Source organism: Knufia obscura (genome assembly GCF_036327395.1).
Source record: "Knufia obscura strain CCFEE 5817 isolate CBS 148926 chromosome Unknown scaffold_1, whole genome shotgun sequence".
NCBI lineage: Eukaryota > Fungi > Ascomycota > Eurotiomycetes > Chaetothyriales > Trichomeriaceae > Knufia > Knufia obscura.
The window spans coordinates 3,783,330-4,858,279 of record NW_027042687.1 but is presented as its reverse complement, the minus strand read 5'-3'; the positions used below and the strand labels follow the sequence as shown (position 1 = coordinate 4,858,279).

General features: G+C 50.6%; 384 protein-coding genes and 4 non-coding genes across 388 annotated transcripts; 211 read left to right on the top strand and 177 right to left on the bottom strand.

The window, feature by feature from the left end:
- Positions 1 to 430: 430 nt before the first annotated feature.
- On the top strand, positions 431 to 1,852 carry ERG8 (phosphomevalonate kinase; the record flags this gene model as incomplete). The annotated part of the gene is made up of 2 exons (XM_064870270.1): positions 431 to 702; positions 724 to 1,852. 2 exons carry the CDS (start codon positions 431 to 433, stop codon positions 1,850 to 1,852), a joined length of 1,401 nt encoding a protein of 466 aa, XP_064735767.1.
- An 842-nt stretch (positions 1,853 to 2,694) lies between these two features.
- Positions 2,695 to 3,520, top strand: PMZ80_001830 (uncharacterized protein; the record flags this gene model as incomplete). Its single annotated transcript, XM_064870269.1, has 2 exons — positions 2,695 to 3,307; positions 3,360 to 3,520. 2 exons carry the CDS (start codon positions 2,695 to 2,697, stop codon positions 3,518 to 3,520), a joined length of 774 nt encoding a protein of 257 aa, XP_064735766.1.
- Positions 3,521 to 4,267: 747 nt separating this feature from the next.
- Positions 4,268 to 4,858, bottom strand: PMZ80_001829 (uncharacterized protein; the record flags this gene model as incomplete). Its single annotated transcript, XM_064870268.1, has 2 exons — positions 4,268 to 4,792; positions 4,856 to 4,858. The coding sequence occupies 2 exons, from the start codon at positions 4,856 to 4,858 to the stop codon at positions 4,268 to 4,270; spliced, it is 528 nt and encodes a 175-aa protein (XP_064735765.1).
- Positions 4,859 to 5,307: 449 nt separating this feature from the next.
- Positions 5,308 to 5,883, bottom strand: PMZ80_001828 (uncharacterized protein; the record flags this gene model as incomplete). Its single annotated transcript, XM_064870267.1, has 1 exon — positions 5,308 to 5,883. One exon carries the CDS (start codon positions 5,881 to 5,883, stop codon positions 5,308 to 5,310), a length of 576 nt encoding a protein of 191 aa, XP_064735764.1.
- A 1,581-nt stretch (positions 5,884 to 7,464) lies between these two features.
- On the top strand, positions 7,465 to 9,344 carry PMZ80_001827 (uncharacterized protein; the record flags this gene model as incomplete). Its single annotated transcript, XM_064870266.1, has 5 exons — positions 7,465 to 7,932; positions 7,985 to 8,635; positions 8,691 to 8,990; positions 9,050 to 9,170; positions 9,223 to 9,344. The coding sequence occupies 5 exons, from the start codon at positions 7,465 to 7,467 to the stop codon at positions 9,342 to 9,344; spliced, it is 1,662 nt and encodes a 553-aa protein (XP_064735763.1).
- A 1,201-nt stretch (positions 9,345 to 10,545) lies between these two features.
- Positions 10,546 to 11,390, top strand: PMZ80_001826 (uncharacterized protein; the record flags this gene model as incomplete). Its single annotated transcript, XM_064870265.1, has 2 exons — positions 10,546 to 11,055; positions 11,103 to 11,390. The coding sequence occupies 2 exons, from the start codon at positions 10,546 to 10,548 to the stop codon at positions 11,388 to 11,390; spliced, it is 798 nt and encodes a 265-aa protein (XP_064735762.1).
- A 100-nt stretch (positions 11,391 to 11,490) lies between these two features.
- PMZ80_001825 (uncharacterized protein) lies at positions 11,491 to 12,048 on the bottom strand (the record flags this gene model as incomplete). The annotated part of the gene is made up of 1 exon (XM_064870264.1): positions 11,491 to 12,048. The coding sequence occupies one exon, from the start codon at positions 12,046 to 12,048 to the stop codon at positions 11,491 to 11,493; it is 558 nt and encodes a 185-aa protein (XP_064735761.1).
- Positions 12,049 to 12,534: 486 nt separating this feature from the next.
- Positions 12,535 to 13,557, top strand: PMZ80_001824 (uncharacterized protein; the record flags this gene model as incomplete). The annotated part of the gene is made up of 2 exons (XM_064870263.1): positions 12,535 to 12,581; positions 12,633 to 13,557. The coding sequence occupies 2 exons, from the start codon at positions 12,535 to 12,537 to the stop codon at positions 13,555 to 13,557; spliced, it is 972 nt and encodes a 323-aa protein (XP_064735760.1).
- A 42-nt stretch (positions 13,558 to 13,599) lies between these two features.
- RPB8 (DNA-directed RNA polymerases I, II, and III subunit RPABC3) lies at positions 13,600 to 14,079 on the bottom strand (the record flags this gene model as incomplete). Its single annotated transcript, XM_064870262.1, has 2 exons — positions 13,600 to 13,705; positions 13,754 to 14,079. 2 exons carry the CDS (start codon positions 14,077 to 14,079, stop codon positions 13,600 to 13,602), a joined length of 432 nt encoding a protein of 143 aa, XP_064735759.1.
- A 210-nt stretch (positions 14,080 to 14,289) lies between these two features.
- On the top strand, positions 14,290 to 15,517 carry ELP4 (Elongator subunit elp4; the record flags this gene model as incomplete). The annotated part of the gene is made up of 2 exons (XM_064870261.1): positions 14,290 to 14,734; positions 14,802 to 15,517. The coding sequence occupies 2 exons, from the start codon at positions 14,290 to 14,292 to the stop codon at positions 15,515 to 15,517; spliced, it is 1,161 nt and encodes a 386-aa protein (XP_064735758.1).
- Positions 15,518 to 16,381: 864 nt separating this feature from the next.
- SEN34 (tRNA-splicing endonuclease subunit) lies at positions 16,382 to 17,344 on the top strand (the record flags this gene model as incomplete). The annotated part of the gene is made up of 1 exon (XM_064870260.1): positions 16,382 to 17,344. One exon carries the CDS (start codon positions 16,382 to 16,384, stop codon positions 17,342 to 17,344), a length of 963 nt encoding a protein of 320 aa, XP_064735757.1.
- Positions 17,345 to 17,863: 519 nt separating this feature from the next.
- Positions 17,864 to 19,288, bottom strand: PMZ80_001820 (uncharacterized protein; the record flags this gene model as incomplete). Its single annotated transcript, XM_064870259.1, has 1 exon — positions 17,864 to 19,288. One exon carries the CDS (start codon positions 19,286 to 19,288, stop codon positions 17,864 to 17,866), a length of 1,425 nt encoding a protein of 474 aa, XP_064735756.1.
- A 909-nt stretch (positions 19,289 to 20,197) lies between these two features.
- On the top strand, positions 20,198 to 21,813 carry PUB1 (E3 ubiquitin-protein ligase pub1; the record flags this gene model as incomplete). The annotated part of the gene is made up of 4 exons (XM_064870258.1): positions 20,198 to 20,539; positions 20,588 to 21,337; positions 21,386 to 21,527; positions 21,575 to 21,813. 4 exons carry the CDS (start codon positions 20,198 to 20,200, stop codon positions 21,811 to 21,813), a joined length of 1,473 nt encoding a protein of 490 aa, XP_064735755.1.
- A 656-nt stretch (positions 21,814 to 22,469) lies between these two features.
- On the top strand, positions 22,470 to 23,984 carry PMZ80_001818 (uncharacterized protein; the record flags this gene model as incomplete). Its single annotated transcript, XM_064870257.1, has 1 exon — positions 22,470 to 23,984. The coding sequence occupies one exon, from the start codon at positions 22,470 to 22,472 to the stop codon at positions 23,982 to 23,984; it is 1,515 nt and encodes a 504-aa protein (XP_064735754.1).
- Positions 23,985 to 24,969: 985 nt separating this feature from the next.
- On the top strand, positions 24,970 to 25,378 carry PMZ80_001817 (uncharacterized protein; the record flags this gene model as incomplete). Its single annotated transcript, XM_064870256.1, has 2 exons — positions 24,970 to 25,231; positions 25,284 to 25,378. 2 exons carry the CDS (start codon positions 24,970 to 24,972, stop codon positions 25,376 to 25,378), a joined length of 357 nt encoding a protein of 118 aa, XP_064735753.1.
- A 198-nt stretch (positions 25,379 to 25,576) lies between these two features.
- Positions 25,577 to 27,373, bottom strand: PMZ80_001816 (uncharacterized protein; the record flags this gene model as incomplete). The annotated part of the gene is made up of 1 exon (XM_064870255.1): positions 25,577 to 27,373. One exon carries the CDS (start codon positions 27,371 to 27,373, stop codon positions 25,577 to 25,579), a length of 1,797 nt encoding a protein of 598 aa, XP_064735752.1.
- A 483-nt stretch (positions 27,374 to 27,856) lies between these two features.
- LDB19_1 (Endocytosis regulator) lies at positions 27,857 to 29,470 on the bottom strand (the record flags this gene model as incomplete). Its single annotated transcript, XM_064870254.1, has 1 exon — positions 27,857 to 29,470. One exon carries the CDS (start codon positions 29,468 to 29,470, stop codon positions 27,857 to 27,859), a length of 1,614 nt encoding a protein of 537 aa, XP_064735751.1.
- Positions 29,471 to 31,606: 2,136 nt separating this feature from the next.
- Positions 31,607 to 32,332, bottom strand: PMZ80_001814 (uncharacterized protein; the record flags this gene model as incomplete). The annotated part of the gene is made up of 1 exon (XM_064870253.1): positions 31,607 to 32,332. One exon carries the CDS (start codon positions 32,330 to 32,332, stop codon positions 31,607 to 31,609), a length of 726 nt encoding a protein of 241 aa, XP_064735750.1.
- Positions 32,333 to 33,289: 957 nt separating this feature from the next.
- On the bottom strand, positions 33,290 to 35,050 carry PMZ80_001813 (uncharacterized protein; the record flags this gene model as incomplete). The annotated part of the gene is made up of 2 exons (XM_064870252.1): positions 33,290 to 34,991; positions 35,043 to 35,050. The coding sequence occupies 2 exons, from the start codon at positions 35,048 to 35,050 to the stop codon at positions 33,290 to 33,292; spliced, it is 1,710 nt and encodes a 569-aa protein (XP_064735749.1).
- Positions 35,051 to 35,978: 928 nt separating this feature from the next.
- Positions 35,979 to 37,526, bottom strand: PMZ80_001812 (uncharacterized protein; the record flags this gene model as incomplete). The annotated part of the gene is made up of 1 exon (XM_064870251.1): positions 35,979 to 37,526. The coding sequence occupies one exon, from the start codon at positions 37,524 to 37,526 to the stop codon at positions 35,979 to 35,981; it is 1,548 nt and encodes a 515-aa protein (XP_064735748.1).
- Positions 37,527 to 42,081: 4,555 nt separating this feature from the next.
- Positions 42,082 to 43,447, bottom strand: PMZ80_001811 (uncharacterized protein; the record flags this gene model as incomplete). The annotated part of the gene is made up of 3 exons (XM_064870250.1): positions 42,082 to 43,330; positions 43,377 to 43,384; positions 43,442 to 43,447. 3 exons carry the CDS (start codon positions 43,445 to 43,447, stop codon positions 42,082 to 42,084), a joined length of 1,263 nt encoding a protein of 420 aa, XP_064735747.1.
- Positions 43,448 to 43,887: 440 nt separating this feature from the next.
- On the bottom strand, positions 43,888 to 44,628 carry PDX3 (pyridoxamine-phosphate oxidase; the record flags this gene model as incomplete). The annotated part of the gene is made up of 1 exon (XM_064870249.1): positions 43,888 to 44,628. One exon carries the CDS (start codon positions 44,626 to 44,628, stop codon positions 43,888 to 43,890), a length of 741 nt encoding a protein of 246 aa, XP_064735746.1.
- A 564-nt stretch (positions 44,629 to 45,192) lies between these two features.
- On the top strand, positions 45,193 to 46,096 carry PMZ80_001809 (uncharacterized protein; the record flags this gene model as incomplete). Its single annotated transcript, XM_064870248.1, has 4 exons — positions 45,193 to 45,195; positions 45,474 to 45,726; positions 45,789 to 46,001; positions 46,074 to 46,096. 4 exons carry the CDS (start codon positions 45,193 to 45,195, stop codon positions 46,094 to 46,096), a joined length of 492 nt encoding a protein of 163 aa, XP_064735745.1.
- A 271-nt stretch (positions 46,097 to 46,367) lies between these two features.
- Positions 46,368 to 46,780, bottom strand: PMZ80_001808 (uncharacterized protein; the record flags this gene model as incomplete). The annotated part of the gene is made up of 2 exons (XM_064870247.1): positions 46,368 to 46,739; positions 46,775 to 46,780. The coding sequence occupies 2 exons, from the start codon at positions 46,778 to 46,780 to the stop codon at positions 46,368 to 46,370; spliced, it is 378 nt and encodes a 125-aa protein (XP_064735744.1).
- Positions 46,781 to 47,958: 1,178 nt separating this feature from the next.
- PMZ80_001807 (uncharacterized protein) lies at positions 47,959 to 51,847 on the bottom strand (the record flags this gene model as incomplete). Its single annotated transcript, XM_064870246.1, has 2 exons — positions 47,959 to 51,422; positions 51,478 to 51,847. The coding sequence occupies 2 exons, from the start codon at positions 51,845 to 51,847 to the stop codon at positions 47,959 to 47,961; spliced, it is 3,834 nt and encodes a 1,277-aa protein (XP_064735743.1).
- A 1,240-nt stretch (positions 51,848 to 53,087) lies between these two features.
- Positions 53,088 to 53,648, bottom strand: ATP17 (ATP synthase f chain, mitochondrial precursor; the record flags this gene model as incomplete). Its single annotated transcript, XM_064870245.1, has 3 exons — positions 53,088 to 53,285; positions 53,535 to 53,549; positions 53,601 to 53,648. 3 exons carry the CDS (start codon positions 53,646 to 53,648, stop codon positions 53,088 to 53,090), a joined length of 261 nt encoding a protein of 86 aa, XP_064735742.1.
- A 206-nt stretch (positions 53,649 to 53,854) lies between these two features.
- NdufS4 (ndufs4 NADH dehydrogenase Fe-S protein subunit) lies at positions 53,855 to 54,576 on the top strand (the record flags this gene model as incomplete). The annotated part of the gene is made up of 2 exons (XM_064870244.1): positions 53,855 to 54,219; positions 54,267 to 54,576. The coding sequence occupies 2 exons, from the start codon at positions 53,855 to 53,857 to the stop codon at positions 54,574 to 54,576; spliced, it is 675 nt and encodes a 224-aa protein (XP_064735741.1).
- A 2,475-nt stretch (positions 54,577 to 57,051) lies between these two features.
- PMZ80_001804 (uncharacterized protein) lies at positions 57,052 to 58,013 on the top strand (the record flags this gene model as incomplete). Its single annotated transcript, XM_064870243.1, has 2 exons — positions 57,052 to 57,192; positions 57,240 to 58,013. 2 exons carry the CDS (start codon positions 57,052 to 57,054, stop codon positions 58,011 to 58,013), a joined length of 915 nt encoding a protein of 304 aa, XP_064735740.1.
- A 1,683-nt stretch (positions 58,014 to 59,696) lies between these two features.
- NAG1_1 (Glucosamine-6-phosphate isomerase (Glucosamine-6-phosphate deaminase) (GNPDA) (GlcN6P deaminase)) lies at positions 59,697 to 60,657 on the top strand (the record flags this gene model as incomplete). The annotated part of the gene is made up of 2 exons (XM_064870242.1): positions 59,697 to 59,702; positions 59,902 to 60,657. 2 exons carry the CDS (start codon positions 59,697 to 59,699, stop codon positions 60,655 to 60,657), a joined length of 762 nt encoding a protein of 253 aa, XP_064735739.1.
- A 1,610-nt stretch (positions 60,658 to 62,267) lies between these two features.
- On the top strand, positions 62,268 to 63,727 carry URK1 (Uridine kinase; the record flags this gene model as incomplete). Its single annotated transcript, XM_064870241.1, has 3 exons — positions 62,268 to 62,276; positions 62,329 to 62,456; positions 62,668 to 63,727. 3 exons carry the CDS (start codon positions 62,268 to 62,270, stop codon positions 63,725 to 63,727), a joined length of 1,197 nt encoding a protein of 398 aa, XP_064735738.1.
- Positions 63,728 to 64,535: 808 nt separating this feature from the next.
- PMZ80_001801 (uncharacterized protein) lies at positions 64,536 to 65,758 on the top strand (the record flags this gene model as incomplete). Its single annotated transcript, XM_064870240.1, has 3 exons — positions 64,536 to 64,797; positions 64,847 to 65,386; positions 65,442 to 65,758. 3 exons carry the CDS (start codon positions 64,536 to 64,538, stop codon positions 65,756 to 65,758), a joined length of 1,119 nt encoding a protein of 372 aa, XP_064735737.1.
- A 499-nt stretch (positions 65,759 to 66,257) lies between these two features.
- PMZ80_001800 (uncharacterized protein) lies at positions 66,258 to 67,463 on the top strand (the record flags this gene model as incomplete). The annotated part of the gene is made up of 3 exons (XM_064870239.1): positions 66,258 to 66,328; positions 66,508 to 66,703; positions 66,888 to 67,463. 3 exons carry the CDS (start codon positions 66,258 to 66,260, stop codon positions 67,461 to 67,463), a joined length of 843 nt encoding a protein of 280 aa, XP_064735736.1.
- A 938-nt stretch (positions 67,464 to 68,401) lies between these two features.
- Positions 68,402 to 69,355, top strand: GPI12 (N-acetylglucosaminyl-phosphatidylinositol de-N-acetylase; the record flags this gene model as incomplete). The annotated part of the gene is made up of 1 exon (XM_064870238.1): positions 68,402 to 69,355. One exon carries the CDS (start codon positions 68,402 to 68,404, stop codon positions 69,353 to 69,355), a length of 954 nt encoding a protein of 317 aa, XP_064735735.1.
- A 616-nt stretch (positions 69,356 to 69,971) lies between these two features.
- PMZ80_001798 (uncharacterized protein) lies at positions 69,972 to 71,959 on the top strand (the record flags this gene model as incomplete). The annotated part of the gene is made up of 2 exons (XM_064870237.1): positions 69,972 to 70,405; positions 70,453 to 71,959. 2 exons carry the CDS (start codon positions 69,972 to 69,974, stop codon positions 71,957 to 71,959), a joined length of 1,941 nt encoding a protein of 646 aa, XP_064735734.1.
- Positions 71,960 to 72,107: 148 nt separating this feature from the next.
- On the bottom strand, positions 72,108 to 73,088 carry PMZ80_001797 (uncharacterized protein; the record flags this gene model as incomplete). The annotated part of the gene is made up of 1 exon (XM_064870236.1): positions 72,108 to 73,088. The coding sequence occupies one exon, from the start codon at positions 73,086 to 73,088 to the stop codon at positions 72,108 to 72,110; it is 981 nt and encodes a 326-aa protein (XP_064735733.1).
- A 795-nt stretch (positions 73,089 to 73,883) lies between these two features.
- PMZ80_001796 (uncharacterized protein) lies at positions 73,884 to 75,430 on the top strand (the record flags this gene model as incomplete). The annotated part of the gene is made up of 3 exons (XM_064870235.1): positions 73,884 to 74,805; positions 74,853 to 74,881; positions 74,930 to 75,430. The coding sequence occupies 3 exons, from the start codon at positions 73,884 to 73,886 to the stop codon at positions 75,428 to 75,430; spliced, it is 1,452 nt and encodes a 483-aa protein (XP_064735732.1).
- Positions 75,431 to 75,649: 219 nt separating this feature from the next.
- PMZ80_001795 lies at positions 75,650 to 75,759 on the top strand. The gene has a single exon. It is a non-coding gene; the product is annotated as a tRNA-His (tRNA).
- A 1,050-nt stretch (positions 75,760 to 76,809) lies between these two features.
- PMZ80_001794 (uncharacterized protein) lies at positions 76,810 to 77,584 on the bottom strand (the record flags this gene model as incomplete). The annotated part of the gene is made up of 3 exons (XM_064870234.1): positions 76,810 to 77,307; positions 77,388 to 77,473; positions 77,521 to 77,584. The coding sequence occupies 3 exons, from the start codon at positions 77,582 to 77,584 to the stop codon at positions 76,810 to 76,812; spliced, it is 648 nt and encodes a 215-aa protein (XP_064735731.1).
- A 282-nt stretch (positions 77,585 to 77,866) lies between these two features.
- On the top strand, positions 77,867 to 80,449 carry GEF1 (glycerol ethanol, ferric requiring protein; the record flags this gene model as incomplete). The annotated part of the gene is made up of 1 exon (XM_064870233.1): positions 77,867 to 80,449. One exon carries the CDS (start codon positions 77,867 to 77,869, stop codon positions 80,447 to 80,449), a length of 2,583 nt encoding a protein of 860 aa, XP_064735730.1.
- A 417-nt stretch (positions 80,450 to 80,866) lies between these two features.
- On the top strand, positions 80,867 to 82,651 carry ALO1 (D-arabinono-1,4-lactone oxidase; the record flags this gene model as incomplete). Its single annotated transcript, XM_064870232.1, has 1 exon — positions 80,867 to 82,651. The coding sequence occupies one exon, from the start codon at positions 80,867 to 80,869 to the stop codon at positions 82,649 to 82,651; it is 1,785 nt and encodes a 594-aa protein (XP_064735729.1).
- A 223-nt stretch (positions 82,652 to 82,874) lies between these two features.
- PMZ80_001791 (uncharacterized protein) lies at positions 82,875 to 84,731 on the bottom strand (the record flags this gene model as incomplete). Its single annotated transcript, XM_064870231.1, has 1 exon — positions 82,875 to 84,731. The coding sequence occupies one exon, from the start codon at positions 84,729 to 84,731 to the stop codon at positions 82,875 to 82,877; it is 1,857 nt and encodes a 618-aa protein (XP_064735728.1).
- Positions 84,732 to 85,324: 593 nt separating this feature from the next.
- Positions 85,325 to 85,819, top strand: PMZ80_001790 (uncharacterized protein; the record flags this gene model as incomplete). Its single annotated transcript, XM_064870230.1, has 1 exon — positions 85,325 to 85,819. One exon carries the CDS (start codon positions 85,325 to 85,327, stop codon positions 85,817 to 85,819), a length of 495 nt encoding a protein of 164 aa, XP_064735727.1.
- A 2,598-nt stretch (positions 85,820 to 88,417) lies between these two features.
- PMZ80_001789 (uncharacterized protein) lies at positions 88,418 to 89,821 on the bottom strand (the record flags this gene model as incomplete). Its single annotated transcript, XM_064870229.1, has 3 exons — positions 88,418 to 89,429; positions 89,477 to 89,581; positions 89,631 to 89,821. 3 exons carry the CDS (start codon positions 89,819 to 89,821, stop codon positions 88,418 to 88,420), a joined length of 1,308 nt encoding a protein of 435 aa, XP_064735726.1.
- Positions 89,822 to 92,448: 2,627 nt separating this feature from the next.
- Positions 92,449 to 94,740, bottom strand: PMZ80_001788 (uncharacterized protein; the record flags this gene model as incomplete). Its single annotated transcript, XM_064870228.1, has 2 exons — positions 92,449 to 94,571; positions 94,665 to 94,740. The coding sequence occupies 2 exons, from the start codon at positions 94,738 to 94,740 to the stop codon at positions 92,449 to 92,451; spliced, it is 2,199 nt and encodes a 732-aa protein (XP_064735725.1).
- A 916-nt stretch (positions 94,741 to 95,656) lies between these two features.
- Positions 95,657 to 96,142, top strand: PMZ80_001787 (uncharacterized protein; the record flags this gene model as incomplete). Its single annotated transcript, XM_064870227.1, has 3 exons — positions 95,657 to 95,661; positions 95,709 to 95,819; positions 95,866 to 96,142. 3 exons carry the CDS (start codon positions 95,657 to 95,659, stop codon positions 96,140 to 96,142), a joined length of 393 nt encoding a protein of 130 aa, XP_064735724.1.
- A 712-nt stretch (positions 96,143 to 96,854) lies between these two features.
- Positions 96,855 to 101,806, top strand: PMZ80_001786 (uncharacterized protein; the record flags this gene model as incomplete). The annotated part of the gene is made up of 2 exons (XM_064870226.1): positions 96,855 to 96,999; positions 97,053 to 101,806. The coding sequence occupies 2 exons, from the start codon at positions 96,855 to 96,857 to the stop codon at positions 101,804 to 101,806; spliced, it is 4,899 nt and encodes a 1,632-aa protein (XP_064735723.1).
- A 1,395-nt stretch (positions 101,807 to 103,201) lies between these two features.
- Positions 103,202 to 105,957, top strand: PMZ80_001785 (uncharacterized protein; the record flags this gene model as incomplete). Its single annotated transcript, XM_064870225.1, has 2 exons — positions 103,202 to 105,795; positions 105,852 to 105,957. The coding sequence occupies 2 exons, from the start codon at positions 103,202 to 103,204 to the stop codon at positions 105,955 to 105,957; spliced, it is 2,700 nt and encodes an 899-aa protein (XP_064735722.1).
- Positions 105,958 to 107,354: 1,397 nt separating this feature from the next.
- Positions 107,355 to 108,223, bottom strand: PMZ80_001784 (uncharacterized protein; the record flags this gene model as incomplete). Its single annotated transcript, XM_064870224.1, has 2 exons — positions 107,355 to 108,000; positions 108,063 to 108,223. 2 exons carry the CDS (start codon positions 108,221 to 108,223, stop codon positions 107,355 to 107,357), a joined length of 807 nt encoding a protein of 268 aa, XP_064735721.1.
- An 873-nt stretch (positions 108,224 to 109,096) lies between these two features.
- On the top strand, positions 109,097 to 111,601 carry PMZ80_001783 (uncharacterized protein; the record flags this gene model as incomplete). Its single annotated transcript, XM_064870223.1, has 1 exon — positions 109,097 to 111,601. One exon carries the CDS (start codon positions 109,097 to 109,099, stop codon positions 111,599 to 111,601), a length of 2,505 nt encoding a protein of 834 aa, XP_064735720.1.
- A 7,564-nt stretch (positions 111,602 to 119,165) lies between these two features.
- Positions 119,166 to 120,215, bottom strand: PMZ80_001782 (uncharacterized protein; the record flags this gene model as incomplete). Its single annotated transcript, XM_064870222.1, has 1 exon — positions 119,166 to 120,215. One exon carries the CDS (start codon positions 120,213 to 120,215, stop codon positions 119,166 to 119,168), a length of 1,050 nt encoding a protein of 349 aa, XP_064735719.1.
- Positions 120,216 to 122,752: 2,537 nt separating this feature from the next.
- PMZ80_001781 (uncharacterized protein) lies at positions 122,753 to 124,024 on the top strand (the record flags this gene model as incomplete). Its single annotated transcript, XM_064870221.1, has 1 exon — positions 122,753 to 124,024. The coding sequence occupies one exon, from the start codon at positions 122,753 to 122,755 to the stop codon at positions 124,022 to 124,024; it is 1,272 nt and encodes a 423-aa protein (XP_064735718.1).
- A 1,132-nt stretch (positions 124,025 to 125,156) lies between these two features.
- EXO84 (exocyst complex component exo84) lies at positions 125,157 to 127,151 on the bottom strand (the record flags this gene model as incomplete). Its single annotated transcript, XM_064870220.1, has 1 exon — positions 125,157 to 127,151. The coding sequence occupies one exon, from the start codon at positions 127,149 to 127,151 to the stop codon at positions 125,157 to 125,159; it is 1,995 nt and encodes a 664-aa protein (XP_064735717.1).
- A 364-nt stretch (positions 127,152 to 127,515) lies between these two features.
- TOM20 (mitochondrial import receptor subunit tom20) lies at positions 127,516 to 128,128 on the top strand (the record flags this gene model as incomplete). The annotated part of the gene is made up of 3 exons (XM_064870219.1): positions 127,516 to 127,573; positions 127,622 to 127,867; positions 127,917 to 128,128. The coding sequence occupies 3 exons, from the start codon at positions 127,516 to 127,518 to the stop codon at positions 128,126 to 128,128; spliced, it is 516 nt and encodes a 171-aa protein (XP_064735716.1).
- A 1,789-nt stretch (positions 128,129 to 129,917) lies between these two features.
- PMZ80_001778 (uncharacterized protein) lies at positions 129,918 to 131,492 on the bottom strand (the record flags this gene model as incomplete). The annotated part of the gene is made up of 1 exon (XM_064870218.1): positions 129,918 to 131,492. One exon carries the CDS (start codon positions 131,490 to 131,492, stop codon positions 129,918 to 129,920), a length of 1,575 nt encoding a protein of 524 aa, XP_064735715.1.
- A 1,231-nt stretch (positions 131,493 to 132,723) lies between these two features.
- On the bottom strand, positions 132,724 to 134,250 carry PMZ80_001777 (uncharacterized protein; the record flags this gene model as incomplete). The annotated part of the gene is made up of 1 exon (XM_064870217.1): positions 132,724 to 134,250. One exon carries the CDS (start codon positions 134,248 to 134,250, stop codon positions 132,724 to 132,726), a length of 1,527 nt encoding a protein of 508 aa, XP_064735714.1.
- A 679-nt stretch (positions 134,251 to 134,929) lies between these two features.
- Positions 134,930 to 136,732, bottom strand: PMZ80_001776 (uncharacterized protein; the record flags this gene model as incomplete). The annotated part of the gene is made up of 1 exon (XM_064870216.1): positions 134,930 to 136,732. One exon carries the CDS (start codon positions 136,730 to 136,732, stop codon positions 134,930 to 134,932), a length of 1,803 nt encoding a protein of 600 aa, XP_064735713.1.
- Positions 136,733 to 137,127: 395 nt separating this feature from the next.
- Positions 137,128 to 137,468, top strand: PMZ80_001775 (uncharacterized protein; the record flags this gene model as incomplete). The annotated part of the gene is made up of 2 exons (XM_064870215.1): positions 137,128 to 137,161; positions 137,209 to 137,468. 2 exons carry the CDS (start codon positions 137,128 to 137,130, stop codon positions 137,466 to 137,468), a joined length of 294 nt encoding a protein of 97 aa, XP_064735712.1.
- A 375-nt stretch (positions 137,469 to 137,843) lies between these two features.
- TUF1 (translation elongation factor Tu) lies at positions 137,844 to 139,263 on the bottom strand (the record flags this gene model as incomplete). The annotated part of the gene is made up of 3 exons (XM_064870214.1): positions 137,844 to 138,974; positions 139,023 to 139,051; positions 139,101 to 139,263. The coding sequence occupies 3 exons, from the start codon at positions 139,261 to 139,263 to the stop codon at positions 137,844 to 137,846; spliced, it is 1,323 nt and encodes a 440-aa protein (XP_064735711.1).
- Positions 139,264 to 139,521: 258 nt separating this feature from the next.
- On the top strand, positions 139,522 to 141,287 carry cyp8 (cyclophilin peptidyl-prolyl cis-trans isomerase Cyp8; the record flags this gene model as incomplete). Its single annotated transcript, XM_064870213.1, has 3 exons — positions 139,522 to 139,531; positions 139,581 to 139,597; positions 139,644 to 141,287. The coding sequence occupies 3 exons, from the start codon at positions 139,522 to 139,524 to the stop codon at positions 141,285 to 141,287; spliced, it is 1,671 nt and encodes a 556-aa protein (XP_064735710.1).
- An 846-nt stretch (positions 141,288 to 142,133) lies between these two features.
- On the top strand, positions 142,134 to 142,961 carry PMZ80_001772 (uncharacterized protein; the record flags this gene model as incomplete). Its single annotated transcript, XM_064870212.1, has 1 exon — positions 142,134 to 142,961. One exon carries the CDS (start codon positions 142,134 to 142,136, stop codon positions 142,959 to 142,961), a length of 828 nt encoding a protein of 275 aa, XP_064735709.1.
- A 368-nt stretch (positions 142,962 to 143,329) lies between these two features.
- On the bottom strand, positions 143,330 to 143,569 carry PMZ80_001771 (uncharacterized protein; the record flags this gene model as incomplete). Its single annotated transcript, XM_064870211.1, has 1 exon — positions 143,330 to 143,569. The coding sequence occupies one exon, from the start codon at positions 143,567 to 143,569 to the stop codon at positions 143,330 to 143,332; it is 240 nt and encodes a 79-aa protein (XP_064735708.1).
- Positions 143,570 to 144,743: 1,174 nt separating this feature from the next.
- Positions 144,744 to 146,279, top strand: PMZ80_001770 (uncharacterized protein; the record flags this gene model as incomplete). Its single annotated transcript, XM_064870210.1, has 1 exon — positions 144,744 to 146,279. One exon carries the CDS (start codon positions 144,744 to 144,746, stop codon positions 146,277 to 146,279), a length of 1,536 nt encoding a protein of 511 aa, XP_064735707.1.
- A 6,220-nt stretch (positions 146,280 to 152,499) lies between these two features.
- PMZ80_001769 (uncharacterized protein) lies at positions 152,500 to 154,832 on the top strand (the record flags this gene model as incomplete). Its single annotated transcript, XM_064870209.1, has 3 exons — positions 152,500 to 153,341; positions 153,384 to 154,464; positions 154,515 to 154,832. 3 exons carry the CDS (start codon positions 152,500 to 152,502, stop codon positions 154,830 to 154,832), a joined length of 2,241 nt encoding a protein of 746 aa, XP_064735706.1.
- A 669-nt stretch (positions 154,833 to 155,501) lies between these two features.
- On the bottom strand, positions 155,502 to 156,821 carry PMZ80_001768 (uncharacterized protein; the record flags this gene model as incomplete). Its single annotated transcript, XM_064870208.1, has 1 exon — positions 155,502 to 156,821. One exon carries the CDS (start codon positions 156,819 to 156,821, stop codon positions 155,502 to 155,504), a length of 1,320 nt encoding a protein of 439 aa, XP_064735705.1.
- Positions 156,822 to 158,462: 1,641 nt separating this feature from the next.
- PMZ80_001767 (uncharacterized protein) lies at positions 158,463 to 159,434 on the top strand (the record flags this gene model as incomplete). Its single annotated transcript, XM_064870207.1, has 1 exon — positions 158,463 to 159,434. One exon carries the CDS (start codon positions 158,463 to 158,465, stop codon positions 159,432 to 159,434), a length of 972 nt encoding a protein of 323 aa, XP_064735704.1.
- An 862-nt stretch (positions 159,435 to 160,296) lies between these two features.
- GLR1_1 (Glutathione reductase) lies at positions 160,297 to 161,742 on the top strand (the record flags this gene model as incomplete). The annotated part of the gene is made up of 2 exons (XM_064870206.1): positions 160,297 to 160,445; positions 160,497 to 161,742. The coding sequence occupies 2 exons, from the start codon at positions 160,297 to 160,299 to the stop codon at positions 161,740 to 161,742; spliced, it is 1,395 nt and encodes a 464-aa protein (XP_064735703.1).
- Positions 161,743 to 162,669: 927 nt separating this feature from the next.
- Positions 162,670 to 164,805, top strand: PMZ80_001765 (uncharacterized protein; the record flags this gene model as incomplete). Its single annotated transcript, XM_064870205.1, has 2 exons — positions 162,670 to 162,678; positions 162,775 to 164,805. 2 exons carry the CDS (start codon positions 162,670 to 162,672, stop codon positions 164,803 to 164,805), a joined length of 2,040 nt encoding a protein of 679 aa, XP_064735702.1.
- A 1,667-nt stretch (positions 164,806 to 166,472) lies between these two features.
- PMZ80_001764 (uncharacterized protein) lies at positions 166,473 to 167,428 on the top strand (the record flags this gene model as incomplete). The annotated part of the gene is made up of 2 exons (XM_064870204.1): positions 166,473 to 166,476; positions 166,578 to 167,428. 2 exons carry the CDS (start codon positions 166,473 to 166,475, stop codon positions 167,426 to 167,428), a joined length of 855 nt encoding a protein of 284 aa, XP_064735701.1.
- Positions 167,429 to 169,034: 1,606 nt separating this feature from the next.
- On the bottom strand, positions 169,035 to 169,582 carry CUP5_1 (vacuolar ATPase V0 domain subunit c; the record flags this gene model as incomplete). The annotated part of the gene is made up of 3 exons (XM_064870203.1): positions 169,035 to 169,144; positions 169,193 to 169,411; positions 169,468 to 169,582. 3 exons carry the CDS (start codon positions 169,580 to 169,582, stop codon positions 169,035 to 169,037), a joined length of 444 nt encoding a protein of 147 aa, XP_064735700.1.
- Positions 169,583 to 170,311: 729 nt separating this feature from the next.
- On the top strand, positions 170,312 to 170,748 carry SNU13 (RNA binding protein snu13; the record flags this gene model as incomplete). The annotated part of the gene is made up of 2 exons (XM_064870202.1): positions 170,312 to 170,416; positions 170,473 to 170,748. 2 exons carry the CDS (start codon positions 170,312 to 170,314, stop codon positions 170,746 to 170,748), a joined length of 381 nt encoding a protein of 126 aa, XP_064735699.1.
- A 1,129-nt stretch (positions 170,749 to 171,877) lies between these two features.
- Positions 171,878 to 174,823, top strand: PMZ80_001761 (uncharacterized protein; the record flags this gene model as incomplete). The annotated part of the gene is made up of 1 exon (XM_064870201.1): positions 171,878 to 174,823. The coding sequence occupies one exon, from the start codon at positions 171,878 to 171,880 to the stop codon at positions 174,821 to 174,823; it is 2,946 nt and encodes a 981-aa protein (XP_064735698.1).
- Positions 174,824 to 175,951: 1,128 nt separating this feature from the next.
- Positions 175,952 to 176,536, bottom strand: PMZ80_001760 (uncharacterized protein; the record flags this gene model as incomplete). The annotated part of the gene is made up of 1 exon (XM_064870200.1): positions 175,952 to 176,536. The coding sequence occupies one exon, from the start codon at positions 176,534 to 176,536 to the stop codon at positions 175,952 to 175,954; it is 585 nt and encodes a 194-aa protein (XP_064735697.1).
- A 1,501-nt stretch (positions 176,537 to 178,037) lies between these two features.
- On the top strand, positions 178,038 to 181,574 carry PKC1_2 (Serine/threonine kinase; the record flags this gene model as incomplete). Its single annotated transcript, XM_064870199.1, has 2 exons — positions 178,038 to 178,497; positions 178,549 to 181,574. The coding sequence occupies 2 exons, from the start codon at positions 178,038 to 178,040 to the stop codon at positions 181,572 to 181,574; spliced, it is 3,486 nt and encodes a 1,161-aa protein (XP_064735696.1).
- A 991-nt stretch (positions 181,575 to 182,565) lies between these two features.
- On the top strand, positions 182,566 to 185,169 carry PMZ80_001758 (uncharacterized protein; the record flags this gene model as incomplete). The annotated part of the gene is made up of 1 exon (XM_064870198.1): positions 182,566 to 185,169. The coding sequence occupies one exon, from the start codon at positions 182,566 to 182,568 to the stop codon at positions 185,167 to 185,169; it is 2,604 nt and encodes an 867-aa protein (XP_064735695.1).
- Positions 185,170 to 186,796: 1,627 nt separating this feature from the next.
- Positions 186,797 to 187,625, top strand: PMZ80_001757 (uncharacterized protein; the record flags this gene model as incomplete). The annotated part of the gene is made up of 2 exons (XM_064870197.1): positions 186,797 to 186,847; positions 186,894 to 187,625. The coding sequence occupies 2 exons, from the start codon at positions 186,797 to 186,799 to the stop codon at positions 187,623 to 187,625; spliced, it is 783 nt and encodes a 260-aa protein (XP_064735694.1).
- Positions 187,626 to 188,108: 483 nt separating this feature from the next.
- MET5 (Sulfite reductase [NADPH] subunit beta) lies at positions 188,109 to 192,809 on the top strand (the record flags this gene model as incomplete). The annotated part of the gene is made up of 2 exons (XM_064870196.1): positions 188,109 to 188,139; positions 188,191 to 192,809. 2 exons carry the CDS (start codon positions 188,109 to 188,111, stop codon positions 192,807 to 192,809), a joined length of 4,650 nt encoding a protein of 1,549 aa, XP_064735693.1.
- Positions 192,810 to 193,174: 365 nt separating this feature from the next.
- On the top strand, positions 193,175 to 194,778 carry CLP1 (Cleavage polyadenylation factor subunit clp1; the record flags this gene model as incomplete). Its single annotated transcript, XM_064870195.1, has 2 exons — positions 193,175 to 193,324; positions 193,396 to 194,778. 2 exons carry the CDS (start codon positions 193,175 to 193,177, stop codon positions 194,776 to 194,778), a joined length of 1,533 nt encoding a protein of 510 aa, XP_064735692.1.
- Positions 194,779 to 195,192: 414 nt separating this feature from the next.
- On the top strand, positions 195,193 to 196,283 carry MIR1 (mitochondrial phosphate carrier protein; the record flags this gene model as incomplete). The annotated part of the gene is made up of 3 exons (XM_064870194.1): positions 195,193 to 195,315; positions 195,364 to 196,195; positions 196,246 to 196,283. The coding sequence occupies 3 exons, from the start codon at positions 195,193 to 195,195 to the stop codon at positions 196,281 to 196,283; spliced, it is 993 nt and encodes a 330-aa protein (XP_064735691.1).
- Positions 196,284 to 197,207: 924 nt separating this feature from the next.
- PMZ80_001753 (uncharacterized protein) lies at positions 197,208 to 197,951 on the top strand (the record flags this gene model as incomplete). The annotated part of the gene is made up of 1 exon (XM_064870193.1): positions 197,208 to 197,951. The coding sequence occupies one exon, from the start codon at positions 197,208 to 197,210 to the stop codon at positions 197,949 to 197,951; it is 744 nt and encodes a 247-aa protein (XP_064735690.1).
- A 548-nt stretch (positions 197,952 to 198,499) lies between these two features.
- Positions 198,500 to 201,283, top strand: PMZ80_001752 (uncharacterized protein; the record flags this gene model as incomplete). Its single annotated transcript, XM_064870192.1, has 2 exons — positions 198,500 to 198,505; positions 198,548 to 201,283. 2 exons carry the CDS (start codon positions 198,500 to 198,502, stop codon positions 201,281 to 201,283), a joined length of 2,742 nt encoding a protein of 913 aa, XP_064735689.1.
- A 1,083-nt stretch (positions 201,284 to 202,366) lies between these two features.
- On the top strand, positions 202,367 to 203,549 carry PMZ80_001751 (uncharacterized protein; the record flags this gene model as incomplete). The annotated part of the gene is made up of 4 exons (XM_064870191.1): positions 202,367 to 202,675; positions 202,744 to 203,118; positions 203,169 to 203,351; positions 203,418 to 203,549. The coding sequence occupies 4 exons, from the start codon at positions 202,367 to 202,369 to the stop codon at positions 203,547 to 203,549; spliced, it is 999 nt and encodes a 332-aa protein (XP_064735688.1).
- Positions 203,550 to 203,731: 182 nt separating this feature from the next.
- Positions 203,732 to 205,878, bottom strand: PMZ80_001750 (uncharacterized protein; the record flags this gene model as incomplete). The annotated part of the gene is made up of 8 exons (XM_064870190.1): positions 203,732 to 204,900; positions 204,947 to 205,027; positions 205,075 to 205,140; positions 205,186 to 205,275; positions 205,323 to 205,501; positions 205,548 to 205,583; positions 205,635 to 205,658; positions 205,703 to 205,878. The coding sequence occupies 8 exons, from the start codon at positions 205,876 to 205,878 to the stop codon at positions 203,732 to 203,734; spliced, it is 1,821 nt and encodes a 606-aa protein (XP_064735687.1).
- An 824-nt stretch (positions 205,879 to 206,702) lies between these two features.
- Positions 206,703 to 207,749, bottom strand: PMZ80_001749 (uncharacterized protein; the record flags this gene model as incomplete). The annotated part of the gene is made up of 4 exons (XM_064870189.1): positions 206,703 to 206,769; positions 206,820 to 207,494; positions 207,552 to 207,630; positions 207,704 to 207,749. 4 exons carry the CDS (start codon positions 207,747 to 207,749, stop codon positions 206,703 to 206,705), a joined length of 867 nt encoding a protein of 288 aa, XP_064735686.1.
- Positions 207,750 to 208,032: 283 nt separating this feature from the next.
- On the bottom strand, positions 208,033 to 209,106 carry PMZ80_001748 (uncharacterized protein; the record flags this gene model as incomplete). The annotated part of the gene is made up of 1 exon (XM_064870188.1): positions 208,033 to 209,106. One exon carries the CDS (start codon positions 209,104 to 209,106, stop codon positions 208,033 to 208,035), a length of 1,074 nt encoding a protein of 357 aa, XP_064735685.1.
- Positions 209,107 to 210,587: 1,481 nt separating this feature from the next.
- PMZ80_001747 (uncharacterized protein) lies at positions 210,588 to 215,773 on the top strand (the record flags this gene model as incomplete). Its single annotated transcript, XM_064870187.1, has 2 exons — positions 210,588 to 214,651; positions 214,702 to 215,773. The coding sequence occupies 2 exons, from the start codon at positions 210,588 to 210,590 to the stop codon at positions 215,771 to 215,773; spliced, it is 5,136 nt and encodes a 1,711-aa protein (XP_064735684.1).
- A 1,515-nt stretch (positions 215,774 to 217,288) lies between these two features.
- Positions 217,289 to 219,030, top strand: PMZ80_001746 (uncharacterized protein; the record flags this gene model as incomplete). The annotated part of the gene is made up of 2 exons (XM_064870186.1): positions 217,289 to 217,357; positions 217,699 to 219,030. 2 exons carry the CDS (start codon positions 217,289 to 217,291, stop codon positions 219,028 to 219,030), a joined length of 1,401 nt encoding a protein of 466 aa, XP_064735683.1.
- A 2,300-nt stretch (positions 219,031 to 221,330) lies between these two features.
- Positions 221,331 to 222,033, top strand: PMZ80_001745 (uncharacterized protein; the record flags this gene model as incomplete). Its single annotated transcript, XM_064870185.1, is given in 2 exon segments — positions 221,331 to 221,336; positions 221,356 to 222,033. 2 exon segments carry the CDS (start codon positions 221,331 to 221,333, stop codon positions 222,031 to 222,033), a joined length of 684 nt encoding a protein of 227 aa, XP_064735682.1.
- Positions 222,034 to 223,996: 1,963 nt separating this feature from the next.
- Positions 223,997 to 224,788, top strand: PMZ80_001744 (uncharacterized protein; the record flags this gene model as incomplete). Its single annotated transcript, XM_064870184.1, has 1 exon — positions 223,997 to 224,788. One exon carries the CDS (start codon positions 223,997 to 223,999, stop codon positions 224,786 to 224,788), a length of 792 nt encoding a protein of 263 aa, XP_064735681.1.
- Positions 224,789 to 225,439: 651 nt separating this feature from the next.
- Positions 225,440 to 227,209, top strand: PMZ80_001743 (uncharacterized protein; the record flags this gene model as incomplete). Its single annotated transcript, XM_064870183.1, has 1 exon — positions 225,440 to 227,209. One exon carries the CDS (start codon positions 225,440 to 225,442, stop codon positions 227,207 to 227,209), a length of 1,770 nt encoding a protein of 589 aa, XP_064735680.1.
- A 131-nt stretch (positions 227,210 to 227,340) lies between these two features.
- VPS15 (Serine/threonine-protein kinase) lies at positions 227,341 to 232,293 on the bottom strand (the record flags this gene model as incomplete). The annotated part of the gene is made up of 1 exon (XM_064870182.1): positions 227,341 to 232,293. The coding sequence occupies one exon, from the start codon at positions 232,291 to 232,293 to the stop codon at positions 227,341 to 227,343; it is 4,953 nt and encodes a 1,650-aa protein (XP_064735679.1).
- A 590-nt stretch (positions 232,294 to 232,883) lies between these two features.
- PMZ80_001741 (uncharacterized protein) lies at positions 232,884 to 236,000 on the top strand (the record flags this gene model as incomplete). Its single annotated transcript, XM_064870181.1, has 1 exon — positions 232,884 to 236,000. The coding sequence occupies one exon, from the start codon at positions 232,884 to 232,886 to the stop codon at positions 235,998 to 236,000; it is 3,117 nt and encodes a 1,038-aa protein (XP_064735678.1).
- Positions 236,001 to 238,171: 2,171 nt separating this feature from the next.
- Positions 238,172 to 240,806, top strand: PMZ80_001740 (uncharacterized protein; the record flags this gene model as incomplete). Its single annotated transcript, XM_064870180.1, has 2 exons — positions 238,172 to 238,399; positions 238,446 to 240,806. The coding sequence occupies 2 exons, from the start codon at positions 238,172 to 238,174 to the stop codon at positions 240,804 to 240,806; spliced, it is 2,589 nt and encodes an 862-aa protein (XP_064735677.1).
- A 650-nt stretch (positions 240,807 to 241,456) lies between these two features.
- NUD1 lies at positions 241,457 to 246,580 on the top strand (the record flags this gene model as incomplete). Its single annotated transcript, XM_064870179.1, has 1 exon — positions 241,457 to 246,580. The coding sequence occupies one exon, from the start codon at positions 241,457 to 241,459 to the stop codon at positions 246,578 to 246,580; it is 5,124 nt and encodes a 1,707-aa protein (XP_064735676.1).
- A 1,334-nt stretch (positions 246,581 to 247,914) lies between these two features.
- Positions 247,915 to 250,532, top strand: PMZ80_001738 (uncharacterized protein; the record flags this gene model as incomplete). Its single annotated transcript, XM_064870178.1, has 2 exons — positions 247,915 to 249,770; positions 249,794 to 250,532. 2 exons carry the CDS (start codon positions 247,915 to 247,917, stop codon positions 250,530 to 250,532), a joined length of 2,595 nt encoding a protein of 864 aa, XP_064735675.1.
- A 1,417-nt stretch (positions 250,533 to 251,949) lies between these two features.
- On the bottom strand, positions 251,950 to 255,023 carry VPS11 (Vacuolar protein sorting-associated protein 11; the record flags this gene model as incomplete). The annotated part of the gene is made up of 4 exons (XM_064870177.1): positions 251,950 to 253,854; positions 253,899 to 254,534; positions 254,587 to 254,889; positions 254,934 to 255,023. 4 exons carry the CDS (start codon positions 255,021 to 255,023, stop codon positions 251,950 to 251,952), a joined length of 2,934 nt encoding a protein of 977 aa, XP_064735674.1.
- Positions 255,024 to 255,659: 636 nt separating this feature from the next.
- Positions 255,660 to 256,238, bottom strand: PMZ80_001736 (uncharacterized protein; the record flags this gene model as incomplete). The annotated part of the gene is made up of 1 exon (XM_064870176.1): positions 255,660 to 256,238. One exon carries the CDS (start codon positions 256,236 to 256,238, stop codon positions 255,660 to 255,662), a length of 579 nt encoding a protein of 192 aa, XP_064735673.1.
- Positions 256,239 to 256,580: 342 nt separating this feature from the next.
- Positions 256,581 to 257,726, bottom strand: PMZ80_001735 (uncharacterized protein; the record flags this gene model as incomplete). The annotated part of the gene is made up of 2 exons (XM_064870175.1): positions 256,581 to 257,165; positions 257,220 to 257,726. 2 exons carry the CDS (start codon positions 257,724 to 257,726, stop codon positions 256,581 to 256,583), a joined length of 1,092 nt encoding a protein of 363 aa, XP_064735672.1.
- A 420-nt stretch (positions 257,727 to 258,146) lies between these two features.
- On the top strand, positions 258,147 to 259,232 carry PMZ80_001734 (uncharacterized protein; the record flags this gene model as incomplete). The annotated part of the gene is made up of 1 exon (XM_064870174.1): positions 258,147 to 259,232. The coding sequence occupies one exon, from the start codon at positions 258,147 to 258,149 to the stop codon at positions 259,230 to 259,232; it is 1,086 nt and encodes a 361-aa protein (XP_064735671.1).
- A 347-nt stretch (positions 259,233 to 259,579) lies between these two features.
- Positions 259,580 to 261,778, bottom strand: PMZ80_001733 (uncharacterized protein; the record flags this gene model as incomplete). Its single annotated transcript, XM_064870173.1, has 1 exon — positions 259,580 to 261,778. One exon carries the CDS (start codon positions 261,776 to 261,778, stop codon positions 259,580 to 259,582), a length of 2,199 nt encoding a protein of 732 aa, XP_064735670.1.
- Positions 261,779 to 263,864: 2,086 nt separating this feature from the next.
- On the top strand, positions 263,865 to 266,120 carry PMZ80_001732 (uncharacterized protein; the record flags this gene model as incomplete). Its single annotated transcript, XM_064870172.1, has 1 exon — positions 263,865 to 266,120. The coding sequence occupies one exon, from the start codon at positions 263,865 to 263,867 to the stop codon at positions 266,118 to 266,120; it is 2,256 nt and encodes a 751-aa protein (XP_064735669.1).
- Positions 266,121 to 266,914: 794 nt separating this feature from the next.
- Positions 266,915 to 267,481, top strand: PMZ80_001731 (uncharacterized protein; the record flags this gene model as incomplete). Its single annotated transcript, XM_064870171.1, has 2 exons — positions 266,915 to 267,152; positions 267,198 to 267,481. The coding sequence occupies 2 exons, from the start codon at positions 266,915 to 266,917 to the stop codon at positions 267,479 to 267,481; spliced, it is 522 nt and encodes a 173-aa protein (XP_064735668.1).
- A 782-nt stretch (positions 267,482 to 268,263) lies between these two features.
- Positions 268,264 to 269,187, bottom strand: PMZ80_001730 (uncharacterized protein; the record flags this gene model as incomplete). The annotated part of the gene is made up of 1 exon (XM_064870170.1): positions 268,264 to 269,187. The coding sequence occupies one exon, from the start codon at positions 269,185 to 269,187 to the stop codon at positions 268,264 to 268,266; it is 924 nt and encodes a 307-aa protein (XP_064735667.1).
- Positions 269,188 to 270,317: 1,130 nt separating this feature from the next.
- Positions 270,318 to 274,751, top strand: PMZ80_001729 (uncharacterized protein; the record flags this gene model as incomplete). The annotated part of the gene is made up of 1 exon (XM_064870169.1): positions 270,318 to 274,751. The coding sequence occupies one exon, from the start codon at positions 270,318 to 270,320 to the stop codon at positions 274,749 to 274,751; it is 4,434 nt and encodes a 1,477-aa protein (XP_064735666.1).
- A 2,453-nt stretch (positions 274,752 to 277,204) lies between these two features.
- PMZ80_001728 (uncharacterized protein) lies at positions 277,205 to 277,843 on the top strand (the record flags this gene model as incomplete). The annotated part of the gene is made up of 1 exon (XM_064870168.1): positions 277,205 to 277,843. One exon carries the CDS (start codon positions 277,205 to 277,207, stop codon positions 277,841 to 277,843), a length of 639 nt encoding a protein of 212 aa, XP_064735665.1.
- A 954-nt stretch (positions 277,844 to 278,797) lies between these two features.
- PMZ80_001727 (uncharacterized protein) lies at positions 278,798 to 281,713 on the bottom strand (the record flags this gene model as incomplete). The annotated part of the gene is made up of 1 exon (XM_064870167.1): positions 278,798 to 281,713. The coding sequence occupies one exon, from the start codon at positions 281,711 to 281,713 to the stop codon at positions 278,798 to 278,800; it is 2,916 nt and encodes a 971-aa protein (XP_064735664.1).
- A 999-nt stretch (positions 281,714 to 282,712) lies between these two features.
- Positions 282,713 to 283,464, bottom strand: vma16 (V-type proton ATPase subunit c''; the record flags this gene model as incomplete). The annotated part of the gene is made up of 4 exons (XM_064870166.1): positions 282,713 to 283,124; positions 283,181 to 283,272; positions 283,324 to 283,358; positions 283,407 to 283,464. The coding sequence occupies 4 exons, from the start codon at positions 283,462 to 283,464 to the stop codon at positions 282,713 to 282,715; spliced, it is 597 nt and encodes a 198-aa protein (XP_064735663.1).
- Positions 283,465 to 284,011: 547 nt separating this feature from the next.
- Positions 284,012 to 284,980, top strand: PMZ80_001725 (uncharacterized protein; the record flags this gene model as incomplete). Its single annotated transcript, XM_064870165.1, has 1 exon — positions 284,012 to 284,980. The coding sequence occupies one exon, from the start codon at positions 284,012 to 284,014 to the stop codon at positions 284,978 to 284,980; it is 969 nt and encodes a 322-aa protein (XP_064735662.1).
- A 1,366-nt stretch (positions 284,981 to 286,346) lies between these two features.
- Positions 286,347 to 287,648, top strand: PRP46 (pre-mRNA-splicing factor prp46; the record flags this gene model as incomplete). Its single annotated transcript, XM_064870164.1, has 1 exon — positions 286,347 to 287,648. The coding sequence occupies one exon, from the start codon at positions 286,347 to 286,349 to the stop codon at positions 287,646 to 287,648; it is 1,302 nt and encodes a 433-aa protein (XP_064735661.1).
- Positions 287,649 to 290,441: 2,793 nt separating this feature from the next.
- Positions 290,442 to 291,713, top strand: PMZ80_001723 (uncharacterized protein; the record flags this gene model as incomplete). The annotated part of the gene is made up of 3 exons (XM_064870163.1): positions 290,442 to 290,476; positions 290,527 to 290,865; positions 290,915 to 291,713. 3 exons carry the CDS (start codon positions 290,442 to 290,444, stop codon positions 291,711 to 291,713), a joined length of 1,173 nt encoding a protein of 390 aa, XP_064735660.1.
- Positions 291,714 to 292,108: 395 nt separating this feature from the next.
- On the top strand, positions 292,109 to 292,720 carry PMZ80_001722 (uncharacterized protein; the record flags this gene model as incomplete). Its single annotated transcript, XM_064870162.1, has 2 exons — positions 292,109 to 292,112; positions 292,269 to 292,720. The coding sequence occupies 2 exons, from the start codon at positions 292,109 to 292,111 to the stop codon at positions 292,718 to 292,720; spliced, it is 456 nt and encodes a 151-aa protein (XP_064735659.1).
- Positions 292,721 to 293,714: 994 nt separating this feature from the next.
- PMZ80_001721 (uncharacterized protein) lies at positions 293,715 to 294,542 on the top strand (the record flags this gene model as incomplete). Its single annotated transcript, XM_064870161.1, has 1 exon — positions 293,715 to 294,542. The coding sequence occupies one exon, from the start codon at positions 293,715 to 293,717 to the stop codon at positions 294,540 to 294,542; it is 828 nt and encodes a 275-aa protein (XP_064735658.1).
- Positions 294,543 to 294,838: 296 nt separating this feature from the next.
- RRN3 (DNA independent RNA polymerase I transcription factor) lies at positions 294,839 to 296,902 on the bottom strand (the record flags this gene model as incomplete). The annotated part of the gene is made up of 1 exon (XM_064870160.1): positions 294,839 to 296,902. The coding sequence occupies one exon, from the start codon at positions 296,900 to 296,902 to the stop codon at positions 294,839 to 294,841; it is 2,064 nt and encodes a 687-aa protein (XP_064735657.1).
- Positions 296,903 to 297,314: 412 nt separating this feature from the next.
- On the bottom strand, positions 297,315 to 299,176 carry PMZ80_001719 (uncharacterized protein; the record flags this gene model as incomplete). Its single annotated transcript, XM_064870159.1, has 4 exons — positions 297,315 to 298,192; positions 298,246 to 298,571; positions 298,622 to 298,742; positions 298,792 to 299,176. 4 exons carry the CDS (start codon positions 299,174 to 299,176, stop codon positions 297,315 to 297,317), a joined length of 1,710 nt encoding a protein of 569 aa, XP_064735656.1.
- Positions 299,177 to 300,645: 1,469 nt separating this feature from the next.
- Positions 300,646 to 303,344, bottom strand: PMZ80_001718 (uncharacterized protein; the record flags this gene model as incomplete). The annotated part of the gene is made up of 4 exons (XM_064870158.1): positions 300,646 to 301,363; positions 301,461 to 302,049; positions 302,411 to 302,528; positions 302,580 to 303,344. 4 exons carry the CDS (start codon positions 303,342 to 303,344, stop codon positions 300,646 to 300,648), a joined length of 2,190 nt encoding a protein of 729 aa, XP_064735655.1.
- A 1,317-nt stretch (positions 303,345 to 304,661) lies between these two features.
- PMZ80_001717 (uncharacterized protein) lies at positions 304,662 to 305,772 on the bottom strand (the record flags this gene model as incomplete). Its single annotated transcript, XM_064870157.1, has 2 exons — positions 304,662 to 305,445; positions 305,507 to 305,772. The coding sequence occupies 2 exons, from the start codon at positions 305,770 to 305,772 to the stop codon at positions 304,662 to 304,664; spliced, it is 1,050 nt and encodes a 349-aa protein (XP_064735654.1).
- Positions 305,773 to 306,339: 567 nt separating this feature from the next.
- PMZ80_001716 (uncharacterized protein) lies at positions 306,340 to 308,004 on the top strand (the record flags this gene model as incomplete). Its single annotated transcript, XM_064870156.1, has 1 exon — positions 306,340 to 308,004. One exon carries the CDS (start codon positions 306,340 to 306,342, stop codon positions 308,002 to 308,004), a length of 1,665 nt encoding a protein of 554 aa, XP_064735653.1.
- Positions 308,005 to 308,746: 742 nt separating this feature from the next.
- On the top strand, positions 308,747 to 309,367 carry PMZ80_001715 (uncharacterized protein; the record flags this gene model as incomplete). The annotated part of the gene is made up of 1 exon (XM_064870155.1): positions 308,747 to 309,367. One exon carries the CDS (start codon positions 308,747 to 308,749, stop codon positions 309,365 to 309,367), a length of 621 nt encoding a protein of 206 aa, XP_064735652.1.
- Positions 309,368 to 309,596: 229 nt separating this feature from the next.
- PMZ80_001714 (uncharacterized protein) lies at positions 309,597 to 310,496 on the bottom strand (the record flags this gene model as incomplete). Its single annotated transcript, XM_064870154.1, has 1 exon — positions 309,597 to 310,496. The coding sequence occupies one exon, from the start codon at positions 310,494 to 310,496 to the stop codon at positions 309,597 to 309,599; it is 900 nt and encodes a 299-aa protein (XP_064735651.1).
- Positions 310,497 to 311,169: 673 nt separating this feature from the next.
- SAM2 (methionine adenosyltransferase sam2) lies at positions 311,170 to 312,456 on the top strand (the record flags this gene model as incomplete). The annotated part of the gene is made up of 3 exons (XM_064870153.1): positions 311,170 to 311,270; positions 311,322 to 311,379; positions 311,428 to 312,456. 3 exons carry the CDS (start codon positions 311,170 to 311,172, stop codon positions 312,454 to 312,456), a joined length of 1,188 nt encoding a protein of 395 aa, XP_064735650.1.
- A 640-nt stretch (positions 312,457 to 313,096) lies between these two features.
- On the top strand, positions 313,097 to 318,600 carry PMZ80_001712 (uncharacterized protein; the record flags this gene model as incomplete). Its single annotated transcript, XM_064870152.1, has 4 exons — positions 313,097 to 313,780; positions 313,835 to 314,026; positions 314,386 to 317,316; positions 318,544 to 318,600. The coding sequence occupies 4 exons, from the start codon at positions 313,097 to 313,099 to the stop codon at positions 318,598 to 318,600; spliced, it is 3,864 nt and encodes a 1,287-aa protein (XP_064735649.1).
- Positions 318,601 to 320,636: 2,036 nt separating this feature from the next.
- On the bottom strand, positions 320,637 to 321,842 carry PMZ80_001711 (uncharacterized protein; the record flags this gene model as incomplete). The annotated part of the gene is made up of 1 exon (XM_064870151.1): positions 320,637 to 321,842. The coding sequence occupies one exon, from the start codon at positions 321,840 to 321,842 to the stop codon at positions 320,637 to 320,639; it is 1,206 nt and encodes a 401-aa protein (XP_064735648.1).
- Positions 321,843 to 322,223: 381 nt separating this feature from the next.
- Positions 322,224 to 323,322, top strand: PMZ80_001710 (uncharacterized protein; the record flags this gene model as incomplete). The annotated part of the gene is made up of 2 exons (XM_064870150.1): positions 322,224 to 322,280; positions 322,327 to 323,322. The coding sequence occupies 2 exons, from the start codon at positions 322,224 to 322,226 to the stop codon at positions 323,320 to 323,322; spliced, it is 1,053 nt and encodes a 350-aa protein (XP_064735647.1).
- Positions 323,323 to 323,366: 44 nt separating this feature from the next.
- On the bottom strand, positions 323,367 to 324,710 carry PMZ80_001709 (uncharacterized protein; the record flags this gene model as incomplete). The annotated part of the gene is made up of 2 exons (XM_064870149.1): positions 323,367 to 324,445; positions 324,494 to 324,710. 2 exons carry the CDS (start codon positions 324,708 to 324,710, stop codon positions 323,367 to 323,369), a joined length of 1,296 nt encoding a protein of 431 aa, XP_064735646.1.
- A 712-nt stretch (positions 324,711 to 325,422) lies between these two features.
- PTM1 (Membrane protein ptm1) lies at positions 325,423 to 329,400 on the top strand (the record flags this gene model as incomplete). Its single annotated transcript, XM_064870148.1, has 3 exons — positions 325,423 to 326,289; positions 327,764 to 329,020; positions 329,074 to 329,400. The coding sequence occupies 3 exons, from the start codon at positions 325,423 to 325,425 to the stop codon at positions 329,398 to 329,400; spliced, it is 2,451 nt and encodes an 816-aa protein (XP_064735645.1).
- A 1,508-nt stretch (positions 329,401 to 330,908) lies between these two features.
- PMZ80_001707 (uncharacterized protein) lies at positions 330,909 to 332,566 on the top strand (the record flags this gene model as incomplete). The annotated part of the gene is made up of 2 exons (XM_064870147.1): positions 330,909 to 331,054; positions 331,102 to 332,566. 2 exons carry the CDS (start codon positions 330,909 to 330,911, stop codon positions 332,564 to 332,566), a joined length of 1,611 nt encoding a protein of 536 aa, XP_064735644.1.
- A 1,101-nt stretch (positions 332,567 to 333,667) lies between these two features.
- On the bottom strand, positions 333,668 to 334,852 carry PMZ80_001706 (uncharacterized protein; the record flags this gene model as incomplete). Its single annotated transcript, XM_064870146.1, has 1 exon — positions 333,668 to 334,852. One exon carries the CDS (start codon positions 334,850 to 334,852, stop codon positions 333,668 to 333,670), a length of 1,185 nt encoding a protein of 394 aa, XP_064735643.1.
- Positions 334,853 to 339,518: 4,666 nt separating this feature from the next.
- On the bottom strand, positions 339,519 to 340,400 carry PMZ80_001705 (uncharacterized protein; the record flags this gene model as incomplete). Its single annotated transcript, XM_064870145.1, has 1 exon — positions 339,519 to 340,400. The coding sequence occupies one exon, from the start codon at positions 340,398 to 340,400 to the stop codon at positions 339,519 to 339,521; it is 882 nt and encodes a 293-aa protein (XP_064735642.1).
- Positions 340,401 to 341,484: 1,084 nt separating this feature from the next.
- PMZ80_001704 (uncharacterized protein) lies at positions 341,485 to 342,572 on the top strand (the record flags this gene model as incomplete). Its single annotated transcript, XM_064870144.1, has 2 exons — positions 341,485 to 341,525; positions 341,573 to 342,572. 2 exons carry the CDS (start codon positions 341,485 to 341,487, stop codon positions 342,570 to 342,572), a joined length of 1,041 nt encoding a protein of 346 aa, XP_064735641.1.
- Positions 342,573 to 342,594: 22 nt separating this feature from the next.
- PMZ80_001703 (uncharacterized protein) lies at positions 342,595 to 343,539 on the bottom strand (the record flags this gene model as incomplete). The annotated part of the gene is made up of 1 exon (XM_064870143.1): positions 342,595 to 343,539. One exon carries the CDS (start codon positions 343,537 to 343,539, stop codon positions 342,595 to 342,597), a length of 945 nt encoding a protein of 314 aa, XP_064735640.1.
- Positions 343,540 to 345,126: 1,587 nt separating this feature from the next.
- Positions 345,127 to 346,605, bottom strand: PMZ80_001702 (uncharacterized protein; the record flags this gene model as incomplete). Its single annotated transcript, XM_064870142.1, has 1 exon — positions 345,127 to 346,605. The coding sequence occupies one exon, from the start codon at positions 346,603 to 346,605 to the stop codon at positions 345,127 to 345,129; it is 1,479 nt and encodes a 492-aa protein (XP_064735639.1).
- A 1,340-nt stretch (positions 346,606 to 347,945) lies between these two features.
- PMZ80_001701 (uncharacterized protein) lies at positions 347,946 to 350,938 on the bottom strand (the record flags this gene model as incomplete). The annotated part of the gene is made up of 3 exons (XM_064870141.1): positions 347,946 to 349,882; positions 349,933 to 350,811; positions 350,866 to 350,938. 3 exons carry the CDS (start codon positions 350,936 to 350,938, stop codon positions 347,946 to 347,948), a joined length of 2,889 nt encoding a protein of 962 aa, XP_064735638.1.
- A 1,521-nt stretch (positions 350,939 to 352,459) lies between these two features.
- PMZ80_001700 (uncharacterized protein) lies at positions 352,460 to 354,481 on the top strand (the record flags this gene model as incomplete). The annotated part of the gene is made up of 1 exon (XM_064870140.1): positions 352,460 to 354,481. The coding sequence occupies one exon, from the start codon at positions 352,460 to 352,462 to the stop codon at positions 354,479 to 354,481; it is 2,022 nt and encodes a 673-aa protein (XP_064735637.1).
- Positions 354,482 to 355,480: 999 nt separating this feature from the next.
- On the top strand, positions 355,481 to 356,155 carry PMZ80_001699 (uncharacterized protein; the record flags this gene model as incomplete). The annotated part of the gene is made up of 1 exon (XM_064870139.1): positions 355,481 to 356,155. One exon carries the CDS (start codon positions 355,481 to 355,483, stop codon positions 356,153 to 356,155), a length of 675 nt encoding a protein of 224 aa, XP_064735636.1.
- Positions 356,156 to 356,592: 437 nt separating this feature from the next.
- Positions 356,593 to 358,305, bottom strand: MDR1_1 (GTPase-activating protein; the record flags this gene model as incomplete). Its single annotated transcript, XM_064870138.1, has 1 exon — positions 356,593 to 358,305. One exon carries the CDS (start codon positions 358,303 to 358,305, stop codon positions 356,593 to 356,595), a length of 1,713 nt encoding a protein of 570 aa, XP_064735635.1.
- Positions 358,306 to 359,777: 1,472 nt separating this feature from the next.
- PMZ80_001697 (uncharacterized protein) lies at positions 359,778 to 361,545 on the bottom strand (the record flags this gene model as incomplete). Its single annotated transcript, XM_064870137.1, has 2 exons — positions 359,778 to 360,079; positions 360,726 to 361,545. 2 exons carry the CDS (start codon positions 361,543 to 361,545, stop codon positions 359,778 to 359,780), a joined length of 1,122 nt encoding a protein of 373 aa, XP_064735634.1.
- Positions 361,546 to 364,496: 2,951 nt separating this feature from the next.
- Positions 364,497 to 365,080, bottom strand: cyn1 (Cyanate hydratase; the record flags this gene model as incomplete). The annotated part of the gene is made up of 3 exons (XM_064870136.1): positions 364,497 to 364,544; positions 364,597 to 365,010; positions 365,060 to 365,080. The coding sequence occupies 3 exons, from the start codon at positions 365,078 to 365,080 to the stop codon at positions 364,497 to 364,499; spliced, it is 483 nt and encodes a 160-aa protein (XP_064735633.1).
- Positions 365,081 to 366,108: 1,028 nt separating this feature from the next.
- Positions 366,109 to 370,207, top strand: PMZ80_001695 (uncharacterized protein; the record flags this gene model as incomplete). The annotated part of the gene is made up of 2 exons (XM_064870135.1): positions 366,109 to 370,096; positions 370,146 to 370,207. 2 exons carry the CDS (start codon positions 366,109 to 366,111, stop codon positions 370,205 to 370,207), a joined length of 4,050 nt encoding a protein of 1,349 aa, XP_064735632.1.
- A 502-nt stretch (positions 370,208 to 370,709) lies between these two features.
- On the top strand, positions 370,710 to 372,250 carry PMZ80_001694 (uncharacterized protein; the record flags this gene model as incomplete). The annotated part of the gene is made up of 3 exons (XM_064870134.1): positions 370,710 to 370,862; positions 370,946 to 371,005; positions 371,069 to 372,250. The coding sequence occupies 3 exons, from the start codon at positions 370,710 to 370,712 to the stop codon at positions 372,248 to 372,250; spliced, it is 1,395 nt and encodes a 464-aa protein (XP_064735631.1).
- A 2,030-nt stretch (positions 372,251 to 374,280) lies between these two features.
- PMZ80_001693 (uncharacterized protein) lies at positions 374,281 to 374,526 on the top strand (the record flags this gene model as incomplete). Its single annotated transcript, XM_064870133.1, has 1 exon — positions 374,281 to 374,526. One exon carries the CDS (start codon positions 374,281 to 374,283, stop codon positions 374,524 to 374,526), a length of 246 nt encoding a protein of 81 aa, XP_064735630.1.
- Positions 374,527 to 374,996: 470 nt separating this feature from the next.
- On the bottom strand, positions 374,997 to 375,650 carry PMZ80_001692 (uncharacterized protein; the record flags this gene model as incomplete). The annotated part of the gene is made up of 1 exon (XM_064870132.1): positions 374,997 to 375,650. One exon carries the CDS (start codon positions 375,648 to 375,650, stop codon positions 374,997 to 374,999), a length of 654 nt encoding a protein of 217 aa, XP_064735629.1.
- A 334-nt stretch (positions 375,651 to 375,984) lies between these two features.
- Positions 375,985 to 376,546, bottom strand: PMZ80_001691 (uncharacterized protein; the record flags this gene model as incomplete). Its single annotated transcript, XM_064870131.1, has 2 exons — positions 375,985 to 376,402; positions 376,458 to 376,546. The coding sequence occupies 2 exons, from the start codon at positions 376,544 to 376,546 to the stop codon at positions 375,985 to 375,987; spliced, it is 507 nt and encodes a 168-aa protein (XP_064735628.1).
- Positions 376,547 to 376,891: 345 nt separating this feature from the next.
- On the bottom strand, positions 376,892 to 377,001 carry PMZ80_001690. The gene has a single exon. It is a non-coding gene; the product is annotated as a tRNA-Ser (tRNA).
- A 518-nt stretch (positions 377,002 to 377,519) lies between these two features.
- On the top strand, positions 377,520 to 378,104 carry PMZ80_001689 (uncharacterized protein; the record flags this gene model as incomplete). The annotated part of the gene is made up of 1 exon (XM_064870130.1): positions 377,520 to 378,104. The coding sequence occupies one exon, from the start codon at positions 377,520 to 377,522 to the stop codon at positions 378,102 to 378,104; it is 585 nt and encodes a 194-aa protein (XP_064735627.1).
- An 876-nt stretch (positions 378,105 to 378,980) lies between these two features.
- On the bottom strand, positions 378,981 to 379,826 carry PMZ80_001688 (uncharacterized protein; the record flags this gene model as incomplete). The annotated part of the gene is made up of 1 exon (XM_064870129.1): positions 378,981 to 379,826. One exon carries the CDS (start codon positions 379,824 to 379,826, stop codon positions 378,981 to 378,983), a length of 846 nt encoding a protein of 281 aa, XP_064735626.1.
- Positions 379,827 to 380,766: 940 nt separating this feature from the next.
- On the bottom strand, positions 380,767 to 382,879 carry PMZ80_001687 (uncharacterized protein; the record flags this gene model as incomplete). Its single annotated transcript, XM_064870128.1, has 2 exons — positions 380,767 to 380,783; positions 380,836 to 382,879. 2 exons carry the CDS (start codon positions 382,877 to 382,879, stop codon positions 380,767 to 380,769), a joined length of 2,061 nt encoding a protein of 686 aa, XP_064735625.1.
- Positions 382,880 to 384,058: 1,179 nt separating this feature from the next.
- On the top strand, positions 384,059 to 384,727 carry PMZ80_001686 (uncharacterized protein; the record flags this gene model as incomplete). The annotated part of the gene is made up of 2 exons (XM_064870127.1): positions 384,059 to 384,063; positions 384,112 to 384,727. 2 exons carry the CDS (start codon positions 384,059 to 384,061, stop codon positions 384,725 to 384,727), a joined length of 621 nt encoding a protein of 206 aa, XP_064735624.1.
- A 1,685-nt stretch (positions 384,728 to 386,412) lies between these two features.
- On the top strand, positions 386,413 to 386,826 carry PMZ80_001685 (uncharacterized protein; the record flags this gene model as incomplete). The annotated part of the gene is made up of 1 exon (XM_064870126.1): positions 386,413 to 386,826. The coding sequence occupies one exon, from the start codon at positions 386,413 to 386,415 to the stop codon at positions 386,824 to 386,826; it is 414 nt and encodes a 137-aa protein (XP_064735623.1).
- Positions 386,827 to 398,779: 11,953 nt separating this feature from the next.
- spf31 (DnaJ subfamily C member 8) lies at positions 398,780 to 399,512 on the top strand (the record flags this gene model as incomplete). The annotated part of the gene is made up of 3 exons (XM_064870125.1): positions 398,780 to 398,842; positions 398,890 to 398,933; positions 398,981 to 399,512. The coding sequence occupies 3 exons, from the start codon at positions 398,780 to 398,782 to the stop codon at positions 399,510 to 399,512; spliced, it is 639 nt and encodes a 212-aa protein (XP_064735622.1).
- Positions 399,513 to 400,045: 533 nt separating this feature from the next.
- FAD1 (3'-phosphoadenosine 5'-phosphosulfate sulfotransferase) lies at positions 400,046 to 401,259 on the top strand (the record flags this gene model as incomplete). Its single annotated transcript, XM_064870124.1, has 2 exons — positions 400,046 to 400,320; positions 400,419 to 401,259. The coding sequence occupies 2 exons, from the start codon at positions 400,046 to 400,048 to the stop codon at positions 401,257 to 401,259; spliced, it is 1,116 nt and encodes a 371-aa protein (XP_064735621.1).
- Positions 401,260 to 402,198: 939 nt separating this feature from the next.
- Positions 402,199 to 404,278, bottom strand: PMZ80_001682 (uncharacterized protein; the record flags this gene model as incomplete). The annotated part of the gene is made up of 6 exons (XM_064870123.1): positions 402,199 to 402,478; positions 402,539 to 402,838; positions 402,888 to 402,982; positions 403,032 to 403,212; positions 403,263 to 403,992; positions 404,041 to 404,278. The coding sequence occupies 6 exons, from the start codon at positions 404,276 to 404,278 to the stop codon at positions 402,199 to 402,201; spliced, it is 1,824 nt and encodes a 607-aa protein (XP_064735620.1).
- A 1,372-nt stretch (positions 404,279 to 405,650) lies between these two features.
- PMZ80_001681 (uncharacterized protein) lies at positions 405,651 to 406,739 on the top strand (the record flags this gene model as incomplete). Its single annotated transcript, XM_064870122.1, has 1 exon — positions 405,651 to 406,739. One exon carries the CDS (start codon positions 405,651 to 405,653, stop codon positions 406,737 to 406,739), a length of 1,089 nt encoding a protein of 362 aa, XP_064735619.1.
- Positions 406,740 to 407,068: 329 nt separating this feature from the next.
- On the bottom strand, positions 407,069 to 408,352 carry PMZ80_001680 (uncharacterized protein; the record flags this gene model as incomplete). Its single annotated transcript, XM_064870121.1, has 1 exon — positions 407,069 to 408,352. One exon carries the CDS (start codon positions 408,350 to 408,352, stop codon positions 407,069 to 407,071), a length of 1,284 nt encoding a protein of 427 aa, XP_064735618.1.
- A 776-nt stretch (positions 408,353 to 409,128) lies between these two features.
- ALG3 (dolichyl-P-Man:Man(5)GlcNAc(2)-PP-dolichol alpha-1,3-mannosyltransferase) lies at positions 409,129 to 410,253 on the top strand (the record flags this gene model as incomplete). The annotated part of the gene is made up of 1 exon (XM_064870120.1): positions 409,129 to 410,253. The coding sequence occupies one exon, from the start codon at positions 409,129 to 409,131 to the stop codon at positions 410,251 to 410,253; it is 1,125 nt and encodes a 374-aa protein (XP_064735617.1).
- A 19-nt stretch (positions 410,254 to 410,272) lies between these two features.
- On the bottom strand, positions 410,273 to 410,686 carry PMZ80_001678 (uncharacterized protein; the record flags this gene model as incomplete). Its single annotated transcript, XM_064870119.1, has 1 exon — positions 410,273 to 410,686. One exon carries the CDS (start codon positions 410,684 to 410,686, stop codon positions 410,273 to 410,275), a length of 414 nt encoding a protein of 137 aa, XP_064735616.1.
- Positions 410,687 to 412,482: 1,796 nt separating this feature from the next.
- On the top strand, positions 412,483 to 415,779 carry ENA2_1 (P-type ATPase; the record flags this gene model as incomplete). Its single annotated transcript, XM_064870118.1, has 1 exon — positions 412,483 to 415,779. The coding sequence occupies one exon, from the start codon at positions 412,483 to 412,485 to the stop codon at positions 415,777 to 415,779; it is 3,297 nt and encodes a 1,098-aa protein (XP_064735615.1).
- A 940-nt stretch (positions 415,780 to 416,719) lies between these two features.
- PMZ80_001676 lies at positions 416,720 to 416,860 on the top strand. Its single transcript has one exon. It is a non-coding gene; the product is annotated as a tRNA-Gln (tRNA).
- A 1,322-nt stretch (positions 416,861 to 418,182) lies between these two features.
- PMZ80_001675 (uncharacterized protein) lies at positions 418,183 to 420,074 on the bottom strand (the record flags this gene model as incomplete). The annotated part of the gene is made up of 3 exons (XM_064870117.1): positions 418,183 to 418,581; positions 418,629 to 419,968; positions 420,014 to 420,074. 3 exons carry the CDS (start codon positions 420,072 to 420,074, stop codon positions 418,183 to 418,185), a joined length of 1,800 nt encoding a protein of 599 aa, XP_064735614.1.
- Positions 420,075 to 420,829: 755 nt separating this feature from the next.
- Positions 420,830 to 422,226, top strand: PMZ80_001674 (uncharacterized protein; the record flags this gene model as incomplete). Its single annotated transcript, XM_064870116.1, has 2 exons — positions 420,830 to 421,763; positions 421,814 to 422,226. The coding sequence occupies 2 exons, from the start codon at positions 420,830 to 420,832 to the stop codon at positions 422,224 to 422,226; spliced, it is 1,347 nt and encodes a 448-aa protein (XP_064735613.1).
- Positions 422,227 to 423,213: 987 nt separating this feature from the next.
- Positions 423,214 to 426,690, top strand: PMZ80_001673 (uncharacterized protein; the record flags this gene model as incomplete). The annotated part of the gene is made up of 1 exon (XM_064870115.1): positions 423,214 to 426,690. One exon carries the CDS (start codon positions 423,214 to 423,216, stop codon positions 426,688 to 426,690), a length of 3,477 nt encoding a protein of 1,158 aa, XP_064735612.1.
- Positions 426,691 to 427,891: 1,201 nt separating this feature from the next.
- On the bottom strand, positions 427,892 to 429,568 carry PMZ80_001672 (uncharacterized protein; the record flags this gene model as incomplete). Its single annotated transcript, XM_064870114.1, has 1 exon — positions 427,892 to 429,568. One exon carries the CDS (start codon positions 429,566 to 429,568, stop codon positions 427,892 to 427,894), a length of 1,677 nt encoding a protein of 558 aa, XP_064735611.1.
- A 513-nt stretch (positions 429,569 to 430,081) lies between these two features.
- On the top strand, positions 430,082 to 431,645 carry rrb1 (Ribosome assembly protein rrb1; the record flags this gene model as incomplete). Its single annotated transcript, XM_064870113.1, has 2 exons — positions 430,082 to 430,280; positions 430,327 to 431,645. 2 exons carry the CDS (start codon positions 430,082 to 430,084, stop codon positions 431,643 to 431,645), a joined length of 1,518 nt encoding a protein of 505 aa, XP_064735610.1.
- Positions 431,646 to 431,715: 70 nt separating this feature from the next.
- On the bottom strand, positions 431,716 to 432,681 carry HNT3_1 (aprataxin-like protein; the record flags this gene model as incomplete). The annotated part of the gene is made up of 1 exon (XM_064870112.1): positions 431,716 to 432,681. The coding sequence occupies one exon, from the start codon at positions 432,679 to 432,681 to the stop codon at positions 431,716 to 431,718; it is 966 nt and encodes a 321-aa protein (XP_064735609.1).
- Positions 432,682 to 433,573: 892 nt separating this feature from the next.
- Positions 433,574 to 435,133, top strand: PMZ80_001669 (uncharacterized protein; the record flags this gene model as incomplete). The annotated part of the gene is made up of 2 exons (XM_064870111.1): positions 433,574 to 433,666; positions 433,712 to 435,133. The coding sequence occupies 2 exons, from the start codon at positions 433,574 to 433,576 to the stop codon at positions 435,131 to 435,133; spliced, it is 1,515 nt and encodes a 504-aa protein (XP_064735608.1).
- Positions 435,134 to 435,262: 129 nt separating this feature from the next.
- Positions 435,263 to 436,141, bottom strand: PMZ80_001668 (uncharacterized protein; the record flags this gene model as incomplete). The annotated part of the gene is made up of 1 exon (XM_064870110.1): positions 435,263 to 436,141. The coding sequence occupies one exon, from the start codon at positions 436,139 to 436,141 to the stop codon at positions 435,263 to 435,265; it is 879 nt and encodes a 292-aa protein (XP_064735607.1).
- Positions 436,142 to 436,632: 491 nt separating this feature from the next.
- On the top strand, positions 436,633 to 438,423 carry SHE9 (sensitivity to high expression protein she9; the record flags this gene model as incomplete). The annotated part of the gene is made up of 1 exon (XM_064870109.1): positions 436,633 to 438,423. The coding sequence occupies one exon, from the start codon at positions 436,633 to 436,635 to the stop codon at positions 438,421 to 438,423; it is 1,791 nt and encodes a 596-aa protein (XP_064735606.1).
- A 1,953-nt stretch (positions 438,424 to 440,376) lies between these two features.
- Positions 440,377 to 442,896, bottom strand: PMZ80_001666 (uncharacterized protein; the record flags this gene model as incomplete). The annotated part of the gene is made up of 2 exons (XM_064870108.1): positions 440,377 to 442,833; positions 442,891 to 442,896. The coding sequence occupies 2 exons, from the start codon at positions 442,894 to 442,896 to the stop codon at positions 440,377 to 440,379; spliced, it is 2,463 nt and encodes an 820-aa protein (XP_064735605.1).
- An 887-nt stretch (positions 442,897 to 443,783) lies between these two features.
- On the bottom strand, positions 443,784 to 446,542 carry PMZ80_001665 (uncharacterized protein; the record flags this gene model as incomplete). The annotated part of the gene is made up of 3 exons (XM_064870107.1): positions 443,784 to 444,461; positions 444,510 to 446,104; positions 446,533 to 446,542. 3 exons carry the CDS (start codon positions 446,540 to 446,542, stop codon positions 443,784 to 443,786), a joined length of 2,283 nt encoding a protein of 760 aa, XP_064735604.1.
- Positions 446,543 to 448,837: 2,295 nt separating this feature from the next.
- Positions 448,838 to 451,729, top strand: DPB11 (protein kinase activating protein dpb11; the record flags this gene model as incomplete). The annotated part of the gene is made up of 1 exon (XM_064870106.1): positions 448,838 to 451,729. The coding sequence occupies one exon, from the start codon at positions 448,838 to 448,840 to the stop codon at positions 451,727 to 451,729; it is 2,892 nt and encodes a 963-aa protein (XP_064735603.1).
- A 993-nt stretch (positions 451,730 to 452,722) lies between these two features.
- Positions 452,723 to 453,915, bottom strand: PMZ80_001663 (uncharacterized protein; the record flags this gene model as incomplete). The annotated part of the gene is made up of 4 exons (XM_064870105.1): positions 452,723 to 453,222; positions 453,277 to 453,513; positions 453,572 to 453,761; positions 453,811 to 453,915. The coding sequence occupies 4 exons, from the start codon at positions 453,913 to 453,915 to the stop codon at positions 452,723 to 452,725; spliced, it is 1,032 nt and encodes a 343-aa protein (XP_064735602.1).
- A 2,367-nt stretch (positions 453,916 to 456,282) lies between these two features.
- On the top strand, positions 456,283 to 458,454 carry PMZ80_001662 (uncharacterized protein; the record flags this gene model as incomplete). Its single annotated transcript, XM_064870104.1, has 2 exons — positions 456,283 to 457,002; positions 457,045 to 458,454. The coding sequence occupies 2 exons, from the start codon at positions 456,283 to 456,285 to the stop codon at positions 458,452 to 458,454; spliced, it is 2,130 nt and encodes a 709-aa protein (XP_064735601.1).
- Positions 458,455 to 462,006: 3,552 nt separating this feature from the next.
- On the bottom strand, positions 462,007 to 464,727 carry PMZ80_001661 (uncharacterized protein; the record flags this gene model as incomplete). The annotated part of the gene is made up of 1 exon (XM_064870103.1): positions 462,007 to 464,727. One exon carries the CDS (start codon positions 464,725 to 464,727, stop codon positions 462,007 to 462,009), a length of 2,721 nt encoding a protein of 906 aa, XP_064735600.1.
- A 168-nt stretch (positions 464,728 to 464,895) lies between these two features.
- PMZ80_001660 (uncharacterized protein) lies at positions 464,896 to 465,207 on the bottom strand (the record flags this gene model as incomplete). Its single annotated transcript, XM_064870102.1, has 1 exon — positions 464,896 to 465,207. One exon carries the CDS (start codon positions 465,205 to 465,207, stop codon positions 464,896 to 464,898), a length of 312 nt encoding a protein of 103 aa, XP_064735599.1.
- Positions 465,208 to 466,517: 1,310 nt separating this feature from the next.
- Positions 466,518 to 471,896, bottom strand: SCC2 (Sister chromatid cohesion protein 2; the record flags this gene model as incomplete). Its single annotated transcript, XM_064870101.1, has 2 exons — positions 466,518 to 471,537; positions 471,592 to 471,896. The coding sequence occupies 2 exons, from the start codon at positions 471,894 to 471,896 to the stop codon at positions 466,518 to 466,520; spliced, it is 5,325 nt and encodes a 1,774-aa protein (XP_064735598.1).
- Positions 471,897 to 472,650: 754 nt separating this feature from the next.
- On the bottom strand, positions 472,651 to 473,655 carry LIA1 (deoxyhypusine hydroxylase; the record flags this gene model as incomplete). Its single annotated transcript, XM_064870100.1, has 1 exon — positions 472,651 to 473,655. One exon carries the CDS (start codon positions 473,653 to 473,655, stop codon positions 472,651 to 472,653), a length of 1,005 nt encoding a protein of 334 aa, XP_064735597.1.
- Positions 473,656 to 474,067: 412 nt separating this feature from the next.
- Positions 474,068 to 474,586, top strand: TXNL4A (Thioredoxin-like 4A; the record flags this gene model as incomplete). Its single annotated transcript, XM_064870099.1, has 2 exons — positions 474,068 to 474,489; positions 474,541 to 474,586. The coding sequence occupies 2 exons, from the start codon at positions 474,068 to 474,070 to the stop codon at positions 474,584 to 474,586; spliced, it is 468 nt and encodes a 155-aa protein (XP_064735596.1).
- Positions 474,587 to 475,737: 1,151 nt separating this feature from the next.
- Positions 475,738 to 476,186, top strand: PMZ80_001656 (uncharacterized protein; the record flags this gene model as incomplete). Its single annotated transcript, XM_064870098.1, has 2 exons — positions 475,738 to 475,902; positions 475,989 to 476,186. 2 exons carry the CDS (start codon positions 475,738 to 475,740, stop codon positions 476,184 to 476,186), a joined length of 363 nt encoding a protein of 120 aa, XP_064735595.1.
- A 702-nt stretch (positions 476,187 to 476,888) lies between these two features.
- MRPS5 (28S ribosomal protein S5, mitochondrial) lies at positions 476,889 to 478,175 on the bottom strand (the record flags this gene model as incomplete). Its single annotated transcript, XM_064870097.1, has 2 exons — positions 476,889 to 477,106; positions 477,155 to 478,175. The coding sequence occupies 2 exons, from the start codon at positions 478,173 to 478,175 to the stop codon at positions 476,889 to 476,891; spliced, it is 1,239 nt and encodes a 412-aa protein (XP_064735594.1).
- A 376-nt stretch (positions 478,176 to 478,551) lies between these two features.
- PMZ80_001654 (uncharacterized protein) lies at positions 478,552 to 481,076 on the top strand (the record flags this gene model as incomplete). Its single annotated transcript, XM_064870096.1, has 3 exons — positions 478,552 to 478,647; positions 478,699 to 479,296; positions 479,344 to 481,076. 3 exons carry the CDS (start codon positions 478,552 to 478,554, stop codon positions 481,074 to 481,076), a joined length of 2,427 nt encoding a protein of 808 aa, XP_064735593.1.
- Positions 481,077 to 481,084: 8 nt separating this feature from the next.
- On the bottom strand, positions 481,085 to 481,815 carry PMZ80_001653 (uncharacterized protein; the record flags this gene model as incomplete). Its single annotated transcript, XM_064870095.1, has 2 exons — positions 481,085 to 481,640; positions 481,739 to 481,815. The coding sequence occupies 2 exons, from the start codon at positions 481,813 to 481,815 to the stop codon at positions 481,085 to 481,087; spliced, it is 633 nt and encodes a 210-aa protein (XP_064735592.1).
- Positions 481,816 to 483,452: 1,637 nt separating this feature from the next.
- PMZ80_001652 (uncharacterized protein) lies at positions 483,453 to 484,200 on the top strand (the record flags this gene model as incomplete). Its single annotated transcript, XM_064870094.1, has 2 exons — positions 483,453 to 483,728; positions 484,132 to 484,200. 2 exons carry the CDS (start codon positions 483,453 to 483,455, stop codon positions 484,198 to 484,200), a joined length of 345 nt encoding a protein of 114 aa, XP_064735591.1.
- Positions 484,201 to 484,449: 249 nt separating this feature from the next.
- PMZ80_001651 (uncharacterized protein) lies at positions 484,450 to 487,707 on the bottom strand (the record flags this gene model as incomplete). Its single annotated transcript, XM_064870093.1, has 4 exons — positions 484,450 to 487,168; positions 487,213 to 487,389; positions 487,436 to 487,565; positions 487,620 to 487,707. 4 exons carry the CDS (start codon positions 487,705 to 487,707, stop codon positions 484,450 to 484,452), a joined length of 3,114 nt encoding a protein of 1,037 aa, XP_064735590.1.
- Positions 487,708 to 488,888: 1,181 nt separating this feature from the next.
- PMZ80_001650 (uncharacterized protein) lies at positions 488,889 to 489,551 on the bottom strand (the record flags this gene model as incomplete). The annotated part of the gene is made up of 2 exons (XM_064870092.1): positions 488,889 to 489,203; positions 489,258 to 489,551. The coding sequence occupies 2 exons, from the start codon at positions 489,549 to 489,551 to the stop codon at positions 488,889 to 488,891; spliced, it is 609 nt and encodes a 202-aa protein (XP_064735589.1).
- Positions 489,552 to 492,447: 2,896 nt separating this feature from the next.
- PMZ80_001649 (uncharacterized protein) lies at positions 492,448 to 496,488 on the top strand (the record flags this gene model as incomplete). Its single annotated transcript, XM_064870091.1, has 1 exon — positions 492,448 to 496,488. The coding sequence occupies one exon, from the start codon at positions 492,448 to 492,450 to the stop codon at positions 496,486 to 496,488; it is 4,041 nt and encodes a 1,346-aa protein (XP_064735588.1).
- A 769-nt stretch (positions 496,489 to 497,257) lies between these two features.
- On the top strand, positions 497,258 to 498,905 carry PMZ80_001648 (uncharacterized protein; the record flags this gene model as incomplete). Its single annotated transcript, XM_064870090.1, has 2 exons — positions 497,258 to 497,629; positions 497,679 to 498,905. 2 exons carry the CDS (start codon positions 497,258 to 497,260, stop codon positions 498,903 to 498,905), a joined length of 1,599 nt encoding a protein of 532 aa, XP_064735587.1.
- A 759-nt stretch (positions 498,906 to 499,664) lies between these two features.
- On the bottom strand, positions 499,665 to 502,055 carry PMZ80_001647 (uncharacterized protein; the record flags this gene model as incomplete). The annotated part of the gene is made up of 5 exons (XM_064870089.1): positions 499,665 to 500,193; positions 500,250 to 501,044; positions 501,288 to 501,407; positions 501,451 to 501,932; positions 501,978 to 502,055. 5 exons carry the CDS (start codon positions 502,053 to 502,055, stop codon positions 499,665 to 499,667), a joined length of 2,004 nt encoding a protein of 667 aa, XP_064735586.1.
- Positions 502,056 to 502,776: 721 nt separating this feature from the next.
- POL3 (DNA-directed DNA polymerase delta) lies at positions 502,777 to 506,149 on the top strand (the record flags this gene model as incomplete). Its single annotated transcript, XM_064870088.1, has 2 exons — positions 502,777 to 503,175; positions 503,228 to 506,149. The coding sequence occupies 2 exons, from the start codon at positions 502,777 to 502,779 to the stop codon at positions 506,147 to 506,149; spliced, it is 3,321 nt and encodes a 1,106-aa protein (XP_064735585.1).
- A 707-nt stretch (positions 506,150 to 506,856) lies between these two features.
- PMZ80_001645 lies at positions 506,857 to 507,004 on the top strand. The gene has a single exon. It is a non-coding gene; the product is annotated as a tRNA-Ile (tRNA).
- A 1,511-nt stretch (positions 507,005 to 508,515) lies between these two features.
- PMZ80_001644 (uncharacterized protein) lies at positions 508,516 to 510,236 on the bottom strand (the record flags this gene model as incomplete). Its single annotated transcript, XM_064870087.1, has 3 exons — positions 508,516 to 509,159; positions 509,210 to 509,724; positions 509,773 to 510,236. The coding sequence occupies 3 exons, from the start codon at positions 510,234 to 510,236 to the stop codon at positions 508,516 to 508,518; spliced, it is 1,623 nt and encodes a 540-aa protein (XP_064735584.1).
- An 886-nt stretch (positions 510,237 to 511,122) lies between these two features.
- PMZ80_001643 (uncharacterized protein) lies at positions 511,123 to 513,045 on the bottom strand (the record flags this gene model as incomplete). Its single annotated transcript, XM_064870086.1, has 1 exon — positions 511,123 to 513,045. One exon carries the CDS (start codon positions 513,043 to 513,045, stop codon positions 511,123 to 511,125), a length of 1,923 nt encoding a protein of 640 aa, XP_064735583.1.
- Positions 513,046 to 513,754: 709 nt separating this feature from the next.
- Positions 513,755 to 514,541, top strand: PMZ80_001642 (uncharacterized protein; the record flags this gene model as incomplete). Its single annotated transcript, XM_064870085.1, has 2 exons — positions 513,755 to 513,852; positions 513,935 to 514,541. The coding sequence occupies 2 exons, from the start codon at positions 513,755 to 513,757 to the stop codon at positions 514,539 to 514,541; spliced, it is 705 nt and encodes a 234-aa protein (XP_064735582.1).
- A 319-nt stretch (positions 514,542 to 514,860) lies between these two features.
- On the top strand, positions 514,861 to 515,724 carry IDI1 (isopentenyl-diphosphate delta-isomerase idi1; the record flags this gene model as incomplete). The annotated part of the gene is made up of 1 exon (XM_064870084.1): positions 514,861 to 515,724. The coding sequence occupies one exon, from the start codon at positions 514,861 to 514,863 to the stop codon at positions 515,722 to 515,724; it is 864 nt and encodes a 287-aa protein (XP_064735581.1).
- A 1,201-nt stretch (positions 515,725 to 516,925) lies between these two features.
- Positions 516,926 to 521,991, bottom strand: KCS1 (inositol polyphosphate kinase kcs1; the record flags this gene model as incomplete). Its single annotated transcript, XM_064870083.1, has 2 exons — positions 516,926 to 520,918; positions 521,917 to 521,991. 2 exons carry the CDS (start codon positions 521,989 to 521,991, stop codon positions 516,926 to 516,928), a joined length of 4,068 nt encoding a protein of 1,355 aa, XP_064735580.1.
- A 790-nt stretch (positions 521,992 to 522,781) lies between these two features.
- PMZ80_001639 (uncharacterized protein) lies at positions 522,782 to 524,500 on the bottom strand (the record flags this gene model as incomplete). The annotated part of the gene is made up of 1 exon (XM_064870082.1): positions 522,782 to 524,500. One exon carries the CDS (start codon positions 524,498 to 524,500, stop codon positions 522,782 to 522,784), a length of 1,719 nt encoding a protein of 572 aa, XP_064735579.1.
- A 1,297-nt stretch (positions 524,501 to 525,797) lies between these two features.
- PMZ80_001638 (uncharacterized protein) lies at positions 525,798 to 528,618 on the bottom strand (the record flags this gene model as incomplete). The annotated part of the gene is made up of 4 exons (XM_064870081.1): positions 525,798 to 526,511; positions 526,564 to 527,982; positions 528,034 to 528,216; positions 528,265 to 528,618. 4 exons carry the CDS (start codon positions 528,616 to 528,618, stop codon positions 525,798 to 525,800), a joined length of 2,670 nt encoding a protein of 889 aa, XP_064735578.1.
- Positions 528,619 to 531,537: 2,919 nt separating this feature from the next.
- PMZ80_001637 (uncharacterized protein) lies at positions 531,538 to 532,971 on the top strand (the record flags this gene model as incomplete). The annotated part of the gene is made up of 1 exon (XM_064870080.1): positions 531,538 to 532,971. The coding sequence occupies one exon, from the start codon at positions 531,538 to 531,540 to the stop codon at positions 532,969 to 532,971; it is 1,434 nt and encodes a 477-aa protein (XP_064735577.1).
- A 626-nt stretch (positions 532,972 to 533,597) lies between these two features.
- Positions 533,598 to 534,191, bottom strand: PMZ80_001636 (uncharacterized protein; the record flags this gene model as incomplete). The annotated part of the gene is made up of 2 exons (XM_064870079.1): positions 533,598 to 533,900; positions 534,039 to 534,191. 2 exons carry the CDS (start codon positions 534,189 to 534,191, stop codon positions 533,598 to 533,600), a joined length of 456 nt encoding a protein of 151 aa, XP_064735576.1.
- An 821-nt stretch (positions 534,192 to 535,012) lies between these two features.
- On the bottom strand, positions 535,013 to 535,899 carry LEA1 (U2 snRNP complex subunit; the record flags this gene model as incomplete). Its single annotated transcript, XM_064870078.1, has 3 exons — positions 535,013 to 535,381; positions 535,443 to 535,744; positions 535,821 to 535,899. 3 exons carry the CDS (start codon positions 535,897 to 535,899, stop codon positions 535,013 to 535,015), a joined length of 750 nt encoding a protein of 249 aa, XP_064735575.1.
- An 854-nt stretch (positions 535,900 to 536,753) lies between these two features.
- On the bottom strand, positions 536,754 to 538,609 carry PMZ80_001634 (uncharacterized protein; the record flags this gene model as incomplete). Its single annotated transcript, XM_064870077.1, has 4 exons — positions 536,754 to 537,285; positions 537,333 to 537,642; positions 537,689 to 538,069; positions 538,126 to 538,609. 4 exons carry the CDS (start codon positions 538,607 to 538,609, stop codon positions 536,754 to 536,756), a joined length of 1,707 nt encoding a protein of 568 aa, XP_064735574.1.
- A 1,148-nt stretch (positions 538,610 to 539,757) lies between these two features.
- On the bottom strand, positions 539,758 to 541,642 carry PMZ80_001633 (uncharacterized protein; the record flags this gene model as incomplete). Its single annotated transcript, XM_064870076.1, has 2 exons — positions 539,758 to 541,589; positions 541,639 to 541,642. The coding sequence occupies 2 exons, from the start codon at positions 541,640 to 541,642 to the stop codon at positions 539,758 to 539,760; spliced, it is 1,836 nt and encodes a 611-aa protein (XP_064735573.1).
- A 2,414-nt stretch (positions 541,643 to 544,056) lies between these two features.
- On the bottom strand, positions 544,057 to 545,022 carry PMZ80_001632 (uncharacterized protein; the record flags this gene model as incomplete). Its single annotated transcript, XM_064870075.1, has 1 exon — positions 544,057 to 545,022. The coding sequence occupies one exon, from the start codon at positions 545,020 to 545,022 to the stop codon at positions 544,057 to 544,059; it is 966 nt and encodes a 321-aa protein (XP_064735572.1).
- A 4,758-nt stretch (positions 545,023 to 549,780) lies between these two features.
- On the bottom strand, positions 549,781 to 550,902 carry PMZ80_001631 (uncharacterized protein; the record flags this gene model as incomplete). Its single annotated transcript, XM_064870074.1, has 1 exon — positions 549,781 to 550,902. One exon carries the CDS (start codon positions 550,900 to 550,902, stop codon positions 549,781 to 549,783), a length of 1,122 nt encoding a protein of 373 aa, XP_064735571.1.
- Positions 550,903 to 551,300: 398 nt separating this feature from the next.
- Positions 551,301 to 552,192, top strand: PMZ80_001630 (uncharacterized protein; the record flags this gene model as incomplete). Its single annotated transcript, XM_064870073.1, has 3 exons — positions 551,301 to 551,435; positions 551,487 to 552,059; positions 552,109 to 552,192. The coding sequence occupies 3 exons, from the start codon at positions 551,301 to 551,303 to the stop codon at positions 552,190 to 552,192; spliced, it is 792 nt and encodes a 263-aa protein (XP_064735570.1).
- A 28-nt stretch (positions 552,193 to 552,220) lies between these two features.
- Positions 552,221 to 554,254, bottom strand: PMZ80_001629 (uncharacterized protein; the record flags this gene model as incomplete). Its single annotated transcript, XM_064870072.1, has 1 exon — positions 552,221 to 554,254. One exon carries the CDS (start codon positions 554,252 to 554,254, stop codon positions 552,221 to 552,223), a length of 2,034 nt encoding a protein of 677 aa, XP_064735569.1.
- A 1,075-nt stretch (positions 554,255 to 555,329) lies between these two features.
- PMZ80_001628 (uncharacterized protein) lies at positions 555,330 to 557,099 on the top strand (the record flags this gene model as incomplete). Its single annotated transcript, XM_064870071.1, has 5 exons — positions 555,330 to 555,477; positions 555,524 to 555,798; positions 555,859 to 555,953; positions 556,004 to 556,705; positions 556,754 to 557,099. 5 exons carry the CDS (start codon positions 555,330 to 555,332, stop codon positions 557,097 to 557,099), a joined length of 1,566 nt encoding a protein of 521 aa, XP_064735568.1.
- A 34-nt stretch (positions 557,100 to 557,133) lies between these two features.
- On the bottom strand, positions 557,134 to 558,033 carry PMZ80_001627 (uncharacterized protein; the record flags this gene model as incomplete). Its single annotated transcript, XM_064870070.1, has 1 exon — positions 557,134 to 558,033. The coding sequence occupies one exon, from the start codon at positions 558,031 to 558,033 to the stop codon at positions 557,134 to 557,136; it is 900 nt and encodes a 299-aa protein (XP_064735567.1).
- A 438-nt stretch (positions 558,034 to 558,471) lies between these two features.
- PMZ80_001626 (uncharacterized protein) lies at positions 558,472 to 559,443 on the top strand (the record flags this gene model as incomplete). Its single annotated transcript, XM_064870069.1, has 1 exon — positions 558,472 to 559,443. One exon carries the CDS (start codon positions 558,472 to 558,474, stop codon positions 559,441 to 559,443), a length of 972 nt encoding a protein of 323 aa, XP_064735566.1.
- Positions 559,444 to 562,503: 3,060 nt separating this feature from the next.
- PMZ80_001625 (uncharacterized protein) lies at positions 562,504 to 567,463 on the top strand (the record flags this gene model as incomplete). Its single annotated transcript, XM_064870068.1, has 2 exons — positions 562,504 to 562,852; positions 562,899 to 567,463. 2 exons carry the CDS (start codon positions 562,504 to 562,506, stop codon positions 567,461 to 567,463), a joined length of 4,914 nt encoding a protein of 1,637 aa, XP_064735565.1.
- A 1,235-nt stretch (positions 567,464 to 568,698) lies between these two features.
- PMZ80_001624 (uncharacterized protein) lies at positions 568,699 to 568,941 on the bottom strand (the record flags this gene model as incomplete). The annotated part of the gene is made up of 1 exon (XM_064870067.1): positions 568,699 to 568,941. The coding sequence occupies one exon, from the start codon at positions 568,939 to 568,941 to the stop codon at positions 568,699 to 568,701; it is 243 nt and encodes an 80-aa protein (XP_064735564.1).
- A 3,057-nt stretch (positions 568,942 to 571,998) lies between these two features.
- On the bottom strand, positions 571,999 to 572,520 carry PMZ80_001623 (uncharacterized protein; the record flags this gene model as incomplete). The annotated part of the gene is made up of 1 exon (XM_064870066.1): positions 571,999 to 572,520. One exon carries the CDS (start codon positions 572,518 to 572,520, stop codon positions 571,999 to 572,001), a length of 522 nt encoding a protein of 173 aa, XP_064735563.1.
- Positions 572,521 to 578,469: 5,949 nt separating this feature from the next.
- Positions 578,470 to 581,358, top strand: PMZ80_001622 (uncharacterized protein; the record flags this gene model as incomplete). Its single annotated transcript, XM_064870065.1, has 1 exon — positions 578,470 to 581,358. One exon carries the CDS (start codon positions 578,470 to 578,472, stop codon positions 581,356 to 581,358), a length of 2,889 nt encoding a protein of 962 aa, XP_064735562.1.
- Positions 581,359 to 581,911: 553 nt separating this feature from the next.
- Positions 581,912 to 584,134, top strand: PMZ80_001621 (uncharacterized protein; the record flags this gene model as incomplete). The annotated part of the gene is made up of 1 exon (XM_064870064.1): positions 581,912 to 584,134. The coding sequence occupies one exon, from the start codon at positions 581,912 to 581,914 to the stop codon at positions 584,132 to 584,134; it is 2,223 nt and encodes a 740-aa protein (XP_064735561.1).
- A 420-nt stretch (positions 584,135 to 584,554) lies between these two features.
- MTR3 (3'-5'-exoribonuclease) lies at positions 584,555 to 588,034 on the bottom strand (the record flags this gene model as incomplete). Its single annotated transcript, XM_064870063.1, has 3 exons — positions 584,555 to 586,333; positions 587,100 to 587,860; positions 587,911 to 588,034. The coding sequence occupies 3 exons, from the start codon at positions 588,032 to 588,034 to the stop codon at positions 584,555 to 584,557; spliced, it is 2,664 nt and encodes an 887-aa protein (XP_064735560.1).
- Positions 588,035 to 590,243: 2,209 nt separating this feature from the next.
- Positions 590,244 to 591,106, top strand: PMZ80_001619 (uncharacterized protein; the record flags this gene model as incomplete). Its single annotated transcript, XM_064870062.1, has 2 exons — positions 590,244 to 590,502; positions 590,550 to 591,106. The coding sequence occupies 2 exons, from the start codon at positions 590,244 to 590,246 to the stop codon at positions 591,104 to 591,106; spliced, it is 816 nt and encodes a 271-aa protein (XP_064735559.1).
- A 1,905-nt stretch (positions 591,107 to 593,011) lies between these two features.
- Positions 593,012 to 594,320, top strand: PMZ80_001618 (uncharacterized protein; the record flags this gene model as incomplete). The annotated part of the gene is made up of 2 exons (XM_064870061.1): positions 593,012 to 593,233; positions 593,295 to 594,320. The coding sequence occupies 2 exons, from the start codon at positions 593,012 to 593,014 to the stop codon at positions 594,318 to 594,320; spliced, it is 1,248 nt and encodes a 415-aa protein (XP_064735558.1).
- Positions 594,321 to 595,034: 714 nt separating this feature from the next.
- On the bottom strand, positions 595,035 to 597,317 carry PMZ80_001617 (uncharacterized protein; the record flags this gene model as incomplete). Its single annotated transcript, XM_064870060.1, has 1 exon — positions 595,035 to 597,317. One exon carries the CDS (start codon positions 597,315 to 597,317, stop codon positions 595,035 to 595,037), a length of 2,283 nt encoding a protein of 760 aa, XP_064735557.1.
- A 369-nt stretch (positions 597,318 to 597,686) lies between these two features.
- Positions 597,687 to 601,286, top strand: UBA1 (E1 ubiquitin-activating protein; the record flags this gene model as incomplete). Its single annotated transcript, XM_064870059.1, has 2 exons — positions 597,687 to 597,715; positions 597,968 to 601,286. 2 exons carry the CDS (start codon positions 597,687 to 597,689, stop codon positions 601,284 to 601,286), a joined length of 3,348 nt encoding a protein of 1,115 aa, XP_064735556.1.
- Positions 601,287 to 602,054: 768 nt separating this feature from the next.
- Positions 602,055 to 603,253, top strand: ECM4 (S-glutathionyl-(chloro)hydroquinone reductase; the record flags this gene model as incomplete). The annotated part of the gene is made up of 3 exons (XM_064870058.1): positions 602,055 to 602,292; positions 602,344 to 602,430; positions 602,484 to 603,253. The coding sequence occupies 3 exons, from the start codon at positions 602,055 to 602,057 to the stop codon at positions 603,251 to 603,253; spliced, it is 1,095 nt and encodes a 364-aa protein (XP_064735555.1).
- Positions 603,254 to 603,642: 389 nt separating this feature from the next.
- On the top strand, positions 603,643 to 604,023 carry PMZ80_001614 (uncharacterized protein; the record flags this gene model as incomplete). The annotated part of the gene is made up of 1 exon (XM_064870057.1): positions 603,643 to 604,023. One exon carries the CDS (start codon positions 603,643 to 603,645, stop codon positions 604,021 to 604,023), a length of 381 nt encoding a protein of 126 aa, XP_064735554.1.
- A 797-nt stretch (positions 604,024 to 604,820) lies between these two features.
- PMZ80_001613 (uncharacterized protein) lies at positions 604,821 to 607,733 on the bottom strand (the record flags this gene model as incomplete). The annotated part of the gene is made up of 1 exon (XM_064870056.1): positions 604,821 to 607,733. The coding sequence occupies one exon, from the start codon at positions 607,731 to 607,733 to the stop codon at positions 604,821 to 604,823; it is 2,913 nt and encodes a 970-aa protein (XP_064735553.1).
- Positions 607,734 to 609,549: 1,816 nt separating this feature from the next.
- On the top strand, positions 609,550 to 610,077 carry GPX2 (Glutathione peroxidase 2; the record flags this gene model as incomplete). Its single annotated transcript, XM_064870055.1, has 1 exon — positions 609,550 to 610,077. One exon carries the CDS (start codon positions 609,550 to 609,552, stop codon positions 610,075 to 610,077), a length of 528 nt encoding a protein of 175 aa, XP_064735552.1.
- A 313-nt stretch (positions 610,078 to 610,390) lies between these two features.
- Positions 610,391 to 610,825, bottom strand: PMZ80_001611 (uncharacterized protein; the record flags this gene model as incomplete). Its single annotated transcript, XM_064870054.1, has 1 exon — positions 610,391 to 610,825. One exon carries the CDS (start codon positions 610,823 to 610,825, stop codon positions 610,391 to 610,393), a length of 435 nt encoding a protein of 144 aa, XP_064735551.1.
- A 1,156-nt stretch (positions 610,826 to 611,981) lies between these two features.
- On the bottom strand, positions 611,982 to 613,111 carry PMZ80_001610 (uncharacterized protein; the record flags this gene model as incomplete). The annotated part of the gene is made up of 2 exons (XM_064870053.1): positions 611,982 to 612,931; positions 612,985 to 613,111. 2 exons carry the CDS (start codon positions 613,109 to 613,111, stop codon positions 611,982 to 611,984), a joined length of 1,077 nt encoding a protein of 358 aa, XP_064735550.1.
- A 3,996-nt stretch (positions 613,112 to 617,107) lies between these two features.
- On the top strand, positions 617,108 to 617,896 carry PMZ80_001609 (uncharacterized protein; the record flags this gene model as incomplete). The annotated part of the gene is made up of 3 exons (XM_064870052.1): positions 617,108 to 617,218; positions 617,265 to 617,474; positions 617,525 to 617,896. The coding sequence occupies 3 exons, from the start codon at positions 617,108 to 617,110 to the stop codon at positions 617,894 to 617,896; spliced, it is 693 nt and encodes a 230-aa protein (XP_064735549.1).
- A 2,539-nt stretch (positions 617,897 to 620,435) lies between these two features.
- PMZ80_001608 (uncharacterized protein) lies at positions 620,436 to 623,870 on the top strand (the record flags this gene model as incomplete). Its single annotated transcript, XM_064870051.1, has 1 exon — positions 620,436 to 623,870. The coding sequence occupies one exon, from the start codon at positions 620,436 to 620,438 to the stop codon at positions 623,868 to 623,870; it is 3,435 nt and encodes a 1,144-aa protein (XP_064735548.1).
- A 1,139-nt stretch (positions 623,871 to 625,009) lies between these two features.
- On the bottom strand, positions 625,010 to 625,660 carry PMZ80_001607 (uncharacterized protein; the record flags this gene model as incomplete). The annotated part of the gene is made up of 2 exons (XM_064870050.1): positions 625,010 to 625,543; positions 625,598 to 625,660. 2 exons carry the CDS (start codon positions 625,658 to 625,660, stop codon positions 625,010 to 625,012), a joined length of 597 nt encoding a protein of 198 aa, XP_064735547.1.
- A 533-nt stretch (positions 625,661 to 626,193) lies between these two features.
- PMZ80_001606 (uncharacterized protein) lies at positions 626,194 to 627,064 on the top strand (the record flags this gene model as incomplete). Its single annotated transcript, XM_064870049.1, has 2 exons — positions 626,194 to 626,600; positions 626,707 to 627,064. The coding sequence occupies 2 exons, from the start codon at positions 626,194 to 626,196 to the stop codon at positions 627,062 to 627,064; spliced, it is 765 nt and encodes a 254-aa protein (XP_064735546.1).
- An 812-nt stretch (positions 627,065 to 627,876) lies between these two features.
- PMZ80_001605 (uncharacterized protein) lies at positions 627,877 to 629,772 on the bottom strand (the record flags this gene model as incomplete). Its single annotated transcript, XM_064870048.1, has 1 exon — positions 627,877 to 629,772. The coding sequence occupies one exon, from the start codon at positions 629,770 to 629,772 to the stop codon at positions 627,877 to 627,879; it is 1,896 nt and encodes a 631-aa protein (XP_064735545.1).
- Positions 629,773 to 632,026: 2,254 nt separating this feature from the next.
- On the bottom strand, positions 632,027 to 633,607 carry PMZ80_001604 (uncharacterized protein; the record flags this gene model as incomplete). Its single annotated transcript, XM_064870047.1, has 1 exon — positions 632,027 to 633,607. One exon carries the CDS (start codon positions 633,605 to 633,607, stop codon positions 632,027 to 632,029), a length of 1,581 nt encoding a protein of 526 aa, XP_064735544.1.
- Positions 633,608 to 634,959: 1,352 nt separating this feature from the next.
- Positions 634,960 to 637,119, bottom strand: PMZ80_001603 (uncharacterized protein; the record flags this gene model as incomplete). Its single annotated transcript, XM_064870046.1, has 3 exons — positions 634,960 to 635,717; positions 635,945 to 636,073; positions 636,123 to 637,119. The coding sequence occupies 3 exons, from the start codon at positions 637,117 to 637,119 to the stop codon at positions 634,960 to 634,962; spliced, it is 1,884 nt and encodes a 627-aa protein (XP_064735543.1).
- A 1,213-nt stretch (positions 637,120 to 638,332) lies between these two features.
- Positions 638,333 to 640,256, top strand: PMZ80_001602 (uncharacterized protein; the record flags this gene model as incomplete). The annotated part of the gene is made up of 2 exons (XM_064870045.1): positions 638,333 to 638,578; positions 638,628 to 640,256. The coding sequence occupies 2 exons, from the start codon at positions 638,333 to 638,335 to the stop codon at positions 640,254 to 640,256; spliced, it is 1,875 nt and encodes a 624-aa protein (XP_064735542.1).
- A 1,112-nt stretch (positions 640,257 to 641,368) lies between these two features.
- On the top strand, positions 641,369 to 642,618 carry PMZ80_001601 (uncharacterized protein; the record flags this gene model as incomplete). Its single annotated transcript, XM_064870044.1, has 2 exons — positions 641,369 to 641,372; positions 641,435 to 642,618. 2 exons carry the CDS (start codon positions 641,369 to 641,371, stop codon positions 642,616 to 642,618), a joined length of 1,188 nt encoding a protein of 395 aa, XP_064735541.1.
- Positions 642,619 to 642,717: 99 nt separating this feature from the next.
- PMZ80_001600 (uncharacterized protein) lies at positions 642,718 to 643,461 on the bottom strand (the record flags this gene model as incomplete). The annotated part of the gene is made up of 1 exon (XM_064870043.1): positions 642,718 to 643,461. The coding sequence occupies one exon, from the start codon at positions 643,459 to 643,461 to the stop codon at positions 642,718 to 642,720; it is 744 nt and encodes a 247-aa protein (XP_064735540.1).
- Positions 643,462 to 643,967: 506 nt separating this feature from the next.
- Positions 643,968 to 644,906, bottom strand: PMZ80_001599 (uncharacterized protein; the record flags this gene model as incomplete). The annotated part of the gene is made up of 1 exon (XM_064870042.1): positions 643,968 to 644,906. The coding sequence occupies one exon, from the start codon at positions 644,904 to 644,906 to the stop codon at positions 643,968 to 643,970; it is 939 nt and encodes a 312-aa protein (XP_064735539.1).
- An 894-nt stretch (positions 644,907 to 645,800) lies between these two features.
- Positions 645,801 to 648,761, bottom strand: PMZ80_001598 (uncharacterized protein; the record flags this gene model as incomplete). The annotated part of the gene is made up of 2 exons (XM_064870041.1): positions 645,801 to 647,793; positions 647,890 to 648,761. The coding sequence occupies 2 exons, from the start codon at positions 648,759 to 648,761 to the stop codon at positions 645,801 to 645,803; spliced, it is 2,865 nt and encodes a 954-aa protein (XP_064735538.1).
- Positions 648,762 to 649,048: 287 nt separating this feature from the next.
- SYF1 (pre-mRNA-splicing factor syf1) lies at positions 649,049 to 651,565 on the bottom strand (the record flags this gene model as incomplete). Its single annotated transcript, XM_064870040.1, has 1 exon — positions 649,049 to 651,565. One exon carries the CDS (start codon positions 651,563 to 651,565, stop codon positions 649,049 to 649,051), a length of 2,517 nt encoding a protein of 838 aa, XP_064735537.1.
- Positions 651,566 to 652,008: 443 nt separating this feature from the next.
- PMZ80_001596 (uncharacterized protein) lies at positions 652,009 to 652,764 on the top strand (the record flags this gene model as incomplete). The annotated part of the gene is made up of 1 exon (XM_064870039.1): positions 652,009 to 652,764. One exon carries the CDS (start codon positions 652,009 to 652,011, stop codon positions 652,762 to 652,764), a length of 756 nt encoding a protein of 251 aa, XP_064735536.1.
- A 245-nt stretch (positions 652,765 to 653,009) lies between these two features.
- On the bottom strand, positions 653,010 to 653,990 carry VMA8 (H(+)-transporting V1 sector ATPase subunit D; the record flags this gene model as incomplete). The annotated part of the gene is made up of 5 exons (XM_064870038.1): positions 653,010 to 653,227; positions 653,282 to 653,707; positions 653,759 to 653,769; positions 653,817 to 653,926; positions 653,973 to 653,990. 5 exons carry the CDS (start codon positions 653,988 to 653,990, stop codon positions 653,010 to 653,012), a joined length of 783 nt encoding a protein of 260 aa, XP_064735535.1.
- A 1,701-nt stretch (positions 653,991 to 655,691) lies between these two features.
- On the bottom strand, positions 655,692 to 656,861 carry PMZ80_001594 (uncharacterized protein; the record flags this gene model as incomplete). Its single annotated transcript, XM_064870037.1, has 2 exons — positions 655,692 to 656,389; positions 656,447 to 656,861. The coding sequence occupies 2 exons, from the start codon at positions 656,859 to 656,861 to the stop codon at positions 655,692 to 655,694; spliced, it is 1,113 nt and encodes a 370-aa protein (XP_064735534.1).
- A 498-nt stretch (positions 656,862 to 657,359) lies between these two features.
- UBA2 (E1 ubiquitin-activating protein uba2) lies at positions 657,360 to 659,298 on the top strand (the record flags this gene model as incomplete). The annotated part of the gene is made up of 2 exons (XM_064870036.1): positions 657,360 to 657,419; positions 657,469 to 659,298. The coding sequence occupies 2 exons, from the start codon at positions 657,360 to 657,362 to the stop codon at positions 659,296 to 659,298; spliced, it is 1,890 nt and encodes a 629-aa protein (XP_064735533.1).
- Positions 659,299 to 660,791: 1,493 nt separating this feature from the next.
- On the top strand, positions 660,792 to 662,679 carry PMZ80_001592 (uncharacterized protein; the record flags this gene model as incomplete). Its single annotated transcript, XM_064870035.1, has 4 exons — positions 660,792 to 661,068; positions 661,113 to 661,176; positions 661,227 to 662,492; positions 662,544 to 662,679. 4 exons carry the CDS (start codon positions 660,792 to 660,794, stop codon positions 662,677 to 662,679), a joined length of 1,743 nt encoding a protein of 580 aa, XP_064735532.1.
- Positions 662,680 to 663,466: 787 nt separating this feature from the next.
- On the top strand, positions 663,467 to 665,235 carry PMZ80_001591 (uncharacterized protein; the record flags this gene model as incomplete). The annotated part of the gene is made up of 4 exons (XM_064870034.1): positions 663,467 to 663,736; positions 663,790 to 664,173; positions 664,217 to 664,786; positions 664,837 to 665,235. The coding sequence occupies 4 exons, from the start codon at positions 663,467 to 663,469 to the stop codon at positions 665,233 to 665,235; spliced, it is 1,623 nt and encodes a 540-aa protein (XP_064735531.1).
- A 1,057-nt stretch (positions 665,236 to 666,292) lies between these two features.
- PMZ80_001590 (uncharacterized protein) lies at positions 666,293 to 666,850 on the top strand (the record flags this gene model as incomplete). Its single annotated transcript, XM_064870033.1, has 1 exon — positions 666,293 to 666,850. One exon carries the CDS (start codon positions 666,293 to 666,295, stop codon positions 666,848 to 666,850), a length of 558 nt encoding a protein of 185 aa, XP_064735530.1.
- Positions 666,851 to 667,290: 440 nt separating this feature from the next.
- On the top strand, positions 667,291 to 668,478 carry PMZ80_001589 (uncharacterized protein; the record flags this gene model as incomplete). The annotated part of the gene is made up of 2 exons (XM_064870032.1): positions 667,291 to 667,807; positions 667,853 to 668,478. The coding sequence occupies 2 exons, from the start codon at positions 667,291 to 667,293 to the stop codon at positions 668,476 to 668,478; spliced, it is 1,143 nt and encodes a 380-aa protein (XP_064735529.1).
- Positions 668,479 to 668,874: 396 nt separating this feature from the next.
- Positions 668,875 to 670,286, top strand: PMZ80_001588 (uncharacterized protein; the record flags this gene model as incomplete). The annotated part of the gene is made up of 2 exons (XM_064870031.1): positions 668,875 to 669,670; positions 669,730 to 670,286. 2 exons carry the CDS (start codon positions 668,875 to 668,877, stop codon positions 670,284 to 670,286), a joined length of 1,353 nt encoding a protein of 450 aa, XP_064735528.1.
- Positions 670,287 to 670,795: 509 nt separating this feature from the next.
- Positions 670,796 to 674,170, bottom strand: PMZ80_001587 (uncharacterized protein; the record flags this gene model as incomplete). The annotated part of the gene is made up of 2 exons (XM_064870030.1): positions 670,796 to 673,749; positions 673,795 to 674,170. The coding sequence occupies 2 exons, from the start codon at positions 674,168 to 674,170 to the stop codon at positions 670,796 to 670,798; spliced, it is 3,330 nt and encodes a 1,109-aa protein (XP_064735527.1).
- Positions 674,171 to 674,711: 541 nt separating this feature from the next.
- On the bottom strand, positions 674,712 to 675,938 carry SIT4_1 (sporulation-induced protein; the record flags this gene model as incomplete). The annotated part of the gene is made up of 1 exon (XM_064870029.1): positions 674,712 to 675,938. The coding sequence occupies one exon, from the start codon at positions 675,936 to 675,938 to the stop codon at positions 674,712 to 674,714; it is 1,227 nt and encodes a 408-aa protein (XP_064735526.1).
- Positions 675,939 to 676,686: 748 nt separating this feature from the next.
- Positions 676,687 to 678,635, top strand: PMZ80_001585 (uncharacterized protein; the record flags this gene model as incomplete). Its single annotated transcript, XM_064870028.1, has 2 exons — positions 676,687 to 676,916; positions 676,961 to 678,635. 2 exons carry the CDS (start codon positions 676,687 to 676,689, stop codon positions 678,633 to 678,635), a joined length of 1,905 nt encoding a protein of 634 aa, XP_064735525.1.
- Positions 678,636 to 679,243: 608 nt separating this feature from the next.
- Positions 679,244 to 681,338, bottom strand: PMZ80_001584 (uncharacterized protein; the record flags this gene model as incomplete). The annotated part of the gene is made up of 2 exons (XM_064870027.1): positions 679,244 to 680,891; positions 680,938 to 681,338. The coding sequence occupies 2 exons, from the start codon at positions 681,336 to 681,338 to the stop codon at positions 679,244 to 679,246; spliced, it is 2,049 nt and encodes a 682-aa protein (XP_064735524.1).
- A 1,898-nt stretch (positions 681,339 to 683,236) lies between these two features.
- PMZ80_001583 (uncharacterized protein) lies at positions 683,237 to 683,713 on the top strand (the record flags this gene model as incomplete). Its single annotated transcript, XM_064870026.1, has 1 exon — positions 683,237 to 683,713. The coding sequence occupies one exon, from the start codon at positions 683,237 to 683,239 to the stop codon at positions 683,711 to 683,713; it is 477 nt and encodes a 158-aa protein (XP_064735523.1).
- Positions 683,714 to 684,622: 909 nt separating this feature from the next.
- PMZ80_001582 (uncharacterized protein) lies at positions 684,623 to 689,463 on the bottom strand (the record flags this gene model as incomplete). The annotated part of the gene is made up of 4 exons (XM_064870025.1): positions 684,623 to 684,628; positions 684,702 to 686,119; positions 687,665 to 689,004; positions 689,051 to 689,463. The coding sequence occupies 4 exons, from the start codon at positions 689,461 to 689,463 to the stop codon at positions 684,623 to 684,625; spliced, it is 3,177 nt and encodes a 1,058-aa protein (XP_064735522.1).
- Positions 689,464 to 690,965: 1,502 nt separating this feature from the next.
- On the bottom strand, positions 690,966 to 692,150 carry PMZ80_001581 (uncharacterized protein; the record flags this gene model as incomplete). The annotated part of the gene is made up of 1 exon (XM_064870024.1): positions 690,966 to 692,150. One exon carries the CDS (start codon positions 692,148 to 692,150, stop codon positions 690,966 to 690,968), a length of 1,185 nt encoding a protein of 394 aa, XP_064735521.1.
- Positions 692,151 to 692,689: 539 nt separating this feature from the next.
- PMZ80_001580 (uncharacterized protein) lies at positions 692,690 to 694,006 on the bottom strand (the record flags this gene model as incomplete). Its single annotated transcript, XM_064870023.1, has 1 exon — positions 692,690 to 694,006. One exon carries the CDS (start codon positions 694,004 to 694,006, stop codon positions 692,690 to 692,692), a length of 1,317 nt encoding a protein of 438 aa, XP_064735520.1.
- A 2,083-nt stretch (positions 694,007 to 696,089) lies between these two features.
- PMZ80_001579 (uncharacterized protein) lies at positions 696,090 to 697,249 on the top strand (the record flags this gene model as incomplete). The annotated part of the gene is made up of 2 exons (XM_064870022.1): positions 696,090 to 696,235; positions 696,298 to 697,249. The coding sequence occupies 2 exons, from the start codon at positions 696,090 to 696,092 to the stop codon at positions 697,247 to 697,249; spliced, it is 1,098 nt and encodes a 365-aa protein (XP_064735519.1).
- A 110-nt stretch (positions 697,250 to 697,359) lies between these two features.
- Positions 697,360 to 698,217, bottom strand: THG1 (tRNA-His guanylyltransferase; the record flags this gene model as incomplete). Its single annotated transcript, XM_064870021.1, has 1 exon — positions 697,360 to 698,217. The coding sequence occupies one exon, from the start codon at positions 698,215 to 698,217 to the stop codon at positions 697,360 to 697,362; it is 858 nt and encodes a 285-aa protein (XP_064735518.1).
- A 2,410-nt stretch (positions 698,218 to 700,627) lies between these two features.
- On the top strand, positions 700,628 to 703,138 carry PMZ80_001577 (uncharacterized protein; the record flags this gene model as incomplete). The annotated part of the gene is made up of 1 exon (XM_064870020.1): positions 700,628 to 703,138. One exon carries the CDS (start codon positions 700,628 to 700,630, stop codon positions 703,136 to 703,138), a length of 2,511 nt encoding a protein of 836 aa, XP_064735517.1.
- A 652-nt stretch (positions 703,139 to 703,790) lies between these two features.
- On the bottom strand, positions 703,791 to 707,294 carry MIP1 (DNA-directed DNA polymerase gamma mip1; the record flags this gene model as incomplete). The annotated part of the gene is made up of 1 exon (XM_064870019.1): positions 703,791 to 707,294. The coding sequence occupies one exon, from the start codon at positions 707,292 to 707,294 to the stop codon at positions 703,791 to 703,793; it is 3,504 nt and encodes a 1,167-aa protein (XP_064735516.1).
- Positions 707,295 to 707,570: 276 nt separating this feature from the next.
- On the top strand, positions 707,571 to 709,133 carry PMZ80_001575 (uncharacterized protein; the record flags this gene model as incomplete). Its single annotated transcript, XM_064870018.1, has 1 exon — positions 707,571 to 709,133. One exon carries the CDS (start codon positions 707,571 to 707,573, stop codon positions 709,131 to 709,133), a length of 1,563 nt encoding a protein of 520 aa, XP_064735515.1.
- A 1,041-nt stretch (positions 709,134 to 710,174) lies between these two features.
- On the bottom strand, positions 710,175 to 711,701 carry PMZ80_001574 (uncharacterized protein; the record flags this gene model as incomplete). Its single annotated transcript, XM_064870017.1, has 1 exon — positions 710,175 to 711,701. The coding sequence occupies one exon, from the start codon at positions 711,699 to 711,701 to the stop codon at positions 710,175 to 710,177; it is 1,527 nt and encodes a 508-aa protein (XP_064735514.1).
- An 871-nt stretch (positions 711,702 to 712,572) lies between these two features.
- Positions 712,573 to 713,535, top strand: PMZ80_001573 (uncharacterized protein; the record flags this gene model as incomplete). Its single annotated transcript, XM_064870016.1, has 2 exons — positions 712,573 to 713,199; positions 713,245 to 713,535. The coding sequence occupies 2 exons, from the start codon at positions 712,573 to 712,575 to the stop codon at positions 713,533 to 713,535; spliced, it is 918 nt and encodes a 305-aa protein (XP_064735513.1).
- A 247-nt stretch (positions 713,536 to 713,782) lies between these two features.
- RAD5 (DNA helicase rad5) lies at positions 713,783 to 717,232 on the bottom strand (the record flags this gene model as incomplete). Its single annotated transcript, XM_064870015.1, has 1 exon — positions 713,783 to 717,232. One exon carries the CDS (start codon positions 717,230 to 717,232, stop codon positions 713,783 to 713,785), a length of 3,450 nt encoding a protein of 1,149 aa, XP_064735512.1.
- Positions 717,233 to 717,485: 253 nt separating this feature from the next.
- Positions 717,486 to 718,664, top strand: PMZ80_001571 (uncharacterized protein; the record flags this gene model as incomplete). The annotated part of the gene is made up of 1 exon (XM_064870014.1): positions 717,486 to 718,664. One exon carries the CDS (start codon positions 717,486 to 717,488, stop codon positions 718,662 to 718,664), a length of 1,179 nt encoding a protein of 392 aa, XP_064735511.1.
- A 348-nt stretch (positions 718,665 to 719,012) lies between these two features.
- On the top strand, positions 719,013 to 721,820 carry PMZ80_001570 (uncharacterized protein; the record flags this gene model as incomplete). Its single annotated transcript, XM_064870013.1, has 1 exon — positions 719,013 to 721,820. One exon carries the CDS (start codon positions 719,013 to 719,015, stop codon positions 721,818 to 721,820), a length of 2,808 nt encoding a protein of 935 aa, XP_064735510.1.
- A 994-nt stretch (positions 721,821 to 722,814) lies between these two features.
- PMZ80_001569 (uncharacterized protein) lies at positions 722,815 to 724,014 on the top strand (the record flags this gene model as incomplete). Its single annotated transcript, XM_064870012.1, has 1 exon — positions 722,815 to 724,014. One exon carries the CDS (start codon positions 722,815 to 722,817, stop codon positions 724,012 to 724,014), a length of 1,200 nt encoding a protein of 399 aa, XP_064735509.1.
- A 1,550-nt stretch (positions 724,015 to 725,564) lies between these two features.
- PMZ80_001568 (uncharacterized protein) lies at positions 725,565 to 726,557 on the top strand (the record flags this gene model as incomplete). Its single annotated transcript, XM_064870011.1, has 1 exon — positions 725,565 to 726,557. The coding sequence occupies one exon, from the start codon at positions 725,565 to 725,567 to the stop codon at positions 726,555 to 726,557; it is 993 nt and encodes a 330-aa protein (XP_064735508.1).
- Positions 726,558 to 727,692: 1,135 nt separating this feature from the next.
- On the bottom strand, positions 727,693 to 728,637 carry PMZ80_001567 (uncharacterized protein; the record flags this gene model as incomplete). The annotated part of the gene is made up of 2 exons (XM_064870010.1): positions 727,693 to 728,384; positions 728,448 to 728,637. The coding sequence occupies 2 exons, from the start codon at positions 728,635 to 728,637 to the stop codon at positions 727,693 to 727,695; spliced, it is 882 nt and encodes a 293-aa protein (XP_064735507.1).
- A 1,265-nt stretch (positions 728,638 to 729,902) lies between these two features.
- PMZ80_001566 (uncharacterized protein) lies at positions 729,903 to 730,865 on the top strand (the record flags this gene model as incomplete). Its single annotated transcript, XM_064870009.1, has 1 exon — positions 729,903 to 730,865. The coding sequence occupies one exon, from the start codon at positions 729,903 to 729,905 to the stop codon at positions 730,863 to 730,865; it is 963 nt and encodes a 320-aa protein (XP_064735506.1).
- A 188-nt stretch (positions 730,866 to 731,053) lies between these two features.
- On the bottom strand, positions 731,054 to 731,471 carry PMZ80_001565 (uncharacterized protein; the record flags this gene model as incomplete). Its single annotated transcript, XM_064870008.1, has 3 exons — positions 731,054 to 731,248; positions 731,301 to 731,417; positions 731,469 to 731,471. The coding sequence occupies 3 exons, from the start codon at positions 731,469 to 731,471 to the stop codon at positions 731,054 to 731,056; spliced, it is 315 nt and encodes a 104-aa protein (XP_064735505.1).
- A 767-nt stretch (positions 731,472 to 732,238) lies between these two features.
- Positions 732,239 to 732,649, top strand: PMZ80_001564 (uncharacterized protein; the record flags this gene model as incomplete). The annotated part of the gene is made up of 1 exon (XM_064870007.1): positions 732,239 to 732,649. The coding sequence occupies one exon, from the start codon at positions 732,239 to 732,241 to the stop codon at positions 732,647 to 732,649; it is 411 nt and encodes a 136-aa protein (XP_064735504.1).
- A 645-nt stretch (positions 732,650 to 733,294) lies between these two features.
- Positions 733,295 to 733,967, top strand: PMZ80_001563 (uncharacterized protein; the record flags this gene model as incomplete). Its single annotated transcript, XM_064870006.1, has 2 exons — positions 733,295 to 733,426; positions 733,473 to 733,967. The coding sequence occupies 2 exons, from the start codon at positions 733,295 to 733,297 to the stop codon at positions 733,965 to 733,967; spliced, it is 627 nt and encodes a 208-aa protein (XP_064735503.1).
- Positions 733,968 to 738,387: 4,420 nt separating this feature from the next.
- On the top strand, positions 738,388 to 739,206 carry PMZ80_001562 (uncharacterized protein; the record flags this gene model as incomplete). The annotated part of the gene is made up of 1 exon (XM_064870005.1): positions 738,388 to 739,206. The coding sequence occupies one exon, from the start codon at positions 738,388 to 738,390 to the stop codon at positions 739,204 to 739,206; it is 819 nt and encodes a 272-aa protein (XP_064735502.1).
- Positions 739,207 to 739,367: 161 nt separating this feature from the next.
- Positions 739,368 to 740,390, bottom strand: PMZ80_001561 (uncharacterized protein; the record flags this gene model as incomplete). Its single annotated transcript, XM_064870004.1, has 2 exons — positions 739,368 to 739,869; positions 739,918 to 740,390. The coding sequence occupies 2 exons, from the start codon at positions 740,388 to 740,390 to the stop codon at positions 739,368 to 739,370; spliced, it is 975 nt and encodes a 324-aa protein (XP_064735501.1).
- A 192-nt stretch (positions 740,391 to 740,582) lies between these two features.
- PMZ80_001560 (uncharacterized protein) lies at positions 740,583 to 742,679 on the bottom strand (the record flags this gene model as incomplete). The annotated part of the gene is made up of 1 exon (XM_064870003.1): positions 740,583 to 742,679. One exon carries the CDS (start codon positions 742,677 to 742,679, stop codon positions 740,583 to 740,585), a length of 2,097 nt encoding a protein of 698 aa, XP_064735500.1.
- A 712-nt stretch (positions 742,680 to 743,391) lies between these two features.
- On the top strand, positions 743,392 to 746,433 carry PMZ80_001559 (uncharacterized protein; the record flags this gene model as incomplete). The annotated part of the gene is made up of 1 exon (XM_064870002.1): positions 743,392 to 746,433. The coding sequence occupies one exon, from the start codon at positions 743,392 to 743,394 to the stop codon at positions 746,431 to 746,433; it is 3,042 nt and encodes a 1,013-aa protein (XP_064735499.1).
- Positions 746,434 to 747,817: 1,384 nt separating this feature from the next.
- On the top strand, positions 747,818 to 749,245 carry PMZ80_001558 (uncharacterized protein; the record flags this gene model as incomplete). The annotated part of the gene is made up of 3 exons (XM_064870001.1): positions 747,818 to 748,243; positions 748,297 to 748,844; positions 748,894 to 749,245. The coding sequence occupies 3 exons, from the start codon at positions 747,818 to 747,820 to the stop codon at positions 749,243 to 749,245; spliced, it is 1,326 nt and encodes a 441-aa protein (XP_064735498.1).
- Positions 749,246 to 749,700: 455 nt separating this feature from the next.
- PPH3 (phosphoprotein phosphatase PP4 catalytic subunit) lies at positions 749,701 to 751,119 on the bottom strand (the record flags this gene model as incomplete). The annotated part of the gene is made up of 1 exon (XM_064870000.1): positions 749,701 to 751,119. The coding sequence occupies one exon, from the start codon at positions 751,117 to 751,119 to the stop codon at positions 749,701 to 749,703; it is 1,419 nt and encodes a 472-aa protein (XP_064735497.1).
- Positions 751,120 to 751,733: 614 nt separating this feature from the next.
- On the top strand, positions 751,734 to 752,189 carry PMZ80_001556 (uncharacterized protein; the record flags this gene model as incomplete). Its single annotated transcript, XM_064869999.1, has 1 exon — positions 751,734 to 752,189. The coding sequence occupies one exon, from the start codon at positions 751,734 to 751,736 to the stop codon at positions 752,187 to 752,189; it is 456 nt and encodes a 151-aa protein (XP_064735496.1).
- A 1,209-nt stretch (positions 752,190 to 753,398) lies between these two features.
- PMZ80_001555 (uncharacterized protein) lies at positions 753,399 to 757,160 on the bottom strand (the record flags this gene model as incomplete). The annotated part of the gene is made up of 1 exon (XM_064869998.1): positions 753,399 to 757,160. One exon carries the CDS (start codon positions 757,158 to 757,160, stop codon positions 753,399 to 753,401), a length of 3,762 nt encoding a protein of 1,253 aa, XP_064735495.1.
- A 608-nt stretch (positions 757,161 to 757,768) lies between these two features.
- On the top strand, positions 757,769 to 758,925 carry SMD2 (mRNA splicing protein; the record flags this gene model as incomplete). Its single annotated transcript, XM_064869997.1, has 2 exons — positions 757,769 to 757,791; positions 758,631 to 758,925. 2 exons carry the CDS (start codon positions 757,769 to 757,771, stop codon positions 758,923 to 758,925), a joined length of 318 nt encoding a protein of 105 aa, XP_064735494.1.
- A 714-nt stretch (positions 758,926 to 759,639) lies between these two features.
- dak1 (dihydroxyacetone kinase Dak1) lies at positions 759,640 to 761,421 on the bottom strand (the record flags this gene model as incomplete). The annotated part of the gene is made up of 1 exon (XM_064869996.1): positions 759,640 to 761,421. The coding sequence occupies one exon, from the start codon at positions 761,419 to 761,421 to the stop codon at positions 759,640 to 759,642; it is 1,782 nt and encodes a 593-aa protein (XP_064735493.1).
- An 877-nt stretch (positions 761,422 to 762,298) lies between these two features.
- On the top strand, positions 762,299 to 763,546 carry PMZ80_001552 (uncharacterized protein; the record flags this gene model as incomplete). Its single annotated transcript, XM_064869995.1, has 1 exon — positions 762,299 to 763,546. One exon carries the CDS (start codon positions 762,299 to 762,301, stop codon positions 763,544 to 763,546), a length of 1,248 nt encoding a protein of 415 aa, XP_064735492.1.
- A 227-nt stretch (positions 763,547 to 763,773) lies between these two features.
- On the top strand, positions 763,774 to 764,852 carry PMZ80_001551 (uncharacterized protein; the record flags this gene model as incomplete). Its single annotated transcript, XM_064869994.1, has 2 exons — positions 763,774 to 764,186; positions 764,231 to 764,852. The coding sequence occupies 2 exons, from the start codon at positions 763,774 to 763,776 to the stop codon at positions 764,850 to 764,852; spliced, it is 1,035 nt and encodes a 344-aa protein (XP_064735491.1).
- Positions 764,853 to 765,826: 974 nt separating this feature from the next.
- On the top strand, positions 765,827 to 766,300 carry PMZ80_001550 (uncharacterized protein; the record flags this gene model as incomplete). The annotated part of the gene is made up of 1 exon (XM_064869993.1): positions 765,827 to 766,300. The coding sequence occupies one exon, from the start codon at positions 765,827 to 765,829 to the stop codon at positions 766,298 to 766,300; it is 474 nt and encodes a 157-aa protein (XP_064735490.1).
- A 596-nt stretch (positions 766,301 to 766,896) lies between these two features.
- On the top strand, positions 766,897 to 768,475 carry ALG2 (Alpha-1,3-mannosyltransferase-like protein; the record flags this gene model as incomplete). The annotated part of the gene is made up of 2 exons (XM_064869992.1): positions 766,897 to 767,098; positions 767,163 to 768,475. 2 exons carry the CDS (start codon positions 766,897 to 766,899, stop codon positions 768,473 to 768,475), a joined length of 1,515 nt encoding a protein of 504 aa, XP_064735489.1.
- A 269-nt stretch (positions 768,476 to 768,744) lies between these two features.
- On the top strand, positions 768,745 to 770,991 carry PMZ80_001548 (uncharacterized protein; the record flags this gene model as incomplete). Its single annotated transcript, XM_064869991.1, has 1 exon — positions 768,745 to 770,991. One exon carries the CDS (start codon positions 768,745 to 768,747, stop codon positions 770,989 to 770,991), a length of 2,247 nt encoding a protein of 748 aa, XP_064735488.1.
- A 329-nt stretch (positions 770,992 to 771,320) lies between these two features.
- Positions 771,321 to 773,587, top strand: PMZ80_001547 (uncharacterized protein; the record flags this gene model as incomplete). The annotated part of the gene is made up of 2 exons (XM_064869990.1): positions 771,321 to 772,291; positions 772,351 to 773,587. 2 exons carry the CDS (start codon positions 771,321 to 771,323, stop codon positions 773,585 to 773,587), a joined length of 2,208 nt encoding a protein of 735 aa, XP_064735487.1.
- Positions 773,588 to 774,152: 565 nt separating this feature from the next.
- MCH1 (putative monocarboxylate transporter mch1) lies at positions 774,153 to 775,985 on the bottom strand (the record flags this gene model as incomplete). Its single annotated transcript, XM_064869989.1, has 1 exon — positions 774,153 to 775,985. The coding sequence occupies one exon, from the start codon at positions 775,983 to 775,985 to the stop codon at positions 774,153 to 774,155; it is 1,833 nt and encodes a 610-aa protein (XP_064735486.1).
- A 721-nt stretch (positions 775,986 to 776,706) lies between these two features.
- On the bottom strand, positions 776,707 to 779,497 carry RPN1 (proteasome regulatory particle base subunit; the record flags this gene model as incomplete). Its single annotated transcript, XM_064869988.1, has 2 exons — positions 776,707 to 776,733; positions 776,786 to 779,497. 2 exons carry the CDS (start codon positions 779,495 to 779,497, stop codon positions 776,707 to 776,709), a joined length of 2,739 nt encoding a protein of 912 aa, XP_064735485.1.
- A 492-nt stretch (positions 779,498 to 779,989) lies between these two features.
- Positions 779,990 to 780,995, top strand: MRP20 (mitochondrial 54S ribosomal protein YmL41; the record flags this gene model as incomplete). The annotated part of the gene is made up of 2 exons (XM_064869987.1): positions 779,990 to 780,645; positions 780,701 to 780,995. The coding sequence occupies 2 exons, from the start codon at positions 779,990 to 779,992 to the stop codon at positions 780,993 to 780,995; spliced, it is 951 nt and encodes a 316-aa protein (XP_064735484.1).
- A 1,653-nt stretch (positions 780,996 to 782,648) lies between these two features.
- On the bottom strand, positions 782,649 to 785,555 carry PMZ80_001543 (uncharacterized protein; the record flags this gene model as incomplete). The annotated part of the gene is made up of 2 exons (XM_064869986.1): positions 782,649 to 785,441; positions 785,508 to 785,555. The coding sequence occupies 2 exons, from the start codon at positions 785,553 to 785,555 to the stop codon at positions 782,649 to 782,651; spliced, it is 2,841 nt and encodes a 946-aa protein (XP_064735483.1).
- A 576-nt stretch (positions 785,556 to 786,131) lies between these two features.
- On the top strand, positions 786,132 to 787,240 carry HEM3 (porphobilinogen deaminase; the record flags this gene model as incomplete). Its single annotated transcript, XM_064869985.1, has 2 exons — positions 786,132 to 786,441; positions 786,495 to 787,240. 2 exons carry the CDS (start codon positions 786,132 to 786,134, stop codon positions 787,238 to 787,240), a joined length of 1,056 nt encoding a protein of 351 aa, XP_064735482.1.
- Positions 787,241 to 788,751: 1,511 nt separating this feature from the next.
- Positions 788,752 to 790,800, bottom strand: PMZ80_001541 (uncharacterized protein; the record flags this gene model as incomplete). The annotated part of the gene is made up of 1 exon (XM_064869984.1): positions 788,752 to 790,800. One exon carries the CDS (start codon positions 790,798 to 790,800, stop codon positions 788,752 to 788,754), a length of 2,049 nt encoding a protein of 682 aa, XP_064735481.1.
- A 1,506-nt stretch (positions 790,801 to 792,306) lies between these two features.
- Positions 792,307 to 794,388, bottom strand: PMZ80_001540 (uncharacterized protein; the record flags this gene model as incomplete). Its single annotated transcript, XM_064869983.1, has 1 exon — positions 792,307 to 794,388. The coding sequence occupies one exon, from the start codon at positions 794,386 to 794,388 to the stop codon at positions 792,307 to 792,309; it is 2,082 nt and encodes a 693-aa protein (XP_064735480.1).
- A 415-nt stretch (positions 794,389 to 794,803) lies between these two features.
- PMZ80_001539 (uncharacterized protein) lies at positions 794,804 to 796,795 on the top strand (the record flags this gene model as incomplete). Its single annotated transcript, XM_064869982.1, has 1 exon — positions 794,804 to 796,795. The coding sequence occupies one exon, from the start codon at positions 794,804 to 794,806 to the stop codon at positions 796,793 to 796,795; it is 1,992 nt and encodes a 663-aa protein (XP_064735479.1).
- A 668-nt stretch (positions 796,796 to 797,463) lies between these two features.
- Positions 797,464 to 799,590, bottom strand: PPS1 (tyrosine/serine/threonine protein phosphatase pps1; the record flags this gene model as incomplete). Its single annotated transcript, XM_064869981.1, has 2 exons — positions 797,464 to 797,768; positions 797,820 to 799,590. The coding sequence occupies 2 exons, from the start codon at positions 799,588 to 799,590 to the stop codon at positions 797,464 to 797,466; spliced, it is 2,076 nt and encodes a 691-aa protein (XP_064735478.1).
- A 1,417-nt stretch (positions 799,591 to 801,007) lies between these two features.
- Positions 801,008 to 804,670, bottom strand: PPM2 (tRNA methyltransferase ppm2; the record flags this gene model as incomplete). The annotated part of the gene is made up of 3 exons (XM_064869980.1): positions 801,008 to 802,366; positions 802,534 to 804,310; positions 804,366 to 804,670. 3 exons carry the CDS (start codon positions 804,668 to 804,670, stop codon positions 801,008 to 801,010), a joined length of 3,441 nt encoding a protein of 1,146 aa, XP_064735477.1.
- Positions 804,671 to 805,435: 765 nt separating this feature from the next.
- Positions 805,436 to 806,539, top strand: TAP42 (Type 2A phosphatase-associated protein 42; the record flags this gene model as incomplete). The annotated part of the gene is made up of 1 exon (XM_064869979.1): positions 805,436 to 806,539. The coding sequence occupies one exon, from the start codon at positions 805,436 to 805,438 to the stop codon at positions 806,537 to 806,539; it is 1,104 nt and encodes a 367-aa protein (XP_064735476.1).
- A 461-nt stretch (positions 806,540 to 807,000) lies between these two features.
- SHE4 (SWI5-dependent HO expression protein 4) lies at positions 807,001 to 809,650 on the bottom strand (the record flags this gene model as incomplete). The annotated part of the gene is made up of 2 exons (XM_064869978.1): positions 807,001 to 809,496; positions 809,552 to 809,650. The coding sequence occupies 2 exons, from the start codon at positions 809,648 to 809,650 to the stop codon at positions 807,001 to 807,003; spliced, it is 2,595 nt and encodes an 864-aa protein (XP_064735475.1).
- A 1,207-nt stretch (positions 809,651 to 810,857) lies between these two features.
- TFB4 (RNA polymerase II transcription factor B subunit 4) lies at positions 810,858 to 812,277 on the top strand (the record flags this gene model as incomplete). Its single annotated transcript, XM_064869977.1, has 2 exons — positions 810,858 to 810,912; positions 810,974 to 812,277. The coding sequence occupies 2 exons, from the start codon at positions 810,858 to 810,860 to the stop codon at positions 812,275 to 812,277; spliced, it is 1,359 nt and encodes a 452-aa protein (XP_064735474.1).
- Positions 812,278 to 812,891: 614 nt separating this feature from the next.
- Positions 812,892 to 814,495, bottom strand: PMZ80_001533 (uncharacterized protein; the record flags this gene model as incomplete). Its single annotated transcript, XM_064869976.1, has 3 exons — positions 812,892 to 812,972; positions 813,019 to 814,133; positions 814,183 to 814,495. 3 exons carry the CDS (start codon positions 814,493 to 814,495, stop codon positions 812,892 to 812,894), a joined length of 1,509 nt encoding a protein of 502 aa, XP_064735473.1.
- Positions 814,496 to 815,325: 830 nt separating this feature from the next.
- Positions 815,326 to 816,794, top strand: ARP3 (Arp2/3 complex subunit, actin nucleation center; the record flags this gene model as incomplete). The annotated part of the gene is made up of 4 exons (XM_064869975.1): positions 815,326 to 815,360; positions 815,410 to 815,432; positions 815,486 to 815,847; positions 815,895 to 816,794. The coding sequence occupies 4 exons, from the start codon at positions 815,326 to 815,328 to the stop codon at positions 816,792 to 816,794; spliced, it is 1,320 nt and encodes a 439-aa protein (XP_064735472.1).
- A 1,116-nt stretch (positions 816,795 to 817,910) lies between these two features.
- On the top strand, positions 817,911 to 819,797 carry PMZ80_001531 (uncharacterized protein; the record flags this gene model as incomplete). The annotated part of the gene is made up of 2 exons (XM_064869974.1): positions 817,911 to 818,314; positions 818,366 to 819,797. 2 exons carry the CDS (start codon positions 817,911 to 817,913, stop codon positions 819,795 to 819,797), a joined length of 1,836 nt encoding a protein of 611 aa, XP_064735471.1.
- Positions 819,798 to 820,110: 313 nt separating this feature from the next.
- On the top strand, positions 820,111 to 820,593 carry PMZ80_001530 (uncharacterized protein; the record flags this gene model as incomplete). The annotated part of the gene is made up of 1 exon (XM_064869973.1): positions 820,111 to 820,593. One exon carries the CDS (start codon positions 820,111 to 820,113, stop codon positions 820,591 to 820,593), a length of 483 nt encoding a protein of 160 aa, XP_064735470.1.
- A 191-nt stretch (positions 820,594 to 820,784) lies between these two features.
- On the top strand, positions 820,785 to 821,333 carry PMZ80_001529 (uncharacterized protein; the record flags this gene model as incomplete). The annotated part of the gene is made up of 1 exon (XM_064869972.1): positions 820,785 to 821,333. The coding sequence occupies one exon, from the start codon at positions 820,785 to 820,787 to the stop codon at positions 821,331 to 821,333; it is 549 nt and encodes a 182-aa protein (XP_064735469.1).
- Positions 821,334 to 821,699: 366 nt separating this feature from the next.
- On the top strand, positions 821,700 to 822,182 carry PMZ80_001528 (uncharacterized protein; the record flags this gene model as incomplete). Its single annotated transcript, XM_064869971.1, has 1 exon — positions 821,700 to 822,182. The coding sequence occupies one exon, from the start codon at positions 821,700 to 821,702 to the stop codon at positions 822,180 to 822,182; it is 483 nt and encodes a 160-aa protein (XP_064735468.1).
- Positions 822,183 to 822,466: 284 nt separating this feature from the next.
- Positions 822,467 to 823,267, top strand: PMZ80_001527 (uncharacterized protein; the record flags this gene model as incomplete). The annotated part of the gene is made up of 1 exon (XM_064869970.1): positions 822,467 to 823,267. The coding sequence occupies one exon, from the start codon at positions 822,467 to 822,469 to the stop codon at positions 823,265 to 823,267; it is 801 nt and encodes a 266-aa protein (XP_064735467.1).
- A 154-nt stretch (positions 823,268 to 823,421) lies between these two features.
- On the bottom strand, positions 823,422 to 825,254 carry TRM2 (tRNA(m5U54)methyltransferase; the record flags this gene model as incomplete). The annotated part of the gene is made up of 1 exon (XM_064869969.1): positions 823,422 to 825,254. One exon carries the CDS (start codon positions 825,252 to 825,254, stop codon positions 823,422 to 823,424), a length of 1,833 nt encoding a protein of 610 aa, XP_064735466.1.
- A 659-nt stretch (positions 825,255 to 825,913) lies between these two features.
- Positions 825,914 to 827,434, bottom strand: PMZ80_001525 (uncharacterized protein; the record flags this gene model as incomplete). The annotated part of the gene is made up of 1 exon (XM_064869968.1): positions 825,914 to 827,434. The coding sequence occupies one exon, from the start codon at positions 827,432 to 827,434 to the stop codon at positions 825,914 to 825,916; it is 1,521 nt and encodes a 506-aa protein (XP_064735465.1).
- A 929-nt stretch (positions 827,435 to 828,363) lies between these two features.
- On the bottom strand, positions 828,364 to 830,216 carry PMZ80_001524 (uncharacterized protein; the record flags this gene model as incomplete). Its single annotated transcript, XM_064869967.1, has 2 exons — positions 828,364 to 829,467; positions 829,518 to 830,216. The coding sequence occupies 2 exons, from the start codon at positions 830,214 to 830,216 to the stop codon at positions 828,364 to 828,366; spliced, it is 1,803 nt and encodes a 600-aa protein (XP_064735464.1).
- A 4,176-nt stretch (positions 830,217 to 834,392) lies between these two features.
- CLB4 (B-type cyclin) lies at positions 834,393 to 836,521 on the top strand (the record flags this gene model as incomplete). Its single annotated transcript, XM_064869966.1, has 2 exons — positions 834,393 to 834,404; positions 834,521 to 836,521. The coding sequence occupies 2 exons, from the start codon at positions 834,393 to 834,395 to the stop codon at positions 836,519 to 836,521; spliced, it is 2,013 nt and encodes a 670-aa protein (XP_064735463.1).
- A 1,207-nt stretch (positions 836,522 to 837,728) lies between these two features.
- On the top strand, positions 837,729 to 844,434 carry ucp12 (putative ATP-dependent RNA helicase ucp12; the record flags this gene model as incomplete). The annotated part of the gene is made up of 8 exons (XM_064869965.1): positions 837,729 to 838,394; positions 838,452 to 839,044; positions 839,099 to 839,326; positions 839,380 to 839,477; positions 839,526 to 839,569; positions 839,644 to 839,785; positions 840,177 to 843,921; positions 843,972 to 844,434. The coding sequence occupies 8 exons, from the start codon at positions 837,729 to 837,731 to the stop codon at positions 844,432 to 844,434; spliced, it is 5,979 nt and encodes a 1,992-aa protein (XP_064735462.1).
- A 1,099-nt stretch (positions 844,435 to 845,533) lies between these two features.
- FMP27 (Protein SABRE) lies at positions 845,534 to 854,582 on the bottom strand (the record flags this gene model as incomplete). Its single annotated transcript, XM_064869964.1, has 2 exons — positions 845,534 to 854,553; positions 854,579 to 854,582. 2 exons carry the CDS (start codon positions 854,580 to 854,582, stop codon positions 845,534 to 845,536), a joined length of 9,024 nt encoding a protein of 3,007 aa, XP_064735461.1.
- Positions 854,583 to 855,828: 1,246 nt separating this feature from the next.
- Positions 855,829 to 856,431, bottom strand: PMZ80_001520 (uncharacterized protein; the record flags this gene model as incomplete). The annotated part of the gene is made up of 1 exon (XM_064869963.1): positions 855,829 to 856,431. One exon carries the CDS (start codon positions 856,429 to 856,431, stop codon positions 855,829 to 855,831), a length of 603 nt encoding a protein of 200 aa, XP_064735460.1.
- Positions 856,432 to 856,956: 525 nt separating this feature from the next.
- TIF3 (Eukaryotic translation initiation factor 4B) lies at positions 856,957 to 858,828 on the top strand (the record flags this gene model as incomplete). Its single annotated transcript, XM_064869962.1, has 5 exons — positions 856,957 to 856,960; positions 857,037 to 857,090; positions 857,151 to 857,195; positions 857,250 to 857,327; positions 857,378 to 858,828. 5 exons carry the CDS (start codon positions 856,957 to 856,959, stop codon positions 858,826 to 858,828), a joined length of 1,632 nt encoding a protein of 543 aa, XP_064735459.1.
- Positions 858,829 to 860,166: 1,338 nt separating this feature from the next.
- PMZ80_001518 (uncharacterized protein) lies at positions 860,167 to 861,066 on the top strand (the record flags this gene model as incomplete). The annotated part of the gene is made up of 1 exon (XM_064869961.1): positions 860,167 to 861,066. The coding sequence occupies one exon, from the start codon at positions 860,167 to 860,169 to the stop codon at positions 861,064 to 861,066; it is 900 nt and encodes a 299-aa protein (XP_064735458.1).
- A 618-nt stretch (positions 861,067 to 861,684) lies between these two features.
- Positions 861,685 to 862,170, top strand: PMZ80_001517 (uncharacterized protein; the record flags this gene model as incomplete). The annotated part of the gene is made up of 1 exon (XM_064869960.1): positions 861,685 to 862,170. The coding sequence occupies one exon, from the start codon at positions 861,685 to 861,687 to the stop codon at positions 862,168 to 862,170; it is 486 nt and encodes a 161-aa protein (XP_064735457.1).
- Positions 862,171 to 863,140: 970 nt separating this feature from the next.
- On the top strand, positions 863,141 to 865,884 carry PMZ80_001516 (uncharacterized protein; the record flags this gene model as incomplete). The annotated part of the gene is made up of 4 exons (XM_064869959.1): positions 863,141 to 863,276; positions 863,326 to 863,470; positions 863,585 to 864,264; positions 864,311 to 865,884. The coding sequence occupies 4 exons, from the start codon at positions 863,141 to 863,143 to the stop codon at positions 865,882 to 865,884; spliced, it is 2,535 nt and encodes an 844-aa protein (XP_064735456.1).
- Positions 865,885 to 866,005: 121 nt separating this feature from the next.
- Positions 866,006 to 867,841, top strand: PMZ80_001515 (uncharacterized protein; the record flags this gene model as incomplete). The annotated part of the gene is made up of 3 exons (XM_064869958.1): positions 866,006 to 866,012; positions 866,418 to 866,449; positions 866,516 to 867,841. The coding sequence occupies 3 exons, from the start codon at positions 866,006 to 866,008 to the stop codon at positions 867,839 to 867,841; spliced, it is 1,365 nt and encodes a 454-aa protein (XP_064735455.1).
- A 1,414-nt stretch (positions 867,842 to 869,255) lies between these two features.
- On the top strand, positions 869,256 to 871,886 carry PMZ80_001514 (uncharacterized protein; the record flags this gene model as incomplete). Its single annotated transcript, XM_064869957.1, has 1 exon — positions 869,256 to 871,886. One exon carries the CDS (start codon positions 869,256 to 869,258, stop codon positions 871,884 to 871,886), a length of 2,631 nt encoding a protein of 876 aa, XP_064735454.1.
- A 977-nt stretch (positions 871,887 to 872,863) lies between these two features.
- On the bottom strand, positions 872,864 to 873,340 carry PMZ80_001513 (uncharacterized protein; the record flags this gene model as incomplete). Its single annotated transcript, XM_064869956.1, has 2 exons — positions 872,864 to 873,129; positions 873,202 to 873,340. The coding sequence occupies 2 exons, from the start codon at positions 873,338 to 873,340 to the stop codon at positions 872,864 to 872,866; spliced, it is 405 nt and encodes a 134-aa protein (XP_064735453.1).
- A 575-nt stretch (positions 873,341 to 873,915) lies between these two features.
- PUT3 (Transcriptional activator) lies at positions 873,916 to 875,932 on the bottom strand (the record flags this gene model as incomplete). The annotated part of the gene is made up of 4 exons (XM_064869955.1): positions 873,916 to 874,388; positions 874,433 to 874,965; positions 875,015 to 875,158; positions 875,205 to 875,932. The coding sequence occupies 4 exons, from the start codon at positions 875,930 to 875,932 to the stop codon at positions 873,916 to 873,918; spliced, it is 1,878 nt and encodes a 625-aa protein (XP_064735452.1).
- Positions 875,933 to 876,617: 685 nt separating this feature from the next.
- PMZ80_001511 (uncharacterized protein) lies at positions 876,618 to 877,714 on the bottom strand (the record flags this gene model as incomplete). The annotated part of the gene is made up of 2 exons (XM_064869954.1): positions 876,618 to 877,545; positions 877,605 to 877,714. The coding sequence occupies 2 exons, from the start codon at positions 877,712 to 877,714 to the stop codon at positions 876,618 to 876,620; spliced, it is 1,038 nt and encodes a 345-aa protein (XP_064735451.1).
- Positions 877,715 to 878,085: 371 nt separating this feature from the next.
- PMZ80_001510 (uncharacterized protein) lies at positions 878,086 to 879,371 on the top strand (the record flags this gene model as incomplete). The annotated part of the gene is made up of 3 exons (XM_064869953.1): positions 878,086 to 878,279; positions 878,331 to 879,190; positions 879,238 to 879,371. The coding sequence occupies 3 exons, from the start codon at positions 878,086 to 878,088 to the stop codon at positions 879,369 to 879,371; spliced, it is 1,188 nt and encodes a 395-aa protein (XP_064735450.1).
- A 319-nt stretch (positions 879,372 to 879,690) lies between these two features.
- Positions 879,691 to 881,280, top strand: PMZ80_001509 (uncharacterized protein; the record flags this gene model as incomplete). The annotated part of the gene is made up of 1 exon (XM_064869952.1): positions 879,691 to 881,280. One exon carries the CDS (start codon positions 879,691 to 879,693, stop codon positions 881,278 to 881,280), a length of 1,590 nt encoding a protein of 529 aa, XP_064735449.1.
- A 224-nt stretch (positions 881,281 to 881,504) lies between these two features.
- PMZ80_001508 (uncharacterized protein) lies at positions 881,505 to 882,293 on the top strand (the record flags this gene model as incomplete). Its single annotated transcript, XM_064869951.1, has 1 exon — positions 881,505 to 882,293. One exon carries the CDS (start codon positions 881,505 to 881,507, stop codon positions 882,291 to 882,293), a length of 789 nt encoding a protein of 262 aa, XP_064735448.1.
- An 856-nt stretch (positions 882,294 to 883,149) lies between these two features.
- On the top strand, positions 883,150 to 884,235 carry PMZ80_001507 (uncharacterized protein; the record flags this gene model as incomplete). Its single annotated transcript, XM_064869950.1, has 1 exon — positions 883,150 to 884,235. The coding sequence occupies one exon, from the start codon at positions 883,150 to 883,152 to the stop codon at positions 884,233 to 884,235; it is 1,086 nt and encodes a 361-aa protein (XP_064735447.1).
- A 1,589-nt stretch (positions 884,236 to 885,824) lies between these two features.
- On the top strand, positions 885,825 to 886,821 carry PMZ80_001506 (uncharacterized protein; the record flags this gene model as incomplete). Its single annotated transcript, XM_064869949.1, has 2 exons — positions 885,825 to 886,093; positions 886,236 to 886,821. 2 exons carry the CDS (start codon positions 885,825 to 885,827, stop codon positions 886,819 to 886,821), a joined length of 855 nt encoding a protein of 284 aa, XP_064735446.1.
- Positions 886,822 to 887,868, bottom strand: PMZ80_001505 (uncharacterized protein; the record flags this gene model as incomplete). The annotated part of the gene is made up of 1 exon (XM_064869948.1): positions 886,822 to 887,868. One exon carries the CDS (start codon positions 887,866 to 887,868, stop codon positions 886,822 to 886,824), a length of 1,047 nt encoding a protein of 348 aa, XP_064735445.1.
- A 452-nt stretch (positions 887,869 to 888,320) lies between these two features.
- PMZ80_001504 (uncharacterized protein) lies at positions 888,321 to 889,424 on the top strand (the record flags this gene model as incomplete). Its single annotated transcript, XM_064869947.1, has 1 exon — positions 888,321 to 889,424. The coding sequence occupies one exon, from the start codon at positions 888,321 to 888,323 to the stop codon at positions 889,422 to 889,424; it is 1,104 nt and encodes a 367-aa protein (XP_064735444.1).
- Positions 889,425 to 891,330: 1,906 nt separating this feature from the next.
- Positions 891,331 to 894,264, bottom strand: PMZ80_001503 (uncharacterized protein; the record flags this gene model as incomplete). The annotated part of the gene is made up of 1 exon (XM_064869946.1): positions 891,331 to 894,264. One exon carries the CDS (start codon positions 894,262 to 894,264, stop codon positions 891,331 to 891,333), a length of 2,934 nt encoding a protein of 977 aa, XP_064735443.1.
- Positions 894,265 to 894,596: 332 nt separating this feature from the next.
- GUA1 (GMP synthase (glutamine-hydrolyzing)) lies at positions 894,597 to 896,243 on the bottom strand (the record flags this gene model as incomplete). The annotated part of the gene is made up of 1 exon (XM_064869945.1): positions 894,597 to 896,243. One exon carries the CDS (start codon positions 896,241 to 896,243, stop codon positions 894,597 to 894,599), a length of 1,647 nt encoding a protein of 548 aa, XP_064735442.1.
- Positions 896,244 to 896,863: 620 nt separating this feature from the next.
- On the bottom strand, positions 896,864 to 898,957 carry PMZ80_001501 (uncharacterized protein; the record flags this gene model as incomplete). The annotated part of the gene is made up of 1 exon (XM_064869944.1): positions 896,864 to 898,957. The coding sequence occupies one exon, from the start codon at positions 898,955 to 898,957 to the stop codon at positions 896,864 to 896,866; it is 2,094 nt and encodes a 697-aa protein (XP_064735441.1).
- Positions 898,958 to 899,284: 327 nt separating this feature from the next.
- Positions 899,285 to 900,295, top strand: PMZ80_001500 (uncharacterized protein; the record flags this gene model as incomplete). The annotated part of the gene is made up of 1 exon (XM_064869943.1): positions 899,285 to 900,295. One exon carries the CDS (start codon positions 899,285 to 899,287, stop codon positions 900,293 to 900,295), a length of 1,011 nt encoding a protein of 336 aa, XP_064735440.1.
- A 524-nt stretch (positions 900,296 to 900,819) lies between these two features.
- Positions 900,820 to 902,716, bottom strand: PMZ80_001499 (uncharacterized protein; the record flags this gene model as incomplete). The annotated part of the gene is made up of 2 exons (XM_064869942.1): positions 900,820 to 901,156; positions 901,791 to 902,716. 2 exons carry the CDS (start codon positions 902,714 to 902,716, stop codon positions 900,820 to 900,822), a joined length of 1,263 nt encoding a protein of 420 aa, XP_064735439.1.
- An 889-nt stretch (positions 902,717 to 903,605) lies between these two features.
- Positions 903,606 to 904,532, bottom strand: PMZ80_001498 (uncharacterized protein; the record flags this gene model as incomplete). The annotated part of the gene is made up of 1 exon (XM_064869941.1): positions 903,606 to 904,532. One exon carries the CDS (start codon positions 904,530 to 904,532, stop codon positions 903,606 to 903,608), a length of 927 nt encoding a protein of 308 aa, XP_064735438.1.
- Positions 904,533 to 906,257: 1,725 nt separating this feature from the next.
- On the top strand, positions 906,258 to 906,697 carry PMZ80_001497 (uncharacterized protein; the record flags this gene model as incomplete). Its single annotated transcript, XM_064869940.1, has 2 exons — positions 906,258 to 906,442; positions 906,490 to 906,697. The coding sequence occupies 2 exons, from the start codon at positions 906,258 to 906,260 to the stop codon at positions 906,695 to 906,697; spliced, it is 393 nt and encodes a 130-aa protein (XP_064735437.1).
- A 620-nt stretch (positions 906,698 to 907,317) lies between these two features.
- PMZ80_001496 (uncharacterized protein) lies at positions 907,318 to 909,099 on the bottom strand (the record flags this gene model as incomplete). Its single annotated transcript, XM_064869939.1, has 1 exon — positions 907,318 to 909,099. The coding sequence occupies one exon, from the start codon at positions 909,097 to 909,099 to the stop codon at positions 907,318 to 907,320; it is 1,782 nt and encodes a 593-aa protein (XP_064735436.1).
- Positions 909,100 to 909,709: 610 nt separating this feature from the next.
- On the bottom strand, positions 909,710 to 914,762 carry IMH1 (Golgin imh1; the record flags this gene model as incomplete). The annotated part of the gene is made up of 2 exons (XM_064869938.1): positions 909,710 to 913,444; positions 914,217 to 914,762. 2 exons carry the CDS (start codon positions 914,760 to 914,762, stop codon positions 909,710 to 909,712), a joined length of 4,281 nt encoding a protein of 1,426 aa, XP_064735435.1.
- A 1,335-nt stretch (positions 914,763 to 916,097) lies between these two features.
- On the top strand, positions 916,098 to 918,448 carry ARP5 (Nuclear actin-protein involved in chromatin remodeling; the record flags this gene model as incomplete). The annotated part of the gene is made up of 2 exons (XM_064869937.1): positions 916,098 to 918,356; positions 918,407 to 918,448. The coding sequence occupies 2 exons, from the start codon at positions 916,098 to 916,100 to the stop codon at positions 918,446 to 918,448; spliced, it is 2,301 nt and encodes a 766-aa protein (XP_064735434.1).
- A 9,669-nt stretch (positions 918,449 to 928,117) lies between these two features.
- Positions 928,118 to 928,978, bottom strand: PMZ80_001493 (uncharacterized protein; the record flags this gene model as incomplete). Its single annotated transcript, XM_064869936.1, has 2 exons — positions 928,118 to 928,618; positions 928,673 to 928,978. 2 exons carry the CDS (start codon positions 928,976 to 928,978, stop codon positions 928,118 to 928,120), a joined length of 807 nt encoding a protein of 268 aa, XP_064735433.1.
- Positions 928,979 to 931,963: 2,985 nt separating this feature from the next.
- KEX1 (Cell death protease) lies at positions 931,964 to 933,877 on the bottom strand (the record flags this gene model as incomplete). The annotated part of the gene is made up of 2 exons (XM_064869935.1): positions 931,964 to 933,653; positions 933,702 to 933,877. 2 exons carry the CDS (start codon positions 933,875 to 933,877, stop codon positions 931,964 to 931,966), a joined length of 1,866 nt encoding a protein of 621 aa, XP_064735432.1.
- Positions 933,878 to 935,351: 1,474 nt separating this feature from the next.
- Positions 935,352 to 937,544, top strand: PMZ80_001491 (uncharacterized protein; the record flags this gene model as incomplete). Its single annotated transcript, XM_064869934.1, has 3 exons — positions 935,352 to 935,508; positions 935,555 to 935,620; positions 935,668 to 937,544. 3 exons carry the CDS (start codon positions 935,352 to 935,354, stop codon positions 937,542 to 937,544), a joined length of 2,100 nt encoding a protein of 699 aa, XP_064735431.1.
- A 1,265-nt stretch (positions 937,545 to 938,809) lies between these two features.
- On the bottom strand, positions 938,810 to 941,698 carry PMZ80_001490 (uncharacterized protein; the record flags this gene model as incomplete). Its single annotated transcript, XM_064869933.1, has 2 exons — positions 938,810 to 940,933; positions 940,982 to 941,698. The coding sequence occupies 2 exons, from the start codon at positions 941,696 to 941,698 to the stop codon at positions 938,810 to 938,812; spliced, it is 2,841 nt and encodes a 946-aa protein (XP_064735430.1).
- A 1,212-nt stretch (positions 941,699 to 942,910) lies between these two features.
- Positions 942,911 to 943,753, bottom strand: PMZ80_001489 (uncharacterized protein; the record flags this gene model as incomplete). Its single annotated transcript, XM_064869932.1, has 1 exon — positions 942,911 to 943,753. One exon carries the CDS (start codon positions 943,751 to 943,753, stop codon positions 942,911 to 942,913), a length of 843 nt encoding a protein of 280 aa, XP_064735429.1.
- Positions 943,754 to 944,532: 779 nt separating this feature from the next.
- Positions 944,533 to 945,573, bottom strand: PMZ80_001488 (uncharacterized protein; the record flags this gene model as incomplete). The annotated part of the gene is made up of 3 exons (XM_064869931.1): positions 944,533 to 945,286; positions 945,339 to 945,394; positions 945,442 to 945,573. The coding sequence occupies 3 exons, from the start codon at positions 945,571 to 945,573 to the stop codon at positions 944,533 to 944,535; spliced, it is 942 nt and encodes a 313-aa protein (XP_064735428.1).
- Positions 945,574 to 946,881: 1,308 nt separating this feature from the next.
- PMZ80_001487 (uncharacterized protein) lies at positions 946,882 to 948,728 on the top strand (the record flags this gene model as incomplete). Its single annotated transcript, XM_064869930.1, has 5 exons — positions 946,882 to 947,177; positions 947,230 to 947,281; positions 947,329 to 947,475; positions 947,535 to 948,203; positions 948,255 to 948,728. The coding sequence occupies 5 exons, from the start codon at positions 946,882 to 946,884 to the stop codon at positions 948,726 to 948,728; spliced, it is 1,638 nt and encodes a 545-aa protein (XP_064735427.1).
- Positions 948,729 to 948,789: 61 nt separating this feature from the next.
- On the bottom strand, positions 948,790 to 949,794 carry PMZ80_001486 (uncharacterized protein; the record flags this gene model as incomplete). Its single annotated transcript, XM_064869929.1, has 1 exon — positions 948,790 to 949,794. The coding sequence occupies one exon, from the start codon at positions 949,792 to 949,794 to the stop codon at positions 948,790 to 948,792; it is 1,005 nt and encodes a 334-aa protein (XP_064735426.1).
- Positions 949,795 to 950,096: 302 nt separating this feature from the next.
- On the top strand, positions 950,097 to 951,974 carry SAS10 (something about silencing protein 10; the record flags this gene model as incomplete). Its single annotated transcript, XM_064869928.1, has 1 exon — positions 950,097 to 951,974. The coding sequence occupies one exon, from the start codon at positions 950,097 to 950,099 to the stop codon at positions 951,972 to 951,974; it is 1,878 nt and encodes a 625-aa protein (XP_064735425.1).
- Positions 951,975 to 953,925: 1,951 nt separating this feature from the next.
- On the top strand, positions 953,926 to 956,929 carry PMZ80_001484 (uncharacterized protein; the record flags this gene model as incomplete). Its single annotated transcript, XM_064869927.1, has 2 exons — positions 953,926 to 954,119; positions 954,166 to 956,929. The coding sequence occupies 2 exons, from the start codon at positions 953,926 to 953,928 to the stop codon at positions 956,927 to 956,929; spliced, it is 2,958 nt and encodes a 985-aa protein (XP_064735424.1).
- A 1,545-nt stretch (positions 956,930 to 958,474) lies between these two features.
- PMZ80_001483 (uncharacterized protein) lies at positions 958,475 to 960,274 on the top strand (the record flags this gene model as incomplete). Its single annotated transcript, XM_064869926.1, has 2 exons — positions 958,475 to 958,879; positions 958,925 to 960,274. The coding sequence occupies 2 exons, from the start codon at positions 958,475 to 958,477 to the stop codon at positions 960,272 to 960,274; spliced, it is 1,755 nt and encodes a 584-aa protein (XP_064735423.1).
- A 1,173-nt stretch (positions 960,275 to 961,447) lies between these two features.
- PMZ80_001482 (uncharacterized protein) lies at positions 961,448 to 963,770 on the top strand (the record flags this gene model as incomplete). Its single annotated transcript, XM_064869925.1, has 10 exons — positions 961,448 to 961,475; positions 961,533 to 961,652; positions 961,712 to 961,771; positions 961,827 to 962,102; positions 962,533 to 962,732; positions 962,953 to 962,958; positions 963,018 to 963,054; positions 963,117 to 963,236; positions 963,292 to 963,354; positions 963,412 to 963,770. The coding sequence occupies 10 exons, from the start codon at positions 961,448 to 961,450 to the stop codon at positions 963,768 to 963,770; spliced, it is 1,269 nt and encodes a 422-aa protein (XP_064735422.1).
- Positions 963,771 to 964,568: 798 nt separating this feature from the next.
- PMZ80_001481 (uncharacterized protein) lies at positions 964,569 to 965,360 on the bottom strand (the record flags this gene model as incomplete). The annotated part of the gene is made up of 1 exon (XM_064869924.1): positions 964,569 to 965,360. One exon carries the CDS (start codon positions 965,358 to 965,360, stop codon positions 964,569 to 964,571), a length of 792 nt encoding a protein of 263 aa, XP_064735421.1.
- A 428-nt stretch (positions 965,361 to 965,788) lies between these two features.
- PMZ80_001480 (uncharacterized protein) lies at positions 965,789 to 966,517 on the bottom strand (the record flags this gene model as incomplete). Its single annotated transcript, XM_064869923.1, has 4 exons — positions 965,789 to 966,138; positions 966,195 to 966,254; positions 966,305 to 966,427; positions 966,481 to 966,517. 4 exons carry the CDS (start codon positions 966,515 to 966,517, stop codon positions 965,789 to 965,791), a joined length of 570 nt encoding a protein of 189 aa, XP_064735420.1.
- A 1,525-nt stretch (positions 966,518 to 968,042) lies between these two features.
- Positions 968,043 to 969,112, top strand: PMZ80_001479 (uncharacterized protein; the record flags this gene model as incomplete). Its single annotated transcript, XM_064869922.1, has 2 exons — positions 968,043 to 968,048; positions 968,240 to 969,112. The coding sequence occupies 2 exons, from the start codon at positions 968,043 to 968,045 to the stop codon at positions 969,110 to 969,112; spliced, it is 879 nt and encodes a 292-aa protein (XP_064735419.1).
- A 596-nt stretch (positions 969,113 to 969,708) lies between these two features.
- On the bottom strand, positions 969,709 to 971,715 carry PMZ80_001478 (uncharacterized protein; the record flags this gene model as incomplete). The annotated part of the gene is made up of 1 exon (XM_064869921.1): positions 969,709 to 971,715. One exon carries the CDS (start codon positions 971,713 to 971,715, stop codon positions 969,709 to 969,711), a length of 2,007 nt encoding a protein of 668 aa, XP_064735418.1.
- A 101-nt stretch (positions 971,716 to 971,816) lies between these two features.
- On the bottom strand, positions 971,817 to 973,472 carry PMZ80_001477 (uncharacterized protein; the record flags this gene model as incomplete). Its single annotated transcript, XM_064869920.1, has 3 exons — positions 971,817 to 971,838; positions 972,747 to 972,826; positions 972,981 to 973,472. The coding sequence occupies 3 exons, from the start codon at positions 973,470 to 973,472 to the stop codon at positions 971,817 to 971,819; spliced, it is 594 nt and encodes a 197-aa protein (XP_064735417.1).
- Positions 973,473 to 974,693: 1,221 nt separating this feature from the next.
- Positions 974,694 to 976,539, bottom strand: PMZ80_001476 (uncharacterized protein; the record flags this gene model as incomplete). The annotated part of the gene is made up of 5 exons (XM_064869919.1): positions 974,694 to 975,339; positions 975,387 to 975,721; positions 975,839 to 976,214; positions 976,271 to 976,370; positions 976,428 to 976,539. 5 exons carry the CDS (start codon positions 976,537 to 976,539, stop codon positions 974,694 to 974,696), a joined length of 1,569 nt encoding a protein of 522 aa, XP_064735416.1.
- A 767-nt stretch (positions 976,540 to 977,306) lies between these two features.
- PMZ80_001475 (uncharacterized protein) lies at positions 977,307 to 978,698 on the top strand (the record flags this gene model as incomplete). Its single annotated transcript, XM_064869918.1, has 1 exon — positions 977,307 to 978,698. The coding sequence occupies one exon, from the start codon at positions 977,307 to 977,309 to the stop codon at positions 978,696 to 978,698; it is 1,392 nt and encodes a 463-aa protein (XP_064735415.1).
- Positions 978,699 to 978,930: 232 nt separating this feature from the next.
- On the bottom strand, positions 978,931 to 980,049 carry PMZ80_001474 (uncharacterized protein; the record flags this gene model as incomplete). The annotated part of the gene is made up of 1 exon (XM_064869917.1): positions 978,931 to 980,049. One exon carries the CDS (start codon positions 980,047 to 980,049, stop codon positions 978,931 to 978,933), a length of 1,119 nt encoding a protein of 372 aa, XP_064735414.1.
- Positions 980,050 to 981,098: 1,049 nt separating this feature from the next.
- Positions 981,099 to 983,798, bottom strand: CDC24 (Guanine nucleotide exchange factor for Cdc42p; the record flags this gene model as incomplete). The annotated part of the gene is made up of 1 exon (XM_064869916.1): positions 981,099 to 983,798. One exon carries the CDS (start codon positions 983,796 to 983,798, stop codon positions 981,099 to 981,101), a length of 2,700 nt encoding a protein of 899 aa, XP_064735413.1.
- A 1,860-nt stretch (positions 983,799 to 985,658) lies between these two features.
- Positions 985,659 to 986,417, top strand: PMZ80_001472 (uncharacterized protein; the record flags this gene model as incomplete). Its single annotated transcript, XM_064869915.1, has 1 exon — positions 985,659 to 986,417. The coding sequence occupies one exon, from the start codon at positions 985,659 to 985,661 to the stop codon at positions 986,415 to 986,417; it is 759 nt and encodes a 252-aa protein (XP_064735412.1).
- Positions 986,418 to 986,655: 238 nt separating this feature from the next.
- On the top strand, positions 986,656 to 987,756 carry PMZ80_001471 (uncharacterized protein; the record flags this gene model as incomplete). The annotated part of the gene is made up of 2 exons (XM_064869914.1): positions 986,656 to 986,804; positions 986,856 to 987,756. 2 exons carry the CDS (start codon positions 986,656 to 986,658, stop codon positions 987,754 to 987,756), a joined length of 1,050 nt encoding a protein of 349 aa, XP_064735411.1.
- Positions 987,757 to 987,930: 174 nt separating this feature from the next.
- Positions 987,931 to 989,183, top strand: PMZ80_001470 (uncharacterized protein; the record flags this gene model as incomplete). The annotated part of the gene is made up of 4 exons (XM_064869913.1): positions 987,931 to 988,016; positions 988,067 to 988,303; positions 988,350 to 988,471; positions 988,519 to 989,183. 4 exons carry the CDS (start codon positions 987,931 to 987,933, stop codon positions 989,181 to 989,183), a joined length of 1,110 nt encoding a protein of 369 aa, XP_064735410.1.
- A 919-nt stretch (positions 989,184 to 990,102) lies between these two features.
- Positions 990,103 to 991,105, top strand: PMZ80_001469 (uncharacterized protein; the record flags this gene model as incomplete). Its single annotated transcript, XM_064869912.1, has 2 exons — positions 990,103 to 990,178; positions 990,231 to 991,105. 2 exons carry the CDS (start codon positions 990,103 to 990,105, stop codon positions 991,103 to 991,105), a joined length of 951 nt encoding a protein of 316 aa, XP_064735409.1.
- A 218-nt stretch (positions 991,106 to 991,323) lies between these two features.
- Positions 991,324 to 993,495, top strand: MSS1 (mitochondrial splicing system protein; the record flags this gene model as incomplete). Its single annotated transcript, XM_064869911.1, has 2 exons — positions 991,324 to 991,330; positions 991,538 to 993,495. 2 exons carry the CDS (start codon positions 991,324 to 991,326, stop codon positions 993,493 to 993,495), a joined length of 1,965 nt encoding a protein of 654 aa, XP_064735408.1.
- A 6,015-nt stretch (positions 993,496 to 999,510) lies between these two features.
- PMZ80_001467 (uncharacterized protein) lies at positions 999,511 to 1,000,194 on the top strand (the record flags this gene model as incomplete). The annotated part of the gene is made up of 1 exon (XM_064869910.1): positions 999,511 to 1,000,194. One exon carries the CDS (start codon positions 999,511 to 999,513, stop codon positions 1,000,192 to 1,000,194), a length of 684 nt encoding a protein of 227 aa, XP_064735407.1.
- A 1,778-nt stretch (positions 1,000,195 to 1,001,972) lies between these two features.
- Positions 1,001,973 to 1,002,614, top strand: PMZ80_001466 (uncharacterized protein; the record flags this gene model as incomplete). The annotated part of the gene is made up of 1 exon (XM_064869909.1): positions 1,001,973 to 1,002,614. The coding sequence occupies one exon, from the start codon at positions 1,001,973 to 1,001,975 to the stop codon at positions 1,002,612 to 1,002,614; it is 642 nt and encodes a 213-aa protein (XP_064735406.1).
- A 192-nt stretch (positions 1,002,615 to 1,002,806) lies between these two features.
- Positions 1,002,807 to 1,004,702, bottom strand: PMZ80_001465 (uncharacterized protein; the record flags this gene model as incomplete). The annotated part of the gene is made up of 1 exon (XM_064869908.1): positions 1,002,807 to 1,004,702. One exon carries the CDS (start codon positions 1,004,700 to 1,004,702, stop codon positions 1,002,807 to 1,002,809), a length of 1,896 nt encoding a protein of 631 aa, XP_064735405.1.
- A 655-nt stretch (positions 1,004,703 to 1,005,357) lies between these two features.
- Positions 1,005,358 to 1,007,022, top strand: PMZ80_001464 (uncharacterized protein; the record flags this gene model as incomplete). Its single annotated transcript, XM_064869907.1, has 1 exon — positions 1,005,358 to 1,007,022. One exon carries the CDS (start codon positions 1,005,358 to 1,005,360, stop codon positions 1,007,020 to 1,007,022), a length of 1,665 nt encoding a protein of 554 aa, XP_064735404.1.
- Positions 1,007,023 to 1,007,265: 243 nt separating this feature from the next.
- On the bottom strand, positions 1,007,266 to 1,007,940 carry PMZ80_001463 (uncharacterized protein; the record flags this gene model as incomplete). The annotated part of the gene is made up of 2 exons (XM_064869906.1): positions 1,007,266 to 1,007,272; positions 1,007,330 to 1,007,940. The coding sequence occupies 2 exons, from the start codon at positions 1,007,938 to 1,007,940 to the stop codon at positions 1,007,266 to 1,007,268; spliced, it is 618 nt and encodes a 205-aa protein (XP_064735403.1).
- Positions 1,007,941 to 1,009,112: 1,172 nt separating this feature from the next.
- PMZ80_001462 (uncharacterized protein) lies at positions 1,009,113 to 1,009,861 on the top strand (the record flags this gene model as incomplete). The annotated part of the gene is made up of 2 exons (XM_064869905.1): positions 1,009,113 to 1,009,804; positions 1,009,855 to 1,009,861. 2 exons carry the CDS (start codon positions 1,009,113 to 1,009,115, stop codon positions 1,009,859 to 1,009,861), a joined length of 699 nt encoding a protein of 232 aa, XP_064735402.1.
- An 824-nt stretch (positions 1,009,862 to 1,010,685) lies between these two features.
- PMZ80_001461 (uncharacterized protein) lies at positions 1,010,686 to 1,015,027 on the bottom strand (the record flags this gene model as incomplete). The annotated part of the gene is made up of 2 exons (XM_064869904.1): positions 1,010,686 to 1,011,068; positions 1,011,169 to 1,015,027. 2 exons carry the CDS (start codon positions 1,015,025 to 1,015,027, stop codon positions 1,010,686 to 1,010,688), a joined length of 4,242 nt encoding a protein of 1,413 aa, XP_064735401.1.
- A 476-nt stretch (positions 1,015,028 to 1,015,503) lies between these two features.
- Positions 1,015,504 to 1,016,020, top strand: RPL26A (60S ribosomal protein L26A; the record flags this gene model as incomplete). Its single annotated transcript, XM_064869903.1, has 3 exons — positions 1,015,504 to 1,015,522; positions 1,015,572 to 1,015,684; positions 1,015,736 to 1,016,020. 3 exons carry the CDS (start codon positions 1,015,504 to 1,015,506, stop codon positions 1,016,018 to 1,016,020), a joined length of 417 nt encoding a protein of 138 aa, XP_064735400.1.
- Positions 1,016,021 to 1,016,539: 519 nt separating this feature from the next.
- PMZ80_001459 (uncharacterized protein) lies at positions 1,016,540 to 1,017,405 on the bottom strand (the record flags this gene model as incomplete). Its single annotated transcript, XM_064869902.1, has 2 exons — positions 1,016,540 to 1,016,933; positions 1,016,981 to 1,017,405. 2 exons carry the CDS (start codon positions 1,017,403 to 1,017,405, stop codon positions 1,016,540 to 1,016,542), a joined length of 819 nt encoding a protein of 272 aa, XP_064735399.1.
- An 833-nt stretch (positions 1,017,406 to 1,018,238) lies between these two features.
- Positions 1,018,239 to 1,019,486, top strand: PMZ80_001458 (uncharacterized protein; the record flags this gene model as incomplete). Its single annotated transcript, XM_064869901.1, has 1 exon — positions 1,018,239 to 1,019,486. One exon carries the CDS (start codon positions 1,018,239 to 1,018,241, stop codon positions 1,019,484 to 1,019,486), a length of 1,248 nt encoding a protein of 415 aa, XP_064735398.1.
- Positions 1,019,487 to 1,020,525: 1,039 nt separating this feature from the next.
- PMZ80_001457 (uncharacterized protein) lies at positions 1,020,526 to 1,020,978 on the top strand (the record flags this gene model as incomplete). The annotated part of the gene is made up of 1 exon (XM_064869900.1): positions 1,020,526 to 1,020,978. One exon carries the CDS (start codon positions 1,020,526 to 1,020,528, stop codon positions 1,020,976 to 1,020,978), a length of 453 nt encoding a protein of 150 aa, XP_064735397.1.
- A 561-nt stretch (positions 1,020,979 to 1,021,539) lies between these two features.
- PMZ80_001456 (uncharacterized protein) lies at positions 1,021,540 to 1,022,091 on the top strand (the record flags this gene model as incomplete). The annotated part of the gene is made up of 1 exon (XM_064869899.1): positions 1,021,540 to 1,022,091. One exon carries the CDS (start codon positions 1,021,540 to 1,021,542, stop codon positions 1,022,089 to 1,022,091), a length of 552 nt encoding a protein of 183 aa, XP_064735396.1.
- Positions 1,022,092 to 1,023,326: 1,235 nt separating this feature from the next.
- Positions 1,023,327 to 1,023,894, top strand: PMZ80_001455 (uncharacterized protein; the record flags this gene model as incomplete). Its single annotated transcript, XM_064869898.1, has 2 exons — positions 1,023,327 to 1,023,471; positions 1,023,527 to 1,023,894. The coding sequence occupies 2 exons, from the start codon at positions 1,023,327 to 1,023,329 to the stop codon at positions 1,023,892 to 1,023,894; spliced, it is 513 nt and encodes a 170-aa protein (XP_064735395.1).
- Positions 1,023,895 to 1,024,663: 769 nt separating this feature from the next.
- On the top strand, positions 1,024,664 to 1,025,017 carry PMZ80_001454 (uncharacterized protein; the record flags this gene model as incomplete). Its single annotated transcript, XM_064869897.1, has 2 exons — positions 1,024,664 to 1,024,717; positions 1,024,772 to 1,025,017. 2 exons carry the CDS (start codon positions 1,024,664 to 1,024,666, stop codon positions 1,025,015 to 1,025,017), a joined length of 300 nt encoding a protein of 99 aa, XP_064735394.1.
- A 2,998-nt stretch (positions 1,025,018 to 1,028,015) lies between these two features.
- Positions 1,028,016 to 1,029,786, top strand: PMZ80_001453 (uncharacterized protein; the record flags this gene model as incomplete). Its single annotated transcript, XM_064869896.1, has 4 exons — positions 1,028,016 to 1,028,471; positions 1,028,516 to 1,028,610; positions 1,028,660 to 1,029,570; positions 1,029,623 to 1,029,786. The coding sequence occupies 4 exons, from the start codon at positions 1,028,016 to 1,028,018 to the stop codon at positions 1,029,784 to 1,029,786; spliced, it is 1,626 nt and encodes a 541-aa protein (XP_064735393.1).
- A 298-nt stretch (positions 1,029,787 to 1,030,084) lies between these two features.
- PMZ80_001452 (uncharacterized protein) lies at positions 1,030,085 to 1,033,245 on the bottom strand (the record flags this gene model as incomplete). The annotated part of the gene is made up of 2 exons (XM_064869895.1): positions 1,030,085 to 1,033,006; positions 1,033,240 to 1,033,245. 2 exons carry the CDS (start codon positions 1,033,243 to 1,033,245, stop codon positions 1,030,085 to 1,030,087), a joined length of 2,928 nt encoding a protein of 975 aa, XP_064735392.1.
- A 551-nt stretch (positions 1,033,246 to 1,033,796) lies between these two features.
- On the bottom strand, positions 1,033,797 to 1,036,721 carry PMZ80_001451 (uncharacterized protein; the record flags this gene model as incomplete). The annotated part of the gene is made up of 2 exons (XM_064869894.1): positions 1,033,797 to 1,035,255; positions 1,035,385 to 1,036,721. 2 exons carry the CDS (start codon positions 1,036,719 to 1,036,721, stop codon positions 1,033,797 to 1,033,799), a joined length of 2,796 nt encoding a protein of 931 aa, XP_064735391.1.
- A 1,629-nt stretch (positions 1,036,722 to 1,038,350) lies between these two features.
- On the bottom strand, positions 1,038,351 to 1,039,325 carry PMZ80_001450 (uncharacterized protein; the record flags this gene model as incomplete). The annotated part of the gene is made up of 1 exon (XM_064869893.1): positions 1,038,351 to 1,039,325. The coding sequence occupies one exon, from the start codon at positions 1,039,323 to 1,039,325 to the stop codon at positions 1,038,351 to 1,038,353; it is 975 nt and encodes a 324-aa protein (XP_064735390.1).
- A 2,677-nt stretch (positions 1,039,326 to 1,042,002) lies between these two features.
- Positions 1,042,003 to 1,043,166, bottom strand: PMZ80_001449 (uncharacterized protein; the record flags this gene model as incomplete). The annotated part of the gene is made up of 1 exon (XM_064869892.1): positions 1,042,003 to 1,043,166. One exon carries the CDS (start codon positions 1,043,164 to 1,043,166, stop codon positions 1,042,003 to 1,042,005), a length of 1,164 nt encoding a protein of 387 aa, XP_064735389.1.
- Positions 1,043,167 to 1,049,118: 5,952 nt separating this feature from the next.
- Positions 1,049,119 to 1,050,005, top strand: PMZ80_001448 (uncharacterized protein; the record flags this gene model as incomplete). Its single annotated transcript, XM_064869891.1, has 3 exons — positions 1,049,119 to 1,049,210; positions 1,049,262 to 1,049,299; positions 1,049,383 to 1,050,005. 3 exons carry the CDS (start codon positions 1,049,119 to 1,049,121, stop codon positions 1,050,003 to 1,050,005), a joined length of 753 nt encoding a protein of 250 aa, XP_064735388.1.
- Positions 1,050,006 to 1,063,020: 13,015 nt separating this feature from the next.
- On the bottom strand, positions 1,063,021 to 1,063,916 carry PMZ80_001447 (uncharacterized protein; the record flags this gene model as incomplete). The annotated part of the gene is made up of 2 exons (XM_064869890.1): positions 1,063,021 to 1,063,824; positions 1,063,881 to 1,063,916. 2 exons carry the CDS (start codon positions 1,063,914 to 1,063,916, stop codon positions 1,063,021 to 1,063,023), a joined length of 840 nt encoding a protein of 279 aa, XP_064735387.1.
- A 468-nt stretch (positions 1,063,917 to 1,064,384) lies between these two features.
- PMZ80_001446 (uncharacterized protein) lies at positions 1,064,385 to 1,065,328 on the bottom strand (the record flags this gene model as incomplete). Its single annotated transcript, XM_064869889.1, has 2 exons — positions 1,064,385 to 1,064,753; positions 1,064,798 to 1,065,328. The coding sequence occupies 2 exons, from the start codon at positions 1,065,326 to 1,065,328 to the stop codon at positions 1,064,385 to 1,064,387; spliced, it is 900 nt and encodes a 299-aa protein (XP_064735386.1).
- Positions 1,065,329 to 1,066,960: 1,632 nt separating this feature from the next.
- On the bottom strand, positions 1,066,961 to 1,067,794 carry PMZ80_001445 (uncharacterized protein; the record flags this gene model as incomplete). The annotated part of the gene is made up of 1 exon (XM_064869888.1): positions 1,066,961 to 1,067,794. One exon carries the CDS (start codon positions 1,067,792 to 1,067,794, stop codon positions 1,066,961 to 1,066,963), a length of 834 nt encoding a protein of 277 aa, XP_064735385.1.
- Positions 1,067,795 to 1,069,634: 1,840 nt separating this feature from the next.
- Positions 1,069,635 to 1,070,858, top strand: PMZ80_001444 (uncharacterized protein; the record flags this gene model as incomplete). Its single annotated transcript, XM_064869887.1, has 1 exon — positions 1,069,635 to 1,070,858. One exon carries the CDS (start codon positions 1,069,635 to 1,069,637, stop codon positions 1,070,856 to 1,070,858), a length of 1,224 nt encoding a protein of 407 aa, XP_064735384.1.
- Positions 1,070,859 to 1,074,950: the final 4,092 nt, after the last annotated feature.

Sequence of the window (1,074,950 nt, the reverse complement as noted above, 5' to 3'; positions counted from 1 at the left end):
GTACTCGCACCACGAAGCCTTACTAGGTATTAAACTAATCTCCTAAATAGAGAATCACATTCTCTATCTCCTCATACTAGATTTACAACAATTAGAGTAGTACATGGTGAATGCAAACGACCATTCGCTGTAGCTGGGTCATAACCCCATTTGAGATGTTATAGTGCCGTTTTGTACCAAACCGCCAACTTCGTGCCCCACTTTCCGAACAAGTTTCTTCCTTAGCACTTCGCGCATCAGCACAACAGAAATGATGCATCGTGATGTATGCTTGTGGCTTGCAAGCAGCAAAGACCAGAACCTATATCGCGTCTAGGCTTGAGAAAGACCAGCATACCATGGCAAATGCGTGGTGATGCTTTGTTCGTGTTTCTAGCTCAGGAAATTTGAAACGCCAATACTTGTCAAGCAGGACGAGAAACCGAGCATCATGAGAAGCCCTTTGGCACTCTCAGCACCTGGAAAGGTTCTCTTCACAGGAGGCTTCCTCGTCCTTGACCGCAAACATACCGGCTTAGTGCTTGGTCTGGATGCACGGATTCATGTCCACATTGAAGAATGGGAGCGGGAAGCGGTCAATGGTGAACAGAGCCATATAACCTCGATTCTCGTACAGTCGCCACAATTCCAAGATGCGAAGTGGCTATATGAGATGCGAGAAGCTGCCATAGAGAAGTCATCCTTTGTGCAGCAGATCAAGGAGTAAGCCTACACAAACTTCAGGAATGTCAGAAGTCTACTGACAGATCTAAGCCAAAAGTCCTTTACAGCCTCTAGCAACAAATTTGTGGAAACAACACTTCGCTATGTTCTCTCGTATCTGAAGGCCCGCGGAGTCAGCTCATTCACCCCCAGCAAGCTGACCATCATGGCAGATGAAAGCTACTACTCACAATCCGAAACGACGCAAGCAGGTCACGATGGCTTTGCAAATTTTGGGTGTAAGCTGAGTGAAGCACACAAGACAGGACTTGGTTCGTCCGCTGCCCTCGTCACTTCACTCACTGCCGCACTGATTGCGTGGTACATGCACGATATCGGGCAACACCTACCGCAGCATCTAATACACAACCTAGCACAAGCAGCGCATTGTGCTGCGCAAGGAAAGGTAGGATCCGGTTTTGACGTTGCAGCAGCAGTATTCGGCGCTTGCCTGTATCGAAGATTTACTCCTGCCATACTAGAAGCGGTCGGCGAGCCAGCTTCAGAGGGATTTGCTGAGAGGTTACATCTTTGTGTGGATGATCTTAATGTGGACCAGAAGTGGGATGTTGAGATCTCAAGCCATGCAGTCCAGATACCACGGCAGCTGCTGCTTTTGATGTGCGACGTGGACTGTGGATCGGAGACACCAGGAATGGTGCGTAACATATTGGCGTGGCGCAAGGAGAATCCTGTGGAAGCCGACTTACTATGGAATGCGATTCAGCAGGGGAGCAACGACTTATGCCAGGGTCTCACACGACTCGCGCAGTTGGACGGTATTGAACAAGACGGCTTCGAAGAGGTAGCAGATACACTATCGACCATACGCAGCTTGGTTCGCGAGATGTCGGCCAAGTCACACGTTCCAGTTGAGCCAGAAGTCATTACAGAGCTGCTTGATTCCTGCACTGCGATCCCTGGAGCCGTCGGAGGTGTTGCGCCAGGTGCAGGTGGCTATGATGCCGTTGCCCTGCTTGTGCAGAACGATGCCAGAGTCGTCAAGGAACTTGAGGCTCGACTTGACACATGGAAAGCTCGAGAGGCAGGAACTGGGGTGAGTATTGGCAAAGTTCGACTGCTTAAAGCACGTCAAGCGTATGAAGGTGTGAGATATGAAGATGCCACGCGATACGCAAACTGGTCGTAACAATAGCGTGCGTACTCCGTAAGCATGAGTTAGGCCGAGATCCACCTCCACGGTCCATCCCGCAGCATGTGCCACGTTGTGCTTGTTGGAGTTGAGCCAAGCTTGATGAGAGCGATCTAGGCAGTGAACCGTTCGAACAGGCTTCAAATGTGGCAATGACAAGACATTGGCATGCTTCGGTCAGGACTGCCATAGCATAGCTAGCTAGAACATGTCTTGTGACGATGTTGGAAGACGTGCGAGGGTATTGTGCTACATGCATGAGACGAGTGACCCTCGAGCTCGAGAGCGAACGAAGTGTATTAAACCACGGCGGAAGGAAGAGATTTAGAATAGAAATTGCTCCGTAGACATACAAAGGGCATCAGCGACACGATAGAAGAACGACACGATAGAAGAATAACCCTCAAAATCTGCTTCGACAAGGGTACAGCTCCGGGGTGCACCTGCTCGCTTCGCCTGGGGTCTGCTGGGTCTCGGGCTGTTTAGGCTTGACCTCGAACGAATCTCCCCAGCCGATCCCGTCACTTCCTCCACGATTTCCATCAATGCTACGTATCTTACTGGACATTGCCACTGCGTCCAGCTAATACAACATTCGCAAGCATCTGTTGCGCTCTATTACACATAGCACAACAGACACCCAGTCACTTTGCCATCGCTTGACACCGGCTAACGTATCCTTGTTTTTCACGTATCTAACTCTATCCGTCTGCTCACCACATCCGCATCCGAGGACGATATAATCGCTTTAAGCTTGCCTACGCTCGGCAATTGTTCACCTTGGACAAGGTCGTCCAGAACATTCATCCCACAAGTCGCTCGTTTCACGCCGATCAAACATGTCCTCGAGCGACAGACCCGTGCAGGGTAACACAGACCCATCCCCAGCGCAGGACATCCCGACCCGCTCGCAAGAAGACGCTCCCTCCTCCACACCCGTCGAGTTGAATAGTCTTCAGACCGATAAGCGAGTCGGCAGCCCCTTAGAACAATCAGACACACATAAAACGCTCAGCAGCTCAGAAATGCCGCATGCCCCGATGAGGACAGACACAACGACTGCGATCCAGAACGCACAGAATCCACCAACCCCTCCGCCGGTACCGAGTGTACCGACCGCACTACGAGATCGCGCGCAGTCAACAGCGATAGGGGAGTCTTCCGACTCTCCGGCTCCTGTGCCGAAGGACACTGAGGATACGGGCCCGACGTTGATGATCACGTTGTTATTGATTACGGGCGCAAGACATCCTTTCAACCTGGATATGAAGTACCTAGCGAAAAGAAACGTCCAGGTGCAGGGCAACGACCCATTCAATTTGAGCGTATATAAAGTAAAAGAACTGATACTGAGAGAATGGAGGGACGACTGGGAGTCGAAGCCTTCTAGTCCAAGTGCTATCAGACTCATCTCCTTTGGAAAAGTGTTGGATGACAAAGCAGCGGTCAAAGGTATGCCCACAGAGATATTATGTTACAGAGCGGCTGCTAACCACATCACTAGATCTCAAGTTTAATCAGAATGCGGCAAACGTGGTTCATATGTCTATCAAGCCACAAGACTTTGTCGAGGAAGAGGACGCGAAAGGCGCAAAAGCTTCACGTACGCATAGCCATGACGGCACTGAGGGCAGAAGTCCTGGGTGCAGGTGTATCATTATGTGAGAGACGATTCTGGGTCACAAATATTGCACAGTCAACGCGGCTTTTTATTCCAGCGGCGCCGGCTGATGATTCAACCACGGAAAGGGGAGTCATGGGCGGCGTTGTGGTTCTGTTTGGGCATGGTTTCCGTCTCGTTTTCGGGGGTGAAGTCTCCGGCATTGCGTGCGCCAAAGTGGCCTTGGGAAGCCACGGCAGGAAGGCTTGCAAGCTCCACTTTGGCTATGATTTGGAGGGTTTCGGTAAGCAGGATTCAGAGGTCTGTTGGTCATTTGCAGCAGGTGATACGAGGATTTATGGGGGTACATATGCAGGTCTTGTCTTGCGGCATCATTCTACAGCATTTCAGCTCAGCCAGCTTCCCATGCACCTTGGCCGAGAGAGTTCACTCTCTCAGTTTGAACAGCGTAGATTCAGTTGCAGTATTCATATCCTTTGTGGGGTCTCGCCACAGTGCATTGACCAGGCGGACTTGATGGCAAGTGAAGAAAGACCATGCAATGCGTATATGCGCCTATGCGAGTAGGACGTACTTTCGTTCGTAACTTCTGCAAGCATGGTATTTGCGCCGTATATCTATGCTCGGTCTCGAACCAGCTATCGCAGATCCAAGGCGTCTCACAACACAACCATTGATTCTCATCCTGCTCGCGTCCTTGTCGCTTGCGCCAGTGCAATGTATTCGTCTCGTTTATCGCATGCTCATCCATCTGAAGACACCTTCGCCATCAGCCTCCACCAGAACAATCTCTACCACCTCCCCATTCCAACCTTCCCCTCCATCTCCTCAACCCAACCCAACCCCTGCCCATCTCCACCCCGATCCACAACCCCCCTCAACCCATCCTGACCAGCGTAGACATCCTCCCACTCAATACTCGTATCCCGATTCCGCAGAATATCCCCATGCACACCGCTCACCGGGCCCAGCACACTCGGTCGGAAGCCATCAGCCTGACTAACCATCTTCTGCTCCATCGACATCCGCAACGGGAGCGCAATGCCGAATGTTCGTCTGAGGAGTGTAGCTTGTAGGGACGATTGTGTCTTTTGCCAGTTCGCGAGGCGGGATTCGAGCGGGTGTGTGGATGATAGTTGGTCTGGTGTGGCGGTTTGAGACTGCTGCGAGAGACGGATGGTGTCTGGCAGACCGGGGGCCGAGGGTGCGCCGCGGGAGGTGGAGGAGGAGGATGAGGATGTGAACTTTGAGGTTTGGGTGTTTGTTGTGCTTGTTGGGTGGGAGGCGGGGGGTGCTATGCGGAGGGATTGGCCTGACTGTGAGATGTGTCAGTTTTGGGATCACTGGACTGTGAGATGCCTGTTGCGTGGTTGACTTACCATCTTGATGGATGATGACCTAGCGAAAGGACCACTTGGTGGTTGTCTGGTCTTTGAGCGTCGGGTATACGGTAGGGAAAGCCTTTGCAGATGAATCCAAACGCGGGCTTGTAAAGGTTGTGACTTGAGTATTAGGTTGTCGTGCAAAAGAGGCACCAGGTTAGATATGTAGGCAGGGCACTGCGGCAGGCGTGCAGGACGCGCAGCCTAGCAGGTCACATGGTCACGTGGCTGTGATCGACTTCCTTCTGGCAGCAAGATTCAGCGATGAAAACCTTTCACGACGACGAGTGCTTGTGAGCTCATATTCCTCCGAAATTGATTGCATTAAAGAACATCCTGCTCTGTTCACGCCCTACGTCCAACATCGCCTTCTCCGACATATCTACTCGAAATTTCAACCATCGAACACCATATACCTGAAGTTCTGCACTCGGCCTCGAGGCTAACAATCAGAAAAGCTCGTCCACCGGAGCTCTTACAGAGCCAAACTTAGCAATTTCGCATGAGTAAGACTTAGGGTGCCATTTGAAGAAGCCGTCCTCGTATGCGTCGAAACTGTACTCCTTGTCCTGATTATTCCATGGCCCTCTAGAATCGCCACCGCAGCCGGGTTTCTCGAAATAGGTGCAAATGGTCTGAATATCGAGGAGGTGCATTACACCCATCGTTTCGGTTGGGAAGAGAGATTCGATACAAACGCCTTTTTGTTGGCCCTTTGGGACGACGACCACTTGCTCGCATCCCGTATAGTATTCTTTGCATTCTTCCATCATGTAGTCGTACTCGGCGGCGCGGGCCTCGATCTCGCGCTGCTGGTGCCCTTGACCGTGTTCGTGATCAGCTTGAGCCCCTGGTGGAGGGCCTTGACCTGCGGGTGGTCCTTGACCGGCGCCCGCTCCTTGGCCGCCGCCCCACTGGCCCATGCCTTCAGGCTTCTCTCCTCCTTGTTCGCCCTGCCCACCAGGCAGAGCGGAGGCGGCGGCGAAGACAGGAAGAGCAGCGGCGAGAATAGTTGTGAACTTCATTTTGTTAGGTAGATCGTTATGATGGAAAGAAAGTCTGGTGTTAGAGGAGACTCGGAACCATATTATTGTCCATTCTCGAGTCCTAAAAGACCCATCCTACACCACTTAGCATAACAAAAGCTGTCCTTGTTCGAGGAGCGCATGTGATCACTGTTCAACGTTCGCATCTTCGTCCATCTGTGCAAGCGTCAACATCGCGGTAAGTGGTGCAAAAGGCAGCAGTCATCGACAAAGCAATTTTCTTGGCAAGCGGAAATGCGAGAAGCGACTTCGTTGTGTCTCCTTAATATTGTTCTGTAGTGTCAGACAATGAAGACCTTGATATTGTCCATTCTACCGTACAGTGGTCGCACAGGTGCGGCACCATCGACGGTGCTGCAAGGTAAGCTCTTCATGTCGGAAGGATTGCAATGGCACGAAGGAGGCAGAGAAGGCAAAGTGCGCCGGTACGGTGCCGTAGACGCTATTGCTTGATGAGGTACAACGGATTATGGCCACCAAATTTTCAAGAGGTGACTCCTTAATTTGTGTCTTAATGTTGTGCTATCGAGGTCTTGATAAGCCATCTCTCTGTACATTTGAGCGACATCAATGCTTCTTCGTACTGTTGCGAATGTGGTCAGTAGTGAGTACTCAGGTGGTGCTTCACCTAGCGGTGCTTGTACTCTGTACCTACTTAGTATCTTGCGAAGCGCGTAATGACACTTGGCGGGTTCCAGCTCGATGCGCAAATTCACGTCATTTTTCCTGAGATGCAGAAGATCTCGGAAATCTGCATCGACTTGATCGTCTGCTTGAGATCACCATGCCGAGAACGTTGCGTTCAAGTTTGCGTCGCCTCTCCTCTTCTTTCTACGAACATGCAGTAGCCACCGATCTGTACTCCACGTTGGTACGATCTGTTGTCATGACGGCGCACGCGACAGCGTGTACGGCAAGAAGTTGCGCTGTGACTCGAACCAGCATTTCGATAATTTCAGCTGACCTCTTGACTCAGGTATGTACTTCTTCTCTCATAGTCTTCCGCTGGTCTTCGGTTCAACATGTTATTGTCGTCCACCCTTGTATGGCGCACCCTGCAAGAAAGCTGATGGGAGTACCCGGTTTCTGGCACATCGTCGCGACCCGAGGTTCTCATTACCAGCCTCAACCAGACCTTGGTCAGAACACCCAGTGATTTTCAGTTGCCCTAGCAAGCTTTGGCACTAAGTTAACTGGTCGGTGCGCTAAAATGAGATTCCTTCGATCTGGATTAGCTAGCTCTGTTCGTCTACCCCGCTGCAGCCCGCTCCAATGAACATGGTCCATTCACCAGCACCTTCCCAAGTCACGCTATGCTATGCCGGTGCTAGCAAATGAATCATGACGGTATCTCACTTCTTGTCACCATGCCACGCTACGCCACGTTACTACCCAGTGGCGACTTAGCTTTCTCATGCAGCTGAGATTCTCAAGAACGAACCAGCAAGAAGAACCCCACAGCTACGAAGTACTTTTCCTCTCACGATCCTCTCGTATGTTAGTCCTTTTCATGTAACACAACAAGGTACAAGCGAGGAACTCCATCACTGCAACACAAACATGGAGAAGTCAACTTATCAGAACGATGGCGAGAAGAAGGTGCTGCCTGAGGGGATTCCCGATAGCAACTTAAATCGGCTCCAGCAAGCTTCTGAAGAAGACATTTCCATAGGGGCCATTATCAAGGGTACTGCGACGAAACCTCTGACTACCTTCGAGAAGAAGGCCGCTCTCATCAATGCCGAGTTGGATAAGTTTGGCCTGGGGAAATACCAGATATGCATCTGGTTCTTGTGCGGCTTTGGATACTTCCTTGACCTGGCCTGGTCGCAAGGTGTTGGCCTAATCGCGACTGCTATCTACCAGGAGATGAATGTCGCCCCTGTCAACTATGGCAACATTTGGGCATGCGCAAACGCAGGTCTTGCCATCGGCGCGCTGACTTTCGGTCTTTTGGTCGATGTCATAGGTCGATATTGGGCGTTCAACCTTACTTGCTTGATCACATCAGTCTTCGGACTTTTATTGGTACGATTCCTACCAACTCTTCTGCCCAAGCACATGCTGACTCTTGCCCTAGGCCGCGCCGAAATTCAACTATGGTGCTATCTGCGGAATCTACTTCCTTGCCTCCCTCGGTCTTGGTGGTAACATCCCGATAGACGCTACGATCGCTCTCGAATTTTTACCGCAGAATCGCAGATTCCTTGTGGCTCTCCTGTCGATGTGGCAGCCCATAGGCGTCGTCGTCGCTTCCGCCGTCGCCTTCGGCACTGCCGCCAAATGGCGATGTGATGTTGAGCTGCCGTCTTGCAAGGCCGTTGCATCAGGAGAACCATGCTGCACAGTCTCGAGCAACATGGGCTGGAGGTATCTGTTGATTGTGCTTGGTCTCATGACTCTTACGGTCTTCTTCCTCCGATTTGTCGTCTTCAAGTTTTACGAATCGCCCAAATTTCTTCTCAGCCGTGGTAGAGAAGCCGAAGCGATCGAGGTCTTGCACAAGATCGCCAAGTACAACAAGGCGCCAGCTCCAACGTTGACCATAGAGCATTTTGCACTCATCGATGAGGCCGCATCGGCGGACGGAGAAATCCTCGAGCAGAGGCACCCTGCTGCTACAGGCAAACACGTGGTCAAGAACTTCTTTGCAAATTTCAAGCACTTGAAGGGACTCTTCACCAACAAATTGCAATTGTTCATCTTCATACTACTGGCAATTGCCTATATGGTAAGTCTTGCCGCTATGATTCTATCGACTCGGTCTCACTAACGACTCCCTACAGGGCGATTACTGGTCTTTTAATCTAGCAGGAGCCTACCTCCCAGTCATCCTGCTGCAGAACAATGTTTCCACCGGCCAAGGCACAGTGACAGAGACCTACAGACAATATGTCTATATCTACCTCCCAGGTATACTCGGCGCGGTCCTCGCTTTAGTCTCAATCCAGCTACCTTTGGTCGGAAGGAAATGGTCACTTGTATTCTCTGCACTCTGTCAAGGAATCGCAATGGCTATGTACACGCAAGTCACCAATACTGTTGGTTACGTCAGCCTGAACGCCCTCGAATACCTCATGCAGACTGTAAGTGCTCCGGCTCTTCCGAGCTCACAGCATGAACATTTGAAAACTGACTTAATTAGTACTTCAACGCGGTTCTGTACGCGTCTGCGCCCGAGCTCTTCGACACGGCTTACCGTGGAAGCGCCAGTGGTATGCTGTCATGCATGGGTCGTCTGGCTGGTATCGTAGCGCCTTTCGCTGGTAAGCTCAAGTCTTCCCCTCCAATTGGACGTACGGCTAACATACTATCCAGGTGCACAATACATCGCCAACGAAAGTTCAGGCATCTTGTGGCTCGGCGCTGGAGGTATCTGGCTTGCCGCATTCATGATGATCTTCCTTCCAGTTGAGATGAGGAACAGGCAGATGTTCTAGGTTGCCACTCTGACTAACAACGGACACCTGTTGGAGTTCGTCAGCGCTCTAGAAACCATGATTGGTCCCGCAATCCTCGTGGTCCCCATGTACAGCAAGCGTGCGGCGAGAGATAAGGCACGAAGACCCATTGCGCTTCGGCCCGTGGTATGTCATTAGCATTGCAAGCATGCATACGCTCGTATATCTCTACAAGCGACTAGCGCAGTCGCAAAGATTTTTTGGAGCAAGCGCGGTACGAACAGAGCGGGCTAGCTATGCTATCGACTCTAGTCTCATGATCTTATTCTAGATTCTAGATCCTGTATAAAATTATAGCGATCTGTGTCGCTAGGCGGCGAAGCGTGTCAACTTTTTTCCCCTCACACTCTTCTTCAACAATACAGGCGCTTCCTTCGTCTCTAACGGTGTGCTGTTCCTATAAGCTTTCCTTATCAGTCAATCAATATTCCGCTTCGGCTCGCGTGCGTGGGTATCTAGCTTCACGGAAGGTTAACGTCCATTCACGGTACTCGTACAGTAGCGGCGGAATTGAAGCATGAGTTTCGGCTGCTACGGAGTCGGGTAGGAGAATTCAGGCTTCAGGGGAAAGAAAACGAGAAGAGGACGTGGAAAGGCAAACAAGACCGCCATGGGACGGTTAAGGAGGTATTCATTATGATAGGAATGCATGAGTAGACCGGGCGTGCTATGCGCTTCGGCTCGGTTCAATCTGGACAGAACTGGTTTCAGAGAGTACAGAGCCTGTCTCATGTCTTTAGGAATGAGCCATAAGACAAGCCTTCAGAGATCCTCCATGCCGTCGGACACTGCAGCTTTCTTCCGCATCATTGTGAATGGTCACGAAGTGTTTCGATGGTGCTGCCCCGTGATGCGATGGGTGCGGGCATACTCTGGAGATACGGGATGAGCGCGTGGAAACAGTTTTGGCTAACACCCTTTGTCAAGTCTAGCGTGACGAGGTGCCCGTGCTCACGTTAAGGTGTCGGAGGCTGGGAGAAAGAAGCCTCAACGAGGTCACCAACCGAGTCTAACGTCATCCGGTGTGAAATGCCAAGAGTCTCGGAAATGTACGCCTCTCGAACTTCAATTGACAAGATATGCTTACAACATTGATAGTGGGTTGGATTGTTGTATGAATAGGAAGTTCAGTAAGAATCATAAGAACCCCTAGACACATTCGTTTCATTATCTTTACAACATGCGGCAAAGGACCAGGCTCGCGATTTTGGAGTGCGATACGCCGTTACCGGAGACGGGTAAGCAGTACGGCGGGTATGGCGGTGTCTTCAAGTCCTTGTTGGATGCTGGTGCGAAGGCAGAGGGTTATGGTGGTGTCGACGAGACCCTTGATATCTCGATGCATCAGATTGAGGCACATCCGGATGATTATCCGGATATAAATGGCGTTGATGCTCTGCTGTTGACTGGGTCGAGTGAGTCAGAGGGCTTATCTGCTGGTTTTGTGGTACTGACTTATTCAGAACACGACTCTTTCGCCGACACGCCATGGATAAACAAGCTTGTTGAATATACCGCTCATGCTCTGGAGTCAAAGAGGGTTCGGATCATCGGTGTATGTTTTGGCCATCAGATTGTGGCCAGAGCATTGGGTGTCAAAGTCGGCAGAAATCCGGACGGTTGGGAGGCGGCTGTGAATGATGTCCAGTTGACGCAGAAGGGCAAGGAGCTCTTCCGTTTGGGCAGATTGGTAGGTGTGGCACGATTTGCTCTTTGTTCTGCGCTGACAATGTCCAGAGGATACACCAGATGCACCGCGATATTGCATTTGCTTATCCCGACGGCTTTGAGTTGCTAGGGTCATCACCGGTGTGCAGTGTTCAGGGGATGTTCTCGCCAGGCCATGTCATTACTGTCCAAGGGCATCCCGAGTTCACCTCGAAGATCATGCATGAGATTGTGGAAACTCGACATGCGACTGGTATCTTCAACGACGAAGCGTACAAGGCGCACGGCAAGAAGATCCAGCTGCCGCATGATGGTGTTGCTGTCTCTGGTGCTTTTGTTCGGTTCTTGTTGGAGTAGTCGCTTTGGTTCCCCAGAACGGGCATGGTTCAGGTTGTGGTATAGATTTAATAGATAGATAAGCAACTTGGAGGGTCATCGTGCATGAAGCATTAATCTATCACGACTGATCTCGCTCAAGGAAGCTTGGATCATTCTTGATGCGCTGCTCGAATTTGGTCCACCAGTCTTGGAAGCTCTTCAGAGGTACAACTTCCTGACCAGCGACGGTCCCGGAGAAACTCGATATGAAGTTGAAAGCGTGACTGATTATCCTTTGAGCTAGGACTTTGGTCGATGGTCCAGTTTTGACTAGTGCCGTTGAATTTGCCTGCTTCTCGCTCTGTAACTGCATCATTTGCTGCTCGATGTTGGCGGTTGGCTCAACGGATATGCCCAGGTTCACAGCGCTGTTCATGGCTACCTCGGGAACGTTGACCTTGAATATGGCTGATTGCTTCTCGTTGGCTAGGCCACCAAGGAACTTGAATTGTTGGTCTCCTGGAAGTTGAAGGTAGACTCCCGCCGCTGTCCCGTCCGGTAGTTGGTTCCCAGGTAGCATGAAGACCACAATGTGCGAGAAATGTGGTGCAGCAGGAAAGCTGAATGCAAACTGGTTTGATGAGACATTCTGCACGTCAGTCATGCAAGGCCTGCCTGGTAAAATAACGGAGAACATATTGTGATCCTCCTTGAAGACCCGCACCCTTACCAAGGACTTTGGGAAGTGCGCAATGCGCGTCGCTTCCTGAGCTAGCTCCGAGGTCTCTCAAGTCGTTCGTCTTGCTGTAGAAGATTGCTTTTCGGTAAAACTTGATATCAAGAAAAATGAGTGAAGACCAAGCTGCCAGACTCGCTGCTGATGCAAGTGAGAACCAGTTTTTCGCGTGTAATCGCAGGACGCGAAGGTCGAGGATAGCAACAACACAATGTACGTTCTTTGCCTGCCTTTGTGTCGTCAATGTGTTGCACGACAGGTAGGTACATATTTGTTGTCCTTTTGCAGTAAGGCAGGAAGCATGAGGACGTTTCACGACAATTCTGGAGGGTGCCAATGACGTAATTGGTCCGCCGAGATCTGACCATTTCGGTGAAGGCAGCAAATATTCCCTTGCATTGGACCATAGCCACGGAGGAACACCAGTTCTTGCACGAGCGTCGAAGTATGGTACAGCTCAAAACAAACCTCGATTTGGTGAACGAATGCGACAAGTATGCGGGAAAAAAGAAAACAGAAGAAGGACGGGACTGACATTTGACAAGCTTTCCATATCCGGATATTCCTTTCGCACAATGCCTGCCATCAGAATCGTACTTCAAATTCAAGCTTGAAGGTTGCATCGCCGCGTTGGGCTATGTCCTTCCAGAAGTTGCCCAAAAGCTTTCATCAAGTCCTGAGTGGGAGAGAAACAACGCCTCGCTAGAGCTCACCTTCAAGCCATCAAACACTCCATCAGACCCAAAGGAAGCTGCAGCGCATCGCACAGCAGTACTTGCGAGACATTTGCAGAATGTTCGAGAAGCGAAGACCTTTCGAATCCTAGACGGCTGGCGGAACGAACTGTATCCCGTGTATGGGCCAGGACGAGAACTGCTTTTTAGCATGGAACGATCGGCAAGCGCTCTGTTTGGCATTGTGACATACGGAGTACATATGACTGCCTACACACGAAATGCTGAAGGTATGAAACTGTGGACGCCACGCCGAGCCCCGACCAAGCAAACGTACCCCAACATGATGGACAATACTGTAGCAGGGGGTTTAAGCACAGGTGAGAGGCCGTTCGAATGTTTGGTCAGAGAATCGATGGAGGAGGCATCACTACCAGAAGACATTGTCAGAACTGCACACGCCTGTGGTACGATGACGTATTTCTATGTTCGCGACGAGCGAGCAGGAGGTGAGGTAGGATTATGCCAGCCGGAGTGCCAATACGTGTATGACCTGGAGCTGCCAGAGAGTGTTGTCCCACAGCCAGGAGATGATGAAGCAGTAGATTTCCAGCTGTTGACTGTGAAAGAGGTGCAATCTGCGATGGCTGCTGGTAGGTTTAAGCCAAATTGTGCTCTGCTTCTGATCGAGTTCTTCGTCCGGCACGGGATCATTACAGCAGAGAACGAGCCGGACTACCTCGAGATCGTGTCCAGACTGCATCGAAGGTTGGAGTTTCCAATGGGGCAGGTTTAGGTGTTGATAACGCATATGTGCATATTCCAGGCTATTGGCCGATCATTTCTTCATGAGTAAGTAGACATAGTCTACTCGTAGAGCGGCGAGGGAGTTGTAAGGACCGTCGAGGTACATGAGAAGGCCGCCGAAGGAGATGTAGACTTTTCTGTTCATTGTTAGCATTGCAACTGCCAATATCCATGCTACAACATACATATTTTGACCTTCGCCTTCTTCGAATCTGTAGATCTTCCCATGCATCACATAGTCGTAATCATCTGCAATGGTTGATTCTCCCCGACCAACGTTGCGCCATCCCTTCGAGTCGTCCTTGCTTCCATCGAGATTTAGGGACAAGGCAAGAGCCAGGCTCAGGCGATCGTCGGCTTCGACAGGGTATAGTTCTGTGTTCACATCGATGAAGCACGTTGTGTCTTGACCTTGCTCGTTGGTGGCTGCAATTCGCGAAACTCGATCGTACTTGGCGGAGTTGACTTCGTCGACCTTGAAGGTTGCTTCGTAGAGTATGTTTTCAGACATCGTTGTACGGATGCGCGCAATTGCAGATGCTCTGCGAGGGTCGAGATACGAGGGAGTAATGTCCCAAAGCGCAAGGGCAGTCGCGTTCAAATTATTTCAAAATTCGAGGCGCGTCACTGGCAGCACGTGCGCTGAAGTGAATAAATATGCTCACCTCGATCATTTATCTCAATCACACTACACTTGCTACGTTAGACACATCTTGGGACAATGTCCTTTCGGAAGCGCAACATCGGCATATCTGACGGTAGCCGTGCACCGCAATTACCCTGTTCCGCTTCCACGCCGCCCGTTCGACTACCAGGAGTGCGACCTTCTGCAGCCGATGGCAGGCCAGTGACTTCGACAGGTAGTGCCAGCCTCGATGGCCTTTTTGCCGGACATGGCGGTCTTCCTCTAGGCACATCTGTCCTGCTCGAGGAAAGCGGTACTACTGATTACGCTGGCGCCCTTCTGCGTTTCTACGCTGCTGAAGGACTAATGCAAGGTCACCATGTTCATGTGGTTGGGTTGCCCGAGCAATGGGGACGTGAGCTGCCAGGTCTGGCCTCTGAATCGTCCAAGAAAGTGGTCGAGGCTCCTCAAGATGACAAAATGAAGATCGCATGGAGATACGAGAGATTGGGCCAGCATGGCGCAGATCTGGCTGCAAGAGGTGGGTTTCGAACACTTTTTAGCACAATCAATCAACTTTCCTTCTCATATACTGATCTTGGTTGCAGACAGAACTTCTGTTGCTGCAAGTGATGCTGCTCCTCGTCAGGGCGAGCCTCAGCAGACACCTTTCTGCCACACATTTGACCTGTCGAAGCGTCTGGTGCATCCTTCCACTGCATGGATCAAGTTCCTTCATCCTGATCCGAATCCTGCCAAGAACTGCTTCGCCAGTGTGATGTCGGAGCTCGCGAGCGTCATGCACGCCACAGCGTCCGATACAATCCATCGCCTCATTGTTCCTTCTCTAATGTCCCCAGCACTCTACCCATTTTATTCGTCTCTACCTGAACAGATTCTTAGCTTCCAACACAGCATACGAAAGTTGCTCGCTACGTACCCGAAGAGGCTGACAGTTGTTCAAACGTTGCCACTATCTCTGTACCCTCGCAGTGCAGGCTTGACGAAATGGATCGAGCTGCTCTCTGATGGTGTCTATGACCTGACTCCGTTTCCTCACTCTGCAGATGCAGAATTCACTACCTCAAGAGATTCGAACACGAAGGAGGAGCCGCCGCAAGGCCTGCTACGCGTCCACAAGCTACCGATCTTTCATGAGCTCGGTAGTGGCATGCCTCTTGCAGATACAGATTGGACTTTCACCCTGAGTAGGCGGAAGTTCACCATTAAGCCGTTCAACTTGCCGCCCATTGAAGGCGACACCGATGCACAACAAGTTGCCTCGAAAGATGAGAAGCCGAAGAAAGCCGATATGGACTTTTGAAGGGAGTCGTTCAGTCCTCTTCGTATTCAGGATAGTCTCGCTCATTGAGCATGGTTTCCATCTCGATGTGCTCTGATGAAGGCGGTCCATGATTAGTCATTGTCCGAAACAAGGCCTGGTCATAAGCGCCTCTTCGAGGGTTAAGAGTCGCGCCAGACATGCTAGCTCGAAAGTTGATCCCTAAGCATGATGAGAGTGCAAGGAACACTGCGGGTTATTAGTGCAAAGCTCGCTATAGGTCACAAGATCTCACCTAGCCAGAAAATTAGCGGAACCACCAGTAAGAAGAACAGCCACCAGAGACCGCTCATCTTCACGTCGGTGATGCGTTCTCCTAGCAACTACAAAGAGAGAAGTAAAGCAGATAGGATCGAAGGGGCCTTCCGGCTGCAGGTACTTCGCCAAGGAATGATGCCTCAGGCGCTCATGATCTCAAAGTAATTTTCACATCGCCCAAGCAGCTCATGACTCTGCTTCATAATCTTCATTCAAAAATGTGAAGCACAATCACCAGGCTCTTCGGAGCATAACGTACCTAAATCGACCTTCAGCACACTGTGCTGAGTCCCCACACAACTGCTGCTACCGTTGCCTTGAATCACAGAAGTCCTTTGCAGTTATCTGTCTCATCGTAAGTTCACTCAATACACACCTTGAAGCCTCTCCTAGCATGATTACACAATTTGAAAATATCTGTCAATCCACTGAGTCCTCAATAGAGGCGACTGATTGAACCAACAAAATCGTTGTTGAAATATGATACCTATCCAAATTACCACTTTGTACACTTGCCAATCTAGTCGTATCACAAACAGCTAACAGCTTTAACAATAGCCTAGAAAGCCGCTCTTGCCGCAAGTGAACATGGCACAAGACGACAGCGAGCCGCAATTGCCTGTGCCAATATCCTTCGTCGATAGCAGATATCTTCTCTTCGACATCAAAGCAATCACATGGCTTCGTAAGCACCACAACATATGCGGTGTTTTCATAGGCACATTACCACAAAACCCATCCCAGAATGTGTTCATGGGCTTGCCAATGGAGATTATGCCTGAAGAGGCACAGCTCTTGATTGAGCTAGGCATCGGCTACATTCTGGATGACGCTCGAGTTCACGATGCAGCAATGGCGAAAGCTAACCGTGCGAGACGGATGAGATACGTCAGCGCACTGGAAGAGCGGGCCATCGAAATCTCTACGGAGAAGGCACGCGACAAGGAAATCGACAAGAAGAGAGCACTGAAGAGAACGAAACCCAGGAAGCCGCGAGAGGACTCAAAAACAGCGACCAGTCCAGAAGGACAAGTTTCTGAAACACCAGCACAGGAAGAGGAAGACCTCGATCCAGCCGGCTCACTCTTCGCACCACCCGAAGATAAAGACCCATCTCCATCGACACCAACACAACCATCCACCAAAACCCAAATCGGTACCCCTCCACCTACCGACATCTCAATAACACCCACAGCCTCGTCCTTCCTCCCTCCTCCTGACCCAAACACCCCCTCTACAACCCCCCAGCCCCTCCTCCCAGGCCTCACACCCTCCTCCTACAACCTCTACCGCCACCTCCACCACAAAACCTACTTCATGACACCCGGCCTGCGCTTCGGCTGCCAGTTCTGTGTGTACCCCGGCGACCCTCTCCGGTTCCACAGCCACTTTCTAGCGCGCGGCGTGGATTGGGATGAGGAGATCGATCTGATGGACGTTGTTGGTGGGGGACGGCTGGGCACGGGGGTGAAGAAGGGGTGGCTGTTCGGGGGCAGGGATGAGGGGAGGGGGCAGATGAGGACGTTTAGTGTTGAGTGGGCTGCTATGTGATCATGTGCTAGACAGAAGATGGGTCATGTTCTGCGTGTTCGACCGTGAATCGGTATATTAGGTAGCAGAGCATGGTTTGTATGTACTGCAGCAGACAAACAAATGCAGCGAAAGAGTTGCTGGTTCGTTCTAGCTTCCCTCCCATACAGGAATGCCGATTTCATCACGCATCGCAGATGTGTTTGTGCTGGAGCAGAGCCTGCCTCCTAGACATGCAGTGGTGCCAGACAATAATGCGAAGGTTGCCCTCTGCTAATTCGCTTCTCAGCCAGACATCTGCCTACCTAACATGCATGGTGCAATACTGACATAGGTCCATATTCGCACCTCGAACACTGTGTTTCCTTATAAGTGAAGTACCAAAAATGTTTGATTCAAATATGGGTATCTTGCGAATAGAGTAAAACCAAACCAAGGCATCACCTGCTCTCTGCTCGCCGCAGCATCAACGTCGAATGAGGCGTAACGCGCTGCTTTCCCCTTGTTCATCATTCGTTCCACGATTTTTTTTTCGTCAACTCAGAAGTAATCATCCCAATTCATCTCCCCATCCCCCGGCTCCCCCACATCCATATCCCCTAGATCCGTATTCGCGTTCCCGTTCGTCTCATCCGCACCCTCGTTCTTCCTCGAGCGATTCCCCATTCCCATATCAGTATCAGTATCCGTATTCACATTCATATTTGTAGTCATATTCGCAGTCGCAATCGCACTCATATTGTTCATCGCAGTACTCATACCTCCGAAATCCGCGCCATCAAAATTCATGTCGCCGCCGTCGAGGAGGTTATCCCAGATATTTGGCTCGTTGGAGGTGAAGGGGTTAGATGTGTTGGAGACGTTGCTGGGTTGGGACTGCATTGGTTGGGATGTGAGGTTTGTGGTTGTTGTTGGGTTCGTGTTTTGGGAGTCGTCGGGTTGATTTGCGAATTGTTCGAGGCCGGCTAGGAGGGAGGTGCGGGAGTCGGGTTGGGGTTGTGGCTGGGAGAGGGTGGATTGTGGTGGGTGTTGTTGCTGCTGTTGAGATTGAGGACGGGATTGAGTCTGGGGCTGGGACTGGGACTGTGGTTGGGTATTTGAGGCAGTGTTACTGACGAGTGTAGAGTCCTGAGTGAAATGGCCGAGGTTGTCGTCCATGTTGTAGTTCACGTTCATGTCGTCGTTGTTTGTGGCGTCGTTGTTGTCTTCTAGTGGGCCTTCGAACATGGATTCGAAGTTGAATTCGTCGTCGTTTGTCGGAGCTGGTGTGGCTTGTGGTGTGGGTTTCATGAAGTCATCGGTGTTGTATTGGTCTTGTTGGGAGTGCAGGTCTGGCTGTTGCGCATCTTCTTGTTTTGGCTTCTCTGGCTCTGCGGGTTGGGGTGGCTCTTTTGGCTGTGATTGTGATTCAGCCATGGCTTGAGCCTGTGGTGGCTGCGAGGTTGGTCCTGGGGGCTCTTGCGTGGTCTCTGCACGCTTCGGTTGGTCCTTCGTTGTCGACAGGTTGGCTACGGCAGCGGTTGTCTTTGGCGATGGCTGTTCGCTTGGCTTCGGGCGCTTGGTAGGAGTACCTTCTGGTTGTTGCTGTGTTGGGACATCTTCTACTTCATCATGTTTTCTCTTCGCTGAAATTGGCGCAGGCGCTGCATTGGCCTCTTTAGCCTTTGACTCTGCCTCCCTTCTTGCCCTGTTCTCTGCCAGCTTCTTCTCCAGATACCACTTCGCGTCAAGTATCTGCATCTCGCAATCGTCCAGCGCATCTTGATATTTTTTCGTACACTCTGCGAGGATGATCTTGGTGCTTTCGCTGTAATTCTTCGGATCCTGCACCACGTATGCAAATCTCATGATAGAACCCGAGTACATTCCTGCAATTACTTGGGCCGGGTCGTATGGCTTCTGTGGTGCGCTCTGCGCAGGCCTGTTGGACGCATGCTGTGCAGCTGCCGCAGTCGCAGTTGCCATGATTCCGTTGAGACAACTCGATGCAATCCAGTCCAAATCTGGTGCGCTGAAGAAACAGGGGCTGGGGTCAAATATCAGGACGCAGGTGCTGGCACAGACCGCTGTGTAGGAGGTAGAGGGCCAGAGTATGCAGTGTTGGTACGGTGGACGTGCGTCACCTGTTGCTGCAGCGTAGTTTCTAATTCTTTGATGCAGACACGGGTGGTCCCGAGCCTAAACAGACCCTTGGAACCCCTCAAGCTTCAGACAACTGTTTTAGGCTGCAGGGTCGGAGGGTTGTTTGTAAGCCAACCCCAAAAGAACCAACTTACTCGGAGTAAGCACAAACAGTCCCAGCTTCCAGACTGGTCGCACCTCGAGCTCTTGCATCTTTGATCTTCGTTTTCCTGGCTCGTCGCACCATGCAAAGAAAGCGGAACTGACTGTTGGCGCTGGGAGTATTCATAAGGCCACGATTTGAGACCATCAATCTCCGTCCATTGATCAATCTATTTGGTATCCGAGTCTCCTATTTCCTGGTCTCCTCACTCACTGCAACCGCAACTGCGACTGCGCCGGTTAGTTGCAGCAAGCAGGTCGCTAAGCAGCTTCGTGTCTGCTGCCTTCTGCCACATCACACATCACATCTGGAAGCAATCAATTGTTACACCCACCTGTTACTTGTCCTCGACTCCTCCCTCCTCTCGAGTCGTTTCTACCTTCGATTCCTGCCATCTCTTCTCATCTACCATATACTGCCACCCCGTCGCCTCTTTGTTCATCTTGGGTTGGATCTTGATTGCTCAGCGGCCTCTTTCTGTTCAGCATATTGCGACGAATTTCCTTAGCCTACGAGTCCCATCTCAACGTTATTTTCTACGAGCGATCTTTGAGCCATTTCTGCCAGAAAAGTACTGTCAATTCCACACTATGGCTGAGAACTTTCCTACTACCACGCTGCCTCCACCTCCGTCCACTGCTGGCGCTCCGGGCGTGAGCAGCCCTCCAGGCACGAATGGTACCAGTCATGTACCATCAATGCCTCCTCCGACGTTACCTCCTGTTGTCATACCTCAAAACAATAAGCATGTCCCACAGCCCATGTCTGCGACCACCCCATCCGGAGGAAAAGTAACACGAGCTGCTCCTGAGCCGAATAAGCGAGCATTGTACGTTGGTGGCTTGGATCCTCGAGTCACTGAAGAAGTACTCCAGCAGATCTTCGAGACAACTGGTCATGTGCAATCTGTGAAGATCATTCCGGACAAAAACGTAAGTCTTCCCCCTATCCGCCCACAGTCAGGACGCTGACGCTAACAGTTCCAGTCCAAAGGTCTCAACTACGGCTTTATCGAGTACGATGACCCAGGTGCTGCCGACCGCGCTATGAACACCTTGAATGGCCGAAGAGTTCACAACTCGGAGATCAAGGTCAATTGGGCATATCAGTCAAACACAAGCAACAAGGAGGATACTTCAGGTCACTTTCACATATTCGTCGGCGACTTGAGCAATGAGGTCAATGATGAGATTCTGCTACAAGCATTCTCTACCTTTGGCACTGTTTCTGAGGCTCGCGTCATGTGGGACATGAAGACTGGTCGCTCCCGTGGCTATGGCTTTGTTGCCTTTAGGGAACGCAGTGACGCCGAGAAGGCCCTGGCGAGCATGGATGGTGAATGGTTAGGGAGTCGAGCCATCCGCTGCAACTGGGCCAATCAAAAAGGTCAGCCTTCCATCTCACAACAGCAAGCCATGGCCGCCATGGGCATTACTCCGACAACTCCATTTGGCCATCATCAGTTTCCGACCCAGGGCACTCAATCCTACGACATGGTCCTTAACCAGACTCCGAGCTGGCAGACTACTTGTTATGTTGGCAACCTTACGCCATACACTACTCAGAACGATCTCGTACCTCTATTCCAGAACTTCGGGGCTGTCGTAGAGACACGATTCCAATCAGATCGGGGCTTTGCATTCATCAAGATGGAGAGTCACGAAGTTGCCGCTATGGCCATATGTCAATTGTCGGGCTACAATGTGAATGGTAGACCATTAAAGTGCAGCGTAAGCGCTCTTTCCACTAATGGCAATGACTAGCTAACAAAGATACAGTGGGGCAAGGACAGACCACCTACAGGTCAATTCGACTACTCGCCACAAACCTCTCTTAACTCCGCCTCAACACCGGGCGGCTTCAACTCTGCATCTCCACATTTCCCTCAGTATGGCGGAGTGGGACCAATGACTCCAGGAGGTAAGCACAGGTTCACCTTCCTACAGCAGGATGCTGACATGTGGCAGGCTATCACAACCCTCGAGCAAGCTGGGCTGGTCCTCCCAATCAACATGGTCTCAACATGCAAAGCCCTTACTCTGCAACACCAGGGTCTCAGCCGTTCAGTCCTATTCCAAATAGTGCTGGCTCTTACCAATTTGGTCATGGTCACGGCCACCATGCTCATTCTCCTAGCACAGCTGGCGGATATCAGCCGCATATGCAACAGAGTTATGGAGGTGGCCATGGTGGTTACCAGTTTTAGGTGAACCCGACCACGACTGATCACCACTTCTACAAAGCTGAGGACGGTACGAGGCTTTGGGACATGCATATCTGTGCCCGTTATTGACTGAGCTCGAAGACATTGACTTTCAGGTGTATTGGCTAAAATTCGGACCATTCTACTCTTCAGGTTACGCTGTGTCAGGAAAAGCATCAGGCTGTTTATTCAACGTTTTGCTGCTAGCGATTTCTTGTCAAAGGATACCCATGTTTCTGCATAGCAAGTTCGCGTTCAACGACATATCAAGGTGGTCACTGAGATTGGATATAACGTTCATCTAGATGGCAATTTTACATATGAGACTCATTCTACAGTGTCCGGTCCATCTTGAACTTTGTGACAAAAAATTGAGGTAGCTGCCTCGATGGTGCGCGTATAGCAGCGGAGATGGACGTTCTCCCTACAACTGACCAATCATAGCAGGCATGACATCGATTGGCATCCTTACGGCCCATGCCCATACGCCGCCGTGCTACCCTTATATCAATACTTGAACACTCTAGTTACGACTTTCGGCATACCTCTACCTTTTACCCTCCATTAACAGAGTGTTAACTAACCACGAACAAGCAATTAATGAACAACAATAAACACCACCACACCACACCACACCACACCATCAACAAACCACCAAAATGCCAACCCAAAACAAACCCGCCTCCCTCCCCTGCCCCAACTCTTCCCCCTCCTTCTGGCACTCCGAACCAAACACCTTCCTCCTCAACCACCGCACCACACCCGACCTCCCCTCAACAGCCGACATAGTCATAGTCGGCAGCGGTATAACCGGCGCGTCTATTGCACGATACCTGGCGTCTGACGCCCGCGCGAAAAACCTCAGTATCCTCATGCTCGAAGCACGAGAAGTTTGCTGGGGCGCTACGGGACGGAACGGCGGACACTGTCAGCCGTTGCTATTTGATCGGGTGCCTGAGGTTGCGGCGTTTGAGGTGGGGAATGTGGATGCTGTGAGGGGGTATATTGAGGAGTATGGTGTTGACTGTGAGTGGCGCTCCGTTACCGGATGTCGGTCTTTTTGGGATGAGAGTGTGTTTGCGGCTGCGAAACGGGATATTGAGGCGTTGAGGGGGGTTAATCCTGAGTTAGCTAAGAAAGTGAGATTGATTGAAGGGGGAGATGTTAAGGCGTTGAGGGAGCATCGGGTTGCGGCTGGTGCGAGCGGCGTTACGCTGACGGAGGGAGCGGGGCAGTTGTGGCCGTATAAGTATGTTTGTGCGATTGTGGAGAGGTTGGTTAGGGAGGGGAGGGTGAATGTGCAGACTAATACTGCTGTTAGCAAGATTGAGGCTGTGGATGGGGAGGGTGCTGGTGGGTATAAGCAGGTTGTTAGGACGGGTAGGGGGGATGTTCAGGCGAGACATGTGATTTTGGCGACGAATGGGTATACGAGTCATTTGTTGAGGGGCTTTACGGACTTGATCGTTCCAGTTCGCTGCGAGATGTCTAGTTTGCACCCACCGGCGGGATCTGAAAGGTTGCCGAACTCATATGGAATGGTTGGTTTCGAAGGATGCAACTCTGAGCACGATGATTATCTGATTCAGCGACCGTTTTATGATTCACCGAATGGGGATGGAAGCAGACGGGGTGGACACCTCATGTTTGGAGGTGGGAGAAGCTCCGCCACCTACAACTGCGTTGCGGAAAGCGAGGACGATATCGTTGACCCTGGTGAGGCGGAGTACCTACGTGGAGCGCTGTTGAGGTCGATGGAACTAGGTGGGGAGACAGAGGGGCTGAAAGAATTGAAGGCGAGTCATCAGTGGACTGGGATTAAGGGGTACTCCCGGGATAACATGCCTTGGGTTGGGAAGGTGCCGAGTCAGAGTGGGAAGGGCGAATTTGAGAATGGACTCTGGCTTTGTGGTGGGTATACAGGACATGGTATGCCAAATGCTACGCTTTGTGGGAAAGCGGTGGTTGAGATGGTGCTTGACGAGGAGAAGGAGAAATTGGGCTATGAGGCGATATGTGAGAAATTGGTGAAGCAGAAGGAGCTGCCTCAGATATATCTTATTACGCCCCCGCGGTTGAAGGCTGCGCATCAGTTGCCGTCCGTCGCGGAGCAGGATGTCGGTGGGATCACTAAGGGAGGTAATGAGCAGCCGTATAAATGTGCTGTTATGTGAGAAGGATGCGGGAAGAAGCACCCAGTCAAGCATTCAATGGTGATGAGGCGTAAGAACGTGCAGTATCGTCGACAACGACATAAAGCAAAGGTGGCTCAGTGGCTGACGGCCGCTCCCGACGGAAGCGAACTGTGGTATGACGGAAGCACGCCTGCATGTCCTAATTGACAGTTGTTATGATTTGAGCAAGAACTAGACATCGACATAGGGCCGATTGTAGGAGCTCTGAGGCTTTTGCAAACGTTTATTCTTGCATCTGAGGAGCACGCCAGAGTCCATATCTGGTGTCATACACGTCCGTGATATGATCAGAGGCTACCTACAAAATACAGTTAGCTACGCATTCATGCTTGCTCTTTTCCAGGCTATGATCTTTGGCAGCCTTTCCCAGCATCCCGGCATAATTTGCTTCACGGACTGTAGCAAGTGTCCAGAACGAGGTGCCCTTTTGGTCCCAAGTTCCGACGACCAACAAGGCTCGATGGGAATGATTGGTCGTCAGACAAGGAAACCGAATGGGACTTGTCATGCTATCGAGCGCCATGGTCACGTGACGCCTTTCTTCTGGTCTTGCGGCTGAGGGCGCAGCACTGGCCTCGCGGAAGGCTCAAGAGACGCAATGCGGACTCCCTAATTGGTTGTCCCTAATGAAAGAGGCAAGGCAGAATTTTTCGTTGGTGGTTCATAGTGATACCTCGAGTGAAGGGCAGGCTACCTTCACTCGCCGACTGCTGCCTGCCCGGTTCTTTTCGGTTCGTGCAAGGCTTGATTGCTTGTGCACGTTGATTTGAATGTATGCCTTTTGACCTTCAGCATTCAACAATCAAAACGCCTCGCGACCGTTTCGAGGCCAGAAAAAGTCCGACAGCATTGCCGCACTGCACTGAATCAAACGGGGACTGAGCCCGAAAGTACAAAAGACCAGAGCGCATAACTGCGTCGAGACTTCCCACGAAACTCCCAGCCAACCTGCTACTAATCAAGCATGAGCGACCAAATCAACTTCCAAGCTCTACAAGGCTGGTATGAGCAAGTGTTGACAGCCGCGAAACCCCACCTGACTCCCGAGAACATCAAATCACTTGCTGCCAAAGCTACAAAAACCGCGCTCGACTTCGCCAAAGAGCATCCATACAGAGCATCTTTCATGGTCGTCAGCGCTGGTCTGACTCCGATCTTGGGCAGTGGCTGGATGGCAGCACCCTTCCTCAAATTGATAGGCTTCACACCGCTTGGACCAGCAGCAGGTAAAGCCTATATCATTCTTTCGAACCGTGCCTTTTGAACTGATCGAAGCAGGTGGCTTGGCGGCGTGGTATCAGTCGACTTTTCTTGGAGGGTACATCCCAGCGGGCAGTCTTTTTGCCGCAGCTCAGAAGGCCGCCATGGGCTGAGAGCTCCAAGAACCAATCAATCGTATGGACGGTGAAGTAGGACGTGGATGGATGATCCAGGGAGTGGAAACCATCAGAAGACCTTTCTCGGGACGCTGCAGCAGGTGCTGAATACGAGATAAGATACCTCACGCGGGAATGAAGAAGCCTCCTTGGAGGAGCTATAACAATCAACCACGGTATAATGAGTGAGCCACGTCATCTCTCAACTGTATTCCTCCTTCCTCTTTCCAGCTGTCTAGGCCTGGGTGCGGTCTCCTTCTCGTCCGCAGACGAGCTAGTCTGACCTCTACCACCCAACACTGCTTCTATGGCGCCTTGCAGAGCTTTGGAGTCATACAACATTCCTGGACCAGTTTCGTTGCGTCTACCGTAGACACGTATGCATTTGATACCATAATGCGCTGACAGCAATTCCTGATCGACGAACGGCGTCCCACCGGAGTTCGGAAGGTGTATTAGATGGGTTACATAGTGTTTGTATATCGGATTTGGTTTACTTGAGGATCTGCTTGATGCTGCTGTCGAACCCATATTCGGTGTGGCTGCTTCAGGTGAGGTCGAGGTCGAGGGTGATGGCGTGCGCGAGGGCGTAGCGGAGGCTAGCATTGGTGGTGGTAACTGCTTGCTGTAGCTGTTCAACCTCAGCGTGTGCCCTTCGGACTGAGCGCGCCGCAGACTTGGTCTCCTCGTGCTCTGGTCTGTTATGTCCGTTTCGTACCTGCCGTCTACTATGCTGTCCTTCGATCTTGCATTTGGTGACCATACAATGCCACGGCTTTGCTCGCCGGCCTTCACGATCGCATCGATGAAACTTGTAGCGGTGAATGCCCTTTCCAATGTCTCGGGTCCGACTTCTCTGTCAAGGCAGCCGTTCAAGATGAGCACTTTTGTCGCAGTATGGTTCTTGTGCATTGTTTCCCCAATGCCTCGAAGTACAAGATTCGGCACGATACTTGTGTAGAGGCTACCAATCGAGTAGATAACACTCGAAGCCTGCTGCAATGACTGGACAGCCCGAGGGTTCGCTGGTGGCAATATCTCTTGCCCGAAGGAATTGACATAGTGAACTCGACTGATTCGCGATGGGAGATCGTCGAGGTCATCGGCAGACTTCGAGAATGCGATGTTGTTAGTCCTCAATGTCGGTAATGTGAATGGTGGGTGAGCGTCTTCCTCTTCTTGCACAAGACTAACATCATCTGTGTCACCATTGCTAATGTTGCTTGAGCTGACTCCATCCATGAGTGCAATGCCCTTATTGCCTGGTAGCACCATATGTGCTTGATCTGTTGCCTTAGTACTTCCATGTCGAGTCTTTCCATCAAGACTGGTCGGATGACTGATGCTGTTTTGTCCAACTATCACCGTTCCGTCTTCGAGCTCGGCAGCAATGTGATGGGAGAAGTTGGAATTAATACTCGGTATGACCTTGATATCTTCATCTGGAATGCCACAAACAGAACTTAACAGGTAAATCGCGCTCTCGAAACTGCCACTAAACAGTCTTGCACCTGTAAGAAAAAGGTTGCCAATGCTCGCTGATCGAAAGTCGAAAGTAGAAGTAGGCGGTCTGGATCGCTTCAGAATTTCGAGGTTAACAAGGTTGAAGAAGGATCGAATAAGCTCTTTCTTCGCTGAAGGAATACTGCACCATAGCTGTGAGGTTCCGTCCACTATCTCAGACCAGTCAATCTTGGCTTCGCGCGAATCTGCACCAGAAAGTCGATAACTAAGCAAGCTTCCGATGGCTTCGCGTTCCTTGCTGTAGGGTTGTTGAGGAATGAGCCTGACGAGTCTTGATCTCACGTCACCAATACCGGGCCCTCCAAAGACGCGTATGAGTTCTGATGAAGAGCCGCCATTGTCGCTGATGGGAATGATGTAGGCCAGAGAGCAGGACCTCGACCTCCTTACAGACTCAAAGACATCCACTAAAGAATTGGCTGCTGAACCACCTGAGAAAACAACGATACCGCCTCTGCTGGGTGCCATTGCCTGTCTGATCCACAGAGTGGGAGCGCCTGGCCTGAGATAGCGCACCGGACCTGTCTTTATGATCCTTTCCTGCCCACACGGCACAGATACTCAAGACAGACAAGGCAGGGGCCAGAGTTGCGATCCGGCCGGGTAGAGATGAAAGGGGTAAAGCGCCACTACCCAAAGAGGATATTGATCCGCTTGTAATCCTGCAGCAGCAGCTTGAAATTCAGGCAGGCGCGCGTTCAACGGGAAGAGGAAGGAGAGGAGGTTTTTGCAAAGTCGAGTGGATTGACTAGCTATATGACTAAAAATGCAATCGCATGCTATGCTAAGGTGAATCATGCCGCTATAGTTTCAAGGCAAACGGCCACTAACACCAAGCGTACGTCTGCTGTACGTACTATTCCAAACCAATGATGAATAACTCAAAGGGTATCATATCGCACGGAAGCCCAAAAATCGTAGGTGTCATGAATGTCGTTGTCTCATCTCTTCTCACCTTGCTCGCCTTGTGTTCTGCTCCGTAGAGGCGGCGCCTGCTGATCCTTCGCCATAGTCAATTACTGCCTCACCACCCTCATCTGATGTTCTTCTGCGAGGGGTGAATTGTGGCTCGGCTTCCAGCTCGTCCAACCTGAAGCCTCCAAGCCGCTGCCTAGGCTGGCTTGGTCCAGCTACTTCAGAGTCGTCTGTGTCAAGTCTGTGCCTCATAGGCAAGCCAGCGTTTACTTCTGGCCACTCTCGTTCTCGATACACAGGAGGCTGGGACGCGTTGGTCGTTGGAAGCCGTTCGAGATCTGTGTAGTCGAAGTCAGGGCCATGGTAGTCTTCCATGATAGCGCCGCCAAAGGCACCATCATTCTTGTCTGCATTGCCATAGCCTGGTGGGGATGCTGGCACGTCTTCGTACATAGGAGGCATTTCGTCCTCCCAGCTGATACCCATACCCGCCCGCTCTGTCACTATGAGTGCAAACTGCATTCTGAGCACTCTAGCTGCACCTGTGGGAGTTATCAGATTTGTGTTTTTGTTCGGTACAAATTCCTCAGCCACTATTAATTCGAGCACCAGGGTGTGCTTGACCTCTAGGCCGGACTGTGAATCGACATCACAACAGACTTTGTGCGAGGGTTTTGTGCACAATTGGGCTTCAAAGTCCAGCACAATTTCACCCCCAGCGGTATCGAAATCTGTTTTCCAACCACTCTTCATCTCTCCACTACCAAGCTGTTTCGACTCGCTATGCTGTACAGCCTTGCCTTCTGATACCTTCCCTTTGTGCTTATCACAAGGTGACGATTTGACTTTTGAGTGCTCTTCAACCCTCCACATCATCTTCTTGAGTCGCCATCTCGTTTGGCTTTGCTCCTTCTTCTCAACCACGCCGCTGAGCGTCATTGAGACAGGAAATTTGCCGATGGGGTAAACGACCGGTGACATGTTTACTCGTCCAGTCAGATTCGTAGGTGGGAAGATTCGAATGCTGGCTTTATCGGGACCAGGAGGCACAGCCCTCTGAACCTGAAGAGGATGTGTAAGGCTGATATCCTCACCGCTTGCAGTGACCGCTTTGATTACGAAGAAGTAAGCGATGTCTCCAAGCTGGCCGTGGGTCGTGGCGGGCAACCGTCCTTCGAGTAAGTACGACCATGGGAACTGATTGTCGCGCATCCTGATGAAAGTCTTAGGTTCGGACAAGAAATTCCATTCTTTGACAGCTTCGCGCTTTGTCGTGCATTCCTTGCACTCCTTCTGGATGGGCTTTTTGGTTGAAGTTCTGACCTCCAACACCATTTCAAACTTGGTCAGCGTGACTTCTCCGGAAGGATCCTCCACGTTGAGCCTCAGTCTGCCAGAAAGCAATGCACCACTCGAGTAATTCACGGAGCCATGCAACATTGCAGGTGGTGACTCCATGATCATCTCGAATTTGCACGGCGCAGGCTTGAGGCCGGGCGAGGATACAGATGGATTCCTGGATGCCGTTGCATCCTTCGATCTCGTGGTAGGACGTATTGATAGAGTGCTTCGCTTCTTTTCTCGCGAATCTCGGTCCTTCGAATCGTCTCGCTTCTTGTCCTTTTTCAGTGGATGTAATATGGACTCCATCCTGCCAGATATATTTCCTGTTATAGAGCCTCTTCGTACCTGAGCAGTCTGTAGGGTACTCTCTTCTAGGTGTTGAGGAGCCAATTTTCTAGATAGTATTCCTAGCACGTCATTCACCGCATTGCCTGAGGTATCCCGATTAATCGAGGGTCTCCTTGGCATGGTCTCGATACCGAAAAGGTGTGGCATGTGCTGGGTACAACGTCCAGATGCCTGTTCTTGCAGGACTAGATGTACGCTTCTGCAAGTCGAATGTTCGCAATGACGCAGCCAACACTCAACAAAATCTGGGGAAACGCGCCAGGAGTAAGCGAGGGGTAAAGCAGTCGACGGGTATGTGCGCTCGTCGCACTTTTTGGGCTTCTGGGGGAATCCGCTGTGCAATGTCTGTCTGATAGTAGAGATCGATGGTCAAGGGCTACCACTATTTGGTGAAGCAATATATGCTGTGAGTGGTGATGCTCGCAACCTCAGCGATGAACAATTGTAATGGTCTCGTCAGTCAACACGCTGATGGCAGGAACGATTGGGGCTGAGCGAAAGGTGAAAGGCAGGACTCATTGTTATTATGATCACATCCTCCCGCGCAGGCGCAGACGCGCCCTTTGTATGTGATATTCAACTTGTAGTCATCGTTCAACAAGGATGCGTAGCCGCATGACGATTGAGTAATAGAAACTCGACTTTGCATACACCTAAACGATTCAGGACAACAAACACGACAGAAAATCAGCAGATGGAGCAGCGGGTAAAGAATCAGGAACCGCATCAGGTCCAGCGTATGAGCTTGTGAGCTTGGTCGACAGTCTTCATCAGCAGATGGCGAAGAAATTTTCCTTGCGGCGGACTCCTGGTTCGATGGAAAAGCTTCACACGCTGGATCCGGAATTAGCTTCACGACGATGACCGGAGAAGCTACCATCAAGAACATGATTCGCATGCCCCAGAGGATGAACTGCGCCAGTATCGATGGATCGGCATGAGATCGCCATGCTGGACATGCACTTTTGATGCGATTGTTGATGGCAATGACGAACATCAGAATCGTGCAATAATTATTGCGTGTCGAATATCGTGACAATCGCCGCATCTACGTTGTTTACATGGAGTCGTGCAAATATGCTTCGTCAAGGTCCTCAACCTCGAGCTAGCGGAATTCAAAACGCGAGCTCCAACAGCGGTACGTAGTCCTTAGATGAGTCAAGGTAACCCTGAGGTTGAGGGCACGCCGAGCAGCTAAAACTCTGTGAGCACTCTTGGTGCTCTTGTCGCTTATACCACCCAAACAAAGCAAAGAAATTGAAGCATTGGTAGGGTCGGCTCATCTACCGATTTTAGCGAGACTTTAGTAGCCTGCACCCCGCAAAGGCCTCAGCTTTGTCCAGACTGCTGGCAGCATATTTGTTGGTTAACCCCAGACATGTGGACTTCTGTGAAACGCTGTCGATCAGCAGCATCTTGTCCTCCGCGGACAACATGGGCAACATGTGAAACTGGGCACAGCAACTCGCCTTGGTAGGAGATCGCAAACGGCTCTACGATATGTCGGCCACCGTATCAACAGTGCTTGTAGCAATATTTAGTCATTGCATCGCTTGTCTCGCCGACGTGTCATGTTGACTCAGAAGTGGCTCATGGTGCGCGCAAATTTTCTGCACGTGGCATATGTTTTGGTCGTCCGCCCTCAGACGGAGACGGATCTGTTACTCGATTAGATCCGTCTTACCTCCACTCTTGTACACCGCAAGCTGCACAGCACCGTCTTGCCGTCATTAAGCTTCTACGCGTCGTTTCCTTTGATTCGCGCGGACTCCGCAGCAGAGTACAATAGCCGCCTGTGGAAATTTGCCTTGTGCTTGGTACCACCTCAAGCGGACGTCTCCGATCACGCCACAGGTGTGCGAAAGTACGACTTCGATACTGTCCTTCGCATGTGCCTGCGCCGTACTGATCGGTCGCGGACAGGCCGCCGCACCTTAACCTTCCCATCAACTTGATGACACCTAATCTGACTCATATCAGCGGAAATCTCCTCCGATCACATCAGATTCTGATCGGATTCCACTCGGAAATGTACCCGTAGCAAATCTGCCAAGACATCTCGATCTCGTCGGGGTTCTCCTTGATAGTTTATTTTCAGAAAACGCCATAACCGTGGTACCACGCGTAAGCACCCGGTCCGGCAACTCCTGCCAGAGCGCCTACCAGCCCAAGCTCAATGACCGACCATACCCAGAGTGTCCCAATGCTTGGAGCGTTTTTCATGACTGCCATGTATCCTTTGTCGTTGGTCAAATATATCAGGTAGCAGCCCGCCACGTTCGCAATTGCCACCAACAGCAACTGTTTCAGGCCGCTGATGGCGTCGGCAACCCGCTTCGATGTACGGATTGAGACCAGATGACCATGCATGAAATGAATCAGCAAAGACAAGATAGGGAATGCTTGCAAGACTGTATGCCAAAATACGTGTTTCCATCGCAACTCCTCAGCATATTGATGTACTGTCAATGCTTCCAAGGTGAAATGTAACGCCGACAGACTGACTGCTAGAAGAAGCGTGTCCAGCCACGGATTGACATCTTCACTAGCTGGTTGTCCTGGGAGAGTATTGCCGTCCAATGGTCGAATTTCGCCATCGGGTCCGATGGCAACTTTGACAACATTGTCTTTCGTCGGTGACTTGTCGAATGATCTCGCACCTGGTGCCAACGCAGCCTGTCTTTCTGCTGCTATCTCGTACAAGGTCTTCGCTCTGGACTTCAAGTTGGACTTTTCCGGCGGCCGCGCAAGAGGCAGATTAGCGTCATCCTCATCCTTCGATTTCTTCGAGTTTCGAGCCCTTCTCTGCTTGCGATTCATATTGTAAAGACTAATGGTATGGACGTCTATGGATATGACAGATGGATGTAAGCTGTGATTTCTGATGGCAATGAGTTGTCAGCCCGGTTTTGAAGGACAAACAAGAGCGGAGCCGATGCTGACACTAGTAGCGCCTCCTGATCTTGGTCGATCCGGGAAGATCTACAACACAACCAGGTAAGTATCAACCTAATGGACGATTTCAGATGTCTTCTAGAGAAGCCGGACTCATTTAGTTGCTTCTACAAATCGAATATCACGTAAATATCCCGCATTTGAAGTATAGAGCTCATCAGTACACGGCCACCTCAATTATTGAGAGAGCAAGCAAACGGGCCAATTCGAGAAAGCTCAAGGAATATGGAGCCTGACGAGTTACCTGACGGACGGCTCGTCTGCGCGGCCCATCAACTCAGCGTTTGTGGTAAATGCTGCGTCGATTACAACTTCATGGACGATGTTCTTGATGAAGATAAATAAGAATCAGATGGCGATGAGTTGTTGACTGAAGAAGAGATGGCGGCCTTCAGAGCTCGCATGGTAGCGAAGAAAGGTAAGGCTTGTCTGTTCAATAGAGTTCCAGGAAATCGTGTCTGAACCTATTAGGTTGCGCATGTATCCTGCCGTTACCAGATTCTGGTTGCTACAATTGTGACTGGAAGCTGAAGGAGAAGCTGAAAGAGCGGGGAGAAATGGAGGGTTGTGCAAACTGTGGGAAGACGCACACTCTGGATGAAAATGGTAAGGGCAAGGCTCTCAATAGGTGTGCGAAGTGTCTGCAGGCCAAGTACTGCTCGCAAGGTTGTCAGAGAGCTGCTTGGAGGGCTGGCCATAAAAACGTTTGCAAGAAGGCAGGTGACACGGACGAGGCAACAGCGTCGAAGGCCTGAAGGACAAGGTGTAGCAGGAAACATCATGATCGGTGAGTTAGACGGATCAATGACTGTGCTTCCGCAGTCATCTCTTCCCTTTCGCCAGTCTTCTCTTTCTTCCTCTCCTTATCAAAGTCTTGTTCGCCCATTTCGTCACCCACCTTACAATCCACTCTCTGAGCAAGATCAAAAGCACCACAGTACATACTGGAATAGCAATAGACCAGAAGAAATTGTCGCTATGCTTTTGTACACCTGGGAAGACCTCGAAGTTCATTCCGAAGTACCCAGTCATGAAGGTCAGCGGCAAAAAGAACGCAGACACGATCGTAAGCTGCTTCATGGCCTCGTTCTGATACGATGATACAATATTGAAAATGAGGTCGACCAGGTTATCAGCATTCCTCCTCATCTGGTCGTAGGCATCTTGTATAATTTGAGCGTGATCTTCGACATCGCCTAGGTACGTCTTTGTAAGCTCAGATATGCTCACGCCTGACGAAATGATCTCTGAGCGCTGTGTCCGTGGGAATTGAGGCATTGTTGGTCGTTCATTCGGTCCAGCTAAGGAGGGCGTCATCGCTCGTGAAGGCACAGTCAGCGCCGTGGCTGTTGTTCTGTGCTCTCTCAACGAACCAATCAATTGGTTCACGGGAGCGATAGCGTTTCGGAGTGTCGCAATCTCACTAGTTAAGATGTATAAAGAAGTGGATTCATGAATATCGGGGTCCGTCAGAACTGCCAACTCCAAATCTCCGATGGCATCCTGATATGCGGTGGTCACTGGTATAGCAAGATCGATGATGGTATCCAGGATGGACTGCATCAACATACTAGCATCGCATGACTGGCGTAAGATCGTGCCCTTAGACTGAAGCCGGCGCATGATAGGTATCTCGACATCCTGCGCCGAATACTCGAAGAAGCTGATGACAGTATTGTCTGCTGTGAGGAAGATCGAGACCTGCTCGATGGAGACCCCCAGACCTCTTCGACCGAGAGTCGAGTGTCTATGCATGAATTCGATACGGTCTTGATTAGGGCCAGCGTGATATTGCTGCAACGTTCTGACCTTCTTTGGTACCCAAGGTGCTGTGACCTTCGAGGTCTGCTTGAAGCTGGTCGATTTGGCAAGATTTTCCGGACGCGATGAAGCCGGCCGCTTTGTCTTCTTAGGACGCATGAAATCTTTGAGCAAGCTCCGGAAGACGCCCTTGCGCCTTTGCTGGTGGTGTTGAGCGTGTTTCCGGCGCTTTCGTTCGTGGTCGAGTCTCGTTTGGCTTTGGATTTTGCCAATATTGTCCTCCTGGGGGATATAGTCGTCATAGTCGTGATTTTGCTCGTCCTCCTCATCGTCACTGCTGCTACTGTCGGACTCATCCTCGACATTGACCAACTTCTGCAAAGGAAGCACGACATAAGTATGATCATGGTACCAGTCAGCCTTCGTTCGATTCTTGGTGTTCATCAAATCCTCAATCGCTAGCCGGTGTAGGCATTTGTATTTTCCGAGCTCTTTAATGACATCCCACGAGAGACCGTTGACATTGATCCATCTGACTTGGCTCCAATCTTCCTGTGGGTCGGCAAGAAAGTCTTTTAGGTTCTCGTTGTCCAGAAACTGCGAGCTCATCTGTTCGGAGCTGTAGTCGACTACCATTATCTCGCACTGCTGGTGCAGCTGCTCCAGGTGTCGGATGTCATGGTTCTCATCGTCGGCTGACGTATATGGTGGAGGATCGCTTGTGTCAATGCCTGGTTCTAACCCTGGCGCCCACCCCGTAGTCCTGTGGTTGTTTAGCTTATGAACCTGTATCGGTGTAATCATATCAAGTCACCGTCCCATTTCTTCCCCATTGTAAGCAATATGTGTTTCTGCCCTTCCTCGTCGCCTCAACGACTTTACGCTCAACCGTGAGGCAGCTGTGTCAACTCGATTAAGGCGTTGTTCTATAGGGGAGTCCGGCTCATCTCGTTGACCGTCATGAGGAGAGATGAGGTGCTTGAGCGATTGTGCTCCCTGTCTCGAAGAAGGATTGGACGGCCTCTGCGCTTCGACATCGGTATCCTGTTGGCCTGCGCTGTTACCATGGTTATAGCGATCGTCGCCAAAGTCTACTACTTTCGCCGTGTTGCGCGCATTTAAATCCTCCATGGTCTCCTCTAGTCATAACCTGCCTGCTCAAGATCGTATCGTAAATATAGGTCGAGAAAGATGCTCATCCGATTTCGTGGGGTTGATCATCTGGCTTGTCCTTGGGATGACGACGCAGCAGGGTGCCAGTATGGTTGATGTCAGTGAAGGGAATACTGTACAAAGACATATCACTGCGTATCAGTACATGGGGAGTTACGAGATTCCGAATTCTGCTTCGAGGATGAAACAACCGCGTGAAAGGGGAGCCAAGCATGGTCCACAAATAAGCTTCAGCTCATCAAGCTTTCGGGTTGCCCCCAAGGCCATGTATGCTTATCGACATGCTTGTTGACACGCACGTGGCGATCAGTCCAAGCACTTTTTCTGAGCTTCGACCAGAGTTCCAAGTTGCTCGAATATCATGATTGGGAGCACCCCGGTACAGTGTGCAGAGCCAGAGCTGAAATTGTACCGAAAGCTCAGTTCTGAACAATGTTTATTCACTAGATTAGCAATATCTCGCGTCTGGCAAGCATCTCGGTGACCGTCTGGCATGAAGGCACTTGAAGACATGCTTTGTACAACGCGATTAATTGTTCATCATCTATATTCGACATTGGCTAAACTAGGCGTTTCATCACAATTCTCCATTGAAGCGACCTAGCAATGCTTCAAGGTTATACACTTGATTTACACGCCCATGCTTCTTTGCTTCATTTCGTATGAGATCCAACATTTCTTGTGTCTCAGGCCCAGGCGGTAGTTCCGGAAGCGCATCTGCATTGAAGTGACCATTCAGCTGCCTACTCGGGCTGTCCATACGGCTTCCACCAGATTCGACACTCGCGCCGCGATGTCCATTCATCAACCCTTGCTTTCGAGCAACAGGCGATGAGATAGGTTGCGGCGCAGTTTGATCTTGCATATCCTCGTCCTCGTCATCTTCAACCTCACCTACAGCCATGGAAGATGTTCTTTTGCTGGCCTTGTGCGCGCCGCTCGGCCGCAGCACGGATTTGAGCCGATGTTTCTTCTTCGACGCTCTAGGTACGGGAGTTTGAACGTCTTCTGCAATTTCGTCCGCTAGAGTTGCCTCTAGCTCGGCATAAATCGCTCGCGTCGACCAATTGAACTTTTTGCGCAGCTTCGCCTCGTTCATCAATCGGAGTAATGACTCTGCTGCCCGTTCAATGGCCGTCATAGCTGCTTTGTGATTGCCAGAAAAGCCGGACATTTTCTCGACTTCTCGAGCTAGATCCTCGATACCTGCAGTCTTCATGTCGAATGTCACCGATTTTCGAAGCACGTTGAGTAAGGACCAGATAGCCCTAGTCCAATCTGTGGTATCCTCTTCGCTGTCTGACGAGGTCTGGGACCCTTGACTGGATTTGGCCGATTTTGCTTGTGCAGTGGTCTGTGATTCTTCACTCTCAGATGACTCGTCTTCAGAAGCCTCGACCTTCTCCTCTTCTTGCTCAGAAGATTCGTCTTCCACCTCCATACCTTCTGCTTCTTGTTGGGCTAGATTTGTTCGAAGCTCTTCTATCACCTCGCTGTATGTTTCAGCTAAGTGATTCCACAGATGAGTCTGGGACCAATCTATGTCTTCTCTCTCTTCTATCATTTGCTTCAACAAAAATTTGTGGTGTTTGTGGAGGATCTCCATGGCCTCGTCATCGTCGTCTACACGGTAATCTGTGTGTTTCTGATACTCTCTGAGGAACGGATCTATCTGGAAGCCAAGCCTCTTTCTTTTCTGAGGTAGCTTCTGGTACTGATCGACCATGAAGTAGAACATATCGATCGCTTCCGCGGTATCATTGTAATGACTTAGGTAGCGGTCGGAAGGACTGACCTCGTACCACCCTGCCTTCCCTGCAGCCCAGATAACGGGCTTTCCATCATCATTCTGGCCGAAACTGTAGTTGGTCACATTTTCAATCTTCATGCGCACGTAAGTCGGATCCTCGAGGAGCGCGAAGTGCTCATGCTCATCTTCGAGCGGCATCAGCTCTCCAAGCACACACAGTGGCACATCTTCGGCAGCCTCAAGAAGATCGGCATATCTTCCTTTGCCTTGATAGAATATCTTCACTTCTCTTAGCGCAAAATCGGGCCAGTCATTCACATCGTCGGGCACGGGGTCGAGTGGTTTTAGAACGCGTTCTTCAGGATAGGTGGTCATTGCAGCAGACCAGAATAGGGCATGCTGTCTTGTCGCAAGAAGTTGAGCTGCGTCAAGCGCGCATACAACGGTAGCTTATTTGACGGTGACGAACAATCGCTTGTGGTAGTCAGAACTTTGCGCCAGCGAACGTCTAGAGTGATTTCTGCGACACGGAGAGTGATAGGTGCACCGAGAAACTTTGGCACACATTATCGTAATGCGAGAACATCATAGGTTTCTTGCGCTGCGTTCGACGATGAACGCCGACTGTTGTTGTTGATACAAGCCAGGCTGCGCAAGTGAAGCGGGCTGACCAATTCCAGTTAGCGCAGACTCTAGCAACCACGTCATACCGCAGCTTCCAATTTTGGATATCTTAACTTTGGGGACTCATGCAGGTCTCGCGCGAGGCAGGCGCTTTTGGAGTAACAGAAACAGTAGAGTACCATCGAGAGAAGGTACGGTCAACCCTTCCACGTCCATCTTCATATGTTCTTTCGAGCCAAAATGGCAGAGGCAGGCAAAGTTCTGGAAGGTGTCTTTGGTGAGGCCGATCCCTCTCCTTAGATATCAATTGCAGTGTTGCTTTAACCAAAGAATTGACCTAATCATCACTGTCATAGCCATTACAAAACCTCCCAGCCTTTCATCTGCTCAAGTTCTTCGAGACCTTCAACATGCCTTCGCGAAGTCCAAAACATTCAGACCTTTGCTCGAGGAGACGACAGCGAAAGAGGACCATAATGGACGACGATCGAAGCGGAGGAGAATAGACAATGATAACGTCTTCAGGATGGGTCATGGTGGAACACTTGATCCCATGGCTACAGGCGTCTTGATTGTTGGCATCGGCCGAGGGACAAAATTCCTTCAGAATTTCTTGTACTGCACAAAGACTTACGAGACTGTGGTCCTGTTTGGCAAGAGCACAGACACTTATGATGTTGCGGGCAAGGTTGTGGCCTCCACAGGCACGAGTCACATCGACCGTAAAATGGTTGAAGAGAAGCTCGGAGCCTTTAGAGGTCATATCAAGCAGGTCCCTCCAATCTACAGCGCGCTCAAAATCGATGGTATGAAAGCATATGACTATGCCCGCAGCGGCAAGCCACTACCGAGAGAGCTTGCTGCACGAGAGATGGATGTTTCCGAATGTGTCTTGACGGACTGGTATGAACCCGGCCAACATGAGTTCCGATGGCCTGCAGCAGAAGCCCCGGAAGAGGAGAAGAATGTGTTCAAGAAGCTCGTTCACCGAGAAGATGGTGGAGATGGGTATGTCGATGCTGGACACAATTCCCCTAAGAGCACGGTGCAGCAAGGCAGTCTTGAGACTGCGCCAGAAGTACAAGAGGCGGCCCAAGTCGGAGAGGTCGTACAAGAAGCACGAAACTCGTTATCGAAGGAAGAGAAAGCCGCTCTGCACACACATACGATGTCCGAACTGGAAAAGGAAGCTGCGCACGCGCCAGCAGCTCGAGTACGACTCACTGTATCAAGTGGGTTTTATGTGCGCTCCTTTGCTCATGACTTGGGTTTGGCCTGTGCGTCGTATGGCACCATGGCCGAGCTTGCCCGTACTCGTCAAGCAGAATTTTCGGCCTCGGATCCAGTGCCTGAGGGCTTGGTACCAGCCGTCGAACATGCAGATATTGCTTTAGGGGAGGAGGTATGGGGACCTAAGATCACGAAAGTCTTAGAGCAGTGGTTGGAGAACAACCCACCCCCAATCAACAGCAATTCGACCACCCGAAGCAGATCTAACTTCGACAGACGGCCGACAGGTCAAGGTCGACGCGATGACAGAGGTGGGAACCGTAAGCGACGAAACAGTTCTTCGCCAGAAGCTTGATAACGGCAATCAGAAATGCAACATGATGCTCCCTCTTCGAATAATGCGAAAAGGCCAAATTTGAGTTCGACGTCATGGAGTCTCCACTAACAAGGGTGAAAGCATTCTACCAGAGACAACCCGGCCGTTACGAACAATCAGCTGTAGCCGGAGCAGGACTTGGGGTCGGACAGTCCAGGCATCGAACATTTCTGACGCAAGTCGTAAGACCACTGTTGTTGCACAGCTTCAGCGAGTTGCACCATTAGGATACGGACAAGCTCCGTATCGCACTTTCGCCGGCGACAGCTTCAGCTGATAAAGAGATTACTGCATTAATCTCTCAGCAAACCATTGTGGAGGGTGACTATGCTCTGCGGCAAGTTCCTTTGGCTTGGAGATGGTGCTTCTAGCACTTTCAAGCATAACTCCCAGCTGCACAAGGTCAAATCTGCGAATTTCGAAAGTTACGTGGCTGATGACCATCAAGCGAGTATGATGTTCGTTGATGCTAAGCCAGGCACTACGTAGATCGTCGCGTGGTTGAATGCTCTCCATATGATCGCCCTTGCAGGGCAGCGAAGCGACTCCACAACAATTTATTTGCCGAACTTCGTGAACAAAAGTTTTGCGTGAGCGCGAACCAGGGCATGTGCAAGGCACGATCCATGCAGGATTCATCATTGGCGAGTATTTATGTACCCTGCCGCGAGCGCAAACCGTTGCAACACGTGTCGAAGCGATGATCGTCTCATATCGGTTCGGCAAATGTGCAGAGGAAACTCGAACCGTCAGGATCGACGTCAGAAAAGTCAGACATTCTCCTCATACCCCTACAGGCGTCCTCGCTTGCGTTGTCAAGCCGCCGAGGCTGTTTGTCTGTCCCAGTGTTCAGGAGATCGCCAGTGATGCTGCCAACGTCCATGATGTTATTTCAGCTGGGTAAGTCGGCACTCGAACCATGAGAATCAACAGCTTAGTCCTGACGAGGCAGCTTCTCCGGGCTCGACAAACATCAACAGGTCTCGCTTGAACAGCATCGTCGACATCGCTTGTTTCTAGTATCTATGTTCCTTGCTCCTACCTAACACCTCGGATCTCATCACCATGGACAGCACTTTCCATTCGTGCATCACCTCAGACATCGAAGAAGTGATCGTCATTGTGGCTTTTCCATGAGCATGTTGGCGATGACGATGCCACGACTACTGACGACCTTACTGCACTACTAATGAGATATAAGAATGCAGGTGCTCTCCCCAACGAGAAGTAGTACCAATCAACAAGCCCGTCTCTCACTTCCACATTGACCATCGTTCTTCAAATACACTACAGAACTTAAGTCCAGATCACTTCGCACATCGCAAAAAACAGACACCAAACTCTGCTCCATCCCTTATATATCCCGTCAAAACAGCTCGACACCATGCTCTTCTCAATCCTCACCTCCCTCACCCTGGCGGCCACCATGGCCTCAGCAATGCCAGCCCTCAACCAACGCCAAACCCTCGTCTGCAGCGGCACCTACAGCAACGCCCAATGCTGCGCTACAGACGTCCTCGGCCTCGCAGACCTCAACTGCTTCAACCGTGAGCTTCATTCTCTTCCTCTCTTTATCTATGCTAATATGGAACAGCACCTGCCACTCCAACCTCAGCAGACGACTTTGAAGCCATTTGTTCGGCTGATGGCCAGCAGGCTAAGTGCTGCTTGTTGCCGGTACTGGGACAGGCTTTGATTTGCCAGGATCCAGTTGGTGGATAGATCCCGCAGGGTATTATGGAAGACAGGACAGGACGGATGTGAAAAGCAATGGCAACGGTTCCTAGCCGTGTAGTCGATAATCAAATGCTTTAATGCGTCTGTTTGCATCTAGTTACTACTTCGTTCTGCTTTCGTGTTCGTGCTCGCTCTTGCGTTCGCGCCCTTAGGCAAGGAGTCTTCACATGTATGCCAGCAATACAGGGAGCGTGACTTCTGTGAATCACAACACCTTTCGTCGTAGTCGCTTTGCAAATTTGGTCGCCAATTTCCTTTGGATGGATCTGGCGCCTTCCACCGGTTGCCTGAAGGAGTAGAACCTCCCTTATATTGTGCTAGCCTGCCCCCGGATATGTCCGCTGTGCCTCCCAATCTTTGTACTGTAGGTGCGTAGCCTGCATCTTGAGCTGACACACGAATGAGAAGGTATGAATGGGCGCTTGTTTCGATCTCTTACCGTGGATCATTCATGTCTCTTGTCCCCGTTTGTCGATTCGTGGGTCCGTTGCATAGCGGGAGGTATCTCACACCAAGAGTGAGTAGGTCTGAAAACGAATAAATTTCCCAGCTGAGAGTACAGCCACTGCAATCGATCATCGGATCTCGACCTAAGCTTTTATAAATTGTGATACCTCGAATAGCTACATGCAAACCAATACCTCGTTCCATTTGCTACTCAACGCCGTCTTCAGCTCCCTAAACAAGAACTTTCCAGGATATCAATCTTCTGAAGCAACACCAACGCTTGCGCCACAGTACTTTTCTGCTCGCAATTAGACCTAATAGCCCTTACACCCGGCATCCACAACCCCGTAAAGAACACCATACCGAAACAGTAGGCAAAAGCGAAAAGGGAGACGTGAAAAAACAGTTGCGCTCAGGCTTCCTCGTCCTTTGACTACTTTCCAGTCCTCCCTCAATAATAGGTGCCGAGGCTTCCTAAGTCCCTGGTGGCCTTGGTGGTCTATCCCTGAACGTCAGTCAGTAGTCGCTCAGGCCATCGTCGATGTACACCGGTACTGGAGGAGGAAAAGCCCAGTCGTCCGTGATGGTTAAAGAAACTGACCTATCCTCAAGCGGTCTCATGGTCCCCGTACTCATACAGCAGAAGCATTGCAAGTCGTCCAGTTGCTTGCTGAGGCAGTCTTTCTCGCATGCATCGCTCCACTTGCCGCAGGAGCAGGCCTGTCGAAGAACTGGCTGGATAGAGAGGCATTTCTGACATTGTCGAGATTCCTGAGGCTTGACGAGCGAGTCGATGCTGAGGAAGAATTCTGGGTATTCGAGCTGGAGGGTACGGTAGGCAGGGTCTGGGATTAGGCAGCTGTTGTGCTTCCGCATTACCAAGTCTAGGGCAAGCATGTCTTTGAGGGCTGTGCCGTACTCTGTTGTCTCGTTGAGGATGTATCGGATTAGATCCTGTTCGTCCTTCTGCATGATTTTGGTTTGCCAGCGGTCAACGCTGGAAAGTAGTGATAGGTTCTTTGCATTTGAGGCTGGTGTCCTTCCGACGATCAGATGTTGATGATCGAAGTCGAAATCTGTGAGAGGAAGCATACTGTCCTGCCAGATGTCATCTCTGTTGCGTCCAGCTCGATATGCCGGTGGAAAGCCGTCCGCACCTCGAATCCGCTTCTGTGAGATTAAGATGTCGCTCCAGCTTGCAAAGTCAGAGAGCAACTCGAAGACTTCGGCGTGTGTGTTTTTCGTGCCCACGATCAGTGTCTGCTCCCCATCTCGCACATATTTGCCCATGTGGTACTTTAGCGTTCTCGTTGGTCCTTTCGGTACGAGGTTGTGTTTGTCAATACCTCGTCGCGGCCGCTTGCTCCAAAAGTTTCGAGCAAACTCCTGCAAACAGAATTTCTCGAGCCTCTCATCACAGCGCCTCTTGGCGAAGCAATACATGCGGGCATGTAACATGCATGACCGGAAGTAATCGTCCTCTGCAGCATAGTCGTCTGTCACCTTGCCGAACTGGGAGCCCGCCTGCAACGCGGAGACGTTCCTTTCAGGATAAGAACTCGAGTACAGGTAGATCAGATACCGCACGAGCAAGGCTGGATCCTCATCTGGTAGTGTCGTTGCTTGGTCGGTGGCCTCCTTGAAGCTGCCGCCGGCTAAAGCTCGAAAGAAAGGGCTTTGACCGCATAGCACGAATCTGTGGACCTTAAAGGTATGATCTCCGCAGCCGACGTCGAAGTCTGCGAATTTCGCGTCGTGCAGTAATCTGTTCCCTTGTCAGTTGAGGCGTGTGAACAACGACTTGAACGTACTTCAACTGCTCTTCGAACTTATAAGTGTCCTTGGGTAGTCGAGGTTCATCAATCATTCTGGTCACATCCATGTCACCAGAGGAGGAAGCCATTTCGAGTCGGTCTGTCTGCTTATATGGTTGTAGGGTATGTCGAACGTTTGACAGCGCTGGTAGGATATGTGGACTCGATTGTGCGACAAACGGGCTTGGATGTGGAAGATGCTTCAACTTACACTTCACAAGTGAGTGCAAAGCCTCTCAATGTCTTCACTCACGTATCACATGGTGTCCGTGTTGACTCAGGCGTTACTCGCTTGACGCTTGATCTGATTGGCCGCAGCTCCGCTAGCCTGCAGGACCAGGCAGCACTGAACCAAAACCCCCAGACACCCCTCCGTAATCATGTCTGCAGCTTGCGTGGCTGTGAGATGGATTTTGAGTGGTAGGAAAGTGGCCGTGTCTTGGTATAGCACACTACTCGTGGCTGCATTGCAAACTGCGAAAGCTTGGTGTATTCGAAAGGCACATATTCACGGATTGAGGCGTTCGATCTTCCACCCATTTGCATCTCGGGTGTATTTGAACCTGTCGTGTAATCTGCTGTCTCTGCCTTGCCAAAACTCAACCATTTCAGGCTTCACTCGCAGTCCACCCCAGAAGTCAGGAACAGGAATGCTGTCGACGCCTTCAAATTTCTTTTCGATGTCGTGAACTTGTTGCTGGAGCTGCTTCCGCCCGTCATCGTTGCTACTTCCATCCGGTTGAAGCACGCTTGACTGCTGACTAGCCCAAGCACCGATTCTGGAACCTCTAGCACGCGTGTCATAGTATACTTGAGATTCTTCAGACGTCAGTCTTTCGCATGGACCTTCAACTCTGACTTGTCGCTCGAGCGGCTTCCACCAGAAGCACAACGATGCATAAGGATTACTTTCGACGTCCTTGGCTTTACGACTAGTGCCCCAGTTACTGTAGACGACCCAACCGCGATCATCGAGCTCTTTGAGATAGACCATACGACTGCTGACTTTGCCAGAAGGAAGCTCTGCTGTACTCAACGTGACTGTTTCGGGAACTGTGCCTTTCAAAGCGGGATCTGAGAACCATTTGTGGAATTGCTTGAACGGATCGGCATCGAGATCAGCACGGGTTAGGGCACCGACACTGAATTGTGCTGCTTGTTGAGGTACTGGCTGTGCTGAGCCTGGAGGAGCTTCACCAGGTGCGAATATGAGCTTGCTCGCTTTCGGTTGTTCTTTGTTCGTTGCCATTTCTCGAACCGATCTCCAAGCAGCCGCTCTATTGAGTTGTCGAAGATTTCCACGAATTATCATCTGATCGTTAGGTGTGACGGCTAGCGAATACAAAAGACGCTACCACCCACTGATGTTCCTGGATGTCACTCGGTTGAGAAAGGACTTTTGATAATGAATGACAAGGATCAATAGGATGATAAGGATGATTCATCCAAAAGTCACCAGCATTGGTGATGGGGCCAGACTTTCTGTCCAATCTAGAATTGGGTGACGTGGAAGGACCGCTCACCTGGCACCAGTGTCCCCCGAAAAGACCCTGACCAAAACTTTAAGCTTTGTATGACCATGTCTGCTTCAATTTAAAATATTTACCTTTAGACGTTGTGAACACATAAGCATAGACATTGTCGCTATATACCTACATACTGTCAAAGGCCTTGCCACACCTAAGGACTGAACTGCGAGCAACGCACAGATAGATCCATTCAGCCAGAAACCCGAGAAGTTTTGGAATCCTCAGCCCTAATCTTGGAACACCCCACTCTCCCTCCGAACCTCTCATACAAGGCTTCTCTAAACATGGTAAGTCAAATGAAGAATTAAGGCGTCTTCGAAGGAACTCTGCTGTCGTCATTGCACTTTTGCATGCTCGAGGGAGCGGTTGACATGAGCACTCACTGCACCTCGACGCTCTGGTGAGGGCATACTATGCTTAGCAGGCCTGGTCTCAGCTGGATGTGACTCGAATCTTCACCATGAAAGTCGAGGCCGATGCACAACATGCCCTTACATAATCTAGAGGACTACACTATAACCGCACCAAACAATACCAATGACAGACGTTAACATGTTTCTTCCAGTCCGCACCAAAAATCAACACAGGCGTCAGCCCCGCCAGAAGCCCCAAGACTCCAGTCGAAGCCCTCTCCGCCGAACAAGTCCAATCCCTCAAAGATGTCTTCAGCCTCTTCGACAAGGATCAATCAGGCAGTATCTCGACCTCCGAGCTCGGTGATGTAATGCGCAGTCTAGGGCAGAACCCGACCGATGCGGAACTCCAAGATATGGTCAACGAGGTTGATACCGATCAGAGCGGGAGTATTGAATTTAATGGTAAGTAGACCTTCACCCTCAGCCAATAACTTCGGCAAGTGTGATGCTAATCTAACGTCCAGAATTCATGGCGATGATGGCAACCACAATCCAACCCAAAGATTTCGCCGAAGAAACCATGGCCGCCTTCCGCGTCTTCGACAAAGACGGCAGCGGGACCATCAGTGCCGCTGAACTTCGCGACGTCATGAAGTCACTTGGGGAGGATCTAACGGACGCCGAGATCGACGAGATGATTCGAGAGGCTGATAAGGATAACAATGGGACGATTGATTGTGAGTTTGGCTCCCTTCGTGTTTGTGCAATGACTTCTGTAGTGGCATGTGGATTGTGTTGAACGTAATGAGTACTGACAAGTGGTTCTTTGTAGATGAGGAGTTTGCGAAGTTGTTGTCGCCATAATAAGTAGGCTGGGAGCTAGGACGAGGCTTCGAAGTAGTGAACAGGAATACCCTGCGATGAAGTGGTGAACAAGTTCAGGTCAATTACGGATATCTATTGATAATCATAGCCGCAGGAAGCTACCTTATAGGTCAACGCCCGGATCTAGCTACCAGTAGCATTCAGTTCTCCTTCGTACATTCTTCACGTTCTACACTCCTCACAAAGACCACACCACCCTCAAACAACCCCAACCCTCCTCAACCCCCAACCCTCGTCCTCCCCACCTGCTCCACCATCCCGCCCAGCCCCTCATCCTCCAATTCCACAAACAGCTCCCTCATCCCACCCACCACAGCACCAAACGTCCCTTCACCCAATTCACCTCTACTCAAAATACTAATAGCACCCTGATCACCCTCACCTCTCGCACCATCACTATCCCCAGTGACATACTCAACCAACCACTCACCCGCCTCATCAAAACCCCAAGCCATGATAGCGTGTAGTGCTTCAAGTCCTTGTGCTTCTCCTATTCCTGCTGCATCACCTCCATCACCGTCACCAACACCGTCACGAACGGCAGGAACAATATACCTCCAGGGCCCCGCATACCTCCGATCTGTGGGCCCCTAAGCCCCGATTGGAATGTCATATCCTTTCATACTCGCATCTTTACATCCCATTTCCATTCCCGTTTCCGTCTCATTCCCCATGCCATTCCCACCACATACACCCCACCTTATCACACTCCACAAACTGCCCCCCGGACACCCCCAACCCCCCGCAACAGCCCTACACCCCTCATCATCCGACTCAAGCGCCACCCTCTCAATCTCTAGGTTCGTATACCCATCTTCCGTCCAGCTCTCCCGCGACGTATATGCGATGTGGTATGTCCCGCTTAGATACGACGGTGGAGGAGGCGTCCAAGAGGCGAAGTTATGGCCGGCGTAGCCGTGGGGTGCTTTTCGGACAGAGGGGGGTGGGTAGCGGATTGCGAGGGGGAGGGCGGTTGCGATTGAGGAGGTTGAGGTAGAGGTATTCGCTTCCCGCTGTGCTTGGACGGCAGCAGTGGTGCTGAGGATGGATGTGAGGAGGGGGAGGAGCTTCATATTGACCTTGTAGCTAAAGACAGCGAGATATTTGGGTTAGTATTGATGTGATGAGTGTTGAAGTTTGAACCTGCAGAAGATGTGAGAGAAGACTCAAGATGCACTTGTCAATATTTCTGTTATTGTTGTTGTTGTTGGGTCTGGTGCGCTCCCGAGTAAGGTTTGGCACTTTGAACACTGGCATGTGATGGTACCTCAAATTGAGCACGTTTTCACATTGGGCGATGGGCTTCTGTTAGTTCAGGTTTTCTGCCCCACGGGGAGCAGAGTGCTCTGGGCTCGACACGAAAAGAACCAGCTGTTTCCATATTCCACCTCGAGGCCGCTCAGGCACTTTCCAACAGGTATTGAGCGGAGATCTAGCAACGCTCCTGCTTCGGCTTGTGCGCAGACTCTCCATCCCGTAGACGTCCTAGAGCAAAATTAGCATTAGCACAGTGTTTTCCGTTATCACAAGCAAAGCTCCTCAGTTGAATGTAAAATGTTGATTCAATTGGGAGAGAACTCATGTAGCTACTGAACCAGCTACCTTAGCCGCTGCGATACAGCATCAACTTCATATTCGGATTTAGCGAACCAAGCCAATTACAATAACGTCTTGTGCTGCTTGATCCTCCATCTTGTATAGGAACACTGAATGATATCTGTAGTTTTTCTTGTTAAAACATGTGCCATAATCCACAGCCAGGTGCACTACCGATGCTGTAAACTATCACACAACAGTATAACGACGTCCTCACTGTGCCTTCACTGGTCCTCCTCGAGGCTTTCCTCCTCGATGACCGCGTCGGTATGATGAACCGCCAGGGTGTCTAGACTGTGGTCGGTGATTGCCATTGGCGGAAGTAGATGGCTTGATAGGAAGATCCTTCTTAATGCTCTTCTCGCTGCCAGGAGCTCTGATGATTGCAAACTGTTGTTTGGGGAATTTCTCTTCTTTCCACGGAGAACCCAGGAAGATGAACGCGCTTTGCGTATCGGGAGGTGTAGGTACGATACGGCTGGGAATTGCTCTTGGCCAAGTGATTGCAGGTGCGTCGCCAGGGAAGTATAGAATTGGCAGCGATCCTGCCTCACGATCTTCGAATAGGTCTTCCTCCTCTTCAACATCTTTCATCGGCAAGGTAACATCGTCGATCGTAGGTGCGGAGAGGCTTCGTGGTAGAGACACGGATGCTGAGCCTGCAGGCATGACATCTAATGGCTCCTTAGTCGCAGAAGTGACTGCCAATGCGGACTGAGACGAAGAAGGTCCTTGCGAAGTCTGGTTGCTGTCAGAAGCTTTTCTGTTGCTGTTGCCGAGCAATCCGTTAAATCGCTCTTGCCAGGAAGGGTTTTGTACAATTGGTTGCTGTACTCCTCTGAGAGGAGCAACAGGCTTTGGTGGCGGCATTGACACTCTCGCAGCCCATGTCATCGGTTGTGGTGGTGGAGTTGGCATTGCTGGTTGCATTGTTGCCTGTACAGGTGCAGGGGAAGGAGCAGGTGCAGTCGGAGTTGGTGGTTTGGCAGGAGGGAGCTTCACAACTGCCCTTTCTGGAGGAAATCGAACGGTTGGTCGAGACGATTCTGCGTCGAAAGCATAAGCAGGATGAGAGCTATCCAATTCCTCTGCAGGTGGAGGTGACGGACTCCTTGGCAATTCAATCGGAACATAAGTGACTGTGCGAGGCTGGGGTGAAGGCAAACCATTCACTTGCTGCGGGAAAAATCGTGACCCACGGCTTGACTGAGGACCAACTGAGGTCGGTGGCATTGACCCAACAGCGCCAAACATATTTGGAGGTGGCATATTGATCTGCGCCACTGAACCAACATGTCGCTGATCTGGCTGCGCTCCCAGATGCACCTGCTTGAATGTCTCGTCGAAGTTGTAATTTGCCTGTGGTCGCGCACCAGTGCGCTTCTCTTCTTCTCGTCTTGTGGCCAGCTCGCGTTGATGCTGCTCAAATTCTGCACGATCTTGTGATCTTGCAACATTATGAAAGTTTTGCCAACCGGAAAGAGCATTGTTGGGATGTGCTGCGCCATACCCATTGACCACAGGTTGTTGGTGTGGTGAAGGCTGATGGTGTGGAACTTGTGGTGGTGGCCCGATAGGAGCGGGCGGTCTAACGGGCTGCATGGAATCAGCCTCACTGTTGATGGCGAGTGGCAGCGGTTCCGGCGAGGTCATGTTCTGAAGCACTTGCGATCGAGTCTCTGGAACGTGTTGATGGATTTGTGCCAGCTGTGGCGACTGACCAACAGTAGGCGTCTTTCCATTCATCCAGGCTTGACCAGTAGAAGATGCTCGAGATGAGAGATCTTGGGGTGCGTAGCCTGCAAGGGTCTGATCGAAGGTGCCATTGCCGAGTGCTTTGTTGTGTGGAGCGCCCCACAGATTGCTCGTCGGCGTAGTCCTATGGTCGTTACGGCCCCAACCCGCTCGAGCCTCTGAAACAGCTGATACAGGACGGTTTGTCCTTGGGATTGGCTCTGGTATTGGACCAGTTTCAGAGGGTTGTCGGTTTGTAGTGGTCTCCTGAATTCCATTCATAGCCGGCGGTTCTGGAGAGATCTCCTCAGCATTTGGCTGTAGGTTGTGCACATTCGACAATGGCCGGGCGGGAGGTTGCTGTGCAGCATGCGACGCGCTTCTCTTAACGCTGTTCAACGGGTGGACTTTCATCATGCCATATTGCTGTGGTTCTCCAGTTGCAGTCGGCTGCGGTGGTTTCGGAGGGGAGGGGAGCGCAACCTCGGGCACGGGCTCTTCTTTCTTTGTCTCTTTAGCAAGTTGTTCTGCTCTTTCTGCCTCAACTCGAGCCTTGGCTTCAGCTTCGGCCTTGGCCTTGGCCTTCGCTTCTTGCTCAGCTTTCAGGACTCTCGGATCAGGACCAAGAGACAACAACTTCTGTCGAATTCGTTCTTGTTTCTCAGCTTCTTGTCGAGCCTCATCTTCCAATCTTCGCTTCCTAGCCAACTCTGCTTGTTCTCTCATCAGTTGTCGTTGTTGGGCACGCTGCGCCTCCAGTTCAGCGTCTGTCTGGCCAGGGCCAGGGCCAGCCATGTAATCTCCTCCTGCTCTTGCTTGATATGCTGGTGTTGCGACTTCTGGAGCCTTCGGAAGAGGTGGTTGATCGTCTCCTTCGACGATTGCCGATCCACCAAGAGATGTTGGGGCTTCCCCAGATCTGATGGACATTTTCCTAATTCCTGCTAGCTGCCCACTTTCTCCAGAAACAGTTGAAGAAGCGCGCCTCCTCGCCACATCAGAGCTCGTCCTATTAGTCTGAAATGCTGCAGATGGTCCAGGAGCGTGTGGATCGCCCTGCTCTGGACGCTGCAGGACTGCTGGAGCGCGAAAACCTTCGTTGCGAGACATGCGCCTTCGATTCTCCGGAACAGATTCATAGCGGCCAGAGTTTGGCATGAAAAGTTGTGGCTGAGCAGAATCCCGCCAGGAGCGATTGAAACTATCAGCCGAAATCTCGGTGGCAGGTGAAGGTCCTGGGAGTTGGCCATTGGCAGGGTGTCGCACAGGAGGGGGCGGCATAGCCATCTGAGGGTTTATCTCTACAGGTGAAACCTTCTCAACCGGAGGCAGTTTAGCCCATGGTGACCTCGCAGGAGCTGGCGCAGGAGCAGTCTGGGAGGAATGGGCCGGCACCTTTTCAGAAGGTCCCTTTGGCAACTGAGCAGTCTTCTGTTGACTTTCGGCTCTTGCACCTAGCTTCAGGACTTTGGCATTGGGTCCGATTGAGGTTGAGAATGAAGTGCTAGGTTTGGGTTCAACGAGGGGTTTCGGTGCTTCGATTGCAGGAGTGCTTGGTTTAGAGGTGGTCGCAGACTTGTCAAGCGGTGTTGCGTCAGCCGGGTTGACAGTTGTTTTGGTTCCATCACCCCATTCAATAGTCTCGGGTGCCCAATCATCCTCGTCATCCTCGTCAATATCAGCCCATTTCGCTTCTTTTCCTTCGCCATTGTCCTGCAGTCTGGATGTCAAATGAATGCCATATTGCAGCTTAAGTTCTTCGTCGGTAAGGTTCTTTGTGCTGGGCTGAGGCACAGCCCTATTCTTGTTCCAGACTTGCATGGGATCTGGTGCAGCAGCCCGAAAAGGCTTGACCTTTTGCGCGAGGGAACTGGTAGTTTTGGCGACGAGACGTGGGCGTCCTATCGATTGTGCTTGGGAGAGTGGCGCATTCGGAGCTAAAGCTACAACAGCCAAAGGTTAGAATATGAAAGCGGTAGCCCAGAAGTTGTAGCCTACCTTTTTCTGCCGTGGGCTTCGCAGCATTTGCGGCGATGACTTTTGGTACAGAGTATTTGGCAAAACTGACTGGTTTGGCGGTAGCAAACTTCTTGACGGGTCTAGCATCTGTAGATTTCGCATCACCAGTACTTCCATCTGCGCGACTCGTGTCGGTATCGGAGCGGGCGGTGCCATCTTCAAGCGCCTGATCATCTTGAGTTGATGAGTGGGTAGTGGCGTGGATTCCATTCTCTTTTGCAACAACAGCTTCTCCTCCGTCCCCTGAATTGGATTGCGATTGAGTCGTGGTCCCAGGGACGCTGGAAGGCGAAATCTCGCCGACCAGCTGTGTTGAGTTCACCACATCTTGACTGCTCAACTCTGCCATAACAAACTTCGTACTGATTGAACTATGTCAGTCTCTTCTCGAACGTGCACTTCAATATAGATTGCGCGACGATGAAGACGTACTGGTTAGGGTAAGATGTCGGCCAGATTGCTGTCGGGTCAGGAAGTGGAGAATGGGTAATGGATGATGGAAGGATGCAGGCACTGGCAATGCAGTTGCGATCTGGCCCGCTCGCTTTGTATAGTGTCAAGGGCGCTGGCACGCTTCAAGGTGCTTCTTCCGTGTTCTGCTACCCTCGACAACCGCCTGATGATGATATTACAACAAGTACGACCGAGATGTCACCTGCCTGCCTGATTAGGAGTCCGCAGTCTACTCGCTAGGTCACGAGTGATCGCCGGCCTTGGCAGAAGAGTCACTCGGGGTTTCGGGCTGGGAACGTCTAACGTCGATCAATGTTTCAACAGACTACAGTAACAGCGTTGGTTGCGCTGTCTGCAAGTAGTTGTTGCTGGACAATTCGTCAAATGATAGTAAGCGGATCTGGCTTGCCTGGGGTTTTCGCGATAAACTCCGCGCATCCCTATTGATGGTTCTACCTGATGTCAGATGATGCACGAGCTGAGCAGACGGTTCGTGAAGAAGCGTGGGCATTTGTGGTGAAAGTGCTATTGCTTATTCAGAACCGCAATTGATATGTGAAAGTCACAGTGTAACACAGAGGATTATCAGCACAAATTCGGCCGATTCAGTAACATGGGGCACTTGTTCAGTCCAGCTTGAGGAGCAACCACACGAAAGCTGAGGTTCTCGATGTACACATGGCTGACATGATGCGTGTAAAGGTTGGGTATTCGTGGTCTTAGAGACATGGCTGTGCAGCCTGTTGAAGAAGGAACGAACATAGAGCCTGCCGTTCACCGAGTCGCCGCTCTTGCGCTCATCAGACTGACTTCCCACCGGAATCATCGCTCCGTATGCATCGTGAATTGGCTAACAGAAGAAAGTATGTTGATTCAGGCTGTCATACTTCTATGGTCATGTATGTACAATGTTGAAAACACGTCTCATGCTCTATTTCCTCTCTAATGAGCATTGTTCTTGTGGTGTCCTACACAGAGTTAGCTTCCTTCGCCTATATCGACAGAGGTATACGTACTCAAGTGGAAGTAGTACTCAAAGCCGTAGCCAATAGCCATCAAACCGAAGATCACATGCCAGATTGCTGCGAGATTGTCAGTATGGTCCTAGAAAGTTCCTCTTTTTTGCCATCTCGTTTTTAGAGCACAACGAAGGAGTCTAGTGAGTGCTCTCGCCGTGACTTACGTGCAGCTGATGGATTCTTGCCCATGTATCTTGCTTGGTATCGGCCGAGGAGTCCACCTGTCGCTCGATCTGGCGCAGCACCTTTTGGCAGTCTCTCGTAGAATTTGGCTATTCTTGCCATGCGGACGGCATCCTTGGCAGCACCCAGGCCCTACTCACAGTCAGATTCGTTCTCTTCCGAATTGCTTGCTGTCCCTGTCTCCATACGAAGACCTAACGTGGCCGCCAAAACAGCTCATGCTTGTGCTTGTGCTTGCGCAGCCCAACTTGAGCAGTCCAGGCTCAGCCACTAAGGGCCCTGGATGGGGAACTTCGTAGAGAGGGTTGGTCTTTATGCTCGTTGGGGGCATGGGGCTTGGAGTTGTCGCGCAAGCTGTGCTTGTGTACGGGGTATTCTTACCGCAGGGTTGGCGACCTGGTTCACAATTAGCATATACAGCAGCTTCAATTTTCAGGGAATATGTACTTTCGGAGGCACGAGGGAAGAAAGACCTCGCTTGATGACGAACGACATTGTGCTAGTAGTTGCGGTGGTGTATCGTGCAAGTCGTGGTGAATCTTTGTACTAGACGTTGACTTGGAGCTGCGGTTCGGAGTTGAAGCTTCTGCGCTAGAAGTCGATCTTGGCATTGTCATTGGCTCTTGCCCCAGCTGTCGCAACCCTCACTTTCAGGACTTAGGACTCCTAGAGTACAGCACACTCTCAACATAACGACAATGATGCGTCCAACGAACTCGATACGGCTGTTTCAAACAGTCAAGTCGGCTAGCCGACCCACACGATGTCTATCAACGACCGCCCCTCGACGACTCGGAGAGCCCGACCCTCGAGATGTCCCAGCTTCACACGACATGCAGACTACCGAGGACCAGGCCACCATGGTCGTATCAGAACGCAAGCCAGAAGGCTCGGTCGAGACCTATCACAAGGACCATCAGCCAGATTACAGAGCACATGTTGACCACGGCACATCACTATATTCCCCCGTTCCGAGAAGAGTACAGGACGGCAGTGAGCCAGGCAACACTCTACCAGCAGCCGTGCTTTCGGGTGCTCCAGTCGACCTACAAGCTCGAACAGTCAGGTAGGTACACAGGGTTCACAGGTAGGGGCAGTTGCTGATTGTTGCAGAATATACAAACAAGCAAAGCCAGCAACACAATCTGGCTCATGGGGCTCGCACGCCTGGCGGCTGGACTGGGATCCTCTACCCAAGGGCCACAGATGGGAAAACCCTCTGATGGGCTGGCAGTCCACGGCTGATCCCATGCATGCAGCTAAAGTACAATTCAAGACAAAGGAAGACGCTGTCATGTTCGCTGAGAAGCAAGGCTACGAATACTACGTGTCAGAGCCGCAAGAGCGAAGATTCGTACCCAAGGCATATGCAAACAATTTCTTGCATGAGCCAGGTCCACTGAAGCATATCAAGACGAAATAAGCAAGAGCGCAAGTCTGCATGCGGCGTTTGGGGCTTTAGTATCAAGAGCAGCACTTCTCTCGAAGAGGTTGCCAGTGGAGGCGATCCTGTACATACCTGCATCAGTTATTAACATGCGAGGGAGCATGTCAAACTACCATCTCACAAAGTCACTGTATAAGCAAAGGCCCAACCGCAGAAGGCTAATCACTGTTCAAGTTTTGACCTTCTGATGATGGACTCCAGAGTCCTCCGGAAATGCAGAGACGAAGAGAGCAGGACAGCGCATGGCATGAGCTGCTCAACAACCTGATAGCCGAGCTAGCAAATGAAGAAGAATTTTAGTCTTTCCACAGAAGACATGAATTGCTTCACATTTGGAGCACTCCCAATCGGGTCTGCATCAGCACGGCTTTCGATCACTCCAGAATTCTGCTATCTCTGTTCCATCACCCCAGCATACTGGCAGGCGTGCCGCGAACTACGATAGAAGGCACTCCCATCGGCATCGATCTCAGCTTCGACAGCTGGAAGCTACTGCAGTAATAGCATATTACTGCTCGGTCCTATATCTACCAAAATAAACAAAGGGGATGCGGAAACACCCTTACAGTCCCTTTCCAGTCACAGGTGCTTCTTATACACATACGGTAGGGATTCAGTACCGTCTGCGCTGGGCATGCTTCGGGCGCCTCAGGAATGGGCCTCTGTAGACGAAATCACGTGATGCTGACGCTAGACTGACATTCTGCTGTCGATGACGTCGATGCTCATGCGTCGCCGATCCTGCCTTCCTGCATCTTCCATCCACCTCAGAAACCAGTTTCAGCATGGTCATCCTTGCTGCTGATACGTTCGCGTCGGCACCAGCCTTGCTCTTGCATTCCATGGATTAATCATGGGGCATATGATCTCACGCGTAGGCTGCTGACAAGGGTGCCTAACTAGAATATAACCATTGCTCACAGCTCGTCCTCTCTGCCTTTGACACACCCTAGAGACACCAACATCCATTCCAACCTCAAAATACAGTATACCAATACAAGACTTATACCATTCACGAGTAGCCATCGGACAATAAAAATGGGTTTCCTCGGATCATCCGGACGCTGGTTCAGCTCCAAGACGAGGGAGCACTCCGCAGGCGTCTCCAAAGAGACAAACAAAGCGTGAGCCAGTCCCCTCCAGCCTGCTTGTTTTGTGGCGGACCAGGCTAATGCACATCACAGTGTTGCAAAAGACCCAAATGTGCCCGCCGATGCACGACTGAGGGCGGGCTTCCGAGGCATGGGCGATAAATGGAAGCAAAGCCGCAACAACAGACAAGCTTCCGCCCACAAGCATGCCGCGAAGCACAACTACTAGAGACCGTTGAAGAGAAGGGCCAGACGATATGGCTTCCATATCTGAATGTTTGATATTGGCGATGAGAGATTGTGATGGATGATACCCCTACGAGTTATGATTTGCGACGATATCCTTGTACTATTAATGTTGTTTGGCTATGTTGGCCGGAACTTGGGAGCATAGAGCTAGAATGAGAGAAGCTATCTTTACAAGATAATTTGTGGTTTTGTTTCTTGCCCCTTGCTCACAACTAATCGTGCTGCTGACCGGCGGATTCACTTCATTTTCTGCGACGCTTCGTCCATAGCCCAGACCGGCCGGTAATGCTCATGCAACCTTCCAAAAAGCACTCAGGTACTGCTCGTCCGGCGTCGCGAGTATTTAGACATATCCAGACCGACGGTACCATTCAGGCATCATGCTGCTTCGCGAGCCTACTCGATCCTCAATCACGGCGTTCTCCCCAGCTCCGCAGCCATATCATGCCGCAAGCCTAATCTCAATCGTGAAGCAGATCGGAACCCAGACAGCTCCGATCAAGCCTTTGCTTAAAGCAACCAGTGTTCGCTTCATGTACATGTGAGCGACAACAAGACCTCGTCAGGTCAGGGTCCCCACTCAGCACGACTATGAGCAGGTCTGCAGCCATGTTGCCGACTCATCCATGATATGGACACGAACACAGCACCTCAGCTCTGTACGGCCTTGACTATGCCCAATCCGGTGCTGACTAATAGGCCGTTGTCGGACGCTTCCGGCAAGATGCCCTTTCGACGGCTACCATCTTTTCTGCATCTCCCCCTAAACCACAACGTCTAACTTTGGATAGTGTTGGGAACGTCATCATGACTCCCTCTGCTCAACACGAACAGCTTGTAGTTGAGCTGCTCCTTGGTACTCTACCGTCTCACAATGGACGCGCGCGAATTTCGCGATAAACTGAAGCTCTACATCCGAGGATCGCTGGAGCCAAAGTTCAAATATATGGTATCCGATCAAGCTCCGAACTCTTGCCTCTGGCTCCATGTCTGCAAACTTCGACTGACTCGATTGATATCGTGTATTTAATGACCCGATCACTTCATCCAGAGACTTGTGCCTATCGTCTATCAGTACGAGATTGACAGGATTTTCAAGGAACAGGCAAGCATGGCAATTGCCCCACTGACAGGCGCAAAGCGTCTACGAGAATTACTAGCACAACCAGACAAGCTTGTTGTCGCCCCCGGCGTCTTCGATGGTTTCACTGCCAGGCTGGCTCTAGCGGCTGGCTTTGATGCGTTGTACATGGTATGGAGGTTATGGTGACCACTTACCCTCGTGCTGACTCTTCTCAGACAGGAGCAGGAACCTCGATATCGAAACTAGGATGGGCTGACCTAGGCATGGCCACCCTGAACGACATGGTTGCAAATGCCAGCATGATAGCATCTCTCAATCCTTCTGTACCAGTCATCGCGGATGCAGACACTGGCTATGGCGGACCAGTCATGGTCTCAAGAACAGTGGCTCAGTATGCTCGAGCGGGCGTTGCTGCTCTGCACATCGAGGATCAGGTGCAGCAAAAGCGATGCGGACACTTGTTGGGGAAGCAGCTAGTGGATCGTGAGACCTATTATGCTCGACTTACAGCCGCAGTAAAAACCCGAAACGAGATCGGATCAGATATGCTCATCATTGCCAGAACAGATGCACGACAATCATATGGTTTCGATGAAGCAGTAGCACGGCTGCAGGGGGCTGTCAAATGTGGCGTGGATGTTGTCTTCTTGGAAGCCATGGAGACGGAGGAAGAAGCTGCGAAGGTCAACGAGATCTTCAAAGGAACCTATACGTTCTTGAACATGGTGCCGGGCGGTACGACTCCGAACATGAGCGTTGAGAAGGCACAAAAGTTGGGTTTCCGAATCATGATACATCCCGTAATTTGTTTCCAGCCTATCATGGAGGCTGTGAGGAAAGAGTTTGAGACGTTGAAGAGTACTGGCCTTTGCAGTAAGGATAATGCAGCTGCTGGCGTCAAGAACGCCTTCAATCTGGCTGGGTTGCAAGAATGTATCGCTCTGGACAAGGAGGCGGGTGGCGAGGCTTATGGTGCTGTCGGAGAGTGATATCAATGTCCTAGTGCGAGAGTTCATGGCTCCCAGGTCGGCGCTTTTGGAGCACGGTAGTACATATCCTACCAGTATTCAGGACCTTCTACGGGCAGTCAACCGTATTTGGCTTTGACCATAACAAGTGATAGCCGGTTCCGGCGGAATGTCAAGGTGCCCAGCCACTGTACCAGTCTTTGCCCGGATTATCAACGTGGCCGGATGTACGCACGAGTAAAGAGGACAGGCGTGTCCCCCAAACACGATTTTAAAGTATGCTAGACTCCTTGCAGGTTTGCGAATTGATCATAGCTGATCTCAAGATATCGATAAATTATTCGAGTAATTGCTCTTTACATGATACTGGCGTGCCCCCCGAGTACTGCAGTAAGCGGCCAGCTTGATATTCCGCGCGGAGCAGTATGTCAGCAGGTATATATTTCCAAGTTTGGCAGTCTAAAGTATATTGGTATACTACTCACGTACTTCACGTTGATGAATAAAGACGCCATCCCAACAGTTACATGTATACCGACTCACGGTTTTTATTATCTTCCCATAGTAGTATTGAGAACGTACGTCTTCATACGTCGCACATCTATATCCTGTTCAGCGGCCGACCAGAGCTAATGCTTAAGAAACATGAGCTGGCGGCGTGCAAATATTGCTATGCTAGATAGGCGTGCTTAGGGACATCTCCGAGCGTGAGCGGTGATGACCGCCTAAGCCCCAGGACGTGTTTGTCTTGGCAGGGCGGGGCTCCGAACTTCAAAGATTGATTGCAACCTCAGATCTGTTACGCATTCTCTACTTCTTCACCTCGGCTTCGACTAGAAGCATGCGTGCGGTAGCTTGACTACTGTTCTGGGAGTGATGTGCACTCGATGCTAGCTTTCATGGCGCTTTGAGCACAGATCATCACGATTCATGCCGTTTGCGGAAGGTAGCAGCACACCGTTAACAGCTAACCAATTACAGATAGTCCTTTATGTACTACTGATTGTGACCATGACCAGGAACCAAAGCTACCGTAGTATTGTTGTTTACAAGTGACTTTTTTGAATTGCAACGATAGTTGTTGGGCGGTGTCACCCCGGACATCTAGAACACGGAGCATATTTAGCTTGCAGATCTTGATATTTACATCTAGCACTTCTGACAGCAACCATGAAACGACCGGTAGTTGTCGCGACTCTCTGCACTGGCCTGGTAACAGCCTTGTGGCCGATACCTTCTTCTTACGAGTCAGGCAATGAAGTCCTTTGGATTGATGGACATGTCCAAGTTGACTACAAACTGAATTCCCAGGTATGCTTTAATAGCAAGAGATAGCGAAGCTTTCAGACTGATGTATACCTAAGGCGGACAATTCGTTCTCAAATAGTGCATCCGAACAGATCATCAACTCAGCCGTGGAGAGAACATTTCTTACGATCTTTGACCAGAACTTCGTGCCATGGAAGTTCAACCCCCGAAATTCGAACTATGAGCCAGATGAATCCAATCGACAATATGTCAAGTCCATAACCCTACAGCAGAACACCCCTGAGCCTACAAATGGAACAAGGCCTGCCTCTACGATTGACGAGAGCTATACGCTGTCTATGCCAGCGTCTGGAGAAGTTGTGATTACAGCCAATAGCTCGATAGGTCTCTCGTATGGTCTTACGACATTCTCGCAACTATTTTTCCAGCACAGCGATGGCGGTGCCTATACCAAGCTTGCTCCTGTCACAATCAAGGATGCACCCAAGTTTACCCATCGAGGCTTGAATATGGACACCTCGCGCAATTTCTTCTCGGTCATGGACATCTTGCGTACGCTTGATGCCATGGCATTTACGAAGATGAATCGTTTCGTAGGTCTTATCTGTCACAAATATCCCCGAATACTAACATCGGGTAGCATTGGCACATTACGGATGCTCAGAGCTGGCCTTTGGAAATTCCAGCTCTCCCAGAGCTATCGACAGCGGGTGCATATGCTCCAGGCTTGACGTACACGCCTGACGAGGTAGCTGCGATAATGCAATACGGTAACAGTCTCGGTATTGAAACGGCGATCGAAATCGATATGCCTGGTCACACCTCGTCGATCTGGTTCTCGCACCCCGAGCTGATCACATCTTTCAACACTCAACCATACGATACAAATTGTGCTGAGCCTCCCTGTGGATCACTGAAACTCAATAGCTCAGCAGTATACTCCTTCCTCGACAAGATGTTCGACGACCTCTTCCCTAGGATCAGCAAGTACTCATCATACTTCCACAGTGGCGGAGATGAGGTAAATGTCAATGCCTACCTGCTTGACGATACGGTGAAATCTAACGACACTGCCATTTTGCAACCTCTGATGCAGACTTTCATCGACCATGTTCACGGCAAGATCCGAAATAATGGCTTGACACCAATTGTGTGGGAGGAGATGTTGCTCGAATGGAACCTGACGATGGGTAATGACGTGCTGGTGAACTGCTGGCTATCCGATGAATCTGTTGCGCAGACAGTCGCGAAGGGCCACCGTGCTATTGTTGGCAACTACAACAACTGGGTAAGCAAGTCTCGCGGGGCACACCAGGCACATCAAGCTAACTCAAGTATAGTATCTCGATTGCGGCCAAGGTCAATGGCTCGATTTCTCCCCGAATGTATCGGCTAGCTTCTACCCTTACGCGGATTATTGTTCGCCACGCAAGAACTGGCGACTGGTGTACGCCCTAGATCCTCTGACAGGCATTCCTGAAAACTCGACCCATCTCGTCGCAGGTGGCGAGGTACATTTGTGGGCTGAACAGATCGATCCCGTCAATTTCGACAAGCAGGCTTGGCCTCGAGCGGCTGCCGCGGCCGAGGTACTCTGGAGTGGTGCGAAAGACGCAAGTGGCCAGAACAGAAGCCAGATTGAAGCGTCGCCAAGGTTGAGTGAGTTCCGAGAGAGGCTTGTTGCTAGGGGTGTGGGAGCGGAACCCATACAGATGCCAGTAAGTGAGATTCACATCGATTGATGGCCCCAAGCTGACTCCTTCGCAGTTCTGCACACAGAACGGCACACAATGCTACGTTTGAGGTCTTCATGGACGATCCTAACGGTTTCAGGGGATCTCCATTAGGCTATTCAGAATCAATGTACATGAATGATGGACGATACATACGGGAGGAATATATGAAGAGCTGATAGTGTGACTTCCCTGGAGATCAGCAATTCCGGTCGCTGCAACACCTGTTCTCACGGCACCCAGACGATTGTTGGATTTTCTAGCGATGGTCGGCCATCAAAGCAGCCAGCCACATCCCAGGAAGTCAACATGATCGGTTCTTCACGTCGAACTTGCCTGAATTTTGTGGACAAGTTCTAGTCTGAATGGACCCCTCGTTTTGACGTTCCGGGGTGCGCCAGCCTGCATCGTTGAGTCGCAGGCTTCGGGACCGTCATGATTTCAGTTGAAGCATACAACTTGTCCAGCCGCTTTTTCACATACCTGTTGCACAGCCTAGAGCATAGCTGTAACGACAGTCGCTACCCTATTTGGCGCGACCGGGTGCCCTGGGGATTATCAGTTTGGTCGCAAGGAGCTTCTCGCCGAAGGAGATGCAACCAGGAGGACGCCCGCAGCAGTCAGGTTCGCCTACGTGGGAATTCTCATCCTTGCTTCATCACCAGGTAGTCCATACGGTCGGCAAGAGACAATGGCATTTCAAACATATAGGATCGATATGCTTTGTTGAATACCAAACTTTGACATGCAGCCCGGGATTAGCAGGCTATTCTCCTGAACCTTGGTAGAGCTCTCTACCGTAAACAGAATAGCGTCTCCAGTCCTCGAGTACTTTCGTAAATCCGCAGCACAGAAGCTTTCCCAGTTACTATACCTTCAACTTTGAATTATACTCGAGTCACATCAGTCTCTACTTCTGAGCGGTCTTTGGATCTCTATCAGATACCGATCTGTATTGTTACAATTATCCTTACTTGACGTCTACACAAAGCCATCGAAAGCTCGGGTTCACGCGCTTCTGGGGTACACCATAATGCCACGGTGACGAGTATATCAACCTCACTTTCAAAAGCAGCCGTGCAGCAACAACATGGCGGAGACAATGCCCGTCAAAGGCCCGAGACGAATGTCCATCAATGGTCTTTCGAAAGCCCACTACAAGCCCCCTTGGGCCGACATGTCAATAATAGCTATTGCCGGTTCGTCGGGCTCAGGTAAGACTTCGCTGGCCATCGAAATCGTGAAAACACTCGATTTACCATGGGTGATCATCATGTCTATAGTACGTACTCTAGCGGGAATGATGGAGGACTGATACTTACGTTAGCCCCCAGGACTCTTTCTACAACTCCCTTACACCTGAGGAGAACCGTCTGGCGCATGCCAACGAATTCGACCTTGACTCTCCTAATTCGATAGACTTTGATAAACTTTACCAATGTCTGAGCGACCTCAAGCAAGGGTGAGTTTCCGCCACAGAGCACGATTTATGGGTGGTCAGACCTTAGCAAAGTTCTGATAGCTTTGGGGTGCATATGCTTCGCGGCATGGCACATCACTGCAAGCACCCTCCAGCCATCAGTGATCGGCGCATATGAAAAGCTGTGACTTATGCTAACAAGGTCTGACCACCGCGAAGATCCGCCAATAAGCCACATACTGACGGCTTTCAGGAAGCGGACAGACATACCTGTCTACTCCTTCGAGAAGCACCAAAGGTTGGACAAGACAGTCTCGTTGTACTCTCCACATGTTGTGGTCCTGGAGGGCATCCTAGCACTCAACGACCCTAGAATTCAGGACATGCTCGACCTGAAAGTCTACATGGAAGCTGATGCAGATGTCTGCCTATCTAGACGAATTGTGCGTGATGTTCGAGAACGCGGTCGCACAATTGAAGGAACCATCAAACAATGGTTCAGCTCTGTCAAGCCGGCTTTCACGAAATACGTCGAACCTCAACGCGAGGTTGCGGACGTCATTGTACCGAGAGGCATGATGAACAAGATGGCTATCACAATGATTGTGGGACAGACGCGACAAATCCTCAAGGACAAATCACTCAAACACAGAGCCGAATTGGAGAGGCTAGGTAAGGAAGTTGAGGACCAACCACTATCCGGCAACGTCATGCTTCTGGAGGAGAAACCTCAAATCAAAGCGATAGTAACGCTGCTGAGGAACCCCGCAACGATACCTAATGAGTTCACGTTCTACACAGACCGTCTGACAGCGCTATTGGTGGAGAAGGCGCTGGACTGCCACAATTTCTTGGCGAACACAGTCACGACACCACAGCAAAAAGAGTACAGCGGTCTGAAGTCAGCAGGCAGGGTATCGGCCGTGGTGGTCCTCCGAGGTGGAGGATGTATGGAGACTGGTCTCAAAAGGTCGATTCCAGACTGTCTGACGGGTCGACTACTCATCCAATCAAATTATCGAACAGGCGAACCAGAGTTGCATTACCTCAAACTCTTCCCGGACATTGAGACTCACGAGACTGTTCTACTATTGGATCCACAAATGTCGAGTGGTGGTGCAGCATTGATGGCGGTGAAAGTCCTGGTTGATCATGGCGTTGCCGAGAAGAGGATCGTGTTTGTCACTTTCATGGCCGGTAAGAGAGGCGTGAACAGACTGACTAGTGTTTTCCCTGGCATCAAGGTCGTTGCTGGTGAAATCGTGGATGATTTTGAGAGACGTTGGGTCGAAGATAGGTACTTTGGATGCTAGCGAGGAGGCAGGGTATCAGGACAACGCCTTTGTTAGGCGCTCAAGATTTTGACATCAGCATACACACCGGCGAGCAGTTCAATGATGACTCGAGACACAACCGGAGCTTATTCAGGAGGACGCTGAATGCCAGATGTTGGAGGCTGTACATTGATTTCTCAGCACTCTGGACAACGATGGTATCATTCGATGGGGACCACATCCGGAAAGTCAGCATGAGCGCTCCTGAACATACTTTGACTCAAGTTCCCGAACAGATATAGCGGAATGAGCTAGCCAGGGTGAGTTTCCGGGGTGTGGGGCGATACCGCATGCTCTTTAGAACATGCTCGCTTCGGCGATGCAGTAGCACGGAAAGTATCCCAGGCCCGCCGGTGCAGCGAATCGGACCACTGCGCGGCATGCACTAGCCAAGAATCGACTTCCAACTGACTTCCTCCGCCCCGATGTCCTTCATCGTTCCTCCTTCATCTTTATTTCGCCCTCCCCATTTATTGCTGCAACTTTTGCGAAAGGCATTGATGCTTTTGAATCTCCCAAGACCCTCCGCTTTGTTCGCTTCTGCTCCAATTATGAGCTCATTTCAGCAAATGAGGACAACCGGAGTATCCTTTAAGCGGGCAACAGCCGATCTTGGCCCGATCTCGCCCGTCAATACAAGATGGGCGAAAGGTATAAGTAAACCACGTCTTCTCGAACTCTTCTCTTTCATTGTCAGACAATATCACAAGTACTGCTGTCAGACAAGAGTCATTACTTCCACGTGCACAATATCGACTTCACAAATCATACGTACCACAGCTCCACCATGTCGCCCATAGCAGTGTCAGACAGGCGCACGCATAGTATCGCATGTATACCAGCTGATGGCATAGGCCCAGAAGTCATCTCCGCAGGTGTGGAAGTGCTGAAGGCTGTAGCCGCTGCGGATGGCACATTCGACATGACTTTCGAGGACTACGATTGGTCTTCGGAAACATACAAGAAGACTGGAAAGTACATACCTGATGGTGGTCTTGACAGCCTGAAGAAGCACGATGCCATCCTCTTTGGAGCAGTCGGTGCACCGGGTATGCTTCTCCCGGCCCGTCTTCCCATCAAGTACTGACAACGTTACAGACGTCCCCGACCACATCTCCCTCTGGGGACTCCGCCTAGCAATCTGCCAACCTTTCCAGCAATATGCGAACGTTCGGCCCACCAAGATCTTCCGTGGCACACAGTCACCGCTACGTAACGCCACCCACGGCGACCTCGATTGGGTGATCATCCGTGAGAACAGCGAGGGGGAGTACGCCGGTCAAGGAGGCCGCTCTCACCGCGGCATGCCATGGGAGGTAGCCACTGAAGTCTCGATCTTCACACGCCATGCCGTAGAGCGCCTAATTAGATTTGCATTCGAGACGGCACAGAGTCGGCCTCGGAAACACATCACCGTCGTCACGAAAAGTAATGCGCAGAGGAACGGCATGGTGATGTGGGATGATGTCGCAGCAGACGTGGCCAAGGACTTCCAGGATGTCACGGTCGAGAAGATGCTGGTCGATGCGATGACTTGTCGCATGGTTTTGCAGCCGAAGAGTCTTGATACTATTGTTGCGACGAATTTGCATGCTGATATTCTGTCTGATCTGGCGGCTGCATTGGCAGGCTCGATTGGTAAGTCTCATGCACTTTGCTGAGTTGAGTTCGTACTTATACTGATGGCGCGCAGGCATTGCTCCTACGAGTAACTTGGATCCCACACGACAAAACCCTTCTATGTTCGAGCCTATTCATGGGAGTGCGTTTGACATTACGGGGAAGGGCGTTGCAAATCCTGTGGGGACTTTCTGGACAGCGGCTGAGATGTTGAAGTGGTTAGGTGAGAAGGAGGCTGCTGAGGTGTTGTTGCAATGCACGGAGCAGGTGTGTGAGAATGGGATTGTGACGAGAGATCTTGGTGGGAGTGCCGGTACGGTAGAGGTTACCAAGGCTGTTTGTGAGCAGATACGGAAGGCTTACGAGACTAAGAGCAAGTCTAAGTCGTGAGAGCGAGCCTTTGAACAAGCGAAATGCGATGGGTCAGGAGTTGCTGAGACGAGGAGGCACCTAATACTTCGGGTCGTGTTTGTGGTCAGACAACGAGTCGCGATGGCTGGCTATGGTCGGCTTGTCGTGTTTCCGACTCCTCTGCCTCCACAACGAATAAAGATTTCTTGCTTGTACTACTATTCGGTTATACCTGTAAAAAAGTGCGTGTGTTTACTGGTACTCGTAGGGAGTACGAGACTTCGTCGTCGGGCCACTTCGAGTCCGGAGTTGGGGCAGGTTTAGCGACGCCGGTGCCAAGAAAAATGTTTGAACGGAAACCAACTCAGCTTCAACCTCTTCTGCCTCCAAACATTTTGGATCTGGTAGCCAACCAATATCAAAGCCATTCAATTCGCGCATTGAAAGTCAAGTATCAGTCCTTCTTGCATATCTCCGGCATCTGCCTGTCATAGCATATGTCCTTTCAATCTTCACATCGCTGCAAATACCTGTCATTATGGCCGCCGTAGCAGCATCGACACCAACAGCTTACTTGAGGACGCTCGAGAGCCTCAACCTTCCCAAACAGTATGTCACCTCTTCTTCATGGCGCATTTTACGACCCTCAAAGGATGCACTTTTTACAAATGGGAATCTCTCCTAGAAAACACCTGCGGAGAACACAATTTTTTGCTTTCTGATCACAATCGCACACCGTCTCGCGCTAGATCCATCTTGATGCGTGACAGTGGCTGACAACCGTACAGTGAACTCAACAAGGTTGTCATGGACTTCCTTGTACAATCAGGCTATCCAGAAGCGGCATCACGATTCGCAGAAGAAGCGAACATGTCCACGAATGCCGAAAACTCTCTGATGGAGGAAAGAGTCAGGATCAAGAATGCCATATACCAAGGAGATCTTCAAACTGCCATCGAAGAGATCAATGAGATCGACGTATCAGTAAGTTCTACACTCTTCACTCCTCTCTTTGATATGATGATATTGGTTACATGCACCACTCATAGCTCTTCGGAGCTTTGATGATAACAACCACCACACTTCAGTCCTCAGTCTGATCAATAACACTTCCTCGATATACTGCAGTACTAGTTTGCGAGACTTCAGACTAACCAATACTCTGCAGATCCTTGATAATGATCCGGCCCTTATATTCTCACTTCTTCGACTGCAATTGATCGAATTGATCAAGAAAATTTCTCCTGCACCGGAGTCTGAGAAACCTACTCTTACTGCCAATGCAATTACCTTTGCTCAGCAGAATCTGTCCCCATACACCCCACGAGATCCCAAATTCAAACACGACTTGGAACGAGCTATGGGGCTGATGATCGTGCCAAAAGAGGTGTGGAGCTCACCCGATTCATTACAAAGCGAGCAATTCAGCATGTTCGGTCACCTGTATGAATTGATCGATCCCAGCCACAAGATGGAGGTCGCGCAGAACGTAAATGCAGCCATTCTCAGATTTCAGGGACGTCAAGGTGGGAGCAAAATACAGACAATTCTGCAAACTCGGGCATGGTCTGAAGAGCTGGCCAGAGAGAAAAGGATCAATCTACCAAGAGACCTTACAGTCAGCCTTCGCGATACCCCACCTGATTCACAAAATGGCAATGGAGATACTCAGATGACGGAAGATGCAGAAGAGAGTGGGGATGCTCTAGAAAGATACACGAATATCCATCAGTCGCCGCGTTAGGAACCCCCGGGTGAGGACATGCATCAGTCGTCGCGTCAACCACCCCCGCCGCGTCAACAACCCCCGGGTGAGGACAACCTGGTGAAAATCAACCCCCATACAGGAAAAATCCAGATCATCGATGGCGATCACCTTCGAGACTCAATCACGTACCAGTTCACGCTTGAGGCACCAGTCTACCCTGCCATATGGGATCGCGAGTGGGGAATGATGTGGTGCTACACTCCCTCTTCAGATACGTGGAGGACATTGTCGCGGGTACCAGGCTGCCCCGTAGTGCATATTGCAGGAACATGGATACCTCAATACTATGACACCGCAGCCTTAGCCATTCCATCAGTCGGAGGATCAGCAGAAGAGCTGGTGTTTCCCTCCGGCACTGCTTCCAGGCCGTGAGCTGAGACTCATGCTGTACAAATAGCAAGGCGTTGGTAGTCTTCGTTTGTTTCAAGTTGGATAATCTGTTGAAAGCAGAGCAGTAGCAGTATCATATTTCGATGACTGCCGTTCCGTATGTTACTTGCCCATGGTTTGGACATGTCCTGTAGCCCTAGCCATGCAAGCAAGCCCTGAAGCTCACGGGCACACGTCTTTGGACCTGCAAGTCGTGCATTGCAGCTGAAGTTGGGGGCCGAAGGCTTGATTCGGAGCATTCTCTGGCATCATTTCTATTTTGTGGGGGCATACCGACTGGCAGCCTGAAGTTCATGGTGACTCGCACGTAGTATCATTGATCATCATCGCTTTCTGCAGCAATACGAGACAGAGCAAATCCTTCCAAACCATGCAATATGTTCGTGTCTCTGACAAGGCCTCCCCAAACTTTCCAGCGGCCTGATATGGGGTGCATGAACGCAGCATAGCATAACCACCAATCTGCCTTGCGCACACTTGGACATATCATAGAGCTGCTTTGCCTGCCATAGCCAGCTTTACAAATGGCCAACGAAAGCTTCACACTCCCGGCATGGGCAGTATATCTCTTCCTCGCACCGATCTTCATCTTTGGAATATGGCATCTCAACAGCGTGTTCCTCCCACCACCTCCACCACCAGCCATGCTCAAGGGCAAACGTGTGGTCCTACTTATTGCACATCCTGATGACGAATCCATGTTCTTCGCTCCTACTCTTCTTCGACTGGCAGATCCCACACTTGGAAACCACGTAAAGGTCATCTGTCTCAGTACCGGAAACGCAGACGGTCTAGGAGATACGCGAAAGAAAGAGCTCGAAGCAGCAGCGGTCAAGCTGGGTATCAGGTCGCGAGAGGATGTACTGATTATGGAAGATGAGCGCTTCATAGATGGCATGAAAGAACACTGGGACGAAAAGGAAATCGCAAAGGTTCTCGCGCAGGCATTCGCGCCTGATGCTGTTGTACCTGATGTGAATGACAAGAAAGCAAAGAAGAAGAAGATGAGCAGCGGTGAGGGACCAAAAGCAACAATCGATGCGCTGATAACCTTCGACGAGCACGGTGTTTCCTCCCATCCCAACCATATCGCTCTTCTCCACGGCGCAAGACAATTCCTCAGCAATCTGATGCGCGATCACAGTGGCTACTCCTGTCCTATCACGCTGTATACACTCTCTAGTATCAACATCTTCCGCAAGTACAGCTTTGTCCTCGATATCCTTCCCACCTACTTCACCGGCATCGTCTCGGATATCTTCGCGGGCGCAAGCGGGAAGAAAAAGGTTGCGAAGAGGGGGATAAGTAAAGGGAGCAAGGGCGATAGAGTGGTGTTCATCAGTGATGTGAGTAGGTACTTCAAGGCGCGAGATGCGATGGTGAATGCACATAAGTCTCAGATGGTTTGGTTCCGCTGGGGCTGGATCGGGATTGGGAGGTATATGGTTGTGAATGATCTGAAGAGGATAGATGTATAGTGTGGTTGTTGCTAAGGTCGAAGACCACTAGCAATATTCGTCGTTGCGGTTATGATTCTGAGCGTTCCTTCAGCACGGAATTGCTAAAATATGCTGCCGAAATCTTCAACTGATACCCTACGTTGATTCCTGACCGATCTTGCCGCCAGCTCACTCCAGTTATCTTGAGTTCTATTAGCAATAAGCGAACCAGGCGAATCTTGTAATGATAGTCAAGACTCCTAGCCTTTCGAGTTGTGGACAGTACTCTATTTGCAATGGGGGCTAGGGGCGTTCAATGCGACACGCCAACAAGTTCAGGCATCATTTACAAGACACCTAAATTCGGTAGCGTGTCGCAGATATTGCCCGGAAAGGTTAAGGCTGCCAGTGTACAGGAGCTGAAACTTCGGCAACAGCTTTCGACTACCCTTGCAGAACACAGCCAGAAGTCCAGACAGTCCAAAATCTCCAGAGCCACACCTTGAGATGCTCTTCCGAGACTCGCAGGACACTAACCTGTTCACATGCGGCTGAAAATAACAACCATAGGCACTCTCCAGTAATCATTCATAATGTCGTCTCTTGCTCGCTTTCGCTGCTCTTCGTGGCTTCATAGCTCAACCCACAGATCGAAATGGACCCCGTCAGTATCTTGGCCATCACGAATGCGTCCTTCGCCATTGCTCGATCACTTGTGCATACCATCAAGGAGCTGTACGAATTAGCTGAAGCATACGAGACAGCAGCTCTTGGTATCCGAACTGTTGCTACACAATGCGACTCTTTCCGAATCGCCATTCAACGCATCAACAAGTGGCTTCAAAAGCAGGATGAAGCCTCCAAGCATGATCTCGACGAGGACTTCTGGCAGGCCCTGCAAGGCAATGTTGAGACAGGCAGGCTTGTGCTTGAGGACCTGGAGAAGAGAATTCAAGGTCTGAAGAAGAATCCGGCCAAGTTCTGGGTCCGAACCAAGTATCTATGGAACGGAGTGGTGATAGCTGAGCTTCAGTCTCAGGTTCAAGGTTTGATGGCAGCCGTGAGCATTCTGCTGCAAGTAATCGATATGTGAGTCCGCCTGAGGCGCTGCAATGTATCGCATGCTGACTTGACAGACCAACGCCTGAAGGCAAGAGATCCCGAAGTGTAGCTCAAAAGCAGAGGCTAAATGGGTTGACTGTCCGGAACCGCAATAGGGCGGTAGAGCAACATCGACGAATGCAGGAATCACAGGAGCAGAATTTGCTAGATGGCACGAACGCGGAGCAACTGACCCAGCAGAGAGATGTCCTAGCCGGCATAGCACTACAGCAGGCACCGTCTGGACTCGATGATCCTTTCTCGGACGAAAAGCTGATCATGAACGTCACTGTGCCCCATCAAACGTTTCCTGATGTTGCCCCTCCGCCTTACGACTACTACGTGAACAGTACTAAATCGCAAACAGCTAAGGATTTAAAGGATGGGAGTTTTTCTGACCAGAAAAGGTCGACATCAGAAATCGATCTCAAGACCTCTTCTCCTGAAGCGCTCGAGAAGACAAACTCTAAAGAAAGTAAAGAGTCCTCTGGCGACAAGAAAGCGAAGCGGCCTATGTGGAAGGCGTTCATGAAGCGATCTAGCAAGCAGGAGCCTACCAGAAGCTTGTCTGATCTGGTCGACCGCACAAAAAGCGACAATACATCACCACCAGCAACGCCACCTGTGATCGTCAGTCAAGTGCAAGAGACGCCAGCTGCAATCGAGACGCCGTCGGAGCAAGAAAATTATTTTCAGCTTCAAGCAGCCATGTCTGGCATGTCGATGACGACCACTACGGCAGAACTAACACGACAAGACTTTAACGACCTGAACGGCAATCACGCCAATCCGGAGAACAGTACTTCAGCGTCCGAACTTGATGCTTCTACGATCACCACACCACCAGACGAGAAGTTCGCCAGCAACAACCCATACAAGCAGATGCGTCTCGAAGCACAGTTGAGATCAGAAAGCAACGTCGCAAGCAAGTCCAGACCAAACTATCATGACCTACGTTCAGATTCAACAGATAATTTTTCCCGCATACGACCATCTCACATTGTCCGAGAAGCTCGCGAGCGATCTCAGAGCCGTGGTACCACATCCCCTCCAGAGCCTCTATCGCGGCAATCAACTGGTGGAGATCGCCTGGGCAGTATCAACTTCGGCTCCGCCTCAGACACCCAACAGACATGGCAGACAACAACCCTCACCAATCGCACCATGAAGTTCAAAATTCAGTTCGAGAAGGAGTCCTTTACCAACAAGATTTCCGCCTCCGCTGCTCGAGCTCTTGGCGTGTATGACACAATCGAAGACTTCGCTGGTATCCCAATCACACATCTGACGCTCCTGTACACGGTCTCGGATGGATTGTCGGCGGAAGCAGATACTGTGCTAGGTGACGAGGCTGAGTTCGTGGTGATGGATGAGCATGAGAGTGGGACGCCGTTGGTGGTCCTTGGTGCGGCGTCTGTGCATCTGGCGAGGATTGCGGAGGAGGGTCAGTATGTTTATTGGAGTCCGGGGGCTGTACCGGAGAATGTAAGGGGGCTGGATAGATTGAGGTTGTTTAGAAGGTTTGAGCTTGTGAGGTGGTGAGTGGTATTGGGATGCGGCGTAGTAGAATCCAAGAGGCGTAAAATTGCTTTAATGTAGCAAATGTCGTATAGCTGCCTCCAATGGCGCTGTCATGTCAATCCGATCCGGGCGAAGATAAAGCCACAAACCTCTTTCCTACTCAACCACTTCACTCCTTCAAAGCTCCTGATTCACCACATACATACTTCTCCCTCTCTAAAGTCCCCTTCACTTTCAACTCCCACCTCGGAGCATTATCATCATCAAGCGCTATCGTATCCCTGAACCCCTTCTCTGCCGTCCACACCACAGTCTCACCAAACGGCGCCTCATGGTTGCCCGACATAATGCTAAACCTGATATCCTGCAGCCGCCCCCGATGCGTAGCGGTAACCCTGATCTTCCAGTCCTCGGCCCTTCCTGCCCCACTGCAGCCTTGGTCATCGGGCCAACTCGAACGCACAGCCGCTGATTCAAAGACATGCATGCGTTTTATGATCTGGACTTCGACCCTGCGAGCGTCGGCTTTATTCCCGCCGGAGTCGCTAGGTCCTGACTTGAGTCCAAGATCAACGCTTTCATTCACCTGGTCAGTCATCGACGGATTCATGGCCACTGCAGCCCGCCACGCGTCCTCCACAAGCGGCCCATCAAATCTCTCTGTATCCCTCGCAAACCCCACAATCAACGGATCAAGGCTTCCACTCCACAGCTCCCTCGCCGTCCCCTGACACCTAAAGTTCGCGCTGCGGTAGCAATAGTCCAGCTCGATCCGCTTCAGACTTGGCAGACTCACCCACGGAATCCGATTCGTGAAGAGCGGCGGAGAACAGAAGACTAGGGTCTCGACGTTGTCGATTACCCATGCTAGACGGGTTGGTGAGATGCTGCGGAGGCGGTTGAGGAGACGCCATTGAATGCTTGAGGTTGTGAAGATTAGGTGGCGGGTGAAGGAGCGGCGTTCGTGGGTTTGGGCGAAGGTGGAGATGTGGCGGGAGACGAGGAGGAGGGAAGGGGACGGGGGCCCGTCGAGGGGAAGGGTGTGGTTGGTGATGCGGTCGTGGATGTAGAGGGCCCAGGGGGCGTAGCAGTGGTGGATTATGGTGTCCAAGATCTCGATGGGAAAGTCTGTGAGGGAGGTGAGGGGCATAGTGAATCTTTGATTCGGAGGCACGGGTTCCGGTGGTTGATCAAGTAGCTCTGGGCTTAAGCTCCGGGCCCTGCTTATCACTGCAGCAGGTGCAGGTATTGCAACCTAGTGTTGCGGAAACTGTGATGTAGATAGGACCAACTATTAATTCTAGTTCTTACAGTCCTAGCCTGGCCAATATATCATACGTTATATCCTGCAGCGGATTCATCGAGGAGGGAGAGTTACGCTTACTGTCATTGTCCGGAGCTAGTTCCGCCCGGCTGATAATGCCTCAGGCATTCACTCGGGGTGGTCATTGCACCTTCGCTTGCTTGCTTTATCTCAGATCCATATTTTTCGGTCGTTCTCTCATGATCACTGGTTCCAAGCAGCATGGAGTGTCAGGCACACCAACCGAGTTTCGTCCAAACTCAGGTTTGGTTATTCCGACGATGAGGTTCGGACGGTTCACCCAGTGCGGAGACACAATGGGGTCGGGTGTGAGGAATTCTGTCACAGAGGGCTTGCTTCTCCGCCCAGTGACGGGATTCCAAAATGCTTAGCTATCGTAGGACGAGCATATAAGAGCCAAGCCTCTGGCGCTTTGCTCTACTCCCGTAATACGTCGAGTTTCAGGACCTTGAACAGGAGAAAGCCTCGGAAATAGAGCTTAGTTTCGCATGTGGTCATCTCCTTCTTCTACAGGATCACTGCACTCTGCATACAGCTGAGAGCAAGCGCTCAAACCCACTTCAAGTCTACTGATTCATGTCTCCTTATATGCCATCCGAAACAGCAACTCACACCAGCAACATGCCCGACAAAAAACCCACCCTCTCAATCGGCATCGTAGGCGCCGGCCTCGGTGGCCTCGCAGCCGGAATATCCCTAGCCCGCGCCGGCGCAGCTGTAATAGTCCTCGAAGCGACCCAAGAACTCGGCGAGATCGGCGCCGGCATTCAAATGTTCGGCAACGTCTCTCGGTTCCTGATCCGGACCGGCGTCGACGCCATAATTGGAGACAACCTTGTTCAATGCGACGAACTTAGAACGTGGGGACAGGGTATGGACTCCGGCAATAATCTGCTCGGTAAGATCGATGTGAGGAAGGTGGTAAGGGACCAGGGGTTTCCCTGGTGGGTTGTGAGAAGGGATCATTTGCATATAGGCTTGGCTGAGGGGGCGAAGCGATATGGGGTTGAGATTGTGACGGGGTTCCGGGTGGGTAAGGTGGAGGAGCATGGGAGGGGAGAGGGCGTGAGTTTGCATAGTGAGAAAGGCGTCCACCGGAAGTTTGATTTGGTGGTTGCAGCGGATGGGATAAAGTCTTCTATGCGGCGCTCGGTATTTCCGGATCTGAAGCCACGGGCGACCTCCAATGTTGCGGCTTATCGTTGTGTGGTTCCGTATGAGGAGGTGTTTGCGAAGATACCTGAAGCAAGAAGTAGGATTGGGAATACGATGGATGTTTGGGTTGGGCCGGGTGGATATATTCTGTTGTATCCGTTGACGGGTGGAAAGGAGTTGAATGTTGTTACTGCTTTTGAGCAGACAAGACCGGTGACGGAGTTGGAGGATGTGGATGTTAGGGAGTTCAGGGATCACTATAAGGGGTGGGACCCGTTCATACTGAAGGTGTTGGATTTGGTCAAGGAGACGAAGAGATGGCCTCTGCTTGTGATGCCGCCGGTTAAGAGCTGGAGTAATGAGGACAAGAATATTGTGTTTATGGGAGGTGAGTTGCCCCTAAAAGGTGAAAGTGGGCTGTGTTAACCAAGCTAGACTCCATCCACGGTATGCAAAATCATATGGTAAGCTTCATTCTCGGCTTGTCTGATTACTCCGACTCACTTTCATAGGCACAAGGCGCAGCAACAGCCATGGAAGACGGCATCTTTCTCGGCCGTGTCATATCTGAAGTCATGCGCGGTACCATAAACCTCGAGACAGCGATCCATCTCTACGAGAAGAAACGCATCCCCCGAGCCTTCCATAAGCAACAATCAGCCTTCGTCAATGGCAAGCTCTATGCCGTCAAGGGCGACGAGAAAATTGCACGGGACAAAGGCATGGACCCAGAGCTGAAGGCTTGGGATCAAAGTGTTATGAAACCAGCAGATTTGCCCCCGACGTACAGGAGCTGGGCTATGTTCGCAAGTCCGGCTATGGTACCTAGTATTCTGTATTATGATGCAGAGGGAGATGCAGATTTTGCGGTTGATGAGTGGCTGATGAGCCAAGGGGACGTTGATGAGGTAACGCTAGTGAGTAAAGGATTGAGAGAGAAGTGGTTCAGTGCGATCTGGGATAATGGTGTTGAGAGGTGGAGAACTGCCAAACAGAGAAAGATAAAGCTGTGACACGTGGGATATGGCAGGGTTGCGTAATCAAGCCAATACTACTCAGCTCACGCCCGTCCCACAATACTTGTGCTATGGCGACTAAGGACATCATATGGAGGAAGTTTGCAACTCCCGTCAAGCGATATAGCGATCTCATTGTCTCGGAGTGGCCACCACAAAGAAAGTGAAGGTACATGTTCCTGATTAGCAAATTTGTGGTCAAGCTCAACAGCAAAAGCTGACATAGCTCAGTGGCAGAGCGTCGACCTGTGGAAGACAAAGAGGAAGTTGGGCTCCTTTGTCCGCAGAATAGTTGAAGGTCGTGTGTTCGATACTCACTGACGGCATTTCTTTTTGGATATTCAAGTATGCATCTCACTCTTGGGCGTTCAGTGTTGATTGATTGACAGCTGACTTGCATGCCATACCGCAAGCGAAGAAAGCATGGAAATACCACCCTGTCATGATTCTTCATAGCTCATAGGTCATGATATGCTAACATTGTCGCTCATCAACCTCGTTGATTGCTAATTGTGGACAGAGAACGCCTCGTCTAACGATCCTGAAGTGCTCCTTGATTTTGCGATCTGTCCCGTCGAAGGCCGCACTTCGTGCCTATCACGAATAATCATTGGATGCGACTGATGGATTCTGTCTCTTGTCCACAACGCTCTTCTTGCGCGTAGACCAAAATATCCGCTGTTGCCTTGCGCGCATTGAAGAATATGCGAGCTCGCGTACAAGCAAGCAACAATCTGCAACCTGTCTTGCTAGAAGTAACCAAGACTTTGCTGACTAGCACCTGCCGTGTTTCATTTCTGGCTGTTCAACGTTTTTCCATTTCGTTTCTGCGTTCAGGCCCATAGCTTCAACGTGCCTACCTGCGTTTTGAACGTCGGGCTTGACGACTCAAGTCACTTCTGTTTCCTTTGCCTTGCTCATCGCCATAGCTTCAAGGCTGGTTTTCGTCGGTCGACACGAAGCAGCATGACGATGCCAGTGCACATCCTGCTCCCCATCCGCGAAACGGAGCTTGCTCCTAGTCCAATCAGTGAAGGGGAATTGACATATGTGCGGTGGTGCATCCATAGTAGTGTGCCACGCGCTTCTTGCGGGTGGGACCGCTATCCGGTAGGATGTTTGAGCTTGGCACGATCGTGCAATGCCGTGTTTCATGCTTCCCATTGTCCCATCATATCCCAGCAAACCGCTGGAACACCGTTGCAAGTCACAGGTCGCCCGCACCATAGCTCCATGTCATGGGCTCATACTGGTCGCTTGACAACAGAGGCATTCGGTCACGCTGTCTCTTCCATGATACAGTTGTGGCTCAAAAGAACGCTGAGTGCTCGGAATACGTCTCTGTACGAGGGCCTTTCGGGCTGGGTCCAGACGTTTTAGTCCTGATCTTCCATTTCGACGTCTTCGTCTCCTGGCGGATGAGTATGTGCATTCTGTACGGTTCGATCCACGATCGGGCTGTTGGCCATCGAAAGGCTGATCCTTTGTCCTGGTGGCGAGGCTGGTGCGCTTCCGACTTGACCATTAGCGGTCCCGTTCGTGCCATTCGTGTGAGCATGGCTGCCAGGTTTCTGCATCATGTGAGCAATCGATCTCTGCTTCGAAGTCGTAGTCTGATCTCCGTTGGCCGTCGTGTCATTCGGGTCATCATTCATGGCGTCGTTGGCGGCATCGGAAGCATCTTTGGCCTTCTTCTCCTTCTCCTTAACCTGTTTGTAAGTGACCGTTCTCGGTACAGTATCCGAGAGGAATTGCAGATTGTCGAGTTTCGAAACCGCTGCTGCTATATCTTTGTACTGGATGTTCTTCCGCGGTTTCGACTCGGACTTGGCGACATTGTAGGCTTGCTCCGTAAGATAACGGAGGAACTCTTCCTGATGACCGGAGAAGAAAACGCGTCAGAAACGCGGTTCCCGCCATGAATCCAGGCTCATGTAGGATGTGGAAGACTTACTGTGGCCACTGAAATAGCGAAAGCGGCACCGTTCGAGCACTGGGCTATGTCTTCGTCTTGTGCTATGATCTTCTTGACTCTAGCAACTGATCTGGTCAGTATGGTGCCCTTGACAATTTCATACGCCGCGTACGAGGCAGAGCAGATGTTCCTGATATTTCCTCTGGTCGAGGTATTGCTGATGTATTGTAAGGCATAGTGTCCCGGTCTGATAGGAAGGCGGGTGATTATGATATAACGCGTCAAAGTGGTAGTTTTGAAAAGGTTAGTCATTATTGGCAAGGAGTCGAAAGGGTGATCGAAGGAAGTGGTCCTCCCGAAATGGAAAGGTCAAATCCGGGGTTGGCTTCCTCCTCAGGGATCAAGGTGATAACATGTGAAGCCTGCGGGATGAATGCACAACCTAGACACTTCTCTGTAGATATTGCTGGTGTCGCGGTGAATCCTTGTCATGATACGAGCATGAAAAGATCAATGTTATGAACCGTCCAGGCTCCTCCTCATCCGCACGACCTCCTGCGCGACCGTCCCTATCTCATCGCCGACTCTCTCGGCGGCTTTCTACCCTCTCTGGGCTCGAGGAAGGCAACAATGCAGTGCCCCAGAACCCAGTCGACAGCGCCATCACAGAAGAGTTAGCACAACTCAAGAAATACGAAGACTTCACAACCATAGACTGGGTGCAAGATGCCGCAAGAGAACAGACCCGCAGAAGGACAAGACGGAAAGACGCTGCTTCATTCTTCCAGCGCGACGGAGTGTGGGGCTGGCGGAGGAAGTTATGGGAGTCCTACGATGCTGCTCAGGCCTGGGTAGTGGTCACGCTTGTCGCGATTGTGATCGGGCTCAATGCGGCTGCCTTGAACATCGTTACTGAGTATCTATCGGACCTAAAGATGGGCTACTGCACGACAGCATGGTATCTGAACGAAGACTTCTGCTGTTACGGCGCCGAGAATGGCTGTAATGAGTGGAAGAGGTGGTCATCCTTCGGCTTTGCGAACTACATCATCTACACCCTCTTCGCGGTCTTGCTGGCGGCCACAGCATCCTACCTGGTCAAGTTCTATGCGCCGTATGCTGCAGGTTCTGGCATATCCGAGATCAAGTGCATCATTGGAGGATTTGTGATGAAGGGTTTTCTCGGCTTCTGGACACTGCTCATCAAGTCCATCTGTCTGCCACTCGCTATTGCATCGGGGTTATCGGTTGGGAAGGAAGGACCGAGTGTGCATTATGCGACATGCGTTGGCAATGTCATCTCACGCTTCTTCGACAAGTACAAGCAAAGTGCCTCAAAGACAAGAGAAATTCTGACAGCAAGTTCTGGGACTGGTGTGGCAGTCGCTTTTGGCAGTCCTATTGGAGGTGTGCTTTTCTCCTTAGAAGAGATGTCGAGCCACTTTCCTCTCAAGACCCTGTGGAGGAGCTACTTCTGTGCACTGGTAGCCACCGCCGTTCTAGCAGCCATGAATCCATTCAGGACAGGACAATTGGTCATGTTTTCAGTCAAGTACGACCGGGACTGGCATTTCTTCGAGATCGTCTTCTACATCATACTTGGTATCTTCGGAGGTGTCTACGGCGCGGTAATGATCAAAGGCCACCTAGCTGTGCAAACTTTCCGCAAGAAATACCTTGCCAAGTACGCGATACCGGAAGCCATTGCTCTGGCTGGTGTCACAGCACTGCTATGCTATCCCAATCTCTTTCTCCGAGTCGACATGGCAGAAATGATGGAGATGCTCTTTCGAGAGTGCGAAGGAGACTATGATTACCATGGTCTGTGCGAAGCCGAGAACCGATGGTCGAACGTGCTTTCCTTGCTGGTAGCCACTGTTCTCCGATCGTGCTTGGTGGCGCTTTCCTATGGAGTGAAGGTACCGGCTGGAATCTTCGTTCCTTCCATGGCTATTGGCGCATCCTTCGGTCGTATGGTTGGCATCCTCGTTGAATGGTTACACTCCTCCTTTCCCGATTCCCAGTTCTTCTCGGCATGCGAACCGGATGTGCCTTGCATCACACCAGGCACATATGCCTTCCTTGGTGCTGGTGCTGCTCTGTCTGGAATCATGCACCTGACGATCTCCGTCACAGTCATCATGTTCGAGCTGACTGGTGCCCTGACCTACATCCTGCCTTCGATGATTGTTATTGGCGTCACGAAGGCTGTTGGTGATAGGCTTAGCAAAGCGGGCATAGCTGATGTGATGATCCAGTTCAACGGCTACCCTTTCCTTGATAACAAAGAAGAGCACAATTTTGGCGTGCCTGCGTCGCAAGTCATGACAAGCACGCTTAGGATGCTGCCTGCGTCAGGCTTAGAGGTTAAAGCGGCGCAGAAACTTCTCGATGACACTTCTTATTCGGGCTTTCCGATCGTCGAGGATAAAACATCAAAAATCCTTATCGGTTTCATCGGGCGGGTCGAATTACAATATGCTCTAGACAAGGCACGCAAAGAAGGCATGCTAGCACCTGACGCCAAATGCTCCTTTGTCCGACTCTCTGTGGACGACACCGAATCTCCTGTCTCAGCTCACGTCGGAACAACTTTCGACAGTATCGCGAGGCAAGTAGTCGATCTAAGTCCTTATATCGATAGCGCACCGATAACAGTTCATCCAAGGCTTCCACTTGAGACGACGTTGGAGTTGTTCAAGAAGATGGGTCCAAGAGTAATACTGGTCGAACATCATGGACGGCTCGAAGGTTTGATAACGGTCAAAGACTGTTTGAAGTACCAGATCAGATTTGAGGCGTTAGAGCATGGCAGTCACGGTAGCCCACCAGCAGGCTCGAGCGAACAGAGGCAGGAATATATCTGGAACATCTTTGCGGGTATAGGAGTGTGGTTTGCCGACAAGTTGAACGGTCTGTCTCGAGGACGTCTGAAGTTGTCACCTCGAGCTGCTAATACAGGTGGACGTGGCTGGTCGAGGTTGCCTGGAGAAGGGGATAGACCTGCGCACGACTACGAGAATGAGAATGAGATCCTGGATGGCACGGAAGAGCTTGTGACGAGGCACGAGAGGGATAGTGTCGAGATGGATGTAAGATAGCCATGGCGCAAGCGCAGCGTGAAATATAAATCTCGCCTTGCAGGTGAATTGCCACCGAAACATGTCTTTCCAACTTCGCAATTCACGATCGTTCTTCGGCGTCACAGATGCTACAAAATTGTACCTGAGCTCGCTGAGTAGGACTCAGGCTAGGCTCTTTCCCCGCATACGGGACACTGCACCGCTCCATAGGAACCATCGGTGACATGCCTCGCGAATCACGACTTCAGAATTCTCTACCCCAGCTTATGTAAGCAGATCTGCATCTTGATGGTGGCGTCATGCAACATGATTTTAAGGTTTCACCGTTACTCCGTCACGACATGCTGATGGTAACTTATCATCTCCTCCACTACGCGGTAGCGGTCTTTGAGGCCTGGCATTGCTGACGAGCAATCATCAGGACCATAAACCACCATGACTGACTGGGCAGCCCCGAATCTGCCTGTCACAAAACCAAACCATCCCGGTGGCAATGAGCGCTTGACTGACCCCAGCCTGTCTCCTCGGCTCAGCCATGAGCTGTCCAGAATAGACGATGACATCCCTTTTCGACCAAAAGCACGGTACCTGCATCACACATGGGCGCAAACATTCTTCTCACGTCCAGAGTACTATTTCCAGCCTGAGAGCATCGCAGAGCTCCAGAAGATTGTGACTGTCGCAAGGAGATGTCATAAGCGGATTTGCGTCACAGGCTTCGGCCACTCTCCTTCAACACTCACACTGACTTCATCATGGCTTGTCAACCTGGACAAGCTTTCGCGAGTACTAGAATGGGATGTCGAAGGCAAAAAGGGCCTAGTTCGATTCGAAGCAGGCATCTCGCTGCATGATTTCAACCAGGCTCTTGCCCGACACGGCTATACTCTTCCAAACATTGGCAGCATCGATGTTCAATCTGTGGCAGGCGCGATCAGCACTGGCACCCACGGTTCATCGCTGGCTCATGGTCTTCTGTCACAGAGCATTACTTCCCTCACAATCCTCCTTTCGAATGCACAACTTGTCACCTGCTCACCAGAAAAGAATACAGACCTGTTTCGAGCTGCTCTGCTCTCGCTCGGCAGTCTTGGTATAATTGTTGAGATCACATACCAGACAGTACCTGACTTCAATATCTCCTGGTCGCAGAGACTAGTCCCTCTCTCTCACATCATAGATAATTGGTCGGAATCGTTTTGGAAGCAGCAAGAATTCACACGTGTCTGGTGGCTACCATACAGCGAACGCGCAGCCATCTGGTCGGCCGACAAAACTGATGAGCCTCTCCGAGCTCCGAACAAGTCCTTCTACGGCGGCATGTTCGGATACTACGTCTACCACAACCTTCTCGCATTATCGAACTACGTGCCACGTATCCTTCCATTCGTCGAGTGGCTCATCTTCGGCATGCAATACGGCTTCAAGCCGGGCTCGTACACAACGACCGCCGTCCAGCCAGCAAGAGAGGGTCTGCTCATGGACTGTCTTTACAGCCAGTGGGTGAATGAGTGGGCCTTGCCACTTCACAAGGGCCCAGAGGCGCTCTCTCGCCTCTCAGCATGGATTACGCGCAAGCCGCAGAAAGAGCACAATATCCCATTCAAGAACGACGGTCTCTACGTTCACTGCCCGATCGAAGTCCGAGCCAGCGACACCACGACTGACCGCCTGCACAGCAAGGTCCATCCGTTCCTTGATCCGACGAACCACGAAGAACCAACGCTATATCTAAATGCCACGCTGTACAGACCATATGGCAAAGATCCTCCCTGCAGAGACCGATACTACGAAGCCTTCGAATGGCTGATGCGTGAGATGGGCGGGCGACCTCATTGGGCGAAGAATTTTCTGTACACCGACAGAAATCAGATCACCGCCATGTACGGCAGTGAGATGGAGAAGTTCATGCAGGTTAGAAACGAGTCAGATCCGGATGGAATGTTCTTGGGCCATTGGCATATGCAGAATTTGCCTGTTGATGCTGTTGCGGAAGACGAAGTCGGCAGGAGAAAGATGGGTCTTGGCTGGGGCGATGCTGTGCTGTGGGAGGGGATGGTGAAGGAATTCCCTGCGTTGAATGATGGCGAGAGTGGCAGTGTAATCGAAATGAATGCTGATGGCGAGAGTACGCCTACAACAATGAGCATGACGAGTCGGACAAGTGAGGAGAGTTTCGATATGATGGCTAAGGGTGAGGCAAGCGTGTATCATGGTTGATCAGCTACGATGTGGGAGCCGGGAGTTTGAGCATTGCGTTGAAATTTTGAGCATTTTGATTTTGGTTTACCACTACTTTCCTCTATCATATCTCAGCAGATGCACCTTCCGTTGATTGTGGCCTTCTTGGCTCATGCCAAGCGTGTTTCAGAACTCCAATCCCTCATGGACATGGCAATCCACGCACTTGCTGACTCTTGCAACCCTGCCACGTTCTTGTTCCTCAAATGCAAGTATTGAGCATAGCCCTATTCGCCTTCCAATAATCGCGACTTTTCTTCAGGCTAGAAGTCGTTCTAGCACCAACGTCTTTTGCGAGTATAACTGCGGCAGCTCGCCTCGTCCTCTTCAACCACAACCCACGGCCAATTGCGACTTTCAACTTCCACGGCTCGAAATCATCCCAACAACAGTCCCACCACAAGCTTCGTTCTTCCAGGGTGGGATTGAAGGCGGCGTTGAAAGCATGATCGACGAGGGCATATGTCATGCTTTCGCGGTAAGGTTTGAGGACGAGCGCGTTGAAAATAGTGGTTACGAGGTGGCTGTTCTCGGTCCATCGCTCGTCGTATTCGAGTCCGGTGTCGACGCAGTCTCGCCAGCAGTCAGCATAATGCTGTCGATACCTCGTGAGGTCCTCTGGCGAGTCTTCAAATTGGTGGCCTGGTTGCCAGGCATAGTTGTTTGGATCGAAGTCCCTCGTCAACCACATGGGATATGCTGCAGCGCCGATGTGGACCGGCCGCACTGCAACACCATCGAAGTCAATGAACCCTGCAACCTCGCCGGTTCTGGGATCCACAAAGACATTCTGAAGATCCAGGTCTGCTAGTGACAATGCTAGCGGGACGTGTCGCATGTGCTTTGGTAGCGACTTCGCAAGCAATTTCAGAGGTGCGTTTGCAGAACAGAATTCCTCATCTGGTGCTTCCTTATCCAGCCTGTTGACAGCACCGTCAAGCCATTCACCGAAATCCTCGTCCTGATGACGTCTAATAACACCAGCCCACAAGCATGACCCATTATCGTAGTAATCCAGTGCCGGACCGACATCGCACAACATCTCGAGATCTTCTTGATCCCATCTCAGCATGCCGGTCTTCTTGAACTGCAGCATATACAGTTTCCGCATTTGCATTGCTACGCTTTCTAAAGCTGCCAAGCGCTTCTCTTCATCGAAGTTCTCATGATCGAACCACATTTCCGACAAGGAAGTTCCTTCAACTAAGGATATCAGTGCAAACGCAGCACCCACTTCGGCCTGGTCTTTCGTCCAATATATCACGTCGGGTACCGGGAAGCTCGTGTACGTCTTGATGTACTTCATCGTGCTGTACTCGATATCCATCTTCTCGCCCAATACCTTGGATGGCTTCTTGCCATACCCGGGGACTCGAGCACACCATTTAACTCCATCGGTGAACTCGATAATGTAGACCAGGTTGTAACTTCCATATTTCGGAATTTTCGAGATACACTTGCAACCGATCAAGCAGTCGCAATCGAGAAGTTGTTGCTGCCGCAAGGCAAGCGCGAACTCCTTCAATTTGTCGAGGTCTAGCGCGTCGATCACTTCCAGAAATGGTGCCAAGTGTGGGTCCAACGGTGGCAGCTCCTTTGTTCCTTCTTTCTCTGTACCTTCTTCATCTTCTCGCTCCTGCTCAACACGCGCACCTTCTTGGTGCTGTCCGCTAGCTGCCAGTTCGGCGATCTCGTCCTCATTGATGTGCTGCTCCTTGCGTTCTCCCGCTTCTCTGTCTCCCGAATAAGCCTTTGCTTCATGCCCAATGTTGTCTTTCGATACGACTTTAGCCTTCGATATGTCGGCATCTTTTTGCTCCGGCGGCGGTCGCTGGCATTTATCGAGACCAACACTTGTTTGCTCTTGTGTCGTCGCCTCGGGCACCGGCTGAGCTGTGGCTGCTGCTGTTTCGCTCGCTTCTGGCAACTGGTCTTGCTTACCACGAAAGACTCTGCGAAGCTTCTGACGAGCCTCACGGCAAAGACGGGGCAGCAGACTTCGAAAGAGGAACTTTCGATCTGATCGCTGCTCGGGACTCAGCTTTCGCAGTTTGGACATTCTGTTATTCACGTGAAACAAGTTGGCTGGATGCTGATCTCAGGAAACCAGATATGCAGAAGACTTGCGGGAAATCCAATGTTCAGGATGCAACAAAGCTCTCGCTGCTTCTCTGCGTTGTTTATACGGGATGTTTGTGCCTGTTACAGCAAACAGAATATGGTAAGTTCGAGACTTCAGTCGTGATATACAAGAAGCTACACTTCTATTCCCTGTTCAACCAGTCTCACCGTTTGCAGTCGGTCTTGATGCGATGTTCTGCAGGCAGTATCGGTCCAGGACCTTCGGAAAGGCATGTTATGGCAAACGCTGGCTATACTGCTGGTGAAATGCCGTTGCTAGGGGAAGTATCATGAAGAAACATCTTACACCGTCGTGATGTTCTTGCCATACTTCCTTGCCTCTCCGTTATCCATATTGTTGTTCCCTCACCATCGTTCGCAACGCGACTCTTACATTAGAACAAAATTGAGATCCAACGATCTTTGAGATCCATATTTTCCAGGACAAGCCATCAAATCAGCGTATGACCTTCGCACAGTGCAGTATGCTGCATGAGCTGACCTCCAATAGCAACTTGCCCACTTGTCAGAATGCCTGCACCGGTGGTGAAGAACCCTTACCGAATTCTGAAAGACCCCATAGTCAACAAGAAGATCGATTGGGGCCGTAGCACACGTTCGAAGGGTCAAGTTCACCACTGTCCTGTCAAGCCACAGCACACGCCAGGTCCGCAGTGTCTCATCGATGGTCACCTGGGCTATTGCGACAATGATGGTCACATTGGCAATCCATTCCATGGCTGCTCGGTTTGTGGTGGACATGTATTCCATCAGCGCCCAGAATCACGAAGATTCACGGGCAGGGCTGGCAGGACGGGAGGCCTGAACGCTATCGCTAGTGACCTCGATGCCATTGTTCAGACAGAAGAGGAAGACAAAGAGTGGACTGTAGCAGATGAGCGAGCCGCAAAGAAGCGTGAAGATCAGGAGAAGGCTCTCAGAGAAGCTACCCAAGGCAATCAACAGGGCGCAAACACAACTCGCAAGACTCGAGGCGGCAGGTCCGGACGCCGAGCACGACGATAGTTTTCGAAAGGAGTACGATGTCAGCCACAATCAAGGCTCATGTAAGATCAATCACAGCGTCAGCGGCATGAACACCGAACTAACCAAGCACAGTTCATTCTCTTCGAGTACAGCTCTCCGCACGAGCTCTCTACGAATGTGCGACCCCATCGATTGACTACACAAAAGGATCCAGAAAACGGAACAAAAAACTGCGACGCGCATATGATGCCACGAATAGTACGAAAGGCACACGGATAGAGAGCGCTCATGCAAGCGGTGGATGGGGGAGGAATTATTGTATACGATACCCTTGTACAACTAGCGAGAAGAAGGCAATACTCATGTGTCCTCAATGAGAAAACATTTGTTGCTAATATCTTACTTTCTTATACACCATGTGGTGTACTCTTGTCCTAGACATGACGTCCGCCAGGTGCCGCCGACAAGAGTGCTGCTGACTGTCTCCGGCTGCGCCTTCCTAGTATCTTGTGGTAAGCGGGCGGAAGTGGTCGGTTCTACCTTCCTTTCCACGCAACTCGTGCCTGCAGCCATCCCAGTCGTGCCTTCCTGGTGCCTGATCGTGCTTTCCTTGAACCTGGTCGTACCTTCCCTGCCACAAGGACAGTCGGGTTGCGCCTTCCGAGTCCTGTCACATTTGATGGTGCCTTCCTCACACCTGGTCGTACTTTCCCTCCATACACCAAAACGGTCAGTCGCACCTTCCCTCTCGAACCCACGATCAAGCCGTACCTTCCTCCTGCCACGGATCAGCCTCCCTGATGCCAATCGCACCGGGATCCGTAGCGGTCGCGCCTGCCGTTCAAGGTAGGTCGCACTCTCCTCAAGTTGCAAGTCACACCATCACCACTTGTCGTTCGTGCCTTCTCTGAACTTGGCCATCGGTAGCACGTTCCTGTTTCGCGGTCGCGCCTTCCGCGTGGCTGGGGTCGTGTTGCACCTTCCTCCTCCCCCTCCATCGCACTTGCCTTCTCCTTGGTAACGGTCGTACCTTCTCTTCACCAGTCGCACCTTCCTCTTCTGGTCCCTCGTGCCTTCCCTAGCAACGATCGCACCTTCCGTGCTCGTGGTCGCGCCTGCCTCTTATGCCGACAGCTAGTTCGCACCTTCCACATCACACCTTCGTGCCTTCCTTCGGTTGCGATCGTGGCTGCCTTATATTTGCACCAGTCGCCCCTTTCTTGTCACACCGATCGCTCGTGCCTTCCTCCGCCAATGTCGACCGTGCCTGCCTTGTGTATTCGTCGCAGTCGCACCTTCCTCACTCCAGTCCGTGCCTTCCCTCTCGAACATCAACCGATCGTGCTTGCCATTGTAGACTGTAGCAGTCGCACCTCCCCTCCCGTACGAGGCGGGTCGCGCTTTCCTTCAATGTGCATAGTCGTGCCTTCCTTACGCCACTGGGTGCCTTTCCTCAATATCGATCGTGCCTTCCTCCTTTCCTAGTGTCCGCCGCACCTTCCGCCTAAACCAAGACAATCGCGCCTTCCTGTCCTCTTCTCTTCTCTCGGTCGTGGCTTCCTCATCGAGGCGGTGCAAGTAGCGCCTGCCTTCCGTAGCATTACCAACGCGGAAGGAGCGACACATGTGCTGTACGAGTGGCAGGTGCCAAGCAGCGTAGGTGAAGAAGGCGGAACTAGGCGTAGCCAGTGATGGCAGGCGTGAACTACCTGAGTCGTCTGATCGCGCTTGCTATTGTTCACTTGGATGTGGCGTGAGGAGGGCTGTCGTGGTTGATGCTCAGAAATGGGAAAATTGTGGTGGGTTGTGGTTGATGGATGCTGATTGTCCTGCTGAGGGTTTTGTCGTGGGAGTCATGTAGTGTATGGTTTTTCTGAAGGTCGGGGAGTCGTCGACGAATCGGCAGAGCATGTTCGAAATTCAAGTTGCTGTTGCGATTGAATGTTCGACATCCGGTCGAATTCCTGAAAACGACCTATGCATAAATTCTCGACCTGCCAGCATCAGCTTCTGGCACACACCCCAAGTCAGAACGCAATGCAAAGCAAAACAAAATTGAAACAAAACATCTGTATTCTGAAATGATAAAAGCATAGCTGCATACCATCAAGGCATGATTATCGTTGTCAGCCGTAACATGATGGTCACTTCGACCTGTTCATGTCCCATGTAAACCAATGCAATCAAGTCCATACAACAGGACATCACACCCAAACTTCAATATTGTGATCGTGCAGAACAGAATGAAGATCACTCTCCAATCAATGCTCCTCAGCTCCTCGCACTGAACATTCAAGCATAGAGTAAGGAAGCATGAGGTCGTTCGTATCATTGCTCGTTGTAGCGTAGCGTAGCGTCAAAAGCATCGTCGTTCAGCCAATGTTGTACAAGACCGTGCACCGTCAATGAGAGGTCCGATATGTTCCTTCAATTCGTTCCAATTTCAATTTCAGTCGATTCGTTGTCGGTCATATCGTCCTTTGGTTCGATGTGGAAAAGGTAGGATAAGCAAATGAAAACTTTTGCATCAACACAATCGCCGCCCAAGACAGACCCTCCAACTATGATCGCTAATTCCGCAAGAAACATTGATGTGTAACGCCATGCTGCTCGACGAATGATATGACAGCAACTAACTTACTGAGGACCGAAATCGCCACCGTGTTGCGGGAAACCTTGTTGTTGATGGTCGCTCATCTGTCTAGGAGGGTAACCAGGGAAGCTGCCATAGCCACCGGTTGGACCTGGCATACCCATTGGATAGACAGGTGGTGGAGGAGCAGGTCGGTAAGGAGTCCCTGCAGGTCCAGAGTTGTTCTGAGATCGACCCCAGCTGAGACGAACTCGAGAGTTTCCGATAGGATAACCCTGCATCTGGTTGATTGCCATCTCGGCAGCGTGTCGCTGGACGAATTGGACGAAGCCACAACCCTTGCCAGGAGGAATCTTGACGTATGTTATCTCGCCAAATCCCTGAAAGAAGGATCGCAACTCATCCTCGGTGACATAGCCAGATAGGCCTCCGACGAACACGGTGGTGTTGTTAGGATCCGTGAATTGGTTCATCGGCTGTTGTTGACCATACTGGCCGCCCATTGGTGGGTAGTTCATAGGACCTGGACCACCGCCGTATCCCATGTTGCCACCCTGAGGGCCACCTTGAGGACCACCATGTGGGCCACCGTGACCGCCGTGACCACCACCTGGCATGCCCATTGCCATGTTTGAAGGACCACCCTTGTTCTTAGGAGTAGCAGTCGAAATTCGCATGGGTCGGTTGCCGCAGTAGACACCCTGCATCTCGCTGAGAGCACGTTGCTGGTCTGATTCGTCGGAGAATCTGACAAAGCCGTAGCCTCGAGACATGCCAGAAAGTGGATCGGTCATGATTTTGGCGGATTTGCAAGACGGGAATCGGCTCTGGAAGAGGGAGACAAGGACATATTCGTTTACTTCTGGACCGAGATCACCAACAAAGATGCTGTATTCGGGTCCACGATCGTCTCTTCGATCTGCAAGACCACCACCGCTGGCCCAATTAAGCTTGAACGGTCGGCTCGAATTTGGCATTTGTTGTCCGTTGAGTCCAAGAGCCTTGCCAGCAGCTTGTGGGGAGGAGAAATCGACGAAGCAGTAGCCGGCGTTGGATCTATTGACAGTCAGCTTGGCTCATATGATGAAGAGGTAACTGCTTACCCAGAGAACTTGTCTCGAATCATCTTGACACTGACTTGCTCGCCCATCTGGAACCAGAGGTTTCTGACAAAGTTCTCGTCAATCCAGGGCTCCAACTCACCCATCCTGAAAATGGTCAGCCTTGCTACTAACAGGTTGTATGGGCATATCTTACCAGAGTGTAGTCTTGCCATCTGAACCAGGTGTTGGCGATGCCATACCTTGACCATCTTGCTGAGGGAAGGCCATGTTAGGAGCTCCAGCCTGATCAGTTGGTTGACCTGGTACACCACCATTCTGTGGCTGTGGCTGTCCTGGTGCACCTTCGGTGGGCGCACCATTTTGGTACTGAGCGTAGTTGTCCATGTCGGAGGTAGAGCGCAGGGAAGAAAGTAAGTTGGCCAAGTAGCTAGTCATCGTAAGTCAGTGGACAGTGTCTAAGAAGATGCAGGAATCGATCTGCGCAGTGACCTCTTGTCGATCGGCCAGCAATAGTCTCTCTAATCGATCGATGTATGATAAATTTGGGTGAAAGAATGTGACGTACCAAAGGCAAGAAGGCTTCCAAAGATTATACTCGTCTGTACTGAGTGGCAAAGAATCGTCAAGGTGAAGATTATGTTTGTTGTTTCAAGTCCAATTCGCTGATAATTCGACACAAGTCGCAACGACGGTCTCCACTGAACGGTTCGGGAAGGATCGGCGGAAGGTATCGATGAGAAGAAACAATGTGACTAGCTCTAGAGAAGATAGGCGTTAGCGACAGTTACATGAACAGAATGATCCTTCGCAAGGAAGTGTTTCGGTATCGTGTGAATGGCGCATCTGTGATATAGCTTGATTCTTCGTCGCAGGAAAGTAGTGTGAATAATAGCGCTCCCATGTGCATAAGGTCGCTGTGGTGGGTGGTGTTGGTGATGGACTCGATTGCGCCGAGCTCGAGTCGCATCCACAGCGCAGGTATCTCTAACTGCGACCAGCCGATGACGCTGACTTTACTCGATCTCTCGACCTCGGATGGAGATGGGAATATGATGAATGCAGCACACTCAAACGTACCAAGATGAGATCACTTTGCGGTAGATAATTGATCGAAGCCGGAAGCTCAGAGACTCAACACCCAAGGAAGCAGACTCTAACTCCGATTGCGCAAGAAATCCAGGCAAGGGATAGATTGATCGCAGAGTGCAGCTGAGCAGAGCAGAGCAGACAAGAAAGCACACCCGAAAGACGAGGAAAGAGCAATCGCGAATGAGTTTGGGAATTGACGTGTAGCAGCGGAGGGGAGGAAGAAAAGAAGAGGGACGGAAATCAAGAGTTGTTGTAAAGTGCCTCTCACACAAAGTGGGATGGCGGCCTTGCTGGCTCAAAGTTTAATTAACAGCGTGCGGAGCAGCCAGGAAATGATATCTTTTGCTACCAAACGTTGCAATGTTTACACACTCGTAGGCTTGGGTAGTAACGTGCTCTCTGTAAAGCATACATTGTGACAGATGCGACTCATGCGAAGTAGTCGCAACTTTGCCTGTTCCATAGGCAAGAAGTCATGCTCCTCGCATAAGCCGGACCGACTCGGTTAGGGTATCTTGCCCGCTGAGCTCGATCGAGTCGCGTATTCTAGAAGCTGAGTCAACCTCAAGAGCGCGCCTTGCCTCAGCTATCATATGCTCTTCTTACTCCTCGCTACCTTCATGCCCAAATCGTGGTTCAAATGACAAGAATTATCCAGAGGCTAGTTATACCCTTGCAACGAACCATCATTGTCTATTCCGCTCTTAAATACAGTCTAGTTTGGGTCTTGTTCCGCCATGAGTTGGAGATATGAATATTTGAACTCGAAAATACGCACGATTATTGCTGTGTGTGCGAAACAAGTGGGAGCCGCACTTTGTCTTCAAGTTCTGGACGATGCTGCACTCGCGATGACGCCGTTCACCTGTGAAGTGTCCTAACCTGAGCGGTCAAGGTTTCAGCGTCAGTCAAGCATGCATGAATCAGGTAGGCCAATGTGTCATTTCCCCAAGAAGCCTGTTGCCTTCTCATGCTTGCTTCTCTTGTGTTACCAGAAGCTGCCGCTGAACACTTTAATTGGTTCATCTGTCCATTACGAGCTGAAGCGGACTGAGATCGTCACGACGTACTGAAGAAACTCGAGATGTGTCCTGTAGCAGTAGTAAAGTATCGCCCTGAATGGGCTATCATCACTCGCATACTTGTCCTCGCCATCGACCGTCCAAACACGTTTCACGCCTCAATGAGGTGCCCCAGGCGGTGCTTGCTTCAGGCGTCTCAAGCAGTGATCGTCCACTAATAATTCTCGCCTATCGTGCCTGCCAATCTGCCTACGCGACAAGCACCTTCCATGATCGCAGGTGTCAGCAAGACGCGGTGCGAAGAGAGTACAGCTTAGAGCATGACACAACATCAGCTACCACCGCAGTTCAAACCCTGGTGTGTACTTCAAGTCTGCATTGGGATGTCAGTTCTGCCTTGACAACTTGGAGTCCCCTCTTCTCGACAGCCTCGTGTTCTCATGCAAGTCATCGAAGCGTGTCGGGTAAGGCTTCCGGGTTTCTTCTTTAGCTCCAAGCTAGCAAAGCTAAAATTGTTGCGTTCTCTGCACGCTTTTCCACTTTCGAGCTCTCTCCATAGCCACTAGCTTTTGTCCTCCAGACCACCAACGATGCTGTCGTAGCATGTGCTATCCTTCAGATCTATCTTGCTCGGTCCACAGCTTTGCACATGTTGAGAGCACCGTTCCTGTCCTCTCTTGTCCTGTGAAAGGCTTCCCCTAGTGATTACTGCTGCTGTAGCACTACCCCAGCATCGTCCTCCTCGTCTTCCTCAGCATCATCGACCTTAACGGAGTGCCTAGGATCCGGATCAGGTACCACTCCTTCTGCAGGCTGCCATGCAGTTTCTCGGCCAAAGTAGATCAAGTCGAGGCTGTGGCACTGTTAGCAACCGGTAGTCTGAGAGGGATCAGAAACTTACTATCTTCCTTGTTTCGCGCCAATCTTTTTCAGGTGTGCTTCGACCTCGAAACCGAGTGATTCTAGCCAGCTCTTGAGCCACTTCTCGTAGTCATCCTCGGTCTTTTTGGCGAACGGAGACTTTCTATATCGCCGCCCCGTCTCAACGCTGACTGCGGCAGGCTTCGGTGAATGCCATTTTCGCAGGAGAAACCACAGCTTGTGAGCCTGTCGGTCACCTCCAGGTCCGTACAAATGTCTGATGTTCTGGTCGCAGTGGAACGCACAGTCTGTGGTCAGTCTGTGACTGCGATCGCATATTTCGAGCATCTTGTCCAATAAGCATTTACCCACTCCCATTTTCTTGTACTGGGGATCGACATAGAGCTCGATCTCCGCAGAGATATGCTCAACAAAGTCCGGAGCTGTGAGATCATTGGCACAGCAAAAGCCTGCCAGCATCTCGATGCGTGTCAGAGTGACGCGCTTCCTGTGAGTTACAGGCAAGTTCTGCCTCCACGAAAGCTCGTCTTCGTCCATTGGTTGAATCTCCCTAGCACCCTTTTGATTTCTTTTAGCTGCCACGACGAACGGAAAATCACTTGTCTGAACTTGTTCCATCCGAATTTGCATAGCTGACTTAGGAACCTGCTCGGTCTCTGACGGGCCCGTACCATTTGAGATATGGCAGTTGTAGATACGAGTCATTTCTTCCAAATCTAACTTTGTCGCTGGTCGAAGATAAATGTTCAGTTTCGGACGATATCGAGCCTTACTGACTGTGTCGATATCCTTCTCTACTACAAGAGTCTTGTGCTCGACTTCTTGCTGTCTCCCAATTTCGATATTCGCATCCCGAGAGTTTGCAAGATGTCGTAGCCAGTTCGACACAAGATCTTCAGTCGTCTCTTTCCTGTATCTTTGGTTGTCCTCGTCCGTTGGGTCCAACTTTCCCCAGTCTTCGTAATCAGACGCCGACGTATGTTGTGCGTACTTGACAGCATCTTCTGGATCATCGCTGTAGCCGTAGTGACCAGCGTTGGTCGCGTTGATGGCCATTCCTCGCCTCACCATGGACAAGCCATCTGGAAGCAGGTTCTCGTTATCTAAGATCTCTTTGCGGATGATGATGTACGGTACACCGTTGCTGAACCTATACTTCTTGTCTCCGGCCACTGACGCATGCCACTCTTTGAAGCGGTGCTTGAATGTAGCGTTATTGTTGCTGTAGCGCGGTCTCTCTTCCCAGTCGGCAGGTGCAGGCATGACGTTTCCATCAAAGTCAGTTGGTAAAAATACGTCGTAATCGCCATCTCTTTTATCGAGCATCTTCCCAAACGATTCGTCAGATAGATTCGTACCTCGAGTGGCGTCACTTGGAGCAGCAGATCCCCATGCATTGCTGTCAACCTCATGCTGGTCATCTTTCAACTCCTCCTTAGTTGCCCACTTGGACCGGCCTAGAAGCGTTGTCTGAGTCGTGGTAGTGCCTACTTGACCACTTCTCTCGGTAGAAGCTTGGGGAATTACAGAATCTTCCCTGCGTGCAGGAGCCGCTGAAGCGTACTTCCCGCCTTCTTGACCATGACTCAGTGATAAGTCTTGAGCCCACACACGTTTCGAGGAAGCGGGTCGCTTTGGATCTACGGGTGCTCTAGCAAGGTCCAGATCTTTGAGGGATGTCGTAGCGTATTTATCTTTGTCTCTTTTCTTAGCTTCGCGTCTTCTCGATATCTGTTGTAAGTGGGTGCTTTGTAACTGCTTTAACAAGTCGCCATTAGCGATCGTACCATTGGCGTTCTGCCGAGTAGTCATCTTGCTCGATGGTGTGGGTAATGGTGCAGGACACCCTGGGTCGGGCGAAGTACGGCTACCGGTTACAGGCCCCTGCGTGCTCTCGCCACTGTGTGTACTGACTGGCCATTTGATCACCGTTGTGCCGTAACCAGAGTCTCGTCGTCCTTGTGACTGCACAGTAGGCGCCGATACCTGGTGCTCTGATGATTGGGACGGTGGCACTTCGTCACAGGCTCGACCAAGTTCGAAGATGATATCGTTCCGGTCAGAAGTATGCGGTACAGAAGTTTGCGTCTGCTCTGACTGACCTGGTGGCGGAGACGAGGTAGTCGTTGGCAGAGGACCTTCTATAATTCTGCTAGGTTGTCCTGCCAGTATGCGGATTGGCGCTTCTGTTATGTCAGCAAACAGCCACCTAAGACCAAACAGTCTGTGCTTACCTTGTGAAACCGTTTCTGGTACACGTCGTGGCTTGGGTGGAGGCCTTCCATATGCGTTAGGATCGAAAGCAGTCATAGTGTTTTGAGTGACCTTGGTCAGTGTTGGGTGGGTCGCAGGAATGGACCAAGCCTGCTGAAATGGAAAGTGACGTGGACTACTAGTACTGTGATAAGGAAGGAAGCTGCCACGTGGGTGGTGCAAAGAATTTTTTCCCGGACTGGGTGAAGATAATACCTGCACCTCCCGAAGTCGCCTCAGATAAAATTGCAGCTCATGTTGGCATGAAGATGCTCATACTTCGAGATCATATGTGACGCTGATGCATTGACTTGAATGCGGCATGCATGTTGGTTGAAGGATGGAACGTGTAACATGTACATGGTCATGTAGACGACTCACCGTGCAGAGCCTCGTGTTCGAGGAAGTGATCACTGTTGATGCGACCTATGTCGATTATACTTCCACCATGGACTTTCAGGATGCTGCTAGTACGAGCTTCAATTGGAGGTCACGAAGCGAGACAGTCGAGACCATTCGGGACCATGTAAAGGATAATACTGTTCCCATATGATTTCTCACCGATGGCTGGGGAGTCCAGATGGCTCAGTGACGAGGCAGTATTAAGCAGTAAGGTGCATATTCAAACCAGACCAAACGTCTGTGACTCGAAGCTGAGGTCAAGCGCGAGATTGACTCTGAATCGAATGCTCCACTTGACAAACGTCTATTGGACAACTTTACGGTGCACCTTGGGTATATGCCCAGTCGAGCGCTTTCTATATCAGTTCATATGGACGGAACTAAGTCAAACAGAGTGAATTCATTGGATTGTGACACAGGAAAAAGCTCTTCGGCGCCTGTGGGGAGCAGTTCGATCACATCTCTTGAAGATCTGCTGGCGACTATTGGGCAGCAGCATTAGCCTGCAACCATCAATATGCTATCAGTTCTTCGCAAGGCGCGTCTCAAAGACAAAGAGATGCGAATACTTATGCTGTTAGCTCGACTGCGATATTTATGCAAGGCTTGAACTGACGAGGTAGAGGACTTGACAATGCTGGCAAAACAACTATTGTGAAACGGATCATGAACGAGGACGTGAACACGGTAAGCCCGACACTGGGGTTTATCATCAAGACCATCGACTTTCAAGGGTGAGCGCGTCTAGGGTCTAGCAACCACAATCGCTGACTAGCACAGGTATAAGCTCAACATATGGGATGTTGGAGGGCAGAAGACCATAAGGTCGTATTGGCGCAACTATTTCGAGAAGACCGATGCGCTGATCTGGGTGGTTGATGCGACGGACCGACTGCGAGTTGGTGAGTGCAAGACAGAACTTAGAGAGCTCCTGCTTGAAGAGGTGAGTCCACTATCCACAAAGGAAGACTGGGCTGAGATGTTGTTCGCAGAGGCTGTCCGGAGCAAGCTTACTGGTATTCCTAAACAAAACAGATGTGCCGGGCTGCATGAGTGATGATGAGGTCCGGCAGAAGCTAGAACTTGACAGCATCTCGACGCACAAATGGATTATAGTGAGGTGTAGCGCCATGACTGGGGAGAATCTCACCAAAGGCCTGGCTTGGGTAGTGCAAGACGCTCGAGATCGACTGTTCCTGTACTGAAGGATGAATTACGAGGATGAATTTCAGGATAGCGAGTTGTAGTATTCCTGTGTCAATGATCATACTGAAACCTCGCGCTTCTTGAAACAGCTAGGTCCTTGACCTATTGGCACGCGGGTGGGAAGGCCGCCAACAAGACCGCGCGCAGGAGATTAGCCGCGAATGCGACCACTCTGCGGCCTCTCAGACCACCATCGAGCTTGTAGAGTAAAGATATTGCGTTAATCTATCAACAATTCCATGTATGCAAAAGAGCTGTGCTTGACGCTGGGAAGCATTTGTTTGCTGGAGCACAATTGAGCAGGAGTTCCAGCGAAGTCCGATTGGAGAATTGCCTCTCCAACTGGATCACAACAACCTTCCGCAAAGATACGTGCCGCAACAACAATACTGCATTGTGCCGAAACCTGATCGCAAGCCTATACATTTTTCTTGTCGATTTTCATTCGGCTGTCCGCTCGCTTTTCACACTCTACAGCAACGATCCCCACTTGAGATGTCCTTGCAAACCAGACGGGGTTCATAACAGAAGATAGCAAAACGACCGCATACACATCTACCACGATGAGTGCCGGCAAAGATGGATCGGAATCGGTCGACCAGTTCCTTGCAAGAATAGCAGGGACGCCGCAAGGGAGAGACGAGGCCACTCGCCGTATGGACGAAGAATTTCTGAAAGGAAGGCAGGAGCGACAGGCAAGAAGACTTGGTGGGTGATCACAAAGAAATCGCAACGGGCCAGGGCTAATTTCTGTTTCTTAGAAAGAGCGCGCTCGATATCTCCCTCGAAGACCGGACCAGCAAAGACATCATCCCTGAGCTTAGACACACCCTCTACTGCTGAACGAGCACTTAACCCTCCAGTCGACTTCAGCCCTCAATCAAAGACCCTTGCACGATCGAATGCAGTCACTGGCAGAATCTCCCCGACGAAAGAGATAGAGGCCCCGTCACCTCGGCCCCTGCCATCTCCAACGCGATCAGATAGCCTTTCGAGTGCCCAGCAGACCGCCTCAGGACTAGCAAGGAGCGGCACATTATCATGGCAACAGAGACCAGCCTCGAGAGACGGCCCTCGTCAAAGACCGCTCTCTGGTTTTGCATCCGTGCGCAGTCTGCCGCGTCAGCCTGTGGAGGATGAGAAGCAGGAAGAGCCGTCCCGCAAGGACATTGCTGCTTCGTTGGCCCAGAAAGATCCTACATGGTTCAGACAAACACAAGACAGAGGTCTAGCCTCGGCGGCCTATCGCAAAAATCAAGTTGAGGATACGCCAGAAGGTTCTACTTCGAGAAGTATGCAGCTGCCGGGCATGTCTCGATCGAGGGAACCGTCGAAGAGTCCTGTGCCGGAGGACCGACCTACACAAAAAGAAAAGCAGTCTGCAATTGATCAGAAAGACCTTGACAGATTTAAGCGAGGCACCACTCCAGATATTGCCGCCTTGAGAAACTCCATGACCGAGAAGCCGCCTCCTCTGAGACCTACCCGTCAGGACTCATCTGCCACTCGGCCCTTGAGCACAGACACCAGCACCACAGAAGACGGAACACCTGATCTGACGAGATCGGCAAGTATGCTTTCACAAAATCGACCTGTATCACCCACGAAGGGCTTGGGAGGCTTTGTGGAAAGTGCCATGATGAGACGATCCGACAGCATGAGCAAAAGGTGGAGTGTTAAATCAAATACTGGCTTGAAAAGAGGAGACTCGGTAGCAGGAGCACGCCCAACATCATTGCACAACAGAGGAATTTCAAGAGACATCCCGCCCACACGTGGCGAAACTCCCTCCTCTCCCCTGGCGTCTTCGAGGCCGGGCTCGAGTCATAACGTTGAGCCAGTCGCATCGCCAGTGCTTGGGAACAGATCCTCACAAGATCCGCAGGACGACCTCTCTCATAGCAGCAAGCGTGAGCCGGTGGTATCTTCCTCGGCAGTGAAAGTGGAATCGGCCACGGACAGGCCGCAGACTCCTACCGATGATGCGCAACTCATTCGAAGCCCCTCCAAGACGATGGATCCGCGTAGATGGAGCCCGACGAAATCGACATGGCTCGAAAGTGCTCTACAGCAAAAAGGGGAGCCGCCCAAGATGCAGCCGATGAAGGAGGAGCAGCCGAAATGGAAGGTAGACCTGCAAAGATCAAAATCACAACGAGCCAGTCGTGACGTCTCACCTGACAAACGCCCTCAGAGTCAAGATTTGCAGAGCCAGGATTCATCCGTCAAGGACACGCCAGCGAAAACATCACCTGCTATCAAATCATCACCGAAATCTACAACTACTACCTCGACCACCGCTTTCCCTGACTGGGGCACGTCTTCGTCGATTGTTGGCAAATCTTCCCCCAAGGAGAGTGCAGACCCCAAACAGGAAACGACGCTCAAGCCAGAGGTGAAATCTGCTGGTGTCAAGACTGATCAGGTGAAGGAACAGCCAATGACCGATCCAGAACGATCTGAAGAGGTCAGCAAGACGTCACCTGTAGAGACTTCTAGGAAGCCACCAGTCTTGAAGCCAAAGCCGCAGACACCGCCGAAGACTGACTTTCGTGCCACGCTCAAAAGTCGCGCTACAGGCTCTGAGCAAAGCACAAAAGCAGAGCCTGAATTCAAAGCTGTATTCGGCAAGCTCAAGCGCGCGACGACCCAGAACTATGTTGCACCAGACGAGTTCAAGACCAACATCTTGTCAGGCAAAGCTGCCTTGAATTTGACTGGAGGACCGGTCAAGACGAAGCGGGTAGACGAATTCAAGGAGAGTATCTTGGCGAAGAAAGAAGAGATGAAAGCTGCACCTCCCAAACCCCAACAACGAGAGGAACCGAAGGAGAAATTAGAGACACCCATTCCGGAGGCGCTAGCACGCCGAAAGACTTTGTCCAAAGCCAGTGCTCCTAATCTTGCGCACCTGAAGTCACAAGCAAACGATGAATCGCCGAAGCCAGTTACGAAGCCGCAGGTTGCTCTGAAATCGCCAGAAATTGCGAAGACTGAGCATGATGCTAAGCTGTCAGGTCAGGTATTGCTAAACAAGCCTCCAGGTGCATCTCTGGCCGCAGCAGAGCCGGCCATATCAAAATCCCTCAGTTCTATAAAGGATGAGAAAGCAGAGAGCACGAAGCTATCAACTCAGCAAGCTAGGCCGCTGCCTGTAATAAGTCCCAAGCCTGCTGAGGCGAACATTCCTAGCCCGAAATCAGATGTGGCCACAAACATTCGCGATCTGTCACCGTCATCAATATCACTAGCCGCTCAGACAGCTGTCAGATCTCCAGAGGTATCCCCTCCTCCAAAGGCTGATTCAACAGCAGCTAGTAAGCTCGCTTCGCGTCTGAATCCGAACCTAGCTGCGATGCTATCTCGGGGACCTAGCCCAAGGCCACAGGGGACCCCTGATGCATCAACGGATGACTTACCTGCTGTGTCTACTGCGCCTTCATCACAGAAAGATGAAGGTTCCAATGCAGCATCGTTGACGCACATGACGAAGGCTAGAACGAAAGGTCCTAAGCGAAGAACGCCAAAAGTAGAGCCAGCATCAACACCAGCATCGGAGGCCGTGAAAGGATCCGGGCCTGTAAAGCTGACTATGTCGACGCCACCTGGAAGCGACGCCGCAGCAATCATGTCTACGCAGACTCACACTGACGAGGATATGCCACCTGTCATATCGCCTGTACCAGACAAAACAGCAGAACTGGTTCCGAAACCACTCCGGCTTTGGGGCGCAAATACGCCGAAACCAGCTAGTCCAGTACCTGCCCCTCTTCGAGAATTGGCACAGCCAAAAAGACAACCTGCCGCGATGAAAAATTTCAACAAGCTGGCAAAAGAGGAGCAAGCTGTTCAATCAAATGATGAAGTCTCGGGCGCAGCAAAGCCGAAGCCCATAGTTGCAAGCAAGTCGCCTGAGCTCAGAAAGGTGTCAAGCCCTTCTAGCATTGATGAGAAGACGAAGTCAGCCCCGAGACCCTTGACGCCTCGCAAACCTAGTTGGTCTCCAGCGCCTAAACCGTCTCCCGCAACGAGTGCTGCCACACCAACGAAGTCCACAACGTTACCAGTTCCCTCAGAAACTGCTACGGATGTGAAGACGCTGACTAGAAGCGTGACAACAGGCACGCAGGTGAAGGAGCAGGGCGCGAAGCTAGTCTCTGCCGCTGCGAGGCCAAGTACTATCCAGGGTCTTGGGCTGAAGATGAGCCCTTCGCCACAGGCGAGCAAGCCTGCACCCCCACCACGAGTCCTAACACCACCGCCAGACATTGAGGTTGCCAAAGACAACTTCCACCAAACACCACGGATCAGAGAGGTACTCGAAGGCTATGTCGGTGTGATTTCCAAGGAGCATGACAAGGCAGATTTCGATGCCCAACAATTTCTTACCCTCGCAAAGCAGGCAGAAGACAAGGTCAAGACGCTACGATATACCATCAACGAGATAACAGGCGATGGCAAGAAGATAGCAATACCACCACAACAGGAGCACATTCTTTACGAAGAGTCAATGTACTTGATCACCCACAAGTTCTCGACAGAAGCTGGCGCGACGACATCAGAAGTATATCTTTGGCGCGGTGATCGGGTCGTTGATGCCTCCGTTGAGGATGCACAAATCTTTTGTAAGAGAGATGCACGTGAGCACAATGCCAAGCTCGAGGTTGTCAAGCAAGGCAAGGAGCCATCAAAGCTGATCCAGGCGCTCGGAGGCATTTTGATTGTCAGGCGAAGCAAGACATCGGCACTTTACATGCTTTGTGGGCGAAGACATCTAGGCCACATCGTCTTCGATGAGGTGGAGATGGATGTCAGCAGTCTGTGCCCTGGTTTTGCGTACCTCATTTCAGCCCCATTCGGGAAATTATACCTCTGGAAAGGCAAAGGTGCTGGAGTAGATGAGGTTAGTAGTGCTAAACTCATTGGTATGGACCTTGGCTTAACAGGAGGAATTGAAGAGGTGGACCAGGGCTCCGAACCATCGTCGTTCTGGGCGGCGCTCGGATCGAAGTCGAAGTCGACTTGGTCAGAGGATTGGCATCGGCGAGCGAACATGAATGGCTACCCGACTGTCATATATCGCATTGAGCACGAAAGACCAGGCATGCTCACAAATTTAGCATCATGGGGTCTCAAGCGAAGTGCTTCACCAGCAAAACAGCAGATCAAAGCGACGTGTGAGCGGCTGCAACCTTTCACGCAGAACGATCTCGATACGCCAGCTGTTCATATAGTGGATGCCTACCGCACGCTCTACGTCTTGCTAACGAGACAGTGTGCTTCAAAGGCATCAGAGTTTATCACAGCACTCTATCTCGCTCAGGACTTCGCCATGCTGTCACCAGCGATACAAGACAGACCGGTGCTACCGACTTGCTATGTCATGGCAGGAGAGATGACGAACGATGTCAAGGCGTGCTTCAGAAAATGGAGTGCGCTGGAAGGAAATTCCCTAGCAGGAAATGAGTCAATATGTGTACGATTAGAGGAAGTTATGGAAGCGCTGGATTTATGACATGATGCCAATGTACAGGATGATGCTTTTACGATGGCGCTACGGCTGGGCAAGACGAGGACGGGATCAAGTCTGAAGCCCAGGCCCGTGTATGGTCGGAGTGTGAGTGCTGGCTGGTTGTCCAGCTTGGGGAGGTACTACTGAGCTTGGCTACTGCGCCAAAAGCTCTTGTTTGAATATAGAGAATTCTTGATTTGTATAGAACCCTCCTTGTGCTTTCTTCGTCGCATGGGACTAGCTACGATGTGCATGTTCAGTCGTCTGTAGAGTCTCACGTACTGTACTCAATCCCAACCTCCATTCGACAGAACTGCAACAGCCGGTGGTATAAAGATTTCTGAACGCGTATAAATTAAAGCACGAATTTCGAAGGCATCTTCTTCTATCACCTGTCACCAGTTAGGCATCCAGGGGTAAGGGAATTTTTCGCCTGATAATCTGTTCAGCTTCTCTCACGCTATCTGCGCATATAATAGTAATTACTATAGACTGCCACCGCGCAGAAGCCGCAAATAAGCTGAAGATGGGCAATTTTGGTGAGGCAAGCGTGCGTTGGGGAAACTTCACGTAGGCGACTGTAAGTCCAGGACGGTTTTCTCCGGGTGCCTGTCGCTGTTCGCCGTGTGGCCTAGAGAGCTCCAGGGCCCGCTGTTTCGGGCTTTCGCCTAGGGGGTCTGACAAAATATGCGATTAAATCAGCGGCGTTGTCCGCTTTGTATCTCGCAAGAGCTCGCTCGGCCTCTTTGTCCCTCTCTTCTTGTCCTGTCTTGCGCTTGTGCTACATTCCATAGAACATGTATCATAACATGTAGCTGCCGACGGTGGCGTGTTCAGATTATGAAGTTGGCTCTGGCGGGCTGCACTCCTCTGCAGAAGACCAGGTTCAGCTGCTCCCTCGTCACCTTTGTTTTCATACCTCGGAGGGCAGCACAACATTCACCGCAACTCTTTGCCGGTCATCCCCATGCCCTCCTCTTCAGCAGAAGCTCGACAACTGTCCTTAGATAACCTAGCACCTTCGTACAACGCCCTGCTCGAGCAATCAGCGACGTGGTTATTATTATTTTCGCTTGAAGATGTCGTTTGAAAGCCCTCCTGATGCTGGACGCAAGGGTGAGTCTGGCTCGTGCTAATGGCTTGTTTCTGTTCTTGGTGATGGTGGACTTGGTGACTCGTAAGTCAATGCCTGTTTGTCTTTCACTTGTTACCTGAGCAATACGGTAGGCGAACAAAGATGAATTCAGGGCTCCTGGTCACCTTGGTTGCAAACCACTGCCTTGCACTTGCGGGAATGCCCATAAGAAGCGCGACTTCGTCCTCGAACGTCGATGTTTTCCTGCATACACAGCTGTTACAGTGTAACAATATCTCGACTTGCTTTCCAACTTAACAAACATGGGCAAAGTCAACGAAGCGTTCAGAAAGAGCGTTAGCTATGGGAAGGAGAAATTTATTGCTGGCAAGGGGCGAATGGCTTGGACTGGCCTGAAGACCCTAAACACAACCACAGGCCGACAGCAGACCTCTAAGACCCAGCAGAATCGTTCCAAGACGACCAACAACGACAAGAAAGTCAAAAAGTTCCTTAGTAAACTCGAATCGTTGCGAAAGAACGAAAAGCAGTGTGGCAACGAGGCACTCGGCGATGTGCCAATCACCGAAGTCCAAGAAGGACCTGCGAAGCCAACGCAGCAAGAGGCTGCATCCATCGCGCAAAAAGCGCTCAACGTGAACCTATTGCCATCATCAACAGCTGTGTCAACACACTTTTACTGCGGCTCGTCGGTTCAGGTTCAAAGCATTACAGTCGGCGTCGCGAACGCTTGCCAATCAATTCAGACTCCCAAAGACTGCGATGAGAACGATGGCAGCTCATCCAAGGGTACGGAACAGGGTGCTGAACAAGATACCACTGCAGCACATTCTGAACCTAGTGAAGCCGAGTCGGCTGATGGGCACTCTGTCGACGCCATGGAGAATGGCACCTCTTACGATAACACCAGCAACACCCAAGATAGCATCCAGCCTAGCCTAGAAAGAGACGAAGGACTGTCGGAACACTGCAAGACCGGATTGGCAGAAGCTGGTTCAGATGCATGCAAGGACCCCGAAATCTATGATGATAGGATCAGAGATGGCAAAGAACACCTCAACGAAAACGCTACGGGCGACGCATTGCTTAGAGACGAGGAGAAGACTACCAGCAATGAGCAAGAGGCACTGCCACCCAACGAAGAGGAGGATATTGCGGACAATGTTGCTGACCAAAAGCGCAGCTTACTCAAGCAAGACGCCATCAAGGATGATTCATCGCTCGACGACGCGGACGACGTGCATGACATATATGCTGAAGACGAAGGTCTGCGCCGTTTCGAGGAAGTTATGGAAAGCCTTGACGTGATTTTTCTACGAGAGCTAGCTCTGAAAATCAGACAGGGCATGCTTCGCGAGAGTGGCAGCAGGACGCGTGTCTCGTCCTGCGAAGCAGATTCGGATCCTCTATACGGGACTTACAACCTTGTGTTGGTGCTTACGTTCGACGATGGCGTGGAATGGATAGCTCGTTTTCCTGGATATGGAGCTTCACCCTCTGCCCTTCAGATTGAGAAGATGGAACTTGAGTACCAGACGATGAGGTATGTTCGTTCAAAGACTGGCTTCAAGATGCCTGATGTCTATTGTTGGAGTACAAATACGGAGGAGGTCGGCACTGCCTTCGGGCTTATCTCCATGATCCCGGGTGAATCGCTTGGAGATTGTTGGCAGGAGGCTGATTTCGACGAGCAGAAGCGGTTGACAGCAATTGCTGGTGTAGCCGCTGAAATGGCCAAACTCTACCCTCTTCAATTCCACCAAACCGGTATGCTGCGTTTCGACGAACAAGGCGAGGTCTCGCACGTCGACTACGAGATCGAACATTGGAGTACATCGAGCAGTCCATGGGGTTCAGACCACAAGCTCGGCCCGTTCAAGAATTATACAGAGTGGATCAGAAATCACGAAGTTGAGATAGATCGATCCAACAGATATCCTAAAGGCGGCAGCATCGAAAACGTCAAGATGGTGTTAAGGTCTACGCCAAAATTCATGCGCAAGGCACCACTGTCAATGTGCCTACGTGATGCGGATCTTCAGAATGTTCTTTGTGATCCAACCACAGGCCAGATTACTGGCTTCATCGACATGGACAATATGCGGGTGGCCCCAGTCATCATTGGTGCTGCTGCGTATCCGCGGTTCTTGATCAAGGACCGCGCTCCTCTCAAACGACAAGAAGAACTGGAAGCAGGGGTGTTATACACCTCAGGCGACTTTCTGCGATACCGTAATCACTATGCAAAGTGCTTCGGTGAGAATATGCCTCCTTCTGTCCACTACGACTCGAGATGGACATGGTTCAGCGACCGCACCATGATCCTCGAGGATACCATTTGGATGGACCCATTTCATCAATTCGACGTTCTGCAGAACCTTGCATGGACTGCATATTTTAGTGCCTACGGGGTCAAGAGCAGATGGCGCAACGACTTCAAAGCGCTAAACCTACGATCGTTTGGTGACTTGGCGACGAAGAAACCTCTCCATAAGCATCGTCTTCGTGCCACCATTAGGGATGGGCTTTGGAAGATAGAGCCAGCCAACATCCCATACCACGAACGAAGCCACACGGCTGAATTGGAGAAAGAGGCTTGGACTAGTGCTCGAGCTGATCTTCTAAAGTCCGAAATGGATGACGAGAACGAAAACAGTTCTGCACAACAGGAAAGCAAGACACGATCTGCGAAGCCGTCTGCAGTAATTTCGGCATCAAGATCAGCAAATAGTCTGCTGGAAGCTGACAAGGTCGCCGCCACCTCGAATGAATGTGAAGTCATGGTCGCTTCGTCTATTGAGGCTCATACGTCCAGACTGCAAGACGCTACAGGCAGTAGCGTTGGTACAGCTGTCGAACCAGCAGACGATCAGCAAAATATGAATCAGCCACCATCGCCGACTCGCACATCTACATCATCATCTCCTACATCATCTCGCTCATCTGACGCAGCTTCAACGGTGGCATCGCAATCGACGGCACCAACTTCAACTTCCACTTCCCCGGCGTCATTGCACAAATTTTCAACGAGGTCTACCATTGGGAAGTCCGGGATTAAGCTGACAAACTTGTTCCGTCGCAAGAGCTTAAGTCCTCTGGGTAAATTTTGCTTGAATACGTGTAGCAGTGTTTGGCATTGGTATAATGATTGAGCCAGGGACTTGGCCTTTGATAGCACCAAAATATTCAGGACGGGACCTGTGACCTTATCACCAAGAGGACAGTGGAAGGCCAGTGGAGCGCACGATGGGGAGCGAAAACAGCAGCAGTGACGGGACTTAGTCCTGACACAGTGATACCGTTGGAGGGCATTGTGTGCATAGCGATCAAGAAGATCGTCAGGGACTGAGGGAAGACTGCAGCTAATATAGTTTGTGCTCTACGACGTTGTGTGGTAGATTTGATTGGATTTAGAAGTTAGAGATTACGTGCATAGTATGAGAAATTCATTTTGAGATATATGTTCTTCTTGCGTACACACTATTTGTTCATAGTGGATTCTAAAACCATACGTAGGCATGCGAGACTTCTCGAAGCACTCAATTCGGCAAGCTGTGCGACTATTATTTGCTCACAATGCTTTCATGGTGCTGCTGATCGTTCGAAGCACGTAGGCAATCACGAACAGCAACTCTGGGCCTGTTTTCGGACAGCATCCTCAGCCAGTCTACGCAGCAGGTCTGCTTACTCCTCAGCGTACTTGCAGGTGGAAGATTCAGCCCTGCTCGCAGTTCACAAGTTGCGTCTTAACATGTTTATCCTGCCTGACCAGGCATAGGCTTGAGACCAAGTAGAGGCAAGACAGCTGTACGTCTTGGATTATGTGCCTGTCAACGCCTCTGCAAAGAAATCCCTGAGTATATTCATAAGTAGCGAGTCCGAGCTCGGCTTGCTCAAGATTCGATTCGTAACCAGTAAGTTGGCTGGCTTGAGCACGAGGGAGGAAGAATGCAACGGCATGACATTCATAATTGACATTCGCTCTGCTTGTTACATACAAAGAGCTAACAGGACGCCATGCATCCACACGCATGACTATACCTTGCCACCTAAGAGAGACCCTTTCAGCTCTGGACAAAGGCTCAGGCAATAAAAACAATGCAATGTAACCAACACGCGGACGTTTCCAACTTTGTACCACACACTCCAATACGCCGTGCTGAACCAGTCCTCCAATCCTCGGATCGCAACACCTGTTCCTGTTCACCAAACTCCTGTGCTTTCCCATTTTGATTTTCGTGCATGTTGCCATTACAGTTCACAGCAATGTGACCGGCGTACGTTCGTAATCTGAACCAGATCAAACAAAAGCATCACCATTGTGGTCGTAGTAGTTGTTCCTGCACCTTATGTTAGTTCATCTAACCATGAGCGAACCTTGAAAGTTTCGTGGCTTACCTTTTGTATCACTAAGACACGCCCATATACGCCCATACGTACACCTTCAGCTCTGCTTTAGCCTCGAGCAGCGACTGCTTGACTCGTTGGTCGGAACTTCTTGCCAAGTTTAGGACCTTTCTTTCGACCTGCGTCACCACGAACTTGGTCGGCATAAGAACGTCCTGTCCCATTTGCAGCACGACGACGACCACCTCCAGCATTTCCTTGAGCTCCACCACCTGCTTCGTTTGCATCCGGTCCAGCAACATCTGCCCTGGCCGCAGCTCGAATCTGGTCAGCCTCCCGCTTCTTCATGTCATCAAGCTCCTTCATGGCTTTGGCAAGCATGGCCGCGTCCCCAGCAACAGACAAGTCCTCAAGGTTTTCTACCAGCTCCTCCATCTGCGATGCTTCCTCGGCACGAATCGCCTCCTGCTCGGCTCTCTGCGCCTCGCGAGCCTTCTCCTCTCGGTCTAGCTCATCTAGGCGTTGATGAACCCAAGGGTTTGGCCCGATGAGTCCGATTGCCTGATTTCTCTCGTACTGCTTCTTCCAGTCGTCAGGCCAGTCAGGCAAAAGCTTGTCGCCGACTGCATGGTGTGCTGTACACCCGCCGACCGCCTTCTTGAAAACGCCAAAACAATCCGGGCAAATGCCGGCGTGGCCTGCAGCGGAACATCGATTTCGATCGAAGGCATGGTCACCATCGGACTTGTCTGGGCTGTATAGCTACTTAGTACGTTCCCCTTCGATGAGGTGAAAGGTTAGCGGTGAGCGACTTACCAGTGATGACCACCACGTCGGATCACGGACTCGACCGCATTGACTTGCAACATCTTCTGGGTGGGATCGTCGTTTAGAGGTTGCTGCTCGAAGCCGCAAGCTGTCGTGATCTTCGGCTTCTTTGTTGCGCCAGTCTTTTTCTGATATTTTTTAGGAGCCATGGTGTAGGTTTGGTTGAAAGGGAGTAAGAAAGAAGTATGATAACAGTTGTTTCAAGGGAAGGCTCTGTGAGCTCAAGAAGCAGGATGTACAAGGTTTGGAATTGGTAGAAGCAACGATGTAGATGTAGAGCAAGGGAACCAGGACGCGACTCGAAGAAATAATCCCTCAGGTAAACAACAAACGCTGGGTGACCTCGCTGCCGAGCAAGAGAGTGCATTTCTGACCTTGTAGCTATCAAACGCAATGATGGACAACTTCAGTCCTGTGAGCAGGGCAACGGGCAAACGAGAAGGGGACGTTAGTGATATACAGCATCGAGCCAAAGCAGCAGCGTCGAGAACAGTTCCAAGAGCACTGTACCAGGAACAGATTGGGAGTCCGGGAAGAACTCGCTATGGATCGCTACCGCTTGTGCAGTCAAAAGCTTTTCAGGGCAGCCAGTACTGCTATATCGCTGATCATGGTGGCATTGAGAAAGACCGAGCCTGTCTGAGTGCTGCAACGACGAGAGAAACTCACTCATCTGCTCAACCAAAGCTGTATAGACCTAGGTCAACCACGAGCAGTAGCAGAGAGGTTTCGAGTCATGGTGGTAACACTTCGATGTATTTGTAGCTTCGCGTCGTGCTGTCAGAGTGAAGTCGTGATATGCAATGGTGTCCATAGTGCCGTTTGTTGGTCGCCAAAGTTGTGACGAGTGAATGAAAGTGCGCCAGTATCACTTTGTGTTAGTGGCTGGCTGCTTCGACCGTGTTAGAATACTTACACCTTGCGACATACCTTTACATTTCTTCAGCACTTGCTTCCCAAACCTGTATCGGCATCTGCATCTTCGAACACACCTTGAATTTGAAGGCATGCCCCAATTCAGTATGTCTGGGACGCGCATATCAACACTCGGCGACCGGTTCGGACTCGGCAAGCTCAAAAAGTTCTCAACACAGCACTTTCCTCTCTTGAAGCTTGGAAAGAAGCGCAGCCACAGCCCTGACGACCTTTCTGCAAGAAAGAAAATCAGGAAGGTACCTCAACAGAAGAAAGAGGACAAAGAAGGTGTGGTTGCCCAAACGCCAAGCCAAACCGCCAAGACTGGCAAGACCAATGACGACACTCCATCCAAAATAGGGGTTCAGGCCAAAGATTCCGACAAAGAGAGCGCATTATCCACAGGGCACCAAGGAGCTGATATCGCCAACCGCTGCTATGGGGCGAGAGAGCCACATGCTGGCGTCGACAATGGCCACGATAAAACACTCCCTGGCAACAGTGAAGCAAGCGGCGGAGACGAGCAGGAAGACGAGCAGAACGAGGCCCAGAACTTTGATAACATAGAGCTATCCTACGACAATGATGTTAACGATGAGACCGAAGTTTACGTCGAGGAAGACGCTTTTGATGAGGATGGAGTGTACGATGACGAGGTGTATGATGAAGACGGCACCTACGGCGAGAATGGAGTCTACCCTGAGGAAGCGGAGCTACGTAGTGCATACGACAACAACGCAGACCTGGATGATGGGTCTAGCCTTGGTCTTGGCGAGACTTTGCAGGGCGTCCACCACGAAGCCGAAGCGGAGAATGACGAGGAGACCTACAGCGAGCATGAGAGCGAAGATGAAGATGGCTCACCGCTCGACCAATTTGAGCCGGTACTCCAGAACCTCCGTCTGACATCGCTCAAGACTGTCGCGCTCAATTTAAGGCAGCGATTGCAGCTGGAAGCCGGTGAAAGCATGAGTACGGCTTGCGAGGTATATGATGAGCCGACATGTGGCAGCTACAACCTCGTCTACTTCATAATTTTCGATGACGGAGTCCACTGGGTTGCAAAAATACCTGGCTACGGTGCAGCTCCTTCACCACTCCAGAAGGAAAAGATGGACTGTGAGTACAGGACTATGAGATTCATGAGGTCCACCACGTTCAAGCTTCCAGATGTATTTTGCTGGGATACCAGCCCAGACACAATTGGTGCTGCGTTTGGACTCATGTCATTCGTCCCTGGTCGATCCTTGTGGGACCGCTGGCAAGACGAAGAGTTCGATCAAGCCAAATGCCTTACCGCAGTGGCAAGCGTGGCCACAGAGATGGCCAAGCTATACTGTGTCCAGTTCTCTAAGACTGGTATGCTACGCTTCGATGGCGATAGGGTCATAGGGGTTGACTACGAAATCGAGTATCAGACCACTTCTGACGCTCCTTGGGGTGACACACGCAAGCTCGGACCCTTTGAGTCAACCAGTGACTGGATCCGCAAAGATATCCGCGACGTATCAAAACGTGTCGGCCTTTTGACCCACTACCTGCGGCGCAGCGAGAATAGCGACATTCAGGTGAAGAAGATGCTCGAGACCATACCACGGTACATGCGCGATGCACCACTGTCCTTGTGCGTGGCAGATCCAGACTTTCAAAACATCTTCGTTGACGAGAATGGGGAGGTTACCGGCTTCATTGACCTTGACAACGTGCGAGTCGCACCTGTTATCGTGGGTAGCGCCGCCTACCCTCCGTTCATCACCAGAGATCGCAACCCTGGGAAGTATATGGATGAAGTCACGGACCTTGGCTTTTACCACCCACATGGAGGAATGGATGCGGATCGCAACTACCGACAACATTATGCTGCGAGCTTCAAGGCTGCTCTTCCTGAAGGCACAATATACGATCCACGATGGACCGAGCTGAGTCACCATGTGTGCATGCTGGAGTGTGCATCTACTGCTTACGCCATCCCCCGTGTGCACATCCTGGACGAGATGGCAAAGGATGCTTACCGCTACGTATACGGGCAGGCCGCGATCGATGGCGGCCACCAGAGCCTCGTTCACCAGGATACATGGTCACCACAGAACATGATCAGAATGTATCGATTCAAACGCACGATCGCCAAAGGTCTATGGATCAGTGAGGCCACTTCAGGTGCAGCTGTTCTGAACGTAGCCACTCAGGGTTTCCAGTCTTCTGGACCACCAGTACCGATCTTCTCCTCCGCACCACAGGTATCTCAAGCCACAGGGCCGCCAGAACCGGTCTTTTCATCATCGCAACAAGAACATGAGCGAGCATCTGTACTAGTACACATATACAGATCCGTTTCAGCTTTGCTGTCTCCGTTCCGCGCCCTGAAATGCAGCCGGCGGACGTGGCATGAGAACGAAACATGTCCAACAACTCCTATGCATGGCGACGAAGCACCGCTAATGGCATCAGAAGCACAGTCAGGTACGACTCTAGCCAATGGCGTGTGCACTGGCCACCCTTCTCAGGAAAGCAAGAAGCAATCACCACTAAAGGTGACGTTCAAGAAATTGCGGACGACGGCTGCCGAAATCCTGGGACGCTGCAGCAGATTTGTCCACCAAATCGATACGTGAAATACGTGCGCAGTGACTTGGCATTAGTAAGACTCAAGGCCCAGACGACCTCAGCAAGGTCCACCGTGACTACTGGAGAAGGGTGGCAGGTTGAGCGCGAGCAGACATCGAGTAAGTTCCAGAGCAAGAACTCAGGTATTGGTAGGTGTTTGGGAGATGGTGTGAAAGTGCCAGGTGCTAGTCAGATTGTCTGGCGACTAGTGGTCTAAAAGCTACTTGCTCAAAGCTTGCGCCGCGGGGACTAGCTAGGACCAGATTTCAAAGGCAGAATAGGAAGTAGTCATGACTGTATGGGTATGAGATGTGCTCATCCGCCTGAGCGGCGTCTAGTAATAAAAACCATAATTCAAATGGACTGCGTACTTCCATATCATCACCATAGCAGCCCTGCGCAAAATCATGCATTCTGGGTTGAGGAATCACGTAAGAATTAGCGGCCACTGTTTCATACTATTGTACTGTAAAACTTCCAGACAACGAACCATTGCAGCTATTTTCAATGTGCCTGCTGGAAGCAGATCGTCCCTTCGACTGTTGCGCACAAGGCGGTGTTCTCCGGGCGTGTCGTTACAGAATCATAAGCAGCATTTGTAGGTAGGCGGTCATGGAAAGTGTCAAGAAGGAAGGTGCATACACTGGCATAATGCGTCAACCGGCTGTTGAGATGAGAATGGACTGAGGCGAAGACTACTCTCAAGTTGTGTCTGCAGGAAGTTTAATATCTAAGGGTGTTATAATAAGTAAATTGAAACGTAGCCAACTAGCCCTTAAAGGGAGGGTAGCTAGCTGCTTTATACCTATAGACTACGGTCGTAAGTACTTGTAAGTAGCGTAGTCTTAGCTACGCTAATTATTATATTCTCCCCTACCTAGAATATTACGTATTATTACGAATACCTACTTATAGCTAAGATATTTTTTAATTCTAGGTATTAACTAAATAATTGTAAATTACGTATCGTTATATACTTTTTTATACTCTAGTTACTAATAATTATAAGATAAGATAACCTATACCTTAATAATTACTATATTAAATTCGTTCGCGATTACTTAAGGCTATTTAGTAACCTTAAAATACCCTTTTTATTAACTCGTTATTAACTTTTTTAACTAGTATAAGCCTAGAATTAAAGTTAACCTTTTTAGGCGTAACTAAAGTTTAGACTTAGTAAAAGTTTATATTTAGCCGTAGCTAATAATAAAGAGTTAGAGTTACATAATCTTAGTTATACTTTATTATAAGCCTTTTCTCTTAGCTTAGTAATAGTATAATACTTATTATTAAGTACTTAATCCTTATTAATAATACTTTATTAATCTTTTAGTTATAATTTATTACTATTCGTTATTAAATAGTCGCTTAGTAACTAAGTTTTAATATTATTTAATTTATAATTTTACTTTAATAATTAACTACTTTCTTTAAGAAGTTTATACTAATAATTACAAATAGTTATATTCTAATTTAGTTAAATCTAGAAAATAGATAAATCTAATTTATATAAGTACTTATAATAAAATATAAGCGTTTATAATTATTTATATATCTTTATAAGTAAGTATAATAGTTTATATACTTGAATATAGATAATTATAAGTAGTTTAAATATTAAAATATAACTACTTATAACTAACTCGTACTAGATTAATATAATTATATTAATTAGGTCGGCCCTAATAAAACCTTTTAAAAGAAAAAGTAAGTTTAAATATAAGTATTCGTAACTTACTTACTAATATTTATAACTAAGCTAAGTACTTAACTACGAGGTAGCTATAAACTACTAACTACTCTAACTAAGTAAGTCATATTTCTTTTTTATTACTTATAAGGATCCGTAAGCTAATTATAATCTTTTATAAAAGAAATTAACGAGGTAGTAGTAGTAATAAGAGTAGTAAGGCTTTTAAGACTCGTATTATCGTATTCTCTTAAGAGTATAAGTTCTAATCTTTATATCTATTTATAACTCGTTCGCTAATGTTTATAAGTTATTAATATCTAAGCTTAGCGATTCTATATGAGTAGTTTTATATAAGTAGTTATTATTAGTAAGCGTTTTAGCTTACTTTATTATAAGTTATTATAGCTTATAAGAGCTTATAACGAGTATTTATAAATACTATTTACTACTTTTATAACTAAATATATATCTCTTTACTCTTCTTAGTTTTCTTTATATCGTATTATATTTATTTATATTTATTTATAATTCTATATTATTCTCTTTATCTTAAATTATAAGATATATCTATTCTCTTTTATTTACTATTACTAATATTAATATCCCTTTACTAGTATAATTATTACTTTATTACCTTTAATATCTTCTATACTTCTTAATTAAGATTAATTAGTACCTTATTAATGATTATAAGCTCTAAATCACCTAAGGTATAATAAAGGTAGCTCTAGAATAGGTAGTATAGTTAGTTACTATAGTAAGTATTATAGAATACGAATATAGAATAGTATAAATAAACTTCTACTAAACTAGGTTAAATTTAGATTTAAGATTAACTATAGAAGTTAGAAGAGTATCTAACTAACTATAAAATAACTTCGTATATATATTCGTAATACGTAATATTAGAATACTAGTAATATCGTAATATTACTATATTCCTAATATCGCTATTTCCTAATTAGGTTTAGCTCCTCTATATAGCCTTCGCGGTATATTGTATCTTACCTACGCTAGAGCGCGTATTCCCGTAGTTATTAGCCTAATAGCCCTAGCCTATATACAGTACATTACATTAATATCTATTAATATAAAATTAAATAATAATAGTTTATATTAGTTTATAACTCTTATATCTATACCTTCTTAATATATTATTATAATATTACTATTTTTATTTAATTCCGGCTCTATAACCTAGTTAATTACCTCTACTTTATAAATATTCGTAATTCCTTTATACTAAAGTATATACTAAAGCGTACGTTAGGGTATATACTAAAAGTAGAATTAGCTAGTAAGCTAAAACTAGAATCGAATAAGAACGAAAATAGTTTAGAATATAAAAGGTTAAGCGAGAAAAGTATATAATATCCTAATAGAGATCTAAGATTACTAAGGTCCTTAAGGTTTAGTCTTAGATAACCTTAGGTATCTTAGATATCCCTAAAGAAGATATAAAATAAAAGTATAATAGCTATAACTCTTTTTTATATAGTTTCTATAGCTTTATAATTAATCTAAGTTATACTAGAACCCTATCTATATATAACTTAACCTTATATTAAATACTTACTAGCCTAATATCCTACTTAGCTTACTTAAGTAGAACTATAGAGGTTCTACTTATACTATTACTAGTTATATAGAGATACCGGCCTTATAATATAATTATAGCTATTCGCTTCTAATAATATATTTATATAATTCTAGCTTTATAGCTTATATAATATATTTTAATAGTTTTATAAATAGTTAGTTATCTTATAATACCCTAAGAATAGCTATAAGATATTACTAATACTTTACTTTTAAATTTAAAAAGATAATAATATCGTTTAAGTATATAATTATAAACTTTATAAAAGGTTATAAAATATAATTTATAAGAATCTAAAAGATTATAAAGGTATTAAAGAGTCTAAAAGGTATTATGATATATTTAAACTTTCTTTATTATATATTAAATATAATTTTTTTATAATCTCTTTTATATACTTAAATCTAATAGTATTCTTATATAAGATTAATCTTAAATAAGACTTTTCTATAGGTAATTAAATTTAGATATTTCTATATTTAAGATAAAGAATATTCGTTTTTCTTTATAACGGTATTTAAAGCTTAAAAGTTAATATATTCTCCCTATTCTCCTTTTAGTTTCTTAATAAATAAAACTAAAAAGCCTTACTTACTATTAAATTCTTGTGTTAACTCTTTTATAAATAGTTACTATATTTATAATCTTAGAAAGATAGTATCTTATTAGATAGCTCTTTGTTAAAAATATATACGTAGGTATTTATAACCTCTTTATATACTTTTATAACGAATAGTAATTCCTTTATATCTTTTTATATCTTTATATATTAATCTAAGAGAAACCTATTACTACTTATAGCCGATTATACTAAGATTAAATAAGCCTTTGCTTCTAAGTAGTTTAGAGTTTTTATAATTTAGGATAAAGTAATTATATTAATCTTATATATAGTATATTTAGTTATAGCTATATAAAAATAGCTTATAATCTCTTTTATATTTAGTTTATATACCTATTTTTTTATATTTTTTTTTAGCTTAAATCATCTTAATCGGCTAATTAATATTAAAGTTAGTCTTTTATAGCTACTTATAGTCTAAAATAACGTTATACTATCCTAATATAAGTACTTACGCGTAGATACGTATTAATAACCCTTAGATATAAAGCGTAAAGTCTATTATTCTTATAGTAGCTATATAACTCTTATTTACTATTTATACCTATTATTAATCGTTCTTATTTTTCTTAATTTCTAATAAATACTTATAAGGGAAATTAACTAAGATATATTAATAGATTATACCTAAATCTAATAGAATTTAAGTTATTACTTTTTATTACTAATAAAGTATTACTTTCTTAAATACTTCGCTTTACGATTTATTTTAGATTATATTAATTATAAAGAGTATATATTATTATAAATCCTTTACTTCTTATAATAAGGTATCTTATAACTATCTAAAAGAGTTTATAATCGTCTTATAAAAATCTTTTCTCTTTTTCTTTAGAACTTCTCTTTCTCTAAGATCTCGGCTTTTATTGTTATAAATCTTTTCTTATAATCCCTTTTAAATAGTTTTATTAGTTTACTTTTTATTATAATTAATTCCTTTATAAGCTATTTATAGGCGTTTGCTTAGTAGCTTTTCTTTTTATATTTAAAGTATATATTATACTTTTAGTATTACTAGTTTTATTTTAATATACCTTTCTTTACTTTCTTTACTTTCTTTATCGATTTCTACTCTCTTTACTAAGAAGCTTCTTAAAGTATAAAGAGTTATATTAGTTTATAGCCCTTTATAAACATAGCTAATCTAGCTTAAGCTAGCTATATTTATTCCTAACGATTCGTAATATCTATAAATTCCTTTATCTTTAATTTATTATTCTCTAAATCTTTTACTAGTTTAATTTAAATTTTCGTATTAAGTTTAACTTAAAAGTATTTCTTAACTTCTATATTAACTTTATCTTTTATATAAGTATATACTACTTATTATAAAATATTATTTACTTATTTTCATCTTAAAATATATTATATAACTAGTTAAAGTATTTTATTCTTATTTCTAGCTATTTACTTTAAGTTATAAAGAGTTAATTAATACGGTTAATTAGCTATATAAATACTATAATAACTTACTCTTCTTTACTTTTTTAGTATTTCTTAGCTTTATAGAAATCTAACTAGTTTTTTATATCTTATATATAATTATTAAGTTCCCTATTAAATCTATTACTATTATAAGTATAAGGTTCTTATACTCTTAATTCTAATATAATAGCGACTAAAGTCGTTTATACTTACTTATTTTACTTTTATAACTAGTATTTTAGCTCTTCTTTTAAAGTTCTAATATTCTAAGTACTAGTTTATAAGATAATTAAAAGAGCTTAGAAGAGTTATATAAAGTTATTAATCTTTATATTTGATAGTAATAATTTAATAAGTAAGTTTAAGTTTATAGCTAAGTATAAAGTATTAAGGTCTTTTACTTTTAAGTAATTATTTATTAACTTATTCTAATCCGCTATAGTATTTAATTATAAAAGAGTATAGCGATTTATAAATAGCTAAAATAAAATATAAGAACTAAAATTCTATTAGTAGTTACTAGTTACTTCTTTTTATAAGTTCTTTTCTTTTTTTATACTTAATTATCTTCTTTATTTATATATTTTCGTACCTATTATATATCTAAAAGTAAGTATTTTATATTAGTTTATAAGTAATAATAAGAGAACTTAGCTTATATTTTTATTAATTCTCTTATACTTACTTATAAGCGAATATATATTTTTATAAACGAGAAAATTTCTACTTATTACTAAGTTTATAGCCTTATTACGTTTATAATTAAAATTATTATCTTATAACTTTTTATAAATGATTATAAGCTTTTATATAATCTCTTTTACTTATTAGTAATTCTATTAATCTTCTTTAGCCTCCTTTCAGCCTTCTTTAATAATCTCTTATAATTATCTATAAGATCTAAGTCTTAGCTATTATATAGAATTTTATAAATATAACTCTAACTTATTATTATAGTTACCGAGGTTATTATTCTTAGCCTTTAATTATATTCGCTTACGATTCTTTACTTATCTCTATTTATCTTATCTTTAAGCTTACTATTATAATCTTAGCTTCGTAATAGGTTATAGCTACTTCTCTTAGCTTTCTTTAAAGAAATCTCTAATCTCTTTAGTTTACGCGTTATAGTATACCGTTTTAATTTAATAGTAATTTCTTATAATACTATCGTAGTCTTTTTACCTAATATAGCCTACTTAAAGGTTAGTTAAAAAGGACTTACTATATATACTAAACTACCCTTATAATTAGTATTTATTCTTCCTAACGAGTTTTAGCTCGTTACTATTATCTATAATAAGTAAATTAAAATATAGTTAGCTAGCCCTTAGAGGAAGAGTAGCTAGCTACTTTATACCTATAAACTACGGTTATAAGTACTCGTAAGTAGCGCAGCCTTAGCTACGCTAATTATCATAGTGTAATAGCTGTATTAAATTAAAGAAGCTAGCCTTAGGCTTAGCGTTAAGATTATTAATCGGTTTTAAGCACCAGAAGCCTAAGCTCTGCTGTTCTATAGCGAATAGCGACTTACCATAAGTACTCACAAATCCCAAAACTATATAACCATAAACTACTAGTACTGAGGAACCTTATGCAACTTTCAGAATTCTTATAGCATGTGTAGAGGATGTTACCTAACTTCACAGAAGTTGCGATCTTTTAGGCCTAGTTCTCGAAACCGATCAACAATCTTAACGCCAAGCCTAAGCCTAAACGAAGTTACGCTGTTCCTTAGACCCACGGGCTACAGCAGCCGGTTAGCGCTATCATCCGCCACTTCATGCATACAAACAACCCCAGATTCATCTCGACCACGCACTCTTTCTGAGTGAGGTCTAGTTAGGAAGTATCATATCTCATGCTGCCTAGGTAGGCTAAAGCTTCAAATAGATCAGAATCACGTAATCAAAGTGGTAGGCCACAGCGAAGAACTGTTCGAAAAAGGGATTGAAACATCCAGTGCCTACTGACGCGTAGAGTCACCGAAACCGCCGTTCCACTGCCTTCCGCCATTAAATTATTTCATCTTCTACCTCAATTCACTGCTTCTGATGACTCTCTATTACTATCGTCCTAGTAGAAAGAGTCCAGTCATCGAATACTGAAGCTACTATCCTCGTCAGCGTGGCATAGCAGAGTAAGGATGATTCGATTACTGGGGTTGTTGGTGTGCACGAAGTGGCGGATGATAGCGCTAACCGGCTGCAGTAACGGGCAAACATTTCAGGAGGCGATAGTATCATGATTCCTAGTACTGTTTACACTGAGTCGCATCAGTTCTTGGACGAGAGCACCACAGCTCATGCCTTCAGATTCCCAAAGTCGCAGAAACATGGATGTCTTTGTAAGGCCTGGCAAGGTATTGATTTCGTTCAGTAGGACCTTCCCACTACTGTAGTCGTAAAGGAAATCAATCCTTGCAAAACCAGCACAGCCATAAATCCGATATGCATCCAGAGCGGTAGACCGACATACCTCAGCGATGTGCGACGGCACATCAGCAGGGACATGCATTATTGGATCACTACCCTCATATTTGGACTTATAGTCCCAAACGCCTGTGTCAGAACCAGTTCTGCCCACAACACTTGCACGTGGCGCATCATTGCCAAGAACCCCGACTTCCAGCTCCCACAGATTCGTAACAGCTTCCTCAACTAAAATCCGTCGATCATGCTTAAATGCCTCAGCAAATGCCATCTCTAGGCGTGATTCCTCCTGCACTTTCACAATACCAATAGACGAGCCTAGGCTGGCGGGTTTGATGATCCATGGGGGTGAGAGCTCTTCCTGGACCTTGTCGAAGAGTTGTTGAGCACCCATCTCGAATTGACCTTTTTCAAAGCATATATACTTTGATTGTGGGAGGCTATGCGTCTTTGCTATGTCCTTGAATAGTGGCTTGTCCATGCACACAGCAGAAGCTAGAACTCCGCAGCCGATGTAAGGGAGACCAAGCATCTGGAGAAAGCCCTGAAGAAGACCGTCCTCACCAGTCGTACCATGCACTAACGGAAAGACAACATCAAACTCGGTACATCGTGAGATGAATGAACTCGCGGAATCTCTCTCACTTGTTTCCACGGGCTCGCCACGGAGGACCTTTAGACTGGACGCAGGGTCAAGCCAGTGACCGTCTTTGCTGATTACTGTCGTTGAGACAGAGATGTCGGAATCCGCAAGACCTTCGATTACACTGTTCGCGGAAGAGAGGGAAACTTGATGTTCTTCAGATTGTCCGCCTGCAATGACAAGTAAGCGTGTTTTTGCCATGTTTCGAATAGCTTTCGTCCGCCTGATGACTCGTAAAGGATAAATTCGTGCGCAGGACAACCTAAGATATCATACCGTTCATAGGCTGCTGGTGGTGAACTTGCACGCACAGCACCCACGGCTAACATGCGTAACCTTTTTTAAAGGTCAAATGGGTCGTGCAGGCCGAATGGGTCAGCTCGGCTGACTTTCATCCAAGGACACGATTCGATCTGCACCTTTACCAGCTTTGACCGCTGATTTTGACCGCTTTTAAAGCATTTTCAAGGCATCTTTCGTGATTTTGTGACCCATTTGGCCTGCGCGATCCATTTTGCCTCATTAATCAGACGGGACCTGCGCTAGTTGCTTAGCGCGAAGCGCTGAAACTCGCAGGTCGTCTGATCTCACAAGTCCCTATACGGCGTTTCGTGTTACAATTTAGCTGTGATTCTGATTCTCTTTTCTGAGGAAAACTTTTCTACTGAAAATCGGCTGAATTATTACTACGCGCCTAGGGCATCAGAATCGCAGCGCGATTCTGATAAGAATAACTATTTTCCGGATTACCAGCGATGACGGGGCCGTTTTAGTAGATTTCTGAATCCTGAAAAACCGGTAGAACCTCTTCTGTACAGACGTGCCGTTTCGCCTTCGCAATATCCTTTGCTTCGCTAGATAGCTACGTCGATTTAGAACTATTAGATTATCCTTAACGATAGAGGATTAACCTATCCTTCCTTTTCCTAGCGAACGGCAGCGACCTTTTGTAGCCCCTGAAAATTTTCGTCCTTTTCGTAGATCACGCCGAAACACCTTCGCTGATTCCTTAGCTTTACCTTTCTTCTTTCGTCGGTTAGTAATTTATTCTGAGAAGCTGTAGTTTAGTTTTAGGGAAAAAAGAGGAAGACTCACCTATTTTTACTTACCGCTAAATACATTCTGTAAGAGGGTTAAAAAGGGAGGTAAAATCGAGAACACAAAATAAGAAAGGGCGATAATTGAACTTAGACTCCCTGACGGAACGACCGAAGGCTCCACATGACGTCAGTATGAGTCTGAGTCCTGAGGCAAGATCCATTTGACGTAAAAAATGGTTACTGGTGAAAGGACCATTGACGTCAAGGACCTGAATCTGGACCTGAAAATGCTCTAGTTTACGGCATCTCCTTTGCCGATCGAGCAAACGGCCGCTACATGATGTGTGGGTAACAACAAGTATGTCAATTGTGGTATGTATTCGTGGCTAACTATGAAAGGACGAGAGAACGCTATATACTAATGCTAAATGGTCGAACGTGTCGAGAAGGTGGTAGATACGCATTTGGGGTGCCTTCCCCGAATCAAAGAACTAACCGAGCTGCCAGTAAGACTGCCAAGGTGCATTAAGGAGATTGCGTCAGTGAAGATGCTAACTAGTTCAAGAAGAGAAGCAGGGTTCTGTACAGATCCCAACGTCTGCCGCCTATCTTTAACGCCCAGTGTTGCAACAATAATCTCTCTACGTTCACATCTCAGAAGGTGAAGCAGGAAGGTCTCGGCCCTGGGAGCCTCAAAGGATCCCCGGACATCACCGCCATGCACACTGCCTGCTTCGGCAGGTTCGCTGAGATTGACTATGGTTCTCTCTCTCTCCTGGTCGCTCTTTCTTACCAATCCTTGTCGCCATGTCGAACGCGCCATGTCGAACGCGCCATGTCTAGCTCCAAGGGCAGTGCATCTTCTGGTTGAGCTATCCGAGATCTCAGGCGCTGGAAAACGGTGCAACCGGCGACCCTATGCTCACACAGCTAGGACGACTTCTTGAAACAACAGCCAATAGCTAGTGCCCTCTGGATGGACGTTTGTTCCAAAAACCAAGTACCATGAAGATGCACAGTAAGGCAGCCCACGAGGCGATCCAGGCTAACAGTGTGTGATTTCAGCTGCATCTGTATGTTTCGGATCATTATGGCTTTGCGCCCTCCACTTTTGCTCGATACTCGGTTCTTTCTGTCACCAATTCAGCTACAAAACAAAATGTAGCTGAAAATCAGGTGCGAACCATTATTTCACTATGCTACGCGCGCGACACGAGCTGCACAATCAACAACCTCAGGCTGAGATATCGGATCGTTTGCAGCCTCCTCTGGCAGGCCCCCTCGGTGTCAACACCCAAGAAGGGGAGCGTTGTCACTTGGGCACTGGAGGACCTCGCACGTTCAAGATATGCATTTATTCATCGTGATGACCCGGCACAGAAAGAGCAGCTTGATCCAGTGATATTGCTTTCGTGTACGGCATTCACTTTTCTCGCGTCACCTACTGGCCTCGAGGATTTCACTGTTGACTCTACATGGAGTGCAGTCCCTGTTTTGTGAAGAAGGTCACCCAGTCGTTATTTATATTGATGTTTCCCTCTCTGACTATCTATTATGCCTCTCAGCTATTCCATTGTCCAATTCCTATACTAACAATCTTGTACAATTTGGTACCTAACATTACTCACACCTTCGCGGCGGCTACCAGAATATCCGCCAATACGACCTCTTAATCCAGCAACACTGCGACCTCACCGAATGGGCCAACCCACGAAAAAGCAGCCCATGACACGTGGCAAGCCTTTCACCACCCCAGGCCCAATCATCCAACAACAGAACTTAACTATCAACCGACAGCCCAAAACCGTGAACAAAGGCAAGCACCATTGTCCATGGAAAGACGGCCGAAAGACTCATGCGTTCGAAGATAAAACCTGCATCGAGAAAGGCCATGCTGCATACTGTCCGTGGTGCTTCGTGCCCTGCTCTACATTCTTCGGCTGCCCCACTCATGGCTTCAAAGAGGATGAATTGCTCAAAGAGAAACCGCAGAACTACATGGAGATATTTCGTTGGTATGCGCAGCAAGGACTCCAAGGCGATCGAAGGAGGGTGCGAGCCAAGATGGCTAGCATGGGGAAGGTCTCTGAGTTTCCTGATCGAGGGACTGAGGAGAGTCCTGTTGAGGATGAAGAGCTCGAGGTGCAGCCTGAGGTTGGTCTGGACGGGGACGTTGAGGATCAGGACACTGATGAAGTGTACTTTGCGGATGATGAAGATCAACCGCAACTTCGACCGACACCTGCCAACGTACTGCCGCCTCGATGGCCTGCGATGCTTCCGACCACAGTCGTGGAGGTCACTCCTGAGGACCGATATATCTTTGCACAAGATCGATACGTCTTTGCGCATTTCGACGATGAAGAAGCCTTTGGAATTCCGCTGCTTGGGGATAACCATGCGCCCACAACAGTTCGTCTTCGTAAAGATGAATTCGATGATGAAGCTGATGTCCTAAGTCACCAAAGAGGGGAATTCGGTGCAGAAGGCGACTCACCTGATCCAACCGATCGACGCGTTAACCAAACACGAGGCGGCCCTGCTCGACGAGGTAGTGGAGGAGGCAGAACACTTCGAAGTGGCATACCACGACCGATCCCTCCGCCGAAAGCCGACAACTCCACTTCGCAAACTGAAGACACAACGAGAAGGGGAGGCCGGTCAGGACGTCGTGGTCGTGGCGACCATTTCCGTCGGCCAAGTACTCCACTCGGAACCACTACTCCACCCGAAGCGACAACGACGTCCACGCCGAGAGTACGAACCTTATACCAGGTCCAAGAGAAAGGCGCTATATCTCTGCACTATGAGCTCCCTAGAGGTGCTGCAGTTATCCCCAACGTTGCGACGCCTGAGCCAATGCTAACGCCAGAGGTGCCCCACCTACACGCTTCTCTGCGAGGCCGAAGAGGCCCACGGGGGCGGGGTGGGATGCGAGGCAGAGGCCGTGGTCGAGGAGGTAGTGAGTGATCATTTGGATAACGTCTTCACCTGCTGCTGATTAGCCTCATTCACAAGACTCGATGTGACCGCTTACTGTACGCTTATCCGGCAATTAGACGGCTACTTTGAATGTTCGAAACGAGATCAACGTGGTCAAGAAAGGGCGGCGTACTGGGCGGCTGTTTCACCGACAGCTCTGTTCATGCCTCCCTTTGACGGGAGTGTGTGTCCATCAGCTCCGTCTGATCTTGGACTCAATTGTTTCTGGCGACAGTCGATAGTCGTCTCGGCCTACCTGATGTAGGTACAGTCACCCACTCGCGGGTGATTGTTCCGCGTTATTTGCCGGTGGTTCTCCACGTGTTCGTCGTTCCTCAACACGACACTGCACTGCGTTTGAACCTTGCGGGTTGTACGGAGATATATGCGCACCATTGGGTACGTTCGGGTGTGCAGGGTGGTCCGACTGTGTTGTGATGTGTCTTCATGCTCTGTGTCTTTCTGAATACTGGCGTGGTAGTATGGAGATACGCAGTGCTGTGGAGCATGATAGCCGCCTGCCTGTTGTTATGTTTGATTTGTGCATAGTCGGAGATAAGTAGGTTTACGGTAGGTTGAAGCAGTAGAGTAACATGGATATAGTACTGTTCTACGAATAGATTATCTGAGAGCGCAATCACTTGTTTCATCATGTCGCGGATGTACTGCCGTAATCAGTCAGTCCATCATACAATACGCTTCAGGTGCATCCATCACCCGCTCCTGGAATATCCATCCTAAGGTCAGAGGAGGTAAGCTGAGCTGAGGTGCAAGATACAGTCACTGCTTCGAGGGTGGCAAGAGCCCCAGACCTGGCTTCTTGCCGCGTCGACGAGAAAAAGCGCCAAGACAGGTCCGGCCGCATGTGGCGAGAGATGCGACGTCAAGAGTGCAGAGACTGACTGATTAGTACTCCGCTCGGATGAACGACGGGAGTCCTGGCACACGGCTTAGACCACGCACACGCTAGAACAAGCAGGAGAAGGAAGCGACTTCGGATCATACCACTACAGCAAAGTACAGTATGCGATGGCGACTACAGCACAGTTCAGGAGTACAGACATATAGAACCTACGAATGAAGCCAAGCTAAGACCTCTAACCCTCCCGCGAAAAACCCCCTACGCGGCTCTCATCCCCTCCCTACTCCTACTCCTCGACCCCACACCCTCTCCGCCCCCATGATTCCACTCCAACCCCCTCCCAATCACCTCCCTAAAATCCAGCCCCACCTCCCCCAACATCTCCCTCTCATGACCCCAAACAACATCCATACAATCCCTCCACACCTTCCCCTCCCTCTCAACAGCACTCAACTGCCTAACAAGCAACGCATTAAAAACCTCCAGATGTCCATACGTCCAACTAATACACGCGCTCATCGTCGACGGCGGAAACGACGCCTGAAAGATCAGAACCGTGTTCTTGATGATGGTGAAGTACACGTAGGATATACTGAAGATGTACTTGTGCAGATCACCGTCGAAGACACATTGGCGTTGGCGCTTGGTTAGGGTGTCGCCCCGGGCAGCCAGGTATACTTCTCTCGCGCGGTCTTCGAAGCCAAGGCGGATGAGGAGGTTAGTGGTGGATTTCGTGGACTCGACGAAGGAGGGTTTATCGGTTAGGTCTCTGCTGAGGACGCTGGCGAGTTTGGCGGCTCGCTCGTCGACTTTGACGGAGATTAGGTCCTGGGCGATGGAGTTGTTTTTCAGGTTCTTGGCGATGGCGCGGAGTTTCTCGACGTTGTCGACGGCGGTTTGGGTGTGTTGGAGGGCGATGTCGATGTCGAGGTCGTCGATTTGGGCTTCGATCCAGCGGAAGTTTTGTTGTTTGCCGTCGACTTCGATTAGGATGTCGGGCTTTTCTTTGGATGAGTTGATGGTGTCCATGATTTCGCCGTTTTTGGCAGAGCTTGGGTCGCGACTGGCGAAGTAGTTCAATTCTGACATTGCGGTTGTTTGATCGGTTTTGGGTAGGTTTGCCTTTCTGAGGTCTTCTTGGGCTTTTCGTATGTTGGTGAGGACGTCGTTCTTAACGCTGTTGTCCCTCTTTTCGTGTCTGTAGGTCCAGGTCTTTCCAGCTGATCTGATGGTGATGGCGCTTGCGACAGCCTTCTCATCCTTCATCTGACCGGCGGCCATGTCAACAACATCGATATCAGTCAAAGGCCAGCATTCTTCAGCCACGAGCTTAGTAGGCGCGGGCCCCTGACTCTGCAGGTTCGGATCGAGCTTCTTACGCTTCTTAGATGCAACGAGCAGATGATCATTCAACAGGACAATATGGACTGGCCTCCTAGGCTTCCAGGTTGCACTGTCAAGTTCGATCCAGTTGGGGTTCTCCATGACAACATGTCGGCCTGGAATGGCTGGTAGAAACTTCTGAGATTTCTCAACATTCTTCCAGAGAGCTTGAAGTTGAGTGTTCCACATTGCCTCGAGGTTGGCAACAGACGATCTGTTGGCATTCCTTCTCTTCAGGCTGCCGTCTGACGTGTTGATGTTGGTACCTGCAGCGGCACTAGATTGCTCGAGAGCAGTGGTGAGCTCGGTCATTAGTGTTCGTAGGTTGCTCATTTCAGACTTGAGGCTCTCTGCTTCTTTACTGATGCGGATGAACTGAGTCCTGTTTTGATAGACACTTTGCTTCAGGTCCATTGAGTTTCTCCTCTTGATCCTGTTTAGGTTGTGCTGGTACTCTTGGATGTCTTCCTCCGAGGCATTGGACAGTAGCTGAGCAACATACCGCTCATGTTGTAGGGCTGGGTCTGATAGGGCGAGTTGGTCTATTCGTAGAGGATGTGAGGAGTGGGAGGACTGTGGCCTGGCAGGTGAGCCATGGGATCTCCTCTTGAAGTTGTTTGCGCCGGCGCCTGGCAGAGAAGGAACATCTGGGATATCGCTCCCAAACTGAGGGAGTTGGTTGTAACGCGTCGAATATCGTCGCTTGACTAGGTCGGAAGTCTCGGACTGTACAGGGCGTTCTTTAGTAGGTCGAAATTGAGCATTGCTGGGCACCTTTGTAGCTTCCGGTCGCTGTTGTTGCGGTGCGCTGATGACTGGTCGCTTTTGTGTTTTCTTCTTGCGCAGCGTCAACCCGCGACCTTCGGACATTGCGATTACCAGCCAATGCTATCAATATATGCGATTCGAACCAAGAGACGGATACACGCGTGGGGTGGGAAGTGTAATATGCTGTTCCATAGGGTGGTGGACGAGGCTCCGCCGGCCAAAGACGCGCCAAGTTGGGTTGGACTCGGAGTTGCGATCCAAAATCTTGCAAGTCAACTCGGAAGCTGCTACTTGCTGGACTCTCCTACTAATTCATCGACATAACACATTTCAAGAGGCAGGCGCTTTCGTTTCCAGATTTGTTGTATAACACCTTCGCACCTTCTGCCGTTGTTTATTTTATTATTGCGCTTTTCCCAATCTTCGCATCCTCCTATTCTCAATCCATCTATCCTTCAACTACAAGATGAAGACCTCAACGATAGTTTCGATAACTGTCGGTACGATGGTGACTGGTGTACTCGGTATGCTATTTGTGCGCAAGATCTGGATGTGGTACTGATGGAACCCAGCATACGCCGTCTATTTCGATTACCAGAGAAGAACCAACCCCGAGTTCAGGAAAGCCCTCAAGCGCGATGCAAAGCGCCAACAACGAAAGGCCAAGGAGGAGAGTGAGATGCAGGGGAAGCAGCAGCGAGAAGAGATAAAGAATGCCGTCCAGGAAGCCCAAGAAGAAGGCTTCCCAACAGACCTTGAAGAGAAGGAGGCTTTCTTCCTGCAGCAGATATCTCAGGGTGAAGCTATGGCTAATGACGGTACGAATGCGACGAGGACCCAGGGCGCATATCGCTAATGTTTCTACAGGTTCCGACCCCATCGGCGCAGCCTTGTGCTTCTACAAGGGTTTGAAGGTCTACCCAGAACCAAGATCACTGATCGGCATCTACGACAACACTGTACCCAAGAACGTCCTCGAGATCCTCGCCCAGATGGTATCCCAAGACAAGAACTTGAACGTTGGCTCATTCGGTGAGAGCAAGGACTCTGGCTCGGAAAGTGGTCACGGTGTAGAATGAAGAGCCAATGCTGGTACCGGATAACGTTGGCTAGTATCGAAAAGTTGGACACGGAAGCATACACGCACGAGCATAAGCACATGCGAGGCAAGAGCAGGTACGAGACGATATCGCGACGCTCCCGCTGGAGAGAAGTGAGCGGCAGATGGCCGGTTCCGCCATTATCAGAGAGACAACAAAGTCAGCCAGCCAGCGAGCCTTTGAGAATCTCTTCTCATGTATGATGTATAGATTTATATGCCTTCGGCACTCTTGGTTCAGAGTCCCGTGGTTACGGACGAAACACATTCAAAAAAAAAAAACTCACAAGCATCGTTACTACTAGTATATAAGCTAATACGGAACTAGAGGCTCACGGAACAGGTGAGAGATACACAAATATTTACTAACCACAAGGTTTCCTACGCAAGACCGATTGCGAACCAGTTTTGACGCCTACGGCCGAAATACCAACCCGACGAAATCTCTCCTTTTGATCCCACTGGGGAGTCGTGCCAGCACCCACTTCCGGAATTCCTCCGGCATCACCGAGTCACAGCATCAGAGATACCTCGCAGTATGCCATTCCGGACCGCTTATTGAATATGCCCTGGTCTGCACATTTAGTACTCTCATCGACCCGTCATCGTGGGACAAGCACCCCCAGAGAAGCACCAGCGACGCAACACGGGTGAAAGCAACATATCTCCTCACTGCCGTAGCATCAGCCATAATGCACGCCGCATGCACCTTCGCCGTTGTACAGGGCCAGCGTGACAGCACAATATCGATCAGAGAATGTCCATGCCTAATGGAACTGTTTTGCACTACAGTAGTGAAGCAAGCGGACGGCGTGGAAGAGCTGTATCATAGAGAAGTTCCCGTACGCTATAGCCAGAGTCTGTGCTCTGCGACAGCGCTGGCCAACTTGAACACTACTAGTCTGACGAGTCTGCGCCAAGGCAATAGTGGTTCGTTCGTTCTTGACGGCTGGTCCTTCCAGGCACTGCAGTTAGATGACGGATGAAGTCTGAGTACTTTGTGCTCCCGTCAGTCTGCCATAGCTTGAGTCATCTGCATTCACTGAAGTGAGCAGAGCTCGATTTAACAGTCGGCTGGCTGGCCTGCACTGCCAGTGTGGACTGCTCTCCTAATGGAGTAGCCCCACCTTCCCCGTACAGTAATTAGGACCAGGTTCGACCACCGACGCTTTCTGAATTCTGCCGCATTAATCACTCGGCCGCCAAGACGTCTCCTTTCATCATCATCATCATCATCCACCCTACCATTGCAAGCCAATCTGTTGATCCACTATCGACCTTGGGATCGCTTGCAATAATGAAGCATATACCGGATATGGTTTGGCTACTCAGTAAGCCACTGCAGTGGTTCCAGGATCCAACGCGTGTACTAATCGGGCTTGTTTTCTGAAGCTATTGAGCGGACATGGTAGGTATCTCAGGCGACCTAAAGGGCGACCTGGACGCCCCCAATTGCAGGTGCGCTTGCGGAGTCATAGAATATGATATATACAAGAAAGCTACCCTAAGTACCCGGGCTTACACGTAAGGTAAAGTACGAACTACACGGTAACTATGCTAGATCACTACAGTACCATCAACGAGATTCCGTGGTGCCGAGCAAAAAGAAAAGGCTCGGAGGCCGGGCGGGCACCGATGACCCGAAGAACCCGCGTCGCGCGAAGCGGGCCATTTCTTGTGATGCTCGTCTAGCCACTGCAGCTCGTGCGTGACTGACACTGCACGCAACACCGGACCTTCCTCAATCACACACCTTCCTCATAGCACCACTAAAACGGCCTCACAAGCCCACTCTCCTCATAAAACGCCCTCAACTCCCACGGCCCAAAATCGGGCTCACATCGTGTGCCTTCCTCAGGCAAAGCCCCCTCCACAAAATATGCCTGAATCTTCTCCGCCACACACCGACTCGGACTGGGGATAATCCCATGGCCATAACCATTGTGAGCAAGCACGACACTCCCCTCAAACCCGGCGCTAGCGTTATACGCGCCCGATATCGGCGTCGCGACATCGAACTCACCGTTCACGAAGAGGATCGGGTGGCGGGTCTTCGCGGTGAAATTGCCGGTGTACTGGAGTTTGTCTGGCATGCGCCAGGATGCGCAGGGCCAGAGGGCGGAGTAGATTGGGCCGAAGCCGGTTGTGGAGTTGAGTTGGGAGGAGAGGGTGGGGAGGTAGGAGGTGGCATCGGGGACTTGGAGGGTTGCGTCGCTGCAGCGGATTCCGTTTAGGGAGTCGGTGCCTAGGTTGTAGGGGGGTGGGGGTGGAGTGGTAGGGGTATCTGGGACTACGCCTAAGAGGGTGTCTGTGAGGGTTTGTGCGAGGGAGGGCCAGTTAGCTGGGTAGTAGAGCTGTTGGTAGGGGACTGCTATGGCGCCGACGTAGGCGTTGAAGGCTTCGGGGCTGGATGTGGCGTTTTCGGCGAGGGGGGAGATGAGGGCGTTGAAGACGGCGAAGAGTTCGGTGGGTGTTGTTGCGTTTGTGGCGGCGACGAGGGGGCAGGCGTCGGCGTTGGCGAGGCATTCAGCGATGAATGCGGCGAAGGCTTTGTCTGTGTCTTCTAGGAATTCGGACCGGTGGCCTTGCTGGTAGGTGTGGGGGTTCACGTTGGCGTCGAGGACCATGCGCTCTACGCGATCGGGGAACATGGCGGCGAAGTAGTCGCCTAGGGCTGTGCCGTAGGACCAGCCGTAGTAGCGGAGGAGGCCGTCTTCGCCGAGCGCGTCGACGATGGAGATCATGTCGTGGGCTGTTGAGCCCGTGCCGATGAATTGGCCGGTCTTGTTGTTTGTGGCGAAGCAGGCGTCGGCGTATGCGACTGCTTGGTCCCAGCCGAAGTTGAGGAAGATTTCCGTTGTGTTGGCGCTGGCTAGGCTTAGGTCTGTGTCACGACGGGCGACATTGCTGCTGCCGGCAGCGTCGGCTACACCGCAGTTGAATGGGAGGGTGTTTCCTGTGCCGCGTGGGTCCCACGAAATCAGGTTGTACTGTCCACCGATATTGAGATGCAAGTCTGGTGCGTTGAGAGGCAGGTTCTCGGCTGCAGTGCCGCCTGGTCCTCCTGGGTTGTATAAGATGCTCCCGAGGACTGGCTCTTTCGTGGCGTTGATTCTGAAGAGATCTAGTTCGAGTAGCTCCGAACTTTTAGGGCAGCTGTAGTCTAACGGGACTTGAAGCTTCGCGCAGTCGAACTTGGTGATTGGAAAGGGATCGCTGAGGTTTGCGATCTGTTCGTTGAGCTCCGGACAAGGCTTCCATTGGAGGGTCTGTTTCTGCTGTTGAGGTAAGGCGGTAGCCGCAGCTGTCAAGCCAAGGACCGCCGCTATTTCAGAGCCTATCATGGTGGATGTGCTGGGTAATCGAAAGGGAGCGAAGATAGGTACTGCTATGGATCGAACGTAGCTTGAAGCAAGCAGAGTGAGTGGTAGGGGAAGCGTTACCTTTGTTTATACTCACGACCATGTGCTTGGAACTTCTGATAGATGACGCATGTTGTTGTGGCACCAGTACCTAAGTATGGAAAGCCCGAGGCATGGGCACACGAGTAGGAGCATGATGGCAGTACTGCCCAGGAATGATAATCTCGGTGAAGCCTTTTTCAGGTAAGTGGGTGGCCGGTGCATGGTCCGAGTAGCAGCAATGCGCTGCATGAATACTAGATGTAGGAAGAGCGTTGTATTAGGAATCACCGATCACAAGCTTAAAGATTGCTTCGTTCTTTGATTGAGAAGTGTCAGCCGATCACCACTGCAGCGTAAGGCGTAGCTTGGCTGACGACAACACACTAGGCCTCTTTAGGTGGCATGTGCCGCTGTGAGACCCACCTCCGCCCGGACGGGCAAAGTGGCAGCGAACTCCCGCCCTGAATTTATGGCCCGTTCAGCCACGCTCGCAGCGCCAAGCAACTTCTTCTGTCCACTACCATCACCTGAATGGTGTACCTGTCGTCGATCCACATTTCTCTGAAAGCCAGTGCCAGCATGAACTGCTGTGCCCACCGTGCATCAAGGGCGCAGGCATTGCAGAGATTCCGTCATAGATTTAGCGGTCACACACGTGTTTATTCTTCCCAGTTGTTCTTGAGCTGAGAATACTAGGAGCAACTTTCGCTACCCAATTTACTTCCAACGTAGCCAAGCACTTATCGTGATTACGGATGTCCTACGTTGCAAGAGGATATTGTTTCACCAAAGGTCCGCTTCGCATCTCACTTGAAAAAAAAGCGTACGTGGTAGGGATGGGTTGGTCGGTTTCGATAATGAAGAGATATCTTTGCTTGAAATAGAGGATGACATGGTCCAGCCTCTGGAGAGAAGAAAGGAGGTCTCGGTAACTCAGCTGTTTCTGCAAGTGATGGCGGTAACAACACTGGCGTGCATAGTCTTCAGCCCAAAGGAGCTTGAGCCTAGGAAGGACGTCGCGGGGGCCTTCGCAGGTCACCAGAGTGTCATGAACCACACTCTTTCAAAAGCCTTGGTTGATGGAATGATCGTTTCCCGCGGACCAGAGCATTGGAGAGACGTCGAAATATTTGAGCAATGGCAAGTGGGACTGATCGGCTTACGTGCTAATTCAAACGTCAACTTCAGCCATCTCGCTCCTATCCTGCCTGTCCTCCTTCACCTTCTTCACCTCCAACATCTCTTCCAATCGCCTCAAATGCTCTTGTGTCTCCACAATCTCATTCTGGATTTCTCTCTGCGACGCAATTTTATACCGCATTCTCAGCACTAAAGCACTAATTAGCACCAGTGCAATCGAGACAACGCTTCCCCACTGTCCGATTTGCTGCGGTGTTTCCTGACTGACGATGTCGCGGTTGATGTACCACTCTATCCAGATGACGAAGACGATGATTGTGGCCGGCGTCAGTATCATTGCGATGAAGAGGGTCAAAAGGGCGACGATGTCGAGGAGGAAACGTAGAAGGTGGCGGGTCTTGCGGGGGAATGTGCTTGTTGGTGTGGTCTGCAGTTTGCGTGCTGTAGGTCGAGGTGACCGGATGGCTGAGAAAACAAGTTGCGTGCCATGCTTGATGTCCATGTATAGCGCGTGCAGTAGCTCCTTCCGAGCTGACCAGAGCAGTTCCTTTGGTTTGTGCACTGGCACTCTGGTCCACTTTTGCATAGGTGTTAGAACGAGGATTAGGAGGAACAACATGATGACCGTAGTGATCATAAGAGACATATACATCAGGTTCCAGAGTGTAGACTCCTTGTAGATATTTGTGCTTGGTTCTAGACCAGCAGCCCACAGTTCTAGACTCGTTCTTGGCGACTTATGCGTGGTCAACGTTGCTATCAGCGAATTCTCTCGACGCAAAATCTGCGAAGTGTTGAAGCAGGGGTAGAAGCAGTTGTTATTCAAGTCTCCTGCGACACTAAAATCCGCGAACATGTCCCAGATCGTATCATTCCAGTTGCCGTGCCAGAAACTGTTGTCGTAACGGCCGTCGGAGGTTACACTGTCCGAATCGAGCATTGTAGGGTAGCAAAAGCGGTACTGAAGCTCTGAGTCGAAAAGACTCGGCCATAGAACGATTGAACAGATCATGCCGGCAAACATGAGGGCGTTCCAGAGAAGTATGAGGAAGTGCCTGGCACGATTTGCACGAACAGCGCTGGACCAGCAGTGCATCGGTAGCATTGCGAGGTATCCCGTTATTGTAATCGCAGTGACTGCGTCGATATCGAAGTCGAGGGCTGCAGACTGGACGTTGATTGTGGTTCGGTTTGTGATCAAGTTCGAAATTGTGCTCAACGTCTCGTTGCCTCGGACGCTTTCAGAGTCGATGAAGGGTATGGAGACCTCCTGTGGCTGAGGCAGGTGCCTCTTGTGTACCATCAAGATGAAGGCCTCAATCGCTGCCGTTCCAGCATATGTAGCGACAGCGCCCAGAAACACATTTGCTAGCCATGAATGCCATTGAGTGAGAAAGACCAAGACAAGCAGTGCGTAGTACAAGTATCGTGGCAGTGGTGCATAGAGATCACTGACTGGGTAGGCGCATGTTATCCATTCCGCGGTAAATAAGGGCGTCTGTGTCGCCGGGTTGATGAAGTTGATGGAGGAATCAGTCATGTTGCCAGGCCTGCTCATGTTTGATTATGTCATGGGCTCCGTCGCCGCATAATGGTCGTCTCATCTCCCATTGGGGAAGAGCAGGAGTCGAAGCTCGAAGTAATGTGACGTGTCAAGGAATCGTGCGCCATTGCCGACATCTGCCAGAACTTGAGTGATATGTACTGTGACTGCATGGTCTTGGCTCCGCCCGGACAACCAAACTGGCCGAATTTGTGCTTTTGCTTCGTTAGGCGCCAGAAGCCTAAAATGCAGGCCCTAAAGAATAAATCAGGTGGATGTTTAGGGCCTGGAGAACCCCCGAAGCTGCGGTGAGACTTCCTGAAGGTGCGGCCACTTTGGACGTCCGGGCGGAGCTTGGTTCAATGATCTGGAGTAGTAAGAGAGTTCGACTTGAGAATTTGGTAACAAATGAGAGGCTCAAGAACGAAAGTTTGGAAAGCACGGCCCCAAACGAAGAGCTTGGCGAGGCAAGTTGAGCAAGTTAGAAGTGGAGGAAGTCGCGTCCTTTTGTCTTTCTGCTTATCTTCAACAGAGCGCTTGATGACTGCCTCGTTTGGCGAGACCTCCATTATCAGTTTCCAAGTGCCTGAATGCCAGGCCTAGAAAGGTGAGTTGCCTCGAACCCAGAGCGTGCTAGGATTGTGCTCTTGCCCGTGGCTTCGAGGACGACCGATACGATCAATCACCTCCGTTCCTACCGGCGATGACGATCCCTGTCTCTGCGATCACTATCCCTCCTATGACTATCTTCATACCGATCCCTATCATCACGATCCCGATGCCGTCTCTCGCGGTCCCTATCATCGTCGTACTTTCTGCTGCTGTAGTCTCGATCACGAGTGCTTTCGCGTCTATCGTCTCTGCGGTCGTCCCTTCGGTCATCTCGTCTGCTGTCTCTATCCCGATCACGGTCTCTCCGGTCATCACGTCTGTCATCCCTGTCGTCGCGCCTCGACTCATGCCTGTCGCGGTCATCGTCTCTTCTTCGCCTTGGACTTCGTGATCGTCTTCGAGTGTCCCGGTCGCGGTCTCTATCACGATCACGTTCCTTCTCTCTATCGTAGTCCCTGTCTCTGTCCTTGCGGGGCTCTCTGTCCCTGTCTTTGCTGTCATAGCTTGTCGAGTTATCGCCCTTCCAGCTTTCGTAGCGTCGAGAAGAAGATCTCTCGTCTGGCTTGGGTGTTCGCTCACTCCCCTTGATACTTTCTCTAAGCTTCTTCCTCTCACGGTCGCGTTCCTTCTCTTCTTCAGTGCGATGATGGCCGCCACCAGGCACGTAGCGATCGATACCCATAGGTGACGCAGAGCGTATCCTTCTGCGTACAGCAACAGGCGATGGGGAACCTTTCTGGCTGCTAGCCTCTCCCTCTTCGATATCTTTGCTTGCTTCACGCTCTCTAGCCGAGTCGTGGGTCCTGCTCTTGCGATCCCGAGACCTGCTCTTCCTTTCCTCCTTCTTATAGCTGTCGACAGAGCGTTCCCGCTTCCATGGCTTCTTGTCGTCTCGATCGTAGTCGTAGTCTCTTCTAGGCTTCTTACTGCTTGCATTCTCTTTGCCTTCGTTGAGCAAAGACTCCAGAGCAGCAGCCTCGAGCTCCTTCTCACTCAAAGGTTCCTTCCGAACATCAACGGACCCCTGTCTGGGCTCGCGTGAAGCCTCTCTGCTATCCTTGCCCTCACGACGCCGTTTAGCACGGCTCAGCCTTTCTCTCTCATACTCCCTCTCACGTTCTTTTTTCTCCTCCTCCCGCTTCCGGGCTCTTTCGTCTCTCGCCCTGATCCTCTCAGCTTCTCTCCGGTCCTCCTCTTCCTGTAACCTCTCCTTCTCAAGCCTCTTCGCCTCCAGCTCGGCCTCTTCTTTCTTCTTTCTCTCTGCAATCAGCCTCTCCCTCTCAGCATTAGCCTTCTTCGCCTCAAACGCCCTAATCTTAGCCATCAAGGCGGCCTTCTCCTTCGAAACCTCCTCAAGCCGTTTCCGGGTCGCATCCCTTTCCGCACCCCGTTTCTCAGTCTCCGCAGCATACTGCTCATCACTTTTACTACCTCGTTGATCCTCCTCAGTTGCCCTGTCAACTCCAATGTCCGACTTCCTTATATCCCTCACTGACTGCAGCACAATATCTAGATGCTTCGCAATCTCCTGATCAATACGAGATTCGACATCTTGGTAGACCCCGCTTCTGTCAACAGCACCCTGTATCAGCGTCGCTGCCTTCCCCCGTTCTCGGCTTAATAAATTCGTGTTCTTGTCGATTTCTGCCGCTGCAACTTGTTCGATGGATTGTGTTAGGCTGTGTTTTGCTTCTGAGGTGTTGTACTCGGCCCATACTTGCTTACGGAGGGTATCGTAGCCGCCTTGTTTCTTGAATTTGAGTAGGAGGGCGTCGATGGTGGATCGTTGTTCTTTGACCAGTGGGAGTTCAGAGACTTTGAATCGTGGTCGCAGGGAAATTGGTGTTGCCGCGGTCTCGCCATTGGTCATTTGCACATCCGTCATGTTGTGAGATGTGATCGCATTGGATGCGGCGATGGGCAGGGAACAACAAGAAGAGTGATCAGGATGTCATGTTATCGTGAACAACCCATGCAAGTGCAGCAACGCGTGATGGTTCGTTCCTTCCGCATCACGCGTAAAAGCAACAAGGCTAGCTCAGTCTTGGCATCTCTCCGCGCCGACTTCATGAAAGGCCGAAGAGCTTGATGTTTGCATGACAGCTCACACCACGACGCAAAACCGCAATACCCGAGTTGTTCAATCTAGCCTAGGAACAGAGACAATACCGGACAGCTCTTAAGAGGTTCGCGCAAACCAAGACTACCAAATTCCATCCGCCTCAGGGCACTATCACCCTCCTGAACCCGACTACAAGCGATAACACAAACACCACCACAATGGTCCACAAGATCCTATTCTGGTCATGCTTCGGTACGGACTCCCTCCGCGACAACCAGGATTCAAGCTAACACCCCCAGGCATCGCGACAAGATTCGCCCAAATGGGCATAGAAATGCGACCATTCTTCCAGAGAGGTTCGCTATGGGTATACCCACTCTTCGCAAGCATAGGAGGATCGTTCGGATACTGGTTGAAGGGCGTGGAAGACAGACAGATGAAGATGTTGCAGCAGAGGAAAGAGCTTGTGATTGAGAAGAGGAGACGAAGGGCAGAACGGGAAGGAACGGCTGGGGATGGTGGTTCGGAGACTGTGGGAACATTGGCTGCTACATCGTGAGAGAGGTGCGCGTTATGATGGTAGTCAATAGCAAGAGAAAGCGGAAGTATTGCTGCTGGCTGACAAGCAATAATCGACATATTCATGTACCAACTTATGACCGGATGAGCAATACTATTAGGGGATGTGCATGTTAGCGGGTTGTCTACAGCGAAACCTCAACCAACATAAGCGTTCCACAAAACATACAACGTGGATTGACACGAACTGCACAACTTTTGTCCATTAAATATCGTAGTGAAGTTGAGAGTCTATACCAGTAAATTCGCTCATGCAAAAACCCCTTCATTGGTATCATTGATCACAAATGTACAGCGGAAATTGCTGGTAATACACGTTGAACATTGTTGTACACTTCGCCGCCCATGATATCGCTTACTTGATGATTCTGGTAATCAGACCAGTGGCAACTGTTCTGCCACCTTCTCTGATGTTGAATCTCTGACCAGCCTCCATAGCAACTGGGTGGTGTGTAGTGACAACCATTTCAACGTTGTCACCTGGCATGACCATCTTGCCAGTATCTTCTGTGCCCTCTGGCCATGAGAGCGAAGCAGCCTCATCGGCCGTTCTCAAGAAAATGACTGGTCGGTAGTTCTGGCCGAAACCTGATTTTCGACCACCTTCCTCCTCGGTCAAGACATACATGGATATCAAGGCCTGCGTGTGTGGCTTGACTGTTCCTGGCACAGCAATGACCATACCACGTCTGATGTCGTCCTTCTTGATACCGCGCAGCAGCAACCCCGAGTTGTCACCAGCTCGAGATTCTTCGCAAGACTTCTTGAAGGTCTCAATATCTGTGACCTTGGTCTTGAGTGGTGTCGAGGTTCGCCCAACGATCTCGACTTCTTGATCTCTCTTTAGAATACCTCGCTCGACACGACCAGAGGCGACTGTGCCACGGCCAGAGATGGAAAAGGTCTCCTCAACAGACATCATAAAAGGCTTATCCAGATCACGCTGAGGTGTCTCAATCCACTCATCTACCTTGTTGAGCAGCTCATCAATTTTTTGTACACCAATCTCAGGCTGCTTGTTCTCCAGAGCCATCAGAGCAGAACCGAAGATGATGGGTGTCTCATCACCGTCAAAGCCATAAGTAGAGAGCAGCTCTCGCATTTCCATCTCGACAAGCTCCAACATTTCCGGGTCTTGTACAGTGTCGACCTTGTTGACGAAAACGACAATCTTCTGGACACCAACTTGTCTGGCAAGCAGCAAGTGTTCTCTTGTCTGAGGCATCTGACCATCTCCTGCGGCAACGACAACGACAGCACCATCCATGTTGGCGGCACCAGTAATCATGTTCTTGATGTAATCGGCGTGACCCGGGCAGTCGACGTGGGAGTAATGTCGGCTATCGGTCTCGTACTCGATATGTGCAGTTGAGATGGTGATACCTCGTTTTCGCTCTTCGGGAGCCTTGTCAATGGCACCATACTCGAGAAATCTGGCGTAACCTTTCTCTGCTTGTCTCTTGGTTATGGCGGCTGTGAGTGTGGTCTAGACAATGTTAGATATAGGACATGTGTAGATGGGAGGCAAATGTACCTTTCCGTGATCAACGTGGCCGATTGTGCCTACCGAATTGTCAGTGCTGTTCCCTATACTAAGTCCTATCATACATACCGACGTTGACGTGAGGTTTCGTTCTCTGGAAAGCAGCAGCATATGTTCGAGCAGTTACTCTGTTGGAGCCAAAGGCAAGGTTCACTGGGTTGACACTCTGCGACGATTGCGCAGCTAATCTCGAGGTGCGCAATAGCGCATTAACTGAGCGAGCGAAAGGCATAATGAACGAAACCCTAGAAAGACACGCTGTGAAGAGAAGAGAGGACCGGGATGGAAAGTGCTGATGGAAGTCGCGATGGAGGATGGGGATGGTGCAGGAGCATGCTCATGCCAAATTTCCTGGGTCGATCCTACGACCTTTTTTCAAATCGGGTTAGTGCCATCCGCTGGCTGCACCTGCCGCAACAGTCTGAAGAATCACGTCCACACCTACACATACTGTTGCAACCTCTAAATTACATCGATACGAGTGGCCAGAATGGGAAAAGGTCAGCGCATTCATGTTGTTGCCTGTTTCAGCACGCTGACAGGTAGTAGGGACGGACAAGCTCTATGTATGCTGCCACAGGACTTTGCGCCGACGCTTGCTAACCATGGCAGATTACTCATTCAGAATGGGCATCGAGTGATCAATTTTCAGCTTCAGCAGGCGCTGGAGTACGAGCTAGCAACAATGCGCATGCCTCTTTCAGAAGATTACCTTACAACTATTGCGCATTGAGCCTGCAACCATTCCAGACTCCAGTATGCACACCTGAAGGACAAATATTCGACCACGAGAACATAATACGGTGGTTGATCAACCATGATACGAATCCCACAAACGGCAAGCCTCTGAAGCAGTCGGACCTGATCAAACTCAACTTTGCGCAGAACGAAGCAGGCGATTATGTTGATCCCGTCACCTACAAAGAGTTCACAGATAACTCCCATCTTGTCGCCATACGCCATGGAGATTCGGCAAATGTATTCCAATATGACACGCTAGAGAGGCTCAACTTCAAGCCGAAGATGTGGAAGGATCTAGTGTCTGACGAGGACTTCACCAGAAAGGATCTGATCGTGCTACAAGATCCTCAGAACCTGGAGTCGCGTGACCTGAATTCTTTCCAGTACCTGAAAGATGGCGAGGACTCTGGCATACCGAAGGAAGAGGCTGGAGTCAACAAGGCTGCCATGGGTAATGCCGCCAAGATTCTCAAGGCCAAAGAAGCTGTAGCCAAAGCAAGAGCGGAGAGGGCTGCTGGTACTGTGACCACTCAGCAGAAAAACGGTGCAGTCTCAAAGTCCATCTCCAAACCTAGCATCTCCAAGCAGCCAACGCCTTACAATGCTACCAAGCACACCACTGGTCTAGCGGCAGCCTCCTTTACGTCCACAGGTGTCACCCCACACACGTCTGGCGCATTAGCACTAATGAGCGATGAAGAGTACTTGCTGAAGCGCGGCCGAGTCAAACAGAAAGGCTATGTGCGTGTCGAGACATCTCTCGGTGAACTCACGCTTGAACTGTATCCGGAACATGCTCCCAAGGCCGTTTGGAACTTCATCAGACTGGCTCAAAAAGGCTACTACGATGGCATAAAGTTTCACCGAAATATTCGAAACTTCATGATCCAGGGTGGCGATCCAACTGGCACAGGTCGCGGAGGATCTTCCATTTGGGGCAAGAACTTTGATGATGAATTTCTGAGCCCTTTGAAACACGAAACTCGTGGCATGTTAAGCATGGCAAACAAGGGCAAGAATACAAACTCGAGTCAATTCTTCATCACATACCGCAAAGTACCTCACCTGGATGGCAAGCATACCATATTCGGGAAGGCTGTCGACAGCGATGCCACGCTCAAGGCATTGGAGGCAGCCGAGGTCGGTGAAGGAGATCAACCAGTAGAGGACATCATGATTGAGAAGGTCGTGGTGTATGTTGACCCGTTTGGGGAATTCCAGAAGGAACGCAAAGCAACGGAAAACACCGAAAGACAAAAAGAGGAAAGAAGGCGAGAGGGTGCAGACGACGACAATCGGACGACTTGGACTGGCAAGCGCATTCGTGCAGATGGTACTGTTGACGGTGGCAGCTCTGGAGTCGGCAAGTATCTGAAAGCGAGATTGGCAGACCCTATCCCATCGGCGACTGACGAAGACGAGATTGTCGGGTTCGTTGACGAAGAGCCAGACCCAGGCCCTGCTCGGAAGAAAGCAAAGGGAGGAGGTGGCTTTGGCAGTTTTGAAGGCTGGTGAGCGTGAACGAGGCCGTCCCTGTACTAGATTGCAGGATTAATGCCTGAGGCATCACTCGTTAGCAAAAACGTAGCCAGCTGGTATGTACAGACTTACATGTGCAGAAAGCTTGCCGACTTCAAACTTGCAGCAACGGAGGGGATACACCATGGTAGTCGCGCCTTCATAGCTAAAGGCACTGGGACGCACTTGCGTGGCCTGACTACAAGCCACGAAACGACCGTGGTGGTCACATTTGATAGCTGATCCGGTGTAGCGAAGCTTTCCCAGAACCTGCAAGAGAAGCTTAGCGTTTGCGGCCCGTAAGACCTAAGGAAATCTCCACCCCCAAGTGCTGGGATACCTTATGCAATCTTACATATCTGGCGTCCACTTCGACCTCGTGTTCACCTAGAAGATTATTCATGAACCTTGATAGGTGATTTTGTTCATTGCGCAGCAACAACATCGTGACCTTGCTTTATGACCTTGCGGAGAGAATCACACAACGTCGCGGACTGGGTCAGCTGACAAAGTCTCACGCGGTAACGTGCGGTAGAGGACAGACCAGCCGCCATAACCACAAGAACCGAGGACTGAGTTGAAGCGTGCTATACAAATCTTGCGGGAAGTGTACTATCACCCCCTCTTCATTCAACATCGACAAGCTCAATCCAGTCAATTCTCAGCAACGCGATCGCGATCAGCAAGTTCGCGGCGCGTCCAACGCTCCATCCGGACATCCCCGAAACCACCCGCTCCGTCAGCACGGTAATACCAGCGGCACACACACCAGACGCGTACTGCTAAAGCAGGCGCGACACACCCTTCACAGAACATCCACTACTCAACCCAACCCAAACCACAATGTCCCTAACCACCTTCTTCCAATTCACCCACACAAGCTACCTCCCCCTCCCCCCAACCAAGCCCCCACCACCATCAACCCAAAACTCTGATCCTCCTGCTCGCTCCGAAACAGCAGACCAAATCCAATCCCGCGGCCTCAAAACCGCCATCTCCATGCTCCACCAACCCCCCCTAATGATCTCCCTAAACCCCCTAGTCCAGCACTACAGCCTCGTCCACCCAGAAAACACCCCCCGCCTCGTAAACCTCACCAAACTCGCACCAGAATTCAATGTCACGCTCGCGCCCACACCCTCAGTCTCAACCTTCGAAGAATCAAAAAACGGCGAGTTCGTCCACTACGAAATCATCGATAAATTCGAATTCCTCGGCGGTCTGACCAGCAAACTTATGACCTACCGCGCGTGTTTCCGGCCGTTGTATGATGCTGAGCACAGCACTATCCCGAAAGGCCACGGGCGCGAAAGTATCGGGCTGGAAACGATATCTGATCCGGGGAGTGGAGTTAGTTTGCTTGGGAAGTGGGTTGTTGATGTTGATGAGACGAGACCGGGGTATTTGGTGTTGAGGGAGAGCGTGCAGGTGCATTGTAATGTGTTTTTGGGGTGGTATGTTAGGGGGCAGCTTGAGGGGGCGCATGAGATGTTGCATAAGGAGTTTGGGAGGAGGTTTTGTGAGAGGATGGTGGAGGAGGATCCGGGGAGGGGAATGGATGGGAAGGGGAGGGCGGGGAAGAGGTGGAGGGAGAGTGTGGAGAGGGAGGGGAGGGTGACTGGGAGTACAGGGGGACGGGTGAGTCGGGTTGGGACGGGTGAGATGAAATGAAGTGGAATGGAATGGAGTAGGGAGATGTTGTGAAGCTTTTCTTATTGGGCGATATATTGGCAACAGAGGCGTTTATGCATTTGCAGCCAGGGGCGGCCGCGGGTTGACTGATGGACTGATATGGCATTGGGTTTTGGCTTTACAAGCTCTCAGCAAGGCGCTTTCAATCATACTCTTGAGTCTCCTTATGATCACTCGAGCGGGCATTTCCGCCCCAGTCACAACGACACAGGAGTGGACAATCTGGACCTTCCGCTTCGGCTCCCGCATGCCGCACCTCCACTGAATTTGTGCGTACCGCAGCGCTCTGCTCGGTACGACTGATAGATGTCTTACCAACGTGCACCAGACATCCAGGTGTGCTGCCATCACTCGCCCAAGACTGCATGGACATCTGCAGCATCAATTTCATCCTGATACGGGTTCATGATTGGAGCGTAGTTCTCCTTCTCATGACCCGGACCCTTTTTCTGGTAGCCCGCGCCACGAGCAAGATGCTCCGTGTTGTCTTGAGGGTCGATGTCCGCTGCGGACCGCTCGCTGAGTTTTGCTGGGATGGCTGCTAGGGTAGTGGCGGCTAGTATTGTGAGGATGAGAAGGTTCTTCATGGTTGTGAAGACTGTGTGGTTGTGAAGGCTGTATGGTTGTGAAGGCCGTGTCGATGTGAGAACTATGTGGATGGAGAGGTTGTAATTGCAGCTGGCTCCGTGTACCTGTGTGTCAAAGAATGTTCAGATGATTCGCCGAGACAGACAATGGGTAACGAGGAGGTATTGGCACAGAGGATGGGCCTAATGATCAGTAGGTACGCCTATGATCTGTGAGTTCTTTCTGAAGGGCGATAAGGACACTTGCAAGCTGGACATAAGGAAGACTGATGTTCACCCTTGGTATCCGAACGTTCTGCCAGTGGATTCTGACCGGGTTGAGTGGTCACTCGACATCAAGTAATGCCAAGCGTGAGGCACAAGGTTCTGGAGGTAGAGGTGGTGTGCTACCCGTCAAGGATATCAGTCACCTTCCCTCATTACGACCAACACCTGTCGATCTTCATCCCCCGCCATAAAAGGGTCAAGTCAGCATACGAGCGCTGGGGAGAAGGAAAATCAGACTTGGCAGCCGCTTCCTTCTTGTCTAGCATGTACTGATCATTGGTCAATAGTATGGGATGTGGTCAGTGGAGCTTCACAGATCTGTGTTCAGATCCAGCCTTGTGCACAAACCCGGGTGCTTCGGTTGCACCCGTGCACGTCTCAAGGCTAGCCACTTTCGTGCGCTGATCTCAGCGGACCCGGCGAGCCGGTTGCTACTGGTTAGTCTCCACCCGGGACAATTTTAGCGTGATATCCACGTATGTTTGTATCCTGTGACTTTGCTTCTTGTATACGTCGATCATCATTGGCAATCATGGACTGCTTGATGTAACGTGGAGCACATGCCGAGATGCGTCCTCTAGTATCATCGTCCCTTCACACATCTTCGCTGTTTAGTTCCTGCAATGTGCTGACACGTACTCCTAGGTAGAGCTATGGGGACACTTGAAGGTAGAGGCAGGACCGAAACGACTTTGCTTCCCTGGAGTAGCGTATTCTATTGACTACCTTGGCAGAACCGCCAGCTAGGGCTTCGCTATCTACTCACATGCCGTGGTTCGATCTACACACAGGCACAGCAGTCATTTCCCCTGACCTAACAGACATCATCTACGTACTGGTAGGCGCTCTTCCAGCAGTACGGCCTAACGCAAGATAACCAGTTTTCTATACCTCAAGGCCAGCGGAGATGCCCGGGTCTCAGCATCATGCTCTCCAAGCAGCAGCCAGCAGCTCAACCATACAATCAAGCGAAGCAAGCTCTGGATTTCTGGAATTTGACCAGGACGAGCGCTTTTCGACAACATCAAGACCCTGGAAATGGCTGCAAGATGCGTCGCGGGTTGCCCAGAAGCTGTCACCTGCCAACCTCCGCGATGTTTCTACCGGGGCTTCAGTTGAGCAAGACACTCTGCCTGTGCACATGGTAGCTTCTAGCTCCATATCAGCGTCCAGAGAGACAACAGCCTTCCTAGATGGGATGCGTGGAATAGCCGCTTTCTGCGTTGTCGTGGAGCATTTTGCCATTCCTTTTCAACCGACCATGTTTCATGGCTTTCAGGGTGTGGAGCACTCTCACTTCCTCCAACTGCCGATCATTCGACTATGTTACAACGGAAGTTCCATGGTCTGCATATTCTTCGTCATATCAGGTTTTGCATTGTCCGTGAAACCTGTCAGAATGATCGGCGAGAAGGATTGGGATTCATTCTACCGCGAGATGGAGTCTGCTATTTTCCGCCGCGGTATACGACTGTTCATCCCCGTCGTGGTAGTCTCTTTTACGATGATGCTGGCAGCACATACTGGTCTAGCCGACGTTCAGTCTGATGTCAAATACGAAGGCTCACCTGCCATACACAGTGCGTTTTGGCTAAGGCAGCCGGTATCAATTCCTGGGTTCTGGCACCAGCTGAAGGATTGGTTGCGTTTCATACTCAGTATGGTTTTGATACCTGGCACTTGGCGCGGTACGGGCAGGGGTTACGAATACGTCGAGCTCAAACAAAGTCAGTATGGGACACAATTCTGGACCATCCCTGTTGAGTACTGGTCGTCGATTCTGTTGTTCGCAGCGCTGATAGGCACTGCTAGAGCTCACACGATCAGCAGATGGGCGACGTTAATTGCGCTGACTTGCCTCAGCATGGCAATAGGGCGATGGGATGTTGGGTTGTTCTTCTACGGATCTTTACTTGCTCAAGTCACACGCCTCGGTAGCGGTATCAGTATGATGGCAAAGCCTGTCAAACTTCTACATGAGACCCTATGGACTCTTCTGTTTTGCGTCGGTCTATTCATGGCATCCTCTCCTGACGAGGGTTTCAGTCATGCACACGGATATGTATGGCTGTCTGCCATAAGCAACGATCCCAGGCTCTGGCAGTCAGTCGGCGCAGCTCAGATCGTTACCGGTGCCAGCAAAGCCACCTATCTCCGGCATGTCTTCTCACACGGGTATTTTCTGTATCTTGGACGAATCTCGTATGCACTGTATATTGTGCATGTTGGCTTGCTATTGACCCTTGGCTGGAGGCTAGTGCCAGTTATATGGGAGGTTACTGGTCGAAATACACAACTACAACATCGTTCTGGCTTTGTTGTCGCATTCCTGCTCTTACTTCCTATGTTGTTTTGGGTAGCAGAAGTCTACTACCGCCTCGTTGACAGACCTTGTACCCTTTATGCACGAAAGCTAGAAAACAGATCCAAGGTCTCAGATTGACCAGCGTGCTGCAATATCTTCTATCGGACGGCGAGTGTAAGATAGTGGTCGTCAGGTGCAATATATGTATTCGAACCATCATAGCAACGCAAATATGGTCTCTTCTTCTCTCCCCACCACGAGCCCTCCATTCGCTATGATTCACTCTGGGCCTTTGCAGGATGAAAGTCATGGGATGGGTTGCTCATTTGGTGTTTCTTAGCCCAAGAATGTAGCTGCTCGAAGTCCCGGCATTTACGATGAGGACTAAAATCCGCCCGGGCACCCTGCGGTGCAGATTCGTCGAGAATAGTAAAGAATGGCGTTGTGTCTCCATGACACATTATGCCGATTCGCAAAGCTTCGATACAGTGGTCCGTATGCATTCGTGCACCAACATCGCTTGCAAGCACGCTGTTGGGTGTTTTGACAGTGTGTGGATGGCGAAAGTACCATTCTCTCCAAGTGTACTGTCGAATCAAATTCTATAGGCCCAAAGCATTAGTACGGCTGCTGCTAGTGGGAATCACGCTGGCAGGGAAGCTGTGAGTTACTGACCAGGCAGTGTAGCTGGTGAAAGACTTCGAACAGGACGCCATAACCTTCTTGGCCATGACCAACAGGTTGTAGTCGTCGTCCGTCTTCAAGCACAGCAGTTCTGTTCACAGCTGCCAGCTTTTCTTCTGGGAATGGTGCGACGTCCACTGCGGTATCTGTCAGCTAAGTTCTCCTCACCAGGTGTAGAAAGAGCGTACAGTGCCACAGTTCGTCCCATGCTTTCTCGAGCTCTGGGGTCGGCGGTCCTCGATATTTGGTCTGATGAGCAAAGGCATTATCGAACGACACCTCTTCATACTCGATAGCATCATTCAACGGTGCTAGTCAATCATGATGATCAGTCACTGGTCTTTACATCTCGCATCTACTTACACCACACAGAAAGCTGTTTGCCGCACAATGCATCGGATTGTCTCTTGTTCACATACGCAGTCAAGAGAACAGAGTAGAGACCGAAGAGAAGCGTCGACACAGCCCACCGCGCCCATGGTCGAGCTGACCCTTGTGTTTGACGGCCAGATCTCGTTTGTTCTTCCTCGAAGTCTTGGTCGACACGATCCTGACCACTTAACAACATTCGATCTTGACTGTCCCCTTCCTTGGACAGTGAATTATACGTGTCCCCGGCTCCAAGAAGCCTACGTATGATATCCATGACACTCTTTGTTGTCAACGTTGTGACTTAGTACCTGCGAAGCTCACGGGTTTCGGACGGAAGCATAGTTGGGATACTACGGAGACTCAGAGTCCTTCTCGTGGTTGACAGCCGCCTTAGACAAGCTTCGGGGCTGCAAAGGGGCTGCCGTCATCAGTCAGAGACTCAGTCACCCAGGCCACTTACAACAATACTTGACGTAGGTTATATGTCAGACCAGCGGAGATACCGCGCAGAGACCGCGTTGGTGACTCTCTGTGGGAGGAGGCTATGCAAACACAAGCATATCGCCGAAAGCCCACATTGTTTCTCTCCAGATGTTACTTTTTGAAACGCTTATCCGCGGGCCATCATGCAAGGATTGAAGATCGGCGTCGACTCCTGCGCCATACCCTAGCCCGCCCTCTTGGCTGTGGAGCCGCCGATCGTCTCCACCTCATTCCGCACCAGGAATACTCAAGTCTTGGTTCTCCTCTTTGTACACTGCTCGAGTGGCTCGTGTCTGCATTTCGACGTGCGTAGTAGAATCGGTACCATCGGTAGCTAAGTGTCCAGGCATTACTTGCAAGCCAACTTGTTCCTCTCGACAGCACGGCGAAAGATCTGATGTGCAAAACCGGGCCGTTTCCACGTATTCATCGCAATCCTCTTCATTGCAGACCCGGGTTGACGTTTGGAAGCTCTTTACGGCGGACAAAGGCCTCAAACGCGGCCCACCATGTATGCTGACGCGAGAATGATGCTTCATGGCACAGGAGTAGCCTGCCAGTGTACGTCCAGGTATCCTACCCACTCGCTTGCTCCATGCTTATTTGTGCATAAATTCACTCGGCATGAAACCAGGCTGAGAAAGATATTGTACACAAGCCCCAAAATAAGATGTACGATCACTGGCGCTTGCCATCTGCCAATGGAGGAAGAGGCTTCCCGCACATTCATATCATACACCTACATCAAAGTTGTGGAGCATTGAGACTCGCTCTCCACACCCCCAAGTCGGCCGAAGCATGCATGAGACCGTCTCAAGCATGTTACAGTACATTACTTGCCAAGTAATGCCCAGCGCGATCACCTCACTGAGCATCGATCATCACTACGCAGAGACTGTCAATTCCCTGTTGGGCATAGTTCTCGACGCATAGTTGCAGAGCGTATAGAATACAACGACAACTCCCATTCGGCTCGCTTACTCACGAGCACGTTGTCGTCGAAGACCACGAGGCCAAGGTTGTGTCCGATCCCTACCACGTCTCAGCTGATCGCTATTGTCCGCTAGACATGATGTACTCCTCCCTGAGGCTCCAGGAAGATAGTGTCTTCCTTCAGGAAGATAGGCTGCCATGAACATGCGAGCGATCTCGATTGGATGTTCCACGGGAGTACAGTGCAGCTGCCCAAGAGCACTCGAGAGATAAATACTGCGAATGTTGTCCCGCAGGATATTATCTCTGCTACTTGACACCACTCTGCAGACCACCATCTCTGTCTAACCTTCCATCATTCAAACCATACCAGCACATCTAGTGACTTTTCAGCATCATCAATCAGCATGAAGGTACTCACCATCGGCATCGCTTTCTTTCTCTCGCTCGCTGCCGCCACTCCAGCCGGACTGAGCGAGCGCGACCCCGCCATCATCTGCATCGGATGTGTCAACGAATCGAACTGCGAAGAGCCTTGCTTCATTACTGGACCAGGTATATGCTCTTGTCCCGGTGTAAGTACCCTTACCATGCTCAAGCATGATGACGATCGCAGCTAACAGTTGAGATAGGACCCATGCGTACCTGTAAGTGACCTTTTGGAAGCGAGCCGAGTAAAGCAAAGGCATGCTAACTATAGAGCAGGAATGCGAGGGTAGCTCCAACTGTAACCCGAATGGAGACTGCAATTGCGTAAGTCATGGCCTTTGGTATCCATCTTGACACCGCAGATAGTGGCTAACAAGATGACAGCCTCCTTGCCTTCCAGTCTGAGGTACCCACCTCGACGGGCCTGCAATAGGAATATCAAGCCTCCCAGGTGGTTTTAGTACCGGAAAGACGGGGTCCTTATGTACCAGTGATGGTGGACAGAGTCGCGATCATTATCTGGATCGCATCAGCGGCTTCAACCTCGGTCGGTGGTCGGCGGCCGTTCATTGCTGCTAGATCAACGAGACACTCTTTTTTGGTAGAATGATAGTTGCATACGAGACCTGCAAGAACAATCCATGTCAGATGGTATACTGCAAGCTACCAGCCACCACGCAATATGACAACAGTAGTCCTTCATAGTACAGAACATGAGACCCATGCGATAGCCCTGGCCGAGAATGCTTGACGAGCTATCTTCTTGCTCTTTTGAGGAACAGGACAAAGCAGCAACTTTGTGATCTGGCCGAGGTGAACTTACCACAAAACTGTTACGCGTGGCCGTGGGAGCGGGTGGCCTGGATTCTGCCTTCATCGATGCCAGGCCGATGCTCGATGCGATGAGACATGACATAGTAAGACGGTACCAAGTCTGGTTCTGGAGTCCAAATATGAGTTTGCACTGGGCCTGTTGGACAAGCGCCGCGGCGTAGTGTGCATGACGCTCGGGCGGCAGGTGCTGATGGGGGCTCTGTCCATGGACAGACCTCAACAAGAGCGGTCGGACAATTCCTTCACGCAAGGGCCGCTGAGGCACACCGAGCGAGATAGATTGAGAAGGAGCAAAGGCGAAGGGCAACTTCACGGTCGTGCCCAGTGTAGCTGAAAAGTCAGTGTGAAAGCAAGCTCAATGTGAGGTATAGACCACCGGTAGCAGTAACCATTCGGCCACGACGCCCGTCGCCCGTCGCCCGTCGCCCGTCGCCCGTCGCCCGTCGCCCGTCGCCCGTCGCCCGTCGCCCGTCGCCCGTCGCCTGTAGCTCTTGCTCGATCGCACAGCTGCAGCCGCAGCGTAGCCGGGTCCTCCCCGATCTCATCCCTGCGAACTCTCCGCTCGTATACAGTCGTATACGCCATCCTGAATAAGCAGTTGGTTCACCAAGCCCAGACACTTCACCGCGGAGACTTCAGATCAAAGACTCATCATAATATCGCTTACGTCATCTCCTAGAGTATTGGCAGGTAGTGAGCGGGAGTATTGTGCTTGCATTTACCAGCATCGGGTGCAATCCACCGTCCAATCTGTACACGCTGAGGGAACCTTGAAGGTGCAACTTCAAACATTGACGCCGTGGCAATATTTCACTATCCACCAGCTTCGTCTTGCAAATTGACGCGTGATCGCGCGCCATAAACCACATCTTCTGCGTGAGAATTTATGCGTAGCTCCTTCTCACTGTTTCACACTGCATCTCGTGCGCGCTTTCTGTGACCGTCATGCTTGTCCCATATACCTTTATCTGCTTCGATCACAGTCCGCTTATCAGGTGTGGCATCATCAAACAAGGAGGGTTTGGTCGGGACAAAGCTGTCTGAGAAGTAACACATGGCGCTTGCGGTTTGTTCCTTGTGAAGAAAAATAATCTGTCCTCCCGGGCGAAGTCTGCTGCGGATTCAATGATATTCGGGATGGGCTCGATGTCGTAGTGGGCGTCTGTATGAAGCGATCGGGACTGTCTGGTAAAGATAGACGAGTCCACGAGAACAAGTTAGCAATATCCTACAGCTAGTCAGTAAGCGCGTGGCCTTCACCATGAATACGATCGAGTTATGTGAGGAAACCCTCCGCAGGAGAACTGATCAACGGTGAGGGGCTGACATGAAGGAAAGCTATGGTCGTGTTTGAGGTACAATCGATATCGAATGTTGTCAATATGAGTCTTGCCTCGGCAGCTATTCATATGACTGCTTTAGTATAGCCATCAGGTTCGTGAAGGAACTCAAGTCTGCAAGACAACGCCGGCGCGACCTTCAGGCTTGTGGGCGCGCGTCATGTGGGTGGAGCTTCGCACCTTCAACTTGAAGTAGGCAGGACCCAGGGGCTCGCGCTTGCCTCATTATCACCATTGCCTTCTAATTTACATCAGCTATAGTACACTTCGCAGCTACACAGGTACACCACCACAATTGTTTTGCTTCAAGCATGCTGGCCATAGAGATGGACTTACTTGCATACCGTTGACACCGATGCTCATGGTAGCATGCTCGCCATGGCCGCCCACACAAGGGCAGTCATGCACCTTTCTTCGATTTCATCAACTACCATTCCCAATTACCGCGTCTAAGCTGTTGCGCAGAGCTTCTTCCCCATTGTCCTGGGTCCGGAACTCCTAAGCTCGACCATAAAACAAGGTGTTCAGTGGCCGGCATTCTCCGGGATGCCCATTACGCGACCAGCGCAATAAGCCATGTGGATGGAGGGACAGCCCCGAACGCACTGTACACACCACAGACTGAAGGTAACAGACAAGATCATGAAGAAGGAAGAGTAGAGCCCGTGCGTGTTACAAGCTAATCATGCGATATAAGCCGCCTTATGCGCGAGATCATGATACCTTCCGACCGAGTGATCAAGTCACTACTGCCCTCTGTCGAACCAGAAGAGCCGTTGATCATAGATTCTTCTCTTGACGCGAAGGCTCACGATTCCTGCCAAGTTCAATACAGTACAATGCCTTGCTCCATCTTTCCTACAAGGTCTAGCTGCCACGTTTTGCGGGGAAGCTTCGAATTGAGGTTGCTCCAAGATCTGGCCATGAAGCGTTGCCCAATTATTGAGTCGCCTTTTGCCCATATCGATCCTCTCCCTAGCAAGTGGAGTAAGCAGATGATGAGCACAGGAGAGTGAGCTTAAGTACAACATCTGAAATTCCTTGAACAGGTCCAACGAGATACATTGCACGCTACTTGTCAGATTTAGATGCAATGTTTCAAAGACTACGAAACCACAGTCGAAACCGTATCTCCTCACCAGTTATGGTACATTGAGGAGGCCTAGCATCAGGTTGAGTAAGCACTCACGAGGCTTGCATGGAAGAGCATTGAGCAATTCTCAGGGACACACCATCCTTACCATTGCGAACACACCACATCATTTCCGAACCAAGCTTTCAACATGGGTTTCGTTCAACGAAACGCAGACTCCCACGTCGATGTCCTCATTGTTGGCGCAGGCCCAGCCGGCCTCATGATGGCCAACTGGATGTCCCGCTGTGGCGTCAAGACACGTATCGTGGACAAACGTGGCACGAAGATCTTCAACGGCCAGGCAGACGGCCTGCAGTGCCGGACACTCGAGATCTTCGACTCATTCTCCTTTGGTCACCGTGCCTGGATAGAGTCAAACCACATGCTCGAGATCTGTTTATGGAACCCAGATCCGAAAACTGGTGTTTTGGCACGGGGTGATCGTATCCCCGACACAATACCGAACATCTCAAGGTTCCAACAAGTAGTGTTACATCAGGGACGAATCGAGCGGTTCTTTCTCGATGCTATCCGTGAGAATTCGATCAAGACTGGGTGCAATGGAGAGCCGGGTACCAAGGAGGCAGAAATCAAGGTTGAGCACGGCGTCCTTCCCACATCATTCCAGTTCGAAGAGTCCGCTGCCGATGACGAGGACGCATATCCGCTCACAGTCCAGCTGAGACACCTTACAGAAGAAGAAGCCACACCTACTCAGAAAGCAACACTTGCCAATGGACAGAGTATCGTGGATGGTCTCTTCCGCTCGAATCTCTCGGCAGATGACACGCAAGATGTCATCAACCTATCTAATAGCATTGCAGATAAAGCAGGACGAACAGAGACAGTCAAAGCCAAATACATGCTCGGTGCTGATGGCGCTCATTCCTGGGTACGCCAGCAGCTAGGCTTCAAGCTCGAAGGCGAAAGCACAGATTACATCTGGGGCGTGCTAGACATAATACCTATTACTGACTTCCCAGACATCAGGTGAGTCGGGACGCTGATGGCTACATACTATGACTGACACAGCCACAGAATGCGATGTGCAATACATTCTGAATCGTCCGGCAGCGTAATGGTCATTCCACGAGAAAACAAGCTAGTCCGACTATATATCCAACTTACAACCACGAACGTGGAAGATGGCTCAGGCGGCAAGAAATTCGATCGAAGCACCATCACACCCGAGACGATCATCGCATCCGCCCAACGAATCATGCAGCCATACAAGATCGAGTATAGATATCTAGACTGGTGGACAGCCTACCAAATTGGCCAAAGAGTCGGCAATTCCTTCTCGCTTCACGAAAGGGTCTTCCTTGCTGGCGACGCAGTGCACACTCATTCTCCCAAAGCTGGCCAGGGCATGAATGTTAGCATGCAGGACGCTTACAACCTGGGCTGGAAGGTCGCTTCGGTGGTCAAAGGTCAGGCCAATTGTTCTATCCTCAAGACGTACCAGAGCGAGCGCCGCCGCATAGCGCAGGATCTAATCGAGTTTGACCATCGTTTCTCGAGGCTGTTCAGTGGCCGGCCAGCTAAGGATGTTATGGATGAGGAAGGTATCTCGATGGATGTCTTCAAGGATGCCTTCGAGAAGGGCAACATGTTCGCGTCCGGCATAGCAGTCGACTATGGCGCAAGCGTCATTGTGGCCAAGAGTGGAAGCGCTAAAGATCAAGGTGACGGCACAGAAGTGCTTGGTGATGAGAAGCTTCGGGTCGTGAGCTCCGATGGCCTAGCGACGGGTCTGGAAGTTGGCAAGCGAATGCCGAGTTTCAAAGTGCTTAACCAAGCAGATGCTAGACCATGGCATTTTCAGGAGTTGCTCAAGTCGAATGGCACGTGGCGCGTTGTTGTCTTTGCGGGTGACATCAGAGATGCGGCTCAGAAAAGGCGGCTTGATAGACTTGGTGAGAAGCTTGGCGGCGAAGACTCATTCTTGAGGTTGTGCACGCCCTCCGGAGCACGGTACGACAGTGTCATTGAGTTGCTCAGCTGCCACTCCGCGCCCAGACAAGAAACCACGATCTTCGATTTTCCCGAGGTGTTCAGACCGTGGGATGAGAACGACGGCTGGGATTACTGGAAGGTACACGTGGATGATCAAGTATGTTGCCCGCCTAGCCTTTATTTCTGAACAAAACTAACACCGCGCAGAGCTACCACGAAGGCCACGGCCAAGCCTACAAAAACTACGGCATAAACCCTACCCGAGGATGCAGCGTGATCCTACGACCAGATCAGTACATCTCCTGGATCGGCGAGATGGACGACTACAAGAGTATGGACTCGTTCTTCAGGGGTTTCATGGTTGACCAGCGCACAAAAGGGGGCGCGAAGACGGCCATCGCTGAAGGGAGCAAGAAAGGCTTGTTTGCTGGGACGACGGCTGGCACGAATGGTCTGAGAGGTGCAGCGAATGGCGTCGAGATGACTGCCGGTGACGGCGCGACGCAAGGTGCAGGGGGCATGTAGCATGCCCACCGGCGGAAACCCCAAGACGCGGCGTTGAACAGAAAGGTGCTCATGTACTCGTACTTTCCTATGCGGTGTCTTGAGCGGGTGTACCCTGACTCAATAAGTTTCAATGCTTGCGGATTTGCCTATGCGACAGCTGGCGCGGATCAGCGGATGTCTTCCTGAGTGCACGCCGCACGGTCCAGTGTCTACTAGTGCTATGGCATGTTTCTGTTGCTTAAAGCTCAACTGGCTTCTTGCTGGATAAATCCACAAGAAAATATGCACCTGATGTTCTTAAAGTGATAAAACAATCGAAGCAGCGAGAGGTATGTTTGATATCTTCATCTTATTACTCTATCTATTACTATATAACTTTGTACATGACTCCTGTCAATGTCACATTCCTATTCTCGTATCTCTGATTGGAATGATATTCCACCCATTGTCCTTCCAGTATTACTAGTAGTATTGTCCCATATGTCCCTGTCCTTTTCACCATCGCTGTCCCAGAGTACTCCTGAATTGATCCCATTTGCCGCCCGTTTCTATCCCGTCCCGTTGATTAAGTAGTTGTCGTAAACATTGTCGTAGTCATAGAAGGTCGGAAAGGTCCTGTGTCTCATGTCATGCATGTATCATGATCGTGTTTTCGTGTTTTGATTCTCGTTAAGCTCATATTCCCACTCATAGAGCGAAGACTGCAGCGCCGATGGCGGCAGCGGCAAGTGCGATCATCTTCTGCTGAGGAGCCTCAATGGAGGAAGCGGCGCCAGCGAATGGAGCGGGGGCGGAGGTGGCGGCTGGTGTTTGGCTGGAGGCGGAGGTGGAGCTTGCCTTGGAAGCAGTTGGCGCGACGGAGCTGGAGGAGGAAGTTGGCGCTACTGAGCTGGAAGATGGCTTAGCGGATGTGCTGGTCGACCAAACTCCCCACGAGCTGCTGCTGCTGGAGACTGGAGCTGGAGCTGGAGCGGTACCGGTTGGGAGGACGACAGTGCTGTTTGAGCTCCAGACGCTCCATACTGGGGCTGCAGAAGTGGTAGTTTTTGTGGTTGGTGCTGGGGTGACGACGGTTGTGGTGTTCCATGCGGCCCAGGTGGTCTGGCTAGTTGTTGGCACGACTGGTACAGCTGTGGTTGTGGTCTTGCTCGTTGGTGCAACGGGAGATGGCGAGGTAGTGCTTGATGAAGACCAAGGTGCCCAAGTGCTGCTGGGAACAACTGGGACAGTTGTTGTAGTGGTCTTGGTTGTGGGGGCGACTGGAGATGGAGAGGTGGTGCTTGATGAAGACCATGGAGCCCAGGAGGAGGCCTTTGTGGTAGAGACAACTGGTACAGTTGTTGTAGTAGTCTTGGTTGTCGGGAGGACTGGAGATGGAGAGGTGGTGCTAGTCCAGACGGCCCACGAAGATGCCGGCGTGGTTGTTGGCTTTACCGATGATGGAGTAGTAGAAGGAGTTTCCCAGACGGACCAGCTAGTTGCCTCGGGAGTCTTCGATGTGGTAGTAGAGCTCGAGCTGACCCATTCAGACCAGGACTTGGTGGTTGGCACAACGGTTGTGGTGGTCTTCGTGGTGACTTCAGGGGTTTTCGATGTTGTCGTGGACGAGCTCGTCCATTCCTCCCATTTAGAGGTGGTTGGGACGACTGGGACGGTTGTTATGGTTGTCTTGGAGGTCGTGCTGGAAGAGCTGTTCGACCAGGCTGACCACTGAGTTGACTGAGTTGTGGGCACAGTGGTAGTTGTGGTCTTCGTGGTGGCTTCTGGTGTTTTTGTGGTTGTCGTCGACGAGCTGCTCTCCCATTGTTCCCAGCCAGATGAGCTGGCTTCTGGAGCTTTGGCGGTAGTGGTAGTAGCAATGGCCGAGCTGGATGACTGTTCACCCCAATTTCCCCACCCAGAGTGTTGAGCACCGGGTTGGCCGTTCCAGTTGTTCCACTGAGGCGCGGCCAAGGTCAAAGGAAGGAAAGCTGCAGCGAGAACAGCGGACTTTGATGGAGAATGCATCTTTGAAGAGAATGTATGATGATACCCTGATAGTAGGTCTTGTGCTGTTGAAAGATTGGAGAAGATGATTGCTCTTGAGTTGTCTGTCCTTGCTGTTGGATGATGGAGAATGAGATGCAGGTTTCGTCGAACAGAAGCACAACTATATACCTTGAGAGAGCATGATAGGATGTTGTGCGAGGCGGGACAATGTGATTGTCCAACCACCCGAGTATGACCTGCATACAGTCTATTGTCCAGGTTAAGCCTGATTCTGGATGGCTAGACAGCGAACTAACGAACCACTAAGGAGAAAAGCCTCCAGAAATGGAGTGGCTAGAATTTTAGCTTCGCCTAAATGCTTAGCAACCATTGATAAAGATGCTAGCGCAGAAGTTAGCGAGTCTGCTGCGTATAGCCATTGGCTAAAGCTATGCCAGCCTCTCAGTTTTCTTGGCGAGGTATATGCAAAGCAAACCGTGGTTCCTCGCTAGTTGGGTGGTATCCCGGTCGGGTTGCCGAGGAACCTATCAGCGGTGCTCGGAAATCTGTTGGAAACCTGAAACAGCCGCGTCCGGCTTGCAATCATCGACTCTGACCTGATTGACACGAGGCAGGTGAGCAGATTTGCCTGTCATGACCATTTCATGCACGACGGACTGCTATCCTGGAGGTCGAACCTGAGTTGGCAGGCGAGAGCTAACTCTCATCATGTACAGACAGTCCGCCCGTCGAGTCTTCCATCTTCAGCATCATACAAGATTTGTGAACTGCCATACAGTACTCTGGGAACCATGTTGCTGAGCATCGTAGCAGAGGCTGGTTCACCTCGCGGCTACGTTGCTAGGCAAAATGCCGTTCAGGCTCGGGTAACTCTGCACAAGCTGCTGGTAAAGAAACGGAGACTGCAAGGTATTGCCTGTTCTGGCATGCGCCCTCAGTCACTGAGGCTGATTGATGAAGTCAAATACGAGCGTAAGCTTGACATGATGGTGGTTGGTTGAAGGTTTCCACAGCAACACGAAGAAAAAAAGCGAGGAACCCCCTCCGCAGTGCCGACTTGGCGATCCTGTAATCTGCTCAGAACTGGACTGAGTGTCCGATGATTGTGAACTGGACCATCATGACAACAATTTGCAGAGCTGCAAAGACGTGTTGCTATCTTTCAGCTTCCGCTTTCTGTCTCTGGGTTTTGGTGCTCCTTTTGTTGTGCTGTTCGAGCCACCTTGAGTGCTTTAGCCATGAAGTGCTGAGTCGCATAAGGACAGTGCTTTCGATATTGCTTCCCTGAAACGAGACTACATGTTCTGTTCGATGCAGCAACAATCGAGCAAGCCATGACAACGATATCGCACAACTTTTGCGACGACATACAAGTTCAGCAAGGGATGAAATGCCTCGGTCATCGTTAGAATGCTTTTGCTGTAAAGGGACCTCCGCAGGACAGACCCTGGACGAAGCACGCTAAGATGCCTAAGGCCAGCAGCTTGGCTCCAGCCGCGGGCCTTGGGCCGGTCTGCTGCCTCGGCTGTTCTGCTACCGCTTTATCTACAAAAGTCCTGGAAGACGTTGACTGCGGATATTTGTGCTTTGTGAAGAGCTAATCTGGTACTCACAGACATCTGAACTTCTAACATAAACTTTGACGGTCCTACTGACAGAATGTATCCTCCGTCTGCCCCAGTCGAGCTTCCTGCCTCGTACGCCAAACTTGATCTGCCTCACATCAAGATCTCGCACGTCCCCGAATCGTCGCCCGAGCCAACGCCTGTACTTGTCCTCACATTGTACAGACCGCAAAACAACAATGCGTTCACGAAGCACATGCAAGAAAGCATTACGACTTTCTATACGCTCGTCAACTCAGACGACCGAGTGAAGGTGGTTGTTATGACCGGTTATGGAAAGATGTTCTGCGCTGGCGCTGATCTGGACATTGGCTTCGGAGGAGGAGCAAGCAGAACCGGAACGTCAGTGGCTGCAAGGCCTGAGAGAGCCATAGATCATCGGGACGGGGGCGGGCGAGCATCGCTTGCCATACACCAGTGCTCCAAACCAACTATTGCAGCAATGCAAGGTTCAGCCGTAGGTGTTGGTATCACGATGTGCTTGCCAGCAACTATCAGAGTCGCCTATGCCAAAGCAAAGATTGGGTTCGTCTTTTCGAGACGTGGTATTATTATGGAGGCCTGCTCGCACTATTTCCTGCCGAAATTGATCGGGTTGTCCCGGGCTCTCCATCTCACTACCACTGGAAGCGTCTATCCAGCCGAACATCCTTTAATGCGTGAGCTGTTCTCCGAAATCCTACCAACACCAGAGGCGACTGTTGCGCGTGCTATGGAGCTAGCAGATGAGATTGCCAAGAACACATCGACAGTGTCGACGAAGCTCATGCGTGATCTGATGTACCGTGGACCGGGAAGTGCTGAAGAGGCGCATCTTTTGGACTCGAAGATCATCCACGGACTCTTCGGTTCAAAGGACAACACGGAAGGCGTGAAGAGCTTCTTCGAGAAACGACCACCAAATTTCACAGGAAACATTGGTGATATGCCAGAGCATTGGCCATGGTGGTCACAAGTAGATGTTGGCGAGGTCGCTAAGGTTGGACCAAAGACAAGCAAGTTGTAGGGTAGATGCTGAATGCGAATTTGCTTGGGCGCTCCTTCCTGATCCGAGTCTTAGACATTGACTTGCCTCGCCTTTCGTCACGTCTTCGACCTAGTCAACGCGTACCCCTAGCGTTCCGTGTACCTTCTTCTTCATTCTTCACTCAAACCAATACCCACTGCTGGTATGGTGTTGCAGCACTGAATTTGAACGTAGTAGTAGCAACGATATGATTGCTGTGAGTATGTGGGAACGTAGCTAGCATTACTGTGCTTTCAAGCAGATCATACCCGCTAAGCCTAATTCCGCTATTGTTAAAGACCAATCATATTCGAGATCCCGGGGTACGCGTTGACCGGGTCAGAGACGTTAAGCTTGCCATTTGCCAACCATCGATGATTACCTAATCTGCATCCCGCCGAGGTCGTCTGCCCGGGACTAGTACGCTGACCTGATCTGCTTACTGAACATTTTTTTGGGCCATTCACCAGAAGCAACAGGTCAGGACTGAACGCGAGTGGAAGAGATGCTTCAGCAAACTGCATCTTAATCGCTTGTATAACGCCACAGAGAGCGTGTTCGGTGGGCTAGAAGGTCGCATTGAGTTGAGAATTGCATCATCACAAGGAGTTGACGTGACTGACAACCTTCATTGATTTTAGAAAGGCAGTTCTCGCCGCTTCCTTTCCTTTTGTGCTTTGCTATGTCGTCTGGCTCTTGTCTTCCTTCTCTACAGCAATCTTTTCGCGCCTTCAGTAGACAGTCCACTCGCCTAGCTACGTCGCAAGCCAGCCTGGCCACTCTGAATTCCTCGCCGCAGTCATCCTCACCAGCTTTGCGCCTCTCGAACGTCTCAAGGCATTTCTCTACGTCTAGAATAGCCATGGCTCCTTCGCCCAAACAGTATGACTATATAGTCATTGGTGGCGGCAGTGGTGGTTCAGGTGCAGCCAGAAGAGCCAGCGGATGGTACGGCGCGAAGACTGCTATGATCGAGGCTGGTGTTTCAGGTGGCACCTGCGTCAATGTTGGGTAAGCTGTCAAGAGATAGCTTTACGCGGTAGAGGTGCTGATTCTGAACAGTTGTGTGCCAAAGAAGATGACGTGGAATTACTCCTCCATCGCCGAAGCAATAAAAGCTGGGAGACATTACGGATATGATTTTGGCGGGAATGTACCAGCCAATTTCACCACTTTCGTTGAGAAGCGTCATGCGCGCATAAAAGTTTTGAATGGGGCGTATGAGAGTAACTGGGCAAAAGATGGCATCGACTTAATACACGGGACTGCTACCTTTGTCAGTCCACATGAGCTGGAGATCAAACCAAATGATGGCGGCGAGTCATACCGGATCGCCGCACCCAAGATCTGCATTGCCACTGGCGGTTACCCAATAAAGCCAGAAGGTATCAAGGGGAGCGAGTATGGCATTACATCCGATGGATACTTCCTCATCAAGCACTTGCCGAAGAAGATGGTCTTCGTGGGTGGAGGTTACATTGCCGTTGAATTGGCTGGTGTCATGAACGCCATTGGCGTCGAGACACACTTGTTCATTCGACACAACACTTTTCTTAGGAAATTTGATCCCATGGTACAGGAAACGTTAACCAACCACTACGAGGAACTTGGCGTTCATGTCCACCGGAATCACCCAGGTATCAAGGAGGTCGTCCAACTGAAAGCAGGAAAGGACGAAACAGATCCTCGAGAAAAGGAGCTGAAACTCATCATGAACGACGGAAGCGAAATGGTCACGAATGAGCTCTTGTGGGCTATCGGTAGAGCTCCAGAAGTTCGAGGACTCGGCATTGAAAACACAGGTATCAAGAGAATGGATTCAGGCCATCTTTTGGTTGACAAATACCAGAACACATCTGTTGAGGGTCTCTACGCTCTGGGTGATGTTACTGGTCAAGCAGAATTGACACCGGTTGCCATTGCTGCAGGTCGTCTATTGGGCAACAGACTGTTTGGCCCGCCGGAGCACAACGACGATCATCTCGACTATGACAGAATCCCCACAGTGGTCTTCTCGCATCCTCCCTATGGTACATCTGGACTCTCGGAACCAGACGCTGAGAAGAAATATGGCAAGGAGAATCTCAAGGTCTACACTACCAAATTCTCTGCGATGTTTTATGATGTCTTCCCTCCAGAGGAGAAAAAGAAGATGCCAACGCAGTTCAAGATGATTTGTCAGGGGCCAAAGGAAGAGATCGTTGGACTGCACATCATTGGTGATGGTTGCGATGAGATGATGCAAGGATTTGGCGTTGCGATTAAGATGGGCGCAACCAAGAAAGATTTTGACAGCACCGTGGCGTAAGTTTGTGCCTTCTATGCGCGAATACTTCTAACATGTCGACAGAATCCACCCGACGTCAGCAGAAGAGTTGGTCACTCTGCGGTAGGTCGAAAGCCACTCTCGACGTAAGGGTCGAGCAGGGAGGGCGGACCGTTTCCCAGAGACTATAGACGAAGACCACGTGTTTGGTTAGCCAAAAACATAGATCTTGCAAACAAGGCCTGAGACACTCTTATGGTTGTCTCGTTTCTGCTGAATCAGTATGCAAATCAATTCAACGTCTCATCCTTGGTAGGTCTTAGAGCTCAAGAGCGGAACGATAGCTCCTGTGCTGCCTGTATGAGGCCGAGCAGACTAACTAAAGATTGACTTGCTGCAGATAGATTAGAATTTGCCAAAAGCTCAACGCATGGAGCTCTCAAAGCACGCCGCTGGATGAGGTGATCCTGATCAAGGATTTACACTCTCCATCGCAGTCGGTCAAGAGCCGCGGTTCATGAGCCCCTTTTTACCGTGGTGCCTAGATTCAGAAATGAAACGCAATTGAACTTCAACGGCGTTCGACATCAGATGAGGATGCCTCACATCCTCTGCCTACCTCACTATCACCTGACGACATGACTCTTGGATTGTCTGAAACTGAGGTTAGTCGCGCCTGCTGACGGAAGTATGAGGTAGCATCGCACTTGCCTCAACGCAAACAAGCTCACCTCACATTATCTCGGTCTCACTTGCTTGTTTCTTCTTCACCTTAGGCAACACAGTGGGGAGTCACCACTCTGCGGCTGGGTATATCAAGGGCCCCTTCCTCCCCTTCATCCTCTTTCCTACTTTGTCATTATTCTCCAAGCAAGCACTACCACGTTCTCAACCATCATCAGCGAGGAGATACCACATTAAGTACTTTACTAGCATATACTTCCCAATCTCATCCAACAAGCAGCCACCATGAGTCGAGTACCATCTGTGGCCTCATCAAGGCATGCATCTCCTACCAGGTCTGACCGAGGTCAATCACCTAATCGTGATCCAAGTGGTCCTACCACACAACAGATGCCCAATATTGCCAGCATGGTCCTGAGCGACCCTGCTTCACAGCTCGCAAAGCGACCTGGTTTCGGAACAATTGGCAAAGAAGTCAAAGCTCGGGTAAACTTCTTCAAGCTCAACATTGCCGGTGCGAAAACCATCATCTCGTATGCAGCAGAGCACAAGGAGACCGCGAACAAGCGTGAGGTTCGAAGAAGAATAACGCAGCGGACAGATTCCCTCCTGTTGAACGACCCAAGATTCAGACATGCAGCCTCCAACTACAGCGATCGTTTCTTGTCTCAAGAAGGTGCTGTGCTTATCAGACCAGGCCAGACTTCTCACGAGCATATAGTCGACTTCTACGATGTCGAGGAGTCCGGACCCAGACAAGGAGACCGTCAGCTCAGAATCTCGGTTGTTGTGAAGCAGGAGGGCATCTATCCCATCGCACCGTTCCAGACATATGTTAACGATCCATCAAACAGCAACTTCCCTCGAATAGACGAATACATTGCGGTTTTCAATACTTTGGTTGATCGAGTCGTGTCCGAGGACCCAGATCTTGCCACTTATGCAAGACGCACGAAGTTCTTCGATACACGTACCAACAATGGCCGGGTCACTCTAGGTGATGGTCTGGAGGCATTCAAAGGTTATTTCAAGAGTGTTCGCGACTGCATTGACGGTCTCTTCCTGAACATCAACACTTCAGCTTGTGCTATGTTCCGGCAAGGACGTCTTGACGTTGTGATGAGGGAGCTTCCTGTACCCGGGCGATTCCTCGGACCAGTCCTCAAGGGTGTTCGTGTCAAGACAACTTATTCTGGTCAACCACGTAACAGAGCAATCTCAGGCATTGCTCCTCCAAACGATAGGTTAAGGCCACCAACTGCAGACAACGTTCTGATTCCCTGCCCTCAGCACGGTAGCGAAACAGTGGATCAACACTTTCGAAGGGCGTGGCCAACCGTCCAGCGACCAAATCCAGCAGCCTTCGTCATTGACTTCGGCAACAAAGTCTATATCCCTTCTGATTTGTGCGAGGTTCTCCCTGGAAATGCTTACAGAGGTGCCCTCACAGGGAACCAGACTACCAACATGATCAACTTCGCCTGCCGCAAGCCGAAGCAGAACAGAGAGTTGATCCTCAGAGAAGGCGTACCATTCCTCAGATTTGGCACCGCAGGTGGTCCCTCCGAACGATTCGGTATAAATCTTGCAAACGCTCAACCTGAGATGCTAGAAGTCATCGCTCGTCTGTTGCCTGCACCCAAGATCAGTTTCGCAGGAGGCAAGGGGGAAACGTTCAGCAACGGTGCCTGGAATCTAAGGGGCAAGAAATTTACAAGGTCAGCAACGGACTCGTGGGTCAAAGTATCCTACCTCGACTTGCGGAGGTCCGGAACTCCGCCTTGTCAAAATATCAATGACCTAATAAACGGCATGAACGGCGGCATCAGACAATACTTGGGCAGTAACAGCAGGATCCAGACGTTCACCGACTTTAATCATGCACGAGAACTGCCACAGGGCATGACGGCAAACGACCTTGCGAAAGCGTTAAGGGGCGCCTTCGGAATTCTGCTCGACAAGGGTATACGTCTGGTACTTGTCGTTCTACCTGACAAAGAAGTCAGTACCTACTACGCCGTAAAGAAGGCAGGTGATCTCCTTGCTGGCATTCACACCATCTGCACGGTTCGAGATGATAAAGCCAATGTGAAATCTGATATTGGTTTCGTCGCCAACCTCATGCTCAAACTCAACCAAAAACTAGGAGGTATCAACTCAACCCTGCAACCCCTACCTGGGTACAATAATTTGCTAGGCGGAAATACGATGATCGTCGGTGCTGATATGGTGAGTGGGGACGACACCCTTCGAATTGGACGATATGCTAACCCGTATAGACTCATCCTGGTCCCAGCGCTATGGTGGGTGCACCATCCATCGCAGCTGTCGTGGCTTCAGTTGATCAGACCTTCTTTCATTATCCAGGCAGTGTCAGACTGCAGGAAACCAAAGACGAGAATAAGAAGGCCATTGAAATGATTCGATATTTCAAGGACATGATGGTCGAGCGCCTGAACTTGTACAAGTTGAGAAACAACAAGCTTCCTGATCGCATCATCTATGTCAGAGACGGCGTCAGTGATGGTCAATTCTACAGTGTAATAAGCGAGGAGCTTCCGCAGCTCAAAGCAGCCTGCAAACAAGTATATGAGGTACGTACAGTTGCATGCGCCCTCATCCTTCTGAGCTGATGGAGAGCAGAGCACACCACTACCCAAACTCTTGGTCATCAACACACAGAAGCGACACCACACCAGATTTTACTTCGAGGACAACGCTCCCGGTGGCGACAGTCGAGGAAATGCACTTCCTGGCGTGACCTTGGACCGTCAGATTACGTCCAAACACCACTTCGACTGGTATAACACCTCGCATGCCTGTATTCAAGGGACTTCGCGACCGTGCAAATATGTCGTGCTATACGACACAATCGGGGTTTCAGCCGACCAAATCCAAATGATGGTAAGAAGCACATCCGTCAGCAGCCGGAGGCTCCATCGCTAACCTGAGAACAGATGTATCACATGTGCTTCACCTTCGGGCGAGCAACGAGGTCAATCGGTATTCACCCAGCGGCTCGATACGCAGATCTACTCTGTGATCGGGCTAGGGTATATTTCAGAGATGTGTACAACCCGCCACCAACACCGCAAGGGCAAGAGAAACCGGTATACAGCATTCATGATGGCCACTGGCCTGGGCGTATCACGTCAAATGTGAAGGACATGATGTTTTATGTCTGATCGGGCAGATGCATGTCTCTGGGGGTGATGTTGACGAGAAAGGGTGCTCGATTTTGGGCTTGGGGAGGACGTCAGGGTTAGGACGCGGTCATCTACAGAGCTGTAAGATCTGGAAACGAGCATGACTTGGTGATGCACTAAATACATTGGTCAATATTGAGAATAGCTACCGCGAGAATATCAAGTATCGGATACATGGCGTCCATCTCAGAAGTCTAAGCGCACATTGAGCACGTCTCTTGCTTCGAATCTATGAGGACCCTTTGCCTGCTCAATCTTCCGTAGTAGTATTCACGTTGCGGTGATACATCATGGTCTGATATGACTTGTAGTTTGTCAAGCGGACAATGATTTGCCACACCGTAAGTCCGAACCGGGATTAGCCTTGGCAGCCTGGGCAGCCTTAGGCTGGTGTCGCCATCCGCCGGCGTCGGTTGCAACTTGAGCCATCAAGTTCAACATCAGCACAATCAACCACCCAGGCTCATCAGCCGTTCAATAGCACAACACGACCTCTTCCTGGCTGCATCTTGACTATCCGCCGAGTCTGCCAGCGAATGTTCAACACCTCCCTGCGCCGAGTGGCGCGAAGCTGCCCTAATGCAACACTCTCACCACTCCGTCCCTCTACACCTACACATGCCACGACGATAGCAGCAAGCTTCACCACTCACTCTCATCAGCGGCGGAACTCGTCCTCGAAACCTCCGATACCACCGAACAATGGGCATCCTCCGATACCTACGACCTCGGTGAAGCAGGTTGGCGCGCCAAGGTCCAACACTGATAAGCGACCTGGCAGTGAGTCGCGGCTAGCAAAGAGGAAATCTGCAAAGGGCGAGAAGAGCGAGAAGGTCGAAGTGAAGGGCAATGCGAAGAAAGAGGATATAGAACTCTACTCGAATGAGTGGACGAGGACTCTGCCCTCGGTGCCCAGTACTCAGCATCTGAATCCTAAGGGTAAGAACCACAACTATTTCAAGCTTGGACAAGTCTAACAAGACCCAGACGTCTACGTCGCATCCTTCTTCAGCACCCACCGACCCATCTCCATCACCGGACCCTTACCCCCGGAAACCTCAACCTCAGACATCGACAAGATCTTCGCCATCAAACCCAAGAGTCAACGGAAAACGCAGGATGTCATCTACACACTCTCCTCCGCTGTCTCAAACCTAGACCAACAAGTCGAGAACCAACAGGCAGCACAACACGAAGAAGCCGTAACTCAACGAGCAGATATCATCAAGGCACTCACACAGCACAACCAGGCAAACGGCGGCACAGCTCAAGGCCAGCAAGACGGAAACGTCCAACATCTAGATGGCCAACCACAGCAGACGCAGATGCGAGTAGGCGGAAACGTCAAGCTCGTAATTCAAGCTCTGGCTCGACAGTTCCGTCCATTCAATCCACCGCCTGCGCCCACTGCTGCGCCAGAAGTCGAGTTCTACCCAGCTGAGAAAGACGCAGCAGCAGCGGGTGAGAACTCCCAAGCCGCAGCACTAGACCAGCAGATCATCCAGCAAGACCCCGAGTCCCTCCTCAACCAGCTCGTTCATCGTCCTGAACCCCAAACATCGCAACATCTCCAAGCAGCACAGTCCGTCCCAACAAAGGAACAACAAAACACGTTCTTCACGCCCTCCTTTAACTACGCGCGACGAACACGCCGGGGTGTCCTGCTAGCGAGCCATATCCTTGAGATTCGAGCGGGGATCAGGACGCCGGGTGTGGAGAGGGTGAAGATGTATTTGATCAGTGTTAAGAGGCAGCGGAGATTAAAGATGAAGAAGCATAAGTATAAGAAGTTGCAGAGGAAGACGCGGAATTTGAGGAGACGGCAGGGGAAGATCTAGACAATTCTCTTCTTTTTTTTTTGAATGGGGTGAAGGGAGAAGGACGTGGATATCCATTCGTGGCTAAGTACTTGCTTTGCGAGAATTCAGCGCATTCCAGAGTTCGGAGTAGCGGGACGTTGTCCCCTGTGCGCAGAGGGTTGTTAGGAGGAAACGTTGCCTACGACTCGTGTCGACCATGGCAGGTTCGAGCCTGTGGGAGAGGCTGAGGCAGCGGTTGCGTTGTTTTGTAAGGATGCACACGCCTCGTCACGAATGGACATCCTACATGATAGACTTGCTTTCAGGCTTGGCTTTGCATTGAATCGCATTGTAGGGCGTCGAGGACCAGCACACTGGCAGTGGGTTCCAAGTCGGGGCTTCATTTAGCTGTTGATATAGCAGAATCATCATCTCGAATCTACAGTACTTGTTGAGTTCTACGTGTTGGTCTTTGACCATCACTGAAGTGCAAGCGTAGCTGGGTAGCTAAGTGACTATGCATTGAAAGAACGAAGTATGCGAGCAGCAAGCGATACCTGACCTGGTCATGGTCAAAACCGTCACAATAACTGTAGCGATCGGGTGAGCGACGCATCTGAGCTCGAGCAGCTGGTTGGGAGATTCAGTACGATTCTCGAGCTCCTGTCAATCAGAGAATAGTTCATAGCTTGCATGGCGATGTCCGCTGTCCATGACCGTGACCATGACCATATTGCGACGTGTGTCTCGCCAGCCAGTCATCAGCTTGGCGGCAGTACAATAAGTTTCGTGGGCTGTAAGACGTTTTCTGAATGCGATCTTTCTGCTGTTTGCTTCGCTATAATAGATCGTGTAATGTTGGAGGGCCACTGCATTGGACTTGCCTCTGATGATGTTGGTTCAGACACGAACAAGAGGGTCCAGGCGATTCGTTCAGATGTCCTTGTTAACGCAGATACATGCGTATCTGGCCGGTTGGCATGGGCTGCCACATCTGCATGCAAGTCCGTGTATACTTTATCCTATTAGGGTCGAAGGAAATGCTTTGCCTGGCTTTATGTGGATGCGCATATTGCTAACTTGTGCTTCGACGGTTTTGCGCCTAATGGTCCGCTAGAGACCTGATGAAATACAAGTGGAAGCAGTAATCGTAATAACCCCTAAGATATACTTGTTGGCTTGTTAGGACTATTGTCAGTCAGTTGCGGTTGATAAATGAATAGCAGGCCTGAGGTATTCTCGAAGATGATTAGATATGCTTTGGTTGTGTAACATAACCCTCCGCGCTGTACATAAATCCACGTTGCATTATCTATCTGGCACGTCCAGACAGACAATGCTATAGCGCTACTGAAACAAGTTGAAGGCACTGCTCCCGCTCAAAGCAGAGCTTCCTTCCAGATACCACGTTCCGGGTTCCCCATCACTGACTAATTGCTGAAGTCTAATATTTTGTCAAAGTCGTACAATGCATTTCTTCGCATGCAGAAGATATTCCATGTCTGCTGCGAACTTCGTTCTTCTTTGCTGCTGGTGGTGCTAGCCGTTATCCTTAAGGTGTTCCTGGTCCGGTTATCGAGGTGCACCTCGGAGTTTTCCATCGTTGCCCGATGGCGAAGTGCCGTGCAAGTTCTTGCCGTGATGTTTATCTACACTTGACATCCGTCTCTGCCTTTGAGTTCATGAGGAGAGCAACAATGAGACCGTAAAGACCCAAGACTTCGGCGAAAATGAGGATAAGGATCATACCGACGACTATCGATGTTAGAATAGTTACGCGCGTTACTCAGAAGGGCAACATACAGAGCCTGGGTTGTTGAGCAGTTCCTCGGACACCAGCATCACCAACAATACCAATGGCAAAGCCGGCGGCAAGACCGGCAAGACCGACTGACAGACCAGCACCGAGCTGGATGAAACCAGTGAATAGAGGCAGCTCCTGCTTCAGACCATCGGAGATCAGGACTGAGACGACGAGACCGTAGATACCAATGATACCAGCCATAATGACTGGGACAATGTCTGTTCCGCGGTGTTAGCCTCGCGCGTTGTATGTGCTTGCTTTCCAGTATACGCACTCTTGACGATCAGATCTGGCCTAAGGACACCCATGGCCGAGATACCAACACCAGACTTTGCGGTTCCATAAGCGGCGCCGAAGCAGGTGAAGACGATGGCGGAGGTGCAGCCCATGGCACCGAAGAAGGGCTGTAGCAGAAACGTTAGTACAATGTTCTCGGAAGGTGTTTGCCGCGTAGAGGCCAGTAAGGTGGCTGGCGTCATCGCTTTCGCGTCGGCAGGCAGGCATCGATAGAAGTAGAACATACCGCATAGACGGGGCTATAGGCACAACATGTCAGCACAATATTCGATAGTCAAAGCATGCCACACCCCAGCTCATATGTGGCAGCAAATGCTTATCGAGACACATGCAGCCACTGTGAACCAGGAATGAGGCGAGGGAAGGAGAGCCATACCAGAGATCTGTTGCCATTTTGTCGGTATTGAGAGAGTTACTTGGTTCGAGAAGGTATTGAGTCAAGTGAGGTGCTCGAGCTGAGGTTACTGAAAGCTAGAATTCGGGTGCGGTGATGGGTTGCGATGGAATGCCTCTCGAACCAGAGTCTGCAGTCGATGATGTTGCCAAAGATGAAGCTGCGAGATCCAGTAGCCAAGCCAATTAGCGCCTACCGCAGCAAGGACGACCACATGACAAACGAAGCAAACACGTGCCTGCCTCCGACAAATAATTCCTTCCCCCAAAAGTTCTGCGACTACTGGTGCCCTCCAGACATAACCACATTTCAATAATATTCTAGCAAAGGGCGAGCCAACGCAAGGAACCCTTTGCAGTCAGGAGTTCCGGTCGCATTTCAGTTTACTGTACAGTCTACACAAGCATAAATCAGTCACCAAACCACAATGGCCGACAATCCATCCGCTGCTTGGCCCGTCGCAGACGAGGCTCTCGCCCAGAAAATCCTCGATACTGTTCAGCAGGCTTCGCACTACCGCCAGCTCAAGAAGGTACGCATTATCTATATGGTTGTACAAGGATTCATCGCTAACAACGTGGTTTATAGGGCGCCAATGAAGCCACCAAGACTCTCAATCGAGGCACATCCGAGCTGATCGTTCTTGCAGCTGATACTTCACCACTTGCGATTCTCCTCCATTTACCGCTCCTTTGCGAAGACAAGAACGTTCCATACGTCTACGTTCCATCTAAGACCGCTCTGGGCCGTGCCTGTGGTGTTTCACGATCTGTTATTGCTGCTTCAGTTACCACAAACGAATCTAGCGACCTGATGCCACAAATCCGAGAGCTGAAGAACCGAGTTGAGAGATTGATGATCTAAGTGCACATTTGGCCAAGAGGAAAGAATGAATTTATTGTGCTGTGGAAAGCACCATGTTCCAGGATGATACCCTATGAGCTTGAAATGGCATGAGATACGGCCTAGGAATGGGATTTATGACAAGCATGTTCTTGGGCACACTAGTGTCCTGTTGAATGGTGCATAAGTGTCCAATCCAATTGACGTGCCTTGTCCATGCCCAGATGCACCACAGGCCCTGAACTGCCTTATTGACTTGTACAGATCTAGGGCATGCTAACTCTGTCAACACGTCAAGTATTAACAACCAGCTTGATCAGACACCGCAATGCATACGGGAGGCACAAGTCAAGCATATATCCATTTCCAACCTTTTAAACTGTCACAACCATCTTTTCGAATACTAGATGGTACATGATCGCGATCCACCTCTGCGAAATGGCGATATACGATATACGATATACACTAACTTGCAGTACTGACGTCTTTCCGGAGGTTCGGGTATCCGTCATGCTTGCCTTCGCGGTATTGCCAGGCGTCCGTGACGGTCGCACTTTCCGACCCTTGTTGTTAGGGCTAAGGCGACTTCCTCCTCGACAGAAGTGAAAGAGTGAAAGAACTTCTTTGTTTGCAGGTGATTCCTCTTTGTCTGTCCAAGACAATCCAATCCAGGAGTATGATCCTACCTGACGAGATGGGCTTCGTGCCATTGCTCCAGGCTATCACCATCTCAAACAGCGATTACGAGTTCGGTCGGCGCGGATATGACTCAAGTGTCGAAGCATCAGGCCATAGTAAAGCTCGCGATGGAGCTTCATTGCATCCTCGTCGTGCTTCCAGGCACTTGGGACGAGCCTGATACTTCACCAGACGCGTATTGACGTTCTCTTGTGTACAGGCTGCAGTGAAATATTACTTCACGGCGACGCGCTGAGTGAACCAGTGCAAGCCTCATGTCACCACCACTGTTTGCCAGAGCCGCATCGGGTTGTTATGCTTTCGAGTTCCATTCTGCATTTCTCCTTCCTTTCTCGCTCATGTGCATCAACTTCTCCTAATACCAATCTTGAGCATTTAAGTCAGTAGTTCCTTAACAACAATCACGGCTCTACAGCTCAACCTTATCAACAATCAACTCTCAAACACCACAATGGGTTTCAAGAAGGATCTCAAGACTGGCCTCAAGAAGCTGGGGGGCTCAATCAAATCAAAATTCACCAAGGAGAAAGCCACAAAGGAAGTCAACCCTCAAATAGTTGCGGAGGAAGACAGAGCTTCGGAAAGCATTCCCGCAAGACTGGTCCAACTCCCGCCATCCTCCTCAACCACCTCATCTCGAACACCGAATAAGCTCAGAAAACGCCAACGACCTACTACCTCACCCCCGACTGTTTCCCCTCTACCTTCTAACTTGACATATGGCGTCAACAACTCAATATCGTTCTCGGCCATCCTTACAACGAACGACATATCCGGCGACTCAGCATCAGACTCACCAAAGTCGAAATCAACACAGTCTTCTGACTCAACAGGAGTACGACCGTCACACCGAGCTCCATCTATGACAGAGGCCATCTCATCGGAAGATGAAAAGAACAACTCTACTTCCCAGGGAACCAATGAGCAGAAGGAGAAGCACCGCACTACCCACCTGCAGTCACAATCCATCATTGCGGTGGAAGGTCTCTCTGAGCAAGCCTTTGAACCCATAGAAGACGACGATGGCTTCTTTACACCAGTCATTCCAGCGAGCCTCCAAGTTTCTCCATCACGACCTTCGGAGTTCAACTTGAGGTTCGGCAATGCAGACTTTGCGAATGGAGTCTTTGACATCGACGGTCTGTCATATTCTCCACGGCCAGCACACATTACGACCTCAGATACCCGCTTCGATGATTCTCAAGAGGACGGAAATCAGCTTGACAATCACCAATCCTCCGAGCAAGCAACAGCATCAGCAAATATTGCTCCAAGTCCTTCCACGTTATTGAGCTCATACTCTTCGAGCCTGCAGTCCTCCTCTACTCTTCTCGATCAGGGCTCATCTAAACAGCAAGAGTCAACAAATCTGAGCCTGTACAAATATCATCATACCAGCCAAGAAAGCTCAAGCCAGTCTGTCGCTACTCCGAAAAAGAGGGTTTCAGCTGCAGCTAATCGAGCAGCCCGACCTCGATCAGTCTTCAAGCAGCTGATTGATAGTCGAGCTGTTGCTCTCCGCGAGAACGAACAGCTGCTCCGGGAGCTTGAGTTCTTCTCTAAACAAATCGACCAAGAACGGGCAGCGGCTGAGCTCTTGGTCGCCTTGTACAATGGCCTTGGTATCCAGGCAGCTGACCAACATGAGTACATTGTTGATCTCGAGCATGAGCTTCAGCACGCTGTGAACCAGCGGGATGGTGCCTATAACATCATCCACCAGCTCCAAAGCGACCTTCGAATGGTACGGGCAAATAACGAAAGCCTAGCGGCACAGACTCAGCAGCTCCAGCAGACGCTTTCGGACGAGCGGTACGAGCTTACCGAAGTCCAGAGAGAGTCGGACAATCTAAGACGATCACGAGACTGGCTGCAGCAGAATGCCAACAATGCATACGGCTTGCATGCTCAGCTTGCTGAGTCAAACCAGTATCTTGGCACTATGCGTCAAGAGAAAGACTTTGCTGAGGAAGACGCTGCACGATGGGAGCGTCATTGCAAGGAGGTGGAAGAGGAGCGTAACGCCCTTGCCAAGGAGAAGAAGGCCCTCGAGAAGAAGAATAAGGTTCTCGAGAAGGGAAACAAACAGGCGGAAGCAGCTGTTGGCGCGTGGAAGCAACACTGCGAGGAGGCGGAAGCGCAGGCTGCGGAGTACCTGGCGAAACTCAACAGCCTCCGCAAGCAGATCCCCAGCACGCCCCAGAGAGCGAAGAAGCCAGGCAATGCTTTCTCGCCAGATAACTTTTCGGACGACGAGGAAGAAGATGACTCGCTGCCCACGCCCGCAGAACTTGCCGAGGAACGTGCCTACAATGAACGGCGCTTCGACGCTTACGAGAATCACATTGGAGACTTGGAGGAGCAGCTGGCCGCGTCCAAGCTGCGCATCCAGGAACTTCTGGCCGACGGTCAGTGTGCTATGCATGAAAGTGAGCTCCCGGAGGAAGAGTACGAGGATGACTTTGCTGGCACAAGCCCTCGGACCATGAAGAATGCCAGACAGTGCATCCAGGTGCTCAGAGAACAGGTCAAAGCTGCCAAGGACAGCTATGCTTCTCTGTCCGGCATGGTCGTCGATATCCAGCACGATCTCGATATATCTGAGACTAAGCGCAAGCTGGGACTTAGTCACCTGCAGATCCTCCAAGAGTGTGAGCCGGTCCCAGTCTCGGCAAACTATGAGACTGAGCCGCGAACTCACCAGCAGCGCGCTAGGACGAGTGTTTGTCAGCACGCTGTGCAAGTGGTCAGACTCACCCACCAGTTGCACGATCTCCGGGCAGAGAAGGACACAGCATACGAGAAGCTCCAAGCCGACTACAAAGATCTCAAGGAACTCGAGAATCGTACTTTGACGGACTATCTCGAATGCGAGATCCAGAAGACAGGCTACAAGGCAGAGAATGAACGCCTGAACAAGGCAAACATCCACCTCGACAACGACAACCGGACCATGCGAGCCCTTCTCCACCACCGTGTTTGGGGACCAACTCATGGAGATTTGGCAGCAGAGCAACTCGGTGCCTTGCATAGCCGGATCAAGGAGCTGGAGGAGAGAGTGGAACGACGCAACAAGGAAATAAAAAACCTGGTCGCTGCACTCAACCTCTACACGTCCCCCGATCCCATCACGGGGAGGCTCGGCATCGTGCAGTCCCTCGAGCAAAACGTGACCACGCTGAGGATCGACCGAGCCAAGTATCAGGCTATGGTCAAGACGCTTGAAGAACGATTCGGCACCCAGTTGACGAGGAACAAGTTGGAACTTGATCTCGAAACGGCTGAGAGCGAATGCAAGGGTGATGAGGGGCTGGTGAAGGAGGTGAGGCGGGTGGACGCGGGGATGTACACGCTCAAGGAGGGCGAGATCACGACGGAGGAGTGCTTCTACTTTTGAGTACTGGGCCTGCATCAAGAAGATGAGGGACTACTTTTGTGAGAGAGGTGAGCGGATGGTTTAAGGAGGAGGATGTGTTTTAGATATCCGTGTCCGAATACTGTACAGCATAACGACAAGGCATGAGCGATGGACTAGAAGCTATGAATCACAAGAGGAGATGAGCAGCTTACTACACAAATTAATGCAATAACATTCGGAATCTATTCCCAACTTTTCTGGTTTTTGTTCACTTATTTCCCCAGAATGGTTTTCCCAACATGCCACACCTAAGCAAAACACCTTCACTTTACTCGACACTGATCGTATCTTGGCGACCGGAGGACAATACTCATCCAGAAAATTAGACTGGATGGATCGGGTCAAGTCCAACATTACGACCTTGAAAAACAAAACTATTTCAGAGAGTAACACCAGATCCAACTTCCCATGAATGACCATGGACAGGCGGACACCATACGATGCCAGATTCTCAGAGCTCCCCAAAGTTCTCATAAACAGAGTCCAAGACCGCCACGTCTTTGATGTGTCCACGTTCACAAGGAAGCATCTTGACTTCGCCAAATGCGGCGTGCTGGGAAAGGCTTGAATCAGATGTGAGTCCAGACATGGGCTAGATACCTAAAAAACTGACCACACGACCAGGCTGTCTTGGGCAAGGGAACAGGATTCGCCATGCATGCAGGTAGAGTGCAACAGGCAACTTCGTGAAGAGGAAAGTACCTCGTACTCTGACGGCGATGGACAGGCGTACAGGTAGACCCTTTAGGGTTTGCCATGTCGATTAGCTGTTTCATGGCGATAAAGCGCTGACTCTCACCTTACGTATGCTTGTGCAATTTGTGCAACGTTCAGCTCCTCGGACGATGCGGAACTGCGGTGGGTTTTGCTGGCTTGTGGTCCAAGTGCTGCGCTTGTATTGAAAACGTCGAAATATAGTTGGTTATGCATGCTCCAACTGATCTGCTCACCTTACCACGACCCCGGCACACATAATGTGTCCAGAACACGCTCCTCGAATGAAATGGCCTGCGAGATGGACGGAACAGCCACAGCGTCCGAAGAAGAGGGCAGGTAGTCGATGCGCCAGTCTTTATAGGTATCGAAGGCCTTGAAGTACGCCCAGTATCATAGAAAGTCTGCTTCTTCATCCAACGTAGAATATAGTGGCGGTTCGTAAGCGGGTGGGGAAAGAACGTCCTTCAGAAGCATGGGTGCTTCGCGGACTGAGTCGGCTGTGAGGCATTGTCCGAGGGCGTTTTGAAAGCGGCCGTGGCCTTGAGAGAAGTAAATTGAGTTGAAGATGTTTGGCGCTGTTTGTGAGTTTGTTGGCTGCTGTATGACGGGTCTTTCCGATCGGGCTTCTTCACGCCATGTGGTACATGTGCAGGAGTTGGGGTCGTGGATTCTGAAGTAGACTCTGTTGAGGTCGCGGTTTAGAGGGTTGTGTGCGAGGTGGGCGAAGGCTTTGCCGGCTTGGAAACTGTACATGGGGTCGCCTGAGCTGCATGGTGTGGCTATGACCCTGTCGTAATCGCTGCAATTTGACGTGTGGCATTTGAGAAGCGTCAGGCTGTGGATGCTGTAGGGTAAGGGTGGTTCAGAGGTGGCTATACTGTCCTCAGCGTCAGACGTATGTTCTGTAGGAGGATCATCATGGTATCTTACCGCGTCAATGCGTGATCTAGCAAGTGGTCTTGCCGTTGTAGCCATTGTAGGTTATGCTTAGTGAGTTCGTGTTAGTGTGACGAGTTGATGTGCGTAAGCTGCTGCTGATCGAGTCAGGGGGTCATTCAATATTCGTTGGATTTTGCAAGAGCAGACTCAAGGTGATCAGATGAAAGCACTTATGTTTCAACGCATGCTTTGATTTCTTGAGACGTGGTAGCGTACTAAGTAGGCAGCAGCTTCAGTACCTTGGTATCGGATAGGATAGGGTACCAGACATATCCGCGATACCGAATTGAAGCTAATCAACGTTCTCGGATCAATCTATAGATCGCTGCTGCGCAAAGTTCTCGAGGTTCTGTGGTTGATCGAGGCTCAATTTCGGGCTTTATCTGTAATATCTGAGGTATCTGCAATTCCATGCTTGATGGTATGAGTCGTTCTTGCTACATAAATGTGTTCTGGCTTTTTCGTGTGATATTGACCGTGAGGTCAAAGCTCCTCAGCGAAGCCTACCTAATACTCAGCAGGAGCACCCGGAAGGTGCCTGAATAAACACTTCGAGCAGGTGAGACTGTACTTGCTTTCATGTTAAGGTATCTACCTTCATCTCATTGAACGCGGAAGATAATGGTCAACACAAGTTATCACTTGACCTTTTAGACATACGAGTAGCAATGTAATAACAAGTCGCCGTTCAGTATATATCCGTCGTACAGCACAAGACTTTACTGGGCTGATGAGAGTGATCCGGTTGGAAGGAAAGTCTTCTCCTTCTTCTGCAAGCGATGTACTCTCAACACCTCGGACAGAAATATCCCGTCATCAATTTTAGCTTTTGGGCTATGACGACGACAGGATTCAATGATAAGGGCTTACAGTAGGAGGCAAGCATCGGTATCCACGTCCATACGGGATCCCGTTCAGCTGGCAAGGGCTCACAGTTTAGAGTACGTTGCGGTGGGCTTAGGAGGCAGGGAAGACCCCGCCTATTTTGTTGTTGTGCCCACTACTCAGTTCAGATCGATATTGTATCACCATCTGACTGCTTGTGCTGGCAAATATTATTTTCATCATTTGGTTTTGTGTTTACTGTTTCGGGAGGGGGTTCTTTCGCAGATATCCTTTAGCCGTCTACCATCGCTCGCATAATTTGTCAGATTCGCCGCACGAGCCTGCCTTTCCACCCACTGCACGTGAAACAGAATCTCAGCGAACTTCGCACGCGGCACATGAGCGTGCTGCTGCCCAAACATCCTGGACTACTCGCCAATACTCACACGACTGTTCCCAACGCGGACTCAGGCCTAGGCGCTCACCGTGGACGTGCAAGGTAGTCTGTCATCTTACCTCGCCTTTACCCGCACCACGGACGTTTATTCTTTGTCCCTCGATTCCGTCATCAGTACTCAGTTAGCCGAAAACACAGATGTTGGATGAGATAGCAGCCACCACCACAGGCAACTGAAGCCTCAGGAACTGCCGCCTTCCTCTACTTGCAGCTCATACTATCTTTCTGTAACCGGCCCTCCTCGTCGCAACCATTATGGCCGACACTGATGTCCAGATCGCCGAGGTGCGGCGCAAGATTGATCGAGAGAAAGCCTTGATCAATGGCGCAACACATATGCGACAATCAACAAACAATTCGGCTGTACAGGCTAGAGCAGACAGTAACATAAAGGACGGTCGGAGGAACATTGCATACTTGGAGGAACAGCTTAACAAACTGCAAATTCGCAAGGTCAACGATGGTGCCCCTCCACCTCCAGCACATGGCTACGGCATGTCGACCCAGAGGAAACCCTTACCGCACGCAGGAGATGGAGGACCGATACCCCCACCAAAGGAGCCAACAGGCTTTTATGAATCTGGGGACTATGGAGACCCTGGCCCAGGTGGTTATAGTCAAGGAGGGACAGGAATGATGCCACCTCGTGCTCCCTATGGCGATCCAAGACCTTATGCTCCCGTGCCAAAAGCAAGACCAAACTTCTCGAAACTTGGTGAGTTGCATTCCTGTCTGCTACACAGGGTGGGTGACTAACAATGTACAGATCTTATCAAATATGACACCCCTTACCTCGGTCCTAAGATTCAACTCATGCTTTCCCAGCTCGAATTCAAACTTAGTGTGGAGAAGCAATACAAGGCAGGAATAGAAAAAATGGTGCGCCTATACCAAGACGAGGGTGACCGAAAGAGCCGTGCGGATGCTGAGGGCCGCCGGATAGAAAGCAACCAAAAGGTGCAGTTGCTGAAACAGGCTTTGAAGAGGTACATGGATCTACATGTCGGCATAGACGACGCTGTGGAAGCAGACGACGACAGCATGAATGCTCCTAATATGAGAAAACCTCTTTCCGGCCATATGGAGATGCGCATCAACGCTATTAGGGACGTCGACCACGCAGCATCTTCTCGGTTCTCCCGTGGGCCTGAAACATTCATCATAATGAAGGTTGAGGATAATGTTCGAGCCAAGACGAGAGCAACGAGGAATGATAGATGGATGGACGAGGTTTTTGGTATCGATATCGACAAGGCCAACGAGATCGAGCTTACTGTATATGATAAGTCGGGCGACAGACCTACTCCAATCGCCTTCTTGTGGATTAGAATATCAGACATTGCCGAGGAAATGAGGAGAAAGAGAATAGAAGCCGAGCTACAGCAGGGAAACTGGGTCACGGCCGACAAGATGGGTCCTGGTGGTGACAGTTTCGCGCCACCCCCGACGCAAGGAACACCATACATGCCTCCTGGCGATGGAGCGGGAGCAGGTCCGGCCGCAGGAATGGCACACCATCCACAACAAGTCATGATCGACTCCTGGTTCTCGTTAGAACCGGCCGGCAGAATCCACCTATCCATGAATTTCCAGAAGCAGACTGGTCAACGACGACCATTCGATCTAGGTCTGAACCGACAAGGTGCCGTCCGTCAAAAGAAAGAAGAGGTACACGAGAAGCAAGGCCACAAGTTCGTCAAGCAACAGTTTTACAACGTCATGCGATGTGCGCTTTGCGGAGATCTACTCAAATACTCTGCTGGTATGCAGTGCGAAGATTGCAAATACACTTGCCACACGAAGTGCTATCCTAAAGTCGTCACGAAATGTATCAGCAAGGCGAACTATGAGACCGACCCTGACGAAGAGAAGATCAACCACCGCATCCCTCATCGCTTCGAGAACTTTTCCAACATCGGAGCCAATTGGTGCTGTCATTGTGGTTATCTACTGCCAATTGGCCGCAAGAATGCTAAGAAATGTAACGAATGTGGTCTGACGTGCCACGCTTCGTGCCAGCATCTTGTTCCTGACTTCTGTGGAATGTCGATGATAGTGGCGAATGAGATTCTCGAGACTATACAGCGAACCAAAAACCACAACAAATCATCTTCGGTGAGCTCGGGAATGTCAGGGAGAACTTTAAGACCAGGTAGGCCACCGGGGCCTCAATCCCCCACGCAGAGCTTCATATCAGATGGCACTACACCCGTCTCTCCTGGTAAGCAGTCTTATGAGGATCAGCAGCCGGCTTCAAAGCCATCAGATCTTGCCGTTACTGCCGCGCAAAACCTGTATCAACAGTCCATACAAGCACCAACTCAACAATCCTTACCGCAGCAACAGCAGCAAAGACCGCCTATGCAAAAGACAGCAACTTCAAATGCAGCTGTGGCGGCAGCAGCAGCTACCATGCGGCCTTCCTCTCAATCATCCCAAAGCTATGCCGGGTATAGTCCGCAACAAGGACAAGATCGATATGCGAATGCCAGACCACCTTTGACAGATGCTCAGCAAGCGCAGCAGGCTCCGCAACATGCAGCATACGACCCAAGTGCCTACGCAAACTACAACCGCGCTCAACAGCAGCAACAACAGCAGGCCATTATGCAACAAGCACGCCCTGCTCAAGTCCCACAAACACCTCAAGTTCAGCAGGCTTATCCTCCGGTCCAAGCACAACAACCTCCTCAAAAGCCAGCTTCACCGCAACAGCAGCAAGTTGCTAAGCAAGAAGCAACACCTGTTTCGAAAGGACCTCGAATTGGGCTTGATCATTTCAACTTCTTGGCAGTGCTCGGAAAGGGTAACTTTGGTAAGGTCATGTTGGCGGAGGCCAAAAGCTCGAAGAAGCTGTACGCTATCAAAGTGCTGAAGAAAGAGTTTATTATTGAGAATGACGAAGTCGAGTCAACCAAGTCAGAGAAGCGAGTCTTCCTCATCGCTAACAAAGAGCGACATCCATTCTTGCTGAGTCTTCATGCTTGCTTCCAGACGGAAACTCGGGTCTATTTCGTTATGGAATACATCTCAGGTGGAGATCTCATGTTGCACATTCAGAGGGGTCAATTCGGTCTCAAGCGCGCACAATTCTATGCTGCTGAAGTCTGTCTCGCGCTGAAGTACTTCCATGAAAACGGTGTCATCTACAGGGATTTGAAGCTCGACAATATCCTCTTGACCCTCGACGGTCACATCAAGATTGCGGATTATGGTCTTTGCAAGGAGAATATGTGGCATGGTAATACCACGTCCACGTTCTGCGGCACGCCAGAATTCATGGCGCCTGAAATCCTGCTGGATAAGAAATATGGTCGTGCTGTTGATTGGTGGGCATTTGGTGTTCTGATCTACCAGATGTTGCTCCAGCAATCGCCATTCCGAGGTGAGGACGAAGACGAAATCTACGATGCCATTCTTGCCGATGAACCCCTTTACCCGATTCACATGCCGCGCGATAGCGTATCAATCCTACAAAAATTGCTCACAAGAGAACCGGACCTTCGGCTGGGTAGCGGTAGGAGAGATGCTGAGGAAATCATGGAGCACCCATTCTTTAAGGGAATCGATTGGGATGACATCTACAATAAACGATTACCGACGCCTTACAAGCCTCAGATCAAGAACGAAAAGGATACCAGTAACTTCGATTCCGAATTTACCAGCGTCACTCCAGTTTTGACGCCTGTCCAGAGTGGTAAGTCCGCATCGCCTCTTTTGCTTGCAATTATGAACATCACCCTCTATTACTGGCGTTCTTCCGGTGCGTCGGGTTTGTGGAATATGTGCTAACTTATACTAGTCCTCTCAGCTGCCCATCAGGAAGAATTCCGAGGCTTTTCGTATTCGGCAGATTTCATCTAGGATAATGGAATCAAGACTCCTACTAAAGAAGCTTTCAGGACCACTAGGGCGGACGCCAGGTTGTCCAAGCGTGACTCATCGTGCTCAAGACAGTCATCTCAAGTCGGGGAATTCTCGAGTTCAAACGAAGAAGAAGAAGACTGTTTTGTGAAGAAGCTGGTTTCAGACAAGGAGATTGCTATTAGCGAAAAGCCTGGACCACGCGCCAGCTCAACAACTCAGCCATGCAACCGGACTGGGATCTCCCTGGTCGACACACCTTCAACAGCACATGAGGAAGATACTGAGCATGAATGTTAGAAGTCCTATGTCAAGTGCTGATATGGCGCCAACATTGACGACTACCTCGACGGCTCCGGAGAAACAAGTATGCGACAACTAAGAAGCACATCTCATGCGCATTTGCAACACAACATCGAACATTTGGCTACATCATCATGCGGTACCCTGGAGGCTAGAGAAAAAAAGCAGTCATTGCGACATGGTAACTGCGTATAGTGGCAGTTGACAGCCTATGAGCATATAAGATGAAACTTCAGTCGGCATAAATGGTTGTCTTGACATATCGATTGTGCTTAGAAGCACGCCCACTTAGCCACGAGGTCAAGGCTGGAAAGACGAGACCCGCTGGACGAGAAGTAATGATTGGATGATAGATTGTATAGATGTCGACGTACGAAAAGCTCATGAGGAAAGAGCGCTGCAAAATTGCAGACTCATCTCCCAGCCGCCTCCATGATCTTTGACCGTGTGATCTTTGATGCCTGGGGCATGAATCGCACCAACGCAACAGCCCCACTGACGCAACGCGTAGAAACGCGTCTCGACTGCGAGCCAATTTGCATCTGATACTTGCGCTCTACCATGGCATTAAAAGCACATCGACCCAAAATAAGCTAGCGATGCTATTACTGCGAACATGCCTCGCGAGATCGCTGACTCGGATGATGAAGTCGAATTTGCTCCGCCACCACCAAGAGGCAGTAAAGACATAGGTCAACAAGAAGCTGCACCACCAAGCACTGCGGAACGAGACGCTCAAGACCCTATGCTCAATCTGGACTTTGATACATTCTTAAGTCCGACACAGCGCATCTCTTCCTTCGATGGCAATCAAGACACCAGCAATGAGGTTGATGCCTCGAACGTCCTCGATTCTAGTACTGATCGATTTCTGAACGAGGTTGCCCCCGCACCTTCCTCTATCGCTCCTGCCGAGTCCCACATCGACGGTGGTAGTGGCGACATGAGCATGGGTGGCAAAATAACTAAGAAAGAGAAGACTAGCAAGAAGAGGTCGAGGACGCAACATGATGATGGAACTTCATCGAGGGACAATGGCAGTGCCAGGAAGCGGACCAAGACTTACACAGGTGCTGCCTCGAGTGGAATGTCCAGCGCTCAGATGGAGTTCCAGGCTCTGATCAACAGCAACGACAACCATAATACACCGCGACAAGATCACAGTGGAGCTAAGGACTATGCTGATACCATTGATCCTGCTGATATGGTCTCTATCGAAGAGCGCACTCAATATACCGAACCACTCGACTTGAGCCTGGGCTTGTCAGCATCCAACGACAACCTTGACAACGCACAAGCTGAGGCTAAGAACCTCAATCCGGTGCAGATGCAGCCATATACTCCTCACCAGCCCTATACTCCTCAAACAAGCTTCTTCGGCGCCAACCTTCAAGGTGGCACGACGAGTCGAAGTTCAATGGGGAACTACCAGTCCTTCACCATTGATCCGAGTGCACTGAATATGGACTACAACAAGATAAATCCTTTTGGCAGTCTCACTCAGGCTTCGTTCGATGGCGATGCTGACACTGAAGAGACCAGAGCTTTGGCTGGCATTTTTAGGCAGAGTGCGTCGGGCAGCAATGGCATGAGCAATGGTTCTGGAGCCGATGCGGAAATGCTTATGAACAATATGCAAGAGATGCAGACAAGTCCTGAAAAGGGTGCAAGTAGCGTCGACGCTCCAGAACAGCTTGTTGCCCAGGAGGAGCCACCGCAAGGATCACCTCCGTTCTCACCGATTACTAACCCCGATGACGAGAATCCCAGCCTGGAAACTGTACCTAGTCACGATTTGGACCAGACCGCAGCACTTGAGTCACAGCATGTTGAGAAAGTGGAAGAGCTTATCAAGCCACCTCCGAAGAAGAGGGGCCGTAAGCCCAAGCAGAAGAAGCAAGACGATAGTGTCGTTAACGAGGAAAACAACGTTGACGAGCTTCAGCTGGAAGAGCCGCATACTGCGCGTGCTACTCGAGCTGGCACCGTCGACTCGGTCTCCAATGTTTCTGAGATTTCACAAGCGACAACAAGCAGCAAGACGGGCAGAAAGCGGAAGGGTAAGAAAGCTGATATGGCGCCACCTGAAGTATTGTCTAAGAAACTACCTTCAAGTGACCTTGGACTTAACAACAAAGAGGTCATTGGTCTTTCCCCTGAACGATACGTGCCTAGGCCAAGCAAGAGGCGAGGTCGAGCCGAGCCAGAACCAACTCCTGAGGCTGCCACGGCGCAGCAGGATGAGGCAAGTCAGCCTACTGCTTCGCAGGAGGTTCCAGACAAAGCTACGCCAGCTAAGGGCAAGAAAGGCAAAAAGGCCAAGGTCAAGCGAGCAAAGACTTCAGCTGCTGCTCTGCTCGGCAAGAGTGCGGACTTCCTGGATGATGATGAGAAAGAGGAAGCTAAGGAGGTCATGTTTGTGGACGAGAGACCAGCGAAGGTCAAATTTCAACCTCTGCCTGAGCTCAGTCCTGATCGCAAGTTGATGAAAGAGCAACTTGCAGAAACGCCTGTCGAGGCAGACGAGGAGGATGAAGAAGTCCTCAAGAGTGGCAAACGGAACGCTAAAATTACCATTGATGTGCCAGTTCTTGCTAAATCTGACGACCACGAGGAGCTGCCACCGCCGGTACCTGAGCCTAAGAAGCGAGGGAGGAAGCGGAAGAAAGTAGTTGAGGAGCCAGCTGAAGAGCCAATCGAAGCGCCTGTCGCAGTGGAGGACGAACAGGACGAGGAGCGGCCAGCTCTTGCTGAGAAGGATGGCAACGCTCCGAACAAGAAGGCAAAAGGCGCTCACTCTTCTCAGAACACCAAAGCTATCGACGATGAGGAGGAAGCTACAGATAAGGAGAACAACACTGGGAAGACTCCTGACGTTGTTCCTGAGGTGTCAACGCCTACTAAGTCTGTCTCCACACCTGTCTCGAAACCAGCACATTCACCACTCAAGCCCCCATCCTCAACAACACCTCTCTTCAATGCCCGGACCCGCATTGGCCTCTCGAAGCGCCACTCTATTCCATCTCTTCTGCGCAAGGTCGATCGAAACAAACAGGCGCCTAAAGCTATTGAGAAGAAGGAGAAGATGAATAAGGCAAGACGGGAGGAAATTGAACAGGAACGGATTGCGAGGGAGGAAGCGGAGGCGGAGGGTAGGGAGTATGTGCCGCCTGATTTGATGAGGGGCAAGGATGGGTTACTTGTGGAGTGGGATTTCTGATACAGCTTTTACGGAAGGCATGGACAAGAGAGTGGTGTATCGGCTATAATGGAATGGCCGATTATGGTAATGAAAGAGCGGTCATGGTTCGTTAGTCCGCGGCGATGGGAGTCACATTTCAATGTCAGAGGTCAATCGAGGTGATCAAGGGCAAAGGGTGTACAAAATAGTCACGGTGGTCTTTTGTTGTGGATATAATACCCAAGTATGATTTATGAATAGTTCAAATGTGTATGAAATCATAACGCCGGCCTTCAGCTTACCACTTCACATTCTCTACTGTAGTCATTGAGCTCATGGTTGTATCTCGGCTACATGATTGCAAACGCTACCAAGATTCCCTCTCTGAACGTCGAACAAGCACCGTGGTATCATAATTGCAAATCACTTTATGACTACTCCTTTGACCAAGCCTAAGGTATTTCCATGCTCGTGCGGAAGCTCGCCTAACCTTTCTTCATGCCAAATGGGTCACCTAGGTCAAATGGGTCGCGAAATCACGAAAAGATATCTTCGAAATCTACGTCGCACGCAATAATTTTGCTTTAGAATTATATTGTCCTCGGTATACTAACGTAGAGAATTACTAGACAAATCGACTCATGTATCCAGTACATAATTAATTATTATTGTCGTGGAGCACGCCCGCCTTTTTAGAAGTGGTCAAAATCAGCGTCTGAAGCTGGTAAAAAGTTCATCTTTTAATGAAAGTTAGCCGAGTGACCCATTTGACCTGCGTGACCCGTTTGCCCTAAAAAAGGTTAAAGCATTTGTCACGTGACTCACCCGTTTACTTCTATTTCGTAGATGTTCTATCACCTACCATTACTTCACAGCTATGCAAAGATAAGGCGTCATGGACATCCACGACCACTAGCATGTTCCCCGCGCTACAAGCCGTGCGCCTACTCGTGCTTGATGCTTCACGATCCGCACATAGACATGCAAGTACGTCGGTATGCTGACATTGTCTGTCTCGTTGAGTTTTGCAGCACTGCCAAGCTGCGATGCCTAGTGGTTCGCGGTGTGATGTGCAGAAACTCTGAGTGACATCGCATTTGTGTAGTCAGATGTGCCAACACAGTCGTCTCAGGATCAATTGATCTTGCCACCGGGAGCACAGTTCTAGGCAGCCAGATGGGTAGCGTGGACTGCTAAGGGTGACAGTGTTGATTCACAAGCTTGATGCCTTACGACAAGAGATGTGTGCCTAGCTGGTTCCCTTCTACCGTTGATAGTCTGCAGAGGAGCCAGTATACCCTCCAAAGCTCGATAGGAAGATCGACCGTACCACGCACCTGATCAACCTGGTGTCGATCTGTATCGTTCTCAAGCACCACTAGCAACTGACTCAGAATCAGACTACGGCCACTATCTAGTCAGCGACCACCAAATTTCCTCTGCAAGATGGGAGATGCTACCGATAGCTCCTGCGAGGTCACTTCACCATATGAAAGGTATTCAAATGTCCCATGATGACAAGAATTGACCTTAATCTTGGCCCGGGAGCAGGTCAGTGTCGTTTTCGCTTACTGACGGTTCCAGCCTTCTCTACGAAGGGCTTTTTACAGACTTCACAATCATAGCTGGGGCAGATAAGGTCGAGTTGCGTGTACACAAAAGCATTATGTTTGGCGAGTCAGGTTACTTCAAGAGGCTTCTCACTGGCGATAACAGAGTAGGCGTGCCACTACGATGAGAAGAACCTGCTGACCGTGCTAAAGGAAATTCGAGAAGCAAAGGTTGACTTTGAGGATATACCGGCATGTTTAATAGGCCGAGCCATCCTCTTCTGCTACACCGACACTTACCCCACGACCGTCGAGTTCTCGAAGCTTGCTACTGGAGTGACTGATGCATTCGGCGAGGCGGCCTCGAATAACTTCATTTCTGCAGAACTCGCCGTGAGGCTATACGAGCTAGGGGATCGGCTCGATATCGAACCCTTGAAGCATGAAGCCAGAGTTGAATTCCTCAAAGCCTGGTGCAACGAGGACATGAATCAGCACAGTGGTCTCACGGCCGAAGAAGCAGATTTGTCCGGTAGCGAATGCAAAGCCTCGACAGTGTTCAAAAATCTGGTGGAGCTGATTCATGCAACAACGCCATCCCACGATCGAGGACTTCGAGACATTGTGCTCAGAACAATGAAATGGCATATTATGCTTGGACGAAATCTAGAAGAACCCGGCATGTTCATTCAACAATTGCTCGAGGAGAACCATGATGTTGCGCTCGACATCGCCAAATACACGATCACAAGAAGTATCTATCAATGTAGCGCCTGCCAGGAAAAGAATAGATATGTCAAGATCGCATGCTCTTGTGCAAAGAGGCAGGTCTGGTGCAAGGAAGCGGCATGCATTGCAGCTCGACAGGCAGCTTCATTCTGTGTCTACTGCTGTCAAACCGGTACCTTCTCTCCATATGGAATAGACAAGGAGGTCCCGTTCTAAGCACGACATGCTCATCGTCTTGGCGTGATGTCTTCATGATACTGGATTCACCATGCGCACCGGTGACCATTGTGAGCAGCGTACTGATGTTGAGGCGAAAGCAATACGGAGCCACTGAAGTGAAGTAATCATCAGATAATTTGCGATGGATGACCACACGCACTTGAGCAACGGGCCAGCCTCCGACTGCCGAATCTGGTGGCGCTAAAAACGATTGCGCGATCAGGGCTGGCCAATCAACGATGAGCCGGAAGGAATGACGAGAAGGACAAAATCTCAAGGACGATTTGAATCGAGTTCCAGCCATGGAGACTGGAGAAAGATTTCGTGATGCGCTAGAAGCAGAGCGGAGGCAGTGTAATCAATATGATATTCGCGACCTCAAGTAACTTCTCTTCGTAGTTGTTCCTCTCGCTTGTACATCTGTGTGAGGCGACTGTTCCTGTGGTCGGCCATTATTTTATTGCCCACCGACCTGACAAGATGGGCTCAATCACCAGCCCTCAAGAAGCTGGTATGTTTGACTAACCGAGCTACGAGGGACAGCTGCTAACGCTGAATGTAGTGGCAAGAGTTGCCTACCTTGCTAGTGATGTCGTCCTCTCTGTACAACAGTCCTTGACCACCGAATCTGAGTTCTCGCATTTCCTTTCCCAGTACTCGAGCAAGCAGATCAAGAACTTGACCTCGAGAACATCACCGGAAATCCTACGGCTGCGACAAAATGCCGACCCTCTTCTCTCAGCGTACAAGCCTCTGCAGGAAGGCAAGCTTGTGTCTGCAACAACCACATCCGCCGTCCTGCTGAACTCGATACCTCATCTGTACAAACTCGCCCAGCAACCAGTCGTCCTCCACGCCGTTCTCGCCACACCCCAAGCAGATTTCTCAGACATTAGCTCGATACGGCAGTGCGGCTTTACATTCTTACAGTCAGAGACACTCCAAGATGCGCAGGACATGGCAATCACTGCCCATGCCCTCGCAGCAAGAAGTGGCAAGGGTGTTATACATTTCTTCGATCCTTCGAACTCGCTGAATGATACCCCGATCGGCACAGAGAACAGAGACCTGCTGCAGACGCTGTTCTCGAAGTTTGTACCAGGGAGAGGACAAGCTGAGGATGATCTACTCTACGTCGATAGCGGAAGAGTTGCCACTACACTTGACCTCCCAGTCTCTGGCGTCAGCCCTACAACATCAAGCACAGCTGCTGTGGCGCAACCACGACCTGTAAGAGATGCATCACCGACTACAGGTACTACAGAGACCACAGCATCTAGTGCTTCTTCGCGCCGAGACAGCAGCACAAGCAGTGGCCTGGTATCTTCAGCAGCTACTAGTGTTGACGCACCAGTCGCTCGCCCTATCAGCTCTTCAGACATCTTCTCCTATACCTCAGAAATTTGGGCAGTCATCAAGCAAACTACTGGTCGAGACTACTCCGCTATTGAGTACTCCGGCCCGCCAGATGCCGAAGCTGCTATTTACATCTTCGGCTCAACTGGCGTATTCGTGGACATCCTTGATAGTGATGACTGCCCAGCCGATCTATCCAACGTTGGCATAATCACCGCACGACTGTATCGTCCATGGCTCGGCAGCTCAGTCTTGCTAGACACGATTCCTAAGAGCATCAAAAAGATTGCTGTCCTAGAGCAGCTGCGGCGCAAGACTACCAAATGGGGTCCAGCTTTCATGGATCTGCTCTCGAGCATCAATGCGGGTGCTAATGGGCGGAACGATATTGCTATCGTCCAATACCGGCTCGGACAGATCGATGCATCGACTGCTGCTCAAGCGCTACGAGGCATCTTCCAGAACCTTACACCTGCCAGCTCTCCTAGGTCACACCAGAAGCGACGTGGCCACCAACGAGCTGCATCCATCCCGATACAGAACCTCAGCATTGGCCATGAGATCGCTCCCAAGGTACTCGACTTTGGTTCCGACCAGCCACAAGCCGAGACTGCTTACTTGAAAATACTCAACCAGGTTTTTGGACAAAGATTGTATGTCGCAAATCAGGCGAAAGCAGCACACGCTGGCATTTCTGCCTCGATTGCAGCCACTCCGGAGTACGGCTTTGGCTCGCTGCTTGCCCGCATTGAGCACCGTGAGCGATTCGTTCATGAAGTCGAGGAAGCGGCTACCAGCAAGGCATTCATCACCGAGTCACCAAAGCAATGGCTTGCGAGATGGGCTATGAGTGCGCAGGACACAGCTAAGTCAACCGAATATGCTACGGAAGTTATCCCGAGATTGTCGAACGATGGCTCCCAGATCGCGAACTCGCTACTTGACAACAAGGCTTTGTTCTTCAAGGAGTCGCAGTGGCTGATTGGCTCTGATGCCTGGGCTTACGATCTAGGCAACTCTGGTGTGCACCATGTACTCGAGTCTGGTGCCAATGTCAACATGCTCATCATCGACTCGCAACCATATTCCGAGCGAGCTGCTGCTGATGCGGCACGACGCAAGAAGGATATTGGTCTCTATGCTATGAACTATGGCAATGCTTACGTCGCATCGACTGCTGTCTACAGCTCATACACACAGGTCTTGCAGGCTATGCTCGAGGCTGACACGTTCAATGGCCCATCGGTCGTTCTTGCTTACCTGCCATACAACAAGGAGAGCGACTCGGCATTGACTGTCCTTCAAGAGACTAAGAAGGCTGTCGATCTTGGATACTGGCCTCTTTACAGATTCGATCCTTCGAACGAGCAGAAGGGCGAGCCAACCTTCAACCTTGACTCTGAACGCATCAAGCAGGAGTTGGAGCAATTCCTGCGAAGAGACAACCAGTTGACACAGGTCATGAACAGACACCCACAGTTTGCTGCCAATCTTTCGGAATCCTATGGCTCTGAAGTAAGAAAGCTACAAAAGAGACGCGCCAAGGACGCCTATGAGCAGATGCTCGAGAGTCTGCAGGGTGCACCACTTACGATTCTGTTTGCGTCTGACAACGGCAACGCTGAAGGTCTGTCGAAGCGTCTCGGTACCCGCGGCAAGGCCAGAGGTCTCAAGCCGATGGTCATGGCTATGGACGAATACCCGGTCGAAGATCTAGCATCGGAGGAGAACGTCGTCCTGATGACCTCTACGGCTGGTCAAGGTGAGTTCCCACAGAATGGTCGTGCTTTCTGGGAGGCTATCAAGGATGCCACGGATATGGATCTCAGCAATGTGCACATTACCACTTTTGCCTTGGGTGACTCGCACTACTGGCCACGAAAGGAGGACAAGATATATTACAACAAGCCTGGTAAAGATCTGGATGCTCGAGTCCAGGCCTTGAATGCTAAGGTCCTCACACCGCTCGGACAGGGTGACGATCAGGACCCTGATGGATTTCAAACCGGTTACCAGGAGTGGGAGCCACGTTTGTGGCAGGCACTTGGTGTTGCGAATGTCGAGGGTCTGCCTGAGGAGCCACCGCCAATTACCAACGAAGACATCAAGATCGAGTCCAACTACCTACGAGGTACGATCGCGGAAGGTCTTCAAGATACATCAACCGGAGCGATCTCTGCAGCTGATCAGCAGCTTACGAAGTTCCACGGCACATACATGCAAGATGACAGAGACCTGAGAGATGAGCGAAAGGCGCAAGGTCTTGAGCCCGCTTACTCTTTCATGATTCGGTGCAGACTGCCTGGTGGTGTTGCAACACCTAAGCAATGGCAGCAGATGGACGCGATCGCAGGTGAATTGGGCAACCAAACCATGAAGCTCACGACACGACAAACTTTCCAATTCCACGGAGTCATCAAGTCGAAGCTGCGACCAGCTATGCAAGCCATCAACAGGTCCCTTATGACCACGATCGCAGCTTGTGGTGATGTCAACCGAAACGTTATGTGCTCCAGCTTGCCCACCATGTCTTCGTACCACCACGATGTTCACGCTGTATCACAGAAAATCTCGGATCACCTCTTACCATCTACGACAGCCTACCACGAGATTTGGCTCAAGGATGACAAGACTGGTGAGAAGACTCAGGTCGGCGGCGACGCAGTCCAGGACTTCGAGCCGCTGTACGGACCTACATATCTGCCACGAAAGTTCAAGATCACAATTGCCATCCCACCGCACAATGACACAGACGTCTACGCTCACGATGTTGGTCTTATTGCCATCAAGTCGAAAGAGACAGGTCGTCTCGTAGGCTTCAATATCCTCGCAGGTGGTGGCATGGGTGTTACACACAACAACAAGAAGACATACCCACGAACAGGCTATATGATGGGCTACGTCCCAGCCGACAAGGCCCACCTCGTCTGCGAGAAGATCATGTTCGTCCAGCGTGACAACGGCGACAGAAAGAACAGAAAGCACGCTAGGCTGAAGTACACCATGGACGACATGGGCAACGAGGTCTTCAAGGCCAAGGTCCAGGCACTCCTCGACCCACTCGACATCAAGTTCGAGGAGCCCAAGCCATTCCACTTCAAGTCAAACATCGACACTTTCGGCTGGCAGAAGGACGAGAATGGACTCAATCACTTCACCTTCTTCATTGAGAACGGTCGTGTCGAGGATACAGCTGAGTTCCCGATGAGAAGTGGACTGAGGGAGATCGCGAAGGAAAATAAGGGCGAATTCAGACTTACTGGGAACCAGCATTTGATTCTGTCGAATGTGGCGGATGAGGATCTGCCCAAGATCAAGGAGTTGATGAAGCAGTATAAGCTGGACAATACTCAGTTCTCGGGAATGAGGTTGAGTTCGAGCGCTTGTGTTGCGTTCCCTACTTGTGGGTTGGCGATGGCTGAGTCGGAGAGGTATCTGCCTGAGCTTATCACTAAGCTTGAGAACTGTCTTGAGGAGAATGGGTTGGCGCAGGATAGTATTGTTATGAGGATGACTGGGTGCCCCAATGGTTGTGCGCGGCCGTGGCTTGCTGAGGTTGCGTTTGTTGGGAAGGCCTATGGTGCGTATAATATGTACCTTGGTGGTGGGTATCATGGACAGAGGCTGAATAAGCTCTACCGTTCGTCGATTATGGAGGAGGAGATCCTTGAGATTATGAAGGATCTGCTGAGCAGGTGGGCAAAGGAGAGGAAGGAGGGCGAGCACTTTGGTGATTGGACTATTAGGTCTGGTCTTATCAATGAGACGACGGAAGGAAAGTACTTCCATGACAATGTGGCTGAGGAGGAGAGTGACGAGGAGTAAGAGTAAGCGATATGTGTACGATGGGCGGACGGGTGCATATGCGAACAGTGCGTTTTAGCGTCATGGGTCGGCGTTGTTTGTTTGCAGTCAGTGTGGAAAAGTGCATTGGGTAGTGGGATACTTCTGACCAGGTTTTGAATACCTTAGGATGTCAATGAATATGTATGCGATCTTACCATCAATCATCCTAATTCTACTGTCCTTTCCCTTTGCCCTACCAATTGTACACGTGACATTCAAGCATGCCCGGCACCCTCTTGAGCCCACCCCGGACAACTCCGCGCGCAGACCATCGCAGTCGGCGCAGTAAATCGCCGAGCGCTATCACGAAAACATTCTCGAAAAACCACCATGTTCCGTCCATGATGTCGATCCCTGGTATACCTGGACTGGGACAAGATGAGCCAGAACTGGACAACGCTCAACCGCAGGTCGGCCAGACGAAGACAGTTGACTTGAGGAAGGAGCAGGAATGGCGCTTCGAAGGGGCGGTTGGGAGGGGGGTGGAGGTTAAGGTGCGCATAAGCAACCACTTCTACTCTGCGTGGATGGTTGATGAATTGGCTGATTGACTAATGGGGTACAGGTCACCACCGGAACGGCAGAGTTATTCGGCACCGAACTCGTCACGAATAAGTCGTATACGTTTATTGGGACTAAAGCCGCGATCTACACGTGGACGGGCTGTACCCTTGAGATCAGCCATGATGCTGGCGCATTGGCGTCTGAGTATGTAGCGGAGGAACACACTATGAACGAGAGCGTGAACGTGCATCTTGCGCTTGAGGGGTGCAGGGATCGCAGTACAACTGCTACTGGGACTGGCGTCGGGCCAAGGGTATTGATACTGGGACCTGACAACGTGGGGAAATCTACGCTCGCGAAGACACTGACGGGGTATGCGGTGAGGGCGGGACGAGCTCCGGTTGTGGTGAATCTTGATCCGGGGGAGGGGGTGCTCAGTTTACCCGGGACGGTGAGCGCGGCTGTGTTCAAGACGATACTTGAGGCGGAACGGGATGAGGGGGGTGGATGGGGTGCTAGTCCTATGAGTGGGCCGAATGGGGAGGTCCCTGTTAAGGTGCCGTTGGTGTACTACTTCGGTGGTACGGATCCTAGCGAAAAGAAGGGGACACTATACAAAGCGCTGGTGGGGAGGTTGGCGTTGAGTGTGCAGGGGCGGATGAAAGGACAAGAAGAGGTTGAGAGGAGTGGTGTTTTGGTTGATACGCCGGGGTCGCTGCTGAGTGCGAAGCAGGCAAGTATGGGGTATGAGCTTGTGGGACATATCGCGAGTGAGTTTGCGATTGATAAGATTGTGTGTCTTGGGAGTGAACGGGTGTATAATGATATGTTGAGGAAGTTTGATAGGCAGCCTGTTAGTGGGGGCGTGGCTGGGGAGACGATCAGTGTGGTTAAGTTGGCGAAGAGTGGTGGTGTGGTGGATCGGGATCAGACGTATATGCGGGCTGTTTGGGAGGCGCAGATTAAGAGTTATTTCTATGGGAATCCGAGGGTGGGTGCGAATATCAGTTTGCAGCCGAGACAGCAGCAGGTTGATTTTGATGCGCTGCCTACGATTTGGAGGAGGATTAGCGCGGGCTCGAATTCTTACAACAGCAGCGGCAATGCGACGGAAGAAGAGGAGTTCATGCCTGGTGATGCAGATTATGAGCCCTCGGCTACGGTGTCGGAGGTGCCATTGCCTGAGAATCAGCTGTTCGAGAAACTCACCAGTCCGACTCCAGCACTACGGAACTGTGTGTTAGCGGTGATGAACTGTGTGCCTGAGCCGGATGAGCCGCAGGAGACATTGAGAGACAGCTCGTGTATGGGGTTCCTGTATGTCACTGAGGTTGATGAGGGGAGAGGGAAGATCAGTTTGTTGAGTCCTGTTGCGGGTAGGGTACCGACTAGGGCGTTGGTTTGGGGAGAGGGGATGGAGGCTGTTCTGAATGTTGTTGGCTAGCGATGCCAAGATAGCATCTGTGGGTGGCATGTCAGGGGCGACGATATCACAGAGCCTTGATTCCATCTGCTTTATGTCTCAGTCTTCCGGTTCTTATACATTTTATGGGATTTTGCCCTTAACGACCGTACCGGGTGGTGCTAGACCAATGAGAGTCAGTCGTGCTCCCCGTGCCATTTCCGATCGGCTATCGCATTTTCTACCATACCTATCTCGTGCTAGCGTTGTTTTCGCCGGTCGGCCTTCCCGAAAACTTCTCGTCGCAGTTCGCGATTTTGAAAAGTTTCCCCTGCCTTCATCTTATATTCACACCTTCGCATCCATTATATTGCCTGCGCATTTGATCGTTATATCGGTCCACTGTCTGCGACTCTCTCCAGCTTGATCTCCACTCCATAGAAACAGACAGACACGATGTCAGGCACAGCGACAGCTCCTCCGACGAGCACCGGCAGCACCAAGCTGGACTCGATGGTGCAGAATGTATCGGCCGCTCAACCACAGAAGCTCTCGGGCGTTGCCCTTTACAGCAGATTCGTGAGTAGAAAATCTCGTCTCTCTGATCACCAATACTAACACTGTCAGGCCTTCGCTGGTGCAGTCTGCTGCTCAGTCACCCACGGTGGTCTTACTCCCGTCGATGTTGTAAAGACTAGAATCCAGCTCGACCCTGTCACATATAACAGAGGTCTCATTGGTGGCTTCCGTCAAGTCATCCAGAATGAGGGTGCAGGAGCTCTCCTCACAGGTGCAGGCCCAACCTTCGCAGGTTACTTCCTGCAAGGTGCCTTCAAGTTCGGAGGTTACGAATTCTTCAAGCAGCAATGCATAAACAACTTCGGCTACGAGACCGCCGCCAACAACAGAACTGCTGTCTACCTCGCTTCCTCCGCCGCTGCCGAGTTCTTCGCCGACATTGCCCTCTGCCCTCTCGAGGCCACCCGTATTCGACTTGTCTCCGAACCAACGTTCGCCAACGGTCTCATTGGTGGTTTCAGCAAGATCTACAAGACCGAGGGTTTCGGTGCTTTCTACTCTGGTTTCGGTCCCATCCTGTTCAAGCAGGTTCCATACACCATGGCCAAGTTCGTCGTCTACGAGAAGGTCTCAGAGGCTATCTACAAGTCCGTTGACAAGAACACTGCCTCTGATGGCCAGAAGACCCTGATCAACTTGGGCTCCGGTCTGATTGCTGGTTTCGCTGCTGCCTTTGTCTCCCAGCCCGCCGATACTATGTTGTCCAAGATCAACAAGACCAAGGGTCTGCCTGGTGAGGGAACTGTCAGCCGACTGATCAAGATTGCTGGTGAGCTTGGTCTGAGAGGTTCATACTCTGGTCTTGGTGCTCGTCTATTCATGGTCGGTACTCTTACTGCTGGTCAATTCGCCATCTACGGTGACATCAAGAGAGTGATCGGTAAGTCTCAGTTCTGGAAACATCCTGCATTTCATAGCTAACATTTTCAGGTGCCGTTGGTGGTGTCGAGATTGCCCCAGTCAAATAAGCGACCAAAACGCAATCCTCCTCCGACTTTGTGACGAACCACTTTTCTCGAGACGCATTTACGGGTTTCTAGCATGGGGTAATATGTTTTCAGGCATTTTTCATTTGAAATAGAGAAGAGGTACAGAACATAGACGCGTGGCTGGCATACTTGGTAGACTGGGAGGCTAGCTATCTGCTGTGTCCTATAGCTTGCGCGTGTCCAGAATTTCTGGGACTTGCTCGATTTGTACCATCAATGAAGAAAAGTTGTCACTCATCTATGGAATGTGTTGTCGAAAAGGCACAGTTGCAAGCTGAAACTTATATGATTGCTCGATACGCCGCAAGTGTCGCCATTCGGTAGAGAACCTGCCGAGCATTAACCTCGCATGTACCTCCGGCTAGGTATCATGCCTTCGTCCGGACGGACGAGCAAAGTGGCCACTTGGTCAGAAGGTCTCACCGTAGACTTAGGGGAGTATCAGGCCTAAATGAAACGCCGAGGACCCCTAAGTTGGGAGTATTGCTCAAGGACTGCACTTTAGGCTCGTTAAGCCCAACGAAGCACGATCACAAACGCGGCCAGTTTGACTATCCGGACGGAGCATGTCTTCCTCCTCTGCTCTAGCTCTTCATCGCACTTTCGGCCGTAATCTTGCGAGGGCCGTAGACATAGATCGCTCGTATGAAAGCTTAAAGAATCTATAAGTCTTCGTAGGTGACACGAGCTGTACGATAGTCCTCAAGAACTTGGCATCACCTCACCTCGTCACATTCGAGGACACTCAAATCAGCATTGCTTCTCCAGGAACTTTGCTATTGCACCCGTCTCAACAGTTGTTCTTGGAGACTTCTAGCGAGATTCTCCAAGTCATACTTGGTCACGCTTTCAGATCTATCACTAACCACTTCTGATCTCCTCCCGCCTTTCACAAAGCCCACCATGGCCACCGAAAAACAAGGCCCGACAACCCTCAACCTCTCCGACCCCAAAACCCAGGCAATGAAAACCCGCGTCCTCAACCACATGACAAACGACCACTCCGACAGTCTCGCCCTCTACCTAAACCACTACTGCAAAATCCCCACCTCCCTCCGCCCCACCCCACCAACCGGTACCCTCAAGCTCGACGATATCACCCTGGACCACATCATCGTCTCCCACCCCTCCGGCCGAAACCTCATCCCAATAACGCCACCCATGACCCACCTCGGCGAGTCCCGCGAACGTCTAGTATCTATGCACAACGACTGTCTCAAAGCCCTCGACATGGCGCCCTTCAAAGTCGAGAAATTCGTCCTACTCAATAAACCCTGGCAATGGGCCCTAACTTTGCTCAGTCTGCTCAACTTCGTCACGTTCAGTCTTTACCCGTCCGCCGCGTTCCTGCCAGAATCAGATACGCTTGCATCTCAGATCTGGAGTATCGGTGGGTTGGTGCCGCAGTTGGCCAAATTGACGTATTACGTTAAGAATACGGTGTTGGTGGGGATGTTGATTATTCATGTTAGTGAGACGGTGTATATGGCGAGGGGAAGGTTGAGGAGATATTGGGTGCCGAGGTTTAGTGGGGTTTGGTGGGCGTGGTGTTCGGTTGTGTTTGCGGGGGGTATTGCAGGGATTACGAGGTTTGATGAGATGGTGGGGGATCTGGAGAGGGAGAGGGAGAGGGGTGGGAAGCATTAGCTGGGGGAGATCGCTCGATTGGGGTGGTCAATGCAGCTTAGCTCCCGAGAAGGAGCTCGGTAAGGCAATGGCAGGGCTTATCTGTGGGTGGCAGTCCTCCCTCGTTTTCGTGCAAGCATAAGGCGTTCTTGCCTGTTCGCTATAGAGGCTTAGACTCCATGGCTCTGCCTTCCGCATCCTTGAAGCCTGCCTGCACCTGCTATTGGTGGACGCTGATGCCAAGCGCCTGCCATAGCACTTGACACATCTGTTCATCTCAGCCTTCCTCAACTTCATCGCCGAAAATCAGTTTTCAACATGCAACAGCGCTCCGCGCCAGTGTTGTCGATAGTATCAAATACCCCATCCGGTGCGTCAATATATACTTCATGCCTAAGCGGAAACGGGCAGACAAGGCGGAAGAGAGCCAGCGTTGCCCCAATGATACCCCCGCGCACTATGCCTCGGATGATTCCTCGCGTGAACAGTGGCAGGAGGCGTCCTCAGATTCGTTGAACGAGGACGACCCGTCTCGACTTGCGCACAATAAACACCTGCCAGAATGGCTCATGGCAGTAGGTAATCACACCTACGGGGATCTGACAGCTACCGACCAGGCCAACGTGCTTGTGGGCAATGCTAATTACACCTCTGGATCCGCAAGCACCATTGTGGGCCCTTCAAACGTTCATGGAGACATGAACATACACGTAAGAAACGCCTTTTATAGCTGGAACGATGACCTGCTTCGAGACAAGACGGCGGAAGGAAAGCTGGCTACCCTCAAGAGGGCCCTGTATTATTCGTCTATGGATGATCGCAAAGCTCAATTGGCCGAAGTTGAGCCAGCGTCCTTCGAATGGTTGTGGACAGAGACTGCATTCCCTCGATGGCTGGGGAATGCTCAGAGCGTCTTCTGGATATCTGGAAAGCCAGGCTCGGGCAAGTCTACCCTCATGCACTATCTCGCCGACAGCCATGCTGGATTGCGTATGGTTCAGAGCCACCTCGGAGTCGATGTCAACCCATGGGTGATACTCCACTTCTACTTTGACTTTCGAGCTGGCGAAAGTATTGCAAACACTATCCTGGGAATGCTGCGGTCGTTGCTACTGCAACTCGTGGACAAGTCGCCGCAGCTCGTAAAAGTAGTATCAGAGCGAACAGCCCATCGGCATGGTGGCAATTGGCCACAGTGGGAGAACGAGTTGTTGGACCTCATGGCTGAGGCACTCATCGTCGTCGAATTGAGCATTTGTACATTTCTTGATGGATTAGACGAGTTCAATGGCCAGCACAGACGACTTACTGGAGTTATAGGCACACTACAGAGGCGCACTGGCATGAAATTGTGCTTAGCTAGTCGGCCGGAGTCTGCACTGGCGTTCGATCTGCGTTGTTATCCTGGTTTGGCCATGCAGAACCACAACCATGGCACTATCAAAGCATATATTGATGATGCTCAAGGAGGTCTACAAGGCTGGATGTTCGGCGAGCGGCTACGAAGTATATTTCAACACATCCAGGACCATGCTAAGGGTGTGCTACTCTGGGCTAGGTTTGCGGTCGATGAGGTTATCAGCGCAGTCACAACAGGCTATCCACTAGCTGATATCCAGGAAAAGCTCCAGGACTTTCCGCCTGAGCTCGAGGGTGTATACGACAGGATCTGGAACCACCTAGGGGGCTTCAAACTGCACGCTGCAGCGGCATTCTACATCGTCGAGAATTGGGACTCCAGCTTTCGAGGCTGCATAGAATCATTTCCCCTCTACACCGAAGAGTTCATGGTCACCTGGTGCACAACGCTGCATAAGCTGCAACCAGCCATCAAGTATGGTGTGGACTACGATGCAACACAGTTCAAGCTTAGGATATACGCTGTGTCGAAAGGCTTGATCGAGTTCGTCCCGTGCCGTACTGAAGATGGTGAAGATGGTGAAGATGGTGAGGTTGCGCGCTTGGTGCACAAGAGCCTCCAAACGTTCCTGGCAACAAATCAAAAGTACACCGATCTTGTGGCACACGTGCGAACAGTGTTCGACCCCGAGTCCTTTGGCCCATGTTTCTATGCTCAAATGATCATAGCTGCCTCTGACGAGCTCGAGCCCGTCATACGTGGTAACCGGGTGAACGTATGCATACCTCTTGAATCTATCATCAAACAATGCAGAGCACATCAGCAGATCAGTCTTCTACGGTACACCCCAGCGTGCCTTACCAGAGCACTGGATATTTTTGGAGATCTCGATGTACTCGATTCGCCGGAGCATGTGTATTTATTGATTGACGCGGCGCGAACACGCCTGGCGCAGCGGTATGCGCTGGACCTTTCCGAAGACGGCTCAAGAGAACAGGACGAATTTCAAAATTCCCTTCCCACATGGTCTCAACAACATCGTGAGGTGCACTGGTTTGCAAGCAGACATCGTCTCAACGCTCTTGATCTAGTCTTACAGCAATATTCAGATGCCATGCCAGCAGGTGATAAGGTCTTCATATACGCTTGCATGCTCCTCTCCAAGGAGCGCCTAGAGCTCCCTCCGAACAGACAGTCTCATCCTGTCTTTCGTCGCCTCGTAGATGTTACACTCCACGCGTTGCCATGTCAGATTCAGTACCTAGCCCTTACGCTCATAAGCTCCAAGGATCCCCTCTTAGAGTACGTGGCGTCGAAATTGCCCAAACCCACCGATCGACTCGGTTTGTCATTGCAGCCAGCGCCGTGGTGGCCTCACGAAACACTTGACGTCCGAGCTTGCTGGGTACTGTCGCCTTACCACCGAAACTGCATGGAAACTCAACGGCGGCGATTGAGAGTCCTCATAGATATGGGACTGTCAATAAGCAGTATGGTACAGGAAGGCCAAACTATGCTTCAAATGCTCTTCGACGAGGTGGACTACCCTTGGGGTTCCTGGGAACATCTGTGGGATCCCTATGGATCATTAGCAGTCGGGGTGTTCGATTACACAGTCCCGCGAGCGCATTCCGTAAATTTCTCCAAGGCTAAGTTTGACGCGCTCATGGAATACGACGTTGACCTCCTAGCCCGAGGCAGACATGGAGACGCTGTGGAATCTGCAAGCTATTTTATCGAGGCGATGAAGGAATATATCTTGCGTGAGTTTGAAGTAGATGCTAACGAATACATCGAGGATGCGCTTCAGATGAATGCTGGCGACTTCGAGGAAAAGGTGGTGGACCAGGCTGAATTTCAGGCTGATGATTCCGTGGGTTTGTCCATATCTGATCAAACAAATTGCTGTTGTGCAGGACTATGCGCTGCCCTTGTTGGTGAGTCGGGTCGCCATGCTCAAGGAAGATTGTGCTGCGGAAGCACGCGCCGATGAAGGGGGCGAACATTCTACAGGCCAAACACAATCGTCTCCGGAAGCAGACAGATTATTTTAAGTGCGGATGAAAGACGGTATCAGGGCCAGACGCCCAAGATTCGGCTCAGGTCGCAGCTTGATTGCATGAAGCCACTAGTTCGAACACGGCTGTCGCATCCAGACGTAGTAGAGCGTCTATGCACCGAGCTTAAGTACTAGGCCCAGCTCACGCATTCGTCAAAGCTGTACCCGGAGCAATGTTCATTACTCACGGCGGTTCGTAGCTAACATGGGATTCGTTAGGTCAATTGTGTTTGCGGCACGTTGGATATATGTCATCAGGAGTGATACGACAGCACAACACACAAATCAGTACGTATCGCACGGAAACAAGGGCCAAAAACTGGCTCATACTTCTTCAATAACAGGCCTCCACCTCCTTGATAGACACAGCGGGCGGCCGTGATGGTATTGACTTCAGGCTGAGCCTTGGCTGGCGAGAGTGCCACACACCAAATATGGGTGTTCAAAATATGGCTTGCCTGACACTCTTGCAACAGTCATTCTCCTCGGTAAGTGCATGCATGCCATGTCGGAACTTGCACTGGCATGCGTTAATACTCTGCTTCCTCTGTCTTCTTCACATGCATGATACGGACTGTATTCCCTGCTGTGATGATAGTCCCGGAATTGTGTTCCGCTACCAGACAGTTGGGTCCCACCAATCACATTCGTTCCTGCTGAACATGTCGGTGGGGTCCACAAAGCGTTTGGCTTTGAATCGTTCCTACCTACTTGATACACTTCAAGGCATGACGTTACGACCACCACTGCCAGCAATGGAAACTCTTGTACTCGAGTATGCAGCAGCTGTCGCACACCTGCCGGCGTCGTAAGCGATAAGGGCCGCCGGAGCTTATTCCCGGTGCACGTAGGTATGATGTTTCTTGGCACTCGTGAATGCTCAGCGATAAGAACGAACAAACAACTTGAAGGTGTCTAGCATACCAAATTTAACCTATCAAATTCCTCCAGAGCCAAAGACAACCTCCTCAAAACACACCAAAAGCAAGTCTCACCCACTACAGAATCACCCCCAAAATGCAATCCATCCTCCACCCCATCATCGGCCCCAAAAAAGAAATCCACGACCTCACCGGCCGAACCGCCCTAATCACAGGCGGCGCCCTAGGAATCGGCTTCGAGATCGCCCGCGCCTTCGTCCAGAATGGCGCCCGTGTAATCATGGTGAACCGCAAGGAAGAACAGGGCTCTGATGCAATCAAGCAGATCAAGGACGAGTGTGGTCAGGACGCGAAGATCGAGTGGTTACCCTGTGATCTTGGTAGTTTGAAGAATGTGAGGGAGGTGTTTAGTGGGATTTGTGAGAGGGAGGAGAGGATGGATTTGGTATGTTGCGCAATTGAACTATGAAAGCTAGGTATGAAGTGGTAGGAGACTGACTGACGGTTATTTAGCTCATCCTCAGCGCCGGCATCAACGCGAATCAGTACGGGGAGGACGCCGACGGAATCGATCGGCACTTCGGCGTGAACTGGTTGGGTCAGATCTATGCTGTGAATCTGCTGTACCCGCTTATCCGGAAGACATCGAAGATGCCCGATACGCCCGCGCCACGGATTGTGTTCGAGGCGTCGGAGCAGCATCGGATGGCGCCGAAGGTCGTGCACTTTGGATCGATGGATGAGATTAATAACCCTGAGATCGGAAGCTTGGAGGTATATGCCAGGACGAAACTGGCTATTATTCTGGGTGTTAAGTATGGGTTGCTTGATCGGGTGATCAAGCCGAACGGGGATAATGTCTATGTTCTTTCAGTGCATCCTGGCGCGGTGAGTGGTATTATCAACTCGTAGAGGAGCTGTGACTGACACACTGACAGGTGAACACGGCCATGCAGCAACAGTGGAAGGATGCGTACCCAGGACTGTTCGGGAAGATGGTCACTGCGGTCATGCTTGCTGGTGGTCGGGATGTTGAGCAGGGGTCGTATAGTGCTTTGTATGCTGCGACTAGTCCTGAGATTGAGGAGAAGGGGTGGAATGGGTATTATTTTAATGATCCGGTATGTTCACTTGGCATGGTTGCGAGTACAACGCATTTTTGAGCATTGACTAACGTGGTGTTTTAGGGACAACCTGGTAAGGAGACGAGTCAGGCCTCTGACCCTACGCTGGGAGCTGCGCTGTGGGATCTGACGCATCGCATTATCAGGGAGAAGGCGGGTGAGGATGCGATTACGCCTTGGGATCAGACGAAGTGAGAGTAGCATGGGCAGTGGGGGGATAGGGTCAAGGTATTCGAGAACTTGTTTCCGACGCCTGTCAGGGTGTTAGCATTGCCATAATAGGCCGAAAGTCATCGCTGTGCAAGGCGCATCCGGCAGCCTGAATCCGACCCTAAGGCACATACTCTGATACAGAAAGCGTGTTGACCATCCACCACCTACTCAACCTCAAAATCACAATCCTCATTCCTCAAATACGGGCACAACTTCTCCAACAACTCCTGCCCCGTCGCATACCCCTCCGTCCCCTTCAAAACCTCCGTCTTAACCCTCCCATTCCCCAAAAAGCTCCACATATTCCTCTCCTTATACTCAATCTCATAATGCTCAAACCTCGGCTCCCCCTTCATCGTCTTCAAAAAATGCAACGCACTCCCCGCCCAGATCCACAACTTCCCACCCACAATATTATTCTTATACCAGCTCTTACACGGCGCGTTCCAGACAGACCCCTCATGCCACGCGTCGATATGCTCATATAGCTGCGTGATCGGCTCCTGCTTCACCTCCAGACTCTTCAAATGGTCACTTTGGATCTTAGCGCAGCAACGCAGTATGTACTCGCAGCAGATCTCGATTGATGGCAGTGCGGTCCCGCTCGCCCAGTTCCCGCGCACGCCGTTGACGACGAAGAAGTTGGGGAAGTGCGGGATTGTGGTGGCGAGGTACATCTGCGGGCCGCCGTAGGGGTGGTTGGTGAAGAAGTCGTGCATTGAGAGGGAGTTGCGGCCGAGAACTTCGAAGGGGGGCGTGAAGGCTAGGTTGAAGCCTGTGGCGCAGATGAGGATGTCGATGTCGTGTTGAACGCCGCTTGCATCGAGGACTCCTGTTTCGTTGATCCGCTCAATCTCTTGGTGGACTGTCGTCACATTTGGTTGGACGAGCGCTTCGAGATAGCCATCGCCTGGGGTGATGCGGCGGCCTGGAGGGTTAAAATTGTTCGTTGTGTTGGAGATTGGGGACTTACATCCTGGCGGCCAACTCGGAATCAGCTTCGCCTTGAGCTCTTCGTGCCCCTCGCCAATTCGCCTGTTCATCTCCTGTCGCATGAGCACTTCAGCATTCTTCGATGTCTCGGAGTCCGCGATGAACATGTCGAAAAGCATGTTTGCGGCGCCTTCGAGCCCTTGTCTGTATTTCAGGTGGTGCTGCGGGTCCTCTCGGAACTTCTTCTTCTCTTCTTCGGTGTAGTAGTATTGCGCTGCGACGCTTTGGGCTTTGCCTTGTGAGTCCTCTGCTTTTTGTTTCTCGACTTGGAGGACTTCGCCTCCTACAGGGGGTGAGATCCAGGTGACTGATCTCATGAATGCTGTGAGATGTTGTGCGGCTGCCTCGGGTTAGTTGTGGCTTCTTTGGTCTCGAGCTATGCTCACCCTTCTGGACTTGCGGGACTGTTTGTATTGCGGATGAGCCTGTGCCGATTACAGCGACTCTCTTGTTCGTATAGTCGACGCCTATAGCTGTTAGTGTTTTCCGCAGAGTATGAGCCTGGGCAACCGACTGGTATCCCAATTTGCAGTATGCATAAGCGTGCCCTTGAAGTCGGCCAGACCTGGAATCTTCGGCCCTGTAACCTAGTCAGCCAGTATGGTGGACATATCTGTCGCCTCACATTTCCAATCATTCAGGAATCCTGTTCCATTGACGAGTACATGGCACCAGTCTTGAATGCGCTGGCCGTCTCGGATGATATCAACTTTGTCTAACGAGGTGTCAACACTGCTCAGACTCTGAAAGGTACCAGCTAACAGATGCCTTGCTGTTCATCCCATACTGCTCTGGTGATTCGCGAGTTAAGCTTGACGTAGGGCAGTAAATCGTGCTTCTTAGCGAAACCCTCGAAATACTGCCTGATCTCTGGACCGTAAGCATAGAATGTGCTCCAGTCGGGATTGGGCTCAAACGAATATGTGTACGCATGAGCAGGGCTTCTTTGTCAGCACAGATGCCTCATTGGTGGACGCCGGCGCTTACATATCACAGGCACAACCCGGGTAACGGTTTTCGAACCTGGAATCATGGTAAGTATCGTCGGCAAAGGCGAAGTTCTTCACGGCTTACCATGTTCCGCCAACGCCAGAATTCCTGTTCGGTCAGTACCTGCATCCATAGTGAGGTTGAACACTTACTTCTCGTAACAAACCAGGTCATAGTTCTCGAACTTGAACTTCTCCTTCATTTTGTAGGCTAGGCAAAGACCAGTTGCGCCGGCACCGGCCGCGATGACACGGAGGTAGGTGGGCTTCGAATGCCATTCTTGCTTGACCTGGTAGCCTTGTAGGTCGGCAGGGTCAATTGAGCCCATACTTGCTATTCTTTGCGCGAATCGAGCACTGTAATCGCAGGCGAGCACGTCGATCGTGATGGTGCCGTCCCGTTGCAAGCACAGATCAAGTCAGTGGGATCCTAGGAACGTAACAACACAGCTTTTCAACGACGATCCGATATCGATCACTTGCGGGCTCGCTAGTCGCTTAGTCAAACCTTGCTCTGGGGAGTTGTCCACCTGAGGTATGTACGATTATGAAGTAGACAGCATGGAGGGAGGTGTCAGCTTATAGCAATGTGCTGAACCCTGGGCTCGATACGCCCCATGGTGAGCTGAGGCTCCCTTGCTGTTCACTGATTCAAGTGCACTGACACTGCCGATACTCGAAGACGATTGGTAGCACAACCAGCTTGGGGAGCTCAAACTCATTAACTCCGAGGTATCGACACTTACACTCTCCCCAGCCCACGAGTCTGTTATGTCCGAATTGGGGTCGATCTTTGTGGGGTTTGCCGAATGTGGAGAGATGCTTTTCCTGAGCCGAGATTCTCGATACTGCAGCGAACCTCTCTTTAAGATAAGCCAGGAAACTGGAGTGCGTCAATAGAATCTGACCCTCTATCGAATGCCTTGCGAAGACGACTGCGTATATCGTTGCATGCTGGAGGTAAGTACAATTGGGGACGAGCTTAGGCGACTGAAATACGCGTCTGCGCGACTGGCTCTACGAATTCCCGTAACACGGTACTGCCATCCAGCCTTCTCTGCTACGCGAACAGGAGCTTTCGAATCCAACGAGACTTTCAACTCATTACACCAGCTGAGCTCGACCAATCTCCGTCAATGCTGACCGACGCTACTTAAGCAGCCCGCAGAACTTTGCCCAAGGTGGCGTCGAAAGGCTTCTCATCGATAACGGCACCGAACCTATGCACTATCAGTTCCTGGTCAGTCTTGGACTACGTGTCAAGACTTACCCATAACAAACCATTTGGAGCACCAATTCACTCTGTAACCGTTGGAATTGCGATTGTAGCATCGGTTTCGCCTCGTGCCGCTCTCGAATCCTATGCCAGCACATGACAGGAGTCATTTCAGCTTTCAAATTCAGCTTCAGAGAAGAATTCAGTAGCCTAGCCAGCTGATCCTCAAGCTGAGCACGAGGGACGTCCCAGGATGAACCCGTCGAGAACTGGTGACCGAGACCTGTCGGAACTGTGGATGGTGCATACTGTAATATCGATGATTGCAGTAGCATGGCATGGCCAACCTCACCATCTTCACCTATATGGTTGTGATGATCAGGCAGGCAAGGCTCTTCCAAAGCTAAGATGAACTCTATAGCCACCTGTGGGTCTGTCAAGTCTGCGGTGACCCCTGGCGCCCGTGGAGCTTTCGATTTGGTGGGCTGCAGCTTCTGGGGAGCTCCGGCAGCACCAAGAACCTCGACTGTGGACACGAATATTGCTGGATCGATGGACTCCAGGTCCGGTGGAATGGCTATGTTATTTGCCTCGAGCAGAGCCCTGAGTCTCTTGTTGATGGTCTTTGTCCGTTTCAATTCCGCTATGTTCTTAGCATCTTTGCTGCGTAATTGGGCCACTTCCGCTTCCAGGCCTTGAAGATACTTTGCTCTTCGCTCTCGATGAGTGCTGGGAGATCGTCAGTACGAGTATGTGCACCTATCAAGCTTCATAGGTATTCCTTACCGTTGCGCACGCCTTACTTGCTCGCGCCGACGGTTGTGGGCATCGCCAGCCTTGTTTGAGGATGATGTTGTGTCATCCTCTGAGCATGATTAGTAATCTAGTGACCAACATGCAGGTGCATCAGCCTTAAGGACCTGACCTGAACCACTCACCAGAGCCACTTATCCGGCTTGAAAGTCTGCTAAGTAAGCCACTCATTTTGGATGCGAAAAGACGCGACTTGTCAAGAGGAAGTGCATTGCGAGCTATATGAGGATATGGAAGACACAAGCCCTTGGCCTAGCAAGCGTCATCTTGGCGTGCAAGGGTGTTCAAGGCCTCCCATCAAGCAAAAGTACTGAAGTGCAATTTCTCTGCATGCCAATGGAACGTCACCTGTCTTCCACGGAGGCAAGGTGATATCGACAGGAATCAGAGAATAGAGTACCAGGCCTGCAGGTTTTCCTCGTTCGGAGAAAGCTGCTACGCTTATACGGTACATTCAGTAGGAGAATTCCTGACCAACGAGCTGCTCGCTCAACTTCCACAACTGCTCTGCTTTTTCTGGATCGGTCGAATATGCTGGGTTCCATTTTGCGACATGGCAATCTTCCCAAAATATATCCTCCGTCGTGTTCTTTGGGTCAAGAGCTGCAGCAAGTGTGGTAGAGCAACCTTGTTCGATGTCTTTCATGAAGAAATTCGGCATGGCCTTCTTGGCCCCTTCAAGAACACTCTCTAGTATCTTCGGATCCATATGACGTGCAAGCTCTGTAGTGACACCTCCGGGGTGCACTGCAAGTGAAAGAACGCCCGTCTTATCGAAAACTTTCTTGTTGAGACTGACTGAGAACAGCACGTTGGCAGTCTTGGACTGACCATAGGCTGCCTGTGGAATGTAGGGTAGGTCCTCATGCACATTCCACATGGCCCGGACACCCTTGCTCATGTGCTCCGACTCCGGCAGGTCCTTCTCCTGTTTGGTGAAGTTGTAGTCGGAAAACCGTACAGGTCCGTATACGACTGCACGTGAAGTGAGATTTATGATGCGGGTGGCCCCTGGTTTGGCTGTCTTCGCAGCGGCAGCGATCTTCGGAAAGATCAGGTTAGTGAACAAGAAGTGGCCAATATGATTGGTAGCAAATTGCATCTCGATGCCTTCCGGGGAAAGGGTTCGCTCCGGTAGGTTCATAACTCCGGCATTGTTGATCAGAATATCAATATGAGGGATGTCGGAAGCTTCCATGACCTCTCTCGCGGCATTACGGCATGATTCTTGCGAGCTTAGATCGAGCATGAGTTGTTTGCATGCGACATTGGGGTTGACTTTCTTGACCTTTTCGGCGGTTTCTGCAAGCCTCGCCTGGCCTCGACCAGCCAAGATAAGCAGTTTTGGGGAGGCAGTTGCAAGTGAAGTGGCCGTAGCCAAACCGATCCCGCCAGGATTTGCTCCTGTGATGAGGATGATTTTGTCCTTGACTTGCTCCGGAAACGCTTCAACAACTGTTTGACCAGGGGTATGGGCATCCCAACCGTTGTTGGTGTTTGCAGCCGCAGTCGATTTTCCTTCCGCCATTATGTCAGAAGCTGACTCCGTTGAGGTCGTGGTTGGGAGGGCGCAAAAGTAGATTGGAGTATGTTGCTTATTTCAACTATTTGCTTGGTTGATGAGTGCTGTCAGTTCAGGTGATACTTCTTCTGTCTTATACTGTACCTGTGGCATGATCGACAAGTCTGGTTCCTGTAAACACCGTCCATGATCGGCGTAACTATTCTCCAGGCTTTTCACGGTTGCCTGCGACAGTACGTGGTTCAACCACGAGTTCTCTTCGAGTGCAATAACTTAGCATTAACACCGACAACTTGAAGCTGAGATACGGAGTAGTACTACGGAGTAGCAGCATGGAGGACGCTAAGTCAACGCTACCTAGCCTTTAGTGCTTGAAGTCCTGCATCTGCACGACAACGGATTTAACGCGCTTCCGCCCGGACATTCAAACTTGCAGTTGTCATGTTTGCGCTTCGTTGAGCGTTAGAACCCTAAAGCGCAGCAGGTCTGTAGTACACAATATCCCTGGCCTATCTCTAGGCCTGCAGCGCCCCGTAATCCTACGGTGAGGCCTTCTGACCTTAAGCATAATATCGGCATCTTTGAATTTCCGGGCAGAGCGCGGGACTCGGTCGGAGCGGCCGCTTGACTTGCCTATTTCGTACACCGTGCTTCCGCGACTGCAATTACTCGAGTAGCGAGTAGATTACACACTTGTGGTCAACCGCCGCGTTTCCCAAGCAGAACGATATCATGTTCAAACAGTAACTCTGCTCAGTGTCTGCTAAAAAGACTTCATTTCCTCACATCGGTGTCAGATTACAACACGAAGACTTGATTATGCCCAATTGATGATGCTCCAAGTACGGCTGTAGGATGGACAGCCGCATCCTTCTGCCTGACAGTGTATACAGCACCATCACAGCAAGCGAGGTTCATCACACCTGGTTTCAACGACCTTACATTCGACGTCAACTAGTACAAGTATCATCTTGATAAGACCAGTTTCGAACGGTCAAGACCGAATAATGTCCAAAGGCCCAAGCTCGCCAAGCAGCAGATCTTACCAAGGTCGTCACGTGGCCTATGACTCAGTCAAACTGCCAAACAGGAAGCTCTGACTCCTTTCGACTTCCTTACCCACCTCCCTAGCATCGCCATTAGTAACGCTGTAACGAGGCAGTCTTCTCGAATGCAGTCTGATGCATGTGCAGAGAGAATGTTTAATAACACCGCCGAGCGCCTCTCTAGATAGAGGTGTTCCGCTTTGGGAAGCTTCCTTTGTCTCATGGTTGGCTAAAACCCGACCGTGAAGACAAAGGATTCATGATGTAGCTGAAATGATGTTTCGCGAACGGTCAAGATGAGCGAAGTTCTCGAAGTGTGTCTCAGGTCTAGGTGAGCGGTAGGTTTTTCCTTCTTCAATCTGCTTGCTCGGTAACCAGAGACTGGATACGATGTCTCTACGTTCTAACCAGACTGACGAAGTCGCTGGGCCATCACACACGATGCCCCTCAATGCGCATGCATTCTCGACTTCACAGGACACACCCACACACTTCCAGTTGCCTTCTCAACGAAAACGCTCTATAACCCGGCTGGACGGGCTACGGAAAATCGCGCAGCAAGCTACGTTAAGGAAGGGCTCATCCAATCGGCAAGAGCAGCCACGACGTGTATCCTCGGTGAGTATACAGAACCTCACGAATCCTCATCGCTGGTCAAGAAAGTTCAGCAACACTCCCTTCCCGCCAGTAGTAGAGAGCGCAGAGATGGAAGATGCGACAGCTCGGTCACCGTTTAGTAATAGGTCCTGGTCACAACGCGCGTCGGGCATCGAAGGTTCCTTCGACACACCTCTTCCAACAGCAAACCTCCTACCTGGAAACAATCGAGGCTCGTCCAATGTGGTTAGCGAGTCTTTCAGGCTGCCATCCATTGCAGAAGATGGTACGAGCAAAGCTACTGCTTTACCACGACCGTCTATTATTAGATTGGAAGGCGAGCGGTACATCAACAAGAGAATACCAGGAGAAATCAATGGACTCGAGACAGAGCTAAGCAAGGCCTTCTTCACTGTGGAAGCGGGTGCAACGATCGGCCACTCGATTCTGCTGTATTACCAAGGCCGCGGCACAGAGATGTTGGAGAATTTGACAAAATTGACCTTACTTGCGCAAGAGAAAGGCAATGGGGCGATTATGTTTAGAGCACAGCTGTGGAAGGCGATCATACTACACGAAGCAGGGGCTGTACAAGATATGCCCAATTTACTTGGTGATATCATTCACCTTGTGTTATGCGAAGGTCGCAGTTATGACGCCGACTTCTATCAACTGAGAAAGCTCTGGTCGCAGTATCGCGAGCAGGTGATTGACTGCCTTGCGAACGAAAACTTGCAGCAGTTAGGTGGCGATAACTCAAAGGTAGACCTGGCTGAGAGCGACCGCAGGTTTCGAGAAAGGTTGGCAGACATTACGAAGATTCTGGACGAAGGCTTTGATCACAGCGAGTGGCCCGATCCAGACGTAGCCATGAACGCTTCTCTCATCAGACGTGGCCATCAATTTATGCGACGTCTCTCAGACCTCTCCATTGAGACACAACGGCTGCAAGAAACCAATGAGAGGTTGAAGAGAGAGAACGAGCTACTCACTATGGACAACATCAGATACAGCGAAGAACGAAAGACAGTACCTCATCTCAGTACAGCTTTGAGTAAGGACGGTTTCTTTCCCCGTATTGGTGCCAACAGGCCTCATACTACCGATATCGAGAGGGATGCTGTAAGTCCCGGGCCAGTTTCGGCTTTGATGAACCATCTTGGACATGAACCCCGCCATCAATTGCCAGGAAGCTACGATACTGCCTCAGCGGGCCCTACCAGACAACGGTTGGCTCAACATCACGCGCAGCGGCCCTCGTCGTCTCCATTCGACCAATCTCCCGGCCGTCAACGATGGGGAAGCTCAGAATCAACTCGCAAAGCATATGGCCGGAAGCACAGCAGTGGTTCGTCCTTTTCTCCAGGTGGTCAGTGGCGTAGTCGTCGCAGCTATAGCCGCACGCCCAGCTGGGGAAGCAGTCATAATTCCTCCCGCTTTCTGCGAGCACGAACTCTCGACCGGGGCCTCTCAACCAGGAGTGCTCTTGGAAGAGATAGCAACGCCCCAAAACAACCTGTAGTCCCGAAAGACCCTAAGCTTCTCGTTCCTGCGTCGAGCTCTGCACCTGCTCTCAAAGAATTTGATCTAGTCATGAGGGCATCGACGCCAGGTCTATCCGAAGTCATGAGCGGTATTGGCACTACCTCAGCAGTCTCCCTTCAACAAAGACGCCAATCAAGCATAAATCTGAGTCCACATACGCGACCGTTACCACTTGCGCAGCTCGAGGGTCGCGACTCATTCTCAGATAGTTTCGATTTTGCAGTCGACTACCCTAGTGCTCGGCCAAAGCCACTGGATACATCCGCTCGTCACAGTCGCAAGCAGTCTCTACCTATGCCAAGCAACGCACTAGATCCGGAGAGCCTCCCATTCACGGATACACCTTCGCCAACAAAACTAGAAGCAAACATGCCTCAACTACATGAGAATCAAGAGCGTAGACGTCGCTCGATGTCTTTTTCGTCAAGGTCACCTACGTCGGCGTCATCGACCAGCTATGAGCATGAACGACGTCGTTCAATGCTGCAACAGACCCAGCTTCGCGGTGGGTTCGAGGGCGGTAGAGAGGGTTCGGAAAAGATGAGCAGTGCTGAGGAAGGTCCCTCAAAATCATCCGTGAACGCTGCACCACCCGCGAGGCAGAAAGACAGTGGTGAAAGTGCCAGAGTATCAACTAGTGCTGTGCGTGAAGGGTCCAGAAATCGGAATAGCGATCGAGACGAGTCAACTGTGCGCGAGACTGCACCGGGTTCAGCTGGCCTTAGCGAAAGTCCGGATGTAACTGCGACCGACAGTGATAGTGCAAGCATGGACACAAGCAGTGGGTCAAGCATTTCTTTACGATCCTTCGATTCGAAGCCACTCGCTACTAGCGACAACGGTCCATCAAAGAGCAAGAGGAAAAGCGTGACTATCGGTACTGGTGCAGCCCCACTTACACCCGGCAAGTCACCGCCATCATCGGCAGTTTCTATGCCGTCCACAAAACGGTCTAACAATAACGGAAACCCGAGCTCGGATTTGCACAACTGGGCTGGGCTCTCGGCTCTGGCTCCGGAGTTCAAGCCACGAAAGCCTACACGGCCGGAGGCTCTTCGTCCTCGTCGTATCAGCGAAGACATTAGTTCTGACCTACATCAGGACTTAGCGGCCACCACTCAAAACCAGTCCCCTTACAGCAATCCTCCAGCTGCTCATGGTGGAAGCACGGCATCCAGCAAGGACGTCAGAATCAGCCTCCTCCTATCTCAGCTCGAAACCGATCAGGCTGCCACACTAGATCGCATCAGACGGTCGTCAAAACCCACGATATCCAGTCCGTTGCGACGTAGCTCACGCGTGAGCGATGACGACGATAATGAAGCACTCATTCACCCAGCAAGGGTTCCCAGTAGTACGGACTGGGTCGCGGCGAGGGACAGTGTTACCCACAATGACCCTGGAAGAGCTCCGAGCAGTCCATCGGACAGGGACCTAACATTAAGCTTGCACGGGGAACATAAACTGGATGGCTCAAGTGGCACGCACGAAGATAAAGATGACGCGGCACAGATTGACCAGGCAGAAGACCAATTTGGAAGGGCCCGCACAGCTCAAGGTCCAACAGATTCGCTGGGCGAGATTCCAAATCTTAAGGATCGACAGCGCTTCTTTGGCAGTGAGGATTGGCGGAATATAAGAGACAAGTTCCCAAGCGAGTCAAGCTCACAAGGCACGAATCCGAATACCGTCTCAAAAGAAAAGCGAAGAACGTCGTCAAACGTGCGTCGCAAACCCGCTAGCAGCATCAGTCGAGCAAAGAGGCGGAACAAGTCAATGGGCCTCGTCGAGAAAAGCGAATTACATCCTTCATCTCAAGCTTCGACACAAAATGACCTAGTTGGCAGGGAACTTCCCAGCGTTTACAGAGAGCGCTGGAAACACTTGTCGGTTGAGCAACGTGAGGAGGCAGCGCGGGGTAGTAAGAGCAGGGAAGAGTCCATACTGAACGAGAGCTCTCAGAAGGAGGGCCACATAGGTGAGAGTCGTACTGAGTACGAGACTCCAGACTTGTACGGTGGCAGCAATGATGGCAAGCAAGATACTGAGGCTTCTGATGCAGCGCGGACAGAAAAAGGCATGCAGTCACAGATATCCGGAGAGGCTCCACGCGTTGAGACCTCCAAAGCAGCACCGCAGCCCCATCATACGAAGCGGCATCATAGCATCTACGATGAGATTGAAAATTCGTATCCCAGTCCGACCTCGCCACAAAGTTTGCATGATCAGGTCTTCAGTCAGGAAGGAGTTCACGGGTCAGCTCAGGTAAAGGACGACCATAGCCTACGAGGTGACGCGAGCATTTCGCAGCAAGAACATAATGATTCTCCCTCCGGAACGTCATCCAGCAATCGCGACAGTGAGTATAGCCGCGGATACTCTTTCAGTGGATTTAGCGATGTGTACTCTCCAGGCATTCGAGATCAACAGAGGTCCTTGGCGCTGCGGCAGCCCGAAATAGACGCACGCGCGACACTTCCAAGCAGGACCGCCCGATCTTCACTTGCGTCAAATCGCACGTCTACAGTGCCTTCTGGTCACAGGGCGGCTCAGAAATCAGGTCAGCAGCTGAAAAGGTTCAGCCAGTAAATCCAAGGCGAGCTCGGAAAGGCGTCATCTCCGATGAAGCAGAACGCCATGAAAACATGCATGTTGGAGAACGACAAAGCGGGCCCAGCAGTCGACAATCGGCGTTGCAGCACTCAGATGCATCAGCACGCCATCTGCCATCTCCACTCCATCTACAGCAATCCGCGAGGAACAACTCCCTCTCTACAGTCCCACAATCCTCAAGCTCAAAGCCAGCTACCTATTCCGCACAGTTCCGGGCCCATGCACGCCTTCACACACCAAAAGATATCATCGATATCACTACGCATGAGCACAAGCAGATCGGGATGGAAGTCGATGCCAATCCGCAGCAGCCAACACTGAGCAATGTCACCCTTCCTCCACGTCCCCGAGCAGTAAATATCCCGGTTAGGTCAATACCAGCTGCCCACGGACTCGACCCCTACCCACCAGCCCGCAACGCATTTGAGGCAAGCGTGGACGAACATTTCGGAATGGAGGAGCAGATCTTACTGCCGAGGACGTATCAACCGGACGCTGAGCCTGTACAGGCGCCATTGGCTCGACCGATGAAGAGGAGACAGGGACAACCACGACAGGAGCAGGAAGAGAATGATGCAGAGCAAAAGGAAGAGGCAAAGGCAGGACCGCGCAAATATGCACCGCCGGAGATGTATCGGAGCAAAGTGCCCAGGGAATCGATCTGGGAGAATGAACGTTGGGCTTTCTTCCAGGACGAAAGTGCGAATCGGAGGAGAAGTGCTGGTGAGGTTGGACGAGGCGTGGACAGTGACAGTGGGTTTGTGGGGTTCGATAGGCGGCAGGAGATGCACATCGTTTCGGACACAGAGGATGAGGACGAGGACGAGAAAGATGTGGATGGTCCGAAGACAAACATCTCGACGAACTTCTGAGTGATGTTGCGATGTGAGAGGGCACTCTATAAGGTGCTGTGGTGAGAGGTGTACAAGATTTACGGTAGATTGGTACTTCTACAAAGTATATAAACGTTCGATGATCCCGATCATGTTACGGTAAATGCATCGTGACATTTTGACAAGCGCACAGGTGCTCCTTACTAACTATTGGATTTGTTCGTCTACTTTTGCCCAGTTATTAGAAAGAAAGTCCACACACAAATTTATTCAGTGCTCTTGTCCGCCATAAGTACTATAAGAGCCACTCCTCGACGACTGACATAGTACTATTGACTATCCATACCATCTACATGGCCGTAGAATCGACAGACTACCACTCCGATCAGTCTATCAAATGCATGAAGCTAGTGTGCAGAAAGCGGCAGCACAGTCGACAGACTCAAGCGTGCTTGAAGCAGCGACGGTATAATCCGCGCACGACCAGTGAAGCGAGAGTTCGTTCGTAGCCAGATGCGGGCTTCTCCGGGACACGGGATGAGGGGCAATAACCGTCGAAGGGGCCTGGAGCCCAGCCGAAGCCGAGAACCTGTGCTCTTTTCTTCCCGCAGCGGATCTTTCATATGGCCACGACGAGACAATACGTGATGGCGTTGCAAGGATCTTACTACCAGGGTTCATGCGTAAACTTCACAATCACCCCGAACGACCTGTATTATCGTATCGAGAGAAAAGCCAGACTCGATGAACGATTCAGCCGAATACGAAACCGACGGGCGCGGGAACACCATGTGGATAGACATCCTGTTCGTGGACATTAGAGGTATCCGGAACGCTAAAAGTGCGAGTCAGCTTTTGCAAAGTCCTGAACGTACCGGGGCAACCAGAAGCCTGAAGAGGAAAGGTGGTTGCTAGGGGCAGAAAGTTTTGCTGACATCATCAGGAAAATCTGTACTGCCATACAGCTGTGAAATTTATTATCCGTCAGACCTGTCATTCACCTAAAAACCTAAATTCAGATCCTGAAGACAGGATCTGATTTTCAGGATTTCCCATCGATCACTTCCTCTTTCAGTAAAAGACAAACAAGTCCCTGGTGCCAAGGAGATTTGCCACTTGCTGTAATTTATTACAGGCCTGAACGCGTCCCTCTGACTCGCGGTCATTTGTCCCCGAATACGTCTATTCGCTCCCAGAGCTCAACGTTACATCCTGGATTTGACATTCGCGATAACCAGTCAACAATTTATGCAGCATTGTGAGGTTTCTGCAACAAGGGCGTGCAGAAACTGACCTTTCAGTCGCACATCTCCAGGCGACAGGTGCCACACCCCAGTACCAAGCATTGATAAGCTATCGTAGCTTTGATAAGCAGCAATGATCGACGAGACATGTGGTACAGCGTGCGCGTCTGCAACTATATGTTCGCTGTTGTCGTGTCGCTTAAGGTGTTCTGTCTCACGTAGCTAGGAGACGACCCAGGTGGTTGATAAGGCTTCCATCAGGTATAGTATGAACTTCTAGTCGCAGAATTCCTTGGTACAGTCAGCAATCATGACAGTCGAACGAGAGTTCGTGCCGGGCACCGTCCACTTGGTGGACCTGGAAGGTGAGGCATTCACAGTGAGTGGTGTGCTCCAGAACTGACGAGGTGTCTAGGGACAATGCACGCAAAGCATTCCGGTGCGCATCGTGATATCGTGCTTGTGCCTGCCCCCAGCAGTGACCCCGATGATCCTCTCAATTGGACACCAAGGCGCAAGCTGCTGTCAACCAGCTGCATGTGCGTTTACACTCTGATGGTGGGCATCGCATCTGCCGCGATTTACTCGGTGCTCATCCCGATTTCGGAAGACACAGGGTTGACTTTGGGTGACTTGAATGCTGGGACAGGATATATGTTCCTTCTCTTTGGCTGGGTAAGCCCAGAAATCAGTAATGTCCTGTCTGCTGACGACCCGTAGGGATGTCTATTTTGGCAGCCTCTTGCTCTACAGTATGGCAAGCGTCCGGTGTATCTCATTTCGATCTTGGCAACGGCCGGTATCATGATGTGGGCAGCTCACACAAATACTAACGGACAGTGGATTGCGAACAAGGTCGTTCAAGGCTTCGTCGGTGCTCCGATTGAGTCGCTCTGTGAAGTGTCAGTGACCGACATCTACTTCACCCACGAAAGAGGTCAATATCTGGCACTGTACGGTCTGTTTCTCGCCGGCTCGAACTTCTTCGCACCGATCATTGCAGGCTTCATCGCTGATGGTCAAGGTTGGAAGTGGGTACTGTACTGGTGTGCTATTTTCTGCGTGATCGGCTTTGTATATCTTTTCTTGTTTATGGAAGAGACGAACTATGCTCGGTCAACAATCACAGGACAAGAATCGAAAACCGCAAGCGGAACGCAGACACCTGTTGAGCCCGTTCTGGACGCCGCCGGATCCGAGGAGAAAAATAATCTGAAGGTAGCACCTTCCCCAGTAAGCACAGAAGAGGAGACCGGGCAGATGGCAAGGCCGACCAAGACGTACCTGCAGAAGATAAGACTGTTCGAGCCAGGTGCTTTCAGCAAACCGAATCGCTTACCTCGCATGGTAGCTCGACCACTGATCTTCCTTACCTTCCCGATCATTGCCTATAGCGGCTTCTGCTACGGTAGCAATCTGGTCTGGTTCAACGTCCTCAACGCTACCGCATCGCTAATCCTGTCGGGCGAGCCTTACAACTTCGCTGCATCAATGGTTGGACTATCCTACCTCAGTCCACTGATCGGCGTGTTCCTCGGAGCTGGATACACGGGGACGTTCGGTGACTGGTTCATGGTCCGCATGGCCAGAGCAAAAGGTGGGGTCATGGAACCAGAACACCGCCTGTGGCTCTTCTGTGCATCGGTGGTCTTGATACCTTTTGGATTGATCTTATGGGGCGTCGGAGCTGCTCAGCATGTCCATTGGTTTGGGCTCATCGTCGCCATGTGTGTGATTGCTATGACGAACACAATTGGGCTACAGATCAGCCTTGCATACTGTATCGATACTTACCGAGACCTAGCAGGTGAGGCAACAATCACGGTGATATTGGTTCGGAACACAATGTCCTTTGCTATTGGATATGGCGTGACACCGTGGGTGACAAATATGGGGTATCAGAATGCGTTCATCACAGCGGCTTTTGCTGGTCTCGCACAGGTGTTGACGTTCTTGGTATTTGTGAAATGGGGCAAACAATGGAGACGTGCTAGTGCAGAGAGGTTCCTGAAGTATGTGAGAGAGATGCAAGATGCTGGACTGGGGCACTGATGGCGAGAGTGCCGATCAGGCTTCGACGAAACCTCGAGAAGCGGTTTCAATTTGCGCTTAACCCATAGCTCAGGGTCGAACAACTGGTGACTTGCTGTAGCACATTGTGAGACCTTCCGCGAAGCACGTGCGATGATTGGTGTTCGCAGCTTCATCCCGATAGCTGCGGTCGACAGCATTAGGTGTTAACTCGAAATGCCTAGTGCATCTCGTTTCGCACGGCATAGAGATAGCCGCACGTGTCTGCGCTCCTTGTCACAGAAAGCTTGTCGTCGATTCGACTTCTGATACGCGAGAACCGGGGGCGGAATGCCTGACCTAGAATCTGGGGAAGGAGCTTTGTTGAGGTCAGGGGAGTGCCGGACCGGAGACCTCCTCCAACGCACTGGTAGATGAGTGGTTACCGAGCTCAAGTTGTGGGGCTTCCATATTGCGGAAGCATGGAAACGCCGAAGCAGAATCCCAAGCTTGCTGCATCTAATTCTCTCCGGAAGCTGACTTTTGATGTGTCGCATTTTTCATGGAGGTGATTATCGATCGTCTATGCACGGAACCAGAACAGAACAGGGGGGTGGAAGATAGCGCTAAGCAGTGAGCAGGCTTTGCCTTTTTGGGCGCGGAGCGTGAGTGGTTGCAGCATGAAGCATGGCGCGACCCGGTCATGGTCTCATGACTAGCTGTTAGCCGAGTGGCCACGACTTGCTATTTCTGACTTAAACAATTGGCATCTTGCACGTGTGATTGGTGCCGTTGTGGCTTGTGGTGAGCTTTGATGCGTTCCGAGAGGGTTCCTCGAGCAGCCAACTTGCTTTGAACCTCTCGTGTTATTGGTATCCAAAGTGGCTTTCGCTTGCGGAGATATGGACATGGTCCGCGAAGCACCCTGGCGGCCTGCCGAGGTCGCGACGTGAGATGGTGCCTCAAGAAGCACTTGAAATTGCGGTGCACAAGCTGACCGATCCAGAAGAGGTTAGAGGACATGTAAGCAACTAAATCTCTCCAATCACGAAGCTGCCTATCCTGGTCACGAATTAGGCCAGGTCGATCTAGTGCTCGCGTGTGGTCTCCATACCCCGATGCTGCACGCGAGACAGTGTGATGCTCCCATGTCAATGGCCGGTTAGGCATGGGGATCGCGGAGTCTCACGTTGCCAGTCGCATTGAAGGCCAAACATATATGATGCCCCAAAGCCTGCCACTGACTGAGGCAGTTCATTCTCTATACCCAGGGAACCTTCAGCCCAAGAAGACATCAGCATACACCAGCAAACATGGCTGAGAAGGTCGCTTATTCGGAGGCCATTGAGGATCGCAAGGAGAGTCTCAAGGTATGTCGTCTTCCAGGAGACAATTGAATACACGTCTGACTGTGCAAAGAATGTCGACGTCGCAGAGGTCAAAGTCGTGAAGGGATCAGAGGCCTTTCACGAAGCCATGATCCAGCAACCACCAGCTCTACTATCTCCACGATCAATTCTCCTGTTTGCATGCATTCTTGTCGGTTTCCTCTGCCAGACGATGAACGGATTCGACGGATCACTGTTCGGAGGTCTCACTGCCAACAGTAAATTCCTGGTGAGTTCATTCTGCGCACCTCGCTTTCCTTTAGAGAACCCGTCACTGTTTGACCAAGCATTGAGCCGCATCCATACCACTGATGGCCGGGACATATTGCACAACGCGTTTAAGCTCGAGCATCTGGGCGCTGAGTAGCTAGCACCCTTTCCTGAAATCGGGTTTGCCGTTACAGGTCTACTAACGCACATTCATAGGATGATTTCAATGGTAAGGACAGTGGGCCTTGGGCGGCTCTAATGTCGGCCATGTACCAGATCGGCAGCGTTTGTGCGCTTCCATTCGTCGGGCCAGCTATCGACACTTGGGGACGTCGACCGGGAATGATCATCGGATCCTTCTTTGTGGTCCTTGGAACACTTGTCAGCGGTCTCACTATGGATAACCACTCTGCTCCTCAGTTCAGGGCAGGACGATTCCTTCTCGGATTCGGTGTCGCAATTGCTTCAGCGGCGGGACCTATCTACGTTGTGGAAGTCGCCCACCCCGCCCATCGTGGTTAGTACATCTTCATGCTCTTTCCGAATTCAATGACTGACCTCGATAGGTATTGCCACCGCTTACGCCAACTGCACCTGGTTCGTCGGCTCTATTCTGGCCGCTGGCGCCGTTCGTGGCGCCTTGGAACTATCCGGAACGTTATCGTGGCAAGTCCCAGTCTGGTTGCAACTAGTCTTTGCAGGCTTTGTCTGCATCTTTGCTTTCCTGATCCCAGAATCGCCAAGATGGCTGTATGTCAACGGAAAGAAGGACAAGTCAATGGAAGTGCTTACAAAGTGGCACGGTGAGGGCAACAGCGAGAACCCGTGGGTGAAGCTGCAACTTGGCGAGTACGAAGACTACCTCAACCTTGAGGGTAGCGATAAGCGGTGGTGGGACTACCGCGCGCTCTTCAACAAACCTTCTTCGCGATACCGACTGGCTTGCAACTGCGTTTTCGCGATCTTTGCTCAATGGGCTGGCAACGGAGTCTTGACCTATTTCCTCCCTGCTGTTCTGGGCACCGCTGGATACACAGAGGACGTCGCCAAAGCCAATATCAACCTCGGATATGCATGCTTCCAATTCGTTTTCGCATTGGTCGGCGCCGCATTCGTCGATAAGATAGGTCGTCGACCTCTTATGTTGGGTTCGATGGGCTCCGTCACAATTATATGGATTGGTATGACCATTTCCAGCGCCATTTTCAACCAGAGTGGTGAAGAGAATGCGAGCGCAGCTCGAGCGACTGTGGCCATGATCTTCTTGTTCGGAGCTTTCTACAGCTTCGGTATTACGCCTCTTCAAGCTCTGTACCCAGTCGAGGTGTTGTCATTCGAGATGAGGGCCAAAGGAATGGCGTTTTCGTCATTGTCGGTCGCTGTCGGTGGATTGCTCAACCAGTTTGCCTGTAAGTCGTTTCTCACCTTCTCTTCACCAGCTTGCTGACAAGTTGTAGGGCCGATCTCACTCGAGGCTATAGGATGGTATGCAAACTCTGGAAAAGACGAAGAGATAGAGTTTTACTAACGTGTTTCCAGGAAAACTTACATCGTATTCGTCGTGTGGGATGCTATCCAGTTCACAGTGTGGTATTTCATGATGCCGGAGACCAAGCAGCGAACATTGGAAGAACTCGACGACATTTTTGCTGCGAAGAGTCCAGTGAAGAAGTCTCTCCAAGTGCACAAGCTTGCCTTGAACTCAGACAGACAAGTGGTTGGCATTGAAGAGACATGACCGGGAGCTTGATGAGGTTGAGACTCGACGTACCTCTCAAAATTACTGTGAAGAAGATATCACTCCCTTGATATCGAGGCACAATGTTACCTTTTTGGAGCATCGTGTCCACTTTCATTGTTGCAAATGCTGTGAATGCAAAGCCCCAACATCCTTATTACACAAATCGGGTCAGCTGTCCTGCCAGACCTGCGCACATGATTGGCAGAGTTCCGGCAGGAACGCCTCGTGTTAAACTCGCGAACTGTTCAAGCCTTGCTTGATAGCTCCTGCTATCTTCAAACTAAACGTCGTGAGCACAACATCGGGCAGGTCTGGTGTGACGAAATGCTAGTTGTGTTACTAAGGTAGATCACGTAAAGGAGGCAAGGGCGTCCGCTACGTAGCACAACTGATCTTGCATCTGGTAACCTAGACTTATAGTATGGTTATTGTAGCTGCTATGTATACTTCCTCAAATCTACCAGTGCCATGCAAGACCCCTTGATAGTGGTACAAACTGGCGTCAATTTCAGAAAGCTGCGGGCCTTCGTCATGCAACGTTCAGCGGAACTGAACACCTCAAGCAAGGCGCGCCCCGAGGTGACATTCAACGATGTGCAGGTCTATTCATGGGATATGCTGTCCAACCTTCGAAACGAAAGTCCTGTAATCTCGCCGTCGACCCGTCAAATACACTGGTCGTCGGGGCCAGACAACAGGCACACAGCCAGAGCCGACACAGTCATGGGGCCAAGCACGAAGAGATAGACTTAGGGGGTGTCTTTCACGTTTCATTTTGCGTTCATCGCCAGAATTGACAGGGGTTTGAGTCTACATGATTGGCTGGCGCTCAATAGCGTGTTTTGTGTGGCAGACCGCATCGAGACCAAGCCCGATCATCCTTAGCTGTCGGCAAGGATAGAGCTAGTCGAAAGCTTGCAAAGAGATGGAGGTGCTTGATAGGCCTAGAAGTGATCAAAGTACACCCTAGGAAGCCGCTTCTGATCGTGTGGATTGCTGCACTGCGGGTGACGAAGCAGGGACGAGTGAGAAATCACTCCGTGTCGCTGCTTCCATTCGAATGGAGACTTTCGGCTCGACCAACACCTTCACTTTGTCGTCCCCACAGACTGCAAGCTGCAGGCCATTTTCTTCTCTTCCCTCCACTTATTCGCCCAACGTTCCCTAGCAACATTTTCACTGGTCCAGACCACATTCATTCAGCGTCCTCCTCGGTCCTCGTACTTACTTTCTGGTCAACTTGACTCCTCGGTTCGCTCTTTTGCACCTCTGTGACTTTCATTCATACCATTCTTTCGGACGCCGACGATTGACTCGTTGCTCACGGAAGCCATTCCTTTACCTTCCGCCTTGAACAACCAGAGAACCCTGCTTCAACCAAACTTTGCACCATCTGCTACATCGGACTGAGTCCCGACACCAGCAGAGCCACACCTTCCTTCGAACAAGCGGGCTGTTCAATTCGTGACCACTCTTCGACAGAACAAACAAACCATACCACAAATTCAGTGTCTTGTGCGACAAATCACTGCTACGCTACACGAAACAAAGGGCGAAACCCACAAGCAAACGGTCACTCGCACCATCGCATTTCTACCTATATCGATATCCATCGACCAGCTTTGCCATTCTACTATCAATACCATCCTGCTATCATCCATTCAGTACCATGTCTCTCGTACGCAACCTTACCAGACGTGCCCGAGCGCACACCAAAGGCGAGGAGAACACCATCCTCCCACGATCTCGCACCGTCAAATACACCCCAGGCACCATCAATAGGGCCAAAATCTCCCTACCTACCGAATTCCTCTCCACCACAAATGTCCACGCCCTCAACGCACCCGACATTCGAAAATCCTCAGGCGGCTCCGACAGCAGCTCGTCCTCCTCTGATTCAATCCACAGCGACAACGACTTCTCCAGCATCGACAGAAGCTTCCTCACCGCGGACAACTCCTCCACATCCGATCTCAGCCCAATCACTCCAAGCACACCCCTCTCCGACCTAGGCCTCAGCCACGAAACAATGGACTTTTTCTCCAGCAAGCCAGCACCCACCACCGCAGACCCCGTCCCCGCAATCCCCCAACGTGCACCCAGCCACAGCAAGAAAGCCCACGTTGAACTCTCGCGCCAGCGTTCGTTCAACCGAAGCATGTCGCCTCCCCCAACAGACATCGCGAAAGAGGCCGTCACAACAAGAGACACAGTTGCTATCTTCTCACACAGTCGACACGACTCATCGGCCAACCACCCCTTCGGCCGCGAACTCGCAAAAGTTGATGAGGTCGCTGAGACGTTCGGTGGGGCTGGTATGAGCATGCTACTCGACGAGGAGGAGCAAGAGATGCAAGCGAAGGGTCTGCGAAAGTTCACGGTGAGCGATTACCTCGCTGAGATTACGGGTCAGACTGGTGGCGTCTACGAGGACTCGATGGGTCTGAATCCGTGGATGTGAGTTTCTGGAAGGTCACATGGTCGAATGATGTTCCTGTTTGGTGTTTATGATGTTACGAGTTTCGTTTTGTTTGGTTGGTCGGACAGTCACTCCTTACTACTGAAGGCTATCGGGGATATGCCTATTCTTGTCTATATCGCTTTGATGATGGATATGTGGGGTGCTAGGATCTTGGGTGAGCTGAAGGGTCACGTTGAGCTACATACGACTATGTTAGGCGGTGCTGTGATGTCCTGAGAGCTTGAAGGGATTTCTAGACAGGTGAATGAATTCAGTGTCGCAGAAACTATCGTGTCGTATAGGTATTCCTTCTACGCTTCGTTCTTGCTACAAATGTGCAAGCCCATGCATTTCAGGCATTATGCCATCGTCCCGCTACCATGTAGCCGTGGGCCGATCGGAATATCGATTCTACGGATTGTCAGGGACTGGCGATGCTGAAGCCAAGACTAAGCGCGATCCGATCAGACAAGCCTTGCAGCAATAATATTTTCTATCATCTCCATCGAGATCTGGTGTTTGTGCTGACTCCTTGCATACCCTCACATGCACAATATGAATTGAACAGCTCCGTGTTAGTACGCCGGCTCGCAAGCCAATCTAGGCTTTGCATATCAGTCAGATCGATGTGTCCGGGCAGATGCACGAATAATGGAAGAGCCAGAGGAGACTACCTTCTCAAAAGTCGACAACAGTGCATTCTATAGCACTTTCGTCTACCCACGACTCAACGTAGAACTACTTGAAATTCGCTTGCTGCGGATCGATGCACACGGCCTAGACAAGCACGAGCTGGTGTCGAATATATCGCTACACAACCCGCCAGCGTTCTCCGCCTTGTCTTACGTCTGTGGTCCTCCTACTCGTACCTCGCAAATCAGTGTCAGTGGCAAACTATTCAATGCATTCGCAAATCTGGCTGCAGCAATTGCTGATGCTCGGACGTGTTGGCATAGAGCTTTTCCGGGGAGTGAACTATTCTTGTGGACGGACCAAGTCTGTATCAACCAGAACGATGATAACGAGCGGTCGCAGCAGGTCAGCAAGATGCGAGATGTGTACAGCAACGCGGAACACACTCTGATATGGCTGCCTGCGTCCATTGATGTTGAATACGAATTTCAACACTGGTCTGATTGCAAGCAATGGCTGCTTCAACAGCGCTCAAAACTGCATGCCACGTCCGCATTTGTACGAAAGACAACTGCGCCAAGTGGTTCAATTCAGCCAGAGAAGCCTTCATCTCAGTCGGTCAAGGATATTGTAATGGCCGTGAATGAGATCTATTCTTTAGGTAGGAGCGAATGGTGGACGAGAGCCTGGGTTTTCCAGGAATTCGTGGTATCCGAGTCAGCCATGTTCATGATGAAGCCCTTCTTGGTTCCGTGGGTAGACGTCTTTGAGCTGCTCGAACTTTATTACAAGTCCTGGGATACGTTCTCCCAATGGCGCTACGATGTTGAAGAGCGTCTCAACGAGGAAGAAACAGGCATCAGAAGTCACATAGTGTCTAAGGGTCTGTACCCATATTGCACGAGCAGTTGTGACTTTTGCTACATACTTTATGACATGTACACAGGTTACCATCGAGGCGTTTGGGACGACACGCTCAATCTACCTGAAACATATAGCGACATCCTGACTGCTTTTGCTGGACACTACCTAGGCTTCATATCCGTTTTTAAAGACAAGAAGACCCTCGGTTCGAGATTGCCACTATCAACAGTCATGAAGCGTTCGCGCAATCGAAAGACTTCGGAGCCTCGGGACAAGGTCTATGCATATCTTGGTCTTCTAGCGGATTCCAACATTATTACACCAAACTACCGACAGCGCCTGAACGTAGTCTATACTGAGGTTGCAAGGAAGATCATCGAGCAGGACCAACGCCTCGATATCCTCTCGCAGACAAGAGAAGCACAACGACGGTCAACGCATGATGATTTCCTGCCCAGCTGGGTTCCAACCTGGGCTGTGCTCGAAGATCATCGTACCACATCGAAGGGTAGGTATTTTAGTATTGCGCGGTTTGATAGACTAGATATCTTTACCGACATCAGAAACGCGCCAGCTCAGTACCAGTTTCTCGATGATGAGAAGACTGGAATGAAAAACGTAATTCTTCAAGCGCGGGGACTCATGATTGACGTTCTGGTAGAGAAGCAGCCTGACCCAGACCAGAACATCTTTTATGGAATGTTGCAGGGTCTAACCATGCGTGTTGGCGCCTCCGCTGTGGCTGGCGATAGTGTTTGGGCTCTGTATGGGGCTCAAGACTTCCTGGTCTTGAGACGGATCGAGGGCAGAAGCAGAGTGATATCCGAAGCAATGTTGGCCGGCGACTTCCTGACGAAGAATAAACAAGTGCTCGAGTCCATAGAGAGAGCCTCGTTTCAGCTTGAGAATATTCGTGTTGAATGACAACGGTGTCGAAAGGCTATCCAACAAGCCACGCCACCTCACCTTTCATCGGTACGCCATGATTCCATGATCCCCATACTCCTATTGATTCACATATACAGATCGCTACAGCCACGGATGGTATTCATTATTCAATGAAACACAAACACAGCCCCACCCCGATCAACACTAACAACACACCCATACGGCCTCCTCAGCAAACACACATCACTAACATCATCCATATGCGTCTTAAGCATCTGCTCCTGCGCCATACTAATAATCGTGTTCCGCGGCGTCTTCACCAGTCCACCTGCATGTCCCTGTGCCTGTTTGTCGCTACTTTTGCCAGCGTCCCGCTTTTTCCGTGGCGCAGCTTTGGATGGGTCGTCTGACGCCGCATCACTAAGTTTCTCCTCGACGAGTTGCACCAGGCCAGAGAGCGACATACTCGTTGGCCAACTCGTTTCGTAGCGTGGTTTTATTCGCGTGTCGCCTTCGCCGACAACGTTGAGCATGGGGCCGGATATGATACTGGACTGCTCGATGTGGGTGAGGTTCCAGTGGCGGAGGGTGCGGTCTGTGCCGGCGCTGAGCATGAGGGTTGTTTTTTGGGGGTTGGTGGGTTGGGAGGGGTTGGAGAGGTAGTCTGTGAAGATGTGGAGGGTTGTTATGGTTGGTGTTTGGGTTGGAGGGGATGCTGAGGCTGGGGTTTTTGACTCGTCAGATTGCGATTGCGGTTGCTCTTGGTTGATTAATGGCTGAGGCTGAAGTAGAGTGTCGTCGACCTCGATTTGCGACGCAAAGCGTTTGAGCATATTTTCGCCACTTTCTTCGTCTGGATGCCATGGCTCGTAGTTCTTGATCTTGCGGCTAGTGTCATACTTGAATGATGAGGGTCGTAGGACTTCTCGGCATGTTAGCTTCTCGATGTCCCAGATGCTGATTTCGCCTCCGCAGCTGGCGACAACCCATTTACCGTGGCCGCGGCTGGGATGCAGGAGTAATTTGTCGACTCGTTGGCCTATGCCTGCTCCACCGATGCCAAAGGAACGCAGTCTAAGTTTGAAGCGGAGATCCCAGAGATCGAGGATGCCGTGACTTGTCCCTAGCATCATCCAGTGGTGTTTCCTATCAACGCAGAAGGTGGTTGGCGTGCCGTGGTGGAGTGGGTTGTGCATGACTCGGATGAGCTCCATGTTCTTCATGTCGACCATCAGAATGCGGCACATATCCGTGGCGACGAGCAGCACGCTTTGAGAACTCTGATCTCTGTAGTGATGCATGCAGACCGCGTGCTCGTGGTTGTCATCGTTGCTGTTGACCACATTAGGTGGCCGGTGTGCTTCGGTCGGCTGCTGCGGTATCTGCCAGTCCCTGACTAGGACTGGTTTGCTAAACCTTGTAGGATCGTTTCCTTCGGCGGCCTTAACGTCTACCCGTACAACATGGATGCTCCCGTCCGTCGCGCCACTTACAAATGCATGCGTGTCCTCGATAAAGCATAAGGATTTGACTCTCGCCCCAGGGCTGTGTCGATGAGTATAGCGTGACCGTGCTGAGACATTCTTCTCCAATCTAGATGTGTCCCAAATTTTGCATGTACCATCATCGGACGCTGTCACGAAAAAGGCATGATCAGGTGCGGCAACTACACGGTTGATTGCCGCAGTGTGCTCCACGAACTGCGCCAGCAACAGGCCAGCTGGCCGCCATGGTTCTTTATTGCCATTCGCAGCATGGGTGATCGCCTGACTAGGCTGCTGATTTGGAGTTGTCGCAGACTTGATCGCTACCTCAATATCCGAGGACTTTTTAGCAGCGCCAAAGTCAAGCAGGTCGATAGGAAAGTTATCAGCAACATGACTGTCAAGTAGTCGGATCACTGCCGGTTCGTTGCCGGTATAAGTGTGATTCGCTTCAAACGGCGCTCGACTTGATCTTTGACTCATTGGAGACTTCGATCTCGACTTTTCTGTCGCGTTCAAGCTTTGTGTCAAAGCGGAATCGTGTCCTCCAAGCTTGTCCGTAGGCGATCTATCAAGTTTTCCAAAAGCATTCTCCTGTGTTGTCGAGATTTCCGCATCAGCTTTGATAGTCTCAGCACGACTGAGTAGGTTGAAGGAACTGTTGCGATGCTTGAGATTCTTGGAGTCCCGCCTCTCGGCAGAGAGTCTGTCAGTATCAAGCAAAGCATGCCTCCCGCTGACAGACGATGCTCGTTTAGCACTTTCTTCCTTAACTCCCTCGATTCGGATGTTCGGTCTGTCAACACTTCCAGCCCGAAAACCCGCGGGTGTCTGCTCCCCAGAAGGCGACCGCGTGTTCTTTCCATCTGATGGTACGGATTGAGGTTGACTTGGTCCCCCTTTTACATTTGATGATGTCGGCTGAGCTTGTGTAGCTGGACCGATACTGACAGAAGCATCCATCAATGCGTCAGCTATGCTGCGAGCATTTCCCGTGCCGACAGGTCGTGGACTTGCAGGCCGTGTTCTAGCTGGGCGATAGGGCTGGACAGTGTCAAAGAAAACATTTTGTGGCGTGACCTCGAGCTGCGCCAATGAGACTATGTTTCCAAGCATCCGCTGAGTGTCGTCAGGAAGAGCTTCGGTTTTGCGCTGAGAATATTTGAGTATATACTCGCGAAGCGCCATGAGTTTTACTTCGTCGTCAGGAACCATGCCAAAGTTTCTCAACGTCTCCAATGATTGCTGGTCGTCTTTGTCCTTCTGGGAAGGCGGAATACGGTTCGGAAAGCGTTTGGTGAAATTCGAAGTGACGAAAGAGGTATCTGACTGGGCGACTGTGAATGCGCCGTCGCGGCCAGCAGCTGTCCAGAACAAGCTCCTTTCCCGCTTGCTTGCCCATAGTACGGCAGCCTCGAAGATTGCTCTGGATATTGGAGACTTCAGCTTGTCGAGGATACTGTCTTCTGAAAAGTCAAGCAAAGGTGCTCGCAGAAAAGGCTGAAGAATTGGCAGCATAATACAATATCGGTCAGCCGCTGAGAGAAACTGGCACGCTTGCTCGATAAATTGAGCAGCCGCTTCCCGAATCCAGCTGCTAGGGTGCACCAGATATCTTGAAACGAGACCCGTCAGATCCCACAACAAGGCTCGTTGGAACAGTCCTAGAGCGGCCATCCTGGCGAAACAACGGATTACCTTTTCTACCACGAAATGCTCCGGATCGACCATAGAACCAATCATGATCGGCACAATAAATTGTTCCAGGCTTGAGGTGCCCACGTACGTAGCAACGCCCACCAGGGCATCATAAAAAGCGCATCTTAGGATCCAGTCTGGCTCGTTTAGGTAGGTATTGAGATGGCTGAGAATGACATCGCTAGATTTGGAACTTCCGAAGAACAAACAGAGCCTGGAGATGGACCCTAATAGTGCTCTTCGCACTGATGTTTCGGTATCCGTGATGAGCATTGTTGTCGACTCTTCGAAATGCGGTATCAGCTCAGCTCTTGCAACATCGTACAATCCGTGAAACGATGATTCCAGACCCAAGATCTCGTTTGACAGCGCTGGAACCCTGCCATCTGCACGGATAGCTTGTACCATATCTAGCATACGTCCAGAAGCCAAGGCCAGTGAGGCAAGACACGATGCGTATGCAGCACGGATCAAAGCGCTTGGTTGAGATTTCTCGACACTGAGAAACTGTCGTAACCTCGGGAAAATATATTCTGGAAAGAGATATGCATTGACGGGTGACACGACTCTGACCGAGTCCAAGATGGAGGTAGTGGCATGAAGAGCAGCAACCCTCACAGCGTCGCTCTTGTCGCTCAGCATACCCACAACGTACGGCAGTATCCGGTCCAGCTTGGCTTCGTCGGGCAAGCGATGCGCGAACGAAGTCAGCATGTCGCATGCCTTGAGACGAGCAGAAGCCTTCGACGTATTTCGAATGGCAGACGATACTAGGGCAAGAAACAACAGTGTCCCATCGTGCAGGGCGTTATCGATGTGGATGTCTGATATGCCTGATGCGGTCTTCTGCAAGCCGGTCGCACCTTCCTTTTCAGCATCAGTGATGTGCTCACTGTAGCCGAGGAAGTAGGCAATCTTGTCAAGATCATGGAAGACTTTCTCAACTTTTCTGTCCGACTCAAATAGAATCTCCGAGTCAAGGACTAATTGAGTCCCAGACGACACCGGCTCTGTCAGATCCTGCATATAGTCGTGCAAAAAGCTGTAAAAGTATTCGGGGAAGATCTTCGTTTTGTAGAAACTCAAATTTTGCTCTGCGCTGTATCTCTTTTCCGGGTCAAGGTCTATCATATTTAGCACCATAGCTCTGACTTCTGGGTCATCGATCTTTTCGATATGAGCATGCTCTGGGCTGTATTCGCCCGATTTGTACTTGAATATCTGACTCAGGCTGAAGATAGGGCCCTCAAGGAACATCTCTGCAATGGCACAACCCACGCTAAACATGTCCATGGCCCAGTTGAGTTCTTGAGGAGCTTCATCTGTGCTACCAGATGTGAACCGTTCTGGTGCAATGTAACAAACCCGTCTGGCAGAGGTATCAAAGTAGAAGGAGAAATCAGCCGGATTATCCTCTGGCAGAGTTGTAGGCTTGAAGGACGAGGAGAAGTCGGACAAGTACAACCAGTTCCAGGAAGTAACAAGAAGATTTTCGGTCTTAATGTCTCCATGGTACAAATTGCGAGCATGGCAGTCTCTAACGGCGCAAAGTAGCTGGTACGACAGCCACCGCTTCTCAATGTCTTCGAGGAACGGTCGCGTGCTGAGTCGGTCGTAGACGGAGCTGTAGATATATTGGCGTACCAGAAAACCAGCGCTTCCTACTTCCACTATGCGCTGATAGCCCAGAGCGTTCGGTATCCCGGCTAAAGTGTTGCGTTCATCTCTGATCTGTCTGACGTAGTCGCGTACATCAAAGGATGAATATGGCTTCATGACAGCTTTGACATACACAAAACCCTGCTGGCTTCGAGCTCGCATACTCTTCATGAATCTGGCAGAAGCAAGGGTTTTGTCCTGTGTCAGATCGGAAAGCTCAGGGACATCAATTGTGGCCGACGCTGCAGAGAGCGTGGTCATTGAATAGCCTTGACCCATGTTGAGAAAAGTGACTTTAGTCCGGCCTTTCGTCGATGGCTTCAACGTCCTCTCTTCTTCAGCTGCTAGCCTGGGTCAAGGGCCATATGAAAACAGAATCGTCGTTTCTTGGCCGAGGACATGAAGCGATCTCGCGGAGCTCCGTTATAGTCAACACATCGGTAGCAACTGGTGCCAACCGCGCGACTGTTTTCAAACCACAGTCTTGTCGTCGTTGCCTGTTGCACGGTACCATCCAGGCAAACGCGCATCAACATCGTGATCGACGGCCAGTGGTGCTGATGCAGGTGCAAACGCAACAAAAAGTCGGCGGCAATGCCCACCGATGTGCCATGACGTGGCATTGTTAGTGATGGCGCGTGCACATCATTCAGTGCCTTGCATGCCATGGAATGAACCGCTAATAAGTAAGGTAGTGAATCAAGAGTGCTTGATCCCTAGACAAGTTTGAGATTGGTAGGGGCCTTCAGTCCCCAGCAGATGTCAAAACATTACAGACTATTAACCTGGAAGACCCCCGCCCTGCTGCAACTTGTTCCTCCGTTACCTCTAGCCCACCTTCAACGTAACGATGTTGGCCATCATTGGCAATGGCAGATAGCACGGAGCCAACTGCGGCAGCGATATCAATACACTCTGATACTGCCAGCACCACCTCCGGCCGTTCTTCATCTCAAGCATCCCGAGCATCGAGCGACAGCAGACGAGTCAAGACATTACGATCACACAAGAAGCGGACTTCAAGGGCTGGAGGCAAACAGGAACCAGGAAAAGATGCTGCCTTGACTTCATTTCCTTCTCTATCTCCAGAGCCCGATGAAAATCTACCTCCGTCTGAGCACAAAACCCAGAAGCAACCTGCCAGAACGACTTCACAAAACCTGAAAGCGAGGAAGGCCACCCTTGCTGGTCTGACCAGCCCGGCCATTATCGACCACTCAAATGCTCTCTTCGATGATTCGCCGAGGTCATCCCTCGATGTCCCCGGGTCCTTACATTTGTCGACCGATGAACACATTGAACGGCTGGTGAAGAGAGTGGGAGCAGTCAAGTTGATCAGACAATATGCGCAGGACCTGGCCCAGAGAGATGCTGAGATCTCGGCATTGCGTTTGCGCGCTGATGAGAGAGAAAGAGAGCTTAAGCGGCTGCTGCGTGAGGCCGATATACCGAGCGCCGACGTTGAGAAGCGTTTGCTCCGCCTGGAGAATCCTACAATCTCTACCTCCGCTGCTCATTCGGTGAGTGGTCCGAAGAGAAAGACATCGGCTTCGATAGACAGTATGATGAACGAGGCAATGGCAGATGTTCGTAGTCTCAGTCCCGTCGAACAGGACGAGCCGCCCACAACAGGAACTGGATTGCCCGCCCGGCCGCCGACGCTCTCTAGACGGTTGAAAAGTTCAGCCTCCATAAGCCAATTGAACAGTGAGCCAGTGCTGAGCCGTCACTCTAGCCGGGCGAGCAGTGTTGTCAGTGGAGACGGCAACGACCTCGAATCCACCATACGTCCGAGGCAGACAAGCTCAACAGTATCTCGCATATCCGGCTTGCAAAGCATATTCCAACCGCCATCGAATACCACAAGCTATTTCATCGGTGGCTCGAAGAAGACACTTCACAAGACAAAGACTGCCGATGAGCTTAGCGTCAACTCGACACAATCAGGAAAATCAACGACATCTTGGACGAGAATTTTCGGCAATCGTAACCAGACTTCGAGGTCGAGAGCATCATCCATCCAGGACAGTAACGCGCCCAAGCAAGACGAGTCTCTGAACGCGGCGAACACGAAACTACGAAACACTGCGAACCGTTCGAGTGCAGCAATTGGAAATGCAAAAACGGGACCGTCAACCCAACGATCAGTCACCAGTAGTCGTGTCAACACAAGCCCAGGTCACGCGCGGAAAGAGTCAAACGCAAGCAGCCTTCCCCCTACCGTTGAGCTTGACTCTATGATTGAAAGCTCGCAGTTACCGCCTACCATGTCCAACTATAGCTCAGAGGGGTTGCTGGTCGATCGCTTTGGCTTCATCTACGACAGGAAGAGGAAAAGACAGCAAGATCGAGCTCATAGGCGTACGCAGTCGAAATCATCCGCTGCCGAAAGTCTCGCTAGTTTCAGATCGGGAGATGCATCTTCGGTTCACGACCAGCCTCACAGGCCAGCAACACCAGCGTCGGTAGACGATGACTCTGCGAAAAAATCATGGCAGGACTACCTGTTGCCAGCAACGATCTCCAACACTAAACGACCACGGGAGCTCTTAGCTCACACGCCTTCGGCAGGCGCAGTTGTGACCGTGAACACGGCAGATGTCGAGGGCACGATAACCCCACCTCGCATTCGGGACACGTCCATGCCTGCATCCTCGCAGAAGCTGCTACCTATGGCGAGTTCTGTCAGCCAAGCTCAGTCGTCAGCAGTGACTGCAATGTCCGATGGAGCTTCTCACGAGCCGGAAGAGGAAGCCACGGAGATCGGTGCATCAAAGGCACTGCTTGATCAGCTGACGGAGCTTCATGACAATCTGCAAGCGGAAAGGACGGTCAAGTGGAACGACTTCCTGCGACGTGTACGAGCAGAGCGGTCTGTCACTTCTGAGCGCTCGAGCAATAATGCTCCTGAGGCAGATCTCGTCAACGGAGAGCTTATCGGAATTGCAACGCTAGGACGCTCGAATAAGACAAAAGCGAAATATGCGCACTTCAAGTCTCTTGTTCTAGCTGGCATACCTGTGTCTCTTCGGCCAAAGATATGGGCCGAGTGCTCAGGTGCAACCTCGTTACGAGTCCCGGGTTACTACGAAGATCTAGTTTCGAGGTCAAAGGACGACGCGGAAATGGAAGCCGACATCGTACAACAGATCAAAGCCGATGTCAAAAGAACGTTACGCGACAATACGTTCTTTCGGGATCCCAATGCCACAGGTGTGCAGCGATTGGAGGAGTTGCTTCGTGCATATTCGTTGCACAACCCCAGAATCGGTTATTGCCAAGGCATGAACTTGATCACGGCATCTCTACTGTTGATTTGCGCAACATCAGAAGACTGCTTCTGGCTCTTGGTCGCTATCATCGACTATATCCTGCCGAGCGGGTACTTCGATCAAAGTCTTCTCGTTGCACGTGCAGATCAGCTTGTCCTCAGAGGGTACGTTGCTGAAGTCCTACCGAAGCTGGACGCAAAACTGTCAGATCTTGGCGTAGAGCTCGAAGCCTGCACGTTTCATTGGTTCTTGAGTCTCTACACCGGCGTTTTGACAGGCGGTGAAGCTCTATACCGCGTATGGGACGTGGTGCTATGTTTGAACAGCTCAGACTCTGCACCTATTGCATTGCAGAACAAATCAGCGGCAGCTACACTCGGAGTTGAAGGGTACTTGAGCGCGGTGCAACCCGCCACTCCTACGACGCCAGCGACGCCAGCTGAAAGCATGAAGGATGGAACGAAAAGCGAAGAGCATGACGGGACATCCTCTCCGTTTTTGTTCCAGCTCAGTCTGGCACTATTGAAATTGAACGAGGAGGCTATTCTTGCGTTTGAATCACCGGCGCAAGTGTACACATATCTGAATCACAACATGACGGCGCACAACATAACGATTGATGCTTTGGTCAATGCTAGTGAGATGCTTAGGAGTCGGATTAAAAGGTCGGATGTTTTGGATCGTAGGAAAAGCGCTATTGAGAGTCTTAGGTAGCTAGGCATCAGCAGCACCATGTAGGGATGGCGTTCTACCTTGTGTTAGCTTTGACAAGCAGATTCCTTCTTGATCTTCCACTCGCAATCAGCTTGCCCACAAACAATAAAATGGTCAAAAGGACGGTGGTTACTTCCTGCATCGTGGACTACAGCGTCATTCCTGCAGGCGTATCCAGATGCTTGCAGAGTCGTGACCGTCACGATATCTGCACGTACAGGGTTTATCCGATGCATTGACAGTGCATGCGCTCAGCAAATCATGATAGACAGTTTCCGGTGCCGTCGGTATTTCGCAGCCGGTCACTCTCGATCCACGTTGAAATGTCAGATAAGCTTTCACGTCAAGATGCACGATTCTCGCGTATCGTCTGCAGTGCTTCTTCACCACAGCTGCCTAGCAGTGATCCTCGTGCTTTGTTGTGAGGTAAGTATCTTCTACGCCTAACGCTGCGCTGTCTGGGTACAAGTTTTTCATGAGCCAGCTGGACCAAGTAGCCAGGAAGCGGTGGTCGAGTGCGTTTGAGATGGCTTTGCTTTCTCTTCCTTCCACCAGATCGACCGAGATGTGACTTCTCGACACAGCCAAGCCAGGGTACGACTCCGCATTTCAGCTCTTCGCAACAGGTCTCCGTCCCAGTACTTGAACTATTCACGACTACAGCTTTAAGACCAATAGTTTGGATTTGATCAGCTTGTGCCAAAGTACGACTTGATAGCAGATACGAGTAGACCTCCGCTAAGAGCAATTCTATGGCTGACTGCCAGCTTTGTTCTTTGAGCAGTGACTTTATTCAGCCGTGCGCACACTGTTCACTGTTTGTAAAAGGACTATCGCTATCATGACAATTATCTCACAACCACATGCTGCGGCGTGTCCGAAGTTTCGGTTTTGTGGTTGATGAGGACGCTCTGGAAGTTTTCGCTAGACAGCGCTACGGTGCTCCGTCTTCTCTTGTCCTCAGAACCACGAATTGCATCGCACCAAGCGCAGGAGGTCTACCACACCACCTCGATATTTGAGCTACCGCACGTGGTACATTGGTTGTCTTGCGTACAAATACTTTCAATCACTGCTCTACATCATATTCCCGATATACCAGAACTAGTGTACCATCACTCGACATGTTCTTCAACGAGCTTGATAGAGAAGAGCCGGACGAATTGACACGATGCGGCCATCGCAATTTCGTCAGGGAGCCTTAGTGCATTGATAGGCGGGAATGGTTGATGATGGTGTCGAATAATCGACGTGCATTAGCTGCATAAAGGGCAGGTTAGTGGCATACTCTCGAGCTAAAGATTTTCGGGAAGAGAAAGAGTGGTGAGAGTCTCCTGGCTAGACTCGATTGCACAAAGTCAATCTGGTCAGTCGAGCCAATGACCATCCACCTTCATCTGTGGAGGACACCAACGAGCAGCTGGCCACGAAATGGCGTCTTTCTTCCCTTGTCGCGTCTTCACAACGCCGCTGCATCTTCAAGGATCTTCTGACGGAGGAACGGTAAACTCCCTATCCATGATCTTTTGACACTCAAGGTGTCAAGGTTCGCAAGTCATGCTAAAATCGGGTCCCCATAGACCCAAACTACTACTGTCACTATACCTCAATTGGGCTTGGTCGTCGTGTCCATCATCAACAAGCTGCATATCCGGTGCTCGATTTCACCGTGCCAGACTTGAAGCGTTGCTTTGAGTTCTGCTGAAACAAGGACAACCCCCGAGCATGAGCAGCAAGCCTTTGCTCGACTTCCCCCTGCTTCGTTTCTTCGTTTGACCTCATCACTTTGTAAATCTGATCTGCGGGTGCAGTTGCTTTGGGTTCAGCCCTGTCCATTCGTTTTACCAGTATTCGACATCAGTGCCTCTTGCATCTGAAGAACAATTCTTACGAGACAGATCCTGAGACATCCATCGAGAACGCGGAGTACCAGGATTCTGCACGAGCGTCGCTCGTGAGCCGCAACGCTGGCAAACACACGGGTTTCGAGTCGGACTTCGAACAATCAGTACACGATGGCTCCTTCCGTCAGGAATTCATCAGCTTCCGTTCGACCTGCCACTCGCGAAACAACAAGACCGGCAACTCGTGACCAAAATGGCGCTGAAGGTGCGGTTCCCAGTAGGACATCGTCGCTTCACTCGAGAATCACGCAGCCGATGCCGAGTACAATGACGGCTGGGAAGAGACCTACACCAAAGACTCTCACATATGCTTATTTGGTTTGTGGTGTTGGCCGTGAACCATCACAATGGGTCAAAGCTGCTTCGCCCGCGCAAGGCAAGATTCAACACATGAGAGGTGCTGTTGGACAATTCTGGCTGCCGGAGATATTGGGTAGTAGCCCGCGTTTAGAGTCGGATAACGAGGTCGCACGATCTCTCCACGGTGCCATGAGAGTAAGCATTATGATTTTCTCAACCTTGACGCGACTAACGTAGACAGGCTTGCTTCCCCCACGATGTCGAAATCTGCACGGGTCGCAGCCAGCCACACTGTGTTCACCACTCTTTCGTCCTTCAGCAGGACTCATCTCATACCCTATACGGTATTGCTCTACGCGTCTGGTCTAGAGCAGATGAGAAGCGCGCAGAGACCATTCGAGATCTGCGAAGAAAGACGGAACCAGACTATAGAGATGTGGCCGACGAGACATATTGGATCCCATACTGTTTGAGTTTCCTCTCAAGATACCCATTGTACAATTTGCTTGGAGATTATCTGAGAGGGATGTGGATTCACTGGAACAAGGCAACGAATCTCTTCCACGCCGAGGAAGTGTCTCGAATTCTCAGCTTTCCAGCACCACGACTGAACGACCTTGTCCGAATCGATATGAAGGACTATGCGCTATGCTATCAATTCCCATCGTCGCCGACTGGTTTCCAGAACTTCGCTATGTGGCCAGTGTTCAACTGCCTAACGATTCCGAACGTGGTCGGCTTGATTGAAGCAGCCGTTTCGCCGACCCGCCGAATCATTCTTATGTCGCATCATCCAGCCATGCTCACAGTTGCTGCAGAGACGATTCGGTTCTCGACTCGAGTGTACGACTGGACTGGATTGTACGTACCTGTGGCGCATGCTCGCAGTGTACACGATCTTGTTCAAGAGCCTGGTCCATACATTCTCGGTGTCACCACTGAGTGCCGATCCCTCTTTACACCACCAAAAGACGCCCTTCTCGTAGATCTCGACCGAAACTTGGTCATCACTGACCACCCGCCGAACGTTCTCACACCAAGCCAGCGAACGAAGATGGTGAATAGATTGACACAGGCACTGAACTCCGATGTCGAAATCACTGGCGTGCCACAACATCTCAAATCTGCCTACGGCGGCGGCAAACTCATTCCAGCTGGCGACATCATTGTCCTTCGAGGCGGAGAGGTGGAAAGAGTGGTAGACCCGATCTGGTGGAACCAAGATGCTGTTATGGCTGTCATGGACCATGTTTGTGAGAAGCTCGGCCGCAACTCCGGTATCAAAGCCATATTCCAGGGAGCGACGAAGAAGCCGCTGATGACCAAGATTTCGATGCGTCACATGAACGAAATGGTTCGCGAACGGAACCAGTATTCTCGGGATGCTCTCGAGGCCTGGCAAGACTTCATCAACCTCAAAGGACGCATGGACACCGAGCTCGCCAAGGTCGCGAAGCGCAACAACATTCTCGAACAAGAAGCAGAGACATGGAAAGCACAATTTCAGAAATTCCAGGCTTTCGTCGAGTCACTCAACAAGGAGCTCGCCGAACTCAGAGTCAAGATCGAAGCTGGCAAGCGGGAACAACGCAGACTCACAGGCATTATCGATGGACAGAAAGACGACCAAGCAAGACTCGCTCTCCGACTCTCTGGCACAGAAAGACAGCGAGACAATGCTCTCGAAGCGCTCGTGCTGCAACAAGGCATCGCAGAAGATCTCGAGAAGGAGCGAGACCGCAACAGGAAGGAGATTGCAGCTCTTCAGCATGCAAATTCCACTCTGGTCCAACAGCGGGACCAGGCACAAAGAGTCGTGCTGCACCTTCGAAGCCTCATCAGTGGCCAAGCACACCATATGGAGCATATTGTTCGATCTATCGGCTCCTCTAACGAGCTTGCTGAGCACGTTAGACAAGGCTTTGAGGATGCCGATGATGAAGACTCTGCCCTATCTGCCAACGAGAATGCTGGCCGAAGAAACGTGTCATCGAAACGTTCTGCTTCAGCTGCCTCCACCACCGATGGCCAGGACGTCCTGGAAAGCCGCATGTCAAGCCGTGCAAGCAAGAGATACTCCACCCAAAGCGTGCACGATGTGGCTGACAGACATCTTCGAGAGAAGACGGATGCGATCGCTGACATCATCCGCAACATCAGCGAGCAGTGCGCTGCCGCCGTCGAAGGTCTGCAGCTTGCCAACGAGGCTGCTGACATTGCGCGCATGAGCGAAGCCGAGACAGAGGATGCCACAAGCAACGCTAACCTGTCGGCCGACGAGCGACCATCGTCGAGCCAGTCTCGAGGTACATCTCGTGACAACGGCCACGTTACGCCAACAAGCGATCGAAGCTCAGTACCGCCAACGCCAGAACTGGTGCATCAACGATCGAGCACGGCTTTGTCGATGGCCAGCACAGCGCCGACCGCCTACACTGCGCGCGACAGTGTAAGAGAGTCATCAGGACGAATGAAAATCGTCACTAATGGCAGCGTTGATGGCCATGACCATGAAGAACAAATCAGTGCTGAGCCACTTGAGAAGAAGCATTTGGCTGAGCAATCGAGTCGGACACCGCTGGGACGCGTCATGGAGGTGTAGGATGCCCCTGCGGCCTGGATTTGATACCACTACGACTATGGAAGAATTGATGCGATGCGATGCGAGGAGTTAAGGCGTATGGGCTTGCGCATTCACGATGAATATTGCTTGCGAGGTATGGATTTCTCATGTCCAACAATAATGGCCAGCACAGAGGTCGCTTTGATATATGTAGATCATTTGCTTGAGATAGTCGGCTTCGGATGTACAAAAGCCTTGACACATTATGTTTATAGCTATGCAATGACTATCGAGTTGATTCAAAAGTTTTACTTATATCTATCAATGACCATCATTGTGGTATCTCAGATAATATCAAATGTCGCAAAGACATTGTGGCTAGGCTCGTAGGCTTGGAAGTAGCGCGCGTTTCAGCATGTTCGGAGGACGCCAAGCCGAGATAGGCTTCTGCACCTTACCACTCTCAGCCAACAACAATAGAGCTAGGCCTAGAAAGCCTCTCAAACACGTTGAACACGAGAAAATGATAACCGTTGCGTTTTCTGCTAGACTGGTCACTCAAGCCACTTATCGTTTCTCAAACACGGTCTTCACAGTATATCGAACTTATGACCATAAGATAACACGAGGAGAGCTCGGCTCTCAAATACACACCGTTTGCTATCCAGCCACGGCAGCTTTCTCCCACCATGGCCGAACCATGGCTAGACGGCCTCTCAGAAGAGTGGGAATCACAACCTCGATCATCACCACCGTCAGCAAGTCAGACGAGCAAAGGAAACACGAGTCGCAGGGTCTCCAGCATCGCGTCACAGAGTCGTATACCTCACCTTGCCCACAACATCCGCAATCCTAGCAACGGCAGCAGTTTCCTCAAACCACGATCAAGTCGCGGCATCGCTCGCCAGCAAGAGAACAATGCTCTCACCGAAAGGTCACCTGCAAGTCTCAATGCTATGGCCTCCTCTCCTCCAAGTGCTTCCAAGCGACGAGTACCATCTACCATACCAAGACGTGCATCAAGCGCATTATCTGATTCCCAAAATTCTGTTCAGCACTACACAATCAACAAGAGCTCAAAGCTGGACGATACGCCCGAATGGAAGAGAAGGTTGATCAAAGAAGGAAACAACATCGATAGTGACGGGCTGGATCTCTTCTCCCCTTCCAAGCTTGAAGGCATGTTCAAGCAGTCTTCTTGCCCTGTGGAGATCGAGACCGATGAGAACGACGAATCTGTAGTGGTGACCGAGAAGAAGCCTTGGAACTCACTCAATAATTCCGCCTTCCCTCCACCTTCCGCAACATACAGTTCTTGCCGTACATCACGAAGTCGGCCGTCTGTGGTGGGCACGTTGCAAAATATCGTTGAAGAGGAGGATAAGAGCTTTGATCTGTCAGCCATATCATCTGATGTTGTGCGGCAAGGTGACATCAACGGCATAGTCAGAAGAAGGGTTAGTAGCCTGGAGCTGGCCGATGCCACGAACAGGAATGGAGGCAGTATTCGAACAGGCAATGACCCGCGCATGAGGACGATCAGTGGCCGTAAGGAGATCAGTGACGAGGTCTTCTCTGAGCTTGAGGATTCTGAGAGAAGCAGCATTCGCAGACAAGCCCTGCAGGACACACTTGATACTGACCCCGTTGAACTGAGGAAGAAACTACGCGAGGCGAGAGGACAAAGCTCACAACGATCGAGGTCAAGATCGAGTGATCATGATGTTTCCTACGATGCGCAAGGTTTGAATGAGGTGGATGATTCCATGATGCCGGAAGACCCAGCTGCTGAGATTACATCTCTGTCACTGCCAGAAGACCTGTCTATGGGCACGCAAAATTACAATCCAAGCAGCAGACATGTCAGCAATAGTCGGCATTCCAGTGCCATGCATCGGAAGCCTCTGTCAGGCAACACATCTCAGCTCGAAGCTCTGAAAGAATTCAGAAGCTCACCTCCTCCCTACAAGCACAATGGAGTCGAGCAAAGCAGGATCAGCATCAGTGAGCCAACGAGTCCTGTTGACACGAGTGTGGTACATCATGCTCCAACTTCTGGTCAGCATAGTACTGCTGGAAGTCCGCTGAAATTGTTTGGCAACCGGGATACTTATACGAACAACAAGCTGATGCGTATACTAAGCCAATTCGAGGAGGAGCCATCAGAGTTGGAGGTACCTGGCGAGGCCGCTGCGTTGAGGATGAGCAATTTCGGCAAGGGCGAGCTTGACGCGTTCGGCTTCGACAAGGAAATTGAGCGTCCTGCTGTAGAGGAGACACAACTTGACGAGGCAGATGAGAAGGTCTTCAAGGATCTCGCATCACTGACGATCAACGGCAGCACGGCCAAGGATGCCACGCAGCAACCTTCACCGACGAAGGAAAGATCACCGAAAAGGCGGCGAACATTGTTGAAGGACGAAATGTTCGTTGATGGCACTGAAGTTGAAATCAAAGTCAGCCGCTTACCGAGCGACAGCTTGGCGGGCAAGAAACGAAGAGATGCACTCCCTGGAAAGGATGCTGAGCAAGCCTCACCAGAGACACTGGCATCGCGTCGCATTGTTCGTCCATCTGGCTCCCGCAAGTCTTCCCGAGACGGTCATAGCCGTGCTGCCTCAGCTTCTGAAGCACTGCAAAATGCTACGGATATGGCACCACAGCTTACCGAGCAGCTAGCCGCTGAGCTTGAATCCTTCGCTCAGAATGCTGCTGAAGTCAAGCAAGATTCGAGGAAAGCATCGCTTGCTACCAAAGACTATATGGAGGAAGCAAACAAGGTTATGGAGTTCATTCGTGCCAAAGGCAAGCCCAAGCCTGCACTGCCGGATATCCAAGAGCCAGAGGATTCGTCTGAGCTCAACCCGGATGCTATTCTTGACCTAGACCTGGAAGACTCGACCAAAGATTCGTTCTCACGGCCACCATCTCGAGAAGGACGAATTGTGCCACGGCCTAATCGGAGACACGCTCAACATGATTCCAAGACAGCTGACCACCTGAAGAAGTTTCATGAGCCAGATGACCTAGATATTCTTACCAGCACTTCTGCTTTTGGTACAGTGCAACTGGCCGACAATAAGGCGTCGGAAGAAGCTGCGCTCGTTCCTGTCCCAGAAGAGGAGTCGGCAGAAGAGCCAGAGAAATCCTACTATGACGAGAGCATGCAAAGCGACCCACCTGGAATGCGTATCCTGAATGATAATGACAAGAAGAGGAAGCACTCTTCGACTGAGACTGATACTCAGAACATCAACAGCGACGGATCAAGACGGACCGTTGCTACCACATCCTCGACTGCTTCCGGCCAGAGAGGTATGATTAGCCAGGGTACGGTTTCCATCCCCGACACTATTGGCGTCATGACTTTTGATCGTGAGAAAAAGATCTGGGTCAAGCAGAACATCAAAGCTCCGAAACTGCCACGGCCGAGTGTGTCACCGGAGAGCAAAGCTGGACGGCAAGAATTCAGCGAGGCGGATCCATTTGATGGCATACCTGATCTCAGTATAGATGAGACCGGCGAGGCGACCTGGAAGAAGAGTCCCATGCACAGAATGCAGGAAAAGCTCAATGCACAAGAGAATGCCTATGGTATACAGGGTGGAGAGCAGAAGGAGCCAGGGTATTCGCAGCCGAAGGAAACGACTCCTGTCAAATCGTCGTTGAAGTCGCCTCGGAGGCAGCGTCCTTCTGAACATAGCGGACACGAAGAGCGTCCGCAATCGAAAGGATCGCAAGCTTCGAGGCACGAAGAGCGTCTACACAATGGCGTCCCTTCCAAGGAAGTCGAGGTTGGTGGTAAACAGCAGCAGCCAAGAGTTGTGACCATCGCGTTCTCATCTCCAATCGCCTCGGAGATACCTTATGTACAGCCACCGAGCTTATCTGGGGCTGATGTTGACGAGGACGATCCAAGCCTGCTCCCACTGGACGACGATGGTTCTGTGCTTGCCAGTAGTCCTGCCAAGCCCCAAGAGGACCTCGAATCGTTAACGGTGGAACAGCCTCCTGCGCCTCTTCGAACAATGATGGGTTCTCTGGATCGCCATGAGCAGTATCGAGCCATGACTCTGAACAGAAGACCAGTATCACGTATCGAAGAATATGATGAGGAACAGGAAGACAACCAGGAATTGTCTTTGATCCACATCAAGCACAACGAGCTTACGCCAGTTCCCGAACGCCAGCTGAGTGTTCAGAAGACATCTGTGACTGACAAGTCCAGTCTTCTCTGCTTGACACCACTGTCTGAGTTCACCCTGCATCAGGTCGACAAGGCCAATCATCCTGAAGAGAGCTTCGTTGCGGAACGAGCTAATCCGAAAGCCCTTCGTCAAGCTCATGGCTCAGCTGCACTTGTTGAAGATGCATTGGTTAAAGCTATCACAGATGCTGAGCCAACAGAGCTTTTTTGGGAACAGCTGAGGCGGTTGTCGCTGCCAAACAATGGTCTAGCCGCGCTTCGTGGGCTAAGTGACTACTGCTCATCACTGGAGTACCTGGACCTGACGGGCAACAAGGTGGTGCAGCTGACTGGCCTGCCTGTTTCAGTGCGAACTTTGAACATCGCGTCGAATCTCGTAAACGATCTCACCTCGTGGAACCATCTGCACAATCTCCAATCAATCAATGTCTCGGGTAATCAGCTTGAGTCACTTGAAGCGTTCAGTGGCCTGGTCCATCTCCGACATCTCAATGCCAGCAACAACAAGATTCGGAACATCGAAGGCATTCTCGACCTGAACGGCCTGATCACCCTGGACCTCTCAGGCAACGATATTCCGGAAGCTGACTTCCGCACCTCGGTTCTGACGTCTCTCGAGGACCTCGATTTGAGCAAGAACAACCTCATGCATGTCAAGAATCTGGACTGTCTGCCTAAGCTGAAAACTGCAGATTTCACAGAAAACCTCCTTGAGGAGCTGATCGTTAGTGGGGAAAAGGTTGCGCCGCGACTCGAGACACTATGCTTGGCTCAGAATGAACTGGCTGGTTTAGACCTAACGGCGTTCCCGAGTCTGCAGCGGTTGAACGTGGATGGAAACAGTATCACTGCGCTTCAGGGTTTGGCAGAAGCAGAGCACCTCACTGTTCTTTCGGCGCGCGATCAGCAGATCACATCAACACTCGTCAACGATATCCTCGCTGGAACGCACGATATCGCAGAACTCTACGTCTCCGCTAATGCACTTCCAGAGGCTGGTCTGGCTCTTCCACAACAGCCAAACTTCACACTTCGCTGTCTCGAGATCGCATCTTGCGGATTGGACTCTCTACCCGTTGGGTTCGGAGATCACTTTCCGAACCTAAGAGTGCTGAATATGAACTTCAATGCGCTCTCCGAATTGGCTCCACTGCAGGGATGTGTGAAGCTGAGGAGCCTATACCTCGCGAAGAACAGAATTCGTAAGATGAGGAGGACATGTCTGACTTTATCTCGCCTCCAGGCTCTGAAGAGAGTTGATGTGAGAGATAACCCGCTTACAGTGGGCTTTTACAAGCCCATGAATGGCGAGCAGGATGTGGACACTGCGTACCGGCTGCCGAGCAGGGATACTGCACAGGACAAGAGGTGGATGAGTCTCATGGATGAAATGACTTGGATGAGGAGAAGGGCTATGGAGCTGTTGCTTGCTGAGTGTTGCCCTGGTGTTGAGGAGGTGGATGGGCTTGCGTTTGATCGGGACGTGCTTGTTAAGGAGCAAGCTATCTTGCAAAGGCTTATGAGGAAGGGTGTGCTCAAGGAACGGGAAGCGACGGTGACGGTTTCTGAGGTTGGGAGGGGGCAGCGGCAGGTGCAAGCTGTGTGATGAGTTACGATCTTGATGTTCAATGGTTATGGGTAATGATGGACGCTGTCATGATTGGTTGGTTTGGGACAGGGCTGTATAACAACACGGATCAGAAAAGTTGGCGTTATAGTTTGGGTTTTGAGTGAAGGCTGGCACTTCAAGATATAGCCTTCCTCGCCTGCATTGTAGCCATATTTTTCAGTGCTCAACCGACGTCTGATTCTGCACGTTCGCTTCGTAGGTTACCCATTGCTCTTCGACACCGCTCGAGGCCGCCAAGATATTCGTCTCGGCAGACCTTCCCGCATCGCACCTTCCTACAACCATATCTCCGGACTATTTCTTTCCTTCCTTTGTTCTCTTCGTGTTTTCCATTGGCCTTGCCTATCTGCCTTTGTTCACTTCTTTGTTCCGTGCATCTCGCTCGCCTACCTTCTCTCTTTGCCTTTGCACGTCCGTACCGATGTGAGTAGCTCCAAGAAATCTTATTATGCATTAGGAGCTTTTCAAGTGCTTGAGTTTTGGCTGCTGCTTTGCAAGTTTATGCTACTAATAGTATGTAACCGAAAGGTTACTTTCAACAAGTACGACGCCTCGTGATGGAACAGCCGATTACACTGATTACCTAGAGCGAATTTTCCCGGAGGATCGAGTTCCCACAATCCTCAAGTTCACAGGCCGCCGATGTCTGGAGAGCGCGTCCTGTCGAAAGGGCAAATTTTTCCCCTAAAGACACCAGGCTTCTAACCCTTTGCCTCCCAGACCCATGATGGCCTCGAAACTCTTCGAACAACATGCTCCATCAGAGATGCTGCTCGCCAATGGTCGAAGAATACTCTTTGAGGGGCAGGTCCCTACGCTGTCATCATGGCTAGGAGCAGGACGCATGTACCGCACGGTGCTGGCTCCAAACCCTGCTTTGACGACAGCGAGCGAACTGCCTCCATGCCGCCAGTAAGTCTTCATGGTACACGTTCCCTACGCCCTTCTCCCGAGTCTTGCGGAGCCTTTGCTTCCTCGTGACTTGAGAGACGTGACACGCCATGGGTGAGTGCAGCCCAGCAAGTGAAGGCCGCCAGAACAGCAATGTCACGGCGCGTCACGGCGTGAAGTACGAATGGGCGTTTCTTTGCTGCGCTTACGGCACTCGAGTGAAGTTTCGCGTTGTCTTTCGAGGCCGCATACAATTTACCTTGAGCTGGATTCTCTTGTTCCTTTCATCTAACCTGACATCGTGCGCGACATCTTCGAAGTTGAACACATCTATCAACATTAACCACATACCCAACCATTGAGCCTCTACCAGTAACCGATCTTCCTCAACAACGAACCAAATACAGCAACCATTCAGCATGGGTTTTGGGAAGGTTCTATTGCCTCTTATCCACCCTACACGGGCATACAAAGAAGCCAAGCAGATCAAGCCTTCTACATACACCGAAACAAAGGAGAAGAAGTCAAGCCAGATCAAGACAAAGCTGGCGAACAAGTTCCAGAAGGAGCGAAATGCCAAGTTTTCTACGACAGACGGGGAGGCTGCTCATGAGCAATCAAGTACCCCAAGTGTGCAAAATCACGCCATTAGCAGCCAAGTGTTCACGGACCCCTATATCATTGATCATCCAAACCTCCCGGAGCTGCCTGCAACACCCGCCACACCAAAATTATCACCAATTATCCTCGCCCTTGAACAAGACGTTGAGGAGATACTCAGCCTCTACTCTGATCGGTCGATAGACGTCAATCCAAATCTACATGCCAGCAAACAAGAAGATGCTGCCGCACAAGCTTTGTCCACAGGGGCAAACAAGCGTGAAGTCAACGATATCTTCTTCAGATCCTCTTCTGCAGACATCATTGCAACACCTGCCTTGAGACCAAGTCGGAACCAGCAGTTCGAGGATGTTCTCAGCTTCTCAGAACAAACAACACCGAGCACACCGCGGACAGAGATCAGCGGCACCGAGAACTGGTACATAAATAATGCACCAAGCCTACCATCTCCTGCACAGACCTATACCCAGCAGCAGGTCCATGCCATCCTTCTACGCACGAAGAAAGAGCTGGAAGGAGCTAGGACTGAAGCCAGCAGACTGGAAGGAGATCTGCTGCGTGCTACCACTGAATGCTCAGAGGCTGTTCGAGAGGCTGAGGGCGCTAAGTCTACAGTCACGACTCTTCGTGAGAAAGTGCAGAAACTAAGAAGACAGGCTGAGTTTGACAGGATAGTTCTTGGCGATTGTCTCTCTGGTGAGCCCCTGCAGCGGCTGCGAAACGAAGTCGCCAGCTTGAAGAGGCAGCACGAATCCGATGCTAACCGTCTCAAGGATGGCCTCTATGGTCAAGAGCTGCGAGATGTGCGAGACAAAATTGCTGAGTTTGCGAAAACCTATAGTGCTCTTCAAGAAGAGAACGAGAAACTCAGTAAGGAGCTCGAGCAGCTGAAAGGCAGTCCTGAGGGATCGAGCGATGATGAGTCCGATTCGTCGAGTGAGGACAGTTCCGAAAGCTCTGGTAGCGGTGAGTCTCAATCTAATCCAGGTGTTGCCAGACTGGTCGAAGAAGCAAACAACGCGCGACAACGAGCACATGAATTGCAGACCGAAAGAGACTCGTTGCGCATACAGTTGTCAGAAGCGCAGAAGAAGCTCGACGCGCCGAATACTTACCTGAGCTGGGAGATTGACCTCAAGAAGAGGGAAGCTCAGGTGGCAGCGGACAAAAAGCACGCTGAGTTCCTGATCGAAGATCATGCTCCCAGATATCTGTCTTCGAATGAGGCCTTGGCAGCACATCAGCAGATGACAATCGCTCCGAACGTGACCAAGAACCAGCAACAGATGATTGAGCACTTGCGAGCCGAGCTTGTCAGTGAAAGCACAACGAGCGATGCGCTCAGAAAGGACATCAAGGACAGAGACTGCACCATCAAGGATCAAGGTCGAGAAGTGGCAAATTTGAGAAGCCGGATTGCAATTCTGGCTGCAGATTATGATGAGGACGATGACAACGCCGTTGGCATGCTGAAAGAAGACCTCATCGATACAAAGCTCGAGAACGAAAAGCACAAACTCCAGATTGAGAAGCAGCGCGAGCATTACGAGCAGATTATTGACACTCAGGCAGAGAAGATGAGGCAGCTGGAAGCGGACGAGCTCACGGCCAGCGTTGAGCTTCAAGCTACGAAGAACAAACTGGAAGGTTGCAGGTCTACCGTCGACGAAACTTCAGACTGCAACAACAGCTCTACCATCGCACTTACGGCAGCGATGAGGCCTTCCTTGATTGGGAGGAGCGCAAGAAAATCGATAAACTAGAGAACATCAAGAAGATGTACATGGGGAAGGTCGATGAATTGCAAGCTGAGATGGTCTCCTTGAGGTTGAACGAGACCTGCAGCGAACTCGAGTTGGATCGGTTGTCGAGCAGGGTCCGTGGTGAGAACAACAAGTACATTCGAGCACTAGTCTGCAAGAATGCACTTGAAGCCCGATTTGCCGACAAGATCAAAGCGAGCGGCAGGAAGGTCTACGTCGACTTCTCAACCTACGAGCAGAGCTCAAGTCAAGGAGAGATTGAGATGCTCAAGGACGTCGACTACGAGCTCTACCAGCCGAATGTCGACGTCGAGAAGCCGAAACCAGTCGAGTATCCCACGATTGAGACCAACTGGGAGAGGCAACGAGAAGAGCAGGAACGAAGAGCTCACAAAGAGCTCTTGAGCACTGTGAACAATGCTGAGGCCATCGCCGCTCATGGGCACAGCGTGTTTGGATCTCCTCGGAAGTGGGAGCAGCTGGCTGATGAAACAACGGAACATCCGCCCCTAGATCCGGCTCTGTTCGGTCCACCACTCGCAGCAGCACCGGTCATCGCACAAGCCACAAACCAACAGGTCCCTCAAGCAGACCCGGCCCATCCAGCAAGAAACCGGAAGATTGCAGCCCTACCAAGAAGGAGGGCGCAATGAGAAAGTGTATGGTGAAGGAGTTCTAGGAACCGAGTTAGCTTGATTAGATTTTAGTGTCCACGACTAACTTCGAATAAATATGTTGAAACGTACAACCACGCCTCTATCCAAATGTAAACTTACTTATGTGTCCTATCTGTCATCCAGCTTCATACCTGCCTTGACATCACACGGTTCGCGGCGCCTTCTCTGACGGCCGTTACCAGCAAGCCGAAGGAAAGCGCCACTCTCGAGGGAGGCACGACCGCCAAGCCACCCATAGGGAAAGTGCTACGATACCAGCCAGCAACGCAGGTGCGACCCAGTCTCCGGGAAGGAGCGATCTAGCACTAGTTGCAGAGAGGAAGGAACGTATGACTAGCAGATCTGATTGAAGCGAAGGCGCGACTAGCAAGCAATCTGTCACGAGGAAGGCGCGGACAAATCCCACGTCAAGAGGAAAGAGCGCTCCCTTTGACGAGGAAGGCATGCCATTGACGTGTTCGATGAGGCAGGAGCACCGAAGTCCAACAGCAGGGAGTCACGACTCAAAAAGCATTCGAAGGGAAAGAGCAACCAGAGAAAGAAAGGAACGACAATGGTACAGGTATGTAGGCAGGAGCGGCCGCTTGGAGAAGGAAGGAAACACCCAGGTATGGAGGCAGGAGCGACCGTCCGACACTGTAAAGGGAAGGTGCCACCCAGCCTAAAGTGGAAGCCGCGACCCTGTCGCCTTCAAGATGGGAAGGCGCGAGGCATCTAGAGTAAGAAGGAAGGCGTGACCCAGATGTGGAGGAAGGAGCGACCGCCAATTATGTCCGGATGGAAGGTGCGACTCTTCCCAAAGGAGAAGCCACGACTCTCGCACGTTCACAGTGGATAGGCGCGATGGTGGTGCGAGGAAGAAGGCAGGAACGATCGAGATGAGGAGGAAGGAGCGATCAAGGTAGAACGGAAAGAGCGACTCAGATTGGATTAGGGAAGGCACGCCCAAACAGCAATCTAGATGGAAGGTGCTACTCAATTTGGGACCAGAGCGGAAAGTACATTACAGAGTGGAAGGAATTTACGACTGGCTGACCACGTAGGCGCGACCGGATCAGGGGGAAGGAGCCATCGACATGAGAGGGAAGGAGCAACCTGGGTTACTTGGCGAGGACGGTGCTACCCATCTGTAATCTGCAAAGGAGGAAAGCACGACTTAGTCGGGCTCACGGTGGACGGTTGGAAGCCGCGAGCTGATTTGCTTGAGAAGGAAGTGGCAACTGACATGCAAGGCAAGTGCGACCTAGCTGGTTAATCCTGCGTAGGGAAGGCGCGACGAAGAAAGAAATGCGACAAGCAGGCGTGACCCGATGCACAGGAGACGTACAGAAGTGATTACCGCTCCACCGCTACCACGATAGAGATAATTGAACCCGATCCGTGTATTTCTGGCTCATTCCTCTCTCACAGCTACACTCATGACACCCCTTCCGAAGAACTCGCTAACGGTCCCAAATCGGTCCGTACTACCCTCCAACTGCCTCTTGAATAAGTCGTGTCCTTCCGTAGCCTGTATCTGCTGTCTCCTTATGCTCTTAATCGTGTCGTTGCCCGCTTGACATATCGGACACTCTGCGTCTTCGACTTTCCCACCAATTCTGGTGTTTAGGCAGCGTTGGTGGAAACTGTGCTTGCACATGAAGTGCACGACTGGGAGGTCAAGACTTCCGCCGCATGATGAGCAACGTCGGGACTGGAAGACGATGGGTTTGGAGCTTAGTTCATCGATTTCGTTTTTCTTGGATGCCGTTTCTGTCCTATATGAATCTGCGAGGCGGCGGTTCGATTGGATTTCTCGTCGTTCGCGGTTGATGTTCGTGGACAAGTAGTCTTTGACCATACCCATTGTTACGCTGCCGCCTTGAGAGAGGATTTTGACGACTTGGAGGGGAGCTAGGAGGCGTTCTTGGTCGATTTTTGTGAGACAGGTGTGGACTTCTTCTTTTACGTGGGGTTCGGATATTATCTGAGGGGATGAGGCGAAGTAGGTGAGGGCTAGCGGGTACAGCGATGGGTCTTCGGGACCGTACTTACGTAGCGCTGAGATTGCGCCTTGAGTATCCTTTGCGGCGGTGTATGAGCGGAAGATGTCGGGGTAGAGGTTTGCGCGTTCTCGGACAAGTGTAGTGCCTGTTGGGAACTTTGATAGGGATGACAGGAGGAGGACATTCGAAGTGTCGATGGTGGGATGTACATCCTGGTTTTTGACGTCGCTTTCGACGATGAGATCCCGAGCTTTGTGTTGCCATTGATCTTTGTCTCTCTCGTCTCCCGATTTGTTCGCACTTTCAAGGTACATCTCAAAAAGAGCGGTGGTCAGATCGATCTTCTCGACTTGTGACAGGTCAGCTTGCTGAAGCAGGGCTTCGAGAAATGTGATGAACTCTGCTGGATGATCAACGAAGGATGAGAACGCGGTCCTCGGCTTCGGTTTTTGGTAAGTGGGAATTGGCTCAGCTACTTCTTCTGTAGCAGGCGTTTCTGTGACTTCGAGAGCGGGTGCTGTAGAGGTAGTTGAGTCCTTCTTCCCACCAACGAAAGGCAGCGTCCATAGCACTGAAAGACTCTGGAAGGCCCCGCCACTGACTTCAGGCTGGATATCAGCGACCGCTGGGACATCTTCACGTGGCTTGTATCGACCAGTATAATAGTCGATAAACAGTTTTGTGGCATCGGTAGGACAATGCTCAATCAGAACACGAGCATATTTCATCAAAACTGGATAGGCTGCATCCGGCTCCAAGCGCCAGATGTATTGCAAGGCTTCGGCGTATTTCTTGAGATCCTCGATCAAGATGTCAATGACCATCTCATTATCGCCATGCTTCGTTGCCAGGTAGGCAGCCTGCTCATAGTAGCCACCTTGCCTGCACATTGGTATGGCTGTGTCGAGTTCAAACTTGATTTCACCTGGCGTCCGGATAAACTTGTCGAGCTTTTCTGTATCTTTAAGCTTCGCGTAGCAGTTGAGTAAAAGCGTTGTGTGGTCAGCAGTAGCTTTGTCATGCTCGTGTAATTCTTCTAGGTAGTCAATAAGATTATGAATCCGCTGTGTGTCAAGAAACTTTCGAATGACCTGTGACGGTTCAGTATTGTCGACAGCACGCAGATATTGCTGCATTGCTGTATCGTAGTCACCTTTCTGATACAGGTGGTCGCCGTATTTCCGGAAGATCATATTCTGTAGCGCAGTGTCGACTCCAGATTTTTGTGCTAGATTGATGGCTAAGATATAAAGGTTGCGCTGGTAAAGGATATCGAGTTTCTGCTGCAAGGTCTTCTCTTGGTACTTGAAGAGCTGCTCAAGGTCAGCACGGAACAATCCTCATACTGGGAACTTACCTTGCCATCTTCCGACAACAGAAAAAGTTCTCCCCAAATGACGAACACGTGCTGTGGTGCAGCAGATAATGATTCTGTATATGCGACGTACCTCAGATCCGTGTCGAGGAGGGTGAAGGAAGAGCTGCTGAAGAAATCGTCGACCTCATCTGCTCCAAGACGCCTGAAGGTCTTGCTCTTCGAGACCTGGGCCACTCTTGGTGGACAAACTAAGCCGACGTACTCCTTGTAGATCTTGACGAGTTTTTTTGGTCCATCAAAGGCATAGCTAGGTCCCCTGCCATTTGAGCCGTAGTAGTATACTGCATCTTTCCTAGCAACAATTACGTCGTTTGTGGCAGGGTCGAAGGTTATGCAGCCAACATCGCACCCGCGATTGTCAACTGTTCGGACAGGTTGTCCTTGTCCTTTTCCTGAAATGACCAGACTCGAAATTTTGGCTGTTGTTGCAATGTATAGCACTTTTGTAGCCCCTTGCCTGACTTCAAGACCGGTGACTGGATCTTCAGATTCGAATACAGTCCTCTGCTTTGTGCCCCGATCGTGAATGAAGTCACCTCGTATGATTGTGACTGAGCCATTCGCAAAGCCGACAGCGACCTGAGTCAAATCGTCTAGGACTGCAAGAGCCGATACCTGCTCTTCTCAGCATATGTCCAGTAGACAAGAAGTTGCTCCTTTAGCATACCGGAAATGGTCGTCTGCCATTCTGGACCTTGATCGTACACAAGCATTTGGGGTCGTTTGATCTCTTCTCTGTCTTATCCAGATCCCAGACCCGTAAGGATGCCTCGCTCGGGAGGTCTTCGCATACGGTAACCAGGAACGGGGTATCAGGTATCTGCTTCAGCAATCGTACTGCGGCATGGGGTGTATCTGCAGCGAGGAAGGTCTTGGTGATCTTGAAACCACGAGATAGCTGGCGTACATGACCATTGTTGTCACCCAGGTAAAGGTACTCTGCAGATGTTGCGACACATGTTAGGTCAGTCTATACACATTAGCTATAGTCTTCGAGCTGAGCGGCTGCCGTACGTCGAAGATGTAGGCGCCATCATCATCGGCTGGAACGGGCACTTGTGCGACCGTGAAGAAGGGGAATTGCTTCCAACTCGTCAGCGCCATCGCGAATCATATCTTGCTGTACATCATTGTAAGTTGACCTAGGCTTCCTAGGCAGTTCGTGGTGGGAGCTTGGAGGCCGCGATTACATTGGAGCAGCGCGAAATCTGACGTATCGAGAGTGCTTCGGGGACTATTTTAGCGTTGAACGCCCCTGCACGGGGAAGGAACCACGCTGAAGTGCCTTGAGATTCAAGCAGCCAGGCACCAACCATTTTCCACCACGGACGTCTCATGCATATCCCACAACGTCCCGGGCATACCATCGCCAGAATTTGTGTCTCGAATGGCGAGAACGCCTTGGACGACTGAATGCCGCCTTGAGCAGGTCTGAAGTATCACTTTGGCCTATGCAGGTAAGCCCTCATAAGGCTGAAACGATGGGGACGCTGCCAAGGTCGTCTTGCGCGTCTACTTTTTCTTTGGACTCTAAAGGTTGAGTATCGCCATCTAATGACGTTCGGGAGGGAAAGCAATCGTCGATAGACATATTTGACAAAGCAGCAGTGGACCGAATCGAAGGTCTCATGCTGTGAAATGATCTGAACTTGGGATGGATGACCAAAGCTGTGGACCTACGAAGTGCTGTTTTGTGATCGATTTCAAGTACCACTAGCTCCGAGTCGTGCCGGACTAGAATCACACCCAAGTGCCCAGCACACTCTCCCACCCCTTAGCAGGCACATAACCCTTCACATCCTCATCCTCCGCCCCCTCAAGGCTCACTTTCTCCAACTCCTCCGCAATCTCCTGATCAAGCGCATCATGATACGCAACCGTAGGCGTAAACGCCGCTGAAACCGGCCATTCAATCTCAAACCCCATTACCTCTGAAGTCGCCGACCAAAGTGCAGAGCTGATCTCCTCCTGCTCCTCCTCGTCCATATCATCAACGGCCACCATCTCTAAATTCAGCTGCGAACGCAGAGTCGCGATATCCTCCTCGCATTTCCTGGTGTGGTACTCCAGCGATTCGACTTGGCGTTTCAATAGCCTGGTTGAGAGAACTTCGGATTCGTCTGATGCGACGACCCTGAGCTGCGTCTGTTTCCGAGTCAGGGCTTGTTGGAAGTGCTTATGCTTTGCATGTTGCAGGCCTAGCTCTCGGAGGAGGTGGGATTGTTGCTGGTATGCCTTTGAATAGGGTGGCCGGGTGCCTTGAGAAGCTTGTGCGGTGATGTTGCTGGTTTGCGAAGGTGTTTTGACGAGTAGTTGCATTGTGACTGGACTGGATGGAATGTCTGGATGCGTAAATACAGTGTCGGAGGAAGACTTGGTAGTAGGCTTTTCGCAGAAGTCTGCACAATCAGCAGAGGACAAAGAGGTGGTCTCTGACTGTTGGCTGGCGTACCAACTCGGTTCTTGTGGCTTCACCCGTTTGCAAACGCAAACAATGGCCACGCACGGATCACATACGTGGCTTCACATCACTTTCAACGGCTGTTTCGGTACATCGAATGTGCCTTGCTTTATCGAGAGCAGCCCATTTGTCGTGGACCAGGGTCTGCGTGGCTGCCCTCGCAACATCGCAGCGTTTTCAGCTTCACTTCAAGCAGCATCTCAGATGTTGAACCCATCGTGCCTAGCGGCCTCCTGGAACCTCCATAACCCCGCTTCCTTTGCAGCCTTGACGACAACACTCATTTCGTCCTCATTGACCGCTCTATTGATATCAGCATACCTCTTTTCCTCACCTGACCCTCTCCTCTTCTTTCCAACATGTGCCCGGGGATGAAACTGCTCCATGATATGCACAAACGTATCCTTACTCACACTCCCAGACAACCACCGTACAATCTCCACGCCCTCTTCCTCCTTTCCTGGCATAACCAGATGCCTTACTAGTACACCCTTCCTCGCAATCCCATCTCCCGTGAAGCACAGATCACCAACTTGCCTATACATCTCCCGTATACTCTCCCGTGCATGCTCCGCATAATTATCCGCCTTCAGTAGCCTCTTCGACGTAGAATCATTCCAAACCTTGAAATCCGGCAAATATATATCCACCAACCCATCCATCAACTCCAGAGAAGCCATACTATCAAACGCACTCGTGTTGTACACAATCGGAACCTTCAACCCCATATCCCTCGCCGCCAATATCGCCAGCGCAACTTGTGGTACAACATGTTCGGGAGTTACCTGTAGTCACCGCGCCGTTAGCCCTGCCTACTGCAATCGTTCTGTTTCCCTCACCATATTGATATTATGCACTCCCCCCACATCCTGCAACTTCACCATCCACTCCGCCAACTCCTCCGGACTCAACTCCATCCCATTCCTCTGATGCGCAATATCATGGTTCTGACAGAACACACATCTCAAGTTACACCCGCTAAAGAACACACTGCCACTCCCATTATGTCCCTGCAGACAGGGTTCCTCGCCGAAGTGAGGCGCGATTGTGTTCACGAGGACATTTGACCCGATGAGGCAATGGCCTGTTGTTTTGAAGCGGTTTACGCTGCAGAGGCGGGGGCAGAGGTTGCAGTTTGAGAGGTGGGAGTAGGCGAGACTGCGTTTGCGGGCGGCGTCGATGGAGGAGAGGAGTTGGTAGCGGGGGGTGTAGGTGTCTAGGAGGAAGGGAGGGGCGAGGTGGAGGTTACGGTGGGTGGGTAGGATGGGGGATCGTGGAAGGGAGAGGGTTGGAAGTCTAGGAGAGTGGAAGGGTGGTACGCCTCGGAGCGACAAGCTGGGACGCATATTGTCTCGAATTGTCACGCCCCATAACTTAGGTAGTGACCATGATTGATACTGCCACAACACTGCTGCTGTTGAATTGGTCTGCGCAAATGATCAGCATCTGCCATGCATCTCCCACGTGGAGGCGGAAGGTGCCGCGACCACCGGCTCGGCTGCGACGTCATCCCCAATCCAGTCAGCATGACTGGACAAAGTCACACAACTTCGGCACGATGCAGGAACATTATTGAGAATAGATTTTGAACGTAGCTACCTGTCAAATCTGTTCGCACCCGTCCTTGTACTTGAACAACATCCCACGCCTACCCGATCAGTCAATACCTCCGACCTCGTACCACCTTCCCAAACCACTACAGAACCCTCAACCCAATGCCCATGCCGATCCAGTAACCCGAATCACCTCCACACCCACCACCCAACATGCGCTACGAAATCGCAACCCCCGTAACCGCCTACCTAATCTACCGCTCCCACACCCACGCCTCCCTAACCCCACCCGGCATCCTCACCGCCGCAACAACAGCAACCGTCCACGCCCTCCACCCCTCCCCCCTCCCCTTCACCCTCCTCGTCCTCTTCTTCCTCCTCGGCACCTCCGCCACAAAAGTAAAGAAGGACGTCAAGGCAACACTCACGCTCTCCTCCACAGGCAGCCACACACGCAATGCGCACAGCAGCACACTCGGCGCAATCTTCAGCGGAGGATGGAATAAGACGAGTGAGGCGCATGAGAGACGAGAACGACAGAAAAAGGGCACGAGTACAAGTACAGCGGGCGGACAGGAGCCTCGAAGCGCTATACAAGTCGCCGCGAATAGCGCGTGTGTGAGTTTGCTGTGTCTGTTGCATATTTACATCTATGGGTTTGACAATAAGGAACGGACTGGTATTCTTGTGAGCAATGGCTGTTTTGGTTCCGTGCCAGCTAGAGACGTGATACTAGCGGGTATAATCGCGAATTATGCAGCCGTCACAGCCGACACATTGAGTTCCGAGCTGGGGATATTGAGTCGGACTAAGCCGAGATTCATTCTTAGTTTGAAGGAGGTTCCGCCGGGGACGAATGGGGGTGTTACGGGCGCGGGACTTGGTACGGGTTTTGCTGGGGCGCTGGTTATTGGAGTCGTAAGTGTGTTGATGTTGCCTGTGCAATGTGGGGGGACGGTTGCGGATAAGGCTGGTTTAGTGTTTGCCGTTGGCATCTGGGGTGCGTTGGGGAGTGTGCTGGATAGTATACTTGGGGCGGCGTTTCAAGCGAGCGTGGTCGATAGGAAGAGTTCCAAGGTTGTGGAGGCGCCGAATGGGGGGAGGGTATTGGTTACGGCGCCGAAGGAGAAGGGTGAGAAGGACGAGGGGAGGCCGAGTCGGTTGATTGGGAGTGGGAGGGATATATTGGATAACAATCAGGTGAATTTTGTGATGGCAGCGAGTATGACGATAGGTGCTATGGTGTTGGTAGGGAGGTCGTGGGATGTACCGATTAGTGCATTGTGGACGAAGGTGTAGATAGTAGTAGTTTGAAGAATAGATGTAGGTCTCCGCAAAGAAGATCTTGCTGAATTCAAATTTGTCCAGTCGTACTTGCACAAGCTGATCTACATTAAAGCTATATCTTTGAACATCAATCCTTGAAATCCCGCATACATCGTCGTAGCAATCCAACCAGTCATTCATGATTTATCCCAAGCTTTTCATCGTAAATAACGTAGTCCAGCGCTCTTTCGCGATATATGTCGTTCCAGCATCCTATGTTATCCGGGTATACCTCATAGCATTTTTTTGGCTGTCCATACATATTCCTTTCTGAAACCAAACGCCGCGCTCAGTAAACTCAAAACACATGCTTGCTCGCCTCACAGAACCAAGCTCAATGGCAACGTCCCTGCCGCCAGCAACATAACAACCACGCAGACAGCATTGCTGACATATGCAGAAGGTATGGATACTCTCGCGCCCGCACCACCACTGCCCGTTGCCTGTGCCTTGTCGTCCACAGCTCCAGCTCCAGTAGCAGTAGCCGCCCTTACGCCCGTGCTCGTCGCTGTATCACCGCTATCCGTGAGCTCGGGCGCCGTAGGGCTCACAGTCGTGCTTGGAAGTTCAATTCCGCTGGGTCCGAATACGACCGTTGTCCCTTCGAATACAGCCGTGGTCTTACTGTTCAGACTTCCCGCGCCAATCCGGTAGGTCGTGCCAGATATGATGGCTTCGGACTGGTCGATGCTAAACGTCAATCGGTCGATCGTGGTCACAACGTAGGCGGCAGCCGTCGTGATTGCCGGTCGGTATGTTGTCGCCGATACAGTTGATACAACGCCATCGCGGTTCGTGGTTGGGACACCCGGAAAAACGATCCCGTTACTGTTGAATGTTATCGTCTGACCTTCCACTATCGTCGTCGTCTCCTTGGCATTCAGTCCAATGGTGAAAGTTCGGCCGCTCACCACTGCCGCCGTGGGTTCAACAGTCACGGTGACGCCATTTCGTGTTACCGTGCTCGCTGCTAGTGTGGCTGCTTGTACGGCGCTGTAGCTGATGCTCTCTGATCGTTGGAGCGTCAGTGTGCTTGTGCCCGCGACAATTAAGCTAGGCCTGACGGTGAATGTTTGGCCTGCGATTGTGACGAGTGCGGTCGAGGTCCCCGTTGGTAATGCGACGTTTGAGCCGCCGATGTAAACGGATGATGAGCCTACTTGAACTGGAACACCGGCGACGAGAGTTACCGTGGCTGAGGCACTGCCAAAGGAGGTTGCGACGCCGACGGCTGTGGAGAAGGGAGAGTTGAACATGGAATTTATGATGCTGCCGAGGCCGTTGCCGGAAGGTGTTGGGTTGGCGTTGTTGTTTGGGGCATTGGAATTATCATTACGGTTTCCGCTTGTCGGGCTGTTGTTGTTCTGCTCGTTGACATCATTATCATTAGAGCTGCCGGTCGGTTGGTTTTGATTGTTGGTGTTTTGGTCGTTGTTATTATTGTTGTTGTCATTGCCGCCAGTCGGTTGATTCTGATTATTGTTGTTGTTACCTCCGTTAGTAGGACGGTTGTTGTTTCCAGGAGTCGGACGGTCGTTGTTGTTGTTGTTCCCTGGTGTAGGGCTATTATTGTTGTTGTTGTTCCCTCCAGTGGGCTGAGCATTGTTGTTATTGCCGTTATTCGGAAAGCTAGGACGGTTGCTGTTGTCGTTGGTGTTCCCTGGGTTCGATGGTTTGGGTTGCAACGTCGGATTTGCTGGAGGCAGTGAGGTAGATCCCGTGTTAGTATTCAGTGTGACAATGTCACTGCCACCACCAGGGAAAGTAGGACCAACACGGGTTGGTTCTTCTTTCAAAGTCGGAGGTACAGGCGTCTTTTTAGTGACTGTGACAGTAATCGCGCGTCCAGGGGAATGTGCCTCAGAGCTGGAGGCCGGAGCGGATGCGGGAGCGGATGCAAAAGAGCTTGCAAAAGGTGCACTCGTGAGTCCAGGGGCATCGTCGGTAAGAGTTCCTGTTCGAACGTCTGGTAGAGGCAAAGTACCATATTTCGAGGAGGATGCAGCGCTGCTCAAAGCAGGACTCAAAGAAAGATACAGCGTTAGCGTTGTACACGAGGTCACAGCGGATTCTGTCGTGTTTGCATATGGTCCTCCGTGGCTTGCGGTCTTGTTAGAACTGTAGTAGCTCGTAGAACAGCTGGTGATTAAGCTAGGCTCAACTGAAGATGTTGTCGTTGTTATTGTTGTTGTGTTGTTGGAAGATGTAGTGGGTGTCCGTTCCTCGCTCGTTGAGGACGTACTAGGTATGATCACCTGCGAGCACGGCGGCGGTGGTGTGTAGTAAATATCTGTTGGTGTGCTGTTCCCGCTATACGTGTATTCTCCATCGACAGTAATAGTTACTGTCTCGAGTGGCGTAAAATCATACGTTGAGACTCCTTCACAGCTCAATGTGCTTGATGGGGCGAAGCCTGTGATCAATGTCCTGGATGGGTTGGAGTCTGTGAAGTTACCAGCCATTTGCGGTATACCCAGGGCGACTGTCGCAAAGGACAGCCACAACAACGGGGCTTCCATAGTGCTTCCAGAAGTCCTGAACGTCCAGAATGTGTGTAATTTGCTCCTTCTCACGAAAGACACGATAACAGCGGAATTTAAGGAATGTCGGTCACGACATGGCCGTTGTAGCAGATGTAGCGAATGTGTATTGCGTCTGTTGATTTGCGAGCGAGCGACGAATGTTGTTGAAGCACAGAATATGAGTAACGAAAGTTGTTGTCAGAGGCTTGATCAAAGCAGAGGAGAACACAAGCAAAGTTGGCGGCGATTATGGGTATCCATCCAGACCCAAGTCGAAGTCTTTCCAGGCTCGAAGCTGCTTGGAAGTTTCATTGGTCGTGTTGTCAATCCTTACCAACCTCAAGACTTGGCCAGAGCCACCACCACCAGGAGATTTGAAGCTACTAGGCGAGCTAAGCATGCACTAATCAATATTCAGGACAACGCACCCGGAAGATTGCGACTCGTGGCACACCATGGTGGCACCTGGCATCCCTGTCAGCAGAAAACTAACCAGACGGCGACCCACCACTCGCTAAATTGGGGCTGAACGTCTCGTCTGTTTCGAAGAAAGAGGGTATCGGACGTGAGAGATCAAGTATATCGACGTGTCGTACAAATACGAATCTCTGCATTGACAAATGCGCCGACAGATTGGATCAGCAGCATAGAGTTCTGCCTGCTTCTTATGGTTCGTGTCAACGGCCACTAAAGGCTTGGCAGGCACCCGAGGCAAGATGAGGCAGCTCGTGAATTGGCTCGGCTAGATAATTGTTCATGTCAGTCACGGATGGGTGTCAGCAAATGTTTGCCGTCCCTGGATGCTCCTGCCAGCATCGCGCTGGAAGCACGTCTGCGTGAGAATAAGCAAATGAGCTCGGCATCGCCAGAATTCAGGTTGTGGAAAGGACCGCCTGCAGTGTGCCGTACGCCTACACGTACACGATCAGTGCATGGCTGTTCGTGTCACAAAGCTCATACTTTAGAGATAAATCATGGCCCGAGCGTGCAGCGAGTCCTGGAGAGCTATACCGTAATGCTCGAACCGGTGTGTTAATGACGAGGATCTTCTTGGTGACACGGTAGGCGTCTCAAGTAGATTGTAAGGTCCACATCTAAACCATATGATCAGTGAACGAGTACTTTTGCGTGATAACATTGAGGTCTTGGCTGTAATGGCAGTCCCGTTTGGTTATGTCAGGCATTGATGTCGCTACTACCTACGATCTCGTTGCAAATCCGCAAAAAAGCACGTTGCACATGGAGGCCCGAAGGGTACAAGGCGTTCTCGGGGAAGGATCAATGATCTACGGATGGTGGTACGGGCATGCTCATTTGTCTGGTTGGATCTAGTATTGACAACGCGTCGACAGGCCTCTACGTAGCATGGAAGTCAGATACCATCGTTTCCGCAAAGACCATATCAGATGAGCTGGGCAAGACGCCTACGCCTCCTCAAAGCCTTGGTCGCATCGAGGCCTGTCGCAGAAGCATGGCACAATATGGTACCATCTCACGTTGTGATAGGTCAGCCCTGGTGATCACTGCCACAAAGGTGAAACCAGGGTGGAAATGGAAGGAAAATCGTCTGCGTGGCATATTTCCTGCCTCCAGGTTCTAGGCTTTTGCTTTGTTGCTGCTGGATCGACGGATGCGATAACTTGCCCAGGACGTGCATCAAGTACAACGTGCTTCGAAAGGCATTGGTACATATGTACAGGTATGCATCTGTAACATGTACGTGCAGAATATATATGAGTTCAGTGATCGAGCGCCGGACTTGACCCATGTCTCTATGGCTGCCCTAATACGGGGGATATCAAGCGAGCTTGCGGGACCTCAGAAGTGGATTAGGCTTTGCTAACGGGCACCCCCGAAGCCAACCCAATATCGAACACTCCATACTTCCTTGCTCCTCTGCGGTCTACGTTTCGGTCCTGTTACTCCGTACACCATTCGTGAAGTCTCACTTGCTTGGTCGCGTCTCGTCACTCGTTCGAATACAACAGCCCTTGACAACGACGTGATCTGGGACCTGTTGGCATCCTGTGATCGAGCGCGGTGTTCCCTTCGAGCTGGAATGGATTGAAGCGCAACCTGCGCCATGCGCTCATCGTCCAGCAACCATTTTTCTTCCCGCTCGCTGTTCATAGCCATTCATGGACTTTTAGCATCAGTCAAAGCGAACGATTCTCAGGCGGTGTCTGTACCCTTCGGCCCGGACTTTGTAGGATACGATGGGGCATGGAGTGCCGCTTCGATAAGAGTTGGATCTCCCGAACAGTACTTGCTGTTATTTCCAAGCACAACCACACAAGAGACTTGGGTGGCCGGTCCGAGTCTGTGTGATGGCACAGCGACTTGTGCCTCTTTGAGGGGGGGCTTGTTCTACGCAGAGAACTCGACGACCTGGCGAGACATAGGCCAGTATGAGCTGGGATACTCCACGCTATCACAGACAGTTGACAATGGAGACTATGGCTTCGATAACATATCTATCTCGGATACGGTTACAGCCTCCGACCAAATCGTTGCGATAGTGGACGACATCCGTCACTGGAATGGTGAGTTCGGCTTAGGTGTTCAGGACACCCGCTTCAACAGCAGCACCGACCATCTCGCATTCATATCCACCCTAGTCCAGAATAATTCTGCTATAGGAAGTCACAGCTACGGCTATACAGCCGGTGCCTCGTATCAAGGCGCAGGTGTATCAGGATCCCTTACTCTGGGAGGGGTTGACACGAGCAGATTTGTCTCTAACAATTTCTGGTTTGACCTGAGCTCAGGCTATATACCGAGCGTGGCCCTCAGATCTCTGGAAGTTACTGCCTTTCATGTCCCAGAACACTGGGCTACAAGCCCTCTGCCGCTTCTTTCCCAGAACGACGCAGCATCTTTCACGATCGATTCAAGTACACCGTATTTGTGGCTACCAGAGTCTGTATGCGATAATATTGCTAGAGCCCTCAATCTGACATGGGATGCGACGATCGAGCTTTACACTTTTGACAATGACACAACCCCCCAAGATCTGGATAGCTGGAGTCTATCGTTCACCTTTAGATTGGCCAACGACTTGACTTCTTCAGAGATGATAGCTCTGGAGATATCTTACGATGCTTTCAATCTGCAACTTTCGTATCCATATCCGGGACTTTTTGAAGACTACAGCGACGCCAAAGTCAACTACTTTCCGCTAAGAAGAGCAAACAGCAGCCAACAATACACGGTCGGACGTGCTTTTTTGCAAGAAACGTACCTGACTGTGGACTATGAGCGTAATCGCTTCTCGCTTGCCCAAGCTCTGTTTCCCACCAGCAACGAGCAGTCATCTCTTTCTGTCATTTCGAGGCCAGACGACAGTACCTGGCCCGGTCCAGGCGGAGTGATGCCCTCGAATGGCCTGTCAACAGGTGCTAAAGTAGGTATCGCAGTGGGAATGGTTGTTATGGCAGCCGCAATTACTGGGCTGGTCTGGGTGTGTTGCCTCAGAAGGAGAAAGAGAAACAAGGATTCACTAGACGAGAAGTTGCAAAAGACAGGCCTACTGTCTATGTTTTCAAAGATATCGACTCGAAAGTCGTCTATCTCTGCATCGGCGTCTGAGCTTCCAGCTGATAAGCGTCATCCTACGGAAATGGTCTCGGATTCGTCCAACTCCAGATTCGAGCTGTCAGCTACTGCACCTGCAGAAATGGCAGCAGCCGAAGTTTCTCCAACCTTCTTTGCAGACCGAAGCAATGCACGTATTGCACAAAGAAATGATCCGCGCTCACCCGTGGAATTGACCCAAACGCATGAAAGTCGAAGGTCAATCAGCAAATATCCTACCCAACACCTTCGTCAAACCAGCTCACCTGTTCCGGCCTACAGCCCCACAGACATCAGTCCCGGACAGAGCAACAGCGTCAGCCCTTACACGCAGAGATACAGTGGCAATTCGTTCCAGCATAGCTCCGACAATGGTATCAGTCCTGTCACGGGCACCAATAGCGATCGCGATAGGTCTAGTCATTTGTGGCATGCGCAGAACGGCAGTGGTTCCGATCAGATGTTGAATCTTATCTCACCTGTACAACCTCGTAACGATGGTGCAAGCTCCTCGCACTCGAGCTCCCAGCCTAGCAGCACGAAGCAGCCAGCGTCGCTCAACGGGCAGATGTCACGAGCCATGCTGTCACCCAATCCTGAGGGACGTGTCCCTCGCCGGTCTCCAAGTCGCGACAGTCGCTTCAAAGAGGAATTGACAGAGGACGACCGGCCAGTATCGGCTGCAAGGCAGCAAGCACAACCAAGCGAGCAGGCTACAGCTCGCCAGGGTGAACCTCAATCCCGATTCAGCTGGGAGGGCAGGTGATAGCAGGAGGACAAGCCGGGCCTTGTCGTGCCTGCACGAAACAATAGGTGGACGTTTTTTGAGTCCTTCATCTCCTATTGTACGACCGTAACGACGAGAAAATCTTGGATAGCTGGTCTGCTCATGATTCGGAAAATTACGATGTATATAGAAAACATATTGAGCTATCTGTGTCCATCGTTGATAGGCTTGCACTTAATATTATTTGTTGTTGCATTCTTCGACATTTTGCAGCATGATAAAACGTATTGCTCCCTGCTGCTGAACAACAGCATGCTTTACTAGTTGGATGCTGGCTCCAGTTTTGAGTAGTTCATACGAATCCGTGGTTGTACCCGCGTGGACTTGCAGCGCACCTGACTCCAATCAGACCTTCTATCTACATGCACGAGGAATGCACCATGATCGAGCCGTCGTTGGTCTTCTCTTGTTCTTTCCCAAACCCATCGCATGGCTTGCCCATTCCCAGATGGCTTTGAGCAACCCTGGCTCATTTCTGAAGCTATCGAAGTAACGCTACCACTCATGTTCCCTCCCCTCCTTCATCTGGTGCCGATGCACCCTTCAATGACGTAGCTCCTACCATGACATTTACCTGAACTGTCCCGCAAGGCACAATCGCGACACGCCTGAACATGATAAGGTAGGAACTTGATCGAGATCTGGACTTTCTTTGTAACTCTGCTCTCCTGATCCGCAAATTCTTCTTGCGATCCTTCATAGTGCTTAAAGGAGACAACCGTACTCAATCGCACCAAGATTCAGAACAGCACCGCGACGCGATATCAACCGCAATGGCAGCCGCAGGCGTGTCAGAGTCAGACATAAAGAAGGCCCAAGAGAAAGTCCTCGGAAGCGAACAGCAATCAGGTGTCGAACCACCCTCCGGCATTCAAGGCAAAGGCACCGCGGACCAGCCATACGACCAGGGCAATCAGCCAGCCCAAGCGACCGGTCCTGGAATAGAACCACCGTCCGGCCAGCAAGGTAAAGGCACAGCCGACGAACCATACGACCAAGGCAACCAGCCAGGTAAGCTTCACGCACCGCAATCTAGCATCTCCTGACAACGAACAGATCAGAACGAGGAGAACTCGGGAATGTCGATCGTCGACCAGCTAAGCAGAACCAAGACGAAGGAAGAGATAGCAAGTAAGAAGCAGCGACGCAAAGACTCGCAAGCAGGTATTGAGCAAGTGAAGACGAACGGAACAACGGCGGCTCCAGCTCCGCCAGCGACAACAATAACACAAGAGCCTCCTAGAGGGCGGGACCAGACGCAGTCAACGACTGCTGCGTCTGCCCCTCAGGAGGTTGATACGACGAAGTTGGCGCCGAAACGTAAGCCCAGACCTGAGTAAGTGAAGGGAGCGTGCTAACGGTGGGTATAGCTGCATCGGCGCGACAGTTCGAACGGAGTATGTCGCCAGGACAACTTGATGATGGCTCACATGTTCGGTGCAGCGGTGAGAAAGGCGAGGCATACTCGCCGCCTACCAAGTTTGATAAGATCAAAGGGAAGTTTCATATAGGCAGTCATTAGTCGTGTTGTCAAGAGATCCCTTCGCAGTTCTAAAACAGCTTGCATGGTTAGCTTTGCGTACTAGAGGCGGGACAGCTCTCGCCAATTGAACATTCTCATCATGAGTCCGTCACTGCCGGGCAACGAGCCAGTCTTCACTCCTAGCGATCCCTATTTTCCAGGAGCCAACGGTATCATTGTGGTAGGTGCGACTGACTACGGTTCTAGTAACATAAATCTTCCATTTACCCTCGTAATCGGCCATAGGTCGCAGAAAAAAGGCGTTCCCGTCTGGTCACGCTTACTCAAGCTGCGAGTCGACTGTGGTAGTACTCGGGTTGGGTGACCACCGGGAAATTCCAGTTGCTGATTGTTTTTGTCCGTTTTTGCTCCGCTAGAACGTCAACCTCGTCACGCGAAAAACGACCCGAACACGCAGAAAAAGGCATCGTGCGGTTTACATGATCATTAAAGAGGCAACATCGTAGGTTAGAAGCATTTGCTAATTAACACTTTCACATCTGTAAAGCTGGAAACGGTAGAGATGCAAATATACCAAAAGTCTTGCTCTGCAATTCAGTAGTCTACAGAGTATATGATGCGACCTTCCGCGCTATCACGTCAATATCCACCCGGCAGAACGCTCATGCGTCCACCATCAGAAAGAACAATAGCCCCGTTCGTATAACCTCCCGCTCTACTACACAGCCAAAGAATGACACCCGCCATGTCCTCCTCATCACCACTCCTCGTAGCCGGGATCTGATCCTTACTCCACGTTCCCTCCACGTTATGCGTGTCCATCTTCCCTTGCGCCTTATACGAATCCTGAGTCATCTCGGATAGATAAAGGCCGGGAGCAATGGTATTAGCTCTAATATCGTACGGCACGAGAAGTGTAGCAAGCTGCTTAGTCATATGGATCGCTGCTGCTTTGCTGGGGCCGTACGAGATATTACCCAGAGGCCGGCGGTTCATACCTCCTATGCTGGACGTTGTTATGATTTGCGGCCTCGGCTTAAATGGCTTATCGGCAGACGGTTCTGGACGCGCTTTATTTGCTGCATCGAGGAGTGGGAGGAATGTGCCGACGGTAAGGTGAATACCTGTCAGGTTCACGTGGTAGGTACCGGTTATGTCTTGCTCTTCCGGTGCAAGCATGTTTTTGCTGAGTTCCTCGACTGAGGAGACGCCAGTGGTGTCCACTTTAGGACCGCTGATGCCGCTGTTGCAGATTAGAACATCGAGTTCGTTGACGCCGTTGGATTTGACGGTGTCGAGAGCCGAGGCCAGCGACGACTTTGACGTTACGTCTGCTATGACTGGGATAACGGCCTTGGAGTATTGTTCTGGGAGGGAGGATTTGGTCCGGTTGAGGGCATCTTCTCGTCGGCCGATGATGAAGACCTTGGAGGCACCGTTGATGGCGAGGGCGCGGGCCATGTAGGCTCCTAGGCCGGAGCCGCCGCCTGTGATGACTATGTTGAGGCCATTGACGGAGAAGAGGTTACCGGCTTGAAGCCGGGAGAGATCCTCGGACGACATGGTTTGTACTGCCCAAGGTTTAGAAGTATTCAGCTTGGCTTTGAGTTAGTGGGGCAGTGAGCTTGGTCCGGTAAGGGCAGATGCTTTGGTGGAACGAGCAAAAAGCTATCTCAGTTCAAAGTGGTAAGTACAATGTTTGAACCTGCAACGTAAGTCAATGGTTGAAGTGATACCCGAGCTCTGAAGCCCGAGAAGCACCACATGTCATTAGTATCATCAAGTACACCGGAGTCGCTGCCCCACGCTGGAGGAGACGCCGAGTCCAGTGTGACGTTTTGCTTGACCACACCTGCCTCATTTGATCGCCTCGCCAAACCTACCCCTTCTAGTTGTCGATTGTTCATGAAGAACTCTGATGCCGAGCTTCAACAGTACGCCGAACGGGCCTGGACATATCAATAATAGAGATGGAAGCGAGCGATCTGACATCGCCAAGCTCGGCTTCTGCTAATACCGTCCATGTTGACGACGCGACGAAACGCCTAAAAGTCGCCAGTGAACCCAATACCTCGTGTTCATGCGCGTCTCCTCATGTGTGTCAGCAGTGTCAGCAGCCCAGGCCTGCCAATTTGCCAAACCGGTCAAGAAGTCGAAGCTATGTTCAAGCCTAAGCTTCAAATGAGCACGAGACGCGCGTGTAAAGATAGTCGGTGCACTGAACAAAGTAACTTCCAAGTGACATGAAAGATGTTTGTTTGTGGCCGACTATGCGAAAGCACTAACCGAACAGGCTAGCTAGGCTTCTCTCGCACTCGTGGCGCGTTTCGATCGACCAGCTTACCAAAATAATATTGGCTTGGGCATAGCCCTGTTTCTTGTTGGGCGAAACATCGATGCCCGGCCGTCTTTTGCTGCAGGGCTGATTAGGGTGATCTTGCTACCAATAGGCATTTGTATCTCGCTAGTCCATTAGCGGGATTGGTCTATACTTGGACGCCTCAAACTCGTGGATTTGGTCTCGTTTGAGGCTGAGGCTGTACAACGACTTCCAGACTTCCTTTCATCTTACTATCACGATCACAACGGCGTCGGTGTAACAAACGTCTTTCTTTCCATCAAGACTAACCGTCACCTTGAAGTATGTCTTGATACGCTAACGAAGATGTATCGATATCCGGTGACCAAACACGATGGAGAGCGAAAACAACTCTCTTCTAAACGTCCCGATTACCGATGAAGAACGAAGACAACGTCAACGAAGTCGATCCGGAAGCGGAAGTTCGCGCACGCTAGTAAACACACCTCAGAGCTCGCAGCACGAACGCGACCGTCAGTTTACGCCTCAAATTGGGCGCTTCAGTTCACTCAGACGCCCAGAAGAACGGTATGACGATCCTGACCAACATGACGACCAAAATGGCGACCATCTATATGCTGCCGGAAATCGTACAAGGTCATCGACTTTGCCCGGCATCGATGAGGAGTCCCATTACTCAGATCACGATGAAGAAGAGCCAATAAACCCACCTGTTCGCTCAACAACATTTCCGAAGACCAATGCTGCTGCCTACCAGCCTGTTCGAAGTGCACCGGATCCTCACGAGCAGCCCCTCGCACCTATAGTCACACCACACTTCTGGCAACCAATATGGCTGGGAAAGCTGTCTTTGACCTTGATGACTGTGCTGCTTCTAGCTTTGATTGCTGGTCTCATTGCGGTGTGCGTAGGAGCGGACAGTCATGGTGGTTATCACATTTCCTCTTCTGTCGAGCATTATGCTTGGACCTACGTTCCTACCATCGTATTTGTCGTCTTGGCGGCATTATGGCGGCAGATTGATTTCCACACGAAGTCCCTGATGCCGTGGAAGGAGCTCTCACTTGGTCCGCTGAGCCCATTCGAGACCGTCCTTGTCGATTACATTTCTGGTTTCCAAATTTTGGCATTCTTTGCTGCGTTCAAGCGACTTCACAGGGCGGTCATGGTTACAATTTTGGCATTTTTCATTGCAAAGGCTCTCACCATTGCGAGCACCGGCATCTTCATTGTTCGATCGGCAACCTTCACTGATGGCTTTCCTACGCTCATAAACTCGGCCTTCGACGCGGCGGCGCTAGACCCATCGATTCTTAATATCGATACGTTTCCGAATTCTTCCGTGTACACCTATTCTCAAAATGTTGTTAACGGGCTTGGACCGCAATTAGGCATTGCGTCAGGCTATGCGTATCTGTTACCGACGCTGGCGTCGAGCTCGAAGGCTGTCACTGCAAATTCTACATTCAATGCAACAGTCGATACCTTTGTACCTCTGATCAACTGCAGAGCCGCCAATGTAACATTGGACGGAGAAGCTACGATCGAGACGACCGACTTCCCTTACAATTCAACCGAAACACCTTATGGAGCACCTTCCAACATCACGCTTAGCATAAACGAGAACGACATCTGTAGTTCCTGGCCTCAACTTAGCTTTGCTGGACTTGATCCTCTCCACTATATTGTTCCTGATAGACAACTCGAAAGCAGGTCCGAGATGGTTATTTGCCAAGATACTTCAGATGCGGATCCTATACTTCTCCTCACCCTTGTCGAAGTGTCATATTCTCAAACGCTCCTGACGAATGTAACGCGACAAGAGGGTGGAGACTTACCTATTGCGCTTGATACACAGAGATCAGTGTCCCGAATGATGAACGTTCTTTGCCAGGCCGACTATACTATCAGTCAGGTTAACATCACAAATAACACAGCCATGAATGGCCTTGGAGCGATCACTACGACACCAGTCGAGAGAGTGAACAACAGGACGCTTGATGGGCTGTCGTCTGCCAACATGACGACCATCTACAGCATAATGCTTGGGGCAAATACTGGTCTGTTTACAGCAGTTCCCGATGCGAACTTCATTCGCTCGCCTGCGTTTGACTTGCTTACGTTTACTGCTGATGGCAGTTACGACGACATGTTCGATGGTGATAGGCTGTCGAATGCGGCTACACAAACGTATCTGGGGACGATACCTGCCTTTGCCCACGAAAATCTTGTCTTAACAAGATCCAATGACGATGCACCAAGCGGTCCTGTCGCCTCCATAACTTGGACCGAAGATCGACTCTACACGAACTGGACACCTGTCATCCTCGTAGTAACAGGGCTCGGTATCATGGCTCTACTCACTGTGGCATTAATATTGTTCATGCCAGAGAATGTGGTTCCTCGAGATCCTAATTCGATCGCTGCTGCTGCTACCACATTGTCTCGAAGCTCCGAGCTCAATAGGCTACTGCGGAAGCTCCAATCAGCACGGAACAAAGGTATTGCAGCGGCTTTGAACGGTTACGAGGTTGGCACAGCTATAGCTGTCGACGAGAGTGACGGCTCAAGAGGCTTCAAGATACACGTCACGGAAGGCAAACCCCAACGAGATGTTCAGGAGATCGCTCCAGACCTACGATTCCGGAACCCCATCTGGGCAAGCATACCTGTCATGGCTGCCTCTTTCTGCATACCCTTGATTTTCATTGCCATTCTACAGGTTTTACAGGACCGTTCAGACAAGAACAACGGGCTCATGGGCGTACCTGACAACAAGGGCACAATAATCGGATCTCATTACGTCCCAGCGTTCGTCACCTTGCTCATCGCGGCCATAATCAGTAACCTCGACTTCTACATCAAACTATTTTCTCCTTGGGCGAAATTGTACAAGACCAGAGCAAGCGCACAGCACAGTATACTGACCAACGTGCTTGGTCATAGTCCGCCAAGTGCGATAATCAACGCAGTTCGCAGTCGCTACTATGGGGCCATCCTGTCCACGGTAGCAGCAATCCTAGCAAGTCTGCTTACTGTCATTATTTCTGGCTTGTACGTGGTCGAGCATTTCGAGACTGACGGACCAGCAAGAGGTCTCTCACCATCAGATTCATTCAATACCAGCTTGGTATCAGCATACTCTGTGGATAACGACAATGGTGCGGGTGCTATGCTCAACTTGATTCAGCATAACTCTAGCTATCCAGCTTTTACATCGGGAGAGTACGCGTTCCAAAAGGCGTCTCTGCTTGAGTTGCAGGAGCCTGTAAAGTATGGGTCGATGCTTGTTGGTGGTATGCGGGGTACACTACAAGCATTGAGAGGCAATCTCTCCTGCGAGGCTCCCACCAGCTACGATGTGTCGACCGTAGACTCAGTCGTCAGAGTGAGCGCGTCTTACGATGTGCCCGAGTCGTGTCGCAATGGCATTGGGTCAGAATTAGACAGTCCTACAATCACCTTTTCGACCGACTTCAGTCCGGCCGAACGCTCTACAGACTTTGGAGGGAAGCAATTCGACCTGCGGTTTGGGACGAATTCAAGCTTATACGGCCACCTTGGCGAAGAGAACTCATCGTTAGTGGCTGATAACCCTCCCGTGGGCTGTCCATCACTAGCTTTCGTATGGGGTAATTTTGAGCTTGAGAACGACAACCAGAGTGCAGTCAACGTTGCTGTGTGCTATCAGAATATACAGACAGTCAACATTAATGTGACATTCCAACAGAACACCACAGAACTCGATCTGCGCTACCATATCCCTCCACCTGAAGAATCTACGATACACTCACAGGACAACCCAAATGGCACTACCAAAGTCTTCGACTTTCGCATTGAAAACAATCTGAAACGACAGCTCGGGACCTATCTGACTCAAGACACACCGAATGTGGATCCATTCTTCCAATCCATGATCAACGGCAGTATCCAGATGGACCTCGAGAAATTCATGCACAACCGCAGCTGGGCCTTGATGGGCATCAGCCACACCTACGGACTCTATATGGCCCAAGTCATAAATGCGATGATGCGCCAACCCCTCGATAGCGCCAGTGACCGTCTGGTTGCACGCCAGCAGTCAGCTGTGACCGACCTTCGCACGACCATCACGACACCAAGACTGGTTCAAGACAGCACAAGCAAGAACATATTACATGCTCTGCTAGCACTTTCTGCCATCTTCATTCTAGCAGGCTACATCCTCACGAAGACGAGGAATGTGCTACCTTGCAACCCAACGTCCATCGCAGGAACTATGTCGCTTTTGGCAGGCAGTGATCTCGTATACTCGCCTGATACAGGTGTCTGCGAGTGCTGTGGGAAGGTGCGGCGGAGCATCCGCAGTGCAGACGGGAGGATGGTGCGAATGGAAACGATCCACGCCGATGACAACGAGCTTGCTGATGAGCGGGTACAATTGATACGGCCCGGCGCAGAGTGGATGGACGATAAAACGTTCGCAAGAGTTTTCGATGGCTACACCTTCAGCCTTGGTTGGTGGGCAGCAAATCCTAAGAAGGGTCAAACACACAAGCGGTATGGTGTGGACTATGGTGATGGGCCAACTGGTAATGAAGAGAGTGATTGGTATCTAGGCAAGCGCAAGAATAGCGAGACGTTCGAGATATTCTCCGAACAGGTCAATGAAGCGGAAGGACGAGGGCGAAGGCGGGCGCTTTCGGATGTCAATGAACGAGGCGCATACCAAAGGGCCGAACCCAGTCCAGGCATCGAGGCCCACGAGATGCGTGATTTGGCGCCTCAGAGGAGTTTAGGAGCGCAAGGCAGGTACGGCGATGGCTGATCGTTGGTGGCCATTTTGGCTACGAATGTTAGACCATTCATGGCGGAATTAGCTCGTGTTGGTGCTCATCGTGCTTACACTCCGGAGGATGGAGAAGCTTCATAGCGAACGACATCATCGTCTATCTGCACCTTCCACGTGGGCAAACAGCATCCGCGGCTGAGATCTTCTGTCGATCAACTTGGTAAGACATCCATATGACTGCCAAACACCACATAGTGCTCGCCTACAGCCTCGGCCTAACTCATGCTGTCGTCACCTCAAGGATGCAAAGACCACTACGCAGAGCTGCCGCCCCCTGACATTCACCTTACGGTAACCATTACGCGGACCATCATGATTATCACCATCGGTCCTCATCGGCAAATGAGCATCGCTTCCCGTATCCCGTTTGATCGACCTGTCACCGTGCCGTCTGCTACCGAAGATAGCTAAATTGAATCGAAAAGCACCTTCAACCTTCTCTCTTGGTTATCTTTCTCGACTTCGAAATCCAACCTTCAAGTTACTGATACCGCACCTTGATCATACATCTCCAATCTACGGTATTCTCTAACCACATCGCCATGGACTCTCTCAGGAGACAATCCCACTCGACCAAAGCCCGTGTGTGCTTGCTGGCTCTAGCTCTACTCACAGCAATCATTCTATTGTCAAGCAGCTACAGCAACGGCCAACACCATGACGTCCAAGCAAGGCTACAGGCACGTGCGCCGAGCAGAACCAGATCTGTAGTCACAGTTACTACAACCACCACTGTTGTCAGCATTTACACACCACCTGCGCCGGATCCGGTCACCGTTACGGAGTATACCAGTAATGCTGGGACGAAAACCACAACTCTTTTCGAAACCTTTACACAGATTGTGAGGTATGGACGAATCCCTGTGTTGACCTATTTCCTCTGCTCAATTGGCTGACCGTACATATAGCATCAGTGTCAGCACACAGGCCACAACTGAGATCGAGACCGAGACCAAAACGCACTCAGAAACAGAATCAAAGACAAAGACAAAGACGGAGACGAAAAGCGAGCCCAAACCCGTAATCGTAACAGAGTTCACCAGTGCAGTGGCCACTGTAATCGCCACGGCAACCACCTATCTGAGCATAAGCACCGTCACGGCGACGAAGTCTGATTAGGTAGTCCTTGGGGGGACACGCAAATTGTCATTCGTGCGGGTGCTTTCTAGATGATACGCCAACAGATGGCAAGGAGAGCGAAGCGTGTTGACATCGATGAGGGGGGGCTAGCTGGCCTGGTTGAGTCAGTCAAGGGTTTGACCTGTCGTTGGTGGATTGGTTTGCGGCAATGGAGAGATCAAGCTCAATTGCGCTTGCTTCATACCTTTTTGTGCTATTTCGCTCCGGTATACAATATATCACTCTTCAAATCACGAGCGCCTGTACGAGTGCCTAATCACCAAGATAAGACTACGCAGATGTCCAGAGCACATGGCGTACGCTTCATGGCTTGCGTAGCCGTCAGATGAAGGTTGCTATTATGCGTCTTCGGCACGCACCCGATCTACTCAGCTCTTGCATACCACTTGCTCGGAACAAGTCGTTTCAGAAAGCATCCTACACCCGCCTAAGATACGAATGTTCCTTCCATTCGCGATGAACGCCAGAACCAGTCCTATGCGTCCCACTCCCGATTCAGACGCCGATCATCCCTCCTCTCCCATCGAGATGAGGGAACACCTCGCCGTGCCGCCGACTCATATTCACACCACGGGACCTTCCCAACAGCATCACAGATTATCAAGATGGCAGTATTGCTCCCTTTTCCTCGGTCTGCTCGCCAGCGTACTACTCATAGTATTGGCTATCAGCATTTTCATACAACGTAAGGAGCTAGAGTACGCAGGAAATGCTGTTAGGAGGCAAATCGGTGTTCCGTCCCTGAGCAGCATTTCAACAGAAATCGTTGTTGTAACAGAGACCCTTGATGTCCTTACAATCACGACCGGATCTATCTCTACTACAGCGACGTCCATAACATCGGTCGCACCTGCCACATCGACAGTGCAAGCCAACCGAGCAGCTCAACCACTCAACCTCTTCCGATCCTTTCATAGATTGCGGTTGTAAGCGCCTGAGCCGGTCAGAAATCTCCTTGATGGTGGTGTCAGCTGTCAGGAATTCCAAGTTGAGAGAGCTGTCGGAAGCGAGGATGCAGATGGCATCTGAGTTAATGTCCTTGGAGATTCGGACAACTTGAATAGAGCAGCGTATGCTGGAGGTGATACATATCACTTCACTGGTCGTCCATCACTGAGAGTCGACGTGGCTATGGTTCGGCACGTACCTGTTCTAGGACATCATGCTTGTCACGGTTCTCGTCAGTATCACAAGTATAGCTCTTTCTAACCATAAATACTCTACCTTTTGGAAACCACCTCTTGCTCTATCTTATCTTACCCGACTACACTCAGGAAAGTCCCGCAACCATGGACCAGCCGCCCAGAATACCCGCCTTGAACTTCCAACGTTCGAACACAGGAAAACAGAGTCACAACCTGAAGTACCATGCTCAACCTCAACCTGTCATCTCACCTCAGGAGACTGGCACGACTCGAAGCAGATCCTCCCATGACAGCAGTGATAGCAGTAGCAGCAGCAGCAGCGATGACAGCACCACGGCCTACCACAACCACAACCGCAGCCACAACTCTATCCATGGACAACCTCAACAGACAGGCACAACCCACGCCAACATGAACACGAACACCGACACCACTACCTCCGCCGCCAGACTCCACGCAGAACTCGGTCTGCCCTACCAACCCCAACCCGAACCTCCACGCTTTGTCCCTTCTCGACCTGCGCCACAACCACCGGTCCCTCCACAGGTCCCATCGTCAACCTATTCACCAACACCAACTCCGACCCCAACAACATTCCACCCACTGCAATCCAGACCCCACCCATCCCTTCGCACCAAAATAACCAACTTCCTAACAACACAACCGCCCTGGTTCTACTGGACGTTATTCATCTTCCTGATTGGATCGACGATTTACTTGACAGTGTGGGTTATTGTGTTTCTGGTGGTTGTTGGGGAGAGGCAGGGTCAGGGACCGGCGTAGAAGGGTAGCAGCGAGATTGGAAAGAAGGTGTAAGGGCGTGGCGGTGGTGGGTGGATGGAGGTCTGCTGCTTCTGCTTCTGTTGCAGACGCTAGAGATGTACGGAGTTATGCGCCTGATGGTTATAGCGTGAGCGTTGTACTCTCCCATGGTGATCGAATACTAGTGGTGCTGAACCCAAATCCACTGATGCTACTATGCTGCTGGGCTGGTCGTGTGGCGTGAGCATATTGCATCCTGTTAATACGCCAGACGTACTGACTTTTGCTGAGGCATCTGCAGTTCTATACTTAAGATCTTACCTACTGTACGGAAGCATTTGGCCACTGGTAGCAGTGTCGCGCTCTTCTCCGGGTACTGGCGGAGACCGCCGGTGTGTAAGTTTGCCGTCTTGGGGGCTTGTTTAGGGCATAGCTCGGGCGCTGCCCTATCACTTTTCCACGCCTTGTGTTATCTGCTATTATTGAATAACAGCCTTGATGTTCGCGACCGCACGTTTGAAGCTATGGCAGAATGAGAATGTAGTAAGTAGAGCTTCTGTGGGGAATGCTTGGCCACTAAACGGCGTAAAAGTAGGGAATTCTGGTGCATGGTAGGTCGAACAGGCTGTAGTACTCATGGGACGTGGTAAATAAATTCTTGCTAGACATTCAACATGGCCACCGCCGTTTGCTCACGGCTTCACAATTAGCGCCCTACGACAAGGCTGCTCGGAAGGTCGGTGAAGCTGATTCGAAAGAACAGTCCGAATCTAGAATTATGTTTCGTTTCGAATTCGAAGAAGATGCTATATATGTAGGCTGATAGAATGCTTTAACGCTCGAGTTCCTTTCATGCATGCCGCGCAAAGGGGTATCAGTAAGTATCAATGCTGCCGTGCTATTCGTCCCTGTATGCTCTCGCCCAAAATGCTAAAGGTTGTGATGTCAAAATACAGCTGCTCTTCTCTCCCTATCTTACAGCCCCTCCCCTCTCTTATAATTCACCTTCTTCACGGCCCTCAGCAAAGGCAACGTATTTTCCCGCCCGGGTTTCCTTCCAATCTCAACGACCAGAAATCGTACAAAGTCCTGTAATATCCAGTAGCTACTGTGCGCACTCAGCATGTTCAGGTACTGGATCTCGAGCGGACCTCCACCAGACTGTAAGAAGTAATCGATCTGTCCGTTATCGTTGAGCAGGAACATGCGCTTTTCTGCGATTTCTTCTCTGGTGAAATTATGCGTTTCGAGCTCGACGGTCGATGGCATCTGCGAGACGCCGGGCCGCGTAGGACGAGTGATGTATCCATAGGCATCTGGCGCCACCGCAGTGCCCGAGAAACGTAGCGACCCACTAAGACGCTGGTAGAGGGATTGGCTGGCGGAAGGTATCGTCGCGGGCTGCAGCATAGATGCGTATTGGCTGTCCACGGCTGCGTTCTGCTGATAGGCGATCGGATCGTTTTTGTGCATAATGTTGTACATGTTGTCAACCGCGAGACAGCCGTAGCGTTCTTCTTCGCAGGCGACGCCAGGCCCGCGGTCCTCGAGTTCCATTCCTGGTTTGTGGCGGCCTTTTCTTGGGATGAGATTAGCACCGTTGAGTAGCAGGAAGAACCCAGAAGGACTGCCGCAGCAGAAGAGGTTGGTGGTGTTGAATTCAAAGATTGTGTCGCTGGGCACGCCTGTCGTCATTTCGATGTCTCGTGGTATAGTTGTAGGTTGTTGGCTCAGGATATCCATCGCCATGGCAGATCCCAGTGAGTGCGCGACAAGGTGAACTCGGCCATACTCTTCGAAGCCAGGATTATTCCTGCACCATAATCGATAGACTCGATTTGCTTCTCGGACGACAGCCGAGATCATTTTCTGTTTGTGATGTGACATGTAGTAAGGTATGTCAAGCATAACGTCCGAAATCATGGATCGGATTGCTGGTAGTGTCTCTGGTGTTATGTCCTTCAGCTCGTACTTGTTCTCTGCTTCGGCTTCTCGCGGCTTGTAGTCCTCGTCAAAGGACACTGTCAACCGCCAATTGACCGGCAAAACCATGATCCCAGCGTCATGCTTCATACTGCCTCGGACATTTTCTTGCGATAGCTGCACGTTGAATTCGCGTCGCAGCCCATTAATGGCATGGGTGAAATGGAAACTATCCACTCTTTCCGACAGTTTCTGGCCAATACCATGTATAACGAGGACAAGATCGGATACTTTTGGGGTCGAAGACTGGTCGTCGCAAACGTGGCAAGACATCCTTCGCGATCGAGTCGTGGCATCTCCTGATTGTGACATTTCTGCACCAGCTTTTGCATGTGCTGCTTTTGCGCCTTTTGCGCGGTCTGGGTGCAGTTTCTGCCATGCTTGCCGGCTGAAGCCTCGTACCACGGCCACACCAAGTTGTCTGCCTTTTCTCAACGCGCTCAGCGGTTTCCTATTCCTGCTCACTGAAGGTAGTGCACTCGGTCGTAATATTTGTGCATTTCTGCTGTCCGTGTAGACGACACTGTGCGACTGGAACAATCTCCTATCCTTATCTCGCTTCCGTGGATCTACTGCGATGTTATCGCCAATACTTGGCAGTTGCTCTTCCTCGATTTCGGTGCTCCCATCCATTTTGTCTGGCAGACCAGTACCAGGGCGACTTGTTGTTTTCTTCTCGTCTGGCCACAACTTATACACAATCTTCAGCTCGGCGGCCGCACCATGCTCGATACAAGCATTGAGCTCATCCTGGTACGTGGCGCTATATGGTTTCATGTCTTCGTAGCCGAGCTCGAGTCTGTTCGCAACATCTGCTGGAACGGGCAGCATACTATCTTTGTAGAACCAAGTAGCTCGGAGGACGTGAGACGTGTCGTTGATAGGACTCCAATAGATTGGTTTCATAGCCAGGTCCGGAAACTCAACGAGGTGTAACCTTGATACGCCTACCGGCACGAATGTCTTCCGCCTCTCCTCGTTCGGTGGAGATGTCGGGCGCTGCGGTGTCATTATCTTAATTTGACTCTTGTCAGCTCTCGGACTTGCCAGTGGACTGCTTGCATTCAACCTTCCCATAAGCTGTCTTGTGCTTGGAGCTCGGGCAAAGGGCCTGCCACTCATAGCAGATTCTTCGCTCACTGCAATGTGAGGAGGAACGGGAGCTCGCTCTGAGGTAGGCATCTCTTCGTGCTCGGGTATAGCCTGTTCTACAGGCGGTGATACGTCATCATCGTTCCTGCGCCGTTGTTCTCTCATGGGTGAGCGGTGCTTCTTCCTCTTCACAGAACCAAAATCTAGCTCTTCGGCGATTTCGTCGACTGTATTACGTCGGGATATGCCATTCTCTTGCGCATCGCTCTGGTCTAGCATAACCTCGGATTCAGACGTGATGCTCAGCTTCGCATTCCTGTCCGACTGTTTTCTAGTCATGATGGGGCTGTGGCTTCTGCTCGAGGCCTTCCTAGAGGACTTCCGCCTTGAGACACTGTTCCGGCTCTGACTTCGAAAATCTGGCACAGTCGGAAATGCAAAGCCGGACGACTCGGCTACTGGCGAGGTGAGCTCGGGAGTGAGCACCTGACCGCTCTGAAACTTTGGAAATGAGAACATTCGGTGCAGCCCTCTTGAGCCTGGCCTAGCCTTGAACTCCTCTTGTCTCCTGTGGTAGCCCTGCCATGCTTCTTCGAGTGCCGCATTGTCGCGTGACGAGAAAGGTTGCGGAGGCTGGTTCCCAACTTGCTCGGCCGTGATTGGAGGCAATGGCGACAGCGGGTCGTCGATAGGTAGAGGAGATGCATAGAAGAATTGTGCTTTGACCTTGGGAGGTGTAAGTCCATCTGCTACCGGGTGGTCGTCATCTGATTCGTAGAGGGCGCAAGTTGGGCCATAACTGTGCCCTTCCTCCATATTCGCGCTGTGGCAGGCATATGGGCAGGAGCGACAGGTGTTGGGCAGGTCGTTGTGAATCCTAGAAGACGAGATGACGAGTAGCAAACTTTACAGTGGTGAATAGGCTGGACTTGCGGTAGGGCTGACCGCCTCGGGGGTCCCGGTTGCGAAGTGTATCGGGAGAGCACGATTCGATCCGGCACGAAACTTGCTGCCCTACGAAAATAAACCTCTACAATCTAGCATGGATTGCATCAGTAATCGAGGAAGAAGCACTGGCATGGATCTTCAACTGGCAGCGACACCTGCCACATACCATAAAGTGTCACATAGCTGGAGCCTGCGGAAAACGAAGGAACAGTTGTTGGTATTTCATCGAAGCTTCCAAACTCTTGCTTCCGACGTGCTGCAGGCACGAGGTGACGTCTGTTGCGACCAAATCTCAGCTAAAAATGACGCCAAGGGCCAGCGATCCCTGTTGAAACGGCGCCTGCTTGATTAGCCAGCTGACACTTCCAAGCCACTTCCGCTGCATGTGAAGATCAGAACACCGAAGAAGGAATTATCAACCCTTCCATGGTCGTCGTACAGCATGGGACATTCCTATTTCTCTGACAGTCGGCATCCGCCGCAACGGCCACTTGGAACGGCCGACGAGCCATTACCACCATAATTAAGCAATTGCAGATCTATACAGCTCTTTTGATACATCATGAATCGCCCTTGAAGTAGCAACCCCGTCCTTTGAGGGCCGTAACCATATCCCAAGCATTTGGGAAGGACTAAAATAACCACGCTTCCTTGTGATACCTCTGCATTCCCGTCCGTGTCCCCCAAAAATCTTTGCTCGAGCGTATCCCAGGAGGCTGAGCCATGGAGGTCGTCCTCTTCTGCTCTATATCTTGATGTCTGACCAATACTGTTGAGCCATCTACTCGTCTCTCTACCCTCGAAGCGGGGTGGTCGGGTATTTGTGTGTTGTAGATTATTGTCTTGTTGAAGTTGTGTCCACAGTGTTCACGCAAACTCGTTTGCCTTTCCTTGGACCAGAAGACCAATGATGAGACCGAATAGACCAAGAACGCTGGAGAAGATCTCAATGACCAGAACCTTGACAAACAAGCTAGCATCGGCAGCATCAGCCAAAGCAGCGCTGCTACCGTTGATGCCGACACTGACGCCGCAGATCAAGTTGCACATGCCGACTGTGAGACCAGCCCAGAACAAAGCGTAGCCAGTGTAGTAGTTCGATCCCGAGTATAGCTGCTCTTCTGGCACCAAGCCCAGTTTCGAGGAGAAGACAATGGCCATGATGACTCCATAGATAGCCACGACTTCGCAAAAGATGATGGAGATGAGGTTCTTCGTCCGTATGCGTGGTGCCTTTACACCTCCTCCTAGTATCGATGTTCCTGTGATGAATATGCCCCTGCGCCACGAAGTCAGTGTTTCGTGTGCCGTTGCCATTGATGCGTGGGATCGTACCATGCTGCTCCGACGACTGAAAGACCTATACATAAGGCAATGCCGAGATCTGCCCAGGCGTATGGCGATACTGTCTCGAGGAACTGTCCGACCTAGAAGATATCAGCACATGCAAAGTTCAGAGTGCGAAACATGAAACGTACATTGAATTGCTCTCCTTCGCCATTGAACAGCATATCTGGCTCATGTTAGCTTGGTAGAAGGGCAGGCGTCAAGATTTCCATACACAGTCCAACTACACTCAGCGCCGCGACCGCGCCGCCCGACGCATATGTGACACTCATGCTGTCGGTTCGCAAGGAGAATTCACCGGCGGAAAGAGAAGCGCAAGGGCGAAATGAATGGTTGATGAATAGTCTGCGCCGCAGTCAACAACGACTGGGAAGCTTCTATGACGGCTATTTGCATGAATGGTTCTTGGCAACTACCGTACAACTACATCGTGACTTCCTCTTCCCAAAATCCTATCCTTTCGAGCTCCGGTTCCTTCAGCACAGGTAACGAGTTCATACAACCCTACCGTGTAGCTTTGAGTATTCTGTCTAACGTCGAATGGTCTTCATGAGCAAGTCATGATAACAGCGGCGCACATCTGCTGAACCGACTGAGGAGAGGAGACCACCGAAACCTCGGCGTTCGTCTCCTCTCGGCGATCAGTATCGTCGCTTGCCAAATCCATCCCAATCATCAACGAGAAGTGTACTTCAGGACGCAAGAGTCCGGAAACTTTCTTCTACGCTCCAACACCTCTTGCTTGACACGCAGCACGCGAGATTGATCTCCTGTAAGTATTGATTGCGCCGCGAGTGCTACGAAAACTTCCAAGAGCCCATGCCTTTCGGAAATACTTCGAAGTTCACCCTCGAGATCTGCTGCAGTGACTTCGAGTCCGCCAAACTTGCCGAGAAACATGGAGCAGACCGTATCGAGCTTTGCCAGAACCTCGAGCAAGGCGGTGTCACGCCTTCATACGGTCTGATCAAGAAATGTGTCGAGAAGCTTAACATTCCAGTACATGTGCTAATTCGCCCTCGGACTGGACACTTCGGATATCTAAGCAGCGAATTTGATGTCATGCGAGAAGACGTCAAAATCTGCAAAGAACTGGGATGTGCTGGTGTAGTTATCGGAGTGGGAGGCCACTCTCACAAGGTTGATGGAGGAAGAAACCCTGCTCTGGTTGAGGACGCAGGCGGCATGGCAGTCACCTTTCATAGAGCCTTTGACGACATGTCAGAGTACAGCGATATGCTCTACGCGCTGGAAGCTGTTATCAAAACTGGTTGTTCGAGACTGCTGACATCGGGACGAGCTGAGACTGCCGAGGAGGGTATTGATCAGGTTGCGGAGCTGGTGCAAGAAGCAGAAGGTAGAATCATCATCATGGCTGGTTCAGGTGTCACGCCGGAGAACGTTAAGCACATCATTGAGCAGACAGGAGTGCGGGAGGTTCATACAAGCGCTAAGCGTGTGAAGAAGCATACCGAGAAGAATCAGAGACGAGGCTTGTTTGAGGCACATCAGCTTGTAGTAGACGGCCAAATTGTTTCGAAGATGGTCGAAGTGCTAGAAAGTATACAGCTTGACAGCTTACCACCGTTAGTGCCAAGAGCTAAGAGGATCAAACTTGGTCAAGCTGAAGAGATCGTTATGCCAATTGGAGATGGTTACGGGTTTACCGTCGACACTCAACCATCAGTGTCCGGCACTCAGGCTCTCCCCAACCGCGCTGGAGACCCTAGTGGTGGAGAAGAATTCGACCCCTTTCTCGTTTATGCCACTCATCCGACAACGAAATGAATCATGTCTCAGAAACCCTCCAGTATCTGTCTATTCTTTCTTCTGGCTCGGCCTTGTCTGCCCTGACAAGATATCTACGGGCCCTGAAGCAGTCCAGCTGGGCATGAAATGAGAAGTTCTTGAAGCTGATGTGAATGTGTCAAGCTGAACAAAGGATGGACAAAATAAGCCGCTGGTTATCTGATGGCTGTTTGAGATACAACAATTGTACCCGGGACTCAAGTGGTCATCAAGTGGTCAAGCTGTCCATCATTGCAATTATAATCTTCGCAGTCGAACCGTTGGAGGTGGTGCCGCCTTCCAGAATCAGAATGTGTGAGCATACTTTGTACCTTCACGAATTGAGTCATTACTTGCAACTACCGGGCACAAGAAGTGGTCGCTTGACCTGCCCGTCTGTGCCTGAAGGCGACTGCTGCCTCGATGATTCGGGAGTTGCACAATGGCAACAAAATAGAAGCAATCACGACACCACTCCCAGATCACGCCTTCCCCAATTAGGTTAGCAGCTGCCTGATCTCAAGACAAGGCTTGGCATTCCTGCAGACTACTTATTTCCATCTTCGACTTCCACAAGACTTGAGAACTTTCTTTCCAGCTCTCGTAAGAATTCCCAAACCAGCCCTACATTCGACATCATGACTGACTGCTTCTCAGTTTGCCTTTTGGCTTAGGTCAGTACCTTCTGCAGTACTACAAAGACAACATACTGACGCATCAACAGATCAAGTGGTCAGTACCTTGGAAGCCTCAAAGGCAACATTGCTAACAACCTCACAGTAGTATCTGTTCTTTCCAGTTTAACCCCTGGAAGCCATCTCTACGGAGTGGCATCTATTGGTTATCCAATTTTTTTCACCTCGACGAAGCTCCCCTGGCTCTTGAGTCATGAGCGAAGTCATTGTTGCGCTGGCCTTACACTACCGCCTTCTGCAGCAAAACCATCTTTTCATCAAACGTCTAGCCTTGCGCAAGAGTCTGGGGAAGAGTATGAATGAAGTCAAAAGCTGGAAATGAAGAACGCATCCTGCGCCATATTAGCACGGGAGTGTGATGAGGGTGGTTGTCACGACACTGGCGGCCACCACGACGATGAAATTCGAGTCTAGCCATCCCCGGATCAGTGAGCGTCGTGACGCAGCCAACATCGACAGTGACAAATGAGCGTTTCCGATAGAAACATTAATCTAGAGCATCTTGGTTTGCAAAACCCGCGTTCGTGGTCGAACTATCGAGTTCCGCTCCCAAGAAATCGTATCTGAACCAATCGTAGCGGAGTAAGGCAGCAAGGCCGAAATACTTGCGTCTCGAAATATTTCGATCATCGACCACTGTACTGTTCGAACATTCAGCCGTGTCGCATATCATGGCCGACGTCGCAAAGGCTCTTTCAGAGCAGACGCGATCGCTGTTCGGCAGTGACTATGGCCAAGCAACAGCAGATCCAGGGCTAATCGCGCTCTCATACAAGCGCAAAGCAGAATATGAAAATGTCAAGGAACTACCACGAGCTCTGGCAGAGAAACAGGCGCAAGCAGCACAACGAGGACCGAAGCGGCCGAAGGTGCAAAATGGAGGCAGTACTGCTTTGGTCAGGGTTAACGGCGAATCAAAATCCTCAGCAGACGGCGCACCTTCAGGCACATCCTCAAGTCTAGTGCGACGACCGAATATGCTACAGTCAAGACCAGAATGGCATGCACCATGGAAGTTGATGAGAGTGATTTCGGGTCATTTGGGCTGGGTACGGACGTTGGCCGTCGACCCAGACAACCAATATTTCGTGTCAGGCGCAGGCGACAGGACGATCAAGATTTGGGATCTCGCGACAGGAAATCTACGACTTACACTGACTGGCCACATCTCGACTGTTCGTGGTCTTGCTGTATCTCCTCGACACCCATACCTCTTCTCTTGCGGCGAAGACAAGAAAGTCAAATGCTGGGATCTGGAAGCAAACAAGGTCATAAGAGATTACCACGGTCATCTATCAGGCGTCTACACTCTCTCCCTCCACCCGACTCTTGATGTACTAGTAACAGGCGGCCGTGACGGCGTAGCAAGAGTGTGGGACATGCGAACAAGAGCCAACATTCACGTTCTATCAGGTCACAAACAGACCGTCACAGATGTGAAATGCCAGGAAGCAGATCCACAAGTCATTACCTCATCCCTCGACAAGACAGTTCGACTCTGGGATCTAGCAGCAGGCAAAACCATGGGCGTCCTCACACACCACAAGAAGGGCGTCAGAGCACTAGCACTCCATCCCAAAGAGTTCACCTTCGCATCAGCATCGACACAAACAATCAAGCAATGGAAATGTCCTGAGGGCGCCCTCATGCAGAACTTCGACGGCCATAACTCCGTCATCAACACACTCGCGGTCAATGAAGAGAACGTGCTCTTCAGTGGTGGAGACGACGGCACAATGTCCTTTTGGGACTGGAAGACTGGCCATCGCTTTCAGGCTAATGACTCGATCGCTCAGCCTGGTTCTCTGGATGCTGAAGCTGGAATCATGAGCTCTACATTTGACCGAACTGGTCTTCGACTGATCACCGGAGAGGCTGATAAGACTATTAAGATCTGGAGGCAGGACCCAAATGCGACGCCTGAGACTCATCCGTTGGAGTGGAAGCCTACGCTGAGCAGAGTCAAATACTGAGCACGTCGAAGGCTTTCTATGACGCTTGGTTACGAGTATACAGCCCACAAAGAGAAATTTTCTGGACAAGCTTCTGCACAGAGAATGTGATCCGTGAGGCAAGCACGTCAAGTTGTTGCATCCGCTTTTTAGCCAAGTCTAACATGTTTCGGTGAGCGGAGTTCATCGAATTGATTGAGACGTTTGTGGAGTCGTGAAGGTCGCGGGGCAGAACCGGTGCGACACTCCAGCATGCATTCCCATTCACGACATGGCAAACGCGGAGCTAGCTGCAGCCCAAATGGTCGAAGCAGTCTCAACCTCACCTGATTCAAGCAATGACAGAAACGCTATTGCCATGCTAACAGAGACTGCCGACATAATTGCCTCACGTCCCACAAAGAGTTTACCTCATCATCATGGGTAGTTCCAAACCGGCAACTACGAAGCCGACATGATCTTTCCAGGTTCTTCGGCGTATCTACCACCTTTATCGCGCAAACTTAGCGCTGCTTCAAACGCGGGGACGCATTCAGGACAGAGGTCGAGCAGTGCTGCAAGTACTATCTAAATATGGCAATTGCAATAACCACTTCCACAGTCTGGTTAAGAGACGATCAAGATGCATAGAGCTGATGGCCCATGAAGCTTACGACAACAAAGGAAGGCTATTCTACCTGTCTTACCAGGGTTGAGGTACTGCCGCTGCTAAGAAAACCGTCGACCTGGAAACGGAGAACATGGAGGCCGCGAGGCAACGCTTCGCTCAGGGACATAGGTGTTTTGCCGTTGTTGCAGGGAATTGAGACGAGGAGGGTGAGAGCAGACTAGGACAAGGAGGCCCATGAACGTGTTGGCGAGCATTCAGGAGGAAGACACCTACTTCGTGAGCAAGCCTCAGAAACCCGGTTCAAAAGCACAGCCAAATTAAGCTGGATTTTGCACCTACTTTCTTCTCAAGCCTTGCGCGAGTACCCTACCAATGCGCCTCTCTGCTTGTCACGGCAGAATGAAACGCTGATCCGTCAGCTCGTTATGAAGAACCCCATATTCGCCAGTCACCAAACCCCCAGCTTCTGTCACCAACCTCATCACGACAGGCTGGCTGTAATACCAATGCAGAATAAAAGCCGTTAAGTCAGCGCTATGTTCGATCTTAGCCTGCCCGATCCCACCTTATTTGCCTTCTCCTGATAGACTAAGTGTACTATTCACAAGCACAAACACCCACCTAGATCATGGATACCACAAGACTTCCCCCATCGCAAGGCACAGACATAACCGATGCGAACCCCTCAACAACGCGGCCAGACGAGCACGACGGACGTCCAATCCCTCTTACACCAATTCCAGAGGTTTCACGACAGCCACCGCTACCGGCGCCCCGACCGCGACCCACGGCCTCTTTCCCGTCGAGATTTCGGTGGTGGCTCCGTGGACAGCCAGCTTGGTTCTACTACACGCTGTTCATCGCGTTAATGCTGGGGCTGCTTTCTTCTATGATTGCTGTGGTTATTGTTATTCAGTGGCGTGGGAGAGATCGGGAACGGTAGATGGAGGACATGATCATCGGACCTGGACGATGGTGGAAAGTCTGTTGGGCAGGTCTCGCATATTCAGTAGCCATTGGATAGTTTGGACCCGAGAACAAGAGAGTTGGCATAGAGACTAGCCCAAACGTGTTCAAGGTGGTGGAGGGACGGATGACACCCACTGGCAAGAGGCGATGCAGTCTTCGAGTGGGTCAAGGACGTCTCAATGAGCTACGAAAGTCCAAGTCAAACAACAATTTTTGTGGGACAGGCAGGTCGAACTAGATGAAAGAAGCACGTCTGTGGAGGCAGGCGAAGCACTCACGTTCTGTAACACAGCGGCTCTACAATATACGGCGGACGACGGAACATGGTCATGCATATGATACTGGGTCCCGTCTGAGAAAAGTTGCGTATGGCAAGGCTCCTGATGGTTCTGTAGACGCAATCGCATCAACTCATAGATTGTACTCCAAATCAGACGCCTCCGCTAATCGCCCCAAGATGCTCTTCCTGATATCGTTCCGAGATGCCATAGTATGTCGTTCTTGTGTAGTCGTCTCACTTGTGCGGCATGGGTCGCAATCGTCTCATGAAAGCGCTAAGGTCATTTCTTCTTCTTTGGTGCATCACCACCACTAGCGGCTTTGGCTTCAGCAGCTGTGCAGACCAGGTCAGCCTCACCGCCTATACACACATAGCATATTCAAAACCATATACTCACCTTTTGCCTGCTTTTCTCGCATGATGGCCGCTTGAGCCTCTTTCGTACGCTGAAATTCTGTGCCGGACATTGTGTTCTTCTTTGCCTGTGATGACCGGACGTATCAGTGCCCGCCTTCTCTTTTCGACTTGCGCATTTCCGACATCTTCTGTCCTGGGTCGCTTCTTTTCAAGCCATCGATCACACTTACCGCTCCAGCCGCTTCTTTCAGGTTCTTCTCACGCGCCTTTTCTCTCTGATTGCCACGAGTCATTTTGAACGGACAGTCGTCGAGGCCGAATTTACAGAATGCTCAGAGTGCGAGGAATGTGAGGTACTGGTATTTAGCGGGATAAAGAATCAAACTGGCGGCCTGTCAGAAAATAAAACGGCGCACCCGTACTCAGCGATTTCACGTGACACGCTCCCATCCCTCGCCATCCCTTGGTTGGCTACTACTAGAAATATCGCAGAACACCTGGTCACTCGGGCTTCGTCTGTACGTGTCAAGGCTTATGGTCTGATCGTAAGCATTGGAATTCTCTGCTGTACCAACTTTCGGGCTACAGAAATGATACAATGACATCCACTGCGATATCGTCGCTCCTGAGCAGGTAAGCCACCAGCACAATGCTCTGCTTTTGTCTCGTCAATAACGAAACAGTGTCAAGCCTTTCTGGCCGCTGCTCTTTACGATAGTGCTTCCACGAGGGTATGGCTATTTCAATGCACTGAAGACCGCATATCGAACCCGGCCGCCGCCCAAACCATTACCGCCAAGAGTCAACAGGAGCCTCAATATCTTGTTCTGCTCCGTACTCTTCTTCCTCGTCCAGTCACTCCGCCCTATACCGAACCAAGATATGCAGAATGTCTTCAGCACTACCGGCACCCGCATTGGTGTGCCTTCTGATGTGCTGTTCACGCGGCTTGCTATGCTCAGACCAAATGGTATTCTGACAGCTGCTGATGAAGCTCTTCAGTCAGCACTCGGCAGCAAGAAGTATGACGGAAACGAGCACCACCTCACGTATATATGCTGACATGAACAGCTCCCGTACAGTCTACCTCGCCTACGGCGCTTCAACACTACTAGACTGCCCGTTCTGTCACTCCGACCAACCACTAACATACACAATCTACTCACTCCCCACAACAGTCTTCCTACCACACCTTCTTCACCTCGTCATAATTGGCCTCGCCACCTCCGCCACCCTCACTTCCCCAATAAGCGCGACATCACGGACAAGCCTACTCATCCCAGCCCTCATGTTCCTCGCCCTTGACGGTTGGTTCAACGTAGCCGCAACATTCATTCCACCCATCACCGTTCCGGGACAAACCTCCCCAAGCTCGCTCTTCGTCTATATGCGTCGCTTCCGGCCAATCAGCATCTCTTGTCTCGACGTCCTCTTCGCGCTCTACCTCTGGACAACAAGCACAGGCCGCTTCGTCTTCTTCCCTTTCCTCAGCGATCCGAATGCAGCGGATAACGCCGGTGTCGAGACTCTGCAAGCCCAGACACAGGAACTCATCCGGAACAGCGGGGTGGCGCTGCAGACTGTTCAGGCTAAGCTGAGGGCGTACACTATAGCGAGGAATACAGTTAACCGCGATCAAAACTTGAAAGCTGCCGAAGATCGATACTGGAGGGAAGTTGTTAGTCGTGAAGCTGAGATGGATAGTGCTGGTGGTGGTATTGCTGGCAACAACGATGAGATCTATCAGGATGAGGAGGTCCAGGCTGCTATTGCGAGGGTGTATGGACAGGGAGGAGTCGATGTTCCGAGAGCAAAGAAGGAGGCTAGTGCGTTCGTTGATGGTGTTACGCAAGGGCTGGAGAATGCTTGAGGAGGTGAAGATGCACTTGGTACTCGAGGATCGATGTCAGACGCTCTAACCTTATGCTAGGAGCACGACTGATAATGACTCAGCTTGAAATCTCAACCCAGGCCCTGACCGGGATGGCCTATGTTGCTTGGATCCACTTCACTGCCTACCATATTTCTCGAATATGCTTCTCGAGGCACCATCATCGACTACGCTTTCTTTGCCTCAGATCCGCTACAAGGATCTCACCGTGTCTGAGACCAACGATTGTCTCCGAGACACTGCTCGAAGATCCGTTTTGCATTCTCAAGGTTTCTTTGTGTCTGCTGGAACCACATCCATAATGAGCATACACCGCAGACTCGGCCTTCGAGTCAAGTCGGTATAAACCCCCAAGCACTCCCTCGTCCCTAATTATGCGTATAGACGATATTCCCAACTTCCACATCTAGGAACAGATAGCAGCCCGCTCTACATTGACACCAGCACAACTCCCACAGCACAACCACCCGCCATGACCCCAACACCACCAAAGAACAAGCTCGCCCACGATCTCGAGATACCTCTCGCACGAAGCCCATTCATCCTCCCCTGGCCCATCACCATCACCACAGCCGAAGACAAAAACAGGCACAAAGATCTGCGGACGCCCAACAGGCCCCGGCGGCACGATCCCAATCCTACAAGCACTGCAAGCTCTCCGTGAGAAGCTCGACGACCAACAACAGGTCAACCCTACGCTGCTCACACTTACGAAGTGTGTTCTGTGCGACAGACACGAAAGTCTTGCCGAGACCATCGCGTTTCATTTTCGGCTGGTGCTGGGGCGGCAGGGCTATGAAGGGTATCTTAAGGGTCTTGGGTCGGATGAAGTTATGGGTGGTATGGAGGAGGACGAGGACGAGGACGACGAGGACGACGACATCGAGAGTGAACCTGGTGAGGCAGTTGTTGTGCCGTCACGCCTTCCAATTCTGCCGTCTCAAGGTTTGACTCTAGTGCCTCCAGCACAACGTCGGTTCAGATGAAAAATCACCCAAGCCAGACGGTTCATGCGCGCGTAGCAGGGCCTCCCAGGAGAAGCCTTACTTCATATTTTGTACCGGAAACAGCAACATCTAGCTCTACATTCAAAATCAAGTACAGCCCTTGTCTCTGCTCCACCTGCACCCGCTTCACCACTTCTGCCAGGCGCGAGTCTAGCCCAGTCTGGACCTGTTGGTCAGAGACGAGATCGGCGTGAGCTACATGCCGTCGATCGTCATTGCAAGAATGAGTCGGAAGCCGGGACACGTGGTGTCAAGTACGTACGAATGACGAGAGTGAAGATGGATGGGACGACGTCGAGTAGAAATGAACTCACTAAGTAGAGGAGGATGAGAGCTACCGCGGGACAGAGCCGAAAGCAGGTTGAGGCTGGAAAGCAGGCCGGCCAGTAATAGGGTGTATGAGGCTACCCCTGGCTGGATGATGGAAGAAGGATCTTGATGGCGGAAGAACAGTGACTCCATCCCAACAAGCCTGCTTTGCTAGATCCTTGAGATTCACCTGTGCACGCTTCATTTCACCGCCCGTTGGTACTTCCCAGACTAATGCTATAGATCTGATGAGCATGCTTAATCGACCACGATCCGGGTATTGCATTCAATGACCTCCCACATGTTCCCGACATAGAGTCCTGGACGTTCATTTCGCACCACGAGTCTAAATGGATCAGCAATGGCTTTCCAGTCTACTATGGATGTTCTTTGTTAGTCCCGGCTCACTCAACACAGGTCTCTCAATGTCTTACTCCCAGCTAGACCATCAAGACAAGCCAAGCGAGACATCTAACAAGAATCACTCACTCACTCATGAAAGGTTCTTTGTTGCAAGGCGGCACCATGATCGGGCAAGGACAGCCTGCCAGCCATATATGCCAGCGCCTTGCTGATCATCACTACCCACCTCAGAAACTGAAGCAACATGAACACGACATACCCAAGAAAGACCACCCCATCAACCAACACCACACACCCCACCATGCCCACAATCCACACCCTCTGCACCCACCTCCTCATCCCAAACCCCTACGCCTTCCTCCACAGTACCCCACCCCACCCCTACCCCTGCCAATGGTCCACCCTCGCAGACTTCAAATGTGAAGCGCAAGTATGTCATGGCCCTCTCGCAATACTGGACGCCCTGGCCTCGCTGCAATCGCGGCTTGCAATGCGTGTCGAAGCCGATTGGGCCCTCCTTACCTTGGCACGATCCCTCCTCTGCTCGAAACACGAGTTCTCCTTCAACCCTGCGGATAAACTAGCTAGTCAATTCCGGATCATGCTGCAGTCATCGACTTTTGGATACTACTTGCGCAGGGTGAACGGGGAGCTGGAAAGCGACATGACGGGTCTGGGGATGACACGGGATCTGGAGGGTCTGCCGCTTGATTATTATTTTGCAAGTGAGACGGTGGACGAGTCGACCGTGCAGGGAATTTTCAGGGTGCCGTCAATAGGTTCGAGCGATTTGCTAGGAAGTGGAATCACGATCAGCTTTGGAGATGATACTGGTGGGCGTCGGTATTTGGGGTCCGGGGATGGTGCGTCGGAGAGGAGTACGCTGCACCCTCGCGACTCGATAACTGAGGGATATCGTCGGTCGCGGTTCGTTGCAGAGTCCGCTCCCTTGCCGGGTAAGGGCGCGTTGCAAGAGATCCGGAGTGCGGTCGGTCATGAGGAGTTTTACACTCCGAAGTGGATTGAGCGGTGGTTGGATGGGGTTACGGAGACCGATAATGATGTTCGACGCTCCGAGTCCTCTGAGGAGGAGTACCTTAGGCAGAACTACTCCTGCGTCGTCCTGTGATGATGGACATCCAGTTGACGTGGTGGCTGCTGCTGGTCAGAGCACCCAAGGAGGAGGGAGGCAAAAAAACGCTATTTTGAGGAAGTACTGCAGTCGCTGGCCGATGCTTTGATACTGTAATCTTGTCGATCATCGTTGATCAGTGGGAATTTAGGTATTCGTGGAGGCTCCTTCCTGGTGCTTCTTATCGCGCAGACACATGCATAGAGCAGGAGCGACACGAAATCATACCAAGCGACATACATCATCATTCATGATCCCGTACATACCTCAACAACAGAAACTTTTCCCTTCCATTACTCCTCCTCGGATCCAATCAATGTACCATCAACATCATTCAGCATATCAAACTCCTCTTCATCGTCTTCGTCTTCGTCTTCGGCCTCACTGTCCTCCAGGATCTCCCCTGGTACACCCTCCCACTCGATATACTCCCCCTCAACCCAATGCTTACTGATAGGTAGGTGGTACGGGTCGTAGGGAAAATGTCCCTCGAGCATACCATTTTCTCCCACCCAGCTCGTGTCCCTCTCCGGACCATTCAGACTTAAATCCGCAACCGAGCGCCACGAAGTAGCAATGCGCACACGCTTGTTCTCCTCCAGCTTCGGCGTAAGATAGAAGATCTCCAGCGCGTGCGTAAGTCGCGCGAACATCTGGACAATATCCAGGTAACACACTCTTAGCGGATTTAGACGTGAATAGATTGCTGCATGAATCGAGTCTTGGATTGGGCGTGGAAGGGAATATGGTTGATCTTCATCTTCGAGATCAGAGTACTCGTCTCCGTCTTCTGCGTCGAGAACTGAGGGGCTGAGATCTTTCCAGCGCATGCAGAAGATGTACATTACTGCTTGGAACATGGCGTAGAAGTCACCGTAGCGCTTGACGTCTGGTTGTAGACACGATGGCTCGTATTTCAGACGGAGTTGGTTGAGTTCGCCGCAGAGGAGGTCGAGGGTGCCATGGACTAGGTCGGGGGAGACATTCTTGCCTCGGCCTACGAAGCCGGAAAGGTAGGCTCCTGCTGCGTGTCGGATAACTGGTGAGTACTTGTGATCGAGGAGAACGGTGAGACAGTGTGTGAGGAAGCGGTCGACTTTTGTCGCGTCTGTTTGAGCGAAGTGAAAGATTAGGAATTGAGGATGTCGTGATCGGTACATGGGTAGTATGAAGCGGTTGAACTGTGCGATTAATTGCTCAATGGCATTATCCCGCAGCTCGAGACTTTTCGTCCTCATCAGTTCGGAGTAGTACTCGAACAGAACCTCCATGATCATATCCACCTGGCGCATGTCCTCTTTCTGCTGCTTCCGCTGCGCTAGGGTCGGATTCGTCTCTTCATCTTCTGATTCAGATTCATCTGTAAGACTTGCTGCCGAGTCTTCGTCGCTTGAGGTCTGTGAAGAGCGGCGCTTTTCGTGATAGGCTATCGTCTGCGAGCTTGTCATGTGCTGCAGGATATCATCCACGGCGTCTTCGTCATCGTCTTCCAGAGCCGCCTGCACCGAGGCATCCAGCTTGATCAGTTGCTGCAGAATGCTATTCAGTATTTCTGATGTGACTTCAGGCGTGTATTGTATGAGCTGCATAAAGTTCTCAACATATGTCATCCTATCTTTTGCCTTGCTGAAATCGAAATCGAGCTTCGAAGAAATGCGCTGCGCAAGTATCGAGCTGGCAATAGGTACCAACTGCGTCATATATCGAATGGTTTCGAGGACTCTTTTGTGTATCTTGGGCTGCCGAACGACCTTACAGCCCGGTATCCTTCTCGTCCTCTGGGGTCCAAGCAGATCCACGAGCATGCTCATTATGCTGCTAACAAAACCGCCCTGCGCCACAGCCAGACTGCCCAGGAATCGTACAACAGCTGCAACATAGCTATCGTCTCGGCCGACCCATTCGCTCCAGATGATCGATTGGACAAGTGTTCCACATTCTTTCCGCAATCTTGTCACGTTCGCCTCCAGCGCTTGTATGTGATATCTAAGAGCCTTAGTCGAGGGAGCCCTTTCCTTCTCGTGGTCCGCAGTGAACAGACCTCGTATCCGCTCATATGCTCCGTGATCGTACGTGAGGTGCCGCTCTATGGCACGTCGTACTTGCTCATTCACCACCAGAGGGTCGAGGTCATCTTCGTCATCGGCAGATACGATGTCGACATCTGCATCGAACTTAACGCGCAGACGCTTAGTCGGACTCGAAGGGGTTGCTAATAGATTGGTATCGTCTATCGACCGTTTAAGAGTCGATCGTTGTGATATGCTGCTTGGCCTTGGAGGTATTTTGGATACGTTCGACGTCGGCTGCGTGGTGGCTGGTGCACGCCGAAGCGGGGGTGGTGCTATAAACGCCATAACGTCTGGTCTTGAGTGAGAGGCACTGACATGGAGGAGTGGTGTGTAGAGTACGCGACGTCTAACGATAGCAACTGATTCGATCAACAAGAAAGTGCCGCTGCACAAACATGGTCAACAGTGAAGTTGGTCGTGTGCCTGATACAATTTTTGCTAAGACAGCCCAGGACTTAAGGCATCAAGTCTTGGCAGATCAGCCGCTGGCACTCTTCCGATCTTCCTTGTCCAGAGCTGACTTGCACTACATTTCATACACATTATTATCTACAATCAAATGTCACGATGAGAGAAGGATCACAGTCATTTACTTGAGATGATCTTCAGATTGTCGGTCAATTAATTGTTATTTCTGCTTTACGAGCATAACTAAACAGGCTCGCTGCGAAAAGACTTTCGCTTTAACCCCTTCTATCTAGATCAACTGCTTGCCCGCCGTCTCGATTGGCAAGCACGCAGTGGCCATAAGGCACACCAAGAACAGAGCGCTCGAAACGTACATAGGCACCTTGGCCGAGGCAGAAGTGTCGCTGACCGAATAGATGGCAACAAGTGGTGCACAGAAACCAGCGAATCTGTTCAACCCGGAGCCAATACCAGTTCCCGTGCTTCGGTTGGGAGATGGAAACGTTTCTGGACTGTATGCGTACAGTGTACCGTATGCCTGATTTTGAAACAACGCAACCATGCACGAGAATCCCAGCTGGAAGGTGGCATCTGTGGAGGTGGTGAAGAGGAAGAGGAAGACTCCTGTCAGCAGTAATGACACCGCCATGGTTCCGCGCCGACCAACACATTTCAGTCGGACAGTATATGCAGCGATGACACTGCCAGGGCATCCGACGATTGATTGAATCGCGTAGTTCCGGTAGAGAACGTTGTCCGGTATCGGTGGTGCATTCGGATCAGCTGCTTGCAGATACTGCACGATGAACGCGTTGAAGAGAGGGTATGCCATACCGATGGCGGCCCATATGATCCATAGGAGCGTCGTATTGATGGCAAGTCGCTTGTACGCAAAGAGGGGCTTGATCCGTTGGGTCGAAAACTTGCCGAGCGAACGCTTGATCGTCTCCATACTGGACTGTGCTTCCTCTTTCGCAAGTACTGAGATGCCACCGATCTCATCAAGAATCTCCTCGGAGATCCAGGTCTTCTTCCCATTGTGATAGGCAATGGCTCGGATGACCATAATGGCCTCTCTCTGTCGTCCTTTCGAGAGGAGAAATTTAGGTGACTCGAACAGGTGAAACAGCATAAAATGACACAAGAACATACTCAACGTGGTCGCACCTGGGAAGGCTGTCAGTTGTCGTTCACTCCATTCTAACAACAGTCTGACTTACCCATGGTATAGTTCAGATAGCGCCAACCGTTATTCCCAGCATAGCTTGTCAGGAAGGCCCAGCCAACCAGGGATGAGTACAGTTGTCCGAAAGGCCAGAAGATAGACAGCAGCGTTAACAGGTTGCTGCTGGTCATAGGAAGCGCCTCACTCAGGATAGTACCATCGACTGGCAAATTGCCGCCAATTCCACAACCCAGCCCAGCATAGAGACCGCAAGCGCTGATCCAGCTAGACGCGGCGCCGACAGCAACACCAAAGATTCCGGTGAGTAGTAGCGTGAGGTTGAACGCTGGTCGGCGTCCAATAACGTCTGCGCTAATGCCCCTATACCTCTATTAGTAGATGCCCTGATATGTTTTTGAAGGAAGACGAACCAGAAGAATGCACCAATGCACAGTCCCAGAAAGAGCGACAGAGTGGTGAATCGAACATTCGTCTCCGAAACACCAAATTCAGCAGACAGAGATGGCAAGGTGAGAGCAACGGTTTGCAGCCCTGTCTTCGTTAGCTGTCAGGACAAAACCATTTGAACTTCATTACTCACATAAGTTGTCAGCAAACCAGCCGAAACCGCAGAGGACGAAGAGCTCCCACTGGTATCTACCCATGCCAATGTCGATCAGAGCCTTGTTCACGACCTTGGACTTGCGATCGTAAGCAGAGTCGTGGCCGGATGCAGAAACGTCAGCGTCGATCTCGGCGCGTAGGGCTTCGATAGTAGCGACGGCATTGTCGCTGTCGGAGTCTTTCCCGTTATCGCTGTCAGAAGCCTTCTCGGCCTCCCGTTCTTCCTCGGCCGGCGTCCGGGCCGCGGTGCGGCGTTGGTTCTCAGCGACAACGCTCGCTGCTCGTTGGGCTTGACCCAGTGGGATGACCACCGAGTCGAAGTCTTCTAGATGATACTCCTTGAAAGGCCAGACGAACCCCATGCTGCTGCTCTAGAGGGGTCCGAGACGAGACGTAAGTGACTGTGCTGCTATATACGATTCGGGTCGAGGGACTGCTTGGGCTGTGCTATCTTCTTCAGATGGTCATTCGATTGCTGCTAATGGAATAGAAGTTGTCGCTAATGGGTATGGCTGCTGAGGGCAAGCGGCTTCGTTTGTGCTCTGGGCTGAATGGTTTCAGTATGCAATACCTGCGAGACTCGAGCGAACGATCCCTGATGCTTTCTTGTCGAAACTGTTTGCAATACTATCAACCTCGTCGAGAAAGACAAAAGCTCGGATTCCTTGAAGACAGCCTTTTGCAACAACAAATGCTCTGAAGAAGTGAAGAATCTTTCAGGGAAAAGTGAGCTTTAAATAAGGAAGAGCAGACTTTTACTTGCTCAATGTGGGCTCTACTTTTGCATCACTTTGGTACACTCTGTGGTAACACATGGTACTGCTGGCGCAGGCTCGAGTCCTACCTGCTCTGCTTGACGGATGTTGCATGACTCTCTGTACAGTGCCGCCACACGATCGCTGCTTCAAAGCAAGTTCCGCTAGAAAAGAAAGCACCGAAAGCATTTTCTTGCGCAAGACCTCTGATTCGCTCCTGCTTTTCAAGAACTCCCTGATCTGTTCTCGACTTGCCAGGCGCATTCCACCTCGCTTTTATCCCGCTTCGTGTCCGTTCTATCTATCGCTACCAAAGAGTGCTCCCCAGCTCAACCAAAAGACGCTTACTCACATATTGGCAAATGCTTGGCATTTCCCGCCCACTATCGGAAATTTAGCATAACTGGCTCATCTGAGCAAGTTCAGCAGATTGACGAAAGAAAATTTTCCAATGGCTTTTCCATCTTGAACGGCCGAAGATACTCAATAACAAGCTAATGTGCGCAAGCGTCAATATGTACCACAAAGGGCAGGAAGCATAACTTATGTCCTCCACATGACTGCATTCGACGGCGTATTGTATCGCATCCAGAGGTCGCAAGGCAGAAGCGAGGCAAACCAATTTTTATCGAGAGCTCAGCACGAGGATGACACGTCCGTCGTGGCATGAAACCCCATCACGAGCATCCAGTTGTGGTTTCCGGACCCGACCTCGAGAGCCCAAGGTGCAAAGACTACCAGCTGTGGTTTGTCCATACCAAGGTAGATACAGTGCCGAGGCAGCTAGTTCACGCAGACATCTCGTTACTCGCATGTGACGAGTTGCAGTCGCACCTCCTATCTCCTTCTGTCTTTTCTCCCGTAGGTTCGCGCCTTCCGAGGCTCTGCATCCCCGGACCTTGCGCGACAAAGCATACCAAAACCATAATGCAGAACGAAATATAACAACGATAACCACAAACTTGACATTTGATAAGATAGATAAATACTTCCACGACGAACACTTCCATCCCCAATCACTTCCATCCCCCAGAACCCAACTAATCCCAACCACCACAACTCACCAAAATCTCACCTCACCTCCCCTCCCGCCGACTCAACCTCTCCGTCCCCTGAAAACTCTCAAAATCCATCGCCGCCTCCTTATTAATCGCATGCCTATGTCCCAACGCCCTCCTAATAATCCAATCCTTAGCCGTCATCGCCATCTCGCCCTCATCCTCCCCATCCAACTCCGGAATCCTATCCGACCCCTCCAACCTCCTCATCAACACCCCATTCTCCGGCCTCGCGAAATAAACAAGACTATACCTCGTCGCATCCGCCTGTTCACCAGGCGGACTAACAACCCGATGAATATTACTCCTCAACAACCCATTCGTGAACTTCGCCATTGCGTCGCCGAGATTAATGATTGCGTGGCCGGGGATGGGTTTGACATAGCACCACGATGCGTCCTTGCCGGGTGGTAAGACTTGGAGGCCGCCTAATCTATTAAACAGCACAGTTACGCTGCCGAAATCGGTGTGTTCGCCTAGCGTAATTTGGCGGTCGGAGACGGGTTGGGGTGGGGCTTTGATGAGGCGGACTTGGTCGCCGCTGTGGGACTGGAGGCGGTGGAGGTTTTGGAGGGTGTGAGGTGGGAGGCCGAGGTGGGTGTTTAGGTGGGTGAGGATCATGGTTATTATGGCGTGGGAGGATTGCATGAAGGAGGCGAAGAGGGGGCGTTGGGTGGAGAGGACGGTGGGGGCGGGGAGGGGGTCGCTGAGGTTGAGGATGTCGTCTTTTGAGATGCTGTGGGATGGTCAGGAGTCTTTCGCTTCATGGTGTCGTCTTTGAAGCGGTGACTGAATGTTCGAGTCCATTCAAAACGCCTAAGATGGTAACTCACTTATAGAACTCATTCCTATCAGTCCGTCCCGTCTTATCCACAACATTCGCTCCAAACCCCTTATACCCAAAATACGAGTTCTTATGCATGAAATCGTACTTCTGCTTTTCCTCCAGCGGAAGATCGTAGAGTTCCTCGCCGACCTTGAAGAGTTTGTCCGCATCATCGAGGATACCATCGCCTGGACCTTGCAGGTCAAGGTAGAAGAAGCCGAGATCTTCGCAAGCGCGGATCAGACGGTTGATCTCTTCGGGATCGTTGTTCTGGAGTTTTGCGAGAGAAAGGGCGAGAAGGGGTGCTGTGGGGACGTCATCTGGGAAGGGTGGGAGGGATGATGTGCCGTTGGCGTTGGCGTGGCCGTTGAGGTGGATGTTGTTGGTCTGGGTGATTGTTTCTGTGGCCATCTTGAGGGCGCTGTGGATGTCGAGATGTCGAGATGTTTGAGTTGCTTCAGATGTGGTGATGTTGCGATATTGATTGGAGTGTGGACTGTTGCCGCTCTTCTCCATATCCGTCGTGGAGTTACGAGTTCTCGGGACGGGGTCAATCATGGGGGTGCGGGGAGATCGACTCAGTGAGACTGGCTCGACTGGAACACGTCAGCAGAATTGGGGTCTCTAGCACGGGTGCAGACGGAATAGCGAGATCTCAGATACATAGAGCGTGCAATGCTTGACATTCGTATGAGTCTCCTACACCCTGAAGGACATTCGGTGTGCTGACAGCCTGCACCGCGAATTTCAACATGGCCGATTTACTCTTCCGTTACTCTGACTGACCCACCCTGTTCTGTAATGTTGCTCTTGCAATACACACGCCGTCGACATCTCGAGCACCCAGCCTTTCTTGTGCCTCCCACTGTAAACCTTCTGTTTTCGTAGATGGCACCATTGTACCCGAACGCTAGAGGTACTTGATGCCCCATGTCTTTCTACCAAAATATGTGCTACCATCAGCGGGTTCGGAGATGTATTTCTTCGTAAGCCCAGCTCGTGCTTGATCCCAGTCGGTGCGTCTGACAAGTTTGGTGTTGACGATTTCCTTGCCAGGCCAAGAAATGGTCGCGGTCTGCAAACGTTAGCACTGACATCTGAATTTATTAAACCCACTAGAGCATACCGTCAAATCAGAACCTTCAGATGGGTCAACTGCGTAGTATACAGTAAGGAAGAGTTTAAAACTCAATGTCGAGGCCTGAGCCTTAGCGATGATGTTCTTGATCCATATTGGAAGGACATTTTCATCCGCCTCCTTCTTGAAGTAGGCAAGCATGGATTCGTGTAGCTTTGGTTGGCTCTCGCTATTTTCCGGATCAATGCGAAGATACTGTCGACCCAAAAGGTCTATCGTGAGGTTTTTGAGCTCGGGTAAAGTCTCGACCAGCAGATTGTCGTCGCTCTGGGTTGTCGTAAAGGTACTCTTCGGCGGTGGCGTCCACACGACGGTAAGATTCGAGATTCTGTTCAGAGTACTCATGGGATTCTCCCGTATGTGCTGATGGTGTAGTTTGAAGTGTGGAATTTCAAACTTGCATTGGCTGAAGAATGCTCGTCCAGCGTCTGCGCGGAGTTTCTTGTTGACCAACATAATCGACTGAGCACCGCGACGACGCTGAGCAGTACCTTTCTTCGTGATGGTAATGTCAGCAATGGTGGTGCCTACGAAGAGATAAGAATAGATCATATCTCGCAGCTCGATTGGTAGTCTGAGTATCAATGGGATGCGCGTCTTCTTCCACTTTCTGCTGTGATGATACCACAATGGTTGTTTGCCATTCTTCTTAGGCTTCTTCTTCTTGGCTGCCGCTTTCTGTCTTGTTGCAGCATTTGGTGGCACATATGGGGTCTGGCGGTTGTTGACCGCTGCCTTCTTCTTCTTTGGCATCCCTGTGATTATGAAGGAGCCCTTGGCCTTGAAATCTGGATTTCACGTCCCACGCCGTCGTGTTGAAGGTTTTGTCGAGTATTGTGTTGTGTGTAAAAGTGGTAGGACGAAAATCAAAGAAAGCCGCAGAAATAAACGGATCTGTAGTTATCATCTGCACAAACATCAACTGAAGAAATGGACAAGCATGACGCAATGAGAGATTGTTAAATTTGTCGAAGTGAAAATCGTGATCGCAGGCACGCTTGGTGATGCCTTCACATTTGAATTACTACTTCCGCGAAGTAGATACGAGGCCCCTGTGACTGCCAAATTCAACCTGCCGTTAATCATATATGGCCGGCTCATATGTCTGACATATTGCTTGGATCGTACTTCGATTCACGCTCGTGTCACTTCCTCCCGAGCTCATCACAACCCCCTCCCGTCCAGGTGGTCAGCTTCGTCGGGTCAGGTTATCAATGAGGCGCCACTGTGTATCTCCTACAACACCAATATCAATCATTTTTGGTCCGTACGGCCTAGAATGAGGCACTCGTCGACCAAAGCCGATGGTACACTGTCTGCCTTGCTCTGGGTTATTCCTGGTACTGTTGTAATTCTTATGGCTCCTGAGCACCTTGGTATGCGCGGACTCATCTTCATCTGTCTCGATCGGAAGCTATAAGCCATTTGTAGAACAAACGAGTTGCACCGGGGACCCGGTGTCATAATGTCCTTGAACCCCAGTAGCTGCTAAGACGATTAGGAGAAACTTCAAGTTGGTGAGGAAACAGCGGGTCTCCCAACTTGTGCTTGAGTTGGCATTGAAGACCTGAAGCGCAAGAAATACTGCGCGCTATAACGCCAAGATATATCCTCGGATTTATCCGAAGTCTGGCCTATTATGGGCTTCAAGGACATCGAGCACGGGCACGGCCATCTCCGCTACTCTCTGTACTACTATTACACTCCTTTCACGTAGCCACTTTTATTTCTTATCATCTGCCAGAAAGGTTTAGAGGAATGCCTATATGTGATACTCCAGGCGGCATCAGCTTCACATCGCTTAACTTCTGATGCATAGCAATTCGCAACGCTCAGGAAAGAACGCGCACTATTCGCCAAGTCACGGCATCGGAGCGGGAGAGCGGACGAGAAATAAATGGCATGCAGCAACAGGTCCCAGGTTGACTGCGAAAGAATGCCTTGACTACCCATAGACAAGACCTGGTAGGTAACATGATTCTAATGATACGGGGAAGTGACTTTCCATCCCTAAGTACTACCTACTGAGCGGTCCTAACCCTGCCCCTTTTATTGGGCCCGGTCGCTCCTCTACAGCTCCACCACGACCTTGGTAGCACTGACACCAGCCTTAGATATCTTCAGCGCCTCATTGATATGCTCCAGGCCCTTTCCCACAACAGTCGGCGGCGGAAGACACAGGAGCTTCCCCTCTTGCAAAGCAGGCGTAACATACTCCTTCCAGACAGGCGTGGCAACGTCGTTAACAGCAAAGATCATACCCGCCTTCACGTTCTCAGGCAGATCACCTGGTGGAGGATGCACACAGGCCAAGTGACCTCCACCTAGCTTCTTAAGGATCTCCACGTCATTAGCGTACGTCTCGGGGGTTCCAATGGCGTCAAAGATACCAACAAACTCACCCCCAGCGTTCTTGACCGCTTCCACAACCTTGTCGACGACGGACGTATCATTGCGCTCGATGACCTGAGATGCGCTGCAGCGCTTGCTCATGTCGAAGTTCTTTGCGCCGGTGACCGTAATGACGTTGATCCCAGCAGCGGTGGCGAGCTGAGTCGTCATAGACCCAGTGGAGGATGAGCCACCGTAGACGACGAGCGTCTTGCCTATGGACTTCGCGCCCTGCAGAGAGGGATATGGCAGGGCGAGAGCCGGCGTTGAGACACCGAGCATGGCCGTGCCAGGCTCCTTCAGGGAGAGCGCACAGACTGCAGCTTCCAATGCGAATGGAACCACGACACCATCGGTGAAGGAGATGGCCTCAGGGAGGATGGCCGCTTTGTCGGCGGGGACGACGCTGTACAGAGCGAATGCGCCGTCTTGTGGTCGGCCGGTGACCAGGTTGATGGTATGTCTGAATGAGGAAGCTCACGTCAGTCGAATGTTCAATGCAAGAGGAAGATGTTACAACTCACCCGATGACGCGATCTCCTTTCTTGAAGCGCTGCACGTCCGATCCAACCTCGTATACCTCGCCGGCCACATCACAGCCGAAGATAGCAGGCCACTGCTGGACAAAGACACCCATGTCCTGCATGTGGCAGTCGAGCGGGTTAATGGCGACGGCGGCGTTCTTCACCACGATCTCGCCAGGACCAGCTGTTGGCAATGGGGCGTCACCGACCTCCAAGGGGGTGTCGGCCTTCTTGAGCCATGCGGCTTGGTTCTTTGGTGCACTCATATTGTTGGGACTGCTACTTTCTTGCTATCTCCGCTGTTGGATGGACAAAGTAGAGACTGACGAATTGATAGATTGCAGATAAACGAATTCGGAGACGAACACCTTGGTTATATACTGATACATGTGCCTGTTCCTTCTGCAGACCAAGTGGAATCCAACAAGCTGGACTCGCAGCACGATTTCAAACCAGCAACATGATGCCAAGGTCATTGCAAAGCCGCAAAGCGGAATACACAAAGGTAGCAGCATGGCGGAACCAGCCCGAGTGGCATTCAGCTCCATGAAGGAATCTATTGACCACATTGAATACTAATGTCCTCCAGCGCAAGTATATACAACCCAGAACCGCATATGCCATTCCGGAATCACACATGCCGTTCCCACCTGAAGCGGTTTAGCGTCAAACATATGTGCTTTGGCTCCGACATCCCGACACCATACCGCCTGTTCGCCTTACCTAAGCATATCTAAATCCAACGTCCCGTTACCTCTTCACTCCATGTACTCTCTCCACCAAGAACCACAGATGACATACCATACCAGATATGCCTACCACCACGAAATACCATGTCACCCACAACCCCAGTCACATCTCCGCACCCCACCTCACATAACCTCCTCACCTACAACCCCCACCACAACGTCCTAATCTGCCTCTCATGCCAATACGCGATCCAAAAGTCCGCAATACAAAGCCACCTCCTCCGCCACAAGATCTACCGCGGCGATAGACAGCGCCTACTTTCTTCTATCGCAACACTTGATCTTCTCGAGCCCGAGGACGTGCCGTTGCCGGAGAAGGGGAGTAAGCCTATTGATGGGTTGCCGGTTATTAAGGGGTATGCGTGTAAGGTTGATGGGTGTGGGAGTTTGTGTGCTAGTGTGAAGAGGATGAGGAGGCATTGGGGTGAGGTTCATGCTGCGGGACCGGGGGAGGGGGTGGATGGAGGGTTTGAAGGGTGTGCGAGGAAGGTGGAGTTGCAGACGTTCTTTCGGGGGACGAAGTTGAGGTATTTTGAGGTGAGGTCTTCGGAGGCGGGTGATAGGGAAGGGGCCGGGGTGTTAGACACGACTCACGATATGGATGGTCATGGAGATGATGACAATGTTGATGATGAGCAGCACCAGGATGCGGATCTCGCGCCGCAACCACCGCCGCCGCCTCTACCGTGCACGAGGAGCCCTCCTAGGTCGTCTCCGGTCGACTTTGACCTAGAAACACTGACCTACTTTCACCATTTCACCACCACAACGAGTCTCATGCTCCCTGGCCCCGAATACCCGCGACCAGCTGCGCACTACTGGCAGATAGACGCTGTTCACCTAGCCCTGCAGCGACGAACGCTGATGTGCGGTCTGTTGGCCATCTCCGCATATCATCTGGCCGTGCTTGCGGAAGAGACGACGACCTCGCAGGTTCACCACGAACGATCGGTGCAATTCTGTTCAGAATTCTTCGCTGGATGGGAAGAGGCAACAGAGCGTAAATCAGCTGTAGGCGTGAGGGTCGCAGGGGTCGAAAAGGAGGCGAACACGGCAGGCAGACAGATCATGTGCATATTGCGTTGTGCGAGCTGGGCATTAGATAACACTGCACTTATTCAGAAGCCGGCGGGAACTTCCCCATTGCAGTCGTTTATGACAATCGTTCGGGGCTTCGTCGACTCAGACTTTGACTTTAACCACAACGGCGTTGGGAGTGACATTAGTGATGGTCGAGCCGGAACATCCGCTCAAGCAGGACGAATTCTGGAGACGAAGGGTTCATCGGATCCCGATGCTCGCAGCTTCGGCCCATGGTCCCCCAGTATCAATAGTGACAACACGCCAACCGCTCTACTCAAGCGTCTCGATGCGCTCCCTTCCCGTATGGCAGAAGCGTTCGGAAAACCAGAGAGTATTCAGGACGTCTTCGCTGCACTGTCGGCTATTGCCGCTTTGGTCGAATGCTGCGAGACCAGCTTCGCATCCGATGAGGCAGGAGTGGCGTTCTGGGCAATGGCGACGTGGTTGAATAGAATATCAGAGCGCTTTAACCAGATGGTTGCGGCTCATTGCCCAGCCGCTCTTGTGGTGGTAGCACATTGGGCGGCATTGTTGGTCATGCGAGCGGAGCATTGCGGCTGCTGGTTTTTGAGGGGCTCGATGAGGAGGGTTCTGCTATTGGTAGCTGAACGGCTTCGTATAGAGGACTGCGCGGTTCAGAGTCTGGTTGGGGGCTTGATGGTGTAAACAGGGAAAATGCAGAGATCGTTATGTCCGCCAGTCAACGTGGTTGTGGGATGCAGACGTTCGGCAAATATGGAGCCTAACAATATGATGAAAGGCCAGATGAAGGTCCTGGATTTGTCTGTGGTTCACGACTCGTATCCAGCTCAGTTGTGTTACCAGAACGCGCAAGAGCGTGAGGTAACCCTTTACTCTTTACTTACGAGGGTCAAGCTCTGGAGGTCTGCCAGAAGCCCGGATCTTGGGGAGACACAAAGCTCCGACCAGAGAACATCTCAATTACGTGTTTGGCAGTGTTGACCTGGGAAAGTGAAGGCAGTGTATTATAATGTGACTATCTTGTATAAAAGCGAAGGGCGTCCCGTGTAAAGAGACGGTTTCAAAAGGAAGGTGGGCCGCAAGTGCCTGCAGAGGACTGTCCATGCCTAAGGCAGCAACATGTGAAACTAGAAGCATCACGCTGCTGTCCATGATGGATGGCTAACAGTGCTGTACAAAGACATCAGAGACAACAGTTCGTTTGCTGTTTGAGGAGTGCTCCCAGTACTGAACATGCCAGCGTGTTCTTAAGTCCTTAGAAATACTAGTAGTCGCTCTGGTACTGGCTACGGACCCCTGCTTTCATTTCCTTATGAGCACACGACCAATACTCTACCCTGCTTCACTAACGATATCCAACAAGCAGCGTCTTGGTTGCGTGCTACAGTCAGCTTCCAGCTAAAAAAAACTCTACATCTCCGCCAGAATGCCCTCACGCTCGTCACCCCGCCAAAACCTCTCCTCCACCTCAGACGACGACCGCATAACCAACACCCTCCTAACCCTAAATACCCTCTACCAAACCCACATCCACCCCCTCCTCCCCGAACCCCTCCGACCAATCTCCAGCAACATCACCTCCCTCATCCTCTCCTCAGCACCCTATCTCTCCCAAATGATCTCCTTCCTCAGATCGGTCCTCTCCTCCGCATGGTCCGCATCCCAAGGACAATCACAAGATGGCTCTGGCTCTGGCTCCGCGCTGCTCAGTCTAGGTGTGCTACTGATAACGCTGTACATGGGCCTGAGAGTCATGAATTATATCCGGAGGACGATTATGGGGTGGGTGTGGTTGGGGGTTAAGATGGTGCTTTTGATGGCTGTGGTGCAGGTGGGATTTTATGTTAATAGTTATGGGTGGGAGAGGGCGATGAATCAGGCGGGGTGGGTTGGTGGGATTGTGTGGGGATTGCTTGAGGATGCGTTGAATAAGGATCACGGTGGACAGCAGAGACAGCCGAGGGGGACGAGGAGGAGGGGGCAGAATGGTTATAACAATAATGACTATGGGTATCCTCAGGCCGGTGGGAGGGGGAGGTATGGTTGAGACCAGATATTAAATGGCATGGAAGACTATTAGAATGTAGAAACACATGAAAAGGCAGGGAAGACCATCAAATTGTGCATGACGAGCATACAAGAGAGACGAATTTACGATCGGAAAAGAAAGAACAAAATCCTCAGCAATTGGGTATCATATAGGAAGTCGTTGTCTTCCAGAAGACCAGCAGCCTACCACCAACGCCTGCGCTAAGACACACGAATATCTTCAGAACTCAATCGTTCTCCCACGTCGGCTCATCATTGTCAAATTCTTTCGGTTCTCTTGGCTCTTGTGCTTCATGATACTGGATGGCATCGTCGATGTAGCTCAGGATGTCTCCCACACTTTCTTCATCGTTCGCATCCAACTTCAGAAACGATACCATGCTGAAGTCGTCGATCAACCTGGCAACGGCACGATTCAACTTCTGGAAAGAACCACCACTCATCACCTGATCGGTCTCCTTGGGATCGTCTGCATCCAGAACATCACCTGCAACCAGTTCACTTCGACCTGTATCCTCCTCGTCCATCAGATTGGCATCTGGATCCACAAACTTCTTCAGTTGCGTATTGTTGACTTGTCCCTTCACCAGATCCATCTTCGACAGGATATTCACATGCGGCAACTCCATCATTATCATGGCGCTCATAGCCGACAGCGTACCAGCAAAGAACTTCGCCTTGTCCACCACGAACGTCGCTTCGAGAAGATACGCGGCGCAGAGACTGATGTTCAACGGACCAGCCCGACTCAGGAACTTGATCAGCTCCGGCAAGAGAGGGATATGCGTGTACAGCTCGATCTGGCCAGGCAGATCAAATATAATCAGGTACTCTTCACTCAGCGGGTCGATCGCAGTCTGGAGGAAATCGAGGTTCTGTAGCAGGAATTCGAAGCAGAATATCAGGCCGCCGTTGGGGCCAAGTGACATCTCTTCCATGACATCGTCGAGGGAGATGAGGTCGCGAATATCGAGGTCGGGTTGGTAGCCAAAGGTCTCTGCTGCGGGATCGAGGTTTACGTAGAAACATGATCGTCGGACTGTTTGGAGGTGTTGTATTAGAGCTGTGCAGAATGTTGTTTTGCCCGCGCCTGCGGGGCCCATTACTAGGAGACCGAACTTCGACATCTTGTGTGGTTGCAGCTGCCGGATCAGTTATATTAATCACCTTGTAAATTGCAATAGTACACAAGTTCGGAAAGAAGAATTCGCAGCTGTTGAAACATTATTGCGGTGCGGGAACTTCTTTACAATACTACTAAAGTAGCCTTGCGTCACTGCATTTCCCGTGATGCTGCACCGCTGCAGTGTTACCATGCAAAAGAAGCGGCCATGATCATTGTTTGTGCACTCATGCGCCCGAATGTTCGATTGAAAACAGAGCAGCCATCTCACCTGTCAGAAAGAAAGCTAATCAGCTCATCACACCAAGTGGTTATCTTGCTCTTGTTGACAGCCGGCCCCTCTTGACCGAGATCAGGTCATAAGTTAATGGTTTCCCCGAGTTTCCGGCATGGCGCAATACGGCGACTATTTTTTTGCTTTCGACTTCGCTCCGGCAGATAGCCAGAGAAGCCAGCTTCAGACACACGTGGGGAAGTTCTGATATCTACTTGCGAATAATGCCAGTGTTTGTACAAAACTGATCGCCCTCTTCACCTCCGATTCTTCTTCTCAATTTTCCCTCACAAACCGCCGTCCAACAAAGAAGTACCTGTTGTGCTAATTCCCCTCCATACCAAAAAAAAGGTTTTGAGACCGACAGAACAACTTCTCCTTCCCATAAACGATCACCACAAAGATGGGTTCAGTCTCGAACGGTGTCTCAAATGCTATCCCTAAGAAGGGTAGCTTCTTGTTCACCTCTGAGTCTGTAGGAGAGGGTCACCCCGACAAGATCTGGTTCGTGCTGTAAAAAGTACTTGTACAACACCGAACACTAACATGCCGAAGCGATCAAGTCTCAGATGCCATTCTCGATGCCTGCCTCAAGGAAGACCCTTTCTCCAAGGTCAGCTACCCAGTAGAATATACCGCGGATGTTCTCTAACATTGATAGGTCGCCTGCGAGACTGCCACCAAGACCGGTATGATCATGGTCTTCGGCGAGATCACCACCAAGACCCGCGTAGACTACCAGAAAACTATCCGAGACGCAATCAAGGACATTGGATATGACGACTCTGCAAAGGGTTTCGATTACAAGACCTGTAATATCCTGGTTGCTATAGAAGAGCAGTCTAAGGATATTGCTCAGGGTCTGCACTACGACCAGGTCCTCGAGCAGCTTGGTGCTGGTGACCAGGGTATCATGTTTGGATATGCCACCGACGAGACCCCCGAATACCTACCCCTCACCGTCCAATTGTCCCACAAGCTAAACAAGGCCATGAAAGATGCTCGCAATGATGGCAGCCTGCCGTGGCTACGACCAGACACAAAGACCCAAGTTACCGTTGAGTACGACCACGACGGTGGTGCCGTTGTGCCAAGAAGAGTACACACCGTGGTTGTTTCCGCACAGCACTCGGAAGCCATCACAACCGAGGAGCTGAGAAAAGAGATCAAGGAGAAGATTGTCAAGAAAGTTATCCCAGCAGAGTTCTTGGACGAGAAGACAGTCTACCACATTCAGCCATCTGGTCTGTTCATCATTGGTGGACCACAAGGAGATGCCGGTTTGACCGGCCGAAAGATCATCGTCGACACATACGGTGGCTGGGGAGCTCACGGTGGTGGTGCCTTCTCCGGCAAAGATTACAGCAAAGTCGATCGATCCGCAGCATACCTGGCTCGATGGATCGCTAAATCCTTGATCAAGGCCAAGCTCGCCCGACGATGCCTTGTCCAGCTTTCCTACGCCATTGGTGTTGCAGAACCACTTTCTCTGTTCGTCGAGACCTACGGCACATCCGACAAGGACTCCGACGAGCTGGTCGAGATCATCAAGGCCAACTTCGATATGCGACCAGGTGTCATTGTGAAAGAACTCAACCTCACAAACCCTATCTACTGCCGGACTGCCAAGAATGGTCACTTCAGCGACCAGAGCTTCCCTTGGGAACAACCCAAGGAGCTCAAGTTCTAAGAATAGAGTCTTTTCTTGGATGCATCTGTTTCAACACCAGAAGCATTGTACAGTTTCGCGTTGAGTGGTAACAGGTTGGTGGCAGGAGCCTGCTCGTCAAGTACAAGCACGAGCAGGCTCAACTAATGATGTTCATGGTACATGATTCTCTCACAATGGTGGCGCAGCAGGGACATATTCAACATGTTTAAGATACCCATTTGCGCAATCAGAGCATTTACTGGAGTTACAAAAGGCCTGGATCAGAGACAAGATACCAGAAAACTAAAAGCAATAGAGAAGCAAAATAGGAGACAAATGACCAATCGGGCGCAGACCTGATCATCTGATCTTTTTCTCCGTCCGTGTTACCGCAGGATCTTGTTTCCGGTGCTACACAGAATACGCCTTCTTAGGTTCAGCATGCTGCTCTGCGGTGCTCTCCTTCCCACGCTCTGTACTCACATGCATGTCACATAACGCTCCTTCCTTGTCAACTTTCTCGGGGCTTCTGCCCGCAGTTGACGTCATTTCACCTTCGTCGTCACTTTTTCCTATCAAAATAATGTAGACCTGCTGCTCATGAGGTTTCTATATCAATTACCCTGCCTGTAGTTCTCTACTGCTTCTGAAAAGTTTCAACCTCACAACCTATATCAAGATGGCCGACACAACCAAATTCCACATCGCAAATTTGTTCTCATTGAAAGACTATGTCTGTCTCGTCACAGGCGGAGGCACAGGCATTGGTTTGATGGCCGCCCAAGCTCTCTCGGCCAACGGGGCGAAAGTCTACATCACTGGTCGACGCGGGGAGGTCCTACAGAAGGCTGCAGATACACATCACCCCGACAAGCACGATGCAGACATCCATGGCGAGATCATACCAATCACAACCACAGATGTACGATCGAAGGACGACCTACAAAAACTCATTAAGGAGATCGAATCCAAGGAGTCCTACCTTTCTCTCGTCGTTGCAGCAGCCGGTGTACCAGGTCCCAAGGAGCCAAGCCCGGACACCAACGACGCCAAGGAGCTCAAGGACAAGCTGTGGGACAGTGAAGGACCAGAAGACTGGAACGAGACATTCAACGTAGATGTCACATCAGTATACTTCACCACACTCGCCACCATGCCACTACTACAAGCAGCACCAAAGGACCATTTCTCTTCGGTCATCGTCATCAGCTCCATGTCTGGTATCATGAAGAATTCCCAGTCACATTTCGCGTACAACAGCGCAAAGGCCGCGACGGTACATCTGTCGAAGATGATGAGCAGTGAATTCTCACGGTTTGGTGTGAGGGTTAACAGTATCGCACCTGGATATTTCCCTTCAGAGGTAAGTTGTGCTTTTCGGCACTCAATGCTCACATTTGGCTAACATCGCTTGCAGATGACCATGAAGCAGAGTGATGATAGGAACAAGGCCGAGATGCCGGATGAGAAGGTGAAGGATAAGGGTCATGAGACGCCTGCTGGTAGAGCTGGGCGAGATGAGGAGATGGGCATGGCGGTGATATTCTTGGCCAAGTGTGCTTATGTCAATGGGCAGATACTTGCTGTGGATGGAGGGGTGCTCAATGAGGTTGCCAGCTGAGAAGTGACATCTGAAGCGCCTGCTGATCAAGATGAGGACGAAGCTGTGACAGCCTGAACCCGAAAAGGAGTAGGACAAGCTAGAACGAATAAGGAAAGTTCCATGCTAGTGGCCCGAGACACCACTGACGCCATCCTTCCTGCTTCGGCTCGGAGTTTGTAAGATGATTCCCAACACTTGTACTTGTTGTAGCAATCCATACTGCCTTGTTAGATGCACAGTGCCTCATTTCCGAGCAAACAAACGTCGCGTTCATTAAAGTCTAGCGAAAGTCCCAGATTCTCTTTCACTCGTGGAGGAGAAAGAGGAATAGCAGCATGATATAAACTCCAAGAGTTGTCCGACAGGGACGCATCTATTCTGGTCAGCCTTCATCCGTGGCCGGTCGAATTATGGCTTCGACTGCTTTCGCAACTGCCGCAGCTGATACTGCGCAGCTCGCTGCTACGAACATAACAGTAGCTGCTTCAAACGCCACAGCCTCTGCCTTCACCGCAACCTCAGTGAAAGACATCGCTCTCTTCCCTCTTCGGCAATTGCTCAAGATCGACCGCTTCCTCTTTACGACTCTACCTCGCACAGTCATACAAGCGACCGGCCTCAACCTTCTAGCGAATCGTGCGATAGAACACTTCCGGACAGGCGACGGCCCAGCGGCAGCAGGGGGTGGAGGCATGGCGCAAGCCGGAGAGGCCGCACACACCTGGGCCGACCTTTTCTTCGGGGCCTTCCAACAAGGAAGTAACAAGAGCTACTGGGGGATGTTACACTACATTACCTCCCGATGGGCTTTCACCTGCGTCCTCGTGGCCTTGATACTCAACAGAGTCAACATCTACGGCTCGTCAAGACAGAGGATCATATTGACCTGGAACAAGAGGTTGGCACTGCGGCTCATACCTATTATGCTATTCATCGGGCAGATGTACCACTTGTTACAGGCCATCCAGTGTCAGACATCACCGGAGTTCTCTCTGTACCGACATGGGGATATCGACAAGTACAGCATCCTGGACTGGTCGACGGAGGGTGGTGCTCTCCATCGAGTCTCTTCCTCCATCCTGTTCTGGTCGAGCGATGAACAGTCGTGCGCCGCAATCGGTATGAGCAGACCTGAACCTGATGTGAGAGCTCCTCGAGGCTCGTTCTCCTTGCTTTGGCCTACCTTTCTCCGATTGAGCTTGTCGCATCTTGTGGAGAATCTATCTTGCTCGCTGCAGCAGATCCCAGTCATGACAGAAGTCGCCCTCTCCATATTCGAGCATAGTCTGGCATTCGCCGAAGCAGAGACCATGATAGCTCATACAATCACCCAAAAGATCACCAAGTCAACTAATGCCACTGCCACCACGACCACAACCACAGCTGCGGCAGCCAGTGTGACTCTGGAAGGTACCATACCCGCCTCTGGCACGATCCTTGCTATCAACGATGCAGCTCATGCTTTTTTTGGATCTCATCCTTTCGACCGCATCAACATACCAGTCGAGGTGCTACTTGTGGCCTTGCTCTCCTGCGGAAACGGCTTAACATCACATATCATTGCCATCATAGGTAAGAAGCAGAAATGGAGGTTGGCCAATACCGCTTTCTGGGGTCTCGGTTACATGGCCGCCTTCACGTGGGGCTTCTTTGCGGAGAGTGAGATGGTTCGTATGGACGGTGATGAGCCAAAGCCTGTCAATGGTCTGCTGCACTTCCCGACTGTGGCTATAGTTGGTTTCTTGCCTCATATGGCTGTTATCCTCGGCATTCTGGTTTGCGGTCTGATCTATCTCGTGGCTTTATTTCTTACAGCAATTTCGCTCGGCACGAATCCAAACATTCGACGGCCCACCAGTCTGAAGGAGCGAGTCAGCATTGCTCACGACAATTTACAGGCAGCTATACAGCTCAAAACTGTCGCTATACGCTACTATGAGGACTTCTATACAGCACTGTTGCGGGTTGGTTTTGCTGCGCTGACGGCCGCCTCGGAGGCGGTGTTTCTGAACGAAGGACGTGCTGTCGAGATGCGGCAGTTCACATGGCTTGAAGAAGAACGACTTGATGAACTAGACGCGACACGATCGGTAAGACCTGCGGACGAAGCTCATTTCCAGATAGTGGAGGAATATGGCCTTCCAACCATGTCTGTTGATGATCGGAGTCAGCGAGCAGGAGAGTGGAAGAGTGGCTACGACAAGGAGAGAAAGCTCGAGAAGAAAGATAAGACGTTGCAGAACAAGGACTCGTTCATTTATCCCAATCCGCGGACTGATGGGGTTGGTGCATTACAGCGGACCACCAGGTTCTACTTGCTATTCATATTCATGCGAGGCATTTTGTTTACCGTTGGAGGCTGGATTGCATTTGGCATTGGCAGATTCTTAGATCGTATCGGCCTTACTGCTCGACCGGCGTGGTTGAGAAAGGCTATTGGCGACTCCCTCAAGCAAATCTCAAATGACCGGGACAGGCTACGAACATTGGAAGAGAATAAGAAGTTCGATGAATGGGCTCAGCAGAGCAGCGTGCAGAACCGTATCAGAGACGCAGACATCGATATTGAACATGACATGAGAAGCAGAATAGCTCTGGAGAACCACGAAAACCCGCAGGAAGTGCTTGATCAGAAGATGTATGATTGGTGGAAGGAGGGCGGATGGTACAGCTCTATCGACGAGAGCGGTGACTATCTCCCTCCAATACCAAGCATCGAACAGGACGACGATGCTACAAGTGTCATCACAACCACAACTGCAGCCAGCACAAACGACGATGAGCAACAGTGGGAATCAGAACCAGAAGGGGCAAGAACACCGACACAGCGCCACCAATCCCCAGGCTGGTCGTTTGCCGGACTACGCCAAAGACGATCAGTGACGCCTTCGCCCGAAGCACCGATTCTCGACAACGCAACACTAGCACGCCTCCTCAACCCCACAGACCAGAAATCCCGCGACGAAGCAAGAATCCTCTCATCGCACCTCTCAAACAATTCAATTATGACCCGCTCCCGCTACCGCCGCCAATTCGAGAACGACCGCGCAAAAGTCCTCCTCGCCGGCCGAACTCCACTCGCACTGGGCATAAACAACAATAACACCACACAACCACAATCCACATCCGGCCCTCGACCCCTAACAGGCGAAGAAGAATTCTCCATTCTAGAGCAACTGCTTATCACGCGTCGCGTCCAGAAACAACGTCGAACCCACAACCTCTCAGCGCAAAACCTCCCCGCATTCTCAGACGTTCAGCCGCACGAGCAGACATCAACCGGTCCACTCTGTGTAGTCTGTCAGGCGGAGCCACGAAGTATCATCGCGTGGCCGTGTCGCTGTTTGACGGTGTGCGAGGATTGTAGGGTGAATTTGGCGATGAATAATTTTGGGAATTGTGTTACGTGTCGGAGGGGGGTTGGGGGGTTTGTGAGGTTGTATGTGCCTTGATGGTTGGGATGAATAGTGTATGTACTTATGGATGAAGAGTGTTGGAGCAAGCATATATTGGTAGTTGAAATCAAATTCTGGGTTTTGTCATGACCCAGAAGGTTAATGTACAGTGTTAGAACTGTGAGCGGCGGCTGACTGAACTGACCTGTCTTCCGTGGGATCATCGTTCTATTCTCCCCAAACCCCACCGGACCGAACCGACTGCCTCGCTGCGTCTACGAAAGCAAGCCCAACCGCGTGCTGATCCACTCACTATCACAGACGCTGCAGCATGGCGCAGCCTTTGCGTTGCCAGATCGCTGAACATCGCCACCTCTGTCTATCTTATCGGAATTATGTATGACCTTCGACTGGAAGAAGACCTATGTGCTGTCTCCATGTCGGTGCGCGGACAGATCCATCTCATCTTCTCGTCATCCTGTCTATCACCTTCAGTCTTGGTTCACTTGCGTACGGGTTTTATTTTTGTCGCGATAGTGGATATCGCATGGCATTGAAAGCTGGATCCGCAGTGGTTCATCCTTTCACAACCAGCAGATCTCCGAGGATTACAGTGATAGTGCCTCATGAAGGACATCCTTCGAAGCGTCGACCTTGTCGAGGTTTACTGGCGGTAGACCAGCAAACACGGGGACTATCTGGAAGCATGGTCGTTCAGATTTCAGAACAAATGGACTGTATAGCTGGAGCTGAAGCTCTAGGCCACGAGCGATCGGTTGAAAGTCTGAAGAGTCCTTTACATGGTATACCCATCGTGCTCAAGGTGCTACGTGTTATGCTCTGAACTTTTACGCGAAGCTGGGTGTGATCAGAACACATTGACACGCACCCACGGCTCGGGTACCAAACAACGGGAAACAGTCTTGCCCTTGCGAATATACGGCCTCGTGAAAGTCTCAAAGTCGTGGATAGGGTGCGCAACGACTACCCGTTGTCGCATGTCGTCGCTGGCGGGTCCAACTAATCGCGGCTGGATTCATCATTGAGTAAGCCAACTTGGGCGAACGTTTTATTTACAAGTCTGCAATTTCTTCAGCTGAACTGGATCCCATACTAATGCTGATCTAGAGGAATCGGCATCGGAGTGGCTGGTCCACACTTGGTGGTCACGTTCAGTCCGCCTAGAGTACGTCGGAGGAGATGTCAACCCAGGAGATGTCAAAGATAGGCACAGCGCGCGTGAGTTTTGACGAGGTGGAACTTTCTAATCTGACTGTTCGGCAGAATGCCTCCGAATCCTCGTCAGGTCCAGCTGAGATGTTGAGGTGTCCGCAGGCTACAGTACAGCCCACAATTCGCACATAGACTGATGGGTCTTCGATCGTGCACGCTGGGAGGGTTTCTCTCTACTTACAGCAATGAATATCAAACCAACCATGGGACTCATGACACAAACTGGCATTTCCCCTGTCTCCCAACATTTTGATTCGGCTAGACCTTTTGCGAAAACGCCTCATGATCTTGCAGCACTGCTTGATGTCATCGGCAATCCAGAAGTGAAGTCAGAGAAAAGCCGTGTTCTCTATCTGACTGGAGTTCGGGGTCAGATCGGTGTTGCAGCCTTGGACCTCTACCACTTGAGAGTCAACCACTGCGCAGATGGCAGGATTGGGCAGGCCACGAACGATTGACCAGTCTTGACAGGGAGGAGCAGGACAAAGAGTACCGCAAGGGCCAAGGGGGCTTCTCAGATATACGCGGCGGATGTGACCCTGGTCGGACTGGATGCATTCGACTTGGATGATGTGAACAGTAAAGCATAAGATGCAGGTACCCGAGCAGACGATGGAAAAACGGATACAACACCGTTAGTGAATAACAGGTTTCGATTTCGTTATCACCATCACCAGTTACCTAGATTTGAAATTTTTGGAGGTTCACAGCTTGAAAGAGGTCATCGACTTCAACAGGAAGCATTCTGAGACAGAGCTCCTTGTTTGTATGTCAGGCTACGCTCTGAACTTTGCGCGAGCTAAGTGATGTTTAGATGCACCAGACCAAGCCAGCTCGAGCGTGCATATGCGCAAAACATTACGAAAGAGGAGTACGATGCACATCTGAAGCATCTCCGCGTCTAAGGCACAGGGTTAGACACCGTCTTGGATCAAGTCATCATTGGGCCATCTGAAAATTTGCTGATCTCATTTGCTACATGTAGCAGTGAAGACAGACAAAACCAACAACAGCACGGCTAAAACATGCCTTTACTAAGCACTAGCATGTCATTCTATCGCACCAATGCCGCTAGATCTGGTTTGTCTCGACTACACTGATAGACCCTTCAGTGTTTTCGCTATTGCAAGTGCTCATCAAGAGCCTCTCCTGACCAAAATCAAAGTGCTGGAGAGAAGGTGTTTGGCTCACAGCGACCACCTTCAAGTAAGATGGAAATGACAATCAGCGAAACTTGAGACAGACAAGTTACTCCCACTTCAGCTCATCGTCATCAGACTAAACATACCCGCCAGCCTGTCTGCATCATCTTCAGATCCCCAACCGATTATCAGCTTTCTTCGTGTCACCGCTCCAATGAACGTGTCAACAGCAAAATTGCATCACAGCGATTGAAAACCGGTTGAGGATGCGAGCACTGTGGTATCGTCCGAGTCTCCCTTATCTCGTTCGTACGATCGTGTGACGAACTCGGCCTGGGAAGCAGATAAACGCGGATCTGCTTGCATGTCAGCATATCCGAGCTGATAATTCGAGATGTCGATAGCCACTCATGCTGCATCCCGAGGTCGACTCTACTCAAGTTGCACGTGAGCGATATTGTGCATAGAAGCCGAGACACAGGTGTCTGTACTGTTAAATTAGATGGCAATTGCAATGGCACGCTGTTCTCCACTAGCGAATATAGGTGGCTGATCATCCCTAGATCAGGTTCGTGAGGATGGATGTATTGTCACATTCGAGGGCACTTGACGGATCTTGGAGTAGAGGCCTACCGAGATGACATGGGGAAGTAGGATCAAGAGTCGTCAGTCGAGCACACCATACACCTTACAGTAATCACAGAACATGAAGTACAACGAATGAGCCTGCGTCGATGATCCTTGACGTTCCAACATGTACTGTACCTGCTACACATGAGCACATCAAGACCCTGGGTAAGTGCAGCCACGCGCATTGACCCGCTCGCTTAGCCATCCACCCCAACATCAAATCTCAATCCCCAACACCTTCGCCGCATTTCCCCCAAATATCCCCCTCACATCCTCCTCACCCACCCCCACCCCCCCAATCGCCTCCAAATTAGACGTAACACTCGGCCACTTCCCCCCATCCTCCTCCCCATCCTTCTCCTTCCCATCCACCCGCGGAAAAAACGGATGATCCGTCCCAAACATCAGCCTCCCCGCCCCCTCTGGCCCCGCCGCCTCAATCGCACTCTTCAAGCCCGCCTTACTATATATAACCGCATCCAACCAAATATTCGTCCTGAGTACATCCCAAATTTCCCGTCTAGGACCCTGTTTATGCCCTCCGTTGGATGTAAAGTCGCGCTCATGTTCCACACAGCTCTGGATCCGGCCCGCGAGGAACGGAAGTGTCCCCCCACTATGCGCGAGGAGCATCCGGAGCCGTGGAAACCGATCGAATACACCGGAGAGATACATCCGTGTGACCGCGATGGTGGTTTCAAGTGGGAATCCCAGCGCAAGTGGCAGTACATGTCCGGAGCGCGCGATTGTCTCTGCCCCGCCGAATGCGGACTCAGGGAGACCGTAGTGCGGATGGAGGAAGATCATGGTTGAGTTCGATTCTAACGCGGCCCAGAGAGGGTCCATGTTTGGATCGTCGAGGCCGGCTCCTAGACCTGTTGTGCCGAGGATGATGCCTTTGATGTTGGGGAGGGATGGGAGGCGGTGGATCTCGGACACGATCTCGTCTGGTGTGGCGGAAAGCGGTAGGGATGCGAAGGCGTAGAGGCGCGCTGAGGGGTCGTTCTTGGCGTTTTGGGTTGCGCAGGAGGCGTTTAGGTCGTTGTTGATGTGTTGGGCGGTGGTGAGGGCCGTGGTGGGGGGTAGGATGTCAAGCCAGGGGTTGGCGAGGGAGACGACGGAGATGGAGACGGAGTGGGTTTTCATGAAGGAGAGCTTTTCGGCCCAGGAGGAGTAGGATTTGTCGATGGGGCGGCCGCGCTGGTGGAGGGGTTTGGAGGGGTCATCGTCGGATGAGAGGATTATGAGGCGGGGATCTGAGCCGTCTGAGGGGCGGTGGATGTATGGGACTGTGGTTCTGGAGGCTAGGAGGTCGATGTAGGAGGGTGGGTAGGTGTGAGTGTGGATGTCGATTATGGTTGTGTTTGTGCTTGGGGGTGTTGATGAGGGTTGGTCGGCGGAGAGGATGTGGTGGTGGCCCATAATTGCTTTAGTGAGAAGGAGGTTGGTGACTGGCTCACCTCGTGTTTGACTGGGAGTGTCTAGATATGCAGTGTACCTGCCTATCACGACTCACGGTCAATTCCGAGGACTGCTTATCTTAACCAACCGATATACTGCCTTGCCCCACATTACTGTATGTTTCACAAACTCTGAAGGTGTACAGCGTTCGTAGATTCCGATAAAAATCGTTGCGAGTTCTTATCACCTTGGGAAGGACCTCACAAGTCGTCAAGAGCTAGAATAGTATCACCGTGGTCGTCCTTTGAGTAAAAACATCTTGCTAGTGGTAGTGCTACCGAAGTGGGGCATAGTCGACATCCTTCCACTACTGAATCATTGGTTCTCCACGAAGTCACTGACATGACTAACACTTCGGCGGAGTCGAAAGGGGTTGAGCAAGATGGGTTAAAGATGCCGGTCACTATGTCTCATCAGATCTCTCGTGCTTTGCTAAATTTCACAGGTCATTGATTTCTCCAAGTTCCGTACCGGAGATCCGGTACAGCGGGAAGAGACTGCTAAAGAAATATCGAATGCCTTCAAACACTCAGGCTTCCTGTACCTGAAGAACCATGGCATACCAAAAGATCAAGTAGAGTCAGTATTCGCCCAGTCCGCAAAGTTCTTCGAGCGGCCACAGGCACAAAAAGACCAACTTCAATGGACGACAGCCAGGTCGAACCGCGGATATGTGGCTTCTGGGCGAGAGAAGGTTACTCAGTCAGATGACCCCGAGGAGATCGCCAAGCTGCGGGCATCGAATCCCGACCTGAAGGAATCGATGGAGATTGGCAAGGAAGGCGTCGAAGGGATGCCAAATCAGTGGCCCGATCGCTTTGGCGATGAAGCAGGCATCTCATTCACCAAGACGATGAAACAGTTCTTCTCGACATGCTCAGATCTCCACAAGAATGTGATGCGAGCCATTGGCATTGGTATGGGACTTGATGAAGGATTCTTCGACGAGTATACTGCTGGCTTCGACAACAACTTGCGGCTTCTGCATTATCCATCAGTCAAGAAGTCCGTCTTCAAGGAGAACCCAACTCAAGTTCGTGCTGGAGAGCACTCGGACTATGGCAGTATCACGCTGCTCTTTCAAGATATGGTAGGCGGGTTAGAGGTCAAGTCACCGAAGGGTACCTGGGTTCGTGCCACACCAATACCTGACACAATTGTCATCAATGCCGGAGATCTGCTAAGCCGCTGGAGCAACGATCTCATTAAGAGCACGAACCACCGTGTCATTCAGCCTCCACCAAAAGAAGGCGAAATGGATGATGCTGATCAACCAGACTCAAAATTTCCTGCTCGGTATTCGGTGGCATTCTTCTGCAACCCCGCCTTCGACAAAACCATCGAAGCTCTTCCTGGGACCTTCGAAAGTGAAGCTGCCAAGAAGTATCCCGCTGTCAATAGTGGTGATTACATAGAGGGGAGGCTTGCGGCAACATATTGAGATGTTCGATAGGGCAGTAGTGGTGAGGTCGGATGCTGTAGCTTTCATGTATCTATATCTACCTCTTCAGCCAGGTTCGAATTATCTTTATCCTGCAGCAAGATGTCCCAACCAAGAAGATCCCAGACTTGACTCAGAAACCAATCCTCATCGTTGGCTTTCACCTCGTCAACTGCTTGTTGTTCTGCTAGGTCGACACTCGGTAGCTGCTCGTCTCTAGCATTATCGTTGGCATAAATCTTGGTTTCGTCGTCGAAGATGCCACGAATGAGCCGACCCTGCAGCCTATGCAGAACAATAGGACTGATCTTGGTGCCCAGCGAATTGCCCGGATTAATATCGTCCATAGCTGTATGGCGGCTCGAGGTACCACTGCTCATCAATCCCTTCAATATGCTGACCAAGTAAGGTGCTTCAAGCTGTGTCGTTAAAAAAGCATCTCCTGTCTCAATATGTGACACATCCTGTATACCACGTGGAGGAGCCAGGCTCTGCCGATCTTTGGGATTGCGAGGATCACCGAACAAATGAAGTGACATTGCGGAACCAAGGTGCTCCAGAAATACCGATGCAATTGCGTCGAATAGTCTCTGATGACTTGCTTGCAAAGATACAGTTGCCGCTAGCATGTAGGCTAGGGTACAAGTGATAATATTACAGTTGTGTTTGAACAGCTCGACCCTTTCGGCGGCGTTTCTCAGCGCAGCCTTTGTGTTTGGTTTTCGTGCTTTTGTGGATTTCCTGGATAATTCTGCTCGTCGATCTGCTTCGTCAAGACAATATTGATGTAGACGACTCAGAAAATATTCAACGATCGAACATATGGCGGCGTCGACTGCGGAAAGATGATCATCAATTGGTCCGGACAACAAGGTGGAATGGGAGCGCAGCTTTGCAAGCAGGGTCGACCATATTTTCCTTGCGGCAACGCAGGCCTCGTTGAAAGTTAGGGACTCGGACTGATTCGCTGTCTTCGAGGTTGTTTCGTCTTGAGCCTTTTGACAAGTCTCGATAATGCTGTCGCAAGCTAGATGGATGATAGAGTCTTTCCTCTCATCGCCGGAAGGCAACTTGTCTTTAGTGCGCGCCAGACCATAGATCACTCTCAGCAGTAACGCGCGGTCTGTACGACATTAGCCTAAAGGCTACTTGAGAACGGTACAATGCTCACCTCGATGTTGTTCTATTGTCGAGATGTGCTCTTCTTCAGCCTCAAAAGCAGCTATATCAGCAGTCTTCCGACGTTTCGTCTGGATTTTGGCACTGTTGGCAGTCGAACCCCCTTGATGCTTCCGCTTTTGAGGACTGGAAAATGCGTTGCTAATCCCGCCGTCTCGGTCGTGCTGTATACTGACCTCGGCTCTTGGATCTAAGTTGTGCCGTTGCATCTGGACGAAAAGCTTGTGCCATAACGCTGCAGTGTCGATGATAGATCCAGCTTTCACGTTTGCTTCGTATTGAGAAAGCAATGAGCTTCGAAGAGACAGGATATATTCTGCTTGTGATCAGCCAAGTATCTCTGCTGTCACCTCACATACCTTCTATCGTAACACCACGTGGCTTAGATTTGAGCAGGACAAGAGCGAAGGCAAAGCGAAAATGCACCTGCTTGTCAGCAGGGGTCATGGTGGTAGCTCTTGACATTGGTTCTGTCCTTCAGATTGGGAGCAATCCTGGTTGGCAGAAGGCGCCAGTACCAGAGGAAGAGCCATGTCTGGCTTTTAGGCAAGGGCGAATTGGACGAGACAGAACCGCTCCTTCCGAATATCAGATCAGAATAGTTTCTGAGGAAAGCGCATGTTAGTTGCTTGATCATTGGGAGCTGATAGCTCCTTCCGTGATGAGACACTGGCACGGCAAGGACGGGAGATTCTTGAAGTCCAGGCACCAAGGCATAAATTCCTGGAAAGAGGTTTGCGATGTGGTTCGGCATTGGTTCAAGGCCTGATACATACCAGGTGTTGTGTTAACATTAGAAAATGAAATTTTGAGATATCCCAATCAGACAGCTTTGCATCCCGAGAGGTGTCTCCCTGGCGTCGCGCCTTTAACACCGAATCGCGTCAGCCTAAAGGCCATTGTGACAGGATATTTAGCACCATGGCGTCCTCCACGAACGGCGACGTCGATATTACCAAAATTGATCTTTACGATTTCTTAGGTCTATCAGCAGGCCCTCAGGCTACTCAAAAAGAGATCAACAAAGCCGGCCGACAGACCTCATTCCGCTATCACCCAGACAAAGTAGCAGCCACGCCAGACAACCTTGAGAAGTTTCACATAGCTCAGATTGCCATTGGCGTACTCTCTGACCCAGCAGAAAAGTCCAAATATGACCAACAACGAGAAGCAAAGCTACGGCGTAAGGCAGAAGTTGATGCGCTCGACTCGAGACGCCGGCAAATGGCAGAAGATCTGGAAAGGCGGGAAAGAGTTGGTGGGGAGGGCGCCAATGTGGTCGCTGGACAGAAAAGGACGTTTTCGGAGCGAGAGATGAAGATACGTCGCGCGCAAGAAGAAAATAGGAGGAAAATTGACGAGAGGAATGCGAAGAATAAGCTGGACGCCGAGCAGAAGGCCGCGCAAGAGCGGGCCTCCGTTGCGAAGGCAGAAACCAACGGCAACAGTGTCACAGAGACAAAATCCGACAATGGGCATGCCCGCAACGGTGCTGAGGACGGCGAAACAAGCATGAACAGATCCATCAAGCTACGTTGGGCCCGTGAAGGAGAAGGTCAGGCATATGAAGAAGGCACCATCAGAGACTACTTAGGCGGACACGTCGAGGACGTCGTCTTACTCAGGGACAAGAAGAGAAAGGTGGAAGGCCGGAAAGTAATGATGGGTGTCGCCGTGGTAATTTTCAGAACAACTACAGCAGCAAAGGAGGCCGAGAAGGCCTTGAAGGGAAGGTTGGCCGACAAGTTTGAAAGCTTCGAGTGGTTGAAGACGGATGGAGAAGATGAAGTATGAACGACGAGGGCGACTTTCCAGCCATGGAATTTAGACCCGGAAGGTCACTCTATCAGACCGAAGCCTCTCGGCCATTTGCTGCATTATCGGACTTGGTGACCGGACAGGAAGTGCAGTGCCGCGTCCACCTGTGTGATGGCAACGAAACCTAGGGTCTCAAACATTGGAGCCACATCGTCGGGAAAGTATTGCACCCGTGTGAGGGCAATCAGCAGATCAAGGGGTGTCAAGCTCGCACAAAGAGTATGATCATATGGCTAAGAGCTAAGACTGACTTCTGGCAGAGTACCCAAGGGACACACCTGGCGCCGTGATTGCATATACTCCCAAGCCTCCGCGCCACAAGCTAGATCCAGGGTCTTGCAAACCACAATTACCCAGTCCGAAGCACAGCGTCATTTCGCTTGCTGTATCCCTAGCGTGATGTCTTCTGTTGCGATGAGCAGCCTCTGAAGCTTGCTCCAAATGTGCCGAGAAGGATTATCGTAACGGTGACACCGTCATGAAATCCTTCGCATGCCCGATACTGTGGGCGTCTCCAAAATTCCGCGAGCTTAATGCGGGTTGTGTAGCGGGTGCAATGGTGCAGCCGCTTTCAGTGTCGGCAGTCCTCTGTCACAAGCCCATGCCTCTCGAGGTCTTACTGGCACACTAGAGGCTCAAATGCAGCCCTACTTATGAGAAGCGCGGCTACAATGAACATGGCAAACAGGCCAGCAGCAAGCGACCATGCCGTAAGCTGCGACAGATGTCGATCAATGGCTGGAACAGGCTCCATGTTATGGGCTTCGAACAGGTTCCTTGAGTACGCTCTACACTCTAGTCTCCAGACGAGTACGGTAGGTCTGTAATGGAGTTGGTCTCCCCCGTATGGGATTGTGCGTAAAACCTATCTTAAGCTCTAGTTGGAAGTTACACCTGATAGAATTTTAATAGCTGAGTTTCTCACAATGTTCTCATACCACATACATAGACCCAATCTAGATCATATCGTAGCATTTGGGTGTTCGACCGTGCGGATCGTAGCGTTGACACATCTCCTTGGTCAGAGCTCATGCATGATCAGAGGGTGAGTGGAAATGAACGTTGATTATGTAAGGCAACAACGTGTCAAGTCTGGCAGACGCGGAAGGCTCAGCCCGCCCCCAGCGGTACTCGCCAATCAAGTGATACAACATCATTCAGGAAACTGCGACCCGAGTCTGCCGTTAACATCATATTTCCCCAACTACGTGGGCCAACACGAATTGAAGGTCATAATCAAGGCCGACAAGCCCCCCCAAAGCAGCGTTCGTCTGCGATACTTCATCGAACGCAGACACCTGGACGAAACGGCGAGACGATGAGAAGATGGGCGCCCTCGCTGGCCTTGCTGGGATACCTAGCATCCTGTGTAGCTGGTAATGAAGTCGCCTTAGTATGTTTCCCAACACATTCCGAAGCCAGGGCATGCTGACACTCGCAACAGAAACAAGACGATGACCACCGACAGAGATGTGCTGGCATGTACAGCAAGAAGTCATGGGGAGGCTCTGTCGACCCGTATATCCTCGTCAAATTCCTGGGCGACCGAAGCGAAGACGACGCAGATCCCCTTGCGAGTTTAGTGATCTTCGAATGGCAAGATGAGGAATTGATTGGGCAGTTCCCGCCAAACAGCGACCAGTTTGCGCAAAAGAACTACATATGCGATGTTCCATCAGTGGACTCGAACCTATGCAAAGAGGAGAACATAGGCTCTTTCATCCTTGTACCGAATGCGACGGATGTGGCCAAAAATCCAATATACAACGAAGCTATACACCTCAAGGACCCGAAGGCTGTCAACTATCCAATTAAGAAGACTGGCTACTACTGTGTAACGACATACCCATACTCAGATCACGAATACAATGCTGTGGTAGAGTTTCGAAATGCTTATGGAGAGCTACCTGCAGCACAGATCGCCAAATTACCATTCTACGGAGGACTCGCAATCACTTATGCAGTGCTAGGCATCTTCTGGGCTTTTCTTTACTTTCAAAATCGACACGACATCCTGGCTGTACAGAATTACATTACAGCGACTGTGATATTCCTCATTATCGAGCAATTGATGACTTGGGGCTACTATGACTATCAGAACACGCATGGAAACAATGGTCTGAACAAGGCGTTTATGGTTCTGGTCTCGATCTTGAATGCTGGTCGAAATTCCCTATCATTCTTCCTGCTACTTATTGTATGCATGGGCTACGGAGTCGTGAAGCCAACGCTCGGCAAAACGATGATATACGTGCGAATTCTGGCCATCACACATTTCGTGTTTGGAGTCATCTACGCAATCGCCTCACTGTCAGTCACACCTGATAGCGCCGGGCGTTTGGTTTTGCTGGTCATTCTTCCTCTAGCAGCTACTTTGACGGCATTCTACGTCTGGACACTATCATCGCTCAACCTTACCATGAAGGACCTGGCGGACCGAAAGCAGAAGACGAAATTCTTGATGTACAAGCGGCTTTGGTGGTGCATTCTGGGCAGCATCATGGTCATTTTTGGTTTCTTCTTTATCAACAGTATTTCGTTTGCCGGTCGCTACGAAGCCGACTTCGTGCCAAGTCACTGGCAGACAAGATGGTTCATTCTTGACGGCTGGCTCAATTTGGTGTATCTCTTCGATATCGCATTCATTGCGTACTTGTGGAGACCAACGGCGAACAACAGGCGGTTCGCCATGTCTGATGAGGTAAGCAATCTGCCCAGTGTATCACTGAGCCATTCTTCGCTAACGGGCTGCAGATCGCCCAAGATGATGATGGCAATTTCGAGATACGCTCTATTGGTGGTCTTTCTGATGATGAGGAGGACGACCTCGAGGCCCGTGCCCAGCGCCAGCTATACGACAAAGCCGTGTCTCCAGGCGGCGAAGCATCGACCTCAATGACAGATCAAGCATACGCGCATATGCCATCGAGACCGAGCGAGCCATCAAGGAATCCGCCACCTGCTAGACCACGCGAGTCGCTGGACGGCGAAACTATCTTTGCAGTAGGAGAAGGCGAAGACTGGTCCGATGCAGATGATTCGGATACTGGAGAGCACGGCAGATTGACGAGGAAGATCTGAGCACGGCTGTATTTGTACAACAATTAGAATAATTTCACGTTTCGATACGATTTATACGACTGGGTCAGGTACTATGCCTAGCTGGCAAGGCTGGCAGTGTGACTATTGCAAAGGATGTTATTTCTTCATTCCTGACATCCGAAGATCTGTCCAATTGGTAGTTGGTCCCAGCCCTCATTTTAGCATCACAGTGCTCGCTGATTTTCATAGTACCTATTGTGAGAGCACAAACTTGGGCGCGTTAAGTCGGTATGTATACGGGTCTGGTGCGCAGAGGCTTTATGACCAAGATTTTGAGCAACCTTTCCACAACTGCTTATTCCATGCATACATGCTTGCAGCCGCGAGCCGCGAACCCTGCGTGTGCATCTTCCGAGTGTCTTGCTCCAGAAGTCACAACCTTAAGCAGAGAAAGAGTTCAATATATGTCGATATTGTTTGCGCCATGAGCACAGTACTAATTTCCCGGCCGACTGTGCCACCCTACAGACCCCACATCCAGGAGAGCTGCTGAGAAGAAGGCGTGATGGAAGATCTTATCTCTACGATGCGGCCGTGCAGTTATTTGAGACATGATTGAGGCGTCATGAATATCGCAACCCAGAAGGATCAACCTGCACCGCTCTTTCCAGCAGAGAAGATGCAATGTCGATGCAGAGCAGGGCAGGCCTAAGCAAGACAATTGTGATGTAGACTTGTTAACACCGAAGAGCCGTCAATCTGTGTAGCTTCTTGGTTATGATTGGACAACGGGCGCCCAGTGGTACAGCGCAATTTAGAAGTTACCGGCTAGACACAAGGATGTTCAAAACATCTCCATCTGGCACTTCTAGGCTTGGGGTCTTGACCAATAAAGATGCGCCTGATGCCACCGAACTTCCTGAAACATATCGGAGATGGGTCATTAGCTTTGCACTTACCAGCAAGGTGTTTGCTGATCACGCCGGCATCAGCCACGTCTGGCACCTCGCTACCACCGCCTCAACCCGTTTTCGAACTGTGTCTCGCTTCCTGATGCAGACGGACTCTTGCTGTTGTTGGGTCGCGCATGTGGATAGTACTTTCCCGTCGCCGCTACCTTCGCCCTGGTCCTTTCCTCCCGTGTCGGCACCAGACTGCTACACTTGTACCTTCCTCGACACCCTGCTGCAGAGGTGCTTTGCGCGCCTAGGTGTCTCGGACTCACAACACCTCAACAACAAACCGACCTCAGTCACTCGTTTTAGGATCAACTCACGCTCGCTACTCACCGCTAACAGAGACGTCCTGTCCTGTACATAGTCGTCTTCCTCCTCACCGATTAATACATACTAATTCCTTCTAATCAATCACCATTCGAGTCAAGTTGGAAACCAAACGAGCGCCGACTTCAGCACGTGTAGAGTGTACAATTCACGCAGAGCATTAATCTGAAGTTTTGGAAAAGGCATGATCGCAGCATGAACATTCTTGCAAGAACAATTCGAGGAACATCGCACGGACCGACACCAAGGACGTGAACCCTTGACATGAGAAGGACCGCTTTGATAGCTGCTGCCGCAGCCTTGATTACTGGAACATATGGACAGAATTGCATCTCTTTAGCAGGATCGACGACATGTCCAGCATTTGACGCTGCATCCATTTCAACAGATTCATATCTAGTGGGCTTATAGTACGTATACCCCCAGAAAGGTCTGATCACAAGCTGACTTTGCTCAGCCCGTTCCTTCAGTACGTCTCGAACCTCCAAGAATTCGATCAACAATTTTCCACGTACGTCTCGCAAGGCTACGTACAATCGAAATATGTCAATATATTCGGCTGCTCCAATATCGACTTGAGCAATACAACCGATTACTACGCGAGATACACTACCAGTTTCCTCTGCAATGGCATCGTTCAAAATTCGCGACAACCCTGCGGCCTTTCCGACGAGGCTGCACGACCGCTGTGCGCAGACTCCTGCGCCGAACTAGCTCGAAGCGAAGAGACCATTATCTCGAGCACGCAACTATGCTCTCCTCGTAATGCCGGCTATGCAGACCAATTGAGGGCGGATTTCACTAACTGTGCACTGCCCGCTGACTCTTTGGGTGGTCAGTGCATTGAAGGCGTTGAAAATGAGTCCGACAATTGTGGATTCAGCAACAACCTGGTCGGGCTCTGTAACTACTGTCGAGCTAGTACCGAGAATGCTACAGACTCGTGTTGCTTCACCTCAAATGCCGAAGGTCGCTGCCAGGATGTGACACTACCGGTCTTCTCCTCGATTGCAGACGTTTTCTCCTCCACAGCCGATCCTACCTCGTCTCCTACTAGCAGTGCAAGCGCAGGTGCATCCAATGGTGGCGGACATGGTCTTAGCGGTGGTGCAATCGCGGGCATTGTCATCGGCTCGATACTGGGATTTCTCCTGCTGCTCGGCCTGATCATTTTCGCTTGCATCTTCATACGCAAGAGAAAACAGCGACGGACTCAGAATAACTTCCTCAACCAGCCATCTCCTCAGCGAAGAGGCATGACAAGCGCCGCCTACCCACCTCCCTCCTCATCACAACAAGGCTATGAAGTCTTGCCTGGTGGTCGTGTCGCACGCATGGCGGCACTGTCAGGTGATGATGGTGGTGATCGAGGAGATTATACTATGACCTCAGACACCTATGGCGATAGTCCCGGATCTGGTGAAAAGGTCGCTGGCGTCATTGGTGGCATCAAGACTGATCGATCACCTGGCAGTGACACCAACAACGATAGCAGCAACGAATACTCTTCACCAGAAGGCGTGGCCAGTGGCCAGTCGGAACAACTACCATTTTTCAAGGACTATTACTCGAACGACGACATCCATCCTGGCGACAAAGTGTCTGTGTTATGGGCGTATCAGCCACGTGCTGGAGATGAATTTGAACTTGAGCGTGGCGACATGCTCAAGGTTGTCGGCATCTGGGATGATGGCTGGGCCACGGGCGTTCGCATCAGCGACAGAGCGGAAGACTACGAGGGCAAGCACAAGCTTCAGAGAGATAGTGGTGTCTCGAATGGTACGCATGCACGCGAGGAGTCACCGCCTCCGCCAGGTGAGATCAAGGCTTTCCCACTTGTCTGTGTGTGTCTACCAGAGGCTTGGAAGAAGACTGTCGAGGGTGATTCGTCAACTGAAGGGTCAGGACCTCCAATTATATGATCGACTCAATCAACGGGACAGATTGGAAACCCAGCAGGCGTTCATGGTTGATGACGGCAACGCAGCAGCATGACAAGCATGCAATATGCTTGAGTATATTTAGCAGGATACCCTACAGCACCATTATCGGATATTTGAAGTCAGAAATTGAGATACCCTTTTATGTATGGAGTATACTTGGGCAATGCAACAATGCTTCATTTTCCTTGCTATGATTGACTGTATACCTCGACATCGCCTTCGACATCATAGCAGGCTTTACCTTGAGGCTATGGGTCCCATGTCTCATGTTATCTGCCTTGACCATGGGACACAATTAATGTGGCCACTGAAGCGATCGTGCATATTTTCACAGTCTGTATCGCACTGACTATGTAGATCTGCCCGTCCGTTCGTCTATCACTAGTGTGACCATTCACTCATTCATCTCTGCGCTCTGATCTCTCATGTGAGGTCTTCGACCGGGTCGGATCATATACGTACATTTTCAATATCCCGAAGAGATCTGGAGAACGTTGGAATTGTGAAAGGCGATAGTCGGTGGTCGAGAGAGCGGGAGTGTGTGTATATATGAATATATGTGTGTGTATGTATGCATGCATACTCGTTAGTACAAGGAAATCGACGCCGGGCGCAGTGAATTGTATGATAAGCGAGCCGGGTCATGCTATGTGAGCATTGATTAGGTGAGACTTCCTTAGGCCACCGTCGCCGTTGCTATCTTGTGGTTAGGTAGGTAGGTAGTCTAGGAGCAATGGTAGTTGTGTTGCTCTTGCTGGCTGGGTATGAGTATGAGGTGGGCGGTTGCCGTGGAGTGTAGGAAGGAGGCAAGGAGCAGGGAGAGCGGGAGCAGGAGCGTCTGCTGTAGTCACTCACATACACAGTAATCGAATGTTGCTCGCACTAGGTAGGTACGACTGGACACGATCGTCTCGGAGTCCTCACGTAGACACCGATCTACTGGTGCGTATTGAAAGACTGACTGGTTTGAGCCTGCAGGCGCTTGGAATTTATACATATGCTATTCTGTTACGGCTTCTTGTGCTGCATGTATTGTGCTGTTGTATGTATGATTGAGCACGTTCAAACCGTCACCTTCCATCAGCTCGCCAAACCCCGGCCTCTCCCCCATGGAGAGGCCCAAAAAGATCTATACTGTTTCGGCCACAAGTGCGCCTTGGACCGATCCTTGTGTAGTTTGTAGAAACTCACGTCTTGTATCTGGTGGGTGTCGAAGTCCACTGCTACCTGGACGGCTTCGAAGACGGTGTGTGTGACTGGAGTGGTGCTGGTGATTGTGTCCCAGAGGGGGAGACGTTGGACGACGTGGATGACTAGGTTTGGAGATTTGGATGAGGAAGTGTGTGCAGACCCGAGGCGTGCTCGGAGGTCCTCGAGCACGGTCTGTATATGCGAGAGACCGTCGTGGGGGGGTGTATGAAAGTATCTGTGCAGCCAGACGGGGTGAAATTGGAGAGCTGGTGCGATTTCGGTGAGACGTTGGGGCCATTGTTTTGTGGTTGCGAGGGATGTTGCCTCGGATGAGGAGAGGGCCCATTCGGGGGTGGCGTATGACATTGTTGCGGGGCCGGCGGTGTAGACTGTTAGCTGGTTGAGACGTGGAAAAAGAATGCCGCTTACTAGCGCATCGGCGAGGGCGGGATCGGGCCGGATGACGGGCTGGTCGAGGATCAGGTGGGTTGTGTAGAGACAGATTGCGTGACATAGTTCGGAGAGGAGCGGGAATTTGCCGGTGTTAATGAGAAATTGGAGGTGGTGGAATGGCGTACCACTTAGTCGGAGGCTGGAGTGTCGTGCTAGGATTGGAAGGGCTTCGTGGTAGATCTGTTTGGAGGTGGAAAGGAATTTGTAGTTGGAAGGGCGACTGTAGTAGAGACCTGGCTTGCGTTTGAGGATCTCGTTGACTGGAGAGCCTTCGTAGACCCATGTTAGGGAGAGCGATATGTCGTGTGTGGTTGTGTGGATGTCTGCGGAGGAGGTCGGCGTGAATATGTACTTGTAGATGTTGTTTCGGACTTCCGGCGGGATTTTGAGGAGGCGTAACGGCGATGTTGCTTCTGTTGATGGCACTGTTGATTGTGGTCGGTGAGCAATCGTTGCTGCGGGTGCGCTCATGCTGATAGAACGGACTGGTCCAACAATGGTAGAGGGCTGAGTCTGAGCAGATTTGATATTCGGCAGAACAGTCGGACTATTAAGGCTTTGGCAAAGCTCTCGCAGTGATGACTGGGGTAAGCCGGTGGTGATGACTGGACGTCTTGCCATATTGCTAATGCTTGACGGATCCTATGTCGGAAGACGCGCTATATGGTATAAATCTGTCGATGGTAGCTGTCAACCGGACAGATTGTTCGGCTTCGTGCCCACTCGTTAGGGAGTTGGCTGTAGTGTGTCAGAGGAGAAGCAGAAATAGCAGGTGAGAAATTGGCGATATTGAGAGGATATGGTCAGGACTTCGGGAATTTGCGCTGCTGAGAACGGCAATGTGGTCAAGCAGGCCCTCGTGGACGCAGATTTTGGTCGTAGGCAGTCTGCGCTATGTTCGTCAACGTTGATAGCGCTGTGGTGAACTAGACCGAGACTTGGTTGTTTGGGGAAGTACTGGTTGACCCCAGTCGTCATATTCTAATGCGTAGTCGACCAATGGCACCAACCGGCAAATGCTGTCACCATCAGATATTTTTGGTCCAGCATACATATCACCAACTACTGGTCGATCCACTGCGTGACTGCTGAAAGAACAATGGCCAGGGTATAAGCGATCTTGATGCGAGACGACTCCCCATAGCAGAGGCTTCATAGCAGCGTCCCTGTCATCCGCTGGTGGGTGGCAGGCCGAGCTGATGGCGATGCTGTTACTGCCGGCAAGCGGCATTCCAGGCTTGAGTTTTAACATAGCGATACATAACAGTGAAGCGAATAAGACTCCTGCCACCACTATAGCGATTATCATAGCCAATGGGCTGTATCCAACAGCCGTAATTGTGCCATTCTCGCTGGCCATGGGAAAATATTCGGTGGGTCCGCTCAACAGCTGATTATTGAGAGCCTGTATCCGCACATTGACAAGGAAGGCCGACTGCGATATCAGCCAGTGCAGAAGTGCTGAAAGACTGATCAGAGGCAGTGAGAACCTCCAAGGAAGCTGCAACCAGTAAGTTGATCTCTGGCGTCCGGAAGGGGTGGTCACACGAAATGCCTTCCGCGTGTGTGCAAAGGCGCTCCATTCATATGCTGAGGCCATTCGAGTGTACATTGAGTTGTACATAAAGTATAGACTGGAGAAGAGCAGCTGCGGCAGGTTGACAATTACGGAGGGAGACAATACCGAAGCGTTGGATCCCCCGGCGTAGGTTGAGATGCTGACCAGTGCGCCAATATTCATGGCACCGAAGCCTGACTGAGTTATACTTTGAGCGCCTGACCTGTTAACACCTTTGCTGATGAAACTCGCGCCCACGATAAGGCATAAAACCCATCTGCCATTGTCAGCCCATCTCTCGGATTCGAAGCGGATACGTACGCGGCACCACAAAGCATGAACTGGGTCCACGACGTGCCCTGGATTCATCTCTCAACACGTGTTAAATCACATTTCCAGATTCGCGGCTTCAATTGACCGGGAGGACCTCTCCAGCGATTGGCGAGTTCATAGAAATCAGACACAGTATTATGGCTAGAGTATAGACAGTCGCCCTTCGTGGTGTCGTCGGGAAATGCTAAAAATGATGAAACAGCATCGCCACAAGTTGCGAAAATGGGTTCCCTAGCGAATACCAGATGTAACAGTATAGCCAAGAATTTGACTGCATTGCAGGCGACAACAGCGTACAAGGCCGACGAGGAATATTCTAGCTGACATTGGAATAGTGCTTCACTGACAAGACAGTGGTCAATTTCATAATGCTCGGGCAATATTGTCCATTTCGTACTATTAGTCAAGGCAGATGAGACTGAGCATCCACTGCTGTAGATGTGGTCGGGGTCACAGGTCCAATCGGATTTGCCTGTAAGGTCGTCTGGTTTCCAAGCTGACCCATTGTTGACGTATTCATAGCAAGCCAGAGACGTGTTCAAGGCATTGGATGCCCAGCTTGGCGAGGCAGTACTATTGCACCATGTCGTGGAATCAGATGAACCGTCTATAAGCCAGTCGTCGCATTGACCCTTGCACCACTTTTCAAGTTGTGACGAGAATGATATGGACTCAAAATAGGCCAGCACAGGCAGAGAGGCGTTGGTTTGAGGGAAGCTCCTAGATGATTTAGCATCACGATTATTCGTGACCGCTATGAGATTGTAACCAGCAGTTTCGAGTCTGAGCGTATACTTGCGGATGCATTCAGACGGTGTGAGTCGTGTAAGCCTGTTCTGCTTTGCTTCTGACAGTAACCAGCACGTCGTATAGTCACGTATCGCCCAGGACTCGTTATCGTTTGTCCTTTGATAATCAAGGAGGGCTGTATCGTTGCAATCCAAGCCGCCAGAAGGGTCGTCCACCGTCAAGAAATCGGACGAAACGACCAATGACGCATACTCATTGATGGTAGTCACAGAGAATATTGCCGAGTTCCATAACAGGTGCAAAGGCAATGTGCTCAACAAAAGGGCGCTCCACAGAAGTAGTTTCCACCTTGGGATGTATGCTAGGTTCCTTAGTGACTGGCCTCCAATTTCGAGGTACCGTCGTCTTCGGTGCGCTTCGGTGATCTCGGTTCTAGTGGGAGCAGTCAGACATTGCATGTTGTAATTGCTGGCTGCAACGAGAATTGTGGACATGGCATTTATCGCAATATGGATCTTGGTCGAGGCCGAGAGGAGTTCGTCGCACTCTCCACTACTGATTTGCCCTATACCATCATGTTGTGGCGGTCTGGTACGAAGGAAATAAATGGTGGAAGCTGTGTTGAAGCATAAAACTGCTCCGACCAGTATACACGACATGAGGCTGCCGAGCTTCCAGCCATATCTGAGACTTGTCGTCCGCCTTGGTTGGTTCAGTGAATCGTACTGTGTGCCTGACAGCAGTACTATACGACGGAACCAGGACCTCAATGCATCAATGCTTTTCCTAGAGCTCTGTCGACTCTGACACGGACTGAAGTCGTCACGGACGATTTCCGGCGACAGCAGCTCGACATCATGGGATGGGTTCGTGTCCTTCATGGTAATATGGGCGCCTGCCGACTGTGGAAGCAGAGATGGTGACCTTAACAGAGCATTCTCCGATCCATTTTTCCGTCAACACAGATCCACGCAGGCATAACGAAATGAGCATCGAGTCGACTATGGTGCCAGCGTGGCGAAAGAAGTGAATGCTACGACACAAAACAAGGCTGAGATTCTAATCTGGCGGAAAATGTGCCCGCGAAAGACCGTGGCGTGCTGCTTGTTCTGTCATGACAAAGAGAAACTAACCATGCAGTCAAAAGCACAATGAGCAAGCCTTCATCTTTTGATCGGCCCCAAAAGCGACAACCTAGGCAGCATATGAAGCTCGTGATCACGAGGATGTCCTTAAAATGGTGCCAAGGCGCGCATCCGGCGCATGTAGCGCCTCACACAAGAAGTTTGCCCAATCATATCTTCGCTGAGTCTTTTGTAAGGTTGACTGTGAGTCTCGGAGCTGTGCATCGGACGCCTGCATGTTGGCTGCAGGTGATTGGTTGATGGACGCTGCATTCACCTTGCCCAATGCAGCGTTGTAGATAGCCTGCAGCCGAAGTTCCCAGAGCGAGACACCGCTGTTTCACTTACACGTGAGAGTGTTTTTGTCTGTACTGCAATGTGCTCGTGTTACGTCGGTTCCATCATGCTGTAATGACACATCAGCCGAAATCTTCATAGCGACTTCGATCTCTCGCTTGGAACATTATGTCATGGCACGGGTACAGACATCAGCTTGCCTTGCATAACGCGCCAGCGACGTTTCGAGTTCTTGAGAGGCAGCAGCGGTATTCTTCGCGATTGACTTTGCGGTGTATTTGCCTTCTCAAGGTCTTGGTTGAGAGAGCCTCCAATGTCTTGTGAGGCTGAGAGCCCAGGGCGGTTGTGCCGATTAAGGAGTCGCCGTACCCAGATTGCTGCTGTTGCGAGAAAGAAGAGGACCACAACGCCGATCAGGAAGCCAACTAGAAAGTTTTGAGTTGGCCAGCGTGTCGGTCTTGAAGATCCAGACATCCAGGCTGGCTTTGTCCAACGTGGCAATCACGACAGACCCAGAGGCGCTGATCGAGGTTTTGTCCGAGTGGATTGTGAGAAGATTTGTACTTGTGCGAGTGGTAAGCGGTAGGGCCAGCCTGCCGCCTGTTGTAGCTGAAATGAATGTGTATGTACGAGATGCCAGCCTACAGACAATGTAAGAAGGAATCAGGTACGTTATGTTAGCTGATGTACCCAGAGTATCTACCTGTGAACCACGTTCCAGCCAACTTCACTCACCTTGAGGTTCATATGCATCGTTGAAGGAGGACTCGCACGTTCCAGAACGATTCGGACGTCATTGTGCCCTTTCAGACAGGCTAACGATTGTTATCATCTCCTGGTTGAGGTCACTGGCTTCAAATCTTTGCTTCGCATCATCGCGGACCGAATCATTTATTGTGAAGCTGAGTGAACAATACGAGATGTCTGGCATGTTTCACGTTAGAGACTTCCTTTCATGGAGTCTAGAGCATACTGTTTCAGATGAGACAATTCTCCTGGTTCAAGTGGTGATGCGAAACGCGTCAAGCCCGACTTTCCCAAAAGAGCTTAGCGTATCACGAGTTGCTCTTCCCCAAACACGCACAGCGTGCTATCCACTAGATCTTTCTTCCTTCCAACAAACACAACTGCTATCATCTCGCAATGTCCCAATCGACCGGTATTCATCGAGAAAGACCGAGGCTCACGTGAAACAGTGATCAATATCACCTGCGTCACGCGTGAATCATCTGCTGCCAGCCAACGCTTTTTCCAGCTCATCCAGCTTCGATGCTTTGGTATACACGCTATCCAAGATACCTGTTGGTAGCAAAGCCACAAGACGAATCAACCAAGCCTTAGTACCCCTCCAAATCTGTATAGGCGGATTGGCGGGCGAAAGGTCGCCAACAACCTGTCTCGCCCACGTCGTGGCATCCATGCTGTCCTTGAAAACGAGAACCTGAGCATCCTGCGACTGCATCATTTTCAGACCACCAGGTACAACACGATAAATCGAGTCATCAGGCAGTGAGCCCCAATGGCCCTGTTGTGCAATGTTTGTGTAGAAGTTGGTCTTCACCGACCCAGTCATAAGACTAACAACCCCGATGCCGAAAGGTTTCAACTCAAGGCGCAAAGTCTCTGTCATCAGATTTGCAGCGGCCTTGGACGCGTTGTATACACCCTGAAGTGGCATTGATGCATATGCCGCGACAGAGACATTATTGGCGATTTTCGCATTTGGCGTCTTCATAAGTAGCGGTAGAAACGCTCGGCTGACAGTGATCAGGGACCACACGTTCACATCGAAAACTCTGCGGCCTTCGTCGAGATTAATGTCCAGAACAGGCATATTGTACCCAGTCCCCGCGTTGTTGATGAGAAGATCGAGGTGCCCACCAGTTAGTGCTTCGAGCTTCTGGGCGCATGCCGATACTGAGTCTTTCGACACTATATCAAGCTCGAGTTCTTCAATACCCGCGGCTCTGGTGTCTCCCAGCTTGGAGAGATCCCTTGCGGTCGCTACAACGCGATATTGACCGGTCTCGTGGAAGGCGAGTGCCAGGGCTGAGCCGAGACCTCCATCAGAGCAGCCGGTGATCAGGACGACTTTCTTTGCCGTCATTATGAATTCGTTTCAGTAGATGTTGCTGTATGTTGCTACACGCATAGCAAGAGGATTGTCTTGTCTGAACCTAAAGGAAGTGTTGTATAAACACTATCAAAGGATCACTATGACCTTTGCTGTTCCTAGATACATCCAGCTGGCGCCAATCTGCCATAGGCATCGAATGCGAGCGTTATAAATAATCACTCAACTGTGCTTCAGGCCCTCCACTTTGCAAGACCATGCGGTTAGTGGCATGTCGCTTGCTGGGAAACAAAGGCCGCGCGTGCCAACTTCTAAGCAGAACCCGGCTTTGTACAGTATCGTGCTTCGTGTGGGTATATAAACTCACGCCATCGCACAAGAACTGGCAATTCTTGGAGCTTGTTACGGAGTACTCTGTACCCGATAAGCTTCTCATACTGGGATTGTGCTAGCCTACTACAAGTAACCAGGTGTAATTCTTACGAACACGGGCATCCCTGCTTGAAAGTAAAATATAGGTATGAAGCGGTATGCTAAAACGACTGAGCTGCTTAGCTTTAGGCGGTCAACCCCTAGCTGATCGCCTGATGCGTGCCTCCATAGCCAGCACTGTTGCTGGACTTCAGGGTCGCTGGAGCTGTAACGGATTGTATCGTCATTACAGACACGGTGGTGATTTTTGTAAGAATTAACCCTGGTAACTTGTACTGATTCGAATGAGCACGAGCTCGGTCTCGCTTGTTCGTGGCCACTTAGTGCTCCATACTGCTATCCCTGATACCTTGTCTAGTGCTATCACAGTAGAATGATGACTCAAATTTGGGCCGGTATGCCATCCGACGGGAAACTTCATCACTGGGCAGATAGAGCTCCTGGTACTGTATGGGTGGAGGTGCAAAGTAGCTCTTTCCGCCCCGAACAAATCAACTGCTTTTGTTCCACGCTTGACTTGCCTGGATATGTGCTTATAGCGGCGGGTGGCTCCGCTGCTAACGCTTCAGGATCTCTTATCGATAAACATATCAACTTTCAAGGTTGACAATCTGATGAACATTCGGCCGGACTTGATCCAGTAAAGAAAGTTCATACTGACTATCATTTCCATGATGTTTGAACTATGTCGCATGAGATACTGCTTACAGACTTATGTGCCATCTGGTAAGCTATCACAATGCGCTATAGGCCGGCCTCCGCTAACGATGTAGTCATGTGAATGCGATCAAATACACCTGCCCTCGATGCGGCATCCACACATGTTCTCTCCCCTGTGTGAAGAAGCACAAGACATGGGCGCAATGCTCAGGTATCCGGAACCCAGCTGAGTACCGCAAACGAGCTGAACTTGCAACACCTTCCTCTATCGACAAGGACTTCAACTTCATCACGAATGTCGAACGAGCTATTACGAAAGCAGATGACGATGTTCTTAGTCGAGACATTGGTCTTGCGCCTGTGCGCCAATTGCGGCGTGTTGATGCGCGGCCGAAGGTAGAAATGGAGATAGAGCAGAGAGGCGTCAAAGTGGTCAAAGCTCCTAAGCGACTTTCGCGGGCAAAGCAGAATAAGACACACTGGGTCGGCCAGCAAAAGAGTGTCATGTGGACTGTGGAATGGATCTGTTCGGATGGGGAAAGAATTACAGGCTCTGCGCTCGAGAGCAGGACCCTGGGAGAGGCATATATCAACATTGTTGGCAAGAAGAAGATAAAGCGGAAGAGAAGGCTTAGTACGCATGATCAAGCAGGGCCACAACCTCAGCCTAAGGTCGCAAAGCAGGAGGCGGATGGTGTGCTGCAGACGAAGCCCACGAAGGAGAACGAAGCGCGGAAGGAGCTCACGACATCCTCTTCCGCCGACGAGCAGCTCCTAAACGGCATGCACTTCTACCTACACAACCCTCAGACCTCATCGAAGTTCAAATGCCTTATCCCACTCCCAACTAGAAACACCATAAGAGCTGCACTCGAGGGACAAACAGTACTCGAATATCCTACCGTCTACGTCAAAAACGAGAGTCCAGAAGAGCTCAAAGATCCCTTCATCAGTCAAGATGAGTATCAGAAACGCCACGGCGACGACATACCCATAAATCTTGCACCGCCACTCGAGGACGGAGAAATCGAAGATCCAACCGAATCAAGTCTACCAGTAGACGTCATCCCCGAGAAAGTCCTCGAAGTCCTAGCACAAGATCTAGCAGCCTAAAACAAATACATTCCCACCATATCTACCCAAGCTTCCCCGGCACAAACGGATGTCCAGCCGAAAGCCCACCACAAACAGCCCAAGCCTGCCCATTAACATAACTCGCCTCATCACTCGCCAAAAACAGCGCAACCCTCGCAACCTCATCCGCAACAGCGCCCCTCCTCAACGGATTCAACTGCCCAATCTTCCCCGTAGTCCCCCTCTCCCGCGCCATATCATACATCACCTTCGTCATCCCCGTCTCAATAACCCCCGGACAAATAGCATTAACCCTCACCCCCGTCCCAGTCAACTGATACGCCATCGTCTGCGCCAAACTCACAACACTAGCCTTACTCGCGCTATAATCCGTCGCACCCGCATTAGACCTCAACCCCGCCACACTCGCCGTCCCAATCACACTCCCACCCGGATACTTCTTCTCGGACCCCGTCTGCTGCATCGCAATAGCACCATACTTCGCACACAGGAAAACCCCAAGCGAATTCACCCGCATCGTCTCCATATACTGCTTACTATCAATCCCCACAAACGTACTCCTCGCACCGCTCACCCCCGCATTCGCAAACATGATATCCAGCCGTCCATACTTCTCAATCGCATCCGCACACACCCCCTTCACACTCTCCTCATCGCCCACATCAAGTTTCACACAGTGGATCTCAACATCGGGATACAATTCCTTCAGTTCTCTCTTATGTGTCTCGAGGTGCTCAGTCGCCCAGTCGCAGATGTAGATCGCTCGCGCGCCATTGCGGGCAAGTTGGTGCACTGTTGCGCGGCCGATGCCGATCTCGCTGTTTGCGCCGGTGACGATGGCGACTTTACCTGGGACGCGGGGGCCGGCGGAGTCGCCGGCGACGGCGCGGATGCGGGAGATGTTTTCGAATTGGCCGGTTGAGGGGACGCCTTCGACGAGTTGTTGGGAGAGGGCGTCGAGGCGGCGTTTGGCGGAGGATGTCATGGTTATGGAGGAGGGTGGGAAAGTGGGAGCTCGAGAGGGGGCTTGGGTTATGGACGTGGATGAAGACAGGTCGGTAGTATGCGTTGGTATATGTCGGTGCTGGAGCTGCTCTGGACTACTACTGCGGTGCTCGAAGCGTCGCAGTTGCAGTCGAGATGCCGAGGTTAGATGGGAAGGTGCAAACGTATCAAACATTTCGGATTCCGTAAGTCATGTGTTCTAGGCTCCCACATACCGGAAAAGGAACGTGAGCGCCTGTAGGGTGAAATTAAGTGCCTAAAGCGCTCACGATGCTTTTCCGGTATGTGGCTCCTCCCGGACATGCAAAGTGGCCGGTTAATGAGTTTGCAGAGTTTGCTTGTCCGGTTAAGCCACCCTAGCTTTTAGGACCTTTAAGCCCCAGAGACATGCCTAATCTATCGTTCTAGGCTGCACTCTAGGCTTCTAACCCCTAACGAAGCACAAGCATAAAACCGGCAAGTTTGCTTGTCCGGGAGGAGCTAGGGTCAAGAATCACTGTTCCTATGGAACTTGGGGCCCCTACACCTCACGGTACGCTCGTACTCTCGAGACACAAACTGACATCTTAGGAGAAATTACCGTAGGACTGGGGTCGTGACTAGAGTGCCTGCTTGCACACTTCACATATTGCAGATCGAAATATCGGGAAACCCTCGCCATCAGTCCTAGGAAGCTGACTGCTGGGGAGCTCCCAGCCGCATCTTGATTTTCCGCCCGGAGTTGGCCGCTTGCGCCTGCCATTATCCTTCCGCCTTCAATTGCTCTGGCCACTGCCGCATCACAACCCGCCCACCCACATCCGCTCATGCACACGCCTCTCGTCATTTCCACACAGGCAGAACATGATACGAGTATACATACAGCAGCTGAATATTGATCCGGCGTTGATCCACCTCGGGAACCGCTGTCCTTATGGTTTAAGCACCGTATCGTTAGATTTTATTGGCAATGGCGCGTGACAATTTCACATTGAAACTTGACTTGACTTAACTTGACTTGAGCTAGGATCAGCCCTCCACCGGTTGTATGCAAGCCGAACTCGACGTTCGTCGATTCGGCATTCATATTGTCTGTTGGCCGGCGTCGGTGGGATCAGCTGCTTGTGTGTGTAGGTAAGTGGTAAAATGAAGCTTTGGTGGTATGGGGACGAAGTGGCATGGCGTAACTTGACCTGAACATAGGATTGGATTGGATCGTGTTGCTAGGCGGATGGCTTGGATGGCTTGTCGTGTAATTTTTCTTTCTTTTGCTTCTCAGCAATGTCTTCGTAGTTGCAGCATCTGAGCGGCATTGTGGGTGATTTTTGATAGACGAAGTTCCGATCCATCCGCTGCTACGAGCGTTCTGTTGGTTACGTAGCACTGGAACGGGCTACCTATACGAGCAAAGTTAAAGTGCTCATGTGAAGCTCGAAGGGTAAGCACCTGAGTGTGAGCTGTGTCATTGGACTGGTGACTGCACATGAGCGCATCTGCAATCGCTGCCGAACGTGGCTCTCGGAATGACTGTTGTTGAGTCAGGCATGTAAACCTGACATAGCGCACGCATCACTCAGCCCTCTTCCACCTAATACAACGGCACAGCCCCCCTCTCCGTTGCAGGCTTCCCACTCTCATCCCTCATATACCCCCTGACAAACGACAATTTCGGCCGCAGCTTCTTCCCACCACCCATCTCATAGACAATCGCAGCATTATCGCATCGCATCTCTTGGCTCGGAAGCGTGCCATCCCAGCTGCCGTTTGCAACCGAATACCTCAACGAATCATGTTCCTCCAGCTCGATCACTTTCTCGATGGCGCGAGCATTCAACTCCGCAGCGAACAGCGCTTCTTGTTTGGGAGCGCGTCTGAGTAATTCGATGGTCTTCCGACGGATGAGCGGGTGGCGGCATTGTGTCCCGGTGAAGAAGAGAGGTGGTATTATGCCCATTTCGAAGGAGAAGGGCGTCGGCGTTGGCGCTGAGGAACGGTTCGCTTTTGCGGCATCCAACAGTGTCTCAGCGCATTGTATTATTCGTTCGAAGCGGTGGAGCAGGCTATCCTGTGCCGTGTGTGTTGCGTCGAATTCGGTTGAGGTCCAGATGTAGGCGACGTTGTAGTACATTATCATTGTGGTGGCGGCGAGTTGCTCCTGCTGGCTGAGACTGGATTTGCCGGTACGATTCTGGTTGAAGAGGAAGAATGCCTTGTCCCATTGAGCTAGCTCGGCCATTACGGCTGCTTGCTGCGATTTCAGGGGGCCCAATGGACTCATATCCGGTGGGGTATCCAGCATGTACGCGGCTCGTGCGATGTGCGCGAATTCCATGGCCTTGAAGAGGCAAGTGTAAAGGCCTGCCCGTGCGTCTGTCAGGGAGGTGATGGTTGAGATGAATGTGGGAGCGGTACTCTGGAACCGGGCAAACCATTTCTTTGGGGGTAAGGTCCCGAATGAGGCCATTAGGACTGTCTGGCGGGCTAAAATCGGGACCAGAATGCCTTTGATGGTTGAAGAGATGTTGTTGCTTGTCGTGCTGACTGGGATGGTACTCGCCATGTCGTAACCGTGCTTCAGCAGTGCGAGAGCATTGTGAACGTTGTTTTGTTGATATTCGATTGTCGTTAGGAGAACGCAGCTTAGGAGTGCGATTTCGGTTTGCGATTTGTCGTGTGGTTGAAATTGGCTCAAGCTGGTATGGAAGCCTTTGATGCTCTGCGACTGCCATTTTAGAGCTTGGGATTGTGTTGTGGTTATAGCGGATGTCGCGCGAAGAACATCTGAGGTCTCAGGTGGGTGCTCGAACATACAGCTTATGGCAAGGACGGCGTTCAGGGCTGCAGTGTCTTGGCGGATGGCGCGTGGGACTAGAGAGGTCCAGAACGAGGCATCCTGGGTAGCTGCTAAACAGGGCGCGGCCCGATGCAGGAAGTAGTCGAGTGTTCGGCTTTCGTTTTGGGTCAGATGCAGTGTGTCAAGCGCGACGGCGGGCGATGAGGCAAGGCTTGGTGGACTTCGAATTCTCCCGCTAGAACTCGGCCTTGAGGAACCGGAGTCAACAAACATAAATTTGTTCGCGGAGGGCCCATCACATTTGCGGCCGGTCGAGGTGCATTTTTGGCAATGTGGCAATGTCTCGTCACATTTGACCCTGCGCTTTCTGCAACTCGATTAGCGATCAACGCCTGGACACGTACCGACGATGACAATGTACTTTACCTGCAGGTCAAGCAGCCGAAGCGGGACTTCTTAGCCATCCCGAGGATGATGTCGCGTCAGTAGCTCTTCGTGCCAAGTGGTCGACGAACACGAAGGGACAATCTTAAGCTGCCCCGAGCCAGAAGTTCGAGTGTCCATGTTGGTGGCTTTAGGATGCACGTATGCCTAGGCTGTTGTTCACACTTTAGCAGACATTAAGACATCAAGTTGCTGAAGGAGGAAGCCGGTGTATCAAAGGCTGCTCCATTTCCTGCGCCATTGGCCAGTTCGCTTTGATCGCCTGATTGAGATTAGCGTGTAAATATCACTGATTATGGTAGACCAGGCATACAGACATTGTCTCAGTAACCAGTATCGCTACCTCCTCAAGCAGATCAACATCGCTCCACAGCTTCTTTCCATCCCCTCCTCATCCACGAATAAATGAACGCATACCATACTCAACAAACCCTACGACGGCACCTTTAGGTACTCACCGAGTCCAACATAAGATGTATTCAATTTAGAACTGCTACCACTCGATCAGCGCTGCGTTCATGGCAACGTAGCTGCTCATACCCCAATCACGTTCATGAACCGGGTCGTGGCCAGCCTCGCTAGAAGTCGCGTTCAGCGTAGATCATATGGTATCAATCGGTGTAGCATAAGCCACGTGTAATGATACAATAGATTACTACCTCATCGAGAAATCCAAAGAATTAATTTTGTTTCGATACAGATCGCACAAGTACCGTCGTATATTATGAGACGTGATTAGCGAGTGCAATTACCTCTTCACAAAGTCGGGACTTCACGTTACATCGCTGGGTTTAGAATTGCTCAGAGACGAGTATGCTACAAATGTGGTAGCTAATTTCCACACAAGCAAAGCATGTTATGGATATTCAGCAATCAAAGGAGACTGGGTTCATGATCGGAATTATTGGAAAGGGGGATGTATTACTAGCCTACTTATTGCGTACTAAACGATAAAAAAATCCCTCAAAGTACATAGACTTGAGCGAGCGACACCATCATAACCTCATGATATCCTTTTGCTGTGCAAAATATCATCACCGTTCTTCACCTCGGTATTTTCCACTCCAGTCCAGGAACACAAGACGAACGCAAAATGGGTATCAATCATGAGACATGCCACCGTCATTGCTTTTGAAGCGTCAACGAAGAACTCGTGCGTAGCTCATCTCTTATCGGGTTATGCTGTCGTAGAAAGTGGCTTGGCCATCAGTGTTGCCAGAAGTGCCAGCAGTAGCTCTCTGACCAGCAGTACTGAAGGCCTGGTCCATCTCTCGATTAAGGCCACTGGCTGCGCCGGTGTTGGTTGAGCCACCTAGAGTCTGACCACCAAGACCTTGACCACCGAGTCCTTGACCACCGAGTCCTTGGCCACCGAGTCCTTGACCGCCAAGACCTTGACTGCCTAAACCAGCAGTGCCACTTGAGCCGTAGTTCTGACCGGTAGTGCCAGGGTAGCCAGCACCGGTATTGCCAGAGCCGTATCCAGAGCCGTATTCAGAGCCGTAGCCAGGACCGGAGCCAGAACCGTAGCCAGCACCGGAGCCAGAACCACTGGTGTTAGCATTTGGGTGGTTACCGCCTCGAACGCCAGGAGTTCTGCTCTGGTGTGGCTTGCGAGTAACCTTGGAAGCGTGAGGAAGGTTGGATGATTCTTTAGCACTGCCAATGCCAAAGACAGGTGACTCCCACTTGTTACCCTTAGCAGCAAGGTCTTTGTATTCGGTGGCCTTGGTAGAGATACCACCTGGCAAAGAGATGTCCTTGAAGATGGAATCTTTCTGAGTCAGGGCGACGTTGACCTCGGTGTTCTTCTTAGCTTTCTCGGCCTTCTGCTTCTTGTCGGTCATCTTCTTCTGGAAAGCGTTGACGTATTGCTGATAAATGTTGGAAGCCTGCTCGGGGTTCTTCTTGGCAGTTTCCTTGCTCTTCTCCACCTCCCTGTAGATGCTGTAAGCGAAGCCATCAGCCTTCTCGAAGTTAGTTTTGATCTGCTTCTCGATAGCTTTCTGAATGGCTGGCTTCATGGCCTTGAGCACGAGAGACTTGGCAATGCGGAAGAGCAGCTTGTGGTTGGACTGCTTGACCTTGATGTCGATGTTGTGGACGACGACATCAATCTTGTCGATGACGAGGAAATGGGTTCTGTCGGTGGTCTTGTGTGCGTTGCGTGCAGCAATCTTGAAGCTGAATCCCTCACCAGCCATGACAATGTCCATGACACCTTTATCGGTGATCGATGGGAAGCCTTGCTTCTTCTTGAAGTAGTATGCAACGTCTCTGAGATCCATCTGGACGCCAGAGGCAGCAATCATGACCTTGTTCTCACGGTGGTTCTTGATTGATTTACGGCCATATCGCCAGTAGTTGTCAGAACCAAACTCGAGAGCATTCGGGAAGAGGTTGTCGGACTCGATAACCAAGTTCTCAACCACCATGTCGATCATTGGGTCAGACACCTCAATCCTTGGGATAGGGACATATCTGGCGTTCTGGAAGGCGGCTGGAATGATGACCTCGGTCAAATCCTTGATGAGATGAGGCTTGAAGGCAGGGTTGCCATTCTCGTCTCGGCCAAGATCAAGGAACAGCTTCTCCATGGCCTGACCGAAGGCACGGTTCTGTGGGTCTTGGTCGAATTGATCAGCAAGGAACTTGACCTCGTCGAACAGGTGGTCGGTGTGATCTCTGTATCGGTCTCGGAAGAGGAATTGTCCCTTGTCATACAGCTGATTCCATTCTTGGGTGGACTCATCTTGAAGGATGTATCCTTGCTCTCGCAGACACCTTCTGACATAGGTGTTAAGGTTTCGGAACCAACCTTTCAATTCTGGATCTCGGTCGGCGTCGCGGTAGATCTGGTTTAGGGAGTCGAAGAGGTCGTCAGCGCTGGTGAAGTTGGCAAATCGTTCAATGAGAGTCTTCAAGTTTGTTAGCATTGGCTTTGAATCATGGTAGAAGCCTATTACCCTTAAGTTAGTCTCTGCACGTGTCAACGCGGTATCGTCGTGGGCACCTTTGACGGATCCAGCGCCTTGCTGACCGAGCTCACGACCGTGGCCAGCATAGGTTTCGGCAAGGTTGAGCAGAGTCTCAATGGCTTCCTGGTCTAGAGTGGATGTTAGTAATCGATCTTGAACGTTGTGCTTGTGAACTTACAATCGGAATGGCCTTGAATCTCGACGATCATCTTCTTCAGTCGCCAGATGGTTTGCTCTCGTCGTTCTTGAGGCATCTTCTTGTTCAGGTAGTTCTTTGTGTGCTGTCGGGCTGCCTCCTTGGCGTTTTGTGCTCGCTCCTTGGTCTCCTCAGGGACGTTCTGGTCGGCCTTGGCTCTGAGGTTGTCCATGGTGTGTTGGGCACCAGCTTGACCGGCTTGTTTTGCTTGCTGACGGTCTTGGGTAGGATCGGACGGATGTTGGTCAGCTTGGTCGGCACCTTCTCGTGCAGACTGCTTTACATCATCGCGGCTGAATGGCTTATTCTTGTTTTTGATATCAGCTGCCTGCTGTCGGAGATTCTGGCGTGAGAGATCTGGGACATCATGCCATGTGTTGTCCTCGGCAGGGTCGTCAATTCGCTTCAACCGATCCTCATCGGGGTTGACCTTGTGGGCTGCGTTCTGAGCGGCGTCACCAGCCATGTCTCGAGCGAGGACTACAGCGTCATCGAGGAGCTTGCGGAATTGGCCATTCGAGAGGATCAATCGACCGAGAGTTTTCAAACCGTCAATGGCTTGGTCACCATGCTGCTGAGCAGTGGCTCTGTCAATTGGTGCGTTAGGCTTGGCGGCATTGCCTCCAGAGATACCTTGAGCATCCCAGATGAACTCTTGAATCAGGTTGCCCTCGTTTTTCGACAGCAAGAGCTTCTTTGTCTCTTCCACGACCTTTCTGACATCTTGCACCAAAGTTTGACCTTCAGACGAAAGGTTCTTTGACGGAGAGGACATGCCCTTGGAGGCCAGGAAACTGTTGAGAGCAACATCTATCTGTTTGTTTGAGGGAACTTTGCCATGGGAGAAGGCGGTGAAGATTCCTGGTTATCATGTCAGTCCAGGGTTGAGTGAGGATTCAATGCCGATTCACTTACCATAAAGCTGAAGCTTCGTGTTGATGTCCTTCTCCTTCTGAGCGAAGTTGGTAGGCACGTTAACGTTCGCCATCTTGGTCTTGTCGCTTTGCGCGGTATGCTATCCCTTGTTGTGTCAAAAGGTGTAGAAATCAATCAACTGGAGTATCGGGTGGTATTAAGTTTGGTGCAAAGTATTATGCTGGGTATGGGGGTATGGGTATCTTGATGGGGGTATCTTGGGAAGGTTGGATGATGTGAGAGAGAAGTTGGGTTGGATCTGTCACTCCAAAATATGTTTGATCAGAGGTCATCTCGAACAGACGGGGGAAGCTTCCACAGTCAATGACGTATGGTGCAAGCACGACTGGAGGTGGGCCTTTTTTGTGGCACGGCAGGGGCACGGGTGACTGGGAAACGACGATTCAATCGGAGCCTACGCACACTATTGCTACAAGCGCCCTCTGTGACACTTGCCAGCAAGAATCCAGGCCAAAAAAGCCTTGACCATGGAAATTGGGACAAAGCTTTCGTTGGCCAACAGATTGCAGAAGAAGCCACTCTACGCGAGATCGAGCAGGACCGAGCAGGACCTGTCCTTTCCTGATCGCGCAGCAAAATTCAGCGATTACAAGCTATGACGTTGGGTCAACAAACACGCTTTCCCAAGCCATCAGATCAATTTCAGGCTTGGCTGCCAACTTCTGCCCTTGTTCCTGCACTCCATCCCTTCTGGTCGCGAATCGTGTAGAAATTGTCTGCAAAATCTCTTGGTAAGAACCATGACATGACTGCTTTCGAAGTCCCAGCCTAACGCTAAAGGAAGCGAGCTTCGAATCGACAAGTATCCCGGCCACGGCCAGAGGCTGGTGCACTGGCAATCCGCCCAGCCCACCTGTGCAGAGCTCTCAATGAATTTGACAGCCATATGAATTTCTCGTTTATGTCCACGACTACATTAACAATAATGGGTTCGTCGATCTGCAGATGTGGTATTCGAGTCGTCAAGTCGGCACGCTTTAACAATGCCGAGTCGATGACTGCACACGTGGCTTTTGTTCATGATGTGAAAGTTGTGGAAAGATGCACGGCGGCATCTTCGTGACGTACTTCCATCCCACGGTGCTGTTCGTGACGACTCAGGAAAGAAAATCCACGTCCAGTAAAGGTTAGACTCGATCCGGACCAGGGGCGAACCTTGAAAGAGGTGTGGCTTCCCCTCCCTCTTTGGGCACATCCTAGCCACAGCATGAACTTTTGATGCTCAAACACATCCTTCTTCATGCCGCCTACACAAGCCTCTTTCTCGAGGTATCTTATTTACCTTGCAGGACACATTGAACAGAGCCATTCTTGATGAACGTGATGCCGGTAGTGCTGGCGCTGAATCACTCTTCCTACCTCACATGGATGTCACTTCACGTTGATGAATGCCTCAGGTGGCGACGGCGACCTTAGATCACGTGCTAACGCGTTCCAACCCCTCGGGTTTGCTGAACGCGGCAACTTTGGTCTGTTCCAGATTCTGTAAGCGATGTGCCAGATGCTGAGTTCTGATCTGTGATACACGTTTGCAAAAGAGCGCGACTTCGTATATACCCCCCTTACTGACATAATGAGGACAAGACGGCAAAAGAAACAAACCCGTCTCAGCTTCCAGCCATTGTCCTCCTCGTCGCCTGCCAAATATGCCTATAGCCCAGCTGTACAAGACAGGCTCGCCTCTGTGCGCTTCGAAGGCTCAAACTCCCCACGGATGTCTACTGGAAACACGCGTGATGCAGCTGATCACTTGCCCACACCCGAGCCATCATCCCAACCCCAACGTCGAGCCTCGTCACCTCTAAGCGATGCACCTTCAACGCCGAGCAGGAAAACTAATATCCGAGAGTCGCAAGAAGAGGACGAAGATGAGGATGCGATTGTCGTTCCCTCGAGCAAGCGCCGCAGAATAAGCCCAGAGAAAGACCTACAGGGCACGCCAACGCGAAAGTCGTCGAGACTGCATAATTTGGACACACCACAGTCAGGATTGTCCTATGCTAGAGGTAGAAGCAGCCACCATCAGACGGCCTCATCCCCACCTAATGTCTTGGATATTGGCTCACCAGAAACGAGCGGCGATGATGACGATGCCATCGTGAGCAGGCCAGCGACTCGGCGAAGAGTCGCAAGAACTACGGCTCGGGGCCATGACCCTTTTGTTGTGTCAGATGATGATGATGAGGAGTTGGTCAACGTTAGCGGCACTCGTCGAAGCAAAAGCCGGACGCAAGCTCGCAACACGTCCAGCCGCGGTAATGATTTTGTGGTTGATGACGACGAAATAGAATACATATCTAGCGATGGGGACCAGGTGTCTGCAAAGCCAAGCCGGAAGAACAAGCACAAAAAACGTACGAGGCACGAGCAGAACGAGATTGACGATGACCTCAAGGATCTACAAACCTCCGACCTCGAAGAAGACGCTCCAGTGACAGGTCGAACCCGAGGTGGTCCAGTCAACACTGAGCGAGACCGAACTCGTGAGCATTTTGAGATACTCAAGAGAAGACGCGCAGGTGAGAAGGTACCTCGGATAGCGGACTCTGATCAGGAAGAAGGAGCCGATTACGACTTGGGTGAAGATGATGGAGCAGATATTGAGGCAGTCACTCATAATATGCCAGGACAATTCTTAAGCTTGCAACAGCGAGAAGATTCTAGCACTGACGACGAGCAGGAGCAGGACGACAGAGTTGAAGAGGTGGACGAAGACGATTTTGTGGTAGATGATGAGGACGACAGGAGACCGGGCCATTCCGGTATCCCGCTTCAGTTCACTTCGTTTGCCAGCAGTAAGCCCAAGGAGCTCTTCATACATATCATTGAGTGGCTCGTGAAGAACAGAATAGCTCCAGCCTTTTCTCGAACCGATGAGCTGTATACCCTCTCTTGGAACAAGATCAACGATCAGCTCAAAGCACAAGCAGGAAGCCGTCTCATCTCGAGTGCTTGGAACGCGAATTTCAAAAACGCCATTCTCGCACGGCCGCAGATGCAAGTCGAATACGTCTCTAGTGGCGAAGACGAGTCCTACCTAGACTGTGACGCCTGCAATAGAACGAACCACCCAGCTCGATATGAGTTCAGATTTGGCGGGCATGCCTATGACGAGAACACACTGGAGCCGATTGACGAAGATGACGAAGAAGACGATGGAGAGGACGCCAATACTGAAAATGAAGATCAAGCCAATGACAAGGCCAGTTACGACCAGGCTGGCCATCTTCTACCGTCTGCCAACACAAAGTTCTACCTTGGCCGCTTCTGCGCCGCCAATGCAGAGATGGGTCACAAATTGACACACTGGAAGTATCATCTCAACCAAGGCCTTCTAGCGTACCTCGAAGAACAAGGCGTGCTCTCTGCCGAAGCAATTGTAGCTCGAGAGAAGCTAAATAAGAAGAAGCGCGAGAAAGAGGCAGAGAACATAGTTGATATTATGCAGGAGACTGGTGTCATAGATGAAATGTGGAGAGGTCTGCAGGACGATCTGGAAGATGCTAGATATGGGATGGAAGATCATGTTGCGAAGGGAGGAAAGCGCAGCAAAGGCAGGATTGGCAAGGTTCGAACAAAGAACGCGATTTACTAGCTGATGATTCAGGTTGTCGTTTTCGAGGACTGATGTTCGTCACCAAAGGAGGCACCGACCATGCAGTAATGGTGCTCACATATGTGCTATATCGCTGATATATGGATTGCCTTTGGGCTATGTGAGATCTGGACACTTCTGGTTGGGTGAGACAGCATTCTTTAGCTGTCTGTTACTTAGGAAAGTCTTGGAAACAATCTGCGATACAGCTAAAGTCGTTCTCTGTGTCACTCACCAAAGCCGAACATATTGCCTTCGTAGGGCTGCCACCGAGCAGAGCGTTAATCCGTCATTGAAATTTGAAAGCTACCTTCTCGGGCGTCAAATGCCCGAAATCTATATTTGATGCCTGAAGGCCGGATTTTCTCCTATATGACATACGGTCGTCACATCACCTCGGCACCACACAATACTTGACTGATTGGAAACCGCTACCGTTGCATAGAGCTCATCATGCGCTACCAATCCATGTCAATGGCTGAGCGTGAAGCTGTAGGAGTTGAGATTTCTCAGCTCGTTCATGCCTCAGGCATTCACTTTCGGGCATGCGACGCCCGAGGAGATATTCTGCCGTAGCATCTGACTGAACGAGCAAATACGCGAATTCCGTACGCTAAAGACCTACCTAGCCTCGGTGTGCCTGATCGTTGCCTTGCAAATGCAACCAAATTCAACGACTCCTTGCTTTGGTGCAGGAGCTTGGTAAGCAAGTGCAAACGGAGTGGCTAGAGTGTGTCTCTTTGACACGGAGATGCAAATCAACGTAATAAGATCGATTCACCATGACTGGAAGCCCTACCCGAGATGCTGAGTACGAAGCACACCCACACATATATACTCATCCCATATCTCTGTTCCAGTCATGACAGTGGCACGTCCCAAGACCCAGCTAGTGCAACATAGTACCCTCCCACCACAAGTCCTTGCTACACACAGCTACCTCACCACACCACGTCCAACCTACCAGCCACCGAACCACGATCTCCCACAACACCCACCATGACATCCACAACAACCATAGATCCCTCCCAGCCCCTCCTCCTAACATCCACAACCCCCCACCTCCCCACCCTCCTCACCTTAGCAGTCCACCTCCACGCCCACTGCATCCTCCACTCCGGAACCCTAGCAACCTTCCTCCCACCCCTCTCCCACCCAAAAATGCTCACCTGGTGGCAATCCCGCCTCGACGAAGTCTCCGCCGGACAACGACATATCATCCTCTATCTCCTCCCCGTCTCATCGCGTACAACCTCCACAGGCACCACCACGCCAATCCCCGACCCAATCTTCGCAGCCGACCCCCCCAGCCCCACCGCCGGCCCCCTCCCCACAATCACCCTAAACAACACGACCTACGACCTCGCCGGCCTCGTAACCCTCTCCATGCCCCCCTCCGAAACGGGTCCAATGCGCGGTCTAGTCGAGAAACTCTTCACCTCGCCACATCATCGACGAAAGGGCGTCGCGCGCACCGTGATGAGCGAGCTTGAGAGGGTTGCACGACGAGAGGGGAGGTGGAATCTACTGCTTGATACGACGGTGGGGAGTGAGGCTGAGGGTGTTTATCCGCGGTTGGGGTGGGAGAGGTGTGGGTTTGTGAGGGAGTATGGGGTTCATCCGGGGACGGGGGAGTGGGTGGATGAGGTTTGGTTTGGGAAGGATTTGAGGTAGAAGGGAGGGGGTGGTTGTGGAGGAGGTTGGGAGAAGAGAGGGGTGTAGAGGCAGTGGGCTTGTGGGGGGAGGAGTGAATGAGTGGGTGGGCTCGGTGAGAGTTTGTGCGAGGGTGTTACGGGAGCCTGGGCGTGAAGACGAAGGTGCACTGATTTTGGCGGATGAGTCGGGGTTTGACACTGACAGGCGTAGTAGCCTTAGGACTGTACTGAACGACATAGAGATTTGTGGTATCTTTACATAGTTTGAGAGACGATAGAAGCAGGGAATAAATTAGTAGAAGGTATTATGTCTATGATATATTTGTACAAATATGCTATGCTCATACACGCCATGCAGTTATGCCATCTGACAATGGGTATCACTCTATGCCATGCTTCAGATGCTCACAAACTCCAGCTCCGTGAGGTACCGATAAATTAACTCCCCTTCCGCCCTCACAAATCGTGTCGGGCGTTCTTTGACTTCTTCCGAATACTTTCGCCGTACTTGAACAGCACGAAAGGTATTGGAATAAACGCGATTGAAATGAACGCCAGCGTCGAAGATGCCCATCCAACCCCAAGGTAGTCGTACATCGCCCTTGCGAACAACGGAAAGCCTGCACCGAAGCAGGACCGGAAGAAGTCGTTACCAGCTAGAACACTGGCAGCATATTCCGGATATGCGTCTGAAAGGTAGTTGAGCACCGAATTGAACAGCAAGAATGCGCCGATCGAAAACCACCCACTGCCGATGATAGGTACAATCCAGTGGACGCTGGCTCGCGACGACCAGCCGAACCAAAAGAGGCAAATTGGAATCGCAAACGCACCAACGAACGAAGGTGGTAGCCGCCACTCAGGCTTCAGCTCGCCGTTCTCGTTGAATTTTGGCTCAATGTACTTGTGTTGATGCCAGACGAATGGCGGTAGGACGACAAATACACCGATAAAAATACCGAGGAATGCCAGACCTTCGAGACCAAGGTTGAAGCCGTAGATGCCGCTGAACACGATCGGGAATGATTCGAACCAGATATAGAGTAGACCGTAGATCAGGGCAATGTACATATTAAGACAGAAGCATATAGGCTCCAAGAATGACAGCGTAAAAGGTCGTACCAAGCTCATCATGATAATATCCTTGCTTGTCATGTCTTGGCCTTGAAGTTCAGGTTCAGAGATAAGCTTGTCGTTTCCAGTAAGCTTACGCAGTCGGCGAGCGCGGCGGTAGAGGATATTGGCGGAACTTGTCTCTGGCAGAAAAATGATGAGCAGTACCAGGCAGAAGCCACTTAGCCACATAAGCTCCCAGATGGTCCAAGTCCAGCCTCGGTGCTGCGCTGCAAAGCCGCCCACCAACGGACCAAGTGTAGGACCCGACACAGCCCCTATACCCCATACGGCTAGACCGTACGTTCTCTTAGATGGGGAGTACATATCCCCTATCGAGGCACCACCTGTTGCCAAGGACGGAGACCCAATGAACCCCGTCAAGAACCGGAAGGCAAGCAGCATGCCGAAGTTGGTAGCAAGGGCTGTCGGTACCTGGAAGATCACGAAAACCGCCAGTGTGCCGATGTAAACAGGGTTTCGACCAATCTGAGGAATTTCCGACATAGGAGCCCATATCATCGGGCCGAGAGCGTATCCCAGGACGAACAAGGTGAGGCCCAGAGTGGCAGCAACCTGGCTGACACCGAAAACTCGTACAACATCTTGAATACCTGCTGTATAGATAGCCGAACCAATATAGACACTGAATGTGAGAAAGCAGATCTCGAACGTGACGAAGCAGCGCTTGAAGCGACTCCAATTTCGAGGGTTCTCTGGATCGTCCGGACCCCACCAGTCAACGACATGGACGTCCTTGCCTTTCTCAGGGTCGACGCGCTTGCCGGAGACCTCATTGATTTGCTGGTTTTCATCAACGACCGTCGAACCCGAGCTCGGCGATCTTGTAGGTGAATCATCCGGACCTTGACCTTCCTCTTTCTCATTGTCTGGCGCCGCTGTCTGACCGTGCATTGCCAGATTTGCAGACTTCTCTTTGTGGACGTATTTCCTCCATAACTCCGGGTTCTTCTCCTCCTCGTACAACAGCACCTTCTTACGCGTGACAAGGTGTAAAAAGTGCCCAAGCACAGTGTCACGGATAAGCTCAGTCATCTCGACGGACGAGAAGGCACGCGACGTAAACAATGCAACTTGGGAATTGGCAAGGATCTTACCATTGATTAAGCAGAAGCGCGCGCCTGGCTAGCATCTTACATATACAAAGGACCGGGGCAACTTCATCGTTGTGGTGTTAGAACTCCCAACAGACGTCATTTTGTGCTTCTACTGAAGTATCATTTCGTCCGACTGCACCCAAAATATGGCATTCTGCTGACTCGCGTTCGGAATCACAGGAAGCGGATGCTGAAAATTCGAAGACGATCGGAGCTGGTGAGAGCATGGCGTGCAAGGGAAGGAGATCTACTCTGCAGACACGATCTGGACGATTGGTCAGGAAGACGGAAGCCGGCTCTTTCATCGTCGGAATTGTGTTCTGAGCCAGTAAGGTCGTGAAGCTGGCGTCAAAAGAGACCGATCTATGACGCCGTGGTGGGTACCAAGACTTTCATGCGTGAACTTGGCATGCTTGATGGCGCTTGTGGCGCTCGACTTGACCCGAAACAGTCATGAATTTGAGCCTCATGCCATACGGCAGAACGACATGGATCATAAAGACCAATCGCAAGTCATTAGCGTGCGCGTTGAATACGGTAGATAGACCTTGATGTTGTGCGGTGTGATAGGCACGAGACGATAAATTGGCAGAGGCAGGCGAGGCAAGAGCGGACTTAGTAGCAGCCTGAGGCATACACCCGCCGGGATAGCCAGTCACCAGTAGTCCGTGCTCTCTGGCAAGGCTACAGCCTCATTGAATCACGTGCATGATGTCTAGCGTCTTGGCAGAACGGGCGAATTCTTCTTCGATGCTGAATTGTCTGTTCGTTGTTGCTCCTTCTGGTATCCCAGTGGTGAGTTTTAACCCGATATCTACCTTTTTCATCTCGTATACTGACTTCTTCAAGCAAGGGCATTACGTACATCAGTGAGGACTCGTCCGAGATTACGTTTTTGCTAGTTGAAAACTACAACTATGACTGCTCTTGTTGGTCTTCGGATCGGCAAGGAATTTTTGCAAAAACCAATCTACATCTTTTCATTGCTATCTGCGTCTTGAGCGCGAAGGTAAGGAAGAGTTTGGACTGATCGTCGAGATGGACTCGAACGTCTACCGACATGATCGCCCTGCCGAATAGCTACGGATCACGAAGATGAGCTGGCGAGCTGGTCGCGCTGCAGCAGATACAATTTCTGCGATAAGACGACGCCTGCGCTGCCCCGTTATATTGCCGATGCAAGGAATGAAATCTAGAAGAGCAGGACAATAGGACAGGCAAGTCGAATGAGAATGCGCAAGGATACGGATCAAAAGAAGAGTTGATACACAGCAGCTAATGCTAGGAATGAGTCGAGAGCCTCCAACACAAGCAGGAAGACAGAACAACACCTCAACTCCGCGCGAAGGCGAATCCTATTGTACAGTACCTCTCGCCATCGCACGCATTGCGTCCGCCGCCAGAAGCGATTCACTTCACCTCCACAGCCCTCTCGATTTCCTCTTTCTGCTCCCCACCACCGAAGAACTTCCTCCACAGGACCTGCGCCCAGAAGATGGTCTCGGCAGTACCCATAATGCAAAGCGCAATAATAACCACGATCTTGACCGTTCGGGTCGCGCCTAGGTCTTTGAAGTTGACGAGGGTTGCCTTCGTGTCTGAGCTGGGGTTTGATGGGTTTTGCTTAGGCTGACTGGGATGAGAAGAGGTCTGTTGTGTTGCTTTCTCGTTTTGGACAGTCCTCAGCGTTGACTGGTGAGAGAAGTGGCGGGCTGGCAGTAAGAGGCATGATGGACCACTTGAAGATGGTATATTGTATTGCAGCTGGTGCGAGCTCTGTCGCGTTTGGGTTTGGAGGATAGTGCGGAACATTGCAATGGTTACGAACTCAATGCGGCTATGCAGGTCGCAGAAAAGACTCAGGCAACGTGTGATGACTTAGTCTTGGTTATCTACATATACTTAACGTAAAGAGCTTGTGTGCGAATAAACTTCATCCATGAGGGTATTCATATAGTGCATGAACATAGCGAATTCACCCACCTTGACTATAGCGTGTCCCAAAGCGGTGATATCGAGCGCTCCGACTCGCCTCATCCTCTCAGGACGTGACTTGGATACAGGGGTGCGCACTCGCCTTACGTGCCCGGTGCCCAGCTAGGTCTCCTATTCGATGCGTTGGTAGGCGCACACTACTTGCGATGTTGCGATTCGTGCGCTTGGGTCACAGTTCATATCAACAATAATTGCTACGAGCGAAATCAACAAATGCGAAAGGTTTAGTACGATCGCATGCATTGATATAGATCGACAGTGATGGTTCTATCAATTTTTGAAGAGCTAACAACAGTTCTATCATTCTACTTCATTACTCTGCAGTTTGTCCCCTGGACAGATATTGTGTGTGCTGGACAGTACCGCGGTACTGTGCCAGGACTGCCTCGTCCTCCTCATATGGCGTGAAAACTCCAGCGGTCTCCTCGTCCGACAACACCGACATATATTCTCCTTGGTCGCTGACCTCTGCCCAGTACTGGAATCTCGCGGCTTGCAAGACACAGTCCCATACCTGCTTTTTCACCTTGGAAATGTTGACTCGAGCATCGAACTCGTTCTGGCTATCTGATGGGCCACGATACTCGAATCTCTCTTCATGGCTCACAAAGTTGGCCCATGGGTAGTTGAAGTGGTCGTAGGCTACTTCAATGATGTACTTGCCAATGTCGAGGATTGCCCTCCATGAGAGTTGAGAAGATAGGACCGACTCGAAGTGTTCGATGATCTCTCGGTATGACACCTCCCTATCGAGAAGCGTTCGCGAGAACCAAGTTACAACATATCGTGGCAGGGTATCCTTGGAGGAAACGCGACCCGGAATGTAGTTGGTAGGGACAAAGTTGAGCAAGTTGTCCGCATCGTGAGGAAAGTACCAGGGCGAGGACCATGCGGGAAATATCGCTTCGGGTGTTGGATTGGATGTAGGCGTCGAATCCGGGGTGTTTGTGCCAGGTTCAGTAAGATTCATCTGACTTTGAAGATTGTCGACAAGGTCATCGACTTCCATTTCGTGTACTGCGTCTGCTTCATCGGCAATGATAGTTGGTCTACCGGTCGGGCGTACTGGTTTTGGGGCCAGGATAGCAGGACCGGTTTGCTGCACTGATTGGCTTTGCTCAGTTTCGCGGTCCCTTTCTTGCAGGACCAACCTTTGGAGGCCTCGGAGAACTTCGTCTGCCATGGCTGGTTGCTGGGTCGGTTGTTGATTGCAGACGAAGGTCGATGGTCGTGTATGCTTCTTATCAACTCAAGAATTCCTGCTTCTTGAGTGGTACCTGCTTGCTTGAGCTTCCAAGTCTAAAGCTCTTATGGCTTCGTCAATCTCAGAAGACATCCATGCGGCTCAGCTTGACAAGGAGGCACTTCAACAATGAAGTCAACAAGCAAGCTTCACTCTCATACAATGCCGCGTTGTACTGCACAATGACCATTTTGTCGAGCCGGCTCCGAATCGTTCCTTAGCGCGTTTCGAGCCCCATTCGGAAAGGAGGTGTAAGGCTGTCGGTTCCAAAGCACAGTAAAGCTCGGGACCATGTGACTCGCGAGTTGTTTCATTTTCTTAGGCATGCCATGCTAGCTCCTTCTTCCTACTATGCCATTCAATTTGGTGCACTGTCTGTGGCCCGCTGACAAGCTCGGAGAGGCTTATGGCAGAAGACCATGGGCAGCATCCCATCCGGAAAGTTCTTGGCAGAGAAATCTGGTCCCCTGATATTTCCTTGGAAAGCGTGACTTGTGTCGGCATAAGCTCCCGACGATGTGCTTCTTGTTTTTGAGTCTGTACACTGCAGCAGGCTCTGTTCGAGTACTCGATGTTCTGCCGGCCCCCCAGTTGTAGCAAGATCGACAAAAGATCTTGTTGCTATTGAAAATGCTTCGGTTCTTTTAGATGTTCGCGGTTATGGTAGTGCAACCTCTCGTCTAGCATGAGGCTTTGGGTGGCACGAGCGCCCATCCTGAGCCTTATATAAGTGACCAAGCTAGCGCTATGTGCTCTGACTGTCGATATCCTAGCACCGTGTCAGTGACAGATGTGAAAGTGACTTCGCTATGGTTCGTCCAGGCTCTCAAAATCCCGGCCTTGAACATCCTGGCCTCTTGCTACCCACTGGCTATATAGGTATACATAAGTGTCTTGGACTTAGCCAACATCAGTCAAGTGCACGGTGCTTAGTTGTTGCTAGTCTGTTTAGCACTTCGTCACAGAGGGCCAGATGGACATTGCTTCATTAGCAGCTAGTTTCCAACGACTGCGCAACCTCCGCAGAGGCATTTCGGGCTTGTAAAGGCCTCCAAGCCGTGGGTCCTGCACCTTCAATGTGTCTGTCCTCTGTTGAAGTTAGCAAGATAACGTACGTCTTACCTAGGAGCTCCGTTCGGCAAAATGAAGCAAGACCTGCGTTCTGGTCACAAAAGTAAAATGTTTGCTTCAAGTAGAAACTAGTTGTCTATGCTTGCCGTACTTTGGAGATTCGTGCAGTCCCTGCCAGCTGTGTCACGGGGTATCTCCCTTCGGCAACTTTGCTAGAATCATAGTTACATCCACATTGTTGAATGGCGGGCCCGTAGAACACTCAAGTTGCCCGGAAAGCTTCAAGATACGCAAGCGCCTGCTTTGCAACCCGCAATAGACGCAAACCGAACATTGGTTTATCTTTACTGTTCACGATACACGCCTCGACGCGATGTAGAATAGCTGAATGGCCGGCGCGAGCTCGCTATTGACTGGGGGCAAGCAGACTGAAACGCGTTGCGAACGTGTCGCCTCATCGACGACAGCAAGCAGAAGCCGTCACAAGCTGCTGCCAGTTTTCGCGCTCGCGGTTATCGATGTATACAGAGCAAGAAGCTTCGTAAGGACGAGAACGATCTTTGGGGCGCAAAATGGCTTCAAATCGAGTGTCTTGGCAAACCAACCTTGCAGCAGAATGCAATGGGCGGACCGCACCTTCTCATTCTTTGGTTTGAAATCGAACGAAGATCATAGATGGGGAATTCATGCAAGAGTAGCAGGGTGGGCCGGCATATGTGCTAGTTGACACGAGCATGTACGTGGGATGTGAGCGAGGATCTGGTCGATTATGAGCGCGAAGAGGACATTGGGACAAATGAACGAACACGCTGCTAGTGTAGAATCTTAGCGAGGCGCAAGGGTGATTTATGAGCATATTATATAGGCTACGGACCCATTGTGAATGCATGCAGGCGTTGTGGTAAGATGGTCTAGACAGACGTGGAAAGGTTTGATAGAATTTTTGATTAAATGTAACAGTGGTTCTGACTTGTAGTGACCGTACAGACCGAAAACTCTAACACCTATGAACTGTAGACACTCCTCGATATTCTCCCAGGAAATCCATCGATTAAGTTGAATGACCGCTTGTGAATGCTAGCATGTTGAATGCACAGCACTTTCCCCTGCTTTCCCCGTCGCGCCCTATTCCATCTTCACTGAGGTTGTAGCTAGACTAGGCCCATGTTAGTCAAGTGAAGAAGAGGCTGCACGTAGGGCTCACATACTCATGGTATCCGACCGCATGATGATACAAACCTCCGACACTGGCCAAGGTTCCATCTTGATTGTGTGTGTTGTGGTTGATAGCTAATGGAGCTCGGTAGTATATGCTAGATCGTCTGTTACGCTTGTTTGAAGATTGTTACTTGCTTTGGCTTTTCAGTCAAGGTTGCAAGGAAGACATGAGAAGCACGACTAGGTTCCCATATTTAGGTCAGAGTTAGAGACCTTCGCGCTGCTTTCGTGATCAGCATGTTACAATGGGAAGCCCATTCTTTCTTCAAACATAAAGGCGCTGGTCGCGTTGACGTAGTGATTCAGGTCAGCAGACGAAAGCGAGAAGCTGGGAGTCGGTCGTTGGAACGCGCTGATAAGGGGGTCTATGAATCACGTGACCTTAGTATTGTTGTCGTTAATATTGTTCTGCGAAGACAAAGCCTGCAAACATCATCGCACGGCGACGCAAATCTGAACAGGGACGAGGAACCGAGAAGAGCGGACTTGAGAGCTGCATGCGTAAGGGAGAAGACACCGAAGGCGGTTTGAGGGTCAAAACGCGGTTTGAACGTGGTTACCGGTGCTGTTCTGGTATGTTGTGCCTCCCTTCTTCGCCCAATCTAGAACCTGGTGAATGGCAGCCATTTGCCTCGAAGGTTTATGTTGACCTGCATCCGGTAAGCCAGACTTCCTCACTAGACCCGGTGATGGGTGACTTACCCATACAACGCCATCCTTATCGGTCTCCTTTTCGACTTTTGTAGAGAAGGCAATAGCACTCATGATGCCATCCCCGAACTTCTCGTTCAGGACTGCCTTGTATGCATAGCCATAGTTTTGCACAATCTCGTACAATCTGTAGATCAGTGGCTCTTTCGGCGGCATCTCGATGCTCTTTCCTCGATCTGGGAAACCACTCAGTTGTTCCTCAAGCTGTGCATGGTCGATACCAAATAACTCGGAGAGGTTCTTGATATCATCTGGAGATGCTTTTGCCTGGCCGTAGAAGATAGCTGCGCAAGCTACTTCCTCTCGACCAAGCTTCTGTGCAATCTCCTCGAAGGTGACCTTCTTCTTTGCTTTCGCCTCGAAAAGTGTTTTCGCCGAGGTAGGAAGGTTGTGATGTTGCGACGCCTGACGGCTGTTAGCCATACTGTTCACTTCGGTAAAGAGGTAAACTCACGTCAAGCGTAGCTATAGACATGTTGCTTGCTGGTCGTGTCGAGCTATAAGAGAAAGGTCTGTGATGGTAAGTAGTAGCTGTTCTTGAAGTTTTCGGTCTAGCTAGGATTTGGCGACGAGCAGACAGAACCAAAGGTCGAGAAATAGATGCCATGTTGTATAACCGGACGGTCTCGCATGTGATATACGGGGAGACCAGACAGTATTGGAGTGTTACAGTGGGGAGAAGGTTATCTGCCGTCTATCGCTTCGAGTCTCATCTCTCCGCTGCCAAAGCTCCTCCATTTGCGCGGAGCTTCCATTACGCACCGCCATGAGGTAACTGCGAAGTTGGCACAATCAGAGCTGCCAGACTGCCGCTGCAGGTCAAGAGGTGTCTGACGTGCGTGGTCCAACTTCCTGTGGGGCATCGATATGAAGAACCGCTGCATTAGAGGTCTCTATGCGGAGCAGAAAAGTCCGGCACTACGTAATGACGTTGTCGCTCAGGATTACCGGTTGCAGCTTACCCGCACCTGTTGCAGGAGAGGCTCTGGACAATACGGTACAGATGTGCTGCTGCCCGTCGAGACAGCCAGTAAGTTGAGGAGCATAACAACAGAGCCTTGAGGGCAATAGCGAGGGTGTTGCTACAGAAGTATTGATGAAGCCGTGAATGAGTAAACAGTGTATTGGGGTCCAGGACCTTCCTATAGCGTGAAACGTGCTTCGCAAGCTGTAGCTGAAACATGAAATATCCCTTGTCGTCAGTACTGACAACCTGATCTGCCAGTGATGACATGTGATAAGCTGATCCTCGCGCCGCGTAGTTTGTGTTGGCCTTGTGTTGTTGCTGCCGTGTCGTCTTTGTACCAGATGATTATTTACATCGGGCCTAATCGCGAAGCACTCCTTGGCAGTGTCACCCGCCTACTTCCGTCTCTCTTGTGTACCCTAGACGTCATACTAAGTTACAGCCATCGACGTTAATTTCGACACCACAACGCAAACTTAAAGCCAAGAGTCTAAGATCGCGGTCGCCCTAGCTTGATTTCTACATTACTGATCACGATGTCTGATCGTTATCGCAGAGACGAGGATAATCTGGCCTATGGAGAGGACTCAGGTCACTCCCGAGGCTACTATGACCAGCAAGGAGGTCAACAAGGCCAGGATCGTGGTATCATAAGTGACACTTTCAAGAAATTCAAGTCCAAGTACGACCAACACCAAGGACAAAAGCCACAGCAGGACTATGGTTATGGTAGTCATCCAAGCACTAGCACAGTTGGCTCGCAACAATATGGCGGCTCCGGTTATGCTGGAGGATCGTACAACCAGCAACAAGGCCAACAACCAGGTCAGCCAGCATATCCCGGAGGGCCACCTCAACAGCAGCCACAAGCAAAGCCTGACTTTGCCGACAAACTACTTGGTGGCCTGATTGGTTCGGTCACTTCCATTGGGCACGATGTACAAAAAATTGTAGGAGGATCTCATGGCCAGAAGCCACACCAAGGCCAAGCACAATACCCAGGCACTCAGAGCGGCTTCCAAAGCAATCTACAAAGTGAGACCCAGTCTGGACCTACCCAGCATCGCTTTGATAGCACATTCACTGGACCAAAACCAGGCAATGATGTCAAATGGTACGTCGATGGATGTAGCTACATGTGGGCTGTCTCACAAGCTCTTGAAAATGCTCGGGAGACGATTTGGATTCTGGATTGGTGGCTCTCGCCTGAGCTCTACCTTCGAAGACCACCAGCACGCAACGAAGAGTGGCGTATCGACAAGGTGCTTCAACGAGCTGCCAATCGAGGTGTCAAGGTGAACATCATTGTGTACAAGGAGGTAACTCAGATTTTGACTCTCAGCTCATCTCACACTAAGCACGCACTTGAGAATCTGTCACCAAATATTGGGGTGCTGCGACATCCAGACCATCTGCCAGATGCCCAGACAACACATTCTTCGATTCTATCGTCTTTGCAGAGCCTGAAGCTAGATGCCGCTGGGGCGTCTAAGCTCGGTGCTGATGCCTTGAAGGGGGTCTATGGAATCACAGACGATGTGATCTTATACTGGGCTCACCACGAAAAGCTATGCTTGATCGATGGTAACATTGCTTTCATGGGAGGACTTGACCTATGCTATGGAAGATGGGACACGAATACACATCCGATCGCTGACGCTCACCCGTCAGATCTCAACAAGATTGTCTTTCCTGGTCAGGACTTCAACAATGCTCGCGTTATGGACTTCTCTGAAGTGAATCACCCGTTTCAGAACAAGCTTGATCGCACAAAAAGCAGTAGAATGGGCTGGTCAGACATTTCGATTTGCTTGCGCGGGCCTTGCGTGGGTGATTTGATGCACCACTTCGTTGACAGATGGAATTTCATCTACGACGAGAAGTACAACGTCAGACATGATAAGAGATACCAAAGACTGCCTGAATATCCTGACCACCGCAAAGATGAAGGACCAAGGCCAAGTTCTGGTACTGCACAGCAGGGCTCGCAAGCAGCTAACCAATCTCACAGCCAGTTCGCTCCTCCACCTCAGGCAGCCGGTTATACTCCTCCTGCGTGGCAGGCCTCAAGCAGACCTACGAGTTCCGCTGGCGGTCCTGCTGGGTTGAACACGTCTGCTGGTCAAACTTATTCTCCACAGACTGGCTATGCCCATCAAGGACAAAGCCAACAGAATTTTCCACCACCGCCGCCAGGTCCGCCGCCTAGTCAAGGTCAGTACGGACAGAGTCAATATGAAAATACTTCTCCGCCGACTCAATGGTCTGGTCAGTACGGGAGCCACCAGCAGCAATCTGGTTTCTCTCCTCCACCTGCGCATGTCCAGGACCAGTATGGGATGGGCCAGCAACAGCAATCTTATGGCCATCGACCTCACAGTCCTTTGCCGTCACAAGGCCAAGGTCAATATGGCGCTCCTCACCAAGAACAGCCCTACGGTCAGCAGTCTTATAGCCCCCAGCCACCTCAAATGCAAGGTCAATATGAATCAGGACAGCACAACTTTCCTCCCCCACCAGCAAGCCCACAGCCTGGTCAGGGCCAGTACGCTCAACGTCCTGTCACACCTACAGGGCCACCGGAAGCACATATTGCCTCGCAGCAATATGCTGCGTACACCGGTCCGCAAGGACCCGCAGAGCTTAGCACTGCACAGTCACCCCAGTATCAGCCATATCATGGGCAGCCCGCAGCTCGAGGTTTTGATGATCGTGGAGAATATGATTCAGGTTATAGTGGTGAACGAGGTCTCAATGACGACTATAGTTACGATCGTGGTGACGAGCGAGGTTTTGGTCGCAGGCCAGGCGTCAGTCCAAGCCGGTTCGATAGGTACAAAGAAGAAGCGAGACGATTCCAACATGAAGGTAAAGTATTTGGAGTTGATGTGGGGAGATACGGCGACAAGCTCGAGAGCAAGCTTGATGACAAGATGGCCCATTACTCCGGCGGCAGAGTTGGCAGACCTTCAAGTGCTGCTGGCGGCATGTCTTGCCAGCTTGTGCGAAGCTGCACGAAATGGAGCAACGGTACAGCCACCGAGCACTCCGTTCAAAATGCTTACATTGAGCTGATTCGGAACTCGAAACACTTCATCTACATCGAGAATCAATTCTTTATCACCGCTACCGGCGACAAGCAGAAGCCTGTTAAGAACATGATTGGCAAAGCGTTGGTCGAGCGAATCATTCGAGCTTCGAGGGAGCAACAACCTTTCAAGATCTTCGTCAACATCCCGTCAGTGCCTGCCTTCGCTGGTGATTTGGTCGGCGATGCAGCTCTGGGTACACGTGCCATTATGGAGTTCCAGTACAGCAGTATCTGTAGGGGAGGCAACAGCATCATGGAAGAAGTGGCGAAAGCGGGCATCAACCCGATGGACTACATCCGATTCTACAACCTTCGCAACTACGATCGAATCAACGTCACGCCTGCTATGCAACAAGCTGAGCAGCAAACGGGCGTGGGCTACGACGATGCAAGAAAGCAATACGAAAGTCGTCTTGGCAGCGGATACGCAGGGTATGGAGAAACGCAAGCACCACTAGGTGGGCCCGGTCAGCCTGGGCTACAACAATCATACGGTCAACAACCGTACGGTGGGCAACAAGGACAGTCTCAATATCAACCACCGCCGCAGCACGGAGGTTATGGCTTCCAACAAGGGCAATCTCAGTACCCACCACCGCCACAGCAAAGCGGCTACGGTTCCCAACAGATACCTCAAAACCACAACCAATATCAGCAAGCCGCTCAAGGAGCACAGCATGTATGGGCTGATGACTGGGACTCAGTCGCTAGCTGCTATATGCTCGGTGGTAAGGACATTCGCAACGTGCCATGGTCTGGTCCAGCGGAGTCGGAGCTTGACGCGTTTGTCTCTGAAGAACTCTACATACACTCCAAGGCCATGATCGTTGACGACCAAACTGTAATTTGTGGATCAGCCAACCTCAATGATCGAAGCATGCTGGGCACTCACGACTCTGAGATTGCTCTCGTGATCACGGACCAGACTCCAGTCCAGTCGACAATGGCGGGTAGACCGTGGCAGGCAAGTCGGTTTGCGGCATCCCTGCGCCGGCAACTATTCAAAAAGCATCTTGGCCTTCTTCGACCACAAGATGCGCAACAACCAGATGGCAACTTCATGCCTATTGGCGTTCCCAATGCCTACGAATGGGGTACACCAGAAGACAACATCGTCTCTGACCCACTTTCCGACGCCTTTCAAAGCTTGTGGAACACAAGAGCAAGAACGAATACGGAGGTTTACCGCAAAGCATTCCGTGCTGTGCCAGACGACACCGTCAAGAATTGGAAGGAGTACAAGGAGTTTTATGAATACTACTTTGCCAAGTCTGATGCGAAATCTGGAGGTAAGGATGAGAATAAGAAACCCGCGAGAGTTGAGTATGGTCATGTGGTGAAGTCCGATTTCCCAGGTGGTGTGAAAGAACTGAAGGACTTGTTGAGTCAAGTCAAGGGTACACTCGTTGAGATGCCGTTGTGCTTCTTGCAAGGTAAGTCCTCTGATGACGCTGAAAATTGACATGGCTAACATTAGCGCAGATGAAGACATGGCGAAAGAGAACTTGAGCTTCAATGCTCTGACAGCTGAGATCTACACCTAAGTCGGCAATGTGCTGCGGGCCTGATTGGCAGTTACGAAGCGTTTGAAGTGAACATATGGCTGCGTTGAAGCCGGTGTGATGCGTGTATTCTGATAATCTCACGACAAGACCTATGTGGTTGAAGATGCGTAGATGATATTGCGAATGATAATCCTTTGCATAGAATGATTCGCTTCCACCATCAAAGCCTTGGTGCCAAGTCCTGACAGATTGAGCTCGGGCTGTGATTGCTTCAGTAGAACATCACGATAGCGTGCCTTCTCAAGTAACTATCTTGCTTTACTCACTATTGACTCGAGTGCGTCTGCCTAATGAAGCCATTGCTAGGAGAACCAGAGCATGCGTGTTTTGACGCGTTTTCCTGCCCGATGAAAAGCGCGAATTTGAAGCCAAAACATTCCTCCTCTTCATCCTCTTCACCACAGATCTGATCACATAACCTCGCTCCCTGCTAACATATCTCCTTACATCTGCGACGCGACTTCACTGTGACTCTTCAATCATGGCTTCTGTAGCCAACAAGATCAAATGCACGTTCGAAAACTGCTATCAGCGTTTCTCCTCTGTGGAGGCAATGAGGAAGCATAAGGATAAAGCCAAGGACGATGTCCACGACTTCTACTGCAAGAAATGCGATGAGGACTGCACTGATGATGTAGAATATCTGATCCACCAGATTCAGAGCCCAAAGCATAGTAAGTCTCCTAGATACATAGGAAACTCTTCTGACAAACACAGTCGTCTGCCCAGCCTGTGGAATTGAGTTCAAGAGCGAAGGTGGACGAGATCGTCACGTTGGTATTGTGAGCATACTGGCTGTCCAAGAACCATTTGGGCCCGATGAACTGACATCGTGCACAGTCGCACCGACAACGCCAAAAGCTCAAATGTCCAGGCTGCAATGAGATGTTCACCGACGCCTCCGGTCTCATGGGTCATATTGAGCACAACAAATGTAAGATCATTCGCAGAGACGACTTTCATCGACATCGGGCAGAGCAACAAATCGAGAAAGACGCGATGGAAGAACTGCAAGGCGGTATGCTTCATGGCGAGACTGTCATCTCTACAGGCTCAGATTCCGACCCTACCGGTGGTGCATCACTCCTCGAGAACCAGCGGATTCCTATGTCTCGAGACTGGCAAGGCGCACCGGAAGACGATCTATGGGGGGTTGGCAGCGAGAACTATGGCCGTCAAGAGAGTGATATGGCTCGACAGATGTCAGATCTCGCCCTCGACAAATACCCTGCCCTCGTGGCCAACTCATCTATCCTTCCTTCTGCTTCGACTGCTGTCACCTCCACTCGGCAGACAGAGAACGATAGCGATATCAGCCAGTCCACAGCTGCAACCAGCGACCTTCTCGACATGAAAGAAGTGCCAAAAACAAGACCAGCGCAATCCATCTTTGGTAATAACAGCGCCTGGGGAGCCAATAAAGCCGCAAGAGCTCAACGCCAACCCATACGAGAAATCTCACCAAACCTCCTCGATAATGCCAGCAGTATCAACCTTCTCGACTCATCGATCATGGACAAGGAATCCGTTGCAACAAGAGGCACTCGACCATCTCACACAAGCTACCCTGGCAATACCAATACAAACTCTATCCCACCCGCCGCGAAAGCCGAAAATCAAGACCCAAACGCCCCGAATGCACAAGTCCAGACCCGCCCGCAGATGCGCATGGCTTCTCGGGACAAGCTTCAGACTTACTGGCAGCCACTTCAGCAATGCTACGTTTGTCCTGGCCACATGTGCGGTCGCAAGCTACGGAGTATTCAAGAGTTTGAACAGCACTTGCTAAGTGGCGCACACGTTGGCGGCATGGTTCAGTGTCCTAGCTGCCTTAAGCGATTCAAGACCACGACTGCACTTGTGGCCCATGCTGAGAGTGGTAGCACCAAGTGCGACCTGAGAAAGACCGAGGAGTTCGATCTGGCCATCCAGCAGATCACAGCGGGACTGATCAAGGTTGAAGGAAGCTGGAGTGGTGCTGGCAACGCCAAGTTCGAGAGTGTCCCGATTGGGCAGTGGTAGGTATGTGGTGTTGAGGACACGAGTGAAGACGACAGCTAACGACTCAACAGTTCGGAACCTAATGGCAGCTTACCACCATTCTGGGTTGGAGCGAGGCTAGCCAAGACTTGGTACGTGGCTTGCATCGGTATCTTCCTCTGCTGGGTTTTGATCGTCTCATGCAAGATGATTGCTCGGTAACAGACACACGACACACACAACCAAGAAGAACGATTCCATCGGCCAGTGCCAAAGTTGAAGGATCTTCAAATATACCTGCTTGCATGAACCAAGAGCTATGACGGGAGGCAAGCTGTGCTGATAAATGAAAGAGCGAGTGCTGGCGCTAAACACCCTTCAGAAGCGTGCGAGCGAACGAGCGACGAGACAAGGACATGACTTTTGCTTATGAATAATGAATTATGACATAGAGCTTGAATACATACATGTTGTCCAAATCGCCATGCCACAACACCAGCAAAGGATCATTATCTCCAGACGGAATGGGCGCAATGCAGCACTGATATATGAAGCCGGCGTCCACCATCGTGCTCCAGCTCTACGTCTAAGCAATATGAGTAGTATCCTCTAATTGACTACCAGCTCACGGAGTTGGGGATTGTCGCCGAGGCCAAAGCACTGAAAGGTAGCAGCGACCACCATCACCACCTATGAGTCGGAACTAACACGTGCATAATGCTATTCTACAATATACTTTGGTCTGCACTGCCACGCTGTGATATGCAACCCTATGCTCCATATTCCTCCCAGCTAGCATCGCATCCGCCCAGTCTGTTCTCCATACCTCAGCGTCCGGCTCACCGTCGCCACTGATCAAAGTGCTCCTGTACTGATTCGGACCAAATTGGTATTGCTGCTCCGACGACGTAGATGTGTCTGTCGGCTGAGTCGAGAACTGGTTCTGTGGCACCAGGGAGCACACCTGTTGCTGTGCCGTGCATGTACGTTGAGCGTGACGGCCGCTAGGGCTTGGGCTTGAGCCTGTGCTATGGTCGCGGTAGCATGAGAGTGGTGGAGGGCGGCGGCCGCTGGGTGGGTATTTGCCAGGTATTAGATTGGGGTTGGACATTGTTGGTGAGTTGGGTTGGGTAGATTGGACTGTCTTGTTGACCAGCATGGCCCTGGAGATCTGCTTTTCGCGAGGGCATGATCGGTGTCATTGAGTGGTTGGAGGTGTTGAGGTGTGTGGCGAGGATGAGGCGAGAGCGCTTCGGGTGAGACGTCGTTGATGATGATTGTGGTGATGGTGATCGTCTCAGGGCTATTGAATATTAGCTGCATCCCGCAGGAGATGTTGGTATATAAGCTTAGGTTGTGGTTGGTGTAGCTGTATGTGCTGATAACGGCAGGACGGGTAGTATGCTTATGTCAACACTGCGTAAAAGGCACTGCCTTAGATGATCACAAGATTGTTGAAAGATAAGAACTTAAGCAAAATGTGTCGAGAACAAGGAAATTCTGCGCCGACAAAGCATTATGTGTCTTGTCAGTGAAATTTGCCCCTAGAATTGACACACTCTACTCGGCGAGGAGACCCTCTACTTGTCAATCGCGGCTTGATATGGTTGTCTTAGGACCCGAGTAACTTAAGTGGGTGCTCTTGAATGTAGCATCGGCTTAGGGTTTGTGTCATTTCTGAGAGGGTAACTGGGGGTTTGCTTTTTGGTCTCTGGGTTGCAAGAGAAGAGAAGTACTGGTGTTCGATCCTCGAGCATTGGAGATAGATGGGCTTCTTTTTGTTGTCACTGGGCGAGTGTTTGTACAAGTGGTAATCCTTACTTGGTATGAATGGTCCGTGTTGAATGAGTGAAATTTTTGGATTTGCTAGTCATCTTCGAGCGGTTTCTGCTGAGGTGATCCTCAAGTCATCCAAATCAATCAAGCCAAGCGGCTTCTCGTCAGGTTCTCAGCATCCTAACGAGGCCAGCTCAAGGCAATCATATCCCGCAGCGCCGTCACTCTTCTGAAGTCTCTCAACCCTCGGCTCACGAGTGGAGCGATCGTCGCTGGAACAATGCAGGTCCACTGAAATGGCTTCCATCAATGGTTTCACTGCCGAACTCCTCCGCATGATCCTCAAAAGACATCTCAACAGTATGGTGGAGGGCAATCTTCAAGACCGTTATAGTCTACAAGACCTGGGCTATGATAAATACTTCGATGCTCGAAGGCTCATGAGCAGGAGGGCGAGCCGTACACTGGACGACCTTGCTAGTATCGGTGCGCTACATTTCCTTGACTCGTTTCGACAAGATGAAGTGGAAGCTCATGGATGATTCGGATCAGGCCGAAGAGGAGGATCTCGGTTCACACGAAAACAAAGAAGAGCCTTTGATGCGAAGGTCTTTGACTTAATGATGGCTGAGGAGGCCACCGGCGTGGGTGATTGAACCTCGTCGAGCGGATAGAAAAGCAAGGTGCTGAGGACTCGTGGCCAGCTCATGGTTCTTGGATCGAGTTGTCAGGTCCATTTCCATCTTCAGTCAATCGAGCCGATTCGTGCTCTGAGATGGTGATCTCCTTGTTCCTCTGACGTGGCACATCCGTCGGTGATTTTTGCATGGTGCTTCGGCTCCTGCTTGGTGCTGGCTCTGCACGATTTTTGCCGAATGTCTGAGAGTGTGCTGCTCGTGTTCCTAATACCGTGCTATAATATACTGCTCTTCAAGGAGAAGACCAACCTGGCACAGAAAAACCTTTTGTTAGGGAGGAAAGGCCGCTGACCGCATCTCGGTCTTTCGACACTTCAGCCCTCCTTCCCAATATCCGGAAACTCTTGCTCTCTTAACTTGTCCTTCTTTCTGCTCTCCACGACCTCTTCTTTCTCCTTCTGTTCCTCGGATTTTGGTTGACCCTGATTCCAGACCTCCCAGATCTGATCAACAATCATACTGCCATAACCCTCACCCTCATCCAACTTCTTCTGCTCTTCCGCTAGCCGTCTCTCCTTCCAGCCCTCTTTCTCCCCACCCATCCAGATATCTTTCGCTGCCTTTTCCAGCCCCTGTGGCTCGCGATGTGTCTGATGCCGCTGAAGCTGCTCTTGTATGGACGGACGCTCCTGCTGTTGTCTCTCGCCTTCCTCCAGCAACCGTCTTCCACCCTCTCTCAGCTTCATCCGTTCTTGATACTCGATTGCTGCAGGTGGAAGACGCGCGCCAGGTAATTGGTAGAGCATTCCTGCGCCGGTCCGCTCTTTCACCATATGGTTCGCGGAGGCTATGAAAGCGCCTGTGAGCGAGAATGTGTACAGATCCAGCTTCCTGGGCGGAAGAGCTATTAGGATTGGTGCGCCGACAAGGACGCATATGGAAGCATTGTGGAGGAAGCTTTGAAAGGAGGATGTCATGTGAATTCGCTGTTCGAGCGTCGGCTCACGGGAAGGAGTATCGGTGGACATGGCTGCTGGTGGTGGAAGGCAGCTAAGATCGTGGTGTTGCTGAAAGTACAGCCCGTGCTTCGAACAGATGTTGGTAATGCTGAGAGATTAGGTTGAGGATGCGAGTAGGTGTAAAGCTTGGGCTAGAGTTCATGCTGTAGTCGCCCTGAATTATCACACAGAATTACTTGTGGCAGAGATCGAGCTCAGACATGCAGTATCGACGACATGTACCATCACTACAGTACCAAATAAATCTATGATGCGGAGTGCTTTCGAATTGCAGTGAGCTCACCACTCCAACCCCAGCACTTTTAGCACCTCACGCCCACCGTACTCGTCCTCCCTACCCATATCATAACTTCTGTTCCTTCCCCTTCACAACCTCACTATCCTCACTATTGACCAGATTTACCAACTCCTTCCTCACATAATCCGGCACACCAACCGCATCCGGTCTATTCGTCTCCTTCACGACCCATATCTGAATGAACCCTCCCACAGCCTTAACTTTCTCCTCTCCCTGCTGAAACACACCAACCTCGTACATAACACTCGACTTCCCTAGTTTCACGACACGAAGTCCAACATCTAGTACTCCCGGATACTGCGCCGACCCAAAGTAATCACAGTATGTATTTGCGACGAGGCCGATGTGCGTCGAAGATTTAGTGCTGTAGCCGCATACGTCCATTAGGTAGGCGTTGATGATGCTGTCGATTAAGACGCCGTAGATGGGGTTGTTGAGGTGGTGGAACATGTCGTTGTCTGCCCTGCAAATCGTAGGTTAGTCAAGGTGACTGTGTCGTAGAATGCTGGAAAGGCTACCATCTCGTTCTGTAGTCCTGGTGGAAGGCATAGTCGCTTCGCCTACGCTCGCGCTTTGATTTGAGGTCTAGGCCTATGGTCTTGCCCATGGCCATACAAAGCAAAATGTATGAATGGCTACCCTCCAGAGCCTCGAGTGGTGGTTCGTTACATGATGAAGGAGATAGTTCATGAGCCAAGATCAGGTGTGCTCTGGCTTTGGACTCCATGGATTGTCGCTGAGCCGAGGCATCCGGAGCAACCCCCTAAGAGGACAAGTCCTTCTGGCTTTGGGCGACGAGGCGGACTTTGCCGGGTACACCTGAAACCCTTGTGAATGTCGCTGGGGTGTTCCATTCCTTGCCCAGGTGATGCTTTTCACTTCAATTTTTGAGCAAAATGAATCATGGAAATCAAAACCAGAACCTGTGAAAAGCAAAAATGAAGAGAAATAGCGACAACCACAGGATTTGAACCTGTGCGGGCGAACCCAATAGATACCACAAATGCGTAAAGCGTTCGAGTCTATCGCCTTAACCACCTGAAACACTGTTAGAATGAAGCCCGAGAGAAACAAGCTAGGTGTGGTCTTACTCGGCCAGATTGTCGGCGTGCAAAATCTAGCATTAATTTGTGGTATATCTTATATGAACCTTTGCATCTGCAGGCCAGTATGCAGCCAAGAATTGGAGGAATCCGACCCCGACTCATGATATGGGGCATGTTGAGGTCTCCCATTTTCCATCCCCAATGGATAATTATGCGCTTCAACGACGCAAAGTACTGCCATTACTGCGCCCCTAACATCGCACATCTATCGGACGATGCTGTGACATAGCTCTTAACGTCTGTCCTTTCGCATACATTTGTTGGGCAGTTTGCGAATCAAGAATAAAATCCCTCCTGAAGGAACACAATCTTTTCCACGGACACGTCGAATCCAGCACGAACACGGTGCACACATATCTACTACTACAACCACCAGAATAACCGTCGAGCAATCTTAATGCTTCGATGGTCCTCGCACTAAGGCATCTCTTACTTTCAACTTTCAAACGTCAAGAACTCGTATCACCTCCAACCATGCCCAAAAAGCCTGCCCTCGAATATTCCGCCGCGGAACCCGCCTTCCTCCGCCGCATCAAAGCTGGCAACGCGGAACTCGATGGTCGTCACAACGTACAGATACCTCGAGCACGGGGTAATGCGGGTAAAGGTGGACGGCTTGACATGGGCGGTGACGATGGTGAGGATGACCCGGTCATGCTGGATGAAAGTGGGAATGTGGTGACGAAGGAGGAGATGGACGCGAAGGAGGCCAGAGTGGACGAGGAGAGGACGGTGGTGGGCCCCGACGTTGGAGCAAAGGAAGGAACTGAGGCGGAGGAGGAGCGGAAGGTTAAGGATGTGGAAGGAGGTGTGAGTAGTGGATTTGGGAAGAAGAGGAAAGCCGTGAAGGTCATTGGCGATGACGACGCAGCTGAAGCATCGAGAGACGATCAAGATGGGCTGAATGAGCCTACAAAGTCACTGACGGAAAGCACGAAGGACCTCAAAGACGTAGTCGCAACACAAAAGGACGATGCGAAGAAGGAAGCTGCCGCTGGGCCCACAATGAAGAAAGGCAAGCGGAAGAAGCTGAAACTGAGCTTCGACGATGCTGATTGAGATCATCTCGCATTTGCCTGCGTGGTATAAGCGTCGGGGGGGGTCCCGGCCCGAGAAAGAGAGCTTCCAACTCCTGTCTATTCAGTCAGTCCCTTGTGAGGCCCAGACAAATCGGGTCTCTATGCCGGTCATCATATTGACGTACAAGCAGGCTGCTTTACGATCAGGTGCAAGTTCTCACTAACAGTGATGGATATTTGTGTTCCTGATAACCCTTCCGATGTGTACGTGTCGCATACGGAACTACGGGCGGCTACCAAACACGTTGACTGCACTGGGCCATCTCAAGTCAATTACGAAGCAGCGTCGTTAGCCGTCAGCGCCTCCAAGTGGGCGCCAGCCTGAAGCGGTGAGCGAGAGAGGTGAAAATATGCCGTGGTAGGCCGTGGATAAAATCTGTACCATGGTCGTGGACTTGATGTGCAACGTATAGCTTGAAAACTGGCTGTCAAGTCTCAGATGAGATAAAATGCGTCCGTCAAGGAGGTCGAACGAAAAGGTTGCAGGAGGACGAGGTGGCCGAGCGTTGCACGCCTGTCCACATGGACGATTAAGATTCCATGAGCCAACCGCGATCAAGCCCGAACGAGACAACAAGTATATGCAAAAGACCAGGGGCATCTTCGTTCAATGATGGTCATTCAGCATTGGTACCTCATTATGCTGCCTCTTATGTACAGCGCTTACAAAAACCCCCAACAACCGACAGAAGAAGTGCACGGTCATTGCAGGCTCGCCTTGAATTCGTCGCTGACCGTCTCCGCTTGCTTCGCATCCGTTCATCATACACGATTCAATACCTCCATAGTACCTTCCACCACAGCCCAACCAACAGTGTCAACTCACATCGAGTATCAAATGCAACCACTTACTCCCTCACAGCTGCTCCCTCATAAACCCTTTGACCCCATCCTCCTTCTCGACCCACTCCTCATCACCCCAATTCCCCACCCCCGAACCCGCCAACATCTTACCAATATCCTCCTCAAACGGCCCCATCATAACCGCCTCCGCCCCCTCAAACAACCCCCTCACCCTCCCCCGAAACGCCTCCCTCTCCGCCTGCTCATCGCTATCAACCCCAAACAACTCTTCGTCCCGTTCCGCATCCAACCCCATTTTCTTCCTCCCCCACCGCCTGAATACCTCACGGTCCTCCTCATCTCCAATCTCCTTCCTCACAGGGATGAACCGTCTCAGCGCCTTGTAATACCGGCTCTGTGTATATCCGAAAAGCGGCGTGAGCACATCCCGGACTTCTTCCTCGACGCCAGCACTCAGTGCGTCCATGGCGTACCAGGAATCTATGATTGCGTGTCCGAGTGCGTTTACGAAGGCGAGGCGGCCGTCAGGAGTAGCGTGATCTGGTAGGTCGGGAAGTGCTGCTGGCTTTGGTGGTTCCCATTTCTTTGTCTTTGGTTGCTGTGGGGGTAGCGGTGAAGTAGTGTCAAAGATCTTATAGGCCGGGACGTATGGTTGTGGCCGTGGTTGTGGCTGTCCAGAGTTGTCCTTTTGTCGAGCGGCGAGCTTCTGACGGCGCTCTCGCTGCAATCGGCGTTTAATGTTCGTGCGGACGCAGGTTATAGGGCGTCCAGTTGCTTCGGTTAGATTTTGGATGGCCATACGATCTTCTAGGGGAAGATCCAGGTGGAGGAGGGCGATTGGGGACGTGTTTCGTGGAATGCGTGCAAGAAGCGAGTTGATCTTGGCTGTGTTGGACATGTTGATGGGTTGTGTAGACATATTACTCGCATTGGAGTCGTGGTTGGTAGCAGGTGGACCTGCTTGAGCTGAGGGAGGTCGAGGTGGTGAGGTGTGACTTTGTAGAGCTTTGAGTATATCTACCAGGCATTCATGTGCTGATAGCTATACACTGTGAGTTGAGGAATCTGTCAACAAAGGAAAAGGGCAAAAAGAGGTGCGATGGGGACTTTCTTATAGGAAAAATCAAGAGCAGGAACGTAATGGTACTTGCAGGTCCTCAGGCCAGCAGATTGCTTGACGTTGGTACCAGGCATATGCTCCAAACAAGTCTGCAGGTCCTCAGGCCAACAAAGCTACCTTTGGTGTCTGTACCAGACCTATGCTCGAAGGAATTCTGCTCGGCGTGGCAGTACATCTCGTCCAGGAGCATAACGGGAATCTGGCGTAGAAGGAAAATCGTGTGACGGAATGGTCTATTGCGTGGACCTGTATTCTGTATAGTTTCTAAGACAGCAAAACGCAGGCACATACTCGCTCTGCACCGAACGCTCCAATCTTTTCATCTGTACAAACGAGCACAGCTGTAATAGTATGAGAATTACATTTCTCTCATCAAATCCAATAGATCTGCAGAAGGAGGTGTACCAGTGCAACCACTGAAATGTTGCCTCCGACCGAGTCCGCGGCCGTAGGCCATATGAGTTTTGGGGGTTTTTTGGTTTGTTGGTCTGTAGCCTCGACTGAGCCCTCAACCTCCAACCATATGAGTTTCGGGGGTTTTTTTTTGGTTTGACGACTCTCAGGCGCTGATGGTGTCCGCCAGTTCGGGTTGACGAATTTCGGAGGTACTGCGTAGGTTGCTCCGGGCTACTTAGCCAATTGCAGTCGCCAAGTCCTTACCTCGAAACTTGATCTGGAAATTCGTGGTTGTCTGCCAGACCCGAGAAGCTCCGCCTATCTAATATGCCATCAAATCTATAGCAGTCAGCATCATCCAGGAGAATTTTTCGATGGGAATTCAACTTACCTCTACCGAAAAGTGCTCTCTTCGTCCAGTCCATGCTCAACAGCAACCTTGTCCTGAAACTCACACTCTGTGCGAAGTAAACACTTCTCCACAAATATACAGCCATAAGTCCTCCACTGAAGTTTAGGCCGTTGATATCGAAAATGGCAGCATTACCAACATATGCAAGTGAACCAAGATGGTGATACTCGAATGCTTTGTAGACTGCATCGTCAAGGTCACCATAATCGACCTCGTTTGCCTTGAAACCAGGCACAGCTTGTGCTATCCTGTTGAACTTTTTGCCCAAGTACCCACCTTGTTGATTTGCTCTCTGAGCCGTTGCAGGTAGAGATGTAAGCTTCGAGTCGATCTGAAGGACAAGTTCATGAAGTTCACCAAAGTCAAGTGTTCCATTCTTGTCCTTGTCGTACGCTTCGAAGAGCTTGTCAAGGCGCCTCAGATGATTTGCCGCCTGAGGAAAGCGCTTCTTGACCTTGGAGGCAACATTTCTCCATTCAGCAAATGTGACACGAAGGTCCTTGGGGTCTTTGCCTCTCTCCCACGCCATACCACGAAGGAAAGTGACGAGATTGTCGGCTATGTTGTTCTGAACGGTGCTGCAGTCGCCCATAGCGTATACATCACCCAGAGGTGCACCGACGAGACGCAAATGTGTGTCTGTTTCTAGAGCGTGCTTGTTCTGCTGTGCATCGCCCAACTTGGCGGCAATAGTCTTGCAGAAGTCCGTTTGTGCTACCCCTGTACTCCATAAACAAAAGCCCATAGGCAGCTCTTTCGTTACAGTTGTGCCGTCTTTGTCTTTCTGTGAGAAGATAATCTTGTCGGCTTGGACTTCTTTCACACGAGCATTGGTCAGAACGTCGACGTTATCGTGCTCGAAGCGCTTTTCGGCATAGACCGACAGAGCTTCATCATATGTGTTGAGGATATGGCTGCGCGATTGAATAACGTGGACCGAGACTTCGTTCCGGAGGATCTTAGGAAAGGCCTTGAGTAGATCTTCATTCAGCATGTCGTAGAGTTCAGCAGCAAACTCGACACCAGTCGGGCCTCCACCTGATATGACGAATGATAGCAGTCTTTTTCGTTCCTCGTCGGATGTAGTTGGTAGACAGGCCATTTCCATATTGTTGAGCACCTTGCGCTTGATCAGACGTGCATCGTCGATTGTCTTAAGAAAGTTGCAGTGCTCAAGACCTTTGACGCCATGCGGGTTTGTGGTTGCTCCGACTGCGATGATCAGCTTGTCATATGGCAAGTAGAAGTGTTGTTTTTCTCCCTTTGCATCCAGACCTGCGACTTCGACCAGTTTCTCTGAGAACTCGACGTCGATAGCTTCTGCTTTCAGGAAATGGCCTTTTAGTCTGCTGACAATTCTTCTGATAGGCTCGACCAGGGATCGGAATTCGAGGGTGCCAACGGTAGCGGAAGGGAGCATGGGCGTAAAGAGGAAGTAGTTTTCAGGCGAGACGACGGTAACGTGATAGTCGAGGGGATTGAGCTCTTTCATCATGGCTACGCTTCCCCAACCAGTTCCAAGGATGACCAACTTTGGCTTGTACTTCTGGACCTCCATGTCGTCGGTATCATGGTCATCAACCAGAACTTCGGCGATGGGCAGGTTCTTAGGTCCGCCTCTTTTGGGAGATAGTGCAGCTTCTGACACGGCTATGGCGATCTTGCCATCAGCCTCGTGATATGTGGTTGCATCGTAGGCGAAGAAGGCGGCAACAAGTCCACCGGACACGAAGATGAAGATACCAATCCATGCTGCTGTTCGGTACAGGAATCTCACAGCCGGGCCTCGATGAGTTGGTAAGGGAGCTGTAGATATACGGCGAACCCAGCTTTTTGGTACGGAGGATGTTTTCAAGCTCTGGAAGGGCTGCTTTAGCTGGGATAATATCGTCTTCTTCGGTGTAGGCTTGTCGGCCAGCGACTTGGAAGTGCTTAGCGGTTGGACTCGAATAAGTTGAGGTATCTGGGCCTTGTTCCCCCGTCGCAGCCCATGGCGGACGGCAACTCGGAAAATTGGCTGCATAGTGATACTGAAGGACTTTGCTCGGCTGTAGAAGCCTGTACAATCCCTCACCTGCGCATAACTTGACTCGTGATCGCGATCTGGTACTATATCCTTAACGCGAGTTCAAACTTTGTATTAGAATCGTTTACGGTAACGACGGAATTCTTGACTTCAGAACTTCAAGCTGCACCGAGCTGCACCTCCTGCAACAAGGACGTCACTGCTTGACCGGCGCAGGAGGAATCAAGCGAGACAAGGCATGTGAGTGCCGCCAACAAGCTTCCAGCTTATCGTGCAGCACTCGTCTATTCTTGCCACAGATGGCGCTAGACGTCATCATACCTACCGTACCATTTCTGCTAGAGGAGAACTTTTCCGGCTCGTCTTCCTCAGGCTTTCCGCAAAGGACATCTTTCAGTCGCTTGAGGCATCACCACATATCTTCGTATGTCCACGTGCTGAAGAATGTGCGAACAACGCAAGAACTTGGTGGTTGTGTTTCTCGCGAGTGTGACTCCTTCTCATCCGAAAAGCGCGTCACGCTTATCGAGGATCTCGTCGACGCGTTGCCATCATACGCGTTGCGCAGATCATTCATATCCTTCGATGAAGATATTCCTTACATGGGTTGAATATTTTGTCGTCTTAGATGTCAATATGCTGTACATTACGTGCAAATGAAGAAGACTGGAACCCCTTGTCTCGTCCTTGACTAAATTACTCGAGTGAGGATCTATGCTTGATAAGGAGGGCCTACTCCAGAGACAAAGTCCTGCGGTGAAAGTATCCCACCATATCGGTCGTCAAAATTGAGAGCAGCAGCAAAAATATGCTCCAATATCGGTGTTCGTCAGGCTCCTAAGCAGATATTGAAGTACGCCTTGTGTGCGTTCTCAATGGTCCAGGCACTCAGAGTCTGCCTTGATTGGGGATCATAGCCAATAGCAGCTTCTACCGGTGTGAGTATATACCAGTATCGTGGACGCGGTGGAGAGGAGAAGGAGTTATCTCTAGCCTTGTGACTACTAATGATGGCCGATGCACCTCTTCTTGGAGTCGCGCACCGCCTCTTACCTCCATGAGTCGACCAGAGCAGATTGATCCACTTATGACTGCAGCATATATATAGGCTGCTGCTGCTCTCTCTCCTCCTCAACTATCCAGAGTTGCGCCTGAGATCAGATCCGCCCAGCAATAATGGAGTGAGTAAAGCGTCGATTGCTGTGATGACACCAGCTCACCATACACAGATACGAGACGAACAGCGACATATTATGTCATGGCCAGGAATCTGATATCTGCAAGGTCTATCAGGTCGCAAAACAGCTCGCAGGGCAATTACCAGAATGTCAAAGCAGCAGTTTCGGCGACGTTGTGTCCAACCTCGCTATCTTCTTTCTTGTCATAGCTTTGATCATCGTGATGTTTATCCTGGTTGATTTCTGGAAGGAGAACTATCGGCTGCAGCACAAGGCCGACCTTCCGAAAGGTACCGCGATGCACATCGTCAAGACTTTCACGGACGACTACAGTGACAAGGAATTGGAGTCCCTCAGGCTCAAGATTGAGGAAGCCGAAGCATTACGAAAGATTGATAACGAAAGCCAACAGGCCACGGGTACGGCACACAACAGTAGCGGAGGGTCACCAGAGTCCAGCACCATCATTCACGATGCTGCTCAAGGAGGTGGTTCAGAGGCCGAAGCTTGCGTGCAGTCCAAGAGAGATCCGTCCATGTCTGGTGGCAAGAGTGCTGAGGACAATTCGATCAAGGCAAGACGTGAGTCAGACGTGGAAAGTACAGACCACTTTGAAATGGTTGGCGCTGCAGAGGAAGGACGAGCTCTGCTTCCAGGCAGACGGTGAGCGGGACGCAGCTTGAAGAAGCACGATTTCGACCAGTCGATGATTCACTGATAGCGGGCAGCTATCCGTTTGTGGGATTATGCTAAGCGAGCAAAATACCATCAGGTAACATACGACTTCGTGGTGGCTAATAACCATGTGTACCAGTACTTAGCAACCATTTCATGCCTTGCGGGGCACTCCATTCATCAAATGTGCTCAGCGACAAAGTTTGTTCACCATTTTCTTCTCAACCAGAACTTGCTAACATTTATTACTGTGCTGCCTGAAATTAACGTATAAACTTGCCTTTTCTCCAAGCCACACATACAGCGACCAACCTTTCCAAACGATCACTCCTACCACGCCGTCACCTCCGCAAATCCTACACCCGCGACAAACATCCACGTTGTCGTCTTACACAGCTACCATCGCTGAAATCTCTTACTCGCGTTGTTGCTACGCCTCCACCCGGATTCAACAATGCCCAAAATCATCTTCAAAGTATGCGTGGACACCTGTACAGCCTTGTCCAACACCATCACTTCAGAGTTCCAGAGATCTGCTCGTACTCCAGAACCAGAATTCGATATGGTCTGGTGGTTCTGGGCCGGGTTCATAGGTATCTGGTCTATGATATGTCTGATGTGGTTGTGCCTATGGTGGCGAGATCAACCATGGTGTCGACACAGCCGGGCATGCAGTGGCGGGTGTATCGATGCTCGACTGGCCTCACGATTATGCCATGATGATCTCGAGAGAGTGTGGGAGATAGTGCAAAAAGAGAAGCTGAGGAGAAATGTTCATGTATCGGATGATGCTGAGTGTGAATTGGAAGCTGCTGTCGTGAACAAGGAGGGATATCTGCTAGTTGAGGACCAGCATGTTTAGCATGAATATTATCAGTAATTACTGTTCACTTTTGTCCTTTGCAAACCTGGCTACCTAGGTAGCGGCACGATTCTTAGCAATGACGGCTGTTGTGTCGAGCTCCAGTAAGGGCAGGCCGTTGGTGTTCGAGAGTACACCAGTTCACATCCGTCGTGCAGCATTCTGTGGACGATTCATGACCCTGATTGCTCTTTTGTCCTGCGCATACGAAGCTGTCTGATGAAGTCGACGAGCATTAAATCACATTATGTACGTAGCTTTGCATTTTCCAGATTTGTTTTGGCGACCTCCCGGCACAGTAATTCGCACTGTAGAATCGACTCCCGCCTGGTATCTTGAATCTAGAATCATTCATCCACAAAACGCTCACGCGTCATCGGAAGGAGCGCGACAATAATGCGGTGGCCAAGACTTGCTCTATTTTCACTCTTATGGTAGCAAGAATGCCTTGCGACTAATTCTGCCTGCGATCTTCTCATGTCGCGCCAGGTCCTCGTCCTCAAACCTGCTCATCGTGTCTACATAAGTAGTCAGCGGCGGATTCGTCAACGCTGCATAGAACTACCTACTGCAAGTTACGGTACCGCCAGGCAGAAGCGCTGTACCATAAAACACCCAGCCCGGACCCACTTCTGATTCTCCTTATATACCGTCTGTCCTGCATCGGCCTTCCAACAACTTTCTCTCGTAAAGCACTGAATCAATTGGTCAACCTTACCTCAACACCTCCAATTCAGACACCACGTCACCAAGTCTACAAATCACCCTCGTTCCTCATCGCTTCACAGCCAAGTCACGATTTTCCTCCTCCAATCATGCCGACAATACACAGATGCATAACAAACATCACCGCCATCAAGAACACTACCGACCCCGACTTCCCATCACGGCAGCTACAGATCGTCTCGGAGTGCGGCGACATCGTAACGACATCGAACTTGGAAATGTGGATTGGCATACTGATAATTCCATGCGCCGTCCTCTTCCTCTTTGGTTTCCTCTACTGCATGCGCAGGTTCGATCCAATGGGAGACCCGAATCCCGTCAATCGTCGACGGCCCACCGAGCCCGTGCAGTCTGCTCATGGGATAACTGGAAAGCACGAGGGATTTCAGGATGAGGAAGCGGGTCTCATGGCAGATGCTGAGAAATTGGGCAGTGAGGAGGTTAGCACTTCGGAGTACGATCTGGTTGAGATTGAGGTTGGGTCCAGTAAAGAGGTGTCATAACTGATGAGGACCGCTTACATAGTGGTGGGCATGTTGATCCCTGACCGGCTTCATGACTATTTCGAGGCGACTTCGCTTGATAGTGCAAGACGATGCATTGCGGTAGATTAGGGGGAATCGCGATGCCTCGACTGATGCTGAAGTTGGAATTGGGAGAGGCCACTGCTAACAACAAGGTCTCTGTGCTCGTTGAGGATCAGCGTGATACGGATATCCTGGTAGTGTGATTCGGTGCCAATAAATGTTTTGCAAGGAGGTATTACGTAATCGCTTGTCTGTGCCAAGTCGACTGCTCCGCTACAATAACAATCAAAACTCGGGCAATATCATTTGCATTAAATCCACCATCGCTACCTTGAGGTAGGTAATCCTTCGCACTACTCCGTACATTGAAGTCATCCCCTGTATCACGCAGTGCATTCCTTCCACAAGATTGTTCTCTTCTGTCATTTTGACGGTACCACGATCGGTGCTCGCGATCCTCTGATCTTTCTCCCTGCGGTAGCAGCTCAACCTGCACGTGTTCCTGTCGCTTAATCATCGCCTTCGAGATCTTGATATCGTGTTTGGATACATATCAACGCCGCTGTACGCTCTTTTGTTGATCCTTGCGACGCCATGCTCGGCGAGAAATAGTGTTGGCAACATCAAGTCGATCAGTCAAGCATGTTTTGAGACCTTGGCTTCGAGTTAGTGCAAATCGAGGATGGGCAGAGCGTTCCACAACATACCTTTCGCGATCATATCGGTGCTTTCCACCTTTGACCCTTCATTACCACTTGGAACTTGGTCCTCCAAATCCTGCATTGCATCCGACACTTGACCACCTCTCGGTACAGCACCACCGCTGTTGATGCGGGTTTTCAGTGGACATTGGAACTGTCAACACCTTGGACCTCGAAATGTTATTGCGGAATGTCTTATTCGGACATCTTCTCGCTCCACCACCGTCTTGATTGACAGTCATGGAAGGTCATACTTGTCGCAGATACCGTCTTGTTTGGTTCCAAGATTTCAGGCTGAGGTTGAATTGTTCTGAAGTAGATTCTAATCTGCTCGCGAGGCTGAAGTCAGGATGTTGTATGCTGGTTATCTGACCATTCGACACAGGGTGAACGTGGAACATGCTGTTTCCAGTCTTCTGTCGTTGGGTGCGCCTGGACGACCTGCAGCCTTCAAATCATTCCGCAGCCTCGGACCATATGAGTGTTGGAGGTTTTTTTTTGTTTTGTGACCTCCAGCCTCCGGCCGAGTCTGCCGCCGCAGACCATATGAGTGTTGGAGGTTTTTGTTTTTGTTTTTTTTTAATTTTTTTTAACCCTGTTACTGAGCAATGTTAGCAGGTGATGTGGTGCAGAACAGTCAAGGGTAACATACCTCCTTCATCTTGTTCCCGATGGTCCCTTGTTCCCCGAGTATACTTTGCGATCACACAGCGCCCCCTGGGCTGGCATTGTTGTTGCCAGCGGGTTCACCACGTCCGCTTTGGAACCACCCAGGGTGGAGGCGCCGCAGTCGCTCGTATCTGAAGCCACAAGTCAGTCGAAGATTCAGACTATAAGAGGGCTTGTTTTAATGTGCAGTCTGTCGTGGTAAGGCTTAGGAGACAGGATGTTCAAACTTACACATCGAGGAAGAAGATTGCCAGGACCATCAGGAACAAGAATCCAGAGTAACAGGGGTGATTATCGATAAATTCTGAATCGATATTGAAGGTAAATGGCATTCCAGCCATAACGAATGAGCTGGTAAGAGGTGTTGAGGTATGTCGTATTTGGTTATTATGTTGTTCCAAATTGCCAAAATTGTGACTGAGATTTAAGTATGTTGTAAGTATGTGGTGAGGAAGAGAAGAGAGAAGTCGAAGGCAGACGAGAACGCAGAAGAAACAGTCGGCGAACAACTCTGGAACGAGGCAGTCACGACCATGTACTTTCGGTGAATCAGTACAAGATGAAGAAGGCACGACTATACACGAAGACCACAGGCAGGCAGCTGGTATCATGCTTCATAGAGCTCGATACGGGAGCCGTCAGAAGTCGAATGGTTGCGGATGATTGCAATGCGGTCAGGCGTTTGATCAAGAAGCATGAATTGATCTTCGGGCATATTGGAGGTACACGATCAGTGGTTACAACATGAAGGAGAATATGGTAGAGCTTCTTCGACCTCTCAGTGAGATCAGAGCAGTGAAGTCTCAATTTTGGTACGCTACTGTCTCCTGCGCGGAAGGACAGGTCCAAGCTACCCCCTGTTAATGATAAAAAGTGCCTCAGCAGCAAAGTAAGGCTAGAGACATGGAAGAGCGCTTCTGAACGAAGAGCCCACGATGCGGAGCGTCATGCTGTCTGCGAGGGATAACTGCAGCAGTCTTGAGAGTCCAACGCGTACGTAAGCTCGGAAGGACGTCGTTTACGGTAGATCGAATGGCCTTAGTCCCATTTTTTTCGTACTTTCCACTCTTCGCATCCGTCCAATATCTTTTACGCGCTGCACTACTATAATATAATACTAATAATTCTTATTATATACTATACGTATAGAGAACTTAATAAGCGCTTTCTAGTATACTAATCGCTGTAAATTTCTAATAAATATTAGTGGTACGGCTATCGCGCGTAAAAAAATAGTAAACTAAGGTTATAGCTAGATTATAGAACTTAGAACTACTTCTTATTTATAATATCTATACCTTTATTAGAAGGTATATATATTATAATCTTAGATTTTAGTATATAATATAGTTTAAATAGTTTAAATAGTTTAAATAGTTTAAATAGCTTAAATAGTTTAAATAGTTTAAATAGTTTAAATAGTTTAAATAGTTTAAATAGTTTAAATAGCTTAAATAGTTTAAATAGTTTAAATAGTTTAAATAGCTTAAATAGTTTAATAGAATACTATTAAACTAATACTTCTTTTCGCTTTTTTCCGTACTTTACCTTACCTTATTATATTTAAACCCTATACCTATTTCTTTACTATTTCGCTTATCTACTTATTTCTTTACTCCTCTCTTACTTATATCTTTACCGTATACTCGTTTATAAGTGTTCTTTTTTACTTACCGAGTATTATTTTCTTATATATTCTTCCAAGAAATTCTAAGAAATTCTAAGAAATTCCTTTTAACTTTCCTAATTAAGAAGGTTAAAAGAGGAACTCCTTTTTACTTATTTATATTTTTTAAGAAAATTAAGGTTACTAGCTATAAGATTTAAACTTAGTTTAAAATCTTAAATCTTAGAATCTTAATATATACGAAATTTAAATTAAGTTTAAATTTAAAGTTAAACTAAAAAAAAAGTAAAAGTACCTTAAACTCTCTTTCTTATCTAATAAATACCGAATAAAGGTAAATATATATCTTAGGCTTAGTACGAATTTAAGCTTATTAAAATAAGATTTAAATAAGGTATATTATAAAAAAATATTAAAAAAAACGAAATAAGAGTATTAAAATAGTATTATATTAAGCTATTTAAACTATTTTAAATAATAACTTTAGATATATATATATACTCGTCTATTATATATATATAATATTTATAATCCTCAGGTATATATAGTTACTTCTCAAAACTTAGCTTAGCTAGCTTTAAGTTTAACTTATAAGTTCTTATTCCTTCTTAATTTACATTAATATACTTAGTTTTATTTTTACTTACCTACTTAATAGCTTCTTTTATAGTTATAGATCGCTTATACTTATATATTAGCTTCTTTTTATTCTTAGTAGCTTTTACTAGCTTAAAGAGAGTAATTATATTAATAGCGATTAAGTCTTACTTTAAAGTATTAAATTTAATTACTTTATACTCTATAGCTAACTAAATTATCTTCTTTATCTTATATACCTTTAGCTATATTTTTATAATAGCTAAATAGTTCTTATATATTATATTATACTTATTAGGATTATAGTATATTATAAACTAGTATTTATAGTCTTAAAGATACTTAGTAGTTATAGCTATAGCTTATACTTCTTTATAAAGTATTTTTTAAATAAATTAGCTTTAAACTATACTAAAACCTAATAAGAGGTACTTACTATAAGCTAATAAACTAATAAGAAAGTATTTTTAATAAAGGTAATACTAACTTTATTATAATAGTTTAGTATTACTTTCTCTTAATATAAATTAGTAACTTAAAGCTATATATTATAGTTTTATATAAAATTAAGTATTAATTATACTATTATATTTTTCTCTTTAACCGTTTAATAAAGCTTTTTACTATTCTTTACTAGCTTTATCGTATAAATAGTAAGCTTTATACTATTAGTAATAGATATTAAGAAGAGAATTAAATTAGGCTTATTTTTTTATTCTTATTTAGCTATTTAAATAGCTTTTATCTTATTATCTCGTATATTTTAGCCTTATTAAACTCTATATTAAGTAAAATAAAATTAATTATATAGTCGCTAAGTACTTAACTAAAACCCTTTTCTATTCTTCTTTTTAGTAAATAAAGTATCTTTATATTACGGTTAACTAATTATAGGCTAGTACGTAACCTATTTACTTAGTTTATACCTCGGTAATCTATCTTTATCGCCTCGATTGTAACCTTAGTTTAGACCTCTATATAACTTTTTATTAATATAATACACGTTGCCTTTAGATCCGTAATATTAAGTTATACCGTTAATACGATACTTACCGGTAACGATCCGCGATATAATTTATACGATACCGCCTTCGTTAGCGACAACACGATACCGTAAGCTTATCTTTATAACGATACCGTAATCTCTTAAGATCGCGACGAGTCGAAGTAGTAAGATACTATATATAAGTTAGTTAATAAGATAGATAGGTATATAAGGCGCCGATAAGCGTAGCTATCTTAATATAACCCTATACGAATACGATCCCATAGTTAGTATATAAGGCGCTAAACGAGTATAGCTAATATAAGATAAGGCGCTACGGGGTATATAGTAAGAGCGAGGATTAAATATTACTCTTATAGTATAAAACCTATAGATATTACTTACTTAGTAAGATAAACGAAGAAATATCTTTAAAACTTTTACGCCTAAGTAGACTAACCTTTCTTCTTTCTTTCTCTACGAAAACTTTTTATTTATCCTTACCTAAAACCTAAACGAAGGTAACTAAGATAACTAATATCTAAAAAACCTAAATTTAGCGCAACGATTATAAGCGCCGAACTAGAAACGACTTAAATAATCCTAATAACCTAAGTTATAAGAAGGTAGTACTAGCGTTAATACCTTATATCCTAGGTACTCTAAAAGATACTAAGATTCCTTAATTAACTATACCCTTAATTATAAGTAAGAGACTACTTTAACTCTATCTTACGGTACCTAAGATCTTATAAACTAGCCTAGATCTACGATTTCTCTAAGAATCCGAAGACCTATTCTTTTACTTTAGCGGTTATAAGAACTTTGTTAATAAAACTATAATCTCTAGCGATAAGGTATCTTAAACTAATATAAAGCGAGTCTAAGTAATAATATAAGAACTCTTCTTACGATATAAATAAACTATTAAGAACTATAACGCGATAGTTACTAAGTATAAGAACGCTAAGAAAGGGATAAAAGCTATAAAGGTATAGGTTAATATTATAAAGAGTTAAGAGATCCTAATTAATCTAACTCCGCCTATTAATACTACTAAGCTCTAGGAACTTCGCGACTAGGTAAAGACTTAGAAGAATAACTCTAAGTACTAAAAGGCCGAAGCTAATAAGCTAAAGGGATATATATAAGGTCCTAAGGGCTAGGTAGCTAAACGTAATAACCTTTATAAGTAAGTTAGCTAGGTTACTTAAGAACTATACGTTCGTAACTACGAGCTATAGGCTACTAAGATCTAACTTAAGTAGCTTAAGCGTAGTCGTACTCTTTATTTTAAGAATTTTAAGTATAAGTATCGTAACTACTTCGTCTTACTATAGTTACCTGAACCTAAGGTAGAACGCCTATTATAAAGTAAACTATAGGATTAACCTTTTAATCTAGCGTTCTTCGCTAACGACGATCTAGCGCGGAAATCTAACTACCGCTTATAGCGTTAATCTAGTTACGCTACTTAATATACCTTTACCTCTTAACTATATACTACGACCTTTAAAAGTATTAATCGTCTCGTTTATATTCTAAATCTTCTTTTATTTATAGGTAATCGCAATAAGTACCTATAATAGAAGTTATAAATAAAGAATAAACTAGCTTATATTATTAATAACTTAAAGGAATTAAAAGGTAATTACGCTACTATTAACTATATTACTTTCTACCTAAACGGTAAGGCCTTTAATATAGTTAAGCATTACCTAATATCTTTATACTTAATACTTATCGTCTTTTATAAAACGATTAACGATATCTTTACTACACTTAACGCTTACTTTAATAAGTTAAATAAAAAATATAAAGCGTAAGCCGAGTATAGTTTCCTAAAGTAAGGCTAAACTAAACTCTTTATCGAGTTCTTTAACCGATACGAGTTCTACACTCTTATTTTAAAGAAGAATAAGAAATCTATTATCTACGACTTTATTAATATACTTAATACCCGTTTTTATAATAAGATTAAGATAGATATTAATACTAACTAAACTTTTATATAGTAAGTCTAAGCGGCTTATTAACGTCTAGAGATAAGCTTTAAGTACGTAGATAGCCGAAAGGGTAATTCCTTTTTCTTCTCCTCCTCGATCGGTAGCGTTAGCTTAAAACTAGCCCGTTGAAATAATTAGTTTACTAGCTACTATAATAACCGCGATAGTAAATCTTCCTTATCTTCTCTCTTTAAAGAACTTCTAGCTCGCGGCTTTAACGGCTAAATCCCGCTTTTATCTTAATTATATAAGCTAAATCCGTTATCCAACGAAGATAAGAAGCGCTTAGTAGCTAAAGGATATTACTAAGGGTACTATAAATTAGGTTACTACTTTACTAACCCTAACTACCTAGCCTAACGATAGTCGAAAGCTAATTACTCTAATAAGACTACGAATAACTAACTCTAAGTTACTAAAGTAGGATTAGAGAAAGAACCGGAACCTTAAGGTATAACGAAAGAAGAGTTTAAATAGTAAATAGAGTACCTTTATAATACGGACTCCTTTAATAATAAAGGCGAGTCGGAAAACTAAGTATTTTAACCTAAAGTCTCGGGCTAAAACCTTTTTTACTAGAGCCTATACTAGAACGTAATAAGGTACTATTAGATTTATAAGTACTATTAATTTCCGAGTTTAATAAAGTAGCTTAAACGCTAGTACTATATATAATTATCTCTATAAATAACGCCCTTAATAAGTACTAAGCTTTAGTAGACTTAGGCGCGTAATTATTCTTTATATTAAAAGACCTAGCTAAGCGCCTAAGGTTAAAGAGAGTAAAACTTAAGTTAAATCGTTAAATAGTACTAGCCGACCCGAACTCTTTAAAGAGAATAGCGATTACCTATTATACCTAATTTAAGCTCGCTATCGGTTAATATTATAAGAAAATTAAGTACTTTATCGCTTCGCGTTTTAGCTACTTTATTATTTTACTTACTTTATTAGCGTAGTCGATTAGGTACTAGATCTACTTCTATCAATTATCGTAACTAACGATACTAGAAAAGAAGAAGAAGTATAGGAAGTAGAAGCGGTTTAAATATTAAGATTATTCAATTCTAAGAAGGAACTATAGTATAAAATTAAGTAAAGAGGATACTCACCCTCTTAAGCGTACTAAGAAGAAGTTATAGGCTCCTATAACGAACTTCTTCTTAAATACTATAAGCGATACCCTTAACGAGCCGATTCTTACCCTAACTATAACCTATAACGAATAAGAGAAAGAATTACTAAGTTAAACTAACTTAAGTAAGCGTAGGTAACTACGGAAAGAGCTATAGGAAGTTAATAATACTATTTACGCTATTATAGTACTAAAGAAGGTACTATAGATTAATTTCTAGTACTTATATATCGGGGTTATTAAAGACTAATAAGGTACGTCCTCTAACAGGTTTTACTACTATACTTTAGTTTAATAATAAATATAGCCTAATCTAACGATTAAGAGCTTAGCTTTATAAGCGATAAAACGAGTTACGGGTAGGCTACGACTAACTAATATAGAAGATCTTAGTACTACGCTTATACGTAAAAGAATCTAGTTACTATATTTATAAAAGTAGTAGTATACTAGCTAAATAGTTATAACTCTTATCGGGATTTATACTACCTTTTAGTTTACGAAAAGATAGGTTAGTATAATACGTTAATAACTATTACGCTTTTAATAGATATATACCGACTACGAAAGCTATAGTAATTCTAAGAAAGTTTAAGAAAGTCTAAGAAAAGTTTATATAAAAAACCGGCTCCTCTTTAGGAGCTAAAGGTATATATTTTATATAAGAAAACCGAAATTCTACTTATTAATAAGAGTACTAATTCTATTATAAAGGTTTTAATATAGACAGATCGCAAACGCCTTACCTTAAAAGAAAGAGTAATATTACACTTAACTAATTACAGACTAGTACGTAACCTATTTACTTAGTTTATACCTCGGTAATCTATCTTCGTCGCCTCAATCGTAATCTTAGTTTAGACCTTTATATAACTTTTTATTAATATAATATACGTTGCCTTTAGATTCGTAATACTTTAGATATTTAAAGATACGAGTAGGCTTTAATCTTTACTATTATAAACTACTTCTAATAGAGTAGTAACGTCTTACTAGTAAACTTACTTATTAACTAAGAAAATAATAGGATTTATTAAGTTTTAGCTTATATTATTATAACTATAGTACTTAGTATATAGATAATAGCGCTAAAAATAAGGTAGCTAGTAGCTAAAGTTAATACTAATATAATAAAGGGTATTGAAGGTACTACTAATAGTATAATAGTAGTAGATTTAGCTAGTAAAGTATTATTTATAAAATCTTAATTAACTTACTTATAAAACTTATATCAAATATTACTTATCTCTTAAACTACTTTAAATAATTAACTTATCTTTTTAGAGTACTACTTATCTTAAAAAAAAGCTAAAGAAGGGTTAAAAGGTACTATAATAGTAATATTAGTAGTAAAAGAAAAGATTTAAGATAATAGTTAATAGTTATTAATTAAGATAAAATTTAATATAAAATAGTTAGCGAGTATAGCTATATATAAATTTTTCTTATATTTTATTAATATTTACTAAAACTTTTCTTTATATCTTCTAGGTTTATAAGCTATTATTCTAAGGTCTAAAGTACTTATTTATCCTTAGTTAATAGCGAACTACCTATTCTCTTAAGGCGTTATTAAAGAATCTAGTTATAGCTAGTATAAAGTAGTTTTAATATAATAAGCTAATCGCTAAACGCTACCTTATTATATATAGCTTTTCTAAGTTTATAAAACTACTTAAGAAGATATTACGATTTAATGTACGACTAAGTATACGACTAAATATACGATTAAGTATATAACTAGATAGGTACTAGGGTATACGCTAAAATATATATTAAGGTATACGCTAGAAGTAGAATTAGCTAACGGACTAAAACTAGAATTAAATAAGAACGAAAATAGTTTAGAATATAAAAGGTTAAGTAAGAAAGTACGTAATATTCTAATAAGAATCTAAGGTTACTAAGGTTTCTAAGGTTTAACCTTAGATAACCTTAGGTACCTTAGATAACCCTAAAAAAGTTATAAAATAGGAGTATAATAGCTACGATTTTCCTTTATATAGTTTTAATAGCTTTATAGTTAACTTAAGTTATACTAATATTCTTATCTATATAAACTTAGTTAACTTAAGTTATACTAGTACCCTTACCTATATAAACTTAACCTACTTATATAAACTTAACCTACTTAATACTTATATAGCTTCTACTCTTTACTTAGTATCTTTAAGTAGAACTATAAAGGTTTTACTTATATCGTTACTAGTTATATAGAGATAATAGCCTTATAATAAAAGAGTAAAGGTATATTTAGAATTACTTTAAATAAACTTATTTACTTATAGAGTATCGATTTTACTAAGTTATAAAAGTATATTATAAAACTATTATATTATAAATTCTAAAAGGTTATAATTAAGATTTAAATTTATTAATTATATAATAACCGCTTAATTAATACTTACTAAACTTACTAAAGCTTTTAAGCGCTTTATTTTATACGTTAAGAGTATACTTTAATAGTTAAAAGTTAAAGCGTTTATTCTTAGCGCTCTTAGCTATATCGTTTTATTAGTTTAAATTATATAGTTCGCTAAGCTTATTTACTACGTAATCTAAATATACTAGTTAGTATTTAATATTATATTTATTATAGTTAAGTATATACCTAAAGATCTTATAGCGAATAATAAAAAGAAAGATAAAAAGATATATTAGTTAATTAACTAAAGAATCGTTATAGTAATTACTAGTAAGTAACTACTAATTAAATTCCTATAAAAAGTCTTAATATAATAAATCTTTATATATTACTAAGTACTTACTTTTTATAGATTTGTAGTACTTTATATAAGACTATACTACTATCTCTTAGTTTTATAGTTATATATAAAGGTTCTAAAGAGGTAATACTTACCTAAAGAGTAGTTTATTATATTTAAATTAGTTAGATTAACTTTAAGTTATATAACTTTAAAGAGAGTATACTATATATTAACTATAATTAAAACTTTAGTATTATAATTAATTTAAATAGAATAAAGGTACTAATTTCTTTCTTTAATAATATGGAGGTACTACTTTACTATAAAGATTTATATCTTATTATTAATACTAATATATATTTAGATTATATAGTAAGTATAGGTATTAATATATTTATATATCTTTATACTAAACTTAATAAACTTATTATACTTATTAACTAAAGAAAGTTAGACTTATAATACTATACTTACTTAATATAAGCCTTACTATACTTAGTATCTTATAGAGAGGGCCTATAAATCCCTTATTACTAGTAAATAGATAATAGTACTTACTAAATATCCTTTTATTTATATATAATAGTAGTCTTATACTTAATAGTAATTCTAAGCTTATAGTAATTATAATTTTTATTATAGCCGATCGTAATATTATACTTTATAGCCTTAAGTACTTCCTCTACTCGTTTCTATTTATTTTTAGTTATAATATTATATATATAATCTATCTTCTTAAGTTAATATCTTCGTATTATATAATTAGCTAATATAGTATTTTCTATAACTAGTACTTACTAAATTATACTTATATCTATTTTAGTATTAAAGGTTTAGCTAGTAATATAACTTAAGATATTTAGCTTAATCTTTACTTATAGACGCTAAGGAAACGAGGAATTCTCTTCTTACTAAGATACTAAACGTCTAAAGAAGTATATATAGCTTATCTTAAAGCTATTAGTTTTTAATTAATTAAGATATACTATTAAAGTAAGATCGTTAGTAAGATAAATAAAGGTCTTAATACGTATTTCTATATCGATTTTAATTTAATCGCTAGTTATCTTGTTATAATATAATAAGAAAGGTAAAAATATATAGAATAGATGACTTAAGGACGCTTTATACGATGCTATAATACGTATTAAAAGATACGTTATAGTTATCAAGGTATAAAGTGCAAGAAAGCTAGTGCGGGAGAGGTTTTACCAAAAAAAATAAAAAATGGGACTAAGGCCGTTCGATCTACCGTAGTCGTTCATAGCACTTAGTGTATCACCGTAACGCCGTACGGCAAGTAGTAAGCTCAAATATGGCAAGACATGTGATGTTCAACTCGCAGTCGCAACCTCGTGCCTTATTGGTACCTTGCCATAAAGACGATCTGGTATACGAGACCTTTGTGCCTGCTCTTACCACAAGCTTTGTTTTAGCGTATTAGTGGTCAGAAGTTCGAGAGTGCCTACGCTGCTGGTAAGCAAAAGTAAACCGACCCATCATGGCTAATGATGAAGTTGATGCACTCAATGCGCTTGAGAAAGAAGCAAAAGAGTATGACAAGGTCAGTAGAGCAAGCTCTATCCCAGCGCCACACTGACCAGATACCAGGATGCTGAAATTGATCGTATCTTGAAAGCTTTCAAACTTGATGCGTAAGTCTGCACTTACCAGCCTAGCCCCAGTACTAAGAAGTTACCAGATATGCCGTACTTGACCTCCAGCCAGGTGTGCCAGACTCGGACATCAAGGTCACATACCGCAAGAAGTCGCTGCTTATCCATCCGGACAAGACCAAGAACCCGCAGGCTCCAGAAGCATTCGATAGACTGAAGAAGGCTGAATCGGCGTTGATGGACGAGAAGCAACGCAAACACCTTGATGAATGCATTACGGACGCCAGGCATCTACTGATCAGACAGAAGAAAATCACAGTCGACGATGAAGAAGTCAAGACGGACGAATTCCTCAAGGAGTGGAGGCGGAAAACCGTCGAGGTACTGATTGACGCAGAGGCGCGACGAAGGCGACAGATGAAAGCTCAAATGCAGGAAGAAGGAAGAGAGCAGGCGAAAGCGGATGCCGAGCTTGAGGAGCGAAAGAGGAAGAGAGATCATGAGAAGGATTGGGAAAGCACGAGAGAGGTGAGGATTGGTAGCTGGAGGGACTTTCAGAAAGGCGAGGCGAAGAAGAAAGACGGGCTCAAGAAGAAGAAAATGAAGGTGTTAGGCTAGCGATAACCTTCGTTACTATGTTCTTTGTACATCCTGAGGCAATATCAGACCAGAGTCTGAAGCACCATCGGAGCCGAGTATAGGCGTTAGATCCGAGGCGTCTGTTCTGCATTGCAGGCGTAGACTGCCTCACACGAAAGGAGCGGAATTGTATCGGATTACATTTTCATTCCAAAACCAAGCATATCTTCAACTCTGTTCACCATTCATTTGTGTATCTAGGATCCATGGCCATTCGACCGCCGTGAATTCGTGCTCAAGGGCGGCTTTGGAGGTCACTGTGAGCGTGCGGATATGTCCACCGTACCTACAGAAGGTGCCAATTGTTGCGTACTGTGCCCAAGAAGCCCAAGAGGTTTCACAATGCCCCCGGAGTTGTGCGTCTCGTGCTTCGAGCTCGAGCGCCGAGGTGAGGTAATCTCCAAATATCCGACCCGCTTCCGTCATACTGCAGAGCCGCAGCAGTATGTAGATATACTCATCATCCTTGCGGCATCTAATTACTCAACAACAGTAGTTCGGAGCTCTTCATAATGTCAAGCGATGCATCCGCTGCCGCCGCCAGCCCTATGACCAACGGTAGTGTCCCTTCCGGGACCGGAAGTCATAGAGAAGCCGATGCATCAAACAACCCCGCTACCGCCTCATCAACACAACACCTGCAATCACTTGCCGATGTATGCGCCGACCTCAACCAGCGAGTAACGAGCTTTCTCACTGCATCACCGGAAAGTGAGGTCGTCAAGCGAACACAGGAGCAGACAAGGATATCTATCAAAGTAATAGAGAAGGCCCTGGAGGACTATGAGTATGTCGCCTCTACCTCGGCAGCGCCAGCCTATACACCTATGCCCCTACAACGTCCCACAAGCACAACATAATCAGCACAACACTAATACCCTCCAGCTTCAACGCCCTCTCCCTCTCCTACAACGGCGGAAAAGACTGCCTCGTCCTCCTAATCCTCTACCTCTCAACCCTCCACACCCACTTCACCTCCCAATCCGCCCCCACCTCCCACGACGCCACCGCCTCCGTCTCCTCCCACCCCCTCTCCACAACCGACACCACAATCTCAAAGTTCCCAACTTCAATACCCTCCATCTACGCCAAACCACCCGACCCCTTCCCCGCCGTAACCTCCTTCGTCGACTCAAGCAGCACCCAATACCACCTAAGCCTAACCCACATCCAAACCAACCCAGGCACAAAACCCACAACCGCAAAAGCAAACTCCCACTCCTCCCCACCTACTTCTCCCGAGAAACAACGGACTCAGGCTTTTGAAACCGAGACAACCCAAAAAGACCCCTCCGAAGCCGGGCGCACAATAACCTTCCGCGACGCATTCGCAATCTACCTGCACTCCCACCCCTCGGTCCGCGCCATATTCGTCGGCACACGCCGTACAGACCCACACGGATCCTCTCTAACGCACTTCGACCGCACAGACGGTAACTGGCCTGACTTCATGCGCATTCACCCCGTGATAGACTGGCATTTGAGCGAGATTTGGTGTTTCTTGCGCTCGCCGCACCTAGCACCTCCAAATGCCGAGAACGAGGATGGAGAAGAGAAGCACCTTGATTACTGCACGATGTACGACGAGGGGTACACGAGTCTGGGAGGTGTGAATGATACGCTTCGGAATCCACATCTGAAGTACACGGATGAGACTGGACAAGAGAGGTATAAGCCTGCGTATACACTCACTGAGGATGACGAGGAGAGATTGGGTCGCGAATGAGTGCGCAGCCAGTTCGGCAGGCTTTGTGCACATGAGCTGGTGTAGATACAGGGGCCACAATAGATCAGATTCAAAGAGGGCCGGGTCGGAACGATGCTAAGGTTGCATTAACACAGGAAACCTGGATATCGTGGGAAATGGACGTGGTGCTATACTATCGAGATCAGAGCATCTGCTGCATGAAAGATGTAGATATCCAAGCATTGTTAGGCGTGGGGCGCAATCATGCTGCAGGCAGGCTCGCAGGAGACGCTTGATGAGGCACGAGTAGATGTATGTACAGATCATGGATATAGTGCTGCAAAAGAGATATTCACGTGATGGACCCGCCACTGTCGTTTGAGCCACCAGCCTGGCGACAGCTGGGGACTCGTGGTCTGAGTGATTGCTGAAGGCGTGACAAGCTGGGCCGAGATGCTGACGTTCAAGTGTCCGCTCATCGCAATTGATTAAATCTCAATGTTTATCCGTTGCTTGCGACATGCATGGCGATCTCAATAACCCAAGAATAAAGTAAGTACAAAACAAGAAGCAATTGCAACTACGCAGCTAAGCAATAGAGTGGAATCTTATTCTTGCATGGTAGCATGCCTTGAGATGAGCAACTATCTAGCCATGTCATATTCATGCTTGCTCTGACAATATCTTGCTGTTACATACTTGATCTCGACAGATCTTTTGTGGACACCTCCTCGCATCCGGTCTTCCTGGCAGCCGACAAAAAGCGAATATATGCTTACAATCGAAGTATGTGCTGATAACTTGTGCTGCATGACTGTGATAGACCAAGCTCTTTTGTCCTCCTAGTGATGGCTGTGTCGATATTATGCATCACATCTGAAAGGCAAGGATGGCGAGAACGCTGTATCAAGCTGACCAATGATGCTGACGATGCGCCGTCAACAAGATCTGATCAGGTGCAATGTGGATAGATTGTGATCATTCGGTGCTCTGAGGAGTGGTGGAGATGTTCTCCTTGCCTGGAGCAGCTGGCCCTTTTTTCGGACTTGGTGTCTTGGCTTGACGAGCCTCCTGTAGTGGCATAGCAGGTTCTGTCTTTGCAGTTGTCGTATTCTGGGCCGGGACGGCAGTCTGTATGCGCGTGCTTGCAGTATTGGTGATGGATGCTAGACCACCTTGCATGGGCCAAGCAGCTCGAGAACTTGTGGTGTTGACGGTTTGCTTGCTGGCTTGAGCCTGTTGAGCTTGTTGAGCCTCACTGGAGACATGTCAGCATATGTTCCAAAAAGGCCGAGCGGTGAGCTGGGCTTGGACTTACGGAGGAGAGACAGACGTGTCAGGGGTGTAGCTGTGACCTGCACCAGCAGGAGATTGATAGCTGCCAGGACTGACACCATCGATAGCATTCTGGAACCGTGTCAGAGTTGGTGATGGAGTGTGTTCGACCGAATAGCTGTATTCTCGACTGCGCCATGAGCGACGTTCCTGACTTTGTAGCTTGAGTTGCTTTTGTGCTTTGGTGTCTGCGAATCGAAGGAACAGCTTGACTCCGTCGTGCTCTGTCAGAACGCTGTGAAAGTCTCTGACGACTTGTTCGGCGACTTCTCGTGTTTCGAACCTGTGATAATTAGCACCAAGCCAGAGAATCAGCGGGAAAAATGACTTACCGAGCAAAACCAACCTCTTTGCTGACGCCAGATGGAGTGTCTCGGCAGATCTTGGTAGAGATGGCACGGTATGGAAGGAAGTGCTTGGCAAGATCCTGCCATGAGTCAGCAAGCAGAAAGCATGGAGGAGTTGTGGCGACATACTGCTTCGTTCCAGTCGATAGGCACACCAGTGCAGTAGATGTTGGTTGATGTTCTGTCCTCGAGATCCTTGAGACGAGCATTCCGTGATTTCTGAGCATAGCTGGCCTGGAACCCAAGGTGGAAGAAGCCTCTGATGCAGTTTTCTGCAGATGCTGGTGAGTAGTACATGACGAAGCCGAACCTGCTTCCAGTCAGCAACGATGAATGAACGAACAGCGACAATGAACATACCCTTTGCACTTTCCGGTATCTTGTTCGATGATGGCCTTGCAAGACTCAATTTCGCCAAACCGAGAAGCCCATTGATGAAGGTCCTCGTCAGTAGTATCAGGCATGAAGCCACGAATGTAGATGTTGGTAATGCCTTCTGGATTTTGCAGACATTTGGCCAAGCTGAGTTCCTCTTGGTTGGTCCACAGAGCAGGGACAGCTCGTGGAAGAGGAGGATCTCTCATGACAAGCTCATCGAGGTTGACCATCTCGTAGCCTTTGTTGTCCTTGGTCTTCATGGGCTGGATAGGGCCAGCAATGTATGTCTGGTTGTCGACCTGGGATTGATATGGGTAGCCGGGGTAGAAGTCAGAAGTCATGGCACCGTTGCTTGAGTTGAAGCCAGCATTTTCGTCGTTCTTGGGCCAAACGGCACGCTGAGCAGGCTCAAATTCGGTCATGCCTGGCTGGTATCCGAGGCCATTGTTGTACTGTGCCATTGCTCCTTGTGCCATGTTGTTCATGTAACCGCCGTACATGCTGTTCTGATGGTATGCAGCTTGTTCATTTGTGCTCTGAGCAGGTGGGAGAAATGCTGAGATCGGCACGGTCTGGCCAGATGGAAGAACCATGACAGGATTGTTCTGATCAAGACGTCCGGCCGCTGCTGGATGCTGAGCAGTCACAGGAGATGGGAGTGCCGACTTGAGGTTGGAGAAGTTGTTCAGAGGGCCTTGCATACCGTTCATGCCTAATTTCTTGATTAGCATGATAAATGAGGAGTGATGAACGAACTGACCGTAAGCTCCCATAGGGACACGTTGGTTGTAGTTGCCGTTCATGTTGGTGGTCAGAAGAGCTAGAGAAGAAGCATTAGCCATTGGTAGTTCCCACTGAGGGCCATGATAGTAGGGTGGAGCGAGCTGCTGCTGAGCCAAACTCGACCTGATGTCCTGGTAGGGAGGGATCGATCTGTTGAGTCTGAACGATCGGAGCAGTGGAAATTGAAGCTTGTGTTGTCGATCTGTGCTGAACATGATGGATCTGATCGACTGGAAAGGAGTGCATGCTGATAATGAAGCCCGGAGTTGATGCTTTTGTTCAGTCTGGGGTACTCACTCAACAATGCTAGTGACACAAATCGTGGTATTGTCTGAGGTCAGCTTGAATTGGTTCTATTGACAATGGTACAGATGAGAAGCAGCAATCTTTCTGTTGTGAACACCAAGATGGTCTTGAGGATGACTGAAATACAAGAGGACTTGTAACAGCTGGATGGTAGAAGCAAAGCTGTCTGGGAAGATGTGTATGCGGTATGTTGAGGTAGAAGAAGAGAAAAGCAGATGTGAGATCAGATGGGAGAATATGAACCTGCATGCAAAGTCAGTCGAGGCAGGTACGGCTATGCCGAGGGAAAGAGACATGTCGCCAGATACTGGAGGAAGGAGCGACTTACTCTTGAGATGTGAGCAACGTGCATGTCGGTCACTCCTTCCTACTTCGTACTCAGCAGACCAGAATCTTCGACGTTATCGCTGCCACTATATAGCCAAACCTGACATTCAGTATTAATTAGCAGGAAGGTGCCATCGATGTATCATCGATATGGACAAATAGCCAGAAGTCTCTTGAGAAGGAAGGCTATGTGAACAGTCATGCGATAGGTTGTTGCCATAAACCGCCCACTCAGAATTATGCATAGCACTTTTCAGGCATCGATGCCATCTCAGACTTCTCGTGAGATATACTCATCACTGGCATGAGTAATTCTGTAAGACTGACGGTATGTACCATGATAGAGCGTAGGAGTTCAGGAGCCATCTTTCGATTTGACCTCAGGATGCTCCGGGGGGCACCAACACTTTGCTGGATTTAGTCTCAGAGTCATGGTCTCAGGCTCAACTTGTCAGCGTGCCAGTATTCTGCTGTCCGCAAGTAGACGCTGAGGCCGGCTACCTCGACTGATGATTGGTGAAGATAGAATATCTGCGGCGAGCACGTATTGCACCAAGTCACCATCGCCTAGGCAAAGGGGACCATCCTGCTTGCATTTTGCTTCGTTCAGAAACGTGACGTAAGGCTCCGTGTATACCAGGCCACAGAAGCCACGAACGATTCCGTGGCACGCGCAGCTTTCGAAGCTATGCTTCAAGATATCTTCACCCACGACCACGAAAGTCACAGCTGTGCAGCCGGTATGGCCGAAGATTAGCCTCGGTCACGTGCTGACATGTGCTTTACGCGTTGTCGCGTCCGCCGCAAACGAACTTCGACTCCAATTCCGTCACTTTTTTCGAATCGAGTCCTGGGCCCGCATGCAGTTCCAATATACTATAGCCATGCCATTGTAGGCTTTCCAATTGGCGCATCACTCAAAACCTAGCTATCTCTACTAAATTCCATTCCAACATGAATAGTACGAATGATCAGCAACAATCTTCAAGCATGGACTGGCAGCAGGCAAGACATCCCTCGACTCGAAGATCGCATATTCAAGCTAACTTTTATCTCCAGGCTTTACAGAAGCATCGCAACCTGCTCGAAGACCACCTTGGCATATGGCGTATGGTCGAGCGAGAGGCGCAGCCAGGCTCTACGATCCTATCGACAGCACAAAAATGCATGCGCAATACCCAGTCAATGATTGAGGCATGCGCAAGCATAACTACCGACAATGCCAGTGCTGAGAAGGTACAGAAGGAAGGTATCAAGGGCAACCGAAAGCATTCCTCGGAAGAGCCGCAGGATCAGCCCGCGATGAAGAGAGCCAAGAGGGCCAAATTGGATCCGTTTGACCTGTCCGAACAACCCAAGCCAATCCCTACGGCGCCTGCCCCTCCAGTCGAAGACGCAAGCGGTCTCTTTACAATCGACCCGAACCCTACAGAACTTCGGACCCTCCTCAACGACTACGGTAGGTCGTCGTGGTCTAAGAAAGCCAAACGACGACGATCACAGGAGGAGCCTAGTGTACCGCTCGGTGAAGAAATACACGACGGCGGCAGTGGTCCTTCAGCTACGAAACGTGCAAAGATAGAGCATGGGAAGACAGTCGATCCTTCGGCTGAGATAGTTGAAGACTACGAGGCGTCGTTCGAAGCAAAGGTCGAACTCCGTCTCAAACAGAAGGAGCAGGACCGACAGAAGAAGGCCATCAAGAAGAGGAAGCGCGAAAGTGATGGTGCAGGAGGAGGCAACGGCGAGCCGGCTATTAACGGCGGTCCAGCGAACCAAAACATTGCTACCGCACAGCAGGACCCAAGCACAATCTCAAGCGAAAGCAGACAAGCCAACACCAAAAGACCGAGACGAGCGGCTGCAGAGACTGCTAGGTCTGGCATACAAGAAGAGCTTGGTGCAGCTACTCAGACGAGCGAAAAGAGAAAGAAAGCCGAGATCATCGATATCGAGGAGGACAACGATGTCACTGGTGAGAAGAGGAAGAAGCGCAAACCCAAGACTAGAAAGCCCAAGGATGGTGCGATGAGGCAGTCCTAGCTTCTATTTGTCTGAGCAGCAGAGCTCTTCACTAGTGGCATTCTGAGGGCTGTGTTGCCTTCTTCTTGAGGAGTGAGCAGAAGCACAAAGATACGGCGAGCACAAAGGCAATTTTCTGAGCTATACACATCTAACTTGAGGTTGCACGAGTGCTATACTACTATCTGAGCTTGACTTCTTTCAAGACATAATACACTGGAGCAGCCTTCAGTGTCGAACAAAATAACATTGATTCAAACTCAAATCGAGTCAACTCAAAATATGTACGTAGAAATAGCTAAACTAAAATCACAGCAGATTTCTCGTCACAAACACAAAGCCAACCTCTCCTACAACCTACTCACAAACCCATCCCGATTAAGCTTAACCAAATACTCCTTCCCAATATCCTTCACCCTCGTCACCCCCGCCAAACTCATACACAATCTAAACTCATCACTCAACAACCTCAAACACAACGCCACCCCCTCCTCCCCCTTATACGCCAACCCCCACAGCGCCGGCCTTCCCACCCAAACAAAGTCCGCCCCCAGCGCCAACGCCTTGAAAATATCCGTCCCATGTCTCACGCCCCCGTCAACATGCACCGGCACCCTTCCACCCACCGCCTCCACGACTTCTGGCAACGCATCCAACGTCGCCAGCGCACCGTTCAGTTGTCGTCCACCGTGGTTACTAACCACAATCCCATCAACATTGTGATGAATTGCCAACAGCGCGTCCTCACCCGTCGCTACACCCTTAACCCACACCTCCATTGGCGCCGCAACCTCTTTGAGCCAGGGGATACTCTCCTCCCAGCTCAGCGTTGGATTCGGCGCGTGCGTGTGGAACGTTATCGGCCCGGTTGGCGCAACTCGTTTCTCTCCGTCGTGCCACCCCGCGTTACTGTTTCGCCGTTTTCGGATCTTCTGGGGCGGTGAATGGCCCATTGGATGCTCGGCGTCGATCTCGCCCTTTTCTTGCTCGATTTCTTCCTCGTCGTCTGGGTTTCCTGCGAAATTGGCGATCTTCAGGTGAGAAGGGAGCTTGAATTGGTTCCGTATCTCCAGGTTGCGGCGACCGAGGTAGGGTGTGTCGACTGTGAGTAGGACGGCCTTGTATCCTGCTTTCTTAGCGCGTTCGATGAGTTTAATGCTGTGGTTCTTCTCTTCGAAGAGGTAGAGCTGGAGAACGTTTGCGTTTTCACCACTTTCCTCCTTTACGTCTTCGAGGGTGCTAGTTGCGAAAGAGCTCAGGCCCATAACGATACCTGCCTTGCGACATGCACGGGCCGTGGCTAGTTCGCCATCATCGTGGGCCAGGCGCTGCATTGCGGTTGGTGCGATGCCAAAGGGTGAGCTGTTGCGTTGGCCGAAGATGTTGACGCTTGTATCGATTACGCTGACGTCGCGGAGGACTCTGGGGCGGATGCGGTACTTGCCGTAGGCGGACTGGTTCTCTTTGAGGGTTGAGCCGTCGTCGGCGCCCTCGTTGTAGTAGTCACGGGTTTGCTTGTCCATGCGTTCCCGAGCTAGCTTCTCGAGCTCGGCGATGGTTAGGCAGTTGAGGTCATAGTTTGTGGCTTCCGATGCCTGCATTGAGGCGGGCTTTCTGTCGGCTGTATTTGGCATTTTGGCGGGTGTGGTGGTAATTGTCTGGTCGGACTGAGTTTGTGTTATGTATATAGGCTGTGGCAAAACCCGGCAAGTGTCACGCAAGTCTTGTAGAGCTAGGTTTTGTGTTGTCGGAGCTCAATGCTGGTGTGGACGTTGGAACGGTGCTGTCGGAAATGAGAGCAATATGCTTCAAATCATAATAATGGGCAGCTACTCAATGCGCATAGTTGACTTCGAGAAGTCCAGTCTCGAGAAGTCCGTAGCATATCGATCTGACTCCATCTTATGAAGCTCGGCTATGGGGTAGAAGATGGATGACGTCCAGATCGACTAGTCGAGATCGACACAGGCTGTTGACAAGTTGAGATAGGCATGGCTCTCGGATGAGCATCGCCTAATGCCATCACCTAAACTTGCAAAGGCATAGTCTAAACGGCCACAGTCTGGAGATGATGCTTCATTTGCTGGCGAGAGATGCCTGAGGTCGCGGTCATCTCCTTGATCCTATTATTGTGTATTCGTGTTTGATGGACTGATGCCAGTTGCGGTAGACGTCCCATCACGCTTTTGTCATGGCTGACCTCTACAACACTGCGGTGTCAGTGTTAATAAATCCTCGGCATACAAGCTGGGTCGCACCATGCCTCATCCTCGCAGATGCCATCCTTTGCGCTGGAATCGTGACAAAAGTCCCATGTACATCTCCCGCCATTTCCAAGGCCAGCCAGAACCGAAACAATCATGGCTGACACTGCGCCCTGCTAGACACCGAAATCGATTGGGAAACATACATGATCCAAGTCGCCAAATTCTTACCTCCCTCCTACGAAACCAACTACAACAAGCTGACCGGGCCGACAGGGCCCTGCGTCTACCCAGCCTTCCATGTCTACATCCATAGCGCACTCTACTATGTTACAGATAAAGGAGAAGACATCAAGCTCGCTCAAGTCATCTACGCAGGTCTCTATCTCTGCACTCTTGCCCTCGTCCTCGCGAGCTACAGACGCGCTGGTGCACCGCCATGGCTGTTGGTACCGCTGATACTGAGCAAGAGACTGCATAGTATATTCCTCCTTCGGCTTTTCAACGACTGCTGGGCCACTTTCTTCTTCTGGCTCGCCGTTTATGGCGCTACCAGAAAACGGTGGTCTATAATGGTCCTGGCTTGGACACTGGCGCTCAACGTGAAGATGACGATGCTCCTTCCACTCCCAGCACTGGGCGCAATCCTGGTGCAAGGCGCAGGAACCGAGCGGGCGGTCTTTTGGGGTGTTGTCTCTGCAATCACTACTATGGGCAGTGCGGCGCCATTCATGGGGACAGAAGAGGCGCCGATATACTTCAGACAAGCATTTGATTTGGGCAGGCAGTTCATGTACAAGTGGACTGTAAACTGGATGTTCATCCCGGAAGAAGCATTTTTGTCCAAACAATTCGCATACACATTTTTGGCTGCGCACGCCAGCATCCTGCTCGCATTTCTGCACTACAAGTGGGTGCGACCGTCTAGTGGTGGTCTGCCGCATTTCGTGAGGAAATATCTCAATTACACGGCCATTGAAGCTGTCGAGCAAGACAAGGGAAGCAAGAGAATGACACCACAATTTGTGATGGATGCGCTGCTGGGCAGTATTGTTATTGGAATGATGTGCGCGCGCAGTCTGCACTACCAATTTTATTCCTATTTGGGCTGGGCAACACCATACATCATGTGGCGGAGTGGTGCGCATCTGGTGAGGGTGGTGGGAGCGTGCGCATTGCAGGAGCTGGCGTGGTTGATCTATCCGCAGACGGAGTGGGGTTCGATCTCGGTCGTCCTGCTATTGGCTTTGCAGGTGGCGAGCTCATGGCAGAGCATGCCCACGAGCTACGACCCGGTTGCCCTTGCGAAGGAGGAGAAGAAGCTTCAATGAAGCTGACTCGGGTTGTGTCTCAGCCATCATCTTCATCCTCAGACGGCGGCATCTTGCCTACAGTCGACTCTTCCTCGTCGCTGTCGTTCACGACTGTGGACTTCTTCACGAAATCCTTCGGCCAGAACGGCGCTTTCCTCCAAGCCCTCTCGTCTCTCACAACGTTCACAATCTCCCCATCAATTTTATTCTCTCGGTCCGCAAGCGTCTCCGTGTCAACAAGGACATATCCGCCGCGCTTCAGCCAAATGGTCGAGCGGAATCGAGCCTCGAGCTCGACGAGAAGAGCCATGCCATTAGGCAGTTCGACATGGTACAAATTGTTGCCCGCGGCATTCTTGATTCGAGCGATATACTGGCCTTTGTCGAGCGCATTTGGTGGAGTCAATGTCTCCTCGACCGTTGCTTGCAGTTTACGGCGTGGAGGGGCCATATTCCAGGAACGTTGAGTTAAGCAGCAGCTAGAGGAGGCGCAGCAAACGCATGTTGGCCAATATCAAAATATCTCGGTTTCGCGATATGACGTGCAGGCAGATCTGGCGCTAGTGGTCAGGCTTTGTGTATCAGCCTCATGGAACTTTCGCTAGGCACTCAGGTTCTTGAGCCTGAGTACAGCAATCATAATCTTTGAAAGTCAGGCGGCCCAGGTTGAAGGTAGGGGAGCCTTCGTCTCGCTGGGCCGAACGGAATGATGTTGAACTACGTGCATTGGTCTGCTGCAAGACTTATCTGGGTAAGCAGGCGCGGGCGCCTATGGTATGCCTACGCACCCGCAGCATAGCTGACTCTACAACGTCTCGTCGCAAGGTACCGCGAAAGAACGATTTGCATCTTCTAAGACGCTCCGTTGCTATCAACGAGCTCGCCCGATCTCACTCACATGCAGAGTAGTAAAGGTTTCAATGGTAGCAGATGCTTTCTTCTGCGCGAGAAGGAACTTTTGTCTGAAGCGCACTTATCCCATCGTGGAACTTGTAGATAACGATCATCTTGCAACTAGTGCCAGAACAGCGGGACGCCAATATCGTCCACATATTGTCTTTACACCCAAGAACACTATCTCATGTTCATCATGGGTATACGTATGCGCCAAGCCCCTGATATCTGTGCGCGTATCTGTACCTACACGAAATCTGGTCCGCCACGATGTTGCTGCGTTCGATAAACGGGAGGGGATTCGGCGCGAATTGTACTGCAAGTACTCGCAGCCTGAGACTATTGACTGGTAACTTTCGGTTTCTGTGTCCTAGCTTCGAGACGCCGTCCGCAACCTTTACAACATGCAGTAGACCAGCATGCAGTAAATCACTTACAGCTCTCAGTGGCCTGAGGCATGCATAGGTCCAATCTGCCCCTCGTCATCGGCCAAACTCTACCGACAGTACGTCAGCCAAGCACTTGCCAACGTGCCAAGAGTCTTCTAGCCAAGCAATTCTCCATGGCAATCGTTGTTCCATGCGCGCAGCGCCGTTCTCTTTCTCAACACCTTCATAGCAAACACTCCCGGGGGCCACAAAGGTTCTTCTGCTTGATTTTTCGACGATGGTGTTGTCCGCTTTGCCGCTTTATCCTTGTCTGCCTAGACATTCCAAGACTCCCCGACTCTCGTCGCCGCGCATGGCTGTTGACTGGTACTGGTTACCTATCACGCAGCTCGCACGAGTCCCATTAACTACCTTCACCTCGTGGCATACAATACGAACTTCAACTTTCCTATCTCTGTCGGCTAGCACACCAAAACCTTCGAACTGACTTTACCTTCACAGGATGGTCCTCGAGGCGGTATCCCATCCTATGAGGTCAGATGCGCATCAGCTGCATTCTTCTCACGTATCACGTATCATGGCACAAGAAACGTTCTCTTGGGTTTTCGCTACCAAGAACTTTAGATTCCTTGGCTAGTGGAGGACTCCACTAGCACGTTGCTTTCCATCAATCAAGGTTTATGATTTGCCCGTATGTCGTGTCAGCCTTTCTTGTCGCTCCCCACTTGTATCGCTTGCTATCCGTGACGCCCCAGCCTGATCATCAATCGGTCGTTGGGTTGGCGATGGAGAACGAGCTCGATCAAGCATTTCGTGTGGCCAGCCCCAAGACTGTCTTGTCCGATGCTCGTCATGCAAGGTGCGAAAGCCAAACGGCTGATCTGTTTATATACTAAATCATGTTCGCCCAGATCGCTGGACGCTTTAGCCTTCAGTTCATCCCAACCAAGACAGAATCGACACCATGGGGAAAGAAAAGAGCCCTCTCGATGACCATGTGTCAGGTCAATCCAACAAGCCTATGTCAAAGCCAGCACATAGCTTGAGCTTCGAAGAGGTTATCAAAGAGCTTGGTGTTAGCGGCAACGATGGCCTCAACCCTCAAGAAGCAGAATCCAGGCTACAGGAATTCGGAAACAATGAACTTGATAATGGACCAGGTGTTAACCCTACCAAAATCCTCGTCAGGCAAGTCGCCAACGCCATGATGTTGGTGCTTATCCTCGCGATGGGTGTATCCTTCGGTATTCAGTCTTGGATTGAAGGCGGCGTAGTTGCTGCTATTATCATCCTCAACATCGTTATCGGGTTCATGCAAGAATATTCGGCAGAGAAAACTATGGACTCGCTACGATCACTTTCCTCGCCAACATCGCAAGTTATTCGAAACGGAGACCAGCTTACGGTACCAACTATCCAAGTCGTGCCAGGTGACATGATTGAGTTGAAGACTGGTGACACCGTTCCAGCTGACATCCGTCTCCTGGAAGTCATGAATTTCGAAACCGATGAGGCTCTTTTAACAGGAGAATCGCTTCCAGTTACCAAAATATCCGAGGAAACCTTCCCCGAAGATACGGGACCAGGCGACAGACTGAACGTTGCGTTCTCATCTAGTACAGTCACAAAAGGTCGCGCCAAAGGTGTTGTCTTTGCCACTGGGATGTTCACAGAAATCGGCACAATCGCAGCAGCACTCCGAGGTACAAATTCACGGGTCAGAGAGCCCAAGAGAACTCCGGACGGAAAAGTAAAACCACATCGTCAAGCTCAAGCCTGGGCTTTGACAGGTGGCGACTTTATTGGTCACTTCCTAGGTGTGAACGTCGGTACACCTTTACAACGCAAGTTATCTCAGCTGGCTATTGGCCTCTTCGGAATCGCAGTCGTCTTCGCAATTATCGTGCTCGCAGCCAACGAGTTTACCAACAACCAAGAAGTTATCATCTACGCCGTGGCGACTGGTCTTTCCATGATTCCTGCCTCACTTATTGTCGTTCTAACGATCACGATGGCAGCAGGAACCAAGCGAATGGTCGAAAGGCACGTCATCGTACGAAAGCTCAACGCTCTAGAAGCTCTGGGTGCTGTCACCGACATTTGCTCTGACAAGACCGGTACCCTCACCCAAGGCAAGATGGTAGCGAAGAAAGCATGGATCCCGGCCAAAGGTACCTACTCTGTCGGCGATTCCGGCGAACCGTTCAACCCTAACGTGGGCGATCTACACTACGCTGAAAGTGGCCCTGGCGACGATGATTCCCTCGACGACGAAATTCCACCCGACGTTGGTGGTGCCCAACCCTTCGGAGATCTTCTCAAAGACAATGGCCCGCTCGAAGAATTTCTCAAAGTCGCATCCCTCGCCAACCTCGCTACTGTGTACAAATCTACCGAGGGTGAAGGCTGGACCGCCCGTGGTGACCCTACCGAAATCGCAATTCAGGTCTTCGCGTCTCGCTTCAATTGGAACAGACGCAAGAAGGTGGAAGGAGAAGGTGCGGAGTGGAAACTGCTGACAGAATACCCCTTCTCATCCGACGTCAAGAAAATGTCTGTCATCTTTCAGCAAAAGGGCTCCGAAAAGCCAGTCGCTTTCTCCAAGGGTGCAGTCGAAAGAGTTATTGAAGCCTGCACCCACATTGACTTGAAAGGCGAGGGCGAACCAGAAGAGCTTACGGAAGATATCCAAGAAGACATTCTGGCCAATATGGAGGCCCTCGCATCTCAAGGTCTACGAGTGCTTGCACTTGCCAGCAAAACATACACTGGACCGACCGGTCAAGATGACCGTGAGCACGTTGAGAAAGAGCTCACCTTCCGCGGTCTGATCGGTCTCTTCGATCCTCCACGTCCTGAGTCAAAGGGTGCAGTCAAGAACTGCCACCGAGCAGGCATTGGTGTCCACATGCTTACTGGTGATCATCCCGGTACCGCTCTCGCTATTGCCAAACAGATAGGTATTGTACCAGAGAAGCTTAGCTCCGTCAGCAAAGAAATGGAAGATACAATGGTCACAACAGCTTCAAAATTCGACAAGCTTACCGACGAGGAAATCGACAACTTACCAGTCTTACCGTTGGTGATCGCTCGTTGTGCACCGAATACCAAGGTGCGTATGATCGAAGCCCTGCATAGGCGTGATCTCTTCGCGGCTATGACAGGTGACGGTGTGAACGATTCACCTTCTCTAAAGCGAGCCGACGTGGGAATTGCAATGGGTCAAGCAGGTTCCGATGTTGCAAAGGACGCATCCGATATTATTCTGACGGACGATAACTTCGCATCTATCCTTAACGCCGTGGAGGAAGGTCGACGTATCTTCGACAACATCCAGAAATTCGTGCTGCATTTGCTAGCACAGAATATTGCGCAAGCATGCACTCTGCTTATCGGTCTTGCATTTAAAGACAGCAACAACCTGTCGGTCTTCCCCCTGTCGCCTGTCGAGATCATGTGGGTTATTATGATTACCTCCGGTCTTCCCGACATGGGTCTCGGTCTCGAAGTCGCCGCGCCAGATATTCTGGAACGACCACCACAGAATCTCAAACGCGGCATTTTCACGACCGAGCTGCTCGTTGATATCTTGTTCTACGGAATTTGGATGGCTGCGCTTTGTCTCTCGTCCTTCTCACTGGTAACTTACAACTGGGGCAACGGAATCGAAGGTACAAACTGTAACGACGCCTACTCCGACTCTTGCGACACAGTATTCAGAGCACGAGCCACGACCTTCGTCTCCATGACCTGGTTCTCCCTCTTCTTGGCTTGGGAACTCATCAACTTCCGTCGCTCATTCTTCCGAATGCAGCCCAAGTCCAAGCTGGTCTTCACCCAGTGGATGCACGACGTCTGGCGAAACAAGTTCTTGTTCTGGTCTGTTATGTTCGGTTTTGTCTCGATCTTCGTTATTCTTTACGTACCCGTCATCAACCATGATGTGTTCAAGCACACTGGTATCACGTGGGAGTGGGGCATTGTTATCGTTGAGGCTGTGTTGTTCTTCGGTGGTATTGAGGCGTGGAAGTGGGGCAAGAGAGTGTTTTATCGACAAAGGGCGAAGAAGATGGGTGGTGGACGAGCGAGAAGACTGTCGAGCACAGTGTTCGATGGGTATGTTGGGATTACGCCTGGTGAGCCGGATCCGATGGCCAGGAGGGGGAGCAGGGCCAGTGCGAGCACGGTCGGAAGCACCACTGAGCAGGGGAGTGATGAGGACAGGCAGAGGGCTGATGAGAAAGCAGCACAGACAGTCTAAGCGTTGATGTTTACTTTTATGGCATTGGGTGTCGCTGGATGGGAAGGGTTTTGTTTAGTCCGACGTAAGTGGATAGTATGCTTACGAACTCATTAATGCTACATGCTCCTTGAATCCCTACCATCATTTCGACAGCCAGTTCCGTGTCTGGCCCAGTTCAGAGTCTGCATACATCGACTAATGACATAGTCGACGGCACTGCGCTCAAGGGTTGCGGTATGCGCAGTACTGCAGGACCTCATTCCTGATCTTCATCACAATGCCGATATTTGATGTTATGCCTTAAAGTCTCGAGGTGAGGCCTTGCTAGTTCCTGGGCAATGGGTAGCTTGGTGTTTCGACAGGCATCGACACCTTAGGCAAAATGCTGCAGCTGACCTGGAGGAAGGAATGGCCGACAAGCGCAGATGGCAGGTGCGCCTCATCACGTGCAACGTCTCCTGAGCGGTTCGTATGACTGCCATCAACAATTCGCCCTCTCCTCAACAGCAAGCTGAACCGCATATGATAACATGGTAAAGTTGTCCGATGCACAAATTACGAAGAACGAAGAACACCATAGACGAGGCCCAGTCACGTGATTGCTCTTCTTCCCGGCGCATGCGGCGTTGGGAGATCCGATCTTCTCGGTCTTTTGCACAGAATACGCCAATCGATAAGGAGCGGCTTCGACCATCTCCGATTCTTCGCATTTTGCCTGCCGCTGCCCTCCTTGCCAATCCGCCGTTCTCCGCGCTTAGCCGTTCGAGTTTGCTGTTTTCCCCTCGTTCACCTTTCGGCACAACGCACATTCGAGGTTTTCCGATCGAACCTACCGCGCCCGAGGCGGCTGCAGAGATCCACTTTGCTGCGCCTGCATGAATTGAGTCATATACAACATGAAGCATTTTTGGTGCTCAAAATGACCCAGATCATCTGACATGCCTCGAGCAAGTCGAAAGGTCTTATAGTGTAGCGGTTAGGTAGGGTGACACGCTTCGCCTTCACCATGAACGTCGGCTAACTTGCTTCAGCACATCGGATTCTGATAGTAAAATGTCTGAATCTTCCGGTAACCCCGGTTCGAATCCGGGTAAGACCTACCCAAATGGTTACCCAATAGTTGACAACAACTATCATTCATTTTAATTTTGCTTTTTTGCGCTCTCCGAAACCTCAAAACCGGTCAAGCCTTGTTTAATTGCGGAATTAGCAAGATACCGCTCTTCTTCTGCGTTTGAAACCTTGATATGCGTCACAGTGTACTCAAAAGTCGCGGCCACTTGAGATCATTTGCCCTGAATCCCAGATCTTCCAATGTTCAGTTTGATGACAGAAGTGAATCGTCGGGTACGTCTGTTGACATTGAACAATAGTTGTGCTAAGCACCGGCCACGAACAGGACTGAAAACCCGTGACAGCGCCCACCAGAGATGCAAGTGCTGTGTCGAAAAGAGTACCTATTCCGATCGAGGAAGGATGAGAGGTCGGATCGAGGGAGCGCCAACCGGAGTGGCGGATGTTCGAAACTGGTTATTCTTCTACTCATCAAATGCCTGTGAGTCTAAACCGGTTGCAAGGAATTCCGTATTGGCCATGGAGATTCGGGCTTCTCAGAGATTGTCTAAGCTCGTGTGGACGGTTTGATTGATGCGATGACATGGTCTCCTCGTTGTTCGCTGTCTCGAACCATATAGGATTCGTGCTACCTTTCGATACTCCTCATGGGGGTGTAAGCCGAGATCGAGTCCTGCTGTTCATATCGAGGTGCTAGCTGCCAACTCGCGGTCCCTAGATGATGGATTGCAATGTTTAGTGATCAACACACCACTCATTTGAACATTGCACAATAGCAGAGGCCACCTGAACATTCGAAATGTGCATAATCACACATAGAGATTTGTCTTGCGCGTTAATAAACGCCCTGGCTAGCCATCGCCACGGATATCGACGGCGGCAATGCCGCTGAGCTTGCGGCTCCGATGCTTCGCTGCGACATCCATCGAGCTATCACAGAAAGGGTGCCAAGCAGTATGTCAGAAATAGAGTGCTCCATGATGGGTAGAAAGATCGAACGGTAAAAAGGGAGCGCTCGTATCGCTTGTGTTGGCCCCCAGTGTACGGGAGGAAGCAGAAAGGAGGTTTTCGAGGCTGGCAAGACCACTGGACTGCTTTATGCTGGTGCCGGTCTTGAGCCAAAGTACGGTTGCCATGTCAAGCTGTAGGAACAAAACGGCGTTCTTTGCTTTCAAGAACCTCCGTATCCACTCATCCCAGGCTCCTCCCGGACGAGCAAAGTGGCCAAATTTGTGCTTAGATACGGCGGTGCGGGCGGCCACTTTGCTCATCCGGGAGGAGCCAGGCTTCCTACCGAGCCTACACAACTTGGCCGGCCGAGAACTCCATTGTACATCCATCTATCATTCATTTGATATCGAAATACTCCTTCTGATCCATCACAGGCGCTCCGGACCCCCAATCTACAGCGACACTCTCGTTCTCTCCTGTAATCAACCTGCCATTGTTGAACAGTTGAAACCTCAGATCAGCCGAACCAGCGACCAGTTTCAAGTCGAACTCAGCAAGCTCGTATTTCTGACCCAGCTGCCACCAGTGCGCGTTTTTCGCTATGCGATCGATGAACCTCAAGTCTGCCTCGACAATACATAAGGTCTTCACACTCTGCGAAGTCAAGTCGCTGGGTAGATTGTCTCTCTTCTCTGTCGAGATGACAAATTGTGCTCTCCAAGGCCGATTCAATTGAGCCTTCTGTAACTTCGCACGAACGTGCTTGGAAACACCGTTGTCGTCGATATGATCTCCCTGTAACATGGTCAGCACCTTTACCACGATTGTGTCGGCCAACGTACCTCTCTGATCAACCACTCTATCTGATTCAGTGCCCACAGCTTTTTATCTCGAGGGTCTTTGTAGGGGACCTGGCTGTGATGCTTCTGTGGATCATATCTTCGATTTACGACGACGCCATAACTGACCCGAGCACAACGGTGCGTAATGGTTTTCGTCTGCTGACCCAGCTCTTGCGCACGGTCTGTTACCAGGCCCAGCACGACTGCAAGCTGAGGATCTTCGGCCAGCAACATATGCATGCCTGCAGTGTTTGACAACGTTGCTCCTGCACCAAATTGAAAGTACTGCTTTATCTGGTCACGCACGTATTGCGAAGAACCGAGTCCGCCTGAAAGCACTAGGTACGACACACGTTCTCCAGGCACCACGGTCTGCAGAGACACGAGCTGCTCTGTCAGTAAGCGGATCATGGCGTCCACCTGCTCGTCGAAGAGCTTCTGCAAGAAGGTCTGCGATATCGATAGTCGAGAGTTCTGAATATCTGCAGGTGGATAATTCGTGCCTGCTGGCATACTAGGAATCTCAAGGACCAACGCAGGCAAGTTGGCAGCACTGGTGCCAAAGGTGCATTTGAATCGCTCGAAACGTCCTTGCATCATTTTCTCCGCAACTTCCTGTGGTGATGCGTTGAGAAGATGTGCAGCTGTCATCAGACGCTGCTCGAGATACTGCTGTACTCTGATATCGATGAGTGCTGACCCGACTGCTGCACCCTCGACTTTCGATAGCGGTTGCAGTTTGATTGGTTGTCCTTTGGCAGACTTGAGTTTAAGGATGTTGACATCTGTCGTACCACCACCAGCATCACAGATGCAGATCACATCGTCTCGCTGGACATAGTCAGCTACCACATTAACAGCTGCTGCTTCTGCTTCTGTTAATGTGATCTTTGCCATGTGCCGCGGGCCATCTCTACCAAAGCCGGCGTCTCTGATGATCACCTCGAGGTCGTGAATCAATGCTGGATTGCGCCATGTTGTTGGCACGCTAAAGATAAATTCCACCGCCCTCGACCCGAAGTCCGGAAACCGGTCGTTAAAGAAGCCTACAATGTGCTTGTGGATCAGCGACAGATAGTCGCGATAATACCGCTGAGCGTCGGCATTGGTAACGCCGTCAAAGTCGTCACGGTACTCCGGGTCCAGATACAGCTTGAAGAATTCCTGAATCTCGGAATCAGGATCATCAAAATCACAATTGAAGCCCCATCCTTTGAAGCCGTTGGTGTGCGTTGAATAAGCTATTCGACTTGGGACCTTGTTTGCTACTTCAGAAACGATCGCTCCCCATTGTTGGAACCGCTTCACGTTATTCCATGGAGCAGTACAGTATGCGACACCTATTGAATTAGTCTAAGCGACAAGTATGTACAGCTTTTACTTACCTGTCTGAGTCATGCCAAAGTCGATGCCAATAACGACATCGGGCGTGCCCCTAGATGCCATCTTCAAGCCTGATCAATCTGGTCGTTCGTTATCAACCTTCCTTCCTCGAGCTCGCAAACTCGTGTTGATGGAGAACCCCTCGCTGGAGTTTCAATGAAACGTCACGAGATCGAATATACGATCAAACAGATCTGGAGTCCTATTTCGAGATCAGGCTGAGCAGCTTGTTGTCTTGCACGAATCAATATGCGGCGTGAGATGTCTTCGAAGCTCATTGCTCCGGCTGACCTTGACGAAGCACGCCAGAGCTCGAGTCTCGGAAGAGTTTATTCGGTGGCTGCATCGGTAGCGACGACTACTACATGTTACCGTGCATGCAAGGCATGGTGTCCTCCAACTTGCAAACAGGGCTCCACGAGCCTATCAGAATGCCTGCGAATTGGGGCTATATCTCCAAGAGATGCACCAAACATGTCTCGTTTGGGCAAAACTGCTTCTGGATCTTCGTTCAAGAGTGAAGCGAAGGGCATTGAGATGTCCGTGCAGCACTAGTGCATGTGATATGCGGCAGCAGGCTCAGGGGCGGTGTTTGCTAGCTGCTGTGAACCCTGCAATGTGCCGCTCGGCTGCACTTGCCTTGACTTGTACCGTGGACTGGACATCTGCACGCCGCTTAGATGGTGGACCAGCCTGAAGCCAGCAATACTTGCACGCCTGTCTTCTTCCTTCTTCACCTCAATTCTTGTGCGAAAGGTCTACAATATCTACTCCTACCAAGACGTATTCTGTCCTGGCCTGCGCCTGTCACCCGCAGTATGTCTGCCACAAATCTCTCAGGTTCGCCATCTGGTACACCGGGTGTCCCGCCCAATCCTACAATCTCAGCCGTCGTAGCATGCAGGAGCCCTCCAACTTCAAACTGCTACTGGCCTACATCTAATATAGAAGTCACCGTAACCCAATCAACCGTCATCTACAACACAACGTTATCAGGCGGTGCTTCAACCAACTCCACTGCCTTTCTATGGTTAGAAGTCACGGATTCCACAGCTCAGAGTGCAACGCTGTCAGTGTCCAGTAGTGACGCTGTGACAAGTGTATCCGCCACGGCAACCGCTGCAAGCTCGAATACAGGCGCTGCTACGAGCGCCGCTCAGAGTGGCACCTCGTCGCCTTCGCCAGGGCGGAGTAATGACACCGGAGCCATTGCAGGAGCGGCAGTGGGGTGTTTCGTTGCAGGAGCATTGATCGCTGCTCTCATATCTTTCTTCATTTTCAAGAAACGTGCGAAGCGCAACAGAAACGCAGCTCGAGGTGCCTACGTACCTGGCTCAGAGCCTCGTTACGGTGGGGAGAAAGGAACTCCGATGATTTCTGTAGCAGCCATGGGAGGCCTTGACTTTCTTCCACAGCAGGCAGCCGATGCGGAAGTGCGAACAAAGCTTTCAACAGTAATCGACCAGATCGACCAACACGTCGAAAACTTCTACAACAATCGGAGCATACCGCTTGATGCCAATCTCGAATCGGAACTCTCTCGCTTTGAGACGTCACAGCTTGCTCAGCCGCTTGCTGCTTGTTTCGAAAACGCTACCAATCCTATGCTTTTGATCAAGCATTGCTTGGCATTTCATATCTTCAATCTCACAGTTGCGCCTGGCGAAGGTACACAGCCTCTTCTGCCTCAAGACCTCGCAGGCACAGTCGCTGCAATATATAACAGAACGGTGTCCCATTCTGCGTCAAAAGGTATGTTTAACTCCGCTCGCTTGACTCTACTTGCTGATGATTGGGTGGAGATACTCTCGCGGCTTTCAGCACCTGGAAAGCACTGACCAAATACCTACGACCTGATCTGATGCGAGATCCCTCATCGTCTCAAAGTACTGGTGAAAACGTTACGCGCATCGCAACCCACTTCACCAATGTGTTCTCGCCTTGGTCGAACACACAGTACTCCAACGAGCATCGAAATCGTCATCTTACCGAAGTCATCAATAATGCAGTACAGACCGCTGTCTGGCTATTCGGTCAGCCTGATACTTTCAAGTTCGACTGGGTCACGCCTGCTCAAGATACCGGACGAGGTACTGTGGGCAGGAACATCAACAGCGTGGTGATTGTGCCAGCTGTTTCCAAGGTGACCCACAATGGTGTGAGGCTTGGTGGCAATGGTCAGAATGTGCTCAGCCCAGCTGTTAAGAGTTTCTGAGAGTTCGCGCGGACCCCTAGCCTTTGCGAAAGAGTCACATTGTCGAACGGGATCAACAGCCACACGAGGCAGGGGCGAAGCTGCTGAACGTATTGCGAAGGATGTCTTGCCATCTTCACACATTTCGAGGTACGCCTTCCACCTTGCTTAAGTCAATCGTTCATGGACCAGAAATTGCATATTTGCAAGGCCCGTAGGTATTAGTCGCAGATGGAATAATGACAAAGCAAGGCTTCGGCTTCGCTGTCAACGACAACTCCGCTGATGCTTCCGAATGTCGCGGCTTGATCGCTTGCAGGCAATGGGCAAGGAAGTCGCATCTGAGACATGCGGTAGCTTGGGCACTTCCCCTCGGGGACGCCGCAATGCCTGATTAGGGAATCACAAGCTTGGTTGGTGGCCGGAAATTGACCACTACAGTGGGCGCACACCGGTTAATGTGGGGTGAATTTGAGACGCTACCCAGATGCGGACGACACTCCCAATCTTGTTGAGGGTCCATAATCCCAGCCTGATCTTGCAACATGTAATATTGTTTCCCATCGAGGCGTCATCGATGAGACAGAAAGATCACCAATTGGTACGGCCGCTCTCATCATGCGGATCGAATATTTGAGGTGCTTTGAGCACAGATGTTTGCGAAGGAGAGCACGGCCTGGATCACGATTTGTGTAAGGCGCAGCCAAGTACACACTAGGTGCAGAACCCTTGAAACCGTATTCATAGCGCGAACGCCATTCGATAATAAGCGAGAGTAAAGTTTGCAACTTTTCGCGAGCGGAAGGACATCTGGTCCTAAAGCAGCACGGCGCGCTCGGCCCAAAAGCTTGTGGCATGAGACAGACGCAAGTTGACCGTACCACCACACAGCGCACCACATGGCGCAGCCTCGGGCCCCATCACATCACAACTCGATCTTGCTGTCGACTAGCTTCGACCATTCCGTCGATGGGCTGAGCTAAGTGACGGTCTTCGACCTTCGCAGACATGTCGTCTGATGGTAGCTCGCTGCCTTCCGTGACACCAGATTTCGTGTATATCGTTAAGATAGGTGACTTTCAACATGTTCTGCGACCAGCCGAACACAAGTCGTGCGAATATCTAGGCTTGGCGCGACAAGCTGTCGCCCATATAGACATGGCACGAAACTTGTTGACCGAGCGGGGCCCATTCCTGCTTTCGGAAAGGCAGCAGAAAATGGATGAACTCATTTGTGACACTGAAGAGGCGATCGACCGGGTCCTCAAGCTCCTGGAACCAGCTCGAGTAGAACAAGTGAGTGAGGAGAGTGTTCGCATCAACACCAAAAACCCTTGGACTCTGGAGGATGGACCCAAATCTGCTGCAACCTTCGGAAGATTGCAGACTACCCATGACAAGTTGAAGACTGTACTTCACGACTTGAAGAACATTGAGGCCACAGCACAGCTTGACAATTGCGAAGTTCGCGCCAATACCGTCCTTAGTCGACCTTTGTCCTCGCAGTCGCAGCAAACACAGCCCTCTTCTTCGGCGCAAGTACCGATGGCCCAGCAACAAAATCCGAAAAATCTACTTGCGTGGAAGCGCAGTCGACATCGACAGTCTAGGCAGACTTTGGGCAACGATAACTCTTCCGTTAGCGGTGTTGCAACCGACGACCACCCGAATCTTGATTTGCAAAGTCCCGTCAGCAGCCATGGAAACACGTTGATGGGAATTGTGGATGGCTCAGTGCGACATCATCGAGATCAGACATCTTCTGTCAGTAGCCTACCTTATCGTGTCGAAGCACAGGACGATTCCTCGGCTATTTCAATGGACAAACTTCCGGTAATCCACGAATTGGATGGGGCTTCGGCGATCGCTATCAAAATCGAAGACGGCAGATCAAAGGCCATTGTAGACAGCCCAGACGAATCGATATCGGTGGACCATCAACAGCAGAGAACGCATTCTTCCGGCAAGTTGAAATCGAATGATGATGCACAGGGGACCATGAAGTCGTCTACAGCAGAAACAACGTCGAACGTATTGCCTTCATCACCCGGTCAAGAGCCATCGGAGGAGATTCCAACACCACAGCCTGTTAAAGACAGACCCAGAGATACCTACGCCGATTACCGAGAACGGGCAAAACGTCAAAGAGGATCTCGGCAGGAGCCGCAAGCAGAACCACCGGTAGCGCTTTCATCGTCCCCAACAGGACTGTCAACATCACCACAGCAGGAAAATATCGAGGGTGGACCGGATCCTGCGCCACCTCAAGCGTTCAATGTGACTGCCCAGACTTCTCATAAAGCTAAAAAGCAGCACCATTCGACCATGGCACACGCCGTGCAAACGACCACGGTTGCGCAAGATAACGACTTCCCGCATAGCCGAAGAGGCTCTTCGCAGCTCAACGAATCGGATGTCTCAGAATGCAAGCCGAAAAGGACCACAAAGCAAGCTTCATCTATCAGCAATCCCAGAGCGCTACCTCCTATATCGAGCACGACGTTGAGGCACATTCCGGCCGATGCTGACCACTCGCAGAATATTGGCTTAAACTCACCCCAAAATGTGCCAACTGTCATGCCTACACAGTCCGGATCAATGTTGTCTCCTTCACGTACCCAGAACTCGCCTCAGGCACAGACTCCGTCCTCCGCTACACAAGAGACGGAATTGTTTTTGCATGCCCAGCCACCGGCCAAAAGCCATGAGATCTTCCGAATCGACCCCAAGCTGGCAAGACTCCCATCCTTACTTCGTGCCGGCCAGAAAGGGAGATCCAAGGTCTTGCCTCCTTATCCTGTGTCAGAAACCGGGTCAGATCACGATAATGAGGACCAAATCTCGGAGCTCCCTAGGCTTCGGCAGGTACAAAGCGCCATGGAACGCCCAATCACCGCTCCTCCAATACCACATCCTACCACGCGCGCGACTCATCCACCACTTCAGATCATGCAGGCAATGGAAGAGTATACACATCAGCGTTCGTTTTCGGACTCGGTTGTTCCTCAAATCAATGTTACGCGTGCGCCAACAATACCCAGAAAGCCGGTACCATATCGGAATAGCATGCTGGTCTCTGGGACCGTACCTGGACTACGCGCTTTGGATGGTAATACACAATCAGCAGGTCGACCACAATCTGGTTTCTTTCCTTCTGCAGCGGTCTCGGAGCACGGCGTTAGCAGCCCACCGTCACCATTACAGTCTGACAACCGCCATAACCTGACTCTTCCCACACACAGCTCGACTTCTCTACACAGTCTGTCTGTTCAAGGACCCTCATCGCTCGGATCTTCTCGAAGGTCAAGTGTCTCCGCAGAAGAGCAACCAAACCCACAACCCCCACAAGGAGCTGTTTCACCTTTGCGGCCGAGAGTACCAAACCCTCTGACGATGCATCCTACCAGTGTACTGACACCTCAACCTTCAGCCTACCAGGCCCAGTCAGCAGCAACACACAATCGTCAGCAAGTGTGGGTGCCATCTCAACCCGATTATCGATCGCCTGCATTCCAACAGAGTCGCCACTTTGTCGATCCGAGCCACAATGAACACCTCGGTCCTTCGGAGCGCCCGCCACCGCCGCCTTCTTCACGCTTCAGAGACCGTGACCAAGCAGTCGCAGTGCCTCATACGCCTAATCGTAGCCGTACCGAGCCAGTTGAACGTCATGTGCTTGAGCAGGCACGGATGCAACCACGTCGCGCATCTGAGCAAGATCAGATGCCACTACTCAGAAATCAAGTCCACAACCGGGAATCAGCGCACTCGCAATCAGCGGCATCACCACAAATGGGTTCGCTATACCAAGGGAGGGCACAATTGGTGTATGTAAAACCAACGCCATATCAGGCCCAGAATGCCGGCCTACAACCACCTGGCCCCCAACCACCAGTCGACCGCTCGTCCATCACACGAACAGCGCCACCCGCAGACACTGAGCACAACGCGAAGCGACTGCCTATTCCAGACATTGGTCGCGGAGCAAGTCTCAACCATAACGTGGGGCGCCAGAACATGAAGGACAAAGATCTGTTTGGTCGGCAGGTATGGCGGGCAGAACCACATGATCAGCAACAGCAGCAACAGCGCTACTCGTACTACGAGCCTCAGCAGCAAACTCAACAACAACCACGGACACCTTTACAGCTACAGCCACAAGCCAAATCTCAACATTCACACAGCCACGATAAACCACATCAACACGCCTGTCACTGCGACGACAACGCACAATCCCAGCCAGCATTCCCAAACGGTAAAACATCTTCACCAGGCGAAGTAGTCCCACATGTTCGCCTCACTCCAGTTCACGAAGGCCAAGCCATGTCGTCAGCAAAGCCTTCGGCGGAAATACCACTTTACCCTCCTCAACCTCAGACTCAGCTGGAACTGGAACCTGCCGAGCAGAAGCAACCCACGAAGAAGAGGTCCGGTTGGTTAGCCCATCAGGCGAATAGACATAGATTGATTGGAGGACGGCGGTAATGGAGCAGCATGCCCTGGGGTTGGACCTTTGAAGTTATGTTCCATTGTCGGCTGTACGCTATATTTGGTGGTGAATGCAGTCCATTGCTCGAAGAAATCGAGAATCGATGTGTGGGCATAGCCTATCAGCTTGAGATCCCACCTTATTGACTTGAACGATTTAGCGGCATAGAGCTCGGTGTGAGGAGTGCTACCAAATATTGCATGGTCCCTACCAGAAGAATCGAGGTCGTATCATCGCATAAATTGAGCTCTTTTTCAAACAACACGGTGATTATCATCAGTCACTGAGACTCGAGAAACTAGCGCGCAATATTAAGCAGTGTATATCTGTTACGAGCACAAGCATCCTTCTCTTTCGAGCTGACTGTGTTCTCGAACTCTTCCATGTTAGTATTTCAGCGCCGATATGCTCTTCCTCCTATAGGGTACTCTGTATGTCCAGGGCGCTCATATGAGGCAGGCGCGGATGGCCCAGACCCGGATTTGTGCGCAATATGCCCAATTTCTCGCTGACGATCGATACATGGGCCCTGCGGTTTATTCCGCTGGTAAGCGGACATTGCCGACGATGCCTAGAGCAAAGCTCAGCTGCAACATTCCGCCCTTTCTTTCATGGACCTGATACCAGGCTCAGACTTACGTTCAGACGTGTGGAAAATTTTCATACTGTAAGTCAAGCCTGTGCTGTCAATAAACTGCTGATCCAGCAAAATCAGCTGTGAGTGTCGCAAGGCTCGGGAAGCTCAAAGCCTCGATATTCGGGCACCATAGGCGCTCACACAGCCTAAAGCTTAGAGCCGGTGATATCCGCGAAGCCCTAGACCTAAAGTATGCGACACCGACAATTTGTTAACGGCACAGGCTTTGTGTATATCAAGCAACCGTTACCACAAAAGCCAAGGTTGAGGAGGCGGTGCGACGGAATTTCATTGTTGGGTATCAAGTCAATAAACAGTCCCATCCGTTCCTTGACGCTCATGACCTTGATGCTGTTAACACCATACTCGCTACGATGATTGTGAAGAGGCTTGCACCACTCCATTGTGGTTTATTTGCCTTCCATCCCCACCACTGAATCGTCGATTTGACTCCTTCTAGGTCTATTCCGTTCTCTATGTCTATATGTTTTTCTCTTGAAGCTGTATCATTCAGTCTCGTTGTACGGCTTCATGTCTTGTAAACCACCGCAGCAAACAAGTTATTCGCCGTTCCCACCACCACCAGCATGCCCGCCTCTTCTGCCGTTCCTAGAAGCTTTCTTCTTAACCACCCCTGTACCCGCAGGTTTCGGGTTCAGTAAATCACGACTCGCGTCTGGTCCTTCCTTCGCAGCAGGTCGTGGCCTTCGTGGCGGAGGTCTCGCAGTCTGTGCCCCCGTACTAGTTGGTCCACCAACAGTCGCATAGTTGAAACCCGGCACGCCCTTCAGTCCCATCTTCCCAATCGTCTTCTTCTCCATCGGTGGTGGCTCGGGACAATGCATACCCTGCATCGCCATCTCATTCGCCATTCGTACCAGTCCAGCTTTGTCCATACGCAGAGGCTTGAGTAAACCAGATCCGGCGAAGAAGCCCAGAAAAGACGAGTAAGCGCGCTGTTTGACGGTTTCGTCGATGGCGTGCATTGCGCGCTCGACGCTGGATGCATGCGCTACCGCGTCGCTCACGATCTTGGCTGTTTGCGCGTGTGGCTGGATAGGTAGACGGCGGTTGGCGTTGATGAAGAATGACTCAGCTTGTGTGAGCAGGATGATGGCTCGACCTGTGTTGCCTGCTCGTCCTGTTCGGCCCACACGGTGGATGTATTGTTCTGAGTTTGAAGGAAGGCCAACTTGGACGACAAGATCGACATTTGGAAAATCCATGCCTCGGCCAATCACGTCAGATGCGAACATGAGGCCTGAGCTGGCGGTCTTGAAGTCGTTGGTGGTACGAGTACGTACGTTCTGGCTCAGGCGGGAGTGTAGCTCGAAGACTCGAAGGGATGTAAGGCCTTGGGAAAAGAGATTGCTGTAGAGCGCGACCATGTTTGCGGTGACGCCGAAGACGATGGCTTTCGAGTCGGGGGTGAGTTCGTGGTTGAGGAGAGATGCGAGGGTGTTGAACGTGTCCGTGACGGAGGGCATGATGACGTGGTATTGAGGTACTCTTTCTAATGTTGGTGGCTCGGCTTTGTCGATGGTGGACAGACTGGCATAGCCTGGAGCGAGGACATTGTCAACGACTTCTCTGGTCTTCGCTGGAACGGTCGCAGAGAAGCACATTCCTTGCCAGCCTGCACTTTTGGGTGGCAGGAGCTTGAGAATTTCCTTCACGTCTGCGAGAAAGCCACTCTCGAGCATAGTGTCCGCTTCATCCAAGATTAGTGTCCTGATGTTGGCAAACTTGCGGACTACTTGGCTCTCGGATAGGTAGTCTTTCAGACGGCCTGGTGTCGCCACGAGGATGGATGGAGACCCGTTCATGAACTTGGAGAGGTTGGTGGCCTTCGCCGTCCCACCGAACGCGACGTGACATTCCAGCTTGTTCCTGCCCAGTTGAGACGTCAACTGATCGCATTCCTTAGCGATCTGCAAGGCAAGCTCGCGAGTGGGTGAAATGACAAGGACACCAACTTGGCCATTGGGGAGCGGCGTAGGCGAGTTCAACAGTGTGTGTAAACATGGAAGAAGGAAGGCTGCGGTTTTGCCAGTGCCTGTTTTGGCTTGAACTAGACAGTCGGACTGAAAGCTGGGTAATTGAGTAAGGACGATCTGTTGGACGGGGGTCACGGTCTCGAAGCCCATGACACGAAGAGCTTTGAGAAGGCGAGCATCGAGGTTGCCCGCCATGCTTGCATATGGCTGGGCATCGCTGCCATCTTCGAGGAACGGCATCGAGTGGTTTGTTGACAGTGCAGGTATCTATTGTGGTTGGGATATTTGACGAGATGTCGTACTTCGATTAGTCGATGGAAGTTTTGGCCAAAAGAGCGTTTGCGGTTTACACGAGCAACAAAGACATTGATGACGTCAATCGCAATTATTCAGTCGAAGCGGCTGTGCCAGTCACACGTGAGCAAGCGTAACCCCTAGAAACGAGCGTCCTTGCCATATTAACATGGAAGCAGCAACCTGGTGAACGTTATTTGCTGTTAGTCGTGTAGAACGTTAAGAATACCGCCACGGTTACCAATACGCCACCGTAGTCAAGTTATATGAAATCGTCAATCTCTACGGACGGTGAAACGGCGCTGTATGGTAGCGTTCTAGACACAAAAAGCGCAAGTAGTCCTATTGTTATCGATAAGGGTGCTGCATAAGAATTTACATAAAAAAAATTCTGGATCAAGATGCCTTGCGCTCTACGCTCTTGGCTCGGTAGTACTCACAATCCTAATCGCAAACAACATGTCAAAGCGCAGTGCAGAAGAACTAGACGGCGGTGCGCCGCTCAAGGCTGGACAGCGCCCAGAGACAGGAGCGCAGAACGAGGAAGGCCTCGACTTTGAAGATGAATTCGAGGACGAGTACGACGACTCAGGGGACGAAGTCATGGAGGCAGGCGTTGACGGCAGGCCAGATGCAGAGCGTGAAGCGGAGACAAAAGGTATGTGCAAACTACCATGACATCTCGCTCACACTGACAAGGTCAGACGCCATGGACGTCGACACAAAAGAACAAACATTCATCCCTGGCAGATCGATATTACAGCCTGGCCTGTCATTGACCCCAGATCCAACAACATACGAGATGCTCCACACAATGTCCACGACATGGCCATGCCTGTCGTTCGACATAATCCGCGATAACCTCGGCGACAACCGCAAACGATACCCACGCACACTCTACGCTGTAGCAGGCACACAAGCTGAATCTTCGCGTGCCAAGGAGAATGAGCTCGTGGTCCTCAAGCTGAGCAGTCTCGCCAAGATGGACCATGGCAATGAGTCAGATTCTGAGGACGACGATGACGATGACGACGAGGCGTCAGATCCGATATTAGAATCGAAGGCGATACCACTGCCAAGCACGACCAACAGAATACGGGCGTTCCAACCTACACAGACAACGAGTAATTCGTCAGAAATGCCAACGACGCTAACAGCGACATCACTTGAGAACGCACAAATACACATTCACGATGTGACGCCACACCTGAAAGCGCTATTAACGCCTGGCTTCATGCTTCAGCCAAATGCCTCGAAACCTCTCGCTACGTTGCGGATGCACAAGGACGAAGGCTACGCGCTCGACTGGGCGCTCGCTTCTTCCTTTCCGGCCGGTCGGTTACTGAGTGGTGACTGCGCCGGTGCAATATACAGCACGCAAGGCAACGAGAGTGGTCAGTTCGTCGCGGACTCGAGACCATACCTCGGGCATGCGGGTTCGGTAGAAGAGATCCAGTGGTCACCGAGCGAGAAAAATGTCTTCGCATCAGCGAGCAGTGATGGGACTGTGAAGGTGTGGGATGTTAGAAGTAAGAGTCGTAAACCAGCTGTTGATGTCAAGGTATCAAATACAGACGTTAATGTTATGTCCTGGAGTCGGCAGACGGCACACTTACTCGCTACAGGCGCGGATGATGGGCAATGGGGTGTCTGGGATCTGCGGCAGTGGAAGCCTCGGCAGGGTGGCGGTGCATTGACCCCCAGTCCAGTCGCGAGTTTCAATTTCCATAAGAAGCCGATTACGAGTATTGAATGGCATCCATCGGATGACAGTGTTGTGGCGGTTGCAAGCGCCGATAACACAGCAACATTGTGGGATCTGAGTGTTGAGATCGACGATGAGGAATATGGCAAGGAGGCTGGACTGGGGCTTGGAGAAGGGGCTGAGAAAGTGCCGCCTCAGCTGCTGTTTATACATCATGTTGAGGACGGAAAAGAGCTGCATTGGCATCCGCAGATGCCTGGTACTGTGATGGTGACAGGAGGTGGTGGCTTTGGAGTATTCAAAACTATCAGTGTCTAGTTGGCGATATCCGTACTATCGAGACGTTCGGGCTGTCTCAGGGCTGCATCCGTCCCTGTGCTCGACCTGTTCAGATCTTTTTCCACATTTCATACTCCTCCTCAAGATGGTCTTTGAGCTGCTTGAACTTGTTTCCAAAGTTCTTTCCGCATCTCCAGCATTTCATGTCTCCCTTGATCAAACTCTCCTGCTCGACCGAATCCAGCAAGTTATCCTCTTCCATGAGTGGGAAGTCCTCAAGCGAAATGAAGAAATTGGTATTGAAACTGTTGTAGTGCTTCTTGTGCTTCAGCGCCGAAGAGTGCATGTCGCATGATATGATGTGGACATGTAGAGTATTCATGCTTGGCTGCGCGTGTACACCAATGCGAATGTCAGGCAGAAAGTCGCGCGCTGGTGGCAAGTCCTTTGGCAGCTCATCACTGTCGAGAGCGTCGTTGCGAGCTTTGCAAGTAGCTGAATATTGCGAGACCAAGCGCGAAAGCTCTGAAGCGGCTAGCTGAGCGGCCGAAGCAGCTTCAGTCTTCATGAGCTCCAAGAAGGCAGCGTTCTTTTCCTTATCAGAGTTGAATGCTTCGAAAGGCGTGAGATTGTAGAAGGCTGGATCCTTTGGTAACATGAGAAGATGGACTAGTGCTTTGGGAAAGAGGTCGCGAATCAAGATCGTGTGTTCAGTTTCTCGGATGATTGTACCAGGTGGAAGCGACGAGGGATTGGTGATATATGGCAGGAGTCCTGATCTGAAAGACTCTAGTCCTGGCTTCGATATGGCTACAGTATGGTGGGGTTGTTTGCCATCGGTCTTTTGCTGTTTCGTTTTGACAGCCATCATTTCGGAGAAAGCATTCCTCTTTCGTGGAACAGAGCTGGCAGTTTTCGCTCCAGCGATATCCTTCTCTGGTGCCTCCCTGACAGTCAGTGAAACATCATCCTGCTTAGAAACCGCTGTGCTAGCGACTTCCTTCTGTTCCTTTGCACCTGTACCTAGCTTTTCAATGTCGGGCATGTTGTTGCTTGCAGCTTCCTGATTGCTCATGGTAGGGACGTGTTAGCATCGTAGCTCCGACACGGAAACATCGCGACTGTGCCTGCAGTTTCTGTATTCCGTAGAGAACTTCCAGCGTCACGCTTCTAATCCGTGCGTGAAAGACCACAAGGTGAATACTACTGCGTATCGTTGACTGTATTTAATGGTCAGTCGGTGCATACAGCTTCAGCAGCTTGACACTACCCAAAGTACCCAAACGGCAAGCTGTAGGAAGACCGAGAGGTACGCTCTGGTGCGCTTTGCTGGCTGGAATGCAGCTTACGTCACCCCTCTCTTTAGGCGACTTTGTGTTTGGATCTGCACTAACGTTCCCTGTAGCCGCTTCGGCCAGAAGTTTAAAGTGCTTGAGCATGCACGCCCCGACTCAAATATCAAGCTTGGAGCAGCCCACTCGTTTCGGATTCCAGTTTCATGAGTCTTTGCATCCCAACACACGGTTTGAGGTGCTGCTGCTTCTCTTACAGTACGCAAATCGACCAAAAAGGTTGCAGAGGGTCTCGGAATTGCTTCTCTTAATTACGTATCCACTAAAAATGGCTCCTTCAAAGATTAGCCTATTGAATAAACTCAATACTCGCGCGATCTCAATACCCTGGCGATATGCCTCCACTGTACACGATCGTCGAGAATCAAGCATAAGCCGACTATTGATTGATAATATAGAAGCTATTTCTCTATAGACACGGTTCGGTGGTTCGTCAAGGTCAGGTGTTTTTGATTAATTCGACCTTGCTCTTATGAAAGAGTCCTAATCCACACTCGTACACGACTTGGCTCATCAACAAACTCCCGCCTGAAGCAAAAGTACGTTAGATCGTCACGGCAAGCAACGGACCTGCAGAGGTGCGATTCTTTCATCAAGTGTGATGATCGACAAAACATGAATTCGCAACGGAAACAATCCAGCAATATTGGGCTACGCCGACGGCAGACTACCGCGAGAGCCATGCCAACAACAAGAAAAGGAACTAATGTGAGCAGACGTATCCGATGCGTTGCCACCAAGCTAATAAATCAGAGCACTCATGGTAGGCCTGCAGAGTTGATGGTCCAGAGTCACCTGACCCACCTTCCTGTCATATCACGGCTTGAGGGCTTGAAAGGAACCGAGCTCGTTCGACTGGATTTCGATGCCGCAGACTCAAAGGCTTCAACGCCCGAAAGCGAGGAAACACAACATGTAGAGCGTCAAGCAACGGACAGCGACAACGGATCGTCGCCAACTTTGTTGGTCAACCCTAACTTGGAAGTGCTTCCAGTTGTGAAGACGGAGCAGGCGATAGGTGCCTTCGACTTCTATGTCAACTCGTACGCTACCTCAATCATCGAGGTTTCATCACAGAACGTTGGCTCGTACTCACACGTCATTCATCAGATACTTCACGATGAGCTACTTTTTACAGCATTCACGACAACCTCGGAAGCTGCCAGATGGAGATGTCAGAGTCTATATGATGATGCGCCACTCAGCGTTGCAAAGGGCTATGGAAAGACCATCTCACTATTGTCACAGCGGCTGCGGTCTGAACGGTTTGCAATGTCGCCAACAATTCTGCTCACCATGGGTCAGCTTGTCGCCATCGAGATACTGATCAAGAACGTGAGCGCTACTGCAAGGCACCTGGCTGGTATGCAAGCAGCGATGAAGCCAAAGAACAATGTCGAACCCCCAGAAGGCTCAAGCCGTGTGCTTTCTGCAACGGATATATGGTCACAGTACTTCAAACATCGAGCCATGATCAAGTCAACGATATCGAGAACCGACCCATTGACGTACCCCAAGCACCCCTTCAACCCGAAGCTCAGCATGCAAATAGCAGACTTACCAGCAGGGTTCTCCGACCTAGCACTTTCTGGAAGGATCAGCACTCAAATACTTCAGCTGCTGGAGCATTTCAACACATACTCTATCAAACTTTCACATCTCAATGAGGAAGGCACATTTGACTCACCTGAACGTACACAAATCATTCTTCGACAAGTCGCATACTGTATCGAGTTCCATCAGATCCAGCATTTAAGTACAATCGAACGTCTCATCCTCACAGCGCTGACCGCATACGTGATGCGCCGAGATCGGGTACATCCCGCCCTAGTCAATGGTCGAAACTACTTCCAGATCACCTGTGCGTACCAAGCAAATTTGTTATCCTCCGCAGAGAATGGCGTCGACCAGCAAGACCAAGGGAGCGATCTGCTAGCGTGGGTCGGGCTCATGCTTCTCCTGACTTCAACTGCAGAAGCACATGCGCGTAAACTCGCGCTCAAATTGTTACCACGGAGGCCAGAGCCACTGAAAATCTTGAAGAAGTGCCAACAGTTCTTCTGGGACGACGACCTGACCAACGCACTATTGTCAGGTAATGTTCTAGCGACAAACGCAAGCAACGATATCATAGCGGATAACATTAAGCAGGCTTTGCCTGGGTCTGACGATTGAAGATCTATATCGAGATGCGGTCTAAACCCTACCATTTCCTCCAACGAGTAACCATGTCAATCAACTTGTCAGATCACCATTGCCTGATGTGGAATCAGCAATGTTCTGCCTCACTCGAGGCTACACAAATTACTCCTGAATCACTGGCCTCTGCTCCTGCGACAAGCTCGTTTTCCTATTGAACGTACCGGACGTTGGAAGTGGCCTTGATGAGGAATTGGTTCTGTGCCTCTTCAAGCCCTCTTCAGCGAGCTTTCGAACAGTCTTCTCACCAGACCAGATCTTCTTGGTCTCCTCTAAAATGCTGTCCCAGTCTTCGAAGGTGGTGAAGGGAATGCCTTCCCGTTCGCAGTAGACGATCAAGTCGTGGCCAGCTTTTGCGAATAGCAGATCGGTCTCCCTTGCGGCAGATAGATCGGAGACGCCGTCACCAGCATACAGCAAGGTCGGCCTATCGTTCTCGTTGGGCATTTCGGCAATAGCATTTGCATATGGTCGGATAGTCAAAGACTTGTCATGGCCGAATGCGCTCTCATCGTGGAACTTTATGTTCCAACCACCTTTCTTGTCGAGAGAGTTATCTGGTGCCACAAGCTGAGTTTCGTTTGCGATGATCTCAATGTCCTTCATCAGATCTTCTCCGAGGAGCTTCTTCAGTAGGGCAGAGATGACTGGGACCATTCCTGAGCTCAACACAACGATGGGGACATCGTGCTCTTTCGCCCATAGCACGAAGTTTCGGAAGTGAGGATCCAGCTTGATATTCTGCTCGAGAATGCTGATCATTTCTGTTAGACTGACCTGCCATGAGTTGATCATCTTCTGAAAACCGTCTCGGAAGGAGTCGGTTCCATCGAGGATGAGTTTGTTGCCGGCTCGGCGCTGTTCCACACCGAAGCCATGGTTGTCTGTGATGTAGTCGTTCGTATCTTTCAAGGTGATCGTGCCGTCAAAGTCCGTGAAGAAGATAACCTTGGGCTTCTTGTCGAGAGTCGCTGGAAACGGCATGTCGTCGTGCTGTCACACGTTATAATCACGGCGATGCTGAAGAGGATAAATCACGAGATATAAGAGATTCCAAACTTGACTTTCACCTGAAGGTAACCGTCTCAACAAGTTTATTTCGGGTAGATTCTGCTTGCTATCAAACTAGTCAGGAACGACCACCCCTCGGTTTAAGTCTTCGTACAGTAGACGGTCCGCATGGAGGCACGTTCCTTGACATTAAATTTGGCTATCATTGGACTACCGGCAGAAATTTCGATGCTGACTGGAGACAGCAATCACTTGGGTCCTTCCTGCTGCGTAGAAATAAAAATGGCCAAGTCACGTCATTTGCTCGGCCGAAACACCGATGTTGATTGCGTCGCCGCATTTTCAAGGTTCAGCCTCGTGAACAGTTCGGGGAGATCGAGCATTTGAAGAAGTCTAGCAAGCCGAACAGCAAGCTCATGAGCAGCTACCGATGACTGCTGCAGCTCTCCGCGAGTCGACGATCAATGCAGCCAGCTCCAATACGGTTGCAGCAAGCTATTTGGACTGCCTTTAGAGCTGCACGGCCTGTACACGTACATCCTTTAATAACACGCCAATTTTCAAGTCAATTACAGACCACTCCGGCTGGAGTAGCTTGCAGGCAGAGACTGCTACCACAGTTTCAGCAGCCATTTCAGCTTGCACGGACTCGATTCTACAGCGATGACAAGAAAAGCGAGGTCGACAGGAAGATCGAAGATGCGAAGCAGAGGATTGACGATACCATCGACTCGCGAGCAGAGGCTATTCATCTAGGCCCACCGGAACAGGACACACTCAAACAGAAGCGTGATGAGACCATCATACATACTGTTCCGGAGTCTTCCTCCATAGTCTACAACCCGGATGCACCTGGCGAGACAGCTGCCAGAGGTACAGTGGAATCAGTGTCCACTGAAGCGGCCAAGAAAGAGTCAAGCGCAAGCTCTACGACCAGCGACCAAGATGGATCCTCAGGCTCCTCGGCTGCCTCATCGTCCTCTGCTCCGAAAAACGACCCTCTACCCTCCCAGCTAGCGGAGCGTTATTCACATCTACGTGAACGGTTCTCCTACTTCATGGACAACTTCCAGACCCACGTCTTTACGGCATCGAAACGCCTCAACGACCTGACTGGCTACTCTTCTATCGAACAGCTCAAGAAGGACATCGAAGCCCAAGAACATGCTGTCCGAGCAGCTAGACAAAAGGTGAAGGATACCCGAGACGCATACCAGCAAGCAATAGCCACAAGATCGGATACACAGCGAGAGGTGAACGATCTCTTACACAGGAAGCACGCTTGGTCACCGACTGACCTGGAAAGATTCACCAACCTATACCGGAGTGATCACGCCAATGAGCAGGCTGAACAAAAAGCGCAGGAAGAGCTGGGCAGGTCGGAAGCTGCATATGAGGAAGCATCTACGAAACTGTCGAAGTCGATCCTAGCGAGATATCATGAAGAGCAGGTATGGTCTGACAAGATTCGTCAAATGTCGACATGGGGCACGTGGGGACTTATGGGGCTTAACGTGCTATTGTTCGTGGTGTTTCAGATTCTAGTCGAACCCTGGCGCCGGAGACGGCTGGTCAAAGGTTTCGAGGAGAAGGTTCAAGAAGCAATAAGAGAGCAGACTGCCGAGAATGAGATAAGGACAATTTTCCACATTGAGAGGGCCAAGGGAGAAGATACGGCGATTGCTGCAGGAAAAGCGGTGGCAGCGGTTGGGTCTGAGTCGACCGAGAACGCAGCAGCACCCGCGGAAGCCACAGATACATCAGGAGCTGAAGTCATGACAGCGAATGCAGTGGAAGCTCCATCGATAGAAGAGATGGCACAACGGACACGTATCGAGGAAGCTGCAGAGGCTGTAACAACAGCAGACGTTGTCTCAGAAGCTCAAACACAGCTCGAAACCACGCCAGCCGACACAGACATTCCCGGCAGCCCATCTGTACCAATAGTCGAAACAGCAGCTATCGAAGAGACAGAACAGCCGTCACCACAGACAGAAACGCAACCTCCACTCAAAGATCTTCCACCCCTTGCAACAGCAGAGTACAAAGATCTTCCGTTCCTTCTCGGATCCTACACAAGGCGGTACTTCGACCTCGCCCGGTCACAAGTCGTCTCGCTATTTGATGAGAGGAGAGAAGTCGTTCTAAGCCAGCGAGATCTTACGAACAAGGTTCTCGAAGGCGCTTTCGTCGGTGCCGTCAGTGTGGTATGTTTCTTCTATGCGGTGGGCGTATCAAGTGTTCGCGGTAGATGATGGAAAGCTGCAACTCATGTACATTGTGTATACATAGCATCAAAGCACGAAAAGCAAGTCACTTCAAGCCAAACCATCATTGTCGAAGTTCCGTTAATATGTATCACAAGCATTTGCCCCCGCGTCCGTATCTGTATGAAGTGGTCACACTCGCCACGACCATCTTCCCCTACATCGTACCTGCCTCGGAAATGGTCGTGCCTGCCGTTGCAACACCAGTGGCCGCACTTACCGTTTAGACGTCGTCTGTGGCGCCTTCTTCCTCTACTAGTCGTAGCTTCCTAACCCCAGTCATGCCTTCCCTCGGTTCTCGTAAACAGGTCGCACCTTCCCATCTGCGTGGGTCAAACGCCTAGGCAGGAGCGTCTCAAGAGTTGCCCCTTCCTTATGAGCCTTGTGTACCTTCCACCCCCACCGGTCGTGCCTTCCCCGTTTCGCTCATCGCGGCTTCCTTGACAATCAGCGAAGATAGAAGGTAGGAGCATTTAGACGGTCGCAGCTTCCCTTTACCGCTCTTGCCTGCCTTGCGATCCCGTCGCGCCTTCCACCGATAGTGATCGTGCCTTCCTGCCGCACCCATCGCGCCTTCCTCATACATCAGCGAAACGGCAAGGCAGGAGCGACTACGTAAGCGATCGCACCTTCCTCCTATCTGATCACGCCTTCCTTCAACTAGATCGTACCTTCCCGCTCTAGCAGTCGTGCCTTCCTCCCCACGTCTTTCAAAACGTAGGGCAGGAACAACCAAATGGTCGCAGCTTCCTTGTTTTCAGGTCGTGCCCGCTTTTGTATAAGTCGCACCTGCCTCAGCGCATCGTTTTTGGACAGGGCAAGTGCATACAATGAGTCGTACCTGCCCTTGTATCATTCCGTTTGAAGGCAATAGAGTTTGTCCGTCGTGCCCCCTCCCCATCAAAGGTTACCCACTTGCCGACATAACCGTTCTTATTTGAAGGCAGGTGCAGGCTGTTGTTTGTGCCTGTCTCGACAGCAGTCGCACCTGCCTTTACATTCGCTGCATAGGAGGCGGGGCCGCGCTTTTCTTGTCGTCCGATCGCTCTTGCCTTACCCTGACTCTCACCTTACCCTGACTCTCACCTTACAGCAGGCGCATCCAGGTGCTCGGGTGATTCCTCCCATGCGAGAGCAGGCCGCCGTGCCTGCCCTTGAAAATGTCTGTCATGCTTGCCTGCACTACTTGCCACTCGTGGTCGTGCCTGCGTCTTACTTCATCATCAAGTACGTCGCGCCTTCCCCACCCGCCTTGGTTGGCACGTTGAGCAGGAGCCTACAACGTCTTGCTCCTTCCTGGTATCAGGATCGTGCTTTCCTTCGGCTGAGTCGTGCCTCACATATTCACCAATCACACCTGTATCCTCGTCTCATCGACTGCGAGGTAGGTGCTAGTCACCTGGTCGTACTTGCTAGTTGCATGGTCTCTTGTCAGAGGCAGGAGCGATCACTTCTGGGTCGCTCCTTCCTCATCGCTCAATCGCACTTGCCGTCCCTTAGCTAGGCCTTGAGTGGCAGGTGTATTCGAGGCTCATGTCGCTCGTGCCTTCCTGATTTTGAGTTAGCTGGATGTGGTTTCCTGAATTGTGGTTTGATCATGCCTTCCACCTCTATTGGCTAGCAATGGAATGCCTGCGACGATCGTGCGTTCTGCTGCTGTAAAGGCAGAAGGCCGAATGGAGACGAGAACAGTGCATTGTACTTGCAAGTGCATGAGATGCTGGTAAGGACATGGTAGACCTAAGTCAGCTAGCTCGAGCAACACTTTTGTACATACGTCTATGTGATGTAGTCTTGTTGTACAACCAGCGCAGGGCCTAAGAGCTTGCATCTGCGTCCTCAACACTCGTTGCGAAACATTTCCAAGCTCTTTCGTGCAGTATATACAGTAATACACGACCACAAACAGGTCTGTAAATTGGGAGCAAGCAACTGCTTCGCTTATTTCCGGCCGAACATGCTCTTTACACGACCCCACGCACCAGTCTTCTGGGCTGGTTCCTCAGCCATATCCTCCTCAACCTCTTTAAATTCCTCTATGACGGGTTCCTGACTCCGCGAGCCATGAGCACTACGCCTCGCCCGCCCTCCCGGAGTGTTTCCCCTCCTCTTGAACTCTATCCACGCGGCACCACCAATATGAAGCTGCTCCCTGTCTTTTTGTATTTTCTTCTGTGCTACATCGTATTGCCTTCTCAGCGCACGGAGCTGCTCTCTGACCTCCTCATCTCCGTCCTCTGCTCGCTTATCTGACCTAGCCTCGAGCTCCAGGATTTGTTCTTCCAGGGCCTTAGCCGCCTTGTGGTTCTCAGACCGCTCCTCCACTTCCGCGAAAAACGGGAATTCGCCATCGAACTTGTCGAGGTTTCTGGATGCGACCACCTGCTCGTACTCATCCTGACTCCTGTTGTATTGTTCGAGAAGGGCTTGTCGCTCACTACCCTTTGCAAGGAACTCTTCACGTGCGTTCGCCTCCATGAAAGCGGCGAAGTTCTTGGTCTCTATGTCGATTAGTTCAGCCTGCAGCTTGATCCAGTCTAGTCTTGCTCTGTCGGCGTCGGGCGATTGACTAGCCATATCCACCTCGCTCTCAGCGTACTGGAATTCTTGGTTGATGTAAGCAAGTTGTCCTGCAGCGTGCTTGAGATCCTCTTCGTTTTGTCCGTCCTGAACCATGCGAGTCAGGTCTGCACGCGCATATTCGACGGCGGTCATGCAGTGCCCGGTCGACTGTAAGTTAGTGTCCAATGGAAGATGTTCGAAGTAGGCCCGCAGAATGGCAGCCTGTTGTCGCATCGCAACGATACGATCACGGAGCATGGGCACTTCGGTTTGAGCCCACTCTGCAATCCTTTGCTTGCGCTTCTCAGCGGAAATTCCCACTCGCTGTTCAGGCGGCAAGTATCGGCCGACCGCAGGTCTAGTCTTGTTGGTATTGTCAACGTCATCAGGCACATCGGAGCCAAAGACGTGCACAGTACTGGCTTGCGTCCTGGGAACCTGGGATCGCTGTTCGGGTATGGGTTGTTCGTCCTCATCAAGGTGGAAGTGCTGGCGTACAGTGGTTCCAGCAGTCTTGATCACGGCTTTCGGTTGAATTTCTGCATGTATGACCGAGTCTGGCCATTCTCGTGCATACGTGCCATCTCGAATATCGGCCCATCTGATTTCGACGTCGTGGTTGGCAGTGTCTCCGTGTCTGACTTTCTCTGTTTCAACGTCTTCCTGTAACTGCGCCAGCCTCGATGACCATGCCTCGTCAATCTTAGTGAAGGCTTGGTCAACAGCTGGGCCAATCTCGGCGTAGAGACCACCCCAGGTCACACGTTGTTCTTCCGCCTTCTTCGTCGCTGCTATCTTAGCGGCGGCCAGGTTCTTCTGCTTGTGAAGCTGAGCTTGTTGTTCTCTCGTAGGAGTGGGATATTTTCTCTGCATTTGCTCCCGCTCTTGCTTGAGTTCCTCAGCGACTTGTCTTATACGTGCATCCATCTCTTCTCGCTTCAGGCCCCTAGCTATGACATGTGCTTTCTCGGCCTGCTCTCTTTCGGCGTGCGTCATTCTTGCAAGTCTTTCCTCGACTTGAGCACTTACCTGGTCTGTGATAGCATTGATCTTGTCCTCCTTTTCTGCCTGCATCATCAGCAAAGCTTCGTCAAGAGCTCGCTGAGCACCCGTTTCACCCTCGGTCGCCTCGTCTTTCGAGTCTAGAAGGTCTGCACCAGTTACACCTCCTCGAACAAGGTCTACAGCGCCGTCGAACTCAAGGCTGATCCTCGATAGAGCGTGCTTCTCAATCTTCGGTAATCCAGGTCGCGCAGTGGCATACTCTTCTCTCTTCTCAAGTTCAGCTGCCTTTGCCACTTCTCGCACCCTGATATCTGCCAAACGTTTGAGTGCCTTCCCTGACAGCAGCAGTTCCCGTTCCTTCTTCTGCTCTTTGCTTATGGCTAACGCCTGCTGTGGCGTCAACTTGCTGGCCTCGCTCATGCGAGTAAGCGTTGCGGCAACGTCTGCCACCGAGGTAGCTTTCTGGTTCATCAGTCTCCTCGCGACAACGAACTGAGGTAATCTCTTTCCAGGAACAGGCATGACAAACTTGCGTTTATGACTGCCTCTAGCCTGGGACAGCGAGTCCAACTTTTCCTGAGCCATGGGACCCAAAGCTGTCAAGGCATTCTCGACATCGGTCTGCGTAGCAATGCGAAGCTCTCTGGGAGGATCGAGTTGTCGTTTGAAGGCAAGCTCTCTCAGCTCATTGTAGACTCGTAGTCCTTTACTTGCGCCAGCTGGTGTTTGAGGAAAATGTAGGGAGAAATGCGGTCGCCATACATCTCGTCGTAGAGCTTCGGGTACTGTCTTTTTCCCGTGGAATAGCATTTGCTTCATAATTTTGGTGTTCTGCCAATGGCTGTAAGCATATCAAATAGTAACATGGATTTTGAACGTGTAACGTACATTCATGTTTTTGGTCAAGCTATATACAACTTGATTCGTGGAGACATGTCTGTAAGCGTAGATGTTCATGCCATGAGTCTCATGCCTCAACGCTTTTTCCAGTTGCCGAGAGACGATTTCCTGCTTCTGTAGTGCTGACCTCGACCGTGGATTGGTCCATTTTCCATCAGCCCATACACGTTTCTCACTCGCCTTTGGTACTATAGGCATAGACAGCGTATTAGGTCCCGGAGTGCCCTTTGGTATGGGGGGAGGTCGAACTCGGGGCACTGCCGGCAGTGGAAAGGGAGGCATCGAATGCGCCGCTGCTGCGGCCATGCTTGATGCCATCCTCAGTCCTGCTACAGAATGATCGGAGTGAAGGAGTCGGAGGATGTCACGATGTTGTATTATCCATCATCGATGATAGTCGTGCTGAGTCCGGTCACGGTGATGCGACGACTTGGAGACGATCTCGAGTTTGGCAGGTGCGCTTTTCGAAAAATGATCCGCGGTCGCGCGTTCTTCCCGGAGCTGTCGGTTCAGCCGAAGTTTAACCGGTTACTGCTCACGCGATTCAACGTCTACGGCCACTCGTGGTTCTGGGAACTCCCAGGCCAGCAGGTAAGAATACAATAATATGATGCCGAGCGACGAGAGGAGATAGAGAATATACTTGATAGCTATATCCACAAGATATCCCTAGGTCACTGCAATAACGAGCTCCTGGCACCATGCCTCCCGATCTTACTTCAATTTCCTTGTGCCTCGCTAAAATGCGTTCAGATGTCAAAACCATTGCTCATCGCTCATTCTATATTCATCGCTGTATGGCAAATTGCTTCATTAACATGACTCATCACATTCGCCTTTGAAATGCCCCTCAGGGCGCCGACAGGCTTGACTGCTGTATGCTACACAGCAGTCGGTGTACGTTGTCCGGACGGCAAAGTCAGATCATTCGTTCTTCCTAGTGGAATCCAGTTTCGAGGAATGTCCATGGACCGGTTGACTCTGCCTCCAGGCGTAAGTGGATAGTCCACCCGTGACCTATCATCTCTGTCGTCTTCATCGCCCATCTCGTCCGCTAAGCGTGAGAAGTAGTCGGCTAGGGCATTGCGAGTATCACCATTGACAGCATTTTCGTATAGGGGAGGTGGTGTCACCATTGGTGGCGGTGGCTCTTCCTCGTCAAATGCCGGCGGGTTGAAGGACGGAGCTCGTAAAAGATGCATCGGCCTGGACGACCCATTGTTCGGATCAGCATTGTGCACGTGTGCTTGAGTGGGTACTGTAAGGCCTCCATTGTCGTTTGTCCAGCTCCTCTGCGGTACTGGCAATACCGGTGGTGTATTGTTCAATGATGGCAGCACAGGTGGTGTATTCCGCCTTGTGAGTTGCGCACCAGGGCAGCCGCATTCGAATTCGTCCGTCGCCCCTGGTGTCTGACCCCCTGCCGAATAAGCAGGCAAGGAGGTGTTGGCTTGTGTTGATCTACATGACATAATGTTGAACGGTGAGTCGATCGATATTTCGAAATGTCGCCTCTTATTTGGATCGTTTTCATCTGGTCGTGATAGCCTCATCACGATCTATCCAAAATTAGTAAAATTACACCGATACCTCAATTTGAAACTGACCTTGATCCAGTGATTCACCTGGATATTTGAATATGTCGTGTCGAAATGCAGGTGCTCTGTTCGTACTTTGTCTTTCATCCGATGGCAGCTTGGCAACTGCACATTGAACTCCATCTCGGTCGGGCCTATGCTGCCAGAATCATTATCCAGGTTGCCAAGTAGATTTGTGGTGTCGTGAGGTATATTTTCATCGCCCGCCGCGGCAGCTCCTCGATAGTCGTATGGCACTCCTCCACCAGCAAGCACTCTCATTGAGCTTCCAGGATACGAACTCGTACTTGTGCTATCAGCCCTTTTCTCAAACAGTTGTATTTTCCTTGTTGGCTCTAGTCTGTGGACTTTCTTGTTATTCGTGAAGTATTGGATGTTTTCGGTCACGAAGACTTTAATCCGGTGACATTGAACTTTGGCTAGTGGTGTGAGCTTAAATGCTATCGGAACTGAAGAGCCCAGCGGAAATGATTTTCCTGATATCACAATATCGTAATGCAGCTGATCCTCCCAATTTCTGGAGATGGCAATCGGTTCGGTCTGCTCGAGTGATCCTTCAGATGGCGCTCGAATCAGTGACAGCTCCTTCGCTCCTACTAGATTCGCTCGGAAGGCGCCCGATCTTTCTATCAGAGCTTCGAGCTCGTACTTGACATAGCCAAGGTCCACGTGGCAGGATTCGGGTAAGCGCGAATCAAGCGGTAGCTCGAAATTGTAGATGTAGTCGCCAGGGTGGAAAACTTTGAACCCCCTTTGCGCAACCGTTGGCCCGCCTGTGGCATTTTCACCCTTGCCAAAACTTCTTGAGTGATTCGCTTGCAGGGATAGCCTTTTCATTTCTTTTGAGGTTTGTGCTTGTTTTGCGGGAGAAGAGCTTCTCTGGAAAAGTTCGAAGGATGAGCCAGAAACTCCAAGATCCTTGACCTCTGAAGATGGTCCTTTTTGCAGCTGGACGAGATCTGCACCGTAGCCATGTTCAGCTTGAGGAAATTGCGCATTGAAGAAAGACCAGGTGTGGTTCATAATATATGTGGTGTCTTTGAATTCCACCCTCTTTGGTGGGATACCCTCCGGCCAGTCGGTCTCGGACTTGCCTTTGAAGGTCAGAGAGATTGATTTCAGCTTCGCTTGTTTTGTGCATCTCACGAGCAGGCTGCCTCGGAGCATGCTGGTCGTGTGGGAAGTCGGGTCGTTTGAATCGTATCCCTGTAAGAAGAGCACCGGCTCTGCAGTCTGGACATATACCGCCACTCCATTCCCAGATGCTATTGGCTTCTGGTCTGTGAAGGATGGTCTTGTAATTGCTGCCTCTGAAGCGTTGTTGCCAGGTATCGAGCCTCTTCTCACATCGCTCTCTAATCTGGGCCTGGAAACCATACCACTGACTGGTCCGCCAATAATGGAACCATTTCTTTCTCTCCTCTCTGGCGACCTTCGCCGTATCTCGTCGAACACCATCTCGCTGGGCGGACCCGGCTCTGCTGGACGAACAGAATCGGGATGGGCAATATACGGTTCAGTCGACGCGGGTGGCCCGGCTTGCGTGGGAGGTAAAGACAAGCGGAAGAGTCGTTTCGAGATTTCCCTTGGGAGCGCCAGCTTTTCTGATTTCGATGGTGTCAGTTTCAAGTATTGGAGTAGTAGTTGACGTATGTTGCGGAAGCGTTTCCACTCGGTAATTCAGGACATACACATAAGGATCGAGGGTAGAAAGCGGTCGCGAGGTCGGAAGGAGCTGAGCGTTCTTGTTCGAAGCGAATGCGAGACTGAGCTGTGTTGTGTCAATGTTAGCTATGTTCAAGTCCTGTTTTGAGTCGCTCGCAAAAACAAGGTGAGGAAGCCGGCCTGACTATGGCTATGGACGCAGTATGGACGAGGACCCAGTGCAAGAGCGTCGTAGTGGTGATGCAGCCAAAAGCACGGCAGCCGCGGGAAAGCATGGCAGAAGCACTGTACTTGCATAGCACCATGGCACTTGCAGCGATACCAGGCCGAGCAATGCAGACCGATCACCAACCAAGCGACTGCCCACCCCCACCCATCTTGCCCGTCTTTGGTACGACACTGCGCCATGCGGCCCAATTTGGAGATGGTCTAAAAGGCTTGCATGGGTTACTCACCTAAGCGAATAGTCGTCTCGGCGTGGCTATCGACAGCAACAACTTTTCAAGAAATAAGCAAAAATGCTACCATGGTGAATGTCAGATAACAAGTCGAAGAGAAGATCTGAGAGAGATCAAGAATCCACGAAGGCAGTTCAAAGAGTTCACACAAAGTAGCCGAAAAGTAAGCATTTTGACTGGTTATTGATGGGGGGATGATGACGAGGCATGGAAGTAGCGGAAGCATACGGCCCTCAAGACAGGAACTGGTTACGGATTCAGCGATCATTCCCCTTCGACAGGTGGAAGTACAGACAATTGTGGGGAGTAGACTCGTCTGCACCAAGCTGCCGTACTGTAAATCCGCGGTGAAAGGGCTTTTACCACGTCGGTCATGCAGGGCCGCTCTAGAGCCCCGTCACGAGTCTTCAACTGGAAGTGTTCGGAAGTGCGGGTAGTACGTGAGCATCACGTACAGCATGCGACAGGTTTTGCGTGTCGATGGTCAACACGCCGGATTGCCTGGCATGAATAATACAGTGATGACTTTGGCGGGAACTGGTTCATTAGAGTAATATTCGTTATTGTGTGCTGACCAAGATCTACTGGGCCTCTCAGCTTAATGCCGCGCTTCGGAGACTCGGGTAGCAGCATCGTTCTCTTGTGGAACTCGGCCTCACTTCGTCAAGCATTGTGGCGATGTCTCATGTGCATTCGAGATCACGAGAATTCCTTGTTCTTGTGCGTTGAGCACGCGTTGCCTATCGTAGGCCGAATTGCATACACCCATGATTTTATGCTCAAGCAGTTTTCAGGGAATATGAATATCATTCTACGGCAACATGCACTATTAGTAGCCTCCTGTGCCTCGGCATCCCCCAGGCGACTGGGAACTCAATCATCACTACTACTGGTCGCTATTTTCAAGCGAAGCCAGTTCAGTGCACCGTGTGACTGTCTTCAATGCTGAGCCGCTAGTGTACGTGGCCTCGTCTTAGAGCAACGTGATGGCAGCCAGGATTATGACTCCATCAAGATCGATCAGCAAAGGTACTCTAGTCCCAATCTACAGATCGGTAGGTTCACGAAAGACAACGCCTTTTGCCCAAGCTGGTGAGTGAGCAGCTGACGAGTTTGGCTTCACAGATCTTCTTCATGCCTGCTCGAAGATTTCTTGATATGTAGTTTTGACTGTTCACTCAAAGGCGTGGTAGAGCTGGCTGTGCCGATACCTCTGTCATGAAGGGAGCCACCGCGAATCCTGGATTGTGCTTGCACGTACAAGTAGTCAGGACGTTCGGGCTCGGATGCTGGAAGTGTGTCAGATTTAGTACGTTGATTATGTGATGGAGGTCCCTGCAGCACCCTGACAAGTGGGAACCTCTGCCTTCGTCGAACAACCAAGTTGACCGCTTACTGGGCGCTTGATGTGTTTTTAAGGAACAGCCACTTTGGTTGCAGGAGGACCTCTGCATGATATCTAGCACGTGCAGGTAAGGCCAGGTATGCTAGTCGTGGCAGCCCCTAAGCCGCTTGACGGTCGTGGGTATTGCAAGTGGACCGAGAGCGAAAATAAGTAGCCTCCGGTGAGTATCGGACAGCGCGTCGATTCAGTCGGTTGCTCTTATGTCGGATGGTCATCAAACGTCAGCAAGAATGTGCCAATCGCTCCTGGCAGATCTTTCCTTCAACATACGCTTGTTCCTGCTTACAGTGCAGCTAGGTAGATGACACAGCTGTGTCCGCTGCAGCTGCAATTGTTAAGCAGTAACCCTGGTTGGAAAAAGGACACGTGGGCGCGTATGTTCTCGTCCTTCACAACGTCTGGAAGTCTTGTAGATAGTCTAGTGCAGGGAGCAAGCCGAGCAGGTGATTGTGCTCCAGACGTTGTGATCCGGGTCATCGACCGAGGCTGTGACTGCTGCCGCACCCACAGTACCCAGGCATAGACTAGCATCGAATTTTTGAAGTCGTCCATTCATCTTCGGTACCCGCCTTGCGTCAAACTGATGCAGAATCATATCGCATGCAGTTCGTTGTTATGGCTAGAGACTGGAGGGAGAGAAAAGAAAGAGAAGAATACGATGACGTAAGGCAAGCAATAAACTATCGCGTGCTCCTTCGACGCGTACCACACGCGTTTTCATTATCGACGTTGACCCACACTGCTTGTCATCTGTTATTCGATGTATACCTCGAGCTCTACAACAATACCGATATCTACAGACATGCACTATGACCGACAATGCCTCGAAAGTCTCAGCCGAGAAACCCTTGCATGGCGCACAGCTATGTTGCACGTCTATTCCTCCCGAGATACGCAGCCAGCTGGCACAATGGGCGCAAGAGATGGGCGCTGATCACACCCTCGACCTGACCTCCGATGTTAGTCATCTCCTGGTGGGAGATACAGACTCAGAAAAGTATCGATATGTTGCGAGAGAAAGGGAGGACGTCAAAGTGCTGCTCCCGGAATACATCCAAGCCCTTCGAGAACTATGGATGAACGACCAGCCGATCGACCTCAATGGCCTGGAAGCACAACACAAGTGCCCCACCCTCTTCGGTCTCAAAATCTGTATCACCGGCTTTGAAGACCTCGACTTTCGGAATGAGCTTGCGAAGAACATTGTCAAGAATGGAGGAGAATATACAGGTGACCTCACCAAGGACGTCACCCACCTCATTGCGTTCACGCCAGAGGGCAAGAAGTACGAGTATGCACAGATGTGGAAACTGAAGATCGTCAGCATCAAGTGGTACAAGGACACTTTGGACCGGGGCATGCAACTCGATGAGTCAAAATACCATCCCACTATCCTTCCGGAGAACCAGGGTGTGGGTGCATGGAATCGTCGCACCCCCAACAGCGCTAAGCTAGGCAAGAGACAGCGCACGGATGAACCCGCTCCAGAACCAAGTCGAAAGCTCCGTCGGACCGCAAGTGCAAGGTTTGGCAGCCAGCAGAACGATATGTGGAATGATATCGTCAATCAGCGTGGCCACGATGCTCATGATACTGCTGAGTCGAACCTGCGACCTAGCAAGTCTATGCCGAGTATTGATGCGGATATTAGGAGAGGAGATGCAGAAAACCGGCACACTAGCGGAAGCACACGATCACAAATGCAGCAGGATACGGTGAATACAGATCAAATGACAGGAACCGGCATTCTAGCAGGTAAGCACTTCAATGTTAAAGGCTTTGATGATAGGAAAAAAGCAGTTCTGCACACGGCACTTTCTGGTTGTGGTGGTACAGTGCATGACAAGTTCGGTGATCTCAAGAAAGAGTCCAAAGCACATACCGACTCATGCTTCTTGATTGTGCCATTCGAGGTTGAGAGCCACCGACTTGCATTATTTGAGCAGGCATGTTCCAATGTAACCATTATGACCGAGCTCTGGCTGGAATGGTGCATGACCTCCAATGTCTTTGTTCCACCCGAGGATTATGCACTTGGCCTACCAGTGGCACCCATCAACGTACCGGCCGTTTCCAAACTCGTGGTAAATGCCACTGGCTTTCATCAACGGCAGACTTTGCATATATCGAAGGTCGTACAGAAGCTCGGAGCTGTGTACCAGGAGAATTTCACGCAAGAGATGACCCTTCTTGTCTGCAATTCTGCCAAGCCCAATCGCCAGAAGATTCAACATGCTCAGGCATGGAGGATGCCAGTGGTATCAGAGAAGTGGCTGTGGCAGCTCATCAAAAGTGGCAGGATACCACCATTCGAGCCATTCACGCTTGTGCCATTTGCACAAGAAGTGCCTTGCAAGAACGCTGACAAAGCGGGCCAAAATCCCCTGAACGATGGTAGGGCAGAGCCCGAACGTACCTCATCTCGCTCGCCCAGAATGCAGCAACTCGATCCTGTTGAAGAAGATAGCTTTGTGGAGGCCGCCAAAGAACTTCACGAACGCAGGACGGAGAAGCAAAAGCCAATAAGTGATGGGTTTGAGCAGGAAACAGTTGGTAAAACCTCGAATATTGCCAAGGCGGACGCAAGAAACAGTCCTGAAGGCACCAACAGAGGCGTGGCTACCACGACGAAGCCAGTACCTCTGCAGGAGATCTCCGGCAATATGCAGCCAAAGAAGGTATCCCCAGTCAAGAAGAAGCTCTTTCAGACCTTCGACGGCAACAGCAGCGACCCAGTCGCATCTCGCCCCCAAGTTGAACCAGCAGATGCAGAAGCCATAATGCAACAAGACGACGAAGGGCTGAATCTGAACATCGACGACGATGTACCACCTCCAATCATCCCTCCACCACCGCCCGAGCAAAAGTCCCACTCAGCTTTACTGAACGAATTCTTCGAAGTCAAAGCAGCAGCCGAAGCCCGTCAACGCGCCGAAGCAGCCGCAAACAACGCTCGCCCCGCCTCTCGAACCTCAAACAAGAAGAAATTACTAGGCCGCGCATTGAGCAACCTATCCAACTCGTCAAGAACATCAAACGACAATACAAACAACAAAGCCGCAAACAGCAAAGAGAAGCAACCCCTCTCCAGAGCAAGCTCCATCAACAGCGTCAATACGGACGGGCTGGGCATGCCACTCAGCGCGATGAGCCGCATACCCAGCGATCTACAGAGGAAGGACCAAGCCCCAGAGCAGCAGAAGCGCCCCCTCCGTGGCAATACCTTGCTGAGCCGCGACAGCATGACTCTAGATCACAACGCAAACCCTACAGCTCCTCCCCCAACCAAAACAATCCACGGCATGACACCCCTCGACTTCCACGCCGCCCTAACAACCCTCTCAACATCCCAACCACCACGTCCACCCTCCCCAACCCAACAACCCCAACTCACCTACGCAGACTCCTCGCAAGCCACGGCGCTAAAAGCCCATCTAGCCGAGAAACGCCGGAACCGTGCAAAACTCGGACAGAAAGAGGGAGATCCAGAGCCTGAACTTAGTCGTGAGGAGTCGGAGGAGAAGAGGCAGCGGGAGTTCAGGGAGGCGCAGGCGCATGGATGGGAGAGGGTTGTGAGGGATGATGAGGCGGTTGTTGGGGCGGGGCGGAGGACGAGGGGGCGGCAGAAGGCGTTGAGTAAGATGTTGGATGGGCATGGAGGGGAGGGGTTTGAGGAGGGGGGGACGGGAAATATTTTCTGAGGGGGTGGGTTTTGGATAGGTACTGTGGATTAGTGTTGGTGTCTTGCGTAGAAGCAATGGGAAATGAATCTCGTTGTTCTCTTTCTTTCTGTTTGTGTCGACACTATGGTAGCTGCTGGGTGCTTAGATCGAACCGTACGTAACTCTGAACGAGCGGGATTCCATGACGGATTTCTGATATCGCTTACATTTAGCAGCTGGGTAGGTGGGCTGAGGAGGCTTTGACGGCGCCTGCCTTGACCTGAAATAGTTGTCTAGTCCGCGACGCAGAGTACATGTGAGCAATACCGTACTTTGACTGAACTTTCACATGTACGTTTTATGCCATAAAGGAATGTTTGAGGTCAGTCCCCTTCTCCTTCCCCGAATTTTGTCAATTCGCATCCGTGAGTCTCTTCATTACGATCATCTGTGCTCGGTATCTGGATACTCGAATTGATTTAGGGAGCCTCGAGACAGACGGACAGCAAAGGAAAGCGTACTTCGTTGCAACCTCACAACAGCTAGCTTCGTTCTTGAGCATCAGCTAATTGGAGCTTAATGAAAAGGTCTTGACACTGTACTGCCTGTGTATCCATTAGCGAGTGCTTGGTGGCTTTGACGACCTGTGACGATGTTAGCTTGACTCTTCCGTGCAAGCATCCCTTTCTTTGCTGTTACGTAGTGGCTTGAAGTCCCCCACGATGGGAGGGAGTCACGGGCTGCTGTCGACTCATGAGATTGCTCTGCGGCCGTTCCCGGAAGGCGTGCAGTACTTCAGGCTACAATGTGCTAAACGCAGGACGTGTGGGCTAAGCCAGAGGATTCGTAGTTGTAGGTCAACATGTGGGAGATGCGTGGACTCGTCAGATCGTGCGTGCAGGTCCCATTGTCTCGTTCTAGCAGCGTGCATCGCACAATCCTCTCAAGCCAAGTATAGGTCTGAACCTCCTCTTGCGAGCAGACTGACCGACCGAAGCAGGTCAATACGACCGAGCCAAACCACCCACCCGTCTAGTTATTCGGCGTCAAAACACCCCTAAACCGAATATCCCCCTTCTGCATCTTCTCCAGCGCCTCATTCGCCTTCTCCAGAGGAAACTTCTCAACCATACACTTCACATCATGCACCCTCGCAAAAACAATCGTATCCTCCGAGTCTTGAGTCTGACCAGACGGCCAAGCACTAACACTCAACCCCTTCTGAATCATAGAGTTCGTGTCCACCTGCGCCGGTCCATCTGTAGCAGCCAGAACGACGAGTTTACCCAGTGGCCCAAGACCACCGATCAGTTGCGGGATGAGCTTCGAGTTTGGCGCTGTAAGCAGGATGCAGGCTGCGCCGCCGAGGTCCTGGAGTTGCTTGCCGATGTCCCCTTTGCTGCCGTCGATGTAGTCGTGGGCGCCGAGCTTGGTCGCGAAGTCCTTCTTTGTGGAGGAGGAGGAGATGGCGACGGTGCGGTAGCCGGATTTGGCGCAGTATTGGAGGGCTAGGTGGCCTAGCCCGCCGAGACCTGGGAGGGGAATGTCAGTATTCTGCACACAGAAAGGTCTGATGATCGACGTACCTTGCACAGCGACGGTCTCCCCGGGCAAGATCTTCTGCTGTCTCATGGCGTTGAAGACGGTCACACCGGCACATAGTTGAGGTGCGAACTCAGCTGGGTCGACCTCCTTGGGAATGCTGACGACTGCTTCTGTTCGGAGAGTCACGTATTGGCCGTACCCGCCATCTCGGGTGACGCCGTTGATCTGCTCGTTCTCACACATCTGGGCGAGGCCACGACGGCAGGCTTTGCAAGTGTCTATGCGAGAGATGTGGTTAGCACTGTCAGTGATCAAGAGTAGGTGGTTGCTGCTTACTGTCATGACCACCGTGCCATGGTGCTCCGACACGGTCACCTTCCTTCCAGCGCTTTTCGGAGGATGGCACAGCAGCAATTTCACCAATGACTTCGTGGCCTGGGATAATTGGGAAGCTGTTTCCAAAGCCGCCAAAGCCCACTACAGCGTCAGAGTGGCAGACACCGCAGGCTAGGACTTTGACCAGGACCTAGAAGCGTCAGCGCTGCGTGGTGCAGTAGCATGCTGGATAACCGCACTTCTCCATCTTCTGGCAGTTTGAGCTCTCGTTCCTCGAATGACAGAGGCTTGCCGGCTTCCTTGAAGACGCCGACCTTGAAGGTTTTGGGTAGATTGGCAGGCATGATTGTATTTGTGAGTTTCGTGACTAGTTGTGTTGCTTTCTGCATCGGCTACTGATGATGAAGGTTTACTGAGGTGTGCCGGTGTTTGTTTTATAGTCACGACATGTTGTCGTGAAATGCTGAAGCTCATGCATGACATAAGGCTCCATGTGTACGAGCATGGCCTATGGTTGTTGTGCTAGCAGGCAGTTTTATCCGGAGATATCAGACTCGATTTGGCATAAATGGTAAGGGTGGTTTCGGATCTCCAGGGACGACAACCTGATTCGTTCCAGTGAACATTTCCTCCGCACCAGTCCGCACACGCATCGTCTATGATGTGACGTGCTGAACGATCTTAGAAATGTAAACTGTGCGTGGAGACCACATCATGGCTCTACTCACCTATCAAAGTTGCACTGTGACGGATATACTCCTGCTAGCACAGGTTAGCACGTCACCTGATAGGTTGCGGAGGAAATAGCTAGCCAGTTCAGGTAATATGCAACGGCTCGAAATGGTTAAACTCGATTAGCTAAGTCCGAGATATGTTATCGATCATGCTAGAAGCGGAAATATTCTTTTATGCAACTCCGGCTTAGTTGATCAGATTTTCTACTTACGGACGTGCCAGCATGCGTTGTTGAATGTTGTACTTGTGGTGAATGGTGTCTCCTTGATATCTGCTTGAATAGGCAGGGACGTCGGACTTGGTAAATAGCAATTTGCGGTTGCAGTACTGCACAAATCATTCCCAAGTCCACGACGGATTTTGTGGCGGGGGCTGCGACTTTGCTATGCACGTCAGGATATGATAAATCACGAAAATTGCCAGATGCGGTTGTTTGTCGACGCTGGAAGAGGCATGCATAACTCTAGGCCGGCCGCTGATCTGTCAGCCGACAGTGAAGTCTACATATGAGAGTGGTGTGGACTTTGGTAGATTTCTCCTGACCAAGCTGATCTGGTTAGTTGTATTATGGCACGATCGTTATTGCAGGACTCGCAAGAGGACTGCGGGACTGCTGTATATAGCTCGAAATCCACGGCAGAACTCCGTCACCTCTAAGACGCACCATGTGTTGACGTACGTGGATGTAGGGTTCGCCGTTTGCGGTAATATTGCTTCCGGACTCGGCAAGCAATACTGTGCCTGGGCAAGTATCTGATTTGTTGCTAAAGCACGACATCTGTGTTTAGACGACGGATTTGGATGTAGTCCGAGGTTGACAGATCTTTCAAAGCAACTGGAGCGAACAATGGCCTCAGCACAATGCCTGACAGTGTGGTCGAGACCAGAGCTGGTGAGCACAGAGGTGTCCCGCGACCAACCCTATGTTCCGAGCAGACAGCACTGGTTGACAGCTCCGCTCCACCATTGCTCAAAAGTCTGGATGTTGCTATCGGAACTCGTCAGCCAGGACAAGAATTGGTGGTGATACCGAATCATCATGTAGACGATCGACTCCAGCACCTTCATGGCTTCTCTTGAACCAGAAATTGTTTGATGTGAAGAGCATCGTCGGCAGACTCAGGCTCCGAGATAAGGATCAATCACATGATCGACCCCCTGCCTCGCGTTTCGGGCGCGCTCGCCTGAAGAAGTTAGATCCAATCAAAACGGGCGACTATCTCAAAGCTTATGAATTTGAAACATCAGGCGCGTCAGATCTCTTCCTTTTTCATGCATGCGCGCCTGCGCTGCTCACGGGTAGGCACCCCTCTTGTCACAGATTGCTATGCTAGCCTCGGAATGGCTCGTCTTTGCATTCTTGCTACCGCAAGCTCCTGCGGCGACACGCAAGGACGGCGTCGATAGGTATGATGTCGGCTCGGAGGTCTAACCCACTGAAACGTAGCTTCTTCGGTTCGGCTGCAGGAGGGTCAAGAGTAACACCTAGTCTTGCATTCTTTCTGCGACTAAGTTAGAGTAGAGCTTCTCTACGCGTGTTCCTTTCTGTTGCTGCCTTTGCATACTTGCTGGTTCCAGTGCTCACCATTCATTAAGATCGCAGGTTCGACTCATCGCCAACCACACTTGACCAGAACACTACCACTCCTTTCTTTCACCCATAGTAATACGAACAGTACTGACAGCTGCGGTGACTTGCGCAAAGAGCCGGGATAAACAAATTCTGCTACGCAAAGATCATAGTACAATCTCAATCCGAGCTTGACCGTAGCACCTGCCCCGAAGTTCCATTAGTGCTGTCGCGACTTGCAAAGGCAGCAGGAACGATTGTCTGGTTTGTGTTGTGCGGCAGGAACGTGCAAAGGGCAACAAAAACAATACCAACATCAACAACAAACAGTCTCTACAACACCTCACACAACATGCAGTAATACCATATCGACCACAAATCACCACTTGGACAGTATACGTTCAAGATGCAGCTCTTACTACTGCTAGCTGGTTGTCTCGCCCTGGTCACAGCCGCAGATGTCTCTCTATCTGAATTACAGCCTATTGCTCTGTTCTCGGATTCATGTACAGAGGCCTATGATACGCCGATCACCTATTGCGATGATATCCAATTCGCACCCTTTGATGGCTTCTCGACATGCACTCGCGATTGTTGGAGCCAGCTGAATACACTGGTAACCACGATACAGCGGGGTTGTCAGTATGACGGAGCAAAACCAGATACTGTCATAGCCCATGCCTTTCAAGGCGACCTGGCCAATTGGATGTGTGCCAGAGGTCCCTATGCCTCCAGTACTCCCACTGTCGCTAGTGGTACCGCTACAAATGCTAAGGCCACGAGTACCTCAGCCAGTGCTACTTCTACTGCCACTTCCACCTCAAGTTCAGAAACCTCTACAACAGAGAGTTCTAGCACCGAGACCTCAGCCTCCTCCACCGAATCGACATCGACCTCTGTAGCTTCTAGTTCCTCTACCACCTTGTCTACTTCTACCTCAGCTTCCTCGACCTCGACAAGCGCAGAGTCTACATCTGCTGCGCCCTCCTCGACTACTGCACAATCGCGACCAACAAGGACCATCGACTCAACACCCTTCGATCAGACCGTCGCGCTCAATGCAGCCCCTGATGACAAGAAGAAGCAGAGGGATCTACTCATTACCAAAATTGTTGTGCCCACCGTGGTGAGTCTGATCATCCTGGGAATCGGAGGCTGGATGTACTAGGCGTACCACAGAGAAAAGCGAATGAGTCAAAACAATCCGCAAGACCTTGAGAGTGGCTCTGATTCCATGGAGATGACTCGAGATGCAGGTAACAGGGCCAATGGAGATGCTCCAACAAGAGCTGGAAGGGGCACTGCGTTGAACGAACGAGGCACGCCTATACTCCCAAATACAAGGATGCCGAGCTATGGTAGCTGTGATGAAGATAAATCGGGAAGTGTAGCGAAGGACGAGCCGGGGCGCGGTCATCCTCTGAGGCACCAAATTGGGTCGGATGTCCTCGATTTTGGGGACTCTCCATTGATATGGCCTGGACCACTTACCCGCAGACTGCTTGACAAGAAGCGCCGCATGATGTTGTCATGGCTGGGTTCTTCCAAAGCTTGTAGTAGCTCCAGGTCGACTGTCAAACGCAAGGACAGCATTTCAGCTCCTGACACCGCTAGTCGAGTCCAACCTCCTATTCCAAGCATACCACATCACATAATCAACCGTTTCGAGACAAAGCTTGGAGGAGATGGTCCAACACCACTGACAACCAAAGGCAAGACTGTCTTCTCGCTGTTTGGTCTTGATGCCGCACAAGCGGAAGCATCCGCCAATATCGATACAGAGCTGGAAGACTTGACAAACAAACCGGCTAGACCACGGGCGAACGCAATTTCCGTACCGAATGGAAGATCAGAGTTGCTGAAGCAGGTTACTCAGACGGCGGCACCTGATAAGCCTCGATGTTTGTCCATCACCAAGTACTTGGAAGAAATATCCAAGATCGGTGCGAATGGAACCGAGCAATCCGACAGAGCGACAGCCCCGGCTGCAGCCGGATCAGCGACCATAAAGAATGGCGCGGTTCATGGTCCGGGTGAGCTTCAAGACGACGTGCACAAGGCCGCCCTACAGCAACTCAAAACAGAAACATCACCAGGCGCGAACGGCGAATCGATTAGTGACCCATTGCAGCAGCACGCACATGTGATTCCTTCTCAAGATGTCGGGAAGTCGAAGGAGCCGAAGATCAGACAGCACGCCACTGCTGGGATTGCTTCCACCGAGCATGAAATGAACAGGATGATTGAACACAATCCATATCCTTCAACCCCTCGAACCACGCCGGGCAGAACCGATCACGACGCTCCTGCTGTGGTCAAGGCAGTTACAGGCTCGAAACCATTACGAGCGAGTTCGAAGGCCAGATCACCAGCAACACCTCAAAGAGCCAAATCCTCTTCGAAGCCTAAGCAAGTCAAAACAGCTAAGCCCAACGCACCTGACAAATCGAAGGACATGAGCACAGCCACTTCACCTGGCTTCACGGGCATATTACAAGCAGCTGATAAAGGTGCCGTTGCGAGAGTTGGATCGAAGCAGAGGAAGGAACGAGAAGGTGTATGCGCAGGCAAGAGGTAGAATGCTGCTGTTGTGTTGACAGGTTATGACACACATGGCAGATGTCCGAGCGAGTCTGAGTGATGTGTTGGTACCAAATTGGTAGTTCGGGGAGCTATTCTCAAGCTCATCTGAGCCGAAACGACGTTTCAGTTGATATTGGTAGCGTTGGCGGGTGCGGAGCCCACTTTTGGGTTGTGCGTTGATATATTTCTGCTTTGAAGCGCTGGAGTTGTGGCTATTTGTCAATTGATGGCTTGTTTCCATGAGCACTTTTTGCAAACGACATTACAGTGCTGTCTTATTCGATGCAGTCACCTAAGGACATGTGTAGCACCTGCCTTAATCTACATCTTATGATTCTTATTAGCTGACAAATGCCTCTTGAGTCTTTTGGACTGGCAGGAAGGACTTCGCATCCCCAGCCTTGGAGCATGATGCGTACTAACGTTTACTGCAGCCATGACGAATCATACCTAGGTAATCACGTACAGGCACAGCAGGTGGGAAGGAACAACCAAGAGGAGAAGCGCCTGCTTGGCAAAACAGTTCGAAAGTCCTCGCTGCATCGCCTCCAACTCGCTTCAGGTACGGACCTATCATTCCGCCATACTTGTCTGTCTGGAAAGCAGACCAATCACGACCCTCGTCGTTATGCAGCAGCTAGCCAAAAGTCTTCGCTCAGCCTTACAAAGGTCAAAGACTGTTCCCGGCTCACCGTTACCGTTTACTGCTTCGTCAATCTCAATATTACAACAGGGGCTTAAGTAACGACTCAAGCAAGCGCCTCCTCGGGCTCCTTACGCAACGTACTATCTGACCTAGTTGCTTGAGACAGGAGCCTCATATGGCGTGCAATCCATTGCAGCCTTTCGGAGACGGTCATGAAGAGATCAGGTTGGTGCGGGTCACTGGTCGGGATGAGAACGGCTATATCAAATGCTCGATGCGCCACACAATTTTAGGGGAAGTCGAGTACACTGCACTTTCGCATGTCTGGGGCTCAAACAATGCAACATACCTGATAGCAGTTGAGCAGGCGTACCTCTGGATCCGACCGAACTTGTATCATTTCCTCGAACATGCCTGCGAAGAGCTCCGCGAGGTCGATCTGTGGATTGACGCCTTATGCATCAATCAGGACGATATCCTGGAGAAAAATCGTCAGATACCACTTATGGGACAAATCTTCAGCAGAGCCAGGAAAGTTATCGCTTGAGGCTTCACGGTCCAAGCAGTGTCAGTCAGACTTCGGGTCACACAGGCCAAAACCCAAACACTGTCGGTCCGGCCCTATTGGCTGAAGCCGTAGCCGGCGGCGACGGTGCGCCGTGTGGTGACGGGAGGGCACTGGCAGCGTTGACGAGACTGATGGAGCATGATTATTGATCTCGCCTCTGGATCGTTCAGGAGCTCAACCTGGCACGTGACGTTGTCCTTCGCTGGGATGGTCAAGACATTTCCTGGCCAGGACTCAGACGTCTCATTGCTTCCTGGTTTCAGAAGTCCGCTTCGGCTGACTATATCCTCAGGGATTGTGTCCGCAAGTCCGTTAACGCATCATGGAAATATGAAGGTCTGGCAATCTTCAACTTCCTCCGCCACTGGAGCGGACTCATCCCGGACAGTGATGGGCAACTTGATCAATCTACACCTGGCGCTCCACTGTTTGATCTGATCATAAGGCATGGAAGCCACAAATGTGCAGGCCCGCCCGATCATGTTTACGCCTTGCGTGCCTTAGCGACGAATGGCAACCTTGTGACGCCAGATTATTCACGTCCCATGGTCTCTCTACTGTCAGATGTGGTGAGCACCGACATCAAACACAACTCTTTTCCGGATTTGCGAAGGACGGAGCAAATCGGAAAACTTCTAGGCATCACCATCGATGACTGGGTGGATCTCGACATTCGGGCGAAAGAATTTCGAGCAGACTGGGCATCCCGAAGCCCCTTGAAGCATGTGTCGGTCGACTTGTTCCATCTCTGTCCCCGTTGCAAGATTGGTTGGGCGGGCTTTGACGGAAGAAATTTCATCGATGGTGTAGAGAGTTGCGAATCCTTCTTCATAGCTTCCTTGCCAGGCTGTGACCTTCACTTCCTTCTATGCTTCAACAACTTGTCAAGTAGTGTATGCGATATGTCATCAGGTGGAGAAGCCCTAAATGTTGCAGAGCAGAAGCTGACATGGAAATACTCCCTGGCTCGGATGGAACCATCCGGCCTAGTCCACCTCATGGACTTGTTGTTGCGTGTCAACCCTGAGTTCCGTTACAGATGCGACGATAACCAGGTATCAATGCGCTTTCCGAGCTGGGTGGCGTTACATCAATCGTTCAAGGCAGGGTGGGAAGCACACCGAGATTGGCATTACTTTAACATCTTCCACCGACCCTGCAAGTCGCGCGGACCCTGATGGCATCAAGTCAGATCAACGACCTCTACAGTATCACTAGCCACCGCCAGCCTATTCCCCTTACCACTCCCTCCTTTTGCCTTCCCATCTGTCTAGGACGCTTGTTCGAGTCCTTGCTCATGGACGGTTGGCGTGTCATCGGCTCACTGAAAATAGCCATGTTGAGACGTCTAGGATCTAGGCTTAGTGGCTCGAGATGCTCCACTTTCTGTGTCCTCTGCTTTGCATTCGAGGCTACTTACGGGGCTGGTAGCGACTTGCGACAACGGTGGCAGACGATCTGCTGCTTAAGCCAACGTCGGGCTAGTCACAATGGTAATGTTGGTGCGTGACGCATAGCGTTCTTCAGTCGACTTCGTGGTATTCTTATGCCTGCGAAGCTAGAATTGACCATCAACGGCTATTGCTGTGCGTGGGGTGCAATTTTGACATGTTCGCTCTCACGCGACTCCCACAAAGCCGTCCTCGGGTTTGCTTCCTTGGCGAAGAGACCCGACAGAGCAAATCACCTGGAGGACATGCGTGGCTGCATGGGCATCCACCACGCACGCTGAGATTTTCTCTCGAGACCGTAACGAACTTTTCGAGCGACGTGGCCTCAACATTGGCAGAAGTTTAATCTGGCGATGCACGACCACGCCAGCATTGAATGCAGTGTGTGATGTGGAAGAAGTGTAAGCACCTTTCCGTCAACAAGCCTGACGACTGGCTGACACTTCTATCTGGAAACTGCCTATCGAGAAAAACAGGAGAGCATTCGCTTAAAGGCCTGCCCAAACATCGAATGGATATCAAGTCAGATCAACGACATCGATGCCTGTATTCGATCCGCCTGTTCCTGACCCAGAGATATTCTCCTTGCCCTTGGCCTCGGGAGCGCTGCCGTCGTTAATTCCCGCAGCTTTCTGGCGCTTGCTTGTGCTTCGTGTGCTGGATTATCGGCCGCGTGTGGATACGAGTTGACGTGAATATTTGCCAACGGGGATCGACTGGAGCTGATCTCATCTGCTTTGCGTTTGTGGCTGTCGCCCTCTATCGACGCCCCTTGAGTTGTTGAGAGCGGCATTGTCACCGGTCCGCCTTGGACTGAGCCTGTAGGCGGAGGCAGGAGTCGATGCAAACCTGGTAGCGCAGAGGTTGTGGTGTCTGGAATGTTCAGGGGCTTATGAGGGTGTCGGCGAACTTTTTGTCGATGAATGATGGCAAATCGGACTCAGTGACAGTGACTGTGTCAGAAACAGCCTCTGTGGCGGCATGCGACTGTTCATTTTCTTGATTTTCGTTTCCGAATCGTGCAGATGAGTTCGTCGTGCTCGGAGTGATCTTGATCAGCTTTTTGTCGTCCACAGAGGCGAGATTGTGGTCAGAGCCGGTTGCCTCCAACGAGATAATACCACCTCGGTGCTGAATCGTCCTTTCCAAATGCTCTCTCGCGCCGCGTCCCAGGCTTTCGGAGAGCATGAACCGATGCTGCGACAAGCTTTGTGTCCAACAACCATGCAAGAAGCTTTGGGCCTGCGCCTTATCCGCCGACATCAATACATCATACAAGCCGCCGAAAATCTGTTCTTTCGATCTCTGCCGCTGTATCTCCACCGCCATATTGACATTCGCTCTGTAAATATTATTCCTAGACTCCCACTGCTGATGGTCATACACATACCGACCATTCGTCTTCTCGAGCTTCATCTCGTACGTCCGTGGTCGGCTCCTCACATCAGATCGCGTGAGTATCATGTCGTGATCTGGGATGGTGTTGAGCATTTGCACGGCGTGAGCGCGTTGAGTATTATCCCATCCTGCACTCGTGAAGCTGATTTCGGTGGCACTGCCAAGGAAACGGTTTAGCTTTGAGCATGTCGCGCAGCGTGCGGTTGGCGTTGATGCGTAGGGGCATTGGGTTATTAGGGGTCGATGTAGGTCGTTGTTGGGTTGGGGTTCGGGGCCGATATCGATGGCGAGGTAGATGGCCAGTATGATCGAATTGAGAAGATTGAGGAGACGTGCTTGTTCTGGGTGTTTGTTCGCTAGGTCTGCGAGGGTTGGTGTGTAGTATATTGAGGCTGAGGCGAGGCCACCCGGCATGTGCATACGTGGCGTTGGCAACAATGCGTAGATGAACGGCTCGAGCTGTGCGGGGTGGGTGTCGAGGATGTCTTTGACGAGGACTGCGATGCTGAGGCTGCAGATGTCTTCGTGGAGCCATTTCTGGATTGATATGTCTAGCGTGATGGCCGTGAGACATTCGTCACCACGGTTGGTTTCTGCGTGTTGTAATAGGAGTTTGAAGAGTTCGTAGACGGTCGTCAGGGGGACAAGCGGCTGTCGTAGTGATTCGAGGCATGCTTCGACTGTGCCGCTCTTGCCGTCTTGTGTCAGTTCGACAAGCAAAGTTAGGATGTTGAGTGGTGGAGTTGCCTTCATGACTTCGCCGCTAGCAATGGCGTTCATGAAGAAGTTCTCTAACCACTGGTGCAGCTTCTCGTGGGTAGGAGCAACCACTGTCGACCGTTCCGCAGGCGAACCAGCCTGAGTACTGTCAAGTGTGGAGGCCTGGTCTGGACCATCCTGAACATAGGAAGAGTATTGCTTGGAGAGTGCTTTGAGGCACTCGTGTATTTCTAGTACCCCTCGATCCGCCGGTAATATCTTCTCGAGGGCATGACTGACTTTCTCTAGACCAAGACGTGTGATAATCGCCATAGCGTCGACTAGACCCTTCTTGTTGTCCGTGAACTTACCTAGGTCTGGCTTCCACAGTTCCATCGACTTCAGGAGGAGGTCATCACAAGTACGCCGGTTTGCGCTCAGAGCAGTCTCTATAACGACCTTGATGGTATTCCTCTCATCCTGGCCGCCAGCTTCTTGATCACGAGCACGGTCACATTTCTCCTGGGACATCTCAAGCTTGTGAAGCATAACTTTGCACAGCCGAAACCAGTGGTCGTAATCTTCTTGCCTGTGGCTGCTCAGCCATGTGTCCCATGCTCCTCTGATCATCGCTACGCGACCGTCTGCAGCTTCAGACCAGAAATTGTTGACGAGGAAATCGGCAAGCCTGCTGTCTGGTATCAGAACCAACGCGCTGTCGCTGTAGGTGTACGTCTTGTAATCATCTTCCTCCATATCATCCTCGTCGTCAGAATCACTATCTGGGTCCCTCTCGAACCAGTCGGGGCCGAGAAAGTCAATGCCTGGTGTGTCGTAGACCTCGAGATTGCTGATTTCAGCACCCGTCGCGTCAACAAGGCGTATATCAGTCTGGTCCTCATCGTAGTGGGTCATGTCCTTGTAGGTCGTTCCTCGAACGTAGCCATAGTGAGTTTCCAACCGGCCCTCCACCTTTCTACGAGTGCTCAGGAAGTACAAGCTGCAGGCCGTTTCGTCGCATGCCTGAGTAAGGACCTGGAAACTGGTGCGATCGATAGGCTTAAGAGCGTCAGCTGAGAAAGTGTCGTAGTACTGAGAGAGCTTATGGATCACAAAGCTTTGTGTAGAGTCGTCCTTTAAGTCCGCAGTCCAGTTAATGAGCAATTTTTGTAATTTGTGAACTTTGCTATTCCTGGACTTGATGGTTGGTTTTGGAGAGGGGCTTTGCCACACGACATCGTACAGTAACGCAGCAAAGACACCTTTCTCATGTGACACAGCACATCCTTCTCCATCCAGCCACACCCTTGTTGTCGTGGAGAATAAATCTGCTTCCCTGATCACGTAAGACGCAGAGCTCTTGCTCTCGCTGTTCCGCATGATATGACAAGTACCACAGTCCGATGGTAGTGTCACCATGAATGTAGCGAAGGCGCTGCCAGTGCGCTCCTCAAAATCATCGCACAGCGTATCTTGTGTGCTTGAACTTGAGAAGTACAACCGCATGTTGGCCAAGGAGCACGGTTCCGTGATAGCAAGTTCTTGCAAAGCGTCGTCTTTGAGCTTGTTAACATACGCGGGCCAGACAGGATTCCGGACCTCGAACTGCTTCGAGTCAAAGAAGATGCAACCCTCTTCGTCGAGTTCCTTGATCCATCGCTTCTTGTCACGTTCCTAGAAGTGGTCGATCTCGGTGGACGATAACGGCAGGCGGAGCCAATCGTAGCCTTTCAGATAGATGCCAGGGTTGATTGGATTCTGATGTTGCGAGGTAAAATGCGATGCACCGGAGTAGTCTTCGGATGCTAGCAGCTTCGTGATGCGGGCATGTATACTTGCGGCATCGTGCCTCCCAATATCCTCGTCGTCGTCACCATCGTCGGAGAGCTCGACGACATTGTGTTCGTCGTCTTCATCATTGCTGCTCGGAGCATTAGGCTCATCATCGACGAGGTCGCGATCGCTTTCGCTCTCTGCCTCGCTCATTGTTGATTGGCGAGGTTCAATGGATGCGAAAGTACGTCCTAATGACAGTCAACGCGCTGTACGCCTTAGTGCTTTACTAGCGTGTTATGCCTTCACCCCAAAAACTAGCGTGCCAAGAGCGGAAACAGGCATTTTATGCTGTCGGTCCAATCTCAAATCAGTCGAGGCAACAGGGTCAATGTTTCCGCAAGACATCTTATAAATAGTCTCAGTAGGAAATTATCGGTGTTGCAGCCACGAACGGGATACAACTATGTTCGTGTGATGCTGATAAACAATTTCATAGCAAGGGGGACGCATGGCATACGGACGTACACGACGTGGGTGGAGGAACCAAATAATCGGAACTTGGGTGGGCGTTAGAGGGTTGATGCGTACCGTATGGCATGTATCGCTAGCTATCGTGCCGGTCGCCGAAAGGCCGCAAAGCAAAGCTCAGGTGTTGGACGACAGTACCGCTTTGCCGCACCATAGCTTCTAAGAACCCTCTGTCACGGGAATGCTAGGCTCCAGCGAGAACCAATTGGACACTTCTGAAGCCTCGGGGCACCACCGCAGCAAGCAAAAGACCGCCGTCGGCACTCTTGCTCCCTCCGAAATCCGTGAGAACTGCTCGGTCACACGAAATGTGTGCAAAGTCCAAATCGGTATCCCAGGGGCACGTCTGTGCCGCGTACATGCCAACCACTAATGCTGATATGATCCGACAAATCTCGAACCGGTTTTGAAGTGCTTCAACACGCTATATCAGCCTGAGGTTCATCGTCCTGGGGCACGCCCGCACTCTGTAAGGCTGTTCGGTGAAACCAATCTCGATCGCAAAAATGCGAACAGGAGCCCGATTTGAAGACCTGCGACCGACAGCTCAAATCTGGATTTCGTGTTTCTGGAGCACGCCAGTACTCCGAAGTGTCACACCTTGATATGGCACTTGTTGAGATTTGAGTCTCGAGCATGCTTGTGCACACATACCTCTGGTGTTCTCGAGCCTTAATTTTGAGATGTGTTTCCATAACGGCGCCCTCCTGGACGTAGATACCGTAGGATTAGCAGAGGAAGCGCGAAAAGCAAGGTAGGGACCAGTTTGAATCGAGGCCATGCTCATTGAACTCCTATACATGCTTGCCAGTGGCAGCGGGGTATCATATGCATCATAACGGGAAAACGAACCAGCTCATCAAGCTCCTTGCAATCTGCAAATCTCAGATCATGTTACAATTCCTGGCCACTCAAATGCATAACGTCTGCTCTGCAAATCCTTGTCAAACATTTTGTACACCTATTGCACAAACTCCAAAACGTTGTTACACTTAACGTTCAAAGTCCGCATCAGGATCGCCGTCGGTACTCGCACTTCTGCTACGCCTCTGCTGCTGCACATTCTTCCTTGGTCGGCCTCTTGGTCGCTTAGTCGGTGTAGTTCCTGGTGTAGCGCTGAGCTTCCTCTTTCGTCCGCTAGGCGTCATGCTCATCTTCATCGTTGATGCATCCATATCAACGGCAGTGTCCATTCCACCAGGTATATCGTCAGCCATATCGAAGTCCTCGTCGACACTCATGGCAGCGACGAAGTCCTTGCACAATTGCACCGATGCCGAGTCATCGTCCAGAGCGGCAACGATGCTGTTGCTCTTTGTCCAAAGCTTCTCGCCTGTAATGCCATGGACCTTTGTGGGGCTCTTGCTGGTCTCCTTCGCTTGCTTGTTGTTCAACATTGCTGTTCGGACATCACGGCCAATTCCGTACTGCCGGAGGAGGTGAGATCGCGTCTCGATCATGAGCATGAGAGTCGCCGCTGCTGAGCTGAGTCGCTTGAGTTCGAGGATGAGTGCTGGATCAATGCTCTTTGTTTCCATAGTGGTCGGTTCGAGGCCAAGTTCTGAGTTGCCAGAGACCTGTGTGTGGACGACCAGATCAGGATACTGCATTTGAGCTGCTTCGATGGCCTGAGCAATCTCACCACCACTTTTGCTATATGCTAGCTCGAGCTGGAGGATAACGTGGAGAAGTTCATCCATCTTCTTGTAGTCGAAGAATGCAATGTTTTGGACGACAAAGCGCGTGAAAGCAACGTGGTCAAGTGGCACTGGCGACCTGTCGGAGCTTAACGTGTCGATAGTCATTCGTGACACAAGGCCACTCAAGAACTTCTTCACATACTTGCTGTTGCTCATCGTGATAATCTCAAAGCACTGTCCAAGCTTGGCTCGGAACCCTGCTTGCCCTGTCTGTATAGCACCACAAGGACCTTCGCCGACACCAGCCTGGTACTTGAAAGCTTGAACGATTGCCGACATGTACTCCCTCTCGCAGTGAGACTCATGCTGCTGGTGAAGAAGCTGTTGGGCTTTGTGGCCGATCACGGCGATCTGCTGATCTGTGCTTGTGCCAAATGCGACGAAGGCTCCCAGACATTGCTTTGGATGAATGAGACCTTGATGCGAGATACTAGCAAGCGTTCTCGCAGATGGCAAAGCATTAGCGGATGCCTCGGACAATGAGATGCAGAGTACAGCGTCCACGACATTCATCGTGATTGCTGAGATGGCACTGTCCTGATCCCGAGACTTGGCGGTGCCACCCATTTGTTTCAATGCCTGCTCATCGTCCTCTTCTGCCTTGTCTGACTTCTCCTTGGAGGCAGCTCGCGCCGCATATAGCTCATCAAAGATATTCAATACTGCCGCTTGAAGTCTAGACCGGTCAGAGCCGGCCGAGTCTAGAGATGGTTTGAGGACATCAAATAGTGTCTTGGTGATCTCAGGGTCGTTGAAAAGAGCCGGAGAGGCCTGGCAGATCGAACCCACACTTTCGAGGGCGACTTCTCGTAGTGCCAGAGGTCGTTCAACAGCAGTAATAGGCAACAACGTGGTGGCTAGATGAGCGGACACCAATGAAGCTCGAACGTTGGGCACCGCCTTTGCAAATGCTTCCGTGTGACTATCGAGATCAAGATGTTTACCCATCGCTCCCAGAATCCGGACTAGCTTAACCTTGCCATCAACCGGGATTGCTTTTACTTTGCCGTCGGTCGACGTGTCAGGTGACTGCAGCCCAGTGAGAATTGACTTCGAGAATCCGAAGAAGCGATCAGTGTTATGCAGGACACCATCAATGGTCGACAAGCATTGGAAGATTGCATCCAGTTCCAGTCTTCCAGGCATCTTGGTGATTGCCTTCATCAGGTTGTCTTGAGTCTGCTTCAGCAAGCTCTTGTATGTTTCTGGGAGAAAGGGTAGCACCAGACGGCAAATTTCTACAGCTGATCTGAACATGAACGTGGATTCACCGGGTCTGGCATCGAGATATATTTGCAGCTTCGAAAGATGGACCGCGGGCACCAGTCTGGGATCTGCCTCAGCAAGAGCAGTCAGGACTAGAAGCGGTGATTCGACCTTTTCAGTCGAGATGACCTTCTCGAAGAGTGCCTCGACGAGTTTGGCGCATAATCGATGGTTGTTGCTTCGACCTTTGCTGTCCGCGCGAAGAAGTGAAGCGAAGAACTTCTTGAGCATAGGGAGGTAGTGCTCTGACACACAATTCATCAAATGCGAGGACAAATCTTCCACAGCGACTTTGGCAGCGGCACTGTTCTCGTCGACTGCAAGATCGGTGAGAGCTGGCTTTATCAATATATCCTGCAACGTTTGCTCTGTCAACGAAACTATCGAATCTTCGGGGTCGTTGAGCCTGAGCAAGAACCGGAGAACGATCGCCTTTCTTGTGAACGCTTTATGCTCCTGCAGGTAAATCTCCTTTAGGTGCCCGATTGATCGTTTCTGGACTCCAATTTTTTCGTCGCAGGTACAGTCTAGAAGGCGCCTCATACCCTTCTCTTGAAGCACGCCGCCTCTTGGGATAACAAATCGTGCTATCAGCGACAACGCTGAGTCGCGCACCATTGCGGAATCGTCTGAAGCACATCTGAACACATCTTCGGCTATTGTAGCATCACGATCTAGCAACGATGAGTCGATCTCAAGGATCGAAGCCACGCTCTTCAGACTCCGGCTTCTGACTTGAGCCTGGTCACTGGTCACTGAGGATGACAAAGCCTTGACCATGGCTGTCAGTCTGCGACAAAAGCCCGAGTTGAGGACGCACAATAGATATGCTGCTTCAGCGGTGTCTCTAGACACATCCATACCGAGACTGTGACTCTCAGACATGCTTGACGCCAACAGCTGAAGGACATGTTCGGTAACGTCACTAAGATCGCAGTCAGTCTTGCCTTTGAGGGCATCTGACACTAGTCTGGCGAAATATGCGATGAAGTACCCTCGGGCACTTTGCTGATGCAACGTAACTTTTCCTGTCAGGTCGCCCAGATGTTCAATTACCATCGAGAACGGTCCCCTCAATGAGATGAGATCTGGTCCCGAGATTCCGCCAGCTTCCGCATGTATTTGAGCCAACCTCACAAGCTCGGTGGAAGCTTTCGAATTGTCCGAGCGAAGAGAGTTGCTTATGGTGCTGGACTTGACTCTGAGCTTCGAGATCGCTGAAGCCATAGTGCCGAGCGACTCTAATGCCATATTCTTTGCTGACGCAGTTTTCTCGTTCTCGGCGAGATCTAGCATCTTGACGACCAGTACATTGAGCAGAATTTCAGCTGAGGGCCATTCATAGTTTTCGAGAACATTGATCAGATCTTCGACCAACAGATCCAGGATGCTGCGATACGGCGAATCGCCGGTCTTTGTGGTTTTGGAAGCTCTGTTTACCAGGTAGAGGACGATTTTCTGCGCCTCTCTGTAGGCTGGCGTAAAAAGCTGTCCAACTTTCAAGTTCAACCGGGCGACAGAGTCAGCCGTCTCGGCTACCTCGTCCATCTCATCATCTTCATCACTCTCTGCCATTTCTTCAATCATTTCTTCGTCGGCAGAATCAGATGTGTTCGTCCTATGAGTTTTTGGCTTGTGCTTGCGACGCTGCTTGTCAGGTACGTGAAGCGCAGTAGTCTGAACCAATTGCATGAACAAGGCAGATATGAGCTGGATTGACTTGCCATCTCCGGCTCGGAAGGTCCGAGCGCTACGACTTGTCGATGGTAACTTGTCCAGAGAGGACAAAATCTCGTCCAGGATCGCCTCACGTTCACGAGCAAACCGTGCGTACATTTTGGACAAGCTTGCCATAGCACTCTTCCGGAAGTTCTCGTAAACCTGCAAGCCAAGCACTGAGTTCTTCTCGCTCGTAGCATTCTGAACGAAAACCAGCTTCGCGGCCAAGAACTCGATAGTGTTCACGCACGACTCACCGCCTTTGACATCAAAACATGCAGTAGCCATCAGCTCCAGTAATCTTCGGGAAGAATTTAGTAGTAGCCTGATGCTCTCCGTTTCGGAAGATGCTTGCTTGAACAAGGTGCTGTCCTTCGCATCAGGCCGGGCTTCAATGACCGGAACCAGGCAACTTTCAAGGACGTTAACAAGGCCATTTGCAGACCATCTCAGTAGATCAGGGGACAATAATGCTTCTTGCTGTGGGTTTCCGAGCATAATGTAGATGACTGCAATTGCAGCGCACAAGCTATTGTTAGCTCTTAGCATGCTGCTCCGCCACAGATCGTGCTCCTGGTCAGCATGATTGTCTGATCGAATGTTGATGGTTTGAGCCCGCTCAATCGAAGACTCGCAGATCTGCTGCAGCCTACGCAATTCTTCAACAGGGACATCACGTAATCTCTGAAGACTCAGCAGCTTCCGCATCATCTCTCTGAGTTTGTCCAAAGTTCTCAAGTTGAGAGTCAGGCCATCTTCAGCTTCGTTGTCGGAAGACTCGAAATACTCCTCGCTCTTAGCATTCAGAATATTGCCTCCGGAAGCATCAACACGATCTTGGCCTTCGAATATGTCGGTGAGCAGGTCTTGGAAGGACTGGAGTGCCTCGTCTGACTGCTGTCTCTGGGTTGTGGTACCTCCAAAGTTGTCACCATCGTGGCTGACTTTCCTTCGTTTCGGCGAGTGCTGGATCGTAACATAGTCTTCCCTCCGATAGGTAGGCGGAGGAGCAAGTATCTGCACAATCAGTCCTCCATTTGGCTGCTTTTGAAGCGGTTGTGACCTCGGAATCTCTTGTTGAACGGATTGTGTTCGTGCAATGGGGGAAGTCGAATCGGCTGGAGTCGGCAGACGTTGGTTGCTGGAGTGCTTCGGGGTATGCACGACAACAGTATCGTTCTCCTTGTCTCCAGGTGGAGTGGGATATCTATAACCGATCTTGGTCATACTGAGAACGGATCTGGCCAGAGGACTCAAGCCTAGATCTGCTAGATTGACAGCAGGTGCGGGCGATGCGGAGGGAGGAGTGGGCGGAAGCTGGAAGTCACTACAGGGTCTAGGTCAGTAGGGGTCCTAACATGATCGGGACAGGCACCATTACATGTGAGTTGCGCCTTGATTCAGCAATGCAGCTATCTGATTCCTGATGACAGGCTGTAGATCTTGCTGCTGCAAAAGTGTTTGAGCCTGCTTTCGCTCGCTTGATGTTGCGATGCGCCCATTTTCACGGACTCTCGAAACTTCTGGTACTGGTATACGATCGACTGCTGGCAATATTGACGTGGTAAAAGGAGTGAATTGAAGAGCCTTGTCAGCCGATAGGCCAGGAATGGTGTTCATGTGGTTAGCATTCGGTCTGTGAGGAGCCGGCGGCACGTTGACCTGGATAAGAGGCCGGGCTGCCATCTTGGAGGTATTTGCATACTAGGGAGTAGCACGTGAATGATGCCGCGTCTGCGGGAGTCGTTGAACCGTGAACAGAAGTAAAGTGAAAGTGAAGCAGCACTGAGTGCACCTTCCGAAAGCAATCGCAAACATGCGGTAGGTATGCGAAGTGACAGCCTTGAGGCCTGGTCGCGATAAGCGTATCTTAGCGTGATCTGCGGCGTTCCTGCCTTAGCGCCATAATTTCTAGATGAGATTCAAGTTGCGAACTTGAAAGGCAGGTCAGGCGCTCCTTCCTACCACGTTCCCACCGTGTCGCCTAATAGACGATTCTGTAAAGTGACTTCAAGATGGTCGCAATTGGCAGCATGCTATTTTGCGAGCATTGTGGCTCCCTTATGCCACGTACAACAGGCGCAACAACCGACCAGATGATCCGGTGTGAAGACTGCTCACTCCATACGAAAGACACGTCGGATAAAGTGATTGTGTCGTCCTCCAAGCCGAGCGCGTTCCCATCGGCTCTGCGATCGAAGCACAACGACGTGCAGAATGTCAACACGGAAGAGTTGCAAGTCGAGTCCATTGCAAATGAAGAGTGCCCGCAATGCCATGCAAAGGAGATGTTCTACCACACCAAGCAGTTACGAAGTGCCGACGAGGGCTCAACGGTCTTTTACAGGTGCGGTGAATGCGGGTACAAGTACAATACGAACAACTGAAGGAAGCGAAGAAGAAATTGTATTGTTTCAAGAATCTGTTGGCGAGATTGCTCTCACGCAGAGGCTGTGACCTCGGGTATCATAGCATATTCCATCTCACCATTCTTTTCGTACTCGGCCATATCCAGAGCTACAATAACACTATCACGCACGACTTGCTCCGAGTCGTTCAGAAAAGCCTTCAATTTGTCCTCCACACCAGGCTCTTCTCCCAAACTGCCGAGCGCCTCAGCGGCTTCATGGCGGACCATGCTCTCCTCGCCCTGATCACCCAGCACCTTCAGCAGAGCAGGTATTGATGCTGGGTGCGACAGTTGACCGAATACAAAAGCAATCTCATGCCGGAAAAGAGCAGACTTGTCCACAAAACCAGAAGCAAGAGCGTTGATCGCTGGCTCAGCCGTGGGAGCATCCGGCGGTGATGCAAGGTCTCGAAGGGCGAACATGGCTCGGTATCGTTCGAACAGTGGTCGTGAAGTGTCGAGGAGGGTCGTTTTCAAGGTAGGAATATCTGGGGTCGAAGCTGTTGAAGCCATAGGAGGTGCAGGATCTATCGAAGCGAAATCGCTTGGCTTCAAGGTCTCGCTTTTACTCGACTCGGACAGTTGCCAATTGATTCGATCGATGGCAATCTCACAAGTCTCGCGCACAACTGTAGGTTCATTTGGATCGTCCTTCATCTTCTTCATGATCTCCAGGCTCCCTGCGTCGCCCAAAGCGCCGAGTGCTTCAGCTGATTCATGTCTGACCATAGGATCCTCGCTGTAATTCTCTAGCACCGTCCGAAGGAATGGTACTGCTTTTGTATTCTTCGTTTGACCCAAGCAGTATGCGAGTTCGTGCTTCAGAAGTGCCGAAGGTGTTGAAAATGCAGCAGCAATAGCCTCAATGGCTGAGTATGCTTGCTCGTTGTCGCCTTGCGCAGCGACATGCTTTAGAGAAAATAGTGCTCGAAATCGCTTGGCTAAGGGTACGCTTTCTGAGGTGAGTGCATTGCGCAGGTCGGCGACGGTACTGCTCTTCCCTTCAGAGCCTGATGTACCTTCGAGGTTCGACATGATGAGCGACAGTGACAATGTGGTATTTCGATATCCTTTCAACGTTGCTCGGTCCTGCAGCAAGAGCAACAAATGGCAGGCGCAGTCTGCGACCAGATCTAGCCCGCGAACTCGACTCGTGCCTTAAGATTTTCGATCTCACATGCAAGTCACTTTTTTACGCGGGGTGTGCAGATCGGCACCGCTAGTGATATCTTATCTTAGTGTACATGCTAGCCGAAACTGGGATCGTCGTTCCTTGCAGCCTGAGCGCATTTCACGAAACTTCTCTGAATCACTGGCAGTTGCGACCGATCAACCTTGATTGACAACCATCTGTGCACTGTTCACAGTTACAAAGCACAAATACAAATTACAGAATTCCTTCAGCTATTCCATCTATGATATCTCCCACACCTCCACCACCAACACCATGACAGCTCTAATCCACGACCTCCCGTCAGCCTGGCACGTCGACCAAGCCTGCATGTCCGAAGACGAAAGAGTGGTGGTGATACGATTTGGCGACCCAAAGCACAAGGACACCTGGGCCCAAGACGAAATGCTCTATAAGATCGCCGACAAAATCAGAAACTTCGCTGTCATCTACACTTGCGACAATACCGTCATCCAAGACTTCAACCAGATGTACGAACTCTACGATGTGTGCACGGTCATGTTCTTCTGGCGGAACAAACATATGATGTGCGATTTTGGGACGGGAAACAATAACAAGCTGAACTTCTACATCAACGACAAACAGGACTTGATCGATATCGTTGAGGTCATCTATCGAGGTGCCAAGAAGGGCAGGGGTTTGGTTGTCAGTCCAAAGGACTATTCGACCCATTACAAGTACTGAGCCATCGCCACCGAGAATGGGCCGGTAACTATACATTGGCACAGAGTGTGCGCAGATGCGATCATCGGCGCACCCAAGGAATCACATTGATTGGACATGGGGAAAGCCACGGCGCACTCGATGAACTCGGCGTTTATGGAGGAAGCCATGAAAGGGTTGGTCTTACCAGGCATAGCATCAACCAATATGTGCAATCTTGCTGACATTTCTCTACCAGTTCCTGTTGCGCAGAGCCTCCAGTGAGTTGATGGCGCAAATCCTGCTAACTTTCAGGACGTGACTGGGAGCTCCTGCTTCTGACTCCAGCGCAGCCGGTCTTATTACATGCCCACAGCAACCTCCTTCGTATCGCCAATTCCTGTTATTGCACAGAAGTTCTATATGCATCGTCCTCATCTTGATGTCGGAGGTGGCCCACTAACAGCGCCTTTCCGTCCATTGCCACCACCAGTACCAGTACCGGCTGCCTTCATGACACTTTCTGTTCCATAACAGCCGTTGCATATCGGGTCGGTAATCGGGTTGTCGCGATGAAACGCCGCAAGCTTCGACTTTATCTCTTTCTGACATCTCGAGCATGAGAATGCTTGGAGGCTCTCATGCCTGTACAGCTGGAAGGAGCCTTTGGGCGTGAACGCTTTCTCGATCTTGCCGAGGGAGGTTGAGTCAATGCTGGTGGAGTTGTTCATGCTCATGGTTGTATTGCAAAGTTGGCTGGCACGTTTGATGTTTTGCCTGGCAAGGTTGTAGAACGGGTATCAGTGTAGAGTGAAGACGCAGGTCTATCTACGCTATAAGATTTACTTCTATACGCGTAGTGAGCACTATTGCCACGACGCAATAATTGCTACAAGCAGAACCAAGACAAGCCTATCCTTGATCCCCAATCTACGTGATATTCTTCCACATTTGTCGTTTGCTTCATATGCTCACTTCTCGACCGTCGTTCTTGCAATGAACACGATCCTACTGGTACAACACGTCCTGGAGGCGTCCGTGGAGATAGCGAGGCATTGATCCATTTGTATCAATATTCGCACCCGACTATCAAACCACATACAACGCTTCGCGTCAGGGTGTCTGCTTTATGTATTAGTAACCACAACACTACTTCTCAAACGAGTATACCTTCTTTATACATCGCAAGCAACGACAACCCCCTCGTCAAGCCTGGTCTCAGTAGCTCAGTATCAAATTGACCTGTCCAGCAACTCTTGCAGTAACCATCGTCCATAGCCAAAATGGCAGACGACACCTTCACCCAAGATCAAGACGACACAACAACCACCTTCCCACGCCAAAACCACAATCTTCTAAACCTGACCAACGACACCTCCACCGGCGTGTCACCGCTCGAACAGGAAGTGCTAGATGAGTACACCCGCCTCCTGTCCAACATGAACCAGGTAGGCGACCGCTACCTCCACACTATCATGTTAACACTCCACTACCCCTACTCAAGCACTTCACGGTCAGCACTGACGCGGTCTAGCTCACGAAGACATTAACGGACCTATCAAGCGGCCCCATAACACTGGACATCGCGGAGCAACTACGATTACTAGAGCGCAAGGTTGCGTCAGTGTACACGCTTATGAAGGCGAGTGTGTATAGTATTGTGTTGCAGCAGGGGCAGGTTGATGGGACGGTTATGGAGGGGGAGGGGGATACGGGGGTGGAGGGGCGGTGAGGCATGTGAGGGCGGTTGTAGCGCTGCACGTTAGGCTTGTGAGAGACATTGAGGGAGAAAGAAGCAGCGAGCAAGGAAGTAGGTCAGCACCTGGATCTACGTGATCGTCGGTGAAGCAGGTGTAACCACTGTCTTGGGCAGGTATGTTATGAGCGAGTGAATGACTGGCAAGATGGTATGCCACGAGTGGCATGGATGATGCCTGCGTCGTAACATTTGGTACGGGCAGAACTGGCAAAAACAATGACTGGACGCTCCTGGCTTCGGCACGAGCAACCCTCTCGACGAATGTGAAGGTTGCGCTTGGTGTCTAGCTAGGCAGGCGAGGACAGCCAACATGCTCAATGACAGGACAGAATCAGAAGGGGCAATTTTTAGATGAAGGATGAATGTTGTTTTCTACATCCCAGAGCAAGTCGGTAGCTGTCTCGTGAGCGTCGCAGGGTTGTATGTGAATATGTATAACAGGAAGAGCACAACACCCTCAACTAGAGCGCAAGCGTGATACATGGGTCAGCCTGCACCGGCTTGTCAAGCTACGGCGCACAGAGTCTGTATTCATACTGTCGCTGGTTTTCGCCAAGTGCTTCCTCTTATACACCCAGCGGCTCTTCCTTGGTGACGGCCCAATCCTACGGTATTTCACCCATCGAATATAATGTACAGCAGGTATACACATTTCCTCCCACTCTTGACTGGATTTCACACGTTGCCCGCGTAGTAAACCTTCCTCACATCGACCAGCTTCTTTCCACGTCCCTTCGCGATCTCTTCCGGATCCTTCTGACTCTGCATTGCCTGATACGCGGCCTTGACAGTGTTCATCGGGTTTCTCGCTCTCGTGACTCGTGCTGCTAGGTCAGATATACCGGCGCATCTGCACATTTCGTAGATATATTGCTGACATCGGAGACCAAACCCTGCGTCACAATTAGTACTGACCGTTATCCAAGCAGGAAGATATTTACCAGGCGGCCGCGCCGAAAGCTCCAGCTCTGTCGCACCCTCCTTGCCCTTGACATCGCCGTATATCGTACGGTTCTCGTATCGCATAATAGGTACCATGTTCCGTATCGCTCGATACTGGGATTGTATCATGCCCTCCGCCGATTCCTCAGATTTGCCCTCTCCTATCCCAAGTAGCCCGTTCTGGTTTCCTGCCACGGAAAGCCAATACTGCTTCTGAATCTTGCCCAACCTCGTCTGGTTGACAACTCGATGTGAAAGGATAGATTTGACACGCAGTGCAGAAAGTTGCCGCTGGTTGTACCCCGTCATCTGCATCAACCTGACCAGCGCCGGAGATACCTCCTGATCTTGTCCCTCGGCTTCCCTGCCTCGTCCACCCTTCTTTTTCTGCGCGGCCTCCGCAGGCTGCTGACCAGGCAACAAATTCTGCTTTACCATCTTCCCTGTCTGCGGCGCAATGGCGCTCCTTGGGTTGAATTCAGCCTCGGGTTTACCGACTGTTATCCTGTTCGTCGCGAGGAAATTGTGTAGCGCTTTTTGGGCATCATTCTCGTTCTCGGGCATGGATTGCATGAACCGCATTATGTCCTCGTTCAGCTCATCTTCTGTTTTCAGCCGCGAGTTGTCGTCCAGATTCGTCCAGGGGGCTTTGACTGCCTTGTCGAGGACTGGGTCGATCTCGGTCATGGGCTGTACGTAGGTCATTGTCCATGGTTTGAGGTTCTGGGCTGTGGACGAGGTCATGTCTTCGAAGGACTTCTTGAGGTATTCTTGGGTTTGCTTGATGGCTTGTGCTTGTTCTGGGGTATAGTTCTGGTTTATTTGTTCTTCTGATAGTGGCTTGATCTCATCGACTACAGACTTCTCTCGTTGTTGCTTTGCCGGTCCTGACTTGCTCCGGGGATATGGCTTGACAGGGGATGTGCTGAACTGGCGAGCTATTCGACCAGATGGCTTCGATGGTTTGGTGGCTTGCTTGAATGTGCAAAACAAGCACTTGGCTGGCCGGGCGACACTCATGATGGCGGCGGATGAGGACGAGGACTGAGTGTCGCTGGCTGGCTGATGGAAGCTGAGTCGAGGATACAGTTGTCGACTCTGATGTCTTCCGACTTCGAGATATTTTAGCGCGTTGCAGATCACAGATGACTAAGCTGAGCATTCCACACAAGTTCACTACGACAAGTTTTCACTGATCAAAATGTCAAATCGACTCAGAATGAAGTGAAACGATCGAAAGTAGGGCCCTGTGCCCGTATATAAATTCTAATGCTTTTCGAGGCGCGTCCCGGTCACCAGAGTTGATACTGCCGCTATCTGGAACACGAATGGTCAATCTCTAGAGACAAGCACTCGCCAGTACTGTCTGGTCTTCCTCTGACAGAAAATCTAGGCCATGGACAATATCACTCCCTTCCTTATCGGTCATCACGACTCGAAGAGGAACGTGGCCATAAGTCCAGAGTTGATTTTGTCAGCTCATTCTGCCAACGTGCGTGCCTTGGATTGCTAGACACAACGGTCTGTTACTGACACCTTCTAGTATGACATGCTAACGTTCCCAATCACTACTCCTCACTTCCATTCAAGGGTACTCTCTGTTCTCTCTACAGCTTTCTCGGATGCTTCAACAAATCTCAACGAGTTCTCCTCGAGGAATGCTGCACCAGTGATCATTGACCCGCTTTCGCCAGCAGACTCACAGCTCACCCCTGACGAGTCCATCAGCTCGATTATTGGCACTACGAGCTCGTGGATCGACCTGGGCTCGCCTGATCCCATCATTGCAGACATTTCCAGACAAGTGCTGAGGCTGGAGTTGGCTTATGCTGCCTTCTGTGGTGTCACTTATGTGATCATTCATGGACCACGCCAGAACAACAGCTGTGATGTCGCTGCCTATGCGCGAGCTGTTCTAAATGGCTTGGACCAGGGACCATACATGCAACTCTACATCTGGACAGACACTCACTTTGACCCTGCTAACATCAAGAAACAAGTGGGTGACCTAGCCTCCTTCGCCAGGCGCGAGTATATGCTTTCTGATGATTCGAACGACGGTGTAGGCGCCGTGTTCCAGGCATGGCAGGCTTGGGATACCATACGTTCAGTATGCAAGTATTCCACGAGGCTGAACCTGGGTAAGCAGTTTAATTGTGTCTGTGAGATATCGCTAATGGCTCTTCAGCTTTGTCGATAACGAAATCACTACCTCCACTTCCAGTATTGAGTCGTTGGTACTCTGAGCCAATACGACTCCTGACATTGGACGGCAATACATTCCGGAAGAACCCCAAGGGCTATCCCGCACTATCCACAGAACATCAGGAGTACATCTTGAAGCTAATGCGCCTCAAAATACAGCCATGGCTCCTGATATGCGATGCAACCCCGATAAAAGACCCTTCCCATCGACCAGGAGAAAACACGGAGAGCAACTTCCCGTCGCTCAATCAAGCTACGACTATGCCTTCCACTGAGGGTGACCCACATCTGCAGTACATCCGCCACCTCCAATCGAAACGGTCAGGCATGAATGCGATGGATCAATTTGGCGCAGGCTACCAGGACTATCTTCAGGCTCCGTTACAACCACTCACGGTCAATCTCGAAAGCGTCACCTACGAAGTGTTTGAGAAAGATCCAATCAAGTACGAATGGTACGAAAGAGCGACTGCACGAGCGCTGCATGACTGGATCGAGCAGGGCAAGCCTACTTCTAACCCTGACGGCCGAGTCGTGGTAGCAGTCGTGGGTGCAGGCCGTGGACCTCTAGTCAGCCGTGCACTCAAAGCAGCAGAAGATACGGGCATCGATATAGACATGTGGGCCCTTGAGAAGAACCCGAATGCTTATGTCCTGCTTCAGCGTCACAACGAGAACAAATGGGATCAAAAAGTCAGCCTTGTCAAATCCGACATGCGAACCTGGCTTGGACCTCAGACCAGTCGGAAGTTAGCGACTACACGAAAGACATACAACGTTGACCCGGATGAAGCAGAGCAAGATGGCAGTTCACAGGCACCCACAATTCCCGAAGACCAGAACCTGAGCGCCTCAAGCACACTAATGCCACAGAACAATCGGTACAAGATTGACATTCTTATCTCAGAGCTGCTTGGCTCCTTCGCTGACAATGAGCTATCGCCTGAGTGCCTTGATGGTGTTCAGCACCTTCTCAACCCGATTCATGGCATCTCAATACCGGCATCATATACAGCCCACTTCACGCCAGTTGCAGCACCGAAGCTCCACGCGGACATATCCCTTTCAATGATCAACGTCAATCCGACCGCTGCAGAGATACCATATGTTGTGATGTTGGACCAGATCGACTTCCTCAGCACAAGCACACCTCCTGAGCCTCCGACCACAGCTTCGAGCCCGACCAAAACGAAGACATTCGCGACTCTCCTTAGTAAATCTTCACGACAAAGCTCAGGTTCAACAGCTTCGAATGCCACAAGCAAGGCTCCTGCGATACCATCCACTCCAAATATTCGCACAGCTTGGTCCTTCCACCATCCGAATCATTCCATTAACTCGCCGCCCATTGCAAATGCCCACAATACCCGCTATTGCAAGTTCTCTTTTCCGGTTGCTCATACTGGCACCTGCCACGGTCTAGCCGGTTACTTCGAGACAGTCTTGTATCCTGGTGTTGAGTTGTCCACGAATCCTCTGACGATGGAAGACAAGAGCGCCGGTATGATAAGTTGGTTTCCGATTTTCTTCCCATTGAAAACGCCAATGTTCTTGCCCGAGGGTGGAGTAGTGGATGTGAGTATGTGGCGACAGACTGATGATCGGAGGGTATGGTATGAATGGTTGGTTGAGATGTATGTTGGTTCGTCGACGAGAAGAATCAAGGTAGGAAGCTCGGAGTTGCATAGTAGTGAGAAGGAGGCGTGCTTGATGTGAGCGATCTGTCAAGATTCGCTCTGGCGAGTGAGAGGAAGCGAACTTCGAGGCTTCGTCTTCTTCTTCTTCTTCTTTTCCTCCTTTTTCTTCTCTTTCTTCTTCCTCTTCTCCTCCTCTTTCTTCTTCTTCTCTTCCTCCTTTCTCTCCCATCTCTCTTCTTTTGCCCTATAGGCAACTTCCTCTTCCTCCATTTCTCGGAGGAGACCGCGCCTAACGAGCTGGGCATTCCTCAAGGTAGAGACTACATCGGCGGGCGTAGCGCCTTTGGCTTTCCTGATCGACTCAAGTTCGTCGATCATCTTTCTGTTCGCCTCAAGGGCTTCCGCCCGCCGATGCAGTCTCACCTTGTCCTCGAATGTCTCGTCGCGCTTCCGTTCACCCCACCACTCCCAGAAATTTCGACGCCTCAGCAGGGGCGCCCCATCCCACAAGAGCACAGGCAGACCAACGACACCCCCCTCGCCAAATATGCTGGCAAGACCGGCAACAAGACCAAGAGCACCGAGGACGTAAATCCAGACCGGGAGGACGCCAGCGGCGGAAGCGAGGTCGAACATCACACCACTACCATTGACCGTTAGCCACGAACCCAGCAAGCGGAAGAGAGCTAGAGCTCATAGACAGTTCAGGAGAAAGCAACAGGGTGCAAAAACAAGACTTACTGCTTGGCCTCGCCAGTTCCAGCACCAAAGACCACCGAGAAGAACCAGAAGAAGACGACGACGCCGAGGAGAGACATATTCAATATAAAAATGAAGTTTGTTTAATATGAAAATGAAGTCTGAATATCAAGTCGCTCACGAACACAGCAGGGGCAGTATAATAACTTGATATTGTCGACAACCAAGAGAAGAGGGAATCAAAGCACTACCAACAATGATCAAGAAAGAAGTAAACAACGTGCACCTCATTTGCAGCCTCAATTCCCTTCACTTTCTCAATCCTGGAAAACAATAACAACCTTCACACGAAACTATGCCAGGTACCTTTGACTTTCAGCAACACCATAAAAGCCTCACTGCCCGCTCGCCGCAACCAGCTTCGATATTCATTTATTCGACGAGTCAGCTTGCCGGTGCCCGCCCTAGGTGTTAGCTAAAGCACTCCAATCCGTCATGCAACCAAGCAAGAAAACTATGGGCAACGATTTCGAACACTCTGTACCTTACATATCGACGAGGCATTTCGTAGCGGTGCCCACACCCCGCCAGATCCTCGCGTTGTTGCTAATGATCATTCGAAAAGCCGCTCAAGTGATCCGTCGGAAGGACACCCTCACTCAAGGACTACCACAGGGCTCTGTAATCATGACTGCTGAAGCGGTCTCAAGCGGAACGTTGTTACTTACTAGAATACCAATGGGCAGTATACACATCGAAGCCCACGACAGCGACGATGGACTCTTCTACGCCATAGCCACATGCTCACCCGAAAGCCCACCCAAAAGAGAGATGCGAGAATACCATAACACCAGCAGGAAGTAATTTCATACCTAACTACCGGATCCCTCTATCACGAATCCCTGTCAGTAACTTTTGGGCTACAGCATACCGCACACATAATGTAGCCTGGCCAGTACGTCTCAAAACATGACAAGAAGATATATGCGATGGCGTTGGAGTTCGGTGAAAGTTTGTCAATTAACCACTACTCGAGTACTTGTTACTGTGCTTCCGTTGCTTGGCGTGTGCTTTCCTAGCAACGCCCATCCCGTCAGGTTCTCCACCTGCCATACGACAGAAGTGGTACTGCCTTCTCTAATTCAACGTAATCACCGTCCACGATTTCCTTCCATCACACTTACAACCGTGAAGAACAATTTCCGAGGATATTATACCAGTGCCCCTTGGAACCTAGCATACTTGCTCATGGACGTCACACGGTACTCCTTGGCGTCATCGCGTGATGACATCTAGTGGGTAGGATATCCTATTTGTGCTCAAGTTCGTGCCCGCATCGCACAGCGCAATCCGTTTCGATCATCGCGCTATGCAGCTTCGTACTCACACAGCTCCCTGACTTGTCCAAGACAGCTCACGAAGCAGGCCAAAGGATCTAGATGAGACACCAAAACGCCCAAAGAACAAGAAACCTCAAAAGACAGGTCTCCTCGGTCTATCAAGCATCCCACCAGCGGAACCATGAAATATTCAATGCACAGCTAATCTTGGGACTCGACAACCAAATTGATGCCGTTCAGATCCTAACGGTTCTAACACACACTTTCTCCTTGATCTCCACTTCAACATCTCATATCCTGCTCAGACATGTTGTATAAAGGCCTCATGCCTGTTTGATCTTCACCTCTCTTATCCCTATCCCCCAAGTCACCTTACATCATCGATTCATCTCACCTAACCAACAGCCACCATCGCCATGAAGTCCTCTCAAATCCTGACACTCCTCCTCTCCACCTCAACCCTGCTGTTCTCCGCCGTGCAAGCCCAGCACTTCGACTGCTCCAGCATCATGCCCGAAGAGCCCTGCATGAAAGATCCCGAAAAATGCTTCCGAGAATGGGAAGCAGCCTCAGCCTTCCCCAGCCCGCCCCCTTACGTCGTGCTCAAATCCTACTCCAACTCTCTAGAACTCAACATCACCTCCGAGGAGCGCACTGCTCTCACTAACTCCTTACACAACATCAATGCTACCGTACGTCCCCTGCCATATCTCATGAACACCCCCTTGAACACGCCACACCTTGATTGCACCACTAACACCTCCAGTCCTCCCAAGAAACACGGAACACCCCACCCTGCTGCCGCATGCCCCCGACCTGCGCCGCCTTCATGGAATCACACCAGGCAAACTACGCATGGAACCGCCACAAGCACCCCACGGAATGGAACAAGATGCTCTGTTGCCTGCGGATCTGGCGGCAGAGTTGCGGGGATGTGAGGAGGGTGCCGCCGGATGTGATGTATCCGGCGCCGATGTGTTCGGAGCCGGGGGTGCTGCCTTAGGGTTGTGGTGACACAATCAGGTTTCGCATGTTTGGGTATACGTGATGCGAAGCCCGGATGCACATCGCTGGGATGTAATGGGTTTGATGTAGGTGCTCGAAGAGGACATCCTTGTACCTAGTTACAATGAGCAGGACAATGATTTGCGGGTCAGCTTGTAAATTCAGGAGCACGCCAGTATCTCATAGCGGTACTGGCTCCAAAACAGTGCCACCGCTCATGGCGAATGTAGTCTCTCGGTCCGACAGATCATTAGCGTTGGGGTTTCCATCTCGGGAGTGTACCAGTGCTCGTACATCGTATACACTCATCTTTCAGCGTCCTTATCTCTGGTTTGGGGCAAGGGTCTATTTCCATTAGTAGCCCAGGCTGTATTGCAACTATTACTGCCTACATAGTTATACCTCACATCAACCGCGGTAGTAACCACCACTCTGCCCACCAAAGTTCTGACTTCCATAACCACCCGTTTGCTCCTGAGTGTACGCACTCCCATACCCCTGACTCTGATATCCATACTGCTGTTGACTCTGCGCCGCATCCCCCTGTCCCTGGCCACCATACGCCTGGCCATCATATCCCTCTCCAGTAGAGCTATACTGCTCATACCCCGATGGCGGCGGCAAAGGACCAGGACTAGGCGTTGGCGCAGGACGTTCAGCTCGCAACGCGGACTCATACAGCTCATTCGCACCACCAACACTCGATAATCCCATGCCAACATACTTATCGCTGTCGCCGTAGTCGCCATCATCGTTGATACCTCGACTTCGGCCGTCGGGTCCGAGGTCTTCGCCGATGTCCCTCTTGCCGCCGCCGAATGCGGAAGAGAGCTTGTTGAACGTGTTGAGTTGGCTGGTGTACTTGCCTACACCGGGAAGTTTGTTCGCCATGGAGAGCATATCGTTGAGACCACCGCCGCCGCCACCACCTGAGTGACCGCCACCATATGAGGAGCCGCCGTGGCCACCGCCGTGACCTCCACCGCCAAGGAAGGACTCTGCTTGCCCGAGGAGGCCGCCTATGCCGCCTTGGTTCGAGCTTGAGTGACCACCTCCGTAGCCACCACCTCCGCCGCCATGATGTTGTCCACCACCGTGCTGTCCGCCGCCAATGAAGGACTCGGCCTGCCCAAGGAGACCGCCGATTCCGCCTTGGTTAGAGCTTGAATGGCCACCTCCATGACCAACGCCTTGGCCGCCGTGTTGCTGGCCACCACCGTGCTGTCCACCACCAGTGAAACCGGAGATCATGTTCTCAGCCTGGTGCATGTAGGCTCCATACCCACCTTGTGCCGCTCCGTGAGCGCCCCCATGTCCACCGGCGTATGTCGACCCATGTGCGCCCATCGCACTGCCGTGGCCAGCATGATCATTAACGCCTTCCTTGTGGTTCTTACCTTGTCGGACAGCTTGCGCATTTAGTAGTGTATCGATATCTCTTCGACCGCTTGCCCATCTCTTAACGACCTCGAACATGTTTCTGTGGCACTCGTTGCGGTGTTCGTCCCGCAGCGCTGGATGATGAAAGATGGATTCGACATCGTCCATCACCCGCTCAACCGGGACCTCGGGGTGCTCCCATGCATACAGTACTCTCGGCGCAATGAACTTGAGGATCTCGCCTGCGACGGCCCCAGCGGGCTCATTGAGGATATTGGAAAAGTGATCCTTACTCAACATTGAATGCGTGGGATCCGAGCAGTTCGGGTCATCCCAGACTTCGTACTGATGTTTCTTGTTCCACTCTGTGACACCTTCACTTGAGCTCTGTAGGGTCTTTTGCAGCGCGTTGAGAACGGGTCGGACGAATGGTGCGAGGAGACTGAAGATGAAGACTGTGAGTGTTTCGACGATTCGTTCGACGAGGGCTTCGAGGCCGGGGATTTTTTCGATGATGCTGGAGATGCTGCGGACGACTTTATCGCGGAAGGCGAGGATGGGGTAGATTTGCTTGATGGTTTTGGAGGGGTCGAAATCGGGCATGCCTTCTAGGCCTTGCGGTCGTACGATGGGACCGGGGGCGGCTTGGGTTTGTGGCATGTGTGGTTGGGAGGAGGTGGTGGTGTCGTGGTAGGTGTTTGGTGGTTGCTGCCAAGATGAGCCTGTGTTGTATTGGTCGTGTTGAGGTGGAGGCGGCTGTTGCCATTGAGAGTGCTGAGGAGGTGGCTGATTCCATGATGAGCCCTGGTTGTATGGATCGTGTGGGGGTTGTTGCCATTGAGGTTGGACTGGCGGCTGACCGTAGTTGTTGTAGCCCTGGTTGTAGGCTTGCTGTTGACTGTAGTCATTGTAGCCGGCTTGATGATAGCTAGGCTGAGGTGGCTGTCCATATTTGCTGTACTGATCGTGCGATGCGGCACCAAAGTGACCTGCACCAGGAAAATCTCCTGGTCCTGCTCTTGAGCTAGTGTAATCGTCGGCGCCTCTTGAGCTGGAATAGTCATCGACTCCTCTCCTTCCGCCTTGTTGACTTCTTCTAGCTTCAGCTTGCGATGATGCTTGTAACCTGGTGGCTTCGTCCGCTAGACCACTGGCTCCAGGTACTTTCGAGAGCAATTTCACGAGGGTGGTAAGTGGATTCGAAGAGCTAGCAGCGTTCTGCGCCATGCCCATAGCATTGTCCATCTCGTTCACCTCGCTCTGTGTGAAGTGGTCTGTAGCTTCTCCCAGCACTGAATGATAGAAATCGACCATTCCGAAGGTACCTGTAGCTAGCGGCCAGATGTGCTTTCCTCGCACGTTGACCTGGGTGTTTCGACCGACGAGGGGAAAGACATCTCGGTGGCCTAGTTCGATCAGAGCAAGCTCGACGTAATTTGTGTGAGCGCCAAAGTCTTCGAGTGTATGTAGGCCTTGACCAAGTAGTCGACAAGCTTCAGCTAGGTCTTCATCCTTGCCCTTCGAGAACATGCCGGATCCGCTGGTGTAGAGGCGACCGTGATGAATACTCTGAGTGAAGCTGTACTTGACGAAGGCGGCGCTAGTGGCCCAATCTCCTTTACCATTTGCGATGTAGTTCTTCATGCCGGTTTCCCTGTCTATATCAAGCTCGATTGGTCGGACAGGCCCTCGGAGGCGAGCGTCGTATGGCCGAGCATCTTGGTCATCGTTGTAATTTTTCGGGTTGCTACACATGTCAGCACTCAGATGGCCACATAGGGCCGTACGTACTCAATATGCTCCTCTGGTCTGTAGACGCCAAGTCTCTCTGAGGAGACCTCGAACTCAGCTGTGGCGTAGCCGAAGCCAAGGAAAGATAGTAGCCACACAAGAATGCGAATAGTCTCAGGTTGCGCTTTCTTGAGAGCACCAGTGTCCATGGCCTGGGAGTAGTCTCGTAGCCAGTTGCTGTTGCAGGTTAGCTAGTACAGGTGTATCCTCGTGCTAAGCATACCCAAAGTAGACTCTCTTGATCATCATCGAGTTCCATTTGTGGTGTTTGATGCAGGTGACCTGCTTGAGCAGATCTTCGATGTCGCCATGTCGCCAGTTTCGGCCTTCAACGGCAGAGATAGAGGCGATATCTGAGAGGAATCAGCCAATTGTTCGATCAGCATAGATCGTGGAAGGCAACGTACTGCCAGCGCCAAAGGCATGAGCGCGGGTCGTGAATAGGATTAGTGCTATTAGCACAATCAATAGGAAACTCCTCGATGATATACCCATGTTGCAGAACTCTCTTGGTGGTTGCTTGAGACTGAAGATGGTAAAATGGGAGATTGTCGAGGTTCTTAGACGTTATGAAGCATCTCAAACGATTGCATGTGACGTCCGCTATGATTTCACTGTGTGGTAGTTTGGAAATCGGTGCTATTCAGCTCTTAGTACACAGATTATGTGATAGCTTACGACAACCACGACTTGGCTTCATGTATCATGCAAGCGAAAGAAGCTTGTGTGGGAGAATGGCGATGGTGCACAGCTAGGTAGGTGGGCGGTACACTGCTGAGGGTGGGGTCTTCCGGGCTGTACTTTCGTGGGTACGAGAACTGACGACTTTATTCCGTTCTCGACAGACAGTCTCGAGGTCGGAGGTCCTAGTTTATGCGACCCCGGTTGCACACTTGCGCTGAGCCATGAGGGCATGCAACGAGAAGGTTCGTCAAGCACAGGACAATTTCGTTCAAGCCAGCGAGGGGGAAGTGAGAGATAATGAGTGATGAAATGGAATTCTATTGCTAAAATACATCGTATGAACCGTAACCAGTTCCCGCGATTGAGCAATTGAGAATTCCCACGAGCCCTCTTGGGCTGACATTTTTGTTCTTTCGGAACAGTCGTGTAAGTGTCGTATGATAGTATGTATCATCCTCGACATCAATCTACCACATATGAACCTATCCCAAACCGCTGACCACTGGTATATTTTATCGTAATAAACAACCCCAACCACAGTATGCATGTAAACCCCAGTTCGCTCATTCATCCAACCCAGAGCAACGAAACCAAACATATGAGAAAAGAGAGCTCCAATTGTCCAATAGTACGTTGATCGCTTCAGCCCGGCGATACTTGAAAACTCCTTGCGTAAAATGAAAGTCGTTCAGGTTTGTTCATTGCTGTGCCGCTCAGAAAACTCAAACTCCGATCTTTTGATCCCAACAAATATCCACTGAGATCTGGTATCATGATGTATCTAATCATCAAATCGCTATGCCTTGGGTATATCAATCGTATTGTCGTGTAAGAATGTACAGTCGTGAAGATTGAAATTATTTTGTAGAAGCACGGCACAGCTTGCACACATCATAACACCACCACTTCGCTAATCAACAACAAGGTGCACAACAATGTCTTAGATGAAAAGACTTTGACCAATGAGCAACGAGTATCGTCGCATCGAAGGTTTACCAGCGACGCTGGACTGTGGCTTGCTGCATCATACCTGGGGAGATGGATGATGGTGGGCTCATGCGAGTGCGAGTGTCAGGGTTGACTATTGGGATCGGGTTCCGAGAGCGGATGGCCGACGGTTGGTGTAGTTTGAGATTGTGGTTCATGGCAAAGTTGGTAGGAGGAGATACGTATGCAGAATGACCTGCACCTGGTAACGAAACAGAAGGCGCAAGGTGTGGCTGAATCTGATGTTGTAACGGAGAGTTGTCGGGCGAACCACTTGACAACGATGATCGATCAGACGAGCCGGAGGTGACAGACTGTTGCTGCAGAGAGTCAGTACATGTAGCGACAGAGCCGAATATAGAAGTGTCACATACCTCGTCCCATGTTAACAGGTTAGGGCAAAACTCTAGGTCGTCATCCAAGTCGAAAGAACGACCAGCTTCGAACCGGGCACGGAAAGCGGTCAACGCCGGGGCTTCGCTGACAACAACCTTCTCTACTTGCTTCTGTTGCTGTTGTTGCTGTTGTTGTCTGTATTGTCTGTTACTCGGCTGTGTAGAGGACATGCGCTGGTTTCGACGGCTTCGGCCATGGTGATTGGTCTGCTGCATCATGGGGTGAGGATTTTGTACGTGCTGCTGGTGAGAGCCATAAAAGTAGGTTGACATGTTTGCTAATAGTAGTGAAGCGATGTAGAGCGAAAAATGTTGCAGGAGCTGTGCAGCTTAGAGGTTGATCGATGTTCGACTACGGCTGAGGGAGGCAAATTGCGGTGAGAGATCAAGCGCCCAATCAAGATAACAAAGGCCGCGTCAGCTGTTTTCTTTATGTTGCAGAAACCAGTTATCGTCTTCGTCAGGTAATCCGTTTGCGTCGTGAGGCAAGAATGCGATGATGTTGAAGGTAAAGGATGAAAGCAATTGTGTTTGGGGGGTGAATCGAGTGATGGGAGTTGCAAGCGGAAAAGGCAGAAGGCAGGAAGGAGCAATAATAGAAGGCCTGAGAAGAAGGACACGAGAAGCGGATTCAGATGGATGATGTAGCGACTAATCCGTCTTCGGCCTTGGTTCCTGCTTAGCCATCCAAGCTACTCATTAGCTTACGACCTAGTGGTCAAAGCGGCCGGAGCAGGGCGAGCTGTGCAGCGAGTGGCAGAGCGGGAACTGGAGATTGGATCACCGGATCCCAGAAACACGACAGAAGGGCTGTGGTGTCCACGGCTATGAGAAGAACCAGTCAAAGCATGAGACTCGATGCCAGGCCACGAATCGTGGAATTGTGTATGGAGGACTGCATGAAGATGCATGCAACAGAGCAGAGCCATCCGAGTGGCGAATGTGCCACTAGCGTCAAAAGTCGTCAAAAGGTGCTGGTCAGTGCCTGGCTGGTTGCGCCAGATGCGTGAATTGTGGTTTCAGTAATTTCCAGCATGGGATCCACGGTAAACAACCTCCTTAGACTGCATATTTCAGTACGCCAAGTGCCACCACAACCCTAGCTTGAGCCATTTGACCTGCGCCTTTGTCCCTGGCGCCTGCTTGAGCGAATCACCACGCTGCATAGACTTTTAGCATATTCAAGTCGATGCCATACTTTCCCCAGATGGTTTGACCCGAATCCACGTTTAGAACAGCAACACCATGCCTTCAAAAGTCGACCTTTTGCATCAACAACATGGTTCTGGACTGTTCACTCCGTTTCAAGCAGGCGCACTCTCTCAATAATCGAGAGCAGGTACCGCGAGCTGACGGGAGAAGCGCACAGAACTGTACATCTCGTGTGCAGCACTGTTCCAGTCGGCAATGGGTCCTTACTCGGATTTGGGAGACTAACTGCTGATTGTCCTTCAAGAAAGCAATCTGTGTCAGAAATGCCTGCAGATTGAGCCCTTTGAGCAAGGATTTCTGATGAGAGTGTTGCGTCGATCGTCATGGCGATTTTGGCTTCGAGACCCTCGATTTCTGGTTTGTGAACATCAGTCGTCTCGGATGCAGCCAATTACCTTGTAGCTAACGGAGTTGGGCACGATTGTCTTGGACAACGGAATAATAATTTTCTGCTCGAGAGACTTCCTCGAGGTTCAAGTTTCTTCGTGTACGCCTCTGCTAAAGCACAATTTGTCTTACCTCCACTGCACAATTGTATACGAACGTCCGCTGGGGCTTGCGCCGGATTGTATCACACATATCCCGGAAGACTCTCTCCCACGAAGTCATGCACCCTGTCAATGACCGCAACTGTCTCGACACGTAGAGTACCCCCAAGTACTGGCGGTGCTCCTGGTCGTGGATATCGAACTATCTGGTAGTAGCCAGTGTTGTCAAGTGGGGTATTATTTGAGTAAAGCAATCAACCACTTGTGGAGGAGGACATGGACTACCCTCTGGTTGGGGCTCCTTGTCTGGCCACACAGGGGCAATGAGATCCTTTCGTTATTAGGTGTTTGCAAAACAAGTGATTGAGGACGGTCCTACGGGGTGGCGGGATGAATTTCAGGACGCTCTCTACTATCTTTCCACCCACGGAAATATGCGATAGCGATTTTGATATCTGCGGTCGCAACAGGTCGCTCCTGCCTCCGTTGGCTGGAATTGCAACAACCTACCCTAAGATCATTCATCCGGATGTGGTAGTGTCCTTCGTACCATTTCTCTTAGGTAGAAATGCAACTGGACAATCTTGATGCTGTTCACGAAAGAGGGCTTCGGTATCCTGATGAGTTCTGGCTCTCGGGCTTCAGTGACACCATATCAGAAAGTCACCGCTATCTCACCTGCTATTTTGCCTGGGATTCTTTACGGCAAGATTGTAGTATGGGTTTCCTGGTCGAGGTGAACCGAACTCTGGATTTTGTTCTATTTCTCATTTTGGAAGGCTCGTGGGTTCGGATATTCGAGTAACCAGCACAACAAGGCGACTTCTGCTTCGGTCATGTGTCAGAATCGTCCATTCGCAAGCAACGAAGCACTCCTGTAGAGTAAAGCCATTGTGCTCTGCTGTTGGCAGGTTGTGTTCAAGAAAGCAGATTTGCTTGGCCTGCCGAGTCGGTTCGTGATAGCCGAATCGGATGTGAAACTAGATTGTTGAACTCTACGTCATGCGTCAATAGAGATTTAGGCCTTGGCGTCGCGTTGGTTGGCGTCGTTGATAGCCAATCGCCAACGGGGTCAATCTGCAAAAGCATGGCAAAGCATGGCACCATCCATGGATCTATTATTTGATACTCTGCCGTCGTGCCAGTGATATCGCGTCGCAAGCGAACAATGCCACAGTCATTCCTTACCTGCGTGACTGCCCATCAAGAGCAATAAGAGCACCCATCTTTGTTGATCCACTGACCGTCTAGAGCGTTTTGCACCTGCATACCAATACTCATACTCCTGAAACGAATGTACGCGCTGAGCGCAGTCGAACGAGCCGAAGTGTTGAGTCAGTCAGCAAACTGATCACTTTCAGCTGGGAAACTCTTCAAAATACTGGACGAAAAGAAGAAACTCGAACCCCCAGCTCGTTGCCTTTGTCGACCATGAGGAGTGGCAGGTAGCAAGAGCAAGGAAGTGAATCATGTATGAAGAATTGTTGGTGACTACGATAAGGCACGTCGTGAGCCCTCGTCAGGATGCGGCGCCTGTCTTGCCCTCAGACAACCCGAACGTCGAGAGAACTTCTAGTCAAAGTGCTGGCCAGTTTGCTGCATCTCTAGTCACGGGTATTGTCACCTTTGCCGTGCAGTTCCTCATCTTCCTCCTCATCAAAGACCGTCTGGCTCGAATATATCAACCACGAACATACCTTGTGCCACCGAGAGAGCGCACAGATCCGGCGGAAGCAGGCTGGTTCAAATGGGTCAAGTCGGTTCTGTCTACATCCAACTCAGAGTTCGTTCAGAAATGTGGTCTGGATGCATATTTCTTCCTCCGATACCTGCGCACCCTACTCAAGATCTTCGTGCCTGCAGCCTTCGTACTGCTTCCGGTGCTCATACCACTGAATTCCCATGGAGGTCGGGGTCCCGAATGGGCTCTTACACACGATGGCGATAGCAACTCCAACGTTACTGGCCTGAATCAGCTCGCCTGGGGAAATGTGAAACCTGAAAACTACCAACGGTATTGGGGTCATTGGCTGATGGCCCTGTCCTTCGTTGTGTGGATATGCTATGTGGCATTTGACGAGCTGAAAAACTACATCCGCATGCGACAGGCCTACATCACCTCTCCTCAACATCGACTTCGCGCCTCTGCAACCACTGTTCTGGTCAGCTCCATCCCTCCCAAATGGTGCACGGTCGAAGCACTCGATGGCCTATACGATGTGTTCCCTGGCGGTATACGCAACATCTGGATTAATCGCAATTTCGACGAACTCAATGACAAAGTGAAGGAACGAGACAAAATTGCTAGACAGCTCGAGTCGGCAGAGACTGACCTCATCAAGAAATGCTACAAGAAGAATGAAGAGAACATCAAGAAAGCTGAGAAGGAAGCAGGCAAGAAAATCACAAAGGAAGAAAGGAAGAGGAAAGCCGCTGAAAAGGACGCGAGAGGACAACAACAAGCCGACACCGAAGAAGGTGTCACTTCTGGCGACCCGCATCAGGTCAAGCATACCATTCAAGAAACCCTTGGTGAAGACCGGGACGATGCTTCATCCTCAAGCTCAGACGAAGACGTTGCTTCCAAGCCTCAGCGCAAGCCCAACATCCTGCCAGTGCCTGTGCTGGGTGAGGGTATTCAGGCAGTGACTGAAGGCATCAACAAGATTACTGATCGGTTCCGAGGAGGTGTACGTGGTGTCGGCAAAGGGGTTAATGGAGTCATTGATAACACCAACGGCTTCGTACCCCAAGGAACTTCCGTTCATGACAGTGCGACAACAGCACCGACAGAAGGCGATATGGGAGCTCGGATCGTGCACGATACTCGTCCGGCAAAAAGATCTCATCACAATCATCCCATGTCGCCCAAGTCACCTCTTGATGCCGACGGCACTATGGATGCACCTCGTGATCCTCAACCTCCTGAGAACGATCGTCGACCTCTTAATATGGCAAGTCCGATCAGTCCAACTTCCACTAACCACGAGAAGCGCGCCGAGAAGGCTCCAAAGTCCCCGCCATCAGGACGGCAGAAGTTCAAGAGGATGATTGGACTGGGTGGTGAAGAAAGAGATCCAGTCGAATACCCTACAGCTTTCAATAAACAATTTGAAAAGGACGATGATGATGCAGTCTGGCGAAGGTATATTCAAGAAAAGGATCGCGACACTCACAGGCTTCCAATCTTTGGCTGGCAATGGATGTTCGCTCTGCCTTTCTGTGGTCAAAAGGTTGATACCATCTTTTGGTGCAGGAAAGAGCTAGCCAGACTGAATGTCGAGATCGAGGACGACCAAGCTAATCCGGAGCGCTTCCCACTCATGAACTCCGCTTTCATTCAATTCAACCACCAGGTCGCTGCACATATGGCATGTCAGTCGCTTAGCCACCACCTACCTAAGCAAATGGCACCGCGTCTAGTTGAAATTGATCCGAATGATGTTATCTGGGACAACATGTCGATTCCGTGGTGGCAAGACTACATCAGAACTGCCCTGGTGGTATCTGTCATCGTTGGCATGATCATTCTATGGGCCATTCCTATTGCCTTTACGTCTGCTGTTTCTCAGCTGACCACATTGGCGGACAAGTATTCTTGGCTTGGGTGGTTGCTCACATTACCTAGCTGGTTCAGGGCTTTCCTCCAGGGTGTGCTGCCAATTATCTTGCTGGCTCTGCTCATGTTTTTGTTGCCGCTCATCCTCCGAATGCTGTCGAGATTCCAGGGCATCAAATCTGGCATGCTCGTTGAGCTGTCAGTGCAGAAGTACTACTTTTTCTTCATTTTCGTACAGTTGTTCCTGATCGTCACTTTGGGAAGTTCTGCTGTGCAGCTTGTTAGGGAGTTCACCAGTGTCGAAGGCGTGGCCAATATTCCCAATATCCTCAGCACGACAATCCCAACTGCAAGCAACTACTTCTTCTCCTATATGCTGCTGCAGGCACTTTCTGTTAGCGCCGGAGCGTTGCTGCAGGTCGGGTCACTGATCGTCTGGTTTATACTAGCACCAATTCTCGATAGCACGGCTAGAGCCAAGTTCAAGCGACAAACCAACTTGAACAGCATCCAGTGGGGAACCTTTTTCCCAGTTTACACCAATTTGGCCTGCATCGGTATCATCTACTCGATTATTTCACCACTTATCCTGGTCTTCAACATCATCACTTTCTCGTTATTCTGGTTCGTCTACAGGTACAATACCCTGTACGTGACACGGTTCACACTCGATACTGGCGGTCTGCTGTACCCGAATGCAATCAACTGCACTTTCGTCGGAGTATATGTCTTGGAAGTTGCGCTCATCGGTCTATTCTTCTTGGTCCGAGACGAAAATGGCAGTGTTGCTTGCGAAGGCCAAGCTATCGGCACAATCGTCATGCTCATCCTAACGGCTGGCTACCAGATCCTTCTCAACAACGCCTTTAGTCCACTTTTCCGGTACCTTCCCATCACTCTTGAGGATGATGCTGTGCGCCGGGACGAAGAGTTTGCTCGCGCCACACGTCTTCGCCACAATCACCACAATGCTGCGCATGAGAAGCTCATTGAGAACGAAAGAGAGGACGGAGATATCGAAGATCAGCTTGAAGAAAATGAGCGCCGTGAGCTTGAGCACGATCGCCAGCAACAGCAGTACGAGATGAAGCAAATCTCAGCATCCCGTCAGCACGACACTCGGACACCAAATCAGATTGCCACGAATGATTTGCCAGAGCTGGCGCCGTACACTTTCCAGAATCCAGAGATCAATATGGACTTGGAACGCGACAGCAAAGCATACAAAGTCACCAGAGGAATCGCTAAGAAAACAGCAAATGCACTTCCAACGCCCATCCAGCGCGGCCTTAGTAAGCGTCGCAGATCGAGTTGGGCTGATAGAAGCAACCAACGAAACAGACGGAGCTCGCATTTCGGACAGAATTACAACCAGCACGAATCAGATCGTGAGATGTCTCGGTCTAGAAAGCATGGTGACACCCTTCACCCTGACTCAGCAGACCATAGCCACTTGCATTCAGCCAGGAATCAACCAAACGTCAAGAGGAACAGCAGTGGCCGTGGGCACCTGCGCGACCTATCCGATCCAAACAGGGTATTTGACGCGATCAACAACTTCAACCCTCTCGTAGGAGATCCAAATGATCTCGAAGCACAAAGAAAGGCACGAGCCGAGCTATCAGACGCGCTATACTCCGGCATCAACGATGAACTGGAAGATCTCTCGCCTGAACAGCGTGATGCTTTGGTGCAGCGGGCGTTCCAGCATTCTGCTCTAAGAGCCAGGAGGCCCGTTATCTGGATCCCGCGAGACGAGCTTGGAGTCTCAGATGACGAGGTGCGCCGTATTGGTCGGTTTGCGAAACCTCCTGAGTCGTCCGATGGTGCGAAGAAGGATGAGGGCAGTATTTGGGTGTCTAATGTGAGGCAGGGTCTTGATTCGAAGGGGAGATGTGTGTACTCTGGTGCGCCACCGGATTTCTCGGAGGTGGACTTGATTCAGCTGTAAAGGAAGCTACTGTAATGGGGATTGTGAGAGGAGGGACGGATGCATATAGTAGCAGGACAGAGACGTGGTATGGTGAGGTATTGTTAGAGGTCTATGTTGTACTTTAGCGGCATTATATGACTATGGTCATGCACGGCGTACCAACATTGACCCAGGTCGGTCATAGTGCTTATGAATTTATGCTTTATCACCAACACAACTTGATACTGCAGTAAAACAGGTGCGCTGATAATTTCCCCGAGCACTCCACGGTGGTCTTGCAAGCTAAAATCTGGCGATTTGTGCAGAGCAAGCCTGCGCGCTGAATAGTGAGACAAGGATAACAAGAGCGAACAAGAGCCAGGCATGGCACGTGTTGTGGAGCCAACCCCCGAGGGGAGATGTCGATCATGGACCTGAAGATTGAACTCCGGAGGGTTACAGCTTTCTCCCTCCTCTGCAACGGCATCCTTGCTGCTGGAAGTCATGCGAGCATGGTCATACAAGCTCAGTGATCATCATGTCTGGGGTACTCACAATGCATTGTTTCCCCAGAATATTGCGGAGGTCTTGATATGCCCTCCATGATCAACATCTCAGTGATGACGTCCGGGCCCAGGTAAGTGGTATAAAGCTCGATAATACCTGAGACCAAGCGTAGCTCGAGTGTTCATATCGCTCGCTTGAATTCGGGATGTTCCGCTCACTGATCACTGCTGCAGCCTCACTATGGCCACTGACGCTCGCCCGGCCTACCAGTAAAAGCCATGGCGTCAGGAGCACGCCAATCATGGGTTACAACAGCTACAACGACATCGGCTGCTCACCTAATAGTACCTGGATGGATGCGAGCATCCGTGCTATGTCTTCAAAAGGCCTCGTCGACTTGGGTTATGATTATTTCCAGATTGATTGTGGTTGGCAAGGATTTGACCGTCTGCCCAACGGCTCGATCACATACGACGCCAGCTTTTTTCCAGATGGGATTCAACCATTGAGTAACCTGGCAAGGGACTTGGGAATGAAATGGAGTATGTACACCGATCAAGGTGTATATTCATGTGACACTCGACAGCTGCCTGAGCAATTACGACCTGGATCTCTTGGGTATGAGAAGCAGGATGCCATCATGTTCGCGGCTTGGAACACCCAATACGTCAAGGTAGGCGATTCTCCTATACGTCCACGCATCATTTACTAAAGCTGCTCAGGTCGATAACTGCTACATTGAACCACCAGAAAACGCACCAAAAGACCCTCGCACCGACTTTCCATCTCGCTTCGCTGCAATGTGGAACGCACTCCAATCCGTCAACATTCCCGAAATGCTCATCTGTCAATGGGGGATCCCCTACATCAACCCATCCGGCGATCTCGAAGGCCCAGCACAATGGACAACACCAATCTCAACATCATACCGTATGTCCGACGATATTGCCTCAGGCTGGGAGAATGTCATGCGCATCGTGAACGAAGCCATCCACATCAACCTCAAAGGCCTATCCGGTCCCGGCCACTTCGCCGACATGGACCTCCTCGAAGTTGGAAACCCAGGAATGACACTTGCCGAGCAAAAGAGCCATTTCTCGCTTTGGGCGGCCTTCAAGTCCGCACTGATGATCTCGACTGACGTCCCCAACATGTCCCCTGAAACACACTCCATCCTCTCAAACAAAGACATCATAGCCATCAACCAAGATCCGCTCGGTCAACTCGTGAAGCTAACCCGAAGATTCACCCACGACCACGACGTATATGCTGGTCCACTCGCAAACAACGACCAAGTCGTCCTCCTCCTCGACACGTCAAACACAACCCGCACACTCTCTATCAACCTCACAACCCTGAACATCAAATCCGCAACCCTCAAAGACCTCTGGACCGGCACGACGCACCTCTCCGTAACATCGTACACCGCAACCGTCCCACCGCACGGTTGCATCGTGCTTCGCCTCTCAAACATCGTTCCCTCACCCTCGGCCCAACAACAGAAATATGAATGCCACCCCGCCTCCACCTTCATCCTCAGCCCCGGCACAACCATTAAGCCCCTCTCCTCCAGCACAGACTTCAAAGCCGTACTTGCCCCCAACGGAACCTCAACCCTAACAATACCCAATATCACGACCTCCGCCACAACAACCAATATCCGATTCGACTACATCAACGCCGAAATCGGGTATACATTCGCCGATAAAGGCCCCAATGTGCGTGGGGCGAGGATCAGTGTTAATGGGGGCGAGGGCGTTGAGGTGTTGTTCCCTGTTAGTGGGTATGATTGGGAGAGGGATGTATTGAGGGGGTTTCTGGTTAGATTGGGGGGATTTGTGGTGGGGCAGGCGAATACTATTAGTGTTGAGGCGGTGGGTGGGGGTGGAAGTGAGTTTCCATTGAGTGGATGGGGGCCTGAGATTGTGGGGGTGGGTGTTGTGATGTAGATGGGATAATAGGGGAGCTCCGATAGGGTGAAAGTGACTTTCTTACAAGTTTCGCACCGTAGGTGTAAGTTAAGCAGGCTCGTTGGGTACCTGGGTAGTAAGTATAAGTCTACCTCGTTAGGGGCTCCCTACGCTAAAGTATATGCCACTCTGGGCACTGTTTGTAGCCCGGAGATAACCGCACGTCACCTCTACTATCCGTGGTCAGTCTTAACGAATAGGATAGCCTCCCTGCGATCTATTACTGTCATTGTTGCTCGAAGCTGCCCCGTAACGATTGCGGCAAGCCTGTGCCGTCGATAATTTTGGGGCCGTGCCGCTTGGGTTTTGGGCAACACTTGCGCCGATAGCGCTGTTCTCCGAGCTCCGTAAGCGCCTCCTAAACCTACGACACCTAAGCCTTGCAGTCCGCACGACTGAATTTGCCATACCGGTAAACTATTGACGGCACAGGCTTGACGGCTTGTTCTACGCAAAGCGATTGACCTGCTCGGGATCAGGACTCCGGGACTGATATTGGTTGTATCCATCTAAGCAATAGCACCACTGACATAATTATTAAAGAAACATACAGCGTTGACTCTCTAGCCTGAATGATGTCCCGTGCGATACCCTGCGTCTACTTATGCATGTTCGACCAGAGTGTTCATTGCATATACTGAGGTGAGCATAAAACCGTCTTATGCTCAGATGCTGTCGAGCTTTGAGAGTGGTACCGTAAGTTGAGCCTCGTGCTCTGCCATACTATAAATGAGACCCTCAGTTGCCGTTACCACCTCCATTCCAGTTGCCCCCTTTTCGTCCGCCGCCCTTTCCCTTCCTGCCGCCTCTTCCTCCGTTGCCGCCGCCGCCTCCGTTGTTATTGTTGTTGTTATTGTTGCGGTTCTGATTCCAGCCATTGCCCTTCCCCTTCCCATTATTGTTGTTTCTATTGTTGTTATCATTCCAATTATTACCATTCTTGTTATTATTGTTATGTTTGCCCTTTCCCTTCTTGTTGTTGTTGTTGTTGTTGCCCTTATTGTTGTTGTCGCGTCCTAGTATCTTGTACGTATCACCAGCTCCGCTATCGAGTATCTCCTGAAGAAGGTCGTGTTTGTTCTTCCTCAACGTTTGTTCATAGTTGGCGCGCAAATCGGGATTTTGTATGCCAGTCAGGAAGCCTGTGACCGGCTTGTCGTCGAGGTCCATTGAATTTGGTGATTTTTGAGGTTGCGCGAATGCAACCACGGCGAACGGGTTGACGGCGGGCTGGGAGGGATCGAGATTCATCGTGGAAGCATCATTGCTGGCTGAGTTAGTGAGATGGTAGCCTAGGATAACATTTGTGATGCGACGACTTACATTTGGTTATCCACCGTGGTGAGAGCTGTGCTGTATGAGGCGACGGCAGTTTCGCCAGGTCTGTCTTGAAGGCGTCGGGCACGCTCTATGACGCTCTCTTCGAAGGGCGTTGGACGTAGATCCTCGACGGGCTCGCTTGGCAGGACCGGCACTAGCATGGCCTGGAGTCGCTTGCCGTCGAGTCTGTAGTGCTGACCTTTGTATTCATAGCCAATTTCTAAGTCGAATGGCATGCTGTCTTGAGGTCCAGGATCTGCAGGTGCGAGCCTGATCTTGAATTTGAGAAGACCTTGACCAACCTTCTGAGTGAATATTTCGGTGGCAGATCTCCCACGGATGTCGTATGTTTTCGCCAGAGGGAATAATGGGTCTAAAGTCTGAATGCCAAGTAGTCCCTCAGTGTGGGTTTGATAGTTCACATCCCAGCCTGCGTTGTCAGTCCTTCTGTAGACGAAGATTTCTGGGAAGAAATTCTGATAAATCTTTGGTCCACGTCCATCCCACCTCCTCTGTAGCCTGTCCAACTGATCGAGACCCGGAACAGGATCGACTAGGTCGTCGTCCATCAACCACCATTCACCGGGCTGTTCTGATGGTGTACGAGCAAAAGCAACGGACTTGGATCGGTTGCCATCGATGACACGCTCACCTATTCCGGCGATGAGCTTATAATCTCGTGCGGGAGACGTGTAAAGGATAGCTGCCTCGTTGTAACCTTGGGATATTGCCTTGAGCTTGTGAGCGTCTGGCGTTACGTCTCGAGCGGATGTCCAATTCTGCATGAAGAGGTTGTTGCTTTGGGTATCAGAGTAAGGTATGTCAGGTCGTGTTTTTACCTGCTCCGAATTCCTTATAAGAATCATGATCTCTGGGAAGTTCACAATGTCCACTTGAGGCGTTGCGATATGTCCACAGGTCTGACATCTGCGTTGCGCCATTCCCTTGCTGAGTAATTATGCCCTTCTCTGGAGACCGGCATCTAGGGCTCCTTCTATGGAGATCTCACTGCTCCTCTGGTTTCCACGGTCCGGAACATACAGGGGAAGGTACAGTGATTGCTCCCATTGGTCGGTGTTGCTCGTCCAGGAGCATTTGTGGGGACATTTCCATCTCCTTACGGTGTGGAAAGTGAACAACGACAAGAATGTTTGATATTCACTATAAAGGTTAGCTTCGGTAATCAATTGGGATGATGACGAACCCAGGAATTGCCTCCAGCTGACGCTGTATTGCGGTGAGCAAGTACAAGAGGAAGGACTCCGGATGATACTCTTCATTGTTGTCGATGGGACCAAGGTCCTGAGAGGATTGGGATTGTTTGCCCCAGAAGTTGTTGAGGCAGAGATTCCAAAGGTTCGTAGTGGCAATCTTCAACCCTGCCACGGCCTCTGCATCGCGCACTGGAGCCCAATACCAGTTGAGCAGCGCAACCAGACCGCAAGTCAAACACTGTTTCCCAACAGTACATTCCTTGCCCTTCAGAAGAAGCCGTATTCGACGATTGTGTGCTCGTAGGAAGTTGACGAAGATCGGAGCATTCATGAGGACTTGGAAAACAGCATTTCTGTAGGAGTGACCTCTGACTGGTCCACTATTTGGCCGCTCTGCATTGCCACTGAAATTCGTCAGACCTACAGGTACCTGATCAGCGTTCAAACGCGCGGTTCGAGCGAGGTGGCATGGCTGCATGAGTTAGTTCGAGCCCAAATGTTCGCATTGCGTACTCACTCGTGGTCGTCTGCCAACATTCGATACCTGCGGTCTTTGAGGTGTCGGCCCTTCAATACCTCGAATATAGTAAGGCATGATTTAGCTATTGTGATGCGTTCCAACCTTGATGAAGCTCGAGAGGAGTGTTGCGATGGGCAAATCAGACTTTCACGGATTGGACATTTGTGTCCATCCAGACGCCTTTTGTGCCTCGAGCACAGACCTGCCGGAAGCGGCCATGTTCGCAGAAGACAATGAAACGATCTATTCTGGGCAGCAAAAAGTCCTACCTGTCAATGTCACAACTCGAGATCAGGGAGCAACACCTTGTGATGCGGAGGAGGTGATAGCGAGGACACTGCACACTATCCACGTTTCCCATCAAGGGTGCTAACGACGAGGTGCAGCACCGTATGCCATCAACAAATTGTTGGTATTGTGTAGTAGCGTATATCGGCAGAAGCGTCATACTTCTGTATGTCTGTTCGACAGAGGGAATAGACGCGAGTATGCCATGGATACACCGAGTACAAGCACCATCTAGAGGAAAGAGGGTTGGACTCATTGACGATGCCAGCTCAGGTCGTCCTAAGCATACCTAGTCCAAATCAAGCTAGGTCATAATTAGTTAGCGTATTCTCTTGCGGCAGTCGCGTCTCACGTCATTGACACGTCGAGTACCGACGCGACTTTGGCCGGGCAAGAAGTCCTCCATGTGCCGAAATTCGACCATCACGGTGGAAGGTCGTTTATATCTGCACCTCAATGCCCTTACCTACAGCGTGATCTCGAGCTGATATTAGTTACCACCGCCATCATGCCTGGCCGAGTATCAACATCGCAGAAGCGAGCACTGGCGGACAACACCAATGCCCACAACGTTATAAAGTCCCCACCATCAGCGAAGAAGAGAAAGCTCAACGGAACGCAGCCCAATGTATCCTTCAACTCCTCACAGGGAGGGCCAAATGGCTTCAAGAATAAATTCGGCTCGAGTCAGCCGAAGAGCCAGTTCGAGACAGAAGTACTGGAGAAGATGACACAGGACATCTCAGGCTTGAAGGAGAATAATGCAGAGAAGGACCAGCAATGGGATAGGCCGAGTCTGGACGATTTCAATGCAAAGCGGGATCTTCTACGGTTTCAATCTATAGACATAGAAGAAGGCGTTCTGCATGGCGGCAAGGTCACCCTGAAGATGTTTGGTGTGTCAGAGGTGAGTCGTGCCCTCATGCTTCTAATCATTGCGATACTGATACGCGGCGCAGACTGGTCACTCGATACTCTTGCATGTGACCGACTTCCTCCACTACCTCTATGTCGCAGCACCGGTCAACTTTCAGAGACAAGACGTTGATGGGTACAAAGCATACCTCGAGACCCAACTTGCACAGCACGAACCTGCGATACACTCCGTACAGATGGTCCTTCGGGAGAGCTTGTTCGGCTTTCAAGGCAATCAGAAGAGCCCATATCTCAAGATTACTGTAACGAATCCAAAATACATAAACAAACTGCGCTCGACCATCGAGCATGGAAGTGCCAATTACAAAGGACTATGGAAAGGCATAGAGGGCGGCATAATGACCTTTGACAACATTCAATACGTCCTACGCTTCATGATCGATACCAGTGTCACTGGCATGGGCTGGGTCGAAATTCCAGCTGGCAAATACACCGTCATGCAGCAGTACGACCGTCAGTCGAATTGCCAGATCGAAGCATATTGCAACTACAGAGATATGGTTGCGCTGGGTCACGATGGTGAATGGGCGAAAATGGCTCCGTTACGTATCTTGTCTTTCGACATCGAGTGCGCTGGTCGCAAAGGTGTCTTCCCAGAACCCAACGTGGATCCTGTTATTCAGATCGCCAACGTCGTCACCAGATATGGAGAGTCGAAACCATTCATCCGCAACGTTTTTGTCCTCGACACATGCAGTTTGATCGTCAATACACAGATATACGAGCATGATACCGAAGAGAAGATGCTCATGGCATGGCGAAACTTTCTGGAGAAAGTCGACCCAGATGTCATAATTGGATACAATATCTCGAATTTCGATTTTCCTTACTTACTGGACCGCGCCAAACATCTGAAATTGACCAAGTTTCCGTACTGGTCGAGGCTGAAAAGTGTTCAGTCTAGTGCCACGGCCACGAATTTCTCAAGTAAGCAGATGGGTAACAGGGACACCAAAGCTACAAATACGAACGGCAGGATACAAATGGATTTGCTGCAACTCATCCAGAGAGATCATCAGTTGCGGAGTTATACCTTGAACTCTGTCTGTGCTCAATTTCTAGGAGAGCAAAAAGAAGATGTGCACCATAGCATGATTACCGAGTTGTACAACGGCACTCCGGATCAGAGGCGACGTCTTGCCGTCTATTGCTTGAAAGATGCATACCTCCCGCAAAGGCTCATGGACAAGCTGATGTGTTTAGTCAACTACACTGAGATGGCTCGTGTCACAGGTGTGCCGTTCAACTTCCTGCTTTCGAGAGGCCAACAAGTCAAGTTCATCAGTCAGATGTTCAGGAAAGCTCTTGAGCAGCAACTGATTGTGCCTAATTTGAAGAATGAAGGTCCAGATGAACAGTACGAAGGTGCTACTGTTATCGAGCCAAGCAGAGGATATTACGATGTCCCGGTTGCAACACTCGATTTTGCGTCCCTGTACCCGTCGATCATCCAGGCTCATAATTTGTGCTATACAACACTGCTGAACAAGCAGATGGTGGACAAACTACACTTGAAAAAGGATGAGGACTACATAGTCACGCCCAACGGAGACCTCTTTGCCACATCAAAGGTCAGGAAGGGTCTGCTCACCCAGATCTTGGAAGAATTGCTCACATCGAGGAAAAAGGCTAAGAAGGAAATGGGGACGGAAACGGATCCATTCAAGCAAGCTGTGCTGAACGGTCGACAACTTGCCTTGAAGATCTCGGCAAACTCTGTGTACGGTCTGACAGGTGCCACCAATGGCAAGCTTCCCTGTTTGGCCATCGCCTCCAGTACTACCTCATACGGTCGGCAGATGATCGAAAAGACAAAGGCGGAAGTCGAAGCCAAGTATCGCATCTCCAATGGGTACACGCATGATGCAGAGGTCATCTACGGTGATACCGATTCGGTCATGGTCAAGTTTGGAGAGAAAGACCTAGCCAAGGTCATGGCGCTAGGAGAGGAAGCCGCGAACTATGTCTCTTCGAAATTTATCAAGCCGATCAAACTTGAGTTCGAAAAGGTATACTACCCGTATCTGCTGATCAACAAGAAGAGGTATGCCGGGTTGTACTGGACGAACCCTGAGAAATACGACAAGATGGATACAAAAGGTATTGAAACAGTCCGGAGAGACAACTGTCGACTTGTGCAAGTTGTCATCGAAACCGTGCTGAGGAAAATTCTCGTGGACCGAGATGTGGACGCAGCGCAAGACTATGTCCGGGAGACAATCTCATCGCTTCTACAGAACAAAGTCGACCTATCCATGTTGGTCATCACGAAGCAATATACCAAACATGACTACGACAACAAACAAGCTCACGTCGAACTAGCCAAACGTATGGAGAAGAGACCTGGCGGGACGACTGTAGCGCTGGGAGATCGTATCGCTTATGTGATAGTGAAAGGACGAGGTGACAGTAAAGCATACGAGAAGTCAGAGGATCCCCTGTTTGTGCTCGAAAACAACATTCCTATTGACACGAAACATTACCTTGATAACCAGCTTTCGAACCCGCTCGGAAGAATTTTTGAGCCTATTCTAGGAGAGAAGAAGGCGAACTCACTACTTGCTGGTGATCATACACGGTCGATCTCGGTGGCTGCACCTACTATGGGTGGGTTGATGAAGTTCACGAAAAAGACGCAGACTTGTATGGGTTGCAAGAAACCTCTCGTTGGCAAGCAAGAGGCTGCTGGTGCCGTGTGCGAGAATTGTCGGCCAAGAATTGGGGAGCTGTACACACGGCAGGTCCGAAAGGTGGGAGAGCTTGAGGTCAGGTTTGGAAGATTGTGGACGCAGTGTCAGAGGTGTCAAGGCAGTATGCATACTGAGGTACTTTGTCAAAGTAGGGATTGTCCGATCTTCTACATGAGGATGAAGGCACGGAAGGAGGTTGAGGAGGGCGCTAAGGAGTTGGGCAGGTTTGATCATGATGTTGGTGCTATTTGGTAGATAATGATTGTAGTCCCCACCCAATGTATTCTTGGCAGTACCATGCGCAAACTCAGTCAGGAACCCCTTTAACTTCCAAGCTCTTCTACTTCAAACGCGGGCAAGCTTCGCTGCAATTTGTTTGTTTACAACATCGAGCCAGGTGCTCGATAAAGTCTCACCGCATCTACCAACCAAAGCCATAATCCATATCTACTTGATCGACTCTAGTCTCTACCTGAAACCCAGCTGCTTGTATGTTGCCTTGAGGCGCCCCGTCTGGCAGCTGAAAATTGCGTTCCTTGACAGACATAAATGGCTACGGCAGTGACATAAGTCAGGTAGACCGAGTGCTGTGTGTAATGCGCAGTTGCGTAAACATCGTGAGCTTCAGCGCGCGAGTCCTCGAGATCGATGCGTTCTCACAGTACTCCTATAACACTACTTGACTTCAATTTTCCCAAGTTTCACTACCAGCCTTCGTATTCGCACGACCCTGTCCTTCAACTGCCGGGTTCGTAGCATAGCCTGTCGGTGAAGCCCAGTTGTGCGTGGAAGGCGGGGATTGCTGCCCCTCATGCCTGCCGTTCTCGGAGTTCTTTCCCACAATTTCTCACGCGATATTGCCATCGTGTCCAGTGTGGTTCCCAAACATTTTGGTTATACATATGCTATATTACACAAATCAGTAACCACAAATAAGCAGGAGCTTAAACAGTTCCATTCACGGTTTGATGGTGTAGTTGGTTATCACGTAAGCTCAATTTCATCCATCTTGACATGAAAATGTCTAACAAACCTCAGGTCTGCTTAACACAAGCTCATCGAGCATCTGTCATACGCAGAAGGTCTCCGGTTCAAGTCCGGGTCGAATCATTATTCTTTTTGCACGTTGTTAGAGCAATTTCTGTTGAGAAATGGTTGAGATATGCTCGATTCATGTTTTTGCTCGACAGGGGGTCATAACCTGTTGTGCGGAGCGAAAATTGCACCGAGGCCACGAGGCTAGCCCGGAGAAGAGCGTCACATACCCTAAGCCATGGTTTACGATCTCTTGCCCTTCCTCGTTCATTCTTGTTCATACTATGAATATTGCGAATATTCTTTTGCTGCCGCTCGTCAGAAGGAACTCCAAAGTCGATGGCTCTTGAGTCTTCCTTCTTGCCTAGTATTCCTCTCATTACAAATAAGGATTCTTCCGCTCCAAATTTGAGCAGGCCACGGCGACGAATGATTTGTTCGCTCACAGTTGCTCGAGCAGACACGAACTGCTGTCTGATATCCCGTAGGTTTAGAGATAGAAAGCCGAATTTAAGCTTGTCACTGTTCTCACCAATGGTCAAGTTGTTCGATACGACTTGGTAGAGTAACTTATGCAGTCTACTGTACTCGCGCAACATGCTTCGACGACTGTAGCAGCAACAGGTGACAACGGCGAAGTCCGCTCCCTATGCTTGGGCACGATAGGGCCTGTAACCCCAGGCTGATGACCACCACCACCTCATCTACATTGCCTTTGACGAATGTCATAGTCGGTCACATACCCTCTCGTATTGTTCTATGTTGACCTATAGGAACGCCTTCGTGCCAATGTGGCCAACTGCCACATAAGATCCGTGCCGTCAACTTTATTACCGATAACGGCAGCATGAGTAGCACACGTCCGTGTTCAGTAATTTTATACGACGATGTCTTGAGAGCATCAATTTTCCTACATATCACAAATAGCATTGAACTGCCTTGCTGCGGCTATTTGCCATCTTTAGGTAGGTCTACTTCGCACAGTATGCATGCCGATTAGGCACGAAGACATATGCACGTTTGCAGCTGGACTTTCTAGAGCACGGAATGTTGGAAAGGAGCCGAAGAGTATGGTACGAGTGGCAATAGTGGGTTTGGAATTAGGTAAAAGACGTATCGGCTTGCTCTTTGGAGTAACAAGAGGCCTGGTAGAAGAGACAGGTCGCAGTGGGAAGAGGAGAGTGTACAGCATCCGAAGGACCCCAACGGTGGCACGCTTTAGATAAAATGATACACTAGACGTCGAAGGGACACGGGGGTGCCCCAACGTGCTTACGAGAGCCGAGTATTGCTGTATGAGCAGCATCACAGAAACAAAAATGCATGTCGAGGGCCAATTCACCAGCTAGCCAACAGGACTGGACGATGGTACAACAAGAGTCAGGCAAGAGCATAGCTATGTTCATCGTCCCCGAATGTGTCGCTCAGTCCCCGTTCTATCGACGACCAAGCTGCGAGGATCCATAGATCGTTAGAATCGAGTACTCTCCAACATCAGAAGACGTTCGTCTCGCTATCACTTCCGCCGCTTCATATCAGCACTCACTCACTCCGCTGATCACACTCCACAACCAAATCTTCATCCCCTACAAAAACCACCGATAACTCGCATCCGCCGGCCCATTCCTCATCATCTCAGTCGGAATATCCCTCGCCCTGACCTTCTTCCCCTCCCGTCTATCCCTTCGCTTATTATCCCAAATCATAAAAGTCCCCAAACCAAGCGTCAACAAACACCCACACCCCCCAAACGCCGCCGTCGTAATCAACGCAGGGAAGTACTTCGGCGCATCCTCCGGCCGGAAAATATTACTACTCACCACCCCCATCAAATTCGCAACCGGCACACCCACACTCGTGAGCATAACGCGCTGATTCTCATTCGCGATGTTATTGTTGAACCAGGTGTCGAGAATCACGCTGGGTGCGGATGTGCCCCATGTCATCATGAAGCACGCGAAGTAGGCCACGTTGAGTTGGGTTGTAACGTTGACGCACGCGAAGATGATGAAGCCTGTCATTGTGAATGCGAAGCCGAGGGCGACGAAGGGGAAGCGTAGGCGGGTGTAGTCGCTTGTGAAGGCGAGGAGGAGGAGCATGGCTGCGCCGGTGACATTGGGGGCGACGGTGTAGAGGTTTGTTTTTACGGTGGACCAGCCGAAGCGTTTGATTATGGGGGGGAGGTAGAGGGCGACGGATTGGAGGGGGACGCCGAGGGTCATTTCGATGCCTGGGGGATTGTTGTCAGTGATGAAGGGCAGGGCAGTGGAGTATACCTACATAGGATGATCCAGCTGGTGGGGTGTTTGAAGATCTTGACAGCGTCCTTGAAATCGAACTTTTCGTTCACGACGGACGATGAGTCCATTTGCATCCGGTAGAAGGCAAGGCGCTTCTCATCCTCGGTGAGGAATTTGGCTGTGGCGGCGCTGAAGGGGAGGTACCAGTAGGCGAAGATGGCGAAGAGTACTGTTACGCTGCCTTCGATTATGAAGAGGTAGCGCCAGCTTGCGAGGCTTGTGTTGTTGATGTGGAAGACGCCGTAGGAGAGGAGACCGGAGAAGGCGTTGGCGATGTTTGATGCGGCGTAGAAGATTGCTAGGCGGCGGGCGAGTTCTCCTCGGCGGTAGAATGTGGTTTGGTAGTAGATCACGAGGGGGAAGAAGGCGCTGAATGAAGACGAAGACGTTAGGTATAGTGATGGTAGGTTTATTAGAGTGGAAGAATACCTTTCAGCCATGCCAAGGAACCACCGAAGAGCGAAGAGGCCACCAAAGTTCATGGCTGCGACGGTCCTGTGGATGTGTCAGTCGGAGCTCGTTATCGTGAGAAGGTATCCTTACATCAAAGTCATGAAGCCGAATGTAAACATCATGAGTGGCAGCACTCGACTTGGCCCATACTTCTTGCCAGCCATGGCCAAGAACGGAGCAGTCACCACGTAAGGAACGAAGAAGATACTCAGCAAAATGTTGTACTGGTTCGACTTCAGCTTGAGGGTATCCTCCAGGCCTGCTGTCTTCGCATTACCAAGATTGCCTTTGTCGAGGGCATTGCAAAGGTACATGAAGGCCAGCGTAGGCAGGATGCGAATGTCGAACTTCCAGACAAGTCTCTTTTCGGCCTCCTTGTCGATGGAGAAGTTTGCAGAGACCTTGCGGACTTTGCCAGTGACTGGGTCTTCAAGGACGATACCATCTTGTGCTGCTTTGATGGTGGAATCGTTTGTGGCTGAGGTGGTGAGGACTTTGGCGTCCTTCAGTATTTCGGGGTCGGACGATTGAGTGGATGATCTTTTGTCAGCCATGGTGAAGGTTCAGACGCGCCGAAGCCTGCCACCTTCAAAGTTGTGTGGTCTGGGTAGGAAGCAGGAGCAATATAAGAGGGGAGTATGTAGCATTTCGAATATGTGCCTTCGCATGTAACGCTGATCGTTGGTAGCACTAAGACATAACCGAATGTCACATCCCGCTGATCCTTCGGCATGGAAATACCCCAGCCCTCCCACGTTATCTACTGTACGGTAAACGCTGCAACGGCTGAACGCGGCGGACTAGAAGAGATAAAGCTGCTTTTGGAGGACGCCGTCGGCTGGCTTAGGTGGTAATTGAGACGATGCAGAAGCTGGAGTAGACTCAGCGCTATCTTATCACGAGCTTGACATAGCTCATTGGAGGATGACATGCTACTGTTGAGAAGCTCAAGATAAGGCAGACCAAGTTGCGGCTCAGATAAGCTGTCGGTAGCGGGGAAGTCCTGGTGCTAAACGATGGCCCCGGATTAACGTTAAACCCTCTATTGCCGCCAAGCTTTGCACCTGGGTAGTAGGGTTGTACTTGTGAACGGCTTGGCAACCATTGAAGGTGACCAAGCCAATAATCTCGGTAGGCGATGGAAGCTACCGCACTGGTAGATTTCTAAGCAGTACATCCCCCGTCGTAGCGAGGAATGGTAATAGACGCAGTCGACGTCTCGCAATGAACACCTTTGAAGTTATTGGGGCCACTTGGTGTACGAGACGTTTATCAAGGCTGCGGCGGACTTCCTCATATGCAAAGGCTTAACAGCTCTTCACATGCGAAGTTGTAGCTGATGTGAACAATAGAGGCAGGGGCAGACTTGATGTTCTCGGGCTATAGATTGGAGATGTGAATAGAATAGTGAAGCAGTGCATTTCAATCGTTCTCTAAATGCTACCCGCCTTCAGCATCATTTCTAAGCCTGGCATGCTCCACACTCCGGTTCCAGTCTAGGAACCTATACAGGTAAATGAACTCGATGGCAGTTACTATACCCATCCCGATCGCAACACCAGTCCACAGACCCCAAAGTTCCCAACCTAGGCCAAAAGCAGTGCCAAAACTTATTGGCAGAGCAATGACATAGTAGCAAAACAATTGAACATAGCCGCCAAATTCCTGTTCGCCTAGACCTCTCAGAATTCCATTGCAGTTGGCTGCTAAAGCATCGAATAATTGGAACGCCGCACAAAGAGGCAGGATATCTGACACGATCTGGATGACTTCTGGATTGGAGGTAAATAGACGTGGGAGATGTTCCTTCAGGGCGCTGAGAAGTGTGAGATTCATGATGCCGATCAGAACAGCTGCTGTAAATGTGACTCGTGTGCTTACCCTCGCGGCATCGGCTAGGGTCGCTCCAATCAAGTTCGCAACTCGTGTGCTGCCGGCGATGCTGAGTGGAAAAGGGATCTGGTACGTAATAGCCGTAAGTGTCGAGATCACACTCTGCGCCGCCAGTGCAGTAGTACCAAAGAAGGATGCAGCAAATGTCAGTACTTCGAAGGCAACCATTTCCGCTTCCACCATGACCACACCGGGAAGTGCTAGCTTGATCATGGGCAGCCAATTTGCAAGCGCTTTTCGGGTGAAACCATTCCAACAGGACATACCAGACTTACTGAAGAATCTCACGTAGATGAACAGTCCGAGAGCAAGCAGGTTATCAGTAATGGCAACAGCAAGCGGCGCCCCCTTGAAGCCCATGTTCAGATGCCAGACAAAGAGCCAATGCATGAAAGCATTGAAAGGTGCGCAAAATAGCAGAACGTACAAGCTGGCCGAGAATAGACCTTGTGCTTGCACGTACCGTTTTCCTGCTTCGAAAGCTGCATAGCCTGGCGCGCCTGCCAAGACGATCTTGAGGTACATTCCTGCCAGATGAGCTATCTCCCGCTCCGGCACAATGGCCATAAGGATCTTGTCGGCTGAAAGCCATATTATCCCGATTGGAAGTGTGAGTAGCCATAGGAAATATATCATGCGCTGCATTTGCAGGCCGACCAGTTTCTTACGACCAGATCCATATGCTTGAGCACACAGCGTATCGAGACTTGTGGCGAGACCTTGGTAAATGGCATATCCAGTGATGTTAGCTGACATACTTGCAAGGCTGACCGCACCAAGTTCAGCTGTGCCAATATGACCAACCGTGAATATCGAGGCGACTGTGAGGGAGTATTGTAGCAAGAAGGTGATCATCAACGGCAATGAGTACTTCGCAACGACCTTGGCCTCTCGCTGCCAGGTGGTGTGTATCTTGTGTGCGGCAACCGCTTCGTCCCATTTCTGGGATATTTGCTTTGGGTCGTCCTGGCCACCGTAGGGAAGGCTTGGGTCTGCTCCTAGGAGAGGTGATGATTCACTTGCGCGGCGGCCGTCCTGGTCGGCGGCAAATGGTATGCCAAACTTAGACCTCTTGCCATCGGGGTGCTTTGGTGGAATGATCTGGTTGTCCCGAAGCAGGCTGCGCTCTTCTTCCAGGGCGCGTTGTCGCTCTTCTTTTGTGACTTTGTCCCGATTGCCTCGTGAATAGAATATGCCCCTGTTCCCCGCGCCGGCGAAGCTAGGTCTGCGATACGAGCCAACAAAGCCATGGTTTGGGGCTGACGTTGATGGCCTCAACGTGGAGGTTTCGGAATCGCTCTCGTCGGATTCCGTCTCAAGAGCTCCATCGTCGGAACACTCTTCTATATCACGAGCTAGTGAAGCCTCTGCCAATTCAGACGTATTCGGAAGGGACTGGGCCAGGGTTCGGGACGTGGTACGACGGATGGTGGAAGAGGCTGTTTCGATGGCGCGGGCTGGAGTGGGCATATTGGCAGCTCAGAGGTCTGGGTGTACCCGTGAAGTTGAACGGAAGCAAGGTCAATCATCAGCTCAACGTTTGCAAGTACATGTGTCGTTAATCTGTTGTTTTTGGCAAGTCCGTATGCTGTATACTAAGAGTACTAGTACACTGAGACGTGGTTGCGAGAGTGGTCAAGGTTGTCCAACAGCATTAGAATCGAGTCAGAGCACAGCAGAAAGCTCACCTTTAGCAATGGCATTGCACACCAACGATCATCGCATCGTATTTTATGAATGGAAGCAAACCTTCGCAGCCAAAGCTACGCTTATCTCCTGCTGGTGCCTCTCGCTTGGGTTGTCCCTATTAGGGTACCCTAGCCGATAATTCGGAAGATCTTCTCGGCGAGCTCGGGTAAGCTGCCTACCTTCACTAATTGTCGAAGCCAAGACATCGACCTCGGAATGGACATATTCTGCATATTAGAGACTCACACATCGTTAGTGAAGTCGGCATATGGTGCTACAACAGTATTGAGCTTGTGTAGGCCTCGAATAACCTTAGCACCCCACGGTCGTTCTAGCTCATGACTGTTCGCTTCGTATCACTTGAGCAATAATCCAGTGTCTGGCAGAACTGGTTACCATCAGAGTATTGAGCGGGCCAGCACTTCTGCTCTCCCGTCTTCTCGGTTGGATAGCTCGCGTGAACTTTGTCTCTGACCAGTCGACCAAAGACATGGCTGGGTTGGCTCCAGCTCCGCAGACTCGGGTGGGGGACGAGGAGGACTATCATTTCTTCTACAACCCATTTAGAAAGGCTATCATTGTCAACGAGTAAGTCAACTGCCACTCGAATACGCTCGATAGGGGATACAGGAAGATATCAGAAAATGAGCTAAACCATTGATTCAACCAGGACCGACGCACCAACAAATGCACTGAAGCTATTCTTAACCCAGCCGTTCTACGCACCACTATTATTTCCAAACACATCCTCAGACGCGCGAGACCACGCAGCAAATGAGAGGACATACCTCTCTTACCTCCGTTTAGCCGTCTACCTAGCAATCGTTTCAGTCGCCATCTTCATCAATTTCCACTTGAAGCATCAACCCACTGCTTTGGAGGAGAACATATCTCACCCTCTCGGAATCATTTTCTGGCTCCTTGCACTGGCATGTCTCGCGGCTGGCTTTGCAAACTACATTAGGACTGTGGCAAAGTATGCGAGAAAGGCAGCACTCGTCCAAAGTGGTCTGAAGACCCAGGTCGTGTTTGGAGTTGTGGCTTGTGCCATTATTGCTGCATGTGGAGTGTTCCTCACTGCCGAGGCACAGCGGCAAAACAGGACAGATGATACGGCGAGTGCCCGGGGTGATGTGCCTATCGTACCTGGCAATCATGCTGTTGCTGGTGCTGGTTCAACTCAATCTGTCCGGGAGGAGATATTGAGGTTGCTAGCAGATGTGGGTGGTCATGGAGCGTCAGGCCCAGAGATGGTTGGATTGTCACTACAGATCTGACACACTTCCGAGCATCTGTAGATATCATTACAGTAATCGTCCCTGTGGACGCCCTTCCGACTCTTTTGTCTTTCACTTGAGACCTGCTCGTGATTCGCTCAATAGGCGACAACACCCCTGCCGTGCAAAGTTCACTAGCGTAACGATCTGCAAGTCCGGGGCGGACCAGACCAGAAAATTATCTTCCCACCGATCCCTGCGCAACCCGAGGGGCAGGCGTGGTCTCTTCGTACCTTCCAGCTCTTCTCACTTCTACATTGCTCAAAAGCTTTTACTCACCCATCGTCGCTCCTTCAAAGCCTAAAACACCACCATCACAATGTCGACAACACAAACCCAAACCCAAACAATCACCGCCGAAAACGTCACAAGCCTCTTCCCCGAAGTACACACCCGCCTCATCGGCGCAGACCTGCCTCCAACCCACACCACATCCACCAGCAATGGCACCACCCAGAATGACAGCATAAACGACGAGCTCGCCGGCTACGACACTGAACAAATCCGCCTAATGGACGAAGTCTGCATAGTCCTCGACGCCTCCGACAACGCAATCGGCACAGCCTCGAAAAAAGACTGCCACCTTATGTCCAATATAAACAAGGGCTTGTTACACCGCGCATTTAGCACATTCCTCTTCCACCCCAAAACCCATAAGCTGTTACTTCAACAACGCGCAACAGAGAAGATCACATTCCCTGATATGTGGACGAATACATGCTGTTCGCATCCGCTTGCGCACCCGTCTGAGACGGGGTTGGGCGATCTAATCAGCAATGTCGAGGGCGCGAAACGAGCCGCGATACGAAAGTTAGACCATGAGCTGGGCATACCGGCGAAATACGTCCCGATTGAGAAATTCGACTACCTGACACGGATACACTACCTTGCGCCTAGTGATGGGAAGTGGGGCGAGCATGAGATCGACTACATACTGTTTATTGAGGCCGATCCGGAGCTAGATGTGAATGTAAACGAGGTCAAGGACGTGAGGTGGGTGAGTCTAGATGAGTTGAAGCAGATGTTTCATGATGTGGAAACGCAGTCGGGGAAGGATCAAGATCTGAAGTACACGCCGTGGTTCAAGCTGATATGTGAGAGCATGCTGTATAAATGGTGGGAGGCGCTTGAGAAGGGAGATCTGGCCAAGTTCACGGGTGAAGAGCAGATTAGGAGGATGTAGCGTGCGTATGGACGTTACCCGAGGACAAAACATTTCACCTCAGCATATTCATTGTCGTTGCGTTCTTAGCAGACTCAAGAACAGCTGATACAGTAGTTTCGGATGGAGCACAATATCACAGATAAACTATATTCAACCCTCGCCAATCGAACAAACGCCTGTCAGTCTCTCGTTCTCGCCACGCTTCGGAACCCGAGTAACTGACTGATTATCGAATGAAGCCTCTGACACACAGTTGGTCCTAGTCAGTTAGTCATCCTCGCCGTCACATCCAAGAAGATCTTCTACCATCCCATTTCTCCCAGTCTTTGTCCAATCTACTCCCCCAGATCGCTCTTCTCTTGTAAGGACACGCAGTGGCCCGTCATCTTCCACTTTTTCGCTACAAGACCAAATCTGTATGCTCGAAACAGAAAGAGCTCACAAGGAACCAGCCCACAGCAGGATAGAGACTGGTAGAAGAGTGGAAATTGGATCACCGCTGTCAGGCCAGCTTCAGCTTGTTTTGAAGACGGAGGAGCCGGGGCTGTCTACGTGCACGACTTCGCGGAAGACCACGAGGAGAACCTCGTTGGCAGGTCGTCGATGCAGCGCGCGTCATTGCGGCCGTCTGATAGTTAAGAAAAACGGACCCAATGCTCGTGCTGAGCTGTGAGTGATGGATACTGAAGTACTTAGTTCTGGTGCATGTGGTGATTGAGCTGCTGTGGTACCAGATATTCACTGGGTACTATTGGCATCTGAGAGTCTTTGCGCAAGGGTGCAGAACGCGCGAAGAGAATCTGCACGAGAGTCGGCGAGGCCGACAGCGACGTGCACTCCATGTACACAACGTATGCGAATGACTTGATAGAACTGGGTGTAAGTTAAGTAGTGAACATCCACCGCGCATCAACGAGACTGTATAATGAGTGGGGCATCTTGCATCAGCAGCTTTGTTCAAGGTCGATTGTATTGAGAGCATAACTCTTATGCTCCAATTCTGCTGTCACAAACAACAGTTGTACGCACATTGTCTATACGATCCCTCGGCCTCACCATAACCAAATCCTAACTCCATATTCGCCGTACGTCGCCTCGTCGCAAATTCATAAGCATGCCTTGGGGGAATCCGCTATGAATGATCGCCTCAACCCCATGTATCGTATTCTGTACATCGGCTTTCCAATGTTCGGAAGCTCCGTATAATCACCGCCGCTCATCATAAGCTAACATTGCCATCCTCCTCATCTTCCAGGTTCGCGGGAACATAATCGCTCTCCGACTCAGTTTCGGTTGTCGGCAATGGCTGCTCCTCCCCTTCTGGTTCCTCCACAAACCACTTCGCTGCCTCCTCAGGCTGATTCTCATAGTCCCCACTTTCAATGTCCTTCAGAATCCTCCCGAAGTAATACTTCAAGGTCCTTAGACCGCGCAAGTAACCACGATCAATGTCCTGCGGGTTATGTGGTGGTGCCTTCGCGCCTTCCGGTATGGGGTCCTCTGAAGTGACGCAATTGGCAAAATCTACAAGTTTGATCTCGATTGGTTGTGGCCACACTTTGTCTTCAGCCTTCTTCTGCTTCACTAGGTCGATCCCATTCTTCTCCGCCTCGGTGTACTCTCTGCTCTTCTCAGGCTCAGCATCATAGTACATCAGTAGAGAGCTGGCATAGAACCGATATCCAGGTAGTCTTCTCACCATACTTTCCAGCTTGCCCAATTTGTGTAGGATAGCAGGGATGTGCTTCGCAACACTGTCATAGTTCGTTCCGTCAAAGAGAAACCTAGTCAAAGCTTTGCGGAACGGTTTGCCAGCGCGGAGTCGTCGCCCAAAGTACTTGTCCTCGTAATGAGCTTCTTGGTGGACACGGTCCCACGATTGCATGCCACAGATGCGTACACCAAGTTGCTGAGAAGTTGTGTCGGCACACTTCTCTCGCTGCGAAGCGACTTTCTTCTCTGTGGCGTCAATGCCGTACTGGCGTGTGCCCATTTTGAGATCGAGCACGCATGGCCGACCCATGCCTGCTGTAAGATCTTCGAGAAGAATGAAAAACGCGTTTCTTTGGCCTGGTGTAACGCTCTGTGCTTCTTTGGGGTTAACGGGGAAAACGTCCTCGGCGAGCTGGTCGGTCGTACTGTCTTCGCTTGCATCGCTTGGATCTCTTATCGATACTCTTTTCTGGTTACCGCCTACACTTTCATCCACGGTTGCAGAATATGTGCCATTCCCATTCGTAGGTTGCTGCTCGGGCGGCTGAGGAGCTGCATTGTTTTGGTCTTCGTCCATAGCGAATACCTCAGGGTCCCGCATCCCGCTGAGAGCTTCGTCTTCGAAATACTCGAGGTCGACCTTCTCAGAACCAGTAACTGATTTCCGTCGTCTTCGTAGGCCCATACCAGAATGACGCCTTCGAAGCCCTGATCTGCTACCTTCTGGAAGTGGCTCTGTTTCAGCACTGTCAGTGGTGTGAACTCTACTCAGACCATTGCCGTAGTCTTTAGCTGAAGACGAGTATTTCGGTGTAAGTCCTGAAGAGAGATCAAGAAGTGCATTCTTTTCATCTTTCTGTTCATCAAGCTCTGGTGCAACCTGCTCTATGGCATGGTATGTCGAGCGTCGAGGTTGATCTTCGGGTTGTATTTGCATGTCGCTGAAGGTACTCATCGAGAGATTTGCTCGTCTTTTCCCTTCGGGCTCCTTGCGAGAAGGGTACGAGTTTGAATTCGCGGTTGATGCGTGCGCATGACTATGTCGATTGTGCCGGTGCACAACGTTTATGTTCGGCATGCCGCCAAAGACCTCTTTCAAGACCTTGGCCTTGAGCTGGTCATTGATTGAGGATATGCCCCATGGATAGCTTCCTGTGTGACCCGGCATGCCAGGTCGCGACAAGCCGTTAGTTGATTGTTGGAGAGGACTTGGTCCAGGATCCGCTTTGCCGTAATTGAAGCTTCGTTGGCGGAAATGGGTGGGGTCTGCACTCTTCGGTCGCTGTGGGAGACCAAAGTACTCGCTCTGCAGAAGATGTCGATTCTGGTCAAGCAGAACTTGGGGTATTGAGTCGGTCTGCTGAGAATGACTGACAATTCGTGGCTGCGATTGACTGTTGCTTTTTTGCTCCTCTTCTCTGTGACCATTTGCCATCTTTTGTACTTTGTCCTCAGCGGTTTTGTCATCCTTGTGATTCTCAACTGCACCATTTTCTTCTGCGCCTGTAATCCCTTGAGACTGCTTCGGCTTTTTCGAAAAGGTGACATTGAGCACACCAATATACCTTGGCATGAATTTGAGCATATCAGGGTGTAGCTGTTCAACGCGCTCGTAGAACTCATTCTCTCTGTTGTTCAATTGCTTGCACACAGCTCTTCTTGAGAAGCGAAAGATAGTCGAGTGACCGCCAACTTGATGCTTATACGGAGCAAGGGTCACTGCTGTCTTTGGTTTGGCTACGGTACCATTCCGTGCTCGATCTCTTTTTGAAAGTGCTTCTTTCTTAGCCATCGGAGCTGATATTGCGTCATCGGTCTGACTTGTATCTGCAAGGTCATCACTGGACCCAAGTTCTGATTCTGATGGTAACGAAGGTCTCTTAGCCTTTTCATCGATTGGGGGCATACGTGGTGTTTGTGCGTCATCCTCAACTTCTTCCTCTTCCAGTATTTCTTCCCTCTCGGCTGCCTTGAGAGTACCATGGAAAACTTTCTTCTCGTATTTCGACTCGACAGAAATGTCGATGTGCTCATCTCGTGGTTCGACTTTTTCCTCGACTAGAACTTCTTCTGCTGCACCAGGGTGTAACGAATCAGTACTCGGTCTTGATTGAGGTTTTCCGGCAGCGTCTTCAGGGTAGTCGAACCCTTCAATCTCATCAGCTGAAGGGCCCTCGTGAGGGTAGTAGACAGCAGCAGATATGTGCTCCTCGTCCTCATCGTGAGCAGATGGTTTTGGTTCGTCGATCTCCAGGTGCGGCTCCTGAGATAGCGGCACACCTGGTGTGGAGGCTTTACTCCGAAAAACATTAGGTCTGCTCTCTGAATGAGCCCTAATCTCCTGTAGAAGAGCTGATGGGATAGAAGACCGTGGAGTATTCTCGTACTGTGCTAAAGTGTCCTCATATCGAGGGAGTGCATCTGGAGAATAGTCTTCTGGCTCTTCAGTTGGGGTTATCAAGCCTGAAGAACTCCCCGTAACAGACGATGGCTTCGCAAAGTAGTCTGAACTCGAACCCAACCTGAAAGACGGGGAAGCAGGACTATCAGGGCCACCGCGGGAAGTGGATATATCGACCTTGCGTTCAGTATCTTGGCTGCGATCTATCTTTCGACTAACATCTGAGCGCGCATCGAATATGCCCATCATATGACTGGCTTTCCGACTGCGAACCTGGCCAGTGGTCTCGGGCTTCTTCACCGTGGCCTCGATGCTTTTCTCTAACTGTGTCCTGCCTCGACTGACGCTGCGCTCGGATTTCCTGCCTTGCTGCATGGCCTCCTTCATGGCACCCGCCCGGTCGATCGAAAGGTCAAGGGGATGATCATCGTCAATAATGGCGGAGGTGGACTCTCTGCCTGCATGTTCAGTATTGTTCGCGCCATTCTCTTGCTCTTGCTGTTGCTTCATAGCTCGTGGAACACTGATATGATACTTCTCTACCCATGTATGGCCCGTGGACTGTATTCTGCGTATCCCACCAGTTTGACCGCCTAGGCCAGGCCTCGACCGTGACTGTGCTTGAGAAGGAGGGTGTGATGGAGTAGGTCTTCTGGCGGAAGGTGAAGGAAGCGGCGACGTATATTCCTCTGATGATAATGAAAATTGTGCTTCTGGGATTTTCTTGAGACTGCTCCGTGAAAGTGGTGCTTGTATCGTGCTGGGAGCTCCCGGTGTTCTGGTGGCAGTCACGGTCTGAGGTGCGCCTTCCTGCGGGTTGCCCACCGTGGCTTCCCTCGACGCAGGATACTGCTTTAGCTGAGTCCTTCCATCGTGATCAATACCGACGTTGACTGGTTCCGTAGATAAGGGAGACACAGGTCCACTACTAGCCCTCTGCAGACTGTGTGACGGCCTAGTGTTATTGTACTTTTGCTTCCATTCTGATGAGTCGTTGGACGGGCTCAGCTTTGTAAAGTTTTGAGGCTGACACTGCGACTTGACAGAAGAATCTGAAACTTGAGAATTCGCAGTAGCGGTAGCGGTAGCGGGTTCATGCTGTGCGTTGTTAGCCCTAGGCTCATGGCGCAAGCTCTGCGCGGGCGTAGATCCGGAAGGGCGATTCATCAACGGGATTGAGCATGCCAGCAGCGGAAAGACAAGAGAGGCAGGGGTGAGTTGGCACGCCCTCTATATGCACAATCGGATTGGATGGTTTCTGTTTGGATCAACGCAAAAGCATCAGCCAAAGAAGCAAGCACGTCGTGTACTAGTTCTCGCAATGGAATGGCGGTCAGGCACCAAGTCGTATGTCCCAAGATAGTTTGAATAAGGACCCTTGTGGTCTGTACACTTCCGAGACTCTTGTATTATCCGAAAGGTTCGTAAATTTCCTTTCTGATTTTACGAGTATGATAGATGGAAGGAATGTGTGTAAGATGGCAGCGGCGAACAGCGCAGCTAACGATACTGCGGAGACTGGACCAATCACCTTCCCCAAATCTCCATCTTTTGGGGCCTCAACGTCACCGACGAAGGGCTTTATCAAAGCCTGCACCTGCTTCCCAGCTCTCGATGGGACACTAGCTATTCCACCAATCAGCGTAGAATTTCAGCGGCATTCTCTGCCAGACACCTGAAACTGGCACTTTCCGGCTTCCGTCTCTCGGGACGGGTAACAGCGTAGCGGCGAGGCGGGTATTCCATATGAATATTTTAACAACCATTCAATTCCCTCCTGATGCCCTCGTTGTCCTTCTCTTGGGCATAGTTTCATCCTTCTGGGTTCGAACAATGACAGGAAATAGTGGTCAGTGCGGTGATGATAGTTTCGCTTGTCCACCCTGTCGCTTTGATGGTTGCCAATCCCTGACCCGAACATGAGCACGTGTCTCCATCTGCCGAATCGTGTGCAACGGTAGGAAATTCTTCGAGATCGGCAGGGGTCGGAAGAGGCGACTTCGGCGAAGCCTGGTTCTTCTAGAGCATTTGCCTTCCTACCGGATGCGTCAAGAATCGCATACAGCGTGAGCACGTGCGGTGAGGAGGATGCATACTTGGGTCACCTGGGTGGCATTGCTTCTATTGACTACAGGCTCGATCCTGACCCCTTTGGCCTCGTCCTGCTTCATCTCGACGTCCGCCCTAGAGCTCGACAATCTCCGACCATCAGCCAAGGTTGTGGCAACATTGTGGTGTGTGCTGCCACCGTAGGTGTGAACAGGTTCCAGCAGTTGCTAAGATTCCCATCGGATGGCCCCCTCACAGTCAGAAAGGGAAAGAATACCCCCAGTCGCTTCCGTGCATCGGTCTATCTGATATCAAGGTCGTTGTCACGCTAGGTATCTGTACAAGAGCACATAGAGCCCATGAAGTTTGACATACTCCTATCTCCACGATTAGCTCATCAGCTGCGATGCAAGCAGCTTCCCAGTTTCACAGGATGTCGCGGGGGGAAGTCAGTGCTGTGGAGGATCTGGTACGCACGCATTGCTTGTCCTCTGGCGATACCTCGAACCTTGATTGTTGGTAGGCCGTCAGTCTTCATCATTTGTAGCTTTCAGTTAACCCTGTACTGGCTTGGCATTGCACTATTTCTAAGCTTCGCCATCAACAAGCTCAAGTTGATCATAGTAGGTTCGTGATCGAACTTCTTATGCTTTGAGTATACGATCCATCGCACCAAGTTAAAGGCTTGTTCTAAGAATTTACGAAACTACGCTTACGAAAGGGTATCATATCGATGTGCTAGCCTCCTATCTCAGAAATCGTCCTCCGCAATGTCTCAGGAGGGCCTCGGCTCTGTCCATCATGTTCTCTGCTAGAGGTGCAACGTGCCACTGAATAAACTCTGCAACTTCGCGCTGCCTCGGAATCACGCTCCACAGCCCAAACCCGACTCCGATAACACACAAGCATATCTCATTGAGTAGTCTGGAGCTTCGCCAGCCTAGCTCGCCTCTGAGCGAACGTCAAGCAAAGATCACCCTGGATGTCTAGCGCCGGCGGGTCCACGGACGAGCTTGACGTCCGCGGCGTGATGGCGGAGCGATCACTCTCTGTACTCCTGGTGGACGCTGGACTTAGTTGGTACCCCACATCAGCGGCGGACATCAAGGAGCATCCTGGTGGTGAAGACGTTTGTGGATCTCTTGGCGTGAAGGTATGCGGCTGTGAAAGGACATCCTGAGATACAACCGTGGACACTGGCTGTTGTCCAGCTGACGCTGACGCTGACGCTGACGCTGACGCTGACGCTGACGCTGACGCTGACGCTGATTGCAGACGTCGAGGTTTGGGAGCTACTGGGGGCCTCTTGGGTGTAGACGACGTGGTCCGCACCGGGTTGTACGAGTCTGACAGCGAGGTAATGCCATGATTCATGCTATGGATCACAGGCTCTGTCACTGATCGATCTGTAACGGTCGGTCTGGGCGGTTTCGGCGGTGCCCTTGCGGGCAATGGAGGTGGCAAGGGTTTGTGCACAGCAAGAGGAATGTTGGGATGCGGCGACCCAGCTGAAGCCCTCGAAGCAAGCCTGGATGGCGATGATGCAGTCAAGGGTCCCGCAGAGGGTCTGGCTGATGGTGGCGGCGGGAAGGAGCAGTCCGGAGGGGTCCAGCCACCACGGGTGATGGCAGAACCCTGAGTTGTGCTTCGGAGCGATGAAGGTCGTTCGTTCAGCTCTATACCTCCGAGGGAGGGCATGGAGCCTTGCTGAACAAAATATACGTCTTGTCGTGCCCTCGCTGGGGGCGGCGGACGCTCTTCCTCCTCGTTGGAAGAGCTTGTTTGCTGTTGTGTATCAGGTCGCCAACGACTGTTTGAGCTGATCTGTCTCTCATTGGCAAGAGAGCCGGGGAATTGGCGGGCCCCAGCACTTTCAGAAGCTGTGGCTTGACCCTGCTGCCGTGGTCCATTGCCCTTGTCGGAGGAATACAGATTTCTGGCATGGACAACCATCCTATTGAAAATACCGAACTTCCCTGCCGCGTCATTGATGGTCCGATTAGCACCGTTCAGCTTGGTGTTCTTGACTGGTATCGACGTGGCGATCTGGGTCACGTCGCTAGCTGTGCTAAGAGCATCGGTGACATTCCGTCGTGACTTCTCGATGTCTCTGAGCAAGCTCTCATTCTCGAGTCGCTCTGTCTCATTCGCGTATGCGTGTAAAGATGTACGGAGGGTCTCCAGCGCTTCGTTCAGTGTTCGATACATGGCTGTCAGGATCTGCACGTGAGCTTGGACTGCGTCGGATTCTTCGGTGGCCGACTGAAGCTCGTGCTTGTTTTTGCTCATCCTGTCTTCAAGGTCTTTGATGTCACTGTCGATATCTTGCAATGCTCGAGACTTTGCCCGCGTATCTTGATCAATGGACGTCCTCAATGCGTGCATGCGACCTTCGAAGTTCTGGACTAGGACTGCATTCTGTCTTGCGAAGCTTCGAAGTAAAGCGTCGTTCGGCAAGGAAGCACCTGAATCAGAGATGTACTGTACGAAGGTATTGCCTTCATATCTGTCACCTTGGTGGACATTCGACCCAGGAGCAGCAAAGGTATCGCCATAACTGCTGGGTCCTGTAGGTGAAGGGTAAGTTCTGCCAACAGCCTGGCCGCCGGTGGTGATGAGTTCTGACTGCATGCTCGTTTACACTCTGAATGGAGATATCATCTACTACCTGGTCAGCACTGATAGGTTTTCGCACTAGCAAAAGTCGAAGAAGGCGCTGGTGGGCAACAGCGATTGTTCTAGCCCATAAGAGGCTGGAGAAGATGTCTCGTGTGTCGACACTGGGGGTCTCTCGGGCTCGCTATATACTGCGACATGTAAGGTAGATGGGTCGCAAGGCGCGTGCGCTCGAGGCGTAATTGGTTCCTGAAGGCGGGGTCGAGGCACTTTAGACAGGCACAGCTGGGACGATTGCCAAGCATTTTGTCAGTATATCGAGACCTATGTTTGCTCTCAGGCTGGATGTCAATAGCTGCGATTCGCTAGGGCCTAGGTTCGCGCCCGGACATCTACAAACTCAAATGTGGGCACGGCATGCTACATGAACACAGCCCAACGAGAATTCCAAGACTGACTGCATCAACCTTTCCTTCAAGCAGTTTAGTGCGGCCCGATGCATAATCGGTAAAGTACCTGCTCGTGGTTAGAGGCTGGGCCTTTTGCAGAAGCACATGACGAGCTGTAAGGAATTGATCGTCTGACAGGCCTTATCGAACAACAGTGAAATTGGCGACCGAGAACAGTTTCACTCGGACAAGGCCTTCTTGCTTTGAGTTATGTTCAACTATGGAGGTACCCCGGGACGTTGGCCCCATGTTATCTGCTTCCTGTCAGTTCGGCTAAAATCCCCGGGTCGACGCATCACTATCGCGTGGGTGGCTGTACGGCCACGTTTTTGTGGAAGGGCCATTGCTTTGTGCCCGATAGTTTGCCTCAAAGCTGTTTTCGAGTGTCTCTCGCAGTCCTTTCGATATGGCAGCCTGGGTAGTCGGCCGCTGGCCCCCAGGGAGACTGCTCGATAACCTCATTGAAGCATCGATCAATTGAGGCATGAAGTTCAATGATGACAAATGGCGAGGTGTGAGTGATATTGAAAGCGTCTTCTTTCTGCTAGCATAAATTTAGTCGAGAATTTGTTATGAGAGAGTCCGTCGTAAAAGGGCGGTGGTCGCGCAACTTGCCCGATTGGAGCGTTCGCAGATCGCAAGTGGTGTAGCAAGCCCACCGTGCTACGGTCGCGCATTTCGACATATCAGGCAGGTTCCGCCCCTTGGGACTTGATAGCAGGGAAGTAGATACTTTTGGTACATTGTACATCATTATCAAATCTACGGTCGTCATGCTGGAACATTTGCTGGAAAAAGGCGATACAGGCTTGCTCAAAACGAACAGCTTCCCAAGAACCCCCGAAAACACCCTCCCCTGCCCCTCAGAACGTGAATTGCATCAGACCCGGGTTGAGCACCAGCGGCATCAAGCAATGGAAGACAATCAGGATAGCCAAAGGAAAAATACTGGTAAATCCAGTTATTTGCCAGGCATAAGGAACAAGTTGACCGACGGGGCCCAGTCCGGAGAGAACCATCATCAAGGCTGTGCATCCGATACAGAACATGAAGGTGAACTTGAACTTCCTCAGGATGGTGGGGATCTCCTTGAAGAAGGACGTCGTCGTGGCTTCTTTGGCGGTCGCACCCCAGCTCATGTCGATGCTGCACAAATGGCAGACAATGGCCTGAGAGACGTGCATCGAGACACCGCCAAGAAATGTGGTCAGCAGCAACAGCCACTTGAAATTCTCGATCAATGAGCTAGCGAGACCACGGCTTTCGGTCCTGTATCGAATGACGGCTAGCGCGACCGTTCCGAGTGCTTGGAAGACGACAATGATACCGAAGTAAATTTTGAAGGAGTCGACATAGTACTGGTCGAGGTGTCCATTGAACCACCCAATCAAGAAATAGTTGGCGAGAGTGAGGGGCCATGCTGCACCGAGCGCAAAGTACGTGCCGACGTAACTGAGGATGGTGAGTTTTCCCATCAGGGTCATGTTGGATCGAATGAATCGGCGGAAGAGAGGAGTGAATGGACCCCGAGTGAGCCAGTATCGGAAGGGGTTGAAGAGCAGTTCCGAGCATCCGTACTGCAACATGTTAGTAACCTGTGATGGTGAAAGGGTGAGAACCCAAACTTACAGCATATTTCTCCCAGCGAGCAAGTTCATCGTAGACGGTAAGCGAAACGCCTTCCTTGAAGCCATCATCGAAGACAGTACTGAACCGTAGCGTGTAACCAAGAGACTGTAGCCGAAGTGCCATATCAAAGTCTTCGCTGACAGTGTTCTCAGCCCAGTATTTCTCGACACCATCGAGCTCATACGAGACGTCTTGAACAGCAGACCATCGAAGGACCGCATTATGTCCGACGAAGGGGGCGACGTCTCCGTTCGAGACACCAAATCGAATAGCTGTGTACACCAAATTGGTGAAGAAAGTGATGCCTTGCTCGAAGAATGAGGTGGTGACGTTCATGACACCAGAAGAGAACTGGATAATGGCGACTGATGGAGACTGTTCCATCTCACTGACGGCGTCGAGGAAGCAGTCTTCCGGAACTCGAGTATCGGAGTCAATGATCAGGATGTAGTCACCAATTCGGAGATCGCCCTCAGCCCAAGTTCGACCCTCGTCCTCTTCCAGAATCTGAGCAAGAGATTGCTGGTACAGAGCGTCTTCGTCATCCTGGTTCCAGGAGTCTTCTCGGTGGACGTCCCTCATGAGATCTTCGATCCGAGCGCTGACGTTCATAGCATAGTTCATGTTAGACGCTTTCTTGAATTTACCTGCTCGGACGAAGACGTTCTTGCCCTCGGCGTCACCCTTCGGCTGGTGCTTTGGCCTGGCGACCCACCCAATCTCATTATCCTCGTAGTAGGTGCGTCGGGCCTCAATCTCTTCCTGGGGAAGAAGCTGCATACCATCATCATTGACAAAGATGTTTGCTGATCCACCCTGCAACTCGTAGGTCGAAATAGCTTTCTTAATTGAAACAATGGTGGGTTGAATGACAGCCTGAAGACCTTCCTTATATACAGGACACTGAATGGTGACATGCGGGAGCGGCGCGCAGATCCGCTTCGGTGCGATGCCACTGAATGACTTGGAATTCATTGTCGTCTGCTTGACAGGTCCGATGATTTGAGCGACTCCGCTGACGAGAGACTGGAAGAAGAACCATCCAATCCACATTTGTAGAGGAGTACAGACCAACAGTGCTAGTCGCAAATAGTTCTTGTCGATTTTGCACTCGATAGCAAGACGGCGCCAACCAATGCTTAGGGTGAAGACGACAAGGACACCTGCCAAACCTACCAAAAAGGCTTGGTAAAGCATTGTTGGTCTTGGCTTCTCTGCTGCGCGCTCCTCATCTGAGATATCGTCAGGTGAGACTTCCTTCGTGTCAACTACTGTTGGTGTCTGGGGCTCGCTGTAGTTGAGTTTGTCCTTCTCGAAGATTTCCTCAAGATCTTGCTTTGAGTCCTCTAGTGTCCAGAGCATCTCAACGAGATGACTTTCGATCCTCTCAACCCGTCTGATAATATCAGATGGATCGTCCTGAGGTTGAAGTCAGCTACGTTCTTCGCGAGTAGGGTCACGAAGTCTTACCTCCCAGACAATTAGCATTCCAACATCTTTGATGAAAGCGGCGTAGTGGTGCTTTTTGCATCGCGACAAACCCGCGATGTTAGGTAGCACTTGTAGCTGAAGGCCGTTGCTGAACGGGACGAATGGCAGATTGTACTCCTTGAGGAATGTTTGGATGACAGCGGTCTTGACAGTCATCGCGACCTGCTTTGGTTAGCCGGGGGTCATATCCTGAAATGACACCCATCATACCTTGATGTTTAGCTTCCTGATCTCATCAAAGAAGCCAAATACTTGTTGTTGCAGTTCCGGAGGCTGGCATACAAAATCGTTCTTGGCTCTCTTAAGTACCACACCTTCAGCGGGATTGCCATCACTCCATAGCTTTTCGATTTGACGTTGCCGCAGATACTGGATCATCACCTCACATTTTACCGCTGTGGTGGTCGAAAGTACAACACTGGACTCGATGGAGGCTCGGGACGACAGGGCGGACGCTGATCGTAGGTTGCCGTAAGGACCGGCAGCCGAGCCTGGCCTTGTTGCAGAGGGTGTGCCATGTTTTGGGATGGAGGCGATGGAAGACGGTAAGCCCATGGGCGCCATCTTGAAACTGTCCTTTGATGCTTCTGTCTGTCGTGTTCTGCCTCGATTTCGACGTGACGCCTAAGCAGTGATTAGTTATTGTAGGTCGAGAGGGCGAATTCTATGTATAACGAGCGACTAAATGAGCGAATGACTGTAAACGAATGACTGTGAACGAATGTATGACCCTTCAACCCTTCACCTGGCACGCAGTATTTTGGTACTGTTAGATCGTGCAGATGGATGGAAAGAGAAGATGTTGGGTAGAAGGCATTTTCAGTACCGAGGGTATGGACCGATTGCCACATGGTCTCGCCCAACGGTGCTCATGATTCCAGCCATATCTCGACCGTATAGGGGGTCCCAAACTGGCTGAAGAGCACCGAGGCGTTGGCAAACCTTGTTAGCCATTTGAGTCAGTGTGGAGCTGGTTGTTGCAGCAGCGGTTCGAGCAAAGTTGCCTGTGCTTCAACTACCGCAGAGTCGCCGTGGTCCTTCTCGATGTTGTGGTCTCCGTAGCGGACGCTGGGCAGAGGTAAAAAGCTTCTGAGGTAGCGTCAGCCATATTGGGAAGCGCAGATGGCACTAACGCTCGACGATGCCATGTCAGGTAGTGTAAAGCATTCTGAGTCTTGAACTCCACCGATATGGAACTACTGAAATTAGATCGAGCTTTATTTGACGACAACTCAAAGAGCATGGAGAAAGTAGCCAAAGTGTTGATGTCTGTAGTCCAGATGGCACTCCTACATAGACGTTGTAACTACTAAGTCGCCAGACTTCTGCTTTGGTACAGAGCTATCAGCATGTCGAAGGTTCTCCAAAGGAAGGGAGCATGTGGGCAAACTGACAAGCCAACCATCGTCGTGCTGGCCAAGCTCGGAAAGCTCAAGACAATTTCGTCCCTCGGAGGTTGTTGAGGGTAGTGAGATCTCTGCAGATGACGCCTTGGTTTACCTTTTGGGCTGTGCCGTGTCTGAGACCTGCACGTGCCAGGTAAAAAGCATCGCGCGATGAAATGCTTGACCAGCATCCTGCAAGATACAACTCGTCTGGACAAAGCCCATCGAAGCTCCGCCTGGCAAATTATGATGCCGGAGCAGCTGTAGAGTAACAGAAGTGCGGCCAAGATTATGGGCGTGGTGAGATAAGAGCATGCGAAAAGGCACAGCGAGAGTAGAGAGAGATCATGTTGTCAGGCCAAGACACTAGCCCCTGCCATTGATACAAGGTTTAGCGCATGGACGTGAAACCTCGGTCGGTCAATCCATAGCTGGCCGCCATGGAAAAGGGAGATCTCCGTGTTTTCGGCATCACTGACCGGAGGCCTTTGGTCGTCGATCATTTCTTCTGCATCAGGTCGAGGTCAGGTGAGGTGTACAATAATAATTCGAGCCACAAAGACTTGGCGAGAGCTTAACAATGGCATCAACCCTGCTAACAGAGTACCTCCTCTATCATCGTCTGCAGAAGGCAGAACTCAGCGCTGTTTGAGCGACAGCAACGTCAGTCACAGCCATTGGCCTTAGCCTGGAAGTAGTACCTCCCAGCGTTCTGTTTGGGTGGTTCTGGCTTCTGCAGCGGCAAGTTGTCGGTTGCCGAACGGTATGGAGTAGTGTCTTTATGTCGCAAACCTTGAGATTGAACCAACAGCATCTTGACCCACCTCCTGGCTCGTCCATAACTATTGAATATTCTGATCCATGCTGATCGCGACGGCTACCAATTTCTAAGTATTCGTCAAGGTGTAGCAGTTGGCAGGTATACACGCCCAAGCATAAACAGAAACTTCGTAACATACGTGAAGGTGCATACTCACAAGGATCTTCCTGGCCAAGAAGTTTCATGTCGACATCTGCAAGGTACCATCTGGTGCAGCGAAGATCATCGTCCCGAATGGAGTCGAAAGAGATCGAGCTGTGCATAAGTGGCGTACGAGGTCCAACTTTGCTTCTGTTAAAGGCTAGCGCAGCCTGTTTTCCCGCGAAAGCCAACTGAAAATAATCTCTCCTTAAGAGCAGTTTCTCAAATCTGCCAATCAAGCAGAGTTGTGGCTGTCGGATCTACATTCTTTTGACGTGTATTCTTTTCATGTTTAGTTATGCGTGCACGTGCTACTCAATCTTGCAAGGTTGATTGCGTCTTTGGTGTCTAGCTGCGTTGTGTGGATTGTTTGAGCATACAGTACCGAACGTGTTTTAACCCCTCCGCGGCTTTGATGTCACTCATGCCTACATTCAGTACGAGCAATCTGAGGGCCTTGTCAGAATCAAGTCGAGCAACTAGGGTGCCCCAGCAATTCCTCCCATAACCTAAACACACAGCTGGCAACAAGTTTGCCAAAACAAGGCCCGAACCACGCATCATGGTTTAGCATTTATGGCATACAAACACTCCATCACTGGCCATGGCATAGTCTTCTAGGAAGTTATCTCCTACTCTATCTCCACAATTATCTGGCTTCGGACGCCACCCCTTTACAATCTGCTCGGTTCACCACCACGTCTTAATTGTCTCCTCTTTGACATCTAACGCTCGAAGACTGGTCCTGCTTGACTACCCATGACATATGTACAGCATCCACATCTGAAGTACTGGGACGGAGTCGCCCTAAGACATATTGAAAGTCTCTGATCGCAATGTTGAGGGGACCCATAGCTAGATTCACGGTTCTAGCCAAAGCAGGACAGGTCTGGTTCGGAAGAAGGAGACGTTCACCGACCCGAACACAGGTCGAAGCCACAAAGCTATACCGCCCTGTTCACGTCGTTGGGAATGAACAAGCGTAAGTGATTCTTTTCTTTAACACGCTTGAAGAGTGCTGTATCTGCTGCTACACACACCCTCACCTGTCGCTACTCTTCAAGCAGCCTCTGTATAGCCTGAGAGGTTTCGACCTCTGTCCGCTCGCTACACTCTTCACGTCCTCCACTACAAAACATGGCTTCCCACCAAATGTCCCAGCTTTCACCTTCGACACGCACGTCAGAGGAGAAAGACGAAATCACACCAGCCCAGTCCACTAACGCGAGCACGCTGCATACTCGCAACCAATCCACCGCTTCAGGATACACGAATGAGAAGGTCGGGGCCACCCAAAACCCTTTCGCTACGCCCATCCATTCTGCCAACCCATCCTTCACAAACATACATAGCGCCTACGGTGCCTACAGCGGTCAACCAAAATATTTCCGCTCAAGACGGATAAAGAAGGAAGAAATCGAGAAGCCATGGCTCAAAGAGGGCAGAGATAGAGTGCAGAAATGGCAAACCATCATTCCCTTGCTAGGTCTCCTCATCGGCCTGTGCATCGGCGCGTACATGGTCTATGACGGCTGGACCTCCGTCCCCGTACACGACTACTGCATGGTCTACGAAGACGACTTCTCATCCGGCACATTAAACGAAGATGTCTGGACCAAAGAAGCCGAAGTCGGCGGCTTCGGCAATGGACAGTTCGAGCAGACTACCATCAATGATGAAAACGTCTACATCGAAGATGGACTGCTCACGATCAAGCCAACCCTGCAAGACGAAAATCTAATCACCCAAAACTCCGTACTCAACCTGACTCAAATGGGCATCTGCTCATCCGACGTCTGGAGCAATTGCGTCGCAGTGACGAACACCACAAACGGCACAATCGTCCCACCCACCAAAAGCGGCCGCATCTCCACCAAGAAAGGCGCAAAGATAAAGTACGGCCGCGTCGAAGTCGTCGCAAAGCTTCCCCGAGGCGACTGGCTCTGGCCCGCAATCTGGATGTTACCGGAGGAGAACACCTACGGCCAATGGCCGCTCAGTGGCGAGATCGATATCGCCGAGAGCAGAGGCAACAACCACACCTACCCCCTCGGCGGCAACAATGTCATCTCATCGACACTGCATTGGGGGCCTGACATGTCCAACGATGCCTGGTGGAGAACATACGGCAAGACCAACGCGCTGATGACAACATACACGGAGACATGGCATACCTTCGGGCTCGAGTGGAGTGAGAAGTACATTTACATGTACCTCAACAGCCGGCTCCTCCAGGTCATGTACAACAAGTTTGGCAAGCCGCTTTGGAAGCAGGGCGACTTCCCGTTGTCGGATCAGAATGGTACGGCGTTTGTTGACCCGTGGAGTCAGACTGGGAATCCTTCTACGCCGTTTGATCAGAACTTCTATCTTATTCTCAATATTGCTGTTGGGGGTACGAATGGTTGGTTCTTGGATGGCACGGCTGGTAAGCCGTGGGTTGATGCGTCGCCGACGGCCAAGCTGGATTTCTGGAAGGCAAGGGACCAGTGGCAGCCTACTTGGACTGATCCTAGTATGCAGGTGAAGAGTGTCAAGATGTGGCAGCAGAAGGGGTACAATGGATGTTGATCGTAGCCGCATTTCCTTTTGTATATGTATGGGACTTGGGTGGTCGTCTGGGCGGGTTCTCCTTAGCTGTTGTATTAGTATTCATTGGCGTAAGAGCACACATAGATCGCTGCTTTCGATGGTTAGGAAATGCATAGATGCCTTGAATGATGATCATATATCAGTTTTTTCTTTTCAATGTATTCAGTTCCTCCTGCCAACGTGATCGATCACTAGTCAGCAAAGTTGATGGCATGAAGTCATCACTACTATCGCTCCTGCATGTTGTAGATTCTATCAAGTGCTTGCCTCACCCTCCCACTCCATCGAAACAGTTTAACCGAAGAGAAGCAAATGGGGATCTTATGCTCATCTCCACTGGTTCAACCAAGATACATGCTAATTTAGTACCCAACCTTCGAAGAATGCTGGCACGTCAATCAAAGCTTCACATATCCTTTCAACCCCAATCCACCCAAGCAAGGCCTCCAGCCACAAATCCACAAAACACCTCCCACCCCCCTACCACTCCATCCTCCGCACCTCATCCAAAGTCCAATACCTCCTCACATTCTCCGCCCCCAACATCGCCACCTCCTCATCCAAATGCTCCCACAACACCTTCCCAAACGAATCCATAACCCCCCTCAACTCCTCCATCCGCAACTCCCTCTCCCCCTCTGACACCCCTTCAAATACTCCTCCAGCCGCACCAACCCCTCATGGATCTTCTCGTGCGCTTTAATGAGAACCTCGTCGTCTTTGAAGCCGGGCATGCGTGTGGCTAACTCGGGGAAGACGTGCTGCTCCTCGATGGTGTGGTGGATTGTGAGGTGCTGGCAGAGTTGGAGGCCGGTGTGGAGGAGGGTGCGGAGGGAGAGGCCGGGGGGTCGTTGGCCGGTTGAGGCGACGCGGTAGATTGTGTTCCAGGTGTGGCGGAAGTGGGTGTGCTGGGGGGTGTTAGTGAGCTTTCGAGGGAAAGCATGGATGGCGGAGGAGCAGTGCGGGCGTGAGGAGGACGAAGCGGAGGGCGTATACGGTAGGACGCATCTATCCGTATACAAGGATGGGTAGCTGCTTTAACTTACATAAGCATCCATGATAACAGCCAGCCGATTATACACGCGAAACTCGTCCGCCGAAAGCTTGGGAAGTTCTTCTGCCTTCTTCGGATCTGCTGGGCCTGCCTTTTCTAGGACGGGCATAGGGTTTTGCGTCTGTTGCGGAAGGGCGTCTGTCATGGTGGCGGTTGGCGTTGCCGACTGATGTGTTGCAGTAGTGGAGTGCTGAAGTGCCGGCACAACTGAACTTCTATGCAGTGGAAATGCTATACGCTTTGTGATCGAGCGCTGAGCTAGCGATAAGGCTGATCTCATGTAGGTACCAGTGGGGGTGGTCAGTAGTGGAATGCTAGATAGCGAGACAGCAATAATAAGTACTATCAGCCAGAGACGCATATGAAGTGGGCGTATTTGAGGAACATCTAGGTTCAGAAACGATTGGTAATGAGGTAGTACCTTGGTGGACAGATGGGAGAGTTTGATATCTGTATTGCCAGATAAAAGTCATCGTAATGTCTTCCGGGTCACGGTTCGAAATAGGCCGAGATCTCAGAAAATCTTTCGGATCAATCGTGATTGGCTGACATATCTATGTCAGCACGTGAATTGCCGGCCGAGAAGAATGACTAAGCAGCTTTGTGCCTTGCCTAGCCACACAGTATGCTGCGGATGGCCTGTGTTGCTTTTCCTCACGGCTTTAAGGGCAATCTCCTCATCGATGTTCCCTCAGCTCAATGGGTTCTGGCCTTCGGTTTGTGTCTGCTTGTGTCCCGTGTGACCCGAATGCTAGTAGCTGTTGCCCGGTACAGAAGCAAGGAGGAACACGGCCCCAGGTGCGAGTCTTACCCCAGTAACCAATGACTGTTGTCCAGAGTGAATATGGAACTGGTCGTCCTCATTGTAGCGTCGTCCTCCACAAGGACGATACCGAGTCTCCGATCTTCTCAAAGTACGGGCGCCCTCAAGCTCTCCGAGCGCACTCTTATCGTTCATGCTACCTCTCATGAAACCATCCTATCAGCATCAGCAGCCCCCTTCGGCACCCTCCCCTCTGCCAGATCCTTTTCAATGCGATCGATCTCCGCCATACTCTTCGCGTTCTGCAACATTTCCTGCACCCTCTTCTTCTCCGTGTCCGTCAACACAGCTCTAAACGCCTTCCCACCACCCGCACTGGGCACCCTCCCATTCGTCGCCGCACCGCTATCAACTATCTTACTCTTCACACCTCGTATCTTCATCGCCAACTCCGACGGCTCACTAATCGTCCCAAACAGCTCCTTAGCCTCCCTCCTCTCTAAATCGCGCACCCGTTCGTAATCAAGGAATCGCAGGCTCGGTATCGACCAAATCATGTAAAGTCTGTAGTGCTGCAAAATCGTCAGCATCCATCCCAAGCCCAGCCACGCCCTCAAAACCACCATAACATACCTCCCTCTTAACCACCGGATTATCCACCAACACCAAATGACACAACCGTCCACACCCCCTCAACCCCTCCAAATCACTCAACTCCCCCACCCGATTCCCCCCCAACATCAACGTCGTCAACCCCGGCACCTGCTCCCCCAACCGTCGGTCCACACTCGCAATCCTATTCCGTGCACACAACAACGTCCGTAACCGCGGCGAAAGCGGGAAATTCCCCAGACTCGTCAAGTCATTGTCTGTGAAATCGATCGCGTCGTGTTGACCTGCCACACCGAGGTTTTCTATCGTGGGGATTTTGTGGCCTATGCGCCCAGGGGATTTTGTAAGTCATGTCTGTGCTCGTGCTCAAGTGTAGTGTAGTATCTGTTCTTCACGTACCTCGGAGATCTAGCTCGCGCTCTTTGAGAGGGTTGAGGTAGGAGAGGGAGTTGTTTATTAGGTCGGCTGTTAGACGCATTTTGGCGGGAGTTTAGGTAAATGCACCAGCGAGGGTTGAGGTTTGCGACAATGCGCTGGACTTCGTGGGTGGTGTCTGTGCCTCAAGGACGACGGAGGAGATAAGGCGCACGAGGTATGATATGTATGACTTTATGTACGAGTAGGCAGATACTGCTTTGAGAGCCGAATGAATTATTCCGTGTCGCGCGTTGGAGTGATTTTGGTCGTGCTTCCTAAGGCAGCAACTGAAACTTTGAACCGCTACGTCATGCCTAAGAGAAGGGGCACCAGGTGCCTAAGGTACTCCGTACTAAAGCGCACCAGAGCGCTTATCGCCCCCAGAAATTCAACGTGATCTCAGCGGTTGTCGAAAAACAATTAGACCTCATCAAAAATGCTTCCTGTGCAACCGTATAGTTCACTCCTTCGAAGAGCTTTAACAATCTCTAAACATACGGCTCTAGCTTACCAAAAGTTATCAGTGGTTACATGTAGTACTAGACCGTGTTCTATAGCAATCTCACACATTTTTAGCATCGAATTGTGGTGGTTGTAGTTTCTTGAATCGTTGACCTTACTACGGGAAGCCGTACAACTATGTGATGAGGTCTATTGTTTTCCGACAACCGCTGAGGTGATGCAATACCTGCCACTCCTGCCCAAATTCATGTTTGATTCGTGCTAGAAAACGGTCATGTTGTTCTTGCAGGTGGAGGGCCCTTCGACAGAATACAAGCCTTGACGATACAATGAGCATGCCAGTATGTCCAAATGGTGAGATTGCTTCAGCACAATTGAGGATCTGCGCCAGCTCACGGAGCTAAAGCGTCAAAGATCATGTCCAGGTATCGCTACTAAATCGACCTTGTTCGCTCAAACATGCTTCGCGAGATTCTTCTCATCCACAGCCGTTCCCACACCGCTCACCGCACCAGAACTCGACCGTCTCTGACCTTCAGTAGCCAAACTCGGTTTTCGATGCTCACTATGCGCAACAAGACTTGCCTTCCGCCCCGCAACAGCAGCCTCAACATCAACCCCAGAACTAACACTCTTCCCCCTCTGCGCAGCCTGCACAAGCTCTGGGTTCTCCTCCTTCAGAATCGCATAGTTCTTCTCCGCCTCCCAGGCCCAGATACTATCCGATGCAAACAGCAGGTTCATCTCTTCGAGCGTACGCTGGTTCGATTCTGGGTAGAGAGCCCACACCATTGGAATTGTGATAACGTTGCAAGCCGCGAAGATGAATAGGGTGTACTCACCGATCGCCTCGAACATGACGGGACATAGAAGTGTGAGCCAGCCGTTGCCGATTGACCAGCCGACCACACCCCACGCGTTACCTTTGGCGCGGACCTCAAGAGGGAAGATCTCGGCTGGGTAGAGCCATGGGACGGTGAGCCAGCTGAAGATTGTTAGTCTTTGTGTTTCGACTTGAGCGGTCGTACTTACGTTGCTCCGAAGATGCATGTGAACAGGAAGACCATCGCCACTGCAGCATTCCCAGAGTTTGTCTTGAGGGACCCTTCAGATTCCCGGGCGAGCTTTGAGAGGCCGCCAGCGAGGAACAGCGCAATACCTTGGCCGACAGAGCCCCAGTACAGTGTCCATCTTCGGCCGATCCGATCAAGGGTGAAGACGCAGATCAGAGTTGCGAAACAGTATGTTATCGTATTTAAGCCCGCTATCCATTGCACCTCGCTGTTGGCAATACCCGCGAGCCGGAAGATAGTCGGTGAGTAGACTGTGACACCAGCAATTCCTACCCAGAATTAGTGCTGTACCGACAGAGATACCATCGCCCTTACCAATCCACTCCTGCATAATCTGAAGCCAAATCACCAACTGCACACGACGCCCGGTATGCAGCTTGCCACTTCCAATACCGAACAACATCTTCCAATACGGTTGTGCTTTAGCTGAGGTTCGCTCCAGCTCAACAATATTGCAGATATCTGCATACTCCGCATCGGCTCTGCCTACATCCTCGCCTGTCTCTCCTCGGAGACGCCCAAGGATGTATCGTGCTTCGTCGCCACGCCCAACCTTCGTGAGATACCTGGGTGATTCGGGGAACGCCCAGCATCCGATGAACAGGCCGATCAACATGATGATCTGGAAGAGGATTGGGAACCGCCACGTGAAGGCGGTCTCGCCATTGCGGTATTTGCTGGTTCCGTATTCCAGCCCTGTCCGAATGCATTAGTCAACCTGTAACGGCGCAATTAGTGTTGAGGAGGCTTACAATACGCTACTACAACGCCAAAAATATTCAGGGTAAATTCAATCGCCACGAACTGGCCACGGGAGGTGTGCTCGGATGTCTCAGTCGCATAGACAGGAACTATCGCGTTGAGTATACCTTGAAGGGGAACCGTTAGTTCTTTTCCATCGAAGAAGAGCTGCGCATTGCGATTGTGTGCCATACCTGTGCCAATACCATTAATCAGCCGTGCACAAATCATCCATTCATGGTTCTGTGCCGAGCCTTGAAGCGAAGCACCAAGAATTGCCCAAACAGCCCCGAAAGCAATGGTTCTGATCCGGCCCTGTTTGTCACCGAACCATCCGCCCAGGAAGGCGCCGACCAGGGTACCTAGGTAGTAGACCGCGACGATCCCGCCTTGAAGAAGGGAGTCGTAGATAATAGGTGAGCCGTCTTCTGGATTCTGTCGACCAAATCCCATGAGGGTGTAGTAGTCTTTGGCGTTGTTCACGCCGGCCATCATGCCTGGTGGTTGTCAGTAGGAGATAAACTGCACCGGGCAAGCGGACTCGCCTTGGTCATAACCAAAGAAAAAAATGCTCAAGCCTGCAAGAGCGTTGATCGCGATCAACAGCCCTCTCTTCTGGAGATGGTGTACCACGTTCCATCTTGGGATTTTGTCCATATTGATGGTGTAGTTGACGGTCTGCAGAAAACAAACTCTGCAGGACCTATTTGAGCGTTCCTCGTGGAATCCTGTTATGCGCTGTTGCTATGCGCTGAGAAGAAAGCTTCATATGTCGCGTGATATTCTTGTCGTTTTGTACTTGCCTCGTATCGAGCACACGGTCGCGATAGGAATTCTCACCGACCGTCTCCAGGGAATGACACCCCGGATTCTGCAGTAACATGCATCCCACCGGAGAGCCTAAGAACTTCACGATAAATCTGAGGTTGGTGACTGTGCCATTGCCGAGTGGTCTCCGAGTAGGAAGAGGAGTCGGCGTCTGACGATGCTTGCAAGCCTAAAGGCTAGTGCCAAAGTGGTAAGACTCGTGCTCGAAGAGGACTTGGCTTTCCACGAGCACCAATAGGAAACTTAACGGAGCGCATGATCGACACGACGTCACACCTTCTACTTCGGTGTGTTAGAGACCGAGCAGAAAAGTGCGGGTTATTACCATCCGGATATCACTTTGACCTTCTTGCCAGTTTAGCATACATCGAGGTCGCGTGGTCGATACTGTACGTGCTAGGTGGCTAAGCTGATGGCTATTCGACGCTAGATATGTATTCGAGTAGCTATAGTGCACTGGGGACCATATTAGCAATTCCAGAACCTCGCGCTGTCCGATCTCAAGCTGTCTCAAAGACTTGATCACGTTGAACAATTGGAAGCAGCTCCCAGATCAAATTTGAAAGGAATTCATTATACTAAAGAGGGTATCTTGTAATTGCCCGGATGCAACAGATATTTGAACGCTCAATCCAAATCACCTTGCTCGGTACTCCAACCACACCTGGTTTTATTGTCTTCGAAACGCCATCCCATACACCTGACGAGTCCTTTCTAGTAATTCCCCACTCGATGCTTCATGTACAGATAGCCAAGCATGTACACGAAATTCAAAATTGCCATAACGTGCAAGCGCGAACTCACAACAACCGTGCTCATGCCTCACAGCCAGATGCTTCAGGGCTAGTCGGGTAGAACCACGCTGCAACCGCAATAATGATGTACAGCATCATCAACAGCAAGCCTTCCAACCAATGACTCTTTCCATCCTGAATCAGATAATTCACCAGCAGGATCGCGACGAACATCATCGCAAGCTGAAAACCGTCAAAGTATAGTGTCATCTCGTTGCCCTTGCCCGCAATCCAGCCAATGACAACGACGAGTGGTAGAACGAGCAGCGCAATCTGCATCGATGAGCCGACTGCAACACCGATAGAAAGATCCATTTTGTCCTTGAGCGCGACGGAAACGGCAGTGAAATGCTCCGCTGCGTTGCCGACGATGGGTAACAGAATCAGACCAACGAAGGTCTTGGAGATACCGCTGGAGGTGCAGGTTACAGCGTTGATGGAATCGACTAGGAACTCTGCGTTCAGCGCAACGAGAACAGTAGCGGCCACGAGGGTGAAAATTGCGACGGTCAGGGAGAGCTGAGGAGTCTCTGGTTCGTCGTCGTCGACTTCGTCTTGCTCGGCGTTCGTTGGGGAAGATGTGGGAGGAGACTCGGTCATTGCCATCTCTGAGCCACGGCGATGGGCCAGAGACTTCAACTTGGTAACACCGGTCGCTGCACCGGCTCGCGACTTCCACTTGCTCTTTGATTCGTCGGTGAAACGAGTTTTGTTCTTTTCGCTAGGAGCAGTGTACATGCTGACGTGCGACTTGAGCTGGAAGAAGAGGTAGGCAGCATAGACGAGCAACAGGATGACAGCGGTAGCGTGCGACAGCTGAGGAACGCCACTAACGAGCGGCTGTTCGGACGTGGTTCTGTCAGTGCTTGTTTGTGCCCATGCCTCGAATGCGGTCGGAATAATCAGACTAGCGACTGCTAGGAAGAGGAGAGAGGATGCTGTCTGGGCGACTGTGGTATTGAAGGCTTGCTCGAGTCGGTTCCAGCCACCCAAGAAGAATGCCATGCCTAGGACCAGGAGTAGGTTGGACAGTATACTGCCAATAAGTGATGTTTGAACAATCAAGAATTGATTCTGGAATAGTGCGATGATGGAAACGATCAGTTCGACAGCATTACCGAAACTTGCGTTGAGCAGGCCACCCATGACCTCGCCAGTTCTCAAGGCTATCTCCTCGGTAGCATAACTCAGGAGACCTGCCAAAGGAATGATAGCAATGAAGTTGATGACGAAGATTGCGACATCGTTGATCTTTGCAAAGTGGACGGCGATACCGATGGGTGAGAAAATCAGGAGGACGTTGACCCATGAACCGAGGATGGTGGCTCGAAATTGACCCCAAAAGGTGAAGTGCGTTTCCACTTTCTTGTCTTTGCCGTTATTGTCGTCGACTTCCTTCTTCTTACCACCCAGAAAGCCAGGGATGTGGATGTTGTGTTTCTTGTCGGCAGTTTTCTCGGTGTGGTAAGCGGAGGTCGTAGTGCCATTGTTCAGAGGCACTTCTGTATATGGTGATGGCTCGGTTTGGCCTCGGTCGTATTCGTTCTTCTCTTCGGGGATGCCGTTATCAAGTTGATCTGGACTGTTGACCTTTGTTAGATCTGTCTCTGCGTCTCCTGGCTCGACGTTCCTCCGTCTCGATTGGGCGTAAGGGTCTGTCTGGGCGGGCCGCTGGTCATTCGTCCTCTCATCTCGACTTCCAGGCCTGTAGTCATCTGGCACTGTTCGCGTCCTCTCGATTCTGCCTTCTTCTGCTCGACTCATGTGACTGTTCCCTCGGTTTGGCTTCCATTTCGCAAATGGATTATTGGGGTCCTTCCACGCCTCCCTTCGCGCATCTGTCTTGATGTGATCTGTGGTTTGGTTAGTACCGGTACGATTGATAGTTGTAGATGTACCTACGCATCTTGATGTCCTATCAGACTGACTGACTTTTCGACCACTCTGATGGCAAAAGCGCAACTCAGTTGCGCAGGTAAAAGAGAATCAGGTAGTTGGCCGCAGTACGAGCAGGCGGTAAGCGTAACGACCGAAAGTGGTGACTGTTTACAGTAGAGACAACAGCGTAAATAGTTTGTACGTGTGTCTTGAGTGACGGGATTCTGTGTTTGAAACGTCAAACAACAACCTGAATCCCAAGGTTCTGGGAATGCATAAACAAGGAATGGACCGTTTATGCTTAAGAAGAGCGGTCGAAGGATGACGGAGTGAACGACAGCGTAGTAGAACGCATGAATTAGCAGGGAGTGATACCGAATGATTTGGCAAGTTTGGGCGCAGTTTCTGGCACTCTCCTATCGGATGAGAAGCTGGAAACGAGTTAGACTTTGGTATGGTGGCTAGGATCTGGGCGGTGCAGCAGAAATGAGAGGGAGAGCGAGTCAGAGCTCTCCTTGCAAGTGATAGTGCAGATCATACGTAGCCGGCAGTGGCTCGCACTATCCATCGACGGTTGATTTGTTCGCATGCAAGTCCTGCTGCCCCGGTAATATCATCGTCATCGATGCCATACTTGACACTGAATCCTGACTTCTACGTGTTGCATATGCGGGCGTTGTACACAGTGAAGATGATATGTATATCATTGCTGATCGACGAAAGGTTCGCCAAAGCGAAAAGATGCTTAAATACCTGAAGCTCCTCAATTCAAGCCTGCCAATTTGTGCCAATTTGCCAGCAAAGTGTGCTTAGCACAACCAAGCAAGCTGGGCGCTTGGCCATGGAAACACCCAAGCTAGCCTTCGCGTTCGCTTTTCTCTTCAAACACCGTCAACAATCAACACCTTTCGCATTTCAACGTCTATTGAATTGTCGCACAGCCCGAGATGCTGGCACTGTGTCACCATTACTGTTGCCATCCGCCTCGCTTATAGTACAAAGGACATTTCTGTTGAAAACTTGCTAGACTTGTCAGACAAGAGTGCAGCAACGTGCCATGATGTCATGTACATCTCGGCTAATCACACATCCTTGCCGATGAATGCCCCAGGCCATCAATCCAGGAACAAGCGACGCCACTTCTTGCTTGGACACAGCCACAACCATTGATGAGCTGGAATCATAGCGATTTTGTTGGCCACGGTCGTCGCCGAGTACGAGTACGAGAATTGTAACCGGTATGTGCGACTTGAAGGCGAGAGCAGAATGCGACCGATGATCTTGAATTCGCAGAAACATCGCACGAGTCACGACACGCAGGAACATAAGGGACCGCTGCACAGAGGAAGAAAAAAAGAGTAAATGTAATTTTGTATAGTGATATGTAGTATTGGATATGGTGAGACAGGCGATATATAGGAGACAGTCGGTACAGCAGTAGTGATCCAATGATTGTGCTCCGTTCATTGGACCCGAAAGCCAGCTCCAACTCATCGAAATTCACTGTTGCTCTGCGATATCATCTAGAGGGGTATGTATCACACTAATCCGCTCACCGACCAGGATACCCACAAAAAGGCCTCTCACCGTACCGATTATCATACGGATCGCAATCATGGCCCCACGGATCGTAGTGTGCGTTTCGAGCACTACTACTAGCTCGACTGGAACTTCTCCCAGGCTCAGCGTTATGCTTCAACTTGTGCTTGTGCGCATCCGGCGACCGCTCATACATCTCTCGGAAACTGCGACCGGTGTTGGCTCGCGGGTAATCGCGATACTCATTGCGTTCTGCACGGCTTGATGAGCGAGACGCTGAGGACGTTGCGTGACTTGAGTATGGAGATTTGGCTAAGAGACGCGACATGAATGTTGGAACTGCTGGGTTGATATTAGAGTCTTTGCGCTTTGGTTTGGAAGCCAATCTGACCTTACCGTATTCTAGCTTGGGGTCGCCTGTGTATCTTTCGGAGTGTGATGGGGAGTGTGAATGACTCGATCGAAGTGGGCGCGAGGTGCTCCGGTAAAGATAACGGTCTGGCATGTTAAGGGGATGGTTGTCTGAGTATTGCAACGAAGTCCTGAGTCGTTTCTGCTTGACTTGATGGTTCTGAACTGTGGAAGTGTCAATGTTGATGGTGACGACCGCGACCTGCACGACAGTGTTCTTAAGTTACTTGAATATATCTGCAGATTGATACATAGAGTATTGATTTCATGTGGGTGAAGCACGCATGCGCTGATGTCTCGGACAACTTTCGTATACAAAGGTAGGTAGACACCCTTCGTGAGACATCTTAGTGTAGAGCGACAATGCGCGCTGATTCAAATCTGCTCCTTCTCGCATTTATCACTTGACATCCTTTGTATAAAATTGTGACTTATCGCTGGCTTTGATGTACACCAGCTGCTGAGGCTTAGAAACAACCCTGCTGGTAAGTGTCAAGACTCCTTCGCACCGCTAGGAATCCTGGCACCTTTGAGTGCGTAGCTCGCGGTGACTTCCAACGCAAAGCCAAAGCACCTCGTATACCACCCAGCCGCGCAATGACTCCATTCAATAGCATGTGGCGCGTTCCGCACGAGGCTCCCGTCAAACCTCTCGGTTTTCGAGAAACACGTCTCCACCTCCTTGACATGTTCAAGCGTGCCCTCAACGAGAGCGTCATGCTCACCCTGGCCGAACATAACCGGCACTGTTATCTCGTTGCTATATGTCCGCCAGTAGCCGTTCCAAACCCCTGCGAATACCTCGGCGAGCTCCTCGGGTTTTATGGGATGGTCTTGCAGGGCGATCGCATCAAGAGCCTCAGTGGGAACGAGATTGAGCTCAGCTTTGTCGCACATGATCAGTCGCTTCCAGGCTAGCTTCTGAGAGGGGTCTTGGGGTGGTGGTGGAGCGTTGGCCGCTGAGCGACTGCCGCTGCCCGAGAAGATGATGCCTGCCAATGGGTACTTTGGATTCGGATCTTTGGCATGAAGACCGGCTGAGATGATGATACCTAGCGATCCTAGGCTGTGACCAAGAGGAAGGAGTGCTGTACATCGGTTTGAAACCCCGTACTTCCGCCACAATGCTGGGAAAAGTTCTTCGTGCTCGAATCTGCCAAGCTCTTTGTGGTACGTACTGCCGTCTGGCACGACGAGTGGCGTGCTGTCGAGGTAGCCAGGACGATTGATCGATATGACAGGTATTGATAACGAGGCAGCTGCGGTAGATGCTGTTAGGGAAGGTGAGACGTCGAAGTTGTGGGCTGTGCATGTGCCGCCATGAATGAGCACCATAAGCGGTCGGTAAGTGGGAGAAGTTGGGGAGATGTCTGGTAGATAATGAATGCCAGTGATAGTAATGCCGGATTCTAGCTCAAGGCGAAGAGGAGTGAACAATGAGTGCTTGTTCGAGGCCATCGTGTATTTCCTTTGAGGCGTACCGGTAATCGATATTGCAACGAGAACTCACTACAAGATAGGTTGGACTGGACATTCCGGTATATGTACTGAGCTTTCAGACTGAACCGACAGCCAACACCCTCCTTGGTGAGGGGTGGCCTTGGCCAAGACAGATCGGCCAGCAGAGAGCGGTGAACGGTTGGAAGACAGACCGTACGAAGAAAGTGATGGAGACCAGATGTCCTTCTGCTGTCACGACAGCGGTTATGACAATGGACGAACCACGAGTAGACCGGCTAGGGCAAAGCTTCATACCATTAGGCGACCAGGAACTAGCAGCACCCCGGATTGCCCAGGCCCTACTTACTCCTTCGGGTAGCAAGATCTCCGGTCACCTTCGACGGAAAGTTAGGGCAGAGCTGACCGGAGACATTCTTACCCGAAGGAATAATGTGAAGCTCTGATGCCATCACCATATCTGGGCACGTTACAGAGTGATACAGATCAGGCCAGCAAGCCTCGTAATGGACGTTGTCTGCCTCCAATACCGCCAGTGGATCTTCGTCCATTTGCCCGTGACTGCAAAGAACGGCCCCAAGGACAATTCCTCACGCTCAGCAGTTTTTCAAGAACGTACAGAGTAGCTCATTTTGAAGTGAATGGCCTTAACCTGGTCGCACAGTAGCTGAAAGCTGCTCGGTGTTGAAAACATCATCTCTTGTATCCTGTAATGTAGTTTTCCGGACGCTCCTTCCTCGACATCTCGCTAGTAGGTCTCGCAGGGCGGTAGGACTTGAAAGTAGGCGCCTTATCATTGGGCGGCGTTCACACTCAAAAAAGTACCGCTTTTGTCTCGTAACGGTATTTCATCGGAGGACGTACATCAGACACACATTCGTGGCAGTCTCTCGTGAATGCCTGCTATGGTCCCTTTTTCGTTCGAAGAGCTCAAAAACTCTGAAGGATTTTCCTGCGACCCTGCTGGTATCTGAGCAACATGTCGAACATGAGCTAGAGCACAGTCCGCGCGGGTGGCAAGGAACAGGCTGTGAGATACGAGCCAGGGGTGCTCCGTTGTGCCAATCGTCGACCATGACGTTCCTGAAGTGTTATATCCCATGTATCTCGCGTCGATCCACCCAGGTCCAGTGAAGCCAGCTCTTAGACTCCTTCATTTCCATAGCACAATTTGAGGTCCATCTGCTCGAATCTGGCGAACTCCCTTCCTCTGGATCCCGACACTGAGTCAACAGAGTAACGTCTTGTAGCAGGGTGACAAGCACCCTCACTACCCGACATCAACATGGCAGTTCTTAGGCTACGGATCACCAGAACAGATCTGCTGAATTGCTGCGTAATGGCTTGAGTGTGCAGCATGTGTTGCACAGACTCTCTTGGCAAGCCGTAGTTTCGTGGCATTGGCTTGCGCTTGCAGCGCACGAAATTGATCGTGTAGAGCGAACGCGGGTCCTGCGGGTGCGCGCAAGCTGTAGAGCGGGTTGCTCCCTCAACTCAGGGATTGTGGCAGCAAGGTAAGGACTAGCAATGATGCCACAACCAGCCCGTCGCAGCGACAGCTCTGAATCGGAGTGTTGAGTTGTGTAGTGATACATTGCCCGAGGAAACTGTCGATGGTCACACAGTCCTAGGGACTCGTGCCTGCGCTGGAGCAAACAGCACATATGCGATCTGCGCAGTGAGAATTGTTGCCGCCCGTAGCATTTCACGCGGGGCTTGGCGCTCCGTGAGGTTTGGCAATCTCCGTCCAGAATATGATCGTGGGCGTACTGTAGGTTATGCTTCCCAGTGAGGAGCGGCGTACTCCCGAAACCAGGATCTGTACTATCCTGAACGCATCATAAGACCAGAAATCTGGATGTGTCCCGATCATTCTCAATATGTAGCTTCTCAAGATACTGGAAGTTTCCTGGTCATGAAAGGGCTCACTGTCCGGACCATGCTTATAAGTGCCAGGGGAACACTTGAGCAATGGATATCAAAGCTGACCTCAGATATCGCCTGTTTTCTCCAATTCTTTCCAAGGAGGACACCACTATCGTGGAAAGCGTGTCCGAAAACCTGTTGGCCTCTGTGGGTTCTCCTAATCCCTTTCTCGATACTTAGCGCACCTGCATGGCACAGGTAACGTCGTACAGAAGCTCGGAGCAGATTGGGCCGTGCATGTCGAGAACTGGGCAGTTCCCAAAGACCTTATTAAGAACGTGGATAAGTGGTTGTCGTTGCTTAGGAACTTACATATCGCGAACGTATGACCTTGGGCAATTGGGCTGGTTCACCGCCGCAGGCGACCAGCCGGGATCAAGATACATACAAGAAGCCGCAAGACTTGCCTTTAGATGCGCGATGCAAGGTTTGTGTACGACTAATAATGTCGTATGGCTACATCCGGCACGAAACGAGCAGGAGAAAGGACAGGAGGCACTAAATTTACATTGTTGCTCAGGTAGATATATAGAATGCGATCGAATACCTACTATCCACTGGGTGGAATCAAGAAAACAATACGTGCCTAGATATGCATGCATCGCTCGAGGCCGCGCTGCCGTCTAGGAGCCTTCCATCTCGTGACAATTCTCTCTGTGCGGCTGGTTCTACCACTTGAACAAATCGACCACCCGTACATCCTGTCTATGTTATACCTGAAAAGCCAGAGATTAGAATAAGCTGGTCCTCTGCACATAAACGAGAGTGAGCACAATCCCTATGTATGCCTGCTTCCTCAGTCAGACGACGTATTGTAGTTCTGAAACACGCCGAGTGCAATAATGTAGAAAACTCGGCGTTCATCTTGCGGGATTCGAACACGCAGCCAAAACAGCAAAACTTCAATCCAGCAGCAGGGACGCATTGCCCTACTCACGCTCTGCTCGCCCTGAAGGGTCCACGGCTCGCCCACACCACTGTCCACCCGGACTGGCATTGAAGAACTTCGAGCGTGATGCAAATGAGTGCCAGTGGTGCGCTTGATGTAGATCTTGCGGCCGGCATTGGCAAAATGACAAAAAATTATTCTCATCACCGGACTCGAACACCCTCCTCCAAAATAGCAAAACTTCAACCCAGCAGGTCAGGACTTATTTGTCGGCCTGACCATCCACCTGCGCCTCCTGGAGGATTTGCAAGTTGACCCCCGGCCTCGACCACCGGGGACTGTGAAGAAGAAACACCCTCGCAAGAGGGGACTGTTGTCCGCCAATCGCGCTAACACGGGTATTTTTTACACTCAACGAGTCGCCTCGTATTCGGTGGCAGAAATTATGCACTGAAAGTATTTGAGGGTTTGGTGGGGCAGGCGCGGTGCAGATTGTGGTAGCCTGGGGAGCGCCCGCTGGGCGCCAAACGTCATGTCTGTGGGCTTCTGTTGAGAGCTTGCAAGCGCTGAGATATGGGCTTTGTTGTGTAATGTGTTGGTTGCTCCTTACGATGGACTTGACTTATGCCCGAACCTATTCTTCCACCTTTGCCCGCAATCGTCATGCTCGTATGCGCATCGGCCTCTTCGTTTGTGCTGTACTTAACTACATCGGGTATACCTCCACGACGTCCGACAATGATGAGTCCTCTTCTACCTCCGAAGTTTCGGTCGCTGCTAGGTCTGGTGGATATCCTGGTGTGCTTCATCTACATATGCTGGCAATTTTAAAGATTTGGTTGCAACACTCAGATTGTGCAAAGGAATAAGAAGCTGGGAAGCTGCTAGGTTTCGTGATAGGGGGAGCTCTGAAGGCTCGATGGAGGCAGTGACTGGAGATATCGCAAAGGTGGGATCGAGCGATCAAAGTATTCGGATCGTTGACTATATCTAGTAATTTGGTCTTGCTGAACCTATTTGCACTAGCACAACTGGACATAAGCTCAATGAGCCTTTGGAAGAGCCTCAGGTTGGGCGGTGCGAGTGCATTAGGGAGCCTGTGGTCTTGATCTCTACCTAGGGGCAGGAAGTAGGCTGCTGACACAGGTGGTAATAGGCGTCATGGCGTCTTCTGTAATATCTCAATTCGGCTGTTCAACAAATGGCTGTGGAGGATACATAGCGTAGAGCGCAGGCGTACACCAGACAGCCATTGAGTCCTCTGTACAGCGCGGCTTTCCACAAGGGCGACCAGCGTAGGGTAGCCGCTAAGAGCGGGTCTCCAACGGTCATGCTCTAGTACCACGAGTCCGCCACAACTATAATCCCGAATGCGTCAAAATAATTCTGCAAAGAAAAATTGACTGCCCTCAACAAGATTGGTTCGAACCCGCGTCCGAGCAATGTGCAAAAAACTCAGATCCCCGGGTTCGCAGGAGCATCCGGAGGAAATCCCAACTGTATGTGAGTGATCACAGAAGCGCAGGGATTTTGTAGTTCCACTCGTGTAGCTGGCGCCTTCTTGCCCGGTGCAAGTTTGACCTGACCAGCCACAGGATGTTGTGATGTCGTAGTAGTAGAGGAGGAGAGGGGGACGATGAGGAGGTTGTCGTCGACTGTGTGCAGCTGACGCCTGCTTGTGCATCCGCCGTTACCACAAGTTTGTCATCAGAACTGGCCAGCCGAGTAGACCAGAACTGCCCAGACAGCTGTACGACCGATTTTGATTCATATTTGGGGACACTGAATTATGAACCACTTGTCGAAAGAACTGGTTGTGTGCGGTGGGCTTTCGGTGCGCAGAATGAGGGAAAGCCAGCCAAAGACATGCCCTTATGGCCAACTCTCTGGAATTAGAGTTCGAGCCGGCGACATGCTCGCCACAACCATCCACTTCTGCTGACTCATGCTTGCACACCTTCGATCATGACTTTCAGAACGTCCTCGCCGCCTCTTCTGACAGTCTCGAAAGCCTGCTCACCTTGTTCGAACTTGTATCGGTGTGTGATGAGCTTCTGTGGAAGGACCTTCCCACTTGCGACAAGGTCGACGGCTTGAGGGTAGACGCCAGCAGTATATCGGATCGACCCTCGAATTGTCAGATCGCGAATGCACGCCACAGTGATCGGGAAGACGATGTTCTCTTTTCCCATGCCAGCCTGCACGTATGTCCCTCCCTTCTTACAGAGATGCACACCCATCTGGATGCATGACTGTGCACCTGTCGCGTCAATGACCACCTCGGGGCCCTCCCCAAGGTTGAAATGATCCTTGATCATCTGTGCGACCTTGGCACTATATTCACTGCCCTCGTCAGCAGTGGGAGCCGATCCATCCTGTTTGCTTGGCATAGGAGGTGGGATGAACACACCATCAGCACATTTGAGTACGTTCGTGGCAAGATCAAGCCGACTCTGGCTGAGATCAATGCCAATGACAGTCTTCGCGGCGTACGCCTTCGCGACACTCTGTACCAATAAACCGATTGGTCCACATCCGAACACCACGACCTTCTGACCTGCTCTCACATTACCGACCTTGCAGATCTGAACAGCCACTGCAACAGGTTCACACAGAGCTCCATCTTCGAGATCCAGATGCTGCGGCAGTGGATAGCAGAAATCAGCAGCAGTCTTGTAGAACTTTGACAGCGTCCCATTGTGAGGTGGCGTGGCAGCGAACACCGTGTCAGGACACAGGTTATACGACCCGGACCGGCAATACTCGCAATGTCTGCAGGGCACACCAGGTTCAATAGCGACCTTGTCGCCGATCTTGAGGTTCGTCACGCTGGGTCCGATCTCAACGACTACGCCAGCGCTCTCGTGGCCCAGCACGATGGGACTGTTGAGCACGAAGTCACCAATGCGGCCGCGCTGCCAGTAGTGGACGTCTGAGCCGCAAATGCCAGTCTGACCAATCTGAACGATCACATCATAGGGGCCATCTATCTGTGGTCTGGGTATGTCGCCGAGATATACGTCTTTCACAGCGCGAAGGATGAAGGAGCGGTTGGTCTCGGACATGTTGGTGAGTGAAGAGTATCTGGCTCAGGGTCAACCCAAACAACAATCTTTCTGATGAGTTGATATGGTGCGAGCAAGATGGCGACTGGCACTTGTCGTCATATGTACTGTGTGCTTTTCGGCATCGGAGAGACTCGGCAGTGGAGTAGCGGGAGATGTACGGTCCAGGTGAAGGAGGGGCGGGTCCTCGGACGTGGTGTCCGATTGCGGTTTCCGGACGGCGGACCTTTGACCTCCGCTCCGCTGTTCATGGTCCAGTCGAGCGTAGCATCTACATGATCCGGCGGAGAAGGGCCGTCGCAACCGGGCATCTCAGCTGTTACATATACGATGATCTACCAAAGAATGTGATCTCTGAATCACAGTTCCGGCAGAATCACGAACGCACAATTGACAACATGGTCCTCCACAAGCCGGAGAACAAGCATGTGTTGAAGGCATTCGACCTTAGCGGTAAGGTCGCAGCAGTGACGGGCGGTGCGCGTGGTATTGGGCTTGAAGTATCCCGAGGGCTCGCCGAAGCAGGTGCAAACGTAAGTCGAGATACCTTCTTCTGATGACATTGTGGGCTGACTGTACTTCAGGTCGCCATCATATACAGTTCCTCAAAACATGCTGAAGCTACAGCTGCTGAAATTGCGCAAGCGAACAATGTGAAATGCCAAGCGTACCAGTCGGAAGTCAAGGATTCAGCAGCGATCGAAGCAACTTTGCAGCAGATCGCGAAAGACTTTGGCAAACTTGACATCGTCGTAGGCAACGCTGGCATCGCATCGCATCATCCGGCAGAGGACTACACAAATGAGCAATGGAGCGAGATCATGAAAGTCAACCTCGATGGCGCGTTCTACACAGCCCAAGCCGCTGCGGGAATATTCAAGGCGCAAGGCCATGGCAACCTGATCTTCACAGCCTCGGTGAGTGCTATTTTGGTGAATGTCCCACAGAAACAGGCAGCGTACAACGCTTCAAAGGCAGGTTTGGTACAGCTGGCAAGATGTCTCTCGGTCGAGTGGGTCGACTTCTGCCGGGTAAATTGTGTCTCTCCTGGTTTCATTGCGACGGACATGCTCTCGGTGCACCCCGAGGAGTGGAGGAAACAGTGGTTCGAGATGATCCCGGCTCGACGACTATGCGATCCATACGAGTTGAAGGGTGTAAGTAGAGGTTCTGCTAACTCGAATCGTGCTTGCTAACGTGGAACAGGCATATGTGTTCCTTGCTAGTGATGCATCCAGCTACATGACCGGTGGTAATTTGGTAATCGACGGTGCTTATACTCTACCCTGAGCACAAAACAGCTCGCGCCGCCGGATCTCTAGGGTGCACCAAGCTGTCCCATAAAGTCCATGAAGCTGGATTCCTGCATCTGCAGGTCTTGCATATTGAACAATTGGTCGTCACTGATCGGCCCGAACATGTATGAATATAGCGTGTTCATCTGCGTCTGAGGACTTTCGTTGGTCGGGGACTCCCATTGATTCACATCCATAGCAAGGTATGCACCACAAAGCTTAGTGACGGCGGTATAGCACCGAGCGGCCGCTGGGTTGAGACGACTCATGTCTGACATGCTTTCGAGAGCGACCAAAATCTGGTCTCGCCAAGCGGGTGCCGATGTTGAGCGGCTGTCATTGCGCAGAGAGATGACCGGGATAAGGACCGCTTGGAACAGAAAATAAAGACTATACCAGCAAGTCAGTACGTTCTGTCGCTCGCTCCGCCAGAAAGCTGCAATCGACTCAATCGTGTCCCTTGCTGTGTCAAGACATAATTGAAATGCTGTGTCTTCGGCATGATCAGGACTGCTGGAGCCGGTGCTACCATCAGTGTCATGCCGGTGTTTCATAAAACGTCGCATAAGGTAGGGTCTCAACATCAGAATGCGGAAGTTCCTCCATCTCCAATGCAAAATTGCGTGGCATAGGCGGTATCTGAGAGGCTGTGGCGTCCCCTCGGCAAAATAGCTTGGCAGCTCCTTAAGCCACTTTTGTAGGTGAGTTTGGTCAAGGTGCAGCATTTCTTGCGCAGTGGGGATGACAGAAATAAGCCTTTGGTAAATATCGTTTGTGGCTAGATGGAACGAGCTTTGGCAGCGCACATGCGTGTAGAGAGTCGTCGAAGGGCTTTCTGCAGGTACTCGACTTGTCGACGAGGTGAGGTCACTGTCGCTGATATTGAGTGGCAAGCCCACCTCGATGCCATAGGCTGGCATGTCTAGAGGACGGCTGAAGGTGATGATTGCTCCGACATCGAAGATGTAGAGGCACCACCAAATCCTTCTCCGCAGCTCAAGCCGAAATGGCTGGTCTCGCCATGCCGGATACTCTTTATGTAGGGCCAAGCTCCACGCCATTCTTTTTGCGAGAGCCATATACACGTATCCCGAGTTAGGGCTATTGCGCTTCTGTATCCAGTTAGATATCAAGGTTAGCGACTGAACTAGAGTCAAGTTTCCCGTCTCGAGCATATCGATATTCATCCTTTGCTTTGCAGCTTCGAAAAGCGCAAGGTCTGCCTCAGGGGCCACCTCAGATGCGGCAAAACAGCCAATAGCAGCGATCATGTATAAAAGGACCTGCCACGACTGCCCGTTTGGCCTCGGAACGACGTCCATGAATTGAGCGCGGAACGTGGGTTCATGGACGATAGGATAAGAGATATGGTAGGTCGCAAAATATGATTCGATGAAAGGTTCAAGTTGCGCAAGGGAATACAGAGCTGGAAGCAAGGGCGGCGTTGTCCGCGCAGAGTCTGCTGGTAGAAGTTGACCGTCGACATCGTTGTCTCCAGCTTCACCGTCTGCCATTCTGAGAAGAGCCGCCCCTGACGCCACTCCCATGTAAGATCCGTTACGGTCAATGAGGCTGGCCATGCCGTCCTTGAAGCGAGTGATATTCGAACTGGAAGCCCGCTCATCCCAGTCTAAGTCACCGGGAGGAGTGGTCTCGAGGGAGAAGGCAGGACTGACAGTATTGTTTACATCAGGACCTGCATCGTTTGGGACATCGGCGATAGGAATATGCACACTGCTCGTCGCAGCAAAGGGGGTTGACGCCACATCTCCGCCTTGTTGAACGGAAGGCGAAGACGACGAGCCTTTTCCGGTCGCATCGGAAGCAGACCTCGCATGCTCGTACTGACTTAAGAGAGCTCTCGTCCTTGCGAGTTCGACCTCCACTTCTGTCAAATACTTCCGCGTCAATGGGGTGCGACTTATTCTCTCGTACGAGCAGATAAGTTTCGATTTGACACAAGCATTGCAGGGCTGCTCTCTGTTACAGCGAGCTTTCTTCTTCCGACACTGTGAGCAGCTTGGTGGCACCTTCTCGACGCGTGAAGTTTCATCCATTGTCGATGTGGTCGTTCGGAAGTGGTTCAAGATGAGGACACATCTCGGGGGATCAGATGAGATCAGTTGATGGTAGCACTGTCGCGCTCTCCGACCTGATGATCTGATATGTGTTAAGAAGAGTCCTCCTTGATGACCCAGATGAGGTTCATTACGCCAAGCATCGAATTTTGATCGCGAGACACGTGTGAGGAAAGTATAGCCGACATGCTCAGGAGCGGTTCAACTTCAACCTTTCATCGCAAGGAGCACCAGATCTTTGTTTCTTGACGTCTTGAACCATGTTGTCCAAAGGCGATCCCCTCGGTCGATGCCTCAAGGTCGCCCTTCGCCAAAGTCGTCCTTAGGCTGTAGGAGTCGCAGGAACTTAGGTCACATTCAAGGTCTCTGCTTCTGTGCTTTGGCATGCGGACGCGGATGAATGGCCAAGGTGTTTGTTTCAAATGATATTATTGAAGCCGACCTGTTTAACTACAAAATCTCCTATGGGAAATGTATTGTGCCTCCCACATCCGTCGAATTCATGCAGCGTTGGACCAAGGCTTGTGATGGTCCGCGCAGATACTGAGCCCTTCCAACAGTGGCTAGAGCAGCTATACTGGGCCCCCACTCGATATCGTTCTACGGGTTGAAGCATCGCAATGCATACACTACCTACGATATCTGTGGAGTAAGCAAGATCATCTGATCGAGCTCGTTGTCGACCGAGGTGGACGCCGAGTAACAGCCGTGATGGCCGGTAAACAAGCTTTCGGGGCATCCACCCCGCTCGTCTCGACTCGCTGATTCGCTGGGAGCAGCACAGACGAGGCAACGGCACAGAGAAGTCCGGACACTGACTTCATGTTCACCTCCAGACCCCGGTTTTCGTGCATCACTCCAGGTTTGGCCTCTGCTCCACACGCCACGAGAAAGCATGCATGTCTCAATCTGGGCTATTCATGCAGGCGTCTATTATGCTCCGTGATCCAGCATGGTTCTGGAGGTTGCAATGTATAATATATAAGCTGTATCCATCCTTCTCGTCTCCAGAACTCCTGTCCACACGCCGCAGCCATCAGTATCATTCTTCAGCATGACCAAAGATTCAGACATCGTCGGCGAGGCGCTCGCCCGAGTCTTGCCAGCGTACGGCAAATCATGGTATCGTGTGCCGCATCTCCTCCAACTCAACCTGGTCCTGCTCGTACCATTGCTCTCTTCGGCAGTCGCAGGCTATGATGGTGCGTCAATATGAGCATTCTCAGGGGACATCGCTAACATATTCAGGCTCGATGATGAACGGCCTTCAGGCAACCAGCTCATGGAAGACCTACTTCAACAACCCAGCAGGTCAAAAGCTGGGTGTGGTCAACGCAGCACAAAGTATTGGATCCGTCGCCTGCTTGCCCTTTGTCGGCTATCTCTCCGACCGGATAGGTCGAAGATGGACACTCTTCTCGGGAGCTCTTCTTGTTGTCATCAGTTCGATCATCCAGGCAACATCGATCAACTACGCCCAATTTGTTATAAGCAGACTCCTTGTCGGCGTGGGTGGTATGCTTGTGAGTAATACCATTCAGATGTCCTATGTTCTGTCATGCTCATAAGATCTTTTCCTACAGGTCACCCAGCCTTCGCCCATGCTCATCACAGAGCTGTCCTATCCGACTCACCGAGGGAAATTCACCTCCCTCTTCTGGACCTGCTATTATTTTGGGTAAATCGAACGTCTGATCGTCCACAATACAACGACTAACGGCTGGTCAGTGCTATCCTAGCTGCCTGGAGTACCTATGGCACTCAAAAACACATCGGAAACAGCGACTGGGCATGGCGTGCTCCTTCCATCCTTCAAGCGGCTTACCCAATCCTCCAATTATGCTTCTTCTGGTTCCTCCCTGAATCACCGCGATGGCTCATCGCCAACGGCAAGATCGAAAAGGCTCGACACATCCTAGCCAGATATCACACAGGCGGCGACGCAAACCATGAGCTCATCGAGTTCGAGATGGCAGAAATCGAGAACGCCATTGAGATGGAGAAGCAAGCGGCTACCACGAAGTGGTCCAGCCTTGTCTCAACACCCGGAAATCGCAAACGAACACTCATTGCCGTCTGCGTCGGTGCCTTTGCGCAATGGAATGGCGTTGCGGTCGTGAGCTACTATCTGACTCTCGTTCTGGACACCGTGGGTGTCAAGGATCCTGATACCCAGACTTTGATCAACGGTATCCTCCAGATTTTCAACTTCTGGGCTGCGGTCTCCGCCGCATTCCTCGTGGACAGACTCGGTCGCCGAACGCTGTTCCTCTGGTCTGGCGCTGGCATGCTAGTCTCGTTTGTCATCTGGACTGCCTGCTCCGCTGTCTTCGATACCTCTGGCTCGCATGCTGCAGGATTGACAGTCGTTGTGTTCATTTTCGTGTATTACTTCCACTACGACATCGCATACACGCCGCTCTTGTTTGGGTAAGTTCGCTGAAATCGTTGAGGTGATAAAGCTAATAGTCTCCCCAGATACCCAACCGAGATCTTCCCCTTCAGTCTGCGAGCAAAGGGCTTGACAGTCGAGATGATCGCCATCTATGGCTCGCTGGTTATTCTGGCATTCGTCAATCCCATTGCGCTGGACAACATCGGCTGGCACTATTACATCGTTTTTTGCGTCCTGCTGGTCATCATCTTCGCCACGACCTGGTTCTTGTTCCCCGAGACCAAAGGATACAGCCTGGAGGAAATCGCTGGGATTTTCGACGGACCAGATTACAGAAGAAGAATGGACTCTGGTGTGTACAAGGAGGACATCATCGTTGCTGGAAAGAATGGATCGAAGGAAGCGGAACATGTCGACCAAGTGGCTTGATTGAGGTTGACAGTCAGGATTGTATAGTACTGTGTCATAGGTAGTCCTTCGACTTCCACTTGAACTTCTTGGTGGCCCGCTCTATCGGTCGTATTTCCAACTGGTCTCCGTGTAGTTCGAAAATCAGCTGGCGTTTCGTGTTCGATCCCACGGCTGATGAACCCCTTGCTCCGTTCGCCCCAGCTTGAATGCCCTCGTCAACCTTGCCCTCTGCCACTTCGTCCACCGTAGGCAGATCGACCACAACCCGGAACACAGTGCCCTTCTTCAAGATCATCCGTACCTTGTCCTGCCCCTCATCAGCCTCCGGCACCCCTCCCTCATCCCCTCGCTTACCACCTCCCCCCCTCTTCCTCCTCCTCTTATCCTCCCTCTCATCACAAACAACCGTAACCGTCGACCTCGTCTCCCGAACTACAATCCCCCTAACCCCCACCCTTGCCCCTTCACAACACCTCACAACCTCAACCTCCATCCCATGAAAATCCGCACTCGCAATCAACGCCCCGGCCCCACTCACAGCCACCGGACTCCCAACTCGCCCCTTCACCACCCCCCCCTCCCGATCCAAATACCCCAATACCTCAAGTATATACCGTCTCCACAGCCGACTCAACCCAACATATACACCGTATTTACACTCCTCTGGCCTCAACGTATACAACCCGAGCGCGCGTTTCTCCTTGGCGGAGAGTGGCTTTGGACGCGCGTGTTTGAGTGCGTAGCGGTTTTTGTGCTGGCGGATGTGGCGGCGAAGGGACCGTTTGTTGGTGGTGGTGTGTTCGGTTGAGGTGCTGAGGAGGAGGGGTTTGTGGGCGATTTTGTCGGTGAAGATTTGGGTTGCTTTTTGGGGGGAGTGGGCGCGGAGAAGGAGGGTGTGCGCTGGGTGGGATGGGGTTGTTGGGTCGGGTGTTGAGGGGGTGGGGTTGGACATGGTGGTGGTGGTGGTTTTCAGAGCTGAGAATGGGTTTAGAAGTGGCCAGCCGGCTTCTATCCTGACAACAGTGTCTTGTTGTTCCTTCGGATGAAGACTGCGTCTGTATTAGCCGGCCACATGTCGCGCGCCAGCTCTTTACGAAAAGATGATGTTGTGAGCCAGATGTTGAGTAGGTTAGATTTCTCGAGTCCTTAGGTAAGCATAAATTGCTGCCTCAGGCTCATATGCAGATCTTCCAGATGGTCGGCCAAAATAAAACAAAAATACAGACAACTCGAAACTTTTTATTTTGAACCATACACATGCAACAGAGCACTACTCACACTCACAGTTCGTACTTGACTGTCGCACGATGCTACCTTGAACAATCCACTCCCCGTCCACCACTCCCTTCTGTCCTGTACCCAACGAACCTACAATCTCACCTATTAACCCATGAATGCCTCCGCCCTCCTAACCTCCCAAGGCTGGCTAGGCCCCGGCCACGCCCTCGACTCCCGCCTAACAGACTACGGCGCACCAACATACAAACAAAAGGGCCACAGGGGCCTCGCCTACGACCCCAGTGCCGCCTCCCCCAACAGCAACAACATAACAACCGGCAACGGCCTAATCAAGCCCCTCCTCGTCTCGCAGCGCGGCGGCTCACGTCACGGCATCGGGAAGAAAGCGCATGAGCCGGTGAGTGGGAATGAGTGGTGGCTTAAGGGGTTTCAGAGTGCGCTGCAGAATATTGGGAAGAGTGAGAGTGAAAGAAGTAGTGTGGTGGGCAGTGGGACGAGTACGCCGAGGAATGGAAAGGGTTATGTGGGGAAGCACAGCGGGTTATATGGCTATTTTGTTACGGGACAGATGATGAAGGGGACGTTGGAGGAGTGGGATGAGCTACAGCAGCGAAAGACGTCTAAGAAGCGGAAGAGTGATGTGCTTGAGGAGGAGGAGGATGGGCGCGGAGGGGCGCGGGCTGTGAGTCCGGTGAAGAGGGTGCAGAGTGCGAAAGAGCTTGAGACGAGTATTGAGTATCTGACTGAGAGGGATAGAGAGCGGAGAAAGGCGGCGCACAAGAGAGCGCAAAGTACGGATGTTGAGCAGTTTGCGGCTGTGGGGGCGTTTTTGGGGGCTACGGAGGATGAGAAGAGGAAGTTGAAGGGTAGGCGGAAAGAGTTGGAGGGGGTGGTGGACGTGGAGAGCGATGCACGTGTGGAATCCAAGGAGGAGCGGAGAGCACGGAGAAAAAGGAGGAAAGAAGGAAAGGAGAATGGGAAGTTGACGCTGGCTGAGATGGTTGAGGAAGAACTTGCGAGGTTGAGTTCTATGAATAATAGTGAACAAGATGATAGCTCGACGAATGAGAAGGCAGTTAGAAAAGCGGAAAGGAAGAAGAAGAGGCGGAAAGGTGGAGAGTAACGGCATTGAGCCTTGTAAGGATTTGTCTGTTTCGTGATGTACAAGGAGCGTGTTCTCGTGGAAATGAGGACCAGGGAGAGCACCGGCAGAGACTAAGTACGTCCGCTTTTTACTTGATTCAGAAAAACAGACCTGCAGCGCAGAGATCGAGATGCACATCTTCAATAGACTCATCAACTCAATGAACGGCATGCGCCCATGCTTGGACATCTAAAGCTATGCCTACGTTCGACTGGAATGTCTCGTCCTGCAGTTGCTGGAGTCGGTCGAAGGCCGAGGTGTCAAGCGGTATCTGTCTGATCAGTCACCGACGGTTGATCGACTCTGGCAGACAGCTACGTGGATGATCCTAACAGTGGCGGGGTGTAGAGCATTGGCAGTATCTGGTGCGTATCAGACAGTTCATGTCGAGTCGAATGGGACTCTCTGCATGGGTGTCTGTATATTGTACATAGAATCGTGTTAGCAGTGGAGCACAATGAATGGTCTGCGCAAGTACCAGAACCGTAGGAAAATCTGAACCAGCCTCACCACTCTTCGCTCGCGGCGCGACCTTCCAAACTTGACCGACAAAAGACCATGATCGGCGTTGGAAGCTTCCCAAACGTGTCTGTGTAACCTTCTCAGAGCTTGGGTCAGGCATGTCTCGCCGGAACAGACGCCCGCCTTCGTTTGTGCAACAACACCCTAGAGCTTTGCAAATCGCAGTTGAGTTGACAACGTTGCATCAGGTGTGACTCCATCTTGCGCATGTACCTGGGACCGCAACGGTACCGGGATTCTACATCTGGATCAATTGTATACTTGTGGGTTTTATTAGCAGTCGTGCAAGGTGGAGAAGTGTTAGTCCTTTCTGTGCAACGATCAGAAGTTGCCGCTCGTTGCGAGGTGGTTCAACGTTAGCTGATCCAGTACGAGTAAGATCGGTGTCGAGAACTCGCTTACATGATGAGGTGTGTACGAGCAGATGTAAGGACTTTGCTTTCTGCCATTCGGTTGCTGCCCGACGCTTTTGCCCATCATGATGAGCAGATATGGGGCCTCTTCCACAAGCGTGAGCGCAAGCTCGTTACTTGTAAAACAAAGTACCTTGACGACAGCGCCGACTTGGTTGCTTCCCTTCACAAGACAACATCGTTCGAATGCAAGAGCTGTAACACAGACGCAAAGGACAGTTCAACCATCGGAACATTTCGATGCGAACTGAGACTGCAGGTAAGCTCGATGTTGACCGCCAGAGCACAACTTAAGCGGGACAAGGTCTCTTGATCCAACAGTCAGAAGGATGCGTGTTCACGCTGGCCAGGTATTCCAAGTCTCTAAGCGAGATCTTCACCACGAGAGAACAGCATATTGCGCTCTGACGTGCCGCCTTGTGCGTGAAGAGGATGATAGTGCGGCATGTAGAGCCTCAACATCGAATCGCATCACGGCGGATAGATTTGCCGAAGGACAGAACCGCTGCAGCCGAGAGAGATCAATGCAGACTGACGCATCCATCCCTGTTCTTTCTCGTCGTATTTCTGCTCGCAATTGTAGTGCATGCGTCTGAAGGTACCTGTCTCAGTGTATGTGCACGAAGTGAACCATTGTTTCGCCTGCTTAGGGCCAGGCAAGCATGGAATATCGAGAGGTAAATATTAGCGATGATGGCATACTCACGTGGACCAACCTGTCTGCCATGTTGCAGCTTCAATTTTCCGACACGTTGCTCGGACAATTCACACATGTCATCCTGGAGTTGATGACAATTCGTGGTTGTGATGCGGGCAGAGGCGTTTGATGGTGGTTGATGAGCATCATCGAGCACAGTGATAGCAGGCTCTATAAGAGATCGTCCTAGGACGAGATTGAGCTGGGCGACAAGTTGTTCCTTGTGGTGAAAGGCTGCCAATGTGATGCGTTTTCTAGCCGCTGAGGAGGTCTTTAGTGAGCGCTTCGGACCAGGCTCACGCTCAGGTGGGTCTCCAAGCAAGAGAGCTAGTACCTGCATGGAATAGGTCGCACGATTTAGCTTCAAGCCCCCGTACACGGGTGCGCGTGACAAGGATGGCGCGATGAGAATTTGCAGGCAGAGGAAGAGTGATTGGTGATAGCAGTTGATAAATGCTGCATAAGCGTCGAGAAAATCCACCAATCATGGCTTTTGTTACATCGAAGACTCGACGGGATTGCTTCGTGCCTGCCCTTCTTTCTGTGCCTTCCACCTGACTGCGCTCCATTTTACAGTGCTTGCTGCATATTCGCGAAAGAAGCGCTCGAGTACTTGCCAGCCATGTCTTTGTGACCCTGGCTGCCATTCTGGCCATTGCGGGGACGCAATCAAGCGCCGAGAGCCAGTAGAGCTCTGTTGCTGAATGTGCTCGATATTGTTGGTACCTCATGAGATGACCATTTTCCACACTCCCCTAGACCATATCGTTGGTCTCTTCTGGTATTCGATCGCATTGTTCCCGCTATTTCTGGTCAGCAGGACCGCTCTGCTCAGCCTCCCTACGCACCATCATCCTTTCTCGACACACCGCAATATCGCAGTTGATCGTTTTGAGATACCGATTTTGGAACTTACTGTAGCAGGAATACTCCACCTCGAGACCTGGCTTCCCTGGTTTCTACAAAAGCTGCGGTTCTGGAAGGACTGATTTTGCGCAGCTTGTGTGACATTGGAGGTACTCGAGGGAGCATCAGGGAAGAGGAGGGTCTGTTAAGCGCTCAGGTCATTCCACTGCGTTGTGCTGCGGGTAGCCGCGTGGCCAAGGCATCGAGCCCTGATAGTCGAGCTCCAGGTCCCTGGATTCGGAAGATATCGTCTTGCCGCCTTGTGTGATCGCCCCTCGCTGCATGCGAACACAGATCGAATAAGGTAAGAAGGTTTGGGCCGATTCCTCCGCTGCCTCACATTGAGCAGTTTGTAGGACGTCGTCTATATTCCGAATCCCCTTCGGTCATGAACGAACGCTGAGCTGACAGTTACTCAGTCGCCCTATAGTGGCGCAACGTTGAATGGTCATGGCATCAGGAACTCTGACAAGGCAGAGGTCGGTGTCGAACAGGCAGGAAATGCCACAAATAGTCCTGTCCAAGGGCAAGGAACCCGTCACAGACACTCCGTTCGAGCCATGCGCTGCCACGGCCTCACATTTCCTCTTTTCGCAGGGACCTACCGTACTGGTCCTCGCCCACGACACCCTAGCCCTCGAACGAAGGTTCCAAAGTCACAATGACAACATTACCCTGATATCATGTGACAATGTCAGTGAGCGAGGAGCTGGAAGATTAGTTGTTACATATGACATCGGAAAGACCGCAATAATATGGGACCTGTTCACTGGTGAGCAGATCTCGAGATTTGCATCGTACGAGCCATTGCTGGTAGCAGCTTGGATGAGGAATGGCAACATTGCTTTTGGTATGTTGAATGAAGGTACTTGGTGGACCTTCACTGACGTGAGCAGGAAACGAAAAAGGCGATGTCATACTTTTCGAACCATCAACAAGCGACCATATCTCTGCACGGACCATCTACGATCCGATAACTGCATTGGCTCCCTCCTCAGACTGTAAGACCTATGCCATCGGGTATCGAAATGGTTCGATCCTTTTGGCTGCTCTGCAGCCTCAGTTCACAATATTGCACACTCTCAACACATCCCGCTCACCGTCGCCTATAGCTATGCTCACATGGCATGCCTCTTCCTCCAAACAGAAATCTGATATGCTGGCTATACAAAACTCAGATGGTGATCTGAGAGTGTGGAGTGTGCCAAAGCCGCCCACGGCAGGCCAACCAAGAGTCATCCGTATATTGAAGCGTGATGACAGACTTCTTCAAGGGCGCAATTGGGTTTGCTGGTCAAGAAACGGGCGCATTATACAATTTTCCGAAGGCGAAACATGGGCTTGGGATGTCCGGACGAAGGACGTTAATTATGTGCCTGTGCCAACCATCGAGTACGTCAGGGGCATTGCAGCTCATGGCCCAACAGCTTCACTTTTCACGCTTGGTCCAGACTATACAATCCAGCAATATGATGTTGACGCTGGCCAAATGATTGCTAACATCCGACACACACCTATCACCATTCCCCCGACACCGCCTGAGGATCACGTTAAGCAATTTCACCCCAGTTCGTACGAAGAAGAGTTGAGCTCGCCGTTGAAAGCGAGTCGATACGACGGCGATGGCCATCGACAAGCGGAAACTCCAGCATCTGGCCACAGTGCTTCGGTCTCTACGAGCTCAAGAAAGTCAGCCGACAAAAGGTCAAATAACAATAAACACGAGATGGCGTCACCTGCACAGACAGTCCAAACAGCAACTACCTTCTCCATGGGCGCATATACGTACGGGCATAGCCAAGCTCAAAACGCCATACCAGCGTCCCCTGCATCTGCAAGAGTGGCTGGTCTGAAGAAAGGCTCTCGCCTACGGCAAGAGGTTGTGATGAGTCCCATGACTCCCGAAGACGCTTTGGTGATTGACCTGTTTCCCTTCGCAAGAGCGCGCCTGAGTGAGGTTTCCCAGCAACCTCAAAGACCACTGAATGAGAACGGGTTGACGCCGGCCGATCTTCGAAAACACATGCTCGCTACGGTCTTTGGTTGGGAGGATGACATTTATTCCCTGGTTCAGGACGAGCTGTCAAGGCATCCGCCAGAAAGCTTGAATGCTCTATTCCTGACGAAGTGGCTGGATTATGGTCCCGAGGCAATAGGCGAGATGATCGGCTCGACACCTGCAGATTCCGGCCTAGATTGGGTGCGACTTGCTCTTGGTATACTGGATAGTCGTCCTGAAAGCAAGAAGCTGGGTCAGATCTTCGTCGAGAAAATGCTGAGCAAGGGCGAGGTTCATATGGCCGCTGTCGCCCTTCTGGCTTTGGGTGACAAGAACGATGCCATTGAGGTATATGTGTCCAACAACTGCTACCTCGAAGCTATCTTGCTCACATGCATGCTCATGCCTCATGATTGGCAACGACAATCCCATCTGGTGCGAAAATGGGGTGAGCATGTGGTCGAAAATTCGCAACAACACCTGGCAATCAGATGCTTCTCCTGTACAGGTGGCGATGCCGGCGACTCCTGGATGTCACCAACTGCGCAGATGTATTCTCACATGGTCAGTCCCACTAGCGCTAGGAGTATGCTCGCTCAGCAGCCGCTGCCAGTGGCGCCTCAACCACCAGTACCACAACAACTGCCTCAGCAGACGCCACAGCAAGCGGTACAACAGCAGTATCAACCCCCAGCTATACAAACCTACAGCGCGCCGTTGAACCCTAACATATCTCGTCTCAGAGGCGGTCGTGGCTTCGACGCTCCGACGCCGGTTGCTCTTATGGCTCCTCCTACACCTTTTCGCACAGCTGCGGCGAAAGGTACGCGCATAACGCCGGCGACGGGAGGGCTGAAATTGATTACCTCTTTCGCACCGAAGCCCAACCAGTTCAAATTCCCAGGTTTGAGAACAGATGACATGACTCCAACTGCTGCCAACAACGTTACTCCCATTGCAGAGTCAGCCATTGACCGATCCGCTATTTCACCAGGAGGTCTGGGGTCTTACAGGTTAAACAACATTGCAAGTCTCAACAGTGCGTTGTCTGCTGGGGGTGGACTCTCGAGGTCAAGACTGCCAAGCATAGGAGAGGCGGCACATGAGAACGGTACGCCCACCTTCCCTCCGCGAGGCATGACTGCGCCACGAGCACCTCCTACACCAGCTGACTCGGGTTCTGATAAGGAGAAAGAAAAGCTGGCCGCCACGAAAGCGGAGAATGACAAGCAAGAAGCGCGCAACGAGCGGTCCGAGCCTTCTCTAACTCTGCTCACATCCGCGAAATATGAACCGACCTCGACTCCCATTCAGAAGTACGGTGCGGAGCTGGAACCACAGACAGCATTGAGACCTTCAACAAGCAATTCCTGGCATAACTCCTTTGGTAGATCGCAGGAGTCGCTCACCATGCATGCTCACAGTGGGTCGCGCGGCAAGAAGCCTGAAGGACTTTCCCTGCAAATGCTACAGGCGAATGAATTACAAACCCTACCGGACCCGATCGGCCGGCCCAGCACTGTTGAATCGACTACTACGAACTTCACCATGAGCTCCGTCGAAGCCACTGACACTTACCGTATCAAGAGCCCGAGTGTGAGCGGCAGAAGCATCGACCAGTATATCAGCAGCCTTGAGCAGGCACAGCACTACGGTCGTTCGAAATCGTCCAACTCTACACGCGCCAGCAAGGAGGAGAAAGCCGAGCGAAAGAGAAGCAAGCACCGAAGACCTAGGCACTCTGAAGATGTGAGTGGTAGGCCGGATATGCCCACTGGTAAGAGATCGCCATCTTCGCCAGTGCCTATGTCTCCGGAAGAGATCAACATGTTCTCTGCTAGTGTTGAGAGCTTCAACTCGATCTACAACTCTCATGATGTGTCAAACAATGATCTGACAATGCCCGATAGTCGACACCACAGACGCGAGTCCGCCTCGACAACTGGAACAGGCCGTCAAAGACATCGTTCAAGGTCCGCACAACCCAAGATGAAGCGTAGAGACTCAGCAAGGGGCAGCAGGAAGCCAAGTCCTGCACCTGATGCTGAAGCTGGCCGCAGAGGACGCAGCAAGGCTAGAAAAGAAGGATCCGGCGCTCGATCTCCTTCTTCGCCTCTACCGATGGTGCCAACGGATGAAGATCTTAGTGGCGTGTCTGGTGCAGAGCCAGGTGCATTCAAATTTGTATCGCAGAACCGCTCTCGGTTACACCGGAGTAGCAGTCGGAGACCTGAGCGAGGTACGAGCGCAAGAAGGGACCCCTCTCCAGATCGTCGAAGAGGTCGTCCACGATCTCCCAGTCGACAACGAGATTACGAGCAGACACAATCGAGGAAGAACAGCGTCAGCATGAAATCTAGTCGTCGCAAAAAGAGAGATCAATCTGAGGGTGCCTACCGCGAGGAGACACTTGCTCTAGAGTCTCTGCAGAAGCTTGATGCCTTAGCAGATGCAATTAGGCACGACTCTCAGAGTAACCCTAGACTGGGTGGCAGGGACAAGGGAGTCGCACAAGCTGAGCTTGAGGCTCGTCGAGCATCTCTCGCTAGGCGACCATCCGCACCAACCATCCCCATGCCCGGTCAAGGGAGCATGCACTTGAAATCAGCGTCTGACGGAATCACGCCACCGCCTCTCAACCGAACACAAACAGATTCTGGTTTACGACCATTCCTACTCAGCTCTGCGAGGTATGACAATGGCGAAACAAGAGGAAGGCCAGGAACTCCTAAGGCGATGGACACCGCTGCTGATGTTGCTCAGCAAATGCTAAACGGCCATGTGGAGACTTTCAGCAATGAAAGCTACCTGCTTCCTGCCAGAACATACAGTGCTACCGCCAATCGCGAAGATCAGGACTTCTACGCACCAAGCGAACCGCCACAGAATATGCCTCGCCACCCAGCGTTTGATCATCGAGTTGGCAATAGCCGAGGGAATAGCCGCACCAGAACGAGGACCGCTTCACCTGGCGGAAACCGTGCCATGTCTGTCGAACGGCCACGGGCTGTACCAGAGCAAGAGACCCCTCCAATGGTCTTTGGATCGGTGTCTTCACCAGAAGAGCCATCGTATAGAACCTCACTCAATGGTCCCACCATAATCCCAGAGCTCCAGCACCTTGCGGTCCCGCCGCCCCCACCTCCCCCACCGGCTCCACCGAAAGACCTGCGCATCCAGACCGATCTCTCCAACATCGCCACAATCCCCCTGCCAAAGTCAGCATATCCTGCCTCAGGCGAGCTGAGCGCAACGCCAGACAAGCAACACAAGCGCGTATCAAGCCGCAACGAAGGTCAATTCATGGGCAAGATCCGAGGCATCACGGATCGCATGAGGAGTAACAGCAAGCCGAGGGACAATTCATCTCGGAGTCCAAACATCGAAGAAGGCATCATGAGCCCATATGAGACCGTCACGGTGATGCCACCGCCGCTTTCGACTCTCAACGAGCGACGATAATGCAGTTTCACGGCTATATCTCAAGAGGAGGACAAAGACCTTTCAATTCGCGTCAATCCTTCGAGCATCTGTTCATAATTTGTTCAGCGTTCAAGCGCCATACTCTTTCACACTTCAGTTTGCATCAAAAGCAACGATTTATCCGTACACATTTACTATAGCATGCATGGATGATGAAGGGGTTGAAGAGATGGATATGAGAGGTGGAGGAGCTATATGATTGGGTATGGGACGAAGACACGTCTTGGGATGTGTATAGCCAGGAGATCGAATTGGAAAGGAAAAGATAAGACCACAGCGGCCTCGCGGCACCTGTAACCAGTATTTAGTCTGACCAGTCAAGCGATTTCCTTCCTATATTTATTTCGCGGATTTCTGTCCCTGCCTGGACGTCTGGTTTCTGTTTGCATGCATGAATGTATCATGGTTTGTCTAGAGTGACGCTGTTTCATGTTTGAGTCGAGCCTTTTGCTGTACCACATCACCCTTCTTGTTGCTGTGGTCCATCGACCTTCTCCGCTATGTCACTGACCCACCTGTCTTGGCTTGAGCGGCATGCGCTTCAGCTGACCTTGAGTGTGAGATGATATGGAAGAGCTTTTGTTGATGGTGGCGCAGGGTGATGGTCGGTTCCGGCCGCGGTAGCTATGGAGGTCCCTGAGGGTCTCTAGGATCTTGAGGGGCATCTCGGGTGGGAGGTCGATAAGGTGAGTTGACTGTTTGGCGAGTTAATGAGCGGGCATTCTCTCGAAGATAGTTTGAGTAGTTTCGGTTCGGGTGAGGCTGCTTGTTCGGCTCAGGTTGGTTAGATTAGGACTTGACTGGTGAGAATCGTGGACTGGATGGACAACTCAGCAGGACGGTCCAATTGCGCCGTGCTGTGGTGGTTTTGGGTAGGTGAACACGCCTTCAGACGTCATACTGATCCGTGTCCGGAAACTCGATTAGTGGAGGGGAGATCATCAGGAAATTGTGCTTGTGGAACTGCAGTCGTTCCATAGTACCGGTTGAGGAACGATTTCATTTACGCGGTGTTGGCATTGCTCGGCCGAGATGCTGGATTGACTGGATCATACAGGGCCTTGGACACGATAAAGCTGGTGGGATTGGTTGTGATGTGTAAGACGTCCCGTCTGGGACTTATGCGTAACGGCTGTTACTGGTTTGGTTGCTGATATAACTGCTTCTGTTGTGCGCCCTTGTACCCACCGCCATTCTCCGCCATCTAAGCCAGGCTACTTCCACCTCATTGCCTTCTTCCTCTGTATGACGCGTGCTCTCCACCAGATCAATGCGCCCTCATCTAGCTTCACGCGGTCCTCCCAATGGCTTAACTCTACATCGAGCGTGAGATGGAAGAACAGGTTGCTAGTTGCTGCCATGGCCAGGAGGTTCTTCTCGTGGTGTTTGTTGTGGTCGGCGAGGTGATTGAGAATGTTGATGAGGAGTTCGTGGGGTAGGTCGAGCAGGCGAGGCATGGTCCGATGGATGGCGTTTGGGTTGTTTGGAGGTCGAGGAGAGCCTGTGGTGGACGATCCGGCCAGGTTGAGTGATCGGGTTTGTGGTTGTCAGGACCTGCGGTTGCGAGTGTCCCTAGAAGTTGCCTGAACGATTGAGTCGCTAGGGACGAGTTATGTTGACATGTCACATAGGCAGATGACAGCACGTTTCGAACATCGTTCGGTGGATTGGGTCTCTGGTGATTCTGCGCTGAGTCCATGCACTCCTGTGATTGTCGGTTTGCGTTGCTGTGGTTAGTCTGTATGTCACTAGGTCGGCATTTCGAAGTCTCACACCAGCCTTTCCCCTGGCTCGCTCAGCAGAATATGGATGTACAAGGCAAAGAGATGGACGAACGTGACCAATACTGCTCTTCGCAAGCTCACACATTGCTTGCTGGATTTGGGCCACTGCTTGGTAAACTGATAACCGTAGCTTGGAGATGCCGTAGCAGTAACATCGTTGAATGCTGAGCAGAGCATGGAACACATGAATGCGTGCTCTTGATACGACTCTGGGTGTGGCTTCATAACGTTCTCTTTGCCATTCATTACCGATTGTGTTTGTGACTTGCACTTCCATTGGCATGACGCCGGGACAGCCTTTTGTAGCTCTTCCAATTCATCAATCATCGTTCCTGGTCTACTTACTGTTAGTCATGTTGGACGCAGCGATAGCATGACTGAAAGAAGACCGCCACATGGCTTCGGCTGTTTTTGTCCACAAGATCTCTCGAACCATCTATGGTAGACAGTCAGGATGTTCTACTGTCAAGACAGGCATCTCGATATCGACAACAGGCGGTAGGCGGCATGGAGTACGGTTCAGGTCTGTTCATCAGCTGTGTTGGAGTTGCAGCAGCTCGCATCGTGCTGCGACACTACGCTTGATTCCTGACAGTTCATCAATACGATAATCTTCCGGCATAGGTCCGCAGCAATTGAAGTGTCCGATCGACCAAGACCAGACCTGTGCCTCGGCGAGCAGAACAGAAGCAGCTCTCCTCAATAACCCAGAGAGCGAGGAGGCTTGACCGTTAGCAACACAACCTCGACGAGTCGGCAACAATCGCTTCCCGACAATGACCATGAAGAGCGACTCAGCACACTCCGAGTCAAGAAAGCGCGACAGCCTTTCATTTGGAGACTCACCGTCCATTCCAGCAAGCCGGTTCAGCGATCATTTCTCCTCGCCTCGATGCACCCCGACAAGATCACCAGGATCAGCCAATTCCAGACACACCGATCAACATCCCATCAAGCGTAACCCACACCTGCTCCAGGTCCGTGGGATTTGAGACCATGCACTGATCAACACGCTTGATCACATCCCCTGAGCGGCGCGTCGCGGTGCCGCACGCCAGCTGGGGGATTCGCGGACGGCAGGCGCAATCCGACACACCCGTCGATAGTGAGACGCTTGGCTTTGGTGATCTTGAAGCCAATAATCAAAGCCACTAAGTGCCTCGCGAGTGCTTAGCGTGTCAGGGCTTGGGGCGGGCGTCGGTGCAATCAGCGAATGTCGCTTCCGGCTGCAGATGTTACTGGTCACGTGGCTTGATTGGCGTGGATTGTTCCGCGTCTGGAGAAATGGGGCGAGGCAAGTGCGGATGCAAGGCAGTCGCGCATTTGGTTTGAGCTGAGATGCTGACGCTGTGGGTACTGAGGGGAAGCAATAAGGCGGTGGTCCCTACCGTCGGTTTGTTTTCGGAAGCATGCTTTTGAGGAGAAGTCACGATCAAGCACAGACCGATCGCAGAGTCCGAGGCAGCTGCTCCCCGGATCGGAGGTGGATGTCGGATGAAGCAGGCACTTCAAGCTGTCGGCTCTCGGGCGACTGGCAGATCGAGGTCTCGTTGTACAGTGCATACATGTGGCTGCTTCCTCCTACGTGGTGCGCATGTAAGGAGAAGCAAATGCAGTCTATGCGACACAAAACACTGCAGCCACAGAGTAGAATAAAAGTTCGTAGTATCGGCTATGGAAATCTTGCTTCTTGCAGCTGCAAGGACAAGCATGTGCGATTTCCGGAGTATTTTCGCTGCGTTTTCGGAGGCAGTGACGTAGACGATGCGACCTTCGAAAGGTAACTCCGACCAGGTTCAGACCTTGAAAGCAAAAGCTGGCCATGTTGCCGACAAGACGAAGGAGAGGTCATGCCCACGTCGTGTCCAAGAACTCTGTCTCGGGGGCAGAGCTGTGTGTAACTATACAACAACGTGAATTAGCTGCAAGTAGGTACAGCGGCGCACTGCATCCGTGCGGCTGCAGCTGCATTGCGTCGATCGATCGCAATGCATGTTTTAGGATGTATATGTACACAGACTATAGAGAAATGCAGGGTCGAGACCGAGAATGCACAGGCAATCTCTGCTTGACAGGTCTGTGCTTTTCGATGCAGGCGTGTGTAGTGGACTGCACCGTGCCTTTTGACAGCTTCGGGGATGTACCACTTTCGCTAGGTGCGTACCAGGTTATCGGTACAGCTACAACGTACGGTGAGAAGCGGTGAGGCATCTGTGCCCCAATGGTAGACAGTGTCTAGACGTACGGTCGCGAGTGGTATTCCGAGGTAGGAATGCATGGTATCTGCTTCCAAAAGAAGTGGCGATGGCTGGCCGAGGCTTCATCTGACAGCACTGACAGCACCCCAATTTAGCGAATGGCATTCGTGTCGCAAGCACAGGCCTTGCTTTCGCCGCCTCCGAGTCGGTGGCGCTGTAGTGGTCAGTACGAAGCACGAGCAGCAGTTTGTAGAATGCAAACCAATGCGAACAGAAAGTACGGTGATGGTACAATCCAATGGTATTGTAAACATCATCACCTGAGAGGTGGTAGCTATGTAAAAGTTCAGTCGGCGATAAGCTCGATGACTGGGTATCCCTTGGGTATCATTCATTAGGGTGGAAGTATTCGACCGTAACATGTCGCTTGCTAAATCCAATTCAAATCAAATCAACCAAATAGGCAACCAAATCGTTGTCGTATAGTAGTACAGTCCAAGAATGAGAATGACTCATGGCCATGACTTGCCACTCAGGTCCTTCGCGTAGCAGTGATGCGTCGCTGGTTGCTCGGCCTTCGTGGCTTCTTGTGCTCTGTGGCGAAGCGCACAGCCCTTTGCTGTTGCGCGCGTTGCCGCTGCTGCTGTAGCTGAGCCTGTTCACGCTCTTGCATCTCTCTCAGCATGGCGATCTGCTCCTCTGTAGTCATCTCTCGCTTGGGCTGTTCTTGTTGTGGAGCTGAGGTTGGTGATGGAATGTGCTCAACGGGTGGCATGGGCAGGCTGTCCAATGCCAGCAGATCGTCGTCGGAGATGTATGAGGACGATGAAGATTCATAGCCCTGTGACGACGAAGAGCTGTGCATCATGCAGGATCTGTATGGTGACGGGACCCAGCCTGAAGAGAAGCTGTCTCTTTGCATGCGAGTAGAGGATGTTTGTGCTGAGCTACTGCTTTGGAATGTGGCAGGCGATGTGCTGTATGAGGTTTGCATTGGTGCTGATGTGAAGGAGGAGGTAGACTTGGTTGAGTCGCGTGAATCTGAGCGCGACATGGCGACTGATACAAGCACCGGTGTTATGTTTGATGTTGGAGATGTGAAGTACATTTTCGGGGGTTGTGATGTTCAGGTCGCTCAGTCACAAAGGCGATGTGGAAAGCGACAGTGAGTATATGATCTGACCCGACAACCTGTGGCGTTCAAGGGATGTATATGATTGTTTGCAGTATGCAAAACAAATGCGGTGTGTTGACGGAATCCCCAAGTCGACCTTTCGGGAACGGGTGTATGCGAATGCACATGCAAAAGCTGACAGCCGGTGGCGCGGTGTGGAATGGCACAGACGCGTAGAGATGTCGCGGTAATGGACGTGTTCTGATCGTCGATCTTTGCTGAAAGCAAGTAAATGTTGTTCTTGCAGGTCGTTACGTAGTTACCAGTTGTTGAAAGCAGGGACTCGCTGGATGGACGGGATCGGAAGTGGTTATGTAGACCTGACGATAAGTTTGCTTGCTTCCCCTGTTTTGCCGTTTTCCTTTTCGTTTGCGGCAGAGCTCTGACGGATGTGCTAGAGCCACCAAGATGTGACCTCGGAATACCAAGTTGGTGGATTTAGTGGGTTTTCACCCTGTTATTCGGACTCGTGGAAGGTGGATCCGAGCGTTATGTGCTAATGCTCTCCCCGGGCCCGTAGAGAATCGAATTTCAGCCGACAGAGATGTGGCTGTTTGATCTACAGCAATGAGGATCAGATTGCTTGGTTATGTCGACGTCGTCGCTTTGAGTGTTGATGATAGCAAGAAAGGTTACAAGCAAGTGTTGTCCGATGAGGCAGGCAACACTTGTAATAATATGTCAGCTGGTCACAGTCACAACGGAGCTGATATGTTGCAAAGGCAGTGAATCAGCGTTGCAGTAGCTGTTGCTATGCTGACTTGCCTGAGACGCGCAGCTGGCCCAGATGACTGGACAGAAACTCGAGTCGGTGTCTTGACCGCCACACCAGATTCATGAATCACAGGCCAGAGACGGAACTTCGTGCCCAAGATTGGTGCGCTACAAGGGCTCGGCTTGGCTTGTTTAGTGGTTCAGTCCGTCTGATTCGGGGGCTTGACACGGAATGGGCCTTGCCTCTCACTAATACAGATCCTGGTCTTCCCCGAGATTCTGGGCTATCCCCAATCTGGTGCGTGGACTCCTTCTCCTGTTGCCCGTCGGTAGCATACACCGAGGCGATAAACAGATCGGTCGTTTATCGGCTAGAATTCTGGCAAAATCGAGAGGTCAAGAATTGTTGTTTCTTGAACCAATTGGAAGTGTGCCTATCTGTACTTGTTGCCTATTGTGAGGCGGTATTGACCAGTTGTTTCATTTGCAAACGTGAAGCAAGTTGTGTCTTTCTTTTGCGTGGGATGGTTGGCCGCGACTCAGATGTGATTCAGTCGTGGCCTCCAAAAAGCGTGTCTGACGAGAATCAGGTAACTGGCTGGTTCCCTGCTTCGTCAGGTTGTGAACAGGCTGTGCTTCGGTCTCGCCCACTGAACTTTTGTTTTGCGGTGAAGCAAATCGTGGGATGCGATTGAGGCTTAGTACTTGATCTGTCACACAGATCACAAACAGGAATATATTCTTGGACCTGATTGCTACACAAGAAACATCGAGGCCATCGGCGCCTCCTAGAATGATATACTATCTAGCATGATTACCTGTTCTGCCATATGACATGTCTAGCCTCATCATCGGACTTGAGTGTTGGCCTCTACCTTCCGGGTGATACCTGTCATTCTTTGTTCTTGGTGGTTCATCGTTTCTCTGATGCTCTGCGCGTGCTCGGCTACCATCTGCGCTTTGCGGCGAAACGTTCTGCTCGGTTTCGTACGCAACCGCCGGAGTATTAATTACGCTCGGAATAACGAAACTATGATTTGCCAGTCCCTTGTTCAAACTGAGTCATCTGTGCATTCGTAAACAACGATTGCTTTGCTGCGACCGTCTACCTACTTAGAAATCGCTCCTTATATCATGCTGCAAACAACGAATGAGATCTAGTAGGATACGAATAGCATACGACGCCCACTATAGTCATCTTCCGGCTGTCTCCGCGAATACGAATTTCCCCAGACCCTGACGAGATGCGAATGTCGCTGCTGGCCCGTACAGTAATATTATGCCTTGCGCCCCTCAACGTCACTGACTGTGACTGTGGCAGGCGGCCTGATCCACGATGAATGAAGTGTGGCTCAAATGTTAATATCTCAGCCTTTTGGGCCCTATTGCAAGCTGAAGTGAGCCAGTCTGAGAGTACACTACAACATAACCAAAACAGGTGCGGAGGATTATCCATGCTCTGCTCTCCTCGAAATTATTGTCACCCACGCATTTGTTCCCTATCTTATCGACATGCGGAATCTCGGCGATGCGCTTACATCCCTCGGGTCAGCAACTCTTCGGTCTTCATCACCGACAAATAGGCAATTTGATGATCTGACCCGATGATACCCTCCCACGCCCGATGTTTTGCCTATGCCGAGCTAGCACCTTTTAGTTATCCCCATTCTTCTCGAAGACAACAACCTACTTCCGCGAGCTCCAACTCTTTAGTTCAAAGTCCGGCACTCAGGTAAGTCCCTGCAAATTAAATCCATCGTCGCCGGGTAAGATGAGGCGAGGCTCACTTACGAGGAAACGAAATTGCTTCCCGAAGAAACAAATGGCAGGCTTGGTAATCCACCTTGGTTACATGGTCGCATCATGGCAACCAATGAAATCGAGCCTACTTTATGTGGGGATGACTTAGCAGATCTCTGCAGAGCGATCCCACTCATCCATATCTTCCAGAACATATCTTCTCAAGGAAGGGATCCAGAAAAATACCCCCACCATAGCACAGGCGGCCGTCAGCATCAGCGTAAGTTACCTCGAGCAGAAGCCTAGACTTCTACTACAGTATTGGTAGAGCGTCCATAATAGATTTGGCTACAACACGTGTCGCCGCAGTGAATGCAGATACCCAACGGAATTCTCCACCGAAAGATCGCCGCTACAGTACGTCCTGCTCCAGACAGACCTGGACTGTTCTTTTCACACAGACTGCTATGGAAGTTGCCCTCATCTTGGCAGGCTATTTGCCGTCCTCGAGACGGGATACCGAGCATGTGGGATAGAACAAGAAGCAAGCAACAACGGCTTGCCGTGATACTGATCATGTGCTATCGGCCACGACAATTCTGCGGATTCTACATAGTGAATGAGGAGTTGCAACCACTGCTTACTTGAGGTTGTAGCAACTCATCATGTGCCGCGGTACACAAGACGTCTTTGTTTACTGCAGCATCGCGGCACGCGCATCCCAGCTGATGTCTTGGGGAAAATGTTCCTTCGGTAGCGGTCGGCTTCACAGCTGCAAGATCTGGGGTGTTCCCCGGTGGCCGGAATAATAATCGTACACCTGCTGGAAGATGCCCGAGAGGTGCAGGGAGAATCGATCATAAAGCTGAGGCCGAGGCTCATGAGCCTTCATAGTGTGCGTATAGAATCACTGCAGCGGTGTACAGGCCAATCTTCACCTTAGTTCATGGTGAGCGACGAGACATTGGTTTCCTGCACATGATCTGGGCCCTCGCTGTCGATGTGCGTCGCTAGTATACACCCATACTGCTATGTCCTCGTCGGGCGATGCGAACCCTTCCCTCCAAGATCTGCTGAACTTGTATCAGCTCTCATTGTATGGTGCGTTGAGTAACATGTGTTGCTTCAAGGCTCTATCTACGGAGCACTGTAAACTAGAGTGTTGTCTGCGTCCTCTTGCCCGATCAAGACGAGTAAAACATGCATCGCGTTCGCCCTCCGCTCAGCTTCGTCCCGCCGCTTTTGTCACCTGCCCACCCTTCCACCCCTTCTCTGCTCACCTCGACCCGCTCCTCCGTCCTCCTACGTCGCACCATATCCGTACCAACGAGACCATGTCCTTGCACCGGCGAGTCGACCTACATCGGTCGCCTCTGGTCGGCGTCAAACCCAGCCACGGCGCAGCTTCGATGAGCTCCACCAATCCTCTCGAATTCGGTCTGCGGTCTTACCAGATCACCCGCATGTACTCAAGAAATCGCCTTGCGCAGCAGGGTCGACCTCTTTCCGACTTCTTTGTTGTATGTGATTTGCTCATAGATCGTTTTTGTCTCGTTCAGGTCTGAATACCGGGAACCGTCGAAGGATATCTGCTCCTGTCCTCTTGGTTGACCGGATCGCACCAGTGCCTCCACAGCAGTATACTAATTTCAACCGAGGTGAGGTGTATTAGTATGATGGGAATGGGTAGAGTGCGGATAGGGATGGGAGGGCAGTTGTGGATGTTGAGGAGGGTATTCGGGAGACTTGGGGACACGAGACAGGGAAGGAAAGTGAGTATTCAATACGGTGAGGTTGGGTTTGTGTGATGCGGACGCTTCGATTTACCGGAACAGTATGGTCGGAGATGTGTATGGCCGTTTGGCTATGTCGTGCGATGTAGCGCGTCCATAAACAATGGTGCCCACACCTTCCTCCAAGATTGACACCAACTTCGCCTTTCTTTTGAAACAGCTAAAGAAGTTCACGCCATGCTCAACACACAACAGCCTGAGGCTCTGCAGAGAAAGCCCTGTGTAGATCAATCTGCACGTAAGGAATTCCGTGCCAGGCAGGACTAGCATTGTCACCAGGCAAACCCGAAAACGATATGAGTGCTGCCTATTCAATGCCGACTTGAAACCTACACAGCTCTTAGCATGGTTGAAGGCCAGAATATCCTGACCGCTTCCTCAATTAGCAATACGATGTTTCGACTGCTCCGCGCCATATCTAACCGCAACGGCACTACCCTGACTGTATGCTAGACGTGACGTTGATGGCAGAGTCACAGCATGGAGTCGGGCATGGCTCAAAGCCACGCTCGCTCGGATGGTTCAGTACTGGCCAATATCGAAGCTCAGTACCACTTGCCCTGTAATTTTTCCGGTGGGTCTCAGCGACTAAATTTGAGCCTTGCGAGCCAATTTCTAGATTGGGCTAGCTTGAGCCTCGCAGCATGTCAGCTCGCCTATACGTGATAGAACACCTCCTGTGAAACTCTAGCCATTTCCGCATCTCAACAAGCTAGATGATGAGTGCCGCAGGGGCATGGTGAACTTACGAAGGCAGGATAGTACTAAAACAGAGCCGGGATGCTGCAGAAATTCAGCGTAGCGGAGGCTGCGATGTTTACCGTTCAAGCTATTGGACGTTCGATATCCACAATCCCTGGTGATGCACTGACTCACCTCTTGACGTTCAGTACGATCTACTGAAGTTCCATCCAGCTCGCTTTCGTTAAGCACTGAAACTGAACACAGCCGAACAGGGCCTCAAGCACCAGGTAGCATCAATGTTCAGTGATATTGCTAACCTTGGTGTAGGAGTCCTGCTGTGCATAGGAAGCGGCACATCGTGCTTAAATAGGCATGGTGAGGCGGTACACTGTTTACTTGATGACTAGGAATATCACTGAGAATTGATGTTGCCTGGTGCTAGTATCCTATCATGCGATTCTCGCACAAGTTCGCAGATAGGCCAAGACCCTAACGCGTCACAGTCGTTGTCGCCAATAGCTCGACAGCGACAGTGATCGGCATTACCCCCTGCCTCTGCATGCGTCTTGACCAGTCACATGTTGAGAGTATCGGATTGCAAACACAAGCGGTCTGCTCGAAGCCTTGAAGGATTTACGAACATCGCAAGGTACAAGGTTGAGGCAACAATACGGAGAATGCATTCGACGCGTGGAGCGCCTCTCCTCCGACCGTGGTCGAGGCATCAATGTCGAGAGCTTGGACGGTACTTAGAAGTGCCGACCTTATGATGAGATCTGTGCGGTTTCAAAGCCTTTTGTTGCACACTTCGATATCTTCCTGTGGCAATAACTACCCTAGCCTCACTACATTTGCACTTCCATCCGAGTCTGCATTCTACCTCGTGCCTCCGTCAAAGATGTTGCTAGCTCACTATGCGACCTTACTTTCAAGAACCAATAAATTCCATTCATTGTTGACTCTCCTAGCACTGGCTGCTTTTGCAGTCGCACAAAGCAGTAACGACTTGGATTGGGTTCCCTTCGACCGCGGACAATTCAACGGCAATGTCGCTCTTGACGAAGAGGGAAATGTTCAACTTTTCTGGAAGACTGGAAATGAGTCCTCGACGTTCGGGGTTGCCTCACGGTCCAGCGGCTATCTCGCACTAGGTTTCAGCGAGACTGGCGCGATGACCGGAGCCGATATGGCTGTGGTATACAAAGACCAAGATGACAACCTTGTGTTTGAGAACCGCCATGCGGAGGGTTTCGTTACTCCTCAAGTCTCCCAGGACCAAGAGAACAACATGCGCCTCCAAGAAGGCCACCAGGCAAATGGAGTTACTGGATTCGTTTTCGAGAAACAGAACAAAGCCGACTGTCTTCAAACCCAAGTTGACGTTGCCAAAGATGCGTGGCAATGGTTCATTTATGCCTTTTCTGATGAGAACACCTTTTCTCAACATGCGCCCGGCAACATGGGCAAGGAATACGTCAAATTGGGCACAGGCAAAAGCGTCTCTTTGAACGAAGTTCGGGACATTGACGACACCAAGAACTTTACAATTGTTCAGCCTGAATTGACTGTCCCTACTCAGACCACTACTTACTGCTATACTCTCCACAAGATGCCGGCAGGGAACAAGAATTATCTGCTCGGTGAACGACCAAACGAGTCAAGTGAGCTGCTCCACCACTTGGTTCTCTATGCATGCTATGGTCTCCCCGACGAATACATGGACATGCTTGGTCAAGAGCCCAACTGCGACTATGAAACATTCTCAAACCCCTGTAGTGGTTTTGTCACAGAATGGGCTCCCGGTATGTCTGGTCGCACCTTCGAGCCTGGGTATGGCAAGCCATTTGGCACCGACTACTACGAGTATGTGATGTTTGAGACACACTATAATAACCCCGAGGGGCTCGAGGGAGTGAAAGACACTGCAAGCTACACATTTCTCTACACCGACCAGCCGGTGGCCACTGAAATCGGAACCTTGACCCTGGGTGATATCCAAGTGGAGGGCTGGTTCCTCGAGCCTGGCAAGGAGCTGGTGGCACATTCAACAGTGTGCACGCCTGAATGTACAGACCGTTGGCCCTCTGATGGTATTACAGCGGTCTCAGTCTTCCATCATATGCACTACCGAGGTCGCAATGCACGCGTTCAGATCATTCGAGATGGCAAAGAGATCACCCCTCTGTCGTCTCTTCGCGACTTTGATTATGGCTACCAGTTCTCCAAAAGCTTGGACTCGGTGAAACTGCTGCCTGGCGACAAGCTTATCACCACTTGCGAATACGACACCTCGAACGACACCGAGCGGGTCCCCGGTGGTTTGCCAAGCCAGGCCGAAATGTGTTTCGCCTGGGTTGACTACTACCCGGCCAACAGCGTCCTCGCCTGCTCGCACTTCGATATGGGTGAGTCTGCCGAGAACCCAATCAATGGAACAGCAGCGATTTGTCTAGAATCCACCGCTATATCGCCGGATCTGTACCACTCGGATTTCCTCACGTCCTCGTTCCAGAATCTCTCAGCTTCGGGCGATACCTGTCCTGCTGAAAATACTGTGTCTGGCGTCTCAGGTCAAGCTGCCGTGCTGAATACTTGTCCAGAAGCCGATATTTGCTTCTCAGTCAATGTGCCCGAGCAATCGGCGAGCTCAGGGACCGGTGACATCTACTTTCAATTGTCGGCACCTGTGACGTATTCCTGGGTAGCTCTCGCGCAAGGCACGATGATGAGCAACGCCAACATGTTCCTTATGTACAGTTCAGCTGATGGCAGAAATGTGACGCTTTCACCGAGGACTACATCAGGACACACGATGCCAACATTCAACGAAGCTGCCGACGTTTCTCTACTGGAAGGGTCCGGCATATCTGACGGCAGGATGACGGCCAACGTCCGGTGCGGTAATTGCAACAGGTGGGATACAGGCACCATGAGTCTGCAAGGCAGCAACAGTGACTGGCTGTATGCACATCATCAAGGATCACCGATTAACTCCGATGATGCCAATGCTCCTATCTTGCAGCATGACCGACAGGGTGGATTTCAATGGGACCTATCGCGGGCTACTGGCGGCTCAGATACGAATCCATTCACCGACGCAGCAACGACAACGACAACGACCTCGCCAAGTGCGGGTGAGGGACAACAGTCATGGGAGAGACTATCCACACAGACGCAGATGCGTTTCGTACAAGTCCACGGTACGCTGGCTTCCCTCGCTTTTGTCGCCATCTTTCCTACGGGTGCTATCCTTGTTCGCTTAGCCAGCTTCCGCGGACTAGTCTGGACGCATGGCGGCCTACAAGTCTTTGGCTACGCCGTCTTTGTTGCAGGAGCAGGTCTCGGGATATTCATTGCGAATGGACTTGATTATCTCCGTGAGCCTCATGCAATCATCGGCATGACCCTTCTCGGCATCTTCTTCTTCATGCCATTTCTCGGGTTGATCCATCATAAGGTGTACAAAAAGGTCCAGTCACGGACATTGTGGTCTTATGGCCACATCCTCACTGGACGGATTGGAGTCATCCTCGGCATGATCAATGGCGGCCTGGGTCTTCAACTGGCTCATGCCCGCACGTCTTACGTCGTCGCATACGGTGTCTTCGCAGGCTTGATGGGTGTTGTCTATATAGGGGCCATCATCTTTGGCGAATACAAGCGTGCTGGGAGGTCTTCTGGGAAGGCTGCAGCTTCCGCATCGGTCTACCCCGAGTCGAAGCGGCTCGATCGGGATGACAGTGGCAGTGGCAGTGGCAGTAGTTCATCTCATGAGACCGCCATCTAGGAATCTGATGGTGTTCTTCCTGCTACAGATGTCGAATGTGTTTGACAGTTGAGTTCATGGTTGAGAAATAGCTGCAGCAGGATTGCAGACAACAACCAAAATGCCATTAAGGCGTAACGTTCGTTTTATTTATGCTCACTACCAGTGATTACCATGTACATAGAACTTCCAATAGTATGGAGGACCTGTATTCTGCAACCATGGAGAGCGACCTCTGCATAGCGACCGCTCCTCTGCTCGAGGTAAACGAAGAACCAGGGTATCGCCCGTTCCGGAGGCAGGGACCTCCTGTGGGTCGATAATCAGGAGACCGTACCCTCGTCCGGGGTTAGGATAGAAATAGAGTCATTGAGTTCGCTGTACCCAGAAGGCGTAAATGACCCAAGCTGTTGGTTCCTTCTGTTCGTAAGATCTTCTAGTCTATCAGCGGAGGTGGTAGATTCGAGGAGGCCGAGCTCGATACGCATTTCCGTGCTTGGTATCTTGGCACGCAGTCGCGTTCCGCCATGGGCGACTTCCGACCTGCTCCAAACCTCCACACTTCCTACCTTCAATGCATGCAAGCGCACGAGCATTGGCGAAAAAGCCTGCTTACAACATCCCCAACATTATCAACCTCGAAAATGCTACGTTCTTCAAGGAGCATCCCTCAAGCATAGGGAGCGCGGCATCGAACCCTCCAATCTTCAAGAACCTGAACTTCCACCTAGAAGCTACACAGCGAAAGGATGTCGGCCAGCCCGTCAAGGTATACCCTCACTGGGCTGTCATCGGCACAAGTCCCACACCCTTCCTGAATGCCCTGAAAGGAGATTACATTTGCGATCCTCCAAATGCTCGAACATACCCATACCTCTCCTCGAAGGAGATCAGAAAGAGAGATCCTAGGCTAGCTGTCCCATCTCGAGCCATACAATATGTCGGATTTAACAACGCTTCATCCAGTGGTCTGGCCGCACCTGGTGGTGTTCGGGGAGCCTACTTGAGCGCAAGATACGAGAGTAGGAGGGAAGAGACTGATTGGTCGGTTTCGCAATATCTGCGAGGACAGACCGAGTTGAACCCGTCGGAGGAGCTGTCAGAGGCAGTACAGGATGAGACTCTTTTCACCGACGTGGTCAAGAACTTGCGCCTAGAAAAGCTCCTAGATATGCCTGTGAGCAATCTCAGCAATGGTCAGACACGCCGCTCGAGGATAGCCAAGGCTCTTTTGAACAAACCTGAAATACTCCTGCTAGACGAGCCATTCATGGGCCTTGATCCGCCGACGTTGGTCAGCCTAAGTCCGATCCTCAAGGACGTGGCCTTCAAGTCCTCGCCCGTCCTAGTGCTTGGCCTCCGACCGCAAGATCCGATACCAGATTGGATCACTCACCTGGCGATACTAGGGAAGGACAACACTGTCAGCATGAAGGGGAAGAAAGAGCGTATCCTCTACAGACTCTACTGCTGGGCAAAAGCTGAACAAGATCGCAATGTGTCCAGCGACGATGCGAATATGGCAAGAGCAATGAGAGATGCTTATGGTCCTCCACCCTTTGAGATCGCCTCCCACCTCACACAAGAAGGCATACAACCCTACACCGCCGTCGAGAAAGCATGGACGTGGATGCACGTCAGAAGAGACAACACGATCGGCCCAATGAAAACATCATCCCTGGGTGGTGCAGCCAGACGTCGCAACACCGCAGTACGTCGCCTCCCGGAAGACCAAAGAACCCCAGATGATTGGCTGAGTATTACAGGCGAGCTCAACAGCCAAACTCTAGGATTACTCCGAGATGCTGTTCAAGCTACACCTTCAACGTCCAAGACGTCAGGCCCACTACAACCTCAACCAAAGACCAGAAGAACTACTCCCATGCCCACAGGCGAACCACTCATCGAACTCAACAACATAATCGTCAAATACGGCGACAAGACAGTCCTAGGCCACCCACCACCCCAACCAGGCCACAAATCCCCCGGTCTAAACCTCACCATCTCCCGCGGAACCCGCCTCCTCCTCCTCGGCCCCAACGGCAGCGGCAAAACAACGCTCCTCTCCCTTTTCACCTCCGACCACCCGCAATCGTACAGCCTGCCCATCAAGTTCTTCGGCCGAACACGACTCCCATCACCCGGGACAACAGGCCTCTCGCTCTGGGAGATCCAATCACGAATCGGCCACAGCAGCCCCGAGGTCCATGGGTTCTTCCCGCGGGGCCTGAGCGTCAGACAAGTCCTTGAGAGTGCGTGGGCGGAGACCTTCCAATCGAAACCTGAGATGACCAACGAGCGGATTAATCTCGTCGATCACTTTTTACGAGTGTGGAGGGGTGAATTATGCCAGATACCCATGAAGCCGGGTGACAATAATCTCCAATGGGCTAGAGACAGGGACAATCATCCTGCGTTTGGACGGTTACCGTTTGGTGTGCAGAGGTTGTTGCTCCTGCTCAGGGCGATCATCAAGCAGCCTGATATAATCATTCTAGATGAGGCGTTCTCGGGGTTGCCGAGTGCGGTCAGGGATAAGGCGATGGGGTGGCTTGAACGGGGTGATGCGTCGTTGGGAGGGGGAGTTGGTGATGGTATCAAGTTTCCTGGGTTGACGGATCGGCAGGCGCTCGTTGTGGTGTCGCATGTCAGGGAGGAGGTGCCGGATTGTGTTGGTGAGTATTTGAGGTTGCCGAGTGAGGAGGAGGCTAGTGATGGCAAGACTAATTTGGTGGGGATATCGGAGCCGGGGGAGATTAAGACGGCCGAGGGCTGGAATCGGGTTTGGGGGTTGTAGAGTTAGTCCAGCATCGTGAATTGTAGTGACGTATGGGAGCACTGAACGTGTATCAATAGTTGTACAAACAGAACTAGATTAGCCGAAGGAAAGAATTAAACCATGACAACTTTTGGCGCACCAAATGAAGGATTCTATCACCTGCTCCATGAAAAGGACCACTGTCTCTAATGTATAACAAGCTGCAAAAACGCACACACAATGCAAACATGAACCAAAGCGTCATAGAGTCCCTCTCGTGTCAAGCTCGTGTGCGATGCATGCGCCATTGTTCCTTCTTTCCACTTGACCGCAATCTCATCCAACCACCGCCAGAACATTCAGAACCACGTGGCACGCAACCACATCATAGTCAGGCCAAGCATCGTTGTCGTTCGTAAAGCCTTAACCTCCGAACAACATCGACTAGACGTTTTGCCATCAAGGCAGGTCAGGATATGCAGACCCATCCTGCTTCTCGTTCTCATTCCCACTCTCGTTCCCATTCCCCTTTCCAGCTTGCCGAGCCTCCTCACCAGGCCCCATTACAGCAGCACCGATACTAACCGCATCAGCATTACCATTGCTGTTAGCCGCATTATTAGGCGCCGCACTCCCCTGCTTCAACCCCTGCAACATCTCCGCGATCTCAAGTTCAGATGCGGTAGCCGATGGGGCGGTTGAGCGGGGACGGTTGACATTACCATCTCGATCCATAGCAGTGTGTGCTTGTGCCTGCGCCTGTGTTTGTGCGTGTGCTTGTGCGTGTGATTGTGAGACAGGTGTACCGCGCTCACTGGCGTTGCCGTTCTCAGTTTCAGCCTTGAGCTGTGTTTCTGGGACCGATGTGACTGCACGGGGCACTTGTCGGGATTGGATGACGTGTTGAGGAGACGAGACGGGTGTGGCAGGCGCCATTGGTGGTGAGACGGTCAACTGCGGATCGATGTTGGCGTTTGTGTTGGTATTATTCCGTCGAGTAGTAGGTGCCACTCGAGCTTTTGATACGGTCCGCTTCGCGGGACTTGTCTTCGTGGAGGGTCGAGCGAAGCGAGCGGCGGGGTCGACGGGTGGGGAGAAGTCGTCGAAGACTGAGGCGGCGTCGTAGGTGTGGTGGTGGCGTTGGGGGGTTGCGGATGCGGGAGCGTCAGCGTTGAACCCAGTGTTGGCAATGGCGAATGGGTCGCCGAAGGGTGGTATTGATGGAGCTGGCATACGTGTTGAGCGGGTGTTGTTTTGGCCGTAGATTGGTGCGAGGCCGCCGGTTGGTGGTCCGAAGCTATTGTAGGGGGCGTTCTGGGCCAGTGGAGAGGAGACCATTGGGTGAGTTGGTTGACCGTGACGAGCTAGGAACTGGCGGTCGCGATCGTTGAGCTGGCGCATGCCTGGTTTTGATGGGCCTGAGGTGTTGTAGCCGGTCTTTGCGATTGGGTTGACGCCAGTGCTAATGTTGCGCAGTCTAGCAGCGTGCTCGAACTGTGGACTGTTGAGGTCTTCTGGGCTGGGAGCATGTCGACCTGTTGCGAGGCCTAGGGCATAGGCGGATTCTGCGGCGTTGGCTGCTGATACCTTTCTTCGTGAGGATGCGGGGGCGTAGGTAGCGTTGCCGAATTCTTGTTGCTCGGTGTGTGGTGACCGCGAAGCATTAGATATTGGCCGACCAGTGTTGACGTTCTGAGTTCGAGGACGACTTGATGTGGTTGAGGTGCTGGCGATACTTGCTTGCTGGTCGGTCTCTTCCAACTCCTCTTGCTCTTCGGTTTCTACATCGCTGTCGCTACGCTTGATTTGCTTAGTTCGTCGAGTGGCTTGAGATGTGTCGGGATAGAACATGTCTGAATCGATGTCTTCTGGTAGCATGTTCGAGGCTTGTCGCTTTCGTCGAGACCGACCGCTGGTTAGGGTTAGTTGGCTTTCCACTTCCTCGACCTCCTCCTCCTCTTCTTCCTCGTCATCTCCAGCAAATGCTTTAGCTTGAGCATTCTGTCGTGGCTTCGCGGCGCGGCGTGACTTTGAAGTGCCACCAGCGACAGCAGCATTTCCAAGTCTGCGAGACTCGGGATTGGCAAGAGCTGCGAGTTGAGGAGAGGTGGAAATTGGCTGTGTTAGGACTGCGCCTTTGAAGTGGCCTGCTTCGACTGCTTTCTTGAGTCGAGAGTAGCGCATACGCGCAGCAGCGGGCTGAAGGTCTGTCGCATCGCCGACGAGTTTGAAATCAAGCTATAGGATATATAGGTCAGTATGTTATGATATGGAATATTTGCAGATTGAGACATGTCTGGGAGGAAAAGGAAGAGTTTTAAGTACCTTGCAGCCTGATGCTTCAATGCACATGAACAAGAAAGCGAAGCTTTCATCGACCTGAAGTTTCTGAGGCATCTTGACCTCAAAGCGTTTTGTCGGTCCAGGTATGTCGTGTGAAGGTAACAAGAACAGGTTGCGTTGTGAACAACAACAACGAAAGAATATGGAAGACGCTGGGATTCTCAACTATTTGTAGTTCTGCCCGCATTACCAGTGAGCCATATGTGAAGCAGAAGTGTAAGCTTGACACACCAAGTTCACTGTACTTTCATACTACGTTCCTGACCCATGCCGCATTGTCACGGATAGTTGACCAGATCAAACACCATGATACTGACATCCTTGCACTGGATCGGGACAAACGCGAGTGCACATCTCGTGCTAGCCTTTTCGTTGTGTTGATTGTGAGGAGGTTGAGATACTCCTCATTGCACAGTATCAAGTATCAGCATATCAGCGCTTTCCGTAGGATGGTATCGTCGCCACTGGCTCATGAAGCGACCGTTGCCCTGTGTAGTCAAATGATCAAATTTGGCACCTGTTCTGTTGAGCGAGAATTGCTCAGCTGAAGTCTAGTGTTAAGTTACCATAGTGGTTGGTGAAAGCAATCGCATTGTGGGTATCATTGTTTTCTTCGTAGCTCCATGTTCTCATTTCTCGTTCATGCTCTTTTAGTGCTAACCTGTTTCATCTTGGCTTGCTGTTCCAAAGACTCCTTGATGACCTCTGTTAGTATCTTGTGCGAGCCTCGTGCTGCCTTTATGGCAGCATCGACCAGAGCCTCCATCGACTGCTCCGTGCCTTGCTCAGGGACAGTTTTGAACCAAACATCCACCACCTCGTCCTTAGCCGGTAGATACCCGACCACACATGCAGAAACCAGAGATTCATGTTCAGAAGGACATGGGTCTAGCAAATCTGTGCTGGAATCTGCAGCCCGAGCGGCGACACCAGTAGAGAGAAGATCTAAACAGTCGATCTTTGCATCAACTAGAGCTGCCACAGCCACATTGATGCTGCCAGCAAGAACGTTCATCAGTCCAATGCCACTGATGCCACGTTCTTGTCCTTGCTCTTCATTCCACAAGCAGTCTTCTTCCCCTTCTAGTACTATTACCGTAATGTCCAGGGCACTCTTTGGATACCTATCTGGTATTATGACGCCGTTTAATGCATTTTCAAGATGGCTCCCCAAATCTCGCTCCACATTATCACGCAAATATCCACGCCTCTGTCTTGTCGCGAAGGGTGCAAATTTGATTGAAGCTGTCAATTGCAGGTTGGGAGAGAAGCTGGCACTTCGCGGAAGAGGTTTCGGCCCTTGGATGGCACACGACAATTTAATGGTAGAAGTGGTTGGAAGGAACGATCGATCAGAAGAGGCAGTCTCAAGCTCAAGATATGCTGAGCCTGCAGCAGCAGGGACGAGACCTGTCTGCAGGACTATCAACTTGTTAGATTGGGTCAGTACAGACTCTTTGGGCACTACATACATATCTTTCTCAATTCATTGGGTTTCCGCGAGCGATTTGGTCTTCCCAGGACTTTCGATTTGTTCTCGAACACAGCTGCTTGGGTGCCACTTGCCGGGCCATTGATACGTCTTCGGTCGCTCATGACATGCTTGTCGGAAAGAACGGACGGCCTTGTATGGACCAGAGAATGGCAGGTGCAAGATGCGACAAGTGCGACAAGTGCGACAGAGCAGAACCGTCATCACTGGCACGGTAAATGTGGTCGTGACTGCCCGCTACAAGTATTGCGGAGCCTCGAGCGCCTGCCAAGACCCGCAAGGCTGCTGCAAGCTTGTGTCAAGATTTCTTTCCGAAACTTTTCCTGCGCTCCTGCGAGTACTTCAAGGACATCATAGAGAGCACTCTCAGTGCACAAACAATCGACTGAGATGATCGTGCTATTGCTAACTATTCGGTGGGTTGACTGACATTGCAGCGGCCTGCGGTATGCATCGATGGCAATGGTAAGCAGCCCTCTGCATCCTTCAAGCTCACATGAGGAAATCCTTCATACTCTGTTCTGGCGAAATCTATGAGCCATTGAACTAACATGCACTACCATCTGATCACAATATCAGCCAACGCGTCAAGTCTCTGCGGTTATGAATGGCGAGTGCTAACAAATGAGTAGGACAATGAATGAGCCGTGTCGAGAAGTTTTCCATGTATACTTGTGGTAAGTTTTCCCACTCTTCCCCAGTCACGCTTCATCATGATGATCAAAGGTTTAATAATCAGTTCTGCTTCTGAAAACTATTGAGGAAACTTTACCAATCTTACCAATTGTCTGACATCAACACTTCACCATCTTGCTTCCTTCAATTTCTTGAAAGGCTCATGCTGACTCGTTAAGCAGTTTCGTTGTGCTACTACCAAAGCTCAATAGATGTTCTTTCTAGTAAGCTAGGATCCCCAAGATACCATCAAACTTCATCTGCTGCACCTGATGACACCAAGTCTATCCATTCTCAGAAGCTACTTTGTGGCGCCCTTCCCACATGAGGTCCGAGCTCTTCCTGATACCGGACCTGCAAACTTTCGAGTGAGCAGGGATGATAGGTTGTGTCGATGTCTCGCAAACTTGTGGTCCAGTTGTATTGCTCAGTGATGGCGGGCTTCGTTATGATCCTGCTATTCGTCTGAATGATTCAGCTGGGGGATGGGTTGATGTTATCGGCTTTTCTGATCGCCATTCATCATTTCATCGTTCGTCCAAACTCTTTATAGCAAAAGCTGACTCCCAGATAGATTCTGAGTTCGTACTCCTTGCCACACGCATTTGTCCATCTTCGCACTCATTGTTCGATATGATCGCTCCTCCGCACCTCGAACCAATGCTCTATTCGGGAGCCTTTCTAGATGCTCCTGAGCAGATGTGTGTTTTCCCATCTAACGCAATGCGACCTCAATGCTCTGGTCCTGACCACCTGGCAGTACTGCAATGTTTGACAGGAGAGTTTTGCAAAGAAATACACAACTTCTATAGGTTCATAAAAGAAGCGCGGCCAAGCCTTGCTATCCTGTCTATTGACAATAGGCGAGGCTTGAAAATATCGCAGCACTCTGGCGTCCCCCAATTTCAGCCTCACCGGTCTCTGCTTTGGGCGGCGTTGCAGCGCCCTGGTCCAGCCACGACCACTAGTCCCTTGGCGCTGTCAAGTCAAAGACTGGTATGCATCTGCTTGCGGCAGTACCTGGTTTGGCCAAGGGCTCCAATCTGCTAGCGTCCTTAATGACAAGACTAGTGTTTTGCACTCACCTTACACCTGTTTCTAACATATCTCCTGCTCCAGTGCCTGCGAATGAGTTCAGAGCATCAATCAGTCACTTCACATTCCAACTCTCGTGCTCGTCACACTTCTCCCATGCGCTTGCCATCGGTCAATGTTGTTCGCGCGCCAGGGATTGCGATTTAATATGCGTGTCGTCAAATGCTTACTGATCAAGGCCTGATGAAAGTGGAAAGTGGATCCGGACCCCCTGCGCAACATCACCTCCTGATCAATTTACGGCTACATACTCAAAACACTGTTGATACCAATCAAGTCCGCGAACCTGTGGGCTTCTATTCTCCGAACACTTAAATCGAGCTTGGCACCAGAAGTGCATCAAGCAGGCTAACACAGCATATCATGCTGGCTCGGAAGCGCCCAAGGTGTGGGCTGCCTTGCGCAAGACTCAAGGACTCGCTCATGGCCTCGATGAGTTCTACTTGCCCCCGTGCTATTGCGCTTCCGACTTTGTCGTTCATACCATTCTACAGGCTTGCCCACTGAAGGCCAGCTTCATATGAACACCTTCAGAATTACGCAATGATTCGGCTTCTGACTTTTTTGTTACCGCTATTCTTCGCACTTCTGAGGCCCGCCTCTGCTCAGAACGACAGTACAGCTGCATTCGTGGTACCGGACACGTGGGCTGCTGGGCGGACAAAACTAGACAGGCCAGTATACCAGATTGGCAGCACGTTAGAAGTTCAATGGACCACAACCGACGACGAGTATCGAGTGATATTATGTCACATCAGCAATTTGACCACCTACTCGGCTACCCGTGGATCGACTATATATAGTAAGTGTCACCATCCTGAACGCCATCATGAGACTGACGTCTCCCAGCAAAAGCACTTAGCGATACAGAGAATGATGGTTTCAATTGGACTGTCGACGACCAGACTTTCGGCCTGGAAATCAACGTCTTCCTTCTCGCCTTCCAGCCACTAGATACGACACTGCCTCTCAACGAAAGCGCATACTCGCAATACTTCAACTTGACCACTGAAGCGATTTCTACGTCCACAACAAGCTCGGCCACGATCGTTGAATCCGCGCCACCGTCGGCGACAGCTCCACCTCCATCGGAAACAACATCGCCAAATTCTTCACCAGAACCGTCCTCAAGCCCGGTTGCTGAGCCGATTTCAAGTGGTCTGTCGTCTGGCGCGTCCATAGGCCTCGGAGTTGGTGTTGGCATTGGCGGCGTCGCAATCATAATCCTAGCATATCTTGCCTTCGTTCGCTACAGGAAGAGAAAAGCCGAGGGTACAGGCGGAGGCACAACAACTGCATACCATCCTGCACCCACTGCATACAATGTTCATGGCCATGGTACGAAGTCCGAGATGGCTGTGTATGAAGCCCCCGCAGTTAGCCCGTACCAACAGTCAATATCCTAGCGAGATGGCTGCGCAGACGCCAGTCTATTCGCCACATACAGATGTTACAAGCAGCGATACGTCTTCGCAAACGTTGTTCGGACAGAAGCACTATGTGGCTGAATTGCCTGGTGGACGTTAGTACAGAGTGGGCGCGCATTCACGTTTTGCATGCTACCAATGCGTAGCTGCAAAAAAAGAATGGTTGCCGCGCCCAATACTTATGTAGATATTGTCTTACTAATGTTCAAGCAAGCAATGTATTCGTTCAAATATCTACAAGTCCTTGCGAGCACCTTGTGCCTCAGTCGCCAAATACATCGGTTGGAGGTTCCGCCAATATGGTTTTCGCGACACGTGTTTTCGTGATGGCCCAACTTTATTCCATCACTGCTCGAAGTCTCCAGCACGAAGTGCAGCACCTACGTCTACAACATCCAAAACGCCCTGCGAATGTGTGCTACAACAGAGATTCGCTTAGCGAGGTGACTCGCACCAGTGGCTGTTCAGCTCCTGCTCTGGACACTCAGAAACACCGACTGAAGCACAGCTCTTCCCGCGTTCCAAAGCTCAGCGACGCTTCTCCCACCACTCACACCCTCCGAGCACTAATCGTCCCATTCCTTCTCCTCTGCGACCTCATTGTCACATGGCGTCTTCAAACGCGCGTCCCTGCCGCACGACGTATCTACCTATTTATCCTTCAAGACTCAATTGAGCCGTCCATCCGATTCTCAAGTCTCCGGAATCATAACTTGCCCTTCGCCAGTGTATAGATGCAGTTTCCATGATGTCCGGTCATGCCTTTCCGGTGGAACCGTACCTTCCATATAGAGTGACTAGATCGCGCCTTCCTCGCATTCGACGTCCCTTGTGCCTGCTAAGCGCCATGGACACCGGCGAAGGCACCAGGTCACACCATAACTTCCCCACTCAAAAGAGAAGGTCTTGCCTTCTTCATATCAGCTCGTGCATGCCTGTCATCTTATCTTGCCGAGAGCACCGTGCCTTCCTCGAGGCCAAGCTGTTAGTTTGCTAGCACTCCACCGACATCAGTCATATCGCCGTTCTCTACTTGACTGCTCAGATCGTAGAATCCTTCTTACTGGTTAGTCCATATCACCTCCATGTATGAATGCACCGGGCTTGCCGATGCTGATATATTCGTGCGTGTCGTGGTTTCTCTCCCGTCCGATCGTGATCGTGACTGCCAGTTGCACCAAGGTGATCGTGCTTCCCCTACGATACATGGGGATGGGACCTTTGTTGAACCGAGCCTGGACCAGCCTCGCCGTCTCCAGACGGAACAGGCTGGCTATATCCGCTTCCACTGAGTTGTACCTTTCTTGCGTGAGTAGATGGTTCGTATCTTGTCGACTTGACGAAAAGTGTCTTGGTGACGAGCGAGCTACGCACCCACCGACCAAACCGAATGGCCGCTTCATAGAGCACGACTTTGGCCGCTGGAAGCACAATTTTGGGCAGGTCGAGCGGCCATTCCGTTTGGTCGGCGGGTGCCACGGTATATACAACGACCGACACGTCTCGTGCTGAGTGGATGCAGACGAACGACGATGCCCGGCAAGCCAGTAGAGGCTACTTAAGCGAATGCTTAGTATTTTACAAGCTTTTTCAGCTGGTCGGATCTGGCATCTACTAGGTAGTGGATATTTGTGTTTACCCCCGAAACCCCTCAACAGCACCGATTAGTTCTCTGCAAACAAACAGGGCTGCATGTGCGGTGCGTTACACGAGGCGTTTTTGACATCGGCTGGTACTCGTATCAGCTGTATCCACGATCATGCTGTCCCCTGAATCGTCGCCAGTGTCATACCCCAGGTCGAAGCATCTTTCACCTTCAGACTCTGTAAACAGCATGTCAGGGCAGCGATAGAGTAGTCCCAAACCACAGGCACAGCAAACAAAATGCCCACGTTGCAGAACATCCTCTTTAACCCCCGTGCCATATTCATCGCTGCTCTCGCTACAATCTCTATCTTCTTCCTCTCACTAGGCCAGTACACAACCTCAACGACGAGTACACAAGTGGCCAGCGCGACATGGCTCAAAGGCACCCATGACACCGGTAGCAACAAAGCCAGCGCTCTCCAACGCAGAATCTCAGACATCTACAACTCAACACTAGGCGTACGCACACCCTTCCATTCTTCCACCCCCGTCTCACCACCCACTAACCCTCCGCATTCAGTTCCAAAAAATCCTCGCCATCTCCCTCCACGCCCGCACCGACCGCCGCGACTCCCTAACCCTCACAACCTCCCTAACAAACATCACCCTCACATTCATAGACGGCGTGCGTCCCACCGACATCCTCGAGAAAACACTCCCTCCCTACGCCGGCATCGCGAATACTGGGGCCCGAGGCGCATGGCGCGGCCACATCAATGCGATGCGCGAGGTCGTGAGTAATGGCTGGGGCAGCGCGTTGATACTCGAGGAGGATGCGGATTGGGATGTGCGTGTTAAGGAGCAGTTACGGGATTTTGCGGTGGGGAGTTTGGGTGTGCAGATGCGTTCTGCGCATGCGCCGTATTTCGCAGAGAGGAGTGGGGAGTATCTACGCTACGAGGATGTCACATCATGGCTCGGCCAAACAGACAGCAACGCGAACCTCCATGTCCCACATAGCCCCTACGGCTCCGACTGGGACGTCCTCTGGCTAGGCAACTGCGGTATGAGGATGAACGCGCGCCGCGAGGACTGGAACACACTCGCTGTTGTGCGATCGGACGACGAGACGGCCATCCCGGTGCCGGATTATCACCACTGGGACTGGGAGGATGCGCATCCATACGACGGGGCGATGAATCATAGCAGGTGGTATCTCAGTCAGCCAACGGATGGGGTGTGTAGTATTGCGTACGCTGTATCTCAACGTGGTGCAAGGCGGATACTGCTTGAATTGGGGATGGAGAGGGCGGATAAGGCGTTTGATCTTATGTTGCAGGATTTTTGTCAGGGTGTGCCGGAGTCAGAGGATGAGGGGGAAAGAAGGCCGCATTCGTGCTGGGGTGTTGTGCCGCCGTTGTTTGCGCAGTATAGGGGCGCGGGGAGGGAGGATCGGGATAGTGATATTGCGGGCAGCAATGAGAATGTGAGGGAGCAGGGATTTACGAATAATATTCAGAGGAGTGTGAGGGTTAATGCGAGGAAGTTAGTGGATGGGTTGGGGGGTGAGATTGTGGATTCGTTTCCGTATGGTGAGGGGACGTGAATGTGACGGGTTTCTTGTGTGGCATTAGCATGGTGTTTGGCGTCTATAATGTTGGTTCAGTCGATGCAGTTGTTCAGGAAGTGTTGACGGGTTGGCCTTTGTCGAGTTGAAGAATAGAGATTTTGGATGTACAGAACAAGTCACTAGACCACACGTTATTCGAAAATGCAAATGCTACTGTGGGGCACAACCTAGGCACGCGGTGAACCTGCGACAGCGTCGTCGAGCGTGCATTGACGATGGGCCAAGCGTTTGCTTGTCTGATGGGGTGGCTGACTAGCAACTGTACTGAATGTGGCAACGCCGGCTTAGGGGGGCCTGGATAAGGGGAAAGGGTGAAGTTGGAAGGAGGGTCGGCCAATAAGTGCTCTGGTACAGGGTTCATCGCACTTCTCCGGGAGTCACTGAGAATAATCGCAGACGTACGCGGCATACCTAAGATCACATCAGGTCTCGAAAATGACGGTAGATCTAGGCGGCTACACCCCTAAGCCTGGGACAGTCAGGCGCCGTGGATGTCTACAGACGCCCGGAGAAGCGCGCGATCGTATTTGTGTGGCTGGTCTTTCAGGTTCTAGGTGCCAGTGTTGATATTTTCTTTGATAGTCGATGCACAGGTATTCAATGCAGTTGGGACAAGAACTGATCTACGAATGTGACCAACAGGCTTTCGAGGATACTTGTAACAATGGTCCTAAACTACGTCAAAGACAATCAATCATCCTCAGCATCAACGAGCGCATCCTCGAACTTGTCTTCTTTTCCCACAGCTAGAAAGTCCAGCTTCATCAGCAGGCGATCTAAAGTCTTCGCCCGCCACGGCTCGAAGTCGTCGTCTCGCGAAGCAGCGACACCCATGCTAGCTATGCCATTAGTCATGTCCGTCATATCTCTTTGCTTCTCTGCCTCATGAATTGCGGCTACAAGCTCATGTAGTTGGTCGGTGAGGGTATGGTTTGTCCTTCTCATTTCTGTCATCAATTCCTCTTCCTCCTTGGCATAATTGGAAAAGGCATCCGTAATGCCTTCATCTTGCTGGAGATCAAGGCCTTGCCAGATGATTTGCAGACGTTGGAACAGCGCCACGAAGTGGTCGACTGTGGTGAATAGCTCCCGTAGCACGGAGATGTAGGAGTTATTGTCTAACAGTACTGCGTGATAGAGCGCTTCGACGTATTTGTGGTGAGCACGTGCAATGGTCCTCGGATCTTCTTTGCGAGACCGTACCAAACTGCGCTTGAGCCGCTCGGATCCAGTGGCTGACAGCTCGCTCGGTAGCTGTCTTGACGACGCTGTGGTCGGACGAGACGACAGTCGTGACGACCCAGGTCGACTGAATGCGTCAACGTCCAGCCAATCATGCAAATGATCCCAACTCTTCTCCATGACTTCTCCATGAAAGTAGTTTCCGATCTCGGACAGGAGAAAGAGGGCTTGACTAACACAAGCCCAGTGCGTGCGTAGCTTTTTGTGCCTCTGATTTTCTCGAAGCCTCCTCGTCTTCAAGGCTTGCTGGCCTCTTTGGGAGGCACTAAGCGGAGGGCCCAGAGGGGTCGGATAACACCTCCTGTGAGCTGACATCTTCCAAAGCTTGGTCAAATGAGCTTCTGCACGGTGTAAAGAGATGATGTAGGCGCTGAGATCTCGATACCGCTTGGCGTCGGTTCCGGACAGAAAGATGTGAAGCGACGAGTCTGATGGCAGGTCAATGACCAAGCTTGTAGTGTTCGGTAACAGGGTACCGATCGGCACAGAAGACGAGCTTATCTCCATACGTAACCATGCGGCGGCCCTCTCACGATGTTGGTCGTCAGGTTCATGTTCTGGAACCAGCGCTGCGAGCTCTGACCACGTCTGCTGCAATATGACGGCGGTCTCTGCTTCGTTGATGGCGATATTCTCAACCTTACCAAGCTTCCGAACCGGTTTAGCTGAGTTTGCGCTTGCCTGATGAGCCTGCAGACGTCGCTCTGCTTGGTTGATCAGAGACGCCGAAAACTCGCCGTTGCGAAAGAGAACGAAGTCTTGAACGACGAGCAGGAACTCGAGAATCACGCTTGTGGGTAGCAGCTGTGTAAGTGCAGTTCGAGAGATAGTGTCATTAATCGAGCCGACCATATCGGCAAAAGCGTTGGTTTGCAAAGGATAGCCGAGCGACTTGATTTGATCCAACGACGTGGGCAAAAGAGCTGTACAGACATTGCTCGAGACACCAGACCTTTGTAGAGAATGTCCTCGTGACTTGATCTGATTGAGAGCTCTGCCAACTGCTAGGACAGCCTCTGCGGCCTCCTCAGTCACAAAGTACGGAACAAGTTCATTATTCACAGAATAATCCAGACTGCTCTGCGACAGAGACTGCGAGACCACGAAGTCGTTCACTCCATATTTTGGCAGTTGTCCGTACAGCAGCCACGGGGTCAGGCTTTGCATCCATGCTTGTTGGGCGGCCACGAGGAGGTCGCCTGCAATGTCCTTGATGTCAGTGTAGCCAGTGTGTCCCTCTTTTCTCAGAAAGTCAAGCGCCACAGCCGCAGAGCAGTTTGTATTCTTGTTGTCGCCACCAGCCGGCTGCAGGACTGTAATAGTCTTCCACAGCCATCTCAGAGGTCTCGCCCAAGGTTGAAATTCAGTAACAATGGTGCTCAACGGAACTATTTTGTATGCACCCACATATTTGGCATCTTCTTGCAGCACCAATGTCTCAACTTCGATGATCTTGTCTGTGAAGGCTCGCAGATGGTTCGTCTTGATTCGGTTGCTCACAGCTCGACAGGTGGGAGAGGGGTGGGACCTAGAAACTTGAGCAGTGGCTTCCCTCAGCTTGATATGAAGGTCAACAAGTTCGGCAAGGATTTGTAGCATTGCTCTTTCAGCGGCAGAAGTGTAGGAACCAAAAGATTTGTCACCGTCGAGATCATCATATTGTTTGTGCTTCAGCTCGTCCCAGATTGGAGATGGCAAGCCAGACAAGGAAAGCAAGATCTCATGAAGCATGGCCAGAGAGATGTGGAACGCTCGCTGATGGCGTCCAGGGTAGCTGTACTGGTATCATTGGTCGTCACCTTTTCCAGACGAGCGTCGGCTATGAGGAGGATGAGACGACCGAGTAGCTCGAATCTGCACATTGGAATAGATTGCAAAGAGCATGTGTGAGAATGATAGACGCGTGCGGGACGCGTCAATACACCTCCAACCATGCGGCATCGTCAACCAAGAACAGTTGTAAGATGCCAATCACTCCTGCCGTTTCAGTTCGGTGGTCTTGCACTTGCCTTCAGCAGTATTGTTGGCTCATTCTTTCTAAATATTGACACCATCGTCGATGTCTTCCAGGCAGCTGCAGCTGCAGAGCCGCAGCATTCAATGGGTAGTACAGTAACTACTCCTAGGCTGTTGCAAGTTTGCCGAATGAGCCTGCTGATTCCCTAAATTGCATGCACCTTCTTCAGCAACACGATCTTCGCGAAACTTCTTTTATTCTTCCCAAGCACACAGGCAGACACAGCTCCATCGTTGATCGAGATTTCTTCCCATTCATTGGTGCTTTGTTACTTGCAAAAGTCGTTCTTTCGTAACATTACAGGCAGAAGGCACGATCACCCGCAGTTCTTGCCCTTACAAATCCGCAGTTTTGACACCCGCAGCCTGAGTGCCAGTGCCCAGTTGTACGCGACGTCATCTTTCGCCATTCCACTTCTCACGCATATTCCCGTTTACAAGTACACATCGATCACAGGTCTTGCTCGAGGCAAGGCCACTGTCAATATTTCACCTCACGCAGAATCAACCATTTCTCTCCGGGCTGGCACCAAGCGAAAAGCCTCTTCTGAAGACTTAGCCCGGCCAGAGAAACGCAAGATGACTACACAAGCAGACTATGTGATGGAGGTGGACAACCCGGAGGCGGCCATCGAACAATTGAAGAATGGCGAGATAGACGAGTCGCTGTACAGCAGACAGCTGTATGTCTTGGGTCATGAGGCTATGAAGCGTATGGGCTCATCGAATGTCCTCATCTCTGGTCTCAAAGGGCTGGGAGTAGAGATCGCGAAGAACATCGCCCTGGCTGGTGTCAAGTCATTGACTCTCTTTGATCCCCAACCTGCTCAAATAGCCGACCTGTCCTCTCAGTTCTTCCTCCATCCCGAAGATGTTGGTACATCAAGAGCCGAAGTCACCGCCCCTCGAGTGGCCGAACTCAACTCCTACACGCCTGTTTCTATCCACGAATCGCAGTCCTTAACAGATGACCTCGAGCAATTGAAGAGATATCAAGTGGTCGTCTTGACGAACACTCCCCTAAAAGATCAATTGAAGATTGCAGACTTCTGTCACCAGAATGGGATATACGTTGTGGTCGCAGATACGTTCGGCCTGTTCGGATACATATTCAATGACTTTGGCAAAAACTTCACTATCGGCGATGCGACCGGCGAGAACCCAATCAGCGGCATCATTGCAGATATTGATGAGAGCGGCCTAGTGTCTGCGCTCGACGAGACTCGACACGGTCTAGAAGATGGCGACTTTGTTGAATTTGCTGAGATCAAAGGAATGGATGGTCTGAATGGCGCCGCCCCAATGAAAATCACCGTGAAAGGTCCTTACAGCTTCTCCATCGGCGATGTCTCTGGTTTGGGTAAATACCAAGGTGGCGGTCTGTTCTCACAAGTGAAGATGCCTAAGATCCTTGACTTCCAGCCACTGTCGGAACAATTGAAGACACCAGAATTGATGATATCAGATTTTGCAAAATTTGATCGACCTCAACAACTACACGTCGGCATTCAGGCTCTACATACCTTTGCCGAATCGCACGACGGAAAATTCCCACGACCTCACAACGATGCGGATGCCAAGGAGTTACTCGATACTGCGAACAAGTTAGCGAAGGAAAGTGGTGTTGAGGTTGACCTTGATAGTAAGCTCATCACAGAGCTCAGCTACCAGGCCCAAGGTGATCTCAGCCCCATGGCCGCCTTCTTTGGTGGCTTGACCGCTCAGGAAGTCCTAAAAGCAGTGTCCGGCAAGTTTTCTCCCGTCAAGCAATGGCTCTATCTCGACTCGCTAGAATCTCTGCCCACATCAGTGAAACGATCAGAAGAGCTGTGTCAGCCACAAAACTCCCGATACGATGGACAAATTGCAGTCTTCGGCCGAGAGTTTCAAGAAAAGATTTCAAATGTTCGCAATTTCTTGGTCGGATGTGGTGCCATCGGCTGCGAGATGCTAAAGAACTACGCAATGATTGGTCTGGGTTCGGGTCCGAAAGGTCATATCACAGCCACCGACAATGATTCGATCGAGAAGAGCAATCTCAACAGACAATTCCTATTCCGAAGCAAAGACGTGGGCAAGCAAAAAAGCGACTGCGCGGCAGCAGCTGTGCAAGCCATGAACCCAGATCTCAAGGGCAAGATTACTACCATGACGGATCGAATCGGGCCAGATTCTGAGGACATCTTTGACGAGAAATTTTGGGGTGAGCTAGACTTTGTAACGAATGCTTTGGACAATGTTGAAGCACGAACCTACGTCGATCGCCGCTGTGTCTTCTTCATGAAGCCGCTCCTAGAATCCGGAACACTCGGCACGAAAGGCAATACACAGGTGGTACTTCCCCGTCTCACAGAGTCCTACTCGAGCTCGCAGGACCCACCAGAGCAGTCCTTCCCGATGTGCACACTGCGCAGCTTCCCCAACAAGATCGAACACACCATTGCATGGGCGAGAGATCTGTTCCAGTCATACTTTGTCGGTCCACCAGAGATCGTCAATCTTTACCTTTCACAACCTGACTACATTGACACCACACTCAAGCAACAAGGAAACGAGAAGCAAATTCTCGATAGTCTTAAAGACTTTCTTGTGTCGGACAAGCCTGATAGTTATGAAGACTGCATTGCCTGGGCTCGCATGCAATTCGAGAAGCAATACCACAATGCAATTCAGCAGCTGCTTTACAACTTCCCGAGCGATGCTAAAACATCGTCGGGCGCAGGCTTCTGGTCTGGTCCGAAGCGGTGTCCGACGCCGCTCAAGTTTGACCCTGCTAATGAGACTCATATGGGATTTGTCATTGCCGCTGCAGCACTTCATGCATACAACTACAACATCAAGGTTCCGAAGCTGAAGTCTCAGGACTATGAGAAGGTCATGAACAGCATGATTATCCCCGAATTCAAGCCAGACTCAAATGTCAAGATCCAAGCAGATGAGAAGGAACCAGATCCGAATGCTAACGCACCTGCATTCAGTGACGAAGATGAGCTCAATAAGATTATCCAGTCTCTGCCAGACGCGAAGTCCTTACCAGGCTTCCGACTCAACGTGGTAGAGTTTGAAAAGGATGATGACAGCAACCACCATATCGATTTCATCACTGCGGCTAGCAATCTGCGCGCTCTCAACTATGATATTCCAGTCGCTGACCGTCACAAAACGAAGTTTATCGCAGGCAAGATTATTCCAGCCATCGCGACAACAACAGCTTTGGTTACAGGCCTGATCATAATGGAGCTATACAAGATTGTCGATGGCAAGGATGACCTCGAGCAGTACAAGAATGGCTTCGTCAATCTGGCTTTGCCATTCTTCGGCTTCAGCGAACCTATCGCTAGTCCAAAGGGCAAGTACCAGGGCAAGAACGGCGAGGTCACCATCGATAAGCTGTGGGATCGGTTTGAGGTTGACGACATTACCTTGACGGATTTCCTCAAACATTTCGAAGATCTTGGCCTTTCTGTCACTATGGTCAGCTCCGGTGTGAGCCTGTTATACGCCAGCTTCTATCCACCAAGCAAGACCAAAGATCGGATGCCTCTCAAGATGAGCAAATTGGTCGAAACTATTAGCAAGAAACCCATACCAGATCACCAGAAGAACATCATCTTCGAGATCACAGCAGAAGATACTACAGAGGAGGATGTTGAAATTCCTTATGTCATGGTCAAGCGAAAGTAGGGGAAGACCGTCGACGTGCATTTTTCTATTGTAGAAGGCATCCATATGGTCAAGGAGTCTAACATAGCATTCGTGGTTCTGGAATGGTATATGCCAAGCAAATTGTATGAAGACTGGGACCCGTGCCTCTGACACAACGTGGCTAGAACAAGATCATTTTGATATAGAAGCGAGTACGACGAATACCAAATTCGTTCCTGCATATGCACTGTACCCATCCATTTCCTTGTAACTTCTTCTTACAAGTCTGCCTTCCCCGGCAGTTTCCATATCGAGTCCTTACGATCCCGTTCTCATCGCGCTCGTGGCGTGATCTCGCGAGCCACATGGGTTGCTCCTGCATTGCCCCAGCACCTTCTGGTTTGGGAAATTCTCGATGCCGTCCTTGCGAGTTCTTGCATGAACCACATGGGGAGGGTCTTTTCTAATTCCGCCCTCTGCTGCAAGCTTACATACAACACTCCATCGGCGCTAGTACGGCATCTGCCTTTGCTAGCAATTATCTAATCATCCATCATCATGACCTCACTGGTTGACGGTGGCAAGGATCCCATCCCCACAGTCACGGAAGCCCTTTTGGGAAGTCGTTTCATGCCAAAAGAAGTACAAAACAATGTTCCCACCTCGAGTCCAACAGCATAACACCTAAATAGACTCATGCTCAAAGGATCTACTAGGCCCGTCTCTCGTGCATCGCAACTCCTACAGCAGATTCGCGGAACATCGGTATCAACCACAAACAGTCGAAGTTTGAACACATCCAGCACAATGTCGGTACGTCGGATCTCGTTCGCCCTCGCCCTGCTGGGACCCGTACTGGGTGGGTTGTGGCTGATAAGTTTCATGCAGAATAAAGGCGGCAGTATCACGAATTGGGCAAGCAAGAACGGCGAGTTCAACAGACAGCAGTCACAATTTCGGAACCACATCTCGAAAGATGCTGGTGCGGAGTTCCCAGCAGAGAAGGACCGCTATCATCTCTATGTCAGCTATGCATGTCCATGGGGTAGGTCGGCATGTACCCAAGATACCAAATATCGGTGCTAACACGTGATAGCACACAGGACGATGATCGTCCGGAAGCTCAAAGGACTGGAGGACATAATTCCTGTCACCAGTGTGCACTATGAAATGCTCGAAAAGGGTAAGGCATCATATACTCTCAGAAGGTCTTCATCGATACTGACAACCTTCAAGGCTGGCGCTTCGCCGAGAAAGGCGAGCAAGTGGCAGGTGAACACACAACCCCAGATCCCATACACCCAGACTTCACGCACATAAGACAGCTATACTTCAAGGTAAACGCCGACTACGACGGCCGCTTCACAGTCCCCACCCTCTGGGACAAGAAGAAGGAAACCATCGTCAGCAACGAATCCGCCGACATAATCCGAATGCTATACACCCAATTCGACGACCTCCTCCCTGAGAAGTACAAGAACATCGATCTCCTCCCCAAGGATCTAGAGCAGAAAATCGACGAAAGCAACGACTGGACCTACAACGACATCAACAACGGCGTGTACAAATCCGGCTTCGCATCAACCCAAGAAGCCTACGAGAAGGCCGTCACCACCCTCTTCAAATCACTTGACCGTGCAGAGGCACATCTCGCTGAGCAAGCATCTAACAACGCGGGTCCCTTCTACTACGGGCAGAACATCACCGAGGCGGATATCAGATTATACACGACGATCATCCGCTTCGATGCGGTGTATGTGCAGCACTTCAAGTGTAATATTCGAGACATCAGATCTGGATACCCGCATCTGCACAAGTGGGTGAGGAATCTGTACTGGAACCATGAAGCTTTTGGATCGACGACTCAGTTTGAGCATATTAAGGGGCATTATACGAAGAGTCATAAGCAGATTAATCCGTTTTCGATTACGCCTGTGGGGCCGGTGCCTAATATTTTGCCGTTGGAGGAGGAGGTGCCGGCTGTGAAGGCGGCGAAGGGAAATTAGGGTGGACTTTTGGGAGGCAGGAGCTGGAGTGCATGAACAGCATGCGACGCAGGACAGATAAGCAGGATAGAGAGGCCGCCTGCCATAAGTTGAAGTAGCTAACATTGGGCATTGAGCACGATTTGATTTGGTACTGCACATACTGGTTCTACCATACTTGGTTAGGAGCACGAAAATGCACATAAATAGTTTCGTTCCACGTCAATATCACATCCTCTTGTTCGTGCTTCTGATGCTCTAACGGCCATTTACAGAGCATCAAGCAACTTACTGCCTCGAACGCACCACTTCAGTACAGCGCCTTGAACACAACCAGCCTCAGCCCATTAGACGCATCGGTTGCACCACAGTCAATCTCGATTAAAAGCAAGAACTCACCCACTCGAACCATGCCCTTCCGGACCCCCGCCATCCTAACCCTTCTCACCCTCTCACTAATCTGCACATTCACGCTTATTGTGATCATAAGCGCAGCCTTGAGCTCGAATGCCCACTCCAGTGCCGGGAACAGCAACCTTATAGACAGCAACACGCCGTGGCCCTCAGCTCCTGCAGGATCATCGTGGGAGGAGGGCGTGGAACATACGTTGCATTATTTGGCTGGACGGACTTGGTTGGAGCGGGATGGGGATGTGGTCGTGGAGAAGCAGGAGGGGTGGGAGGAACAGGAAAAGCAGCGGCCAATACGTCGTCACTGTCGATCTCGAGAGTCGAAGCAGAGGGTTTGGAAGTGGTTGCGGAGGTGGGCGATGGTGCCGGTGCTGGTTTGAGGGGTGGGGTGGGAGTGTGGTTGATCATGGATTTTGGTTTCGAGTGGAGTAGTAGTGACTGCTTAGTATCAGACTGACTCGATCATCGGGCTGAGGATGTAGGAAGGTGTCATTGACAGGGTGAAGTATTGATAAGGGAAGTGAAGGTGCGTGGGATCTCTTCAACCACAACATCCAATCAAATCATATCTCGACTGTACAGAACCAGACTCTATCCATTCCTGGCCCCTGGGGTTACAGAGAACCCATATCGATTGCATGGTTCCTTCTTCCTCTATTTGATCCTCATCCAGAATGAGCTCGCTCAAGAGCACTCCACAGAAACCAACCGGCAGTATTCTTTACTGTATATCAAACTCCGTCCGATGCGTCGTGGGTATCTCAATGTAGATGCGTTCGCTCTAGATGTAAACGCCGGCCAAACATGCATGTACTCGCTGTAGTATGTCCATATGACCCGTGGTCTCTGTTCCCTCATCCTCTATACTGTTTCTGTATGTTGCATTGGCGTGAAACTTGCCATATGTAAAATCGTCATACCGCTGCTGCCTTCGTGAAAGGCATCTCGCGCGGTGAGACCATGATATTGATCCGGGATCAGCTCCGAAGAGAATGAAAGTCGGAGCGAAATGGTCGCGCGGTCGTGTATGAAGTGGTGGTTCCTATTTCAAGCATTGAACTGATGGTGGGTCGGTTCTAACTGTTTGCTGTGCAGTCTCAGGCCGACAGGCTTGCCTCATGAGTGATTGAGTGTCGCTTTCCATCGTTGTAGGTTGCGAAGGATAATGGTGTCGATTTCATCCCGGGCTCTGTGAAAAATACTGCGCAATAGCCTGATCTAGCTTCTTCAAGCTTACAGGCTTCACGAAGAAGTCATCGACTCCTGCCTCGAATGAGTTCTTTCTGTCGGCAACCGAGTCTTGTCCTGTGATCATGAATATGACCGCTGGTTGCAGATTGTTTCCCTTCTCGTATGCTCGTATGCGCTTGCAGGCTTCGACGCCATCGCACTCTGGCATCTGCAGATCCATTAGCACCAATGTGTAGGGCTCTGTTGGTGCCGCCGAGACGAAGTTCGAGTAGGATTTGTTTCCATCGGTGGCTGTGCCGTAGGGTATTTTCCTTCTCTTGCAAAAGAACTGAAGCACGTTGAGGTTGATTGTGTTGTCGTCGACAACTTGCACCCGCAGCGTCCGTGGTGGTAGCAAAGGAGTGATGGGTACTTCCAGCTCAACTGGTTCATCACACAGTTCTTCTGATGGACACACTGTATCCGCGTTTTGAGAGGTAATTTGCAGATTGCTGAGACTCTTTGCTAGCTGAGAGTCTTGGCTGAATGGTGATGGTGTGAACTGCTTGCAGTATTTCGCAAATTCGTCGTCAGCTTCGGCTAGTAATTCATCAAGCCGTGTGGTAAATAGTGGACCACTGATGGGGAATCCTAGGTGCGGCTTCACTTCGTCGCGAAGGCATTGCTTGGTATAGTCAAGCATCATGTCAGAGACGAACAGAATCATATGTGGCCCATTGATACTGCGAAGCTCCTCATCGAGCATATCCTGAAATGGTTCTGGCCGGTTCATTATGATAAGGGCATTCTGAGCAACATTGCTCTTGACCATGCCACACCTTGTCAGGTGCTTCTCGAGGTGTGACAATAGATGTAAATTATGTTTCGACCTTAGCGCGACATAATATGTCGGAGGGAGATGGGGTCTGCTTCTTGTTCTCTGGCGAGTCACTGTTGTCGACCTTGAGACTGTTTGGACATACGGAAGCTCAAGCCTGAAGTGAGAGCCTATTCCTGGTTGCGAAAACACAAGCGAAAGCGTACCTTTGAGCATGGAAGCCATTTGAGATGCCAGATTGAGTCCTAGGCCCGAACCTCTGGAATGCACATCCAGCTTTTCGAATGCGAGAAAGATTCGCTGCTGATCTGCGTTGTTAATGCCGGTGCCAGTATCAATGATGTCGAATCTCAAAGCCTCATGGTCCGGTAATACGGAGGAGATGATCTGAATGCTACCATTATCCGTCGCTGCTATTGCATTGGCAACTAGACATTTGAGCAGCTCCTTGAGTAGATCTGCATCGACTCGTACAGTGGCATTAGACTCAGGAACCTGGTTCTCGAAGCATATCGACAGTCCTTGAAAATGATCTTCTGAGAAGTTGGCAAAAATCTCTCCAAGCACATCCGACTCGATACTCCGCAGATCATAATCTGTCGGGTATAAATTCATGTTGTCATTTGTTAGCGTGTTCATCCTCAATAGGTTGTTGACAGTTGTCATCAATTCTGTGCCTGAACGACGAATCGTATGCAAGAACGAAGCCAATGATTTGTCACTCTCCCGCAACCCATTGCTCGCCATCACGTCGGTTTGCAGGGTCTGGCGAGCCTTCATCTCATCGCTGAGGAGCTCTACACTGCTAAGGATACCATGGATCGGTGTACGCAACTCATGTGTTACCGTACGTAGGAATTTCTCCTTCGCAGCAAGGGCATCCTTCAAAGCGCGAGCTTGTGAGGCACTATTGATGATCTGGGCACACTGATCAACGAACCAAGAGTCAAGATCGTCCCATACCAGTCTCATGTCAGTGGATGCGACAACTAAAGCTTGATCTCTGGGCTTGATCTGACCCACAATTGCTCGCACGACGCACTCGCAGACAGGTGTCTCGGAGAACCCAGACTGCGTCACTGAATTGATGCGTTCTGTGTCCTCCCACAAACCAGCGGTGAAAGTGGAAAGCGGTATCGGCGCTCTACCTTCTACCGCGACACTATTGTCGTGGATCTTGGTGATACCCACACGGCAACCTGGGTATCGCTGCAGCATAGCCTGAACGGTTGTTTCTTCTATGTCGAGGATGTTGTCATCCGAGCGTAACTGCGTAAGCACATCCGTCATCGCTTGTCGCTCACGCATACGCCGAAGTCGAGTCCTTGTTACAAGCTCTCCAGCCATCATGTCGGCAGCTCGAACTAAAACCTTCTTCTGGTCATCTGTCAAAGGTCTCTGTACAGTGTCGGATGCAATGCACACGCTACCGAAGACGACGACCTCGCCATTGTGGAGTCTAAGTCGGATGGGTGTTCCTGCATAGCTTCGTAGACCACCTTCGCCTTCCACGGCTGGCGAGTGCTTAAAACGCCAGTCTTGAGACATGTCTACAATCTGGAAGACCGTTCCCGGAGGCTGATTGACAGTGTGTGAACATGTACTTTCTCTGCGAGGTATTGTTGCAAGTGACATGTTCGCGGCTACGATTCGAGTAAATGTCTGAGCATCAACCATGCCAATGATCCCAACCTCCCATCCAAGGGACTGTTTGGTCAAGTCAAGCATTTGGTTCAGCTTCTTGAGCAGTACAGTGTCTTCATTAAGGCCTCTAGTATAGTACCAGAACATGGTGAGCCGAGTGTGCTCATTCTGCGTCAGTGTCGGATAGAGGTATCGATCCGAGAACGTGTCTGGGCGAGCCGGTACGCATGCTTCACTATCCCAATGTGAGCGAACGCCAAACGCGTTGGCATGCGAGAGAATGTCGAATGCTGACAAAGGTTCACGGCATTTGTCGGGGTCAGATATGGGGCCAATGTGTTTCGGTTGGTCCGGTAAAGGCGAGCCATTGTCGTCGCTGTGATAGAATGCGTCCTGGTCTTGTGGAAAGACAGGCACGACGACTTCTGTCGTCGACATCTTGACTGGCGACGTCGTTCGGTCGCATTGGAATTAACAAGAAATCATGTTTGCTTGCAGAGATGGTCTTGGTGCAGAAAACGAACACTGTCCATTTCAACATCCGTAACTGTAGATTGGCGAATAGCAATGGAAAAGTCCCTGTTCGTGAATGTTTGGTTCCTCGCCACTGGTGTTTGCCAGGGCATGCACGCTACTTGGTTGTACCCTGGTTCTTTGGTAGGTACAAACTCTAAATTTGTATGGCAGCTCCGGCGAGAAATAGAGTTGGTACATACTCGAGAACCAGGGTACAACCGAATACCCTGCTGGCCGAGAAGCGAGACCTACCAATAGTATATTTTCGAGATTCGCTACTGACCAGGTGGCAAGGCAACCGAAGCTCGAGGTCCGAAATGTAGGCTTTTACTCGTACTCTGAAAACATGAGGTGCTGAGGGCGCCAAAACTGTTACGGCGCCGGCAACCCGGCTATGGTCTGGCACCTAAGAAGAAGAATTCAAGAAACGCCGAAAACGGCGCGCGAGACGATGCCACGAAGGAAGGCGCTGGCCCGCCGCGACTGCCAAGCTCTCGATCTAGACCGGGCCCGACCCCAGCCGAATGACCGTAGTCTGAACTCTTAACGGGTGCGCATGGTCTACTCTTGTAGAACGCATCTGAAGCATTATCAGGGCACAGAAGGACTGCTGAGAGGAACGACATCGACACCACTCTGTAGTTTCATACAATAATGTACCGGTAGATTTTTGACGGAGAAACCGGGAAATTACTCTGTCAGAGTTCTCGTATTGAGAAAGTTGCTGGACCATCACTGATCGAGTCTATCGAGTAGGGGTTACTAAGGACAAATTTCCCGGAAGGACGCCCACGTGGCTCGGTTGGGTCCATTCTCACTAGGCTCTTGAAGCCCGTTGCGTAACGATAATGAAGTGCGGTCGATCAGGCACGCGATATGCACAGGGTAATGTATATATGCCAACGGCGATGCGTCGGGAGTCCAATGGTTACTCGACTCTTGGACGAGCAGTATCGCACATATGATCGCGCGATGACTGCGACAGGCAATGTCCAATGTCCCAGGCTTCTTCACCAAGTCCTGATGTGCACCACGTATGCGTAAAGTTGAGGCATTCGCACAAAAATCACTCGGGATCATGCCTCTGAAAACCTGCAAGAGGAAACATCAGCTTCGGCGTCATTCTGACAGCATATCCCTGATGCTTCGCATGTTCACCACTGAAACATTGGATTATGGAATGCTCTAGCATTCCACAAGACCTTCGGCCGGAAAAGCAAACCCGTCAGCGTGTCAGCAGGCTCAGGTTTTTTCCAGCCTCGTAAAGCCTTGCAGGCTCACGTGTTTGACCACGTGCTTCGAGGCCTGGACTTGCGCGGGCAGTGGCGGAAGTCGCGCTCTCCGTAGTCTGAAGTTATGCACAACATTATTCCCAAGCACAACGACCGAGGAGCTTCTTTACAACCCGGCCTAGCATAGGCACAACTTATCAGAAAACTCGTTACCACGAAAGTTCTGCTGGCTTGAATTTGCAGCCTCACAGAATCGATTCGTCCGTTCCTGGCGGACCGAGACTTTTTTGATGCTCCTCGTACGAACCAACCGGATCAGTCGTCACAAAGAAACCTGCCTGAACGCCACCTCAAGATCGCAGTTCTTTATCGATAGCCGAACCCGTGCCCCATCGCATTCTGCAACTCTTCATACTCTTCCGGCATCTAAACGAGCACACAGCAGACCCATCTCTTCGCTTACTACAACAAATCCCGCCCGGTATTTCACCACAACCCCCGTCACCATGGCAAGCGCCACAAGCTTCTACGGCTTCGAGACAAAGGACAAGAAAGGCAACACGTACCCTCTAGGCCAACACCAGGGTAAAGTCATCCTCGCAGTAAATACAGCCTCAAAATGTGGCTTCACGCCACAATTCGGCGGCCTAGAAAATCTCTGGAAGAAGATCCAAGCAAATGAGAAATACAAGAACGATTTCCTCATCCTCGGCTTCCCTTGCAACCAGTTCAACAACCAAGATCCAGGCTCAAACGAGCAGATTCAGGAGTTCTGTCAGCTGAACTACGGTGTTACATTTCCTGTGCTGGGCAAGACCGATGTCAATGGTAGCAATGCAGAGCCAGTATGGGAGTGGATGAAGAGTGAGAAGCCGGGTCTTATGGGCCTGAAGCGCATCAAGTGGAATTTCGAGAAGTTCCTGATCGGTCGTGATGGGAAGGTCATTCAAAGATGGGCTAGCACGACGAGTCCTGAAAAGCTGGAGGCAGATATCCTGAAGGCGTTGGAGAAGCCGACGCCTTCTAAGGCCTAGTTGTGGTGAGAGAAAGAGCAGGAAGAATGATGATACCCAAATGATAATTCTGATAATGAGATGGGACGAACAGCAGTTTATATCGATTGCTCCATGCTAAATACCAAGAAATGGAGTGTCGTTTACATTATCGTTTTCGTTGTTAGTGCTTACCCTACCGGGCATTTCCACGATTAGGAATCGACCAGATGCTCGGCGTCGTCTGGGCGAGCCATGTGTGTCCACATCCATGTCATGCCCAGAGATCCTCATCATTCGAGGACTCCTCTCATTAGACCCTCCCAAACCAGATATCACAACCACCACTACCATCTCATTTCTCCCCCTTCATCTTCCGATACAAATCCCCCGCCAAACTCGTACTCCCCCTCCTCCCCTGATCCATCGTGGTACCAGCCGTAGCCTCCATGCCCACAAGACTATCCCTCCTATCACTATCACTCGCAACAACCACACTCCCCTTCCTACTATTCACCGTCGCCGCACCCCCACTCGCATTCTGCAGCGTCCCGCCAACACTTCCTTTGCGACCAGCTACATTCTCAGCCTCGACATTCTGCACAGCTTGGGCAGCCAGCGCGTCGATGCTGGCTTGCGAGGCGCGCCGGTCTCCTTCTTGGGCGTTGGAGGCGGCGCTGTGGCGGCGGTAGAAGCCGCTGTGTTTGCGGAGGAATTCGTCGTAGGAGGGGTTTGCTTTGTAGCCTGCGCCGCCGGTTAGGCTGTGGGGCATGGTGAATGCGCCGGACATGGTTGTGGTTGGATTGTGAAGGGATGGGTGTAGAGGTCAGGCTCGGTGGTAAGCTATTCAGTAACGGAAGCGCGCTAGAAAGTCAACTGGTATGCACTCGACAACTTGGTCAGGTTCTCAAAAAGGAAGCAAGGATCTCTAACAATCATATGTTCAATATCATACATAAGGTAAATATATGGTCTGCTATCCTTCACGACTGACAGGCACAGCTCGCTCCTCAAGCTTCAAGCTGACACAAGTGGCTTCCGAAGGTTGACGCGTGATCGTGCTAAGTTTTGTACAATCGGACACCGGCTCTCCGGCATGCGCCTCGGTGTGATTCGTCTCTGCAATGAATGGTCGTCAGAAAAGGACAAAAATGTGCAGTTGCTCGCTTTCGAATGCCTTTTGATAATGGTGAGCAGCTGAGATGCGCTTTACCCCGCATGAGATCGTGTGACAATATGCAGCCTGCGGATGAAGGTTCTGTGGCGGCGAATCATTTCTCCTTACAAGATGAAGGATATGCAGGTGGTCGACGACTCTCTTCGCTGATCTGGTGCCGAGTGGCATGGTCGTGATGTCGTTGTGTCTTGCTAAGGCTGTTGTGGAGAGTGGGCCATGATGCTTGTATGCATGACCAATATTGTGGCTCCCATTCTAGTTAATATGTGAAAGCGCCTCACGCCGGGTCGCAGTTGACTGTTTCATGATCGTATTTCCGTGCTACCACTACGAGCTGCAGCAGCCGTTGTTGATTAAGCTCGGAAGAGGTTGGTAGTAGTCGTGGTTCTCTCCGAGCTTCTGCTGTCGCCCTCTGGGGGTGTGCGGTTTCAAAATGGTGGTTCGACAATGTTTCGACCTGTTCATGTGCAACAACTTCGTCCGGAGCTTTGCTCAACCTTCAGTCGGAGCTGTATTCAAGACGTACGCCACGCATCGGATCGATTAATGCTGTCTCTTGATGTTTCCTGTTCGATGCAGAAATGCATTAGACACCCGCCGAGGTCTGGGATGCAAGACTAGTCGAGAACATCCCCGAGCAGTATCGGGTGGCTGAGGCGAGGAACTTGCCATGTCCGGCCAAATTGGTCTGCGCCCCAGTGTTCGCCATTGCATGTGCTCTAATTGCCGTCTGGTCCGTCAGTTGAGCAAGACATACTCATATCTTGTCCTACAAGATGAGTCTGTTCAGTTGCTTCTGGACCAGGATGTCTTGTACAGACTGCATTGTAGCTTTGAGCAGGTTCGTGTCGGTGGCAGTAGTGAAGTGTATGTAGATCTCTCGGTTAGCGTTCCTGTTGATTGCTCTGAACTTGTTGCCGAAGAACTGAGTGGCTGCGCTCTCATCGCCCTCCCGGCCGTGATAGTCAGGGAAGTGAGCTTTGATCGGGGATTTCTTCAGCTTCTCCCGGAACAAATCGACCTTGTTCAAAAATAAGATGATCGGCTTGTCCTTGAACCATTCGCCGTTGATAAGGCTCTCAAAGAGCATAAGCGCTTCGTGCATTTGATTTGCGTTCACGTCTTCGATCAAGGACTGGTCGTAGCCGGAAAGTGCAGCCAGGAAGAGCAAGCACTGGACACCTTCAAAACAGTGAATCCATTTCTTCCGCTCCGATCTCTGCCCACCAACATCCATCATCCTGAAGGTCATATCTTTGAGGTCGAAAAATGTCTCCGTGATGCCTGTAGTTCTGAGTCTGGCGTGCAGCATATCTTGATCTGTTGGCACCCAATCCGGATCGAACATGCGATCAAGATTCTGGAAATAGTAGTGCATGTTGTCGTTCAACGCGAACTCGTGTCCTTTAGCAACAGCTTTCTGCACGCCTCCATCGTTCCAGAATACCTCTAGCGCTTCTTTCACCTCGTCATCTCTGAAGGCCCCTTCAGCATCGATGTCTGAGTTCAACTCTTCTAGCAGGTCGGCATGAACCCTTGTGGACTCGTGATCAAAGTCTAGCTTTTGATTCTCCATGATCTCCATGAGGACCTTGCAAGCCACAATCACGTTGGAATATATGACTGCACGTGTCTGTACCTTTTCATCTTCTTGAAATCCATTGGAATGCATGATGCGCATCTGCTTGATGATAGTCGATTTGCCCGATTCGCCAGCACCTAGACATACAGTTAGCATTGACAGTATTCAGCTCATGGTACAAGATACGCACCTAGCAGTAATATCTTCACGGTCCTTGACTCCACCCTCCTATCCTGCCGCAGTTGTCTCTCTATCATGTCATTGCGAGACGCCGACTCTTTGACCCGCGGGTCAACTTTTGATGCACCGCAACCCATTTCGACGATTGTCCGGTTCGATCGTATGTTCGAAATGCTGTACTTCCTTCCTTAGGCCTAGCACATACCCTGCAAATGTAGACCCATCTAATTACAGTGTTTCAACCACCGCACTTGAAGCTCTTCTAGCACGGCAAGAGATCTGTGAAAACCCAAGCCTATTGGGAGACACTTTTGACTGCGGCGGTGCCGGAAAGGTAATTTCAACAATGGCTATGACTGCTGGAAGAGGAAACAACGTTCGTACAATACAGTTACAAACTGAGGACTTTTGTTGGCGTCGATCACGCGGTGATAGGATGTAGTTGACTTTCGGCAACGCCGTTGAAATGGCAGAAAACGGGTCCAGCAAAGATGAGCAGAAGCAACAAAGGACGGATTAAAGAGAGAAGGTTGAAGACAAAGTTGCGGGTGAGGTTCGCTAGAGCACGGAGATAACCCTGAAAGGATCTTGACATACGGTCTGGTAAGGCCCGTGGACGCCGGAGCAGAAAACCCACTTGGGGTGGTATCCAAGATAGATAGAACAGCTACTAAACAGACTAAAGCACCAGTGGTGTTTCATTCAATTTCGACACTTGTACTTTACACGATGAGCAGCAGTCAAAGAGTCATCGATAAATGATCCCTGAACGGAGATCCATGGTCTTGATAAGTTACTACGGTGGTGAGAGTGTCAAGAGCTCGAAGAACACCAACTTGAAAGGGAACATAGATCCTTTTTGAGCACTGGAACCAGGGTTCGTCTACAGCCTCCATACTGATCTTCAACCACGAGGCGGCCAAACTTTGTGAAAAGTACGCTTATGATTGGACTGTTCGAGATAATCGGTTTCGGGGATGGCGAGTCTCACCACGCCACAAAACCAATAAACCAGCTGTTGCTCCTCCCCTAACAATTAGTGTCTTTCTGGCGAGCATTTAGGCTCGTTTCAGCTGCCGATTTGCCCCGCTTTGGTAAAGCGCGAGGAAATCGAAGATTGGAAGAGTTCCATGCACGTGTCAACCATGCATAGTGCCGATCTTGCCGCATTGGCTCAGACAAATTCTTCGGCTCATCAGAACTTGACAAATATTTCTCCAGGAGAGATTGCATGCTGATCTATAACAACAACCGATGATCCTGTTCCAATAATTGTCTGTATAGTAAGAGACTTCCTCAACAAGACCTGCGAATCTTCATGCATGATGGTCGTTCGTTGCCGCATCTATACGACCTCGTGACTCTTCGCAGATGCAGCGCCCACCACGCTCTGTGGCATCGAAAAGAGCGAAACGATGAGCAATCACGATCCCTCCTGGCTTGCAGCAACATACAACCATTTTGACCCTGGTGAGTGCCTAGCACAGAAGTCTTGCTTCATCCAAGGCCAACACGCCTTGGACACGAGTCCTGTACCATTTCTACCCGACGAGCAAAACCCCATTCAGGCCGTCACCGACAAGAGATCCCCAATCGTTACGTGCCATGATCAGGTGTTGATGAGTGACGCGGATACCGGCCAGTATCGCGCCTTCCCAGAGGAGGGTCTGGCCGAACTCTTATCGGCATGGTCTTTGGTACTCGAGTATCTGTCGGACGCATGATCCTGGAAGATGGAACTTGTGTTCATGTATCAGAATGTCCAGCCTTTAAGGGTCCAATAACATATTGGTTTAGCTCGTTCTACGTGCCTTCTCAGCCAGTGGTCGGTCAAAGAACGTGTTTTACGCACGCCAGGCTCTTGCCCATTCCGGACGGCGTATATCAGCAGATGGCACTTGCGACACCGTTGTTGATTGCTAGTGCATCTGCCACGCAGCCACGGCTATCGCTTCTGGCTTGGCCGCACAAACGTAAACTTTACAAGTGCATCACCTTTTGGCTCTGTACTATTCTGTGCTCGATGCCTTGCATATTCTTGCGCTTGGCTTGTATTGTGCAGATATACAGATCAGTCCACCTTGTTGACATAATCAGCCACCTAAGAGCCGCATGTGCTTATCCTTGTCCAGATCATCACCCCACCCTGCAGATTCAAGTGCAGCCCAATCGAATCCGCCTTTCGCCGCTCAAACACGAGTTCAGTGATTCTCGGCTCCCGCTCACAAGCAAGAACAGGCAGGACATTTCCGCCATGGTATTACGCCTGCCACATGAAGAAGGCAGTCTTCACCCCGTATGGCATACCTTTTCTGGCAAACACAGCGCTGGACGACATCGAGTATGCAGCAACGTATGTCACAATTTTCCAGCAGGTGCTGGCTCTGAGGCTCAATACACCTCTTTCCAATCACTGTGTGGAATTTCGAGATGAACGGTCACACCAGCAAAGTTGGCAGGTGAGGCGGCCGCCGTGTTTGACTGAATGGAGTCAACTCACCGCATGACTGGGCATAATGATCGACTTTGGAGACTTCTCGAAGCATTATTCCACGCTTGAGTCGAATCCGGGGTATGCGTGGATCTGCGCTGCGCATGATGTCTTCAACGCTTTTCGCATACAGGTATGCCAAATAGCCTCTTCTCCAAGCCACTGCTGAGCAACACTGCGGCTTCCAAGTCTGCTCATCAAGGAGATTTTACAGAGGCATCTTATTCTTCAGTTCACTCCGAAGCACGGATCGCTTCTAGGTCATGGCATAATGACGTTGCAAAGGTCCCGCAAGAGTATAAGTATCATCTTCTCGGACATATGTCGGATGTTTTAATTGTCGCCTTAGGCAATTGTCGGATTGCATAGTAGGCGACGAACGCAATGTCCGTGATGACGTTGGTTGAGGCTGATTGTTTCAAACCTTCTTACAAGGCACCCCGACTAAATGTTTACCCATGTATCAGGTAGGTGATTGGTTTTTGCTAATGTCAGCAATCAACAACGAAGTGACATAGGGACGAGTGTCATTGGCCTCGAACATCTTTGCCGAAAAACTTGTTCCAGTTACAGTCGACTCGCTCGCATATGTGCACCTATCGAGTTGTAAAGCGACATGGCTGGAAACTACTTACCTCTTCGGATAATGGGATTTTCGGGAAATTTGAGAACCAATCGAAGCGTTTTCCCAAAAGACTCTAGCTCGAACCAGTACCCTTCCACTTCCCGCACAAGCACAAGTAGACGCGAGAAAAAAGTTGTCAGACATCCCATTATTTCCAATTAGGCAATGGGACAGGGTCTATATGCAACTTGGAGCTCGCGGGCGAACCTGCTCCGCCAAAGCGCGTCGTGACGGCGTGACTTTGGTTCAGCCCTCTTCTGTCCCGGTCTGACCAAGACCTCACCAGCCTCAAGTCACCAGCCACGACTTGCCCTTTCCGAAGGACTGCACCTGCCAGAAATGGGAAGGGTGAAGGAGAACGACTGGCTGCTGGGGAGTGCCTTAATCTGAAAGCGGACAGACCGAGACTTGGCCCCATCGGTAAGCAGAAAACGTATCAAGTAAGCAGATTCTGGATAAGCTTCATGTTAGCCGACCTGGCAGAACCTTCTACTGTTCGAAACGTGGCCAAGCATTGGTCGTGCAAGGTGTTAGCACCGTTGCCGGACAGATGCCTTGACCGTCATTTGCAAGACCCGGCTAGGAGTTCTTGCGCCGTCTCGACAGCCACGTCTCGGGCTTCATACACTCACTAACCCCAATTTGGAAGTCGGCCATATTTGATGTAGTGGACGAGAATGAATCTTGAGATCTGGCACCACGCTGGCCGCTGCTACCTAGCATAAAGCGCAACGTACCAGGACCCCTCTCTCCGTCGGTCAACGAAATCCCTGTCGCAAATCTACCAGCAGCGTGGGTTGTGCATGAAAACATTCTAGCCTTAACGTTCTGCACGCGGAAGATGCTCACAATTCCCAGACGAGATGAATTATAATATTGCCCGATCACCAGTCGCCTCTTACTATCTTGTGAAAGTCCTTTCTCAATCACCACAACAAACCGCAAGCACCGATTCAGATCGACAACTTGAATAACTCTTTCCTATACAAGCTTCGAATGACGTCCACATACACATCAATGGATTTTCACGGCTATGTGAGCTCGCCATCGGCGTCGCCGAGCAACACGATCTTCTCGAACGGTCTCTACTTTGACAGTAACTCAGACTCCTCTAGTCCTAACTCACCAGTATGTCTACTTCAATGACGAATGATACCATCGCTAACACGGCTAGCACGTGAACCAAATGACATTTGGTGGTTCCATACCATACGAGATGTACCAATACAGCGCAACACCTGCCAACTTCTACCCCGCACAAACGTCGAGCAAGATCCCTGTCGAGCTCACATCCAGCGCATTGGACGAGAAGGACAGGAGGAGAAAACGAAGCGACGCATCTAAATCCGGTGCTGAACATGCCACTACTCCCAACATGCACTTGGTATGTGATGAGCTGCAGAATCACTGAACGAGAAGCTTATTGCGTAGCAGCGAAGGAGAGCACAAAATCGTGCATCGCAACGAGCATTCCGCGAGCGCAAGGAGAAACATGTCAAAGGTCTCGAACACCAGCTGGAGGAACTTCACGAGAAGCACCAAGATCTCCTTCAATCGTATACCAAGCAAGCCGATGAAGTGTCGCGACTCAACAGTCGGATAGCAGAGCTCTCCACCGAGCTCACTGCTGTCAGACATTGTCAAGATTCCTCCTTCGGCGACCTGATGATATCAGATAAGTTCGACAAATTTGACGCATTCTCCTCGACAGACATGATATATAACCCCAGCGACACCTATTACGATAAAGGACCCATCGACCTGAACTCTGAGTTTGCTCTACACTCATTTGAGGACTCGCTGTGAAGGAGTGCTTTTACATTCTGCTTGCGTTACTGGCGAAGGCGTTGGGACTGAATGACACGTCGGCTCTAATGATACCAACAGCCTTCTGTATGTCGATCTGGCGGCTATCTGACATGATTTTCTTTGACAAACTATATTCCACTGCTTGCTGCTTGCGAGGGAGTTTGGCGACAAGAGGACTAAGCGTTGTACATGGGATTGATGGACTCCGGAGGGGAGGTTGCGCCCTGACCTGCCCACGCGGGATACCGGACCACTGGTGGGACAGCAGAAGCTTCTTTCAAAACAATGGCAGTCCGATAGTGCTCACTAGACTTCTTTTTCTGCAGCATGTTCAGCCACGGTACACGTGGGCCAGGTGATATGTCAATTAAACCAAAGCTCAACTTCACAAAGGCTAGAATTCTGACAGGCAAGCCCCGCCTGCCAGGACAGGAACATCGCCCAGGATCACGGTTGTTGCTAGCGTGAACATCGTCGCTAGTCCCACTCAGCGCTGCTTTAATGTCGTTTTCGCGTGTGCTTCTGGCTGCTTGACAACTCGCTTATGTACTCTTTCTCGTGCTCGTACTTGTAACTCTTTGTCTTGCTGGAGTGAGATGCGTGGCCCTGCAGCACGCTCAAGCTAAATTTATTATAGGTGACGTGGAGATTGCTGCTGCGTGGAATGCATATGCGAAAAGGTTCCTCGATGCTTACACAGTAGGTTATTGGCTCCGAGATGTCAGCCGGCACTTTCCTGTGTAGTCGGGTTAATGGTCTACTGTACGAGTCGTGTCAAGAATTCTTGCAATACAACCAAGACTAGAAAACTCTGTTGTCAGGCACTGTCAGGCCCGTCGTTACTTTGCTTCGCACAGTATGTAAGTCGATGAGTTCGGTCGGCGACCAACGACGGAGTCTGATCTCGCTCGCGATCTCGTTCATGCCGCCGCTACCACAGTACTGCATATAGGCACAGCAGCAATGCAACATGGGAGATATGTGTTGTGCCTTACTACAGTATATCCACTTGTTGACGCGTGTCACCTGCACCTTGCGCTGAATTTAGCAATCACGCTACCTACAGCCTGAGGTTCTTTGCGGCTCTGCTCAACGTTTCGTCATTATCGAGAGCGCGTAGTGGGAAATCGTATCCGAGCATTAGATAAGGCGTGCGAGGGGTGCATCCTTGCACTTTCTCAAAAGAACAACAGACACGCATGCCGAGAGATATCCGTTTTCAATACGGCATTTGCCGGATGGAAGTTCAACCTGCGATGACAGTTTTCGCGTTTCTGAGCACTATGAAGATTGTTAGATTGTTGCAAACGAATATGGATGGAACCTGAGCCCATCATCCATTTCCCAAGCTTCTTGCACCAGGAATGAAGCAGACCAGCTGAGTGGCAGCAATGGCGAGGTGCATAGCCAACAGCTTCCTAAAGATCACTGCCATCAGTGCGGCTCAAGCGTAGATCATCGTCAATGATATCTACACTGCTTGCAGCGCTCCTCTACGTCTATACATGGTGTTACAGCAGCCAGTAATGCGAAGCCTGCATTGGTCTGCCCGAAGTGTGCGACGTACTGTCAGGGACGATGATTAGACTTTCACAAAATGAACAGGCACGTACCCGAACGTTGAAATGAGCGTTTTTGAACAAAACTCAACTCATATTTGGGGAATGTTTAGTGGGACACATTGAATTTCTGGGGCGTGGCAGGTTCAGACTTCCACGCTGAATAATGTTGTCCTTCAAGTTCTCTAGATTTTAGCGGTCTTGGCCGCCAGATCTTGGATCTTTTACGGAGGCGCGTCCCAAAAGTAATTACCGCGCTATTTTCATAGCGCACGTGATAGCTACTAGCCTAGTGTTAATGTTCAGCGTCGAGGGTTAGCCGGGGCCGCTTAGGCTTTCGAGCCCCAAACGTTTAGCTGGGATAGGCCTACTAGGCTCTGATCTAACAAGCATGAAGTGATGCACGATAAGCCTAATGTCTAGGCCTCTACAGGCGTTCTATGCCTGAAGCGCCTATAAGCAAAGCGTAGCGCTCGATAGTGCGGAAACTATAGTTTAGCGCCGTAATTACTTTTGGGACGCGCCTCCGTAGGTCTGCACAACCAATCACGGGCTCGGATCGCTTCACTGCGATGAGTTCATCTCAGGCGAGAAGCTGCCGAAGCTTAGAGCTTGGTGCTAGACATGGCATCCAATAAGCCTAACCCAAGGCAGTAAAACAAATACACTCAACTTGCGGCGACAACTTATCACACAAAGTCATTATTGTTCGCACGTTGGCATCTGCAGATTGACAGCGACGACCACCTGCACGTCGCGCACCGAAACAGCAGTCGCGATTTCCACACAATTCTACTCTCGGTCACCTCCGATTCTTCCCACCTTCCAGCACCTCCGCGCCAGCCAGAAACACGAAGAAAGAATGTGCCCCATCATTCGTACTTGAAGGTTACAGCATGTATATTCCAGTACAGCAATAACCATTGGGCGGGTGTTGAGCATGGGGCTAGGCTTACCGCCTCGAATACGTATTGGACATGGCGACACATCATCCATACAACCTTCGCAATCGGGTTAACAGTCCCGCTACTTCAAGGACGCCTGGTAACACTCCCAATTCAAAACTCTTGCTCAACTCTGTCTACAAGCCTCAACAGTCGCCTGTTACTCTGCAGCTTGATCATGTCATCGGAACAACTACAAAGAACGCTGGCGGTCTGTCAGCGTGTCCGGAGAGCAATACCTTTGCTTATTGCGCCGGCTCAGTGGCTGTCCTAGCGCAAGTCACCGGGCACAATACTGTCTCACGGCGGTACTTCCGTGCACGGCCCGCTGCCACTGCCGTGAACCCATCGACTTCTTTCTATTCAACGCCCACCTCGACCCCTTCGCGCAAGCGGTCTGCCTTCGCTACCCCGAAGAAAGAGCAGGAAAACATAACTCCGAATCGCACATTACCAGAGGACGAGAATGCAAAGACGTGGTCTGCCAGGGAGAGGATAAAATCTGTCAAGTGCGTCTCACTGAGCCCAAATGGCAAGTTTCTTGCCGTTGGGGAAACCGGATACAACCCACGAGTGCTCCTGTATGCGACGGCAAAAGATGCAAGCACAGAGACGCCGCTCGCCATCATCAGCGACCACACTTGGGGCGTGAAATGTGCGGCCTTCAGTCCGGATTCGAGCTTTCTGGCTACACTTGGTGAAATAAATGATGGCTTCCTGTTCATCTGGAGTGTGAACTCAAAGACGGGCGCTGTGAAGCTTTGTGCGACGAACAAATGTACCACTAATATCTGCCATATGACGTGGTGTGGTCTGAGACCCATAACCGCTGGGACCCGGCATGTCAAGATATGGCAATTACCGGGACACGAACAGGCCTCGCCGAGCAAGAGGTCCCGGCTCCGGTATCCCATCGATCCATCTTCGAGTGCCGGGCCCACACCTTTAGCCGGGCGCAACTGTCTCCTCGGAGATCTGGTTGATGTCACATTCACCTGTGCCGTTGCGATAACGGAACACGATGTGCTGATCTGCACGGACGGCGGCACGCTCTGTCGGGTTGACATAAGCAGGACTCCTGCACATATTGAGCCTGTGAGGCATGAAACTTGTCCTGTAGGGGCCATGGGTTTTCGGGAAGGGCCGCGGCGTCTAGTGTGGGCTGGTGGGGGTGGTGAGATGCAGGAAACTAGTGTCGACGTCCTGCTGGGTCATAAAGAGCCGCCAATGGCACCAGCAGGTTCGAGTGCTGCTTTTACTGAGCTTGGTTCTCGTGTACCAAAACGGTCTGCGCTCCGACAGTCATTGGGTCTTAGTCAGCTGAGCCAAAGAGGGACAATCGCTGTGTCATGTCTGACAAAGCACACTGTCTGTATTGATACGGAATCTAACCTCGTGCTATCCAGTACCGATGCAGAGGAACCATCCACGAGCCAGAGACCACTGTCAGCGCACAATGGGCCGGTAGCCGGTGTCCAGCCACTGGATCCAGCTGTCAGCCTTGGTGCCTTTTTCACATGGTCTAAGAATGGCGAAGTGCGATTTTGGAGTAACGATGCGCAGCTACTGCGAGTGGAGCAGATAGAGCTTGACGAAGGATCAGATGTCGAAGATGCAGCATGCAACGAGTTGAAAGTGCTAAGACATTCACAGCGCGGTGTATTTGTGTCCGGAGACCGCTTCGGTGTGCTCAAGCTCATAAAATGTGAGAAGTGGGAACTTCTGCATACAGCGCGAGCTCATAGTGCTGAGGTCAACGATACTTGCTTTGACAACGCATCAGAGTTTGTGGCAACCTGCAGTCGCGACCGCATGGTCCAGGTATTCAGGCTACAAGACACGAATCTGGATCTGCTGCAAACCACGGATGATCACATTGCAGCTGTCAATCAGCTAACATTCAGCCACGATGGTGGTGTTTTACTGTCCTGCTCTTCTGATCGAACGATCGTGGTGCGGGAAAAGGTAACACGAGATCATGGCAGAGAAACTCTTATCGCTTTTTTGCAAACAAGAATTATCACAATCAAAGCCTCACCCTTGTCGATGTGTTTAGTGCCCGGTAAAGATGACCTTCTCTATGTATCGACGTTGGACAGGCATGTCACCAAGATTGATTTTACCACTGGTACGACTTTGGAAAGTTTCAAGGTTACCGAGACGGATTCGGATGATCATGCTGTGCTCAATAGCATACGCGTGGCCGCAAACTTGGAATTGGGAAAGTTGCGCGACATCTTGGTCGGTTGCTCTTCCACAGATAAGTCTGTCAGAGTCTACGATTTACAGAAGCAACATCTTATCTCCAAAGAGAATGCGCACACAGAAGGTATCAGCGATATCGCGCTGCTCGGGGATAGTACCGGGCAGCATGTGGCCAGTACAAAGTCTTTCGTTTCAACTGGGCTGGATAGCACCATCATGCTGTGGTCTGTGGTACCAGATGCTCAGATAGCTTTGACACCTGCTGTTGAGTTGACGCAGGATCAGGCTACAGGCAACCACGACTCCGACGTCACACCCGCAAAAGCTAGCCCAGCGACCCTACCACCACTCAGGAAGGTGCTGACCAAACTCGACATTGCTAATTTTGTTAAAGATGCTCCGCCTAGGTCACCGTCCCGACGAGATCCATCTCCAGCCAGACCGGGACTGAAGAGGAAAGGATCTAGGCTTGCACTAGCTTCATCCGCCATCGAAGAGGCTGATGAGAATACGTCTCCGGCGCTTAGGCGACGAGCATCAGCAGATGAACGAGGCAAATTGGAAAGGAGATCTCCTTCTCCGCCTGCTTACGCAACCAGGCGGCAGAAGAAGCCACCGGCTAGAGGCGAAGTGTCGAAAGACTTCTTCACCAGGCAGTCGGAGTGGCTCAGTAAGTCGCCAGAACCTCAAGAAACGCCGACTGCAAAGCAGGAAATCAAAGCAAATAAAGCGAGGCTTAGGCGACCACCTTCTGTGCCTAGTGATTTACGTGCCAGGGCTAAGGCTCAAGAACGGCGAATGAGTACAGTTGGTGCGCCTAGTGAGTTTAGCTCGGTGAACATGGCATCCGAGCAGACAAGTCGAATGCTGAGGACATATAAGAAGAAGCTGGAAACAGCTGACGTAGACCTTGATCTTGACGAGATCGAACGAGAACTTGAGTCGACATTGCAGGTTGTGAGGCAGAAGAAGCTGGTCAAGCAGGCAAGCGCAGGGACACGGAAAAGCAGCACTCCGAGACTGAAGCGGGTGACCTCGACATCGACATTCTCACCTACACCAAGTACACTATCGCCTATCGAGCGCAAGGTCGGCACAACGAGCTCAGCCGGCAGCGAAGCGAATAGTCCAGTTTCTGGCAGCACGTTCTCAGACTCAACACAAAAAGCACAACCGCAGCAAAGGGTAGGTAATGACAATGTTGGCCTAGGCGTTGATGGCCTATCGATAAAATTAGAGCGGACGAATCTGGCTGGAGTATAGTTTTCTCTCGGTTCATGGTTGGCTTCGGTGTTGGATTTTGAACTTTTCATGCTCGTTTGTGGCTTGGGGGTTACGATTCTGCTTATTGTTATTATTGAGGCGGTTGGGCTTGGTGGCATTGGTTCTGTGTCTGGTTATTGAGCTGGTGTTTGGCTATGCGCATAGGAATATAGGATACGTTATATATTGGCTCGTCTTGTTGGGTGTCGGGGATTCTCTTGGTGTGTGCTAGCCGGACTGCAAGGCGCGAGTACCCATATTTGATATCGGCCTGCCTTCGCGACAGAAGATTGAGCTGCACAGTGGGTTCAGTGCTAACGGGCCTGCCCAGTGAGGCTACCACGTTGTAGTGCCGAGTATCAATCCACATCTACTTATGGTTGCGCGATATCGTGTCTTCGAAGCATGCCGAGTCTGCCTCCGTTTTATTTGGCCACTGTGGAAGGTGCGATACAGGGTGGATAAACAGTAGTTTTGCTATTGGCACCACCTTGTCTGGCGAATGTATCCCACATTACCACTCTAGACGACGAGGTAGAGCTTGATAGGAGCAATAACGCACGTGTTGTGGCTTCCATGGTATAATGTGATCCCTATTTTGATCGACGCCGATCTCCTGTTACGTCAGTTCCCCAGACTGGCTGCGCTCGTTAATGCCTCAGGCAGACAGCGCTTGTCCTAAGTCTCTGTGGCGAGTAATAATCGTCCTTTACCCTCTTACCACGCACAACTGTCATGTTTAATTTCAGTCCGACCGCACCTTCGTGGACCCTCCCCACGCTCCGCCCATCGCCCTCAAGACCCCTTACTAGAACACGTTTTATAAAACCGCGCCGAGCAGACAAGTACCGATCGGTGCTAGCCATGAAGCGAGCAATCTTTTTGCTCACCTGGAGTACCGCCACATATGTGGACTGCAATCAAGGTACTGTGCTTACACCCTTGAAGGCCAATTCTCTAGGATCTCTCCACATAGTGCACGGATTGAATCGCCAAGCGCCACGATGCCGCCTAGCAAACCAGTAATGGATAACATAAGGCACAAAGAAGGGTACAGACGGGAAGTCATGCATGCCGCCTTCGAAGCTCCTGTCAGCTGTTCCAAAAACAAGTGGGCCGATTCGATACTAAGACTGGGGTTAGTGACGGTCATGAACTCGCTTATGCGCCAAAATATGTCTAACATTGTCTGTATCCATCAAGCTCTTCTCCAGTCGCTTGTAAGCTTGCCGTACACGCTCGCTATCGTACTTATCGAGAGCTCGCAGAGTGTCGACCTCGTCGTGCAGATGTTGACTCAACGGCTCCGCAAACGATTCGATGAGGCTTTGGATCTTCTGCCCGTCATAGTCTTTTGGAGGACATGTCTGGGCGTACTCGTGAAACGAATTGAATCCTGGCGTGAATGCTCGGTGTTGTTCTATGTTGCGTTCCATGATTCCTTGGACGCCTGTTACTTGCTCTATGCTCGGGAAGAAGTGCTCCTCTTCCATATCGTGGTGATGGTGCATAGATTCAGACCAGCATTGACAATATGTCAGGAAGTCTCGGACTGTGTCTAGGTCTTTGCGCGGTATGTGCGTTGCTTGGAGGTAGATTGAATTCAAGCCTCGGAGTATGCCGTTGTGGGCAAGTGCCATCTGCGTTGCAACATAGTATGCCGCGTGGGAGGGCTAGGAGAATATAGTGAGTAATGCAGAAACTCAGTAGGGAAAAGACAAACGTACATCTTTCGAAAATGGATCAGTCGAAATAAGAGGATACGGCTTATCTGCCCACTGAGAAGACATATTGGCTTGTCCAGCACCAGCACAGCCTGATGCAACTTACCTCCATAGTTGCATGAGGTTGGCGTCAAATATACTGAAACAAAAATCGTGTACAACTCATGGACGAATGCTGACACATCTATCCAAAATGCGTTGCCTGAGGTTTACTCATCGCGCCGCAACACGACTACGGCAAGTCGGTCACCCGCCGGACAAATCAAGTATCATACCACCAAACCTGCCCAGACTGTGCTTGGAGCGGTGGCTTCGTTGTCGTTAGGCTGGCGGATGGCTGTTGATGAAATAGTTGGCCGATGTCTTGCGGGCAGGTCAAGCGAAACAAAGACGACCTTGCCGGCCTGATAATAGGCCCGCGGGCCAATCATCTTCCACCTAGAAACCCCACAGATCAAATCCCAGCTAGTGTCCGGCTTAGTCAATGTCCCGACCCCGAAGCCATATAGATATGTTATATACCTATGTACCAGTCACTTTCGAACCAGAAACGGAAACCAGCAGCCTTTTACTCCAGCCAGTGCAACTAAACAGCAATTATGAAGGTCCTCCTTGTTGGAGCAACGGGCAACCTGGGTCTTCGCCTCGTCGCAGCACTCCTCACACATGGCCACAGCGTCATTGCATTCGTCCGATCCTCGAACAAACTCGAGTCCCTTCTTCCAGCCTCTGTGTACAGCCAAATTACCGTTATTCAAGGGGACGCCAAGGATCCAGCCTCAATCAAGAGAGCCATCTTGGATGCCAACTGTGATGCTGTTGTCAATACCGCCGGTCTAGCAGCCTTACCCCCATGGGGGAAAAGTGATCTGCCCGCCATATTTCGTGCAGTCTTGGATGGTGTACGACAAGCGGGAGTGGATAGGAAGAAACCGTTAAGGACTTGGTTCTTAGCTGGCTTGGGGGTACTTCACTACCCAGGGTCGGAATCGATGCTCTCGAATCAGTAAGTGTGGTCACGATCGCAATCTCACCTTATACGCCCTGTTCATACCTCCTTCGAGAAGAGCAGCTCGGAGTTTCAGCGACCCAGGGAGACTAACAGCCCGCAGTATCCCCATCTACCTCGAACACCGCCAAAACCTCCGCCTTCTCAGATCTCTCCCACCGGACACGGTCGACTGGTCTATGCTTTGCCCAGGCACCATGACCCCCGAGTCCTCAGACATCAATGTACCTGCGAAATCTCAACATGGGAAACTACTCGGAAACGCCACGACTCCACCATCATGGCATGATTCGTGGATGAAGTACATCCCCTTGATTGGGAAGTCGCTTGTGTGCGCCATTAATGCTAGTCGCTATACGACCACACTTGAACAGAACGCAGATTTCATTGCTAGCGACCTTGAGACTTATGAGAGCCGGTGGAGCGGGACGACGGTGGGGATTATTGACGGCTCAAAGTGAGTTCATCGGTTGGGAAGGACTTCTGAGAGCATTGTTAGGAGTACTGTACAATGCTTTCTGTGGGTTACACATTATTATTGATGAATTCAAATTTCTGGAAATCGTTCGACGCCTCATGAGTTTTTGGTTAATAGAAGACCATGATGTCATTGCGTTTAGCTGTCGTCAACTGCAGGTCGGCAAGCTGTGGAAATGCTGTACTTGGTCGCACCCAGGTTCTTTGGTGAGTACAAACTCTAAATCTCGCCAGAGCTGCCATACAAATTAGAGTTTGTACTCACCAAAGAACCAGGGTACGACCAAGTACTCCGTATTGTGGAAGGAGCGATTGGAAGTGGATATATGCTTGATTTTTGTCATTACAGTTCTTGTCCAGCCGATATATCCTACATTACACTTCACAGTAAGACATCTTCCACCACCTCCACCTTGACGTCCCAAATAGCTGCTTGCACTGCCTAAATGTTGTGCTTCCGGGAGGCCGCGTTGAACGTCTGGCGGAGACAGTATCTTCGAATTGCAAGAGTGTATTGTATCCAGGTTACCAGATAGATTTGCTACGAACGACACAACGAGGATCTGCATCCGGACAAGGGTAGGGATGGTAACCCTGACAAGAGATCTCACACATGCTTGCACGATCAAAAGTCTGGAGAACCATGTTCCTTGCAATTTTGATCATTACTCCATCCGTATACTGTCATCCTTCAATATCTGCCACCTGCATACAAAACAGTCGCAATCGTCCTGTCCATCCCCCATCCATTCCATGGGTCAAACGACAACCTCGCCTTGCTATAGCCCGGGCGTAGTCAACCACTGCTACTATGATTGACGGTCGTAGCATTGCTTCGTGAGCTTACGACTCTGGACGACGATGTCCTCCCTTCACTGCTGCGATGATAGTGACTTGCCGCACTCTCCTCGAACCGCTCCATCTCGCGACACTTCTCTTCGTATTTAGCAATGTAATCATCCCTCTCGCGATCAGCTGTGTTGCGAGCTGAGATAGCCCTCTCCTTCTGCTCTCGGGCCTCCCTCAACATTGTCCGCAGACTCTCAATCTCAAACTCGAGCTCCTTGCTGTCATCGTTGTATGTCGTAACAGTCTCGGTGATCTCCTCGTATTCCTGTCTAGTCTTCTCAAGCTCACCACGAAGGCGATCACGAGCATCGGTGATGGTTCTGATCTCAGCCTGGAATACCACGATCTTCTCCTTGAGATCATTGATTTCATTGTTGAGATGCCCGTGTCTGTCTCGTCCCTCATCGCGCTCACGGTCGAGAACCTTGATGCGCTCCGTGTAGTTGTAGCTCTCCGCACGGACTTCACTGAGTGCCAGTTCGGCCTTGCGCAAGGACTCTGCGAGGTTGATGACTTGTCGGCGGTTGTCGTCTGCCTTTCTTTGTGCTGTTGTGGCTTCATCTCGCAACTCATCTCTTTCAACGATAACAAGTCGGTGTTGCTCACGAGTTCTCTCAACACTCTCTTGTGCATCATTCTTCTCGAGCTCAACATCTCGAAGCTTCTCCTTGATGCTGAGCAATTCGCGCTTGATATGATCATACTTCAAGGTGATATCAGAACATCTTTCGTCTGCCTCATCACGATTGACCGTCATTGTCTTGAGCTCACGACGAAGATGCTCAAGAGTGTGCGAGCGCTCGTCTCTTTCATCTTCGGCGACTCTGACACTCTCCCGAAGCTTGTTGACCTCACGTTGAAGCCTGTCGTGCTTTTCGGTCACTTCAAGCAGGTCTTTTGAAGACTCTTCAGCTCTGGCTCTTGCCTTTCGAGCATCATCCTTGAGACGATCGAATTCGAGGTAATTCTCTTCCCTCTCCATATCGTACATCTTGAGACGATCAGTGATGGAAAGCACCTCCTTGCGTGATGTCTCGTACTTCGAGGTCATGTCCGTGAGCCTACTGCTGACTTCGGTACGCTCACGATTGATTCTGTGAAGTTCATTCTGATGTCGATCAGCTTCCTCCCTGGCGGTGTCGCGGTCCGCTTCGGCAGTCTTGAGCATCATCTGAATGGCATCGAGTTCGCTCCGGATACGCTGATGGTCGGTATGGCTGCGAGTGCTGGTCTCTCTGATTTCGTGCAGCTCATTGCGGGTTCTTTCGAGCTCGTTGTCACGATCGACAACCTTCTTCTTTTCGGCGGAAACGCTAGCGATTGCAGTAGACAGCTCAATCAGAAGTTTCTCGACTTGTCTCTTTCTCTCGGCGGCTTCATGGCCATGTTTGTTCTGCTGAGTGCTTTGAACTTCTAGTTCCTCAGAGACCTCAGTGATCTGCTCTAGCAACTCTTCACGCTCTCGAGCAAATGATTCTCGCTCAGAGATGATCCTTGACCATACCTCCTTGAGCGATGAAGCCTCGCGCGAAGCATTGGACATGAGTTCCATCAAAGCGAAGAACTTGCCCTCAGCCTGGGATGTGAGCTCCATCGACATTTGATTGCGGTGAGATGACATGAACGAGCTGGAGCGACGGGCTGAGCGACTGATTTGGCGGCTGTGCTTCGCCTGCGACCGTGAAGAGGACATGCCATTGGCGAAGTCGAAGGACTTCTGCCCAGTGGGGGTTGTTGGCTCGGAGAAGAAGCTGCGTTCGTGCTCGTGCAGATTGAGCTTCATGATGGCAAGCTTTTCCGGCGCGATAGGGTTGTTGTAGGTGTCAACGTGAGAAGTTTCCATGTTGATCGGTGCTTGCTGCGAGCTCTTACTGTATGTGAGATTCACTGGAACAATGCTTGTACTTAGACTCGTAGGTGAGGGAAATATATGCTGTGGAAGAGGGCTGTCAGAAGGTCATCATTAATCGAGCTTCATATCTTCTGCTGGAAGCTTCAGCTCAGGTGGAGATCTTCATGCAAGCTGAAGTCAACAGGCCTCCGACGACAGCTTTATTCTGCGATTTCACAGCAATCATGTCGTCTTTCAGCCTCAATGGGGCCCAGTTGAAGCTCATGCTGTCGAGCCGGATGACCGTAGGCCCACTGTTGACATAAAGTCATGCATCTTCCTCAAATTCAACCACCAACATGCATGATGAGATCGAGGCTGATGTCACATATTCACCGATGGAATATCTAGCTTCTGGTAGTCAGCATGAACATGCACCACAACGGAGAAGTGGTGCTTGGTAGAACCTGGAGAAGTCATGCTCAGCTTCAATCCTCAGCATTCCGACAAGTATTGTTGTGTGCGGGTGTGATCAGAGCTTGATCTGATGGTATGCAGTACTCGAGCCCGATGCCACAGCTAAGAGCTCTTGAGAAGAGTATTGACCAGTCTTTCAGCACGATGGCCCACGCAGACCATCCACCCATGTCCTGGCAAGCAACCCGTTTCGGCACCCAACATCGATTGGCTCTGCTCGTTCTGGAAAAGCTGCAGCTCGTCCAAGAGAACCCTGCATGATCGCGGCTCTCGAGATCCATGCCAGCCAATGAGTAGTGTATGTGGGAGGAGTACCAACGGAAATCCGAGCTCCATATATGACACTCCAGCATCCTCATTAGCTCCATCAGCGGTGGAGGAGAATCGTGCAGTTCTGTCAACGTTGAGATACCGTAGTGTCAAAGTGATACGACATGATTATCTAGCTATAATGCAGGATTCTCGCCGCGTAGCCGACAGCCAATTTGCACGTTCGTCTGCTGTGTTTTTCTTCGCTGGTTACGAAACCGCGTATCGGACAACTGGGGTTGATGGTCAAGTGCTGATGTGAGTAGGTATGCAGGTCTTCATGCACAAGATCGTACTGATCCTTGGAGCAGCTCAGCTAGCTTGATTTTTGACATAATAAGCCCAAGGCTAATACATCATCCTGGGAAAAACGGAACGGGTAGGCCCGCGGAAGAGGAAATCTGGAGAAGCATTATTCCTGACTAAAATTCATGACTGCCGAGAATACTGAATGCTAAAGGAGCAAGAAGTGTAGGTTCAAGAGATGGAGCGGCCACGCATGCACGAAAACAACCCCAATAATTTTCTTGCTGGACGGCCACCTCTGAAGGCTTAATATTCACAGCGACTGTATATGTATATCGTTACGCTTCCTTCTAAAGCTCGTTTATTATGTCCTATCGTTTAGAACTACTTAGTAGAAGAGCCGTAGTTCACGAAGTACCGTAAGACGCGAAGTCGCCTTTCACTGAGGAAAGGCTTGGCGTAAGTGGTACGCACCTTTGTCTTAGGATATCGGATCTTAAATACTTTTAGTTAACACTGAGGACTACTTGTGAATAGGCCTTGAGAGGAGTGAAGTACGTAACCTTTATGTATATAGAAGCTTCGAACGAGATATACTGATCCTCGCGAATGACGATCGTGAATAGAGAATTCTAGGGTTGCTTTTGTGTATGCGTGGCCGCTCCATCTCTTAACCGGCTGCAGTAAGGTTCGGAGGCTGGATGACGCTAGTATTGTTACGTCGCGGTCGTGACCACCTTGTTCGAGTCCATGTTCATACTCGTGTCTCCCAAATGTAGCTTATGGAGGTTTGGCAGACACAGCAGGAAATTACAGATGCCAATTTGAAGTCTGCTGCATCATGGATGCTTCCTCCGTAAATGTTCCTTGTCCAATTTTGAAAAGCAGGAGGATAAGCAGCCAGACGGCGAGAAAGACTCATGGTCTGGTAATGGAAGATGTGGCGAGAAAGCGACCCGTCCTCGGCACGGACAAACAGAGTGGCCGCCCATAAGCACAAACTCAGGCAGGTTAAGCGAACAGTAATTGTTTGTCCATGTGGGAGCCGTTGAGGCCTAAAGCCAGCAACTGCTCTGAAAATGGGTGCAGACGGTCCGAGGACGGCTGTTACAGCATTTTGTAAACTACTGACGATACCGGGATTCTAGCGAAGGATTAGGGCAATCCTGAATGAAAGGAAACAAACCTCGAGCTCCGCGCTTTCGTCTCACGACTGCTGCATCAAAACGGCACTTCACCTCGCTTCCTCTTCGCCATCACTTCGATCACTATCCTCATCAAGATCACCATCGTCCATATGTTGTCTAGCATAAGGACTTTTCGCCCTCAACCTCGTCCCATATCTCTCCAGAATGAACGGGATCGGGACCAGCAGTATAGCCAGGCCACCCAATATCGTTCCAGCCCAGTTGTATCCTTCGTTCTCGAACATTTGCGTACCGAACAATGGGAACCCTGCGCCAGCCAAATTTCTGATCAATCCTGCACCAGCCAATGCACTCGCCGAAAAGACCATATAGCTGTCCTCCACGTACATGTATGTCATAAGAATCAATGTGTAGAATGAGAACCCAAATACGACAGTCGCAAGTATTGGCACGATCCAGTGTATGTTGTACTGAGGTGTCGAGGTCCACCCGAACCAAAATAGAGATATCGGAAACAGCACCGCCGCCAATTTGCCCAGTTGAAGTCGCGCTTCCGGAATATTCTTGTATCTGTTGTCATCCTTGCTGACAGCAACATCACTACGACCAGGCTCCTCTGGCTCCCTTTCGTGTGAGTGTATTGCTTTTTGGTAATGCCTCTCTTGCCAGAGGTTCACGATCGGACCTAGCGTAATACCGATAACAAGGCCAAGGAAGCACAGACCAACACCAATCGTATCGAAGCTATAGCCGTGTTGACCAAAGACAAGGTTGAAGGCGCCATTGAACAGGAAAGACAGTCCATACAGGTAGCCATTGTAAAGAGCCGCGAACATAATGATGGCTTCGGTAGCCAAGAACCGAAATGGTCGAGATAGCGTAACTTTGAATAATTGCCCCAGACTTTTCTGCTTCATCTCTTCGGGGACCGACACGTTGCTGTTGTTTCGTTTCCGCAATTGAAGTGCCCGCCGTCTCAGTAACACCGAATGTCTCGTCTCATTCTTGAAGCCAACCAGCACGACTACCATGATCAACCACAATCCACCGTTGATGCCCAGTAGTGCCCAGAAGACATCTCGCCAGCCTCGAGTCTGTGCAACAAAGGACATCAGGAAGTATCCAGAAGGACTCCCGCATACTGCCGCCCAGAGAAATAGGCTCATTGCCGGACCAATTTGATGCCGAGGCCACAAATCCGCGATGGTGCCTCCAAAGTTTGCAATAGTAACGCTAGCGAAAAGACCAGACAAGATTCGTAGAACGAGGAAGCCGCCAAGGTTCGTGACAAGAGCTGTTCCAAGGAGGAAAAGCAGAAAGATGCCGTATGGAACAACGTACAGCAATGTCCTGCCATAGTATTCCGATAGCGGTGCTAATGTCATCGGACCGAACGCCAAACCGAGTACATACAATGACAGTCCCAATATACCAACCTCAGCACTGACGTGGAAGTCTTCAGTGAATTTCTCACTCGCTGGCGAGAAGCCTGATGCTCCCCAGGAGACGGTAAGGTCGACCAGTGTGATAGCTCCTACAACAGCCCATTTCCTCCATTCTGGCCAGTTTCGAGGATCTTCCGGATCTCCTGGTGGGAAGGTCACGATTTTCTTTGACTTGTTGCGGCCGAGGGTGCTGGTTGAGGCATTTTGGTCGGGTGTGCTCATGTTGCTATTGTGAAGATGCTGCTCGACATGCTCATGTTGCTATTGTGAAGATGCTGCTCGATATGCTCATGTAGAGACAAGGATGCTAGAGGAAATCCTGGTCATATGTGAAATGAGTCTCCTGTCGACGGCAGAAATCTGATTGAGCTCGAGGTCCACGATGACGTCCCGGGCGCGCAGATCGCGACCGTCCAGCGGAGACAATTTTACGTCAGAAACCATTTTCTGTTGGCAGGCACGACACGGCTGAGAATCGGTCAGCAGCTGTTGAGACAACATGAAGTTATCTACATGGCAGATAATGTGAAAGCAAAGACATGGCGGATGTCCCCGACACTGCCAGGGATGTTTGCGGTCAAGCATTTGACGGGAGTCTTGGCGACAGGGGAGTCAGTGCTTGGTGGAAGACGCGCTCATTTCGCGTCAAAGAATACCGAACTCGTTCTGTTCACTCGCTGCTGGTCAGTAATTCTGAAAGGAGGCAACAGAATCCATCAAGTAGCCGACGGAAAATGATTGATCGAAACAGGCATGCATTCATGGGAATGGAGCGATACGACCCAACCACGCATCAGCTCTTTTCGGTCGGCCGCAGTATTCCATCACCAGATCCAGCTCACTCGCTCACCTCAAATATCTTGCTAAATCGCTGTCCGTAATTGTTTGGACATTCCACCGTTTTTCATTCATCTAGGGTTCGAGATGTGCCTCTCATTGTAGCACAATATCGAGATGCAACTTAGAAATATCCCGACTAACTTGTGAGATACATCTACAACCTGCGCCGTCTAGAGAAGCAGCTCATTGAGCTAACTACCGACCGTGAAGCCTTTATTGATGTACAAAATATAGTCATCCCTATCACAGTCTCAGTTGTTCGAAGTTCGATGATGGACCGTCCGGCCACCAAGCTATTAAACAAATCGCCAGACGAGCAAACAATCAAAAATTAGATGAAGGCCAAAGAAGACGGTGAGATAGATGACAGCGAGGCAGCACGAACAGTCCCGGGGGCGTCGCAGGGAACGTCAATAGGTTATAACGAGCAACAGTGAGGAAAGCGGACGAAGAAATTCTAGGAAACTGCACACGATGGCACGGTGGAATGGGACTCGAACAGAATTATGTCACAATGAGGGACGCCAGCTGGTCCTTCTTATAATCTCTGTATCCATCACTCCTCACAGATTAGGTCGATCATCGGCAAGAGCACGTACAATCAGTAAGTGGCATGAAGCAGGCGAGGACAATAGAGTTTCGGCAAGACGTAGAATTAAGAGCAAACCATACACAAGCATGCATCCAACCCGATAGGCATCTTTCCTATGCAATTCCTCCACTAATCAATCAAATCAGATCATCCCAGGTGAATGTGCTCGGCGCCGTTGTTGTTGACGGTTACGCCCCCGACCAGTCGCGGTAGCTGCCGGCTGCTGCGCTACCGAATTTGCCGCATCCGCTCCTCCCGCGTTCCCTGCATTGCTTGCCTTCGAAGACGAAGCAGGCTGAGCATTCTGTTGAGCAGGCGCAGCCGCTTGTTCAGCGGGGGCAGACGCTTGTGCTGAGTCGGCGCCCTGCCCAGTACCAGCTGATGAACCTTCGGCAGGGGTCGCCGACTCTGCTGGCTGATCACCACCTGCAAGTTTGCCACCAGTACACAGTGTGAACGTCAAAACGCTATCCTCGGGACACACCTTCGTCCTCACATCGTCAGGCAGGTTATACGCCGCGTCACATTTATCCTGACCAGCCGGACAGTTCACTGTCACACAGCTTGGGAACCCCTCTGCTCCTTCCATCGACGGGACGAGCGACATTCCGCCAGCAGAGAACGGATTTCCATCGATATTCGAGATATCGTATGCGACATTTTGACCCTTTACCCAAGTGTACTCGAATTGTGTAACGGCACCAGTCATACTGGGAGAGAGCTTGATGGAGATGCCAACGTTGTCCTTGGTGAATGGTTCGGAGTAGCCGCCTTTCATCAACGCCATATCGGAGTGAGCACTTTGGCCGACGGAGGCAAAATATACATCGGAGCCGCAGTTGTTGACCACGACGGCGCTGCCGACTGCGAGAATGGAGGGGACTAGTGTGAGCAGCGACGCTGCAATGGCGATTGGTTGCCGCATGTTTTTGAATAGATGTGGCTATGGTAGATACGCAATTTGTTAAAGCGGGAGGTGGTTGGAGGAATCATATCTTGAGAATCCTGCTCGAGGACTTGTATGCTGAAGACGTTGGAGGAACAAAGGAGAGTCACGAACAATGGGAAGGCAGCGGCGCGAGTGGGTTGCTATCGGCGTCATCCCCATCGAGATCTCTTTGTTCGACGTGAACAATACTTTCCGCGGATCTGCGCAATAGGCTGCTCCATGCTTGCCCTGTCAGTCTTGGCGGAAATTCTGAGACCGACTTCATCGAAAACTAAGTTCGCACGTTTAGTGGACAAAATGTAAACCCCTAGAACTGTTAGCTTATAGGTTGGATCTCGGTTTCGTGCGTGACTTACCATATTTATGCTCGTGTGTCTGCCATCCAGCAAGTTCCGACAGGCCTGCGCCCTCCCATAGATGCGATCGCTCCTCTTCATCATACTTGTGGCTTGCTACCACGAAGATCTTTTCGCCAGCTTTCAGACAATGTCCTCGGAACCAGATGTCTTTTCGTGGTATTAGATACTGCTCATGCCTCCCAAGCTGGTCATTGCACTCTCCCCAACGTTCCCAGTCGTCCTGATGAAACATGTTTTCGCCGAGCAAGTGATTAGCATAATTCAAAGCATTCCTATTGAACTGGTCGTTCTTGCCTTCAGCATCATTGTAAGCATGCCAGACTTTATCTCCGTCCTTGCAACCATCCAGACCAATGACCACCAAAGGCTCGCTTCGAACTGCACCGTTCACGGACTTGTTCAGAGCATCCACGAATTCACCAAGAAACTCGGCGGCCTCATGTCTTGTGAAGCTGCCAAGTGTTGAGCCCATCGAAAGCACTACTCTTGGGCTGGAAGCAATTTCGTATCGTTGTAACCACTCCAGGCCATCATCATAGGAGCCAAAAAGGCCACGGCACTTGACGTATTGGAATGTACCTGGACTGACTGCTTGTAATGTACGCTCAAGCTCCGGACGTGAAAGATCAAGTGCATAGTAGTCGACAGGCTTCCGTAACTCGTCAAGTGCTTGCAGCAAGATCGCAATCTTCCTCAGACAACCACTACCTAGCTCAACAATGACAGAATGAGGTTCAATCTTTGATGCTATCTCGTGGCTGTGTTCCTTCAGGAGCTCGATCTCGCAATCTGTAAGGTAGTACTCCTTTGCGTAGGTAACCGCTTCGAAACGTTTCAAGCCCTCCTCGTTCCACAGTAGCAAGGATGGAAAGCTTGGCGGTTTTGCTTTGAGAGACACTTCGATGTCGTTGGACGACAACAACTTTTCAGATTTCGATCGAATGTCGATGATATCTGCTGTTGAAAGCTCATGTTGACTACCATACGAGCCCATGGCGTCTGTCTCGCTATTTCGATGCGTGTGTCAGAAGACTCACTGTCTGGGTGCGGCGAGGAGGTCAAGGATCCTGCAAGTGTTATGATTGGAAGGGAAAATTGGAAAGAAAAAGCACAATGGGCAATCTATTCGCTCCTCTATTTTCAGCAACACATATGTGTACTTGTATGGTTTTCAAGCAACTGCATTGCTGTTGCTTGCTTCGCAATTCTTTCCCCGTGATGTAACATCATGGCTTTGAGCACAAACCGGGATTGGGTTCAGGACTGGAAACATCGAGAGCAAGCGACGGCCAGGCACGAAAGAACCGTATCAATCAACACTGAGTTGATTAGGGACTAACCGGAAACACAACTCCGGGACGCGATCGGATTCTGCTTCCGTTGGGAGCACAGACTCGCTTTCCGAGATGACGCCATGGTGAATTCCACTGCTTCAGTTCTCTTTCATGGGTCGATACAAACACAACCGTTTCACAGATGCACGAATTTTATGAAAGGTATTTGGAAGCTTCGAGATGTATTTGTTTTTGAGGAGATAGGAAGGAAAGTTTCGGAAGCAAGATGATGGAAAGCAGATGGCTGGCGCCAAGCTCAATGACGTTGGCCCTCCCGTCCCCCTTTTCGTCTTCGTTCTTAGATGCTGACTTCCTCTACCATGTAATCGTGTGCTTCGGAAGAGGAATGGGAAGCATCAAACATGCCGGTCTACAGTAAGTTTCGGTCTGATCCGTGGCCATACAATAGCAGACGCGATAGCAGGTCGGAAGCTAGCGCACAAAGGAAGAAATCCAGGTTGCAGCGGATCTGTTGACAACAAAAAACACGTTCGTTTCCGAGCCACTCAAAAACTTCCATTTATGAGATCATGCAAGATGTGATGCTCGTTTAGGTGGCATACGCTATGCAGGTACATTTCAATCTCGTCTATGTGGTTGATGATAGCGTCACTTTCACCTTATTGCATGGACGTCGTCTAACACGGCGACCTCCTTGCTAACATTCATCGCCCACCCATCACCAACTGCTCGGTTTTTCACGAGCGCAAACGCTACCGCAGCCCATCAAAAGGATAGTGCATTCGTTCGCCCTATAGAAGAAATAATCAATGTTTATAGTGGCCATGGAGATGATTCACCATACTTCACTAATGATAGCCACAGCGAGTTAAGCAGTGTCAACAACCAGTCAGCACCTCGACCATAACGCCCATGACGAAACTCAAGACATCCTATCATGACCTTGTCATTGTCGGCGCCGGTCCTGCTGGCCTCATGGCAGCTTCTTGGGCAAGCCGGCTTCAACTCAATACCAGGGTCTTGGACGATAAGGCCGACAGAGTCTCAAATGGGCGCGCCGATGGACTTCATGTTAGGACATTGGAAATTCTTGATAGCTTCGGCCTAGCGACACCTATTCAAGAGGCAGCTTACCAACTTCGTGAAATATGCTGTTGGGTAATATCGTTCTACTCTTTGAGTTGGAATGCGGCTGACACTCATGCAGAACCCTGATTCCGATGACGAGAATGAAATCCGGCGCACGGAACGTGTATTGTCGAAGGAGGAAGATCTTGGCCGCTACTGTCAGATGGGGATACACCAGGGTTTTATTGAGCAGAGTTTCCTTGACTTCCTGGAAAACGAGAATCACGTCCAGGTCGAGCGGATTGTTAAGACACAATCACTTGACTTCGATAAGGCTAGCGCTACCGATGGCAATGCCCATCCGATCACTCTGCGAATCAGACATCAACCGTCTGTATCCAAAGGAAGCAAGCTGGACGGTGATGATGAGCTTGACCCATTGGACGAGATCATCCAGACTAAGTACCTGCTCGGCACAGACGGTGGCCACAGCTGGGTCAGAAAACAGCTCAATCTCAAAATGAACGGCGACAGAACGAAGAAGCACTTCGGTGTTATAGACATCATCCCGATCTCTGATTTCCCTGACGTACGCATCTCATGCTCCATCCACTCGACCAAGCACGGCAGCATCATGACCATCCCTCGTGAAGGCCGTCTCGTCCGATTTTACGTTCAACTGGCCGAGACAGGCGGCGACCAGGACGACTTTGACACCAGCAAAATTACTCCAGAAACGATCGCTGAAAAGGCATCTAAGATCCTTAGCCCCTACAAACTCTCCTTCTCCCACTGCGACTGGTGGTCTATCTATACTGTAGGACAGCAATACGCCTCTAAATTTGACGTTGGCAACCGGATCTTCCTAGCCGGCGACGCTGTCCATACCCACTCACCCACGATGGGCGCCGGGATGAATGTCTCAATGCAAGACACGTATAACCTGGTATGGAAGCTCGGTCAGGTCATCAAGGGCATCGCACAGCCACACATCCTGGATACATACAACTCCGAGCGGCAAGCTGTAGCTACACAGCTGATCGAACTGGATCGGAAGATGAGTAATTTCTATTCTGACGCGCCAGGCGCAGAGGCACTCGAGTACGACAAATTCCGCGAGCAATTTACGAGGTTCCTCAGCGGTGTCAGTGTGCAGTATGGTCCTAATGTTCTAGTCCCAGCAACAGACCAGTCCAAGCACCACTCAAAACCATCATTAGCTAGCAACATTATTGTTGGCCAGCGCCTACCCTCACATCTGGTCATGAACCACGCGGAGGCCAACATTGTCCATGCCCATTCACTGCTGCCATCCGATGGCCGCTGGCGAGTCCTCATACTCGCCGGAGACATCAGTAAGCCATCACAAATGTCGCGGTTGCAAGGCCTTTGCTCCTACCTCACCAGCCCAGCCTCCTTCGTGCACACCTACACTCCTGCCAGCTCTAGAATCGATTCGGTCATCGAGATTCTGACAGTCCACGCCGCGCCTCGTCACGAGGTCGAGCTTCTGGACTTGCCTGAGATCCTCCACCTTTTTGACTCTAAGCTCGGATACGACTACTGGAAAGTCTTCTCAAACAATAACAATAGCGAAGAAGGCGACTTCGACGACGCGTACGAGCTGTGGGGTGTGGGCAAGGATCAAGGCTGCATTGCTGTTGTTAGACCGGATCAGCACGTTTCGTACCTGTGTGAGCTGGAGGATGTCGAGTTGTTGGAAAGATATTTTGATCAGATTTTAGTGCCTCAGAAGAAGGAGAATTGACGAATTCAATGTAATGGATCTGGCCTGGTCGCCTTCCCTTGAGCAAGACTTCTCAAGTCCGACTTGCCACAAAGGACCACGTACGCTCGGATAGCAACACCACCGAACTTTATTGTTGCGGCGGATTCGACCATCTTATTTCGTTGAGCAGCAATCGTCGTGCTCCAGAGGCCCTCTCAGCTAACTGACTGGCTTGACTGCTGTCTTTGTACGTTCAACAATGGCGGCCGCCCCACATCGTCGCCCAGGGCTGCCTCACTACCAGCTTACCTCATCTGCTCACTCACTCACTTTTACAAGCTGACGAATGCTAACACAACACTGTTCAAGAGCGATTGTCGGATATCCTTCTTCCCCCTAAGTCGCACCATTGCCGTGTCAGAAATGAGTTATTGAAACTCTCACTGGACCTCGAACAAAGGATACTGCACCACAACCAGAGCATATCAAAGGCCGGCCTTGTGTTTCCGCAAACGGTCCGCACAGACACCACTTGCACACGGCATTTCTGGCTGCATGCCTGCCTGGACCATACGCACTGCTGTATGCTAAGCGCAACAAGACCAACCATTCAGCAACAGAGGCGATGAGTGGGAGTCAAGATTCTCCGTCACCCAAAAGAAGGCTGAGAAGTGGCACCGAATACGAGCCAGTCGAGTCGCCAAAGAAGCGGCGCAAGTCCAGCGGAGAGCAGACGCCTGCACGTATACCAGCTTATGAGTGCAATCTACCACGAGAACTATGGTATCATGTAGCCAAGCATGCTCTACAGTCAGTTTACGACACCCAACAAGTGTTGGAATTCCCACAACTTCAGAAGTTCCCCTGTGCTCTTACCACAACCAGTGGAATTCTACGCAGGCAAGCACTTTTGGCTTTGGGAAGAGAGATACTGTTTGTTAGTATTCAATTTTGGATCTGCGACAAATGTTGCCCTCCAGGTCACTCAGACCAGAAAAGGTCTCTACTAGAACGACACGTCCAAACTATCAACGCTTTCCCACCTTCGTTCTTCTACAGATACAAGGATTCGACCAGCTTTTCAACTGTCCACATCACTCTGAGCTGCTCCTCTTGCCGTGTTAGGCGACGGAGCTCTCGAGACCAGAAGTATGCGTCTGCTATCTTCCCTTACAACAAGCTACAAGTTCTATTGTTATGTAGTCTAATCCAGAAAGAAATTTACATGTACTCGGACATCGAAATTCACCAGAATGTCCATTCGAAGTTGACAAAGCAAATGTTCGACCGCCTCCTGCACCTTATGGCGTCGTTGGTCAAGAACGCACCAGTCAACACCAGCATTCGTATTTCCTCTTCCGGTGACCAGCCAAGCAGATACACTGGTTTAGAACTTCGCCAGCGAAGGCAGTTGGCTGGGACTAGCGATATCCTTGCCTACTACCATTCCCAGATCATAGCGGCCCTTCAAGGTGGTCAACCACCGTATCACGTCTTTCCGATAATATTCGATATATTCGACACCCACTACATATCTCTCAAACAGTGGTCAAACACGTACGACAAAGACAACGCTACCCAGCGCCGTCTTCTGGCACTCAATGGCAACTACGTCGCATTGCTGATGTCAGGCCTCGCACAATACCTCCTCCTCCAACCAAACACACGAGATCGGCAGCGTCACTACACTCTTACCGATGTCAATACGGCCCGTGTCATGGTTTTGCAACGTCGACCAGGTATCTGGAGAAACCTCCTACAAGCGCTAGATTCGAGAGTGGAACCAAGAGTCAACCCGCAACCTGACTCCGATACCGAAGACGGTGCAACACAGGAGCAACGACTAGACCCGGCTTTGTGGTGTAGCATCAAACAAGCATCTGTAGAACTTCGGCTTGCTTTTGCTCGTGCGGCCTTCGTGGTTGGAGATAGCGAGAGCATGCTGAAGGAGAATCATGGGCAGGACCGTGATCCGATCGCTGATATACGCGAGACGTCGATGTTGCGCGGCGGAGCCCGGCAAGACCGGCTTGAAGCTGCGACGAAACATATACACAATGCATGGGTTGATCGTGGTGAGGTTCGGAGCTATGTCGATCAACTTCGTACAGCGGAGGAGAGGTCTCTAGTATTACGCTGGCTGAAGAGGTATGATCCGATGTTCGGAAAGGTGCAGGCGGTTGTGAATGAGCTAGCGGGGAATCAGGCTCGCAAGATAAGGCATGAAGGGGAATGGAGCAGGAGGAGAATGTCAACTCGGATGCCGAAGCCGAAGAGTACGACGACCACAGCGAGAATACGGCCAGCGATGTTGGATGCGAGTAAGAAGGAAGATCTGGAGTTGCTGATCAACGTCCGGCATAGAGAGACATTCGGAGATAGCAGCTGGTACTATTACTGAAGTACTTCAATCTCTTCCGGAACAAAGAACACTCGCGAACCACCATCTAGCAACGAACACTGCGAAGTCTACCCGCCCACCCCACTCCTGGTTGCATCATTACACCTCCCCAACCTCAAAATGCGCCTCCGTCGGCTCCCGATTATTAATCTTCAAAATATCCTGCGGACACGCACTCATAACAACCACACAATCCCTCAACGCCTTAAGCACAACATAATCCCCCCTCCCACTGACAGTCGGATCAAAGCTAATATCCCCACCCGCACTCCTCATCTCGCCGCCCGCATCCCGTAATTTAACAGGGATATTCATCCACAAATTCAACGGATCCGGCGGACTAGGGAAGAACCCAGTAATACCCACGTCGACCTCCAGCCCACCGCGGAAGTTATCAGCGCAGTTATCGTGGTATGTATCAGTTGGCACACCGAGTTCGTGGTACCGATGGATATCACATGCTGCGATGATTGTGTCGTGGACGCAGTGCGGGGCGGTTGTGTCGCTGACCATCTGCAGGATTGGACGGCGCGTGTTGGTCAGGAGGGTGTCGCCGGGAAGCGGGGAGAGGTGGAGTGTTGAGGCGCGGGTGTGGCACATGGAGAGGTATTCGTAGGGGGGTGTTTGGGTTGGTGTTCGGGTTTTGTAGGTTGGGTTTGAAGGGTTGGATGTGGATGTGGAGGTGGATGGGGGGATGATGGCCCATGTGTCGATTACTTGGGTGCCGTGGGTGTTTATTACTTTTATGGTTTGGTTGGTTTTGAGGGGGACGGCGACGCCTGTGCGGGCGGGGATTGTGTGGGTTTTGTTTGGGGGGTATTTTGATGATGGGAGGGAGGACATCTTGTGGGCTTGTGAGTTGACTTTGGTGGACGGAGGTATGAAGCTGTGGTGAGTTGAATTGAATTGGGACGTGATCTATCTATACATGAGTACTTATAGCTCGACCATGACCATGGAGGACACAAGGACATCTGCGCTTTGATCTCAGGAAGAGCGCTGATGTCCGGGCTGAGCGGAGCGGATGTTTGCGCTTCTCCGGGTTCCAACGAACTGGTGTTCGGACTAAGCCTAACGCTACCCCTACACCATGTCCTAGTAAACAACACCGAGGTACTTGCATCTCATAACTGCTGCGAAAGCATTAGGTTCATAAGTTCTACCGTGATCGCGCTTGTTGCGTAGTTGTTCACAGCAGCATAGTATCCTCCCGAGAGTCGCTCTTTCCTGATACGACTCAGCAGGACCCTGATTGTACTAGTGGTTGATTCTGGAGGATACATCCTCAACACGCATGCATCCAGAAGACTCGCTCTTTCATCCCGCACGCTCAAGATGCAACATAACGCTCAGCCACCGAAAGCCTCCTTGTTAGCCTCAATCCATTCTTCCAACCTCATAGCCGGCTTCCCCGTATACCTCTTCACATTCTCAACCCCCTCCTCATACTCCGGCCATTCCCTCTCCATGTCCTGCTTTCCCCCCCACTTCCTAACCATATATTCCGCCAATGGCCTCGGCATATGACCCGCCGCATACCTCTCCACGGCCTCCTCATCGCTAATGCCACTAATCTTCACCTCCCTCCCCAACACCCGTCCAATCACCCCAATCGCATCCACAAGACTAAGTCTCTGCGGCCCAAACAAATCCACCTTCCCCTGTCCCCCCCTCGGCCCCGTCTGTGTCGCCAATATCGTCCCACCCGCACCCCCCATATCCCCCGGCGTGATGAAATCCATCATGTAACCACCCCCATGCAGACTGACCTCGCCCTTCGCAACGCCATCCTTATATCTCAGTAGATTCGTCGCGAACCCGCCAACTCTCAAAGCGACATAATGCTCCGGACCAAAGACTTCATCCAGGTTGATCTCAACTTGTGCGTGGCGATACGATATGATCTCATGTTGTGGTACATTCCGCGGCTCACCACCGCCGTCAGCAGCAATAGAGAAACTACTCAGGAATACCACGAATTCGATGCCCGCGGCTTTGAGTGCCTCGAGCGAGGATCGCATGTGGTCTGAGCTGGCATGAGTGAGGTATATGAACGCTCGGGTTGCGCCGGAAGTCTTGACGGCCGCGGTTAGGGATTCGGGTTTTGTCAGGTCAGCTTGGACTCTGCTGTAACCACCTTGTTGTTCTTGGTCTTGGGTTAGGCCCGGTATAGACTTTGATGGGTCGCGCATGGCTAGGATGACTTTTGCGCCGTGGGAGTGAGCGGTGTGGGCTGTGATGGAGCCGGCGTTGCCTGTTGGGCCGAAGACGATTACTGTTGGTGACATCTTGGTGGGTAGAGGTGGTGTAGTGCTAGTATGGTGGGTTCTGGGAGAGCCAAGAGAGACGTTCCTGGGCCTCGTGGCGAAGGTCGATTTATATGGAATGTATCTCGCCTGCAACTTGGTTGAACTTCAGATAGAACCGGCTGCGGTCATAACGCTCGCCGAGTCGCTGGTGAGGAGGTGTTGCCTTTGATTCGAGTCGTCGATGGGATTGGTTCGGGATCTCGGACATAACAGCAGGAGAGCTTGTGGTTTGGCTATCTCCGGCTGTTTCCTCATACCACCAATTTGGCGGACGAATGAATTGGTCCCTTGACCTGGCTGCTCGTGCTTCGTGCAACCGGTGTGGTTGCAGAGCGAAACTTGCTGGAACTGAGAACCACTTTCTCGGCTCCGAGGAGCTCACAATCACAATCAATTTTTGCGGCACAATGGTCCTTATGAATCAAACGGACGAGCAACACGGACGAATCCTATACAGCGCTCGCGATCCACAACAGGGGTCTTTCGGATCATTGCTAGCTCGCTGCGACTATACTGAAAGCCGTAATTCGAGGCCGCACGCTAATCTTAGAAAGCAATAGTATATGCAAAAAGCGCTAGGGTAAGGTCCTGTAGGCTGAGTATGGTTAGCGACTTTCCTGCCCTTCAAAGGCTAGAGAACCCACGGAATCAGGCTATTACATATACTGGGGTTTCGATACAGCAGTTCGCTGAGCTCGATACACATAGCTGTATCCGACAACTCAGTGGACGTGAGCTGCCAGCGGATCGAGAGGTGGGCAATTTCCCCCAGGCTCTCAACTGGATGTGGTAGGCGTCAGGGACGTAAAACAGACCGGTCAAGACGATGAAAATGTAACATAAGTCTCAACCCATGTGTCAGAAACGCGAGGATCACAGGCCCGTCAAATCAACGATCTCGACACCGCCAGGAAACCGTGGTCTGCCGCGCTTCACGACCGAATTCTCCTGCTCGCCACTATCCTCACCTGGTGCCGGCCTCTTCCTGCTGCCATCAATCGCGCCATTAGCACTTGAGCCAGCGAGCTTTAGAGGCTTTCTGGGTGAATTCAGGTTCGGCAGCTTTTCCACCCGGCATGCAGCGATCGCCTCGAAGTGCTGACCTAAGAACTTTTTCAGCAACTGCTTCTCGTCCCCGCCTATGGTTTTGAGCAGCTTCTGAGCGTCTTGTACTCGAACCGCCAATTCTTGTAAAGTTTTCTTTTGACCGCTCGTGTTCTTCACAACATGCCACGTGTGCGTGCTTGTATGCCGTAGCGTATCGACGGTGTAGCTGCCGCCGCGATCGGTGAAGTAGCTATGTAAATGCGCCCTCCTCTGCTTGTTGACTGCATAATGAAGCTCTGTCCTTGATCCGTCGACCATGAAACGATTGACATGCTGACAGTCGCCACATCCGCAGCCACGAGTCGGTAACGAGTAATTGACAACCCTGCTTGGCTCCTTGCCGACGAACTTCGTGATGTAGTGGCAAAGAATAGAGGTGATGTAAGAGGACACGGCGGGATGGAGAGACGAATCTTCCTCGGTGTTCAATGGTCCGATCTTCCCTGCCATGATTGATGCCGACAAAGGTACGAGCTTGTCTTTGAGGTATTCACCATCACAGCTAGCTAATGCATCCTCCAATACCTGGAGCATTTGCGTCATTGGCATGGAGGTATATTGCTTGGTCATGTCGACCAAATCTTTCAATTCATGGCGCATAATAGTACGGTTCTCCTCCTCGTCTGCCAAGACCTGCAAGTTTGGTCCCTGAGCATATCGCCCGAGACCCATGCTGTATGCATAGGCTAAATCTGGATCAACCGCTGGCTTTGGTTGCGCGTACTGAAAACTCGACCAAAGCATTCTGAGACCCTCCTCCAAGCTATTCCGATGAACCGCGGTCGACACTGTCGCATCGTTCTGCACGAAAATGTGGTATTGCCTTAGGAATGCTGTTTTGGTTTGCGCAGAGCTCTGCTTCAGTAGAGGCATGATTTGATGGGCGACATCCACGTCACAGAAGCAGGCGAGCGACGCTAACGATGTGCCATCCATCTTGTCGAGCTTGCCAGGTGCGCTGAGAAGGCCTTGCAGCATCCGTCTGTGCCATGCACTGAACTCCGCTGACTTCGCCGAGTTCTGATCGGCGCTCCCCGTCTTCCAATATGTTTTCTGGATCGAGTCGAGCGTGTCAAACTTCTTAGAGAAAGAGTCCGCTGCTCGCACCATTGACTCCAGACAGCTAGCATACGCTATAATGCCGCTGGTAGCAATCTGCCTGCCAAGCGCTTCAAGGCACTCGGGATTGAGCTTCTGAACTGCAGGCACCAGGTCGAAGAGATCTGTCCAGTCATGTTCAAGCGTCGCTATGGTGATGCTAGTCATGCATGCATCGCGCTGTTCGTTAGAGGTGTAGTAGGAAGGTATCGAACCGTGCTTGTCAAGCACCCGCTGGCACAATGAGCGCAATTGCTTCTTTGCAAGCTCGGAAGTCCTGGCCTTCTTGCAGAGATCTGGCAGGATGACGTTTGCTCCACCGAAAAGATTGGCGCTCGAAATGGCGACATCAACGCGTTTGGACGGCGGCACAATCAGCACCACCGAGTCACGGTACCAAAATGTAGCCTCTGCGCCAGCATTGCCTGTGAAACTTTCGTGTTCGGATTCGTCGGCAGACTCGTCATCGGTATCTTCAGTTTCTAGCTGACAGGTCTTCTCGTAATCTGGTGTGAAGGCGCATCTTGTGCCGTCGAGCTGTACCACATAGTTGAAGCGTTCTGTTCTGTCATATTCTTCTTCGTAGTCCTCGTCGGATTTGCGAATTTGCTTCTCGAAAGCAGCCAGGTAAATATCGAACCCTAGTGCCTTGCATACATCTCTCAGACACAGTACTTAGGCATGATCTTTTCCTTTCAGTGCAGCGAGATTGAGCCCGTGCTGTGTATATGGGTGCTCAAGCTTGTGGATGAGATACGAGGGATACTCGTCCCAGCCCTGCTCGATCGCCTTTTCGTAAGCAGACAGCAGACTTCTGAGGTGAGTATTCTGATCGCCTGACGGCGCCTTTTGCGGAACATCAGACGTTTGCTGAACGAGGTTGTAAGTCAGTACAAGGCAGTGACCAGATGTAACGGGTTGGACCTCATGAAACACATCAGCGTACCAAGCCGCGAAGGACGTCTCGAACTCAGAGGCTTTGGCGCTATCGTATTGGTATTTTTGTTTGTTATGCGACAGCACCACCGTGCCGCCCTCGTGTTTTGACGGTAAACTCACAACGAGTGTCCCAAACATGCCAGGCGTCTTTTCAGAATCCTGATGAGGCTTGAAGAATGCGCCTTCTTCGTATAGGAGAAGTTTGTAGAGCTCTGCGCTGACATTCTGTCGAGGACACGAAAGACCGAACTCCTGGTAAGCTTTGTCTAGCAGACCATTAACGAACGTCGGCCATGCGGCGTTCTTGATGGAAAACTGATCGGACGCCAGCTCCCAACATTTGCGAACGCTGAGATCGATCAGCGTCCTCACGCCTTTACCGAAAGGACTTTGCTGACATTGTGAGATTAGTGCTTTTGCATCACGATCTGATAAGGGTAGGCCGATGACACCAAGGTTGTTGACAGTCAGGCCAGGATTTGGGTACTGTGGGAGGACGCCCGAGTAGGCAAAAGTTCCATCGGTGAGAATTCTATCGAGCGTGTTTAGCAATTCGTAGTTGAACTCTTCATATGTCGGTAGCTCGTCTTCCTCTGATGGTTGGTCATCACCTCCTCCAAGACCAGTTTCAAAGTTGTGGTTATCAAGTGCAGGGACGATGGCGCCTTCCAAGGGGTTGTGTTCGGACATCGTGGTTGGTGCGGAAGGCGCAGACGATCAATACCTAGTCCATTACAGAGCGTGAACTGAAGTCGTTTTAATTTTGATGAGTAAATCATGGTACCGGAAGCGCAAGTGCGACACGCGTGGCGGACGCGGTCCAGGGGTGGAACGCGTCAAATAAGCTTTGCTTAGCGATGGACGGCTCCTTCTTATTATTTCACAGTGAAAGTTGGCCCAGATGCTCGCTAGCACCTCCTAGGCTGTAAGCACATCAGAGTAACCTAGTTGAATAGCAATCCGGCCAGATCCACCGCTCAATCATCATCATCCAAATCCACGTTCAGCGCATCTGGGTTCGTAACAGCCGCCGGCGCTGCAACCTCCTTCTCAGCCGATGGCGGCGGCCGATTCCCACCCTCAGGTCCTGAACTCGCAGCAACAAACCCGACGGGCGCCCTCGCCTGCCGCTCCATCTGCACCATCGCATCCGCCGTCTCTTCATCGATCTCCACATCTCCATCCCCATTGACCTGCTTCGCCGCCTTCGCCCGCTCGATAGCCTGACTAGCAATATACCCAACGTCAGTATTGAAGCTCGCACTAACGCTCCTCTTGATCCGCAACATTTCCTTGAACGTATCCTCATTCCCATGCGCAACCTCGAATTTCTCCCAGACGTCCCAGAACGCCTTATCCATTCTTGGATCCGCAAATTGGCTGCCATGGCCGTATATCGCGCGCGCACGGTCAATTTCGCCTAAACGTCGTTCCATCTCCGCGAAATTGAGGCACATGTCTTTTGCTTCTTTGTCGGGTAGGGCGGCGATGGCACGCTCGTAGATGGGGCGGGTGGATGTGAGACCGAAGTTCGATGCTGCTTTCGTGATGTAGAAGGTGTACATGGATGATCTGTCTTCGTCAGAGACGGCACTTGTAGCGCGGTCGTAGATGCGCATTGCGGAGCGGGCTAGGCCGCGTTCTTCTTCGAGCTCGCCGTACATGAGGTAGATCGCCTTTGCGAATTTCGGAGGGACGTTCTCAACGGCTTGCTCAAAGAGGTCGCGTAGACGTTCAATGCTGATTTTCCGCTTGACGGCTTTGGTGAGGTAGAGGTTCCAGAGTTCGAAGGCGACAGGGTATGTAAATAGATCCAGACCACGCTCGTAGACCTTGAAGGATTCTTCAAAGTAGGCGTTTTCTTCCAGGAGATTGGCATAGTTGACGACTGTTTGCGGAGTTGCGATCTTGAGCTCGAAGATGCGGTCGTAGATTGATCGGACTTCTTCGAGGGTGGAGACTGATTCTACCATATCGACGTAGAATGACCAGACTTTCCATGACTTGTGCAGACGTTGTTGTGGAGAAAGCGTTTCGTCGAAGTAGTCGACTGTGCTTCGTTTGGGAGCCTGGACTGCTTTTGCCATGACGGCCATCGCATTGTCAAAGTTCTCGTTGCGAAGTTCCATCTCTGCCCATCCAATCCAGGTCTCTGCTAGTTCAAGCACTGATTTGTAGGGGACTCGAACCGCTTTGTCGAGGATGATTCGTGCTGTGTCGAGGTCGCCATGCTCTTCGTAGAACTTTGCGTAGTTAAGCCAGAGCTCGTGGAATTTGCCGATTGCTCTTTTCGGCTCGATAGCTGCAATTGCGTCGGTATATGTTTGCACAACCTCTTTTTCGTTGTCCGCCCAGAGTTGAATCCTTTTCTCCCATTCTGGCACATTGTTCGGATTCTGTCTGAGAAGGACATCGTTGAGCAAGAACGGCCGCCTGTCCATCAGGTATTCGAATCGCATCAATCGCACATCCAGATCGAAATCCTTGTCCGGATCCACCTTCCCCTTCGCCGATCGATCTTGAGCGGCGTCCATCAGCGTGGATATGAGTGATTCCTCAAACTCAACATAGGCATCGAAGACCATGGTGAAGTCTCTCACGGTCATAACCGTCATGATCCCTTCCTCGAACACATCTCTCGCCTGATCAAAATCACCCATCGTAATCCAGTAGGTAGCAAGTCCAGCCCACAGCTTCCCTCTTTGGTCCGGAAACCTCTCAATACCACTCCGAATAATGCGATCAGCGTCAATGCCTGAAACAGAGCTGTCACCAATCTGCCTCGCCTTATTGACCATGAGCTCGACCATATCGTTCCACAGCTGAAAGTCACTCTTGACGTTTTTCGACTGAAACTTCGGGTTATTCAAAATCTCAATATACCTCTTCACAGCATCTCTGTGATGTCCAGTCACAATCAGCAAGTCAATGTAATCCTCCATATCCTCCGGATGTATCTGCACATATCGTGCCCAGACCTTGACAGCCGTCTCTCCACCAGCCGAATTTGCGAACTGCTTGTACAGCTTCCATATCCGATTATGCTGGGTCACCGGCAATGCTCTAAGCGCTGTATCGAACGTCCTCCTCGTCTTGGTGACCAGCGGCTGTCGCAGCAGAAAAGACAGGTACATCTCCCAGATGACCGGCATCTTGTTCAGCAGAACCAACGCCCGCTCAAACAGCGCATTGACCTTGTTGAACTCTTCCTTTGATCGAACGGGATTTTTCTTCTTGAGATGCTTAACCCGGAAATCGAGGTACATCTTCCACAGCTTATATGACCGCGGTAGGTGCATGCATGCTCGCTCCATGACGAAAGCCTGTTCGTGGATTGTGCCATTGCGCATCTTCGCATCGATGTAGGCGAGCCATGGTCGGACACTGCCTGCATTGCGAAATAGATCCTGCTCGTAGATCGCATCGTCGTTGCTGAGGAGGAAGTAGTCCGGTCGAGGTTCCTGGACGATGTCAGCCATGGCGACAGAGCCCATGGCGGCGGTGAACGGTGAGATGCGAATGGCCGGCAGCACGCCGATGTTGAAGGTCGAGGTCAAGATCAGTTCCGCGACAATTTGAAACAGCAGAGTTCAGTTGCGGGAGTTTTGTTGCTGCCTGAGGCGCAAATCAGGCACGTCCGCGCATCTTTTGGCAAGTACCACCGACGAACGTGCTTGCAATTTGATATCTGATCACTTGAAGCACACCACTCCACCGCGTCGCACAACCTCTCTTAGGCGGTGTATCTCACCTGTATCTCGATCCATAGAGCCATATAGCGCCAATATACTCGCGAAGCCTACCACATCAGACGATACATATTTCGACACAATCCAAGCACTTCCTGAACCACCCCTACTCCAGTCCTACAACATATCCGCACCTCCCCTCCTCTCACAAGACCACCACTGCGCACCACTTCTCACCAACCGCCAAAATGGCAACAGCCCTCCAAAACGGCCCCATAACCACAGTCTACGCCCGCAACCTCGAAGAACGCATAAAACCCCCCGAACTGATCGAAGCCCTAACCGAAATCTTCAGCGAATATGGCACCGTAACCGACATCATCGCAAAGACAAACCTGCGCGCAAAAGGCCAAGCCTTCATCGTCTTCGAGGATGCAGAGTCCGCCGCAAAAGCCATCGAGGAAGTCAATGGGTTTGAATTATTTGGGAAACAGATGCAACTTGATTTTGCACGGACGAGGTCGGATGCGACTGTGAAGGCGCAGGAGGGGGAGGGGGGATTGGAGAGGTGGAAGAGGGGACGGCTGGCGGAGAAGGAGAGGAAACAGGCGGTTGAGGCGGCAAGTGGGAAGAAGAGGGCGTTACCCGCTACATCGATACCAGCTGGAACGACTGATGCGTCTCGTCCGGCGAAAGCGGTAAAGGGCGCGGGATTGAAGACCAGCAGTGCGAATGTGGCAGCTGTGATTCCGGATGAGTATCTTCCTCCTAATAAGATTCTGTTCTTGAGGGATATTCCGGATAGTTATGATGCGGATGGACTGAGTCGGATATTTGGAAGGTTCGAGGGGTTCAAGGAGGTGAGACTTGTGCCGGGACGGAAGGGGATTGCGTTTGTGGAGTATGAGGGGGAGGCGGGGGCGATTAGTGCTAAGGAGGCGACGGGCGGGATGCAGCTTGGGGATGAGGGGAGGGGGATTAGGGTTACGTATCAGAGGGCGTAGGGGGCAGCATCGTTATCTGTTTGTGGAATAGGTAGAGAGTGGTGGGATGGCATGAATAGTCCGGGAGGGCTAACAATGTCCATTTCTCATGCTTGGTGAAGCGGACCAGAGTGCTTCCACAGCTATCCTCATACAGCGCTAAAAGTACAGCATAAACCTCAGATACCCCAAGCAAGGCGCAGATGGCGTTGTTGCATAAAACTGCTCTCTGGTTCAGGAGCTGGCTCAGGAGCAGGATCCGAATTTCAGAATATCACATCGTCGTCTTCATGCTCCCCAAGCACATCCTTCGGTTCCTCCTCCTCCCCATCTGCATCTTCGTTCTGCATCTTCCCCTTCTGCGCTTCTCTTTGGGCTACAATCTCCGCATCCGCCGCAGCTTGATCTCTCTGCTTCTTGTTCGAGACTTTCTTCAATCTGTAGAACTCCTCTCGATCTAGCTCGTCAAGCTCGGAATTGATATCTATCCATCGTTAGCTCCACTCACTCAATTGTAGAAATTAATTCGCAAACATACACTTAATCGTATTCTCCGTCCTCGGAATAATAACATGCTCAATCGCATTAACCCTCCGATTCACAACCTTGATCGTCTCATCCAAAATCACAAACGCAGTCTGCAAACTCGCCAGCTCAACCAACGTCTCAACCGCCCGTCCATAAACCTCTCTACACCTCTTGATCTGCTGGCCTCCCTTCCCCAACCCCGTGAGCTGGAAGTCGTTGATGTCTTCTTTTAGAACCGATTCAAACTGAGGCAGGAATACACCAGAGACGTTCTCTTGTTTTGTGCGGATGCGGAAGCGGGCGTTCTTGACACTTTCCGTGATTTGGTAGGAGATGTCGCCGCCGCTGGCGTAGGTTACTTCGGCGAGGGAGAAGGCGGCGATTTGCATTACGCGGCCCATTTTGCGTTTGGCTTCGTCGATACGTTTGAGAATTTCTGGGGTGGGTTAGTGGGTGGAGGTATGGTTGCGGTAGTGCGATTGTGTACCTCGGAATCGTCTGTGACTTGTCAGCGTGGGTAAAGTATGGAACTTGGTGGTGCGTACTTTGTGAGAGCTTCACTCTTTCGCTTCAGTAAGCTGTGGCCCGTTTGTGCTCCCTTGAGCTTGCTGTTCATTTGGCCTAGGACTTGCCGGGTCGGAAAGACCGACTCGCGCTGTGAAGGTGTTAGCTGTTGCTGTAGTTGGGAAGGGTATACGTACGCCTGCTCCTGACGACATATTGACGAGTGCTCTAGGTGGTGAAGTTGAGGAAATGAGAAATGTTACAGCTTTCGTGAAGCATGCATGGGCATCGTAACGGCAGCACAGCAGTCGCGAGCACTGTCGTCAGTCGTGCAGATGCCGCTAAGATAGCGCTAGTTCATGGCTCCTGTCGCACATGTTCAGGCATCTTTCACGAAGCAAGGCATGAATGAGGATAGGAGTGTTGAGCACTCATTGCTCCCTGACAGTGAGGACTTGAAGAAACATGTGACTACATACGCATATACCTCACTCGGGCCGCAGACCCAACGCAATCTGGTACCCAACTTCGCAAAGATTGTAGTACAGTCCTCCTACCACGGCGGCATCCAAAAACCTTCACAAACATTCAACATCCAAACCAGATCACTAGTCCCATAATTCAACGATGCGACATCCTGCGTCCCACTACACCTCTTTTCGACCGTACATGCGCCAAGAATCTTGTCGAAGAAATGCCATATGTCGCTGCAGTTATACTGTGCACCTGCCTTGCAATGTATACCTAATCCCGCACAGTTCGATTGCTTCCATACTATGGTTTGCATACCGTTCGCATCGATAGGTGCTTTCTCGCTTGCCCCACACAGTTTTCCGTGGTTCTCGAGAAAGTCGATGTATGCTTCCCTCATGTCACCGTACTTGGGCCTGGAGTCTCCTGTGCCGCATACAGGTGGGTTCCAAGGCGTTGCGGGTGGCCCTTGGCGGGGGAGTAGAGCACTGGGTTCAAAGATTCCTCCAATTTTGGTAGGCGTGAGATCCGTGCCAGTCGCAGGGTTTGGGTTGTCGTTGCCATGATTGTTGTCTGCTGTATATCGATGTGTGGCCATTGCATGGTTGTGCTGCTGGCAGAGCAAGAAAAGGCTCAGAATGTGCCAGACCACAAGCCTGGCCATGCTGCGAGTCAGACAATGTGAGGGATATGCTTTAAATATCATTGGAAAGGGGTTGCTCATCCACCGACGATGCCCTTCGACAGCTGTAGCTATCGCAGGGAGAATGCGCTTGATATGCGCTGGCCAAGTCTGTGCTTAAGAGCTCTTCCTGGTCGCACGTCTCGGCTGACAATAGTTTGCCCGTCCTTTGCTTCAGCAGCATGCCTGAAGCGGCGGCGGCTTGCCGATGCATGAACCACACAAACTGGGCAATTTTCCCAAGCAATATCAGACATTGAGTCCATCCGGCAACATGCTCCGTCATTGCGAAATATGCTACCATCCACAGCACATATCGAGTTGCCGTTGTGCCATGCTGCATCCTTGATCAAGATCCAGAGGGTTGAAGCCGCGCTTTTGCGCACTTCAGACACACAACTGCTGTGTGCTCCTGCCAGTTCGTGCTATATGTCAAAGGCATGGCTAGCTGATGGACTTTGTCCAACATCTGCATATAGCCTTCCGAAAGGTGTTACACATCGGAACGGCACGATGCTCCATTTGCTGTCCTTGCCTATGATGCGATTTTATTGGGTTCAGGTTGACGATGGCGACCGAGCTGTGCCTGTATCATGTCAGTGTATCAGCAATTGGACTGTAATCGTGATAGAAATGTTTGTTAGCGCCGATGGATGCTTTGCAGCTCTAGAATCTAGCTCTCGAAATCACAATTGCCGCTAAGCTCTCAGACAACCACTACCAACGAAGAGCCAAAAAATGATGTTATCAATTCCTCCGCAACTCAATACCAGATACTCCTTGTTCGATGATGTGGCAGCATATCGTCCTTTGTTCCAGCCCTCTCGGCTGCAGCCTCTCGTTCCTTGCATGTGTCATACAAGAAGAAATCAATCAAGATCGGGTTGACTTTCTCCTTCGCTTCCGGATGTTGCTTGATCATCTCCCGTCTAAGCAACTCAACAGCCCAAATACTGCATCCCCTGATCTCGATTTCAAGGTTGTCACCTGATTTGATTTCTTCCTGTCTTTTGATCTTCGCTTCGAGTCGCGGTGAGTACCAAAGCACATTCAGTGACTGCAACATCTGTGGTATCCTATAGTCTGGAAAGATTGTGATGTGCTCGATATCGTCGAAGGTGCCGTACTCTTTGCCATTGAATGCAGCCCACAGGTCCGCTACGAGAATTTGTGCTCTTTTGTAAAGTCGAACGGTCTTACCGTGGAAGGTATGCTCGTCTCGGAACCCTGGAAAATAGTCGACGAGCAAGTTGACCAGACCAGCTGCCGACTTTTTTGCTTGTGCTATGACATTGACGATTGAACCATCAAAGCACTCGTTCAGGACCTGACCTGTCTCGCGAAGAAGAGCAATTCTTTCATCAAGCAGAGGCATTTCTTCGTCAGTGGAGGAACGAAAAACATGTCGAAGCTGCTCGTCTGTTGCTTCAATCCAGAAGGTAGGAGTGGTGATAGGAGTTCCTACTTACCTTGATGAGCCGACGTCCAACCATAGGCTCACCAGATCGCCCGACTCACCTTCTTCTAATGCTCGCTGCAGAATGGCAACCAGTGACATGTATCCTGTCCAATTGTTGCCTTGGTATGTTACCTGAAAGCGTTTCTGTTCATCTAGTACGGACCAGAAGCTGAAGTTCAGTAGATCCATCGTGAAGATGAAATTAATGGTACTTTCATCCTTGGCTTTGGGATGTAATTCATGATCCGACCAGGTCTTGGTAGAGAAGCCCTTTTCTTGCATCATTCTCCATATCGAAGATGCTGCAGCTTTCGTGCCACCTGAGACGATACTAACGGAGATCGAATTGTCATAGATGAATTCTGCTGATTCAAGTACCCTCGTATTTGGAGGTGCATCCGCTGATCCTGAACCAAGACCGAGTGATTGCCGTAGGAGTTCAAGCAGTTCGGGATCAGCTTCGTCGTCTGACATCTTGATCAGTGTCTTGTTGCCAGGATATTTCTGTCGTGAACTTGTTTGTGTGACCGGAAAAAGATGCAGCTGCAGGGCACAGTCAGGGGATGTGGTTGAACCAACGGCAAACGGCCTCCACGGCAACGAGATCTGCATGGCAAACGATAAGCATCATAGTGCGCTCATTTCAGCTTGGCGTAGCGCCTGAAAAGAGTTCCGACTAACTATACTGGCTTGAGTTAGGCCTGAAATTTTAGCTTGACTTTTCTCCGTGAAGCGAGTTGAGAGGAAGCGAGGCTCAAAGTCGAAGTCGCGTAAAGTGCTCCAGCCATGATCATCTTCACTTGAGCATCACCCGCTCGCTTTGATCTTCTGTCTGTCACCTCACTTTGTCTTCACCACGCTCTTTTCGTGTTTGTCCATTACTCCTCTAGATCAAGCCTGCACCTCCCAGCTTGTCATGTTCCTCGATGTAATATAATTCTATTTTCAGTGAGCAAGCATTCTATCGCAATCATGCCACGAGAGAGGTTTCAGCGCCAGTCGCTAGGAGTCATGTACAATACTATGAAGGAGGTGGGTAGACTAACATTGGCCGCAGCTTTGAGATACTGACAGTCGGCAGGCGCGAGTTCTGCTCGTTGGCGCAGGAGGTATCGGCTGCGAACTACTTAAAGATCTGGTCAAGTCTGGCTTTGGCGAAATACACATTATCGATCTCGATACGATAGATCTCAGCAATCTCAATCGCCAGTTTCTCTTCCGACACGAACACATCAAGAAATCGAAAGCGCTGGTTGCGAAAGAAGTGGCTCAAAAGTTTGATCCTCGAGCAAAGCTGATCGCGCATCATGCCAATATCAAGGATGAGCAGTACAACGTCGAGTGGTTCTCTGGATTCAAGATTGTGTTCAATGCGCTGGACAATATCGATGCGCGTAGACATGTGAATCGGATGTGTCTTGCTGCAGACGTTCCTCTCATCGAGTCAGGCACGACAGGCTTCAACGGCAATGTTCAGGTCATCAAGAAGGGAAAGACAGCATGCTACGACTGCAAGCCCAAACAAATACCGAAATCTTTTCCAGTCTGTACAGTCAGAAGTACACCGAGTCAACCTATTCATACCATAGTCTGGGCCAAGAGCTACCTGCTACCTGAGCTGTTTGGTGTGAGCGAAGACCAAGTTGCAGAAGTTGATAGCTCGACAGACTCGGAGAATGCGGAGGAAATCAAGAAGCTGAAAGAGGAGAGTCAACAACTGAGGAAGCTAAGAGAGTCGATGAGCAGCGACGACTTTGCACAGCAGGTATTTGATCAGGTTTTCAGAAAAGATGTGGAAAGACTGCTCAGCATGGAAGATTACTGGAAGAACAAGAAAGCGCCGACACCTCTATCTTACGAGATCTTTGCAACAGGAGCAGAGACCGTGGACGCATCAATATCGAAAACGGATCAAAGAATATGGACCATACCAGAAACATTTGTGGTCTTCAAGGATTCTCTTACACGACTCTCCAAGAGACTGGCTGAAGAGCGGGCACAAGCTGAGAAGACAGGCCTGCCTGAACCAGTGATTGAGTTCGACAAGGACGATGACGATACCCTGGATTTTGTGACTGCAGCGGCGAACTTGTGGTCAGCAGCTTTCGCCATCGAGCCGAAATCAAAGTTCGACACAAAACAGATGGCAGGCAACATCATCCCAGCAATCGCAACCACGAACGCCATGATCGCGGCTCTATGTGTTCTCCAAGCCTACAAGGTCATGAAGGGCGAGTTTGGACGGACACGTGAGATATTCTTGCAGAAAGCGAACATGGTTGGCGACTCCAGCGATCTGCCGAATCCGGAGTGTACGGTATGCAGCAGGACGATGGTAAGAGTTCAGATCGACCTGGACAAGGCGACCGTGAAAGATCTGGTTGAGACACTGAAGAAAGATCTCGGCTACAACACAGAATTTAATGTCAATATCGACGCACCACAGGTCATCATCTACGATTACATGGAGGCGGAGGATGATGAGGAGGCGGCAGAAACGAGATTAGGCATGAAGCTGTCAGAATTTGAGGTCAAGGCAGGGACATCACTGATCGTACAGGATGATGAAGGTGATGAGCCGCGGGTTGACCTGCAACTGTTTGTGGAAAACAAGAAGTCAGAAGAGAGGGACGCTCCAGCACTGAAGATAATACGGAAGGACGATGCAAAGATCGAAATACCACGGAAAGCTCGAAAGCCGGCACCAGTAACAAACGGTATCGATGCTATTGAAACAAGCACAGAAGACCAGGCACCAGCTGCTGCAGGCAACAAGCGAAAACGAGCACTAGAAGAAGATGCAACAGGTACACCAGCCAAGAAGATTCAACAGGCAAAGAGCGGACAGAAAGGAGACGCAATTGAGTTGGACGATGACGGCGAGGATGAAGGAGCAATAGTACTTGATTGAGACGAATACCTCAGCACTTCCGGTCGATTTGCCGAATACGGACACAAATTTTAGGTGGAGAGTTCAGCAGCCTGGACTTCTCGAGCAACATATCCAGCAAAATGAGAACATATTAAATCAGTAATATACGCTTGAAAGAGCTCAGCTAGGACTCCAATGGGGGCTCATCACGGTTGATCTCCACGAGTGTGCTACAAAATGCCTTCGGAAATCACTACAGAAGAGAGACTCCGAATTTGGACGACGTCAGAGCCCTGATCATTACACCCAGAGATCGACGAGATTCCGGATATCATAATCATCGCACTTTCCCATCGAACAGTATACGCGGCGGTAGCGTATACACGGCAGGCACAAGACAGACTATCCCCGTTCCATTCCGACTTTACTAGCCCCAAGCACAAATCAATGCACTGATAATCAACCCGCCGAGCATCGCAAAGAAACCTGCATGGTGCCCTATCAACAGCGGCCTGAGGTGAATTCTTATCGCCATATCTCGTCCCTTGCGTGAGGAGCATTGATAAAACCTGTGTTCAGTTATGCCTACGAATTGGGCCCAATGGCAGAGATTAACTCTGTAAGCAAGTTGGTTGCTATGCGGTTGGCGCGATCAAACGAGCGTTTAGTATGTAATGGCACATATATTCGTCAGGTCGAAGCACTTCTACGTCCGCGGGTTCTAGAAACAACTTCTCCATCTCTGTCACAACACCACGAAGCAGCTTCTTTGCTCTACAAGCTGCATTCGGCATTATCTCGGGTCATACCTGTGCATGCTGCGTCAAGACGATGTCCGCTGGCATGGGCTCCTCCAATTCCAAGCCTTGCTTGGCAGCAGCCTGTGAGGACAGCTCCGTGCCAGCCTTACCTGCTTGACGACCAACAACATCCTGACGACCATTGTCGATACGTGGTTCTGGGTAGGTTCTGCAATTGCTGCCAGCTTCGCCCGAAGAGCCGGTACTTTGAAGCTACTGCACGAGTTTCAAGGAATTGGAGTTGGTGAAGGTACTCAATCTTTCATGGTCTTCTCATGGATCCTGAACCATTTTTCACGCACTCGGCTCGGTCATATGGAATCACAGCCCTAGCGATCACTTCTGTCCCTGCTGTATCTGCTTCGAGCAATCGTGCATGCGGTTTCCGTCATATGCTTGTTTCGCGAGTTGCGGGGAATCCCTGTCTTAGGCCTGCGAATATCCATCTGGACAGGACATCCTAGCAGAATCCTTCATACGTTACGGACCTCTGTCCATTGAGAAAGCATCGACTCGACCAGACTCAGCGCTCTCGAGAGGGGCATGAGGAGGTACGCACCAGGCGGTTCGGCTCCCTACATTTCCGTTGCGGCACCAGGTGTTGCGACATCGATCGACCGAGGCAAGAAGGGAAGTGAAGAGTATTCAACAGCTGGAAGATTCATAGACTTGACTTCAGTCTCTGCTTTGCTAATATACATAATTGACAATCTGTTTGACATCATCGCCACCATGACTGAAGCAATGGATGATAGTATCGGCGCGCCAAATGGTAAGGTCAAGGTTGAATTGACGAACCCCAAGCTGCGTACTCAGCTGCATGAATATGGCCGCCGCAACCGCACAGATGGGCCGTATGCAGATAATCTTGCGGTAGACGCCCTGATCGTGGGTGGAGGGTTTGCTGGCGTATTCATGTTCTACCAACTCAAGAAGCAACTTGGGATCAACACTGTCATCTACGAAGCTGGTACCGATCTAGGTGGCACATGGCGATGGAACTGCTATCGTCAGTCGTACGCTGTCTCTGCGAGTTCTTCTAACAAATTGTAGCCGGCGCCATGGTCGATTCAGAAGTTCCTGAATATCAGTTGAATATTCCAGAAGTCATCAAAGCGTCTGTCCAGCTTCTAAATGTTGAACGATTCATGGGCTGACACGTATCAGACACAATTGGCCAAACAACTATCCAAACTACCACGATCTGCGAGATTACTTCGATACTTGCGACAAGGTTCTCGACATCAAAAGCCAAACAGCTTTCGAGAGTGTGGTGACCGGTGCCCAGTTCAATACTGAAGAAGGACGCTGGTCAGTCGAGACAGCAGATGGTAGAACTGCTAAGGCTAAGTATCTCGTTGTATGCGCCGGGTTTGCTGCTAAGCGTTACGTCCCCGACTGGCCAGGAATCGAGAATTTCACAGGCATCATCCACCACTCCTCGTTCTGGCCTGATGAAGAAATCTCCGTCGACGGCAAGAAGTGTGCCATCATCGGAACCGGTGCAACCGGCGTCCAGCTGACCCAAGCTTGGGGTCCGAAGGCAGGTCATCTCAAGGTGTTCCAGCGAACTCCGAATCTGACCGTGCCAATGCGCCAACGAGATCTCACAGTCGAAGAGCAAGAAGTCGCCAAGAAGTGGTACCCAGAACTCCTTCACCTGCGCGAACATTGCTTCGGAGGTTTCCTCTACACCTTCTCCGAAAAGAGTACATTCGACGATAGCCCAGAAGAACGAGAACAATTCTACGAAAAGCTCTGGCAGGACGGAGGCTTCCGATACTGGCTGGGCAACTACAAGGACTACCTCTTCGACCCGAAGGCCAACCAAGAAGCCTACAATTTCTGGGCTAAGAAGCAACGAGCTCGCATCGATGATCCCAAGAAGAAGGATATCCTTGCGCCGCTTGATATGCCGCACTACTGGGGCATCAAGCGGCCCTGTCTTGAATACGCCTACCTCGAGCAATTCAACCGAGACAATGTCGATATCGTCGATATCAAGAACAACGCCATTGTCAACTTCGATGAGACGGGGATTAACCTCGAAGACGGCACGCACCACGACTTCGACGTTATCTGCATTGCTACCGGATTCGACGTGGTCACCGGTGGTATGACGGCCATGGGCCTCCGTAATATCAACGGCGAATCGCTTGAGGACCAGTGGAAGAGCGCAGCGTACACGTACCTTGGTACGACTGTGGCTGGGTATCCGAATATGTTCCACCTGTATGGGCCTCAGGGGCCCACCTTGCTCTCCAATGGACCTACGACTGTCGAGGTTCAGGGTAGGTGGATCGCGGATGTGATCAAGCGGTGTGAACGGGATGGAATAAGGTATATTAACCCGACGGATGAGGCGAGTAAGGAGTGGAAGAAGAAGATTAACCATTTGAGTGATATTTCGTTGTTTCCTACGACGAAGAGCACGTGAGTGACTGGGTTCTGATGGTGTTGGTAGGTGAGCTAACGGCGTCACAGGTATATGGGAGGCAGCAAGCCGGACAAGGCATTTGAGCAGACGAATTATGCTGGTGGGCTGCATAATTACGGGGAGGATATCCGAAAGGTTTTGCCCTCGTTTGAGGGGTTTCATGTTGTGAAAGCTGCTGCGTGATAAGAGCTTCACTCATCATGGGGGCTGGACGCCATTACGATCGATGAATTTTGACGAAGTCGACTGTAGTCTCTTAAGGCGTCGCAATCAGATCGCTTGCTTATATTCTGTTTCGTGAGCTCGTCACGATCTGTGCATACTACCTATCTATCCACCGAGCGCGTTTGGTGAATAATCTGCTCAAGTCCGATTTTATTTCCCGTACCATGACGTCCCGGCTGTGCATCAATTGATGCCCATTCAACAGCTCAGGCCTGACGTATAATATACACGGAACTACAAAATATGTGACTTCAATTGCCATAACAACATCGATTCAGTAATTGTTACCAGCACTGACAGAGCAACCTGAAGGGTCGTGTGATTGCAGGTGACCACTAGCAGCATAGTAACGGGCTTCTCCGGGCTATGTTGAACGATGTCTGTTGCGCCGGGCTGCCTGGATACCCCGTCGCTTAGAACCCTGGATGCTGTAGAGATCGATTATCTAGGTAGGCTTACTGCTACTATTCCAGTGTATCGTGTCTTGAGTACAGCCCAATCAACAAGCCACTCGTGTCGCTATTATGAATATCCGATTGAATTTGATACCTTATAGATACCTATAGAGGCACGCTACGAAAACATGTCTGATGCATTTCAGGAGATGCCCATCGGTCATCTCCGGAACTGCCCACAGCCTTCGAGCTCAAAGTTGGGATGGAATAAATAACTTCTATATAACCACTTCTGTTTTGAGGCAGTAGCCTCCGTCACACTTCAGTCCAAACTACATACGAACACATCAATGGCCGAAACTTGGGAGGACAAAGTCGCACCAGTAAGGCGACAGCGCGAAGCATCGCTAGCGAAAGTGCAGCCACCACTAGGAAAACTGCCTGAGACGCTGCCTCTGAATTCGCGAAATCTGCCAAAGGAACTCCTGACGGACCGGGAGATCGAGCTTACCGAAAAATGTACTGTCAAGCAGCTTCTTGCCAGGCTGCGCAGCAGAAGTGTCTCAGTGGAGGAGGTCACAAGAGCATTCCTCCGCCGCGCAGCTGTAGCTCAGGCAGCGGTATGCGTCTTAATGCCACCGTACCCACAGCACAATTAGTCTGACATAGATAGGTCAACTGCCTCACAGAGGTGCTGTGGGACCAAGCCATTGAGAGGGCCAAATACCTGGACTCGCTACCAGAGCCCAAGGGTGAGTTGTTTGGGCTGCCCATCTCAACGAAAGAGCATCACGGCATGAAAGGCTCAGACATCACGTCCAATGCCTCCTATGTGGCATGGATTGGGTCAAAGCATAGATCTATCCAGCTTTACGATATCCTCTGGGATGCTGGCTGCGTCTTTTTCGCGAGAACTGCTCAGCCTCAAACTATCATGCACCTCGAGACGAACAGCAACATCTATGGCCGGACTCTTAACCCTTACAACCGTGACTTGACCCCAGGAGGCAGCAGTGGCGGTGAGTCCGCCTTGATTGGCATGCGCGGAAGTATAATGGTATGTGCGGCAAGTGTATGAGGGTGGGATCTGACGTGTACAGGGTGTGGGAGGGGATATCGGTGGCAGCATTCGGTGTCCAGCTGCACACTGTGGTATCTATGGCTTCAAGCCGACGTGCAAACGGATACCATCGGGGGGGCAGCGGACGCACATGATCGGGAAGGAAGCGATCCTGTCAACCCTCGGTCCTATGGCTGCCGACCGAGATGCCCTGGAACTGTTCGTGCAGACGGTCATGGCAGCTGAGCCCTGGCTCCTGGACCCTTCACTGACCTTCAAGCCGTGGGTACCACACAAGTTTGACCGGCCCTTGAGGGTCGCTGTGCAGTGGTGGGATGGCGTAGTCCAGCCCCATCCCCCTATGACCCGCGCCCTAAAGGAGGTGAGCGCAGCATGCAGGGCTGCAGGTATGGAGATAGTTGACTGGGACTGTGAGCAATTGGATCACAAGAAAGCATGGGACATCATAGCTTCTCTGTACTGGCCGGACGCGGGCGATGAGGTCCTCGGGCGGCTGAAGTCGGTGGGGGAGCCCGTCTTGCTGTTGACCAAGTTCATCATCGAAGAGCAGCCAAGCGTAAAGAAACTGTCCATGCATGAGCTGTGGGAGGTGAATGAGTCCCAGCTCCCCTGTTGATCCGCTGACTAAGACATCTACAGCGTACGGCAGAGCGCGAAGCATACCGAGACTTCTACGCTCGTGCCTGGACAAATACAGCAGCTCAGGACGGCAAAGAAGTCGATGTCATACTCTGTCCTCCCTCCTTTGGCGCAGCAACTCCACACGACCAGTCCAAGTACTGGGGCTACACCGCCCAATGGAACCTTCTTGACTATCCCGGAGTGGTCTTTCCCGTCACCACTGTCGATCCGGTCAAAGATCCCAGAGACGAGAGCTATGTTCCGAAGAACGAGCAGGACAAGTTCTGCTTCGAGATGTACTCGCCTGAGCGTTACAAGAATGCACCGGTGAGCTTACAGATCGTTGGCAGGAGAAATCATGATGAAAAGGTTCTCGCTGCTCTGCGGGAGATTGAGGCGGCCCTTGGCAGATCATAGAGAGGTGACGCCGTTGTGCCCCATCATTCGTACACGGGCATCCCAGAAATAGAGCAATGTTATCTTGTATACAGGACTGTGCTGTGAATGGAGATGAATTTATGTATCCCAATACTATAGTAGCAGATTGAGTAGCATTGAAAGTGCCAGTCGCAGGCGTCCTGACGAAGTCTGGTGGATAGGTCACGCAAAGGCGCCCTAAGGTGGCGCCGGACTTGCCCGTTCTTGTGGTGGGAGGTACCCCATCAGGCTTACAAGGCTGCCTCGACTCCGAGAATCATGAAAAACGTTCAGTAGCCTGATTGACCTCGAGCGAACCTTCTTCACAACGTCGAGGCACCCTCTCGGAGCCGAGTCGACGAACGCCTCGGCTGACGCATCCAACATATGTGGTGAAGGAGAATGACCCTGTCGGTCGCATAAACCAGCGGGTTGTTCATGCAAAACAGAATACTGACTCCTCCATTTAGCCCTCACCTCAACTAATCGTGTAGCCGTCCGAGTGGCAGGAGCACAACACAGGCCCTTGCAAAGATGCCGCACCGTGCTTGTACTTTATGCACGGCGCCAGCGAAAGACTGCTGTACGGCCTGCTCCATCGCGCCAACATTGATGGGACATGACTACAAGCGTGCCTTCTATTGCAGCACGTCCTGTCAGAAACTGGATTGGCCGCGCCACAAGCTTGATTGCAAAAACACTAAAGTACTGGTTGACCGTCAGAGCCTGGACAAGGCGGCACAATTCCTACAGTCGAGTTTCATAGCTTGGCGGGAAGCTGCATTCGATATATCAGTCAAGAGCCTTGAGGTCAAAGACGACGTGCTTATCGTGCAGGAGAACCAGTATGCTGATGCGCAAGAGATCTTTCATGATTTTCCGTCCCATCTGTTTCAAGGCAAGGACCCCTATATTGGGCATGCCTTGTTGACGATGATGTGTTGTACCGACATCTTCTTCGTCAACCAGAAGATCGCCGCTATGCTTCTAGAAGGTATGAACTTTGGTCCATGGACGCGCTCGCCATTCTCATGCCAAGCACGTATCATTCTAACACATGGCATATTCTAAGCTCGCCAAGAAGATCGAAGAGATCACGTTCAAGCCCAACTTGACAGGCCTTCGTCGTTGGAAGCTGATCCGACCGCATACGACCTTCACCTCGGATACCTACAACCATTCAGCATACCGCGTCACTCTCAAAAGCGGCGATCAGTTCGCAATTGACCTAACAGCGGCGCAGTATGGTCTGAAACATTCCTATTGTGTACCCTGGCAAGAGTACCAGCAGAAGCGTATCCAAAGAGTTGAAGAAATCACCCCGTTTGGTGCTCAAGCTGCAAAATTCGCGGATGGCAAGAACAGATCGCATTATGGAGATCCCTTAACGGAACAGATTCTGCTTGCGGGTTACAAGGTTAGTGATGCGATCGAAGCTGGCATAGTTCGAGAATTCGAGGCACTCGAAATGACCGCATGCAAGCTTTTAGTGAGTACCTCGGAGGACGCCTTCATGGATGCTTCAATGTCGATGATAGATTGCGGGCTTCAGGAAGCGGCCGCTGCAAAGAAGAAATTCGGGAGAGCAAACTGTTTCAAGGTGAGGGTGGGTTGATGACATACAGCAAAATTGTGGTCACGTCAGCTGAAGATATATCACCGGCCGTGGAAGGCTGTCACCAGTACTGATGATACTGACAGTGCGAGCAGGCTGGCAGGTGATCGAGACGAGGCTGCTGAACCCAGCGAAGTCACTTGCTGAGTACAACAGTCCGTTATATCCTCATGGCATTAGGCTCGTCACGTTGAGAAGCTGCTGTACGTGGACGATGATTATGCTGAGACATGATTCCATGATCATCTGAGTCAAAGTGTGTCTGCTCCTGACGTGTTCCTGTAGCTCAGCGCTTGTCAACACGGTCAGTAAATAGTTCCGAGGCTTTGACCTTCGACTTTCAGGTCTCCTACTATATCTCAGCTCCAGCGACTGTATCCTTGGTCTCAAACCAGCCCTTGTCCTTATCATATACAATTTCATAAGTGCACGGAGGTATCATGGAGGACACTGACACGAAAGGAGCCGATGAAGCCAGCATATCACAACAGGACATCCCTGGATGTGGGACGGCCAAGCAACTCGACGATTCTGCGCAGACTTGCAATTGTCATGCTCCGAACGGAGAGTGTCCGGCTTCGTTCTCAGAGTCGTTGAAGCCGCCTGTTGGACAGCAGACCATTGGTGATTGCGAATGTGGGAAACCGATAGAGCGTCCACTGGCATGCAATCAGTGTCTTTCTGATTGGCACAGCTTGTCCAGAGCAGCTATACTGCTGAAAGAACTGCTCTATACCTTTCGGGAAGCCACCTTCGACCAATCAATCGGGAGTCTGTACGTGCAAGAAACGAAACTCATAATACATGAAGGCGAATCCGAGGAACAGTGCATACCCGTCTTCCCGCACGATCTGGTCCGAGACTATGAGCCTTGGGTCAAGAATATGCTTCTTACCAAGTGCGCATGCGTCCAGGCAAACTGTTATCTGGAACGAATCTTGGTGATGTTTCTGAGAGGTCAGTCAGACATTGAGTCGAATACCGGTTGCTAACACAGCATAGATGTCGAATTTGTACAGGAAATCGAAGAATTGGATTTTGTGCCCAACCAAGGCCCTCGTCAATGGATCTGGCATCGTTTCAATGGTGAAATTATCTATGACCACACCTACAATCATACCGTCTATCTCATTACCTTGAGAAACGAATCATCCTGGGTTCTGGACCTGACCGCTGCACAGTACGGCTACGATGACACCCTGGACAACATTCTTGTACCTTGGCAGGCTTACAAGAAGCAACGCGTTGGCGAGATTCTCAAGATTCATCAATTTGGACGTCAAGCTCGGGAACTGAGAGTGGAAATATCGCTCAAGACGGAGACAGGAACCTTCAGACCCCTAGGCCTGGATGAATTGGCGAGCTTGGGTGCGTCTATGGAAAGTGCTGTGGCGAACGCGTTCGATGGACCAGACATGACTCCAGAGAATCTCTTGGTGAACGCATCTGACAAGGAGTTCATGAACCAGGTGCCTTTATTTGTAGATGCATGTGCAAACGCAATGGCAGAGTACAAGAAGCAAAAAGCACACTCACCTGGGGTGATCCAGAAGACGTGGAAGCGGGCACAGCTGCGAGGCAGGAGCTGGCTGGGCAAAGTTCAGTGCATTGTACCTGATGGCAAATAACTACGGTCTTCTCACTCTACATAGTCCATCAGAGGTGGCCAGAGTCTGGTTCTCCTTTAACGTCCAATCACCAAGTTATCCTTCTCATGTGGCTATCAGGTCAACGAACAGAGACAACGATGTTCAACAAATTATTCATATCCTTCACATACGATTTCTCGAAACCGCCTACTTCTGCGATCACTTCACTGCTTCTACCTGCCTTCGAAGTGAAACTCAACTCACCAAAGCCGACCAAACACTGTCACTTGCCTACTGTGTCGAAGCTTCTGCCTGGTATTTAGCGCAAGGATTTCCACCATTATTGCGTTGCGCCTCCCATCTATCACTTTGTTTCTTGCATCTAGAATCTAGATCTACTACTACCTAGATTCATAGGCGCACCTGGAATCAACCATGGCAGATCCAAACTCCATCTTCGATCTTAACGCTATCATGGATGAGGTGCAAGCAGATCTAAATCAATACAAAATCGAGCACCCTGATTGTACAGAAGAAGATTTCGACATCGATATGTGGAATAGGGCCTTTCCTGACCATCCTGTCAGCACGAGGAAGGCTACCAAAGCGACCGAATCTGGTGTCGCAGCGGCGGATGGCCATCACTCACAAAAAGAGACGGCTGTGAATGCCCCATCTGATCAAGAGGATCCTGAGTGCGAGTCAGGCACAACCACTATCTCCACACATGAGGCCTCAAGTGACGAAGAGGTGAAGGAAGAACCCACAGACGAGTCTCTTCCCGCCTGCGCCAACTGCAAAGCACCAGCAAAGATCCCCTGTGATGCCTGCTCAGACATCCCAGTCCTCCCCAGACGTAATCTCAAACGCACCCATTACTGCAGCAAAGTATGCCAGGAGATCGACAAGCCAGCTCACGAATCAACCTGCAAAAGCGTACAAAGTCGTCTCAACGGGTTTAGACTTTACAGAGCCGCACTATTCATCCAGTCAGCCTTCCTCCATTGGCGTGAGGCCGCCTTCGACCACTCTATCTCAAATGTATCCATTGAGGGACGTGGCATCCTAGAAGCAGAAGAAGGCTGCAATGACAGCAACTACATCCTACCCGGGTACCCGGACGAAATAGCCAACACCCTATCACCTTACCACCAACGTGTCCTCGTGACCATGATGGCCTGCTCAGATGTCTTCATCGGCATGCAGAATGTCCTAGCGGCGTTCTTAAAAGGTAAGTGCATTGGCACATACTACCATCTTGCATGAAAACAACACTAACGACGAACCCAGACTCCGTCCTCCAAGCAAAGATCTCCGAGATCGACCACGCAGTCAAACACACCCATCGAACCTTCAGCTTCTTCCGCGTCAACCTTACGCAGGCCGACTCGAAGAACTTCTCCCACTGCGTCCACCACATCAAACTCAAAGACGGCTCAGAATGGTGCCTCGACCTCACAGGTGCCCAATTCGGCCACAGGACCCCCCTCACGGAATGGGACGAATACCAAGCCCAACGAGTCCGTTACATCAAGGACAAATCAAAATTCGGCAAGACATACAGAACCATCGTGCCGAAGGGTGGTCCAAAGACTCGAAGAGACGCACAGTCGAAGAAGGAATTTAAGGTCAAGCTCGAGCTTAGCAAGATCTTCGAGGATGCCATTCTCGCAGGATTCGAGCAAGAAGGGGTGACGGTCGATCAGCTCCTGTCTGATGTGCCGTTCAAGGAGTTCGAAAAGGTCTCGTGGGGTGTTCTGGCGCGTGCCAAGAAGGAGCTGCAAGAGTCTACGGTCTTCAAGGAGAAAGTTGGCGATGGGAAGGTGACGGCTGTCTGGGCAAACTAGAACGACCCGTAGACGGCGCCATCTAGGAACATCGTGTGCCACACCATTTACGTCCATGCAGACAAGGATGCATTTGCCAGATCCGATGACTGCGATGAATATCAGTATAACGATGAGGACAGCGACGAGGACGACGAGGTTAACGAAGACGACTCTGACGGTGACGCGGACGCAAGAACTGGGCTGAACGCGTGATGCGACTTGCAAATGTGGTTCGGAAGACAACAGCTTAGCGCGAGCATGCGCGAGGTTCTTAGATGAATCATGGCTTGAGCATGAATGCATTAGCAGGCTAGCCCAATAGAGTCGAATTGAATAAATGCTGCCTCAAGCGAGCTCACAGCCAGCACGAATTGAAAGCCTTTCACCTCCACTTCATCCGCAATGTCCTTAGCGTACGCCAGAGACAAGGCAAAGCCAAACAGCACAACATCTCAACCAGGTCCCGCTTTCGCACCCCAGTCTTGACACCATATTATTTTGACGCCGCCCTATCTGAACATTGCCCATCAGCGTCTCCGACTCTTGCCCTTTCCGCCCACACTCTCACCTGAACTGCTCTTCTCCAAACTTGGGAACTCACTCTCATCTGCAAACCTCCTACTCTCCTGCTCTGCCATGCTCAACTGCAGTGCAAACTCGAGGTCGTCCTCGGATGTACTTCTCGCCGGCTTCGAGGAGCTCGGGCTAGCCTGCTTTGTCTTGCTCGGTGTGCCTTGCTTGCTCTTCTTGCCAAATCGAATAGGAATGTCGAAGTCTGTAGTCTGCGGCGATTCAGCCGCGACCTCTGTATCGAGCAAGCTCAAGCGGATAGCTTCTTCAAGCTCTGCATCCATTGCTTGAGTCTGTTCAGCTTGAGTCTTGCTCGAGGACTGCTTGACTGGCGGACTAGCCTGCCGTCTAGCTTCATCACTTGCGTGCGCCTCCTCACTCAGCATAGTGGCATACGCCAACATCTCCTCTTCACTTGCACCCTCACCGAGCAGACCAGTGCCGAAACGGCTAGCGAGTCGTTCGTGCTCTTTCTTCTTGATGGTCTTTTCCCGCTCGAGTTCTAGCTTCTCATCTGTGATGTAGTCTCTCAACACACCTCGACCAGTATGGTGATACTTGTCCGCGCCTCCTGCATTACTGCCTCGATCTGACCGCCGACGAAGCTGGCGCTTTCTGCTTTTGTAAGCATCTGCTGCACCAGCACTGAACGACCAGTACCGGAGATGAGTTCCAAGCGACACCATCCCTCGAAGCATTGTTGGGTCTGGGTCAAGCACAATCGCACCAGCTGCGTAATAATTGATACCGACGCCATGTACGGACGCTTCTGCCTGTGCCATCCGACGACGAGCACGATCCGAGAATCTCGAATGAATAGTGCGAACTGATTCCGTAGTAGATGCAAGGGGATCCCAAGCTTGAACTAGGCCATCAGTACCGCCGTGGACCACGTAGAGTGAAGTCATTGCAAGAGACGAGATCTGAGGCGAACGAGTATAAATGATTCGAACAGGGTCAATAGTGTTGACAATGTCTGGAGCCGACGAGGTCGAAGCACGCATGTCCCAAAGCATGACAATACCAGAAGTTGTGCCTACAGCGAAGAGACGAGCTCGCTGACCAGGAATATCAGATGTGGTGGTTGCAAGATTTGTCTTTCCGAGCGGCGATGCGAGCGGCGAGGACGTGTCAGATCCGCCAGACATGCCGAGGAGAGGATCTTCGGTCGCAGATAGAACAGCAAAGTCTGAGTCGTCCGTAGCAGTAGCTGAGATCTCGAGGCTACGAAGCGTACCGAAGGAGTAATTCGAGACATGCCAGGTATTGTCGTAAAGCACATCAGCGAGGTCGTCGGTGCTGGAAGTTCTTGATCGAGGTGCACTGTAGCCAGGAGAGGATATCGTGCTCGTGCGTTGGGCTGGTGAACCGAAAATCGAAGCACGCTTTGGTGGGTTGATGGCTGGAAATGGATCGTCCTGGTTCAGCGCATGTTTCGTTTGGTGTCTGGTGTATCGCTTGATCGCTGCAGGTAGATGATCTTCTCCGCCACGATTGACCACAAAGATAGATTCGCCAGCTCCATGATGATCGTCTCCACCATAGTCAACGATCAATGAGCGACACATGTCCCATCCATCACAGATGGATTGAAAGTGCTTTGGCTTGTATGCAAGGAACTGCGTGATCTCCTTTGCTTCTGCTTCCAATTGCATTGAGCTCAGACCTTGGCTGTCTGACGAGGACCGTGGTGTGTAGCTTCCGTCGAAGGTGCTCAATTGGAACGGATCAGGCTTCGCTGTTCGTCGAGTTGATTCAAGCATGACCCATTCTGTTGACCTTCCAGTCTGCCAGGCATGTCGGTCCAACTCAGGCTCCGCAAGTTTTCCACGTGTCTCAGCACGAAATGGTGAGTCGACCAGGTAGTAGACTTCGCCAAGCGCATTGAGTATCGTTGCCCAGATGCGACGTCGGCCGATCCTGCGAGCCGAAACTCTTTCATCAACATTGATTGCGATGATCGGCACACCAGGACATATCGCCCATCTTGCTGTAAGCTCACCTCGGTCGAATCTTCGATCATAAACGGGACTCGCACCCACAGCGTATGCCGACAGTATGCCGGTGGAAGACCCAGCAAGAGAACCGAAGAGACCATTGGTCACCTTCAACACACCTTCAGACTTGGCAAGCCATACCGCTGTAACAGCCGCATTGATAGGACTGACTTCAGGAATGCCCAGAGGATAATTCGCAGGAGAAGAAACCATGAGAAAGCGTCCTCGCTGTTCGGCAGTAGAAGTGTAGAACAGCCTGCCGCCGGGACATGCTTCGCCGTACAGCTTTCCAAATGCTTGGCTTACATCCATCACATTGCTCATCCCTACGATATCACCAGAGCCGAGACCGTAGGGAGCCTCTCCAGTGTAGAGATCAGCGAAGTGCTTGAAAGCCTCGAAATCAGCCAAACCCCAGCCGGAAGCCTTTCCAGTAGCTGGATCGCTCGCTGTGACGGAACCTTGCTCCACAGCCCCATGGACGAACAACGGCTGCTTCTTGTTCAGACCAACACCGAAGTTTGCATGAATGTGACTGCCTGGGTAGAACAGCCCAGAATTATACATGATAGTGGAGGTAGCGGCTGGTTTGTTCTTCCCCTTCTCGACGGACTGCTGGATTGCTGGTCTACCACGACCCAAAGATCGCAGGAGACGCGTTCGGAGGATGTACTCGCTACGCCAGGATGCCAGAGCACTGACTCGGGTAAACGCTCGGCGATGAGATTTCTGGTTCTCGTTTTCGGGGGTTGCGGGAGGTAGGAGGCCGGTTGATTCTGCACCAGGAAAGAATCGAGCAAAAGCGATTCTCCATGCTGGAGGTGTAGTGACGAGTCGGTGGAAGCGGCTGTTGACCAGGCTCATCAAGGAGAGGGACTCGGGTGGCAGGTGGGAGAGGACATGGGTGAGAACCTCTGTAGGATATTAGCAACGCTCTTCTTGTTGGGAAACTGACTCACCATTTGGCATATCCAACACGGATGTTCCAGGATTGCCCGTGGACGGGACAATCTGAAAAACCATGCCATCTGATGGTCTCCTTGGAATAGCATTTGCTCTTTCGTACGCGTCTATTCTACTGCCGGGTGAACTTTCTTGAGAATCATTGCCAGTGCTCATCCGTCTGAGGTTGGATCTGCGACCTCGACTGGTTGCCGATGACGCGACAGACGCGTCGTCCGGCGGGTCGAGAGACTCTTCTCCGACAGACCGCTCAGGGCGACCGTCAGAGGCCAAGTCTGAGTTTGCTGGAAGGCCATGCTGATTGTTGGAAGGGTCTTGGGAGTTGTTTACTGAAGTCGCTGTTTGGGATGCTTCAGGAGGCGCAGATTGCATAAAAATTGAGGCCGGAACTTGAGGGAAGCTGCTGAGACTGAACCAGATGGGTGTTCAGTCTACAAATGAAAGTATAAAGGCGTGCTTGATCTGTTCACGGCGTGGCCGGTGTATCTGTTCTTGGGTATGGTTGTCACTTCAGGTCGAGGGTAAGAACGATTGAGATGTCATGGAAGGAAGTTGCAATCACCGAAGTTGAGCCTAGCGTGGTTTGCTGATTAGATAAGGCAACGGCTGAGATTAGGAAGGAGCGAGCTTGGGCAGCGAAGGACAACCTAAAAGGGTTCAAGAATGGTAATAATGCTGTTGTTACATAGAGGTCATGTCGTCGTCACCTGTGCCAGTCGTCGCTGACTGTCTTCCAAATCTCATCTTGGTGCAGATTGACTGAGACCAACGCCGCACTACCCGCCCCAGACCGCAACTCTTCATGGTAGCTCGTCCGCCGTGCAATGGAGATACTATACATATGCCTGCCAACAATTTATCCATATTGAGCCATCGACAATGCGTGATATGTCGTCTGAGCTCTCGCGTCACTTCACAAGAAGTATTCATTCCTGCCTCCTCTGGAAGGCGGCACATGCCTCAGCTCATCCTTGACCGCACTGAACAGCTTGAAGTTTGGCTTCATATCTTCGTCGATCTCACACACGGATGCCATATTGCCGCACCTGTAGCAGTAGTTTGGCGCACTCCAGACGGTAACCACATCCTGACTCTTGAAGTGATATTTGTAGCCCTCGTTGACCAGCTGGTGAGCTCTGGCAATAAGATTAAGACCATTGACATGGCAGAACTCTTGGCTGACTCTGTCTCCAAATAGCCACCCCGCTCCTCGTGGTGAGACTGCCCATGTCTCAACGTCTTCCGGATCTGACCAAACCAAGTCGCAGAAGGCGCCCTCATGAGGGATCTCCTGCGCTCTTGCTACAACTCGTACTTGATCTAGTGTCCTAATTTCTGGAGACAGACCGCCATGAACACAGAGCACCTTGCCATCCACGATTGCCCCCAGAGTCATGAAGTCGAAGACTTGGCAGCAAGCTTTCCATACGCTGGTGTTCCCATACTTCTGCACGCATTCCTCATAGAAACCGTACACTTGTGTGATCTGACGTGATTCGTGATTCCCTCTGACCAGCGTTATCCTGTCTGGGAACTTGGCCTTTAGACATAGCAATAATGTAAGTGTCTCTAGCGAGAAGTATCCCCGATCCACGTAGTCTCCGAGGAAGACGAAGTTTGCATTCTGCCTCCTTTCGGTCTTTGTGATGGTCTCGTCTGGGTCCAAATCTGAACCGAATTCTGACTGCGCAGTGGAATTTATCTGGGAAGCGTCGCTAACCTCTTCCGACTGCATTGCCTCATCTGGGTGTTTCGAGCCTCCTAGCTTGACCTTCTTTTGTAACTTTGGGTTTGTAATGGTAGAAGGGGGTTCGATATCGGCAGCTGTAATTATGTTTTCATTTGTTGTAGGTGCTTCTGGCGCTGCCTCACCGGGCATGCCTCCAGCGACTCGAAAGAGTTCGAGCAAGTCGTAAAACTGGCCATGTATATCACCACATATCGTCACTGGTGTCGCCACGGGCTGTATATTCGACTCCTCCATCATGAACTCCTTCACAATCTCGCATAATTGTTTCATATGGTATTCTGACAGGTACTTGTTGTTCTTCGCCGCCTCGAGCCATTCGTCCGGCCCTGCTGACCTTTTAAGTCGTGCTGGCCCTGGGACAGGTACTTTGACCCCTCCTACAGGCGCCATATTGGGGATATATGTGTGCGACTACAGTGGGATTGCGAGGAGTGGTCGGGCGGAGGAGATCAGTAGGAAAGGAGCGGTGTCGAGTGCGTGGGATATGTCGAGGTTAAGTGGGTCGAGTCGATAGCCGCGATCTTGCGATAAGTGACAGGTTGCTTCGCTGAATTGGATGATATCTTTCGTGGACATTACTTGGGCTCGACAGTGTTAATTGAGTAGTGGTGTCGTGTGCAGCGTGAGTCGGAAGTGGGTGCCCGCCTCCGATGGTTTGTCATCCGAGTCGAGAACGAGGCAGAAGTTTGATGGAGAGACAATCACTCCTCGACTACAATTAGATTTATTGTGGGAGATTTCGAATGAACTTCGACTACGGTATTAAAGGCTGTCAATAGAGTAGATCTCAGTGCCCCTTAGGTACTTTCCAATCGGATTGGTAGCACTTGATTGTCAACATTTGTTCCTACAGCAGTCGCGACTGGAGCAGGTCACAGGCCACGACACTCTATGTCTCTTCGTGTCACAACGTGGGTCAGACAATATAGTCTAGCTGCTCACACCTTGTAACACGTGCATGCAGGTGCGTTCAAGCATTCACTACGACCTTTGGTTCGAGTCAAAGAAGAGAGTCTGTCACCCTTGGTTTGTCAAGCGCCACAAATCCCGCCGACCTAGCGTGATCCTAGCCTCTGCTCGACTTAACCCTTGAACAACTTGAAATTCTACGAATTTTGCTTTCAAACATCGCATAATCATGCCGAGCAATACCAAAGGACGCGGAGTACTACCCATAAATGCTGCACAGACACGAAAACCATTCAAGCAGGGCCCGCGTCCGCCAGCGCCCCGACTGAAACTCATCATTCGACGGCTACCACCAGGCCTGACAGAGGCGGAATTCTGGGAATGTATCGGAGCGGATTGGCATGTCGGGCAGGGTAAGATCGACTGGGCTGCTTTCAAGCCGGGCAAAATCTCCAAAGAGTAAGTCAATCCCGTGATTCTATGAGCAAGGACTTACAAGGTAGTCTCGCCAAGCCATCACGACCAGGACGAGCATATCTGAAAGTCAAGGAACCAGCCCACCTCGACCTCCTCTCAGCTCATGTCAAAGCTGTCACATTCCAGGATGCGAAGAACAGTACACGAGACTCATGCTTGGTCGGTCCACCATCTCTCGAATTTGCACCATACAACAAGGTTTCTACTGGTCGACGTCAACCCGATAAGCGACAAGGCACCATCGACCAGGACCCAGAATTTATCGACTTTCTGCAATCACTGACTGAACCTATCACGAAAGCTGCGGCAAATGGAGACGCCGACGGCAAGCCAGAAAAAGTCACCATCACGCCTCTGATACAATACATCAAGGACAAGAAAGCCAACAAGGCCAAGGAAAAGGAAGCAGCTGCCGCAAAAGCTTCGAAGAAAGGACAGGATGTCAAAGATGCTAAGAACACTTCGCCTTCCAAGTCCGAGCAGACCACAGTGGTCAAGAAGACCGCCAACACGGATGCCGAGAAAGCACGAGTGGCCAAGGCAACCCAGCAAGCAGTTGACTCCATCAAAAGATCTGTGGCCGAGATCAAGGGTCAAGCTCCCCCCACGAAGCAAGAACAACAAGCCGCAGCAAAAGCCCCTACCACACCAACGCAACCAACGCCAAAGCGAGAACGACAAAGAGGCGATGCCAGTGCAGCCGCGAGAATCATCGGTCGTGATCTTGGTCTCGTGCCCAAGGAAGGCCGAATACCAAGGACACCAAGGGCCGTATCAACACCCACAGGCAGCACAAACACCCCTCTCACAGGACCAGCAGCCATCAAGTCACCACCGCCACAATCCGTGGCAACCCCAGCATCACCCCAGACCCCGTCCACCCCACCTCAACCTCCAACCGGCCCACGTAACCTCAGGAACGCAACACTCCAACCATCCCCCCTCCGACCCAGTCCTCTACCACAACCCACCAAATCAACCAAACCTCCACCCCAACCAAGCTCAGGCGCAAAATCCGCCTTCCTCAAACACGCAAACCCCTCCCAAGGCGTTACCGAAGAGCTCCTCCGAAGCACCTTCTCCACCTACGGTACCCTCACTCGCTGCGAAATCGACAAGAAGAAAGGACTAGCCTACGTCGACTTTACAGACACCGACGGACTCCGAAAGGCGATGGCAGCAAGTCCAGTCAAGGTCGGAAACAGTAACGTCGTAGTTCTGGAGAACAGATCTCCATACAAAAAGGCGGCCCAGCCGGGCTCGAGGCCAAATACCGGGAGTCCTATTACGAGCAATGCATCATCGCCGCGGGTTGCGCATGCTTCGCTGGCGAGTGTTGCTGAGCAGGCTGGACGGCCTGTAACGCCAGCGGGGACATCCACAGAATCCACCAAGACCGACGCAACTGCAGTTGCACCTACCACACCGTCTACAGCAGCGCCACCCCTCACTGACTCAACATCTCTAGCATCGGTGTCACCAGCCCAACCTCCTTCCGCACCGCGCGGTAACAATGCACGAGGCACGGGTACCCCACGCGGCAATTTCCGGGGCAGAGGCTTCCGCGGCCGAGGAGGACAGTACGGTCGTGGTGGGAATAGAGCTGCTAGCACGCCTGTCGGGAACATGGCCCAGTCTGGCCCCTCTACGCCTGGTGCTGCTACAGGAGGTGGAGCTGGCAATGGAGATGCGAAGAGCTAGGTGCATCCGGGTTCTCCGTTGAGGACCGTGTGGTAGGTGTTGCGTTGTAGCAGATGGAAAGGCACATTCGTTAGCTGTTTATTGAATCCGAGGTTTGGTCTTGGACGACCGTCATGCAGTGCGCTGCATAAAGTACATCCACGAACTGCAATAGTTGAGCTTTTGTCGCGCACGCACAGCCTAAGATCTGCGTCATGTGCTAGTTTACATAACTTGTTGGACTATGTTGAACTAGTAGGTACTGGCAGCGACGTGTAGCCCGCACCGCTCGGATTGCGAATCAGTGCAGATATAGCCAGCGGCCTGAGTACACTGGCCCGTGATCCCTTTGCGTGTCACAGGCGAGAAGAGGAAGGTGGACAAGGAAATCAAGACAACGTAGGTAGGGAGGTTGGAGATGAAGCATGGCTCGGACATTTAGACTGAAGTGGCTGGTGAGGGATGATTCATGCGCAGACGGAATCTTTGTCTATGGTATTCACGCAACCAATATGGCGGAGACGAGGATGTCGATGGCTTCAATATTATTGTACCTTGTAATTTATCGCTGGTAAGCAACCGGTCTAGCCAACTTAGCTGTCAATTAAGGTGCCTAAGGAGACAACACATCAACCATGGTCAAGGAAGCTGAGCTGCCGATAGAGTCTCTGTAGACGCCTACATCTTCTCTTCCGCGGGCCGATACGCTTTTTGCGTTGTGGAGCGATGTGGTAATGATAGTGACGCACGTTGTACACGTCGCCCAATTGTGCCCGTGCGCGACCCGAAACAGAGGTCTTTTCGAAGGACTTTCTTGCTTCGATGGCTGAGCTGGGTGTATGAGCGGCGATGCCGTTGGCTAGCGAGATCTGCATATCGTGCGTTGTATAGGTGCGCGAGGCGAGCAGTGCGAGTGAAGGATTGTTCGACGTCGTGGCTGTACTGCTAGTGGTGTCGTGTTGGCCCGGTGATCGTGGAGCTGTGATGGACTTGCTGCTTTGATGGGGACAAGTTCCAGTCTTCGCACTGTGATAAATCACGAGAAATTCCTTGTAGACCTCCGGTCCGTAGCTCTTGGCGAGAGACGTAGGCGTATGTTTGTACGTCCGATCGTCTCCAGGTGTATCACTCAAGGTACGTTTTGTTTTTGCATCCACGTTCGCTCCATTGACGACGAGCATTCGAGCAACGTCAAGGTGCCCCTCATCAACGGCCATATGCAGTAGCGTCCAGCCTCGTCTGTCCGGAAGGTCAACGTTGCCGTACCGAGCAACGTAGTGTGGGAGGAGTTGCTCGACAACATTAAGCCTGCCGTAATGGACTGCTAGCTGCAGCACGGAGAACTGATCGTATTCTGACTCATCACGCTCTGGTTTCGGCTTAATAGTCTTAGCGAAAGCGTCCAGGCCATACTCGATTAGTATCGGTATGTCCTCAGCAGCCCCATAGACAGCAGCACGGTGCATAACGCTCCAGCCGTCGTCGTCATATACGTCCAGATGGAGGTAACCGAAGCAAGGACTGGACCGCAGTAGGGCCAAGAGATCAGAAGCTGGTGGGTTTGGTTGCGGCTTGAACCAAATGTAGGTCATGGGAGACCATCCCGCAAGGCTCCTATGCTGGAAAGATACACGCGGATCTGATACCTTCAGCAGGAGCTCGACTATGCCGGGATGCCTGAACTGCAAAGCCGCGGCAAGCGGTATAGTATTTTGCCTGCCAAAAACATCGTTGGCACCGACTCCGATATCCAGAAGGTATCGCACGGCTGTAACATTCCCACTTTCTATAGCGAAGAAGATAGGTGTGAGACTAGAGATCGTGAAGCTGTACTGTAATTCAGAAGCCGCACTCATGGTTTCGACCATAGCTTCCACATTGCCTTCGCGAGCAGCGACCATGTGGCTCGAATGGTACGAGACCATCCGTGGCGAGAGACCGGGCGGGCAACCAGGGGTAATCTCCAAGCAACAGCAGTCCAGCATGGAGATATCGAGCATTCGGTCGCTGAACCGCGAGGGCTTTCCAACCGCTAGCTTGGTAGCATATGAATGCATGGTCTGAAGTTCGGCCCTCAAGAACGCTACATTGGCAGGCTTGAGTAATTCGACCAGTTTAGCCTCGAGAGATCTGGGCGTGCCGTTTAGATTCGATATATTGTGAGTCGGCAACCCTTCTGCGAACGGGTCGGCTGTACTTTGTTCGTTACACTTGCTAGCGGCTAGCAAGTTGTCGAGGTTTGCCAGCATGACATCAAGGTGAGTACTTTTGAGTCTCCTGTGCACACATTAGTAAGCTTCAAGCTGTACTTCGGATAACGTACATAGCAATAAGCAGTGCCGTGGAATTGATGGCGTCCATGATCACCGATAGCTTGGAAAATATGAAGGCGGTCTTCTTACGTCTAGGCTGCCATTGCGATCCTCGCCGGATGGGCCGTCCATGTTGTCCTTTGAGACCATCTCTAATGTCTTTGCACGCTGTACGTGCTGCCTCAACTTGGTACCTCAAGATGCGAACGTCCTTGTCAGCAGTTTGTGCGGATCTAGCAGATCGGTGAGCCAACTCTAGGATCTCCTCAACGCCGAAGTACACTGTTGCATAGGCAAGTAGTGCTTCTCCGACCTCTTCGGGCGGGTTTGTCGTAGATTTGCAGTAGTGAAGAGCGGTCTTCAACGTGTCACGTAGTTCTTCGAGCACCGCAGGTGTTCCAGGCCCTTTCATGGCCCTCAGTGGGTAGCAAAAGGGCACAAACGACTACGCTGCGTTATCGGCAGAAACCTGAGTTTCTGGATCTGTAAAGTTAATATGGTCAGAGGCGGAGCGTACCTTGAGTGGAAAGACCATTGGCAAAAAAGGTTGGCCATTGTCACTACTACTTCAGCAGCTGACGCTCTCGTACATGGTAGACTTGATCAGCTGATGGGCTTCCCTTAGCCTGGAAAAGGTAGCCACGTCAGGGTGAAGTGCATTGGTGTGTGGAGCAGGTCTGCTGCTTGCTGAATCTCATTCGTTGCCTTCTTGCCTTCTGCCCACGAAATCACCAAGCGATCTAGGCAGAAGCCATTGTGCAAGACTGCACATCTTCGTCGAACGGCAGTCGTAGCTAGCATGATAGGTAGAGACCAAAGAGTAACCATCATTTCCCGGTATCGCTCGCGGATTATTGCCTTCCCCTGGCACTGCAAGCCGACAACTACCTAATGGCTAAAGGCACGTGACAAAACACGTGACCTTGTCCCGCATCTTTCATACCTGCAGGGTGCAAACCAGATGTCCTTGCTACGGAGGACGACCCCGAACAATCGAAGTCTGTCGACGGAATGCCTTCAAAGCCGCAGCCAAAACCAAAGCCGAGACCTAAGCCTGCCATACCATGGAATTAAGGATTGTGTATGTCTATCAGTGTCGCGACAAATGGTTGCCTCATAGCATGGAAACCAAATCTAGCGAAGAGGTTGGCGTCGATGGGAATGAAAAGTCGACTCGACGGTGCACATTTCGTGGACGATCCCAATACGAGGCCCGGCAGGCATGATGTGGAGGTGCAGTCACCGCGTAACAGCGTCCTGAACGGCCAAAGCAAGCACCTAGCACTCCTTCGAAACGTTTGGGGACATGAACAAGATAGGCAACACTACCAGGCATCTCAATATCGAAATACCAACGTATAGTTGCAAACGTTTGCATGCTACTGCTCAGCATTCTTCCCACCGCAAGACAATGGGAGTAGGGGCGGCGGGCTGAAGGGAAGCGCGCGTTGGTATTGGAGCCATCCACAAGTTGACATTACATGCTCACCTACGCAACGCAGCATAGAGGAATCTTCTGCGTCTAAAAGATAACAATGCTTCTCATTTTTGGCTGGCAACCGACTTGACGCTTGGACGATCTTTAGCTTGCCAGATCTCACACGCATAGGCGACAAGGACTGGCGAGCTCCGCAGCTATAGGATTTGGGCTCCACTGACGCCTTGTTGCTGAATCACAAGATGATTTCAACAAATCGATTGACGATCTCCTGCCCATTGCTATTCGCAAGGTAGTGAGTGCACCAGGAATTGGCACAAGCGGCAAGCTCAATACTGTGCATGAAAGCCGTTAGCACTAAGAGGCTCATACGAACACGCGAAGTTGTGACAGAAACTTTCTAAGAGACTTTCGATCCTCTCTGATCCCCAAGGCAGGACTTGAATTCTTGCTATTCAGCAGAGCAAATTCATCGCGTCTATTGTTTCTCGGCACCACATCGTAATGCGAGTCTCTCATAGTGCAGAGCGAACACCACCAGATCCCTTTCTGCCTTTGACTTGCTACTTACATAAGTCGCATAGCTTGATGATACACATGGTTGCCAGAGCACGACGGTCTCCCTGCTGATCTACAGGTAGTTGACCAACACAGTACCAATGCAAGAAAACAGGTGCCTGTATTTGAGCTGATTTGTTCGCACTAGTGGAGCCGCAACTCAGAACAGATCCAGGAACGCCAAGATCTCCTGAGTCATTATATATTTTTGGCGAATTCACTTCCATGATGTTGATCATCGCCCAACAATAGTTGAAGTACAACAGGAGTTCCTTGTCACCAAACATACTGATCATCATTGTCCACCCGTGGATATGGCAACCCAGTTCAATCCTTATTACAATTCAAATCAGTACAAGATGCAGGACAACGATGCCCAGCCTGTTACGCATTACAAGTTTGGACTTTGCGCAGAAGCCGAAATTGAAGGCTGGACCAACGATCCTGCTTCCATGAACGACGTCTCCGGAATGTTCGATCCCAACTACGCAAATATTGCGAACTGTTACAATATCAACGGGTTTGGCCCGGTATTAAAATGCGTTACCCACGAAGATATCTATTTCCTTAAAGATAACCTTGGGCTTTGGTACATTGTTGACGCAGGAGAAGGAGGCTTGATACCTTGGGCGTATAAAGAGGATTTGACGGAGGAGGATGTCCTTCAGCTGTGTTCTGATCTGGTGTGGCCTAGGAGAGAAGTGATGCTGGGCAAGGTGCAGCATCCGCTATCTGCAGAACACCGAGAACGCATGAAGAAGGCGCTTGAAGAACGTGCGGCTCAGCGATGACAGACTTCGTCCGAACGGACGTGCCATTGCTATTGTACCTGCAGAACTGAGGATCATCAGAGGTTGGATTGAGGGAAGTCAGAGGTACCGATGAAGAATGTTAGAACGGAACAGGAACAGGACGCCATTCTCGACAGAGACGAGCTCGTCAAGGGGCTCTGCAGATACTGGCAGCGGTGGCAGGTTCACGAAGTCGTCTACAAGTCCTACAGAGATTACCATACCTGAAGAGCCTGAAGAGAAGACGGAGGAGTTAGCCAAGAGTAGGTCAGAATGAGACGGTACGGATCGGATGGGAGGGGATGGGACACGCTGTGTGAAGGTGGATTAGTTATAACATCTTTCTGGCGGTGCTTGGTTGACTTAATATTCGAGTCCTTCCGCTTCTTGAGTAGACTGATCGTGTGTGTTCGATTGGTCGCAATTCTAATCATTATGAATGATATGTCTCTCATGAACATGGCGCATGGTGTTCGATTAGAATGTTGGCCCCGCGCACACCATGTTACCATTGATCGATGTTGAACCCTTCCGCCACGAACCATTGGACCAAATACGCTTCCGTCGATTCTTCGAGGCCCAAGGCTTTCATCATCTGCTTCGTGACTCGTTCTCCCCAAGGCTTCGTGGTTGGCAGAAGGAGCTGTTCGAGATACTCGAGCAAAGACGTTTCACAAGGTATCCTGGACCGAGCGTGATGCTTCTTGTGTCGTTCCTGAGGTCGCGCCTTGAGGTAAACCATGTGGAGGCGCACAATGTCTGTCAGCATTGTTAGCGTCATGAAATCGTGAGGATAAGCTGCATCTCTATCGGAAGCTGTTTCCATCGCCCCGAGGGCGTTACCAAGCCGTGATGAACGGAGAGCATGATATTCAAACGGTCCAATAATGCTGTAAATAACAAGGTGTTCTACGCCTGGTGGCGATGTGTGGCATTGTAAGGCGCAGAAGCTTGGAAGGCTTGGAATATGCCGGGCTTGGAAACGTACTGCACTCGAGCATCTCGGGCATTGACCCGAGATCACGTACGGAGGCCAGGAGCGGTCGTCTGTGTGGAAAGTCTGTGTAAATTGAGCAGTGTCTTCAGTTTTGAAGCTGTCTGTTTTGTCAGTCACTAGGACAATCGAACTTCTTCGCTCCACATCGCTGAGTATCAGATCTAAGAGGCCGATATCGAGTTGTCGCAGGAGCACTGATGCTGTAGTAGCCCATTTCCATCCATAAGGTGGGTCGTCTTCGTTGTCCGGCGATAAGAAGAAACGACAAGCTCTGAAATAGAGACCGTAAATGGAGAGTTTGTAATCGATCGGAAATGAGAGGCCATTTTCTTGCAGTGCAGCAAATCCGTAGATCTTATCACGTTTGTCATGGCACATAGAGCTCTCGAAGCCGCGAATAAGATCCAGGAACCTGATCGTAGCAGAAGTTTCTCGTCGTTGCATTAAAGCCCTGGGACATGTTACTTGGCGGACCCCATGGTCAGAATAGCGATCCCGCAAGCGAGCTCGCTCTACATGAGCTGATTGTGAAGAGAAGATACCAGAAAGCAAAGCCCTGGAAAGTAGTGAGGTGAACGACCCGCGTGTTGTCTCGCGAGGGAACCGCAGACTCAATTGTTGATGGAATCGGCTCTGTTCATGGCTCACGAACTTCCGGAAGACACCATTTTTCGCTAACAGAATGTGAACGGAGGGTAAGCGTAGCAAACTTTGAGCACCGATCACAAAGTTGAGGATCTCAACCAATAAAGACCACCGCATCTTCAGCGTGTCGAGTACTACCACTCGACAAGAACTCAGCTGTACCTCTTGCACAATCCATACTCTTCGCCAGTAAGGATGCTGGCATATGAGCTCAAGCACTGAGCTGACGGGCCCGAAGACGGTGTAGTCTGGAGTTTCACCTAGCTTACGAGAAAGCTTGTTATGCTGTGGTGGGACAGAACGTGCCCGGAAGACGTTTAAACAAGCCTCGAGCTCAGCATTGAAGTCTCTCAGCTCGACTGAGGTTCGAGCGTCAGATGGAGAGATGTCTTTAATCTCTTGTCCTGCTGTTCCGAAGCAACCTAACCACGTCAATGTCGTCGTAGCCGAAGAGTAGATTTGGGCCATCCGCTTCACCTGGCGATTTCGTTCGCTAGTGTCATCCTGATTAATGCACACGGCGTCGATCCACCACTTCGTGCGCAGAAAATTGTCTTTTGCAACCAGCAGGAAGTCCCACAGATTCCGCCTGACTTGGAAGAGTTTGCCGTTCAGGAGGATATCTTGATCGTGTGTGGGCGGGCCCCAGGTATAAGAGAGAGCAGTGTATTTCTCGATTGTCCTTCCTTCCTCGATCTTGCATTGCAGCAGGCCACCACTGACGTCCGGTAGTACCACCAGGAGCCGAATCACATCTTCGTCATCTGGGAGAGGCTCGTGAGTGTAACGTTGGGGTTGGGACATAGTCTCATCTCATGGAAGCTGTTCTGCTGAGTATAGTCTCTGATAGTTGCGTAGGACGCTGCTGTTGGTAATGGTATCACATTGTTCCGAGATCGTCAGTACTCGATGCTGACGCTGACCATAAGGAATACACTCTACACTCGACACGAACTAGGCAAAGAGGCACAATGTGTACGACTTGCCTATTCAGTGGAGTCTAACCATCCACTACAAAGGCTTGTGAACCGTGATTGCATGTGTATTCGAGTGGTTGAGCAAATTTTGGGCAACGCTTGTACAAGGCATGAAGAACACAAAGAGCAACCAATACAGAAGGTTGTCACCTGGTGAACTTACCAGCTTGCCGCTTCACTTTCCCTATCTGGGACTTGAAGCGGCAACGTTGTTTGTCCACCAGGTGGGTTGTAAAGCGATGTCGATCGCGAACACGTCGGCGGCAAGAATAACTTGCGTGTCCTACCGCAGCTTAACCGTTCCACATGCGCCAACTCCGATGTTTTTTGCGAAATGTCTGTTCTACATTTTCACAACAGTGTACACAGCACCACTCCTACTATACTACCTCCCCTATTACAGCTAGCCTCTGCTGTAACTACTATCGTAGACGCATCGTGACCTAAAATTTAGACTAATAATATAAGAGCGTAAGCAACCTGAACTTTCGCTGGTCTTTGAACACGGGAAGGTAGAGCTGCATCTTATGTCTACTTAGCCCGCCGGATGAAACCAGCAACATTTCTTCTCGCTCCCTCCAAGTCAGCAAAACTTAATAATTTACTTACGGATGAGGTACATTACGCGTCGCTATAGGCACTGATCGTAGGGTAGATACAAACATAAAGAGTAGATGATTCAATGGTGGCACTGTGCTTGAACGACATTCAGACATTTGGCAAAAAGCATCGGAGTTGGCGCATGTGGAACGGTTAAGCAACGGTAGTGTCCGCAGATGTACGGGCGAACTTAAGATTCGTTGATGCATTTCTCTGTGCCTTTCAGCACATACTCTCTTACAGAAACGCACGAATTCGAGACAGACACCTTTGCATACAGGTTGCCTGTATTGTCTGGGCACTATACTACTTTCTATCATGCAATAGCAGGAAACTTCATCACATTCCTGTTGACTATCGACACTGCTCGGATTGCCAGTCGCTCTCAATAAAGCACCACGCGGCCGTTTCCACTTTACCTTTGGCCTGCTATTCACCGACATTGATCATACGGCACAAGAATGGACACAGCACGATCAGGATGACGCTTACTACCCGACCGATCGCCTGCGGAGGATCGCAGCATCAATGTGGGAAGGACGTCCAGTATCTTTGGGCCGATTCCTCTAACCTAATGGCGTCCCATCTCTATGGCAAGTCCGACAACAACGATGAGTACAAGCAGCGCAATTGCCAGCCTAGGTGTTCGTCTGCAGCCACCATCAACCTGCACTACGCCAACAGAGCTACTTTCAAAGCTTGAACCCTTCGTGGCGACTGGAAAGAGCATACGTGGCTCGCTCTCCACAACGTGAATCTCGGTGGCCACTTCCTTCACTGTTGTTCCATCCCTCCTTGGCTCTGCCCTGAGCACGACGGGTACGTGCGATTTTACTGTGAGGAGTGCACCGAATTCTTGCTGGAAGCCACGGCCAGCTTCTGCAGCGAGCATCACCGCATTGTACCTTGCGCCGACGGCCTCACTCGCTTCGGTTGGCCACACAACGTGTGTCTTCCTTGAAGAATCAGCACCGTGTTGAAGCAGTATGGCCGCAATGTCGAGTCGCTTCCGCAGAATAGCCAGGTGCAGAGGAGTGTAACCATTGTCGTCCATGATATCAATGCCAGGTCCACACACATATTGCGACGAAAGCAGCTTGACCGAAGCCTGTGCGCCATACCACACAGCCACATGAAGCACTGTCCATCTGTTGCACTCTGTCTCTTCTTCAGTGGATCGAATCCTCGCAAATGGATCCAGGCCGAACATGATCAAAAGCTCAACGTCATCTGCTGTGCCGAAGCAAGCAGCGCGATGCATAGCTTTCCAGCCATCGGAGTCGACTCCATCCTGGTGCAGTAGATCGAAATCTGGACGTTTCCGAAGCAGCTCCAGGTACTGTGTTGCAGAAGGATTGGTCTCCGCAGCCCACAAGTAGAATAATGGGGTCCACCCCGAAATGTTTCTCGAGGCGAAGGAAGCGCCATGCTCAACAAGAAGTTTGGCGATATCAAACTGTCGGCATCTCAGTGCCTGACCAAGCGCTGTTATCTTCCATCTGCCGAAGGTCCTGTTCATGTCGCCTTTGTTGTCGAGGAGGAGTTCCACAACAGCCAGCTGGCCATGCTGTATGGCTACACCTATAGGTGTTAATTTGTCAATGGTCGAGCAATATCTTGCATCACGATCCTCCCGCAAAATCCGCCGCAGAGTTCGGACATCACCATCCCGAGCGGCTATCATGATGGGTGCTTCGCTCGAGACCAGCGTACTGCGTGAAGCTGACCTCGACCGAGAGGCATGCCCTGAAACCCAGCAATCCAGCCTCGATGGGGCCTGCGGGTGTGTGCTAGGCAGTGTCCGACCATGCCATTTCGATAAGCTGGAGGGTGCAATTGATGGTCGGGAGCCAACACCTCTTGCATTGTTCAACACTACCGTTCTTTGGCAAGGCAGTTGCATATTCGATGAGTGCAACGCTGGTTTGTCATGTTTGGCATGAATCCTTAACATTACTTGTGGCTGCCTCAACCCTCTAAGTTTTGGCCGATGCATGTTGAGCTTCTGTGCACTTCTCGACGCCCATGCCAACCCATCCTTAGGCCCAGCAAGTTGCGTTCTCCGAAGCTTACTATCAATAGGTTAGATCATATATTTGCAGCATACTAGGTACATACATGCTACTAACGAAGCCCATCATCAGATTCATGGATGACTCCAGCCTGCCGAGCTCCACCAACAGTGATCCTGCTTTGGCCTTCCCGTACAGACTCCATCTTAGTCGATTCTTGAATGTCGTCCCTCTCACTTCATGTTTCAGTTCTGACCGAATGTCCTTCAGAGCAATTTTGGCAATGTCAACATAATCGTTGAGCAGGCAGACGTCCTCCCCATTAGTGCTCAACCACTTCCTGCTTCTCCGAGTAATCAGCAGGAACAGTTCGAATTCTGTTGAGAGCAGCCGAAAATGATTTGCAAACCGTTGCAATTCGCGAGGTGCCTCCTTGAAGGACTGACAGAATTCGATTCCTCCTCTCAGCACCTTGAGGATTTCGATCACGGCGGCTGCAGTGCCCAAGGCTTCCACCATAACTACATCTTGGGCTGAACTGTGCTACTGAACGGAAAGTCAATCTTAGCCAGAAGATCGATTTTAAATCAACATGATAAAGGTCTGACGGAGGCAGTGCAGGCACGATCTGGCCTGCCCGAAACCTATCAATTCGGTGTCTCGAGTCGAAATACCAATTGACATCAAGGAGCATACCAGTCCACACTGAAGCAGCCAGTGACGCTGTCGCAGGAGAGATCTCACCACGAGCAGATAAGTCCTGGAGCGTGCAGTGTGAACAGCAATGCAGCACTTTCAAGACTCGAAATGCACCGCGCACTGGGCAGCAATAATAATTTATTGAACAAGGCAACGTCATCCCGCCCAATACATGCCCGAGAATTGGCGTCCTAGCACCCAAACTAAGCCCTATCAGGCAATGTACAGCTCGCAAATGCAGCAACCCGTTGGTATCGTTGGACTTGAACCATCGGGAGGGCATTGATTGGAAGGCAAGTGAGCAGCGATCTGCATTCAAGAATCAGTATGCACACAGTCATGCCCAATCTAAAATCTAACACTAACCTTGTGAAACGCCTGGAGAGCATACATTTGCAGCAGCGATCCCTCACTTTGCCTATGCTTCCTCTTTCAGCATCAACAACGAGCATGACAGTCTATGACCACGAGCGAAAAGAACACCATAATAACTCGGCAAAGGCTGCAAGTCGCCTACGCGAGCTTCGGTGAACTTTCTGACCGCATGCAGAGGACTTCGTATTCGTCCGCCTGATAGCATTTGACAAATCGGACACCGTCTTGGTTGCGCCTTGCAGCCTAAAGCAAAACCATCAGCCTCACTTTTCTACAACAAATCGCGAGATGCCGCCATATAAACCACGACCGAGGCCCAAACCGCCGGCATTCCCGAACAGCGCTTGACGTCGCGCTGCGATCGGAAAGGCCATGTGACTTTGACAGTGATTGAAGCTGTAATCGAGCTCCAAATGGCCTCGAGGGGCGCACCAGCGAAGCGGCCCATAGCTCCGGACGGCGCAACTCCAACTACTTCTTTCCGACCCTAGAGTGAAGCAAATGCGAGAATGGATCCGCTCGCCTCTCACCTGAGGTGGCTCCTCTTGAAATCGCATCCAGCAATAAACCTTGTGAAGACATCGGCGGCCAAGATATTTCCCCCTATGGTGCCGAACTCATGTAACGCGATTTTCGGGAAGCTTGTGCTACAGTACCAAACACCAAGGACGAACGTTAGCTGTTCATCCGATGTCAGCCATCATAAGCCGGTGTGATCTGGCCATTACTCACGGCTTATTCCGGATTCACAGCAAACGAGTGTTTGAGGTCTCCACTGTCGAGAGTATTGAAGGACTCTTGAGCCTCGTACTTAGTACAGCTGTCCGCTATGCTCCACCAGAACGGTTATTCTACCTAGCACGTGCACAGGAGCATGTACCGCTCAGCACGATCATATTGCCTGGCGTTTCGTGATTCTAGATCATTGGAGATCAGTAATCATAAGTTCACTGCCTGATCCCGTCTAGAGCTTCCGCGACCTGCTTCTGCTCGGCTACTCTCCAAACCAGGCGTCCACCACTAACTTTCTTGTCCCTCAGCATATTAAGCGCGCTTTGGGCCCGCTCCAGCATTGTCTCCCCTTCCACAATGATTTGCGCATTCGGCTCTACCACTCCAGTTTCAAGCGCCCATGGCATGATTTCTGTCTGCAAAGTCTCTGCTAGCACTTTATTGTCCATCCAGAAATGCGTCCGCACACCACTAGGCATCACGCCCTCCGCCCAATCCGCACACTTGGTAACATCCATTTCGTACTCAGGCTTGACTCCCGGAGCGGCATCCTTGACAACCACGGGCAGCAGAACAGCAATCTTGCATCCTTCCGCGCTCGCAATCCGTGCAACAGGCCTCAATGAACCTTCCAAACTCCCAATACAGTCAAAGATGTAAGCAACTTCTCCACCATCCTTCCACACAAATTCCTTGACCCGCTCCACAACATCCCCCTCACCACGATAGTCAAAGCACACCTCCGCACCATACCTCTTCAAAGTCCCATGATGCCGCGACCCCGCAACAGCAATAACATTCCCATACCCATAATACCTCAACACCTGAATCCCATACATCCCACAACTCGAGCTCCCACCCCAGACCAAGATCCACTTCTTCCGTCCACCTTCCGTCTCTACCTCCCTCTTCGGCGGAACATACCCCTCCGGCTTCCCCTTCGCTCCGCCATCCAGACCCCTATTCCACGGCAACTCAAACCCAAACTCCCTCGTAAACGCATGCCACACCGTCACAAAGTTATTCCCCAACACCACGGCCTCCTGCATGCTTTTCCCCTCCGGTACCCGTCCCAGTAGATTCTCAGGACAGACACAATACAGTTGGTGCGCTTTCTCCTTTGCATTGCGCCAGACGAACCCGAAGACTTGATCGCCGAGTTTATACCGTGTTACGTCGGGCCCGGTGGAGAGGACGGTGCCTGCTACGCCGTCGCCGAGGATCTGTGGTGGTGTGACGAGGAGGTGTGCGCTGGCTTGGTGGTGGTCTAGAGGGGTGCTGGCTGTGTATTGGACGATGAGTTTGACTTCGTTGGTGGTTGGGTTGGGTGTTGGGATTTGGAGGATTTGGAGGGGGGAGGAAGGGCGGACTGTAACGATTGCGGGGTGAGAGGGAGACATTGTCGTATGGGTGCTCTGTGCTATTCTGGTTGGCCTGGAGCTGTTGTTGAAGATGGGCGTTATTGTGTTCGTTGATGTAAACGATCAAACAGGAGTGTCGACGGCCTTCCTTCTATATGGTTTCGTGCATTTGCTGCTGACTTTTGAGCTGCGATCTCCGGAGCATGCTTTGTAATGGATTGAAGTAGACGGCATTCTGTAGGCTGGTTCGAGCGATGTGTGAGGATCTCGCTGGTTGTAAGGCAAGAAGCTTTGGTAGTACCTGTGCTTGTAGCGCTAGACCGGATTAGGAGAAGCTTGCTGGTGTCGTCAGCTCTGATTGGTTGGAAACTGGTAGCTGCGAGGATGAAACTATGCTCAACCGGGAAACAATTGCTAGTGCTGAAGTTAAAATTTCTTCCAAGGCCGTCAAGCTACGGTCTCACCAGTAGGCGCAAGAGTTGAGTTCTTGGAAGCGGTCTCCTTGCTGACCAATATAGTAGAATTTGACACCATCTCGTGCTGTCTGAGGCATCAATGTGTGTATGTTTTCCGGAGCATCAGGTCCATTGTCCTTTCTGATATTCAATCGTAGCTGGCTGAACAAACATATCGATGTCCGCTCGCATTTCCGGGAACCTGTCGAAGAATCCTGGCAGCATCGTCCAGTGCTTCAACTCATAGACAAATTCGCGAAAGAGCTTGCTTAAACCACATATTAACCCAGTCTGATCATATTGAGCGACTTGTTCGTCAGCGTAGGGCCAGAAGAAGTGAAAATACTCCACAAAGCAAAACGAGAAGTCGCCGTCAACGTTGTACTTCTCGTACTCGAAGACCAGTCGTTCTCGAAGACCCGGCCAGACCAGAAAGTCAATCACAAGCGGATGCTGGATCCTGTCTTGAGCTGGGCGAGGTAGGAACCAAGGAGGTACTTTCGACTTATTTTCTTCTGTGGGAGTTGCCCTCCATCGCATAGCACATCCGCAAATGTACATCAAAGCTAGTCTCTGTGGACGTGAAGTCCACTTTCCAAAGACTCGTTGATCGACACACTGGAGAGCGTAGAGGATGGGATGTTGCGCCGCAGGACCAATGCTATCCCACCCAAGCAAAATAGCTCGCGCCAGTAGGCCTTCGTCAAATTCCATGACTATCGGACTGGCCTGAAGGGCATGGCCGAACGCGTCATCAGAAGTCTTCCATTTCTGCTCGTCGGGGGCGATGTGCAGGAAACCAGCAGCAGGAGGCATGCGCGCACTCAACGGTGAAGGGTTGGCGAAGTGGTTGCCTGAACCGTACTCGAAGAACTCATAGATTTGATGGACATCAAGGCTGGCATATTCGTGGGGTGTCGGTGGACTATAGCCTTGCGCATCGTATAGAGATTGTAGTCGCTGAGCTTGAGTAGGCGGCTGAAAGCTACTTGATGCTAGGACAATACCCTCGGATTGTATTGGACTGACGATTGACGTGTCGTCCGGAACAGCTTCCACCATCGAGTTCGAGCGTGACGGATTCAGCATCGGAAACTGCGAAACGGTCGTCGATGAAGAGTCTCGTCTAGATAGTGCCGGTTCGTTCTCGTCCAGCGCCTCGTTGATGGCAAACCTCATCTTCACCAGGGCATTTTGATACCTGCCATTTTCGGCCCGAAGTTCACCGATGGTTTTGGTAAGCTGAGCTATTTCGGTATTCTTATCACCAGATTCTAGAGAAGCCAGGCGTTGCTCAAGATCTGCGATCTTGTTCTTTGTGCGTTCGCGCGTTGCTCGTTGCGCTATTCGATCGAGCTCCCTCTTCCTCTCAGCTCGGCTATCACCGGTATCTTTGCGACGTCGCTTTGACGGCTTAGCATCATTGCTAGCCGTGTTCATCGTGCAGGCAGATATTTGCTGGCATAGACATTTCGCCCAGTCTCGTGGCGGATAGGGCAGTCGTTACAGAGGAACATACTCACGCTGTCCATGAAGGATTGTACAAGAATCATTCGACAAGGCAAAGTCTTGCAGGAACTTGGTAGCTAGTACCAGGCGAGGCGTGGAGGCTGTTTTAGGTTCCTCCGCATTGTTTTGCTGAATTGCCCCGGCTTCTCAGGCTCTTGGCGAGCGCTAGCCGAGGTCGCCCACTCAGAACCAATCATCAGCTCGCTACTTTATCATCCTTGTTTGATTCAGGGGGGAGCTCAGCCTCTCGGACCTGGAAAGTTGGCTTGGCCGTCAGCCTCCATCCGATCCGTCAAATAAATCAAAGCAATGATCTGCGTATCTAATACTTGCTGAGCTTCCAGTCGCAAGTATTCAGTCACTGGTTATTTCTGTCGGCCTTCTAGCGAAGAGCTGTGGTTTTACCGCTCGACATTCTCCCCTAATAGCAGCCTTACAGATGTGTTACGGCTCTCGCGACTGAGGAAAGTCAACTTGGCTAGGGCAGAGGCCGCAGCATCGCAGCGATGAGGCGTCCCTGTGAGAAATCAAATGGCGCAGGAACAGCGAGACTTGCAATGTCCTCTTCCTTGGGGTTTGTAGCTTGTTTTGAAGTCTCTTCGACTACACCTCGAGCACATCTCACCAATGGCCGACATCATGCGCCAGCAGGACGCGCGAGCAGATACGGTCGTGCACCTTGCAATTCCGAAGACGGTGAGTTATCGGACACATACAACAATGGTGTCATACTGTCTGAGCGGAAAAATGGCAAATGCATGGGAGAAGTTGTGAGCACGTTCCTGATCGCTGTTCAATGCTGCTGTCGCATTGAGCACCACAAGAACGGTCTGTCGCTCTCAGATGAGCGCTGCGAACCAAGGGTGGACTCTTCAGACAGGCCATATCCGGCGGAAACTTTAAAGACAGGTATACATCGTATGTACTAACTATCTTCGATGGATCTAAGATATCAAGGCGGCGAGTAATGGCATGAGGAAGGAGTTCGAAGCCCATTCGATGACATGCTTGTGAGTATACTGACGTAGCAGGGACTCTAATTTGATCGGGCCACCCAACGACACGCCACAAGCCAGTTGGTCGACAGTACGAGCCGGCGGGGCAGCCAAGTCGCCAACCGCCGTTGAGACGATGCCGTTCCTTTCCCGGAGTTGGCAACCATAGGCACATATTGGGCTGCACGTAAGCCATGCGGTACCTCGCTTTGATGCAGCTAAAGAGTGGAACGAGGGCTGGATCATTTGGCGGGATCATTGGATTATGTTACCTCGACCCGGAGACGAATACGGTCGGTACGCGCCGCGTGTCGTTGAATCTCAAGTGGCTGATATGCCAAACTATGGCAGCATGTTGCATGAAAGACATTCGCTGGGTCATGCTGACTTAACCCCGCTTGCCCGAACAATACAAATCCCGCAGCCCCTGTCCTCTGCGCTGCATCCGCCATACGCCTTTCGTATCTCCAACATATCGAATGCGCAGCTTCCCTGGCTTGATGCAACTGCTATAACCCAGTGAAGCCCCCCGACCAGTAGCTCCGCCTGTTCACGCATGCTGACTACTTCCACAGCTCTGCCTAACGACTCCTAGCTCAGCCACGCGGTGAACATGGCGTATCCAACCGGAGAGAAGAGCCATTGAGCATCACCAGACCGCTTACTGTCTCGAGAGCTCCCACGTACGAACTGTATGCAGACCAATGAATTTATGCCTTAGTGCGCTAAATAATGCATATGATATGCAGGCATTAAGGCACAAATCATGAACGACAGCTACAATGCTTACCTAACGCGATATATGCACGAGGTTTGGTCTTCTCCAACTCAACAAGTTGCATGACGAAAGAGATGCCGGTCGCGGCTTCGTCGAAATAAATATAAACCACCTGAACATGTGGCACGATGTAGCTGCCAGACATATCAAGCTTTGCACCAGAAACCTGAACATACATCACAGCAAGACCATAGCAAATAATCTACTCCGATACCCATCAATCAGATCTGTGACCAGCAACATGGCTAACTCTGTCCCAACCACGATGAAGGCCATCGTCATCAATGGCAACCAAGCCAAAGTCTCAAGCAACGTTCCAGTCCCTAAGATCCGACCGACGTATCTACTTGCTAAGGTAGACAGCATTGCTCTGAACCCAACAGACTGGTAAGTCTCCTTAATAGTCCCATCACAGCTTGACCGTGCGGTCCACTAACATGGATGCACAGGAAGCACATCAACGGCAAAAGAGCCGCTGAGAATGGCATCTCGGGCTGCGACTTCTCGGGCACAGTCGTTGAGGTCGGCCCAGAAGTCACCAAGTCATTCAAACCAGGCGACAGAATTGCCGGCACCACCCACGGCGCCAACTACAGCCAACCTGAGGATGGTTGTTTCTCAGAATACGCCATGGTCAAAGGCGACCTCATGGTCAAGATCCCAGACAGCCTCTCCTTCGAAGCGGCGTCTACCTTCCCGCTTGGTGTCTCGACTGTCGGTCAAGGCTTGTATCAAAAGGCACTAAAGCTGAATCTGCCGACAGATCCGATCAAAGACAGCACACCTGTCCTCATCTACGGTGGCTCCTCAGCGACAGGGTCTCTTGCGATCCAGTACGCTAAACTGTCTGGTTACAAGGTCCTGACAACATGCAGCCCCCACAACTTCGACTTCGTCAAATCACTTGGTGCTGACGCCGTCTACGATTATAAAGACAAGGACTGCGGCAAGAATATCAACAAGGACACGAACGACTCCCTCAAGCTGGTGTGGGATACTATCTCTCTTGAGTCCTCGGCCAAGATCTGTGCTGAGGCGATGTCATCAGACACTTCAGGAGCGAGATATGGATCGATTCTACCTGTTAAGTTGCCAAAGGAAGGCGTCGAGACAACCATGACGTTCATGTACACTATTTTCAACGAGGAGTTTGAGAAGGCTGGGAGGAAGACGCCCGCGGTGCCAGAGGACTTTGAGTTTGCTAAGAAGTTCTTTGATATCACGGAGAAGTTGCTTCACGATGGCAAGCTGAAGACACACCCTGAGAAGGTCGGAGAAAAGGGTCTCGAGGGTGCATTGCATGGAATGGAGGATATGAAGAACGATAAGGTGTCTCGAGCGAAATTGGTGTATCGAGTTAGGGAGACGCCGGAGAACTCCTCACTTGAAGCCAAGTTGTAGTCTAGTCCTTGTCCTCGCTGTGAGCAGCCGAGGGACAATGAAAAAGAAGCAAGATGTGAGGAGCAACGTAAAGTCAGATACGTGTACTAAAAGCACCGATCTAGCATGGTCTATCCACTTCGACTCGTCAGGTTGCCCAGCTTACCGCTCAGCAACCACGGTCTTCTCAGCCAGAACTCATCCCTAATAATGTCGATCTGTTCAACAACGATCTCCGCTTTCTGTCGCGCTTTCTTCATCTTCTCCTTTTGCGTCTTGCTTAGATCTTGCTCCTCGACTATCTCCTCTGTCTCAGCGGCATTCGGACCTTGACGCGATGTGTCATCCTGCTGCGTTGGTAGGTCTACGAGCTCGTATGTTCGGAATGCCACACTGCCCTTCTTGTAGATCTCGGGCTCGTTATTGTAGTTGACACTGAACTTGCTCCACAAGATCTCATTCTTGTCGCTGCTCAATGTGCCCTTTAGGAACTCCTCGGCTTCGGTGTTTGACATACCGCCGCGTAGTACTAGAGCCCAGAAAGTCGTGTTGTAGAGATTGTTGACGTGGCAGTCGGCTTGGCGCCAGGAGAGGTAGTCTCTCAGGTTGATATTGCTTGGGTATGCCACGCAGCGCGCATCGAATGTTGGGAGGTAGGCGATGTCGAGTTCTGTATGAACTGCTGTAGTGGGCGATGATCCTGATTTACCTCCACTTACATGCTCGGTTTCTGCATGTTTGATCAATTTATCATCTTCTCTGGCAAGAGAGAAGAATGTCCCTGTCTCAGGAGGTGTTGAAAAGAACTTGGGCCATAAATGGACATAGGCCGACGTGAACGTGCTCACTATCGTGCTGGCAAGTTTCGCCGACCGCCGCTCGAACAGTGTGCATGACTTATGAAAGACGAAACTGTATTCATCTGAATGTCCGTAGCCAATAATGATATCGGGGAGGACTTGGAGAGTGTGCTGAGCCGCTGCATTCATGAGGCTGAGCGCTCGAATGTCGTTGGGCTTGACGAAGCCATAGTGGTCCGATAATCTGAGGACGGTCAGCTATTGCTTCATGCGCTATGCTCATCTCAAGCTAAGTTGTATTGTGCTTGTTGGCTTGCCATTGCGCTCATGGCACAGATACTGTGAATGCTTCAGCACGACATGAGCCTGAAACATTGCGCCAAGATGTGGTTTGACTATGCAATGATCCAAAGCTGTGGTGAGAGCTTATGCAAGGACCAATATCTCGACTGTGCTTGCCGACAACGAAGGCCAGCGAGATGGACCTGTTCGCAGGTACGAAATGTTGAGATGGTCGAAGCGAAGATGGTGCGATCAGTGGCACTTGCCGAGTCGATTGCCAGTGCATGGCGAAGTGTAAGACTTACTTGTGGAAACCGCGGCCATCAATGCGGACGACGATCCATGTATTTGGAAGCAGATATTCTTCGCGTTCGAAGAGTCGCACATATTCGAACCAGGTTCAGGGGTTAGGCGAGCACGACTCTTGGTTGCGTGATCCTTGAACTCACTTTGAATTAGCCATCAGAAACGATCGGCATCGATGAGGTGTTGGCAGGATTTTGGTGACGAAGATTGAGCATGACTCGTGAGTTTGAGGTTACCCGATGTGTAGACAGGTATTTTATTCCTCTTTCAATTTTGCGGTCTGCATGCCTCAACGCATCGAAAACCAGCGAACAAAAGTTTGCCTCCCACAATTCGACACACGAACAGATGATAAGAAACAACAAACAGCTAACCGCTAACATTACAGGTAGTTAGCACATGCTTTTTCTTCGTCGAAGGTGTACTCTATCACCAGATCGAGCTCCTTCAGCAATGCGAGAGTCATTAGACAGGTTCTATTCTCATTATCGAGCGTTTTTCGAGCGATTGATTGAGCCTACCTAGGCTTAGATGCCAATGTTCGTACAACCAAACTCTAATCGCTCGACGGAATATCGCGGTACTCGATATTGTGTCGAGCGATAAATTCAGTTTAGCGTTACCCTCTTGCTTCCACTCTGTGTCCAGTCACCCAGTAATGATTTGTTGGATTGATGGAACTAACATACGCCAATAGACTTACGTAGGGGCTCGAAAAACCGCTCGAAAAACGCTCGATATTCCAATAGAACCTGTCTATTATTCAGTGGTGCCCTCCGAGTCCCAGGCGCCAAAGCTCTTCTCCACAGATCTCAAGTGAATGCGTGGCCTGCTGGATTGCGTGTCTGTCCCTTTACTAGGGCTATCTATGTAATGACCGCTGTCCAGACAATTATGCCACAAGGTAGAGATATTAGTCGCATAGAACGGTTGTACGCATATTAACGAGGTTGACGGATTCAACAAGAATATATACATGTATGTGCCCTCAGTGAGCCAGGTACACAATTATCCGAGCACACCCAGGCGGAGGCAAACCCCGTCTGTGGACGTGCTCCGTCGATCCCGGACAGTGTGGCTGCAGGGAGGAGCAGAGAAGCATGGCAAAGCTCGCTGATCATTCTCAGGCACCTCGCCGAATGCACTGCTTCAAGACAAGGAGCTCGTCCAAACGATTAGCCGGCTGAGTTCGCCGGAGAGCCTCGGTCAAATCAAGCTGTCGCTGTGCCGGCCTGTCTCCGCCCTTATCTCTACGAGTAGGCATTTCTCGACACGACAAATGTTCACACCCGCTATGCGAGATACTGCCGTTACAGCAGAAGCGAAGCTGTTCTCTGCTAACAGCCTGACTGCTAAGCATACGGAGACGCGCAATGATCTCAGGTTCGAAGTCGGTGTCTACTCCGTCCCTATCAGGACGAGTTGCAGATTACGTCGAGGCTCTAACCGACCGTTGATAAGGGCGCCGCCCGTCGTGCAGGGACCTTGACTCTTGCGAGATCTAATTTATCCGGGGGAGTTCTCGCGGCATATAAACACTAACGAGAATAGTGCTAGTGCACACTTTGAGCCTTCTATCAGTGGACTCATTGCTCTTTCCATCCATTGATTGGAAGCGATCTCACGAGGTGGTGTCTGTTTCCGTGAACTAGTCTCAAACCATGCTTAACGCCGAACCCCACTCCGATCCTGCTGATTGCTATCCCCAGACAACATGATGCAGCGGATCTTCGAACTTCACTCCGGACAGCAGAAGCCATGTGCCGTAAGTGAAATGATCTGCTTCACACGTTGTGAAGTGGCTTGGCCTGCATGAATTGAGAATTGTGTTTGACGGAGGATGAAGCTGCGCCTCTTGCTTCCTTTCATAATGTTGTCGATATACAGGTAGGAGCAGAATCTGTCCAACCCGTTGCCACCAGTCACGAGACATGGATCCGTCCATTACTGTGAATACTTGACCACCACGACCAGGCGGAAGCACTCAAAGTCAGTTGTAACGGCGCACAGCATGGCAGCTATGCTGGAAATGCCGTCCATGCAGATGCCACAAGCAGTCCCCAATCCACGAAAGCGAAAGAAGAGAGCCCCAGCAGCCGGCGCTGCTAATGACTGCTTCAGGTGTGCGGAACGCAATGTCACATGCGATCGAAGAAGACCATACTGTTCGCAGTGTCTTGACGAGGGTCAAGATTGCTCAGGATACAAGACGCAGTTGACTTGGGGTGTTGGTGTTGCGAGTCGTGGAAAACTTCGTGGACTGTCGTTGCCAATCGCTGGGACGCACAAGTTCGTACCTACAGGTTCACCGCCAAAGGCAAAGAAAAGACGAGATACAAATTTCGATGCACCGCCAATACTTGTGCAGTCGCCTGCCGGGGTTGCTCCTGCACTCGAACACGATTACAAGATACCGCAAGTACAGCCAGTCGTGCCTGCCAGAACCAGTCCCGAGGTCGCAATACCTGCCTCCACGCGCTCGCATAATCAAGGCGCGATCTGGGATCCAACCTTTTTCTCAGCACCGCATGTGGTCCATCATACCGGACAGAACGTGAACACTTCTCAAGCCACCTCTCAGTCATATTACACTAACCGCAGTCCCGTTTCTCCTAATTACGCCGATGCCTCACATCAGGCAGGTGTTTCTTTTCGCGATGATGTATGGGTCGAACAACCTGTGCCAACCACAACGTACCTGACGCCTAAGTCTGCCTCGACGCCGACCAGTGGTCCCAATCACACGTCAATCACCACATACTATGATCAATGCGAAGACACCTTTCCGACGGGTTCTGACCTGGTATCCCCATCTCAGCTGTCCTTTTCGGACGAAGCTCGCCACCCTCTCAATACCCATACTGAACAAACCTTTGACGGTATAGCCATGCTTTTGCAGGCCGATCGGTCGATGCAGCTACCGATACCTGGTTCTGTCGAGGAGGCGGATGAAGAGGTCACCCGAGACCAATACGAGGATAGTGCCATATCCGATGAACTCTCGTTACTATCACCAACATCGCCCTTCGATTTGAGCTTTCCAATGCCAGTACTCTCTGGAATAAGCAATATTGGCAGGACTACGAGAATGCAATACCTGATCAACTACTACGCAGAAGTCATTTCACCTGTGATAGTTGCATTCGATAGTCCCAGCAATCCCTTCAGATCACAGATTCTGCGTCTAGCAGAGGGGAGCGAGACTTTACAGCACGCCATTTCCGCCTTAGCCGCAAGCAATTTGAGACAGCGTCGAGGCATAGGGCTCCTGTCGACTGGCAAGACAGCGCCCGCGCGAAGGTCGTCTTTCGCTCACGTCCATTTGACGAACGACTATGCACAGACTTTCCTTTCGCCTGAGGAACAGATGCGGGAGGAGACACTGCATAAGCGATTAGCTGTCTCACAGCTCAATCAGCAGCTCGCACATCCAGTAATGCGCAAGGACGACTCCATCCTAGCTACTTTGCTGATGTTGTGCCTGTTCCACATTTGCGATTCTGGCGTTGCAAAGTTCCAGACCCAGTTTGCTGGTGTTCGCAAACTACTTGCTTTGAGAGGGGACAACATGAAAATCGGTAGCGAAGGCTCCAAGTGGATGTCCAGGCTTTTCACCTGGTTTGATTCTCTCGCAGCGACCGTCAATGACAGGGAAGGTCAGATCACTGGCTCGTTTCTCGAAATGTCAGCACTTTGCGGTGATTGGTCCCTGGAGAACATGGTCGGTATTGAGACGCAATTATTCAAATCCATATCCAAACTTGGCAGGCTAAACTCGCTCCGCCAGGGCAAGAGCGTGGAAGCGACTGATTCGTCCATACCGGGTCCTCTGCCTCCAATGCCTTTTGCGGCCGACGCATATGCATCTTTCGACGGCAACGGCTGGATGCGGCATGACAAGAGCGTTGGTCTCGGACTCAGCAATGTTGATTTTGATACCAACAAACAGTTCTGGCAAGAATGGCAAGAGATCAGAAATGATCTACTGTCATGGAGACTTGACACCACTCTATTTGACTCGCTCAGCAGCGAATCGTCTTCTCTGACGGTCGATCAGCGCATGGACCTCGAGAACATCTCGCAGTCCTTCCGCTATTCTGCGCTTGTCTATCTGGAAAGACTGGCACAGCCTCAGCTACCATCTAGCGACGAAACGATTCAACAGTGGGTCAGACAGAGTCTGAACTACATCAAGAAGGTTGTAAGCGATGTATACCTTCTATGGCCACTCTTCATCACTGGCACAGAGTGCGTTGATGAAGAAGGCAGGAATGTTATCAGAGGGCGATGCACAGACATCCAGAAGGATTCTGGGTTTCTTAACAACGCTAGCTGCTTGCAATTGTTGGAGAAGGTATGGAGTGCCAATTCTTCCCATTCAAGTCCTAGATCAGACGGTACCAGTCCATCGAACGGCAGCGCGGGCTCAGATCATTCGACGAGCAGTGCTTTCGTTTTTCGGGATGTTATGATGAAGGAGGCGGCCAGAACTGAAGGAGAAGGAGAGTACATAGTTGTGTGAGATGTTTCTTTTAGCGAAAAGTTATGATGTTATGGGATCATGGAATGAATGAATCATGCCACTCTTCAATTGTGTTCTATCGTTGTGCATTCAATCAATCTTTGCTTTGAGCCTTGATGGAGACGACGAGATATGTAAGTACTGGTGCTGACAGACGTTAAGGAGGTGGCAGTACTAGAGCACGTTTCTCGTCGCGTAATAGGTTTATCATCTTGGCAGATATATGATTGATTTCGCTGTGCTTGTGATCTTATCAACCAAATTCAACAGATCAGACCGCTATTAGGATGGAATGTCCACCTAGAGAATCCAGCTCTAGCTGGCCTCCAACCACTAACGACTTGCAAGTAGTTCTGGAATGGGAACGTGTACTAAACAGGATCATAGGTGCTGGTATGTACAGCAGGATAAGGTATTAGACATAACTATTTACAGCTAAATACGTAACATAATGGTCATACAAGGTCGTGATTTGTAACAAGCTGGTTCCGTCCCAAATGCCATAACCGGCATCGATACCTCACCGCCCATCTGAGAGAAACAAGTCCAGCACCAATAGTATCCAGTACAGTGATGCACACATAGCTCATACATATCATCCCATAGCTCGCCCAATATATTCCCTGATGATGCAAGTAGACAAAGAAGATCCTCACACCTCCCACCCATCCTTAACCCACCCCTTCTCAAGCACAGGTCCAGTAAAAGGTCCAGCACCAGCACCAGCACCACTCCCAACTTTCTTAGTCGCCCACCACGGCAACCTATTCTTCGGCTGGGCGAATGCATTTCTCGCACCAGCGGACCAGCGATCTTCTACCTCCATTAGCACTGCCCGTTGAGGCTGCGCGTAGGCTGGAATGGCCGGCACCTTTGGTTTCGGTTTCCTGCCTCTTTTTGCTGGTGCCTTGATCGAGCCGCTGTTGTCGTCGTCGTTGCCGGTTAGTGCTTTTTTGAGGGGTTTGGGCGCAGAGGTGCCTTCTGCCTCCTTGATGATGGCCTTGAGCTCCTTGTCTGTGGTTGCGAGTTGTGCTCTGAGGTATCTCGTGCCTTCCTCGGTTGTAGTGTTTGAGGTTAGGGATTGGATGACGGGTGTCCGTGGTGTGTATGTGAATCGATCCAGCTCCATCACCTGTTTGTCCTCGGGCACGATCTTTGGGTCGAGGAAGGCTTGGTCGCCCTTGGCGAGCAGCTGCGTGATGTCCAGGGACTCACCGGGTGCGATGGGTGTTAGATGAGATGGTGTAACACAGTCCATGTCGACTTCCTTGCGTAGGACAAAATCGATGTCTACTGCACTGAAGAACGCGCAAGATTGAGGGAGGTCATCAATGCCCATTTGCTGGGAAAACATTGCTCGCGTCCATAGATTTGAGATTTGTAGTGCCATCGCAGCACGGTATTTGTCCTCTTCTTTGACTAGATATCTGATCTCATCGTGGACGGTGATGCTCACTCGCGCTTGTATATTGAAGCGGCGGATGAGGTAATCCATTGATATGATGAGGAGGTGAAGGTAATCGACTCCAGAGGATTGAATGGCCCAGTTGATCCGACTAGTCATGAAAGAGCCTTGGTTGATGAACCGCCGCATGAGCGCTTCTGTGATTCCGGCTCCGAGTACTGGTGTACGCGGTCGTTCTTGCTCTGCAAATTCTTCCAGCTTGTTGAAGACGAGTGACTCTGTACCGCCGCGCCAGAAGGACGCCCCTTCGCTTAGGACTTTCCGACGAGTTTTCGTTCCTTTGGTTTCCTGGTAAAGCTTGTTCGCAATCGCGGTAGTTTCCTTCTCGCTGAGATCTGGGTTGAATTGTCTCAACAGCGTGCTCGCGAACTTCAAGCCAGCTCCATAGATGCGACCATAATTGAAGACCTTGGCATCGTTCCTTGAGATTCCAAGAATCTTCGCTGTTTTCGAGTGTAGATCTGTACCTGCGCTCTTTGTACCCTCGAGCGTCATGAAGCCGATAGCATTGCCGCCATGGAGCTGAAATTGGGCGTCACCGACTAACGATGCAATCCATAGTTCTTCCGAGTCCACATCTGCACCCACGAAGACGTAGCCTGGTGGTGCTTTGACCATAGACTTCAATTCTGAGCCGACTCTGTTCTTCTTTGCGTTACTGGCCGTGAGCCAAGTATTCTCGACTGCCCGCCGGGTGATTGTGCCCATAGGTATGACTTGCGGTAGGATGAAGCCTATTTGCGAATCGGACAGTGACGAATCGCGGTCACTCTCTTTGACAACAAGCTGGCCTGTTATGCGGTCTCGAGCCGACATCCAATAGGAGCAGGACGCGTTCATTTCCAGAGCTTCTCTGGCAAGAGCAAATTCAGAGCTCAGCTTGCCAGATTCGAAGTACTGCAGATAACCTTTCGCTAATGGTGACGAGCAGCGTGCCGTGGGACCGTCCTTGTGTGGAAGTTTGAAGTAGACATGCTTCCTGTCATCGCGAATAGACGGGTTCTGTTCCTCTGTCAGATCAGCAGGAACGACATTGCCATTCTTGTACTTGGCGGCTTCTGCGACCGGTACTCGGAAGGTCCAACCATTTTTGTCTGACCAGAAAAGTGGATAGCCATCCCAGCAAAGTTTCAGTAAGAGAGGGGCAATTCTAGTTCGTACCGTCAAATTGATCGGTGAAGCATTCGACACGTACAGATCTTTGTACCAGTTCGGCATCCCCGGCTTCTTCTGTTTGGCTACTGGCTGCGGTGCTTCGCCCTTCTTCTTCGTCTTTTTGTATCGGATCTCTTGACCTGTCCAGTCCAGCTGATTGAGCCAAGGATCATTAGTATATTCATCTGGCTGCTCTTTCACTTCCAGAGCCTTGTCCGCCAACTCAATAAGTCTTCTTTCTACATTCTGCAGGCGCTCATTGAACGTATTTTCGGCATTGTCGAGATACTGCTGCCACGTCTCATTGACTGGCAGGATGACCGATGACAGGTGTCGCAGTGCACCGAAGCTAACAGGATGCGGACATGTCTCGAGAAAATTCGGAAAGACCTTGCGATAGACCTTGTGTGTAATATCAACATCAGCAGCACAATAGTCGAGCAACTCCTCAAGTTTCGCGCAAATGCCATCTTTGTCAAGTTCTCCAAAATAGTCTCGTTGGGCCTTGTCTATGGTGACACCAGTATGGAACTTGGCCACATCACGCAGAGAATTGATAGAACTCCTGCCAACCCAAAGTTCTTCTTCTTCCTCGCTCAGCATTTTGTTCTCGAGTAGAGTGGCAAGCTCAGCGGAACTATTGTTCCCAGACATCTTCTCGCGCAGATTTCTATTCTTCTGGTGTTTCATCCACGTCGGCCTTTGATGAGAGCACATTCCATTCACTGCCACATGCAGTGACATTGTATCAATGAAAAAGTTCTTGCTCTGGTCCAGGTGATATTCCTCCTTAATCCTTGCCCTATCATAACCAATGTTGTGTCCGATCACGATACGCTCCTTCGATGGGTCACCAAGCGGTATAAGCTGGACGGAGTTTTCGGTCTCTCCAAGCAGCCATGGTGAGATCCAAGCATACCAGGCGTTTGGACTAGCAGCGCAAGCCATGACAGCGAATGGACTCTCCTTCCACATGGTCTCAACATCGAACGAGAGCATCGCCTCATCTGGCGCATCGATCTCTTCGGTAGTCATGTCCGCATTGTACTTTGTCCAACCACTCCTCCTTATCCACTTTCGAGGTCGCTGAGGCGTGTGGGCGGTGGCGAAGCTCTTTGCATAACCAAGCCACGGTTCGGATGCATCGCTGGCTATTCGTTGGAAATGCTCGTCCAAGCTGGTACCCTGCAGAGAGGGTATCTGCAAACCGACTGGCGGTGTGTCATCTAAATTCTTGCCCAACAGCTCGTGCTGTTCAAGATGCTTCCGGGACAGCTCGACCAAGTCGCTTCGAGGAGTGAAGGATCTGTCTGGGAAGACTTGTTGGTGGACATTGCTGCTGACCTGTTGTACTCCTATCTCGTTGTACCTCGCGTTTGGATGTCTCGAGATGGATGTGGCCGCCGTCGCGTCGTCGGCATAGTGGCGTCGTAGTATGGCTGCAGCACGCGAGGCATAGTAGGGGCGTATCCTAAACTTCTGTACGGTTCTTGTGTAGCCGCGCGCACATTGCGCCGGAGCAGGAGGCCACAGCATGGGCTTGTAGTTGTTGTTATCTGGTCATTGGTGGTGGTATCGATGTTGGCGCAACCAATACGGGCATCCTCTTCGATGATCTCAGGAGAAAAGTTACGGCCAAAGAAGGAAGGTGTACGCTATCTTATCGATAGGAGATATGGCTTATCGCCGCCATCATCAGGCACTCAGGCCAGATATTGTCAACGTCGCCGCTGGCGTGCACCGGAACATCACAACGAGGCCACAAGAACAACAATAGCTGACCTTCACCACTGAGCTTTTTTGCTGAACAGCATGTCAAATAACTTGTATACTTCGTGGCCAGAGGATTACGTAGAAGGATTGAACGACCCGTTCAGTCGTCCTAGTGGGCCCCTGCTACTGCGACCGATACCAGGAGCAGCACGATTGTTGCCTCCTCCCCAACCCGCTCGAACTACCTTCACACCCCAACTTTCACTTCCCAGTAGAGACCCCGAGCCAGAGACTTCACCCCCGATCAACTACCGAGAGACATTACGAGACGTAGAAGAGGCTCTGCACAATGCAGATATGGCTTTGAGGAACGCACGAGAAGCCTTCAGATCTGCAGGTGGAGGAGGGGGAGCTCCCTCTCAGAACAACGTTGTCGACCTCACAAACGTCTCATCTGACGGCTCAACTGAAGATAATTTCATGACTCAGACGAGGCACCCTCAAGACACCAGTAGAGGAAGGTCGACCATCCGGGCCGCCAATTCCTTCAACGAACCTGCCTTTGGTCCACACTCGTCCAGTATTGCTGCTCTAAATAGCAACCACAGAGGTACGGGCTTTACCCCAGTCGCCTCTTTCCGAGACTTCTTAGAGCCAAACTTCAATTACCAGCCGATTGGTCCTCCAATTCCGGGTCCTCCAATTGCGCACACCCGCCGACCAGATCTGAACACCAGCCGAGCGGACGAGACAGCAGTACGCCGCCAGGCGCAGGCTAGAAGAGATTGGGAGCGGGTTGAGCGCCGCAATCGTCAAAGGGCCGAACAGCAGGCCCGACTCGAGGCCCAGGAAAGAGAAAGAGCACAAAGGCAGGAAGCAGAGACGAGGATAGCCGGTGACACTGCCGAACGGCGCCAAAGGTCACGTCGAAGTTCAAACGCGTCAGACGCTCCTTCCATATCAGATCTCTCAGAATCCTCCCTTGGCTCGTCTTCTGTCGACCAGAGAGATACCGCAGACCCCACCAACGAAACCATGAATCCAATCGACCTCACTACAGTCGACGACTCGAATACTCTCACAGCTCTCCTTGCGAAAGAACAACAAGATGCCATCAACGCACAGAACAAAGTACAACAGACCACCACACCCTCAGGCAACACGCCCACAGCCCTATCTGGCTACAAATGCGCCATCTGCATGGACAGTCCAACCCACGCAACAACCACAATTTGCGGCCACCTCTTCTGCCACCGCTGCATAATGGACTCCCTGAAGTGGTCAGAGCAACTCCGAAGAGATGAGATCGGACCAGGACGGCGAACACAGGGACTTTGCCCCGTCTGCAGAAAGCCACTTCTGAGTAAGGAAGTTAGTACCAATGCTAGATCGACGGGTGGACTCGTGGGCCTCGAAATCAAGAAGATGAAGAGGAAAGATTTCGAGAGCAGGAAGGAGAGGAAGGAATTTTTCGAGAAGATCGAGGAGAAGGGGAAGCAGAGGGCTAGAACGGAGGATGTGGTTGATCTGGATGCGATTAAGGGTGAGAGTGAGGAGGAGAAGAAAATCAAGCCGTTGGGGAAAGGGCTGAGAAAGAGGAAAAGAGGTGAAACCGCGAGGTCGAGTGTTGATGATGATGATTCGTTGTTTGGGTCACCCTGAGACAGGTATCTCTACTTGCAGGGTATAGAGCGAGGAGCCTGGTATTACATATCTGATTAGCAGGGCGCTATGGGACAGGAGACTATTGATACCCATGACTTTCGTCCCGGAAAGAAATGACCCATCTACACATGCATCTTTACACGCATCATCTCCTGGATTTTCACAATCCTCGTGCATTACCTGCCTGTACGAAGAGCGAAAACATGGACCGACATATGACATATGACGCAAAAGAATATCTCGACGAGGTGTAGGCGGACGATGAAAGGCTGTATGCACAAATATGATCGGGTCACGCACTGATAATTGCCCAACCATGAGTGACTTCTGTTCCTCAGTGACACGTATGTCAACTGACGCAGCAGGCGCAAGAGTCAAAACAGAATTGCCTGTGGCTGCCTGATCTCGGCAAGGGTGGCGATCGATAATATCGAAGGAAGCCAATGTGACCGCGGCGGATTGAGGCATCAGTATCAGGCGGTATGTGGGAAGTGATCTTCGACCTGACCATCCAGCCAGGGATACCGTCGAGATACGCCGTGCTGGCGGGACCGGTATCTGCCGCCCATGTCGAGACTTGACCGGGTAGTGGGAAAACAACGCTTGGATGTTCGCGACGCTATGCTCGCAAATGGTGAGTGTAGCTGGGATCACTCGCATGCCGTTATACTCGTTGGGGATTTAGACAAGGCTTGCGCTGCTAGGAGGTGTTCTGGGGAGAACGGTTTGGTCAACTAGCGTTCACAGCTGGAAGGTGACGGAACAGGATCGACAGATTGCAGTGTCGAAGGTATACAGAAGTCCTTGCACTTTCGAGTCCATGAAAGAGTCTCGATATCAAGGATACGAGTGAAGGACGGCAGTGAGGATGACCAGAAGTGACCAAGTGAGGCTGGTCCGTGACGTGCAGGGATTAGTGGGTGCAAACGCGTTTGTGCGGCATTCTTGCCTTGAATCTGTGCTCAGAATGGTAACACCTAGTCGTGTCTCGTTGCTTGAGCGTAAACCATGAGCTTGACTCCTGAGCTGTTGTATGAGCTAGCCAGTATCATCTACGCTACGTAGCGAAGCTGTATCCCAGTCCGCTGGTACGTAAATGCTGACTGAAATTTGAACATTGTATGGTGCAAACAACGTAGGGTAGATTGATAGCAGGTCGAAGGACTTCCATGCTCCTCTCATCACATGCGTATCATGGCACTCCACCACGTGTACGGATTTAAGTTGAGGGAAATGAGTCTGCTTCCGGTCAAAGATGAGGGTGAGCCAGCTCAGTGCATCACTAACTTTCGACTGACTACCAGGGCCTGCCGTCCAGATGTCATCGGTGACATGCGCTCGATTGTGCCTTGTGGCAACGACCTCGCGGTCGAAGTCCGCCATCAGCATATCAGGGCTTCGAAACCGGTCAAGCTCTGGAACTGACCAGAATAGGCCCTGTACACCGTCGAAAAGGACGTGTAAGTCCTCGACTGAGCGCGGTAGCAATCGCCATACCTCGCTGTCTACGGCCAAATTCTTTGAGATTCGTGTAGGGCCGAAAAGCAGAGAGCTTGAGGCGTGTACAATCCTCAGCTTTGTGAATGCTGAAAGGTCGATTTTGGTATTGTCGTGATAGTAATACCATAGGACACTGTTGCCAATTTTCAAGAACTCTAGATTTTCCCTGGCCGGAGCCAACATGTCATTCAACCTTGCTGGACTGTATGGACGATTTCTATCATTGTCCGTCAATTTACGTACCGTGCTACTGCGAGTAGCTCTGATATGGCCCGCTCCGAGGTGAGGTATGACAAGAGTCCGTACCGTCACGGAAGGCAAGATGTATTCCAGCACATCTGTTTCAAATTGCCAAGATGGAAATACCAGCTGTTTGGGCGTCCGACACACGCCATCAACGACTGGATATCGGTAATCTGGATTTGCCTGTAAGAATGGACCTTGAGCCACACTTCTGGCTGTGATGCTAGCTCTGATGGTGATCCTCTCGAGGCTAGGCAGCATACATAAGCTGTACACCACTTCTGGGGAACACTTGAAACCATCAGCCTGAATCACGGAAAGTCTCTTGAGGTTCACAAAGCGGTCTTTTCGATTATGGAAGAGGAATGCCAAATTGTCGATGTCCTTGCTTGTCGCTTCGTACAAGCCCAGTGCAAACAATGATGTTGACCTCGAAAGCCAAGATAAGAATTCGAAGCCAACAGTTGCATCAGAGTACCTATGCAAACCGATCGTGACAGTCTTGACACGGTTGAGAAGCTCGGGCCTATCAAACCAGGTCCTCATCAGTAATTCGATGCGATGCTGGTCTTCTTTGGCAGTGAGAGTAACAGAGCGGCTGTACTGCTGGACATGCTGATGGTCTCGAAGGGCGAATTCCAGATCGCGCGTAACGGAGTCGCGAACGAGATGCGATAATCGATGGCAAGTCAGTGCTAGTGCTACGTGGGATGGTCGCGCCGATGCATTGTCTCGAGGCCTTGCATAGACAGAGCGGACGTCTAAGTACTCGATGATCTGGGCTAGAACTTCATCTGGTAGGCTCAGCAGACTCGCTGTCATAGTGGCGTAGTGTGCGAAACGTCACCTCGACGAGCACGGAAACGGCGACAGCGCATAATAAGAAGATAAGGAAGGTAGTCAGGGTAGGTACGGTGGGACACATGGTGAATCTCGCACGTGATGGCGCGAATTGAGGGCACGATATCGCCACGAGATTCACGAGCATATCAGCGCTGCAACAGACATTGTTGTGACGCTGCTGTCCGTCGTGATGGTTGTGGAGAGGCTTACTGCTTCCGGTGCGCTTCTCTAGTCGACCGCATGCCGACATGGCCCAACGTGCATTGATTCAACATATAAAGCACGGCCACAGGTCAATCACGAACATCCCTGTGCAAGGCATGATGATGTCGATGCTCGCAAATGAGGCCGACCTTCGCTCTCCTCGTAGGGCAAGGTGGTGAAGAAGATGTGGGTAAAAGACCTTCTATTAACGATCTGTCTGCCTAAGCAATCCAGGTTCGCTATGCGTGGCACTTTTGTCTGTGAGTACGATTGGCTGATTGCGGATGGTACACGTGATGCGCCTGACACTTCGACCACTCCTTCAGCCTGACACAGTTGTTACCAGCCAGACTATCCTCGAAGACCGACATCGCGATGAGATTTAACCGCTGACGTCCTCCACAGCGGTGAAGCCTTGGGTACTCAAGCAGAGATCACCAAGGCCATGGACACTACTCACTGTCATAATGATCGAAATGTCGGAACCTCCAGGACGCAAGAGCTTGCAGCAGACACATACACCTCCAAGAGCGCTTCCCAGGTGTGCTCGATGTGCGGTAGTGCGTGTTCTGGACGTTGTACAGCAGCAGTTCATAACTTCACCTCTCAACATACTTACGGCGACGCTGTTGTCAGTGGATCCGGAATGACTGTCTTCGGTAACCTCACGCACAATTACTTCGTCTATGGACCAACAGGACAATGGCATCTTGCTGGCCAGACCGTAATGCCTCACATTTCCGCAATAGCTCAGACGAGCAGCCACTATAACCAGCCGGCAAGTGGTGCGAACGCTACTCGCAGGCATGCTGTTACAGACACTGGCCAACAAGAGCCGCTGGTCCGGAGGGCAGACTTGCAGCCACGAGTGGCCCCATCGCAGCTCACGAGGACATCAGCTGTACGGTCTCAAATGGAGCATAACCCTGGCGCCACCGCTAGCAGAGGACGCTACGTTACGACTGCTACGAATGAGAAGACTGTTCTCGTCATAGCAGACGAGTCCTTGTCGACTGATTTGGGATTCCTCATTCCGACCCTACGAGACAGATGTAGGATCGTTCATGTATGCCGCGCCGAAGACGCCATAGATCATCTCGAGAGTGGGGGTAATGTGGCGGCTGTCTTTGTAGCGGACCTTCGCCCTGACAGGTTCTTCGGTCAGGCTCGAGATACAACATTCTGCAAGACCCTTCTAGCTTACACAAAAAGCGGCGGGACCACTATCATCACGCCTTATAGTTACCGAAGTCTCACCGGTGAATTTTTCAATGTGCATTGTCAGCTAGCATGGCGAGACGCGCGCGCTCCTACTTAGGCTGCTTATGTCAAAAACCACGCCTATCACAAACAATTGCCTGAGCATCTGGCAGAACGGGGTGTACCACTTGGGTCATTACTGAAGAATGGTGCCAGCCACGATCTCCTCTACATTCATCCTAAAGACATTGAGGCTAGCAGAGAGTCTCCCACCAAGCAATATCGGGGTCCTTTCGCCTTGACCAAGCTCGAAAAAGGTAGTGTCGGATGGTTTGGCGGAAACTGGGCCGAAAAGGAGTTGGCACCCGTGCTGCTCTTCATGCTAGGACTAACGGACGAAGATGACTAGCTACAACCTCGCTTTAGAGGTACGGGGGGATCAGCCGGCTGGGCAAAGTCCAATGAGCCGAAGCAATTCAATATCTCTTCATCTGTCAGATGGGGTATTGATACGCATCTACTCACAACAAACGAAATGCAGTATCCGGTGCAGCAGGACACATCTCATGAGGTGAGCGCGCAGGAATGCGTCATTGATGCGTACTCTATGGAAGCTGCCTCGACGACACGAGCTATTCTATCCTCACACCAGGTCCCTAGCCCAGCAACATCTGCAAATCCTGAAGACTCCCACCACCCCCACCACTCCCATGACCAACACCCAACGTCCCCGCAACAGCCATCTTCCTCTCCTGAATCTTCAACATCCTCCCCTCGATACTCTCCTTCACCACAAATCTCACAACCTCAACAGCCTGCGTCTGTCCCATCCGATGCACCCGATCGATAGCCTGCGCCTCAACCGCAAACGCCCACCACGGATCCATCATGTAGCATCTACTCGCGGCCGTGAGGTTAAGCCCTACACCGCCCGCACGCAAGCTGAGCAGCAGCACACGGGGACTGTCGGCTGACTCGGCGCTGAATGCACGGAGCGTCTGTGCGCGAACTTTCTGGGACATGGTGCCGTCGAAGCGAAGGTGGGTTATGTTGTGGCGGGTTAGTTGTGGTGCGATGAGGTCGAGGAAGGATGTAAATTGGGAGAAGACGACGGATTTGGTGGTGCGGGGGAGGGAGGTCAGGTGGGCGAGGAGTGCTGCTATTTTGGCGGATGTGGATGCTGTGGGAGAGTATGGATGTAGCCGGCGGAGTGAAATCCGTGGTGGCTTCGTGGTTTGCGTTGAGCCGTAGAGGTCAACTGTCTCGTCGACCTCTTCGCTTGGTGTACCTGGATTGGGCGTGTTCTCGGAGCTGCCGTATCTGACGACTTCGAAGACATCTCGGGGGTTCACTGTTTCTCGGCATATTGGGCAACGCGGAATTTCGCCTTTCTCGGTCTGCTTAGCGATATTGTCTTCCAAGCAGTTCTTGCAGGCGCTGTGCCAGCACATTGTGACGGCTGGGTTGGCCATTGGTTCGTCAAGGCACAGAGGACATTCACCGCTTGAGTCTGTTTGAATTTGGCGAAGGGCATGTGTTGTGAAGGCGCTGATGGGGTCTTTCTCTGGCTTGTCTTTCTCGGCTACCTTGGCCTCTGAGCTAAATCGATCAATGAGATCTTGAAGGTCAACATCGTCGGCTAGGCCGTTTTCATCTGATGCCGCAGCAGCAGCAGCTTCCTCTTCATTTGCCACGAGATCTTTGTTCCGAGTCAGCACAGGGTGACAACATGACTGTCGCAGTCTTAGAATCTGTGCGAAAATGGTCGTGTACGACTTCATAAGATTGCCGGCTGCCGATGCTTCGTTGAATGTCCTCTTTGCGCGGTTGAAGACGAGGTCGTAGACCTCTCGCTCCGTCTTCGATAGCTCAACCTCTTCGATCTTGATCTCTCGTGGCGGTAATGGCACAAGGGCTTCCCCATCTGGCGTCTTCATATCTTTCGTTCTTCTCAGCACGAGAGGCTCAAGGACTGTCTGCACGACATTCAGCGCACGAACGAAATCCTTCGCTTCGAAGGGTACCGTGATGAATGTCTTCCAGAAGGAGAAATTGCTCCACGGCTCAACCTTGAGGAAGCGTACCAAGCTGAATAGATCCTCTAGCCTGTTGACGATGGGTGTACCTGTCAGGACCCATCTATGCTTAGCTTTGAGCTCGTAGCACGCTTTAGATGTCTTAGCCTGTCTGTTCTTGATGGTGTGCGCCTCATCCAGGATGATTCTGAAGAAATTGACCGAGAACAGGCCACCATGTGAGCCAGGATCGACTCCACTTGCAGCAATTTGATTGAACTCGGAGAGCACGATACCATATGAGGTGATGATCACATTTGGCGCTGACGCAGCATTGGCAGCTGAGCACAACGATGGCAGGTCAGCACCTTTGTCAGAACCATAGTACACTAGCGTCTTCATTGAGCCTGCTTTAGACGACTTGATGGCTTCGCTCTCCCATTGCGCAAGCAATGACATTGGAGCGATGACAAGAGTGGTACATGGCGCAGGCTCGATGTTGCCAGAGGTCTGGGGAAGTCGTGGTAGATGGTTCACTGATGTAACACTCTTGTCAGCGGCTGCCAATGCTTCTTCAGACTTATTGGTGTGTATCAAGCTGAACATCTCAATTGTCTTGCCGAGACCCATCTCATCTGCAAGAATGCCACCGAGGCAGTTCTGTTCCTGTACGGGAAATTCGAGGCTAATCTCTCCTGAATACAGGTTGACATAAAACTTGTCTTGGTCCTCAATAGTCGGTACATCTGCATCGTTAGCATCCTTCGTTGGCCAAGTGTATTCCTCCCATAGCGGATGCATCGAGGTTTGTCTGTCTGACTTCGCGTCCCTTTCCTTGCTTAGCATCCAATGTAACGCCTGCCTCTGGTATTTACGCAGATCAAGCGCAAACGTATCAGCCGGTTGTGCTTCTGGCATGCCAAAATCGAACTGCTGTGCTTTCTGATATAGCATATCCAGCTGATCTTCTTCGAGCTCTTCTCCTTCTTCCTCTTCTTCGGTTTGTGGCGTAGAAGTGCCAGTGCCTTTAGGCTTCTCTTTCTTTTCCTTGTCGTACTGTTCAGACATCTCTGCTGCTCGAAGTAAACCTTGTTTCTTGTGCTTTGCTACGGTTGAATTTGTGGTTGTAGGATGCAAATTGATCTCGTCAAAGAGCTTGACCAGCGCTACTTGTCGTAGCCTCAGGTCTTTCTCCTCGGTGCTCTCCTTCTCGGAAAAGAAGCCGGTCTCTCGATTATCATCCGAAGGCTTGACGAAGTTGGTGCCTTCGAATGCAGATTTCAGCATGAATGCTTGTATCTGTAGGTAAACGGTATCATTCACCCGCAATCTCTCCTCCGCGAACACACAGGTGCCCTGAAGCCTGCAGATCTTCTGGTCGAGGAGAGGAGCTACCCATCTGGCTGCTTCTTCCGGTAACCTTCCGACCTCGTGTCCATTCGCGTTCGTGAAGCGTGTGATAACATCTGCTTTCTGGTTACGAGATGCAACAGTCACCTGTTTGCCGCCACGACCTGTCTTTGTCTTCGGAGCTAGCTTGGTCCTCTCGATATTCACGACCTCACCAGGGCCGATAAGTCCAGTTCCACTCTTTGTAGACCAGCCCTCTACTCCAAATGAGCCAACATAGCGCTCGGAAGGCATCTGCTTTAATGTGATCGGAGCTGCTGGTGCCTCCACAGGCTTGCTCTCCTGCCGTTTGACTTTGGGCTGAGACTGGTTCATCCATGATGAGAGACCATTCGTCTGTGTATGGACTGGAACACTGGCTTTCCACGAGCCATCAAAGTACATGTTGATGGCCCTCTCCATGTCCCCGTTCGAGGCATCTTGGATCTTCTGCACCACATCCTGATCCAATTGCTCACCCACGAAGGTACAAAATGTGTCTACATCGAAGCCACTCTTCGACACCGGATCGTTCGCAGGCTGCAGATCCGCAGGCTCGGTTTGGCTAGACGCTCGTTCGCCACCGTCTGTCGAGGACTGAGGTCTGGAAGATGATGCATGATTTGAGGATGTGGCTGGCTCATCCTCAGGGTCGTCGACGAAGAAGCGACGCCTTTTTCGTGGGCGGTTATCGATGTCCATGAGAGAACAGCAAAAACTGAGGACTTCCAGAGCCGAACACGTCGAATGCCACGACGCGTGCGAGCGCGTCAGGCGATTTCCACCTCAGCACGTGACCAAAAAGAGAACAGTGATGTCGATGGCTCTGCTTCGATAGCATCACGCAAAAAATAGAGAGAGAGGCTCAATACTCGTATGGAATCTGGTTAAGTGGTCTACCCAGTCATTGTGATAGCAGAAGTTGGAATCTTATTTGCTATCGACATAGCCAAACATGATACCAGACTATTTCTTCGCCCGAGTACACCAAGCAAGCTCACGGAGAACCCCATCAGAAGCTCGGTCCTTCTTTGCCCAATGTCGAAGGCGTTTCACAACAACTCCTAAACTAAATGTAGCACCAGTCTCTCTGACAAGTCCCGAAGCGAAAGCTGCTCAAGCATATTGCTCGGACCTCGTCAGAAAGTCCGACTCACCATCATATACGCTATCACATTTCGTCCAACCTCATGCATTACCAGCCTACCTAGCAATTCGAGCTTTCAATATCGAAATAGCTCGAATACCTGACATTGTCTCGAATACCACTATTGGGCAAATGCGGCATCAGTTCTGGAAAGATACTATCAACAAGACGTTTGCTGGGAACCCTCCAGAGGAGCCTGTAGCTGTATTACTGGCTTCCTATATGCAGGATACCGGCATTAAGCTCAACAAGACCTGGTTTCAGAAGATCATTAGCGCTAGGGACCAGGCATTGACACGACCTGCCTTTACCAACATCTCCGCATTAGAGACCTATGCTGAGTCGACTTACTCAACACTGCTATATCTGACCCTTTCCGCGCTGCCGTTGAACTCATTGACAGCGGACCATGTTGCCTCGCATGTTGGAAAGGCGGTGGGCATAGCTGCAGTTCTGCGTGGAGTCCCATTGCTTGCGTTTCCTCCTCCACCAAACTCGCACTCAAACAATCCAGCTGGAATGGGCTTACCAATGACTCGAGATCGCCAACGGATTGTGAACTTGCCCTATGATGTGATGTCCCAGAGTGGTGTCAGCGAGGAGGATATCTTTCGCAATGGTGGTAATGCTCAAGGACTCAAAGATGCCATCTTCACCGTCGCGACCCGCGCATCGGATCACCTCATCACAGCTCGATCGCTGCTTAAGGAGATCAAGTCAAATGAAGAGCCAGATCATGAGTTCGAGCATCAACATGACGAGGGTCATGCATATGAGGTCTCACAGCAAGCAGGCCAATCACAGGATGCACGAAAGAAAGACCTTGAGAGAGCATACGGGACGATCATGGGACCAGCTATTAGCACGCAGATGTGGCTCGATAGGCTGCAGAAGGTCGACTTCGATATCTTCCACAATTCGTTGAGGATGACAGAATGGAAGCTACCATTTGCTGCGTGGTGGAAGAATCGACAGCAGACTTTTTGATGGACTGCTTCGAGAAATCAGAGCAGCCTTAAGAACAAGCATGCAGATTTATGGCATAAGAGATTTTGTCGAAAACGGCAGACCTGAAGTATGCAAGTATTCAGTCTTTCACTATTTTCGCATAATCTTCACAGCAGTCACGTGCATGCTAGTGTGACTTCGGGAAAACCATATATCCTGATACCTGTCTGCACTTGGCACTGTTCAACAGATCTATTTTCTTACATCTCGGCCTCTCAGCATCTTTCCTGCAGATGCTTTTACCTGACGACAAGCCTGCCAACAAGCGGTTAATGGTTGAAACTACGCTCAGACAGATCTTTCCTGACAATCATAACGTAAATCGAGATGCTGCCACCGCATCTACGCAGTACCTACAAGCAATACAAAGAGGACACAGATCGAATTGCAACATGGCTCGCTGTGACCGCTAAGGCTCTCGGCTTCGATATACTCCAAGCCACATCAGGCACTCAGAAGCCCAAACCCAAGCCCAAGACCAAGTCTAAGCGCAAAACGCACTCAACAGGTCCACCAGAATACACCATTCCTATCAACGACTTCACAACTCTGGCCTTGCACATTGTCAAACATCTCAAACCACCCTCCAAGGTCTCGCAAGCAGTGCTGGCAGTCATTACACGCGCTATACGAGCTCGCAGAGACAGCAATGCCTGGTTTCAGAACAACGAACAAAATGCGCCTCCAACCGAGGATGGCCATGCTCATTTCGTCGGGATCTTGCAGCAAGTCTATGCGATTCCGGAACCACATAGCCTACAGGAAGCCAACGTTGATGCACAAGTAGACCTCAATCTATCGAACATGTTTGCTGGCCTAGAGCTTCAGGAAGAGTCGGAAGAGTTCGAAAAAGTGACAGCAGCTCAAGCACCTACGCCCTCCGCAGAAAAAAAGGTTCTCGTCAAGGCACAGCCTATGAAGGACTTCATGAAGTTACCCTTTGCAGCTTTCACACTGTATACCGATATGAATCGAATTGGGACGTTTGTCGAAGAGCTCTGGACGAAACATCTGGCTGGCCAGATGGACCTCATCTCCGTTTCAGTCACAGCCGACTGCGCTACCGACCTCGTTCGTCGGCTCGAGGAGGATTTCTTCGCCGAGTTCCCTAACGAAACACCTCAAACAATATTGACAATGCTGTACGAGATCAAGTGCAAGCTAATGGACGTCGCAGGCGTCTACCAAGAAGAGGGATGTCGAGAGTCGTGGCATCCGAGCATGCGTCAAACTGTCCGATGGTTGTTTTACGATATGCGCGAATATCTTACCGAGATGGCCGATTATTTTCCATCACAGGAGAAATATATTGTACCGTATAACCCCTTCCCCAAGTCGTTGTTCAGCAACGTGTTCATGGTGTTGGATGATGGGGTATTCCTCGATCGTTCAGAGGACGAGATGGCCGACCTGATCAACATGTTCCAAGAATGTCGATTGCTCACTAATTACACGGAGAGGCTTCCAGTCGAAGATGAGTTTCTCAAAAGCGTGCGCCACATCACAAACACAAGAAAAGTGCCAATATGGACGACTTTTGTAGCGAGGATGGTCTTGAATGTTCGCCACATCTTGGGAAATTCGACTGAGGTGCCCTTCACACAGATGCAACTCGTTGGACACGATGCCAGAGCAAGTGTTCAAGCAGCAATCAACAATCGCAAGGGCTGTCCTAACGAAAGCTGGCCAATTCAGAAGGACTTTATGGTGCAAAAGGTGTTGATGCATGTCATCGACCAATGGATCCTTACCGATGGTTACAACGCCGTTGTCAAGAGGCACATGTCACAAGCAAATTTCCCAAAAGAAGACTTTCGTGTCTTGCGCCAGCACCCAATATTGTGTGGTCTGATGGCCTTCCATGTTCGTCTGATGATGTCAAACTGTGGCCTTTCCTACATGAATTCATGGGGTTCGGGGATGTTCATGGCTCATCTCTACAATGCTGTTCGACAAGAGAAGAGCTGCGAAGTCGAATGGCCTGATATGGAATCATTCATGGATGTACATGCAGTGGAGTGCTTGTTCAGTAACGGTAGACCTCAGTCACCCAGAGACTTCTACAAGCGTTTCGAGTTGTGTATGGGAGCTCCACTTGATCGATATTCCAAGGAGAAGAGTCGAGAGAGTCAATTCAAACATTTCAAGCGTAAGAAGAGCGGGGCAAGACTTCTGCAGGAGGTTGGAGATCTCTTGCTGGCTCTTGAGCCGCGATACTGCGACGATGGAGGATTCAAAATGAATATGAATGCGGAGACGCGGCCTGTTTGGGACCCAGATACGGTTGAAAAGATGCTCAATGCCAAAGTCAAGTCCGCAGGTGATGAGGCAACTGTTCGACAACTTTCTCCGGTGGAATTGCTCACGGCGATGCAAGAATCTGTCTCGCGGGAACTGCCCGTTCTTACCTTCGACTATTTCGCTTTTCATTGCAGCTGCTGGTCTATTTTGCGAACTCTCGAGAAGCTCTGCCGACCAAAACTTCTCGAGTGTCTTAACGACGACTACCGAGATCACGTGGACGAATCTCGCTTGCCTTGGGTCGTTGGCTACTTCTTAAGGATTGAAGCTCATGTTCAGAGTGATGTCTCTGTTGGTCACCCCGAGGCTAGACTTGTTGGTCTTGATACCACGTCACGCATCATCCTCCCACTTGTCGGTCAATTCTTGAGTCAGATCTTGGGTGGACCTCATGTTGCTCTCACTCAAGAACTTGACAAAGTTAAGAACTCCAAACTAATGTTTGACAAGACACTTGTTGGCAAGGAGGTACTCCCGCTGCCAAGCACTAAAATTCCGAAGACTGGGAATGGGAAACCACCTCGTGAGCATCCGACCATGCACATGTGGATGGATGACCGGGCTTTCGGCTATACGGAATACCAAAAGCAGTACTTTCCTCGCCTTGCGCAGCAGAGCATGGAGCGCTTGGCCGGACGTCCACACTCACACCTCGAACCAGACGGGACACGAGCCGCATGGTTCGAGGAGATTGATGATCATCTGAGGTCAGACATCATGAACAAAGCTTCAGCACCATACCTCAAAGAAGACCGGGCATTTTTCGCAAACTCCAAGTACGTGCAATACTTCAGCGATGACATGAAGAAGAAGGCTTTGAGTGGGCGCTTCTGAGGCTACCGATGCCAGTCTCGCGACTGGATAGATCTACGCCATGGTAGAGAGATTAGAGGAGATGAGCACCGATCACTGTGAGCAGTAGTCGGTTGCAGCCGAACGTTTGCTGAAGTGGTGGGATACACAAGATCAAACATTTCTCGATAGGAGAAGCCGGTGGCTGAGGGACTGGTTAGTTGTCCCATTGGAGGCGTCCCGGCCTGTACGGGGAAGCTTGGTACAAACTTACCGTTGGTGGTGATTGTTTCAATGGACACCAAGCATAGATAGACAATCAGATAGCGCAGAGCGTCTTGTGAACCAAATCGTTGGCATTCATGACGATTGATCCATGCGTATTGTCAAGATACATAGATGTACTCCCTAATCGACTAACGGAGATAAGGACGACGACATATGGATTCTCAGCATCAGCATCTTTGCCTCGCGTGGACCCGAGCAGTTGACTACGCAACTGGATGTAGTTGCAGGCCGTACTAGCAAAGCGGTCAGTGCCAAGACGCTAAGAACTGTTAGAGTCTTGACGTGCAACATCCTTCGGGTCCTTCTTTCCTTGCTCATCGAGGTCTGTTGGTAGCTGCTTCTTGTGTCGCCGAAATTCATTCGTACAAAGCTAATCATTATTGTAGGATGTGCATTTCTTCATCAATTCGTCGCGTTCTATGAACCACGCGAAGCTGCATCTCGTCCCAGTCGTGGCAGCCTTGACTTGGAGATGCATCCGCACAGGCCTCTGCCGAGCACTTGGCAGGCGGGCGGTATGGCGAAAATACTGGAGTAAGTGGCTCCGGCCACGCCCGAACGCTCAGACGAATCTTATTGCTCCTCGTGGTCAGCATGAACGCGTCTTCGCGAGCTGACGATCTTTACCTAGTATTTCCTCGACTGTCGACGACCTGGTTGTCTACCTCGAATCCATGCCACAATATCCTATACCTGTTGTCTCTGTGACGGAACATCCACCCGAGCATTCGTAACGCCAATATTCGTCATGACACGAGCACTAGGACGGAGGCAGGAGGATCTGATCTGTAGCTCAGGCGAAAGCTCGGGACAGTACAACCTCTCCCTGCAAATAGGAGCACTCTTCACTATCCTAGCGGTGTCCGCCTCCGCTTGCGCCTTTCCGCTCATCGTTGCCAGGATCCCACGGCTCCGCCTTCCGCTCAAGTTTCTCTTCGTGGTACGGCATTTTGGCACTGGCGTACTTATCGCAACAGCATTCGTTCATCTGCTTCCTACCGCATTCGTCTCGCTGACCAACCCATGCCTACCTCAATTTTGGACTGAGAGTTATCCGGCCATGACTGGCGCCATAGCGCTGGCATCAGTCTTTGCTATCACATCGATTGAGATGCTGCTCAGCCCTGGCCGGAATTGCTGCTCTGCAACGATGCTCGCGGAGCAGCACCATGAGAAACCAGTGACCGTGCCAACACGCTCGAGAGGCATTGCGACTCATGTTGGAGGTGCAGAACAACTAGGTCCGCTATACGGTCGATCAAAGCCAGGCAGGACATATAGCAATGGGAGAGGTTTTGGTCGCATGGTCAGCCAAGATAGATCTGATCAAGACCGGGTAGCCCCCATTGACGACCAGGATGTCGACCTTGACGAATCTGCTCAAGTAGCCACAGCGACTTACAAGCATGATCCGGAGCTCGCAGGAGTGGTCATCCTTTCCGAAGATCAGAAGCGCAATAAAGCAGCCCTTCAGTGCGTCCTGCTCGAGATTGGTATTCTCTTCCACAGCGTCTTCATCGGCATGTCTCTGGCTGTAAGTGTTGGCTCAGACATGACTATCCTACTTGTTGCAATTGCATTCCACCAGCTTTTCGAAGGTCTTGCACTGGGGTCCCGCATAGCGACTGTGCCATGGACCAAGAATCGAGCTCTGCAGCCTTGGTTGATGGCACTAGCTTATGGCTGCACCACTCCTATTGGACAAGCCATCGGCATCGCAACCAGCGATCTGTACGATCCAGACAGTACAACTGGCTTGCTTGTTGTGGGCATCATGAACGCCGTGAGTGCGGGTCTGCTGACGTACACGAGCTTGGTAGATCTGCTGAGTGAAGACTTTCTCAGTGACGAGAGCTGGAAAGTACTCAAAGGAAATCGAAGAATGGTTGCATTCAGTTTGGTCTTCTTGGGAGCGTTCTTGATGAGCCTGATTGGAGCTTGGGCATGAACTCAACAACCATGAACAACGATGAAACCCATGACGTGTTAGTGACTATGTCTGATGAGCTGATGTCTCAGTTCGCACTATCCTTGTTCTACACTCAACCAACGAAGTCTGCGGCAGTCCAAACTCGATACTTCTTCGCGCAGCAAACCGAATCTCGGCATGAACGAATCTTCATGCACCTTTCTCATCTGCTTTCAAGCGGTTGTGCACAAAGTGGATAAACTCATCGAAGACATGTCGGGTGGCCCTCGCAACTCAGCTTGGCCACCGGAGCGACCGTTCACGACGACCATAAAGGATGTGCAGATTTATTCATCGAGAAAGGCCTTAACCCCTGCTTATTTCGAACCAGAGACAGGGGTCTTCTGTGCCTGCCACGGCTGCTTCTTGTCATCCATTACTCTCGAATGTGATGGTCAGCTTCGAATTCAAGCACCCAGAATGTGCCAACGTCACCTTGCCAAGGCAGGAACTACGTATGCGAGCCAATGCAGAAGATCCTACAAGCTAACCGGTGTAAGCCAGCACGTACGAAGCTCAGCAAAGTCTGCTGGTTACAAAGATCCCGTTGAATACTTCCAGAAATGTCTCGATGCATTCAGCGCACGAATCCACCCTCTATTGCTTAACGACTTCGTCTGCAAAAGCGCTCTGTCGTCGGGCAGAAGTGGCAGGATCGGGGCATTTCATTACCTTCAGGCGTTCCCCAAAGAACCATATTAGGGAACAGGCTCTCGTCATATTTCGAAGGGATTGAGACAGGTTGTGAGACTTTCAACACCGCAAGGGATGTATCTGCTCCGGCAAACCCGACGTCATGATCAAGAATCACAACGACAATCCAAAGATCACGAAGAGCCTACACTTTCGACTCTGCAATGGTGCTTGGCTCAACGTCGAAGGCATAGTTCTGGGAATGGTTACTGGGCGTCGAGCGGCTGCCGCAAGTCACAGCGACAGACCAGCTCATCGATTCGACCGGATCCAGGACCTTCTCAGCTGGTATGAGTATTTCGCAGATTCTGGTACAGGACACGCAGAGAACGACAAATTCTTGGCTCATCGATCTTTCCTTGCCCAGGCTGATACTTTTGACGCGTATGACCTACGAAGACATTGGGAGCGTGAATGGGTTGCAGAGTGATTTTTGAAACGCCGCGCATGGCAGTCAGCGACCGGAAGAGCACTGTTGCTGATGTGGACATACCGATCTGCTAAGCAGTGAAGGTAGCAAGCCTATCATCATGCGTTGCACCTGTCACGATTCTACTTAGCATCAGATATCGAGAACAACGTCCACCATGCGACAAGCACTCAACGCATTGATCCTTCTTTCTGTTGGGGCTCACTTCAGGTTTGCTGGCTTGAGAGTAAAGTCAGAGTGTCGATCAGATCTGATGCCTTCACGGTCGTTAAGGTTGAGCATAGATGGCATCATATCATCCAAGACTACTTACACCTCTCTGCTTCCCACCGCATGCCCACCATCCGCGCTGAAAAGTCCTTTTTCGTCCACTCTATCCACAACACCAGCCTCTACTTCATGCAAAATGGTCCGACTCGTGGACCAATCCGGCAACGTCACCCAGCCAGTCGATGATAACCAGGTCTTCGTCGTTACTGATGTGCACGTGGCTGATTACTACTTGACGATAAATCTGGTATCGCCTATCACGTTCAAGATCCTGGGATCGTACATCCAGGGCCTCCCGACGCGAGTCAGTGTCCACGTGTGTCGGACATGCGCACGTACGGGCCTGACCCTTCGATGCAATGGCCAGATCGACGTCGACAAACTTGTGTTGTGCCCAGACCACGGCGGCTCTGCCCTCAAAGGGTCTTTCATAACCCTCCGATACGTGAAAGACCCCAATTCGAGATACACGAAAGCATGCGCCGCTCTAGCCTGGTTCGATACAGTTCTCCACTCCTGCATCAAAGGGAGTCTGAACGAAGACCATGGTGACAAGGTAGTCACGTTTCAACGAAGCACTCAAGCAGATGGCAGCCCATGTCGCGTCATGCTCGAGAAAGAACGTGTTTCCTCGAAGACACGGAAGATACAGCTTGCGGACGGGTCCATCATGGAGAAACCTGTCAGCTTCTATGAACCTTCCCTCAGCACCAGGATTCGACGGACATTCGGCTCCCAGCACCTCATTCACTACACATATGGCCACGCCCGAGGCTGCTTCCAATCGTCGAGTCCAGATATTCTGTTTCAGAAAGACAACCCAGAATACCCCTCTATTGCGAAAAGCCTCCACTTTCGATTGTGCAACAGGATCTGGATTAGCCTAGAGGAGCTCACTATCGGACTTCCAGAGCACAAGAAGACGTGTCAATACCCCTTTAACACGGTCGAATCTATCTTGATGTTCGAATCCGAGATTGTGGGCAATCCAAGCAACAGTAAATGTCTGTGCATACTGGCATTCTGTGGTCAAGCTGATGAAGAGACGAAGAAATTGGTGGGAGACTTATTTGGCCTGACCAAGTTCATACCAATGCACGACGAGCTGATGTGGCTGACGTGCCAATAGTGCTAGGTCCGAAGTCGATGGTGATAGCCTGGCCTCATCTCTTGCTTGCGGATGATAACCCGCCAAGCTGCCGGCTTCGCTGGATCTCTCCCAGCTGCGACACTAGTCTTCACTAATACCCGGCATCTTGGTTGGCAATACATGACAAGTCTGGACCCATGAGTCACTCGTGGAGACAACACTACAGCCGTCATTGAAGATTCAGAGCGCTACGTATGCTCAGCGAGGCTCTCAGGTAGACTTGGTTTACCGAATAATTCGTGGAGACAGGCACCCGCCGGTCCAACCGACTGAGCGTTGTTTGGCAACTACGACCCTGTCATTGGACATGCGCAGCTCCGGCCACCACCAACCCTACCACCTCCACAACACTTATCCTACAGTCATACCATACAGTCCTCACAGCGTTCTAAGCATTAATTCAGGCAGGTCTGGCGCTCACTCCGGTGGATTTGGTGGGTGACAGGGTCTCTAGGGCCTCTACCAGACACTGAGCCCGAATGTCCCATTCGGAGCTCGCTTTCAGCACGAAACGAGATGGCAAAGCATGACGAGCATCAGCCAAAACATAGATACAAGAACAAAAACATGTTCCAAAGATCGTGTTTTGATTACCGGTGCTCATCCAAATGATTGTAGTATCGCGGGAGCATTTCTCGTATAGGACTTTCTCAAGCATCAAGGGCCTCATGAGCTGGTCCCAGAAGCCAAGGCCATCTCTGCTGGCTCTTCCAGCCGTGGACATCACCGAAAGTGTATGTTCTGTAGTATTGCCCCTGTAACGCCATCACATATTTTGCCAGTCCCGGGTATCTTAATATAATTGTTAAGGAAAGTCGTTGACACCACCTCTGCTACCTTCATTCTGCCTCGGCTCCTCAACTCCTACTTCAAACCTCCACACAGTCAATAGTGGCAATGGCCCGTCATAAGACAGCATGTTGCATATGCTCATCACGATAACTCAAATCGCAACATAAGGGTTACTCCCCACCAGCCTCCCGAAATCCATCGGCGACATAGGTCTCACCGGAAACCTCGACTTCGACTTCGCCGACCTGATCGTAGACTTGCGCGAGACCCTCCCAGTGTAACACGAAGACGGCACTCTCGAACCAATGAGTGAAGCACGACTCTACCGTGCATACCCACCCGTCATAGCCGGATGATGCGCCAGATCTGGTCTTGCCAGGTCATCGCCCCTCGTGTTGATACTGTACTTGCTCGACGCAGCACCAGGACTCTGCGCACACTTCTCGTCCGGTCTGTAGTCGTGCTCGTTTGGCATGCGGAGGTTGCCGTTCTGTGTATGTGTGAATTGCGTTGGTGTCATTGTTGGCATTGGTGGGACTGGACTCTGGACTTGAGACATGTATGTCTGTGCTTTGTAGCTCGGTAGACTGTCTCTGTTCGCCCCAGGCTTGGTGAAGATCCGACTGACGCGTTGATGGAAGGACTTTCTGTTGCTCTTCGGTGTGCTGCCGCCAACGCTGCTTTCAACTTCGAGTTTGTGGCCTGCTACTGCACCGTTGCTGCGGACTTGTCTTGCAGTCAGGATGAGTGTTGTATCTCGGAAGATGTACGATGCGAGGATGTTGATGAAGCCCATGACGAAGATTGTGATTCCGCTGCCGATGATGAGGCGCCAGAATGCCATGCCGAGGGACTTTTGGGACGCATTCGTCTTGTTGAGGTTTGCGAGGACGCCGTTGCCGAGGAGGATTTGGGCTGTGCCGAGCATGACGAAGCCGGATTGGGGGCTAAAGAGTGGCCAGTTGCGGCTGAAGTAGGATTTGAAAAGTGGTGTTTCTGTTAGGAGGAGAAAACCTGAGCAACGCGTTAGCACAAATTGTGGCACAGAGATGGTTTTGCTGGATTCGTGTGACGTACCTGAGATGACCATCCGGATGAGGTTCTCGACAGCATCGAAGAAAAAGAATGACTTTGTGTTGAACATCTTGACTAGCATGACACTGCTTGCTGCAATGACTGCTAGGAGCGCTGTGATGTTCATGGCTCGGATTATGTTGAGCACGACGTATCCTGCGCCGGCTAGGGATTTGCTCTTAAAAAGCGCCATATCGGACCAGCGATGGATGACTGAGCAAGTTGCGAACGAGTGGTGTGAGTTGGTATCTGAATCTGTAATGATTGACTTCGGTAGATCTGAGGGGTGATTCGAGAATTGTTCTCTGAATTTGAGATATAGATCTGCTTGATAGGTCGATCTCTTGAATCCTGCTTTTGTAAATTTGAGTAGATCGGTCCCTGGTAATGATTGGTTTCGTAGGTCGAAGCTGGAGGAACCGCAAATATGAATGATAGATCTGGGCTGAGCGGAATGTCACGATGAATGATTGGCTTGAGGCACAATAGGAACAATAAGGAAAGCGAACAATAGAACTGCCTAATGGCAGAATAGCTTGAATAGCACTGCTGAGGTGAAGGAAATGGACGTTAGCATAAGCATCGAAGTTGTTGAGGTCAGAAGGGACATAGCAGTTCTTCAAGTCCAGGTCGCGCTAAGAGCATGATCCTCGTGCGGCTCGAGGGTATTCCTGGCTTCATGGATGCGCGCTCAGCAGTCGCACAGGATGTTGAAGAGACTGTCGAGCATCATGATGAGATCCAAGCCAGGAATAGTAACGATTGGCTTGAGGTGCAGCGTTTCTCGCGCCTGAGGTCAAGAGCTTCATCCTTAGTTTCAAACAGGCGTGATTGCTCGGCATGGTCGAGAAGCTGGTGACCAAGACCGTCGAAGTAAAGCATAGAGAGGCGAATGTTCTGCGGTCAAGATGAGGTAGATTATGCAGGAGCTTCCTCACGTTTCATGGCGGTAGAAGGAATGAGTGGTTCTCAACTCCTGAAACGCGAGGCGCTAATTCGAAGAGGACAAGCGTCTGAACGACAAGCTTGCTCTTTAGGCGCTTGCCTTGATTATCGCTTGAAACATAAGGCTCGACCGTAAAGAGATGCCCGAGGCCTCGAGATGATGGCCGTGATGGCCTTTTCGAGACCGCGACAGTCTTTCCAGGTATGAGATGACACAGGTGAAGTCAAGGCAGGAGCGATAAATACAGCCTAGATGCCTGGCTCTCCCAAACAAGTAAGGGCGTCATGCCTGAGGCGATAACAAGCGGAGCCGTCGGCGGCTCCTCGGTTGTAGATCCCCAAATTTGTCGTGGTCGCATTCGAAAACTCCAAAGTCTCGAGCGCTGATAAACTGGATGCCGATATTACGCAGAGCAAGGAGCACACCTTCGTACCTGTCCAGCAGTTCTGTCTCGCTGAACACTCTGCCCAAGCCCTTCGCAGAGTGACGAGCTACCCACATTCATATTCATCATGAAGGCGAAAAGGTCGAAGAGGTTTCGCAAGATCATGCACATCTACCAGCTACACTATGCTTTCCGCGAGCCATATCAAGTACTGATAACATCTGACTGCTTACGTGCAATACACGCCTTTTCGATGCCTACATATCAGTTCTTTGAAAACACTCTACATGGCAAGGTGATGCCCTATATAACACAATGTACGCTTGCGAAAGTGATGGAAGGTTATTCTGGCAGGGGAAGAGACGGTCGGCCCGCGTACCTGCCTCCACCAACAGAGATCCCTTTGCGATACTGCAAGCACAAGGATGCTGAAGGTCAGGAGAGAGGTGTGGTGCCAGAAGCAGAGTGTATACTGGACCTGATAAGCGGGCAGGCCAAGGGCAATGAGCAGCGAAAGAACAAAAACCACTATATCCTCGCGGCTGCGGACTGGGACGAAGGTATCAAAGACCCGAAGGAGCGGCAGAAGCTCGATACAGAACGCAGAAAGAAGCTGAGAGCAGGTCAACCAGATGTGGATGTGCGGAATCATGCTAGGATGATACCTGGTGTGCCGATTGTCTATGTCAAGAAAAGTATTATGGAATTGGAACAGCCCAGCGTCGCGACAGAAAGAGCGATACGAGGAATCGAGAAGGACAAGTTTAGAGACGGCGTCGGTGGGGCGGCTCGAGGTGTCAAGCGAGGACGAGAAGACGACGAAAGCGACGAGGATGATGAGAGAAGTGGTGGACAGAATGCGAGACGAACGCAAAAGCCAAAAGCTCCGAATCCAATGTCGATCAAGAAGAAAAAGCCAAAGGCCGAAAAGAACGAAATCAAGTCTGAAGCACAAGATCAGGCACAATCTGAAAATACTTCTTCTGGAAAGCAGAGGAAACGCCGTGGGAAGCGAGGCAAAGGGGGCGGGCAGGACGAAGGTGCCACGGGCGAGACGAAGCAGGAGGCTGATGAGCACGATTTGTCGTAAGCATGTATGAAGGTGCGACTGTGCGACTGGACAGGATTTGGAAGGTGCTTTCACGTTGTGCCTGCAAACTCGAATCGCCAGTCGCGCCCTCCAAGATTCGGCTTATCATTGCAGGAGTACTCGTGTTGTTTTTGAGATACCCTATACAGTTTCACAATCCATTTCCTTTGATTCTGCTGCGGTCTCCCTCAAACTTTGGCCATAAACGCTCTTCCATACACAAACAGTCCACTTGCGGCCAGCACACTGAGGCCAGCAGGAAGCGGCTTTCCGGTCCTGATCGCACGAGGAATGCTGCTTCCCGCGAGTATAATCGAAGCAATTAGGGCAAGCTCGATGCCGTATGGCTGTCTCTTTTGGATTCTGTAACCACCGAGACCGTACTACTCTGCTGTCAGCATTGCTGGTGGGGGCATGAAAAGCACATAGACTCACCAGAGCGCCTACTGTCAGACCGGCTGCTATTGAAGGTACAGATCCGGTGCGGACATAGCCCATGGTCCCTCCGACTGAGGTCAATGCGCCGAGAATGAAGGCTGGAAGTTCTGATGCCTGCGCCTATGTTAGTCGCAAGATTAGCCACCTTCACAGGCTCCAACTAACCATGGTGACTGCTTGACTAATTTGACTTCTGTGTATTTTCAGTGCTGTTCACGAGAAAGACACAGCTACAGCCAACATGCCAGTGTGGTACCACATCACCGACGCAATTGCGGTGCTCGGCTTTCGGGGCAAGGAAACTCCGATCCTATCTGCACGTGATTGCGCGAGCGCACGGGCATCATCTTTGGTTGTTGTTTCCGACTTGCATTTTCTCCTCCTTCTCCCAGGCTTATCTCTCGATTTGCGTCAACAACATGACTTGCGCACGAGATTATGCTCGGTGTACCCATCCAAACAATCAAGTACAGGCATAGAAGAATCCTCATAATCACTGCACCATGAAAGCAGTCCATACCGGAAAATGAGGTTCCTCCGCCATGATCGATGATGCACGGAGCCAAAAGCACTGCACGACCAAGAACTGCTGCCTACAGCATCGTGACACAGGGCATTGTTTGCTACGCTACTGACGACGACTCGCAGGAACGCCTTCGCCTTTTTTGTGTTCGCGATGGGGACCTATATCAAGACTGATGCTCCTGGTATGGCTTCAGGAATGTGTCGTCCACGACATCCTAATCTACAGGTAGGGACATTAACAATCGACTCTCAACTTACTACGATACTATTCATCGAACAACATGGGCCGACTCATGTCCCAGGTTACGTCCTCCACCCTGAGAGCAGGGGAGATTATATCTGGCGGAGTAGGTATGCAGGATTTCTACTGCCCCAGCTTACTGATGAGTCCATAGGTTGTTCTCGTTATCATGGCCTTCAGCTTGCACGGTCAAAGAGACAAGAAGATCGAGGACTTTAGCGCCAAATATTTCTATTCGCTCACATTGTCCGCTTTCTCTGTGGTCATTGCTTTCATGCTACTCTTTCCGCACAGCCATACTTTCAAGCACTATCCGCTCGACTTCATTCTGGCTGTGGCCTGGTGGATCGCGTTCGCCTTCCTCCTCATCGAGTTTTCAAGCACAAAATGCAGTACCAAGCTGAGCGATTTCGCAACGGTCGCGCTTGGTGGAGATTGCAACACACGAAGAGCTGCGTACGGTTTTGCTTTTCTTAGTGGCTGCTTCTGGTTGGCTAGCACAATCATCGGCTGCTGGGTGGTGTCGCGAGAGAAGAAGTTCAAGAGGAGAACTGTGCATACTATTTCGACTCCTGGCTAGATGATATCGAGATTATGTCATCATGTCACTGAGCTTATGGCAAGAGGTCAGAATGTGGTTGACGATTCACCAAGGCGCTGCAATGCTCCTGAAGCATCGTCCGATCCTTAGTCAGACCATAACCAGTTTGGTTGAGTTTTGGATCAGCATTCGGAGTCAGCTATTTTGTTTGACCCTTTTCAACTTCATGTACCAATAGCACAACCTATTTACCGAACTTACAACAACGTAATATGATACTCCACAAATGCGATTCCAGCTCATTGTGGCGAGCGAAGTACAATCAGTACCCTGTACCTTCACACGCGCTCGAATCGCCCGTCACGCTCAATGATCACAATGCATGCTACAACCGAGGAGCTTCCACCAAGGTTCATGCACATGCATCGTACTCAAGGACACCAGGGGTGTTGCCTGGTTCTAAAGAAGATGAGAGAGCAAGCAAATCGTTGTACCACTGCATTGTCGGGAAGCCGCATGACCTGTGGTCCCTTGCACTGGCGAAGCGATGGCTGGCATCGAGCTCTCGCTTGCACAAATATACCATAGCCTACAAGTACTCAGTTTCACGGCCTTATCTCTCAGCTACGAAAATCCACATTACCAGCAGCCACAGCAAGTCACAGTCACATTGACAGTAGAAGGATGGACCCCGACCGAGGGACAGTCATGCACCTCGCCGGCCGCTTCAAAGGTCTCATCAACGAGTTCCAGGAGTTCATGAGTCGTCGGTATGTGAGAGGCTCATTGAGATTCGCTCAAGTGGTCCTGTCATTCGTAAGTCACGGTGACCTCGCGACATGAGCAACACTGACAACTCTAGGAAACTTTCTGCTCCTCGTTCTTGGTACTGCTACGTGGGCCTCACGAGGAATACAACGTGTCGATACTAGTGCTGGCCAGCATCTCGTTGTTCGCTTTTGCCTCATCAGTGATCGCCGTCTGCAAGTCAGCGGAGAAACTGGAGCGGCCGAATAGATGGCAGAAGAAGGCAATAGCTTTCGATTTCGGCCTTGGTCTTGCATGGATAGCTATCTTCACGATGCTGATGGTATTAGCCCAGCAATCTGCGCCATGGGTCGATGTCTTCCTCAATATACTGCTGTGGATGGCGAGTGCCTTTGCCGACTGGGCTACAATGGTGCGATCTCGACAGGAAGGAGGTGCGGACTTTGCCAGACCTTCTCCCAAACACAAGGCTGGAGATGATGCTGGCGCGACCGAAGCGAAGGTCAGGTGGACACCGGCCTTCCGTCAAGCTGCTGAGCTTCAGGACGATATTCAGAGAACCGAGCTTCCTGCCTCTACCATTCCATAGAACCTCGATGACTGTCTAGCTCAGGATTGTGGTGAGGTGAATGGTCGACGAAGATGGGCCACTGCTGTCAGGCGAGCTGGTTGGTCCTGTACCAATACCTGTATGGTAAGAGATTATGAGTTGAAGGCTCTGTGGCTTGGAAGGCATTTCGCAGAAGAGGATGAAGTAGCTAGATACCTGCACAAGGGCCGCTTGTCGTATGTCGGAGCTGTCGTTGATCACTTTTGCAATGTGTATAGCCTCGTGCTATCCTTTGACTACCTTAAGTGTATATGCTGGTGAAGTTTACCGGGCTAGCCGGCAACCATGCCACCAACTGGCTGATTGAGGTCAGAAATCTGGTTAGACCAACTGCGCCAAGGTCCGCAAGCTGCTTTTGGGATCGTACACGAGCTGCACCTTGCCATCAGCTCAAACGTCCAGATTCGGCTACGGACCGCAATGTGCGCAGTCATGGCCAATGGTTTGCCTTGCCAGACAGCACAATCGGTGACCAAGAACGCAAAATCGTGTTGATGCTGGCACGTCGAGTAGCAGGTCGCATCCAGTTTTCGAGGGACAACTCAACGCGAGCTCGTGATTAACGACCACTTACCACAAATCACCATGAAACAGCGAGTGACTGTGGCACAGATGAGCTCGTCTCCATGTCTATCGCCAATATAATGTTCACATCGCTGGGAAAGAGCCGCCGCAACTTCCCAACCAGCCGCATTGCAAACATCGAAAATGGTCGACGGCGCCAGCCCAGATCACCAAGCAAGAACCAGGACATACCTCCTCATCCGAGCTTCGCAGGTCCTCTTCGCAATCGTACGCAACCACCAACCTCAAAGATTCCACTGACGCCTCCAGGTAACCACAGGTCTAACAGCGACAATCCTCGACAAAGAACAGCGAAACAAGCCGTGTCATACCGATCAACACTCCCCCTGCCAAGACGACCTGTCCACAGCGTCCCGATGGTTCCTCATCGGCCTCATCAGACACGCAGCAAGCTGCTCGTTCCTTCCAATTCATTTGATTTTGACAACGAAGTGGAAGTTCTTCGTGAAACTAGTGAAGCGGCGGCCAAAGCTGAGGGTGCTCGAGACCCTAATCGACTTCCAGATGTGTGGGCTGTGGATCACTATGTTGGCGCTGCAGCTGACGGATCGAGGTGTGAACCATGGTGGAAATTTGGGCTCATCTCGTCGTGGGGATGTGCGCCGGATCTGGATTGCTCTTTTGGCGTTCGCTTGTCTCAACGCCGTGCTGTGGCTTGCAGGTGGTGTTGTTGGTTTGAGAAGGTTGCGGCAGGAGAAGACATCGACGAACACACTGCCAGGGAATGCGCCTCCGTCGCGCATTGACTAGCCGTCGATTTAGTGAACAGTGGAGCTAATGAAACAAGCGGCGAGAGCAGGATGTGGCGCCAGATGTTCTGCGCAAATGTGATCGACCTCTCGCTGAGTTGAGGTCAAGAAGGAATTGATCAGCCATATGGCGACACCTTGCTATCCGTAAATGATACGATGTCTGTTAGCAATTTGCACAGATCTGATCATTGCTCAAAGCTGTGGCCTGAGGCTTGAGCTTGAGGCTCGAGGCTACTCTGACAAATAAGATGCAGCATGATGTCTCGGATCAGGATGTGGTAGCGGTACCATATAAGGTCTGAATAAAATCCTGAATAGACTGGTCAGCGTCTTCTCGAACTCTTCGAGTACTTAGACTTTCGCCATGGCACCTTCAAGGTCACCATGTTGTGTGTACTCGCAAGCAAATATCTCCATACGTTGTCGAAAACATATCCCAGAATTCAGCAAGCCGCGAAGACCGCCCACTTTACTCGCTTATTCCAAACTGACCGACCGACGACACGGACATGTCTGACGATGCGGTTGGAAACGTCACAATCCCCAAGAGCATTTGCTTCCCCATTCGACTTGCTCAAATTATCCTTGCCATAGTAAGTTGGTTCACTGCGACTCGGAACCTTCTGACAGTTACTAGTGCAGTCTGGTTTTCGTTGCAACACTCTACACCTTGGACCTGAAGATTTTTGCGATCAATTTTCTGATCTATCAAGATATTTGCTCGCCATACCCAGGCGCCAGACTCTCAAGGGAACTATGGTGGGCATGGCGCGGATGGCGTTTCGTTTATTGTATCGCTCTGTCAGCTGTCTCCATCATTGTCTCGACCATAGGCATGGGACTTCGAAGACAGTTCTTCTCTTTGGCCGTGGTTGACTACCATTTGGTCAGCATGTGGTGTGCTGCATTCGCATTGCTGTGGACAGGAGGCACTCGACCAGCGTGGGACGTCGTCACAAAGGAGTTTGACCAAGCGCTGCCCGGTTGCAAGAATTGTTCCTGGTTCAGAGCAGCTTATGCTGGCACACTCCTCAGCGCATGTGCATGGTTACTCAACTTTGTGGTCATGGCTCATTACTATCGAAAGAGCAAGAAAGCAGGGTAGGACGTGCATCGAACCGGACTGCTCTTTTGGTGCTCGTCTGTCTCAACGCCATGGTTTGGCGTACGGCCGGTGTGAATGATTTGAGAAAGCTGCCGTAGAAGAACAGATTAGCACGATTCTTTATGGAATGCCTACCTTTTGCCAGCGCTTGATGCCTCTCCAAACAGAAAATGGTCTATGAGAGTCGCCACTGCCACTCCCGTGGAGAAACATGGCGCAATAGTAAAGGATGTGATTGAGTAAGATTCCTGCAACGTCGAGAGCCACTTGCTGCGCTACCGTCGGGTGGAGGATTTTCGAGACTGCGTGACAGATATTGTTTCTAGAAACAGCGCGTGTACTCAATGCTCTGCACAGCTCGTGCCGTTGTTGAATTCGTCCGCTTGAAACTCTGTCATTAGTCCTGTTGATGTGGCGCAATGTCTCGGATTGGAATTTAGCATCAAGGTCAATATATGGTCTGAATTGGATTCTGGATAGAATGGTCGACTTTTCCGTCTGATTCTCGAACATCTACATTGGCACTATGGCAGGTCAGTCAGAGCTGGTTTTGAATATCAGTTGGACGTCCTCCGGAGACAGATTTCGTCACTCTTTTTCCCCAAAACATCCTCAAAGTCCTTCAGCCGACCCACACTTCCACCCTATTGCCGCAAAATCGCAAACCCCCAAACATGGTCAGCGATAAGGCCGAGATATCCGGGATCCCGAGGTCGACATGCCTCGCTATTCGGAGTCTCCAGATCAGTTTCGCTCTTGTGAGTCATGACCAGCCACTTCCGGCGTGCTTCTGACAAGTGAACAGTTACTATTGGCTTCGTTACCCGACTCTACGTATTCGATCTGGAAGCCTACGGCGACTTGTTTGTTAAGGATTCTTACTACACGCTCTGGTGGTATTTTCGTGGATGGCGCTTCCTCTACTGCATTGCAATGTCTGCAGTGTCGACGGTATTCTCGATGATCGGACTGATATGGCCGAAGAAGCTGTTCTGGTAGGCAGTGATAGACTATCACTTCATTGGTGTTTGGTGGGGGACCTTTGCACTTCTGTGGACTTCGATTGGTTCGACTGGGCAGCTGCCAAATCCTGCTGACGTCTTCATCCCGCGAAATGGACAATGTACTGAGGCCAACTGTCTTTGGTACAAAGCAGCCTGGTCATTCAGCTCCCTTGCCTCGACTTCCTGGTTGCTCAGCTTTGTGGTCATGGTTCATTATTATCGAAAGAGCAGGAAAGCAGCATAAGGTGATTGGGACAGACATGCGGCCAAGATATGGACTCCTACGGCCGAAAGCCACACAACAGGCCGAGAGCGAACTGATCAATGCCCAAGACGCACGTGAAGCGAGGTTGCTCGGCTTCACTGGTGGATAGTGTATGGGTGGATGTGACCGTATGCTCCGGTAACAACATTGAGACCTTGGCATTGGGGCTTGTGGTTCGTATTTGCTGACATTGCTGACACATTTGAGAGGTTGATCAAATACTGAAGGGTATACGAGGTGGAAGACATAGACGCGACGCGATTGTACGGAGTTAATGATGAATAAGGCTCTTGCGCTATTTACTGTCTTGGCAGGCTAGCTGATTCGTCTAGCAGGGGTAGATTTGTGTTAGCTCTTTTCTGGCCAATCACGGTTGCGAATGACGTGTGCACTATTTCACCTGCTTGCCTCGTCTGCTATCTTTTTGTAGACTCTTTATTCCAAATTGCTTCTAAGCAATATCTAATCGCTCTTCAGATTTGAATACGGATCTTGACGCAGTATATCAATCTACAACGATCACGACAACTCTATCAACAAGTCGACTGCCGCTCATAAAGTTTCGACCACAAACCATCAATCCCGAATAAACTCGTCGAGGCCCGAGTGACTAAACACCGCCTTAAAATACTGAAGTATTGCTTTCGATATCGACGCTACCTACTGAGTTTGGTCTTCAAGCGCCACAATGGCCCCGCAAGATCCAAGCTCTTCGATGGTAATCCGAGACGTCGTTCCTGGTACAATAGCTACTTTCAGCACACCCTTCCTTCGCTCCGGTCTGATCAAGTTCGGCGGCCGGGGCACCATTGTCAAGCTGAAAACAGGGAACCTCGCCGTCTTCTCACCGGTCGCCTTGAATTCAGAAGCCAAGGCCAAGGTTCAGCAATATGCTCAGGCCTCTCCACCCGGCAACGTCAGATACATCGTCGCACCAGACATAGAACATCACATGTTTCTCTCGCCATGGGCTAAGGAATACCCAGACGCCAACATCATCGGCCCAGAGGGCCTCCCTGAGAAACGAGAGAAGAATAGCCAGACCGCTGGCACGAAGTTCCACCATGTTTTCACGGCCAACAACAAGCACCAAATGAAGATCTCATCCGAATTCGACGATGACTTTGACTATGAATATGTCCACTCTCATGCCAACAAGGAGCTCGTCTTCTTGCACAAGCCAACGCGGACCATGATTGAGGCCGATCTGCTCTTCAACCTACCAGCAACGGAACAATTCAGCAGGACAGGCGACGACCCAAGAGGCGGGATTCTTACTAAGATCTTTGCCGGCATGCTGAATACGCGGGGAGACATGAAGTGGCATAAGAGGTTTCTGTATTATGCCGTTGGTTCAGGTGATCGCAAGGGCTTCGCTGAGAGCATGAGGAAAATCCAGTCATGGGGCGAATTCGATCGGATCATCCCGTGTCATGGAGATGTGATTGAGCAAGGTGGAAGCAGGATTTTGGCGCAAGCGACAGCATGGTTCACAGACGCTAAATAGAAGAAGCGGTCTTTTGTGGTTGCTGATATTGGTGTATTATGACCAGGCGGAGCAGTGTATCATCAGTGGAAGTGCTTGGAAAACTAATCAGGTAGACATGAACGGAACCGGTTCACGCTAGCGCAGTGCACAGCTAAGCAACCTCGTGTACAAAAGCTACCCTAATACATGGCATATGGCATGGTTGGCTCTTGGATGCCATCGTCTTTGTTCGCGCCTTCAGCCATCACTCCGTATCGCCCAAGCCCACCGCGACAGTAGGCATGGGCAGGACAGCTGTCCAGATGCCGATCTTGCGCACGTTGAATTCTCCTACACGTTCTCTTGGAGTACTCGCTTGCCTTCGCATCGAAGCTCTTCTGAACATTCTCCTCCTTATTCGTGCAATTGGATGAGTGGATGTGCGTGAAGATGTTGCCATGACCACTGTAAACGTCGCTGAAGCTCAACTTTGGGATAAATGTAAGCTCGAAGGCAACCTCAATAATGTCGGGCGGTGCGGTACCGTCGTCTCGGTCGATGCGGAGGCACAACGGACTAATCAGAGCGGCTGGATCTTCACAGCCGTTCAATGCGAGTGCGATCATGTGACTGAGACACTTGTGAACTCGGGTTCGCTCTTCAAGTTCTGCTTCGATGCCGAGGAGGCCAAACTTCGCGTTTCTGGGAGCCCATTAGCAATGTCATAGCACAAGTCAGACGTAAACATACCCCCTGTATGGAGACCTTGCCATTATTGCATCCCTACGGCCCATCTCTCTGTGTTCAGAACAGTAATTCTCCTTCGGGTGTACGCCGATCTCGAACGTACCATCGCAGCCCATGGTCACTCGAGGCCGGAAGCAGTCCGCGCAGATCTCCAGCGTGGTGACGGGCTCACTTGACTCCGGCTCACATCGCTTAGCTTCAATCGGATATGCCATGATGGTCCACGGCTTGAGGACGATGTTGTCAACCGTGTAGGAATGATGTTGTGTGGATGCTCTTTCAATAGCTGTGAAGCCTCCTTTACATCCGACTCTGCAGACGGTCCAGTCAAGGTTGGTGATAGGCGAGGGTGCACGGGATCGGAACGGTAGAGGCTTATGAAGGTTTGAAGGCTCGCCATGAATTCCTGTGTCGACTTCTTCATTGGAAGGCTCGATGGCTTCTGCAACGACTATCAATGATTGAACTAGGCCCATCGTGTGTTGGGAACGAATTTATTAGCAGTCGCGCGTACGACAACAGAGTGGTTCAAGCAGTCAATTTCGACCTTCTTACTCCTTATGAAGCTGGATGCAGTCAGGTCCGGTTGCCACCTCCTCGCAGCAAACATTTGCACATCATGTCCAACCGGAAAACTGCAGGGCAAACAGCAGAGGACAAAGGAACGCTCACTGCTGTACATAGTAATCCACTGGGTAGCCCAACCACGCGCACTGCTCTGCATCAACGAAAGATGATACTGATCCGGGATAGTCCAAATGTCGCACGTTGCCTTGACTCTCAGCGTTCGTAACTGGCTGCCATTGTCCGACCTCCTGTATTGCTTGGAGTGTCTTTGTATATCCTCTAGCCTCCAGATATGCTTGACTAGGATTCGGCTGACCAGATCTGATGAACTCAGCAAACAACCCGCTAACAAGCTGCACAGAGTACAGATCATTATCATCGCGGAACTCATCGTAAAAGTTGCCGAAGACCCATGGCATGTCTGCCCCGTGCAGTTTGAAGTATGGTTCGTTCGGGTTGCCGTTGGGATACCCCGGGGTGACGGGCGCACCAGGCAGATTGTTCGGGTTGTACCCACTTATAGCACGATCGAACTGATAGTAGTAAGCAGACGGAAAGACCTTGTTCGCGGCACCAGCGAAGATGGTAGCCTGATCAATGCAACGGAATGTATCGTCTGTGGCTATGCGCTGCGTGACATTGAATGCGTCAATCGTCCAGTTGCCGGTAACGTTGACGTACGGGAACAGACCTGAGGAGATAATCGATGCAGCAGCCGATGCATCAATATCGAGTCCGACCTGAAGTGCACCAGTCAGATTGCCCGCAGTGACGTTGATCGGCAGATTGCTGAATGATGCACCGTCATTGTCGACAATACCAAACATAGTAGGAACATAAGCGGTACCATTGTCCGGAGTCTGGAGATTGAGCTCAGTTGTGTTGACGAAAATATTGTCCTCGACGACATAGCGAGGAGCCGACGAGTAAGTGTTCAATATTGTGGCGTTGGCTGCGCGTAGGCACGCCACCGAGTCCTCACTCGTGGACGAGGTACAGTTCGTTGCGTTGACCAGCTGGCTTCCGGACACGTTGTAGGATTGTGCTATCGTATAATACAAGCTGTATGTGGTGCCGTAATTGGATTCCCGTCCCAGATCCTGACCGCCGCCAAGGTTGGACATTGCGACTGCGCCTTGATACTTTCCAACGGCTCTCGGCGAGCCCAGGAGTGTTCTGACACTACCTGCACCTGCAGATTCACCAATAATCGTAATTCTGTTTGGATCGCCGCCGAAGTAGGCAATGTTTTGAATCGTCCATTCTAGTGCTGTAACCTGGTCACCAATGCCATAGTTGCCGGTGACACTCGTGCCGGGGATAGCCAAGAAGCCCAAAGTGCTGAGCCTGTAATTGATCGTAACTACGACAATGTCCTCTCGAGATGCCAGGTTGGAGCCATCACTTAGAGGATCCGCTCCTGTGCCTCCGGTGAAGCCTCCACCATGGATCCAGAACATCACCGGGCGCAGGCCGGACTCAGAGCCCGCCTTAGGAATGTATGGAGTCTGAATATTCAGAAATAAACAATCCTCACTTCCGCCGCCGGACTGAAGACACTGCTCACCATAGCCTGTCGCATTGATGATCTGTCCTTGTGGCTCATAGAGCTGCGAGTGCTCGAACCGAGGTGGCTCCTCAGCATACCGGATACCAAGGAAGCGGAACGACTTTTTGTTGAAATAGCCTTGGTAGGTATTAGTTCCTGCTTGCACTGATAGTCGAGTTGATGGTGTGGCTGTTGAGTTCTGAGGCTCACTGGCGTTGGCGCTATTGGAACACAACGCTGAGAGCTGCGCGCCATCTGAGGTACTCCGCTCAAGTGCAATGCTCTCGTTCGACAGGGTTAATATTGCTCCATCGATCCAGAATTGTTGATTAGCATCGATACGTCCGGCAAAGTCCTCATAGTTGAGACTCAATGAGAGGTCACTAGAGTGATTTTGAGCTGATGCTCCAGTCAGTAAAGCTTGCCCGAGACTGGCACAAGCTTGGCTAGCCTCGTCTTGGCTCGTTGGATCTGTCACAAGGAAGCCAACGTGGTTGCTGTCGTCAGAGGCATTGAGGTTGTTTTGGTACAGGAGGGTCAAGGAACATGGAACGTTCTGTGCGTTCAGACCACCGCTTCTGGGAAGAACACCTGCATAGCCAAGATGAGCGGCGAGAGATAAGAGCAGCAGGTGCTTGACAAGCGACATGATGAGTGCGGAAGTAATGGTGAGAGATTCTTGGCTGCATACTCACCTTCATCTGGGGACCCGTCCTTTTAGCATGTCTGTCCTGATGCTGCCCATCCGTATGCCCGGAAGCATTGAGTACTACAGCTTGCAATGATCAATCACGTCAATGCAGGACAGTCGATTGGGATTGAATTGCCGGAGGCTTTCACCACGCATCTGGACCTGCCCGATCAGCGCAAGTGCGCGAGCTAGATAGTCATAACAGGCATGTTGACCACATTGTGGCACATCATTCATGGCAGAAGCACATCTCGGCTAGATTCGAATGAAGTCTCGCATGGTGGAAGGCAAGAGCTCTTGAAGGCGATCTCAAAATAGGCTGAATTCAAGCTCAAGTGGATACCTCGGCTAACTTGCACTTCGATCTCCACCACCCCGGATTTTCCTCCTTTCGTCGTATCAGCACCGAAGAGACCGTGGTGTATGCCGATCTTGCAGAACTCTGCCGGAGTGTCTTCATGAAGCATTGTGTTAGAGGCCTAGCGTACCATGTTCATTCCAGGAGCAGCTCCACTGACGAAATGGGTTTCCATGGGGAGCTGTCATGGCACGAGTCGTGGAGGAAACTCATGGAGATGATGCGGCCCAGCGAAGAATGACTTGAAGTATCGACGAATCCCATTGTCGTCTAGCTAGCAGATCAGGTGGCCGTGCTTGTGCTGAGACCAAGATGTTCGCGTCAACAGTGGTCTCTTCGTTACTTGTTGGCTTCTCTTGTCTGGGGACCTCCTGGGCACAGGACTCAGCCATCACCTTCCAGACCACCTCAGGCGGCTTTTTGCTAGCTGACGCCACCTCTGGACCTAGCATTGCCGTTGCAGATAATGACTGGTATGGAGTACAACGCGCGGCTCAAGATCTAGCTCTAGATTTTGGGCGAGTCACTGGTGTGAATGGAACTGCGCAGCGAGTAAATAGCAACTCGTCGTCTCAGTACACGATTATTGCTGGCACTATAGGTCGATCTGACGTGCTAAATAGTCTGATATCAGCTGGTCAAGTTGATGTTACGAGGACACAAGGACAGTGGGAAGCATACCAGATTCAGCAGGTCAACATAAATGGAAGTCGGTCTTTGGTCATTGCAGGTGCCGATAAGAGAGGTACAATTTTTGGCATTTACGAGATCTCGCAGCAAATCGGTGTGTCCCCGTGGTGGTGGTTTGCAGATATCTCGACCATACAACAGGATCAGATCTATGCAACGGCGGCCAGCATATACAGGCCTTCGCCTAGTGTTAAGTACCGAGGCATCTTCATCAACGACGAGCAACCAGGACTCACAAATTGGATTCGCGAGAACTACCCAGATGTCGAATATGGCGCTGGCTTCACCCACCCCTTCTACTCCACTGTTTTCGAGCTGCTACTTCGACTTCGTGCAAACTACTTTTGGCCTGCAATGTGGGGCAGCATGTTTTATGTCGATGACATCCAGAATGGCAAGACAGCGGATGACTATGGTATCGTGATGGGCACCTCTCATACTGAGCCGCTCGCAAGAGCTACCAACGAGCAATCGAACTTCCTCAATGGCACATGGTCATGGGCATACAATCAACAAAACGTCACAGAGTTCATGCGTCAAGGCGTGGAGCGAGCACAGCCCTTTGAGACGCTCTACACACTCGGCATGCGAGGCTTAGGCGACGTAGCGAGTCCGACATTGAATGCTAGCTCTTTGGAAGACATTGTACAGACGCAGCAAGATATTCTACGAGACGTCTACAACACGACGGATCTAACAGGCGTACCTCAGATGTGGTGTTTGTACAAGGAGGTCAGCGAGTATTTCGCCGAGGGGCTCCAAGTACCTGACGACGTGACGCTCCTGTGGGCAGAAGACAACTGGGGCAATGCGCAACGCCTTCCGTTGGCAAACGAAACATCGAGGAGTGGAGGCGCCGGTCTCTACTACCACGCAGACTACGTTGGAGACCCCAGGGACTACAAATGGATCAACACGATCAACCTCAACAAGCAGTGGTACGAGCTACAGCAAGCGTACGAGCGGGGCGCCCAGACCATCTGGATTTTGAACGTCGGTGACTTGAAGCCGCTCGAGTTGCCAATCACACATTTTCTCGATGTTGCATATGACGCTATCACACTGAGCCAGCCGAACAGTGGTGCTATCTGGCTATATCAGTGGGCTTCAAGGTCTTTTGGACCGGAGCTAGCACCTCAAATCAGCCAAATAATGGCGAATTACTCAGTCTTAGCTGGTCGTCGCAAGTACGAACTCCTGGACAGCAATACCTACAGCCTGATCAATTATGACGAGGCCAACACCGTTCTCGCAGAGTGGAAGACCCTCGCCGATGCAGCTCAAATGGTCCACGGGGCGCTCCCAGCAGAAGCCCAACCAGGGTTTTTCGAGCTCATCCTCCACCCCTGCTTGGCCGGCCAGCTGATGCACCAGCTTTACGTCGACATTGCTCGAAACAACATTTACGCACAACAGGGTCGGACCTCCACCAATATGCTCGCTCAAACCACGCTGCAGCTTTTCGATAACGATCACATGCTCACACAACGCTACCATGAGTTACTCAACGGCAAATGGAACAACATGCTCGATCAGACACACATAGGCTATCAATACTGGCAGCAGCCTATGCGAAATGCTCTTCCACCTCTAGCCTACGTACAGCAGCGTGAAATTAGCCTTGCTGGGCCGCTTGGTGTCACTTGCGAGGGCACGAATGGGACCGTACCCGGCGACGACAAGTATCATTCATTGTCAGGCAATGCTATTGCGCTGCCAGCTATGGATCCATTTGGGCCTCAGACACGCTGGATTGAGATATTCAACCGTGGCACTGGTCCAGTCAACTACAATGTGTCTTGCGACGAGCCTGCTGTCAGCTTCTCACCTACCACGACTGGCGTGCTAGGCAGGAACGGAAGCGATCTAGACGTCAGGCTTTACGTATCAGTAGACTGGGATCAGATCACAAATGCTTCCTCTATGGCCACGATTAACGTTACAACCTCGACTGTGACGGAGCAAGATTATATTAACGCCACTGACCACTTGTACGGCAATTTTGGGATGCCGCAGATCATGCTGCAGCTCAACAAAACCTCAATCTCTGACGATACAAGTCTTGTAGCCGGCACATTTGTGGAGTCCGACCGCCAAATCTCGATGGAAGCGGCCCACTACACCAACATCACTAATGACACATCCTTACCATATCTCTTCGAAGTACCAGGTCTCTCGCGCACGCTCTCTGGATCCGGCATCTCCCTTGGCCCATTCAACACTACTTCTACTCTCGAGGTATCGAACTCAACACCTCATCTCACCTACGACTTCTATACTTTCACCACTTCTCAGCTCGCTAACCTGACGCTGTACTTTGCTCCAGGCCTGAACACAGATCCTGAGCGCCCCCTACAATATGCTGTTCAACTTACACCGTTTTCGCCTTCAAATGCTACGAATAGCACATCTGATGATGGCATTCAGACCATTCAACCCGTGCCGTCGACGAGGCTGGGCGTACTCCCAAGTATCTGGTCGAGTATGGTAGCTGATGCCGACTTGCCATCAAACACTACGTGGAATATAACGGAGACTGGAGCGCATAGATTGGATGTATGGCTCTTGGAGCCGGGTTTGGTGTTGCAAAAGATTGTGCTCGATCTGGGCGGGGTGGTAAGGAGCTATTTGGGGCCGACCGAGAGCTACAGATGGATGATGTAAATGGGTTCAAGAACCTGATCGTCTCCAACAGACCTTGATTGCGTCGATGGCTACTAATGTAAGACGCTTACCAGTTCAATGACTCGATTGCTTGTTGTCTGCCATAGGAACGCTTCGAACCCGGCAATGCGGCGATCTCTGTTAAGAGTCGTGTAGCCTACTTCCGTACCGTGGTACCGTGTTTTGGCACCTCTTGGTCGTGTCGTGTATACTCGAACGCCTGCGGCCATGTAAGCGGTCACAGTCGCAAAGTCTACCGTCCAAGTCAGCAATATGTATCTACTTGAGATCTCACGAGGTCCGAGATCTTGCAGGGAATTATCGTATCTCGGCAAGTGAGTCCCAAGTCTGGCCAAGCATCCATATGATTGGTCAGTGGCGAAGACTGTTGAAGATTCCTAGAACTACACCTGATCCTTTTTCATCATATCATTATCTGCGGCTTTTTTAACCAACGCAAATGAGTTCCTGTGTCTGGCGGCCCAAGCGGACGACGCAGTGTAGACCAACAATGTTCAAGAAAGACAGCGATCGCCATCAACGAGGCCGTAAATTTGCATTCGCCTTATGGACTTCTCATGGCGAAGGCGGCAGCTGAACAAGGAAGCTCCTGGATGTTGCTGACGATCTCAGGATCATTAAACGTGTCGAAGGTTCCAGCGCCGTCAGCTATTCCGTAACACAGTCCGCCGCAGACGCGAAGCAAGAGCGAGTGAAGCTTACTCCGATTACGCCTTCTGTCGCCTGAACTGTCCCAACGAAATAGTCGCTGCCATCTCTTCAAAGGTTCTCACACACAGACTGCCCTTCCCCCTTTTATCTTGCAAGTCTCTGCAAGCATTACTGAACGCCTTCACCAGTTGTGCCAGATCTAGCAAATACAGTCAGTCCCTCTGATGCACCGGAATGCCTATCTGATACTGCCACAAGGTTGCGATATCCTGCGTCGTCACATCGTTCTAAGTCGGTAAGTACAGGGTGGTCAAGCGCTTTGCCGCATTGTCAGCGGCAGGTTGCTGCCAAGAAGATTGAGCAGGCTGGCGTTTTAGAAGGCCGATGACGATGGCAACAACATATCCCAAACGAATCCTCGCAGATCCGGGGGAACCTACAGCAAGCAATTGTCACGAGCTTCGGGACGAAGCGCAGTATCGATTCGAGGCTGGGCAAATGTCACTCGCGCGTGGAAATGTCCAAGTGTTGAGTGAAAATGTGTACACTAACCTTCACCTGATAAATCTTGAATCACAGCTTGAAGTCGCTATCTCCTTACCATTCTCGACAATCTCTCCTTCCACTCTCTGGCCAACTCGAACTCTCTTCCCTCTAATACAATCGCCTATATCCTTGGATAGAATCCAATACTACTACAGACGATCTAACCATGAAGGTCAACCACTTCTCGCCAAGCGGCGTTGCTATGGTCCTAACTATGCTCACACTCATGACCACCCTCGTCATCTCATCCCCAGTCGCAGTCTCAAGCCTGACAACAAACGCCGACACATCCTCTAACCCCTTCCTCGACCTTTCCAGTTGTAAGCACGACACTTCGTCTCTGAACCTCGAAGATCCTTCTACATGGGCAATCGATATCCAGGCCTCCACCGAAGACACCTCCACCGCAGCCGTCAGTCACCTCGAAAAGCGTCACGATTACGCCATGGTCTGTGCCAACGCAGTGGCACACACCACATACTGCCAGCGCTCACCAAGAGAGTACTACTGCAGTCAGAATGGGTTCCTCGTCCAGAAGACTACCGCAACAGTACGATACGCACCATGTGAGGAGCAATGCGTCTGCGTTAACGTAAGTTGGAGATGGTAGAATAGATATCTGATTGATGCAAACGAATTCGGCAGGTAGATCCGAAACCGCGCTGTTTGGTCGGCTATAGTGGCACCTCGTTCTGCGTCAGATCCCTACCCGACGGTGGCAGCATCGAATACACCTCCACCGCGGCCATCAGTAACCTCGAAAAGCGTCACGACTACGCCATGGTCTGTGGCAACGCAATACCACACACCAATTGGCGCCAGCGCTCACCAAGAGAATATTACTGCACTTCGACTGGGAAACTCGCCCAGCAAACCACAGCAACAGAACGATACGTACCATGTGAGGAGAACTGCGCTTGCGTGAACTTAAATCCCAAACCGCGCTGTTTTGTCGGCTGGAGTGGCACATCCTTCTGCGTCAGATCCCTACCCAACGGTGGCGGCATCGAATACCTGAAAACCATACCATTCGAAGACATCGACCCCTCAGACTTCAACGAAGCAGAAGAAGCCGAAGTCATCCACATCTCCGAACTCACCGACCACGCAGCCGAGCTTGAAGCCACCATCGAGCCAAACGTCCTAGAGGCTTTCCACGATCTAGCACGCAGAGAAGAGGAACAAATCGGCAGGTATGCAGCTACCACCCCTCACCATCTCCCCAGTGTCTGACAACCTCAGCGTCGAAGCCCATCCACAGCCCCCATTCCCCGACCGCACCGGGGGCGACTCAACAGGCTGGTACATGCTCTGCGTAGACCGCGAAGACACAGAGCTCTGCTGGCAGTCATACGGATATTACTGTACCCGAGCCGGCAAACTTGCGCAAGCACCAGCGCTACCGCTAGATCCACCACGCACTAAACTACCCTACTGTGAACGCCATTGTGTCTGCGAAAACCTCTACCCGAAGCCTGTGTGTTTCATCAATGTAATTGGCTTGTCTACCTGTTTGAGGTCCTTGCCTGATGGTGATGAATTCAATCATGATATGGAGAGGGCCATTGCGGGAGACAAGGAGCACGGAGAGTGACGTGGATGCACTCTTGTGTGATGCAGCTGATTGCGACCTATGCGGGTACGGAGCGCTGCTGCAAAGCTGTGGTGAGGCTATGAGTGGCCTACCAGATTAGTACCCTGCCATGAGAATGAACGAATTACACCCAGATCAGCCGGTGGCATACTAATGGCTTGAGCTAACAAACATAACACAAGAGTCCTTCAGATGACCGATATTGCAGACTCCGCATCTGCGTCGTTCTGGAAGTTGAGGCAGTGACCTGTAGGTGACCGTAACAGTTACATGTGACACTGCGGGAGAAAATACAAGCAGATAAATGTTTGCACTCATCGATTGACGCCCCGTATTCATCGTAAGTTGCCGCTTACGACCCCATTTCATACAGTACATGCACATTGTCCACTAGAAATGCACCAGAGCCAGGATCATACTCACAACGCCCAATAACACCATTTGGTACATCAGTGTTACAGAAAATACTCCCCAACCGGCTTCTTCGCCGGCATCCCCCTGGTCCCCTGAGGCGCCGCCTCAAAAACTCTATACCGTCTCCCAGGCGTCGCCAAGTTCCAGAAAACAGCACCACTCCCCTCATTGCCATTTCCATTCGCATTTGGCTGTCCATTCGTTTGTCCATCCCCAACCACATTCCTGCTCCCCATCCCCTCCTGCCCATGCCCAACCATCTCCCTCCTTCCCTCTCCATTCCCAACGCGTCGTATCGCGCCCCCATTAGATCCATCCTCGCCAACTTCCATAACAGCCGCTACATTCCCACACCGATAACAATAATTCGGTGCCGACCACACCGTCACAATCTGCTTATCGAACATTTCCTTGTAACCCTCCATGACCAATTGATGCGCGCGACAGATCATACTTAGATCATTGGCATGGTTGAATTTCCGCACGATGTCTGCTCCAAATAGGAACCCTGCGCCTCGCGGTGACAACCCCCAACCCTCTATATCATCCGGATCACTCCATAGTAAATCGCACATGGCACCTTCATGTGGCACCTCCTGTTTCCTGTCCAGCAGCCGAATCGCATTGAGATTCTGTATCAACGGACTCAAACCCCCATGAACACACAGTAACGCCCCCGTCGTCGTAGGCGGCGGCTTGAACAGACTCCCCATCTGCGGCTGCTGTGGTCTCGCCCCAACTCCCGGACTCGATCTCGACTCCCTCGTCGGACTACTCGGCTCCTCAACATCCCTCTCCGGCGCAGGACTAATCCTACTTCCCGCCCCAGCCTCAGGCCTCACACTAAACTGCCTTCTCAACACCTTCTCCCTCACCTCCCCACTCGCATCCAAAACCTCACACTCAATCTCCCCCTCCACATCCGGCAACGTCGTCTGCGTATCACCACCCCCCTGTGTAGTCTGCATCCGATTCTCCGGCACATCCGTACTAGCCCCCAAAATCAACGCCCCAAGCGCCAAATAATCAAACACTTCACAACAATACCGCCACACATTCGCACTCCCATACTTCCGCACACACTCATCATAAAACCCATACACCGTCGTGATTTGCCTTGACTCATGGTTCCCCCGTATAAGCGTAATCCGATCCGGATACCGCACCTTCAAACACAGCAGTAGTAAGAAACTCTCCAGACTGTAGAAGCCCCGATCCACGAAGTCGCCCATGAATAAGTACGAGGTATCCGGGACGTCCCCAGCGACACGGAATAACTCCATGAGATCGTGGAATTGGCCGTGGATGTCGCCGCATATTGTGACGGGGGCGTCGACGGTTACGACGTTTGCTTCTTCTATTAGGAGTTCGCGGGCGCGGTAGCAGAGTTCGCGGACTTGGGGTTCGGGGATGGGGCGGCAGGCGCGGAGTTGGGCTATTGCGCGGTCGAGGTCGGACATTGTGAGTTGGTGGGAGGGTGGCCCGGAGGCCTATGAGGTGGAAGTGGGAGGGGTTGGAGGGTCGTGCGCAGCTTGCGTTGGTGGTGGAGGGTGCTCGTGCTGAGGTGTGGGTTGTGGCGCGTTCTGTCGCGTGAGGATGTGACGTGAGGTTAAGTTTGATGGCGGTTTTGTGGTTATGCGGTGATGTGTAGTGATTGGCTTTGCTGTATGTGGTGTTTGTGTGTCGCTTGCTTCTTCGTTACAGCGGCGGTATGTACGGAAAGTATGAACTGTAGTGGTGGGTTCCTGTCTGAAATTGTGTAGTGAAAATAGCTGGCAGTCGCGACCGCAGTCGCACTTTCCGTCAGAGGACTTTCCGCAGTGCAGTACAGCGGAGATAAGATTAGATTCACGCTAAGATCTGAAGCTAACAGAACTCAAACACCAGCACGACTCCGAGAAGGAGCTGCTGGTATTGGCTGAGCGGAATATCGAAGCACATCGAGTGAAGCTTTTACTATCAACGTCGTGTTGTTCCTTGACGACCACAACCATCAGGTGCGATGATATTACAGCGGTGACGACGTATTTCAGCTACTCCAAGCTCCCCATCCTCCTTCAAAAGCTCTGCCACGATGCCATCCCACCTCCACCCACGTTCAAGAGCAACATCAACACTCTTCGCCGGCACACTACTCGCCTCATTCGCAGTCGTCGCAGTCCCTCATATCTGGCCGTGCCCACGACCAACGAAGCAGTATCTAGATTCCGAAATCATAATTACAGAGGATGGACGCGCAATGAGACGAGTGCGGAAGGTGAAAAAGCCTGTGCAGGTTGTGGAAGAACTCGACCTAGCGCCAGCGAAGGTGACGGACGCAGTAGCCACAACAGATCACGCGACGAGGCGGCAGATGAAGATGCAGAAAGAAGCAGAACTTTTACAGCAGTTACAAGCCGAAGCTGCAGCAATGGACCAAGAGAACGCGAGGAGACCATGTCCGGTTCCGAAGCCGAAGGGTGCACTGGGACGGTTGCTAGGTTTCGAGGATAGCGACGATACAAGCCCGATCAAGGCGGAAACGAGATGACACGATGATCTGTACAGGAACAAATGAAGGCACGGCCGAGATCTTTGGGAAATCAATTCATGCGTATACGCGTCAGTACGACACTTCGAAAGAGTACTGTACCACCATTGTAGCGGGATGAGGACGAATAAGGTCAAAATATCTCAGGCGAATTGGGTCTGAGACAATATCTCCATTGCTTGACGGAACACTGTCTGAGTATTTGTATGAGGCTCAACATACCACCTCAATCAACCGCCTGTGCCCGGGATCTCTCAAACGGATTCAGTCCCGAAATGTGACCTCTTCGAGCCCTGCCCTGTATGAGCACCGGGACTATACAGTCGAGCAAGCCCAAGGCGACAACTCTCCATCGACACAAGCCGACTAGAGGCACAAGCAACCACCAGAGCTCGTGGCGGAAATTCCGTGAGGTACCCATCCAAGTGAAGGGAACCATAGCAGGCGGATGACACTGTTAAGAGTCCGATACACTGCCAAATCCAGAACACGCCGCGGCATAGGAAGGCACCGCCGGAAATATCACCAATGAAGCCATGGCAAGAGTATTCGTACGATGGGCGCATTCGAAGCCGTGTCACTGGAACTAACGTTGGTTTGCGGTGTTTGAAACACCTGAAGGGGAAGGCACCTGGGGTCTATCGAATCGTGATGTTTCGAACACCGGAAAATTAGGTACATTGGCTAAATTGATTTCAGCTCTTAAAACACCTGAAAGATCGGTGTTCGGCCAAATGTGGTTTGCGGTGTCCGAAGTCTTGAAGACTGTCCACCGGGCTAAATCGATCTCGGGTGTTCAAACATCTGAAAGAGAGGTCACCGAAGCTGACGTTGATTTGCGGTGTTCGATTAACTGAAAGAGAGGCGTCTTACCCACAGAGTAGGGCACCCAAGCTCTGCCTGATTTGCTGCAGGCCCCTGTCAGCGGATAGCGTAGGTGAGAAAACGTGAAGCCAACATGTGAAACAAAGATCAAACTACGATCTTGTTGAAGCAACGAATGTATCCAATCCAGCTGCATATATCCATACTCATGCTTTTGTTACTTGCTTGGCGATCATATGCTATGTGCTCGAATTAATTCTGCCTTTACTGAAGCAGTGAGCTCGGACGTGAACTTTTGATTGCTAGCTCGCTTCTGATCTCGCATGTTAGTGTACCGCAGCGTAAAGCCGCACAAGCTTGTATACACGAACCCCGGAAGCGACCTCATTCTCGCCCAGCTCTTCTCGGACTCCTCCTCAATCCATCTCTTCCAGGTGTCTCAACATCAAGCATCCCATGATTTCGTCCCTTCTTCGGCGTCTTGAGATGCGAGGCATTGTCCGCCTCGTTCTCGTCCATGAAACTCCAGTCATGGGCGTCAAATGCCTCGAGTTCAATGTTGGCTGTCAACTCAACATTCCACCCACCACTGACAGGAGGCGAACTAGGCATCATCTTGTCGGTGTTGATCATATCATCAAACTCTGGGTACATCTGTTCTGTTGGTAGCTCAGAGAACGGAAGGCCTTCTGCATGCGACATGGGCGACGAAGGTTTGAGGGACGGCAGGTCGGGAAAGTCGAAGCCGAGAGAGATGTTACGACCAGGCGTACCATTCCTGGGAGTGAAACCAGTCCGACCAAAAGATCGTTTTGATGTCGGAGTGACTGCGTCTGAGAGCACAGCTTGCAGATCACGAGAACGTGGCGTCATGTATTGAGGATCGAGGTTGCGAGTAATGGTGTCCATGAAGTAGTCGGCAAGATCCTCACCAGGAGTCTTACGTGTAGGCGTCTTCGCTGCTCGAGGAGTCTTCTGTGAATTGCCCGAGATTTCTGCACCAAACTCCCGTGATGGTGTCTTGTTAGCTTGTGGAGTTCTTGCTGAGATGCGCTCTGATCGCCGTTTTGGGGTTGGCGTCATTGGTGGTGGTGGCATTTCCTCGTTGTTGTCACCAAACAGGTCATCAAGCTCATCAAAGCCGTAGTTGATTGCCGCTCGTGGAGTGAGGTTCTCCTTTCCAGCGTCATCGGCTGCGCCTTCCACAGTGACCAGAGATGGTACAGGGCCATCTGAGAAGATATCTCTCGTTTTGTTGAGACGAGGACTCCTTCGAACGACGGATGGTAGCAGAGCCTCGTTGGTCTTCTCAAATAGTGGCAGTGCTTCTTGCAGTTCAGGTTTGTTGCTTCCTGGCGACGGGAACAAGACCCGTCTCAATGGCTTGTTAGGCGTGAGGTCAACATTGATCGGCTCAGCTGCTGTACCTCGTGCAAGCGGACTAGACTTGACCTGCCGTACATCAACGTCAGCAAACATGACCGTTCTACGGCCAAGTTGTGCGCTCATGCTCTTTGGCATAGGTGGCAGCTCTGGCTCTTGGCAATCAACAGCATCACCACCGTCGACAGTCATGGCATCATTGTTGTCGTCCGCACCCTCCTCGGCTGATGTATCTGCCGGCGAAGAGTCTTCACTACCTGGCTCTTGAGCATCACTCTCCGGCATATCACTTGTGAGATTTCCAGCTGCGGACCTTGGTGGTTGCACCCGAGATTTAGGTGGCTTTGGTGGCCTCTTCCTCTGTCGCTTCTCTTTTCGGTCCTTCCTCTGCCACTTCTCCGGCGGCCGCGGTGTCTTCTGCTTATGGAACCAGAGTCCACAAGGATTGCATAGATTGATCTGTTCCCAGTCATCGTGTTCTTTTCGTTCTACCTTCCAACCCTTCCATAGTTTAACTGAACCGTCTGAGTTCCTCTCAATGACTTGCTTGTAGCACATCTCGCCACTGTTGAGGGATGTCTCGACTGACTCGAAAGGGCAGGTAAAGTGTTTGATGAATCCTCTTCGCCAGGCTGGGGTCTCTATAGCGCCGCAGTTATGGCAGTAAGGTGGCATGCCTCCGGTAGCAATGGCACTGTCCAGTCGTGCTCTGGTTTGGTCTTTACCAACTCTCTTTCTGGCTTTTCCTTTACCATCTTCTGGGCCTGTGGCATCAGACATAATCGCATCACTTATATCAGGTGCCCAAGTCATAGATCGCTGGAAAGGACGGGTGCCGGGATCGCTGGCAGGAACAGGAGGTAAAACGCTTTGAGATCGTTGATACGTAGGTGCTGGAGGCGGTCGAGGAAGTAGTGTTGGTATAGGACGACCGTTCTTGTCGGTCGTCACTTGCTGTTGAGAAGCAGATGGAGGGGGCAGCGAAGGACGTTGAAACTCAGGCTGATTGGTCGCTTCTTGCTGAGCTTGTGAGGACTGCTGCAGGGTTGGGACAGGTATCTTCTGAGGTACAGGATCTACTGTAGATGCTGACGCTCCTTCCCGAGCGGCTTCCTGTTGTTCAGTGGGCGGAAGGTCCGGTTTCGGGCCCATCTCAGGTTGAGGTGTAGGGGTGGGAGCTGTACCCGGGGCGGCTTCGGGTTGTGGTGTGGGGCCCTCGTAAGTACTTTGCTCGTCAAATACCGGCGTGTAGTGGTTCTCTGGACCTTCTACCATCTGTTCTTGACCGAAGTCCATGTGAGCAGTGAGTGATGGGTCAAAGAGCTGTGACCAGTCACCATCGAATGGAATGTTCATGTCGCCGCCAAACAGATCGCCTTCCTTCGACCCATCCTCTTCGATCTGAGCACTATCAATCTGGGCACTGAAGAAGCCAGAGTCGTGATTCCCGTCTATCTGAGCTGGCTGTACCGGCTGCTCAGGCAACTTCGGACTAGTGTCGCTTGTCTCCCCACCCCCAGCCAATATAGGTGGTGAAGATGGCAGATCTGCTGGGCTACTCATAGTGCTTCCGTTGTGTAGTCGCTCTCTAGTCTCCTCTGGTGAAGACATGTTCGAGTCAGGCACAGGCGGTGGGGGTGAGCCGTTCTTCGTGGGTGACGAAGTCTGAATGGCCTCGGCTCGTTTGGCCTTCGGCGGCCTTCCTCGTGGTCTGCCAGTAGGCTTTCGGCCAGGCTTTGCAATTGGAGTTGGAGGTCGGACAGGCTCCTCAGTAGATAAACCTCTCTGCAATGCAGCGGTCGGGTTCATAGGGGTTGGTTGGTGTATCCGTAAGCTTGACGCACCCATTGCTGCAGTACGTAGAGAACTAGCCTGCTGCTCAATGTTGAAGTCATGCTTTTTCGCTCGCTGCACTTTGGTCACACGAGCACGTTTCTTCGCGGGACCTTCCTCGAAACCTTCGTCAGCAGACCAATAGCCTGATTCTGAGCCTCTTCGAGCATGAGCCGGAGGTAGCTGCTGATACGTCATGAAGTGGGAGCCTGTTCTGGAATGCGTCGAGCCAGGTTGAGGTGGTGGGTATTGTTGATAATATGTGGGAGTTCCTGGTCTTGACGACGGTCGAGAAGATGCGCTGTAGCCGAAAGAATTGTTGTAGAAGCTGTCCCGGCGTGGCCCGCCTTCATGTAACGTTCTTTGAACATTGTCCAATCTAGCCATCTCCGCAGGCGAATGAGGTCTCTCCATACCCATAGGTCCCACGGAAGAAAAGCCTGAAAACTGCGACTGAACACCTTCTGTGACACTGCTCATGCTGCCTGACCTTCCTCGCTGCATCGAAGAGGCGATGGGTGTGAAGCGAAGTTTGACCTCCAGGAACGGCTCCACATTCTTCTTGAATTTTGCCATCACAGACTGAGTAATCCTCCCTGTCACCATTGCCTCATTTGCATCTCCATCACACGTGAGTACCTTCGACAACATTCCTTGTCCGACCAGGGGCGTATTGGGCTCGGAGTAATCATAGGCGTAGACAGTGAAGTCGCTTTCGTGGAAATGGGTGAGCTCTGGACTCGAAGTGATGACTGAGTCGAGACATGATCGCAGGTCGATTATGCCGATGGTTGTGGTATCGTCTAGTGGAGCAGATTGAACTTGAAAAGATTGAGGTGGTCGTGAAAGATGATCGACCTTGTGCTCTGCATCAAAGGTGTAGTGTACTTTGAGCTTCACGGCAATTGTAGCTCCTTCCTCCTCCGCCATCTTGACCACTGCTGGAGTTGGCGATATATGTCAGTGCGTAGTCATACTCGGAAGAGGTCGAAGTAGTCGTTTGCTCGAACTGTGTTGGGACCAGTAGACATGTAATTGTCAAGCTGTGCAATTGTGGAATGCGTAGAACGCGTCGAGAGGACTATTACAGGTCGAATTTTTGAAGTGAGTGCAGCCTAGAAATTCCTGACAACAATGTTACAAATAGCTCAAACAAAGCTGAATCGGGTATCGTAGAAATTAGTCGTAGCTAGGAAAGTGTAGGTAGTCGTGGGTGAGCATGAAAAGGTAGAGGCAGATGTGCCATTGAGGTACCTTCCCGCAGGACATAGCAACTGAGCAACACGCGGATTTACGCGACCGAGCGCGCTGACCGCGCCTGCCACTTCAGTTTTCCGTGACGTACCTGGCCACTAGCACTATCTTGTACTAGTCTCTTAGTTTATCGGCAGACTTGCCCTTATAGTGGGCTTGGCTAGATCATTGCTTGAAGTCGGGATCCTCGCCAAATTTCGAAGGCAACAGGAACAGATTTATGAGTGCCCATTTCCTGTCGCATTAAGAGGGAAGTCAACATCTTATACATTTCACCGCCAAACATGGCAGACAACTCGAAGATCCAGTACGTCCATCCTTCCGTGACAGATTCTGCACTTGCGCCTGTCTTCGCAGTATATCTCAGCCTACCTTCAAGAAATATTTTGCTGATTTGTCTCGGTGTTCAGGGAGTTGCTTAGCAAGCCTAAGAATGAATTATCGTGAGTCTTACCCCATTCATCTGTTTTTGAGGTGGTGTTGCCTATCATGCATGTCGATGCGCATCATCTGCACGCGATGCACTCCACATCTCCACTACGTCGCTGGGGGTATCTGAGGCGATTCCGCTCCGCTCACAACGTTACCATTCAACATTGTCGTCGCCTACTCATCATCGGCGCATCACATTGTCAACAACATTACGCATAACTATCAGTTTATATGTCGCGACTCAAAGCTGCTCGATCATATCAGTATTCAATCTCAACAGGCAACAGTCCGACAGTTGGCGGCGCGCAAAAGTTACGTCCAAACCATGGCGCTGTCCAAGAGGTTTCCCATTCACAGATATCAATGTCGACGCACCGCAATGCATCTCGGTGCCGGAACCCTGGTCACGCTACACGCAAACATGTTGTCGAATGCAATTCACTCATAGCACAAGGACTAATGTCCCAACCATTCTCCTTGCTCGCTAGCATCGTGGGCAACATGCTCCCGGCGGACTCGCACAACCACCCTCGAAATTCGTAAATGATCATTGAGCCTTGTGGTCTTCCTCTCGATGCGCCCGTTCATCACCCTCGCGGCAAACTCAACACATCCTCGCAAAGACATCGATCCATCCCACACAGATCAGGCAACACCACCACCTCATCACTACCCCCACCCTACCAACTAAACATACTAACCACTCGGTTTTAGAGAATACGAAGTCTCCCTCCTCGAAACCCACGAATTATCAACCGGCCCCCTCAGCATCCTCATGACCGCAACTCGCACCCACACCCAAGTGCTCATCTCCGTCCGAAACAACCACAAGCTCCTCGCCCGCGTAAAAGCATTCGACCGCCACTGCAACATGGTCCTCGAGAACGTGAAGGAGATGTGGACTGAACAACAAGGCAGAGGCCAGAACAAGAAGAGCGTGAATCGGGATCGGTTTATTAGCAAGATGTTTTTGAGGGGCGATAGTGTGATTTTGGTGCTTTTGTCTTAGGCGGATGATGAGAAGATGGGAGGGGTCAGTAAAAGGACGGGGGAATTGAGGATGCCGTTGTTTGTGGGGCAGTCGTGAGGACTATCCGGTTCGTTACGGCCAAGGTCAGCATGACTGCATTGGTAGTTCTGGGTCGAATCATGCTGCAAAGCATGACTCAGTGCTCATACCCTGTCGCAATCGTGGAAGGATAGAAATCGGAATAGACATCAATGGACAGGACTGAGCTGGCATCCTACAGTATCAGCGCACCGTGGCTTAATCAAAACAGAACGTGGCGCGAGTGAGGCACCTCAGACGCGGAAGGACTATTACATCCATCCTTGGGCATGGAGCAAGAGCTCTGAATGAGAGAACGGCAGTATGAGAAGTACGCTTTCATCAGGTGGCAGCGTTCATCCAGGTATGATGCTCCTCCAGAATAGGAAATATCGAACAGGCTACTATTATTGTGCCACATAGTAGTCTAGCGTTCCTTCAGTCCTACTTCTCCATTCTCACGTGCTTGCATGAAGTGTCCACGGAATACGCGATGAAGCTTATAGTGTGCCTCGCCTCGTGCAAACAACACGGCATCGTTTCTGTTCTAGAGTACTCCACTCTACGGTCACAGACATACGTGGGTGATACAACGATTTATCATAAATCATCTGTGTTAACTTCAAAATACGATCATATATTCCAGCTACATACGTGTCCCTTCTGCTCCTTACACTACGAAGCTTCCGCAATACCATCGAAGAACTCAGCAAGACCCCACGCACCCGGATCAGGTATTTTACCCATCCATTCCTCTTCAGCCCCAACGTATACCGCCCGTCCCAGCGATGCCTTCATCGACTTGGTCTCCTCTGCACCCTTCCTGCTCGCAGCAGCAGCATCCTTAAGACTCCCACCCTGACTCAACGTGTCCGCAAATGGAATCAAGCTGTCCATCAACGTCCTATCTCCTTTCGTGGCAGGCGTGTACTTCGCCAGATCACCCATCGCACTCTTCATTGCTTTCGCCCATGTCTGTGAATCTACGGCTTTCGAAGAGCCGGTATCTTGTGATCTCAGGCCGAAAGCCAGTGCGTTGAGGAAAATAGCGTAGATGGCACCGGATGTGCCGTCCATCTCATTCTCGACCACAGGTATGATCTTGTTTAGGAAGCCGACTGCGTCCGTGGGCAGGTCACCCGAATCCAGCAATTTCATCACAGCTTCGGCGCCACGTTTCAGGCCGATGCCGCAATCGCCGTCACCGACAATACTGTCGTAGCGTGTTACGTCTGGCTCGGCTTTAGCCATGCGCTCCAGGCCGACTTTGAGGAGCTTTGAGGCTTGTTGCGGGTCAATTGTGAGGTTGGTCTTGGATGTGTCTGCTGTGTCTGTTGCTGCCTTGTCGAATGTTGCGCTCTGGTCTGCGTCCCATGTTGAGGTTGCTACGCCTGTGTTGGCCCATCCGACGGACTCGGCGGGTGCATCGATGAGTTCGAGCATGCTCTTGCCGGACCCTAGTTTTGTGTCTTCAAGCTTGAGGATTGAGGCGGACCAGCCGAGACCATCGAGGGAGGTGAGGAATGTGCCTGTTATGACTCGCACTGGAGTGAGTCCGTAGTCTTCTTTCAGTTGCTTGACGCATTCGTTTGTTGCGCCTGCAAATTCGATCATGGACGTCGCGCCAAGGTTGTTCATGAAGAGAACGATCTTGTCGTCTTTTGTGATGTTGGTGTAATGTCTGTCGCTGTCGTTCGGGTCGAGAAGTTGAGCTAGCATGATCTTGACGAGTTCTGGGAGGGATGCTTTGACTCGTTTCGAGCCTGGCTCGTTGTGAATGCCCATGCCGACCTCGATTTCACCATAGGGGATGACGCCCTCGGTCTCGCCTTCCTTTGGGATTTCTCGACCAGGAACATGAACACGTTCGAGTGAAGAGCCGAGAGAGATGAGGTTGCGGTTGACTTGCTGAGCGAGCTCGTAGACTTGTGTGAGGGAGCCACCAGCTTCTGCGAGGGCACCGACTATCTTTAGCAGCAAAATGCCACCGCCAATACCTCGTCGTCCAACTTTGCCACCTTTCGCTCGGCCAACACCAACATCGTCACCAATGGCATAAAACTCTGTTGATACACCTCCGGCTTTTGCTTTCTCTGCTGCCATACCAAAGTTCAGCACGTCTCCGGTGTAATTCATCGTTATGACCAACACGCCCTTCTCTGTGGGCACTCTTGTAAGGACTGCTCTTCTCACCTGCTCGGCAGAAGGAGAAGCGAATATTGTACCAGCTACTGAAGCTGTAAGCATGCCTTTGCCGACGAAACCAGCAAAGCCTGGCTCGTGGCCAGATCCTCCACCTGATATGATTGAAACCTTCTGGTCTCCATCTTGTCTTGGTCGTCTATATATGATCTTGTTCTCCTTGTCAAAAGCTATAGAGGGATTCGTGATGGTCAAGGAATTCAGGGCGGAGTGCACGAGGTGCGTAGGATCGTCGAAGAAGTGTTTGATTTGCATCGTGACGGTCTCTGTCTGGTATCTGTATTGTTAATAAAGGACGGAAGCAACGGAGGGATTTCTCTGCCAGCGCAAAAAGAGGCACCTTCGTCTTGTATACGCTTCTCAACTTTGCTCAACCGACTCGTCTGCGACTCTGGTTATGCGGGGACCAACCACATTCGGGCGGGGTCTGATGTTCCTGGCCGTGGCATGCATTCCTGCAATAATGGCCTGCATCTCTTAACGTGATATAACGTGGAGAATTCATCGATGCCATTTCCGTGGGCACGAGCCGTTCACCGGCAAAAGAGGCGCTCGTGCGCCGTGTTGATGAACGATCCAGATGGTCTTGGTGGTCTCTTGACCCCCACTTCAAGTGCCTCGAGGCGAGGCACGTGGTAAGAAGAAATCGGAAATCCTAAAGTGGGATGCCGGTCTGCTGCGGTGTTCTGGTCGGAAAGTGCTTCTGCTATTGTGCTTTAAGTCAAGGCTTGTTGAGAGCGTGTGTGGTTATACGGAATCATAGAAATTTGCTAGCTCTTCCTATAGTGTCGCGCAAGCAAGCTCGAGATACTTGTGATGATGGCAGCTGTACGGAAAGGAGCTGCCCGAGGAGAGGAAGAAGGGCACTTTCAGCCACTGTGGCTGTGAGCTGTGAGCACTAAATTTGCCCCTGGTGTTTGGATTGGCAAGAAGGTGTGTCTCGACGATTGAAGAACTCGAATGTTGACAGATATCGAGATCATTTTACATCATGACTTGCCGAGATAACGATGCTGGTTGTGGAAAATGGTGAGGTCCTCTTGTGACTTGACCACCAACGACATAATACTGGAGGTTTCGACAGTTGCACAAGACAGACCGGGAGTGAATACGACCATTGGCAACTTGCGAGATGCCGCGCATCACCCCCATTCGCGTTACATTCCTCTTGCTGGGCTGCATTGTCAGCCTGATCATCCTGTGGTTCACCTTGCCCTTTCCACAGATTCGAAATGCGGACCAATACTACCGTGCAGTGCTTCAGTCCGGCCACCGCCTGACTACTGTTCACTCACAAGGCTGGACATTTAGTAGTCCAGGTCCCATCATCCAAGGAGATGACGAGGCCAAGTCTATTGGAACTTACGACGGGGTAGTCTTCTATTGGCAGCTCATCCAAAGCGCTGTTCGAGGTAACATCACGTTGCAAGTCGGACTTCCTCGCGATACAGCCGGGGATCTGGGTTGTGAGGTCGACCTGGTGAGCACTGTGGTTGACGGTCCGCGTTTTGTGCAGGAGATGTGCTGCATCCGCACCCCTGCTGGAGATCAGGATGGGTTGTCGTTGCCATACTTCGACTATGCGGACGCTACCTTGTTGTATCACGAAAGCTTCAATACCTGGCAAGACACGTGCCTCCAGATGCTGATTCCCGAGGCCGGAATCCTTCAGATCGGGAAATATCTACCTGAATGGAATGATTACAATGCATCCGATCCTGCCACAATCAAGCAGTATCAAAGGCGTTATCTGATTGCAACCTTCGATCTGTCCCTTGCGTTGAGAAACGTACAAGGAGCAGGGTCGGAAGATATCGATGTCTCGTTCCAGGATGCGTTTCTTCCAACGAGAACCTATGCCGTTCGGAGGCTCATTCTTGCGGTTTTGGCACCACTGTATTTCAGTACCACTTTGATCACGAATAAGGTCTTGTATCCTACTCTCCTGGTCATTGCTTTCGGCTTCGAATCGATTGTTTGTATTTTCTTGGGTGTCTGGCTCATAGCACTTGCCTGCTGGCTTGCATCTGGTCGGTCACGCTCGTTTGCTTCGTGGACCAAGGACTTTTGGTTGACTAAGCGGATTGCTCGCAACCTCTTCGGGGCTCCCAGGCCGCGTATCTGGGGTACGCTTGGACCGCTTGATGGTGTTGAAACTGATGAAGATAAATACGCAACCCGTCCCAGGCCTCTGACGAGTATTTTTGACTTCTTTCAGAGCACGTCGCCACTTGACGATCTCCTTGTAACCTTCAAAGCCACGAGATGGATGGTCCAACCAATCGGGCAACATTCAGCCTACCAGGAAACAACCAGCCCTGGCTACAGTTCTGCAAGGTCGAAGACCGGACTACACGACGTAAAAGGGCCTACGTCCTGATGCAATGCCACTTTGTTCTGCGTCCAACCTGACAAAGCATGTTGCGGTACAGAATTCTTCACAATGACAGCTGTCATGCGCGGAGTGTTCTAGCACACCGTAACAGAAAAGCATTGATACAGGAAGAAACAACGGCAAGGCTGAGATATCTTGCGTTCGCTTATGGATATTGCAGCTTCTTCCCGGGCGCACACACTCCTTCATATCTCAGTCTTGTGGCCACCATCATGGGTATCTGTTCCTCAAAAGTTGCCAATCCCTCAGGCGATGCTGGAATAAGAGGCCTTCAGGACCCCATGACAAGCACGGGTAGCACGTCCAGTGCGGTCCCAGACTACTCCATCCACATCTTGACACATTCTTTGCACAGATCCCTGGCGACATTTCACAATGGTCACGTCTACAGAGTCACACCCCTATTGTTCTTTGCAGAGTGTACCTTGCACGCCCGAGCGCAATACCCTGTTCAACTCAGGTTTCAAGACCGTGCAGTCACGATCGGCTGCTGTGCTACATGCTGGCAACCAAGAATTACCCTCTTCTGCGGTGGTGAGCTTAACATAGCACTACCCGACCCGACAGTGCACGCCAATTACCATCGTCTGGACTCTGGGAACGCTGGACCAATTGCGGTACCACAGTAAGTACGTTCGTCTAAATTCGAATTTTGCTTATATGAAATAGCAGTAGACAAATTGATGCCAGCGGCACGATCGACGAACGCAAGACTATCTATGAATGGCTTGCTAAGGTTATCAGAGCCACTTTGCTGTGTAACTTCAATGATTCATGCTTCCACCAGACGTTACAGCTCCGGCTTACAGATTCGAACGAGTCTCAGACGGTTAAATTGCGCTTCCCAGATATATCATCAAGGATGCACGAAATTCTCCGAGCTTCACTTCCCAAAGTGTTTCGGACAAGAAACCCTGCCTTTGCCGGAGCACATACCGCTGGATGCTGGAAGTCGAATGGCCCTGTCTACGAGATTGCAAGGCTCGGACAGAGGCGAGATATCCCACATGAAATTCTCTTTCAGCTCTGCGATGGTTCAAAAGTCACCATTCAAGAAATCGTCGACGGCATGTCTAATGTGAAGAGAAAATTCCTGAAGCGCCACCAAGGACGGCCGTGGACAAAAGAGAAGATACTGAAATGCGAACTGGCAATCGTGCGAGGCTACATGGATGAGAACAAGTTGATCGAAAGCAGATTCGTTGAGAAGGCTCCAGCACCGGAGTTGCAGCTATATCGCGAGATCAAGGCTACGCAGATGCGATTTGCAGGACCACGTCCAAGACTCTGAACTGGCTGATGTTTGGATGCGAAGACATATGGGGTGCCGGCTACTGACAGGTCGAAGACGACGGATCTCACCAGTCGTTCTTTCTGCTGACAATTCGCATATCGAATTCTTTACCTACAGGAAAACCCAACTCAACGAAACCCAATGCTCAATATACGTTTGGATATGCTGGAGACGAACTTGCCGTGCGTCTGTTTCTCCAGCAATCAAACTTTCAGCTCTGACTCCCGTGCTCACGCGAGCAACTAACTCAGGGCCATGCAACCGGGCAATCCACGAAACAAGGTCTTCTGGAGTCTGTCTGGCCATGGCGGATACCGTGACGACAGAACGCCGCTCCGTTCGTGATCGACACAATTGTGGTCGATTCGGGAGCCCTTGCGGCTTAGATCTCGATGTTGAGCTCGTACGCGTACCATCACTGCCGCATGGGGGACTTGGCGAGGCACGCTCAACACGATTCAACCCCAAGTCTACTGTGGAGTGTATTGTAGGAAATATCGGCCAAGCAGTTGGCGAAACGACCAGAAACCGCTCAAATTCACCTCCAGTCACGCCTTCTCTACCGCGCATGGACAGACAGTGGCCTTGTTTATGGTTTCTTGAGGACGGACACTGTTAACTTCTGTAGTATTTGACCAAAGACTGAGCGATTACACTGACAGTTGTCAGATTCGACGAATGGCAGATACGATCAGTCGTGTCGTCACAAACAGAGTTTCTGGAGAACATATCCATCTTCCGCATCATAAGCCGCCAAAGATCAACACTGGGGCTCCGCAACGACTCTCAGGGACTCCTGATTTAGTCCAGCTTTTCACGGCCAAGGCAATGACACGTCTGGCTCACCGAAGGTGACATATAAGACCTACTACCACATCCAGGCCGTTGATATCTCATCCCGACCCTCCACTTTCACCTACTAGATCGATATTTTAGAGACCTCCAAAACCACCAACAAACCAAAAACCAAAATGCGTCTCTCAATCCTCGCACCCCTCGTCTCCCTCCTCGCCCTCGAGACCTCAGCCCAGATCTCATCGGCTCTCTCATCCCTAACAGCCGCACCAAGCTCCGCACTATCCTCCCTGACCGACAGTCTCGGCAGCAGTATCACTGGCGGAAGCAGCACCGCTACCGACAGTAGCGCCAGCGCCAGCAGCAGCTCCAGCAGTGCCAGTGCGAGCTCCAGTTCCAGCAGTGCTAGCGCCTCAAGCTCGTCGGCGAGCGCAAGCAGCACTGGCGACGGCGACGATAACGACAATACTAGCAGCGGTGGAGTAATTGGAAGTGCGACTAGCTCGGCGGGTGGTGTGGCGTCCTCGGCTGCCAGTGGTGCTTCCTCCGCTGCCAGTGGCGTTACAGGGAATGCGGCGCCTGTTATGACGGCTATGCCTGGAGCTGTGGGTGCTATGGTTGTTATTGGGGGTGTGCTTCAGTTCGCATAAGGCAGATGATGTTTCCCATAATTGAATCTATCAGGGAGAGGTATCGCAGGCGCGTCCTGGAGGACTCAATGTCCAGAACAGATGCTTGGGTCCTTTAGGTGACCCAGCGCCTGGTTAGTCAAGCTCAAACTCTACTTTCTCCAAGACGTACACTTTTGAGGCGTCAAACATAACGTCGACCAAGTGCTATACCACACATGATATGGCTCGTATCACCTGGACTTGTATAAGAAAAGGAATGTCAACAAACATGGAAATGCTGTTTGTATAAATGTCACCCAAAATTTGATCAGTTGAACATCCTGTTTCCACTTAAGACTGCGTGTAATACTACTGGAACTGCCATTACTAGACATGTCTGTCAGTCGACACCGGAGGATGATACGTGCTGTATTATGAAAGAGTAGGGCTATGTGTTGTCATCCAAGTTGTCGGATCTGAACAGCCGAGTCTGCCAAGTCGCAGTATGACAGCCTGAGGCAGCAGTGACATACAGTTAGTAGTCTATTCCTGGTCTTTTATGTTAGTAGCACTAGCATATGTCTACCCTACACGTGGCTTCCAGCTAACGTTGCTTCCGAACAGTCATAGCGGTGATGTCTGAGTCTGGTGGCACTTCCGGTAAATCGACAGGCTCGAAGCCCAAGAATATCGTCTTCTTCCACCCAGATCTCGGCATTGGCGGGGCAGAACGTTTGATAGTCGATGCCGCCGTCGGCTTACAGGATCTAGGCCACAAGGTCACCATCTTCACATCGCACTGTGATCCTCGGCATTGCTTCGAGGAGGCCCGGGATGGTACGTTTATCATCCTCATACCTGGTTGTACGAGCTAAGAAGTTGACAGGGTGATGTACAACAGGCACCCTAGACGTTCGAGTACGAGGAAACACGATCTTCCCACCTACCATCCTGAATCGATTCCATATACTGCTTGCAATACTACGGCAGATACACCTTGTTCTTGCGATCGGACTGTTCGGGGACGAGCTGTATAGCCTCAAGCCTGATGTATTCGTGGTTGACCAGCTAAGCGCATGCGTGCCGCTGCTACGATGGCTGTACCCGAAGAGGCAGCGGACGTTATTCTATTGTCACTTTCCGGATCAGCTGCTCGCAAAGAGAGACGATCTTGGGCTACTCGGAGTCCTGAAAAAGTTCTACAGGCTCCCGTTCGATTGGTTTGAGGGCTGGAGCATGGATGCAAGCGATCAGATTGTGTGCAACAGTAACTTCTCCAAGAGTATGAGCCAGAATGTCTTTCCTACGTTAGAACGGCAGTTGGGTGTGATATATCCTTGTGTCGATGCGAAGGTCAGCGAGCAGAAGGATCAGCAGAAGTTGTGGGAGGGGAAGTACAAGATTTTGCTTAGCATTAATCGGTTCGAGCGGAAGAAAGACATTGGTCTGGCGATACGAGCTTATTCCAGGGTATCTGATGAGGAGCGGAAGAACACAAGGTTGATACTAGCAGGAGGATATGATCAGAGAGTGTCGGAGAATGTCAGCTACCACAATGAGCTGGTGCAGATGACGGTGGAGGCGGGTCTGAAGTATGCGACAGCAAAGACTGTGCCAACAGCTTTGGCCATACCGGAAGAGATTCAAGTTCTCTTCTTGTTATCGATCCCTGAAGCATTCAAGGCAACATTGCTCGAGAATGCGACGCTTCTCCTCTACACACCAAAGAACGAGCATTTCGGCATTGTGCCGGTCGAGGCTATGAAATACGGAGTGCCAGTGTTGGCGTCGAATACTGGAGGACCGCTTGAGACAATATTAGATGGCAAGACTGGCTGGTTACGGGATGTCGACAAAGATGAGGAATGGGCATATATCGTGAGAAAAGTGCTGCATGCATTCTCGGATACGCGTAGAACGGATATGAGTGCCGCAGCAAAGAAGCGCGTGCAAGAGAACTTCACGAAGGAGATTATGGCGGAACGATTTGGCGAGGAGATCACGAAGATGATCGCCGAGAAGAGACATCCATTCGTTGAGCGAGAGAACGTGATCATGGCGATCGGAGTGGCAGGCATGTTTATTGCTGCCTTGCTAGCTGTGGTGCTGAGGGCCGCATTCGCCACAGATCCGAGGTCAACGGAGTTCATTCGGGTTGACAGATCAAAGACATCCAGCGGCGGCTTCGTTATGCCAGTTATGGGTGGTGTATAGAGCGATAGACTTCCGGAATGCTGTTCAACGCCTGTATCTCGGATTTCTACTTGGGACGCGTAAAGTGCTTCGCAACGCGTTCGCAAGACTATTTACACTTATCCCAAAGCGGAAATCTCGACCTCGACTTCCTTTGCTTCCTGTTTGCTGGCTTTCGGCGCAACAACAACAAAACATAAGGTCGCTAAGTACATCATCAAGTGAGCTTTTGTATCGGTTCGAATACCATGTTATGACATTGTGGTTCAAGGAACCAGTTAAACGGCAAAATGCACGAAGTCATAGAATTGCTATCATCGTCGCCACCCGCATGTGCTCCAGCGAGGAGTCGACCAGGCACTGCCCCCCAGCCGGTACAGCGCCAAACATACAACGTACAGGATGAGACAATCCATCCCAGATTACCTGATATCGACCTATTTGACGGAGCCGCGATTGATGCCATGTTGATGAGCTCTCCCAGAGATAGAAAGCCCACAGCTAGATTGCCACAACAGTCGTCGCCAGCCGATGCGCTGCATGCAGCTCCTGCGGCAAACCTGAGAGGCAGCGCACGGTTTGACGACAGCATTCTGGACGGATTGGACGAACCAGGATTCCCGATTGAGCAGCCTGCTAAGAAGAGGAAACTCACTCCACCTACGGTCAAAGGCGCTGCCATCGATGTGCTAGCTTCTGTCAACGAAATCTTTGATCTGTCTTCAGAGCCAGATATCGTTCCCCGATTGCCAAACCAGCGCCTATCGACCGGCACCAACGTTACGGTCCATGATCTAGACGACGATGATGATGGCGTGGGACTACCCAGCTTTTCTTCATCAGCTCCAGAGCCTAGGCATAATGCCGTAACAGCGACAATTCCGCGTAGCAAGGATCCCGTTGTCGAGATATTATCGGACGACGACGCTGTCGCGAATGATCCAATCATGAGCTCTTCCCAGCCAGTCAAGCCAGCGCGAGCACCAGGGTGGTCAAATCGTACTAGCAGCGTTCTGGCGAACATCAAGCAGACAAACAGCCGTGCCTCGACACATTCTCGCGAATCGAGTCTCACGAACAGCACAATGTTGAAACAATCGAAGCCGAGACAGATGACGAAAGCAAAGATAGACGAACTTGATAACATCGTTGATTCGTCTCAACCTGGAGCTGTCTCTGTAAGTCCAGAAAAGCGATCAAATGCAACCAAAAAGGCCAAAGCTCCTGCCAAGCCTAGGAAGACCGCCGCAGAGAAAGAGGCCGAGCAAGAAGAAAAGCGTCTAGCAAAGGAGAGGCAAGCAGCCGAGAAACAGCTCGCAGCTGACAAAGCTGAAGTCAACAAGCGGAAGACTGACAGGAAGAAGTCTGCCGAGGAGATGCTCGTCTGTATGCCTACTGTATTCAAGGGCAAAGCAATTGGCAATCAAGTCGAGGGATATATGAAGGAAATCAATGTTCAAGTGTCCTTCTACGACGACGAGGTTGACATGACGCGAAATGACGGAGAGGTCAAGAGCCTCGGGAAAGTCATCAAGTGGAAGCGAAAGGTAACAGCAACATATGATGAAGGTACAGAAGAGTGGGTGCCTCTGGGCCGCACGAAGATACAGCCAGAAAAGCACATCCTAGTCTACCTGACCGGAGAAGAATTCTGCACAATCGCCGCAGCAGGTCCTCACGGCGATATATCAGGCACCACAAGTCCGCCAACAGAAGAAACAATGAAAGAGAACCTCAGCACCTACATCGTCCTCCTAAACTCACAACACCCCGCCTGCACAATCATCCTCCTCATCGAAGGCCTATCTTCATTCACCAAGAGAATCGCAAACACCAAAAACAGAGAATTCCAAGCCTCAGTTCGAGCACAGAACATCAACCCCGAGGATGCAACCAGCACATCCTCAGCCCCAGCCTCCTCAATCCAAGCGCCTAAGAAACGCAAACAAACAAAACCTCAAATCGACCTCACCTTCTTCACCAACGATATCACCGAGATCCTCCAACTCCATCTGCAACTCTCCCATCAAGGCCTGCAAATCCACCACACAACCTCCCTCGCCACATCCGCCAAGCAAATCGACAGCTTCACACAGCACCTCTCAACCCGCCCCTACCGCCAAACCGAACTATCCCGGAACCTTTCGCACGCCTCATTCTGCATGGCGAGCGGACAGTTCCGTACGGGCCAGGGCGACGCAACCGAGACATTCATCAAGATGTTGGAACAGGTTAATCGGTTGACTGTGTCAATGGCACACGGGATCATCAGTGCGGGATACGATAGTCCCGCTGCGCTCGTCCGGGGCTTTAAGAGGGCTGAGGAGAGCGTCACGGGTGGTGCGAGGAGTCTAGGAGGCGAGACGGGCTTGGAGAGGGAGGGAAGGGAGAAGGCGAAACTTATGCTGGAGGATGTGAGGAAGGCAGCGAACAAGGGTGGGGCGTGGAATAATCAGCGGCTTGGACCGCAGATATCGAAGAGGTTGTGGAAGGTGTTTACGAGTGGGGATGAGGATATGAGGGATGGAATTGCCTAGTTAGTTGGTTGAAATCAGCAGATTGTCTATACATACACACACCCCGCATACCATATTATATCTGTCGCGGATTGGGATGGGAAAGCGTCAGAGTGTACGTACTTAGGCACCTATCATACTGTATGGTACAAAGGATTTAGACACATGCCTGAGGCATACATACACGGGCAAGCGTCGGTAAGCCTCCGCTCTGACTTTGCTATACCTCCATATTTACGATTGCTCTATCGGCACACTAAACATCGCAAAAACGAGGCTTGCTGCGCAATAAAGATCACAAATCAAGAAAAAGATGTTTACACCACCAGTTGACACTGTGTCTCGGACTCATGAGCCTACATGATTCTACCAAGCTATGCGAGCCCTGTACGGGGCTCCTGTCAGAGCAGGACGCATCAGCGGACACAACATTGAGTCATGGCTTTGGACATAAAACGCTACAAGATCTGAGAGGTTGTGTGGAATCTTGTACGATATGTTCAATACTTTTGCGACGCTTAGAATCACACAAAGACTTCAGCTCGACCGAGCCAGATGACCGATATGTGAACCTTGAGCTTCAAGTCCGCGAGACACGATCGCAGGTGGTCAATAATCAAAACCTCCAACGCTATGGCATCATTGCGAAGGAGATCTACCGCGCGCCGGAAAATGTGCTGCTAGGCTTTGCATATCGCCTTGGGTCTCTAGCACTGTCTTCCGACGACAATACGTCCGCAGAAGCTATGGTGCATTCCGGGGACGTCCAGGATCAAGCTGACCCGACGGAACGAGCCATGTGGACAGAGCAATTTTCCATAGATTTTGCGTCACGACTACCTCTTCTCAAATACTGGATGCGTGAGTGTACTTTCAACCATGAAAACTGCCATTTTCGAGACCAGCCAAATCTTGAGGAACGTGTTTTCGATTTAGCCAGCGCTATGTCACTAAGCGACACCGAGCCAGGAAAAGTGGCGCAAAATGCAACTGCGGACAACGAACGCAGAAATACAGATGACAGTCGCAGACCATTCCTCCCTACACGCTTGTTGGATGTGAGCCCGGACGTCAAATCTAACGATGCAGACGTGAAGCTGATCACGACAGCAGATCTGGGGGCAGACGGGTTGGGGAACAAAGCCTACATGACACTGTCTCACTGTTGGGGGCCCGAACCGACTGGCATCATCAAGACCACACTTCAGAACCAGGCGAAGCATAGATCAGGGTTGATGTTGAGTGAACTGCCGAGAAACTTTCAGGATGCTGTGCGTGTGACCAGGATGCTTGACGTCCGGTATCTATGGATCGACTCATTGTAAGTGGCATCTTCGTGGGAGCCTACAAGTCAGTCAGTGGTTCTAACAAGACGGATAGATGCATCATTCAAGACTCAGACGAGGACTGGCAATTCGAAGCCGCCAGAATGGGCATGATCTACCACCATAGTCTACTGACTTTGGCAGCCTCGGGCTCCAACGACGCACACACAGGATTCTTCCTCGACGATGCAAAACCCTCCACGATCATTCCAGACGGTGCTGGAAACCCGCATGCGTCCCTGCGTTGCCCGGCTGCTCGCGAAGAAGATCTGCACTCGTCACCACTACAGCAGCGTGGTTGGACCCTCCAAGAACTAGTCCTCTCGCGCCGCACGGTCCATTTCCAGCCAGGCCAGATGTATTGGCAATGTCACGAGCTCCTCGAGTCAGAAGACGGCACAGTCAACGACAAAAGATTCCGTTCCCTCCGCTACGGATGGATGTGGCTAACAGCGGAGTGGACATCAAGTGAGCCGGCCAGCGCCTACGAGCACTGGTGGACATGGATGCACGACTTCAGCAACCGACAATTCACCTACTCCAAGGACAGACTCGCCGCTCTGGCGGGTATTTCACAACACTACGCCGATAGAACAGGACAAACTCTCGTCCTCGGTATGTCACTCGACGACCTCACTCGTGATTCTAGTTACTATCTCGAAACACCACCCGGGAAAAGCACGCGTCCTGTCCCATCGACCGTTAGTCTTCTCCCCTCATGGACATGGCTAGCATGGGACAACTGCGTCGTCGCAGGCCCATTCGGACGACTCGCGAGCAGCACACACGAGTCCCATCTAGTCGTCTTGCAACTCTCAATCGAATGGACCGGCGAACCATACGTCTCAGCGCTGTCCGAAGCCCCGCATATCATCGCGCTTGCCGCTGTCTCAAAGGTCACATTAGGTCGATGGCCAGAGCCTGACGAAGCCCAAAACCGTGCCGAACCCCTTTCCGGCGAAGGACACAGCAGACGCTGGCTCATACAGGGCCAGACACCCTCGGAGTACACCCAGTGTTTCCTTGATCTCGAGGTTCCTGAAGATCAAACGCACCTCGACGTCTACACCCTGTTTCTGGGCTGGAATAGATTCCCGCTGTGGGACGAGCAAACACAAACCATGTATCGCGGGTTTGGGACGTTCTTGGTAGCGTGGCGACAGGCGGATATGATGGATGGTGTAGATGACGTGGATATTTATCGGCGCATTGGTGTGGGACGCTTCGCGGGCTTGGCGGGGGAAGGTACACCGTTGGATCCACTGGAGCATAGGATGGTGATGCTGTTGTGATGTGATATAATGCTGTCCTACGTTGGGTTCAGACGACGACGGCGACAGCGGTTTGCGAGGGCAGGAGTCATGGAGAGCTACGCTGCCGACCAAGAGTCGATAGGACGACTTCGCGTGACTGTGACCAACTGCATTTACCTGGCGTGGGATGTGTTAAGCACGTGTGTCTCGGGCATATCTCTGAGTCCGCAGTACCATACTTGGTGGTATGCTGTATCTTTGTCCAAAAACCACTAGAATTGTTAATCACACTCGTTGTGGCTGGGCTTATGGAAACTCGGATCAGGCTAATCAGTAAGGCTAGATTCACTCGAACATCAGGGCAGACATACTCAGTCCCGCGTGTATCTATCAGGCATTACTAACCTGATAAGGACTCACTTCGGGACTAAAAGCTTTACTGCTTCCACTGCAGTGGTGCTTTGACAAAGTTATCCCCTGTCACCAAGTAGTATATACCCCCACACTTCAGGTTCCCGATGCCAGTTTGCGCCCATGCACCACCCTTAATAATGCACCCAAGCAAATGCACGCTCCCAAACCAAGTTAAGCCCACCATATCATATCAAACCATAACCCTCCTCGCCCTCCACGTCCTCCACGCAAAACTCCACAACACAATCGCAACCCCCACACTAAATACACATCCCACAGCCCAATACCCATAACACGCATACCCCCTACACTCCCCTTCCCCACCACTATCATCTCTGTCCGCCCCCCGTGAATAGAACGCAGAATACACCACGCTCCAGATCGCCGCGCCCCCGGCAGGCATCATGGCCACGACGCCCCAGTTCGTAGCGAAGTTCTCTGCGCCCCAGACGACGGAGATGATGATCGGGACGAGACTGAAACTTGCGCCGTAGCCGAGACCGAGGAGGGCGGAACTTAGTAGAAACCAGGATGGATTTTGGGGGACGAGTTGTGGGATCGCGAGGAGGAGGAAGGAGAGGAGGAGAAGGGCTGCGCTTGGTAGTAAGAGGACGAGACGGCTGAAGTGGAAGGATGTCGTCGGTGGTGCGTCGGGGTTACTCGGTGGAGCGAAAAGATCTGACAGTGTGCCTGTGAAGAGGCGTGCGATTGTGCTTGTGAGGGCAATGATTGAGACGTGCGTTTCGGGTAGACCAGCTGGGGGGTCGAGGGTGGGATCGTGAGAGTAGTAGTGCGCTGGTGTCAGAGTGGGTATTATGGTGCCGACGTTGTTGATGTAGGCCTCGCCTGGACCGGCTAGAAGGAGGAACCCGGCGGCGAGGAGGTACATTGTGCGGTCTGTGAGGAAGGAGTGTGTTGCGTGGTTGAGGAGCCAGGTTTTCCTTTGTGAGGCGAGTTCTGGTTCTGTTAGTTGTTTGCTGAGGAGCATGCTCTGGGTGAGGTTTTCGATATCTTCGGTTTCTGTGTCGGAGGCGTGTTCTTCGTTTGGAGAGGCTTCTTCTGAGTCGAGGCCTTGGTGATGTTCGTGGTTTGCGCCCATTGTTCCGTACGTACTTTGCTGACGACTCGGCTGGGGCCTGAAGAAGTCGCTGTGCTCTAGCAGGCCGCTGCGCTCCATCTGTTCGACGCCGTGGTCGATCAACTCGTCTTCGTCGACAATCCGTAATGCCAGCGCACCCAGCACACCAGCGCCAATCAATGTTCCTGCCAAAAACAAGAAATACTTGAACACATCCACCGATCCTTTCCTTCCATCGGGCAGTCTTGTATACAACAGATGCGCCCCAACCTGACTCTGCCACATCCCACTAAGACCGAAAGCAGCAATGGGCACAGCAAGCATAAAGCCGCGATATTTCGCTGTAGCAAAGTTCTTTGCACATGTTGCAACCGATGCAAGATACATACAGCTTGTTCCACTCCCAATGCCAACAAAAGCCAGTATCATGATACCAAACGGGTATCCATCTCCTCCTTTTGGACCGTCTGGCGGCGGACCAGCGCGGTAGGTGTATGCGGCCAATATATACCCAGCTCCGAACAGACATGCCGCCAGTAGAGATAGCGGAGGTGGAGAGTATCGATCGCAGAGGTAGCCGAAGAGTGGTACTGGGAGGTACATTGCCAGCTCGGCGGTAATAGAGACCGCATTGACACGGTACTGTGTGTAGTGTAGATCTGTGAGGAAGCGTGGGCCGTAGAGGGAGAAGCCTGTAATTGAGCCAGCGCAGAGACAGGACAGAACTGCAACGACGAAGCTGGCAATCTTGGTGACCTGCCTCCTCATGCGCCGGCGATCACGGTCAACGATGCCGCGGGCAACTTCGCCCATGAAGTCGGCATCGTCGTCGAGTAGGCTTCTGTCATGATTCTGCGACAGGTGAGAGCGTAAGGAGCGGTTGGCATCGAACTCGCGTGTGTCGATGTGCGCCTGCGCTCCGTTTGGAGGTGATACCGATGCCATGGTGGTGGTGGTGGCGGTAAAGTTTGATACTACATCGGCGGAACCAGCAGTCTGATCTTCTGATAATGCAGACCAGCTGCGATGTACGAAAACGATGCAACGTCGATGGTGATACTGGGCTGTACGACAACTTGAATACAGCACGCGGCGCCAGGTACCATTCCGCGGGCCAATGATGCAATCGAGCTCGGCTGGGACCCACCTATGCAGGGCTCCCACGTGGTCACGCAAAGTGAAGGCAACAGATGGAAAGAATCATTTTCAGTCATGTGTGAGCATGCAACAGTTTTCTATTGGTCTCACATCAATGCAATGCTTGATGATACATGCCATCATAATGTGTTACGCTGCGATAACCTCCCCTGAACCAGCAGACTCATAGCCGACCTTAGCTGCCTGCCCGTCTCCCAGGTTGTCCAGACCTCTTGCACAACCAGTAGAGGCCATTCATGCATTGCTCTCAATCTTCCGAGCTGCTACGTAGTCTCCACGCCTCATGGTCAAGGGGGATGCAGATCTCTCGGGAATTGAACTGACGCCAAAGCTCTTCGCGTTTGCCCAACCATTCAACCTGGAGATCATGTATATCTGAACGTCCACAACCACAATGGTCCACCCACAGATGGCCACACGGCATGGTCCTCATCCGCTTTGAACGCCATTCGAGCCTGACCCCACGGCGATCTGGCTCGCCGAAATTGGGATGGTATTTACACGAAAACTATTTGCTCTCCTCCCATTCAGGGTTCTGCAGATTTGTTAGCTACTGTATGTCACTCTGGTTGTAAAGGGGTGCTCACCTTTCGTAATATCACTAGTCCCTCCAAGTTGGCACTCAGTGGAATGTATTGCTCGTCTTCCAGCTCTGCTCTCTCACCGTATGCCAGTAATACCGGCGTGCTCTGGGTCTGCCAACCAGTGATGGTCTTTGGTCGACCTGCCTGGCCAACAACGTCAACCGCTTGACCAACCCTTACATTTACTGTGATTGGGTTCAACTCTTCGTCGAGTGTTACCAAGAATCTCGGGAACATAGCTGTGACAAGGAAGTAGAGCATGTAATGTGCCTCTGCTAGTACAAACTGTTTAGCGTCGATGAGCGACACCAGCACGGTTAAAAGGCCGGCAGCTGCCACTCTTGATAGTACTTGTCGATCTGTGTGGAATGGGTTAAGAGACATGGTGCCCTTGCCCATGTGTAGCAGACCTTGCGCTATCCTGACCATGAACAGCGAGTTCTGGTCTCGGTGGTAGTAGCTCGCTAACTGTCTCAGCAGCTGTGCTAGACGAGCGTTGTTTGTGCCTGCACCGACCAAACCCATAGCGAAGATGGCATTGATCGCCACATCGTTGTCATTATCGTGCGAATATCTTGACAGCGTGTCGTAGATCTTCATCTGAGGATTCGATGGTGAGATCAAGCCCATGGCTAGAGGAACTGCCTTGCGGATATTTGCTTCTCCATAGTGCATAAGATGGCCAAATTGGCGGAGAATCATGTCTTGTCCAACATCTTCACCCATTGAGATTAGTGATAAGCCCAACACGGCGTATGACTGTACGAGCTGGTCGGCCTTTGTCTCATCCTTGTCTTCGATGTGGTCGTTGCAGATGTGAAGCAGCTCCTGAACCTTGAGGACAGAACCTGTACCTGCATAAGCACAGACTGAGGCCAGAGTGGCTGTAGGCTTAGCCATAGGATGGTCTATTGACTTTAACAACTCAATGATGACTTCGACTTCTTCTTGCCGGCCGAAGTATAGTAGACCCAAACCAAGAGCCATGAATCGAGCCCATTTGTCCTTTAGCTGATTTTGCCTATCCTCGTCCATCATTTGTGTAGCAATAGCCTCAGCCACTTGGTGATTGCCAGAGCCAACGAAGATCATACCAAGCGAAATGGCGGCCATCGCGGACAAAGACATCTCAAGGCTGCTGTCTTCGATGATGGGTAGCAGATAGTCGAGCATGTCGTCTCTCGCGGAGCCAGCATAAGTTAGACCAAGACCCATCATAGCGGCCATTCTCATATGTGGGCGACCATTCTGAAGGACATCATCATCTGCAAGAAGAGAGATGGCTGGATCTCCTTCCATTCTCACACCAGAGTTCAGGATACCATAGGCGAGCAAAGCACCCTCCTTGACCTCGTTGACCGTGCTTTGCTGGTATTGGTCGATCTTATCGAGACCTTGCTCAATGTCCCATTGCATGATCATACCGAGCGAAGCAGTAGCAGAGATCATACCGTCGTCTTTCGTCTTCCACACGTAGGAAGATTCTGATTCAGACAGCAGCATAAGCTTATCTTCGCCAAAACCAGCATTGACAAAAGCATTGACGAAGGCATTTGCAAGGTTGCCTTTTGCAGAGTCGGCGGCGGGACCAGCATTCCTGCCGCTCTCGAGATGTGTTTTGTAGATATCTTCAGGTATTTTAGGTTCCAGAATATTCAGGTCCTTGGCCAACGTCTTAAAATGGACAGGGAGTTTAGTGTTCCCTAGACACTCTGCGAGTATTTCTGGATCGTTCACATCGTCTCCATCGATGTCGAGAGTGATACGCTGTCTGGCGATCATATATGCCAACTGTCGCTGAATCGATTGGTCGCTGGTGGAGAGCACAGTTTTCCGAATGAGGTCGCGATCATTTAACCTGATCGCCAGTACCATAGCCTGGGCTGGCTTGCCATACTTCAGGTAAATGTCATGAGCCGTCCTCAAGAACTGCTGGTCTTCAGGATATGTGAGTAGATTAACCATGCTGGCCATGTACAGACATGTTCTTGAGTATGTGTCCTCGTCCAGATACTTGGGCAGTTCATCGATCATCTCCAGCTCGCTTAGCAGATCAACAGCATCGGCTTCAGCATTGTGCTTGAGGAAGTAAGGTATCAGCGATAGAGCCAAGTGTGTCAAGTCCTGGGTCTCCTCTTCTTTCTCCAATCTCTTCTCGTAGTCTTTGCCAATTTCGAGGGCAAGATGCCTGATATACTCATGACCCCAAGAACCAAGATCTTCGCCTTTAGACTTGGACAGTAGCCTGAATTTCAACGTTTGTAGGTCTTCTTCATCACCGTATGTCATGCCCAGCACGGAGAGCATGTCGGCCAGGGAGTCTCGGTCATCGCCAGCGGGCCATGTCTCGTATAGGGCAGCGAGGTCATCGAAGTGCGGGCGTAGGAATTTGAGAGGCTTCGGTACGGCAGTCATGGAAGATGTCGAGGTCTTGATGTAATCCTTGATGGCGTCTATTGATGGCTTGTAGAGATCTCTGTTGCCCTCTTTCAGTCGGTCGACCAGCATCTCGAGGTCCTCCTTCAACTGTCTGTCCTCTTCGGTGAGTTCATCGTCCCCTCCTACTGTCTCTTCCTTTTCGCCATCCTCCTTCGGCTTGCCATCCTTGTCATGTATGGGTAACGACTTCTCGCCGTTGGTCTTGGTCTGTGTCTTGTCGTCTGCCTTGGCCTTGCCTTTTTCGGCGGCTGTGGGCTTCTTGTCGTCCTTCGCCATATCTAATATCAGATACAAACAATAATGAGTGTCAGATGGCGGAATGCGCTTCAATTACAGCGCTTAGAGTTGGTCAAGTCAGGCGGCGTAGAGAGGTAACAGGGAAATCCCAATCAATAATGCGATAGTGTCTGGTGGGAAAGACTGAATTTGTGGTGGCAGGTGCGATTGTTATTGGGATATTGAGCGGAAGGACGATTATTAGATTATTCGGAGCAGGCATGAACGTCGGCGCGTCCTGGCGTCACAGCTGCCACTGCCTCCGAGCGGCGGAATCCCTCTTACGGCAGGTGCAGCGAGCCTCGTCGGAGATCTGGGGGTCCACCTCAGTTTCCTCAGTTTCCTCAGTCTGCTCAAGAAGTTCAGGAAGTTGCGACTGAACCGGATCATCATATCAGTCAGGCATTGAGCAATTCAGGTTATTTCAGCATCCAAACCGGTCCTGTCCACTTCATGTCCAGATAGCATCAACATCAGCTCCCCTCCGCCGCCATGCCTCGAGGCGTGCACGCGACCCGAGTGCTCCCCCGATTGAAAACAACCCAACCGAAACCACTTACCAATGCCGTCCGCAAGGCCCAGGGCGCAGTACCACTATACAATGCAAAACGCCGGATATTAGTCTCCAAACCAGTCACAGACAAGGGTGTCCTTTCACGATTAAGACAAAATCCATTCGACGAGACCTGGCGCCAACACGTCTCCCAAGATGTTACCCAATTCGTCGATGACATGGAAGCCCAGGGCACAAAACTGTTGCCCGAAGAGAAGCTGGCTCTTGTATCAAATCCGGCCCAGTACTTCTCAAGGCCACAGAATGTACCCATGAACCTGCGCGAACAAGTATACTTCCCACGATTCCCTGTTGTCATGCGGAGGAATCCTTACCTGGGTCCCTATTATGCACAGTTCAACGTGCCCATGGAGATGTCCAAGCTGGATCTGAAATCATATTTGAAAGAGCTCTACAACGTCGATGTGGTTCATATAAGGTCAAACGTCTTGGGCGGCGGTATTAGCAGACGGCCGGGAGCGAATCCCTATTCTCAAGGTACGAAGTACAGAATGCCCTTCGTCAAGAGGATGACTGTCCAGCTGGTCGAGGCCTTCGACTGGCCTGTCAAGCCAAAAGATATCGATAGAGCTCCGTATGTTATCTTGATCCTTGCAGAAGACGTTTGCCATGTACTAACAGTTCTCTAGCTTCTCGACAAAAGACTACCATGACACCTTGCGCGCACAAAAAGAAGAATCCGTTAAAGTGAGCGATTATTTCGGCACCAACTTAGACAAGAGACACCGCAAATCAGTAGCAGAGCAGGCGAAGGACCTGTTAGAAGGCAAATCCAAGTGGGCCCCTACCTGGCAGCAGATGCCCGAGGTTAGGCGGATGATGACCGGCCAGTCGGTACGCCTCACAGCAGAAGAAGCTCAAATGCGAAGTGAGGCCGTCGCGACGTCGGCTACGAAAAAGGAATCAGCGGAAGCTGGAAAGTAGCGCACCAACTCGCATACATGAGTGCGTTAATAAAAGAGACGAACAGACGGGTGACTAATGCACCCTGATAACGGAGAGATTGCACATTTGCATCGTTCCAGGCGGGACAAGACGAAACAAGGTCACCTTCGATGCCATTGTTGTACAACTATCTACATCAGAAACTGGGAGCAAGCCCACGGTTGGTGCTACTTGCACAAGGAGGATCTGGCGGGAGTGTGTTAATAGCAACCATTTGGTTTACATCAAAGACAACCCTATCAGGCTCAGAGGGCTCTACGATACTTGTACGAACACAGTGGATATCCTGCCTATCCCAAGGAGGGGATTGTTGGCGGCTTCTCAACAGGGGGTAGGTGGCCTCATACAAAAGGAATACCCATGCTCACTGTACTGCTATTGTATATTTGGCGCCAGCAGTAGCCGTTGTCACAACGGTGCAACTGTCCTACCCAAAAGTGAGGTTCATTCTCCAATTAACCTTCATGTCCCACGCTCAATCCCCGAGTACTTTGTTTGCCATTTCCTGGTCAACTTTCTGGTGCACTGTAGTGCAGTCCTCGAGCCATCATATCTGCTTTCGGGCGTGAACCACAGTAACTACGAGAAGAACCCACACACAGCCGTTCTAGACATCCAAGCATGTCACCACGGACACATCTCGACGCAGAAACTCCCTGCGATCGTGCATGCACGCTCGACGCCCTAAACCACCGAATTGACCTTCCGTAAGCAGCCTACCAGATCCAAGCCGCCGATCCACCCATCAATGTCCCTTCAGCCAGGCTCAAAGCTACAGTACTCTCCATTGACAAAAACCTAAGCCACTGACCCTGCCATCAGATCCCACCCACTGACGTCCACACCCACTCCATACTCGCCTCTCCCAGCATCCCCATTATCCCACTTCACTTCAAGCCACCACTCCTCTATCCGAGTCTCAGCCCCTAGTGTCCTCCCTAGCGCCTCGATCGCACAGTTTCTTACCGCCGCGCCGCAACTTAATCTCATCAAAAATCAATTTCCCTATGAAAAATCCCAAAACCATATTCCTCGCACCTGCAAATGATTTTTCCGGCGGGCCATAGCGTTTCCACATCCCCATCCCGTTCCTAGAGATTTTCTTGAATCTCGATGGGGAGCTAATGTTCCTGTGGGATGATTGTAATAGATGCCTACTGGTGGTTTGTGTAGGATGATTGTAGTGGGAGATGGGGATGTGGATGTGGATGTGGGTGGGCGGCGTGTGAACGGGTACAGTGTAGAAAGCATTGGGCTTGTCGTGTGGTTAGTTGGTTGATCGGTTAGATGACTTTTCGAATGCTTCACTGGCTCGTTGTTTGATCCGGACTTGCTTGGATATAGTGTATCGTTGTCGTAGAACTTTTCAACGAGTTTGTACTGTACAGTAGACCAATTAACCAAAGAACGTGACTTGATCGCGATGTGTTGGTGCTCGAGGAGCACACCTGCAATGAATGACACTCGGTCAACCAGCAAGATTGCTTAGTGGTGCACTAGGTCAAGTAACTGAGCACATATCTTCAGCATACTAGTATTCGGTACCCAATCATCAATCATAAATCCCCTTCGAAGAAGAAGCTGCTGACACACTATACACCCTCACCTCTCAACACCACTCGCCCCTACAAGTTACAATCTACTCTCATACCCCCCAAACCTCTCCTGCACCCCCGCCCACGCACTATCCGGCCAGATCACCCCCAGCGCATCATAAATATGCTTCACAAACACCACCTGCAGCCCCGTCGTCCCCTCGAGTACCTCCTTGGGCACATCCTTCACATCCTTCCGATTATGATGCGGCACAAGCACAGTCTTCACGCCCGCCCTATGCGCCCCAATGAGTTTCTCCTTGATTCCGCCCACGGGCATGACGCGGCCACGCAGAGAAATCTCCCCCGTCATCGCGATGGTCGGCGGGACCGCCTTCCCACTGAACAGCGAGATGAGTGCAACGGTATGTGCCAGACCCGCACTTGGTCCATCCTTGGGTATCGCACCGCTAGGACAATGAACGTGGATACTGCGCTTCTTCATGATGTTCTCGTCCGCTTTGTCGGTTAACCCGAGTTCGTAGGCGTGCGATTTGACCCATGTTAGCGCTACCTCAACGCTTTCCTTCAGGACATCGCCGAGTTTCCCCGTGAGTTGCACGCGTCCGTCGCCGGGCATATCCGCGACTTCGATGAAGAGGATGGATCCTTGTCCTAGGCTGGAGTACGCGACTAGACCCGTCACCACGCCCGGTCGGGACTTCGTGTCCGCGATCTCTTCTTCGAATTTCTCGATGCCGAGGATCTCTTCGAGTTCGGAGGCGTGGACGGTTGGTTCGTAGGGCGTGGGTTGCTCGGATGTATTATCCTGTGACTCGGCGAATTGAACGGCTTTGTAGCGGCAGACGCTGCCTAGTTCGCGCTCGAGGTTGCGGACGCCGGATTCGCGGGTGTAGGATGTTATTACTGCGTCGATGACATCGTCGGGCATTATGACTTTGTCGGTTTCGAGGCCGTTGGTTGTGATTTGTTTGGGGATGAGATGTTGTTTTGCGATGTGGCGCTTTTCGATGGTGGTGTAGCCTGGGAGTTGGATTGTTTCCATTCTGTCGAGTAGTGGCGGTGGGATCGTGTCGAGGGTGTTTGCTGTGGCGATGAAGAGGACTTTGCTCAGGTCGATTGGGATGTTGACGTAGTGGTCGTTGAATGTGTAGTTCTGTTCTGGGTCGAGGACTTCGAGCATGGCTGCGGAGGGGTCGCCGTGGAAGTTTGATGTGCCGACTTTATCTATTTCGTCGAGCAGGAAGACGGGGTTTGAGACGCCGACTTTTTTGAGACCGCTGACGATCAGACCGGGCATGGCAGCAACATACGTCCTCCTATGGCCGCGTATTTCTGCTTCGTCTCTGACGCCACCGAGAGATATGCGGTGGAACTTGCGGCCTAAGGCCATTGCAACGGAGCGTGCTAGAGAGGTCTTTCCCACTCCAGGAGGACCAACAAGAAGGAGGATAGGTGCCTTGTCGATCATCTTCTTTGATTTCAATACATGCAGCTTGGTCTCAGCGCCATCTCGTTCTTCGGCTGGGATGGGCTCGATTTGGTTTTCATGTTGTTCTTCGCCTTCCTTAATCTCCTTTTGCTCTTTCTCTTCGAGCTTCTCGGCTGGCAAAGCGAGTTGTTTGGTAAGAGTCTCGATTTGTTTGTCTAATGGTGCGTTCCGGACTTGCTTCATGCGCAGTACGGCGAGGTATTCGATGAGCCTCTTCTTAACCTTCTCGAGGCCGTAGTGATCGTCATCGAGCTGCTTTCGTGCTCGTGCGAGGGTGTCTCTTCCAAGCTGATCATCGGTGGCCTTGGTCCAAGGTATTTCTGCGAGGTTCTCGAGATATGTTCTGCAGACACCATATTCGGCCATGGATGGGTGCATCTTCTTGAGCCGCCTAAGCTCTCGAGTTGCGACCTTCTGTGCTTCGGGAGACAGCCCTGCCTCGTCGAGTTTCTGCTTGAGTTCATCCAGCTCGTTCTTATCGTCGCTGTCCTCGTCCTGGCTGCCCATACCACCCATACCACCCATCCCGGGCATGTTCGGCATACCTCCTTGCTGTCTTCTTGCCAGGGCAGCCTTCTGCTGGTCCGTGAGGTTTGTGATATCGATCATGCCATTGGTTGGAATTGAGGTGGATGTAATAGAGATTGTCTTGATGTTGCCATTGATGCCCTGGACTTGCTTATTGAGCAGCTCGAGGACCTTTTCAACACGCTCTTTGACATCCAACGTGCACAGTACCTTCAGCTTGTCCTCGAACTTGGCATCGAGCAGATCTGTAATGAAGTCTGCCAGTTGTCCTGCTTGTCCGACATCTTTCTTTGCAATGAACAGTTCGAAGCGTCGCATGAGGAGGGGAGAGAAGGTCGATGCACCCGGTCGGAAGAAAGAAGCGAGTCGCAGAACTGTGAGCAGTTCCCTCGACTTCTGCTTGAGTAAGGAGAAGTTCTTCCGTAGATCGACATCCTTAAGATCAGCCACTTCATCCTCGTAGAAAGTGACCTCTGCTTCGAAATATGGTCTTTCGTGGATGACCTTGTCGACTCGGAACCGCTGGACACCCTCGACCTGGATGTATGGCTCGTTCTGGCCCTGAACACCAACTATCCTGGCCAGCGTTCCATATCTGAAGAGTTCATCCTTCTTAGCCTTCCCAACGTCGATATCATCTTGATCGCCATCTTCGGCACTCTCCCTCTTCTTGCTATCAAGCAGTTCTTTGCCATCCGGGCTGAGATAGGATGACCTGAGAGGAACACATCCTATGGGGAGGTTTGCGATGGCGGATCGTGATCTGGAGCCACGACTGAGTGCCGTCGTCAAGATGACTGGGATATCAGGTCGGTTCGCAGAGATACGGATGGTCGTGCCGGGGTAGAGCTGTTGTATCCTGTCAGCATGTCCTCATTATATTCCTCACTCGGCTTGCCACCTGATGGCACTTACCACGGCGTCCTTTGGGAGGGGAATCAATGGTATTGTGGCTTTCGCCATTATGGTGGATTATGAACAATGATCGCAGCACACCGAGTCAAGAAGGGAACATAAGATATACAGCACTGAGCAGAAGATGAAACGAGTACCCGATTGCACGGAGGCGTATTGGTAGAAGATGCTGGACGAACGCCGCTCTGAGCCTCGAGTCCCCGACTCAGACGACCAAATGATGGCGTCAATATGCCGAGGTTGCCTCTTTCGGCACGGCCCACTTGTTAGCCATGTGTTTCGCTTCCACCACACTGCTGCCACAACATCACCTCATCGTTTGGCCGAAGAAATGGTAGAGCCGTCTGTTAGCGATGAAACGTTCTGTGGTATCGACGGATATCGATGCTGGGCAAGCAGAAGGCGGTAGAAATGGTTACACCTCGTACTCGGACCTGGGGTTGGGTTCCACTTTTGTTTGGGACAATAAATTTATTCGCCGCTTGCACGGTAATCTTGCCTCAACTGAGTGTGAGAAGCCTGGTCGCAAATTCTAATCTGTTTATATTGAATTGTTGATTGTACTTTCAGGCTCGACCGTGCTTACTTGTTGCATAGAGTCAAGTCAAGAAGACACGCAGCTAAATGGCCACAATCAACGTCGTCTCCGGCGCGCATGCCCCTCCACCAGAGGCCGCCGCTGAGCACAACCTCAACTTCAATGTCGGAACCAGGAAATCGGAGCTCGCTCTCAAGCAGACTGACATGGTACTCCTCGAAGCTGTCCAGCATTTCTCAAATTACACCTTCACCATCAAAGCCAAAGATACTGCCGCGGGAGATATCGACAAGGTCACTCCCTTCAAAGACATGCCCGTCAAGAATTTATGGACTCACGAACTAGAAACCTTGATGCTCGAGAAGCAGCTCGATTTCCTCGTTCATGCGTTGAAAGGTGATGTCCGCTGGCTCTGAAAGGGAAAGAACGAAAGTGCTGACACGCTTCAGACGTACCAACTCAACTTCCTCCGAATTGTGAGGTTGGTGCCACCCTGATTCGAGAAGACCCGCGAGATGCTTTGGTCATCAAAGCAGGTCGCTCAGCATGTAGAATCCAAGACTTACCGGCAGGTTCAGTAATCGGCACATCATCCATACGCAGGACCGCTCAACTCGCTCTCAAATATCCCCACCTCATCGTCAAGGACGTGAGAGGCAACCTTGGCACCCGACTGCGCAAGCTTGATGCTGAAGACAGTGGATATGATGCTCTCATTCTTGCGGCGGCAGGATTGATTCGTATAAATCTTGGCCACCGTATCACACAATTACTGGACTCGAGGGACGGCGGTATGCTCTATGCTGTCAGTCAAGGCGCCATAGGCATGGAGAATCGGTCGGACGATTCGAAGACTAAGGAAATTATGGCAAAGATCAACCATCTCCCCACCTTCTACCGAATAGGTGCCGAGAGAAGCTTGCTAAGAACTATCGAGGGAGGTTGCAGTGCGCCACTGGGTATTGAGACCGAGTGGGTAGATGCCACGTTGATGAAGCTCAGAGCAATCGTGGTCAGTGTGGATGGTAAGGAATTTGCTGAGGTCGAAATGGAAGCAGGAGTCACAAGTGTTGCAGACGCCGAGGACCTTGGCATGGCAGCTGCGGCGGAAATTCTACGAAGAGGTGCCGACAAGATCCTGGCCGAGATCAAAGCTAAGAAACCTACCACACCGATGGATCTCGAGGACAGATGAGCGCAACGTGAGTCAATACGATACCTGATACGTTCAAGAAGATTACTGTACAAACTCAGATTTTCTTGTCGACCTATCGGTTGAATCAACGACAAAAGCAAGTGTTATACACGGCTTGCTCTCATGTCTGGTTGCGAAGATTTCAAATTGCGTGTCGTACTTCCTCTGTGCCTCAGTGGTGCACTCCATCTTCGAAGAGTCTCCAGCTATATTACTCCATGTGCAACGCCACGCCTGTACATGCTTTACAAGAGACACAACCAATAGGCACGGCAACCTTTAACACCTCCGCATCCATAGCCGACCCTGACCTCCAATTCTTTCCTGCTCCCTGTCAACCTGGAAACAATTCAATATTCAAAACTCTCAGGCAAGATCTAGCACATCACCACGCCTCAAGATACAAGCAGCCAAGAAACCCACACCGCTGCAAACCCCTGCGCCACCTCGCAAGACCGAACACCCCATACACACCAGCCCACCCTCTGGGATACCTCCTGCTAATGATTGATTTTCATCCACTCCAGCACTGCTCGCACATCTCGCACACCCAGACTCCACCCCACCCACCATTTTTTCGCTACCTTTGTGCTTGCCGCCACCCCTTCGAACTCACAACCTCCCCTGTGGAACCTCACTTACGCGTACGCTCCTCGGACGAGCAAGGCGCGCAGATCCTGGAGCCGACTACGCACACCCAATAGACACCTCTCGGACCTGCGAGAGCGGCGAAGCTGCTCCGGGATGGATCGAGATGATGAGAACGATGTGATGTCGGAACACTTGTCATCGCGTGCGTTCCTGGGTGATGAAATGAATCACGATTATTTGTGGGGGGTTGTGTGAGTGTCAAGTCGAAGACGCGATAGACGAGTTAATAGATTGTGTTGCTCCACGACAAATTAGAAGTCATCTACCCGACGCAAAGAGTCAACAGTTGTGTTCAAATCTCGTCTTGACTCGCAGGGATAGTGTTGCCTTGATCGAAGCGGATTATGACAATCGCACAGGAGCATCGAGAATGATATGGGAATCCGCTCACCGGGTCAAGTATCTCTGGCTTCCTTCCTTCTGAAGTGGGTACATGCAGATTGAAGATGTATGTTGCTCTATGAGCCGGGTAACGCGTGGGTGTTGTTCGTGCCTATCATATCGGGATGTATACGCTGAGAATCGTAACTGTGGAACCGATGCGTTTGTAGCATCTATCACTCGCCGAGGGCGATAGACCTGGCCTTGGGGCACGATGGCCTCTGTCGGGACTAAGAGCATGAGATCAACAGGAGGGACGCGGGTGTCTTCGAAGTCGTGTATATGTATGCTTCATGGACTCAAACAACCAACTCATTCATGGGATCAACATGTCAATATGATGCAGTCTAGCTAGTTTCATGACCAATCTTATCACTATCTACGTGCGCGATACCCTCCTGTTTCAGCATATCGTGCATGACTGGCATATACCCTTGGTTGGTCATCTCTATGATGGCCTGAGAGCTCCATGGACACCTTCAATTTCTCCTAACATTATTTGTCTCTACTATCACTGTACCAGTCGCAGCATCGTTGTCCGGAGACTCGACGCGAAAGATGTCTTCTTGTAGTTGAATGTTTGAAGACGATTTCCTGCTGCGTGGATCAACTACTTGCCGTTGCCAGGCCAGACTTTGTCGCGCATCCATTGCCAAAGCTGGAACGGTCGCAGCTTGGGGAGCAGTGGCCCCCCAGACCTCTTCATACATCGATGCAGCCTCATCATACAGCTTGATTGCTTCTTCAAGCTTTCCTTGTTGATCAAGAAGGCGCGCAAGGCTAGCCGCGCTGAAGGCTACATCCAAGCCGACGTTTCCGTAGAGCTCTCCTTGCATATCGTTGGTCGCTCGTAGCACTATCTCTGCCTCGGTCAGTCTTCCTGCATCTATTAGCGTATCACCCAGGAAAGCCTGATTGATCAGTGTGCTTGCATGCCTCGCTCCGTGGTTCGCTGTGTAAAAGTCGACGACCTGCTGGTACTGCAAAATCGCTTGATCGTAGTTGCATTGCTCGGCGTACACTCTAGCCAAGCTCTCCATGATCTCAAGGACGGTCTCATCTTGCTTGCTGGCAAACTGCTCTGCAATGTGCAGAACGTGATCAAGTAGTTTTATGGCTTCTCCGGTCTTGCCAGTCATGGTCAATACTTCACCCAATGCCGCAGCTGCAGTCCAATACCATCTTTCATTTTGACGTGACGTATTCGTGGCCCAACAACAAATTTCGTTCAGAATGTGGCAAGCTTCGACGTTCCTGTCTGCAGAATGCAGAAAACGGCCTAAAGAGGTCGCAGACGCTAGGGTGTGTCTATGGTGCTCGCCTTTCACTTCTATACAAGCCTGCCAGACTTTCCATGCCACCTTCACAGCTTTGTCATATCTACCTAGTATGGCGTAGAACAAGGCAATCTTATGGAACAGATGGTCGATCTTCCAGCCGGCAGCAAGTTCAACCTGGCCTACAAGACCGAAGGTCTCCTCCACGTGCGGAAGGAGCCTCCGACATAGTGGCCACAAGCCACAATGAAAACCCAGCTCGGTGGGCGAGACTCGAGGAAATGACGAGTCCAGATTCTGGATCACTGCGTGGGTGGTGCGTTCCAGCAGCTTCCGATTGCGGAGCCAGTGACGACTGGAGAGCTGGACCAAGCGATGCATCCTGAAAGACACCTCGTCGTTGGCGAGCCCTATAAGATCAAATGACCTCAAGAGAGCGATGCCATCCTCCAGCTTGTAAGCCTCGCGCAGGCTCATAGCCGCATAGCTTGCTTTCAAGATGGCTTGTGGTATCTGCTCCCGGTTGAAGATGCTCATCAGACCCAAGAGCGTGCCTGCATAGGGATGCGACTGTTGAATATGGCGGAAGGAAATATGCCATGTCAGCAGAATAGCATTCGTGGCTCCCCCATCCCGTCGAGAGTCGCGCTCAGCCAAACATAACAGTCGGAGCTGCTCGTCAGGGTCGTCCCGCAGTTTGTGCACATAGTCCTTGATTGTGACTAGAGGCGTTGGCTCCCTTATGTAAGCAGCTGCTTGAGATATCGCAAGTGGCATGCAGTCCAGCTGGTGCACTAGTTCTCTGGCGGCTTCATCCGTAGTCGCTGGCATTCTCAACTTCGTTTGAACAAGACTCAAAGCTTCGTTCAGCTCCATAGGTCCGACATCAAGCACGTCTTCCGGGTAGTCCACTATGTCAAGAGCAACTCTTCTCGATCGTGATGTTAGGAGGATCGACCCGTTGTCGCTGTTTGGGGGATATTTCTTCAGACCTTGACGGTCTTCAGTATAGTTTGCTGGCTCGATAGGATCCAGCAAGAGCCCCTCATCGTCCGCATTGTCCACGACCATGAGCCAGGTGCCATTGCTTGGATCTGATAGCCATCTGCGCACTATCAACGAGATATCTGCGCCTGGATCATTCCCACCAGGTATCTGCATTCGTGCGGCAATCTCTTTGTAGCCATCTTGAAAGCGACTTGCGCTACTCGCATGAACCCAAAAAAACCCACGATTGAGGATTCTTCTCATGTATACGGTAACACGTCTCGATAGCTATCTGGGATTTCCTGAACAATCATGAGCTTGTTTTCTTCTGGAATCGTTGAAATTGTGTACCCTGCTCCTCCTATTCCGACCAAAGCCATACGCGCACGGCCATACTGTATGCACTTGTCAACCGCCTGAGTAACGACATCTCGTTCGATAAAGTCGTGATCACGTAGGAAAGGTATGTATATGGATGGTAAAGGTGTTGGGCCCGCAGGCAGGACTGTACATCGAATGCACTATCAGTGGCTGTCGCGTACTGAAACGAACAACGTCAATGACAGACCTGGTGTATTGAAGATATAGTTTCCAGTTTCTGTCGAGAAGCGGTTGCCACTAAATTGCAGGCCATCGCTATGGAAGCGACCGGAGAAATGTGTCTCCGCGTTCGGCTCGCTCCTTCCTTCCATCAGTATGGAGTACTCCCCTTTAGATCTGAGTCAGTAGAAGTGAAGCTCTGCTAGTTTGTTATCACATAAGTCACCTCCAGTGATCGTCGTAAGTCTTCTACATTACAACAACATAAGAACCGTGCCAGGACAGAGTGGCAGGCTGAATCGAAGCCCATTGCCTCCCATGCCTTCCACCTGCAGCCCAAGCACAGCCGCTGAGCATGATTGGTGCAATGGGAGTCTTCCTGATTGGTGACAGCTCAACTAGAGACGATCATAGCCCATGCCCTGTCAGCCTAGCTAAACAGCCCGACATGAACGAATTTCGTGAGTTGAAAAGGTTTGTAGATATTCTATACTCGTCCAAAGCTCCCACGCTTTCTTCTTCGGCTCAAACAGCTAGTCCTAAACACTACATAGACGGTTTCAGTCTTTCTTCGTCTTCGCTAACAACGCTGAGCTTCTTGTCCACCTAGCGCTAAATGCAAGTCGGGTACGCTCTTTGGTGCCCTCCTCAAACGTGACCCGGCGCGTGTGTGCCGTGTCCGCTATGGTATGTACATTCATCCCTCACTCTCTCAAGCATTTCGAACTGCACAAGGCTGACGATTTTAGCTGAAGACCCCATGCAACCACGGCGTGACTTCACATCGATAGTATGATTGCGTACGACAGCTGCACGCTCCGAGCTCGTGGTGGTAACGGCGTGACGCGCTGAGCCAGACTGAACGACCTGCTCAAACTTTCAAGTTCTGTGGGCTCCATCGTACAGACGCTGTAGCTCGTTTCTTAGGATTGCGTATGGCAGACGATTTGGCCCACCTATAGACCGCAACGATTGCTTGTTTCGATATGGTAGTCTCGTCGCCACGGTTGTTGCAGATGGAGGTCTCGGACATTCTGACATAGTCTTGTGAAAGTCGTCATCACTGTTGTGATTTCTGCGTGGTTACACTGCAGCAAGGCAGTCTACACCATTGCGGGCATAGCAAGGACGTATGCCGGGCCAATGATTACATGCATCACGAAGCCATGGGCGCCCTGCACGTACGTGGCATGGTGCTCAGCGCGAGGCAGGACATTCACCGAGCAATGTTCATCCTGTGCCTGCTTGCTTTGCCACATTTTCCTCTTCGTATGTCTCGGTGTGCTCTGACTGCTCCCGAGCTAATGCCTGATCGTGGGCCATGCTCAACTTTGCTTCTGCTTCCGCAAGCGCTTTCCTAAGCCGCAAGATCTCTTGTTGTTGCTCGTCCAAACTCAGGGATCCAACTTCATCGCGAAGTTGCCCATACTCCTCCTCTGTCGGCGGACTAAAGAACGGCGAAACCGTGAGCATGGTTGTGTCCTTGTCTGATGTGGCTTCGTGTGATACGTCCTCTAGTCTCGCTGGCGAGGGCTGGGATGTTGTGTATGGTTGCGGCATGTCTAATGGCTCAGTTCTGTCGATTGGAGGTCTGTAGGCTTTCGGGATATCGTCATAGAAGATTCTCGCGTCAGAAGGATGGAAAGGCTTTTTAGGCAGTTCTTGCTGATCATCGAAACGACCTTCTAGGGTAGCCTGGAAGTCTTTTACGTCTTGAGTACTCACGTTCGCAGACCTCAGCTGGCCTTGCTGGCGCCTGTCTCTTTGGCGACGAATCCAATCTAGTCTGATGTGCTGTGCGCGATTGGAGAGCTTGACAGGCCTGCTTTCATCGAGCTTATAACAATTTATTCCATGTGCAACGGCAGCTTCCATGATGAGCTCATACTCTTCTCGCCGATCGCAAGCAACACAACAATTTAGCATGCGCATAACGACACGGCTGAGGGTCTCTTCACTAATGTCAAGATATTCCTCAGCCCACTGTACAGCCGTCTGAAGCCAACGCCGAGCGGCGGACCAACTGTCCCATGAACCGTAGGCTTCCAGAAAGCATGCAACAACATGCCACTTTGCACGACCGTCATATCCTTCTGCTCGTGCCCGGCTGAAGAAAACAGTTGCATAGGCCTCGGCGACAGTTTGCTGCCGGTTACAGAGAGCAGTTCTGATCAGAGAAGCCAGAAGTAGGGGGTGACGGGAGCTGGGAAGCGCAATTTGCATGTCGTTGACTGTCGCCCGAAACCAGGGGCTGCGAGGCTTTGGATACTTATCAGCGCTGGTTAGTCTTTTTAGCAACTCTTGAAACCTCGCAGATTCACCGTCTGAACCATGGCGAAATATGATGTTGGATATAGTATGGCTTCCAAGGAGCTGGCGGCCATCCCATATGGCATTTTCTGTCATGGCGGCCATAGGCGACTCGCCGTTCTGCATGTTCGAGAGAGCTCTCATCATGTTGACGTAGCTCACGACATGAGGGCCCATCTTGTATTCACCAATGAGCTGAACATAGGACATAATGAAATCAGGCAGATGAATGTCAACGTTTCTGTAGCTCGCGATCAGCTGATCTAAGCGAGCAGTGAGCTCCCTTTTCCGCTGTAGGAAATCGTAAGGCATCTGTATACCCCAAGGAAATTTCTCGATGTGCATTGAGGCCATCATATTCTGAACTCTTTCGAGTTCTCTCACCAAATAATCCATACTTTGAGGATACTTGGCATCTGTGGGCTCAAAAGTGACTTGTGGCGTGTACAACTGTGAGCGGCCAGCTCGCAGTTGAAGCATGAACTGAAGAGCAAGGCGTGTAGCGACCAGGCGCTCAAAGCGCTTCTGTGCTTCGACGTTTTCTTCTGTGCTGGTCACTTCTGTGTCAGTCGCTGCGCTGTCGACATCGCCAGCATTAAGCTCCTTTTCTTTCTCGAGAGGATCTATCTCAGCTGAGACTTCGAACTCGCGACGTGTGGAAGTAGTCATCATTCTCCGCTGCTGGTACAAGCCCCGGGCGACGGAGCGCTGTTGTATCCTACACCATGATTCTGCTTGCCGTTCTCTGAGGCGTTCAGATTCTGCCTCGACTGCGGCTATCTGACGATCCCATTCCAGACTTCTTTCTTTCTTAGCAGTCACATCAACCACGAAGGCTGCCGTGAGCACGCCTGGTAGCAGTATTGCGAAGGCATCGGCTGAACTGAGGCCTTTCCGTATGGGAGGAAGTATGGTTCGACGGATTGGAGGTGCCGAGGAGGTTACGTGTGTGTTACCGTGTCGTAGACATGGCCTTACTCCTCTTGAAGTAAGGCCTCGCATTCTTTACTGAGAGAACTCTCAGAAGGGCTACGGCCGCTGCATAATCGATCGGACACGGGTACGTGATGTGATGTGGGCAGATGTTTCGTCGTCCGAGGTGTCTAGTTTGTAGTGTGATATAAGTAATAGTCCCGGACAGACTCGAGGCTGTCGACGAGAGGATGTGCCCTTCACAGAGATCGTGTATCTGGAGATGGCTTGATATCCTGAGTGAAGCTCTTTCCTCGCCTGATGCACTTCTGCCATCTAATGAGCTTCTCCGATTGGCTTCATCAACTGCCGCCTTTCCGAATTCGGCAAGGCTGCTAGCTCACCTGCGGTATCAATATCGATTGCACGAGATCTGGCAAGCACGACTACCTAGTACTCTAGACCTCCTCTACGTGTCGCTCCTTCCTCAGACGCGTAAGGATGCATGGCTCTTGCGAAGAGACCAGCAGCGCCTTACGATGGGTTGAAGAAACATGATCTTCCGCTCCACAGCCAGACATGGCAATCGGCACCCAGGATGCGCCCCGCGACCATATTTCGGAAGAGAAGGTTGTTTGTTGCTCTGGTCGCTCTCGTAGTGGTCTACCTGTTCATCAAGTACCTACCGACTGATGTGCCTTCCGTGTCACAGCGGATTGACTCGAGAACGGGGCGAAGCCAAGGAAGGCCTGTTGTGCCTGATCTGGCGTCAAAGAAAAGTGGTGATGAGACAGCGGGTGGTACACTGAGTGCGAAGCAGCTTTATGATGGCCCAGTCAAGTTCTACCGTCTGGCAAGCAGCCTACGACCACATCTCTACAATGAGAAAGAGGACAGAGATAGCGTCCTGTTCATGCTTTATGACTTACAAACTGCTGCCAGCTTTACAGGCGTGGCCTGCGAAATGGCTCTCTACAACAAGACGAACGTGCATATGGGCCTGATGACCACGCGCGATGCCAGTATTGAAGACATCATGTCCGTGAGTGGTCTCAAAGTGGAGGACTGCCCGATATTCTGGCACGATGCTCGACCAGACTACAATTCGAAGTCTTCTCCTGCACGGCAAGCAGTAGTGATCAAAGCAGCGGTCAGCCATATGCACACTACTCTGAAGCCCAGCGTAGTCATCATCGACCAGCGACAGGCTAGCAACACCCACTTCAAAACTGCTTTGCAAGAAAAGTTGGACTCGGTACGGACACCATTGTCCATCATTCCAAATGATGCCCACACCTCAATGTCCTGGATCACCACCCTCGACGGCAAGGGCCTCTCCCTCCTGAATCAGAACCAAATCGACATAATAATCCAGCCCTACAAACAATCCGCAGGCTCTCTAATCCGCCTCCTCGAATCCATCAAATCAGCCCATTACACAGGCCTCCCTCTCCCGCGCATAACAGTCGAACTCCCCCACACAATCGACCCCTTCGCCCTCCGCTACCTCGAGAACTTCCACTGGCCACACGACAGCCCTATCTCCCAGAGCAAACTCATCCTACGCCGACGAATAGACAACAACAAACTCACACCAGCCATAGCCACTCTCCGCACCCTCGAATCATTCTACCCACCCACCACACCAGCCTCCCACGTCCTAGTCCTCTCACCAGACGTCGAACTAAGCCCCTCATACCTCCAATACCTCTACTACCTCACCCTAACCTACAAATACGGCAACCCCGGCCTGCAAATTACTAGTTCGCTAACCGGCATCTCGCTCGACCTCCCAGAACACACTCTAGACAACAAAACCCCCTTCCTCACCGGCAAGGAACCACAATCAGCACTTACCCTCCACCAATCCCCTTCCGCCCACGCAGCCCTCTACTTCGGCGACCACTGGGTCGAACTGCAATCCTACGCCTCCCTCCGCCTCTCCAACGACCCATCCCTAAGCCTCACAGTCCCAAACTCAATCGAATCCACAATCTCACCAGCCCACCCCTCCTGGCTGCAACTCTCATCCGAACTTCTCCAGCTCCGAAACAACTACATCCTCTACCCCGCCTTCGCGGACATACCAGGGAAGAAACTCATAACAATCCACACAGAATCAACCCAATCACCCGAGGAGTTCTGGACCGAACCAACACGACCAACCCCTGATAGCATCCCACTCCTCGAAGACTCAGATACATCAATCCTAACCGGCGACCACGAGCACCCAGATCTCCACGCAAACATGCTCCCCGAACCGACATCTTCCACCCAGTCCATCCAGTCCCTCCTCAACCTCAAAGGCCGAGAAACACTCCCGGACTCCAAAGATATCCCCCTCTTCTCAGCAGCGGGACACGCCACAGACTGGGATATGTCACGTACAGAATCAGAGGCCTACGCCGATAAGGTTAGTCTTGAGCTCGGTGGGTGTAGGAGCCTGGGTGAGCGGGATGATGAAATTATTGGGCGACTGGAGTATCTATTCTGTTGAGGTGCCGTATCTCGTGCTGGAAGGACAAGCTGTCTGTGGCTGTGGTCATAAATCATGTGATGAAGGAACAAGAGTGTCAAAGGAAAGAATCAATTTAAAGTCTAGCTATACATATCACATGAAACATAGAAATATGTATATGAACAAAATGGTGCAGTCAAACATGCGCCGTCGACACCATCCACCCATTACTCAAGTCCAGGCTTCCCATCGCATATCCAATGCGCTCTCAATCCCTTCGCGATACCGTTGATGTGTGAGCTCCTAGAAGCTCGGCCTGTTCCACCGCCCATGTCGTACCAATGCCAATGTCCAAGCAGTCATACCATCATATCTCATGTCCTCGTTATCCATACATCGACAAGCTGGATGGGCGGTGCCACTGCTTTTTCACATCATATCGTATCATACCTTCATAACCATAAGCCATACCCTCATATCGTCATTCTCATGAACTCATCAGTCAACCTGTCCAGGTTCATCAATCCTCGATAGCCATTGGCCATCGAGTCGTGCTCAAGGTCGTCATTGTCTTTCGTCGTTGTTCTCTCTTTCAACTTCCTATTCGTGGACTTCGCCGCCAACACACTTTGCGTTTTTGCCTTGTTTCCCCAAGCAGAGATCCGCTTTGCGCCACTGGTGACACTCTGGCCATCGCTCCGAGCTTTCTACGCTCGAGAATAGGGCCTGTTGAGTTGGGCTATCTCTCTGGCAACAGTCGTCCACTCAAGCTCTCGTCTCACCGTCTCACCTCTTCTCTCCTGCTGCAGTTCATCCCACTTCATAAGCTCATACACGAATCTTAGATGTGGCTGGATGATAACATTGAGCCTCCTCGCCCTCACAAAGCAGTATGCCCGTGGAAAGGACATGCCCTCTGACTTCATGACTTCTGCTATGCAGATAGTTGCGGACCGGGACACGCCAACGCGGCAATGGACTAGTGTGGCTGTGCCGTCTGCTTTGCCTCGACCTAGAATACATGTTAGCAAATGTTCAAGGTGGGGTGTGGATAGCAGCTTACCGATGAAGTCGAGGCATCGCTCAATCTCAGGCCCGAGTTCATCAATGCCATTGTCCTGCACTCTATCCACGAACATGACGTTCTCTCGGCCCCAGGACTCCCAGTCGTTCTTGGTCCAGCTTACTGGTTCGCCAACACTGAGTATCCTCTTGATGCCTAGGCGTTTGAGCATTTCTGGATTATTCGCATGTGTCAGGTTACCCAGGTACATATATGGTAGAATCCTACTTGGTAGACTACCATCGAGCTTACCCAACCAGGTCGGCGGTGGGGTGCGTTTCCCAGCCGTTGCGGCGGGAGACATTTGCAGTACTTGCTCCTCGATTGAGCGCAGCAATGCCACGTCGGACGCATATGCAAAGAAATTCCGCTTATTGTCAACGTGAAGTTGGATCCAGGCATCGTGAAGCGGGACACCTTCAGCGAACATGTGATATGCCACTGTCAACATGCTGGTTTCCGTATACCCGTCAGGGCAATGAAAGAGGACCTTGCGTGTCCGAGGAGTAAGCTCAGTCATCGGAATGTCGCCGTCCTTATCCGGTGTGCATGGGACAGCCGACGTTTGCGGGACATGAGTAAGATTGTAGATCCACTGGCACATGGCTATGATCCCGTCTGCTTCAGCTGGTGCGTACGATGAAGGCATCAAGCTGCCGGAAGAAGGGAAGCTGAGATGAACAGGATCATTGTTACGTCTGCTTCGCAGTTGCTTCGACTTACAAGACAGCACTTTTGTGTCAGGCATGTTGGCGTGATCGCTGCATTCAATAAAGACGTCAAAGGTTGGTTCATCGCTGTCTGTTGGCGGGATTGTGCTAGGATTTGGTGAAGGACCTTGGTACACACCGACGCTGATCTCGCTGGCTTTGGACATCGCGCACATCTCGACGCGTTCTTGGTGGAGGAAGTCGAGAACTTGTCCTGTAGGCTTGCCTCGAGAGTTGACAGCCACAAGTTCTGGGTACGCTCGCTCGAAGTCTTCAAAGGGGCTGGTGAGGACAAACGTGTGGTAAGTCTCGGGCATCTGACCTTGAGCCTCGAGCTCTTTCCGCCATTGCCTTTGGACCTTGGCAGCACGTTCGGCAACCGAGCGAATGATTCTGTGGTCGGTTCGGTCATCACCATAGATGATAGTGTCCGAGACCTGTATGATCTTTGCTGCTTGTATGTGGAAATTGCGCACTGAGAAACCCTCTTGTGGATCACAGTCAAGGAAACCCTTCTTGTCGTCGTCACAGAGGCTCAAGACCTCATCAGGAGCCACAGCGCCCTTTATACGTGCCCGGCTTAGATCACCGCCAGCCTTGATGATGGTAACTTCTCTTAGACATTTTGGTATTTTCCGTAACGACTTCTTCCTAGCGAGGAAGAACTGAAGCTGTGTCTGGTTGTTGGGGTGCAATCCATGCAACCAAGGGAAAACTGAGGACGGAGGAGGAAGCGGCTGTCCAGCGGCATGGTTCAGAGCTTGTGCTAGACTATCACAGTCAAGACCATATATCGGTGGTGACTTGAGGAGTTTCCGGTGATTGTGAGGTGGATGGAGAAGTGAGCTCGGCTTGAAAGGGGCGTTGTTCGTGGGTGGAGAATGAGGCGGAGTAACGACCTGAGTCGAGGGTGCGGGTCCGGGAGGACAGAACGGAATATGCTTGTTAGGGATCGGTGTCGACGATCGCGGAGTATTGAGCGTGAGCGTGGAAGTCAAAGGCGGGGGTGTCGAAGAATGTTCTCTAAGAGCCGAATGCTGTTGCAGTACAATGGTGGCCATGATATCTGTACAGTGGTATCGTGATCAGCAATGGCGTATGTCGGAAGTGCTTCATCCACGATCCTAATGTGCTGGTGCTGAGGGTGGCAGCGAGGAAGAGCAAGTGCTCTCCAGCACAGTTTATGCAACAGTACTCATTAGTGAAGATGATTGAAGTGCGCACGTTGAAGAGGTTCCGGTCGTGGTCGCGTGCCCCAGAGATCAAGAGTGGAATGATCTGATGCCCGACATGTGTGTAGAGCGGAGCAATTCAAAGGCCAACGTAATTGACTTGTGCTCAGTAATCACTTTGTGAAAGGAAGTACTTCGTTGGGCGTATTCGAGTGCAGTTCCAGCAGAAGCATAGACAAAAGCGCAAGAGCCACGAGGTGGTGTTTCCTCACATACTTTGAAAGATAGAGTAGCGAGCGTAGGCGCGACATGCTGCTCAGTGAAGGGAACAACAAGCAGGTGGGGTTGGCGGATTGTTAACCGATTGAGATTGGAGCGCAATTGGATAGCACTTGCCACAAGATCCTGGAGTAGGACGAACACAACGTTTGCGCTAGATGAAGAGTTTGGTTTGAGGAGAGGGAATGTGCACCCGTTGATGCATATCGATGGGTATCAACCGGGCGTGGTTTGCATGAGCGAGCAGGAGCTTGCAGCAGAAGCGTCTCAAATCTTTGGAGCCATTGCGGGGATTGGAGAATCGTGCTTGGAAAGACCCCACTTCACGAGAGCCGATAGCGCCTGCCCTTGTGTATCCTTGCTTCTCATGCATTCCACTTCCGTCAGCCCTTCACTAATTCATCCCGCCCGAGGCGATCTCAACGCCTAGAAGTGCCCCTCACTTCCCTCTGTTGATGATTATCATCGTGCTTTCGATCACTGATTTGCTTCACGACCCCTACCATGCTTTGGGTTCATGCATAGATCAGTCCATCGATCTCGATCGACGTTTACGTCGAAGTCGCTGGCCTAATATGGTGATGTGACATGTGCGAAGGTATGAAGTACAACAGACAGAGCCGTGATAGCAGTGCTGCTACGGTAGACTTTCGTCTGTATGCTGCCAGGGCTCTCGGATTAGAATATGTCACTGTGGCGTCTACCCCGGATATTCTGGCGTCCGAACCAATTTTGTTAGAGGAATATGCCGACCCAGAGCAGACTGCCATGGCGTGCACGCTATGCAGATGTACAGATCAGACACGTGCTCGGTGATTCTCCCACTTGGGTGGGGCTTGTGTAGGTCTCCCGACCAGACTAGTGGGCACGCTGAAGAAGCCAGGACAACAACTTTGTAAGCGAAAGAGGAGAGAAAGTAATGAAGCATATCGATGCTCTGGAACGAACACCTGAAATGGTGCAGAATGTGCAACATATGCAGTGCAATGAGCAAAATGCCAGAATAGCTTTGTACATTTCGTCGATATCACAATGTCTCCGCTTCCTCTTCCAGCTCTTTTGCCAACCGCAACAGGTAAGCTTTCCTGACGTCTTTCGGTATCCAATCCAGGAGCATGCTGGATTCTTGTGATACTTCCGCTTGCTGCTTGCTGTCCTTAAATTTGCTAACAAGTCTCTCGACCACTTTCCTACCGTCTTCGTAACAAGCAAGGTCTCGATTGCCGTATACATCACGTCCTGCAGCATAGGCAGAGTCAGGCAGATTGCGGAAGAAGACGTTTACAGCAATGTTGAGGTAGGGATTCCCAGTCTCGCTTGCGTTCGCTGACTGAGGCTGGATGTAGGCCGTGTTGATGGAGCCGTTGCTGTTTGAGGATACCTCGTCCTTTTGCGGAGTATCGGAATGCGAAGTCGAGGTTGCGTGAGTGCGCCCGTGATTGAGGCCATTGAAGGACAGCGAGGCTCCAGTGTCAGACCACAAAACATGAGCCTCGCTACCATGATGCTTCGTGACCTCGTCATTTGTCAACGAGACCCCTGTATGTGCCCACAGTGGTGGTATATACAGTGCATCACCGGGTCTGAGTATCGCGATGACAGGGCTCGTTCCGAGTGGCGCCTCCAACGTACATTGCCCACCGGGTGTCTGCGCACGGTTGAAGAGGTCGAGCTTGCTGGTTGTTGACCCTGGTGGAAATCCCAGCTTAGGCAGGTCAGTCGGCGGAAAGAGGGCGAGCCTTTTGATTCCCGACACCTGGAAAAGGACGTTTGCCATAACATCGTAATGTAGCCACATACTTATATCGTTTGAGATACGGAGTGGTGAAGAATGTGAACTGGCTTGAATGTCTTTGAGCTGTGAGGGTATGTGGAAGTCAGACGCTATCTCCGGCCAATCTTTGCTCAGATTGGCCGGAGTCGAGGAGGGACTCTCTGCTGCAAGCGATCGCAGATAAAGATGCGACGTCGGGTCGTTCAGCTTGTCTAGAAATTGGTGGAAAGGCAGATTTCGATATGTGAAGTCTTTTCGCTGGAAGTTCATGGTCCGGGCTGGTGAATCGTGTACAACCACTTTGCGAGAGGTAGAAACCTTATCTTTAAGGTAAGGTATCGACCAACTCGCTACGCACGAACCAAAGTCAAGCCCATTGAGCAATCGTGGTTCCATCGAGCGCACGACATTGTTGCCGAACTCTTCAGTGGATTCAACCTTGGCGTGTTCGACAAGCCGACCATGACAATGACCATTGGTGACCTTATCCGGCTTGATCTCTTTTTGCGGCATCAGAATAGCCGGCTTCGATGGCACAATAATCCAATCATTCTGCAGTCCAGCTTCTCGGTCGTAGAGAATCCAGATACCAGTATTAAAGTAGTTTCCAAACTGCTGAAGTTAGTAACTCATAATGATAAAACCACTGTTGGAAAGGATCACGGGCAAAGAGCGCTTGGAGTGATCAACCCGACAAGCATTGTACCATGATGATACTGCTCTGGCTGACGCTCATGGCTTAGTGGAGCCGAAACGAAGGTTCTGGGGGAAAGACTTACACTGAAACAAGTACAACCGCCACCTAGCGTAATCGATAGACCGGATTTAGAACGATGAGTCGAGTGTCCAACAAGAAGGGGTCGAGGACAATCCGGATCCCGAATAGGTGTGACGCAGGCTATCCGCAGTGGCAGCTCGTTCTCAACATCCTTATAGTTCGAGAACGCCCCAATAACGGACAGAATTTCGTATGGCTTTGGAATGCAGCCTGCTTTAGCAACGCCGCCAATGATGAGAACCTCGTCCCGTGACATGCTGTATGAGCCACCAAATCGAGCAAACCAAGGCCACGTACCGGAAGATGCGTCTAGTGCACTTGACGATCGGAAGACAAGGCTGACGATCACGCTGTCCCGGACATGTAACTTCCACCGCCACAAACCTTGACATACAACACCGTCTTGTCTCATTCCACCAAAGAGCAGGCCATGGTTGAAGCCTAATCTCATGAAAATTGGTGCAAATCGGGGAACTGGGTCAGACCCGCTTGTACGGAGGGTTCGCCAGCCTCTGTCAGGCTCCCATAGCAACACTTCAGTCGCCACATTGCAGTGGTCAGTCTTACCTCCGAAGCAAATGGCCCCAGAACTGCCATCTGGTAGCACAACACAGGAGACACGGTGTCGATAGCGAGGCTGCGGTAGGTCATGGATTCGTTCCCATACCTGTCCAGTTTGAAGCCAGCAGTCTTTGAAGACGTGCGTAGGGGAAGCTCGGCCGCCAACAAGCAGATTTTGTCCACTATCTAAAGGTGTAATCGTGTGGCAGCAACGGGCACCGATCTCTGGTGGTGGCACGACGGGTGGGTCGTCTTTCAGGTTTCGAGGCCTGGTGACGGCGGTGGTCGACAGCCGCGACCGTGTACCTACACCACCATGAACACCAACGGCTTCTTGATCAGGAATCGTGTAGGCTGACCCATGATGTCGTTGACATAGATCGCCAGGCTCTTTGCTGTAGCGTAACCCGAACCATTCTTTCTCCAGTCTAAGGGGTGAAGAAGTTCTAGCTGAGATATCAGAGGCCATGCTTGTTGTCGAGTCCCGTCTCGAGCGTGGTCTTTCTGCCAATACGGGCGCCTCTCTGTTGTGGGCCACGATAAGGCAGTAATGAGAGGCGAAAAGTGCGAACTCTTCCCATTCATCGAAAGGCTCGACTTGATCGAGCGCTACTCGTTGTGACGGTGAGAGGAACCGGGGATCAGCCCATAGCTCCCAAAGGTTCTGATAATCGACGTGTGCGAAGCCGGCTACGCTGAAACGTTGGCTCTGGAAATGTTGGCCTGGGTATTCCATCACTGATCGTAAAGGCGTTCCCAGCTTAGCAAAGTGTTTCATCATTGTCATAGTGAAGGGGTTATCCATTTGATCGGGGCTGCATTGTTCGAGCAGGCAGAAAGTGACATCTGGCGAAAGTGTCGAGCTCCAGCCTATGAGTGCGTCAGCAGCGTCTGTCTGCATGTATGTGATGGAGACTTCTGCAACGCAAAGCACGAGGCAGTTTTCGATGTCAACCACTTCTCCAAGCAATCTATCGAGTCGAGGAATGTTTCTCAGGTCACAGCCGATGGCTGCATATTCTTCACTGTCGATCAACACTGATTTGTCGTTCCCCGTGGCTTCGGCATTGTAGGGGTGTAGAAGATTGAACATTTTCGGCGTTTCGCGCACGATTTTGCGCTTGGTTTCCATGAGCAGTTCGTAATCTATGTCCACGAATTTTGTGTTGGCGCATAGGGAGGGGTCTCGAGCAAGCCACTGAAATGGCAGAGGGTCACTGTAGGAGATACATTAGTACTCACCTTCGAGCATCGGGAAAGTCCCTTACTCACTATCCACAGCCAAGATTGATCACAACCTTGCCCTGCTCAGAAGGCTTCTCGAGGAATTGCCTCACCACCCAGTCCACAGCACGCATCCTCAGCCAGTAACCTCTGTTGATTGTCGGTGCTCTTCTGACAGGTTTCTTTACGAAGTATCTGAAGAAATGTGGCTCAGGTAGGTAGAGCTTCTCAACACTTCTTTTTGAGACAATGCTGCTGTTATTGGTGGCCATGACAAGGCCGGCGTTCTTTTCGATTTGCATATCGTCGTCAACAAGGGCGCCCAAAGGAGCGCTGTTGATAGGAGATGCCATGCTAGCGACGAGTTCGCGAGAACGTCAGAACATGCCCGTACGATTTGAGCAACCTGTGAGTCACCACAATTCACGGTCGACCTCTCCAGTTGGATCAAATGCAGTGAAACCTCTCGGCGAATTGACAGCTTCCTTAGACAGCATGAATGATCTATGTTTCTGTAGGCTGATGGGTCTGTCAGCTTAATCAACTACCAGCAATCAGGTCTCGCAAGTCAGAGCATGTGCCTCGCGTCGTTGCCAACGTGAAAGGCGTCTCACGCGTTCGTTGGAGAGAGTCAGCGCATCGAAGCCGCAGACGTGGAAGCGCGATATTGAGACAATTCTTCCTTATTGTAGGTTGTCGATGACGTTGACACCGCGCCTTCAAGCTGACAACGTTGAGGATGGTCCTGTCGTGCCTGTCAGGCCTTTCGAATCCGCTAGCCATTTCTTGGCAGCACAGCAGTAGCTGACTAAGCACCATTTTCGAGATCGCCTCCCAGCCTTGCCTTCCAGACTTCCTGAGCAATATCCGACTGCTCGTAAAACAAGGTCATCGACACTAAGCCATCTTAGTTGCTCCCAGAATTTATATTCTAGCTGTCTTCAAAACTCGCAGGCTGCCAATATACACAATCCATTGGAGACCGAAGAATTTGGCGCCTCGCGGAAGAAGCAGAAGATATTCGGTGCACTAGTGAGGGTAGGACCTCGTGCCAGTAGATCCCGGACTCCTGTTATCGGCTGTTCGATCAGCCTGTGACGCCTCCTGGAACAGGCGCCATGGCACAAGAAGAAACACCTGAAAATGAGCAGTCCCTCTCTTCGCTTTTCCAGTCCGCCAAGAACAGTCAAGGAGACCTTGACACGCTTGATCCACGTTCAGAGGACTTCAAGTCCCTCCTAGCATCCAGTATCGACACTCTCCAACGATGCTCCAAACTCGTCGACCAACTCGCTCTCTTCAGCACGAACGAAGATCTCGAGGATGTTTCAACCTCCAACATCCAATATCTCGGTATCGACTACTTACTATCTGAGCTTACAATGCGCTCATACTCACCCACAGACCGTAAATCCCAACTCAACAACGCCAGCGACCTACTCGAACATTTTTTGATCAGGCTAGACGAGTACTCCCTCCTCAGCCCGCCAGACAAGAAGCTACTCGAAAGCTACAAGGAGGGCAGGACTCAGTTCCGAATCATAGGAGATAACGCTGGCATGGAAGCAAAGCGTAACACCAAAATCAAGCGTTTCCAAGACGAGAAAGCACTGAAGTCCAAGCTCAAGCTTCTGAACGAGCAAAGTCAATCTCTAAACGTCGACGACGAAGTCATCCGAAATCTTTACCTGGCAGAGATACAGCTCTTCGTACACCAAGCGTTCCAATCGCTCGATCTGATCTCGCAGGAACGACAGATACTAGCAAGTATGCCGTCTCAGCCTGATCCAAACCGAAGAGATCATCCGCAAGCGCAATCCGACGACAGAGATCACAGAAATGGCACAGCGAACAGGCAGGCTTACTCCGAAAGACTCGACCCCTCAGAGCTTCTCAACGGTTCCCGACCCCACCGCGGCATCCTCGACAGCGGCGGTCGACCACTACAGCCATTCACCATTACCTCGAAACGCACAGATCTACGGAAAGGCGTGTTTAGACCGGGTCATAGTCTGCCCACGATGAGTATAGATGAGTACCTGGAGGAAGAGCATAAGCGAGGAGGGATCATAGATGGTGGCGGACCAGCAAGTGAGAGGGTCATTGAGCCGGATGAAGATGATCAGGCGGCGCAGGATGCTGCAACCATGAAAGCAAGAGAATGGGATGAGTACGTTGAGGCAAATCCTAAGGGTGCTGGAAACACGATTAATCGTGGTTAATTCGTGTCAAGGCTGTAAAGTCAATAAATTGCCGGTTTAGCAAAATCAGCCACTTAGTTCGCAAGGCTCAGGAAGCTCATAAGCCCCTGAATATGGGACACCATCGGCGCATACACTGCTTAAAGCTTGGTGCCGGTGATGTCCGTAACGCCCCAGCCATCAAAGTAGGCGAAACCGGCAATTTATTGACAGTACAGGCTTGGTGTTTGATGCTAGTAGTCGAGCAATCGGAAAGCAAGCGCTCAAGTTACATTTAGTTTCAACATGATCCTTTGCGGTGCTGTATCATTCGTCTATATTACCTCCATACCATGCGTCTGGGTTCTATCACAAATATACTCCGTGGGGTATCCTGCTCTTCAAGGTGTGCATGCAAAAGATCTAGGTATGCCCCTATGCATCCATGTCAGCTGAGCGCGGTGGCGATCTCCGGGACTGAATCATAACCAAGCAATAGCTTGTTAGGTCCTCCCCATCAAAATCTTAAGCACTCCGACGCCAATCTCCAGGACCGTCTGCTCTCTCACATCTCGCAGCGCGGATTTCACCGTTTCAATACCGCTGTGCTCATTGCAAATCTTCCTGACGGCTTCACCTCTTCCTTGTTCAGACCCAAGAAGATTCGACAGCACACAAAACCCTCTATGTTTCAGCCCGAGATCCTTGTCGCTCACCATATCCAGAACTACTTCTATTGTCCGTCCGATTTTCTCGTTGTCCTCGATCATTGGTTTTCGTACTTCTTCATACTCAGTGAGCATTGCAAGCGCACCACCAGCCGCTGACCGTGTCTTGTCATCATCGACATCCGCCATCGCAACCAGGATCCTCATCCTCTCCAGGGCTTTTCTTGAACCATCGGCATAGAGTATGATCCCATTCGGGAATGCGACGAGGTTGCATATCAGCTCTACCGCGGCGCGCCTGACCCGTTCATGGGATGTTGATAGGAGGAGGTCTTCGACATCGCTGAAGCTGGACCGTATTATTGCATTCGCGACATCTTGACTGGCGGAGGCGAGATTTGTCAGGGAGAGGAGAGATTCAAACACTGGTAAGAGGTCTCGTGGTCCGGTGTCCGAAAATACTGGACCGTCCGATGCAGGGGATTTGAGGAGGTATGCGAGCGGTGGCACGGCGGAGGTTATGCTTGGCGTTTGTCCAGCTGGGAAGATGTGTTGCGGATTTAGAGAGATCAGAATTCGTGCCAAAGCATGCGCAGCATCCGTTGAGATCTGATGTGACAGGTTTTGCGTTTCTGGTGACGGAGTTGGGTTCGAGGGAGGAGGTAATGCCTTGTGCTGCCCTGGCTGGTTTCGTAGCTGACAATGAGAAATAAGTAGTCGCACCGCGCCCTGCTGCGCAATCGTCCCACGGTCGCTCTTGTTTCTGGTGAGACTCAGCAGGATCTTATCCGTTAGCTGTTGCGTAGCAGAGCTTGGCGTCTTATTGAGTTTGATAAGCGTACTTGTCACCCCTGCTTTGACTAATGTTGTGCAACGCTTTTCGACATGCGCATCGTCTTCGAGTTCGGAAATTTCGTACGCGGGTTTGTTTTCGTTGGCGTAAGCCTTCAATTGTGACATTTTCTTTTGCTCTTCGGAGAGATTTGGTTGGTAGTGTGTCAGATTGGATATGATGCTCAGTCCACCGATTGTGATTTCTGGACTCGTCGGATTCTCTTCAAGGGCCGATAACAGTGCTTTGATAAGCTTCGGGTCAGCCGCCAGCTGTTCCTTGACCTCTGGTCTCAGAGATGTGTACGCAAGACCTTCTATAGAGTCAGAGATGTTCTTTTCATCGTGGTCTTCAATGACAAGGGATTTCTGGAAAATATCAACAAGGTCACTAACATTATCGTTCGCGGCCGACTGATCGGCTTCCCCTGCTCCTCGAGCATTTGCTGTTCTCAGCTTGGCGAGAACGGTCGCGGCCATCTGTGGCTGGCGACCACTGCCATTGCTGACCTTGTGTGATAACCATGCTGCACAGTGTTCTTGAATTGCCTTTCGGCAAGCACCATCAACGCAGGCAGCATTTATCAATGCCAAGAATGAATCGTGCACCACTTGGCTGGTGAATTTCTGCTGCAGTAGAGGCATGATATTCTGCAGAAAACCCTGCGTCAAAAAGAGCTGTGCTGTGATGTTCGAAGCGACAGGGAAGAGTTGTGCGGCGGCAGAGAAGGCAATGATGAGAGGTTCAGCTTTCGACTTCGCCACTTGAGACGTTATGAAGGTGCTGAAGTACTTCTGTGCTTCTAGCTCAGAAACTTCCATAAATTTGGTGATGACAAGGGTGGCTTGCCCTCGAACATCTGCCGGTAACCGGAAGTCAAGAGATGTGAGTAGTGCATCGAAAGCATCTTCGTCTATATGTTGGTATAGTCGTGTTGTGTCCGCGAGCAGCAGCAGGGTGATGCCTTTTAGCGCTCGTCCGTCGTAGTCGTGCCCGCTCTCCATCAGTTTTGCAATGAACAGCACGAAGAGATCGGCTTCGACGCGAAATCGTACATGCTCGCTCGGCCACAATTTGGCTTCAAGGACGACACTTCTCAAGATATTGGCGGACTCGTCGCCTCTGGCGAACATGTCCTCGAAGAACTCTGTGGTCGACCCTATTAGCCTGGTCGCGAGGTACTGCCGTATCTGAAGATTGCCTCTAGCAAGCTCTGATACGATGGCATCTTGCGCATCTGACAGCTTGCTCGGTGGCTCCTCGAGCACGAGTTTGAGACACTCTAATGCTGCGCTTGAGCTCAGATTCAGGGCGTCTGACGATCGAAGATATGCAATAGCATCGTCGCCTGCTCGGTTGTTGTGATAATGTGCATACCGCCGACACAGATCGATCAGTGGCGATGTGCTCTGACCATCATGTAAAGCAATGAACGCGGCTTGGACATCAACGTTGTCGTGAGCGAGGACTGCTGCCTCTCTCAGCCTCGCCGCCGCAACCTGCAGAAAAAATTAGGCTTCGCTCCAATTTATGCCTGACTTAGATTCTGCTCACATCTAGCTTCCCCGATTTCGCAAGTTGTATCGCTTCAGTAGCAAGGATTGAAGCACGTTCTTCCGACAAAGCTCGAGTAAGTCTGCTTACTGCGGCCATAGAAGAAGTTGTTGTGTCCCAATAATCGATCTGGAGTCAGTGGCGACGGTATATGTAGTCTTTGTGTGTGGTAGAAATTGAGTTGGGGGTCGTCTCGTGAACAGAAAAATTATATGCTTTTGGCGTGGAGGAATAAAGAACAATCTGAGTAATTCTTGTGACAGATGGTGGTCACTTGAAAGCAACACAAATAAACACAGTTCTTGTCAGCTGATTGCCTCTTGATTTGTGAGCTTCTGGTGACAGTGTCCCCGCGTGCTGCGGTTTGCTGTCAGTCCTGAGATCTGCTTTGTGATCAGGAGCACAGAGCCGGTGCAATCAATGTTGTTTGGTTATTGTGTTTCGCCTCTGGCACGTGTAAAATCGAATGGCCAAAAAGGCGGGTTCAACGATCTCACGGATTGGTACGAGATACGCAGCCGGAGAGAGATCTGACGTTGCTAATTTCAGGCGTTGAAACGCTGTTTTTGTAGGGCTGGTAAAGATGCGACCAATGGATGAATGCGCCTAAGCACGCCTAAATCTGCTTTGAATTCTGGTGCCTTCTTCGGGGTATACAAGGCACAAATTAACATGTTCAACTACGGCAAGATTCACTCGGGAAATTTGCACATGTTTGTTCCACCTGTCAGCTTTGCCCATTATTAGACCGAACGGCATCCGAAATCATGCTTTGACAGTCGAGGCCTTGCCTTCGCACACTGCCCGTCAGATGACCGACATAGGAGATTGCATTTGATTATTATCAATAATGCGACGACCGGGAAATGAATCCAGACCTTATGATAAATGATGATCTAGACGCAAGGTGATTTGCCAAGAAGATTGGTCGACGCCACTTCTATATTCACTTCAGCCTCATCGGATCACGTGATCGAGGGATGTGGCTGTCTGATTGTGTCGTCCGTGCACTTCGGAATCATGACTGACTCGATATTCACATTCGGAACTGCTGGGTAACAGGTCGATTGGCATTGCAGTGATAGCACACAAGAATCTCACTTGCGACTACCTTTCAAATTGAGCGGTGTGAGAACGTGTGAGAAGGTGCCTCTTTTCGCGGGTCCTGCAATATCTACGCTTGTGAGGGAGAGGTTGATTGACCAATGGGCGGTCATGGTGCCTTGCATTTGATCATATATTGATCTTCCACGCGTAATTCAAGACTTGGATTGACTCAACTCGCTTTCAAAGGCCACTGCCGGTTATGGACGGTGCCGACGGTAGTCAACATTTTAGCAACGAATTGCCAGCCTCTGGAGGTAAGTCTTGCATCTCGCTCGAGCAGCATCCTAGAATGCAAAGGATGACTGACTCGGGCAGAGCAAAGCGCATCCCTCTTGACGATAATACTCGATACCAATCCTGCCGCCTGGGCATTAATTGATTCTGTACTACCAATATCGAGTGCTGTGGCAAATCTTCTCGTTTTCATCAATGCTCACCTTGCCTGCAATTACACGAATCAGGTCGCTGTGATCGCCAGTCATTGCGATAAAGCACAATGGCTCTACCCAACAGCAGCTGTTCAGAAACCGCCGCAGAAGCAGCAGCAGCACTCATCGAGAGATCTCTCGGAGAATGACGAGGATGACGGTCCGACCAACAGGAACAAGCGGGTAAAGCTCAATGGTAACGGCACAAGCATGGCAAAGGATGGCCCATCCATATCAGAAACCGAAAGCAACAAATACCGCCCATACCGACTCATAGAAGAAGAGCTCGTCCGTAACCTCAGAAGCCTCATGTCAAGCACATCACCCAACACACTCCATCAAACCACCAGCACAAAGATCGCCGGCGCTCTCACCCTAGCCCTCAGCTACATCAACCGCCGCTCCCAAGAATACCAAGAGTCTCTAACAGGCCTATCCTCCAGCCTAGCAGATCAATCCGCAGCCACAGCCACAGACCCAAACAGCAACTCCACCAACGCGCTACAATCCCGAATCCTAATCGTCACCCTCTCCCCCTCAACAGACCTAGCACACCAATATATCCCAATCATGAACTCAATATTCGCCTGTCAACGCCTCAACATCCCAATCGACGTCCTCCAACTACCCCTCCTCTCTACCGACCCGAAACAAAAACAAACACAAACCCAACCACAACCTCCGCCCACAACGGACACCCCCGCCCCCTCCCAGACCTCCACCGTCTTCCTCCAACAAGCCAGCGACGCAACCCACGGTATCTTCATCCTCGCCCACCTCACCCCCACTCCCTCCACCACTCCCACCACAACCAACATCGCCCCAACAAGCATGCTAACCTACCTCCTCACCTCCTTCCTCCCAACACCGACCTCCCGCCTCCACCTAATAACCCCAACCCGCGTAGACGTCGACTTCCGCGCCGCCTGCTTCTGCCACCGAAACATCATCCCCATCGGCTACGTCTGCAGTATCTGTCTGTCTATCTTCTGCGAGGAGTCACTCGAGGCTCTGAATAAGGAGGGGTGTTTGACGTGTGGGACGCAGTTGAGTGTTAGGGGGAGTGGGGTGGGGAGTATGGGGAAGACGCCGGTTGTTGTTGTGGCGAAGAAGAAGAGGAAGAAGAGGAGAGTTGATGGGGTGGCTAATGGGGTGGGGACGCCGAGGGGGGATACGCCGGTTGGGGCGTGATTGGGAGGTGGTGTGGAGAAAACGTGCTGAGAAGATTAGAACGAGAATGTTTGCGGTGGGTTCAAAGAAGGCTGGCTGATGTTGCTGAGTCTGGGTGTGATGCTATCTCGAGTGCTGGGATCTGGATTTGCTCGAAACTGACTATCTTACATGTCATCAGTCCTTGCTGGAAGGATCAAGGCACTGAGCAAGTACATCGTGTCCACCCTCCGCGATATTCTTCTGCACTTCGCAGATCACTTTTGTCGCATGCCAAGTGGGGTCGCTCAGTCAAACATGGGATCAAGTTCAACGTTAGTGTCAGAGGGGGTGCAAACTCGTTCTTGATGAGTGCAGGCCTTGGAAAGCAAAAAGAAATTGAAGCTCGAGTTACGATTGAGATTATCTAGGTATCTAGGTCGCATTTTTGTGGTATCAGAGCAATAATACTTCCTTAGGTTCAACTCCTATTTCTCTCTCAGCCAGCTCTTTTGTGCAGTAAGGGTATCTCGGAATAATTGTTTGCCCATTTGCTTGCTCAAACGCCTTGCCCCTCGCACATCATCGACAAAAGACTGCTCACTCGTACGCCAGAAGCCCACATTCAGAGATAAGAAACTTTCTTCAGGGAATGCTTAGGACGTGAACAAAGCCTCAGTGGGCGTTTGGCCATTGTCACGTTTTGCTAGCCCTTCGAGCTCGGCATCTCCTTGCACCTTGAGCGATCAGCCCGCTCTCTTTGCTTCGTGACATAACGCATACCGGCTTGCGTTCATCTGAGTGCATGGATGCCAAGGCAAACGAATCGGTGTTGTGTCCAAAGTAGAAGTAGACCCCATCCTTGGTTTTCTTGACGGCCAGTATGCCAATGGCACCTTGACAGGGACTGTTCTGTACACCTGGGTGCCTCATGAAGTCGTTCTTTATCATTGAGAACATGGCTTCGTCTTCGTTACAGGGCTCGAGCTGTCCTTTGACTTTCTGGGTGCAGGATAATATTCGATCAGCAGCGATGTGAGCAGCGGCAGTGGTAGCCATATGCTCGCCCGTGCCACTCGTGACTGTGGCAACAGATGCTTCTTCCGGATCATCCGGATCGGCTGGTATGACGGCAGTACTAATACCGACTAGTGCAGCTGGTCCGCATCGACCTCTGTGTTTCATGCCGATACCTCCCGAAGACGAGCCGGCGGCGATGCGTCCGAAACAGTCGACTGCTATTGCTCCCACTGTATCGGTGATATGATCTTCTTGTTCTGGTCGCAGCCGAAATGGGCGTTGTACCTGATCTTCAGATGGCGGCCGGTATACCCGCTGCTTCTGCGATGGGTCTATCTCTGCATAGTCAGGGGATTCAAGATCGTCCGAGCTTGACCCGTCCGTCCGTGGACGCTTTCTTGATTGAGCCATGGCAGCTAGCCGATCGTCTGTGCCCGTCTCGTCATCCTCGTAGTAGGCGTCAAGTTCCCTCGAATATCTCATTGACGGCCCGTCAGCAGTCGCATGTTTTGACACATTATGTGGCTCTATGCGGTACTGGCTAGGACTGTTTGGCGTGATAGGCGGGCTCAAAGTGGTCGAGGCGACAGCTGGCGTTACTGGAGCAGAGTGATGTCCATTAGTTGCGGTAAGCGCCCTTTCGTGCTGCTTTCGTTCTTCGGCTTCGGCTTTGTGCAAGTCTCGTCTCCAGTTTTGCCACCTCTGCTTCGCACCAGCTGAGACGAGATATTCGTTGGGTATTATGTTAACGCCATGAGCTTCGGCAAAATCAACAGCACCGTCGCCGACAAGAAAATTGGGTGGTACTCGAGACAGCGACAGAGGTTGGATGCTGGCATCGAGGACGTGGCGAGCTACGATTATCGGGTTCTTGACCTCTATATTGTGTTAGCATTCGCTCAACTATACCCAGAAGTGCTTGCTTACGCGTAAGTGCTCCCACAGCACCACTTCGACCATAATGATCAACAATACAAGCATCGCCTTCGACGTTTCCGTCCATGGTCAAGTTGCTCCCATAGCCAGCGTTGGTGATATCCCGATCCTCGAGGAGCCGAATGGCCATCTCGACGGCTTCAATAGCGTCGCCTCCGTTCTTCAGGATGGCCATGCCAACTTTGGCGGCATCGTTGCATGCCTTGAGGTGGTTTTTCTCATTACTCGTGCTGTGGTATCCAGCTCCTGCATGTACGTAAATAGCACAGAGATCACCTCCATCGACTGATCTTCGGAGATGCATTATTGGCTGGACGACAAGGAGAGATGTTGGCGGAAGATTGGACTCAACAGCTTCTGTGATCTGACAGTACCCCGTTTGGTGTGTGAAGGTCTGAGTGAGGGTGTTAAAAGCTCTTTAGGAGTGAAAGCAGAACAGGGAAGCTGTGCAAAAGTGTCTGCAGCAGACTCTGAGGAGCTGGGCAAGAACTTGAAAGATTGGCAGAGGTCAGTCTTGCTTCAGATTAGCGATAGAATTGACTGCCGTCGACGCTGTAGTCGTTTCGGCGACACCGTAATGAGTGGCAACGAGCTGTGGATGAAAGAATACCAATGTTATGAAGTTGCTGACGGCAGTACAGCATAGTGAAAGTGTAGGAGAAATCATTAGACCATTTTTTCGCACTGAATACTGTGATGGCAGGTGCGCGCCTTCATCGCTCCTTCGTCCCTGCGCGACGGCGAACACAATCACCTTCCTGCCATTGCCCTTTCTGAGGCAGGATCTTTGCATGATGGGAATGAAGGAAAGAGCGATAGAGGATATTTCGGCCTGGTGAATAGGGCATCATCTTGCCAAGATGAGGCTGGGGGATCATCTCCGGCGGCTTCGTCATCCCACTCAGGCCGTCCTCGTTTGTACAGTAGAGTAGAGCAACTAGCTTCTGAAGTCAACTCCATCTACTGCGCCTGCTGGTGGTCACCTCGTTGTATTGTCGTTCAAGCGGGTTGAGTTGCAGGCAGCAGAACACATTCCAGTCTTGTTATGAAGTGCGCGGTGTGAAGGACAACCTATAACCTCGACTACCCCTCCGACATCGTCCTCTGCGACCAGGCTACGAAATCACCTCCAGGATGACTTCCCAAACGCCTGCCGTTGTCATGGACAAGTACGTATAGCTGCAGTGAATGGGATATCATATACTGACTGTGCTACAGCGGCACAGGTTTCTCCAAACTTGGTTGGTTCTAGCTTACTCTTTGCGATCGCGAACCCGAAGCTGACCAGTACAAGGATTCGCCGGCAACGATTCTCCTTCATTCGTCTTTCCCACTGCGATTGCCACAAAAGGTGGTGCAGCAGGAGCAGGTGGTTCAGGCTCTGGCAGACCAGCAGTCGCCAACAAGCCTTCGTTCCTGACTGGCGGTGCTGGACCAAGTTCGAATCTGTCAGGCAAGAGAGGCACAGAAGATCTTGACTACTTTATCGGCGATGAAGCGGTCAATGCAGCTGCAGGTCCTGGTTACGGCATACATTACCCTATACGGCACGGTCAAATAGAGAACTGGGATCACATGGAGCGGTTCTGGGCAAACTCGATATTTAAATATTTGAGAGTCGAGCCGGAAGATCACTACTTCTTGTTGACAGAACCTGTATGCGCTGTCTAAATTGTGGAAAGGCAAAGCTAACAGTTTCCCAGCCTCTGAACCCTCCTGAGAACAGAGAAAACACAGCCGAGATCATGTTCGAGTCTTTCAACTGCGCCGGTCTATACATTGCAGTACAAGCTGTCCTGGCACTCGCTGCTTCGTGGACATCCTCAAAAGTCACAGATCGGTCACTTACCGGTACAGTCATAGATTCTGGCGACGGTGTTACACATATAATTCCGGTCGCAGAAGGATATGTCATTGGTTCCTCGATAAAAAGCATACCTATCGCAGGTCGAGATATCACATACTTTGTTCAGAACCTACTAAGAGAAAGAGGAGAGGCAGACAGCAGTCTGAAGACTGCAGAAAGAGTCAAGGAAGAACACTGTTACGTATGTCCAGATATCGTGAAGGAGTTTGCAAGATACGACAGGGAGCCAGACCGATTCCTCAAGCACACAGTCACCCATCCGAGCGGTAGAACCGTTTCGATCGATGTTGGATACGAGCGATTCCTTGCCCCCGAAATCTTCTTCAACCCGGAAATATACTCCTCGGACTTCCTGACCCCTCTGCCCACGGTCGTAGATGGAGTAATCCAGCAATCGCCGATTGACGTACGAAGAGGTCTGTACAAGAATATCGTTCTGTCTGGTGGATCAACACTATACAAGGACTTTGGAAGAAGGTTACAAAGAGACATCAAGCATTTGGTGGATGCTCGAATTCGAGCTTCGGAGGCAAGGAGTGGAGGTGCAAGAAGTGGTGGTCTGGAAGTACAAGTTATTACGCACAAGAGGCAGAGACATGGTCCATGGTTCGGTGGTTCGTTGCTCGGACAGACGCCAGAGTTCCGCAGTTACTGCCACACAAAAGCAGAGTACGACGAGATAGGCCCAAGCATTGTGAGGAGATTCGCTCTGCTCGGTGGTCCAGGCAGCACATAGACGAATAAATGATGAGAGATCGATCATGAACCGGGCGGCCGCTCACGAGCACGTTTTTGCGATTGAGACCCAATTGCGGACACAGTACCATTCCGGCCAGGTACTGAGAATTGTTAATCAGGACTTGACAATTTGCCGCTACAAACTTGGGAAAAAGTGAATAGATCTTGTGCTTCCTCACTTTCGACGTTGCCAGTGTGTCAGAGTGCTGGTTGCTCCCTTCGCCAGGCTGGGTGGCGCCTTCCTCGCAAAGCCCTATTCGTACTTCTACGTCCAGCACGATCAATCAACAACGACAAAAAGGACTGGCAGAAAGTGCAAAACATTCGACACACGGGATTCGCTAGTCGTCTCCGACCTAACTACTAAGCGTGCGATTGCGAGCTTAAGTATGCGTGATCAAACGGGAACGCCTGTATTCTCGCATCTATGATCGAATGCGAAGGACAACGTGAATTTATTGATATATATTCATCCATACTTTGGTCGTTCCTGCAGTGGCTGAAAGCTCTACAGAAGTACGGTAGCTTCATGCCAAGGCGGAGCAATAATGTGCTTGCCGACATCAGCTGCATGACGCGTGAATCTCCAGCAGGGATAGCGCATAAGACTCGCGATCCGTCGAGCCGTTCCTCAGTTCGTCCTATCCCATCATGGCAAACTACCATAACCTACGACTGACGCTCGCGCCCTCGACGAGTCACTGAACGGCCTTTCCGCCCAAGGCGAACTCCCGATGGAAGACAAAAGCACAACTGCACCTGATCGTTCCTCGATATGTTCGGACGGAAGCTCGACAATATGCCCTCGGCGCATAGCTTTGTACAGCTGCAGCAGCTACACTAGAGCTCAGGTACCGCCTCTGGGCTCGCATGAGTAGTGTGTAACATCCCAGCAGCCGAGCTCCTTCACCATGCGACTACAGAAGCAAGCTCCCCGAATCGACTATGGACGTTGCATGCTATTTGCTAGTTGCACACATGTTCTCTGTGCGCTGGCTGGGGGAACGCTACTCTTCTGCACACCCTGGTGGGGGCTACAAAGCTATAAGGTAATGTTCTGCCCGTTCTTGTACTTGACTTGATGCATCTAGTTGTGTGCCTGCTGTAGCTCAACATGAGAGGGTTCGATGTGCTCTCCGTGGCTCTCCTCTTACCCTTCACACTTACCAGCGCTTACTATCGGGGTGGGCCAACCTGGGGCAATAACTTCGGAGTTTGGGGACAAAATGCTTCATACGACTATATCATCATCGGTGGAGGCACAGCTGGCCTCGCCTTGGCCACTCGGCTTGCCGAGAATACCTCTCTGACAGTAGCCGTAATCGAGGCTGGCGGCTTCTACGAGGAGGACAACGGTAATACATCGACAGTGCCGGGGCTCAGTCTAGCTTACACATCGCCTGCCACGACACTGACTCATGCGTTCCCGTCTGTGGACTGGGCGATTGAGACAACACCACAACATGGGCTGCAAGACCAGGTATACCACTACTGGCGCGGAAGAACACTGGGTGGGACGTATGTGGCAGCACCCCGTTATATTTGAGTGTCACTAATTTAGATCACTAGCTCCGCGTTGAATCAGCTAGTGTACCAACGAGGCACGAAAGAAACCTATCAGCTTTGGGCAGATGAAGCCAACGACACGAGCTATGCGTGGGATGAGTTTCTACCATACTTTCAGAAATCAGCTCACTACACACCACCTGATATGTCCAAACGACCTGCGAACGCCTCTGTGCCATCACCTTCAGTGGCAGCCTTCACAGATAATGGTGGCCCCCTGGAAGTTAGCTATCTAAATTACCCTGTGCCTTTCGGATCATGGGTTCAAAAGTCCTTCCAAGAGCTCCGTTTTCCTACTCTTGAAGACATGAATTCGGGTGTTCTGATCGGAGCACAGTATGTCACACAGGTCGTGGCACCAGACATGACCCGATCGTCCTCTCAGGCTTCCTACCTATCCTACGCTCTGTCATCGAACCGGCAGAACCTGATAATTTACCCACGAACCCTTGCCAAGCGCATCATCTTCGACGACAATCTCACTGCTATGGGGGTCGCAGTCACATCGATCATAGGTCAAATCCCTTACACGATCTCCGCTCGTCGCGAGGTCATCGTTTCCGGCGGCGCAGTCCATTCTCCACAACTGCTCATGGTCTCCGGAATTGGTCCAGCTGAAACCCTACAGAACCGTTCGATTCCAGTCCTCGTCGACTCGCCTGGCGTAGGTCAAAACCTCTGGGACCACATGCTGTTCACTATCACCCATCGCGTCCTCACACAGGGTCTTGGCCGCCTCAAGGATCCCTACTACTACGCCCAGGCAGTCGAAAACTACGTCACAAATCGCACCGGACAACTTGTGAACACTGGCTTCGACTTTGTGGCATGGGAGAAATTGCCCAATCGGACGGCATTAGGTGCCAGCGAAGAAGCAGATCTTTCATTCTTCCCCTCCGACTGGCCAGAACTCGAATTACTTGTCGGTGACGCCGCAAGTCCGGAAAATACCTACGACTACGCATCCATTATCGGTGGCCTCGTCGCACCACTATCCCGTGGCTTTGTGAGCATAACAAGCAACGATACATCCGATTTGCCAGTCTTCAGTCCGAATTGGCTGACACATCCGACCGATCAGAGGGTCGCGATCGAAGCATTCAAGCGCTGTCGTGCGGTGCTCGAGACAGAATCAATTCAACCCGCGCTGATCGGTGAGGAGTTCGTGCCGGGAAGCAATGTCACGACGGACGAGGAGATCCTGACGTACATCCAAAAATCCGCGACCACAATCTACCATGCGGCTTGTACGTGTAAGATGGGCAATGATTCGGACCCGATGGCAGTTCTGGACTCGCAGGCAAGCGTACGTGGTGTGAAAGGATTGAGGGTGGTTGATGCGAGCAGTTTTCCGATTCTGCCACCAGGACACCCTATTGCTACGATATATGCGCTGGCTGAGAAGATTGCTGCGCAGATTCTGGCTGCACTGTGATAGTGCCGTTCATATGACAGTGAAGACGACCGACTGCTGCCTAGTTGAGCTTGTCACGAGGATCGCACTAGTGGCGGGTAGATTCAGCGGAGGTGAAGGTCGGTTCATACAAGCATTCTGTTCGTCGAGACTGGGCTTGCTTATTTCTTTTCCTTTCTCCTTATTCGTTAACCTTTGTACTCACTCATATCTAGAGGACGCTTTATGACCTAGAAGAGCACTTATGAATCCAGATAACGTGCACCAGTGGCGGTTAAGTCGTGCACGATGGAGACTCACATGTTCTCGGCACCTGAAGCACTTTGCAACGAACATGACCAACCAAAACGCTAAGAGGACCTATGCTGACGTTAACACCGCGCCATCTTCATCAAAGCTGCAGCAAGCGAGAGAAGCTACGGATAAGGCCTATGCAGCCGTATTGCGGTCAAAACGCGTAGTCTCTCTGGCAAGAGGGCCACAAACCGCGGCGAAGGCACAGCAAGCCTTGGAGAGAGCACAGGAGACTTTTGTACAAGCAGAAAAAGAATACCGGACGATATTGAGAACAGAGCAACAAAAGGTACTTGCCAGGACGGCACCGAAGACAAGCAGGAAGGCATGCGGGAATGAGGTCAGGGGTTCTCTGCGGGTGCAGGTGTTGATTAGGATGGGATATGCTGCTAAGGATGCTGGCGATGAGTGTGTGGCTGCAGCTGGACTTGAACAGACACCAAGCGACTCTGCAGATAACGAGGATGGCGAGTCACCCATTGAGGCAGTTCAGAGTCTTCAGGACAAGTTTCAAGAGCACTGACGACTCGGGTCGCGATGAGCTTGCGGTAACCATGGTCAGCTGATCTTTGCCATGATAAGTATGTGCTTGATCAAGACTTCAGCTTGCTATCCACTGGTATAGCAGGCACTGGAGCAGTATAAGTTCACTCTTCCAAGGATTCATGCTCTCCTCCACTCCATTGCACGGATCCCCAGTCCTCCAATCGCAGGATGGCCCAAAGCAACAGCGAAGAGCGCTCCCATACTCATGAAGGCCATTCCTCAGCAACAAACGACCAACACCATGACACCCACGTTCCAGCCGCGGAGACCATCCCCGCAAGCCCAACCACAAGTCAACATCAAGTCATAGATCATTCACAGTCCCAAACCCTCCACCACATCAACGAAGCGCAATCCCGCATTGACGCAGCCGGAGTTGCCGTGACCCGTGCAGACGCCGCAGAGAAAGCGGCATCCGCAGAACTTAGCCGTCTGAGGACTGCAGATGAAGAGGGACAGGAAGGATATGCGTGGGATGTAGTGAGAAAGGGGCTGGATGCACTGGAGGAAGCGCGTCGTGCGAGTGAAGAGGCGAAGAGTGGTCTAAGGGAGGCTCAGGAGATGCTCAGTGGGGTGATGAGGGATACATTGGATAGATCCCAGCAGAGACGTGAGGCGCTTCAGAGAGAGGTGGACAGGGTGAATGAGCTTGTTGGGCGATTGAAGGATGAGAACGATCGGGATGATACACGTGGGAGTTCTGTGGACGGGATTTAATTTCCATCGTCGTCGGAGGGACGAGCGGGTGTGGATGAACGTGGCATCGACTGTTCGTTATGTTCTGTCGTGCTTGTAGCGATTAGAGGTGAGATGAGATAGATTGTGCTCTGAGTTCCTGATAGAGGCATTCAGACATGATAAGAAATGTTTGCTGGTGCATCCTTTCTGCCTTCCATTCGGCTTGAGCAATCAGCAAGATTGTTTTGCAGGAGCGGTGGAGTCGAAAGAACGGTATAACTATCGTCCTCCTCCAACATTGATGTTCTCTTCTTCACCAGCAGATTGCAGTCCCACTCCCAGCATGACAGACCAAAACCACGAAAGCTCTCTCCAATTCAAGATACGGAAAAGCAACCGTCCAATATGACCTCAGCTCAGTCTCAACCAGCGCCTGACCTCACAAGTCCGGAAGTAGCAACGAATTCAGCAGCGACATCCGAATTTACACCAGCACCCACCATTCCAACTCCCCAATCCTCAGGCAACCCTAGCGCCCAAACCCCCTTCGAACAAGCACACACCAAATTCCACGCAGTAACCACAAACTCTGAAATCGAATTTCAAGCGATCGAAGCCGCAGGAGTGGCTTTCAAACAAGCGCAGGAGAACCCAGAGTGGGCGACTTCCCCTGCATTTAGGGAGGAGGCATGGATGGCGCTCGTGGCCGCTTGCAAACGGGCTGAGAGGGCGGAGAAGGCGCAGGAGGAGGCGAATCGCGAAATGGAGAAGGCGATTGAAGAAGCGAGAGCTGAATTGGAGGTTGAGAAGAAGGTTGTTGATGCTGAGAGAAGGATCATTGCTGCCTTGCAGTCGGTGCTCGATCGTACTGATGGTTTTGGATGTTGAGTTTGAGGGGGGCTTCTGTGGTGGTGGTTGTGAATTTGTCAGTGGTTAATGCTTTGTCATATGTGTGTCAAGTGGTGGTTGTCAATGTTTGTACTTTTTGTACTGTCAGTCAATGAGTCCTGGACGTGTCTGTTTGTAGCACTCAGTCCATGGACAAGGCTTGTGGTTGGTTGCTGAAAAGAGTAGCAAGCGTGAGAGCTGAATATAGATTGATTTTCATTTCATGTATCGCTTCTCTTTGTGCTCGTTGCAGCAGACTTGACTGTGACTTTGTGGCGTTCCTCATGTCATCTATTCCTGGACATCCCAGCAGTCGAGAGACTGAAACGTCCACTGACACCAATACTGAGCAGCAGGACTTGGCGTCCAGCTCAGATTTGACTACCCGGGAAGACGCTCGGACGTCATCGGACACTGCTCATGACAACCGTGAGAAAGATCAAGCCAATTCAAGACAGTCATCAGCAGTCGAAGCAAGTAGCACAGTACTTCTCCCACGATCGACTTATGACAAGAATGCACCTGGTCATGCTAGACATGAACCAAGACATCAGCACCAGGGCGACAAGTCTCGATCCGGCGTAGACGAAAGCGGCGACATACCGGCTCACTCACCAGGCAAGACCGAGATGAGAGAACTGCTCGACCGATCCCGCTCTGCATCCGAAGCCAATGCCGATGGTGTCGATAATGGCCAGTCTCCACGAACAGCCGAATTTCCAGACCAGGATCGGGACAACGACGAACATGATGACGAAGATAATGATGAACGCGACCACAAGCGCCAGAAAACCGATACTACTGACAACGAGTCCGATGGCTACCATGAAGCGGAAGAAGATGACGACAATGAATCTCTCTCCTCCAACATGTCATATCCCGATGCCGAATTTGAAGGCAAGATCTCTCCAAATGCCAAAGTCAAGATATACAAGCAGAGAGGCCACAAAACCATCAACAACACCCGCATACCCAGCGAGAGTATTAGTCTCGAGGATAGACCAGCGGGGTGGACGTCGAAAGCCGGTCCACCCAAGGGATATCGTGGTACGATTCGACCGAAGGACAGAGGCCGTGGTGACTAGATAATGTGAATACGAGGCGTAGGATGAGGAAGCGGATGGGTCGAAATTGCGTCAATATGAGTACCATCCGGCTTTGTGATAGACCATTGGCCAAGACTCTCCTCTGTAGCGCATCGGGTACTCTGCAGGAACCAATTTGCTATTCTTGCCTCGTTTATGCCTTGCTCCCTTCCGCCATCTTCTTCTCAACCCTGTTCAACACGCAAACCCCCTCCACATGTCCCGTCTGAGGAAAGAAGTCAAATCCCCTCAAACTCTCAATCTCGTACTTGTATAGCCCCTCCTCTTCCCACTGTTGGTCAAGCGGTTGTGCGATATCACCCGAATACCTCTTCTCCTCATCCCTATGAAACCCATTCACCAGAATCCCCACATCCCGCGCCTGAGAATGAACATTACAGCTCACATAGATCACGCGTCCGGCTCCAAACCTGCGTAGCTGTTTCAGGAACTCCTTATCGCAACCTTTTCGCGGTGGATCGATGACGACGACCGTCTCAGCGGCTGGATATGGAACGTCTGCGAAGAGGGCACTGGCATCGGCGTCTACAAAACCTGCGTTATTTACATTATTTCGTTCTGCATTGAGTCTTGCGGCGGAAATGGAACGCGCATCGATGTCGATGCCGAGACTGGATTTGAAGTGCGATGAGAGCGTGAGCGTGAAGAGACCGGAGCCGGAGTAGGCGTCTAGGAGGTACTTGATTGGGCTTTTGCTTGGCTGGCTACCATTGTTTGTGGATTTAGATTTGGGTATACATTGCTCGTACATGTAGGATGTGAAGGGACCTAGGATACTGTTGTTGTTCTGGAAGAAGGAGCCGGCGGTGTTGGAGAAATGGTAGGTCTTGGTTGTTGGCGGCAAGTTCTCGTTAGGGTTGGATGGTGTTGTGGTGGTGGTGATGTATTCTTTGGCTTGTGCTCCACTATCTGAAGTGTATGTTTTTGTATCGGTATGGGTTGGGTAGGAGTAAGTTATGCTTGGTGTTCCATTATCGTCATGATGCACGTCTTCAGAGAGGAGGGTCATATCAATTGGGTTGGAATGGACAAGCTGGCCTTGTGGTGATGCTTGGTTGGAAGTTGAAGTTTCGGTCGAATCTGCGTCGTGGTACTTTCGCTGCGTCGACTCTCTAAGCAAAATGGTTGCGCCACGTTTATAACTTTGTATGTTGTCGGCGACTCTCTTTCGTTCTATCCTCAAACCTTCCTGCAAGATATCCGTTCCGATCGGACACGACTCGATGTCCATCACCCTCATTCTGCCTTTCATATTATACCCGATGTCAGGTACGACCGACCGCGAGTTCTGCCTGCCGTATTCGTTTGGTGCGGAAAAGTGCGGGCTCAATTTGGTCCGATATCCATATTGCAGAGGACTGCCCATAGTCGGTAACACCTCAGGAACTTGCTCGTCCTTTAGGCCCGAGAAGTGCTTGAATGCACGTTGCACGATGCCCCTCTTATGTTCCAGCTGTGAATCGTACGGCATCATTTGGAACTGACAGCCTGAACATTTCGTGAAGTACTTGCATTTCGGCGTCACACCTTCCCTGCTCGGCGACGGTCGTATGGTCTTGATGTAGTCACATGCTGTGAATTTACCTTGCCATTTGAACGGCTTGGCTAGGACCCGATCACCAGGAACTGAAAAAGGAATCGCGAAAATGTGGTCGCGCGTTGAATTATAAGCTAATCCATCGCCTGTAGATGATAGCTGAATAATCTCAAATTCAACCTCTTGGTTGAGCTCCATGGGTTTCGTATACTTCGTGGTCGACGCTTGAACGGACGCATCATCTTGTGAAGGGTTCTCAGGCCCATTTGCATGACCATTGGATTCACTAATTGATGCCTTTGACAATAATTCGGTAACCTCAATATCAATCACCTCATCGTTACTGCCTTGCGGTAAGAATGGAACAGACTTTGGCGTCTTCCTTGGTCGCTCAGCGCGTTGGATGTCGAGCTTGCGTTTCTTCTCCATGGCTAAGCAAATAGCATCGTATATGAATGTGTTTCTCGGAGAGACTACTGGCTGAGGCTCCTGGAATGGCCGCCAAGTGTTTATTTCATCAGTCGCGTGCGCTGCAGCTGACTGGTGCCGTATTGACGCGCAGACCGGGGGACGAGACCTGCTCAGGAGTCTAGATACGCGGCTGACAAACATGAGATGATGCGTATCTACAGATTCAATGCGAGAAGCATAACCTGGTATACTGATAGAAATTCCGTTCAAGTCAAGGAGAAATTCGTCGTTCGTGATTGGCAGACGCTAGGTGTGTATGCCTGAGGCATGAAGTTTCAGTCAAGGCTTGCAAGGCATCAGAACCCGACCATAAAGTAAGGTAAATGTTTGGCCACCTCGACTCATCGAAGCTGGGTATCTATTAGTAGCTGATCATGTGGACGCACGAGATCACTGCATCGTATTGGTTATGAACGTCCCGCCATCCGTTCGGATATCGCTTGACGAAGAAATCGTCTCTCATCCTGAAGCACCTAACGTCCCTTGCTATGAAGTATTTTGGAGTGGTTCTCACCAGGTTTGACAGTCTTCAGGTATTTCTTTGCCGACCGGCTCTGAGTATGGCAGAGGCACTCAATACTTGCGCGAAGCGCCCGTGTGAAGGTAGCTCAATCCTCCTAAGCATAGAGCTTCCCCCAGTCCGGCACAAGCACCATCTTCCTCTTCACCTGACCCATGGCGTAAGCCTTTCCTTCCGGTCGTGTTGTCGGATCGTCCCCATCTGCCTCTGGTTGGTTCGGAGGTTCAACGCATACCACATCTTGCAGGAAATCGACTTCACTCCCGTACCTAACCTCCATATCTGTCCCACCCCAGTCGAGGGTGACTTTTCCTGATTTGTGAATCTTGAGTTTACCAACCAGACCGGCCGGCAAACGCTGCGTCGCCGGCGCATCGGCAGTAAGCATAGTAGGTGTGTTTGAATCTGCCGCCTTCTGCACTGCCTCTGCATCCTCAGCTTTGACTTGCACACCATCGACGCCCGTCGTGTTACTGGCCTGCGCCTGCCGTGTCACCGGATCATACAACTGCGGAACCAGTGGTGGCAGCTGGAACAGAAACATTCTATCTCTTTCATGATCTGTGCGCCCAAACACTGCCTCCTCTTCTTTGCTGTCAACTGTATCATCCGTGTCGCTTTTGTGTAGGAATGCTTCCCTTAGACTCTCGATGTCCTCGTTCAACCTCAATCGCTCTGCTTTCTCTTCGACCGTCTCGGTCAATATTCGAGGATCAGGCTTCGTTCTGCTATCAGAGGGCTTCTTCAGGGTCTTCTTGGTAAGTTCTGGGCTCGAAGGTGCTCTTTGCTTAATGGAAACTGCGCCTGCGGCAGCACTCGTGTCTGGTAGCGGCGCATCGTCAACCTGCATGTCGTCCGAGGAGCCGACATCGATGATCGCATTTTCTTCCGTCGTGGCATTCGGTTTGATGTTCTTCTTTTCTGTACCGTCCTCCTGCTCCTCGACAGCCGTTCTCGCTGCTCGTACAGGCCGCAGTCCAGCAAAAGGCTTCGGTGTCCGGCTGACTCGTCGCTGCTTTCCCTTCCCACTGACAATGACATCGTCTTCTTCGTCGCTAGATATCCAGATTCGCTCAATATCTCGTCTCGGTTGATCTTCACGATCATCCTCTTCCATATGTATGAGTTCTTCCTGCGCCGCTGCCTTTGTTCCTCGTCCCCGCCCACCAGCACCACTTTTCTTGGTCCCCGAGCCTTCAACGTCAATCACAGGCCCCGTGGCCGTCGCAGTGCCCGCATCTTGTATTATTTGTCTCCCTTGTGCTTCCCCACCATCCAAGGCCTCCGATACACCAAGATCGACCGCTGCTTTTGATCTCTCAAGTCTGGCACCACTGCCTGCGCCGAATACACCACCCGCGACGCTCGAACTCGCCCTCTCAGTCTTGTTCACCACAGCTTTTCCTCCTCTAGCTCCGCCCCTTCCACCGCGAGCAGCCGGTGTCCTCGGTACCGCCGCAGCTTCTTGCTTCGCTCTTTCAGCTGCGCGCTCAGCTTCTTTCCGCGCATACTCTTCTCTTTCTGCTTTCGACTTTCTGGTCACAGCTCGTGGTTTCGGAGCGGCTCTCGGCTTAGGTGTGCCAGATTGTGATTTTGAGGACTCACCGTCTTCAGGCATGTTGGCAGGTGATTCTAAGGATACTGATGGTTTGTTGATAGGTGTGAAGCGCATACGCGTGTATCCCCCAACCTCTGTTTGTTATACTGATTTCCGCAGCATTCACAATGCTATGCACCACTGGATTAGACTCTCATCTTTCTGTCGGACTATAGTTGTATGTCACGAAGAGTCCATGTCCAGAATTTTATTCGACTTCTGCGGCTTTCATGGGCGGCAGGTGCTGCGTCTTCAGCTTGCACTTGAGCCGTGTAGCCTAATAACGGCGACCTCGAATTTGGTGCACTGACAACCAATGCAAGCAGTCTTAGGCAAAGGTGAGTGTCTGAGGAAGTTTGGCGCATTGGTGACTGTCTGCGTTGCACCAAATGGCAAACTGCGCAAACTCGAGGAAAAGAAAGAGTGGGTTATGCTTATCGCTTATCTCTGCCGAGGATGAGCCTGCAAAACTGCCCCACCTCGAACGTCATGTACCTGTAAACAAGCCTCAGTTTCAGCCACGGAGTCAAAGGACAAACTGCGCCATCAGTTCGAGGGTTGTCGTCAAATGCTCGAGCGCAATGCGCAAAGAAAGTCGAGGACAAAAGTTCATGTTAATCTGTTTGATTTCTGGTTCATACATCGTCAAAGCTATCGCTGCAAAGCACAATATGCTAGTTCTTGCTCAAGGACATCCCACTTTCAAACACAATCGACCATCATACTATAATCCCAGAAAATAGGCTCCTCAGACATAGCTGGCCCCAAGCTCGAACTTCCGTTATGACTCCGAAAACACCATATCCTTTTGCTTGCTAAGAAGGTTGGCTTTTGGTTGAAGTAGAATCCAACAGGTTTCACATTTTGTGGTGTTTTGTGGGGCGGCGGGAAAGCGCTGTTGTCGCAGGCTGGCCTGAACACGTTCCTTTTGCGCTGTGGTTCTGGCTGCGCTACCTCTTTCGCTTCTTGCTCGGGCTACCATGTGTGACTGCTTCGACCGACATGATAGCAGTCCCAGCGTTTGTTGGCTCCGGCTCCATGAAAACTGCTTCCTCGGCTGAGTCCTTCTTGACCACAACACCCATATGCCGACCATATCGGCCCTTGCGACCATTTCCCTCATCCTCGCTGACGCACCCTTCGATGCCGATGCCGGCATCTTTACATCGACCACAAGGTCTTTGTCTATCACAGCCTTTCTTGCTCTTTCGGCAACGCTGACAACGAGGTTTCGTCGAGAGATCTTCCTCGTCCGCTTGAAGCTGGAAGTTAAGCGATGACGAGGAAGAGGCTTGCCTGGGCTTTCCTGGCAGCGCAGGGGCCTTCATCTGTCCTTGTCCACTGCTCAGCTTGCTTGGCTTGGAGCTCGAGCTAGATTTGCTTTTTCCTGACTTTGAACTCTTCATTGCAAGGCCGGGGGTCTTCCAAACCCCACTGGGCCCGTCATGCATCTTTGTCTTGATCTTCTTGGTCTTAGGTGGTCCATCCTGTTCATCGTACTCCTCACTCTTAATGTGGGTCTCATAATCTTCATCACCTCGGTCCAAGTGTTTTTTGTTTTTACCTTGTCCTTCAGCGTCACTGTATTCGTCGCTGTCAGATGTAGCGCCGGTAGAGGAAGCGGCATCAGCTACACCGCTGAACGTATCGTCCATGGTCGAGGATGAGGTTCGGCCATGAGAGAAGTTGGAGGCGTCGCCTAGGGCTATGAGGGTGCGGGCAACATCTTCGTCCGAGATACAGCTGGCGACAGTGGGGTCAGGAGTTGGCAGGATACCAGAGCCTGCGCGACCACCAGATAGACTCGAATGTCTGTGCCGGAGACTGTGGTTGGCTGGTGTCGTTGTGCTGTTGTTGTTGCTATTTGTGCTACGTCCATTGTGCGCACCATAACTCTGCGGCGATAGCATGGGTGGTGCCTCCATGCTGTAGAGTTTCGTGGCAGGCGGTTGGAAGGGGGAAGGTCCTTCGTGAGGAAGTGACCGCCTCTGAGGGGAGATTGAAGATTGTGAGGCAGTCACCGGAACTTGAGGAGGAGCGAATAGTGGTAGGGTCTATTGTGCTTGTTAGCAATAGCAAATGACACATTCCGGCAGTACCATACCGAGCTGTCAAAGATCGCTTGACCACGACGGCCATCCAGTAAGACGTTGGCCGCGCTAATCTCGGCGCTTGCGAATTGTTCGCTCCTTGCCTTCTTAGAGCCAGAGATGGAGCTTTGCCCAGCGTCACTATCGCTGAAGTCATTGTCCCGGTAGCTTCCATGAGCGCTCGAGTTCCTACTATCAACATGAGAGCCCCTTTGCTGCTGGGAGTTGCTCCTGCGACCTCGATCACGGGAGGGAGAAACACTGCGCTTGGAAATGTTCCGAGACGACGACCTCCTAGTGGGAGATTGTGAGTGTTCCCTCATGTGAGGAGGCAGCATAGAGAAGGGTTCGCCTAGACTAGGTCTTCGAGGAGAGTTCTGGGTGTTTGCGACCGGCTGGGGAGGCTGCGCCTGGCCTGCCACACTTCGCACGTATACAGTGGTGTCATGATTAAAGTTGTCATACGAGGCGATCAATGTGTGGCCAGCAGCATCCTCGAAGCTGACTCCGTTGCCATCGTAGATGCCATAGAAACTCTTGACTGTTGTGATGATAGATTCGGTCGTGTCATGTGTGTTCACCAAAACTCGGAGTGGGATCCGTGCCCTGGTTTTGGATCGGTCGTCGAGGAGCAATTCGAAGCATACTGACTTTGCAGCATGCGAGCGTGTAGCCCTTGGCTGGTCGTCTGCTAGCAAGCTTGAGACATGCATCTTGAGTGCTTGAATAGTACAGTTTCTTGTTCTGTAGCGGTGTATGTGCTCCTTGGTCGCAGTCTCAGCGAACAACAACGAACTCGAGGGGGCTGACAGGGGCTTTCGGAATTTCGCTTCGAATGTGGTGTGAAATGCCTTCATCGATGTTAGCGATGCATCCCTCGAGGTTTGGTATGATGCGAATGTGTTGTGGTTGAGTTGTGGTGGTCGGATCCAGAGGCTGCGCCCGCTGGGGCATTGGGGGGAAGTTCAAGGATGGCAGCATATATGACTTACCAACCTCAAGATCAGGATCGCATTGATTGCGCAGGGTCAGCGATGGTCACGGAGGCTTCGGAAGTGCTGATCTATGTGGGAAAGCTGGTGGTCATGGGTCGTTGTCGTTACTCAGGGCATCATCAATGCCAGACGGCGGTGGGCAACAAGCAGAAACGAAAGTGGCCGATTTGGACTATTTTCTGAGTGTTCGCTGTGTTCACAGAATAGCTATAAGGTCGCCCACAGCTGAACAAAAGAAAGAAGGACTTTGAAGAATGATAACGCTGGCAGAGTAGGGAAGAGGTCGAAAGGAACGAAGGTGCGATGACCTTCGGCTGAGACAGAGGTTCCACTCTTTCATCGCTGCATACGTATTGGCCACTACTGCTGCTATTGCGCCAACGTATCTACAAGTACTGCCTTATGCATGGATATTGCGCTTCTACATTGTTTGATCACGCTGTAACGCTATCGAGGCTATGGGAGGTGTTCAGTGCTCAGTTCATACTGTAGAACACACACGGAGAGTTCCTATGAAGCGCTGCCAGCGATTCGCTCAAGCGATCGGCAGGCGCACGGAACTGGTGAGGTACTCAAAAGCCAAACCATGCACAGCTGTACAACTATCATAGTCTGCTCCGGGCAAACAGCTTATGAAGCTGCGTCCATAGTAGCAATGACCATGGCTGTTCCCATGCGAAATTTGCAGAGACCTGGTAACACTTTGGGGGCCCTTCATGACGGTGGTTGTTGAGAAACATGCGCAGCGAAGGAACGTGGGTTAAAATGGCTAGGTGAGAATGGTGCACCAAAGCGACAGCGTCAGCAAGCCATCTTTCCATGCGACGGTAATTTTGAGTACATGGTAAGTGAATCGCACGAATCAATGACAAAGACTGGTGCTTGTGTGGGAGAAGGAAAAGAAGTTGTCCACCAAGAATGCGGACTGGTGACTGGAGCAGCGTCAATATGACCTGGCTTACCGCGCGTGGCCCAGCTTGATTCGTTGGACGTGTTATCAGCAGCGGACAAAGTGGTCAAACAAGAATGAGTTGAATCGAGCCAGAAACGCTTTCGGAATCCAACGGCAGATATTTCCCCAGGTGCCTCACTTTCGCTGCGGTTTATGCGAGCCAGGTTACACCGACTGCATCTCATGCTTGGCGCAGTATTTGAAGCTTGAGCATAAAGTGGTCGCTAAGAACGCACATCAGACAAGACTCGATTCGTTCCCAACAACGAAGCGCAAGTCGAAGTTGTCTTTACTGCCAAATAATGATGGAAGGATTTGCTGACAGGTTGCGCTGCTTGATGCGATCGCGGTCTCAGGTCTCCCATGGCGTTTCTGTTTCGGATGAGCCCGCTTCTCCACATTCGGACAAGTGACCTTTCGACTGTGGTCCTGGTTTTTTAGACTCATGTTCTCTCCCTTGGCTAATACTCTTTGTCCATTCTGAGCCCTTTTGCTCGAGTCGAAAAGCCGACGAGTTGTTGCGGTCATCGTCGCGAAGACGGTGCCTGCGAGTCATGCTTTTGGTAGCAACTCAACCGGTTTGTCGGACAGATTGGCCTAAGATCGCCAAGCGTCGAGCACTAATTAATCGTGCCCCAAGCCATCTCAAGCATGATCCGCTCACTCTAAGATGTTGGCACAGCAGGCACCTAGATAAAGAGACAAGGACTGGTGCACCCGCCTTGAGATGAGCCAGGAACCAGGCAGATTACAAGGGACTTAAGGCCTGTGGAGGTGACATGATGACGATATGTTTGCCCGGATCACGAGCCATCAACGAGCAGGAGAGGGAGAAGTGAATGTTTCGCAACGGGCGCAGCCACGTCAGTGAACTAGTGTTGTTGCCGGTTGCTTGAAAGAGACGTCGACCATGTTGGTGGCCGCCGTCAGTCTTAACGGAGAGACCTTCGGAGACTCTGATAGGCCAGCGGCTAGGGCATCTCCCGAGGGGCTCCCATTACCGCATGGGATGTGAATAATTGTATGTTTCGTTTTGCGCAACAGGGTAGAAATGTTGTATCAAAGTTTCGATTGTCTTGATTGATGTCTGGACAGGAAATTTTGTCGCAAACAATTTATGTGGTCGCAATTGATGGTTTAACTTGTCATATTCGGTGAGCCGTCTCGAAGATCACGTGCGCCAGAGTACTAGCGTGTCTTCGACGCTGATTCTAAACAATTTCCGTTCATTTGTTCCATGACACACTCGTGCAATTTGGGAACCAGAGAACTTGCTAGCGAGAACCCTGCAAGTATAGGAGTCATGCAATGTACATCTACACAGGATACTGCACTCCTGTATATGCGTGCAGGACCAGGTCCAATATGCAACCACTTTACGAATACGCGACGAGATGACGTAGAATACGCGCTAACGTCTACCGCGTCTTGCCAGGCCAAACTGCTAGCTGCCTGGCGTTCCAACCTCAATGTGTGAAATAATTGCTCTGAACAGAACGCAAGTTCAGTGTACCAGGATTTATGTCCTAGATTGCAGCTCAGTCAACATGCACTCGCCGTATTGTCTGGAGAATCTGATCTGAGCCCAAACAGTTGTCGGCCGTTCAACGAAGACGCGCTAACACGGGACAAGGGTTCTTCGACAAAGGAGAAGCGTGAGAAGGCATTGATATATGGCAAGAGCCAGCCAAATTGCGAGCACCAGAATGCTGTAGCACACTTTGGAGCGGCGCTCATGGAACAATCGAAGTTTGCAACCACTATTACTGACAGAGCTCGCTAGTGTTCACATTCAAATCGCTCTGGATGCCTTGATGCGCTGGACCTTTCGCCAGTAGTAGAGCAACAAATCCATACCTACGGTAACGATGTCCTCACCACAACCGAGAGCGCCAGGTATGTCGTCGGCGACAATGGGCTGGCACGGTTCGGCGTCAATTTCTACTGGCTTACCCTTTCATCTCCAGCGAAGCAGGAAAGAGTGAGCTGGAAACCCGGCAGATCATATACATATGAGGAGAAGGCTCAAGGGAACGGTCAAATCTAAGGGTTGCCTTTGTCAAGGTGGTCGAAGTGGTTGATACATGCCTGTCGTGAAGTACCTCAGCTTGCTTCACGTCATTCTCAATCAATGAAGCAGGCGAATAATTTGGGACCATTACTCGCAGCAGTGCTTAGCATGGGTGTCTGTTGCTGAGTCGAGTGTGTAGGACAGTTGGCAAGGTACGAGCCACTACTATCGGTTCCCAGCTTCGACTCAACAGTGGCATGAGACAATTTCCAATGTTTCGGCATGGAGGAAGGACGGATCGTTTGAAACTTGGAGGAAAGAATTGCCAGTACATTGTCGGGCAGTAGAGAGCTTGTTAGTCTAAGGAATGTTGGGCGTTCCATTCGTCGACCGAAGCTCTCATGCTAGTATCACCAACATAGGGTTTCTCAGCTCTATTGCACTTTCAATCGCACGACGATTACCGTGTTGTTGTCTTCTACTTGGCAATATTGTCGCGAACAGAGGCCACCCGATGGACGCGTTCAAATGACGTCGTAATTCGTTGCTATGCACGCCAGGTCGGACCCGCCAAATTTCGCCGTTGCGGGAGCTCCCATCGCGCCTACCCCAAATGATTGGCCTGTGGCTGCTTCGCTTTTTGTTTACTCCGTAGATTATTCAAAACACCCAAGCACTACTTTTAGTAGATTACCTACATGCCATTCATCTCCGGGTCGACTAAAACTTGCTTCAGGTCACTTGGTACTGCTTGTATCTTTTCGACCGCCTTCTTCTCATGTCGTCGCGTGGTTGAATATCTTCTGTCGACAGTCACTCGACTCCGACACCTCAACGGCCGCATGTCAAGCTCAAGTCTCGGTGCATCCCCTTAACCATGACTGCATAAGAATATCGCAAACACCCCATATACGCCGTATCATCTGCAGCCATGGATGCAAGAGTAAGTGCCCTGCATATATTGAGCTTCCTACACGTTGGATCGCAGCGGCGATGATGGTGTTGGCCAACAATCATTGTTACTTGAAGGAGTAATCTCGCTAACCGTCGCGCCTGCAGCCACAACGTCCAGTGCGCGCACTTCGCGTTCTGAACGACGAGAATGCAGCTCCCGAAGGTCCTTTGCCCAAGACAATACATCAACGTAACAAGTCGAGTCCCGCCCTTACCACCATCGGCCAGATGAAGGGTATTGCCAAAAGAAGTGCCTTTGCAGATGTCAGCAATATTACAAGCCTCAAGCGCGCCAGCAAAGATGATTCAAATGTCCTCTCCAAATCGGCACTGCCAGTACCGGCAAAAGCAGGACAGCTACAAGAGAGGAAGAGCACAGCTTTCCTACGCCCTGCCCAGAGACCATACTCCGTGTCCAGCCTGAAGAATCTGCTGACAGGTTCTGGAACTGAATCCGTCGCAAGAATTCCACTGAATGATAGCACGACAACACAACAATCGGCAAACACAAGAAAGGCTCTGTCAAAGCGCAACACCACCATATTCAAGGATGTCACCCTTGATGTGGTGCAGGAAGATGCAGTCCCAACAACGGACGCGCCGCAAGATGCAAAGAACAACCTAGAGGCTCCATCATTGCCGCCTCTGAAAGAGATCGACATCACACACTTGGATATGAGAACCCATCTTCCTCCACCAACTTCGAGTGATACTGTTGACCCTGTAAAGCCGCAACAACCCTCGGAAATCAGCTTGCCTGGGATCGATGAAGTGAACCTGAACCACTCCTCAAGCGCACGTGAGGCTGAGCCGGAAGTGAAACCCACGATTGTAGACACACACATACCAGACCACTACCACCAAGACCCCGAACCTGTTAACGAACCAGCCAAGACGCAGTATGTTGATGCTCTGCTGGCCCAACCTCGACCGAATGATACTACAGCTACCAGAAAGCCTCAACCAATGTGTCAAGAAGAAGTCCCTCCCAGCCTACAGCACATCTACAATCCTACACCGGAGCCTGAAGAGTATTGGGAGGAAGAATATGACGATGCATACGAAGGAGAAGGGTATGTAACAGCAAGATCTTTCCGATCGCATGGCGATGACACCACAGGTGGCGCTACGACAGCATTGGTACCGAAGTCTACCCAAAAAACACGCAGAGAAATTGCAGATGCCACCGCCTTTGTGGAAGCCACGAGGACTCCAGATGACATCGAAGATGAGAGCTTCGACACGAGTATGGTCGCAGAATACGGAGACGAGATCTTCGCTTACATGAAGAGCATGGAAGTGCGAATGCTACCAAGAGCAAACTACATGGAGAGCCAACATGAGATACAATGGTCCATGCGGGCTGTCTTGATGGACTGGCTGGTCCAGGTACACCATCGATTCAACCTGCTACCGGAAACCCTGTTCCTCTGTGTCAACTACATCGACCGCTTCCTCTCGGTCAAGGTGGTCTCGCTAGGCAAGTTGCAGCTGGTTGGTGCCACCGCCATTTTCATCGCAGCCAAGTACGAAGAGATCAATTGTCCTTCGGTTCAAGAGATTGTCTACATGGTGGATGGCGGGTACTCAGTTGACGAAATTCTGAAAGCAGAGAGATTCATGCTGACCATGCTGCAATTCGAGCTCGGCTTTCCTGGCCCGATGAGCTTCTTGCGCCGAATCAGCAAAGCCGATGACTACGACCTTGAAACACGAACGCTGGCAAAGTACTTTCTGGAGGTCACGCTCATGGACGAACGTTTTATCGGAAGCGTCCCTAGCTTTCTGGCTGCCGCTTCTCACTGCCTGGCTCGAGAAATGCTTCGAAAGGGACACTGGACGCAGCCACACGTCCATTATTCAGGGTATACATGGTCGCAGCTGCGTCCGGCTGTACAACTTTTACTGGAGTGCTGCGACGACCCACGAAAGCATCACCAAGCTGTCTTCAACAAGTACTGTGACAAGCGTTACAAGCGTGCTGCAGCATTTGTTGAGACCGAAATCCAACGTGGCTTCGTCCTGAGGGACAGCATCCCAGCGAGACCGGCGTTGATGAACCCTTACCATGCATACCAATATGCGATGGGCGCATGCTATGCATGAGCAAAACACCGTCGCTCTAGACACTCACTCCAACCTACCTACAAGACTAGGCCATCGAGGCTGCGACCACCACATCAGGTCGATCTATCATTGTGTCTTCAGCAGTAGGGCAAGCAGGTTTGAGGCGGAGCATGTTAATGATTACACGATTTTCATGAACAAATTTTCTTGATTCTCATGGGTTGGAGGCGTCTTTTCAGCTCAGGTGGATCGAGCTCATTCTAGTGCACAAATAGCCACTACATTACGTGGCGGAGGAGCATAATTGGGAGCAAGCAGGGGAGCCTGCAGAACGGAGGCTATCTCTGCGTAAACATAGATCAGGAATTATGAAATGCTGCAATGCAATGCATACACCAATAATGACGAAAAGTTCGGTGTCAGTTCTTGCCTCGTTCGAGTTTCTTTGATATTCAAGAAGCCGGCGGTACCTGTTCTGATCGGCCAAGTCGCGTGTACGGCCATATCAGTCTCAGGCCGAGGGGCTTTTGACTGAGGCTTTCGTACACGTAAGCTATACCTAATACGGAAAAGCTCCTAGCAATTGAAGGGGCATGTCGAAGTGACCGCTTAACCCTAAGAAGACCGTACCCTACCTACTCTGCACCAGACGCTCAACGCATGTTTTGGCTTAAGAAGATCACCTTGATCCTATGTCATGCGTGTAACGGAGATATGTATTATGCTAGCGAAAGAAAGTTGAAGTTGAGTGACTACTTCCCGCAATTCGCGTGTTCACTGCTCGGCAAATCTTATTCGTACTAACTCATCGATCTACTGGATTCTGACTATCCAACAAAAGGTCGATTGCTAGCCAGAGAATGTCAAAGCAAGAGACACGACTTGAAGTGGCAGCTCGCCTCAACGTTCATGGTGTGTTCTATTCAACTGCTCACGACTGATAAGCAACCGAAGCTTTGCGCAAAATGAGAAGCGATCGTCTTGCGGAGGTAGCAGCCCATCAAGGATCGACATGATGTTGACTGCTTGGGTACCTCGCTTACCCCGGATTGCCTCCGCATGAATCCTTCTATTCGAGGAGTTGAGAAAGCCCTCGGTACTCTTTCCTGGTGATACAAAGGTAAAGATGGCACAGCTGGCTGCAATGACAGCACCACCGAGCTTCTTTACGGAGTATCGTTGCTCTGGCACTCTATACAAGGCTGCGCCTAGAGATTGACCGTCGCTTCACAGCATCTAGCTGGACATGACGCATCCAAATACTCGCACCACAGATGGCGAAAATTTTCCAGCTAACGATACCATTACGACACATGGCCACAACCAAACACACACCGTAAACGCCACCGAATACACTCAAATCAACTCCGCCATAGCCAGCGGCATAGCTCACAATGTCTCCGATTTCATGACGCTCGTCGCAGAAGCAAACACCGCCAACGACCGCGAGAAGGGCATGAAACTCCGCGATGCCTCCCGAATTTATCCCAAAGCTATAGCCTGGAGCATGGTTCTCTCCTCCGCCCTGATAATGGAGGGCTACGACACAGCCGCGACGGGCTCCTTCAATGCATACCCATCTTGGCTCGCCAAGTTCGGTGTGCGTGCCCGTGACGGGTCGCTGAATATCCCAGCTAGCTGGCAGAATGGGATTGGAGCCGCCACGAACTGTGGTGAGATTATTGGGCTGCAGATTGCGGGATTCTTGAATGAAAGGGTTGGATATAGACATACGTTGATTGCGGCGTTGGTGAGTCTGTGTGGGTTTATCTTTATTCCGTTCTTTGCGGAGAGTCTGGGTGTTTTCTTGGTGGGACAACTGTTTCAGGGCATTAGTTGGGGAGTGTTCCAGACTATGACAACGGCGTATGCGGCTGAGGTTTGCCCGGTGCCGTTGAGGCATTACTTGACGGTGAGTCACGTTAGTCCTTATCTATGCCACAGCAAGACATGCTGACTAAGTCTTCAGGCGTACGTTAATTTATGCTGGATTATCGGACAATTCATCTCTGCCGGTGTGCTGAGAGGCCTGGTCAACCGCACGGATCAATGGGTATATAGGATTCCATTCGCGCTGCAGTGGATGTGGCCCATCCCAATCATGGTAGGCACATGGCTGGCGCCCGAAAGTCCATGGTGGTGTGTCAGGAAGGGCGATCATGCGCGGGCCAGATGGTCGCTCAAGAGATTAGCCCGCAAGGTCGGCTTTGACCAGAGAGATGAAGACCGGGCGTTAGCACTAATGATCTATACGAATGAGATGGAGAAGCAGGTGGCCGAAGGCACGAGATATTGGGACTGCTTTAGGGGCGTCGAGGGTCGAAGAACCGAGATCGTGTGTATGACGTGGATCGCACAGACGTTGAGTGGAACGGTCGTTGGCGGTATGTCGAGTTACTTCTACGTTAAGGCTGGCATCAGTACCGCGGATGCTTACAGTCTGAGCTGGGGTGAGACGGCTATCGGTGCTGCAGGGACGATCGGCAGCTGGTTCGTGCTGGACAGAATTGGCCGCAAGACACTCATGTGCCGCGGTCTATGTGTCATGTTTGTCCTGCTACTGTAAGTGAGGTTTGCTGTAGGTGCACTCCTGGGCTGCTAACATAAATCGTACAGGGTTGCAGGCGGCATGGGTATACCATCGAACCCGACAACTGCCACGTCGTGGACAGCGGGCTCGATGGTCTTACTCCTTTCAGCAGTCGCGGACTTCTCAGTCGGACCAGTGGTATACACCATCGTATCGGAGATCCCTTCGACTCGTCTTCGAGCGAAGTCCATTGTTCTGGCACGAAATGCATACAACATTATCAATCTGGCATTCGTGAATGTGGTTTCATACCGGTCAGTGATGTCACACTGGGACGCTCGGGCAAGTGCTAACATGAACTCAACAGACAATTCAACTCTGGAGCATGGAATTGGGGTCCAAAGGCATGCTTCTTCTGGGCAGGAATTAACTTGTTCATGAACCTGTACCTTTACTTCAGATTGCGTAAGATGCATGGAAAATTGGGCGTACTTCTTACTGACTTGTTGGTAGCCGAGACGAAAGGCAGGACTTACGCAGAACTCGACATCCTCTTTGTGAATGCATACTCGTGACTGGAGCGAAGCCATGATTGGCGGTATGGATATGACTGCTGACTTACATGCAACAGGCGAACCGCATCAGCGCTCGCAAATTCGCAAGCACCAAGATCCAGACGTTGACAGCTGGGACTGAGATGGCTCAATTAGAACAAGCCGAAGCGATCGTTGAGCAAGCAAAACAGGACGACGAGCACGTAGAGCACATGTCAAGTTAGAAGGACTCTCAGTATTGCTTGAAACTTGTTGGTGGCGTGCAATAGATCTAGTACTCCTTCATCTCCCTCATCTATCAACTTGAGGGGTCAAAAGAAGCACCGGTGGGCCGTCAAATCTGAAGCCAATGATTGCTGCCTTAGGCTGCCAAAAATTCAGTCATTGTTGAGGCAAACGCAAACGCGTCTTGACTCTCTCTTCCTAAGTAGGCACTTACTCGAGTCACGGTGCTTTGGCTTGTCGCATTTTCCTCGTGGTACGCGAGAAGGCAGTATGTATCCAGAGGTATTCACTTGACATGATAGGTCCACTTGATGGAGACTGTCTAGTGGTCCCGCTTAGGTAGGTTTTGGTTGTTCTTGATCTTCTTACATTTTGCATATTCAAGATCGCGTCAACGCAGCACAGATGCCTCCAAAGAAGGGTCAGTCGTCGAAAGGCGCTGGCGGTAAGAACAAGAGTGTGTTAGGCCTAGATGAAGGTTCGCACATTGTCTTCGAAGACGATAACAAGAAAGGTAAAAAGGGCGGCAACAGCAAGCAGAATCAGGCACCACCACTCGAGTCGTCTGGGCCACCGAAACCAACGGCCAAGCAAATAATCGGTGGCGCATCTTGGACGGGCAAGCTACCAGTCAATCTACTCTCAGAGCACTGCCAGCGCCAGAAATGGAACAAGCCTGACTACTCTATGCGCCAAGCGCCAGGTCGAGACGGCCACGAAAAGATGTACCGGTCGGAAGTTACTTTGTCGAAGACAGACCCTAAGACGCGGGAGGTCATTACTCTGCCTACTTTTCGGACGCCGAAAGAATTGGTGTCGGTATCAGAAGAACCTTCGGCTCTCGAAGCACGGCATTTTGCAGCTGCATATGCGTTGTTCAGGATCAGCAGCATGAAGAACCTCTCCATGGCTCTGCCGCCCAAGTACCGTGATCTGTGGAAAGGAGAGTTCCAGCAATTCAAGAAGGAAGATGAGAAAGAGGGCCGAGGCTGGCTTTACGATGCTGATCCATTTGCTTCTGAACAGAAGCGGAAGGAGATCCATGTTGCTATGGATAAGCGCGAAGCCGAGAAGGTGAAGAAGGCCGAAGCAGTAGCGAAGAATCCGTCGCTCGCGCTGCAGCAGATGCCGAGGAGTAAACAGTGGGAGAATGCGCCGAAGATCGAGATGGGTGCGAAGATCCGCACTGAGGTCGAGAAGTTGGTGAGAAATAATGGCATCTGGAATCCTTACGGGTTGAAGCCATCGAAGCAGGAGTGTGAGCATATTATCAAGACACTAGCAAGCAAAGGCTTTCGACGCAGTCACATTGAGGAGGCTCTGCGATATTGTAAAGACGAGGAAGAGGTTTTGGAATGGCTGCTCATTCATGTCCCCGAGGATGATCTACCCGGGTTTGCCCTACCAGGCAATTACAGCGCGGGAGTCTCTTTAGCTAGCGGCGATATGGTACTCGAAGCGAAGGTCAAGCGGCTAGCGGCAGCTGGATATCCTCGAGACTTCTGTGCCCAGGCGCTGAGAATGTCTGAGGGCCACGAGCACCAAGCGGCGTTTTGGCTCCAAAGCACGCTCCAACCGTCCACTGATGGCAACTTGAATGACGATATTGACAGTTCTATTGAATGGGATAGTGAGCAGATGACCTTAGAATCTATCTATGCCGATAGGTATAGCTCGTCTAGCAAGCACGAATCGTCGATTTCGCTCGAGCTGGGCAAGGAGTCCTCGGCTGCAGTCCGTTTCATTATTCCGGAGAAGGGATATCCGTACGAACTGCCAGCCATTCTGATCACTTCTACCAAGATGCCAGCATATATCCGTCTAAGCGCTACAAAGCAAGCACTGCAATTCGCAGAGACGAACTTCAAGGGCGAGCCGATGGTCTACAACATTTGCGGATGGTTAGAAGACAATCTGCACAGCATCATTGATAGTCCCATGAGCTTGACAGAACTACATATGTCAGAGAAGCCCACCACAAATGACGTGGCAGAGCTTGCGACAAATCCAATGGGGAAGCTGCCTATGCGCTCGAGGCGGAGTAAGAACGACCCGAGGAGCAACCAAGACATTCTGTTAGCTTGGAATGACCGTCAAGCATCGCCACAGCAGCAGAAGATGTTGGACGGACAGCGAAAGCTGCCAGCCTGGCAGAAGCAGGAAGAGATCCTGCAAGCAATTGGCAGTCATCGGATTACTATTGTGACTGGTGAAACAGGAAGCGGCAAGTCTACACAAGTGGTCCAGTTCGTGCTGGATGAGGCTGTGCAAGCATCGAGAGGTTCATCCGCCAACATTCTGTGTACTCAGCCCAGACGTTTTGCCGCGCTCTCCTTAGCAGACCGCGTCAGCAGTGAGAGATGCAGCACGGTCGGTGAGGAGGTTGGGTACATCATCAGAGGCGAGTCAAGGACTTCTTTGACAACCAAGGTCACCTTCATGACCACAGGTGTGCTTCTACGACGACTGCAGACATCCGCGAGTATGGAGGAGGCGCTCGAAGGCATTTCGCACATTTTCATCGATGAAGTGCATGAGCGATCACTTGACACAGACTTCCTGCTCGCGCTGCTCAAGGACTCTCTGAAGGCCAGTCCGAGCGTCTCAATTGTGCTCATGAGTGCAACGCTTGACAAAGATATCTTCATGACCTATTTCGGTGGGCCTGGCAAGGTTGCGCACGTGCACATTGAGGGACGTACCTTCCCAGTGTCGGATCACTACCTCGAGGAAGTCCTTCAGATCACGAATTTCAGCGGTAGATCGGACGATGATGATTACTCGATCGGTAAAACCATCGCATCGCTCGGTTCAGGTACCAACTATGACCTGATCACAGCATTGGTTGAGTGGATTGACCACGAGTTAGATTCGGCCTCTGGCGCGATACTCATCTTCCTGCCAGGTACACTCGAGATCGACCGAACAATTCGAGCTCTTTCCTCAATCCCGAACGTTCTCGCATACCCCCTCCATGCCTCGCTTCTGCCGGCTGAACAACGCAAGGTCTTCCCACCAGCACCTGCGGGCAGGCGGAAAGTGATCGCAGCCACGAATGTTGCAGAAACTTCCATTACCATCGAGGATGTGGTGGCCGTGATCGACACTGGCAAGGTTAAGGAGACAAGATACGACACAGGCAACAATGTTGTCCATCTGGAAGAAGTATGGGCGTCGCAGGCAGCGTGCAAGCAAAGAAGAGGTCGAGCTGGTCGCGTAAGAGCAGGAGAATGCTACAAACTATTCACAAAGAATGTTGAGGACAAGATGGCCCCTAAGCCACTGCCTGAGATCCAAAGAGTGCCACTCGAGCAATTGTGCCTGTCAGTCAAAGCCACTGGTGCCGAGAGAGATGTGGTCACGTTCTTGTCAGCTCTCATCACGCCGCCCGAGGCAGGCGCAGTCAGTATCGCTATCAACATGCTTCATCTGATGGGTGCATTGGAAGCGGACCAGCTCACGGCGCTGGGGACGTACCTATCAATGATTCCGGCTGATCTGCGTTGTGCTAAACTCCTCGTCTTCGGCGCACTGTTCGACTGTCTGGAGCCATGTCTCACGGCAGCCTCAATTCTTACAGTCAAAGACCCTTTTGTGTCACCAAGAGATAAGCGGGACGAAGCAGACGCCGCCAAGGCCTCCTTTTCGACTCAGCACGGTGATCTGATGCTCAGTCTGAGCGCCTACGAAGAATATGCTACTCTATCACAAGAGCTAAGATACAAGCAGTTACAAGCTTGGTGCGGTGAGAAGTTTCTTTCGTTGACCACTCTGCGGGACATCACATCTACACGATCGCAGCTGCTTGACTCTCTGAAGGACGCCAATCTAGTACCGCTGAGCTATCGACCCGCCAAAGAATCAACCAAAGCTACCTCACCCCTTCTCCTCCGAGCACTCATCTCAGCAGCTCTTCAGCCACAAATTGCGGAAATCAGGTTCCCAGAAAAGAAGTACTTGCAGTCTATGAGTGGTGCGAAGGAGCTCGATCTGGAAGCCAGGACAATAAAGTACTACTTACCGCCACCTACTCAACCTATAACCTCGTCAAATGTAATCCCAACTGCAAGCTCAACCTCGACCCCGCAATCAAGTCGACCACAAACACCACAGTCCTTCTCCTCAAACCTGTCAGGCACTACTCTCGCAGGATCATCATCCAGTGCTATCCCAAAAGCAGCCTCAAACAATTCAACACCAACCGACAAAACCTGGCAACGAGTCTTCATCCACCCCTCCTCCCCCTTTTCCACAGCACCCCCACCTCCTTCACCACCGGCGCCTCCTCCGCCACCTACCTCTCCTACTTCTCCAAAATGGCCACCGGCGCCGCCTCCACCCCCAGTGGCCCAAAGACCTACATCCACCGTCTCACGCCTCTGAACGCCTACACGCAGCTCCTATTCGGCTCAGGCGGTATCCAAATCGACGCCTCCATACCCGGCGGCGGTCTACTAGTAGGCGAGCACTTCAAGATGCGTGGCTGGGCACGGATAGGCGTGCTGGTCAGTAGGTTGAGGAGACTTCTCGATGAAGAGCTCAGGAAGGCTGTTGATCAGCCTGCGGGCGCGAGAGATTTCAGTAAGAGTGAGGTTGTTAGGGTGGTGAAGTGGCTTGTTGAGTTGAACGGGCAGGATCGCTGAGATCAAGTTAAGTGTTGGCGGGGTTGAACGCATATTAGATAGTCTACAGTCGGTCTCTTCAATACACGGGGTCGCTATCTAGAAGCATAGTACTACGTGATCGACTCCAAAGTCCAGAGTGTCCGACTCAGCTCACAACACTCACATCCCACTCGTCCCGCCAGGTCAGCTCTATGCAGGATAAACAGGCGTCACTGATTGCCTAGAAGAAATTGCAACCAGTCAAAGGAAGGTGCACCTACACTGGAGTAAGAGCGACCGCCCAACCAATGCAGGGAAGTCTCGATGGGCGGAGTATGCTAGATAACGGAGGCGCGACTCATGGGTGGTGGGAAGGCAGGGGCAATGGGTGGTTAGACACTGTACAAGGCAGGAACGCCTTGGTAGGTATGTGCACGGAAGCTGCGGGAAGTAGGACGAGGGAGGAACGACTGACTGGTGGGAGAGAGGGAAGGTGCGATTGATCAGCTGGTCAGAGGGAAGGAACTATTGGTCAGAGGGAAGGTGTGATGGGTCATAGGGAAGGTGCCACTGGCGGTAAAGGAGAAGGTGCGACTAGTGGCAGAGAAGATGGCAGGAGCGACTGATTACTCGAGGAAGGTGCGGCTGGGTGAAGTCAATGAGGGAGCAAGGAAGGCGCGAAACTTGTGAAAGGTACACCTGACGGAGAAAGGCCAATTCCTAGAAGTCGTCGTCCTCAAGCACACGAAGAAAGCATGACTACGACGAGCACGGCCTCGGAGCCGCACAGCTTCGCCACCAAACCTTTTGTGATGTAGAACGTAATGGTCAGAATAATCATTATCACTACATACGAAAGTCGCTTGCCGCGCTGTGACTGATGGTCATCAAACATGCCTCCTCCGAGAAACCTCATCCATGCGATGGCCCGTACGCTCACCACTGTGACTTCACGAACGCTCAAAAACACCACCCAGATCCATGCTCAGGTCTATCAATATACACAAAGAATGCAAAGTATTAATCAACGTGGATAGTCCCCACCCAGCCATCTGGTAAGCGTATTCAGCCTCCGATGGCTGTTTCTCCCCAGTTTTCGTCGTTTGGTAATTTTCCTCCTGGGTGTTGAGTTGGTATTCTACCCCTTGAACCCATTCAAAACCTTCTTGCCCAACAACATTACGGCCTTTCTCTTTGCTGTGCCGAAGCCGCCACCATCACTCTCCTCTTTGCCATCAGTATCGCTTTCAGCGACCTTGCTGTTTCTGGTGGCCGTACTAGCACTGCTCGGTATTCTAGCGTTCGTCCGGTCGGGTGCACTGTCACTTCTGCTTCGCCCATTTGTTGTCTCTGGTTCAGTAGCTGAGGCGGAGCTCTGGCTGAATCTTCGTTCTGCTTTGTGGCTGTCATCCTTGCTGCCGAAGCTATTGCTTGATTTGAACCTGACCCTTCCTTTGTGGATCGTTGGCCTAACCAAACCACTGCCACCGGACTCAGGACTGCTAGTATTCGTGAAACGGCGGCCGACAACATCCTTGAGCAGTGACTTGCCGGGTAGGTTTGCAAAGCCACTGCCGCTTGTATGCGGCCGTGGTGGAATTGTCATTATGGGACCCAGCGGATCCAGGCGGGATGGAGATGTAGGCGAGAACGGGAAATTAGAATCTGAACGCGGACTTTCGTTCAGGCCGTTCCTACCATTGGTAGATAGTGTCTGCTCGGAATTGCTGCTTCCCTTGCCAACAGTGCCTACAGACATCTTGCTTCGTTCACGCGAATCGGTCACATCACCCCAATTTCCGCTAGTCAGCAACGGGCTTGGCTCCAGTCTTCTCGAACCATCGGCAGATTTTGTAGAGCGGCTATCGGATTGGAAGGACATTCTCGGGGGTGTGGGCTCACTATCAGTGTATATGCTGGAGCGATCACTACTCAGACTAGGAGTATTCACCAACGTGTCGCTGTTTGGTATCAAAGCGTTGCCTGCGGCAATTTCACGAAGTCGCTCCGCTTGTTTCTTGCCAGGTCGGTGGTGCGAAAGTTTGTTGCCAATAATGGCGCCTGTGTGAGAGATCAGAGCTCGGATGACGTCTTTCTTGAGGTGAAGTGCTAAGTCGAGGTTCGACCAAGTCTTGTTGCGGTACTCTAGAGGTGGCATTCGGAATACAAAGTCATGCAGATCTTCGAGGTTCCGATCGCGTTGTCCTTTGTAGCTCAAGCAAATGACGAATGAATTGAGCTTGACATGAGCTAGTGTCATATAATTCGAGGCTCTGGCAACCATTTGCGAGACATCGTCGGATTTTTTCTTGTCCTTCTCCGTGTTGCTATCATGCCGTCGCAGTCCCCACCCACGACCGTCCCGACTATCAGTCCGCGCTAATCTGGCCCCATCTTGATTGAGACTAGTGCTTGAATTGTCGCGCACCTTGCTTCGGAACGAGGAGCTCAGACTGTGAGACGATGATTGACGGCGGAGAACGGTTCTAGCAGGATCGGCATTTCTGTCAGTATCTTTGTTGTGGTGTCCAAACAATCCAATGCGGTGGCTTCTTATACCCAAACCTTGGCCCTTTGGGCCGTTCGCAGCAGCTGTAGGCCGTGCGTGCTTGACTAAGTTGTAAGTGGGCTGCAACCGGCTTCCAATTGCACCAGGCGACGAATCTCGCATGTCGCTCTGTTTGGGCAGAGATAGGTTTTGCTCGGGGGAGACAATGTTGCGAGCCTCCTCGTTTTCTTCGTTGTCCTGGTCCTCTATAGGCTTCATGTTCTTCACCATCAATGGAGAGAACCCACCATTATCGAACGCATTCGAGCCAATGCCAGGAAAGATGTACTCGAAGAGTGCCTTTCCGAGGGAGCGCTCAAGCTGAACCTTGAGGGGGTGCATGGTAACCTGGAACTCTTCCAGGACTGGTATGCCAGCAATTGCTTCAAGCATAAACCAGTGTAGCTGCAACATCTTTGGCGATTCGTTGACCTGTTTGTGCTGTGGGTCGTTGTAGGGTCCAATGATCTCGGGGTACAGCGCATTTGGGAGCAAGTTCCAACCTCGAATGCGTTCAATTTCCATAGCATTATGGTTTGAACCATCACTGTTGTCAATCCGCTCATAGGTCGCATTGCCAAGCTGAAACTCGAGCAGAGGCTCGTTCTTGTCTTTCATAAGATGCCAGACGATCTGTGAGGCACTCAAGTACCAACGTAAGAACCCGCTCGACTGATTGGATCGCTCATCGCTCCTCTGCTGAGACGTGTTGATAGCTTTCATAATGAAAAACAGCTCATCTTCACAACTTGTGAGGTCTCTCTCAAGGTCGATACGATCTTGCCATCCTTTCTTGTCCAGGAAGCGAGCATTGATCATGAACTGTAGCTTCAGCTCAGAAAGTTGTCTGATGCGCTCTTGAAGACTTTCAGCTATTTCAGGTGCTCCACGAAGGTCACTGAAATCGGAAGCAAGCATGATCTTCTCCAATCGTTCACTCCGTGTCTTCTCGAGTGGCTCGTGGTACATGAGTAAATCGAGCACAATGATGTACATTGCGTAATATTGCTGAGAGTCGCAGCTGGCGCGAAGACGTGGGAAGTCGACCAGCAAGTGGTCTATCCTACTTTCCATTCTGGCTGCTGACCCACTCTGCCCTTGCTTGCCTTCGGCCACTTCTTCGTTATATTTCAATCGAAGAGCATTGTATTTCTCATACCTCAAACTCGCCGACGTTTTCTGAACCACTCTCTGGAAGCCAAAAGGATCAACCTGAAAGTCGAACATGGTCTCGATTGAGGCCCAAGGTGGCCACGACGAGCCTGGCGCGTTGCCATATCTGTTGCCTGAATAGAGGTGGATGAATTTGCTTAGCCTCTTCAGATTTGTGATGAAGATCTGTACACCGTCCATGTCCAAAGCGAAACGACGCTGTACCAGGCCGCTAACGTCATCCGTCAACCTGTCCCTGTCCATGATCGAGACCACTTTCAATTGCATACCCTTGGCAGTCAGCAACACTACAGAGGTTGTGTTCTTCTCACTCTGTAGCTGAATTTGAGGTGCAATAAGCCTGATGTTGTAGCTGTTCATCGCAATAAAGTGGTCGGCCAGTTTCTCCTCTGGATCAATGCTTACAGTCGAAGCTCTCCTCTTTGCGTTTCGCGAGCGTTTCTCTGAATCTTCTGCATCAACAAAGCGGTTGGCATCATTCAAGAGCTGCTGTATGCGATCCTCGACCACGGTGTCCTCATCCCGTTCCTCAGTTGGTGAACTGACTGTGGGTGTAGCAGGAGGCTTCTGGTTATGACCGCCCCGCTGCTTCTCCTTCCGTTTTGCCTGCTCATCAACTATGTCGAGGATGAACTTAACAGCTCGTCGTGACATGTAGTATACGAAGCCACGTCTTTGGCTCACTTGATGACTGTATCGAAGGATGATATTCCGCAGTGAGTTGTTCCACTTGACTTGTGCGTTGTGAACTATGAACCGGTTGTTGAAATCGCTCGCGTATTCGTCATGCGGGGCTGAATAGAGGCCATCCATGTCGACTTGACTAGTACCCGTATGAGACGGGAGAGAGGCAGGATCTGTGTCCGTGCTTTGCCGAGGGCTCGAAGCCTGTGTTTCTGAACCATCATGTTGGGTCTTTGCCCTCATGAACTGCTCTCCAAGCATGTGTGCAACCTCGCCCGGGTACTCTCGTTGCGCCAGCCTCTTGAGACCATGCTCAAGGAAGATCTTCTTCTCGATAAGCTCCTTCTCCTGCGCTCGGTAAGATCTCAACTCTTCTTCGACGCGCATGCCAGGCTTGCCGTCCCGTATGACCCTCAACTCGTGCTCGCCCATATTTCTTTTGTGTGCCTCCATCTGCTCTTCCAGGTTGTCGAGCCTATCTTGGATGAGATGCATCTGAATTGCTCTAGGATCGTTGTGTCGCGAAGGCATGACGCAATCGTGAGTATCTTCCTCACCGAATGGACTTTCTCTGGACTCGTCGCCGTGTATGGCATCGCCGTGGTCGGTCTGACGGAAGTACGTGAATCGAGGCGTAAATGCAAGAGGCAAGATCCTTGTTTCTGGATTTGATTCTGCTGGCAATATCCATTCCATCTCAACGAAGTCATCCATGTCGATCCACGAGAAATCGTGATCTGGGATGGTAAATCTCGACATATCGATATTCGGTGCGAGTTCTTGGTAGGAAGAAAGCATTTCGTCTGTTGCCTTTTTCAGCTCCTCTGCTGTGGTACCGGCAATGTTCGCTGCTACCGCTCTGAGATCAGCATTCACGAAGTCCACCTCCGCGCGATTGATCTTCATTGCGCTGGTTCGCATTTGTTCTCCTTTGGTCTTCGACAACGTGTTGAACCATTCTCTTCTTTGATGCACATCAAGCATGAAACTATCGAGTCGCAGCTTCAGCCCTGTCGCCGAAACCACGTCCTTGTCGTAGTCCTCATTGTCCTTGTGTTTGTATATGTGTGCGATGAACAGCGGTGAGAGGAACAAGCCGTACTTGATGGTAGAAAGATGCCTTCCAAACTTCTTACTTGTCTTCTCTGGACCTTTCCAGAGAGCGCCCTGCCGTATCGGCAAGGACATCACCCCAGAGAAGAGTGACCACCATGCGAAGAAATGTGAAAAGAAACGTGGAGTAAGATGGACGCTGTTGTAACTCTGCGAAGCGGCGACTTTCGGCGATGTCCAATCTCTGTCGAAGGGTGCAGCTACTGCAACGGATAAATGGATGTGCTGACTCCTGAAGCCGTCAAATGCATCGTAGTCCTTCAGTTTGTCTTTCGACAGGAACTTCGGATTCCTTAGAACCACATCATAATGAGGCACGAAATCTGGTGACCTTCCACCATCGCGCAAGTCTCGCTCGAAAACCAGGCCAGCTGTCCATTGCACATTCCCGGACACTTTCATGATGACCTTGCTGAAGATGGCTGCGTTCTTAACAGAGCTTGAACTACTCGCAGAGTCAACATCGTGACGCGAAAGGTCGTCATGCCCAGCCTGAGCCTTATGACTGTAGTCTGGAATAGCAAGTACATATTCGCCACTCCGAACAGTCATGAACTTTTTAGGGTTGTCGTCCTCATGTATTGCCCACCGGACGTTGTTGCGCCAACACATGACAAAACCTGCTCCGTAGCCAGTAACCACGTAGGGATCCCTAGACCCTTTCAGACGCAGCTGTACATCGCCGTCACCTTTCCAGTTGATGACTGGCCGGGAGTGGAAGCTCAACCGAATCTTGTCCCAGAAGCCAACTCTATCTGAAGGATCGATCTCTGGCTTGGTGAAGCTTTCGATGATCATCATAGCATCTTGTATCGCAGGCTGGTAAGCTGTGCCCCATGATATTGAGGTTGGCGCACTGGTGTTGATGTCAATGACTGGCATTGAGTACGTTTTGACCGGAGACACTGTCCGGCGTACGTCAATAGCAAAGCCTGGAATAGCATTACCACCCTTGTCTCGTTGACCCTTGGGTACGATCTCGACTTGTACATGTCTTATGGATTGATCATCCCTAAATTCTTCCGCAATCACAAAGTCAGTCCTCAGTGACCAACTAGGCAGCCGTGGCGGCTGCCCACGCCGAACAGCAGGCACGTGCAGCAGGTTCAGGGGGTAGTCCCTAAGCATGAATCGGGCTTCACCCATGTCGAGCGAAAGGCTCATAGGTATCAGCAATGCGTATTGCATGTCGTGTGGGATCCCTTTGCCAACATCGTGCATGAACTGTGGCAGGGACGCCAGTGGGAACGAGGGCTTGTCTATGATCAGGTGGAGGTCACTGACAACGATCGTGAGAAGACCCGGTCGATTTGGTATCGCTAGAATCGTTTCGTGGTCGTCAAGGTCGGGCGGAGGTTCGTCAGCACCACTAAACATTCTGCGAATATTCTTGACAGTAGAATTCTGCATGTGCCGTAGCCAGTCGATGCGTGCTTTCCAGCTGCGAGCATTGTACTCTTGAAGCTTTGCCCAGGCTTCATCAGCATGTACATTGGCCGTTGAGCTCATGTCGCAGGCGCCCTCACGATCATACCGAAGCTTAGACGATCTACGCCGCCTCCCTCGAGATTCTGACCGTCGCCGCGGAGTGCTCTCACTGTCTTGGCTTCGTGACCGCCTGTAAGGTGTCGTTGGTGAGGGGTCTCTCGAAGCTGCTCGGCTTGACTGCGCTCTACGCCTAGAAGCATGGAGCCGACCTCGTTCGTCTTGCATTTTTCGTAGCTTGAGCTTGAAGGCATCAGCGCGGGCCATTCGCTGCTTTTGCTCATTGCGACCGACGTGGTAGATGTTACTCAGCCTCCATTCGAACGCGTCGTCCTCGAGCTCAAACATCAGCGCTTTGCATCGAACAGATACCCTGGGCACGTGTTTTGGTTTCTCTGGTCCCTTCTTGAGGATATAGGCATTTGACCTGGTCCGAAACCTATGTGTCAGTTGCTGCAAGGATTTGAGAGTATTGACGAAGTTGTCCAAGACCTTGAACATTCGCAAACCGTTCGGCACGGCGAAGCGAATGAAGTCGGTGCTTATGTCTACTGATCTCTCCTCAACAGATCCTTGGCTGGCTTTCTTTCTGGTTGTCCTTGGGTCAATCCTGATCGCGTTCATGCTGATTATGCGTGCCCAGGCGGAAGGAACATGAGGCGAAGTTGCGTGAAGTCGTAGCAGATGACATCTCAGAAACGGCGCAGACCATCTATGCCGGCCTACTGCAACCTCGTAGACCTGCAGCATCATGGCTGGTTCATGAGGCATGTGAGCTTTGATTTGCACATAGCTCGCTTTGATATCAACAGCTAGTAGTTCCCGCATGATAATGGGATTCTGATCGGCAGGCTTTAGCAGTGTGGCGCTTGTAGATATTGGAGCATGGCTCGTGGCTTTTTTCGGTCGACGCAGTGATGGTGGGCCTTGAAAAGCATCCTCGACGACGGCCGCAGCTACACCGATTGAGTATGCGCGGTACAAAGAAAAGTCGAGGTAGAAAGCCCGAATGTGTGAATTGATGTGGCATGTCGGACCTTGGTGATCTCGCGATGTGCTGAAAGCGACCTCTGTCCGTGGTACTGACATGAAAGGCTTTTGCTCCCAGTCGTTTAAACACTCGATGATAAATCCTTGGAAGCCCTTGATATGCAATGTCAAACGTCTCCCGTCTGTGGGGCCTTGAGCTGCATTGTGGTGTTTCGCCGGTGTCGTTGGAGGCGAAAGATGCATGACATTTTCTGCCGGCTCATTTGCTCGAATTGAAGCGCTGACCTTCCTTCGCGAATGAGAATGAGAATGCATCCATTGATTTTGCTGACCCCTGTGAGCGACATAATCTGTCGTCCAAGATTCCAGCTCAAATGCCACGCCACGAATCTGATCAGAAACGCTTTCATCATCCCCAGCAGTCTCGAAGCTGCAATTGGTGCCTTCAAAGTGAAACTCTAACAACCATGAAGGAAGTTTCCGAAGAAATGACTCTTTGTATACGGGCTGCGAGTCTACCCTCTCAACGTACGCCTTGTTATGAAAGTGGCGCACGATATTGTAGACACCTTGGCTGACCTCTTTGCGGACCATGAGAAGGGAAAAGCTTCTCAGAACACCTGAGACCACGACGAAGACCTCTGATGAAGCCGTGACTTGAGCTTTTATCTCAAGCGAGTCGGTCTTCAGCAGATTATGCTTGGTACCGGAAGCTGATTGGTAATAAAGTGTATGGGTCATGACCCTGAAGTTTGAAGAAAGGGAATAAAGCAGATCTTCTTGAGTCGAATGAGAAGATTCGATATCGAAGGAGATACCAGAGATTGCCGAAATGATCATGTCGAAATCGCCAGGTTCGTGAGGTAGGTTGGAGGCGACGGGAAGCACAAACCGCACCACAGGTTCGTGGATGGATAGTTTCATGATTGCTCTAGGAAGGAGTCTCGATATCAGTCGGTGTTGATTTTGTCTGGGCGAGGACGAGGATTGTGTTCGTGCTTGTGCTACCGCTAGAAGTTGCATGAGGTGTTGCGGAGTCAGGTCGACGGAGGGTGAGGTGATGACCAGGTTGGCGAAGAACACATTCGAGTTCCGTTCTGCTGCATTACGCTCCTCGGTGAAGTTCATTGTCTTTGATGGCAAAGTTGTCCTGATGGTAGTGGTGGCCATGGGTATGTACATGATCTTGCTCGAATTCATTTCGTCTTCATCTAAGCTGACTGAGATGGACACAGCGGCGACTAAAGCTTGGTGTGCAATGTCCTGACGTGAGAAATACATTCGGTGAGAGGGCGAATTCTCCTCGAGTCGATGAAGATCAATGCCAATTTCGTGAATGACGGTATTCATGAAAATGGGGAGATTTGCTTTCCTGAGCGATTCCACCTCTTTCGAGACACGGATGAAGCTCATGCCAAGTTGGACTTCTTGCACACCGCGAAGGACTGAACTCAAGAACTCTTTTGAATCAGCCACAGTTTGCACTATAGCGGCCTCTCGACTACCCGGTCTTTCCAGCTCCTCTACAACATCATCGAGACTAATGCCACGTTGATGCGACATGCTAGGCCTCTTCAAGCCAGCCTCTGCAGGAGGAGCTGCCCTCGATCTGAAGTCAAGCAAGTCGTCTACCGGTATGTGCAATCGTCCAACCTTGACAGCAATTGACGTGTCCCTCAGGCCAGGCTTCTCCTCGTATAGCAGCCCATGCACATTAACAGTCATAGCGTCCAGGATCTCGATGGGCTCACGGCCATTTATACCCAGGAAAATACTCCTGATGGTGAAGATCCATTCTGCAGGTCGCTGCCCCCCGGATGGATCTTTCTTGTGTCTGAACAAGCGTCCACGATCCAACATTTTCCTGCGTGTATGGACAGCAAGTGTCATAGAACCAATCGAGAGTGAGCCAACGCCAACCACATCGAGCGTTGTGTTGGTAGCATATAGGTCGAGCATGCGCATCCAATTGATCTTGTGGTGTACGCTCTTGAGATGTTCTTTGACATTGGTCAACTGTCGCCATAGCTTGCTCTTGTCCTTAACACCTCGTGGGTTGGCCTTGCGTGAATCTTGACTGCCATCTGCTTTTTCTGAGGCTCGTTTCGTCTTCCCTGCTTTCTTCGTTGTACTACTGTGCAGGACGGCCGGGTCGACGGTAAAGACTAACTCTTGCAAGCGCAGACTCACCCATGTTGGCTGAGCGAACGTTGGCCGATGTATGGCGAAACCGAGTCCTCTGATGTCGACGCGCACTCCATCTTTGTAAGTGTATGAAATGTGTCTGAGACTCGATAGGCCAAATCTTTGCACCGAGACTCCAGTCGCTATCCTGAGTATGGCAAATAGTACAAAGGTTGACAGGTAGGCAAGCACCAGAAAGCCGGCGAAGGAAGTCGCATTGATCAATGCCATATCCCAGTCGCGCTCTGAGCAGGCGCGAACAAGGGTTTCGATAAATTCCTCTTATCTCATGGTTCGTATTTCTTGTAGTGAGTAAGGTGTTTGCGGGTTCTTATTGACGGTCCCAGTACAGACATAGTTGTCTTGTCTGCTCATAACTCATGCCTCGAGCGCATTCTCGTTCTACCGGCAACTCTCGGTATGATTGCAAGTAGGTGAAGAGTAACCAGCTTAGTGTACGTTGATCCCACTCAGTGAGGTGACGGGCCAGACCTAGATCTCATTGATCGTTGAGAAATTTGGCGAAGATGGCATGCTGACTAGATACTGCTACATGTGTCGTGCGCATGCACTGTTTTCACTACTTGCGCCGATAGTGCAGGCGGGCTCTAATGAGTGACCGATCGACGCGCTACTTGGTGGGGAGGAACCCATCCGTGAAAACAAGCTTCCGGCACTGCCAGTCAACCGCAATAGGTTAATAAGAACAGCTAAGGACTCGTGGCTTAGGAGGCTCTATTCAGTGGTATGAGTAGTTATGGGTCAAGTGAACCGAACCTGCAACATGAATCGTTGAATCTACATAGACATACACTTCTGTTTGTACATACCAGCCTGCAGTTGTTCCAGGTGGTTTCTACTGCACGCGACTTCTCTTCAAGCACCGAACAATGTGCCGCAGCTGCTCGCGTTGGCTACATCATCGTGCGGCATCTCGGCAAACTGTTGGCACGTGCTCATGCATTATGCCTCACACGACTGGCCCCCTAAGGAGCGTGCGATGGTACGGGTCTTCCCAGAGCAGCTTCTCGCTATCATCTGTCTTGATCAGAGTCTGGGATATCTTGCTGAAGTCCCTGGAAAGGACTAGTCTTTGCGAGCTTCCGCCCACTGCTAGTCCACTGGAAAATCAGTATATTTGATGACGCAGCCTGCCCGCTCTTTGACTGATCTGGCTAAATTCCAGGCCGATAGGGTGGCAGAGAAGGATGGTCCGGACGTATTGAGTGAGTGGTTGGCTTGATGCTGTGCTATCCTCACGGTGTGTCGCTCGACCTCGGGAATTCTTGTTTCAAGGCGGTTATCCTCTCGTCAATCATTGCCATTTCTGCTTCGAGTCCAATTACTCTCTCGGACAATTCCTTCTCATAATCTGCATCTGATATCGACTTCAGAGGCCACCACTTGGAGCTCGATAGCCTGTCCAATAACGGTCGTGAGTCTGCTGGTTTTTCCGCCATGTGCTCAAATACCGTATACGATGCTTGACCTCCTAATCCCATCAACCCAACCACAATAGCTCCAGGAATGATATTGCCGCGGCCTCTGAGTGCGCCTCCTGCCATACCGGCGAACGACCCAGCCAAGGAACTGTACATTAACTCTTCCTTTGGAGATAACGGATGGGCTTCCAGTGCATTGTTTCGTAGCACTGTCCGTGAGAACCAGAAAGTCGAACCAAGCACAAAACACTGCGCTCCAGCAGCGCCAGTCCACAGAACAGTGTTTCGTCCTTTCACAGTGGCATAAAATGCCGCGAATGTGCCTCCTAGGGCTGCTGCACCGCCGCCAAAATATGCCGAGGAGATGAATATAGCGTTTGCATTAGATTGCGCCGCTCGAGGTGTGTGCGTAGACATGGTTGATGGTGTCAAACTCGGGCGAGATGTTTGAAGCAAACTATATCTCCCTAGCAAGCATTTAGAATCAAGCCAAAACAATCATCAATCGCGTGGCAGCTGCAGAACTTGGCAATACATCGTCGAGTTTCTCCCATGTATCGTGGCTTGTTTAAGCGTATGATATGGTCATACAAGCATGTCGAACGTGATATGTACAGGGGTAGGAAGTGAATGAGCATAATTAAGGAGCTTTATGGTTCAGTGAAGCTTGGTTCGGCCTTCCGACGAACAAGGCAAGTGAAGCGACACACCTTGACACTCCGCAAAATTCGTGGGCGATCGGATCGTCGCAAATTAGTGTCCTGCACTGCAAACCTGATAACATTTGCCGTCCGAGTCTACTACCAAGTCCTTTCATACATACCTACATCACGACCTCCAATCGTGTTGTGCTGAACCTACTAATCAGCACAGTCCCAATACTACGACCTCTACGCGCACACAGGCCAAGCGGCAGTGAGCGCGTGGGATACCATCGCAATCATGGGTATGTACATAAGCCGCCCGCCGACTAACCGCCCTGTCGGAGGTTGGCTTGAAAAGATGGCTAATGGCGCTTGTAGCTCCCAAGAAGAAGCAAGAGAAGATGTCCCTCGGGACCTTCCTGCAAGATGACAGTACGTTGCGACCGCGAGCCCCCTACGTGAGAGTTCGAGAGCGCTAACGAGGTGTTACAGATTATGGCTCCTGGGCCGATGAGATGGAGGACATGCCTTTGCCATGTGAGTGTCCCTCAGATCTGCACGATTGGACCGAACTCTGACATATATCGACAGCCACCGACACGCAGAAGAGTTATGGCTCTGCTCCGCGACGAGATTACAGCTCTATGGGTATGGGTGGCGCTGGTTTCGGTTAGTACCTCTCTTGGACCATTCACATCCTGTATGCTCACTTTGCATAGAACGACGCGACATCGGATACTCGGTGCGCGAACAGCTTCCTCTCCCCGACAAGCCACCTTATACTGCCCACCTTGCCAACCTTTCATTCGACGTTACACAACCAGATATCGAAGACTTCTTCCGAGACTGTGCAGTTACAAGCGTCCGAATTGTGGAAGACAAAATGGACAGAAAACCAAAGGGCTTCGGTTACGTTGAATTTGGCACACTCGACGGCCTGAAGGCAGCGCTTGCACTTAGTGGTGAGAATTTGGCTGGACGACAAGTCAGAATCAGCGTCGCCGATCCCCCCAAGGACAGACCCGAGTCGAACAGAGACTTCAGTGATTGGAGTCGGAAAGGCCCATTGCCAGACCTGCCAGGTCAAAACCAACGACGGGGTCCTGAGCGCAACTTCAGCAATAGAAATATTGATAACATGTCTGATGCAGGCAGCGATCGTGGCAGCCGCAGAGGGTTTGGGGCTGAGAACGATGGGAAGGTGCGAGATTTTAGCAACTGGGAGCGTAGAGGACCTCTATCACCTGCAGCCATCCCAGATCGAACACTCGGTGGCGCAGGTCGACAGGGTAGCAAAGATCCCAGCAGAGATGACAATTTCCGCAGAAACTCTCCATCGTGGGGCGAAGGACGATCTCAGGAAGGCTCGCGACCTCCTCGAAAAGAGTTCAGCGAGCGGCCTCCACCAGTCCGAGAACCTACGGCTGCTGAGATGGACAATCAGTGGAGGTCCAAGATGCGACCAGACGCTCCTCCACCAAAATCGCCCGAGCCTGAAGCAAGCACACCCTCATCTCCTGCTCCTCCTGCGGCTCCGGCTGGTCGACCTAAGCTCAACTTGGCAAAGAGGACTGTCTCAGAAGCACAGCCAACAGACCCATCAGCGTCTGGCGATGCTAAAGCAAGTCCGTTTGGTGCAGCTCGCCCAGTCGACACTGCTGCTAAAGAACGTGCAGTCGAAGAGAAAAGACAAGAATCAATACGCCTGAAGCGCGAAGCTGATGAAAAGGCCAAAGCCGATAAGGCAGAGGAGAAACGTCTGGCTAGGGAGAAGACTCTGGAAGAGAGGGGAAATAACGCCGCCAATGTTGAAAAAGCTAACGAGAACGAAGGTAACGAGGATAATGAACAACAAGAAAATAAGCCACCACAGCCGAAGTTTGAGCTGCTCCGACGTCAGGCTTCTGGCAACAACGATATGGTCGCTGATGAAGCGAACGACGACGACGACACACCCAATCCAGAGCGTGACACTGCCGTCAAGCCAAAGGAGGTTGTCCGAGACATTCCCAAAAAGCAGAATGGTTCGTGGAGAAAAGCTTCAGCTCCGGAGAAGCCAGCTGAGAGCGAGACAGCAGCTCTCGAGGACGATGGCTGGAGCACCGTTTCAAAGCCGAAGAAGCAGAGCAACAACAGAAGAAATCAACCACCACGAGCGCTCGCGTCGTAAGCTTCGACCCAGAAACAGTCTTTCCGCTCTCGTTTCGATGACGGTCGTTCTACTGCATGGGAAGTCTGCTCGGGTGCTGCAGACTAATCTTTCATTCTACATCTTCGCAATCAGCAACCGGTCTCGATTGCAGTCCCTCCTATCTCTTCGAATCGTTCGAAGCCAGCTGTACAAGCAGAAAGTATTTCCGGAATCTCAAAAGCAATGCAGAGGAGTTGGATGGGCTTGTCTATCTGAAGCAAGAGGTGGACGTTTCGCATGTACGCTTCTTTTTCCGATAGATTGTTCACGATCGTCTCATCATGGCTCCTGGTCTAGCTCAAGTTAGCATGTGTAGAAATCACTTTCAACTTACGTTTCAGTTCCCTTCTTTCCTTGACAATTGGCCTTCTTGAATGGCGCCATCCCTCATCACATGCTCACCACCCTATCTCGGCATGTGCACATGACTTCATGGCCTCTTGGCTGGCTGAACACTCACTCTGGACACGTGAGGTCTTGCAGATTCTCATGCAATCGTTTGTTGACGTGCATGCCGGCGCTCGCTGGTCATACCAAAGGTTGATATGTGCCAGTATCTATTGGCTGAAAGCGCTTTATTCAAGCCTGGGCTAAGTAAGAAACACTCGCTAAGCACAACCCACCTCCACTCAGTTCAGGCTTGTCTTGTTTCAACCACTGGGCACTTCGTCATGCCTTGCAAAAACCGATAAGCTTATCAGCACAAACTTCCACGGTTCATAGCGCACGACTCAGGCCAGTCTTTCTGCTGTATCGAAGCACGTTCTCATATAGCCCACTGTTCTTCTTATTCATATTAGTATTGTATCTAATTTCTTCTTCACCAAATTGGCTAAATGGCTTCTTATGCTTGTTGGTGAGCTTCTAGATCCTCCGAGGCAGGCTTGCTTGCCTCGCTAGGGCATAGTCCATCACAAATTTTATGTCTCTGACTTCGACTCCGAACTGCGAGCATGGGCCGGCACCACGCTCTTAAACCCCATCACCTTCACTTGACTCCTCCTTCTCACTCTACCGCTCCCTTTCACCTTCTGAAGACTTCGTACACTTCACCTACCACGCTCATATCAAACTCGTCCTTGTCTGCCCTTTCCGTTGGAGACCGAATTCCTGGTTACAAGGTTTCCGCAGGTAGGCACAAGTGCCATTACAACTAACTTGAGCGGGCGGCTTACTTAGACTTTTCCAGCATTTTTGACGAGCTTGCATTCGAATATCTTCATAGAGCTAGACTCCAACTACGATTCTCCTGACGATACACCATACGCTCTTCGTCCCACCGTCAACAGGTTTCCAACCTCCCCGCTTACCTACAACATGTCTTCTTTGACGAGCGCTGACGTTGCGCCTCCTGCTGCGCTCAGGCTGCCAGATCATGCCAGCAATCAAGTGGAAGAGCCCGAGGACAAGGAGCCAACAGTGGGCGAGGATGGCATACCCCTCCTCGAGACCTTGCCTGCGGAAAACGATGATATGAGAGCCGAGGCGCTGCACATCATCGCAGACTCGGTTGCCCAACAGCGGAATATGGCTTCTAGAGCTCTGATCTTCCATCCGGTGGTCCTGGCTCTCTTCGTTCTAAGCTTCGGGATCTGCAGACAAATCTTCTACAAAGGCGACAATTCGGACTACATCAAAGTCCTTACAACCTTCACTGGTGTAGTCATGGCTATCCTAGGCGCTGTCAGGCTTACGTGTGGACCATATATCTTCGAAGCCGAGAGCGTGGGAACTTGGTCATGGCTAAATAAGGGACGATCTGCTGAAGAGGAGGAACAATCTGGCATGAAAGTCCTTGGGGACAGCGACGAGATCTTACTCACGAAGTTCGGCGATGACTATATTGGCGCCGTTATCTTTCGGGGCGTGCAGCCAGTGGTTACGCCTGGCTCACCGAGCGGGAACAAAAGAAGTCGCAGGGCGCAGTCACCATCGAAGCATACCAAGATGGTCATCCGCGCTTGGAGTGTGCGACAGAAATATAGACGAAAGGAAGTCGGGTCGGCGCTTTTGGAGGATGCAATCAAGGTTGGGAAAGAGAAGGGTTGGACAATAGATGGCATTGAATTTGCAAAGGATCATGCGAACCACAAGAGGGTTTTACCTGCCATGTTTAATGGTGCGTTGGATAAATTCGACAGAATAGCGCATAAGACGCTGGTTAAGAAGGTTCAGGAAATTGAGGCTACGGAAGGAAAGGGTAGGAAGAAAAAATGAGCAGAGCTTGTTAAAAAGGATCTTCGTGGAAGGATATGGGCTCATGGATGACACGACGTTTACGGCCATTTGCTTTTCAAAAGATACCCATTCGTTACAGCGGGAGGCGGGCATGACTAGGAATAGGACTCTGGGAGTGGTTTAGCATCTGTACATGTTAAGACCCGTCAAATGCTCGCGTATGCGTTCAGCAGATGATAATATCATTCTTTTACACTGATTGAACGACATTCAGGTGCCTGAGTTTAGGCGCGATAAGTGTGCTGCAACTTCCCAAACGCGTCCCTGTCCGATAAGACAAGGGGTGGTGCATGCACGTGTTTCAAGCGCGACCAGCTCCTGCCACGAGCTTGTAAGTTAAAGGTGGTGCAGCTCTAATACGTCTTCGACCCTTATTTCAGTATACTAGTAAACACGTCGGCCACTCCCTGCTATCAAGAACTCCATGGTTGAAGGTTGGGCTTTCCACCTACAACTGATTCTGGTTTGATGTTCGAGCTTTCGGAATCTCCCAAACACCATCCGGATTGCTGTCTTAGCCTGTCCTTCGAATTGTTTCGCACCTTGAGACAGATAGTGCAGAAGACAGCTCAACAGAGCCAAGATGGAGTGCTCCTGATGTCTGTTGGCTGTGGCACCGGCTTCTTCGAAGCAACACTGGCTGCATACCTGGTTGAACAAGGACTGACGAACGTCCATGTCGAAGGCGTCGAAGTGCTCACCGCGCAAACGCCATATCTGCCCAATGAACGGTTGCATCGAGTACAAGGCACTCGGGACATCTGTAGGCACGCCCACGAAGCAGACATCGTCATCTTCGTCTATCCTCGAACGGGACAGCTGGTCAGAGAGTATCTCGAACAGGTTTACAGAAGTGCCGCTCTTTTGCTGTGGCTTGGACCACGAGCAGACTGGGAGGAACAGAAGCCTCTGTTACACAATGTAGCAACTTTCAAAGAACCGACGATCCTCGAGCACGCCGGTCTTGCACAATATGAGACCGCCATTCTCTTCAAGAACACGGCAGAGCCTGTGAGCCATCCTGAAGCAGCCACCGGAGCAAGAACTGAAATACCTATCTGCGAAGATATCATTTCTATCTAGCGAAGGGAAAGATTCGACTCTCTGGAAGCTGTCGCGTCGCTGCCTCGAATCGTGATTACGGAATACTGTCTACGTATCTGTCTGTTTCGTGTCAGAGACCAGCCTATCTGAGCTCCGGAGTCGCATCTTCTATATTACAGCGCTGTACGATCATCGCAATCATGCCTTGCATAGCTGGGAGGAACGTTGAGGATCTGCCATTGGCTCAAATGGCTCCGTGAGGGCTTTGACGTCAACCCGTTCCATCCGAATGCAGGATGATGGTAGCCACTGGCTTTTGCGGAATCAACGTTGGAGTTGAAGCACCAAACAGATGCAAGAAAGCCTACATGCGGCAAACTCTTGCTTGCCACGAGCTCCAACGACGCCCAGATATTTGTACGTCGAATATCAGAACCTGGTCGTCAGTACCGTCCTACGGGACGAACGCTCTTGGCAGGAACCAATAAACCTGAGCTCCTGGCACTCCCCGCATATTGTTGGATTGCATGTCATGCAGGCGCTTGGAGCCCGATATATTTGCTGACCAGTATTAGAGCAGTCTATGGGACGTTTCTCCTGCACGAACCTTTACAGACGCTAAAGATCATCGGCTCAATTCTTCGGCACGATTACAAAGGCAACAAACCCTAAATCCTTCATCCGTGTACCTACACAGTATGTACTCCAGTTTCGTCATCAATGATGCATTTCTCATGCTTGAATCGTCCCTCACGGAATTACTACCTCAGGGAATGGTATGGAAACCCATCGTGCTTATGAACCAATGACCAATAATGTATGGCTCGGAGGCATATGAGCTCCAACTCATCCTGGTGCTCGGTGCTCCGAGGAAGAAGGCCTGACAGGAGTTGGAAAGCATAAAACGAGATCTCGTCTTACGGACCTACCAAACGTTTTTGAAAACACCTGGCATTTCTGTTCTATATCAAACTTGCGGAGCTATATGATGCCTAGCGTGACAAACACCATGGCTGACAGAAGAGATTCAGGCGTCGCGATGTACGACATTCGCGGCGACAAGTCGGAGCAATCATTGCTCGAGATGATAAAGCAGGGGCTCACTTCCGAGCCAAAAACAATGCCCACGCTCCTGCTTTATGATGGTGCCGACGACGAAGCACGATCACGAGGACTGAACTAACGATTCTGCAGAGAAAGGATTGAAGCTCTTTGAGGACATTACGTACTTGGACGAGTACTATCTTACCAATGCTGAGATCGATGTTCTTACCAGGCATGCGGATGCTGTTGTTGAGCATGTTCCTGCCGGCGCTCGCATCGTTGAATTGGGTAGCGGGTGCGTAACTTTATACCCATTTCACCTTGTCATCACTTCGAACTGTCGAGGCACCATGTTCCCCCTTTCCGGCAGCTTGGTGTGAAGTTTTACTGACCAAGACCCACTTGACAGAAACATGAGGAAGGTTAACATTCTCCTTGAAGCTCTTGAACGAGCTCAGAAAAGAGTCGATTATTTCGCACTCGACCTCTCCTATCCAGAACTCAAGCGCACATTTTCCGAGCTTGATACCTCCAGGTTCCAGTTCGTCAACTTCAACGCCTTCCATGGAACCTATGATGACGGCCTCGCCTGGCTATCGAAGGCAGAGCACAAAGACAAGCCCAACGTTGTGCTTAGTCTGGGCTCATCCATCGGGAACTTTGCCAGACCAGAGGCTGGCCAATTTCTTCATGGCTTTAGTCAGGCCTTGAGTGCTCAAGACCTTGTCATCATCGGCCTCGATGCTACCTCAGATCAGGAGCGAATCTTCTCTGCATACAATGATTCCAAAGGTGTCACCGAGTCCTTCTACCGAAATGGCCTGGACCATGCCAATGCCATCATTGGCCACGAAGCGTTCAAGCAAGGCGAGTGGGCAGTCAAGGGTGAATATGTAAAGGAAGCAAACAAGCATCAAGCCAGCTATGTCGCACTGAAAGATGTCACGATCGAGAATGTCAACATCAAAAAGGGCGAGGCCTTGCCATTCGAGCACGCCCACAAATTTGTCGATGAGGAAAGTGATCACCTGTGGCATGAGGCTGGATTGGTGTCAAAGGCCGTGTACTTAGACTCAACTGGGAACCACCGTATGTGCTACTAGACGCTTCATGTCCTTAACTAACGATGTAACAGGATTGCACATCCTAAGACCTAGTGCCGTTAGATTCGAAACTGCACCAGACTCGTACGCAGAGTTTACTGTTCCGTCCACAAATGATTGGCAGCAGCTCTGGTCTGCTTGGGATACTGTTACGAGGTCTATGGTTCCTCGTGATGAGTTGATGAATAAGCCTATCAAACTCCGAAACAACTTGATCTTTTACCTTGGACACATTCCTACATTCGCCGACATACACTTCACGAAAGCTACCGGAGCTCAACCTACAGATCCCAAATACTACAGCCAGATCTTCGAGAGAGGAATTGACCCCGATGTTGATGACCCAACTCAATGCCACGCTCATTCTGATATTCCCGACGAGTGGCCAGCGCTGCAAGAGATTCTCGACTATCAGCTAAAGGTTCGAAACAGAGTTATCCAGAGCATTCAATCCGGCAAGGCTTCGTCCAACAGGAAGCTTGCAAGGGGGCTTACATTGGCATATGAGCATGAAGGTATGCACCTAGAGACCTTCTTGTACATGCTTCTGCAGAGCGACAGAGTCTTGCCGCCTCCTGGTCGGCCAATCCCAGACTTCGAAGCTCTTGCCAACGCCTCAAGAGTTGAACGATCGAAGAACGAGTGGCATACAATACCTTCCTCGAAGGTTGTGATTGGAGGTGATGATCCAGAGAACAATGAGGGGCCAGACAGATATTATCTGTGGGACAACGAGCGACCATCAAGAGTTGTGAAGATTGACCAGTTTGAAGCACAAAGCCGGCCAATCAGTAATGGTGAGTATGCCAAGTTCCTTGAGGCGACCCATCAGAGGCAACTGCCCGCTTCCTGGACCGGCAAGATCGAAGAAGTGAATGGGACTACTACGAATGGCACGAACGGAACATTTTCAAGCAGTGTCAATGGTACTGATCAGATTGCCTCCGACTATTTTCTCGAAGGCAAGGCTATTCGTACTGTTTACGGACCAGTCCCGCTCAAGTTTGCCCTGGATTGGCCAGTCATGGCCTCTTACGATGAGCTTGCTGCATTTGCCAGATGGGCAGGGGGCCACATCCCCAATCTCGAGGAGCTGAAGAGTATCTACCAGTATGTGCAGACGCAAGAGCTGCAAGCACAAAAGACTCACAGCAGCCTTGTGCCTGCTGTCAATGGTCATCTTTCCAACGACGGAGTTGAGGAGACGCCGCCATCCAGCGGTTCCTTCCCGAAGGCTGGCTCCGCAGCCAGCCCGCATCCAAATCCTACCGACCTCTTTATCGATTTGGAGGGCCGAAACGTCGGTTTCAAGCATTGGCATCCAACCCCGATCACTGCCGAAGGGTCTCGCTTAAGAGGCCAGAGTGACGTTGGCGGATTGTGGGAGTGGACCAGCTCTCCTTTCACCGCTCACGATGGCTTCGAGTCGATGAAGCTCTATCCAGGATATTCTGCAGACTTCTTTGACGACAAGCACAACGTCTGTCTCGGTGGCAGCTGGGCAACAGTGCCTCGCATTGCCGGTCGAAAGAGTTTCGTCAATTGGTATCAGCGCAACTACCCGTTCGTTTGGTGCACTGCTCGCCTCGTGCGGGATGTCGCATAAGCTTGGGTGGCTTCGAAACACCGATTCAAGCTTCGATCACAACCCGAACAAAGAAATATTCGGTGTCCGCCCAGGGTCTACTATCGTACGGCAGACCGCTAATGGATGACAAGGCGACAGAATGAGATGTAAGCTCGACTAGGGAAGGTAGCCGTTCGTTGAAACACATTTTCATCTCCCCTCCGCATATCTTATCTCCAGCCAGATATTGGCTGTCACCAGCAAAGTGCATCCTTTCACTACGCGTGAAAATTGGTTATCATGTTTACTTGCCACATTTACGCCTTCTTGCATAGTTACTCTGACAAGGTAAGACCACGTTTCTCCCATGTGCATGCGAGGCACAAGTCTTTTATCTCATACAGAATCGTTTCAGTCCACGTTTCTATCACACGTCTCCTACAGCATACTGGTGGTGTTTTATCTTCGCATACCTAACCTATAATTCCAAACATCGTACTCGAAACCGATACGACCTTCATTCTACAAAATATCTTGATACCGCTAAGAATGGCAAACATTCATCCAAATAGCATCTTCAGGTGGGAAGACGCAGCCAGTCTTGGTAAGTGACAAACGGAAGACTCTTCCAACCACCTGATCATAAAACAATGCTAACTACGTCTCAAAGAACACGCCTGCTGGCAATGCCCAACCAAGGCCAATAGTCCACGAGCTCTGCAAACATGCTATGGTATTCATTCTATGCCATGCACATCCTATCATCCAACTATGCACGCAGTGGGGGCTGCTCATCGCTGCTCAGGCTGTGTCAATACCAGAGAAATGCACGAGGCTAGGCACCGAGAAGTATGACAAGACGCAGCCAGTAGGGGACAAAGGTTGTGCTGACGCAGGCCAGATCGCAGAATTTGTAGCAGAGTACAAGAGCCTCGAGTCGCCGCCAGAGACTCCGTCGAGAACACCACTGCTCGAAAGGAATGTCAACTTGGCTACGACACCCAGAGCAGAAAGGAACGTCATCCAATACAACCGAGACAGTATTGACGAGGACCCCTTCGATATCCGAGCAGATGACGAGAACAACGATGAAGAGGACGATTCGACCTCCTTGTCCAGTTACACCCCCTCCTCAGCCGGCACCTTCGCAAACGTATCAAGAAAACTCACCAAAGCCGAGGTGCGCGCTCAAAAGAAAGCCCAGAAGTCTGCCAAATCCCAAGCCAAGGCCCTCAAGAACCAGAACCGCAACCTTGCATCCGTCACATCCGCCGATGTTGAACGAGTCGCTCAAGTCCTCCACGGGGACGAGGCAGACGCTATCCACGATGACTCTGCTCACCCGCTCGCCACAGACAGGACCATCGAGGACGTGATCAACAGGAACCTCAACTTCGTCAAGAACATCCAAGTGCACAAGCAATACCTATTCAAATCGGTCGCTGCGGGCAGAAAGGAGAACAAGGAACGGAAGAGGGCCAAGAAAAGAGAAGGCAGGGGTGAAGCTATGGAAGAAGCTATCGAGATCGACGAGGTCGTTTCGGCAACCATGATCAAGCTAGGCGTTTCGCCAGCCGTCGTTGCAGCCTCCTCGGGTTCTGGCACAAACGGCATGGGTACACCACTTCGATTGAACGCAAGCAGCAACACTACTACACCAGGCCGCAAACGAGCTTCATCAACACTCATGTCTACACCTTCACCTTCCTCCTTTTCATCCTCGTCCAAGTCGACTATCGCCGTTGCTATCAAACTTCGAGCTGCGATCAAGACGGACCTAGAGAAACACGAGAACGAGGTTCATGCGCGATATGTCAGGGCTGGTGGGTTCTGGCGGTATGTGGGTAAGACAGTGTTTGAGAGGATGACGGAGATTGCGGCGGAATTGGATGTGGGGAGTGGTGAGAGGTGGGAGAAGAAGAGGGCTAGGGAGGGCAGGACGAGGAGTGGTAGTGGTGCTGATGAGGTGAACGATGGGGAGGAGGGTCAAGAGTAGGGTATTTGGGACTCGAATCATGGTAGCAAAAGCAAGCAACCTACCGACCACGACGTCGTCCAACACCTTCAGGATCGACAAGCACCCATCAAGCATTTTTTGCGCATGTCTTGGCATATTGGCTTCAGGAACTTTCAGGATACGGTTGGAATAACACGGCGATGAGCTACTTGGTGATTTGTTTGGACATGGAGTTGGCACAAAAGCATTGTTGGCAGCTTGAATTTTTCACTGAGTACTGATGACAGCTATGGTGGTGGCATGGTCCAGGTAAATGGTGGGAGCTCAGTTCTTGGCAACAGTCTCGAATAAAATCTCTCCTCTGACCCACGCACGTCTATGAGCATTTCGCGTCGTGCTTCATTCTGCCTCCAAATCACCGGCTTCCTAAAATATAGCCATGTTTGTGTCTCTCGATATACTCCCACTGGGCGAGCATTCCACGGCCTCATTACTGCCTTCAGCAGTAGTTGCTCTGACATTCGAGCGGGTGCGAAGGATAACTCGTTGATCTCAGCTTCGGGGGTTACAGGCATGAACGCCGCTGTCCTCCGGGTTTGCTGTGCACATGTCCGACGCCTAGATTTTCGAGACGCCCAAAATGTGGCATGGATCCGCCTAAATTTGTGCTAAGAGCAACCGCCCATCAGTGCGCTCATAGGTGCCGCGGCGGAGATATCCGGTAGCTGCCGAGCCACTGCCAGAAGATACATGGCCACCAAAGTTATTGATCAAGTCGACCTCGGGCACGTTCTATCTAGGCTCGTTCTTGTACTTGCTACCGGCACTTGTTTTCGGTTCAGGCGACGATTCAGAGCGTATGCTTTATCCTATTGTTTCCTGCATGATCAGCTTTACTTTTGGCTCGCTGCACCTAGAGTGCTACGTCAGCACATGTAGACGCAAAGCGCAACATAAATGACGTCGGTAACGCGATGGAAGCGACCTCGCATCCGGAAGTCTGGACATAACAGGCCTGTCACACCTGCAAGTCGTGCTCCCAACCTGGAACCGAGCCAACCTTGAATCCGCGGGCCCAAAATCATCGTCACGCTTTCATTAGCAGTGACAGCCCAAACTGGCGCCCCCTCGACCCTTCAGAAACGCGGTTCACCCTCGAAACCTCACATCCTTTTTCCGGTACCTGTTCCCTGGCACCCACAAACGCCTCAGCAACCGCTTCATTGACTTCAGACTCGAGACACTCCCCGCCTGGAAACACAAAACACAATCTCGAATCTACCAGTCTCTCCTCCGGTATGAACGTCGCCACAGAGAACGCAAGCTAGCAGGACGGAACTGGTCGCGGTTTATTCCTCGTCTTCGGAGACGATCTCGTGGTCCGACGAGGACAGCCCTCGAGCACCCGAAAGATGCCGGTAGACTATCGGCACACACAAGGACACCATCTTTCATGGCGCAGAGCGGACCGGGATGGCAAGGGCAGGGCCAGGGCGATCGTGTCCCTGGGCAACGGCGGCAGAAAGTGTTAGGGTATATCAAGGCTGCGAATGAGCTGCGGCAGAGCTATCAGCAGTCGATTAGCAATAAATGGCAGGAGGGCGATTATGATGAGGGGATGCCGGGGGCATTTCCTGATGCTGATATTGTGAGGAGTGGGCAGGAGGAGATGTTGCTTTTTCCGAGTTATGCTAGGCGGCATAGGAAGGCGACGCATCATACGCAAAACTATAGTCCGGTCACGCAGGGACAGACAGCTACTAGTAGGGCTGGGCCGCCGGGCGCAAGAGAAGATATCAGTCATCCCGATGGGGGTGATGCTGAGTATTGGAGGAGGGAATGGGAGAAGTATGAGGATCAGAATGCGGTTGTGGACGTTGACGTGAGAGGGTGGATCTACACGCCTCAACGAGGGCCATTGAATAGGAGGAACAGGCTCTTACTAGCCGTTGCGAGACGACTCAGTGGTATACCGGCGCCTGATGGAAACAGTCCAAGTCACAGTCGGGAGTCAAGTCAGAGTTCTGCATGGCGGAATCGTCTTGAAGACAGTATGCTCGGTCATGAAGAGGAGGCAGCTGCACGAGAAGCCTCGATGATTGAACAACGAGGACAGAAAGAAGCAGAGGCCGCGAGTAGAGGCAAGTATGCTACGGACAATGAGTCTCTGATCGACATTAGCCCGAGCAGTAGCCGTCCTTCCTCTCCACGACCGAGTGCATCGCGGACGACGACTTCGACTACCGGCCGCGAACCTTGGGACGATCCGAATCTGAAACCTGCGCAGAAGAGACAGTCCTGGAACTCGACAAATTCAAGTTATATGAGCAGGGAAGAAATACTTGCTGCGAACGAACAATTGATGAGCAGATTACGGCCGTTCATGACGATGCCTCTGGCCAATACACCTATCACTATCTTCTTCTACAATGAAAACAAATCACAATCAAAGTCGGTATACACGGATGATTCAGGGCACTTCAAGGTCAGAGCTGCGCTGGACTTCGTTCCCAACAAAGTTCGAGTCTTAGCCTCGGAGAAATTGTCAGCGACGGAGGATGTAATCATTACCGACACTAAAGGCATCAGCATAGTCAGCGACATTGATGACACAATCAAGCATTCGGCTATTGCGAGCGGTGCGAAAGAGATCTTCAAGAATACTTTCTTGAGAGAGCTGGGTGAGCTGACAGTGCCGGGTGTGAAAGAGTGGTATGCGAAGATGGCCAGCATGGGCGTCAAGTTGCATTACGTGTCGAATTCGCCATGGCAGCTATACCCATTACTGCGGTCGTACTTTGCACTGGCTGGTCTGCCGCCCGGATCCTTCCATCTGAAGCAGTACTCTGGCATGCTGCAGGGTATCTTTGAGCCAGCAGCGGAACGGAAGAAGGGTTCACTTGACCGAATTATGCACGACTTTCCAGAGCGGAAATTCATACTCATTGGAGATAGTGGCGAAGCTGATCTTGAGGTGTACACGGATATCGTCCAGGAGCACCCAGGCCGTGTGCTGGGCGTTTTCATCCGCGATGTCACAGGCAGCGGAGAAAGCAATATGAGGGACTTCTTCTACGGCGCACATCCAGGAGATAGCAAAAAGTCGATTAGTCCTAACAATACTGGAATCCGAGCTGAGAACAGCCAGAATGAGCGAAGCCCCAGGTTACCCGAGAGACCGAAACCTCAACATGCAGCAACAGATGATCTCATAGATTTCAGCGAGGAGTCGTTACGTCCTACGCCAGAAAGTCCAAATTCTTCTTCCTCGCATGGTCTGGAAGAATTACAGCAAAACGACAAGTCCCCACCAACAAGGCCAGCAAAACCTGCTAAGCCAAGCAACCTCCGAAGCTATACAACCATGTCACCACCACCAGGCCCAGCCCCACCGAATAGCAATGAGCGCCCACGACAACACAGTGACGGCGAGATTAAGAAGCAGCCCGCTCCACCACCGCCAGCCCCCAGAAGAACAGGCACAGGCATGAGCACAACATCAAACACAAGCGCAAGCACAAACGGCAGCGGCCGCTTCTACGCCAGTCCAAGTGGTCCACCACCACCACCAGCGCAACGCGACCCCAGAACCCTTTGGCAAGAGTCCTCCCACCATCCCACCAACTCGCAGACCCGCTCAAACCAAGAAGCAGGCTACCTCGCCACCGCCCGCCACCAAATCCACGCCGCATACAACTCCCTCCCACCCCTCCGCTCACAGCATTCATCCACATCCCTCAATCAGTCCGGCTCTGGCTCTGGCACTGAGCCACCCCTCCCACCCCGCCGCGGCATATCCTCCTACCCCGCCGCCGCCGCCCGCTTCGTCACAGGCGCAAGTGGAGGGGATCCCAACGCAGGCGGCGATGGAGGCGCACCGGGTGCCCCATATGATAAGAAGATGGAGTTGTGGAAGAGGCGGTGGCAGAGGAGCGAGGAGATATTAAGGAAGCAGGGTGTTGTGTTGCGGATGTGGAGGAATGGAACGGATGTTATGGGGCTTTGTACGAGGTTGGTTGAGGGGGCGTTGAAGGATATGGAGGGGGATGATGGTGGAGGAGGGAAGAATAGACCTAGGAGGTGACCATGATGGGGTCGGAGAGTTTTGAAGCGAGTTCTGGTATTTTTATCTATATCCTTTGTTATTATTCTTGAGTCCTGGAATCAACTCATCGAAACATCCAGCACGCGTCCTTACACCAAGATTCTGTCCGGGGCAACGTACGCTGCCACGTTCATACACTTTGACTAGTGTCTTCTGTTGTAAGCCTCTCTGTAGCTTGATGACGATGACGATGTTCGTGAACGCTACAACGATCGCTCTACACGATTTCCGGCCATTGTCACGTGTGGTCTATTGATTCAACCATCGCTTGATATTGGCTATGATGCATGGTCATCGTGCTTACTGTTCGCTCTGGGAAACATAGCAGCACCTGAACATGTGGTAAGAATCAGCGAATAGTTATGATGGACCATAGATTATAAGATATGCATATCATTCCGAGTTGCACATAAAAAAATTAGTATGAACGAAGGGAAGATGTTGGGAGATCAAGAGGATTGATTGAACGTCTACCACCATAACATCAGCCGATGCCATACTGCCAGTGGTGTGCTAGACTTTGCTCTGAAGGTAAAAATATCTCTCCACACCTGCCATGTCTGTATCGCACAATGTCTGCCTCTGATCTACTCAGCCCTAAGAACAGGAAATAGACACTGGCACACCCAGATCAACACCAATACGATGCCGAGTCCCCATGCGAGTGCAGATCCGAGCAGCACTCCAATAGAAAGAGCGCCTCCGATGACAGTTCCCAGACCAATAGCGAAGCTATCCATGTGACTCGCGAGACACACTTCAAGCAAGTATGCGGCTCCCGGCGTCATTAAGAGGCTCATAAGAGCGATAGGGCCTGCAACGGAGCCTTTGAGTGGAAACTCAGGGCGTTTGGCTATTTTCTTCTCCTCCCTTTCGTACTTTGGAAGAGTGTCACGGGTAGAGTCGTTCGCACCGTCAAAGCAAGCAATGGGTTGATAGTGTGTGTTGTGGAACGCCTAGTTCTTCGCGCCAGCAGCCTTGCCTGTGCCTCCCTTGCCGGCACCACCCTTGGCAGCATCTTTCTTTGCAAGCATGGCCTCCTCTTCTGCTTGAAGCTCTGCATCAACCTTGGCACCTTTGCTGGGCTCATTACCGTGCATCTTGGCTGGGAGGGTAGCGTCTTGTTGGGCCAATTTATCTTCTTGAGTGCCCTTGCCCGAGGAGGAGGTGTCATTCTGGTCACCAGCAGCGGCTAGTCTGTTGGCAATGGATCGTTCATCCTCTGGAGTGAAGTTAGAATCATGCACAGCAACAGATGGTGATGACAGATAGAAGACTATTTGCTAATACGTACTTGGGTCATTGTCCTTGTGGGAGTTCTTCTTGCCCTCCTCATAGGGATCGGCCTGGTTTTGTGCCTTCTCGGAGTCTGGAGGGACACGCTGGTCACCAGCTTCGTATGTCTGGGCGTTGCCAACGTTGGAGGAAGACATCTTTTGTGTTTGTGGTGGTATGAGAGTATGGGTTACTTCAGAATTTGTAAAAGAATGCTTTGTTACAGTAATTGATTGAATTGATTGTTGATGTACAGTTGAGAGTAAACAAGTCGCGTGAGAAGAGGTGGGATGTTCCTCAGTTTTGTGCTTCGCCCTCGATTGCTCCTGCTCAGTGCGATTTTGTGGCTGCGACGTCATGAATGATCTCATTGGGCAGCTGCGGGGCGGAAGGTGCTAAGGGCGGCTCCTTCCGCTCATTCTAGCAGGTCTGCCGAGCCCAGCCCGCTCGAGTTGACGTCCAAGGTCAATGGCCGTCCTGGAGTTGCCCTTGTTCGTGACTTCGACTTGCACAGTAGGATATAAGCATGGCAACCCCGGGTCACTGACAAGAGAACCGTGTGTCTCTGCTGTGTATCCTGTACGAGAAAACCGAATGCATTGCCACCTGCAAGTTCAATCGTGAAAGCCCTGCAATATTGCAACGCTGATGACCCGTGCACACACTTTGGTCTTCGGCGCAATAGACCATGATTGTAAAACTCCTGCCCTTTTCAGTCAAAGGGATTGCCTGATCAAGCAACATCTTCGTGCTGAAAAGCACTCTCGATCCATTCACTATCCATTCCGATCTGGGCATCCCCCGAAAATTCGTCCCAGAATGCATCGTTATCCTCGACGGTGAAGTTGAAAGACAAATCCTGGAATTGCTGAAACGTTGGTCGAGGTGTCTCGGACTCTAAAGCAAAGCTAACACTGTCCTCAAACCCCATGCCAGAGGAGGCGTATCCTTTACGAGGCCGACCTTGCGATGTCACTGGCGTACTCCTGCCGTTGGCTTGGCAACTCAAAGCGCTTCGCAGGCTTAGTAGTAGGGCATGGCGAGCTCGAATGTATTCATTCCCCTTCTCAGCCATTCCTTTTAGCACTGACAGAGCCTGTACCATCGATGTGTTATCACGCTCATTGTGTGGGAAGGCTACGTTTGCCATGACAAGGACTAGAGCTGCCGAAAATGCGTGCTCGCCATCCATGAAACCATAAGTTGCTATATGTGTTAGTAATGCATAGTCTCAGGAACACGAGACTCACCGAGCTGGTTTTGTTTGGCAGCCGCGTCCATGACCGTCGTCGCCGTTCGTGCGGCCGCAATGGAGTTGCTCACAATGTGGACAATATTGCTGCTGAGGCCCTCCTGCCACGTCGCGCTCGCTGTTCCTGCTGCGAGATCTTCGAGTCTCTTTTGACAGACTCTTAGAAGCAAGGGTCGACCAGTCATGTTGATACACTGATAATAGTGAAGGAAGATAGAGACCGCTGTTCGAGGTATCTTGTGATGAAGGCTTGTAAAGTCAAGCTTGAGTTCCGGCGGAAGATCCTTAAGCCACATCTCAAGGTCATGCATAATGCTCTGTACGGAAGTGAGCAGTGTCGTGCCCGACTTGTGACGCTTCCGATAGATGTCTTGACCAATCTTGCCGAGCACCTTCGATAGCTGACTATAGTGAGAAAGCACTTTTGGCTGGGCAGAATCGAGATCCAGTTCTGGCAATGGCGAAGGCCATGCGAGGTCTATGTCTTCGTCATGGATTGAGATAGGATTACCGGACTTGACGCATAAAATCCTGTAAGGTCATTAGCTGCATTCCATCAAGCGCCAGGCGTGCGCCTTGCCTGTCCATCGAGTATGCGCTCCACCAAACGCGCCTTCTGTGTTCAAGCTCGATGGCGTTCATGTCAGAGCTTGTTACTTCTTGGTGTAGTCCAAGCGAAACAGCCATGCGGACTGCTAGTCCGATATAGAGGAATGCGGCGTCCCTGGATAGATCAGCCTAGCGAAGATAGTAGTGTAAGAAACGCAGACCTGCGATTTAGGATTTGCATGAAATAAGCCGTCAGCCCGAGGACTTCTACGAACAACACCGAACCATCTTCGTGGATATCTGGAAGCAACTTTAAGGCAGCCTGGAAGTACTTGAAACCAGGAGGGCCTTCATCGCCAGCCCATTCGTTGATCGAATACATTTGTCCAAAAGCTAAGATGAGTAATACTTGACAGTAAAGAAGGCAATCTTCACGACTGCTCGTGTCAGGCGACCGACTGTAGACTTCAGCAAGCCGCTCATCAAAATACTTGGGCTGGATGAAAGAAATGATGGAGCCAACGTTTACGAATTGAGCAGCATACCACCTTTTGGCAGTATCGAATGGAGGAAGAGGAGGTAGTAGAGGATTATGTTCTCTCCTTAAGGCGAGGTTCGCATGGTGCAGCGGTGACACATCGAACGCAACGTTGCCTCTGCTCGCTGGGTTGATCTGTGTGGCCATGTAGGTAGAAGCACTGCTGCCGACATATTGGTGCTCTCCAGATCTACTCAGGATCAGTATCTCTCGGTTCTGCCACCACCACGCGTCTTCGTTACCGTCGGCGTCATCAGTGGGAAGAGGATGTAGCATGGAGCCGGACGGCGTCGGCGTAGAGTCGGCAGCTTCGGCTCGTGCTCGAAGATCTTTCCATTCCTTCTCGGACACAAATATCCGTTTTGGCTGATCAGGATAGACACATTCGGCTCCGACGGTCTTGCAGGTCATGCATGGGTAAGGTACGACCCCTAAACACTTTGTTTTCCTCCCTCTGCATCGGTTGCAGGCGACAGAAGCTCGTGGTGTTTGATCGTGCGATAAGCGGCGTACTCGGCCTCGCGGAGAGTCTGCATTCATGGTCGAGACACCTCGCTCTGTTGTAGGTCCACACCAACGGCTCAAGACAAGGTGAGCCGTTGTAGAGGCTGCCAAGTCTTTGTCACGGCGTCCGAGGCGATGAAATACGCCGTCGAGCACACCATTTCACTTGTTTCCTCCTGCCCGAGTGTTGACACCTTGAATGCTGCCGACAGAGCGCTCGTGAATTCAGCTAGCATTTGAGTTGGTTATCGCCTGAAGATGTGTCTTGCGTGCGACTGATGCAAAGCGTGGAACTTATGATCGGCTCCTCGTTCCTAACGATGCAAGTGATTACCAGGGGTTGCAGATGTCGAAATACATCAACGGAGATCGGCACCGCGTACCGGGTCTGTTTGGCTGACCGTGGACCGGTTCGGTGTCTTGTGCCGTAGCAATTTAGAGCTGCTTTTCAAGGTTGAATACACTGCGAACTGTTTTGGTGCCAAGTTCATAGCTGTCTCTGTTTCTGATGGTCCATGGTTGAATTGCATGATCTTGTCAGCTAAGGATTCTCGTTGCTGAGAGCGCTGTCTGCTGTTTCGCTCCTCCAACTTTATCGCAGCAGACCAAGCTCAACTATGCCATCTCTTGTAGTGCTGACTTTATCTGCTACATCGAACAGACCTCTTTGAACCTCACCAAATACGAACCTGAGCTGATTCATCTGTCTTTCCTTCTCTTCTTCCCTTCTCTCGGCTGCATTCGCGTTGCCGTAGTTGAGTCGCTCGTTGACCTCCCGTTCCTTCGTGATAACCTTGTCCTCTAGACCCTCCACAAAATCCTCAATCTCAGACAATAATCTCTTCTGGTCCTCGTTCACTTTGCTGAAACCTTCAGCTCTTGCGTCAAAGAGGTCAACCAAGTTTTTCGGGCCAGACGAGCTACCATCGTCGACGTCCTCATTCACAAGTTGGACAGACTGTCCTCCAACCCCATTTGTTGATCTTGTGCCTCGTAATGTCTGCGGCTGATTCCACCATCCACTCAAGCCAGTGCTGTTCATTGTGCTTGTCCCTAGCACAGATGCGGCCCCTGAAGACTGCTCCGCAACCTGATACTGCCTAGGCACCTTCAATCGATCCACAGCTCTAAAAACACACTTTGCTTCGCCCTCGTCTTCCTTGTTTTCTCCCTCTCTGAAGGACACTATTGCCTCTGCGTCGTTCTCCAGTCCTTGTTCCAGCTCTTCAAGTTTCGTCGTGACGTAGTCTACACCTGGGGACTGTTGTGAACCTTCTTCGCGCACACTGGCAAGGAGAATGCCAAGGTCATCGCATGTCTTCTGCGAGTTCAGAATCGCGTTATCGAGCGCAACGATCTCGTCCTGGATCAGCTTCTGAAGATGATCCCACTTGGTCGTACTTCGAATATGCACGATGTCGATCTGAGGAGTGGAGGATGGTTGGCCGAACGACTGTTGAGTCGTAGATTGTCCTAGGCCAGTTGGTTGATTCGTCGTCGATGCGCCAAGCGGCTGACCACTGGAGGCACGGTTAGATGACTGCCCTGACATGGGGCTTGAAATAGGCGCGATACTTACAACAGAGGTTTCGTGCCGGCATTCGCAGTACTTGTGTTGTTGTTGGTGTTGGCATTATTGCTGTTTCCAAACAGGTTGAGGGTTGGCTTTGAGGTAGACTGTCCGAACATGGTTACGATTGAAGCGGTCGTCAATAACCCTTCGGCGCGGAACCGGTGTGACAGAAATTAAGAATCTAGACGTCTTCCCAGAAAGCTGCTGAGCGCGCAAAGCACTGTCTATCGGAAGGTGCTGTCGCGCGACGCGCGAAAAAGCACGTGACAGGGGTTCACGTTTCAGTACTTGGCGAGTCTGGTCAAGCATCCTTTCACTTCGCACGATTCTTCCGTATTTCAGTTGCAGCCATTGCTGATCCGGCCGATTTTTCGGTGTAAAGCACGCGGACCAGTCTGGCTTGTGTTGAAGCTATCGAGGGCACTATGATGCCTCTGTATCCCTCGGACAGATTGCCCTGAAGAGGAAACTGAAACTGGGGTCAATCATGAGCGACAATGCATCCGGACATGATGGAGAGCTTCATCTGAAGCCACTGGCCCATGGAGGTGTTCCGGATAATACAGGGCATTCGTCGAAACCCGGACACGATAGCAATTATTACAAAAGTGCTGAATGGTCGCCCGATGGGACGTGTGTGATCACAAACTCAGCCGACAATCACATCAGAACATTCATCGTGTACGCAATCAAGCGACCTGCCTGCGATTGAAGTAGCTGAAGGGAAGACAGACCTCCGAACCTCCTTGAAGAGCGTGAACAGCCACTTAAGCTCGAACCATATTGTACCATTCCGTCCTTTGAGCCGGTGAATGCGCTTGCTTGTTACCCAAATTTCGACCTGCAGGATCACTCCACAGCTTTGATTCTATCCACAGCCAGCGAACATCCTATTCGGCTCAGCTCAGCATTGACAGCCCAGCTTGTGGGCTCCTACCCTCTGATCAGTCCGACAACAGAAGCATATATCAAACCACAAGCTCTTCTCTTCACGCCGGGAGGCAACCAGTTCATCGCGGGATCCGAGGCCTTGCTCTCAACATTTGATATCTCACGTCCAGGCGATCAACCTGTTTCGTCGCTCAAGACTGGACCGAAAAGCGGTCGTGCATCATGGTCAAATCCAGCAACCTCCCTCCGTGGACTCATCTCCGCTCTTGCCATCGATCCACAATACAACGTACTTTCTGCTGGCACTCTGAGCCGTCAAGTCGGGCTGTATGATGCGGCTGGTCAAGGCGAATGTGTTGGCGTCTTCTCCCTGCAGGGTACTGAAGCTGACTTCATGATCTCCGGTAGCGGTGTCACTCAGATCTGTTGGAGCAGATGCGGCAGGTATCTATACATCAGTGAAAGAAAAAGCAATGGCTCCATGATCTATGACATTCGAAAGACTGGCCAGCTGCTCTCGTGGACTACAGACAGACAGGCAGTAACGAATCAGAGGATGAAAGTCGAGCTTGCCATGAACACAGAAACAGGCTATGAAGATATCTGGGCTGGCGGCACTGATGGTATTATGAGACTCTGGCAGGCACCGCACCTTAGCGAAGGACCGGTTAGTCCGACTTCACAGACCAGAATACATAAAGGTATGTCAGGCGAGTTTAATTTGTGTTAACCTAAGCTGATGAAGTAGGTCATCTAAACAGCGCTAGCAAGCATCCCACCGCGGATGTGCTGGTTACGGCTGCCGGGCAACGTCAATTCATGGACTCCTGTGCAAACAGCGACAGTTCCGTGCAACTCTGGCAGATATCGGACGCTTCTTGACCCGAGACGACGACCTTCGGGTGGACGTGACTGACTTCAGAAGGCATGTGGTTTGCTTACCAGTAATACGTGCAAGTTGCACTTCTTTCGCATCTAGGTTGCATATCACACAGTCCGTTCGTTGTACCATGTTATCGTGAACTCAAGATTCTTTCCTAATACCCCTGTGTGCTAACCCAGAGTTTTCCACCTCCTCCCCTACACCATTTTCCCGAGATTCATCGCCATTGTAAACGTGGTCTAAGTCTCAGTGGGGAGGACACCGACATCGTAAAACACTCCCTGCCTTGCGCAAGAATAGTCAACAACAGTCTCCCCTATGGATCAGTTTTACCATACTAATAACGATTGTGGGCCTGACCAGCAGGTTCTTTCACTCGTCGCAGGTCAATCGGCCAGCGACTCCGGTCACATCGTCAACAACGCTCATGCGCGCTCGAATCAACAAGCACAGAGATCGCGCGATAATGCTATTGTCGAAGCGCAAGTTCACCTCTCTACGACCCTCGGCGAAGATGTCGGTAGATCGTCCTTCGGCAATCAGGCAACGTTCCTAAAAGCAAGACACATTATTGGCGGGAACGTGAAGTCTTCACAAATCACTACCTGCTTCGAAAACGGCACACAAAGCCGTCAATATCTTCAATGCTTGAACACCTACGATGCGCTTCGAGAACGCAACGACGATACAATCCCGACGGACCCCGAACACAAAAGAGCACTTGTTGGTGTCCTCGTCCAAGCCTTCAGGTCAACAGCGAATGCGAAAGACAAGCCCAAATACCTCGAAAGTTTTGCAAGGAACAGATATGATAACAGACTTGTGGAAGCCCGTTGTTGGCAGATATTGGAGTTCTGTACAGAGAGGTCAAAGCGACAAGCACTCCTGCGGCTTTGGGGAGGAGACAAAACGAAGTCTGAAGGACCCCAGGTAAGAGACACGAAATTTGCAGATCGCTTCGATTCAATCGTGAATCTGCTGGCAACATGGAAGAAGAGCTGCGACAGGATATATCAAGCGCCATTTCTCCCACAACTTGTGGACAATCCTGATTGGACGATGAAGCAGATAGTAGGCAACGCTGTGAGCAATGACAGGAAAGCAGTTTTGCTTGACATCGCGAAGCAAGCCGAAGAGGACGGCGTCGAGCCATATTCGAGTCCTGCTACTACACCATCTCCTACGAAGCGCAGGAAGACCACATCTACACCTTCATCATCTCGTCGGGGAAGTGCCAGACCTGTACGTCCCTCGCAGGCCACCCATCGGTTGCCGCCGCCTCCATTTCCGTCAGTACCACAGCTTTCTGCGTCTCTTTCCGACCCCTCCTTCGATGACCTCCACCTGCCAACAGAGTTCTCACCAAGCGCAAACCAACAACATAATGTGCAAACCTCACCGGAATGGCTGTGTTTGCAAGATAGTCGGTCTCCTGTACCCACTCAATCACCTGCACCCAACTACGAGTACAGTACCACAGATGCATATCGCGACAATGACGCCAACAACTTTGAGTACAGCGGTGTGGATATTGGTGGGGAGACTCCTTGGGACGGAGCAGCAGAAACACCAGCCAGTCGCATTGCGACCTCGACTGATCTGAATAGTATCTTTGGTCTTGGTAGCTGGCAGGATGATTCAACAGTAGTAGCCACACAGGCTGCATACACAGATGCCGGTGCAGACTTCGGCGAGCTGAACAGCAGCCTTGAGTATGATTATGCCACGCGTGACGTTGGACCCGATCAGCAAGAGCTTGATATATCTCGGCGCGTTCCAAGACAGTCCCATGCAGAAGAACAGGGCCGCCAAGTTGAACGAGATCGGTTCGAATTTCCCCAGGCGAACTTCTTTGGGCCAGGTTTCATGCATACGGACTGGCAGGATGGCTTTGCCGGCCATCAGTAATGCTGGTGTGCCATACAAAGCCTGTGTGATCGTTGCTGTCAAGTGGCTTCAACGCAGCAAATGCTTTGTTGCGCAAACTATACAAATCGTCATATAGCAAACTCGGTCAAGCTACGGAAAACAGCAAACTCGGGCTCAAGCAAAACATATTCTCTCCGATATTGCCTTCATGCTGCAAGACAACTCGATCTCCTTGCAACATCCGCGCTCCCGCTTTTTACGAGATGACTGACGAGACTCACATCACCTCATCAGGCGACGCCAACACCACAAGCACATCACCCAACAGCACTAACAACGCTACACCAGTAGGTGGTGACCAGACCAGACAGAATTTGCGACCAGGTGCCGAAGATCATGCTTCAGATCAAGAAACTACAGCCCAGCCAAGGTCCCATTTTCAGAGCAGCCAGACTTCCTTTCCAGCAAAGCAGGAAATTCCGCCTTTGGACATGACTGAGCCAGAAGAGGCCAACGAAGACACTACAATACCAATACATGACGAGCAAAAGCGTCGGCTTGTTGCTATTCTTACTAGAGCTTGCTTGGCAATCGACGCGACCAGTCCGGGCACAGCCATTCCAAAGGTGTTCACAGAAGGCAACCTAGATCTTCGAATTGTGGAAGGTCGCTGCTGGGAGATGTTGGGGATCATGCTTCAGAGGTCTACCACGCCCGAGCTATTCACCATCGAGCAACGTATCAGCTTGACAGACTCTCCACAGATGCAATTTGCCGATCGTTTCGACAGCACCGTTGAAGCTCTGCTTAGCAACAAGGTCATCGCCGAGAAAGTCTTCGAACCTTCCTACCTCGTAAAGCTTGTTGACGATCCGGTGGGTATGAGGGAGTTGAATCAAGGTGAAAGCAAAAGTATCGCGGAGCAGTTACTCGAGCCCGACTACATGGGTAAGCTCGTCGCTGATCCCGTGCGAATGCTGCAGGAGAGTCTCGATAATGTTCAGCAAGCTAGTCAACATATGCACGAGACCGATGAGGGTGCCGCCAACTGAAGACAGTTCAGGCGCCTAGGCCTCTTACAGAAGACACTGAGCAGATCTTGGGCATATAGAAATGAAGTGCGATGTAGTGTTGAACGTATGCCCTGAAGACGTTGATACTGGAGCGCCCAGCACAAGTGTGCTTTGCAAACAAGCAGGAGCTCTTACCTTGGGACCGCCACGATACTTTGAAGCCACTTGTAGCACCGAATACCGTTGAACGCATTGCCGCGTCCTGTAATCCGTTTCGGTGTCATAACACGTGTGCTGTGTACAGCAGGTATGGCTGTTTGTTCTTGCTGTATGCGGAAGTGTTATTCTGCTCGACATCACAAACATGAATGCTTGCTGCCACAACCTGGACAGAAATATGCTTGACCCGCTCGGCTATTCTCACGACCATTACGTCCTTCCAATCATCTCGTACAATCGTGGGTTCCTTGTATCCTGCACAGGCTAAGGAAGACCCGAACAAGAACTATAGTTCCATATATCGCGACTGCCAGGCTTTAACAGCTTTCACTCCTTGCCGTTGTGAAAGTGGTCGCAGCCTTTTCACCATGTTCACCACGTTCACTTGGTCACCATGGAGATGTGGAGGAAAGTGCAAGGTCGTCTCTTATCGGATCAAGCAACTTACAGTTCAAGCAACATCTGACTCTTACCTACTCAAATCATCCTACGCTTATAGTTCTTTACTTCGAGACGCATACCACGTTGAACAGACCGAATTGACGGATCCTCTCGAGCCACGGTATAAAGCCGTCTCTCCTATCGCACTGCTTGTGAGTCGCAACAACATGATTATTCCCCTCTAGGACCTAACGGTACAGTCTTCCCAGACGCAACGACGCTCACGTCTTCATCAATGACGAACCCAAATCATCCACCCACAGCTCAATGGATGAACCAGCAGATCGGCCAGCTCATGGCACATCAAGCTCCTGATGGGCCACGAGGTCATATCACCAACAATGCGCCTCCAGGGTTGAACAAAGCTGCCCATGCGCTTCGCGACCAAGCTATAGTACAGGCACAGCTGCAGATTACCAACGATGGTGTCAAGATCCTCGACGATATTCAAACTAGGGACAAGGCGCAATACCCAAAGGCACGGGATGTCCGCCAGCATCAACCTAATACAGAGCTCACCACCTGTTTCGATCGAGGTCAGCAAACTGCCTTATATAGCCATCAGCTTCGACCAGATGGTGAAGATTTCGACGACACCCTTCCGCAGACAGAAGAAGAGAAACGCAGACTAGTCGCAATCCTCGTACGAGCTTTGTTAACCACATCAATGGTTGCTGAAGGTTCCACAATCCCTAAGCAGTTCACCGATGGCAGCATAGATCTCAGATTCGCCGAATGTCGATGCTGGGAGGCTCTGTCATATCTGATCGTACGGTCGAAGAGCCGCGTGTCATATTCCCGAATATATTCGACGGATCAACGTGCTGAGAGGCTGCAATTTGCGGATCGATTCGATTCGCTGGTGCAAGACTTGTTAGAGCAAAAGGCGATCGCAAGAGGTGTGCTATCGATGCCTTATATCGTAAAGTTAGTTGACGACCCTATCTCATGCTTAAGAAACACAAGAGCCAACAAGAAATCGAACGACCAGAAGGGACAAGACATCAAGAAAGCAAGACAAGAAAGACGCGAGGGTAAAGATGATCAAAACACTTCGGCACCACCCATTGGTGAGGACAATGAAGATGTTGATCTCGAAGCAGACAACCAACCTTCAGCAAAGAAGCAGCGAACACAACCACCAGGAAACAACATTCCGACTCGTGGCCGTTCTAGCATGTCACGTTCATCTTCATTTGCAGCAAGTTCCTCAATGCCACAGCCTCTTGCTCGAACTCACTCTTGGGACCAAGAGCCTACACACCATCCCCATTCCACTCTTCTACTTCTGCAACGGATGCTGCCTTCCCTCCTAATATAGCCGCTCAAGGTTATGGTCGTCGTTCAACTATGCGCAGTCCCTCTGCAAACCAAGGTGGCTTGGTGAATCAACAGTCGGCATTGACTTCCACCTCAGCAAGTATTGCTCAACCAGATCATACCCTACCATTTCTTCACACATACGATTTTCTCCGAGGAAATGGTATGACGAATTCAGGCTTGGCGGTCGCCGATGACCATATATTCGGTGGCTCCATCAAGCAAGAACCACATTCGCATGGTGATGGCCTTTCTGCCCAGCCGGGCAGGCCAAATGCAAGGACTTGGCCACAACAACACTTCGGCGGACTCCCAGAGGATCTAGTCAGCAGTCCTGACATCCACCCAAATATGTATAGCCATGATAACCAATATCACACGATAAGGATACCTTACCAGGCAAGTCAAGACCCCTATCCATAAGGCATCTCAAGCTCTTTTCCTCTGAACAACACACCTTCAGCCCGATTACCTGCCATTGTTCCTACTCAGCAATCCGACACACTTACTGCCGAGGCTGCACTGGACCCTCAGAAACAAGCTCAAACCTCCGATGATACCACAGTCATGCAGAACCAAGACTTGGGACCAGGGGGTTTCGCTCAGTTCAATGGAGGAATATGATGAAAGATGGCACGAGGAGTCCATCAAAGAGTGAAGTCATGAAAAACAGGTGATGAACGTCAGGGCTGCTTACCCGTGTCAAGGGTCAGATTGATGTAGGTGCAGTTCAAAAGGGGATGTGAGCGAATGGGAAGTTTACGGCAACCCGTTGATACCAGATTCGGACATTGACCGTGACCGACACCAGCTTTCTACTCGTCCAAGCTGCAACCTCTTACCGACAGCGACCACAACATAATAATTCTACTTTCTGTGCGTGTATATACGTAACTTAACGCGCTCGTTCTAACGCACTAATCGCCGTCGTAAACGGATGAAATCTAAGGTTAGTAATGTGATTCGAAAAAAGTACGAGTTAAAGATCGGACTGAAAATTTAGCGCTCGTCGTTTCTAAAAATCCTGATACGCTTCCTTAACTCTTTCGCCGAGTTGTTCCCGTATGCTGCCCTACCTTAATTTTTGATAATAACGAATAGTTAGGACGAAGGAAGTAGGGATTTCGTGTACGGCGAGCACGGTGATATCGGTTTAAAAGAATAATTAACATTGGTAGATTGATTGTGTTTTCGAGAAAAGACGCGTGGTGACGGTCAGGGTCAATGTCCGAAATTGGTACTAACGGGTTGCGCTAGAAGTTGCAAGTCGCTGTCAGGAAGGAGTCTCGAGAATGCAGAACCACCACACATGAGGTGCATGAAATTCAACTCAGCCCGTCCATGAGACATCATCCGCATAGATGACATGTTCACCTGAATATCAGTCAGTACGCATACCTTACATATCGTAGAACCATTTCGTGTAGTTGGAAAGTCTAGCTCTCCTTTTTTGCTCTGTTTGCACCAAGAACGTGTCTGCCTTGACCGCGGCTCGACGCGTTCTCCGGACTCACTCGAGCTGGGCTGCCCGATCCCCATAACCATGAACCAACAGCAGTAGCATCTCGACCCAATTCAAATCAACATACCATGTTCCACCCACCCACCAGCGACCGCTGCCTCGCCCTCGCCCACCCCGACTACATCAACTTCGTCTTCAGCATCCTCATCCTCCTCGGCATCCTCCTCTCCTACCTCCCCCAACACCACCGCATAATCAGCCGGAAGTCCTCATTCGGGTTATCGCCCTACTTCGTTCTCCTAGGCACAACAAGTGGAACATGTCAATTCGCGAATATCCTCACGCTGCCGGGCAGCAGGGCCGATATGGCGTGTTGTCGTGATGATGGTGTTAGTGGGTTTGCGTGTTTTGCGGGATTACTGGGTGTTATGCAGGTTGGGATGCAGTGGGGTTGTTTTGCTGTTATGTGAGTTGTTGAGTTGTTTCTATGCTGTTACAGCAAGAGTATAGGGATGTGTGTGTGCTAACGAGGCGGACAGACTATTTCTGTTCCTCATCTATTTCCCACGCGCAACACCTGGCACAACGAACCCGGCGAAAGACGCAGATAAACAGCCTAGTTTCAAGACAGCGGTTCTCGTAGCCTGGATCTGCATCGCGCATGCTTTCGTCACGGCGATAATATCGATATACTTCACGCTTGCGCATCCGGCCGGTCTACAATCCTGGGCTAATTTCCTCGGGATCTTGAGCACAGTGTTAGCGGTGATTCAGTATTTTCCGCAGATCTGGACGACGTATCTACTCAAGAGGGTGGCTAGTCTGAGTATACCGATGATGTGCATTCAGACGCCGGGGAGTTTTGTGTGGGCTGCGAGTTTGGCGAGTCGGCTTGGGGTTGAGGGGTGGAGTGCGTGGGGGGTGTATGTTGTTACGGGGTGTTTGCAGGGAACCTTGCTTGTTATGGGGGTTATTTATGAGTTGAGGTGGAGGAGGAAGGAGAGGGAGGAGTTGGAGGGGAGGATTGATGCTGCGAATCAGGGACAGATGGATGGGCAAGTGGACACTGACAGGAGAGTTGAAGATGTGAGTGAGCAGACGCCGCTGATACGGCAAGAAGAATGATTATGTTTTCGTGGTGGGCAGACTGCTCGGTTTACTTTGTGCGTCACCGAATACTGGTACGGGTGTGGCATTCCGTGGTGTTCCTTCTTCTGGAGCGTGGAGCTTTCCATCTGCGCGGGCGGTCATTTCTTCTAGTTCTTTGTCTGTTGTGCCTGGGAGGGCGAACTGGCCACTCTCTGAGCGGTACCGCTGGTCTTTGTAGTCTATGCCATACTTCCTGTAGTCGAAGTGTTCGAGCGAGGAGAGTATCTCGCCCCAGCCATCACCCAGTTCGCCTGGGCGGCCTGGCGAGCCTGGTAGGGGTGTGCTGGCCTGATGCGACAGGTCATCTTCGTCGTGTTCACCCGTGCGACCCGCTAATACCTCGTCTATGCGGTCCTTGAAGACATTTAACAGGCCGGAGTGGGGTACCCATACTACGCGCATGCCTGCTCTTCGCCCTGCTTCAACGCCAGGTACCGAGTCCTCGAATACTAGACATTCCTCTGGCAAGATCTCTCTTTCTGGCTCCTCTTCAGCCGCAAGGGCCTCATTAATAGTCTGCAACGCAAGCAGGTATATATCAGGTAGTGGCTTTCCTCTTCCCTTAGGTATTCGTTCGTCGTCGCCCACGATCTTCTGCTTCTCCGGAAATACGGAGAACAACCGCGTCATGGTGGCCGTCTTGAGATCATAATTCCTCCCATGTGAAGATGTAGCCAACGCCAGACGTACAGGCTTGCGATCTCCACCTGGACTCCGGGCCCGATTCTGAGCATCCATCATGGTATGGGCTTGTACCAGTCTACCTAGCAATGTCTCAACTCCTGCTAGTGGCTTGCAATGCCTGAATTCCTCCCTTTGAAGCTCCATTTGTCTCTTCATGAATTGCTCTTCTGTGATCGGAAGCTGTGCCCATGCTCTGAAGATCTTTCCTGCTGATGGGCCAGGTCGACCTTGAAGTTGAGCTTTTATGCTCCATGGAATATCGGGACGGCCGTTCTCTCGTAGTATTGTATTTGTTACGCGGGTGTATGCGTCTTCGGAGTCAATGAGGAGGCCGTCCATGTCGAATATGCATGCCCGCACTGGTGGGAAGGTGGGTGTGCCATTGGCAGAGGACAAGGACGTGTGAGCTGTCATCCTAGGTGGAAGACGCGTACAAAGTGCAACTTTTATCAGTAGTAACAGGCGTTGGAAATCCACAGAGCAGGGGCACAGAAGAAACTTGAAGGAAGAGCTACCTAGTAGGTACTTCTGTCGAATCGATGCCCGCCCAAGGAATTTCTTGAGCCCCCGAAATGCCCCGCTTATCTTCGCTCCACCTCGCTTATCTCGGATAAGCACTGACCGAAAAGCTTCTCTGCGTCATTCTCGAAAACAAATGTCAGGCACGACTCGGAGTCGAGGAACCGTGGTGTAGCACAAAGCGTGACTGCCTCATTTGCTAGCAGACTCGGCGGCCGTTTGACCACGATACCCTTTCGTCTTTGAGCTATCAATCACAGCAGCCAACAGCCATGGACTACACATTCAAGTCGTCCGGGTTAAAGACGCGTCCCGAGCGGGTGAAACCAGTTCCTGTTCATCCATCCCCTTCAGGTCGATCACGAAGTTCATCAAATGCCTCGACTGCCAGTTTTGCTTCTGCAGTAGAGGCACAGCATCAGATTGGGCACAATGGGACGCAAGAACCAGAACCCGTTCGCTTCAGCCCGGAGGAAGAAACACAAATGGTCGAAGCCTCCCACGACCTGAAAGCATCAGCAAACAAGCAATTTGCGGTCAAGGACTACTCTTCAGCCATCAGCACATATGATAAAGCACTTGCTGAATTGCCAATGTATCTGGACTACGAGCTCGCAGTGCTCCAGAGCAATATTGCCGCCTGCCATCTGCAGCTGAAAGAATGGAAGGAGGCCATCGAAAGTGCAGAGCGAGGTCTAGACAACTTGGAAAGGGAGATGCCTACACCGAAGCCCAAGAAGGAGAAAAAGAAGGACGAGAAGAGCAAGCAAGCCAATGGTAAGAATGGTACGGAGAAGGAAGCCGACGACGAAAACAAAATCGTCGAGCTGCCAGACGACCAAGACGAGGACCAGACAGCCGAAATGCTCAAGAATCTTGATATCTCAGACCAGCGGAAAAGTGACATCACTCGCATCCGTACTAAACTCCTCTTACGCCGCGCCAGGGCAAAAGTCATGCTCTGCGATACTCCGCAGTCTGCACCAAAGCCAGCGTCCTTCCTCGACCCAGATAATCCGACTACAACAGCCGAGAGCACACAGAAGAAGAAGAAGCCAGGCGTGTTCGAGAATGGCTCGCAATGGTCCAACCTCTCCACCGCTTTATCAGATTACCAGACCCTTGCAACGCCAGAGTACTTCCACAACCTTCCCAGCAGTGACCAGAAAACAGTGATAGAAATGCTACGCGCCCTCCCACCGCGTGTCGAGGCGGCGAAGAAAGCAGAGGTCGACGAGATGATGGGCAAACTGAAGCAACTAGGCAATGGCATTCTGAAACCCTTTGGGTTGAGTACGGATATGTTCAAGATGGCGCAGGATCCTAATACAGGCGGATGGAGCATGAATTTCGATCAGAAAGCGGGAAAGAGCTAGGCTATACCACAATCGTTCGAACATCGATTCAGCAATGAAGATGCCACATAGAATTGATTCTCGGCGGCACTGTCTCGCCTGGAATTAGAGGGGACGCCACCGCCCAGAATCCGTTAGCGGAACACCGAAGCGCCTCCGCCCTCTGCATGATTCCCGCCGTGCCTCCTCCCGGCACTCTTCGTCACCAACACGTCTTCACCCTCCCTCCTCCGCCATTGCTTCTTTTCTGGAACTACTAGATCGCGTTTCCCGTCAGAGTCGTGGCAAAGGCAAGCCTGCTTTCCCCTCCCTTTGATCGCTTCTCCCAACATCAGATCGCGCCTTCCTCCTCTTAGGCTCGTCCATTCCTCGTCTCAGTCGTGGCTTTTCCTGTCCCGCCGTACCTGGCTTCTGTTAGCTCGTTCCTTCCCTCAGAAACAAACAGATTTCGAGGTAAGTGCGACCAGCAAACACAGAAGTAAGGCACGACCGATGCAGGTTCGACGTAGCAGGGCAGGCACGATCGCGGCGGGGAATTGCGGTTAAAGTGGTGGATGCACAGCTGAGATGGCAAGGAAGTAATGGACAACAGGATCCGAGGAGCGCCATCGAGATGTGTTAGAGAAAGGTATGACCGGCTTCATACAGAACACACCCATGGTATGAGGCAGGCGCAGCCAGCCCAACGAGTGAGGCAGCTACGATGGTCTTAGCGGATGCGAAAGGCACAACGCACTACTCAAGCACGGAAGCCACGACCCAGTAAGATATTTGCAGGAAGGAACAACCGAAGTCTACTGTAACGGCAGGCACGACCCGCCCGCGTTGGCGAGGAAGGGGCCCACGATCTCGGGGGAGGAACGACCAACATTGAAGCCTAGGAAGGCACGGAGTCCGACAAGCAGGGGAAGCGCGACTGACGTCTGGAGGAAGGCACGACACACCATAAAATTTGGCGAGGAAGGTACGTTTATAGAAAGGAAAGTGCGACCAACATTGCAGCCTAAGAAGGCACGGCCATTCGACAAGGAGGAAAGGAGCGACTGACGTCTGAAGGAAGGCACGACTCGACATCCAATATGCTGAGGAAGGTGCGTCACCTAGCAAGGTAGACATGACCGTAAGTATGGGATGGAGGAATGTACGACCGATGTTTGAAGGTAGGCGCGACTCTTGCTCAAACTCAAAGACGGGGCACAAGATGGAGATGGGGAAGGCACGATCAAGAGGGAGCGAAGGTGCATCCAGCAAGATGAGGCAGCTTCAATGGTACAAGAGGACGCGGAAGGTACAACCCACTATTCGTGCAGGGAACCGCGGCCTAGTACGTGACTGCGCGATGGCCAATGTGCAAAGGCAGGCGCGCCGATCCTAGAGAAGGAACGACCAGCACCATACGTTCAGAAGGCGCAATCGTTATCCAAAGTGAAGGAAGGTACGATGGTTTGGCAGAGAAGCGGAAAGCGCGACTCAACAACAAACTTAGCGTGGAAGGCGCGGCCGTAGTTTGATACGGAGGAAGCTGCGACCGGTGTTCGAAGACAGGCGCGGCTCTTGCTAGCCTTGGAGAAGGCACACCAGACGAAGACGAGGAAGGAACGATCGAGAGAAAGGGGAAGGCGCAACCAAGAATGAGGAAGGTGCGACCGTTGCATGGCAAGGTCGGAAGGCACGAGCGTGGTGATGGGAAAGTACGACCGAGACGCACACATGGCCTTGCAGGCACGATCTAGATGTGAGCCAGTGGCCGTAGAAGGCAAAGGACTGTCAGGGGTGCATTTAGCGCTGGTACGATCAGACAAGACTTGAGTGAGACGGGATGGTGAAAGTGGATGGAGAAGCAGAATGTGCCTGTAGTCACGAGTAAGTGCATCAAGCATATAATGCGACCTAGTTATCGGCCCAGTGAGTTGCAGTTCGTGGTATTTCATCTAGCTTGCAATACGTGGTTCAATCTAGCAACAACACTCTTTCCGACCAACTTGTCAAACATGTCATGTCTTTGTGCTGATTTCATACAGACCAATCTCCTCAAACCCCAGTTTGGATCTTTACCAGCCGGTGTCCCACTAGGCACACCTGGTCTCTTCAGTGTTCCTATTACAAGCTGTGCCGCCATAGGGTTGAGACCTGCTTTGACGAGGAGGAGTCCCCATAGCGTCTCGTCCTGTATCAGTGCCGCGTCAGTGTTCGTGGCCGGGTTTGCGTTTGGCGGTGTCTGCCGTTCATATGCGTGATGCTGGATCAACTGCCATATCCAAGCATTGACTGCATCTGATGTCGATGAAGCGTCCGAGCATGATACCCAGACCGGGGACACCTTGCTCATCGGCTCGTCTGCCGTAGCAGCCAGCTGGTGGCAGAAAGAGATAAAGGACGTCATTACCCAAGTCTGCTTCTGCTGCAACCCAGCGTCACCAACGGCTATGTGATGAACTAGGATGAACACAATAGGGTATTTTTGAGACAGTATGGCAATGCGATCATGTACATTCGACAAGCCCGTGGCAGTCTTCTGACCAGGTAGCGGTCGTTGGTTCAAGGCTTGTAAATTGGTAATCAGAAGACATGTTGTGGCATTGAGAATTATGTCTGGGCCTCGCTCCTCAGGTTGATCGAGGTCACGGTAAATGAGAGACAAATTCTCGGTACTTGTGCGCTCCAAAAACTGAGTGAGCAATGGCTTTGTCTGTAGAAGGGTGTTGCTCAAAACCAAGGTCTTTGGCTGATTCAGGGCAGTCACCAATGGAAGCAGCGCGGGCTTTGCTTCTGGCAGATCCGATTCACCTACTTTAGTAGTGCTGGAATTATGCTCTACGCAGTCGTCCTGCTCGAATGCGCTGGTTTGTGTGGACTGAATGGGGTCTTCAGCGATCTCATGTTCCTTACGGATCCGCTGCACAGGCGGCGGCTTGAACTTCTTTCCTCGGAGGTCGAGAAAGGAGGACAGCGAGTCACTACCGAAAATGCCTTGATCCTGGTCTTCTTGCTGAGGCCTTTGTAGCCTGTTGTCCGTCTTGCGCAGTCGGTTTAGCAGTTGGGCCACAGATTCTTCCGGTTCAGGTTTCGATTCGGCCTTCGCGGTGGGATGGATTGCGCTTCTTATTGTGTCTGTAGAGCCTAATGTTCGTCCATTCTGCTCGCCGGCCTGATTGACTTCCTTTTTGATGTCCATCGTAGATCGGTCGAATGGGTTGCGGACGCCTGGTTGTGGTAAAAGTGACGGCCGTACCCATGGTGGAGATCGAGTCTCGGTTTTGACAGTGGTAAAGTGAGTTTCTGTGGCTTCAGAACTGGTTGTCTCGTGAAGTGAAGGTTGTCCTCGCTTGTCGGGTTCGACCTTGACATGTGGATCGTGCTCTGTCCGCGGCTCCTTGTCGCACCCAGATCGTGTCTCCAGAAAGGTATTTGTCTTCCATGCGTCGATGGGGTAGTCTCCGACCTCCAAGTCTTCCTCATCTCCATCACTCTTGTCCAGGAGTCGAATACCTGGCTCCTTGAAGAGCAACTTGTCGCTTGTGACAACAGGCTTCGGCTTTCCAAGGAATCTGTCTAGAATCGCATCGTTGTCTGGCAGGGCATCCTGCATCACCCTCTCCATAGATGGGATGTTAAGAGGAAGTCGCTGCTGTTCGTTCACACCATCTACCCCTCGAGTACCGTGATTTACCATAGAATTGATCATGCTACGCAGGTCCATGGTCGGTAGCTGATGCTGTGTAGGCTCAACGTTAGGGAGCTCGATCTTCCGATCGTGCCAGTAAGACTTGTTCTGACCAGGAGTTTCGTGATTACGCAAGGAAGGTAGCGCGGTTGGCTCGCGATCAATGTGCTGTTCGTGGTATAGCTTCTGGCGCTTATGGGGAGGCTCTATGACCATTGAACAATTGTTGCAGTCTTCCACATTAGTAGATCCGTCCTCGAGTCCCTCAAAGTCATGATTGGTGAACTGCTGGAGCAATTCATTCAACTCTTGATCGGGCTGGAAGAGAGCGTCCGACCGGACAATCTCATTGTCAACAGCAATGTCCAAGCAAGAAAGCAAGTCGTTGGTCTCCTGCTTCAGGATGATTGGATTGGTTTCAATCTCTTCGGGTATCGTTGGAGGTTGCTCCACCGGCTCCTGGTCCTGATTATCGTCTGAACCAAGCTCGAACTCAGTTTGGGCTATTGTTTTGGCGGTACAAGCGATAGGTCGATTGATCGGCGGCAGGCTGTCGTGCAACACCATGTTTATGTCTTCCTTGCTGACAGGTCTGCACCGTGCATCCTTGAGATATTGCAAGGATTTTGCAGGAACCTCCACGATCTCCTCTCGTGTAGCCTTTTTCAACTCCTCTTGTGCCATCTCCAGTATATCGGCGGACAAAGTTGATGATGAATGCCCGCCATCTCGTTTGCGATTGCTGAATGCTTCCTCATAGTCTTCTAGTATACCATCAAGTACTCTGTTAAGATTGATTCCTTTCCGTATCCTGCGTACATCCTTGTGGACGTCTCCGCCACTGATAACCAGCAAAGGTATTTTCAACTTGTGCTTTCGAAGATGGTATGGATCTGGAAGCAGGTCCTGATAGATCTCTTGAAGATTAAGGTCAGGTTTATGTGTACTCTGTTGGAGAAGGGTCGTAAAATCGCGTGAGATCTGTACAGGCTCGTCGTTCGCAAGCGTCAGATGCTCGTAGGCTGCTGTCTCGAAGACACACAGCAGCTGAGAGCAGTCCTCGTCGATGCCGAAGTCTGTGGACGGTCGCTGCGTGCATGTGTCGAAAAGGTTAAGGTTGTGCAGTATATCAACATCTGCAGGATCTCGTGTTAAGTTGAAATGGCGAGCATAGACAAGCGCTGATGGCTCGGACATCGTACATGATGGGTACTGGACTTAGGATGAAGGTGCCGATGTCGAGCTTGGAATAATGCTCTAGGGTCTGTATCGTCGCGCCTGTCCGTAAATTGTAATGTAATGCAAAAACTGTTGATATTGGAAGGAGCGACCAACTTTTCTGCCAACCCCGAGGAGGGCGCCGTGTGTCTATACTCTATCTTAACGGCCTTGGACGTCAGCCAAACCGCATTTTCGGCTCTTGTCATTCAAACTGGGTATCATCAGAAATTCATAAACTCATGCTGTCGTTACCAGAACTCTTCTCCAACCTTGTTCAACGACATCCTTCCTCAGACAGTGCCGTCCAATCACTCCATCTCGATCGTACCAGGAGGTTTGCTGGTAATGTCGTATGTGACCCTGCAAGCGCCGTCCACCTCATTGACAATCCGTCTGCTAACTCTCTTCAAGAAGTCGAACTCGAAAGGATACCAGTCAGCAGTCATGAAGTCAGTAGTCTCAACGGCCCGCAGAGTGACGACCTTGCCATGTACTCGCTTATCGCCCATCACGCCAACAGCCTTGGCAGTATCAGGGAAAACAGCGGCGAATGCTTGGGAGATCTTCCTGTACAGACCGGCTGCCACAATCTCGTCAATAAAGATCTTGTCTGCTTCTCTTGCTATTCGCAGTTGTTCCTCGTTAATCTCACCAATGATTCGGATGGCAAGACCCGGACCAGGAAAAGGGTGTCGCCAGACAAGCTCTTCTGGTATACCTAAATTCGTGCCAAGTGCTCTGACTTCATCTTTGAACAGCTCTCGTAGTGGCTCGATCAGCTTAAGATGCATATTCTCCAGCAGTCCACCAACATTGTGATGTGTCTTGATTGTTGCGGAGGGCCCCTTGAAGGATATGCTCTCGATCACATCAGGATATAGTGTCCCTTGCAATAGAAACTCAATCTCGCCTGCTTTCGGCGAGTCCTTCGCAGCCTCAGCAATCGACTTTGCCGTATCTTGAAATACCTCAATAAACGTGTTCCCAATGATTTTCCTCTTCCTTTCCGGATCTGAGACCCCCTTCAATCGCCCCAAGAACAAGTCCGTTGAATCAATGACAGTAAGGTTGATACCCAAATGCTCAGTAAGTGTCTTCTTCACAGTCTTAGCTTCATCCAACCTCAACACCCCATTGTCCACAAGCACAGCATGAAAACGATCTCCAATAGCCTCCTTCATCAGCTTTGCAGCAACAGTAGAATCGACACCTCCACTCACAGCCCCAATGACCTGTCCCTTGGGCCCAACCATAGCTCTTATCCTCTCAATCTCCTTATCCACAAACTTCTCCATTGTCCAGTCCTGCCGTGCACCGCATATCGTCACTGCGAAGTTGCTCAGTAGCTGTTTGCCCTTCGGTGTATGCGTGACTTCAGGGTGAAACTGAATGCCAAATAGTGGTCTATCGGTACTAGCGATACCAGCGAATGGCGCGTTCGGAGTACTAGCAACAGGTTCAAAGCCGGCGGGTAACTGAGACAACTTATCGCCGTGACTCATCCATACCTCGAGGTCTTCGCCCAGATCCTGGAATAGTCTATCGATATGCGCCTCTTTGCCAGAGTGCTTCTGGATCTTGACGGTGGCATGTCCGTACTCTCTCTTCTCTCCTGAGACCACGTTCTTGTTATCCAAGCTCCACGCTATTTCTTGCAGGCCATAACATATACCCAGAATTGGTACTCCGAGCTCGAAGACAGCAGGATCGGCGTGTGGTGCGTCGGACGAGTAGACTGAGTAGGGCCCGCCCGACAGGATGATGCCCTTTGGCTTCCAGGTCAGGTCGGCAAGCTTTTGCGTGCATGGGAGCATTTCTGAGTAGACGTTGAGTTCGCGCAGTCGTCGTGTGATCAGGTGGGAGTACTGGCTGCCGAAGTCGAGGACCAGGATCGTGTCGAATGTCTTGTGTGGCTCGCCGATCGAGACGCCATTCGTATCGCCATTAGCTGCCATGATTGATATCCAGTCAGCCTCGAGCTTGCACCACAAAATCAAAAAACCATTGAGCTCAGAGGTAGGTTACTTCTCTTCGTTGAGGGACAACAATATAATTTTTGGTGCCGCAAGCTTATCTACGTTATCGATAAGCTTATCACCGAGACCGCAACGGGTCCGGCATCCCGTTTATACCAACTTGTGACAATGACCGCGACTGCCACCAACTTTTCGGCACCTTGAATTGTAACCACTGATAAGTGAGTAGCTTAACGGATGAAATCGCTGAAAACAAGAGAGCTAGAACTGTTCAGCGTCATTCGTGCTGGCTGTCAAGCAGGAGGGCGCTACCAGGGCAGCCTGTTAAGGTGAACAAGAGAGCTTGTTGATTATAATAGAGCAGCGTCTGGCAAGTAGGAGACTGTCGTGCGGCGAGGGTTGCCCCCACAAGCTAAAACTGACTGCGTTATGCAACTCACAGTAATACCGATATTCGGGTACTGCTGACCTCCCGAGCGCTCGTGATTCGTATCTGCGTAAGTCAGGAAGATGGTGAATATTGTTAGCATGTAAACTGAGAGTCACTTGTAGAGGCAGTACGCCTCTGTGTGTGGTCTGCTCCGTTCCTGGCCCAGGTGCTACCTGTACCTTTCCGCAGCGTCCATCTCTCCTATATCCCTGAAGTCCACACTGTGCACTCGTCCCACAAATGTCCCATTGATACTATAATCAAAATCGAAACCAGCGACACCCTGTCTCAAATGATACGTCATCCTCAACACCCGTGTCTTCGCACCTGTGCTGCTCGTCCTTAACATCGCCATTGTCTTCGGAAACCTCTTGAGATCCCATTCACAGCTCACCTTGGCAAAGAATCTCGTATCTGACCCCCAAGAATACGAACTTGGACTATCGTCCCGTGATGTAATGAAGGTAAGATTCGAATTGATGCAAGGATGCGATCGATCGAGCATCATCGCGGCGTCAAGATCAGTCTCGCTGAAATTCTGTGCAACAGGAATATCAGTTGTCCTACCCTTGACCAAGACATCACCTTTGCGGAGGAACCATACTGGTACATCAATAGCCGCATAGCCATGGTCACCATCGAAGCGTTTCTGTTCCTCCCGAAATCGACCGTCGACCCACTTCTGACGCACATTGAGTCCGATGTTGTAGCGTGCGATGCGAGTGTCGACAGGTGGACCGCTTGGCTGAACACGCAGTAACTCGTGGCGGACTGCACCGGTGCTGACGCTTTCCCATGATATTTCTGGCTGGAGGATCTCGATCGGTACTTGCTCGTCACCCTCAGGGATGTCGGAGTAGAGCTCTTTGAGGTATTTAGCAAGAAACTTGTTTGTGCCAAGGCCGCCAACAAGGACGATAGCTTTAGGCCATAGATCTGCGGCCGTGAGAAGAGACAACTGTTTCCGAATAAGACGTTCGATCTTCTGGACGACAGGCATGAAAATGGGCTGGAGTTCCGCGGTGCTAAGACGTAGTAATCCGGACTTGACCTGCGGACAGGATCCCTCAGGTACACCTGGTGTGATTACGCTATAGGACTTTTCCCCTTCACCATCGTACAAGCGGCGGATTCCATGTTCAAAGTCGCGGATGATGCGAGCCTCGCATTCGGCATCGAGGTTGTCGTAGACCGTCTCACCGAGATATGTGCGAAGAAGTTTTCGGAAATTGGCTTCGAGGAAGACAGCGCCGCAGACGTCGCCGTTGCCGACTGTCGCTTCGGTCAGGGTCAGTGGCCATTTCTTTTGCATTTGATAGGATGTTAAGTCGACCGTGCCGCCTCCTGCATCGACGACAACAAAGCAATCGCCTTCTTCGAGCGTTGAGGCACGTGTTCGATTGCGCAGAACGGCAATCGCTGCTGCTTCTGGCTCAGCCACTGTGCTGAGTTTCAGATCTTGTCGTCCCAGACCAGCGTTTTCGGCCATCTTGAATGTGTTCTGCTTGGCGGCATCGGACCAAACAGCCGGTACGGTAAGGACAATGTGTTTCTCTGCTGCATCGTAGGATGCGCGAGAGTGCTCATTGATGATCTGTTGCTTTACGTGCGCCCAGAAAAGCTTGAGGAATGTCGTCGTTGCCTGAAGAGGTGACAAGCCGAGATCAGCAAGTAGTGCTTTGGTTGACGTTGGGTCGACGATATCTTTGGAGAGACTCGAGGCAGACCATGAAAAGTCTGGTTCGAGGAGGAGTTTCAGCCACCGTAGCGTCTGAGGGTCTGCTTCAGGTGGAATGGCGAAGCCCCATGTAGGTTCGGCATCAGGTCCATCGAGGTAAGCAAGTGTGGTAGGGACCTTATTTGAGGTTGTGTCGCCTGGAAGCAGACCTGCCCAGTCACGAGCGACAGATATGCGGACCTCGGAGGGGTCGTCCGAAGGGTGTAGAAGTGCAAAAGAGGCGCCGGAGAATGTTGTGCCGAAATCGAGGCCGACGATAAGACGAAGCTTGTTGCCATTTGGTGTTGAATTGAGTGATGGTGCTACTGGTTTTTTAACTGTTATTGCTTGTTTGGGTGCTTCTGTAGTTGGTATGGGAGGGGGCGCCGATAGTGGTACAGGAGGTATACCCTCGTCGACAGTGTTGCTTCTGCTAGGAACAGTCGAATATGACGGTGGCCTGTCAAGGCTGCCTGGCCTTTCTGAAGAGGATGTTGAGGCACCGCGAATCTTGCTTGTCTTTTTGAACAGCGAGCGTAGTGGCATGCTTGAGTTCCCTTTGGCCCGGGTGTGCCTGCTGCAAGTCAATCACAGCTTATGACGACAGATGCGTACCAGTGGCCATCGATGTGGCCCTGGACGACAATGACCCTCAATGTGAACATGAAGCTACTTTTTGATCTCCATGTGTACCACAAGATATCCTAGCCATTCTCGGCGCTGCACGCCTAATAATGCTTGTCCAATCCTCCATGCCGAACAGTTCTGAAACAGGCTATCGGGTGGGGCAGCTCTGCACTCAACGACGATCCTCGCCTACTTCTCGAGTCCTCGTCCTGTCACTCAACACTTGAGTGAGTGAGGTGGCTAATCATGGAGGTAGTCGACTGGCACATTCCAACGGACGCGTGTATGGTACTAGTGCTTGGCGAGACTGGCGCTGGTAAAAGCTTTTTCATACGGAAGCTCACCTCGAATTCGGAAGTCAAGGTCGGCCACGCGCTCGAGTCTTGTACGCAAAGATCACAGCCATGGGAAGCTGATATCGGAGGCACACAGCTCCTGTTGATTGACACCCCAGGTTTTGATGACACAGTGCGATCAGATGGAGATGTCGTACTCGAGATTGCAAGCAGCTTGTCATTCCAAGCAACACTTGGCATGCGACTTTTAGGCATTATCTATTTGCACGATATCACAGTGCCGCGCATGAGAGGATCATTGAAACGCGAGCTGGAGATGTTGAGGTTGATCGTTGGACCTGAGAATTACCGTAATGTTCTGCTTGTTACCACAAAATGGGGTGATAAATCACGACGACGAGAATATGAGAATCGGCAATTTCAGCTTGAGGAGAACTATTGGGAAGATCTGATGCTCGGCGGTGCTGCCTGCCATCGTTTTGAGGGCTCTGCCGACTCAGCTAAGGCCATAGTGGCTCAGCTGAATTTCCGTGCTAACGTTGTGCTTGCGCTTCAGAAAGAGCTTGCTGGCAGCACGTCGTTCAACCAAACCGCCGTCGGCCGGTATGCGGAGCAATCGCGGAGCAAGATCCAGCACGAGCTTGATTCGATGTCGACGATGAGTCGCGATGACACAATGACAACAAGCCGAACGACGAGCTCTGCGCTAAGCAGTACGCTGAGTCAAAGTACTACGGAAAAGGAGGAATTCCTGCGGAGCACGGCATTGGACTCACAAAAGATGGATGTGAAGATAGATGATCAGGTCCGTTTGTGGATCAAAGAGGCTATACGAGAAGAGAAGGAGAGGACGAAACAGAAGCCTAGCGCAGCAAGAGCGATGAATTCTGTTCTTGCCAAAACTTCGTCATTCTTCAAGTCGTTCAAGAGTGGTCCCGCTCCGTATCAGTCAACGGTATGACCCTTATCACGTTCAATATCTGGTATCTCACTATGACAGGTCTCGTCTTACACGCCTGTTCCACAGCAAGCTCAGAACATACCCTACGTTGCGGAGCTCGAATAGGCAACGAGAAGAACACGATTAGAACGATGCTTGCTACGCGTCATGAACAGTGTGACTGCTGTTTGGTGCGAAGTCTCAATAGATTTTTGTCGAATAAATTAAACCTGTCTTGGTAAAAGCAGAAAGTTGGCCGAAGAAGGGAAATGTCACATGGCAATGAGCTTCTGGCTGAGACTGGCTCATCTACCTTTAAATGCTGAACCTAGCCTTGCGTCCAAGGTCGCCAGTGTTGTTACGATCAGCACTTGCTACGACCGCTCAGTGTGTCCCTGAGCTTGGCTCACTGCGTCTGCCTCCACAGGAGATCACGTTTGCCAGCTTAAGCATCTCTCCTTAGTTGACCATCATCATAGCGTCAATACTTCATACACGCGCCAGTCTCGCACCCGCAACCTGTTCCCACATATCTTCAGCTTCGCTCAAACTCCTTTCCACCATTCATCGTCATATTCTGGTTCGTGTTGGGCAAAGTCCTCAACGGTGTACTCTCGGTTCTCAACAGGTTCGATTGTGGTAGGGGTGGCCCCTGTGACGTGTGAAGCTGTTCCTCTATCGTCTACCACTCTGTGACCCTGGGCCGATTGTCGAATGTTACTGGTTCCTGGTTCTGTGATGCCTCCTGCCACATTCGATGGTAAGGACCTCGACAAGCCGCCCCCTGGGTATGCGGTTTGAGCAAGTTGTGGCCGCATAGTTGGTGAAGCCTGAGTGTTTGACATCAGGTGTGCGGCGGCTGGGTGCGTCTGGCCGCCATAGCTGCTAACATAGTGTCTAGGTGGCAGGCTTTCACCTTCCTGCGGCCTACTATCTTAGGTACTAGCAAGGGTGTTGTGCTGACGCCTCGTTTGGCTCGTAGCGGTGCTGCCGCTTTGTATACCTGGGGGGTTCATCGAAGACTGCATATCTGGGTTATCGCTCAAGAAATCATAGGTGGGTGAAATTTGCCGAAAAACGGCCTTGGCGAGTGGATGGAGCCATTGCAATTGCTGGCACTTGATCTTGAGGAAGGTTTTGCACCTGTGGAACAAGTTGGTTGGGAGGGAAGCCGTAACTTCGAGGTTGACCTGAGGCACCCGGAAAACCTGACGTAGAAGAAGAACCTGGGTGTGAAGGATAACCTGGGTGTGAAGGATAACCTGAGTTGGAAGGATGACCTGATACAAGAGTGTGAGTTGTGCCTGAAGAATTGCCAGGACCTGCAAGTCGGGATGACTGATAAGATCCCTGACCCGAAGCAGTCGACGACAGCATTGAGCCAAAGGGCTGGCCAGAGACGGGGAATCCACTGCCGATACTCTGTTCTGCTGACAAGGTGCGAGCAATTGCAGGAAGCATCGTCGAACGAGCTGCACTGGACCTCGATCTCGACGACCACGACCTGCCACGAGACGGTCCACGAGTTGCAGAAGAACCTGTTCGCGGCTTCTTTGCTGATGGTGGTACCATTGAATCGACCTCATCATCGTTCATGTCTGCGTTGGATTGTTCTTCAGTGTTCATACCTTCCTCCTCTTCGTTTCCGCCCTTACTCACTTCCTCAAGCCTTCCCCCTTCCTGACTGTTTGAGTTCTTGTTTTGTCTCGGCTCTCTGGTCTCTCTGAGGACTTGCATTGGATCGTCCACAAGTCTGACCATATATGGTGTGTATATTATGTTCTCCGCAATGATCTTTTGCTCAAGCAAACAGGTGACGATACTGTCAAAGCGGTTGTTGAAGCTTGACTTAGGGGTGGCTTGATTCGCTGCATACTGAAGACTTATGGCTCCTTCCTGGGTCGCCTTCTCGATGAGGTATCCCAGCAGTTTCCAGCAACGGCATTCGACTATCCTTGGATCGAGCCTGCCGTCCGTGAATTGCTTCGGAACAGTGCTGCCTTCTGCTATTCTGGCCACCGAAAAGACAGCTCGGACAAGTATCGCAACAAGCTTGCGCTTGTGCTCTGCATCACGAGGGATGCCGTTGAGTCGCTGGGCCTCTTCGACTGATCGCAGACCTTGTTCGTACGACAGAGCTTGCTGCTCGTTGTCGAAAGATGAGGTTAAGAGCCTGCTATCGGCCTCGCCAGCTGCCACATCTTGTGCGCTTGGCGGTTGTACTTCGTCTGCGAAGGGTTTCTCCTCGAGCATGGTAGAATCGATCTCAGTGATCTGTTGCTGCGCAAGGACCATCGCTTGGTCTCGAAGTGATTGCGAAACGATGTCGAGATCTCGGGGAACGGTGTGGACTATATGACCTCGTGGGCCACTCACAGGTTGCTGTGCTACCAGTGCATCAACCTGCTGGTTGAACCTCTGTGCTGTCGAGGGATTGTTCATCTTGGTGGACTGGGGTTGGTATGATGAGATCTATGTATAGAGTCGACGGAGGACGTGGTATATAGCTACCGCAAGGACTGGTCGATGGCAGAAAAGATTGGCCATCTGGTGAGTGCTATCTACTCATCGACGATATTAGCAACAAGACTTGGAGGCACTTGCCGTGGTGTTGTTGCGGACACTTGACCTTGGGTAGAATTTGTGGTTTGGTTTGGTTTGCAAAAGTCAAGAAACCTTGTTGGACGTCGATTTTCGCGACAATCCAAAGGTGACGGATTCGTCGCCTCTTGCACTTCGAGTGGTCTTCCATGTGCAAAGGAAGTGGTAGATCAAGTGAGTGTCATCACGGAGTGGCAGGCACTACCACTTTCCTTGCCAGATAGTAGCACCTGGTGAAATAGTATCGTTAGTGTCCAGGTTTCCGATGGAAGGTGCGGACTCAGCCGGGTTGTGACGGTGAAGCAGATGGAAACGTGAGTGAATTGTTGGAAGAGTCATTATGGTATTCATGGTCCGGATGTATGATTGTGCAGGGAGCAGCTACAAGCGCATATTTGCTCAGAGCAGCAAATACTGTCAAATCAGCAAGAGAAGCAAATGATTTTGGCTTGTGATAATTGGTATATTCTTGTACATGAAGGATGGCGAGTTAGCAGGCTCGACTGCTTTCTCGTCACCTTCGATGGCTACCAATATCTTTATATTGCCACGCACACGCAATCGCGTCTGGATTCCCGCGAGATTCCGTGCTTGTGGCCGCTTCAACGGCAGGACACCATTATTTTGCCCTTCAGACCGCTCCATCCATTCACGTGGTCACCCGGTTTGTCTGCTGCCGAGCCTCGCAGCAGATGAAGCCACGTCACCCACCAATCCACATCTTTGCTCATCAAGGCATACAGATGCTGAACCACCCGCCAATACCCTTGCAGCTACCCTCAGCACAAGCAGTTGGGCCGGTGTAACCTGAACCACCGCACTGCTTCCAGAGAGCAACAGAACCCGCAGCATCCTCAGCAGGCTCCTCAACAACAGGAGCAGGAGTCTCAGGAGTAGTGACATTTCCACCAGGGACAGCAACATTCGAGACGGCACCAGCACCGCTACCACCGAAAGTAGCGATCGGACCACCAGGCATAGTGTAAGACGTTGGGTTGTTCCACTTGTTGAAGGCAATGCCGGGGTCGGTAGACTTGTACACACCTGGGATCTTGACAGCTGGAGAGCCGGTACCACCGGTGCTGCCACCTTCGATCTTGAGCTGGGCGCACTCCATGTAGAACTGGGCCTTGCCGACGTGACCCTCGTGGATGGCGATGTGCTCGAATCGCACAAGCCATTCACCAGACGGGATGTTGGCGGGGATCTTGAAGCTCATTTCGGTGTCCTGCCAAGTGCACCATGCGGTGTCCGTGCCTGGACCACCACCGCATGTTGGACCACTTTCCCAGACCTTAAACCAGTCACCGCTGCCGTCGTAGCTGGAGACGGAGCCGGGGGCCTTGGACATGTACACGAAGGCTGGGCCGGGATGCTCAATGGTCTCCCTGTTCCAGATCTTGGCACCGACTGTATCGCCTGCCTTGACTGTGTAGGTCTGCGAGGCGGCGTTGGTGGCGCCCTTGTTGCATCGCAAGTCTGGGCTGTTGACGACTTCGGAGGTGTAAGAGGGCATGTAGGTGTTGGTGTTCTTGCGGATGTAGGTGTAGTCTGTGCCTACTTGCTTGCCGTTGTGGGTGAGGATGGAGAAGATGTAGTGGGCTTCGGCTGCCGAGACGGCGACGAGGCCCGCGAGGAGTGAAGATGTGTTAACCATTTTGTATCTGGATGATAGTTGTTGGGTTGTTGCGTGGTTGTCAAATGAAGGACTCAGTCGATGAATCAATGAACGTCTAGACCAGCTAGAAGTTTGAAGTGAATGAATGGATGAGCTGGTCTGAAGCGAATGTAGTGAATGGAAGTTGATGGCTGCTGAAACTGGTGGTCGTGGTGGGATGAAGCTGTTTATATGTCTGTCATTATCAGTGTTGTCATGTGCTCGATCAGTCCTTCTAAGACATTGCCATCATCCTCGATAGGGCCGGAACTCGGCTCTCTTGATGAAAACATTGTAGGACAGGGACTTGCGAGGACCAAGAAGTCCCGGATTTTGCGTGCTCAGAAGAGCATATCGAAAGACGTGCCCTCGCTGCTTGGCAAACGATGCCGCCTTCGCCTCGCCATGATGTACTCACTCATACATGGCTATGCTGACCGGCAGGCATGATCAAAAGCCACAGATCTGGGGGCCTAGGCATAGGTCCTAGTGATCGGTGGGTTTCAGGCTAGGAGAGGATAAAGAACTGCAGAATCGATGCCCCACAACCTCTAGCGAACCTATCTCGATCCAGCTTCGAGCGCTCCTTCCGATGTAGGTGATGGTTGACAAGTTCGCTACGCCCTCATGGACGGAAAGCACGTCCACTTGCCTCGGCTTTTGTTACTGTTGAGAACGGAGCTTGGTTTCATGTCTGAGCCGTGACGGAAGGGCAAACTGCGGCCCGGCGAGAACAGTAATTCCAACCTACGCTTACCGTTTCGCTGGGATCTAGCATTCGTCCGGACAGAGGTGAACATCAATGGGTGTAGAATAGTTCATATGGTACATTGTGCCAGTGTGCGAAAAGCTTGTGGACTGGCTCATTCCAGGTATGTTGGTATTCGCTACTGCGTGTCAGTCAAGATGCTGAAAGTCCATACCAATCTTGTGGTACAACGTCTTGAAACGCCAAGGCAAGTAGACTGTTTCGATCTGCTATTGCCAAGAATCTCCGCCAAACTGTTCATTTCGCTTGGATGAATAGAGCACGTGGGCGATGATGGTTCAAACTGCGACAATTTCTGGGCAAGATAAATGCGAGACGAGAGCCTAGGCAGGCGCATGTGCAGGTTGTGCTTAGTATGGCAAATCAGGCATGCTTACAATCGCCAATGGAAGGTCTGGTGTGCCGTTGCTGTTCGTACGATTACATTTCAAGGACTTGCCGAGTCAGGGTCAACTCCTATGTATATGCCTTACTGCCTGACTGTGATCCCTGAGCGAACGAAAGGGGGTTAGGTAAATGTCCCGTGGAGCGCTGATGTCCGTACCTTTGCTCATTGGCTGGCCATCAATGTAGACGTCATTCGTCGTCGTACAGATTGTAGGATGTCTATCCTCCAGTTCAAGCTCGACCGCCGCTGCGAATTGAAGGCTGGAGGACATTTATACGCGAAAGCCCTCAACAGGTTGCCATATTTAAGCTACACAGTCCACTCATGGGGGACAACCAATCAAGCTGGAGGACTTGAAAGCCCCAGTGCATTACGGCCCGGCGTACCTTGCATGAGAGCATCCGCTGTCCGACCGGAATGATGACGCCAGAAACATTCGGCAGCAATAAGCTAATCGTCACAGACATCCTCAGCTCATTTCAGCTGCAATGTTACAGGTGACTTTGTGACCTACGCTTGATGTACCCAGCATAAACATTGTACATTAACACCCACGTTCACACTCACCATGCAGTCGATACTCCCCCGTCACGCAGCGCTTCGAGCATCCCCAGCGCGTCTGTCCGGCCAAATATCACATGCACGCACCCCGATAGCACGACGAACCTATGCACAGCAAGCACCAGATCCAAACACTAGAGCTCCCAAGGAAGAAGGAGTGTCAGAAGGCGGCGGGAACAACAGGCTACCGCTGTAGGGGAGCTCAGCCTCTTCTCTCATGCACAAGCTGACTGTCCTAGGATATTTGCAGGCTGCTTAGCTGTTTTCATACCAACTTTCTACATGATCAACGGTACCGGCTCGAAAGCAGTCGGAAGTGGGCAGGCAACCATCAAGGAAGAGCGAAGGGAGAAAGGCACGGAGAACGAATACCGCGATCCAAGGGATAGTGGGAAGAAGACCACAGAATCAGACAGGATAAGGCAAGAAGCCGCCAAGAACAAATAAACATGATGGCTTTGTGAGAAGCCGCAGCATTACTGGTGGCAGACGAGGTAGCCCGCCTCATAAACCATCCTCTTGCCAGCCGATTTTCGACTTTAGTATTGCCTTTTGGGACTCTTCACCACGTTCCTCTGCATTGAGCTTTCTGGACGACCAACCACCGCTGGAACATCAGCTTTGAGGCGACTAATTTGTCTATCTCTTTTGTTCACCAGGCTCAAGCATTTCACTGATACAGGCGCTGGAGGCCATCGCACAGCAGACGCGCTCTCGAAGTGTGCCGGATTGCTATGCTATTGTACTCAGACATCGCGAGATTCAGCTGGCCGAATTGTGCTAGAAGAGGTGGGAACGGGCTTCTTTCGACCTGCCATGCTTGTCTCGCTCTGCCTGCCCGTCGCTAACCACTGTCACTCTTAGGTAGGTGCCGCCATGAATCTATTTGATATAGCCCATCCATATGCACTCCTGATCATACCCTTGTGTGGCATGGAAAGCATATAAAGTTTCTCCTTTTATGCTTGACCTTGCGCCTGATCGGCGACCTGCCGCGTCACTAATATTAAGCACCTCGGAAAGGAGCTACCCTTTAGGAACCGGATGCGAGCTCAAGTTGACACCGATCATGAATGTCGGTCTACATCCTCACAACACAACACCTTATCTATCAGAGCCCTCCAACTCTCCGGCGTCAAGTCCTTCCGCTCACCCCGCCAAGCCACAATCCCATCAGGACGAACAAGCACAGCACCATCCCGACCAACACCGCAACCCCTCGCCCACTCCCCCTCCACATCCTCCCATTCCCCCTCCCCAATGACCTCATACTTAACCCTCTCATCCCCCAGCTCCTCCCACCCCCTCCTCCCCGCAATCAACAACAACCTATCCAACGCCAGCAAATCAAACACCGCACACCTCACCCCACCCCTCTCCAACCACGCATGCGGCACATGATGTCCCGGAATTGTACTCTTCACATAAACCCCATAATTCAAACTCCCATCCTCCAAAAGCTGACCGCCATGTGTATCCCCGCCCTCCCCACTCCCATCGACACAATCATAAAACCACCCAACCTCATACCCCGGCGCCTTAAACTCCGTATCAAGAACCCTCTGCGCCCGATCAATCGCGTCCCTCTTCGCCCTATACCCCGGATGCCCCTTATCAAACGCCGACTCAATACTGCTCTTATTCCACTCCACAGATTTCTCCCCATCCAACCCCGCCGCAACATCCATAACATTCGCGTGGCTAAGCATATTATGCAGACTTGTCTCACCAACGCGCTTGCCGATCGGCAGCCGCTCAATCTCATAGCTATCCAGCAACGCATCATATTTCACCTCGTCCTGCAGCGCGAACTGCAGTTTCCAAACCAGATTCTGTGCGTCTTGGATGCCGGTGTTCATGCCCAGTGCGCCCCGAGGCGGAATCCTGTGCGCGGCGTCACCGACGAGGAAGGCGCGGTTGACGCGGTATCGCGCCGCATAGATTGCGTTGACGGTCCAATGGCTGAAGCTGAGTATGTCGATCGGGAGATCCGGAATCGCCAGTGTACGTCGGAGACGCTTTACCATGGCCTGATGATCGAAGCGCTCCGGGTCATTTTCCGTGCGTGCACACGCGAAGACCCATTCGTCATTGTGCGGGTCGGGTGGTTGGACGTGTGGCCAGGGCCCGACCTGGTAGAGATAGCCTGTCTTTGTGCTGCCGCCGAGCTCGGGGTTGGAGAACCAGGTCATGAAGTTTCGGGGGTCGGGATGGAGGGTTCGGAGGGGTGACTTGAAGTGAACGGTGACCATGTCGAAGATGTTGGGGTGGCCGTGCCAGGGGATGGAGAGGTGGTTGGTGAAGCTGCGACCGCCGTCGGATACTATCACGTAGCGTGCGCGGATGGTCTGGGGTGTGTCGTTACGGCGGACGGTGAGTGTTACGCCGTTGTTGTCCTGCTGCATATCCGTGACCTCGGAGCTGTAGTGTATACCGCTCGGATTCAACTCGATCGCTCGCCGCTTGAGAATCGGTTCAAGTCGGATCTGCGGCAGGATACAGTACCGCGACGGCGAGTGCAGTTTGTATTCGTCCTCGTAGATACCACCGCCCCATGCGTCACGCGAGACGATCTCGCGGCCTGAGGGTCCGAGGCTGGTGTACCATGCTGTTCGGGAGGCGATTTCTGGTGGTGCGGCGTGGGCGTAGACTTCGTCTTCTATGCCCATTGTGCGGAAGATCTCGGTTGTTCTTTGGTTGATACCGCATGCTTTTGGGTGGATTGAGGTGTCTGGGTGGCGTTCGAATACGGCGTTGCTTATACCGCAGAGGGATAGGAGGATGGAGGAGGTTAGACCGATGGGACCCCCGCCGATTATGGCGACGTTGTGGTGGGTTGGTGAGGCCATGGTTAGAGTTCTGGATTAGTATTTAATGGTCCGGTTGACACTGAATGGTCCTCCTATGTGTCCTCGTGTAACTTGATCTTATGATCGAGATTGTTATGAAATGCCTAGATGTATTGTCGAATACTCCGCATTATATGTCAGCATTTGTCGTGGGGCTCGCGACTCACCTTTTTGCCTGGCCTGTAACGCTGCCAGTGCGGCTAGAGATCAGTACCTCGTTGTACAAGCGGTCAGCCATTCTCCGAATTGTATGGAGGCATAGCTCGACAAACCACGAGCCCTCCTTAGTTATACTACTGTAACTCTGAGCGCATCGTGCGAAGAAGCTATTACCCATGTTGTCTTCGAAGCTCACTCATAAAACAGGAAAACACGTAACAACAAGAAGCAACAGGGACATGATGTACGGCTACATGCCGACAATAGCAGAGCCTCGTACTTAAATAGAGCAATAAGTTGTCATCATGCCTCAGTTGCGTATGCTGAAGTCGGCTCGGGCCACCTTCCATCTTGAAGGGGCGACCTACTAGTAAGGGGCAGAAGGCAAGTACAAGAATAAAGACACGGAAGAACAACTGCTCGAAACAGCATCGAACCACCATAACTGTCATCACCTCGCACTTATAGCCGCATTCCACCTCTGCTGATCCTTCTCATCAAAGTGCAACAACATCCCCAAAACAGGGACCAACTGCCTCTGATGCCCCTTGTCCTTCTGAGACAAGAACTGCAGGAGTACATTCTTCAAATACACGTAGTCCACAGTTCCCGAGCTCATTCCTCCTCCAGTAGGCGTCTCACTCCGCGGCAAACTCGTCGTACTCGACAAGCCAGCCCTCGAAGCAGGTGGCGCCGGCGACCGCGCAGAAGCAGAATCGATACTTGTTCTACTACTCTGCAGTCCTGACTCGAGGCCCCCGACCCGTCGATCTGGTCTGGAACCGGTCCTGGTTTGCAAATTCTTGACTTCTTCTGATAAATTTCTGTTCGCTTTGCTCAGCTTCTCGACTCTTTCCGTGGCCTCATCGGCTTGCCTCCTGATATCGGCTTTTTGGCTCTCGATCTCTCTGATTTGTCTTTCCGACTCATCGAGCGCCTCTCTCAATCCCCTCATTGCATTCCTGGTTTCCTCGGCTTCGCGTTCTGCTGATTTAGACGCATACTCGAGATCTTCCCTCATTTTACGCCATTCACGATTTCTTGACTCCAGGTCTTCTTTTTCTGCTTCGAGGGTCTTGACTTGCCGTTGAGCGTCACGAGCCTTGTTCTTGGCGTCTTCGAGGTCTCGTGCCATTCGTCGGGATGACATGCTAGACTCGTCTTCGAGGCGATCTCGTTCTTCGATTGCGGCGTCCATTCGTTCTTTCATCTCGCGGAGACGTGATTCAGTACCGCTCTCGGCCTGGTTGAGGAGCATACGCATCGTTTGAGACTCACGTGTGCGTTCGCTGAGCATACGTTGGGCTTCGGAAAGCTCTTCTTCCATGGACTCGGATCTCGAAGTGACTTCGCGGGTTTGGACGTTCAATTCGTGCATCTGATCGCGAAGGGATTGCACGAGAGATTGTGATGAGCCGTGTAGGGCTGTCTTAAGGGAGACTTCTTCCTTGAGACTTGAGATCTGGCGTTCGTGTGATGTGAGCTGCTCGTTGAGATCTCGAAGTCTAGCTTGGAGATTTTGTGTCTCTTCTCTTGCGTGGGCGAGATCTTTGGTTACTGACTCGTGCATTTCAATCGCGCCGTTCTTGCGGGCTTCTGCTGATCGGAGTTCTGATTCCTTGGCCTGGATCTCGCCTTCTGCTCGTTCGCGGAGTTTGGTTTCGGTTTCGACTTTGGATTGCAAAGACTTGACCTCACTGTCCTGGGTGCTTAGTCGCTTGCCGAGATTCTTAAGCTCGGTTTTGACTTCCTCATGCTTGAACTCGAGGCGAGATAGCTCGCCAGACTTGTTCTTGAGCTCGTTCTTGGCTGTTTTGAGCTCTTCGGCTTCTTTTCGAAGGGTGCGTAGTTCGGGTTGGGCTTTGGCGAGGAGGTCTTTGAGGTCTGTGATGTCTTTGAATCTGCTTGCTGCTAATTGCTCGGCTGCTGTTAGGTCCGTCTGTAGTTGTGTGGCTTTGTTGTTCGCCTCTTCCAGCTCTGCTGTTGCCTTCTCGTGGGCTGCTCTCTTCTCATCCAACTCTTGTAGGGTCTTCTCATGGTTCTCAGCTGCTTCTCCGCCAGTTTTGATCTGCTTACGGGCATCGTCAAGCTCCTTCTCGAGCTTGTCAACAGTGTCCTGCAATTCCTGCATTTTGTTCTGTGCCTCTTTCAATTGATCTCGAGCTTCCACATGCTCTTCGCCTTGATGCAGAAGGTCGTCTCGAAGCGTCTCAATCTCTTCTTGTAACGACTCTTGATCCTTGATCTTGCTTGACAGTCGGTCAATTGTAGATTTCTTGTCTTGTAGATCTTCCTCGAGCTTTGTGATCTTTTCATTTAGTTCTGAAACCTTGCTCTCGGTTTCATGAGGCTCAACAGCCGCCGCTTCGGCCACCTTGTTGTCACTAGCAGGCTCGCCATTTTCTTGAGCTTCAGGTTCCACGTTTGATGTCGAAGCAGCACCTTTGCCCTTCTTCTTTTTCTTATTCTTCTTCTTTCCACCAGTTCCTGTTTCCTCCTGGGCTGCTGGTGCTGGTGTACTCGAGGCGGGTGGCTCCTCCTTAGGCTTACTATTCTCTTGGTTGGTCTTACTCACTTGCTCCCTCAGCTCGGAAGCGGTACTTTCGGCCTTGTCAAGTTGCGTTCTCAGACTGTCCATGATGCCTTGCATTGTCTGGATACGTTTCTCGCTGGCTTGCAGGTCCTTGGTGGTCGATTCATACTCTCGCTCAGCTTTCTTAGCAAATGCCAGCGAATCCTCGAGGTCTTTATTAATATGGTCTTTCTGCTGGATCTTCTCGTTCAAATCGCTAGATATCTTCTTCTCGTCTTCTAGCTTCTTCTCCAGCTGATCGAACTCCTCCTTAGATTGGTCGAGTCGAGACCTAGTCTCGCTCTCTTGCGATTCGAGCTGCAGTATTCGATCATTGGCCTTCTGAAGCTGTTCTTGAGTATCATCCAGCTCCTTCTGCAGAGAAACCACCTTCTCGTCGTTCTCATTGTTGTCAGTAGCCGCCTTTTGCTCGGTTTCGAGTGTTTCAATGCGATCACGCAGCTCCTTTTCCGTAGTCTCAAACTTGTCTTTGGCGTCGCGCAGGGTATTGAGTTCCCCAGAAGTAGTCTCTAGGGTCTGCATCATACCCTCAGTAGATTCTCTCGCAATCTTCAGGTCTTTCTGCAGGTTATTCACTTGGCTGGTAAGGTCGTCGACTTGCTTCTGGCGGTCCTCGAGCTGTGCTTCAAGCTTTGGTACTTCCGAGTCGAAGGAGAAGAGATCCTCTGAAGTGTCTCTGTCCTTGGTATCGACGATCTTCGGCTTGGTCTTTGGAGAGAATATGGACAGGCTAGGGATACGTGATGAGGCAGACTTGGGCGAGGTGACTGATGCAGCATCGTCTTTGCTCGATGCAGCGTCATCTGTGGTTGTAGCAATGCCCGCTGTTGAAGGCTTGGGCGACTTGACACTCTCTTCTGATGGCTGCTCTGCTAGCTGTGACTTCAGATCTTGTACATTGCCCTCCATTTCTTTAACCTTAGCCTCGGAGCTATCAGCCTTCCTCTTGAAGTCGTCTCTTTCGCCGGATACTCGCTTCAGTTCTTCCAGTACCATGCCATTTTTCATGTTGATCTGGCTCAGATATTCTGAGAAAGCAGTCGGATCTGAGATGCCAGTCAGAGGAGTAGTCTCGCGCAAGGTGGCCTCGAAAGGCTCAATAGTCTGAACCTGGGCATGTGCAGCACGGTATGCTTTCAGGAGTTCGGCATATTTGCTTTCCAACTTGTCTAATCTCCGTAGCCTTGCCTTGACCTCCGGCGGCAGATCTTGTAGCATTACAGGAGGTCTTTCTGGGGTACTCTCGGCTTGTGCGCCTTCGGTAGGGGTGTTGGAAGCACGCTCTTGCCCATCTCCTTCGGCCGGCTGCGGCTTCTCCTCCTGGGAGCCATTCGTCCCTTCCTGCTGAGGCAGCGGAGTTGTTACGCGACTGACAGATGCACTGTCATCATCGCCGCCTATTGTGAACTCGGAAGGGTCAGGACTCTTTCCTATAGGGGCATTGGACGAATCCCTCTGGCGTGATTGTGTCCTGGCTGAGGAACCATCCTGCGGTCGTGGTCGGCGCTGCTGAGGCGGTCGTAGACTTTGCTGTGCCTTCGCTTGTCGCTGTTGTTCCTCTTTTATGCGATCGTCTATAGCACCTTTTATGCGCTGCGACGGTCAGTCTTGATCATTGGCCCGGGTTCAGCTACTTGCATTGAAGTAATCCAGTTTGGCGGTTGGGACAGCAGACCTAATACAGGCCTGCCTATTATATTACAAGACAACGAACGCGATTTTATACAAGTCTGAATGTTCATAAAGTCATTATTATCATGCAACAATGCGATGTTGGACATTTGTTGAAGTTGACCATCTGTTTGGATGGTTCGGATATGGAGTCTGGGGTCCGAGTCGATCATTTGCTCCGCCCCGGTCACTTTTTGGTTTTCCGCAGCCATCTGCACCGAATTTCAGCATTACCCTGCCTCCCATAGGGATTTCTCGCTCTTCTTCTACCAGCTACACCACAGTATGTTGTACTTTGAGCCGAGATCGAAGCTGAGTCTCGTTGATAATGATCCTTTCCGCTTCTCTTTGGACCCGACACTTCGCAGTCGTGTGGGACTCTCCTTCTACGACCTTCACACATTCTGCTTCTCTCATACATGATGACCGCCACAACAGCAGTACTTCTTGAACGTACTGCAACTGATTCTGCCTGTTCATGGAGCTTCGGTAATTAGTTGATCTGGCGAAGAACAAACTTTCTTTCTTGGATCACGATTAAGCCGGAGCGCATTCTTGAGCCAGTTGCGGAAACGCTTCTGGTGGGTGGAATAGGCTTGACTTTGATGGTCCGACATAACTGATGCTGTGCCTGTGCCTGTACTTCTATCATCTGGGGCTGAAGTTCGTGGTGCCTTGTTCACTTCAATATAACATTTGCGCCTCTTGCTGCCAGGTATTGATCGGGCGTTCCCTGAGGGAAGGTCCTTATGACTCCAAATATTTCTTGGTTGTGATATCGCAGTTTCGTCTTCGGGTCAGTATAGCGAGCAGGCAGTCCTGTGATGTCGCAGTAATGTTTCTTTGTCTGTAGGCTCGGTGCGCTCTCGATATTGGTGTAGGTGACTGCTGGCCCAAGAGCAGACGCCATGTTTGTAGCCCCAGTTGAACTTCCGCCAGCTGTCTTCTGTAGGTTTCGTTCCAGCACCAGTGTCGAGAGGTTCTGGGATGCCTGCGCGATATTCGTCTGTGGCGTCGCTGCGCCGTCTGTTGGGAGGGGTGTCGACGCGCCTGAATTGTTCTGAGTCGCTAGCACCGAAGCTTCCCTGCGCTGGGCTTCCGACACGATCTGCTTGATGTTCTTGTTCCTTCGTGGTTTCCAGTCGGCATTCTTGAATGGCTTCTTCGTGTAATAGATGTCCATCGAGTCGAGCAGAGCCACGTGCTCGGCATCATCTTTCGGTTGAGGCGTCGGAGGCATCTTGACTGGCCTATCTATCGCAGGCCAAGGTTGGCGCAAGATCAGCCCGCATTCTATTCCAACGAGCTGAGACCTCTACTTAGCATGGAGTATTGCCTCAGGCACAAGTTACCGACCTGTGGGGGCGGTGATCGACCGCTAAACACGCGTGCCGCTCGGCCCTTGCAGGTGCTTCGCTTATGAGGGGTTGCCTTTTGTCCTTTTGTTGTTCCTGTGAGCTTGTCCGGATTTGTTTACTACAAATCACATCATGGTAAGTGTTCAAGCACTCGGTATACATGATGCTTATACTGTGGTAGGAGAGCCCTCACGAACAGCAGCAGACCTTGCTGCTTTCTCGAATCATCACAAATATCGTGCGTTGCAGCAGCTGTACCTTGGAAATGTTTCTGACTGAGCTCAGGAGAAATTGAACGAGGCAGTCATGATCATGAACAAGAGTCTCCAGGTAGGCGCTGGAGCCTTTCACACGGCTAGCCTTGGTGCTGATCTTGCGCAGGAGGTCAATATTCAGAACATGAACGTCGAACTTGTTGCCCAGATGTTCAAGAATTATCAGTCTAATGTTCTGTTTCATCTTGAAGGTAGCATTTTCAATTGAGCATCACGAGCAAGCTGACAGGTAAAGCAACCGACAACCTCAAAGACCCAATATGAGCAACACCATCATGGATGATGCCAGCTGAAAGAATCTGGTACCTGGGTGGGCACTAGCACATGGGTACATGCCGTATCAGCTGCACAATTGGCCTCGCCGATTGCCCATCGCGCTGGGAAAGGACACGACGAGTACTCAAGCACGGATACAAGCCAGCATAGTCAGCGAGGGTGGGTACTGTTCTGAGCTTATGAGAAGAACTGATCGAGATCGGCATTGCCGTGTGGTCCAAACATGGTCGAGCCTTCGCTGTCGGGTTTCTCGGTCCCGCATATGATGTCTGCGCTGATGACCATGTTGGTCTTGCCTACTGGGTAAATAGTTATGTAAACTTGTATAGTTCGTTGTAATTGAATTGAGCAGAGCCGAGACGGTGGTTCTCCTCTCATCAACCGAAGACGCGCTTATTTTATTCGAAGCGCGTCCGACGCGTTGCACATCCCGAATCCGAAAATTGACTGGCGAAACCACTCGTTTGTATCGCTCGTTCTTGCTGCAAAGCATTAACGACGGTCCCAACTTGTTCATGTCGCCGCACTGCGCCCTAAGTCCTGACACCTGATCGGCTTTCGAAAAAACTCACCACACCATGACCACTCATGAGATGTGACATGAAGTCTTTTCGTCGAAACAGGGTCGATCATTGCGGATAGTCCCAGACAGTAATACTCGCCAGGATGACGATAACAAGGGTCAATAGGTTCATTGAGGAGAGGAGCAGGCCCCCTGTGCCAGCAGACGGCAATTGGCCAACTCCTAAGATACACCCCGCTGCCGAGTTCCCATTCAAAGGTCTGCAAAAGGCGCAGCCAGAAGGATATGCTCAGAGCGCAGGTACGCCCACTGAAAGTGCCATCGTGGTAGACGTCGGTGCCAGCACTCTCAAAGTCGGGTGGTCCTTCGACAAGAACCCTCGATATCTCATTCCTCCACTACTGGCCAAATACAAAGACCGCAAATACAACAAATACTGCGCCTTCGTTGGATACGATGCCTACGCCGATGCCACCACCAGAGGTCAGATCCGAAATGCCTTCGAATCCTATACCAGCGTACCGGTGGCTTGGGACGTCATGGAGGGTATACTGGACTACACATTCATCAAACTAGGTGTTACAGGAGAAGGGAGCATAAATAGGCCTATCGTAATGACAGAACCGGTTGCAAACCTGGGCTATACAAGGAGAACGATGAACGAGTTGTTATTCGAAGGTTACGGCGCTCTCAGCGTCTCATACGGTCTGGACAGCCTCTTCTCCTACCGCTACAACAAGGGCACATCTGGCTTGATCGTCTCCTCCGGTCACGCCGCAACTCATGTCATCCCGGTGTTGGATCGGAAACCTCGATTACACTCTTGCGCCCGACTGAACTGGGGAGGTTCGCAGGCTCAAGAATATCTGATGAAACTGATCAGACTCAAGTTCCCGCACTTCCCAGCTAGGCTATACATGGAGCAAATGGAGTCCTACTTGAAGCAATTTGCTTACATGTCCAAGGACTATCAACAAGAGGTCGCACATTATCTAGACTGGGCAGGCCTGGAGGCAGGTAACGACATCATCATACAGTATCCTTTTACAGAGCAAGTTGTTGTGGAGAAATCAGCAGAAGAAATCGCGCGACAAGAGGAGAGGAAGAAGGAGTCTGGTCGTCGACTGCAAGAGCAAGCTGCTAAAATGCGGCTCGATAAGCTGGTCAAGAAGGAGCAGGACCTGCAGTACTATGAGGACGTGCTTCAGCAATACCAGAACGCACCGACCAAGAAAGAGCAGAAGCGAATTCTGGACGATGAAGAATTCAAAGATGAAGCTGCAATCGAAAGGATAATCAAGGATCTCAAGCAGAAGATACAGAAGTCGCGGAACAAGGACCTTGGCAACCCGGCAGATGAAGCATCGCTGGAGGAACAGCTAAACAAGTTTCCATTGCTAGAAGTGCCTGATGATCAGCTCGATGAAGATGGTGTCAAGGAGAAGCGTCATCAAAGACTGATGAAATCTGGTGTTGAAGCACGAATCAGGGCCAAGCAAGAGAAGGAAAGAGAAAGAGCTCGCATAGCAGAAGAAAAACGTCTCGACGAAGAACACAGAATCAACCGCCCCTCAGACTGGATCGCCGGTAGACGAGCGCAACGAAGTGCCCTTTTGGCCAAAATTAAGGAACAAGCTCGAGCAAAAGCAGATTCCAGCAATCGGAAAGGACTCGCATCACAAGCCAGGATGAAGACTCTCGCAAACCTCGCCTCCGACGGCCCCAAACGCAAGAGGCGTGGTGGAGGAGACTATGACGACGATTTTGGTGCGAACGATGAGGACTGGGGCGTATACAGAAGTGTCGCCAGAGAAGAAGCAAGCGACGACGAAGAACCAGAGCCAGAGCCAGAAGTTGAGCTCAGAGCTGTCGAAAGGGAGCTGCTCGAATATGATGTCAATTTCACGGAGAACGACACGCTTGATGCTCAGAATGATTGGACCAAGAGCTTGATGCACGCTTTCCTCAGAGGTCCATTACCAGGAGGAGAAGAGTCACAAAGAGAGATGCACCAGCTACATCTAAACGTCGAGCGGATACGCGTGCCAGAAGTCATCTTCCAGCCTAGCATTGCTGGTGTTGATCAAGCAGGCATTGTCGAGATAATCGAAGGCATAGTCATGAACAGGTTCAATGATCCTGCTCAGCAGAGAGCCCTGCTCAAGGATGTGTTTGTGACAGGCGGCAATACATTGTTCAGAAACTTCGAGGAGCGATTGGGATCAGAACTGGTTTCCGCGTTGCCAACCGACTTCACGACCAACGTTCGAGCAGCGTCAGATCCCGTACTGGATGCATGGCGTGGTGCTGCGTCATGGTGGAGCGGGTCCGGCACATCTGAGAAAGCTGCTGCAACTGTGACCAAAGCAGAATACCTCGAGAAAGGAAGTGATTACACCAAGGTAAGCTACAGGCAATTGCTTCTGTACAGACAAGTATTGACTTATTCCAGGAACATGAACTCGGAAACAGTATTTCACCCGCCTTTGGATAAGCGCTTGAGTACACTGTACACAAGCACAGTTGCACGCCATCTATTAACCAGCCTGGTCCTTGCTATCTGCGTGTAAGACGACGTCAGTCTTCTCAGCGCCGTCAAGCACGCTCGAGATTCCCCAGGCCACCAAGCGCAAGTTCGTGGGGCAAGGCGTCCGATGCGATGGTGCGACGATGCACAACTGACGTTATCGCTGCAAACAATTGGCTGGGAGTGGGTCATTCAAGAAGAGGCTCGTTACATCCAGCCTGGGAGCGAAATCAGCATCATGAAGCAGCGTCCACCATACAAGCTTGCTTACCTTGGCGCACTGCTGAAATCGCCACTCCTGTTTAGGACATTATCCGATCATGGCAGTGGGCACGGTGCGGCCGCAGGTGTCCCACAGCAGAGTCAGAAATAAGGTGATGCGAAGATACTGGATATTACAACCGCAGCGGGATTGATCGCCAGCACTGATGCTTATTAGTCGGTATTCAACAATGAGCCAAATGGACTAAACGATCGTCCGTGTCAGTTATGAAGTTTTGCACCGACACTTCCAGACTCGATCTTACGATCTCTGTCAGGCACGAGTGCAGTCCACCAGGCTCAGGCTGGAAATTGGGTAGTGGCACCACATCGCGATGCATAGTCCGCATTCTCGGGCTTGCCTTCGTCCGTCCCTACTGCTAACTCCGGCTCAATGCCTGAAACTTGATTTCACGGTTAGCAATGGGCAACAAAGCGGATCTGCTCGCCTACGCACAGTCCATGTTGACGACGAAAAGCAGGCCAGCTACATCAACGTGCCATCTGTTGTTCCAACTTATACATGCAGTAGCTGCATTCCGGTATCCGCCAGTCATGCGTACTCTCCATTTCTGATGCTAGTCAACTACCCAAATACCCTGTGTCTGACATAATTAATACAGAAACCGATATTACAGCCAAAATACAGACGATCGATGTCTTCATGCAACCGAAGTCATGTCATCTTCGTACACAGCAGAAGCGGCAAGCGAGCATAAATCTCCGCACCTCCCAGCAGGACGCGATTTGTTCTTTTGATCGCTAGAAGTTTACTAATTGTTGACATAAGATACATTCGTGTGAACGAGGCCAAGAGTACAAACGTCACACAGCTGACGGAGCATCACAAGCTTGGTCTGTATCTGCCTATTGGCGAGACGTTCTGTTGCAAAAATCTTGAATATCGTACTTGCTGACGGCACACCATGGCTTGAAGTACATGCAACAATCACAATGGGTACTCAAAGGAACTGCCAGAGTCTACAAGCTTCTACGTGCCATACATTAGCTCGAGTCAGCTTATACGGGCCGGCTTCGCAAGAGCTTGAGCGAAGGGAACAGTGAAGGTCGAACATGCAGGTCCCAAGCCGCAGCTTCCTCATTTCTTAGAGTAGTACGCCCAACCAGCAGCCGGGAGGGTCTGTGCTTTCTCACGCTCTTTTCACGATGCACGTGAGGTCACTAATTTGTACTCTTTTCAGCCAAGAATGGTGTGTCACGACTTACTAATTAGAGCTAATCTTGACTTCGGCTTGATCTCAGCTTACCTCGCCTACGCCCATTACTATCTCAAATAGGCCAAGACTAATGGCTGCTTGCCTCCTTACGCCTGCCATATACGAACGAGACAACAAGCGACCGCTTGGCCGTTACTTGTTGGCCACCACGGGCACGTCCTTGGAACGACGACACGACCGGTGCCACAACACTGATCACGTGTTTCGACCGACCTCTTGGTCCTGCTGCGATACTGAGCTCCTCAAGGTCATTAACGCAGACGCCACCCATAGACTTGCACCCCACATACCTATCTGCACCTTCAGTGTCCTCCGCTTGAATGCAACTCCAGGCTCAATATTTCTGCCGATGCTTACCTCCGATCTGGGGTACCCCAGGCTTGAGATTGAGGCCGTCATCTTGAACGCACGAGAGCCATTGATACGACGTCACGCAGGAGTTGAACACGAAGATGCTTCTTTCTACGCAAAAGCAGCCTAGCGTTGCTCGCTGGTCAGGAGCTATGATTCAAGCCATTCTGAAATAGGGATCGTTGCACATGCTCACACCTGGCAGCAGGACGATGGTCAACACCTTCGTTTACAATGTACTGTCGCCTCAAAGGAGACGCGTCTCCAGTCAACGATCAAGAATATGAAGGAAGCCGCTGCAGCCTCTCGAGGCGAGGCTAGATGGCTTGGACGTCGCCTATCATGGTGAACACGACAAGCTACAAAGCTGTTCCATTCAAGCTTTGCACGCAGCCGCCCTGACGCACACCAGAGATCGAAACCTGCAACATGGTTCCAAATGGCTTGAAGCTGGCTTCGAGCCGACCCTCCTCTTCAAGACGCACAGGATCACCAATTGAGCTCTGCGTTCCAGCTCGTGACAAGCATCATATTTCTAAACCGCAATGAGCAATACTGCTACCTTAAGCGGACTAGCACCAAGTCGCAACGATGCAGGTGGTAAGATGAACACACGATGGCACAGGACAGTCGGTACATGGCATGGTATGCGTTTCGACAAAGGCACGCGTGGAGCCGCTTTTGTGAACATTACATACCATGCTTCGTACATTTCTTGGCTAGCATCCGGGAACAACTCAAGCTTGTCGAAGAAGTTTGCAACCCTACCAAGTGGAACTAGAGCACAGGAAATACCTCATAGCGATTTGTCATGTCCTAAAGGCCACTCACAAGGCGCTTGACCGTTGCCTTTTCTAGGCTTTGCATAGCGTTGATTGGCTACACCTGGATATGCTTGAGGAGCAAGTTTGGGAGGCATGGTCAGCTATCCACCATCTTTTCTCGCGTGCTTGTGTCTGAGCAACAAGTCCGACTAATCACCCCACGGTGGTCGAAGTGCGAGACTTCATGAAACAAAAGGTCGCTAAAGCTAGCGCAGTTCCTGCTCGACAGATCGGGAAGCTCGATGAGTAAGCACACACTTACGAGACGCTCCGAACCGCCATAAGCCTTCACGGAAAGGGCATCTGCGCGACTACCACATTATTGCGAACACGAGCATGCAACCACAACGTGGCAGTTCCTGCCACTGCAATCAAACTGTAAGCGAAACTTAGCATGCAGGAGAATGCCGAATTGTGCATCAATCAGATCTCGTTAGTCAGAGCTGACAAATATGTAAGCTCGTTTCGGAGTTGGATGGTACCCTACGAAATAATGGCAACTCAGCCGAGATCCGGTCATCAATCTCGGAAACGGGCTTCACTATTACCTACCTTGTGACGACAACGTCAACTACCAATCATATTCTTGGTGAGGCTTCCCATTCACAGCAAGCGCAACAGCATGATCACCTGCACTCCAGATCTGAAACAGAAGATCTACACAGCTTCTGCTTAGGAGTTAAGCAGTGCAACAGTACACGGCCCAGAATGAACAAAAGGACAACTAGTCATTTCCGGACATATTGATATGTCATACTAAGCCTCACCATACAGTACAGAACCGACAGATGCGACCGCATGCAAGTGGGTCTATTTCTCCTTTTCTCTCTTCAGCACTCCGTTCTGTCACTTGAGGCGAAGTGGACAATTGTCCACCATCAAAAATGACTAAGCACAGTCTTGAACATGGACGAAAGTCTTTCGAAGCTTTGGCGCCGCTCCATGAGTATATCGTGTGTAACGGTGCACGTCCAGTCCGACCGAGCCGGTTGACCGGAGCTATTGGACTCACCTGCTGCCGGAAGCAACGAAGAGATTCTAGCAAGAACCGACTCACGGACGGGCAAAGCAAGTGCCAGCAACGTCGAGCATCGCAGAGGTAGGGCCACGGAGATCGAGATTCAGAACAACATGGGTCTGGACAGGTTTCGAGACGGAGTTGGTAGCCCACCGTCAGCGATGGTGGTTGGTATTGAGTTGGTAATTGACCTTATAGATGGTAAGGTGAGCCCAGAGGGCCACCATGATTGCTTAAGTCTTAGTAGTACTTATAGACGCTGCGCCGCGCATTCAACAATAACGTAGCTAGAATAGTCACACCTCGGTCTTCTGCGCGTTACCGTACGACGGTGGCTTCACTGTCTGCTCCTACTCGATCGTAACCCCGTGCCATCAAATCCCATTTCACCTCCCTCCCTCCAATCCATCACCTCTATAAAACACACATCAGCCCCTTACCCTCCCCCTAACCACCCCCTCCCTGTTATAAGGCCGGTGTCTCTACGTGACCAGTAATAGTACGAGTAGAACCTCTGTGGTTCTACTTAAGTAAGCTGAGTAGGATGTTGGGCCAGTGAGTATTTAATATAAGGTCGAGTTATATATAGGTAGGGGTCTAGTATAACTTAGGTTAACTATAAAACTATAAACTATATTAAAGAAGAGTTATAATCTATATACTTATTTCTATAGTCTTAAATAAGAAGTTTTAGTTAGTTTAATAGTTAATTAGTATCGTTCCTACTAATTACCTATATAACTAGTTATTACCTTTCTAAAAAGTTACGTAATAGGTCCCTCATCCTTTACGTACTAGGCTTTCTTATAAGACCTTTCTTATATCTCTTACGTTCAGCTATTAAACGGCTTAACTAATATAGTTCGTAATACTCCTACTATCTTATTTAAATACTATAATATCCTATATTACCTAATTCGCAACCGTAACCTATCTATTCTCTAGCGCTTACTAGTAACGCTATAGTATAGCGCTACGTAGCGCTATACTATACTATACTATACGTCGTCGCCTTACTATATAGTACTATAGCGCTGTAAGTAGAGTAGTTCTAACCTTTTAAATAGGGTATAGACCTAGAAAATATATAAGTAACTCGCTATAAAAGCGATTTAGTTTCTAAATTTATATTTAATCTTTCTCTTATTATAATAGTACTTCTTTTTATATATATCGCTAATATAAGTAATTCGAGTAAGTATATATATACTAATTTAGAGTAGATTACATCTATTAAGATATAGTATAACGAGAAGAGGTATTATTATTAGAATCTAGTAGAGACTATACTAGTAAGAAAGATATTATCTTAATAGGTATATAGCGAGAAGTATTACTTACTTTCTAATAAAGATATTATTACTAGCTAGATATATAAGATAAAGGGATATTACGTCTTTATTATAATAACTAGAGAATAGGTAGGTATAGTGTAAAGGTATATTAAAAGCGCTTATCTAATAAAGAAGAAGAAGACCGATACTACTTTAATAGTAACTAGTAATACGTTAGCTAGTCCTATACTAGTATATTAAAACTTATACTATAAGATTAAACTAAAGCGTATATAAAAGTAGGTATTATAACTATATATTAACGAGTATCTTCTATTATATAAAGTTAATACCGCTAACTAAAAGGAGTTAATAAAGCTACTTAATACTAGTAAAATACCTATATCTACTAGTTCGCTTAGACGGTAGGTACGCGAAGATTTTAAGATAAAAAAGCTTTATATTAAGTTATTATTATACTAGTTATAGTTAAAGATTTATCTCTTTTTTAATATATAGATATCGTTTAATAGGTATATAGTATTTATAGTTATTAACTACTTTATTTAGTACTTTATAGTATAGAGTAAATCGATATATTATAATAAGGTAATACTACTTAAGATAAAAAGAATAAAGGATAAGTATAGCGTAAAGGAGATAGCTATAAAGGTTATTAAGCTAGTTCTAGATTATAAAATTAATAATAAACTTAGCTACTTCTAAAGTAATAATTTAGCTTATAATAATAATACCGTTTAAGATATTCTAGCTAACGTTTAGCTAATAGAAAAAGACTAGGTTAAGCGTTAAGTTCGCTACCTTAGTTATATTATTAACCTAATCGCTCGTAACTTTATATTAGAATAAGATATTAAGGCTTTTAGGTATACTATCGGTACTAGCTTAAAATAGTAGATAAAGAAAAAAGTCGTTATAGAGAGGGTATAGGACACCTAGTATTATAGAGATACCGTTAAAAAGCTATATAATATTATTATATTTATTAGAGGAAGTATATAACGTATAGAAGTATTTAGAAAGATATTAACGCCTAGTATTAATAGTAATAATAAGTAGTAACTACTTTTCTTATATAAATTCGCGAAATATTAAGAAATCGTAATATTATAGTTTAAGAAAAAAGTTATTAGGGGTTAACGGATTTAAGAATCCTAGGCCTATTATTAGCTAAAATAGCTTATAAATTAACTAAGCTAAGCCTATATAGGTAATTTATATTATTTATATTAGAATTAGAAACGTTATAAATAAAGACTAACTATATTATAAATCTTAAAGCACTTTAAGATAACGATACCCGCTAGTTATTATATTATACTTAGATTAAGTATATATTAAAGATATATAAACGTATTAAGGTCTTCTACTTTTAGTTTAGCGACTTTCTTAAGTAGGATATACTTAGTAACGATAACTAGGCGTAGTTAAGCGGTATTAAGTTAGCGCTATAGCTATTTAAGTACGTAACTAAAGACCTTTAATCTAATACGATAAACGGTCGCTATAGCTCTATTTAGGAGTAGCTTCTAACGATTAAGTACCTTCTAAAGTATACGAAGAAAGAACTACTTAAAGTATAAGAAAAATACGATAAGGTATACCTAATTACGGTTATATAGTAGTAAAGCTAGTAGAAGCTTAATAAGTAGTAGTATATAATTAATAATACTTAAATGGTTTATATAGCTATAACTTTACTTATCCCTTATAGTTATAAAGTATAGTTTAATAAGCGATAGTAAGATATACTTAAGTATAAAGAAGCTATAATTTAGAAAGTATATAAGTATTAGTAGATAAATTACGCTTAGAAGGTGTATTCTATCGCTAAACTATAGCCTACGGATAACGATAACGACGATAGGTTACTTCTTAATATATAGATTAGCGACGTTTTTAACTAACTAAAGACTTATAATGTTATGGCGTGGCCATACATTGGCATGGCATTATATCGGTCACCTGACGGCCTGAATAGGACGCGCCTGCCGCGGGGATGGTGATTCGCCGTAGTACTTGGTACTTTTCCGGCGAATCACTCCTCTCTAGATAGTCATACAACCAACTTCAACCCATTGCCCTGTTTTGCCTGATTTCCAGTCTTTTCCTAGCTAATAAGCATAATATATAATAATCCTTTTCTTAACTATATTTACGGAACGCCTATAGGTAACGTTAATATACTTAATTAGTAGGTAAAATATAGTTCTATTAAGCTTCGCTAAATAGTATTTAATATTCTCTCGATACTAGTAATATTAGCTGAGGTTAAGCGTATCTTTTCCTCCGCTAAGCGGGCGCTGATACCTAATCGTAACTGCTTAACGGTCGAGTCGCTAGAGATCTATAAGTTAAGGAGGAACTGGTAGCGAGGCGATATCGTCTTGCAATTGAGCGAGCCGTTGCCAGAGGAAGAGGAATTGTTACACCAAGATGATTAGTCATCTTGTCATAGCAGCAGCGCTGCTGGCGAGCGCTGCTGTTCTCCCCATCATTACTTAGCGCGAAGTGACGCGGGATCTTCCCCATCGTCTCATTGTACCCGTTGTATGTGAGGTGTCCGTCGTCGTCATCGTCTACAGCAAATTCGGCGAGAGTGTCGCTATCGAGACTGAGTGTATTCCGATTCGATGCGTAGAGGAATTTCCCGTCGTTGGTGACCGCGACTTCAGACGCGAGGTCGTGGTTGTTGGGGGGTGTACGTGGGGCGTTGCCTGTGTGGTTTAGTGTTGAGATTGCTTGGTGGGGGGTTAGGATCGGGGATGAGGTTGGACTTGGTTTCAGTCTGGATGGGTGTGGAACCATGAGGGTGTGTTCTACTCGCTAGGGGTAGGGTGCAGCTAGGGTAGTTGAGGCTGTGAGGAGGGTTGCGAGAGCCTTCATTGTGCCATACACAGGTCTCTGTAGAGGCTACACGCACTGCTGTTCAGCGATACGAGGCATGCTGGCGGAGGGGCTATATCTTGTGCTCCGGTATGGTTATGCATCAGTTGCACTACGATAGATCATCGTCGGCACCGACATTGCGACTTGCGCAAAGCTCAGATATTGATATCTTTCAATTTTACTACCGTCCGCTATGCCCTAGAGCACTTCATTGCTAGCCAGAGAGCCGCAATGAGCATGGCTTGTGACCTTTCGATTGCCTAGTAGCTCACCTGTGCTTTGCAATATGGGTAGCCGTCACCACCAGCAACAGACCTGGCAGCCTTACAGTGGGAGCATTGTGTGCGCCTCATTGCCATGCCGTCCTGCAGTAAGATAATGACGTATTATCGTAGCTACACGTCCTTGAAGCGAATTGCGAGAAACGCACTTCGATCCGGATTATTCAATTGGGAAGACGCGCTTTACTTGTTACACTCTCATCTGCCTAGACGCTTGGCATTTCGGTCAACACTTCGTTAGTGCGTGGGGAATCACGTTAGCCTCGCGTTTCGAGCCAGGTTAAGTAAGATCTGATGTAAGCATCAACGACCCGAAACTGGTAGGAGTAGGAGTAGCGCAGTGTCACACGTGTATAGCTTCGGAGCACTACGTCGTGAAGGGTAAAGCTTGCATCACGTACAATGGGACCGCGTGACAACACCCGAAATTGGCAGCGATTCAAGGCATCGATGCAGTTGGGGGTAATCGATGCGCAGGCGTCCCGCAAGTGATCAGGCCAACCATGCTTAGGTGAGCTGTTCGGCCGTAGCCAGTACTCCTGGCACAGACCGTCGTGCTCGAAGTCAATAGCACGGTGATAAGCAACAGATCAGAGATAGGATGCAGGTGGCTGATCGTATTCACATGACTGTTTCAGCGTGTCAGCTTCGATGTTCATACGTTTATACATGATGCGGTTGCTGGGTGCGAGGGAGCAGCTCCGCTCTTGCTAAAGTTCGGACTACCGAGTAGCATGCCATGTAGATAGTAGATATGCAGTCGCATCAGATTTCCGAGAAGCAGATGCGTTGCTGACAGTAATATAAGCTGTCTTGCGTCGCCAAGGCACGCAGCGGGCCTTTCGTCCCGCATCACCGACTGCCACTCTGTGCCCATACCGCCATCCGGTTCTGCTGTAATCATTCCTCCGAGTTTCCTTCGCTCCCTGTCTGGGCCTCTGTAATTCACAAATAAAGCAATTAGTCTGATCTCAGCACGGACGGGTGCCTGATGAGTAACCAGAATGCCGTAGCCTCCTGCCGACCGAAGTTCATCCGTCCCGTCTCCCAAGCCGGTCTTGATTGGCTGCAGCCACCAGCGCCTTGGCTCTTTTAATGCCATCCGTAACACCCGCTGACAAATCGAATCCGCATAACATGTTCATATCCGATACACAAATAGTTCTCATGCAACATATGTGAGAACCCCATAATCGCAAACCAGGACGTCTATGCGCCGCTATACTGTAAACGTGTTCTGCCGTCAGATACGAGAAGGTCAATCCTGTGGCTTGAGCCGCGTCCGGATCGCCGATTGTGAGCTATGTTGTACAAATGATACTCAGCAAAATCTCGTCAGGCATCTTCGTAGGATTCAGACTGTGTGACATCGTGCATGCGATCGAGATCTTATGAAGAGGTCGGTAATGGCGATAGGATATGTGGTCAATAATTGGTAGTAGAGCCGAATAGCTCACTCTCTGAATTGTCATCGTAATGCTATCGCGATGTTTGACCTGGGTTCAAGACAGCATTACCCTGCAAAGCAGACTGAGCAGGCGTCATGGTTGGGCTTGTCTTGATTCGTTTCGCTGTTTGCTCGAAGCCGTAGGAAGTACCTAAGGACGGCGAACGATTGTGGCTGGGATGCACCGATTGTTGATCGTGTGGAGGTGTCGTGCTGGCACTTCCCATCTCTGCTATCCTTGGCAAGGTGTGTACTTGCTGCTGTGTGTTGACCGCTGGTATATGTGGTGGTTGTTGGATCGTCGCATGTTGAGATTGCTGGGCTTTACCCGGCTGCAATCCATCAACGTTGCTTGGTGGTGGCGGTACTTCGTGTTGGCTTTCCAGTAATCTGCTCTGTAGGTTGATGATGTAGTCTCTTAATTGATAATTCTCCGCCTGAACAGCCTTGAAGTTATCTGATAACGCTTGGTAGTCCCGGACCTGCTCTTCAAGTTTCTTTATGTATCCTTCCTTGCGTTGTCTGAATGCTCTCTGTTCGTGAATTAATAAGTGGGGCTTGTTGCAAATTTGGGGGCCAAAGCATACCTGTGCGGCTCTGTTCTGTGCAGCTCTTTTACTCGTACTCAATTCTCGCTTGCCATATCCTTTGCGACCATCAGCCTGTCCGTCTCCATCGCTATGGTCACTCGTCTGCTGCGGGCTCGTGGCAGACGGTGATGTTGGCACGGGTTGCGCCTGTGCCGAGAGCATAGCGTCGGAGACAGGTTGGTAGGATGGAGGTGGTGGTATGCTGTGTGCTTGCGCTTGAGTATAGTCAGGTTGGTCTCTTAGCACTATTGAATGAGACTTAGCGACTGGCCAAGGTGAAAGTAGCTGAGTAATAGAAGTCATGATGTGATTGGTGGTGGTATATCATAAAGCAGACACGGGTGAGATTGGTAGATGCTTAGGATTGAGGGCTGAGGTAAGCAGGACCAGTAGGACAATCCAGCTAGCGAATACTGGCTGTGTGAGGGTGGAAGATCAAGAAGTGATATATGTCACCCGGCAAGTAGGGTTAGGTGCTACTGAGGTACTGGCAGGTGGAGCAAGCGATGAGGTGTGGGACGGATCGTCGAACAAACAGGGTAGGGATAGTGGCAAGGCAAGAGGTTTGTGGAGGGTGAGAACGTGAGCTTGTGCACTGTACTGCATTCGAAAGCGGCGGGAGCGATCCAGAAGGCGAGTACAGGATGATCACTTGGCAGCGATAGAGGATTGTTCTTACTCGTTGTCTGGTCGTAGGACTGGAACTGAGGATCCTAGAGGATTGTCACTGTCAGTACTCTATGCGTTACGACAAATACCGAAATCATTCAAGTGCTAAAATAATTCAAGTGTCATGCAGCCTGCTCGGGAGGAGCATGCGGAGCAACCATAAGTCGTGGGCGCTAGATGAGCATCCTGGTCTCGTACATCGACCATGCAAGATCGAAGTCTTTGGTTTTGGAAAGCCAGGAACAGCATTGACCAAAGAAGGACCTTGTGGCGACGGGGATGACACGACAGGTCTGCCGAAGTGAAGGAACCAGTCATGATACGTTCCTGATGGGGTAGGCACGGATGAGTAAGAAGAGTGCTGACATACCGAAGCATTTGCACGCGGTGCAAGCGCAGGCTGCATTTCGCGAAATTCGAGGCGGCTCAAGAGGGTGGACAGAGGAACAAGACGCGCGACCAAATAAGAAAATATGCTTGTTCTAGATAGTAATCGTGGCCTTGCGATCCGATGCGTTGGTGGAATGGGCCAGAAAGCGACAAGAAAGAGTAGAGATGGGTGTTGTGTAGGTAAGCAGAAAGGTCATCAAATAATCGCAAAGGACGACCGTAGCTGCTAGCGCTGAGGCAAGAAATGCGCGGAGCGAAGGTAATGATTAAGGAAACCATGACACACCTGGCTAGACTACTACGTATGACAGTCGCTTGCTTATTCCCCAACTCCTCGTATAACGTGACTATGGACATTCGCAAAGCAGGCCCACGCGTGTGTGCATATTATTCCGTTGGCAGCACAAATCACAACTTTCGAGGCAAGAACCAGCGGGCGTGTGACAGGCTAGATAGATACTCCAAATAGGTGCCGAGGCTTGACCTAGTTGCCAGATTCGATGAATCGGACTTCCACAGTCAGCAAGCCGTAACGCGCAGTTCGATCTTCTGTCTTTCGATTGTCGCATAAACATGCGGTAATCTAGTGCCACAGGAAACGCCAAGCCACCAGTGTGCGGTATGCGAACGAGGCGGTGGAACATTATTCTCATCATCCCAAGTTTCCGAGATGTCTGACTCGAGTGACATTGCGACGGTCCACTGCTTCCGCTAGCCTAGTTTGAGCCTTGCTCCGAAGGATATGTCATATATTACATAACCGCGGACTGAACGAACCTTGCTTGCACCACCGGAATACATTATTTCTTGCGTAAGGGAGATGTATTTGCAGGACGTTTGACACTCGATGCGGCGACGACAACTCTGAACATCATTTCTCTAGAGTACCTATCGAACCATGCCAGGTACGACGTGAGCATGATGAGCATATCTACGAGTAGTCCTCATACGGACGAACGCGGATTAGAGCACGTCACTCAACTGAATCGACGGAGATATGGTCATTATAGGCAGCTCGCTTTACTATCAATAATTCCTTGCACACGGTACTTCCAGCAGGATTGTCATCTGGCACTTGTGCCTGAAAGGTAACAGGTGCAACGCTCAAGAGATCAGTCACTTGTGCGCCTTAACATTGTTACTCCAGATAGCTGAATTCTTAGTCATAGCCTCCACCGCTGGCGAGGTCGGGTCTCGTGATCATTACCACAAAACAGGGGTGCATCGATCGACACGAGTATTGAACATGCCGCAGAAATACTTGGTACCTCAGAAGCTTTTATCCTTCTATGCTCATGACTCTCAGCCTCCAAGTTGAGCACACTTTATGTCAGCAACCTCGAGTAATTCATGGTGGGTACACAAGGACCAACTCTGAGGCAATCACATGCCTTGGCACTATTACTTGTTCAGGAAATTCTTGCTACGCAGTATGTACTATGACGACCAAACTACAAGCTACCTACATACCAGGCCTACTCTACATGCCCACACAATGTGGGAAGCGACCTGCCAATGCATCGCGGATGCAGAAGCAGCTGCACCATGCGAGGTACGGGTAGATACGGTACCTGCCCATCCTGCCTGAGGCCGATGCGGCGCCCTATCGCAGTCGATCCGAACCCAATCTCCGATGAGCACATCTGACAGTCAGCAACACTGGCACGACGATGAAACTCGCGAAGGCCTCTTGGCACACTGCAGGTTGCGGCATGGCTGACAAGCAGAAGCAGCGCGTAGCTATCGACATATTAGGAAGCAGACTTACCCATGCATAAGTTACTGCTTCTCAAGACTAACCATCTTAGCCATGTACTTCTGACCCATAAGGCATGAAGAATCGACGCTCGCTCCGACGTCATTGTTTGTATGTTTGACGCGAGGTATCCTTCGCTAGAAATCGAACAGGACACAAGTGTTCGTCTTGACGACGAGACGACTGGTGTTACAAACAGAAAAGTACGATAGCTTCACAAATCTATCTGTGAGCGCTGTATCAAATCGATTATTCTGCGTCTGAGACCTAGACAGCTATGCTCCTCTGCTAGTATATCCCGACCACGAGCTTCAGATAGAACAGCAATCGCACACCGGGTCACGGACGAACCGGTGAGTCCCACATCAACCATCCCCTGCTTCTAGGTCTAGCTTCTTCGTGCGCCTGATGCCCTTCCTGCTTTGATACATATCAACAACACTGCTCGCAAACGAATAACTCCGCCGTGCATTCTATACCTTGCCCTCCTTCGCTCTTCCCACCGCAATATCATCGTCATCATCACTGTCGCTGCCAATATCATATCTGTCCCTCTCCATATCCCCATCCGCATCCTTGAATCTCCCGTTCGCTGACCCCAGATTCTGCAACTCATTCTCATCGAAGTCCTGAGCTTCAACATCCCCGTGCTTCCCAGTAACAGGCGCATACGCACCCAGCTGACCTTCCTGAGGCCTGCTCTGCCTTCGTCGACCTCTCCACACCCAGAACCCGAACGCAATGGCAATCAGTATCACGATCACCAAAGCCGCCTCGCCGGATCTGTAATACGCGCTGAGTTCCGCCTGATGTAGTTTGTCCTTTGATTCTTCCTGCGCAGCCGTGCTGTTCGGGTGTCCGCCAACACTGGTCTCAGAATGTGCCTTCTCCCCATCGATCTGAGAATCGACAGGCTTTCCGCCAATACTGGCAATATCAACGCCCATGAATCGATCAAGCATATCCCTCGTCCGCCGTGGGTAGTCAAACGGAACCATGTGACTTGAATTGTAAAACAGCACGTATGTCAGATTCCGCGCTTCCTGCCAGAGACCAGCGGCTTCACCCTCAAAGTACCAGTCTCGCTTGGGCGCGTAGACGCCAGATGAGGTCTCCATGCCTGTACCGCCACCCCATTCCATTGACGAAATCATGTCTTCCGTGCCGAGATGGTTACAAATCATGTCCTTGGCGCCGCTGAACAGCAGGATCGGAAGACCATCATCAAGAAGTTGCGGGACCAAGCTGATACTTGCTTTTGATTTCTGGGCTCGGAAGTTCGAAGAGACGGAGCCTGAGCATTCTGACCAGCCAGTGCGTTTATCCCCATTGATGTGTAGTGCGTCTACCACGTCTTGTTGTCTTAAATATGGAGTCACATCTTTTAGGTCCGGAGGCCAATTCATACCGCAGGAGGGGTACGAGTCTTTCAGACGCACATCGTACATGTTGTAGCATTGGCCCCCTGAGCGTGTGACATCGAGGAAGGTGGAGAGGACGCCCTCGCAGGTATTGATGTTTATGCGGTCTGCTGCGCCGGGCTGGCCGAGTTCGCTGAGGCAGTCGGTGAGGGCTTTGTCGAGAGTGTTGCCTTCGGGTGTGCCGCCTTGGACAAGACCTTCTGCATACGCGAAGGAGACGTAGGCTTGGTATTGATGCGCGGGACTGATCCAGCCGTTGCCGATGAGGTTGCCTTTTAGGTTCCATTTCTCCTTGTTGCCAAACTTTTGGTTCCGGTCCATTATTGCACGTGAGATGTAGGGGATGTGTTGGCCTGCGTAGGATTCGCCAGCTATGTAGAGGTCGTCGTCGGCATATTCGGGGAAGAGAGCGAACCATTTTTCGAGGAAGATTATGAACTGGTCTGCCATCTCTTGTAACTCGTGAAGGTAGCTGTCCGTGTTGACATAACTGAAGCCTGTTCCAACCGGGTTGTCCACGAAGAGGAGGTTTGCAAATTCGTCCCATGATCCATCATTGTATTCCAGCTTTCCGCCTTCTTTTACACGGTAGGGTCCAATCTCCATCAATGCGCCGTCTTCCGATGAACATCCTGGACCGCCGTTCAGCCATATCACTGTTCGTGCCCGATTTGCGATGTGTCGATTGGCATAGTGCCAGAAGAAGATGTTGCCATTATGCTCGTGGTTCACTTCGATGTGGCTGGAATGTGTTAGATGATATCCATAAGCACCTCTTTCTTGCTCCTACCCAGCATGCATCTTCAGCAGAGGCCCCTTGGGGGCCCCTGGCAGTGACTTGACATAATAGTCCGCTGCCGTCTTTTCAGCCCCCCAGGCAGGCAGAACCCAAAGAAACAATGCCAGCGACCATAACAACGATAGTCCTGGAATTCTCGATTTCCTCCGATCTAGGCTTGAAGCCATATTGCCCGTTCTCGATCGGCTAGAAGCCAGCACTATATTGATGGCAGTCTTTCCGTAATCATAAACACATTATGCGGTCTCAGTTGGAATTGGAATCGACTGGCCGGCGTATTCGAGGAGAGTGACCTGATAGATGGGCCGTTCGTGGCTTTGTTTGTTCGAGGTTGACTGGAGCGAGTGACAGGAAGGTAGCGACACAAATACAGCGATCTGAGACTCGATCGATAGAAATCTAGAATCTGCTGAATCATAAGCACAACTTTGGGAGTTTCAGTGACCTGAACAAGGCAGTCCCGACCCCTAGCCTCGCTAACACAGGGGCACTTTCCCTTTTTAGGCGCTTGGAATGGTGTTGCCGGCTCCGCCACGTTTAAGCGCGCCCGGTCCCGCAAACGTGGTCCGTCTCGAGCTTACGAGAACTTCACTCGACTTCACTCGACTTCACTCGACTTCATATTTGAGCTCCTGTTTAGTCTTCTGGCATACTACAGTGTGTGCCTGTGAGTGTGAACGAATCTTCGTGTATAATATCACAATCTTTCGCTGAATCATGCTCATCCTGTTTCTGTCTGGCATGGCCGCATCGTCGAACGAGGTTACGCAGAACTAGAACACAATCCATTTCAGCTCTACCATCGGTGGCTCAGCGCTCACCTGTACCTCAACAGGATCATACCTATGAAGCCGCATTCACTGATGCGGGCAGTTGAGGACAGAATCAGCACTGCTAGAGGAGTATTAGGTTGGTCGCTTAAGTGGTCGAAAATCAACACGGACGGTGCTTCACAACTCAGATAACGTGTCGGAACGCGAAATAATAACGGTGCTAATTGTCAATGTGTCTTCAAGATGAGACCCGGCTCCAGCTTGCCTTCCTGAATGATTCTTTCAACAGGTTCTCGCTTCACCGACAAGGGCCCGGAGGACTTTGTATGCTACACAAATGCAACACATTCCGCCGGACAGCGCCAGAATGACAGCAGAGGTGCAGTCGAGTGGGTTGAATCTACAGTACGGTTCACGCGCGCTGGCAACGAGGTTTTGAGTCCTTAGTCACAAGAAGCCATAGGGTTTGGCCACGGCCAGAGACGATATAAGGAAACCTTGAGGACTTCGGCGAGAGCCACTGCTCGTTGTTATAAGCCTGTATGGCATTTGCTTTTCGCAGACAAGTCCAATTATCCCGCGTTGCACGGTAGGTTTGCGATCTTCTTCAATGAAAGCGTCGCCGCAACACAATCTTCACTATGACGAAACCCTAAGCCCAGCCTCTTTTTATCCTATTCACGTCGCAACAATAGGATCTCTTAGGCATTGCCATCAACATGTACCTTCGCGCTAGAAGCGCTCAATCTTCTTCCTGTAGTCCATTCCGTTCAGTCTTGCTGCAGATCCGTCTTACGTCGCCATAACTCATGCGCTCTTTGTCGAGCCTCGAGCTGTCTTTTGTTATTGCACTCACAATTCAGTGAAAATGTCTCTCGAAGAAATACCAAGCATCTACGAACTTGAAGCGGCGGCATCGGCGCCTCGGAATATATGCACGGAAGAGTTGCCCTATATTTCTGTCGAGAAATGTAGCGGCGGTCACCGGCAGAGCATTTTTGAATACCTCACAGGAGATACGACACGCAAGTCAATCGCACAGCCTAGTCCCGTACTAGCTAACAAGTATAGTGGAAGACGAGTTCTTCCGTCGACGAACACTGTCCCTTGGCGACTTTGATGGCACTCGAAAGATTGGTATGTGCCTGTCTGTCGTGATAGTGCGTGCTCTGACGATTCCCCAGCATCTCCTATACCTCGAGAAGAACCAAGGAGGACGCCTGTCCGTGATAGTATTGAGGCGCCTCTGACACCTCGTAGGGTCAATGGCTGCGCTCCGAGGCCTAGATACTACGATTGGGACTATGGATCAACACCAAGCAAATTCGAGCTTGTGGACGAGCACGGAAGGGAAATATGGTTTGGCGACGAAGAAAATATCAAAGATGACCACAGCTACATGCTGCCAGAGCAGCTTGAGGATTTGATAGGTAAGCTGGGCGGCAAACAGGTCTCTGGAACATTACTGACACAAATTTCAGAGCCTCACGGAAAGATCGACCCCGAGCTCCAGATCAAAACAGCTGGTCCTCTCGAGATTCCCCTGGTCACCGCCAATGATATCACAGAAAGAGCCCTTGTGCCGTCGATACGAGGGGAAATATGCAGTGCTTCGACACCAGAGCTTACACGAGACGACAGCGATGAGGAGGACACCGTAGGCCCTGGCTTCGATGCATCGCCGGCCTCTCTACACTTCTTTGGCCAGGCAGGAGCCCACGTCACGACTAGAGAGCTCCAAGACGATTTCGTTGCAGCTCAAGTGACCGAATTGGCTGGCGGCTACCTTGACATAGACCAAGCCTCGCAGCTCGAGCACGACCGTATCAATTCCGACTTCTTCCACATATCCAACGCGGAAACTTTCTCGAGGTCTCTGGAAGCTGCCAGTCCGACCGGTACCGTTCGAATCCGCGGCAAGAGCGACGCCAAGCCTACGAGTGAAAGTCAACAATACTTGCTTCTTTCTGTCTACGATGATCTTGCTGACGAAGATTACTATCTTGGTCCTGATACTAAAGCCCCCGTCGGCCCGTTCTCTCAGTCCTCTCCGAGCATTTCAGACGAACGCACACCAAGTGTCGACGAGAACATGCTCCCAGCTCCTCTTAAGTATCTGCTCCACAAGCCTAGGAAGTCTCAGCACAACGACCTTTCTATTCATGCGTTCGAAGAGCCAGACACAGCCTCAACGATTCGTGGCGTCGCCCTCAATCAGCTCTTCGTTCCTGATAACGAGCAGCCAGTTCGACAAACAGTCACAAAAGCCAGCATCGCAAATCCCGAATTCACAGTCGCCGAAGCCCCATTCCGAAACTCCGCCCTCATGCAACGACGCAACGACAAAATCAACCTCATCAGAAAACGCAAAGCCCAAGACCAGGACACCAGGTTTAGCTCAAAACGCGCCCGCCACAGCTTCATCAACAAAAACTCCAGCAAAATCAAAGCTCACACGTCCTACCTCAGCGAAGCCCGATCCATCGCAGCCATCCGAACAACCTCCAAAACATCCTCCAAAGCCAGCCTCCTCAGCCACCTCCTCACCTCCCCCATGCCCCAAGCCCTCCGCGGCTTCACCGGCCAATTCAACCTCCCCATCCCATCACACCTCCCACCCACAACCCCACCAACCCGCAACTTCGGCAACCCCTCCCACCCCAACGGCCTAATAACCCACACAAACTTCACTCCCGACACCCGCCATACCCCGGACCTAACAGAACACGACATCAACCACGACGCCACCCTGCTCCACCTCACTCAGCACGCAGAAATACAATCATCCCACTCAGCCAACCTGCACTTCTTCCGTACGCGCGCCGAGAACGAGCTGCGAAAGGAAGCACATCGGGAGTGCACGCTTGCACGGTTGGAGGGCGTATGTGTGGGGTACTATCGGTATTTCCTGGGGCATATGACGGTGGAGGAGTATGTTGAGGCGGGGATGTGTGTTTGTTGGGATGAGTGTGTGTGTAATAAGTTTTGTACGCGGTTTGGGGATTTGAGGTGTCCGTGTAGTGGGTGGGTTGTTTTGAGTGAGGAGGGGGAGGACGGGTAGCGGAGGGAAGGTGTTGTGAACGGGCATCTTGATACTGAAGTGATTATGAGGTCCAAAACTTGCGAGGGTAGGAAGGGTGGATTCTGGATGCGGAACAGCAGTAGGCATCATGGAACAGATGAGGAGAATCATGATTTATGCCTTCTGGCGGTCGTTTGAATAGAACAACTGGAATGAAATCCAAATTTGTTCATATGGCATATTGACTAGTCTGTGTCTGGCCGCAAAACATCGCTTTCCTCACATGTCAATAACATGTCTATATCCAAGCACATTCTTGAAGAGCTCTGTTGTCATTGCCGCAAAAGATCAAGCGTCCATGTCCTTGCCTGGTAGATGCTGTCTTTACCAGCGTCGGATTGTGCACAATTGGCGCCATGTTCTGCTTCTGAGTCCAGTAAGTCATGGTCGCGCTGAGCCTCTGCTATAAATGACATCCGCCACATGTTTCGATCGCGACCTCAAACCTACAATATGCTCAGCCGATCCTCATGGCTTGCGCAAGAGATTGCGAACCACCTTGGGAGTCCTCGTTCCCTCACTCATCGCACCCACGCTATTCTTATTAGCCCCACTTCATACATCTGCTGTCATACATGGCAGACACCAGTGACTTCATTCATAGCGGTAGCATGCGTGAATGTTCCAGTACAGAAGCCGCTATATTCGCTTTCCCCGTAAGGCAGTGTGTCCCGAACATTGATTGGCGAGCATTCTGCGCGGTGCCCGTATCCATGCCTGTTAACTCCCGAGTCAACTCTTGAGTCAACTCCAACTCGGGAGTTGGGAGTTGAGAATTTTGGACCAACTCCCGACTCCGGAGTTGGCCTTGGTATCTTAAGTGGATACTAATACTAGTCGTGTTCTGTTAGGGATATAGTAGAATAACGATAAGGGCGAGTAGGCTAGTAAGAGTATTAATGCCAAGACTGACCGTGAGTCAACTTAGAGTCAACTCGGGAGTAGGGAGTTCGATTGAGGCCAACTCCTGAGTTGACTCTAACTCGGGAGTTGACAGGCATGCCCGTATCGAAACTTACTTGCACACCACTAGGCTGCTTCACGATGGTTGCAACACGTGTCGAGTCGCACGCAGGGAATGCGTTTAGGAAGAGGGCGCTGGAGCTATCCGAAGAACGTGAATGACTTTGTGAGAGGTTGGGAGATAGTCGTGAGGCGAGGAGTGTGGATGAGGATGGAGCAGAAGTGCTACTCAATGCTTTGGATTCAGCGTTTTAACGAGTGCTTGCGGACGTGACTGCATCTCATGTCCGGTGTCGTTTCGTTTGTTCCTCCAAAGATGCTGTCGATGCGCGTCTTTTGCCCGTGTGAGATTTGACGTGGTCCTCCCTTGGGTCTTGCGTGGTAGACACTGGGCGTATCGGTGGCAGTGTTGTACGCTCGATGTTCTTGTCGGTGATATGCGTGAGATGCAACGACTTAGAGACCTGCTGTGATGTGTTCTTACCGAAGACCCAGGTTTTCCACCTCTGGACATCTTCCTCTCTCTTGTGTCGACGTAGAATTGTCTCTTCAGCAGCAAGCCATTTCAGGATAGTATCGTGCGACTTACCCGTGAAGGTTAGAGCTTCCAGAAAAGATGAGAAGGGCGTGGTACGCCTTTGAATCTCGTCGATGTATGGTACAGTGAATTTGAATGCGTTTTCAGTCTCGTGAGAGCATGCCAGAATGCCGACCATGATCGCGTATATGCGGGGGCTGACGGGCTGCTTACTGGCATAGAACTCAAACACATCTTCTTCGATGAGTGTCGACAGGGTCTCTGAATCTTCAGCGGTTACGGGATATAATACGGGGCTTTCGTTCGGCTGGCGGCATGCTTCACCAGCGATTACGTAAATACGCCTTGTCAAAGCACTCACCTTTAGGGGTGTTCGGTTAGCATGCCATTGTGATCGGACCAGATTATGTGTCCCAGCCACCCCAGATCCCCAGAGTTGCGTAATAATTGAGTCTGAAACGGGATTGAACACCCAGAAACATCTGCTACAAGAACTCATTGCGGGCAAACCTTCCAAGCCGGGACAAGGATCTGTCGTCAGCAACGATGCGAGTACCTCTTTCGACGTGTCTGACGTTATATAACTTGCGATGTAGGGCGCCAGCCAGATCTTCTCGCCACGATCGGTCGTGAGCACCCGGTTGGGGTCTGCACCTTTGTTAAGCAACCCTCTGAAGAGTTTCGAGAATCCATTCTCGGCTGGCATATACAACGTTCCGCGTGCCGCGTACACCAAAAGCATGGGCAAATCATCTATTGACAATTGATCGCTGAGAAATTGGTCCAATTTCGCTTGAGCTGCTTGCCAGATTCCATGCGCAGCATAAAATCGACAGAAGTCGATAGTCTGATTGTCGATAGACAAGACGGCCAAGCACTCGCGAGCATCTGCACCTGGAATCCAAAATTGGTCTAACGAACAACGTCCCATCTTCAGGAAACCGTTGAATACGCGTTCGAAGTCCTCTGTCCAACCAGCTGGTAAACAGTCTCGGCCATCGTAGGACGACACGCAACATCGTCTCATCATATCTGGATCAACATAGAAGAAAATCAGATTGCACAAGACTCCCGAATACGCCAGCTTGGACTCAAACAATATGCGCGCAAGATCATCAGCGTCCTCAGAACATGATGTCAGGAGATTGTTGCCTCGGGCTGTCTCAAGAATATAGGTTCGTGCAGTACGGTGGATGAAACGCACGGTATAGAGTTGGTATTCACGTAAGAATTCTGTCAAAGGCTCATAGCGCGGATCGTAGGCTGGCGGATCATCGCAGATCAAAGGTCGGTGGCGTGGAACTTCCAGCAAGCCTGCCGTCCGGGGACTGATGCACTCCATTACCCTTCTGCAGTCTAGGTCCTTTTGGACAGTCTTCATGTCCCACCATGTATCTTGGTCCAGGTACCGCTGCCTGAGCCTGTGGTTGATGACCAGACAGAACTCGATAATGCCCATTTCTCGATGAAGAGTAAGCTTTAAGTAGAGGCTGGCTTCCTCCCTATAATGCTCAACATCGTCGCCTTGCCGCCGTAACATGTATTCGTAGAGTTTGTGCAGGTCGCTGGGAAACGTCTCGAGTCGTCTCCGGAGCTGTGCCTGGTCGTCTCGTTTTGTGACGCCCAACAAGAGGCTTTTGACAACGAGGCGGACCCACAAGAATACTCCTTGGGCCTTACTCCTGATCTCGTCCTTGAAGAAATGTCGTTCATCTCTATCGAGTATGATATGAAGCTTTGAGTTGAGAAGAAGCTCCTTTTCGACGTACTCATCAATATCGCCTGCATTCAGATCTTGTAGCCTTAGCGTCGGGCAAGTGGCAAAGACGTCTTCGAACAGTTGTTCTTGGCGGCTTGATATGCACACCTTGACAGCAGGCACAAACGGTTATGAATGATTGAAGATATCGAGTACAGCTCTGGCGTGATCCCCGCTCTCGTCGACACCGTCGAGGAAAACAAGAACGGGAATTCTGTTGCCCATCAGAGCAGTAAGAACCAGGGTTAGAGCGTTTTGCAATCGGTTCCTATCCCAGACTCTCCCAGGAATGGTTCTGATCTTGGAGAAGACGAGGTCCCTTGACTTTGGCTCTAGCAAAAGCTGCCACAGCAGAGACCTCAGACAACCAGTCAGATTGTGCTGGATGTCCTCCCCAGCTTCCCAGAACCAGAAGGAGAGTACAAGCCGCTTGCTCTCGCGATCATCTTCCAAGCGCTTCACCAAATACTTCATTAACGTCGATTTGCCCGAGCCTGGCTTACCGGCCACCCAGTAGACAGGCTCATTGTTCTTCAGCCAGTCGACGAACGAGTCGCACGGTGACTTCTCACGATCAGGAGGCTCAAATATCCACTTCAGCGTCTCATTATGGGCATCTTCGATCTGAATGTATCTATCATCCATCTTCTCAAAGTATAGCTCCCTCGACAGCTTTTCCAGCTCTTCTTGTTCCGCGGGCTTGCCATAGTAATGAAGGTGTTGATCACCTTGTAGAATCCTTGCGTTTCCTGAGGCATGAATCGGAGCATAGCTATGCCCCAGAAAGCCGTCGTCTTGTGGTATGGAGGACGCCTTTTCAGACAGATCACGGTTTTGACAGCCAGGTGACCTTTCATCTGCTGTGTGCTCCATCGCGGTTCTGTTTCAACATGGAGACGCTTCCAAGGCTTCACAGAACGTTCTTCGGGAGGGTTTCGGTGCGTCGAGTGGCTGCGCTGCGGTCAAGTCAACATGTCAATTTGAGTTAGAGGAACGCACCGCAGCTGCAACGCTGCGTTTGAGGCGAAATGGAGTGCAGGGCTGAGCAAAAGACAAGTCAGTCGAGGCATAACGCAACAAGCGCTCAGCCGCTGGGTTGTATACGAATGACAGGCAGTAAAGCGCAGTTGCGCCAATCATGGCTGCTTCTCAACCGAGGAAGGCGCGACTCGATCGCAGAGTCGCAGTAAGCGACCAACGCGCATCGATGCATGCAGCGACCAAGACTTCTGTACAATTGTAGCCGAGAAGTCATCTTGAATCACTTTTGCAAGCCACGATCGATAGCATGATAGAAATGATGTCGCAGCACTCGAATAGCTTTCGGATTTGATAAAGGCAAAGCCTTGGCACTGGAGACGCCAAGTATCTTATGCTCGCTTCCACTACTCCATGGCGGTCACTCAATGTCTCTACCAAGTACCTAATGTCTTCTAGAGCGTCAGTCACGGCACCCTCCGCCTATTCCGCGTCGATATGCTTCTTGACGGCAAAGAGGAATCCCTCTCCGCCCCACTACGCCGTTTACCCATTCTCTGACAGACTCGTGGCCGCCACAATCTTCATCTCCCACCCAACCTCTTAGCTGTACGCGGGCTCGCATTGCAGTTGCCACGTGAACCGCACTGACATGAGCCAACATTTTCCTTTGTCCGCAGCATATGATTTTTCGACAGCAGAGAGCATCGCCGCAAGCGGGAAGCGTGCGGTCGAGAACCCCACCCAGACAGGGAGGTCTAGAATGCGTCGTCGCGTAGGTGGATGGTCATTATGGTAACAAAAGATTGGCACGGCACGGAGCATGAGCCGGTTCCAAAATGTAGTGCTTGGTTACTAGGGAACCCGTCAGGCCGTTGAGTGGACGCTTTGGATTCCAGTAATATCTTGACACATCGAGGATATTACAGTGGATGTAATTTGGATAGTGATGGTTGCAGTCGAAAGATGTTTGGAACGAGAAAAGTAGAAAACAATACGGAGAAAAGTTTGGTGTTTGATGTTCTGTGTGATAGCAAAGTTATTGAATGGTAGAAAGTAATTGTTAAAATTCTTGGTGCACAATAAGTGTAGAACTGAATTGTAGACTCACACCAAGCTCGCACTCCAGCCCCAATACCCACTGTCCCTATTGTACTTCCGCCGACCATAGTCTTCACCATTATATTCTTTGCTACGCGCCACCGGCCATTGCGGCCTCGGTGCAGATGGCACACCCATGATCCTCGGCATAGGCGTATCGATCGACCAGCCAGTCGTCAGTGGCTCACCACTGTACCGGCGATCGACGTGTATACTAGTCAGAACAAGCGGCGCCTTCTCATCCACGAATATTTGCCAGAGATACCACTTTGCGCTCGCGGGCACATGAGCAATGTCTCTCTTCTTGCGTGCTACTGGGCTGTGGTTCTCGAATGTGGTTGGTGACGACTTACCCGGCGATGAGAGGGCAGCCGGCTTAGGGAAACAAGTCTTGGGCGAGACAAGGGCCGTGTCGACGAACCTCTCCCGCCGCTGCCTCGAGAAAAGCGCCGCTCTTTCCATGCATTGCTGCTCGGCGGAGGTCCAGGGATCTGTGAACTCTGGTACGTCAGGTGACGCCGGAATGGCTTCAAGCTGTAACGGCACCGGCGAGCTCCGCCTATTCAATTCTTTGAGCTGTCTCAGGTCTTCCGAGCTGAATATCTCGTTCGATGGCGCTAGTGGAAATGGTGAACTCTTCCTGTTTTTCTGCTTCTGAGATCGGAGTTCTTCGGCGCACAGAAGCTGGGGTACATCTCTTTGTGAAACAGACGAGGCCCGTCTACTCGATCGTAAGCTTTGTGTAGGGTTGAGCTCAGGTCTTCTAGAGCGAGATCGATCTCCTCGTCCTCGCTCGGCCTTGTATCGCAGTCTGCTACGTGCAGCTGCACTGTGCTCGCCTGCCGGCATTGGTGGGAGTTCCTTCCTCTTGCGACGTGTGCTTGGTCCTCGTGAAAGTGGCGTAGGAGCCACATTGGGACATTCGAGTTCGGGAAATATAGAGTGTCACTAGACACATGCCACGTCGTGGGCCGTGATCGCTTCGTTCTCTGCTGTGTGGGCTGTACATCGTTTAGCGATGTGGTAGGTGTAGTTGGTGAGAATAAATTGGAAATGTTGGCCGAAAGCCTATTCACCCAACTAGGGCTTTGGACCCAGGTACCATTGCTGTTCTCCACTGGTGTGTTAGTGCTAGACATTGTATATAGTGTAGCTCGTGGTATGACTCGATGACTCGATGAACGCCGGAGTTGTTTTACTAGTCGGCCCGCGACATGTCTCCAGGGGTTATTCGAGTTGATATGTCAATCGTTGTTCCTCGAGACAAGTCCAGACCTAAAAGTGTTTTGCGGTCCCATCCTCCAAGTACAGAACAAAGCAGCCTGACGTAGCTCAACAATGGATCACCATGTGGCCATGCAGGCCCAGATAAAGCTGTCTGCTCTGTGCTTGCTTTGTGCTACAACGGGCGATCATTGTCTCTTGTCATGATCATATGGGCTGGAAAAGCGTTTGTTCTGCTCAAAATAGAGGCTCGCCAGTCAGCAGGTAAGGCATTGCTGAGATAACCCTCGGCTTCATAGGCTCTTTGTTTCGAGCATAGATACTTACGAGGAAACTGTGCTTAGATATTGGCTCAAGCATCTCGGAGTCGTGGAGTGTGGTCGCCATGGAGTTGAACGTCAGTACTACTGCCAGTTCCCTCGCCCTCTCCTTCCACCCCTTCCCCGCCCTCCGCCGCCGTATCCACCTTGGTGCCCACCGTCATAGCCTGCCGGCCCAGCAGGCGGTTGACCCATTTGCATCGGATTCGCCCCGCCACCCATCATCATTGCTGCCATCTGGTTGGGATCGATCTGCATCGGGTCAATTCCTTGCATCTTCATCAACTCGAACATCTGCTGCATTTCTGCTTGGCTCGGCATGCCCGGTTGTCCACCATCAGCGCCTTGTGGCGCTCCAGGGGGTGCTACTGGCATAGGAGGCATACCCGACATTCCTCCGCCAGGCATGCCATCCATGAATGCCTTCATTTGTTCAGTCTCTTGGTTGATAGCCTTAACTTCTTTTGGCATTTGCTGTTTCTTCAAGCAGTAAGAGGCCCATGTGAATTCGTCGAAGCCGTAGTTGAAATAGTCTGTGACATCGGCACCAGGTTTGCGCCAGGGTTTCGTGGATTCGGACGGGAAATCATTGTCGAGGTCTGTCTCGAAGAGAGGCTTGCCGGTGGCGGGAAGTGTTGGGTTGCCATTCAGCGGGTCAAGTGTAGATGTGTGCCGCGCTGGGTAGTCTGTGCCTGGTCTGCTGTCGCTTTGTGGTGTGGCTAACCGATTTATGTTTGCTTGAGGTGTAAGTTCTCGCTTGATGGCTGGCGTCGGGGTTGGGGAGGGTCTCGACTTGTCTCTGTCATTCAGCGCAGATCCTGGTCGAAGGTTCTTTTGCCTGCAGCATGTTAGTCAGGCTCAGTGTTCGGGATCTCAGATATGGCACACACGAGCCGGGCCCAGCTTTCGGTTCGTCTTTCACGTCTGTAATGAAATTGATATCGTCCTGAACGAGTCAGTCACAAATTTCAAGCCGAGCTGCTGCTGGCGTACATCGCTGTCGCTTTCAACCTCTTCACCCTCTTCCTCATCATCTACATCTTGCATCTTCGACTCTTGGGGCTCATAATTCTCGTTGTTCTCGGGGTAAATATCGTCGTCGTCCATATCTGCGTGGGAGGCCATGGCCGAAGTGTATCAGAAAGGATCAGGCGACGGATTCCAACAATAGGTGCATCAGTTTGGGAATTTGGTTGCGCAAGCACATGTCAAGAATGAATTCATCTCGACGCGGTCGCGGCGTCGAGGGCACGAGTTTGTTCAGTTTGCATTAGAACGACTCCGCACAGTCACGTGCTTCTACAGCCTCAGGCATTCACTGTCCTGGGTAAATGAGCGATCATGCAACAAGCGTCTCAGTGCTACTTGTAGACCGCAATGAAAGTTGATGACCCGTCTTCGCTACGGTCAAGAGATTTATCACAGCTAGGACTTGAGTTTAGGCCTGATCGTTCGAAACTAGCTGGAGCTTCCGTGAGCACGTGTTAGCATCGTGCTCATCGGAGAAACGCATTTTCATCGTTTGAAAGCGACCTCCTGTGAGCCTGCGAGAGAAAACATGCTGCAACAAACCTGAGACAAAATAATTGGCTCTGATCCGTTGGCAGGCAGTGCTGTTCAACTGTGCTGAGGAGTCTGCAGCTCGATTGCGAATGCAGCTGCAGGTCCCATATGCGTTTGCAACCTGAACTCGGAACGCCAACCAATGAGCGGAATCCAGCTAGAGCACATGGCCCTTCCCCTTCTCGTGGAGTTTGTACAACTCCATGAGCTTCCAGCGATCAAATTAGCGACAGTGTCAACCTTGTGTGTCTGAGAATGCTCGTGGCGTGGTGAGCCGAGGGTCTCTGTAACGTCAGTGGTAGTACAGACACTTTATATATTGACCGTCTGACGTACACCAGTCGGCCGACACCGCAACAGTCGCTGCAGCTCAGCCAGACGACAGTGGTTTTCAGGCGGTCGCCATGAGTTGGTTTCGTATGACCTGCGGCTTCTCGAACGTTTCTGTATCATGATCACTGCAAGTCAGTTTCTTTGCTTCGGGAGCACACCACAAGCATGCACTCTTGCTTGCTTCGGTTATCTGAGCTGCATGTTAACACGAACGGAAGTCCGAATTAAGCTTTCCACCCCAGACTTCCCCAAAGAGCTTCTTGTGGTTGGTTGATGATAAGCAAGATCTCCCACCACTTAAGCTCAACCCTAGGTCAAGCCTCCCTGCAGGAACTAAGCTCATTCAGGCAAAAATTCACAGAAACGAGGAGGTCCAAGATAACAAAACCCGGTGGCAGACCGCTTTCCCCTCTGATTGAGGCGCCTGAGTCCATTTACGCAAGTCATTGCAAGGTACGGTAGCATCGACTGATCTGGGTTATGGCTGTCAAGAAGCAGCGATAGTGCTGGCGCGAAATCATGCGAATACCTTAAAACATGTTCGCTACCATGAAGCAGATCTCCTTCGCCTCTCTCTATTCTAGTCGCCAGTCGAGTGTGGACACTGGATCTTCGAACTCGTCTGGACGAAGCAGCATGTTGGAATTGGAAAAGAATGTGTCGTCCACGGAGACTGCAGGCGGGGTGTCTGCTAGAGTTGGGTCCGTGACCGAGTACAATGAGCTGGCTCAGCTTGGCTACAAACCGGAACTGCGACGCAATCGGTCTATGTTGACTCTGCTGTTTCAATCTCTTGCGATTGCTGCCATCCCGTATGGCGAAGGCGGGCCTTTGTAGGTTTGGGCTGCTGGACTAATCTCAGACAATGACTAATACGTGCTTCAGGATGAGCGCTGTCGTTGGGGGTGGCCCGCTATCAATCTTCGTTGGATGGATAGTATGTACTCGAGATCAGATGTTGACTTGCGGACCTAATTCAGACAGGTTGTCTGTTTACTCGATGAGTGCATTGCCATTTCGCTCGGCGAGCTTGCCTCGAGATACCCAACATCGGCAGGACCATACTATTGGTCTTTCCAGATTGCTGATCAAGGCAAGGTTTTGTTGAGCTTCATAACTGGTTGGACATGGGTCAGTTCTAGCCAGCAGTTGGGTCGTGTTTGCAGCATATCTAATTCTCTGATGTTTAGTTAGTCGGGAATTGGTGCATCACACTCTCCGTCAACTTCGGGTTCGCGAGTCTCCTAGCAGGCACCATAGCCATCTACAACGAGAGTTGGACGGCCACGAGCTGGGAGCTGTTACTGATCTTCTACGCAGTATGCGTTTTCACTTTGTTCTGCTGCGCCTTTGGCAACCGACTCCTGCCAATGGTCGATACCGCATGCGCTGCGTTCACAGCTATCACGATCATCGTGGTACTGATTGCGCTATCAGTCAAAGCAGACGTTGGTCGCCACAGCGCATCTTATGCTCTTGGACATTTCGACTCATCACTCTCTGGGTATGGGGGCTTCACATTTTTCATTGGGCTGCTCCCCGCAGCATACACTTTTTCAGCTCTGGGGATGATCTCATCAATGGCCGAGGAAGTGGCCGATCCGACAACGAAAGTCCCGTGGGCACTCAGTCTCTGTGTTCCGGTCGGAGGCATTGCTGGGTTGTTCTTCATCTTGCCGATTTGCTTCACATTGCCACCATTGGAAGACATCCTCGAGGCGCCGTACCTTCAGGCTCTGCCATACATTTTCCATACTGTCATGGGCACACCAGGTGGTGGGGTCGCTTTGTGCACGCTTGTGCTGGCGATCACATTGTTTTGCAGCATCTCAATCACAAATGCTGCAAGCAGAACCACAGTAAGTTTTGACCTTGTTTACTGCGCTTCGCAATCGCTAACACATAACTAGTGGGCTTTTGCTCGCGACAACGCTCTCCCTCTGTCGCGAGTCTGGGCACATGTAAACACACGCCTCGAAGTTCCTTTTTGGGCTTTAGTGTTGACGACAGTGGTACAGATGCTGCTCGGGCTGATCAACCTCGGAAACACCACGGCATTTACTGCATTCATATCAATGGGTGTGATTGCTTTGGCTGTCAGCTACGCCATCCCCATCACGATCAGTATGCTCCATGGTCGGAGAGAGGTATCGAATGCCAAGTGGAACTGCGGTAAAATTGGTTGGATCTTCAACATCATTGCAGTCGCCTGGATCACGTTCGAAGTGTTCCTCTTCAGCATGCCAGGTGCGCTTCCGGTAACCCCCACGAGCATGAATTATGCTTCAGTCGTATGGGCAGGGTTTGGTGTACTGGCTGCGATATGGTATATCGTCCATGCAAGGAAGGTGTACAAAGGGCCCCCGGAATCGGATGGTCTGTAGTAAAGGCTCCAGGCCATTCTTTCGGGTAGATAGATTTGTGCAATGGACATACTCCCGCAAATCAGCTGGTGCCCTCGAAACCCTTGTCTTTGCCCCAGTTCCAGCATTTTGACATGAAATCAGGAGTAATGAAAAGCACGATGATCGAGCCAAGCCAGCCGTAGAGATAGTCCATGATACCGACACGCTGGCTGCCACCCATAGCCCAACCCTTCATGATATGTCCAATGAGAGCAGTGGTGATCATGTATTTGCCAGCCTCGAGGTCGGCGATGATGATACTTGCAAGCTCGTCCGGCTGCTGAGGCTTGTCATCCTCCTCAAGCTTTCTTGTCAACGCTGGTTTAGTTTTGTTTTCGTTCTCGAAGCCAGGACTAAGTATGCCCATGGGATAAATGGAATGAATCTTGATCTCAGCAGCTGAACCGGGCTCTTTATTGTGTCTCGCACCATTGTAAACCTGAACTTCCTGGTTCAAGGTATCCGCCAATGTCCTCATGGCGGCTTTTGCAGGGCTGTACGGTGCATAGCCTGCCATAGGCATAAAAGCAACTACACTCGATGTGAAGATAAGGTGTCTTGGTTTGGCCTCATAGCTTTTCTGCACTTGCTTGTCGACTGGCTTCAGCCACTGTTGCAGAGTTGCATGTGCCATATATGTACACGACCAGTACAACGTGTCCATCTGTGCTCGCAGTGTCTCGATAGAGGAGGAAGCGAAGAAGCCAGGAATGCAGTTGCCGGCGCAATTGAAGACCACGTCCGGAGGCTCGCCATTGTTCCATTCTGTGACCTTCGCGAGGATCTCTGGTGCTGAGTCGGGCGAGCGCAGGTCGTAGGACAGATACATGAATTTCTGGGTGGCTGGGTTCGCAGCTGCACCGCGGATGGTGTCCAGGGCACTTTCCAGCTTGGACACTGTCTGAGCAACAATGACAATGTTAGCTCCTTTGGCTGAAAGTTGTCGAGCTATAGCAAGCCCAAGTCCCTGTGATCCACCAGTCACTATTGCTGTGCGGTTAGCAACATCGAACTGCTTCGTCCGCATCATGAAGCCCACGGTCATGTAGAACGCGAGGATTGCAACAATGGTGCTCAACGCGACGAGCAGCATTATACTTGCAGGCGAGATCCCGTCTCGTCGCAAAGAAGTTTAGTCACCGATGGGAGGCCTGGGAGGCAGGTGCGCCCAAACACATGCTTTCCTTCCTTCACCGCGTAAATTGAGTCGCGTCGGGATTGACTTTCGGCGAGCGGGGAAATTCGTTCCGAGCTCGAAACTTTTTTGGATTTCCATTCAGTTTTGGAGGGCAACTTGGGCACTCGAGGAAAAGCCCATCCTCATCAACAAGTCAAAATTCAGCGACAATGCCCAAAAAGCGCAAGGCGCCAAGAAGCTTTGAACAGCCGCAGTCTACAAAGTCTGCCAAATATGATGTGGAAGAGAGATTCAACGACTCAGAGGACGAATTCTTTGCAGGCCGAGACAAAATTCTGCTTGATGAGACTGCCGATACGAAGCGGAGGCGGCGACTCATAGAACAGGAGAAGGACCTGCAGCCATCTGATGAAGAGATATTGGCGTATCAGGATGAGGACGAAGGTATATCTGAAGATGACAACGAAGACGAATACGGTGAAGACGAATCGCAAGATGGCGGCGCAAAAGTGAAGGCTAGCAAGCAAAGAAGAGACGATGAAGAAGAAGAGGAAGAGTCTGAAGAAGAGGTTTGGGGCACAAACCGAGCAGACTACTATGGCGACGATGTTATTGAGACCGAGGAGCAGGCTCGAGAGGAAGAAGCAGAGGCGAAAAGGCTGTACCAGAAGCAGCTGAAGAATATGACTGAGGCTGACTTTGGGTTCGACGAGAATGAATGGGTTGAGGAGAAAAAGGACAAGAAGAAGAGTCGGTCGGTGACGGAGAAGCTACCGGAAGCCCAAATACCTGAAGGCGCAACTAACCAGCAGAAATTGGACATACTCAAGACCAGGTACCCTGAGTTTGTGCCACTGGCGGAAGATTTTGGTGAACTTCAACGGACAAAGCTAGATCTCGATAAGGAAGTAGTGAGGATAGCGAAGAGCCTCGAGCAAGGTGCGCAGCTGGGCGATGGCCTGCCTGTCACACTCAAGCGCGATGCGCTCTCTGCATACCTGGGTACGGTATCTATGTATTTTGCCGTTTTATCAACGGCCGTGGGCAAGGACTCAAATGCTCGAAAAATCACCGCTTTGCCACCACTCGAGCTTCACGAGCATGCCGTCATACAGAGCTTAGCCAGAGCCCGAGAGTTGTGGGATCAGGTGGCAGATGCAGACATCGCGGAGCCAATCTCGCTGCCATCGCGAGATGTGCAAGCCGTGGAGGCGACGACATTGAATGGCAAGCATTCATCAAACACACTTTCAGAGCTGAAGCCTGTGATGGACCCTGTATCAAATACGGCGAGCAAGAAGGTGAAGGAGAAATCCAAGAAGTCAAAAGACCAGACCGACCCGCTTGCGAGCAAGAAAAAGAGGAAGTCCAAGTCTAAGGACAAAGTTAAACCTCTTGAGATCTCTGACCTCATGAACGGTGCTGCATCTGATACCGAAGCATCAGAACTTGGCGATGAACAGCCCTTGACTGCAGAAGAGTATGCTGAGAAAGCCCGCAAGCGCAAGTCTCTGCGTTTCTACACATCTCAAATCGCATCCAAAGCCAACAGACGTGGTCATGCATCCCGAGAAGCTGGTGGCGACGATGATCTGCCATACAAGGAGCGGCAAAGAGATAAACATGAGCGTCTACTGAAGGAGGCAGAAGCCCGAGGAAGAGCCAAGCCTGACGAAGCAGACAATTTCGGTGGTGATGACTACGACGACATGCCACGAAAGGACCAGAACGACGAATATTACGACACTTTGCTTAACGCTAATTCACAGAAAAAGGCGGATAAACAAGCTCGTGCTGAAGCATACAAGCAGGCTGCTGCCGAAGGTGCAACGGTTTACGAAGAGGAGGCGGTTGGTGCAGATGGGAAAAGAGCTATCACCTATGCGATAGCAAAGAACAAAGGTCTTGCACCAAAGCGGAATAAGGATGTCAGAAATCCAAGGGTGAAGAAGAGAAAGAAGTACGATGAAAAGATGAAGAAGTTGGGGTCTGTGCGGCAGGTATACAAGGGCGGTGAAGGCCGTGGTGGGTACGGTGGTGAGCTGACTGGTATCAAGACGAATGTTGTGAAGAGTATCAAGCTATAGACTCGCGACAGTGTTGGATATGGCATTTCAGCATGAATGTGATGCACTCTCGACGCACTTGTTCTGCGCTGTACAATCAAGCAGCGTTCTCTGCCTCGTTGTTCCAGATGCGAGTATGCTCAGAATCATCCCTGGCACTATCGTCGTGGTGCTCTTCTTGCTCAGCATGTTCCGGTCCAGCGCCAATTAGCCGTGTGGGATGGGATGACCAAGTAGGAAGTCGGATCTGGCCCTCGTTCTGCGGGAAGTTCTCAACAATCAATATCTGCCACGGATTAGCGAGCCTTCGAGCATGTGTTTTTGTACGCAGTACTGACCATCATCAACCAGTTCAGGAAGCTCGCAACAGCCGTCAGCACAGCTGCAAATACCTCATGGTTCCGCCACATCTCTCCGCAAGCAACAGTGTATCCCATCGTCCTCTCACACGTCCTAGCATCCACGTTGCGGCTTGGAAACGGCCATGCTCGGTCGTGCATCGAGTTATACCCGCAGCATTGAAGCCTCGATTGGATGGACCGAACACTCTGCTCATTCTTATGGTCGAACATCCTTAGCCAGTGGCGGTCCGCTGCGCAAGCCTGCATGTCGGAAGGCACGGCGTACATCAGTGACAGGATGAAGAGAATGAAAGGTGCGAGGGTTGAGCCATAGGCGAGGTAAGGTAGTGCCAGTTTGAGAGCATGCTTTTTGACGGCGGTGCTGAGCCTTCGGGATAAGGGCCAGGCTACTGCTGTGAGGATGGGTACGAGGACGTTGAGAACAGGTAGGGGGAGTGGGAGTGGCAGAGAGAGCTCATTCACCCGAGCCCACGCAATGGCAGAGAGAGCTCATTCACCCGAGCCCACGCAATGGCAGAGAGGACTATGGCTGCTATAGTCAGTCCGGTGACAATTAGGACAAAAATGGACGATTTCGAAGGCATGTTGAATGAGTAGGAACAGTGGTGAATATGGTCGACAAGCGTAGGGTGGGATGGGTGAACCAAATAGCTCCCTCCGACTACTTCTGCGAACCTCACCCAGCCTGACCATGGCCATGTCTGACCCTCACCACCATCTCACTTTCACATCGTTGCCATTGGCAATCCGCCTGCATGCCCCGCGTCAACATGAAGCCTTAACTAGCCAACCAAGTCTCACGAAACATCCGAGAACCAACTTTGCATGTGCTGATGTGTGTATCTTTGCAATCGAGCTCATGACTCAAGTATCCTTGTTCATACATCGAAGCAGATCATTGACCAGAGCATACTGCCACCGGCCAGATTGCATAGAAATAAACAAGGTTGACGATGAAGGTCTCGGGGAGGCTCCACACCCACCAAGACGGCTTTCCCGCTATTGGCTTGAACTATAACGTGGCTGCCACATGTTTTAGGCTTCAGCTTCTCACCATCAACTCATATTCCTTTCATTTTGCGGCTGCATCTTTTTGACGCGAAGTGATGGCCATCGTAAACACCACTGGTCGCTGAACGAATCTGAGCCTTGGAAGCTGCTACGGTGTACGCTCGTATCGTGCTTGCCATCGACCATGAGATGACGCAACGCTCTGGCCAGAAGGAGGTCAACGCGTCGTGCTTGCCGCCGCTGCTATTTACGAGTTTCAGCCCATCTCTGCTTCAAGACCTCCATACCTTGATTCACCCTTACATCTCAGTCAAGTCCTGGCCTACTACTTCTATTCAGCTTACATGTGATACAGTGCTTTTTGCAAACATATGTACCATAATCTAATCTAGCTCACATTTTCTTCGCCACCAAGCTGTTTGCTTAGCCCTCACATTCGTCCTTCTGAGCATAAGTATACAGGTAATTCGCTCTACCAGATCCTCCTGTTCCTTCTTCCATACACAGACTTGCATCCAGGTATCTATTTTGCCTTGGGGCTCCGGCTTCCAACTTGCATCCAGGTATCTATCTTTGGTCTTCTTTAGAGGACCTTCAGCATGGCAGATCGCGGTCGTGGTGGCCGTGGCGGAGGCAGAGGTGGATTCCAGCAGCAGGGCTTCCCAAGTCGCGGCCGAGCTGATGGTGGTCGAGGTGGATTCAGAGGCGGCTTTGGCGGAGATAGGGGTAGAGGTGGACCACGTGGTGGTGGCTTCGGAGGCAACAGAGCATCAGCCGCACCGGAGCTCTTCAGGTATGTCCCTCGGCGCTATATTGCGTCAATCACTGACAACATGCAGACAGGACGGACAGATTCATCCTCCAAGACAGGACATTCAGAGGCTCGAGGATACTACCTTGAAGCAAGATCTCACCACCAGGTTGCAAAGTCTCAACATCAAGTCCGAAGCACCGTTGCGTCCAGCTTATGGTATCAAGGGACAGCACATTACTCTTTGGGCCAATTACTTCGAGCTGCTCCCCAGCAAAAATCAAGCATTCAACAGATACGCTATTGACTTACTTCCCAAGGGCAAAGGCGACGAGCCTAAAGGCAAGAAGCGAGTAAGGCTCGTCCAGCTTCTGCTGGCTCAGCTGCCAAAGAACATTGCCATCGCCTCGGACTACAAGTCCACGATCCTGGCGGCCAGCACTCTTGGTTTTACGAACAAAGAATTTCTGATTACCTACTATCCTGAGACTGAAGCGGGTCCGGGCAAGAATCCACCAAAGTATCGAGCCAGAGTTCAGCACACGGGTACACTCACATTTGAGACTCTTCTGAACTACCTATCTTCCACGAACCTCACTCAAGAGAAGCCGGCAGTCAAAGAGGAAATCATTCAGGCCACGAATATTGTTCTTGGTCACGGCATGAAGAGCAACTCGAAAATCATGACGAAACGCAATAAATATTTTCCAGAAGAAGGCAACTTGGTGGAGAAGTGGATGCTGGGTCATGGTCTAGAGGCCTTCAGAGGCTTCTTCATGAGCGTCCGAGCGGCAACCGGCAGGATACTTCTAAACGTGCAGGTGCAGCATATAGCGGTCTGGGAGGCAATACCTCTCGTAAGCCTCTTTGACAAGATGGTGGCTGACCGAATGAGCTGGACAGAGATCAATCGAGCAATCTCCGGCTTATGGGTCCACGTCACTCATCTCAACAAAAGGCTCAAGCGGATCGGTGGTCTTGCATCGCCAGCTGAGGCACGAAGAGGCCAAAACGCACCTCAGGTCCCGACCTTCGGAGCCAACGCCAATCAAGTCAAGTTCTGGAAAGACTCGGTACAGCCAGCACGTTACGTTTCAGTCGCAGAACATTTCAAGCAGGAGTGGAAAGCATTGAACCAACCCAATGCGCCTGTTGTCAATGTTGGCACGCGGAGTGTTCCTGTCTACCTACCCAGTGAGCTCTGCCATGTGAAAAAGCAGCAGGACTATGACAAGAAGCTTCCGCCAGACGCCACGGCTGCAATGATCGGCGGCCGTAACGGTGGTGCTGTTCGATTTGCGCCAGAAAATGCTCGTACCATCAGCGGAAACGGCATCAGTCTTTTGAAGCAGAACAGCGAGAAGATACTCAACAACTTTGGTGTTAAGATTGACACTCGAATGATCACAGTCTCCGCCAGAGTTCTAAATGGCGTCCCCCTTAGTTACTCCGGCAAGATCCAGCAACCAAGAGACGCTGGTTGGAACATGCGTGACATCAAGTTCAGCAAAGGAGCCCAAATGCCCGCATGGTCGTATGTCTGGGTACGCACCCAGCAAAACAGTGGCTCTTTCCGAAACATGCAAGAAGTTGCGCAAACTGTGAATGCCTTTCACGTCATGCTAGGCACGTGTGGTATTCAAACTACCAAGCCTCTCCCTGGAAAGGAATTGCGCTTGAACAACCCACAAGATCCAGATACGGAAATTGACAAGTTCTTCTCTAGCGTGAAGGGTGTGCGGCTCCTTCTCGTCATACTGCCGTTCCAAAGCACGCAAATCTATAACGCCGTCAAGCGCGCTGCTGATGTCAAGTATGGTGTGCATACTGTCGACGTTGTGGGAGACAGGAGGAAATTCGCAAAAGCTGTGGAAGGTGGGGATAACTCTCAATACTTTGCCAACGTCGCGCTAAAGTTCAATCTGAAACTCGGAGGCCACAATCAGCTGCTTAGACCAGCAGATCTGGGGTTCGTCAGTGAAGGGAAGACGATGCTTGTTGGGCTCGACATGACCCACCCGGCTCCTGGCTCATCCGAGAGTGCACCATCTGTCTCTAGTATTACCGCCTCTATCAATGCTCAGCTCGCGCAATGGCCAGCCGATGTCAAGATTCAAACCGGTCGCAAGGAAATGATCGAAGGTCTAAAGGATATGTTCAAGACGCGGCTGCAGTTGTGGCAGAAGCACAACCAGCAGAAACTACCCGAAGAGATCATCGTGTACCGGGACGGTGTGGGCGAGACAATGTACGACCTAGTTCGAACAATCGAGCTGCCACAAATGAAAGAGGCTTGCAAGGAGATTTACCCCGCCACAGCCACAAAAGCCGATAAGCCGTACATCACGATTATCATCTGCGGCAAGAGGCACAACACTCGCTTCTACCCTACGAGCGAGCAGGAAGCCGACCAACGTACTGGAGGAACCAAGAATGGTACCATAGTCGATCGCGGGGTTACTGAGGCTCGAGAATGGGATTTCTACCTACAAGCTCACACTGCACTCCAAGGCACGCCCAAGTCAGCCCATTATGTGGTCGTACAGGATGAGATCTTTCGGCGCCGTGCTGCCGCCATCAAGAGCAATGATGGTCGCAATGCCGGTCAACGAGCTGCAGATGAGCTTGAGGCCTTGACTCATGCGATGTGTTACTGCTTTGGTCGTGCAACGAAGGCCATATCGCTTGCGCCGCCAGCATACTACGCTGACCTCATTTGTGACCGAGCTCGACGATGGTTGAGCAGGGTTTTCGACGAGAGAACTGTTGTCAGCTCGGAAGATGGGGGTGAGGCGCGGCCAGAGGACGTGCAGATCCATCCAAACCTGAGGGACACTATGTTCTATATTTGAGGATAATTCTGGTGTTTAAGGAGACGAAGCGATTGGTGGTCATTCGATAGGTTGAAAAGTTGTTTGTCTTTTCTCGGGGCTTGAGCTTCGGGATGATATCTGAGTTCTAGACTTTCTGCCCTCGCATCGCAATGATAATCATTCAGGCGACCCACTAGATTCGTTCACCTGTTCATGTTCTCAGCCCCCAACCGGTCGACCTCCTTGTTAATACTGTAGTGTACGGTTGCTGGCGTAGTAGTACTATCCTACCCTGGGATTGTTACCTGTGGAAATTGCTTCGGCCCACCCAAGACCGCCAACGCTATACCTCAAGCCAGTTCCCTGACTAGTTGGTGGTTTCCGACAATGTAGCCTAAAGATACCACCTTCTACGCGCTCTTAACACACACCGCTTTATGTAAATGATGTGAAACTCCCAGTGTAGATTCTGCATTTGTAGACGAACATTTTGTACAAAGTATGACCTTATTTTCTTATGGGGTGTGAGAGCACGGTGCCCCTGAAAGAGAGTAGGATATAGGTATGTGAAGAGACTCCGCCAATTATTTCGGGAACTGGCTTGACCTATCCAGCTCTGTAGCGCTCGCATATTCGGTCTACTGTGATGCTTAAGTAGGTATACATTACTAAGACTGGTTCACGTTAATTCTAGCTCGCCGTGCTCGGCGAGCTCGTCATTAGCGTCTCCCCAGGTAACATTTCTAGGCGAGGATACAGGATAGTACAGTACAAGTTGCGAACCTGTTCCGTATCTCATTGCACAACCTTTTGTTCATCGTTAGATCGCCCTCGAAATTCTCTTGCCACTTGAGATCAATTCAAGCGTGTTTATTGATATTGGGAATCACTCACACTCATCGTTGCTACCTCGTCCGAGCATCCGCGTGTTTTGAATAAGCAGACACATGGTTTCTCTTCATTAACAGTAAGTTCTAGCTTGGTTCGATAGCCCCTACGGAGCAAACCTCGGTCACTATTCAAGTAGCGTATCAGGGCTTGAGGCCTTCTTTAATCAGTACTAAGTAAAGTCGCTTGTAAACCCCGCTTCTTGCCTGCTAACCAATAGAGGTTGACACTAAATAGCTGCTAGTTCATCTCTATGCTCGAAAAGGTTAGGAAAAACTGCAGCAAGAAATCTCGACCTCAATCTGTTCAGCCACCTCGAGCTGTCACTTCCGTGCTTCACAGCGATGGCGTCCCAGATGAGCATGCTGCTCGCGACACGAACTGGGAGACAAGGAAAAGTGAGGGCATCAACTGTCGCGAACTGTGCTCGTGCTTTGGGAACCAGTCTCGCCAGCACGAAGTCGCAAGTCTTCTTCAACCCGATCAATCGTGCCTTTGAGGCTTCTAAGACCCACTACTTGGGCTAGAACGGCCGCCACCTTGCTAAGCGACTCGACCTGCAGCACCTGAAGAAGCTGAGATCGAGCTTGCGCATGGCGGTTTGTACAACGAAGTCCTGAAGGACACCCCATCCCGAGCCTGACTTCTTCAGCTACATCGTCGCCGCTGCCCAGCCCCGGGATTGACACCACCAACATGACTCGCTGGATATCGCTGAAGGTCGGCTGGAAACTTCAGGATGTTCAAGCTGGCCTCAACGTGTGTATCGCCTTCCTTTGCGCTGGAGGTATATTCGTCCTCGTGCGATACTGCTGGCTTCTTGCTGCTCGTCGTGTCACCCAGAAGAGGGAAGTAGCAGCATACCGTTTGTTGAGTCTCAACACCATCGGCGAGTCCATCGATGTCATCTGGCTCTTACGGCATGAGCTCTTCACACGGCGCTATCATGGACTGCTGCTCCAAGTCGTATGCGTTATGTTGCTTACTGTCGCGACCCTGATGTCTGGTTTCATTGCCCGCTTCTCGACGCGCTACGGCACGGTAGTAAGAGATGTGGAAGTCAATGGCACTATAGCACGACGCAACTATGGGAATCTCCCTGTAGGTGAGCTGACCTAGTGGTGTACCTTACCTGACGTCGAGCAGTTCGCCGAAGTCGAGACAAATCTTACAATGTTCAACCTACAACGAGCTCAGTTCCCGCAAACACAGATTCCGGAGTATATTCCAGATCAGTCCGAGTATTGGGAGTACAGCCAAGCGCAATGGAATAGCAGTTGGGCCATGGACTGCCAGTACAACAGATCTACACCAATTCCTGACCCTGTCGCGTCAGACGATTGCTCTAATTTCCTCTGGACACAGACGCCTTTCGTGATGGATAACTGGTCAGGCTGGGATTTTGATAAGGACGACACGTATTACCACAGCACTTGGTGGAGTAACGATCAAGTCTTGGCCGATTGGCTCGTTTTCTTTCATGGCGTGCAATACAACGATGGGACAGACGACTTCTGGACTGATCTCACCGTCCAGACTGTTGCATATTACTTTCAAGGTAGTAACGCGACCGTACCAGACGAATGCGATATCGGTCCCGGAGATATTGCCGCCGCAAGTTATACCAGCATGACTTGTCGCCTGCGCAGATCGCTTGGCAATCGCCCGACCGAGGACTTGGCCGAATGGGGCGCCTATCCCGATGCTGTCGATGCTAAAATACAAGCCAGCGCTTACCTCCAGCACTACGCCAATCGCTTCCGCCGAGAGTCAAGTCGCAAGGTCAACATCACGATCATTGAAGGCGAGGAGTTGGCGATGTTCTATCAAGCCTATGTTATCACAAAAGATACGTCGAACGCCCCCTCTGCGCACCGCACCATCTCCGTCCACGTCGATGTGGCACAGATCAGTCTTCCATGTCTGATTGCTTGCACAGTCGCGGCTGGTATCGTGCTCTTCGGCCTGTTCAACTACTGGATCTTCTTGTTTCGAAATTGGTCTCGACTCGAGAAGACACCACAGTCAAAGCTTGACTGGATGTTGCACACGCTTCGGAAGGAGAGTGATGATAGACCAACGTCAAGACCAGATATCCGCAAGAGGCTGAGTTCTACTATGGCTAGTGGCGCAATGACCAGCGAAGCAGTCCCATTAACAAAGGTGGCTACCGATCAAAAAGGGGATCGCATCAGTATCCAGAGCACACCGAGCAGTACCTTCTCATCTATGCCTACGCCCGAGCTGTCGTATGGCGATGATGGCTTTGAAACACCGATACTTGGAGCGAACTTCTCGCCAGGCCGGGCGCCAACGAATACCTGGTTCCCACAGCAGTATGAGCGTGTGAGTCCTTATGCAAGGCAGAACTCGTGGAATGCCGGCAGTCGGAATGGAGACTACAATCCAGTACAGCAACAAAGCCCGTATAACTGGCAAAGCATGGGCGTGGGAACGCATCATATCGATACAGCGTATGACCGTGGGAAGGTGTGATGTTATGGAAACGTCACGTTGTCACTTTTCGAAGCACGTTTGAGTTATGCTCTAAGCCGATTACTGGTACAAAGTTCTATCACGATCGAAAAAAAAGGAAGAAAAGGTTCAGTCGCCTAAACAGCGACCTACGTCCTTATCGACTTCAACCTTAAATATCACGGTTCCAGCTAGGTTCCGTAATCCAAATTTTCCCTAATCTCTCCGGTGAGAGACGACCTTACTTATACGCACCTCCACCGTCGACGCGGATTCGATATGTGAGTCACGAACTCAGTACCGGCACGGACCAGATGGCTGGACGGGAGCCTAAATCAGTACCCTCCCACGTGGCACAGATGTCAGCCTGCCAGTGTGTACTGATTTCCGTCGGGGTTCGAGACCGCCTTCACTAGGCGTTTGGTGGTAGCATTACTGCGCGTTTGAATTGGGTGTGAGGGCGGGCTCGAACTCCGGAATCGCCAGATTGTGCCAGAGGTCAGACTGCTAGCCTGATGGGAGGAGCCAGAGTAATGCAGAAGCATCACACGTTGGCGGGGAACTTTATGGGCATTATGGATGGATGGGCTAACTAACTAGACCAACCATCCAAAAGATTGGCTAGCAATCTGGCCTGTGACACAATGTGGCGATTCGAGAGGCAAAATCTTGGTATCAAGCCTATATGTGCTTGATGTGTCGATGGTGGGAGTGCAAGTGAGAGAGTCAGTGACTGAGGAAGGGTGAACAGGAGGCATGCTCATTCGACCCAAACAGCCATCAAGGGTGCCAGGCTGAAGGCATTGGACTTCGAATCAATACAGGCAGGTGCGGCCGCTCCATCGCGATGCGTTTCTCTGACAAAAGCTCCTTACTTTGGCTCAATATCTGTATCGACCCATGGCGGCCTCCAGAGGTGACGTCTTGATGCTGTTCAGGCGTTGCAAGCATCCCAGAAAGAACAGCTGATTGCTTGAGACGACTGGCAATGCAAGTGACTTACTGGGAGCAATCTGGATCCGGATCGATGTATCAGATGTGCTTGATAGCGACAGCGTGACAGCCCTGCGAGGAGCTTGCTGACGGAATCAGACTGAGTACGATGCGAGCATCTAGCACAGCAGCCCCGAACATTGGAGTTGACCATCTAGATCAGCTGTCTCTTTTCACCACTGTGTTGGCGGCAATAGCATCATGAGGAGGTTCTATGACAAAGCAAAAGGTAGGCGTAGGGCCCACTGAACAGGAAGTCATGACTGATGAGGATGCTTGTCTATAGGATATGTCATCTACCAGTTGCTTGAGCATTTCGTCCAGCATGGAGTGCATGACGCCGAAAAAGATCGCAATGAGCGGTTCATGGACAAGTGGCGCTTTGTGGCCGGGAACATGGTGGTCGGTAAGTATCATGAGAATATTTCAGAACACTCCTTGCCTGGATCTGACTATGACGAGTAGACGTTAACAAACAAAGCTCAGAGTTGTCGCTTCAGGATCTCAAGCGTGACCTGGATAGAGGTATGTCATCCTGTCGAGACTGGCACCCACATACACTTACATTCCTCGACGTCAGGTACCAGATTCCGACAAGATATGTGGCTCGATCTCCTCAAGATGGCCGGAGATTTCCCTCAAACCTTTTACAAGGCTGCTGATGCACTTTCGCAGTCGGCGTACCATACTCTGCGTGACAATGCTCCTATCAACTGGATCAAATTGCTAGAAGATGCGATATTCAAAGTCTGGACTGTGACTCCAAGGGATTGGGAGGAATCCACCACTGAAACATTGGACGGCTTCGAACTTCAAGCCACCATACACTTTCTCTTGGTCAAGTTTGCCGAGCTGGGTAAGTACGCAATAACTTATCCGAGGACAGCGGAAGATTATGACAATCCGTGGGAAGAGCGGCTGCAGGAGATCTGAGGACATGATCGAGCGAAGCGTGATGAGGCCGATGATGGTCTCCTGTGTACAATTCGGGTTTGGTGAAGGCAAAAAAAGGTGTACTGTACTCTGCGGCCTTGGTACGTTAACTCGTACATGAGACTCAAACGGTAGGAAGCAGTTGCATGCAGTGAAGAGCATGACGGTAGCACCCATTACTCCGTGCGATCTGCGTGTCAATGGTCTGTGTACGAGTGAAGCTTCCCCGTAATCTTCTTTGCTATCCTGTCCATCCCCAACAGCATGAATGCTTCCCTTGTCTGAAGCTCTGAGCAAACACCGTCAAAACCTGGCAACAGATGCATGAACATAACTGCTGACCGCAACAACAGATTTAGCAACGACGACAGCCTGCAAGGGTTCACTACCACAACAAAAAACCAACCATGGTGCAGGTGGACGGCCACTGAGCTCTGGAGAGGGCGTTCCAGCCATCGTTACGCAAAGCTCATCTGTGCCCATCGACGACCACCGGCTATTCTACCAGGACGCAAAGAGTCTTGGATCAGTTCAATTAGCATCGCGGTTTGATGTACGTTCAAGTTTGATTGTGAAAGCACTCAAGATTAGAAAAGCCGTCTCGTTGCCAATTCTTCTGTCCGATCAACAGAGACGCGTGAGGCTTCGATACTCTGTGTCGTGCACGCGCGATCGTCCTTGTGTTTCTCTATCGCGAGACATCTAGCTTTTAGCTTGCTAGCAATTGCATCTACATGATGGACAATACAACAATCAGCTTGCTGACATGATAGCAAGCAGTGAGTTCAGGTATTTCTTGAAGGAGCCCAATCATGAATTTCCGGCTCTTCATCCAAAGGTTTTCGTCATGAGCACCTTTCCTGCTGAAGCAAAGAGTATGTATCACCAGAAGACTCAAGTACCGCAAGCTTCGAAGGCTAATCCACTGCGTCCGCAGGGCAAGTCACATATTACCTCATCAAGAAGATTATCGAGGATGGACAACACCCTGCTGATTCGTTGCCCGCTCAAGGGTTCTCTCCTGCCTGGCGATACACTCTTGCTCCTCTGAATTCAGGTAAGTCTTGACGGAAGAGTAGTGTTGAGGCCATAGTGCTAATAATCCCGTTCAGCATTTCTGACAACCGGAAGTGAACAACACGTTCTTGCACAGTTCAAGACCGCTTTTGATAATGGTATGTGTTGAAGTCTCATAACGTATCTAGCGATCCTCGACCCTGACATTCATACAGGCACCAATTTTCCGCCCGACATGTGGGACAGACTCATCGATCTCGCTACTCAGCAAGCATTGCCAAAGACCGTTCATCGTGCCGCCCAACGACTTGCCAATGATGCACGTCAATATCTCCTCTCTCAAACCTCCACCGCGCAAGGTTCCTACGCGGCGAACTTGACCCATGCCGTTGAATACGTTGAGGACCAGACACCAGGGCAATGGGAGGCAGCGACAGAGGAGGCTTGGGCAGCCTATCAGCTTCAGGGTGCTGTTCGGTTCCTTTATGTGAAATTCGTGGAGATGGCGGGAGATGAATATGCTCGGGAGCATGATCTTGTGATTCCGCTTGATCAGGAGCTGAGAGATGTTTGAGGCTGTCCGACGGCTGGAGGCATGTTCCTTCATGTGTGGCATGGTTGAGCTGATTGTTTTGTCTGATTGTTTCGGAGAATAGATGTCTTGAATAAAGGGGTTTTCTCGACGAGACACTTGACTCTAAAACACTGATGTGAATGTGCCGCACGAACATGCTGCGGCTACTCAGTCCCCGGCAAATTCGCGATGGCCCCGGCAATTCGGTCTTTACATTTTACTATCGTTGCACTCAGTTCATGACTGTTACCTGACATGCTCACGTCACTTAATATTCGTGGAAGGGTATCGAGCACCGCTTGACCTCCCTGTGGAGGCCGATCAGTTCTTGTCCAGCTCCCAATGACAGCCTAGGCAATGATCGCCTTCGTATTCGGGGTTATTGCCTTGGACATCCAAGCACATCACAATTTGCGTAGTGCTAATGGCATTTCTGGACAAGTTGTCTCTCGTGCCCTGGTTGTCCTAGGAGCCACCATTGTTCTGACCCATCCCTGGTTTCGTGTCGGGTACCATGACTCGTGTGGCTGTGATATTTGCAACACTAGCTGCGGCGTTCAAACTGTGGCTTTCGTGCACGTCAAGTACGTGTACCGTGTCTTCGCTGAGCTAGAGTCGTGAGATGTAGGATCGCCTGGTTGCGACCGTCCACATTGAGTGTCCTTTCCCACATGGATGTTTGGTGTTGTTCACCTCGAACGTCCTTTGCCTGCTCGCAAACAGTGGTGGGCATGGGTGCGAGCAGCACCAGCATTGAGTCCCATAGCATCCATAACAGACTGATTGGACTGGTCAAACTCAACGGCGAGGATTCCTAGATGCCATGCTAGCCTTCAAGGACTCTGCAAATTGACGTTGCTGTTCAACGCGAGCTTTCACAGCTCTCTCCTCGTTCTGTAGGTAGGCTTGTTGAGTCATCGTCCTACCTAGCAAAGGAGGAATATGCCTGCCCTGGCTGCAGCCATCGTGTCTCCACGTCTTACCGCAGCAATCCCACATTACACCTTCGGGGTGCTCATTACGCTCCTCAACGACATCGAACAGTGCTCCGTCGTGGTACTCGCTGACATTTTCCCAATACTCATCCACTTGCTCGAGATTTCCTGTATGGTAGAGACACTCGAGATCTTGGTCCGATGTAAGGTTGTTATTGAAGAGCTCGCCACAGTTGACGCAGCATGTATCCTTGGTGGGCAAGGTGCTGCTCACTTCACCACTTGTCGTCCAGGCGGCATTAGTATCGTCAATTCGCCTGCGCTTGTTGCTGGTCTCTTGGTCGTTGGCATGATCGTCCAGCGCTGTTGATGACCATAATGAGTTCCTTGAGATGACATAATCCTTGTCAGAATGATTCGTTGGGGTGACTGAGTTCATGGTCATGCCAGGTTGGCGACTAGGGCTCACTAAAGGCGGAGCTTTCTGTTGGCAGAGCACGCGGTGAATTCTTGTCGCGACGTCCGCTTCTTCGCTACACAGCTTCTTGAGGATCAGACGAAGATCAGCATGTGGCCGCCAGGTAAGTTCGTGATCGAGCGCGTTATGCCCCGCAGCAGTCAAGCCCAGTAGCTTGATCGGCGGCAAGTCTGTCATAATAATGTTAGTTCTATATTGCCTTGGTCCAAGTTGGAGCTCGAACTACAATGCATCAATGCTCAAACTTTCATAAGCACTTCATAAGGATCTAATAGTGAGCAGTAGAAGGAACGCGCTTCGGAAGTCGCGCTCTAAATTGAGCTAACCTGTTTTAGGAGCACGCGCTCGGGGTTCAGGGGCAAGCATCGCCTCGAGACGGGCTTGCCTCGACCAGATTCCAGCACACACCACTGCTCTAGCATCATCACTGTAAAGGGTAGAGATTCTCATATCTCTGTGCACGAATAAAATCAATTCAATCATAGAATGCATTTGCCTGTCACCAACCATTGCGCTACATGCAAAATATCATGCCCAACATTCTTCTGCTCGCTGCTCACCAATACCTCGTTCGACCAAGACGGCATAGTCTGGCTACCATATCTTCAGAGGTTCAACAGCAACTGATCAAGAGGCGGTCTTCCTAGGTTCGGAGCCCGATTCTGCCACAAGTCTGCCAGTTCCATAACCTTGTTGTAGAGAAAGTGAATTGTGCCCCGAAGCTCCATCTCATTCCATGCCCTAATCACATTCGTCTCGTACTGCTGCGGTGTTCGATCTGTGGCGCGGCCAACAAAGAGTTCCACCTCAGTCGCTTGAGACTTGATGTTTGGGAACGTTTCGAAGGCAAGTTGTGAGGCTGCTCGTCGCATGCTTGCGGGAAACTGCCCAGATCTTGCTTGAAAGAGCAGTCGGGACCACGCAGCCGGCCGAAAATCTGCTAAGGCTTGTTCGGCTGAGGAGAAGAGACATCAGCAAACGTCAAGCATACATCAGGGGAGCTTTACGTACCAGTCTGAAACTCAGCATCAAGACGTTGCAGGACTTCCTGAGAGGGGATAGTTTCAAGTGCTACCGGAAGGGTCAGCAAAGCTAGATGCTCAGAGTTGACTGTCACATACCGGGATTGATACCACCAAGGACATGACGCCAAGCAGCCTCGAAGCCGCCAGGGCCTAAGGCAGTGTCGTCTGCATGCTGTCCATTCTGGATGAACTTCTTCAATAGCTCATAGGTGACTCTCCCTAGGTGTTCTAGTTAGTTGACAGTGCACCACCTGATGAATAATGTTACTGACTCTTGGCATTTCTGTAGAAGAGCTGAAGGTTGTTCATGGTGAAGGATATCGAAACACTGCTCTCAATGAAGATGGAGAAGACACAATAACGAAGACGCTGAAATTCCTCTTCTTTCATCCTCTGAGCTCGCTGCTTGCTGCGACAACACCAAACAATTGTTATCCTTGGATTGTCGTTGTCCATACCACGCATTTGCCAACTTTTCCAAGTCTGATTGCTGGGTAGGTGAGCTGCAGCACGAAGCTCCGATGCTACACACGACACATCAGCCGCCGAAGGCGTAGAGCAACAGCATTTCGTATGCTGAGCAGCTATCCGAGATCTTGTCGTTCATCACGAGGCATAGACACAGTTGCGCTTTGCGGGACATAAACTCGATAAAATCAGGTTCAAAGGACCTAGAGCTTGAAGCGACGTTCATCAGAATCCTGTATATCGAGGTCAAAGAGCTGCGCAGAACTGGCTGGATGAGCAAGAAGACCTGAATGCTCCTCCGCTTACACAGGAGCTGTGAAGTGTGTTTGAGGGTCTGCCGACCAGTAGAGCGGGTTATACGCACGAGGCTTTGCGCTGAAGTAGATTTGCTGGATACCAGACGCTCGCACTTGCTTCTAACGCTTTTGCTGGATTCAATGTGACCTGAATTGGAAAACTTCGAATGCATCCTGTTGTTTTACAGGATCCTTGTTGAGCTTTCGTTCATCGCCTCTTGAGCCTTCGTTGGGCGTCCAGCCGGTGACAAGCTCTATGATAGCGTCGGCGCTGTCAACTGCGCAGTTGCGTTAACTTTTCGCTGCGCTGCGATGTGCAGTTTTATAAACTGCGAGCTAACCCCTAGCTGTCAAGCACGTGATGCTGTGATACCCCTTCTCCCCGTCAAAATCACGTGTGGCAGAGCTAGATAAGAAGAAAGCTTCACTGTATTAGGTATACAACAGCTGAGACATACTCCACCCAAAACTTCGCAGCGCAGCAACGCAACTCGAAACATGAAGCTGCGACCTGCGTAGTTTTGGCTGCGCAGTTGCCAGCGCTGGCAGTTGAATCGAAGCGCGTGTGCACTTACTTCCGAAAACAAACGAGCCATGAATCCTATATCGTATTAGGAGTCCTCAACGAAGACATGACCCACCTTACAAGCAATCTGGCAGGCGCGCGTGGAGCCTTCTCTCCTAAAAGACACGCCCAACACCTTGTAGAAGTGTACAAAGAACCGAGTCTGAAAACAGATGCTAGTCAGTACTGGACAAAGGACCCAGCCCGCCATCCACTTTCCTTTGTGACCATAGTGTGGCACTCCGTGAACAGCACGTTTCCTCTTCAGAAGGTTCTCCAATAATCCTGAAAGGTTGTGTGCCTCGGACCACATACTGTAGATTGCTCTGAATAGCCTCGCAGCTCAAGCATACCGAGAATCTCACTTAGCTTTTGGCTGGCCGTCAGCGTGCAAGCCCGTGTGTGTTCGTCAGTACTGGATTGTCCAGACTCTGTGCTGGACTGTTCAGACTCTGTGCTTGGGTGGTACTCACTTCGTTATGCTCTCTGTAGGATTTAATGCACTATGGCGGTGGGTTTTGGCTAGTAGTGCAGTCCTGTTTATTTTCATTCTGTTTCTCTTTGAAAATAGTGGTTGGGGCAATATATCGCAAGGATATAACATCAACCATGCACTCCTGCCCGAGGACGCCGCTGCAAACACAACACTTGGTGTAAGCAGACCGAGAATGACGATGGGAAGGTTATTGACGATGACAATAGTTCGAGAAGATTCTTGTGCTGTCCCACCACCGAAGTTGGCGTACCCGAGGCCTCGAGGCCGCTGCTAGGCTCACCGACATCGAGCTCCAAATTCCACCTCAACCGAACAATCCCAAGAGCCTGATAAGCGCATTCCAGGGCATAGGGCCCGATGATGTGAATCATCCTCCCACAGGATCAGCAACGGCGTGGCTAGCGCATCTAGACTTGATCAAGTTCGCTGTTGCTAGTGACTTCGAGACTGCGCTGATCATAGAAGATGATGTTGACTGGGATATCAGCGTGAAAGAACAGATGAAACTGCTGTCTCGCGCAATTCGCGACTTCACGGGCACACCAGCCAGTGATCCTCGCCCCTACGGTTTGGACTGGGACATACTCTGGTTCGGCCATTGCGGAGGGCCATACGACAGAAACTCTCCAAGACATGAATATTGGGATCCTTCAGTTCGTGATGGGGAACTGTATACTGGATGGATGAAGGACTATGTCACTTCCATGCCTGAGAAGACTCGTTATGTGCAACACGGCGCAGGGCTTGTGTGTTCGTTTGCCTATGCGATCAACCGCAAGACCGTCACCAACGTGCTAGACTGGTCAGGTCAAGGCCAAGATGAAGGTTTCGACATACGTCTCAGAACTGGATGTATGAACAAGAAGATCAACTGTGTCTCTGTTTATCCAGAACTGATGCACCACTATGAGCCAACGGCTAATTACATCAGTGAGGTCAGGCAAGGAGATGGGAAGGGTCAAGCTGGTGCTGAAGATGCACTTGAATCTGAGATGGGCATCACAGCGAACATACGCGATAGTGCGCGATGTGCGGCACTGTGGGGCCGGCCATGTCCAGCACCTCCAGGTACGACTTAGCTCCAGCACAGCTCTGACCAGACAAGAAAGACTGTACTCGGGCAAAAATGTCGGATCAACCATATGTTTTGATACTGTTGCACAAAGGAAAACAAATTGCCATGCAGGCACAAGTCGTCGCTTTCGTGTAGTCTGAGAACTTCGGCGTTTGTGGCTCCGCCATCATCGAGTAGATCGTGATAGCCGCTGAAATGTAGTGAACGGATTACTGAAAACACTGCTTAACAGAGGAGAAAACTTGTCACGCAGTAATTGAGCTTTATGCACGTTGTTTAGTATGAGACTGCGCGAGATGTTGTGCATGGACACAGGCATCCTCTCCGATCACGTCAAGTCGACGACCTCGACACTCCGATCGCATGGCCTTGGCTCTGTCATGGCCGGTGCATTCTCCTTGCCACACCTGGTTCCAGAGACTTTGAGGCGCTTCCCACTGCTGCCGCCGCTGTCACCATTGCGTTGATCGATACTTGTGGCAGGCCTCTTCCGGGTGGCGGGTGCGCGTGCATTCCTCAGCGCCTCAGGCATTTCATGTGGCATCGGTCTCGGAGCAGGCACCTTGGGCGGTGGCTGCCAATTTTTTCGACCATGTGGATTCAAGCAAGGATATACATTTCGATTCTGCCATGAAGCGTTGGCCAGCTTCTGTTGTGCCAATGGCGCCGAGGCATGAGATGTGGTAGAGGCAGAGGTACGCAGGGTGGTGGGAGAATCCTTGGCTGCTGGCGAGTTGAGACTGGGACTGTAGCATTTGGAATGGCAAGGCGTTCAATGAGTGTTTCGCCATAGGGTTTGGCAATGAACGTTTCGAACTCGGACTGTGTGATAGTGACCGAGCGAGTTCTGGTGGCTCCTGATGAAATGTGCTGCGACTCCGAGTTCGCGACAACGAAGACTGTTCTGGAATCAGCTGAGAGCGTGTCGTCGCTTCTGTTGTGGGCTGTAGAGCTCAGACCTCTGGACACGACACTGCCACCGCGCTGACGTATGATTTCGGTCGAGCTTTGCCTGAACTCCTTTGCCAAGCCTGAGTCAAGGACGAACCGGTAATTCGACAACGACCTAGTCATGACCTCTTGCAGAAATGTCTCGATCTTATGCTTGTCCGCCGAAGCCAGTGCTCGATAAAGACATCCGAAGATCTGCTCATCGGACCGATTGGATTGAAGTTCAACCACTCGCCATGTGTCCGTGATGAAAGCCATCTTCCTCTCTTGCCAGCCTTGATGCTCTTGCGCAGATCCATAGTCGACTTTCTTAAGCTTCAGTTGATGGCTTCTTGACTCCTTAGTCGGCGCAGTCCAGACTTTGACGATACTTTCCGGAATTTTAGCGAAGGCAACGAATCTATGCAGGCGCTGACGCTTATCCCATTCCGAGCTGACGAACCTAGACTCGGTGGGACTCGCCAGGAAATGGTTCAGGGTCGGACACACGATACAAGTTGTTCCTCCTCTTCGGCACTCGTAGCATAAATCTATAAGTGGGCGGCGAAGGTCATTGTTAGGTTGTGGCTCTTGGCCGATCTCGAAGACAAGGTACGATGCTAGAATGATCGTGATAAGGGCGTTCATCATGAATCTGTGCTCGGGATAAATATTGGCAAGTTCTGCAAGAGCTGGGATGTGCACCAGTGATAATGAGGCTATGCCTTTTGTGGTGCGCATCTGTGGGGCGCCGAGTAGAACAAGGGCGAATCTCGCGAACGAGGCGGAGGAGATTGAGGTGGAAGCTTCAGCAATACCCACGATAACGGAGCCCGAGCTGGCATCATGCGGCAGCTTCTGCAGTATGATTTGCGATGCGATAGCGCGACCACGGTGTTGGTGGTCATTTATCGAAGACAAGCAAGTCAGAACCTGGTGTACAGCGACGACATCAACATTGGGTCGCTGAATAGACTCGATGCAGGCTTCGACCACTGCGTCGCGTATAGACTCCTCGCAATCGTCGATTAACCAGCCAAGACCATCGCCAAAGCCATCTTCTTTGGGGTCCGCCTGTTTGACTGATGAGGCAAGGTAGCTCTCAATCCATCGTATCAGACTCTCGGTTAAGGGTGTAACACGCGCCGTATCTTCCCGGCCTGTCTCAGCGCCTGTGTTCGTACCAATAGTGTCCTGCTTTCGGTGCGATTGAGTGTACTCGTGGTAGTGCGAGAATAAACACAGTAGGCTCTTGTACTGGACATAAACGTTCGTTTCGACAGCATAGATCCTTTCCAGCACGCAGCTAACCCTGTCAAGCCCAAAACGTGTCATGACTGCTACCACAAGGTCCAAGTCCTCATGAGATGGATATAACCCAGCGATATCTGGCAACCACAACTCCAATGCTTTCAGAAGCAGGTCTTCTTCTCGATCGTACTTTTCGGCGCGTAGAGCGGTTTTGATGATGGCCCTGTAATCGTCGTAGTCGTCGTAACCGTCTTCGCCGGAAGACATCGAATTGATCCCAGCTGCAAGCTCTTCACGGTTCCGTAGTATTGCGACACACAGTTCCAACCACCGCTCGTAAGCTTCTTCGTCCTCACTCTTCAGCCACTGTTTGAAGGCAACACGCGCACGCCTTGCTCCAGTGGCAGCGTCGTAGCGATCAGCCATGAAGTCAACAAGCTCAACGTTCGCGACAAGATCTTAGGCACTTTGGTAATAGGGCAGGCGTGAACTCCAACTAACAGTTTGGGAAGTCGCGTACCAGATGCTTACTCAATCTGCCTTTTCGCGCTGTCGCCATGCATGTCAGAATGGCTGGGACATTCGTGCCATATACTTGGTTGACCTCGAGTAAAGTCAAGCAAACAAAAGCGCGTATCAAAGGTGTCTTAGCGTCAAAGCCTATTGGCCAGAGCAACTAACGTAAATGCCAAGGCGGTCAATCCTTGGTGTTTCAGTCTCCTGGCCCTCCAGGTGTTGGGACTTACCACTACACCGACCACTTCCACAAGTGCTCAGTAACATGTCTCCTCCGACTGATGCGGTCCAGGTATGCAAAGTTCATTGCAGTCTTCCCACTTTGGTTGCGGCCCTCCGAGACTGCACGCTCGCTTTTGCTTTTTGCGCAATTGTGGTTGGAGCGGCAGTGCCTTGGTCAGCTCTTCGCTTGGTGCCTGCTTTCACTGCGATATCATCGTTGTTCAATACTGCAGCTGCCCACTTCGATGGTCGGTTCACTTCCGAAGGTGTAGCGGATGTGTTGGCGAAGCTGGGATGTGAGGTGTTCTCTCTGTGCTTTGTGGCAGTCGCAGTGCTATGCTCTGCGTATCGAGCAATGGCCGACGTGCAGGATTGCAGAAGACACAACACCTTGTCTAGCAAGAAGCGCCAGCCTCTTTGGAATTGATAAGACTTCGTATCGCAGCACGGAGCTGATCGATCGGCAGAATATTTGCTCTCTGAAGTAGTTTTGCCGTCTCAATTTCAAGTAGTGAGTTCATGCTGGGCCAGATGTTCGCGAGGGGGTCGCCAGTCATAGAAGATCAGACGGTGCTGATATTCGAATTCGAGAAGGACGAACTAAATCGTGTCGCAACCCTCCAGTAAGCTAGTGAGCGTCTCCGCGCTAACTGAATCTGGCAGTGGAAGCAAGCTTCGGGAAGCAAATGCTCCTCGGAGCTTAAGAAGGAGAAACGAACCCTTCCATGAGCCGACTGCCATTCCATGCTAAGCCAATGATTTTGACCTGGCAGTATTCGACCGTAATCAGTTGAGGTACCTGCTGCCGTAGTTAAAATTGACCAGACTCGTTACAGCCAGTAGGATGCTGCTATCGTACATGCGAACGCATGCCATAACCACGACACCACCACTCTACTTGCCCCCGACGCCACCCTCTCACTTCCACAACATGACTTAGTATTATAGCTTACGTTGTTTGCTCTGGCAGCGGCCGCCAAGCTCGATCCGTTGAAGTTGCCAAAGTTGTAATAACCCACAAGCAGGAAGTTGCGTGGCCTACCCCACTCACCTGTGCACTGCTCTATCGTCGTGAGAGCTGCACCTTCATCTGTTGTATTTGAGTTGGTGTTGTTGATCGCGGCAGTGTTTGGTATAAGAATCTGTTGCCCGAACAATTCCGTACCAGCATTGAGATTGTGGTTTGCTAGATAGAGTCTGTCGGCGGAGGTGTTCCGGTCTTGACTTGGTGGCCGCTGAACAGTGCATGGGAACTCTGGATTTGTGGATGAGAAAGGCGTCTGCCATTTGTATGAACACATGTTCAACAACCAGGGCACTTGTTGTTGGTTCGCGTCGTATTCGAGCATGATCACAACACGCTTGTTCGTCAAGATCATCTCTGACAGCGTGGGCCAGCCGTCGATGCCCATTGGGTCCGTAGCAGGTGTATATACGTATTCCATGATGCTGAATTCGCGACTGGTGCAGTGTAATTACCAGGGTCGATGTAGTCCTGGTTGCCCATAAGTATGGTGATGACTTCGAAGCGGTTCGCTGGCTGTTCGAGCCAATTCCGGACAGTGGTAAGGTAAGCTTCCAATGTGCCAGCATTAAGAAGATCACAGGAAGTATGGCAGAGCACGACAGTATCGTTCACATAGTGGGTTTCGAACTGGAGTCCACGTATGCCATCGTTAAGCTGGGTGGTTACATCCAGAGCCTGGTTGCTTGCTATGTTGCCGTCGATAGCAAAGGGACTGTTGTGCGCTACAACATAAGCGATGTTGCTATATTTCCTGGTGCAGAGGTCATTGTAGCCATTACATTTGACGGAGTCTGGAACGCTATTGTTCTGGGGAGTGCCAGTGCCGACCAAGGTTGTCTGTGTTGCCGATGTACTTGGCGTCGTGGTCGAGCCTGTGAATGAAGTTGCATTTGTTGCAGTTTGACTAATCGTCGAAGTGTTGCCCGGGGACAGTGTCGAGGTGATTTCGCTGGGGTATGTTGCACGAGCATTAGCGGCAATCTCGGTCAGAGAGGCAGCGATTGATGTGGTGGAAGTGGTGTTCGATGAGCTCTGTGCCAAAGCAATGTAGAGCTGGCTCAGAGCCACAGCGATTAAGAGAAGGCGCATTTTGAAGCGACGTAGGACGCTCGACACAATGTTGGAATCGCAATATCAAGCTCGGTCTTTGTTCAGAGATGTTGTATTTCATAAAACTGGTGTGCTCTATGTCGAAGCTGGCACCATACACAGTAGTGCGAAATCTATTGTTGATGCGTCTCGTTCAATGCGTCATATTGCCGCACATGGTGAGATTGACTTTCCGTCGACGCCGCACACAACGATTAGTCGTGGTCTCGAATGGTCGGAAGTGGTCAAAGGACTGCAGTGCCACCGGTCGAAGAGCCGCGCAGATAGAACATGTTACATGCTGTCGATTGGCTCAAGGTGAAGCAGACTTCTCTGCCGGAGACTTTGCTTTCCAAGAAGCAAAGCTTTCTTCCTTGAGATGAAAAGATTGAAAAGGAAGAAAATGCGATTGCGATGCTAGCAAGTCCATTGAGGTACTTGCCTTACCCAGAAACTGCTTGGAGGACAATTAACGATTCCCAGAATTTGCTCCGCATACGAACGAAGCACTGTGTGCACCACGATTCTGTGCTGTATCGTGCATGCTGCATCACCTCGTCTTACCTGGATCTCCACCATGTCCATGATTCGAGTGACTTTCCAGACGTCTACTCCTGATAGCCTTCGGACTCATATCGCCAGGCTCGTCGCTAACAGCATGATCATAGATGCCTTCTTCACCTCGTGCTTTTCGGACAACACGCTCGATCGCGTCGAGACCCATCTTCAGCACCTCCATCTTTGGGCCATACGAGATCCTCACGAAGTGATGGCAAGGACTATCAAACAGATCTCTTCTCTTGGCAGGGTTGAGATCAAAGAAGATACCCGGCACAACGATGGCTTTCTCCTTTAGCAGTGCATCAAAGAAGCTCAACCCGTTCGAGATGTCGATTCCGGATGATTTCGGTATGGGAGGATCCAATGTGCTGAGGTCAAGCCAGATGTAGAAGGTCGAGTCTGGAATATCTTGGTCGCCTTTGTTGAAGCCCATTGCTTGAAGTCTCCCCAGGACATAATCGCGCTTGATCTTGAAGTGGGTTTGCAGGGCTGCCATTTCTTTCTGCACTTTCGGTGGGTCGAGCATCTCGATAGCTGCTTCTTGGAATGGGACGTTGGTACCACCATCGAGGTAAGAGCCGCATGAGCCGAGTGCTGCAATGAAGTCTTTCGGGCCCACAATCCATGCCACACGCCTGTCCCTCGTTAGAATTGATGCTGCCAACAAGGAAGATTTGCATACCACCCAGGCAACCTAAATCTCTTCGTCAACCCGTCAATGAGCAGAACATCGTCATCGTCCACATCAACGACGTTCGATGCGGCAGAGAGCGTTGATCCACTGCAGTTGTCATCGTACCGGTAGCCAGAATAGAACTCGTCCATGATCAGTGTAGCTCTGTCTCGGCAGATGTCCTGTATGGCAGCCATTTCATCCTCTTTGAGCGCATGGCCGGTAGGATTCCTTGGGTTACTGGTCAAGATGACCGAAGTACCTCTTGCAAGCTCTTCGGCGATCTTATCAGCGTGAATGTGGTACTTGTCCGAGCTGGACAATGGACTAGGGATGGCAACGAACTGCGAAAACATGTTAGTACCAGCTCAGCATGTTGGCAGAGGCATCGACTTCGAGGCTGCCCCGATGTTTTCCGCGAGGGTGACCTTGGTGACAGCCTATCCAGTGTCTTTGCTTACATTCTTGAACAAACTCAACATCTCATTGTAAGCCGTATAGTCTGGAATGAAGAAGCCCAGATAGGCATTCCCCAGAACAGCCGCAATCCGGATCAACCCAGCTCGACCACCAGGCACAATACACACATTTTCCCAGCTGTATTGCGAACTCTTTCCCTTGCGGTAGTTCGCATTGTAGAGGTTCGCAACTGCGGCTCGGAGAGGCTTGATTCCTGCTGTGGGACCATACTCGCGACCGACCATGGACACTGGAATGGAAGACGGTCGCTGAAAGCAGCCTTCAATATCATCGTCAACTTCGGGTGCGCCTTGTCCAAGATTGGCCCATTCTTCTGGGTGATCGTAGAAGCCGTGCTTAGAGGCTTGTTCGGTGGTCCTGAGGCAGGTGTTAGTGGTGAAGTTCTGGTGACTGGCGAAAAGGGAATGCTCTACCAGACTACACCGGTGCTGGCACGGTTTGTGTCAAGACCGGCATGGTTGGCTTTGTGAGCTGGATGCTGACGGAATTCGGTGTGGATGGGCGATTTGAGTTCTGCAAGTTTGTATCAGAAGTTGTATTGTGGTGAAGCTCGCATATGACAACACGAACCATTCTCGCTCGGACCCTGCTTCTGAGAAATTGACGACCTCCTCTGTTGTTGTTCAGGCGAACTGCCGAGTGCAGTACGCAGGATCGAAACACGACGACCTGAGAAACTCATCGTGATCAGTATCGGCTGGAGGTCCGGAAGCAGGGAAATCTGGGTGCCCCGCTTTGCCAACCGAGGAGCCCTGGAACACGCCTAGAAGAAGCCAAGCTGTAGGGCTTTCCTTGGCTAATCAGTGCTTATTGTGCAACTTGCAATAGAGGTGAAAGTAGAAACTTGTCGAGCGGGCGGCAGCAAAGATACTTCTTATAGCAACGTCGTCTGTAATGGCGGTGAGCTGGGTTGACGCGTTGCTCGTCTTACATGCAGTGACCAGCAGAATTGTCCATGCAATGTCTCTGCCATTGAGTGACATCCTAAAACACGCTAAGGGCTTTGACTAGAACGATCCACCATGACCGCTAAAAGCTCCCACTAGTCGTGCCTGACAAGGATTCGGCCTGCTCCCTAGAGTACTGCTAAAACTTCCAAGAGCGCTGGTGTGCGGGCTTTAGATGACCCTGCTTAAGCACGAGGCGCTCTTCTGCGATGCCTAATCTACAGTGGGTGAAAGAACAGCCATTCGAAATCTTCTTCACGGCAAGGGCGGTACAGTAACAATGCCATGCTTCTCAAGAACATACATGTCTATACAACAGTAAGTCAACCTAGAGCCAACGAGGACCGCACTGGCCCGTGCCGAAGCCATACCAACGTAAGAACAAGAGCAAGATCAGCCTATAATAAAGTGAGGTATTTGCAGCAGAAGTAGTTTATAGCCCACAAGTCCAAGAACTGCAACAGCTGGCACGGGCAGAGCGAACCATAACTCATCAAACACCATGGGCTCAATCTCAGTCTCACCAACAACCCAAACAACTCTCCAAACCGCCCTCAACCAAGCCCTTACCTCCTACACAACCACCCACCCCCTCTCCAAGAAATCCCACGATGAAGCCTGCCAATACATGCCCGGCGGCAACACCCGAACAGTCCTGCACACCACCCCCTTCCCCCTCACCATCTCCTCCGCCCGCAGCTGCCATCTAACCACAATCGACGCCCACACCTACGTCGACTTCCTAGGCGAATACACAGCCGGCATCTACGGCCATTCCCACCCCTCCATCCGCGCCGCAATCGAGACTGCCATGAATAGGGGCTGGAACTACGGCGCCCACTCGGCCATCGAGCAGACCCTCGCCAAGAGCATATGCACGCGCTTCCCCACTATCCAAAAAGTCCGCTTCGTGAATAGCGGGACGGAAGCAAACATGATGGCCCTCGCCACAGCCCTCGCAGTCGCACATGACACGCCCTCCAAAACAAAAATCCTAATCTTCGAAAAAGCCTACCACGGCAGCACCATCTCCGGCAAGCCAACCTCCCCCTCCAAACCAACCATCAACCTCCCCCACGACTTCATCCTCGCCAAATACAACGACATCGAAGGCACAAACCACCTCATCTCCTCCCTCCCGCCCAACTCCCTCGCCGCAATCCTCGTAGAACCCATGCTCGGCTCCGGCGGCTGCTACCCCACCACCCCCTCCTTCCTTTCCACCCTCCGACAACTCGCCAACGAACAAAACGCCCTCCTAATCTTCGACGAGGTAATGACATCCCGCCTCTCATACCACGGGTTGGCACACACATACAACATAACACCCGATCTGACAACCTTGGGGAAATACCTCGGCGGGGGTATGTCCTTCGGCGCATTCGGTGGACGAGATGAAATAATGAGTCTATTTGACCCGAGGACCGGCACGCTAGATCACCCAGGCACATTCAATAACAACGTCTTCAGCATGCACGCTGGTGTTGCAGGCTCTCAAATCCTCACGGTTGAGGTGCTCGATGAATTGAATGAGCGTGGCGACCGGATGCGCAGCGCAATCGAGGACGTCCTGCGTGCACACAAGCTATACGAGGGGTGTACTGTCCCCGATGCACCGCTCACAGACGACTCGGTACACCGTATCGATAACCCCAATCACCCACCGAAGATGTTTGTCAAGGGTGTGGGGAGTCTGATGTGTGTTCATTTTGCGGGGCCGGAGAGGGAGATGTTGGGGGGGTTGTTCTGGCATCATATGCTTGACAGTGGGATATATTTGGCGCAGCGGGGGTTTGTAGCGCTGAGTATTGAGATTGGGGAGGAGGAGGTGAGGAGGTTTGTGGGTGCTGTGGAGGGGTTTGTGGGAGTGTGGGAGGGGGTGTTGAGGTGGTAGTGTAGGTAGCTACTGATGTGGCGTTTGTGGATCTGAACATATATATCATGCGCTCTCGACCGCATGCACGAAGCGTGTCGCCTCGTTGTGACTTCATCCAAGGAAAGTACGTTGGCGAGGTTTGGCAGACTGTCCGCTTTGGTGTTTGCTTTGGAGAGAAGAGTCGTGGCTGCACTGGCGTAATACCACATCTAGCTGCTTCCGCCACCACGATATTGCCCATTCTCTTTATTCACGCCGTCTGTCCCTTCCTCCTCCTAAACACAAACAACGCATCATCCTTCCCCGCAAAACTAGGCAACGGCACCTGCACAATCTTCTCAAAGTCCTTCCGTTCCCTCTCCATCCACGAATCAACCATCTCATCCTTGAACCCAGTATACCCATTCCCATTCTGCGTTCCCGCCACACATATAACATCCCCCTTATACGCATCCAACACACTCGTCGTAAACTCCAATCCCACAACCGGGTAAACCATAAGCAATACATCATCTTTCCCACCATCAGTTCTCTTCTTCATATACTTCGCTCCATCCTGATTGATCGTGTCACCTATCCACAGCGTCCGCCACATGCTCTGACCGTTGTCGATGGCGTGAACCTCAAGGCCATGCCGCCGCAGCATATACGTCCAGTACCCATTCCCACTCCCCACGTCAAGCACTGACCTCCCCTGACTAACAGCTTTAATGATCTCAAGGCTCTCATAGCTCGGACACGCACAACCGAAGTGATGCATAAACACCGGGAGCACATGATGTCCCAGATGTAAATCCGCGATACTCGCGTCTGGACCAGCCCAGTGTAGACTGAAACAACTCCAGGCCCAGAAATCAGTGTAGATATTGTCGTGTTCGGCGCCCTTCTTGAGCTTCAGGACGGTGATGTCGGGGTGGACGTACCGTTTGCTGCTCAGATGATCCGCGATTCCGGCGCGCAGACTGCCCTTCTTAGCATTGGCTTTGAACCCTTTCAGTAGGTTTGCGGCTGGCTTCGCAGGGTCGAATAGAGAGACGTAGGCTGCGATATCAGCTGGAGGCGGGTAGTTTACTTTCCGCCTTTCTGTGCCATCTTCGTCGTGGATGGGTTCGGGGTCGAGGTACCATGCTTGGAGACCGTTGGCTGGGCCGGCGGTTACGGCTGCTTGGACTTGATCGAGGATTACAGACGCGGTGGCGTGGTATGTATATTCGTCCTTTGGTGGTAGGCTGAATGCTGTCTTGATGGCAGTGGCGAAGTCATTCGTGTTTAGACTCTCGTGGATTCGGGTGTGGAGGTCGGAATCTGTGAGAAGGATATCTGGGTCGAATTTTGTGGTGCCGATGGTTGAGGGACCTTTTCTGGACATTTCGGCGTCAGGGTCACGGACCGCCTGCTTGAGAATGTCCAAGGTCAGGGAGCATGTAGCGTTAATGAAGCTAGAAAGTAAGTCACACGCGGACTCGGGACTTTCTGGAGCAGATTTGCGGACGAATCGTCTGACTCTTTCAGCATCGCCCTGCGACTAGCAAAGCTTGCTGTTGAGTTGTCGAACATCTGATTCTTGGCATGTTGCAATCCTTGTGTAGCGGATGAGTCTTTTCTGTGTGGTCAGGAGGAAGCAGGACGATGACTAAGGTTCAGGCATCAAGAGGAGAGGACATGGTGAGAGTCAACGCTTGATGAGGAAATAAACCCTAACATAAGTTATCCGAAGGCCCGAAGCGACTGATCCAAATTTTCGTAATTCGGCGCTGCGCAAGGACGGGGATGCACTCGAATACATTGACACAAGAGTGTTTTGCATCAAGTCGCAGACAAGAGGTAAGTGACCAAGAAAGAGCTCGACGAGCATTGTAGACAAGGAAGGAACGCTTCTGCTGCCAGAGCCGTGGCTGCCGCACCAGAGTTGTACGATCTGCATTTCATTCACCAATGCACGAGAATTAATAGATGATGTGCTATTCCCACGAGAAATGCAATGATAACGGATGAGATTATCATGTTTGATGCCACCTGCTACCTCGAATGCAAAGCCAAGCTCAACTGGCCTAAGTAGATGCCTGTCTAAGTACCATTGCTGTCCTTGCAGCATAAATCAAGTAAGATCGCTGATGTTTCCTCCCGCAGTATCTAACTGCTTCTTTTGCGCCCTGAGCGCCGTCGCCATCTATATACCTCGACCGGGGTGTCCACATTATCATCTCTCATGACCTCATATGCGTATGCTCCGTCTCCCGAGAATGTTGCCGTGCTATTTGCATCGAACTGCTATTGATCGGAAGCTGTCGTGAAGCTGTTATGGTGAGCTCTTGACGCAGTGTTGCGAGGCTATACAGTTCACAACATATCGCGAAGCAAATGGAGGGGAACGTTCGTTTGTTCTGTTGTCTTTAATAGTTAGCCTCATCTGTGTGCTCAACCACCATGATCACCGACAACATGTGCAAACAATGATATCTCGGCATTGAGACTGGCTCCATTCCTGTCAGCATGCGTCTCTTTCCAGTCAAGTAGTGCTTCCGAAACAGCTTCATCACTGTCAATTAGGACATAGTCTCCATCCTGATCCTGGTACCGCAGCTTCACCGTCCCAGTAGCGATCGCGTGATGTGTGAAGCGAGCTAATTTGGCATCAATCCGGTCTGTTAGTGTCCTGAATGTGATGTTTGTGGGTATGATCATAGAGACATAATTATCGTCAAAGCGGACCTTCGCCTTCAGCTGGGAAGGCATAGGATCGTCATCATCGTCATTCGAATCTGGTGGTGATGTTGTGCGATCTTGCGACATTTGTGGTGCATGCCCTGATTTGGCAGTCGAGTATGAGGGGTCGTATGTGTAGCCATGGCCACCCATTTGCGGCCGCTGTCCAGGTGGGCCTCGGAGTGGTAAATTATTGGGCGAGCTGCTTTGACTTCTGCTTGGTGGTTGCATCTGCTTCGACATGTGTGAAGGTATCGATGGCACTGCTGGTATGTTCTCAGCATACTTTCGGTTCTGTTGGATTTGTGGATGGATATCGGGACTGCTTGCAGCTCGCATTCTGTTCATTGCCAGATTGTTGGCTGAGTGCACGCTACCAGGCGGCAGAGAAGGTCGTTGAGGATGTCGACCGTTTGGCATACCATATGGGTTGGTTCGCGGATCGTTTCGACCCATGGCTGGCGCAGTGTTTCTGTAGTGCGACTCTGGGCCGGCATTTCGTTGAGTCGCAGCATACGCAGATTGAGCACTTGACCTAGTGGACGCGGATTGCGGTGGTGTACTATCCACAGGAGAGAAATACGAGTCTGATGGATGATGTGCTGGAGACTGGGCTGTGTTGAGTCGCGGTAAGCGATTCATCTCGTTGGTCGGTCCTCTCATGCGTCCTTGGGACACAAGAGGGGCTGAAGAAGCAGCACTGCTTCCCGTAGCTGACCGCTGGCGTAGGCTGGTGCTCGAGGTATTCCTGCTCATGGCATATTCCGATCCACCGTACGTTGTGCTCGACATACGGTTGTAATCCTCATCATCGTCCTGCTCGGCATAAGGATTGACCAGGTTTGCGCCGATCAGAGAAGTCAATTGCGTGCTTGAAGTATTGCCTCCACCTCTCTCAAGCAAGCAAGCCGACCTTTGACGCATAATCATATCATGCCACTTCCGCATTGTCTCTTCGTTCCTGAACTTGACAGTGAAATGCTCCATCTCGGAGGTGTCACCTTTCCACGTGATGCTCAATACGTACATCCCATCCCTTGTCGTCATAACACAGGAGTGGACGTTTGCAAAGTAAATCCTGCCTTTGATATTGAACTTGATCTTGCCATTCGAACTAATGGCGTCTTTTCCTTCCTTCTTAACATTGACTTCTTTGCACAAAACCAGTATGCGCGAGAACAGGTAGAGGCTATAGTCTCTATCTTTGGAGCCAATGGATGGGCCTTCCTTGATCACAGGGAAAATGCCGACCATCAAGAGCTCCCCAATGGTGCCTATATTTAGATTCTTCCAGTTTGCGACCCTATCTTGAAAATCGACCAGTGCATCTTCTCTGGACTCCTTGTCAATCGATGCATCTGCTTGGTTAAGGACTTCTTGAATGATCTTGACAGCCTTGTTGATGTCTTCCTTCAAGTCTGGGTCTTCGGTCTGTTTTTCCAGATCTTTCAAGAGTAGTGGGTACTTTGTCAGCCTTTGGAAAGGTTTGATCAAAAAGCCGTTCATGACAGTGGGATTTTCTAACATCTGGTGCATCAGTGGAGAACGGGCAGATTCCTTCATGTTGGTCCATTCCTTGGCACATGTTAATTCGCATCTCTTTTGGTTGGCAATAAAGGGCTCGTATTGACGGAAGGGTTCCTTATACCGCACGAAGAGCTGGCCCCAGTTCTGTTCCTCCTCGGGCAATTCATGCTGTTGCTCTATCCTGATCAGGAAGCGCTGGGCAAAATCGAGCAGATTGTTCAAATTCAGAAAGATGTTGTGAATCGAGTCGCCAGCCACTCTTCCTCCGGCCTCTTCCAATTCTTTTTTCATTGCCTGCAGGTTTTGCAGATGATGGACATAATGGCGCTCGCTATCCACGAGCTCCTTCAAGATATGGTCCCGACGGGTCATTTGTTTCGGGGCTCGCTTGACTATCCTCCCGCTTGCATCGGTACCTTCGGAAGTGTCACTGTCTGTAGAAGCCTGTAGTTTTCCACTCATGGACAGTAAATCTAGTACCCTGTTAACGACCTTTGTAACCTTGACAAAACCAGTAGTGTTGTCGCTGAAGAGGTCGGTTAAGGTGAATATTTCAGTATCGGGGATATTCATCTGTTGCTTGCATGCTTTTGTAAACAGATATGCTGCTTCCTTGCCTATCTTGTCCGGAACTTGCGACTTTTTCACTTTCAGTTCGCCCTCTTCTGGTTGAGAGGCATTGTATATGGTCAGCAAAGGCAGACCCGTTCTGAAACATTGCCATAACGACGAGACAGGATCTGAGCCGTCTTCTTCTCTTTGTTCCATGTCATCGAGGTAGGGCTGGAAACCAGGTACTCCAGAGAGTCGCTTCCGCAGTTTCCGGGATATCTGATATAGCGACTCGCCCTCGCGCACATTGATGATGTTGTAGTTGTCCTGCATGGTGGGTATGTCGGCGGTCGGGTGTAGTGGATTAGCCAACATTGTTCGCAGTAGTCGCGGTTGATAGTGAATTAGGTATTATTGCATTTAACACATTTGCGGTATCGTGGTATCGTAGTGCGGAATAAGAGGAATTGAAGGACAGTGGCCACGGATGGTGACGGTTGGTCGAATCGTTCGTACAACTTGGACAGGCGCAGTGATTAAGCGAATGAAAGGGATGTGACCAAGTCCAGTCAAAGTCGCAAAATGCAACGTTAGGAAAGGAAGGATTGACTCGAATGACAGGAACTGGACGCAAAGTCAGTACAACAATCACCGTGACTGCAACAATGAGAAGGGATATCGAGGCAAGGAGGGTGTTGGAGGAGGTGCCAGTGCAGTGGGCTCTCTGACCTTTTTCCCCAGAATGCCCAAGTGCTCCGATTCCGAGTGGAAGTGCACAGACTGGTCGATCACAGTCCACAATCCACAGTCCAGCGATCACAGATCACGGGGTTCGTATTCGAGTGCCAGTGATTGTGAATCTGGCTATTTTAGGTGCAGTAGCACAATCAAAGCCCAACGAGGTTGCAAAGACCTCGCGATGGAATTGGCTGTGAGACGTTGTACCACGGCCAATGGTTGGAGATGATGTCGGGTTGAGCGCGAAGAACGAGGTTCCCAGGCTTTGAAGCAAGGCTCGCGTTAAGCCGACCACTCACAAACACCTACGCCGGTCAAAGCACAGCTTCAACTCAAAATAATCAACGAATTGCCTGCAAAGAATAATGAGATTGTCGACAGAGCTGCGGTGATAGTCAAGATCAACGTCGGGCAGATTTTGAGAGCGAACGACCTTTTACAAAACTGCTGCACTGTCAACGTTAAACAGCTTGTGGCATACCCTACTGCACGCTTCATGTGCCCTGAGGACATGCTGCATGGTGCTCCTTTCCACCATCTCTGTTTCGAGACTGACGGCCTTTATGGGTGGATCCGTCTGTTCGGAGTAACGAATCAATACCCTACATGGCTTTCTGAAGCACACTTGCAGCTGGAGCTTCACAGATCCACCCGCACGCTGCTGGATTTGGGGACACACTCGCTAACTACTTCCATTCTAGCTACCGAGCCTTCTCTGTCCCCATCGGGTACCATCACTTTCGCTTCCAGAAGCACAAGAAGGAAGCTCCGGGGCGGACGCTAGAACCACACTCCTTCGACATGGCACATCTTCTTCGACCTGGTTAGCTTACCCTGGTCGGAGCTATGAGCCTTGTTGGCCGACGGAGAAGCTCAACCGAGGGAAGGTGAGGTTTCCTTTTCGTACCGAATGCAGAAGAAAGTTTCGGTCGATGGCCCAGAAAGGTCACATCAAACACCCTCGACTGTTTCATCTGTTTACTGCCATATGCTCATCAGAGAAAAGAGCTTCTCCGGTGCAGGAAAAGGTGACCGGATGAAAGTTAAGGCACATCACGCCGTTGCAAAAGTGCGATCGGAAGTAGTCTGAAACGCCAATTCCTGGTCTACGGTGATAAACACGACCTCCCCGTACCCACGATTCTGGGCATTTACGGAAGCTTGAACCTTTTATGTAAGCGTAGTCTTGCGTTATCAGGGTATCAAGCTTATCTTCGGAGCTGCCCATGACCTTGCTGCCATGCGATGGCCATGTCACTTCGCGATTGCATGCAACTGGAGTAGAGAATGTGGGGTATAGCTTGCAAGAGTGAAGTTCACGCTGCGCCGATAACATGCAGGCGAATCTTGGTCTAAGCAGCGATCTTGACTTTTGCGCGGGATTTGATGTCTGCTCCAGGCACAATCCTCAACTGTTATCAGAGTATTTATCGACGTGCCGGTACCCTGCTAACAATGCAATCACTACAAACGGTCCCTGCTTTACCGTATACTGTAGAGAAATGGGAGACATACGAGAGAAGCTACACCGTAGACCCAGTGAGAGGTGAATTCAGGAAAACAGAAATTCCTCATAATGTCAACATTTATGGAAAACAGACCAGACCGTGGAAGTCTGCCGCCCGCATGAAGAACGAGTTCCTCACCCTTCAGTTTATAAGGCAGTTCACCAATATTCCAGTTCCTAAGCCTATCTACATGGAGGAGCTGGACGGGGCCATGTCCATTGTTGTTGAGTACATACCAGGAGTACCACTAGATGAACTACCAGATACCATTCGTGCTACCGCGGTCGAGAAAGCCACCCGTCTGATCGAAGACAATGTGCTCCCACAGCTTCGAAAGCTTACGTCTCGACACAATGGATCGCTTTCCGGCGAGGTTATTTCCCCTCGACGCGTACAAGAAGAGAGTACGAAGCAGGAGTGGTCGCGTATCGAGAGCCTCGAGCCTCGATTTCATTTCTGTCATAATGACCTTGCACAGCACAACATATTGTGTGATCCTCAATCGGGCGAAGTTCTAGCTATTATCGACTGGGAGTACGCCGGATACTACGAGAGCGTCTTTGAGAAACCCTTCTGGCTGCATCCGTTTCACGAGCATAGTATTGACAAGGAAGAGATATCGAAGCTCGAAAGCCTACTGTCAGGTACCCAGTCTGACCGCGAGTGTGCAGTCTTGCAGGATGACCATCCACAACATTCGACGTAGAACAGAGATTGTTTTCTGGTAGTCAGAAAGAAGACTCGTAGACTATTCTATAGACAGTGGCACTGATCTGGTCCTGCTCCTGGTTCATGAAATCATACAAGAATCCAACTGTTCATAGCACGTGACACCGTGATGTCAGTCTATTCCTACTCCCGAACACATCGTTGCTTCTCCCGCGACTAGTGCTGCGTACGGATAACAAGTGCTCGGTATCGACCTGCGTTGCGCACTGTTAGCCATGTCAGACCCTGACCGCTCAACGCCGCGTTTCACGGGTCAAGTCGCAACTGCCGAGGACTTACTCAAGACTCAGACCGTAGGATTAGTCCAACTAGACGACTTCCGGAAACGCAGACGAGATGTGGAGGACATCAAGCCTGACAGCGGGTATGGCCTACTCTCGCGCAACGTTGGACCGAACTGACCTACAAAGTACAGGACCGTGACACCGAGGACCGACGGCAGTGATGCGGAAGCGGACCCTACAGTCAAGAAGAAGAAAAAGCGGAAAGCTGCTGGGCGCAAACTTTTGTCCTTCGATGATGAGGAGAATGCCGATGATGCGAGAAGCCCACCGGCAGCGAAGCCATCAGTATCAGAGAATATTCGCGACGCGCAACTCGAGCCCAAGCGCAAATTCAAGCCCAATCCAAACGCCAATGTCCCTGCGCCGAAAGCGCTGACCAAGTCAAGCCTGGCAGCAGAGGCAGCCGAAAGAGAAAGACTGCGGGCTGAGTTCATCCAAGTGCAAGAGCAGGTGCGCAACAGCGAAATAGCCATACCCTTCGTCTTCTACGATGGGTCGAATTTACCCGGAGGCACAGTGAAGGTCAAGAAGGGAGAACATATCTGGCTCTTCCTCGAGCGGTGTCGAAAGCTTGGTGCCGAGATGGGTGTCAGCAGTGAGGGTAGCGTCGAGGGTGGAGGCAGCAAGCAGAGAGTTGAAGGCAAGAAGTCTTGGGCCAGAATCGGTGTAGATGATCTCATGCTGGTTAGAGGAGATACCATAGTCCCACATCACTATGAGTTCTACTATTTCATTGCAAACAAGGTGGTCGACCCAAACCGACCAGGGCAATTGCTATTAGACTACTCAGGCACGGCAGTGTTGAAGCGGGACAAGGAAGACCAACCTCTGCTGCGAAAAGCTAAGGACGAGAAGGTTGAAGGTCACGATGATGTTCCTGCTTATACCAAAGTGGTTGATCGACGCTGGTATGAGAAGAACAAGCATATTTATCCTGCAAGCTTGTGGAGGGAATACAAGACAGGCAAGGAGCACGATGAGCATTTGCAGGGTCGAAGAGATGCCCAAGGCAATAGCTTCTTCTTCTCTTGACAAACGATTGCTCAGATGGCAGGTGCAACATGGCGGAACGCGTAACGCGCACCTTCCTTAACCTGATGTCCAAATTCGGGTTTCCCCAACACGAGCTTGTACCTTGACAGTCTCACATTCATCGTATCTTCACACCAAAGCCTGCTTGCACAGAGTTCGTCGCGGTACGTCAGGATGGAAGCAAATCTCCGCTGCAACAACCATCATTCCGGCTATTGTCGAAATGAGCTTCGAGATGAAGCATTTGTCACGACTTGCTCGTGAGAACACCTGCCTTCACCGATGCCCCAGACAGCTGACATCCTTCCAGCCACATCTTCTGCAGAGATTGCGTCCAGAAGCATGGCTTCCAGGATCCTGCAGGAGGTCGACGCGCTTGTCTAGCCTGTGGCACCGAACTTCCATCGCCAAAAGACGTTGTGTATGCCAACCTTCGGCCCACCGAAGAATACCAAAGTACCATCCTTTGTGGTCTCGATCCCAACATCATCCTTGAATGTGCAAGCAAAGCTTTGAGATTCTGGAACTACCAAATGAGCACGGAGATGTATGATGTATCGTGTTGCCGGTGAATCTACCGCTGATTTGGACAGTGCCTGGCAAGAACATCTCTACAAGGAGATGACCACTCGATACTCGTCTCTTCACAACAATGCTCGACAGGTCATTGACGACGCCAATACCGAAATTGCTGAATTGCAGAAGCAAATCGAGGGTTAGTGATAGACACTTGACTTACTGAGTAGTGCTCACAATCGCTAGGCCTTAACATCGAGAAGCGAGACGCCGAGAAGCGAACAGAAGAGATGGCCAACTTGTACAAAGAGAAGTCCAAACGTGCCCAGACCACTCAGCAGCTTTACGAGGCTCTCAAGAACAAAGTGCAGGCCGAGCAGACTCGAGGGGCTGCAGCTGCCAGTGCTGATCATACTCTTCAATCCATCGGCGCCATATCACGGCCAGAGTCATTCGCTCACCACGCAGGCCGACACGCAGTCCCAGATATGACCGTCAGAAGGACTCCTCACCAGAACAGGTTCCCTGTCGATCATGCTGGTGTCGAGCAACTTCATCCTTTCCAACGAAGTGGAAGTGCTCCAAGAGCTCAGACCAGTTCAGAGGTTGCGGCTGCCGCACATGCTATGGCTCCTCCTATGCGTCCAGTCGGTCGAGATCCGCTTCACCGTGTCAGTACTACGTCGACACCAGCACAGCGTGTGTCATTGCCTCATGGCCGAGCGACCTCCAATCATACTTTTCCGCAGTCAATGCATCGTCCAACGCCTTCGCAACAGTATGTTTCGCACTCTATTGACCGCCATGCTTTGGGTCAAGAGCGGTCAAGGTATCAACATGCTGCGTTTGCAGGACAGGCGGTGAGTCCGAACATTCACAGTCGGATGCCGGCCAATCGAGGTCTGTATTAAAACAAAACAGACATGTTGGTATGGTGGAAGGAAGCTAGAGAAATGGACAAATCAAAGTGCCGGTCTCTTTACTACGAATTATTGTGGGAGCTCGTACCGTATCACGACGAGACCCTTGATGTACTCTCCGTCCGGACAAGCAAATTGACCGCATTCGTGCTTGTGCTTCGTTAGGCGTCGTGAGCCTAAAGTGCAGACCCTCAATCACGACTTAGGCGTATCTTTAGGGCAAGGGAAGCGCTAACGCTACGGTGACGCCTTCCGACATCAAGCGGCCGCTTTGCATGTCCGGACGGAGGTACTGTAGGTGCGGCCGCAAAGTGGCGCCAAAGGGGACCAAGCCCTACGCCAGTGGGGACCCAACAATCTTTTCCAGCCAAGAAGCGGCTGGACCCTCTCGCTTCTTGCGCTAAGTATTTCTAAGCGGTCCAGTCTTTTGGCCTGATGAGCGCCTAGTGATCCACAATACAAGCCCGCTAGCGGCCGCATCGCGCTCAAACTCGTGAGAGGATGAGGGTGAAACTCCACCTTGCTTACCTAAAAGACTTCCTACTCTGCAAGACCCTGAAGAAGAACCTAGACGTGCCGGCATCACTTGCAGAACGACAACCACGACTTGGTACCAGATCCCGTTGATGACAAACAATATCGGCCGCATGTGTGCTGATAGTGGGCCATATGGGCCCTTGCCAACAAGTGCATTGCAAAGGAGTGTATGGATGGAGGTGCTCACGTATGCACCACGACTCCAACCAGCACAACCGCAGAGTTTAGCACCCAGGATCAACCGTCGTCCGGCTGGCGACATGAATATATAAAGTCTAGTCCTCCCTTTGGAATAACTTCGATCAACATTCAGACAGCTCAAAGCAACACAGAAGACCAAAGCACAACCTCACAACTATACCGCACGATCATCATGGCCAACTTCTCCAAAGCGAGCACAGGCGCCGACGTCGTCAAAGCCTTCAGCCAGAATGTGTCTGGGAAGACGAGTAAGTGACCTTGTCCGGCAATTCATCCATTTTTCCTAACCCAGGGTAACAGTTGTCATCACCGGAGCCAGTGTGAAAGGCATAGGAGCCCAGACAGTTATGGACCTTGCTAAAGGGGGCCCGGCCCAAATTCTGCTGCTTGCCCGCACAGCCGCAAAGGTTCAGCCTGTTATCGATGAGATCGCTAAGATTAGCTCGTCCACCAAAACATCCTTTATACCTGTCTCACTCGACGACGTCGACTCGGTCCGAACCGCTGCTGCCGAAATCTCCAAGCAATTGACAAACGGGAAGATCGACATTCTCATCAACAATGCTGGCACTATGGGTCTTCCATTCACCAAGACTTCACTAGGCATCGAGGCACAATTTGCAACGAACCATATCGGCCACTTCGTGCTCACCCAAAAGCTTATGCCATTGCTGAAGGCTGCCGGCAAAGATAGTCGAGTGATCAACATTACAAGTGACGGCTATAGCATATGCCCATTCAGACCAGACAACGTCAACTTCGATGATGGCAAATCCTACGACCCCATGAGTGGTTATGGCCAATCCAAGACTGCGAACATCTTGTTCACCAAGGGCCTCGCCAAGCGTGGTGTCATGTCCTTTGCGGTCCACCCTGGTGTCATCTTCGGTACTAGTCTTATCGAGAGCTTGGATATGAGTCTCTTCTCCACCATGGACGAGGTCACTAAACGAAACACTGGGCGTGGATTTGTGATGGGTGAGCCAGTGAGTATCGAGCAGGGTGCTGCGACGACTATTCGGGCTGCCCTTGATCCCGAGCTCGTAGGAAACAGTGGAAGCTATATGGCGGAATGTCAGGTGGCGGATGTGCAAGACTACGCGAAGGACGATGACATGGTTGAGAAGTTGTGGAGTCTTAGTGAGAAATTGGTCGGTGAGAAGTTCGAGATCTAAATGTACATACTGTTGAGGTCAGCGCGTCCTGCAAAGATAGAAACCATGGCATTCGAGCAATACAATAGATCATGACTGCCTACAGTACCTCCATCCCCTCAAGCTTACAACCAGTCCCATCACTTCACGTGACTTCGCGATCCGTAGGAATAGATTCGGAGATTTCGTGACAGTCTTTCCTCTTTGCTCGTACTTCCGCATCTATACACTGCAGCTGCATGCACCGTCTACAGCTTTGTAGAGGCGCGCTGAGATGCAAACTCTATCACAATAATTCCCTGTCTCGAAGGAGCTTCCGCGCTCTTTCCAAGACCACACACCAAAATGCTACGACCACGACCACCATAACCGCTCACCACCTGCGGTTCAAACCCCATCCTCCAACCCATCAGCACCCCAAACGCACATTCCACAATGCAACAACAACCCCAGAAGACACAATCTACGCACTCTCCACCGCCCCCGGCCGCGCCGCAATAGCCATAATCCGCATCTCAGGCCCCGCATGTCTCCCCATCTACACAGCCCTATGTCCCAACCGCCCACCCCCAAAACCACGAACCGCAACACTCCGTCGTCTCACGCATCCAACGAACCCCAGCGAAGTCCTCGATACAGCACTACTCCTCTACCTCCCCGCCCCACACACCGCAACAGGCGAAGACATCCTCGAACTCCACGTCCACGGTGGACCCGCAATAGTCCGCGGTGTATTGGATGCGATCCCACGGTGCGCAGCCACAAAGGCGGATTTAGACACAGCTGGAAAAGACGCACATGGTTACGGACACGGACGTGGACACACCACCCGCCCCGCCACCCCCGGCGAATTCACCAAACGCGCCTTCTACAATAACATCCTCGATCTCACCGAAGTAGAAGCCCTAGGCGAAACCCTCGCCGCCGAAACCGAACAACAGCGCCGTCTCGCGCTCTCCGGCTCCTCCTCAACCCTAACAACACGCTACGAACACTGGCGTTCCCTCCTCCTCTACGCCCGCGGCGAACTCGAGGCCCTAATCGATTTCAGCGAGGATCAGCACTTCGATGAGTCACCGTCACAACTCCTCTCTGGCACGGCGACGCAGGTAGCTGAGCTGGTGTCGCAGATAAAATTACATGTTCTGAATGCGGGACGTGGCGAGTTGTTAAGGAGTGGGATTGTCGTTGCGCTGCTTGGGGCGCCGAACGCGGGGAAGAGTAGTTTGTTGAACCGGGTTGTTGGACGGGAGGCGGCGATTGTGAGTGGGGAGGAGGGGACGACAAGGGATATTGTTGATGTGAGTGTTGATTTGGGGGGTTGGCTTGTGAGGTTGGGGGATATGGCGGGGGTGAGGGCAGGTTTACAACCTACGGGTGCAACGGAGCAGACCAGAGATGTGAATGGTTCAGTTTCAGCCGTGGGAGAAATCGAGCAAGAAGGGATCCGCCGTGCGCGAGAACGAGCACTACAGTCTGATCTGGTTATTGTGCTTATTTCGTTGAGACCCACGGCCACCGGCACTGTATCCCTCGATCTCAACGACGAACTCCTCAGCGCAGTTCGCGAATGTCGGCTCGCAGGAAAAGAAATGCTCTTCGCGCTCAATAAGATTGATTTACTTCACGCTCAGACAGCCTCAACCAAAACGAGTCTGTCGCGATTACTGAGCCAACTCATACAAACCTTCCCGGAGACGGACGCAAACGATGTATTCTGTCTGTCCTGCCGAGATGCAGATTCTTCAAACGCAGATGAACCAGATGCGGGCGGACTGCAGACGTTCATGGCTGGACTGACGAGGAAGTTCAGCGCTATGACTTCTGCTGCTGCTGGTTTGGACGGGACCCAGACGAATGTGAGTATGAGTCCGGCTGAGGCGCAAAGTTATTGGACGGCGAGTCTAAGCGTTACCCATCGGCAGAGTCAGTATTTGAGGGAGTGTCTGGTGCATTTAGAGGATTTTCTGGAGACGAGTGGACATGCGATTGCGCCGTCTGTGAAAGAGGAGCAGGAGCTAGAGACTGAAACGGTCTTGAGCACACAGCACAGTCACGATTCTGCTGCTTCGAAGTCAGGCTTCTTTGATACCGAAGATACCTCTTCGCCCAGCATGAGCCATAAGCCGCAAGATGCGAGATACCACATCGACAACCACGATGATTCGGTTGGCGAACGCGAACACAACGCGCCACAGGTCTTGACTTCACCCTCCAACGGCACCACAATACCATACAGCTGGGCCGACACATCAAACAACACAGCCGACATGGAAGAAATCGACATAGTCACAGCAGCAGAACACCTCCGCGCTGCAGCAGACTGCCTCGCGAAACTGACCGGCCGAGGTGACGGTGTGAGTTCCGGTGCTGATGTGGAGGATGTGCTGGGTGTTGTGTTTGAGAAGTAAGTCTGCTTTTCCTTTCGCGTCTGCATCTGTTTTGTTCTCCGTTCGTCTTGCCTCGCAGTGGTCGAGGTTCGCTCCCCGGGCGCCACTTAGCCTGGCTGTTTTCGATCGTTGCAAGTCCCAAAGACGTCTGCCGGTATCGGCAAGTACTGCACCTCAGAATTTTCTCATCGCTGCATGGCAGACTATCAAAGATAGATGCCTTAGTCACCTCAGAATTCGAGATCTATTTTTGTCACCGTTTTCCAAAAGTGGCTTAGCTCGGTTGTCCCTGCGGGACGCAGCCTGCATGGCATGCAGCAGGGGTTGTGTATCATGGAACTCGCCTGTGCTTCTGAAGAGGTCTGCTGCTTATGGGTTCGCGTTGACGAAATTCATTGCGCAAGCAGATCATAGACAACTGCATTGTCGTCGAAGCGAATTGTGATATTCCGGTCCCAAGATGGAAGTTGTCCTTTGTGGTCTTACGAAGCCAGAAATTATGGGGCCAAGATGCAGTCACGATGTCCACCGTCGACGAGATCACTGGTGCGGCGAGCGGATATATCCCGCTGTCAACATGCAGAGTCATGCTTATGGACGACTGCAGGGCGGTTCAAGCGAACCTTAACTCGACGACGAAGTGTCGAGGCTCAGTCCTGCAGTCGGGGAAGCCTGATGATGGTTCTCCCGCTGTCTGCAGAGTGTCAGGGGATGCACTTGTTGCGAGAATCGCAGGAGGCTTCCTTTCAGTGCTGGAGGCCCGAGCAGCGATCAACGGCACTGTACACGACAGTGCCTCAAAGCCTAGTCACAATAGCTATCGGCGATGGCGGTGGTCGTCATGCCACGCCATGGGGCATACCACGATTCGCCTATCCGTCCTTAGGACTCGCTAGCCCTGAAGCACAGAGGAAGATGTGCCCTGGAGGACAGCTTCGCCATGCTTTGTTTCGCTTGCTGTTCCGACGACTTTGCCTGCTGATACACATGAATTGAGGATGGCCAAGCTGACTTCTGATATCGCAGGTTCTGTGTTGGCAAATGATCTTCGTTGATGAACGGCCTCTCTACAGTTGTCGACCGAGTTGGGCTGCATGGTGTCGTACCTGGCTTGGTGGCAGCATTATGGGAAGTTCATCTTGGGCTTGCGATAGCTAAGCATAGCGACAGTGTGACCACTTTGTTCTATGCAAATACAATACTCATGTTGGCCAAGTGTCTTCTCTTGCTCCAGTCGCACAGTTGCTGTCGGATCTGAAAACGGCCACATGGCCCCTTGCCAATGCTGCTCGAAACTTCGTGGATGTGCGTCCTCGCGAAGTCTTTATGGACTTTCAGTCAGTGGTGTTCCAGAGGTTCCGTCCAAGTGCTTGCCGCTCTGGTCAGAGGCGGCCAGACCGGATGCCTTCTGTGGCACGGTCTGCTTTCTTCTGGGACTCGATGTGCGGTCAGGGAGTCCGGTGCATTTGTCGACTGAGGTGTTCCGCCGATTATCTTCGACAGAGTGATGGGCTGTAAAGCTGTTCAGTGAAGATCATGGGCTGCATGTCAAGTGGAACAGCCTGCTTATAAGATTTGTATCGGTCGCTCGATGATTCCAGGGTGGGAATACATCTATTGATCGGAGGTGAAGCCCAGGTAAGCCTCGTCAAGTCCTGTGCACAGTCAGCCGCTACGATCTGGTCTAATGGAATCTAATGGAGAAGGTGGCAGAAGCAGTGGGCGGTCAAGAACAGCAGTCGAAGTTTTTGACTTCACGGCTTGCCGCTGTGGCAGGTGCCATCTTGTTTAGCAGAAAATCGTATGCAGGTGCTTTGCGGACTCAATCGCAGAAGCGGGGATGGTTCTGTGCCTGTCATGTCAGTGTTCTTTCTGGTCTGGTCGTAGTTGCCATCATATGTAAATTTGAGGCTAGGTCGGGAGTATGCTTAAGCACGTTTCGGAACTCGATAAAGTTGTAGCGCAAGTATTGAAATTCAGCTAGCTAGTAAATGATGATACAGTAATCCTGTCCGTTCCAACTCCCTTCCTGGCCATTTCCAACTCCGTTTCGGCAAGTGATGCCTTCTGTCTATATCTATGTCTATAGGTATCTTGTCTATGTTGTCTTGGTACAAGCGAGTGTCGTAATTGTTTGACCATCAAGGTCTGTATTGGTGTTGGTACATGCTGTCCGGCCGCGTTTCTTGACACAGTATTGGTACAGTGATGCTTCTTGCTCGCTCAGGTCTTGCTGAGAGATGAATCCAAAGGAGTGTGGTAGATTAGAGTCCATCGAGGAGTCTCTGATCCGGTCGGATGTGGATCCAGCTGTTTTGATTTTGATGTGTGTTGTACATATTATGTTGAGCGCTGCTCGTGGGTGAATGGTGTTGGTACAGATTATGATGACCCGGTATACTGAAATGGAAAACTCCGATGCTGAAAATGCTGAAAATGCTGAAAGATGAACGCCGTTGCTATGCTGTAATGCTGGAAAATGCTGAGATGCTGATTGACGCCGCCGCTTGCTATGCTGGAACAGATGGATCATCAGAGTGGGAGAGCGAATATGCAGACCTGGTCGATCACATTGCAAGATCCCTCAACAGGTCGTGTTGATCTTAGTTGTAACCGCCGCGGCCAGCGTTAGCCGGCAAATTGTACCCTCCGCGACCGAAATTGAGGCCAGTATCCATGGGTTGCTCAATTTGAAGACCGGCATTGGCCGATTCCCTACCCAAGTTGACGTTGGACTGTTGAGATTGCAAGCTGGTTGAGGCTGGCATGTTGTATCCTCCGCGACCGGCTGCCATTCCTACTGATATACTGGTGATTGCTGAGAAGCTAGATCGGATATTTGTTGTATTGACTTGATTAGTCCTTCCTGCCTGATAGAGAGAAGAAACTGAACAAATGAAATAAGGAAATAGGTTGGATAACAGATAGACAGCTAGGAGATGGGGTCGATTCTGAGCAAATCGCTCGAGTCGATCAGACAAAAGAAATGGTGCTTGACTTGTCGATAGTGAGGCTGGAGAATGAGATCGTAGACTTCACCCAAAACAAGTGTAGATTTATTGGTTGATCGAACTTCGAGTTCAGGAACAACAAAAGGAGACTTTGTAGGAAATTCGTCTGTGCGTCCTCGTAATTTGGAATATTTGGGTTGTCGTTGTTATCGTTGTCGTCGCTGTGTTCTGTTTTGAAACAAGTCTAAGCACTGCTGAGAGTATTGAACAGTAAAGAAAAGCAAATGTCTTGGAAAGAGTTGTATTTGGTTAGTTTGTGTGATGGAGGAAGGATCATGGCTTGAGACAAGGCCCGGGATGAGTATCTATATAGATGATTGTTGTATGTCTGTGAGGCTTTGCGCAGCACAGATGGATCGATATTGCAACTGGCTAAGTTACCGGAGAATTCGAAAGGTAGCACGAATGTGAGTGGTCCATGGAGGGTGGACTTTTCCCTCGTTGCATTGCTGACAAGTTCAAACAGAAGCGAAGAAGTGTCGAAGCTGGAAAGTTATTTTGGGGCCAATTCCGTGAGCCGGACAACTTGTCAGCCAGAATTTCTGCAGTCATCGTGCATTGGACTAAAGCCAACAGAGTAGAGAAACGGTGTAGGTGAATTTGGAGAGAGTTCTTGGAAGTCGGCTGTGGTGATTTGGGTGTTGAGTCAGGCGACCTAAGCGTAGGGCTAGGGAGCCGAGCAGTGCCAGCAAAGTGGAAAGGATGCGACATTGGCGGATAGCCGAAAAGCATACCCTTGGCATATCTGGGAATAGCTCAAAGCCAGAACGGGACAGCGAAGCTCTCTCATAGGTCAAAGTCTCCAGAATGGGAAATAAGGCTGCACTCTTTCCGTAAAAGCTAAACCGTCCATGGATACTGTGGGGACGCGGACGTGCATGGGTTGAGATGAGTTAGTCAGAGGACAGCAACTTCGAACCTCGATATCGAGTAGAGGCGCAGTTGCTCTTGAGTCAACGATCATGAACATGAAACAGTATGACAGACGTCTCCTGTCTGGCGAACCACATCGCTGCCAGCCATATCCGAATGATCGATGGTGAGTGAGCTACCAGATATCGCAGGTGTCGTTCACCGGAGTTGCACAGTATCAGTCAATACTGGCCTCGCGTGTCGTTTGATATGTCACGCAGGTCGATCCAAAAACTGCAAGGCTCAATCGTGCATGGCCTAAGGCTATCCAAGAAAAGAAACAATACCACCGACTGCCAAACTTGATCTGTCGCTGTAGACATGCGGAGAGGCTACAGGACTTGAGGTATCATTCGCGTCAGCGTTTGACGGAGGACCTCTGCACAAACACACCGACAGACGGAATTCCTGATATGGTGGAATGATGCGCTTAGGGCACCACCGCGTACAGCCCAAAGGTTGAAAACGAAAGAGAGAGCAAAAAGTCTCGGGCGGAAAAACTCTATTGCGGTAGCCGGAAGGACTTTAAAACTCGTTCCACGTGCTCCATAGCTCCTCCCTCGTGCATCGAGGGTTCACGAAAAGTCCCTGCTTTCTCGAGTATGACTCCCTGACTGCGACCTCTACACAGACTATGATGAAATACGTTCTAAGCACTTGTACTTTCGAGCTGAGTACTATCGTCGACCCTGCAAGCTATGACGGCCCCAGAGGCTCGAGACTGACATAGCCAACGTGGCATGTAGCATGCGTTCAGTCACTAAGTTTCCACGAATTCACGAATTCCAGGTTCGCTTTATGTGTGAGTGCTTACAGGAGCGTCGTTCTTGCATTCATTGAGCTCCTATCGCAATGGCTCTCGAGTGAGGCCAGAGTGTTCAACAGTCGGACGCAACTTTACAGCTCTAAAGACTCTTGGAGAATCCGCTGGACTACATGGAGATCAAGGTCTTTTGCTTCAGATGTCCCGCGAAGCCAAGACATCTGATCTGCAATGTTCCGCTTCTGACAACTGCTGTCTGTGACGAGCCATCTGTCACCTCACCGACCACTGCTTGTGGGTTCTCAGAACTTGAGGCCGTCGTCGAGGTCAATACCATCATCCCCTCATCGACGTCTGCAATGGCGCGAGTGAACATCGTTATCAAAATGCACCCTATTGAGGACATTCTTTGGCTCTCGAGGCTCGATCAGGAGTGCCCATAACAAATTCGACGATCTAGCGGATTGGAACAACTGTCTCTAGGATTTTTCTGCCAATTCGTTCACAAGAAAGACTCCTACGTTCAGACATACGTTGTGTATGCTTTTGGTCCAGGCCTGGGACTTTTCGTCGAGCGCTATGCATGAATCTTGAAAGTACACTCGAGGTGGTATTGACCAAATCACCAAGGCTGTAATCCGCATTTCTGCCCCAGAAGGCTGTGTGAGAAATGCCCATGCTCATGGCTATGTAGACAAATATCCCTCGAGGAAAGGACTATATGAGTATCAGGTTGCACCTCAAAATGCTAGTTTCCTTCATTCCTCCTGCCGACAATCATCAACGTTGATGATTATGTCTTCTTGAGTTGGCTCATCATGTCTGGCTCGGGCCAGAAGACGGTTGTTGCGGCCCGCCCGCCAGCTCCCCGCAAGGCAAGCTAGGCAATAGGCAGCCTCTTCACCCACTTCTATCACAACAGGTTTACGATAATTCTACGGCAAGCACACGACACATCAGTGACTTCATTGACGTGAGCTTTCCAAACAGTGTGTAATAGGTATCGGGTGTGAGAGCTACTTGGGCATGGACAGATGTTTGATTGGTGCTCAGCAAGCGCCGGCTGGACCTTTTGCCCGCCGGGGAACGCCTAGAAGGCGTACTCGGTGCACTTCGCCACATTTCAGCTGCAGGGATGCTGCATGGCGAGCGTCTTCGAAGTGTCGCATAAAACCTCGAGTCCCCTCTACTTAGCTGTAACACCGTGCCATTATACAAGAGCTCAGCCTACCTCTCTATCGAGCTTTCTCTGCCCATTCCTTCGCTTTTCAGCGTCATTCTGAGCTTCACTGTAAACTTCATTCCTGCCAGAATCGTATCGTGCGCCTGCCGCGTAGCACAGAACTCACCATGACCTCCATGGACCCTCGAGCTGCCCACGGCGTGATGTCGCCGCCCGCAACCGGCAAGATGACCCCGACGTACCTGCAACCTCATGTCGCTGCGTCGCCGGTGAGGTCACAAGTCTCCTCGCCGATGCCACGAGCAGACAACCAAATGGCTATGTTCCAGCCCGGCTTTCAGTACGACTCACCCGCTCCAATGCAAGTTTCACCATACCCGACACCGTCGTCGCAGAGCACACTGGTTGCACCAGCCGGTTTTGACCCAGTACAATGGGCTCAGTTCCAAGAATTTCAACGAATGCAGCAGCAGCAGGCGTTTACACAGCCTCCGTCGAACATGCCTCCTCCTACCCCCTTCCAGCCTCAAATGCCTCAATATGCGCCACAACCACCCCAAAGGGATTCAGGCTACGGCTCAGGCATGTACGAGAACCTTGGACAAACACATGGCCTGCCAGGCCAGCACACTCAGGCTTCCAATACGCGCCCAGGTCACACGTATGGCAAGGTCACTGCTAAAGGCAATGCTCGTATAATTCGAGGCAATGCAAGAGATTCTACTCGTCCTATCATGAACGAGAGACAACATCAATATAGCGAAGCCGAAGTCGATGGTGATGCAGACATGTTCGATGGCGATGTCACCACAGAACAGATGAGAGAGTTTTATCTTCGAAGACAGATATGAATACCCGAGGGCATAGGTCGCGGAGCAGGAACACCGCAGGCAAAAGACATAATGTCCGCCTGAAACAAGGATGACGATTTGATGAATGATGATGATGGATGCAAATGGTTTGGACACATACGCGAATGATACCCTTTAGCAGAAGATGTACAATAAGATGCGAAGATGATACAGTTGCTCGTAAGCTGTGTTTATCCGTACATATAACCGATACATGGATAAGATTTCAGTTCCAGATGAAGTCCACTACTGCATCTGAAGCAGATCTGACTCTATATATCTGCCTCAGGTATCGATGACTTGCTTGACCGTGTCTTCTAGATTTCTTGATATCATTGCTCCTGCCTACATACATCAACTTTCGCACAGGTTGCATTGATGCTTACCGCAATGCAAAGACCTTACGGCCCTGCCGAAGGAACCTTCAAGATGAGCATCTGTTTTCGTTCACTTACACGTTAGGGCCAGCTGAACATAAACCTCCCATCGAAGTTCACCGTGCCATCGCTTGCCTCGCGTGCTTTCAAGCAAGCGCTATTCCGCATTCAATCATCATCACATCATACTGCGCAAACAGTCGTCGACATAATGCTGCCATTATCTCGATGCAATTGAGAGTCCCCGTGTAAGTTCTGGGGCGTGGCACCCTAGAGTGTCAAAACGAGTACGACGACAAGCCGGTCTTTCCAAAATTCCACGATATTCTGCGGGTAGACCTAGCCTAGCCGATCAGCTGCTCGCGGCAGACGATTCTGGTATGAAAGCCCGGTGGGAACGAGTCGCGAACAGACTCTCTCTGTGTGGCTTGTCTACTGTCCTTTTGCACATCCTGCCAGAATGGAGGGACGCCGCCGCAGCCATAAAAGAGCGCCGTCAAACAACGGCTACTGTCTGACCCTTTGAACGCCGAAGCTTGCTTCAGGCGAGGCATCAGCTGCGAGCAGATGTCTTGGCTACATTTGTACCGCCAAGTACCATAAAGAGGCCGCGACCCGGTCTCGTTAACGATGGACTAATGCAGCTAGATCACTTACACCAATCAAGAATGTCTGCAAGTTGGGCACGAACACACGGAAGTCTTGTCGCATCCAGATGTTGTCATCGCATGCAGTTGCAGCCAGAACTCGATCAACAATGCTGGCTCGATTTTGGCCTTGCAATGAAACGGTGCTCAAAGCACTCGTGGGTAGCCTCCATGGCGGCTCGTGCTTCGATGCGTGCTTCTCCAGCAGTCAAGCCACCAGGATTGGTTTATGAACCGAGGTATGCATCACATCTACAAAGAGCACTTGACAACAATAGACGGTGAGATATGTTGCCTTGTAGGCTAGCCAATAATTTGTGGACCAAAGAAGTGTGCCGTCAGCCAAGTAGCTCAAAACGACAACTCCTGGGGTAGGAGGTCCATGTGAACAGGCCAGACCAAGAACTAGAGTGCTCTTTACAACATCTAATTGGCACCGTTGACGCTACATATCGCAGGTTAGTCCTTGCCAACCCCGCTTACGCATGACCATGTGCTTTGCCTTCAGATATGCGACCGCCTTATTTCGCTAGAACTTCACCTACGTGCCACTTCATAACCAGTGCAAATCCGCGTGCTTGTCTTACTGAAACTTCCAGCGACCTTGCCAACCTCTCTTTGCGACCATTCGGCGTTCTAACATCATCACTCAGCGAGCACACCTCACACAACCTTGTCAGCTTGCTTGTATCAGCACTATTGTTTTCACAGAGCTGGGCTCCACGGAATATCTCTCAAGAACAGAAGCATAACAATGGACAATCAATATCCACTCGCCGCCAATTTCCATGGCAATCCCACACCTGTACAGTCCCGGGCAGCGTCATTCAAACAAGATGGCATGGTGCCTGCCGAGCAAAGGATGATGTCGCGCCAATCAACCTTCTCGAGCACGTCCTCTAGTAATGGCAGCGGCCAGTGGGAAGCCATGGTCATGCAAATGATGCAACAAAACCCGCAACTCATGGCCGAATTCGCGCAAAGGATGGCAGGAGCGTTTCAACCACCTGTCGGTTATCCACCACAAGTCCAAGCTCAAGCTCCGCCATCCGTTGCTTCTCCACCTCCAACGCCAGCTGCACAGCCAGCTCAAACCTCGACGCCACAACCTGAACCGGAGACTACAGGTCACACATATGGGGAGACCATCATCATGGGTGACGCGAGGGTTATGCAGGGTGACTTACATGACGGTGACGTCCCACCCAAGAAGGCGAGGAAGCATCTTTACAAGAAAACGATCATGCAGAAGCAGAACAAAGCAAACTTGTTTCAAGGTGATTCCACTACCAAGAGGATGAAGGACTCCGGATTTTGGGACCGGTCCACTGGGGGCATGGGACAAGGATCGCGTCATCAGGGAGATCAGTTTCAGGACGAGCCAGAGGAGATGTGAGGCCAGTGCGAGAGAAGAGAGGAAGTTGGCTGGGCACAGGAGGGAGTGGATGCACATCACGAATGTTTAGAGGCGCACGTTGCGGCTTTACGATGATGACTTACGACTTATGACATAGCCCTGTCTTTTTAGCTCTTGTACTTAGAACAAATCGATCTTCATTGATAATCATCAGGTCTGCTGTGTATCACCTCAGTGCGGATGATCATGACTCCGCGCTCTGTAAAGTCCTTCCCTCCCTCCTACCCTCTTCTCCTGCTCAACTTCCTCCTGAGCCACAGCCGCCATCTCAGACACCCCACCCTCCACGGGCGGCTCCTTCCGCGTTGCATCTCCTGCCCCTGACTCCGCTACGCCCTCCTCAACTTTCCCACCCCTCCTCGTCTCTCTTTCCTGCTGCTTTCTCGCCTCCCTCACCCTCCTCTCCTCCCTCCACCCCATCCCAAACCACAGATTTAACCAAACCAACGGACTCCCCACAAGCAACACAAGCGCCAAAAACGTAAACGTCCACCCCCTCCCCATCCCTTCAACCATAGGCACAACCACCCCCGTCGCCCCCGCCCCCAGCAAACACCTCACAAGATTATTCGCCGCCGTCGCCGTCGCCGGCCGTCTCGGATAAAAGTCCACCAACAACGTACTCGTCACATTAAACGCAATCGTCATACTAAAACTCGCAAAGAACAACACGACTAATATCGCCGCCAACGGCCCCTCAAAATCCAACACCCACCCAAAGATAATCGTCATCGCACACGCGAAGTACGTAGCCGGCAGTGCGATCTCAAGACGTGCGCGTTCGATGGGGAAGGTACTCAAATCTTGGTCTCGGCCCTTACGCACCTGCACGTTCAGCTTGCGACACCAGCGGGCGAAGTTGCGGTCCAGGAGTTGCCCGTTTATTAGGGCGGCGAGCATGGAGCCGAAGCCGAAGGGGATGTAGGAGAGGCCGATTTGAAGGTCGTTGAAGTGGTAGATTCGGGCGAATTGGGAGGGGATTATGGCTGTTATGTCGTAGAAGGCGGCAAAGACGAGGGCGTTGTAGATTAGGAGGAGGCCTGTTTGTTTGTCGAGGATGATTTTTAGGCTGGCGAGGGGGTTGGGGAAGCGGAGTTTGGTTTTGCCGCTTTGTGCAGTGGGGGGTGTGGTTGCGTCGGTTGGTGTATCGTTGTCGTGGCTGCCGGCCTTTCGGATGGCGAGGTAGTTCATGAGAGACATGTTCCAGCCTTTGGGTGGGATTGAGCCATTGCCGACTTGACTCCGGGCAGTTTCGGGGAAGAAAATGAGAAAGATGATCATGAAGGTGCCAGCGAAGATAGTGAGGAACCAGAAGATGGAACGCCAGCCGAGAAACTGTGCTAGAACACCGCCGAGGACTGGACCAACTGCTGGACCAAGAAGGGAGCCTGCAGTGACGAAGCCCATGTATGTACCTCGCTCAGCTGGGGTAGCAAGGTCTGCTACGACAGCACTGCTCATGGCTATCGTGGCACTGCTGCCGGTGGATTGCAGACACCGAAGGACGAACAGGGCTGCATAGCTGTCTTGTAGTGCGAGACCGATGTTGGCGGCTATGTAGATGACGAAACAGACTGTGTATGCTGGTCGACGGCCCATGGTATCTGCTAGACTGCCGATGAAGGCCGGTGCTAATCCTTGGAAGATCATGTAGGACGTCAAGGTGAGGTTGATCAGAGTGATGGAGACATTGAGGTCTGCTGCTAGGGAGTTCAGTGCCGGAAAGTAGATGTTTGCCGATACTGGAGAAAAGAAGCCTGCCCAGGAGGCCATGAAGACTATGAATTTCTTCTGGCCTGGGGTGAAGATAGAATGTGGTGGTGCATTTGATGCTGTCGTATTCGTCCGCTGTACAGCAGGAGATGCTTGAGAAGGTACATCTTGGGCTGTGGCGACCTTCTCGAGGTCGGTGCGGTCTTGGGAGTTAGTCGATGAACTCGACAAGGCGTCGGTGCTTGAAGTAAGTGATTCTGGACTGTCAGCCTCGCCAGTGCTGGCCGGCCTTGCTACCGTCCGGGTGGCTGGCCCATCAGCTCTTGGCTCCTGAGATCCACTGTCCTTGGCCATGGCCTATGGTATTGAAGTGTCCTGGATCACTTGGCATATCATGCTGAGCAGGGCGAAATTAGCATAAGCTTCTCATGATGGACACGACTAAAAGGCACATGGACAGTGTGGTGAGCGACGATTTCGGCATGGATAACAGATATGGTCAGACATCACGGCGACTCTGATGCTTCACCGTGAGAGGAAAGAAATCTTCGACATCATGATTGGCGGAAGGACATTTTAGCAGAGGCTATATCCGCAGATGATCTCCCTTTTGCCTCGCTTAGGCCATAAAAGACTCTGTCTGATTGGATTCCAGACGGCTGCGAAATACATTTTGAGCATAGACGCACGCGATCATGCCGATTAGCCGGTGTTAGAAAATACGGAATTCGTGGTCGTCACCCACCGGAAAAGCGAAGTGGCCGCCAGACCTGCCTAAATTTGTGCTTGTAGCGGCCATTCGGCTTTTCCGGTGGGTGGTCGTGAACAGAGAAGAGACGAACTCGCACCCGCGATCTCCGGTCCCGCTACCGATTCTAGGCGTTGACGGACCGATATTCGGGCGACGCGTTCCGGAACCACTTTACGCGTGACTGACTATCGAGCATTGTTTACATCCTCACCCTCTTCCCTCGGCGATCCTACAAATGCAATGATAAAGCATGTCTGAATGCCTGATGGATACAGCGGTGCAATCCAGGTCCAGCGTGGATCTGCGAAGCAGGTCGAGAATGTGAGGGATCAAGCTGAACGTCTGCACGGCAGGCGCCAGCCTACAGCTCCCAAAGATGTGAGGAAGGAGGCCGGTCGGCCAGCCAGAGGAAGCAAGAGCAATGCGGTTGTTACCGCCGCTCCTTCCAAAGCATCGGAAACTGCAAAGAGGCACATCGCATATGGCAGGCATGACTCAACTTCGACTTCCGCCACAACGAGAGTCATAGAGGAAGCAGCCCAGCAACATCCGAAACGCAATCACAACCCAGCGCCCCACACCTCCACGTCCACAAGCTCAACCACAACCACCCCATCAACCAACCTAACCTTCTACCCAGTCTACACCCACACCGCCTCACCCACCTCCTTCACCTGGGTAAAACTAACCGCCTACCACATCCACCACACCCTCACCCACCAACCAAATTACCTCCACAGCTGGCTTACCGATCGCTCCTCCAGCAATAACATCCACGCCCGCGACGCCCCCCAACTCCTCTTCTACAAGAACCACCCCATCCAGTTCGTACAGGTAATCGGCGTGGTAGTCAGTATCGAGGAGTACTTCGAGAAGTTCTGGTTGTTTACGGTGGACGATAGTAGTGGGGTGACTGTTGATGTTGTGTGTCGGAAGCCGGATAAAAACACCAACAACACCAACAACAAACAGGTGGGGCATAAATTGAGGGCGCAGGGAAGCGGGAATAAAGATGAAGATAAGGATGAGAACGAAGAAGAAACAGAAATAATCCGCCTATCCTCCCAAGTCGCAACCGAAGTCCACATCGGGGCCGTAGTACAGGTCAAGGGTGTAATCACATTGTTCCACCGCAGAAGACAAGTACAAGTCGCGCCCGCACATTCGACTAGCATAACCGGACACCCTCGAAGTACAAGGCAGGAACACCCTCAACCACCCCCTTCACAGCCAACCCGCCAACTCACATTGCAGCGTCTATCCATAATCCCCTCCACAACCAAAGAAATCGCCCTCATAGCCTCACGCACACACTTCTACAACGCCGTCCTCAATAAACCGTGGGTTCTAACACCCAAAGAACAGGCTAAACTCCATCGAGCGGCCCTCGGCGAGCTCGAGCATAAACGGAAGAAAGTGCGGAGACAGGCGGAGAATAAGAGGGATGTTGAAAATGAAGAGGCGAGAGATGCAGAGGACATTTTGAGGGGGTGGGTGGAGGAGGAGAAGATGAGGGAGGAGGAGGCGGAACGGGCGAGGAGGGGTGGGGTGGAGGTTATGGAAGGGGTTAGGTTGAGGAAGATGGTTATAGAAAGTGGTCCGAGGCAGGTACCAAGGGCCATGAAGGTACACGAGCCGCGGGTAGCAGAAGTCCAGCGAGAGGATCATGCAAAGAAGCAGAAGCGGAAGGCTAGGGAGGATGATACCAAGCAAGCGCCCAAAGAAGTGAGGGTCATTGAGCCCCATGGACTAGATATGCATGGAGAGGAGCCGGTCAAGAAGCAGAAGAGGAAGAAGAGGCAGTCACTTGCCCAAGCACCGGATGTCACTTCTCATGTATCCGGTATACAAGATGACACAAGCCTGAGTTTTGGTGCTGATGATGGCGAAAAGTCAGCATTGCTCCGAGCTGCGTTTGGCTAAGTAGGTTGTTGCACGGTAGGTAGGCGCAGGATTGGGGTTTATCTTGGTTTCGGAATTGCAAAATGCTCGCTTGATTGATGGATTGACTTTACAAGTATACCGTTGCCCACGAACGCCCGCTATCTTATGATTCAACCATCTTACACGACCACGAGCAAGTGATATTCGCACCACCACTCGATACGATACCCTCCATATCTCGACGGCTCGATCCAATTCGTGTTATCATCCAGACCTAGTTGCTTACGCCCTACGTCAGTTAGCATTCACTGAAAGGCTAAGAAAAACAGGACAGGGGAAAACTCACATCAGCGCCAGCGTCAAATCACCATGTATATGCGCCTTCAACTCAATCTCAATATCCAGATTCAACTCGATCCTCAACTTCAACCCATCCTGGTCCATCGGATCCGCCCCATTCGCCCCATCAAGCTTCGCATCAACACCCTGCGTCGTATTGTACGGCTGCGACGGTGGCGGTCCCTGCCACGGTATCTCGCCACGCATCATCTTCGCGTATGTGACGGGGCCCATCATACCCTGAGAGGCAGGCTTAATCCAGTCGAATGGTTGTGTTTCGGTCGTGTCTCGTGTCTCGGGGTTGGTGAGCCATTGGGATTTCGGCTTGTAGCCTTGTTGTACCCATTCGTCGATTTCCTCGTCGGCTTCTTCTTCTTCTTGTTCGGGCTGTTCTTGGACGGCGGCCATGGATTGGGCTTTGGATTTGCCGGCTGATGCTTGTCCTTTTGCTCCGGGCTTCTGACGCTGATTCTGGCGGCGACGACGGCGTGATGCTGAGCGAGATCTTGATTCGTAGCCTTGATCTGGGTCTGAGTTTGCTCTTTCTGGGGCGGGTGGTCTGGATTTGGACTTTGACTGAGCTCGAGATTTGCTGGGTGTGCCTTCTTGGTCGGCCATGTTGAAGACTGTACGCTGTGTTGATTTGTGACTATGGTGTGATGATGGTGAGATTCTTCAACGTGCAGTATGTAAACTAGCAGCTAGGTCAGTAGTATCGGAATATCAAATTCAGGTCAAAGGAACAAAGCAGGGTGAAGCAGTACATCTCGGCTACGGCGTACAGAGTACGACATCATCGTGGCAAGGGTGTTCTTCGTGGGTGCTCTTCATGCCCGCCCAACAGATAAAGCAGCATGACCGGAAGTACCTCTAAGGAGACGGCTTTAGTGTCTGATCCTGGACGGTATCAGGATGTCCCTTGACCTTGGCATAATCCTGGTTTATAGTGGAGTGTGAATGCGTGGCATGCAAGCTAAGAGTCGGAGAAAGCTGTGGCTGTTGACCGTTTGTGACGCCATCTCGAAGCTTGGCCCGGTTTCATGCCTGAAGTTCTGGGCTTTAGCTCGAATTCATCGGCCATGCTTGCTACTCCCCAGTCAGTTGTGGCTAACAACTGAGACTCACCCAGAGCCTCCTTTTCTCAATATCGACTTCACACTTTTCGTTCATTTCTGAGTATACTGTGCCATCGTGTGAGGCAAAGCGGCAGGGCTCTTGACACCATCCTGTTCCGCATTAAACCTAGTGTTGTGTGAGCACAACGATCGTTGACGAGCTGTCGGCTTTGCAAGATCCCTGGTCCCTGTAACTTGTCGCTTCCACTCGTCCTTGGCCTCGTTTCAATGCAGCTTTTCCTGCCATGATCCTGGTCTCCTCAGCCACATTGTCACTCGTGATCGACGATATGCTTTTCTCCGACTTGCTCACCGAGTTTCATCAAGTGGCTGGTCACACTTGTGCCACGACATCTGAGGATACCTGCCACGAAACATGCCATCACCCCTGTCAACATCTCCAGAGTCCGTTCCAAATTCCCTGCTGTGTCCTGCTTCAAGAAGTAAAAGCAGCGACATGGAGCGTCATGTCATACCACATTTGGAGACATCGCGTGAAGCTTTTCGAGTTCCGTCCTGTTTCGCGTGCAACTTCTGACGTTGAGCACGAGGTATCCTGCATCTTACCGATTCTTGATCTTGCTCCATTGTATACCCTACCTCTGACATAGGTCGAGTATTCCCTTCGTTGAACAATATCCGTCGTCATCTCATTCTTAACAAGTTCCTTTCAAGATGTCCGAGCAAGAGGCCCAGAAAACCACAGAAGAATCTCAAATTGGTGCTAACGCTGACGCTGCCGGATCAGCTTCAGCTTCAGGAAGCGCAGGCCTCAACGCATCAAGCAAGAAGACCGAAGAAAAGAAAAAGCCCAAGAAGTTGGGTCAGAAGCAACAGGCGAACGGTGAAGTACAAGAAACGCCAGAATCGACACCACAGAAGAACATGGACAATAGATCTCAGTCCCGCAAGCCCAGCCAATCTCGAGGCCGAGGTCGACAGGGCAGTCAGCCACCGTCAGATACAGACAGCGCATATCGCAGTGATACCTCGCAGAAGCCGAAGCGTCAGCGTCAACGAAACAGGAACAAGCAACAGGTCCAGGAACAGGACGAGGGTCAAGGTGGTGGTGGCAGCCCGCTTGACTCTATCGACGAGGTTGGCGACACTGTCAGCGGTGCGGCAGATGGTGCTCAAGACTTGGTAAAGAACACTGCCGGTGGTGCTCTGAAGAAGCCGCATGAGGCGGTCGGCGGCCTTCTCAAGAGTGGTGGAGGGAAGAAGGATGCCCAGAAGGGTGGAGAGGGAGAGGAGGAGGAGGGAGGAAAGGAGGATAACGAACAGCTAAGGCTGAGATTGGACCTGAATCTCGATATTGAGGTGCAGCTGAAGGCTAAGATCCATGGTGATTTGACGATTGGGTTACTGTAAGTCGAACACGTAGCTGCGTCTGGAGCAATAACTAACATGATCACAGGAACTAATGTCGTTTAATCATGAGCCTCGGCTGTGGTAGCCCGAATCTCATCTATCCTGTGTGAGGGACAACAGCTGCAAGTTGAGCAGCAATTCAGCACACTTGGGCACTTGGGTGATGTTTGGCCCTGCGCTATGCGCGTGTGAGTGAGTCTGCCACCAGCACACCAGTGCAGCTTGGAGCAAAGGCGTCTAGATAGTGTACGAATTTATGTCGGCGAATGCAAGTGGTACATACCTTTCCTACCGAGCCGTCACATTTATCAGTTCTCTTTGCCATATGCGAGCAGTGAGATATACTGCGAAATTCATCGTTGAGACTGGCTGTTCGTTGACTCAGTTGTATTGCAAAGCGTACGACATTCCAACCAAAGAGGACAAAAGAAATGTGACATATCAATAGTGATGGCGAGCTCGAGTTGGGTCGGAAGAATAAAATTGAAATCATGCGTAAGCAGATTCGACGACGAAAAGTAAACGCCAGGAAATGGTTGATGCCAGATGGCAGGCACTCAAGTCATTGGCATGAGGAAGGTACGAGCGGCAAGCCTATTTATTCTTGCAACAGCTTTGGCAAGTACGACCGCCAGCAATTCATGCCAGTGAGGATTTTGGATAACGCTGTAACGCATGTATTCTGGGTATCGAGTATCTGTTCCGCTGTGCAACATTCATACGCTCTTGTGTAATAGCACAAAGCCAGTTCTTCTTTGACCAACTGCCTGCTCCACGTAGCTCCCAGTTAGGTCTGAACCTATTACGCAGGATCCTGATCTGAATTGTCGACCAGCTCTTGCGACCTCACTCACATCTCACATGGTAGGATCTGTCGTCACTCGCTAAGCGCGACGACCCTCCTGATCCCAGGATTCTGTATGAATAACCTTCTCATCTCTTCATTGATCAAAGTACATCCACCTCTATCAATACCTGGCCCGATCTTTTTCTTTCTCTCTGCCATGGCTCTTAGTACTTCTTTGCTCGCTTCTCGACTGATCGGGTTGATGTTGTGGGCCTTCATGTATGCTGCAAAGTCCTTCTTCTCACTCTTCTGCTTGTCGGTGTAGGCATGCGAGGACAGTCGTGGGTCAGGGACTTCGGTAAGGTGTACGGCGTCGGCTGGATAGGCATTGTCGTCGTTTAGGAGTGGGGTAACGATCTGCTTCTGTTTGTTGGAGGTATAAGCTTCGCGGTCCTGCTGGATCACTTGCGGGTCTAATGGTGAAGGTGTTAATTTTTGCCAACGCAGATCACAAACATTCTCCAATATGAGCCTGCGCTCCTGTTGACTCTGCTGCAGACTAGCTGTGCTTACCAACATGCTGCGTAGACGGCCCATCGCCCCAGTTCATACCAATAGGTGTGATATGGTCTCGCTCAATGTGCTTCAACCAATCTTCCCAGTGATCGAACGCCTTGGTCGTGATCCAATCGCCATTGTCATCTTGCTTGAGGAATTTGCATTTCTTCCACCAGCAGGTATAACCCCCACTGACGACATCTTCTGTGCCAAGGCGATGGACACGACCAATGTGTTTTCTCAAGGTATCGAGGTTGTGTAGCACGGTTGAGCATTTCTTCCATTTGCACTTGAATTTGTCTTTGCCTGATGGGGTGGGATCGCGCACTGGAACGTTGATCTTGACGCCTGACGTGGCTAGAGCGGCTTGGTTCTTGAGCCCGCCCAGCGATGGGTATTTGTTCTTCGAACCTGGTGGTCGGCCACGACGCTTCTGAGTGGGCGTATCGTCCATGGCTGGCTTCTCTACTGACGCGGGAGTTCTCGAATCTGAAAGCAGTGGTGGAGGTCTGGTAGGATCAAACGTCGCTGGCGTAGCGTGTTCGTCAGAAGCAAGTAACGAGTGACACAAACCCGAAGGTTTCTTAAGCCTTGCGGGTTGCGACTGAAGTGACGGTGATTGTTCCTGCGCAGCCTGCTTCAAGTTGCTGATTGGAGAGGGGGCGGACAAAGCACGCTTTTCCTGATCGGGATGACACGTTTTATCGATAAGACTGGCACGCGATTTCTGCTTCCTTGGCAGGCGTTCTCCCATCTTGAAGCGAGGCCTGGTCGCAGGGATGTCGACCAATTCGACTTTCGGCACCGCCGGTCCACCTGGGTCGATTTCATCCCACTCGAAGGTGCTCACATCAGACTCCAGTTCAATGTACTTGCCCAGCATGCCAGCCAGATGCACATTGAGTGGCCGTTCCTCTGGATGTCGTCCTGATGCGATGAGAATATCACGCGCCACTGTCTTCGGGTCGTAGTATTGCTTCTTCAACGCCTCGTTCTTGTTGAGTGTCCGAGCCAACACCAGCCGACCTGTTTTACTTTCGGCAAACGAGTCCTGCTTCTTCACGTTATTGCTGTAGCCCTGTGAATTGAAGTGCATTGGCTGAGTTGGCGGCGGCGCATACCAACCCGTTGGTGGAGGCGCGTATTGTTGCATTTGAGGCGGTTGCCCCTGTTTCTGGAATGCTTGGATTGGGTTGTCTTCCATCTCAACGTCCGAATCTGGTCCATCCAACCTGGGGTGCTTGTCAGGCACGACGTAGTTGTCATCATCTCCGAGCTCCGTGAGGTCAATCAGCTCCGAAAAGTCACGCTTCCGAGCTGCTGCTTCCTTCGACCCGGGTGGCGGCTCAGGTCGGGCGGGATGTTTTGGCTTCGGAGTTTTGTACGTTGCCGAAGGTGGTGCATACCCTTGTTGGGGTGGGTAAAGGACTCCCTGTCCGTAAGCGGGGCCTGGTGGTGGTTGAGCTGGTATGAAATGTCCTTGAGGTGGTGGCGGATACTGCGGCTGATATCCGGGCGGTGGAACTCCATACTGCCCAGGGGGTGGTGGATAGGAGAAATTCTGGGCGAATGGAGGCAACTGGGGCGGCTGACTATTTACTGGTGCGGCCGCAGCTGACTGTGTAGTCTTCGATGGAGTACCAGAATGTGGCGCTGGCGTCGGCGTCTTGAGATCCGGAACACTATTCAGAAGCTCTCTCGCAAAATGACCCCGATGAAATTTTAGACCTCGCTGCTCAAGTAGTTCACACAAGGTGATGTACGAAGGATTGTTTTCCAGCATCTTCTTCAGGTCTTCCTCGGAGAGTTCGATATTGGCATTTTCCGGATTTGCTTTCAACGCTCGTAGAGCTGTGCTAGTCAAGGCATTGCGTTTTTCCAACGGCCAAACAGTCCCAAGGTTCTGCTTTGGTGTAGCTCCTTCTGTAGGCGTACCATTCTCGGCAGAAAAGGTGAAAGCCCCTGCTAAAGCAGCTGGTGTAGTCTGAGCCTTTTTAGAGGACCGGGGACGCTTTGATCCTGACGCAGGTGTTGATACAGGGGCAGTAGTTGAAGCAGGATCTGGTGCTGACGGAGAAGCAGCAGTGCTTTCTACGCCATCGCCAGGGCCTTCCGCTTGGTCTTTATCCCTCTTATTGTATTTGTTAGGCCGAATCCTGCGTTCTGCTGGAAATCTACCCATATCTGGTAGACCTTCCGGGTTGTTCTCTACAACGACCGGATATCCATTGAGATGCAGTTTCTCGCCGTCAGGGCCCATCCTCGCAGATTTTCTGCGGCGGGAGGAGGCAGCCTTCTCTTGCGCTTCGTCCGACTGAGGCGTTGGCTGAGGCGTGGATGTCGGCTGACCTGCACCAGACATCCCAGGTAGAGACTGCTGGGCAAGTTGAGGAGATGGTGATTGCACCGAGGCTGCCGATGCCGAAGATCCTGGCTGGCGCATGTCCGACCACAGTTTCTTAAACAAAGATGGATCCTTACTCTGAAATGCTTTCATCTTCTCCATCATAGCCTTCATCTCGGCGGCCATTGCTTCTTCTGTACTCGCAGGCGCAGCAGCAACAGCGGCAGCAGCGGGGGCTTTCCGCTTTTTTGTGGAAGCAAACTTAGCTGCAGCTTGTCGCTTTTGCGCCTCTGCTTCCTCCTGCTGTTTCTTCTTCGAGGCATCCTCCTCGGCTTGTTTCCGCCGTTCTGCTTCAGCTTTGGCCTCCTCGTCCGCTTTCTGCTTAGCTTCGGCTGCAGCTCGCTCCGCTTCTAGTCGCTTCCTTTCCCGTTCCCTCTGGTAAGGATCAAATATTGCAGTCGGATCGATGAACGTCGGAGCGGAGCTTTGTACGTCCTCGCTGTCGGCATAAGTACTTGACTCGGCTTCCTGAGCCGAAGTCACGAGATTAGCAATGCTCCCGGTCTGCTGAATGTTGCGACGCGGCGGTGCCGGAGGCTGTCGGTGCTGTGTGATTTGGCTAACGTTTGTGCCAGATTGTCTCGAAGAACTGTTCGTCGGTGTCGATTGAGACTGTCTAGTGCTGACTTGATAGTTAGAGGGAGTATTGTAATTGCTGTAAGTTGACTGTGACTGTTGCGGCTGCTGATTTGACGAATACTGCTGAGAACTATTTGTATTCGCTGTTTGTGGCGATGCTGTGCGTCGTGGAAATGACTGAGCAGCAGCTCTGACGTTTGCCATACTGGGCGACGTGTTAGCGGCTGCGCTTTGCGGCTGGTTTGAGTAGCGGCGATTAACTGCACCAGCAAGGGCAGCCGCGGCATTAACGGCGAGCTGCTGACTTGAACTGGATGAGGTAGAAGCTTGCTGCTGCATGGGATATGACGTCGAAGATGATGGTGGGTTGACAGAATAACGGGACGGGGTGTCGACTGGTGATCGGACGCGGTTCTGCTGCTGTTGCGATGGTTGCGACATGGCTCCGTATGACTGAGCACTTCGCGATGTATTAGATCGCGCATTCGCAGACTCCAGCCCAGATGCGTATGCTAAACTGCTGAGACCTTCTGCGTTGCTTTGCGGTTGAGTCTGTGCAGCATTGTTTCTGCCATAATAGTTCTGGGAGTAGGCATCGTTCAGTGATTGATCTTGATTATCATATGCGCTTCCTCTTTGATAGCCGTAATTCGTGCCTGTTTGATATGTCTCGTTGCTCGACTCCATCCCGCCACTGGTCGCGTATGGAGGCTGTCCAGAGTAGCCATAGCCAGATGACCCATATGACACGGGCTGCTGCGCGTTGCCCTGTCCCGTCATCGAGGTTGGGTACATCTGGTTGTTCGAGCTCCGGTTGGAAGGATATGCGTTACTGCTGCAGGATTTCTGACCCGATGAGCCATAGTAATTCGACAGGGATGCGTACGACATCGTTCTGCGCAGTCGAGGTAGGTGCTCTAGTATCTCAATGCGACTTCTGCTTGTAGTCCGTGCCACGGGCCCCAAGAATCGTGTTCTTGCCGATCGCTCTCATCATTTATCAGCGTCGCATCCTTGACCGAATTTGAATGTGAGTGTCTAAGCTTTGGCAGCGACTAGATTATCCAAAATGACGCGCGACGACCGTGTGATCTGGACTGAAGGTCATCAATGTAGTGACAGCTTAAATTCACTCGGGCGTTCTGCTACTCACCCGCACCTGCCTACGCGATCTGAGATGGAGTTTGCCCCATTTGCTTTCTGAGCCTAGCGTCTGCCAAGCACTTTTCCAAGGCTGGCAGCTCAGCCGAGCCCACACTGCGCTGCGTCGGAAACTGCGATCTACGGCCTGAACTTTTGACGAAATCTCAGAATTTGCGACTATTCAATCTCGACGTCCACCTCGATCACTACTAACATCCAGCACAATGGTCAAAACCGCAAGTGGTAAGAACCTGACGAAGATCCACGATGACAACGATCTGACTAGTTCCAGGCCTCGCGTCTTCGAGACGCAAGTCTCGCAAAGCCCACTTCAGCGCTCCCTCCCACGAGCGACGAGTGATCATGAGCGCTCCTCTGTCTAAGGAACTCAGAGAAAAGCACGGTGTATGAAGAACTCATTGAGACATCCACTCCAAACTTGCTTACACCTTCCAGGTTCGAAGCATCCCCATTCGCAAGGACGACGAAGTCACCGTTGTTCGAGGTTCGCAGAAAGGCCGCGAAGGCAAGATCACCTCTGTCTACCGATTGAAGTACCTCGTCCACATCGAGCGAGTCTCGAGAGAGAAGTCAAACGGCCAGTCAGTGCCGATCGGCATTCACCCAAGCAAAGTCGTTGTTACCAAGCTACACCTCGACAAGGACCGAGAGAACATCCTTTCCAGAGTCAGCAAGGGTCGTGAGCAGACCAAGGAGCAACGAGCCAAGAAGGACGAATAGATGCTTGAAGAGTAAGGCAACACAAACATACCCATGGTGTTGGTCGATGATGGTCAATTTTCATGAAAGCGAGATACCACGCCCTGCTGCTCTCAGCACACAATGTGCTTGAGACCCAGCAGATGATCTCTTACGAATGAAGAAAACATTTCACCAACACTGTCGGCTTTATGCCGCCCTACAACTGCTTGTCTTGTACGAGCATCTGCGGACGGGGCCGCAGCACTCCCTTTCCTTCCCTACACGATCCGCAATTATCTTGCCAATATTATCTACTTGCCAACCTTTGTCTAGTGGTTTGTCAAGTTATACGGTTGGCATACAATGACCCAACATGTTTCCCTTATTTGCTTTACAGCACTTGAATCGAAGCATGCTCACCGGCAGACTGTCTACGAGGATCCGTCCAAGGAGTTGCAGGATTTGATGGTTGAGGTACATATGCTTCTCAGGGAGGTAGGTTCGTCATGATTGAACACCCGTATCTGTACGATCTTTCATAAAGCCCCAGATCTTCTCTTACCACTTCTCGCAATAGGGTCTGATGTCGAGCTCGTACGTGAAAGACGTGCGTGGCTGGGTATGCACATGCCAGTACGAGTCCGCAATCGACTCGGGACTGATCTTCGCATCAGGTGCATCGAACTTCCATTCCTTCGTCCTAGGGATATCGATCACACCATCGATTATAGCATGAACCACATGCACCCCCTTCGGTCCGAACTCTCGAGCCAAGGACTGTGACAATGCTCTCATGGCGAATTTACCAGTTGCAAAACTGGAGAACAATGCACCACCTCGCAAGGCTGCCGTTGCTGAGGTGAAGATCAACGTAGGTGGGTAAGGAGCCGATGCCTTTTCTGTCTCGAGTAGAAGTGGAAGGACAGCTCGCGAGAAGTGCGCGCCTCCAAGACTGCCCCTGTTAGCTATGTCAAAACAATAACGATTGGTCGTTCTTACCCGTTCGTCTTCCATCCCATCTCAAACTCCTCATCCGTTAATTCCAAAAATGGTTTCCTGATAAACGTGCCTCCGACATTGTAGATAGCGGCCGCAAGATTGCCATTGAAGCCATCCTCCTTCTTGAGTTGATCGAATGCCGCACTGACACTCGCTTTATCAGCACAATCTGTCGAAATGCCAATCGCTCGACCACCAGTTGAATTGATCTCTTTGACGAGATCCTCGTAGTTGGCTGGGTTTCGTGCCAGCAGCGCCACGGCATAGTTCTTTGCGAAGCGTCGAGCCACTTGTGCGCCTGTTCCTGGACCGACGCCGGCCACGACTGCCCACATCTTTTGTGATGCCATCTTAGGATCGCTAGGTGTCAATCTATGAAGCTCACTCGTCAATCTCTGTCCTGCAGTCGATAAGGCGTTGCTCATGCGAGGGTGCTTCTTTCGAGTGATGGGTCGTAGCAATTGTCGCAAATCAAGATTTCTGTCTGATTCTAGTATTCTTACCTTTGTAGATCGATACTCGAGGGTATAATGCTCTAGAATCACATCATCGGCAAGCTTTCAAATCATTGTTCTCCACAGATCCGGATGAACGATGATGAAATGCAATGCCAGCTTTTGATTTACTAAGCAAGCTGGAGAAGCTCAAAACGGCGTGGACACATGCACCGAGGCAACGATATTGAGCGCTTCCATCGCAGCTTGTGAGACCCTTTGTATATTACACGCCCGCTTCTATCGACAGCTACTGGATTTTGACTGGCCAAAGCTGATGATAAACTACCCGAAAATTGCTGTCGCGGTCATTGAGAGATGAAGCAGAGTCATATGATTTCGGGCAGCTGCGCATCGCCTGTTCGCTGTCCTCCATATCTCGCAGACTGCCTGCGATTGCTTCGTAGAGCGACAGCTTGTTATGTCCGATCAAAGGGCGGACAATGGGCTACTTGCGCCGAACAAAAAACGCGACCACAATGAGAGCTTCTCCAGTCCTTGTCGTCGGCACGAGGTCGTTGTTGAACAAGGTAGATTTTGTTACCCAGTCGTCGCCAGGACGACAATGCTTCGACAGCAGACATTGTTCTCATCTCGAACAGGCAACTACGGGCTGGTTGTATAAGTTGAGGGCGCAGCCAGCCGAGATGACACACTTTCCATCGCTCAGGACAGAATTCCACATTTAAGAAAAGAACTTCTGCTCAGTCAGAATATTTTACTCATCGCTTCAAAGCATAGCTGCAGGTCAGTCTACAGATAACATGCCGTATCTGTGGGATACTCTTTACGAGAACTTGGGCGAGTCTTTTTCACCAAGCAACTACTTTTCAGGAACAATGCCAATTCCTTCGGATATGGAGGTTGAGGTCGGCACCTCTTCGAGCCTTCCTAGTGTGCCACAACTCAGCATTCAAGAGATTTTCGACGAGGCTCGAGCTCACCAACCAGATTTCTACGACCCATCCGACAAGGCAGTGGACAGACTTATGGGAGCGATTTACGCCATAATCAGCAAGTACCAGACAGACTGGCGCACAGCCGAGCTACTTGCCAGCTTTCTTGACAATACAGTGAAGGCGCTCTCGTCACCAACAGCCACCACGATTGTTATTGCGAACATCCACAGTTACGAATCACCTCCTCGTCGGGATCTGTACGCACGGATGATACAACAGGTGATCGATCGGTTACAGCTTGCTCACGCTGCATTATTTGCTGATGACCCTCAGCTTGCCATGTCAATATTACTGAACCGGACCTGCAGTGGTTCGGAGATCGAACATCAAGCAGACCCCAACATTCCTATCAACGACATCATGGAGGTAGGTGAGACATCGCAGCCTCATGACCAGTTCATACTGATTGACAGTGCTTACTACAGAGATCGATTTGCGATCAACCCAGCCGAGCTGACTGATCTGGTTCACCAAGCCTACGTCGACATGAAGACCCGACCAGAAGGATTCTTCCAATCAATTCCACAAGATGTGCTTCTGGGCAAGTCAAACCACGAAGTGCGACAGAAGCACTTGGCGGACTACATGGCAGCTACGAGCCGAGCCATTGCAATCTTTGCCACACAAGGCCATTCTCTTGGGAACCAACTGAAAGCTTGGACAGAGGTACGGACAAAATGGGAGCTGAGAGCGGAGAAACACGACTACCAAAGCAGCTTGCTTCCTCCACCAGCATTACCAGACACAGTCTTGTTCTATCAACAAATCGATCCCTACGAGGCAATTGAGCAAATCAGAGTCCAACAAGAAGTTTTGATGATTCAATTAGAGCAACAAGATCGGATTGCTGCTCTCGACGAGAATGGCCCGTACGATGGCCGGTATAATCGACATGATCAGGCACTACAGACATCGTACGAGCACTTCTACAGCCTCATGGGAGCGGAGCTTGACACCGCGCCTGGCGAGGTTCAAGTCATCCCTTACGGGCATCTGAACTTGCTCAACGACTGCGTTTTCCGAGGTGAGATTCCGGGTCATGACACCGAGTAAATTACTAGATAGTCTCCAGGACAAATAATAGACTGCAAGGGTCTGCGCTGGTCGCGACCATAGGCGACCGCAAACACTCGCGTGGTTGGTATAGTTGAGTTCCAGTCAAACATCATACGTGCTGACCTTTACATCTAGCAAATTCAAACATGACAATCCTCATTCCTGCTACCCATGATTGCCTTTCGCTCGTTCGTTTATACCTTCACCCATCTCTTGGTCGGCCTGCACGATTCAACATCATCGTCCGCGTGGTATTGGTCCTAACGTAGTCCAACTTCACAGCATGAGAACATTCATCTGCTAAAGCGTCGGCGGTTACCTACCTCACGCCGTTATGCGCTCCGTCCCATCGCAACCCGACTCGATCAGGCAAAAAATGGTTTGAAGCACACGATCGTCCAACGGCGAGCCTGCCAGGTATAGAACCACATGCGATCTCATGCCATATATCGTGGGCAACATCCCGAGAAGCGCACCATTCGAGGACAAGGATGCCGCTGATGGTAGGGCAGTGAAAGTAAAAAGTGAGACGCAACTTGAACAGGCTTGGGCTGTGTAACGCTCACCAATGGCGGACAGCAAGTTCTCGACGTGGTAAGAGCTTCCGATTCAAATGGAGTCAGCACGTCTGCAAAACAGTACAAACACGATTTCATTCCCAAGCAATAACGTCGTAACCAAGATTCACGGCGTCCGAAGAAACAGGTTAGTTGGCTGCGAACCACGGTAAGACACGATATCATTCACCTTAACAGTAAACATAATGGGCATGCAGTGGCAGCCTTGTGGCACACATAGAATGGCGCACATTGGAACTCCCAAGTGGCAACCAGTGCTACATTAACCCGGGAATCACACTGAGCCATCAACAAATCTGCTCATACAGGTGCTACTCAACACCAGGCTAACCAAAAATGGGCGCTCAGCCACGGAACAACAAACGTCAGGAATTCCGCTCAGAGTATAAATATGCGCTTGCCCACATCTACTTCTCTGTCTACCACCACAATCGAGAACCCGATTTGTTCACGACAAGATGGTGCGACAAGAAGACCACTCGGTTGACCCGCACAAACCAAATTCAGCTCAGACAGAAGAACTGATCGAAGGGGAAATTATGGAGGAGAGCAACCGAGTCGCAGACTCAGCCATCCGTCGCTTGACTCGTCGTGCAGGAGTACACAACTACAGTGTGCAATTCATAGACGAGGACGACAATGACTCGACCGCTACTTCAGACGGCCCAGATCAAACCACTGCCTCAGGCGGTAGCAATTCGAACATTTCAAGCACTCAACCCAACCAAAACAATCAACCTTCTGCACAGCCGACCGAAGCAGGTGCGATCGCCTCAACAAACCAAAACAACACGACTACTCAAGCCGGAGGCACAAGCAACAGCACCAACGGCGGTGGTGGGCATGTCAACAATGCTAAGGAGGATGACTCTAAGGACGGCAGAAACCCGACAGGCGATGAGCAGAAGTGATTAGGCACATGACATACACGGAGCGTGATGGATCACTTGGTGAAGGGAAGGTGATGAGAATCAAAGTACGGAAGGCATGAATCGAAGCTCAACGCGTTGGGTTCGAAGAACCATGAAGCACACGGGGCAAGGCAGAAAGACAACTGTTGTGGCACATATACACTTTCATCTCATTCGAAGGCGTCACAACAGAGATCGCATGACGTCTTCCAACGACTATAATGGAAACCATTACCAAAAGGCTCAGCCGTTCCCGTATCGAAGACAGCAGTAGTATCACTGGTTAGAAGGGCAAGGATGAACCTCCGAGTGCTTCTATAGCCTCTACAAACACTATGAGCTCAGGGGTAGTCACGGAAGTCGAGGCTGAGTCCACGGTTTGCTTGCACTTCCTGTGACCATAAATCAGAAACTTTGTCACCTCGTGAACAGTATAAAGTATCCAAGACCACACGACCGCTATCCTCTCCTTACACATACAGAAATCGATCTCCTCGAACACGACTTCTTGGAACACTGATCAACTTGACTAGTCACGAAAATCCAAAACACTACCTGACAATGAAGCCCGACACGCACGAGGCTTCGCCCAAATTTCGAATCCTGCGCCGTGGTGAGCAGCTCGAAGACGCAGAAATGACACCGGCGTTAGGCCACCAGATTCAGACACCATCCGCAGAAGGCTATCAAGCTGCAAAGCCAGAGCTCAAGAGTGATGAGCAAGCAAACCAAGTCCAACCACAATCCGACGAATCCGACCCAGAGGATATTGTCGTTTTCAAGGGACGAGCAGCCTGGAGAGCCGAACAGCAAAAGCTGAAACAAGCTCGATTGAAGAACGAGAACGGTGCAGAGCACTCCAACAAAGACGTTACCAGCAACAATACACCAGCCCCTGCCATCAAAGAAGATATTGATACTGCAAATAAGACCACTTCCGATGACGATGACGCCAGGATTGTTACAACTAGCAAAGGAGACGTGGTCGTGCACGGGGAGGGACCTTACCAGTGGTTCACAGGTCCAGCAGAAGCATGCGTCGAGTATAGGCGAGCCTATGTCGAGAAGCACGGCTCGGTCGATCTGTCTTCGCTAGACGAGACTCGTCCATAGTTCCTCTGCTCTGCCAGAGAGATTCATGAGCATGTGAAGGAGACGTGACGGAAGTGTGACGAAAGAACGAGAAGAGCTTCTTTGAGATTCGGCTTCGATTCTGACAAGTGACGGGCGTTGGCAGTACGAGCAATAGCCTCGGGGAACGGAGAAGGGAGAACTGACAACGGAGTTCGAGAGTGCGACGAGGCACAAAACCATGAATGTACTAACAAGAGCCTAGCGCGCGATATTGTTCCTTATGACTACACCCAAATCAATACAAAGCATACTGCCACTGCCGCTCCGAGAGGAGTCATAGCATGCAAGAAGTTTCGAAATAGCAACTACTATGATTTGTTACAAACCTGGCTGTTTAGTGACGACAAGCAGGTAGGAAAGGCAAACCACAATGGAGCAAAGATGCTTTTCATGCTTATATCACTACCTCTTTCCGAAACGTGTATTTAGTCTCTCGTGGCCACCACGTGTCGTGAAGTTAACAGAAGTACGAATTCGGCAGCAAGATTCATCTATGCTAATACCTTCCGTATAATCGCAGCAGTCCAGTATAAACGAACACTTGCACTTCCTATATGACGCCAAGCCTAAGTCGAAGTGAAAAGGGCTGAGTCGGTCAAGACGGAGGTAGTGGCAGTAGCACCACCAAACAGGTTGCTAGGCAAGAGCTCAGCTGTAGTCTGCTGACCACTATGCAGGACTGCTAACTCTAGAGTCAACTCTTGAGTCAACTCTGACTCTGGAGTAGGGAGTTGATTATTTTCGTCCAACTCCCTACTCTAGAGTTAGCCTTGGCATACCGGAAGAAATATCCCGAAGGACGAGTAGGAAGGAATATCGGTCTACTAAGTACTTGTACCTGCTAGCTGTTTCTATACTAGTGGAGATGCCAAGGCCGGGTATTGAGTCAACTCTTGAGTGAACTCGAGAGTAGGGAGTTGAGGCGAGGTCAACTCCAGAGTTGACTCTGACTCGGGAGTTAGCTGGGCTGCCACTATGTGATGAAGTTGCCAGAGTGTATAGACACTATCGCCACTGGAGAGAGCTCCGGATACGAGTGCAGGTCTACAAACACTCGACCCACAGTACCTGTCACTAACGGGTCTCTACAAATATATCAGCGTCGAATAAATGGTTCAACCTTCCATACACTTCTGGTTTTGCGATCACAGAGCACCAAATCGAATCTTCCTCTCCAATACAACTGGACCGACAACCATTATTCACGGATCACGATGTCAGAGCCCGAGATGTCAATGCGGGAGGCTGCGGCCATCCTCCGCCGAATGGGTCGATCTCAAGGCATAAAGATCAAAGGCATCGCTCATATCGCGGATGAGCCTGCCGAAGAGGACTCCAACACAGACGATCAAGTCGCAGGTTCGTTGACATGAGGACCCAATATCCAGAAAGAGATCGCTGACCTCATGTACAGAGAAGCCCCAAAACAACGACTCAGACGAAGATACTCTTCAGTTCAAAGGTGGACAGACTCAAGAAAGCAAGACTGGGGCTGCTGCCGCCATGAACAAGGGCTCTCAAGACAAAGCTCTCGACACCACGACTACAGAAGATGGTGACGACAGCAGCGGCGGTGTACCAGTGAGCAGCACGGATCCAGTCTATGATGATCAGCCTCTGGTGCCAGGTGGTCAAGTCGTGGCTACTAGCCAAGGAAACGTGACGATCTACGGAGAGCACGTTATCATCAGCTCCAACCCCGCCGCGGTCGAGGAGTACAGAAGAACTCGTGGGGAGGAGTACTTCGCCAAGTACCCCGAGTTGAAAAATCGCAAGGTCTGAAGATGGTGGGTGTTCTATGCGGATAATGTTTTCTGTGCATGATCATGGGGATGTTACCACGAGGCGATCAGGATCTGAGGGCGAGTGATTTTCGTTGAAGCTCATTAACGCACACATCAAGTACTGTTTCCGACCATCGCCGAACCAGTTCTCCAACACATCCAACCAGATTGAAATCGCGAATAGAACCAATTGTACGTATTTGCTTAAATGTCACAAGCACGAATTATAGTTCACTTTCGCCAAGATCGAACGACATGTAGTTCAGTCTACTATCCGGGGGACTGTAGCTATTACTATGGCTTGCTAAGCCAACAATGTTTGTAGCAACGATAAGCCAGTAGAGATCGCAAACCACAATAGAGCAAAGACCGCTTTCATGCTTATATCCCAACGTCTCCTTGCGAGACGCGCGCTCTATCTCTGCAATAACACTGCACAGTACAGCCAGACACCGATAGTGAGTATAGTAACAAGATGTCCACCTGTGGGTATGTCCAACAATATGGTTGCACCTGTATGCAACCACTTGCACTGTCTACATCACGCTAAGCCTAATCTGGAGTGAAAGGGGCTCGGCTGGTTACGGCAGGAACCTTGTCACGAAGCAACTAACACATCGGGCGCTACACTTCTCCCTACATAAATAGTTCATTCCCTCCTCCCACAGACATTGGCCCTCGCCATAGTCGATTATACATTGTCTCCTTCCATTCATACAAAACCAGATCGAAAACGAATCAATCCCTAACCTGCGGATCAAGGGGAAATGTCTGGAAACCAAACCAACGGCCAGAACGGCCAGGCCGTGAACGGCGATAACGTGAGTACTTTGCAAAAATACAAGAGATTAGCCAAGATCCTAACGTGCAAACAGCAGTCCACAACCACGTCCAACGGTAGCCAGTCTAATACGCAAGGTCAATCTCAACCAGCTGGCCAGACCGGTGGAAACGCTCAACTTACCAATGGTGTCCACGTCAACGGTGATGTTCAAGGTCAAGGCGGCAACAGAGACTCTACCAACGCTCACCCAAACAACAATGAGGCTTCGGCTGGCGCAGACCAGCGTGGCTCGCCTGGCGAATTCGTCCAGAACGAGCGAAGCATGCGATGGGAGTAAGCTCTCAATTGCAGCTTCATTTCGATACTTGGCTTCTGTGAAGGATGGCTTCGATGGTGGCGAAATGGATATGGATCGGACAAAGACAAATATGATATGCATACAAGGGTCATCTGAGCAGTACTCGAACAAATTGCTGCTCACAAAGATGGCCACTCAGGAACAGACATCGATGCGATGTGAGACACTGTTCATGAGGAAGCAAGGTAGAAGAACCGACCAGATGAGGTCGATGATATACAGTATTTGTACACAATAATATCGAGTCCCAACCAGCTTCTCGCGTGAAGTATTGTGATTGCGTGACTAGCGTCGTCAATGCTTTGGTTCGCCTTGCTGGAGGTGTATACCAGTACCGAGTAGAAGGTATCATGCTTCCGCAAAGTGTTGAAACACCAACTTTGCGAGACGTCATCTGCCATGTCTCTTGCTGCTGTGCTGCTAGGGTCGTGGCATCCTTGCTAGCCTCGGTATGCAGAGATGATACGCGTCTCTGTGACAATATAATCTAAGTGCTTCTCATTAGATGCCGCAAGAAGTAACGCTCTTATGGCTGTTTTGTAAGTGAGCAACTCATAAATCTGAAGACTCAACTGGTTCTAGATGGACAACACAAAGAGCTGGCAATTCGGGAGTACTGACGCACAGCAATGTCGAAGGCTTCACCGTATTGGGACCACCGTATTGGGACCTGGGTTTCTCGGGTGGTTGGGCAGATCTCTGAATACGCCCGGTTGGGTTTACCATGCGAAAATTAGATATCGTCGTTTGCAAAATTACTGAGGGTCTTGGCATTTGGTCGTTTCTTCTTCCACCTCGGGACTACAATTTCGCGGCGACAATACAACATTAAAACTACGATAGGTGTTGATTGACTGGTATTCTTGTAATGAGAATTAATCGATCTATCCTCGCGTACTAGTAGCACTAATTTTAGATAAAGAAGAGGAAAGTTAACTTTAAGCAGGACTAAGAGAGCGTCGGCTAAGTTTCTACTCTATTTGGCGCTTAGTGTATAAAGAGAGGTAACAATAACTATTTAGGCTATATGCGATGTTACTAGGTGTTACCTATACGCCGGAGTAGCTCTAAGTAAGGGCTTTTACCTTGTATACGGCTTACTATAGCTAAATACTGTGATACTGCGCGCGTAGCGATCACTATTTCCTAGTTTAAGGTGGTGGAAGAAACGACAAAATGCCAAGAACTCAGTAATTTTGCAAATGACGATACTGCTTGGGAAAGTGCGGACTATTGATTATGTCGTCGATGAAACAACGGATGTACTCTGGGTTCGGAAGAATTCTGCATGGCTCCTGCCTGATAGTTCGAGGATGGAGTGTGTAAGGAGCAGTCACGATCACGGCAAGTGAGTTCATACATGACAACCCGAAGAAGGTGCAGTCCTCGGTTCGTGCCTTACTCGGCTGCCAGCAATCCCTCGATAGCGGTAAGATCTGCAGCCCATGACCAATTCTCAGTTGCGTCTTCGAACATCATCAACAAACCTCTGGTCGACCGAGAACGCGAATGCCAGCAGGTCGGTCGACTATTGCAGGGATGGGCGTATCGTTGCTAACGAGCCGGGCGTCATTTGTTTCATGCGAACACTCCGAACAATCTCGCTAGGACCGTCGACGTGATAGTAGTCGTTGAGAAACAAATTGTCTGCGACTGGCAGGGTATATGTGATGTTGTCGACGTCATTCCTGTGCGACGTGAAGCGGTGACCTGGTTCATCACATTATTGAAAGGCATAGGATAGAGCCGACACTCGAAATCAGCGCAACTTCATCTGGCTCAGAAGGCCTGAATTCGGCACCGTCTTTCAGCTTGGAGGCTCGTGGTTAGTCTCTGTTTGCGGGCAACTCAACAACGCGTTCGTTTTGATGCTTGCATTTATTGTACAGCAACCTTAGCCTCCGGCGTCAGTGTCCAAAGTCTTGCTGACTTGTACGTTCCATGCTGTCATGAGTGAGCCCTAGATCCGCGATCGGATATAGACATCAAACAGATATACGCGGTGACCTGGCCATGAATTTGATCCGAGGTTCGTGGACCGCTCTCTTGCTTGTGATTGGCTCACGTGAGCGACTTTACCCCCTGCTTGTCGCCTCCGCAATCGCCAAGAGCACCGTTGCACCGTCAGCTTTCATCCTTGGCGCCTGAACGACTTGTAAGAGACAGCAGTCTGATACGATTTACTGCTCTGCCAGATCATCGCAGCACAGCACTCGTGCTAACAGCACAATAGACTATAGGACGAATCTTATTCGATGCTCCTGAAACCTCAAATCTCCCACAGCACAGTTGCAGACTGCGGTCGATAGAGTCTTTCGAAACACAAGACACCGAGGTCGGTCAAGTCCCTTACCCTTGTTCCCTTTACCTCATACTCAGGTTCGGTGTGCATAATGCTTGGCACGTTCGGTCATACAGGTCATGGTCGTAACATTCAAAACTTGGTGCTAAAAAGTGGGTCTGTCATGTGTGTCATTCTAAGCCACAGTACCTGCTCGGCGCCTGAGGAGAGCTCCGAATAGTGGTGAGTTTCAGGCGGTAGCACCTGGTCCTAGGCGCGATCTAAGCACCTAGCCCCTAAAAACAATACAGAAGATGACGGTCTTTCCGAGGCCCACTTTTTACCACCAAGTTTTGAATGTTACGACTATGACCTGTAGTGCTTTGCCAAATACGGTCAGGTCAGATCCTTCCGCTAAGGCAGGCACAACCCGTGCTTTCATCCAGCATGACCTTACCTCGCCTATCGGAGTGTGGAATCAGGCAAGCATGCAGCTAGTCCCCAGCTTTCTTCCAAGACGATCTTGCTAGTCCTGCGGGGTCAGAGATATAGTTGGCTAGGAAGCTCTCACAGAACACAAGCCGAGGATGCAACAACGCACCTTCGTTCAGGAACTACAAAAGCGACAACGCAGAACCATCGGCCTTTCACCTTGATCTGCCAGCCGCAAGTCGAATTCTTGAGTGACCGAAGACAATGGCGCCACAACTTCTGACCCTGCTGCTAAGCACCCTCCCACTCATTGCTCTTGCCAACCCAACGCCCCGACAGCTAGAGAGGCCCACCGTCATCGTTGACTCTGGTCCCATCGTTGGAACTCAGACATCTTTGCCCGATAGCCCTAATCCAGTGGTCAACAAGTTCTTGGGCATCCGCTACGCGGCCACACCACCCCGATTCTCACCGCCAGTCTCTCCTGAACCATGGGAAGAACCTGTTGATGCGGTAGAGTATCTCCCTACCTGTCCGCAACAGTTCAGCCGTAACCCTGAGGCCACGAGACGCTGGTTCAACACTCCACCTCCACCTGAGAGCGAGGATTGTTTGGGATTGAACGTTTGGGCGCCAGCACCGGTCTCGTCAGACGGCGGGTGGCATGACTGGCAAGGTAAGGAAGAGAAGGGCAAGGCTGTCATGTTCTGGCTCTTTGGGGTATGTGGCCATCTTCACGATTGGAGCATGTCTAACAGCCTTAGGGCGGTTTGCAATTCGGTAGTGGTTCGAATCGAGCGTACGATGGTGCGTCATTCGCCGCAAATCAGGATGTCGTTTTGGTCACTATCAACTACAGGTTTGAGACACCTGTCTGCAGTAGTACCACCATGGCTGATCTTCTTCAGAACCAACATTTTTGGATTTCCGAACATACCAGGTATAGCTCCGGGCGACCAGAATCTCGGCTTCCTCGATCAAAGGCTCGCCCTCGACTGGGTCCAGCGCAACATCGCTAAATTCGGAGGAGATCCAAATCGTGTCACCATCTTCGGACAGTCAGCTGGCGCTGCGAGTGTCGACGCTCTGGTCACTTCTCCTCCGGAGCCTGTCCCATTCCATGCGGCAATCTACATGTCAGGTCAAATCTCCCTCCGTACAGCTAATCCTTCACCATATGCTGGATGGATCGAGACAGTCAACCTCACAGGCTGTGCTGGTGCCGATGACGAAATTGCATGTGTTTCCGCTGTATCTACACAAGAGCTCGAAGAGCTTATTTCCGTCAATGCTGTCCCATTCTCGCCCATACCCGACAACATCACTCTCTCCTCAACCACCAGGGAAGACCGTCTCAAGTCAACCACAGAGAACAGCGAGATTGCCCGCGTTCCTGTTCTTGGCGGCAATACCGCAGAAGAAGGCAGAACCTACGGCCTAGCCTTCAACGACACCCGAGTGTTCGCTGCCGCGACATTCCCTCGTGCTACTCCAGAGCAGATCGAAACGTTGCTGGACACTTTCGCAATCGGCACACCCGGTATCGAAACAGTCTTCGACCAGGTCTCAGACATCATTACCCACCAAAACTTCCAGTGCACATACGCCATCCTGGCGCAAGAAATCAAGGATGTAGGAATCCCCAGCTGGCGATACTACTGGAATGCTTCATTTGCAAATCTACAGCTATTCCCTGGCTCGGGCGTGTACCATGCATCGGATATCCAGCCTGTATTCGGCACGGTTCAGGCTAATAGCACCGAGTTCGAGTTCGAGCTCAGTGACTTCATGCAGTCGACTTGGGCCAGATTTGCGAAGGGTGAGTGACTATCTGAATATGCGTTCAAAGAGACTGCTAACGTGGTGACTAGATCCTTATGGAGGTCCTGGGTGGGACCAGGTGCCGGTCGTAGCGGCTTTGGGAGGCGGTGTACGGTATGAAGAAGGTCCGCAGACGGGAGAGTTGATAAGCCTCACGACTAGTGATAATGTTGATGCAAAGTGTGCTGCTATCATTCCACTGTATGGATCCTGAATTGAGGTTATGCATGTTGTCATGCTAGGGTCGTTGGCTCAGCTGAGTACAGAAGGAATGACACAGTCGCTGCCTTGCAGAGAGCTGTTGTAACTTTGCAAAAGAGGACAGCGGCTCATGATACATCGGTCGACATAGCATGGTACTGTTGATCCTCTGCCTGCAAATGCAGCCAGCAATACTATTGGTCACTGTCAGTCCAGTGCTTCGCTGGTATGCTGCCACGTGCCTTACGCACACGAGGCAACTACTGCTGGCCTTCTGTTCTTCATGTCTATATGGAGGAGCCCTCTGGCTATCAATCCGCAAACACATACTCCGTGTCCGGTCCATAGTGCAACACTCTGCCTTCGAACCATTTCAGCTGCTTCTTCTTTCGGATGTGCCATTGTAAAAGTGTCTCACCATGACGCTGTTTGTACACATGTTCCAGCGGCCTCCAAACCTCATGTAAACCGGACCATGGTTTCGTCTTAACGTTTGCTGTATGCGCATGTGCGGCAAGGCGCTGCTGCTCCGTCCACCGCCCAACAAGCAGCCATTCTTGAAGTCTTTTGTATCTAAAAGCACTTTCCAGACAACATGTTTCGCTGCCGTCGGCTTTCGTGTACCAGATTGCTGCACCGGCTCGGACGAGGACCTTGACAATCTCCAAACGGTTGATGATGCAGGCTAGAGTAAGAGGTGGGCCTTCTTCGCAGCCTGGAGCGTCAACATCTCCTCCAGCTTCGAGCAAAGCCGTGACGACCTGTGGATTGCCGTCTTGTACTGCAAAGCACAAAGGTGGTGGGTATTGCTCGTTCAGTTGAGCAGCAAGCAAATTGTGATTCCTCAGCCACTTCAGCATCCCCCGAAGGCCTCTATTGCTTTGTAAGAAGATATGCCGACCGATACCGCATCCCGGTGTGTTCAGCCAAGCCAACAGTAAAGGTTTGGAACTAAGCTTGAGGCTCGAAAGGCATCCTTCCCAAGGAGAACTGGGCAGTAGCCGCGATACTTGAGAGCTCAATAGACGCGGTAGTTCTTCCGAGATCGCAAGGGCAAGACAAATTCGATCGTTGGTTGCTGCTCGCCTAGCATCGAATGCCAGATCTGTCCAGCTAAGGCTCGCACCTCGATCATGAAGATATTGCACTGCTGAGGATTGGTCGCAAAGCGCTGCTTCGAGAAGTGGCGTGTTACCTATGTGTGATCGCGCTTCCAGATTTGCTCCTTTCTCAAGAAGCAATTTGATTGCGTTCAAAGAATTTCTACTTGCAGCACAGTGCAACGGCGTGAAGAGGCTGCCCTCTGTGAGACTCTCAATCGAGGCACCACGGTCTAGAAGAGCCTGCACAGCTCTACAGTTATCGAAGGTCGCGGCGACATGTAGTGCGGTGTAACCACAATAGAATTCGCCCCAGTCAATGATTTCCAGCAGAGTCGGGTCATCCAAGACATGTGTCCTCGGTGCGTCTTTGATCCTGAGGTCGTCAACGTTGAAACGGGTCCCGCTGAGGGACATGGTAGCCTCGTGCCTGTCCAAAAGCATGATAAGCCCTGGCAAGTTGCCTAGGGCGACTGCTATATGCACTGCTGGAATAGCAAAGCCCGCCAAATTATCATTAGCATGCATCCTGGATAGAAGAAGCTCAAGAACATCCGATGCTCCATCTTGACGAGCTGCCACTTGTACGGCATTGAACTGTGGCAAGTTGGCTTCGTGGCACCCTTCGGGCTGTATGGAGTATCCGTTGTTGATGAAGGTCCTGGCCAAGGGTACATCGTAGGCGTGGAGAGCGATCAAGATGGGTGAACATCCTGGGCAGAAGAAGCTGCCTTTTTGCGTGTCAAGCAATAGCAGACCCTCGATCAGTGTCTCGTTAGCACATGCCGCAGCCTTCAGTATGGTAGTGAATATTTTGCTTCCCGCTCCGTTATTGACAACTAATGACCCCTCATCTGGAACATGGCCTGATACCGAATAGTCTTTCCTGCTCTTGTCGTGAATCGTGCCGTACTTACCATTGACGCTGTCGAAATGATCTTGAATCAACTCCGCAACCCACGCATGGTTCTTTGACGCTGCTAGCAAGTCAGGGGTCATCCAATCTTCATCTCTGCGCGATACTGCTCCCGCTTCCAGTAAATACTCTGCAATCCCGTGATACCCATATTCAGCGGCATAATGCAGCGGTGTCCGACCAGTCGTTGTCGTAGCGTTGATATCTGACCCGTGTTCACTGAGGAGCCGGACGATCGCGAAATTGTCATATATCACCGCTACATGTAATGGGGTCTCATGACGTTGGGTCAAAGCATCAAGACTCGCACCACTCTCTACCAGCAAAAAAGCTGTTTCATAACTGCCTACAGCAGACGCAATGTGTAGAGGAGTTTCCATCGATTCCGTCCGAACATCAGCGTCCGCTTCTGGCATGATCTCGAGAAGTGTTGATGTTGCGTCTGCCGATAGCACAGCCAAATGAAGATGATTGCAGTTTTTGAAGGTAATAGTATTGAAGAATGTAACTCCCGGTGCACGACTGCGCCAACACAGCTCGTCTTCATAGTTCTGCGATAAGAAGCTCAGAATTTCTGATTGACTGCTGGCGTGATGGAGGACGTTCCACCCATCCGCATCTGTTGCATGCAGGCTTGCGCCTTCTTTCAAAAGGAGCTTTGTATGTTCTAGCTTGCCGGAATATACGGCCAACATTAGGGGCGCTACACGCGAAGAGCCACCTACTACATCCACGTGTAAGCCTCTTGCTAGAAGTATGAAGATGATATCTGGCTCGGCGCAACTGGTTCCATCGCATAACAGATGCAGTAGACCATATTCCGTTGCAGGGTTGACTTGCAGTAGCTGTGTCGGCTCCATGATATCGAATACCTTCTGAACTAGTTTCGCTGGGTGGTAGACGCACACGAGGTTCTCGACCACAGACATGGGTGAAACCTCCAGAATTCTCTCAGTCGCATTGATACCTATTGCTACCAGGGCGTCAAGAAGATCAGAGAGACCATTGTGAACGGCCCAGATAGCAGCGATTTGACCGGGTCGACCGGACGCAGTGTTCCGTGCAGTCGAAGACACCCTAAGCAGACTACAAAGAAATACGGCAGCCCGACTCCGGTAAGTATCTTCCGATCCATCCAACTCTGTTGGTGCTTTTTTGAGAACTGCTGTAAGGATGTTGGCGAAATGCTCGTGATGTGGACCAAGCTCTGCTCCTTGCTCAATGAGATAATCGAATATATTTATACATTGCGGTAAATGCCAGCAATGACTGACCAAGGAATCCAATGCTGTCATGCCAGCGTTGTTGCAAGTAATACGTGTCGATTGGGAGAGAAGTTGTTGAATCAGATCCATCTTCTTCGAGCAGGCGTCTTGGCTCACGAAAGACGAGTTCGACAGGTGGACATGCAAAGGTGTGTTGCCTGATGCGCAGACAAAATCGAGGTTACAACCATGCTGTATCAAATGCTTGAAAGAGTGAATCATATGCAACCCTGAGAAAACGAGAGCCTACAAGGATGTGCAGCGGTGTTTTGCCCTGCTTATCGGCGCATGTGGTGTCGAGGCCTCTATCAACAAGGGTTTGCAGTGTCTCTAGTCCGTAATGATCGCAGTAGCTGGCCAAATTTCGCCCATTTTCGTCTTTGACATTAGCGAAACGTGCAGCCGAAGCCAAGAATAATACAACATCGTCTTGATAGCTGGATGCCGCCATGAAGAGTGGACTCTTTTCAGTCGCAAGCAGTTCTCTCAGCTCAGCTTCCCGTTCCTCGTAACGGTGCCGTAGCAAGCACAAGACGTCAATGCTGCCATTATAGGCCGCAAGAGCCCAAGGTGTCAAAAGATCTACGTTGCGTAGACTGTCGTCAGCTCCATGGGATAGTAACAACGTTGACATGGCTATGTCCCCGTCGTGCATGCAAAAGTGCAGTGGGGTCTGCTCGTCGTTGTTTGTAGCGTTGATGTCTGCCCCTTTCGATAACAATAGCTGCACAGCAGCAATATTTCAGCCTCGAGCGGCCAGATGCAAAGCAGACAGACCATCCGCTTCACTGGCGTCATCGACATTGACACCCTCTGCGGCAAGAATCTTTTCAAGGATAGAAACCTGATCGTGTCGTGCTGCATACCTGAGTTGAGCGTGTAGCTTCTGCCGTTGCGGCCCTCTGGATCCAGTTTGAATCATGAGGTCAAGGTTGTCGTACATCTTTGGTGCAGCTTTCCCTTCATTGACCGCCAAAAGGTCTATGAAGGTGGCTCTGTATGACTCCTGAACATGAGATACGTCGAAACATTTCAGAATCGCCGTCGCCGGGCCATATCGATTGTCGAAATCCGCCATATTTGCTGCAGCACTGTCCAATCTTGCTCTCGCCATCGTTAGGGACCTGATGCACATGCAAAGGGGTCGTGGATCAATTTCTGGAGTCATGAAAAGCAATTCCAGAGTTGACACAGACCTTCCCCACCATACCAGCTGACAGCTAAGACTAGCATCTGCACTATGTTGGACCAAACATCCGATGGCATCAGCCGTCTGCTCGGTAATAGGAAAACCGCTGCTGGCTTCATCGACGTCTGGAGATTGAACGGTGCCGAGGCCCCGGATAGCACAATGTAGTGGAGTTCCAAATGCACTCACTGCGTTGACATCTTGTCCCTGTTCTATCAACCAAGCGATCAATGGTGGTATTTGCAGGAAGGCTGCACAATGCAAGGGGCCAACGCCTTTCGCAAGTCTCTCCTTGAGAGTGTACATGTCCTCCCCGTCGTCATGACCTAGATGGACATGCACGTAGTCTAATAGCCACGCAAGAAAATTCACGCTCTTGCCCGCACTTAGTTGGGTACATGCAAGCCCAAGCCACGAAGCGTCGTCGAACTGTCCTTGTGCATAATGTGACCAGAACAGCACCGCATGTTCTCGAAGACTCATGACGTGCAACCGTTCGGAGCTGTTCCCTAGACTCTCGATGAGGCCGAAATTGTCAAAATTAAGGTATGTCAAACATACCCTGCCTAAGAAAAGCCTGTCGGCCACGTCATCGATGCGGTACGCACGATGAGCTTCATTGCTGGCTGGAATACTCCTCAAAAATTCCTTGACCGTGAAATGTGCAGGCTCGATGTGTTCTTCATCAGCAGACTTGCGTATCAGCGAGCTGCAGTGTCGCAATATGCTCTGTTCACTCGGCTTTGAACCGTTCACCGCCCTGGCCTGACCTAGCTCGATCGCTAAGGCCTCTCGTAAGGCGGCTATCGACAGAGGAGACTCAGCTAGTATCAACCATTTCACAGTTCGCTGCACAAGCCTTCGAACAGAGGCGGGCCTTTTGTTGACCCTATCAAGAATTCTCTCGTAGGTTGAATAGAGGTCTGGGGGGAGGTCATCTAGCGCCCTTTCTCGTTCGTTGTCTGTGGTAAGTTCACAGAGGTAGTCGTTCTGGCAAGCGACCCATCGGAACCTAAAAGAGCATCAGCTGTGGCTGTTACACGATTGTTTCCTTGTGCAGAAAGTTGCCCAAGCATGAAACCCGAAGTTACAACAGTCCTTGTACGGTACGGAGGCTGGTTCACCAGGTTTCTGTACTTACATCCCATCTGCATTATGTACCAACTTGTCAATGATCTTATCCTTGACAATCTTGACGTCGATGATGAGCCGTCCTTCAAGGGTCCTCCTATCCATTTGTGCATATACAAACATTTTCAAGTCGGTATTGCGAGCGGCAATGGAAACGTGTCTGTATCGTGGGAGGAGGGCATGCTCGATGTCGAGCTCATGTCTGCTTAGAAAAAGAGTGCTGATATTGCTTTCTTCGACGACACCCAGCTTGTTGAGCTCAGTCAGAACTTCCAAGGTGTTGTGACCACATTCGTCCAATCCATCCACGATAAGGTACACTTCCTCGAATGTCGTGCTCATATGCTGGAGCAGATCCACAAGGGACGGCGCTTCTTCTAAAGTCGTTTGTCGACCGGGCTTATGAAATGTTTGGTATTGTTCTAACAGGATGGCCATACTCTCTTCATTGTATCCCGAGAGTTGGGCAACAAGTGAGCTGAGGATGTTGGACGCTTCGAGGGTCTGGGTGTCCTTGTAGTCGCAATAGAAATATGCCAGTGCTGAGGTGCCGCCACTACTGGCGACCATCCTCCGAGCCTTGTCGATGATTGCAGACGCCAAGACCGTTTTCCCGGCGCCAGGTATACCAGACAGCCACAAGTGACAGTTGAGTTCTTCAAGCCAAGCAGCATAATCATCGCTGTCGAGGAACCACTTACCGGTTCCTGTCTGGCGGAGCTTAGCGGCGATGTTATGACGTACCCATGGGTCGCTGTTTCTCTTGAAATACCCCAAAGCCTCTCTCTGCTCTCCGTTGAGCTCAAACATCATAAGTCGATTCATTTTCATGCTGAGAGATCGCTCTAGCCTGTGAATATCTTCTCTGAGTTGACCTGCGGCCTGAAAGACGTCCTGAACCGCGAGCATTGTGTCCGCTGTAAGAGCAGTAGTTAGGACATCATTGAATCTGGCCAACTGATCCAGAAGCTCTTTCGTCGAGGAGGCATCGAAGGGCCATCTCAACTTCCGAAGGGCTTGTTGAACGCTTTGTGCGCCGTTAACTCTGTCTGATCTCTCATACTTGCTCAGTTTCTCATCAATATCTTTGAGCAGCTCCCAGCACTCTTCTAGTATTTGCGGCCTAGTGCACGCGTCGTCGGTGATCGGAGTGGTGTCGATGACATGCAACCGTTCTCTGAGAACATGCAGAGTTCCACACATAGCCTGTAAGAGATTTGCAAGATCTCTGATGCTCCTATCGGCTGATTTTACATCGCGAACGTATCGGAACGTCCTTCGAAAGACTTGGTCTACCAGTGCAACTAGTCCAACGATAGCGCTCGCCGTAGACAGAGGATCAGCCATGGTGCACTCCTTGCGACGCGCGAGGTTGGATTGAATCTGGTAGGTCTTGCGTCATTGTCGCATAGTGTCGTGGGCGTAGTTCATTGTGAAGCTGCTAGGAGGTTGCTTCGCCTAGTTGAGTGATGAGCTCGTGGCAACCCGCCCCAAATTAGACAGGCATAGCAATGCTGGGCAATGACTTCCATGTATGGTCGCTTGCAGGATCCAGATGTTGTGCCTTTCGACTGGGTAACACCAGACGGTTGTTGGCATGAAGATTTGCATGAACGGAGGACAAGGGGAGCTGCGTGTACATTAATCTCCATCGCACCAGGCTGTGTGTCGATATTATTGTGGAAGGGCCATGCTGGCCCGAATCTAATGAGGTTCATACATTCCGAAGATGCCCACCATACCGACGGGGCAGTTTTACTACCATCAGTAAACGACCATCAACGAGGTTTCATGCTTCTTGGGCAACGCGTGCTCCGAAGTCGCGTCTGTCCAAAGAGTGCGACAATTTTGTATTGCGAACTGAGCTGGATCGTAAACTTCGAGTCTGCATATGGTGGTCGCTCAAATCGGTCGTGCTACAGTCGAAATCTGTGCTTTCTGTAATGATCCTGAGCAGTCTACGGGGGCGTGGGGAGTTCGTGCTGTACTCAGATTCAGACGCGAAGCGAGCGAGAGCAGCATTCTCTATCGTTTGGACACATTTCTAAAACATCTAGGGTGTTATGTACTTTGCTCGTCTAACAGCACGCGCGGTCTTGTCGTGAAAACTCCATGGGGAAGGAACGAGACCAACTTCAAGACGCGACGCCCCGAACGATGGCGCCGATGTACCCCCGAGACCCTATCGGCAGCTTGCCTTCACCACACCTCACCCCTACAGTATCCAACGTAATAATTTCCATAATACCGTCTCCGTGACTCGTCAGAAATTTCATACCGTAGGGACATATCGGACAGTCTCGTTAGGAATCCGGTGTTATTATTCTACTACGTTCGGGTTCCTTACGCCGAAGTATGTACTATTCCAGGTAGCTGGCACAGCCCGGAGATGAGCGTAGGTTACTGTTTTCTCCGTATCCAGCCTTCACGATGAGGACTATACTTACTTCGATCGCTCGACGCGATTGTGAAAACAACGTCAGATACCTCGTAGATCCCGTCAAGCCTGTGCCGTGGAATACATTGCCCGTCTTGCCCACGTCGGAATAGGGCTCCACGGATATCACCGAGGCGGCGCTCCAGGCCCCGTGTGTGCCTATAGTGCCTAAGGCTTAGGCGCTCGTATACTCAGTTCCGCACGGATAGTTCCACCGATCCGGCAATTTATTCACAGCAAGGGCTTGCCGTGTAAATACATAGATTCGTGTCCTCTCTGTAGAAGCCAAGTAGGTGCTCTACATCGAAAAAGACACATACAAATCACAAGTTGCAGCGTGTGCCCTTACCAGATGAGATACAGCTCGTGAAGAACAATACAATATTGCAGATGACCAACAAGATGGGCACAAGGCGCTAGCCTTAGAGATGCTTTATGCCAACATCCAGTCAAGGACAAATGCGACCTTCCTAAGTAACGTAGTGTTGACAGTCCAAGCACCCTCCGAATTGAATCACAGCAGCGTGCGTCAGACCACCTTATCCTTCCTGGTCCTTCCAATATTTCCTGATATGTTTCTCCATGAAGACCGCCACAACCGGATTGACCTCTATCATTTCGTGCCCTGGTCCCTCCACAACAGTATACGACGCATCCAAGCCAGCCTCCTGCCACCCCTTCATAAGCCGCACCAATCCGTCAACCCGCGTCTCATTGGTCTCCTCTTCCGTACCAAAATTCGAACCAGGGACATTGGAACGCAACCGAGGTGTGCCGGGACCTGTGTCGTTTGATCCTACAGACCCTAGAATCGGGATTTTCTTCAGCTCTGAAACATCGACGGTCTGGTTGAAGATGTCTTCTATGTTCTTCAGGCCAGTCGGCCAATTCTGCTCATAGTTGAAAGCGGTGATAGAGCCCGGCGCACCCACCGAGAGTGCTGCGAGTCGTTCTGGGTGGAGGTAGAAGAACCTATGCCCAAATTGGCCGCCTCCCGAGAAGCCAGTGAGGAAGACCTTAGATGTGTCGATTGCTGGCCAGCGGATCGAGACTTCATCTAGCATCTTGAGTAACAATAGGTCATATCGAAGGTCTGTAGCAGGGTCGCCGGAAGTCTCAGCCATCGTCTCTACTTCCACGCTTGCATTCAGCCATGTCTCAGCCGGTTCGCCACTCCACGGTGGTGCGCGGCCGAGGAAATGATAGCCGTCGAAATCGAGAGGCCCTTGCAGGAGAGCCAGGAACAGCGGAGTCGATACAGCGCACTTGTTGGTGTCGGCGAAGTCTTTCCAGATATTCAGATACTTTTCGGTATCTCGTCCGGTGCCGTGTATTGCGACGAGAAGCGGCAGTTTTTGAGTGTTGTCATCCGGAGGATAGTGAGCGTCTGGGATGTAGGCTTCGTAAGAGATCCGTGGGTCGGCTTGTAGGGCTGTTCTGTATATCCGGTTTGTTAGGGATAATCTTGGTCGTAGACCTCTACCAAAGGTCGTGGCAGGAACGAGCTTCGGCATTCTGAGTTGAGATGAGTTTAGGACGATATGCCTGGGCCTCAGCTCGAAGCCTTGCAATCTTCGGTTGCATAATTACCTTGGCAAGTGAGGCAAAGCAGGTGTCCGGCTTCGGGGGCATTGCTTAAGTATGTATTGCGAGTTTCGCAATCAACAGTGGTGATCGCCATTTAGGATAGTGTAATCTTGCCAATTGCGCCAGGCTCGGATTGGTGGACCTTGGGGTAAAGACTCCGCCATGCCTACAAGGCGACCACCTTTCTCGGAGCAAACTTCACTGATACCATTCATGAGTTCTCGTGGCTTCAGCGGAAACTCATGAATGCTGTACTTTGTTAGTGTATGTTAGCCACCGCAGCTGGCTTTGTTCCTCATTCTCTGGATCCCCAGACCTCGGTCACGGCAAAGCGTCTTGTGATGATCGCGGCGAAGCTCCTATCGCGTTTTGATGGCCTGATCAGCGCCGCGCCTTCAGTGTAAGACTTCGATAGGACGTTGACGCCGGCCCTTTGGTGAGCGTGGCGTAGGTTTGAATCAATACAGGTTCGCGTGCAGTGCTTCGCTGTATCCCTGAAATGGACCTTTTTGCTCGTGTATCGGGACTAACAGCCTGCGCTTCGTTCGCTTTGGACATAACGATGGTCGTTAGTAATTTGGGCTAGTAACGGCTACTGAGTCCTGCTATTCTTGTTCCTTCCGCTTTCACCCCCTTCTATGCGTTCAGCACGATACCATTACTATATCTTAGCTAGCCGGACTCACGTGACCTTTGGTCGTTGTTCATCGCTCCTTCGCTGTTCGACAACATAGTCCACGAAGGGAGCAGGTTTACTCGTTCAGCCGTGGTATCGTCAGGACAGTCACTGCATATGCCTAGGTCTCTAGCTTCGGACTGAGGTCGATAGATTTCAGGCATCCGCACCTGGTAACAGCTTACCGTCCTGATACCAATAGTCGTCACACATCGTGGTATCGTCATTAAACGCAAGCTCTTTGCCTGTCACGTCTGTTTCCGCTTCCCGAAAGGCAAGATCATGTGAGTACGTGTGGGGGGACGTGAAGCTGAGAAGCCATGAGACTGTGGCAGATAGATGGTACCTGCAGATCGAGAAGGCAACAGTGTGCATACATCAAATCCTCAAGTCGTGCGTGAGAAGAAGGCTAATTGGTCGGTTGTGCACTGTCGTGATTACCTGGGGTGTTCCACCTCATGATTCGCACACCAGCTGTTCAGGTTGCAAGATGCTTGTGCGTGAATAGTGCTGTCGTGCGCAAGTTGTAAGGGTTCAGCTGTGGCAGCAGGCAGCACACCCTCAGGATGTTTCGTATACTGCCAAGGCTCAATGCTCTTGGTGGCGCATCCATGGCATTTGTTTCATGTTACACGGTGGATGCAAGTCACATGCACAGAGTTCGGCCAGAAGGCGGTTCGTGCAAGCGAGTCACTGGAGGTAGGTGCAGTCCCTAGCAGGTCACAGCACGCTCTGAGCGTATGCAAGACTGATCCAGAGAGGGATGAGCGATGGAACGAAGGTGGTTTGCCTTACTGCGAAATTGAGAAGAACGAGAGCAAATGCTCGATGAAGACTAGATACAACTGCATGTGACGGAATTCGAAGGTTACGCGAGCGCGTCGAAGTCGTGATGTGTGCTGGAACGCGGTTGATAAGTGGTTTTGATTGGCTGAGAAGGCAAGCCAATCGATAGCGGCATTGGATGGTGTGCAGGACGCAAGGATACAGCTGTGACATCGAAAGGAACATCTCAAAGCAACGTGCGACAAGCGAAAAGCAACACAAGGATACCGGGGGGTCATGAGGCCTGAAGCTGACTTGGCTGTAAAGACATCTCCAAAACGTCCCAACGTGCATCTGAGATGGAGGGTATCCGCTCGATTGGGAATGGGCCAGCTCAAGCCGATTGGACGCCGGTAAAGTCTCTTTGCGAGGGTGTGCAACCCCAAGATTTTGACGTGTGATAGTCAGGAGTAGATAACTCTACTCCGCGCATGTGTTTACTGATCGCAGATGTGACGTGCTAAGCGAATACATACATGCAAGCCAAGTTTGCTCGAGTTTTGAGGTGTGTTGAACAAGGAACAATGACGGAAGAGGTTGGGAATCACAAGCACATGATGGGCTTTCCTCGGGCATCAAGAGGACAAGAGAGGAGAAGTTACGAAGGACTCCAGCGGATTACGTAGGAGGCAGGAACGACCAGATTCGGCAAGCAGGAATAAATGGACTGCGTTGTTTGAATTGAATGCGATTGTATGTTATACATTACAAGTAGATGATCTTAAAATAGTAGCTAGAAAAAACGAAGTGTAAACGACCGCAACCCATCCATGCCAGCCCGTGAGGGCAATCGATGTATTGTACAGGGTATCTCTGGGTATCATTGAAAAGGACTCGCGCCGTGAAGCCATCCGTCGTCGAACCACAATGTCGAAAACACAAATAACTTTTGCCGCCGTTGTTGCCAAATGGAGTAGCTGGTGCAAGATGCTGCCTAGATAGCCTTGCTTCCGAAATGTTGTAGTTCGACGATGAGCCTGGCTACCTATCGCCGATGATAATAAATGCATGCGCCATTCAAAACAATTGGGCAGTAGTGCGATAACAGTGGCGAAGTCCAACCTCCTCTTCACCACGATGGTGAGTCACAGTTGATGTGAGCTCTAGAATGGGTCGGCGCGCACAGTTGGGCGCCTAAGGATATCCTCGCAGTTGACATCGAACCGCATCGTCCATACTCGAAGCCTGTTCATGAGTCGCTCGGTGTCTTCCAGGTAGCGGTCCCTGCCGAAGATGGACTCGACGAACTCTGTGCCAGCGTTCTTCCCCATCAGTGTCTTGCTGCCTTGTTTCTTTGCAGCCTTCATCATGAAATATTCACAATCCTTGAGCAGCTGCTTGAATTGTTTCCATAGTCTTTGTCCTCCCTCGATGAAGTCGTATATCATCTCTCGTTGTTCACCTTTCTTGATTCGTATGACACATTCCTTAGCTCGCTTCATCTTCCCAGCAAGCTTGATGAGCAAGAGCCAAAGATCACCTGCCATCTCGGCCATTGGTGTAGAGGCTCCACATTGATAAACGGTCCAGTCATACATCCACTTGCCAAGTGAGTTGGCATCAAAGACAGAGCCAAGCAGGATGATTGGCTCTTCAGTGGGATCCCAATTCTTGATGCTGTAGCCTGATGGAATGCCTGCGCGGGCGGCGTCTTCCTGTGTCGCGACAGGCGCCGACTTTGACGTTTTCTCCTTGCGCGGTGATGGCTTGGTAGTAGTGGAGGATCTACGTACACGAGTGGTACGTATCTTAGGTTGCTCCTCGTAGATCTGCTCCTGTCCAAAATAAAAGTATGAATCAGTACTTGGCTTCTTCCCGTGCTTGGATGTTCGGGTAGTGGTAGCCCTTGGTGGCTGTCGTTCTTCGACGTAATGGTCGCCGACATACACATCGTCGCCATCGTAGATATTGACGGGTTGTGATGGCTTGCGCGTGGTTCGTGGTTGCGGCTTCGAGGCCGGCTTGGTCGAGCTCGAAGCTCTCTTTCTTTCGAAACTCACATATGCTGGTTTGCTTGGACTGACGTTATAAGAATAACGGTCCGCACCTGGTGGTGGTGAGCCCGCAGGCGAAAACCATCCTCCACTCCTAGATGATACCGGAGTGTGACTGGTCTTGCGACGATGACCCTTCACTGGTGTACTGTAGTCGTATTGGGATGGAACATAGTGGATATATTCACCACTAGAATGTGGTGAGCTTGTTTCGTATCCAGAATCGTAGAATTTGTTGTAGTGCGATGGCGGCACGCCATAGTGGTAACTCATGTTTGCGCGCTCCTTCCCTTTTCGCCTCTGTCGATGTCGGCCTCTTCAGATGTTCTGCTCAGGTAGTGAGGTGTGGAGGTGGTCGTAAAGTAACTTGAGGTCCTGAATATCATATCGTGGATGTTACCAGATACTGCTGGAAGGTGCTGAATAATCGATCAACTGTGGTCGTGGTTTGGTAAGTCCGTGGTGAATGGCAGCTGCCAACTTTGCGCAATTGAAAAGCGATCAAAGGGAAAAGAGGAAGGCTGGTCTACTTGGGGACTCGAGGAAGTTTTGTGTAGATCTGCTAGTGGAGAACCCCCGACTAGAAGGTTTGAGCCTCGTGTACCGTGAGAAGAGTAACAAGGTTTAGCTTCGTAAACGGGACGGATGGCTTTGATCCGCGATCTTTCGACAGTTGAAGTCGAAGCCAGAAGGAAGTAGAATATGCTCTAAGCAGAGCCAATGGGAAATGTAATCTTCGTTAAATCAACATTGCAGGGAGGAGGGAAATTGAGCAGCAGAAAAGCAAAGGCCAGCCGGCATGATTATAGTTATGGGACTAGCCCAAGTCGCTTCCAAGTAAACTTTCGAGGGCCCACTCAGTCACTCTTAGCGTTGCATATTCTGGGCATGCATGGAAGGTGCCACCCAATCCACTTCTGGACAGGGGCCAGCCCAGCCCACCCGTTTGACCCGTCACAGCTGTATCCAACGATACACATGGCTGTAAAGAGGCTGTTCGAGATACTATTGCGCCTGTCTTTCGTTGCTGCCTGAATACTTCCATGACTTTGTTGCCAGCGAGAACGAATGGCGTTCTGATGCCGTCAACTGCGCTGCGTTCGTGGCTGAGCGCAAGACGACTCTTAGGGCAGAAGACAAGAACGAGTTCAATGCGATTACGAATTGCGCGTTTTGGAAGAGGAAAAAATCAGAGAAGCAACTTCTTCGAAATTCTAGTGGTAGCGATTTGGTAAGCAATGCTCTGACCAGTCACGATTTGCCTAAACCCGGTATGCGCGATGCTTATGACGATGCACAGCCGGAAGTCCCGAAATGCTCGGTCGTACACAATCGCACCCGGAGATAATTATAGCCCTTGAGGCCCTCAACGATCGGCTTCAGTGTGTTATCAGCATGTGTCAGTGCTGCGCAAACGAGCATGGCGCTGAAGTTGACGTTCGCGCACATTCATCGTTGACTCTTCCGATGCTGGAACTTTACGAGTTTTACGAACGAGTCGAAGCATTCAGCGTTGCGCTGGCCCACCAGTCTCTGATAGTCTTGGTGCTGTAGACTACTTTCGGGGGGCTCGATGCACCCCATTTAGTGGCTCTGTGGCTTGTCTCGTGTTGGAAGACGGGGCCGATGACGGCTAGAATAGTGGCCACCACGGCCCCTTTCTGAGCTGTCGACCCTCCCGAAGCTGAACTCGACCGTTTGCAGCCAACCAAATCCCTTAGGACACGTTTGCGGCTCGGTCTGGTCTACAATACATGGCCTATGATCTGTCAATATGCACATACATCCCTTCAGCTTCAATACAACAGCGTAGAGCTATCATCCTCTCCCTCTTTCAAATGCCAGTCAATCTGCTGAAGAGTGACACATCAATGCGGATTCACAATAAGCAACCTAGACCCGACAGAAACATGTTCCCTACCCATCAATCGTGGCTCTGTTGGAATCATCGTTTCGAGCCCACGGCCCCTCACTGATTTGCTGGGAGCGGTGTGACCTTGCCTAGTCGGACTGTCAACTCGACTTGCCGTTTGTGTTACTCATAGCAACGTTCGACCGGTAGCAGACATGTCTTTGCCCAGCCGAGCCAGGCCACGAGTTCGCATCACGCTTCAGTCCGCTCGAGTCTGCATGAGACCCTTCTCAGAGTTGTGTGAGATGCCAATCTCAACAATTCGGCTAAGGATCTGCCATCCTCACCGATCGGCGACTTTCCTACATGGGTAGTTCGAGGCCTAACTGGTAGGACGAGACTCGCACCTCATGATATTCGCTTCCAAATAGCAAAGTCACGTCGTCGGCTTCCTACATCTCTTACACGCTCCTATACATAACTCAACAAGATATGTAAGGTACGGTAAGAGCTTCGTTTGCTCAATACCGTGCATACAAAGAAGTATCGACGATGCGTACTGACCGCAAGGCTACTTTCATGGGATTGCATTTGCAAAGGATCAACTTAGCCAATTGCAGAGCGCCACAATTACCGCTTTCTTAGCGCTCTTGATGCCCGACCTAACAATCTGACCACTACGGTCTTCCACGCCTCACCGACTGCACATATATTTACTTCTACTGGTCAATCTTACATGAGGTCTCCTCACTACCAGCGACTGATTGCATTTCCGGACGCTGTAGGCCTGGGCCGTGCCGCTGCATCTCTGCTTCATCTCTTCACTCATGCCCAACAACACCACAAAATCGGCAGATTCCATCGTCATCAGGATGTGTCTGTAGAGAAAGGTAAGTCCTGACTGGCAGACGACAATATGCGGTGCCCGTCGCCTTGCGTGGCTACCATTTGAATGGCAAAAAAGAGTTCAAGATATCGCTCCATGGGTCTTTGCGAACTGCGTTCTCTGTCATGGCAACGGGCCATCCCTGCGAGACTAATATCGAGCTTACATATGCCACCTCACTCGATCAGGGAACAAAATTCGAACAACGGCTTCCACGCGAACGGCTTGTACTCCATTGAGATAAGCTTAGGATCTGCAATTCGAGGAAGGATTCATATGAGTTCTGGACGAGTCACACCGCATCCGAAGTGAAGCTGAATGAACAAGGGAGGTGGCAATCCTACTCAACTGCCAAGAGGCACACGACACAGCAAGAGCTCGCGGTATCGCACAACACTCTATCGAGCAATTCGTCAATTTTCAGCAGGCAGACAGAGCCACGCAACGAGCTACTTGGGCATGGCGGTTACAAGACTGACGAGCAGGCTCACACGGCGCAGCTCTAGGAACTTCGTGTAGGCTCAGGATGAGGCAGTGTTAAGGAGCGATCATCGTTTGGTTGACAAAGACTTGCCTGTCGCCCCTGAACAGGCAACACCACTGTCATGGTCCAGTCGACCACTCGTTGCCACCATCACCTCCTTCTGCCCCTACCAGTAGCTACGATACGACAGCGATACGCGGATTCGAAGCGCCAGCAAGCAGCTCTCAGTCGTCATTTAGTCCCGCGTACTTCACAAGCACAGTGGCAACACCGTTGTATGGCATGTCGCAACAAGCTCGCGAAAGTATAGCATACATACCAGAACAAAACACGGAACCTCTTTGTGCGCAAATTCCCTAGCTGATCCAAGCCTCGCTTACCACGCACCCCTGCAAACCACATGCTCATGCAAGCACACGTCACATGATCGATCCGAGCTCCCGTCCTGCAAGATCGGACGAACGTCAAGCCGGCTCGAACAGCCACTTCGGGCAAGCCTGAATGATCGGCAGGGACTGGGGCTTAGCGGCTGCTGAGCCACAGCTTGCTTGGCGTTCCTGTGGAACTTGGCAGTTTCAGCTTAGATGTTCTTCTGCCAGTGGTGACGGTGGCCTCGAGATGTGCGGAATTCTGGATTTCTCTTTGCGACCAGATGGGATGACTTCGGTATCTGGTGGGTGCTACTCTCTTGCATCAATGACACTCCTGCTATGTATCGAGGATGCTGTGCGATCTGTCAACGTTGCTTCTGCGGCTAACCTACCTGATTGCGACGCACCCAAATGCGGATGCGAATGCGATTCGGCCTTTGCACGTAGTCGTCCTAGTCCAGAATAGGCCCTACTTTCTCGTCCTAACGCAGTTGAGCCTCGGCGGAGCCGAGTTCTGTTATATTATACGTAATTTCGCTCTAAACGTAAAGATTTTTCTTAGTTATAGCTAGGCTGTGTTTTTCTTAACTAAATACCTATTAAACTTGATTAATATATCTAAGCTACGACTAACGAGTAAAATAACGACTTAGATAATAACCTAGCTAACTTCGTATAAGAATAGGATATATTATATTTAAAACTATATTATTGTATAAAGGGAAGGGTACTAAGAAGTATAAAGCTAATATACTATCGGATAATACTTATATAAAAGAAAGTACTATTAAAAAAGCTAAATTTCTAAGAGGAATTAGGTATACTATTAACGCTTCGCCTACTTAATAAGTTAATAAATAATATTCTATATAATACAATAGATAGTAAATTTAAGCTAATTAATTACAACTAAAGTAAAGGTTTTATAAAGCGATATTTTAAGTATAAAATAATTAGGCGAAAGTAGATTATAATTTTACGAAAGAAGATAATAATTTAGCGTACTATAAAAGAGTATGATGGCCCAGATTCTCACGGGTGAGCCGTCCAAAGGGACCCAGTGCCACGCCGCTTTGCTCACTCTCAGCTCACCCTTAGCTCACCCTTAGCTCACCCTAGCTCACCCAGGCTCACCCTAAGCGCACCCCTGGACCTATCTACCGAACCTAGCGGATGCCACCTACCAATCGTTGCACTCCTTTCCATAGCTAGGAAAACTGTGGCTCAGAATTTTGCCAGCGCCCACGTAAATGCGCTATAGCTAAACTTTCCCTTACGTTCTGTTCTGTACATGCTTCTTCTACTGATTATTATAGAAGTACACCCTTACTATATCCTATGGTTTATGAAGGTCTTAAAGAATATTATAAACGCTATTCCGGTGATTAAGAGTATAATACGCCCCGCCCTCTCCTCTTAATTAAGTACTCGGCTAGATATTAAGACATTAATACTACTATCGTACGAGAAGACAGCTCGCGACCTCGAACGTAATCTCGTTCGATAGTCGCGAGGTTACAAGAAAAAGATTAAGGCTACTACGACGAGCATTATGCGTAAGCCTATCGTTCTCGGGACACGGCATTTCTACTAGGCTATGCTACGAGAATAGGACATCTTTACGGTTAAGTACGAGGGCCCGCCAGATCCTGCTAATATAAAGGCCGCCAAAGACTTTATCCACTATTTTAGCAGCGGCCGTAGAGGGCGCAACGAGCCGGGCGATTATTTAACTATAGCCTACACCTACACTACTTAGAAATCGTTTATAGCCGTATGGGGTTATAAGCACTATATATCTTTTTTAAAGAGTTATTAAGACATTATTCTAAACTTTATTAACGGAGGGGAAGAGCCTAGTGCCCCTAATCTATTATTAGAGATACTCCTTGAGACTAACTATATAAGGATAGTTAGAGCCTTAGAGAGGTCTCGGGTAGTTAGGTTAACTATTATAAGGTTATTAGGTATAGGTAAGCAGCTAGGACTCCTATTAGGAAAGATACGATAAAGGCGTATAGGAGTGGGGTACGTAGAGCTAGGAGTATAATTACTAGGTAGGTATAAGTACGTAATATAAGTTAACTACGGAGAGTATCTAGGGAGTGTAGCTATAGTTAGTATAGTATATATCCTCCTTATACTCTGTGTACTCTATTACTCTATAGCGCTCTGTCGTACAGGGCTTAGAGGGCGGCTAGGGCCTAGTAGGGCCTACGCTAGCCTTAATGTAGACATCATCTGGTATAATGCCACCTAGTTGGTCCATTAGTTATGCTAGCCGCTCGGCGGCCGTGTTTATGGGACTTGCCTGGCTGTGATTAGGCTGGCGTGTAATACGCAGGTACGACAAGAAAACACGAAGTGGTCTGTTATTTCGCAAACCACGACGTATTTAGAAAAATTGAAACTGCTATGCCACAGTTCACAAGAGTTAGAACGCTATGGCTATATAACAAAACAACTTTCGGAGTCACAGTTACATTCTAAATTATGATGTAGTAATTGTGGAGTTGTGTTCCATATCCTGATTTTGAATGCCTTCCCTAAGATAGTGAAGACAGGGCAAAGAAAGCAAAAGAGCACGAATCTAGATGGATGTCAATACTGTCTACACCAAAGGCAACTAACAATGCCGGTACAACCATTGGAGACGATATCGATCAAGTTCGGCAGACCACAAGAACCATCTGCAGATATCATACTGAAAAGGTTGCCGGAAAGGTACATACCCATTTCCAAGGAAACAATTTTCACACATGCTAATGTGAACAGCTACTTACATGCTGTGGCCAACACGTTTCGTCTCATGGGTGCGTTGGCCAGCCTTCCCACACCTTCGAAACGCTGACTTCTCAATTTCGACGTTCTTGGAAGTTCCATACAACTCCTGCAGCATACAATTCATCGCTATATGATCTTTCCGATCCAGGAACCGCCAGTCAAGTGAATCGGAGTTTTAAGGTCCCCGCCAAATACCCACCTTCCGTCCAAGCCATTGCCCTCGACTGTGAAATTGGCACAGCGAAATCAGGCAATTCCGAGCTGATACGACTTACGGCAGTCGACTTCTTCACATTGGAACCGCTCATCGACACCTTAGTACAACCAAACGTGCCAAAGCAACACTATAACACACGATATTCTGGTGTTACTGCCGCAGCGATGCGGGAGGCAGTGAAAGAGAAATCATGTCTGTTCGGACGTAATGCTGCTCGAAAGGAACTCATGAAGTTGATTAGTATGGACACTATTGTGGTGGTTCACGGAGGACATAACGATTTTTCGGCTTTACGTTGGAGTCACCCAGCCGTGATCGATACCTTCATTCTTGAGGGCTATCGGGGTGAAATTAAGTGCGGGCGTTCTCTAAAAGCTCTTTGCTCAGGTCTTCTCAACATCGACATTCAAAAAGGCAAGGGTCATGACAGTTACGAAGATGCTGTTGCATGTCGTGAGTTAGTGCACCATTGGACGGAGATGATCCCTGTCGGGAGTGCGACAAGAAAGTCTGCTTAACGAGGTCAGCTGCAGCAGCCCTCTTAATGTAGGCCAGGGTTGGAAGATGGCAATTGACAGTGCAGCCAGCCTTATCACCTGTTCTAATGCGAGCATGTATGAAAGCACCGATGCCGAGAAGGGTTCCTGCTTCCCATGTCTTACCGCTTTCCTTAAACGCTCGATCTCGATATATCGCAACAAGAGGGAGTTGCTGCCTGCCGCCTGTCTGAGCGTGATTCATCGACAATGTGCTAGGACGGTCAACTGGGCCGAAATTTCATGTATTGAGGGCACAAGAGACAAGATTGTGGGGTGTATTTCAAAATAATTCGGATTTCCTAGAAGCCTGTCCTGAGGATTATTTGTTGCATGAATGGTGATCGTCGAGGCTTTTGACATTCCGAGGCGCGACGGCGGTTGACAACACCGCGTTTACGTATAGTCGATAGATTGTGGGATGGGAACAATGGATTTTGAGTATATACATAAAAAACAACAAACAATGTGCTTTGTCGCCTCTGTGCTGCCGTCTTCCTTGGTGCTTTTTGCCGCCTGATGACCTTGCATTTCTTTGTTCATTCTTTTCGCGAACTGGTCTTCGCTGAGACACGCAACTTGATCTTAGTTCTGGGCGGCTCAACTCGCAGGTGAATCCGTAGCTTCGAACGAGACTCGGGCCTCTACAGGACAAGTTGGAAGAATTTCGCTGAAAGTGGCGTCTGAGGGCGATGTGATATCATCGACGCCAATGATAGCTCGTTGTTCTTGGTCAGCAGTCGTAGATACATTGTCCGGTGGCACTGGATCGTCGATGTCCACGACCGCCTGAGCCAGGTCATAGGCGGCGACGTGAGTAGGTTAGCCGTCTGGCGAGGAAGAGTGGATGTAGTTTGAAAAGAGGTCTCGTTCCTCAGAGAGAATCAACGAGCGTGGGGTCTCGGGATCCAAACCGGAGCAGGACTGACCGGATCTCGGACGCAGAATCCACCACCGCGAGATCAATGAGAGACGGCAACATCGCCTCATCTTCGTCCCCGCGGGACAGTTGTAATAGGGTAATTGTGGAGGAACCTCGCCCAACCTTTTTAAGAGAGTTGGCAGTACGATAAGTCTATATCTCCTTAGCTACTCTATAGAGGCAACATTAATAACCACGGATCTACCGCCTATTTAAAGGCTTCCTCCGTTGCCTCTTCACTATAGCTTTCTTTAGCGTATACTTCGGTTTTAGCTTTAGCTTCGACTTCGACTTCGACTTCGACTTTAGCTTTATAAGCGATTTTCTTATCGACTCTAGTATACACAACTTTATCTTTATCTTAGACGATCTAACTCGTAGGCGGATATATAGCTTAAAGGTAGTTTTCGTAGAGCTATCTTAAGGCTTATCTAGCTTAGTAATATAGTAAAAAAGATAATTATCGCCGTTCTTAAGGACTAAAGCTAGTACGAGATTATTAATATTAATAATAGACTTAGGTATTTAATCGCTAGTAATAGTAATAAACTAGCTACTAAGTAAAGAAGAGCGAACGTATCTTAAGAAAAGATTACTATCGTTATAATTATAAGGCGAGTTAATAACTATCGTATCTAGGGATCTAAAACGAAAAAAAGAGTTCTATTCTAACTCTAGAGAGGCTAGTAGCTATAGATTATCTCCTTTCTCACTTAAAAAGGCTAATAATTCTATTATTATTAGGTTGATAAGAGGGAACGAAAGTATTATTTTATTATTCTCGGTATATAGTTCTAACGGTATAACCGTAAATATAGCTTAACGAGCTTTCTTATAAGAGTAGGTAAATAAGAATATCTCTTACGATACCTAAGAAAGCTCGAGCTTAATAGTTAATACTCCTCTCTTTTAGGTAATTTTCTACTCTAACGCCGAATATAATGTACTAATAACTAAATTCTTTATAGTCTTTAGTAATACTTAACTTATATTATAGTCGTTAATAAAATAAAACCGTAGATCCTATCTATTAATAAGCGATATATTATATAGCGAGTATAAGTAGATTAGCAGCTATTAAATATCCTTAAGATACGTATTAATATACTACTAAACGGTAAGATCGCGATACTACGACTATAGGCGTTGCTTAATAGAGTTAGTAGAGTAGCTTAAGCCTAAGTAGAAGCTTTCTAAGTAGAAAGAATAATACGCTAAGCGTACGAGCGTATAGTAGTAGGTAATTTATTTATATCGCTTCGTAACTAGGTTATTAATATATATTTAATAATACGCTTTCTATTCTACGACCTTAATAACCTATTAAAAACACTAATAGTGATAGTAAATATCGGTTTATAGATATTCGCGTTTACTAATAATCTCTTAACGAGTATAAGCTAGATATATTAGTTACGCTAGCTCTTTAATAGGCTAGATATATTAGTAAATAAAAGGTAAATAAAAGAAGTAAGATAGTATTACTTACCTATTAAGACGTGGTCGATAATATATTACTAGATAATAGTCGTTGATAGGCTAATAGCTAAGAAGATAGAGAATAGAATAATTACGAGTATATAATATAAGTAGGTCTTCTATTACGAGCTACCGATCTTCTAAAGTTATTACGTTATCCGATACTAACTTCTATATAAAACGCTAGCGTTTAAGAAATAATAGATAAAGACTCTTAACGAGGTCTATTCAATAGTAATTATTATATTATTCCTTTCTATAAGTAATAATCTATCTATCTTTTTACTCTTTTATCCATTACTCTTAATATTAGCGGAGAGCGATACGCTTTAGTTTTTTCTAATAGCTCTATAGTAACTATTTTAACTACTTAAGTATCGTTAAATACTCGTAAGAGCACTAGCGAACCTCTTTTTTAAGCTTTTATAGCTACGTATCTTATCTTAGCCTCTCCTTAAGGCGAGCCGATAGTTTATAAGGTAAACCTAGTTCCTAAAATTAGCTTAAACCTGTAAGGGTTAGTAGGAAAGCGTAATAACTGTAAATAGCTAAGTATAAATTATCGCTAGCTAAAAGGAAGGAAAGTCTTATAACGCGTGCGCGAGGGTACTTATCCCTTATCGCACGTGACTACAAACTCTTCCCTGCTAGCGTTGCTAGGCAACTATACGGTCTCCGTAGGGAGGGCCTTACAAAACCCTAGAAGTAGTCGATATATTTACGATTAATAGCTTCGCTTATAAAAGTACCTTAACTATTAATAGATAACGTATTAGCTATATAAGCTTACTTAAAGACGCGCGGATCGGCTTAAGTTAAGTACTATAATCGCTAGACTTCGGTATATAACTCGTTTACCTCCTTCTCTAGTTAGCGACGAATACTGTAAATAGAAGCCGCGTAGAAGTACCTAGCGTTAAGAAGAGCGTCTTAGAAGATCTAATTAAAGGTACTACGGAGTATAGAGTTATCTATTATACCTTTTACCTTCGTATATTTACGTAAGATCGGCTTATCGAGTATAGACTTTCGCTAGTGTAAAACGAGTTCGTTTTACCCTCTAAGGATCTCTTATTACTAAAATTTAGCTAATATATCGTATCTAAAAAGCGTATTATCGGTAAAAGCTATATTAAAGAGAAACTATACGTTATTATAAATAAATTTATCGTACTCTTATAACACCGTATCGAAAATAATATTCTCTAGGTCGCGATTATTCTTAACCTATCGCTAATCGATTTTATAAATAATCTTCTATCGAGTGCTCTTCGCCCGTTATAGTACTAGCGTAAAATCTTAGTAATAAAGGCCGCTTGTAAAGAAAGCGCCTAGACGTACGCCTATTTAATAGAAGACGCGGATAATAAACGTAAACTAGACTTAATATCACTCTAGAATAAAGTAAAGGTTATTCTTAGTTTATACTATAATTATAATTTAAGGGAGATCTAAGACTATAAAGTTATTATTACGGAGCAAGGCGTGCGCAGGCGACAACGTGATTATATTGATAAAAGTCGTACGAAGGTCGCAGTAGAAGGTTACGACCGAATAGTCTAAGGTAATACCTGCAGATGCCTCGGTATTCAGGCTACAACCGTAATATCACCCTCCTCTAAAGGCGAGTTGTCCTCGACTCGTACGCTTCCTTTCGTTGCGGCTAGTTGCTCTTAGATATAAGCAATACATACCCCAGTATACCTATTTTTCCCTATCTCGTACTCCCGAAGTAGAGCTAAGTCCTATATCTAATTCCCTTATTAGTCTATTATTACCGAAAGCGTCGCTACGTTAAGTAATCCCTGTACTGTTTATCTTTTCGTAAAAGGAAGACTTCTTGTAGTTCGATAGGAGTTGCGACTATTTAGCTAGTGTACTATTGCTTCTATAAATACAGGTACTAAGTCGTCCTACGCTAACCGCGTAGTATTAGGATCTTCTGTATTAGTAGCTACTTAGAGCTACCTATAATACCTTCTAGTCGCTTACGAAGCTAATCTGCTTTTAAAGGTAAGATTACGTTTATTATTAAACCGTAGTAGTAAATATTTTAGAGGAGCTACTCTATTAACCTATAAGTGTCCTAGTAAGCTAAGCGCTAGAATCTACTATAACGCCTCTATATACTACAGCGATAGCGTAAACAGTTTATTACTCTTTTACAACTCTTCCTTTAGTAATTATAATCTATTCCTCGCTCTTATCTAGTCGGTCTAGTTCGGTAATCCGTTCCTTTATCTTATTTATCCTATAGGCTTTCGCTAGCCCTAGTCGACGCGGGTACTTCTCGTAGTAGGCGAGGAGTAGTTTATCGTAGGAGCCGACGACCTCTTTCTAGTACGACTAAGTTGGCGAATACTCTTTTTATCGAATTTTGTATTATAACGTCTTTTGTTTCCCGAATAGCCGAGAATCTAGTATAGCCTCTACCTCCTAGGATTTCTCCTCTTCGCCGTCTTAGTTTGTCGCTACGATCGAAGGGGAGGAGGTTGCATCTAGCTAGGCACCGGATCGATCGAGTAAGGACGGAGAAGTAAGGTATAGAAGACATTGTGAATCTTTATTATTATAGGAAGGGTAAGACGATAGGCGCGATTATTAACTCTCTTTACTATCTTAAACGAGCTATCGTTTTTATCGTTAAGTTTCTTCGCGAAGCGCTCTATTCTTACGTTTCTTAGGTCTAGCTAGACTAAGTCGCCTAGTTTATAGTCTAAGGTGGGTATACGACCTCCTATATACTTTTCGTAGTATGCTTAAGTATACGTTATCTGTTCTCTTAAGTAAGTATAGAGGTTTATTATCTCGTTTACGAACTCATCGGCTTCGGCTATGTTAAACTTACTAGGCCCTATAGGCTTAGTTAGTTAGTCTTAGGGGACTAAGGCTAGTTAAGAGTAGTAACCGTAGGTCGCGAAGAAAGATATTACTCTAGTAGTTTCTAAAACGTAATTATTAACCGCGAACTCGGCTATAGGTAGCTATTCGATTTAATTATCCTAGAAGTAGTTAACGTAGGCGCGAAGGTACTATTTTATAATCTAGTTTAAATTCTTAGATTAGCTATTTAACTTAAAATAGAACGTAGTTAATAACTTCCTCTTAATACTTAATCTAGCGTATAAACGCTTCTAGAAGATACTAACGAATTACGTTCCTTAGTCCGATACTACCGTATCTAGGAATCCGTAGTGCTTAAATATATAGTAGTGGAAGTACTTAGCGGTCAAGTACGCGTCTATCTCGCGATAAGAAATATAATATTACAATTTAGTTAGTTGATTAGTAACTACTAATATATTATAATATCTATTAGAAATAGAGAGTTCTACTATAAAGTTAACTGCGATATATCTCTAGGCTTACTCGAGTACTTAGAGCTAAAGAAGGCTACTAGTATATACGTTATAAAAAGCCTTAGTTCTTCGGTAGATATTATAGTTCTTATAATACTTCTTAATATAATCTAATATTCTAGGCTAGTAGTAATACCTACTAACTAGCTTATAGGTCTTTATCTTTCCTAAGTAGCCTACGGCTAAAGAGTAGTGCGTATCTTAGACTACTAATAGTTTAACTTCGTTAGTTAGGACCTAGACTCGATTTTAATAGTATAGAAGATCGCCGCGAATCTTATAATCGGCGAGCGATGTTCGATAGTTAGTTAGTATTATTCTAATATCTAGTTTAACCTTCTTAAGCTAGATATTTCTCTTTTTCACCTCTTTTAAGGTGTTTACTATAAGATCGTTCTTATAGGCGCGAAGTAGGGCTTATAGGAGATTAAACGTATCGTTTACCTTCGTTAGATCTAGGGCGATCTTAGTTACTTTAATAAGGGTTTAAGGAGGAAGTACTCCTATACCTAAGTTAGCGAGTTTTAGTACTAACTATCGCTAGTATTTAGTACGCTCGTCCTTATTAGTAAGCTTATCGGCGAATATACGAGTAAGGCTATCTACCTTAACGTTTTATTTACCCGAGCGATATTTAATTTTAATTTAGAATTCCGAGAGATATTTAGCTTACCGAGCTTATCGCTAATTAAGTTCCTTAGTAGTTATATACTACTTAAGTCCTTTATAATTTATTAGTACGTAAATAGAACTATTAGGATTAGTAAACGCTAGTTCTAGTCGCTATTTCTTAAATACTCGAATAATCGCTAATAATTTCTTATTATAGATCTTATAGTTATATTCCTATAGTAATATCTTTTTCGAGAAGAAGACTATAGGTCGTAGGTACTCGTTCGCGTTCTTTTAAGAGAGTACACCTATAACTACGTAGTCTAATACGTTAACTTTAACCTAAGTTTTAGCGTCGGGATTAAAGTGCTAGAGTAGTCGATCCGAAGTAACCTTATCTTTTACGACCTAGAAAGCTCGACTATACACGTTAGGTAACTAATAGAAGGTAGAGGCGTTCTTAGTCTTAGTAAGCTTAGTAAGTAGTAGCGCGAGTCGGCTTAGTCGCGATAAGAATATTCGGTAGAAGTTAACGAAGCTTATAAAAGAGAGAACGTTTTTAATATTATAAGGCGCCTTCTATTCCTTTACGATTCGGACCTTTTTAGGGTCTATACGTAGTCCTTTAGTCGTAATAATAAGTCCAAGATATTTAACGAACTAAACGTAAAACTCGGATTTATTAATATCTACGTAAAGTCCGACCTTCTTTAGCCGACGTAACACTTTAAGTACGTATTTCTTATACTCTTCTAATATCTAACTGTATATTAAGACGTTATCGAGGTATACCGTATAGAAGTTATCTAATATCCCTTATAGAGCCCTATTAATATAGCTCTAGAAGGAGGACGGTACGTTATATAACTCGAATAGTAATACTAAGTATTCGAATTAGCCGAAATACGTAGTAAAGGCCGTCTTCTATTTATAACCCTTTACTATTTATAGGCGATTAATGGCTATAATAATATTAAACTTCGAATAGAACTTAGCCTTATATAGCTTATTAAGTATCTCTCGGATCCGTAGAATAGAGTAGCGATTCTTAATAATAATAGCGTTGATTACGCGGTAGTTAACGTAGAATCGTAGTCCTTCCTCCCTCGGCTTTTTAATTAAGATAACTAGCGAGGATATCGAAGACGAGGATAAACGGATAAAACCCTTCGCTTATATCTCGTTTAGGTATTTCTTAGCTACTTCTAGTTCCTCTTGTATTATAGCGTATAGTCGTTTAAATAGGAGCTTATTCTTATCTTTTACGATAAACTATATCTCGTAGTTAATGCCTTTACGGTAAGGTAGTAGTTTATTCGTATTTAGGCGATAGAATAGGTTAGCGAGAGGTTTATAGTAGTCTAGAAGTTTCGATAGGTTAGGATTACCACCGTTCTTTATAAATTTATCGAGATCTTTCGGGTTAACGGCTGCTATCTGTAGTAAGCCTAGCCCTAAGTATTTGTTTTTATCCTCGATAGCTGTGTTTAGTAGGTCGTCGATTAGCTAAAAGACCACCGCCTTACCTAAGTTGCGCTGCTAGATAATATCGTAGAATTCGCTTATCGAGCACGTAGCGATCTTAACTCTATTTATAATTATACCTTCTCTTAATATTTGCTCAATAGACTCCTTCTATACGTTTTAGGATCGAATCGTATAGGGTAAGCGATATAGTAAGTAGTCGTAGTAGTGTTCGAGTAGGAAGGTAAGAGAGTTGTTTTTCTAGTTAGTCCATACCTTATACTATCGCAGCTAGCTCTTACTAAGGATAATAGAGTAGCTAAGCTAGGGTGCGATAAAGCACCTTATTATTTTATAATATTATCCGACTACTAGTTTAAACTTAGTATAGTAAGTAATAGCTAGCCTCTTTATCGAGTCTAGATTAGCTAATACTATTTTTCGATCGATAGGAAGTTTAAGACGCGGTAGCTTTAAGCGTCGAGCTAGCGAGTCGGATATAAATAAGAAGGCTACGCCTAAGTCTACTAGTACTCGGTACTTGGTAGGTCTAGAGGACTTCGACGCTATAGTATATAATATAATCGTCTACGAAGCTTCGTCGAGTCTAGAGATAGATATTAGTTAGATTTCCGACGCGGCTTTCTACTCCTTATTAGGTCCTAGGTCGAGACTATAAACTAGAACGTCTCGTTTTCCTCCTCCTCGAAGGAGTCCTTCGACTTAAAGTCTCTACGCTCGAAGTCTTCCTTATCTATTATCTATACCTTATCCTCGAGTCTAGCCTCTACGAGGTAAACCTAAGTATTAGCGAGACGGTTAGCGTCGCGCTATTATTTAGCAATACACTAATCGTTAGTAGAGCGGTAACTCACTTTACGATACTCAAAACAACGGTTTTCACGGTTAAGCTAGGTTCGTAAATCCGAGGTAAGGACGGGGATGCCCTAGAGTTCGATAGAAAGAGAGATCTTACCGTTAGTATTACGGGGTAGTAGGGTAAAGAAAGGCTTAGATGCTTTAGAATAGGAAGTAGTTATTCTCCGAGGTATTCGAGAGGATAAAGATAAGGGCTTAAGCCTAACGCTACTAACGTTAGACTATACGGGTTTACGATTATCTACGTTCTTAAAAGCTAATCTCGAGTTTCTAATATACTACGCGTATCTAGGCTACGTTAGTGTATTTAGTAGAAATATCTATCTTAAGAGCGCGATAGAAACGGGTATTTAGCTTATTAATTAGCTTATAAGTAGTAGATTCCTAGTCTTTATTAAGTACTAGGGCGCAGGCCTTGTATCGGCTATAAAAATCTATAAAGTTTTTATTTAGGCCTTACTTTAGCTTATTATAATCCGCTAGGGCTTTCTGCCGTCGGTCTAGCTTATTAAAATGCGTAGCGAGAGCGTCGAAAACGTCGTTCGAAGTGCGATAATAAGAGACTAAGTTTCGGTAAATCGACTTAAGTCGAGGTTCCTCTACTTTAAACGCTAATGAGTCGAGCCTACTCGCTATATAGTCGACGACGGTAAACTCTCCTTAGCTCCCTAAGTCCTCTCGGATATAATTAAGCTTTATATTTATCTATAAACGCTATTACACCTATTTATCTCGGTCTCCTCCGAATATCGGAGGGTTTAGGATGCGGACTCGGTTTCCTCTAGAGGTAGTAGCTCGTAATAGACGAGATATATTGGTGTAGTAGCTACCTTAACGGATAGCTTCGCTCTTAAGGGTTATTGTGATTGAGGGAAGGATCGAAACCGTAACCTAAGGGGATAGATAGGTTAGGGAGGACACCTCGCGGGAGAGGTCGTCGCTTAGCGTTAGGCGAGAAGGAGAGACTATTGCGATAGGGTATCTAGAAGTAGGGGGTGCGTCCTTCTCGGGTCTATCGGTTGTGACCGCCGATTTAGGCGTAGGTAGCCTAGAGGCGAGCGTTTACTCGTTCTATTTCGTTCTTAGACTATTGCACTTAGTCGTAGTATCTCTTTTTCTAGTTATAGGTATATCCTTTATACTTCTCTACGGTGGCTTATAACTCTCGAAGGGTAACTTCGTCGATAATAATTTTCTCTACTACCTAGGGTTCTAGCTATTCTTAGCTCTTAAGTATATTAACTTAACTTTAAAGCTCTAGGTGCTCGAGTCGCTTATCCTTATACTTTCGGGATAGAGAGTTGTAGTCTTAGACTATCGTACTATAAGTAGAGAGGAGCCGTCAGTTTATTACCTAGAAATTCCTTATATTCTTCTTAATAAACTTCTAACTATTTAAGGTAGTCTTATATTTAAAGTCGTTATAACTCGTATAATAGAAGTTATTTAGACTATCGGTTTCTTACTCGCCCTTGTTATTAGTAGGTTTTAGAAGGAACCGCAAATCTAGACTATCCTTACTGACTAAGGGGATAGGAAGGTAAAGAGGTAGTTCGCGACTACTTTAAGATAGGGTACTAGTGCGTAGTTGCGTCTCTTAGATTATAGCTTCCTCTTCTACTAGTATAGTATCGCCTAGGTGACTAGGTAGTTTCTGAGTGAATTTGTCTTAATTAACTTTATTATTTAGGTCGAGGTCTAGCTCGTCGTCCTTAGGCGCACGAGTCGGGCGCTCTCCTTCCATCTGTGACCGTCTAATCGTTGCTTAAGAGTCGATGGGTGGCCTTAGGGGCGGAGGAAGGTCTGATATCGCTAGAGAGGAGAGTCGTAGGTATTTTTTAGTGAGATTAAGAGGGTGTAAGAGAGAAGTAGGTGTTGCGCTATTTTAACGAGTGCGTAGCTCTTGGGTTTGGTAGAATATTCTATAACGAGTTTAGTAGTAACGGGTCTTGCACTTATCTTTTATACTTGCTGTGGCCTTCTGCTACTCGAGTCGCGAATCTTAAATCTTGTCGTGAGTCTTGTCGTAAGGATCTTGTCGTGAGGGTCTTATCGTGAGGGTCTTGTCGTGAATCTTGTCGTGATGCGATCGTAATCGCTAGGTCTTTCGTGTATCGTGCTGCAGGCCTTCCTACCGGGTATCTTAATGTGGTACGACTTACTATTACGGGGCAAGGCGTGCGCAGGCGACAACGTGATTATATTGATAAAAGTCGTACGAAGGTCGCAGCAGAAGGTTGCGACCGAATAGTCTAAGGTAATACCTGCAGATGCCTCGGTATTTAGGCTGCAACCGTGACAGTTATACTTAGGCTTACGTTTATTAACTAGTACGCTTTCGACTATAAGAACTTTTCGCTACTACTACTAAAGGTTAGAAGAATCCTAGATCGATAAAAATAAGATAAACCTACCTCGTATACTTTACTCCTTATATCCTTAAGAATAACTATTTCGATAATACGTATAAAATCAGCGAAAAACTACTTATATATCGTTCTTATAAAATAAGTAGTCGGCTTATTCGCTAATCTAAGTTAACTAGTATAAATATAAAAGCGAACGAAGTCTTTTATAATAGCTAAATTAGGTAGCGCTATATTATAAGCTAAATACTAGCTACTAATAGTTTCTTTACTAGGAACGAGTACTCTATACTCGTAATAGTCGCGTTCGGTATACGCTAATCGCTAAGGAACGTATCGATTTAGTATACCGTTATAATTCTACTTCGTTTTATCGTTATATCTTCTCTTATCTTTTATGTAATCTTATTCTCTATAGAACCCCTTTCTATATCTATTCTTTTCTACTTAAGCTAATAGTTCTATTATAGTAGCTTAATAACGGACTATCGTAGATTATAATAGATTAACTATAAAATAAGCTAATAAATTAGAATAGAAAAGGTCTAACTATATAGGAATACCGTAGATAAATAGCGAAGAAGGAGCGAGTGAGAGATAAGAGTAGAGCACTCTTATATAGGCTTAAGCTATATTATTGAGATGTTCTATACTATAAATCGCGTACCGGCGCACTTCTAGGAACGAATAAAGAGCTTCTTCTTATCTAGCTATCTACTATTACTAGTAGGTTATATAGACGGGTTTAAGTATAAGTTAATATCGTAGAGACTAATACAAGTGTAGTACGACGTAGAAGGATACGTTAAGCCGGTTAAGGTAAGCGAAGAGTGAGTAGAAGATAGTAGAAGGGTAAGCCGTTAATAAAAGTAGTAAGACGAGGCTAAGCGAAGGGTAAGCGCGATACAGTTTTTACTTATCTTGACTTACTAAGATGTTTAGCACTTCCCGAAGAACGGATTACTGTCTAGTAGAAGGACGCTATTAGAGATTATAATGCTCTACTCTACCTTAAGAAGTAGTATAGGTGCCTAACCGTAAGGCTTATCCGATAAGGATACTGTACTAGTCCGCTAGTAAACGAGAAGAATAGGTTATCTAGCTATACTCTTTCACCTAGAAGTCGAGGCTATCTTCTTCCTAGTCTAATCTTGCTCCTACTAGATATCGCAACGCTCTACTACGTGCTGCTATCGTCTCTCCTTCGACTCGCTGAGGTTATAGGGTGTTATAGGTTATAACTCCTTCTTATAGTCGGTAAAGACGACGGAGGAAGCGAACGCGACGAGGCGATAAGAATAAGTAACTATAGAATATCGCCATAGCTATAATAAGCATAATCGCGACTAATATAGTAATACTAGTTAACGCCTTATATAGCTTAGAAGTAGAAGACTTACTTAATTAGAACCTAGCGCATACTAAAGGCTTAGAGGTGCAAATAGTCGTAGATAGTATCCTATACAATTCTTCTAAGTAAGAGACGGCTCTAGACTTAGGGATAGCACTTCTAGCGTTAGCGGCTTAGCCGTCTATTATCGCGAATCTAATATTCTTAATAAACGTGATTAGTGGTACTATACCGAAAGTAAACTACGGTACGGTCTTAAATATACTGCCGTGGATATACTACGGCCTTACGGCTTATCCTATAACTTGCGAAACAGTACTATAGATCTTACGTTTAACACTCGAATGTATCTCCTCGCGCCGGCTTTATCTATAAGACTTTTTAGTCGCTACCCCTCGTCCCTCGTTAAACACGTCCTCTTTCGCATCGTTATCTCTAGGTAACGCCAGCGGAATAGAGCGCACACTATCCTCGAGACATAAGGCCTAGGTTAGTATGTCTGGGAGCTTTGCAAATCTGGATGGCAGCAATTAGTATCATTTGGGTAAAGCGATGCGTGAATTACTCACGGCCAGGTTCTCAAATCCTCGAACCGGGTTGTTCGGATCAGATCTCGCACAAACTGGGGCCAGCCCTTTTCTTCGACGATCTCGTCGAGAATTTGAGCGATCGCAGCCTTGTCTTTTTCGAGGAGGGCCCACTTCTCCTGCCCTCTGTCCGGAACATCTGTCGTGATGAAGTAGCCGATTTCGGTGCCGGCATAGTCGTTGGGTAAGATTGAAAATATGCCGTTTTGGCCAAAGAGCATGGTAGGTAAGTGGACTCCATCCAAAGCCGTGCCAACTCGCGCTCTTTGTGTATGACCCAGTGCGACGAGCAAACCACTATACTGGGCGACTGATCCTGGGTAGAGGTACTGGCGGGCAAGAGAGTGAATGCCGTCTGCCCCGATCAGGAATTCCGAAGAGACAGTCTCACCGTCTTCGAACGCCACGATCACTTCGTCCTCCCCTTCAGATATGCTCACACATTTCTTGTTGAGGTGAACGGGGATCCCTTGCACAAGGGCTTCCTCCAACAGTGCGCGTCGAACAATGTCTCGATTGATGCGCAGGCAGTAATAGTGGAACCTCCTCTGCCCGCCCCAGGTATGTGATCCGAGATGTTTGCCTGCCACATTGATCATCCGGACAGTGTCGTAGTTCCAGCCTTGAGTCCTCACTCGCCCGTAGACCCCAACGTGATCCAGAACACGGAGGGCGTTGGGGGTAAGGGCGATGTCACCTCCTTTTCGGAAATTCTCGTCTCGCAATTCGTAGACCTCGCAAGGAACCATTTGCTTCCGCAAGAAGAGTGCGATTGTCAGCCCCTAGGAAGAAGCCATGTCAGAGATTGATAGACACTGGTGTCTGAGAAATTCCTTACCGCAAGACCACCGCCCAAAATGATTATAGGCTTCATATCCTCTCAGACGAGCATTCCGAGTTTCGTGTCTGCGGAGAGATCTACCAACGAAAGTTATTTATTATCTGGTGAATGTATCGTACAATTCCATAGCCTGGCATTCAGACCTGTGTAGATCATCACACCTGATGGTAGTTCCGTGCTTACCGAACTAACACGTCTTCGCCTTCGGTTGTCCGACAATTAGTATGGCCGAGCTCGGCCGGCCCTCCATGGGCAATGGCTATGAACGAGCAAGATCACCATGATCGATGGATCAACTGCAGTTACTGCAATGGCCGAGGTACTCCGTAGTCCGCGTTACTTCCTCTGTAAAGGATTTGAGGGGTTACGTGTTAACTCGAGTAAATCATGCAAGATACCCGGATAAGACTTCTTCAAGCTCTACCAAGTACGGAGTAGATGTTTTCGGACTTTCCCTCGATGACAAAGCCAAATCGGTTGTCTCTGACCTCAACTTCAGACTCACTCGAGCTTGTAAGGATGCTTCTCCAGAAACTCCTCCAAGGTCGAGAGCTTCCCTCGCGCTTGCTTGGCAGCCCACTCCACCTTCTCCACCGTTCCCGGGCCATAGTAGCCATAGTCGTTGATGTAGCCGAAGTAGTCGACGAAGAGGTCAGCCAACACATCTGGCAGGCTGTTCGCAAATTCTTCATTCGAGACCTGCTTGTAAACCACATTTTTGCCAGTGGACTTGGACAACGCCGCAGCGATCTCCTTCAAGCTGTACATTCTGGTCGCGGCGCAAATCGTCTTGCCTTCGTATCTGCCAGGTTCCCTGAGGATGGCGCCCACCCATTTGCCTCCATCACCAATGGCATCGATCAAAGGCATCTCCGTCTCCGGAGTCATGTTCCGGGTGAAAACCTATGTATCACTTGGTTGGGATCCGGTCGTGGAGCAAGCATGGCCTGAGAGGCAAAGTTTTCCATGAATGATCCCCGGCAGTAGAAGGAGCTTTTGATTGGGAGGGTCTCGATATATTCTTTGCCTTTCGCCTTCGCGTCAAAGGGTGCGACCCCGGTGTATTTGCCATTGGAGATGTCTCGACACGATGGCAGAGTGCTGAAGATGAGGTACTGGATTCCCTGCTCGACGGCGACATCGGCAATCGTTTTGATCACCTGGAATTCGGCTTCGAGCGGATCGTCCACCCCAAACACCGGTGTGGTCATGGCAAACAAAGTGTGCACCCCCTCAAGCGCTTTCGCAAGAGCTGCTCGATCAGTTGCGTTGCCTTTGACCACTTCCGCCTTTTCCTTGAGTGCTTTCGCCTTATCCGAATCTACATTACGGGTAATGGCGCGCACCATCCACTGTTTCGAAAGCTCTGGGTCGCGTATCACATAGTCCACGACTCCAGAGCCTTGTTGGCCGGTGGCGCCCAGGACTGCAAGGATTTTGCTCATGTTGAATCTTGTTTGAGGGTTGGTAATAAAAATTTCGCTGATGTTCGAGCCGTCTAAATTTGAACGGAGGACAGAGTGGGTAGAGAGCAGGTGTTCAAGTAGACCGTCACTGGTATTCGAGACAGCCACTACCGTAGAAATACTTCATGGTAAACACGGCGCATCAGCGCGTCAATTCGGACGAATGCGTAACATTGCTGTTAGTAAGCAGCAAGGAAAGAATCTTGAAACCTCTTCTATGAGCCTTGAGGCACTTCCTCGAGAAAGGATTCAGGATAGCGCGTACCAAGTACCAATGTCGGTCCTCGGAGGATGCGATTGTTACCAAGAATGAAGCGTGAGGTCAGAACTTTCGGTCTTCGGATTTTCTCCCTACCGTCGTCACCGAAATTACTGATTAACCACATTTTCTACGGAAGCAATTTGTAATATCGCTTTTTGTGTAAGTACTTGCTGTGTATTGTCTAGCTACAGGTAGTCTATCTTCAAGAAGAGGTACACGCAAGCGTATAAGTCGTTACTTAAGTTACGAGAATCGCCACTACTGGCTGCACGGAGCTCCATTATACCCATATTCAGACCCGGCAAGAGGAAAGGGTCCTCATTGCACAATCTGGCGTCGCTGTCCGTAGAAATGTTTATACCCGCGTCATCGAATTGTTCACCATCCTACCCATTTGATGGGCAACGCAAGCCTTTGGAATCGCTATGATCGGGTAAGAAATGTGTTGGAGTAAGTGAGCTTAAATGGCGTACATTGAGATATCGCGCGCACTGGTTGATACTCGACAGTCAACATTATCGCCTTCTACTCACCCACCATCTTCGCCAGCGCCAGCACCTCGATCACAGGAGCCCTGCTCGCGTCTCGGGACTCTGGTATCATCGGCTTTCTCTTCGCCCGGCCCGCAATTTGGACAATCGACAGCGTCGGACGTCGAACTCTCCTCCTCTTCACATTCCCCAAACTGTGCTGGACTCCACTCGCAGCAGGTTTCTGCTTCTACATCGTCGAGTCATCCACGGCGCACCTTGCAATGGTTGCACTGTTCGTCTAATTCTTCAATGCCTCCTATTCGCCTGGTAAAAGACCCGTGGCCTCTACATACTCCGCGGAGGTCTTCCCTCTTTCACACCGTGAGGTGGGAACATCTTGGGCTGTCTGCACGAACAACTTCCTAGCCACACTAGTCTCACTCGCCTCCCTAGGCACCTTCGTGTGTTCGGTACAACGGGTGCGTCCGGATTCTACGCAGCCATGAATCAGCTTGCATTTGTGATGATCTTCCCGGGCTTCAGGGGGCGAAACAGAAGTCTCTTGAGGGGTCATTTAACTTATCTCTGGACTCAGAGTGATGTGCTAAGAAGGTGCAAAAGAATGTGTATTTAGAAAAGCAGACGTTTTGGGTCCTTCAACTGTTATTGTACACTTTTACCATTGTTGGGGGAATCTACCATATGTTGTCATCACAGTCGCACTCGTCAGTGCAAAGGAAGGACTTGGTTACATCTGTATTGCTCATGCTTTCTGCCTTCTGTACGCCAATATGCTTCCTTAACTCCATGCTTTAAACCTCCCGCAAGTCCATCAAGTTCATCAATCATCGTTCATTTAAACATTCACATTCGCATTTACAACTTTGCCCTCTCACCCTCCTCCGCCGGCACCTCTTCGACAGTGACGCTCCGACTCTTCTTTTCTTCCTCGGCGCCCTGCACGATCTTCGGCACCGTCACTGTTAAGACTCCATTCTTCAGACTCGCTTTAACCTCCGCATGCTTGAGTTCGCCTGGCAGGCTGAACACGCGCTGGAATGTGCCGATGCTACGCTCCGTGAGGTGGTACTGGGCGGCTGGAGCCGGCTGTGAGACTTCCTTGTTCTGGTTTTGAGTGGCGATGGCTGTGTCGTTTGCTCGGCCTTGGCCTTGAGCTTGGGCTCCGTTTGCTTGAGTGGCGTCTTGGCTGGCGGCGCTCATATGTACGTCGCCGGCTTGTCCCTCGGCCTCACCCGCTATTGGACCCTGTGGCCTGGCGCCTTCCTCCCTTACCTTCTCGGTTCGTGTCTTGAGGACGAGTGTGTTGTCGTCGACGAAATTGAGACTAATGTCCTTCTTCTCGACCCCTGGGAGCTCACCCTCAAGGATGAATTCGTTCTGTGTCTCCTTGATGTCGAATTTTGGAGCTAGTGTGAGCATCTTGCTGAAGTCGGAGTCACTGTCGTTGAGTCGTCCATTGAGTTCATTGCTCAAGCGGTCTAGCTGAGAGAAAGTATCGTTGAACAGCGAGAGGAAGGGCCGGTAGAAGGGTTGATCGAAGTTGGAGCTTAGACCGAAAGGATCGTTGTCTCGGTAGAGCGCGGGAGTATTGCAGGGGAAGGCAGTTGGCTGGCGACCGTAGGGGGTCAAGTGGTGGTGGTTGCCATAGGAGCGGTGGTGGTTGCGGTGTGGGTAGAAGAATGATGACATTTTGCTGTGGTCTCGGATTTGGGTACTAGTTGGTTTGGTGATTCGGTGGGTTATTGGCGCTGCTCTTGTTCTCCGCGGTAGTGTTTGCATTTGCTGTTTGCTTTGTTCTTGTCCGTGCCGGACGATGCCATGGTTGGTGAGAGCGAGGTAGATTTATACCCTCTGGTTGGTGGTATGGCGAAAGTTCTCGAAAGAGGGGTCGACAGCATCGTTCGTGCTGGAGACGACAATGAAAATTCTGGAACGCAGCTGTTGTCGTGAAGGAAACGACGGTGAGGTCCTTCTCGAATCGTCTTCCAGTCCTAACCCTCTTTCGGCGTTCCGTTACGATGCCCGAAAGTTCTGGTTGGTCGGGGAACCTTCTCCGGTCGGGTCGATCAGCTGCTTGCGCAATTGGCGAGGCAATGCTGTGATTTGCCAGTGCCAGGTCTACGCGGCCGCAAAGGATCTCTTCACAGCTCACTACACCTGCCGAGTTGATGCCATAAGTCTGGACCACTGGATCATCACTACTACTCAGGTATCTCACGTGACGTACACCAAGATGCATGCGCATGTCACGTGTATCCGTGATCTGGCCCTGAATTCTTGCGTGCGAGCATCGCCGCGTTCTACAAACCTCGAAAGTCAACTTGAGCGCGCCGTGTACCTAACGATGGAATTTTGTACCGACCTGCTCCAAGGATACATGCGGCTACAACGTATAATATGGTTCTTTTACCATTCTACATCTTCCTCGCCCCTCGATCTGAATTAAGCTTGCTATCTTTAGGATGTTGTACGTAAATACCGACGCCTACTAGTAAGCAAATACGTCCTGTTAGCTGTGCCTGCACCCTTACCTTATGCAATTGCCGCCGTCCATAGCTACATACTGAAGCTGAGGCACTGTACAAAAGCCCAGTCGAGGCTTCGGAGCTGTCTTTGCCCAGAACCTGATACAGTAAAACGCCAGCTATGGACGGCGGCAATGCATAAAGCCGGCATGGTAATGAGGTCAGTCGGTATCCAACCCTGTCGCTTTGAAGGTCTTAACACTATAGGTAATTTAAAGCAAGTACTGCTTGCGGTATCTATACATATCCACTTCCTCCGACTTGGTACAAACTACCCTCACTACTGGTACGCTGACGCCTCCTCGTCGAAAGGAAGCACTAGGTTACAGTGCGCGACTTATAGCTTCCAGAGACCTTGCCGAATTTTCCACGTACCCCCTCCACTTTCCGAGGGATACTCATCCTTAGCGAGTAAAGCTTTTGTCTGCTGACGATCAAGGGGGGTTTTCACCCTAGAACAACTCGTTTATACGATTGTACTGAAGATCACAACTTGAGAGGTACTATAACCTTATCGACTTTACGCGTTGAAGCCGTGATGCCTGAGCGGCGGGTCTTCGGTGGATGTTCGGCGCCGAATTTCGACAAGTAGTTTCACGAGCAAGGTGGTAAAGCTGAGAGACCGACTGTTGGAAGGCAGCACTGGTTGTGCCCGTGCGCAAGAGGTGCAAAGTTGCTCCGAGTTGATGGTGGTGCTGACATTAGTGCTGACTGTCTGAAGTCTGCCTGTGGTTCGGCTGAAAGCCGGGCCGTTTTCGAGCCGATCCCGATGCGTTATCCGGTCAATCTTGACCAACCACACACGTTACGTGCCAGTTAAGCATAGACTGAGGCACTAGGTACAAGACCCCGTCGTGCCAAGCATTCGAGCTGGTCTGCTCCCTAGCATTCCTTCCATCACACCTGGGCACAGGAGTGTATATGCCTTGTGATAACAGAGCAACAGTGTTTTTTCGGTTACCTCTGCATGTGGCAGGAGAAAAGGATCTGAGAACAACTGAAATATGGCGCAAGCAAACGAGTCAACAGAGAGAAACATCGTTATCATCGGGGGCTCCTATGGCGGTGTCTCTACTGCTCACTATCTACTCAAGCATGTCATTTCGAGTCTTGCAAGCAAGTACCAGTTTAAGGTCGTCCTCATCAGCGCGGCTTCCGAGGTGATGTGCCGTCCTGCTTGCCCTCGAGCCTTGATTTTAGATGAGCTTCTGCCCCAAGACAAGCTATTCGTGAATATTGCCAGCGTCTTCGAGCAATATCCAAGGGGCAGCTTCCAGCTGCTGAGGGGCACAGCGGTAGACTTCGACCACAGTGAACGGACTGTTAAGGTCGACACTGCAAACGGACATACCAAGACGGTAGCATTCTATGCAGCTGTGATAGCGACCGGAGCAAGAACCCATTCACCTCTTCTAGGCTACACTAAAGACGAAAACCACTTGCGCGAGACCTGGGCTGCTTTTCGTACAGCCCTGCCCAAGGCTACAAGCATTGTTGTTGCAGGAGGTGGACCCACCGCGATTGAAACCGCCGGCGAACTAGGCGAGTATCTCAATGGTCGTGCGGACATGTTCAGCTCCAAGCTTGAAAACCCCAAAGTCCAAGTCACAGTCATCAGCGGCGCCGCCAAAATCCTCCCTCAACTCCGCGAATCCATCGCACAGACGGCAGAGTCATACCTCGCCAGAATCGGCGTAACAGTCCTCAAAGGCTGCCCAGTCGCATCTACCTCCCCAGCATCCGCGGGCACGCTTGATGTGGCATCCCCCTGCATGGTCACTCTCGCGAATGGCCACAATCTCACCGCGGACCTCTACATCCCGGCCTACGGCACAATTCCCAATTCGTCTTTTGTGTCCACCACCCTACTCGAATCAGACGGCCGCATCAAGACCAACCCGAAAACTCTGCGCATCGACAATGCCGGGCCGCGGATCTACGCGATCGGCGATGTGGCATCCTACGCCCGTCCTGCCGTGCATCACATACTTGAAGCCGTACCAGTGCTCTGTGCAAACATTAAGCGCGATTTGCTCCTCGATAATGGCGGCCAAAAAGCAGCTGCGCCTGCGGACAGAGAGTTCAAGGTCGATACGCGCGAGACGCAGATGGTACCAATTGGGAAGAGTAAAGGTGTAGGCGCGGCGATGGGCTACAGACTGCCCAGCTTCCTTGTGTGGCTGATCAAAGGGCGGGACTATTGGTTGTGGACAACGGGTAACTTATAGAGTGGGAAGCAGTGGGCTAAGGAACAGTGAGGTGGCGTTGCAAGGCTGCAATTTTTCCTTCACGCGACTGGTAACGGCAAGGGTTATCTACGCAGTATAGCTAAGATCAGAACGGTACATTATTTAGGTGTTCTCCTAATCCTGATGCTCTACCTACTCTGTCGTGCAGTCAGTAGAGGACGAGAGACAAGATTCGAGTATATACTAGGCCAAGACAGCCGTCGTCAGCCAGAGCCAGAGCACCTTACAATTGGTGCATGTTTTGTGCTAGCTGCTCAGCCACGCTAAGAGGATTTAGAGAATCAAGTAAACGGAGGTGGCTGACGAAAGTCGGATCACGGCCTTGACGTAGTTGCCTTGATGCTTCGAGTGCTAGGATCCCACAAGCAGACCAATCACCTAGAGTGATAGATGGGACATGTGGACCAGCAACCTGTATTTTGGGGTCTGTTCCAGATTCCGATTGCTGCTGGGTCAATCTTTTGACCTCGGGAATGTACCTGGCGATCATAGTAGGAAAGTCTATCCTAGCGCGAGTCATTTCATCGGCGGTCTTGCGCCATGGACACTTCAAATCTTTAATTTAGCCTTTCTTAACTATTTCTCAGAATTATCCTTATATCAGCCGGCGTTCCAGACTTGCTTGCGAGGATTCGAAACAGTTGCCGCCGCATTCCGCTTCACGAAGTGGGAGCATTTGCGACACTTCTTAATATCAAGTCTCTGCCGATGTCCTTTCGTGTCAGCGACCGAGCTTCTGCCTAACCTTGGCCTCGACTTGTTGCGACTCACTGACCGAGCTGCCACATGCCGGATAAGACTTGCTTGAGATTAGAAGAGATGCACCCTCTTTCGCAGCTCGGATCGACACAGCATTGCGCCAGAAGATATGCTGCTGAGACTAAACTAGAGCGCGATAGTGAAACCGTTGAAGCTTGCAGAAAGCGTTGTCGAATGTTGACAGCGCTGCTCATGTCTATCGGTACCGAGAGACCCGGTGAGCCACTTAAGACAGTTCGTACTCGGAGTTCCGTAAGGAGCTAAAAAGCGTTGCAGGGAAGCCCCACATTTCATGCATGTGAAAGGTTGAATCTCACTTATTTCTTGTATCAAAACCGGACTTATCCCTGTCCATAAGAAACGAGATGCGTTCCCGGTACAAACCTAGTACACCAGCCCCTCATCGTTCGCGTACTCATAGGTACACACAAGTCTGCAGTATATACAGGAAACGCCACTCAGTTAGCGGAACCCACTGCGATTCCCACTGTAAACAAGCTCCCGTCACGCAAGAGGCCTCCACACTCAATGAGAACACCCTAACTCTTGCTAACCCATCACCTTCTATACCCCGCTTCTGCACTGTCACCTATGAACTACGTTTAACGTCTTCCAGATCGCCTTGGTTGTAGACCCCAATTGAAGGATGTTGAACGGTATGTGGTCGCCACTTATGTCTGGACTCAGCCGTCTAAGGCGATTCATGCGTATGGGCCACAATTTTTCTCCTCACAACCACGAGGCGCTTCGTGACAGGTTAATGGAACTTGCAATGAGCCCCAGAGGCCTTCTGTTGGATTGGATTCTCCAGTACTGGGCCTCAACTTCCTCACTGATGCTGCATTGCCGGCAGAGCCAATGCAACCTCACTCCAAGCTAATACACAGCAAATGAAGGTCCTCAAGTGCCGCGCGTAATGTATTAAGCACATACTGCCTGTCGTCAAGTCGGACCCCCACTCCAAAGATATACAAACTTTCTACTCTTGTCCAGAGACGTGCTCGTCCAGGTTTGAGCAGGAGGCGCTAATAGGTGATTGCACCACACGTTCTTGTCAGTTGATAGCTGCCAAATTCCACATGCCTCATGCGGCTCATGTTAAGGTCCGGCAGCTGAAGGGCCCTGAGGAGTTAAGGTCACTTCTCTCACTTTCAAACCCTTGAAGGACAAGTCCAGGCTCGTCTTGCTCACTTGGAGTCTTGCTATTGGTTCAGGCATGCGACTGCGTGCATATTATGATATATTGAGACAGCAACGGTGCCATCATCTTTCTGGCACATGACCTCCTGCGAGAAGGATGACCTATATGCCATGTCGCGCAATGACAGTCATAGAAATGCGATCGATTTTCTTCCGCTCTTCATCTTTGCTTGGCGGCTGGAGTTGCCGTCTAAATGGCCCTTCGGCTGACGCGGCTAGCTTCCGGACCTTACATCCGTCCGTGAGCCCACATCCAGGGTGTACCTTGGGCGCAGCAAGATTAAGCAAGCGCGGAGAACGGCGACTGCAGTGGTCTGGCAGTCCTAGTCTAGATGCGAAGCAGCTACAACTACGCTCAGACCTGATTTCGTATATGCGAGCTGCATTAGCCATTGCATTCTTAATGCGAAGAAACCGCGTATATGACCTCAATGCCTAAACAAGGACCGGGCTTCATTGGATGATTTTCGTGCTGTGTCGAGCATGAAGGCTCCCATCGCCTCGACCCAGACAGCAGCTGGAATTTAGGTTCAGCTCTTCCCCGCAGATCAGCTGTTTCCACCGATTCAAGTTAGACCAATGAGTGCTTTGTTGATTGAATATCACTTCAAATCAGTATATCCCTGTGAAACTATGCTGTTGGAGCTCTTGGAGACTATCCTTGTCACTCATTCCCGGAATACTAAGTTCACTTGATAGTGGTTCTATAAAAGTCAGACATGCAGAATAAAGCCAAAGAGAAACGCCAGTGGCGTGAAGCTAGCTTAACGGTTTATGCACTACCAGCAACGCTTTTGATTTCCTCCTACATTGAATGTATGCACTGGTCTTTTGAAGATCCTATGTCTGGCGGAGGACCACCGCAGCTGAACGCTGGTGAAGTCATCAACCGTGCTCGCCTCTCGTCTCTACCTTGAGTCCTTATTCATGAAGTTCAATGCCTACATGTCCATAAGGAGAAGCAGAAACATGAGAACTGCCAATCCCGAAAACACGAGCGGCTCGATCAGTTGAGCGAGCTACAGTCTTCGTCACGGTATGTAACAATCCTGACTGTGCTCCAACTTAGTAAATCTATCGCTCCGTCTGCAGGAAGTTTAGACCCACAGCAAGACGTATCATGGCCTACCGTGCATGAACTTTGCTCCGCCGGTACGTTCTTGCCTGTAAACCTCACTTTCGGGTTGCTGAAATATGAAAACCTGGAGTAAGTCTAGACTGATATGACGACAAAGGGACGGAAGCCATCTTTTTGCAAGATCAGGGAGCTCCATAAAGTGTTACTAGAGGAAAGTAAATTTCTATATGTGAAGCGCCCATTTGCTTATAAAGTGGCATCTCCCACCGCGCTCTGGAGTGTCTCCCATTCATAAACATCCATCACCAATCCTCCAGTTGCTGTAACTGTTCAGTATTGACCGCAGTTGTATTTCTTTACCACCAAACATCGTTGAAAATGCGTTTCCAGCCCTTCCTTGTCCTCCTTGCAGCTATAACTGGGGCACTTGCACAATGCCCGGGATCGTCAAGCTGCGTGCAAACATGCACTTGCAGTTGCCCAGCCACTTCTCTATCCTTCGACCAAAACCAAGGTTGTATTTCCTCAGTCGGGGGTCAGCCGATTACTTGTCCTCAAGGCTCGGGACCTACAAGCAGCACCGTGTCTTGTGACCAAGACTGTCCTTCTTGTCCCACGTGCCCGAACACGCCAGTCTGCGCCCCAGGAAGTGGTACGGGTTGTACAAACGCCATCTCGAGATGCAATGTCCAGTGCATTTGTTCATGAACGAGGTAGGCTTTCAAGAGTTTATACTCAGATCCCATTTTGAATATGACTGACATACCCAAGCCTTTCTTTTCGAACCACCTCCTTCCCGGCCATGGGGAGTAATCCAAAACTAGGGGTGAGAAAGGACGAATGCAAGGAAATTTTGTTGCAGGTGAATATTGGGGAGATTGGACAGGTCCGAGGCCTTTCAAGCCGTGCAACTTCCGTTATTGTTTCAGGAGGCAAAGCCGCCTAATCAGCTTAATCAAGGAAACCAAAACGCAGTTCAACCTCGCGTTAATAGTACCAGCCGTTATCCTAGCTATCAATTCAGGTTTCCAAGT